Source organism: Chiloscyllium punctatum, chromosome 7, assembly GCF_047496795.1.
Source record: "Chiloscyllium punctatum isolate Juve2018m chromosome 7, sChiPun1.3, whole genome shotgun sequence".
Taxonomy (NCBI): domain Eukaryota; kingdom Metazoa; phylum Chordata; class Chondrichthyes; order Orectolobiformes; family Hemiscylliidae; genus Chiloscyllium; species Chiloscyllium punctatum.
In genome coordinates this window covers 96958002-98111434 of record NC_092745.1, presented here as the reverse complement: position 1 = coordinate 98111434, position 1153433 = coordinate 96958002, and the positions used below count along the sequence as shown (strand labels likewise).

Here is a 1153433-nt window from a genome sequence, read left to right as displayed (position 1 = left end):
TTCAGGAACAATGGACCTGAACATCCAGATCTCTCTGTACATCAATTTTCCCTAGGACTTTTCCATTTACTGTATAGTTCACTTTTGAATTGGATCTTCCAAGATGCATCACCTCGCTTTTGCCCGGATTGAACTCCATCTGCCATTTCTCTGCCGAAATCTCCAATCTATTTATATCCTGCTATATTCTCTGACAGCCCCCTTCACTACCTGCTACTTCACCAATCTTAACCAAACTTGCTAATCAGACCACCTATATCTTCCTCCAAATTATTTATGTATATCCCAAACAGCATGGATCCCTGTGGAACACTACTGGTCTATTTTGAGAAACTCCCTTCCACTACTATGCTCTGTCTCCTGTTGCCCAGCCAGTTCTTTATCCATGTAGCTAGAACACCCTGGACCCCATGTGACTTCACCTTCTCCATCAGCCTAAAAGTGGGGAACGTTATTAAATGCCTTATTAAAATGCACGTATATGACATCTACAGCCCTTCCCTCATCAATCAACTTTGTCACTTCCTCAAAGAATTAACAGAAGATGCAAGAAATGTTCATTGATGCTCTGTGCTCAATCTCTGCTCTTCAGCTTTATTTGCATTAAACTAGAAAGAGATAATCAAATAATGGCAATGGTAGTGAAACAAACAGAACTGATCAAGAGGAGAAAATGACAATTCAAGTTAGAAGTCTACCTGAAGCACTATGATTTGATTACAGCAATCACATTGGAAGAGAAATAGCATTTGAAATTGATTTGTGCACATTCCTAGTTTGACTGCTGCCAGCAAGACAAAAATCATCAATAATGTCAGCTGTAGAAATTGGTGCAAGGTTGGATTTTGGCATAGATTCCTTCCCTAACAGCAGAGCCATTTCTCCAAGCTCAAAAGCCCATGTACAGCAGCACAGTTCAAGACACAGTCTCCTCCTCAGCTCTATAGATATTGCAGCTTTCTGCACACTTTAAGGCAAGGTTTAATTCAGAGGTTTTATAGAGAGATTAGGTAGTGGCAACCAAACTTCCTGAGATATGTTGTAAAGTATCTCATGTCCCAAATAAATTCGATCTGTTTAAGAAGAGAATTGAGACCATGAGAGTTTGGAAGCAGAGGGGCAGTCTATAAAAATTGGGATTACCATGCGATGTGAAGGTCTGCAAAGGATCAAAACATCTGGTTTATCTGATGATGACGAGTAGGATCAACGTTATGAGTAACATTACAAATCAACATCGAATTGAAGTAAATTTCAAAGTATATCATCTAAAACTCCTGTGATATAGATAGAAAATTGATCAGATTCAGGTGATTTTATTAATCAATGTGGAGGAAAAGCAAAGAAAGAATACACCTCTGAATTCTCAGAACAAATTATGAAGTTAGCTATTGCCTCCTCTCTAATTGACAAATTCCATAAAATCTTGCCAGAAGAGCTGAATGGGCACCTCACAAAGGACATAGAACAGAATGAATGCAAATAAAAATCAATGATCTCAGGGAAACCGTGTTTATAAGCCTCAAAGTCTAAAATGTCCTTTGTTTAAATATCCAAGGCACCCAAGCAAAGCAAGAAGTATAGTAACTGCAGACCTCGCACAAACTGCATAGCTGCCCTGCACAGGCTAACAAATGCAAAGTCTACAGAGTTAGACTAAACTCTGCAAAAGGTCCAAGAGCAGCAACACAGAAAGCGGATTGAGTGATCGCTGCTCAAACTACAAAAATACGCTCTCCAGATGTTACAGAAAGCAAAACCCTTTTATTAGTCTAACCAAATGCATAGACCCATCTATGAAATTGGGGGATTCCTGATCAAAATGGATGAGGTGAATCAAGATAAAGATGCTACAGGTGAAAGCCGCCATTTCATGTGAACCACTTAGCAGAGGAGGTGCAGTCTCTTTACAAAACAGATGCCTTTGCAAAGCTCCGGATTGTCTACTCCAGTTGGCTTGAGACCATCGATGGGAAGTGAAGGTTGGTGCAGATGCAAGGGAATACACTATACTTTCCTCTTTTTTAAGAGCATGAACGTTGTTGCTGTTTCTCTTTTTTTTAAATCAATTTTGGTTTGGAGCCATGAGCTGTAGATTGAAGGTAATCCTTTGGCTCCGAGCAAAGAACAAACAACCTGATATTTGATAATAGGACCTTGCCTGGAAGTTAATTGCAGGTTGTTTCTTGTTCAAAGAATACTGTGGATGACTCGATTCTGGAGATGAATTATGCTCAAGTGTTGGCAGATGTTCAGATGTTAACAGGGACCATCACAGGTGAGCTAGTGACAAGCACTCTAATAAAGAGAATGTTGCAAAAAACAGAAAGAGAATGAAAGTTTGAATTCGTTTTGAATGGTGTGCTTTTTGTCAAAAAGATTGTGGCAGCTAAAGCCACAGGATAGAGAATTGACAGTTCCTGGTTATGTTCCCAGCATCAACTTAATTAAAGTTTGGAGAATAGAATCTCAGCAAGAATCAAAGAAGATTGGGTTTAAATCATGGATGTAATTAGATTATCTTATTCTTTAACTTTGTTTTATTGAAAGCTGCTGTATTAATAAAAAATAATTCATTCTTTAGTTTAAGATAAATGTGGTACCCGGTATTGGTTTATCAAAGTCTGGTTACATGCCCCTGGGTTATTGAAGGTTATTGAATGTTTTAATTTTATTGTGATGTGAATACAGGGATAGAGAGGCTGATTCGATTTGGCTTCCTGTCTTTGTGTCATGACAACTTGTGGAAGTTTTTTATCCAACAAGGATGAAGTTTAAAGGAAACAATAACTCAAAAATGAGATGCCTGGAATCTCCAGCCCTGAAATGTAGTCTGATGGCATTCCTCCTTGTGGGACCGTTTATGACCAGAGGGCATAATCTTAGAGCCTGGAGTCATTCATTTACAACAGAGATGTAGAGGATTTCTTTTTCCCTCACTGAGTGTTAAATGTTTGGAATTCTTTCTTCAGAAGGCTATCAAGGATGAGTTGTTAAGTACATTCAAGACAAAAGTAGACAGTTTTTTATTCATTAAGGGAATCAAGGGTATAGGAAATGTAAGGAAATGGAGGTGATAATTATCAGATCAACCATGATATCATTGAATTGTGGAGTACACTGGATGGGCCAAATGGCCCACTTCTGCTTCTACATCTTTTGGTTTTATTCCAAGGACACCAACCTAGTCAGCAGAAAAAACCTGTCCTACCGCATAACACACCATCTTTCCCATGGAATAAGGTATAGAATGCTACAGGCAGAGATTGATGCCAGTCTAAACGTCCAATAAATTTAGATCAGTATAAGGCTCCAAACAATAATGCCACAGAAGCTGAAACAGTGATAATAGAAAATTTACACTTGCAAGTGACTGTATAAATAAGTATAACTTATAATAAATAAGTATAAAATAATAATTATTAATAACATGTGTAAGTATAAAGAATAATAAGTATAAACAGGTATAATTTTCATTTGGTCTGTTTCAAGTCTCCATTGATCTCTTTAAAACAATAGCACGTTGCCCCTTGTTTGAACTTTTGTAATTAATTTGTATGGTATCTTGAAATTTTATTACAGCAATCAACTTAGTGAAAGACCTGATTGTTTTGCTTGAAATACTTATTGAAAATGCTTCACATTTACAGAGTCATCAAAACAATTATAAGAGTCAAAAAAAATGGGCATCCCTGCATCTGTACACATTATAAAAGTCATAGACTATAAAGCATATAATAAAAATTGAAATACTGTAAAGTGTCAGAAGCATTTGAATCCCAAGGAGATTTAACAGAGGTTGAAAATTCTTGTAAACGTTGATCTGAATTTTGATTGATGACAGGAGTGAAATATTGTACAGGCCTGAATGATATGGGTCACGTGAAATTTGTGGTAAAAACGCATGAGAAGTTCAGCCTAACTGATCACAATGTCAGGAGCAACTCACTGCACCTTTCAATTAAATTCTGGACATCAAGGTGAGATTCTTGCTATGAAATGATAGGTTGCTTTTTAAGGGAGATTATGACTTGTTAACAACATCAATAACCACTCATCTCACCTTATCACTATGCAGATTCTTATGCTACTATCCTCAGTGACCAAAATGGTTGCCAAGAATTCTCCAAAGCACCTCTATATTGGATACTAGACACTAGCATCTCAGTGCAAAGTCCAGGGCACCAGCCACATGCTCCCCACATCCATGGACCTTGCTCTCTGACATGTGCCAGGCATTAAGAGTCCTCATGGCATACCTCCCGTCCACTTACACGATGCTTCTGCATTGGCAACTATCTTTGTATTAGTGCAAGGATACTTAGTGCTCAGCAACACGAACCCCACTCATGGACTAGACAAGACTGCAGCGTAGAGTTCTCACACTCTGAGTCTACTTGGGTGCTCTCAGTGTCTCTGCTTTGCCTTACTATGCCTTTTGTGCCTTGTCCCTCAGCCAGCAAAACCAGCCTCACAGAATTGCTACGTGGCCTTGTCAATTAATACTAATACAAAGCTAGGAAGCTTGTCATGGCTGTTAGTGATCCTCAGTCAAGTCAAGGGAGATAATCCAGTCAGAAATGCCAAGCCAGTAAATTAATAGCAACCTTCTATTTCAGCCCAGATCTTAGACACTGAGTCGTAAGTCAGGATTCTCTCCTTATATGGGGTGAGGGTCAAACATGGTAGAGTGGTAGAGCATGAGACTTGATGGGAGGTGGGTATAGTAGCAGAAATAAAGTGGGTGTAAGGTAGCAAAAAGAAGGGGGTTGCACTTATGCTGGAGGCATGGATAAGAGCTTTGACCTTCTTCATATCAGGTGGGCATGAACTCTTCTGTTGATCCTGTATATGTTGGAAAAATTTATATCAGTGAAGTCCAAAAATATGCCAGTAATTTGTTTCCACTATCAAATATCTAATACTGTGAAATTTGTCTCTGTAAGATCTATTTTTAATGCAACGAATCCTGTTTTACCTCTAGCATGGTTTTCATATTGCACATATACACTTCTTTTAATAGCCAAAAATGATCGGTGAGTTCAAAAGTTGTTGAAAAAGATGTATAGAGAATGATGTAGCATTTGCTGAAGGACATTGTTCTGACTTCAACTACTCTGCACAAGCCACTTCCCGGATGTAAATACAATAATTTTCAGTCCTTTGGCCTGCAGCATGACTGAAGCAATGAGGGGAGTTGACACAGAAGAGGACAGGCTGCTGGAAAAGGAAGGGGAAGATTGTCAGCTGGAAATAGCATACAGTCACTGTATGCCTCAAAGCAAGGGACAAAGCATCAGGTCAAGACCATCCTTCTGAAATCTACAACCTGCTGCAGCCATGACTAAGAGTTCAGAAGAGGGGGAGAGTGGCATTGCCACTGATGTTTAGGTGACCATGCCATGAACTATTATGCATCTACCTCCTCGCAGGCTGGCTAAATCGTGTTTGCAACTTCCCAGTTTTCTACCCAGTCCTGTACAATGGAGGTTTTTTATCCAAAGACAGCTGAATATATTTCATTCTCACTTGCCAAAGTGAACATGTTAGCTTATAAGGATTACAGCCTTCCCTATAATGGAACCTTAAACACTTGTTCCACAGACTGATGAGGTCACAGTGTGTATTCCAATTGCATAGACATAAGGTGGAAGATTTTAACTAGATAGCTAGTAGCCTTTTTTATCCACATTTTGAACTTGATCTAAGATTAAAATTTAACAATGGACAGAGGGTTCATTGCATTAGAAGTATCAAGCACATAATTTTGCATAGAGTAGCTGAACGTCCACAGCCTTAAGCTTGTAATTCCACATACATTTTCAATTACTTCAATAATTTCAAAGTTTTCACAGCTTCTGGCCAGCTGAATATAACTTTGTTGTCAGGTTTAAAAATGTTCTCTCTCATTTGCAGTCTTGCTCTCCCCCGTTGCAAAGGCATCTGATATACCAGCATGCAGTTTGCCTCTCTACTGCCCCTCTTCCAGCATGCTTCTCTCCCCCTGTCCCTGTACCCTTCTTCTCTCTCCATCCCTTTGCACCTTCCCCATCTCACCCAATACTATTGCAGCCTCTTTCTGCAACCTCCAACCATCCCAATGCAGTTTTCTTTCTTTTCCCCTACCCAGGCAGACACATCCCTCCCTAGACAATACCATTCATTTTACTAAGACTGACATAGAGTATAAGAGCAAGGAAGTTACAATTGGCCTCAACTGGAGTAATGCATCAAGTTCTCTGTGCCATACATTAAGAGGGATACTAAGGCATTGAAGAAGATGTAGGAGAGATTCAAAAGAATGTTTCCAGGGAGCGGAACGTCAGTTTTGTAGATAAATTATAAAATTTAAAACTATTTTCCATGGAGAAACGAAAGCTGTGAGGAGATTTGAGGTATTAAAAACCATAAAGAGTCTGAACAGAGTAGATAAGGAAAAAATTATTTCACTCATGAAAGAATCAATAAGAAGACGGTGAAGTTGTAAAATAATTGGCACAAATAGCAAAACTGATATGAGAAGAAAATTTTTCAAACAACAAATCGTTCAGATTTGGAATACATTACTTAAGTTTGGTGCCAGATTTCTCCATACTCCTTGACATTGATTGCAGACTATTTTGTCATGTCTGCCAATATACCAAGCAATTCAAATTTCATCAGCCTTCTCTAACAATTGCAATTAAAAATAAACATGATTTTATAGCACTTCATCACCAATCTTTCTTCTGTACTCAAAAATGAAAAGAAAAGTTAGCAAGACATTTTTCTTAGCAGCATCTTCCAAAACAATCCCCAGACTGTCAAACACTGCAGATTAACAATGCTCTTTCAATTGTGCGTACATAAGAAGCAGTAGATCCAGTCAACTGCAAATACTGAGTTTCTAATAGGAATTCTAAACAGGAATTTGCCAATTAACAGAAAAGCTACTTCATGGCCACAATAATGATCTAGTTCAGATATCTGTCATGACAGGTAATCTTGTTGAAAATACTGCCCAGCCTGTCAAATTATTAAAGTTCAGGCAAGCAATAAATTCATTCTGCTCACAGTGGCAGTGCTAACAGCTTCTTGAATTTATATCCATGAAATTAAACAGGACACTACCGGAGCTGTTTTGTGTGATGAACCACATCTACTGCTTCATAATCCATCTGCTCCATTTCTTAATTTGTTTTTTACGCTCAACTTTGTTCAACATTTCGTATTTAGTTATGTGAGAGCTGATAAGATTGAAGAGTTGGATTTTAGTTCTCCATTACATCGAGGCAATGCAATTCCGATCCTCTAATCAGACAGGGTATAGATTAAATATCGATCAGTAATCAGTTATAAACCACCTCAGAAACTGGCCAGGTTCTTTAGACTTCTGCAGGAATGATGGTCATCAGCTGTCCCTTGACTCAATGATAGTGTCGACTCAGGATTGTGGAATTCTGTTCAGTTCTTCATGGCAGCTGAACAGGCCAATTTTCAACCTACACATCTTTGGGCACATGTTGCAGGGCATCCAGAAAGAGTGTGGGATCTGGAGTTCAGGATTTGCTTAATCTTCTTTCCTTCTCTGCCACTGTTCTGCCTTGTTGTTAATGTATTTGAACTGAAAGCATGATGTAGCTTGACAGACAATTTTGGATGTATGGTAACACATTCCTCCTGGTCAATAATGTCAATGCTTCCATTATTTAAGGAATGTTTCTGAGTGTCTTTGAAGCATTTTCTTTGACCTCCCCATGGAACACTGGCCTTTTGAGAGTTGAGAAAAATAGTACAGGAATCGTAATCTTGAGAAATCAAAATGAGCAGCCTTCATTGCCTGGCAGAACATTTCAAGACTGCAAATCAAGAAGAAAACATTGCAAGGTTGACTCCCAAAGACAATCCAGAACATAAAAAGCAAGCAGTGAAAAGTGGAGTCCTGAGAAATCCAACCACATGCAAGACGCACAAATGATTTCTGAAGCCTTCAGGGCCATCTATAGACCAAGGTTGAATGGAAACAATTCACTTTGTTAATCAGATGATGTCTTTCTTCATGCTGAACTCATTTGGTTTCTGCAGCCCTGACCTTTCTCAAGGCAGCTAAAGAAAGTAACACATATTTGGTGAATAATTGTGTTCTGGACATGAGTGCCTAGCAGGACAGTTATCCTGAAGAACAAATCCATCATGTGCTGTGGTATACTGTAGTATCCCCCACATGCAACAAGAAACCTGCACATAGAGGCCACTCATGCGAAATGAGAGCATGAACAGGTTTGGAAAAGTAGAATTCATGGAACAAATAAGAAGACATAGTCTGGTTTCTGTTATTGACATTTGCACAGAATTATCTTAATGCAGCTGCACACTTCTCAGATCATTTGCAATGTCAATTGCAGAAATATTTTTTCAACCTTTCAGAAACATAGGCAGAGAAACTTGAACTTCCAACATGGGCTAACATTTTCATAACTCCTGGCAATTGGCTGCACCCCTGTCCATGGAAAGTGATGACTTGCATTGAGGTGCCTGCTGCACATTGTCCTCCCAGGAGACCTCTGGCCAAGTAATTCAACCCAGGTGAGACTGCTGCACCAACAGCAAAGGGAAGAGAAGAGGCCTTTACCCCAGGGAGCTGTACAAGCTGTTAAATGTGAGTACACATTTACCAGTACACAACTATTTAAAAGCTCGGACAAATATTGAATGGGGAGAATTCGCAAGGAATACCCACACCTGGGTGATAACATTAACAGATTCAGTTCTGGGACTCAAGACTAAGAGATTTCAATCAGTGCTAACTAAAAACTTCAAGAGAAGCAGGCATCAAACACAATTTGAACGATATTTATAGAAAATTGAATGTAAGTCATTATACAGTATCTTTGGACTGTGGGAGGAAACCCTCGCAGACAATGGGCGAATGTATAAACTCCATATAGACAGTCAGACGAGGCTGGAATTGAACCTGGGGCCCTGGTATTGTGAGACAGCAGTGCTAACCACTGAGCCACTGTGCCACGCCAAGGTTTATTTTATTAATTTATCAAATGTGGGCATCAATGGCTAAATATAGCATTTTGTGGCAGAAACATGATTATTAGGGCTATTGTAATCTTAGATGTCAAGGTAACTTATCTGCCACAATCTACATGACATTACCAAATGTCTTTTGAAAATGCAAGTAAATGATACACTGAGAATCAAGATAAGCATTTTTAACCTAATATATTATTTTAACAAATAATTCAATCGAGTCAGTGAAACATAATTTGTCTTTAAGCAATCAAAGCTGGTTTTCATTTTTAAAACTTTGTCCTTGATATGAGGCCAGTGAATTGCCTAGAAGCAGCCAAGAGTCAACTACGTTACCGTGGTTCTGGACTTACATGTAAGATTGCTTTCCTTAAAGAACATTAATGCATGAGACAGACTTACAACACTTGACATTGGTTGCCACTGAGAAAGCTTTTTATTCCCCTTTTTAACTGAATTCAAATTTCAGCATGACATGGTGAAATTCACATCCCCAGAATTTTAGAATGAGGAACATAAACAGAAATTGCTGGAAAAGTTCAGCAGGTCTGGCAGCACCTCAGTTCTGAGGAAGAGTCACCGGATCCAAAATGTTAACTCTTGATTTCTCTTCACAGATGCTGTCAGACCTGCTGACCTTTCCCAGCAACTGCTTTTTTTGTTCCTGATTTACAGCATCTGCAGTTCTTTCGGTTTTTTACTTTACAGTGAGGTTCTGGCTTAATCGTGCAATGGCATTACCACTATGTAGATTTTGTCACATTAAATGAAAAATTTGATACTTCAGTTCCTTACATCATTTCCTTTCAGTATCTTTTGTGGCCTTTTTCCAATACTTAGAAACATAGAAGATAGAGCAGGAGTAGGCCATTCAAACCCTTGAGGTAAAAACAATGACTGCAGATGCTGGAAACCAGATTCTGGATTAGTGGTGCTGGAAGAGCACAGCAGTTCAGGCAGCATCCAAGTAGTTTCAAATCGACGCTTCGGGCAAAAGCCCTTCATCAGGAATAAACCCTTGAACCTGCTTTACCTTACAGGATCATCATGACTGATCATTGAGATCAATACTCTAATTCCGTTGCCTCCCATATCCCTTCATCCCTTTAGCCACAAGAGCTATATCTCTGACCTTCTTTAGAAATGTAACATTTTGGGCTCAACCACTTCCTGTGGCAGTGAACTTCACAGACAGTTGATGAAATTTCTCCTCAGCTTAGTCCTAAAAAGTTAAGTCCTTATCACTAATCTTGGTTCTAGATTCCCCCACCAATCGGAATATCCCTCCTGCATCTAAACACCTAGTCCTACTGAAATTGTACAGGTTTCTATGAGATCCCCCCTCACTCTTCTAATCTCCAGTGAATCTGACTCAACCTACCCTTGTACAGCAGTCCTCCTATTCCAGAAATTATTTGCAGATCAGAATCTGCAGCAAATAATTCATCCCCCTGACTGCCCAAAGGCTGCCCATCACCGACAAGGTGGAAGTCATGGGTGTGATGGAATGCTTCCCACTTGCCCAGATGAGTGCAGTCCCAACAACACTCAGGAAGCTTGACACCATCCAGGACAATTCAGCTTGCTTGATTGATTGGCACCGTATCCACAAGGATACACTCCTTCCACCACCATCACACAGTAGAAGCAGTCTGTACTATCTACAAAATGTACTGCAACAATTCATCAATGATCCCTAGGTAACGCCTTCCAAATCCATGACCACTTCTATCTAGAAGGACAAAGGCAGCAGATATATGGGATCACCACTATCTTCAATTTCCCACCCAAGCCATTCAGCATCCTGATTTGCAAATATATTGATGTTCCTTCATTGTCACTAGGTCAAAATCCTGGAATTTCCTCCCTAATGGCGTTGTGAGTCACCTCACAGTAGGTGGACTGCTGCGGTTCAAGAAGACAGCTCACCCCCACCATCTCAAGGGCAACTAGGAACGGAAAATAAATGCTGACCAGCCACGGCACCCATTTTCCTCAAAATGAATTTTAAAAATTCCTCAGAGTTAAGACCCTCAGCAGCTACCCTTAGAAGTGAAGACACTATTCAATTGTATGCTCTGTTGTTGATTGCTATTTGAAACACCCATTGCATCTTAGCTATGTGAATGTTACTTACACATGACATTTTTGACATATACATTATGAACTTATTGGATAAGGATACTCTGTGAGAAAGCAAAATCAGCTCTTTCATAAAGCTAATTTGATTCATGGCCGACCTACATGCAATTTTCCAATTTTCTGGCATGCACCACAATAGACATTAATCATAACTATAAAAGGGCATCCAGAATTTGTCTTATTTATTCCTGGAATGTGGACAAATATAAAGAGCCCAAAAATGATAATAACAATGTAGCAGCAAAACAATGTATGTGAGTACCACATTGAGAAACTAGACAATGTTGCACCCATATAAAAACAGAAAGCTGAACTGGCAATTAGAATTGTATTGATTAAACACCATTAGATATATGGGACAGAATTTCCTTTGAGTAAGTTTTCAACTTATCCACATCTTATAGTACTAACAGTATTGCAAGTTGTGAGATCAGGTCATTTAATTAAAGAGTGATATGCAAACAGTGAAATTCCAGCCTGCACACATATGGAGAGACAGGAAGCAAGTACAACATGTAGACAGGTGGTGAAGGGAAGACAATTGTTCAGAAAGAGGAAAAGGCCAGATACAGCAACAGGGTATATTTTATGCTGTCAACCAGGACAAAGAGAATAGTATATAAATCAAAGAGAAGAATATAAACTTACTGCATGTTCTTTCAGTGGAGAAATAGGAGGTATAGGTTGGTTGAGGTCAGAAGCAAGCCATACAAGACGCTTGTAGCAGCGAGTATCATACCCTTGATCTTCAGACTTCCATTACAGTGCAGGAGATGGTTTAATGACTACACTATAGTAGTCATTAAACTTACAATAATGGGGAGAAAAACAAGCCACTTTGAAAACTACACTATTCTAGTATTTATGATCAATGCCAACCTGCTCCCACAGTCCATTTTATCTAAGCTAATCAGCATTTACATTCCTTTCTCCCTAGTATGAGATTATCTAACCAAGCCTTAAAGACACTGATGCAATTTGCCTCAGCTGCTCTTTGTTGGAGTGAGGTCCACATTTTGACTAGCCTTGGGTAAAGAATTTTCTCCAGAACTCATTTTTGGATTTATTAGTCAACATAATACTTTTACAACCTCTAGTGAGTTGGAGTACATTGGTTTTGCATTTTATCGTACTCTATATTTGACCACAACAAATTATTACATTTTTTTAAGAAAGGATGCTGGACTGCCATGTCAACATAGGCCGGGCTGTGCAAAATTGTAAGAAACAAAGCAAACGGGTATTCTTGAGCTAAATGTGCATGGAGTTAATTTTGTTGCTAAAACCCACTCAAGTAAAAATATTAAAAATGTTAAAAGATGCAAAACACATCTTAATTCCAAATGCACACAAACATATAGCATACAGAAAATATAACTGTTCTGAGTATCTAATGTTTAAACTTGATCAAGTAAAAATAAAAATGTCATCTTTTATTTTGGCTAGTGGACGTCCATCTTCTGGAATCCCTATAGTTGGTTTGACTTCTTCCTTGAAAATCCTGTTTGCAGCAAGAAGGTTTTCTGGTCAGTTTTCAAGCCACATACAGAGCTCAAGGCTTTCTTGACAAGCCTCAAACTGATAGAGAAGGGCTCCCCTCCAACAGCCTCTATTGTCACTGCCCAAATCCAAATTCAAACATTCAAAAAATTGTTGCATCACATGGTCCCTGGCCATCCTGACTGTACAATCAAAAAAAAGTTAATCAACTCTTCTTAGCCAGGGGTTAACTTTAACTCCTTGACTGATGCTACGTCAATCTTGATGAGATAAGAAGGAATCAGTTCAAACTTTCACTGGATCATTGTATGTGCAGAGATCTGTCCAAATACAGGAGATATTGCGTTCACATGAGGATGCAAATTAGGTTTGGCCATCTTAGGCTTCAGTTAAAACTAGTTCAGTTTCTTGTGCATGCAGAAAGTTCAATTTACGAAAACAGTTGATGAAAGTACAATTTAATATTGGATATAAGCACATTTTCTTGACACCTTCTTATAAGCTTATGGGTCGGATTTTCCTCTTCATGGTGGCCTATCAACATAGTGAGTCTTTTACCCACTGCGCTGAACCACCATAACCCCAACCCACTGTGTTAAAGTTTCATCTTGCAACTATAGTGGGCCCTCATTAAAAAATACTTGTTACATCTGACCCTCCTACCAAAATGGATAACCATACATTTTTGCACATTATACACCATATTCCATGTTCTTGCCCAAATCGTGCAGAAGCCACTTTGCTTCTTCCACTCAACATACATATGTCCCTCATTCAGCCCATCGACATCCACCACTCCCCATCCCAGCTCTATGTTATCCATGCAGTTGGAAATTCAGTGAACTGGAACTTTATGAGCTGGCACCCTTAATACCAACCAAAATTAAATACCTGAAATACTGGAAGTATAGTATATTATTGTGATCTCTGTGAGTAGTGAGTTGAGTGAGCAAGTGAGAAGGCTCGTGGCCAGTAATACAACTTTGCCTTACAAAATACGTACTATTCAAGTGATTTATGTTGCAAAAAGTATGACAATAATGTATATACTCCCAGCATTGCATTTCTATTACTTACTGTGTGCTTTTACACTGATTATGTGGACCTCTTGATTTTCCAGAATATTCACTCAATCAGTACACTCCTGGTCCCATCGGTGCAGGCCAATGAAACATTTGCTGTGATATAGTATAGTAAACAGCCAGGGCCAAAGTGCTCATCCTTGTAGTATCCGACTTGTAACATGCAAAAGTGACCCTTTTATTCCTACTCTGTTTTCTGTTTGTTAAACAATGTTCCATACTTCCCATTCAATATTCCAGTATTGAAATATTCCACTGGATGTCCTTTTACTGGTTGTTCCTTATCTGGGTTTTATTTATAGAATCATACAGCATAGAAACAGACCCCTCAGCCCAATTTGTCCATGCCAACTAGGTTTCCCAAACTGAATGTGTCTTATTTACCTGCAGAATGCCCATATCCCTCTAAACTTTTCCTATCCGTGTACCTATCCAAATTTTGTAATTGTATCTGCCTGTTTGACAAGTTGCTGCTTGAGTGGCTGTTATTTTTTAAATTTATATTGTTTAATTCCTTCGGCCATTTAAAGAACTTTGAAGTCAAGATATGCCCTCATACTCAAGAGTGATTATTCTTGATTTTGAACTATGTATAGGTTTTCTACTATTTGACAACTCCTGTATTGAAGAGTTGTTGAAACATGCCTTTAATCTTAGGAGCAAATCTCCTGGAGCATATCATTTCACTACTGTCAGCTGTGGACAGTGCTTACTTAACCAACTCTTCTGCTTCAATCACCATCTGAATGGCTTTCTTGAGAGCTAGATCTTCTTTGGACAGTAACAAATCTGACACAGACACTTCAGTAATGCCTGCCATAATTCTGTCTCTTATGAATTCATATTTCAAGTCACCATGGTTGCACTTCCCCTTGAATCTGAAGAGACCATTAATCAGATCAAATTGATTATCCTTACACTTTCAGAAATTGTATTAGTTCTGAGATTTAACTAATTATCAAAAGCTTTCAGTATCTCTCCAAAAGTGTCTTCTTTTACCCCTTAAAAGCCATAACTTTAGCAGTAATATTCCCAATTGTGTACAGGAATATATTTAATTGTAAATTCAGATTTAATATTTAATTCACAAGTTATTTTGTATCTCAGATATTGTTTCCTGCACGATGTCTAATTCTGTGTTTTATTTGCCCCGTCTCTAAATTTATGTCTCCCTGGCAATATTAATTCTGATACTATGTTTTCCTGATGTGATTTTATATTTTGCAGCAATAGCAGTGCTGTTGCTCTTTGCTGCTGTACTGGTTGGTTTTTCCACATGTATCACCTCAAATAGATGATTCTTATACTCACAAGGCTAAATTAGAGTAGTTCTTTAATAGCTTTGCTGAACGAACTCTCACTTCCAGTGTTTTAATAAGTTATTCCTGTTTAATCAGAGCCTCACTGAATGATTCCCTCTTCTCCAATGATTGTTACCCTTACTGCAACTCTTTTGAGATTGCCAACCTTCTATGTGTCCAAAGTAAATTCTCCAAAATTTTCCATCTTCAGTAGACAAGGTCTGCTTAAGGTTTTAATGTTCCTATGTTATTATTATTTCTACTTCACAATGTCCCCACAAGTCTGAGTCGAGTGGCGAAGCAGGAGCATGCTAGCCTGTAACCCAGAGGTCGATGGATCGAAACCATCCTTTGTTATTGTGGTTAGCACTGCTGCCTTACAGCACCAGAGACCCACGTTTGATTCCAGCCTTAGGTGACTGTCTGTGTGGAGTTTGCACATTCTCCCCGTGTCTGCGTGGATTTCCTCCCACAGTCCAAAGATGTGCAGGTTAGGTGAATTGGCCATGCTAAATTGCTCGGAGGGTCGGTGTGGACTTGTTCAGCCGAAGGGCATGTTTCCACACTGTAAGTAATCTAATTGTGGGTGGCACAGTGGCACAGTGGTTAGCACTGCTGTCTCACAGCGACAGAGACCTGGGTTCAATTCCCACCTCAGGTGGCTGACTGTGTGGAGTTTGCATGTTCTCCCCATGTCTGCGTGGGTTTCCTCCACATGCTCCGGTTTCCTCCCCCAGTCCAAAGATGTGCAGGTCAGGTGAATTGGCCATGCTAAATTGCCGTAGTGTTAGGTAAGGGGTAAATGTAGGGGTATGGGTGGGTTGCACTTCAGCGGGGCAGTGTGGACTTGTTGGGCCGAAGGGCCTGTTTCCACACTCTAAGTAATCTAATTTTTAAAAATAGTATGACCTTGGATTTGTATTTTTTTCCTGGACTTGTACAATCATTTCTGCAACCTTGCCATTTGTGGTCGCCAGTTGATATGGAGACAACACTTGATTTTAGTTGTAAGTACTTCTTTAACTTCTCACTTTACCAGCCTGGAATTAAAGATTTCCTTGACCTACCAGATAGTTTAAACTTTACTTATAGGTGACCTGATAACTATCTAATTAATATAAATATCATTCTAATTCATTAATCTTTCTTAAAGAAGGAAATCTACAATCTCTTCCCAGTCTAGCCTGCATATAGTAACATAGAAACAAAAAGAAAATGCAGGAGTAGGCCATTCGGCCCTTTGAGCCTGTACCACCATTCAATATTATCATGGCTGACACGCAATCTCAGTAACCCATTCCTGCCCTGTCCCCATACTCCTTGATCCCTTTAGCCACATGAGCCATGTGCAACTCCCTCTTGAATATATCTAACAAACTGCCCCCAACAGTTTTCTGTGGGAGAGAATTGCAAAGATTCACAACTCTCGGAGGGAATAAGTTCTTTATCTCAGTCCTGAATGGATTATCCCTCATTGTTTGGACTGCGACCCCTTGTTCTGTCCAGTCTCATCAGGATTTTATATGTTTCTGTGAGATCACCCCTCATTCTTCTAAATTTCAGTGAGTACAAGTCCAGTTGATAGTCTTTCTTCATATGTCAGTCCTGCCATCCCAGAAATCAGTCTATTGAACCTTTGCTGGACTCCCTCAGTAGCAAGAAAGTCCTTCCTCTGACTAGGAGTTCAAAACTGCACACAATACTCAAGAACTGGCCTCACCAAGGCCCCATATAACTGCAGCAAGACATCCATACTTCTTTACTCAAATCATCTCACTATGAAGGCCAGCATGCCATTAGCTTTCCTCACCACGGGTGGCACGGTGGCACAGTGGTTAGCACTGCTGCCTCACAGTGCTGGAGACCCAGGTTCAATTCCCACCTCAGGCAACTGACTGTGTGGAGTTTGCACGTTCTCCCTGTGTCTGCGTGGGTTTCCTCCCACCGTCACAAAGATGTGCAGGTGAGGTGAATTGGCTGTGCTAAGTTGCCCGTAGTGTTAAGTAAGGGGTAAATGTAGGGGTATGGGTGGGTTGCGCATTCAGCGGGGCGGTGTGGACTTGTTGGGCCGAAGGGCCTGTTTCCACACTGTAAGTAATCTAACTGTGGGTGGCACAGTGGCACAGTGGTTAGCACTGCTGCCTCACAGCTCCAGAGACCTGGGTTCAATTCCCGCCTCAGGTGACTGACTGCGTGGAGTTTGCACGTTCTCCCCGTGTCTGCGTGGGTTTCCTCCCACCGTCACAAAGATGTGCAGGCCAGGTTAATTGGCCATGCTAAATTGCCCGTAGTGTTAGGTAAGGGGTAAATGTAGGGGTATGGGTAGGTTGCGCTTCAGCGGGTCGGTGTGGACTTGTTGGGCCGAAGGGCCTGTTTCCACACTGTAATATAATCTAATCTAAACCACCTGCTGCACCTACATGCCAACCTTCAATAACTGTTCCACCATGATACCCAGGTCTCACTGTACCTTGCCTTTTCCTAAACTGACACCATTCAGATAATAATCAGCCTTCCAGTTTTTGTGACCAAAGTGGATAACCTCACATTTATTCACATTATATTGTATTTGTCCACTCAGCCAGACTGTTAAAGTCACCCTGCAGCTTCTTAGCATCCTCCTCACAGCACACACTGCCATCCAGTTTAGTGTCATCTGCAAATTTGTAGGAATTGAATTGAGTTGCTTCATCCAAATTAGTAATGTATATTGTGAACAGTTGGGGTCCCAGCAATGAATCCTTTAGTACCCAACTCATCACTGCCTGCCGATCTGAAAAGGAGCTGTTTGTTCCAGCTGTCTGCTTCCTGTCTGGTAACCAGTTCTCTATCTACATCAATTCATTACCTCCAGTACGATGAGCTCTAATTTTGCTTTCTATTCTCTTGTGTGGAACCTTGTCAAAAGCCTTTTGAAAGTCCAGATATACAACATCTATTGATTCACCCTTGTCCACTCTATTGGTCACAACTTCAAAATATTCCCTAAGATTTGTCAAGCATGATTTCCCTTTCGTGAATCTTTACTGACTTGGACTGATCATGTCACCACTTTCCAAATGCATGATTCTATGTCCCACAGTGATGTTAACTACTCTCTGAAATGATCTGGTAAACTATTTGGTTGAACTACGATGGTGATTTACCAACACCTAATATCAGGCAATTAGGGATGGAGTGTAAAATGCTGATCCTGCTAATGACAGTCAGATCCTGTCATTGATTAAACCATCCACCAAGTTCTCACACTGAAGAAGCTAATGGGTCCCCGATGCTCGGGAAACCCAGTTTGCAACAGTTAAAATTCATAAGCTGAAAGGCAGCACTATCATCACATTTAAACATCCAACCAGCTTCCTTTGATCAGGTTAGTTATCTATCCAACTTCATTAAAAGGCATGGGTCAGTTTGCATCTGGGATAGATTTCTAAGATGTTATGTCCGTGTCTGTTCTTTTTTTTAGTCTCTTGACTCTGCTTTGTTGGCCTTTCTGGACTGGGGTTGGGACCTATAACATTCTGATTCAGAGGCAAGTATGTTACCATTGAACTAAAACTCGTTATGTGGTTTTCTAGTGTGAAGAAAATTGCAGGTTTAAGCAGATGGTTTCTCTGCCATATTATTTTGGGAACATATGCCAATGCTATAATTTATTTTAACTACACCATCATCGAAAAGTTTCTTTATCATCGGTGTCTAGTTGGGAAGTGTCACAATAGTTATATCCTGAGCTTTTGTTTTAGTGACTGCATCAACATTATTCAATTGTGACAATTACGGATTTTATTTTTCTCTCTGGTTAAGGGGTAATACTCATAAAAATTATAACAGGAGGAAAAGAAACAGCAGAGTAATCTAACCAGTTAGGAAGAAGAAATTTGGCACATTCTTCGTTCCAAATATCTTGGTCTCAACACACAACTCTGTCAAAATACTTTTCTGAAGCGTGTAATATGTGAATTGTGAAAGTAAGTGGTATTTCCCACAGGCCTAAGTATTGGTATTTCGGAAGGAGACCACAGCTGTCTCTCAGATATTAAGAAGTAGCTGATATCGCAACAAAATATTATTAAATTATATTATGAATGAATGTGAATGAAACTATTACCAGCAGAGCTGAGAAATAAGGGTGTGATTGAGAAGCAATTCCAGGATTACTTAATATTTTCTCATATCATATTTGATCTAAGAGCAATTAATACTGTCATCTAATTCAGTAAACAAGACAGTATACATTTCAGCCCTTAGCGCACTACACAGCATGTGAACACTAAACCATCTTCAACTTGAGCAAAGTTGGGTATAAATCCTTGACCATAAAATCTGGGTTACAATGTTACTGCAAGGGATTGAGATGTATTGACTTAGAACTTCATAGCCTTAGTCTTTTCTTCACTAAAACAATGACAAAGAAAAGGAAACAGCAAAAGTTGTTAACGTCAGGTTTGATTCAATTGTGAAATGTAACAGTGTCCTTCAGTGCATTTTGGCTAAATCTGTCAGGCGTATTCAAGTTGTAACAATGTTTATGCTGTGTAGGTGGAAAAGAAAAAATGTGTCTGAAGTTTGATGACATGTATAATTAGTGGTTTTATACTGTCGCCCTGCTAATTACATTTGGCACACTTCTATGATAGCAGTCTACACTAAAGTGGTGTAGACTGTAAGTTAAACAATGGGGGCCAATTTTAATTTCATGTGTACACAGGACAGGCAACATCAGACCAGCCACATGCTTACCTAATGTTACAACTGGAAGGCCTAGGGAGGGGTGTCCAATGGATCTTTAATGGAACCCAACGATAAGGAAGATCTTAGAAAGGTGGTGATTTGAGGCGTAAGGAATGGTATCAGGCAATGCAATGGAGGAGTGCCACAGATATCGGTAGTAAGACATGTTTTATGGGATGAAGAAGGGTACTCTCACTTGCCAGTTGAACAAAGATTGACTAAAATTGTCATGTTTTTGGAGCAGCGTCATTGGCTGTATGTTCTACAGGATGGGATCTAATTCAGCTTCCACAGAGACCAAAATTTCTTTAGAGTCTTCTGTATGAATATAAAATAAGCGAATATAAAAAAAAAATCTCAATTCGATTAGGTAGAGATCATTTCCAGCAGGAATTTTAGGCCTATCTATAAAATTGGCAGTCCCTGATCAAGAGACTCAACATTGGGCCTACTAACAGGCAACTCCTTTCCATTGCTACTGGCTCCCTGACTCCTCTCCCTATTGCATGCCCCGCTTGGTGAAATCTCTTCCAACATCATTTCTGATTATGATCTGATTCATTCCTTGATCATGGCTGATCCTTAAGCAAGCTGAAGAGTTCAAGTGCAACAAGACCTGGACAATATCCAGGCTTCGGCTGACAAGTGGTAAGTAACATTCACGCCACACAAATTCCAGGCTATGACTGTCACCAGTAAAAGACAATCTAATCAGTGTGTACTATTTACAAAGTGCATTGAAGAAATTTACTAAAGATCCTCAGACAAAATCTTCCAAACCTATGACCATCCATAAGGACAAGGACAATAGATACAAGGTAATACCAACACCACTAATTTCCCCTCCAAACCACCCACCATCCTGACTTGGAAATATTTCACCATTCCTTCATTGGTGCTGGGTCAAAATCCTGGATTTCCCTCTATTGTCCACTCACAGCATGTGGACTGCAGCAATTAAAGAAGGAGGCTCACCACCAATTTCTCAAGGGCAACTAGGAATGGGCAATAAACACTGGCCCAGCCAGTGATGCCCACATCTCATGAATGAATTTTTAAAAAATCATCTTCCCAGTGGCACTAATGAGGTCCAACACTGCCAACCTCTGATTAGCTGACAACCCTCAATTGGTGGGTCCTCTGCCCCTGGGATTTTGATTCTGGTGAAAGGCCTGCTGCTGAGCTTAGCTTGCCTGATTGGTTTGGGGTTTAGCAGAGTTTCCTAAAAAAGAGGCAGAATGGTTCTCTCAGCAATTCTCCAGCAGCAGGCCACACCTCTCATGCTTCAAAAAGATTCCACCCAAATGTGTGAATTCTGATACAAACAGTAAGATAAGGATCAACAAACCATGTCCATTTTTGTGAGTTGGCTTGGTTTAGACCTTAATACAAGCATCTATCAAGTATAGTGTCCTTTCATATTTCAGTTTATTTTAAATAGCTTTGGTGTTCCTAAAATTTGGTTTCTTTGAGGCGATTGTTTATCTACTCATGCTGGCTCTATGTGCCACTGCTTCTTCACTGTAATGAGGGTCATAACCCAATATTGGACTTTACCACTCATGTGCAGAATGTGTAACCTACAATACTCTCTTTTCTAAAAATGGATGCACTCAAATATTCACCCCATGTATACACTGTAGATGGGGATCTACATTTTGCTCCATTAGCAATGTTATGCCTGTATGACATCTTCAGTCACTTTCACTTGAAACAATAACAAAGTACTTTTTATGTCTCAAAATTATTACTTCATTGAAACAGTAGAAAAAGCTTGGTGGATGAATAATTTTGGCATGCTAGCTTTATTTCCTTTGCCACTGAATTTTGGCAATTTTATTAATAATTTGTCTCTAAACTATATGTATATCTCAAAAACTAATGCATGGATTTTAACAAAACCTGGTACACAGTGTATGGTTGTAGGAAGAACTGAGTTGTTTTTGGGAAAGATGTGAATTTTACTCAGATCATGAACTTCTTTTATCATTAATATTAATATCTATTAATATTGGGAAGCTGTGCAAATTGACTTTTTTTTAGAATGTTGAGTGCTGTTTTACTTGCAATGTTTTTGATTGCTTTATAATATCAGGAATAGCCTCAGCTGCTGTGGGGAATTTGTCTTGGCTGTCAAAATGTGAGCAGAGTTTTCAGAGCAGGTTATTTATTGTGAATCAGCCTGAACCCTCTTCAGTGAGGGTCCTACAATTAATAAAAAGATCTTCTGTATTTGCAGAGCATCCCAGGTTTCAAGGAAAGGCTGCGTAATTGTGATACTATTTATTTAACAGCGTATGACTGAGGCGTCCATCGTACTGAGCTCTATCTTTACTTATTTCTGAACTTTCGGGCAATGGATTTCCACATAATTAATGAATTCACCTCAATCCAGATTATTATTCCATCAGAGAAAAATGAATGAACCTGTATCACCACTGTTTCATACTGTGTACATATGAGAATCTTAGAGTTTTTCTGTAATAATACATCTGTGTACTAATATCTGCTTGAATCCTAATTTGAAATGATAATGTCACTTCTCGTGTTTTATAAATTTTAATTTTTTTTAAAAATCAGCCAGTTTGGACATGTTACAACATACTTCCACAGCAGGTAGGTACAATCAACATATCAAATTAACATATTAACTAAAACTTTTGTTATCTGGAATGTTGCATCATTCTACACCATGAGCAAACTCTTCCATATTGTATACATTTTTTTCATTCAAGATGACAATTTTGGCTGTGGATAAGAGAGCAAACTATGATATATCAATCAGCCTCACATCATATATTGCTGCATTTTTTTCCTGTTTATTGACTTAAATGTCACAAAATTACCTAGCAGCAGATCCAATATCACCTATTTTACTCTATTACCCAAAGCAACTCTCGTAGTTAGTCAATATGATTTCAAGTAAATTTAATTTAGGATTTATGACTTCAGGCAATATAGTTGAATAAATTACAACATTTGATGATGATGGACCTTCAATTAAATACTAAAATGTTAGAAACCAAAAAATGGGTCAATCATCAGTTTAAGAATACCAATATATAGAGGCTGCTCCTTTGTTCTCATGGAAAACAGTTAACGAAGAATTGGAGTGGACTATCAAATCTTGAGCTTTATTAATATTAAGGGTTCACACCCTCTCCCAAGGACAGATGACATTCTGGTTATATTAATTACTTAATTCTTAACATACCACAATCAATTTTGTTTGGTCACCTGCAATAAACAAAGTAAATTAAAATAAAAGAGTGATATTAACACCCAAAATAGTAATACCAAATAGGAAGAGGTCATGGATTATATACCTTCTCAATTATGCTTAACCTCAAAATCTAATAAGACCATAAGACATAGGAGTGGAAGTAAGGCCATTCGGCCCATAGAGTCCACTGCGCCATTCAATCATGGCTGATGGGCATTTCAACTCCACTTACCCACATTCTCCCTTAATTCCTTGTGACATCAAGAATTTATCAATCTCTGCCTTGAAGGCATTTAGTGTCCCAGCCTCCACTGCACTCTGCGGCAATGAATTCCACAGGCCCACCACTCTCTGGCTGAAGAAATGTCTCCGCATTTCTGTTCTGAATTTACCCCCTCTAATTCTAAGACTGTGTCCACGGGTCCTAGTCTCCTCGCCTAATGGAAACAATTTCCTAGTGTCCACCCTTTTCAAGCCATGTATTATCTTGTAAGTTTCTATTAGATCTCCCCTTAATCTTCTAAACTCCAATGAATACAATCCCAGGATCCTCAGCCATTCCTCATATGTTAGACCTAACATTCCAGGGATCATCCGTGTGAATCTCCGCTGGACACACTCCAGTGTCAGTATGTCCTTCCTGAGGTGTGGGGACCAAAACTGGACACAGTACTCCAAATGGGGCCTAACCAGAGCTTTATAAAGTCTTTATAATGCGACAATAGCAAACACCTCCCCTTGGAGTCACATTTAAGTTGATCTAAGTGGCATTGATGCTTTTGCAGGGTACCTTTGTGTCACAAAGCTAGACTCTTTTATTCCTAAAAGCTGTTCCTTGGTAACTAACCGGGCTGGGCTCCAAACAGTCTGGTGTGATGCAGAGATGAAAAGGATTTTGAGAGGCCTTTAGTTTATATGTACACAGATGAGACTTCAGACCAAAGTGGTCATGTTTTAGAAGTGACCTGTATAATGAAAGGGGAGTGGTCATTTCTTTAGCTAGGCTAAGTAGTTTTAGTTCAGTCTTGAACTGGGAAGTTCAACAGGGAGCAGTGTGGAAACTCTCTCTCTCTCTTTCTGCCCTTTAACTTCAGCCTGTAAGCATGTGTTCTACTTATACTGGTTTTTAAAGGGAATTTGCTTATTGGGACTGTTGTGTATATTCGGAACAGCATCAGTAAGTCTAGTTGGATAGGTTGGGTTCTGTAGGGGCTCCTTATTCTGTTTTTTGTGTCTCATTGTGTAATTTTGTGAATAAATTTTTGTCTACTTTAAAATCTAGTAGTCAACCTAGCTATCTTACTCGGGTAATTTGCACTGTACACCTACCGAAACAAATTGCAAAGTTATGGTCTGGGGCTGCCTGCTTAAGAATGTTTTGAGTGGTCTGGCCTAGTCCATAACATTTGGGATGATAGGAAGCAGTGAGAATTGTCAAGATCATACACACATACACACATACACACACACTTTTGTGTACCTGTCCTGATTGTGGCTCAGTAACAATCAGAACACAGCCACACATGGGACATCGATCCAGGGAATGATCAGCAAATGCAAACAAGTATTCTAAGAAACGCGTTCCTGTCATTTCTGTCAGTACCACAGCTAACATGCATTCAAAATTATTCACTCTCTCCATAACTGTAGAAGGTCCTATTGGCAATGATTCCATGTGCATATTGATCGTGAGCTGGTGTCATATATGTGGGTCAGATATAGCAATGAAAACAACAGGAAGATTTTGATTTGCTTTATCACTGTCACATGTACTGAGATACAGTGAAAAGTATGTATTGTGTGCTAAATTATACCTTTTGTAAGTACACTTTTACACACAAAAATAAGAACCAACATCTTATTCTGAGAAAAAAAACCTTTAATCCTAGCAGGACAGCAACGTCTTACATAAATGAAAGCATTAGCAATATCACCAGGCAGCCTCCATCGTCATGTCTACAATTTATTATCATTCTGTGGTGTTACCTGGGCTAAAACCTGTCTTTGCCAATAGTTCAAAGCTGAAGAATCAGCTGCTCATTTTACTCTATACCCTTTGAAAAACGAGATGACAATTTACTATGAGCTCATGTTGTACAAGGATGAGGATTAAAGTCTTGCCACTGTCCTTCAGCTATTTGCACACATATATTTCTAGCAATACTGTGGAGCCACTGAAAGCCACTTTCTGTAGGGAGAAATCTTCTATCTTTCTAAACTGAGATTCTTTAGCAGTCAATTAAAGACAAATTGAGTTTTGTTTTAAGGGTGTTGGTTTCACTTTAAAGTGCAAGTGATGAAGCAAATTATTTTTAAAAAGCTAATTTTCATCTCCAGGTCTATGTCCATTCTAGCTTGAATACTGAAATATAAATAGCATTCGATTCTCCAATTTTAATTTGTTAAAATATTAATAAAAATGGATTAAATAAGTCCAAATCCAAGTTCTGTCATGTTCAGTGATTAAACCATTGTTAGGAAAGGAAAATGTTGCATAAATCAAATGTAAATGCAGTTTGTGGACAAACCAATAAAGAGTGACTCGTGGTCACTTCACTATGCCTTCTTTAATATAATGTATAACATCCAGCAATTGGATTGCTTCTCAAACCTGGTCAGCCAACCATTCATATTTCTTCATGATACAATCAGAGGTCAGCTTGCACATTTTCCTCTGACCAGAGGATCATCCATCAGTATAGTATCTGACACGAAGGTAATTCACAAAAAATAAAGTTCTGCAGACACTGTGGTAAATACTCAACAAGACTCAACAGATCTTTCAGCATCTGGGGAGAGAGAAACAGAGTTAACATCAATCACCATTGGTCAGACCAGGAGACATTTCAGATAAACAGATTAGAGTGAGTACAGGAAAAGAATAACAAAAAGGTCAGTGATTGAGTGGCAAGCATGCAAACGCTAAATGTTGAAAATGATGGTGCATTAAGGCAAAATGACATGATAATGAGAGAAATTAATCCAATAAAAGCTGCATTCAGAAGATCTGTGAATGGTTAGAGCTGAAAAGTGGAAGGTAATATAGAAGATACGGCAAAGTGAAGGAGACTTCCATGGAACACCAATTTGGTGGAAGAAGGTTGGTGGAAATCATAAGGATCCAGTCAACTGTCTGTGTACCAATAAGTGATCTTGAGCTGAAAGTCCAGGACCCTTCCATTCCCAGAAACATGCTACATCCATCTGACAAAGAACTGGTTGAGCAACAGGAGACAGAGAGTAGTAGTTGAAGGAAGTGACAAGTGGTGTTCCACAGGGATCAGTGCTGGGACTACTGGTGCTTGTAATATACATAAATGATCTGGAAGAGGGCACTGCTGGTATGATCAGCAAGTTTGCAGATGATGCAAAAATTGGTGGAATAGCAGAAAGTATAGGGGACTGTCAAAGAATACAGGAGAATATAGATAGACTGGAGAGTTGGATGGAGAAGTGGCAGATGGAGTTCAATTGGGGCAAATGTGAGATAATGCATTTTGGAAGGTCTAATTCTAGAGTGAGTTATATAGTAAACGGAAGAGTCTTGAGAAACGTTGATGAGCAGAGAGATTTGGGATTGCTGCACAGGTGTATAGAGTGGTCAAGAAGGCATATGGTATGCTTCCCTTCATCGGACGGGGTTTTGAGTATAAGAGCTGACAGGTCATGTTAAAATTGTACAAGACATTGGTTCGGCCACATTTAGAATACTGTGTACATTTCTGGTCGCCACATTACCAAAAGGATGTGGACGCTTTGGAGAGGGTGCAGAGAGGATGTTGCCTGGTATGGAAGAGAGGTTGAGTAGGTTATGATTATTTTCATTAGAAAAAAGGAGATGGGGGGGGGGTCTGATTGAGGTCTACAAAATTGTGAAGAGTATAGACAGGGGAGATAGGGATAAGCTTTTTCCCAGGGTGAAGGATTCAATAACTAGAGGTCACGCTTTCAAGGTGACAGGTGAAAAGTTTAAGGGGGAATACACACGGCAAGTACTTTCACAGAGGGGGGGTAGATGCCTGGAACATGTTGCCAGCAGAGCTAGTAGAGGCAGGCATGGTAGATTCATTTAAGATGTGTCTGGATAGATGCATGAGTAGGTGGGCAGCAGAGGGATACAGATGCTTAGGAATTGGGTGACAGCTTTAGACAGTGGATTTGGATCGGCTTGGAGGGCCGAAGGGCCTGTTCATAGGCAGTAAATTTTCCTTGTTCTTTGACACTACCTGGTAACAAAAGCAAAATACTGTGGAAGCTGGAGATCTGAAGTAAAACTATAAAATCTCCACCAATGCTGCCAAACCTTTGAGTTTGTCAGCATTTTCTATTTTTATGATACTACCTGGTGCTTGGGAAATTTAAATAGGAATCTGTTGACAGATTGTCTCCGATAAAAATTGCTTCAAGGATTCTTTCCCAGCAGGTTTTGAGAGACCTTTCAGAGTCTTGGCACCCAACACAGTTGTAGGCTGGAAAATATTGGACTGTTCTCCCACATCCTGTCTGCAGTTTTGAAATCCATATCATAGGAGGGAGATGTGGCGGAGAGGGTGCAGAGATTGATCAGGATGTTACCTGGGCTAGAAAGTTCTGGTTATGAAGAGAAACTGGATAGGCTGGAGTTGTTTTCCTTGGAGCAGAGACTGGGGGGGGACAATATTGAGACATATACAAGTATGTGGGGCATGGGTGGCATAGAAAGGAAGGAAACTATCGCCTTGGTGCAGGGACCAATGACCAGGGGGCATGGATTTAAGATAAAGGGCAGGAGATTTAAAGAGGATGTGAGGAAAAGGTTTTTCACCCAGAGGATCATAGGAATCTGGAACTCATTATCTATAAAGGTGGTGAAAAAACCCCTCATAACATTTAAGAAGTATTTAAATGTACACTTGCAATGCCAAACTACACAAGACTATGGGCCAAATGCTAGAAAATAGAATTAGAATAGTTAGGTGCTTATTTTTGACTGGCACCAACTTAATGGGCCAATGGGCATTTTTCTATGCTATAGACCTCTATGATTATTTGATTCTCTGTTAAATATGAGAAACAAGGCCTGAACAGGTAGAGGACCTGTTTGGGGGTTACGAAGCACTAGGCAGGAAATTGAAGCACAGGTTCTCAAGGGTCATAATCTCCGGATTACTGCCCGAGCCACGTGCCAATTGGCATGGGGACAAGAAAATTAGGCAAGTAAACGCATGGCTAAGGGATTGGTGTGGGAAAGAGGGATTCCACTTCATGGGGCATGGGCATCAGTTTTGGAACAGGGGGGATCTGTACCGTTGGGATGGTCTCTACCTGAACCGATCAGGTACCAATGTTCTAGCGAAGAGGATAAATAGGGTGGTCAGTAGGACTTTAAACTTCTGAGTTGGGGGGAAGGGAAAGTGAAAGCAACAGGGAGTATGGCGTTAAATGGAAAGACAAGCAGCAGGATAGCATGTGTCCAGGCGGATTTAAAATTGAGGCAGACTGAGAATGCAGAAAAAAGCAAGGATAACTTAGGCCATCATATGACTTCCAATATCTCTAATGATAAGAAAGTTAGCATTAAGGCACTTTACCTGAATGCTCGTAGCATTCATAACAAAGCAGATGAACTAATGGCACAGATCATAGTGAATGATTATGATGTGGTAGGCATCACAGAGACTTGGTTACGGGGGGGTCAGGACTGGCAGTTAAACCTCCAAGGATTTTCAACTTATTGAAAAGACAGGGAGGTCTGCAGAGGGGGTGGAGTTGCCTTGTTAGTTAAGAACAATATTAAATCTATGGCACTGAATGACATAGCGTCAGATGATGTGGAGTCTGTGTGGGTGGAATTGAGGAACCACAAAGGCAAAAAAACCATAATTGGAGTTGTGTACAGACCTCCTAACAGTGGTCAGGACCAGGGACGCAACATGTACCGGGAAATAGAGAAGGCATGTCAGAAAGGCGAGGTCACAGTGATCGTGGCAGACTTCAATATGCAGGTGGACTGGGTAAATAATGTTGCCAGTGGATCCAAAGAAAGGGAATTCATGGAATGCTTACAGGATGGCTTTTTGGAACAGCTTGTCATGGAGCCAACAAGGGAGCAGGCTATTCTGGACCTAGTGCTTTGCAATGAACCAGACTTTATAAAAGATCTTAAAGTAAGGGAACCCTTAGGAAGCAGTGATCATAATATGGTAGAGTTCAGTCTGGAGTTTGAAAGAAAGAAGGCAAAATCGGATGTAATGGTGTCACAGTTAAATAAAGGTAATTATGAGGGCATGAGAGAGGAACTGACAAAAATAGACTGGAAGCAGTGGCTTACAGGGAAGACAGTAGAGCAAAAATGGCAGGAGTTTGTGGGTATAATTGAGGACACTGTAGAGAGGTTCATCCCCAAGAAAAGAAAGATTATCCAGGGAGGGATTAGACAGCCATGGCTGACAAAGGAAGTCAGGAAATGTGTTAAAGAAAAAGAGAGATCTTATAAAGTGACCAAGAGCACTGGGAAATCAGAAGATTGGGAAGGCTACAAAAACAAACAGAGGATAACAAAGAGAGTAATAAGAAAGGAGAGGATCAAATATGAAGGTAGGCTAGCCAGAAATATTAGAAATGATAGTAAAAGTTTCTTTCAATACATAAGAAACAAATGACAGACAAAAGTAGACATTGAGCCACTTCAAACTGATGCTGGAAGCCTAGTGATGGGAGATAAGGAAATAGCAGGAGAACTTAACAAGTACTTTGTGTCAGTTTTCACAGTGGAAGACATGAGTAATATCCCAACAATTAAAGGGACTCAGGGGGCTGAGTTGAGTATGGTTGTCATTACAAAAGAGATAGTGCTAGAAAAGCTAAAAAGTCTTAAAATTGATAAATCTCCTGGCACCGATGGGATACATCCTAGAGTTCTGAGAGAGGTGACTGAGGAAATAGCGGAGGCGTTGGTTGAGATCTTTCAAGAGTCACTGGAGTCAGGGAAAGTCCCGGATGATTGGAAGATCACTGTTGTAACCCCATTGTTCAAGAAAAGATCAAGACAAAAGATGGAAAATTATAGGCCAATTAGCCTAATCTCGGTTGTTGGTAGAATCCATCATTAAGGATGAGGTTTCTAAATTCTTAGAAGAGCAGAGTCTGATTAGAACAAGTCAACATGGATTTAGTAAGGGGAGGTCATGCCTGACAAACCTGTTGGTATTCTTTGAAGAGGTGACAAGTAGGTTAGACCAGGGAAATCCAGTGGATGTGGTCTATCTAGACTTCCAAAAGGCCTTTGATAAAGTGCCACACGGGCGGCTCCTGAGCAAGGTGAGGGCCCATGGTGTTCGAGGTGAGCTACTGGGATGGATTGAGGATTGGCTGTCTGACAGAAGGCAGAGAGTTGGGATAAGAGTTTCTTTTTCAGAATGGCAGCCGGTGACGAGCGGTGTCCCGCAGGGTTCAGTGTTGGGGCCAGAGCTGTTCGCATTGTATATTAATGATCTGGATGAAGGGACTGGGGAAATTCTAGCAAAGTTTGCAGATGATACGAAGTTAGGTGGACAGGCAGGTAGTACTGAGGAAGTGGGGAGGCTCCAGAAGGATCTAGACAGTTTGGGAGAGTGGTCCAGGAAATGGCTGATGGAATTCAACGTGAACAAATGCGAGGTCTTGCACTTTGGCAAAAAGAATAAAAGCACAGACTACTTTCTAAATGGTGAGAAAATTCGTAAAGCCAAAGTATAAAGGGATCTGGGAGTGCTAGTCGAGGAGTCTCTAAAGGTCAACATGCAGGTTGAGTCTGTGATTAAGAAAGCGAATGCAATGTTGTCACTTATCTCAAGAGGGTTGGAATATAAAAGCACCATTGTGCTATTGAGACTTTATAAAGCTCTGGTTAGGCCCCATTTGGAGTACAGTGTCCAGTTTTGGTCCTCACACCTCAGGAAGGACATACTGGCACTGGAACATGTCCAGCGGAGATTCACACGGATGATCCCTGGAATGGTAGGTCTAACATATGAGGAACGGCTGAGGATCCTGGGATTGTATTCATTGGAGTTTAGAAGATTAGGTGAGGAGACTAGGACCCGTGGACACAGCCTTAGAATTAGAGGGGGTAAATTCAGAACAGAAATGTGGAGACATTTCTTCAGCCAGAGAGTGGTGGGCCTGTGGAATTCATTGCCGCAGAGTGCAGTGGAGGCTGGGACGTTAAATGTCTTCAAGGCAGAGATTGATAAATTCTTGCTGTCTCGGGGAATTAAGGGCTACGGGGACAATGCGGGTAAGTGGAGTTGAAGTGCCCATCAGCCATGATTGAATGGCGGAGTAGACTCGATGGGCCGAATGACCTTACTTCCACTCCTATGTCTTATGGTCTTATGATCTTATGGTCTAACTGCAGGAGCTTTCTGCACTATGAGTGCAAACAGAACACCAAAGCAATCAGATCTGATACCAGCATTGCGTTAAATTCATGAAAATAATCCGAAGGTTAAGTAACGCTTTATTTTAAGGAAAACTAAGGCAGATGATAATAAATTCAGGAAGTGATGAACTGAAAGGAAATTATGGAACAACATATAGTTCAAGTTCAACGACAGCCTAGGGTAATGTATGAGGGAAACATTTGAATTGAAGCATGGAATCTCAACAAGTGCTACAGGGAGGAGTTGGCAGTAAGAGATAAAATTTCTCTCAGCAACACTTGAATTACAAGCTAAATAATAGGTAAACAAGATGGATTTAATATTTTCTTTTCATTCCTAGCTATTGACATTCTTAAATTCATGAGTGATATGACTAAACTTACATATGAAAGAGAAACCATCAGAAATGTTTCAACAGCATCTGCTTTTGGAAAGCAAAACAGGTCACTGAGCACTGGAACCAGTTTATGTTATTTAAAAACACTGAGGTTCTCATGGCATGTTTATATATTTATACGTGATGGCTTGCAAAAAGACAAAAAGCTATTTGTTAAAGGAATTGTTTGACTTTCTTTTCTTAACATCAAATATTGTCAGCTCTTTTCTTTGTTTTATTTAGTATATATCAAAGGAGCCTTTGGCCTCGGGGAGTAGCTGAACTATCCCGTCAAACTAGTTAATCTTGTGTCAACACATTTGTTTCACATTGTGTATTAATAAAAAGAAATCATAAAAATAAAATGCCACTTCAAAGCTGACTTTAAGCACTAGTCAGGCCTCTTTAAAGCATCTCAGTTTAGTAGGGTCAAAGATTTCTACCAGCTCTAAAGTGACCCTGACTAAAAATGTTATCAGAAATGTGAATATAAATACACAAAATGTGGAAACTCATTCTTTCCTCCACGGTCAATTAGGCCATCTGCTCCCATATCAAGAGGCTATTAAACCTAAATTCCGTTTTAAAACTTAAAGGTGGGAATTGAAGTCGAATAGTTTTATTGAATATTTTAAAGATCATAACATTCTTTAAAACTGGTGAAAGGAAGTTGCACAGAAAGCTACAAACTCTCAAAAGAGATCCCAATTTCAAATATCCTTAATAGCCCTGAGGTGAGCTGTAGGAAGAAGGAGTAACTACTCTGGCAAAGATTCCTTCTGAGAAATTGATATAGAATACGATGAGATGGGTTTTTTTTCTCTCCTGTCCTTACCATGGTGCATTGTAATAAGATTCAATAATTTGCTTTTGTAGAAATGGACTGCATTGGGTATCCAAGTTATGACACGGGTTCATGTGCAATCCAGAAACTTGGGCTAACTAGCCCCCAAAACCCAGGCGACCACACTTTGCATGCCAATAATTCTTATTAGCTCTTCTGCTCCATGTGAATTTTATCAACTGGAAAATTCTGAAAATCCTTGCATTTTTTATTAATTCCTAAATTGGAATATCAAGCCTTTAAGTATCTACAGTTGACAGATGCAAAATAATGGAATGATGGCAAGCATATAATTAGGCTTCCAGCACTTGTCGAGGAACAATCTGCATGCAAATTTAAAGAACATTTTAAACTATGATCATTACACTTCAAAATAAAAATTCAATGCAATGACATTCTCTGCAGTCTGAAGGACCAGTGATTCTGATGAGATGTACTATTTATAGCTCCAATTTGGAGTCTTATCTCCAAATAACAAACACACACTATTGCCACATAATCAAAGCTACCAAATGAATGTCCAGAGTTGGTAATGGCACTAGCAGTAAATACACAGAAGGAATTTGCATTTATGTTGTTCCTGTCTTGACCTCAGGATGTGTCAAAGTGCTTGACTGCCAAGCATTTTTAAAGTACACTCACTATAGCAATGTAGTGAATTTGGCAGCTACCTTGTGTTTAGCAAGGTCTCACAAACACAACAATGAAATAAATTAGCAGGTTATCTTAGTTAAGAGATAAGTGCTAGGACTTATGACCCTTCATCAAAACATACTGTGTACCCTTTTATACCCACCTAAGTGGGCAGACAGGAGCTCAGTATAAAGTCTCATCCAAAAAAAACACACTTCTAACACTGGAGAACTCCCTCAATGCTGTGCCTGAATGTAGTACTTGATGCTGTGCTCACATGTTGAGAAGTGAAGGAAGACTGCATATATCTACAATATATGCTGAAAACTGTGTGCTAGTGTATACCAGGTTAATTATTTGTTTTTGCATCAGTGGCTTATTTTCAGTGCTGTTATTAAATGTCAATTTTGGGTTGGTGTAGGAATGTGTCAGCTTTTATGAAGTTGTTGATTAACTTCGGTCAGTCCTCTAGCTTGGCAAACATGATGAGGAAATACCTATACCTGGAGCATACACTTCTTAAGTGGAATTTGATCTGTCCAAGTTTGCTGTCATATTAAAAATTCATACATTTTTTAAGTCTGTGGGCATTGTAGAGATCAAATATCTTGATCTAACTTTTTAATCAAAATCCAGAGAAGCTCTGTTGGCAAATAAAGCTTTAAGCATCATTTAAGAAATTATAAAAGTTTAGATATTGAGTTTAATGTGATTGTATACTGAAATGGGGATGGGAATCTTATTTTGAAACATGATGTCATGTATAGGGTACTTGCCAATAAACATGGAGAAAGAGAGTAAATTCCAAGGATCCAATTTAAAAACCACAGGAGACACAAAAGCTTTACTCTTAACAAAGGATACATTGTAAAGAGTTCATCATTGCAGCTGGTTACAATCCAAACTTGATGAGCAATTGACCGCTTCAATACACTGTCTCGCATTGCCTTCCACCCCTCCTCCATAAAAATAAACAGCATTTAAAGATTCACAACACAACAGTTCTAACTTAGAAATCAAGTCCTGCTGATAAATATTGGTTTGCTATTGATAACATCTCTAACCCATCATACTCAAAATTGTTAAAAGGACATACTGTCCAGCATCTAATTATAAGCAGTAATTAAGACATTTTGACTTTTAGTACTCAGTTTATACCATACAAAAGAGGGCTGTTGTGGTGCAGTGGTAGTGTCACTGCCTCTGGACTAGGGTGACAGGCTCAGGTCCCACTTGTGCCAAAGCTGTCCTGCATGGGGTCTGAATAGATAGATTAAAAATATCCATATCAATCAATAGCAGTCAGATATTGTGGTATAAGACTGTACACAGCTACTTTCCAAACAGTTGACCCATGCTTAATTCCCAACCACTGTGCTCTGCACAACTTTGAAGGTCAGTGGTAGTGACCCTGTTCTGAGCCAGAAGGACTGGGTTCAAGAGCCATGTTTTTCCTGACGTGTCAGAACATACCTGAACAGATTGATTAAAAATATCTGCACCAAACAAAATGAGAAGCGGCATTTTCTAATTCATTGGATTTTATGACCGTAACAGTTCATTAGAAGTGCTTATAATTATAGGTCTGTGCATTTAGTATTAACTAGCTGAGTCATACAGACCAATAAAATCTCCTGATATTTATTACTCAAGGATACTTGCAGCGTCTATCTTAATTGTAATGTCACCCAAAGTTGAAAAGCTTGATAATTTCTACTCTTAGGAGGCTCACACATGAATAACTGCCATTGCTATGGAACAAGTAGCAGAAGTCATGGAGGTATTGTGGCACAATGAGCAGCATCCCTACCTCTGAGGCAGCCATCCTGGATTCAAGTCCCACTCCACTTGATGGCTAAGGAAGACATGTGCAAACACTTGAGTATCAACCTGTAAGTTCTTCTGACACACACCTGCAGAAAGACTTGGACAGACTGGATGAGTGGGCAAATACTTGGCAAAGTCAGGAGTGTGGTGTTGGAAGAGTACAGCAGGTCAGGCAGCATCCGAGGAGCAGGAGAATCGATGTTTCGGTCATAAGCCCTTCATCAGGAATGAGGCTTGTGGGCCGGCCGGGGGTTGGCTGAGAAATAAAGGGGAGGTGGGGTGGGGTTGGGTAGCTGAGAATGCGATAGGCACATGAAGGTGAGGGAGAAGGTGATGGGTCAGAGAAAAGGGAGGAGTGGATAGATGGGAAAAGTGATGGACGGGTCAGGAGGGCGATGGGGAGTTGGAGGCTTGGGACTTGGATAATGTGGGGGAGGGGAAATGAGGAAACTGGTGAAATCCGCATTAATTCCTGTATGGTTGCAGGGTCCCAAGGGGGAATATGAGGCGTTCTTCCTCCAGGCATCAGGTGGTAAGGGTTTGGTAATAGAGGAGCCCCAGGACCTGCATGTCATTGGTGGAGTGGGAGGAGGAGATGAAGTGTTCAGCCATGGGGTGGTGGCGTTGGTTGGTGCAGGTGTCCCAAAGATGTTCTCTAAAATGATCCACAAGGAGGCGTCCTGTCTCTCCGATGTAGAGGAGACCACATCAGGTGCAATGGATACATTAGATGACATAGAGGTACAGGTAAATTTCTGTCAGATGTGGAAGGATCCCTTGGAGTCTTGGACAGAGGTGAGGGGAGTGGTGTGGGTGCTGGTTTTGCACTTCCTGTGGTGGCAGGGGAAGGTGCCAAGAGTGAAGTGTGGGCTACTGGAGGGGGGGGGGGGGGGGGGGGGGGCGGGGGGGGGGGGGAGGGGTGGTGGTGTAGATCTGATGAGGGAGTCGTGGAGGGAATGGTCTCTCCAGAATGTGGGTAGGGATGGGGAATGAAAAATATATCTGGTGGCAGTGTTCATTTGTACATGGCAGAAGTGGTGGAGAATGACGCAATGAATGCAAAGGTAGGTGGGGTGGAAGGGGAGGACCAGTGGCGTTCTCTCCTTGTTGCGTTGGGAGGTGCAGGAAGTGGAGAGATGTGCTGGAGGGTGCCGATGACCGAATGGGAAGGGAAATTGTAATCTAGGAAAAAGTAGGCCATCTGTGATTTTCTGAGGTGAAATTGGTCATCCTGGGAACAGATGTGGCAGAGGTGGAGGAATTGGGAATAAGGGATGACATTTTTACAAGAGGTAAGGTGGGAGAGGACCCTTTCCCTCGCCTCCAATACACCCCATCCACCTGGACACTCCATGCTAGCCACCCTTGACCTCTTCATTTCAACCTGTCCACCCCTCTCACCCATTCCAACCTCTCATCCTCACAACGCCCTCCAACACCTCATCTTCACTATGGACATCAAGTCCCTGTACACATCCATCAGCCACGATGAAAGCCTCCAAGCCCTCCATTTCTTCCTCTCATACCGTCCCAACCAGTACCCTTCCACTGACACCCTCATCCACCTGGCTGAACTGGTCCCACCCTTAACAACTTCACCTTCCAATCCTCCCACTTCCTCCGAACCAAAGGGGTAACCATGTGCACCCGCAAAAACCCCAGCTATGCCTGCCTCTTTGTTGGGTACATGAACAGTTCATTTTCCGCAGTTACACTGGCACCATCCCCCACCTGTTCCTCCATTATATCGATGACTGTATCAACACTACATTGTGCTCCCATGAGGAGGTTGAACTGTTCGTCAACTTTACTAACACCTTTCACCCCAACCTCTAAATCACCTGGACCACCTCGGACACCTCCCTCCCCTTCCTAGGCCTCTCTATCTCCTTCTCTAGTGACGAGCTAACCACAGACATCTACTACAAGCCCACTGACTCCCACAGCTACCTAGACTACACCTCCTCCCAACCTACCTCCTGTAAAAATGCCTTCCCTTATTCCCAATTCCTCCATTTCTGCTGTATCTGTTCCCAGGATGACTGATTCCACCTCAGAAAATTAAAGATGTTCTCTTTCTTCCAAGATCGTAATTTTCCTTCCTATGTGGTCAACAATGCCCTCCAGTGCATCTCCTCCACATCCCGGACCTCCGCCCTTGAACCCCACCACTCCCAATGCAACAAGGAGAGATCTCCATGGTCCTCACCTTCCACCCCACCAATCTCCACATTCATCGCATCATCCTCCGCCACCTACATACAGACCCCACCAGCAGATATATTTTTCCCTCCCACCCCTATTGGCATTCTGGAGAGACCATTCCCTCTGCACCTCCCTCATCAAATCCACGCCTCCCCCCTCCCCCCCCACCTCCCACCAGCCCACACCCCACTCCTGGCACCTTTCCCTGCCACCACAGGAAGTGCAAAACCTGCACCCACACCACTCCCCTCACCTCCATCCAAGGCCCCAAAGGATCCTTCCACATCCGACAGAAATTTACCTGTACCTCCACCAATGTCATCTACTGTAGCCATTACACCCAATGTGGTCTCCTCTACATTAGGGAGACAAGTCGCCTATTTGCAGATCATTTCACAGAACATCTCTGGGACACCCGCACTAACCAACCCCACCACCCCTGATCACTTCAACACCCCCTGCCTCTCCACCAAGGACATCTTCCATCGTCAAACCTTTACCACCTGACACCTGGAGGAAGAATGCCTCATTTTCCACATTTCCTGCAACCACATGTGATTAATGTGGATTTCATCAGTTTCCTCATTTCCCCTCCCCAGTCCCAAGCCTCCAACTCGGCACCGCCCTCCTGACCTGTCCATCGCCTTTCCCATGTATCTGCTCCGCCCAACTCACCTCCTCCCTCACCTTCATCTACCTAATGCATTTTTAGCTACCTACCCACAACCCCACCATCATCCCATTTATCTCTCAGACCCCTGGACCACAAGCCTCATTCCTGATGAAAGGCTTATGCCCGAAATATCGATTCTCTTGCTCCTAGGATACTGCCTGACTTGCTGTTCTTTTCCAGCACCACACTCTCGACTTTGATCTCCAGCATCTGCAGTCCTCATTTTCTCCATTTGCTTGGCAAAGGCAATATAATGTGAATAAATGTGAAGTTATCCACGTTGGTCACAAAAACAGGAAGGCAGATTATTAACCAAATGGTGCAGGAAACAGTGAGGTGCAATGTGAGTGTCATGTGGAACAGTCTCTGAAGGTTGGTGTGCAAGCGCAACAGGCAGTGAGGAAATTTAATGGTATGCTCTCTTTCATAACCATGATGTGGAGGTGCCAGTGTTAGATTGGGGTGGACAACGTTAAAAAACACACAACACCAGATTATGGTCTGACAGGTTTATTTGGAAGTACAAGTCTTCAGAGCACTGCTCCTTCATGAGATAGCCAGCTTCATAGCAAAAGGATTTGAGTATAGGAGTAGGAATGTCTTGCTGCAGTTATACAGGGCATTAGTGAGACCATATCTCAAGTATTGTGTGCAGTTTTGGTCTCCTAGTCTGAGGAATGACATTCTTGCTGTTAAAGGAGTCCAGACAAGGTTCACCAGACTGATTCCCAGGATGGCAGGAATGACATATGAAGAAAGACTGGATCAACTGGCTTGTATTGGCTTGAATTTAGAAGAATGACGGGTGATCTTATAGAAACCTATAAAATCCTGATGGGATAGGATAGCTCAAATGTGGGAAGAATGTTCCTGACGTTGGAAGTCCATAAAAAGGGGTCACTGTCTAAGAATGAGGGGTAAGCCATTCAGGACTGAGATGAGAAAGCATTTCTTCACACAGATTTGCGAACCTTTGGAATTCTCTATTACAGAAAGCCATTTGGGCCATTTCATTAGGTATATTCAAGATGGAGCTGGACGTGGCCCTTGCGGCCAAAAGGATCAAGGGGCATGGGGAGGGGGTCGGAATGGGATAATGAAATTGCACAATCAGAAATATTGAATGATGGTGCAGGCTCGAGGGGCCAAATGGCCTACCCCTGCACCTAGATTTCTGTGTTACTATCACTGAATCCCCCACTACCAAAATCCTGGGGATTATCATTGACCAGAAGCACAACTGGGCTCACCATATGAACACTGTGGCTACAAGAGTAGGTTCCATTCGGGGGTGGAGGCAGAGAACTTGATAGGTCTGATGGAACATGTTGTTGGTGCTTGGAGAGAGAGGTGGGTTTCAGTTCCTATGGGAGAGGGGTGTCAGGTACTAGATTGAGTGTAGGGTGTGTTGGGTCTTGGTATAGTTTGCAAACAATATTGTGATTCTGAAACATGTAGTGTGTACTTCTAGCAAGACCAAATCCAGATCATTTCTACAAGAGGGTGAGACTCCCTTTTTTAATACTTTGATGGGCTTGAAGTAATTAAAATTTCAACCTATCTCAATTGTAGATAACTTTCTTAATTACTATGTTCATCATTTGGCTTCCTTCCTGTACTTTACCACACCTGATGCAGCTCAACTCCCTTTCTTCTTTCAAAAACTTCAAAATTTAAACTTTACTTCATTTCCATCAACTGTATTCCAACTTTCTAGTCTGGGATTAATAGTATCATCTCATTCAGGATAATTTCATTACTTTAAACATTACTTTTTCATTGGAAAACTTGTACCACATCCTTCTCCATGGAAGGATTTCTCAGTTCTTCAGAGCTTGATGCACGCTCCTTTCTTGATTGACTTCCCAACACACAATAGCAATGGTAGTCAAAGTCTGGAAAGTTCTCCCAGTTCTCCACAATGTATTTGGTTAACCAGGAACTCTGGGTAACATCCCCTTATTTGGTTTTATGGGTATTGTAACTTGTAGAAACTTTTTGTTATTTCCAAACACACAAACAAACCCATATGTTTGATTTAGGATTCTAAATACCCAAACTTGCAGCAAACAATGTTAAAATACAGATATAATAGAGTTGACATTTTCATCATTTCTCCCCATAAAGAAGATGATATATCTGAAAGATTGCATATTCAATTGACATCAAAATCATCATATCACCTGATGAGACAACCATCTGATGAAGGAGCAACACTCTGAAAGATAGTGCTTCCAAATAAACCTGTTGGACTATAACCTGGTGTTGTGCGATTTTTTTTACCTTGTACACCCCAGTCCAACACCGGCACTTCCAAATCATCTTAGCACTAGTTTGATGTCAAACCAACAGTAATAACATGCTAACAGCACAGTTTCTGCGATGTACACTCTTGACAAAGCAACTGTAATGACAAGCACACTTTCAAATATATTTTCAAATTGTGGGGTTGAATGATTAAATTCCAGCAGGTGAGCCTTCGGTTTTTGCCCTGAAATCTTTCTAAGAAAGTCATAATATTGTGGCCCTTATAAATAATAGATTCTTGCATGTTGGTACTAATTCAAAATAATGTATATTTAAAAATAACTGACACGCCATCTTGTCATTTTGCAGTAAAACAGTTCCCACACTGACATCAACAGCCAGTTTGAATGGTTTCATGTAAGTTAGCACAGATAACACTGATGCAGTTATCAGTATAGCTTTCAAATTCTTAAAGACAATTTGACACTCTTGTCTCCATTCAAATCTATTGACTTTTTTCAACAAATTTGTTAAAGGTACAGTAACAGTACTGAAGTACAGAACAAACTGGCAATGGACTCCATTCATGTCAATACAACAAAATTTCATACTTCACCTTGGGCATGGGAAAATCCAAAGTAGCCTGTACTTTTGCTTCATTGGGTGTTAATGGCCTTTTACAACAATACTACCCAAATAACTCACACTGACATTGACAAGTCCACGCTTCATCAAATTTATAACCAAATTGGCTTTTTATAACTGATCAAATGGTTGAGTCAAATGACATAATTGCTCTTTCCTGGTTTGGCTAAGAAACATCAAGTTGATGATGTAAACTGTTCAGTTATTAAGCTCTTCAATTACTTACTTGGTCAAATATTGAAATATTGCTGGTGCATTTTTCAAGTACTGAGCAGGTTGTCTGATATAAATCATTTAATTTGAAGGCTATCCGTTCCATTCCCATGGAAGAAGCTGAGCTAAACATCTCAACTTTATTCTCTTTGACTTCATCCTTTTTTAATTCAATACTCAAAAAGTGTACCCATTAACTGAATTTTCAATCATCTCCTTGTTTCATTGACTCTTTTCCTTTTGTCTTGGGTTTATGGTCTTTAGCTGTAGTTACCACACAATCAGGAAATAATCCAGGACGTTCTTTTTGTAACATTTCAGTCTGTTTCACCTTCACTACTTGTTCTACTGCCTTGATGAAGTCAGTCTACTTTTATTGGCAAACTCTGACTCACAATTTTCATAACTGGCCTGTACCCTCGCTCCTTTCTTAGTACATTCAAATGAGACATGGTCTCTTTGTACGACTCCTATAGTTGTAAGTATTTACATCCCTTCCTTTTCTGAAAAGTCCTTATATATTCTGAGTGGTACAGTGGCACAGTGGCTAGCACTGCTGCCTCACAGCACCAGAGACCCGGGTTCAATTCCCACCTCAGGTGACTGACTGTGTGGAGTTTGCACGTTCTCCCTGTGTCTGCATGGGTTTCCTCCCACAGTCCAAAAATGTGCATGTTAGGTGAATTGGCTATGCTAAATTGCCCATAGTGTTAGGGGTGGGTGGGTGCAAAGTAATTGGGTCTTATCTGCACTCTGGCCAATTAGGGATGGACAATAAATGCTGGCTTTGCCAATAATGCCTAAGTCCTGTGAATTCACTTTTTGAAAAGGTCATACAGTACAGGAAAAGACCTTTTGGCCCATCAAGTCTGCATCAATCAAAAACATCTATCTAACTTTTCTAATTCCCATTTCTAGCATTGGACTCATAACAGAAATTTATTTTTCCACAACTCATGTTATCTAACTTCTTTCTTCCTGGGGAGTTCTACTTTTCTTAGTTCAGTCTCCCTTCCTACTATTCTGTGTATTAATCTTTCTCTTGCCTCTAATTCCAATCTCTTAATTTCTCTTTGTCTCTCTCTCTCTCTCTCAGTTTAGTTCCTTTTTCATTTTTAACTGTATTTTAGCTTATTCCAGGTATGAAATTCCAGTTTCAAGTTTTCTTTCTTCCTATTCTAAATTTAATGCATTCAGTTGAAATAATTGATCCTGCTTTCACTTCTACTTTCAGTTTAACTTCAATACCTTTCAGTTTTTCTTGAGCCAAAGATTTCAAATAATCCATTGTTATAACATTTACTTCCAGAAAGCTCTTCATAACATTGAAAATCATCTTCAAATGTTGTGCAATAAACCTCCCTCCACATACTTGTTTTATGCTTCACCAACACTTGTCACGAAAGTCAAAGATCCCAAACAAGCCCCAGTTATTATGACCTATTCTCCCAGTTGATCAGGAGTTGACGCTCATACCAGAAAGTCAAATCCCCATAGCTGCTTGGCTGGATAGATTTTTTTAAAAAAAATTTGTTTCCAAAGTGATCTTTCATTAAATATATGCAAAACAGAAGTTGATTAACAACAGAAATGGAGACAAACAAGAATACATATTCCATTAATACCCAGATTCTAAGCTTTATAAACACTGAGTAGACATATTACAATTATGCTTTACAGATTGAAGGAAACAACAGGCTTGTATCAGAATCAGTGCGCCCTGTTACAGCTTACAAATATTATAGCAATTCTATGAACACCTAATGATGTACATCTGCAAAACGCATTTCGGTTCATTTCCAAGAGAGAGAAATTACTTTCTTTTTAATATTTTGATGGACTTAAAATAATTGAATTTTTCTTTTCATTTATTCACTCATAGGATGTGGGTGTTGCTGAGTAGTAAGCATTTTTGTTGATCTCAAGGCCATAAATTCTGGCCAGCCAGTGATGCCCACATCTCATGAGTGAATATATTTTTTTAAAGCTTTCTTAATTATTATTATGCTGCTCACTCAATTTCTTCCCAAAGCTATACAATCAATGATGCAGCTTCAGTTCCTTTTCTTATGTTTTTTTTTCAACTTCAAAAACTTCTCTACATCTTTTCCACTAACTGTATTCCAGCACACCAGTCTTTGATTAGTAATGACTTCCTATTCTAAGATAATTTAATTACTTTCAACTTTTTTTTTCAGAAATATGGCTTCACATGTTACTCCATGAAAAGACTTCTCAGCATTTCTTGATACACATTTCTGTCTCAAATAACTTCCCAGCACAGACTAAAAATGAGTATCAAAGTTCTCACACTAAGCCCTCCATGGAGCTCCAAGGAACTCTGGGTAGATTTACCTCACTTGGAATTATGGGTATTATAGTTTTAAAAAGCTAATGTACAAAGGAAAAAAATGCTGTGGAAACACACCTTTCAACAGCATTCAACAAAGCATCCCTTTTGCTTCCCAAGTCCTTCTGATCTCCATACCTCTTATACTTTCCAAGTTCATTCAGTTCTTTACCACATACACAGAGCAATAAACATATTAATTATTCAGTATCTCAATCACTAATTGGAGGCGCCATCTTATAGCAAATAGTGGGAGAGAGTAACTAACTATCTTTTAGGCTTTAACCAGTTCATTACAAAGAGAGAGAGAGGCAGATTTTCTGTTGCAGTTTGGAGGAATGGTGTAAACACAATTCACAATGACTCCCCGCAAGTCTTTTTGAAAGTGCTAGCAACTTGTTGCACAGTCCTTGGTTTAAAGCAGTGCTTCTCCAATTTTGCTTCATTATCCGGAGTAAAAAGCTGTAATTTTTCACAACATTAATATAAGAAGATGTGGAAGGGTGGCTCTTTTGATTTAGATTGATACTAGCGTTAGAGAGAGGGATGACATAAGTTCAGAAAGCTGCTCAAAGCACTACCTCTCTCACATTCATCATTGTCCGACAAGATTCTTAGGTATTTGAGGGGAAATTAGAAATTAATACGCACACTGAAATGTTCAGGAATATGACGGAAAAATCAAAAGGAAATGCCTCAGGATTCCTCTCCACCTTCTGCCTATCATGAGAAATTTCACATTCCAACATACAGACTTTGTGTTATGACTGAAACTTTAAGAATTACCTAATCTTAGCACCATGCAATGTTAGTACACTGTCTCACTGCGAGCTGCATTTTCTCAGTCAGTTAGGTATTTAATGTGTAACTGCTAGAAAGTGGGATCACCCAAAGCTATCAAACCATAATCAGATGGATAATAAAACATTTATTCAGCAACAGGAAAGGTCAAGGATTGCAACAATAGTAAGGTTCCCAAGTCCTTTGCACTTATGAGTGGCTGGTTGTCAATATCATCAACAGAATGTTAAACAAAAGGAAGTCCAAACCCACATCATTTATCCTGGAAGCAGATTTCAATTAGGCTTGCTCTGGCTTCTCACACTCAATGATTCATTGCTTCATCATGCTGTCCTGGATGTTTCAGCTGGTCAATTTCCTGATCCTTATTCTCACCCTCAGAAGACTGGTGTTGATGCATTTGTTTTCTCTGCATCCAGGACAGTCTCTCTTTATCAACTTCACTAGCAGAGGGCACAGAATGTCACAATGATACGCATCTTTTCTGTGAAGTCCACCAGTGTGGTCCAGGGATCTTAAGGAGACTGATGATCTATTTCACTATGGGGTAGTATACACAACATTGTATCTTTGACCTGCATCAGTCTGAGGGTTTCATAAAGGTGTCATCTCCATCTTCAGAGAGATTAGCCAATAGCTTCCAGCAGTCATTCCTGTGTGGCCTGAGGACCTTGGAAGGAAGTGGGGACTAATGAGTTGCCCAGCATGTCAGCATTATAGCAAATTCCAGGATATCAAAGGCAGATTTCCATGAACTGGTTTTGATGGTCACATATAACTTGAACATTAATGGAACAAAGCCTTTTCTGTTGATGAACACTGCTATTTGGTGAGAGGGTGCTCTCAAATCAATACTCTTGGAAGTAGCTGGCAATAGTGGAAAACACCCCTGACTGAACTGTTGAACTCTCCTCATCACAGAGGAAGGATATGAAAAGCTGTGATCTAGAGAAAATGGCTTCAGTTATTGCCTAGATGCACTTGTGGGTTGAGGATTAGAAGATGAGCCACTGGCATGAAGACTTGAAATGAGCCACTGGCATAAAAATTCAGAGCAACTGTGCCCTTGATTGCCACCAGATTGGGATTGATTGGCAGCAAGGCCCAGAGTATGACAAGGCACAGTGATGATTGCCCAGGACCTCCTTACCTGCACTTGTACTGTTGTTTCAAGAGTTGGTAAAAATGACATTGAGACCCTTAGATGCAGGACAATATCATTCTCATTCACCTCCCTTGGACGATCTACAGCTGCCTCTACTCCTCCTGTGCAGCAGTCACTGCTTTTGCAGAGTTTGTTGACACTGTTGCTCTCACCTTCTATATCATCTTGGAAGTTGAATCTAAGACAATTGCCATGGTGACACCCATATCAAATGCTTGAGCAGATCATTTACGGGGTATGTCAGAAAGTGAATACCATTTCTTTACTGGTACTACTGAGCCCTCACATCAGTTACAATGCAGCCTTACGTTTTCCCCTGATACCTGAGCGGGGAGGTTTCACAAGGAGATTAACGCCATGCCTAAGTAAGAAGCTGTAAGATAGATCACCTTATTTAAAGGTACATTGTGCAACAAAAGTGTTCAATGTATACTATGGAAATAGAATTCTGCCACTTAGCCACTGTAGTGGGCCCTCACCCCCAAAGAAAAGTCAGCTTTACACATCACAGACCATGTCATTGCATACTTACAGTTCAGTGTATGAATATGACAGCTCTGAAATGTTGTCTTCCAGCCCGACACTTTTAAGTTAGCTTGTCTGCTTACATTTGCTTACATTAGCTGTCATGACAAAGGGACAATTAGAATGAACAATGTAATGCTCATGATATGCTCGAGTGCATTCTTGGACAAAGAATGACCAGCTGATACAGTGTAACTTGATGCCATTTGCATGACATTACTGAATCAGCGGATGTATAATGAATGTAATTGCTCCGGCAGAATCTCAAACTCAAACAATTTTAATCCACCCTTAAGAGAAAAACAGTTACTTACTCAGCACGCAGTAAATGCAGTGACAGCAGTTATGTTTCATTATTGTGCAATTGACATTGGAGCACAGATGGGAAGTTTTCAACTTTGTGTCCTTGTGATAATTGCAGGCTCTGACTGAGATGTAGGATGCCTGCCCAATCTTTCACGTTCTCTTTTGTGTTGCTGTTCCTATGTTCCTAATGACCTTTCATGCTCCTTCTGATTCTGTTCAGCCCCTATATATAACCATTAATATCCCCATTTTAACTCCAATGCCTTTGTTGGCCGTGCATTCTCCCCATAAAGAGGTCAAAATAATCGGGACAAGCAAAAACGATCTCTTCTGGATCACTCTGTGGCTTTTGATACTTTATGAGTTCCTCCCATCTGGCTCAAACTCTCCCTATCACTGTTATCATTCCCTGAGCAACCTAGTCTATTAAACACTATCCCAAACTTAAAACAAAAACAAAAATTGCTGGCGAAACTCAGCATATGTGGGAAGAAAGCAGAGTTAATATTTCGAGTCCAGTGACTCTTCATCAGAACTTGCCCAGGACTCTGTGGATTTCCACCTGATAAACTCAATGACCATCATTGACTAAACCCCCATGGGTAACCATGGCCCACCCAACAAACTGACTTGTTAGAACAGCCCCAGCTAAGTATAGCCTATTTGATAGACTGATGTCTTCACAGTACCCAAACTGACAAAACTATCATTCCCAGACTGATTGCACTTGACCTGCAGAACTAACAGTGGTGAAAATGTGTTGCTGGAAAAGCGCAGCAGCTCAGGCAGCATCCAAGGAGCAGGAGAATCGATGTTTCGGGCATGAGCCCTTCTTCAGGAATGAGGAGAGTGTGCTAAGATAAAAGGTAGGGAGGAGGGACTTGGGGGAGGGGTGTTGGAAATGCAATAGGTGGAAGGAGGTTAAGGTGAGGGTGATAGGCCGGAGTGGGGGTGGGGGCGGAGAGGTCAGGAAGAAGATTGCAGGTTAGGAAGGTGGTGCTGAGTTCAAGGGTTGGGACTGAGACAAGGTGGGGGGAGAGGAAATGAGGCCTAATTTCCGGACAAGACACAGATACTCAGACTCTCAAAGGACCGAATGTCTGCATGACCACAGTCAAATCCCTATAGTATAATTGATGGGCCCCCAGTAAATATGGAGGCATCCCCTGACTCACAGCAGGAATCTTTCCTGCTGCTAAGGATTGTTCCTCTTTGACTTTTAGACATGATCATTTGCTAACACGACATGTAGTTTATTTGCTATATAACGTACTAACATACGTTGTGGGTGTGAGATCGACATGGCATATTGTTACAAAGCGAAATATCCATCCCCTTGACTGCCATGCTCCCACCTATGACAAGTTGTCTGCCCATCCCGCTGCACGAAAAAGCAATTGAAATCATTAGCTGGAAACCTAGAATTCAAATACAAAGTGAGTGAGCATTGAGAAATAAGGTTAAAAGCTATAAGATACATTCGGCTAAATGACTGTGATGACTGTGTCTTGCTGTGCACAAAACAACTTGAGAGAAATATGCAGATGTAGGTGCCCCTGAATATCAAAGTAAAGTCCTGAAGGGCTACAGTGTATAAGAGTCAGACTGAGAGCAGCCATGATGAGGTTGTGAGGCCGATGGTTTGCGAATGTGAACTTGTGTGTATGTATTGTGTATGAGATTCATGTCCATGGAGCGTGCAGGGATGTTGGGGTGAAAGCAGGTTCGAATGAAGTCCAGGGTAAGTAATTGTGAGTTGCAGCCTCCAAGTAGCCATTCTGACTTTCAGAAATTTGCATTATTTAATTTCCTGGCTGAGGGGTTAGGAATTGGAAGTGGCGCAGAAATTAGGTAAGTTGAGCTAGTAATGAGATGTAAATGGATGGAAATAAGAATGACATCTCATATTAGTGAATTTCTATTCAACCCTTAAGGGAAATTTTCCATTCATGCCAATATATTCTTCCCAAATCCTTAAGATCTTATCTTGCCTGCTAACCTTTTCCATGGTATCTTATCAACTTTTCTTTGGAAATACTGATATATTACATTTATTGGTTCCCCTCTGACTATTCAACTATTCATGCCCTCAAAGAACTCTAACACATTTGTCAGATTGGAATTCCCTTTAATATCACCATGTTGACTTATTCTAATTATAATATGCTTTCCTAAGTGCATTGCTAAGACTGTTTTCCCTGTAGCGTCGGAGGCTGAGGGGTGACCTTATAGAAGTTTACAAAATTATGAGGGGCATGGATAGGGTAAATAGGCGAAGTCTTTTTCCTGGGGTCAGGGAGTCCAGAACTAGAGGGCATAGGTTTAGGGTGAAAGGGGAAAGATATGAAAGAGACCTAAGGGGCAACCTTTTCACACACAGGGTGATACGGCATGGAATGAGCTGCCAGCGGAAGTGGTGGAGGCTGGTACAACTGCAACATTTAAGAGGCATTTGGATGGGTATATGAATAGGAAGGGTTTGGAGGGATATGGGCCAGGTGCTGGCAGATGGGACTAGATTGGATTGGGTTATCTGGTCAGCATGGATGGGTTGGGCCGAAGGGTCTGTTTCCATGCTGTACATCTCTACTCTACTCTATATAGTCATACATACAAGATAGCATTTTTCCAATGGCCTATGTTAGGCTAATGGAACTATGGTTCACTGTTTTCTCTCCCTCCTTTCCTAGAAAGCAGTGTATCATTCACTAACTTCCCATTTGATGGGACTGTTCCCAAATCTAATTTAGCATTTTGGAAAATCATAGTTAGTGCATTGACTATCTCTAGATCATTTTGTAAACATTTCAAGGGTCATTTTAATCTCTCCTTCAGCACCAACAGTTTTGGACTATGGATATGGAATCGAAACTGACCATTCAGTTTTATTTACCCCAGAGCACAAGACAAGGTCGCAAAACATGGGATTCTGCCCCAACACGAGAGAAAACAATATTACATTAGTGGTTTTCTAAGCTGTAAGAGGTGAATTCATAAATGATGTACAATTACAAATTTGAAATGAATAATGGCTCTGTCCTCTGAGGTTAAATCACAGCAAAATAAATCAAAGTAATTTCACATCAAAGGGATTTCCTTGTAAATAAACAAGTCAAACTCAAATGTCATCACTTATTGGTAAGTCTGACCTGTGTGTTTGAAGCCCACACAACCACAGTCACCTCAGACTGTAACAAAACATGAAATTTTCCTCATTTCATGCTCCTTCTCCATTCAATTCTTTTAAAGGGAAAAGAAAAACTTGGAAAGCACCTATTACAACTTCAGTCATTTATTTTATTCTCTTTCCATCCATTCAGAGGATGTGGGCATCACTGGTTGGGTCAGTAGTTATTACCCATCCCGAGTTGCCCAGAGGACAGTTAAGAGTCAAGCATATTGCTATGGGTCAGGGTCACAAAGACAAGGCCAGGTAAGGATAGCTGTTCCTTAACAGGAATCAGTGAACCAGATTGTTCTCCCCGCACCCCCCTCAAACCGACCTCACTACGCTAGCAACTGACAATGGCTTCGCAGTCATCCTTAGACTTCTAATTCCAAAATTTTGTGAATTCAAATTCCACCAAATGCTATGGTGGGGATTTGAACCCAAGTCATAGAGTCATAGAGATGTACAGCATGGAAACAGACCCTTCGGTCCAACCCGTCCATGCCGACCAGATATCCCAACCCAATCGAGTCCCACCTGCCAACACCCGGCCCATATCCCTCCAAACCCTTCCTATTCATATACCCATCCAAATGCCTCTTAAATGTTGCAATTGCAAAATATTCATTTAGTATCTCCCCCATTTTCTGTGGCTCCACACAAAGGCCGCCTTGCTGATCTTTGAGGGACCCTATTCTCTCCCTAGTTACCCCTTTGTCCTTAATATATTTGTAAAAACCCTTTGGATTCTCCTTTATTCTATTTGCCAAAGCTATCTCATGTCCCCATTTTGCCCTCCTGATTTCCGTCTTGAGTATACTCCTACTTTCTTTATACTCTTCTAAGGATTCACTCGATCTATCCTGTCTATACTTGACATATGCTTCCTTCTTTTTCTTAACCAAACCCTCAATTTCTTTAGTCATCCAGCATTCCCTATACCTACCAGCCGTCCCTTTCACCCTGACAGGAATATACTTTCTCTGGATTCTTGTTATCTCATTTCTGAAGGCTTCCCATTTTCCAGCCATTCCTTTACCTACGAACATCTGCCTCCAATCAGCTTTCAAAAGTTCTTGCCTAATACCGTCAAAATTGGCCTTTCTCCAATTTAGAACTTCAACTTTTAGATCTGGTCTATCCTTTTCCACCACTATTTTAAAACGAATAGAATTATGGTTGCTGGCCCCAAAGTGCTCCCCCACTGATACCTCAGTCACCTGCCCTGCCTTGTTTCCCAAGAGTAGGTCAAGTTTTGCACCTTCTCTAGTAGGTACATCCACATACTGAATCAGAAAATTGTCTTGTACAATTAAGAAATTCCTCTCCATCTAAACCTTTAACGTGGGTTTCCTCTGGGTGCTCCGGTTTCCTCCCACATCACAAAGATGTGCAGGTCAGGTGATTTGGCCATGCTAAAATTGCCCATAGTGTTAGGTAAGGGGTAGATGTAGGGGTATGAGTGGGTTGCGCTTTGGCGGGGCGGTGTGGACTTGTTGGGCTGAAGGGCCTGTTTCCACACTGTAAGTAATCTAATCTAATCTAATCTAATCATGATGGCAGTCCCAGTCGATGTTTGGAAAGTTAAAATCCCCGACCATAACTACCCTATTATTCTTACAGATAGCTGAGATCTCCTTACAAGTTTGTTTCTCAATTTCCCTCTGACTATTAGGGGGTCTAAAATACAATCCCAATAATGTGATCATCCCTTTATTTCTCAGTTCCACCCAAATAACTTCCCTGGATGTATTTCTTGGAATATCCACCCTCAGCACAGCTGTAATGCTATCCCTTATCAAAAATGCCACTCCCCCTCCTCTCTTGCCTCCCTTTCTATCCTTCCTGTAGCATTTGTATCCTGGAACATTAAGCTGCCAGTCCTGCATCCCTGAGCCATGTTTCTGTAATTGCTATGATATCCCAGTTCCATGTTCCTAACCATGCCCTGAGTTCATCTGCCTCCCCTGTTAGGCCCCTTGCATTGAAATAAATGCAGTTCAATTTATTAGTCCTACCTTATCCCTGCCTACCCTGACTGTTTGACTCACTTCGGTTCTAGTCTGTACCCACCTCAGACCAATCTCTTTCCTCACTATCTCCCTGGGTCCCCCCCCCCCCCCCTAACCACCCCCCCCCCCCCCCCCCCCCTTACTAGTTTAAATCCTCCCAATTAGTTCTAGCAAATCTCCCTGCCATGATATTAGTCCCCTTCCAATTGAGGTGCAATCCGTCCTTCTTGTACAGGTCACTTCTACTCCAAAAGAGATTCCAATAATCCAAAAACGTGAATCCTTCTCCCATACACCAGCTCCTCAGCCATGCATTCATCTGCTCTATCCTCCTATTCCTGCCCTCACTAGCTCGTAGCACTGGGAGTAATCCAGATATTACTACCCTTGAGGACCTCCTTTTTAAATTTCTGCCTAACTCTCTGTAATCTGCCTTCAGAATCTCAACCTTTACCCTTCCAATGTTGTTGTTTCCAATGTGGACAATGACCTCCTGCTGGCCCCTCTCCCCCGTGAGAATATTCTGCACCATCTCCAAGACATCCTTGATCCTGGCACCAGGGAAACAACACACCATTCTGTTTTTTTCTCTGCTGGCCACAGAAACGTCTGTCTGTACCTCTGACTACAGAATCCTCTAACACAATTGATCTCTTGGAAACCGAGGTACCCTTGTTGCATTAGAGCCAGTTTCAATACCAGAAACTTGGCTGTTCGTGCTACGTTTCCCTGAGAATCCATCACCCCCTACATTTCCCAAAACAGCATACCTGAACATTATGTGTACCTCTGGATTAACAGCATAGCAATAACAGTGGGTCATCACCTCACCAATAAGCCATGTTTACGAATCATTTAGTTGTGATGGACGCTTGGCTATTTGTTTGCTTTTCTTAGATATGGTGACCCTTGCAAACGTCCCTATTACTTAAACCTGCAAGACCATCATTCTGTTCAAGAGCACACCTCCGTGTTTTGGCAAGTGGCTACAGGTTGTTCGGTTATAACACACATTTCGTTAACACAAATTCACTGTAATGTGATTGATGAGTTGGGGACACTGTTTCTAAAGCGTGCACTTTTAAAACGTGTGTTGGCTGTAACGATTATATTGCCAACACTTTAAGCACTGTTTTGAAAGCATGGTTTTTCTATGATGTGGGCTTGCACAACCATCACATTATAGACAAACTACCTGTACTACAGCAGTTTTCACAAGTGAAATGTGTTTTGTTTTGTTGTATGTTTTAGTGCCTAGTCTACCTTTTCACCTGCATCAGTGTGCAAAGTTATTCTCATTGACATTTGTTAAAATTCATTCCGATATATATGAAGTATTTGTTCTCATTCAGCTAGATAATAATTCAAATAAATGCAACTAATATCTAGTTACATTATTGTTTACCCTGACTGAATTGAATTGAATTGAATTGCATTTATTTCATGTGTACCAAGGCATAATGAAAAGCTTTGTCTTGCAAGCAATACAGGCAAATCACATAATTAAATAGCATAGATAAGTAAATAATAGGTAAACAGCAGCAAAAGCCAAACCACAGGTACAGGCAAATGCTAAGAGTTTGTGAGTCCATTCAGTATTCTAACAACAGTAGAGCAGAAACTGTTTCAAATCTGGTTGGTGCATGTGTTCAGGCTTCTGTACCTTTTCTCTGATGGTAGAGGTTGTAGAAAAACATTATAAAAACTTCTTTCAATGACAGGATGACTTCTGTCTACAGAATCCCATCAATAACAAATGCAACAAAAAAAATAGGAGAGGCATTTCAGAGGTATGAATTTGATCTGCCATTTTATTAGATCACGACTGATCTGCATCAAAACATAAGCTGGAAGAATACGTCAGCATCAGTTCATCTGATATACACAGGTTATTGGCTCGCCTGTCAGTTGAAACTGCAGGATAAAAATATCTTTACCTTATCAGTTTATTGATTTTGCAATCTCATTTTTGATTTAGATTTAGATTTTATTGTCATATGTACTCAAGTACCGAAATATAGAAGTACAAGGAAACGTGTATAATGTCCACGCACAGCACTATCTTTGGTGCAAGGATACCTATGTACAAAAACCTTTATTTCTTTTACTACTTTGTACCTAAGTTAAAAAAGTTAAGCACCACCTTTGTAAAGTAAGTAGAAAAATAAAGAGATTAAGTAATAGTTAAAATTAAGGTCCTTCTTTAGCTGGAAAAATTAAGGAATAAATTTAAACTTTCAACATCTTTGATAAGTCAGTCGCTTAGCTCGCTCTCTGGGAGAACTCAGCTGCCGGTTCTCAATACCACCTCCCTCACAGATACAGGGGACCTCCCTCACTGCTCACACTTCCCTCAGTGGGCTGTGATGCCATCCTGTAGCTGTTGAAGCTGCCGCCTCCAAGATTTCCTCCTGCTATCAGCAGAACAGGAACTCCCTTCCTAAAAGCACAGTGGGTGCACAACCACCATATGAATTGCAGCAGGTCAAGAAAGCAACTCACCAATACCTTCAAGGGCAATTAGTGAGAGTCAATATAATGCTCAGGCTGCCATTGGTGAGAATGAATTTTTTACAAAGCTAATTCTATGGGAATGAGGCCATCAAACATTCTCTGAATATGATCACTTTCCAGGTCACATTTAGAGGTAGATTCATTCATGCTAATCTAACACCAGCTGATAAGGTGCCTTGACAGGACAATAAACTAACTGTCTCTCTGTTCCCAGTTGCATAATCCTATTCAGATTCTAGCCTTGACTGTGCAAACAGCAATTCATGGATGCACTGTTTCTGTCAGAGAATGAGGTTTGTTTTTCATTGGTCTTGTTGCTCTGCCAAGTTACTTTGAAATTGTTGCAAGTGGGTACCCAAGAATGATCCATGGAAGACTTGACATTGATTTCCCAGGAAAAACATCTGGCTCCCATTCTGTGCTCCCTGAGTGCCCACAAACACTATCATATCATCAAAACAACCAGCAATTGAGTGGAGTTTAATAAACTGAGATGTTAAACAGATGCTCATCTGCCCTCTCAGGTTGACATAATAAAATATTCTGCAGCATCATTTCTAGGAGGAGCAGAAGAGTTGTACAAACCTTCCTGGCTTAAATGTATCTCTCACTACAAAAGCAAATTATCTGGCCTTTATCACAATGTTATTTGTTGGAGTTCATTGTTGATAAATTCTTTGCTATGTTTACAATAGTGATTAGACTCCATCAAGTATTTCATTGATGATCATTTCATTTGAGATGTCTAGTGATCATGAAAACTCTTATGTAAGCCTATCTTTTTCTTCCTGTCAGTGTCATTTGATCCAACATACTTGTTGAAACCAGCGTGAAAAATTATAAAATGAAATCTCATTAATTAATACTAATTTAAGAACACATTCACAGCTCATGCTCTTGTATTAATAGCTCAAAATTATGTCAATGTTCTTTTTGTTGTGCGCAGTCTTCATATTAATGCTAAATCCAGAGTTATTTTGGTGCAGTCTAGAATCTAAATGGGTAAATGTGAGATCAGAGACAGAACTGAGTCCTCCAGAAACAGGTTCATCAACCTAACCTCATTGATTTCAGTTGAAAAGTGATTCATTGCATTAAAACACTTAGAGATGTTTGTGAAGGAATACGTTGGTGCCCATTTTGCTATTTGGAAGCAGGAGGGTTGCAAATCATGATAACAGGAGTGAAAGCAAAACGTTTGGCTTAGCAATGCAATTGTGCAATCTCAGTGAGCTGGGCAGTTTCATGCAGGTAATGTTACCATTTCCTATGTCCTGATAAGAAAAGTCTGTTCTCTCATGCTCTGCTGGAATCTCTTTCTTTAAACATTTGCAAGATTCTGATAATGTAAGGATTAATTTATTCAGTGACCAATTCCCAGATTGCAATCCTTTCTTTGATAAACTGCCCTTAAATACTGGTCACAAATCAACAGTAATTATTAATGCAAACAATGGCAGGACATTAGTGCTGGGAATTTGCCTTCTCTGATCCACATACGTATTCTGCAAAATGCACAACACAGTTCAATCCCCAATCGAGAGGAGAATAAATAGTCTCCCAACTGGGACAAAAAGTACCTCTGACTACTACAGCATGTAGAGGTGTGTGCTTCCAGATGAGGTTAGATCTCAGAATACAAAAAAAAAGCAAAGGAGACATGAACAATACAAAATGACCATCTAGAAATAAAAGGAAATAAGCAGTCAGCCCAATGAAACAAGGAAGAAGAGTTGAGAAAATATACAGAGAGGGATAAAACAAAACACAATGGGCCTGCAGAGACAGGTTACACCATAAGTTGGCATGATGCCAGCTGTTTTAACTTCCCATTAGCCAGAGGGAAGATTGCACATAGACAGCAAACTTGACAGATTAATCTTAATTTTTGGCCCATTTGTTAACCAGTCCACAGGCACAGGGAAAAAAAATGGGTTTCTAATAATTAAAAAAAGGAAATATCTAGAAGCTTTATTTTACTGTGACTCGTTTGCTTAAAAATATAGTGTATACATTTGTTTTTGTCAATTTGAAATACAATCCAGGTGCGGCTGACAAAACAAACTTATATCAAAAAGTTAAAGAAGACAAATGTTTTATGTGCTGAATGTAAAACCAGTAAAGCTGGACTTTTTAAAATGAAGAATCATCTGTTACAGTACGTATTATCCAGCACAGCCTCTATCATCCTGCAAACTCTCAGCTCAGTTTCAATGGCACAAGGTAAAAATAAACAAAACTGGCTGAAGCCAGAGAACAGCAGAGGAAGTAACATTAGAAAAGGTCTCGTTAAACTATTTTCAAGGAGGTTATTTCACAGATTTCCTAATCAAGCAAGCCGGGGAAAATATAAATTTAATACTTTATGATAACAGCAGTATTTGACTTAAGACTGTATGAAGTGAATTGGCTATTGCATTTCACCAAGCTGAGTATCTTGAATTCAAGTTTTTAAATTCATTTTGTGGCATATGGTGTTGCTGACTGACAAGCATTTGTTGCCCTTCCCTACTTGCTCTTGAGAAAGTGGTGGTCAGTTGCCTTCTTAAACCACTGTAGTCCACTTGCTTGACCAACAATGCCTTTTAGGGAGGGAATTCCAGGATTTTAACCCAGCAACAGTGAAGGAATGGTGATATATTTCCAAGTCAGGATGGTGAATGGCCTGGAGGGGAACTTAAAGATGGTGTGTCTCCATGTTTCTGCTGCCCTTGGCCTTCTAAATGGAAGTGGTTGTTCGTTTGGAAAGTGCTGTCTGAGGATCTTTGGTGAATTTTTGCAGTGCATCTTATAGATAGTACACACTGTTGCTATAGACTGTCAGTGGTGGACGGAATGGATATTTGTAGATGTGGTGCCAATCAAGTGGACTGCTTTGTTCTGGATGGTGTCAAGTTTCTTAAATGTTGTTGAAGCTGCAGTCATCCAGACAAGTGTAGAATATTTCATAACACTCCTAAAAATACCTTGTAGACAATGGACGGGCTTTAGAAAGTCAGAAGGTGAGTTACTTGCTTCAGTATTCCTAGCCTGTGACATTTCTTTAAGCCACTGTGTTTATGTGATGAGTTCAGATGAGTTCCTGGTCAATGGTGACCCCCCCGGATGTTAATAGAGGGTGATTCAATGATGGTAACACCATTGAATGTCAAGGGACGGTGGTTAGAACATAGAACATAGAACAGTACAGCACAGAACAGGCCCTTCAGCCCACAATGTTGTGCCGACCACTGATCCTCATGTATGCACCCTCAAAGTTCCGTGACCATATGCATGTCCAGTAGTCTCTTAAATGTCCCCAGTGACCTTGCTTCCACAACTGCTGCTGGCAATGCATTCCATGCTCTCACAACTCTCTGTGTAAAGAACCCGCCTCCGACATCCCCTCTATACTTTCCTCCAACCAGCTTAAAACTGTGACCCCTCGTGTTAGTCATTTCTGCCCTGGGAAATAGTCTCTGGCTATCGACTCTATCTATACCTCTCATTATCTTGTATACCTCAATTAGGTCCCCTCTCCTCCTCCTTTTCTCCAATGAAAAATGTCCGAGCTCAGTCAACCTCTCTTCATAAGATAAGCCCTCCAGTCCAGGCAGCATCCTGATGAACTTCCTCTGAACCCTCTCCAAAGCATCCACATCTTTCCTATAATAGGGCGACCAGACCTGGACGCAGTATTCCAAGTGCAGGCTAACCAAAGTTTTATAGAGCTGCAACAAGATCTCACAACTCTTAAACTCAATCCCCCTGTTAATGAAAGCCAAAACACCATATGCTTTCTTAACAACCCTGTCCACTTGGGTGGCCATTTTAAGGGATCTATGTACCTGCACACCAAGATCCCTCTGTTCCTCCACACTGTCAAAAATCCTATCCTTAATCCTGTACTCAGCTTTCAAATTCGACCTTCCAAAATGCATCACCTCACATTTATCCAGGTTGAACTCCATCTGCCACCTCTCAGCCCATCTCTGTATCCTGTCAATGTCCCGCTGCAGCCTACAACAGCCCTCTATACTATCAATGACAACTCCAACCTTTGTGTCATCTGCAAACTTGCTGACCCATCCTTCAATCCCCTCATCCAAGTCATTAATAAAAATTACAAACAATAAAGGCCCAAGGACAGAGCCCTGTGGAACACCACTCACCACAGACTTCCAGGCAGAATATTTTCCTTCTACTACCACTCGCTGTCTTCTGTTGGCCAGCCAATTCTGTATCCAGACAGCTAAGTTCCCCTGTATCCCATTCCTCCTGACCTGCTGAATGAGCCTGCCATGGGGAACCTTATCAAATGCCTTGCTGAAGTCCATATACACCACATCCACAGCTCAACCCTCATCAACTTTTCTAATCACATTCTCAAAGAACTCGATAAGGTTTGTGAGGCATGACCAGCCCCTCACAAAGCCGTGTTGACTGCATTTAATCAAGCCATGCTGTTCCAGATGGTCATAAATCCTATCCCTCAGAATCCTTTCTAACACTTTGCAGGTGACAGACGTGAGACTTACTGGTCTGTAATTGCCAGGCATTTCCCTATTTCCTTTCTTGAAGAGAGGAATTACATTTGCCTCTCTCCAGTCCTCAGGTACGACTCCAGTGGAGAGCGAAGATGCAAAGATCTTCGCAAGTGGCGAAGCAATTGCATTTCTCGTTTCTCAAAGCAGCCGAGGACAAATCTGGTCCGGGCCTGGCGACTTGTCAATCTTAATGTTTGACAAAGTTTTCAGCACATCAGCTTCCTCTATCTCTATCCATTCCAGCATGCACACCTGCTCTTCAAAGATTTCATTCACTACAAAGTTCGTTTCTTTTGTAAAGACAGAAGCAAAAAACTCATTTAGGGCTTCCCCTACCTCCTCAGACTCCACACACAAATTCTTTATGCTATCCCTGATCAGCCCTACTCTTTCTTTGACCATTCTCTTATTGCTCACATACGTGTAAAATGCCTTTGTGTTCTCCCTAATCCGTTCTGCCAAGCCTTTCTCGCGCCCCCTCCTGGCTCTCCTCAGACCATTTTTGAGCTCATTCCTCGCCTGCCTGTAATCCCCTAGAGCTGAGCTTGACCCTAGCTTCCTCCACCTTATGTAAACTACCTTTTTCCTTTTGACGAGAAGCTCCACCGTTCTAGTCATCCCAAGGTTCCTTTATCTTGCCACTTCTTGCCTGTCTCAGAGGGACATATTTATTCATCACTTGCAACAACTGTTCCTTAAACAGTCTCCACATGTCTATAGTGCCTTTACCATGGAACAATTGCTCCCAATCCATGCTTCCTAACTCATGTCTAATCGCATCACAGTTTCCTCTTCCCCAATTAAATATCCTCCCATTTTGCCTAATCCTCTCCTTCTCCATAGCTATGTAGAATGTGAGGCAGTTGTGGTCACTATCACCAAAATGCTCTCCCACTACAAGATCTGATACCTGCCCCGGCTCGTTTCCGAGCACCAAGTCTAGAATGGCCTCTCCCCTCGTCGGCCCGTCAACGTACTGAGTTAGGAAACCCTCCTGAACACACCTCACAAAAACAGCTCCATTCAAATCTTCTGCTCGAAGGAGGTTCCAATCAATATTGGGAAAGTTAAAGTCACCCATTACAACAACCCTACTACGTCCACACTTTTCCAAAATCTGCCGACCTATGCTTTCTTCCATCTCCCTGCTGTTATTGAGGGGCCTGTAGTAAACCCCTAACGAGGTGACTGCTCCCTTGCTGTTCCTAATTTCCACCCATACTGACTCGGTAGGCAGATCTTCCTCGACATTGGAAGCTTCTGTAGCTGTGATACCCTCTCTGATTAGTAGTGCTACACCCCCTCCTCTTTTCCCCCCTCCCTATTCTTTTTAAATGCTCTAAACCCTGGAACATCCAGCAACCATTCCTGCCCCTGAGAAACCCATGTCTCTGTTATGGCCACAACATCATAGCACCAGGTACTGATCCATGCTCTAAGTTCGTCAATTTTATTCCTGATACTCCTTACGTTAAAGCAAACACACTTTAACTGATCCCTTGGTTCCTTCCCAGGAAAATCCTTCCCACTAGCTGGTCTACCTCTTGCTATTGCCTCATCTGCATCAACTCTCACCTCCGGTATACAGCTCAGGTTCCTACCCCCCTGCCATACTAATTTAAACCCTCTCTAACTACTCGAGCAAACCTTCCACCCAGGACATTGGTCCCCTTCCAGTTCAGATGCAACCCGTCCTTCTTGTACAGGTCCCACTTTCCCCAGAAGACATCCCAATTATCTACATATCTGAAGCCCTCCCTCCGACACCAGCTGCGCAGCCACGTGTTAAGCTGCGCCTGCTCCCTGTTGCCTCTTATTGGAGATGATCATTGCCTGACTTTTGTGCGGTGTGAATGTTACTTACAAAGAACTTGTTGCCTTTGTCATTCTTGCTGGTAAGGGTTGTAGGTTTTGAGTTGCTGTGGAAGATGCCTTTACATATTGCTGGAATGCAGCAGACAGTCACACTCCTTCCACAGTGGTCTCGTGACGGAAGAGATGAATGTTTATCATAGTAAGTTAAAATGTTATCAGGCGATCTGCTTTGACTTCAATGGTGTCATGTTTCTTGGCTATTGTTACAGTTGCACCCATTTAGGCAATTAAAGAGTTTTCCATTAGATTAGATTCCCTACAGTCTGGAAACAGGCCCTTCAGTCCAACAAGTCCACATCAACCCTCCAAAGATTAACCCACCCAGACCTATTCCCCTACCCTATAATTGGCCCTGACTAATGCACCTAACATTACAGAGAATTTAGCACAGCCAATTCATCTGATCTGCACACCTTTGGACTGTGGGAAGAAACCGGAGCACCCAGAGGAAACCCACGCAGACACATGGAGAATGTGCAAACTCCACACAGACAGTCACCCAAGGCAGGACATCGAACCCGATTCCTGGTGCTGTGGGGCAGCAGTGCGAACCACTAAGCCACTGTGCCGCCCCTAACTTGTCGATGCCTTTTGTGAGGTACAGACTTTGTAGAGACTCAAGACTATTTCTTATTGTCAGTATGTCATCACACTTTTAATGGACATGCTGTCATCGCTGTATCTTTGCATGTGACCTGAGGGTGTATAGATGTCATAATACATAATACTCTGAGATCACTTGAAGGATCATTGGAAGCAGACAACTTTGTTGAAGCCTATTAACTTAATATTAATTCAGTCAGCTAGGTGCCTGAGAAATGTAATGTTTATGTTTAATTGTTAGCTTAATAAACATCTATTGTATTCTTCAATACCACAATATTTAAGCCAAGTTACTTATGGTACATTGGCATTGCTGCATTGGGTAAACGATACTATTAAACTGAGACCAAAAGAATTAGGACTACAAATGGGCCATTTGCCTACTTCATGCCTTCCCCATCATTCAACAATATCATGGCTAATCTGCTCCAAGCTTCAATTCCTCTTTCATGTCAGCTTATCATAGCCCTCAACACCCAATAATTCAAAAATCTATCCACCTATTCTTTTATGTTTTTAGTAATCTCACCTCCACTATTCTCTGAGGTAGAGAATTCCGAACATTCACAACTCTCTGAGAGAAGAAATTCTTTTCACATCTCAAGTTTAAATGCATATCCCCATATTCTGCAATTATGTGCTGAAATTCGAGATGCCTCCCACAAGTGAAAACATCTCAAGTATCTACTTGCCAAGCCCCCTCAGAATCTGATATATTCCAATAAAACCTCTTTCATTCTTCTAGACTCTAATGGATAAAGGCCTGAACTATATAGTTGTTCTTAAAAAATCAACCTCTTCATCTTAGGGATGAATGTCTTTAGAACAACCTCCATTGCGAATACATCCTTTCTTTAATATGGGGACCAGATGTCGCTTCACCAATACTCTGTACATTTGAAACAAACTACCCCCATTTTTTAACTCCAACTACAACAAAAGCCAGAATTCCAGTTACCTTCTTAATTATTTGCTGCATAGAGTCATAAGAGTCTGACAGTACAGAAACAGGCCATGCCTACCAAGTCTATGCTGACCAACAAACACCAAATTTCACTAATTCAATTTACCTGCACTTGCCTCACAGACTACTATGCCCCGGTATTTTAAGTACTCATCTAGATGTTTCTAAAATGCTGTGAGATTATCAGACTCTCTCAGGCAGCTCATTCCATATTTCTATCACACTCTGGGTGAAAAAATTATTTCCCTTATGTTTTTGAAATAATTTGTTCCAAACCTTTAACTTATGTTCTCCCGTCTTAGACATGTCGACCATGGAGAAGAGATTGTCATGGTTTGCCATGTCTGTACCTCTTATAATTTTGTTTACCTCAATCAGATCCCCCCTCAGCTTCCTCATCTCCAAGGAAGACAAAACCAGCCTATTCAGTCTCTCCTCAGAATGAAGACTTTTCGTCCCAGCCAACACCCTTGTGAATCGCTTCTGCACCCTCTCCAGTGAATCCTTCCAATAGTGTGGCAACCAGAATTGCACAGTATTCCATCGGTAACTGAACAAATATTTAATGAAGTTATAAGAAGACTTTCTTACTCCTATATTCTATGCCCTGGCTAATAAAGACAAGCATCCTCTATGCCTACTTCACTACCCTGGAAGAGCACAACAGTTCAGGCAGCGTCCAACGAGCAGCGAAATTGACGTTTCGGGCAAAAGCCCTTCATCAGGAATAAAGGCAGTGAGCCTGAAGCATGCTTCAGGCTCACTGCCTTTATTCCTGATGAAGGGCTTTTGCCCGAAACGTCAATTTCGCTGCTCGTTGGACGCTGCCTGAACTGCTGTGCTCTTCCAGCACCACTAATCCAGAATTTGGTTTTCAGCATCTGCAGTCATTGTTTTTACCTTACTTCACTACCCTGTCTATCTGTGCTGACAGCTTCAGGGTTCTATGGACTTGTACAGCAAGGTTCCTTTGTTTCTTAGTACTCCCTAGAGACCAACCATTCATTGAGTATGTCCTTCCTTTATGAGACCTTCCAAAATGGTTTAAATTCCATCCCCCCAATTTACTAGCTGGTCAATATCAGACTGTAGCTTGAGTCCTCACTATCGACAACACCACCAATTTTCATACCATTTGCATACTTGCTAATTATACCTTCTACATTCACATCTGATTTATTAATATAAATTATAAAACAGCAAGGGTCCCAGCACGGAACCCTGTGTTTTACCGAAGCTTTCAATTTCAAAACAACCCTCCACCATTATTCTTTGCCTCCTACTTGTCAGCCAATTGTGGATTCAGTTTGCCCACTTGCCTTGAATCCCCTGAGCTCTTGTGTTTTGGATCAACCCTCCATGTCAAAGGCCCTACTGAAGTGCATGTAAACCATATCAACTGCACTATCCTCATCAATATATTTAGTCACCTGTTCAAAACAATAACTAAATTAGTCAGAAGGTCTCCCTCTAACAAATCTATGCTGACTATCCATGATCAGTCTGCGTCTTTCCAAGTATTGTTCAATCATGCCCCTCAGAATTTTTTGAGATAGTTTTCTTAACACTGATATCTAAATAACCAGCCTTTAGTTACCTGCTGCCCTTCTTGAACAAAGAAGCCATATTAGCTATCCTCCAATCACCTGGCACTTCACCTGTGGCCAGCAAAGTATTAAATATCTCTGTCAGGGCCCCAGTAATCATCTCCCTTGCCTCTCACAGTAGCCGGGAATACATCTCGTCAGGCCCTCGGGATTTGTACAACTGTATCTCCATTAAAATATCTAATACCCCCTCCTTATTAATCCTAATGAGTGCTAGAACATCACCATCCCAACTGAAATCCCTAGCTACAATGTCCATTCTCCTCTGTGAATACAGGTGGGAAGTAATCATTTAAGAACTCATCTATGTGTTTAATGCATTTCCTGACACATGCTTCCTTCTTTTTCTATATAAAACTCTGAATATCTCTTGATAACGAAGGTTCCCTGGACCTGCTGCTCTTGCCCTTCACTCTGAGAGAAAAAGGCTCACCTTGAACTCTCATCATACTACTTTTATAAGACTCCTACTCTCCTGTTAATAGCTGCTCCCAGTCTACCATTGCCAGATCCTGGCTAATGACATTGAAATTGATCTTCCCCTAATTTAGCCACTTAATTTCTGCATTATCCCGATCCCTTTCTATAAAGACTTTGAACTTACTGGGTCACTATCCCCAAAATGCTTGCCCACTGAAACTTCAACCACTTGATTGGCTTCATTCTATAGGATTACCTCTAGCACTGCCCTATCCCCAGTCGGACTCTCTATGCACTGGCACAGAAAGCTCTCCTGGATGCACTTTAGAAATTTCATTCCATTTAATCCTTTCACACTAAGGTTAACATTAGGAAAATTGAAGTCCCTACAACTATAACTGCATGCGAACATTTTGTATTTCATGCACAAGATCTCTCTTATCCTGCACATTTTTGGAGTCTCTCCATTCAAATAATAATTTATTCTGGTTCGTCCAATAAAACTGCATGATCACACTTTTCCTAAAGCCTTGTGCTTTAATGCATGGATCATTTGCAATAAAATGGATGAATTAGTCATACAAATAGAAGTGAATAGAAGTGAATAGTTGATGTTGTGGAGACATGGCTGCAAGACGACTAGAGATTGGAACTGAATATCAAGGGGTGGGAAGGGCAGACAAAAAAAGGAGGTTGGACAACATCACAGGTTAAAGAGGAAATTAATGCAATAGTGAGGAAGGATATTAGCTCCAGTGAATTGAAATTTGTATGGATGGAGCTTAGATAAACCATGACAATTGGATTGTTATAGACCTCCAAACTGTGGTCATAATATTGGGTAAGGCATTAAGTGGGAAATTAGAAACACAAGCAATAAAGGTACAGCTGTAATTATGGCAACTTGAGTCTGCACATTGAATAGACAAATCAAATCAGTAACAATAGCATAGGGGAGGAATGATAGAGTCATAGTCATAGAGATGTACAGCACGGAAACAGACCCTTTGGTCCGGCTTGTCCTTACCAATCAGATATCCTAACCTAATCTAGTCCCATTTGCCAGCACTTGGCCCATATCCCTCTAAATCCTTCCTATTCATATACCCATCCAGATGCCTTTTAAATGCTGTATTTGTGCTGTTTCTGGCAGCTCATTCCACACATACACTATCCTCTACGTGAAAAATTTGCCCCATAGGTCTCTTTTATATCTTTCCCCTCTCACCCTAAGCCCTCTAGTTCTGGACTCCCCTACCCCAGGGAAAAGACCTGGTTTGTTTATCCTATCCATGTCCCTCATCATTTTTCAAACCTCTAAAAGGTCACCCCTCAGCCTCTGGGGAAAACAGCCCCAACCTATTCAGCGTCTCCCTATAACTCAAATCCTCCAACCCTGGCAACATCCTTGTGAATCTTTTCTGAACCCTTTCAAGTTTCACAACATCCTTCCAATAGGAAGGAGACCAGAATTGCACACGATATTCCAAAAGTGGCCTCACCAATATCATGTACAATTCTCTTGCTCCTTGAATGCTGCCTGATCTGCTGTGCTTTTCCAGCACCCCATTCTCAACCAATATTCTGTACTGTTGCAACATGACCTCACAACTCCTATACTCAATGCTCTGACCAATAAAGGAAAGCATACCAAACGCCTTCATCACTATCCTATTCACATGCAACTCTACTTGAATCGGATGGGTTTCTGGATCAAAGTATTGAGGAACCAACAAGAGAATATGTCATTCTAGACAGGTATTGTATCATGAGAAAGGAATAATTGGCAATGTAAAGGAGATCTGTGATGTTGCCTCAGATTTTTAACTGCAATCAGATATTCCAACTTTGTAGACAATGTATCCCCACTGAGAGACTTACTTAAGAAGGACATCCCCAGTGTATGGCAAGATACCCATTAATATGTATTCTGTCAGCAGAATCTTTTTTACTGAAATACTATCAACTTCAAGACATGCTTCTTGATGTAAATGCATTGTAAAATGGCTAGGTGCATGTCTTCAGCAAGATGAAAAATCCTTTTGGTTCAAAATCCATGCTATCTACACAAGCCAGCTACTCCAATATAGAGCATGAGACATTAACTCTGGTATTTGGTCATATTTAATGTCACAGAAACTTATTCAGCAAGAAATTCATGATTGAAGCAAATAATAAGCCAGAGAAGATGATCTACCACAAACTGCTAACAACGCACTGTCACATTTGCAGTGTCTAATTGTCAAGATCCAAGGATATGAAGTGAGAAGTAAGCAGGTACCAGTATGATTACGTCTGACACTCTGAATAGATTGCCAGACCCGCACAAAGACCAAGATATTCCTCTTCATTTACATGTTGATGGTCTTGGTTAGGATATTGAAGACATCCTTAAGGTTAGAGCCAGTGCCAAGGTGTGCAGTTATTATTCACAGTTGCCAAAGATGAGCAACTACAAGATTTATAAGGGTTCATTGTCCAGGGATGACTTAACAGGATTAAAGAAGTACCTGAGAAGATTTGCTCATTTGGCCATGCAAAAAGAAAGCAGGTATATTTGTGACATGTATTTTCAAGGGCAAACAAGTCCTGATATCAAAAGCATTATGAAAAGATATCATGTTCATGTTATACCAGGAATGCATGGATATTGAACGCACAGGGCAGCTAGCCAGTGATGGATTGCTTCTCTATAGTTCTTACTGTTTGATGAGTTAGCAATACAATGAGCACTTTTTATATTTGATTCACTATCCTGGAATAGATAATGTTGACAATGGACCACAATTAATTTGCAAACCATTTCAAGATATGTACTAAGTGGGTCGTACATTGTTACCCCACTATCAATGTTCACTTGGTGTGGCAGAACATTCCTGATGAAGGGTTTTTACCCAAAACCTCAAGTACCGACTGCCTGACCTGCTGTGCTTTTCTAGCACCTCACTCTAACCTTGACAGTCCATGCCTTCAAATCACATATTTAAGTCTTTAGCAATGAAACAGAACTTGCACATTCAATTGCTGTAATGGAGAAGGGGTTGCTATCACGAGCATGAGTTATGCTGTGAAGGTAAGTGGGAACAAACATGTCCAGCAACCAATTGTCCAACCTGAGTTACTGCACACAGATCAGAATGTTAGAAACACATGATAACCAAGTAGATACAGAATGATCAGATTGACCAGTCTGGGCAGAGTACTAATTTTAAACACAGATATAAATACTTGAATACTGGAAAAGATTTCTAAAATATACAATCAGACCAGATTACTGATCACTGCTAAAGAACGTAAACCAGCTCAGAACAATGTATGGCACATCAAGCATGCATGAAGAGAGAGGAAGAACACCCCAATGTGAATGATTGTTTAGTGATGATCAGTGACAGCTACCAGCAGCTGTTGGAATGATTTTCATATTAACAAGCACAAATATGTATTTGGAATAGGTTTTTTTTATCTTTGGGAAAAGGGGCACATTGTGCTTTTTAATACAGTAAATATGCCAGTATAACTTTAAGAGACATGCTGATGACTTCATCATTGCACATGACCTGAGAGCATAAAAATCTCATTCTCCATCTTACCCTGAGAACACTTGAGGTATGACATTACTGGAAGCAGGCTCCTCTGTTGTAGCATTTTAAGTCAATATTTGCACAGACACTGAGATTGCTGAGAAATATAATGCTCATATGTAATAATTAGCTGTTCAATACCACAATAACTAACCCGAGTGTCTTATGTTTTGGGAGATAATATCAACATTACCACATTGGTAAATATCCCTTTGGACCCAGATCAAAGTGATGAGCCAAATATCACAGAAGACTCAGTCTCTGGGTCGTTTTGATATCAATAACATCGATGTGTCTGCTCCGATAAACAGATGGAAAACTCAGCAATAGAAATGCAATTGAATGTCAATGCGAATTCTTTAGATTCATTATCTTATTGGAGATACCCGTTGCCTGACACATCTTGGGAAATTGTTACTTGCTACATTTTGCCGCACACAAGCAAAGATCATGCCATTTTTTTTTAAAGAATTGCGAATGGACCTAAACACTGCAGTCATCATTGAGCAACTTCTGGCAGTATTCTCAAATGCTGAACTCACACACACATCCACATTGTTTTCAAACCATAATAATCAGCAGATGTTGTGGCTTTGTGAATTGCCCATCATTGTGCTACATCTTTTGCCTCGTTCCAAGCCGCTATACTTCATAATCACAAATGATGGTTGTTATACTTGTGCTTCTTAATATGTGTTCCCATAAGCTGTCCTTGCAGCCGTGAAATATGCATCTTTCTGGAGTTGTCCTTTTTAGAAATATAGATGATTTTTAGATGTGGCAAGGCCATGCAGCCCAACTTGGAGAAACTGCGGACTGCAGATGCTGGAGATCAGAGTCGAGAGTGTGGTGTTGGAAAAACATAGAATCTGAGGAGCAGGAGAATCAACGTTTCGGGCAACAGCCCTTCATCAGGAATGAGGCTTCATGGTCAACTTGCCTATGCTAAAATTAGGACCCTCTTGGATGATTTTGCAAAACCCCATTTTCCAACTTCTGGAGACGAGAGCAATTATTATGCCATGTAATGAAATGAGAACAAGGAGCGTAGCAAACAGTTTTAATGAAAGCCTCCAGGCATGTTACATAATATGCTAGAAAGGTCTAGTGATACGTTTTGGCACTGGCAAACCTAGGCCATGGTATTTTAGTCATAAATAGTTTGCTTTAATTCTGACCTCATCTCCTGATTTTGATTTTAGTATCATTTTAATTCTAATCTTTATTAAAACTTGACACTGACCTTAGTTTCATCTTTTGGGTCCAAATTTTAAGTTGTTACTTAACCTTCAGCCGGGGAAAAGATTTCTTTCTATAATTGTGTTCACATCTTTTTGAAGATTTTATTCCAAAATATGATATTTCAAAAAAATCACTTTCTGTACTCTTTCACTTGATATTCTACTCATAAGGTCATAAGAAGTATTAGGCGATACACCAGTGCCTAAAGTGATAAGGAGACTTATTTCAACTATTTCAATTTCCAACATCTGTTCCAAACGTCAAGCAACTTTTAGGCTGGGAAATAATTTCAGTTTTATTTACATCACGCTAATTTTATTTTATTTATTCTTCAAACATAATGCAGTCCAAAATTTGTTGCCATCATTTTAAGCAGAAATTTCATCAGCATGTTTCTTTCCTGTTTTGGCTATCAATGTAAATGCCTGTATTATGCTGCCACCATGTGGCCAAGGAGGTTTAGGTTTCTCTTCTTATCAAGGCTCTCGTCATAATCCTGACATGAATGATCTCAAAATAGCAATATACAAAAACACCTCACAAAAATTCCCTTACAATTACATTAATCAAGTTGATTGAATTGGCCAAAGTAGCCAGCTTGTATCTCACTATTTATTTTAATTTCTGTTAGTGTGAAGGGAATGCTGGGTGATTAGAGAATTTGAGGCTCTGGTCAAGAAAGGCGACACCAGGGTATAGTCCAACAGGTTTATTTGAGATCACAAGGCTTTGGAGCATTGCCCCTTCACCAGGTGAAGTGAGAGAGAAGCACACAGGCACAGAATCTATAGGCAGAGAGATTAATGGGCAGAGAGATCAAAAGGTCAGACAAATAGTGTGAGTGGAGTGTCAACAGGCTGAATACTAGGTCTCTACGGGTGATCAAGAATGTCAGACAGTGTGAGTAAAGTCAACAGCTGAATAACAAGCAAACAGATTACGTGTAATCTGACTAAATGAGGCAGAGAGATAATTACAAAGAATTAAAAATAAATTGGTGCTGGAGACAAACCAAATGACTGGAATGACATAATAGGCATAAAGAGTTGCATGCTGGGGGTCTAACCAAAGTAATACATAATCGAAAACTGTACAAACTAATTGCAGATGATCAGAACAATTTATCAAAGTGATGATGTAAAAACAGGACAGTACAGAAGATTTTGCAATATAGCACATTGCGGTGGGGTCACATGTAGCACAACATGAACCCAAGATCACGGTTGACACTATCGTCATGGGTATGGAACTTGGCTATCAGGTTGTGTTCAGCGATTCTGTATTGTAAATTATCTCGAAGGCCGCCATGGAGGACAAGCTCTGTGCATACCCAAGATCTGCTCAGATGAGGAGGAACGTGATGGCCACCTAAAGATTTTGAAGGATACTCTCATAAGAATAGGATATGATACTCAACTCATCAATCGTCAATTCCAATGTGGCATCGGTAAAAACTGCCACAACCTCCTCAGAAGAGAGACACCTTTGTCATCCAGTACTTCCCTGGAGTGGAGAAACTATGCCATGTTCTTTGCAGCCTTCAACATGTCATCAATGATGACAAATATTTCACCAAGATCGAATCACCAAGATTATCCCTACGCTTTCATTTCTCACCTTCAAACAATCACCAAACCTTAAATAAACCATAGGTCGTAGCAAACTACCTAGCCTTCAGGACAATATCACATGTGGGAACACCACCTACCACGTACACAGCAGATATTCATGTAACTCTGCCAATGTTGTCTATATCAGACGAGGCATGGTACATTGGCGAGACTGTGCAGTTGCTATGGCAACAGATGACTAACACCATGCAACAATCGCCAGAGAGGGATGTTCCTTCCCTGTCAGGTAACACTTCAATGGTCAAGGACATTCAGTTTCCGATCTTCGGGTCAGCATCCTCCAAGGCGGCCTTCAGGATAAACAACAATGCAGAATCGCTGAGAGAAACTGACAGCCAAGTTCCATATCCATGAAAGACAGCCTCAACAATGATCTGGGGTTCATGTGACCCCACCTCACTGTTCTGCATCTGTAAAATATTTTGTACTATCCTATTTTGACACCATCACCTTGATAAATTGTTATGATCTCCCTACCTTAATTAGTTTGCACAGTTTTGGATTAATTATTACTTTGGTTAGACCCTCGGCATGCGATTCTTATATCTATTATATTATCCAGCCATTTGATTTGTCTCCAATACTCCTTGTTTTTAATTTTTTTGTAATCATCTCCCTGCCTCATTTAATCAGATTATAATCCATTCGCTTGTTATTCAGCTGTTGACACTTTACTCACACCATCTGACCTTTTTGATCAACTGCAGAGACCCATTATTCAGCCTGTTGACACTCCACTCACACCGTTTGTATGATCTTTTGATGTCTCTGCCCATTGATCTCCCTGCCTATTGATTCTGTGCCCTTGTGCTTCTCTCTCACTGCACCTGATGAAGTGACAACGCTCCGAAAGCTTGTGATTTAAAATAAACCTGTTGGACTATAATCTGGTGTTTCCAGGTTTCTGACCTTGCCCACCCCAATCCAATACTGGCACCTCCACATCCTAGTCAAGAAAAAGGAAGCATATGACTGTACAGACAGATGGGATCAAGTGAATTCCTTGAGGAGTTTAAGGGCTGCAGGAGTATACTTAACAGAGACATCAGGAGGGCAAAAAGGGAACAGAAGATAGCTTTGGAAAATAGAGGTAAGGGGATTCCAAAACGATTCTATAAGAGCATTAAGGGCAAAAGAGTAAGCAGGGAGTGAACAGGGCACTTTAAGGATCAACGTGGCTGTCTACATGTGGAAACACAGGAGATGGATGAGATACTAAATTAATATTTCACGTCAGTATTTATGATGGAGAAGGACATGGAAGCTAGGGAACTTGGGGAAATAAATTGTGATGTCTTGAAAAGAGTTCATATTACAAAAGAGGTGATGCTGGAGATCTTAAAATGCAAAAAGGTAGATAAAAACCCCAGGACCTGATCAGGTGTTTCTCAGAACTTTGGGGGAAGCTAGGGAAGAGATTACTAGGCCCCTTGCTGAGATACTTGTATCATCGACAACCACAGATGAGGTGCTGGAAGATTGGAGATTGACTAATATTGCGCCAGTATTTAAGAAAGGTTGTAACGAAAAGTCATAGACAAGGTAGCTTGATGTGAGAGGTGGGTAAGTTGTTGGAGGGGATTGCTATGTTTTGCTAAGTTCAAAGATTTACATGCATTTGGAAAGGCAAAGACTGATTAGGGATAGTTAACATGGCTTTGTGCGTGGGAAACCGTGCATCACTACCTTGATTGAGTTTTTTGAAGAGATGACAAAGAAGATTGATGAAGGCAGAGTAGGAGATGTAGTTTATCTGGACTTCAGCAAAGCTTTCAACAAGGTTCCATATGGGTAGGCTGGTTAGCAAGGTTAGAGCACATGGAATCTAGGGAGAGCTAGCTATTTGGATACAAAATTGGGCTTGAAGGTAGGAGACAGAGGGTGGTGGTAGAGGGTTGCGTATTGGACTGGAGCCATGTGACCAGCATTGTGCCACAACAGTCAATACTGGATCCACTACTTTTTGACATTTATGTTAAAAAGTTGGATGTGAATACAGGAGGCATGGTTAGTACCTTTGTAAATGGCACCAAAATGGAGGACAGTGAAGAAGATTATCTCAGAGTACAACCGGAACTTGATCAGATGGGCCAATGGGGTGAGGAATGGCAGATGGAATTTCATTTAGATAAATGTGAGGTTTTGGATTTTGCTAAGGCAAACTAGGGCAGGACTTATACACTTAATAGTAGGGCTCTGGGGAGTGTTACCAAAAGAAAAAGAGACCAAGGGGCATGGGTGCATAGTTCCTTGAAAGTGAAATCGCAAGTAGACAGGGTGGTGAAGAAGGTGCTTAGCATGCTTGTCTTCACTGGTCAGAACGTTGAGTTTAGGAGTTGGAACGTCAAATGCGCTGTGCAGCATATTGGTGAGGCCACTTTTAGGGTACTGCTTACAATTCTGGTCACCATTCTATAGGAAGAATGTTGGTAAACTTGAGAGGGTGCAGAAAGGATTCATAAGGATCTTGCCCAATCTGGAGGGTTTGAGTTATCGGGAGAGACTGAATAGGGTGGGCCGTTTTATGCTGGAGCATCAAAGGCTGGGGACGACTTTAAAGAGGTTTATAAAATCATGAGGGGCATGGATAGGGTAAATAGCCAAGGTCTTTTCTCTTGGGTGGGAGAGTCCAAAACTAGAGGACAGAGGTTTGAGAGTGGAACTTTTTTAAAAGATCTGGAAAGGTAACTTTTGCATGCAGAGGAAGCGGTTACGACATTTGAAGGGCATCTGGATGGGGATAGTAATAGGAAGGGTTGAGAGAAATATGGGCCAAGTGCTGGCAAATGGGAATAGGTCAGACTGGGATGACCTTGTGGTTGGCATGGATGAGTTGGACCAAAGGGTGTGTTTCAATGCTATATGACTATTATGCTGTGCTGTGAAATTAGTGCACTCCGCACTATTTTTTGTCAAATGCTTGCTAAGTTTAAGAATAGGTGTTGTGCATACAGGAAGTGTTATTCATCTCAAGGCTTTTTCCTTCTCTGTCAGTTTTCTGTCCTTCCTCCTTCTTTATTCATGAAGAAGCTCACTCTTTATTGGGTACAGTTCACTAGAGTAAACCCACATCTACTATTAATTCTCAAGTCTTTATATTGAATGGCTATTTGAACTTCAGGAATATTTGAGGGTGACTTATCATGACTGATCCTAATCCTGTCCTCATCTGGTCCCCAGACTGAAATGTTACTTGGCTATTACAACAGGAAGAATTCGAGCCCATTGCCAATTCACTTCATTACATAAATTCTACCAATTCTACCACATAAAAGTGGCATAGAAGGAAAAGTAGTCCTTCAATAATAGCAGCAGTCATGTAGAAATGTATATTTTAATATAACACAATGTAATAAGAGTTTGCAATGACATATCTATAACAAGGTCAGATTTCTATTGAAAAATAAATCTGGGAGTTGACAATTTTTTGTATTCATTCATGGGATGTGGATATTGCTGGCTGGGCTATCATCCCTAGTTGCCCTTGAGAATGTGGTAGTGAGTTACTTTCTTGAACCACTGTAGTCATTTGGGGTAGGTACACCCACAATTCCTTTTGAGTGGAGTTCTGAGATATTGATCCAGCTACACTGAAAGAACGCTGATATCTTTCCAAGTAAGGATGGTGAATGGCCTGGAGACAGACCTGTAGATGGTAATGTTCACATGTATCCATTGCCTTCGTTCTTTGAAATGCAAGTGGCCACAAGTTTAGAAGATGCCACCTAAGCAGCCTTGGTGAATCTCTGCAATGCATCTTGTAGACAGTATACATTGCTGCTACTGAGCTTCAGTCAAAGAGGGGGTGAATGCTTTTGGATGTGGTGCCAATCAAGTGGCTGCTTTGTCCTGGATGGTGTCAAGCTACTAGAGTGCTGTTGAAGTTAAACCCATCCAAGCAAATGGAGAGTATTCCATCACATTCTTGATTTGTGCTTGGTAGATGGATAGGCAAGCTTTGGTACAATAAAGAATAGATATTTCAAACTCTTTCTAACAGTTACTCTTTTTTTTAGGTTTAGTAAATTTTCAGTTGTTGTCACAACAAACTGACCAACAATAATATTCATCGATTCGTGCTCTGAATATCATTTCAATCCACACAAAGTTCTTCTGGAATCACAATCACAACTCAAATTCAAAACTGACCTACAACTACGAATCAAGGGGTAGCCAGAATTACGAGTTTCTCAGCTAGAAAGTCGCCTCTTTATTTCAACATGATTGACAAAACCTTTGATCAGATTCATCCCATTCCCCTTATATTTACTCAAACATTGTTTGCTCTCTCTTTTAGCAAGTGTCTGCGTGGGTTTCCTCCGGGTGCTCCGGTTTCCTCCCACAGTCCAAAGATGTGCAGGCCAGGTGAATTGGCCATGCTAAATTGCCCATAGTGTTAGGTAAGGGGTAAATGTAGATGTAGGGGTATGGGTGGGTTACGCTTCGGCGGGGCGGTGTGGACTTGTTGGGCCGAAGGGCCTGTTTCCACACTGTAGTAATCTAATCTAATAACTTCCTCTCTGTCTTTACCTTTATCAACCAGCCTTCATTTTTGTTATATTCTATTTAAGGCGCCTACAGCCTGACTTCATCACACCATTTAGTCGTAGGGTCATACAGCATGGAAACAGACCCTTCAGTCCAACCAGTCCATGCCAAACATAATCCCAAACTAAACTAGCCCCACCTCCCTGCTCCTGCCCCATATCCCTCCAAACCTTTCCTAAACATGTCTCTATTAAATGCCTTTTAAAAGTTGTAATTGTACCCATGTCCTCCACTTTCTCAGGATGTTCTTTCCACACCCAAAGCACCTTTTGTGTGAAAATATTGCCTCATGTCTTTTTTAAATGTCTCTCCCCTCACCTTAAAAATGTGCTCTATTCCTAATGAAGGGCTTTTGCCCGAAACGTCGATTTTCCTACTCCTTGGATGCTGCCTGAACTGCTGTGCTTTCCAGCACCACTCTGATCTAGAATCTGGTTTCCAGCATCTGCAGTCATTGTTTTTACCTACCTTAAAAATGTGCCCCCTAGTCTTGAAATGCCTCATCCGAGGGAATAGACAACTATCATTAACTCTACCTCCCATTATTTTATAAACTTCTATCAGATTGCCTCTTAGTCTCCTATGTTCCAGTGAAAAACTACACAGCCTATCCAGTCTTTCTTTATAACTCAATTCTTCCATACCCGGCAACATCCTGGTAAATCTCCTCTGAATCCTCTCTGCGTTGATAATATCTTTTCATCTTTTGAAGGCAACTATCCCATCCTGAGTACCATGCACATTTTTCCTGTACTCCAACTTGCAACTGTCCCTTCCCTGGCAAACCCAGCCATTGTCATAGTGATTAATTCACCTTTTCTGACCATATATTCATAACTCTGGTACATTACTTTCAAATGAAATAACATTTTATCTGTTTCAGATTCATTGTTCAATGTTTGGTCTCCTCTACACTTTGGAGACCAAATGCAAGTTGTGAGGAATCAGCTGGATAAGCATTTTTATTTTGTCTCCAGACATGTTCTGACTAAGTTCGTTGTTCACAAGTTTAATTCTCACTTCACTTTCTACATTGACCTCTGCACAATTGACCTCTGACACTGTTCCATGGAAGCTTCAGAAACAGTTCGGAAATGTTGTCCTTGTGCAGTTAGTGGAAGGCTCATTGGGTTGCAATTACCTTCTTTCAGGTTAGTGCGCCCGTGAAAGAAGATTTGGCCCAGCATTTTCTCTTTCTACTGAAAATATGAACTATGGTACCCTCAGACATTAGACTTTCCTTTACAGTAAAATGTCCGAAGATACCAGATGGGCTTGTCAGTATTATAAAGGAGGGGGGGCAATTTGATGATCCTGGGTTTCGCTTTTCATGAGGGCACGATCTTAGTGCTGGTAAAGCACTCCAGTCTGTTAGGTTTTCAGGACTAACAAATCAATTGTGTTTTTTGAGCATTTCTCGTTTCTCATTTCATGACTTCTGCATCTACAGCTTTTTTCCCCTCCCCCTGTCCCAGTGTCCTGCATTTCCTTTCTCTTCTTTTGGGTTTTTATTTCACCATTTTATTTATTCTTTTGTTTTCTTCACATATCTTAATTGCTTCACTGAGATTTGCTGTAAATAAGCTTTTATAATAGCTATCTACTTCTCTGTAAAATAGCTTCTCTGTTAACTTTAATCTGTGATTGAAGGACCAAGGGACCCTTTCACTAAGAAGACTTGCTGACTTTTCAGCCTTCAGTACTGGTCAAAAGTTTACCTTCATGAACCAATGTTGTCTCTTGACAGATCAGTGCTTCCAGCATGTTCTATTCTTTTTTTCAAAAACATGATATACCTTCATTGATTGTAGACAGCATATATGCTGATGTGTCCAGATGCTGAGCAGATGCAATTTTTTTTTTGTTGTTTTTGATGTCATATTGCAAATGAGAAGAGTTCCGCAGCATAACGCTATCCCTAAGTTGACAACATCACAGCCTATGCAGAAAATACAGAGATGTCATTTGGCTGCATCAAGTGTTCTTTATTGTGATTGGGAATAAGGCAGATTCTAGGGAAGTGCACAGGGAGAAGGGGCAAAAGAAAGTGATTGAATTTCCTTTAAACATACTTGACCTGATCAGGGTGTGCTAGATATTGACACAGGGTGCTCAACATAATGAACATAAATCTCCTTGTACACAGAAATGATTTTAAAGGCTGTCCAAAAATTTGTAAAGTAAAACAAGGAGTTGGTAAGTTATACAAAATCTCGAACCATTCTAAGCTTGAGTCTTGCAAAAAAAGAAGCTCTGGTAGCAGCTCCTAAAATTATGAACCATCAGTAAAACATGTGATGTGTAAGAAAGGTTACCACACACAGTACCTCAGACAGTAACAACAAGCAGCAACAAGCCTTTTCAGTCCTATAGCTGCATACTATTTTGATTATATGAATAAACAGCTCTGTTTATTATAGACCAATTTTGATAAGACAACCCCTTCATTTACTTATTCTCTACGTTGCTACAAGGCACAGTGTACATTGTTTTGCAACTGCTGTTAAAGGATTGTTTTTCTCAGTTTTTTTTGCCCTTCTTGCCAAGATGTTAAATTCTTTTTAAAAGACCACTCATTCATTCAGGGCATATCTAAAAACACAGGTGGGGGCACAGTGGAGCCGTGGGGCTCATTTTGGCTCAAAGTGGAATTCTTGCTGGCACCCTGTCGAGATACCAAATTGCATGATTACTGCCCTGGCCCTAAGTCAATTAAAGATATGAAACCTGGAGCCAAGCCTCCCCTTTAATTTGGAATTGAAGTCATTCCAGTCTCTCTGAACTCACTTCACTTCCTCAAGAGCCGAAGAAGCAGAAATGCTAAATTTGTGATTGCTAGTTGAAATAGCCAGTTATGCACAGGCTTTGAAACATCAATCTAACATTCACTGATCCCTGTAGTGATAGACCAGGCAGGGCTTCTCGTCAAAAAGAAACGTTTCGGAGCCAAAAATAGTAAATTTCAAAAGCAGTTGAACATTTAATTTTGGAGTCACAGTTGAACCATCTTGGCGCCTCCCTTGGTTTGGTATTTGGTCACAACAGACTCGTCTGACAGAGGTTTCCAGCATCATTGTTTCTTAATGTGATGGTTAGGAAATTTCAAGTTATGTTCCAAACTAAAGCTAACCACAAAATATGAAAATTATTGATAATGTACTTTTAAACACAAGTCATCATCAGGTATAATATCATAAATAATAGCAGTCATGTTGTGAAAGCAGACCACAGGTTACATGCTACTGAAGTAAATATGTGAAGCCTTTGGGTATAGATTTCACATTGTCCCATTAAAGATTTATGTAATATTATGTATGTTCCATATCAATGACTCTGATGCAGTCATTTTCCATCTTAGACAGAAAGAGGAAATAAATGAAAGCTACAGAAAAAATCCGATTCAACATTTTGTTCTTCTTTACAAAGAAATTCATGATAATTAACAGAACATTTTTTATAAATTGATCCACTCTTTCAGCTCTCGACTCTCTTCCTGAGCCACTTGAGCTGTAAAGGTTATAGGGATGGGTCACATCTACCCAAGGGTAACCTTATGTATTGTGATAGGAACCAGCGCATTGGATTGGCTAAAGTAATGTGAAGTAGCTGGAACCAGTGAAAATTACTACTGACCAAGTACAGACTTCCGCATACTAAAGATGGCAATTTACAAAGAATGTGCAGTACATGCACACCCTGCAGATGCACAGTATCAGCCTTCCAAATCCAGCCCATGTTGTTCAACGTCACTTTACCTCTGTGTATGTAAAGAATGGATCTCCTGTGCTATTGCATACAGTAGGTCTGAGAGTATCAATTCCCCTATCTTCACATAACTGTCCTCCTGGTATTCTTTTCCCTTTTTCACAGTTGCTGTCTACATAACTCCCCTTGCTGCTTCTCTTCTCCATTTAGTTGGTCTCTTAGGCTTGTCTTTTTCTTCTGTTTTCCTTTCAGGTTGCACTTGCTCGAGAATATGTCACAGAGTGGAGACACCAAGAGATATACCAATCAGTCTCCATGAAAATCTGGCTTTCTCCCCATTACAGTGTCCATCGCTTGCTCTTCTTGTCATTGTGCCAGCTTCCATTTCCCTTTAAAGTGTTCAAGTCTCAATGCGGTACAAGAGTTTCCAGTATCCCAAACTTCTTGCTGACTTCTGGAGATTTTTGTTCACAAGTATTCACTAATGTATCTTGCAGAAGGCTAAACTGACAGAGCTGATCCAGTGTTGAATCTCTTTGCCAATGGTAGGTATCTGAGAGAGGTGGCATCTATGATGTGAGAAATGCTGAACATATTCCTGAGAATCTTCAACAATGTATATCGGAGGAAGAATACTTGACTGACTACATCCAGAGTATTTCCAAAAGCAATACCTCCAGCACACTCTCCAGCTTCAATGAGAAGACAATCAAACAAATGCTCCTGACCTTCTTGAAGACAGGACTTTAAGCTTTCAGGTAAAAACTCCTCCAAAATCAACAACAGCGGACTGGAGACTCCAACTGGATAGCCAAAAAAGCCTCTTTTCTCAATTCTCAAATGGCTATTGTGTCAGGGCAGTATAAGGAAAACTTCACAAAGACATTCTGAAACTCTCCTTGAAATGTGGCACAATTGAAATTGATGACTGGGAGGAGCTTGTTGCCGATTCACAATGATGCCAACTTACCCATTAAGCTGCATGATGCTTTGCTTCCAAACTCTTTAACAATGAGGCAGAGCGGTGAGAGTGAAGAAAGAAAAGGGAAGCAAGTCTTGCATTTCGGGTCCCACAACTTTGTGAGACCTCTTGTTGAGTATGCCCTAAGGTCTGCGAAATGAAAATTAGCCTATTCAGTCACATGCAGACCCATGGCAGAAATTTATAACCCTGAGTCATAGTCATCCTTGAATCAGGGAACAGCCTCTCACAATATCTAAACTATCAGCTCATTCCTCTGTCATTTACCATTTCTTTGTTCAACAACAAGAGTTCACATATTGTGTAGTCATAAACTGTGCCAAAGCTGTTTGACTGCTCTTGACAAGGCACTTAACAGGAGCACAGTCACAAAGAAATTGACACCAAACCAAAAAAGAAGAGATTTCCCAGATGTTGCTGGGAATGGACGATTTGAGTTATTAGGAGAGGCTAGATAGGACGGACTTTTTTCACTGGAGGGTAGAAGGTTCAGAGGTGACTTTATAAAATCCTGAGGGGCCTAGATAAGGCGAATGTCAAGTGCCTTTTCCTGAGGGTGGGAATATCTTAAAGGTGAAAGGGGAAAGATTTAAAAAAGACATGAGTGGCAATTTGTTTTTTACACAGAAAGTGGTTCATGTATGGAATGAACCTTTAGAGGATGCTGCTACAGTTACAATGTTTTTAGTGACATTTGGATAAGTAAATGGTGAAGAAAGGTTTGGAGGGATATGGACCAAGTGCAGGCAGGTGGGACTAGTTTAGTTTGGGATTGTGGTTAGCATGGACTGGTTGGACCGAAGGGTCTGTTTTCATGCTGTATTTCTCCAAGACTCAATGGTTATTGACAGGAAACTAAAAGTTTCATCAAAGAGTAGCTTTTAGAGAGGCAATGGCCTGGTGCTGTTATCACTAGACAATTAATCCAGAAATGCAGCTGATGTTCCAGGGATTTTGAATCCCGCCGGAACAGATGGTGGAATTGGAATTCAATAAAAAATAAAATTAATTATGAATCTGCTAATGACCATGAAACCATTGTTGATTCTTGGAAAGGCCCATCGAGTTCACTAATGCTCTCCAGAGGAAGAGAACTGCTATCATCACCTGGTCTAGCATATAAGTGACTCCAGATCACAGCAATCTGGTTGACTCTCAACTACCCTCTGAAATGGACTAGCATGCAACTCAGTTGCATTAATCACTACAAAGTTCTCAAGAAAGAAATGAAACCAGACATACCACTTGGCATCAACCGAGGCACCAGGAGAGACAAACGCAGAAAAAGCCCTGATGACACTGCAAAGTCATCCTTACTAACATCTAGGGGCTAGTGACAAAATTGGATGAGCTGTCTCACAGACTATTCAAGCAACGGCCTAGACATAGTCATACTCATGGAATTATACCTTATAGACAACGTCCAAGACACCACCATCATCATCATCCCTGGATATGCCCTGTCCCACAGCAACACAGACTCAGCTGAGGTACCAGCACAGTGATATACAGTTGGGAGCTAGTTCTCAATATTGATTCCAGATCTCATGAAGTCTCGTGGCTTCAGGTCAAACATGGGCAAGGAAACTTCATACAGATTACCACATACCATTCTCCCTTGATTGATGAATCAGTACCCCTCCAAGTTGAACAACACTTGGAGGAAGACCTAAGTGTGGTAAGGGCACAAAGTGTACTCCGGGTGGGGACTTCAATGTCCACCACTAACAGTGATTCAGCAGAAGCACTACTGATCTCGAGCTGGTTGGGTCCTAAATGACACAGCTGCAGACTGGGCCTGCAGCAGATGCTGAGAGAACAAACACAAGGGAAAAACATACTCGATCTCAGCTTTACCAAGCTGATGTATCTGTCCATGACAGCATTGGTAAGAGTGACCATCGCACAGTCCTTGTGGAAAGTAAGTCCCACATTCACATCGAGAATGGCCTCCATAGTCTTGTATGCCACTATCACTGTACTAAATGGGACAGACTTTGAACAGATCTAGCAACTTAAGACTGGATATCTATGAGGCGCTGTGGACCATCAGCAGCAGCGAGAATGTACTGCAGTACAACATGCAATCTCATGCCCAGCATATACCCCACAACCATTACCATCAAGCCAGTGAATCAACCTTGGTTCAATAACAGTGCAGGAGGGCATTCCAGGAGCAGCACTAGGTATACTTGAAAATGAAGTGTCAACTTGGTAATGCCACCAAACAGGACTAGATGCATACCAAATAACATAAGTAGCAAGTGATAGACAGAGTTAAGTGATCCCACAGCTAATGGTTCAGATCCAAGCTCTGGAGTCCTGCCTCATTCAGTTGTGAATGAGGTGGTGGATGATTAAACAACTCACTGGAGGAGAAGGCTCCACAAACATCCCCATCCTCAATGATGGAAGAGCCAAACACATCAGTGCAAAAGATAAGGATGAAGCATTGATGACAATCTTCATCCAGAAATGCCGAGTGGATAATCCATCTTGGTTTCCTCCAGTAGTTCCCAGTATCACTGAAACCAGTCTTCAGATGATTGATTCACTCCATGTGATATCAAGAAATGGTTGGAGACATTGGATTCTGCAAAGGCTATGGACCCTGACAACATTCCAGCAATAGTACTGAAGACCTGTGATCCAGAATTTACTGTTCCCCTGGCCAAACTCTTCCAAACAAGCTACAACAATGGCATCTACCCAGCAATGTGGAAAATTGTCCAGATATTTCCTATACACAAAAAGCCAGACAAATCCAATCTGGCCACTTCCCTAGTTTGGGTTGTGCCAGGGCCATTCAACTGCTGACCTCATTATAGCTTTGGTTCAAACATGGACACTAGAGCTGAATTGCAGAGTAAGAGTGACAGCTTTGACATCAAAGCTGCATTTGAGGGAGTATGGCATCAAGCAGCCCTTTTAAAACTTGAATCAATAGATGTCAGAGCAAACTCTCCACTGGTTGGAGTCATACCTGGCAGAAAGGAAGATAGCTGTGGCTGTTGGAGGTCAGTCATCTCAGCTCCAGGACATTTCTGCAGGAGTTCCTCTGGGTAGTGTCCCAGGCCCAACCATCTTGAGCTGTTTCATGAATGACCTCCCATCTATCATAAGGTCAGAAATGGGGATGTTCACTGATGATTACACAATGTTCAGCACCATTCACGACTCCTCAGATACTGAAGCAGTCCACATTCAAATGCACAAGGTCTGGACAATATCCAGACTTAGGCTCATAATTGATAAGTAACATTCGTGCCAACAAATGCCAGGCAACAACTATCTCCAATAAGAGACAACTTAACCACCATGACTTGACATTCACCATCCAGGATAGAGCAGCCCACTTGATTGCCACCACAACCACAAGCATCTATTCCCTCTACCACTAGCACTCAGGCATATACCATGTACAAGATGCACTGCAGAAATTGATCAAAGATCCTTAGACAGCACTTTCCAAATCCATGACCATTTCCAAAGAGAAGGACAAGGGCAGCAAATATATGGGAACACTGCCACGTGCATGTTTTCTTCTAAGTCACTCACCATCCTGAAGTGAAAATATGTCACTGTTCCTTCATCGTTGCTGGGTCAATAGCCTGGAATTCTCTTCCTGATGGCATTGTGGGTCAACCCACAGCAGGTGGACTGCAGAGGTTCAAGAGGCAGCTCACCGCCACCATCTCAAGGGTGACTAGTGACACACAATAAATGCTGACCAGCCAGCGATGCCCAAATCTCATGAGTGAATTTAAAAAAATTGAAATAAGTAACTCATAGAAGGATGCAGCATTCAAAGAGACTGTTCTAGAAATTGCTAAGTAGTCAGACCTCAGGTATGAGAAATGCTTAGCATATTCCAGAGTCTCTCCTTCAATGTATATGGGAGATAGAAAATCTGACTGACCAGATCTACACTGTTCTTTCCTCAAAGCTCTTTAATCTTTTTCTTTTGAAGTATTTATTTAATTATCTTTTGAAAGTAAGGAAGAGGACAAGGTGTGGAGGCCTACCAGGCCTCCATTCCTAGCCCCTCACTTAGTGTACCCCAAGATAGTAAGAGCCTAGCAGCCCCCTCATCCTCACCAAGATACTCTTCTCCATTCCTGCATCTTTCCCGACAAACAGACAGAAGTTGCTTTTATAATTGAACAAATATATCTTCTTAAAAAGAAATAAAATTAGAACATGGTAAGACCTCAACCTTAATGCGCACAATGGTGGGTGAGAAAGGCTCAGGGCAAAGGAGCTGTTCAAAGACAAAATAGGTGGAATGTAACTTTAATTCACCCTAAGTTCACCCAACACCTTATTTTCACTGTGAAAATGCAGGATGCTTGATTTAAACATATTCAAATTGATTTCTAACAATACAAGTGGGAGTCTAGCTTGAAAAATGACTGCTGCTGCCAAGGTTTCCCAGGGACCTGGAATGTGAAGGGAGCCACTAGGCTGCTTAAGCTAAGTGAACGTGAGGACTGCAGATGCTGGAGATCAGCTTCTAGATTAGAGTGGTGCTAGAAAAGCACAGCAGGTCAGGCAGCATCCGAGGAGCAGGAAAATCTCCTTTCAGCACTTCTTGTGGACAAGGAGAACAAGGCCTCTCTGGGAAGCCTTTTGTCTTCCCCAGCCCCGATTACCAGGATTCCTGTCAGCGCCAGTTGTCACCCACCTTGATTATGATGTCTCTCCTTCCCAAGTGCAGGGTATCAGCTCTAAGAATCTTTAACTGCATCTGTTTTTGCCACTGGATTCCTGCCATCATTGGCCAAGCTGTCTTATTGGCCAGCTGCTAGCGAAAATGATATGCTTGGTTCCAAATTGGATCAACTTTCAGAAAGTACATTCTATCCAAACAGCCAACTAAAGTCTGCAGCGGAGCCCCTCTCATCAGCAATTAATGGGAACATTTGTATTTACTTTCAGCGAAAAGGACCAAAGTATAAATCTTTTAGAGATGCAGAATACCATGCATTAAAGCTGTGCTTCAAAAGCAGCTAAAATGTTAAACAAGCCTTAGAGAAGTGCAACCACCTCTGAGAGACTACAGACTTAAGATCTCCATTGTTGTTAGTCGCACAACACAGTCAAGTCTTGGAGACAGAAAAACAAACTGCTACAGAAAATTTTCAAGCATTCTTTGTAAAGGTGGCTAGTGCTCTCACATAATTAGAACATAGAACATATAGAGCATTACAGCGCAGTACAGACCCTTCTGCCCTTGATGTTGCACTGACCAGTCATACCAATCTGAAGCCCATCTAACCTACACTATTCCATGTATGTCCATATGCTTGTCCAATGACGACTTAAATGTACTTAAAGTTGGCGAATCTACTATTGTTGCAGGCAAAGCATTCCATACCTTTACTACTCTGAGTAAAGAAACTACCTCTGACATCTGTCCTATATCCATCACCCCTCAATTTAAAGCTATGCCCCCTTGTCACCATACTTGGAAAAAGGCTCTCCCTGTCCACCCTATCTAACCCTCTGATTATTTTATATGTCTCTATTAAGTCACCTCTCAACCTTCTTCTCTCTAATGAAAACAGCCTCAAGTCCCTCAGCCTTTCCTCGTAAGACCTTCCCTCCATACCAAGCAACATCCTAGTAAATCTCCTCTGCACCCTTTCCAAAGCTTCCACATCCTTCTTATAATGCGGTGACCAGAACTGTACACAATACTCCAAGTGCAGCCGCACTAGAGTTTTGTACAGCTGTAGCATAACCTCATGGTTCTGGAACTCGATCCATCTATTCATAAAAGCTAAAACACTGTATGCCTTCTTAACAACCCTGTCAACCTGGGTGGCAACTTTCAAGGATCTGTGTACCTGGACACTGAGATCTCTCTGCTCACCTACACTACCAAGAATCTTACCATTAGCCCAGTACTTTGCATTCCGGTTACTCCGACCAAAGTGAATCACCTCACATTTGTCCACATTAAACTCCATTTGCCACCTCTCAGACCAACTCTGCAGCTTATCTATGTCTCTCTGTAACCTACAACATCCTTCGTCACTATCCACAATTCCACTGACCTTGGTGTCGTCTGCAAATTTACTAACCCACCCTTCTACACCATCATCCAGGTCATTTATAAAAATGATGAACAGCAGTGGGCCCAAAACTGACCCTTGCGGTACACCACTAGTAACTGGACTCCAGGATGAACATTTCCCATCAAACACCACCCTCTGTCTTCTTTCAGTAAGCCAATTACTGATCCAAACTGCTATATCTCCCATAATCCCATTCCTCCGCATTTTGTATAATAGCCTACTGTGAGGAACCTTATTGAACGTCTTGCTGAAATCCATAAACACCACATCAACCGGTTTACTCTCATCTACCTGTTTGGTCACCTTCTCAAAGAAATCAATAAGGTTTGTGAGGCACGACCTACCCTTGACTATCCCTAATCAAATTATTCTTTTCTAGATGATTATAATTCCTATCTCTTATAACCTTTTCCAACACTTTACCAACAACTGAAGTAAGGCTCACTGGTCTATAATTACCAGGATTGTCTCTACTCCCCTTCTTGAACAGGAGAACCACATTTGCTATCCTCCAGTCTTCTGGCACTATTCCTGTAGATAATGACGATTTAAAGATCAATGCCAAAGGTTCAGCAATCTCTTCCCTGGCTTCCCAGAGGATCTTAGGATAAGTCCCATCCAGCCCAGGGGACTTATCTATTTTCACACTCTGCAGGATTTGTAATGCCTCCTCCTTGTGAACTTCAATCACACCTAATCTAGTAGCCTGTATCTCAGTAATCTCCTCGACAAATTTGTCGTTTTCTAGAGTGAATACTGTCGAAAAATATTCATTTATTGCTTCTCCTATCCCTTCTGACTCCACACACTATTTCCCACTACTATCCCTGATTGGCCCTAATCTTACTCTCATCATTCTTTTTATTCCTTCAATACCTATAGAAAGCCTTAGGGTTTACCCTGATCCTATCCACCAACAACTTCTCCTGTCTCCTCCTGGCTCTTCTGAGCTCTCTCTTTAGGTCTTTCCTGGCTACCTTGTAACCCTCAAGCGCCCTAACTGAGCCTTCACATCTCATCCTAACATAAGCCTTCTCCTTCCTCTTGACCAGAGATTCCACTTCCTTCGTAAACCATAGCTCCCGCGCTCTACAGCTTCCTCCCTGCCTGACAGGTACATACTTATCTAGGACACTCAGGAGCTTTTCCTTGAATAAGCTCCACATTTCTAATGTGCCTATCCCCTTCAGTTTCCTTCTCCATCCTATGCTTCCTAAATCTTGCCTAATCGCATCGTAATTGCCTTTCCCCCAGCTGTAACTCTTGCCCAGTGGCATACACCTATCCCTTTCTATCACTAAAGTAAACATAACAGAATTGTGATCGCTATCACCAAAGTGCTCACCTACTTCCAAGTCTAACACCTGGCCGGGCTCGTTACCCAGTACCAAATCTCATGTGGCTTCACCCCTTGTTGGCCTGTCTACATACTGCGTCAGGAAGCCCTCCTGCACACACTGGACAAAGACTGACCCATCTATAGTACTTGTACTTTAGTGTTCCCAGTCAATATTTGGAAAGTTGAAGTCCTCCATGACAGCTACCCTGTCTCTCTCACTCCTATCGAGAATCATCTTTGCTATCCTTTCCTCTACATCTCTGGAACTATTCGGAGACCTACAGAAAACTCCCAACAGGGTGACCTCTCCTTTCCTGTTTCTAACTTCAGCCCATACTACCTCAGTTGATGAGTCCCCAGACATCCTTTCTGCAACTGTAATACTGTCCTTGACCAACAATGCCACACCTCCCCCTCTTTTACCATCTTCTCTGTTCTTAGTGAAACATCAAAATCCTGGAACCTGCAACAACCATTCCTGTTCCTGCTCTATCCATGTCTCCGAAGTGGTCACAACATCGAAGTCCCAGGTACCAACCCATGCTGCAGGTTCACCCACCTTATTCCGGATGCTCCTGGCGTTGAAACCAACTTCTTGCTTGCCAGTGCCATCTTGCGTCCCTGAAACTTGATTTTGGACCTCCCTACTCTCAACCTTTTCTATACTTGAACTACAATTTTGGTTCCCATCCCCCTGCTGAATTAGTTTAAACCCACCCCAATAGCCTTAGCGAATATCCCCCCCCCAGGATATTGGTACCCCTCCGTTTCAGATGAAGACCATCCTGCTTGTAGAGGTCCCACCTACCCCAGAAAGAGCCCCAATTATCCAAGAATCCAAAATGCACCCTCCTGCACCATCCCTGTAGCTACGTGTTCAACTCCTCTCTCTCCCTATTCCTTGCTTCACTAGCATGTGGCATGGGCAACAAACCAGAGACAACAACTCTGTTTGTCCTAGCTCTAATCTTCCATCGTAGCTTCCTGAATTTCTGCCTTAAATCCCCATCTCTCTTCCTACCTATGTCGTTGGTGCCTATGTGGACCAAGACTTGGGGCTGCTCCCCTTCCCCCTTAAGGATCCCAAAAACATGATCAGAGACATCACGAACCCTGGCACTTGGGAGGCAACATACTAACTGTGGGTCTCTCTCGTCCCCACAGAACTTCCTATCTGTCCCCCTAACTATGGAGTCCCCAATGACTACTGCTCTGGTGCTCTTCTCTTCCCCTTTCCCTTCTGAGCAGCAGGGACAGACTCTGTGCCAAAGCCCTGTGCCCCACTGCTTGCCCCTGGTAAGTTCCCCCACCCCAACAGTATCCAAAACGGTATACTTATTGTTGAGGGGAATGGCCACAGGGGATCCTTGCACTGCCTGCCGGTTCCCTTTCCATCCTCTGACTGTAACCTATTTGCCTTTTTCTTGTACCTGAGGAGTGACTACCTCCCTGTACCTCCTCTCAATAACTCCCTCTGTCTCCCAAATAATCCGAAGTTCATCCAACTCCAGCTCCAGTTCCCTCATGCGGTTTTAAAGGAGCTGGAGTTGGGTGCACTTCCCGCAGATGTAGTCAGCAGGGACACTAGTGGTGACCCTTACCTCCCACATTCTGCAGGGGGAACATTCAACTGCCCTAACCTCCATTCCCGCTATTCTAAATTCCCAAAGAGACTGATGAAAAAATAAGGAATAAAAAATAAACTCATTACTTTACCAATCTGGCGCACAGGTCTTTTTTTTGGTTAGAGGAAGAGGATGGGTGGGATACACTACCCGAGTGGTGTTTCAGGTTACGTAACCACCCAAATATATGACTTCCCAGAAGTCCTTCGCTCCTCCCTTGCACCTCTCAGCAAATGGAGGCCCAACTCCCGAGGTAAGTCCCTTTTAATGCGGGAGAACTCACCCTTCCCGGCAGCCCTCGCTTCACCTCTCCTTCTCTCCTCGCCAACTAATGGCTGAAAAAGCTTTTTTCCTTATGGAAATATTTGGAATCCCTAGACCACTGTGAACAATTGGCTGGAGAACATCTTACAAACATACAGGGAAGTAAGTAAAGTTGCCTCCCAGCCTGCAGACCTCAGTGTTATGCAGATTCTGGTCCACAGGTCTATTTCCTGATTAACAATGATATATTTCTACATTCTGATGTAATGCCAGACATGTTTTAGTCTACAGCAAAGATGCCATCCTATTCCATTGCTGCACTTACCCTCCTTGACAATGATGAGGGAGCACATATATTCCACATTCCCTCCAAGAAATCTGAAAATGCTATTACACATTTATGTCTCAAGCAAAAGAGATTTCTGTCAGAGAGGGGGAAAGAGGAGGAAATAAATGCTCATGGTTAATTGTAAGTGGTTTAAAGGGAACTAGAAAATAACTTAGAGGAGATTTGGACAAAAGCGTTAATAGATAATTAAAAAAAGGGACAGCTTTACTCTAAGAGCTGGGTGGCTCAGTGGTTAACACTGCTGCTTCACAGTGCGAGGGACCCATGTCCGATTCCAGTCTTGGGTAATTGTTTGGAGTTTGCACATTCTCTCCATGTCTGCATGGATTTCCTCTAGGTGCTCTGGTTTCCTCCCACTGTCCAAAGATCTGCAGGTTTGGTGGATTGGCCATGCTAAATTGCCAATAGTGTCCAAGGGTATGCAGACTAGGTGGATTAGCCATAGTAAATGCCGGGTTACAAAGATGGAGTGGGGTCTGAGTGGGGATGTTATTTGGAGATGTGCCCTGTAGGGATTCTATGATTCTACGAATAGTTGCTGAGCATGAGCGATTTCAAGTCACATGGAACTGGAACCTAGTCCATAGGGTTCCAAAAGATATCTGCTCTTACCATCACTTATAATAGTTACATTTAGTAGAGAAATGTTCAATGAGCAGGATCTTGAGGTAAGCACAGCTCCAGCGTTTTTCAGGTGTAAATTATTCGGAACACCCAGGGAAACAGAAAAGGAAGTGGAGGAACCCTGTTTTTCATCATGCTTTTAAAATATTATTATCCATTCTCAAATTTGACCAGTTTGCATTTATTACCCACTTCTAGACGCCATACCAAGATGGTGGTACAGCTCAGTAACTGCCATGCCACTACAGGTTGTAGTTACTAGTCAACCACATCAATGTGACACTAAAATCACAGAGGATTGAAGCCCAGTAACTTTGCGAATCCAACAATTTCATCATCACTTTCCCCAACTATATGAACCTTCATTAAAATTCTGAGACTGTCATGGGCTACTCTGAACTCATGCTTTCTAGATAAACAGTGCAAGAGTGTTACCATGACTTCATCAAGACATTCACAAGGTTCCAATGACCTGACACTCACTGAAGGTACAGAGTTTCTCTGACTCTCTCAGCATCTTCGAGGAATGTGGCTGAATGAATGAGCTGAACCTCAGGTAACCTATTCTTGACATCTCGTTTTTCGTCTTCACAGAACCAATTCTAAGATTTTCATAGTTTTTTGTTACTTTGCCTAAATAATTGTTTTAAATGTCAGGGATTACAGGGACTAGGAAAATAAATGAGCGCAATTTTTTTTAGCAGGGAATGTTGTGTGATATTTTGAGATAATATAGTGCCACCTAGTGACCAGAGTTCACGAGTCTAGAATTTCCTCAAAGTGAATTAATGCACCTCTCCGAAAGTAATTTGCACTCTCCTGCAGTCTGCAGAAGAAGTTGCATTTTGGATTTCCTATTTCTACCCATTGTTATGCTTAAGGTTACAGTCACTGCACCAAAACTGATAAAGCACTCCAGCTGCTGGGGCAATAGCACAGCCCATCTCTTTTGGTTCTTGTCAGTACTGTTGCTATTGGAGCAGATGGCTGGGCACCTTATTATAAGCTCTCATGCTTATTATAAGCGCAACTCCTATAATGCCACTGCATCCCTTGTGGAACTGTAGTTTACCTCTCATACAGAGGTGTATTAGAGTATACTGTACATGACCCACAAAGTCTTGAAAACCATATTGTCCAGTAATCTTGCCCAAATGTAGCATTCATTGGATTCTAAAGTTTCGATGGCCACTGGAGTTTTGAGTAACTTTGAAAAATCTGGTGGCAGACTTTCTGGTTTGAAGGCCTGACTGCAGCAGCCATGGAGATGACTCACCATCATTGTAGGCTGGGTTAAAACAATGACTGCAGATGCTGGAAACCAGATTCTGGATTAGTGGTGCTGGAAGAGCACAGAAGTTCAGGAAGCATCCGAGGAGCAGCAAAATCGATGTTTCGGGCAAAAGCCCTTCATCAGGAAGGCTGGGCTGGTCACAGATGGCCTTCCCTGAAGTAAGCTGCAATCGCATTCCTTTATACTTTCACACATGGTGTAACAACTCTTTGCAGGCTTTCCAAAGCATTATGTATTTGTGTATGTGCCAAAAAGATTTTTCTTTTGGGTAGGTATTAGGGTCCGTGATCTGTTCATCACAGTTTGGAGGTATCATCACTCTCCATTGAACCAATTGCGGGTCTTTCCCTCCAGCACAACCTGTTCCTACTCATTCCTGCTACGAGCTTTTAGCTTACCTCAGTTTCTGTACTGGATTTTGAAAATGAGGGAGAGCATGATATTTCATCCTTACAAACATACTAGGCATCTAAATGCTGAGAAGGATCTAGCAAAGAGAAAGGAAAAGGGAGTTAGGCATTAGCTTGGCCCAGGAGCAGTGCATTTGAATCTAAATCATAAACTTGAGTTTTAATTCGACTCCATGGACTTAACCGTGATCCTTGAAGGATTCATGCACTGTTAGAGGTGCCATTCTTCAGTTGAGCTGTTAAACAGACATCCTGTCTGCCCACTCAGGTGACTATAAAATATCTCTGACACCACTTGAAGAGGAGCCAATGTTTAACTGTCAACATGAAAAACGGGTAAGCTGGTCAGTTGTTTCATTGCTGTAGAACCTTGGTGTGTGTAAATTGGCTGTTGCTACATTGCAAAAACAGCAACATTTTAAAGTTGTTAGTTGAGTCATGCTAATCTCATGAAAGGCACAAAATAAATATAACAGGTGAATAACCTCACAATCCAGCAGAAAGTGTTCAAGCTGGTTGAATTTATCATTTGTAATTAGGTATTTATAATAAGTAATGGTTTCATGCAGTAGGTACAATAAAGCCCTGAATTTTGTAAAATGCAACGTTTTTTATCCATTGGAGATTTGTGAGCTTCTCCTGGCCAGGAAACACATCTAGCACACTGCTCTTAAATACTTGCAACTATAGTTTTCTCCACAAACAGATGTAATTTCCAGATTCAGTGAAATGTTTGAAAGGTTTCACTAGCTCCTTCTGAAATAGGCTTTGTCATTTAATGTTATCTCATGCTCTTGGATCGATCAAAATGAAAATATTAGAAAGAATGTTATTAGCTTTCATGAGTGACTGCCATTTCCTTTAGGAACCCTTGATCAGGCTGCTCAAAGCTTGGAACCACTAGACAGAACCTGTATGTTGCAAGCCCTTTCTATTTGCTGACACAATTCCCTTGGTAATATTCTGCAATTATTATCAGGACCTTCATTTATAAATGCAAAGATCAGACACAAAATATTACAAATCACATTTGGTGTTTCCCCCCAAAGCCCCTGAAACTATTTTATACAAGATATTCTTATTTCATCTCACTTCTAATTATTAATATCCCTTTAAGTGGAGATAAGTACATATTAATAGGAGAGCAAATGATTGTGTTAGCAGTTCTGACAATAGCAAGTTGTAATATATCAGAATATCAACATCCCAAAGAGAATTTAAATAAAGTTACTTTTGCAGTGAAGTTTTCATAAGGCAGATTTGAGCTCCTTTTACCATATGGTTACATTGCCATCTAGTGACCTCAATGAATATCCCAATTGTTAACCTAACCATTTAAGGGCTGAAATAAAAACTTCTTGTTCCTGTTCAATTGGTGTAAAATGCACGCTGACAGCTAATTTTGGAGACCACATTTCGTCCCTGAAGGAATCTGAAATACATCTGATTCAAAATCAGGGCAGGCGATTTCACAGTTGTCCCTGGTGCCTGCCAAAACAAGAACTGCTATGTAAATGAAAGGCTAGCCCCAGTTTAGGCAATTTGGAAATTGTACAGCAGAACACGAGCCATGCCTGCCCAGCTTGTTTAAGGGTTTTTATTGAGGCAATGCTGTAGAGATGAGAGACGTAGGAGTTATTGCCAGATCTGCAGTTTACTGCCTCCATTGCTGGCCTCCTCTCAATCCACATAAACAATCTTGAAAAATAAATGATTGAATGAAATAATTAGCTAGTCAATTATAACACGTTGAAGATGGGAGGACAGGTCAGGTGTTATGGCTGTAGACAATAGACAATAGACAATTGGCGCAGGAGTAGGCCATTCTGCCCTTCGAGCCAGCACCACCATTCATTATGATCATGGCTGATCATCCTCAATCAGTATCCTGTTCCTGCCTTATCTCCATAACCCTTGATTCCACTATCCTTGAGAGCTCTATCCAACTCTTTCTTAAACGAATCCAGAGACTGGGCCTTCACTGCCCTCAGGGGCAGAGCATTCCACATACCCACCACTCTCTGGGTGAAGAAGTTTCTCCTCATCTCTGTCCTAAATGCCCTACTCCTTATTTTTAAGCTGTGTCCTCTGGTTCGGGATTCACCCATTTCCTGCCTCCAGAGTGCCCAATCCTTTAATAATCTTATACGTCTCAATCAGATCCCCTTCACTAGGAAGCACTCAGACTCCGACTATGGGTTTCCTTATTCGATCAATGGTCAGGGACAGGGGAGTAGCTTAAACAGGAAACGCGACAGAGAGATCAGCTTTGCAGTAAATTCAGCTTTTCCAAATATCTACCGGGTCATTATAATCAGAAGAGGAGGGCTGATTATAACCAACTCTCTCAGTTGGTTGTGGCAATTTTTTTTACAGCACGTAACTATGGATACTTGAATGAAAGCCTAGGTAATTTGATCACATTGATGGAGCCTGTTCCAAAGTTTTCTTATTTTAAAGAAAGAGCAACTTTATTATCCATTACCCCAAAAAGATAGTGAATTGTGACATCAATATATAAGCAAACACAGGTAATATGCTGAAAAGGAAGTGGGCATGGTGTCTATATCGACTTGAAGGTAAAGGTAGATAAGGTAGATGAAGCTAAATATCTTAAAGTACTTGAGTTCTAAGATTGATATCAAAGTCCCAACTGTTTAGATGTTGTTTCCCCTTGAGTGGCAAGCCGGGTGGATAATCTTGATTTCTTAGTGAATGATATTTTTTGTCAATTTGCCTTTTCACAAATGGCAGCTTCTGAGATTAAGAGAAAGAGGGAAAGAATTTTCAATATCTTTGCTGTCCTCATTCACTGTTGCTTTTTCCCTCTGCTGTTCAAAAGCAAGCTATTGAAACATGGTTTAATTGTTTTTTTTTCAAATTGATTACACCACAAGTAACCCTTCATCTTCCAATATGTGAATTTGTCATGCAAATATGATTTAAACCAATGCCAGGACCAGAAGCGTCACAAAGATTCTGCATTAATTAACATTAAATTAACAAAAGCAGATTCATGCCTTCAACTGCGATTGAAGGATTCTGTTGAATAAAGCTGGTCATTCACAAAAATCAACTTGCTAAAGGGGAATTAGAATCATAGAACCATAGAATCCTGACAGTGTAGAAACAGGCCATTCAGCCCACCAAGTGCACACCAACCTTCTGAAGAACATCCCACCCAAACCCACCCCCATACTCTATGCCTCTAATGACACATTTCCCATGGCCAATCCACCCAGCCTGCACATCCATGGACACTCTAGGCGAATTTAGGACGGCCAATCCACCTAACCTGCACACTTTTGGACTTTTTGCAAGCTCCTTTAACCAAGAGAGTTAAAAGAATCTTAACCTTTGTTACACTGGGTGGACTTTAGTCATACCATTTGGAATGAAAAGAACACTAGCAATGTTTCAATATTTAACCAATAATGTAATCTGTGGGGTAATTGTAGCTGTGGGGTTTACATGGATGATTTGGTTGTTTTTAGCCAAACCTTGGAATAACATTTCCAACATCTGATTGAATGGCATGATTGGCTATAAAATGTCAATTTGGTTATATTTTGGCTAAGAATGAATTTGGTCAGGCCAAGGTGACTTATTTAGGCCATACTGTGGGACAAGGCTAAGTTGCACCAAGATATTGAAAAGTACAGGCTATTTTGGACTTTCTCATGTCTAAAACAAAATGTGAAATTTTACATTATGTTGACGTGAGTGGATCTTGTCATTGGTTTATTCAAAACTTCAGCATTGTTGTTGCATCCCAAACAAACTGGTTGTAAAAGGGCAGAAAGTTTAGATTGACATGTATGTCAAACTGCCTTTGAAAGATTGAAAGCTATAATAATGGTGGCAGCAGTTTTAGCATTACCAAACTGGGCAAAGCAATTCAAACTGGCCATTGATGCTAATGACATCAATGTGGGCAGTTTTACAGTACGAAGTTGAGATGGCGATTGAACCTGCCAGTGAGGTAGTTTTCATGAGAAAAAGAAGGCTACGCACAAGTCAGCCCCAATAAATTACCCATGCAAGAAAGAAAAATTTAATAGTCTACACTCTTGCATAAATAATCTCTGCAAAAGTGTGGTAACCACAGAGAAAATTTTCCATTTATGGGGAATAGCACAGCTCAAGCTCACCAGGGACAGATTCTTATTGAGAAACTGGGGTCTTGTTGCTGGTTATAGAGCCAGCGAGCGAACCCTGCTGCTTTTCCAGGGGAGGCCCACTGAACCACAATCAAACAGACACTCCTGAAAACAAGATCCTGGGGTGCGTGAGGCGGAGGGGGTTTGGGGGGGCGTGGGGTGTGAGGGTGGCAGAAGTGCTCCCTATTGAAAGCTGCTGGCCAAACCAAAGGTCTACATCTCTTGCATGCACCAACTTCCATAGAAAAAGCATGGCCTCTGGTGGAAGGGCACCAACAAATCAAAAAGGATGCAGGGCAATGGCTAACAAAGTGTCTGGGAGCAGGAGAGAGCAGTGTTCTCAGCTGGAGTTTGTGAGGACAGGGAGCAGAAGCAACGAAGGTTCCTAGAATTCCCTCTGCTCAATATCTAGTCCCTCAATTGAGTACTGATTGCCTTTGATTTCCACTCCCCCCCCACCCCCAGGTGAAAATGTTTCCATTAAATAGCAGCTATCAGTATTGCTGCTTGGAAAATGGCCTGGAGGTTTGATACCAGTGATAGTGGAATGAGGCCATTCAGAAGTCCATAGTTGGTCAAAGTCTTGAACTAACAATAAGACCAGAAGGTCAGCTCTGGGCCTTCATGCACAGAATTAAATTCTGGTGGAACCAGGTAGGCAGCACGGCTTGGGTACACCACCAATTTTTCCTGCCTCCAAGTTGACATCTCTAGAAGCAGAGAACACAAGTAGAGAATTCAGATGAGAACTCTTCACCACAAAATGATGAGGATTTGGAGCCCAGGGAGTAATTAAGGTGAAAAATATAGTTACATTTAAAGGAAATTCAGATAAGCATGAAGGAACAGGGGAGAGAAGGTTTTTCTGTTAGAGTTTAAATGAGGAAAGATAGGTTGTGCTTAACTGAAACATAAACAGCTGGAAGGACTGATTGGGCCAAGGGTTTGCTTCTGTGCTTTATATTCCAAGTAATTTTATGTAACATTCCTTTCTCAACTGACTTTGCCAAAAAAATGATTAACTGGTCATTCATCTCATCTGCTGTCTATGGGATCTTACATTAAGCAAGTGACAGTCACATTTGCCACAAACGAAAATCATTGATGGTATAGCTCTTTCAGATGTCCTGTGAACATTATGCAAAACTATATAAATGCAAATTCTTTCCATTTCTTTTTACTCCAATAGTGACGGATGTTTTTTTAAACTCACCAAGGTCATTTCTCAAATTGCAGCAGTTTTCTCAGCTCTAATTCAAACCTGAGAGCAGACAGGCTCATTCTAGCAGAGAAATTTAATTTTTTTACTGCAGAATCCATAAGGCACTCAATGTTACCTGGAAAGGAGATTACAGCCTGTCTGTCCTTTCATTATGGGGATGGACCATCTTAGTTCAGTCATGATTGTAAGACCCAGACTAGGATAAGTAGCCACATTAATATTGGTGAAGTGGCTGGCTCCATTTTGAAATGGAATGGTTGTTGGATATCCACAAAAGCCATCAATCTCAGGTTGTAGGCCTCTTTTAATATGGATCAGGCTTCAAGACCTGAAAAGGACCTTGCCATTTTTCATCTGTGCCATGCACACTCCAGCAATTCCATGAGCAATGGAACCACAAAGGCCCAGTGAAATGGACAAGTACCTTTGATGGCCTCGGAAATAATCTGAGCTACCGTTATCTACTGCTCAGGATTCCCCTGGCCCACCCATCTAAGTTACCCACTGCCAGTCTGCCCTTGCACAGCCCTGCCTGGTGTCGGGCAGCAATCAGTGAGCCATTTCATGAGCCATCCTATTTGGTCTCCTGCAGTTCTCCTAACAAATTTAAATTTGACCCAGCCCACATTGGGGTTTCTCCACCACAAAAACGAACATTCAACCAATCTACTCCGCCAGCCAATCACACAAAAGCCATGGTAGTTCACTAATGTCCTTTGGGAAGGGCACTGCCATCCCTACCTGGTCTGGCATACACATAACTCCTGATCCATAGTGTACGGTTGACTTTTAACTGCCCTCTGGCCTAGCCAGTGATGCCCTCATCCCATAAATGAATGAAAAAAAGATCTTAATGTAAAAAAAACAGAGACAGAAAATGGGATTTGCAAGCAGAAACATTGCAATGATAGAGCACAAAAATGGCTATGGCCTACATTGAACTGTTTCTTGATTCAAAGTATTTAAATCAAGAGGGGTCAAAAAATGGACCTTAGAAGCCCAAATTTGACTTGTGGCTATCATAGAAAATATTTCCAATTTTTTTTGTGGCCTTTGTTGGGAAATATCGTCAGTAATTTCAACGAACAGAGGGGACAGCACAGTATTTGCCGCTGCATCACAATTTTAGTGATAGGCGGATCTGACCTGGCATCTGATTCATTCTCTGTCAGTCCAAAGGCCATCCTGCATGTTTCCCAGATATGACAGACAGAGGAAACGCGAGGCTTTTCTTTGCGAACAGTAATCTGGAGGCCCCCTAGTGGATGGTTTGGGCAGTGGTGGGACATCCTCTTCATCCAGCACCAGCAGAGGGGGCCCTGACACTGAACTATATCAATCTGTTCTGCAAGTATTTGGCTTTTCACAGAGAAAGAGAACTTCGTGGATTTTCTGATACCCTTATCATTCGTAATCTTGAATGAGATGCAATAGCTTGAAGAAAAACGTCAAAAGTCGCAGAAACCCCTGGATGTCTAAATAATACCCAAACATTTGATGTGCTGCTAAAGAACCAACAAGTGCCATCTGATAGGCTTGCAAATGAAACAATGCCAACTGATTTTTTTTTGCAACGACTGCTCTCATTGAACTGATTGAATTTTACTGCAACAGTAAAAGACATTCTCAGTTGATATTTCAAAACAGTACTGAAGGAGTGTTGTGCTGTCAATATTTAAACTGTGACATTAAACCAAAGTGCAGTCTTATCCAGGATAAAAGATTCCATGATCATAATTAAGAAAGTACATGTTCAGGTTTTGGCCAACATCCATTATTCCAGCAAGATGACTAATATAATTTAAAATTTTTTTTTTTTCTGGACGTTTTCTAGACCATGCTTTTTTGCAAATAGGCTGTCAGAATTCTCTAGATTGCAGCAGTAACTTTCAAAAATGAAAGACTGTGGTGCAGTGATATTGTCCCTACCTCTGAATTGGAGTCTCCGTGCTTCAGTTCCACCTCAGGATTTGATGGTTACAGAAGTTATTCCATAATGCGGCCACACAGGTTGAATATTCATCTGTACCCCCTCCTGACCAGCCAAAGCCACATGGGAGCTGCAGTAGAACTGTCTTCCAAGAACTGTCTTCCAACTGTCTTCCAATAATGGGCTCCAAGTACAGATCCCAGCCATTAGCAAGTGTCATCCTCATTCCGAGAGACCACTGCACACACTTCAAGAGACCTTTGGCTGGGAGGCACTGAGTTTCTTTGTGCAGATAAAAGGCACCAGGAAAATAAAGTTTGATCCTTCTCTCTATCTATGAATAAATCTGCATATATTTCAGATTGATTAAAAAAATCTGAAATAATAGATTGATACCATCCTTAGAAGTGATATCTTTGTATGTCTAAGATATAAATTCAAAAATGATAGGTTCAATTTGAAATGGCACAGTAGCTCAGTGGTTGGTAATGCTGCCTCACAGTGCCAGGGACCCGGGTTCGATTCGAGCCTCAGGCGACTGTCTTTGTGGAGTTTGCACAATCTCCCTGTGTCTGCGTGAGTTTCCTCCGGGTGCTCCAGTTTCCTCCCACAGTCCAATGGGAAATTGGTCTGGGTGGGTTACTCTTCGGAGGGTCGGTGGGGACTGGTTGGGCCTAATGGCCTGTTTCCATACTGTAGGGAATCTACAAAATATTCCAGAAATCCTTCATTAACCAGCAGTTGCCAGTAACATACCACTCCAGAACTCTGCTGTTTCCAGCTTCTCTGAAATTAGATTAAATTCCCGACAGTGTGGAAACAGGCCCTTTGGCCCAACAAATCTACACTGACCCTCCGAAAGTAACCTACCCACAATCGTTGCCCTACCCTATACTGTACTTACCTCTGACTAATGCACCTAACTCTATGGGCAATTTAGCATGGCCAATTCACCTGACCTGCACATCTTTGGACTATGGGAGGAATCCGGAGCACCTGGAGGAAACCCACGCAGACACGGGGAGAATGTGCAAACTCCACACACAGACAGTCACCCAAGGCTGGAATCGAACTTGAGTCCCTGGCACTGTGAGGCAGCAGTGCTAACCACTGAGCCACCGTACCACCCTATGTTTCAGAATTCACCAGGATGAGGCAGAAACTGAGCTTTTGGGAGGACTGCTCCTTCTCCATTGCAGGTAAAAACCTTGTCATCAGGTGTGAGGTCTCGGGTGGGGGGTGGTGGTGGGAAGAACATAATCAATGTGCCCTCATCCTGATTGCCAATTTTGTCTGTTGCTGCGTCAAGTGTGTGTAGACCTTCCGTATGCAAATACCAAGTATTACTACATATTGAGTTTCTACCTGTCCTGAGTATTGCGAAGGATGAGTCTGGCCTCATTGCAATGGAATGCTCTAAGTCGTTGGACTGTTCTGCACCACCTGTCCTTCATGGAGAAACTTGTACCTTTGGCCACAAGTCCACCAAGAAGTGGTCAGCACGTAGCATTCTCTAGTCCCTATGGGAAAATAAGAGGGTATATCCTGTCATGTTGTTCCATGAGTAGACTGTCAAGTCATTTGGCAGAATGCCACATCAGCAGAACTTTCTGGCTGGCACCAAGATATTCTTTGGTTGGTGTGAGGAGGGCAAGCCTATGACATCATTCATGTACACTTGGACTCCCTCCTCCACCACCATCACACACTGCCCTCAAGGTGGCTGCAAGGGGGTAAAGATTGTTACATCTTCTTCTGGAATGTGTCATTACAAAGAAAGTCTGGAGAAAGATGCAATGGAGTTTTGTCAAGGTTCGTACCAAACAGCTTTGTGCTCTACGGTCTGTTCCCCAGAACGCACACGGAGACAAACATCGACTGTGCCTGGAGGGCCATCAACTCAGTGAAAGATGCTCTTTGGTCTGCCCGAAACTTGTTCATCTTCCAGAGTAAGAGGTTGACCTTGACTGAATGTTGGCACATTCCAAGGTCCAGGACTATGTGCTGAAGGAGGCACTAAAATTTGGGACAGCTGCTGCCAAGGCGCAGTGGGGAAAGACCACAGTCTAAGATCTTTCTGCCAAAGTACAATGGGGGGATGTGGTCTGTTCATTTATTGGAGACTCCAATACATCAAATATAAGTAAATAAAATCTTGTATAAGTAGAAATATCCTTGGTTTGTTTGTTCTCCATATGTAAAAACTATACAGAATTGAACTGCTCTAGTGACTATGTATTTATATAAAGATTTTTTATAAATAAAGATTTTGTAAGTACAAAACATTCCTTAAGGAGTTGGAGTATGTGGTCAAACCATTCCAGGAAACAAAGCTCCAGGGTCCTGAAGTGAGGAGGTAAGGTCTACATGACACATCGGGCTTTGAATTCTGGCAGAGTGTCTGTCCTGTTGACTCCAGACTAGCAGCCAGAGGTCTTATTGATCAAGGAGCCTATGCCAGGTTATTTGCTCCATCTCACTATCTATTTGGGGGATAGAGCTTCAATTCATGAATGTTCATGCTCCTTGAGCTGGTCCACAGCAAACGAACTTCTTCGAAGAAGCACTCATTCTGCTTCACCAATTCAGGCGATTGCAACTGCTTTGGAGGCTTGTAACTGCAAAGCTGAGGTAAAAGATCCTGGTGGTACCTAACTCCATTCAGCATCAGGAAGGAAGCTGAAGGACTTGATTAAGACCTTGAACTTGATGGACGTCTGGTGACATCTCCACCCTGACTCCATCCCTGTCACTTTTATGAGACCCAGAGCCCAAACATTCGGAATTGACAACCTTCACATTTCAAAAGCTTGGATTTCCTACAATTTTAGTAACTTCTTTCTGTGTGGTAGGTGCCAGGCTCAGACCTCAGTAAACAAGACTGATTATATAGAAAAATGCAGCACAGAACATGGCAAGGTGGCACAGTGGTGAGCACTGCTGCCTGACAGTGCCAGTGACTTGGGTTCAATTTCCGCCTCAGGCAACTGTCTGTGTGGAGTTTGCACATTCTCCCCGTGTCTGCGTGGGTTTGCTCCGGTTTCCTCCCACAGTCCAAAAATGTGCAGGTTACGTGAATTGGCCAAGCTAAATTGCCCAGAGTGTCATGTGAAGGGGTAAATGTAGGGGAATGGGTCTGGGTGGGTGGCTCTTTGAAGGGTCGGTGTGGACTTGTTGGGCCAAAGGGCCTGTTTCCACATTGTAAGTAATCTAAACAGACCCTTTGGCCCATGATGTTGTGCCGAGGATTATTCCTAATGTAAAATAAAATAACTTAACCAACGCACCCCTCAATTCACTGCTGTCCATGTGTATGTCCAGCAGTCACTTAAATGTCCCCAATGACTCTGCTTCCACCACCATCACTGGCAACGCATCCCATGCATTCACAACTCTCTGGGGAAAGCACCTTCCTCTGACGTCCCCTCTATACCTTTCTCTAATATCTTAAAACTATGTCCCCTCGTGCCAGTCAATCCTGCCCTGGGGAAAAGTCTCTGGCTATTGACTATATCTATGCCTCTCATTATTTTGTACACCTCGATCAGTTCACCTCTCTTCCTCCTTCTCTCCAGAGAGAAAAGTGTGAGCTTAGTCAACCTCTCTTCATAAGGCAAGCCCTCCAGTCCAGGCAGCACCCTGGTAAACCTTCTTTGCGCCCTCTCCAAAGCCTCTGTATCTTGCTTATAATAGGGTGACCAGAACTGGTCACAATATTCCAAGTGTGGTCTCACCAGGGACTTGTAGAGCTGTAGAGAAACCCGCGGCTCTTAAACTCAATCCCCCTGCTAATGAAAGCCAAAACACCATATACTTTCTTAACAACCCTATCCACTTGGGTGGCAACTTTGAGGGATCTATGCACTTGAACACCAAGATCCCTCTGTTCCTCCACTCTCCCAAGAATCCTGTCTTTAATCCCATATAAAAGCATTCAAGTTCGACCTTCCAAAATGCATCATTTCGCATTTATCAGGTTGAACTCCATCTGCCATTTCTCAGGCAAGCTCTGCATCCTGTCTATGTCGCGCTGCAGCCTGCAATAGCCCTCGATAATATCAACAGCACCTCCAACCTTTGTATCATCTGCAAATTTACTAACCCACCCCTCAACCTCCTCATCCAAGTCATTTATAAAAACTACAAAGAGCAGAGGCCCAAGAACAGAGCCCTGTGGGACCCCACTCAACACTGACCTCTGGGCAGAATACTTTCTATCTACAACCACTCTCTGCCTTCTGTTAGCCAACCAATTCTGAATCCAGATAGCCAAATCTCTCTGTATCCCATACTTCCTGACTTTATGAATGAGCCTACCATAGGGATCCTTATTAAATGTCTTGCTGAAGTCCATATACACCACATCCACTGCTCGACCTTTGTCAACCTGTCTTGTCACCTCCTCAAAGAGCTCAATAAGAATTGTAGGCATGACCTGCCCCTCACAAAGCCATGCTGACTGCCTTTAATCATGCCATGCTTTTCCAAATAGTCATAAATCCTATTCCTCAGAATTCTTTCCAAAACTTTGCTGAACATAGACATAAGACTGACTGATCTGTAATTGCCAGAGATTTCCCTATTCCCTTTGTTGAAAAGAGGAACAACATTCGCCTCCTTCCAATCCTCCAGTACGACTCTGTGGAGAGTGAGGAAACAAAGATCTTCGCTAGCAGCTTAGCAACCTCCTTTCTCACTTCCCGGAGTAGCCTGGGATAAATCTGGTCTGGCCCTCGGGACTTATCAATCTTAATGTTTGCCAAAATTTCTAGCACATCAACTTCATCAATCTTGATCTGCTCAAGCCTCTATCCCAGCTCCTCAAAGTTCTCCTTCACACCAAGGTCCCTTTCCTTAGTGAAAATCGAAGCAAAAAACTCATTTAGGGCTATGCCTATCTGCTCAGACTCCACGCACAAGTTCCCTCTGCTACCGCTGGTCAGCCCTAACTTCTCCCTGTATTCCTGATGAAGGGCTTTTGCCCGAAACATCGATTTTACTGCTCCTTGGATGCTGTCTGAACTGCTGTGCTTTTCTAGCACCTCTCTAATTTAGACTCTACCTTCTCCCTGATCATTCTCTTATTCCTCACATATGAATAAAATGCCTTTGGGTTCACCTTAATCTTCTTGCCAAGCCTTTATCGTGCCCCCTCCTGGTTCTCCTCAGTCCATTTCTGAGCTCCTTTCTAGCAAGCCTGTAATCCTCTAAAGCTGTGCTCGATCCTTGCTTCCCCCATCTTACGTAAGCTGTCTTCTTCCTTTTAACGAGAAGCTCCTCTGTTCTCATCATCCAAGGTTCCTTAATCTTACCCCCCTCTTACCTGTCTCAGAGGAACAAATTTGTGCATCACTCGCAACAACTACTCCTTAAATAGTCTCCACATGTCTGCTGTGCTCTTTCTGTGGAACAATTGCTCCTAGTCTGTATTTCCTAACTCTTGTGTGATAGCATCATAACTTGCTTTTCCCCAATTAAATATCTTCCTTTGGTAACTGTTCCTTTCCCTCTGCAAGTCTATGGTAAACATGAGGAGAAAGTGAGGACTGCAGATGCTGGAGATCAGAGCTGAAAATGTGTTGCTGGAAAAGCGCAGCAGGTCAGGCAGCATCCAAGGAATAGGAGAATCGACGTTTCGGGCATAAGCCCTTCTTCAGGGAGGCAGTAGTGATCACTGTCACCAAAGTGTTCTCCCACCGTGAGATCTGACACCTGTCCTGGCTCATTGCTGAGCACCAAATCCAAAATGGCCTCTCGTCGACCTGAGTAAGCAAATCCTCCTGAACACACTTTACAAAAACGGCTCCATCCAAACCATCTGCACTAAGGAAGTTCCAGTCGATATTGGGAAAGATGAAATCACCCATAACAACAACCTTGCTACATCTGCATTTTTCCAAAATCTGCCAGCCTATGCGTTCTTCAACCTCTCTACTGCTATTGGGGGCTCTATAGAAAATCCCCAAAGAGGTGGCTGTTCCCTTGATGTTCCTAGCTTCCACCCATACTGACTCAGTAGATCAACCTTCCTCAATAACCTTGGTTTCTGTAGCCATGATGCACTCTCTGATTAGCAAAGCTACACCCCCTCCTCTTTTTCCACCGTCCCTGTTCTTTTTAACCGTTCTAAATCCTGAAACATCTAGCAACCATTCCTGTCCCTGTGAAACCCAAGTCTCCATTATGACCACAACATCATAGCCCCAAGTACTGATCCATACTCTTAAGTTTGTCACTCTTATTTCTGACACTTCTTGCATTAAAGCAGACACACTTTAACTGATCCCTTTGTTTCACTGAGTGAGAAACCTTCCCTATAGATTCACTACATCCTGTCACTGCCCCATCTGCAACTGCCCCCTCTCAGATATGTAGCTCTGATTCCCACCCCCTCCCAAACTAGTTTAAACCCTCCTGAACCACAGTTTCTGATTCTGTTCTGCATTCAGATAATGCCCCTATATGAGCATTTTAACAACTTCCTACTGGAGGATAAATAGTTCCAGGACTCATTCTGTCACTGCTGGCTGACTAGAGATCAGGGAGACTTCTCCATTTGAGGCTATGGTAGGACGTGGACAAGACTCCGCCTGTGTCTTCAGTCTGTAATAAGCAAACGGGATGGCGATGATGCAGAGATGCAGGATCAAGAATTTGGGGAGGGAGGTCTTGACATCTCAGGCAAGCTGCTGAGGATCTGAACCTGTGGGCAGCTTATGCAGAGTGTTCTGAGGGACCTGCATGGACTATCATGAGTTTGATTCTTGAAAAATCTGGACCATAGCACTCCCTTCTGCTACTTGCTGGAAAAACTGTCTAGGGTTCATCAGCATCCCCTTACACTGCTGACCAACAACAGATCCCTGGTTGCAGATCTGAAGAGTATTAGGACCAAACCTGAGCCTACTACTCTGCTCTGGATCCAATCAGTGTGTACAGAGCTTTTGTGAGAATCTAACACAGGTTGGCCCGGAGGTGTCAGAAACCAGAAAACTCCAGTTAGTCCAGAGGAGCTGGCTGATCCCCTGGGCCAATTGTCTAAGGGAAATCTGTGGGGCTGGACCAACTGAACAAGGAGATCTTTCTGAGATATCCTGGAGAATGACCATGTGCCAGTCCTGGAGGAATCGTTAGTAACGGGGGAGATTCTCCTCTCAGGGGGCAGGGCTGCCAAAGAGAGGTTACCTTACTCCCTCAAAATCAGGCACATTGTCCTCAGCACAGACAATAAAACCTTCACCAGAGTAATGGCTTCATGCCTCAGCACCTCGCTGGTGCGCATGAACCATCCTAAACAGTCCTTTACCTGAGCCTGGGCCAGACCCAATATGATGACATTGATCTGGAGCAAGAGTTACTCCATTTTTCTCAGCTATCACCAGCCTTCTGTCCCTTGACCAGGAGAAGGCATTCAACAAGATAGACTCCGAATATTTGAGAGAACTGAGAGACTGGTTGCGTGCCCTGTGTCACAGAGACTTGGCTTACCCCTGAATTCCTAACTGCGCCCTACATGAGTTCTCCACACATTGCATGGACCTTATGTTGTCCTTGGACAAGGCGAAGGGTGGAGGGATATACTTCCGGATCAACACTTTCTGGTGCTCAGACACAGCAACCCTGGCAAGCCATTGCTCCCCAGACCTAGAATACTTTACAATAAAATGTTTTACCTATTCCCTGCTGCATGAGTTCACCTCCACCATCCTGACAGTAGCCTACATACCACCCCATGCAAGTGAGAAGAATAGCCTAGACATGATTTTCACCAGCATAAACACTCTGAAGATGAAATTCCCCGAGCTCCTATTCATTGTGGCTGGCGACTTCAACCAAGTCAACCTCAAGAGGGTGCAAACAAAGTAGCACAAACACATCTCCTGCCCCAGTAGAGGACCACCAAAGAAGCCTACAACTCCACCCCGCCCACACTTTGGAAAATCAGATCACAGTGCTGGGTTCCTCCTCCCAGTTTACAACAGAAGCTGAAACGTGAGAATCCTTCACAAAAGGAAGTATGATGCTGGTCTGAGGCAGCGGAAGACCATCTCTGGGACTACTTGGAATCAGTGGACTGGCCCATGTTCAAGTCTCCAGTGGAAAATCTAGATGAGTACATCACCGCCATCATGGACTTCATTAGCAAGTGCGAGGAGGACTGTGTACCAAAGAATTCAATCTGACTGTTCCCCAATCATTAGCCTCAGATGAACCAGGAAATCCACTCCTTACTGAAGACCAGTCAATGAGGTAAATTCCTGATGAAGGGCTTTTGCCCGAAACGTCGATTTCGAAGCTCCTTGGATGCTGCCTGAACTGCTGTGCTCTTCCAGTACCACTAATCCAGAATGAAGACCAGTCAAGTCAAGCAACCTAAACCAATACAGGAAACACAGATATGACCACCACAAAACCATCAGGGATGCCAAGAGGTAGTACTAGACCAAGTTAGAGGCCCAAACCTACTAAACAAACCCATGCGTCAACAACATTAGGGGATACAAAATGAAGAAGAGCAAGGTAGCAGATAAAGACACATCCCTCCCTGACACATTCAATGCTTTCTATACTCAGTCATGGTGTCACCTGCCCAGACAGCCTCAGACACACCTGTTCCCTTGGTCACTGCTGCAGACGTCAGATCGGTCTTCCTGGGAGTCAACCCAAGGAAAGTGAGGGTCCGGATGGAGTCCCAAGCTGAGCACTCACAGCTTGTGCAGACCAACTGGTGTAGCTATTCATTGATATCTTCAACCTCTTCCTACTACAAGTCAAAGTTCCACCTGCTTCAAGATGACAACCGTCATCTCCGTACCTAAGAAAGCACACGCAATGTGCCTTAATGACTACCGTCCATTGGCTCTGGCAGCCATAATAATGAAGTACTTCAAGACGCTGGTCATGGCCCACATCAACTCCAGTCTCCCAGCCTACCTCAATCCCCTACAATTTGCCTACAGACACATCAGGTCCATAGCGAATGCCATATCCTAGCCCTACACTCATCCCTGGAACATCAGGAGACCAAGGACACCTACATCAGGCACCCGCTCATTGACTATAACTCCACCTTCAACACCATTAACACATCCAGACTTGATCTGAAAACTCCGAGACCTTGGTCTCAGCTCCGGCCTCTGCAACTGGCTCTTCAGCTTTCTGACCTATCAACCTTAATCAGTGAAGATGGACAACTGTACCTCCTCCATGATAATCTGGAGGCCCCCACCCAAGGAAGAATTCTCAGCCCCCTACAGTACTTCCTGTACATCCACAGCTGTATTGCCAATTCCGAATGAACTCCATCTACAAGTTTATTGATGATACCACCGCGGTAGAATGTATATCAAACAGCAACAAGTCAGAATACAGAAAGGAGATAGAGAGTTTGTTGACATGGTGCAATGAGAACAACCTCTCTTTCAGTGTTGGCAAAACAAAAGAACTGGTCATTGACTTCAGAAAGAAAGGAGGAGAACATGCCTCTATCTACAGTAACGGAGTTGAGGTGGAGAGGGTGGAGAGTGTCAAGATCCTCGAAGTGACAATAGCCGACAACCTGTCCTGGACTTGCCACACAGATGCAACTGTCGAGAAGACACAAAAATGCCTCTTCTTCCACAGGCAGCTCAGGAAATTTGGCACACCTATAAGGAGCCTCACCATCTTTGACAGATGCACCATTGAAAGCATACTGTCCGGGTGCATAACAGCCTGGTACAGCAACTGTTCTTCCCAGGACCATAAAAAACTACCAAAAGCCATGTGCACTGCCAAGGCCATCATGGGAGCCAACCTCCCATCCATGGACTCCATTTACATGGCTCATTGCCAACATCATCAAAAGCTAATCCCACCCCAGTAATGTTCTTCTACAACCTCTCCCGTCAGGCAGAAGATACAGAAGCTTGAACACACACACACCAAAGGATTCAAGAACCTTAAGAACGCAAGGCATAGGAACAGGAATTAGGCCATTCAGCCCATTAAGTCAGCTCTGCCATTCAATCATGGCCGATAAGTTTTTCAACCCCATAATCCTTGATCCCCTTGCTTCTCAAGAACCTATCTATCTCAGTCTTAAATGTACTCCATGACCTGGACCCCTTCTCTGGCAATGAATTCCACAGATTCACCACACTCTGGCTGAAGTATTTTTTTCTTATCTCTGTTCTAAAAGGTCTTCCCTTTACTTTAAAGCTATGTCCTCCAGTCCTAGTCTCTCCTACCAATGGAAACATTGTCCCAACATTTACTCTGTCCAGGCCATTCAGTGTTCTGTATGTTTCAAATAGATCCCCTCTCATAGTTCTAAACTCCATCGAGTATAAATTCAGAGTCCTCAAACGTACCTCATATGTTAAGGTTTTCATTCCTGGGACCATTCTTGTGAACCTCCTCTGAATGCATTCCAGGGCCAGGACATCCTTCCTGAGATAGAGGGCCCAAAACTGCACAGCATTCTCCAAATGTGGTCTGACACGAGCCTTATAGAGCCTCAGAAGTACATCCCTGCTTTTATATTCAAATCCTCTCAAAATAAATGCCATCATTGCATTTGCCTTCCTAACTACTGACTCAGCCTGCAAGTCTACCTTGAGAGAATCCTGGACTAGAACTCCCAGTCTCTTTGCACTTCAGACTTCTGAATGTTCTCCCAATTTAGAAAATAGACCATGTCTCTAATCTCCCTACCAAAGTGCATGACCTCACACTTTCCCACATTGTACTCCATCTGCCACTTCTTTGCCCACCCTCCTTACCTGTCCAAATCTTTCTGCAGCCTCCCCACCTCCTCAATGCTACCTATCCCTCTACCTACCTTTGTATCATCTGCAAATTTAGCCAGAATGCCTTCAGTTCCCTCTTAATCAATAGCCTCCTGATCAGCACCTAGTCAAAGGCCTTCTTGAAGTCTGGGTAGATAACATCCATTGGCTCTCCTTGATCTGCCCTGCTCATAACTTCCTTAAATAATTCTAGCAGATTTGCAAGGCATGACCTCCCCTTGATGAAACCATGCTGACTTTGCCCTATTTTACCATATACTTTCAAGTATACAGAAATCTCATCCTTCACAATGGATTCCAGGATCTTACCCATGACCAAGGTTAGATTAATCAGTCTGTAACTTTCCATCTTCTGCCTTGCTCCCTTTTTAAACACGGGTGTTATGTTAGTGATTTTCCAGTCCTCTGGGACCATCCCTGATCCTAGCAATTCCTGAAATATCACCACTAATGCCTCTGCTATCTCTTTAGCTATCTCCTTTAGAACTCTAGGGTGTAGTCCATCTGATCCAGGTAATTTATCCACCTTCAAGCCATTCAGTTTTTCTTCTCCTTGGTGATGGCCATCATACTCAGCTCTGCCCCTTCACTCTCTTGAACTTTTGGGATATTACTTGTGTCTTCCACCATGAAGACTGATGCAAAGTTATTGGGTGACGGGTACCAGTGTTCCTTAGTACTCAGGTGGTGACTTTCCACCTTGAGACCCCGCAGACATACATCTACACTGAGGCCCCTCCTAGATGTTGTGACTTGGTAACATACGCAGCTTCCACTAGGTGCATGACCTCAAATATGGTATGTGACTCCTTTCGTGGATCACTCTTGGCTTTGGAACTCTTTCCAGGACTTGCCTGTCGTTTACCAGGACCTGATCAAGGTCACCTCATGCCAGAGCTCGCCACTTACAGGGGTAGTGGTGCCATTAGGAAGCTGCTGCTCAGGAATCTGAACCTCAGCCTGTACAAGATGAAGATGGCTGGCAGAAAATGTTTGGGTCGATGGATCAACAAAACATGGAGCATGCTGCTAGTGGAGAAATGAGCTGAACTTCCTAGGTTCATGACTGTTAATGTTCAGGAACAGCTAAGGTGTGAGAACAGAGGCACCCAGACTCAACGGGGACATGTGGTGTCAAACTAGTTCAAGCTTGTGGGGATTGGTATCTGAACAAAATTTCACATTGGTCCCGTGCTCTGAAATCTTCTTCGTGGACAACGTGTGAGCCATCTTGAGGACATTCTCTCTGTTTCTTTCTGTTTGGCACAGAGGAATTTCCTGTAAAGACTACTGCTGCCTGCTCTTCACCTCCTCATCTTCATCCACTGTCTGGACATGCCCTGAGGATACATTCTGCTGTCCAGCAATAGCAGGGCTCCTCCAGTGGAGGGCAATTCATGCAGGAGTCCTCTGTTTTCCACTGGGGCCCTAGGGCAGAATATGCTGTATATAACAGTCCCATACAGCCTTAGGTAAAGTAGGTCCATGGACACCCAGGCTATTTGTAATTTTTGTAGCCTCGAAGTGTCTATGGACCTACAGATTGAAAAAGAATTTTACCCCTCTTTACTTATTTCAAGACACTGTTTCTATATGTCCGTGCTCCTGATCTCTGAGCACCCAGTGCTGAGAGGGGCAGACAAACTGGAGGACTTCCTCACAGGTCAGCTCCTTGGTCGGGCCAAAGTGGTAATGATCAGGTCAGGCAATGAGCTGTTAAAGGGACCCACAGTGATTCTGTGGAGATTGCTGTCCTCTTTCAGGAAGGTAACATTCAACTCTCAGAAAGACGATGTAATGCTGGTATTAAATCAGTGTATTATGCTGCTTCACATCATGATCTGCAATTGTTCCTGCATATGTCCCACTAATGCTCATACTCTCGCGAACATGGTAGGAACGGTTACCGCACACATGCTCTGGACACCACTTTAGATGCCTAAGCAGATTCATTTAAATCCACAGCACAATTTTTTAGATGCAGTTCTATGCTTCGAGTGTCTGGCTGGAGGTTAAACTGTATCAAGGATATTTTGTACATTGTAAGCAAGACATTTGAAGAAGAAATTAATTCATCTTAGGAAATCAATGGAGTTGATGACTTCCACTTATGTGAGACACATCTACATGTCACCACTAATAGTAGCTTCAGTTTTTTAAGTGCATGTCATTCCAGTGGTACTTTCTCAACATTTCCCAAAGAAAACAGTTAAGTCATGAGGGATTTCTTTATGAAGAAAGTTATTAAAAGTTATTGAACACCATGGTAAGACTTACTGTAAAGCTACACATTTCCAAAAAATGTGGATATAATTGATTGTGAGCTACATTTTATCTGACATAAAAGGAAAAAAATCCAGCTACCTGTTATATTAACATGTGATGTAGTGAGACACACATTACATTCAGAATGATAAATCTCAGGATTATTTTTAATCAGAGTTGGGATTATTAAAAAAATAACTTTAAGGCTATACAATTAAAATCAGCAGTTTAAAGAGGAGTCAGGAGGGTGATGGAGTACTCGCCACTTGCCTGGTTGAGTGCTGCTCCAACAATACCCAAAAGGTTCAATATGATGCAGGACAACGCAGCCCACTCCGTTAATACCCAATGCATCACTTTTAGCATTTATTCCCACCACGACTGAAGCACAATGGCAACAGTGCATACTATCTACAAGATACACTGCAATAACTCAGCAAGGTTCCTTAAGCAGCACCTTGCAACCCTGTGATCTCTACCATCTATGAGACAGCAGGTATATGGGAACACCACGATCTGCCAGAAGCTGGTCCAATCACTGGCACTCCCCTCCAGTGAATGAATAAAAGAAACAAAAACCTACATGTCCTGGATGAGTCCTCTAAACAGTATTCTGAGACAAGTACTAGTGAAGCCCAATTGCACAAAATAATCTGAAACATACATTGGACCCTTTTACTTTATTATTTAACATATTTTCAGCATATTTCCATAACACATGTAAAAACACCTGCTCCAGCATGGCAACATATGACACATCCTGCCTGAGGCAGGTTTGTGCTCTGCCTTGTATTTGCTGCTTAGGCAACAAGAAGATTCAGGCCTTGTTTAAAATATAATCGCTGCAATAGAGATTAAAGCTTTCATATTTATTCATTACAGCTTATTCCTTGTGTATTCACATAGCCTTTATCTTAATCCATGATGTAATAATTGCTTCATTATATTTATTTTATTAGGTTTACCATTGCAGGATAATGACAGAAACAGGAGACTGAGACAAGAGATTCCAATCAATGAAACAGTTAACCTTGAGGACGGACAGTCAGACTGCAACTGTTTCTGGGTGATGTGTTGAACACGGTCTTTGATCGTTTCCAAAGTTCTTCAGCTGTGGGTTCATACAGATCACTGTCAATAGGTGCTTTCAATTCAATTGATAAATGTTGGTGTGACTGTTGGTGGCACACTCTGATTGTCCAGCCAGTGGGGACTAATGAATCTTGAATCTGCCCCTTTGGCCTGTGCAGGATTTGGCATTGATGACTCTCACTCTCAGGCTCTGACCCGAAAAGCACGGCTGCTGGTGCATACATTGGCTATTAATCTTTGCAACACTATCTGTCCTCTCATGACCAGCTACAACCTGTTATTAATGTCTCAGTCTTGTCTACATCACATCCTGGCATCATAAATAGTATGTTAGGTCAGCGAGGTGTACAGGCACGCTGGCTCCATGTGTAGTTATGTTGCTGAAAAGTTCACGGAAGAATAGTTTCCAGACCCTTTTTAAATTGTAGGAGGGAAAGGTACAAATACATTACAATATCTCAGAGGGAGGAAAAGATAAAAATATATACTGATACAACAGAGGAAGGAAAGGTACAAATATATTAAAATACAGCAAGGGTAAAGTAACACATACAAGTATATTTGCAGAGGGAAGGAAAGGTGCAAATATATTATAATACACCAGCGGGATGGAAAGCTGCAAATATGCTAGGATACACCAGAGGGTGGGTAAGGTACAAATATATTACAAGACTCAAGGTATCATTCAGACATTCAGCTGATGTGTCGACACTAAACTGCTTGTAGATATTTGGTAACTACAGTAAATTGTTGTTGCAAGATCCTAAAAGCCTGTAAATTATTACTCAACTAGCCCTGGGCCTTCAAATGATACAGCTTTTCAAAATGTAATCATTCTGGTAGTGATGCTTTGTACTATCCCCCTGCAATACAAATGAGATATGTGGATTCTGTTTACTTGATTATTTTTGTCGGTTTATTTACAACTAAAACTAATTCTTACAGTACAGAGCAATCTCTAGACATGCCCTTGGCCTAGGGTGTTGCAACATTTCGCGACTGTGGCCTCTGGTCACATGATGATGTGCTGACCCTTGTCTCATCTGCATATTAAGCTCTGAAAGCAACATCTCTCTTCAAGCAATAATAAAATTCTTCTATTTCCAAAAACAAGACCTGTATGCTAAAAGTGAAAGCATATAAACATTGTTGTGGTTCTGTTCGCCGAGCTGGGAATTTGTCTTGCAAACGTTTCGTCCCTTGTCGAGGTGACATCCTCAGTGCTTGGGACCCTCCTGTGAAGCGCTTCTGTGCTGTTTCCTCCGGCATTTATAGTGGCCTGTCTCTGCCGCTTCCGGTTGTCAGTTCGAGCTGTCCGCTGTAGTGGCCGGTATATTGGGTCCAGGTCGATGTGGGAGTCTGTGGATGAGTGCCATGCCTCTAGGAATTCCCTGGCTGTTCTCTGTTTGGCTTGCCCTATAATGGTAGTGTTGTCCCAGTCGAATTCATGTTGCTTGTCGTCTGTGTGTGTGGCTACTAAGGAGAGCTGGTCGTGTCGTTTCGTGGCTAGTTGGTGTTCGTGTATACGGATCAGTTAACGATCCGTATACACAAACACCAACTAGCCACAAAACGACACGACCAGCTATCCTTAATAGCCACACACACAGACGACAAGCAACATGAATTCGACTGGGACAACACTACCATTATAGGGCAAGCCAAACAGAGAACAGCCAGGGAATTCCTAGAGGCATGGCACTCATCCACAGACTCTATCAACAAACACATCGACCTGGACCCAATATACCGGCCACTACAGCGGACAGCTGGAACTGACAACCGGAAGCAGCAGAGACAGGCCACTATAAATGCTGGAGGAAACAGCACAGTAGCGCTTCACAGGAGGCTCCCAAGCACTGAGGATGTCACCTAGACAGGGGATGAAACGTTTGCAAGACAAATTCCCAGCTCGGCGAACAGAACCACAACAACGAGCACCCGAGCTACAAATCTTCTCCCAAACTTTGAGCATATAAACATTGGGTAAAGGTAAAATTATTTATATTGAGATAAGGATTATAAAAGTTTTAAGTACAAAGACAAGGTTAACAAAAATTATGAATACGGAAGTCTTAGAGTCAATGTACTGTTTTGATTATTTGACAATCCATCCAGATCTTCTGAAGATGTGGATTTTTCCCTTAGCAGCTCTTGATTTGCAGACATGTGAATGATGTGTTGATTGTTGGTCTGGTATTCCCTCGCACTGCCATTATCTGGTTGTGTTTTTTTGTTTCCACTGTCTACAATTGCCGTATTGTATATTTTCCTTAGCTGGATTGTGTTTCTCCTCAATGTTTTTCCTTGCTGGGTTTTGGACTTCACATGGTCATTCCTTATTTTGGCAACAAGTCCCTGAGAGCTTTGCCTCTATACTACAGAGATTATTTCTTCAGATGGACTGAACAGACTTAATACAGCATTCAATATTTGCTTTGCATGCACTTGAAGTGTTCCTTACTGTCTAACAATGGGAAATTTGGAGAAATAATCAATTACTGAGATAACTTCATCCCCATTTACAGTAGAAAGATCACTAATAATCTTGAACCAAGGGACTTACATGATCTCACATGCAGATAAAGGTTCTCTGTTTTGTTGTAGCTGGTGCCTCTGGTATGCCTCACATATCCTTACTAATATCTCAATCCCAATATTTATCCTTAGCTAAAAGACCATAGAACATAGAACATAGAACATAGAACATAGAACATAGAACAATACAGCACAGAACAGGCCCTTCGGCCCACGATGTTGTGCCGAACTTCTAACCTAGATTAAGCACCCATCCATGTACCTATCCAAATGCCGCTTAAAGGTCGCCAATGATTCTGACTCTACCACTCCCACGGGCAGCGCATTCCATGCCCCCACCACTCTCTGGGTAAAGAACCCACCCCTGACATCTCCCCTATACCTTCCACCCTTCACCTTAAATTTATGTCCCCTTGTAACACTCTGTTGTACCCGGGGAAAAAGTTTCTGACTGTCTACTCTATCTATTCCTCTGATCATCTTATAAAACTCTATCAAGTCACCCCTCATCCTTCGCCGTTCCAACGAGAAAAGGCCGAGAACTCTCAACCTATCCTCGTACGACCTACTCTCCATTCCAGGCAACATCCTGGTAAATCTTCTCTGCACCCTCTCCAAAGCTTCCACATCTTTCCGAAAGTGAGGCGACCAGAACTGCACACAGTACTCCAACTGTGGCCTAACCAAAGTCCTGTACAGCTGCAACATCACTTCACGACTCTTGAATTCAATCCCTCTGCTAATGAACGATAATACTCCATAGGCCTTCTTACAAACTCTATCCACCTGAGTGGCAACCTTCAAAGATCTATGTACATAGACCCCAAGATCCCTCTGTTCCTCCACCTGACTAAGAACCCTACCATTAACCCTGTATTCCGCATTCTTATTTGTCCTTCCAAAATGGACAACCTCACACTTGGCAGGGTTGAACTCCATCTGCCACTCCTCAGCCCAGCTCTGCATCATATCTAAGTCCCTCTGCAGCCGACAACAGCCCTCCTCACTGTCCACAACTCCACCTATCTTTGTATCATCTGCAAATTTACTGACCCACCCTTCGACTCCCTCATCTAAGTCATTAATAAAAATTACAAACAGCAGAGGACCCAGAACTGATCCCTGCGGAACTCCACTTGTAACTGGGCTCCAGGCTGAATATTTACCATCTACCACCACTCTCTGCCTTCGACCGGTTAGCCAGTTTTCTATCCAATTGGCCAAATTTCCCTCTATCCCATGCCTCCTGACTTTCCGCATAAGCCTACCATGGGGAACCTTATCAAATGCCTTACTAAAATCCATGTACACTACATCCACTGCTCTACCCTCATCCACATGCTTGGTCACCTCCTCGAAGAATTCAATAAGACTTGTAAGGCAAGACCTACCCTTCACAAATCCGTGCTGGCTGTCCCTAATCAAGCAGTGTCTTTCCAGATACTCGTAAATCCTATCCCTCAGTACCCTTTCCATTACTTTGCCTACCACAGAAGTAAGACTAACTGGCCTGTAATTCGCGGGGTTATCCCTATTCCCTTTTTTGAACAGGGGCACAACATTCGCTACTCTCCAGTCCCCTGGTACCACCCCGTTGCCAGTGAAGACGAGAAGATCATTGCCAACGGTACTGCAATTTCCTCTCTTGCTTCCCACATAATCCTAGGATATATCCCGTCAGGCCCGGGGGACTTGTCTATCCTCAAGTTGTTCAAAATGTCCAACACATCTTCCTTCCTAAAAGGTATCTCTTCTAGCTTATCAGTCCGTTTCACACTCTCCTCTTCAACAATACGGTCCCTCTCGTTCGTAAATACTGAAGAGAAGTACTTGTTCAAGACCTCTCCTATCTCTTCCGACTCAATACACAGTCTCCCACTACTGTCCTTGATCGGACCTACCCTCGTTCTCGTCATTCTCAGGTTTCTCACATACGCATAGAATGCCTTGGGGTTATCCTTGATCCTATCCGCCAAGGATTTTTCATGCCCTCTCTTAGCTCTCCTAATCCCTTTCTTCAGGTCCCTTCTGGCTATCCTGTATCCCTCCACTGCTCTGTCTGAACCCTGTTTCCTCAACCTTATGTAAGCCTCCTTCTTCCTCTTTACTAGACATTCAACCTCCCTCGTCAACCAAGGCTCCCTCACACGACCATTTCTTTCCTGCCTGATCGGTACATACATATCAAGGACACGTCGTATCTGCTCCTTGAAAAAGTTCCACATTTCCACGACATCCTTCCCTGACAGCCTATGCTCCCAACGTGTGCTCCTCAAATCCTGTCTTACAGCATCGTAATTTCCCTTCCCCCAATTGTAAAATCTTCCTTGTTGTGCGCACCTATCTCTCTCCATAACCAAGGTGAAAGTCACAGAATTGTGGTCACCATCACCAAAATGTTCACCCACTAACAAGCCCACCACTTGTCCCGGTTCATTACCGAGTACCAAATCCAATATGGCCTCCCCTCTGGTTGGACACTCTACATACTGCGTTAGAAAAGCTTCCTGGACACACTGCACAAACACCGCCCCATCCAATCTACTTGATCTAAAGAGCTTCCAATCAATATTTGAGAAGTTGAAGTCGCCCATGACTATGACCCTGTGGCTTCTGCACCTTTCCAAAATCTGTTTCCCAATCTGTTTCTCCACATCTCTGCTGCTATTGGGGGGCCTATAATAAACACCCAACAAGGTGACTGCACCTTTTCTATTTCCGACTTCAGCCCATACTACCTCCAGAGGCAGATCCCCCTCAAACTTCCTTTCTGCAGCCGTTATACCATTTCTAATTAGCAATGCCACCCCCCCTCCTTTTTTACCACCCTCCCTAATCTTACTGAAACATCTGTAACCAGGAACCTCCAATAGCCATTCCTGTCCCTCATCTATCCATGTTTCCGTGATGGCCACAACATCGTAGTCCCAGGTACCGATCCACGCCTTAAGTTCACCCACCTTATTTCTGATACTCCTTGCGTTGAAGTATACGCACTTGAGCCCATCTCTGTGTCTGCAAGTAGTCCCTGTCAGTGCTACCTTCTCCACAGCCTCCCTACAGTCTTGGGCATCCAGACACACAGCTGGCTTACTTGCTGGACTACAAGTCCGGATCCCATCCCCCTGCCAAATTAGTTTAAACCCCCCCGAAGAGTGCTAGCAAACCTACCCCCCAGGATATTGGTGCCCTTCTGGTTCAGGTGCAACCCGTCCTGTTTATACAGGTCCCACCTTCCCTAGAATGCAGTCCAATTGTCCAAATATTGGAAGCCCTCCCTCCTACACCATCCTTGCAGCCACGTATTCAACTGCACTCTCTCCCTATTCTTTGCCTCTCTGTCATGTGGCACCGGCAACAACCCAGAGATGACGACTGTCTGTCCTAGCTTTTAGCTTCCAGCCTAACTCCTTGAGCTCTTGAATGACCTCCCCACCCCTCTTCCTACCTATGTCGTTGGTGCCAATGTGTACCACGACTTCTGGCTGCACACCCTCCCCCTTAAGGATTCTGAAGACACGGTCTGAGACGTCTCGGACCCTAGCACCCGGGAGGCAACAAACCATCCGAGAGTCTCGCCCATGTCCACAGAACCGCCTGTCCGTCCCTCTAACTAGAGAGTCCCCTATAACTAGCGCTCTCCTCTTCTCCCCTTTCCCTTCTGAGTCTCAGAGCCACAGACCCCTTCACTGCAGCTTACACCTGCAAGGCTGTCCCCCCCAACAGTTTCCAAAGCTGTATACTTATTTTTTAGGGGAACGACCACAGGGGAACCCTGCACTGCCTGCTTCTTCCCCTTCCCACCTCTAACTGTTACCCAGCTACCTCTGTTCTCCGGTGTAACTATGTCCCTGTAGCTTCTATCGATCACCGTCTCAGCCTCTCGAATAATCCTCAGCTCATCCAGCTCCAGTTCCAGTTCCCTAACTCGTTCGATGAGGATCAGGATCTGACTGCATTTCCTGCAGATGAAGTCTGCAGGAGTATCGGTGGTCACCCCTACCTCAAACATCCTGCAGGAGGAACATTCCACCGCCTGCGCTGCCATGACTGTACACTTTGTCTCCAAAAACAAGAACACTGAGTCAATAACCTGTGGACTTTAAAGTTAGGTTAGAGGAGGCCCTACAAAAGTAGGACCTGGGGTCTAGAACACACCCACTCAAATAATAATCACTTACCTTCCCGCCCAGCTATGCGCTCCAACCTCACTTCCGCTGCCCGCTACAGGTAAGTAATTTTGAAACAAACTGTCTTACCTTAGCTGTAGTCTCCCGGGTTCGCTTTTCCTCGGCCGCTGCTCCCACTCAAATGACCGTTGGTGATTAAAGGGTGAGTATTTATACTCACAGTTCTCCTTCCCGGCTGCCCCCCTGTTTGCCGTCACTTCCTCTGCTGCTCCCGCTCTTTTTGTGAAGAGAGAGAGAAAAAAAAAACACCGCCGCCTGCTACATGCCCATATGTCCTTGATGTCATTGTGCCAATACATCCTAGAGAATTTCGGATCCATATGCTTGTATTCCTTTGAAAATTCTGTCTTCTGAGATACTAAGTTTATCACTATCAGGCCAAAAGCATCTAAGTGTGTCAGGTACATTTTTTATTGTGTTAAACCACTTTTCAATGCAAATTTTCCACAGTGCCAATGTCTTCATCTTTGATTGGGTTAGGACAGATTCTGCAATCTGAATATGTACAGCCAAAAGTTTGATCTGAGTTGCATTCCCTTGATATTTTTTGCTGTTAAACATGAGCTCCTGACATCAGTGGGCGAAGGTCTTAATCCAGTAATAAAACAAAAAACTGTAGCCACTGGAAATCTGGAATTAAAACAAAAATTGCTGGCAAAACTTAGCAGGTCTAGCAGCATCTGTGGGATGAAGAAGGTGTTAACAGTTTGAGTTTAGTGACTTTAAATCAGATTCTTCTTAAGATTTCAATCATAACTCTTCCTCATTTCTACCCATTACCACAGTATCATCAGCAATGTGTACACATCAAGCTACACTTCCTGTAACTCAGTCCATATGTTGCTGGATCAAATCCTGACTGACAGAGAAACAACTGTTAAAATCTGAAAACAATATCTTCCGAGTGATGTTTGGAAAGCAACAACTGCCTGAGATTTCTTAGCTAAATGTATCAAACAATATCCATGTTGACTTAGAGAAGAACTTAAATCCTGTGAACATGAATTCAATTCTCTAGTGTTAGAATTTTGTGCCAGTACCATTTTAAGGAGAGATTTAAATGTCTCAGATCCAGCCATAGCCTGATTACACCATCCTTTTTGGTTTATTTATCCAATGCTGAACTGCTTGGTCAATGGAGCTTCACGCTTCTTTTAAAAAGTTTGAACTCAGACAAGAGATCCATAAACTTTCATTTCATGCTGTAGGATTTGGTATCCCTTCTTCTGCTGTTCTTTTGGCTTTTGAAGTGCTTTAGACATGCAGGTATTTGCAGTAATGTCATTATCAGCTGTATTGGGATACTATGTCAGTGTCTTCAGCAATGTATTTGCTAATCTTTCTACTTTTACTTTTGTCTTGTTTTGTCCAGCTTTGTTTAAATTGTCATGCACTTTTTCTCTATCCTGCATGGAGATGGTGCCAGACAGCCCTCAAAACTTCCAATATCATTATCCTGATTCAACTGGCTATCTGCACAATCCCCTCCAGCTTGGAGGTATTCACTGTTTGTAAAGGAACCATATTTTCTTCTGCTTTCTCAACTATAGGAACTTCTGGATCGCTCAATTGCTGTTTCTCCCTCAAATCAAATCTGTATCATTGTATTCTCTGTTCTTATTTTTAAATCACTGCCATATGTTATTCCTTGTGTTATCTATATGTAATGCAAATTAGATACAGGATTCCACTTACTTGAAGGTCTTTTGTGGGTTTAGTTATGGCTAAAACTACTACATACAGTACAAAGCAACCTCTTGGCACATCCTTAGACTAGGGTGCTGCAATGCAAATTGACTGTTCCATGTGGTCATCTGATGATATCCTCGTCCTTGGTCTACCTGCATATTCAGATCTTAAAGCAACACTGTACTCAAAGTGATAATACACCAATTATTACCTTAGCAAATATATTACATGACAGGAATCATTTTAACCACTGTGCAGCAAAAATAGTGGCAATATGGTGGTACAATTTCAACTTGCTGCCCAGCCATGAAACTAAGGATGTGGGCTAGTTGCCTGATACGGAAATCCTCTGTGTTTTATTCCTGTTAAAGTCACTGGATGTGATCATTGAATGTCTTTTTTTTAAATTAAGGCCGGGTGATGTAGGAGGTTATTGAAGTAATGCAAGTAATGTACAAAGACCCTGTTAACAGAAATCCCCATCCTCTTACACTGATTTTCAACATTTGCTCTTCCGGATCCAATAGCATTATAAGATTGGGGTGTCCAACCACGGTCTCATTCCTTTCCTTGCGCACAGAGGGATGGGGAGAGGTGATGAGTACATCCTAAAATGGAGAACATGTAAACATGTGGAGTATCAGATGCACAGAAGAAGTTCAGAAATCAGCATTGGAAAGGAAATAATTGCATTGAATGTAGGTGCTTGGAATAGGGAGAGGAAGGAGTGGTGAGAGAATGTGACTGAGTAAAGCTGAGCAAACTTGAAAAGAATGGTTCAGTTACTCTGGTAGAGAGAAGGGAAGAGTTAATTATATATTTGTAACAAGAGTGTGATATGATACAGTGTGATCTTATGCTGGGCGGTGAAGAGTTTGATAAAGGAAAGAGAATTGTTAAGAGGGATGGACAAAGGGTTAAAACACAATGTGTGCACTGCTGAGAGATTGGAGAAACAAAGAGCTGTAATTAACCGAGCACCTTTTGAGAATGCATCGAAACATTTTGTGCAAAGGATCCTTGTTCTGGAATGATAATACTGAAACTGGCAATCTGTTCAATGTCCCCCATGCCTGAAGGACATGTTTCGTTCTCTGCTTACTGATTAGAAAAATACTTTCTTTCCATTCCCTGGCCACTTCCAGCTGTAGTTTGAAAGTACTTCTGCAAACATGGGGAATTGTTCCCTTGACATCTCTGCTGTTCCCTATCTCACACAGCAAACCTTATCCATGAATCAGAAGGCTTTGAAGTGCATTGCCATTGTAAATAAGCCTCTGGACAAACATTAAAAATTGTATTCCCTGAAGTGCCAACACATTTGAAAATCCAATGGTAAACCCAACTGAGGCACCCAGGAATTATGAAAGTCTAGGTGTAAGTGAGTATCAAACTGACTCCATCCACCCATCTACCCCAAATGTGCCTGTAGTGCAACATGGGGTCTGGATATAGCGAGTAAAGAACTAACATCCTGCACTTTGAATAGTACAGCATATAAAGAAACAGTTACACGAGTAGTGGAGTCTTGTTTGAGTTGTATGGAAATTTGTTTCATCTGTAGCTGGAGTGTCGTGTGAAGTTTTGGTCTCCTTGTTTCAATAAGAGTATTATTGGCATATAGGGAGTGCAACAACATTTCACCAGACTTGTTCCCAGGATGGCAGGACTGTCTTATGTGTAGACATTTGTCAAACTGGATTTCTATTCTCATTGACACCTATAAAATATGTAAACATCCATGCAGGGTAGCATCAGGTAACATCTTTCCCTGGTCAAGGATTGAAACAGGTGAAACAATGTGAAAATAAGGTGGATGTCAGTTAGGACTATGATGAGGTGAAAACGTTTCACTCAAAGGGTTGTGAATCTTTGGAAATCTCTACCCAAAAAGGGTGTAAAAGCTCACTTTTTTTGAGTATTTCAAGTATGTTTTGATAGATTTCTGATTACCAGTGGAGCAAAGGGTTTGGGGATAGTGTGGGTAAAAGGCATTAAAGAGTTCAATCTGCCATAATTGTGTTAAATGGCAGAGCAGGCAGATGGGCTGAATAGCCTACTCCTGTTCCCATATTCCTAAGAAGTTCAACCATGAGAAGTTGGTTCTTTTTGTAATTTATTCCAATCCAAGTCTTAAATTCTAGCTGTAGAATTCCAGAGACTTTAGCCAGTAAGTTGTTGGTTTCCCATATTAAAAAATAAATAATTAACTGCTATTGAACAATTGCTTTATTGCAGTTAAAATCCTTCAGTGTTAATTTTAAATGATAGCAGAAGTTGCTAATAACAGAGGCCCAGAGCAATTACAACAAAGTCTAATTCATTGTGTTTTTTGTTTCTAACTGCAACAGTAGTGAAATAAAATGTTTTATGAAGCCAGTTTAATTCCCTATTCTACAGTAAACATTTTAAATGAAACCAATGGACTGACATCGCAGCATGGTTGGGCTTGCTCGCTATCAAAAGTCTAAAGGGACTAGTTTTAAGCTAAAGCCATAAAGGCATTACTTATGTTTTGCTGGTTATAGGGGTATTCACATCTCAGATTTCTAGCTTGTCAGTTCAGAGGGAAAACAGGGCTTCCATTTAACATCTCACCAGCAGAGTAGCACTGCTGAGAGTGTACATGCTCAGTGTGCACTGACATATCAACCTAGATTTGCCTTCTCAGTTCCTGGCATAGGACTTGAGCCCACAAACTTCAAGCTGAGAGGCAAGTGCTACAAATGGAGCCACCAAATGACAACTTGGCAATTTCCATCATTCTTTCATCAGCATTGTTAGCACATTCCTGATTGACTTTGAACTGAGCCGTTTGGAAAAGCCATTTCAATAAACAGTTATGTTCACCACTTCACTGTAAGCTTATGCAAACCAGACCAGAAGGATGTCAGATATCCTTCTAATGGGCATTAGTAAACTTGACACGATTTCACAGCAGAGGTAAAAACAATGCCTCCAGATGCTGGAAATGCTGTTAGTTTACCAGATGTCATTCCTGAGAGTAGCTTCCAATTCCAGATTAATTGAATTTAAGTACAATCAGCTTGCATGGTCACATTTGAATCTGTGTCCCCAAAACATTTGTCCAGGTCTCTAGCTTGTAGTCCAGTGCCATTACCACTGCATCACCACTTCCCAGTGAGGAAGACAATATTTCCATTTGTGGAGCAATTCAAAAGTCATTCACAAAATAATTAAGATTGGAAGGACACTGAGTGATTGAATGAGAGGACTGTTACTATGCTATCATTATAGGCCTATGCTACCTAACACCATCAGGAACAACCCAAGATAGGAATTGGACAAACACAACTTGGACAAGTACAATAGGAAATTTTCACTTGTGCTGCCACCACCTATCAAGCGATGTGCAGGTCAGGTGAATTGGCCATGGTAAATTGCCCATAGTGCTAGGTGCATTAGTCAGAGGGAAATGGGCTGCGTGGGTTACTCTTCGGAGGATCGTTGTGGTCGTGTTGGGCCAAAGGGCCTGTTTCCACACTGTCGTGAATCTAGTCTAATCTTAACCCTGGTCATTCATATTGTGAAACCTGCCTACATTCTAACAGAGGGTGATATACAGTACACAGCAACTGTGAAAACAGTGTATGCATGTTATACTATAAATCTTGTACTCTTTCCAAAAGTGGGCTTTTGGTATGTGCTGCAGACTCAAGCACTACTGGCTAATGGTGGAGGTAGAGAGCTGTTACAATATTTCTCTCAACTCATTTAATGAGATAAACAGTTTAAAATGTCCCAGATTGGCTATAAAAAACAGAACTTGTAAAGGTTAATGGAAACTTATGAAGCAACAATCGAAATTTTTCAAACTCAAACCAAAATGTCATCTCAAGGAGTGAAGGCATATCTTATCTTCTGGGGGCCTACTGATCCAGAGAGGCCTGTGTTGTGCCAGTACACTCCTCTGCATGTCCTATGGACATCCAAGTATGAGCATAACCATGGAAGTGGGCATACAGTCTGAACTTAATGCAATCTTTAATGTTAATCCTTTTACAAACATTACCTTATACAACAGTTCACAGCAGTTCACACTTTCAGTTGGTTTGCCCCAATTGTAATCAGAATTTCTAGCATCCAGGAGAATACTGCAAGTGTTTCTGAGGAATAGCTAGATGGGGTGAAGCACATGTGAGCAAATGAATGTGGCAAGAGAGAAATTGAATATATCCCACGCGGCTTCAAAACCCGGGTCTGATAACACTATAAAAAAAAGATTGCCATTCTTCAGGCAAGCATTCATGCAGAAGTAGGAAATATTTTCCATATCAGATATCACCATTGTGTGGAACCACAGGAGATGGGGGAGATACTAAATGAGTATTTTGCATCAGTGTTTACCGTGGAAAGGGACATGGAAGATACAGAATGTAGGGAAATAGATGGCTACATCTTGAAAAATGTCCATATTACAGAGGAGGGGGTGCTGGATGTCTTGAAATGCATAAAAGTGGATAAATTCTCAGGACCTGATCAGATGTATCCTAGAACTCTCTGGGAAGCTAGGGAAGTGATAACTGGACCCCTTGCTGAGGTACTTGTATCATCGATAGTCGCAAGTGAGGAGCCGGAAGACTGGAGGTTGGCTAATGTGGTGCCACTGTTTAAGAAGGGTGGTAAGGACAAACCAGGGAACTATAGACCAGTGAGCCTGACGTTGGTGATGGGCAAGTTGTTGGAGAGAATTCTGAGGGACAGGATGTACATGTATTTGGAAAAGCAAGACTGATTAGGGATAGTCAACATGGCTTTGTGCGTGGGAAATCATGTCTCACAAACTTGATTGAGATTTTTGAAGAAGTAACACAGAGGATTGATGAGGGCAGAGCGGTGGACGTGATCTGTATGGATTTCGGTAAAGCGTTTGACAAGGTTCCCCATGGGAGACTGATTAGCAAGGTTAGATGCCATGAAATACAGGGAGAACTAGCCATTTCGATACAGAACTGGCTCAAAGGTGGAAGACAGAGGCAGGTGGTGGAGGGTTGTTTTTCAGACTGGTGGCCTGTGACCAGTGGAGTGCCACAAGGATCTGTACTGGGTCCACTACTTTTCATCATTTATCTAAATGATTTGGATTTGAGCATAAGAGGTATAGATAGTAAATTTGCAAATGACACCAAATTTGGAAGTGTAGTGGACAGCGAAGAAGGTTACCTCAGATCTTGATCAGATGGGCGGATGGGCTGAGATGTGACAGATGGTGTTTAATTTAGATAAATGCAAGGTGCTGCACTTTTGGAAAGCAAACTTTAGCAAGACTTATACACTTAATGGTAAGATCCTCGGGAGTGTTGCTGAACAAAGAGACCTTGGAGTGCAGGTTCATTGCTCCTTGAAAGTAGAGTCGCAAGTACATAGGATAGTGAAGAATGCATTTGGTATGCTTTCCTTTATTCGTCAGACTATTGAGTACAGGAGTTGGGAGGTCATGTTGTGGCTGCACAGGACATTGCTTAGGTCACTGCTGGAATATTGCATGTAATTCTGGTCTCCTTCCCATTGGAAGGAAGTTGTGAAACTTAAAAGGGTTCAGGAAAGATTTACAAGGATGTTGCTAGGGTTGGAGGATATGAGCGATAGGGAGGCGTTGAATAGGCTAAGGCTGTTTTCCCTGGAGCATCGGAAGCTGAGGGGTGACCTTTTCTCTGGGGTGGGTGAGTCCAGAGTTAGAGGGCATAAATTTAGGGTGAGAAGGGAAAAATATAAAAGAGACCTAAGGGGCAACTTTTTCACATGGAGGGTGGTATGTGTATGGAATGAGTTGCCAGAGGAAGTGGTAGAGGTTAGTACAATTGCAACATTTAAAAGGCATCTTAATGGGTATGGGCCAGGTGCTAGCAAGTGGGACTAGATTGGGTTGGGATATCTGGTCGGCATGGACGAGTTGGACCGAAGGGTCTGTTTCCATGCTGTACATCTCTATGACTTTATGACTCAATGACCTTGATGCACCTCTGACACTCCTATGAACAGGATTCTCTCAAATTAGGTGGGAGCATGGAGTGTGCGACATTTTTATGTTTCTTTTCAGCAAGGAGCTAAAAGTACTAAAGGTGGTGCAATCACAAACAGAATTCTGTCATAGTGCTGCGACTAGAGCCAGTGAGGCATTGGAATTCACTTTACTGAAGTGTTTTATTGTTGCAATTGATGATTCAGCGATCAGTTGGGGAAAGAAAAGTGATGAATGCAGACTCAATGTATATTCTAATATAGATCACAGTTCATTGGTTGGGAAGACTAGCCCCAAGGTTATAGCAGGAGAGGTTTTTCATCAAGGAAAAAGACTACCCAGTGGTAATAAATACTGAGGCATCTGTTGCTTAATATCTCCTGTATATTCAGATCTTGCAGTATTGTTGAGGACACATAGCCATGAGAAGCATTTAAACCTCAAAATGGTGTATTAATTCATCCTACTCATTTGAGTAATACCATACAATTGAAATAAACAAAAATTTCCATCCTCCTCTTGCTTGAAACATCGGTGGCTTAGTGGTTAGCACTGCTGCCTCACAGGGACCTGGGTTTGATTCCAGGCTCGGTGACTGTCTGTGTGGAGTTTGCACATTCTCCCTGTGTCCAGGTGCTCCAGTTTCCTCCCACAATCCAAAGATATGCAGGTTAGGTGAATTGGCTATGTTAAATTGCCCATAGTGTTCAGGGATATTTGGGTTAGGTGCATTAGTCATGGTAAATGTAGCATAATATGGTAAGGGGATGGGTCTGGGTGGATTACTCCTCCGACTTGTTGGGACAAATGGCCTATTTCTACACTGTAAGGATTCTATGATGATGATGATGATTCTATGATCTTGAAATGCCTGTTAGTAATGATGAAGCTGGCAAGTACTTTTTGGAAGAAATATGCAGGTTGGGACATAAAGGAATTGAGAAGACCTAAATTATGCAAGATGTACCATACAGGAAAACAGAACATATTACATTTTAGAAACCTACTAATATTGTCAATGGGAAGTCAACAATTAGCCATCTTGAAGAAGCAAGTGAGATTAGTTTCATTTGGGAAATTTGGTTGGATGGACTAGTTGGACCGAAGGGTCCATTTCTGTGCTGTATGACTCTATGACTTTATAACAATTCCAATGCATACTGAATATAGTGAAAGCATGAAGTGAAAGTGAATGAAATAGGATAACACAACAGTATATAGTTCAAAATACTTGTTAAGAGCCTTGGGTAAGAAACTTGAAGAAATATAATGTGAAAAAAATCCTTCATAAGTAAATCGACTACTAGAATAATGGACTTTGACAGGTTGCCATTACATACTTACTATCATCAGCTGTTTTTTTTAATATACACTTTACAAAGAATTTAATTTTATGTGCTTTGACCCTTTGCTTGAACACTGCATAAATCTCAACACGTGACAGCCATCTTGATGGAGTGTGTTGTAAGTCATTTCCTCATTAACTTTTTCTGATTCAGTGAGGTACATTTCTGTCTCTACAGCTCATATCCACTCACCAGTTGACACAACATCCCTATCTAAAACTGTGTCAATCAGTGCCATGTAACCAGCAAAAAGAGCAACTATTTTTGTTGGATTTTCTGAACGATGGCAATCACAGTCAGATTGTCACTCTGCTCCTACTTTTTTACATTCAGAAAGACCTTAAATCCTTGTCATGCAGGATAGTCTGGGGAAGACCCCTTTTTCACATTAATAGTTGCCATATTCTGAGATTTAAATGTCCAGCATCACAGACCAACAACTTTGACAGTTTCTGTGAAGGGTGAGTATGCAAGGAAAAAGAGTCCTTCTGCATTTAAAATGTTTCCTCTATTTCTCTTTCCACAGATGCTGCCAGACCTGCTGAGTTTCTCCAGCATTCCCTTTTATTATTTAGGTACATAAGGGTGAGTGGAAGGTTAGGGTGCCCTATGGGAATGATACCACATGGGGAGAGTGCAAGGGTAACAGGTAAATAAGGTGTCAGGTAGCTAGGGTCCCAAGGTGATTGTGACAAAGTCAGTGCTACAGCCCCTACAATAGAATTTTTTTCACAGCTTCTTGGCTAGGATGCTACAGACTTTAGGCACATTGCACTGTAAAATAATGGAGCTGAATTCATTACCAGGAAAAGATTCCACTTGCTCAGTGGCCAAACCCCCATTGCCATATCACTGCCATATCTTTGAGGCATCCTGGAAGGTACCATGATGCCTTAATTCTTGATAAATCCCAAGTTCCTGCCTCATTCAAAGGGCCAAATGGATGGCTGACAGGAGACTAGGACTACCTTCATCAACCTTGGTTGATGATTCCTTCACAGAATCTGCTGGCCAAGGCAGAACACCGATACAATAGAGCCCACTCTTCTTCAGCAGGTGATAAGGCTCCTCAAAATGATGTTCTGATGCTTGGATTGATCTGGAAGGGTCTTGCAGTACATTCCAAATAGAATGTGCTGTATAATCCTGGCATCCTGTGCTCTGTACAATTGGAGCAAGGAAATAGAGGAATTCATGAATAATGAAGTAATCACACACTGTAAGTGGATATAAGTGTGGAACATTAATAGATGCAAGAACCTATTTCAAGGTGTCCACATTACCATTGGAGTCAGTGATCTCCTCACTAAAATGTCATTTCTTAGTTGTACTCATGAACATAACGGTTGAAAAATATCTAAAATCTGTTGGCATTCAGGGTGCTTATCGGAGATAGGAAATGCCGCACAAATATAACTTCTGTTCTCATTGGGATGTATGAAGAGGCTGCTTAACTCTAACATGGTAAGCCCACATCCAGGTCCCACAACTAAAACAACAGTCTTTCACACATTTACTGTTTGAAAGTACATCTATATTTACGGGTGTGGAAGTAAATTCACAACAACATGTCACCCATGTTTTCTGTGTGCCCTCAGAGCATTATTTTTACTTGCTCTCCCACAATGCCTATGTGCAATTTATATTATATAATTCATACATATCACCACATAATACATATATTGTACAATTCAATTTGTATAATCAGGTCAAATAAGCATTTAGCCATTTCTTCTAATTAGATATTGAGAAGACTGAATTAGGACTGATGCAATATTCTCGACTTGCCTGGATGGGTGCAGCTCCAACTGCACTCAAGAAGCTCCACACCAGGCAAGACAAAGCAGCCGACTTGATTGGCATCATCACCATAAACATTCACTCCCTCCATCATCAACACTCAGTAACAGCAGTGCATACCATCCACAAAATACAGAAATTCACCAAAGGTCCTTTGACAGCACCTTTCAAACCCACAATCATCTCTATTTGAAAGGCAAGATGTGGGAATGTCACTACCTGCAAGTTCTCCTCTAAGCCACTTATCATCCTGACATGAAAATATATTGCTGTTTCTTCAGTTTTGTTTGTTCAAAGTCTTTAACAGCATAGGAAATGCCGAACAAATATAACTTCTGTTCTCATTGGGATGTATGAAGAGGCTGCTTAACTCTAACATGGTAAGCCCACATCCAGGTCCCACAACTAAAACAACAGTCTTTCACACATTTACTGTTTGAAAGTACATCTATATTTACGGGTGTGGAAGTATATTCACAACGACATGTCACCCATGTTTTCTGTGTGCCCTCAGAGCACATGGATTGCAGTGGTTGAAGAAGACAGCTCACTGCCACCTTCTTTTATCCACTTTGATCTCCTTAGATGGTTTACAGGTGACAAAACGTATTTTTCCCAGTGTTAGAAACTCCACTGAGAATGGTCTGTGCAGCAGCATGGGAGCTCTGCGGTGAGGCATATGCAATTAAAATATGGTCATCAAGAAGACCATCAGGATCTTACGAGGACTTATCTGCTTCCTAGGCAAATAGGGACAGTCTATACAGTATACTGAAGCTCCTGAATCAGGTCATTGTACATCGCACAGGGGCTGACAGTGCAGGAATTCCCTACATTCAGAACAAAAATCACAGTTTTGGTAGGTTCCTAACATGAATGCAGAATATTCAATCCCTTTTCTCTTTTTCTTCCCTCTAACCCTACCTCCTAAACCAGCACTGATTGTTTTGACTGTCAGTTCACAGAATCCTTACAATGTGGAAGCTGGCCATTTAGCTCACACTGACCTGCCAATGAGAATCCCCACTAACCAATCCTTATAACCTGCATTTCCCTTGATTAATCTACCTAACCTACACATTCCTGAACACTATGGACAATTTAGCATGGCCAATCCACCTAACCTGCACATCTTTTGCCTGTGTTTAGAATCTTACACAGACATGGGGAGAATGTGGAAACTCCACTCAGACAGTCTCCCAATGCTGGAATTGAAGGTTGGTCACTGATGTTGTGAGGCAGCAGTGCTAATCACTGAGCCACCCTGCCACCAGAACTTGCATCTCCTCTGCATTTCACTCGAGATTATCTGTTCACTCCAGAACTGACTATGTAAAGGCTATCTATCTCCCATGTACCAAGTTTGTCACTCCTATTTTAATGAAACATGGAGATTTGTGTTTGTTAAAGTTCTAAGGTATATTTAAATGAGTTGACCCAAGAACATCTATTACAGCATTGGTAAGTGAAATTCATCTTCCACTGAGGTAAACATGGTGCATGATGTTTCTGGGCCAGTGTGACAACTCACTTGAATGCTAACCCTTACAATAGAATCTATGGTGCATTCATATTGTTAAATACATCTAAAACTGGAACAAAACTAGGAGAAGTTAGTTATATCCTGAGCAACTTCAGGTTTTGGTGGTGCACAACATTTGCAACACAAGTTAATACTGGTTTAAATCGAGGACATGAGAGTTTATTTTTTAAATCCTTCCCTTCTTTCTTTAAAATATTGGTCAGTTGTTTGCTAAAATCTGTTGCCAAATTATTATGGTGCAACTAGCACAACTGAAGACTGTTAAAATCAACTTTTGTAGTGATCTCTTTGCCATCATGAAGGAGCACTGCAGCTGTTTTATTTCAGTTTGACACCAGAATTCGGCAGATGTCAGCAGAAGTGCAGCAATAAAAGTTTAGTGTAACAGCAGTACTCATTTCCTATAACTTTGACAGGAAAGGAAAACCAACATTTTTAAACCAATAAAAGAGGGGAAAAGTTTATTGAAGTACATTTAAAACGCATATGTTACACAGTCAAAATATGCTACGCACTAGGAATATAATTAATTTGGACAGGAAATGAGCTTTTCTTTCAAAATTTAGTCCACTTAATCAAATTGTACCCTTATCTAGTGTGAACACACTTAGGTGCTATGTACTTTAGCGCAGTAATAGTCTAATAAAATGAGCATTGCATGCCCATGGTGTATAGTAGAAGGGGAATATCCTTATTTTTTTGCTCCTACCACCTTCACTCTATGACTAATAGCCTGCTGATTCTATATTGATAAGAAATTAACCTGCGACCTCTATAGATTCATTGTCAATAGATTCTGAGTGTTGTAAATTAAAGGAAATACAGAGTATCAAATGGCCCCAAGCATGACAAGCTGATTTATGACAGAAAGAGGGAAAAAAACAACAACATTGAACAGTTAAGACCCTTTGAGTCTCAGAGCTCTGGTAATTTCCAAGCCAGTTGAGAGTAATCTGTAAATTTCACATACTTTTCTATCTCCATCCCAATTCTGCTTAGAAAGAATGACTTGGAAATATCTCGAATTGTGAACATATGGCTTATTCTATCAATTAGGATTATTTGAAAATTTAGTTGAAATCATGTACAATTATACATTGTGATGGAAATTATTTTGTTGTATATAAGTTGTACTGTGTACATCAGGCAGTCTATGAAAATAGTAATGTTCAGAGAATATAGGCACTGTTCCTAAATAGTAGTTACTTTGAATGCTGCCTTCGCTTGTTGTAAGGTTTTCAATAGGTCACTCAGAATAGGTCAAGGGTTACTGACCGTCAGTTGGATGGAGGCAGTCAGAAAAGTAAGTTGATGCCAAATTTTGAGAAGATTTGAGCTGATTACGAAATTTAGTGATCTCAGACTCAGCCCCACTCTCTGCACCTGGATCCTCAGTTTCCTAACCCATAGGCCACAATCAGTGAAGATTGGGTACAATATTTCATCCTCACTAACACTCAACACTGGAGCCAACAAGGGGTGCATACTCAGCTCCCTACTGTAATCACTGTGAAGTGACCTGTACAAGAAGGACGGTTTACACCTAAATTGGAAGGGGACTAATATACTGGCATGGAGATGTGCTGAAGCTGCTCAGGAGGATTTAAACTAGTAAAGTTGGTGGGGGGGGTGGGTGGGGAGGGTGGAGGGTGGGACCCAGGGAGAGGGAGAGAGTGAGGAAAGAGATCAATCTGAGACTGGTACAGTCGAGAACAGCAGCGAGTCAAACAGTCAGGGCAGGCAGGGACAAGGTAGGACTAATAAATTAAACTGCATTTATTTCAGTGCAAGGGGCCTAACAGGTAAGGCAGATGAACTCAGGGCATGGTTAGGAACATGGGACTGGGATATCATACAAGTACAGAAACATGGCTCAGGGATGGGCAGGACTGGCAGCTTAGTGTTCCAGGATACAAATGCTGCAGGAAGGATAGAAAGAGAGGCAAGAGAGGAGGGGGAGTGGCATTTTTGATAAGGGATAGCATTACAGCTGTGCTGAGGGAGGATATTCCTGGAAATACATCCAGGGAAGTTATTTGGGTGGAACTGAGAAATAAGAAATGGATGATCACCTTATTGTGATTGTATTATAGACCCCCTAATAGTCAGAGGGAAATTGAGAAACAAATTTGGAAGGAGATCTCAGCTATCTGTAAGAATAGGTTATGACAGGGGATTTTAACTTTACAAACATAGACTGGGATTGCTATAGTGTTAAAGGTTTAGATGGAGAGGAATTTGTTTAGTGTGTACAAGAAATTTTTCTGATTTAGTATGTGGATGTACCTACTAGAGAAGGTGCAAAACACCCAGATCTAAAAGTTGAATTTCTAAATTGGAGAAAGGCTAATTTTGATGGTATTAGGCAAGAACTTTCAAAAGCTGATTGGGGGCAGATGTTCGCAGGTAAAGGGACAGCTGTAAAATGGGAAGCTTTCAGAAATGAGACAATGAGAATCCAGAGAAAGTATACTCCTGTTAGGGTGAAGGGAAAAGCTGGTAGGTATAGGGAATGCTGGATGACTAAAGAAATTGAGGGTTTGGTTAAGAAAAAGAAGGAAGCATATGTCAGGTATAGACAGGATAGATCGAGTGAATCCTTTGAAGAGTTTAAAGGGAATAGGAGTATACTTAAGAGGGAAATCAGGAGGACAAAAAAGGGACATGAGATAGCTTTGGCAAATAGAGTTAAGGAGAATCCAAAGGGTCTTTACAAATACATTAATGACAAAAAGATAACTAGGGAGAGAATAAGGCCCCTCAAAGATCAGCAAGGTGGCCTTTGCGTGGAGCCGCAGAAAATGGGAGAGATCAGTGTTTACTGTGGAAAAGGATATGGAAGATATAGAAAGTAGTGAAATAGATGGAGACACCTTGCAAAATGTCCATATTACAGAGGAGGAAATGCTGGATGTCTTGAAACACATAAAGGTGGATAAATCCCCAGCACCTGATCAGATGTACCCGAGAACTCTGTGGGAAGCTAGAGAAGTGATTGCTGGACCTCTTGCTGAGATATTTGTATCATCGATAGTCACAGGTGAGGTGCCAGAAGACTGGAGGTTGGCTAACATGGTGCCACTCTTTAAGAAGGATAGTAAGAACAAGCCAGGGAGCCATAGGCCGGTGAGCCTGATTTCGGGGGTGGGCAAGTTGTTGGAGGGAATCTTGAGGGACAGGATGTACATGTATTTGGAAAGGCAAGGACTGATCAAGTTAAAAATCACACAACACCAGGTTATAGTCCAACAGGTTTAAGTGAAAGCACACTAGCTTTCGGAGTGTCGCTCCTTCATCAAGTGATTGTGACAACTTTGTACACCCCAGTCCAACACCGGCATCTCCAAATCAAAGACTGATTAGGGATAGTCAACATGGCTTTGTGCATGGAAAATCATGTCTCACAAACTTGACTCAGTTTTTTGAAGAAGTAACAAGGACGATTGATGAGGGCAGAGTGCTGGATGTGATCTATATTGACTTCAGTAAGGCGTTCGACAAGGTTCCCCATGGGAGACTGAAAAGCAAAGTTAGATCTCACGGAATAAAGGGAGAAGTGGTCATTTGGATACAGAACTGGCTCAAGGGTGGGAGACAGAGGGTGGTGGTGGAGGGTTGTTTTCAGACTGGATGCCTGTGACCAATGGACTGCCACAAGGATCGGTGCTGAGTCCTCTACATTTTGTCATTTACATAAATGATTTGGATGCGAGCATAATAGGTACAGTTAGTAAGTTTACAGATGACACCAAAATTGGAGGTGTAGTGGACAGCGAAGAAGGTTACCTCAGATTACAACATGATCTTGATCAGATGGGCCAATGAACTGAGAAGTGGTAGATGGAGTTTAATTCAGATAAATGTGAGGTGCTGCATTTTGAGAAAGCAAATCTTAGCAGGACTTATACACTTAATGGTAAGGTCCCAGAGAGTGTTGCTAAACAAAAAGACCTTGGAATACAGGTTCATAGCTCCTTGAAAGTTGAGTCGCAGGTAGATAGGATAGTGAAGAAGGCTTTTGGTATGCTTTCCTTTCTTGGTCAGAATATTGAGTACAGGAGTTGGGAGGTCATGTTGCAGGTGTACAGGACATTGGTTAGGCCACTGTTGGAATATTGCGTGCAATTCTGATCTCCTTCCTATCGGAAAGATGTTGTGAAACTTGAAAGGGTTCAGAAAAGATTTACAAGGATGTTGCCAGGGTTGGAGGATTTGAGCTATGGGGAGAGGCTGAACAGGCTGGGGCTGTTTTCCCTGGAGCGTTGGAGGCTGAGGGGTGACCTTATAGAGGTTTACAACATTATGAGGGGCACGGATAGGATAAATAGACAATGTCTTTTTCCTGGGGTGGGGGAGTCCAGAACTAGAGGGCATAAGTTTAGAGTGAGAGGGGAGAGATATAAAAGGGAACTAAGGGGCAATCTTTTCACACAGAGAGTGGTATGTGTATGGAATGAACTGCCAGAGGATGTGGTGGAGGCTGGTACAATTGCAACATTTAAGAGGCATTTGGATGGGTATATGAATAGGAAGGGTTTGGAGGGATATGGGCCGGGTGCTGGCAAGTGAGACTAGATTGGGTTGGGATATATAGTCGGCATAAACGGGTTGGACTGAAGGTTCTGTTTCCATGCTGTGCATCTCTATGACTCTATGGCTGCATTGTCAAATACCAGACTAATGCCATTTAGAAGTTCACTGATGACACCACCATAGTTTAGTCGAATCTTAGATTGTGATGAAGCAGATTACAGATGGGAAGTGGAAGACCTGGAAAAATGGTACACTGAGAACAACCCAGCTCTCAATGCCACCAAAACTGAGGAACTCATTATTGACTTTCGGGGGGATGTAACTCATGCCCCCCTACATATTAACAGCAAGAGGTGGAATGAGTGGAGAGTGCCAAGCTCCTGGGAGTGGCAACCACAACAAGCTTTATTGGATTCTTCATGTGGATGCACTGGTTACAAAGGTCCAACAGTGCCTCTTTTTCCTCAGGCAGCTGAGGATGTTTGTCATGACAGCAAACACCCTCGCCAACCTTTATAGGTGTGCCATCGAGAGCATTCTGTCTGGATGTATCACTACCTGGTATGACAACTGTACCAGTCAAGATCAGAGATGGTTAAAGAGATTGGTGAACTTGGCCCAGACAATCACAAAGGCCAACGTCCCATCTATAGAATCCATCTACCATGCCTGCTGTCCAGGAAAGGCCGCCAGCATTCTCAAAGATCCATCCCACCCTGGCAATGCTTTTCTACAACCTCTACCATCGGGGAGAAGGTACAGAACCCTGAACATGCACACCAGCCGGTTTTGCAACAATTTCTATCCTACTGTTTTTAGAATACTGAATGGACTCACCAACGCTTAACATTCACCTGTACCTGTGTTTTTGTTTTTGCCGCTGTTTACCTATTATTTACTATCTGTGCTACTTAACTATGTGATCTGCCTGTATTGCTTGCAAGATAAGGCTTTTCACAGTGCCTTGGTGCACATAACAATAAAATCAATTCAATTCAATTCAGTTCAATTCTCAGTTTGAAGTTCTGGATGTAGGTTTGCTCACTGAGCTTGAAGTTTCAGTTTCAGACGTTTCATCACCATACTAGGTAACATCATCAGTGAGCCTCCGGATGAAGCACTGGTGGTATGGCCCACTTTTTATTTACGTGTTTACTACATTGGACAAACAGGCAGAAAACTAGCCACCAGGAACATCAACATCAACTAGCCACAAAACGATATGACCCAGTCTCACTCGTATCTTTACATACAGATGAGGAAGGACACTATAGAGTCATAGTCATGGAAATGTACAGCATGGAAACAGACCATTTGGTCCAACCCGTCCATGCCGACCCGATATCCCAACCCAATATAGTCCCACCTGCCAGCACCTAGCCCATATCCCTCCAAATCCTTCCTATTTAGCTCTCTTTTATATCTAGCCCCTTTCTCCCTAAACCTATGCCTTCAAGTTCTGGACTCCCCGACCCAGGGAAAAGACTTTGTCTATTTATCCTATCCATGCCGCTCATAATTTTGTAAACCTCTATAAGGTCGGTGCTCAGCCTCTGACACCACTTTGACTGGGACAACACATCCATCCTAGGACAAGCCAAACAGAGACATGTGCAACAATTCCTAGAAGCATGACATTCCAACCAGAACTCAATCAACAAACACATTGACTTGGATTCCATTTACCACCTCCTGAGAAAAAGAACAGGAAATGACATCACCACATGAAATGACATTGCCACAGGAAATGACATCACCAACCCAGGGAAACCTAAGCACATAAATAAAAAGTGGGCCATACCACTAGTGCTTCATCCAGAGGCACACTGATGATGTTACCTAGTATGGTGATGAAACGTCTGAAACTGAACCTTCCAGTTCAGTGAGCAAACCTACATCCAGTAAGTTGATGCCTTTGGGCTGCTTGTCAGTCAGTTACTGAGGAGCAAGAAAAGGAAGTTCCATCCCAAAAAGGTGCTTTCATACAGGCTCCAAGCTGTTATATCTCAGGAGATGTTCAGGAGGCAGAGAGCTGCAGTAGGTGACAGGGTTAGAGCTCAGGTAATGTCCTAGGATTTCAGGGGGCTTGGTAGAAGCCATGTGTCATTAAAGGAAGCCCACAAGCAGTCTCGACTGTCTACAGCTGAGCAAGATTAGAGCTCAGAGAAACATGGCAAAGCTCCTGTCCAAAGTTGAAATTGTGCCTGTGAGTAGATGCTGAAGTGCAATATCCTGAATTCTGGGGAGCACAGTCCTCATTCGGAGAGTGAACGTCTAGAATGTGAGCAGCTGTTAAGAAAACCCATGATGGATCAGCCATTGAGGGAGTTCTAGAACCTGGCTCAAAAAAGTGAATAATTTGAATGCCTTATAAATGTTTATTGAGATTTGGTGATTCATAGTGTTATTAGTGTTTGAGAGTGGGACGGGGGAGTGGGACGGGGGGGGGGGGGGGGGCGCAGGTTGCTGAGAAATGCATGGTATAGGATCGACCTTGACCACATTTTCTATTTGATCTGCTTCATGGGGTGTTCAATATCTTGTATCTGTTACCCAAATTTACCTCAGGTTAATTCTGATTGGATATTGATATAGCTTTGTTAGTTGTATTACCATTTGAATTCTGTCTAGTCTGTTCTTTGTTCAACATCATGGAAACTTGTGGTGTTACATTTAGCAAGTATCTGATGTCAACTTCTAGAGAAAATATTGGTCCCTTGCTGAACTCCTTGAAGATACTCATGTCACGATGTTTGTTATAGACTTTAGTCCTGGCATTTTACAGTGTAACATTATAATGTTCTTCTTTCTGTGATATCACATTTCTTTTTGCTCAGGAAGTAGCACTTCTACCTCTCGCTTAAGAGATTTGTTGATTCAAGATCCATTGCTAGGAATCCAAAACATAGAATGGTTACTGCATAAAAGCAGGCAGCTTTTCCTGTCTGTGCCATCTCAGTAATTCATTAAATTCTTTCCCCTGTAACTCAGGATTTTATTTTCTCTTCAGATAATTAGACAATTCTCTTTTAAAGAAATTGATTGAACCTGTCTACAAACACTCAGAGGCTGTACTTTCCACATCCTAACCACTCCCTGAGAAAGAAGAAGCCTTTCTCATGTCATTGTTACTACTTTTTCCAATTAACCATAGTGTTCTCTAGCTCTTCGTCCCTCTGTTAATGGGTGTCAATTTTTCCCTAATCTGTCCAGATCCCACATGGTTTTCAATACTTCCATTAAATCTCCTCATCTCCAAGGAGAACAGCCTCAGCTCTCCAGCCTCCTCTGGTTTTTAAAGTTCCTCATCCTGAGAATCCTTCTCGTAAATCTTTTCTGGACCTTCAGATGCTTTCTGGTCTTCACATGCTTTCTGAAGTGTGTTACTCAAAATTGGATGCAAACTCCAGTCAAGTTTGAAACAGTATTGTTCATATTTATGCTTTGTATTTGTAACCTTAATTATAAAATCTCATATTTCTGTACATTTTATGAAACTGCTTTCTGAACTTGCCCAGCCACCTTTCAAGATCTTTACACATTTGCCCTAAATTTCACATTTCTAACACTCCCTTTAGAATTATACCCTTTATTTTACATTGGTTCTTTTCGTTCTTCCTACTAAAGCCCTGAATTCTAGGCCCACAGTCTAGGGCAGTATTGAGGTGCCATTTTGTAACTTAAGCATTAACTCAGGCCTGGGCAGAATTACTAAATGAGAGATTTTGTTTTTGAATCCTTTGATAAATGCCACAAGCCACCAATATTGTAAGATTGGGCTTTCTGTTCTTCAAGATGTGGAATTAGAAACTGCAGTTAGAAGATGAAGCCACTTTCTATCCCATGGGAATAGAAAAGAGTCACATTAGCAGTATATTATTATCATCACAATGAGAATGAGCAGATGTCTACATAATTAAACAACAGGGCAAGTTTTAAAACCCCCACATGTGGGCACAGGGCATATGAGGGCTAAAAGCTGGACAGACATACCTACTGAGTACTCACTGCAAACCTACTGCCATTTTAACACATCTCAGTTGGCAGAAGGTTCCTGCTAATGGCAAGCAGGAGCCTCAGGAATCACAAATCAAGGTCCTACAATGTAATTAGGACAGCAATGCAACTTTAAAGACAAAACTGAGAAATTTTGTGACTGAAACATGGCAGGATTAGTCCCAGAGGCAATTGTAGAAGAATCTAAAGGGACAAGCAACTTACTGGTGCAGCTATCAGTGATATTTGTGTGGCACTGAGCTTGTTTATTGCTTTCTCACTTTGAATATTACTTGCTCACCCTCAGTAGGTAGACAAGCAGGAGAACACAGCAAGCCAGGCAGTATCAGGAGGTGGAGCAGTCAACGTTTTGGGTGTAAACCTCCTTCAGGACTAGTGGTGGGTGTAAGGGGAAATGCAGATAAAGGGGATGGGGGAGGGTTTTTGGCAGGGAGCGGGGCGGGACGGTGAGGTAGGGATAGGTGAACATATATAGAGGGTACAACCTGGTTGGTCGATGGGAGGAATGAATCCAGTTGGCAGCTGGAAGGAATGGTCGGTCAAAGGAATGGAAGGGAGGGGGAGGGGCTGAGAAGGGAGACGGGGGGGTGGGAAGGGAGATTATTTGAAATTGGAGAACTCAATATTGAGTCATCAAGACTGTAGGCTTCCCAGACGGAAGATGACGTGTTGTTCCTCCAATTTCCAGTCTGATTCGTTGTGGCAATGGAGGAGGCCAAGGATGGTCACGTCTGAAAGGGAGTGGGAAGGGGAATTAAAATCAGCGGTGACTGGGAGGTCAGGTCGGTCCCTGTGGGCCTGGCTGAGATAAAGTAAACACCCTCAGTAAGCGATGAGAAGTTTCTATGGCTCTCACGACTGCCACATTGTATGAGGTGGAGGAGATAAACAAAGAACAAATTCAGCAAAAAAAAACAGCAGCAGCAAGGACTTAAATATTCGGGCAATACAACAACTGGCAACTGTAGCTCAGCTTGCAGTACTCTGGTTTCAGAATGTTTCAAGTAGTTCTAGAAGGTGGTACTGAGGATGTGCTGTACAGTCAGAGGTGCCATTTTCAGTTACAGCATTAAACAGAAATCCTTTCTGCTCCTAGCTTTAAAAGATTCCATCAATTCAAGTGGTTTTAACAAGTTTGTGTGTCAGTGCTAGCAACAGCATAATGCTGCAAATTTGTAATCATCAACTCACTAAGGAGCTATGGCAAACTGGAAAAAAGTAAATGGATTATTTCTCCCATTGTCTTTCTTATCCTGTCTCTTGTCTGTCATAACACTTTCTTTCCTTGTTTTCCTTTCAAAGTCTTTTTTTTATTTACTCCATTTTATAAGTTGGCTGTTTCAGATGGGTTTCACGATTCTGTCTGTGACAGTGAAAGTTGCCATTCGATAAAAGAACTTCCTTGCTAATGGTGTTACTTTAAAAGCTGAGTCAATCACAAATCTATAAAGGGACATGAATAAGCACTTTAAAAAGACAAATCTTAAAGGCTACAGAAAAAGAGCAAGGCAACAGGACCAAAGTAAATGGTCCTAATCTGGTGTCAGAGCTAAGAGATGATAAGCCAACTGGCTTCCTTTTGTGCCAAAATGTCAATTCTGTGTCATTCTCATTTGAAGTGATGCTTGGCAAGGCTTCCTGTTAGACAGATGTATGGGAGCCTGGCACAAAGTGGCACAATCCTTTTGTTGTGATCATATGCAGGATGTGCATAAACTAAGTGAAAGCCCATTTCAGTTTGTGGAACTCCTTTGTGATATTTTATGAAGTGCAGTCAATAGTGCTGTGTACTTGAGGGAAAGCAGCTGTTGCTACAAAGATCACGGCTCTCTCAGTTTTGCTGCTACCATCCATTAAAAAAAGAGACTATTTCCTTTAGAAAATTGTGTACTGGTCAGTACCTCATCATACTTGTGACCAGTATTAGTAAGATGAGTTCTGTGGTGTGTGTCTTGAATCCTGCAAGGTATTTGTATCCGATGTGGCAAAGTTAATCTCTTGTAACATAAGAATGAAATGTGGTTAATATATATATTGAAAGATCCAATGGAACATTTATTACAATTCACTGTTACATTACAATCACGGACACGTATGTTTCTGGGCTAGTAATAGGCCATTAGGCTATAAAGAATAGCATGCTTTCATTACTGTGTCATACCTTCAGTAGCCTGAGTTAGGATAAAGTCTGAGATTTTTATATCCTGCAGTCACATGCTAGGATACAGTGACAATATCACGCACATGTCTTAGAGGTTTGCAGACATACTAACGATGAAACATATCACAACACTGTACTCAAATAAGTGAACATTTACAGGCTTTACTGATAATTACTATAAGCAGGAGATGGTGAGGTAGTGTACCTTGGAACCCTACAGGCTGGTCTCAGCTCCAAGTGATCTGACATCATTATGATGTAGCTACTTTGTGCACATACTCAGTAGTTATAGAGTCATAGAGATGTACAGCATGGAAACAGACCTTTCGGTCCAACCCGTCCATGCCAACCAGATATCCCAACACAATCTAGTCCCACCTGCCAGCACCTGGCGCATATCCCTCCAAATACTTCCTATTCATATACCCATCCAAATGCCTCTTAAATATTGCAATTGTACCAGCCTCCACCACTTCCTCTGGCAGTTCATTCCATACACGTACCACCCTCTGTGTGAAAAAGTTGCCACTTGGGTCTCTTTTATATCTTGCCCCTCTCACCCTAAACCTATGCCCTCTAGTTCTGGACTCCCCCACCCCAGGGAAAAGACTGCCTATTTACACTATCCATGCCCCTCATAATTTTGGAAACCTCTATAAGGTCACCCCTCAGCCTCCGACGCTCCGGGGAAAACAGCCTCAGCCTGTTCAGCCTCTCCCTGTAGCTCAGATTCTCCAACCCTGGCAATATCCTTGTAAATCTTTTCTGAACCCTTTCAAGTTTCACAACATCTTTCCGATAGGAAGGAGACCAGAATTGCACGCAATATTCCAACAGTGGCCTAACCAATGTCCTGTACAGCCGCAACGTGACCTCCCAACTCCTGTACTCAATACTTTGACCAATAAAGGAAAGCATACCAAACGCCTTCTTCACTATCTTATCTACCTGCAACTCCACTTTCAAGGAGCTATGAACCTGCACTCCAAGGTCTCTTTGTTCAGCAACGTTCCCTAGGACCTTATGATTAAGTGTAGAAGTCCTGCTAAGATTTGCTTTCCCAAAATGCAGCACCTCGCATTTATCTGAATTAAATTCCATCTGCCACTTCTCTGCCCATTTGCCCATCTGGTTAAGATCCTGTTGTAATCTGAGGTAACCCTCTTCACTGTCCACTACACCTCCATTTTTGGTGTCATCTGCAAACTTACTAACTGTACCTCTAATGCTCGCATCCAAATCAACAAGTTTGTTAACCCTTTTCCTCAACAACCAGAGAAGTGGAAACAAACATGTTATTCCTTACCCAGGCTTTACTTGCACAAGACAAGCCAACTCAAAGCTACCACAGATAATAGTTAATCAACTAAACTTTTTTAACCATGATCCATGCTAAGTGCTCAGATTTATGGTCTCTTCATTATACTGAAGAAAAATATCTTTATTTCTGAACAGGGCAGACTGCAGAAAGAGATATAAATGAACAAATAATTAGACTCTAATGACATTGTTCACAGAGAAGCAGGGAAAACACAATTTTATCATATTTGGGATGATATGTCAGGTAACAGACAATATATTATCAGAGCTATTGATTTATTATGACTAATAAGAAGTTATATTTTGTATTGATTACATTGTACCTTGGAACTTTAATGGCATTTTGGGATCCAGTGCAGCAAGGATATCTTTTCTGTGAAAGTTGTTGGGAACAGTTTAACACATGTCAGGTATCAGCTAATAGAATTGATATTGAATTGAGAAAATGTTGTCATTCGATCTCCACTTGCTGCTTTTTTAACCATATGGTCTGTTTAGGCATTCGAGTTACCCACTGGAAGAAACTTCACTACTATACAGATAGTTTGTTTAAAATGTAAACATTTTTGTATCAAAATATTTTCTAATTTATAAGCATCTGCCATTATTACACTAAAATGGCGCCTGAATCCCATCCAATCATTGCATCACTCCAATATCTGAACTTTTCTAGACATTGGGAAGATTTATGTGAGAAACCATTCCTAAGTAACCAATGAATAATGATGCAGTACTTTTCTTTATTTCTTTAATATGGGATACAAAGTACTACTTGTATTATTATAGAGATTTCAGATAAGATAGGTAAGATATCTTTAAGGGCAGATACATGATATCATGACATGTGACACTCCTTTATAAAGCTTCTCACTTTCATCTTCCTGCACAATGCAAAGGAGTCAGTGGACAGTCAGTCAGTTATGTAAACATAGAAGCAAGAATGAGGAAGTCTGAGCGATCATAAAAGTATAATTGGTTAATGTTGTTAATAAACTTCAAGACTGCTGGCACAAAAAGAACCAAGTCTTTGTGATATATGTTGTTTGAGTTCACACATACTTAGACCACTTAGCACTTCGACCTTACCAAACTAGCAGTATTGTTCAACCAAACAAACCACATCAATATTCTGGTCAAACAACTTACGTACAGAATGGTAAATGGTAATGCTTACCCCCTCCGACCTCTTAACCTGATTTCAACTTGGCAATTTTCCCAAGAAGGATAAGCCAATCAGAGTTGCCTTTGCAAATATCATAAAATATGTCCCTGGATTAACTAATGGAAGCTTTGGGGTGGAAAGGGAGCAGGAGTAAAATAATGAAAGGAGAAACTTAAATACTCCCAGAAAGGTCTATGCCATTTATTAACTGGCAGAATGAAAGAACTGCAGAAGGTGGCAAACGTTGTTGGATTCCCATAATTCTCTGTGTTGCCATACACTAAGGTCACTGACACAACTCCTAAAACACTTTTCATTACTCGTTTTTTTTCAGTAAAGTTCCTTTTAATTAAGTGTCTGCCTGGTGGCTCATACTCATTTCAATAACTAAGACCTACTCTGACCTAATGTACACCGACTCGTACATTATTGCTTAATTGGATATGGATTACTAAACAACTACATTTGCTTTGACAAATGAGCCCCACAAGGGTAACAATTACACATTAGCATTTTTTCAATACATTCAATAGTTAATTTTCTTCTCATTTTTTCAAGCAAAAATTCAAGATTTTTTTTCTCTGGCATATTGAAGCAATTAAAATTGATTATTGAAAACTAATAGATATATTTTGGAATCTCAGTATATGTGATTGTATTAATGTATTCCAAACATTTCACAATTATAAACTTTATTTTTTGCTGGTCAGCTTAGAATCAAATACTCTGATAAGGTAAAGCCTCCATTTCTGTGTGCTAACTATATTCTTAGATGAAAGCCTCTGAAAACTATTATCCATTGACAAGCGTATTATTCCATTTTCCACATTTTCCATACTTCTGCCCTTTCTGATCGATAATTCAAGCTCAGCACTGCTGAAAGGCCTCACACGCACTAAGACCAAGCAAATGTATTTCGTTACAAGGTCTTAACAAATAGAAGAAAGTTTTATCATGAATATTAGTTTTAATTCAAAAACAGACGCCAGTGTTGAAAGAATAAGTCACCTCAAGCCAACACCCATACATATAACGCTGACCAGAAACTGAAGAATGAGGTGTTTTAGCCATAAATTTTAACTTTAAAAAATGCTCAGATGATAGAGTTGAAATTTTTTATCCACATGTTAGTAGGAATTTCATATGAAACAAAACTTTGGTGAGTTCTGTTGATTCAGTTCCAGGCTCAGTACCCAAAAATGGACAAAACGAGGAAATACACTTCTAAGATATGCAGAAAAAGTGGAAGGCTTAGATTAAGAGTTGCCATATATTGGCTATTCAGCAAATGCAGCAGAGATCGGTCTTACAATCAGACCGTTATGTCTGAAGTGGGTATAAAAGTATTCGTATATTGTTCATGTTCAATAAGAGAAGGCCTCAATTTTCCATGACATGTTTGAAACAAGATAACACTGTTACTTCTGGTTATATGTTCTGACTATATCCAATGCCCAATTGCATTTTCCTGGAGCACTTTTTGTTTATTAAGCAATGTGAGTAAACACTGTGAATCCTTCAGCTGAATGCTCACTTCCACTGGGATGGAGAGAAATCTGCTTTAGCTACGGCCTTGTAGAGATAATCAATGCATTATGGATTACTAGAATTAGAGCACAGAGGGAGGAGAACTTGAACAGTTTTAACAGATGTATCTTGCAACCAGGTCCCTAGCACACCTTCATGAAGGTTGACAAAAATAAGGTCAAGGAGCTGATGAATAAATGGAACAAAAATTCAAGAAAAAGGTTTTGCACATAATATGGAAGAGATGGTGCAGGCACTCAGTGCCACTTCAACCACCTGATTTAATAGCTTCACCAAGTAAGCCAAGGTAGGCACAGTTAACTATGATTATCTTGAAATAATTTTGAGGTGTTGCCTGTGCTTTGGATACTTTGACCAGTTTATGTATTAAAAACACCTTACTCAAGCATTCTTGTCAGTGAGGAGACCAAAGGGACACAGAATTCGGTTTGCGGTTCAACTTGATTTTATAAACATAATATTCCTTATCATAACACAAAATGAGCATTTCCCACATTCCCACAATATTTACTCTCTATCTAGCCCTAATTGTCTAAGAAAATATATTACCGATAATATCTTTCCAACCAGCTGGGCTGCTTGGAATCCCCTTCCTCTCTGACAGAAGGCTGACTCTTTTTCAGACAAGTAGGTCTCACAGATGAGGACAGATCTTCTCCATGGTTTCCCTGGGTTACTGCATAGTCTTCTGCCACAAGTCTGTGAGTCTTTGCTGAGGGAGGCGGCTTCCAGGTGTGTGATTTTATCCCCCTTGTCTCAGATTTTGCAGAATGGTGTGTAGGCTTCGGACCAAGGGGTCATGAGGGAGGTTCAAAACATCCAATGGGGTCGTGCCAACACTGAGATTGCCGGGAAATGTAAGGTGCACCTCCTCAGACACTGGCTGCAGGTCAAGATGACAGAAAGTCAGATCTAAATTTCTCCAATACACAACCTTTGGGTTGGTTGCAACTGATTCCTCTGAACCTTAATGATCTTGATTTCCATGATTCTCTGTATCTGATGGCTGCTGACTGCTGTTTAATTTAGTATGGCCAATTTTCTGTTAGGCCTGATTTGGTCCTGCTGACGGTCAATTTAGAATGTGTAATTTTGGGCCCGTGGTCTTACAGTAGAAATTGTCAGTTGATTGAAGAAGGAGAAGTCATCTTCAGCCATTCAAAAGAGTGACAAATGAATGAGACTACCATTATGTCTCAGAAACATCATTAAAATCAGAAATCCTGATTTCAGGAACCTAGTCTTTGGAAGAAGTAAATTTCGCATTAAAAAATCCTCACATGCAATCACTGGAGATTTTTTTCTTCCATTCTTACAGTTCATTACATGATACTCAATATTATGCAAGACTGGACAACATTCAGGTAAAATCTGATAAGTGATAAATCCTTTTGCATCACACCAATACCTTCATTTGTGGAACTTGGCCTTGGCTGACTAGCATTGATAAGGTAAAAACAATGACTGCAGATGCTGAAAACCAAATACTGGATTAGTGGTGCTGGAAGAGCACAGTAGTTCAGGCAGCATCCAACGAGCAGCGAAATCGACATTTCGGGCAAAAGCCCTTCATCAGGAATAAAGGCAGTGAGCCTGAAGCGTGGAGAGATAAGCTAGAGGAGGGTGGGGTTGGGGAGAGAGTAGCATAGAGTTTTACAATGGGTGAGTGGGGGAGGAGATGAAGGTGATAGGTCAAGGAGGAGAGGGTGGAGTGGATAGGTGGAAAAGAAGATAGGCAGGTCGGACAAGTCCGGACAAGGCAAGGAGACAGTTACTGAGCTGGAAGTTTGAAACTAGGATGAGGTGGGGGACGGGGAAATGAGGAAGCTGTTGAAGTCCACATTGATGCCCTGGGGTTGAAGTGTTCCAAGGCGGAAGATGAGGCGTTCTTCCTCCAGGCGTCTGGTGGTGAGGGAGCGGCGGTGAAGGAGGCCCAGGACCCCCGGATTTGTCCGACCTGCCTATCTTCTTTTCCACCTATCCACTCCACCCTCTTCTCCTTGACCTATCACCTTCATCTCCTCCCCCACTCACCCATTGTACTCTATGCTACTCTCTCCCCACCCCCACCCTCCTCTAGCTTATCTCACCACGCTTCAGGCTCACTGCCTTTATTCCTGATGAAGGGCTTTTGCCCGAAACGTCGATTTCGCTGCTCGTTGGATGCTGCCTGAACTGCTGTGCTCTTCCAGCACCACTAATCCAGTGACTAGCATTGATAGCCCATCCCCATTTTCCCTTGAGATGGTGGTGGTGAGCTGTCTTCTTGAATCGCTGCAGTCCACTTGCTGTGGGTTGACCCACAATGCTGGGAGGGAGGGAATTCTGGGATTTTGACTCAATGACTGTGAAGGAACAACAGTATATTTTCAAGTCAGGTTGGTGAGTGGCTTGAGGGAAACTTGCAGGTGGTGGTGTTCCCATGTATCTGCTACCCTTGTCCTTCTAGGTGCAAGTGTGGGTTTGGAAGGTGCTGTTTAAGGATCTTTGGTGAATTTCTGCAGTGCATCTTGTAGCTAGTATACACTGCTGCTACTAAGCACTGTTGGTGGAGGGGAATGTTTGTAGATGTGGTGCCAGTCAAGCAGGTTGCTTTGTCCTGGATAGTGCTAACCTTCTGGAGTGTTGTTGGAGTTTCACCCATCCAGGGAAGTGGGGAGTATTCCATCACACTCCTGACTTGTGCCTTGTAGATGTTCAATAGACTTTGGGGTGTCAGGAAGTGAATTACTCGCCACAGTATCCCTTGTCTCTGATCCGCTCTTGTAGCCACTGTTGTTTATGTGGTGAGTCCAGCTCAGTTTCTGGTCAATGGTAACCTGAAGTGGGGGATTCAGTGATGGTAATACCTTTAAATGTCCAGCAGTGATGGTTAGAGTGTCTCTTATTGGTGATAATCATTGTCTGACATTTGTGTGACAAGAATGTTACTTGCCACTTGTTGGCCCAAGCCTGGATATTGTGCAGATCTTGTTGCATTTGAGCACGGACTGCTTCAGTATCTGAGGAGTCACGAATGGTGCTGAATACTGTGCAAACATCCCCACTTCTGACCTTATGATAGAGGGAAGGTCATTGATGAAGCAGCTGAAGATTGTTGGGCATAGGACACTACCCTGAGGGACTCCTGCAGAGATGTCCCGGCGCTGAGATGACTGACCCTCTACCTTTGTGCCAGGTATAATTCTAACCAGTGGAGTATTTGCCCCGATACCCTTTGAATCCAGTTTTGCCAGGGTTCCTTAATGCCATACTCGGTCAAATATGGTCTTGATGTCACTCTCACCTCAACTCTGGAATTCAGCTCTTTTGTTTGAACCAAGGCTGTAATGAGATCAGGAGCTGAGTGACCCTGGTAAAACCCAAACTGGGCGTCACTGAGCTGGCTGTTGCTGAGCATGTGCTGCTTGCTAGCACTGTTGATGACCCCTTCCATCACTTTACTAATGATGGAGAATGGACTGTTTGGGCAGTAATTGGCCGGGTTGGATTTGACCAGATATTTGTGAATGGGACATACCTGGGCAACGTTCCATATTGTCGGGTAGACACCAGTGTTGTAATTGTACTGGAAGAGCTCGGCTAGGTGAGTGGCAAGTTCTGGAGCACATGTCTTCAGTACTATTGCTGGAATGTTATCTGGGACCATAGCCTTTGCAATATCCAGTACCTCCAGTGTTTCTTGATATCACATGGAGTGAATCAAACTGACTAGGGACTGGTATTTGTGATGCTGGGCAGCCCAAAATGGATCATCCACTCAGCACTTCTGATTGAAGAATTTAATCAGCTTACCTTGATTTTCAATAGTATTCAATCACTGAATTTTACACTATCAATATCCTGGGGGTTTCCATTAACCAGAACTTGTACTGGACCACAAATAAAACTGTACATTTGAATAATGCTAGTTCAAAAGACTAGGAATTCACCTTCAGTATCTCCAAAGTCCATTCACCCTTTGCAAGGTACAAGTCAGGAGCATGACAGTTTTTAAAATTCTTTCATGGGATGGGGGTGTCACTGACTAGGCCAGCATTTATTGTCCATCCCTATGGCCCAGAGGGCAATTAAGAGTCAACCACATGCTATGAATCATGTAGGCCAGGTCAGGGTAGAGATGGCAGTTTTCTTCCCTGCTTGTTTTTTCACAAATTTTTAAAATGAAAGCAGGGTATAGACTGTGGAGGGGACACTTTGCACATCCTAGAAGATAATATCCCACCTTCCTTCTTCCCTGCATGGACTTTAAAACCCGCCCTCCATCCTAAGCTGGGCAAACCTACACTAACCAATGGTACCTCTTATGTGTCTGGGGATCCATCAGACCTCCTGCTTGAGACTGCTTTAGCCCTGGCACCCATGACTGAGCTCTGACACTGCTGGGACTGCGAGTGAGTCCAATGAGCAGCATTTCCAGAAGTCGCACTCTCCAACAATTTAACCCACCCATGGCATATTCTGGATGTGGGTCGGCCAGTTCCAGACCTGGTGGCTCATCACTGATGAGCCTTTGGGGGAGGGGAGCTATCCGTGACTCCCTCTACCAACCCTGCCCCCCCCACTCCCCCAAATAGATTCAGCCCCATTTGTTGAATTCACGCCTCCTCTTGTTTGTGACTCATCAAAATTCACAGCCTATGGACTCCTTGCATCATTATATTCAAGTTCAAAATCTAACAAAGGGAACTGTAAGAAGCCAGTTAAACCATGAATGGCAAACATACACATTAGGAGCAGGACTAAACCACTCAGCTCCTTGAGCCTACAATAACATTTAATAAGATCATAACTGATTTGATTATTCCATAATTCTGCCTACCCAAATAACCTATCAGCCTCTTGCTTAACAAGTACCAGTCTATCTCTGACATGAAAATAATCAAAGGTTCTACTTCCATCACCTTTTGAGGAAGTGTTCAAAACACTCACAATTCTCTATAGTATAAAGTACTCTTTATCTCTGACTTAAATAAGCAACCCCTTATTTTTAAACAGTGATTCCTAAATCTTGATCATATCCACCCAATTAAGCCTTCTCTTATTCTTCTAAATCCCACTGGATACAAGCCTAGTGTGTCCAACCTCTTCTCAGAGAGGTTGTCTCTCTAAGACAACCCACCCATTCCAGGCATTAGTTCAGTAAACCTTCTCTGAACTGTTTTAAACTCACTTACATCATTTCTTAAATAAAGAGGCTAATATACAAAAAATCTCAAATTGCACCTATGTCAATGCACCGTATAACTGCAATATAGCATCCCTATTTTTGTATTTAGTTTTCCTCACCATAAACAATAACATTCGGCTAATTTTCCTAATTACTGGCTGTACCTGCAAAATAACATTTTCTGATTTATGCATTAGCATACTCAGATACCCTGGCATCTAAGAGAGCTGGGTCAAGCCACATACACTTTACAAAAACCATAATTATTGTAACAGTAAATGAAGGAAATAAGAGTTTCAGTTTTCTTATCTTTGACCGTAAACACTGTGAAGAAACAAAAAATAATGGTGGTACATTATTGGTGGCACGTGGGTTGGAGCAATCAATGACCTGCAATTCAGAATACGTACTAGATAAATATGATGCTTCACAGGATTTGTATAGAAACCATGTCTCATGTGGAAATCTTATGCATTATTGAGTACTTTCAGAGTGACAGGCACAATGTCTTTTAGAAACAGTCATTGCATGACTGATGAAGATCATAAGCCCAGCTGGGCTGTGAATGTTCTTATTTTTGTCTTTACTCTTTAATGGGACGTGAGCATCCTTGATAATGCCAGCATTCATTGACCATCTCTCCTTCTCCTTGAATTGAGTAGCCTGCTGAGGCAGTTAAAAGTCAACACATTGCTGTGAGTCTAGAGTCACATGCAGGCCAGACCAAGCAAAGATAGCTTCTTCCCATTAATAAAACAAATTGATTTTAAAACAACCAGTGATGGTATCATCATCACCAGGATACCCTTCAAGTTTCATGTTATTTTAATAATTGAATTCAAATACTACTAGCTACCATGGTGGGTCTGAACACATTTCGTCAGAGCCTCTGGATTACTTGTGCATGACATAACCACTCTGACACCATCTCCCCATCTCATGATTGCAACAAAGTGTCTACATTTATCTCGCTATTTCTGAATCCAACACAAGTGAGAGGGGAAAGATATAAAAGAGACCTAAGGGACAATTTTTTCACACGGAGGGTGGTATGGGTATGGAATGAGCTGCCAGAGGATGTGGTGGAATCTGCTACAATTGCAACATTTAAGAGGCATTTGGATGGGTATATGAATAGGAAGGGTTTGGAGGGATATGGGCCGGGTGCTGGCAGGTGGGACTAGATTGGGTTGGGATATCTGGTCTGCATGGACCGAAGGGTCTGTTTCCATGCTGTACATCTCTATGACTCTATGACTCTAAGTGGACTTTTCTAGTCTGAGGCCCCTAGGTAGTATTCCTATTTCTGAGTCAGAAGGCTTGAGTTCAGGTCCCACTTGCTTCAGAGGTATGTAATACATCCATGAGGAAGTTATTCGAAAATATCAGTCTTCCAGTCTGGCAAGATAAACTTTGAATGTTCAAGGAACATGAACTTGAAAACAGGACATGAAAAAAATGATCATCATGCAGACAGGCATCACCCCACTCCTGAGAGGTCCTTCGGTGTCAGCAACCAAATTCACAATCTCTCAACAAATGATGATCCATGATTTAAATCAGGAAATAGGCAAATATGTGAAAAGACCTTTGACTAGAAGGGATAGACATAGTGGTAAAAAATAGTAACAGAATATTATGGGTGGCATGGTGGCACAGTGGTTAGCACTGCTGCCCTACAGAGACCCGGGTTCAATTCCCACCTCAGGCAACTGACTGTGTGGAGTTTGCACATTCTCCCCATGTCTGCGTCGGTTTCCTCCCACAGTCTAAAAAATGTACAGGTCAGGTGAATTGGCCAATCTAAATTACCCGAAGTGTTAGGTGAAGGGCTAAATGTAGGGGAATGGGTCTGGGTGGGTTGTGCTTCGGTGGGTCAGTGTCAACTTGTTGGGCCGAAGGGCCTGTTTCCACCCTGTAAGTAATCTAATCACATAAAGACAAGAAATATTATATGAAGGTCAGCTTTCACAATTGATGTATTTATTAATCATTTTATAACGTCTTTCATTTCTCTTTATATTTAGGATATATGTCTAATATTATTCTTTACTGAAATGATGAGAAATAGATAATACATTTGTGTTCTTGTTATTTATGAGTATTGCTAAAGCTACTCAGTGACTTTACAGAATCTGGAGGCAGTTGGTGGAATACAATCTTTCTGCTGGAAAAGTCGTCGATAACGACCCTGCCACTTCTCATGTGCTGCTGACAACAGATTGTCCTGTGTGCCACCTCCGCTCTTTCTTGGGTATCCTTTGATCATTGGAATGATGGATTCTTTCTTCTTCCACTTCATCTTCTGCAGATGCAAAGACTAATCCTTTCCTAACCGAAAAATTGTGCATCATTGCATAGAACCACTTCAATTCTTGATACATTTGTTGGCAGCCCCCACACAACCTAGGCAACAAACGTAGCCCTTCAAAAGACTGCAGTAGTTTGATCAAAATTGATGTGTGTAACACTTCTTTGGCCTAGTTCTGTGTTTTCAATGTTGTTTACAATGAATGCTAACTGATTTCTATATTGACTACAATGTTAATTTTTTTTCTAATTGGCCATTTTATTCAAAGCTAGAACTTTTAATTTAATCTAGATTGAAACATAACATTTCTTGGCAGATTAGTTAGCTGTTCAAAATTCAACTGTGATATCCAAACTGACAGATGGTAAATAAAATTGATATGTCTGTCTTCACCAAAGTATGCAACCAAAATGTTAAGCTTGCATGTTACATCCAGTGAATGTTAATATGCCAACATTTTGAAAAGCTAAAATTCAGCAAACGCTTTATTTCTAAAATGCTCAATCTCCTAAAAATTAAGAGATTTGCCAAAGGATTTGTCTAATTTTCATATTTTGAAACCTCAGTTTTATCAACATCCATCAACTACTCCAAATATTTCACTAATATTCCATAAGAAAGGAAACCTGAAACCCATGCATGGTTTAGCCCGTATGTAACTCCAGCCTGAAGTGTTTCAGAGTTAGCTTGGATAGCTGACAAAAATGAGCATAGGACTCACGATGCATGATTAACCCACATCTGTTGCTTGAAAATCACAGGATGTTACTGTTTTGGAGATAACTGCAAGGCGAAAGCATTAGAAAACACTCAGGAAAGAGAGTGGTGGTCGATGGGGACTGTACAGATCTTCTTTTAAGTAGGAAGCGGACAGCCTTCAGGCTATCCTAATGGGAGATGGAGCTGCAAAGAGATTGCAAATCCATAGTGAAGAGGAGGTAACTGGGGCCGGGAAGCTGTAAATTATAGAACCAACATAAGACATCAGAACCACCCACAAATGTAGGTGGGAAGAAAATGGACGAGAGGTGAAAAAAATAGAGTCAAGTGAAGAAGAAGTGAGTTCAGTGAAGGTATAACAGGCTGAAATGACAGCTCTGCCAGGACAGTCCTATTGACTGTGAGTGAAGAGGTCAATGACAATCCTGGAAACAACAGCTTGGCATTCAGTATGGCATCATGTCAAGGAGGGACTAAGACAAATGTTGCTTTTCTTGATGCCAGTTCATGATGAAGGATCAAGTACTGGACTGTGGATGCCCCAAACAAAATTCCAAAGCAACTGTTTTTTACATGCGGCTGAACTCATTCTCACTTTGAATAATTTGCCTTTAACTTGTCTCACATTTTTCCAAGCAAACGGTGTAGCTATGGGTATCCTAATATGTCCCAGTTATGCCTGTCTCTTTGTGTTGCATTTTGAAGGTTCCAAGTTCCATAATGCATGGGTCACCTCCCACACCTCTTTCTCTGGTACTTCAATGGCAACAACATAGCTGCATTCTGCTCTTGTACAGAATTGGAAAAGTTCATCAATTTTGCTCCCAATTTCCATCCTTGTCTCAGCTTTACCTGGTCCACCTCTGACTCTTCTCTTCCTCTCCTAGATTTCACGGTTTCCATTTTTGGGGATAAGCAATTCACCAATATAAACCCACCAACACACACAGTTACATTTACCTCATTTTCCTGTAAGGATTTCATTGCATTCTCCCAGATACTCCATTCCTCAATTTCTCTATCTGCGTTCTATCTGTTCTGAATATGCCACCTTCCACAAGGATACTTCCAACATGTCTCCTTTCTCCCCCACCACTTACTGACAAGGCCCCTACTGTGTCTGACTCAATTCCTGCATTTCCACCTTCAGCCCTTCCCCTCCATCCCAGAACATGGTTCAATAAGGCTATGGAATGAGAAATGTATCCCCATGCCATCCATCAAAGAGAGTTTGTGGAATATTGCAGAAAGTACAAACTTGAGTGCAAACAGTGGCAGTTAGAATTTTCCTTAAGTTAAAAATCCAAACTATTATCAAACTTTATTTATTCTCTTTGGACGATACAACTTTAATTAACTACTACTTAGAATTGCCTTAGTACCCAAAGTTTTCCAACACACCTTGAATGGCAACTTAGAAGGCAATGGAGGATATTCTTGTTCTATTAAATTCCATTGCTTTCTCCCACTTTTCCCTCTAAACTCTACCAAATTTGTAGCTGACACAAAAATAGGTGGAAAGGCAAGTGGTGAGGATGGTACAAAGATTCTGCAGAAGAACTTAGAAAGGTTAAGCAAATGGGTAAAACTTGGGGACTTACGGAATACAATATCGGAAAGGTGAGGTTATGCACTTTGGTAGGAAGAATAGAGGAATTAAACATTATTTAATTGAAGACAAACTGCAAAAGCTACAGAACAGAGGGATTAGGAGTCCTCTTACATAAGTCTCAGAAAGATACCATCCAATTTCAGCAGGTAAAAAGGAAGGCAAATGAAATGTTGGTCTTTATTTTATAGGGAATGGTCAAGTGATTGTTCTATTAGCATTCTAGAAGGTAAAATACCTAGTAAAAGTGCAATGAGTATTGTTTAATTCCTAACTAATCAATTTAAATATTTGTGCAAAAACACCAAAGTTGTTTGCAAAGCATTCCTTTGATCTTTTGCTATCTTTTGAACATATCTACTTGAATTTTGTAACAAGTAGCATATATCATACTGATTAAATCATTTTCTTCTATGTTTCATAGTAAGTGACATGGAGGCAGATTGTACGGTTGATCATTGCTTTAAAGTATTTCCAATTCTACTACAGTTACATGGAAACAGCTCTAATGGTAGGGCTTGTAAATGAAGGTCCAGACTATAGATAATGGAGGTGGTTTGGAGGAGAGGACATCAGTCTTCAAAAACAAAATAGAAATTCCCATACAAGGTGTGAATTACCATTATAACAGACAGAAAATGTAATGGGGGAATTAGGCTACACAGAGCAGAAAGACTTTCTTATTGATTGGTCTAGAAATGTTTGTAAACTAGCAATAATGGCGCCGGCACTCTCCAGTCCCCTGTTAGTAATGCCACTGACCTCTAAAGCCAATTTGTATAGATTGGTACCTGCTTCTAACACTATCTCAGGTGCAAAAAGACTCAAAGCCCAGGCTTAGGTGTAACCTGACACTGATAATGAACTAAAACATGTCCCATTAATGTGCAATTTATAGATCCAGTTTGGCTCCACACACACATGCACAAAGAAGGAATTCTCAGAGAAGATTGCGGAATAATGTAACTTCTACTTCATTAGTGTTTGATTTACAAAGCAGCCAGCACCCTCACTCTTCATGTAACTTTAACCTTTTGACCTCTTCAAAGCCATGGAGACAGGATAAAGGGCAAACAAATGTGGAAATCACACAACAGTCAATTTTAAATGGGTTTTTCATATCACACTTGGGATTCTGCAGGATCTCCAAAGCTGTAAAACATTTACACATTCCCCTTGTACTTTTGAAATGCTTGTGTAGGAGCTTAACTGAATGGTTTCACGTTTTAGTGAATGATGTAAAAGTGAGAGCATCCCATAATATACACAAGTGTAATTTTATTAAACAATGAGATGTTCAATCCACCATTAACTTTCAGTCCATTTCATCAGACTTATGTGGTTTAGCTCCAGTTATTTCTGAATGCTGTTACGTTTTTTAGTAATGAGTTAGGAATGATACAATGTGATATAGAATAAACATTGTTTAGCTTGAAATTGTCATCTTAGAAATCCCTTTCTTAGCAAAGCTATATCTTCCACCCTCCAGATGTAACACAGTAATTGTTCATTCTGCTAACACTTTGTTTGCTTCTCACTGATGCTTCCTGCAAAGGTTACATAAATAATCATCTACCATAAAATTTGCACAATACCAATTTATAAATGCTAATGTTAATGATGCTATACCCCTCAGCAAGGTAAACTTATCGAGTTGAACTTATTAATAATAAAAACAAGAAGTGCTGGAGAAACTCTGCTGAATCTATAGAAAGAAACAAACTTAATCTTTTAAATCCACTACGACTGCCTCTTATTATCAAAAAGACTAGGCTGCAGCTCGCAACCTAACAGGTGCAAGGTCGTTCACACCCCCCGACCTGTCTGCAATGCTAACTAGGAGCTTGTTCCTGACAATACTTCAGATTCTCACACTGATTAGTTCTTTCTCAAATTCAGTACCTTAATTGCTGGACTAATTTATTGATTTTATTTACACTAATAAATGCTTTTCCAGAACTGGATATTTAAACGTACTGCATTACCAGACAACTGTTATAACATTTGGCATCCACCTGACAATGAGGAAAATTGCTCAGGTATGTACTGCGCACAAAATGAAAGATAAATCCAACCCAGCAAGTTGGCACTCTATAGTCTACTCTCGATCATCAGCGAAGTGAGATAACAGTTCATGCCTGTCCCTATAATTGCAAGTCTGAACTGCCAAAATGTACTGTCAGTGGAAGTGGCAGGCTGGTTGAGGTGGACTGACAGATGTCAGATGTCAATATCCATGGAGGAGGAGTGAATCTTGCCCTGAGTTGCAGTTTGGTCACAGACAAGGTGGAGATAGCTCACAGCAAATGGCGAACTGATTCTGCTGGCTACACACCCTAATTACTTGTCAATTTTTCCCAATGTTGGACTTGCTTGGCGAGCTCAATCAGATAGAAGTGTGAATATTAATAAGACAAACTGTGATGTTAACAAGGTATTTAACAAATGTTAATTGACATCTTGCTGTTGCTTAACAAGATCCTTATCCCATCACTTGAGAAAAACATAAAAATTTGGAGAGATAATCTTGACATTGTCCTTATCACCCAATTCTGCCACACAATCTGTCATAGCCCACACCACTCAGACCCCAATAAAATTCCACCCAAAGAGTCATTATTGCACAAAAGGAGGCCATTCAATCCAACGCCTGAATATTGATTCATTGTATAAGGAACCAACTTTGTACATTTCCTATTATACTTCACTAAAGCCTGAAGTTTAATTCACATCCCCTCCCTCCAAATATCCTTCAACCTCTTTTATAATCATTCATTGCCTCCATTTCCACGAGCAATGAGTTTTAGATCTTCTTCACTTTTGTAAAAAGCAGTTCTCCTTCAGGTCCTGACAAATCTATCCAAAACCTTAAATCTGTATCCTTTCTCCTTATACCATCAACAAATAGGAACAGATTTTCTTTATGGACTTTACAAAACCTGCCATAATCTTGTACACCACTATCAAATCAATCCTCAATCTCTTTTAATCTGAGGTGAACAATCCTAGCTTCTCAAACTAAACGTTGCAGCTAAAATCTCTCATTCCTGGAACCATTTGATTAAATCTCATTTTCACTACCTTCATGTCCTTCCTAAAGACTGGTGACCAGAATTAGATCCAATAGTCTAGCTGCAACCTTCCCACTCCTACTAATAACTTTATATTCTCTGGATTATAAATGGTAACACCATCAATAATTTACATTGATATTGTACTATCAAAGTAGAAAGGATCTGACATTTCTTAAAAAAGCAGAAAGAAAAGGAAAGACTGACAAAAATGATATGGTTATGAGAACTAACCAATAGGCTTCAGGAAGAAATGGATTTTATGTATTTGTACCTTCAATATCATCATAAACATGAGCTCTTCTGAAGGTTGAGCTAATTCATTGAGATTTTGGTTCACCAGTGCAGTCATTAATCAAATGGACCAGTTCAACATTATGTCAAGTTTGGGAGTGTGGTGCTGGAAAAGCACAGCAGATCAAGCAGCATCTGAGGAGCAGGAGAATCGACCTGTCGGGCAAAAGTCCTTCATCAGGAATTTCTGATGAAGGGCTTTTGCCCGAAACATCTATTCTCCTGATCCTCGGATGCTGCTTGACCTGTTGTGCTCTCCCAGCACCACACTCTTGACTCTAATCTCCAGCATCTGCAGTCCTCACTTTTTCCATGTTGTCAAGGTTGGTCATCTGTCTGCTGAATTATCCAACTCCCACGTCAAGGAGAAGAGAAGCAATCAGATTACTATCCGGTTATATGTACCAGAATCAAATGCTTTTAGATGCTATTGAGAACAAGACAAGGATCATATGAACATAGAGAACATACCCAATGTGACCCACTCCGGGCTACACCAGCCCACACCATGTCACCCAGAGTGACCCACTCTGGGCTACACCAGCCCACACCATGTCACCCAGAGTCACCCACTCCAGGCTACACCAGCCCACACCATGTTACCCTGAGTGACTCACTCTGGGCTATACCAGCCCATGCCATGTCACCCAGAGTGACCCGCTCCGGGCTACACCAGCCCACACCATGTCGCCTAGAGTGACCTGCTCCGGGCTACACCAGCCCACACCATGTCGCCCAGAGTGACTCGGTCCCAGCTACACCAGCCCACACCATGTCACCCAGAGTGACCCGCTCTGGGCTACACCAGCCCACACCATGTCGCCTAGAGTGACCTGCTCCGGGCTACACCAGCCCACACCATGTCGCCCAGAGTGACCCGGTCCCAGCTACACCAGCCCATACCATGTCACCCAGAGTGACCCACTCCGGGCTACACCAGCCCACGCCATGCCACCCAGAGTGACCTGGTCCGGGCTATACCAGCCCACACCATTCTATCCAGAGTGACCTACTCCGTGGTACACTAGCTCACCCCATGTCACCCAGAGTGACCAGCTCCAGGGTTCACCAATCCATGCCATGCCGCCACCAGAAGCCCACTCCAGTTTTCATAGGCCAACTGACTGACTCTGTAGCCAGGCTGCCTCTGAAAATGCCACCACTATCATTTGGGAGTCCATCAAAGCCACCTCCTGCCGAAGAGCTCTCTTTATCAGGTAAGTATTAGAAAAAGGGAGGACTAGAGGGAAAATGAAAAAGAAAAATATGCAGACGAAGTGGACAAGCCCAGACACAGGAGCCCATACACTGCCTACTTCACCCCTGCCATCCTAATTGGATTAATATATTATCAGTAAATGACAAAGAGATGGACAGGCTGCTAGTCCACCCACGGTCATGATGTTTTCACAGACTTTAATGATAAAGGGTTTTGTGTGTGTGTGTGTGTCTTCTACGACCTGAAACTGCGTGAATCTTTTCATTTGGTGATTTTTCTTATTTATATATGTGGATCTGTAGCTACAATGGAATCTATATCTATGATTATCTGAAGAATCTTAACTAAAACCCACTCTTAAGATTGTAACATATTGGTTAAATAATTCAAGAGAAACAATTACTTACTGTAAGATGTTCTTATCTACGTAAGCAATTGCAGGTGTACATTTTACCTCAGCCAGTAATCTTGATTAAACAGTCCTGCTAATGTTCAACTTGTTGAGACTACATGAAGAAAATATTTTCCCAAGACGCTCTATCTACCGTCAGCCATGTTCTACTGCATTCTGTCAGCCATTTTCTGTTCAGTTATGGGCAGCCTTCGGACATTTTGTGCTACTTAATTACAGACAGCACGACCAGGCAACCCCTTAGTTTTGTACAATGACTCCTAGTTCTAGTTGCTTTTACAAAGATGTTCTTTCTCCATCCACCATGCCAAGACTTCTCAGGAATGCGCAGATATTTTTTGTTAACCTGCTCAGATTGTATTATGATATACATCTGGAGCAGGTGGGACTTGAAGCCAGGCCTTTAGCCCAGAGGTAGGGGCAATACCACTGCACCGCAAGAGCTTTTTCTTTGGATTTTACATGTTTCTATCAAGTTGCATTTTACTGCACTTGACTCCAGCAGATACAAACCTATCCTGTCCAACCTTTCCTCATAAGACAACCAATCTATTCCAGGTAGTTGTCCAGTCAACCTTCTCTGAACTGCTTCCATTAAATTTACACTCTTCTTAATTTAGGAGACTAAACTGCACACGTAGTACTCCAGATGTAGTAATATCAAAATCCTGTATAACTAATTCTGTATAAATTTTGGTTAGCTCAGTTGGCTGGTAATTGGTTTGTGATGCAGAGTGATGCTACCAGTGTGGATTCAATTCCCACACCAGCTGAAGATACTATGCAGGACTGTTCTTCTCACCCTCTCCCCTCACTTGTGGTACCTTGAACCTCAGGTAAAATCACCATCAGTTGTTTCTATCTAATGAGAGAGTAACCCTATGGTCTACAATGACTATAGTGACTTTTAGGGTTCAGTGGTTAGCACTGCTACCTCACAGTAACCGGGACCCAGGTTCAATTCCACCCCCAGGTGATTGGCTGTGTGGAGTTTGCACATTCTCTTTGTATCTGTGTGCATTTGCTCGGAGTGCTCTGGTTTCCTCCCATAGTACAAAGATGTGCAGATTGGGTGGATGAGCTATGCTCAACTTCCCATGGTGCCCAAAGTATGCAGGTTAGATGGATTAGCCAAGAAAAATGCAGGGTTACAGGGATGGAGTGGGTCTGGGTGGGATGCTCTTGACATGGACTCAGTGGGCTGAACAACCTGCTTCCACAATGATTTTATGAAATATAATCTTCTTACTTTTGCATTCAATTTCCCTTTCAATAAACAAGAACATATTATTAGCTTTCCCAATTACATGCTGTACCAGCATATTCAGTTTTATGATTCATGTATTACGACACACTGATCCCTCTGCATCTCAGAACTCTGCAGTCTCTTATCGTTTAGATAATATGCATCATTTTCATTCCTGCCAAAATAGGCATTTTCACATTTTCCCACAATATACTAAATTTGCTAGATCTTTGTCCACTCACTTAACTAGTATCCTCCCTGTGTCTTCTTCACAATTTAATTTTCTACCTATCATTGCATCATCAGCAAATAATGATGGAATAGTAGTTGCTTTGCCTACACTCATTATGAAGAAAAACTGGTCAATGTCTATGGAACCTTTGCTCACCAAGGGATGGATGTCTTGAGGAAAAAAGGAGGGGAGAATTCGCAGAAAAATTCCAAATGTTATAATACAAACAATTATGAGTAGACTGCTGAAAGTGGCTCACTGGAAAAGTTGGCAAATGACATTATTCAAACTGGCAGATAATAATCGACAAATAACTGATCAACAATTAATGAAAATTAAATATGAAGTATTAATCTGAAGAGTTAACTTTCTCTGCTTCCTCTTATTAAACCTGTTCCACAAACAATCCTCAGCCGATAAGAAAAGATCAGAGATGCTGTGCCTGATCTTATCAGTTACAATTGTGTAGCTGATCCCTAGGAAATATATGTCAGGCCAGAAAGACTGAAAGTTGTTGCCTGTGTGCTTATGTCTGGATAAATCAGCCAAGAAAGCTAATGTAAAATGAACACCAAAGCATCTATCATGGTGGGTGGTGAGCACATCCAGATTCTGAGCCAGAATGAACCACCCACCGAGCTGGTCTGGGCATCAAAAGAGGCGTCCTGTGTCCAAATCTGAATCAAACATTCAGCGTTTTGCATATAAAAGTAAGGGGCAACATTAACAAATCTCAAGCAATGAGAAAGGACATGAGGAGGTATTGACTGATGGTCATTTATTACTTACAGAAAGAAACTGCAACAGCATCTAAAGAGAAGAGTCATTAAGTGTTTCAGGATGTTAATAGCACTGCATTTTTTGGGAGAAATGGACAAGTTTAGTGTGCCTTAGATGAAACGGTGAGAGCACAACATAATTAGACAAGCTGCCAAAGAATTTATTGAAAACAGAAATGTTGGTAATTCAAACCCAATTCTCTGTAATGCTTTATGTAAAATAGAATGCTACAAAATTATAATAAACTGTGAGACAAAGTGGCTAGATTGTTTTAATTTCCAGAGGAATACCCAATATTGCATAAAATATAGTTACTGTAGTGATTATTTTTCAATTTATTTTACTTTGAAGGAGTATGTTCCCATCTGCTCCCATGATGTAAGAGTTGAAAATCTATTTATTTCATGAAGCAAGTTCTGAAGGTTAGTTGGATTCGTGACATAAAACCTGGGACTATATTTAATCAATGAATTAGGATCTTAATTCTGTGGTGCAGACCTTGAAAATGCCTATTGAATTTGTATTGTGGTGCTGCCTTTTTTTAAAACAGCAAATTACAGGAAATTTGATCAACTCTTGTTTATAGAACATAGAACATAGAAAAGTACAGCACAAAACAGGTCCTTTGACCCATGATATGCCAAGGATTAATCCTAATCTAAAAAAAAACCTAACCGACACCCCCCTCAATTCACTGCTGTCCATGTGTATGTCCAGCAGTCGCTTAAATGTCCCTAATGACTCTGCTTCCACCACCACTGCTGCCAATGCATTCCATGCATTCACAACTCTCTACATAAAGAACCTACCTCTGACGTCCCCTCTATACCTTCCTCCTAACACCTTAATACTTGGATGAGGAAGTTGAGGGATGACTCCTCATGCCAGTCAATCCCGCCCTGGGCAAAAGTCTCTGGCTATCGACTCTATCTATGCCTCTTGTTACTTTGTACACTTCAAACAGGTCACGTCTCTTCCTCCTTTTCTCCAGAAAGAAAGGTCCAGGCTTAGCCAACCTCTCTTCATAAGACAACCCTTCCGGTCCAGGCAGAATCCTGGTAAACCTTCTTTGCACCCTCTCCAAAGCCTCCGCATCTTTCCTATAATAGGGCAACCAGAACTGGACAGATTATTCCAAGTGTGGTCTCACCAGGGTTTTGCAGAGATGCAGCAAAACCTCATGGCTCTTAAACTCGATCTCCTGGTTAATGAAAGCCAAAACACCATATGCTTTCTTAATAACCCTATCCACTTAGGTGGCAACTTTGAGGGATCAATGCATTTGAGCACCAAGATCCCACTGTTCCTCCAGACTGCCAAGAATCCTGTCTTTAATCCTATATTTAGCATTCAAGTTCAGCCTTCCAAAATGCATCACTTCACATTTATCCAGGTTGAACTCCATCTGCCATTTCTCACCCTAGCTCTGCTTCCTGTCAATGTTGCGTTGCAGCCTGCAACAGTCCTCAATAATATCAACGGCACCTTAATCCATCCCTCAACCTCCTCATCCAAGTCATTTATAAAACTTACTAAAAACGGAGGCCCAAGAACAGACCCCTGCAGGACACCACTCACCACTGACCTCCAGGCAGAATACTTTCCATCTACAACCCATTCTCTGCCTTCTGTCAGCCAACTAATTCTGAATCCAGAGAGACAAATTGGCTGTATCCCATAGTTCCTGACTTTATGAATGAGCCTACCATGGGGAACCTTATCAAATGTGAAGCTAAATAATCAATAATCCAGACTGCGTCACAGCATGGTTCAAAATCTGGACATGAGAGCTGAATTCCAGATTGGAGGTGAGACTAACTGCCCTTGAGATGACATTTGACAAAATGTAGTACAAAGGAAATTTAGTAAAATTGAAATCAATAGAAATTAGGAAGAAATTTCCATGCTGCATTTGCTGGAGTCATATCTCACACACAGGAAGATGGCTGAGGGCTTTGGAAGCCAATCATAGCAGCCTTGTGACATCACACCAGGAGTTCCCCAGAGCAGTGCCCTCAGTCCAACCACCTTTGGTTACTTCACCAATGACCTTCCCTCCATTATATGGTCAGAAGGGAAGGTGTTTGCTGACAACTGCACAGTATTCAGTTCCATTTACAACTCCTCAGATATTGAAGCAATGTTTGCACCTGAGTCATGAACTGGACAACATTTAGAGAAAATGCTGGAAAATCTCAGCAGATCTGGCAGCATCTGTAAGGAGAGAAAAGAGCTAATGTTTCGAGTCTAACTGACCCTTTGTCAAAGCTGAAAAAAGGGAGAAATAAGGAGGTATTTATACTCGGCTGAGAGAAGGTGAGTCATGGCTCCAGAAGCAAAGGTAGCAATAAGGAGGTGATAATGACAGTGCATAGAGAAGTTATAGGGAGATTAGGAGCTGTGAATGACCAAGGCTGAAGCCAGCGCTATGTGACAAAATATGTGGGGGATGGGGTCGGGGGGGGGATGGGTGAAGCAGAGGCAAAATGGAAAACAGGGGAGAAGGGTAGCAAAGGGGGAAGAGGAGAGGAAAAAGATGGTGAGAGAGTGGGGAGCGAGAGAAAGAGAGACAATCAAGAAATAAGAAGTACAGAACAGTGAAAAAACAATTAAAAAATATTAAGAAAGGATAAATAAAATAAAATAAATGAAATAAAATTATGGAGTAGAATGAAAACAGAGGGGTCGAGACGGGATAATCATCTGAAGTTGTTGAATTCAATGTTGAGACCGGCAGGCCGTAATGTGCCTAGTCGGAAGATGAGATGCTGTTCCTCCAGTTTGCGTTGAGCTTCACTGGAACATTGCAGCAGGCCAAGGACAGACATGTGGGTATGGGAGCAGGATTGTGTGTTGAAGTGGCAAGCCATGGGAAGGTCCAGGACCTGATTGCGTACAGACCGAAGGTGCTCAGCAAAGCGATCATCCAGTCAGCGTTTTTTCTCTCCGATATAGAGGAGACCACATTGGGAGCAACGAATGCAATAGACCAAATTGAAAGAGGTACAAGTGAAACGCTGCTTAATCTGATTAACTTCAACACACTTCAACACACAATCCTGCTCCCATACCCACATGTCTGTCCTTGGCCTGCTGCAATGTTCCAGTGAAGCTCAACGCAAACTGGAGGAACAGCATCTCATCTTCCGACTAGGCCTGCTGGTCTCAACATTGAATTCAACAACTTCAGATGATTATCCCATCTCAACCCCTCTGTTTTCATTCTGCTCCATTATTTTATTTTATTTATCCTTTTTTATATTTTTAAATTTTTTTTCACTGTTCTGTACCTCTTATTTCTTGATTATCTCTCTTTCCCTCACTCCCCACTCTCTCATCACCTTTTTCCTCTCCTCTTCTCTCTTTGCTACCCTTCTCCCCTGTTTTCCATTTTGCCTCTGCTTCACCCATCCCCTACATATTTTGTCACATAGCACTGACTTCAGCCTTGGTCATTCACAGCTCCTAATCTCCCTATAATCTCCTATGCACTGTCATTATCACCTCTTTATTGTTACCTTTGCTTCTGGAGCAATGATTCGCCTTCTCTTAGCTGAGTATAAATACCTCCCTATTTCTCCATTTTTTTAGCTTTGACAAAGGGTTAGACTCGAAATGTCAGCTCTTATCTCTCCTTACAGATGCTGCCAGACCTGCTGAGATTTTCCAGCATTTTCTCTTTTGGTTTCAGATTTCAGCATACGCAGTAATTTGCTTTTATTTTGGACAACGTTTAGATCTGGAATGATATGTGGCTTGAAACATCCACACAACAGGCATGGTCATCTCTAACAGGAGGCAATCTAAGTATCTCCTCTAGACATTCAATGGCATTACCATTGGCGAATCTGACACTACTGTCCAGAAAGTCCATTGGTCCAGCTACCTAATGGCAGTGGTTTCAAAAGCAGGTCGAAGCCCAGGTTATTTAGGGCTCAATTCTGTTGTACATTCTGAGCTATTGATTACTGCCGTCATGCTCTTTTAAATACAAGTTACTGCAGGATCTAATTGGTGGAGTTATTTTTTAAATTCATTCACAGGATGAGGGCATCACTGGCCACCATTTACCGTCTATCCCAGAGGGCAGTTAAGAGTCGACTACATTGCTGTTTCATTTGTAGGCCAGACCAGTTAAGAATAGCAGTTTCATTCCCTAAAGGATATTAGTGAACCAGATGAGTTTTTTTTCCCAACAATTGACAATGGTTTCATTGTTGTGGTTCTGTTCGCCAAGCTGGGAATTTGTGTTGCAGACGTTTCGTCCCCTGTCTAGATTTTTAAAAAATTGAATTCAAAATCCACCATCTGCCATGGTGGGACATAAACCAGGTCTCCAGAACATTACCTGTGTCTCTGGGTTAACAGTCCAATGATAATACTATAGGTCAGCCTTTTCCACTAACCTGGAGACCGTGAATTAAATCATTTATGGGTTCTCCTGGAGACTAAACTCTTATAATAGTCTTGTGTTTTAAGAATTTTGTTATTGTTTCAATACTTCTTCAGAAGATCATGGTGTTTCTTTTACCCTTGATGAGCAATAAAGTCAATCACTGTATTCCCAGCTTTATATAGAAATGTATTTACTTGTTCAGATTCTAATTTACTCTCTAATTTGGAGACTATATATCAGAAATTGTTTTTTCCAGCATGTCAAATTCTGTATCTTAATTGACTCATGTCTAAAATTGTCTTCCTGGTAATACACTTCTAATGTTATGTCTTTCTGATGTACTAATATGATTTGCTTGATTCAAGACTTTTAATAGAATCAAACAGTACAGAAGAGGCTCTTTGGCCCATCAAGTCTGTACTACCAAAGCTACATTAAATCTACACTGGCCCCAGATTCTAGCACTAGGCTCATAACTTTGAATGTTATAGCATTTCAAATGCCTGTCCAGTAATATTTTTAAAGGTTGTGAGGTTACCTACCTCATCTACCTTCCCAGGCAGTGCATCCCAGATCCCACCACCCTCTGGGTAAAAAAGCTTTTCCTGAAACCCACTCTAAACATCCTGCTCTTCGTCTTAAACTTTTGCCCCCTTGTTGTTGATGCTTTGACAAAGGGGAACAGCTGTTTTCTACCCACCCAGTCCATGCATCTCATGCTCTTAGACACCTCTATTCCATTTTTAGTTTCAGAGTAAGTGCAGCTTTGCTGCTCTTTGCTACAGTATTGTGAACTTCTCTCAAATCGGTTGGCTGAGTCAATTAAGATACAGAATTTGACATGCTGGAAAAAACAATTTCTGATATATAGTCTCCAAATTAGAGAGTAAATTAGAATCTGAACAAGTAAATACATTTCTATATAAAGCTGAGAATACAGTGATTGACTTTATTGCTCATCAAGGGTAGAAGAAACACCATGATCTTCTGAAGAAGTATTGAAACAATAACAAAATTCTTAAAACACAAGACTATTAGAAGAGTTTAGTCTCCAGGAGAACTCATAAATGATTTAATTCACGATCTCCAGGTTAGTGGAAAAGGCTGACCTATAGTATTATCATTGGACTGTTAACCCAGAGAATGATTCTCATTTTCTCACAACTGAAATGAATATTCCCATCATTCCCAGCTAAAATTGAGAATTTTTAAAAATTCATTCATGGGTTGTGGATGTGGGTGTTGCAGATAAGCCAGCATTAATGGCACCCCTAAATATTCTGGAGAGGGTAGTGGTGAGCTCCTTTTTTGATCTTTTGTAGTCATTTGAGTATAGGGACACTCAAAGTATTACTGGGGAGACAATTCCAGCATGTTGACCCAGCGAGAGTGGATGAATGGCATAAAGGACCAGTTTATGAAATTTGAGGGAAACGTGCCGGTTGTATCTGTTGCCTCTGTCCTTCTCGCAGGTAAGGTTCATGGGTTTGGTTGGTGATGTGGGAGCTGTTGGTGAGTCACTGCAGTGCATCTTGCAGCTATGCATCAAAGGATGGGGTGCCTGTCAAGCAGGCTGCTTTGACCTTGGTGGTGTCTAATTCCTTAAGTAGTGTTGGAGCTGTATTCATCCAAGCTAGTGAGCAGTATTCCATTCACACTCCTGATTTGTGCCTTATGGATTGTGGACAGGGGTTTATTGCTGTAAAATTTCTAGCCTGTGACTTTCACTTGTTCATTCAGTATTTATCTAGCTCATCCAGTTCAGTTTCTGATCAATGGTAATCCCTAGGATGTTCATAAAGGGGGATTCAACAATGACAATGCCATTAAACAGTAAGGATCATGTTAGGGATAGTCATTGCCTGGCACTTGTCTGGTGTGAATGTTCCTTGCCATTTAATCACTCAACCAGGATCTTGTCAGGTCTTGCTGCATAATGACATGGACTGTTTGAGTATTTGAGTGGTTGTGAATTGTCTCCTTAATTATTTGCTGCACCTACATGCTGACTCTTTGTGTTTCATGCACAAGAAAACCTAGATCCCTCTGTGCTGCACATTTTGACTGTCTCTCCCTATTTCAGTAGGTCTGCCGTTTGATCCTTCTGCCAAAAGTCATAACCACATGTACTCTTACATTCAAAATCAATCTGCCAGATTTTTGAACACTCATTCAATTTATTTATATTGCCTTTCAGATTTCTTCTGCCCTCATTACAATATGTCCTCCCACCTATTATCGTGTCATGAGCAAATTTGGATACATTGCAGTCTGTCTCCTCCTCCAATATACATAATAAATAATTAAGACTCTAGGACTGATCTTTATGACTCTCCACTAGTTACATTCCACTAGACTCATTCATCCTAACTCTCTATTTGTACGTATTAATCCTCAATCTATGCTAATACTTTACTGCAAATATCGTAAGCTCCTATGTTGCACAATAACCATTTGCCGAATGCTTTCTGGAAATCCAAATATAGCCAGTCATTCCACTTTATCAACTCTACTTGTTATATCCTCAAAGAACTCTAGCAAATTTGTCAAACATGAATTTCCTTTCACAAAACCATGTTTACTTTGTTTGATTGTATTCAGCTTTTCTAAATGTCCTGCTATTTCTTCCTTAGTAACACACTCTAGCATTTTCTCAACCACAGATATTAGTCCAATGGGACTACAGTTTTCTGTTTTCCATCTCTGTCCATCCTTGAACATTAACAGTTTTACAATCTACTGGAACCCTCCCAAAATCTAATAGGTTTGGAATATTATGACCACAGTCTTCACTATCTCTGCAGCCACTTCTTTTAAAACCCTAAGGTTATCTCGTCTTAACAACTTGTCTACCTTTGGTTCGATTAGTTTGTCATTACTTTGTATCTCATGATAGAGATTGTTACAAGACTTTTTCTCCCTTATAACCCTGGATATCTGATATCTTTGGGATGTTTATGGCATTGTCTACTATGAAACAAATACAAAAGTATTGGTTTAAATTATTTGCCATTTCCCTGCTATCAATCCCCAGTTGCATCCTCCATAAGGTCACATACTCACTTTAGCTACTGTCTTTTTGTTTGCATACGTATCGAAGCTTTTGCTGTTATCTTTATATTTCTTGCCAATTTGCTTTAATAATCAATTTTCTCCTTGGGTTATTTCCTTTTTAGCCATCCATTGCTGGCCCCTGAATATTCCCAATTCTCTGGCCTGCTATTAGCTTTTACCTCATTGTCTACTTTAATTTTTGTTTGGATACTTTATTTGACCATCTTAGTTGACCACGGGTAGTTTATCTATCCCACCAAGACTTTCTTTTTGACCATAATACATGTTTGCTGTGTATTATGAAATATCTGCTTAAATGTTAGCCACTGCCCATCTATTGACTTAGCTTGTTTTTCCAGCTCACTTTAGACTCACTCTCTTTCTTCATTCCTCTGGAACTGCCCTTTTTTTTAATATATAGGTATTTTTATTGAAAAAAGAAAAATTTTAAAGATTTTTTACAAAATTACAAAAGTAATACAAACAAGTATAAACACCAATATAAAATTAAATAAATAAGAGAAAAAAGTAAATAATAACCAAAAAAAAGAGAAAGAAAAACCCAACTAACTACTAGTTTATCCTACAAACAACCAAAACATAAAATAGAATATCATACATTACTAGCAATAAACAACAAAATAATTAAATAACTAGATACATGCTCAAAAGAAATTTACATCAAGTCATAATAAAACCCGTATTTATATGGGATTTCTCCTCCCAGGGGTCCCTGAACCAGCCAGAACCATTACCACAGCTAGACAAAAGCACTGGACTGTATGGCTAAGATATCTGTGTCGATGTAGTTCAAAAAGGGCTGCCATTTTTTATAGAATAATTCAGTTTCTTGGTGCGCCATATTTGTGAGGAAGTCGAGGGGGATATATTCCATGACTAACCCATGCCAGTTTTAAAGTCCTGGAGGGCCTTCAGCTACCCAATTCACTAAGATATATTTCCTTGCACAGAAAGAAAGAATGGTAGATAATTTCCTCCCATACACATCCAGGGAGGGAAAATCTGAAGAACCCAAAAGCAGGGACACGGGATCCAATCTAATCTCCGTATCTCTGTCAAGGCATTCTCTACTCTGTCCCTATACTGTCCCACTACTCTGCAGATCTTATGGCATGTCCATAGGCAATGCGTGAGAGTGCCAACTTCTATTTTACATTTTAGGACACATTGGCGATGCTCCTGCCTTGAAATTTGTGAGTCGTTCAGGTATCATATGAGCCCTGTGGAGTTTCTTTAATTGAATAGCCTGAGTTCTATTACAAATAGAGATCTTTCTGGCATTTTCCCAGATGTCCTCCCACATTTCTAATGAGACTCCCAACCCTAATTCTCGATTCCAGGTTTTTAATAATCGTTTCATGTCCTTAGATACTTTATTATATAATGAGTGATAAAGAGTACTAACCGAGGGGGGCCCCATCGGCCATAGCACTCATCTTTCCCTATCCAATTTGTAGGAATTAATTATCAGTGTGGTCTTCTTTTGTAAATACTTTTGTATGTGGAAATGCCGGAAAAGGTCCCTGTTAGGCAGTCCAAACTTCTGGTGCAACTGCTCAAAGGACATCATAACCTCCCCATCGAACAGGTCACCCAAGCAGGAGATACCTCTGGACTTTCAAGTTTTAAATGTTGCATCTGTCACCCCTGGCTGGAATCCCAGTGCTCCCACTATAGGAATATAAGGGGAGGTTTTTTGCAGGTTACCCTCATCTTGTCGCATTATCCTCCAGGCTTTAATTGTATTTAATTAGATTAGATTCCCTACAGTGTGGAAACAGGCCCTTCAGTCCAACCAGTCCACACCGACCCACTGAAGAGTAACCCACCCAGACCCAATTCTCTCTGACTAACGCACCTAGCACTATGGGCAATTTAGCATGGCCCTTTGGATTGTGGGAGGAAACTGGAGCACCTGGAGGAAAGCCAAGCAGACAAAGGGAGAATGTGCAAACTCCACACAGACAGTCACCCGAAGCTGGAATCAAACCTGGGACCATGGGGCTGTGAAGTAGCAGTGCTAACCACTGAGCCACCATGCACAATAGTCCATAACAGCTCTCATCTTGTCCATAAATAAAAGATTGATGAGGGAGCATTTTGCTTGGGAGGACTCAATATCTCACCAGATTGATTGGGTCTCTTGTGACCCACAACCAGCTATGTAAGATAATAAGGAGCTCAATTGATACCTCCTAAAATCTGGAAAGTCCAGTCCTCCCCTTGCTTGTGTGAGTTGCAGCTTTTCTAATTTGATAAGGGGCCGTTTATGATTCCAAATAAAGGAGCTGAGCCAGCCATAAAGCTTATGTAATGCTTGTCTCTGCAGCGTCGGGGGAGCATAGGGTATAGAAGACGAGGTAGAATATTCATCTTAACTAGGGCGACTCTGCCTAACCAGGATATTGGGAGATATCCCCAGCGTTGAAGGTCCTGTCTTATTTTCTCTAATAAGTGCACGAAACTAGCTTTATACAGCTGACCAAATACTGGGGTGATAAAACTAACTAGAACAGAAAACATTTTAGTAACCATCGAAAAGGGAAGCAAGATCCGTCTGGTAAATTGGATACACTGGCAAGACCTCCCAACAGCAAGGCCTCAGATTTCAGGAAATTGATTTTATAGCCTGAGAACATACCAAATAAATTGATCACTTGGATTAGGCGGGGCACGTATATCAAAGGATCACTTAAGAAGTGGAGGACATCATCCGCATATAGAGTGATTTTATGTTTGCTCGATCCAACCCTAGGAGCCGTTATATTAGGCTCAGTTCGTATAGCTTCTGCCAGTGGTTCAATCACTAGCGTGACTAATAATAGTGAAAGAGGACACCCCCTGCAAAACACTAAAGCTATCCGAACCTAAACTATTGGTGATCACTGCTGCTTAGGGATCATTATATAATACTGAAACCCATTTAGTAAACACCTCCCCGACATCGAACCTTTCCAGTCTATAAAAAAGATATGGCCATCCTACCCAATCAAATACCTTCTTTGCATCCCAGGAGACAGTTAAACCTGGTATTGTTCCCTGTTGACAAGCTTGTATCATATTTAAGACCCTTCTAATATTATTAGTTGACTGCAACCCTTTACAAACCCCATCTGGTCCTCTTTTATGATGTATGGTAAGACCCTCTACAATCTTAATGCTAACACTTTAGAAAGAATTTTGAAATCCACATTTAGTAAGAATATGGGTCTATATGATGTGCAATCGTCTGGGGCCTTTCCCTTTTTAACAATAAGGCAGGAGGCAGCCCTGACTATGTGAATAATTATACATATTTATGAGTGGCTCAGCCAGTTCCCCTGTAAATTCTTTATAGACCTCAGCCTGGAATCCATCTGGTCCAGGCACCTTTGTCACTCTGAAGCTGCCTCACCGTGTCAAGTACTTCCTGGGTTGTCAGGGGGACATTCAAGATAGACACCTGCTCCGAGGTTAAGCCCGGAAGGGCCACATTTTTAAAGAAGGATTCCATCTTCTCAGTTCTATCCTCACAGTCCTGTGATTTATACAGTTCAACATAGAACTTTCTAAAGGCTGTATTGATCTTTTTACGATCACTATTCAGGGTACCAGCACTCTCTCTATTGGACGTAATGGGCTCGAGGAGCCTTTATCTTTCTAGTAAGGTATGCTAGGTATCTGCCAGGCTTGTCACCATATTCAAATAATCTCTGCTTTGCGAATAATATTTCCCTCTTTGCAGTTTGGGTAAGTGTGGTATTCTAGGCTGCCCTAAGGGCTGTGATCCTTTGTAGCTTAGTAATGGAAGGCCTGTTAAGATACGCTGTCTCAGCTGCTTTCAAGCGAGTCTCAAGCAGGCGCTGTTGCTCTCCCTTTTTTCTTTTCTGCGTCACAGAATATGAGATGACCAAGCCTCACGCATATGCCTTAGTGGTCTCCCACATCATCGATGGGTTACTGGCCGCACCTGAATTAATTTCCCAGAAGGTTTTGAATTCCTGCAGAAAATACTTTATAAATTTGAAATCCTTCAATAAGAAGGGATCCATATGCCAATGTCGGGGGCCTGTCCCATCATCTTGACTTCCATAAATACTACGGCATGATCAGAAATAGGTATGTTACCTATTTTACAAGACAGAATGGAATTCAAAAGGCTCAAGGGGGCAAAAAAAGATATCAATTCTGGTATAGCACTTGTGTGGGTTAGAGTAGAAAGTAAAGTCTCTACCCTGGGGGTGAAGGCACCTCCATACATCCACTAGCCCTAGCTCCTCATTCAGATACGCCAGTTGTCTAGATCTCAGAGATATACCTATAGTGCTCATAGGTATCCTACCTGTCTCTGGGTCCATAATACAGTTAAGATCTCCTCCAATAATTGTATGGCGGACTCCAAAAGCCATCAACTTAGAGAACGCTTCTGTTACAAATTTAAAGGGATGCGCCGGGGGACAATAGAGATTCAAAATTCCATATTCCTCTCCATGTATTAGGGCTTTGATCAATATATACCGTCCAGACTCATCTTTTATCTAGCTTAACATTTGGAAAGGAAGACTCTTCTGAATAAGAATGGCTACTCCCCTACTTTTTGAACTGAAAGATGAGAAAAAAGCCTGATCAAATCTGCTGTGTTGTAGCTTTAAATGTTCTTTGTTAAGTAGATGTGTCTCCTGTAAGAGAGCTGCATCGACCCTTTCTTTTTTGAGACTTGATAATACCTTTTTTCTTTTGATTGGTGAATTAATCCCCTTGACATTCCAGGTGCACCACCTAAGCGAATGGCTAGCCATGATCATCCAGGCAAGCCCGAGGCCCCCCAGGAGGAAGAACCCCACTCAGAAAACCTTGAATAAAGACCGTGGTAAATTCACAAATACAAAAATTCTTTAAAACATTTAAACCAACACAATTGAAAGCTACCCCTAAGTAAAGAAACAACGCAAAACATATTTGAAAGGAGACCTTCCCCTGTGCTCCCAGGGGGCATAACTAACTATCGATAACCCCACCATAACGTCTCCTAGCTAGGGCCTTGCCCTCAGCCCAGGCATTATAAAGTGGAGTAGACAAATTCAAGTATTCTATAAAGCCAAAATTAAAAGTGAGTAACCCACCTCCCCTCGCACCCCCCCTATACCAACACCTGGGTGCATTTAGCAAACACAGTGCAAAATAGAAGTATATAAAATTACAAAATTACAATCCCAGCAAGTATTAGGCAACTAAGTAAAATGAGAAAAGAGGAAAACCCCGCTCTTAAGAAAAGGGCAAGAGAAAACAAATCCCCCTCGCCCACAAATCGAGTAAGCCACGTGAACTATAAAAAGGAAACCAAAGGAAGAGTAAAGAACAAGACCCCCCCACCACTCCCAGGGAAAGATGAATGGAGGGAGGATGAAATAAAAGGAAAATAAAAGAGGGCAAACAAAGGGAGAGCAAAATAAAGTCATTATCCATACGGTTGAGACCCTGCAGTCTTTTTAAGAGAGTCCAATAATTCTTTTGCTTTTTCCGGCGACCCAAAGTTGTAAACGGATCCTCCATGGCAGGAGTGCAGCGTTGCCGGAGAGCGCATGGAATATTGGATGTTTAGGTCTCTCAGACACTTCTTCGCTTCATCAAATGCCTTCCTCTTACAGACCATGGCTGGAGAGAAGTCCTGAAATAACACTATTCTGGAAACCTTGTGCATCATGGCCTGGGGATCCTTCCCCAGGATTCTGGAGCATTTGTTTTTCTTTGTAGCATTGGAGACGGATTAGAATCGAGCGGGGGCGCTGGTCCGACCTGGGCCTGCGTATCGCAACCTGGTGGGCCCACTCCACCCGCACCCCGCCCGGTCTCGACTCCAACTTCAATAATTGTGGGAGCCATCGCTCCAAAATGTCTACAAGCCGGCCTTCCTCTTCCCGTTCAGGAAGGCCCAGCAACCGAATTTCAACCGTCCCGATTGTCAAGGTCGTCAATACGCTCCTCCAGGGTCCGAATTCGCTGCTTGAGAGCCCAGACCTGACCTACAGATGACTCAGCAGCCGTCTCCGAGGCTGCGGCCTGTTGCTCTGCCCCTCCGACGCGCTACTCAAGTTTTTCAATTTCTCAGTCATGCTTCTGCAGCATGACCAAGAACGACCCCCATCTGGACCGGGACTCCTCAATAAAGGCGTCAATCTTCTCTTGAAGTTTGTTCATCCCGGAGAGCAGGCTCACCTCTGCAGGTAAGTCCCCTGAGGCGGCCACAGATGTCTCTGCTACTGCGGGAGGGGGTGGGGGTGGGGTCCCTGCCCATTGCGAGCTGCAGGAGCTTTTGCCTTTAGCCATTTTAGAAACAACACCAAACTATCCAAGTTTGATGTAAAATGACTGACTACACAGGGCAAAAGCTGTCTTAAATGATTTAAAGGGTGAGGTGAAGGCGGGTGCCCCACTTTGCCAGAGTCTTAAGCAGAGCACTACAGACTCAGACTTGCTGGGTTGCCACCATCATGAATCTCACTGCCCTTATTTTAAGTTGAGAACCACTGTTTGAGATCTGAATTTCTCTCCCTCAAACTGTATTTGTAATTGCTACTCCTCAGAGGATCATTAACATGAGATCTCTTACTAATCCTACCTCATTACATGTTACTAGATCTAAGATGTCCTGTTTCCAGGATTTCTTTACTATTCCTTATTTCCACCCAAATTGATTTCACATCATAATCTACTATGGTTTCTACTCACCACTCTTCTGATACATTCCTTTAAAATAACATGATCCAACATTCATTTCCTTTTTGCCTATTTCTCTAAATGTCAAATACATTTACAGTTAAGTTCCCAGTCCTGATTCACCCTGCGACCATACCTTTGTAATAGCTATCAACTCATATTCATTTATTTCTATTAGTACCATCAACTCATTGATATTGTTACAAATGAAGAGACTTAAAAGCATTGGCTTTTTGTTTACCATTACAGCTTCATCTGGTTCTACTTTCTACTGCTTTAATATTCTACACTTTTTTGTGACATCTAATCACTTGCCTCTTCACTACCCTGCAGCTCTCTCTCATTGCTCTTTGAGTTAACTTTTCTTCAAATGAAACCTCCCTCCTAACTAATTAGTTTCAAGCCCTATCCAAAACCCTACATATGGAAGATCCTTTTTTTTTGCCTGAATAAAGTTTCCTAAACTTTCTTTCACCATGAGACCACACTTATTTAGGCTTTCAGTCTTCCTAATGTGACATCTAATGTTACATCTTTAATTACTGGCTTAGTCTGACATCTTGGTTTAATATTTCTTATGTGGATTTTTAAGTTTGTTTCTGCAGCTCTGCCTCATGGTACTCCCCTCATTATGGCAATGATGCTCTGAGTAATTTCTAAACTTCTCAATTTTCCAGCCTGCATCATTAGAAGTTATGTTTTACCGGGCTCACCTGGTATTTTAAATTCTACTCATAGAATCATTTGAGGGCGGCACAGTGGTTAGCACTGCTGCCTCACAACGCCAGAGACCTGGGTTCAATTCCCGCCTCAGGCGACTGACTGTGTGGAGTTTGCACGTTCTCCCCGTGTCTGCATGGGTTTCCTCCGGGTGCTCCGGTTTCCTCCCACAGTCCAAAGATGTGGAGGTAAGGTGAATTGGCTATGCTAAATTGCCTGTAGTGTTAGGTAAGGGGTAAATGTAGGGGTATGGGTGGGTTGCACGTCGGTGTGGACTTGTTGGGCCAAAGGGCCTGTTTCCACGCTGTAATTAAATCTAATCGTCAATATCTGTTTGTCTACCCTTGAGTCTGCATCTGCTCTGGAATAATTAATTTTACTTCTCCAGGGAGGTGCTAACTCTTCTGGAACAGCATGTCTCTCATTGGGTCTGACCACCTTTTTACCATTCACTGGAGTTTTTGTTGAGAAGAAAACCTGGTTGCAGTCCTCAAGAGTCCTTAAAGCATCAGCGCTCTGCTTTGCTGACTATGTTGTATAGCAGGTGAACTGAGCTTGAAGATTGCATACTGCTGTTTGCTATGTGTTGGCTGAGCTGTCAAAATCAAATCCACACTTGTGCCTACCATATCATATAGACATGCTAGCTCTCTACACTCTATAAACTGCTACTCATAATGAAAGTTGCTGTCATCATCCTTTTTAAGGATAGGGAACGCAGGGCCTGCTTGGAATAGTGGGTCAGTGGAAAACCATCTCCTGGTCTTACTAGAAGAGTCAATTGTAGTTAACAAGATGGAGTTTACTATTGTACAGTAGCAGCTAGTTCTAGATTAGACTGATATGATAGTCATTGTTGCAGAGACTTTGAGGAGGATCATGTGCCTGGTGCTCATACCTTCAAGACAGTAAGCTGCGAGTCCATATGAAATCGTTGTAATGGGTGATGTTTATGCACAGCTCAGTATTAACTCCTACAGACCAATGTACAACACCTACTCTCCAGAGACTGTCCACCATCTACAAGACATTAGGCAGTACCATTTTCTGCTTGCCTGAACAAGTGTAGTTCCAATATTACATGAGATATCTGTATTTCCAGGACAAAGCAACCCATCAGTACCCATCTGCCACCTTAAACATTCACTCCTAACATTGCTGCAGCTATAAGATGCATGGCAGCTACTTGCCAGACTTTGCCAGCATCTTGCATACTGACCAATCTTTACCACTTAGGAAAACAAGGGGAACAGCCTTATAGGAACACCAACACATTCAGGTCCCTTTTCAAGCCACATATTATCCTGTCTTGGAAATATACTGCACTTGCATAACTGTTACTGGTTTAGAAGCACCCTACTTAACAGTATTGTGGATGTACCTATACTGCATAGATTGTATTTTTCAAGGCGGCATCCTATCTCACTCTCTCAATAAGAATTAGGAATGAGGAATAAATGTTGCTCTTTCTCCTAATGTCTACATCCCATGACAAAAACATTGCACTGTAAGAATGGCAAAGATAGTAGGACCTAATCAAATGCAATGTTGCTGCTTGTAATTTTCTAGCAAAACAATAACAGGAAGGATTATACCACAATCACAAACATACCACAAATTCATAACATTGACAAAAATTATTTTTCAGAATGCAAGAACAATGCTCAATTTAGTTAGCATTTGGCCATGATTTAGAATTATAATTCAGACATTCCCCAGCATGATTGCTTCTCAGAGACAGAGATTAACAGGCTGGCTCTGCACTAAAATTAAATTAAAGATACTGGTGAATTAATAACACGCTGCACTTTATGGCAGAAGCAAGTTTGGAATCAAAGAATGACAGATGGAGATATGTAATAAAAAAAGGAAAAGAGAATATGAGTTTTAATTAACTGTACTCTTTGTAGTTATAAACAATACTATAAACATTTAGGATGGAGATTTTTGTAAAGTTTTATATTATCACCTTGGCCATAGTTCTCTTCAAACATCCGAAGTCTACTATTACCTTGTCCAGAGGGTTATTATAAAAGTAGTGATTATAAAGCTTTGTAATCTTCAAAATAACGAACAGAAATTCCAATTATTGTTTGTTAACCTGATATCCAAACTAATCATCAAACAGCAGGGAGAAAAAAATGTCTTCTGCTCATTATTTGTTCAAATAAGCAAAGCTGTAGCTGGTGTAATGAACTGATTTTTCTCGTCCACTCATTGGTCTATATGCATTGAATGTAAATGGTATGCCAATAGGTTATACATTGACCAGAACATCAACTCGTGTCCTTTTATGGACCAAGTCAAAATCACGACAATATTCATTCTTGACAAACTCCAGCAGATGCCTGTACAGCAAAATATCAGTATAGAGCAATTGTCTTCTGTTCATACACAAAAAAACAGAAGCTGCTGGAAAAGCTCAGCAGGTCTGGCAGCATCTGTGAAGACAAATCAAAGTTAACATTTTGGGTTCGGTGACCCTCCCTCAGAGTGGTCATGGCCCTCTTTGTGAATTTGACTTTCTCTGTGAGCTCCTCTGACATCCATGTATGTCTAGGTAAAAACAAGGACTGCAGATGCTGGAAACCAGAGTCTAGATTAAGGTGGTGCTGGAAAAGCACAGCAGGTCAGGCAGCATCCATGTATGTCTGCATTTTTCATTCTTCAGATGCCAATCCCTTTCTTAAACCACATTGCCAGCAGTTCCTCAACATTTTCTGCACCTTCTGCTGTCATGCTCATTTTTGTAATTCCTCAGAACTTTTCATCTTTTCAAAGATTTTCTGAAAAGCCTTCAATTAATTTCTCCCACTTGCCTTTTTCAGTCCTGTTCAGTGCAATTCTCTATGTGAAAAACTATGAGATGTACTTTATGTGATGAATTTCCTCTATGTATTAAGACACACCATTTAATCTCCTGAATTAAAAGTTCTGCAAAGTTTCTCCCTGTTATCCAAAGGTTAATTAAACAAAACTAACCTAATACCCATCTAACCTGAATTCTACATTAATTTATTTCAAAACCTGAAGAGAAAGCAAAGAATGCGTTTGGATGTTTAGTGCCTGTAAACAGCTGCTACTACTGAATGACGGAAGTCAATATGTTTCCCCAGTGTGTGACTAAGAAGATGACATTTTTATCCAAATGTTCATTTGTACTTTCAATCAAAATCCTCACAGTTTATTAACTGTGTAATTGCACAATCGATTCCAGTTAATTAAATATCCAATGAGCAAATATCTCTCTTTGATGGCCGCAAGACAAAAATGAAGTCTGGTCAATGATAGGTGCTTACGTTTGCTGAAGTTCCTGTAGAACACTATACACAAGCAAATACCTACAGATTGTCACAGGAGTAGTTACTCTCATAAAATAATTTATCATTTACTTCAAGCATCAATGATCCATATCACTGGAACCAAAGTAAATACTATGGGATCTAGAAATCTGAAATGAATAAAGAAGATGATAGAAATACTCAGCAGATCAGGCAGCATCTGTAGAGAGACAGAAACAAAGTCACATCTCAGGCTGACGAACAGAAACATTACTTCTGTTCCTCTGTTCACAATGCTGTCTGGCCAGCTGAGAATTTCCACCATTTTTCAGGTGTTGCTCCATGACAGTGAAACCTTCATAATATGATGTGTTAACAGCAGAAACTACTGCTAAAATGTGAACCTTTATTTAAAAAATGGTGTTATTACAATTATTAGGTTTATAAGATTGCTCTGCCCAGGGACTGTGTCTTTAATTTTTGTGGTGATAAAGAATGGACTGTGTAACCTATTCTGGAATTTGCCCGGTGGCAAAGCTGAGTGGGGTGACTTTTAAAGACCAAGGGAAAGTCCAGATCATTTTGTTGGAAAGATAGTGTAAAGTGATCATACTTTTACAGGTAGATCTTCGATGGCACATGTTTATTAAATGTGATTTGTGAATTGCCCTTTTATTTACTTTTTGCTTTTACACAATTCCATCCCTGGCCTAGCTGAACAGCAAAAGCCAGCCTCAGAATTCTCTGTCTGCAAAATGCAAATTCAATGTGTTCAGCTAAAACAAGAATGCAATCAGCTCTGCCAGTCTTTAAACTTAGCTTGAAACTGGGACTTGAAATCTCCATTTAGGTGGAACTTTATTTCCAACTGGGGCAGAATCTTGAGGAGGACTGGACTTCCGCGTCGGTGTCACATGGTCAGTCATCTCCTGCGCTTTCTGGTGAAGAGCCTTGTGAAAGGTATGCTGCTGTAGTCAGTGATTCTAGTGTTAAAGTGTTACATTTACTATATTATTTCATTAAAATATTTTGTTTAAAGATTTACTCAGACTGTGCTATTGTTTGTGTTAGGCTATCTACTATTTTTGTTTTAATTTTTACTGATACTTCTGGTACTTTGTCCCGAACCCTGTTTTTTCCATAGGCCTCATTATTTATATCGTGCAATCTTCTATAACATGGTGTTGCACGGGAACACAACTACCATGTTATAGGACAACTAACTGTAGACAAACGTAGCAGTATCTATAGTTACAATGGTTTGACTGGTAGTCTGCAAAGTCCCAGGAAGGTGTTCAGAATGTCACGTTGCAAACAGTTGGGCTTTGAACTGTCTATTATTTACAATACATAATAAAATAGGGTTATAAAGAATAGCCAATCATATTTCTGTCTGGATACAGACTCCATGTGATTCATATTGTTATGAAAATGGACCATGACAGGGGAAGGGTTTAGATGCTATTTCTGAAACTTAGACAAGCTAGACTGCTGGGACTGGGAGAGAGGGACCAACTAAAAGCCAAAGTTTTTATAGTCAATATACAGGAATGTAGGTGGGAACTCACCTTCATATTGAAAAGGCCAAAGTTAGGAGGATTCGAAATGCAGCTGAAATAGTTTCCATAGTGTATTTTAGAGAGAAAATCATCAGAAAATCTTTTACCATGAAAGGCAATTCTGGGAATAAATGTTATGAGACTGAAAGGAAAGGAATGGATATAAACACTCAGAGTTAAAGTAACAGAAAATTGAATTGTAAAGTAATGTGTGACATAGGTTTTCAGTTCTACTAAAAGAGAAAGTTCTAACCTGTAGTTTAAGTGTGGTTGCCTCATAGTTTAGAGACAAAAAAAACTGTAGGAAATGGAAGCCAAAGTAGACAGGCAGGAGGTTGGAAGAACACAGCAAGCGGTAAAGTCGACATGTCAGGTATAGCAGGGTTACACCCGAAACGTTGTCTTTTCTACCTCCTGATGTTGCCTAGCTTGCTGTGTTCTCTCAGCCTCCTGCCTGCCTACAAAATAGTTTAGTCAATAATACATTTAGTCTGTTTATCAAGAGTAAAATGTTTAAAAAGTTGAATCCTGTTGAGTAAATCTGTTAACTATCAACTGAAGGTTCAAATTTCTTCTGTAAAGTCATTGCCACAATCTCCATTGAAGCTGATCAGAAATTAGATTTCCAGAAACACTGACTGAAGTAATTATACTGTCTTTTTTTAAAAGGCTGGAGCTTCAAACACTATCAAGGAAAATTTTGCATTTGATTTCCTGTCACATTTAAATATAACAATTATGCTATAATTAATTAGAGGAAATATTGATAAGTAAGAGACCTGTAATTAGGAGCATTTGCTCTTCTCCACCCTTAATGTTGCCACTGTGCCAATATGCATTCAAGTAGTTAATTTCCTCAATTATAACCATACTGTATTGGTGGCATCTCTCTGTAATTTCCCTGCAAATTTGTTCCTTTACATCCTTCCCACTGGTTGCTTATCTACAGAAGTGTAAGTGTTCAAATCTGGTATAAGCAATTTTTAAGTGAAACTTTTAGTGTTCAAGACAATAGAATGCTGTGATTCCAAACAATATATTCAGCTGCAGACTGGATTCCTGATTTCAGAAACACATGTTCAAAAGCCTCTCACCATAACAACTAAGCTTTCCTACCAAAGCTACAAAATTACAGTTCTGTGCTTTCAATTATTACAGCGAGTAATTATGGATTGCTGTGTTGTGTTATTTCTTCTATTGCCAATAGGTGGCAAGAAAGCCTTTTCTTTTGCACCTGTTAGTCTTGTCTTTTCTCTATTCCCACAATGAAGCAGCTCAATTTTTAAACTTTATTCTGGGCTTGAACAATAAGCATTTTCAGCTGCATTGTGAGTGCTGATGGGAAGTCAAATTTTCAAATGATTGGAGAAAAAGAAAATATAAATGATGCCGATCATGGAATTCATATTGGTTCTGAATTAAAATACCTGCCTTTACTAGTCTGCTGCGACTCAGATTCACAATTAAGCAAAGAGTCAATTTGGAAAGCAATTTTGAAATGTGACGTCCATGGTATGTTGAACTTGAGACGTCCAGCAGTAAAATGAAAGCTTTGAAGCTTTATAAATCTTGAAATCACACATCTGTTCCAGAACAAAGAGCTCTAATTTGAGCATTCCAAGCTGATTGAAGAAGATAATGAAGCATTATTGCTACAAGGACCAGCCTATATATAGCTGCAATCTGGAACAGCAATCTCAGGTTGCATGATCTTTATTCCAAAATTGCCACTGCTTGTGCTTAGCTGAAGTTTCTCATAGAATGGAGTGGACAGTTGGGTGAGTCCATTCAATAAGTAAACAGGTGGCCTGTAAATGACTGCATGCTGATGCAGACGTCATGAATGAATTGGCACTTGACAGCACTATAAAATACACAAGTCGTGGATCATTTCAGAGTTGTTTCAGGACGATGTTTTTTTCTCAACTCTAGCGTCTGAGAGACAGTAAATAATATTTTGTTAATTCCTCCACTTAAATCATTTCTTTCAATCCCTTCAGTCACTACCTTCTTTAACGCTAAAGCCTTCTCCAGCCCAATCTTCCAAAGCTCTGCATTCCTTCAGTTCTGGCCTCTTCCCAGTATCTTTTGTCTTCCTATTGGCACTTACATACCCTAAACTGTGTAAAAACTTCCTAAACCTTTCTACCCTTTTCCTCTTTTAAGAGACTATTCAAAATTTACTTATTCAGCTAAACTATGGAGCACCTGTTGTCAAGTGCCCTTTTCTCTGATTATACAATTATTCATTTTCTGTATGAACCACACTGGGACATGTTACCACTTTAACAAGTTTACATAAAGGCAAGTCGCTACTGTAAATCATAACGAGTCAAATGTCAATTACCCAAATGTCTCATACTTGATCTGCAGAATAGACCTCTGAGAATAAGTTAAATAAGGCAAACTATATCAAAAAGGTTGAAGTTTTACACCACAGAACATGGGATGAACAGTCAGAATTCGTTTCTTTTCAAAGCAGGTGTAAGTGAAATAACAATCCATAATTACATTGTAACATTCAGTTTCCCATTGTATTCCATTCTGCACTATTTATTAATGATGAGACACATACAACTCATTTCTTTCTGCTGATTAGCAAACATAAGTTAATGTTTGGTATCTTATTTACATAATACAAAGAATAGCTCTTTACTCTTTCATATACGGTGAGTTACAAAAAAATTTATTATTCTCTTTACAAGTATTTCAACAGCAAGACGCAGAAATCCAATACTTTAAGGTACAGGCTTCACACAGAGACACAAAGCGCAAATTCTACAATAAAAGTCTTTTGGTCTATGCCAACGTCAAGCACAGAATGCAACAACTTAACATTGCAAACCAGACAGAAGGTGGTTAAATCACTCAACCTTACAGCATCCTTTTCTTACCCACAATGCAGTCCTGCTGTTTAACTGTTCAGTTCAGTAGTGGGTAGGAAGCACACTCATAAAAATGCAGTTTTAACTTGTTATATCTTTGGCCTTATTTTGTTCATTCCACGGTTTACTTTTATTGTTAGATCTACCAGAATCCTCATTATTTATAGGCTGTTACATTGTGAGCTATTTGAACTCACCACTGGCTGATGTTCCAAGATTTAATTAGAAAATTAGCTCAATTAATCAAAATTCCAATATTAAACATGAATCAAACTTAACTGTTGTTTTTGAGGTAAACCAGTAATACAACACAACCCAGTGGAATACATAGGATTAGGTAGAAAGACAATCCCTGTGAGGCCCTAACAACTCACTCCCCACCTCAATTGCTCTCAAGAAAGGAGTTCACAGGAAAGATGATACAGAGCAAGCATCTTCTCTTGATTGAGGATAAATTGGGATGGCAAGCCAAATCATAGTTTAAACAATTTGTTGTGGGTCTTAAAAACCCCTTCAAAATTGGAAGGGTGGGGCAGCCAAACATGTCTAGAAATGGTGTGGCACTTCATTTTTGCAATAGAAATTTTCCTTCGAGACCCTTTCATTTATTTTAAATAATTCTCCCCTTTGTTGATTTTGGGTAATGCATGGAGTTATTGGATAACAGAAGGAAATATGAGAATATTATCTATTTTTCCCAGTGGTTAAAACAGATTTCTGTAAATCAAGTTACAATTGTGATCAAACTAGATAATGATGCAAGAAAATACACAATTACAAGGGGGGCATGGATATGTTTCCAAAGACTTAAGAGGATAGAAAAGACCATTAGGAGCCTACAACCTTTACAAACATTAAAATAATGAACGCAAACACAGATGGATATAGAGTCTGATTAAAATTCCTTTGCAATGAACTATGATTTATTTTAATTGCAAATAACTTTCATTCTGAAATTCAAAAATCATAATAAAGGCAAAATATTGCAGATGTTGGCAAACAAGAATATTTTTGAAAAAGTTTGATATGTAATTTAAGCATGCACAGAGACAAAAACAGGCAGGGAAATCAGAAAAGACAAGTCTGATATGGGTAGAAGGCAGGAGAGATGAAATGATTAAGGGTTGATGGTACAACATGGAAGATGATATGGCAACAAGAGACAAAAGAATCTAAGAGAGGTGTGAATGGGAATAGAATCAACACTAAATAATGGGACATTTGATCTAATATTGATTAATTCAGTTGAAGTATAAAAATCTGCAGAATGCATAGGTGAAGGATAATTTGCTGTTCCTCAAGCTGTATTGAGCTTCATTGGAGCAGTGTAAGAATCTGCTGACAAAGAGAAGGCTTCGAACCAAGAGGCCTGAATAGGAATGCAACAAATAATTAAAGTAGCAGAAGACCTGAAGCTTTGGGCCATACTTGTGGACTAACAAGGTGTTCTGCAATGTGATCACTCAATTTGTGCCCGGTCTACCCAATGCAACGACGTTATGGATGGCCTATACAGTATCATAACAATTGCCCCTTTTTTCTTGGAACAATTTTGATAATTCTGCCTTTTTCATTTATACCTCCCATAGACTGATCTTTTCTTTACTCTTCCCCTTTATTTTTGCTTTTTACCATCATCCCTCGTCATTTAATCTCTCCTGCCTTCTGTATTATGACAGACGTCCCCTTTTGTCTTCCGTCTCCTATTCTTGTTTAAAACCGTAAGATTTCTAACATGTTTCACTTCTAACTAAAGCTCATTCACCTGAAAGGTTAGCATGTCTAACTCCACAGATGTTGCTTGACCTATTATTTGCAGCATTTTCAATTTTTATTACAAAATTCACAGAAGCCAACTTTGAAGTTAAATGTTCTGTGTTCACACACCAGTGTCACCAGCTTCAGTTTCACTGTTAGAGGAACTGCATGGATGAGCAGCACGAAACACAGCTCCACATTAATCTGCCTTTGATAAACATCATGTGCATCCAGGCAACAAAGACTGTCTGGGTGGTGGCATCAATTTGTTTTCATTCTCCATCTGTACAGACTGGGATTCTGATTCAAAGACTTGCTATTGTGCATTTGGCACATTAGAGATATAAGGAGTGAACTTATTTCACTCTGTTCAAGAGAGTTGAAAACAACCCGTTAAAACAAGTATTACTGTTTGAACAAGGAAATTGTTTCTTTTTGGGAGGGGTTAATGAGATTGGAGTGCGGAAATGAAGAAACAGCTGACAGCTGAAATCAAGGTAGGTCAATACACTGAACAAGTGAGCACTTAACTCCCAACCAGGTTTATCACGTTAACTCCAAAGGGTGCCAGCCTCTTAAAATCACTTGCTTCAGTTGGTTGATTACAAGTCTGGCAGTGAATAGAGCATTATAGGGAAGTTAAGCAGTTCTTCAGAAATATAATGCTAATGAGGAACTAATTCCATCAAATCCCTCTTCTTTGCTCATTTGAATCAAATCTCTCGAATACTGATTGCGACCACCAGTGAAAAGGATTATGAGAGGTATACTATAAACACCACCAGCACATCCCATCTGGCTAGAAAAGATGCTGGGGACAAAACAGGCTCCAGTTGTGTGTTTACATTCGAGTTTCGAAGTGGATGTTTTACATTGACGTCTGAAAAAGAAATTCAAAATCTCTCTACTTAAGCAGTATAGGATTCAGTGGGTTTTTCTGAGCAATGTCACTCTGCATAATGTAGATCAGATGTATATTTGCAAAAGATAGATGGAAACACTTGCTAAGTAACAAAAAAAGTAGAATGAAAATGATGTAGGAACAGCATACAGGAAAAAGAAAATTATCTACACTTTGTGAGTGCATTCCCTTCACACACACACTAGTATTCAATTTATAACCACTTGTCTTTATTTTAAAAAAATCATAGGCTACAGATAAGTCGAAGTAGATCCTGAGGATTGAATACAAGAAACATCTTCCATGCACTGAACATTAGATGATCAAGTTGTCTCATGAATGTTCATAATATTTATTCTGAAATCAGAATGCCACAAGAATTTAAAGCTGGTCATATCAGGAGTCAAATGTAATTTGCTCCCAACCAATTGAAAAATACCAAGACATGATTCATTTTGTCACAAATACATGAGAACAACTTTTTTTTAACAAAAGGGGGTGAATGCAGCAATTAGACTCGAGCAGCTTGAATCTCCTCAAATGGTAGTTATTGATCGCAACTGGGTTGGCAAGAATATACACCAAAAAGAATGGAAGTTTCCTTATTTCAGGGATGGGGGACAATTGTAGGATGATTTTCACTTATCAGTTACTATCACCTATTTTCTCATAGATCATTATAAAGAAATTACATTGGGCGGAAAGATGGAAAAAACAAGCGTTCATGTGCAATTTTGGTCAATACATCGTTCACTTAATCTGCCCTTCACAATGAGAACTATAAAGAACAAGACTTTTCACAAATGAAACTCAACAAAGAACTTAGCAGAACGTTTCCCGTTATGACTTAGTCTAAAATAAATACTTTAATTCTTTGTACTTCATGGAAGAAAATTACAAGAAACCACTTCCGTTTTGGCAAAATACTAAAGCTGAAGGCCAAACATGTGCCAGGAACCAACGTAGATGAAAGTGATTATTTAATATCTCGTACATATGTGTTGGTGCTGCTGAGTTAGCATTGCCATTAGGGATTTCAACTCCTTCACAAAAAGAAACAACATTCATTCAAATGCAAATCACTGCCCTCCATTGAGTACTGCCCTGACAGTACACTTCTACGGCAGAGAACCATCTATTAAAGTTTTACCTCAAGTGGCTCACTATCAGGAGATCTAATATTAACTGATTAGCTCATTACATGACCCAAGTTTCACGACACCAAAGGCATCAAGGTTAACTGCAAAGCTGGTATTTCTTTTTTCTTTCTTCCAGAATTTGAGGTCATTGGCCATGATACTTGCTAAGAGTTAGGTGGATATTCCTGGAAAGTTGTAAATTGGTAGCACATTAAGAGCAAGTTATCAAGACAGTTATTATTAGTTCAAGACCAATTGAATTATTCAATACTATATTCTTAACAATCAAAACTAGGAGTAATGTACTTGCCTAGGTCTGGCCCCAAACAGTGAAGAGTTTTCTCCCTTATTCCTATTTCTTCAGTTTTTAAGACTCCTTCATATCATGCTCTAATCAAATGCTGTCTTAATGCCAAATGCAGCACCTTTGTCTCCCCTTGATTTCAGCTATTTTGTCCATTTATGAACTAAGGCTATAATGAGGTCGGGGGTCTGTCGTACTGACAAAACTCAAACTAAGTGTCAATGGGAATGTTATTGCTGTGGAACTGCTGCATTATAGCATTGTTGATAATAACTTTCAGCAGAGTAATGGAAAGGGAGGGTAGACTGATATGGTGATAACTGGCTAGGTTGGATTTGTCCTGCTTTTTGTGGCTGGAACATAACGCTGGCAACATTCTGTATTATCACGTATTTGGAAGTGGTTTAGCTGTTCTGAAACAGTTTGGCTGAGGGAACTGCTGGTTTTAAGGGACCAGGTCTTCGGTATTATTGTCAGGGTGTCATGAGTGCATAGCCCTTGCAGTATTCAGTACCTTCAGCTGTTTCTTGATATCACAAGTAGTTAATAAAATTGACTGAAGACTGGCATCTGTGATGCTGGGCACTTCAGGAGGCCAAGATGGATCTTCTATTCAACTTTTCCTCCATCATAAATCAGAAGTGGGCATTTTTGTTGCTGACTTCACCATGTTCAGCAGCATTTCGAGCTCCTTGAACACTGAAACATGCTATCCCAGCTTGCAAGAAGACCCAAACAAAATTCAGACTTGGTCTAATAACTGGCAAGTAATGTTCACACCACAGAATTGCTAGGTAACTGCCATCTAAAGAATCTAATCATGATGTTCAATGACATAACAGGATTAGTTATATAAACAGTATGGCTACAAGAACAGGTCAGAGGTTGGGAACTCTGTGATAAGTAATCAACTCCCAACCCCAAAGCCTGAGCATCATCTATAAGACACAGGTCAGAAGTGTAATAGAATACTCCACATCTTCCTGGATGAGTGCTGCTCCAAAAGTACTGAAGAAGTTCAATGCCATCCACTGCTCGATTGCCACTCTATCCACTATCTTAAACACTCACTCACTTTGCAACCAGTACATAGTGGAAGCAATGTGTACCATTTATAAAATGAACTGCAGCAACTCACCTGCCTCTTTCAATAATTTGCTCAAAAACCGATACCTCAACCACTGGCAAGGCAAGCAGATGCTTGTGAACACCACCACATACAAGTTTCCTTCCAAAACGTATGCCATCTTGATTTGTTATTTCATTGTCACCAGTTCAAGGTCTTAGAACTTACTTCCAAACAATGCTGTAGGTATAGCTACACCACATGAACTGCAGTGGTTCAAGAAGGCAGACCACCACCACTTCCACCAGGATAGTTTAAGACCTACAACAAATTTTGGACGAGCCAGTGACACCCCCACATCACATGAAAACATTTCTAAAAAGGGACTTTCTCATTGATTGATCCAAACCACCACTCAAATTTGAAAAATTGCTGTAATTCTGCGCAATGGAATAGCCAGATCAACAAAAAAAATCTTTTCAATCGTTTTGCCATATTTTGGCTTTCTTTGACAGTGCTGTTAGTTCTTCCATCTGAATAATAATCCAGTATCCATTTACACTGCTATAATTGTGCAAGATAATAAGCCACATGAACCTATTTTCAAAAGCAATAGCCTCAATAATAAGCAACATGCAAAGAGCAAATTGAGAGATGCCTTACAATGAAATCATTTGGTTCTGTACTAGCACAGACAACCACAGCTTATTCTGGAAGGACTTTGAACTTTTATTAGCAAATGCCAGTGTGTTAATGGATATTTCAAGCTTTGTCCATTAAAGCCATATTACATGAACTGTGGCAACATTTGTTTTTAAAAATACAGTGCTCAAGGGATGATCAGAAACATCAAAACAGCAACTGGCTATTAAAGAGGGGGGAAAAAGAAAGGAAATAGAAGTGTAAGGAATTGCAACTATGTCCAACCAACATCAAAAGGGTTATGTTAAAGGTCACCATGTAGCCTGCTTAGGCCAAGAGATTCTTTTTACATCATGGTCAATTACTACAGAAAATTCATACCATTCTTATTTCTTTTAAGGCCTGTACCTGTCATGGCCAACATGTTTTGTAAAGAATAAAGTCAAATTTTAATTTTTCTACTCCCTTGATAATGTGTTTTCTTGGGAGCCAAGCATTTCACAGGCTAGAGCGAGTTACACATTTCAGTGACTGTCCCAGAATGTAGCATAAATGTAATATGAAAGAGAACCAGGAACCAAGGTCCAACTACCTTAATAACAAGACAACACTAAAACTGTGAGACTTATAATGATGGGCTATACAAACTATAACAACTGGCAACATTCAAAAGATTTTCAGAAACTGTAGATGAAGCCAATTTAGTTATAAATTTTGATAGAGGGCAGGGTTGCCATTGTTATAGGCAATTGTTAATCACAGAATAAATGCATTCTGTTCAAAAATCTACTTTCAAGTTCTTCAGTATATTCCAGGACTTTTCACATGAATAACAAACATTATAACTGGTTACATATTCGGGTACAACTGAGACACACAGCACAACGCTGGTCCACAAGAACTAACGCAGCTTCACCTTAGGGATTGGGCCATAGCCTCTATATAGAGATCAGCCTGGTTCTCCCTCAGGAGTCTGGTGCTGCACAGCCTGATATTTTAAATGGGTCAGGCTTCTAGTACAAGTAGCCCATTTGTTACAACTAAGACAAGCCATCTTGTCTACATCCTTTAGTATTTAAGTTATGGGTATTATTACAGCCATTACTGAAGCTGTCCCTTTAATCTGAATGAGAAATATACATCACAAATTTTTCATTAAACCAGATTATTTTTTAACCAACTGCCCAAAATATTTAAATCTTAGGTAGCCTGGGTAAAAAATACTGCAGATTTAATGCATCTTACTTTTTCTCTCAAAATGATTAAGGACTTATTAGTATGCACTGTTCATAAGTCTATTCCATTTATACACAATCAATGGTGTAAACATACATAATTTATATTACATGTGCTTCATCTTTTTTTTGTCACTATAACACCACAATAGAACACAGTACAAGTCCATTCACAATGCACAGCCCAGAATGTCTTCTGGTAAACGTAGCTCCAGTCAACAGGTTTACGGAGGAGTGGGTGGGTGGGTGTGTGTGTGTGTGTGTGTGTGTGTGTGTGTGTGTGTGTTCTGGGCATCAATCATCTGATAAAACTCGGACAGGGGATGGGGGTTCCTTTATTATTAACACAACAAACAGCATTATCAAGTTCTCCTCTTTGATGGGCTGCTTCTCTCCTTCCATACACTTAAGAGAAAATCAAAAATGGAATATTTGTACATTTTTTGGTGCCACCCCACAATTGTTCATGGTCCTCTTTCTGTTGTGAGGCATCGTGATTAACTTGGCCTCAGGATCATCACGGCCTTTTCTTTCTGTATCCCACTCATTCACAAATAAACGCGTCTGAGATCTCCAGGGGACGTGATGGTGTTGCACTGTGGACAGAGTTTTTTGGCCCCCTGAAAAAGAAGAAATAGTTAGTTAAACACAAGGGAAGGTCCCCAGCTATTATAATTATTACGTTCGCCTTTTTTTTATGGTTGATGTAGAAAAGATTATTATTGTCCATGTGACTTTTCACAATCACGGAGGATTTTACAGCACTATTTCATGTTTTCACAGATTAATTTCCAGAATAGTGAAAGTGATGAGATTTCAAATTACTCTTCAATTCTAAAGAAATGTTATTAGAGATTTTTTTAGGAATTCACAAAAATAGCCTCTAATTTGGACACATTTTCTAAGACAGATGCATTAACTCTGGTATTTATATATCTCTCCTTGATGTTATTTTATACTATACTGCTTCCTCAACGAAGACCTAGAACTTTTTAAATACTCCAACCAACTGCTAAAGATATGGCTCAATAATTCAAGGTGACTGAATTTTTGACTTTTAAGTGGATGAAAGAACTTTGCTTATGTTTAGAAAATGGTTTAATGCAATTTATCAATCAATCTTGCCCTTCTACACACTCTTTAGAAGTACAATTCACCATGTCCAGTGAACAAATTTTTTTTTAATCAATTCATTTTCACCACTGGGATGCTAAATTAACTATTACTCCATTAATGTCTTCATAGTTAATTAGTGGACACATCGTCTAACTTATCAGTAAAGCAAACATTTTAATATTTTTTAAAGCTCTAGGATGAAATGCATTCCACAAAGCTGCAACAAGAATAAAACAAACTGAAACTGTTTTAAACTTCTGTCAAACAGTCTACAGTGGCTAGATACAATTAATTCTAATATTTATTCCAATAAAGCTACAAACTGATCAAATAATTGGTTTGTGCCATTTTATAAATTGAATCCTATACCTCTGAGCAGCCAGACTATTGGTACAAAAACCCATGGTCATCATCTCAACAATATGATCATTTAAAATTTGAATTATGTGTTAATCTAATAAGAATTGTCTTTAAAAATGATTAGAATGAAACAGAAGATGAAATAAAATGGCCTCACACAAACCAAACAAGCAAACCAGATAAAATGCATTTTTGCTCTGATTTACACGAATTTAAGTGAGAAGGTTGGTGACTAAAGTGCAACATGGCATTTAAGTGTTCAAAGCTGACACACTGTAACAGCAGACAAACTGCTATAACACTCAGATTGCAGTGGTCATCCAGTGTTGGAGCATAGTAAATATTGGGCTTGCGTAAAACTGAGGTCTTGCAGTTTTTAAAAGCTGATAACTATTCAGTGAGCTACTGACCAATTTTTATTTAAGCAATTTCCAGTGTTAGATTCGATTCATCTGATCTGAGGCTTATAGATGCCACAAAATTTGAAAATTCTTGCAGTTTTCACCTTGTGTACAGGTGCAAAATAGATACAAATTACACTTTCCTGTTAATAATCTGTAAAGTCAAATTAAAATCTGGCAGAATTTTAAAAAAAAAACTACACAATGTTACTTGAAATGTAGATATTGCTAAAACTACATTTGTCACCCAAAACCCACATGGTGGATTGGTCGTAACTGCAATCAATATTTTTATTGTCACCTAGACTTGTACAACTTCAATAACGTACAGCTCTGTATGTTCCTAGATGAAATAAGAAGGTTTTTTTCTTTTATGCTCTTATTTACTTTTTTAGCCATTTTTAATAACCTCTATATGTGCACATGAAGATTCCTTTGCACAATTTAAAATTTTTCTATTCCCAAGGCTTCCTTTTTCATTTAGCACTTTTTTCTTTTGTGTTCATCCAACCACTTCTGTTATCTGAAGGCATTGTTTTCATGATATATTCAACTTAGTGCCATCAGCAAAATTTGCATTTTTATTTGCAAATCAATGTACATGAAGTTTAATACACTTCACTTATGTATTATCTTTGTTCCAATTTTACAATTTAATCAAGCATGGCTTGTCTTAGATATACATGTTGTCCAACTCTGAATAGCTTATGTTTGTATAAGTGCTTACTAATTTAATACCGTGTTGTCGACTCTAGTACGGTTAACAGTGCTATCCCTTACATATGAGAAACCTTTTCAGTATCGTATCTCCTGAATTACACTTCTTCAATATCATGATTTACAACGGCCACTAACTTTGCTTGGTTGTACATAACTTAAATATTGTTGAAAAATGAAACATGTTGCTGAAGCTTTTCATCCCGCACATGTCAGGCCAAGTGCAAGAATGCCAAGAATCAATTAATCAATCACCATAATTTATAATATCAGAGAAATGCATGCTGGTTGGTTGCCAAGTCAATTCTAATTAGTTGAGACACTATCATGCCTTCTTTAAGCTACAGAAACTTCGTGAGCCTATTTTAATTGCTTTCTCCATAACAGCATCATGGGTCTTTTGCTAAATAAGGATATTTCGACTGTATTGATTAGCATCTTACTCAAAGTAATTCTTTGCATTGAGCTCAGTCAGAATGGAACTGTTGCCACCTCCCTTCCTCTGCTCCTCTTTGATTCCTTCTAGCTGCTTGTCCAGTTCTGTGTGCCCTCTGCTGATTCTCCAAGTCTAGTTCTCCTCCAAAGGGAAGACATATTGATATATCCATGTCTGTCAGAAGCTAGCTTGTACTGAATCCTCAAACTCAGGAAAAAATGTTTAACAGTTTCCACAAGTATGACAAAACTTTACATGCAAGTGTCAAATTTAATTTTGTTGTCCAAAAAATGTGTGCTAACAATTTTGTCACATATTCTTTCTAACTTTCCATGTTTTAGTTTAAATATCCTTTACATTTATCCTGAGATTTTCATCGGTCCTGTAAGTAATTAAATGCATTTTTTTAGTTTCAAGTTAGATTTAATCTCCCCATCCATCCATCAATGGATCTTTCAATACATCCCAATTTTTTCTGATCATGAACTTTATTTGCACACACACTATCTCCTATTCAATATTTTATTTTGCGGAATAGAAGGCTTGTTTGCCAACTTTATTTCTTACACTAATCTGGGCAAGGTCCAACTTTACCCATCACATTTGCTTTTTCAATATTCATTTCCCTTGCCCTCAATCTTCTTCCTTCAATTTCTACTCTTTTGCTGAATCAAATAACAACTCGGCAATGACAAGTGACAACTAGGGCCAGGCAATAAATAATTTTGAAATCGATGTTTTCGCTGCTCCTTGGATGCTGCCTGAACTGCTGTGCTCTTCCAGCACCACGAATCCAGAATCTGGTTTCCAGCATCTGCAGTCATTGTTTTTACCTAATAAATAATTTTGGACAGGCTTAGGGATTTGGCAAGGGATAGAATATAATGTGAAAAAATATGAGATTATCCACTTTGGTAAGAAGAATCGATGTGTAAAATATTTCTCAAATGGTAAGAGGTTGGAAAGTGTAGATTTGCAAAGGGACTTGGGTGGCCTTGTCAATAAATCACTGAGCCAACATGCAGCTTTTGGAAGACTAATAGAATATTACACTTTATTGAAAGAGGGTTGGAGTACAGGAGCATTCAAGTCTTGCTTCAACTGTATAAGAACTTGGTTAGATCACACCTGGACTATGTGTGCAACTTTGGTCTTCTCATCTTAGGAAAGATATCAATTCCAAGGAAAAGCAACGAATGGTTCACCAGGATGGTGAGATTGTCCTTTGAAGAGAAATTGGGCAAACTGGGCCCATACTCCTTGAGTTATAAAGAATGAGAAGTGATTTCACTGAGACCTTCAAAAACCTTAAGGGTTACACAAGATAGATGCAGATTAAGATGTTTGCCCTGGCAGGGGGAGTCTAGAACCAGGGGTGATATTTAAAAATAAGAGGGACACCACTTCAGAGTGAGATAAGGAAAAATCTAATTATCTGGGAGGTATGAATCTTTGGAATTTTCAACCCTAGAAGGTTGTGGAAGCTCAGAGTTTGAGTATATTTAAACAAGAGGTGGACAGATTTTTGATTATCAATTGGAAAAGGATATGATGTGGGAAAAAGGCATTGTAGTGTTTGGTGAACCACAATTTATTAAATGGCACAACAGGAATCAACGGGCTGAATGGCCTACTCCTGCTCCTTTTTCTCACTTTTGCTTTTTAGCTTTAGCTTCCCCCAGCCCTTTCCTCACTGTTACCACAGTTCCAGTCAACCTCTCATCATGGAGGGAGTCCCCATTCACTCATACAGTCACAAGAGATATACAGCACAGAAACAAACCCTTCGGTTCAACTCATCCATGCCGAGCACATATCCTAAAGTACAGCGCTATTTGCAAGCATTTGGCACATATCCCTCCAAACCCTTTTTATCCATATACCCATCCAGATGCCTTTTAAATGTTGTAATAGAAGCTCATTCCATACAGGCACCACACTATGTGAAAAAGTTGCCCCTTAAGTTCCCTTTAAATCTTTGCTCTCTCACCATAAACCTATGCCATCTAGTGTGGATTCCCCCATTCTGGGAAAAAGACCTTGTATACTTACTCTATCCATGCCCCTCATAATTTTATAAACCTCTATAAGGTCACCCCTCAACCCCAGTCCATTCAGCCTCTCCCTATAGCTCAAATCCTCCAACCCAAGCAACCCTTGTAAATCTTTATTGAACTCTTTCATATTTCACAACATTGTTCCAACAGCAGGGAGACCAGAATTGCATGCAGTATTCCAATAGTGGCCTAACGAATGTCCTGTACAGCTACAACATGACCTCCCAACTCCGATACTCAATGCACTGACCAATAAAGTCAGTGGGCGGCGTGGTGGCACAGTGGTTAGCACTGCTGCCTCACAGCGCCAGAGACCTGGGTTCAATTCCCACCTCAGCGACTCTCTGTGTGGAGTTTGCACATTCTCCCCGTGTCTGCGTGGGTTTCCTCCGGGTGCTCCGGTTTCCTCCCACACTCCAAAGATGTGCAGGTCAGGTGAATTGGTCATGTTAAATTGCCCGTAGTGTTAGGTAAGGGGTAGATGTAGGGGTATGGGTGGGTTGTGCTTCGGCGGGTCGGTGTGGACTTGTTGGGCCGAAGGGCCTGTTTCCACACTAAGTAATCTAATAAAAATCTAATCTAATCTAATAAAGTGAAGCATACCAAACGCCTTCTTCACTATCCTGTGTACCTGAGACTCCAGTTCTACCACAAACTGACTTAGAATTTGAATTCTTCCTTTCTGCATCATTTTTCAATTTTCAGAAATGCCTTACGTCCAGCTTATCTGCAGTGCCGCCCAAGGTAAATTTATCCCATTATAATGTACCTTTTAAATCAAAGCTGTCTGAAATTGAAAAGAAATCCTAACTTGTAGCTATTGGGTGTGGCTTGTTACAAAATCAGGGATTAATATTAACAGCAACATGAACCTCCAAACCTTATCTTGAAGTATTAGCAATCAAGATACTCAAAGATGTCAAGACCTTGCTTATTCTCGTAATGATAACGTGCAATAAATGTCTGACAAAACAAATAAATGATCTACTACCATTATCTCATCTGTCAAAGAAAGTGACAGCAAAAAGGTGTGTACAGTCATTAGAATGAGTGGTTACCTTTAACTATCTCAGAAACTGGAGTGGTAACGGGAAATAACACAAGAACGATAACTACTGACTACAATGTCAAATCTCAGTGTTAACAAAATATGCAGGAAGATAAGTGAGGAGGCTTTAGTTGCTTGTCAACCAAACTAGTCAATCTTGTATGTTCTCAATAGCCATTTGACTACTAGTTTTTTTAGTTATGCTAATTGGATAGAAAACGGGCGAATTTAAGAACCTTATTTGTACAGAAATACATATTTGCAGGAATCAATGGAACCATATCCCAAGGGTTGTTTAATATTAAAATCTCTCAAGATTATTGCAGGATACAATAAAAGTACAGACAGAATCAGATCATCTGCAATGTTTTCATTCCCCATTTTATATTCAACCTTTTAAAAAAAAACGCTTTATGACAGGGTGAGAGAGAATTACAGAAAGCCTTGCAATCAATCAGGTTTTTAGAGGGAAGTATGTGTGGCTTTTAGGTGAACAATTTGGACAGCCAAGAACAAGCCTTTCATTAATTTAAATAAAGACTGATAATTGTTTACTAATGTACTCACTCTTTAATTTATAGGTATTGCCCTCATTCACTTAGCCATATACAGATAAAGAAAGTTGAAGAGACTATTACACTTTTGCAGGTTATAGGCAAAAAGAAGAGTTTATATTGGTGATTGTTTGGTTCTGAAAAAAAAAACCCAATGCAGTCCTGAAGATGATGATGGTGAAATCAAGAGCCAAGTCATATGTAAAATTCATTTTAGTATTCTCAGAAAGAGATGGACATTCTGCAGGCCATGAAGTTAGTTGCTTATAGTTACTAAAAAGTTAGCTTGCTGCACTTTTGGACCCAAAAAGGAACAGGTGCTGGAGACCTCATGAGGTTACAGCTTCCAATTCTTAAGACACAGCTGTTATTGCCTTCCTATTGTTGCCACTTTATGGTTCTGTAGTTACCACTGAAAGATTACGTAGAGGCAAATACCTTATCACGTACTCTGTACAACTTCATTTTCTTTTCCAAATACAGAGGTGAACCTGGGTTGATTAATCACATCCTGGTCGAAAAGTGTGGTACTGGAAAAGCACAGCATTTAAGGCAGCATCCGAGGAGCAGGAGAATCTACGCTTTGGGCATAAGCTCTTCATCAGGAATGTGGCATCATCATCATCAGCAGGAATCAGTCATATCCTGGGTTTAATGAAGATATTAAGCCCTTCTGTTTTTCAAAGACGACTCATACAATTCAGGAACGTCCTCTGATATTTAAGGAAGTAAGTAGTTGACACCTTTATGTCCAAGACATCGTTTTCAGTCTCTTTTAAGCAGTGAGTCAGTCTTTGACTAGACAAGCAGGGTCAGTTGACGTTCTCCTTTGTAACACATTATCCCTTTATGTCAATTTAAAGCAGTTCACAGCTAATCAAGTGTGTATCCTAAAAGTTAGGAACACAACATGCTGTTTCTGAACATGACAGAAATTAGTGCTAATTTTGGATAACTGAATTTTAGTAGTTTGGGAAAATCAACAAATTGGGCTGAGATAGAAATGTTTGCATCCTCTAATCCCAAAGCAGTGTGATAAACCACTTCCCCAGAAACAAAACTGTGCCTCTTGTGTTATCTCATAACAATAAGGTTACTATCTGGATTGGTAAAAGCTTGTTGCAACCTGACAAAAATGTAAGCTCAGCTTCAAAAATCCCTATATATTCTAAATTCTAGGTTTCTCTGTTTGAAGAAAATAAAGGAGGTAAACATCTGGAAGACCACACTTCAAGTTGTGTACCTTCACTTTTGCCATCTTTAATCTAAACTATTATAGACATGCCATTCTACGCACAGCAAGATTAAATAAATTACTGCAGTGGAGCAGATTAGCCACTCACTAGACTTCCTATAACCAACACAAAATTGCCCACTAGGGAAAACATAGCTGTTCATTTCCTAATACATCAAAGTTTATAAAATACAACTTCCCCTACAAAGCAAACGTGCTTTCCTTGTGGACGCTCTTTTCACAAGCGAAGAATCAAGTTTTACTAAAAGCCTAGATGAATTTATGGTCTTGGAATTATTTAGACATAAGGATTTTTATCAAAGGTCAGTAATGGAATATATCTAAAAGCTGACTGTACTCCTTTGGCATTTGCATTGTCGTAGGAAATGTCACTTAGTGTGCTATTTAGCTTGCCTAGTTTCACTGTCTTCTGTTATAGAAATTCAACATAGTCATCCATTCCTAGTCCAACTGTCTTGCTTGCCATAAACTATCTACAGAACTGAAATATTATAATGTGATTGTAATGTTCAAGGGTCATATCAGACTCAAAACATCTCCTCTGTTTCTCTCTTCACAGATGCTGCCAAACCTGTTTAGTTTTTTCTTTTCCACTTTTTTTTTGAGATTTCCAGGATCTGCAGTATTCTGCCTTTGTTGTAATGTTACAGCAATATTTGATTTCAAACACTGGATCAAATCTTGATTTTTAAAAAGAGCAATGCAAACTCAAATGAATACTTGATACAATTAGATAGTGATCACAAGAAACAAAAAAATGGAAGGAATAAAACAATGTAGCTGCAATGAATGATAAACTTCTGATGCACGCAAAACTTTAATGAGCTCAAAATTCTTTCATTTTTAAGCTTTTATTGCAAGGGCTCCTATAAAATAATTAACAATGCTAGAAAACAAATTACATTTCATATTTAACCCTCTGAATATTACATAGTACCTGAAGTTCACATAAGATACGTTGGACCAGTACTACTACATATGAATAAAATCGTATTTTGTAATACATTAAGCACGGAACTTTTAAAGGTACATGTAAGCCTTTCAAACTAAGAAACAACCAGCAAGATGCCACTGCTGACAAGTCATAAATAAAGTTTTGTTAAGTAAAGATATTAAGGGATATGGACCAAAGGTAGGACTTGTAGTTAGACCAGAGATCAGTCACAATCTCAATGAATGAAGAAGAGACTGAAGGGGCTGAATGCCTTATGCCTATTCCTACTGTTCAAAAGTCCTAATGTTGTCATTTGCAGCATGGACAGTCTTGTAATATCATGCTGAAATGCAGCTAAGACTTTTGAGTCTCAACTTTCTTAAAAGACACTAAAGCCACGGAACAGGTCCAATTTGTGGCTTGCAAAGGATATATCCAAATGGTTCCAGTTTATAGTTCAGAACAGCGCAGTTATCTGTAGACTATAAGCAAAATCTAAGATTAAGTTGGAAAATAATTGTGATAATAGAGGCAAAGAGACATTTTTCACTAGAGCACAGCAGGTTTATAAAATCATGAGGGGTATAGACAGGTAAATAACAAGGTTCCTATCCCTCAGGTGGGGGAGTTCAAAACTAGGGGGCATATTTTCAAGGTGAGAGGAGAAAGATTTAAAAAGAACATGAGGGGCTTTTTTTTTAATACACAGAGAGTGGTTTGTATGTGGAATGAACTGCCAGATAAAGTGGTGGATGCAGGTTTAGTTACAAAATTTAAAAGACATTTGGATATGATCATGAATAGGAAAGGTCTGAGAGTTATGGGCCAAGAACAGGCAAGTGCGACTAGTTTAGTTTGGGAATACTGTCAGTGTGGACTGTTTGAACCAAAGCGTCTGTTTCCATGCTGTATGACTCTATGAGACTATGGCAAAAGAAAGCTAATTTCACAAGTGTTGAATGGTTAAAATCAAGAAGTATCTTTTTGCTACACTGTAAAATGCTATTTCAGTGATGCAGACTTTGAACCCCTAAAAGGGTGCTTAATTAAATATTTCTGTGATATTAACCTCATATGCCACGAGCAGATGCCACATAGGTTTTTCATTAAAATGAAATTAAAATAAATTAAATTATACTAAAAGACATTTCACTAAAATAATAACCAGCATTCATTGTAAACCAGAATCTGGAGATCACCTCTTACTTGTAGGTGGGGTATTAAAAAATGTGCTTTCATATCCAGAGCCTGCTCCTCATCATAACTAGGTTACAGAAAGGCAACTTCTGCATTAGTAGAACCATTCAGGATGATAAATGGAAATGGTCAGTTGTGCTGCCTATTCAAAACTTATGGTATCTGCTGTACACCAAGGGTACAAACCTCAACATATCAAATGATCAGGTGGGGAATATTCACTGAGAGGAGGAAGAAGAAAGGTAAGCAAGTCAAAGTATATCCAAGGGGATGACAAGCCCAACTTTCATTTTTTTTCATAACAAGTGGACATTATTGGCATGCTAGTACTTATTACCCGTTCCTAACTACTCTCAAGAAGATGATAATGAGCCATCTCCTTAAATCATTGCAATGGTTCTCACGTTATAAGTACACTCACAATTACTGTTAGGGAGGGAGTTCTAAGACAGGGACTCATCAGCAATGGAGAACCAAGATTTTCCCAGACAAGATGGTGGAGAAAGAAAGAAAATACAATTAAAGAGAAACTCCAAACTGTGAAACTTGCTTTTTGGCTACCAGGAGATGACTGAAAAATTGCTACTAATCAATTCAAAAGGGTCACTGAATATTTATTTAATAAACTAAAATTCATTGATGATATGATAATGTAACTGAGAAATCAATGATTCGCCATTCCTCAGTTGTACTCAAGAGTGACATATTAGTAACAGTGGACCAATTCTTACTGCACAATGTACTGGAAGTAAATAATCCCTCTTCCACCATCCTACCATAACAAAATGTTGTTAAAGAAGGCTGCACATACAAAAGTGAGCTTATTGCCAATATAATCAAGTCTTGCTGTATTGTCTATGATAAAACTGAAGATTTGGAAAGATTCAAGGAGAGATTGAGTAGTTTATTGCCTGAGGCAAAAGTGAGGACAGCAGATGCTAGAGATCAGAGTCAATATTACAGTGGTGCTGGAAAAGCACAGCAGGTCAGGCAGCATCCGAGGAGCAGGAAAATCGACGTTTCGGGCAAAAGCTCTTTATCATTCCTGATGAAGGGCTTCGGCCCGAAGCATCGATTTTCCTGCTCCTCAATGCTGCCTGACCTGCTGTGCTTTTCCAGTTTATTGCCCAAGACAGTCCAATCTCGTGTCACTAAAGAAATCTGGATATATATGACCATAATTTCAAAGGAAAGAGCTGTATATTAAGAAATAAATATTTAAAATGGCACTTATATAGCCCATTAACACGTCTTACACAAAGTCTGTAAGTGCTTTAATGAATTATGTAGACAGGCCAACAAGAGGTGAGGCCATACTGGATTTGGTTCTGGGTAACGAACCAGGCCAGGTGTTAGAATTGGAGGTAGGTGAGCACTTTGGGGACAGTGACCACAATTCGGTGACTTTTACTCTAGCGATGGAGAGGGATAAGTGTGCACTGCAGGGCAAGAGTTATAGCTGGGGTGAGGCAGGTCTTAGGATGCGTGGCTTGGAAAAGTAGGCTTCAAGGGAAGGGCGCAATCGATATGTGGAGCTTGTTCGAGGAGCAACCATTGAGTGTCCTTGATAAGTATGTACCTGTCACGCAGGGAGGAAAGGGTCGTGTGAGGGAGCCGTGGTTTAATAAGGAATTGGAATCCCTTGTTAAAGGGAAGAGGGCGGTCAATGTAAAGATGAAGTGTGAAGGTTCAATTGGGGTGATTGAGAGTTATAAGGTAGCCAGGAAGGATCTGAAGAGAGAGCTAAGAGCAGCAAGGAGGGGACATGAAAAGTCCTTAGTTGGTAGGGTTAGGGAAAAACCAAAGGCTTTCTATAGGTATGTCAGGAATAAAAGAATGACTAGGGTAGGAATAGATCCGGTCAGGGATAGTTGTGGGAAGTTGCTGTGGAGGCTGAAGAGATTGGGGAGACACTGAATGAATATTTTTCGTCAGTATTCACTCAGGAACAGGACATTGTTGCCGATGTGAATATTGAGTCACAATTAATTAGAATGGATGGTTTTGAGGTATGTAGGGAAGAGGTGTTGGAAATTCTGGAAAGGGTGAAAATAGATAAGTCCCCTGGGCCTGATGGCATTTATCCTAGGATTCTCTGGGAAGCAAGGGAGGAGATTGCAGAGCCATTGGCCTTGATTTTTATGTCCTCGTTGTCTACAGGAATAGTGCCAGAAGACTGGAGGATAGCAAATGTGGTTCCCTTGTTCAAGGAGAGTAGGGATAACCCTAGTAACTATAGGCCGGTGAGTCTCACTTCTGTTGTGGACAAAGTCTTAGAGAGAATTGTAAGGGATAGGATTTATGAACATAGGAATAATGTGATCAAGGATAGTCAGCATGGTTTTGTGAAGGGCAAGTCGTGCCTCACAAACCTTACTGAATTCTTTGAGAAGGTGACTAGGGAGGTGGACGAGGGTAAAGTGGTAGATGTGGTGTATATGGATTTTAGTAAGGCATTTGATAAGGTTCCCCATGGTGGGCTACTGCAAAAAATATGGAGGTATGGCATTGAGGGGGAGTTGGAGGTTTGGATTAGGAATTGGCTGGCTGGAAGAAGACAGAGGGTAGTAGTTGATAGTAAAGGTTCATCTTGGAGTGCAGTTACTAGCGGTGTTCCGCAAGGATCTGTTTTGATTAGATTAGCTTACTTACAGTGTGGAAACAGGCCCTTCGGCCCAACAAGTCCACACCACCCCGCCAAAGCGCAACCCACCCATAACCCTACATCTACATCTACCCCTTACCAAACACTACGGGCAATTTAGCATGACCAATTCACCTGACCTGCACATCTTTGGGCTGTGGGTGGAAACCGGAGCACCCGGAGGAAACCCACGCAGACACGGGGAGAACGTGCAAACTCCACACAGTCAGTCGCCTGAGGCAGGAATTGAACCCGGGTCTCTGGCACTGTGAGGCAGCAGTGCTAACCACTGTGCCGCCCACAATTTTGGAACCATTGCTGTTTGTCATTTTTATAAATGACCTGGAGGAGGGGCTAGAAGGTTGGGTGAGCAAGTTTGCGGATGATATGAAAGTCGGTGGAGTTGTTGACAGCGAGGAAGGATGTGACAGGTTACAGCGGGATATAGATAAGCTGCAAAGCTGGGCAGAAAGGTGGCAAATGAAGTTATTCACTTTGGTAAGAATAACACGAAGATAGGGTACTGGGCTAATGGTCAGATACTTGGTAGTGTGGATGAGCAGAGGGATCTTGGTGTCCATGTACACAGATCTCTGAAAGTTGCCACCCAGGTAAATAGTGCTGTGAAGGCGGCATATGGCGCACTGGCTTTTATTGGTAGAGGAATTGAGTTCCAGAGTCCTGAGGTCATGTTGCAGTTGTAGAAGACTCTGGTGCGGCCTCATCTGGAGTATTGTGTGCAGTTTTGGTCGCCATACTATAGGAAGGATGTGGAGGCACTGGAACGGGTGCAAAGGAAGTTTACCAGGATGCTGCCTGGTATGGTAGGACGATTGCATGAGGAAAGGCTGAGGCACTTGGGGATGTTTTCATTGGAGAAAAGAAGGTTTAGGGGTGACTTGATAGAGGTGTACAAGATGATTAGGGGTTTAGATAGGGTTGACCATGAGAACCTTTTTCCACGTATGGAGTCAGCTATTACGAGGGGGCATAGCTTTAAATTAAGGGGTGGTAGGTATAGGACAGATGTTAGGGGTAGATTCTTTACTCAGCGAGTCGTGAGTTCATGGAATGCCCTTCAGTAGCAGTGGTGGACTCTCCCTCTTTATGGGCATTTAAGCGGGCATTGGATAGGCATATGGAGGATAGTGGGCTAGTGTAGGTTAGGTGGGCTTGGATTGGCGCAACATCAAGGGCCAAAGGGCCTGCACTGCGCTGTATTTTTCTATGTTCTAATTACTTTGATAAATTAATTTATGAGATAAATACAGCAGTAATCTAGCACAGAGCAAGAATGAGATATTTGACCAATCTGACATATATAACATTGATTGATGGATATATGTTGACCTACTAGGAGTTATTTAATACCTAACTGAACCATTGGAATCGACAGATTGAGTCTTGATTCTTTCATCAGAAAGAAAATGCCTGATCATCAAAATACTTTAAACAGCTCTCTAAAAGTCATCAATAGTACTTTTACACTTACATTTTTGTGTTCCTAGTAAAATATTCCACTTAGATTTACTATTTGCAAGCATTTCATAAGTGGATCTCCCATTGCTTAAAAGTATCCAGTTACCAGCCCAATATTTAGCAAGACCCTGGGGTTCAACAAAGAGTGTTGCTACTGTAGACCAGTTTACTAGAATGTTTCATGTGTCACAACCATGATTCTCTTTGTCTCCATTAGATGGATTGTGTACATTGTAAAAGAAGACACAAAAAGATTGAACTTATACTCTGTCAGGCCAGACTCAGGCTATAAAGGGACTGATGTTTTATTTAACAACAGATAAATGAATGTAGGATTCACTGCAAAAGACTGTATTTATCATAATTTCCAAATGTTATTACCCTCCACAATATATCAGAATAATAAATATGTTTCCCTTGAGTCATCTTTCAATATACACTGAACCATGAAACTCATGCAATCACTATTTCTGTGGTGAAAGCTGCAACAATTAGTTTCTCTCCTGGCTGTAGACTTCTGAGGAAAGTTCAGCCAATGAAGTGTCATTGCAAATCCTTTGATTATTTCAATACATAAAGCCCATTCACAAAATCTCCACTTCATTAAATCACAGTAATGCAAATATTTCTTAATTAAACTGTACCATCATCTTCTACCCCTGCCACAAATTCTACACACTCATCATTGATCCATTACAAATCCCAGACTGAAGCAAGTTGTCTGGAATCTTGGCAACCTATTCAACTGTAAACTGAATTTCTGGTCCCATATTCTCTCTGTCACAGGCTATTCCCTCTTCTAGATCACTATATACTTCTGCGTTTCCAGCTCAAAACGCTCATCTATATCTTAGGTATTTCCAAACAGAACAATGTCAACGCTCGTTGAACAGAAATCCCAATCTCCAAGCTCTGAAAGCTCCACCAACATTCTCCTGATCTCATTCTAACCCACAACAGTACCAACTCAACAATCAGTACAATCCCTGTTAACTTAGATTGCCTCCCAGACTACGATTTAATACTCCTATCTCAAATTGAAATCCCTTCATGACCCAATCCCTCATCATCTGAGCAGATAGGGGAAGCCCTAAGTGAGTTTTTTGCTTCGGTTTTCACCAAGGAAGGAGAACTTGTCAATTAAAACTTAGAGGAACTGGGATACAGTCTTGACCAGATCAAGATTGATGAAGATGATGTGCTAGAAATTTTGAAAAACATTAAGATTGATAAGTCCCCAGGACCAGACCAGATTTATCCTAGGCTGCTCTGGGAAGCAAGAAAGGAGGTTGCTAAGCTGCTGGCGAGGATCTTTGCCTTCTCTCTCTACACAGGAGTCATGCTGAAGGATTAGAAGGAGGCCAATGTTGTTCCACTTTTCAAGAAGGGTAATAGGGAAATCCCTGGCAATTATGGACCAGTCAGTTTTACGTCTGTGGTCAGCAAAACTGTGGAAAGAATTCTGAGGGATAGGATTTATGTCTATTTGGCAAAGCATAGTGTGATTAAAGGCAGTCAGCATGGCTTTGTGAGGGGCAGGTTATGCCTCACAAATCTTACTGAGTTCTTTGAGGTGGTGTCAAGACAGGTCGACGATGGTCAAGCAGTGGATGTGGTGTATACGGATTTCAACAAGGCATTTGATAGGGTTCCCCATGGTAGGCTCATTCATAAAGTCAGGAAGTATGGGATACAGGGAGATTTGGCTATCTGGATTCAGAATTGGTTGGCTAACAGAGGGCAGAGAGTGGTTGTAGATGGAAAGTATTCTGCCTGGAAGACAGTGTTGAGTGGGGTCCCGCAGGGCTCTGTTCTTGGGCCTCTACTCTTTGTAGTCTTTATAAATGACTTGGATGAGGAGGTTGAGGGGTGGGTTAGTAAATTTGCAAATGACACAAAGGTTGGAGGTGTCGTCGATAGTATAGAGGGCTACTGCAGGCTGCAGCGTGACATAGACAGGATGCAGAGTTGGGCTGAGAAATGGCAGATGGAGTTCAATCTGGATAAATGCGAAGTGATGCATTTTGGAAGGTCGAACTCGAATGGTGAATATAGGATTAAATATAGGATTCTTGGCAGTGTGCAGGAACATAGATCCCTCAAAGTTGCCACCCAAGTGGATAGGGTTGTTAAGAAAGCCTATGGTATTTTGGCTTTCATTAACAGGGGTATCGGGTTTAAGAGATGCGAGGTTTTGCTGCAGCTCTGCAAGTCCCTGGTGAGACCACACTTGGAATATTGTGTCCAGTTCTGGTCGCGCTAATATTGGAAAGATGCGGAGGCTTTGGAGAGGGTGCAAAGAAGGTTTACCAGGATGCTGCCTGGACTGGAGGGCTTGCCTTTTGAAGAGAGGTTGAATAAGCTCAGACATTTCTCTCTAGAGAGGAGGAAGAGAGGAGACCTGATCGAGGTGTACAAAATAATGAGAGGAATAGATAGAGTCAACAGCCAGAGAGTTTTCCCCAGGGCAGGATTGACTGGTACGAGAAGTCATAGTTTGAAGATATTAGGAGGAAGGTATAAAGGAGACATCAGAGGTAGGTTCTTTACGCAGAGAGTTGTGAATGCATGGAATGCTTTGCCAGTTGAAGTGGTGGAAGCGAAGTCATTGGGGACATTTAAGCAACTGCTGGACATGCCCATGGATAGCAGTGAGTTGAGGGGTGCGTAGGTTAAGTTACTATATTTTACATTAGGATTAAGTCTCAGCACAACATCGTGGGCCTAAGGGCCTGTTCTGTGCTGTACTTTCTCTGTTCTATCTCTAAATTGCTTTAATACCCCAAAAATTCTCAATTCCTTTTAATTTGACAGCTTGTACATTCCTTCTCTCTTTTCAACTCACCCCTGGCAGCCATGCCTTCAGCTATCTGTCCTTCACACACTGAATTTCCAACTATTTGACCAGAGTTTTAGTCACTCCATTTAACATTTCCTTTCTTGGCTTTAGTAGATACCAACTGAACACACCTCTGTGAAGTACTTTGGGATGTTTTTCTGTATTAAAGTTGCTACATAAATTCAATGTAGTTCATCTGGATGCTGCCTTTATCCAGCATCCGGATACTTTAAAATAGCTAAAACCTGATTACCTTTACATTCTTTTAACATATTAATGTAATATCACCAGCTTTTATTTCAACAGAAATCAGTTAAAAAACATAAATATTCCCACGCCTGGTTGATACCCATTCCAGCAAATTATCTGTGTTCCTATCCATATAGAATGGCAGTAATCAAACCACACACTCTGCTCTGAGGAATGACTTCTAGGCTAATAGTAATATAAACTGCCTCCAGCTTGCAGAAAACAAAACTGATCTTTATCCTTTGTGAACACTGTAGTTAAAAATAATCTTAAAAGATTAGAATGCTTCATTTTTGTCACATTTTACACAGTACCAAATCAATTTGTTTCCACACGGTGGTACTGTATGGAAGAGCTCTGGTGCAACATTGCCCCGTCTACAATTCCAGAGCCAAGTCTTGTGTCTCTGCTGCCAGGCAATCTGTAATGGGAGGCAGAACTGCTGGAATTAATGTAGGAACATCTAATAGTGAACATATGTGCTACTTTAGCATAAGCTTAGTAGTCAATGCATGGTACCCCAAGTCCAACTATTACAGCGGCCCCAGAGTATGACCTTTTAGCTCTCACACTAACAATCAAAATTGCCCAATGACTAGAAGAATCAAATCAGGTGTTACACGTTACTCAGACATTAAACCTGCATAACATTAGAAACTAAAAGGTTTAGTTTGCACATTACTGGCTCCAAGTGGGGATATATGATAAATCTGAAAACTGACCAATGTGAATTATAATCAAATCTAGGAACTGCAGTTAGAACAACTTAACTCCTCCCTTTATAGGGTGAATGATGAACAAAAAAATTATGCTATTGGGCATAATTATAAATTAGGAAGTGTTGAATTAAGTCTAAAAGAGAACCTTAATTGGGGTAATGAACTTACCTCAACCATGGTGTTTGGAATTTAACAATAAATGCATGTCTTTCAGTTCATTAGTGTTTTATACCTCAAAACTCTCATTAGCACTATGGCAATGTGCCATTGTAATCAGGCACTCAGGAAAAAAAAACTCCCTTCCTGCAATCTTTTACAGCACTATCTGTGGTTACAGCACTGGAAATGTTTTATTTGTTACAATGTATGACCAATGTGGTAAAGTCAAACTGTTTTCCTTTTAGTTCCATTTTACAAAAAAGTCTTTGTTTAAATAAGCTGTTAATGAGAATAATGAATGAGAATTACATAGTCACATACACATGTATGCACAAATAGTTAGCTATGTACTGCCCAGTTTCATAAAAAAAGGTGGCAGTAACAAGATTACATGCATTCACTTTGATTAAAGATGCAAGGGCCTAGAATTCCAACTTTATTGCTGTCTTCAGGGTATGGTTTAATGGTAACATTAGTAACAAGCCGCCACAGCAAGCAAATTTTAAAGGACGTCGTGAAAGTGTTTATATAATAAATTGTGTATTGGAAAAGGCTGGCTGCGAAACAGATGAGCATTTTCTTATTAATTGCTTCCTTCTGTACTGCAATGTTTGAACGGATTATAACACTTTTCCCTGAAGGCACTAGGGTAGAACGACAAAGAAAAGAAACATGAAGAAATGGAAGGATATACCTACCAGTGTTCTGAGCCAGCATTCCTCACAATGAACATGCCAACACTGGATTGATGTGAGAGGCATCGAGTAGGAGTCCTGCACAAAATTTAAAAAAATTCTGAATAATAGTTTTATTAAAAACAGGAAAAGTAGCTACAGTTTAAATACCATTTGCGTTTAGTGACAAATTTTCACATGATTATATATGTCTTTGTTTTTGAGCGTGGAGCCCTCCAACTGTATTCAACAGACAAGATCACCAATGATTTTCTTTGAAATAAGTATTAGCTAGTTCAGGTATTGCAAAAATTGTGTCATAGCAATAACCACTCAAATAGAATCAGTGCAATGCAATAATACTTGGTTTCTTCATTTCTGCTTATCCTCCAGGATTGTGGAAGCTTCAATGTTTAGAAGACAGAAGACAGCTATTTGGCTCACTGAGTCTAGCTAGGCCTTTCTTAGAGGCAACCAAAACAAATCTCAGTGACTTGCTTTCTCTCCACAGTTTACATTAATGATTACTTGCATTTGTATAGTCCATTTAAAGCATTAAAATGTTACAAGATGCCTCACAAATTTTTATCAAACAAAATATGACACTGAGCTATATAATATAATGTTATGGCAGGTCATCAAAAAGGGGTTGCTTTAAATACTATCTTAATTAAGGGTGGAAACAGCAGTTTAGTGAACAATTTCCAGAGCTTAAGACCTTAGCAGTATAGTTGCCATTGGTGCAACAACTAAAATCAGAGATGATCAAGAGGTCAGAATTGGGGAAACATATATCGTAGAAGGTTGTACTGGTAGATGAGAATACAGAGATAGGGAGGAGTGAGCCCACACAGGGATTTGAAAACATGAGAAGGATTTAAAATCAAGGTATCGCCTGACCAGAGGTCATAAAGGTAGGCAAGTACAAGGAGAATGGAACCTAAAATGAGTTAGGCCATAGGTGGCATTATATTAAACTATTTGAAGTTTACTAAAGGTGGCAAGCAGGAGGATGGCTAGCATTGCAATGAATAATCAAGCCGAGAGATAATATCAGGGCATCAGCAGTTAATGAGTTGAGGCAAGACAAATTTGAGATATAACAGAGATGGAAAGAGGTGGTCTTCAAGACGACATGAAGTTCATTTCATACTCTAATGTGACAAACAATCTGATTCAATCTCAGATAGCTGCCAGGGTGAAGGATACAGTCAGTAACCGGTGATCAAGGTTGCAAAGGGAACTGAAAACAATGGCTTCAAGTCACTTTTAAGTGGAAACACTAATTGCTCATCATAAAGTCATACAGCATGGAAACAGACCCTTCGATCCAACCAGTCCATACTGACCAAACTAAACTAGTCCCACCTGCCTGCACTTGGCCCATATTCCTCCAAACATTTCTTATTCATGTACGTATCTAAACTTCTTTTGAACACTGTAATTGTACCCACATCCACCACTTCCTCTGGAAGCTCATTCCATACAAAGCACTCTCTGGGTAAAAAAAATTGCCCCGTCTTTTTAAAATCTTTTCCCTCTCATCTTAAAAATATGCCCACTGGTCTTGAAATCCCCAAACCCAAGGAAAAGACACTTGCCATTCATCTTATCTATATTCCTCATGATTTTATAAACCTCTATAAAGGTTACCGCTCAAACTCCTATGCTCCAGCGAAAAAAAATCCCAGCCTATCTAGCCTCTCTTTAACTCAAAACCTCCATTTTCAGCAACATCCTGATAAATCTCTTCCGAACCCTTTCCAACTTAACATTATCTTTATTACATTGTTTACATTCCTTAAATATTTAACCATTCACTTAAAAGGTGCAATAATTTCTATCCCAAAAATGTCCTGTAACAAAGCAGTATATGACTCCATCGTGCAGCTATCCTGTTTAAAAACAACCTAACCTCTTTTTCTGAGTTTTATTAACGATTTTAAATTTAATCTTTCTTCAATTACTCCAAAACCAAACTAAACTGACTTGCCCTATTCACTTTCAAAACCTTCATAACTTGCTTGTCAAATTCTATAAAATCTCAGCTTAGTCCTCACCATTCAGTAGAAAATGCCCCAGCATCAGACATTTCACTTCAAAACTCAATCTTCCTAGTCCTGACATCATGGTACTCTATGACTTTAATGCCCTTTCCATAATGGGATTAACCAATGTTACTCATCAACTTATCATTACTTCTTTACTCTTGCTATTATGCTCTCTTTTGAAGAAAAATTCTAAAATTGTCTGGTTTTTGTTTATAATTTATTTACCCCACTTTTACTTCCAAGAAATTATACTTTCGAATTCCTACGTTCCTCAATTATATCCTTCAGTCTTATTCTTTCTTAGGTGTATATTCCAACAACTTACTTTTTTGTTCCAAAATGCATTACTCCATATTACTTACATGAAGTCTCAGATATTACAGTTATGGTTTACCAGATTGCAATGATTCTTGTAATCCAATCTGCTTCACAGACTTCAACAATCTACAGCAGGCACCTCAAAGCACAGGAGAAATCCAGTGTCAAAAAAGGTTGCCCAATAGCTGCCCCTCTCCAAAGACAATATGTCCATCATCAATGCATGAGTAACTCAAAACTAGCTTTGGTGACAAGGCAGATCGCTTGAATGCCTAACACCCAATTCTTGAGGCAACTGCTCAACTAGGAACTTGTCACAGATGAACTCCTCATCTGCTTGTGCATGGAAGTGTCTACAGTTCTTGCACTCCGTTATCAACCATTTTCTGAAACCATCAAACTGGAACAGAAGCAAGTCGTCCCTGATCATGAGGGGCTAAGAATAAAGAGAAATTGTACCTGCCCATTCAAAGGACCGGTGTCTGTCTTACTGATGCTATTACAGTCCTTTGCATTCTTGCAGCATGTTACTTAACTACAGACTTCCAATGCTATAACAGCTTAAAATTTAATGAATTTTTGCATTCATTTAGCATGTTTCCTGATTTTATCTATGCAGGTGAAACAGATCATTAGGCTATACTCCACCGCTTTCAGCAGCTGTGCTCATGGTGTTCATTATTTGCCTGCTACTCACATGGACAATATAGCATGGTAGTGCAAATGAAACTCAAAACTAAAGCAGTAACACAACCAAAGATTCAAAGTGCATTTCATAAAAAGACAGTGCTTACTGGCTGGGCAGCAGAGTTAACAGCAGTGACTTAATTGTCTCTGGAACAAACAGGCAGGTCAAATTTCACCACAACTGTTTATAATACCAGCACTAAATTAAGGTGCTGTCTTGCAATAAAGTTTTAGATATGACTATGGAATGTTTTCGCGTGATACTAATGTGCATTTTAAATTGCGGCAATGGAAGCCTTCAGAGAAGTTAAGTCTGCAAACGAATAAGAGAACACAGCTGCATTTATGCAAAATAAATATTATACTTAATACATGGCAACTTTAAAATTTACATAGATGCAAAAGTTGATAACCAAGTCATTAACCTGCTTTCCCCTTTACAGCTGCTGACTAATACATATCTCTCTTGTTTTAAATATCCAACATTTTAGCTTCTTCCTTTTTATTTGATCCTTTGAGCACCGCTGGTCTCTTGACACAAACCAAAACCAATTAAATAGTCTTAACAGATCTGGAGGAGGGTTTTTGAGGTTGTCTTATAATTCATTTGAGAAAAAAGACTGCCTTTAAGTTTGTTACTCAGCATCAATTTAACTCATGAAACAATGGAATATAGCAAAGAAAAGAATATTTTGTGTAAGAATTCTTGGATATCATATTTACATATCTGAATATTTAAGAAGTTGGAATTCCTACTTGAAATAAAACTGTGATACATTACAACACACATAGGTCTTAAATGGCCTATAAATTCATTGTTAATCTGTTTTCCAGTTTTTTTAAATATTAGCACTATTCCCGTTATGGATAATTCAGAATCACTGTTCTCATTAATCAACTTTTCATGAAATTCTGGCAAATTTCCAGAATTTCAGACCAAGACCTAACAACTGGTGAAGGGAAAAATCTCCCAAGTTATTTAATGTTTCACCTTTCTTTAATAAGTTACACATGGAAGCATGTACACTGAAAGAAAGGTTCAAGAAAGCTATTTCCTAATCATCATTCTAATTGCCCTCACCCACTTGCAACAGAGCTAGAGAACAACAAATCAATTCAATAGCATAATTCTTGAAACAACTGGTTGAAAAGACTTCTATTTATGAATACTGAGCAGAAACTTCAGAGGGTTAATGGTCCCCGTGTTATTCACTAGAAATGCGTGTTCATGAATACTTATGAAAAATGTCAGTAATGTCACAAATTCCTTTCTCATCCAGATGCAGATTTCGATTGTTAAGAACGGAGCATTTCCAGTTTGGGCACATATAACACATTGAAAAGGTGAAGCTCCCTTTAATCTGCTCTAGAAGGAGAAAACAATAACATTCTTCCTTGCATCATCTGCAACTGCAGAAACATCTTGAGGTCAATTTTAAGAATGCTTGGAGCATGTGCTCATTTTGTAGTCAATTAATTTACCTTTCAAACCAAGGTTTCCACTATAATGTGGTATGACAGACCAAAAAAATGAAAAATCTTTCTATATCTTCATAACAAATAGCACTAAGGAATATTTTACAAAACAGAAATTTTGCTTAATTTTATCTGTATATTATGGAAAGAACTTTACAGAACAGTTATGCAGTTTTAAACTTTAAAGGAAACAAAGTAGGTTATGATAAATGACTTCTCTACATGCTGGAATAATTAGAAACAAGAGTATTCAAATTTTATTCATTAATAATTAAATCTGCTCTACACTGGTAGCAAGACCCATGACAATATAGAAGGTATAAAATTGTTGTGATAACTTTTTGAATTTACTTAATATGTGGATGAGCCATACAGACTGGAAAATGCCAGATTTGGCCTGTAAGTTGTGTTAATTTTCCTTATACTAGTTCAAAAGTTTCAGAAGTGCCTTCATCAAAAGTGGTTACCACTAAGCAATTTTGTTGCAAGTACGTTTTCCACTGAATATTCATTAATACTTGCAAAACTCTGCTATTGTTTGTAATTCGATAATAGAGAGTAGGGTGAGGTTTTTTTGGTTTACTGAGATCTGTTTCTTGATTGAATTTTAAAATAGAAGACAAATATCAAGTTATCCCAGAGCAGTAAGGATGTGATATGCTGAGTTTTTGAGCAAAGTACATTGTGTTTGTTTTTAGGCATTTTATGGGTCTGTAGATTGTTAAAAGAGCAGTGATAGCTTTTAGTAGGGTGCTGTGCTCTTCCTATCTGATGTGAGAAATCAGAAAGCATTTCAATGTTCTTGGATACTGTCTGTAGGAAGTGTGTTTGGTTGCAAAACCCAGAGGATCGCAAGAATCAGTTGGTGAGGCAGTTGGATGCAATAAGGAATTTACAGGAGCTGGGGGTGTGATAGATAGCAGTTTCAGGATGGTAGAAAAACCAAAGATACAGTCAGGTAGATAGGCTACCACCAGGAAAGGTAGGCAGCTAGAGCAGGAGTCTCCTGTGGCTGTACCCATCTCAAACAAGGATGGCATTACTGGGGAACATACCACTGACAGCAGGTTTCTGGTACCCTGACCAGCTCTACTATATAATCAGGTTCGAATTGATTAACTGTGATCGGGTACTGTCTAGTCAGAGGTACAATCAGATGTTTCTGTGGCCATCAGTAAGATATCAAAATGGTATCATCAAAAGACTCAAATCAGTGACTCACCGTTCCTGACAGGCCCCGGTCTAAGCTCCCGCCCTTTGAACTGCTGCTTCTGCTGCTGAAAAACAGGATCTGTTTTGGGACCACTGCTGTTTGTTGTTTTTATAAATGACTTAGATGCAGGGATAGGTGGATGAGTTAGTAAGTTTGCAGATAATACTAAAGTCGGTGGAGTAGTGGACAGTTTGGAAGAATGTTGCAGATTGCAGGGGGACTTGGATAAACTGCAGAATTGGGCTGAGAGGTGGCAAATGGAGTTCAGTGCAGCTAAATGTGAGGTGATGCACTTTGGGAAGAATAACAGGAAGGCAGTATGCTGGGTCAGTGGAAAGATTCTTGGTAGTGTGGACGTGCAGAGGGATCTTGGAGTCCATGTACATAGATCCCTGAAAGTTGCCACCCAGCTTGATTAGTGCTGTTAAGAAGGCATATGGTGTGTTAGGTTTTATTGGTAGAGGGATTGAGTTCCAGAGCTGTAATGTCATGCTGCAACTGTACAAAACGCTAGTGCAGTCGTACTTGGAATATTCTGTACAGTTCTGGTCACCCCATTACAGGAAGGATGTGGAAGCACTGGGAAAGGTGCAGAGGAAATTTACCAGGATGTTGCCTGGTCTGGAGGGAAGGTCTTATAAGTAAAGGCTGAGAGACTTGGGTCTGTTCTCATTGGCAAGAAGGCAGCTAAGAGAGGATTTGACAGAGACATACAAGATGATCAGAGGATTAGATAGGATAGACAGTCGAAGTCTTTTTCCTAAGATGATAACATCAGCTTGTATGAGGGGGCATAGCTACAAATTGAGGGGTGATAGATTTAAGACAGATGTCAGAGGCAGGTTCTTTACTCAGAGAGTGGTAAGGGCGTGGAATGCCCTGCCTGCCAATGTAGTTAACTCAGCCACACTAGGGAGATTTAAACCACCCTTGGATAAGCACATGGACGATGATGGGGTAGTGTAGGAGGATGGGCTTAGATTAGTTCACAGGTCGGCGCAACAGAGGGCCGAACGGTGCTGAATATTCTGAAAAGGGAGAGTGATCAGCAGAAGGTCAAGTACACAGTGGTAACAATGGCAGAGGTAGAGAAAGGGATGAGGTTCTGCAGAAAGAATATAGGAAATTAGGCTGAAAAATAGGTCCTCGGGGTTGTAATATTTGGATTAATACCAGTGCCATGTGCTAGTGACAGTAGGAACAGCAGGACAGAGCAGATGAATGTGTGGCTAAAAGGCTGGTGTCGGGGGCAAGGATTCAAAATTTTAGACCATTAGGATCTGTTCTGGAATAGAAGTGACCTGTATAAGGAGAATGAGTTGTACCTGAATTGGAAGGGAACCAATATCCTGCTTGGGAGGCTCGATAATACGATTTGGGAGGATTTAAACTAGCAATTAGGAGGGCACAACTCAAAGAGTTGGTGAGAAAAGAGATGAGTCTGAGGCTGACACAGTAGATAATGGGAGCAAGTTCAATTGTCAAGGGAGGCAAGTGCAAGCAGAGGTAAGACTGATAAATTAAATAGCATTTATTTCAATGCAAGAGGCCTGACAGGTAAGGCAGATTAACTTAGGGCATGGTTGGGAACGTGGGACTTAGATAGCATAGCTATTACAGAACCTTGGTTCAGGGAAGGACAGGATTGGCAGCTTAATGTTCTGGAGTATAGTGCTATCAGAAGGGTAGAATCTTTGGTTCAGGATAACATTATGGTTTTACTTAGCCATGATGTGGAAACGCTGCTGTTGGACTGGAGTGGACAAAGTCAGAAGTCACACAACACTAGGTTATAGGCCGAGCCTTTTAGGGTGAAGTGATCTGATGGAGGAGGAGAGCTCCGAAAGCTTGTGACTTCAAACAAACTGTTGGACTCCAACTTAGTGTCATGTGACTTCTGAATTTTACTGAGGGAGGACATTCCTGGGAGAACATCTAGTGAAGTTATATGGATGGAACTGAGAAATAAGGAAGGGATGATCACCTTATTTTGATTGTACTATCGGCCTCCCCAATAGTTAGTGAGAAACTGAGAAGCAAATCTGGAAGGAGATCTCAGATAGCTACAAGAATAATAGGGTTGCAATGGTTAGGGGATTTTAACTTTCTAAGCATAAGACTGGGACTGCCACAGTTTTAAGGGCTTGGATGGAAAGGAATTTATTAAGCGTGTACAAGAAAATTTTCTTAATCAATATGTGGATGTACCTACTTGAGAAGGAGCAAAACTTGACCTTCTCTTGGGAAACAAGTCAGGGCAGGTGACTGAGCTGCCAGTTGCCAGCCACTTTGGGGCAAGTGACCATAATTCTATCAGGTTTAAAATAATTATGGAAAAGAACTGATTTAAACTGGAGTAAGGCTAATTTTTATGGTATTAGGCAGGAACTTTCAAATGTTGATTGGGGGAGGCTGTTCGCAGGTAAAAGGATGGTTGGAAAGTAGGAGGCCTTCAAAAATGAGTGTTCAGAGACAATATATTCAAAAGGGAAGGCTGTTAGATGTAGGGAATGCTGGATGACTAGAATAACTGAGGCTCTAGTCAAGAAAAGGAAAGAAGCATAGACAGCTGTGTTCAAGTGAATCCCTCTAGGAGTATAAGGGCAGTAGAGTATATTTAAGAGATGAATCAAGAGGGCAAAAAGGGGACATGAGATAGCTTTGGCAAATAGGATCAAGGAGAATCCAAAGAGATTCGACAACTGCACTAAGGGCACAAGAGTAACTCGAAAGAGAATAGAGCCCCTTAAAGATCAACTAGGCCATTGATGTGTGGAATGGAAGGAGATGGCTGAGACACTAAATGAATATTTCACATCAGTATTTACTGTGGAGAAGGATATGGAAGCTCGGGAACTTGAAGAAATAAATAGTGATGTCTTGAAAAGTACCCATGCTAAAGAAGAGGAGGGGCTTGAGGTCTTAACATGGATAAAGGCAAATAAATCCCCAGGAACTGATCAGGCATATCCCAGAACTTTGTGGAAGCTAGGAAAGGGATTGCTGGGCCCCACACTGAAATATTTGCACTGTCAACAGCCACAAGTGAGATGCCAGAGCCTGGAGGATGGCTAATGTGAGGCCATTATTTACAAAATATGGTAAGGAAATGCCAGGGAACTATAGACCATTGAGCTAATCATTGGTGGTGGGTAAGTTGTTGGAGGGGATTCTGAGGGACAGGATTTACATGCATTTGAAAAGGCAAGGACTGATTAGGCATAGCCAACAATTTGGAAAGCTGGCCTTCATTGTTCAGTGCATTAAGTATAGGAGTTGGACCATCATATCGTGGCTGTACAGGACATTGGTGAGGCCACTTTTAGAATACTGCATTCAATTCTGGTCTCCCTTTGAACTACAGGGAGAAGCTGAATAGGCTGGGGCTCCTTGCCATGGAGAGCGGAAGCTGAGTGGTGACCTTGTAGACGTTTACAAAATGGATGGATGGATGGGGTGAATAGCCAAGGTCTTTTTCCCAGGGTAGAGGAGTCCAAAACTAGAGGGCATTGGTTTAAGGTGAGAAGGAAAAGATATAAAAGGGACATGAAGTGCAACTTTTTCATATAGAAGGTAGTGTGCGTGTATAGAATGAGGTTCCAGAGGAGGTGGTGGAGGCTGGTACAACTACATTTTTCAAAACATCTGGATAGGTACATGAATAAGGGTTGAGAGAGATGTGGACCAAATGCTGGCAATTGGGGTCTACATCAGTTTAGAATATCTTGTGGGCATGGACAGATTGGAGCAAACGGTCTGTTCCCATGCTGTATAACTCTATGACTCCATGACTATGACTAACTCTGCAGATACTGAAGCCGTCTGTGTCATTATGTAGTTATTACCTGGGCAACATTCAGAGTTGGACGAGTAACTAGCAATTAACATTAATGCCACAGGCAATAACCCATTCCGAGAAAGAGTCCATTCAACAGCCTGACACTCTATGGGATTACCATTGCTGAATCCACCAGTGCCAAAATGAACACCCTTTCAATGTGGAGGTTATCAGTAATCAGAAACTGAAGACTGTGGCGACAGGAGCAGGTAAGAAGCTGGGAATTTGGTACCAAGTAGCTCACGTTCTGACTCCCCAAATCCTGTAGATATAGGCAGAAGTTAGGAATGTGATGGATTACTCTTCGCTTGTCTGAATGATCTCAGCTCCAACACTCAAGGTGTTCAACACTATTCAGGAAAAAGCAACTAACAGGTTCAACACACCATTTGACAACTTTAACGTTTGCTCCCTCCATCACCGATGCACGGTAGCACTATTGTACCGACATACAAGTTGTATTCCAGCAACTCTCCAAAGCATTTTTAACAGGATCTTCAAAAACCCACAACTTCTCTCAGGTAGAAGCACCAGGAAAGCAGATGCATGGGAACACTGCCACTTGCAGGTTCCCACTAGGCCTTGTGCCACCCTGACCAAGAAATATATCAGTATTCCTTTGCTGTCACTAGGACAGAATTCTGGAACGCTCTGTGCATTTTGGACTGCATAAAATGAACTGCAGCATTAAAAAAAGCACTTCACCATCACCTTCTAAAAGACAATTAGAGATGGATAATAAATGCTGGTCTAGTAAGAATTTAGAAGTGTTTGTTGCGTGAGTGTAAGTGAGGATAGGACTTGCTTCAAGAATACCAAACCAAACAGCCAACTCACATTCAATCTCAAGGTTTACATACGAGTGGGCACTTTGAAATGGACCTGAAACTTATTGAACTGTTAATAACAATTCAACATTTTCAGAGAAGAGAAACCCACAGATAAAGAAAAATTACAATCTTTGCAGTTATTAGTGTAACATGGATTTCTTTGAAGCATTATGCACGATGGCTTGGAGATAGATCTTTTAAAATGCATTGCTGTAATGTAACAACATATTTTAAATAATTTCAAACTGAAGTTTCTTACACTGTAGAAAAACTAAAAGCTCTTAAAATGGATTAGATTACCACTAGGAGGAGCTAAAATACCAATGGGAAATTGTTTTGTTCAAGCTGCCTTTCTACATGCTGACTATCTCTTAGGTAACAAAGTGTCCAAATAAAGGACAGTCATATTTTATCTACATAATTGTAACGAGACTGACCAGACACATGCTTAATTCTGTGGTAAACCGACCAGTTGTCCCCAGAGCAAAGTCTTCTCACAGCTCAAGGAGAAACGTTGCAATATTTAATATGAAAGCTTTCTATCATGAAAAGTATCTTTTTGTGGAAACTATGTTGCATGTTTTATAAATCTTGAAAGTTTGCAGAATATAAAGTAGGCAGACCATGTAAGAAGGCCCTTTTCTTCAGATTACAATAATGCATGATCTAGCTACCAAATAAAAATGCTGATGAGTATTAATCTTTCCCATTAACCGTAATCTATTCTTAAACATTAACCCAAAGACATTTCACATAGTTCCAGAAGAAATGAGAAAGTTCCATGTTTGTATTCATTCAACAAACTATACAAATTTCAAGGCTTCTTAAAATGCTAGGTTGCATAACACATACTTTCATTAAGTAGGCAGAAGATGCTATACTTTCTAAATAAAAGCAAATTACTGCGGATGCTGGAATCTGAAACGAAAAGAGAAAGTGCTGGAAAATCTCAGCAGGTCTGGCAGCATCTGTAAGGAGAGAAAAGAGCTGACATTTCGAGTCTAACTGACCCTTTGTCAAAGCGGGCTTTGACAAAGGGTCAGTTAGACTCGAAACGTCAGCTCTTTTCTCTCCTTACAGATGCTTCCAGACCTACTGAGATTTTCCAGCATTTTCACTTTTGGTTTGCTAAACTTTCTAACGCTTTTGGTAAAATCAGGTGAGAAACAAACACTTAACATTCAAACCATGTTCTCAGTTATGAGTGAGTTTAAGTGAAACTACTGTATGAAAACTACTGTGTGGGTTTGGTATACTGGGATCTATTACACAGCATTTTGCACTTGTTAGGGGGTGTACAATGAAGTATAAATCCCTCAAACAACTTCAAAAAATTCATGAACAGGAATTGTTGGAAAAACTGAAGGGTCACTGGACCTGAAATGTTAACTCGGATTTCTCGCCACAGATGCTTCTAGACTTGCTGAGATTTCCCAGCAATTTCTGTCTTTATTTCTGATTTCCAGCATCTGCAATTTTTTTTTGTATCAAAAGATTCATACTTTACAATTCTGGATAAATTTCTTGACAATCTATTCATTTTAACTGTTTCACTACAGTGCTTACATTGAAAGTTGACAACCTAATTTCTCTTCTGCTAATTTAATTCATCCATTGTGTGTGTATAGTTTTTACTCTAAATTATATCTATTAAGCTCCCTACTTTTGTTCCATTAGCAAGTTTAAACTTATTTTCAATACCTAAATTGTTAATAAGCATAGTAGAGTGACTTGCAGGACCTCATGCTATATTCTCAAATATTAAATGTTCTCATCTCATGAAAATTACCTGCTTTCTATTCCATTAAAAACTAGATTCAGATTGAATCCTGTTTTACCTTTGGTTGTGGAGGTCATGACCTTGAATGATGTTAACCTGGGTCCAAGAATAGATGTTTGGGAGATGCCAGTGATAACAGTACAGGAGCCATTGCTGAAGATACACTGGCCACAAATGGATATAGTGGAACCAAGGTAGGGCATTGCCACTCAGGACGTGCAACAATGGAGAGGCATAAGAGGAGCTCGTTCAACAAAGGTTACAGAGAAGAAACAAAAAAATGTGGCGTATTGCACCTTAGTCAAAGAGGCTGTCATTCAAGAGTTTAATTAGAACTACTTCAATATAGTGCCTGGGCCAGAAACCTGATTGGAAAATTTCAAACATGGGGGCATGCATTTTATGTGAGAGGGGACAAGTTCAAAGGAGATGTGAGGGGCAAGTTCTTTTTAAACAGAGAGTGGGAGGAGTCTGGAATGTGCTATCAGGGATGGTGGTGGAAGCAGATATAATGGGGAATTTAAGAAACGTTTAGGTAAACACATGAATATGCAAGGAATGACAGGATATGGAACAAGGTAAAAACAATGACTGCAGATGCTGGAAACCAGATTCTAGATTAGTGGTGCTGGAAGAGCACAGCAGTTCAGACAGCATCCAAGGAGCAGTAAAATCGACATTTTGGGCAAAAGCCCTTCATCAGGAATAAAGGCAGAGAGCCTGAAGGGTGGAGAGATTTACATAGTTGATTTTAACCCTACTGCGAATCCTCTTGCAAGGATGCCTGCCTTGAAGAAGTTTTCCTCCTCTCTCTACAAGAATCTCAGGGAGTCCCTCTCCCCACCCCCACCCTCCTCTCACTTATCTCTCCACCCTTCAGGCTCTCTGCCTTTATTCCTGATGAAGGGCTTTTGCCCAAAACGTCGAATTTACTGCTCCTCGGATGCTGCCTGAACTGCTGTGCTCTTCCAGCACCACTAATCCAGGATTTGGAACAAGGGCAGGCAGAAGGGATTAGTTTAATTCTGCATCATGTTCAGTACAACATCGTGGGCCGAAGAACCTGTTCTTCTGCTAAACTGTTCTATGTAATTGTGAAAAAGTTTGCTGAGGATTTGGAATGCAATAAAACAGACTGTCTTTGCTCCCCACTCTAACACTAACCCTTTACTTTTGCTATAAATTCTATTACCCTCCTTGGCCAGTGTCTTGGACTAAATCAGACTGTTTGCTGATCAGTATCCAGTTCAATACTGGGCTGAATTTACAGGACTATTGTTTGCTAATCACGACTACTTGTGCCTTGTTCTGTAATTTAGTTAATCTCCTGCCAAAACCTCTCTTTGAGCTTTGATCTCACCAGTGTTCTGTCCAGCCTTTCATCCTCTATCCTCCATAAACTTCAACTCATCATGTTATGCAACAAGTGGTATGTGCCCCTCACACATTTATGCTAGATTCCAAAATGAAAAATTCTCAAACTTAAAATGTTATGTTTAAGTTCCTACATCACTGATACTTTTTTTTCTTTGTAACTTCCTTCAGTCTGATGACACAGTGGATGTCTTCCCAATGACGTACATAATAATTACAGGCAGAAGGAGGCCATTTGGCCTATCTGGCCGACATCTGCTCTAATGTCTTGTCCAGCTCTATTATCTCGCGATAATCTCCTGCTTTTACTTCATATCTTCTGACACCATTACTATTCAAAACAAAATCATTCAATGCCCTCCTAAATATTTCAAATGAACCTGCCTCAACATTTCTAGGTAGTGCATTAAATACCCTAACAAATTGCTGTGTAAAGGTTTTCTTTCTCACATCATCCTGGTTTCATTTGCACATCACTTTAAATCTATTCCCAGTCTCCATTCCTCTGACTCAAAAATCTATGCATCACTCCTCCCCACATCCTTCATTCCACTGCTGGTTAGAGTACTTTAGGTGCCCAGATTCACCTCTCTGGAATTTCTTTACTGAAATTTTTCACACTTCTCTCTTACTTTACAACCTTCCTTAAAATCCACCTCTTGATCAAGCTTTTGGTTACCCTTCCTAACATATCCTTACATCATGCATCCATTTTTTTGTTTATCCTGTGTAAAATACCTGGGACATTTTTATTCTTTTCTTTCCTGTTAGTTGTAGACTATTTAGTTTGCAAATTTGTTTTATTTTCCTATATTGTTATCTTGTAGGTTCAACATTATTGTTTAGAAGTGTTCTACTTCTCTTAGAGTAATAAGCTTTGGTGAAATAACCCAGTTACATTTTTCCTCAATCATTCCTCATCCCTTTCAAATTTGTTTAAAGACAGTTCTGATCCTTCCCAGTGCTGGCTGCCAAATAAACCAAAATTTAATCATGATGTGATTACTGGTTCCCTAAGGCTTCACTACTACTATATTGTGCATGTGGAGGAACTTGACCTTGACAAAGATTGTTCCTATTGGGTTTCATAACATATTGGGAAAGCATTCTCTGCTTCTGGATTACCACAATGGACCAAGTTCATTAACTGATTCTGCCACACTTCCATTTAGGCATTCACAATTAATTGTGAACTGATTGAAAGCAAGCATTATTACAACTGATTTCACTGTCCAAGCATAGATCATAAAATGAAATACAGGTAATCTTTTTGTCCAACTCGCCCGGCTTTGGAAATCTATGGCTCCCCCAATCTGTCTCTTGACTACAAAGTTTATGCCCTTCTTTCTCTAATAAAAGCCCATTCCTTTCATTCACAACATTTCTAATGAAGAATTACTTCCGGAGATTACTGTTGACTTCTTTTTATTCGTTTATACCCATGATTTCTTGTCCTTTAATTGAAATATTAATGCTCCTGATTAGTTTTCTATTCTACTTTGTATTTTGTAATGCTTCTGTGGTATCTTTTCAATCAACTATATTCAAAGCTGAAGTGTCCAAAAGACTTATAGAATCAGAGATGTACAGCACGGAAACAGACCCTTCGGTCCAACCCTCACCTTATATCTCAACCCTTTCATCCCTTGTATATTAATAACAATAATGGACCATAATACTCAAGGCCCATTGCAATTTCTGGAAGAATGACTGGTACTCCAAAGATCTGACAATAAAACTCAGTACGCTGTTAGCCTTGTTGATTACCATACTACATTGATTGGGCAAGCTAATCATAACTCTTAAATGCAACAGATTGCTGGTCAGTTCAGAACTTTAAATGCACTTTCCAGTTATTCCTCTCCTGTGACATCTCATTGAATTTCATCCACTATTGTTTGAGTTACTTACAAAGTTTGCCTATGTCCATTTGCTTCCTCAACCAAGACTATTAATTATTCTTTCCTCTCCATGTTACATATGAAATTACTTTCTAAACTCAAGCTGTTTAGATACAAAGAAGCACTTGCACATCAAACTTCCAGTATAATCAGCTTGACATCAGAACCCTAACTAAAACTTTCAGGTTTTTTAGAATTAACTACAGATCCTTACAGTTTTAAACATACGTTCACATTCTTCCAATGTCAATGAAACAAAGAACTGTGGATGCTGGGAATCTGAAAAAAAATACAAAAGTTACTGGAGAACCTCAGCAGGTCTGGCAGTATCTGTAGAGAAAAACACAGAAGTAGTAGTAGACAAGTTCTGAAGAAGGGTTACCAGACTTAAATGTTAACTCTGCTTTCTCTCCACAAATGTTGCCAGATCTGTTGAGTTTTTCCAGCAATACCCTCTCTAGCTCATTTACAATGTCAACTTGGGTTGCCTCTTTCTCAGCAATTTAAAGAGGATCGTTCAAGTAACATATCTGCTCTCTGAAATTGTATTAACTTACATTCAATTTCAACATTCCATATTTTTGACTTTATTGACTGGAAGTTACTGCTGTAAGATTAATGAAGTTTGTTAATATTTGGCTTGTTTTCTCAACTTTTATTTTGGAGATGAGTGTAATGGCTAATCCAGTGAGATTTTCTGTGCTCACTGACTGTTTCAGGATGATTACTGGTACTTTCGACTTATTTTATCACTAAATAACTTGGGCAAATAATTGCCCCTGAAGATTTATTCACTTTTAGTCTGTCAATAATTTCCATCCTGATAATGTCAAAATCAAGTTTATGTGTAGGACATCCAATAATGGATGGCATACAACACATCATTTCCAAAACCCATCATCTAGCTTTGATTCAATTTCAGTTTAAATTCTGCTTGCATCCTGAAAGAATCAATTCTTCACCGACCAACTTCCTATTATAATTCATGCAAATTTGACCATTCCCAGCCCTTGTTGGCAGTCTTCTAATGCTCTTGCATTTTTGACTGTGAATTCGCTCATTTGTAACAGATTTATGAATTAGCTTTATAAATATCTTCCACTGTCTGAACGAAATTTATTGGGCAACCTCCAATCTTAACTTTTTTAAGGAAAAGAGCCCAGCTTGTGTAGTCCTTCATCTTTTCCTTAAGTATTATTATTTAGTGTCAATGAGAAGTAATTTCACATTGCAACAATGAGAAACTTGACGTATGGCAACGACAGAATCAAGTCTTGAACTAACATGAGAGCGGAACAGTGGGATACCCTCTCTAGCTCATTTACAAGTGCTGTCTTACACTTCTGTCCAAAAACATCATGGAATACAACTAAGTGTCACGCCAATGGCATTACTATTGCTGAATCCCCCATTATAAACATCCTAGAGGTTAGCTTACACTAAAAACTTAACTGGATCAGCCATGTAAATACTGTTGCTTCAAGAAAAGTCAGAGGCTGGGAATTCTGTAACAATTCTAGTAACTCAGCTCACAACTCCTCAGTGCCCATCTATTAGACACAAGTCTGGAGTGTGATGGAATGCTTTTCACTTGCCTGAACGAGTGCTGCTGCAACAAAACTCAAGAGGCTCAACATTATCCAGGGCAAAGCAGTCCACTTGACTGGCATTCCATTTACTTTCTTAAATACTCACTCCCTCTGCCATCAATGTACCATAGCAGTAGTATGCACCATATACAGGATGTATTACAACAACTTGCTGAACCTTCTTTGGCAGTATCTTCCAAATCAGCAATCTCTAACACTAGGACAAGGGTAGAAAATACATGGGAACATCACCACCTGCAAAGCTCCCCTTAAGCCACACTCCCTCCAGACTTGAACTATCTTGCCATTCCTGGAAATCCTGGAACTCCCTCCCAAATAGCATTGTGGGTACGCATACACCACTTGGATGGCAGCAAAACAAGATGATGTCTCATCAGCCTCTGACTTTTCTTGAAGCAACAGTATTTACATGGCTGATCCAGTTAAGTTTTTAGTGTAAGCTAACCTCTAGGATGTTTATAATGGGGGATTCAGCAATAGTAATGCCATTGGCGTGACACTTAGTTGTATTCCATGAATCAAGTCTGGGCAACAAATGCTAATCTAAGCCAGCAATACTTACATCCATGAAAGAATAAGTTTTCAAAAAAAAACTTAAAAGCTATTTAGAAAGAGTTTCAGATTTCCTGAACCCTTTCTAAAACATGCGTATTCACAGTTCAGACATTTAAATTACAAAATAAAAACTGAAAGAGTTGTGAATGCCGGAAATCGCAAAAAAGATTGTTGGAAAAGCTCAGCATCTGTGGAGAGAAATCAGAGTTAACATCAGATTCAGTGACCTTTCCTCAGAACTGAACACAAAACATTATCTCTGATTTCCTTCCACAGACGCTGCCAGTCCTGCTGAGCATTTCCAACAATTTTTGTTTTGTTTCCGATTTCAGTTTTTATTTTTTAATTTAAATGTCTGAACTGCGAACATTGAAATGGAGAAGAACTTGCTTCAAATAGTAGAGGTAAAAACAATGACTGCAGATGCTGGAAACCAGATTCTGGATTAATGATGCTGGAAGAGCACAGCAGTTCAGGCAGCATCCAAGGAGCAGCGAAATTGATGTTTTGGGCAAAAGCCCTTCATCAGGAATAAAGGCAGTGAGCCTGAAGGGTGGAGAGATAAGCTAGAGGTGGGTGGGGGTGGGGAGAAAGTAGCATAGAGTACAATGGGTGAGTGGGGGAGGGGATGAAGGTGATAGGTCAGGGAGGAGAGGGTGGAGTGGATAGGTGGAAAAGGAGATAGGAAGGTAGGACAAGTCCGGACAAGTCATGGGGACAGTGCTGAGCTGGAAGTTTGGAACTAGGGTGAGGTGGGGGAAGGGGAAATGAGGAAACTGTTGAAGTCCACATTGCTGCCCTGGGGTTGAAGTGTTCCGAGGCGGATGATGAGGTATTCTTCCTCCAGGAGTCTAGTGGTGAGGGAGCGGCGGTGAAGGAGGCCCAGGACCTCCATGTCCTCGGCAGAGTGGGAGGGGGAGTTGAAATGTTGGGCCATGGGGTGGTGTGGTTGATTGGTGTGGGTGTCCCGGAGATGTTCCCTAAAGCGCTTTGCTAGGAGGCGCCCAGTCTCCCCAACGTAGAGGAGACCGCATCGGGAGCAACGGATGCAATAAATGATATTAGTGGATGTGCAAGTAAAACTTTGATGGATGTGGAAGGCTCCTTTAGGGCCTTGGATGGAGGTGTGGGCGCAGGTTTTACAGTTCCTGCGGTGGCAGGAGAAAGTGCCAGGATGGGAGGGTGGGTTGTAGGGGGGGGGGGGGCGTGGACCTGACCAGGTAGTCACGGAGGGAATGGTCTTTGCAGAAGGCGGAAAGGGGTGGGGAGGGAAATATATCCCTGGTGGTGGGGTCTGTTTGGAGGTGGCGGAAATGTCGGCGGATGATTTGGTTTATGTGAAGGTTGGTAGGGTGGAAGGTGTGACTGTCTTCTCTTCTTTGGAAGATTATTGAGGCATTGTAGGTATTTTTAAAAAGTAAGGTACCAGCAGACCTTTCCATAGATACCTTTAATGAAGATTAGTTTGTGAAGGCTGAATGAATACAGAGTTAAGAACGTCTTGAATATTTGTTGCCAAGAATAATGCTGACAGTACTCATCATTACTAAGTAATAAATTTGTTAGCAACTTCCAGCATCCTGCAATCTACAGAAGAATCAGCATTCATAAAAATGCAATGACAAGCAATCAGTTTCTACCTATCAGTTACCCAGTAAATATACCAGAAAAAGACAATAATTTTCACTGAAGTGTAAATTAATTTGAATGAAGTGACAAGGCTTAATTATTGTCCCACAGGTTCTCTGGTAATAAAATTAACTATAAGCAGAGTCTCATTCCTTTAAATGTTAAGGATTGCTGAAACTTTCCTTTTTACTTCATCTTTCTCTATCTTATTTCACTTTCAGTATCAGATTTGATTTTACATTGAATTAAATATTCTATCTTACACTCCTGCAAAATTGGGCTCAGGGATCAAGATATCTGCTTACTCCATGCCAATGTATTACAATGAAGACAGCATATTATTTTCATACTGTCTGCTTATTTAAACAACCTCTAATCAGCCAGCAAATGGACTGTGCTCTGGTTGAAAGCACCAACAGGGGTCTAATACTGTGAGTGGCAAGCGTCAATTAAAAATAGCCTGCACTGCTTAAGGTTAGTCAGCATCTCTTAAGAAGATGAACTGTGGGTGGAAAAACTTGCACTGGCAGTAACTGTAAAAAGAGGGGAGACACAGTGGCTCAGTGGTTAGCACTGCTGCCTCACAGCAGCAGGGTTCCAGGTTCGATTCCAGCCTCAGGTGACTATCTGTGTGAAGTTTGCACATTCTCCCTGTGTCCGCATGGCTTTCCTCCGGGTGCTCCGGTTACCTCCCACAGTCCAAAGATGTGCAGGTTGGGTGAATTGGCTTGCTAAATTGTCCATGGTGTTAGGTGCATTAGTCAGAGGGAAGTGGGTCTGGGTGGGTTACTATTCGGAGGGTTGGTGTGGACTGGTTGGACCGAAGGGCCTGTTTCCACACTGTAGGTAATCTAATCTAATCTAGAATGGACTACGATATTTTTCAGTCACTGCACTGAAGATCTTTACAGAGTGGTGAACAGAAAGAGGGATGTTGTTTACTTTCAGGGGGTCATGAGGTCCTCCAGAGAGAGTCAAAAAGTAGTGAGACCAAACAGCCATGGACATTCATATTAGAAGTCAAGCCCTGAAGGCTTAAAATGAAGTCACAGACACAGCTGCTGCCCGATCTGCTGTGCTTTTCCAGCACCATACTCTAATCTCCAGCATGTGCAGTCCTGACATTTGCCACAGCACAGAGACAGCACAACTGCAGACGCCAATCCTCAAAGTAGCTTGGAGGGCATCAAAGCAGCATAGCAATGTATTTTGCAATAGGCTTGGGGTGACTTAAACACTCTGAGGAAAAGTAAGTGCCTCCATGGAACAAGGATGAAAACACACATCCTTCTACTCCTGCAATTCCATCAGTTTCGCTGCTGTCATCAATCAGCAAGTCAGTCCAGACTGCTGCTGCTCATTCCAATTTGAGTCAGAGCCTTTCAAGGCCATCTGAAGTCTTCGCTCCTGAAAGTAATAATCTTCTACCAACCACGTTTCATCAGGTGGGTAGTACTGTTCAGCAGCAGCAAGACAGGAAAAGACACACAAAGGCAGGTAATAAAAGGTGAAGTGTTTGTATTATTTGGTATATAATGTTTCTTTTACATTGTACAAATTAGACACTTATGGCCAGTTAAATTGTGGGACTATTTATGAATTAGGGTTGATTTCCTCGTATCATTGTCAGGTGTTCGAGACAGAAAGGGGTTATTCAGGTTGTCTTCTCCTTGCCTCTTCCTGTCCAGAGCTGATGGTCATAATGCTGGCAGCCAGAGTTGCATGCTCACAATGGATGGGCATGCAGTAAAACACCACACACTTTGACAACTGCTCCACAACAAGACTTGGCACTGGATGCTTTTTTCATTACAACAATGGTGCATGTTATCATATGAGTCAGCATTGCTTTCACTGAATACACAGTGTGCATGTGTACATGGTTTATACATAGCAGTCATGAGCAAAAACTAATTTTCAAGTCACCATTCTTTCATGTGTCATGGTGATGGGGAAAGCAAACCGCTGCAGAATTAAGGCATTATTACTGGTGACAGCATACTACATGATTCGCTGCCTATGGTCATACACCAGCTGTCAATGGCACCAGTAACAATACAGCAGCCTGCAATTTCAACAATTGTGGAATGCTAACAATAATCCAAAAGAAAAATATCAACCAGCAACTAATCTGTAACTAGTTGATGAGCTCTTTAAGTAACACTAACATAGGATCTTTCTTGCTGCTCAATATGTTGAGGTAGTTAATGAAGAGAGTTAATAAATAAAGTTAGAATATTGAGCTCCATACTAATAATACTTCATACACCTAGTTGATGCTCATTCCTCAAACTCTATCAACAAGGTGTATGGCACAATTTATACATTAAGATCATATATGTGCTGCAGACAATATTTTGGAGCTCTATGGCTGCCGATGAGCTAATCTAATTCTCCAAGTCTCTGTAAGCTTTCCTTAATCTGATTGGTTGAGCAGACATGCGAGTATTTTCCTTCTTGTCTAATATTCCTGACAATATTAGTGTAAAGACAACTTGAACAACACACTGGACAATAGTTAGTACTCGAGCAGAGGCACAAAGCAGAAATACTTAGAACATCTATATAAGAAGCAACATATTGGCGGAAAAGACAAATCAGACTAAGTTACATGTCAAGTACAGTGTTTTTCACCATTTATGTGCAGAAACAGCAAATTTCAAATGATGAAATGACCTTGACGTGGTAATGGATTACTGATGCCATGACAGCAGGTATCACGGCTTGTATGCAATTTATTTTTTTTTTAAACTAGCAATTGCTAAAGCTTACCAGCAAAATTGAAAATACAACTCACATTTTGCTGGGCATCTAAATTTCAGTGGAGTGCTGCGAACAAGGCAAATTACCAGTCTCACTCATGCATGTGAGCACAGGAAGCTGACCGTCAATACTGAAATAAATTTGAATCCATTTCTTCCAGAAATCCAGTGTCACTTATTATCAAAGGGGAAGCCGCCTCTTTAAAAATCAACAATTTAAAGAGAAAAAAGGCAATGTAAAAAAATATTAAAGTGGCTTAAGAAACTGATCAAATCAGGGTGAGATTTCAAGATATGAATTTTGTTTCACACGCCATTCGGTGGTTCATTTATTGTAAGCTATAACTCTCAATTTTGGAGTTTCAGTATTGCCACATTGCTCAATAAAACAATTGGGGCCATGTTGTTAAAATGATTCAAGTAATGAAATTTCTCTGATATGGTAAAGGATTGCAAGTTCTACAATAGTAAGTATCGTAGTTCATATGCCACCACATCACAAATATCTCTCATCAAAGTCACAAATGTTCTCCTTAGTCAAAGTGTGAATAACAAGGGGCATAATTTTAAGGTGTAAGGCAGGAAGTTTAGAGGGGATTTTGAGGAAAAAAGATTTTCACCCAGAGTGTGACTGGAGTCCAGAATGCACAACCTGGGACGGTAGTTGAGGTAAGTACTTGGATGAGCATTTGAAATGTCTTAACATTCAAGGCTATAGGCCAAGTGCTGGGAAGTAGAGCTAATGTAGATTTAGAGTAGTTACTTTATCAATGCAGTCTCATTGGGGCTAATGGCTTCTTCTGTACTAGGAGAGAGTGAGGACTGCAGATGCTGGAGATCAGAGTCGAGAGTTTGTCCCAAACCTCCAACTCAGCACCGCCCTCTGGACTTGTCCATCACCTTGTCCCACCTATCGCTTTCTCAGCTACCCACCCCACCCCCCTCCCATTTATCTCTCAGCACCGGCCCACTAGCCTCATTCCTGATGAAGGGCTTATGCCTGAAACGTCGATTTTCCTGCTCCTCAGATGCTGCCTGACCTGCTGTGCTTTCCCAGCAACACACTCCCGTCGTTTATGTAGTGTTTGATTCTATGAAATCACACCCTAAGTGATTGTGACAATTCCTTCCTCAACCTGTCTGCCTCCTAAGACAATGACTGACCACATCATCCACCTTCTCCAATGCCTCATCAAGCTGAATGTGGCTGCTCTCAACTGGCTCATTCTAACCCATCCAATCATAGCCAGAGAGCAACCTTACATTAATTTTGCTTCTTGCTCCTGCATGGTTAGCTCCTGTGTCCCTCATGGATCAATATTTGGTCACCTCCTATTTCTCATGGAAATGCGAAATTACTCAATTACGTCACCAAAAGGCATAACATTAGTTTTCACATATATTCTTCAGATCAGCAATAGGCAACTCAACTTAACCAAAGCCTCTCTTACTTCCTACACTGTTAATAAATAATCAAATGTTTTATTCATTAGGTCTTGAGATGTGAACATTATTGGCTGAGTCAGCATTTATTGCCCATCACTAACTGTCCTTGAGAAGGCACAGTGGTAAGGTGCGCTGTGCCAATCAATACTGCATTAAAAGCAGTTTCCTTGAATCAACTGCTGGGAAAATTGAAGCCACTGATTGTAGTCCCTCAAAACCATGTTCCAGATTTACCAACTCCATGCCTAATCCTGGCAACTGTCAGAGATTAAACAGTATGTACACAACATTGGTATCACAGTCTACTCTCAATCATCAGTAAAGTAGCGGAAGAAGTCATTGTTGGTGTTAACATGCAGCACTTGTTCAGCAATGATCTGCTCACTGAAACTCAGTTTGGGTTCGTCCAGGGGCATTGAGTTCCTGACCTCATTACAGCCTTAGTTCAAACATGGGAAAAGTAAAGAACTCTAGAATGACTGTATTTTACAATAGGGGAGAATGTGACCCAGTATGGCATCAAGGAGCCCTGGCAAATGACGTGCACCATTTGCATCACACAAGTGCATCACACAGACCATTTTTAACAAGCAAGAATCTAACCATCTTCCTTTGAAATTCAATGGCATTACTATCATCGAATCCATCACTATCAACATCTTAGGGGTACCACATTAACCAGAAATTTGAAATGAACAAGCTATATAAATGCTGTTGCTACAAAAGCAAGTCAGAAGTTAGGAATACAGCAAAAAGTAACTCACCTCCTGCCTCCCCAGTGCCTTTCAACAATCTACAAGACACAAGCCACGATTGTGATGGGATACTCCACAATTGCCTGAATGGATGCAGCTCCAATAATATGCACAAAACTCAATATTAATCAGGACAAGGCTTGACCGGCACACCTTCCACCCTTCACAATTGATGACAGTGGCTACAGTATGTACCATCTACAAAATGCACTTCAGTAGCTCACACACACCCCCTTGACAGTACCTTGCAAATTCTGCAACCTCTACCACCTAGGAGAAGCAGCAGATGCTTGGAATCATCTCCACCTGCAAGTTCCCCTCTAAGCCACAGGCTGTCCTGACTGTAAACTACATCACCATTTCTTCAATGTCACTGGGTCAAGATCCTGGAACTCCCTTCCTACCAGCAATCTGGATGTTTCAACATCCCAAGACTGCAGCAGTTCTAGAAAGTACTTCACCACCACCTTCTCAAGGAGAGAGGGGGCTAAAAATATCTATCGGTCATAATTACCTTCACTCTAAAATGCTATTTCCAAAACTGCATCCAAATTAGGATTTATTGCCCACAGATGGGCAATATGCTGGCTGAGCCTGTGATGCCCACATCACATGAAATATTCATGTCATCATTTGCATAAGACTGCATAGTTCTATCTTTTATATCTGCCCCTTTCTCAGTTCACTGGATGTTGTTACACTTATTCACAACTTTACTACCTCTAGACCTAATAATTTTCAATGTACTCCTGGCTGGTCTCCCATTTTCTATCATCCAAACTCCAATGTTTGTACTTCAAATCTCAGCACATCCCCTTCACCTCTCACCACTGCGGTCACTACCCGAAATGGCTCCTGATCAGGCAATGGTTAATTTTTCAATTCTTATCAATATTTTAAAATGGCACTTTACAGCTTCACGCATATTTCTGTCAACTCCTCCAGCTCCAAAATAACTGGATGCCTCTAATGTTCCTGCCTCTTTCCATTCCTAATTTGAACAGTTCCACCATTGATGACCATGCTTTCATTTACTGAAGCCTCAAACTCTAAAACATTTTCCTATACTCCACCATTTCTCACACCACTTCTTTTAGACACTCCTTGAAAGCAACCTTTTTGGTCCATCTTCTGACCTAATATCACCTTGTATGACTTTGTGTCATATTTTGTTTTATAATGCTACTGTGAATCTCTTCAAGGTGTTGCATTCCATTAAATATATTGTATAATATCAGTTACTGTTGGTTCCCCTAAGTACAGTTTAAAATCTCTTGTGGTTACCACTGTCCTCAATTTAAACTGCTACTTCCAAAATTGTATGTTAAAAGAATTAGATCCTCAGGCAAATTATGATTGTTAACAGCACAGACAGCAGGACTTCTACACTGGAGTTAAAACAATACTTACCATGCAAATAAGACATTTATACCGATCCCCACGGGATAGCTGTCGTTCCAATTCACGGATACGGGCTTTCAATGCTTCAATTGTCGTTACAGTTGCATCTTCAGATATCCTTCAGAATCAACAACAAAAAAAAATCAGAATGGGGGCTTGTTAGTTTACTTTATGATTATTTCTTTTCTAGACGTTGATGAGCCACATATCTTTTAAAGCATGCAATCTATCATAACTGGACAACAAGAAGGAGTATTAAGTACTTAAAGAATTATTCTTAATTAGAACAAACAATAGATATCTTTGAAGTGAGAACTGCTACAAAATGTTCACAGTGGATTGCCAAACTTTTCAATGTATCAGAAATATCACTGTAAACAGTACTGAGCATTTTCAAACCTTTACACAAATATTCTGCAGAATGCATCGACGCTTATGATGCAAATTTAGCTATTGCCTTTCCTCTATTTGAATCGGCAACATTAATCCTCTGCTACCTTCATCCCTTAGTTTAGGGATCTGAAATAAGCATTGCAACAAATTCAATACATGCAATAATACAAAGCAAAATTGAACAATATTTCAGACAAGATAGAGAAATGCAAGTCAACAGAAGGGGTGGGGAGGAGCAAGTCGAAAGAATTGGCCAGCAAGACTGTCCTTTGATAAATTGACATTTTATTAACAAAAGCACAATTGAAAAGTCGACTACAGTTTTAAAGTACCCACTGGAAAGCACCCAAATTTAAGAGCAATCAATTAAGTCTCATCTAAGATTGCCACTCTGGTCAGTCACTAAATGCTCACTAAATAGTATAACAGCAATGAGAGGATGTCAAACTAAGAATCAAATTAAGAATAATTAAGCTGTCAGCATGATCGTAGAGTTGTAGGTATCAGAGGAATAGAATAGAAAGCACACGAGGATAGACTCATCTGACTAGATTTGCCTCTGTACTCCAGCCAAACAAACTAAACTTGGAACATCGTAATAGATATAAATAAATTTCAAGAATCTGACAGCCTAAATTCTAGGATTTCTAAAAGAAGTAGCTGCAGAGATTGATTGCAGGTACGTTGGCTATGATTTCTCAAAACTTCCTAGATTCTGTTATGTTTCCAACCGATTAGAAGTTGGCAAACATAACACCTCTATTAAAGAAAAGAAGGAAAGAGACAATGAAATTCAGGCCAGTCAGCCTGACAGTAGTCAATGGGAAAGTGCTGGAATCAACTAAAGTCAAAATCTGACAATGCATTTAGAAAACACTGATCTAATCAGACAATCAACATGATTTTATGAAGAGAAAATTGTGTTTGACAAATTTATTCAACCTTCTGAGGATGTAAACAGTGTAGAGGAGAACCAGGAGAAATGTAAAGACTAGATTACCAAAAGGTATTTCAATATGGTATCACACCATAATTCAATAAGGTGACATGATCCAGGTCAAAGCAGTCTGCTTGATTGGCACCACATCTGCAAACATCCATTCCACCCATCACCACAGTAGCAGCACTGTGTGACATTTGCAAGATGCACTGCAGAAATTCACCAAAGATCCTTAGGCAACACCTTCTAAACCCATGACGACTTCCATCTAGAAGGTCAAGGGCAGCAGATTCCCCTCCAAGCCACTCACCATCCTGAATGGGAAATATATTACTGTACTTACAGTGTTGCTGGGGCAAAAACTCAGAATTCCCTCCCTTACAGCATTATGGGTACATGACTGCAGAGGCTCAAGAAGATAGCTTACCACTATCTTCTCAGGTTTAGCTAGGGATGTGCAATAAATGAAGGCCCAACCTGCGACACCTACGTCCCATAAGTGAATAAAGAAAATACAAAAGGCAAGACAAGGTTCATCAAATTGGGAGTAACATGAATAGAGGATTAGTTAATGGAGAGGAAGGAAAGACTCAATAAATTTGGAGCATTTTCAAGTAGACAGACTTTGACTAGAGAGATGCCACAAGGATTAGTGCAGAGGCCTTGACAATAATCTATGTTAGTGACTCGGATGAAGTGATGGAGAATAATGTAGCTATGTTTGCTGATGACACAGCTAGGTGGAAAGGCAAAGCTGTGAGAAGGGACCAAGAAAGGTTGCAAAAAGATATAAAGTGAATGCTCATCAAAAGAGTAATGGAGTATAATACCAGCAACTGATCACTTTGATCAGAAGAAACTAAAGTTTTTTGTTTTAAAGGTATGAAACTTGGGAGTCTTGCTCTAAATTTCAACAGTGCTTTGATGAAACCACAGCTGGAATACTGAATGTAATGCTGGTCTCCAATATCTCCATAGTGGAGGACATACTTCCACCAGAGAAAATACAGCTGAACTTCCCAAGTGTGATTGCTGGGTTGATAGTGTAACCCTTTGATGAGAAATTGGTTAAATTGAGCCAATATGACAATGTTAGGAAGCAAAAATGAAAGCTAGAAAGAAACACAGGCAGATTAATTGAATGGACAACAGCAGTTGGAATCTCATGTGGAGAAGTGTGAGGTTGTTCACTTTGGATGTAAGACAGACAACCTGAAATATCATCTTACTGATGACTCATAGTGGTGCAAATGCATTTAAATATAAATGCATAACCTAAAAGGCTGATGGGATGTGGTTGCTTTTTCATGGAACTGGAACACTGAAGTGAGGAAGTGATAATGCAAACGTACTCTCAAGAAGGACCATATTCAATTTTGGGCACTAAATATCAGAAACAACTTTATGGCCTTGGAGGAATATATAATGTAGATTCACCACAATTAAATCAGGAGTTAAAGGTTTAAAATAAAAGGAATGGTCACACAAACTTGTCTGTGTTCCCTTGAGTTTAGAAGGATTTAATCAAAGTTTTTAAAATGACAAAATAATTTGATGGGTAGGTACAGAAAAAATACATTGCCTGGTCAGGAAATCTTTAAAGTAAGTGTTACTTCATTTAAGAATGCTATCAGGAAGATCTTTTGCAAACAATGTGTTTTGGAAGTCTAGAACACTTCCTTCCAAAAGGGTGAGAATGTAAGGCTAATTGAAATTTTCAAGACTCAGATCATTAGTTTTTTCTAAGCTTCAAAGCATCTAGATTAAAGCATCTAGATTGCAAATGGAATTCAGGAACAGATAAGACAAGGCCTAATGGAGTGGCGAAACAGGCTTGAGGGCATGAATGGTTTTCTATTGCTCCTATAAAGAAAAATGCCAGCTCAACATTGCCATTGATCTCTGAGACACGAGAACAAAGAAGACTATACCCAAGACAGAGGATACCATGAATAAGTTATATTGAATAGTATTAAGGAAATAAAATGTTATATAAAAAAAATTGATAATAACAATCCTCATTGGGTTTAGTAGCACACAAACATTGTTCCACTTGACTGAAATGAAAACGAAGTGCTGGAAATACTCAGCACATCTGGCTGCCTTTGTGGAGAGAGAAACATTGTTGATATCTTCGATCAAATATTGAAATAGTTTTGCATACCCAATTTTATTAACATAGACATTGTATTCTGGCAGATATAATTTGTTCTGAAGAAACAATATGCGCAATGTAACTGATTTAAATTCTGCTAGGCAGTGAAGCCTTTGGCAGCCATTGGCTGGAGCTGGTCATTTTTTGATTTACTGCAATGAGGAAATTGTGTCAAAACATTAGTACTTCTGATACAAATCATGTCAGAAATCAGTCAAATCGATTAAAATCCCCAAAAACATATGGGCATTCATGACTTCAACCTAACAAAAAAGTATGATAATGCTATACTAAATACATTTTGGAAGATAACTTGGTGGGAATGAAAAAGGTGAAATCTTGACATGTATTGTTGCATTCCCTGTAGAGTCAATAAAATGTGAAGCTGGAAAAAGCACAGCAAATCAAGTAGCATCAGAAGAGCAGGACAGTAAACATTTCGGGTAGGACCCTTCAACATTCATCAACTCTCCTGCTCTTCTGATGTTGCTTGACCTACTTTGATTTTTTCCAGCACCACATTTTATCAACTCTGACTTTCCAACATCTGCAGTCCTCACTATCTCCAAGCACTCCCTGTGGACCATAGAAAAAGAGAACTGCACCAAGAGATGGTGTTTTCTTCCCAACTTCTAACTTCAGAATGATGGAAATCATATTTATCTGAGGGGTAAAGGGAAAAGCAAAAAGGAAGAATTTAATCTTATGGACTAAATAGACAGCTTTTCAGCAACTAGCAGCAGTGTATGACATAAACCTTCTTATAGTGCACTTACTAATTCATTGATCTAAAACAAGTGAACAATACTTCAGATTTGATAAACATCCTCAAATCACAGCAGGAACCTTGAAAAGACCAAAACGATCACTTTATGCAACAGTGCAACCAGCAACCATTTATCATTGCACAAGGGCCCTATAAACTACATCTACTGTGCAAGTAAGCAAGCCTTAGTGTCAAGCATCGAAAAGGAATTTGTTTCCTGACAATTTAGTGCTGCTCAAATTAGCCTGGGTACATTTATTCACTGCACTCGGGAGGTCTGGGCAAATTTCACACGTTGGCAGTCACACATTGATTTTGCAATTTAAGAAGTTTGCAACAGCAACTCTACAAATCTTTGAAAGACAGCTGTGCATTTCTCTGCCAAAACATAGAACACATTGCAAATAAATTTAACAAATGTGTATGGCAAAGGATGAATGGGGAAGATGCTCAAAAAAAATCTACACACAACTATTCAAAAATCATGAAAAAAAAACTTTTTTTTGTTAAAGATAGCTCTGGTGGTGAACGTATTATAAAACTGCTGCAAAATACAGTGATATTGCAGATGGCACTTGTTAATTACTCATTAGAGAAGAATTTATTGATTTCAATCAGTGCAATAAAAAAATTTAAATGCATTATTTTTCAACATCTACAATTTTGTTACTCAGAGACACAAATACCTACATTGTCAAATACTGATTTTGTTTGGAAGTTGGGAAGCAATATGCCCAACATACTGAGCGTTTGCACCTCCTAAGTAGTTAGTTGCACAGACATAATGTCACAGAGCTAAAGGCAAACTCACCACACTACTGTACCTTCATAATCAGAGAATACATCTAAGTAACAAATGGGCAGACAAAATAATACTTTGAAATGAGTCCAGTAGAAGCCAAGTAGCAGGTGCGATGCTGCCTGTAATCAATGAGTAGGCTACATCAAGTCATCATTTAACGGTAAAAAATTGCTGTGTTACCTAAAGACCAGTGCAATATGTGAATACTGCACAATCAATAGAGAAAATATTGATTTAGTTATTGTAGGTTCATATGCTCCAGACCTTGTTAAAATCACATTTATTAAGTGGGGTGTACTCATTAACCATTTAATTTTGGTGTATTTCACCTAATTTTACAGGAATCCGTTGCTTTGAATACACAAGTTGCCTTCCATTTTCATTGAAGTAATACGAGTTAATTTATGGAATCACATAAAAGCTTGTTTAAATTAACTCTGGTAGAATTGTGGTGAGCTAAGACTACAGTCCATGTACTTGCGCTAAACCTGTTTTCAAATACCTCTTAAATGTTAGTTTTAAAGTTATACTCATTTTTGCATAGGGTGAATGAGAAAAGAAAAAAACAGTCAAGGGTCTTGTTTGTGGGCAATTACTCCTGATCAAAGTTGCTTATGCCTGGCATTTAAGTAAGTGCAGTTTCAGACCTGGCAGTGATCTCAAAGCATGTGATAACCAGCAAAGATGTTCAGACAAGGAATGACTAGTAGGTCAAGGTGCCAATTGAACAGCAATGTTTGCATGATAATATCCCGCTCAAGTTACCACTTTCAGATGAGAATAAGGGAAAAAAAGGAAGAAACTTTGTTATTTTGAACATGAGTATACCAAATGGCAGAAGGCACCATTTATAGATTACATATATTGTAACAGGTCCTTGCTAGAAGTTGCTTTAGGATTCATACATGATGCAATATTTAATTTCTAACTTTTAAAGCTAATCTATGAAATGCCTGTTGCTTTTAAAGGCTGAAGAGCAAATGTTTTTGTGCAAACTGATGTTGCAGACTACATGGAATTCTTGAAACAGCTTCTAAAATAATTAAAGTCAGAAAGTTTACATAAAAAAATTTTGGTTGTTGCGGTGACTCTTCAGAAATCTGAATTTAACATACTCAATGGCATATTCTCCCACTCGTCCCAGTAACTCACATGCTGAATTAATTATCTTATATCATGTCTCTGCCTGGGCAACAATGCAGCCTCTAACGGAATCCATTAACTTCATTAGCAAATAATGATCACGGTGGAGAGTCTCAATGGACCCAGCTAGGTCTATCAGATAGAACAGGTCATTTGTCAAACATTAGTGCACACGTGTGCTCTTTGCTCCTCAAATTAAACAGTGGAATTCCCAAATTAACATCTCAGATGGTTTCACAATGCTATCCATTAATTAAATCATATTAGTTTACACACACTCAGAAAATGGAAATACTTGAATGGCTGCTTCTATTGTGTTAAAACTCAAAAGAGCAATGCTTTACAACAGACTTTAATCAAAGAAAAAAAATGTGCACTGGTCAGGCATCAGAACTATTTTACCATTTAAACATGCTTCTTGTTAAAATTGGCATAGCAGGGGCAGAGGGTGTTTGAGGGAACACTTTTGCATAACGGATCAATAAAATTCCATTTCATCCTTGGAGACATTTGATTTTGGATCAGACAGATGCACTGAAGAATCTTTAAAACTCTGAATAGTCCTGATGAAATGTTACAGGACAGGTTTCTATCTAATTCTAACCAAATATTAAATCATACATAGACCAACACAACAAGGATGCATAGAACAGAAATAGCATGATAGTGCAGCACAGCTACAAGTTTTGAGGATGAAACTCAGGTATATTTTTGGAGAAAGGCAGCATTCTTAACCTGTATGTTTAAAAGGTTGATCTAGATTATTATGATCAGCTGGTCTGGCAACTCACGCTAGAATATCGTTCCACTGGTAAGTGCAACCTCACCCATGAACTCAATCTTCTCGTCTGACCTTAAAAAATGATATACTATTTGGCTGTAGGAAGGGTCAGGAATAGCTAAGCCTCGGCACACAAATACTTCCAACAGTATTCATTGGTTAGCAATGTAAGATAAGAGACTCCAACTAATGTTTTGTTTCTGTCAATCAAATCTATGATTGGGCAGTACCAATAAAGTGCTGAATTCTATTTTAACTAAGAAAGATTTTTAAGAAATTAACTGAAATAATGCTACATTCCACACAGGTGAATATATTAATTAGTGATTAACTAATTTTCTTCATCAAGAATCTACTTAATAAGTTGAATCAAACATCAGATAAATCCAGTACCATCAAAGCATTCATTTATCATGAGCTGTCATTGTAATTTCTTTCTCCTTCCGCAATTTAATCCTTGCCATAGGTTTAGGTTTAAGTAATGCACCTATACCAGAAGCCAAATCATCCAGAGCAAAGAAGAAAATTAGAAAAGCTTTTCTATCTGAATTGAAATTCCCCAATCCTGGTAAGTATAAATGTAAATTAACATTCTGCAAATATGCCACTGCTCAGATCATGTCAAATCAGATTATATTTACTCATTTTAAATTAAGTTGCAGATATATTTTATTTTGGAAAACATTCATCAATTACAAGCTTTAAATGCTGATAACTTTTATCTTCAGATTCTATCGTAATCTGGCATTTTATCATCATCATTTCATGATTCACTGCATACAAAATGCAGCTTTATGAAAATATAAAGAAGGGATATTAAAAAAATCTTGTCGGAACAAAAAACAGTCAGAGACTTTATGTCTGCCTGCAGAAAGGCAAAAAAACTTGTATTTATATTTCTCATTCACACTCTGAGGACATCTAGAAAACTTCACAGCTGATAAGTGTCTCTAAAAGTGTAGTCACTGTTATTATGTACGCAAACATGGCATGATTAGAAAAGTATGGATTAACTACAGCCCACATAGCCCTTTAAAAAAAAGGAACAGGATACTTCAGGTAAATTGTAGCAGCTTCAAGTGAAATACAAAATCTCTTCAATAAAACTTTCCTCCAATTCAATGGGTTTTTAAAAAAATTCATATTTATAGTCATAGAAATAATGAGAAACAACTGATCACTCACAAGCGTAAACCGTCAGATCTAGCATGCAATAATACTATCCAAAGAAGTGACTTTGGTTGTAAGTGATATAAAATGTTCAAATTCCCTGTACAGGGCAAGAAATCACAGGCTCCGGTGCTGCTTCTACTTTACAGGCAGCTCGTTGTCCAGATCCAGAGAATCTAACTACAGGTTAGAACCAGCCAAAATTTAGGAAGCAAAAAAGTGTAAGATTATTTTTGGGTTTTAACTGATTAAAATTACAATCCTCACAATCAGCGAAGATTGGTTCTTATTGGTTTGGGCAATAAAAGGCACCATTTAGGGCAGTACATTTAGAAAAGCAGTCTAACTGGAGAAATTTCTAGCCAAAAATGACATGTCTGCTTCCCCACCGTCCATTAATGAGCTGAGATTTCTGGTGAAGTGGTATCAAACAAACTATTACAGATCATCAGATTATTGAGTCTATCAATTACTGTAAATTACTCTTAATCATTGATAAAGTCATAGAAGTCACAAACCAGGGCTCTTCTGGCACAACGCTGCCTGTGGACAAGAAGACCTGGATTCAAGTCCCATTTGTTCAGATGTGTGTAATAACATCTCTGAACAGGTTGGTTTAGAAAATATCTAGAAGGCACCAACCATGCAATTAGCAATTCCAAGTCAGGAATAACCCACAGGCTAATCATCAGTTGGAGTCTGCCAAGGTAATTTGACTCCAGACCTTATTACAGCCTACTCTTAGCTTGGACAAAATAAACAAATCCGATGATTTTAAAAAAAATTATATCATGGTGTGTGAGCATCACTAACAAAGCCAGCATTTGTTGTCCATCTCCATATTCAAGAAGCCGTGGTGAGCATCAAGTCTTCACTGTTATCATCAGGATGGTTTCAAGACTCATAACTTTGCATGCCTTCAACTATTTTTTGGCATTGCATCTCTGACATAGAGTGAACTGAATTGTTGAAATCTAACACCTGAGATGTTGGGAACCACAAGAGAAGATTAAAATGAGTCATCCACACAGCACTTCTGGTTGAGGATGATTGTAAATGCTTCAGCCTTGTCTTTTGCAATGATATGCTTTTCTTCTCCATCATTAAGGATGGGAATGTTTGTAGCCTCTTCCACTTCAGTTGGTTAATTGTTCACCATTATTCATGACGAGATGTGGCAGGCATTGATCTGATCCACTGTTAATGAAAACTGGGTGGTTGTCACTCTTGCCAATGCTATCATGCAGTGATGCATTTACAACGTACAGAGCGATAAGGGTGAAGTCAAGTAGATTTTGCCTCATGTTGGGTTCTCTCACCAACATACCTAATCTGGCAGCTGGTTCAGGATTCCACCAAGTAAATCAGTCGCACTGTTGCTGAGCTACACTGGATAAGCAGCATTTTCCATTGTGTGGACTCAAGACATTGCACCAAAATTAAAGTCAATAGAATCAGGGGAAAACCCTATATTGATTGCAGTTATGCCTAGCACAAAGACCAAAGGCAGACGGTTGTGATAGTTGAAGGCTATTTTTTTGCTATTTCAATAATATTCTTCCTTCCAACACAAGGTCAGAAGTGGGGATTTTGATATGATTTCATAGCATTCAGTACCATTGACAGCTCCTCAGATACTGAAGCAGTCCTTGTTCACAGGGAGCAAGATTTTGGCAGCATTCAGACTTGGACAGATAAGAGACAAGTAGCACGCACACCACTCGAATACCAGGCAATGACAAACTCTTAACAAGAGAGAACTGAACCATCTCTCATTGATGCTCCACAGCATTGTCATCTCTGAATCCCCCAGCACCAACATTTTTGAGGTTAGCAATGATCAATAACTTAACTGGACCAGCCAAGGGGGTGGTCTTCTCCTGGTCATCTTCTGACTTCCACAAGCCCGGTCATCACCTGCAAAGCAAAAGACCAAGAGTGTTGTGGAATATTGTTCCTTTGTTTGGATGAGTGTAATTCAAGAAGCTCGACACCATCTAGGACAAAGTAATCCATTTTATCACTACCTCATTTCTATTTCATTTCTTTTTCCATAGATGCCAGCGGAACAGGTAGGCGGAGCCCAGGGCTCGTCCGCAAGCGCTGGATTTCTTTCTCTTCTTTTCCTTCTTTATTCCCTGATTCTTTTTCTTTTCTTTTTCATTTCTTTCGGGTCTGGAAAGTGTCAGGTCAGGGATGAGGCCCCTGGCGGTGGCAGCATCAACAGTTTGAGCCAGGTGTGTCTCCACTCTAGCCAGGGTCTTCTGGCAAGCAAGGAGCAGATCCTAAACTGAGGTCCCGGCCTGAATTATCAGGCTAAGCCAAGGTTCCAGGTCCACGGCTGGGCCCAGGTGCCCGAAGGAGAGGTGGCAGTCTCGGCACATCATGGTGATTGCCCGGGATGGTGGTCTATTTCTGGCATGGCAGTCTTGTTCTAATGTGGAAGTCTCTTCCCCGTTTGAAGGTTTTCTTCATCTTCAGCTTCCAGGGGCTCCAAAGAGCTGTCAGGCGGTTTTGTTCCAACATAGAAATCTTAGCCTGGCATAGAATCTCCTTCAGCAGAGGCTTCTGGCCCAGTATTCCAGCGGCCAGGCTTGGCGCTCTCGTCCCAGCTGCATCTTCAGGGTATTTAATCGTTCCTTAATCAGCTTTCTCTGAGTCCAGGAGCCATTAATTGAACTGTGATGAGCTTTGTCTTAATTTTACTTTTTATTATTATGTATGACTTCTGTCATTAATATAGGTGCTGTGGTGGGGCAACTTACAGAACTTTTCACTGTATTTTTCATGTAAAAGTATATGTGACTATAAATTTCTATTCGATTCTCATCCACCACAAACATTTATTCCCTCCCACAGACTGACAGTGGTAGCAGTGTGTAACTTCTCCAAAATGCATTACAACAACTTAGGAAGGTTTCTTCAGTAGTACATTCCAAACCCATGGTGACTACCAGCTGGAAGAGCAAGTGCAGCATCTGAAAGATCCCCTTTCAAGAGACAGAACATCCTAACTTGGAACTACAATGTCACTCTTTTTCTGTTGCTGGCCCAAAATCCTGAAATTCCCTTAAAATGACTACCTACACCAGAGACTGCAGCAATTCAGAAGGCAGCTCTACACCACCTTCTTCAAGGCAATTAGGGATGGGCAATCAATACTGGCTTTGTTATTGGCACTTACATCCCATTAATGCATATTTTAAAAAAGAACCATTGTGCATTGGTGAGAACAGAAAGAACACATTTAATAATGTTTGAAATTGGACATCATTTAAATTTTAAATAGAGTGAAATAGAATCATTGTGACAGCCATTTCATATCTTCAATGGTTATCTTGTATTGGTTGCCTACTTTCTAAACTTTAAAATTAGTTTTGAAAATATCATTAAAGTATGGTAAGTAACAGATCATTCTATGAAACAATTTGCTGGTTAAATCACAGTAATTATGCTTAATATGCCATTGTAAATTTTCATATTTGCCTGAAGGCAGAAATGCCATCTCATCTTAGTATTTGAAATATATTATTTTAATTGTAAATCACAACATTTCATATATTGACAGTGGCTGAGGCTAAAAGATGGTCATCTACCTGCCTCTTAGACAATGTTCCAGGAAAGCCTGAAAACATGAAAGGGAGGGGAGGGAGAGACTTGAACGATGACATAGAATACAATGATATTCCAGAAGAGATAAGAGTTAGACAAGTTGCATACTGGATGTGAAATGCAGAGTATAAAATACTGCGTCAGAGATTTACAGCACAAAAAAAAACCCTTTGGCCCATCACATCCATGCTTAAATATTCAATTCTCCTTTTCCGGCACTTGGCCAAAAACATTACACACCTTAGCATCGCAAATACACATCTAAATCCTTAATTATCTGTGCTGGGAGTTCAGGAACCCTAAATATCTACACTTTTGACAATTTGTTTTGGGTAGGATAACAGAATGGATTCCTTTAAAAGGTAATACAAAAAATGTGATATTCAATGAAATATAAAATTGACAGGACATACAATAAAATGGAATGCCAACTGATGAATATCACATTTCAATCTCAAATGAAACAAATCCACTGTAAATCCTGAATAAAACTGAAACACAAATTTCGAATCATGATTACACTTGTTGATCAATAAATAAACTTTCGAGAAGACTTAAAATTTACTTAAAAATCTACTACGCAACTCCAATTTCTTCAAACGTGAGCTCAGTAACCAAGGCTTGCTTTCTCTTCCATCTTGCAAAAAATTTATACTCTTTGTATGTTGAATAAAAAAAGCAATGAAAATCTTACAAATAATATAAAAAGACATGATATATAAACATTTCCACTGGAAAGCAATAATAATTCATTGCTTCAAAGTTTATGCCATTTATAAGTTACAATTAACGGAAGGAATTGGAAGCAAAAGAATAGATATCAAATGTTCCTTCCCTACATTTAGTAACAGCAGCAAATCATAAAAGGCATTTTTGGCACTCAACTGTCTCAGAGCCCATGTCAGTGTGTATGAATTGGAAGATAGTTTCAATTATCACAACTATGCAGAACTGTCTTCTTTTGTTTCAAAGAAGCTTGAAATTTGGCAACAGGCAGATTGGTGGCATTGTAGGTCCCATTTATCTTGCTGGGGTAGATAAGCCAGCTTCATGGAGGGCTGGGAGATGAATATTAAAACCCCTGCATTTGTAGCAGCTGCAAGCGTGTCGCTCCATTTTATTCCCCCTGATTAATGGCCTCCTATTCCTGATTTATAACTCCCCGCTGGACAAGCCTTAGCCACACTGGAAATATTAGAGAATTATTAAATAAACATTCATACGTCATGTCTGTTTCATACACTCCTCATAATGCAACTGACTCCAATAGGAATTCAAGCGCCAGCAACTGTTTGCTTTAACTCTGACACGCAGCATCTTGAATGATTCATGCCTCGACTTGCTAAAACACTTAGTGTCATACATCATGCCAGCAGTAGTCTCCCAGTTTGCAGAGTGTCTGTGTTGGCCCAGGATGAATCAATCTCGACTGCAGGCCTCTTGCTGCCACATTAGGCATACATCATCACCCATTTTTTTCTCTCCAAGTCAGAGACCACTAGTCCCAGGGCCAGGGCCTCCAAAATATGACCCTTAATATTAATTTAGGCTAACCAAACCAGCCCGATGTTATCAGTCTAAACTTCTGCAGGCTGTGACAAAGTATTTAACAGAACTGCTCATCGAGAAATGCACAGAAATGGATAGGTGCATAGCTGGCTAATTGTGGGGTAGATTTAGGGGATTAATGGTGAGAAGGAAGATGAAAAGGTATGGAGGAAGAGCTGCCACTCTTGATAAAATCAGACTATATTTTCCAAGATTTCCCTGAAAGCATTACTAGAAGTAAAGAATGCTCTTGTTTTAGTTGACTCATATCAAACCCTGACAGATCCTGTTCATATCAATGATATAGTGGATTCCACTTGATGTTTCTGATTAATGTTTCTGCTCTGAGTAGAAATGGCAAAAATCTATTGTGTTTACTCTGGATAACTTAAAAAAAACTTGCACTTGTAAATTCTTGTTACAAGTGATGTGTTCCACAGATTGCCCTTTCTACAACGTATAGATTATACTGCACCATTGCCTTAATTATTATCTGATTTTGTAGCAAAGCAAGGCAAGTCCAAAGCTGAAAAGATTATGCACTTAATTTATATGTTTTCCTGAAAATAAATAAAATTCCACCAGCAAAATGTGCCACAGGCCACTCATACATTATGAATCTCACAATGGAAATCCCCTTTACGTACAAATTACTGTTAAATGAATATAATTATACAGACAAATGATTTATGGACGGGGAAAGAAACAGACATGCTCGTGAGAGAATGGATTAGTGTGCGTATGCACTATACTACAGAATTTATGTAATGGAGAGACTTGTAATTAACCTATTTTTAAAAAAATCAAACAATTTCAGCTGGAAAATTCAGAGGGAGACATTGAGCAGAGGCACCTTTTCTCCACCATAGTCAGTGGAAAACAGTCTTAAGATCAATTAACCTTTGCGTCCTCAGCTCACTTCCTGAGGCTTCGGGAATGCCCATCCCTTTTCCACAGAGATTTGTACACATTCCGAGGGGAATTAGAAGTATATGTATTTGAAAAAAAATATTTTAGGCATATGCACTACACATACGAGTGAATTCCGAAACTTTTCTTTATTATAGTTTCCAAGTGTATGACATTTAAGTCCCATATCTAGTTTATAGTTTGAATTTGTCTCTCACATCACAAGACCAGAAATGGAGGTATAAAATAATATTAGAACAACCAATCTATAAGCCAGGGTCAGTATGTTCAGTTTATCCTACTATTCACAGTGAGCTTGCCAATTACCTTTCAGAATACATTATCTGATTTCACTTTCTTTAATATATGTTCTCTTTTTAAAACATTTATTTCTTCTTGGGGACATGTGATAGTCAATTACTTTAAGAAAGAAAGAATAAGGAAAACAGAGAAGATAGCAAACCATGAAGTAAAGTTGTTTAAAAGTAGTCATACAAAAAACATAACCTAATTCCTATGAGCATACCAGCACCTTTTAAGATTTTCAATTATAATAGTTTCATAAACTACCTAGTACATCTCCAATAACTTGACAGAAACTGTGTCTATTCATGACCTGTTAGCTCTAGATACCCATGCAACTTCTGTCAGCCACCTGACTGGAGCTACACTTTAAACCCCCTCCTATCCTTCATGCCCTCCTCGCATGATCATTTGACTGCAGTCCCAATTCTAATTCTTAATGCACCTGACGCTTCCCACACATAAATGGAAAGTCTTTAAACCACCACATGCCAACATTCTACAATAGGGCATGAAATATAATTAAGAATCACTCTTCCTATCCAGCCATCTGACTATAATCATGTTTTGTTTCTCTCAGAGTGGATGTAAATTAACAAAGCAAGAATTAAAATTCGGCAATATTGGACAATAAATAAACCAATTACAGCAGTCAATATTAATATGGTCCTGCATTAAAATATCAATTTCATTTTTTAAAAATAACCACAGTGAAATTAAACACTCCATAAATATTTGCATTAAAAACACATTTAACTGATGGAATATTTTGGAAACACTTTAAAATTGTAACACACAATTATTATCCCCATCAGTAATACTTGTGAAAGATAAAAGAAAATAATGAGGTACTTTAAAAAGATAAAGAAAATCCATGCCATTTTAGAAATGACTGATTGCAATAATAAAACATGACTGCATTTATTTACATTGCAAGTCCTGATAATTGATCTATTGATTTCTGGCTATTTAGCCACATATCTGTTTCTCACAAAGAATCTACAGTACCAACACATAAAATGCATTAGGAAATGCTGTCAATCATAACATGAATGCTTTGTCTCTAAAATTCTACTTGTATACAAGATGCCATTTTATCCACTTAATATCAAAGAAAACTAAATCACTAGATTTTTCACTATTTCTATTACAACCTTTTCTATATGGGTATCAAGGGTTATGTGCTGGGCAGTCATAAAATGTGCAAACATTTATGCAGCTCTGTAACAAACTGTACAAAGACAAAACATTTTACAGAAGTGTACATGACAACATCAGGAACATCGATTGCATTTTACAGGTCAGAAAACATGGAAATTTCCAGTCTTACAAATTCTCTGAAATCAAGGTTATTCAATATGTTAAAATAATAAATACAAACATACTTGCTACCCACAAAATTTTAGTTCCTACTATTAACTTTTCTATACTTTAAATTCCTGCATCCATGATTGTAATGGAAATTGTTTTGCAAACAAGTTAAACCATACTGCCAACAATGTCTTCTAAACTATATTATTTTTCTTCATTCATTGTCTCTAATCTCAGCAATTCTTCAATTCAGCAATTTCAGCTCCAAGTCTTGCATAATATTTTTGATTCCTGATCAACTTGAATTATAGAGGGTAGGAAGGAGAAAATGGGAGGGAAAATTCATCTCTTTCAGAAAACCATTCGTCTAATCCTTCACTTAATTTTCAATTACTCTCGTTTGCCTTATCCTCTGGAGCACTAAAAATGGCAAAGAGGCATCATCTCTCTTTATTTCAAAATTATAAACAATATCTTCCCTCCAAAAGTACTGCTAAGATTTGCTTTCCCAAACTGCAGCACCTCACATTTATCCAAATTAAACTCCATCTGCCATTTCTCAGCCCACTGGACCATCTGATCAAGATCCCGTTGTAATCTGTTGTAAACGAAACAAATTAGAGGAAACCTTCAAGACCATCACTAATACCCTTACTGACATAAAATTCACTAAAGAGGAGGAAAACAACAAACTGCCATTCCTAGATGTCGCAGTAGAGCGAACAGCCAATGGGGAACTTCAAACCAGTGTCTGCATGAAAATAACACATACTGACCAAATACTGAACTACAGAAGTAATCATCCCAAAACTCACAAACGAAGCTGCATTAAAACATTATTTCAATGAGCCACCATATACTGCAGCACAGAGAAACTACGCAGAGCAGAGAAAAATCACCTATACAATGTATTCAAAAAGAATGGGTAACCGATAAACACAGTCCTTCGATTTCTCAGCAACAAACCCTAACAAGCAGAAAACACATGCCCAGAAATCTTAGCCACTCACCCCTACATCAAAAACATCTTGGAAATGACTGCCAGACTACTCAGACCTCTTGGCATCATAGTAATCCACAAACACACCAACACACTAAAACAGCAGTTAATGAACTTGAAAGAACCTATACAGACAACAAGCAAAACTAATGCCATTTACAAAATACCTTGCAAGAACTGTAACAAACACTACATTGGACAAACAGGCAGAAAACTAGCCACCATGATACATCAACATCAACTAGCCACAAAAAGACATGACCTACTCTCAATGTTATCCTTACATACAGATGAGGAAGGATACCACTTCGACTGGGGAAAACACATCCATCCTAGGACAAGCCAAACAGAGACATGCACGAGAATTCCTAGAAGCATAGTATTTCAATTGGAACTGTATCAACAAACACATTGACGTGGATCCCATTTACCACCACAAAGAAAAAGAATGGGAAATGACATCATCACATGAATGCTGTCATCATGGGAAATGATGTCACTAACCCAAGGAAACCTAAACACAAACAGAAAGTGGGTCATGCCACCCCCAGCACTTCATCCAGAGGCTCACTGATGATGTTACCTAGTATGGGGATGAAATGTCTGAAAAATGAACCTCCCAGCTCAGCTAGCAAACCTATATCCAAGCAATATACGATAAAATTACACATGGAAAATTAAAGAGGAAGTTATCAATTAGTTGGGGCTGTGCAAATCAAAGGTCATTCAACAATACAAAGGTGTGTTTTTGCAATTTTTTTTCCACAAAAGATTATCTGCTGCTCCTGGAAATTGCTAGGTCAAACAGAATAATACACAGCATATATTTTACTTACATATCTTGTAAGTCCTTCAACAGTCAGAAATTTTTAGCTAGATCTCACTCACTACCTACATTGTTCTGAATCTTAAGCATGAGGCCTGTACAACTCTAAAGGCTTAAAGCATTCTCCAGCAGCAATTTGGGACAAATAGAAAATATGGCTTTATAGGATTTTTGTAAAAAAAATTTGCAGCAAAATGTTACAAACCCTCTCAAACATTATTCTATTTATTTGCTATTGAATGTATACTTTATAGATTATAAAATATTGCAATACAATTTCTGCACTCTATCCTGAAATTCACTGATACTAAACAACTTGGAAGCCTTTGCTGCAGATAATGGAAATGCAATTCTTCTATTTTGAGAGTCAATAGGGACAGAAACTGTCTTGATCCATCCCATTAACGCACCAGTACTTACTTTTCAATCTCGCTGTTTTTACATGTCTTCTGTGTCTGTACCTCTAATTTACCACTTTCCCCATTACTTGTTGAAGGCATTTCTGTAAAGAAATCAAATATAAAAATAGATCCAAGGTATTCATTTACTTAAAAGTAAATCTATATTTTCCAAAATCACACATGTGCTTACCTAAGACAGTGTATTTCATTCTGTCAATAGTTTTATGCATTGTACTCCCAATCAGAATAGAGTTAAAAATAGCCAAAAGTAATTTTTGTTCAAACCTTTAAAACCAGTAACGTCAGCACATATCCCTGACTAAATTTCAATTTGAGTCACAGGAATGAAAAGACAACTTTTTTTTGCCTAATGTTCTTCTTCCTCCCTAATATGAAGGTGTTGAGAAGAGTTAACAAGTACAACACCATGTAAAGTTAGCTCACTTAGTTGCATATATTATAAATAGAAAAAAAAATTAACATACTATATTGCAATAATTTATTAAAACATGCTGTTATTTTAACTTGGTTCACATACTAGAACTCTCACCAGTCAGAAAACTTCTCTATTTCAAGATTTAAGAATCCAGACTGACATTTTAATATAGTGTCAACAGACAGCCACGCAATAAATATACTCAATCAAAACCACTGAAAGTGAATTATCTACAGATTATTTCATTTGTGTTGTATCTTCAAAACTTCTGCATTTTCCAAGAAATAATAGTGACTTTTCAGCATGCAATACTACTTTTGTTGTGAAGCATTGTTACAATTGCCAGTCTTGCTTGCCCTCTTCAGTTCAAAGGCATCACTCATTCCTTTAAATGCATCCCTGCCCTTAATCCAAGACTAGGACAACATAACCCTAGGGCACAAGTATACCATTACTAGTCTACATTACACCAAGAAGGATTAACCATGAACAAAAATGGTATTATTAAAACAGACAATTGATCAATAAACCAAGTCTTTGAGGAACTGTATCAAATTCCTTCAAAATAGCATTTTAACTTTTTCAGTCATCATGTAAGTTCCATGGCAAGGGGCATAGGCCAATATGGTATTCCAAACTTGCCGATTAAAGCAACAGTGGATAATCTTGTGTTGGAGTCTTGGGTAAGCCAATCTTTCATGTTTTCAAGCGGCTTCCTGTGCTATTGCTATCTTCATCTTCTTCTGTTAATCCTTCAACTGGGGATTAGGCACTGCAACCCTTCTGCACGATAACATACCCAAAGAATTTTTCTTTGAATTTTCCTTTTTTGATACTGGTTAAGAATTCTCTTGTATAGCAGGTCTCATTCATTACTTCTTTCTTAGTCGTTACTTCACCTAGCCTTAGTGATCCATATTTAAGATCCTTCTCTAGCAGCTCAGTTTGAAGCAATTGATTTCCTTTCGTTCTCCTTTCCCATAACTACAAGCTTACTGACCAGACATAATTGCCTTAGTACTTTTGTTTAAACTGGTATATTGCCTTAAAACACAACTTCTAAATTTAACTTGTTTTCAAAACCTTTTTTTCTGGAAAAGGAGTCATAAAATTTCCAAAATAGGTTCGAAAGACAGAAAAATGTGCTACTAAGCAAAAGTTCTTTCTTCCTACATTATTTCCATCCTAATACATAATCCACAATCAAAGAGAATCACTCTCGTTTGCCCACTTCAACCCAAAACTGTCCCATAACAATCTGCAGAGTAACAGAAGGATGGCACAACAGATCAGAACACCTAAGTCTCCTATTCTGATAACGCATGTGTAAAGATAGTTTAACAACGTACATTATACACTGAAAAGCATCTGGTTGAAACTGAACTTTAAACTACGTACCATCACTAGCCCATTTGGAAAACTCTGGTGTTATTCTGTTGCTTGGGGTTCCACCACTGCAAAAGCAATAACACATCCTGGTTACTGTCACATTTATTAACAGCACTGTCTGACACCTGCAAATGCAGAATACAGTTGCAATCAAGAACCAAAGAATTCAAAATTCAGACATGAAAAAATTATTTTGCGCTACCACCCAGTTTGGAGATTTTTCGAAGGAAAGATCGAAGGAACTAATACACATCTCACAAAATAAAAATACAAATGCTAGTTTTTAATTTATGAAGTTTAAACATTGCTAAAAAGGAGACAAGAACTTGAAATTTTTCATCTTGCATTTATCAGGACAATGGTGCTACAAACAGACTTGAATAAAGGGATTTGATTTGATTTATTATTGTCACATGTACCACAATACAGTGAAAAGTATTGAATTGCATGCTAACCAGACAAATCATATCTTACATAACTATGTCAGAGTAATAAAACACAGAGTGCAAAATGTAGTGTTACAGCTACAGAGAAAGATCAACCCTAACATGTAAGATATCCGTTCATAAGTCTAATAAGAGCAGAGAAGAAACTGTTCTTAAATCTGTTGGTATGTGTTTTCAAACTTTTCTATCTTTTGCCTGAAGAGAGTGCAAGACACTATAACCAGGCTGGGAGGAGACGTTGATTATGTTAGCTGATTTCCTAAGACAGTGGGAAGTATAGATGGAGTCAATGGAAAGAAGGCTGGCTTTCACCATAGACTGGACTGCATTTACAACTCTGTAATTTCTTGTGGTCTTGGGTAGAGAAGTTGCCAAGCCAAGCTACAATACATTCGAACAGGATGGTTTTTAATGGTGCATCAATAAAAATTGATAAGAGACATTGTTGACACGCCAAATTTCCTTAGCCTTGTGAGGAAGTAGAGGAGTTAGTGTGTTTTCTTGACTGTTGTGTTGATGTGGATGGATCAATTTAGATCATTGGTGACATTTACTCCAAGGAACTTGAAGCTTTCCACAACCTCCACCTCAGCACAATTGTGTCAGACAGGGACCTGTCCTCCACTCCTCTTCCTGAAGTCAATGACCAGCTTCTTCATTTTGCTGACATTGAGGGAGAGATTATTGTTTTTACACCATGCCATTAAGTTCTCTATCTCCTTCCCGTTGTTCTGACAAGGGTACTGACTGGTTCGGCCATTAGTAGCATGGAAATGTAGCAAGAACAGTTAACTATCAATCATAATTCTCAGACCAGAATCCGACTGGTCAGGGTGCTGCCATCAGAATGTAGCAGAGATTGGCAGTTTCCCTGAAGTCTTTTTTATTTTTCCATGAGGAAGGTGCAACATATATATGAATTTCTTTGCCTGGGTCCAGTGTATTAAAGTGTAACATGCAGATGTATCACGCTGTGAGCTTGACTGACAATTTTAAATTGGGTTCCAGTGCAATTAGCGAACTGTGCTCAACCAGCCCATGCTTACAAGTCTCAAAATAATTCTTTCTCCAGTGTGAGACCCTGTTATTGGAAATTACTTATTAAATAATCCAGTCTGTGCCAAAATTTACATTACAAACCAACTTAAGATTACCAGACAGGATTCTAGTGCAATACATTTGTACATGCTAGAAGTTACACATATGAATATACAGGATTCTGTTTCACATAAGCAAAAGAATTCATTCGTCATTTTTTTTTAAAATGGAAAAATAGCAACAGCCAATCTCTGCTGCATTCCAGTAGCAACACCCTGACTAGAGTCTACTGGTCTGGTATGAGAACTACCATTGAGATTTAACAGTTCTTGCTGTATTTTAAGGCAATGATGACCTCAGTAATCAGCACCTTCTCATAATGCATAAATTGTGTTCCCTTCTTCAATTCTGTTTCTTGCATCATGGTCTTGATGGGGTCAAGATGAAATGTTTTGACTTCTTGTTTCCTTTTAGGAATGTTTATGTTGCAGATTACTAAGCAATTGCTTGAGAAGAAATTTATTGTTCTAACTGTAAAAAATAGAATGATGACTATAAAGCAAGGAATCGGATTGATTAAACTGCTTATCTTCAGTTAATGAACTCTAAACATAAACAGACAGATCACCACAATTAAAAAGAATCGGCATGGAAGATTCAAAGGGATAAACGTACCAAGAGCTCCCTATACAACAAGCTACCAAAGAGAAAACATCTGGAGGTTGCTCTACAAAGATCAAATCTAACAATCAAAACACATTTTCTGGAACTAGGTAAACCATGAGAACGACTGGCAATCAATAAAAAAAAGTCGTGAATCATAGAAGAAAGAGAATAAGATTAAAGGATATCCTCTGCATGGTATAATATTCTCTCCTCGTACAGGTAACATCTTTGTGTTTTTTAAATCTCAAATCTCAGATGAGAAACTCAAGATGTGCTACTTCCACTCACATACTAAAAGTCCTGTGACTTCTGACTAAGAATAACAGTACAGCAGTGACTAATGGCAGATTACAAGCACCTGAACAAAGAAGTGGATTGAAATGACACCAAATTAATTTCGTACGAAACCCAGACAAAGAGGTGTTGCTCATCTCATCTGTTCTCCATCAAGCATAATGTCACAGGGGTAAAAGGTCAAGTATTTTAACTATGCTTTTCTACAGGAAGAATTCAGAATATTTTTAAATTTAATTGGCATGTTTGAAACAAAAATCACAAAAAAATTAAACACTTACTTTAGCACAGCACCCCGAAGTGCTTCCCTCTCTTTGGCCTCACCTGGTTCTTCTCCTGTACAAGGTATAATGTCTGCCTCTGTGTATCTGTTAGCCAAATTAAGGGCATAACAAGGTGACAAAAGTAAATCAGCTGATGTTCATTATACTTCATCTTTTTAATAAGAAAACTCTTGGGGGAGTAGCCCTCTTGTGGCGCAGTCGCAGTGTGACTAACCCTGAATCAAAACACCTGGGTTCAAGTCCATTCTGCTCCAGAGATTGTACTATCATTCTAAACAGGTTGATTAGAAAATATGTTAGTAAGAAAACACCCTGGATTTGACAAGCTGGTACTTATTTGGTTTTCTTCCTGGGAAATATATTTTGTAACAATGCTTTGAGTTCTGATCATAACATAAATAGTACAGTCATGGCTACAATAGCCAAGGTAAGATTGTTGTGACTTGGAAGAGCACCAATTCAGTTCAAAATGAAATTATTTTCAAATCTGTCATTCTAATTTCAGCTATGACAGATAATTTACTGGAATATGTTGATATTTACATTATCCATCAACATTTCAACTTGTGTGTTGGTCATCATATCCTTTAGAGCTGGTGCATAAATATCACTCAGTTAGGAGCATCTGAGGCCTCCCACCCAAGTATGACAAAGTGTGATAATATGCTGTGTGAAGATGATAGTTAGCAAAAATACTATACTTATTCCTTAAAAAAAGTTCAGAAAAAAATGTGGAAAGGCAGGCTATCTAAAGTTCCTACTGACAGAACAAAAGAATCAAATAAAATACAATTTATCAAAATAAAAGGATGCTGTGGTTTCCCATATTCCAGGGTGTCATCGCCATCCACGTCAAGATCTGCATCACTGTCATGGTTCTCTTTACTGCTGCAGGTGACAAAGCCAGATCCTATGTTGAAAAGGGGATTTTAAAAAAAGTGTTCATTAAAACCCTTGAATTCATATCTTCATGCACAATTCATTCTCCATCACAATTTAAGAACATTATTTTTCTTCAACTCACACAATTTTCTTGACATTTTTAAACAGATAACTAGGAATAGTGACCCAATTAAAATTTTAAATGGAGATAGAAAAAATGCTATGTGAGAAGCTAAGATGAAAATGAAAATCATAGAATCCCTACGCTGTGGAAACAGGCCATTTGGCCCAACAAGTCATGTTGCACCTGTCCAGGATATTGGTTAGGCCAGCGTTGGAATATTGCGTGCAATTCTGGTCTCCTTCCTATCAGAAAGATGTTGTGAAACTTGAAAAGGTTCAAAAAAGATTTACAAGGATGTTGCCAGGGTTGGAGGATTTGAGCTTTAGGGAGAGGTTGAATAAGCTGGGGCTGTTTTCCCTAGATCGTCAGAGGCTGAGGGGTGACTTGATAGAGGTTTACAAAATTATGAGGGGCATGGATAGGATAAATAGGCAAAGTCTTTTCCCTGGGATTGGAGAGTCCAGAATTAGAGGGCATAGGTTTAGGGTGAGAGGGGAAACATATGAAAGGGACCTAAAGGGCAATTTTTTTCACACAGAGGGTGGTACAGGTATGGAATGAGCTGCCAGAGGAAGTGGTGCTGACTCGCACAACCGCAACATTTAAAAGGCATCTGGATAGGTATCTGAATAGGAAGGGTTTGGAGGGATATGGGCCAGGTGCTGGCAGGTGGGACTAAATTGGGTTGGGATATCTGGTCGGCATGGACGAGTTGGACCGAAGGGTCTGTTTCCGTGCTGTACATCTCTATGAGTCTAAGACTCGAAGTCTACACCGACGCTCCGAAGAGTAACCCACCAAGACCCATTCCCGTTACTATACATTTCACCCCTAACCAATGCACCTAACTGAACACTATGGCCAATTTACCTAGCCAGCACATCTTTGGATTGTGGGAGGAAACCCACGCAGGTACAGGAAGTATGTGCAAACTCCACACAGAAGTCACCTGAAGCTAGAATTGAACCTAGATCCCTGTGAGGCAGCAGTGCTAACCACTGAGCCACCGTGCCACCCTTTAACAATAAAAAAAATGCTTGATACTACTAATCTATTCATTGCACAGCCTTATTCTATTCACTGGACTGACACCAATGTGTTCACTGTACAGCTTTACTGTCTTCATATTATTAAATTGAAGAGGGCTCAGAAAAATTTTACAAGGATGTTGCCTGGACTGGAGGGTTTGATTTATAAGGAGAGGCTGGATAGTCTAGGACTTCTTTTCCACTGGACTGTAGGAGGTTGAAGATTGATTTCAGAAGTTTAGAAAATCATGAGGGTCCTAGATAAAGGATAAAGTGACTAACAAAAGTCATTTCCCCAGGGTAGGGGATTTCAAAACTGGAAGGCATATCTTTACAGTGAGAAGGGAATTTCAAAGGGACATATGTGGCAACTTCTTCATTAAGACAGTGGTTCATATCTGGAATGAACTGCCAGAGGAAGTCTTATGAGGAAAGGCTGAGAGACTTGGGTCTGTTCTCATTGGAAAGGAGGCGGCGAAGAGGGAATTTGATAGAGACATACAAGATGATCAGAGGATCAGATAGGGGAGACAGTCAAAGTCTTTTTCCTAGGATGATGACATCAGCTTGTACGAGGGGGCATAGCTACAAATTGAGGGGTGATGGATTTAAGACAAATGTCAGAGGCAGTTTCTTTACTCAGAGTGGTAAGGGCGTGGAATGCCCTGCCTGCCAATGTAGTTAACTCAGCCACATTTGGGAGATTAAAACAATCCTTGGATAAGCACATGGATGAGGATGGGATAGCGTAGGGGGATGGGCTTAGATTAGTTCACAAGTCGGCACAACATCAAGGGCCGAAGGGCCTGTTCTGCGCTATATTGTTCTAAGTGGTATATAAAGTACAGTTAGAACATTTAAAAATATTTGGATTGGTACTTAAATAGGAAAGATTTAGAAGGACATTGGCTAAATGCAGGCAAGTATGGCTAGTTTAGTTTGCAAAACATGGTCGACATAAGTTCAACTGAAGGGTCTGTTTTTGAGCTGTATGACTCCATGCTGCCATGTTGTTGTATCAATTATTCAACAGTTGAATTTGTCATTTTGTTTTCACTGCCTACTACTGTCAAACTATATCTGCTTCAGATTTGATCTGGATCTGAATCCAGTCCTTCTCACTGATACGTAGCTAATACTGAATTTCTGGATGATTCTCATCCATGAAAAGAAATCTAATTTGAAACTTTAATTTGTTTGGAAATGCTTGAACAGTCTCTGGATATGCATAGGTTTAGCATTTGTACATAAGCCCATCCTGAATTTCAAATTACAGAGCACCCATCTCAGCCAGAAAAGAGGCACCATGTTAAATTCTCTGAAACAACAAAAAAATTTATTTTGTTTAGATGCCCAATTGAATAAAATTCTTGCAGATTTAACTTCTGACATTGTAAATGCAGTCTATTTAAAGCTGTCTTTTTAACCTTCAACATCACAAATAGCAAACAGCTAAGACATGGGTCATTTAGTGGTAAAAAACAAAGTAATACAGCAGTTCCTTGTTTTTTCGACATTCTTTCACAGAATGTGACAAGTAATTCAGGCGCCGATCTTGACTGACACCTCTATAAGTCCCTGACACTACCAGAGACAAACTTCCCCATCAATCACACTCTACCTATCAGGACTGCTTAACCAGCTTCTGAACTGCTGAAAGAGGAAGCAAAAGGCCTGTGATGCAGTAACCCAATCCAGTTCTGTCAAATATATCCCAAATCCCAGAAGGCCAAGGCTTCTGCCCAACTAATTAACATTAAGTGTTGAAAGAGAGGGGAAGGTGGAATTTCTAAGTGCTGAGTTGTTAATAAGCCTTAAATTTTACAAATGTGAGTTACCCCAAAAGACAACACAACTAATAATGTAAGGCCCTGACTGCTAACCCAAAAGAAAATCACTGTTAATTTAATCAATTGATCAGTTCATTGATTTGAAGTCAAGACGGCTAGTTAACCATGCAGAGCAAAAACCCACGATTGCATGACCGCAGAAAGCTGTCATTGATTTTTCCACCTGCCACTCAGTGCACATCCTGAATAGAATTGCAACTTTGTGCAAAGGGGAGCTAGGGGTTTCAAAGTTAAATTAGTTACAGATGCAATCAGGGTGTCTTCTGTAAACTCTATTGATTGAACAGCTGACAGTCCAACACGAACAACTCAGCTAGTCAATCGCCTCAGATGTCACCTGCCACTTTGCTGAATAGTTGACAATGCAATTATCTGGTGTGGAGGTAAGAAGTTGCGTGTGTCAAATGCAGTTAGCCCCCATAAGTTGCTGCTCAAATGGCCTATAAAGTGTATGTATTTATATGTATGCAAGCTGTGTGTTTAGCAAGATCTACAAGATGTCATTTACTTTCAAATAGAATACACAGATGCCTTAAAAAGATAACATTAGAAGAAAAGTTTGGGCAAGGTCACTCTGGCTGAACATAGATACAAAATTTAAAACAAAAATAATCATTCATGTTTAGGTGAGGTGATAATAAGTAATATAGAGTCCACATTTCCATGCTCAATTTGTTGAAATTATTTTATGGCAATAGTCTCAGCATTCATTATTCCCTTTTCAGAATGAGCTGATAATTATTTAAGCACGTATTAACAACAGAATGGACATTTACTAGACTGAACAGTTGAAGAAAGATCATTAAGCTGAAACATTAACTCTTTCTCGCTCTGCAAAGAGCCTACTGATGTGTTGAGTATTTCTAAGATTTTCTGTTATTATTTCAACTATGTATTTATGGAATGTCACAGTAAAAATAAAAGCTGCTGTGAATATTAGCATCGCTGCCAAGCCTTACATTTATTACCCATCCATAAATGCTCCTGAGAAGATGGTGATGTGCTTTTTTTTGAACCGTACTATTCTATATATGGAGGTAAGTTGTTAGGGAGGGAGGTTCAGGAATTTGACTTAGTTGCAGTGAAGAAATAGTGATATAATTCAAAGTCAGGATGGTTGTGGCTTGGAGGAGAACCTGCAAGTGGTGATACTTCCATGTGACTGCTGCCCTTGTTATCATAGGTGGTAAAATGTCACAGGTTTGAAACGACCTTGGTGAGTTGCTGCAGCAAACCCTGTAGATAATACACACTGTTGCCCCCACTGCAGGATTTAAATGTGAATGTGAGTGAATGGAGTGTTGACTAAGTGGGCTGTGTCTTGGAAAGAGACTGTGCTCTTGCCTTTCAGGATGGAGTGATCAAGGGTTTAGAAGATGCTGTCGAAGGATTTTGGTTCTGCGGTATATATTATAGATTAGATTAGATTCCCTACAATGTGGAAACAGGCCCTTCAGCCCAACAAGTCCATACCGACCCTCCGAAGAGCAACCCACCCAGTCCCATTCCCCTAAGTAGTACTACAGGCAATTTAGTATGGCCAATTCACCTAACCTGCACATCCTTGGAACGTGGGAGGAAACCGGAGCATCTGGAGGAAACCCACACAGACACGGGGAGAATGTGCAAACTCCATACAGACAATTGCCCGAGGAGGGAATGGAATTGGGTCCCTGGCGCTGTGAGGCAGCAGTGCTAACCACTGAGCCACCGTGCTGCCCCAATTACACACAATGCTGCAAATTAAGATAGGTGGAGGGGGGAGTGGATGCTTGTGGTTGTGCTGCTAATCAAGTGAACTACTTTGTTTTGGATAGTATCAAGTTTTTTTTGAGTTGGAGCTGCACTGAACCAAACATGTGAGGAGTATTCCATCCATTCCTGATTTGTGCTTTGTAGATGATTTTCAGGCTTTGGGGAGTAAAGAGGTGAATTATATGCCACAGTATTCCTAGTCTCTGACCTGCTCACATAGCCACTGTATTTATGTGGCAAATCCAATTGAATTTCTGATCAATGGTAACCCACAGGATATTGATAATTAGGGATTCAGTGATGCTCATTGCCTGGCATTTGTGTGACTTGAAAACGACTTGCCACTTGTCAGCCCAAGTGTGGATAGTGTCCAGGTCTTATTGCATTTGAACGTGGGCTACTTCAGCATCTGAGAAGTTGTGAATGTAGCTGAACACAGTGTAATCATCAGTGAACATCTGACTTGATGATGGAGGGAAGGTCATTGATGAAACAGCTGAAGACAGTTGGGCCCAGGACAAATCCTGAGGAAGTTCTGCAGAGATGTCTGATCTCTAAAAACCACAACCATCTTCCTTTGTGCTAGATACAACACTGACCGGCAGACAGTTTGTCCCCTGATTCTCATCAATGCCATTTTGCCAGGGTTCCTTGATGCCACATGTGATTGAATGTAGCCTTCCTATCCAGGGCTATAACTCTCACATCATCTCTGCAATTCATCACTTCCAAGGCTGTACTGAAGTCAGGAGCTGAGTGGCCCAGCAGAACCCAAATTGGGCATCAGTGAGCAGGTGTTGCTTGACAGCACTATTGATGACACGTTCTGTCACTTTACAGATAATCAAGAGTAGTTTGACGGAGCAGTAACTGGCCATGCTGAACTTGTCCAGGACACTGTCCTCTGCTTTTCATGTACAGCACATACCTGGACAATTTTCCACAATGTTAGTTAGATACCAGTGTTGTAACTGTATTGGAAGTGATGGCGAGGAGAGCAGTACATTCTGGAAGACAAGTCTTTGGGACTATTTCCAGAATGTTGTCAGAGCCCATAGCTTTTGAAGCATCCAGTGCTTCCAACCGTTTCTTGATACAACTTGGAATGAATTGACATGGTCTCACTAAGGCAAACGATGGACTGATATCATTGAATCTCTGAAATTTAGTTATTTTATCCATACCTGGACGAAGGCTGCAGAGATTTGGAGTCAAGTAGCCCTTACAGAATACAGAGGACTACTGAGCAGGTTATTGCTGAATAAGTGCTTTTTGAAAGCTTTGTAAAGGATACCATGAAGCATTTTCTGGATGAATGTTAGATTCATTGATTGATGGGGCAATAATTGCCAAAATTGAACCTGCCCTTTTTTTTGGACCTGCATTATTAGGTAAATGCCATTTTTGTAGCTGTTTTGGAACAGCCGGGTTAAGTTATTGCTCTGGAGCACCAGTCTTCAATACTACAGCCAAGGTGTCATCAAGGCCATAACTTTTGTTGCATTCAGTGCCTTCATCAGTTTCTTGATTTCACACGGAGTAAACTAATTGGCTGAAGATTGACAATAGGAATGCTATGGACCTCAGAGGCAGCCAAGATGGATTATCCCTTCAGTTCTTTTGACATTCACCTTAAGTAACTGGTCCTCTCATTCTTGAAACTTCTGTCATTTTTTTACACTCACATTGCTGGGTGGTCAACACATATTGCCTATCCCTAGTTGCCCTTGAGGTGGTTGTAGTGAGATGCTTTCTTGAACTGCTGCAGTCCATATGTTGTCGACCCACCATGCTGTTAGGGAGGAAATTCCAGGATTTTGACCCAGCAACAGTGAAGAAATGACTGGAACAGTTTTTTCTCCATCGACTCTGGCAAATCTCAGTATTTTTGAACATTTCAGTCAAATCTTTTCTCAGCCTACTCTTCCTGAAGGAAAATAACCCCAGCTTTTTGAAGTCTATCGCCACTCTCTTCACTGTATACAATACATCCAAGTTTTGTCATCCACACATTCTGAAATTGCATTCTGCTTTTCCAGTTCTAGGTCATTATTATATATCAAGCAAGCAACAATTTTGATACTGATCCTTTTCCATATCTTTCTCCAGACAGAAAAAACAGCTTCACCACCATTCGGCAACACACATGGGGCTCGCTACGTTGCCACAAAGCCAAAAAGGTGCTCTGTCTACCACAAAGATGTGTAACATTACACATGATTTTCAGTGCTATTGTGATGTCTGGCATGCAGTCATGCATCCCAAAGACCAGCCGAGTGTACTGAACAGCATATCCTCTTGGCTATTCATACCAAGCAAAGTACTGACTATTTTCAACCAGCAAGTGCATGTAAAATTCGCAATACTAAGGTCCAATATTCCCTGTGCTTCTGCAGTAGGACAATGCTTACTAAGTAATTCGAAGTGTACAAAGCATTGTACTAACAGCCAATTTTGGATTGCAGCTTTTCAGTGTAACCCACTGATGTACTGGAAGGTCCTGATGTACTTATCGTAATAAGCGAGATCCTGTTCTGTGCAGACAGAAAGAACATACTGCATTTGTTTCAATTCAAAAAGTTAAGTGATCGGCATTCTTTGATTTATTTCTCAGGGCACTGTCTTGACCAAGAATCTGTCTGGTTTAAAACATAACCAAAACTTGGTTCCTGGTCAAGCAAAGTCTTGATTTTGAAATTCTAGTCGCTGTGTTCAAATCCCTCCACAATCTTGCCACTCCATATCTCTAATTTCTTCCAGCCCACTTATGCTTTTCTAATACTGGCATCCAGTGAATCTCCAATTTTAATTATTCCACCATTGATGGCCATACTTTCTTTGCCAAGGTCCCAAACTCTGGAATACTCTCTCCAAATCTCTATGTTCCACTATTTTGCTTTCCTCCTTTTAAATACTACTTAAAATCTACTTCTTTGACCAAGCTTTCAATCATCTTATCTATTATCTCCTTATGTAACCCAATATCAGCTTTGACAAAGGGTCAGTTAGACTCGAAACGTCAGCTCTTTTCTCTCCTTACAGCTGCTGCAAGACATGCTGAGATTTTCCAGCATTCTCTCTTTTTTGGTTCCAATATTATTAGTTGTCTTATAATACTCCTCTGAAACAGCTTTGAACATCTCATTACATTGAGGTGCTAGGTAAATCCAAGTTCTTGGTGCTGGCCTAGAGGTAGGTTTTTATTAATTCATTTACAATTTATTCACTAAAATATATCACTCACACTGATTTGAATTTACATTTAATAGTTTTATGTTCATTGAAGTGAGAGGTGGTAGTGCTGGTGATTGGAACATTTATTTCAAGCATTTAATGATACCATGAAACTCTACTCTAACACAACCATATGACAGCCTCAGCTTCAGAATCCTTCAGAACACCAGTGACCTTTTTATTTTCAATCCTCCACACCAGTTTTAAGTCTGTTCTTGGCATGAGATATTAATACTGAATTAGATGAAGGTTTCTGTGTTAGGCCATATCCACATGGAATGGATGTGATCACCCAAATTGTTATATGTAGATCCCTTAGAAGCAACCTTATTCAACAGCACAAAAGCCAAATGGTAGATGGAGTTAAGATACAGATTAGCTTTGAAGTAAATAAATGGCAGAACAAGCTCTGATCGCTAAATGTCCCACTCCTGTTCCTATGCTTCTGTGTCTTATCTTTGTAGGCAATTGAATCTAGGCTCAAGGGTTGCAAATACAGTGTCTAATTCACTACAGTTCGAAGTTCTAAGCTTTGCTTTATAAGGTACATTTTCAAATCTTACAACTCAAAGCACTTCATGCAGGAGATAAGCCAGACTATTAAATGAACAAGTGTAAACTATTTATTTCAGATCAAAAGAAGTGAAAAAGGCTAGCTGGCATACAAAATAAAATTAGATCTCAGGATTTCAAATATACATAAACATTAAAAAAATTTCATTCCCATCTATTCTAAAGGACAACACCTTCAGTAATTCATTGGAATAGCGAGGTTATGTGTCAAGTCTGAGAATAAGTTTTGAGCAACATAACTTCTGAGTTTTACTAAATGAGATCAACTGTACTACTGTTGGTGAATAGAATTGTCCATCTCAAGCAGCTCATGATTCACACTGCAACAGGAAGAAGGGCATTCTAAAAATGTAACATTTCATATTAGACAAGACCAAGTATAAGTTTCTAGTATATTTCATCCTAGTCAAGTAGTTTGCATTATATACTACATTGGGAATTTTGCATTTAACATCTTTTGAAAGGAAAAGACAGAGCTATCTGGAACTTTAATATTTGGCTAAAAGTTTGCTGAATTCTCTCTTCCTTTGAACATGCGGTAGTTCAGTACTGGTTCCACATCAGCTCATTCTAAATTCCATATGCTTCAGAATTACCCATTGAATGTAAAGCAATACATGTGACATTGTCAAGATTTCAATTTTAGCAGTCTACCTATTATTCCCTCACTATAAAGGGATTGAACTTCGCATTGTCAGATAATGTGTCTCTTTTCTTCCCACTCAACTTACCCAACCTAGGTTATCTCATCCAGCACAAGCAAGAATCAATCCACTTCAACACAGGAGATTTATACTGATCATTATTTGTTAACAACACTGCAAATGATATTATAAATATTCTTGATTTGTGCTATTTCTGGAAAAATCAAAGGTATTTTACTGCAAAATTTTATTACAAATGGGAAGAATAGGAAGTCTTCCCATTAGGATTCCAACATTATAACCATCCCTTCCCAACTCAACCCCATCAGGCGGCATGGTGGCTCAGTGGTTAGCACTGCTGCCTCACAGCACCAGGGTCCAGGTTCGATTCCGACCTCAGGTAACTGTCTGTGTGGAGTTTGCATATTCTCCTCATGTCTGCTTGCGCCCCTACGGGCGCTCCAGTTTCCTCGAGTAGGCCAGGTGGATTGGCCATGCTAATTTGCCCATAGCGTTAGATGCATTAGTCAGAGGGAAATGGGTCTGGATGGGTTACTCTTCGGAGGGTCGATGTGGACTTTTTGGACTGAAGGGCCTGTTTCCACACAGAAGGGAATCTAAAAAAACTAATCTAACCAATAAACTTGTGCCAAAGGAATCTCAAATCCTAAGACCCTCTATCAGAAGTTTCCAAAATAATTTTGTTTGACTATAGTGTTAACTGATGAGACAGTCACCAGAGGTCGGAAGTGAACCTGGGACCCTGGTACTATGAGGCAGCAGTGCTAACCACTGAGCCACCGTGCTGCCCAATGGGGTTGAGTTGGGAAGGGGTGGTTATAATATTGGAATCCTAATAGGAAGATGATGAACTATAAAAGCCACTTCATATCCCTTGTATATATTAAATATTCAATACCAAGTCTTACAGAGTGAATAAGGCAAACTAAGCAAAGCTGAAATTATAACGTCTTTTTAGTTTCCAATTTTCAATTGAAATGGTAATACAGATTTGTTCAAACCTTGACTTTAAAATGATTAAAACCACACTCAGCTTGTAAACTGCTTTGTTCAGTGGAGATTTTGTAAGATTTTTCATTTTGTTCTGAACCTGAAATGTGAAACAATTTTCTTATAAACTTCAATCATCTTCAAATCTACACAGTAGAGCAGCGTTATTTCAAAAAGCCCAGCAGAGGTCTGTACAACATTCTTGCCAACCGCTCACTCGCACTCCCTCTCTCTCTCTCTCTCTCTCTCTGAAGTTGTCCGGACAGTTTTCCTTACCTCGCGTTATCACTTGCTTTAAACAGACTTGGCAGGCAATCTAATCCTCCCTGAAAAGGTCAGTGCCATTTTAACTGCCTTTCAATCACATTATGCATGGTGCAGCACGCGTTCTCTGCGATGCCTCCAGCTCTTGTCTAGACTGGATCAATACCTGAGCGATATCACTAGAGGAATGACACATGATGCCAATCGACCCAAAATCCCTAAATGGAACTGAACAGAAGGGAACAACTAGCCGCCTCTGACCTATCGCTACCTAATCTACTTAGTCCCATCTGCTCAGGCCGAAATAACAACCGAAGATTTCCTCAGTCAGTGGTTTGCAGCGAGTGGGGACTTGCTCAGGCAGAACAATTCCACTCCCCCCCTCCACCCCCCAGCTTTGAAGTCACATTACAAAGCAGGTATGAAAGCACAGTTTCAAACGTTTTCTGATGCCATCATTACTTTCTTATCTCCTTGCTCATTCCACAGTTACTATAGTTCAATCTACAGCGTGTCAATAGTCTGCTATCTGAGCAGCCTCAGTTAGTTACTGTTCAAAGTCACTTTCCTTAAACTTCAGTGAATCATTTAAAGATGATAGTCCTGGTTTAGACTGAACCAATTCAATTTTTGGGTTAATGGATTTATTTTTTTCTCTAAAGTACATGATACACAGAATAAGAACAGCTTTTTCAAAAAGATGCTGTAAATGTGAACAGAGTTCAGATTTCACTCAGCCTTCAGTTATAACTATTGATATTCACTAGATATCGCGATTATATCAAAACAACAATTTTATTTTCAAAAGTGTTCAAGAAGGGAATAATGAATAATGGAATGGTAGAAGACCAGAAAATGTCAATGCAGTTCTTCTAACCAATTTGTCATTTATAAAAATGCTACATCACACAACCTCTCTTACTCCTTTCTACATTATTTTTTTGGCAAAAGCATTTCAGACTCTGATACAAAGAATACCATATCACTGAAGAATTTTAAATGCTGCTTGTGGAACCAGGTCTACTAGCAGTTAATGCCTTTAGTAAAGGTGAAGAGAGAAAAAAAGTAGTCAGTAAAATTCAGTTCCAAACACAATGATTATTGAGAAAATGCTTTTTTTTTCCAAGCATGTGCTAGTGGATTTTATGCTCTTTGCTTAAAACAGAATGAACAACAAAAAGACAACACAGGGTACTGTGATTAGGAGAACGTAGCCAATCCTTAAAAGAAATGGAATTGTGACCAAATGACCTTACATATATTTTCTATGAAATCCCCCTACACAAAGTTTCATTCTTCAAAGGGAAAGCTTACTCAAAGTGAGCAATTTCCAAACACCAGGACACATGAGTATCAATGCACTGGTCAACCAAGTGAAGCTACACAAATCTTTTCTACAGTAGTGCCTGTTCTTGAAATGGCTACAAAATGCCCATATATTCAAAAAGAATTACAACTTCTGTTTCAAGTTAAAGATCACACAACACTAGGTTATAGTCCAACAGGTTTAATTGGAAGCACACTAGCTTTCAGAGCGACGCTCCTTCATCAGGTGATTGTGGAGGGCTCGATCGTAACAGAATTTATAGCAAAAATTTACAGTGTGATGTAACTGAAATTATACATTGAAAAATTGATTGTCTGTAAGCCTTTTATCTGTTAGAATACAGTGATAGTTTCACTTCTTTCATGTGTAAATCACAAAACCTTTCTTTAAAAGTTGCATTCTCGGGTTAGCTGTTAACAATGGTGATAGCTAGACAATATGTTGAAGGTGTTGGCCCCCTGTGTTCTCTGTCTATGCCATGATGTTTAGATTGATTCTAATCTAAAAAGTGAGATAACAGAGTTTTACATAAATTCATGTAGTTTTTGAGCTCAAAGTTCTACAAGAATGCATGCAGTTTTTGAGCAAAGTACAATGTAATTTTGCAAGTACAAATTCACCCCACAAAATATATATGTGCATGTGGGTCTTTGTCTGTCTGTGTGTGTGTGTGTGTCTGTCTGGGGTGGGGGTTGTGAGTGTGAGAAGGTGTGTGTGTGTGTAGTGAGTGCAGAGTGTCTTAAGTCTGTGAGGGGGTGCATGTGTGTGAGTGTGGGAGTGTGTGTGTCTATAAGGGGGTGTGTGTGTGGGTGTCTGTGTGCGCATCTGTGTGTACCTGCGTCCGTGTGTATGTGAGAGTGTGTGTGTGTGTGTGTAGGAATATCTGTGTGTGTGTAGTGCAATGGTGATCACCTGTAATGTGACATGAACCCAAGGTCCCGGATGAGGCCCTCCCTATGGGTACCGAACTTAGCTATCAGCCTCTGCTCGGCCACTTTTCTCTGCTGCTGTCCTGAAGTCCACCTAGAATCAATCTAAACATCATGGCATAGACAGAGAACACAGGGGGCCAACACCTTCAACATATTGTCTAGCTATCACCAATGTTAACAGCTAACCCGAGAATGCAACTTTTAAAAAAAGGTTTTGTGATTTACGCATGAAAGAAGTGAAACTATCACTGTATTCTAACAGATGAAAAGCTTAACAGACAATCAATTTTTCACTATAAATTTTTGCTATAAATTCTGTGTTACGATCGAGCCCTCCACTATCACCTGATGAAAGAGCGTCGCTCCGAAAGCTAGTGTGCTTCCAATTAAACCTGTTGGACTATAACCTGGTGTTGTATGATTTTTAAACTTTGTACACCCCAGTCCAACACCAGCATCTCCAAATCATAACTTCTGTTTCCATATTTATAACAGCACTTGAAAGAAAATAATGCTTCAATTCTCAACATCATGAAGTGGTTCCTTGAAGATTTTGCTAAGTGAATATTCTTTTATTTTCATGGTACTTAAGAACACAGACTTGTTCTTCAACTGACATGACAGGCCCAGCTGTGAAGCACAGCTGACACATACTCTGAAGCTTTCATTAGAAAAATGGTTCAAATTGATCACAGCCCTTGTACCTGCAATCCCCCTGGCAGCTCCCACTAGACACTGCTTTTTCAATATTTTATAACTTCTGAAATGAGACACTGTGCTCCTTGCCCTAGCTCATTTAGGTAAAACAAGGGAGCTAACGGGGAATTTTGTTTGACAAGCTCTCATTTCTCAGCTCTTCTGCCCTCAGTGAGCCAGAAGTAGAGTATTGCTAAAATTACATTCCCTACAACTGGTCAAGTAAAGGTCAAATACTAGCGATGAGAAAATGGCTGAGATTTGACAGGTTTCTTTAAAGGAAAATTACCACCTGATTTTTATTCTTTCACACAGATTTTTACAGATGAAAGTCTTATAGTTTTGCAGTATGTTAACTATGAATGTTTTTATTTTCTAATTTGCCTTTGGATGAAGAAAGGCAAATGCTCAAAGCTTCAAGAAATATATCCCCAAATGCAGGGTAAACATCACATGCCACCATAACCCCACTGATTCCCACAGTCACCTTGACAATACTTCCTCCTATCTGGTTTCCCGTAAGGGATCTTTTTCATTCTCCAGTTTCTCCAACTCCATCATCTGACAATGCTACCTTCTATACCAGAACTCGTGACAAGTCCTCCTTTTTCTTCAACTGAGCTTTCCCCTCTCTCACGGTTGACAGAGACCCAACCTTGTCAGTTCCATTTCACACCCTCTTCCCTCACTGCTACCTTTTCTTTATGGTATCATGTTAAGCTTCTCCTTTCCCTCCACCTACTTCAACAGCATCCAAACTCCACAAATTATCCTATGCACCTCAAGCATGATGTCACTACAAACATGTCTCCCTTCTACAGTTCCAAAGGTAGGACTCCTTCTGCAATGCCCCAACCTACACCTCAATCATATTCAACATCACACCCCTTTCTTAAGCACCTTCCCGTGCAAGCACAGATGATACTTCATCCTTTACCATCATCCAGAGGCCTAAAACTACTTCTAGACGAAACAGCTATTCAGTTGCACTTCTTTCAATTTAATATTCTGTTTTCATTGCTCACATTACAATCTTTTCTAAGTGGAGACACCAAATGTAATTTGGGTTAACTGCTTCATGAACACCATCATTCAATTCGCAGGCATTGCTACCAGTTTCTGGTTGCTCTCATTTTATTCTCCATCCTCTTAAGACTCTTCACATTGTATATTGGGCTTTATTGGAACACTCAATAACGAGCACCTCAACTTTCTACTTTCTACAGTTGGCAGGCTTCTGGTTCAACTCTGAATTCAACAATTGCAAACTATTTCCCTTGTCTCCATTTTCTTTGGACAGCAGCTAGTAGTGATGATTCTACTATTTATATTTACATTTATCTTAGATCCAGCCGTAGTTTCTTTACTTAACTCAATACCACCCTGCTTTAAACCTGCACCATGAACATCTCTGCATTCCAAAGACCTTTTTCTTCACTCTTCCTCCCTCAACTACCGTGGGTCTCTGTACTTATTTAAAACCCAACATAACTAGCATTTTCTGTTCTAACAGGCCATGGGTTTAAAACGTTAACTTTGTTTTATCTTTCATAGCTGCTGCCGTGACCTGCTGATTATTTCTAAAATTTTGTTTTTATTTCACTTTTGTACATTCAGCTGCTGATTTTGATAGCTTATAATTAGAAGGCCGCCACAAATTGTTCAGAATGTATTTTCTCAGTCTGCCTTTCAACACTAACAGGGCCAGTTAAACACAAACAAGGGGCAGGAGAAGGCCATACAAATCTGCTCCGCCATTCAATATGATACTACGATTTTCTCCCCATACCATGTGATGTCATTAAAATCTAAAACTTTTCCTCTTTCTTGAATGACTTGGTCTCCACAGCCTCTATAATAAGAGAATTCACCTTTGAGTGAACATATTCTTCCTCATCTCAGTCCAAAGTGGTCTACCCCATAAACGAAGTCTGTAACCCCTGGTTCTAGACTCCCCAACCAGGGAAAAGATGTTCTCTGCATCTAGTCTGTCCTGCATGGTTAGAATTTTATTTCAATTTCTAAACTCTAGTGAATATAGGCCCCGTCGAACCAATCTTCCTGATAGCACGTACCTGCCAATCCCAGTATCAACCTAGCCAACTCCTACTGCACACCCTCAATGGCAAGTATAGCATTTTTTAGGTAGGGAGTCCAAAAAGATGTATAATTCTCCAAGTGGGTCTAAACGGGAAAGATGGTGGTGTAGTAGTAATGTTGTTGAACAAGCAATACAGAGGCCCGGCAGAGATCTGGTTCATCAATGCCCTTTAGTGAAGGAAATCTACAGCCTTTATCTGGTCTATCCAACATGCAATTCCAGACCCACGCAAAGTAGTTGATTCTTAACTGGGAAATTAGGAAGGGGCATTAAATGCTGGAACTTGCCAACAACACCTACAAACCCCGAACAAGTTTATAAAAAGGTGTTCATTCATCATAACCGCAGCAATACATCCTCTTATCGACTCACTCAACTTGTCTAAGTCATCTTGAAGCCTCCTTAAAATTCACAATTCCGCTCAGTTTTGTATCATCAGCAAACATGGAACTGTTGCATTTGGTTGGTCATTTATATACATCATGAATAGCTGGGGCCCAAGAACTGAACCTTTTGGTACCCCACTAATCACTGCCTGCCATTCTGAAAAAGACCTATTTGTTCCCACTCTCTGTTTCCTGTCTGTCAATCAATTCTCAATCCATGCCAATACATTACTCCCTATCCCATTTGCTTTAATTGCACCTTTTAACCGCTTTCCAAAAATTCAAATACACCACATCACTGGTTCTCCCTAATCTATTCTCTTAGTTATATCCTCAAAAAGTTACAATAAATTTGTAAAGAATGATTTATCTTCTATAAACCCATGGTGACTTGGTCCACCTCGTTAATGATTCTCAGGTGAACTGTTACCGCATCTTCTAGGATAGATATTAGCATTTTCCTCAGTACTGATTACAGGCTAAACTGATTTGTAATTCTCATCTTTTCTCTCCTTCCCTTTTTAAATAGTGGGGTTATATGGATCACCCCTAAATCTGCAGGAATTGCTCCAGAGTCTAAAGAATCTTAGAAGATGACCACCAATGCATTCAATATTTCTAGGACTATTGATTGTCATTTGTCAACTCCTAGAGACCAATTAGTATCGATGCTCCATTGTTGCAATCCACCACAGAGGCAAAGGAACAGTTCGATGAGGAGCTTAATATACTAAAAGTGCAATTTCCAGAGCAGAACAACTTTACCTACAGGGGATTTCTAAGTAACAGTAACTGTAGAACATTACTGATGGCATTGATTTCTCAGACCCCAGAATCTATGATGAATCAGCAAAGACAGAAGCTACTTGAAATTTGATTAATGGACCTGGGCAACATGATGGCACAGTACCTTACAGCAGCAGAGTCCCGAGTTTGATTCTTACCATGGGTGACTGTTTATGTGAAGTTTGCACATTATCCCCACGTTTGCATGAGTTTCCTCTCAATGCACCTGCTTCCACTCACAGTCCAAAGATGCGCAGGTTGGGTGGATTAAGTTTGGGTATTACAGGGAACTGGGTCTGGGTGAAATGCTCTTTGGAGGGTCAGTGTGGATTCAATAGACCGAATTGCCTCTTCCCACGCTGTAGAGATTCTATGACATAAGGACAATACACTGCAAGGCTATAAGGACAGAATGGGTGAATGACACTGAGCTATCATGGACTGGATAGGCAAAATGGCCTCTTTCCATGCTGTATTAATTCAATGAAAAAAGGCAAACAGAAACAAATAGCTCAGCTGGGTTAGAAAAGGACCCAAAGAGAACAGAGCCTAGCAAATCATTCACACCTCAGTTCAGTGCCTTGCTTCGCACAAATGCAGCAGGGACTGCATGACAGAGTGAGGCCCCTGAGATTCACCATTCATCGATATTTCATACAAAATTGACCACCACCACAGTACAAACCCATCATCCTATGAGTCAGACGGTGGTTTCCACGAGTGATCATCCAACATCTTCCAAGTTCCTAAAAAGAATGCTTTCAGTACTAAGCAAACCAGTTTCCCCGCTGTCCACATTAAGTAAACTCTAGATACAATTCTTAAACTGATCATCCCAGAAGAGGTTTGTAGAGATTTCAAGAAGAGGCTTTTTTTTCCCAATTCCACTACTTCTCAAGCATTTTATTTGTCAAACAAAAAGTCCAGCTTGGATTGAACATCCCTCATGGAGCACCCAATCCCGTACAAAAGAAGAGGTTGAGAAGAAAACCACAGTTCAGTTGGCAAAACCTGCCAGTTGGTAAGAGAATATCTAATTATTTTAGGAAGATAATGTTATTGAGAATAGAATGATTTGAGACCATCCCAGACTCAGGTTACATTTGAACTGAATACAGTCTTATTTACAGTGACCTATCAATCAATTTGAATCAAGAAAAAAAATACAATTTTGGCCAGCTACTAACATTTACAGTGGAAAAATGAATGTTAACGGTTTTAGTTTTCTAACATTCTTCATTTAAAACTATTCCTTATGTTAACTGTTTCCAACTATAGTGCAGAAGTATTCAATGTTAAATATCAATCTTGCAATACTGACAGAAATGATCCAAATGGGATGAAAGAGGGTTAAAGATGGTGCAACAGCAAGTGTTAGTAGGAAGAAAATAATGAGAGATGGGAGGATAGTTGAGGGGCAACACAAAGTGGAAAGAATTGGCTAAAGACACTATTTTGCTGGAGAGAAAAATATAGCTTGTTTTATTCCCCCTTCAGTTCTAGAAAATCTGTTTGAGACATTAAGTAGTTAGAAAATTGTATCAAATAAATCCTTCACAATTACAACCATTACTTCGACACATCTATCTAATGGATACCATTGGAACTGGTAATATTTTGAGACTACATAAATCCAGTCATTAGTGCATGTTTACGCATTAATCTGAGCTGACAATTCAACATATAATGAAGTATGGCCGCATTCTCAAAAATGTTCCTTTCCTGATGAGAGTACAAGATACCTCTTCGAATTGTTCGAGTGGACAAAATAGATTTCTTACAGTGTCCTGGTCAACATTGTTCTCTTAAATGTCATGGTAAATTGTCCACAGTGTCCAGGGATGTGCAGGCTAGGCGGATTAGCCATGGTAAATTTGGGGTTACGGGGATAAGGTGGGGTCCGGGTGGGATGCTCTTTGGATGGCCAGTGCAGAATCAATCGGTCGAATGGCCTTTTTCTGTATTGTAAGGATTCTATGAAATAACATGAGCAATAAGAAAAAAAACCTGTCTGATCATTTCCCTGACTTGCCTTTTGTTCACCTTGCTATACACCTGAGAAGTCCTTCAATGTGTCCTGTGAGAGACATTGATGTCCCTTAGAAAAGTTTGCTCTGTCTTTATCTCTTTCAAGAGAAAATAAGATTATGACACTAATCTTTAAACCAACATTTTACCACACATAATCTCTGCATATTTTCATTTAAATCCTGAAATTTCTTGACTCCATTCAGACCTTTATCCCATCTGGGTCTAGACTGGACCAATACAATGTTCCTAAACACACACTATATAGTTGGAAACTGTCAATCAAGTGCACTTGCACTTAAAGTTCAAAGCACTGAGAAGCTTCAAATAATTTAAAATGATTTATACCAAAGTTTTAATTTAAAATTAGACTTTAGGGGAGGAAAAAAAAGACTTCACACAAATCAATTTAAAATTTAACTAACAGCGGCAACGTTCAAAACATTCATAACATTGCATACCTCGAAAGCCACCTTCCAATAAAGTTGTAGCTCGTATTCTCTTCTGCCCACACCATTCGTACTCTTCAAACCTGTTCACACTTCCACTCTCATTTTCTATGTCCACTGACTCATCATCATTTGTGCAAGAGCCATCTCTCTGTGGATTGAAATAAACTGTTTAAGCCAGTTTTGGAAAACGGCTTCCACTACTTTAAGTTTCATACAAGTGCCACTTTAGGTTTTTTCATTAACATCAACCAGTGAAAGAGAAAATTATCTCTTCCTTTTCAGTAAACTTGATGACATTTGACACAAATACATCACAAATAGGAGTCATATGAAAAGAAAATATACAATGATAGTTGTTTATCAAACAAGAAAATCTGATCTTCCAATTTCTTTCATTAAGCTAAAAATCTTTGTCTTCAGCAACTTATTACACAACTCCTGGTCTTTTCTGAAACAAACTAAGTTTAGTTGAATGTGCACTCATTGAACTTTAAACGCTATCATTTCCTGGTATGGTTTTTTCAAATTAAAATTCTACAAATACTGTCCAATGAATAGCATAGCCTAGCACACTTAATGAGTCTAATCTTCAATTTCAAAACAAATGTATGATAGAGGTTAATTTAACAGGTTGTCGAATGTTTTAATATGTTTTCACTTCAGTCATTAGTAGCACTTATACAGGGCTGAAACTTCAATACTGTTAATCATTGTGGTTAGGAACAGATCTTTATCCATCATGCAACCTGTTGGGGTCCCACTTCCTGGCCTGGCCTGGCCTGGTCTTGTGAACCTCAAAAACAGCTTGGCTTCCCCTTGAGCAACCACCATTCAGCTTTGATATGTCTTGCTTTATTATAGTGAAAAATCAGAGTTCTTTGGGAATCATTCCTACTTTCCTTTTTGACCCAAGGACAACTCCCTGTGTTTGCAACAAAATCAGATCTACACTTGGGAATTGAAATTATCAGGCTTTATTAAACGTAACCATAGCAAAGTTTAGGAGCTATATAGATAGACGCATGATCAGGCTGAGAATAGAGGGTTTGGACCATGTGTAGGCTAATGGAATTAGTTTACAATGCCATCATGGTTGACACACATATGGTGGACCATAGTGCACCTCAACTGAGAGTCATACAGCACAGAAACAGTCTAGCCCGTCCATGCCAAACATAATCCCAAACTAAACTAGCCCCACTTGCCTACTCTTGGCCCATATTGCTCCAAACCTTTCACCTCCATGTATCTATCCAAATGTCTTTTAAATTAATTGTACCCACATCCATGACTTTCTTAGAAAGCTCATTTCACACATGAATCACCTGTGTAAAAAAAAATTAACTCTTATGTCTTTTTTAAATCTCTCTCCTTTCACCTTAAAAATATGCCTCCTAGTCTTGAAATCCCCCATCCTGGTGAAAAGACAACTACCATTAAGTGTATCTGTAGTTTACAATGGCATCATGGTTGACACACACATGGTGGACCAAAAGGCATGCTCCTATGCTGTACTGTCCTATACAGTCAATTCTTCTTTCACGTGATGGTTGCATTCTTGTGCAACCCCACATTATAGAAAAATCACGCTTTAGAAGTAGCGCTTAATGTGTTGGCAACGTAATGGTGTTACAGACAATAAATGTTCTAAAAGTGCACGCTATCGATACAATGTCCCCAATTTGTCAAACGCGTTCCAGCAAGTTTGTGTTGACGAAACGCACATTACAGCAGAATGACCTGTATTCTAATACCGAGTGAGTGCAACATTCCAGAAAAGAAGCAACATGTCCCAGTTTTAAAGTGGAAAATTACTGAAGTGTCTTTCCTCCAAAAACATTGTTCTGAATTTTGCTTTCACCCCAACTCCTGTTGAAAGTTCAACTGCAGACTTAAACTCTTAGCAGTAACAAAATACATTATAAATCCGAAAGTCCATTTTATGTCAGGTCTGTACTCTGTTTACATTTCCTAGTACTTCTTTTGAAAAAGAAGCATTTCAATTAGAAGTGGGAAGGAGTTAACCAACGACTGCATACAAAATGCACATTCACTGAAATGTGAGGTAATTCCTAAAGTAACATTCCAAATTAAAGCTAATGATGCTAAATTAGTTGTAAATCCATGCCAAAAACAACTACTATACCTGATTTTAGCAGATAGATTCAAATAATATGCAATTTGGAAAGATTAATATCTTACAAATGATCCAATAGAGCAGAGGTTGGTTTAAAATATATAAAATATTTATAGCTTTCCTTATAGTAATTGTGGATGGATACATCCTTATGCGATTTCAGGATACTTTTAATTAATAGCATATTTTTACATGCTAAGTGAACTAAATATTGAATTCACAGAGACTGTTACTGAATAGCACTGGCAAGAACCCAGGTACAGGTTACTTTCCTCCAGCATGAGTAATAGGGAAGCAAAATCCTTTTTAAGTTAAGCCTTTAGCTACAAATTTGCATTCCTTAAAACCATCTACAGGCAGTTCTTCTATAAAGCGATGGTTGGATTATTGTACAATGCTGCATTATAGAAAAATTACAATTTAGAAAGAGCACTTAAAGGTGTTGGCAATGTAATCACGTTACAGCCAACACACGTTTTAAACATTTGCACTTTAGAAACAGCACCTCTAATTCGTCAATTGTGTTACAACAAATTCACATTAACAAAACGCGCGTGGTACAGCAGAAAAACCCACATCTTTAATTTATTTTAATGTGTCAAAGTAATTAGCATCTCATTTCACTTGATGACTGAGGTACAGTAGAGAGGTATCCAGATATGAATAGATATACTGTAAAAGGGAAAGGGTAAAACTCTGACATCATTCTCAGCCAATTTCTGACAAGTAAAATTATGAATAATGGGGGAGATTCCAATAAAAATAAGAATTATTTTGTTGTCTAGAGATTTACAAACGTCATAAATATGACATTTTGCTGTGGAATTGCCTGTTGCATCTTGTTACCTTCAAATAATTAGTTACCTATACGAGCATAACTAGAACTTCAGTTTCTTACTGCAAATTTAAGAGGTATATTTTTAGCAACAATAACACAAAAAGGATGCTGAGGGAACAGCAGAGATTTTAAATTAATACTTTGCATCAGTTTATTCTGCACAGTCTTGTCAATTATAAGATTGATCATATTACAAAGTTCAGGACAGAGAATAAGGAAACTTAAAGAGATCAACAAGCCAGTTCAGCTGACATTTACTAAAGAATTGTTAAACATGGATAACATGTGAACCACGTTCCATTAGGACTTTTTGCTCAGATTGAAAGGCTGATAAAAGGTTGAAAAGGCAGAGCCAAAAGGTAACCAAAGATCCAATACTTTGCCTTCAAGAACAGGTAAGAATCTGAAAACACCACAAGAAATATCTGATATGGCTACTGGACTATGAATTATAGAATCCCTACAGTGGAGAAAGAGGCTATTCGGCTCATCAAATCTGCAGCGACCCACTGAAGAGCAACCCCCACCCCCGACTATCCATGTAACCCCACATTTCCCTTGGCTAATTCACCTAGCCTCTACATTCCTGGACACTAAGGGCAATTAGCATGGCCAATCCACTGAACTGGTACATCTTTGGACTGTGGGAGGAAACCCACACAGACACAGGGAGAATGTGCAAAGTCCACATGGATAGTCACCCAAGGCTGGAATTGAACACGGGTTCCTGGCACTGTGAGGCAGCAGTGCTACCAATAGAGAAGGCATCTTCAGAAACTCAATAGTGCTGCTGGAAAAGTTACATCTTATAATGACATAATATTTCGAACAGGTTACTATGTTAGTGAATGAAGGAAATGCATCAAACATAGTGCACCTCAACTGAGAGTCATACAGCACAGAAACAGTCCAGCCCGTCCATGCCAAACATAATTCCAAACTAAACTAATCCTACCTGCCTACACTTGGCCTAAATCGCTCCAAACCTTTCACCTCCATGTATCTATCCAAATGTCTTTTAAATTAATTGTGCCCACATCCATGACTTTCTTAGAAAGCTCATTTCACATGTGAATCACCTGTGTGAAAAAAATTTGCCTCTTACGTCTTTTTTTAAATCTCTCTCCTTTCACCTTAAAAATGTGCCCCCTAGTCTTGAAATCATCCATCCTGGTGAAAAGACAACTACCATTAAGTGTATCTGTACTGCTCATTGTTTTATAAATTTCTATCCGGTCACCTCTCAATCTTCCACGTTTCAGAGAAAGAAGTCCTAGCCTATCTAGCCTTCCTTTTCCAGAAGGAATTTGAGTAGCTAACTCACAAGATCCTCAACAAGAACTGGTGAGATGATTAATAATAGGCTTTCAAGTTACAGAAGAGGAAAACTAAGTTCACTGGCAGGTCGCACTTCTTTTAGCAGAGAGTAGTAGATCTGTGGATCAGTTTGGCAGCCGACGTGGTCTTCTTCAAAAGATCTAGGAACTGTTTCAGACTGCACAGCATACCACAGAAACATCAGATAATGTCCAGTACAAGTCAGGACCAAAAGGGTCAGAGAAGGATTTTCCAGATTTTTAACCACGGAATTGTGATCGCCCAGGTTTTAGGTTTTGTGTCCACATGGAGACAACATGGCTCCAGATAGGTAGGAAGCATTTGTATCATGATGCATAAGCCATCAAAACATCTGGCTAGGTGAACAAGCTGGACTTTTCCTGTCTTACATTTTGCTATATATGTCTCAGTGTACATTACATCTAAAAAAAACTGAATCTTGAATCACAAGGCTAAAAAAAATCCAAAAGCCACGCAGTGCAAAACCTGAGCAAGCAAAGATTAGATTAGATTAGATTACTTACAGTGTGGAAACAGGCCCTTCGGCCCAACAAGTCCACACCGCCCCGCCGAAGCGCAACCCACCCATACCCCTACCTTTACCCCTTACCTAACACTACGGGCAATTTAGCATGGCCAATTCACCTGACCTGCACATCTTTGGACTGTGGGAGGAAACCGGAGCACCCGGAGGAAACCCACGCAGACACGGGGAGAATGTGCAAACTCCACACAGTCAGTTGCCTGAGGTGGGAATTGAACCCAGGTCTCTGGCGCTGTGAGGCAGCAGTGCTAACCACTGTGCCACCGTGCCGCCCTTCAGATCAAAGACTTGGATCTGATTTTAAATTTGCTGTCTGGCAGAAACTGGATGGTAATTAAAGTAAGTTCAAACATTTACCCCTTCTAAATAACTATCTTGCCATGTCCCAAAGCCAATCTGTTATTCTGAAACAGTGGAAAAGCCACCTGCAGTGAGTGGGATCCTGCTTAAACGCACAAATCAGTTTCTTGATTATGTTATCTGGTTCATATCCAACAGTCATATTAGTTGGAGGCCTGCAAATGACAGCAGTCACAGATTATCTGTCAGACCAGGTGGCAGATTGATGACCAGCAATTAGATAAAAACAGTTTTAGGTATCCTTATAGTTCAGCAAGAACAGATGTACTCCTTCAAGGTTTACAATGAAGTGTCAGGTCTCTCTTTCAGATTGCCTTCTTGACTGCAGACAAAAAATGCCTTTAAACTGCTTCGACCTGCTCACTCCAGGACACCATTCTCACAAGTTTCACTGCAACCTTTGTCACTACACGCCTGATCCCGATTACCACCTTGGTGGAGTATCTGCTCAGGTTCAGGTGTGATGCCAAGAAGTATTATCCAAATGAAGATTGGCAAAAATCAGACAGGAAAAGATTAGCCAGGGTTCACAAGCCATTTTAAGGTATTTGTCCTGTGTTCCATCCTTACTTTAAGAAAATGTTTGTTTCAATTCCTCTACATCAATTTTGGAAAAGCAGAATCCTTAGAAGTTGTACACACCCCATAATTGCGCATTGGTCATATTTTGGATTCTTTGTTGAATAACAGGGTAGCATGCAAGGAGTTAAAATATAATAAAGCAGTCCCTTGAAAGCCATAAATATAAGACTTTTGAAATAGCAGAAATAGCTCTGGAAATAGCAGCAAAACAGAACAAACTGCAGACCAGGCCTAATCTCACCATGCAGAGTATATCACAGGATGCACACTTTTTTTATTAACAGAAATCGTGACAGTATATAAAAAAATCATTTAACTGCTGAAATGAGGGTGTGTGTTCCTTTAAGGATACAAAGGCTAACTGATGATAATTAAAATCGGAGTGAATTCCATCAAGCATTAATTGCTACTCAAGTTTGAGCTAAGTACCTTGCCTTTGTTTGTGGCAGTGTCAATTAAGTTTGAGCAAGATTTTGATTTGGATATGTTTTGTTCTTGGCAGAGTGATTTGACACATTGAAAATGACTGTCGGTGTTTCTTTAAACATTCATCTAAGTGTGGCATAGAAATTTGCATTAACTTGTGGCATCATGATGGACTAAAAAATTTCAAATATGGAAACATATCATAGTACTAACAGAGCTAATGTCATTGCTGACACTGATTCAGAAGGTATGCTGTTTTATGCAATGCAAAGGTATCAAAGTGGAGAAAGGGAGGCCTGCAGATGCTGGAGATCAGAATCGAAGAATGTGGTGCTGGAAAAGCACAGCTGGTCAGGCAACATCTGAGAAGCAGGAGAATCGACATTTCAGGCAGAAGCCCTTCATTAGGGCTACATTTATGGTGATCAGATAGGGAAAGCATTTTTATTTAATTATGCTTCACGGGAGTTTTTGGTGGTTCAATCATGTGCACATTTTCATGGAAACTGTAAATAAGTGAAATTCATTACTACTAACATTCACCTAAGAGAAAGTGAGGACTGCAGATGCTGGAGATCAGAGCTTAAAAATGTGTTGCTGGAAAAGCATCCTGAAGAAGGGCTTATGCCCGAAACGTCGATTCTCCTGTTCCTTTGATGCTGCCTGACCTCCTACTAACATTCACCTGTTTAGTTATCTGCTCAATTTTATGTCTTACCTTATCTTGAAGCCCAGTAGACAAGAGAAGTTGTTTGGGAAGCTGTTCCATGTTGAGAACGGTACGAGAATAATGCATAAGTATTGGTGAGGGATGTCTTGTGATACAGTGTCATAAAGAGAGGAGTTTTGGAGCCATATGGGACTCTGGTGGGGTTAAAGATAAAGTAAAAGAGTGTTGCAGTTTGGATGTTCTGAAGGATTGGCATGTTGGGACTGTGAAAATGCCGAGCAGATATTGCTAATGTGTGACACTAGTAGCAGTATGCTTTTGGCTATACAGGAAAGGGTTTTCCATAAGTTGAGAACAATGAGTTACAGGGTCACATTGTCCAGGAGCAATTAGCAAGCACGCCTAAGAAGACTGAAAATCAAACTGTTCTATTTGAGAGAAAGTGAATAGGTGCTTGGATTCTGGCAGCATTTGAAATGAGTATCTGAAATGGATAATGAACTACTAGCCACATCTTTCCAGTAAAAGTGGTTGGAAATGATGTTAACATATTTTTCATTGAGAGTTCTAACTAGTGAAGTCCATACTCTAGGTGGGGAAGGGAGGAAGCAAAAGAGTGGGTCATAAAAGAAAAGACTCAATAGTAGAAGTGGAAAGCAGAGACAGAAGGATCTGCAAATGGTGTGCCAATTGTACAAAGTGATGTAGAATGAAGCAGCATATGTCACTGGTCTAAGTATGGCCTTGAAGGAGAATTGAGTTGATCAGGTGTGGCAACATTGGGATGATATTTGTCAGGTATGAGAGTACTGGGAAAGGTTACTGGGGACATTACAATTAAGAGGAGGACTGTGATCCTGGGAACATTATGTAGGGAAGGGACGTTGGGCAGCTGGAACCACAGAAATATATCAACACCCTAAACCATGCTTCTGAAAAGATGCAAGAAAAAGGGAAAAAAAAGACTTGTTGGTGCTCCAACATGCCCATCAACTACCTTGTCCAGACAAGCTTCCACATGTCTACTCATCTCCTCCACAGTTCCAGACAGCGTCTCATTGCATAGCGGACATACCTGGCCATCCTCTGAGGCCTTCTTTCTCTTGTTTTTCCCTATTCGTGCTAGAAAACAAGCAAGAACAAAGTTTTACTATCAATGTCCTTCCATTAAAAACTTCCAAAGCTCTCATATAATTTAACAATGAATTAAGTCTTTAGGAGAAATTAATTTGAAACAAAACGTGTAGTGTAAAAAACAAATCTATCAATCTTTGAACTGAACCTTAATGTAAGGAAGCAATACCAACTTAGAACAGGTGTGGATGAACAGCATTAGATTCAGCCAGTCTGAAAAGGGGGGCCAGTACAATTTACCAGTTCAGTCAGAGTCTAACTTGAAAGCATTCCAGCACCAACCCTCAATACACTATAATGATCACAGTCAAGGAAATTATCTGACTACTTTTCTACTCTTTGCCTCGCTATTAAACTATAAACATGGCTCGATTATATCATCCTTTTCACTACCAGTGAGGATTTCTACATGAGGGTTTCTGCAACATTAATGTTAACTCTATGGATGAATGTATTTTTGATCTATCAGTACGATGCAGCAAGGCATTACAGAGTAAAACGTATACTCAGCAAACAGGCAAGCAGGCATGTTTTCTATTTTACAATCCATGATATATTAATTTACTCTATTCAAATATAGTTTCATTTCACATCTTTCATGCTGATAGCACAGTTAATAAACTTCAACAACCACACTCAGCTCCTCTGAAAACCTTCTATGAATCAAATCCTGCTCCATGTACTTTCTCCTCCGAAAAGTGCTTCAGCCATTGAAATACAGTGACTGCAAAACTCCAGTCACTGCAAAACCTTTCTTGGAGGTGCTGCATTCTGGCTGGCTATCCTATTTGGTTCCTCATATGGCTAAAGGAGGTTCCGGGGAGGTTCAAGACAGCAAGGAGTTCTCCTGATACCCTGGCTATTAATTCTCTCTAAACTAGCACAATTTGCCATTTATCTGATTTGCCATTTACGCAAGCTTACCTACATATATTAGAATGGCTCAACAAAGACTGCATTAAAAAAGTTGTAAAATATTTTGCAACATCCAGAGAACACAGATTTTGCACAATACCAAGTTATTTTCTTATTACTCAGCCTAACACAAGGCCTGTCAACCCCTTAAACACACTGAGCCAAAAAGAATTCTATCAACACAGTAAAAGAAAAAAAAAGTCGGAAATGTGGCATTCATTGCTATTTAATATAGAAGATAAAAATAAACGTTCTAGAACAAAAGTTAAATGACAGCAAATTGTCAGTATACATCAGTAATAGCACATTCTTTCGACTGCTAAATTAGAGAGAGCTGGAGTAGTTGAACAAGGAAACTCAATTAAGCCATACAGTTAGTAATACACTGCTGCCCAGTTTAATGTATTGCAAGTCAAAGATGGTTTAAGACTCTCTCATGTCTAGACACCAAAAATAAATAAATAACCATTTTAAAACAGTGCCTAAACACAGCAGGAAGGCTTAATTTATGTAGACGCTCCCTTTCCTGAGTAAAATCAATGAGAGACTGTGCCTCATCATTTGCAGGCAGCTGATGGCAGAAGCAGCACCATTATGCATTTCAACAATACACCAATAGGGTATTTTAATTTTAAAACGACAAGGTATATTGATCACAAAAAATTAGGATTCTGTTTAACACATGCATATCACAGCAAATGTCAACCTTTTGCCAGGGTATAATAAAAGTTTTGTTACAGTTAACTGAACCACTCTTCCTGATGATTTATCAGTTATAGAGTATTACATTGAAAAGCAGGAACAAAAGATTCTCCTGAAAAGTCTCTCTCCCCAAGTTCCTTTCCACATCTTATTCCTAACATGAAATTACAACAAAACGTTTTCTCTCACTGCTTCACTTGTTTATGTTTAATGACTGAGCCAAATAAACCATGAAGGTCTCAGGCTGCATGTGGGAACAGGTGGTCACTTGATGATCCAAATTTGCACTTCTTGGAGAGATGTAAACTTAAAGGGCTCTGACAAGACACTGAAAGTTCAAGTAGATAAAATGCTTAAAATAATGAAACTACATATAACCAGGAAACACTCATGCACAATCTGAGTACAGCTGGTTCTTCTATAATGCGATGGTTGTGTTCTTGTGCAACCCAGTGTTTTAGAAAAATCGCACTTTAGAAACGGTGTTTAAACTGTTGGCAATGTAATCGCATTACAGCCAACACGTTTTAAAAGTCTGCACTTGAGAACATGTCCCCAATTCATCAATCATGTTATAGCAAATTCACAGTAAAGAAATGTGCATTATGGTAGAATGACCTGTACGTGCAATTGAATCTCTAGAAGTATTAATTTTCCTCAGAGGATGAAAACTTTGTCAAACAAGTGAAAAAGGTACTAGACAAATTTCTGAAGAATAAAGTGGTGATCAGCTAACATCACCTGTGCAGCACTGAAGGAGGACAGCATTGTTTGAGGTGCCATCTTTTGGATAATGTACTACAACACTAACTACATAAGAATGAGCAGGAAGAATGCCCAGTATGAGGCCAATACTAATTCCTCAAACAACATCACCAAGTCATGTTATTCAGTCAGTATTACATTTCTGTTTGCAGGACCTTGGGCAGAATAGTGACTACATTCCATTGGTGCTAAAGTGATTTGTCATATTCTATGGTTGTGAAACATGCAACATAATTACAAGTTTTTCTTTAAATGCAGCAAAGACAGAGGGAGGGCATGAGAGTCTGGTAACATAGAAGGTTAAATACCATTATTACAAAACGTCCATGATGCCTAAGACTAAGCTCATAATTATAACATACAAAAGTTGAAGTGTTAGATAACCACAAAAGTCTGTGGTTTACTTCAACTTCTGAAACATGAACTACTTAGTTGGGGCAAAACACCTCATAAATCATCTACTAAATCCACCTCACCCATTTGTCACACCGGAAACTCATCAGTATCAAGAGAAACTTATTGAAATGACAAATATTTTGTTGTTTTTCCCACTTGGTATAATTCATATGTTTTAAAATTAAATATCACAAAAACTATTCATGCCTGAAAATGGTTTTCATCTAGTAAGTATTAATATACAAGATAACACATATTTGGAATACTAATATGTTAAAAATCACTACAATGATCTTTTTTCTGAGAAACTAACACACATTTTACATCATGAATAACCAAATAAAAACCAAAATAACACAGATCTGTCTTACAAAACTACACTGCTGTTGCTCATGTTTAAAACAACCTGCGCATGGATGTGGTGCCAGTCAGATTTTGTGAGGTCACACAATTAGGAAGATATCAGTTTTGGCCTGTTTCCACAGGTGGCTTTCCATTGCAAGCTAATGACTTACACTTTGGACCAATCCATGGACTACACTTTCAGAACCACTAAAATAGGAGAGGCATAGGCCATTCAGTCCCTTGAATGTGCTCTGCAATTCTAGGTCCAAATTATCATCTTCCGCAACATCATATAGGAATAGGTACATCATGCAGTAAAGAAAAATGGCAGCCTGTCAGAATTATCTGATACTCACTTGCCACAGCATATTTTTCTAATAGTTAGCAATCAAAGACTTTGAGGTGCAGTTAAGATGCCAGCTCGGCAGAACCTGGTTTATACTACTTATAACTGGTCAGAACTTTTAAGATTTCTCATGCAGAATGCTCTGTGCACTGCCTGGGAGAAGGGGCAGAGCTCTCTTCCATCAGCTGAAAATTTAAATGTTTGAAGAGTGGAGAGGAGAAAAGCCCAACTCACAACAATTTAAATTCAAGAAATGGAGTCTTCAAAAAAAAAAGTTTCCAATGGATCTGTTGTAAACCAGGGTCAACAGCACATTGGCTTTGAAAGATGCAAGACAAGGGCCCTCAAGGGTGTTGTGCTCAAACTTACTCTGCAGGCACTCTGCGTTTAACTACGGATATAAAGCTGAGCCTTGGTACAAAACCGTTTTCTACGGATGTGTTGAAAATTCAGGGCGCATCTAGCCTGGATGGTGAACCCATACAAGGGAAACCGCCTTTTTACTCTTAGTTATCAGAACAGTATGCACTGCTCTAGAGTTGTACTGACTGTATATTAAAGAAGGCAAGACATGAACTAGAGAATGAAAAGAAGTTCTACATCCAACCCTACATATTCACAGACATTTTCTTAGTTTCAAAGTATTGCGAAGAAGCTTATTGAATCAAACAGCAAAGGGGATGCATCAAATTTTTTAAAAGCAATACATATCAAGGAGTTTGTTCTTGCTAGCATGAAAATTCATTGAAGAAATAATTTATCATGACAATTAGGGTCTTAATTTAAATAGCAATCAGACAGCAGATTAAATATGCCGTGATAGGAAAACCAGGCTATTTCGCGAATCCGTTTCACTCGACAGTCTCACTTCAAAACTGTCCTCATTCTACTCCCAATCCCCAGTGCTCATTGTACAAATTTATGCATTTTCCTTCCTTTATCCTTTTCTTTAAAAACTGCCCTGCACGTAATTAGAAATTTAACGCTGCAGAACACTGCCTATTACATTGTAATTCTTTGTTCCTTCTTAACTGCATATTGAGTGATGCTACATTAATTTTTAGGTACAAGTAATATGAAATATAAAGGGGGGTGAGAAAGCCATCCACGGCTATATGCAGATTATTCAGCTGTCTCTGGCTAAATACTAAATGAATAATCTCTGCTCTAATCGACAATGTACTTTTGAAAGGCTCGGTTGAAAAGAAAAACCTAGCTCAATTATGCTGGGCCCACTAGTGTAACTACTACTGAATTCATAATAGCTAGGTTCCAGAGAAACACAATTCTTCTACCGTCTTCCACAGAGCGCAAACCTGATCGCACATTACTGAAGCAAAATGATATTATGACCCAGAATTAGCTTTGCACTCATGTTGGCACAGCCAGTGTTAGAAAGGTCAATATAAAACTAAATCTTTCGAACACGTCGGATTGATTGACACTTCCTTAAAATAGAAAAGTAAATTCATTTCCAATTAATAACTGCGATTTATTTTCTGTTCCTGTGTTGTCATACAGTATACACAGAAAGCAAGTAAATTAGACTCATCAGAAACTGTAAGTTCTTCAGTGTAAAAGTTGGTTCTTTCCTCCATATGCTGATTTCTGATGTAATATATGAAAGGGACTGTCACACTCTCGAGGAGACAAAGACTTTCTTCTTCCTTGTAAAGGTCCATTAATGATGGACAGTGGAAGAAATACTGATTTATTTATTGCAGGTGTGATCACCTATATCAGCTTCAGGAGAGATTGATTTGTGATACAAAAATTGAAAATGATCCAAATATTACCCAGCGAGGTTTTACTGCCATTTGTTGAACTTGAATTATGAGGGCATGCCTCAGCCTTGGGTTTTTACTTGGTCTTTAACTCCGTGAATAGAACTCATTCAGAGAATTATAGTCAGACAGCTTGAGTCGACCAGACTGGCTTAAAAATCTCCAAGCCATCTTTCCAACTTTCTCTTTGCTGATACTTGTGAGAGGATCTAAGAATGACTTCCCCTTTGTTGATCATTTCCAGCCCCTCTCCTACCATAAGAAATGTTAGAAAATTCTTCACTAAGGTGTTGTAAACATTTAATACAGATGCAGAACAGCATTTAATCATCTGAAAGTTCGCACCGAATCCAATGGAGCTTAGTACAAACATCATGTTAAAAAAAAAGCAACACAAAGGTTTCAGATAAAACAGGGAAATCACTTCAGCAGAAATTTGAAATAGAGCCTGAATCCTCACCCACTAATCATTAATATTCACATATGGTTCTGTAACAAGCAGATTGCTAACACCACAGCTGGGTTGCTGCTAGGAAGCTGACCTTAGTCCCAATGGCAATAAGAGTGAAATTGTCGGGTCCATGATTAAGCAGACAGCAAACTAATAAAAGGAGGTTGAACTTTACTTACCTGACACTCTTTATATATAGAACTTCCAGGAATGTTGCGTCCAAAACAGTTAAGCCTGAATTAATTAGAAGTGATTACACTATCATCATTAATTAATTATCTGGTAATCACACTCTTGTGTACTTTAACATCTGTGTTGCACTGACAGAATTTAGCCCCAATCGGTGCCTGTCGGTGAGTTAGGCTATTCATTCAAACTGATTCAACATGATGTTTCTGGTTCATATAATACTGTAAACTATAGCCTTCATCTAAACTCAATCAAAGGACACACTGTTATCCCTGTAAGAAGACAACAGTGGCACTTGAGTAACATTGTCAAAGACAACAGAAAGTAAAAGGGCAGTTTCCATTTTCTATAGTCTGAACATTAAAATGGTCTCTATGCAGATTGACTTTATTCTATGTGGTGAAGGAGGTCCAGGAAGGTAACTCGATGAAAAAGGAACAATGATATGTTTTCAAATTAGGATGGTGTCTGACTTGGAGGGGAACTTGCAAGTGTTAGTGTTCCTATGCCACCCTTCTCTTTCTATGTTGTATTTGTCACATGTTTAGAAGGGGCTGTTGAAGTCTTTCCAAGTTACTATAGTGCATCTTGTAAATAACATATAGTGCATCAGAAGCACATTGAGTAAAAGTTTAAGGTTGTGGATAGGGTGCCTGCAAAGCAGACTGACTCATCCAAATTGTATCCCGCTTCATTTTGGAACTTCTCACATTCAGTAAGGTGGTAGACATTCTGAATTGTTGGTTTGCAGATGTATTTGGGGTGGGATGGGGGATTGAGGTGAGAACAGAGTGACCAACTGCAGAATGTGTAGCTCTTTGGCCTGCTTGTTTAACCATATTATTTGTGCTCCTGGCCATGTTAAATTTCTGTTCATTGGCAACCCCCAGAATATTTAAAGTGTGTTATTTAGTAATGATAATGTTAATTTATTTCAAGGTGAGGTAGTTGACTCTGTTTTGTTGGAGACACTCATTACCTGGCATTTGTATGGTATGAATGTTATTTCCCTCATCAGCAGAAACATCAATGTGGCCTGGATGTTGTTGAAATGGACTGCTGCCTAGCTAAGGAGTTATGAATGGGAACAAACACAGTAAAATCATTAGTGAACATTTAACCAAAATATGGAGGGAAAATCACTGAAGTAGCTGAAGATGACTGGGCCTAGGACATTACCCTGAAGAAGTTTTGCGAGATGTCCTGGGACTGAGATGACTGGTCTCTATAAACCACAACAATCTCCCGCTGTGCTAAGTGTGATCCTCATCAGTGGACAGTTCTTTTGTAATTCCCACCAACTTCAATTCTGTTCAGATTCCTTGATGCCACACTTAGGCAAACGTTGCTGCCTTAATGTTAAGCACTGTCATTCTTTTCTCTGGAATATAGCACCTCTTGCTGAAGTTCAGGCCAAAGCTGCAAATTAATTCTGGAGTCTAGTCACCAAGCGGAAACCAAACAGTACAGTAAGCAGCCTATTGGTGAGAAAGTGCCCCTCAAAAGCACAATCCATTATTTTTTCCATCACTTTGCTGACGATTTCGAGTAGATTGGTGAGGCAATAATTAACAGTTTGAACTGGTCCTACTTTTTGTGCGCAGGTCGTGTCCAGCCATTTTCTTCACTTTATCTGGAAGATGCCAATGTTACAGCTGTACAAGGCAGCTTATCTGAGGCACAGCTAGTTCAGGAGCACAAATGTTCAGTGTTACAAACAAAATGCTTTCTGGGCCATAGCATTTACTGCATTTTGTGCACTCAGCCATTTCTCAATATCACATGAAGTAAATTGAATTTGTTGAAGTCTGATTTCCATGATGGCAAAGTCTCAGAAAGAAGTCAAGAGGGATCATTTACATACACACTTCAGGTTTTTTTGTATAAATGTTCTGTACTCCACTATCATTTAGCACTGGAGGTGCTGTTCATGCGGTTGCCCTTCCTCTCAACAGTTGCATAAGTATCCAACACCATTCACAACTGGATGTGGCAGTATTAGAGCTTTTATTTGATTACATTGGTCATGATTTTTTTTAAGCCTGTCTATAATTTGCTGCTTCCTCTGCATGCTTTTCACAACACTGCCTTCCAGTTGCACAAGTCGCTGCCGCACGTGGGTCTCAGAAAACTATGCAGCCATTAACTTGGAGGGAATGTTGGTTACAGACTGTAGTGGAATATAATTCTGCTGCTGCTCTTGGAACACAGCAGCTTATGCCCAACTGTGAGCTATGAGATCTTTTCAAAACCTATCCCTTTTGCATGGCAATAGTGCCTTCAATACAATGGAGCGTAATTTCATTTTGAAAATGAAGCACAGACTCCACAAAGACCATGCATGGTCACTCCTACCAATTAGGTTAGGGACACATGAATCTGGCAAGCAGGTTCAATCTTATCTCAGTCACATTGACAATATCCCAAATAGTTCATGTAAACAGCTGTAATTATTTCCTGAATTATAAAGGATTAAGTGGCATTAAGAGGAATTGCTAAAAGTTAAAAACTAAAAGGAAGTTACAAAATCTATTCCAGGTTGTTGACAATAGAACTTGCAATTTCAGTGACAGCAAATCAAGCTTTCAGCAGCATCTTGGTTCTTCACCTGAGTCAGAAAAGTGCTCCAAATGGAGAAGGGCAAACGTGTTCTTGTTGAGTTTAGTGAGTATCTATCACTTAATTAAAGCAACTTTTCACCATTCCAGTTGCACAAAGATATACTCTTACACTACCACTTCAGGTCAAGCATCACAACTTCCTGATTACCATCTTTAACTGCATGTGGGACCACAAGATGTTGCTGCCTCACTTACATTTTAATTATAGCTATATTTTTCTTTCTTACAGAAAACTCCAGGCCAGAATGTGATAGGACACCAGATACAAGAAGAAGAGTAATGGTACTTACGTATAACGGTGTAATTTTTAGCAGAATTAATACAGAACACCAAAAGGCAAGTAATTCCTGCTGGATTTTTAATTTATTCAGAATACTGGAAAATTTCAGTTCTGATTTTCAGGGTCTAATTCCTCATCCACTGAACAGCACCATGCAGAATCATAAAAATGATGAACCTGGCAAAGGTCTTTGGTTATTATAATACCTAGTATCTTAGCCATATCCAAGGCATGTACAGGATACATGCAAATAGATATATCCAAGAGAACAGTCATTCTAATCTTCTAACCTTCCGCTTGGTGACTTTTCTATGTTCTGTTACAATGCTAAAATTAAGAAATCAGTCAGTAAGAATTCACAGACACTAGATCACATCCTATTAATGCAAAACCAAAGTGCTGATGTTGTAGCAATTCCACTTCATGAGATTTAATGAAAATTCTTTTGAACCAATTGTTTTTAAAGCCAAAAAGACAATGATAGGTAGATCCCTCCTCCTTACTTCTGCATTCAGAGAGAAGTGGAGGATAAATATTGTATTATCTAGTCACAATGTGATCACCGTCAAACTGGGAAGACCAAACATGCACTTCATAACCAAACTGTGCACCCCTCTGTTCAGTCTGGATGCATGCCTCCAAAATTCCAGGTAGTATGTCATTTTAATTCTCCACCTTACCCCCCACTGACTTTTTTTTTGTCATTATGGAAACAGACCCTTCGATCCAACCCGTTCATGCCGACCAGGATCCCAACCCAATCTAGTCCCACCTGCCAGCATCCAGCCCATATCCCTCCAAACCCTTCCTATTCATATACCATTCCAAATGCCTCTTAAATGTTGCAATTGTACCACCTTCCACCAATTCGTCTGGCAGCTCATTCCATACACGTACCACCCTCTGTGTGAAAATGTTGCCCCTTAGATCTCTTATATTTTCCCCTCTCACCCTAAACCTATGCCCTCTAGTTATGGACTCCCCAACCCCAGTGAAAAGACTTTGCCTATTTACCCTATCCATGTCCCTCATAATTTTGTAAACCTCCATAAGGTCACCCCTCAGCCTCCGACACTCCAGGGAAAACAGCACCAGCCTGTTCAGCCTCTCCCTGTAGCTCAAATCCTCCAACCCTGGCAACATCCTTGTAAATCTTTTCTGAATCCTTTCATGTTTCACATCTTATTTGGCTCTTCATATAGTCTCTGCATTCAACAATGGTTTCAATTAAAAAACATCACAATCTTTGCCACATTTTATTCCTTTTTTATTTACTATTCTTTCTCATTTCTCTCACTTTTTGTTCATTTTCCTTGCTTTTGCATGCGGGGATCATTATTCTGCCTTTATGTGGAGGAGCTGGTGTTGGACTGGGGTGGACAAAGTTAAAAATCACACAACACCAGGCTATAGTCCAGCAGGTTTATTTGGAAGCACTAGCTTTCGGAGTGCTGCTCCTTCACCACCTTATGAAGGAGCAGCTCCGAAAGCTAGTGCTTCCAAATAAACCTGTTGGGACGATAATCTAGTGTTTTGTGAAATTTAACCTTATTCTGCCATTATTTGCCAACTGCTCAAGACATATATTTTGTTTCTTAATCATTGCCCAATCTCTCCTCCCCTCCACCCTATCACAGAAGTGCACTTTGGTCGTCTTACCCTCTACTTTAACAAATAAAGATAGGTTGGGACTCGTCTCACTGGAGTTTACAAAAGTGAGAGGTGATCGCATTGAAACTTACAGGAATCATAAGAGGCTTTACAAGGTAAATGTTGTGAGGATATTTTGTCTCGTTGGAGAGTCTGGGACTAAAGGACACAGTCTCCGAATCAAGGGGTGCCAATTTGAAACTGCGACGAGGAGGAATTTCTTCTCCTAGACAGTTGAGTGTCTTGGATCTCCTTACCACAGTGAGCTGTGAAGGCAGGGCTCTTGTATATATTTCAGATTGAAGTAGATAGATTCTTGACCAGTACGGGAATCAAGGGTTATGGGGAAAACTCAGGAAAGTGTACACATGGAATGTCAGATCAGCAATGATCCTATTGAACGGCCTACTCCTGTTCCTATTTCTTGTGGCCTTACCCTTCTGCTTTCATTTGCTTTAAACCAGTTATATCTCTAATTATACTCAATTCTGAACCTTTGAATTATTTCACAGTATTTGACATTACCAACAAGAATGTATCTATCCCCCTAACTATTTGTGAGTGGCCATAACTTCCCTTTTGGAATACAACAAAGTGGCAATGTTGGATTTTTCAAAGGACAGCTAAGGGCCAATGCCACTACATTGATCTGGAGGCATACACTGGCCAGAATCAGTTAGATGACAGATTTCCTATGCAGAAGAATATTAGTGAACTCTATGGCATTTTATTCCAGGATTATTGAGTTAATTAAATTAAAATTTGCAGCTACTACAACAAAATTTGAAAACATCTCCATATCGATAGATTACTAATCTAGTAACTTTACTACTATGCTGCAATACCATGTCAGCTTTATAGCTGTATGTTTGTTTGGGAAACACAATTTGAGCAGGGCATATTAATGGATGGAGTGTATTGTGCAAATAAATTATGCTTCCAAATGAGCCATCATACTCAATTTCACGTAAATCTGAACTACATGAGTTTTAATTGGAAGAAGAGACTAAGTGTGATTTGTGGATTCTGAAACAAGCTTTCACTCCAGTATTCAGGTTTCCACAACTGCTCTAACTTGGCTGGAATTCTGACAATTTTATAACATTTAATTAACTAGAACTTCTGCAACTTCAGCCTCCAGGCATGGTTAGGTAAGACAAGACCGCAGGCTGAATGACATTAATACCACCATAATACAGTACATGAATTCAGAAAACAACCCTGAGGACCTGATTACAAAGCAGTATTAGAGGGTCTTCTGGCACAATGGTAGTGTCCCTACCAGGAGGCTGGGTTCAGTCGCACCTGATCTAGAGGTGTATAATAACATCTCTGAACAGGTTGATTAGAAAATATCTACAAAACAGTACAAAGAAACATGACAGCAAACAATGTTTATTTTTCTCTTTCTGATAACTAAAGTGCACAGAACTCCAAAAAATGTAACACAGTGAAAGAAAGTGCGAAACTACTCCACTGCAAATTACAACAAGTTTGAAAAATGGCAATTTTCTGTTGTTGACTTCCATTTACTTTGCAAACATGAACCCAAAATCACCTCATTTGCAGGAGGCATTAAATTTTCCATAACCTCACTCACCAGAAATGTCACTCCAAAAGAAGTGAGTCACACTTACCTTAGATGTAACAGTATGCACCGATTGCCATTTTAAACTTTGCAATAGTGTGTTTAATGGGCAAGTGCAAGTTAAAGCTATTTTGATTTACTAGTTACAAGCTTAAACTGGGAATTTGATTACACTTCTGGTAATTGCCAATTTTGTGAAAAACAAATTGAAATTCTTGACCTATCATCTCAGACATGCAGACCAGAGACATCCAGGAGTCTAGTGAAAGCTTTCAGTCGACAGACAGTAAACACATTCTTGCCCGCTAGAACTGCTGCAGATCTATATCAAAAGTCTTAACACTCCATGTGGTTCTCTCTTACCCTCTTGCTAAAATTTCACAATTATGAGGTTTTTTTTGTTGGGAGAAGCAGTCTTGCAATCATGACAGCAAAGTGAACAAAATTTCTAAACTAACATACAGGGGGCAATATATAACCTGGAATTTACAATATAAAGTGAGTAAAATAATAAGAGCCATTGGATCAAACATCTGTACTTTCCAATATCTCCAGTAATATGTTGTATACAAGCTGCCCCTATGCACAGTGTGTTAAGACAGTGTCAAGCTTCATTGGGATCTTGTGTATTAAGTGAAATGTCACAGCTTGAATCTAAGGAATGTGTTATGTCCACATTATTAAAAATGTATTCCAAGAATTACATGAATTGCAGCAGGCACATTGGTGGATGGAAAAACTCCTTTAAAAATATTTAATTTATCCCATAACACCCGAATAAGATGCTGAATATTTCTCAAAGTAGCCACCTGTTTAAATAACTCAGGCACCTAAGGGTAATGCACACTGCATGTTTTCCAATCTTAAGAAGTTCATTATTTCATCATGTCAGGGATATACTTGTATATTCCTCATGGTGTGGAATCACCAGTTACAACCAACAGTTTTGCACACCCAAATGAAATAAGTGTACTTAAACCACAAGCGCAGCATTAAGCCTCACTCTACTTAGGGATCAGTTCATGCCTCACCAACCAACCTGGATGACATGTTTATTACAGGTGCAAAGTGGCTTTCAGTTTCACATCGATGCTTAAACCTTACAATACAAAGTACAGTAACTTTCAGCCAGTTGGTTAAATATGAATGAATGTGAATCAAGAATCGGTTGAACAATACAAATTTACGGTCAGCTGAACTTCAAAGGCACAAGTTTATCATTATCTTAAGCCAGCATTTGCATTCCAGTCAGAAGAAATATTTATTTGAACATTATTCAAAGGGAAAAACCTACCCTCTATCACCAAAACAGAACAGCTCATCGATTTTTAAACAACATCCATGTATGCACTTCAAGCTTTTGGAGGCACTGCTCAGCAATCCCATGTGAAAGATACTGTTGTATTTAATTGGATAAATTCTGATTAGGGTCAAGTTAATAGCCACAACAGAGATTCTATATTGACCCACCTGACTGAACACAGAAAATGGCCTTTTAATATGCAAAATATACAGACTGACAAAGTCACTTTGTCTTGGGATGAAGGTCTCCTCCGCTAATCTCCTTGGAACAAGTGATGGAAGGTAAAATTACACATGCCGAAAAAAGCAACGACAACTGACAGATTGCAGAGAAAGGAACTCACACAGGTGAAGTACGAACCAGTTGCCATAGATTTGTTTTACAAATAATCCTTTGTGGATGCAATTAGCTACTGTACATTTGAATAGAAAAAGCTTCATGAGGTTTTCAATCACATCAAGTATAGGGTATGCTTTATAGCTAGAACAAGAATACAAGTCCAGAGAAGTTCCAGGGCTCAGGTAACATGAAAAACCTAGAGAAGTAAAGCTCAGTCTATGAGGAATATGTCAACTCTAAGAGTGCACCACATTTACACAACAAACTCCCACCTACTTTAGCTACATATAGATAGTTAGCACATATGCAGATACCGAGTATTTACTAAAGTTGCTTTAGATTAAATAAGGAAAAGTCTTTATGATCCCAGGACATTTCAAACTAAGATACAATCAATGGGGTACTTCTAATGTATTATTATTATATGGAAATATAAAGCTCAATTTGCACACATGGTTCCACAAAAAGAATAATAGGCAAGACTGGATAATCCATTTTTAGTAACGCTGGTATAGGGATAAATATTGGCAAAGTCAGTGTAAGACCTTCCCTTCTGTTTGAATAGTATTCTAGCCTGGCTCAGTTGTAGGTTCACTAATGCCTCAGTAGAAGGCCATGGATACTAGTCTCACTACAATCAATCTTGAGGCAGATGACATGCTGAGGGTAGGGAGCCCGCTGCTCAGCATAAATGTTGGGGTACGCCCACCTCCACTTGGATAGTTTCCTTTGCTTTAATTTTCCAGCCTAAGGGACTTTAATTATTATAAGGTGAGACTCACTCTCGAAAGAGCCCTGCCCATAGTTCTGCCAGCAGACTGGGAGCTAGTAACTCTGCAATACAGCGAGTGCCACAAGGACACGGTGGCCAGTGCTGGTAATGCAGGAGGCTCAAGAGAAGAAGTAACCAAGAATCCCCATAACCCAAGCAAATCTTGGGATCTTGCCAGGACCACCTGATAGGCCCAAGCCAGAAGGAGGGAACCATGGGCAGGACCTCCAAATGGCTCTGTGGACCAAAAAGCTCTGAAAGCTAGTGCTTCCAAATAAACCTGTTGGACTATAACCTGGTGTTGTCTGATTTTTAACTTGGACCAGAAAAGGAATCCTTCAATACCACTCTCCCAAACCAGAAATTAATGAACTGCAAACATCAACCCAGGAGTCTCACATAAAACCCAGCCTCTGAGCAAATATTATAGATATTTCTAAATAATCTGTTCAGATATGTTATACACACACTTCTGGAGCAGGTGAGACCTGAACACAGGTCTCCTAGCTCAAGGATGCTATCACTGTGCCACAGGAGCCTTTCTTAACAGACCCGAAATAGGCTGGAGTATGAGGAAATGTTATGTTGTTGTTGTATGTCACATGGTATTTCATGATTCTCTCAGACGATTAACTTGGTGGTGGAAGAGTCAGCGATCTCAATGCAATTTTACAATTATTCACTATTTATCTCATATATATTTTGACCTCCAAGCACTGAATAAATTTTTAAAATCCATCAGATACTGCATTCTTTAATTTCAGTCTGGAAAAATGCAAATATTTCATGAAATGTGATATGGTTTTAATCACATGTTCCTCACCTTGCACCTGCTGTTACAATTGGCTAACTTGGTACTGTAAGAGGGGTGGTGCAAAGATCATTAAATAGGGTCACAAGCTGATTGATACTTAAGAAAAGATAATTAGTTTACTATTTTTCTCATGTAAACAGTGCTGTTATCACCAATAAGCTACCAATCAAAGTTAACACTCACGACATTTGGATAGAGTCAGGGAATGGATCCAACTGGATTATTCTATAGAGAGATGCACCGAGTCGATGAGCCAAATGGCTTCCTTCTGTGCTGTAATGACTCTAAAACCACAAATGTACTATTGGTGAAAATTCACAATGCTCCTTGTGATGTCACAAACTCAGTCTCACTTGTAATCTTTCAATTTCCTTAAAGTCAGCTGGCCAATGTTTCCATTAATAAGCAGGTTTATTCAAAAATATTCAGTGATCAGCAAGAGGACTGAAGTGAAATAATATTTATTAATCAGGATTCTTCTCGACTGTTAAAATTTTTGCAAGTTATCCAGTAGCACAATTCACCATTTAAACCTCAAATTTCACTCTACTCCACGGTGGAAACAAATCAATTTCGCAGTGGGACTATAATACCTAATAAACAGAAAGCACACCTTTGAAGAAACACTGCTCTATACAGCAAGCAAGCAAGTAAAGCTCTGAAGGATACTGCCCAATACCAACCCAATTTCACAGCACTACTTGCCTGCAAATGTAAGCAAGGAACAACAGCATGTTAAATGCATACGAGAAAGGACCGGAAGTCTGCTGCCACCAATATATTTTAAATGGCCTGAAACAGTACTATCAGGTAAAGGTACAGTCACTATAGCCCCAAAGCACAACAAGGCTGATCTCTTACTAGGGAGAGATAACTGGTGGTGGTCCAGCCTGACAGTCACCAGATCTCGGCCAAGAGGAAAGATCGAGGAGGGTCCTTTATGGCAACCTCAGCGGACACAGGAATTGAACCCATGCAGTTGGCATCACTCTGCATCATGAGCCAGCTCTCCAGTACTGAGTTAATTGATCAACTTGACAGGATTAGTATTATTGTGAGATTTCTACATTCTCAACTGTGATGTTAGATCCACCAACTACATCTGTGATTCCCTCGTACCACAGTTCTCTTAGAAAGCAGTTCTGTGTTTTCAGAGCGTTTTCTCTTATTTAGAGAATCCATTAGTCTCAAGGGATATCTACAAAACAAACTGAAATACTCTTTGTGGTTAATTAGGAAACCTGTTATTGATGTGAACCCAAAGGAATGACAAGATGCAGACAGGATTTTGTCTATCGACATATTTATAGATGGCAAGAAGGTTACCCCTCGTCAACCTTGCAACCCATGACAGTCACAAGATGTAATCAGTGGGAGCTAAACTGTGAAAATGGTTAGAAAATGCTAAAAAGGTACTGAAAATTGATCAGTCTGCAAATTATCTGCAGCCAACATGGCTGCTGGATGTCCTTGACATCAGAACTCCACCAGTGCCATTCTGATTAGATGCCAAGACTTCTGTGACACTATCAAACAATAATCATCTATCAGGTAGCACGTGAAACCCCAGAATGCTAACTTCAGATTGTATCAGATCAACTCAGACGGCAGCATAGTTACACAAACAGAATTCCTGTTTAAGATGTTAAATTAGATCCTTTGCCACATGTGACTATACTGATAATGAGTATCTCTTTACATATTCGTTCACTGTACAGAAGGAGGCCATCAGCCCATTGTGTCTGCAATGGCTGTCCAATTGAGAAATTCAACTTCGGCCATTCCTATCTTCTCCCTTAATCGCACACGTTTGTCCTATTCAGACAATGACTGAATTCCCTCTTGAGTGCTTCTTGAACCTCCATTCTCAGTTGCAGATTCTGAAACCTATACACTCACTACATGAAAAGGTTTCCCCTCCTGCCTCATTGCTAATTTCACCAATTCTCATCTTTAGGTTTTCTATCAGTGGGGACAGCATTTTCACATCTCCTTTGTACAGACCCATCATTTTGAATATCCCTAATAAGTTCCTTATCCCTGGGCAGCACGGTGGCTCAGTGGTTAGCACTGCTGCCTCACAGCGCCAGGAACCCGGGTTCAATTCCCACCTCGGGCAGCTGTCTGTGTGGAGTTTGCACATTCTCCCCTTGTCTGTGTGGGTTTCCTCTGGGTACTCCAGTTTCATCCCACAATCCAAAAGATGTGCAGGTTAGGTGAATTGACCATGCTAAATTGACCGTAGTGTTAGATGCAGGGGTAAATGTAAGGGAATGGGTCTGGGTGGGTTGCTCTTCAGAGGGTTGGAGTGGACTTGTTGGGCTGAAGGGCCTGTTTCCACACTGTCGGGAATCATCTAAGAACCTAAGAACCTAAGAAACTATTCTCATGAGTCTTTTCTGCACTCACTCTAACGCCTTTACATCTTTCATAACGTGAATAACATGAAGCACCCAGAACCAAATGCAATACTCCAGTTAAAGCCAGAGTTTTGTACTGTATGCTTCAATTAATGTCTATGTTTATCATCATCTAATATGATCTGAAGAGATAGCCAAGACCTCATGGAATGAGAGAACAGGTAATATATATATTAGTTAATGGTTATAAAAAATGCAAAGTCCGATTTGGTCCAGACATGTGTCAAAACACAATTTTTGTTAATGCAGTGATAGTATCCCATATCTGAGCCAGGAGACCTGGGATCAAGTTCCCCCTTGCTCCAGAGGTGTGTAATAACATCGCTAAACAGATTGGTTAAATAAAAAGAATTCAAATAACAGAAAGTTAAACTGGACGATTTGGTGCAATTCTACATGAATAAAGAGAGAATACTGGAGAAATTCAGTTTTGCAGCATCTGCAAAAAGTGAAACAGAATTAACATTCAAGTCTGATATGATACAAGGAACGATTCTGAAGTCATATCAGACTCCAACACGTAACTGTTTTTTTATCCTCCAAAGAAGCTTTTTATCCTCCACAGAAACTTTGAGTTTCTCCAGCATTTTTTGCTTTTCTTTCAGGTTTGCAGTATCCACACTACTTTGCTTTGAATTAAGGGTTAATTGTGTGTGAATTAGTTTTATAAATATGGAGTGCTAATAATCAGTGGGGTGAGAGTTCCATGGAGTGTAGTAAACTGAAATAAAGTTCTTCTTAGAAATGTCGACTTGGACTCTGTTCAAAAACATTAATCTGCCAGTAAATAACAAGGATACTGCACAATTTATCAACCACTCTCTCCACCTGTCCTGCCACCTTCAAGTATTTACACACATATACACTCTAGTCCCCATGTCCCTGCACCTCCTTGAAAATTGTATACTTCATTTTTATTATCTTCCTGCATTCCTCCAATCAAGATGAATCACTTCACATTTTTCAGCATTGAATTTCATCTGCCAATTCAATATTCCACCCATTCCAAAAACCTTTCTATGTCATTTTACAGCATTTCAATGCCCTCCTCTTGCTTTATAATACCTTCGCATTTTGTACTATCTGCAAATTTTGAAACTGTGTCTTGTAGTGCACACAAAGATCTAAGTAATTAAGATTTATCAGCAAGAGCAAGGGTACCAAACCTGCCCCTGGGGATCCACTCCTTTTCTCCTATCTCTGCACACAACACTCATCCATAGCAACATGAAGACAACAGACCAGCAACTTTAAAATTGTACAAGGAATCCTCGTTACCAAAATTTTATCCAAAGTTGAGCCAACATTAGATTCAGTTTTGTCTCAGTGACAGTACTTCCGAACCAAAGGACCATGGGTTCAATTCAAATTCAAACAATAAAGCACATCACTGAGGCTGAAACTATTCTGTGTACCACAGACGCACTGCACTACTGGAACTGTAACGTTTTGGATTAAACAGAGTCTATGACTGCCCCTTCAGATGGCCCAAAAATAAGCCGCTGCATGACTTTAATGGTTCCTCCCAACAATAACCTTTCAGTCAACATCACAAAAGCAATTTTTTGTTGATGTTATTTTAGCTACTCTATTTTCCTGCATTATATTTGTGGCTTCGAATGTACTTGATATCTGTGGCGCAAAGGGAAAGACAGCATACACATGCAAGGTTTGTTCTTTTTCATTCAATGAGTTATGGCACCAAATAGACCGAAATGCAAAGAGGCTGGCTATTTGCTGTTGACGCTAAAGTGCAAATTTATTCCCACAAAATCGTACAGAGAAAAGTTGGATCCTCATCCATTTATTAGTATCTTCAAAATGGATTAAACAAAGACAGTCAGCAAGGATTTATCATGGGAAGCTCATGTCTGATTAATATGATTATATTTTGTGAGGGGTTAACAAGGATGAGTTTAGTGCATTTGAGTTAATCTATAATGATGCCAGCAAGGCTTTTGACCAGGTCCCACGTGACAGACCAATCTTGAAAGTAAAGTCCCACGGGATCCAGAGCAAAGTTCCAAGCTGATTCCAAAAGTAAATCATAAGATGGAAAAAAAAGGGTAACAGGTGTTTTAGTAAAAAAAAAGTCGGTTTCCTATGGTGTTTCCCAGAGCTCAGTGCTAAACAGTAATTTTTGTGAAATAGCTTGGATGTTTTTCAACCCCATTCTCCTGCCTTCTCCCCATAACCCTTGATTCCCTTACCAATCAAGAACTTATCTAGAGGGCATAGGTTTAGGGCAAGAGGGGAAAGATGCAAAAGAGACCTAATGGGCAATTTTTTCACACAAAGCATGGTACATGTATGGAATGTGCTGCCAGAGAAAGTGGTGCAGACTCTTACAATTGCAACATTTAAAAAGCATCTGGACGGGTATATGAATAGGAAGGGTGAAGAGGGATATGGGCCGGGTGCTGGCAGGTGGGACTAGATTGGGTTGGGATATCTGGTCGGCATGGACAAGTTGGACCAAAGGGTCTGTTTCCATGCTGTACATCTCTATGGCTCTATAATGATGTGGCCTCCACAGCCCTCTGCTGCAATGAGTATCACAGATAAACTACCCTCTGTCTGAAGAGATTCCTCCTCATCTCAATTCTAAAGAGTTGTCCCTTCATTTTGAGACTGTGTCCCTAAGTCCTAGTCTCTCCTTCTGGTGGAAACATCCCCTCCACATCCACTGTATTCTCAGGCTTTTCAGTAGTCAGTAAATTTCAGTTAGATCACCTGTTATCCTTCTAAACTCTGCTGAGTACACACCCAGCGACCTCAACCACTCCTCATAAGTCAAGCCCTTCATCCCCAGGAATAATTCTTGTTTAAACCTCCTCTGGAATCCCTCTAATGTCAGCAAATCCTTGCTTAGAAACGGGGCTCAAAACTATTCACAATGTTCTAAACGTGGTCTGACCACGGCCTTATACAACCGCAGCAGTACATCACTGCTCCTGCATTTTAGCCCTGTTGAAATGAATGCTAAAATTGCATTTACCTTCCTAACTCCAATTGAACCTGCATATTAATTTTAAGAGAATTCTGAACTAGGACCCCAAGTACCTTCGTACTTCACATTTCTGAAGTCTTTCCCCATTTAGAAAATAGTCTGTGCCTCTATTCTTTCTACCCAAGTGCCTAACTTCACAATTTCCAACATTATATTCCAGCTTCGCCCACACTCCTAGCCTGAGTCCTTCTCTAGTCTCCATGCTTTTTGAACACTGCCTGTGCCTCCATCTGTATTTCTGTCATCTACAAACTGTGCTGCAATGCCCTCAGTTCCTTCATCGAGATCACTAATGTGCAATATGAATAGCTGTAGTCCCAATACAAACTCTCCAAAACCACACTAATCACCAGCTGCTTCCCTGAAAAGGACTTCTTTATTCCTTCTACCAAGTCAGCCAATCCTCTATCCATCCCAATAGCTTGCCCCTCAACGTGGGCTCCTGCCTAATTTAGCAGTCTCCTATCCAGCACCTTGTCAAAGGTTTTCTGGAAATCCAAATAGATATGATCTGGCTCTCCTTTGTCTAAATTGCTCATTACCACCTCAAAGAAGTTTGACACGTTTGTCAGGTATGACCTCCCCTTCAAGCCATGCTGACTCAGCTCTATTTGACCCTGCACTTCCAAGTACTCTGCAAATCTGATCCTTAATAATGGAGTCCAAGGTCTTACAATGACTAACATCAGATTAACAGTCTATCCAGCTTATACTTTCCTGCCTTTTGCCGCCCTCCCCTCTTAAACAATACTGTTATATCAGCCATTTTCTGGTCCTCTGAGACCCTTCCTGACAGTGGAAAATAGAAATCAGTCTGGAGAATTGTCATGTGTAAATGGCGGGATAAAGTATAAACAGAGAAGTTTGGAGGAATAGCCAAACTTTATGAGTACATAATTACAAATCTCTAAAATGTACTGATAGATAAAATAATCAAAAAGTATTGAAGATACTTGCTTTTATCAGCCAACGAATGAACTATTAAACTTTGGAAATTAAGCATAGACAGGACAAAACACTAGTTAAACCACAACTGGAATACTGCATGCTGTTCTGGTCTCCAGTACACTATAAGAAAGATATGATTTCCCATGAGAAGTTGCAGAGGAGGTTTATGAGGACATTGTCTGCATTGGAGAATTTTAACTAAGAGGAGAAACTGGATAGGCTGGAAGAATTTTCTTCAGAACACAGCAGACCTAAGTGTATAAAATATTGAGGGATCTAAACATAGAATGATCCAATTCCATTTTATTGAGAGGTCCAGAGTCAGCTTGCATATATTTAAGATAAGAAATAGGATATTTTGACAGGATTCTAGGAGTCAATTTCTCACCCAAGGGAATCTTAAACTCACTGTCGAAGGACTGGAGAGGCAGAGATTCTCATAAAACTAAAATAAAAGAGTTTATGTACACTTGAAGTGTTGTAACCTACAAAGCTACAGGTCAAGATCTGGAAGATGGCATCATGTTAGTCAGGTACTTGTTAGTAATCATGGACGTGAAGGGCCGATAAACCTCTTTTCATGTTACAAATTTCCATGATTTCAAACAGGGACTATAGATGGTAACTTTTAGCTCATTTTTGACCATTATTGGGATTACAGGAATGGGACAGTAGTATTCCAATGTATTATTCTACTGGAAGTATAAATATATCCTTTTAGAGCTACAAAATTGATCCAATGCTGTAACATTGATTACATTCACTAAAGGGTTAAATGCCATTGAGGTTAGAAATCAGTGCTCCACTTAACTGGAAGAAAGGTGTATTGTGGGTCTGCAGAAAGTGCGGCTTAGTTTTCTGACAGTTTGTTTTTGTGCATTGCAATGACTACCAAAGGATTAACTTTAACATTTCATAAATCTACAAAAAGTATGTTTTTCATGAGGAGAACTGCACACAACTGTGCCTGTTTCATTACTATACAGGTTATTTGATACAAGAAAGAAAAAGATAGGTATCACCATCCAAGGACATATGAACTGTTAACAGTACAGCCTGTACCAGAGGCATCAATCAGCTTCAATTACCACTGGATGCCTTTAGTAGACTAGCAATTGTCAGATCCTGTAACTTATTTTGGCAGTGGAGGGACAGTTTGAAAGAGAAAAAATACTGGGCATCTGATCGGAGTGAAAGCCCGAGGTCTGCACAGCCAATTACTTAGATACAACAACTTGACAAGAGATACTTTACATTAAAGAGCAAGCTCTATCGAACAGTGGCAGCTGCCACACACAGCAGGCAAGGACTGTCCTCCTCCCTCCTCCCACACCCCCCCCCCCAGACCTCAACTCCTCTGCTCATATGCTAGATTGGTGTCGCAGTAGACATACTTTGGGGAAGGATGATTTCCAGATCCTAATGAATATCAAGTAAGCATGTAGATACATAAAGGAAAATGCAATTCACATTAACAACCCAAACATTTACCAAAGGTTGCCTGTTTAAAGTGAAAACTATCTTGGAATGAAAAAAGTTTTAGCCAATTCTGTTTAGCATTTCTCTTTCACATTATACAATGGATGTCGGGGTAACACAATTTCTTGTAACCAGTGATTTAACTGAATAATGCAGAGGTGGAAACAATACCTGTTGATTCAGGTGACTGCTTGAAGAAAATACGTCAGTACATTAGTAATTCAGTTCAAGTCAAATAGCTCAATAGGATAAGCCTGCCATTGGGCACTAGCTGCCAAAACACTCAGCACGAGCAAAAAATAAACAGAATACCTGTTTTAAGTAAAAGGCAAATATTCCATGAACTGAAATACACACAGAAAATGCTGGAAACAATCAGAAAGTCAAGATGAAACAAAAACAAAATTTGCTGGAAAAGCTTAACAGATTTGGCAGCATCTGTGAATAGAAATCACAGTTGACATTTCGGGTCTAGTGATCCTTCCTCAGAACTGATGACAACTCGGAAAATGGTGATTTATATGCAGAAGATAGGGTGGGGGGGGGAGGGGGTAAGGAGTAAATGGTAGGTAGGCATAGAGCTTAAAGACTCAGAAGAACAAATAAAGGAGTCGATGACGATCTGGCTGCGAGGGTGAATAAATGTTGATAGAGACTTTTAATGACTAATAATAGGTAATATGCAATGGCAGACTATGTCATACAAGGACTGGTGTGTATGGTATAGGGCTAGAACATGGCCCTAAAATGATCAAACTTGTGATTGAGTCCAGAGGGCTGCAGGGTCCCCAAACAAAAAAAGAGGTGTTGTTTTTTTAGCTTGTCTGAAACACTGCAGTAAACCTGAAACAGAGATGTTGGCCAGGGAACAATGTGGTGTGTTAAAGTGGCAGGCAATTGGAAGCTCTTTTCTGCGGGTAGAATGTAGAGGTTCTGCAAAGCGATCACCCACTCTATGCTTCATTTCCCCAATGTGGGGGAGACCACATTGTGAGCAGTGAATGCAGTAGACTATATTGGGACAAGTGCAGGTAAACGGCTGCTCCACCTGCAAGATGTATTTGGGCCCTTGGATTCTGAGGAAGGAGGTGGTAAATGGGCAAATGTTACAGCCAATTTTGAGAAGATTTGTAGCTCAGGTTGAGGTTCAGGTTACAAGTTTGCTCTCTGAGGTGGAGGTTTGTTCTCAGACATTATGTCACCATGCTAGCTCACATCAACAGTGAGCCTCCACTGAAGCTTCAATCAAGGCTCACTGGTGATGTTACCTAGCATGGTGACGGAACATCTGAGAACAAATCTACCAGCTCAGAGAGCAAACTTACAACCTGAAATGTTACACCTTTGGTGGTTGCAGGGAAAGGTATCACAGGGCTATGGGGAAGTGTTGGAAGTGAAGGAAGAGTGGACCAGGGTGTCCCGGAGAGTACGGTCCCGGCAGAAGATGCCATCACCTGAAATATATTCCCCTACCTTCCATTGTCCATGTTCTGCAGGGACCATTCCCTCCAGGACAACCTGGTCCGTTCTTCCTTCACTACCAATTGCCCCACGACACCTTCCCTTGCAATGGCCGAAGGTGTAACATCTGCCCATGTATCTCCTCACTCCTCAGTATCCAAGGGCTCAAACATACCTTCCAAGTGGAGGACCACTTTACCTGCACTTCTCACAATCTACTGCATTCATTGCTCATACAGTGGTCTTGTCTACATTGAGGAAATGAAGCATAGACTGGACGACCACTTCACAGAACGTCTACGTTCTGCCCATAAAAAAAGACCCAAAGCTTGCAGTTGCCTGCCACTTTAACACACCACTTTGCTCCCTGGCCGATATCTCTGTCTCAGCTTTGCTGCAGTGCTTCAGCGCCAGCTGGGAGGACAAGACTTCATTTTCTGCTTGGAGACCCTGCAGCCCTCGGACTCAATAACAAATTCAATAATTTTAAGGCCTGAACTCCCCATGTCCTAACCCCCTACCATACACACCAGGCCTTGTTATCATATATACTACCTATTATACACTACCTATTGTTAGCCACTAACAGTCTCCAACAACAGCTATTCACCTTCTCAGCCGGATTGTTACCGACTCCTTTGTTTGTCCAACAGTTGGGCTCTACGCCTATCTATTGTTTACTCCTTGCTCCCTCCACCCACCCTATCTTCTACATGTACACTGAAATCATCAGAACCATCAGTTCTGAGGAAGGGTCACTGGACCTGAAACATTAACTGTGATGTCTATTCACATTCTGATTTACAGCATCTGCAGTTCTTTTGGTTTTTTCTAAGTCAGACAGCATCTGTGGAGAAGGATGGGTTAGCATCTTTGATCAATAACCTTTCATAATGCATTAAATATAACTTCCTCTCTCAAAAGATGCTACCTGATCTGCTGAGAGCTGTCTGCAATACCTATTTTCATTTCAGATTTCCAGCAGCTAATGTAACTTGGTTTTTATTCATGGCGCTTACTGGCCAGAGACCTTTTAATGAAGCAACACATCTTAGGTTAAGGGGAGACTGATGAAGCATTCCAGCTTCATTGTCATGACATCAAACATGCCCTTGATTATGTTACTGCATACCTCATAGCAGACTTCAGCATATCATGGAATAATTTCAGAGCATTTCTTATTTTTCAAACAGTGCTTTAATCTTATGTGAGGAAATTCTTCATGATCAAGTTCATTTTAATGTTCCCACCTCCTGTCAAAATTGCTAAGAAATATAGTCCATTCTGTATTATTGATTTACAACAATACTCTTGCTGGGAGGTTAATTACTGAGGCATTACTGAAAATGTTTGAGGAAATAACATACAGTTGATTTCCCAAAAAAGTTCAATATTTTACTGCACATGCTTTAGAGGCAAAACACTGTAATGCCCACAGAAGTACAGATTGTGAGCTTCAGCTCCAAAGCTGCAGTATGGTAATCAGGTTAAAAATGTGAGAACTTAATTTAAATTCAACACCCAAAAACAAGTTATAGGCCTAAAAGTTCTATTTAAAACAAAAAGCACATTCCATCTTTTTGATACATACCTTTTATAAATACTCTGGAATTCAAATTAAACCATACTATGACTAACCGTACTAACTAACTGTCCCAGCCCAGGAGCAAGTTTGGGCATATTGGTTGGGGGGGTGGGGGGGGGTGGGGGGGGGAGAGATGGCGGCACACGGACCAGGGTACATTAAATTAGGAAGACAGATATGGGGTGATGGGGTGTAGGCACACCCATTGTCTTTCCATTTCCATGCCATCAACTCAGGACAAGATGGTTCATCACACTTGCACCCCACCCCAGAGGGAGGCAATCAAAGGAGTCGGCACCCAAAAATCAAATTTCTGTCAAGTCTGACTACAAGCTTCTGGGCAGGAGGAAGGCGGCATTCCCTTCTGTTAAAGCTGCCCATTATCTGCCCAAGGGATCCACCATCAGGAATGAGGGTGGATGGCTGAAAGTAGCACCTTGCCCTTTGTAGCACCTTCTCCCATGTAGCCCAGTCTAGTATCCTCTCATACATCACTGATCTTGCATCGTTGGTGTGCGCAGTGCCAACAGTTGCCACTGTTCCTGGTGATGCTGATGACAAGAGGAATTTGAGAGTCTCGGATTCTTTAATCCAGAGGAAAGCTGGACATTGGGCTTTATGGGTGGCACGGTGGCTCAGTGGTTAGCATTGCTGCATCACAGAGCCAGGGACCCGGAATGGATTCCAGCCTCGGGCGATTGTCTGTGTGAAGTTTGCACATTCTTCCAGTGTCTGCTTGAGTTTCCTCCAGATGCTCCGGTTTCCTCCCACAATCCAAAGATGTGCAGGTTAGGTGAATTGGCTGTGCTAAATTGCCCATAGTATTCAGGGATGTGTAGGCTAGGTGCATTCGTCAGGGGAAATGTAGCATAATAGAGGTAGGGGGAATGGGTCTGGCTGAGATACTCTTTGGAGGGTCGGTGAGGACTTGTTGGGCCAAATGGCCTGTTTCCACACTGTAGGGATTATATAATTGGCCAGCAAAGGGGTCAATTCCAGCAGATCCTCCCAACAGGTGACAAGGTTCCAACCTATTCACCAGCCAGAAGGTGAGACCCTCATCAGAACCATTAAATTCTGCCCTCTAAATCAAATTAAAGACAGTCTTTTATCGGTCAGCTATGTGAGGGTGGTTTCAGTAAGGAAGATGCATTTACTCAGAAGATTCCATCTCTCTCCAAATTGCAAATCCAAAGATTGAACTGTTGGCTTACAGTAGGTTCACGCATCAGCTTGCACTTCCTATACGAACTCATTCTTCATGTAACACAAGACTTGTAAGTAATATAGCTATATGACTTGCAAACTGAACCTGTGTACGACCCCACATAAACATGCAATTACACTTGTTGCACTCAGGATGTTTCCGACAAATTTCTTTCAACTATTTAGCTTCCAATCTTTACTGTGTAGCATGCTGCAATTCTATCAGACTGACAGGGCAATGACAATTATGTGTGGAGGGCTACCAAAGTCCAATATTACAGAGAGGAATGAAGAAACATGAAACCAAATGCATACGAACGAAACAGAAATTTGACATTTGGAATATATCTCAAAATTAGTTCAGATGTGGAGTCAAACCCACATTACTCTTAACCTTTGAGGTGCAAAACATAACAATGTTACAGTCATGATCATGAAAGGTACTGATAGAAAAAGTAATAAGACAGACAGAATGGATTATCTCGAAATAGCCAATTACAGTTTTTGTAGGTGGAACATGCTATCAAACTAATAATGCTATTCAATATGGAAACAAATGACATGCAAACCTCATAAATATCCCTGTATATCATAAACACAATTGCTCTGATTCATACAGTCATTTCTAAGTAAATGTCACCCAAACAAGACAATGATTGTCAATTGATGTCCTTTCTTTATTCCAACGATGCTTTAGCTGTTTTGGTACTATTGTGTCAGCAGAGTAAACATTAAAAATTTACATTATAGAGTCATAAAGTTGTACAACATTGAAACAGACCCTTCAGTCCAACTCATTCGTGTTGACCAGATATCCTAAATCAATCTGATCTCATTTGCCAGCATTTGACCCTTCCTGTTCATGTACCCATCCGGATGCCTTTTAAATGTTGTAATTATTCCAGCTTCCACCATTTCCTCCGGCAGCTCATTCCATACATACACCATCTTGTCAGTGAAAAAAAATGCCCTTTAGATCTTGTTTAAATCTTTCCCCTCTCACCTTAAACTCATGCACTCTAGTTATGGACTCCCCTACTCTGGGAAAAAGACCTTGGCTATTCATCCTACTCATGTCCCTTGTGATTTTATTAATTTCTATAAGGTCATCCCTTGGCCTCCAATGCTCCAGGGATAATAGCCCCAGCCTGTTCAGCCTCTCACTTTAGCTCAAACTCTCCAACCCCAGCAACATCCTTGTAAATCTTTTCTGCACCCTTTCAAGTTTCACAACATCTTTCCTATAGCAGGGAGACTAGAATGGACCGGTATCCCAAAAGTGGTCTCACCAATATCCTGTTCAACCACAACATGACAGCCCAACTCCTACACTCCATGCACTGACCAATAAAGGCAAGCATACCAAACGCCTTCTTCACTACCTAGCATGTCGGGTTATCCTAGCTAGTAGCAAGATTTTGTGTCTTACGCTTCTTTTCATCTTCTATTTTCAGTAAAAATCAACCATGTCCAATGAGCTGCACTTTTCACACTCTACCCACTTCAGCAACTAAACACTCGAGAAGGAAAACTAAAGAACAACTCCATACATGCTGTTCATATTTATTAAGTATCAAAAGCAATTCAGTTATTAACTAATCCATCTTGGTTTTGCAGTTTATTAAGCTGCTTAAGCCTCTCAATGAGGCTGTTGCTATTCAAATCGAGGTATCTTATTCTCCACATTTCTGACCCTAATCTTATTGAGAGAAATTCAAACCTGAACAGCTGTCAAAGGAATATAGCAAACCGTCTTTCAGGTTTTCCATTATTCAAACAGATTAGCAACAACTAAGAAATAAATGTAATGTGTACAGGAGATCCTGTAATCAGAGAATATATACTTGGGTCATAACAGAGGTGGAAATGGACAGTGAAGGGGACGAATCAGGCACCGAGTAGAGCTGAAACAGTAGGGCAGACACTGATGTGACAATCGTGGCAATGTTTGGAGGGGCTGGGACACCTCACGATGGGATAGCAGACATAAACTCAGGCTTTAAAGTCCGAGGATAGTAATTTTGTCCAGGGTGGATGGTACATACAGCCTCAATCATTTATTTAAAGAATGAACTTCAGAATGACACCATTCATTAACTGAAGAAACATTGTTTTGTTTTTTTATTTCAAGAATGCACGAGTGTTTGTGACAACTTGATGGTCGTGAGTTTAATGGTCATGCCTTCATTCTGTTTTGTGATAGTATTGGTCAACAGCATAGATGGTAATGATGTGAGCGCTCTTCAGAGTTGATTGCTAAGAAATTTTATTTTTAACAGAATGCCCTCACTATTTCTCCAGCTCACATTCCTCCTTTAAGAAGTTCCTCAAAGAATACCTCTTCGAGTAAACTTTGGCCATTTGCCCTAATATCTCAACTGGTTTATGGTCAAATTATGTTTATAATGTTCTTGAGAAGCATCTTTCATTACATTAAAGGTGTCACATATAAGTGTTTATGTATTGAATATATTTTCTAAATGAGCAAAAGTACATTGTCTAAAAATTAGCATCAGACCATTAAAGAGATATCAAGAAGTATTTCAACTCACAAAGGATGGTAGAGGTTTGGAACTCTCTTCCATAAATAATAGTTGATGCTAGATCATTTGTTAATTTTCAATCTCAGATAAATAAGTTGTTAAACAAAGGTATCAAGGGATATGGGCCAAAGAAAGGTGGAGCGAGGCCACAGATCAACCAAGATCTCAGTGAATCGCAGAACAGTTTTGTGGGGCTGAATGGCTTACTTCTGTTCCTATATTACTTAGAGAAATATTGAAGATTAGAAGGAATCATGTAGGTGTTAATATTGAATCTGTACATTATCTTGGTACCAGCGCAGCAACTCATGATGTGTCACTTCCTCTCACTTAGAATAAAGACAAAGTTACTCAACTTAACATTAAGTTTGCCCATTAAATAAAATGGAAAGCTCAAAAATGGAAAACAGTGAACAGTTACAACTTTCAAGCATATATTTGGGTTTCATTTTCAAAAGACATCACATCAATTCCAACCCGACTTTCCAAAAAAAAACTTGGTTTTTGGTTCCAAATCAATATTTTTAAAAAGTTGGTGTTATCAGTCAACATAACCTTACCATTCAGCCTTGCTTGCCTGTTGGACCTTACTCGCAAAAATGTCTAAAGAGAAGCAGAAAAGAAAGGTGAAAAGTAAACATGAGGCACTTTAACTGTCAGATTCTGTTTGAATATCTGTGAAAAATATGCCTGAAGCAGATAGATTGCAGTGGATTTTCTCATTGCCTAACTGTACAGGATGTAAACAAAACCTACTTCCTCCTTGCCATTGGTCTGTTCTGTATCCTCCATTATTGCTGGGTCCATAGCAGGATTAAAGTAGGATGACCTGTTAATATTGCTTGGCATGAATGTAGCACCTGGACACTTTACACCTTTATAATCCGATCCGAGCAGATCACACAAACAGAGAGGATGTCATTAGATTCAAACCAAGAAGCGGCATCTTGCTCAGCTTACGCCAGGCCTTGGAAAACAGCGGGGTCACGTGACCAGGGAGCGCAAGGTGAAAGTGCAAAGTACAAGGTGCGCGTGCGTCTATTGGCCGATAGGTGGCAGCAAACCAGCACTGAACGCAGTTCCCCCATCACCTACTGTAGGAACTAAAACCCCTTCTGAATCAGAGTCTGATTTTTGTACCAGATCATTAATTTGTTTTGCCCAATCATTACATGGAATTGATTTAACATATTTGATGCATTAAAAACTTAAAGGAAACAAAGTCAGTTTTGATCAGCTACACATATAATTGGGAAAAAAAATCTTCATCAACTTTGTATTCTTATCTAGCCAAGCTTAGACTGGATAGGATTTACTTTATGAATAGCCATTCATTGGAACTGGGGAAAAGATAGCTAATATTTGTCAGTGGACAATAAGTAGCTTTTAATGTGACATTTTTTTTAAAATCCAAAAGATGAACTAGTTTTCTGCTTTTTTTAAGCACAGATGAATATTAATCTGAGTAAATTACAAGATTCAATTGAGGAACTTCAGATGAAGTTTAGATGATGTTACACACTGCTCCAGTGGGCTGTAACAGTTTTCGAAATCATGTTTGATGGCAATATATACCATACTAATTTTTAAAAATAAAATGTCCTCATTTTACAAGCATCACCCCAGCAAAATGTGTGAGATTATGATGACTTAATGTTGAATGAAGGGTACACCCACTTATCATGCCCATATAACCTGAAGAATAATCATTTCACATCAACAGTAGTGCGGTATTCAAAAAGTGGGAATGACATCCATGTTGTGTATTATTTAGCATCAATCATTAGCTGTTTTGCGAGCATACCTGTAAAATCATAAATTCAGCAGCATCCAACCATCATTGTACAAGGAAAATACTGAGAACCAGAATTTATTTGTTTGTTTTCAGAATATTGACAAGGCCACATTTATAGACTATGAGCAGCAGATATGCTTATTATTTTTCCTGCATAGTGAACAATTAGGCAACATTTTAACATAAATGACTCAACAGCCTGAAGTGGAAAAAAAACTTGAGAAAAGCAAACAAACGTAAGACAACGGAAAACAAGTTATTGAAAGGCGGCCTCATGAAAGGAAGATTCTTGGGCATTCATGTCTCCTCTGAGCGTAAGGAGGATAATGGTAGCACAACCAGTAAAGCACACATTTTCATCAACTGCATGAGAATGTCAATTATCCAAACTATTTATAATTAGAAGAGTAAGGATCCAATAATCACTTGCTGAGATACTCAAACAACAATTAGTTCGTGGGCACAAGGTTTTTTTTTTCACTGCAGGAATAGAATCATAAAGCATACAGGACACAAGAGGCTATTCAACCCATCATGCCAGTACTAGCTCTTCAACAGAGCTATCCATAAGTCCCACATACCCATTTTTTTTCCATAAAGAATTGCAATTTAATTCCTTTTCATGCTGTTTCCACCACCCTTTCAAGCAGTGCATTCAAAATCACAATAATTAATTACAATTAATTGAATGCAAGTGGTGGGTATAACTGGGGATTCATTAAACTAATGTTGTTTGGTTAGGCAGAGCATGTTTGTAATGTACAATTCTGTAAATAATTGCTTGAAAACTTGTCTCCATTCTATACTTTATTATTTGCCTTTCCTAAGTATAACAACCACTCACCACGTAAAATAAAATCAACTGTTCTCCTATCTGATCTTTTGCCACTGAAAATGACTGGAGGTACAGTTTTCAATTCTGTTAGACTATTTGTCTGTAAACAATTTATCTTGTAACTAATAGATTGATTTTAATTAAACGTGATTTACAAATAGGGTATGGTGAAAGTGCACATCCAAATTCTGAAACTTTTTAAAGAATTCACTGACACTGAGACATTAGGTAAGCAGACTTTGTTTAAAAAATTATGTTGTGAATTGTTTTATTAAGAAGGTTGAATATTGTTTTAGAATATTGTGGAGTGTCTCAGGTGCTGTTCTATAATTTGTCTTAGTTGTCAGAATGTGAGCAGAGTTTTCAGTGCAGTATGTTGGCCTCTTCAATGAAATGGAATCTCTGAAAAATAATTTGTTTTGTAATTGCTGAGCATCAAGCAGGTAGAGGAAAGTCCTCAAGGACCAATTGCATAATTATAAGAATACCCTCTTCACTTGTATTTGTTATTGTTCTGGGATAGAATTGTCACTCTCCTTTTTTCTTCTGTGTAAACAAAATTTAACTTTCTCATTGCATAACCAAAAGGTGCAGTTTCAGTTTGAATAACAGTTACAACATAAATCACAAACTTTTTTATATTATATGTAATATCATCATCAATAAAAGCAAAAAAAATCCACATTAAGAGATTGACAATTTACTGAATTTATATTAATGGAGGAAGGGAAGTGCAATAACACAGAAATAAGTAAAGGTCAGACATTTACTAAATTATTGCAGTGAGGGAGCACAATATAGAGTTGCTTTCCTTACGTGGACTGTCCTCTTTTTGGGGAGATGAGGGGGACATCTCAGAAGTAAATGAGCCCTTTAAGGTCAAGATGACCACCCAGTGAGATTTCTTTTGAATTCAAGTATCTCCAAAATGATATGCCAGCAATGGCAATCCATATCCCAATTAACCCCCAAGCGCGCAGATAAGCTTGATACTAAGTTAGGCAGGTTTCAGGACAGTTGATAATTGACCAGCCAGTCTTAGCTCACTTATGAAATCTAGAGAGATAGAACTGTCAGTAGGGTGGGGACTCTTTGCTCATCACTACATAACTTTTCATATCGTTTCTCCATGGTAAAGCAGTAGGAAGCTGACCATTCTGTATACCGAAAGCCTGTATATTTCAACAGGTTTATTTGGAAGCACTAGCTTTTGGAGCATCAACTACCTGATGAAGGAGCAGTGCTCCGAAAGTTAGTACTTCCAAATAAACCTGTTGGACTATAACTTGGTGTGTGATCTTGAACTTTGTACACCCCAGTCCAACACTGGCAGCTCCAAATCCTGTATATTTCAGTCTGTTGACTTGCCGCATTACCCATGCACGCAGCTAAGGCCTTTTAGAAATGGCTTGATCAACCTTTGCCTAAAACTTGATCCAATTAAAATTTGATCTTGAATAAGTTGCAAATGTGGAGTATGTGTTAAGTGAGGAAAACAGTTTGTGTGCATTTTCTGACAGTGTGTTTTGGAGACGCTTAAATATAGTGATGGGATTTTGCACTGATCACTCATGTGGCAAGAGGAGTAAACACTTCTTAGCTTTGTTGATGTCATTTTTCTTTTAAGTATCTGTGACGTGAAACAGGCACAAACAAATCAGTACACAAAAAGTGGAATATGAATATTTACACAAAATTGTAATTGCAATAAATGAGCAAAGTATGATAAATCTATTTTTACAATAATTCATTTTGAAATCAAACAAAAGAATTAACATTACTTCAGTGATGTTCCAACTTCACACCAAGAAACATTTTATTTTCTCATCTTTTTATTTGACAGCTAAAATTCTGCCAAGTAAAAATGTGATAGTTCTGTGCTTAGTTCATATGTTTTTTATAAACACGATAATATTAAGCAAGTAAGGCAGTTTTTGCCTCCACCAAATAAGCACTTTATCATCATCATTATTTGCTGTAATAATAACTTTTATTTCTTATCAGAAAGGTAAATCAACCCTGCTTCTGGATCTTTATCATTATCCAAGAGCTCATGTGTGAAGTAAGGCTGAGAACAGATCAGTTTGACTATGATGATCCCTGTGATTGAATAGCTTGCTAAAACTCACCACCCAAGTTAACATATGAATGGTTGCTTGATCAAAATAATGGAGAGCTATTGATGCCAGAGGAGCAATATATCAGGATAAGTTAAAGCCTCTGGGTTAGAAGAAATTGGAAAATAAATGCTTAAAGATTTTCTTTTTGGTTTTAAGCTTAACGCTGTAATTAAAAATTATGAAAACTTTGTTTAGTGTCGAGAGCCTGTCTATGTTAAAGCTCTTTTCTTTAATTATAATGACTATTTTTATTGACCAATCTTCTTAAGCCTATAGGACTTTTATGTGATCCAAATGGGCTTTCACATAATGCTTTTATTGTACAACATTATTTTTACAGTTTTGCTGGCTACGAAAAACAAGAAACAATGCACTATTTAAGCATTCTTTTAAAGGATATTTTTTCCTCCATTGCAAAACCCTATTTTTTTTCCGTTTTTGCTTCCTTCACTGGGAATTCCTGTTCACAACTCCTCAATGTAGCTACCCAGTTCACCACAAGATTATGACTCAAAACAGCAGAGGTTACTTTATGCAATGGTTAGTTATTGCCTTACCTTGCCCATGATGGCATGGTCCAGTCTAACTTCAAGTGGAGACATGAGTCCAACTTCATTTCAAATGGTGCTAGGGCATATCATTTTAGGCAACTGGATGAATGTTCACATGGAGCTGCCCAATTTTCATCCAGCTACAGAGCCTTATTGAGACAACACATCGATGGTGTGTATGGTTTTGGTCTCCTGTGGCAGAATATGCTAGCCATTGAGTGAGTGCAACCAAGGTTTATCAGACTGATGCCACATGGTTGAGGGTTGTTCTAAGAGAAACAATGACGAGGCTGTTCTTCTGAGCTCAGAAGAATGAGAAAGGATCTCATTGAAATTTACAAATTTCTTCCATGGCTTGACAGGGTAGCTACAGGAAGGCTCTTTCCTCTGGTTGCAGGGGTCCAAAAACAGGGAATTGTCTTAGAATATGGGCTAGTCCTTTTAGGACTTAGATGATGAATGTCTTCACTTAAAGAATGATGAATCTTCAGCATTAGCTGTCCAGATGGCTGTTGAAGCTCAGTCACTGAGCATGCACAAGGCATTATCAATCTATATCAATACATTTCTCAACATTGAAGATGTCAAGACATCATATGGGGATAGGGCATGAAAATGGCATTGAGGTAAAAGATCCACTACCATTTGTTGAATGGCAAAGGAGGCTTGAGGCAACAAATGGCCTACTCCTGCTCCTATTTCTTCGTAAGTTTGTGAAACTCTGTCCGGTCAGGCAGCATCAGAGGAGAAGAAGAGTTGATGTTTCAAGCTTAAGCTCTTCATCAGGAATGTGGGGAGGGTCCCAGGGGGCTGAGAGATAAATGGAAGGGGGGGGTGGAGGTGGTGAAAGGTAACTGGGAATGCAATAGGTCGATGAAGGGGGAGGTGATGGTGATAGATCGGAGAGGAGGGCAGAGCAGAAAGGTGGGAAGGAAGATGGACACGTAGGACAATTTGGGTCTCCTTCCTATCGGAAAGATGTTGTGAAACTTGAAAGGGTTCAGAAAAGATTTACAAGGATGTTGCCAGGGTTGGAGGATCTGAGCTACAGGGAGAGGCTGAACAGGCTGGGGCTGCTTTCCCTGGAGCTGAGGCTGAGGGGTGACCTTATAGAGGTTTACAAAATTATGAGGGGCATGGATAGGATAAATAGACAAAGTCTTTTCCCTAGGGTCGGGGAGTCCAGAACTAGAAGGCATAGGTTTAGGGTGAGAGGGGAAAGATATAAAAGAGACTCCAGGGGTAACTTTATCACGCAGAGGGTGGTATGTGTATGGAATGGACTGCCAGAGAATGTGGTGGAGGCTGGTACAATTGCAACATTTAAGAGGCATTTGGATGGGTATATGAATAGGAAGGGTTTGGAGGGATATGGGCCGGGTGCTGACAGGTGGGACTAGATTGGATTAGGATATCTGGTCGGCATGGACAGGTTGGACCAAAGGGTCCATTTCCATGCTGTACATCTCTATGACAGTTCAAGAGGGCGGTGCCAAGTTGGAGGGTTGGATTTGGGATAAGGTGGGGGGGAGGAGATAATACAAAACTGGTGAAATTGACATTGATCCTGTGTGGTTGGAGATTCCCAAGGCGAAAGACGAGGCATCCTTCCTCCAGGTGTCAGGTGGGTAGCATCTGGCAGTGGAGGAGACCCAGGACTTGATATCATTTGTAGAGTGGGAGGGGGAGTTGAAGTGGTCAGCCACGGGGCAGTGGGGTTGTTTAGTGCATGTGTCCTGGCAATGTTCTCTGAATTGTTCTGCAAATTGGCGTCCTGTCTCCCCAGTGTAGAGGAGACTACATCAAGAGCAATCTTGAACTGTCCTATCTGTCTATCTTCCTTCCCACCTATCCGCTCCACCCTTCACTCTGACCTATCACATCTGCCCCACCTTCAGCTACCTATCACATTTCCAACTCCACCACCCCCCCCTCCCATTTATCTCTCAGCCTCCTCGGATGCTGCCTGACCGGCTGTGCTTTTCCAACATTACTCTTTTTGGCTCTGGAGTTACTTAATGCTGTATGAGATAAAATGCTGCCTTGATACCAAGGAAATTCCTTTTTATATTCAATTCTTTTGGTCCTATATGTAATGAGGTCAGGAGTTCAGTGCACTTGGCAAATCCAAACTGTACATCAGCAAGCAGATAATTGTTGAGTAAGTGCTATTTGATAGCACTGTCATTGACAACTTTAATCACTTTTCTGAAGATTGAGAGTAATCTGATTGGGCAGTATTAGTCTGTTGGACTTGTTCTGCTTTTTGTATCCAGGGCTGAAAATGTGTTGCTGGAAAAGCGCAAACCCTTCTTCAGGAAGGGCTCATGCCCGAAACGTCAATTCTCCTGCTCCTTGGATGCTGCCTGACCTGCTGCGCTTTTCCAGCAACACATTTTCAGCTCTGATCTCCAGCATCTGCAGTCCTCACTTTCTCCTTTTTGTATACAGGACATACCTCGGCAATCTTCCACATTGTCAGGTAGATGCCAGTGTTATAGCTGTACTGGAACAGCTTAGCATGGGGCATGATTATTCTGAAACACGAGTTTTCAGTATTATTACAAGAATGTTATCAGGGCCCATAAACTTTGCAGTATCTCGTGCCCTTTTGTGATTTCACACGGAGTGAATGGAATTGGCTGAAGATTGGAATCTGAGACACTCCAGATCTCATTAGGAGACCACAATATCATGAATTTGGCACATCATACTGAAGATATCTTCCTTACCTGGGCTGGTGAAATGTGCTGGGCTCCCCCTTCATTGAAGATATGGGCATTTATTTGGAGTCTCCTCCTCCTATGAATTGTTTAAATGGTCCACCCCCATTCATGACTGAATATGTCAGGAGTGCAAAGCTAGTCTTGGGCATGTGCATCTGCTCCAGGTAGACCTGCAAAGATGATGTCAAGCAAGTCTTTCCAACTATTGGTTCCCTCACCACCTGCCATAAGTCCAGTCTAGCAGCCATGTCCTTTAGGACTCAGCTCAGTTACTACCAAGCTTGTATTGGTTTTAGACATTGAAATTCCTTACCTAAAGTACATTCTGTGCCTTTGTCACCCTCAGTTCAACCTCCATGTAGAACATGGTGGAGAACTGAATTTCCAGCTGAGGGTTTAGGTGGGAATCAGCAAAAAGTCACAACTGTATGCCAGTTTGCTGCCATCTCTGGTGGACCTGTGCTGTCAGTAGAACAGGATTGTGAAGATAATATCTGGGACATTGTTAGGTACGATTCCATGAGTGTTGGGGCAGACTGCTGGCTCAGTGGTTAGGACCGCTGCCTCACAGCACTAGGGACCTGGGTTTGATTTCAGCCTCAGGCGACGATGTAGAGTTTGCACTTTCTTCCAGTGTCTGTGTGGGTTTCCTCCCACAGTCCAAAAATGTGCAGATTAAGTGGATTGGCCAAGCTAATATGTCCAGTGGTGTCCATGGTTATGTAGGTTGGGTGGATTGGCCATGTAAATGCAGGGTTACAGGGATGGGGTGGGACAGGGAGATGCTCTTCGGAGGGGTGGTGTGGACTTGATGGGCTGAATGGCCTGTTCCCACACTGCTGGGATTCTATTCTATGAATCTCCACACCAAGTGTAGAGTTTTACAGCTACTCCAAACTCTACACCAAGCTATGCTTGACTAGTCCAGGGAATAATTCTCCCAATCTTGGCAAAAACCTACAGATGTTGGGAGGACTTTGGAAGGTCGATGGGACTGCATGCATTATAGTCATTTCTAGTGCCTTGGTTGTTGTTGGGTGGTGCATCAAGTTTCATTCCTTTTATCTGACTGTGACATTATTAGTTACAACTGAGTGGCTTTCTTGGCCATTCCAGGGGTATTTAAGAGTCAACCAGATTCAACCTAATCCTTGAGATCTTGTGGTAGGAAATGAATTGTGCTGTCTGACAAACAACGATGAAGTCTCTGCAACATTTCAGGACATATCACATTCTTTTGTCTTTTTTTGGAAGAAATGATAACTGCATATGACTCATATTGAGGTCATTGCTGCACATTCACGGTATTCACTCCGGAAGCTCTTTTTACTTTTACTTATTGTAAGATTGTGATTTCTAAAAAAGGATCTTGCTACTGAAAATTCCCATTTAACATAGGCTTTGCTGATGAGATTTTCCATTTGAATGAAGCCCTGATCGTAAAGTGAATCCTATTGGTGACACACTCAATATAAATTCTGTCCTGTTGATGAGATTCTTTTTGAATAGATGTCCTGATAATGACAGCTCTTCCCCTTTAAAAGAATCAAAATAGTTGGAACATTGGCTGGAAATGCATAAAAATCACTTTACACCTGGGTTCTGAGAACAGTCAATGGATACTGTTCTTCCCCCAATCCCACCTGATATCTGTCTGAATGATGAGTGTCGTCTGCAGAGACTGGCGATGCTGTGGGAGATTCCCCCTCCCTTTTAATTGGTGCTGATAGCAGAACAGGCTGCAGAGAGAGAAGAAAAAAAATCATCAAAGAAGCATCTTTGGAGTACAACATCCCATACTTAGTGAATATGAAAAGCATGTCAGACATGGGGAAAATATTAAGCTTGTTGAAATAGAAATACAATTCATATTGTTAAAGGAGCACAGACACTGATGCAACAAGACCCACTGAAACATGGCAGTGAACCAGGGCACAGTCATCTTCTCATCAACTTAAAGCCTTGTGTTTCACTTCTTCAGGGCCACAATTCTTTTTTTCCTTCCAGCATTCAAGAGGGATGAGACAATGAAACCTTAACCCTTACAACTGTGCTCAGATTATCAGTTATAATGTCAATATTCTGCATGTTTTGCAAACCTTTGCATTATTAGTTTGTCATCTTGACTACATAAATGCTTTTTCCCCATTAACATCCACCTTATCTTACTGATAATGCCAGTGTGTTTGAAAATCATGTTGGAAAGTTTACGTATTTCAACCCTCGACCACATTAGAAATATAGTGAACCTTAACACTGACTCTCTATAACTAAAATGTATTATAACATGTTCCACTACTTGCCTGCTAACACTGCTAGATAAGAATCGTCACAAAGGAAATGTTGCATTGTTGTGTTGCTGGAATTACAGAATAAATCTTAGAAGCCAGCGCTTAAATTGAATCCAATGAGAAGCCATGTGAAACTCTATGAAAAGGGTAGTCATGCATCCCTTTAGGTTGCCACTGCTTGGAATATAACAATAGCAATAACAATGTGCATTTATATAGCCCCTTTTTCATAGTAAGAGTGTTCCAAAGCCTTCAAACATTCATTATTTTTATCTTATATGAAACCAAGACAGCTACTGCTTCTGTGGAAATTAATTCTACTTGAATGTTGTTTTTCAAAGTTACCTCAGTCGACATTAAATGGAACAGGCAATGTTCAATGCACCAAACACACTTGAGCAGTTGTCACACTGTACATTGGAATAAGCCAGCAGTTCTTCTTAGTTCAGTCACAGCAAACTGGCAATAGCATTGTAACATTGAAAACCTTGGCCTAGCCAGAGGTAAACTAGAAACAAGTTTAATATCATGAATAGCTATATTCAACAATATGTTAACATATACAAAGTACTAATATCCCAGTGGCAATCTATTTTCTATCAATATAAGCCTTAGGGTGAGAATCATTTGAAATGTGCACTCCACTAATTTGACTTTCTTTCAATAGACCTGAAATAAATATCCGGATGTACATTCCTACATTCTCCCCAAGTTATTCAATCTGCTTCAAGGGCCAAATAAAACTTGGATTATTTCCACGAGAAGGAATTTCAGTGTTGTCTTCACTTAAGTCCAAAGACTGTTGAGCAAAACCACCAGGATATCTGTCTACCATTCTCAAGTCCTGACCTGTTCCTTTGGTCCCAAGTAAATATGTCCCATATCACTTCTTGGAACTGTCGTTATTTGATCATATACATATTCATGTAAATTCAATCTCTTTCACAATTAGGTATTTTATCCTGGTCTTTTTATAGTATTTAATCAACATAATGTTAACTACTTTTGATAGGAATCTGTTCTACATATCTACAAGTCTATAGGGAAAACGCAATTTTTTTTCTAATCTCTTGCTTGAGGCTTGTCAATTTTGTACTCGAGTGCTGTAGAACGACAATCAAATTTGAAGTTAAATAACCTGCTTTCATCTGCGTTATCCCTACCTTGTGGCATTTTAAAAACTTGAATCACGCCATATCATATTTTTCCTAGCATGAACAAGGCAGATTCTGTCAGTCTATCCTCATTACATAGTACCGAGTGTTAAAAACATCCTTGTCACTCTGCTCCCAATCATTCACATCAAACCATTGTGATATCAGAGAGTCAGTAACTCAAACATGTCTACTGGGCACATTGGTTGTATTCTTTTAATAAATCGTCACTCCCTATCATGAATCCCTGAAAGAAATATTTTTTCTTCATTACTTATTGCTAACGAGATTGGCAGAGCTCCTTTTCTAGTATTTAAAGCATAACACAATGTACTGTAAAAGACAACAAACTATTAGTAATAACTGCGATCAGTCTGATTGATTATTTCTGCCAATTTATCAACTATTTTTGTTTTGTGTGATTACTGATGATGAAATAATAAGGGAAACTAACAGAGAGGACATATTAAGGATGATAGTGTGAAATAGCTGAATTAATGTTAGAGGGTTTTTTCAGTAACTCAGGGTGCTTCAGTGTTAGCTTGTTAATTTCTTGGTGCAATGGTCATACCCAATAGCTAGATAACCCCAACACCTGCCCCCACCACTCTCCTCCCCAGTGAGGCCAGTGAACTACACTAATTAAACAAAAATGCATGCACATATTTTAATCAGCAGAAATAAACATGAAGAAAACTACACTAAGGGGAATCCTAATTCTTCATTAATGTTTAATTTATAAAAAATGTCTTGACATTGAGACTTCTTCTTTAACCACTGATTTATCATTTCTTTCTTCTCCAATTTATGGCTGATCTCATGTCCAAGATATACTGAGACAGTATTTCTGCCATGTAAATTATTCTCTTTTCCCTCCCAAAACCTTTTATTCAAAATAAAGGTCAAATGATTAATAGAGCACAATAGTTTTGGTCAAGTAGAAACTCATTCCTGTATTAATCAAATAACTGAATAATCTGTGTTCTCCCTATGCAGACAGTGGAATTAAATGTTATGTATTGGTTTCATACTTTTGGCCAGCTGCTAAAGCAAGGCCCATTTATTTCACAGCCTCTGAGATCCATGGAGACGACCTCTGAAAAATGTAGGGCCGAACTAATCCCAAACATGTCAATCTCAAGCCCTCTTCTACATACAGCTTACAGTTCAGCTTAATAAACTATTCTTAAATACTGTGGAGCTGCTCACTTCCAAACACCTCCCTTGCATGTGTAAGTGAGAGTGCAGAGCCACTGATACTAAATAATACTGTCCTTATGCAGCTGTAGTGTATTATAAGGGTGTCACAAATAATAGATCGTCTAATACAAGTCATGGATTTTCTGGGTGCATAATCGATTATTTGGTGATGAAAAAAAGGAAACTGTTAGAATTTCAACATTTTACTTTTTAACTATAAATATTGTTATTTTGAAATGAAATGTAGAAATGAGATACTATCAATCACTAAACACTATAAAACACATTCCATTTTTCATGAGGTCCAACAGTTTATTTGCCAGTTGCAGTACTCAGCTAGATGAATACATGGCTGATGGGTGGTGCACCACTGGAATAGTAGTGTGGGAATCAACAGTATTCACTCAGAAATCAAAGTAAAACATTCAAAAGCTTAAAACTGGATTGAAAGAGTCAAAGTAAAAAGTACAGTTTTTTATGTGTTTTGCACATACCTTGTAAATAAAATATCATGAAATGTACTGCAGACATCTAGTGGTAAAATATTAACTCCGAATCACTTATCAACTTATAGTGTTACAAGGTTACAAAATAACAAATACTCAGAAGCAGGTTTGGCCTTAAAATCCTTCCTATCATATTTAATATCAGGTATTTGTTAGGTACACACAGTTCAATCAGACAATGGAGAGTTAAGTATTTTAAAGTAGTTCGTTCATTAATGACTGATATTTATGAATAATTGAGGATTTTACTCCCATATGGGTTACATTTTAAGTCCCAAGTATTGCCTGTTGCTAGAATTTGAGTGCCTCGCTTTAGATGACCTTCATTTCTCAGTGGTCTAGAGTGTTGCACAACAATAATCTCCTTCATCCAGCATTTTGAGATCACCCCTCCCCATAAACCATACTTCTTTATCGATAGTGCAAAGGGTATAGTATAGCTACACACGATTGATACTCAATTCAAGTAAAAGGCATCAATTGCATTGATTTTCAGAAGTCCTCTCTCCATGGGTTTTGGTGCAGCCATCCCAAACTTGCCTCTTTAACAACATATCTGGCCTCTATGATATCCTTCTCATTTGATGCAATACTAACCCAATTCTTCTGATGGTTGTAGCTGAAAGAACTCATTACCTGGATATCCCAGAAGAGACCAGCATCCCTGACATGGTGTCATCTCTAAAATGCTGCTCTGTACCCAGAGAAGTTTGGAGTGACACGGTGCCTCAGTGGTTAGCATTCAAAGCGCCAGGGAGCTAGGTTCAATTCATAGAATAGAAATGGATAAAATCATAGAATCCCTATAGTGTGGAAGCAGAACATTTGGCCCATTGAGTTAACACCAACCCTTCGAAGAACATGCAATCCAGACCCAACCCCCGTAACCCTGCATTTCCACCTAAACCTACACATCCCTGGACGCAATGGCAATTTAGCATGGCCAATCCACCTAACCTGCACATCTTCGGACCATGGGAGGAAACCAGAATACGCAGACGAAAACCACACAGACATGAGGAGAATGTGCAAACTCCACGCAGACAGTTGCCTGAGGCTGGAATCAAAGCCGGGTCCCTGGTGCTGTGAGTCAGCAGTACTAACCACTGAGCCACTGTGCGAGGATAGGATAGGGTGAGTGGGTCTGGGTAGGTTGCTGTCTAGAAGGTTGATGTTGACTTGATGGGTTGAATGGCCTGCTTCCACGCTGTAGGGATTCTATGATTCTAAATGCTGGCATTCCAGAGCTGCCTTACCTGGCTGCACACAGTTTAGTGGATGCAATGACAGGCAAGAGCAAATTGTGATACTGCTCTATGGACAGGGATTTGGAGGTCCTGGTGGATGGGGTGGTGTAGAGGAGGGCCCTCCACATTTCCCAGGACCACCAGATGCTACCATTCTGGTCAGGGTTGCCACCTGGGTCAGTGTAGTCTCCATGTTTCGGAGGAATGCCCAACAGCGTAGAAACAGGGTCAATAGCCTTCTCTAACCTGCCAAGTTAAGAACCCTAATCTACTCTCTGCAATCTCGCACATACTCTTTCTCTGCTTCTCCCCAGAGGGTCATGATCTAAATCCTCTTACTAAACCGCAGTCAGTCCAGATCGGGGACAGTTTTTGCATCCACTAAACTGTGTGCAGCCAGGTAAGGCAGCTCTGGAATGCCAGCATTTAGAATCATAGAATCCCTACAGCGTGGAAGCAGGCCATTCAACCCATCAAGTCAACATCAACCTTCTAGACAGCAACCTACCCAGACCCACTCACCCTATCCTATCCTCGCACAGTGGCTCAGTGGTTAGTACTGCTGACTCACAGCAGTACCTCCAACACCATCACACTGAGCACGGGGCCCTCCCAGGGCTATGTGCTCAATCCACTACTGTTCACCTTGCTGACACATGACTGTGCAGCGATGCACAGGTCGAATTACATCATCAAGTTTGCTGATGATATGACTGTTAGGGGTCTCATCAGCATGAATAATGAGTCAGCATGCAGAGAGGAGGTGCAGCAGCTAATGGACTGATGCACAGCCAACAGCCTGTCTCTGAACGTGGACAAGATGAAAGAGATGCTTGTTGACTTCAGGACGGCACAGAGTAACCACTCTCCTCTGGACACTGACGGCTCTCCTTTGGAGATCGTGAAGAGAACCAAATTTCTTGGCGTATACCTAGTGGAGAATCTCACCTGGATCCTCAACACCAGCTCCATAGCCAAGAAAGCCCAGCAGCATCTTTACTTTCTGCATAGGTTGAGGAAAGCCCACCTCCCACCTTCAACACATTGTACAGAGGGTTCATTGAGAGTACCCTGAGCTGCTGCAACACTGCCTGGTTTGGCAATTGTACCATCTCAGATTGTAAGACCCCACAACGGATAGTGAGGACAGCTGAGAAGATCATCGGGGTCTCTCTTCCCTCGATTACAGACATTTACACAACACACTGTATCCAAAAGGCTAAGAGCATTGTGGAAGACCCTACACACCCCTCACTCAAACTCTTCTCCCTCCTGCCATCTGGCAGAAAATGCCGGAGCATTCGGTCTCTCATGGCCAGGCTGTGCAACAATTTCTTCCCCAAAGTATGATCGGACTCGTTCCCATCTGAAATCCTTTGCATGACTTCAAATTGGTGCTAGAAAAGCGTCTATTATTTATCATTCTTCTTTTATACTATAACTTGCATTTTTTGTACTTCTTATGCACTTTATACTGTGTACGATTATGCAGTTTGTGCTGTACATGTAGCACCCTCAGTCCTGAAAGAACACTGTCTCATTTTTACTGTATCAGTTGTATATGGTGGAAATGACAAATAAAAAGCTACTCTACTCTACTCTATTCGACTGCATGCAGCATCTTCCCTCATTGCTCTCACCACCTCCAACAAGTAACCCTGTGGGCTCTATGCACTGCTTACTCATTCGCCTGGGACACCTCATCACCACTCCACCATTTGCACCAATGCTAACAGTTGTGCCAGACACCTACATCTCACTTAATCCCTCCTTTTCTCTCATTATCAGAGAAAACATCCCACAATAGGGCCGGAAGGGCCAGGAAGGGTGCTAGGGGCCCAATATTCAGTTCCTCACCCTCTACAAGGAAAGGATCTTGAATCTTGCTGGCAAGAACCAGGACAAGTCCTGTGGAGATGCAGAGACATCCATGTCCCAAAAATGAAGTAAGAGTTGTTCATTGTACTGCAACTCCCAATTTACTTGTGTCAATGTACATTTTACCTGCCACAGCTTTTAACCCTCGGTCACGGTGCCTTCTCTGTTTTGGGTCGTTCAGATAAAGCATCATGTCTAGCCAAAAACAAAAATGTTGCCCCACTGGACATCCCCTTCACAACCTTTGAGGAAGAGTACATGGATGCTTCAGTGGAAGAACCATCAAAGGTGCTTCCTGCATCGTCTGCCAGCTCAGATACTGACACTTCAGCAACACCATGAGGACCCTGCTACTTCAGGCAAAGTGCAAAAAGACAAAGTAAAGCAAGTATGCTCTGAGCATCCACGTAGGCACTGAGTGAACCCTAAGAGAGCAAGCATTCAGCCCTAAGATGCTCCCTGGTCCAATCTATGAGCAGGGTGCTTGTCCCTACACACAAAGTCTCCTTCAACAACATTTCAATGATAGTTGCAAGAGTGCTTCATAGTGCAGCAATAAAGAGCAATAGCGTTGGACTGTGCATTGGATATATGGCATGATGATGCGTGGAGACTGTCATTTGTCAGGTGTCAGCTTCTGTGGATGTAAGGTATGTGCAGCTACTGCCTGGGAGCATGTCCTGAGACACTGGGGCCAGATGTCCAAGATGGCATTCAGAGGATCAACAGCGAGCTGGAGTCACCCGTTATCCGCTCTGACTCCAGAATTCTCGACATCCAGGTTTCCTCACGTCAGTGGTAGGATAGGAGGCTTCAATTCAATGAGGCAAGGTGTGCAGTTAACAACGCTTACAACAAGCAAAGGACAACAAACAAACAAAAAATGTAGGCAATTTGCTGCTGCCTAGTGAGAATTGCATCTCGACACCCAAAACTCTGTTGGAGAATGCAGCTGATTGCTGCTAGTGTGGAGGAAGGCCTTGATGGATTTCTCTGTAGCTTCCCAGATTTCTCCCCTTAGTCCACATCATTTAGGGCCTACCCTGATTCTGCCCATCGTGTTAAGTGGGAGAGGGAGAGAAAATACTTTTATTTTACTCAAATACATGCTCTGGTAATAAAAGTTGGATCTTAAGGGACATCTCCCAACCACTTTAAATTAATGAAAAAGATGGTGGACTGTGCTGCTCTCACCAGCTGAAAGACAGGAAGAACATTTAATGAACTGGGGTGGTGCTGTACTAGGACCTCACTTCCTTCCTGCCTCCACCAGAAAGATATTAGGTGCAAAGCTTTATGGTTGACCAACCATCTCCACTGCCAAATGAGGCCCATACATAGCGCATTAAGGACACCATGCAGCCTGCATGATAGATCAAACTGTGCAGGCTGCTTGTCACCTCAGGGGTGGAGGATATCTCTCAATCAAAGGCAAAGAGTTTCTAATTGAAGGACTGGATATTGAGAAGGAGCAGACCTGATGAGAGTCACACCTTGTCTGTGCTTCTGGCATCCCTGTCCCACTCTCCCTGTCAACACTACCTTGTGAAATCCGTTCCCCACTCTACTTACCTATGGGTTAGAATCTTCAAAACACTGGGACTCGGGCAGAGAAGTTGTGGCTGTGGTGACAAGCCTCCTTGTTTGTCCCAGTGGCTTTTTTATAGCTCCCAGTACTTGCTGCATTGTCAGCTGATGGCAGTGTCCGCAGGGAAAAGTTTTCCTTGTCTTGTGATCACATGTGTGTCCCATGCATGTTGCCGGCACTTTATACTTTAATTTGAGTCAAGCAAGAATTAGGACAAGCAAGAGAAAAAGTGGTAACCTGTCTGTTCTGCCATCAGGAATGATGGCACCTCAGTTATATTTTCATAGAATGCAATTGCATATCAAATAGATATAGCCACCAGAAATACAACACGGAGATGTTTTAAATGCACATTTAATTGTAACTGTCTAAATTAAAATGATTTGAAGGAAAAATCAGAATGCTATCAAAATGTTATCTCAGCTTTTCACTAGCTCACCAGCATTATACATTCTTGATATCATGAGCTGAAATTTAAAGTGGTTCATACTGTTACTAATAAAAATTAAGAGGACACGTTCTGATATCCTTAACCATACTTTGACATGAATTAGAGTCGAATAGTGTGGTACTGGAAAAGCACAGTGGCATCCGAGGCGCAGGAGAATCGATGTTTCAGGCATAAGCCCTTCATTCCTTTGGTTCTGTTTCTCCTTGGATGCTGTCTGACCTGCTGTGCTTTTCCAGCACCACATTCTCGACACTGGTCAACAGCATCAGCAGTTCTCACTTTCTCCCTGTGACATGAATTAGTAGGCCTTCAATTTTGCCTCTGACTGCTTGATTTTTTCATTCTTTCTTGGGACAAGAGTGTCATGAAGTAGGCCAGCATTTATTACCTATCTTTAAAGTGGGTAATAACTGGCAGCATGGTGGCTCAGTGGTTAGCACTGCTGCCTCACAGCACCAGGGACCCAGGTTCGATTCTAGCCTCAGGCGACTGACTGTGTGGAGTTTGCACCTTCTCCCCGTGTCTGCGTGGGTTTCCTCTGGTGCTCCGGTTTCTTTCCACAGTCCAAAGATGTGCAGGTCAGGTGAATTGGCCATGCTAAATTACCCATAGTGTTAGGTGCATTAGTCAGAGGGAAATGGGTCTGGGTGGGTTACTCTTTGGACAGTCGGTGTGGACTTGTTGGGCCGAAGGACTTGTTTCCACACTGTAGGGAATCTAATCTTAATTGCCCTTGAGAAGATGGTGATGAGCTGCCTTCTTGAACCCCTGAAATTCTTAGAATGTAACTTCAGCCCAATGCTATTAGGAAAAGAGTTTCAGGAGTTTGGTCCAGTAACAGTGAAGGAATGGCAATTATAGTTCCAAGTCAGGATGATGTATGGCTTGGAGGGGAGTTTGTAGATGGTGATGTTCTCATGCATCTGCTGCCCTGGTCCTTCGAGATGGTAGGGGTCGCAGGTTTGGAAGATGCTGCTGAATTATGATGAGTTGCTGCAGTACATTTGGTTGACGCTACACCCTGCTGCCACTGCGTGTCAGTGGTAGAGGGAGTGACTGTTGAAGGTGGTGAATAGGAGAATGGGATGCCAATCAACTCGGCGAATTTGGCCTGGATGGTGTCACAGTTCTTGGTTGTTGGATACACAAAGCCAAGTAAAGATTATGCTATCATGCTTCTGACTTGTGCCTTATAGCTGATGAGCAGGCAATGTAAAGACAAAAGGGAAGTTATTTACCATCGAATTCCAAGCCTTTGACTTGCTCTTGAAGCCAGAGTATTATATTGGTTGGTACAGTTCAGTTTCTGACCAATGATAATTCTGCCCCACCCCCACCTCCTTCCCTCCAAGAATGTTGATATTGAGGGATTTAGCACCAGTAATGCCAGGAATTGGTTGAGGGGAGCAACAAAATGTCGGATTGAAAAACGGAACTGTGTAGATACATAGAAATAGAGTTGAAGGCATTCTCTTTTTAAATTCAATGTAATAATAATTTTAGGGTGGCCAACTCTTCTGTAGTTAGCAGCTTTCAATCTTCTAATTTCCATGCCTTCCATATCAAGTACTGTGTCTGTAAATCATGACATATATCTTTTATCTTCTGGAAGCAGAAAAATTGGAAGTGCAACAATCCCAGCATCCATGAAGCTGGTGAAAGCCCTCTATCAAAACTATAGTCAAGATTACACGATATATGTGCTTCAGCTCAAAATTAGGAACACCTGACACTGCACCAAAACAGCTGACAATTCAAAAATAGTCCTGAGTTTAGATCCATGATATTTAGCTACAGTAAAAAAAACAGGTCTGTCACAGAATCAGCTACAGATTTACAGTTCCTGCGGTGGCAGGGGAAGTGCCAGGATTGGAGGGTAGGTTGTAGGGGGGCGTGGACCTGACCAGGTAGTCACGGAGGGAACGGTCTTTGCGGAAGGCGGAAAGGGGTGGGGAGGGAAATATATCCCTGGTGGTGGAGTCTGTTTGGAGGTGGCGGAAATGTCGGCGGATGATTTGGTTTATGCCCACCATCACACCCACTCCAGTTACAGGTTCCGCCCCCACTCCCAGCTCTACACCCACACCAGATCCCAGCTCCCAGCCCTGCCGAGTTTTCACCATCCCCCCGGACCTCCCCCTCACTGAGGACGAACGATCAGTCCTCAGCAAAGGACTCACCTTCAACCCCCTCCATCCACGCATCAATGAATTTAATACATGCCGTGACGTCGAACAATTCTTCCATCGCCTCCGCCTCCGAGCTTACTTTCACAATCAGGACTCCCGCCCACCTTGCGAGGACCCCTTCGCCCACCTCCAACACACTGCTTCCACCTGGACACCCCGCGCTGGCCTATTACCTGCCCTCGACCTCTTCATTTCCAACTGCCGCCGGGACATTAACCACCTCAGCCTGTCGACCTCCCTCCCCCACTCCAACCTCTCACCCTCACAACGCGCAGCCCTCCAATCCCTCTGCTCCAACCCCAACCTCACCATCAAGCCAGCGGATAAAGGGGGCGCAGTGGTAGTCTGGCGCACTGACCTCTACATGGCTGAAGCCAAACGTCAACTCGAGGACACCTCTTCCTACTTCCCCCTCGACCATGACCCCACCCCCCATCACCAAACCATCATCTCCCAGACCATACAGAACCTCATCACCTCAGGAGATCTCCCACCCACAGTTTCCAACCTCATAGTCCGGGAACCCCGCACTGCCCGGTTCTACCTCCTTCCCAAGATCCACAAGCCTGACCACCCTGGCCGACCCATTGTCTCAGCATGCTCCTGCCCCACTGAACTCATCTCTACCTACCTCGACACTGTACTATCCCCCCTATTCCAGGAACTCCCCACATACATTCGAGACACCACCCACGCCCTCCACCTCTTCTAAGACTTCCGTTTCCCTGGCCCCCAACGCCTCATCTTCACCATGGATATCCATTCCCTCTACACCTCCATCCGCCATGACCAGGGCCTCCAAGCCCTCCATTTTTTCCTCTCCAGACGTCCCCAACAGTACCCTTCCACTGACACTCTCATTCGTTTGGCCGAACTGGTCCTCACCTTTAACAATTTCTCCTTTGAATCCTCCCACCTCCTCCAGACCAAAGGGGTAGCCATGGGCACACGTATGGGCCCCAGCTATGCCTGTCTCTTTGTTGGCTACATAGAGCAGTTGATCTTCCGTAATTACACCGGCACCACTCCCCACCTCTTCCTCCGCTACATTGATGACTGCATTGGCGCCACCTCGTGCTCCCGCAAGGAGGTCGAGCAATTCATCAACTTCACCAACACATTCCACCCTGACCTTAAATTTACCTGGACCATCTCTGACACCTCCCTCCCTTTCCTGGACCTCTCCATCTCCATTAATGACAACCAACTTGACACTGACATTTTTTACAAACCCACTGACTCCCACAGCTACCTGGATTACATCTCTTCCCACCCTACTTCTTGCAAAAATGCCATCCCGTATTCCCAATTCCTCCGCCTCCGCCGGATCTGCTCCCAGGAGGACCAGTTCCACCACAGAACACACCAGATGGCCTCCTTCTTTAGAGACTGCAATTTCCCTTCCCACGTGGTTAAAGATGTCCTCCAACGCATCTCGTCTACATCCTGCACCTCCGCCCTCAGACCCCACCCCTCCAACTGTAACAAGGACACAACGCCCCTGGTGCTCACCTTCCACCCTACCAACCTTCGCATAAACCAAATCATCCGTCAACATTTCCGCCACCTCCAAACAGACCCCACCACCAGGGATATATTTCCCTCCCCACCCCTTTCCGCCTTCCGCAAAGACCGTTCCCTCCATGACTACCTAGTCAGGTCCACGCCCCCCTACAACCCACCCTCCAATTCTGGCACTTTCCCCTGCCACCGCAGGAACTGTAAAACCTGCGCCCACACCTCCTCCCGATGCGGTCTCCTCTACATTGGGGAGACTGGGCGCCTCCTAGCAGAGCGCTTTAGGGAACATCTCCGGGACACCCACACCAATCAACCACACCGCCCCATGTCCCAACATTTCAACTCCCCCTCCCACTCTGCCGAGGACATGGAGGTCCTGAGCCTCCTTCACCGCCACTCCCTCACCACCAGACGCCTGGAGGAAGAACGCCTCATCTTCCGCCTCGGAACACTTCAACCCCAGGGCATCAATGTGGACTTCAACAGTTTCCTCAGTTCCCCTTCCCCCACCTCACCCTAGTTCTAAACTTCCAGCTCAGCACTGTCCCCATGACTTGTCCGGACTTGTCCTACCTTCCTATCTCCTTTTCCACCTATCCACTCCACCTTCTCCTCACTGACCTATCACCTTCATCCCCTCTTCCACTCACCCATTGTACTCTATGCTACTTTCTCCCCACCCCCACCCTCCTCTAGCTTATCTCTCCATGCTTCAGGCTCACTGCCTTTATTCCTGATGAAGGGCTTTTGCCCGAAACATCGATTTCGAAGCTACTTGGATGCTGCCTGAACTGCTGTGCTCTTCCAGCACCACTAATCCAGAATCTGGTTTCCAGCATCTGCAGTCATTGTTTTTACCTACAGATTTACAGTACCCACTGCTTTTAGAATTATTGCATAGTAGAACATTATGGCAAATAAAGGGGAATTTTCAATTACTTTTGTGTGAAAATTAGAATCATTTTTCCTCTTAAGGTGCCTAACTGGTGCAAGTTCGCCCCGTGCATGCATGTGAGTGAACTGTCTGTGGTTTTTCTAACATATTGTGCTTGAATGAGCTGGATATGCATCTGGTTGTTTACATCAGGACCTTTTGGCTGCTACTCCTGCTGAAGAGGCTCAAAGTAAATTATCATAGAAATATCCAAAATGCAAAATCTGTCACTAACTTTGAAGAAACTCGTCACTTTGCTCAACCATGAGATTACAAGTTGAGGGTGTCTGATGAGCAGAAAATTGAAAAAGCCCCTCCCACCCTATCAGCTGGAAAACTGATTTCCAATTTTAGACTTTGCATGGAAAATTCACACCATATGTGAAAGTTGGTCAATGGTCATAAATGCCACAACTAGCCAAGGTCCCCTTCCTGGTTGATGTCTATTTCATCCTTGCTGAAAACTGCACTTGTGAGATTTTGAGAATGGTCAGTTGTGCTTAGTAATCATATTCTCCACAGTTAAACAGGCTCACAATGCTTCTTGCCACCAATGTCCAAATGTGATGAAAATGTCACTCAGATAAGCTGCACTGGAGGCTGGCTGGACTGTAACATCAATCAGTAATTTGGGCCGATGCTTGAAAAATAAATTTTAAAAATGCAATTTTATTCAAAAATCAGAAGTTATCAAGAGAACCCTCTATTATCATCATTACAGCATGTGAATGGAAAGAGGATGTTAAAAGCATTTTGATGGAAATATTCGTAATGATACAGCACTGTGCTAAAGCAAAGGGCAATTCCTTTTGCAGTGTTTTTCAGTATGTTACCAGAATACACAATGCTTTGATATGTTTCTGCTACACTGGTCTCTACAGCAAGCATAAAATCAAAGGGCCCCTGCGACTCATTCACCTGTCCTCTCCCTCCTTTATTTCGTTCTGTGTTTGAAGAAAGGATGGTGTGCAGGTCAGCAGTTGTGCTGAGAGATTGAAAAACGATAAAAGCGAAGAAAAATTAATCAAAAAAATAATTTGCCCAGCATGATTAAAAAACATAACTTTTACACAACCGGCTAGCTCAGCACAAGTGACATTTGCAAGAGGGAAAAGTATCTTCAAAAGGTAAGAGCTTAAAAATAATAATTCATGGCTTTTCAACCTTTTACATGATGTTCCCCCACCAGCTAATTTTAGGTTTAATGGCAGCAAGGCAATTAATCTTTGCAAGCCTGGTGGCTCCAACACCTCTGACTTCAAGACAGCTCCTTTTTAGAGGGAAGCATTAGACATTTTTCCCTTGCTATTTTCTATGCTGCAAATTAATCTTCGTCGTACATCTCCAAAATGAATTGAAATTGCTTGCACATTGTAAATATTGTTTCCCTACGTGTGCAGGATCATGTGTCATAAAGTGAATGGAAGTGCATTTCCCTCTGACATTTTGTTAACTGAATTCCCTTTAAGGCAGCTATTTGAGACTATTAAGTGCTATCCCCTCATTTACAGACGGCTGAAAGAAGAAATCTGGGAGTCTTTCTCTCCCACTCTTTTCCTGTATAGGCTTGACCATCTTTAGAATGAATTTGTTTTTTAAAAAATCAGCTGCATGAAAGGTAATTTCCCCATTTATTTTATTTTTATTTTCTTTGTTTGGATGAATACTTCTGCTTTCAAACCGATTACTATTTAAAACTTATGTGCCAAATTGTCTGGCACTAGAAACTGTATTTCAATTTGTCATTGATTCACATGATTGGTGAATAGATGCCAGGTTAAGGATTCGATTACATCGCCACAACACTGTACTCAGCACTGCATCACTGTGAAATGTCTGATTGTTCTAATTTGTGGAATAAGAAATTGCTGCAGTGTGAAATGATGAGTAAGTGAGAGCAGGCTTTTGTTTTGTTGGGAGGGGATAGGTGCACGAAGAGTTAATGTATTGTCGCCACAAGGACCTGGTTTGAGTCAAGTGTGGAAGAAGTTGACTGAGAAGACCTGGAATATTATATCATTTGGCTTTAATTTTGTTCTGCATGACAAGTGAGGATTTTCTCAAAACAGATGGCAATGATGCTAGTAAATTAATTTTATTAAATGTAACTTTTACTTGCTATTTGTAGTATGACTGCAGGGCTTTAATTCCTTCTTTCTTTAAATCCAACTCTTCCTGTCACTAATTCAGCAACAAGGACATGGAAGGAAATGAGTAATTCAGAATCTCGGAATAGAGATACTTTGTTAAAACATTGATCGGAAATATTGTACTCAACATGAGTTGCACTCCAATTGATGGGAAAGGTAGCCAATGGTATGAAAAGACGCAGATTATAAAACCGGAATTCTGGTCTTCTCAACATTTTTCCTTACAGATCTCTACTAAAAGCACCCTAAATTCCTGACAGAAAACCCAGTACTAATATCAATTTCAGCCATCTATCCAGCCTTACCAATATGAGATCAAACTCCTTTGGAAGCCTGAATCTCAATCTTGTTTGTTGGTAATAAGTCTGGTCCAGCCTCAGAACATTGTCAGATAAGGTGTTAGAGTTTTGGATAGAGAATAGTGTTTGAGACTGGAACTGAAAACAGTGGCTTCAGTCTTCCAAATACTTGGTTGTGGGAAATTTTGCACATCTAATACTGGATTCTGGACAAGAACGCCAACACTTGAAAGGTAGTGGATGAATCAAACAGGTAGAGCTGGGTGTCATCTTGAAGCTGTGGTTTTGGTTCATTTGGTTGACAGGCACCATGTAAACGAGCAATAGGGAGATGTCAAGAGTAAACCCAAGAGGTTCCTGCAGACACAGGAAGAGGAGCAACTGCTAGTGATTTTCTGGCTTCTACTGAACAGATGAGACTGAAATCAAGTTAGTGTGAGCCCACCCAGCGAGCTGATGGTGGATGGCCATTGGAGAAAAATGCTGTAGTCAATTATGTCAAAAGACCACAGATTTAAAAAGAGAGACATGAAGGGAAGGTATATTTTTGTCAGAATCACACAGAATTGATTACCTTGGAGAGGACATAAGGAAAACAGAGGAAAAATTAGATAATACAAAACCACACCATATCTAGTCAGTACATAAAAGGAGGTGATTATCCAAACTGAAGCATAGACATAACTTTTTTTTAGAAAAAGCTACTAATAGACTCCAAAATTCTTTTGCCACTTACTGTGAAGAATCTCAATTCTCGATGTAGGACTGAATTTTCCCATTTTCAGATTTTGTTGAGTGAGATTCACGGGGTCCAGTCTATCACGGCCTGCAGCAATTTTTCTCACATAATCTTCTATTCTTCACCTTACTAATTATATAACCAAGCTCTTTGGCTCCCTTCTCATTTAGTTGCACAGCAGGAGAGAAAGAGATGCTCACCACTACCAGGACCTCTGCATACATGCCACAGGCACCATACTTAAAGCTCAGCTACACTTCACTCATTTCAAACACAGAGCCAGGAACTGCACCTCTGACTGTGATGCTCTACCCTTGTCACTCAAGAAATGCCTAAAAAGCAGGTTACTTTCCCACTTTGTGAACGGGGGCCACTAGGTCCTGGTGGATGGGGTGGTGAAAAGGAGGGAATTCCTTTATCTTGCTGACTGTTGGAGGAGGTCATGCCATAAGACACAAGCACCTGGACTAAGATAGCGCCATGCATCAGTGCCCGAACTCATAAGTATCACAGGAGAAAAGTCAATAAGTTTCTGTTCTGTGCAAGGGAGAGGACCACCATTTTGCCTTGGCCACCTCACAGTCACAGGACTCCCATTCACTCTGTTCCAGTACAGATGCATGTCACCAAAATTCATTGGACTACAACTCTCACTATTGCATGCATCACATCCACTAAACAGCTCTAACCCACCTCATATTCCAGGCTAATAATCTTTCCAGTCCTCTGCACTTCCCATGTACTCTATGAAGTTACCTCACCATAGTTCATGTCCTGCATCGCCAGTAAATTCTCTTGCATTTACTTTCATCATACCAAATCCCTTCTTTTGTCTCAATGCTGCAAAAATTGGTCCACATACCAGAACGATGCCTCTGCAGCATCCCAACTAATACATCTCTAATCCTCAGGCTGGTTGCATTTTATCTTCAGGACTCGTCATGGCCTAATTGCCAGACTGCAAGAACATGGACATTCAGACTCTGTTAGGACCAAATACCTGACAGACCTTTGCCAACCTCTTGGACTGGATTTGGATGAAGCATTTGACTGACTGGCGACATCTCCTGACTTACCGTAATCCCACATGACTCCATTATGACTTTCAGACAGGACCGTTTGGCTTAAGACAATGCAGTGCATTTCTTCTATCTTCTGTTGGAAATGCAACATTGTTGTCGCACGGTGCCAAGTAAGCATCCAAGTAAGCAATACTGTAAGTGACCAATAAGAAATCAAGCAGAGAGCTAAAAGATGCTTCCGATTCGATGCAGGAGATGAGTGTTCATCCCTGTACTCAAAGCCACCTGGCAGAAACATGCATGTCCTGGGCGTCCCTGAGCTCCAAAGTGAAGTCCTGAAGGGCTAAAGTAGTGTCAGAGTTGGACCAAAAGCAGGCATGACACTGCTGAGGCTGGTGGCTTTGCCTATGCTGCATTGGTAGGACAAAGGAAAGAGCAGGAGAATGGAGCAGGCAGAGATGTTGTGGTGAAGAGAGAGTTCGATGCAAGCTTGGACAATCAAGCAATGCGCTGCAGCCACCAGGTAAACTCTCTGATTTACAAGTCTCTAATTTGCACATTCCAGTTTCTTGAAAAAAGAAAAAAGTGTAAATTTTATAGAAGTGAGGAAGGTTGGGTTAATAATGTGCTGCAAATACATAGAAATAAGGTAGTCACCATTCATTCGAGAAATTCTGAAGCTGCTATTTAAATATTAAAGAGGAAGATTTGGAAATGCTCTCTCAGTATCAAGATCCTGATCTTTATCTTCCAAACTTTCTTGTCACTGCCCACACTCTCCTCTATCCATTGTTCCTGATGATTTAAGAATCTGATTACTGTGGAAAACCATTCACTAACAAGGGGCACATTTCAATCTTTTAATCAAATCCGAAGCACACGGCAGTATTTGTATGGGAAACAAGAAAAATATCCCACTAAAGAATTCCACACCAAATCGAATCTCAGCCCATCCCTAGCTAAGTCAAGGTAGCCAGTTAAGCTGAAATCTGAACAGAACAAATTCAGATGTTTTGAAACTGCTGAGGTATGTCACAAATCATACACTACTGGTCTTGTCCAAGGCAAAAACAAATCTGTTGCAATGGACTTTGTGGACATATATCCAAAATTAAAACTACCAAACTGAAACTACTTAAACACAAAATATTCCAGGTAAATACATACTTAATCCAAGCATTGAAATTTAATCTGACAAATGTCAATCCTTTCAGGTTCACTGTACAGTATTCCTAATTTCAACATAACATGTAGAACTCTGCTGTGCACGCAATGAGCTTTAATTTATAATGTATAAAATGGCATCAACTATATTCTGTATGCTATCATTTAACCATTACATCTCACCCTGGCAACAATAACTTCTCAATTCTTATACTCTTTCTGTTTTTTTTATTCCTTATCCTAACTACAAGGAGAGATCATAGATAAACCTCCTACAAGAGCTCACTCCCTATGGGAAAGAAGCAAAGCCATAAGAGTATCAATGAGAAAGTATAAGGTTCAACATTCAATATTAACTTCAATTGCTCGTCTTTTAGAAAAAATCAAATGCTACAGTACAAAAGCAGAAAGTTCCTTGCATCATGTCTGTGCTGGTTCTCTGAAAGATGTACAAATTAGTTAGAAAATATTTGTCCTTTTCAAGTACCTTCCCTTCCTCTTTCACTAAAAGCTAGCAAACATACTCTGAAGGTCTTCACTGCGTCATTCCTATTGAAAGCTGTGTGTGCTAGCTGTTCATCGGGCCATTATTGTAATTTGTCTTTCTTCTCTCTTTCTCTAGTTGTGTTAGATAATGTTGGATAGTGCCCACTGCATCTAACCAGATCAGAACTTAACCACACATGCTCTCTCGCCCATCTAGATACCAGTGCAGATGCATGCAGCCTCAAAGTTACAGGGGCATCTACAGGGTAATGCACCAGGTAAGGTAGACAACATGAACAATGCAGCTTTTGGTGGCAGAGGGAGGGGAAGAATTTCCTGTACTCAATGTTATGCAAGGTGCCACCAATACATCCTAACCTCTCTCCTATTTGCCAAGAGGTCTTTCCTGCATTTGACTACCGTATTCTGCAACTCAGAGGGTCAATTGAAACTGGATTACCAAAATGACGACATACTTCCAGAGGTACAACAGGGCTGGCAATTCACTGCTATCATTAAAACAACATTAAGGCTTATGTTCTCATTTTATACTGCTGACAGTCTGTGAGGTTGTCAATATGAAAGTCTTGGTCATCTTCGAAAGGTTGCTTTTCAATTTGTTGGCTGTTCAATTTGTTGATGTATATTTGTATGTTTGGATGGGTTTCTATGCTGCCAGCATTGCAATGTTCTTCTAACTTGTTGATGACCTGGGACTTGTCCCAGTAAGTAACTTGGATTTGAAACCAGATTTTCTACTTATACTTGCCCAATGTCCTTTGGTTCCACATGCATTCTAATACAAGAAACTGCTATGCAACTTCTGTGTGCCAACCTAGTTCTATGAAAGGACTTGCTGATGATAGGAATAGCATTTCATTACTCCACAGCGTGTAATCGATGTTGATCCACCACTATGGTTTCAGATGACTACAACCTTCCAAAAAGGTATCAACTGTATGACCCTTTTTCTTGTCCAGAAGATCTTTATGGAAAGCATTGATCAAAGTAGTGGTGATTAGTGATATTTATTAACATTTCTGTAAGTTCTTTTTCAGATAAATCCTATTCATATTCTTTTCTGTAGTATCTGATGACTAAGTTTCTATCTGTAAAACATGTATCGGAGTCTATGAATTTGGAAGTTGGTTTGTACATTTAGCCGTTCATCAAGTATTCTTCAGATCTTCATTCGATTTTTTAAAAAATTGCCCTCAGAAAAACTGGATACATTTATTTGGCAAAGCTACTCCTGACTGATGGCAAATAATATTTGAAGAGATCACTAAACAGAATCAATTATGGCTAGACCTATGAAGTAAATCTGCATATGTTGCTTAAATAGCTGTATCTCAGTGAAAATATCACCTGCTGCCCAATCCATAATCAAGTATTTGCCTTCAATTTCTTGTTGCAGGCCTCTGTGACATGTTGTTTTGTTGAAGTATAGTGAGGGATTTTTTCCCTTTCTTTCACTTGATTCCACCCTTTTATTGTTCCTTATTTTATTTCTACTTTACTTTATTTTTCATGATTGTGACCTCTTTAAGACTTTTTGCTGAGTCTGAGTCTGTCTCTGTAAAAGGCCTGCAATTGCAGGTTTCAGCCACTAGAAACAGTTAGGGTGCAATGACATCATTCCAGCTCGAGCACCAAATTGAAGACAAAATGGGAGAATCAACTTACTAGTGCACACAGGTAAGCTGCTCTTGGTTAGAAAATCACCTATTCATGTTTAAAAGGTTTTTTTTTGTTTTGAACAGCAAAGGTGTATATTTAACCTGACCGTATCCTTTCAATGTCAGTTTTATTACTGCAGGTTTTAATTTTAGCTCCATAAGAAGCCTTTTGACAACTGAATCTTAACTTCTTGGAAGTGTTTAAATTTCACTTTTTTTTAAAGGAAATGGTGGGCTTCTGGATTGATAGGTCTTGAAGTTTAAGAAGAAAGAAGGTAAGTATGCCTCCTGACCATTCAAGTGGGAGATTAGACTCATGTAAACTTATTGTGGTTGGTCATCCAAATGCTTTAAGATACAAGGTTGCTTAACCCTCAGTGAAGCTTCTTTCACAAGCAGTATTGGTGCTTACAACAGTTTTTTTTAAAGATTAGATTACTTACAGTGTGGAAACAGGCCCTTCAGCCCAACAAGCCCACACCGACCCTCTGATGAGCAACCCACCCAGACCCATTCCCCTACATTTAACCCTTCACCTAACACTACGGGCAATTCACCTAACCTGCACATCTTTAGACTGTGGGAGGAAACCGGAGCACCCGGAGGAAACCCACACAGACACAGACAGTTGCCCAAGGCGGGAATTGAACCCGGGTCTCTGGCGCTGTGAGGCAGCAGTGCTAACCACTGTGCCACAGTGCCGAGGTGGTAGCTGATATACGAAGGATCTGCCACTTTCACCCTGTGATATATATGCTGGCTCCTTTAGCATATGGACAAGAAATTGATCATGTAGTACTGAAGAATTCAATGAGCCTTTGTTGCAGTCTCTAGTAACCATATATGTACACAACAATCACAGGCACTTGTGTGTCAGAGCTTGCGCAGAACAATTCAAATGTATTGCAACAGGCTTCCTTCATCATGTCATGCTGCAAGAGTACAGAACTCAGCAAGATGGAAAATACAATTTTTATGGCTTTTTTTGTTAATCAACCTATTAAGAGATGTTATAACACACCTCCAGGGCAGCTGTTAACTTGGACCCAGACTTTCTGGGCCTGAAGTAGAACACCATCATAACAGCCCTTTTAAATATCACCAACTATTTTGGTATGATTTGAATGCTCATCTGAACATCTGAATTACTAGTCCAGTGACAGTACTACGACACCAACATTTCCCTCTTTTCTAAGCAATATATTATTAGATGACAGGCCGTAATACACTGATGACATCATAACCATATCTCTTAAAAGGTACACCATACAGCTGCTACAAGTCGCAACACAAGACACGGAGTGAATATTGGAGTGAATAGTTTTCTCACCACAGATCCACTGAGTATTAATCACATTTTCTGCTTTTGTGCAAATCTTTAGGAACCTGTTAAAGTTCCCGGCTTTTAAATTTGCTTGTTCAATTGATCTTCGTTATTTTCAGTGGACAACTTCTGCAGGGTAAGTTCTTGCCAAGCAACTATGTGTTGCTTCACGTAAATGTACATTGCCTTGGGTGCAAATGTGGCACTACTGATGGGAATTCTGATATATGATGTCCATCCTTTGAGAGGAAAGAAGCACCTGCCAAAGATGTATCAGAACTTTGAAATCAATAAAATGCTAAAGGGTGTTTAGGTTAGTGGAGATCCAGCATAAGGTCAAGGACCAGAGGACATAAAATTAAGGTGATTGACCAAAGATTTAAAGGCACTATTAGCTTGAACAATTTTACACAGTGAGTGATTAGATCTTGAAAGTATTGCCCGCAAGTGTGGAGGAGACAGATTCAATTGTGGCTTTCAAATAGAAATTGAACAATTATCTGGAAGAAAATATTGTAGGACGATGGAAAAAGCTGGAAGTAGGAGTTGCTGAGCTGCTATTGCAGAGAGCTGGTATGGACATGATAAGCCGACTGGTCACCTGTATGCTGTAACCATGTCATAATTCTACAATTTGGATACTGAGTGAGGAGAAGCAATACAAAATAAAGGAAAGCATTCTAAAATAGGTGCAGGATTGAAAGGGTGCGAGTATACGTGGGATAAATCATTGGAAGTTTATTAATGGTTAAGAACACACTCAGGACCATGGGTGTGTAAATAGGGACAAAAGAAACAATGTCACAAGAAATGCTTGTAGAATACAGGTTATCTTCAACAGCAGCATTTTGTATTATGTAGGCACCACATTTTGGAAAGAATGCTAATGCTTTTAGGAGAGTGCCAAAAATATTTATGAGCATAATTTCAAAGATGAGGGACTTCAGTTAGGAGAGAAAGTGAGGACTGCAGATGCTGGAGATCAGAGTTGAAAAGTGTGGCACTGGAAAAACACAGCAGGTCAGGCAGCATCTGAGGACATTCCTGATGAAGGGCTTATGCCCGAAACATCGACTCTCCTGCTCCTCGGATGCTGCCTGACCTGCTGTGTTTTTCCAGCACCACACTTTTCAACTTCAGGTATGAGGATAGATTGGGAAGCTGGAGCTGTTCTACTTTCAGAACAAGATTTTGGGGAGACTTGATAAAGATGTTCAACTCCTAGTGGGACAGCATAGTTAGATATAAACATTTCACATAGGTGGAAATTTGAATGGGAGAAGAACTAATCGAAAAATCTTTTCATTTAGTAAGTTGTCAGGAACTGGACCATGCTGTCTGGTAGTGTGATAGAGGAAGATTCACCCATGGCTTTCAAAAGGGAATTGGATATTTATCTGAAGAGAAAAAAAAAGGCTGCAGAGAAAGGATGAAGACCGGAACCAGCTTAATTGCTCTTGCAGAACGCTAGCATCAATACAAAAGGCCAAATGGCCACACTGTCTGATTAAATTTTGTGCACCCAATGGTTCAAGACCTGCAGAAGCTTTTTATTTCATTGCTATTTTAATAAACTAAGTAAAATATGTTTAAAATAGTTTATTGATACCCTTTATTAATATCTAATTCTATTCCAATTACATCGGCTTAACACAGTCACTGAGTTATAAGGAAGAAAGCCTTGATGCAAGAGGAAAGGAGGGAATGCTTGAAGAAAAGAAAATGGTCTTGTAAATTTTCCCTTTAAAAGTCCTTGACATTAATATTCTCACAGCATCAACAAATTCAGGAGAAAGATCTCTGCAATAAAGGCTACAATAGCTGCCGAAAGTTAGTCATCTGATGGTGCTGCCTTTTAACAGTTTATTCTTACAGGGGATTGACGGGAGCCCACAATATTTTCTGCTCCTTAATCCCACTCTAAGGCAGCAGAAAGTCCTTGAAGAGTGCTTGTTTAACAAGGACTTAATTCTAACTTAACTTAAAATGAGGTGCTCCAGGGACTAGACTGTTCTCATGCCAGTTAAAAGGATCTGTCCCCTAGTATCTCTTTTGAATTCTCTCAATTTTGTTCAGGTTTTGTACCTTATAGCTCTGTCTTCTTTCAGTTACTCATTTGAAATGCTACATCATTTTTTTAGTTCCTTGATCTTATTTCCTTTGTACCATGCTTATTTCTCTCTTGCATGTTTTTTTTCTCTCTCTTTCTTTTTATCTTGCCTATCTTTTCTTCACCTTCTTGTTTATTTCCAATCTATTTTCCTCATCTCCTTCATGACTCCTGTTATTTTTAACATTAACTCAGGCTCACTTACCTTCACAGTCCCTTGGATTGTGCTGTCCTTCAACATGGAATGCTTACTGTTGAAGAAACAGGAAATAATTATTTTACTTTATTGCAGTTCATGTCTTGCCCACAGTTCCAGATAATTTTCTGCTTGAGCACAACTACAACATGCTAATGTTTTTTATTATTTATAACCTTTTTTCTCCAAAATTTTCCTGCACAAACTGTTGCAAAGCATATTATAATTATTTACATGTACTGTGAAATAATCAAATGTGCATTTTGGCAGTTTCTGTATAACATATCACACAATAAATTGCATCTCATCGAAAGCACATCAGCTGTCCAAGTGCACACATGTCAAAGTGACATTATTTCTGCTTAGCACAAGAAAAATAAAAAAAATTGGATTTCAAGATTACCCACGGATCAAGCTGCACAACATTTTTACCCACATACCAAAACTCCAAGTTGTTTTAAATAGATTTAGGAGACAAAGTTGAGAGTTGCATTATAAAGGTCAGTTATCACATTGATTTAGAGGTCTGGGCAATATTACTTTGAGTCATTTGATAGCGCATTAAAAGAGATAGTATCCTTTCTATTGCCACCTCTGGGATCTAACTAAAAGCGATTCAAGGAAAAATATATAATCTGCTTAACATAAATGGTTTGTGCCTGTGATTCCCACAAAGAGAATTCCTAAGCCGGAGGAGATGCAGGGAAGAAGTCAGTTGATTCTCCACATGAGGAGAACAGTTACTCTGAAAACCTCGTGGCAGGCAGTTACCGATCAGTGGCAGATTGCAATTCTTTTCACAATCAAACAAAAAGTTCATGTAATTCCTGAATGTTTGGATGTGCTGCTCTTCAATCAGCTAACAACTCTGCTTCTTACAGTCTCTTGGTTTTGATCCTTACGTGATCACTGATAGGGCCGGTTAACCTTTCTAAATTGTTTGAATAATCAGTCAAAAACTAAATGAATAAGTTGGATGAAGATTTTTTTTACTGCAGAATGAATATGTTACTGCATCAAAAATCCATATACCTGCACTGATAACCTACCAACATGAATTCAAATACTGCTGCAGAGGCAGGTTTTAAATTCAGTTAATTAAATAAATCCAGAATATTAAAAAAACTGGCATTAGTAATAGTGATCATCAAACCTCTGTGTTGATATAAAAATCCATCTAGTTCACTAATTTCCTATCTGGGAAATAAAACTGCCATCCTTACCTAGTCTCACTTCTATGTGATTCCTGATACACAGCTACATAGTGACTATATACATACTTGCCTATGAAATGAACAGCCACCAAATGGACCAAGCTGCTATTCTTGCAATGATTGAACTGGCACCAACTCAAGGATACTCAGAGGTGAGCAATAAGTATTGGCCTTACCAGCAATTGCCACATACAAGAATGAATGAAAAAGTCAGTATTGTCAATCTGAAACCACCATTACATTTCTTTACAATCTTTCACTCACCGTTTTCCCCATCCATCCCCAAGCCCCCATATACACTGCACATTATTCCCACTTTATCCTTAAATGCACATCGCCTGTCATTATTGCTTATCTGCCATTCAAGCCCTATTTTCCTAGCAGATGTATGGTGGGGAAACAGCATCTTCTCAAAGAGATCATGAAGATATCAGAAATGGTTGTTAAATATATTTTTTAAATGTACCCTAATTTCCAGAAAGTTATGAATCAAGTTGCTCCTTTCTAAAACATTTAGTTTGACACAAGTATTCCCAATGTTAAAATATTTCACTTCTGCCTCACCTTCTGGAATGCAAGGCTGAGCTGATGACTATCATGCCTCCAGCATCATCACCAAAGCCATCTGCTGGGAGGTGCATGAGGTCAACTGAATTTCCTTCCTTGTCTCTGTTGGAGACCTTGACCTATGCTCAGTGATTGCACCAAATAGCATGGCCAAGTTTGAAGGATTGTCCTGTCAGGAATTAAAAGTGTAAAACAGTTTCCTCTCAATCCATGGTGCAGCCTGTTAGATAGACCTGTGGCCACACTCTGCAATCATCCTTTATCATTATAGTTAATCTACTGCCAATAGAGACATTGGACAAATAACAGAAGTGATCACTGCTTTGCTCAAAGAGATTGTCATTTGGGCTAAAAGCCTGTTCAAAATATGTAATCTGGCAAAAAATAATGAATTCAATTAATAGGTGTAAACAGTTAAAAGAATTCAGCTAATAGGCTGTGAAACAAAAGTTGTTTGGGATTTTCAATTTCCACTCATTTAAGAGTATAATGATACTCATTCATCAGGTAGTCACATATACCATTACAGTAATAATAATCACAGAATTTGTTCTGCTCTAAACTACTGTCCATTTTTGACTACTATATCTATGCATTACAAAGATATAACCTGCAACTTCCATATATTTTCCTTTCTCTCAATATCAACGCACTTGTAAAATACAATTCTTCAATTTTTAAAAAAAAGATATGATGATGAGATGATTATTTTCCTCTCTTTTTCTTGGTTTCAAACCACTACAAATCCAGGCATTTGAGCAGGTAATCATGTGACTAGGTCCCAGACCTCCCAGGGTGCAAGAGAATGACTTCCATTTTCCACTGTATGGCAAGGACTGTCTGTCATTTAGAACTGCTATACCACAGCATAGCTGGGTGTGTGGATGTAAAAAAGGATGTGGATTGTGGTTGATATCACATGGAAACCTATGATTTTGTGTCCCATGGTGCAGTATAATGTTGATTTAGACATGGTGCTAATTTTCCTGCAGAAAATTTATGCTATTCCACTTTTCCATCTCAATATTCCCATGCCACACATATACCCCCAGATAGAAAATGAAGGAGATCTCTGTGATACGCCGCCATAGTATTTGCAAGGGAACACTCAGCAGGTCATTTCTATTTCAATCTATCTCTCTTTCTCTTTGGTAAGAGTGCGTGGTCTCTCTTCAGTACCCCTTTGTGGAATAAATGAGATTAAGAATTTATAGTTTTTGGAATTATTGATGCAATCCTATGGTTTGTTATGCATATGTGCATGGTGGTACTCAATCACTGTGACTCTTACAAGGTGACCACAAAATAATGTAAGGCTACAGTTGTAATACAAGCAGGTGAAAATCAACTTTACAACTTTATAGATATTCCACTAGTTTTTTTATCTCTGTGGAAAAGTATCGATGTGATTTTGCAGGACGCGATACAGGGAGGAAAGCAGTATCAGGACTTACTGAATCATATCTTCTCAAATAAGAACTCTGTCCTTTTTACCAGCCTTTGGAGCAGGTTTCATATTTGCACCCCACTAAAAAAGGTCATACTATATAGAACCACGTAATCAACATTACACCAAAGAAATGCAAACAAACTACTATCAGAGTAATAATGACAAATGGACAGATGTGTGTGATAGATTGTGACAAAACATATTTGGTGCCGTTCTGGGAACATTCTTTTTTATTAGTTTTCTATAAAACAGATTACTAACCTTTAGAACATATTAATCTGTATTCTAGCCAGGAAGAATTTTCTTATTAATTACCCTGAAGTAAAACTCTTCAATTATACATTTAAATTATTGAAGTTTCAATCTAGTCCCTTATGAAATTTCCCCTTTTAGACAAGTTCAATTTGAAACAATTATACAGCTTTAGAAAATGAGTTGGAAATAAATTTTTTATTAAAGTAATTATGCAGTGGCAGATGTACATTATTCTTTTACAAACGAAAACAGCACCGAGAAATAATGATTTCCTTTTGTCACATCAAATTTGTAACTGTTTTCTTCCCCTTCCCTCATCACACACTTAACTGTTGAATGATGTAAATGCTATAAAGTACATCTATCTACTTGAGAATGTATTGTACAAAAATTACATACTTAGAGCACCAATGCCGTCAGCCTCAGGGGGGAACCAGCTTACTATAAAGGCCAGATCTTAACTGCATCCGCCTTGCAACTTTGGGAATGACTGATTATAAGACAGCAAGTATTAAAAAACATTACTAAGCGCTGGTCGCCAATAAGGGAAGACAGATCAAATCATATCTGTGCTGCAGACACTAATATCCTAGGCTGCAAACAGGGACATCAATAAATTTTTATGAGACTTTGAAAAGATCAACACAGTAGATGTGACAAAAAACAATGCTCCTGTCATGTTCAGTTTGTCCGCAGCGCTCAGCCGCAGATGCCTACGAGTATGTCAGCAGAGCGAAATTTAATTTTACAAGATTAAATCCACCTTCATTTGGCAGATGGCCGGATGCCTTGAAATAAGCATTGAAGGTGCTTCTTGAAGACATGGGTGCTAAGCTCCTCCAGGATATTTTGTTTTAAAGCAGCATGCAAACCAGGGAAACAGAAAAAAGCTTCTGATATAAGGCAAGACTAATGTAATAAATGCATTATGGAAATGGAAAGTATTATTGAGACAGAGAGATAGAAAGAAAGAAGGAGAGGGTTGCACAGATGTAAAGTGGATTTGAAATTCCTTGCCTTCCCACTGTCCAGTCATGCATCTCGCTTTTCATCATGTACATAATGCGGCCCAAATGAGTTTTTTTTGGCCTTCCTTATAATCCAGTTTACTGGATTTAAAAGAAATAAAATCTCAAATTCACATATTTCTCAGGCAGCATAGGAGCTACAACCTGCCAGTGACAATTTGAAGAAGTCAAAAAGAGACTAACAGGTTCTCAAAAAAAAGAGAAAGGAAGGGAAAAGTAAAAAGTGGAAAAACCAAAAAGGGCAGATTATCTCTTTTTTTCTATAGAGTTGTTGTGAAACCTCGTGGACTGTTTGGTTGAATAAGAGAATAAAAAGAGAGTACTATGCTGTCTGGGAGGTGATGTCAATTTTTCCGATAATTCATTCACAGAAAACAAAGGGACAGATTATGTTAGTTGTCAAAATGCAACTTATCACAAATATCTCTAGAAGCCTGTTATGCATTTTGTCAAATAGGGTCATTAATACTTTGTGTAAAATAGATCAAATGAAATCAATTAAAAATGATAACTGACTTCTTCCAGCTTTGGGGTGATAATCAATGCTCACAAATTAGCATTCAACAAAGTTAATTGTTCCTTTGAAAAAGGAAGAAAAATCTGGTTTTGAGTTTTACATATTTGTTTTCTTGGGGAAATTATTGACTTGCTTTTAGTACTGTCTTGTGAAGAAGAAATAATTAATTGAAAACCACAAATGTTCAAAGCGTAACCAATTGAATAATTGGATTTTAGACTGAAGGTTTTGCATTCAGGCATTATCCAATGTGATTCTACTTATAACACAGGAGAGGGGTGAAGAGCAGCACTTTCAATGTCTTTCTTTAAATTATTTTCTTTATTGTCCTTTTCTCAAAGGGTGAAGTGAGGCCACAGCCCAGAAACACTTGAAATCGAGCAGTGTTCAAGTCCCTGGTGTATTCAACAAGCTTCAAGCTCACTTTTGTTGTATAACAATACTGCAGTGTCCCATTTCTGATGATCAATATAATTAACTTTCCAGTCAATTTTACACATTCAGAGTAAGCTGCCAGGGGATCTCTGTGACTAAAAGATCATATAAAACTAGAAGGTATACATATTTCACAATATTCACTCAGTGATATCACAGGACCACTACCTTCTAGTTGACCATCAGAACCCCAGAAGGACACCAGTTGGCCCATTGTCTCTGTGTTGGCATTGTCCAGAGTAGTCAAACCCATTTCTCTGCCTTGATCTCTACTCATCCACCATCTGTCTTTCTAATCCTCCAAAATGTATATATCTTCCTGAAGATATGTTTACTGCCTTCTCATTATGTTTTCTGATGCTTTAATGTCAACAGCCAATGTTGTATGTACATATATTTTCTCTTGCCTATGCAAGAACAAATTCCTTGTTTTCTGGCTATCAGGCACTTTATATCTGTATTGTTATATGTTGTTCTTATTTTGCGTGCCTGAAATTTTCAAAAAAAGCTGTCACAATCATTATTGAAAGCCTCCAAAAAAGAACGCTGTGCACCTACTGTATTCCCAATTATCTCAAAACAATTATCTCCGATTGGAAAACAACTAATCCATTTTTACCCATATTATCCTTGTCTCCTTCCTTCAAACAAAGTTTTCCAACAGCACCCTCCTGACCCTTGGCACCAATTATCTATTTGAGGAAAATTGAAAAATTGTGGCTGGTGCTTTTACTGTTGTCTTTCTGACTTCTAGCAACAGTTTAGTAAGCAAGCAATCATAGCCCATTGATTTAAACATCTTGATCTTTCCATACTTTCAGAAGCAGATTATCTCCTTCATTTATCTGAAACAAATATGTTAGGCTCATTATATAGTAATTGTTCTCGCATCAATTGTCCACATCGATTATTTGGCTCAGCTCACTTTCCAGGACATCATCAAGCCATATTTTTCCACATCCTCATCTAATGAGTAATCCCGCATATATTGGTAAAACAAAGTTCCCCACTTTGACTAAGTTATCGTTATACTCTAATTGTTTCGCTTCTAACTCTAATTTTGAATCCAATTATCTTTTGAACTCACAGATTTACGGCTTTTTTTTTGTAACTTTAATCTTTTTACCTTCATTTTCGTACTTAGATTTACGTGTAACGATCTTTCTGCACCAGTCTTTATGCCCCTCACTATCTCAGTGTATTTATTTTATTTTTTCATATTCTTTGTATTTTCTCTTTGTATATTTTAATTTATATTTCTGTTCCTATTTCAATAGCTTTCTCCAAACTTTAAATTCCAACCCCATCTCCATCCAGCCACTGGTCTACTAACCACTTCAACAAGGACATGAGTGATGTCTTCTCTTGTTCTAGAAATCTTTGCTGTGTTTAGGAATATGAACATTTTCTACCTCCGTCTGCACATTTACCTTAGTCCACTTAATGGATCCAGTGTGTGGCACTGACACAATCTGGAAGAGGTTTTTCCAACCCAGTGCCTAGATCTATAAACTCCATCTGCAAAACCTCAAATGTACCACAGTCTGTGTTAGTAGTTCTAACATTGATCATGGCATTTGACTGATTTCCCACCCTTCCTGTGTTTTTTGCTCTATCCATGCAATTCGTACCAGAGAGTCAAAAACCATTCAGAACTTCTGATCGCACCTGCAATTCAAGTTATCCATATCAAAGTGGCCTGCAAAGTGCTCACTAATGTAACAGAAGTCCTGTGGCATGCACTTGTAAAGATTATAAACACTTTACAAAACCAACTAAGTTCTTGAAAGTGTTAGTCTTAGGAGATGGTTTGGGGTTCAAAATTTTAACTGGGTATCATTCAAAATATATATTAAGGAACTAACTTATAAAAAGCCACAGGAAATGAGTTATATCAAAGAATTCTTGCAAAAATAATTTCAGAACAATGCAACTGAAATGTTGTTCTGTGAGCACAACCATATAAAAGCTTTACATGTTTGAATTAATTCTTCGATTCACTATTTGAACTGAGACATGAATCTACTTGAGATACTTAAAGGCCAGAGTAACCTCGCTTCTCTGTTGCTGTGCTTTCCTCCTCAATTTTTTTTTATTATTCACAACTATAATGTTGCTCTTTCATCATCAGTCATTAATAATAGGTGTAATAAAAGACGTCTTGGTATGTCCAAAAATGGTTCAGAGAGAAGAAATTTTATACATTTTTTTTGCAGTAAGGACTCATAATCAATGTGTTTGATACTTTGTGTCATGATATATAAGGTAGTGTAAGAGGGATTGGCTGTTTGATAGAGTTCTTGTTGGTGAGGGGCCCATAAACAAAGCTGAACGTAAACAAAGGTTATAATATATCAGTGTTACAGAGATGGGAATGCTCAGAGCTAAATGTTCAATAATGAAACACTCATCTAAAACCTATCAGAAGTGTTAGCTTACATCAAATTTACCAGCTAAGTGCTGCAATAATACTTTTCCTCTGATGCTCACACACACAACTGCTATTAGCTTTGTACATTTCATCCTCTTCATCACAAGATAAGAAAATCATATGGAAGCTTATTTGCCATTATTTGCTGCTGCACAGGACACAAATGCTTTAATCTAATAATGCTGTCTTGTACAAAAGGATTTTTAATATATGTTTGTGTATTATGCTCTGATCGAGTTTGTATAATACAGTTTTGTTAATCCTTTATCGGAAGATAAGAGTAAGTACAGGCTGTGCGATTTATCCACATGGCTAGCTTTGAGCCCAAAGCTAGGACTTACTCAGACCACCTTCACCTGTGCTGCTTAAAATGTTGGGCTCCTACCTATTACTCAGGGAAATATGTCTATATCTTTGCATGCTTGAACAAAAATTCATTAGAATTTCTGTCTTTTGTGCTGGTCATGTTATGCTTCCTAATGAACCACCGTATCCTTTGAATTACTTGGATTGATATTATTTCATCTCATTTAAAGTGATTATTATTACACTGTACTATAGCTTAAGCAGACCAAGTTGGAAATTTTAATTTGGACTTCCATCAATTGTCACTCAAATGGGAGAGCTGATGCAATGTTGGATTTCAATCGTCTCTCATCTCTGGATTGTAAAATCACCATAATCTCAGTGGACCATAGGGCTATTCTCTCATTATTAAGAAAGAGAGAGACAACTGGCGGTGAGTTTAACCTGAGGGCCACCTTGCCCATCACCAGAGGCATAGTTGAGAAGGTGGGACCTTCACAGTAACCTCAACTGGTGTGAGAATTGAACCTGTGCTATTGTCATCATTCTTACCATCCAGCCAACTGAGCTAGTTAAACACCTATCTGGAATACACAACCAATAAATCACAAAGTGGAGAATCATAGGCACAAGCCGAAAAAATGACTGTGCCAGTGTTTTCTTCATTAATGAGATGCATATCTTGACAACTAATTACAGGTCTGTCCAGTAAATATCTACATGTATTTTAGTACCTGAAGGTTGCAAAATTGGGAGCAGTCACACTCATCATTTGATCCTTTTAGATTCTGTTTGGAATCAATGTTGTCTCCGATCCCCACATATATGTGCACGCTTCTGCCACAAATCGCAGCTCGGCCCTTGGCCAACAACTGAAGCAGGTATTAATCCATATTATATGTAAATAAGGTTTAACACTTGCTTCTGGTGCCTTCAAGTGCTCAACACTGTGTGAGTAAATAAAAGCAATAATAAAGAAAACAGAAAAACTGTAAAAACTCAGCAGATCATCTATGGAGAGAGAAGTGAAGTTAATATTTCAGGTCAACTACCTTCCATCAAATGATTTGACAAAAACCACTGATTTATCGGTGCAGACTCGATGGGGCAAAGGGCCTCTACTGTATGATTCCAGGTTTGTGAAACTTCTTTTGTCTCTCCACAGATACTGAGTATTTCCAGGATTTTCTTTGATTTCAGATTTGCAGCACCCACACTATATTTTGCTCAAGATTTTAACCATAATCACAGCATCTTCAGTGTCACCAGCATAGTAATGTCATCAAGGAGAAAGTGAGTACTGCAGATGCTGGAGATCAGAGTCAAGATTAGAGTGGTGCTGGAAAAGCACAGCAGTTCAGGCAGCATCCGAGGAGCAAGAAAATCAATGTTTTGGACAAAAGCCCTTCGTCAGGAATTCCAGCACCACTTTAATCTTGACACTGGTAATGTCATCAGACTAATCATCCAAAGGCCAAGCCTAATGCTCTGTATCTGAGATCCAATCCCACCACAGCAGCTGGTGGAATTTCAATTCAGTCAATAAAAGTGGGATTGAAATTTAGTCTCAGCAACACTGAGCAGGAAACCATAATCAATTGCGGTTATAACTCATCTGAAAGAGAGGAACTCCTTTAGGGATGATAACCTGCCTTCCTTACATGTGGGCCCACACCCACAGAAATGTGGTTGACACTGAACTGCCTTCTGAAATGGCCTAGCAAGCCATTCAGTTCTAGGGCAATTAGGGATGGGCAACAAATGCTGAAAGAAATACTATGTTTCAACTTTCATATTTAAATTTCACACACAATATTCATAATTATATAGGGTAACTAGGAAAGTGGGTTGATGCGACTGTCAGATTAACCATGATCTAATCAAAAGGCAGACCCAGTTCAGAGGGTCAAATAGTCTAACTCCTGCTCCCATCTCATACATCCACATTTAACATATCACGAGGCATTTCCCTAATAAGCAAATACCTAAAATAAATCAGAATTACCCTTGTTGCCTCTTTAAAAAGAAACTCAAGTAATCTGAAATTCAGCTGAAAGAAAACAGGACACATTGTGTAAATTAAAACACATTTGTAGAAGCCTGGGTGATGGCAGATGGAACTGATGAATATCTTCAATCTGGCCTTAAAACCTAAATGACATCTCAGTCAATAATCAATGATTATTTTACAGATCATTCTAGACTTGCATAATTTCTATTAAACCTAAAACACGATAATGTGACTAACTCACAATAGATTGTAGATAGCAGTGTTGATCAAATAAAATTAATTATCAGGCACTGGTACCACATTTCTTAAATATCAACAGTTTTTTTTCTCTGGAAAGTTATAGAACAAAAATCAATCTGGAGTAAAAATTGTCCAGCCACCAAGTTCCATTTTTCTTGCCCTCTCAGTCATTACTTGTTCGTCAATGGAATAATATGGGAGGTAGGAATGTATTAGAAACTCTAACCTTTCTTAGTGCATGCGCATATGCATCAGGGGGCACTATATCTCACGTTGGAAGATAATTGAAGCACAGGATTTTTAAAAAATGATGTCAAATTGCAATTAGATTTCCATAGTTTGTTTAGATTCTTCATAAAAATGTGTAGGGAACATAATTCAACGTGTAATAACTAAATTGAAGCAAACACATGTTTAGGCTGGAATACAAGTCAGAAGCCATAAAGATGATATGATTTACAGCACCAGTCTCAGAAAATAACTATTAATATATTTTATGTTCCTATTTATGTATTCAAATGTTATTTCTGATTACTATAAAAATAGTAACTTGTTCCATAAATCATACCCTATTTCTCAATCTCTTTTGTTATTTTACTGTTTTGCTGTGAAGTTGTATGCAGTCATTTCTTCAATTTAGAAATATTCAAAGAAATACAAATAGAATAATGTAAATGCATAATTTGATGTTTCTCCTTTACTAACTGTGCAGCTAATGTAATTCACTACAAGCATTAAGATAATGTCATCAGAGATATTTCCAACACTGCCAAAAACATTCCTACCAATATCATTTGAGATCGTACATAATCTGCAAAGAATTGGGTTAAAAAATAGTTAACATTAGGAAATATGAAGTAATGTGATTATTAAAACAGAAATAGGAAGTTACACTAAAAATACTTGGAATTTACTTGTATTTGTTATACAACTGGAAATATTCACTCTAAAACAATCCAGAAAATACAAGTGATACCTTTTGCAAATGTAAACAAGACATGTGAAAGGATTATGATTTTTCAATATGCTCAGAGTCCGAACATAACTGTGCAAAATTGTGCATCAGTTTGTTGATTCACATTATTTCATGATTTAATATTCCATGTGCATTTAACTCTTAATTCAAAGAAATCAGCCTTTTTGAAAATCTGTTTTTTTTATTCTACTTTATAGAGATTAGGGCTAATCTGTTAATACTATGAATGAAAAAAAGTCTTTTAAAAAATCTAAACCAGGCAAGGAAAACGTTTTTATTAAACTTAGGAATTCACTTCTTGAAAAATAGCTAACCTGGCTCTGACAATTTCCTAATAAGTTGCCAAAATATGTTAGATAAGGACATTACACAGCCTTGTACCTGACACCCACAGTGCAGTCCTGTTATGCCCTGTCACTTGTTTACAGCTGCCCCAAGTCTTTGCAAGTCAGTTCCTGCACCAGGAAGCTGATCTCTTCTCCCTCTTGGCTTGGCTTTCCTGAGGCTGTCAATGGACAGAGCTATAGATCAATCAGGTCAGCCCATGAGGAGACCTGTCAGAACTTTCTGTCAAAGCACTTAATAGTGTCAGTTCCTGTAACCTCACAGCTGTGAATTTATGCCTCCAAGCTCACCCAGGGATATGTTAAAATAACATGCTTTATTAGTGTTTTTAGATCATAGGGTGTGTCATGCAGCCTTCCCATGTCCCCCTCAATCTTTATGTCAACCCTCATTTGTAGGGTGCCGTAGAATTTATTACACAGCCAATTACAATGTTAATTGGAAAGTAAGAAAAATCAATTAATTCACAAATTTTCCAATTAAAATAGAGATAAATCATAAAGCTGTTATTAGCAAAAGGCCAAATCTGTTAACTTTTAGCAGGGGGAGAAAAAAAGTAGCTGAGCCTTGCCTGGTGCCCTTGAGTGACTTTCCTCACAAAAGCTGCCATCAGCAGAATGGGGCAGAAGACAGATAAAAAAAATATCGACTGGGCAGAAGGAACACTTCGTCGTTATTGATCAGAGGAGAATTTAACTTTCTGTGCATACACACAGTGTCAGCAGGGCCTTGGGGCAAATTGAAATGAGCTAGCTGCAAAGCTGACAAGTGCAGGAACAGAGACACAACAAACTGGACAATCTGTTCTCATCCTACTGCAACTATTACATCACTTAATTTATTAATCTTTTCTATGCTTTATTCTATCGAGGATAATCTGTGATGCTAACAGGGTGGATTGCTTTTGTGTTGCATAGTTTAAATTTTCCAATCTATTGGTTTAGATTTTAATAAAACTAATTGATGTACCTAATGAAGTATCTTTTTTATAGGTCTACTTACCCAATGCTTTCTAAGCGATCACCAAAATCGCAAGGATCATGCAAAAGATCCACAAATCTTCCAGTGTAGCAAAATACATGCGATACCATAAAATACATCCTTTTATTTTGAGTTAAAATAAATTTATGACTGATATGAAAGTTGTGGTCGATGATGTCTTTATAATGCAATGATCAAAGGTACAATATGTAGGCTAAATAGATAGACATTCTGAAATGAAAAAGCCCAACCTAACATTTAGTCCAACAAAGAAAAGGATGACCAAAGCATCATAAACTAAATCTCTGTCCATGTCTATCTAACATTCAGTTGTTCCTCTTCTTCTTGCGTTTCTTCAGTTGGAGAATGTACCTCTAGATGACAGTAACACAGCTGGTTCATTGCAAGTATGGCATTGTATTCCCAGGATTATAGGATATGCATCTAATTAATAACAAAACTGTTCACTTGAAGGCACCGTCATGGTTTCTTGAGCCTTGCCTCTGCCTGATCGCCTGATTTGTGTTTCCATCTATCATTAAGTACAATTATATTTTTCAATTCTCAGTGCAAGATGGGACTTCACTAGCAAAGAAAAAAAATATTTTATTCTGCCTTTCATCCACCGTCCACCTAAAGTATATGTGCCTCTGCTTCAGCTGGAAACACTGATCCTAGAGCATTAGACAGATTATTTTGATACTAATGACATTGTTCTTCCCCAGTACCTTCACGTGACAATATAGAGTTCATGGACCTCAATACTCAGAAATTAAAACACAGAAACCGACTGTTTCACCTAACCAGGCTGCAACCCTTTGTTCCAGTCCTGTACGCATATTCCTTTAGCCTTTTTCTTTTCTGCTCATCTAACCTATCTTTCAAAGTTGAAATGATCTTTAATTTAATTACCAACCTCAGCAGTCTAACAACAGTCTCATATTCCTTTATGTAAAAAGTTTCTCCTGTTTTCATTCTTTAATCTTCTATCTTCTTTCCCTCAGCTCTAGACTCCTTAGCACTGCCAAATGCTTTATCAACTCCGTCCCAACCCTTCACCATTTTCAATACCAATCAGCAAATTGTCCCATAATTTCCACACTTGTGTGTACAATCTATTTTCAAATTTAAAGAAATATTAATTTACAAAAGTGGGGGACCAGTGCATGAAGTTTTCTTCTTAATTAGAAACATTGTTGAAACCATCTCAGGATCTATAGGACTGAATAAGATATACTAGCAAGTGCAACTCACAGCTGAGTTACAGTTTATACACCTATACAGCCATGGCCTCATGAAGCTCCTATAAATTATAGGATGTATCACATATTTAATTGACTAGACATTTTCAAGAGAAAAATATTTTAAAGAAATCTTTTTGAAAAGAGTTCACTCAATTTGGTACACTTGCTTTTGTTGGTCAGTGCATTGAGTATAGGAGTTGGGAGGTCATGTTGTGGCTGTGCAAGACTTTGGTTAGGCCACTTTTGGAATACTGCATTCAATTCTGGGTCTTCCTGGTATAGGAAAGATGTTGTGAAACTTAAAAAGGTTCAAAAAAGATTTAGAAGGTTGTTGCCAAAATTGGAGGATTTGAGGTATAGGAGAGACTAAATAGGCTGGGGCTATTTTCTCTGGAGCATTGGAGGCTGAGGGGTCACCTTATAGAAGTTTATAAAATCATGAGGGATATGGATAGGGTGAATAGTTAAGGTCTCTCACCAAGGGTAGTGGAGTCCAAAACTAGAGGTCATAGGTTTAATGTGAGAGGGGAAAGATTTAGAGTGGTATGTGTATGGAAGGAGCTGCCAGAGGAGATGATGGAGACCAGTACAATTACAACATAAAGAAGACACCTGGTTGGCTATATGAATAGGAAGGATTTAGAGAGATACAGGCCAAATGCTGGCAAATGGGACTAGATTAATTTAGAATTTCTGGTCAGCATGGACAAGTTGGACAAAAGGTCTGTTCCTGTGTTGTACATCTCTATGACTGACTCTATAATTAAAGTTGTGTATGAGTGAAATACCACGAGATTGTAAGAAAAATGTTGAAGTCAGTAGTTGGAGCATCCAAAACTGTTACATGGACTGGGGTTGAAAACAACAGATCTCATAGCACTTCAGATCCTTGTTTTAGCACATGTACTAATGAGAAACGATCAGTTGCCATTCTTGGTTGAAATCGTCTCAGTTTTGTACTGATGGTATTTACTTTGGAAGTTTTAAACAGAACTAGGGTTACAAATTCAAACAAGACCCCTCCCTTAACACATGTGAAACACTTAGGATCTTAAATGTTATTTCTATGGAAGTCTTAATTTGCACACATGCATTGTTACATTGGCTAACCATGGGCGACACAGTGGCACAGTGGTTAGCACTGCTGCCTCACAGCGCCAGAGACCCGGGTTCAATTCCTGCCTCAGGCGACTGACTGTGTATAGTTTGCACATTCTCCCTGTGTCTGCGTGGGTTTCCTCTGGGTGCTCCGGTTTCCTCCCAAAGTCCAAAAACATGTAGGTTAGGTGAATTGGCCATGCTAAATTGCCCGTAATGTTAGGGGCAGGGGTGAATGTAGGGGAATGGGTCTGAGTGGGTTGCGCTTCGGCGGGTCGGTGTGGACTTGTTGGGCTGAAGGGCCTGTTTCCACACTGTGAGTAATCTAATCTAAATGATCTCTCCTAAGTTACAAAAGTGTTCGGCATATTTGCAAAAAGTGCTCCAGCTAGTCATAATAGCAACCCACCTCCTTTTCATCAAAAAGTTGTGTAGGTTTGATTGCTTAATATAATCAACAAGTCAAGTTGTGACATATGTACTTCTCCACTGGAATTATTTGTTCTGCAAGCAGTGTGGCATTTCTTGTCTCTTGTGTTCCAGCTCCTGTTGCATTGTGAAATAGCTGGCAATAGTGATGCACATATTGAAGACAGATAGGCTGTTCAATATTTACTTATCCCAGTACGTTAGTTTTTCTTTTGCAACCTTTCATTTCACTAGGAAAGCCGAGGCACGAGTAGACAAGTTAGGTCCCTGTATTTATCTTTCTATGATCAAAACTGCTCAAATTTGTCTTGACTGCTCCCTCAACAGAAGCTTAAAACTATTCAAAAAATAAGTTACGTTCTTTTCATGGACAGCTTTGCAAACATTTTAGCATCGTGCCCGAATTTTAGGAGGGAAATAGGAGAAGTAAACCATATTATGAGTCACACTAACCAACTTATTCACACATACTTTCTCATTAAACTTCATCACAGGGAAAAATGTGCTACATCTCAAGTAGACTGCTTCTTTTTTTTCCCATTTCACATTCATTCTGGTCTTATTTTGCCAATATGACACACAATCATTAAAGTAAGATTTTATTGAAATTGGTCAAATTTAAAATGTCATCTTCAATGAAACTCTTTAAAAATTTACATTCGCAGCATGCTGCTGAGGTGAGTTTATATGGAATTACAAAGGATGATTTATGAATGAAAATCATATGAATATAATGTTGAAAAATGTGCTTTATGTATAACCACGGGCCAGGGATAAAAATTTGGATTCTGAAATCCCAGATTTGTTTTTTTAAAATTTTGAAGTTCAAACAAATAATGTGATTAGTATTCTTGCCTCTCCCATCATTCATCATGATTGCAAAATGACTAAAGTAACTATTGCCACTAGAAGAGTAAAATTTACAAACTATTGTATTATATTTTTCTTATAAGGCAGAATCCTGTAGAGGTAACGAGCTTGGCTACTAGTTGGAGAGACTGTGAAACCCTTGCAGTACCTCTTATTGGAAAGGCTTCCACCCATACACGTAACAGTCCACTAGGGATTTTTCTCTGGGTTTAAGGAAGATGCAAGCCCTGCTCAGGAATCAGACGCCATCAGCCTTCCTGTATCCAGCAGTGTCACTGAAGAGGTGGTGACTGCTGAAGGTATGACACTCACCCAAGGCCTAGAATCAAGGAAAAACTCAAGCACTGGTGATGGACAGCAGGAAGGGGATCAAAGGCAGGGATCATAGGGGAAGGGTGTCAGCAGCAAGGACAGAGATTAGTTACCAGTGGTCCTTCACTTCCTGATGTCACCCTTGATCAGATAATGAGTGACTTTGAACAAAGGATGCAGGAGCCCTCATGCAGGGTTTACTTATTATGCGACCCAATTGGCATAGCCCCCCAATTGCCTCCACATTAATGCCAGTGGCAGGAGAGGGTTCTTGAATGGGCATTAATTGGCTGTTTATGGGTCTCAAGTGGCAGCGAGGTAGCAAGGCTATCCAGAGGCCATCCCATCCTGGACTTCATTGGGGTGAAGATCGATTTAGCATCCCACTACCAAAAATGCCACAGAGGAGAGCACAGCATTCTACCTGTGAGGCCAGAAAATGGACTCGTTACCAAAACTATGTTATCACAAAATGAATGCTTTCTGAAGAAGGATCACTGGACCCGAAACATTAACTGTCATTTCTCTTCACAGATATTGCCAGACCTGCTGAGCTATTCCAGCAACTTCTGTTTTTGTTTCTGTGTTACAGCATCTGCAGTTCTTTTGGTTTTTATTAAATACATTTGCTACCTGAGATATATATCCATTGTGTGTCAAGTGATGTGAATAAACAAAATTGTATTTCGTCTCTGACAGCATTCTAGCAATAAGACTGAGAACTGGTGTTCCACAGCCAGCATCAACCTAATTATGGTGTTCTCAAACAGACACAACAATTGTATCTAAATGGCAATCTCACTTCCCTGCACTCTGCCTGGCCACACAGCCGTTCCGAGTTTCTACATGTGCTGATCGGCATGCCAACCTACTGACTTCCAGTTTCAGAAGTCACTGCCACACACAGACATTGGAGATCTGTGTACTGAAAAGCAATTAGTTAAAGTTTGCCAGTAATGTGGAAAATTGCCCAGGCATATCTTGTCCACTTCTGGCAGTAGAAATCAAACCAGGCCAATTTCCATCCCATCAGTCTATTCTCAATCATCTGCAAAACGATGGAAGTTGTCATTGACAGTGCAATCAAGTAACACTTATTCAAGATTAGAGTCAAGATTAGAGTGGTGCTGGAAAAGCACAGCAGGTCAGGCAGCATTCCAGGATCAGGAAAATCAATGTTTCAGGCAAAAGTCCTTTCCATGGAGCAGGAAAATCAATGTTTCAGGCCCAAAACGTTGATTTTCCTGCTCCTCGGATGCTGCCTGACCTGCTGTACTTTTCCAGCACCACTCTAATCCTAACATTTATTCAACACTAACCTGCAGGAATCTACAATTTAGGTTCCTGCAAGACCAGACAGCTCCCGACTTCATTTCAGCTTTGGTCTAAAACCAAAGAACTGAACTCAAGAAGGGCCGTCAAGGTGATTGTTCTTGACATCAAAACAGCACTTGACCAAGTGCAGCTTCAAGGATCCCTAGCAAAATTGGGGTAAATGGAATCAATGGGGAAATTTGCCGCTGTTTTGAGTCATCCCTAGTACAAAGGAAGGTGGTTACGATTGTTAGAGGTCAATCATCTTAGCCGCAAGATATCACAGCAGGAGTTCCTCATGGATAGTCTCCAAAGCCAAACCATTCTTCAGCTACTGAATGACCTCTCCTCCACCCTCAAGTTGAAGGTGGGAATGCTTGCTGATTGTGACACAATAGTCAGCATTTGCGACTCATTAGGTGCTAAAACTGTCCATATTCAAATGAAGCCAAGAATCTAGACTACGTTTGTGAGAAGATTTGTAGCTCGGGTGCTCGTTGTTGTGGTTCTGTTCACCGAGCTGGGAATTTGTGTTGCAGACATTTCGTCCCCTGTCTAGGTGACATCCTCAGTGCTTGGGAGCCTCCTGGGAAGCGCTTCTGTGATCTTTCCTCCGGCATTTATAGTGATTTGTATCTGCCGCTTCCGGTTGTCAGTTCCAGCTGTCCGCTACAGTGGCCGGTATATTGGGTCCAGGTCGATGTGCTTATTGATTGAATCTGTGGATGAATGCCATGCCTCTAGGAATTCCCTGGCTGTTCTCTGTTTGGCTTGTCCTATAATAGTAACACTCAGATGACAAGCAACATGAGTTTGACTGGGACAACACTACTATTATAGGACAAGCCAAACAGAGAACAGCCAGGGAATTCCGAGAGGCATGGCATTCATCTACAGATTCAATCAATAAGCACATCAACCTGGACCCAATATACCGGAAGCGGCAGATACAAATCACTATAAATGCCGGAGGAAAGATCACAGAAGCGCTTCACATGAAGCTCCCAAGCACTGAGGATGTCACCTAGACAGGGGATGAAACATCTGCAACATAAATTCCCAGCCCGGTGAACAGAACCACAACAATCTGGACTACATTGGGGCTTGGATAATTAACACCCATGCAAGGTAATGACTATCTGTAATAAGAAAAGATCGAACCATTACCACTTCATACTCGATAGCATTAGTATCTCTGAATCTCCTATTATCAACATCCTGGGGATTAGTATCAACACAAACCTGAACTGAACCAGCCTTATATACACTATGGCTACAACAGGAAGTCAAAGATTAGGAATTCAATTCCTGATTCTCTGAAGCTTCACAATCAATAAGGCACAAGTCAGGAGTGTAATTTTATTTTATTCATTTACAGGATGAGGACATCATAGACTTGGCCAGCGAGAGTCCAATCACATTACTATGGGTCTGGAGTCACATGTAGGCCAGAGAAGGTAAGGATGGCAATTTCCTTCTTAAAAGGATATGAGTAAACTGGATGAGTTTTCAAAATTGACAATGGATACATGCTCTCTTAATTCCAGATATTTACTGAACTCAAATTCCATCATCTGCAGGAGAGGGATTCAAACCTAGAGTCCCCAGAACATTATTTGAGTCACTGGATTAACAGTCCAGCGATAATTCCACTAAGCCATTGCCTCCCCTGAATACTCTCAATTTGCCTTGATGAGTGCAACTCTGATAACACACAAGAATCCCCCTAGATTGGCACCACACCTAACTCCTTCAGCATTTAACCTATTAGTAGTACACAACTTGAGTCTTGATGAAATACATCTCATCAAAGCTTTTCATCAAAGCTTTTCAGGACAATTTACAAAGACTCCAATTCAAAGGGAAAGCCAACATTAATACTAGATGGGAGAAAAGTGCTGATTGGTTGACAAGTAGAGAGTGATTGGTCAAGACATTGCCATAGAAAATGCAACAATTAATGATGATTGGCAGCTAACAAACAGATGTTGCTAGAATTTTAAACTAGGTGGTTTGACTCTGAATTGTCAGAGTACAATTCCAAGAAATGAACCAGTGATTGGCTGTCACCTGTTTGGTCAGGTTGAAACAGGCACAGTGTGTGTGCATGTCCTTCTGCCTTCTAAGAACAAGGCCCTATGTATTAAAAAAAGTAACTTCCAATACTTCCAAGTGCAACACACTGCCCAACTGAGAATTCTAAATTCACTGACAAGGTAATTCTTTGCACACTCAAGATTTCCAACAAACATTTTACATTCAGAATCTAATGATGGACATTGGGTGGAATTTCTCCAGGCCCTGGATAGAATGGAAAAATGAGATCCTCAATGGTGAGAAAAGAGATCTGATTTTCTGCATAAAGTTTCAGAATCTTGCTTGCGAGTGGTGAGGAATCTATTTACATACATTAATATTTCATTGTTGCATAAGCTCACCTCAATATGCAGATTAGATTCCCTACAGTGTGGAAACAGGCCCTTCAGCCCAACAAGTCCAAAGAGCAACCCACCCAGACCCATTCCTCTACATTCACTCCTGATTAATGCACCGAACACTACGGGCAATTTATCGTGGCCAATTCACCTAACCTGCACATCTTTGGGCTATGGGAGGAAACCAGAGCACCAGGAAGAATCCTACACAGCAATGGGGAGAATGTGCAAACTCCACACAGACAGTTGCCCGAGGCAGCAATTGAACCCGGGTCCCTGGCACTGTGAGGCAGCAATGCTAACCACTGAGCCACTGTGCCGCCCATGCAAGTTGCTATTTTCCCAGACAGCAGAGAGAATGGCATGGCAGGTGAATTGTCCATGCTAAATTGCCTGTAGTGTAAGGTGAAGGGGTAAATGTGGGGGAATGGGTCTGGGTGGGTTGCTCTTCGAGGGTCAGTGTGGACTTGTTGGGCCGAAGGGTCTGTTTCCGCACTGTAAGTAATCTAATCTAATTCCCAACAAGAAAATCAGTGGTTGCTTGGCAAAAGCAATTCACAGACATTTTCTCTGGTTATCCATCTTGGCCAGCAAGCTCCATGGGTAGCAACCACCAGCACCTGCCATCAATAGAAGCATCAGAAAAACACCAGTCTCACCACATTTTCACGGAATATCCTTGACTCATTTATAATGGTTTATCACTTCAATAGATTACAATACTGCTGCCAGGATGTATTTCACGCAGGAACACACAAGCATCTCATGCATTGGAACACGATGCATTTCTGGGCTCTTACCTTGCTTTCTTAGAGCTCACTCACTTTGTAGCGACTTGGACAGTCACAACATCTCTTGCCTTACCTAGCAGTTTTGCACTTTGAAGCTTAAAGGCTGACACTACTTCTGTCTTACCTTGCTTTTCAGCACAAACAGAAAGCCAGCAGCCTATCATGTTCGACATTCAAGAGGGTGGACGTATTGCTGATTGACACCATGTGATGTAAATGTCATACTAACAATTCCAACAATGTCTCATGCACATGTGGTTGGGTAGTGGGAATGTGGAAACAGTCTTTTACACATGGCAATTACACGTGGTGAGAGTAAACTATAGCCTTGAGAAGTAGCATGTAGACTTAACATAACATTCTGAATCTCTCAGCAAGTTATTTTACTTTTAATTATCATGGATTTTATTGGGTGAGGGTACTGAGAAGAAGCGATAATATGCCAATTTCCTGAACATTTTGGCAGTGTGCACGAATGTACAGCAGGCCATCATCAGACACCATTTGTTGAGAAACAGCAAACATATTGAATACGGTGGTCAATGTGTCAACAAGTATTGCCATAGTGGAACCTTTGATTTTTCACACAAGAGGGAATAGAGTCACAGAGACAGAGATGCACAGCACGGAAACAACTCGTCCATGCTGACAAGATATCCTAACCTAATCTAGTCCCATTTGCCAGGACTTGGCCCATATCCCTCTCAACCCTTCCTATTAATGTGTGCATCCAGATAACTTTTTAAATGTTGTAATTGTCCCTACCTCCACCACTTCCTCTGGCAGCTCATTCCATACACGCACTGCCCTCTGCATGAAAATAGTTACCCCTTAGGTCCCTTTTAAATCTTTCTCCTCTCACCCTAAACTTCCTCCTTCAACCCAGGGAAAAGACCTTGTCTATTCACCCTATCCATGCCCCTCCTGATTTTATAAACCTTTATAAGGTCACCCCTCAGCTGCCGATGCTCCAGGGAAAACAGCCCCAGCCTATTCAGCCTCTCCCTATAGTTCAAACCCTCCAACACTGGCAGCATCCTTTAAAACCTTTTCTGAAACTTTTCAAGTAATTTAGTGAAGTATCAGTAACTGGACAGAAACATGGAAATGTGGAAAATATCAGCTAAAAGTTGCACTACGAGGAACCTGATATGAATCGAGAGGTTCTCTCATTGCTGAAGATTTAGATTCCCTACAGTGTAGAAACAGGCCCTTCAGCCTAACAAGTCCACACCGCCCCTCCAAAGAGCAACCCACCCAGACCCATTTCCCTCTGATTAATGTACCTGACACTGTGGGCAATTTAGCATGGCCAATTCACCCGACCTGCACATCTTTGGACTGTAGGAGGAAACTCACACAGTCACCCAAGACTGGGGTTGAACCTGGGACCCTGGTGCTGTGCGGCAGCAGTGCTAACCACTGAGTCACTGCGCTCAGTTGATGGAATTGACATGTTTTGTACAACCACATTATTTGATCGTAGTCCTTATTGATACTAAGCCAATAAATGGATTCAGACTCCAATCTCTTGGGTTATTTTTTTCCTGCATCTCTGTGACCTATGTATATCATCTACTTTGTCTTGATGTATAACTTACAGAATTGTCATCAATTTGCCTATAAAACTACCATTCTTTGGGAGTTCTAGTTCATATCTGAATGGCCAGAATGAACATGATAGTTTGGGAGCCTTTGGTCACCTGCTGACAATGATCTTTTTAAGCTGTTGCAGCTAGTCATCACTTGATGTAGCTCTCTGAATCAGTGCTGCTTGGCTATGACCAAAATGTATGAGATCAATGTTGCAGGTTGGAATCTTTTAAATTATAACTGACAGGTTTGTTACCTTATAGATCATAATAAGATGTAGCTCCATGCAAAATGTCATATACTCATACAAGGTTCTGCTGTATTAGGAATCTAACACATTTGTTTCTATCCAAGGAAACATAATGACACCGAAGACAGAAAATTCCAACACAAGTGATATCAGACCCATTGTAAGCAGTTGGATTATTACAGGTGGACTGCAATAAGCTGTGGCTGTTTCCTGAGTGCATTTCCAGTATCATCTGTAAAAGGTTGATGTTTGCACTTCCAGTTGTGTTAATTTTGTTCATAAAGTGCATATTGTCAATTCATCCTCGGATTTATCACTTGGATGGTAGTAAATGTTTCAGCTTCTCTGACGATGTCTATATCATGTATCAAATTGATCACCTGTACCATCTGACTGGAATCTGTGAGCTGTGACATTGTAGAACCTCTTAAACTTTGTTAACACCCTTGAATGCAATAGGTGGAACATCCTTAAGCTTGTCCCTCAGTTGCTTCTCCTCCTGTCCTGGAACTTGCATCCTTCTTCTGACAATGCATTGATGTTATATTCTTTAGGTTTTGAGCAGAAGTGCTTTTCTGAAGGATTTAATGAGTATCAAGGTAATAACCATGTACATCAGTCTGTTGGTGAAATTACATGTTGGACCTTTTCATCAACACCTGCCTATGAACAGGTTGCTCATTTCCCCTAGCCTCTGTAAATATGATATGAACTTAAGCCTTTATTTCCTGGAGCTTACTTGAACTTTAAGTTCATCTTCTTAAATTCTGAAAAAATTATCAGGATATTTGCAGTCATCATTACAAATCCTATAAGATTTGATGTTCTTTACTTACCAAAGAAATAACGAGTTGGATTGTTTTTCTTCATCTGTTAACTTGTTCATCCACTAAGTAAAGATTAATTCTTTCCTTAAATAACTACAATTTGACAAAATGTTAATGGGCTGTCAACCCATGCTTAAATGTTTGCTTTCCATCTTTTTCGGTAGTTCTATGCTCTTTAAAATGCCTGTATAAAAATTTGTATTTTACTGTAGTGTTTTCCCAGGAGCTTTATTTTTATTGGCTTCTGTTTTGTGATTTGTCTTCTTGTTGGTATTTTAGAGGCACTGCTTTGTCTGTTATACTCTTTCTCTTCTTTTTGAAAGAAATAGTTGAGCAGTGCCCAGATATGGTGATTGTGCCCAAAAGACATCAGGGAGATGTCATCATTTTCTTCCTACTTCTACACCATTTCCAAGGAAAACAAAATGGCAGAATTGACTAATGACTATGCACATGTAAGATATTAATGACATGTGGAAGGTTTTTATTTAGCATTTTTGTCTGTACTTTGCCAAATTGGAGCTGTAATGATTGTTTGCACCTTATAAGCACAAAAACAGAGTTCACAATAGGTTTCAAATCCATTGTTGTAAAATAATGCAGTCATCCTGGTAAATCTCTGTTTTTAAAAAGTTCTTTCTTCTTGAAGTCCACAGTTTTTGAAGACACAGAAATATAATGACATACTTCTTACAAAGCAGTCTGCAGAATCTACATCCTGATGTCCAGGATGCTGGGGGATTAGTCGCAAGGCAGAAAGAGGAGGCGAGGCCCAAGAGGATGAAAGATTCAATGGAAAGATTAAGGGCAAGGATCCACGAGTGGAAGCTTTTGGGAAGATTAGAATGCTTAATGTGAAAACAGTGTCCTGAAGGAACATGCCCAACCTTACCATTCAAGGCCTGGGTAGAATGACTTGCCAATGCTGTGCCTCCCCCAAACTCCTCCTACCAGTCTCAGAGTTGGACAAGAAGCAGCCCTTCAGTGGCCAATTAGGGCCTCAAATAGGGTGATGATGTGTGGACCTTGCCCATGTAAAATTGCACACTGGCTGTGGGGAAGGGAGAGGCTATGCAAGTGGGGGGGGGGGGGGGGGGGGGGCTGGAGAGATATTCAGGGTAAAGGTGGAATTCACACCACAGAGTGGGCAGCTTTTATAGTCAACTATTGTCTCTTCACTGCTGATCGATAAACTAGGCCATTAGGACAGATGGAAAAAAGTTTAATCAAAGACTTTTGAAATAATATTTGAGAAGGAGAAGGAGGAAGCAAGGTGGAGAAATTCAGGAGGGAACTTGAGAGCTGCAGCTACAGCTGCCAATGGTGGAACAATAAAATGAGGGATGCTGAAGACACCGTGAATGTAGATCTCTCACATTGATGGACTCAAAGCTAACCAAAATCCTGCAAATCCGAGTCAGGAACACTCCTCAAATAAAGGTACTGATGTCGAAGCCTGCTGATTAGTTGGATGGTGTGCAGCTCCCACAATGTGACTAGAAATCAGTCTAAGGCAGATGTTGTTTTCACTTAAAAGTAGCTATCTTCTCTCATTTCCATTTGATGGCCTCAATTTCTCTCGGTTTGGCAGAGAAAACAGCCAAAAGCACATGATTCAGAACTGTTCCAACTTCAAAATTGTCACAGCTCTTAATACTGGTGTTGTCACTCATGAGAAATGAATATATGTATTGCTTCACTGTCCATTACCCTGTCAGCACCTACAGAAGCATGTCTGAGCTCTGCCATATTTACTCAATAATTGCCAGAGCAGGAATTACATTACATTTTTTTCAAGCAGAATATAGTGCTAATAATAATACAAGCAAGAACTGATTTCCATCAGAAATCAGGGTCATAGAAGTGAACCAGACCACTTTTCTGAGGTAAGACATGTCTATGAGAAGTCAGCTTCCATGCTGACTGCACAAATATTGAAAGAGAGAGAACTCCTTGTCTGATGACCTGTTAGCTCTTTTGAAATGTAGCTATATGATGCCATTTCTACCTATGGCATTTGGTTTGAGTTACATCTTTAATGTTAACTATTTCCCTTATCCTACAAGTCCCATTTTGTTGCAGATATTCTTAGTCTTCTGCTGCATTCACATAACAAAAGATTTGGGTCAAGAGAATGAGTAGCTGAATCCTCGCTGATGAGACATATTGTGAAATGGTTGCAATGAGTCACATTGGGGTGGATTTCCACCCTGCTGCCCTGCATTACAGATCAGAACCCAATAGAAAATGACGATGGAAGTCGGGCAGTTTCTATGCTCTGCAGACAATCGCACCCTCACACTTACACATGAGCTGCATGATGAAAACCTACCTGACAGTAAAGCAGCACTGTTTGTATGATTTTATGTCAGTGCAAAGTTGTGGTGCATAATAACTATCAGAAGGATTTATATTTAAATACAGCTTATCACAACCCTCAAAAATATGTCAAAGTATTTTGAGTTAAGAACTTTAATATGCTTTAACTTTCTTTCAAGAGGAACGTAAAATTACTACCACTTAAATCAATGAAACAGTTAGCACTTTGAAAATCAAGTAAAATTTGACATATTAAAAGATATTAGGTCAGATGACCAAAAACAAGCTCAAAGAGCGAAGTTTTAAGTGGCACTTCAAGGATGTAAAGGGGAGGGAGAAATTTAAAGTGGAAATTCCAGAAATTTGATCCCAGATTCCTGAAAGCATGACAATCGATGGTGGGATGATTAAAATCAGAAATGAGCACAGAGACCTTGGGAAGATCATAAGACTGGAGAAGATTACAGAGATAGGGAGAGGCTGAAGCCACTGAGGGATTTGAAACAGGACAAAAATTTTAAGATCAAGGCACTTCTTGACCTGGAGCCAATGAAATGAATTGAGCAGGAAGATGGATGAATGGGTTTGCTGGAATGTTAGGATATAGGCTGTGGCACCCTTCTGTTGTTGCAAATGTGCCAATCATAAAACAAAGGTTGCAAAACAATAATGTGGGTTCTTTATTGGAAAATAAGACTGAATACAGGCAATGCTATCCGTGAGGCTGTATAGACATGTCTGAACTATAGGGACTGCTGCTATATCCTGTCCACAGACATAGGCTTTGGGTGGTGCTACAGAGGTGGAAATCGATGATCTTTGTAATGATGTAGATATGTGTTAGTACACTCAATCTGAGACTTGATATTATACCAAATTTGAAAGCAAGCTGGTTCAGACTTAGACCATGAACTGGGAACAACAGAATGAAGTTTGTGATGGGAACCAAAGAAAATAGCATCCATTTTTCCAGAGTTCAACTGCAAGAAATTTCTACCAGAAATAATGTTATAGAAGTAGGAAGAGTAAGATGAGAAACACATGAGTGTAGTCAAACCCAGGTGAATCAGTGAGAAGTTAGTGACTATCTATGTAAAAGGTCACAGACAAATCAAGAAAAATGAGGAGGGATTGTTTACTTTTATGACAGTCAACAAGAATGTCATTTGTGATTTTGTTATGGCAGGAGCAGAAAACTGATTGGAGGGATTTACACCTTAAGTTCTGAGAAGATTTAGTAAGGATTTAGGAAGTGACAACACATTCAAGTGCTTTGGAAAGGACAGGGGGACTACAGATGAGGCTGTGGTTTGTAAGGAAAAAGGGGCGAAAGATTCTTTTGAAGAGAAGTTTGATGATGCCACATTTGAAGGAGGTGAGAACTGTACCTGATGAGAGATAACAGTTGTCCCTATTTAAAAATCAATGAAGAGCCAGAATTCTTTGGAAACTTTGGGAAAAAAATACAGAGAAATGTTTTGGATCTCACTGTGAAGTTCTCTACTGATATGGATGGAATTTGACACTGTGATAAAGTCCTATGGCCCCCAGCATAAATGCCAAATATAAATCAGCCCCCTAATCCAGCAGTTTGCGCTACAGCATTTTAACAGTTTGTAGACTGTTAATTGGCTTGAACTGGGACTTTCACACCCAGCTGGGGAGGTAGTCTTGCCTATGGAAGATGCCAGTCCCAGTGGCACCACTGGGAGCAGTTGATAATCTGGACTACAGCCAATCCCTAAAAGATATTATCACTGCAGCAGGACACAGAGACCAGTGATCAGGTACTAGGGTGGGCTGTTGATGATGGTGATGGTGATGTGTTGATAGTGGGTGAAAAAGACAGAATATCGGCAAGACCATGTGGCAAGCCTTAAAAGGATCGGGTGGGCAGGCCAGGGATTAAGGATAAATGTTGGCTTGGGTGGGCTAGACATTGTGGGTACTTCTAATGGGTTCAGGGGCTTATAAAAGGAGGCAGCTACACCCACATTGACTGCCCATATACAGAAAGCTATCTGACACTGTTGGCACTGGGCAATTGCAAGATGGCAGCAGAGTAGATTGGTCCAGCCAGAGCTCCTCTGCTCCACCCATAGTTTTTCTTTCTCTCGCATTTTTCTCTTTTTGTGAGAGTTTTTAAAAAGAGCTTATAACTTTTTAAAACTTATTTGGAGGAGAATGGAGGAGGCAACTCCCAGATTGGAGATCGTCTTTGGAGGGGGGGGTGGAGGTGCCTCCCAGGTGACAGACTGACACAGGGAGTTGAGTCCCAGAGGTGATATGGACTGGAGGTCACTGTGGGAGACAGGTCCAAGGGTGGAGACAGGCTTGGGGAGATGAGTCACAGGCAGAGGGTGCTGCAGGGAGGTGAGTCACAGAGTCGAGTCCAGGTCTGGGGAAGCCACAGCTGGGAGGCAAGTCCCACACTGAAGGCCAATGTGTGGAGGATGGGGGGCACAAATCATGGAGGCGAGTCCCAGCTGGTGGCCATCACAGGAGGCAAGTCCCAGGCCAGAGGGCAGAGCTGGGAGGTGAGTCCCAGATTGGAGGCCATCATGGGTGTGGCAAATGTTGGAGGTGAGTCCCAGCTGGAGGCCATCACTGGATACAAGTTCCATGTCAGAGGGAAGTGCTGGGAGGTGAGTTCTGAACCGGAGACCATCATTGGGAGAGGTGAGTCCTGAAGCCGAGTGCCGGACTGGAGACAATCACAGGAAGGCAGTGCTCTTGCGGACTGGAGGTGAGGCCTTGAGTTTTGAAGCCCAGTGTGGTCTGGAAACTTGACCTAGTGCAATCTGGCGGCTAGGGGTTGGCACGGACTGGGGAAGGGAGTGAAAGGACTGTAAATCGATTCCTTTATTTTTCTTTTTATTCTTCTGCTAGACTTTTATTTATTATTCTTTCAATTTTGGACCAAATACTGAAGTATCAGTTCCTAGATATCTTGTACCTAAGATGATGCCATAAGTGGTGACATTACCAACTTTTCACTGCCCTCATTTGAGTGCACGTGACAATAAAACTAATTCAATTTAACCAGCATGCAATTTCCAGGATCCTCAATATCTCGCTTTCCTGTTGCACCATCAGATGTTTTGCGTGCTGAAAGGTATGTCTCCCAAATTATTTGGATAAACACTCTGGCACAAAAACATTTTTTGTTTTGTTCAGGAGATAGAAATAAACAGGTGATAAAAGTTTGATCTTATTTTGCTTTTAAAACCAGCGTTCTATTATTTTTCCTTCTTTGCCAGACCTGTCTCCTAAATGCAGGCAGAATGAAGGCTAGATTTTATTGAGGAATGTCTAAATTTCTGCTTAATATTAAGCTGCAAAACATTCAAGTTAAAGCAATGGCAAGAGAGCATTCCAAAGTTTGCTTGATCATGTACCATCTAGCACCATGGGTTGAATGAGTTATAGAGATCTTTCCAATGAGTGAAACAAAAGAAATGGCAACCCTACAGCAGTGTGAGACTCTATTCCATGGATGATTTGTTCTTAAGTTTTAATACATTGGGGAATCAGTTTGCTGAGTTACCGATCACTGCACTAAGTTATCATGTTTGATTTCATTGCATTGAATTCTCTGTTGCTGAGCAGTAATATTCTCATTAACACCCACTAAGGAAAGATTTGTCAGTCATTCTGAGTTGTGAAATGTTCTTAAAAGTATTAATTTATTAAATGAACCATTTCGAGAAACAAGGACTGATTATCACTATATCACGTGGTAAAATTTCAACATTATAATCCTTGTATGAATTCCATCACCCGTCCACTAAATGTAAAACACTGTTGTAACAGCAGCTGTTAAGAATTCTCCATCAGCAAACAAAGTGAGACAAAAGACTATTTTGAGTTTTGCAGAACCAATTTTTTTTAAAAAAGCTACATGTTATCTCAAAAAGAGGGTCAAATGATAGCCACAAACCTATGAATGATAACATCATTTGATAACCCCACAACGGAATAATTCTATTCATCATCACTTTCTGCACACCAATATGTATTGTAAAACAGTGTATAATTTCTCAGTTATGCTTTTGCCTACCATATGAATCTCCAATATAGAATTTCAATATGATAAAACAATTCACCCTTTCTCATGAAACATAGAAAAATAAATTTCTTAACTATGCAGTACTTAACTGAGGACATTTCACACAGCCCTGCTCAACCCAACATTTAACCTCCGCTCTTCTTACTTCTGTGGCTATAAGGGTTCAGAACTGTGTCTTTTGGTGACATTTCTGCATGAAAAGTATGCTGCTTTAAATGGACATGATATTATGTTCTGTAAAATGCAATGTGTGGGAATATTTTTCTCTCCCAATTTATGCGCTTTACATTGAAATTTTCTCCAATCTCAGTCATGCTATCAAAGAAGTCTATGAAAGTCAGACATTTCAGCAAAGATATGGGGAGGAGGAAGTGGGAAAGGGGGAAAAAAGACTGGAGTGAGTTCAGGAATAAAACCACAGGACACTTCATCTGCTAACTGCAAATCTTGCTCCCAGTGCACAATCATTTCTTATTTTTACTTAATTTAGATCACATCAAAAGCCATGGATTATAAAGAGTTAACTCTACAGTGGAGCATTGGGAGGAATAAAAAAGCTAAATTATAAAAAAGCTAAATCATAAACTCTGCTGACACCGTTGTCTGCTGATGACAAATGAAAAGGAATGATGCTTTTGCCTAAATAATAGTTGTTATCGAATAAAAGACAAGTCTCGTCTCCTGATACACTCATCCTTATATACAAGTAGCAGAAGAATAACGCTTCAGTATTAATTATTAAATAATGGCTCCCTTTGTACCATGATAGATAACATTCAATCCATTCAGTTATTCAGGCAATACTGGCTAATCTTTAGCACAATGGTTCCCTGAACATTTTCCCTCCTCCCTGCCCTCTTTAACCCTTTTTGGTTCTTATAATGTTGAATCCATATTCTATTGATCAAAATAATGTGAACTGATTTCATTTTAAGATATAAACTGATTTTAAGATACGAACTGATTTCCCAAACTTTTCAAAAGAATATTACAGTTTAAATGTTATAAATGGTTTAGTAGATTAAAGGAGCTTTTGGATATCTATTGACATAATCCATCTTGTACAAATATTGATGGCAGTTGAAAGCTATAACAGTAATCCATGACATTTGGATTTCAGACGTAACAGGAATGTAATACAATGCACAAAACTGAACACGAAGGATAATACCAGACACTGGGGTTCATATCTAAATGCTCTTATCCTGTATTTCTAGTGAGCAGCCAAAGAGAGAATGAATCAAAAATCAAGTTACTACACTGTTGTGCCACAGTTCCTTCAACTGCAACAAAGCTCACTGCCCCATTCAAAGCACATAATTAGTGAATTTATCTACACTGCTGTCATCTGCATCTACACTGATTGTTTCATATCCTTCATTTTAAACATTGCTGGTAAAGAGTTTGTTTTTCAGCTATTCATCAGTGTAATGTTCAGATCTGCATTATACTGCAAGTGCATGTAAGAGGTAGCAATGGAAACAATTGGAGAAAATTGGGATTTTCATTCATTGAAGAAAACTCTTACAACTTTCTGGAACATACCCAACTCCTTGTTAAGTTAGAACAGGGAGGAGGCTGCCAAAGGTGACACGAGAGGTTGTGTGCAATTACGTAAACTGGAGAGGCTGTAGGATAAGAGGGGTCTAGAAACCTGAGAGATTTATAGGTGAGTTAGGGACAGAGCAAGAAAACTGATTGACAGGGTCAATGAAGGCTTCGTGTAGGACAGATTATATGAGCTACTGTGATCTGGATTTTTTACTTCATATATCCGTTGATAATCTGAATGTCAAAGCAAAACAGGATAGCTGCATTAGTGGTGAGTATAACTTTTGGAGTAAATAAGTTGTTTTGTTGTTCATTGTTCATCTTCTCTAACATGGTGTAATAGCAGCTTTACTTAAGACATCATCGGAAATAGGAAAGGTGTTTTGGTTGACCAGAACAATGATTTTCAATGTAACAAATATTGACCTGTAACTGTCCTTTGAATTTGTTATTCAGAACAGATTCTTTGCCTTTCATTTAGTTACTAGAGTACCACATACAGGGATGATAAAAATGAAGGAACAAATGCATATGTGTTTGTATCAAGTTATACTGCTATGGATAACTGATTGTATTACACCAAGGTAATTGAAGTAGAGGCCAAGCTGTGCATTTGACAGTTACGCTGTCTGCTTGAAAGTAGCTTGAACTGTGTTTTCTTGTGCATAAGAATATTAGATTATTCATGCTTGTGCTTTTGAAGCCATGCTTTTATCTTTAAGATGCCACCATGATAAATACCTTCTACCAACTTCAGCGACTTTTCAGCAGTAAGTACAAAATTAGATTTGGCACTTTGTCAGTCTGGCTGCAGACGTGCCATAATATTGGGGAAAATCTCTGGATGCCTATCTGAGCTTCCCTTAGAGGTGTCCCTGGCTTTAGCCAGACCTAAAATAGTGACCTATTGCAATTGGCACCAGTGAGAGCTGTTTCTCCTTGTCAGCACTCGGATTTTTTCGAACAGAGACAATGAGCGGAACTTCCCCTGGAGGTTTTTTAACTCTACGTTCAAGTTAAGTGGTGGACCAGAAACCCATTCTCTGTGGGAAACGGTCACTGCTTGGAATGTTTCCCTGACATGGCCAAGTAACAGCCAGAGGGCAGGTTCACTGTCGAAGGGAAGCGGACAGGCTCTCAATGCTGCAGGGCCAATTAGCAGCCATCCAACTTGAAAGGAGAAGTAGGACAAGATGGCAGTTACATAAGGCAAAGAATGCTCCAAAACAGAGGTGCTCCTTCGTGAGCCTTCTGGAGTATAACAAATAATGGATTTTGAGGCCAGGCCACAATCCATTAGAAAGTTGGATTGTGGAAGGATTTGAGGTTGAGTGAGAGGATAGTAACCTTCTACAGGTTGGCCTGCAGCTGATGCAACATCCAATCAGGCAAGGACTGTCTTTAGGCTTAACTGAAGCATTGGCACATCCCAGTCTGCTGCTGGGTAGCATACTGCGAGCACCTAAACTGGCCTACCACCACCGACAGGAACAAGGAGGCTGACAAAAGCTCTCTGAAGTTCTTAAATGTCCTAAAATGGCCCTTAATAAACCATGTTGGCTACCCATTACATGTAGCATATACCCCTGCCAAACCCTCCCCAGATACGCACAGGCCTGGATACACAAAAGAGCTGAGAAACTCACATCCTGGCTAATGAAGTTATTATTACTTCACACATGCCTCCAATTCTCATTTCAATAAATGAAATCTCCATTCATTATGTCCAATAGCATAGTTGTCATCGTATCCATATTTTAGGATTATCTTCAATGACAATATTGCTGTTGGAGGGTATCTGGGAACATAAAACGAACATCAGAAAGGTGGCATTTGTCTTATATTCATCTCTACTCAGAGAGGATTCTTTGTTTAGATGCTTTGGATATCCCAAATGGCTCTGAGGATGTCTGGTGTGGAAAATCTCCTTTCCCTGTATGCTGTAGGGTTTTAATTTCACTGTGTGTATGTTTGTTAAACAGGATCCCTATGTGGAAGTCAGTCTGATTGCAGGTTTGGCTCCCTGTCAAGTAGGAGATACTGCAAGATAAGCCATAATGCACAAGTAGATGGATTTGTTATTCAGACTAAAGATCCTGGTGTGGGAAGTCAGAGAGTGGAGTGATCAGTGTGGCCCAGAGAGAGAAAGAAATTGGGGCAGAGAAGAGGGGCTCAGATATTCAAACATTACTGAGCTCATGGGTGGACGTGGGTACTGGCAGACGGGTAGTTTCCCAGTCCCATTCTTAAATTGGCTAATCTGTTATAGACAGATTCAGAGTTTAATGGGAAGTCATTTTTGTCAGGTCAACCTCCAGTTGATGAGCATGGCAGGGAGACAGGCTAACAGTCTGAAGACAGGCACCTCCAACAGGCCAGGATGTCAGTCATCCACACAGGCCTAAAGCTATCCCTGTCCTCCTCGGTGTGGACGCTGCCAAAAACTGTTTTATTAAGTGATTCCCCATCCATCCCCTAACCTATCCCCAATCCTGATACCTTTTCTATTTTTTCATTTGAATTTTTAAAGAAGTTGGTGAAAGGGCACTTTCACATTGTTGGACCCTCTCAGTTTCTTACCCTTCCTGTATTTGGCTGCTCTAAAGCTAAGGACCTCTGATTGGTATCCACTTCTTCACCTTTACAGGACTGAAAACCTCTTTGTATGTCAATCAAATGGATGTCTCAGTCAAATTTCCAACATATGACTGTTTGCCACCAGGAATGGGTTCTGGACCCAGGAACAGTTCTCTGTTCTGTGCTCCAAAGGAATGGTGCTTGAAGGTGGCGTTTGCAAGTGTATCGGTGAATGAGAAACATGAAGAATCAATGATTATGGGGCACAGGGGCTCAAATGCTGCATATAGAGGGGAGGCGGGAACTACATATTCTTAACTCACAAGCAGTTCTGTAAAGGCATTTTTGTTTTATGCACATCAGTCCATTCAACTACTGGGTTTTTCAGTCTGGTTAAACACTAAAAGATAAAATTTGAAATATAATTAAAATATTTAAACATGTAAACCTCCTGGCAGCAGGTTGGTCATTCATTGCCTCCCCATATCCCCAACCTTATTAAACTGGAAGCTGGAGGGGTGGAAGCAGATTGAGTTCAAAGCTGAAGATTTCCTTTAACTCTTTACCTTCTCATCAAACCCAAACCTATCACTTTTCATGGCTTAAAATTTCTTCCACTATTTTAGAAATAGTGTAAACAGCTCCACAACTTTAACTGAATGGTAAGCACCAGCATAAGCACAATGGGCTAAATGGTCTCCTTCTAAGTTCTAATTTCTTTGAGTGTATGGAATATTTCCATTCACTGATTTTGGGAACAGAATATCAAATAGACTGAATATGAAAGAGGATATAACATCTATAATCTGTTACCTGCTTGAAATTTGGACAAACAGTAAATACAAAAATCCACTGGGATACAGTCCTGGCAGAATGCCATTTGTAGCTTTTTGTTATATTCCTGTCCAACTTATGGCAGGTGTCTGCCTGCTCAGCTGCACGTATTTGGGACATACATTCATGAGGCTTTTCACTTCACTGTGTAATGTATAGTAACATATTGGATAAGTACAGTAATAAAAAGTAATGAACATGTACTGTAAGATAATGTACTGTGCGCGAGTTGAAATATAATGTAATGTACATGTTCTGTAATATAATGTAACCTAATGTACTGTGGAATTGTGGTATCAATCAGCATCAAATCCTCCAATGTCAGGTTAGATGCTGAAAAAAGTTCTCCTTATTCTGCACTAACAATGTGCTTTCTCAGCACTTTGACCATTGCACTGGTGTGAATATTTCCATTCCCCTAAGTAGCCATTCTCATGGCCTTTCTGAGTAAAATGATGATTAAGTGCAAATTAGTGCTGAGTTATGAACCAATTGTGTGCTACAGGTTAAGACATCCTAACTCCTTTTCATTTACAACTGGCAAAGAAAGGAGACTTTATTGTCGTTAGTCTGATCTACATTCATTCTCCCTAACTGTCAAAAAGAAAGTCTACTGTGCTTAGTAAATTCAGGTAAATTTGTATAATACAGCAATCATTTCAAATGGACATTCCCTACCAGTCTTCATTCCATCAGGTGATGTTTAGTGAACAATAATGCTTCATATAATTAACTCTAAAGTTGCATAGGTCAAAGTACATAGGGATATGATTTGAATTGTCTATATTTTAATATCATTTATTTCAGGGTTTGGAATTCAGCCTCACGGTATTTGGGTTTGGTCCATATGTCTGAAAGGGTTTCCATGTTTAACATATAACTATTTCTGATGCCACAGTATATTCGTTTAAAACCAATACAAGACAGAATGTTCCTGGTTTTGTTTTCACTGGGACAGTTATTTTTATGAATGAACAAAGTCAGCAGTGGTGTAATTTAGGTTTCAATTTAGGTCACGGTTTTTTTTTCGGGGAAGCAGCCAGAACATGGAAATAACTTTTGGTTTTTAGTTTGTCAATTTTGTAAAATGTTGTCTTAATTAAAGCTGAATGTGTTAAACTGTTACTTCAGATGAAAGACATTAGAAATGTCAGGAAATAGGTTGTCTCAGTGTATGGAGATTAGTTTTAAAGTTCCAAACCAAAAGTGTTTGGTTACAATACTGAAGGGATTGCTTGAAGCTGTAAAAGCATATGCTAAGATATATGAAAGCTCAAAGAAGAGAATATCAGATTCTTACAAGTAGGGATTAAAGTACTTTTTAAGTAAAACTAAATGTGTGATAGAGAAGGGTAACTCTCTCTGGTTTTTGAGTATTGAAAAGAGCTGTTGTTGAGATTAACATGATTTCAAGATCTTTAAATGTGTTAATATTAAATAGTTTGATTTATTCCATTTCATCTTCATTTCTTTAACACAAGTTCCATTTTATTGGAAAAAAACAGATCTGCAACATTGTGTGCCTTATGTTTCAATGATAGAATGCATTATTAAAAATAAACTATGAACTATCAAGCCAGATTTCAGTCTAGGTTCTATTTGTCCAGTAATAATATCAGCTAGTATCATTAAATAAGTGATCATAAAACATATTAGAGATGTAGACATTAATGGCATTCAACTGAAGATGCTTAAATAAATGGGTGAGCAGTATAATAAGCTGTTTGTTCCCCAATATTTAATCTCTGACCTGGTTCTGTACCCTGAATATTTACATGGAATTTCAGTTAAGATTATAATCAATGGTGACACCTCAGATGTTGATGGTGAGGAGTTTGATGACAGTTAAACCATACCAAGAGGATGAGTTTATATTTTTATTAGAAGGGCAGATGCTTATTGCAGGTGGTCATCACAGTTTGGTAGTTGTGTGGTACAAATGTCACTTGCCAGTTCTCAGCTCACGTCTAACATTGTCCAGGCCTTGCTGCATGAAACCATTTTCTGTTTCGTGACCTAAGTAGTAGTGAATGGCATTGCACACCTTGCAAACATCAGAAAACATTTACATTTCTGATCTTATGATTGGTGACAAATGAAGTCACTCAAGATGGTTAGGCCTAGAACATTAAACTGAGCAGCCCTTGCAATGATGACTGTGGTTAAGATGGTTTGCCTCCAACAACTACATTTATCTTCTTTTGTACCAGGTATGATTCCAACCAATGCAGAGTTGGCCCTTGGTTTCCACTGACTTCAATTTGTAAGGATTCTTAGAAGCCACGTTAAGTCATCTCTCCTGATTTCAAGGACAGTCATTTATGGTGAAACATATAAGTTCAACATTTTTGTTTAAATTTTGGCTTGGGCTATTCAATAACATCTGAAGTTGAGTGGTTCTGGCAGAACCCAACCTGAGCATCATTGAACACATTATTAGTGAGTATGTCACTTGATGGCACTGCTGATCACACATCATATCACTTCACTGATGTTTGACAATAGACTTATGGGGCACTAATTTACTTGTATTTAACATTTCCTGTGTTGTTTAATGGACAGGATATGCCATGGCAATTTCCTACTTTGTCAGCCTGATGCCAACATTGTGGCTATACTGGAAGAGCTTGGCTGATGTTCTTGAGCAGAAGTCTTCAGCCCTGCAGCCAAGAAGCTATTAGGGGCTAAAACCTGGGTCTATCCACTGCACTCACCCATTTCTTGATATCTCATGGAGTGAAATATATCCTTTGTAGACTGATTTCTGTGATGGTGGTGGTCTCAGGATGAGGTGAGGTGAACCATTCACTTGGTACTTCTGACTGAAAATGGTTGCTAATGCTTCATCCTTGTATTTTGTGTTGGAATCATCATCATTGAGGATAATGGTGTTCACAGAGACTCCTTTTCCTGTTGCTTAATTATCCATCATCATTCAGGACTGGTTATGGCATAAACTTAAAAGTTTTGATCTGATTTGCCAGTTTTTTTCATAAATGCAGGTTTGTACAAGGGATTATTGGAATTACACAACGTGCATGGAGAGGGAGTGACTACCAGAAAGTCGACATGGCTTTGATAAACAAAGAGGTCACGTCTTACCAAACTGATTGAATATCCTGAGGTAATTACTAAGACATTGATTGTCGGCAGCTTGATATTATTTACATGGATTTTCTAGTTTTTGAAAAGTGTGACACCACTGAGTGCAATACAAGTGGCAGGCAATCTAGAGTTGGAATTGGTTAAAACTTTACAGGCAGGAAGTTATTGCCAATGATAGTAGTTATGTCTGCAGATTGATGACTATTGTAATCATGCAGGAATTAGAATTAGAACCACTGTTTTTCACAATCTTTATTGAAACAGCAGCATGGACAAGGCATTGACAGAACATGGTTGAGCATAAGTTGGCTGCCAGATTAGTTTACACAACATTATAAAGAGCTTTGGGATCTCCTGAGCATTTGACAGGTGTACTAAAAAATTTAATTACTTTTTCCCTTCATTTAATAAATAGGAAATTAGGACTAACTCATGACATGAATTTAGCATATAAAATTTTCAATAATCTCTGGTTAAAAGTTTCAAACACAACCCCCAAAATGCACTACCGCATTGGTTTACTTAACATAAGTTGACATAGTTGTCAATTAGTTGTGGAACTGGCAGTGCAGTAGAACTGTCATTGGACAAGGTCCAGACTAAGTTCTATGAATGTACCTTCATATCCACCATTGGAATTTGAATGCAATCAATAAAAAACTGGAATTAAAACGCTGACTAAAAAGGAACCGTGAAATCTTTGTCAATTGTTGAAAAAAGCCTGTCGATGAAATCTGAAGAAAGGAATGAAACTGGACAGAGTATCTGGCACTGACCTAGTTATAGGAAATGGCAATGGCAATGGCAAATTCAGGCTTGTTGATCCTAAACATCCTCCTCACTAACAGCTTGGGGCTTGTGACAGACTTTTCATGCAATAGCCTGACACAGTCACACTCACAAAACCATGCCATAGAAGCTATCTCCTAGACACTATTATCACCATCCCTTGGTATGTCCTGTCCTATTGACAGGATAAACCACTGGAGAAAAACTCTAATCTTCACATTAAGGATACCTTCCATTATATTTTATAGTTAAATGAGGTAGATTTTCAAAAGATCGAGGAACACAGAATTGTATTAAACTCCATTGTATAACCACATGGTCCACCATTTCCACCATTCCACCATTGCCAGGAAACAGGGAGATCAACCCTAGTACAATGAGGAGTGTAGTGAGGTATGCAAGGAGCAGCACTAATGCATATCTAAAAATTAGGTGACAATCTGGTAAAGCAACAGTCTTGCATGTCAAGCAGCACAAAGAGCATAGGATAGACAGAGCTAAGTGGTCCCTCAACCAACAGATCAGATATAACTTGTGGTATCCCGCCACATCCAGTCATGAATGGTGGGAGACCATTAAACAACTAACAAGAGGATAAGGTTTCACAAATATCCCCTTCCTTAATGATGTGGAATCTCAATACATCAGTGTGAAAGACAAAGCTCAAGCATTCACAACTATCTCCAGCCAAAAGTGTCAAGTGGATGATCTATTTCCTTAGGTCCCCATCATCACAGATGCCAGACTTCAGCAAACGTGATTTACTCCCCATAAAATAAAGGCACAGCTGAAGGCATTAGATATTGTAAAGACTATCGGTCCTGACAACATTCCAGCAATAGTACACTGAACATATGCTCAAGAATTAGTTGCGCCCACAGCAATTTGTTGTGCTACATCTATTACACGTGCAACGAACCAGCAGTGTAGAAAATCGTCCAGCCATGTCCCATCCACAAAACTAGACAAATTCAACCCAGCCAATTACTGCTCATTCAGTTATTCTCAGTCATCAGCAAGTCTGCATTTAAAAAGGATCAGCGTCACAAACCTCTGGCTAAACTGAAGACAATGGTAACGAAGACCCTAACTTCATTAGTTGCAGTCACAGCTAGCACAAAGGAAGGCAGTTGAGATCATTTGATGGAAATCATTTCAGTCATGGGGACATCACTGCATGTGGTCCTCAAAGTGGTACCCTGGGCCCAAACATGTTCAGGTGTTTCACCAATGACCTTCTCTCCATCAAAAGATCAGGAGCAGGAAAGTTTTGATTAGATTTGATTAGATTATTTACAGTGTGGAAACAAGGCCCTTTGGCCCGACTAGTCCACACCGATCCTCTGAAGAGCAACCCACCCAGACCCATTCCCCTACATTTACCCCTTCACCTAACACTGTGAGCAATTTAGCATGGCCAATTCACCTAACCTGCACATCTTTGGGAGGAAACCGGAACACCTGGAGGAAACCCACAACCCATGCAGACACAGGGAGAATGTGCAAACTCCACACAGACAGTTGCCTGAGGCAGGAATTGAACCTGGGTCTCTGGCGCTGTGAGGCAGCAGTTCCGCCCCTGTGCCACCGTGCCGCCCCCTGTGCCACCGTGCCGCTGGGGACTGAGCGAAAGGTGGGGAGACACAGAAATGATTGTACGATGTTCAGCACCATATACAACTCCTCAGGTACTTACAAAAATATATATATAAAGGGAAACCTAGGAATTATAGACCAGTCAGCCTGACATCAGTAGTGGGAAAAATGCTTGAGTCCATTTTAAGACAGCCCTTAGAAATCAGTGGCAATGTCAGTCAGAGTCAGCATGTATTTATGAAAGGGAAATCACTTTTGACAATTCTACTGGAATTCTTTGAGGATGTAATTCATACAATGGTGAGAGAAAACCAGTTGATACGATTTATACGGACTTTCAGATGATTTTCAATAAAATCCCATACAAGAGATTAGCATGTAATATTAAAGCAAATGGAACTGGGTGTACTCTACCAAGGTGGATGGAATACTGGATGGCACACAGGATACAAAGGGTAGGAATAAGTAGGTCCCTTTCAAAATGGTAAACAGTGATTAAGAGATGAGTGCTAGCATCCCAGCTTTTCAAAACATATATTAATGATTTAGATGAGGGAACTAAATGTATTATCTCAAAATTTGCAAATCAAACGAAGCTGCGTGGGAAGGGGAGCTGTGAGGAGGATGCAAAGATATTTCAGTATGATTTGGATAAGCTGAGTGAGTGGGCAAATGCAAGGCAACTGCAGGCTAATATGGATAAAGGTGAAGTTATCCATTTGGGGAGCAAGAACAAGGAAGGCAGATTAGAATCTGAGTGGCTATAAATTAAGAGATAGAAGTTTGCACTGAGATCTGGGTGTCCTCGTCACTGAAAGTAAGCATGCAGGTGCAGCAGGCAGTCAAGGAGGCAAATGGTATGTCGGCCCTAATGAGAGGATTCATGTATAGGATTAGGGACGTCTTATTGCAATTGTACAGGGCCTTGGTGAGATCACACCTGGAATATTAGGTGCAGTTTTGAACTCCTTATCTGAGGAAGAATGTTTTTGTTCCAGAGGGAGTTCAGTGAAGGTTTACCAGACTGGTTCCTGGGATATAAAGACAGTCACAGAGCCATGGAGATGTATAGCATGGAAACAGACCCCTTAGGTCCAACTCGTCCATGCCAATCAGATATCCCAAACTAATCTAGTCCCATTTGCCAGCACTTGGCCAATATTCCTCTAAACCCTTCCTAATCATATACCCATCCAGGGAATTGTTCAGGATTATATTCGCTGGAGTTCGGAAAAATGAGGAGAGATCTCATAGAAATCTATAAAACTCCAATAGGACTAGATAGGGTAGATGAAGGAATGATGTTCCCAGTGACAGGGCAGTCCAGAATCAGGGGTGTCAGTTTAACGATTGGAGTAAGTCAATTAGGACTGAGATATGGAGAAATTTCTTCACTCAGAAAATGGTGAAACTGTGGAATTTGTTACCTCAAAAAGCAGTCAAGGCCAAAACATTGCATGATTTAAAGAAAGAGTTGGATATAGGACTTGGAGCTAAAGAGATAAAAGGATATGGGGTAAAATTTGGAACAAGCTCCCAAGTTGAATGATCAGCCATGAACATGATGAATAGCAAAACAGGCTGGAAGGGCTGATTGGCCTACTCCTTCTCCTATTTTTCTGTTTTTCTGAAGTCATGCTTGTCCAAAAACTGCAAGACTTGGACAACATTTAGGCTTAGGCTGATAAGTGGCAGGTGACATTTGCATGACAGAAGTTCAACATGACAAACACCTCAGTAGCATTACCATCAGTGACTCATGTCATCTTCCCACAACCTGATCCTCACCTCCACTATTAATGTGCTGGACATTACCAGTAACTGAACTGGACCAGCCATATAATACTGTAGCTCCAGGAGCAGGTCAGAATCTAGGAATTCTGCATTAATAATTCACCTACTGATTTTCCAAAGCCTGTCCTCCACCTATAAGGCACGTAATAGAAAACCCTGCACTTGGCAATGACACCCACATCTTAAGAATGAATAAAAATAGTCATCTTTAATATATTGTTGCATTTTAGGAAATGGTTTTCCTAAAGAAATGTTAATTAAAATTAAGTGTATATTTTCCTATAGAAGCTAAATTACAGTTTTAGTAAAACATTTATTTTTTAAAAGTCTTTCCTGGTAGGTAGTGAGTCATACAGTCATAAAGATGTACAGCATGGAAACAAAACCCTTAGTCCAACCTGTCCATGCCGACCAGATATCCCAACCCAGTCTAGTCCCACCTGCCAGCACCTGGCCCATATCCCTCCAAACCCTTCCTATTCATATACCTATCCAAATGCCTCTTAAATATTGCAACTATACCAGCATCCACCACATCCTCTGGCAGCTCATTCCATACACATACCACCTTCTGTGTGAAAAGGTTGCCCCTTAGGTCTCTTTTATATCTTTCCCCTCTCACCCTAAACCTATGCCCTCTAGTTCTGGACTCCCCTACCACAGGGAAAAGACTTTGTCTATTTATCCTATCCATGCCCCTCGTGATTTTGTAAACGTCTATAAGGTCACCCCTCAGCCTCCGACGCTCCAGGGAAAACAGCAACAGCCTGTTCAGCCTCTCACTGGAGCTCAGGTCCTCCAATCCTGGCAACATCCTTGTAAATATTTTCTGAACCCTTTCAAGTTTCACAACATCCTTACGACAGGAAGGAGACCAGAATTGCACGTAATATTGAGGTTAGTGATCAATCTGAGACTGGTACGGGATGAAAAAAGAAGTGAGTCGAACAGTCAGGGCAGGCAGGGACAAAGCAGAGAACAAGGTAGGACTGATAAATTAAACTGCATTTATTTCAATGGAAGAGGCCTAACAGGGAAGGCAGATGAACTCAGGGCATGGTTAGGAATGTGGGACTGGGATATCATAGCAATTACAGAAACATAGCTCAGGGATGGACAGGACTGGCAGCTTAAATGTTCCAGTATACAAATGCTACAGGAAGGATAGAAAGGGAGGCCAGACAGGAAGGGGAGTGGCATTTTTAATAAGGGATAGCATTACAGCTTTGCTGAGGGAGGACGTTCCTGGAAATACAGCCGGGAGGTTATTTGGGTGGAACTGAGAAATAAGAAAGGGATGATCACCTTGTTGGGATTGTGTTTTAGACCCCCTAATAGTCAGCGGGAAATTGAGAAGCAAACTTGTAAGGAGATTTCAGTTATCTATAAGACTAATAGCTGGTTATGGTAGGGAATTTTAACTTTGCAAACATAGACTGGACTGCCATAGTTTAGATGGAGAGGAATTTGTTAAGCACGTGCAAGTAAATATTCTGATTCAATATGTGGATGTACCAACAAGAGAAGGTGCAAAACGTGACCTACTGTTGGAAAATAAAGGCAGGGTAGGTGACTGAGGTGTCAGTAGGGGAGCACTTTGGGGCCAGCGATCATAATTCTATCAGTTTTAAAATAGTGATGCAAAAGGATAGATCAAACCTAAAAATTGAAGTTCTAAATTGGAGGAAGGCTAATTTTGATGGTATTAGGCAAGAACTTTCAAAAGCTGATTTGGGGCAGATATTCACAAGTAAAGGCTGGAAAATGGGAAGCCTTTAAAAATGAGATAATGAGTCCAGGCCAGTATATTCCTGTTAGGGTGAAAGGAAAGGCTGGTAGGTATAGGGAATGCTGGATGAATAAAGAAATTGAGAGTTTGATGAAGAAAAAGAAAGGAGCATATATCAGATATAGACAGGATAGATCGAGAGAATCCTGAGTGTAAAGGCAGTAGGAGTATACTTAAGAGAGAAATCAGGAGGACAAAAAGGGGACATGAGATAGCTTTGGCAAATAGAGTTGAGGAGAATCAAAAGGGTTTTTACAAATACATTAAGGACAAAAGGGTAACTAGGGAGAGAATAGGGCCCCTCAAAGATCAGCAGGCGGCCTTTGTGTGGAGCGACAGGGGATGGGGGTGATACTAAACGAGTATTTTGCATTGGTGTTCAGTGTGGAAGAGGCCATGTAAGATACAGAATGTAAGGAAATAGATGGTGACATCTTGAAAAGTGTCTGTATTCCAAAGAGGAAGTACTGGATGTCTTGAAATGCATAAAAACGCATAAAAGTGGACAAATTCCCAGGATCTGATCATGTGTATCCGAGAACTCTGTGGGAAGTTAGGAAAGTGATTGCTGGGCCTCTTGCTGAGATATTTGTATCATCGATAGTCACAGGTGAGGTGCTCAAAGACTGGGGGTTGGCAAATGTGGTGCCACTGTTTAAGAAGGGTGGTAAGGACAAGCCAGGGAACTATAGACCAGTGAGCCTGATGTTGGTGGTGGGCAAGTTGTTGCAGGGAATCCTGAGGGACAGGATGCACATGTATTTGGAAAGGCAAGGATTCATAAGGGATAGTCAGCATGGTTTTGTGCATGGGAAATCATTTCTCACAAACTTGATTATGTGTTTTTTGAAGAAGTAACAAACAGGATTGATGAGGGCAGAGCAGTAGACGTGACTACATGGACTTCAGTAAGGCTTTCAACAACGTTCCCCATGGAAGACTGGTTAGCAAGGTTAGATCTCATAGAATACAGGGAGGACTAGCCATTTGGATACAGAACTAACTCAAAGGTAGAAGACAGAGATTGTTGTGGAGGGTTGTTTTTCAGACTAGAGGTCTGTGACCAGTGGAGTGCCACAAGGATCGGTGCTGGGTCCTCTACTTTTTGTCATTTACATAAATTATTTGGATGCGAGCATAAGAGGTGCAATTAGTAAGTTTGTAAATGACACCAAAATTGAAGGTATAGTGGACAGCGAAGAAGGTTACCTCGGATTACAACGGGATCTTGGTCAGATGGGCCAATGGCTGAGAAATGGCAGATGTTATGAAACTTGAAAGGGTACAGAAAAGATTTACAAGGATGTTGCCAGGGTTGGAGGATTTGAGCTGCAGGGAGAGGTTGAATGGGCTAGGGCTGTTTTTCCTGGAGCATCGGAGGCTGAGGGGTGACCTTTAGAGGTTTATAAAATCATGAGGGGCATGGATAGGATAAATACCCAAGGTCTGTTCCCTGGGGTGGGGGAGTCCAGAACTAGAGGGCACAGGTTTAAGGTGAGAGGGGAAAGATATAAAATAGAGGTAAGGGGCAACTTTTTCATGTAGTGATGCATGTGTGGAATGGGCAGCCAGAGGAAGTGGTGGAGGCTAGTACAATTGCAACATTTAAAACACATTGGAATGGGTTTATGAATAGGAAGGGTTTGGAGGGATATGGGCCGGTGCTGGCAGGTGGCAGATTGAATTGGGATATCAAGTTGGACGAGTTGGACCGAAGGGTCTGTTTCCGTCCTGTACATCTCTATGACTCTATAACATTTTGTTTCGAATAGCACAATGATTTTTAATTTTGGAAATACCTTCCACACTAAAATTACACTGTAGATCTGGGTCAAGGCCTGAGAGAGGTGCTGTGAGACTTTCTGGCAGAGATAATCTCAAACTGTTTCAGTTTGATACCTAAGGGAGTGTATATACAGCAAGATGTCAAACCAGGTTTAAAAATGCCCAGGGGGTTCCTTTGGACCTTCTGAGCACTGTTTAAACCTACTCGACATTAATTTAAATGCTTCGTCAATTCAAGCATGGTCTCCAAACATTTAAACTTTAACCGCTGGGTGACGGACTTTGTGCAAGCATACATAAAGCTCTCTCCAGGGCATAACAACTGGAGTTTTGGCTAAACAAGACACTGGTTAGAGCCTCTACTAGATAGCTGTGGGATAACTGCAGTGTTAATTTCTATACAGAACAATAAAAGATATTGAGCTGCTCTGATTCAATACATTCGTCTTTTTAACAGTTATGTAATAAATAAAATTTATACCTTGTACCAGATTGGCCTGGCAATAGAGGAATGTTTGGTTGGACAGTTTCATTGCCTATGTGAATTTAAGCTGGCCAGTTGGATGTCTGGAATTTATGGCTCCAGCAAACAAAATTTGTTGATCAATTTTAAAACTATTTCCCAAATCTGTCAATGGAAGGTAAACACAACTAACCTCTGAAAACAAATCTGCGCAACTAAAGTATTGGCTCATACTCAGAATTGGCTGCCAGTTCTCCAGCTAAGCAGTAAATATATCACTTTTTGTCATTCTGTTCTCTCCACCACAATACTAGCCATTAACAAATTTGTCACCAGACAGCCATTTCATGCAAATAACTAGATTGTGTTCTGCACATAATAACGTGCAAAATAATAACAGTGGAACTCTCCCAATCCATCGTGTTAATTACACCTTTTTATTTAACATAAAGAAAACAGTGAGAAAAACAAAAAAAAAGTGACCTCAAAAAATAATGCAGGCAATAAATAGTGCTAAAAGGAGAATATTGAAGCTGGGTCTTTAATTCATCAGTAATAGATGTTCATTTCAATCCCAACCCAGCCTGAGTGACTGGGTGCTTGTGCACTCCATCACTACTGACAACACAGATAATCTGTGTGTAAATCTTATCAGCTTGCCTGCTTCCATGATAGTTCGTAATAAGTTTTTTTTTAAACTCCTCGTGTGTATGTGTCGTTTCCTTAATGTTGTGCTATTGACACTAGTTAAAAAAAAAGTTAAAGGTGCCATACCATGTGTTTTGAGTGAGCTTTTCCAGTTCCTGTTCCATATGATCTTGAAGCTCATTTGGTCGGAGCAGAACCTGACAGATGGGACAAATTGGGGCTTGCGTATCATACAGGGTTGCTTTCTTCTTACCTAGTTAGAAAAATAGCACAAACATTAGTCCAAAATACCACAGTAAAATCAACTACCTGAAATTTAATGATTGTCATTTTAAAAGATGGTTTACTTAAAGTAATTTTAATTAAAATTAAGTGCTTTTTTTTGCAGAAATTAAACTGAATGAGGTAATTTCTACACACCAGTTTACTTGTCAAGCTTATTCTTGCCCATAACCACCATTATCCAAATATCCTATTATTCTAACAGTACAAAAGGGGATATCAATATATCACCAGCATTCCTCTATTGTTCCTTGTTATGTTTTATTGTTTAAACCACGCAACAGAGACAAATTGGAAGCAAACTGAGTCATTATTAGATTAGATTCCCTACAGACCCTTCAGCCGAACAAATCCACACCGACCCTCCGAAAAGCAACCCACCCAGACCCATTCCCCCCTGACTATTGCACCTAACACTATGGGCAATTTAGCATGGCCAATTCACCTAACATGCACATCTTTGGACTGTGGGAGGAAACCCACGCAGACACAGGGAGAATGTGCAAACTCCACACAGACAGTCATCCAAGGCTGGAATCGAACCCAGGTCCCTGGTGCTGTGAGGCAGCAGTGCTAACAACTGAGCCACTGTGCCGCTCTATTATGTATGTTCAAAACTGACATGGACATTTTTAATCAGTAAAGGAATCTTTTTAAGGGGAAAAGGTAGGAATCTGAAGTTGAGGATTATCATTTCAGCCATGATCTCACTGAATGGCAGAGCAGACTCAATGGGCTGAATGGCCGACTAGAACTGGAAGCAAACAGTTTGAATTGTACTTTCCTCTGTCATACCACCCTTATCACAATGCTTTGGGTGTTGTGTAGGGTGAAAGTCTGAAAGAATTTATGTTGAAGTTGCATTCACTTCACCCAATCTGATGGTGTCACATACTCTCTCGGTAAAGAAACAGTTTAGCCTTTCATGAGGTCCCTAAGGACAGGGAAGTGACATAGCAGGTTCTTGATAATTATTATTATGTTAAATTTATTTACTGCTATCATGCAATAAACTACACCTTGTTATTTAAGACAAGTATCTCTTCTTGTTTAGACTATCTAGTGCTGGATTAGTGGTGCTGGAAGAGCACAGCAGTTCAGGCAGCATCCAACGAGCAGCGAAATCGACGTTTTGCCCGAATCGTCGATTTCGCTGCTCGTTGGATGCTGCCTGAACTGCTGTGCTCTTCCAGCACCACTAATCCAGTATTTGCTTTCCAGCATCTGCAGTCATTGTTTTTACCTCATAGACTATCTAGTGGTCTATCATTCACCGCTGATAGTTACGTGCCCTTAGGCATAGCAATAGAAATGAGGATTGTGGTAGCAAACTATGCAAACACAGCAGTTGATCACCAGAAGACGCAATAGTATTAAAAAGTGAGTTGGCAGTTATTCCTGATGTACTCTCTAACACTTTATTGGTGAAGGTACCATTGTGAGTATTATTTCTTCTCAAACCTACTACAGTACAGTTGTGAAACTTGAAAGAGTTCAGAAAAGATTTACAAGGATGTTGCCAGAGTTGGAGGGTTTGAGCCATAGGAAGAGACTGAACAGGCTGGGGCTGTTTTCCCTGGAGGGTTGGAGGCTGAGGGGTGACCTTATAGACATTTATAAAATCTTGAAGGACATGAATAGAGTAAATAGACAAGGTCCTTTCCCCAGGGTAGGAGATTCCAAAACTAGAGGGCAGAAGTTTAAGGTGAGAAGGGAAAGACTTAAAAGGGACATAAGGGACAACTTTTTCATGCAGAGGGTGTTGTGTGTATAGAATGAGCTGCCAGAGGAAGTGTTGGAGGCTGGTGCAAATACATTTAACAGGCATCTGGATAGTATTTGAAAAAGAAGAGCGTAGAGGGTAATGGGCCAAATGCTGGAAAATGGGTGGGACTAGATTGATTTAGGATATTTGATCAACATAGATGAGTTGGCCCAAAGGGTTGGTTTCCATGCTGTGCATCTCAATGACTCTACTGTTGCTCCTAAACCAAAGCTGGCAGAAAATATAAAGTAGATATCCAATGAGATTTTGCCCTTTTAAGTTTTTTCCTGCTTCTTTTGCTTCTATCATGACAATTTTATTCCAGCACCACCAGAGATTTTCTTTAAGAGCAAGTTCTGGTTTTCTGGTGAAATATTACTCAGAGTCTGCTATGGTTACAAATTTAGTTCAAGCTAAGAGTAGAGAAAGTGAGGATTGCAGATGCTGGAGATCAGAGCTGAAAATGTGTTGCCTTCCTGAAGAAGGGCTTATGCCCGAAATGTCGATTCTCCTGTTCCTTAGATGCTGCCTGACCTGCTGCGCTTTTCCAGCAACACAGTTTCAAGCTAAGAGTGGGCAAGGTTATGGTACTGGGTGATAATGTTGTCCTCGGTCTGCTTTGCTGCAAAGAGAATGACACTGGGTCTTGGTAATGAATCAGCAAGAAATTCTGGCGGCAGACTGTGAATGGAGAAGGGAGACTGGAGCTCACATTACCTATTTTTGCAAATAATAATTAGCAATTTCAAAAGAAAAAAAAAGGAACAAGGAGAGACAAAACATAATGAGTTTTGAGAAGATTTGGGGTTGAGGTTCTGGTTGTAGGCTTACTCACTGAGCTGGAAGGTTCGTTTCAGACATTCTGTCACCATACTAGATAACATCATCAGTGAGCATTTGAATAAAGCTTCATCCGGAGGCTCACTGATGGTGTTACTTAGTATGGTGACGAAACGTCTGAAAACGAACCTTCCAGCTCAGTGAGCAAACCTACAACCAAGACAAAACATAAACAGATATTTCCTTCATAACATTTAGAACATTACAGCATTTCTGAAAAGTATACATTGATAAGACATAAGAGCAGAAGTAGGCCACTCAGCTCATACAGTCTGCTTTGCCATACAATGGAATCATGGCTGAAATGATAATCAAAGAACAAAGAACAAGGAACATTACAGCACTAGAACAGGCCCTTCGGCCTCCAAGCCTGTGTCGATCCACATCCTCTATCTAAATCTGCCGCCTGTTTTCTAAGGATCTGCAGCCCTTTGCTCCCTGCCCATTCATGTATCTGTCTATTACATGTTAAGTGATGCTATCATTCCCGCCCCTACCACCTCCACTGGCAACGCGTTCTCAGGCACTCATCACCCTCTGCATAAAGAATTTTGCACACATATCTCCCTTAAACCTTGCCCCTCTCACTTTGAACTTGTGACCCCAAGTAATTGAGTCCCCCATGCTAGGAAAAAGCTTCTTGTTATTCCTAGACCTCTCATAATTTTTAAGCCTCAATCAGGTCCCCTCTCAACCTCCGGCTTTTTAATGAAAATAATCCAAATCTACTCAACCTCACTTCATAGCTCGCACCCTCCAAACCAGGCAACAGGCTGGTGAACCTCCTCTGCACTCTCTCCAAAGCATTCACATCCTTTTGGTAATGTGGCGACAAGAACTGTACGCAGTATTCCAAATGTGGCTGAACCAAAGTGTTATGCAACTGTAACATGACTTGCCATCTCTTTTTATCAATACCCCATCTGATGAAGGAAAGCATGCCTTATGCCTTCTTGACCACTCTACTGACTTGCGTTGCCACCTTCAGAGAACAATGGACCTGAACACCCAGATCTCTGTGTAGATTAATTTTCCCCAAGACTTTTCCATATACTGTACAGTTCGCTCTTGAATTTGATCTTCTAAAATGCATCACCTCGCATTTGCACGGATTGAACTTCATCTGCCATTTCTCCACCCAACTCTCCAATCTATCTATATTCTGCTGTATTTTCTGACTGTCCCCTTCACTATCTGCTACTCCACCAATCTTAGTGTCATCTGCAAACTTGCTAATCAGGCCACCTATACCTTCCTCCAGATCGTTTATGTATATCATAAACAGTGGTCCCAGCACGGATCCCTGTGGAACACCACTGGTCACAATCTTCCATTTTGAGAAACTCCCTTCCACCACTATGTGCTGTCTCCTGTTGCCCAACCAGTTCTTTATCTATCTTGCTAGTACGCCCTCAAGCCCTTGTGACTTTACTTTCTCCATCAGCCTACCATGGGGAACCTTATCAAATGTCTTACTGAAGTCTATGTATATGACATCTGCAGGCCTTCCCTCATCAATCAACTTTGTCACTTTGTCAAAGAATTCTATTAAGTTAGTAAGACAATGACATTCTCTGCACAAAACCATGTTTTCTGTCACTGATAAGCCCTTTTTCTTCCAAATGAGAATAGATCTTATCCCTTAGTATCTTCTCCAGCAGCTTCCATATCACTGATGTCAGGCTCACCGCTCTATAATTACCTAGATTATTCCTACTACCCTTCTTAAACAAGGGGACAACATGAACAATTCTCCAGTCCTCTGGGACCTCACCCATGTTCAAGGATGCTGCAAAGATATCTAATAAGGCCCCAGCTTTTTCCTCTCTCACTTCCCTCAGTAACCTGGGATAGATCCCATCCAGACCTGGGGACTTGTCCACTCCAATGCCTTTTAGAATACCCAACACTTAGTCCATCCTTGTGCCTGACTTAATCCTCATTGCCACATTCCTACCTTTTCCCCTTTAACAGATTTCTTTACTGATTAAAAATATCTATCTCAGCCTTGAATGTATTTAATGACCAACCCACAGCTCTCTGTGGTGAAGAGTTCCACAGATTCAGAACCCCTTGAGAGAAGAAATTCCTCCTCATCTCTGTCTTAAATTTGTGACTTCATATTCTGATGTTATGCCCCCTGATCCGAGACTGTCTCCCAAAGGAAAGCAACCTTTCCAAATTTACCCTGTCAAGTCATCTAAAAATCTTGTGTGTTTCAATAAAGGCTCCTCACACTCTTCTATATTTTAATGGCTACATGTGCAATCGGTTCAACTTCTCTTCATAAGACAGCCCCTCCACAACAAGTCCTGAAGAAGGGTTATACCCAAAACGACAACTTCTCCACCTCCTGATGCTGCCTGGCTTGCTGTGTTCTTCCAGCCTGTGCCTATCTACTTCCTCCAAAACTAGTATCGGTCTGGTGAACATTCCCTGTTTGCCTCCAATGCCAGCATGTCTTTTTTTAGATAAGTTACACAAAACTGTTCACAATTTTTGTAACTTGAAACGGAGAGCTGTGGAAACAGATTCATGGAGTCATACAGTCATACAGCATGGAAACAGACAGTTTGGTCCAACCAGTCCATGCCAACCATGTTACCTGTTCCCAAACTAAACTAGTCCCACTTGCCTGCGTTTGGCCCATATCCCTCCAAACCTTTCCTCTTCATGTTCTTATCTATAGGCACACCTCAAGAAAAGCCTGCAACTCATAGGGAAATCAAGGGTTACAGAGAAAATGCAGGAATGTGGATGTGAGGAATGTCAGATCAGTCGTGATACTATTGAAGGAAGGAGCAGGCTCAAGGGGCTGAACAGCCTATTCCTGTTTCAATTTCATACAGTCTTTTAGTATTCCAACTGTGGCCTGACAAGTACCTTGTATAGTTTTAGCAAAACCTACCTTTTTTCCCTTTTGAAATAAAGGACATCATTCCATCCACTTTCCCAATTAGCTGCTGAACTTGGACACTAGCTTTTGTGATTCAATTTCCTCTAATAGGTACCTGTCTACATTTCATTTTGTCATCAATAGTTGATAAATGATTATCTTATGCTGGTCAATTAAAATGACACTATTACATCTTAGTTATTGTTACAAATGTATATTTATGGTTTTAAGAAAACTGGTTATTACAAACCGCACTAAGGACATTTCAAAGAATAAATTAAACTGAAATTTCCAAAGCATGGGCTGTTCACGGTCATCAGTGTAAGACAATGTAATAATTCCCAAATATATTGGAAGCACTTGGGGTCAGCCAAGCACTTGAATTGAGAGAAGGGATGATCAATTTGCAAAGAAAAATCATCAAAGTGTCCTTATGCCCAATGACAAGACCATATTTCAATTCCAATTGATGCTATTTCATGGCAACTCATAATAGTTCAGTGGAACAACTGATTTAAACCATGGATTTTAACTGGAACTTCCCTGACACAACATGGATATCCTATCGTGCTGACATGTATAGTTGACAGTCTTCTGTATTTTTGTGGTGAAGGAAGCATAGAAAGTCAAAATCAGAAAAAGGAGGAAAACAGTGGCATTGGTATCAAGAGGCTTGAGTCCAATCAGCACAGCACAGTATTGCACGACATAGAGAAAACTAGAAGCGTCTGTGTCTTATCAGCTGAAGGAGGGTGTCTAATAGATGAGCTGACATTTTGGCAAAAGAAAATGAAGTGCCTGACTACAAAGGGGGTTGTATCTAAGTTTCATCTGCATCTGTGCTGCTAAGCCAGTGAGCTCTCAGAAGTTTGGTGCTGATAGTTAGACACTGCATTCAGCTTTCTTTGCATAATGAGTCACCAAGTATCCGGCATTACAGAAAGACATTAACAGCTGTAAGCTATCTCAATTAGACACAATTATACAACTAAAGGGGCAGCAGGACAGGACTGTTGAAGTACTCAGTCCTTTTCATCATTGTATTGGAAGAGGGGACAAGAAAATAAAGTGTGAACATGATTCTACTACTTTTTTCGCACATCACTGATAAGGTACAGGGAAGAATTAACACACAGTAGCAATAAATTTGCTCATTTAAAAGCAACTGACAATATTTACAATCAGAAATGACTTCCTCGAATTTTAAATAAAGATTGGAGGGAGCCGTAAACAGATTCCAGCCAGAAATTACTTCTGCTTCTATTTTTGTCCCCAGACCTTTCACAAACAATACAAATTACTGTGACTGTTTCCCAAAAAAAGCATACATGTTTCCAGCAGGGAAATCCTGTTACAGCCATGCACCAGCACAAACAGATGTCACGTAAACAGCTGTCTCCACCCTTGGCCTCATCCCCTGCCTCTAGCTGTACTGTATTAAAGACTCATTTATTAATAGGTCAGCAATTAACACGCTAAGCATCCTGACACCTACTGAACACATGGCAGGCGCTTATATTCACTGCAGCTTGGCTGAACACTGGTGTTTTTTGACAAAGGATTTCTCCTAATCACTAGGATACGCAAATAAAATTAAACAAAAGTCTGTGTACTTCCATAGATAAATTTTGAGCTAAATTCCCTTCAAGATCAGTCAGATAGGGTTTCGTTATACAATTTCAGTCAGTTGAGTGATTAATAAGAACTTAATCAGAAATATATGAGAGGAAGGCAGCTGGGGAAATGTTCAATATGATAAGCCAGGGTACAGATTCATTTCTGATACTTTCCACTTTAAGAGTTTCTGATCCTGGCTATTGTCTCCAAGTAAAGGCATTGAGCAAAAGCCAGATGCTTCCCTTAAGGAAAGAGAGAAGGAGAAACAATCAGCCAGTGAGTCAACAAAAAGCATTGTACCAAGAATAGCATTGTAAGATTTAGGAAGAGGATGCTTGCTTCTCATCTTAGCCAACAGAGAACAAAGTGAGGTTGGGGATTGAAGGGCAGTGGAACAGCAAGCCACTAAAGAGAGAGAAAAATCAAGTTCCTTAAAAACGATTTAAAATATTTTGTTACAGATTGGAGTAAAGCTCAGTGATTATTTTTCATCAGTTGGGGTAACTGTGCTGTTTAATTAACCTTTATTAAAACTGAAACTGAATTGAATTCAGCTTACTCACACTGAGGTTGTTTTTCCAGGTTTCATTAGAATGAGGATGCCTTTTTAGAGCTGCAGAGGAACTTGAGTTAATTGAAATCTCGGCTTTATTCTGAACTGTCCACATTTTTAGTAAATGATCCAACAGGAATAATTCTTAATTTTGAAAGGCTTTCTTCTCTATTTTTAGCCATAAACTGTGGCAAGTAATACCTGGAAATAAATCCATTAGAAACAAATGACTGTAGTGTTAAATTTTACAAATTTTAACTTTAGATTTTTAGATGTCAGCACAGCTTTCAAATGCAATGGAAATGTTTAAACTTCTGCTTCAAAATGTACAAATGCCATCAACTCGTTCTCTCTTTTTCCTTGAAAGGCTGCATTTGCTCATCTGTCAGTTTTATTTTTAAGAATCCCTACAGTGTGGAAACAGGCCATTCGGCCCAACATGTCCACACCAACTCTCTGAAGAACATCCCACCCAGACACACCTATCCCTGTAACCTTGTATTCCCCATCTCTAACCCACCTAGCCTGCACAGCTCGGGACACTGTGGGGCAATTTAGCATGGCCAATCCACCTGATCTGCACACCTTCGGAGTATGGGAGGAAACTGGAGCATCCGGAGGAAACCCACACAGACACAAGGAGAATGTGCAAACTCCACACAGACACCCAAGGGTGGAATTGAACTGCAGTCTCTGGTGCTGTGGGGCCACAGTGCTAACCACTTAGCCGCCATGTCGGTGACATTGCTGCAGATAAGATAAGTATTTATCTTTAAATTTCTGGTAGCTCTCTTACCATCCAGAGAAGCAGCAACATTCCTCCTGGCCCAGGAAAGAATCTTTGAGGTGACCTTCCCTGATTCTTGTCCTAAGCCTTTCTGCCTGACTCCCATTTCTGCTTAATTTACTTTGCAGTCAACTCTATCCTTTGGTTCTTAACTCTTGCCCTGTTTCCCACCACTGGCCAAAATCCCATCTAGACTACATTTGACAAAGAGATCGAACAGAACTATTTACATGAGGCCAATAGTTAAGAAAAGTCTTGTGTTCCTTCCTGCAATGCACCCACCCAACCCAAACACATCTCAAGTTAAAATCTGTGACCAAAGTGTTTCCAGGTATTGCACAAATTTTTTTTCAAAACAGCTTTAATGACTGGTCAAAAAATAGGAAAATGCACCAAAAATGACTGAATCATTGTTTGAATGACCGTATTTGTTTCTTGACTCATCTACCGGGCAGAAATGTAGTTAATTTGCCAAATACCATGTGGCACTTTATTAATGGAGAAAGTGAGGGCTGGAGATCAGAGCTGAAATGTGTTGCCGGAAAAGCACAGCAGGTCAGGCAGCATTCAAGGAGCAGGAGAATCGATGTTTCGGGCATGAGCCCTTCTTCCATCGCCAGACCATAGCAACACGACAGCTGGAGGAAGAGCGCCTCATCTTCTGCCTAGGAACCCTCCAACCACAAGGGATGAACTCAGATTTCTCCAGTTTCCTCATTTCCCCTCCCCCCACCTTGTCTCAGTCCCAACCCTCGAACTCAGCACCACCTTCCTAACCTGCAATCTTCTTCCTGACCTCTCCGCCCCCACACCCACCTTAACCTCCTTCCACCTATCGCATTTCCAACGCCCCTCCCCCAAGTCCCTCCTCCCTACCTTTTATCTTAGCCTGCCTGGCACACTTTCCTCATTCCTGAAGAAGGGCTCATGCCCGAAACGTCGATTCTCCTGCTCCTTGGATGCTGCCTGACCTGCTGCGCTTTTCCAGCAACACATTTTCACCACTTTATTAACTGCAAAGAAAGATAACTGTACAAAATTCAATGTGATTTAGAGGCCACCAATGCCTTCGCTGCAGAACTACGTGTGAAAGGAATTGCAAGGGAATAACTGGGGATATGGAGCATGGGTTTGAAGACAATTCAACATCATTTTTGATTAATAAAACTAAATCAAATCCCAGGTTTGAATCCTGGTAGGTAGTGAGTTAGCTGCTCAACTAAAGTGACAGATGGAGGACAGCAATTGGCCTTAGAGAGTCATAGAATCCCTATTGTGTGAAAGCAGGCCATTTGGCCCATTCAGTCCACATCAACCATCTGAAGGTATCCCACCTAGACCCATCCCAGTACCCTTTCCCTGTTACCCTGCATTTCTCACAACTAATCCACCTAGCTGGCAAAACCTGGACACTATGGGTAATTTAGCATGGCCAATCCACCTAACATAGGAGGAAAACAAAGCACCTGCACAGACAAGAAGAATGTGCAAACTCCACACAAATGGTCACCTGAGGGTGGATTTGAATCCGGGACCTTGGCACTGTGAGGCAGCAATGCAAGCCATTGAGTCACCGTACTACTCCAAGAGGGAAGGGTCATTAAGGATTCTGGATTCTTATCCTTAACCAATGACACTTTCAATACTTTTAACTGAAGACAGTCACACTCACAGCTTTAGCTGGAACAATAAGGATGGTGGGGTCTAGATTAGAGTGTTGCTGGAAAAGCACAGCAGGTCAGGCAGCATCTGAGGAGCAGGAAAGTCGACATTTCGGACAAAAGCCCTTCATCTGCTCCTGGGCAACCAGAGATTTTGAACCACGGTTCTGAGAAATTCAGTTCCTTCAGAAAAGAAATGGCAACAACATGGAAAACACTGGCAACTGGTATTTTTTATTATCATATTCTGATACAATCTTGAAGATATAATACTATCTCTGAAGCTCATGAAAAATGCATTTATGAAAATTACAATGGTCTCCAACATTAACTTGCTAATTAGCTAATTCCCTCCTCATCACCTACCAAATCTCTGCCTTCCATAATTCACAAGATAAAACATCAGCCCCAAGGCCTTTTTTGGATGAGAATTAATTATGGTATTGTTGAGAGAGGAGGGGTATATTTAAAGCTTTTGTACCTGGCTGCTGAAACTATAGTTCATTTTCTTTTGTACAGACAACTACAAACCAATTACACTTGCTTATGACAAATGGATATTGATCAGCTGGCTGTGATGTCTGCTAAATATTGAGTGTAAGTAAACTAACATTCAGAAAATCACATTCTCCTTTGTCAGCTGTCACCAGGTAAACAGAAAAAATTAAATAAAATAGAGGGGAGGAGAATCATAGACATCATCTTGGATGCATTCTGTTTGGCCTTTCCAAGTAGAAAAGGGTTAATTCTTTTTCTCAACATTTAATCAATTCATCATTTACTTGCAGTGTATCTACAGCTAAAAAATAACAACATGAAAGATTACTTAATCCTGAAAGTCCAACCTTTATCCACATTTCTGATTTAAATTTTAATTTGCTAAGATTGGAGAGACAACATTCTTTTCCAAAGGACTGTGGATGTTCTGAGATCTGGCAAATTGGAGGCAAGGCACTATTCCTCATTAATACTTAGTTAAGTGATTGATCATGATTCCACAGAGTCACACAATTCCCTCAGTAGACAGGAGTATAGTTAACTATTCTTTCACTTTTTCTCTCTTCTCCCCCTTCCCTCCCCCACCCTGCACACATCAGAATAGTTCTGGTACATTGAGGACAATACTGTACAATGAATTGCACTGCTCTGGCTAATGGAATTGGTCAGTGCAATTGTTACTGAGCAAATCAAATGGAGAAAGGAGAAGACAAGCTGGCACCTCAAAGTAATGGCTTAAATCGAGTTTCTTTAAAATTCAACGGCAATCACAATGTTCAGACATGGATTTTTTTTCAGTACTGTGAGGTTACTGGTAAATTTGAAATCTGATCTTTAGAATACTAAAATAGGTACAGAGTTTTGATACTGTGATATTTTCTGAAGAAAAATATTATCTGATTGCAATGAGACAGTTTAGTCATCAATGGTCTACAAACTGAAAGCTCATTTTAGCCGAAAAATAAAATCATAAAGATCTAACACAATGTATTACGGATATGGAAAGTCAACAGTAATATTGATAAATTAAAGATATTGGATCACAAAGCCAAAATATCATGGGAAACATTTACCTTGCTTACGTGGGTCAAATAGCACAGTGGGCATTACTGGACGACTACTCCAGAAGCTTGCGCTAGTGTTCCACGGTTATGCAATTTCAAATATCAATAAAGTTTAAATTCATTTAACAAAATAAATCTGCAATGAAAAGTTGGTATCTGCAATGGTGCCATTGTTGTAAAAAAAGCCCATTCAATATGTTCTTTTGGGAAGGAAGTTTACTGTCCTTATTCAGTCTGAAATATATGACTCCAGAGCCGTAACAATATGCTCAACATCTAACTGTCTTCTGAAATGCTCAATCAAGCCCTTTAATATAACATAGAACATTACAGCGCAGTACAGGCTCTTCAGCCCTTGATGTTGCGCCGACCTGTGAAACCAATCTGAAGCCCATCTAACCTACACTATTCCATTCTCATCCATATATCTATCCAATGACCATTTAAATGCCCTTAAAGTTGGCGCCTCTACTACTGTTGCAGGCAGGCTGTTCCATGCCCCTACTACTCTCTGAGTAAAGAAACTACCTCTGACATCTGTCCTATATCTCTCACCCCTCAATTTAAAGCTACATCCCCTTGTGCTCGCCATCACATCTGAGGAAAAAAGGCTCTCACTGTCCACCCTATCTAACCGTCTGATTATCTTATATGTCTCAATTAAGTCACCTCTCAACCTTCTTCTCTCCAACGAGAACAGCCTCAAGTCCCCCAGTCTTTCCACATAAGACCTTCCCTCCATACCAGGCAACATCCTAGTAAATTTCCTCTGAACCCTTTCCAAAGCTTTTACATTCTTCCTACAATACAATGACCAGAACTGTACACAATACTCCAAGTGTGGCCGCACCAGAGTTTTGTACATCTGCAGCATAACCTCATGGCTCCAAAACTCAATCTCTCTACCAATAAAAGCTAACGCACTGTATGCCTTCTTAACAACCCTATCAACCTGAGTGGCAACTTTCAGGGATCTATGTGCATGGACACCGAGATCATATCAGATCTTGTCAGACTGCTATGAAAAACAATATGAATAATACAGTTTATACAACCTGGCATCAATTTAGATACTAGATACAAGCCCAGTCAGTTCTGCAAAGTCCTTCACACTAGCATTAAAACTAAAACAGAAAGAGGAGCAGGTATAGGCCATTCAGCCCTTCAAGTTCACTCAGCCTATCAATACAGCCATAGCTAAATTAATTCCATATCTGGAACTTACATAAAAATTTGGCGAACTGCCCCACAAACCAGTCAAGCAACAGCATGACAAAGTTACAATGATAGTATCTAACATCGTCACTGCAAAAGCTTTCAGTACCATTCCAGACTTTTCTATCAAGGAGGAACTGGATAATGAGGCTACTGTAATAGAGCTCAACAAAGTCAGTAACCACCTTTAGAGTGGTCAAGTCCCAGAAAACAATGGCATTCCCCTGAAAGTATGAAAAGTGGAAAATTAGCAATACTATAGCATTTCCATGTACTGTTGAACCTCTGCTGGAAGGAAAGCTATTTGCTTGATACGTGTGTGATGCAAATGTAGTCTCCTTTTGAAAAAACCAAGGAAATTTTAGTGAATGCTACAGTTACCAAGGCATCTCCTTGTCAAGTATTTCAGGAACATTGCTGCTTGTGTTGTTCTCAGCTGATTGTAGACCCTGGCATCTATCCATACGTTTAACAGGAGTCTTAATACAGCTTCAGAGTTGGCAGAGATCAACTGATTGTATGGTTTTCTCACTTCAGCAGTCACAGTCATGGTGCCATGAACAGTGTAGACCTCTCTACATTGTGTCATAGACCTTGCCAAGTCTTTCCACCTCATCAGCAAAGATGGACTCTTTAAACTGCTGTTTGAAGTCAGGTTGTGCACCCAAACTCCTGGGCATCGTTTGTCCTTTTAGCAATAACACAAACAGTTCAATCAGTTGCAGTGGAGTACTACCAGGCTCTTTCGAGATTAGGAATAGGGTAAAGAAGGCTTGCATCCCAGCACTATATTCCTTTGGCACAGTTTTCTTCATGCTGAGATTGTACAGATTTTGCCATTGTCAGAGTTAATAGCAAGCTGTTCAACTTGGAAAGACTATGTTCAAAGACCAAAGTGTGTAATATCCCAGTCCATGAATTGCTGTTTGCTGCTGATACAATAACATCCTATACAGAAGTTCACCTGGAATAGCTTGTAAGTCAGTTCTCCCAGGCTTCCGCAAGGTATTTGGACTGATAGCCACCAAGCTGTGGAGATCATTGACAGCTTCAATTACCTTGGATCAACACCTACCAACAACCTATGCTTTGATGCTGAAATCAGCGTCAGGGTTGCCAAAGCTGTCATGTCAAAGTTGAAAAGTCAAGTGTGGACCAAAAGTAAACTTATCAAAAACCAAAGCTTTGTGTGTTACCAGATTTATATTTTTAGCATCCTCTTTTATAGCAATGAAACATGCACAACTTTTGCAGTCCAAGAAAAGCAGCTGAGCAGTTAACACCTCTGCCACCTCAGATGACCAGCTGAAAGGAATGAAAGTTGATAACTCCACTAGACCTGATGATCTACATCCCAGAGCAATGAAAGAGGTGGCTGCAGATGTGATAGATGCATTGGTGGTCATCTTCCAAAAGTTTATATCTTCTGGAATGTTTCCTGCAGATTGGAAGGTAAGAAGTGTAATCCCACTACTTAAGAAAGCAGGGAGAAAGGAAACAGAGGAATGTAGAACTGTTCATGCAAAAGTGTTCCATTGAAACTCCTGAGTCAATGGTAAAGGAAGTGATAACTCAACATTTAGGAAATAATAGCACAATTAGGCAGAGTCAACATTGATTTGTGAGAGAGAATTGAAATTTAAGAAACTTGTTGGAGTTCTTTGAGGATGTAACTAGTAAAGTAGATAAGGGAGAACCAATGAGTATGTTATAGCTGGAATTTCATAAGACTTTCATAAGATCCTGAACTTTGGAATAGTTAGCAAAACTAGAACTAGAACTAGAGATTGACACTTAGTTATTAGGCAAAAAAGACACAGGCTAAGAGAAAACTGATCATTTTCTGTTTGGCAGTCTTTGAACGGTGGAATGCCACAAGAATCAGCGCTTGGGTGTCTGCTATTCATAATCCATATTAATTATTTTGATGTGAGGAACAAACATAATATTTCCAACTTTACTGATTACACACAACTAGATGGGATTGTGAGATGTGATCATGTTGCAAATAGATTTCAAGGGTATTTAGACATGCCAGCTGAGTAGGCAAGAACATGGAATATTATGTGGAAAATAATTGAAGTTTTCCACTTGGGTGAGAAAAACAGAAATGTGTAATTTTTTTTTAAATGAGTGTGAGAAGTGTTGATGTCCAAAGGGGCTGGTCTCTTCTTGTTCGTGAGTCACTGAAAGCTAATATGCAGGTGTAGCAAGCAATTAGGAAGACAAATGGTATTTTGGCCGCTAATGTAAGAGGATTTGAGTACAGGAGTAAAGACATCTTGCTGTAATTGTACACAAGCTTGATGAGACTGCACCTGGAGTATTGTGTAGTGTTTTGGTCTCCTCATCGAAGGAAGGATGTACTTGTCAACATTTATATAATCTTGCCAAAATGGGATTGCATTGAAGAACTCAGGGCTTAACAGAAACAATGTTTGCCGTGGCTAGGGGAATTTAGGACTAGTGAATGCAGACTCAGAATGCTAGGGTAAATCATATAGGATTAGGATGAGGCAGATTTTGTTTCCACAGAAGTGGTGAATCTTTGGAATTTTCCAGCCTAGAAGGTGATGGAAGCTTAGACATTAAAAATATTTAAGACTTAAATCAATAGGTTTGTAGGTATTACCGATATCAAAGGCACATAGAGATTATGTGGGTAAATGGCATTGAGCTAGAAGATCAGCCATGATTCAGCTAAACAGTGGAGGAGGCTTAGAGGGCCAAATGGTATACTCCTACGCTGATTCTTTACATCCCTGTGAATATTGGGCATCACCTGATAAGACAAATTACAGTGTATGAAACTGCACAAACAGGCAGGTATCCCCAGCACATTTATCCCGTGATTCCAATTGGCTGGATTATGTGAGTTGACTGGATGACAACTATATCCTCAAGCCCATGCTCTGTGGAAAATTTATGACTGACACAAGACCAACAGATTATTCATGTTAGCAATACAAAGACAAATCAGCCATAATCTTATTGAATAGCAGAGCTGACTCATGAGGCCAAATGGCCAACTTCAGCCATTATTTCGCATGGTCATATCTGTGGGAATTAGCAGAAAGTAGAAAAGAGAGCTCACCAGAAGGAAAAATAAACATAAGTTAACCTCAGGCCAACACCATCTATCTGTGCCAGCTGTGGAAAGGACTGCCACTCACAAATTGGTCTCTGGATTTGCCACAGGTCATGTTCAGTCCAGAGATTCATCATCTCCTGAAACAGATGGATGCCAAAGAGGGATCAGACCTTTCAGCCCACATCCCACCATCCCTGGATTGTCCTGTGACTATGATAGGACAATCCCACAAGAAGTGATGGTAAAAAGGGAAACAATCAGGAGGACGTTCTCTACATTGCAGACCTCATGAAGTCTTATGGCATCAGGTTAAGCATAGGTAATGAAATTCCCTGGAGTCCTCCATCATCTGATGAACATGTACATCACCATGTTGATTGCTGTGTGCAAAGTGGCTCAGTAGTACTACTACTGACAAGCTAGCTGAGTCCTGTAGCCGTTACAATGGGTGGCAAAACAACCGAGACAAAGATGTACTTGACCTTGTCTTTAATAATATACTTCTATAGATACGTTTCCTTGAGGTAAGAGATAGGAATCACCACCAACAGTACATTGAAGATAGAATCCCAGCTTCACAGGAGAAAATGAACAATCATGTGTGATAAGACCATTATGCTAAACAGAATAGATTCAGCATTTACCGAGCACCTCCATGAGGCACTATGTATTTCCTTCATCATCGGCAGTAGGAGAATTATACTCCAACACAACCAGTAACACATGGCTAACACAGCCTCACTTTATCATTAGCACCAAACTCGGAAACAATCCAAGTTCAATGAGGTGCACAGCAGGCCACATCTTGATGACCACACCAGGTAACCACAGAAATGAAGTGTCAATGTACTGAAGTTACAACACAGGATGACATGCATGCTAAACAACAAATTAAACAAACAAAACACGGACATAGCCATGAGATCTCACAAACAGCAATCTTCCCTGCCACATCCAATCATGAATCATGGCGGACATCATCTCAGAAAGAGGTTACACTCATGAACATCCTGATAATCAATGAGTTAAGATTAGAGTAATGTTGGAAGAGCAAAGCATGTCAGGCAGCATCCAAGGACCAGGAAAATCTATGTTTCGGGCAAAAGCTCTTTTGCCCGAAGCGTCGATTTTCCTGCTCCTCAGATGCTGCCTGACATGCTGTGCTTTTCCAGCACTACTCTAATCTTGACTCTAGTCTTCAGCATCTGCAGTACCCACTTTCACCTGATACTCAATGATCCCAGCAGATAGATGTAAAAGAGAAGGCTAAAGTATTTCTAACAATCTTCAGACAGAAGTTCTGAGTGGATGTTGCATCTCAGCCTCTTCTTGAGATCCATACCATCATAGATATCTGTCTTCAACAAATTTAATTCATTCCATGTGATTTTAAAGGAACAGCTGAGAGCATTAGATAGAGCAAAGGCAATTGGCCCCAGCACAAAACCTCAACTGTAGTGCTGAACAAAGAACAAAGAACTAAGAACATTACAGCACTAGAACAGGCCCTTTAGCCCACCAAGCCTGCACCAATCCATATTCTCTATCTAATCTGCCACCTATTTTCTAAGGATCTATATTCCTCTGCTCCCTGCCCATTCATGTATCTATCTAGACACATCTTAAATGATGCTATCATTCCCACTCCTACCACCTCCGCTGGTAACACATTCCAGGCACCCACCACCATGTATGTCTCCCCTAAACCTTTCCGCTCTCACTTTGAACTCATGACTCCTAGTAATGGAGTGCTCCATGCTGGGAAAAAGCTTCTTGCTATCCACTCTGTCTACACCAATCATGATTTTGTAGGCCTCAATCAGGTCTGCCCTCAACCTCCTTCTTTCTAAAGAAAATAATCCTAATCTACTCAACCTCTCCTCATAGCTAGCACCCTCCATACCAGGCAACATCCTGGTGAACCTCCTCTGCACCCTTTCCAAAGCATCCACATCCTTTTGGTAATGTGGCAACCAGAACTGTAGGCTGTATTCCTAATGTGGCTGAACCAAAGCCTTATACAACTGGAACATGACCTGCCAACTCTTGCACTCAATATCCAGTCTGATGAAGGAAAGCATGCTGTATGCCTTCTTGACCACTCTACTGACCTGCGTTGCCACCTTCAGGGAACAATGGACCTGAATACCCAGATCTCTCTGTACATCAAATTTTCCCCAGGACTTTTTCATAGACTGTATAGTTCGCTCTGGAATTGTATCTTCCTAAATGTATCACATCACATTTGTCTGTCCAACTCTCCAATCTATCTATATTCTGCTGTATTCTCTGACAGTCCCCTTCACTATCTGCTACTCCATCAATCTTAGCGTCATCTGCAAACTTGCCAATGAGGCAACCTACACCTTCCTCCAAATCATTTATGTATATCACAAACAACAGTGATCCCAGCACAGATCCCTGTGGGACACCACTGGTCACAGGTCTCCATTTTGATAAGCTCCCTTCCATTACTACTCTTTGTCTCCTGTTGCCCATCCAGTTCCTTATCCATCTAGCTAGAACACCCTGGACCCCATGTGACTTCACCATCTTCTTCAGCCTACCATGGGCAACATTATCAAGTGCCCTACTAAAGTCCATGTATATGACATCTACATCCCTTCTCTCATCAATCAACTTTGTCACCTCTTCAAAGAATTCTATTACGTTTGTAAGACATGACTTTCCCTGCACAAAAGCATGCTGCCTATTACTGAGAAGTCCTTTTTCTTCCAAATGGGTATATATCCTATCCCTTAGTATCTTCTCCAGTAGTTTCCCTACCACTGACGTCAGGCTCACAGGTCTGTAATTACCTGGATTAACCCTGCTACCCTTCTTAAACAAGGGGACAACATTAGCAATTCTCCAGTCCTTTGGGAGCTCCCCCACTTTCAAGGATGCTGCAAAGATGTCTGTTAAAGCCCCAGCTATTTCTTCTCTCACTTCCCTCAGTAACCTGTGATAAATCCCATCCGAACCTGGGGACTTGTCCACTTTAATGCCTTTTAGAATACACAATACTTCCTCCCTTCTTATGCTGACTTGCCCTAGACTAATTAAAGACATAGCCCTAACCTCAACATCCTCCATGTTCCTCTCCTCAGTGAATACCGATGCAAAGTACTCATTAAGAATCTCACACGTTTTCACTGACTCTTGTTCCTTATATATGAATAAAAGGCTTTGGGGTTTTCCTTAACCCTGCTAACTAAGGATTTCTCATGACCCCTTTTAGCCTGCTCAATTCCTGAAGATTTGTGTTCCAGAAATAGCACTGACTTTATTCATATGATACAACACTGGCATCTGTCTGACAAATCGGAAAATAATCAATGTTTTCGCTATCCACAAAAATCAGAACAAATCTTATCTAGCAAATTGTCGCCTCAACAGTCTACTCTAATTCATTAACAGAATGGTGGAAAGTGGCATCAGCAATGCTTTTAAGCAGCACTTACTCTCGAATACTCTGGTCACTGATACTCAGTTGGGTTCTGGCAGGATTACATGACTCTAAGTCTCATTACAGTCTGGGTCCAAAAATGGACCAAGGAGCTGAATTTCAGAGGTGATATTAGAAAGCATGGCAGGATTTGACACAGTATAGCACCAAGGAATCAAAGCAATATATAAGTCAATGGGAATGGAGGGAAACTGGTTGTCATCATACCAAGCACAAAGTATTAGTTGTGATTATTGAAGATCAATTGCCTCAGGCCTGGGACTTACTACGGGATGCCTATGGGCAGCATTCAAGGCCCAATGATCTTCAACTTTTCCGTCAATGCAAGTCCCTAAAATATTAAGTCAGAAGTGAAGACGTTCACTGCTGGTTGCACAGTACACAGTACCATCTGCCATGCCTCAGATAACAACACAGTCTGTAACTGTATGCACCTGGAGCTGAAGAACATCAGATAGAACTTTGGAAATAACATCTGTGCCACACAAGTGCTGGGCAAGAACCATTTTATTTATTCATGGTATATGGAGATTACTGGTCAGGCCAGCATTTATTGCAAGCTCCAAATAGCCTTTAAGGAGGTAGTGATGAAGCACTATAGTACCACAATATGAATGGTCAAACCATCTCCCCTTTTCAGTCAATGATAATACCATCACCAGATTACCCATCATCAACAGCTGGGGATCAATATTGACCAGAAATGTAACTGAACTAGTGATATGAATATTTTAGCCTCAAATTCTGGGCATTCTGCAGTGATTCCGAAGCCTTTTCACTAGCAAGGCACAAGTGAGGGGTATAACGGAACATTCTCCTTTTGCCTGGATGAGCGCAGCTCCATCAGAACTGCAGAAGCCCAACGCTATCCAAGACAAAGCAGTTGGCTTGTCTACCACCATCAACATTCACCACTTCACCACCATGTCCAGTAGCAGTAGCGTGTACCATCTACAAGGTATACTGCAGCAACTCACTTTTAAAATGATTACTTTTGCTGCTTAGAATGATAATGGAAGTAAGCACACAGGAACAGCAGTGGCTGCAAGTTCTCCTCAATATCATATCTTTGCTAATTTGAGTGTATATATATATATAGTGTCATTGAGTTAAATCCTGAAACCCATTTCTCAACAGAATTGTGCAGTACCTTCACCATACAGACTTCAGCAGTTTAACAGGCAGCCCAACACCAGCATGAAAGACAACTAAGAATGAGCAGTAAATGTTGGCTATGCCTCCGATGCTAACATCTTGTGATTGAATAAAACTTTAAAATTTATAAACCAAGGTGAGTTCAATGGCATGATTGATAGTTGGATGACATCTCTACCTAACTGACTTGTAATTCAGGAATATCTTTATAAGTAAGGATTTTTCCAAGATATTCTACTCCTGTCTCACTGATCTAATTTTCCATGTCCCTGACTTGATTTATTTCACATCTTATATTGTCTCCATTCACCTACTATGATTCCTGTAATGTCCACTGACACCTTAAGCACCTTAGTTTGCCAGCCCGAAATATATTATTAATACAAAAACTCATTGCACAAAAATCCCTTCCAACAACTGTCTCTGTGTTGTCCACTTCCCTAAATAATGGTCCAAGCTGTTTGCATCATCATTATCCTTTTTGAGGTTCTTCTCAAACCTCAAAAACACTGTCTCTTAACTTGTCACTTTCTCTAGCTAAAGTTATTGCAAGAATTAGCATGGATTGCAGCCTTGCCTATATTTTAATAGAATTGGAATTTGTTCCAGCCCTACTCAAGGACCCTCTCTGGCCATTCTTCAATTAGGCTGATGACTATATTAATAATACATTCTGCCTTCACTCAGTTCTTGAGAATTTCGTTATTTATGGTCAAATTTTCACCCATTTTCATTTAAATAATCTTTCCTTCTTCTGATTTTTTAAATTTCTAGTGATAAGAAAGGTTGGCTATTAAAAGACCATTGTCTGCTATGACTAGCCACAATAAACATTTTTTCGATACCTTTTCTTCTATTTTCCATAGCAATACATATGTTCCAATGACTTGACATTCTAACCCTACCCTGTCAGAACATCATCTCCCACACACCCTGCTTTGCCTTGACTCCTTCAAGAGTCCAGCATTAGTTTGTATCATTTTTTTCACTTGCAAAGTATTTTTAATAAAATACTGTAATGAAAACAACATTCTGAGGGCAATATACATCCACAATGAAGATAATCCAAAGGCTTCCAAATATTATCAAGAAACTTCATCAATGAGAAAAGATAATTTAGCCCATTAAAAATTCCTCTTTGCACCATCCTTAATCCTCCTGTAATACAAACTCGAATAACAGGTTGGTGCAACATTCAGGGCCAAAGGGCCTGTACTGCTCTATAATGTTCTATGTTCTATGTGCTAAAACTCCACAATTAGTGTCTCTCCTTTCCTGTCTGACAATAAGATCAATTTGAGAAAATAAAAACTTATTCTTGACATTTGGTTCAAAAATATTTTAATTAGTTCAAGTTTATGTTCTCTGCTCCTATTTCTTGATTTACTTTTGAAAGTAATAATCAGTTAAAATATTTAATTATAATATTTTCAAAAATAATTTGTTAAGTTTTCATCCTTAACCATTTCCATTCCAGATGGTAATGTTTAACTCCTGTAATCTTTCTTCATTTCTTGTCTCCTTTACACTTCGGATCAATAAAATTGTTATTTACTTCCCTTTCCAAAATATCTATATCTTCCTTTATGGCACCATGGACAAAACTGAACCTCATACTCCACTGTGGCATATCAGTATACTGTTGGAGGATCCCTCATATTTATATTTTTGTGATGGAGACAAAGAGCTGAATCTTACTTTTCTTGCTAAACACAAGTTGTGTCAAGCTCTTTGCAAGATTCTTCACTGCAAAGCCAAGCTAGATTTCATGCCATCCCTTACAAACTCACCTCATTAACTACCTAACCCATTCCATGGTGGTCCCTCATATTTACTTCTAGCCCCATCTTGTCACGTTTCAATCACAAAACAATTTGCTATTCACCAGACATCCAGTGAAAGACCAGCATTCCTGGCACTTCACCATCCTTAGAAGCTGCTATGCCCCGAATGACATTCCGAAATTGCCCTGCTCAGTCACGGACAGATTCAGAACATGCCAGAGAAGGGGAACATGAAGACAAAGTTCCTGGTGGAGGGGATGGTGCAAAGGTGGGTGTCATATTCCTGAAGGAATAGCAAAGAAGGCCATGCCACCCAATCTTGGCAGCCCAGTCCGAGAACGCCACTGAGGTCAGTAAAATCTCAACAATCCAGTGGAATGGCCAACACAGTGCCACAAGAAAACTAATAACATTCATTGCTGCATCAGGGTAAGTGCCATACTCTTTTTTGACCTCACACTCACGCCATCTCTGCTACAGTATGCACCTCTTATGAAGACTCATGCTATGCCACTCTCTATTTTGCCTACACCACCTTCCTCACTCACTCTCACCCCTCCAGCCCTTCACCAGCACCCCCAACTGCCCAAACCATTGACCTTGCATGGCCAGTGTGCTTCCTGTTGAGGAACACCTCACCACTTCTCCCCCATCTTCACCAGCAGTAAGCCATGCCACCTGCTCACTTAACACTTCCTTTTCTTTCTTTACAAGAGAAGACAACTCACAATAGGGCAAAAGTGGCCTGGGCAGGTGGAGGGCACTGGATGTTAGACTACTCAGTCCCTATAAGGTCAGAATCCTGCCCCACGCAAGAGAAGAACAGAACTGTTCCTGCAGGGATGCCTGTTCCATCAACTAAGTAAGTACCACACTTCAGTGCACTGTCACTCTCATTATTTATCACACTACCATTTTCATTCAATGCACACCACTGGCTGCAAAGCCTTCTCTTTCTTTGTTTCTTGCAGGTACCAGCAAGATGTCTACCCCTTCTGCAGATTTACAGCCAACTCTACCAAAAACCAATTCTTCAGCCTCTGATGCGGACGTCAGAGGAAGCATCCACAAGGCTGAGTGCTGCAAACCCCACCAGCTCAGATACTGACCCCACAGTGAGAATATCACATTTACAACGATTGAAGGCAAGCACTGGTGAACACATCACCATGACAGTTCTACAGCTGGCAGAGAAAGAAGCACAGTAGGCCGTTAGCTCTCGGAGGACTGCCAAGGATCAGGCATCTGCTCCATGCCAGGCAAAAGAGGATCCTGTGAGCATCATTGTCCAGAGACAGCCCTTGATGAAACTGTCTGTCTGCTTCCATGGACAAGGTTGTGGCTTCCACAGAGCATCAAGATCCAGCACATACCTGCATTCTAGGGCCCCAGCCAGTAGTCCTCAGAAGGAGGCAGGAAGGTGCCAGTATGCACTCTGCAGGATGAAGAATTACACACAGATCCCTCATTGATTTCTTCTTAGGACACTCCAGAGGTGGCTGGGCCCTCAATCTCCACCCTGACACACACACACACACACACACACACACACTTCACCTTCCAGCCCGGCTGCTGAACCTCAGAAGTAGCGAGAGAGAAAGTATTGAGGGCAGTTTGAAGACACAGGTGAAACTGAACTATAAAGTGAAGGCTCTTGTTTTGATAAATTTCATTGTTTTGTCACTACATATGTTTGTTTGAGACTTAATGAAGTGCCAAACATAACTGTGCCAGCATGATGTTTAACTTCATGGTCATGCAGGGTGTAGTATGGATTGATGCTTGCACTGAGAGCCAGTTGTGGCATGTGGAATTAAGATGAGCTGGGCATACATAGTGTTTGGGTTCCACTGGCACCATAACCCTTCATCCTAAGACATCTCTGTGTCTAAAAGTGTTGATGTGAATGAAGTGTTCAGTGATATCTTGGGGAGGGAGATTCACAGCACAGACAGAGCTAATGCTTTAGGGTCACCAGGGATTATGGGCACTACATGTCTGAGCTCTGTTCAGTGCATGGGTCTCGGTGAAATGTTGTTACCCTTTAAAGGGGTTCTATGCAGTGCCTCCTGCAACTTCCTCCCACACAGGTCCACCCTGTCCATTCTGAAGCCTTGAACCACCAGGTGTCCTTCTGGTAGCCTTGCCTGTGAAACCCAATTGCTTCACACCTTCCAGGTCCCCAGCCAATCCATTTACATGAGCCTGTATCCACTCATATTTCATCCTGACCCTATGGGATGTGAGGTGATCATATTCGGTCACATTTTATCCCCTGCGTTGAAGCCAGAGTGCTCCTCACCATAGGCAAACATCTTCCCAAATGATCCCTTCCCATCCATGTCTTACTGTATCTCCAACGTACTTTACAAATACTTTTGCCCCTCTTCACAACTGTCATAACCCCTTCCCTCATCCTGCAGTCCACAATCCCAAAAAATAGGTTCCTGAGTCTCCTTCCTGTGACAGCAGACCCCTTGTCTGCAGCATCACCCCTCATTTCCCTTTCACCTTAGGTTCTCTGGATGGATGCAACAGACTGACCCCTTGAGTGATATTAGCAGACAACCCCGATGAGAATCGAAAGTGTGGTGCTGGAAAAGCACAGCAGGTCAGGCAGCATCCGAGGAGCAGGACAATCAACATTTCGGGCATAAGCCCTTCATCAGGAATTATCAGAAAATCCCTGATGAGAAATGTGCAGACCTATGACTAACATTTGAGCATCTCCCAAGCACATTCAACATCCCCCACCAATTGTCTGCTACAAAACCACAGGACTTAGCATGACCTACTCCCAGTCTGAAAACACACAAACCCCTTGACCAAGAACACCTTGACTCACCTTGCCTTGGCTGACCAATCTCCTGCACTGGCATCAGAACTGCCATCAACTTACTGTGCCAGAACCTCCTAACTGATGGTTGTTTTCAAGGATTTGGTAAAAGTCTTATTGACTCCCTTAAGACTTTGAGATACTTGCAAATGCAATATATTTGCTACGTAAAAGGTCAGCACGTGTTACAGGTGACATAGGAGATTGACATAGCAACATGTCATAAGATGTACAAGATGTACTCCCCCTTGATCAAGGACTGCTGTCTGGTAAGTTGCCAGGTTGTGTGACTGGGCAACTCAGTGGTTAGCACTGCTGCCTAACAGGACCAAGAACCTGGGTTCAATTCCGCCCTCAGGTGACTGTCTGTGTGGAGTTTGTGTTGGTTTCCTCTGAGTGCTCCAGTTTCCTCCCACAATCTAAAGATGTGCAGGTTAGGGTGGGTTGTCCATAGGAAATTGCTACCTAAGGTGCTGTGTGACATGAAGACTCTTCACAGCTAGCAGCAAGCTTAATTTACCAGGTACCCACCTTGACTTCCATACTCCAAATGCTCTAGCTTGCTCTGCGTGTTTGACAAAGTAGGGAGCTAGATATTAATGAAATGAATTGTGGTGTTAATGGGACATTTAACAAGCTCTAATCCCCCTTAACTGGCAACTCGTCACTGTGCAGTGAGAAACCCACTTCATCATTCAGCCAATGTTAACAATGCAGCAAGTTGTTTGCAAAGTCGAGATAGGCCTCGCCTGACATCTCATGTCATTCTGCCACAAATCCCCTCCTCGCCCATGTCGCTCAGACACCTATATGATTCTGTCCAGAGAGTTGAGAAGGCTGCATTTTCATATTATTTTTAACTTATACATAACAAATCCCATTTGTCTGAATATGGATGTGTATTTAAATATATGTAAGTGTGTGGACATGGATATACACTTTGAATCAAATCAATTCAGTGAAAGTGCCACATAGAATAGTCAAAGACCAGAATTGATCCTCCATGCCACATTTCTTAAACTTTTACATATTAGTTTAAAAGCATAGGTCCATGTTCAATTTAATAAAATAAATGCACCGTAGGAAATTATGACTGCTAGCTTCTTATAGCTTTTAAGTTTGGGCTGTGGACATATAGATCCCTGGCACGCTATAAATAAAGCTGCCATAGTCACTGAGGACCATAGCGCTGCTCTGGTATTAGAGAGAGAATATACTGTGGCCTAACCTGGGGATCATTATGTCTCAGGGGAGGGGTGAGTTGAGAAAGTATGACCTTCATTCTGGCCTCAGCCAGTACAGGAAATGAACCCATGCTGTTGGCATCACTCACCAGCCATCCAGCTAACTAAGCTATAACCAACTGCCTAAACAGAGTCATAGTTTCATCCCTGGATGGTCTTGAACCACCAACCTTTTGAATTACAGTTGCAAATGCTGACCACTTGTGCCACAAAATCTGACATTGGTGCCAGGCGTTAGCTCTCAGCAGTTCCCATATTGTATATCTTAAACAGCAGCCTGTCAAACCTACCTCTACAGAGACTAATGAAATGCTCAGCAGTTTTTCATTTTTATCTATTGACATTTTATTAAAGAGGAAATTTTTAACAACTGAAACTGTTTCAAAACATACCTACAAAAGTATGGGCTTTGAAAGTATGCCAGGAGATACAGCCAAGCAAATATCCAATCGATTTCTCTGAAATGATTCTCTCTTACTTCCAAATAACTGGATGAGTGACATTCCCAAATTTGGAGCATTTTGTATGACATGTCCCACCAGTAAATATTTTAGTACCATTATCAAGAACTTCAGTGGGCTGTTAATGAATTTTCAAGACAACAGGACTAATTTTTAACTACATGAAAGTAGTGAACTAACTGCTATCACCTGCCTGATAGCACCAGCAAGAGACCTGCATCTTTCTCATCGACAGATTGCATTGAAAGGTTGTTCCAGACACTGTATGTCTGCACTGAGTACGGACTGGTAACTTAATTGCTGATCAGAAGAATGGGGCAATTGAAGGAATACAACTGCCACTGTACTGAGCTGAATCGGGAGTTAAACTTTAATGGGAGTCGCAAAGGGGGTGAGAACTGTCCCAGGAGATACAGATTTCATTTATTGAGATAATTTCTCATTTTATTCTGAGCAAGTTTTTATGTAATCCTCCTATTCCCACAAGAAGGAACATTCCCAAGGTTTCTCCTTCATTTTTGGAGCAGCCTACAAGTCTGTCAATTGGTTTGGCAAATTGAGTCAATGTTCTACATTTCTTTTCCAAAAATATATCTTATTCACAAAATTTATTATACTATATCATATGAATGCTCAACATTGAAATTACATAAAGAATGAAGCACTCTGTCTACTCCACTACTGTGGGTGGAATATTCAGGGCCCAGAGTCAAGGGTGCAGAGAATGAAAGAGAACTTAATTAGACTGGATAATGGCAACCAGAACCCCATCAACCTCTTGCCATCGTCCAAGTTCAATTTTGTGTGGGTATGCCCATGCTCAGCTGCTAATTAAGGCCCTTAAGTGGTCAATTAGTGACCAATGTCGAGCCTATTCCTGCCTGGACTGCTATTATTTCAGTTTCAGTTGGGAGGAAAAAGACTTAACCTTGGTTAACCAATCCAGACAGGCTGTCAATTTGTGAAAGTTGTTAGTCGCCTTTGTTCTGTGTTGGACAAGGGACTGAACACAGAGCAAAGTAATGACTGTGCAGAGCCACCCTCCTCTCCTTGTTTCTGAGCTCCTTGGTCCACTCCTTCTGACCCCAATGAACCCCTCGCCCTGTAACACCAGGAGTCCCCATCAAGTAATGCTCACTGTTACATAGGTGATCCTCAATCTGAGGAGCCCGGGGGTGTTGTAACAGTAGCAGTTGCAGTCTCCGCTACGGCACTGCTGAGTTCCAGAGCTAGCTTCTTGGTTTCCTGGACTTGGGGTTTTCCATAGGTTCCAGCTCCTCAGCAATGGGACATCAGTCAGTGGCCTACCTCTACTGCACCTTTGCAGCAGGTGCCTAAAGCTTTACTATTTGCTTCAGCACTTAAGCCCAGACTTTGGAATGTGTCAGTTTGTAATCATTGTTTTGGACAACTCTTTGCACTGGAATATCAAAAGTTTTGGGAAGGTCAAATTTTGCAATGTGGTCCTTCCTTGGAGGCATTATACTTGATTATCAAGATGGATTCTGGCCGGATTTAAAAACAATCCCTCGAGTTACTCCTAGCCTGCCTAGCTTTTTTTTCTTGAGTGAGCTGGTTAAGAAATTGTGCCTCAGAATAGAAGTAATGCAGTGAAATGATAGGATGGAAACTGTCTTACTGTTACTGTGAAGAAGCTAAACTAAAGTCAGACTCAGTTGTCATTCACCCAAGAGTAAATCAGCTTTTACCATGCATTTGTTAGTTTACTTTTCTCATAATAGTGTCAAGCTAAGTAACTCCTTCCAATCTTTACTTCTGATGATGTCACTTATAGAATTTACTAATTTAAAAAATTCTACAAGCCAAGTAAAAGCCATGTAAAATAAGCAGAATCTTATGTGACCAATAATGGTTTGTGTTTATGTGATTTCCAAAAAATAATGTTTTGATTGTTAGGATCCCTTTTAAGAATGTAAGTTTACAGAAAGCGTCGTCTAAAATGTTGTATGACAGACAATGAAGCTTGTGTTTTGATGATTTAGTTTTAAAAGCATTAAACATTTACAAATCAGGTGATGATTTTCAACCTTAAATATTTAAATCTCAATGTTTCTGGATTACCCAAAGCCAGCTCATATTATAAACAAAAGCTGAATGCAATTTATTGTGAAGCAGCTTTAATGAATATTTTCACTGATATTCCAAGCAGCCGATGCAGAGAATTTTTAAAAATATCTCAGAAATCGATGCAATTTTATATTAATGTTTTTGTTGTCTTTTGGTTCTTCTTTAAAAGCACACTCTCTGGCCTTTTTTCCCCTCAGACTGGAGGTAGCTGATTAAGATTTTCATAAATACTTCATCAGGGACCTCTTTAATAAAGCCTGACAACTTTATCTGGCGTGTTTGCTCAGAAACATTGAATAAATAAGGAGCAGGAGAAAAGAGACATTGTGTAGTTGTCTGGGAGAATGATGCTCCACATTACCGCGTATGGACCTCTGGGGACAGGGAAGATGAAAGAGCATGGAAGGGGCTCTGATGGATCGAGTTGTGTATTAATTTGAGAAACTGAGCGAATCCATACATCCTACCGCTCCATAGATCTAAAACTCAATGAAAATGTCGGACAGTAGATGCATCACAATTACTGTCTGGGCCTTAATGAGGACCCTGTCAGCGATGTCATTACACGAAAGGGCAGCTGCTCAAAAGATTCAATAAAACTGGATGAAAAGTCAGCGTACTAATATTCTTTTCATTTATCCCAGCGCAAAATAAGATGCCACACTTAACTGCCTCAGTAAACTAGGTACCAGCATGATCAATACCGCTAAAAGCCAGGCAAGACGGTGATGGAGTGCAATTTTTTGTCTTTACTGAAGTATAGCATGGCAGCACTATAATTTATGAAGGGAAGCACAGATTCACATGTGCATCTGGCTAAAGTGTGACACTGACATGAATCTTTCATACTCAGAAACTTTGGCCCTCGATTAGAAATAAGTAGTATCACACTACCTCCCCAACCTTGTACCCCAGCCCCATAACCCCACCCACTACTCTAACACTCCTCTTTCCCCCACCCCTTCTCTCCTAACATGTACCTTTTCACTGGGTGCCCATTATTTAGCTATAGCTACTGCTACCAAATACTGTGTCTTTGGACATTTATAAAAGAAATCAGATACAAATTTGGGATTTCACTTTAAAGGGTATGACAAGCACGTTCACATTAAACAATGACCATATTAGCCTATATCTGGATCAGTAACACAAACTTGCAGCTCCTTTACAGCTCATAGAGCACTGCACTTGCACAGAATAAGAAAATATGTGTAAGCTAATGAAAATGGAAGAGATATCATCAATAATGATAATTTACTTATCAAATTAAAGTGAACTTCAGATTAAATGTCACAACAATCTGTACTTTGCAATAATCACAGTATGGGAATGTATTCCTTTAAAGGATAAAATTCTCATCACTTGCAATGCATTATGTCTCTTTAAAACTGCTCTTCCTATCACATGATCCATCATTAAGCATGCTTTCACATAACAATGTAAAATATTCCACCTTCCTTTCCTGTGATATATCCAGCAACTGTTCTAATAAGTACATTATAATGGTCTTGATGTCCTGAAGCAATAATTTTATTTCATTATGTAGCATTAAAATCATAAGTGATGCCAGAACTAAACGTTATTGATATATAGTTGAAATTCTTGTGCACAGGACACAATCCACTTTAAATGTGACATTGTTGTCATTGACTGAACTATCCTATTTCCGTTAGTCTAGCAGCCAAAATCTATCAGCAACCCACAATACTTCCTCACCCACTGTCCCATCTACATGTAACATTCCTATAACATAATAATTAACTCATACAAAATTCAAGAACCTTGTAAGACAATTGTAAAAATCATAATTTCAGTTAACCATCACCTCTTACATTTTCCAATTTTCATCACCTCGTCTTTCTCTTTTCACAGCAGTTTCAGCTCCCATTCAAGAAATTCTTACTCTTCTTGCAGCCCTTCATTACTGCTGCAACTCAAGGTTACTTTCATATATTTTCCCTTCCAAGTCTTTTGGATTCCTTTGCACAATAGATCATTGACCAACTTCTAGAGATCCAACCTACCAATTTCATGGGTGTCCCACTTCTCTGGTCTCCAAGAGCAATGCCACAAAACAGAAGCATAGTTATACAGCTACCATTTGAAAGGCAGTTGTACTGTATCATAAGGTTTTTTTTTAACTACTCATTTCCCTTCCTTCCAAATGTTTTCTAAATAAATCTTTCACTCGATCAGTGCCTCAACTCACTGCTGCAAGACCACGAGGAACTTGAGCAAAAATGGGTGGCTCAATGGTTAGCACTGCTGTCTCATAGTGCCAGGGAACCGGGGTTGATTCCAGTCTCAGGACACTGTCTGTGTGGAGTTAGCACATTCTCCCCATGTCTGCATGGGTTTCTTCCACATGCTCCAGTTTCTTCCCACAGTCCAAAGATATGCAGGTTAGGTGGGTTGGCCATAATGTCTAGGGATGTGCAAGCTAGGGATAGGTTGGATGGTGAGTCTGGGTGGGATGCTCTTCGGAGGGTTGTTGTGGACTCGATGGGCTGAATGGCCTGCTTCTACGCTGTAGAGATTTTATGATTCTACTAGTACAACTGCCTGTGAGACCACTAGCAAGAACAACGAGGAGTGACCTTGGCCTTCTTTCCATGATCCTGGGGAAGTGGTTTGCTCCAAGACATAGTAGCTGAGGTCAGGTACAAGCAGCAGTTAACATCAGGGGGAAGACCACAAACTGAGCTTGCTTTCCTCTTCGCCCATACGGAGCACAATTACAATTAACTAAGACCGCACCCTCCTCTTTTGCACTCCCCACCCCCCACAACAGCACCTCACCCTAAGCTGTCAGGAAGAATGCTTTTCTAAAGCTGAACCCAAACAATGAAATAAATGAGCATTGTTAAAACATACTTGTATATTTAAATCTATCTTTCATGGTCCTAGATACCCCTATTGCTTCCAAGCAGAAATTATTGCTTGGAAGCTGGAAATTTCTAATCACAATTTTATCCATTCAAATCATTACAGTATTTTAAGAAAACATAGATAATGCTTACAAATAATATCCTACAGTACACTATTCAAAATCCCGTATAGGATTTTCATCATTCTGTAGGATTAATCCTGTAGGGTTCCATAAGGCAGACTATAAATCGTGCAGAATTTTTTCGACTTATGTCTTACAAGAGCTGATTTGAACCTGTAGGGCAATTTCAAAATCCTGTAAGATGTTTTGCTAAGAGAAGGTCTCTTTAAAAATAATAATAAAAAAATTATTCACACCACAGTTAAGCGCCTATGTCCTTGACTTGGAGGGCAGCCTGTTAGGATAGTGATATACTGATATGCCTATAATTTGAAAGGGCGACTGGGGCAGTGTCTTTTCCCTGGGGGGCACATATCGAAACACAGATATTGGATTGTCAAAACTATTTCCTACAAGAAAATGGATTCATCAGCTTGCAGCACGCAGGGTCAGTGCTGTTTCCACCCCTCCAGCACACACACATGACGATGCATATGGACTAGGAATTGTCGCCCCACGCACTTAGCTCGTTGCTTTGGCCCCTTAAGTGACTTTGAGAAATGGATAATCGATTATAATTCTGCGCATTCTCCGCAGATTTATTCCAAAAATGTATGAAGAACTGCGGTTGGGCTGGCAGCTCCTTGCTAACTAGTGAATTTTCTCTCCCTCAAATCTCACCCAGATCACGACTCTATTTAATCCATCAGTACACAATCAATATACTCTGTAATCAACTCTTGATCACTTAATTTTACACATGTTGGCTGAATCCTTTTGTTTAATCACAAGATCATGCCAGTGCTCTCCTCTCCAGCTTGCCTTCGTTTCACCTTGGGATGAGTGTGAGAGTAAGAAAATAAAAAGAGAGGAACAGAGAAAGAGTAAGAACAAATAAAGATATTTGCACACTTCCCTATCTCTCCTCATTCTGGCACCAGGAACTCCATACTCCAGACATCCTATTTCTGGCTCCCAAAGCTAAAAAGGAACTCACTGAAGACTAATTAATATTTAATTCACTACTAAATGTACTTATTATTTCCAAGTAATTGAACGGCTGCACAGCTGTGACCACTAATGAATAGGCAGGGCCCAGGCAATTCCACTTGAGGCAGTGTTGATACAGGTTTTTAACAACACCTTCCAAAACCACAACCTTAAGGTTGCTTGGGAGTACCTTGGTGAAATGTGACCTTCCCTTCAGCTCCTCAGGATATCAGACAATTAAGAAAATATTAGAAGTGGAAATTAAACAGAAATGAAGCAGTTCTGAATTTTTTTAACCTTAACACGTACCAACTCTTTCTCTTAAAATATCTGAAAACCCTTGCAAATTTTAAAAGACAATTATTTTGAAAAGATGCCTAATAAATTTTCGTTGTTCTTTTCCAAAAACATTTTACACTTGCCCTGCAGTTTGTAAGATAAGCAATTAACCATACTTTCACTTTCTGTCTCACAGCAAAGTTTGAGTATGAGCTGGAAAGTTGGAAAGCATCAAAATAATTCAATCATGAACACAATATTAGACCTCTCCATTTCAATTACATTGGGAGTCTGTTCATTTTTAATCTTCCTTCATGAACTCACATATACGTTAACTTATGTTTTCCTAAAGTTTATATTTAGCTTACCATTGCAGGGACTAATGAGGAGAAAAAATATAAATCTTTGTGTTAATGGGCCAGACTATTGTTTTGTCATCTGTTGTAGAATCTTCCAGAATGATCACTCCAGAATCAAACAAGAGAAATACTGAATTAATCACTTGGTCCCAGTTTAATGGAGCTATGTAAAGATTATTTAACAAGAATACATTTTGAAAACTATTACATAAGTATGCTTTGTCATTGAGGAATGAGACCCCAAATTAATTTCAATTTCAACATTAAATTGGAATTTCTATGGGTCAGAAATGGTGGCCCAGCCCTTTAAGAAAGTCAACCCCATTCAAGTATACTTCTTATCTGATGATTCAGTTTTTACCAGTTCCCCCCCGCCCCACCAAGAGCCTGCTTGTCTAAATCCACTCTCAAATATAGAAATCTGATGCAAATGGAAAAATCTGGTCTAATTTGAATTTCATCCAGAACAGAATGTAAATGAATGTGCCTCTTACAGGTGCACGTCTGCTTGAAGTTCTCGGCAAATAAACACCACTCTAAGTTCATGAAAGCCTTTGTGGCAATCTGTTGCTCAACTGTTCTTTCATCCATCAAGCCCACAATATCCTTGGGGGAGAAGTTTTAACAATATACGTGCCAAATGTCCCTGACATTGTTCCACCATCCCAGGAAATCGTCTATTAAAGGGGTGTTTGTCACCTTATCTGGGACCATTTAATGTTGACAGCTCCAGTCAGTTCTAATCGTCTGGAACCCAGAGCTGCCACGCTGTGACGTTATTTCCACTATTCTTTTAAATCTTCATTTTTATTGCAATCAAAAGATTACTAATGACAGAAACAATTAGTCACATGATGCTGGGATCCAAGCTCCTTCCCCATGATCAATAAGTTGAAGTGTCTTGATAGACCTAATAGCCCTGCCTTTTTATTATGTAAAATATTCTTTTTGCAAATATCTCTCTCTTGCCAAATTGTTATCCCCCAGTTGTTTTCCATCAAATTAAATTGACATACCAGATAAATCCTAAAATTACCACGTTAAGAGTGCATTGTTGTACTCTTGAGTCATGCAGAATCATCACTTCATAGCATGTGCATTCTTTATCAATGGAATATTTTAAGGGGGTGGGTCTAATTATTTGCTTAATTAATTTATGGTGATGTTGCCTGAGGTTGAATGGTGTTCTATCATTCATCCCCTTTGTCACATCATTTATGAATAATCCTACCCTTGCTGGCACCGTCAAAAACAGAATCTGAAAATTAATCACCTGAATCAGGTAAATTATGCAACAATTAATTCATTACCACTGAAGCCAGTTTTTAATACATTCATGTACACAGTCTCTGCCATAATTATTTTGAGATGACATTAAAGCACAAAGTTATACTGTAAAGGGAAGGATGGCAAAAATATCAAACTCAACATGAAAGCAAGATGCTGGTTCTTGAATAATAGCACAAAAATAACAAATCTAATTGATGAAAAGCTTCTTTAAAATTCTGTTTTAAAGCATATTATTTTCCTTTCTTCTTTGATATTCCTATTAACAATGACATAAATTGAACCTCAGCTATGGCTTTTATATTGTCCCATCAGTTTATAACATCATCTAGTCAAACAATCCATTTCGTTCTCTCACATCCACGAAAGTCTACCTTTCAGCCACCTAGACAAAGACAGCTCTTCTGGTTTTAAGGTAATGACGTTGTAATACATTACGCAAACACAAATATTTAATACAATGGAAGTAAATTGTTTGCTGTTACCTTTTGAAAGATTTTCAGAGTGCCTGAAAAAGGTCTTGTGTACATTAGAATAATCCTATAATTATAGTTGTTACTTTTAGTTTTAATGGAAAAGTGCAGCAGGTCAGGCAGCATCCAAGGAGTAGGAGAATTTACGTTTCGGGCATAAGACTCGGGCATAAGCCTGAAGAAGGGCTTATGCCCGAAACGTCGATTCTCCTGCTCCTTGGATGCTGCCTGACCTGCTGCGCTTTTCCAGCAACACATTTTTCAGCTCTGATCTCCAGCATCTGCAGTCCTCACTTTCTCCCACTTTTAGTTTTAATGACTAACAAAGCGAATGATTTTACTATCTAAGTGCATTTTCCTTAAAATCATGGCATTTCTTTTTCCCAACAGTTATTTGAAAAGAAATTAAAGTGGCATCAATTTCTCAAAGGGTCTACTCCTAAATTCCACTGCTATGCTCTATTTACATAACAGGAAAATAGCAGTGTTGTCGAAGATGTCAGTCAACATTTTTAAATAAACCTTTATATTTACTTAAATGAAGATGAAAAATGAATAGCTGCAGCTGTGATCAGTAACACAATTATGTCAAGATCTGTACTCCATAATATTTCTCCTGTAACAATATGTAGCAGTCAAGTTTCTACTGAGTGCATAATCAGTGACAGAGGTGCACAAAACTGCACTAGTTTTGGGATGGTCCATTTTCCCTGAAGTTTCTGCTGAAACATAACTGCATATTGCCGAATGTCAAGCACACCACCAACAAATGCAATCGAGCAGTGTTTAGAACATTCCTAAAAGAAAATGTTAATTTGGAGCTGTTTCATGAATACAACTGAATTTGGGTTTATGAGAAATGAAACATTTTTAATCAGAGTCTTCTCCATCACTTGAGACTGACCCAATTCTTAATAATTGAGAATGACTTCAAACAGAAAAAACAGTTGCTAGTTATGTTGGCATACACTGATCCATTTTTAAGTAAATTATTAATGAGTCAAAAGCTTTAGTAAGACACCTGATAGTGTTGTCCAGTACAGGAATTTTTTTAAAGAGCCTCATCTGAGGCCCCAAATTGGCACAGTTTGTGGATGCTCTGAATGGTGATTAATTCAGTCTGGAACATGCTTGGGTTTATGAGCAGAGTCAGCTCTAACTCAATATTTGCAAAAGACAGCAGGAATTTGATTTGCATTGGATTTAATTTTACTCAAGACTGTTTAATCCTTTGTACTGGTTTGACCAATTTTAGACAAATTGTGCTTAAAAGGAGAACACAACTCAGTCAGCATTCATTCTTAATAACCTGAGGAAAACTCAGAATTGCAGCAGAAAAATACATACATTAAAGATCTGGCTGGGAGTTGGTCCATTCTTGGGCTAAATGATTAAATCTTTTCTTCAGCCAAACTTCTCTTTTTACGAGAAATAACTAGCAACATCACAGCAGTTTTGGTGCAGGAAGATGAAGGCATCATTCACTGTTGCACTGCTTTTATTGAGATGTGAAGCTGCGCCTGCTACAATACTGTAATTCTTGTCAATCCCCTATCCCTAACTAACACTGACCATTTGGATTGGCCTTAGTTCTCAGGTAAGATCTTTAACTTCAATGTCCTCCTAAAAGCCAGGTATTCAATCACAGAGAATAATTCAATTTCAATGAAGATTGGAATGCTATGCCACCCTTGAAAAAAAATAGCTTGGTGAAATCTGGGCAGTAAATCAAACTATTTAAAATTAAAAATGATATAATGAGCTAACAAATGTACAATAGAAAATCATGTACTGAAACACAGATAAATACCAGGCCAGTATGTAAAATCAGAATAACCAGGTAGACTAGTCAAAAAGAAAAGAAACATCAGGCTAAAGATAATGTAATCCTATTATGTACAAACAGTTGATTATGAATGGCATTTATTCAAGCATTGAAAAACTGTGCATGCTCTAGTCTAATTTCTAAGCTGGTCTCCTCCCTAATAGGTTGGCTGCCAATTTTTTCTGAATTTTTCAGAGTGTGTGTCAGTATGAATCTGAGTGACTCCTGCAATGTTTTTGTAATGAAACACAATCCAGAAAGCCATCTGTCACTGCCCTGATGGATGACAGATTTATACTGGGACACATTTCTTTCCTTAAATTTAAGTTTTAACTGAAAAAAAAAACTTCAGGTACAAGGACATCGAGTGAGGGGGAAGAGGAGCAGTGAGAGACACGCAGACAAAGTGCGAAGGAGAAAGTAAAAAATTACATCTTGATGAAACCTTTGTTCAAATCAAGACTCGGTATTGACCCATCATGGAAACTCTATACATTGTTTGTCGCTTAACCCTGTGCTGAGAGCGCCTAGAGCTTGGAGACTTTTTTTTCATTAAAACACTGAGGAAAAATATCACCAGCGCGAATCTTTCTGTTAAGAGGCAAAGATAATCAGCAGTACTTTTTGGCCAAAGAAAAAAAAAATCGCTAAACAGTATTTTGTATTTCTAAACACTAATTGAAACATCAAGGTTCAAATTGAGGTGACACACGTTAAACTGTTTGTATGATTATTTTTAAAAACACCTTCACCTTTTTATTGTCCTTTATAAGATTCAAGCCCGCTACAGCCGTGCCTTTCACTTCTCCATCAATCACAAGACAGGATGATCTGCTAATGTTTTTCCTATAGACAGACACATTATGTTTCGCGCTGCCTCAGTACGCTGTGTTTACACCCTTTTCCCACAAGAGAGTAAATCAAGCAAATTGATGCGGCCAATGATTAATCGGGCATCTCTGCCAAATCTTTTACTGTGGAATCCTGATAAGAAGAGGAAGAGGCTAAGCTGCACCTCCACAGGTTGACGAATAGATCCGCCCTGTCGACACACCGAGATAAATTTTAAAGCACTCTGTTTAGCTGTCAGCGTTAAAGATGATAAATGGTTGAGGTGAAATGGGATGGACCCGCGGATCGTGAAGTAATGGATAAGGTTTATCAGAAATGGATGTGCTCTATGAATTGTTGTTAATCTCCGGTCGCCATTGAGGAGCGGACTGATAACAAGGAAATAGGAATGACAAAAAATTTTAGTGGACATATTCTTCACAAAAATGCCAGGCAATAAGTGTGACAGGCTGATTGAATGCAGCTCAAGAGCTGCTTATGCACTGAGATGGATCATTTCATTTCGACCGGACCATCTACATTTATTATCATTTCAGTAATTTCTGCTCATTTGGACACAAGCTGCCAACCTTTCTTTCGTTCCCTCTACCTCCGAGTCTCAGGCACCACGAGTATGAACCTCATGAGTTTCGATCTTTTCTCAGTCTGCTCTTGCTAAGTGCAGTTTGAGTGAACAGCCAGCGGCTGTATGGGCTAACATAAAGTGACACGAGTTTCCCCTTGAGGAGAGAGGCAGCTCAAATCAACTCAAACAAGAGTGCTACTATGTGAGCCCTTATAGATCGCAGGCAATATCTGACACTTGAAACCTGACAGGCTTTTCTTTGTACATACAAAGTATATATATTTACATCTAACAGGTGTAGCTGCAGTATAGTGAGCGGGCACAGCAAACAACATACTAAGAGATTGGCTTGACAGTTCCAAGTCAAAAATGATTTCCACAGGAAAAGGGAAAAAAATGGTTCAACTGAGTATTGGAGAACGGGCATTTTATGAATTTTATCGTGTGATTTCCGGGGCACAGGACTGGAACTATATGGTACATAGGAAATGGTAAAGATATACAGTGTTTTAGTGATGGATGGTTTGTGCATGAGTTAACTTCTGCTACCCACTGAGGGAGGTCTCCGATGTTCATCAGGTCTTTATATCTCACTTCCAGACCCGGAGGAAATCATGAAAACCTTTGATAGCAGAAGTTAATGTTTCAGCTGCCTTCAGTGCAATGATTTTTATTACAGATCGGTAGAGGTTAGACACCACAAAGAAAACTATTGTAAAGCTAAAAAATGGAAAGATTGGAAGATGCTTTCAATCAAAGCTGTAATTGTCTCAATTCTTTTCTTTGGAACACCCCATGCTTAAAATATTGTCAATTCCAGTTAATTGGGACATTCTTCCACTTTTCAGGTACTACTTTCAGTCAGTATTAGCAGCTTCAGTCTAACAGAGACATAATCTGATCAATACGATGACTATGTTTCTACCAAGAGTTAAAACTACATATTCAATAGGTGGCAAATATTCAAGCTGCTGAGCTGAAGCATTCAAGCAAAATATAAGAGTGAGCATCTCGGCGGAGGTAGAATTATAAATCCCCTCCCATTAACTACTTTGATTAAAAGTAGAAAACAAAACTAATACAACTCTATGGCCCTTGTGAGAAGCTCTCACATTCTTTCCCAACATCCTGCTCTCACAATACCAGACATCCTTCGCCCACCACAACTGGTGGTAGGAACATTTAACAAGCTTTATTATTTACTGTCTAAGATCTACAGAGAAAAGCCTTTCACAAAGGAGATACAGGTGACAATCACCACCAACTGTTTGGAGAGAAACATGTGTCAGTCATAACTTGCTATTGTGTGAGACACAACTCTTTCAGAACAGTTTCTGACCAAGTCACGCCGGACTTGACAGTTGAACTGCGTCTGTCTCTGTAGATGCTACCACACCTCCCGAGTGTGTCCAGCAAACTCTGTTTTAGATTTCCAGCGGGTGTAGTAGGTTTGCCTTTGCAGCACAGCCTGAAGGTGCCTGTCAGGAAGCCGCTGAATCCCAGACATAGCAGACTCCATCAGAATTGTCCCGGAAACTGAAGACTCTAATGGACAATTCCCCTGAGTCTGGAACCTAAGCTGCGAGGGAACTCCGTCTGTGTTAATCGGCAGGCCACTGAATGAGTTGTGCTTTCGGAAGCCGTGCACAGGCTCGAGGGTCCGAGTAGGGACAAAAATAAAATGATGTTGTTTGGAACCCCTCAAAGCAGCCCTTAATATCTGAAAATTCAGAGTATCCCGCTCTTGTCATGTTAATAGTTTTCTAGCAACAGGTTATTTCGAGCCTAACTCCAGGGTAACAAATCCCTGCACCACTCCAACTGCACTTGCCCTATCCACCCCAAGAAACCCTAACAATCATCACTGACCGAAAAGACCAGAACTTGACAGACCAGACCTCTTGCCCATTCCCCACCGTGCAGGCCCTGAAATCACCTCCCTCCTCCAACCCCATGCCCCCAAAGCACCACCATCAGCTCTGACACTTCCCTCCTGTCATAGCCCTAGCACTGCCAGCCTCAACACACCTACCCAACCTAACTTACCTTAAACATTCCTACCTAGCTGGCATATTAATCCCTTAACCACCTGCCACTCTAACCCCACATGAACCTATTCCCAGCAGCTATCAATGTGTTCGCTCTAGACTGTGTTGCTGGATAGCAGAAGACTGCTGCAAAAGGGGACAAGGTTTGACTTCCCCCACCTCTCCTGTATTGTGTTCATTTCAGGTGTGCTGCGCAATTTTGAAGGAGCTGGGATCAGAAGTCTCAGCTAGAAATCTGGAGCTCAGTACTAGCATAAAAAATAATCAGCAGAGTGACAAACATACTGTGATTGCCACTCTTCAGAATATCCTGGTCAAAGACTTGACACTACTTATTCAGCTCAACAGCAAGAGGCATGCTGTGCTAAGACCAAGGCTGAATAAGATTCATATCACGTATGAATTCAGCAAGTTCATGCTGTTCTGCGCTCTCCTCGTCATCTCAGCACATAACACATTTAAAGTTTAATTAAAAGTAGTCCTGAAGGTGTAAATTGGATCAGAAATAGCCAAATAGGCATTCTTGTAGTATGCACTGGACTTGTACTTTGGGACATTGTGGATGTCCTGACACAACCAACTCTTGAGAAACTGACATTTCTATTGGACTATTTCCCAGTGTCTGGAACCTTTAGTAAAGCCCCTCAAAGTCAAATATTTCCAAGAGTTTGACCCACTTAAGCTTAACAGTTACCTAGGACAAGATCTAGGTAACTGCTGAACTGAAGCCTGTCTCAGCAATAACTTCACCTTCCCCCCAGCTTTCCATTCCCCACCAACCCCACAATCCATTGGTCCTACCCCCTAATGATTGACATGCTTGCAGACAATTGCATTGTTGTATTATCGCTGCATCACTAATCCAGAGAACCAGTCAATATTTGGAGGCTGGGGTTCGAATCACACCAAACAAGATGGTGAAATTTGAATTCAATAGAAATCTGGAATTAAGAGTCTAATAATGATGATGAACCATTGTTGATTGTTGCAAAAACCAGTCTAGTTCACTAATGTTCTTTACGGAAGGAAATCTACCATCCTTCCTGGTCTGGCCTATATGTGACCTCCAGCAATGGGGTGGACTCTTTAAGGATGGGCAATAGCCCATATTCTATGACTGAATAAAAGAAATCCCAACAACACTCTTGCCAACCCCAGGAAGCTTGGCAATCTGAGAATTGTAAACTCTTGACCCAGCCCCTTGAATCTCTCCCACCTCCACCCAACCTTGTCCGCTCTGTCCTGACACATTTTTCAACAAACATTAATTCTGCTTTCTCTCCACAGATGCTAACAGACCCGCTGAGTTTCTCCAGCAATTTCTGTTTATGCAACACAGATTTTATAATGGCTATGTCTACAGGACTCTGAAATACCTAGTGCTGTTTTACTTGGATTGACATATTGCTTTAGATATTACCTTGACAGTTGCTTGATAGCTCTTGACTAAGTATAGCATCAATGAGTCTATGAAAATTGGGATAAACTGTCTGCTGTTGGAGTTACACCTCACAGAAAGAGAATGATTATAGTTATTGGAGATTAATCATCTCAGTTCAAGGATATTACTTCAGAAGTCCATCAGGAAGTGTCTTATGCTCAATCATCTTTAATAGCTTCAATGATCTCTTCATCATAAGATCAGAAGCGCAAATTTGAACTGATGATTGCACAATGTTCAGCATCATTCGGGACTCCTCAAATACTGAAACAGCCCATGTTCACATGCAGCAAGTCACAGACAGTATCCAAACTTGGACTGACAAGTAGAGAAAGTCTAACCATTGTCCCTGGAAGTTCAATGGCATAACCATTGCCAAATCCTCCACTATGGGATAACTATCAATCAAAATGAATTAGAGCAACAATATAAATATTGTGGTTACAAGAGTCAATCAGAGGCTAGGAATTCAGCAGTGAGTTACTCACCTCCTATCTCCCTAATGCCTGTCAATTACCTACAAGACACAAGTCCATAGTCTGATGGAATACTTTCCACCAGTCTGGATGAATGTCGCTCTAACAACACTAAAGGGGTTCAATACTACTCAGGACACTATCCAATTTGATTGGCACCCCAACCACCATATTCAACATTCACTATCTTCACTATCAACACTCAGTAGTAGCAGCAATATTGATCAAATATAAGGCACACTATCTTGGTGCACCAAGGTTCTTTCCACAGTAACTTGCAAACCTGTGACTTCCATCACCTAGAAAGACAAGGCTGCAGATGCATGAGAAAACATCTGCTGTAAGTTCCCTTCTAAGCCACAACTTATTCTGACTTGGAACTATCTCATGGTTCCTTCACTGCAACTTAGTCAAAGTCCTGGCACTCCCTTCATAAAAGCACTATTATTGTATCTATTCCTCATGGACTGCAGCAATTTAATAGATAGTTCATCACCACTCTCTCCAGCGGAATTAAGGATGGACCAGAAATGCTGGCTTATCAAGCAATGCCCACATTCCATGAATGAATAAAAATAATGCATTAATATACATTTTATGCACAAGCATGGCTACTTTTCCTTACCCTCACCAAATGGCAATATGAACAAACTACAGACCATCCTAATCCCACTGAGGTGAAAATGAGATATTCTGAGTTTAGTGCAGGTGCTGGGATTTCCAGCTTCTCTCATCATTTTCTGCGTGGTTAAAAAGTTGGGCATAGTGCATCATCAATAAGAAGGTGAAATTAAATGCCAAAGTAACAAATACCACTAAATGTTTCCATGCAAAGCCATTAACACACGTCTGTAATAGTTTTTCTCAACAGAATAGGAGGGTAGGAAATATTCACACTATTTGGCCTTCAATTATTTAGTTCTTCACATCATTGTTATAGGCACAGGAAAGTGATGTTTGAAGCTATGACTGATTTGAGAGGCCATGCATTTATACATTCCCTATCATGTCAGAAACAAGCCAAAGCTTTTCACATAACAGTGAAAAGCTTTGAAATATAGCTATGGGGTGCCTCCAACTCTGAGAAACCCACCAGAAAGATGAGATTCTCAACAACTGGATTTTTATACTTTGTGCTATTTATAATGAAAAAGAAGAGCCAAATAGTGTGTCACCTCAGCTCCTATTTATTACTAAAAGGAAGGCACAAGAACTGCTTGAACGTTTGACACTGGAGATTCTTCCAAATGATACATGAGAAGCATAAATTTTATTCACGCTGTATTATTACAGAATTCATTGACTTTCAACGAAAGGTTACAGGATTCTATCAAAATTTATAATTATTGAGGTCTGAGGAGTTCAAAAAGATATGGAAAAACAGAAGCAAATTCAAAAAAAACAAACACAATAGTGCCAATTCACTTAGAATTCTGTGCAATGTGCAATCCTTCTAAGAATAAAACTTGTTTATTTCAAGAGAAAAAGTGCTTTTGCAAATGCATGAAAACATGTTGGTACACAGTAGTGTCAACTATATACAGTGAGAAAACCTATTAAAACAATGCTTCAAATTCAATTACATTTAGAAGAAAAGCAACATTATTGAGAAAAGCTTCCAGCTCAGTGTCTTTTGCATCAAACAGTACCATTTAGGATGGATTGTCATCTGGATTCGTTCCAGACTGTTCCAGTAACTGAATCTAATCAATGTCTTCCCTCAGAATCCCTATCATGCTATTTCATATCTACAACTTCAGTAGCAGTCAAACTTGTAGAAGGCTCTTTTTATATGGTTTTGTTGTTGTTACTATATCACCATGAATTTTCATAGTTCGAAAAACTGTACAATTCTCTTTTTTTAAAACATAAAATAGTGTATTTCACATATATGAAGAAAAATAATTTAACTGCAGCAGAGTTGACTCTAAATATACAAATAGTGCAGTTTCCATGTCATCAGCTATGTTATGATCAACCAGGTTCTCCAGACCAGTTTATATAACTATCTCTTCTTTTTACTATCAGGAAGTCTGTAAGATCCTCTTGCAGACAACTACTTAAACTCCAGAACCCAGTAAGCTTCCTTCTTCAGAGAATGCAAACATTTTAGTCTCACTACACAAAACTATGTAATGATCGACCCCCTTCAGTACAGGAAGCTAAAGCTGATGATTCAAAGCATATGTATTTCATCAATAAGCAATCTATCACACTTTATCAGGATCCTACATCTGTGATATTGAGCTAAGCAGCAGTTTATTAATATGTCAAATATATTATCCATGTAGTACACCTACTTAAGTCTAGTCCTTCTGTTGTGTTTCCACATGTGTAGTGTTCACATATGATAAATTAGTTTTACTACGTATTTGTGCGTCATAATTTGTCAGGATAAAGAGTCGATAAGGTTCTAACTACACACAGACCCAGATGGAAGCACTTATTGGATCTGCAGCACAGGTGCTCCAATGAATTTTAAATACTGTTTAAATATTGACTCCATGAGTGGTTATAGGCCTATTTTACAAAAGTGAAAAAGGGATCATTGCTTTTGTCGATGTCAGGATCAAATCCCGTGATTACTGCAGAGAGAAAATCACATTTTAATCTGCCTTCTCGCTCCTTCTCAAATATTCTAAGCACGTGCCAAATGATGTTTTGTCAAAATGCCTTTTTTGAGGGGAAATTAGTCCCAGTCACACCACTTGCTTTTACATTTTATTTCTTTAGAAAACAAAGTTCAATAACAAGGCATATGTATGCAATGTCATAAACACTGCAGCATAATTCAAATGCAAGTCATCTACGTGAGAACAGTTATTTTTCTCAAAAGAAAATCATGGTTTCAGTCACATTTACCCCCTGACTGAGCCAACTTCCAAGTAGTGCAGAAAAATGATGTCCCCACAACAACTATCAAAGCTGCCCTGCAATCAGAAGTTGGAGGCTCAGTTCAGCCAAGATTACGCCAGCTTTTCCTTTTTAAGAGAGCAAAATATTTTAACTTGAGGTTTCATCCCACATCCAAATACAAACTGCTCCACTGAACATGTCAACTGAATTTTCTCAGATCCTGAATAAGAGACAGCTGGAGTGTTGGGGAAAAAAGTGGAGGGGTTGTAAGAGCGGGAGGCTGGTAAAACAGCCTCAACACAATGGAAACATTTCCCAGCGGCAGGATGAGAGGCGAATCAATTGTCTTTCTATGGAAACAGGCAGATGACTAGGCCAATGAAAGGTCCTACTGCTCAGGGTCCCTGGCTTTTTGTTGAGGCTGGGGTGGGCCTTTCAGCAGCTTGGGAAAGCACCAGCTTTGTGGGCACTATCTGAGCCAGAGGACACAAGTCGCAATAACAACTTCTTCAAAGACATTTCCCTCTGCCCCATTCAGGCTTATACTGCCCTCAGCTCCCGAGAGTTTAATTTGAACTTACCTCCATTTTGAGGCACCCTGAGGTCCCTGGACTTTCTCAACAACACCTACCTTTCCTATTGGCAGTGCTGAGGTTTCAAAGTTGAGCCTTTTATTGGAAGTGTGGAAGGAGCAGAGATGATGAGTGAAGAAGAGCTGGCCTGCTGGTTAGCCCAAGTACCATTCTATTTCATGCCACTGGGCCTTTCAATATGAAAGTAGTGATCTTGTGACATGCACAGGATGCTGATTACAATTTTTACATTTAACTGGACAAGCAAGCAGGACAGCAGATGATGCATCAAAAGGGCAAGATTAAAACTTTCATCATACCACTGCCTTCAATTTTAAGGAAGGACTACATTGTGTTGTAAAATTATGCAGAGCTAAAGCATGGGCACATTATTATATATGTGCAAGCATCATATGCTATCTTCTCTTTCTACACAGCTGCTTGAATTCTAGTAACATTTGTTTCGACATTGCACTTTATCACCAGCATACTATGAAGCAGGCACTGTCTCAGATGTGAATAGGTCAGATAGTTTTAGCAATTTACAAGAGGGAACACAGGTTGAGGCATTCATCACAGGTAAGAAAAAGGCAAAGGTGGCGAGTGAAGAAAGGTTAGCTTCTATTCAGTAGCGTCATTGTTGCAATGTTTCTTGATCTGACCTGATGGGGGGGGGGATAGCAGCAATGAAATGAAAGACACTTTCTGAGAAGATCATCCAGCCACTTGCCTTCTTACACAGCTTGATGTAAGCTGTTTGGGGCAATGTTGCCAAATCTTGACTAAGCTGTAGACTAACATGGAGCAATGATTGTCCAACATAGAAGATCCCTTTTTCTTAAGTCACAAAGATGTTTAACATTTATATAAACCCACAGGAATGTAGTGTTCAATCAATAAGAAGTTTCAGTTTGTGAAACATGGAGTTCATATTTTCCTGCTGTATGCGTGCATCTTACTTGTTCAAGAGCAAATAGCTAACGTTTTGATTGGCAAGGCCAAGGTATAAGAATTCCAAAGTACTCACAGGGAAATAAGTAAACCCACATTGCCAACTGTTGTAAACTGCTAGTGAGCTTTCTGAACTACTAAGCTGCGATGATGCACTATTTTGGTGTCTTGGTTGGCAAGCTTTCTGGAAATTGGTAGGAAGGGTTTCAGTTCAAATGACAAAATCATTACTGCAGATTCCAATAACCAGTTAAGCCACCTTGTCATTCATTAGCAGGGCTGTGTGAAAAGAAGGCATATGGTTCACATATCTGATTTTTGGGAAAGGAAAGTAAAATACTTGGTCCAGAATAGAACGAAAATATTCTGCCTGGAAGTCTGTGGTGAGTGGTGTTCCACAAGGCTCTGTCCTTGGGCCTCTACGGTTTGTAATTTTTATGAATGACTTGGATGAGGGGATTGAAGGATGGGTCAGCAAGTTTGCAGACGACACAAAAGTTGGAAGTGTCGTTGATAGTATAGAGGGCTGTTGTAGGCGGCAGCGGGACATTGACAGGATACAGAGATGGGCTGAGAGGTGGCAGATGGAGTTCAACTTGGATAAATGCGAAGTGATGCATTTTGGAAGGTTGAATTTGAAAGCTAAGTACAGGATTAAGGATAGGATTCTTGGCAGTGTAGAGGAACAGAGGGATCTTGGTGTGCAGGTACATAGATCCCTTAAAATGGCCACCCAAGTGGACAGGGTTGTTAAGAAGGCATATGGTGTTTTGGCTTTCATTAACAGGGGGATTGAGTTTAAGAGTCGTGATATCTTGTTGCAGTTCCATAAAACTTTGGTTAGACTGCACTTGAAATACTGCGTCCAGTTCTGGTCGCCCTATTATAGGAAAGATGTGGATGCTTTGGAGAGGGTTCAGAGGAGGTTTACCAGGATGCTGCCTGGACTGGAGGGCTTATCTTATGAAGAGAGGTTGACTGAGCTCGGACTTTTTTCATTGGAGAAACGGAGGAGGAGAGGGGACCAAATTGAGGTATACAAGATAATGAGAGGCAGAGATAGAGTCGATAGCCAGAGACTATTTCCCAGGGCAGAAATGGCTAACACGAGAGGTCATAGCTTTAAGCTGGTTGGAGGAAAGTATAGAGGGGATGTCAGAGGCGGGTTCTTTACACAGAGAGTTGTGAAAGCATGGAATGCGTTGCCAGCAGCAGTTGTGGAAGCGAGGTCATTGGAGACATTTAAGAGACTGCTGGACATGCATATGGTCACAGAAATTTGAGGGTGCATACATGAGGATCAAAGGTCAGCACAACATCGTGGGCTGAAGGGCCTGTTCTGTGCTGTACTGTTCTATGTTCTATTCCTGAATTTAATGTACTTTTCCAGTTCTCCTCTCCAAACGTACTGGAAAAAGAAACAATGCTAACTGGCAAGGTGAATACTGAATTCACATTGGTCACTGCAAATTATTTGCCAAGGCTTTGAAGATAACCTTTGGAAGATTATTCCAACTGCACTGTCCATTTTGTGCTGAAACCCATGAATGCCGAATTTCCCCAACTTTGAAGCTATCATCGCAAGCTTCCATCACATCAGGAATGTCAAACTGAAATACCTCAAAAGAATGCTGTTAATCTCATTGAATTGTGTAACATAACACAGCAACCAACAATTGTGGTTACACTACTACTCACAGGGAATTGGACTTCCATATCAAGCTTCCTTCTTTGGTTGTTTCAATAGCTATCTGCAGCTAGCAAAGGGAATTCAATATTATGTCAATAACAGAAAGGCAAGCTAGAACCTCATTATTTCCTTCAAGTTCTCTCGCCAATGCATGCAAAGTGAAGCAAACCCTGCTCCATACAAATGCAGCACCAATATCAACCCAGTATTCGAGTTGCACTTTTTCTGTAATGATAGATCCAGGGCAATAAGATTATAGACCATAAGATGTAGGAGCAAAAGTAGCCCATTTGGCTTCTCAAATCAGCTCCACCATTCGATAAGATCGTAACTAAATTTAATAATCCTCAACTCCACTTTTCTGCCTTTCCCCATAACTCTTACTATCCTTACCCTTGATTCCTATGATAATTAAAGTTTGTCTATCTCAGCCTTGACTATACTTCACAACCCAGCCTTGTCAGCCCTCTGTGGTAAAGAATTCCATAGTTTCACTGAGAGAACAATTTCATCCTCATCTCTGTGTGCTTCCAATTAAACCTGGTGTTGTGTGATTTTTAACTGTCTAAACTGGGCAGCCACTGAGATTTTGCCATCTGGTACTCCCACAAGGGGAAACAACCTCTCTGTACCTATCTTGTCAAGTCTCCTAAGAGTCATATGTGTTTCAATAAGGATGCTCTTCATTCTCCTAAACTCCAATGCATGTCTGCACAATATAATCAACTTCTCCTCAGAACAGAAATTCCCTTCCAAACCTGGGACCAATGTTGTGAATCCTTTTTGACTGCTTGCAACACCAGTTGCTTAGATGAGGGGAGCCAACATTGTTCACAGCGTTCCTGTAGTGGTCTAAGTAGTTCCTTGCATAGTTTTAACAAGACCTCCCTTTGAAATAAAGGTCAACGTTCCATCTGCCTTCTCTATTTCCTCATGAACTTGGCTGCTGACGTTTTGTGATTTATGCACAAGAACTCCCAAATTCCTCTGTGCAGCCATTTCTTGCAGTCATTTTATATTTAAACAGTATTCAGCTTCTCTATTCTTTCCACGAAATGCATAAGCTCAGAATTTGTCATGCTATAATCCATCTTCCAATTTGTTTCTCACTTACTTAACATACTCATGGGAGACTGGTTAGCAAGATTAGATCTCATGGAACTCATGGAGAACTAGCCATTTGGAAACAGAGCTGGCTCAAAGGTAGAAGACAGAGGATGGTGGTGGAGGGTTGCTTTTCAGACTGGAGGCCTGTGACCAATGGAGTGCCACAAGGATCAGTGCTGGGACCACTGCTTTTCGTCATTTATAGAAATGATTTCGATCTGAAATAGGAGATAGAGTTAATAAGTTTGCAGATGACACCAATATTTGAAGGTGTTGTGGACAGTGAAGAAGGTTACCTCAGAGTACAATAGGATCTTGATCAGATGGACCAATGGGCTGAGGAGTGGCAGATGGAGTTTAGATAAATGTGAGGTGCTGCATTTTGGAAAGGCAGATTAGAGCAGGACTTATACGCTGAATTGTTAGGTCCGGGGGAATGGTGCTGAACAAAGAGACCTTGGAGTGCAGATTCATAGCTCCTTGAAAGTGGAGTCACAGGTAGGTAGGATAGTGAAGGAGGAGTTTAGTATGCTTTCCATTATTGGTCAGAGCATCGAATGCAGGAGTTGGGAGGTCATGTTGCGACTGTACAGGATATTGGCTACACCGCTTTTGGAATGTTGTATGGAATTTTGATCACTCTCCTATTTGAAGGATATTGTGAGACTTGAAAGGGTACAGAAAGGATTTACAAGAATGTTGCCAGGGTTGGAGGATTTGAGCTCTAGGGAGAGGCTGAATAGATTGAGGCTGTTTTCCCTGGAGCGTCGGAGGCTGAGGTTATAGAGGTTTTTAAAATCATGAGGGGCATTGATAGGATAAATAGACAAGGTCTTTTCCTTGGGGTGGGGGAGTCCAGAACTAGAGGGTATAGGTTTAGGCTGAGAGGGGAAATGTTTAAAAGGGACCTAAGGGGCAACATTTCATGCAGAGGGTGGTGTGTGTATGAAACGAGCTGCCAGAGGAAGTGGTGAAGGCTGAGACAATTACAGCATTTAAAAGGCATTTGGATGGGTATATGAATAGGAAGGGTTTAGAGGGATATGGGCCAGGTGCTGGCAAATATTAGGTTATAATATCTGGTTGGCATGGACAAGTTGGACCGAAGGGTCTGTTTCCATTCTGTACATCTCTATGATTCTATGACTCTATATCCTATATTCCTCTGCACACTCTTTGTGTCATCCTCACCACTTGCCTTCCCAACTATTTTTGTGCCATCTGTAAACTTGGCAACAGACTATTCACTTCAATCACCTAAGGCATGAATATATATTGTAAATAATTGGCTCCAGCACTGATCTCTGTGGCATTCCACTAAACACAGACTGCCATCCTGAAAACGTGCCCTTTATCCCAACTTTCTACTAGTTAGCCAATCCTCTATCCATGGTAATGTTTTACCCCTAATATCATGGGCTCTTATCTTATTAAGGAGTCTAATGTGAAGTATCTTATCCAAGGTAAATCTGGAAATTCAAGTATATTACATCTACTCTTTAACTATTGTAGTTGCTCCTTTCTTAAAGAGTTCTAACCAATTTTCCAGGCTAACTGCTAACTCTCCCTGCTTGTATTGTGTACTTCTAACTGCTCTGTTATTACATCCTTAAAACAGCCAGACTCACTGCCAAAGCCCAGGATTGAAGCATTGACAGTTTGATTTCCAGTCTAACGTTCTTGTAACTGAATTATTTCAGCTAAGATGCAACAGTTCTCAATAACATCCACGGTAAGAGGAAGCATGATCCCTAAGGGGGGGAAAGGCTGAGGTAGTTATCTTGTGTGCTGCAGGTCTACTCACCAGATTATAAATGGTACAACCACTCATTGCAGTGGATAAGAAGTTTCTAATAATGTTAATGTAGCTTAACAATTACTTAAATAACTTCTATCAGCTAGTTTTCATCATCAATGTTATGACCACTCAATTCTTATACAGAGGTTCCTTTATAAAGAATAAAGCAAAACATTAGCCAAGGAACAAATTGTATTAAAATCAGTCTTTGCCGCTGCTTGATCTTTACGTAAAATCATTTTGGTGAGACTCTCTTCTCAACATCCTACTTGTACACGAATTAAAAATTTAATTGATCAATCTTATCACGCTTTTCATACGTTGCAAAATCATCATTTATTGCATTACAGAAGTGGATGTATCTACTCTGTCATACAGTTCCCAGCACACCAACAAAAAAAAATCTAGGTGATAAAAGTTACTGATTGGAAGAAGGCTAAAGAGCATCAAAAATCTTTAGGATTTCAAATGCTTTAAAGACATGTTCGTACCAATTTCTTTTATTCTTTCCCAAAGTGGCACAAATAATATATATCATTAGCTTCATTATAGCACTGCACACAGCCTAACCCTCAAACAGCAACTAAGTGCTTCATTAGAAAAAAAAATCACTTAAATCAAGTAAATGTGCTAACATTGTCATAGTTGGAAAGGTGGTTGTATTTTAGCACCAAATGGTTGATGTTTGACTGGAAAATGATGTGGAGCAAACTACATCCAGATGAAAACTATAAATTTTTGTTAACAAATGTAAATTGTCAGTTACCTGTGTTGCAAAGGAAATTTATAAAAGAACTGATTTAAAGGGGGGTCCCCTTTGATGTGGAAATGAGTACCTGTAGAGATCAGAAAAGCTCAGCAGGCACCCTTGTGTCAGGAACTGGCACTGATATAAATTTTTAACTAATTATACACGTGTCGCATTTTTTTAGAACTGCTGTGTCCCATAAACCTTTGGCAGCTTGACTGAACAAATCTTGTTGCTGACCAAAAAAAAAAATCAAAAAAATACGCTGTGTTAGCAGTTTTTAGTGCAGACTGTAAAATATGAAATGGCTCTCCATGGATCAATTAATATCAATTACAAACGTACTTCATTTAATTGTCATCAGAAGATGAATTCGTCATTTTACTTCTGAATTAATGGGGGCTCTTGAACTTTCCCTTGGCAGAGGGATTTAGACATTTATTTTTAAAAATAACTTAAACACTAAGTTGAAATAAGGTGGCCTGGTTTGTCTTCTTGTTTTGCAATGTCTCCAGCTTGCCAACCTCACTCTCTGGCTTCTGGTTCAGATCCCATAAAGTGTCCAAAATTTGCAAATGTAAAGCAAGACAGTATTGCTATATTAAAAAAAAAGCTGTCTTTTCTAAGTGCAGTAGTTGGTTGCAGGAGATGACAATTGAAGTACTTTAATATCTCATTGTGCTAAGGTGATGTACCTGGAGTATCTGTCTGCCAAGACCTTTAATACGTAATATCTTTGAAATTAAAGAAGATTCAGCGTCTTTATATTTCAAACCTACTTCTTTAAATGTGGCCAACAATTGAAAATTGAGATATTCATTCTTTTTAATTGTTTTAAAAAACCCTTAATTAACAAAGCAGGAATATGTATTGCTTAATCCAGTCCTATTGGTGTCAGCCTTGGCTCAGTGGTAGGACTGAAGTCTCTAAACCAATAAGGTTGCAGGTTCAAGTCCTACTGTAAAGAGCTGAGAACATAACACAGTCTGATGGTCCTGTGAAAGAGTGCTATACTGTCAGATAAGACATTAAATCATAATCCTTTCTAGCATCTCAGGTAGATGTAAGATGCCCCGCAGTATCATTTGAAGAAAAACAGCTTGCTTTTTTACTGGTGTCCTGACCAAATTATCTGGTAATTATCGAATGCTGTTTGCAGGACTTTGCCAGCTTTGTCCCCATGATAACATTAATAACATGATAAAAATATTTAACTCACGAGATCACTTTGGGTGGCCTGAGATCTGTCTGTTCTTCTTTCGTCCTATCAATTATTCTGCCTCCTTCTTGTTCAATTTAGTCTTACTCACAATGCAACAAGGATAACTCTGAACCAGTTTGACATCCATTCTCAAAAGGCATTGTGGCAAAATGCCAAAACAAACCAGTAATAAATGAATTTAAATTTTTTTAGCAACGAAGTCTGAAGTTTAAGATACTTTGCAAACAAATTAAAGAATTATCAACTGACCTAGGAAACCTTTCTAGTCTTATAATTATGAGATTCACAAGGTCAATATGTTTTGGGATTGTCCTTAAATTTAAGGCAACATTTAACCTTTGCTTCAATACTTCCAGACAACGGAAAAGACAGCTTTATGATAATGGACAGACTGTGAGGTTGCCAAATCCCAAGGAAGTGTTAGAAATGTCAGGTGGTAAAATGGCATACATTGAACTGTCCATTTATTCCCAGGTAGGATAGAATTTGGGTCTCAGGAATAGCTAATCAGCTATGCATAACCAATGCATAACCAATATTGTTGTAAGATAGGGTTGCAGGCTTTCCTGAAATATCACAATGTTACAGACAAACAGATTAGTCTAACAGGTGAAAGTGAGGACTGCAGATGCTGGAGATCAGAGTCTAAATTAGAGTGGTGCTGGAAAAGGACAGCAGGTCAGGCAGCATCTGAAGAGCAGGAAAATCAACGTTTCAGGCAAAAGCCCTTCATCGGGAATGAGGCAGGGAGCCTCCAGGGTGGACTCTGATGAAGCCCTGATGAAGGGCTTTTGCCCAAAATGTCAATTTTCCTGCTCCTCAGATGCTGCCTGACCTGCTGTGCTTTTCCAGCACCACTCTAATCTAGATTAGTCTAACAGTCAGGGGGTAAAAGAGTAGCTCGAGGGGAAAGTCTCTAAGTTCCACCATGATGTAATGCAAATAGAATCACATACTCAATTGAAAAGACCAAATCTCTGAGGCTACAACCTATAAGATTCACTTGGCTTGCAGTAAAGGAAGGATTCCCATTAATACTTTCATCATAAAGGGTAGTTCTAAGATTAAAGTACAAGTTATACTTGGGAATGTGATTTTATGTTCTGCTACAACCAAACAGGGAAAGATTGTGTTCTCTGGTCTAAAACATACATTGTCTACAAAAATAATGTCTCATCAATAAAGCTTTTAGTCTGGTGACTCAATGGTTAGCACTGCGGCCTCACAGTGCTAGGGACTCAGGCTCGACTCCAGCCTTGGGTGGCTGTCTCTGTGGAATTTGTACATTCTCCCTGCCTGTGTGGATTCTCTGTGGGTGCTCCAGTTTCTTCCCACAGTCAAAAGATGTTCAGGTTAGGTGGGTTGGCTGTGCTAAATTGTCCACAATGTCCCGGGATGTGCAGGCTGGCTGGATTAGCCATGGGAAATGCAGGGTTACGGGGATTGGGTAGAGGGTGGGTGGGATGCTTTTTGGAGGGTTGGTGTGGATTTGATGGGCTGAATGGCCTGCTTCCACACTGTAGGGATTCTATTATTTCTAATCCTTCAATAAAACTCAAAAACATGAAATTCTGTCACATAATCTTTTCTGGAATTAACTGGAATTTGCATTTGTTTTAAGTTGTTTTTTAAAGTGATCATAACATTAATCTCTCTCTCTCTCTCTCATTCTCCAATCCTTCTTTCACTCTCTCTCTCAGAAAAGGAGAAAAAGAAATTTAGAAATCCCAACTCAGCAAGAAGGTTGCCCAACCATCCCTTCCTTGTGTATAGGGCCTGTGAGACAAAAAAAGAGAAAATAGACTTCCACAAAATAGAAGGGATAACAAGATGATAAGAAGAATCAAACACAAAAAAGTTTCTAAATCCACCACGAGCCTTGTAGTCGGTGACATTTTTTGCCCTTGACAAATTCAGATCAAAATCTCCTTTTGACCCATGTTTGGGAAATTAATTTTTGACTGTCATTGTGTGTTTATATTATCACAAAATATTCAATCGCAAACAACAGAATCTTTCAGCAAAAAAATTGAATTTATAAATACATTATTGTACTTGATAATGCCTTAAAACACATTGATAAAAAAATTCTATTTTAGTTGAGATGAGTATCAAGCAGCCCCATCTGTAATATAGCCTTCCACAATAATTTTAAATTGGGTTTGTAAACCCTATTTATTGTACAATATTTTTGTCATTTTTCATGGTGTGAGGCAGGTACTCTCGGATGTAACAGATACTGCCCGTTAGTGTTTTTTGGGGGGGGTGGGAGCAACATCTGTTCAACCAATCAATCACAGTGTCAACAGTTAGCTCACAATCCACCCAAGAAATTGAGTTTGACTCACATGGGAAAATAGAGCAAATTAATAGACCATTACCCAAGCAGTGACCCACAAAATGAAGATGCCTGGCCAGGTTAGCTATTCACACATTCACCTTAACCAATAGCTGCAGGGGGAAAATAATTAAGTCACCATATCCTTTTCCCCCATTTTTCCATTAAAATGACTTGAAATAAAAATAAAGTAACCTAACTAGAACTTAAGTTTTGAGATGCTTATCCTGTGCCAATTCACTTAAAAAATTGTGTTTTTTGCTTCTTCCCTTTACAAAAAAGAAGATATACACTCCCTTTATCTTTTTAGAAGATTTTGTTTTGCTATACTATGGAACATGCTTTTCCCATTTCCCTTCTCTAGGTCTCACTGGCTCGTATAAACCATTCCTGGGTAAGAGGCCAGACAGAAATCCTACTCTCAAGGCTTTGCTGATACCATCCTTGTAACCAGCTGTTATGCAAAACACAGGGGCAACTCAGGGTGATTACTGCTTTGATTGTCCCTGTACCTTCCTTTCTATTAGAGAAATGATGTGAAGGAGCAATTGTTGGATTAGGGTGGACAAAGTTAAAAAAAATCACACAACACCAAGTTAGAATCCAACAGGCTTATTTGGAAGCACTAGCTTTCAAAGTGATGCTCCTTCATCAGGTAGTACACAGCTACCTGATGAAGGAGCAGCGCTCTGAAAACTAATGCTTCCAAATAAACCTGTTGGACTAGAACCTGGTGTTTTGTGATTTTTAACATTAGAGAAATGGTCAGACTCTGCTCTGCGCTGTAGGACAAAAGCAAAGTGTGAATCCAACATCTGTGATATCTTGTGTCCTGTCATTTCAACTCTCCAATGTACTTCACCAGTGCATTTGATATTTAAAAACAAACATATGAATTGGAAAACTTTACTGGCAAACATAACGTCTTAAGCATATAACATGAAAACAATTCCTTTGGCCCAACTAGTCTTTGCTGACATCTACCAAAGCAATCCTGCCTGATTCCATCCTGCTGACTTCCTGGATCAGGTGCCATGTCTATTTTGGTCATGAATCAGTTTTGCTTGTACATGTAGCATATATTGTTGGGGAAACGATGGGGACACTGCAGATATGTGCCTATGTGAGTCCCTCAAATTATTCACATTATCAACTGAAGGGTGGAAGCAGAACTGGAGCAAAATTCCATCACCAGTTGTATGTCTGGTTACACATGAAGGCAGAAGAGAACAATACAGTGTTCTCTTATGTGTACTGTCTATTTTCAGGCAAAAGTTTCAATTTTTCTTTGCTGGCATGAAGAACTTACTGCTTAACAGATAATGTGGCCAGAATGAAAGGATATGATAGCAATCCCATGTTAAGTAGTCTATATTTTGTTATACATGACTGAAAAAAAGGGGTAACAGTATGAGATCTCATGTGAAGCGTAGAAAACACATTGGAAGCTAATACAGATAATTATTTCGGACTCTGTGAACCGTAAGGTTAAGGTTGGTGAAAACAGGTCAAGTTAAGTTAAGCTTAGGATCTGAACAGATCCTGCTCCTGTTGTCAGCACAGTGTTTGGTGTTTCAAAAGTCAGGAGGTTGATAAAACATACCTGGTTTGCAGGCTGGGAAATTCTTCAAGTTTGCTTGCCAGACATAATTGTACATTTGAGGATAGTGCTAAAATGCAAACACATTGACCAGCTCTTTATAGTTTTGTATAGTTCCATATTGTACTGAAACATTTCAATAAGCTTTATATATCATAAATTATGTTTAAACTACAGAGACCAATGCAAAGTAACAAATGATTCAGAATGTCAGTTTTAAAAAAAAGATGTCCATTGCTCCAACAATTAGTGTTATGCGCTATTTTGAATCCCTGAAGCCATTCACATTAAAAACAGCAAGTAGAAGTAGAACAGCAGCAAAATCCCATTATCAATAAACACTCTTGTTTATCTGGTAACATGTAGGCAGATTCAGCAATGCTGTATTCACATCTTCAGGAACAATTTTCACTAATAGCTTTCAATTGTCTGCATGATGGAATTACTACATCAGGGACAATATGGCCAAACTGAAATGATACAATTGCAATATCTGTGTTAAGTTGGCTTATATTCTCTTACTTGTTAGTCACTCAAAAACAAAGTGGATCCCTTCCTTGTGTAATTTATGCCTTCAGATACCCAATTATTGACCAGCCAACACATATTCAATAGGAGGAGGAAGACAGAGGCAATCACGCACCCCCAATGATGAAGCGACACCACCATTTGAACTAACACTTACAAACATCAGCTTAGAAACTGGCAGTACACCTATCTTATTGGGTCGAATGGAATTGGGGTACATGCACAGTGAGTAATTGGGTAGGAGTGGGCTGCAGCCTGTTTAGGGAAATAGGGCAGTTTGAGTACCTGGTCCCAGAGAACCTTTGATGGGCAGCTTACAGTAAAAAACTGCTAAGCTTGCACAGCAAGATGCCAGACTATCACTGCCAAGAATAGAGGTATTGGAGACCAGGATTGCACCATCATTGTACTAAGCATGGAATCCATCCTTTCATGGGAAACTCCAGACCACACCTTCAGAACCAATTTTGATGAAGCGTTGAGTGGTCACTGTCTCAGCATCTATTGCAGCACCAACAGCAATCGCTGGTGAGTGTTGCAGAAAAAGGTCGTGAGATCTATGCTTAGTGCCTTTCGGGGTCAATAAGCTGCCGTCATGCTACGGACATCAATAATCAATGCATGTTCTTGCAATGATGTGGAGGTGCCAGTGTTGGACTGGGGGTGGATGAAGTTAAAAACCAAGTTTTAGTCCAACAGATTTATTTGGAGGTACAGGCTTTCAGGGTGTTGCTTCTTCTTCTGCACTAGTTGACTGATGAAAGGGCAGCGCTTCAAAAGCTTGTACCTCCAAATAAACCTGTTGGACTATAACCTGGTGTTATGTGGTTTTTAACTTTGTTCTTGCAATAGTCCAGCAATCTGTCCTTTGAGTAAGAGGGGAGACTGAGATGAACACAAAAGCTTGGAGGAAAACATCTCGGAAGAGATTGCAGAGATAGTGAAGCATTTGGCCATGGATGGATTTATCAACAAGGAAGATAGTTTTAAAATCAAGGCAACTTACATTAATATAGTCCCTTAAATGTAATGAAGTGCCCCAAGGTTCTTCATAGCAGTAATAAAACAGAATGCTATTAATATGCTATTATTTAATTATTCAAAATGTAAAGAATTGATTCTGCTAAAGATGAACCAGAATCACGTCATTTTTCTTTAATTACTTAAAATTTATTTTTAAATGTTGGTGTGAAGTGTTCCTATTATTTATGTTATTTGGAGGTTTAGTTTAGTGCAAAGCTAGAATGATTACTACTTTCTGACATCTTTTAAAGAAACAAGTTTGCTGTGCGACTGTATACTGAAACTTCCTAGTAATCTCCCACTGAGCTTAATAAGGCGGTTGTAGGAATTAAATTAACAAGATTAGGCACTGTTGTCTGTCTTTAGAGGTAATTAGTTAAAACATCACAGTATAAACATCAAATTGACTCTGGTAATTAATCTCGCCACCCAAGCATGAGAGAGAATGAGGAAAAAGCAAGTAAAGCTTGTTTAAAAACACTCGACCCTTTCCCACACTCCACTCTTATTGATTCCTTGCTTGCATTTTTTAAACGTATTGCAGACATTCATAAGAATTTCACAGAAAAGCTATCGAACGATAATCCAAATGCCCGTAACTAATTAGTGATTTTAATGAAACAAAACAGTTAATGTTGTAAACGCACAGCATGCAAGCCAGATCATTTGCTGATTGTACAAGGTTAGGTGCCAAGTGTAAACAAGTTGAGTGGAAATAGAAAGTTGCCAAGGAACATCAATACATTAAGCGATTGAACTCCATCATCTAGAATTTTGCCCAAGTGGGAAAGTATAAAGTCAACCAGTGGAACTAAGTTAGATAGATGAGTGCTTTCTATATACCATGGAACTATATTAGCAACAAGAAATTTAGGGTTCCATGGACAGGAAATATTAAAAATAAATGGTTAGATATAAAAATAAACTTGAAAACAGAGTTGGAATTGATGGAAGTTATGGCAGTTATATACAGTTCTTGTTTAAACTGCATCAGGAGGATTGTGTTAATTCTGAGCACTGCATCCCAGGACGGAAACATTGGTTTGGATATCCACAGCTTAATGATGTCCCCATTCACATTGCTGCCTATGTTTAGAGCTGGAAATGGCATCACCCCAGTAAAAGGTTCAATGGATAGGCCGATTTTTAGCCCAGATTTCAGCCTAATTTAAACAATGAATGGCAAGACACGTGGAGACTTGGAGGAATAGAGGGATCTTGGGGTGCTTGTCCACAGATCCCTGAAGGTGGCAGGGCAGATTAATAGAGTAGATAAGAAGCCTTAATCTAGTCATAGATCATCAGAACAAGGAGGTCATGTTGGAGCTGTAAAGACTTTAATTAGGAGTACTGTGTGGATTTCTGGTCACCACATAATGACCTCATTGCACTGGAGAGAGTGCAAAGGAGATTCACCTAGAATGGAGCATTTCAGCGATGAAGAGAGGTTGGATAAGCTTGGTTTGTTTTCTTTGGAGAAGAGAAGGTTGAAGAGGAGAGCATGACAGAGGTCTATAAGATTATGAGGGGTATGGCCAGAGTGAATAGAAAGTAGCTGTTCTTCAAAAGAGTTCTGGGATTTACATAATAATCAATGAAAACCTGCATCCCCATTCTGAGTGATTAAAGACTTAACAGCAATCTAGGTTTGCTCAATACATTGCATCAGTTGTATGACACGTTGATCTTTAACGGTAAATTCTGTGTCCTATGACCCTGCCTCACTAGTTACCAGACAAAGGAGTGGCACTCTGAAAGCTTGTACTTTCAAATAAACATGGTGTTGTGTGATTTCTAACATAATTTTAAAGTGAAAGGCAAGACGTTTTGAGGGAAGTTGAGGAAAAACTTTTTCATCCAGGGGGTGTTGGAGATCTGGAATCCATTGCTTGGGAGGGTAGTTGAGGCAGGAAACCTCACAACCATTAAAAGGTACTTGGATAAGCACCTGAAGCATCCTAACATTCAAGGCTATGGGCCTACTGGAAGAAAGTGGGATGAGTGCAGGTAAGAACATATTTTTGGCAGTACAGACATGATAGGCCAAAGGGTACCAGAAAGTTGGTGGATTTTCAAACTATTTATCAATGATGTGAAACAAATCTCTTCAGTTGATCCTGTTAGGAAATACACAAGTGATGACACTTATGTCAACTCAGCTGTTGACTGTCCTTTTGACCACATGTTGAAGGTAGCTCTATGCATTTGCCCACCAAGTTCCTGAGCTTAGTAAGATAAGAATTGTACATTACTATTGTAAAATTGTTTACACAATATTCAATATTTTAAAAAGTTAGGTAAAATTGTTCAGCATAAAAAAAGCTTTTGCTGAAATGAGAGACAGTTTGCTGAAGCTTTTCACTTTGTACTCATCAGGACAAAGGCAAGAATGCCAAATTTCAAACAATCTCAATAATTTATACTACAGGACAAAGGGCTGCTGGTTGATTGGCAAGTCATTGATTGGCTGAGGCTTTGCCATAGACAACACAATGGGAAAATATAGGTTCCCCAAGCTGCTGGATAATTCAGTAAGGTGAACGTTTTGAACGTATTATTTTTGTTTCCAGAGAATGATTACATGAATGAATGTATGCCATTTATCAAAAGCATAGATGAGCTATATTACAAGTTCATATATGAACTTAAATTTTTTTTAGTGTAACTATTAGGACACTCAGGATTGAGCTTTGGCAAGATGTGTCTCTTTTCAGCCATACTTAAATAGTGGTTTATTTTAAAATACAATCAGTTGGCTTGGACTTAAAGGAATCAAATGAAACAAAAAAAAATCACAAAGCTGATATATTTATTTGTAAAGCTTTACTTGGTGAACATTCATTCTTTCTCAGTACTTCTGGTATCTATTAATAATTGGTTCACCAGCCAATCTCTGAATCACTGTTGCTGCTGTTTACAATTATTGAAATAATAGTAATTTTATACCATAGCTAGCAAAAGAATGTGTTTTCATGATGAACACTCCAAAAGTGTTTCATGATTTATAAATGGTGTATTCAATTTCTGCATTTTGGGCAGCTCAGCAAGAACATTTCTATTTTGTCAAGAAATTTGTGTGAATTCCCAACCATTGGTGAATTATTAGGATTTCTATGCTGGCTGAAAGGCACGAAAAAATCTGATCAAACTCATCTTTTTTAAAATCCTTAACAGGCACAAAACAGATAATTTAATTAAATGTTATTCTTCATAGCTGGATTTTGAACTTATGTGTGGAGCGACTTTTAAATCTTTTCTACATACATTACTTGGAAATGTCAAAAATGTACAGAGTCCTATTCATTCTGAGGAGTCTGCTGATTTTCCCTTATAAAGCTACACTGCTCGCAAACTCAGCAACATAACGGATTTAAGTTTTAGTGCTGTACTTATGTACTTCTGTTGAGGTATTATCAGAGCACGTTCTGAAAAACTAACGTACTTTGCCTGTATTCAGCCTTCTTTTTGTTACAAGTACATTTTTGTCTCGACCTGTATTAGCCTAGGAGATGAATCATGTGAACTGAAACTGTAAACTCATGCAGTTCCTCTAACACTGTTTTAGATGATACCAGGCGAAAGATGATAGAGGGATACAACTTCTCAAAACATATTTTAAGCAGAAAGAATAAATACTTTCCAAGAATGACATTTGATGAACATTGATAGATTGTTGTAATAAAATTTCTAAATTAGGAATATGGCAGCAATCTACTGGGGCATTTTTAAACTTGTTTCTCTATACAATAGCACCAATAGGTCTACCTATTTCTTATTCAGCTGTTATGGCCAACTGAAAAGTCTCACATTAGTATCAAAGATAATTGGATGACTGTATGTGCTGGTAGGGTATTTATGGTGTAGGGTATTTAACACTTGAGATGTCATCACCTTCATATTGCCTGCCCAACCTTGTATCTTGAATGCACCTATCAGCTGTTGAACAATATTGATAAATCTTGTTTCAGCAGTTCAGTCTTGTTATCAGCCTCATCAGTGATTTGTTACAATTTGGCTTGCTTGGCCTTTTGAGAGGCATTTACAACTAAAGCACATTGCTGGGAGTGTGGAGTCACACTCAGAATAGACCAGGTGAAGGTGGCAGATTTTCCTTTCCTAAAGGTCATTCATGAACTAGATGGGTTTTCACCACAAGCAACAATGGTTTCATGGTCACCATTAGACTGGCTTTTAATTACAGTTTTATCAATGGAATTCAAATTACATCATGTCATATTACATTAATTTCTAGAAGCATCTTGTTCTGTTAGCCAACGCGAACAGAGAAATCCTAATAAGACGCAGCTTTGACTTATGGGGTTCACTGCAACACAAGATTATAGGTGCTCTTAAACTGAATGATGCAAAACACTGAGTCAATGAATCAATAGGAATGATATATTTTCTACAGAGGAAAGAACAAGTCCCCTTTGAAGATTTCCTTGCTCATTTTCAGCTCTTTTTCAGTATGAGGTAGAACACAACTCATGCCTCCTCGAGAGCAGCATTGGCAGGAGGTTGGTAAAAAGTTGTTTGCCATCTTGCCTGGGAAAAGATGTGTTGTTCATAGTATAAATGTTCCTACAATAACTGGATTCTTTAAAAAAATGTAACTGAACTCTCCAATAAATTGTGTCTATTTAAGTAGCAGAATGCTACATGGTAGCGATTATTGATCTCTATAAGGATATAAATAGCAGCAAGCATGGAAATTCATACCTCAATACAGAGTATAAATCAGAAAGACCATAATGTTGGTGAATGGGTTAATGTATCTTTCTGGTAGTACTGCTGTCTGTGGGACAGGCTTTGATTTAAAGATCAACATAACGAAACCACATGGCTTTGAAAGCTTCAGCAGACCCACACTGCACCACCACAGTCTTTTCCTCAAATCAGGAAGATTTCTCATTTGTAAATAGTTGAGCATGTTCCCGGCCTGGTCCAGAATGACCTTTCATTCCAAATATATATCATTTCTAAATTCCTTCCGAGCATCACAACATCATTGCTGTCCCTGGTGCCTGAAATAAAACACCAGATGTATCTCTCGTTAAAATAATAACAATTACCTCAATGTTTTCAGGCTTCTAGTTGCAGTTTGAGTGATCTCTATTTTTAAAATCCCATAATATGGACAAAAGTAGTATTTTAGAAATGCAAGGAATGATTACATTCTCAATTGTCAATATTTGTTTAAATTAGGGATGGCTCACAAACTGTTCCACCTGATTTTATTTCAAAGGTTCAACATCTTGATCTACTTTTTAAAGATTTTAAAGATAAAATCTCACAGAGATTCCATAAGAGGGTCTTAATATCAAAACCAATTTTAATGGTGAAGTCTTGTATTTTACATTCTGTCAAAAAGACATTTTAATTTAAGGACTCTTCCTGGAACAGTCACCTCAACAATAGGAAGACTTATAAAATTCTTTAAAAGCTCATTAAATCTGAATACTTAAGGAGCAGAATTTTTTTTTTATATTTACCAGTATTTGTGATGATTTGGGAGCACTATCTGTGTGAACATTGTTAACAAGATTAGTGAGGCTTGGGTGACAAGGGCAAGCAGCCAACATAATCAAAGACCCCTCTCACCTCAATTGTAATCTCTTGTACCTTCTTCCATCTGGCAGATGATACAAAGATTTGAAACATGTACTAACAGATTTAAGAACAGCTTCTTCCCTACTATTATCAGACTGATGAACTGACATCTCATATATTAGAGTTGAGCTTAATCTGCACCTTCTGTGTAGCTGTAATACTACATTCTGTATTCTGCTCTAATACCCTGATAGACTCATGTAAGATATGACTTGTCTGCTCAGCACAAAACAGTACTTTTCACTGTGTATCGGTACATGTGACAATAATAAATCAATTCAAAAAGAATGAACCCTTCAGGGACACCCAGGTCCAAGCCCCACCTGCTCCAGAGATAATAACATTTCTGTGAAAACAGCGAAATAAGGAACATATGGATTTCAAATGACTCTGTTTTCCCTGGAGCGTCAGAGGCTGAGGGGTGACCTTATAGAGGTTTATAAAATCATGAGGGACATGGATAGGGTAAACAGACAACAGACAAGGTCTTTTCCCTGGGGTGGGGGAGACCAGAACTAGAGGGAATAGGTTTAGGGTGAGAGGGGAAAGTTATAAATGAGATCTAATAGGCAACGTTTTCACGCAGAGGGTAATACAAAACTCTGATGCAGGCCACACTTGGATTATTGTGTAAACTTCTGATGGCCACATTATAGGAAGGATATGGAATTGGCTGCCAGAGGAAGTGGTGGAGGCTTGTATAATTGCAACATTTAGAAGGCATCTGGATGAGTTTATGAATAGGAAGAGTTTGGTGTGATATGGGCCAGGTGCTGACAGGTGGGACGACATTGGATTGGGATATCTGGTCAGCATGGACGAGTTGGACCAAAGGGTCTGTTTCCGTGCTGTACATCTCTATGACTCTATGACAGATGTGCTGTGGCAGTGAGGGAAGTAGATGATGGAGATGGAAGTAGGTGGTCCTTGTGACGCAGAGTACAGGGAGCCAAAAGCTGAGCTTGTGAATGATGATGGAACAGATAGTTTATGCACTTAGTCTGAAGCAATCAATTGTTGGGTAGCAGGGATGGAATCAGTGGCAAGGGAACAGAATTTGTGATGGGGTCAAAACTATTGCTTTTTTTTTCCAATGTGCCTGGATGATTTTGTCTAAGTGAAAGTTGCCACCCAGGTTGATAGGGTTGTTGAGAAGGCGTATGGTATGTTAGCTTTTAGGGATTGAGTTTTGCTGCCATGGGGTCATGCTGCAGCTGTACAAAACTCTGATGCGGGCCACATTTGGAGTATTGTATACAGTTCTGATGGCCACATTACATGAAGGATATGGAAGCATCGGCAAGGGTGCAGAGGAGATTTACCAGGATGTTGCCTGATATGGAGGGAAGGTCATATGAGGAAAGGCTGAGGGACTTGAGGCTGCTTTTGTTCGAGAGAAGCAGGATAAGAGGTGATTTAATAGAGGCATACAAGATGATCAGATGATTATGTAGGCTACACACGGAGAGCCTTTTTCCTCGGATAGTGATGGCTAGCACGAAGGGACATTGCTTCAAATTAAGGGATGATAAGATATAGGAAGGTGTCAGAGGTAGATTCTTTACTCAATGAGTAGTAAGGGCGTGGAATGCCCTGCCTGCAACAGTAGTAGACTCGCATTAAGGGCATTTAAATAGTCACTGGATAAACATATGGATGATAATGGAATAGTGTGGGTTAGAAGGGCTTATGATTGGTTTCACAGGTCGATGCAACATTGAGGGCCAAAGGGCCTGTACTGCGTTGTACTGTTCTATGTTCTAAGTGTTGTTATAAGTGAGGAATTGGAGGGAGCCTAAAAAAGATCTTATGGTAAGTGCCAGGGCAATGATGAAGGGATGGGCAGACATGCCATTGCTTCAAATTGTCTTACTTTGATTGGATAACTTGGGGTAAAATCAACTGAGGTCAACCTCACAAAGCTGAATGATACAGGAAATGATACAGATGTCCTGAGGCAGTGAGGGAAGTAGATGATGGAGATAGAAGTAGGTGGTCCTTCTGACGCAGAGTACAAGGAGCCAAAAGCTGAGCTTGTGAACGATGATGAAACAGATTGTGTATGCACAATCCCTTGAAAGAGGATTGTGTGGTGAACATGTCAATGGATGAATTGATACTGTGAAAGGCAAGGAGTATAACTACATCACAGTGATAGTGACAGGTGCCATTTGAGATTTTGGAAAGGGATCTTTCAGCATTGGGGTACAGCTGAAAATTTCTTTGGAAAGATTCAAAATTGGAGCTCAGGAGAGAAAAAACTTACATTTACATAGAAGCTTTAACATAATGCAAGGTACCAAGACACCTCACAAGAACATTATAATACCAGTCGGACTCAAAGCCATGTAAGGAGATGTTAGGTCAGATGAGCCAAACCTTTATAAAGGTAGGTTTTAAGGAGGAGCATCTTAAAAGGAGGAAAGTGATGTCGAAGCAGAGACATGTAGGGAAGGTATTCCAGAGCTTTGACATAGGCAACTGAAGGCACAGCCAGCAATGGTGAAGTGTTTAAAATCAGGTATACACTCAAGGTCACAATTAGAGGAGTGAAATAGTCTCAGAGATTATAGAGTAGCAGGAGATTATAGAGATAGGGAGAGGCAAAACTACGGAGGGTGTGAAAATCGAATTGGAAATCTTAAAATCAAGACGTTGCTTGGCCAGGAATCAATGCTAGTCATTGAGCGTCACTGTGGTAGGAGAATGGAATTTGCTGTAAATTAAGACAGCAGCAGTAAGAGTGTTAGATGACCTTAAGTTTACATAGAATAGCATCTGGGACACCAGCCAAGAATGTGTTAGAATAGTTGAATCTTGAAGCAACAAAGCTATGCATGAGAGTTTCAGCAGCTGATGATCTGAGACAGGACTGAATCAAGTGATGTTAAAAAGGATAAGATCGTTGTGGTGTCTTATCTTAGATTGCTTAAATGTCCCTTTAATTCAACTCCTTCATACTGACATATTCAGAAAAATGTCTCACATAGTGCCTTCCATGATGGCAGCAGTATTTATTGCGAAAAAAAATACTTTTCCTTCCACCCCAGGAGAAAAAAGCACTAAGTCAGAATTTTAATTTTTGCACCAAAGAAGGGAGAAACTTTGCAGGTTGTTTCCATCAATGACGTTACTTAACTGTCCAATTCGAAAGATTTACTTTTGAAAACAATCACATTCTGAGAGGTCAACCGTTTTATGCTAAGCCCACTATACATATCAACTCATTTCAAAACCCTGAAGCAGACATGACAGGCCAAAGTCAGTTCAGGGATTGACTTTGGAGCATGTCTCTCATCACACAGACAACAGTCGCACTAGTCTGGACATAGACAGACCATGGGTGTGTTACGGTTATATTTTCCCTCAGCTTCAGCTGAATATTTGCTGTGTCAAATGCTGACGAGGTGATGATGTCATTCACACTCAATTAAAATGTTTTATAAGTCTGCCAAGCTGGTATTGTTTCACAGCATTGGGGCAGACACAGCACCAAGAGAGTACAGCAACAGGAGAAGGAATTATTAGTGCAATTATTTAATCACTGAAATGCTAACTGATTCTGTTTATACTTCCTTTAGACAGTACATTATAAAGTACCTCGCCATTAGAAGCATTAAAACATGCACAATTTAATTAAGAAAGATATATTTTGATATATTAGAACATCAAGCATTCAGCAATTGGATCAACATTATGGGCACTACAATATCTTGTAAAGAATTGTGAAACTCAAAATTATTTACTTTCATCAGAAAAATTTCTATAAAGAAAGAGAAGCCGAAACAACCCAACCAAACATGTAAAAGTGTGGTATGTTTTGATTTAAAAAAAAATGATTGAGGTACCTATAAAATCCTTTGGGTCCTTAAGAGCAGAAGCAGTCCTAATTGACAGGTTTCTGGCTAACGTCTGCCAAGCATTTGGAAGCTCACGCTGGTATCAGCCTAATCCTCACCCTTTGATTATTGGATATGTTGTGAAGTACTGAGGGCTTACTCCTGTAACACACTGTCAAAAGCACAGCGTACTGCTCACCCTGCATTACAGCTCTGACACTTCAAGCTTTTCATGATTGAATAGATACACTGATCACTTGTCAAGGAAATAAGAAGAAATACTGGAATGTAATGTATTTTTCAAAGTTTTTTTTAAGATGTCCCCATTGGAAACATTTCCTCACCCCTTTCTCTGGTCCCCATTTCACTCTATTCCCCAGATCGAGGGAACAGGGTAAAGTACTCCCACTGACATTCAGTGTGGGTCACTACTTCAGGGCTTAATTATACTGGAGTTACCACACAGAGATGTCCCATAAAAAAAGGACTTAATTCTAAACTATCACGAAATTAATTTTTAAAAAACCGTTACAATTAGCAGAATTCAGTCGTGCTGTATTGCTGCTATGGAGTACAGCATGACTAGTATACAAAATATAGAGCAGCAAATTTGCAGGACAGTTACAGAGATGCAAGAAGCATAGAATTATAACAACAGAGAACTTTAATGATCAATGTAGGCTTGAATAATGTAAAGGAATAGTATAAAGGGCAAAAAAGTGTAATATTTTCTTTATCAGTATGTTTATAGTCCAAATGAGAAAGGGGCATGGCTGGATCTGTTTCTGGGAAGGAAGTGCATTAAATGTATTGAAGTATCAAACAGAGAATGTTTAGAGGACAGGGAGCTAGCTATGAAACAACACAAGGACAGTCTAGATTAAAGTAACTTAATTAAGGGAGGGCTGATTTGACAGCGTGTAAATGGAGTAGGCTCAGGCAAATTGGATTCAAAGATTTGCAGGCAATAGTGTAGAGGAGCTGGATCAGGTACAGTTTAAGCACATTGCCAGGAGGGGAGAAGTAGAGCAATCAAAGTCAGAAATTTCTGGATGATGAATGATATAAGTTTAGTGAAATAGGAAATGGGTACATATGGTAAAAGTTGGCTTGATAATACAGGTGAGAAATCCTTGCGAAGTATAGGAAGTTTAGAGAAGAATTGGGAAAAGAAGTAAAAGAGGCCAAATGAATCATATGAGAAGAGACTGGCAGAAAATATAAAAGGGAATGCAGAAATCTTTTATTGGCATATAAATAGTAAAAGGGTAATAAGGGAAGGAGGAGGTGAGGTCAATTAAGGATTGGCCATAGAGGATACAGCTGAGTTTCCAAATAAGTGTTTTACCAATCTTTACCAATTATGAAAATTCTGCAAATGTCATAGTGAAAGACAATGTGAGAAACTGAATGGTCTAAAAAATGATAATGAAGTCGTAATGTTGATAAGTTATCAGGAGCAGATGGGATGTATTTGAGGATGCTGAGAGCGCTAAGGGAGGAATCTTTCGAGTACTGGCCATAATTCTGTTTCCAAACACTTTCTGCTCAGTGGCTGCTTGCTCACAGCAATTAGATTGAGCGATGCCTTACAAGAAGCATGGGAGCAGGTTGAGGGACAAACAGTACTCAGGAAATGGTGAGTAGTCTGGAGGAGGGGTAAGTGGAGTGGAGAGCATTAAAAATATTTTCAAATAAAACTTAACTGCATGATCCAAGTCAAAACCAAATGTATAATCCCCATGGAACAATAAGTGCTATTTCTAACATTCTTATTTGTTAAAAAGAGTTCAAATAGCATCTGAATGGTTACTCTTGCACTATTTTACAGAAACTTTAATAGCCAACAATTGAATTAACAAAAAAGATTCCTCAGTTGATTGGCCAGTACCTGTGCAATAATAGAAATGATAAACTGAGATAAAACAGACAATCACTTGTTAAAACACAAACTAAACTAAACGTTTATAATTTAACACAAAGGATTAATGACAGTGACATTGTTGATGTGGTGTCATGGACAAGTTAGCAAGGGGGATCCATTGAAGAAGGTAACTTGCCTCTTCTTCATATATGGTGTCTGATTTGTGGCATGCTTTCTGTATTTTCTGCTTTTATTTCACAATTGCAGCATCCACAATATTTTGCTTTCTTACTGCTTAAGTTGTGAGTGATGGAAACCAAACAAAAATAAGGCATTTGCACAAATTATTAAAAATGCAAAAAGCTTAACTATTCATTTGTGCTGATTTTGTCTATGTCAAGAGGTGAATAATCTCCTCAGCATCTCAATAGAGGGCTACAGCGCTGAAGACAACCCTTTGGTCCAATGAATCTGAGCCAGTCAAAAACAACCATCTAAATATTCAAATCTCATATCCCAGTTTTAGCCCATAGCCTTGTATGTCTAGGCATCGTAAGCATACATATAAGTACTTCTTAACTGAATTTCTGCCGCTACCATCCTTACAGGCATGTTCAGGAGACGAAAGCAGTTTGGGTTCCCTACATTTGGTAAACCATACTATGAGTACGTGAGGACGTGTATGTGTTATCAACAATGCAGCGTGTGGTCAAAATTAGACATTATTAAGGATCATGCATAAACAACAGACATGTTGCCAGATTATCAGTGAACATTCAGGATAAATATCAAAGATTTTCAGGAAAGAGTACATGGATGGAAAAAGAATATGAGAAAACCTAATTAATTATTAATGAATGAAGACAACATGTGATGTTTAATACCATTTTTATATAACATAATAATATAAATAGGTAGGGTGATAAAGCAATTAAACTATCATCATGCCTACTAATGTATAGTTAGACGCATTATTTGTTCCTGTCACCAGTTTAAATTACTGTAATTAAACTGTAATAATTGGATTATCAGTGCCTGCAGTCATCTCCCTTTATTTACATAAAATAGCTATCATTCTGCTTAGTTTTCATCATGGACTTGGGAACACATTTTCTTTATTATTCAGAAATTATAGTGGAGAGTGAGTGCCCTCAATACTATCAGTTTAAAAGAGGAGGAACATCAAAAAACTAGATGAATATAATTCAATGCCCAGACTTTAAAAGCTCAAAAAAGATTGGAGGACAAGCAAAGTAGTTCCCCAATTTTAGGGGAAGTGTGAGTTGAATAGACAATGAAGCTTGATTTCTACACTGAAGATTTGGGGAGGAGGAATGCATGTATTTCATGTTCGAAGGAACGGCAGAGAAATATTCGGTCTGTGGCAGTTGGTATAATAAAAGGCACAGATCGATTGCAATGGGAATCACGGAAAAGGTAGAAAACTGATAAAAGACTGGAGAATGAAAGCCCAACTCGATCTTCTTGTATTTTGTCCATATCTATGGTGGAAGACCTTCCACAGTTTGAGAAACAAGACTCATTCTGGATTCTGAAGACTTTATTACAAGGAATATTACATGTTTGGAATTCTTCTACAATTCTCAACCTAAAGACAGATCCAGCAGACCATGTCTTGACTTCCATCATTCTTAGGTCAAGGAGATAGGTTCTGATTCTGTCCCTGCCAGAATGGACTTCATGCTGTTGGAACTGATCTAATCCACATTGGCTGTCCATCCAACTCGGCCAACTGAATGAATGGCATCCCAAGCAGTTACAGCTGTTATGGCAACATACCCTTTTACATGCATGTTGTAGCCTTGTGCTACAGGTAGTGCTCGTGAAGTCTGATTTAGAATAAAAAAATCTATAAAAATTAAAATAAAACGAAACAGCAAATGTTCTCTAATCAGAATGTGCTTGGCAATGAGCAGTTTCCATGATTTATCAGCATTCAAGCCAAGCAAAATAGTCTACTGGAAAAACTTGAATGGCATTTTATAGTACATTTTTCAAATGTCTTAAAGTGTTTGATATTAGATTTCTTTTGTTCATCAAAAATAAATAAAGGGGTATTTTGGATCTTCTTTGATGGCAAGTGATGACAGCTATTCAACTACAGAATTAGTCAATTGATGAGAACAGTTTAGCGTAATGATCAAACCTGGCACTTTTTTGATCTGTATTACCTATGAGAGTCACTGGAAGATCAAAAGAAGAGTTTCAAAATAGTTTTGAGTCTAATATTTTAGGGCTAGAGAATAGCCTCAGGGTTACATGCATATCAAGTATTTAGGAGATGGTTATTTTGTCAATAGAGGCCTTCACTTTGATAATAGGTTTCTGATTGTAAACTGGTAAACTGTAGGTTGAGACCTAAATCACTTCCATTTGGGTGAATCTAACAAAATCTCTGAAATGCTAATTCAGAATTTTAATTCTAAAACACAGGGCAGCACTATTTTATATTATTTTATTTGTGGACAAAACTCATTGATAGTTTGGAAATGGATCACTTCTAGGGTATAATACTCTGTCATCATATGTCAAAGCTGGCTGGAATTCTGTGACTGATCACAAACACATTCTGGTTAATAACCAGCATCATTTTGACATTGACCCTAAACACTTCCATTGAAGATAATCAGTAACATCTTGAAACCGTTACATCATCACTTGCTGGTTTAAGTGGCTTGAGTTGCTACAATAGTTATATTTTAAATTTTGAGATGTTAAAAAAAATTAAAATACAAAGTGATAATCAGGTTCAATCTTGACTCAAAATCCTATCCATTGACCCAATAATACTAATTATCATGCTACTGGCTACAGAAACCTTGTGTACATTACTAACAGTACTCCAATGGGGCAGGTAGCCTATCGACAATCTGAATCAGAGTACATCTTGCCCATGCCTTTGCACATGAAGACGTTAATCTCTCCCTGCTGACCAATCAAAATTGATATTGCAAAAAACTGCTGCAACAGAAATGGCAGTTTTATGTACTTTAACCCTGTAACCTTTACAAATCCCATACTTCCAATCAATAAGTCTCATTAGTGTTAGGTAAATGTATGGGACGGGCCTGTGATTTCAAACCAGCAGCTCACAGATTAGGCTGACGTATAGCATAAGGAGGCTGTAACAATGTGAAAAGTGGATGCCCTGTTTTGTCAATTTCTGATCATGCCTGATTCTCATCACTGCATTTGTTCATGTTTCTTCCCAACAATGAAATATTTCAGCTTTCAAGATACTCATTTTTGTATCAGACTGCATTGTGTTGTTTGAATCAATGGTTTGGAAATAGGGTGAGAGAGATGAGGGCCCAAATTTGAAAATAATATAAAAACAAGAAGCAGTTAACCAGCTCTGAAGACCAAAGGCAGAGCTACAAAAAGATATTGGTTAGATGGGCATGGGTAAAAACATGGCAGAAGTGGGTACTGCAGACGTTGGAGATTTGAGTGAAGATTAGAGTGGTGCTGAAAAAGCACAGCAGGTCAGGAAGCAACCGAGGAGCAGGAAAATCAACGTTTCAGGCAAAAGCCCTTCATCAGGAATAGCATGACAAGTGGAATTCAATATTAGTAAGTGTGTGGTGATCTATTTCACTGAAAAATAAAATGTATAAATTACTTAGAATGAAAGAAAGCTGGTTGATTGGGATGTGCAAGAGAATTTAAGGACTGAGGTTCATAACATTAAATGCTGAATCTCAAGTAGATAAGAAAGTTAACGGTATACTGAATTATATGACAAGAAATATAAACACTAAGAGGTAAGATGTAATGGTGAAAGTGCATTTAACTTGAGTTAAAAATCACACAACTAAGTACTAGCTTTCAGAGCGCATCTCCTTCATCAGGTGGTTGCCGAAAGCTAGTGCTTCCAAATAAACCTGTTGGACTCTAACCTGGTGTTGTGTGATTTTTAATTTTGTACACCCCAGTCCAACACCAGCACCTCCAAATCATTTAATTTGAGCAAGATTACAGCATGCGGCTTTGGTCTCCATTTTACAGGAAGCAAGTTGAGGAAAAATCAAGAGTACAGTGCAGACATACTAGGTTGCTGCCTTGCATAATGCCAAAATAAACTTGAAAAGTTGTAGCTGTTTTAATGAAAAAACAAAAGGGATGATTTGACAAAAGTAGTTAATATAATAGAAGATAGTACCAGGTAGGTAGAAACAAAGATCCCATCATGGCAAGAACTGGGATTGGAAGCAGATGGGTTAAGACAGCCTTGTTGGTTTACACTCAGGAAAATTCACAAGAATATCAAAGTAAAAGACAAAGCACTCCCTGGCTGGCAATATAACTCTTTGCACACTCAGGACTATTTAGCCATTATTGTCCAATTGCAAAATCATATTTAATGTTGGAACACTGTGTTGTGAGTTTTCAGAGTTTTGCGAGTATAGCCTGGTTGGGTATGCTCGGTACCTTATTTCTTGCAAAGAGCTAAAGGGCTATTGTGGATTCAGAGTCTGTACTGTATAAAGGTTATTTTCACTTTACTATGGTGTTTCTTGAAAAAGCCCTAATGAGCAAAAAGCTCTGACAAACTGTGATGCTTTTTACAATACTCAGGTTCTGTATATCAAACAATTATCAGTCTCATTTTGCTTTGCAATTTCTATTTAATTATATATATGATGAATGAAAATTTGTGCATCACTTCCCAGTCTAACACCCATAAAAAGAGAGGGATTATAGGAACATACAAGACAGAAGGAAGCATTCAGTCCATCATGCATGTGTTGATTCTTTATTCCAGCAATCCCAAACTGACCTGCTGTCTCCCCACTATCCTGTATTTTCCCACCTTCAAATGATTATACTTACATTCCAAAGCTGCTGCAATCTCCACCTTAAAAAATTCTAACCCCTTCTTACTCACATTGGATCCTGGTCAAGCAACATGTTGATTTTAAAATGCTCATCCTTGTTTACAAATCCTTGCATCAACACAATACCCCTCCTAATTTTTGCAATCTCCTCCAGTGCAAAAACTAAGATATCTGTACTCCCATTCCAGTCTCTTGTGTATCCCTCATTTTAGTTATTCCACACTGGTTGCTTTGCCACCAGTTGCCAAGGCCCCAAGATCTGGAATACCTTGCCTACACCTTTCTGCGTCTCTTCCGGACATGCTGCCTTTAAGATATTCCTCATAGTCTACTTCACTGATGGAGAATTTGATCACCTGACCTAATATCACCTCGTGTGATTTATTCGTGTATGGGATGTGGGTATCACTGGTCAGGCTGCATTTTTGCTCATCCCTAGATGTCCTTGAAATGATTGGCTTTCTTGACCATTTCAAATAGTAATTAAGAATAACCCGCATAGTTGTGGATCTGGAGTGACATCTAGGCCAGACCAGGTAAGGATGGCAGATTCAACAAGTGTCGTCCTGGAAAAGCACAGCAGGTCAGATGGCATCCAAGGAGCAGGCGAATCGACATTTTCAGCATAAGCCCTTCATCACGAATGCTTATGCCCGAAACGTCGATTCTCCTGCTCCTCAGATGCTACCTGACCTGCTGTGCTTTTCCGGCACCACACGTTTTGACTCTGATCTCCAGCATCTGCAGTCCTCACTTTTTCCGAGGATGGCCGATTACCTTCCTAAAAGGATTCAGTTTATAATGCATCCTGAAGCACCTAGAGACATTTTATCATAATGTAGCAGCCCTAATGTAATAAGTTGTTATTGCTGCAAGACTCCCTCTTAAACTGAATTCCATGACCTAACGATATCCTGTTTCAAGAAAGGTGACAATTTAAAACCAAAACTAAAGTTCAGCACTTAAAACAATAGTAGATGGCCAAAGCTTATGACCGAGGTAATACTTCATCAGGAAACAAAAGTAGCATAAAAACAGAGGCTCATAATTATATCTATTGAAAATAAATGAGGATCATGTCAAAGTATTTTAAGCTTTACATGCTCAAGATCCACAAATTCTTTTCCTTTTGAATATTAAACATAAAGGTGATTTATCTGTGGGAAACATACTTATTACAGAAGATAACGAATATGGATTTTTACTGGAATTCAGCAAATGTCAAGTCTTCTAGAAATCCACCTGACCCAGGTCTTTCAGACCATTGCAAAGAAAATAAACTTTGTGTGAAATCAAAGGCTAACAATTTGTTCCTAACGCTTGATAATGCACAATATGCAAGTTCCATAAATGCACTGGCACGTTTCTAAGGCCTTTGATGCCTGATATTCAAGCAAATCTTAGAGACTAGCACCAAATTATCTCGATACCCCAAACAGCATATTGTTCTCAGTATCTGTACATTGCACTAACTGATCCAATGCGTCTCTGCATTATTTAAGAAATGTACTCTGATTCCATAGAAGGTATGTGTGTACTTACCTCTGAGGCAAAATTAATTCTAAAAATGACAAAGAGAGAAAGAGAAAAACAGTGAGCAAACTGCCAATTAGAAATGTGAACCTTCTATTAAATCAGACCAGGAAGGAAGATTTCAGCACTTGTCGCAACTATTGTTCAAAGTCAAGCTAATTATTCACAACATACTCATTCTTATCGATACTGGCAATGTTGGGCCATTTCATTTTCATTCCATTTCCTCTGTGCATCATGACATGAGTGAGTCAGGAATACATACATACATTTGTTTTAATTGATTAAAAACGATTCCTGTGTTTCTTCCAAGATCGGATCCATTGGTCTATCTATTCTTTATTTGTAGGTTTCTCTTTCCTCCTCAACCTCAACAATCTTGTTTGCTTTTCAGCTGTTGTAGAGCTTTTAACTGTTGACAGTGTTATCACCTTCTCCTCTCTTACCATTTAAAGCCTAAGCTCCCTGCTGCAGTGACACAATTCTCACTTGCCAGGATGTTAACAGTACAGCTGTCAAAGTCAAAAGGAAATAAAAATTAATAAAACTACGTGCTGACAGATTTCAGTGAGGGTGTCTTTCTCTTTTTCTCCTTGCAGAGATACAGAAGGGATGAAAATATCCCCCAGGCATTATATAAGATGCCCTCAGGTTTGTAAATATAACCAGAATACATGGATAGCAAAGTTATTAGGGGCACTTACAGAAGCACTGAACCCCAGGTCGGCAGCATGAGCAGTGGAGAAAATCAGAAACAGCAAAGAGATAGGATTTTCAGGTTGCCAATGCAGCTAGAGACCCAAGTCTCAGAGCAATTTATACTAGACTTTATTGCCAGTGCCGTTTGATGTGCAGTGGTCCCATCTGCTGATAACTGAGGTTTGCCTGGCTTCGTATTTCAATCTTAAAATGTTGGAAGCTATTACAATGACAATGGAGATAAGAGACACTTATCATTCTAGGCTGAGATTGATTAAAAGACTTGGCGCTCCACAGTGAGGGCTTATGGGATGGAGAACAAGGGTCAGAGAAAGTGATGGTGTTTTCAGATTTTTCCCCCCTTTGAACATAAAACATGTGGTAGATGTTTTTTCTACTACAAAAAGGTAGCAAAAAAGAGACATCCCGTGGAGATTACATTTTCCTTCTATCGAGAGGATCTGCCCTGACATTTGTTTTAATATAAACGTGTGAATATTTCTCCCTGAGAATTATCCATGCAATACATTTTTCAAATTGTATCGTTGCAGAAGCATTCACTTATCTATGAATGCATATTTTGTGCCTTTTATGGTTTTATTTAAACAAACTTTGGGACTTTAATGTATTATGTTTTAAAAATAAGAATTGTTTATTTAGTATTCAATACTAGTGATTTCACATGTAGTTAAAGGGATTACTGCAGTTTCAGGGCTGTGATGATATTTTGGGGGAAAGTAACAAGATTTACACATGGCTTTTGTCATTTAAACTCTGAGACTGTTTTAGTACCTTGTAACTCTTAATCTATCTAATAGTCTTGATTTATCACATGCCTTTGTGTCCTATTGCAGGGCTATAAAAATTAAGGGATAAACACCCACTTTAAAAATTTTGAAACTGTGATTAAATCTGTTGATTTGATATCATGCGATGAGAGCAAGTGAAATCTTTTCCCCACCAAATGTCCTCCTTTCTTCTCGAGGCTTTGACATTTTCAAGAAGTATGTATTCACAAGCACTGACTTTCGTCCTGTACCAAGTGTTTGTTATTCACGATGATGATCCATGATAGTTGCTCTCAGCAGGGAAACCAACCACAAAGGCATCACAACTGAGCCCAATTTTGCATTGGTCCATGTCGACTATCAGCGGGGAAACTTAACTAGGTTTTACTCTCTAACCGAGAGGTAGTGAAACTAAATATTAGAATCACCATTCAGTGCAAATGCCAGGATATCAGTTACAACTGTATGAAGTGAGCTTTATCTTCTAGTTTTCACAGGCCAGTAGATGATAAGTTTGGAGATACAACAAAGAGACCTAAGGGTGCAAGTGCATAGTTCCTTGAAAGTGGAGTTGCTGGTAGACAAGCTGGTGAAGAAAGTGTTCAGAACACTTGCCTTCTTTGGTCAGTGCATTGAGCACGGGAGTTAGGATGTCATGTTGCGCCTGCCGAGGACATTGGTCTCCCTGCTATAAGGAAGATGTTATCAAACTTGAAAGTGTTTAGAGAAGAGCTATAAGGATGTTGCTGGGTTTGGAGGGTTTGAGCTAAAGGGAGAGGCTGAATAGACTGGGGATTTTTTTCTCCTGAATCGTCAGAGCCTGAGGGGTGACCTCATAGAAGTTTATGAAATCATGAGGGGCACAGATAGGGTGAATAGCCAAAGTCTGTTATCCATGGTAGGGAAGTCTAAAACTAGATGGCAGCGATTTTAAGGAGATGGGGAGCAATTTAAAAGGGACCTGACAGACAACTTTTTCAGAGGGGAGTGCATATATGGAATGAGCTGCCAGAGGTAGTGGTGGAGGCTAGTACAATTACAACTTTTAATAAGCAACTGGATGGGTATACGATTAGGAAGGCTTTAGAGGGATATGGGCCAAATGGAGCGAGATCAGTTTAGGATATTCGCTCAGCAGAGACAAGTTGGACTGAAAGGTCTGTTTCCATGCTGCATAACTTTGTGACTCTATAACTCAATAATCTGCTGGATCAACAGCAAGGGAACCAGGTTTAAATTTTCCAACTATGGATTTAGCACAAGTTGATGTAAATTTTTCCCCAAGTTCCACGATCTCACATTCTGGAGTTATGTTAAATAAACTCTTAACTGGCAGCTTCTGTGTCCTCAAAGCTCAGGGACACAATCTTTACCCTGCTTAATTATTGCCAGTCTTTTAATGTCACCTTTTATACTGCATTAATCACCTATACTACTATGAGAATGATAAGAATTTGCATTCTGCTACAATGTTTAATATCTGAGCAACAAGTAATATTTTGAAACAAAACAGGAAGTGTGGGAGAACCTCAGCAGATCTGGTTGCATCTGCAGAGAGAGAAACATTTAACATTTCAAGTCCAGTGACCCTTCATAAAAGTTTGACATCTGTTTCATGCACAAGAACTTTGAAGCCTTAGTGTAGTCTTTAAATAAATACAAGTTAAGACTTTATACCATTATACTGAAACTGTGCTGTTCTAGTATTTAACTGTGACTAACTATATTCAACTCAATTGTACCGTAGCAAATGAGGTTGTTTCCATCTTCTCTATCTTCAGTACTTTGTTCATAGTGGTGCGATAAGGATGCTGTCCTGAAAGTGGAATGGGTGACAGACCAATCATTTTATTAAGTTTGTGACACTGCCATTTTGAATACTTCCTTCTCCACAACAGGGACCATGACTGACTGAGAGGTCAGATCTACAACCCATAACCCATTTTCAGATTGCTGCTAATACTACTTGAAATCATTCTCCCTCCTTCCTTGGGGAAATAAAAATCCATGTGCATAACAGTTTTCCCATCCTCAGAATTCCAAGAGTACTTCATGTTCTCTGGTTATGACTACAACTATTAATTGTATATTAATTGAGTGTTTAGTTATATTCGGCTGTGAAAAATCAATTGGGAATTCACCTGCTAATATATAGGAACAGGCAAGGAGGTCTGGTGGTGATGTGGTAAGTGTCCCTACCACTGGGCCAGAAGTTCAAGTGTGATCTATTCCTAGAGTGTATTGTAATATAGCCAGGCAGAAACTATGGTAGTTGGATGTGAGGTGCATGTGACAAAATTTGTATCTTTGTAAAACAAATATCTAAAGGGTAGGCTCCAGTTCTATCCTTCACTTATTCCTGATGAAGGTCTTTTGCCTGAAACATTGATTTTCCTGCTCTTCGGATGCTGCCTGACCTGCTGTGCTTTTCCAGCACCACTCTGATCTAAACTCTATCCTTCGCCGTCTGATTACCTGAGGCAATCCAGTAATTGAGCATTGAGTCATAGAGAGGGCTTCAGGTATTTGGACAATTGGACTGCATTCTGGGGAAGGTGGGACCTGTACAAGCAGGACGGGTGGCACCTGAACCAGAAGCGCACCAATATCCTGGGAGGTAGGTTTGCTAGCACTCTTCGGTGGGGGGGCGGGGGGGGGGGTTTAAACTAATTTTGCAAGGGGATGGGATCTGGAATTGTAGTCTAGCAAGTAGGTTAGCTGTTTATCAGGATGTCCAAGAATGTAGGGAGGCTGTGGAGAAGGTAGCACTGACAGGGAATACTTGCGGACACAGAGATGGGCTCAATTGTGTATACTTCAACGCAAGGAGTATCAGAAATAAGGTGGGTGAATTTAAGGCGTGGATCGGTACTTGGGATTACGATGTGTGGCCATCACGGAAATGTGGATAGAAGAGGGACAGGAATGATTGTTGGAGGTTCCTGGTTACAGATGTTTCAGTAAGATTAGGGGGGATGGTAAAAAAGGAGGGGGGTGGCTTTGCTAATTAGAAATGGTATAACGGCTGCAGAAAGGCAGTTCGAGGGGAATCTGCCTTTAGAGGTAGTATGGGCTGAAGTCAGAAATAGGAAAGGTACAGTCACCTTGTTGGGTGTTTACTATAGGCCCCCAATAGCAGCAGAGATGTGGAGAAACAGATTGTGAAACAGATTTTGGAAAGGTGCAGAAGCCACAGGGGAGTAGTCATGGGCAATTTCAACTTCCCAAATATTGATTGGAAGCTCTTTAGATCAAGTAGATTGGACGGGGTGGTATTTGTGCAGTGTGTCTAGGAAGCTTTTCTAACTCAGTATGTAGATTGTCCGACCAGAGGGGAGGCTATATTGGATTTGGTACTTGGTAACGAACCGGGACAAGTGATAGGCTTGTTAGTGGGTGAGCATTTTGGTGATGGTGACCACAATTCTGTGACTTTCACCTTGGTTATGGAAAAAGATAGGTACGTGCAACAGGGCAGGTTTTACAGTTGGGGGACGGGTAAATACGATACTGCAAGTCAGGATCTGAGGAGCATAAATTGGGAGCATAGGCTGTCAGGGAAGGACGTCGTTGAAATGTGGAACTTTTTCAAGGAACAGATTTGATGTGTCCTTGATATGTATGTACCTGTCGGGCAGGAAAGAGATGGTCATGTGAGGGAACCTTGGTTGATGAGGGAGGTTGAATGTCTTGTAAGGAGGAAGAAGGAGGCTTACATAAGGTTGAGGAAACAAGGTTCAGACAGAGCGTTGGAGGGATACAGGATAGCCAGGAGGGAGCTGAAGAAAGGGATTAGGAGAGCTAAGAGAGGGCATGAAAAATCTTTGGCGGGTAGGATCAAGGATAATCCCAAGGCCTTTTATGCGTATGTGAGAAACATGAGAATGACAAGAACGAGGGTAGGTCCGATCAAGGACAGTAGTGGGAGACTGTGTATTGAGTCAGAAGAGATAGGAGAGGTCTTGAATGAGTACTTTTCTTCAGTATTTACAAATGAGAGGGACCGTATTGTTGAAGAGGAGAGTATGAAATGGACTGGTCAGCTAGAGGTGATACTTGTTAGGAAGGAAAATGTTTTGGGCATTTTGAAAAACCTGAGGATAGACAAGTCCCCCAGGCCTGACGGGATATATCCTAGGATTATGTGGGAAGCAAGAGAGGAAATTGCAGAACCATTGGCAATGATCTTTTCGTCTTCACTGTCAATGGGGGTGGTGCCAGGGGACTGGAGAGTGGCAAATGTTGTGCCCCTGTTCAAAAAAGGGAATAGGGATAACCCCAGGAATTACAGGCCAGCTTGTCTTACTTCGGTGGTAGGCAAAGTAATGGAAAGGGTACTGAGGGATAGGATTTATGAGTATCTGGAAAGACACTGCTTGATTAGGGACAGCCAGCATAGATTTGTGAGGGGTTGGTCTTGCCTTACAAGTCTTATTGAATTCTTTGAGGAGGTGGCCAAGCATGTGGATGAGGGTAGAGCAGTGGATGTAGTGTTCATGGATTTTAGTAAGGCATTTGATAAGGTTCCCCATGGTAGGCTTATGCGGAAAGTCAGGAGGCATGGGATAGTGGGAAGTTTGGCCAGTTGGATAGAGAACTGGCTAACCGGTCAAAGTCAGAGAGTGGTGGTAGATGGTAAATATTCAGCCTGGAGCCCAGTTACAAGTGGAGTTCCGCAGGGATCAGTTCTGGGTCCTCTGCTGTTTGTAATTTTTATTAATGACTTGGAAGAGGGTGTTGAAGGATGGGTCAGTAAATTTTCAGACGATACGAAGATTAGTGGAGTTGTGGTGAGGAGGGCTGTTGTCGGCTGCAAAGGGACTTAGATATGATGCAGAGCTGGGCTGAGGAGTGGCAGATGGAGTTCAACCCTATCAAGTGTGAGGTTGTCCATTTTGGAAGGACAAATAAGAATGCGGAATACAGGGTTAACGGTAGGGTTCTTAGTAAGGTGGAGGAGCAGAGGGATCTTAGGGTCTATGTTCATGGATCTTTGAAAGTTGCCACTCAGGTGGATAGAGCTTGTAAGAAGGCCTATGGTGTATTAGTGTTAGGGATTAAATTCAAGAGTCGTGAGGTGATGTTGCAGCTGTATAGGACCTTGGTAAGGCCACATTTGGAGTATTGTGTGCAGTTCTGGTTGCCTCATTTTAGGAAAGATGTGGATGCTTTGGAGAGGGTGCAGAGAAGATTTACCAGGATGTTGCCTGGAATGGAGAGTAGATCGTACGAGGATAGGTTGAGAGTGCTAGGCCTTTTCTCATTGGAACAGCGAAGGATGAGTGGTGACTTGATAGAGGTTTATAAGATGATCAGGGGAATAGATAGAGTAGACAGTCAGAGACTTTTTCCCCGGGTACAACAGAGTGTTACAAGGGGACATAAATTTAAGGTGAAGGGTGGAAGGTATAGGGGGGATGTCAGGGGTAGGTTCTTTCCCCAAAGAGTGGTGGGGGCATGCAATGCACTGCCTGTGGGAGTGACAGAGTCAGAATCATTGGTGACCTTTAAGCGGCAATTGGATAGGTACATGGATAGGTGCTTAAGTTAGGACAAATGTTCGGCACAACATCGTAGGCCGAAGGGCCTGTTCTGTGCTGTATTGTTCTATGTTCTATGTTATTAATGTACAGCATGGAAACAGACCTTTCAGTCCAACATGTCCATGCTGACCAGATATCCCAATCTAATCTAGTCCCACCTGCCAGCAACCAGCCCATATCCCTCCAAACCCTTCCTATTCATAAGCCCATCCAAATGCCTCTTCAATGTTGCAATTGTACCAGCCTCCACCACTTCCTCTGGCAGCTCATTCCATACATGCACCATCCTCTGCATGAAAAAGTTGTTCCTTAGGTCGCTTTTATATCTTACCTATGCCCCTCTAGTTCTGGACTCCCTGACCCCAGGGAAAAGACTTTGCCTATTTACCCAATCCATGCCCCTTATAATTTTGTAAATCTCTATAAGGTTACCCCTCAGCCTCCGACGCCCCAGGGAAAACAGCCCCAGCCTGTTCAGCCTCTCCCTATAGCTCAAATCCTCCAACCCTGGCAACATCTTTGTAAACCTTTTCTGAACCCTTTCAAGTTTCACAACATCTTATTCAAGACTGTGTAGATAGACTTCATTCCTTAGTCAAGGGATATAGGGAGTGAGCAAAAAAGTAGAATGAGACAGAAGATCAGATTATACAAGATCGTCATTTTGTATTAAATGACAGACCAGGATTGAGGGAACAAGTAATCTGTTACTTCTGATTTCTTGCTTTTTTATTGTGTACTATAGATTATGCACTGTCACTATGAGGCATCTACACTGGAGATTAGGTTCACTTTACAGAGAAATTGCTGGTTAGATTTTTACTTAAATCTTGGAACAACATATTTTGTCTTGGATTTATTAATGGAGAAACAAAGTAATAAATTGATAGAATTAATATATAAGAGTCTTGTTGAACAACATTAAAAAAAAGTAAATTCCCTACAGTGCTGCCACTTTTCCTTTAATGCTATTCCAATGAATACTTACAGGTGGTTTGAGATCATGCAACCAGGGAATTCAAAGCTAACCTTTAAAAGCACTGTATTAACATTGAAGTGAAGGAAGCGACAACACCTATGCTTAAAAAATTCTTGAAGTTGAACTTCTGATCCAACCAGCGCATGTCATCCAAAGAGTTTAATCCAAAAAGTATAAATGCAAATGCACATTCAAGTACTTTTCAATTCAATTCACTTTTAAGTGGTCTCATATGTGAGTGTTGTTTAATTTGCCTATATATATATATTCTTCTTGTTAATACATTACTATTACAGATATTAATAATGTGTTTTAAATGAAGGAAATGGTTAGGCCAGGTTGGTGATCATCAATAACATTTTTATCAAACTGCTTGTGTTATTCTGTAACATATTAATTCATATGTTATAAGCTGAAATGTGCAGAAAGACAGTCATTCTAAAATATAGTATGAGTATTTTGTCTTTATAGAATGTAATCTAAGCCAAAGATATATACTTTTCGATATACTATTAAACTATAGTGCCCTGTTTCCTTTCAACTTCAAAAACATGTTTAGATGTTAATTATTTAATTTTACTGTTTCTTGATGGTAAGAACAATAAAATAGCATTTGGAAGAAAAAGTGCATATCCTTCCAAAAGTTTCATGAAAAATATTGATTGCAACATCTAAAAGACTTGATTTCATAGAATCATAACCATGAGTAGGGAGTGAGGTCAAAGCCCATCGCATCATCTCTCCAATGGAGAAGAATGAAAAACTGCTTTCAAATAATAGTCTTGCAAACACCATTCACATGTGGAAACTAAGGATATAAGGTCTATTTCTGTGATGTCACACTCAATTATACCCCTGATTATTCCCTCTAACCTCCTCTCCTGTGAGGGATTTTGTTCTTTGAAACATATGATTGCAGAATTATTACAGTGAGTTCCAACAGAAATTCTCTGAGGACAAAGATGCAAAAAAGCAAGTAACAGCATTTCCGAGTCTTATGACACTGTACTTTCATCTGAAAGAACAGCATTGAACATTCCTTGAAATACTCTTTTAGTCACTGAATTAAGGTGTTACTCTAAGCATGTATCGTATAATTCAGTGCAGTTTTAAAAAAACAGGATGAGTATTTGTATCCAAGCATTAGACACCATCTTACAGCCCTATATCGTGTTACATTATCAGAAGAAATAATGAGTTATGAGTTATTTATTAATTGTCACATATATTTCAAAATTGAGAAGTGTTTTGTTGTCACAATTCTGCTCCATTAAGTGTAAAAATAAAAAGAATAAAAGTAAATTACATAAACACAGTTCATATTCTGTACAAGGAGTCTCACAAGTATTATAACAGTCCCTTTGTTAAGTGACATGTTGTCACTGGTACAGAATGTGAAGCAGCTGATTTTTATTGTGGTGGTGAGAGGCAGAAAGAGACAGAGAAGATGAGAGGCTGAGACCCAACCTGAACCAATAACCGCTGTAAAATAAAACAGAAGCCTAGCCCTTGTTGTACCCAGGTCCTGGCACAAAGTGGTACCACTTATAGTATTTGTTATTTCTCTGCTTGCATGCTGAGAGATATGCTGGATACTGTTTCATTCAGCAGACGCTTTCAGTTGTTTTTTCTCTATTAGAGAATGTAACACAGTACAAAGCACAAAGCTCAGGCTTCCAATTACAATGAGTGTTGCCGAAACAAAATACAGTCAGGCATTTATATACCACAGGAGAACACTATAAGTGCCTCTGTTTGTTAAATATTCAGTGCTTCGCAATATTATCTTTTCTTGCTATGAAAGAGTACTTTTGTCCTTTTGTGAGAAGAATCAACTTTTCTCCTTAAATTGATTCCCTGGGGAGAAATAAATATGCTTGCTAGCTTTTATTCAATTCTTATTTTTGAAAATACAATAAATTCGAGAATGAATCAAAGCTAAATGAAGACTTCCTGCTCAATGTCGTGGCACCTACAATTTTGCATATAAATATACGTACACACGCACAATCATATGCAGAACACTGATAGGCACAGATGTATATATCAGACATATATACGCAATGCACACACAACCATATGCATAACAGGCACAAATTTATTGTGTACAGTACGCACACATACACACACACACAAACCATTCTGGAATTGTCTTTGAGCAGTTTAGATAGCCTACCATTTAGACTGCTTGAAGCTTTCTCACTCCAGTAGCATAGCTATGCAATAGGTTTGCGGTTAAAAAAATTGCATTTTTAAATACAAGTGTGGTCCACCAGTCTTCCATCTTTCGAGTTAAAGATGTACAGCACAGAAACAGATTCTTTGGTCCAACTCATCCATGCCGACCAGATATCCTAAATTTATCTAGTCCCATTTGCCAGCATTTGGTCCATATCCCTCTCAAGGAATATCACAGTGTTCATCCAAGAAAATACATTTTTGCAGAGGTTCCTAGCAATGTGTCTGAAAATTAAGGAATCAGGGCTGACCACCACATCAAACATTTGGAAACCAACTTCCTGGGGTATCTCACCACAATTTCTGTGAGAAAGGAATGGAATCAATATTGGAATCTGATAGGATTTTTGCTGTCTTACTGGATGCAGTGGACTCCACAAAGGCCTATTCCAAAGCCCTGAGGCTTTATTAAAGAAGACAGTGAGATACTTTGCTCGATAGTTTGGAATTATAACAAACTAAACAGCAAGATCATTCACAGCATGACTAATAACAGCCCAGTCCCAATATTTACATTATTAAACAATAACCTTTCTTATTTCTTTTTTCTTGATTCTTAATTGGAAGCTTTGCACTCCGAAAGCCTGCACGTACAAATAAACCTATTGGAATATAACCTGGTGCTGTACGATTTTTAGCTTTGTCCATCTCCGTCCAACACCGGCACCTCCAAAATATGTTAATAGACTTTAAGTGACACTTTGTAGGAGCAAATTAATGCAGATGCTGGAATCTGTATTGAAAACAACCAATGCTGGAGATCACTGTGGGTCAGGCAGCCTTCATAGATAGAGAGAAGAGAGAGAGAGAGAGAGCAAGCTAACATTTCGAGTCTAGATGACTCTTCTTCAAAGCTGACGTAAAGTGTGGAGGGATAGCATTTATGCTATAGTTTGGGGTGGAGATAGCGAGTGTAGAGTGCTGAGAGAGAAAAGATATTAATAGTTCAGATTAAGTCTGAGAATGTGAGAATGGCAGAACAATGGTGTGTCTAACTTCCAGATTTGAAATGGGGTGGGGGGGAGGGGAGAGAGGACATAGTGACAAAGAGTGTAGCAAGCTAAAAGATAAGGGAAGAAATGGTTTACAATTTGAAGGTGTTGAACTCAATATTAATTCCAGAAGGCTGTAAAGTGCCTAGTCTGAAAATGCGATGTTGTTCTATTGAAGGTGAGCGCACATTCACTGTAGAAATCAGAATAGATATAAAATTTGCCTGTGCCTCCTATAAAGTCAATAGGGTAAATTCTGACAGTGGATCGACATCAAGACAAGGTGCCCACTCTATTTGCTTGATGACCTTATCGTCTGATAATATCAATATGACATCTAATTCATGTTCATACTTGGGCCTCAGTTTTTAGAATTTATTCATGGGATGTGAGCATTACTGGCTGGACCAACATTTATTGCCCATTCCTAGCTACCCTCGAGAAAGTGGTGGTGAAGCTGCCTTCTTGAACCTTTGCAGTCCAAATGTAGGTAGACCAACAATGCCATTAGGGAGGGAGTCGACCTGGTTCCATGGAAGGAACAGACAGCATGGTGGCACAGTGGTTAGCACTGCTGTCTCACAGCGCTGGAGACCTGGGTTCAATTCCTGCCTCAGGCGACTGACTGTGTGGAGTTTGCATATTCTCCCCGTGTTTGTATGGGTTTCCTCCCACAGTCCAAAAATGTACAGGTTAGGTGAATTGGCTATGCTAAATTGCCTGTAGTGTTAGGTGTAGGGGAATGGGTCTGGGTGGGTTAGCCCTTCAGTGGGTCGGTGTGGACTAATTGGGCCAAAGGGCCTGTTTTCACACTGTAAGTAATCTCATCTCATATTTCCAAGTCAGGATAGGCATGAGTCATTGTCATTGGCAAATTATTACAGTCTATTATTGCTGTAATAGGAGATTTAGAAACACATAACGTAATCAAGCAGAATTAGCATGGCTTCATGAAGGGAAAATCATGGCTGACAATATTTTAAAAATTCGTTCAGGAGATTACAAGCAGGATAGATAAGGGTAAACCAGTATTTGTAATATATTTAAATTTTCAAAAGATTTCTGATAAGGTACATTTGATTAGGGTGTTGGGGATAGTTACTAGCGTGGATAGAGGATTAGCTAAATAATACTAGACAGAGTGTTAGGATAAAGTGGACTCTTTCAAGATGGGAGTCAGTTAACTAGTACAGTGTTACTCTTGTGATCAATGATGGGACCACAATTATTTACGATATACATCAATAAATCACATTTGGGGATGACACACTTAGATAGTAAGGCAAGTGATGAGGACACAAAGAGACTGTGGAAGGATAGAGACAAGCTAAGTGAGTAAGCAATAAAATATAATGGGAAATGTAAGGTTATGCACTTTGGCAGGAGACTGGAAGAGTTAAATGCTGTGTAAGTGGATAGAGACTGCAATGCGGAGGGATTTGAGATTCCTTACATGAAACATAGAAAGCTAGCATACAAGATCAGTCGGTAATATGGAAGGCAACTATACTGCTAGTCTTTATTTCAAAGTGAATGGAATATAAAAATGGCAATGTCTTGCTAAAATTACACAAGGCACAGTTAGATCACACCTAGAATTGTGTGAAAAATTATGGTCTCTTTATCTTAAGCAATATTTCCAGGCTTTGGAGGCACTCCATAGAAAGTTCACAAGGTTGATTCTGGGTATACATGTAGAAACAGAAATTGCTGGAAAATCTCAGCAGGTCAAGCAGCATCTGTGGAGAGAAATCACAGTTAACATTCTGAGTCCAGTGATCCTTCATCAGGAGGGATATCGTAGGATTTTCTGATGAGGACATGTTTTTTAAAAATGTATTTATTTGTGGGATGTGGGCATCACTGGCTGGGCCAACACTTACTGCCTATTCCTTGATGCCCCCTTGAGAAGATGGTAATGACCTACCTTATTGAAATGCTATTGTCCACCTGCTGTGGGTTGACCCTCACTGTCATTAGGGAGGTTGCGATGGGAAAACTTATACCCTGTACTCATTAGAGTTTAGAATCACACAAAGGTAACCTTATTGAAATTTAAAGATTCTGAACGGGGCGGAAGGGGGGGTGGGGGGGATGGTGGTGGTAGTGACATGATGGATTCAAAGTGGTTGTCTCCTCCTGAAGGGCAGCCTAAGACCAGAAAAAGGAGTTGCCCAATTAGGACAGAGGTGAGGATGAATTTCTTCTCTCAGAGTGGTGAATCTGTAGAATTCCTTACCCCAGAAGGCCGCAGATGTTGGGTCACTAAGAACATTCAAGGATGGGGTAAACAGATTTGTAATCAGTAAGGGAATGAAGACGATGGGGGAAAGGCAGGAAAATGAAGTTAAGAATTATCAGAGCAGATTCATTATCAAAGAATGACTTCATTGAATGGTAGAATGCCCAATCTGTGTGCAGATTAAAGTGACCCATAATTGCAGATGTCTCCTTTTTGCATGTATAGTGATTGTAATGAGGTCAGCCAGCTGGACTTCATAGAATACGAGTTCCCTTATTGGGGCTGTTAATCTGGTCTAGGCTGACAAAAAAAGGAGTTAGTATCAGAGACACATTTTGGTACCTGATTTGGAATTAGGCAATATTAAAGTTGAGCACTGTTCGTGTAAATAAATGGCGACTTGGTGATGGGATCCCAGCTTCTGTGGAGTTATTTCAGCATGTGTCTCTGATTTCCTTCTAATGCTACTCCTAACACCATCCCTACAGTTTGGGGGCAGTAAACAATCCCCAATAATGTTCTTTGTCCCTTGGCATTTCTCAGCTCCACCCAGACAGATTCCACACCTTCCTCATTATTGCATTAATTTCCTTTATAACCACCAATGCAATTCCACTGCCTTTTCATTTTTATCTTCCTTCCTAAATATTGAATAATCCTGCATGTTCAGTTCCATTCCTGGTCACCCTGCAGCCATGTCTCTGTAATCCCAACTATATTTATGATTAATTCATCCGTGTGATTGCAAATGCTCTGTGCATCTTGTCTTTTTCATATTGCCTGTCCTATTTCCACTATTCTTCACTGAGTCCCTGTTTCAGCTGGGCCCTCGATTTCACTGCCCATTGCTGTTTTGATTCCCATTTATCTTTTATTCTTGTCCTTGATTCCCTTTCCTCAAACTTATTGCATAATTTACTATCACCCTGCCATTATAGTTTAAAGCCTCCCCAATCACTCTAGAAAATACTCCACCGGGTCATCTATCACTGTCTTACTTTGCATCATGTTGATTAAGGAGAGGGATCTGACGAATGTTGAGATTAGAGATAGAAGTTTGATTACTCTGGATCATGTTGACATAAGTAGGGAAGATATGTGGGTAAAAACAATAACTGCAGATGCTGGAAACCAAATTCTGGATTAGTGGTGCTGGAAGAGCACAGCAGTTCAGGCAGCATCCAAGGAGCAGCGAAATCGACGTTTCGGGAAAAGCCATTCCTGATGAAGGGCTTTTGCCCGAAACGTCGATTTCGCTGCTCGTTGGATGCTGCCTGAACTGCTGTGCTCTTCCAGCACCACTAATCCAGAAGATATGTGGGTAGGCTAGCGGTTATTAAGGTGGACAAATCCCCAGGATCAGATGGGATCTATCCCAGGTTGCTAAGGGAGGCGAGAGAGGAAACAGCTAGGGCCCTGACAGTTATCTTTGTAGCATCCTTAAACACAGGTGAGGTGCCGGAGGACTGGAGGGTTGCTCATGTCCCCTTGTACAAGAAGGGTAGTAGGGATATTCTAGTAAGCCTGAACATCAGTAGTGGGGAAGTTGCTGGAGAAGGTACTGAGGGAAATAACCTATTTATATTTGGAAAAAAATGGGGTTATTAATGATAGGCAACATGGTCTTGTGCAGGGGAGATCGTGCCTTACCAACTTAATAGAGTTCTTTTAGGAAGTGATTAAGTTGATAAATGAAGGAAGGACTGGAGATGCCATATGCATGGACTTTAGTAAGGCATTTGATAAGGTTCCCCATGGTAAACTAATGGAGAAAGTGAAGTCACATGGTGTGCAAGGTGTTCAAGCTAGGTGGATAAAGAACTGGTTGAGCAACAGGAGACCGACAGTAGTAGTTGAAGGGAGTCTCTCAAAATGGAGTAAGGTGACCAGTGGTGTTCCACAGGGGTCAGTGTTGGGGCCACTGTTGTTTATAATATACATAATTGATCTGGAAGAGGGCACTGTTGGTATGATCAGCAAGTTTGCAGATGACATGAAAATTAGTGAAGTAACAGAAAGCATAGGGGACTGTCAAAGAATACAGGACAATATAAATAGACTGGAGAGCTGGGCAGAGAAGTGATAGATGGAGTTCAATCCAGGCAAAAGTGAGGTGATGCATTTTGGGAAGTCTAATTCTAGAGAGAACTATACAGTAAACGGAAGAGCCTTGGGAAAAGTTGATGACCAGAGAGATCTGGGAGTTCAGGTCCATTGTACCCTGAAGGTTGCTGCACAGGTGGATAGAGTGGTCAAGAAGGCATATGGTATGCTTGCCTTCATTGGATGGGGTATTAAGTAGAAGAGCTAGCAGGTCATGTTACAATTGTACACAACATTGGTTCGACCACATTTAGAATACTGTGCACAGTTCTGGTCGCCACATTACCAAAAGAATGTGGACGCTTTGGAGAAGGTGCAGAGAAAATTTACGAGGGTGTTGCCTAGTATGGAAGGTGTTGGCTATGAAGAGTGGTTGAGTCGGTTAGGATTGTCTTCAATAGAAAAAAGGAGATGAGGGGGACCTGATTAAGGTCTACAAAATCATGAAGTGTATAGATAGAAATAGTCAAAGAATACAGGACAATATAAATAGTGTATAGGATAGATAGAGATAAGCTTTTTCCCAGGGTGAAGGATTCAATAACGAGAGGTCACGCTTTCAAGGTGGGAGGTGGAAAGTTTAAGGGGGGTACACGCGGCAAGTACTTCACACAGAGGGCGGTGGGTGTCTGGAATCCATTGTCAGCAGAGGTAGTAGAGGCAGGCATGGTAGATTCACTTAAGATGCGTCAGGACAGATGCATGAATAGATGGGGAGCAGAGGAATACAGATGCTTAGGAATTGGGTGACAGGTTTAGACAGTGGATTTGGATTGGCTCAGGCTTGGAGAGCCAAATTCCCTGTTCCTGGGCTGTAGATTTTCTTTGTTCTTTGTTTGTTCTTACTCAAGTGTAACTGCCCCAGTTTATATTGGTCCCATCTCACTCAGAACCTGTCCCAGAACTCTGAATCTTCCCCATTCCCCCATCTCTTCACTCACTCATATCTGACATATCCTACTACTTCTACTAACCATCATGTGGCACTAGTAGTAAATCTGAGGTCTTCCTGTTCAACTTACTTCCTAACTACCTACACCTTGCTTTTAGGACCTATCCCTTTCTTTCAACCTATGCTGTTGTTCGTAGAAAATAAGGAGTGCAGATGCTGGAGATCAGAGTTGAGAGTGTAATGCTGAAAAAGCACAACTGGTTGGGCAACATCCGAGGAACAGGAGAATTGACGTTTTGGGCCTAAGCCCTTCTGGCTATTCACTCTCCTCCTCCAGAATGTCTTATAGCCACTCACAGACATCTTTGACCCTAGACAATTTACTATGCTGGAGTCTTGTTTGTAGCCATGGAAAAGCGTGTCTATTTCCCTTACAATTGAATCCCCTGTAATCAATACATTCCCACATTTTTAACTCCTCCCCTGTGCTGCAGTACCAAACGTGCTGCAACAAATTTGGCTGTCTCTTTCCCCTGAGAGGCTATTCCCCTCAATAGTATCTAAAGCAAAGCAGTTAGCAGGGAATAGCTACAGGACACTCCTGGTCAGCATGAAGTAGCTGAAGACAGTTAGGCCTAGGACAGGTTGCACTGAGTAGTGATCAACCAATACTAATCACAGTACTTCTAGGCAGTTCACCATTTGGCAGGTTTGGAAATCTAGTGGGCCAGCTGCTCATCATAAGTCTACAACAGCCCCTTAAATAGGAGACCTGGAAACATTGGGGGTGAAAATGCAGCAGGATATTTCAAGATCAGGAAATTTTAATGAGCATGGCTTCAGGCAGAGAATTGGAGTTAAGGAAGCATTTAAAGCTCAAAGCTCCCAAAGGTATCATGAAAATGAGTGCCATACCTGTTTCCAGCTTTCCCTGACTAGAGTTAAGGATCCTTTTAAATTGCATTATAAATTGATGACTCCTGGTCTATACAGGCCACGACTTGCAGGATGGGTTAATGACTCCACAGTGCAAGAGTTGATTAATGTAAAAATGGCCTGTTGGCTTTATTTCAATGTTTAAAAGCCTGTTATAAAGTGGGTACCTGGGCCTCCAAAATCAAAGTCTGTCCAAACCTGGAATTCCAGTAGTCAGTTAGCAGGAAGTTTTCATAATTTTTGTACAGCTATCAATGTATGCACCTACAGGAGCAAGACTAAAGTAGTCCATTTGATTTAATTAATTTTTAATGTGGCAGAAATTGATCTTTTTTAGGAGGCTTGAGCCCAAAACCACTACCCATCCAAGGGAATGGAGAGAGGATTCAGGTAGAGATAATTAAATAATTGAATTGGGCAGCATGGTGGCTCAGTGGTTAGCACTGCCTCACAGCGCCAGGGAGCCGTGTTCAATTCCAGCCTCAGGCAACTGTGTGCACATTTTCCCCATGTTTGCATGGGTTTCCTTTGGGTGCTCAGATTTCTTCCCGTAGTCCAAAGATGTGCAGGTTAGGTGAATTGGCCATGCTTAATTATTCCTATAAGGGTAATATCCAAAGATGTGTAGGTTAGGTGCATTAGTCAGGGGAAATGTTAAGTAAAAAGGGTAGGGGAATAGGTCTTGGTTGGATACTCTTTGGTGGATTGGTGTGGACTTGTTGGGCCGAATGGCCTATTTCCACACTGTGATTCTATGAATAAGGTTTCAAATTGAGATCAGAGAGTGGATAGATAAGTTTTCAGATAAGTTTTCATATTTGGAAATGAAATCTAATTCTATCAAATTTATTTACAGTGTAGCCTATCCTATAAATTCTCTTCATCCCACATAGTGTTTGGGAATTTCTGCGGAGCTGCTTAGATTTCATTGGAACTAAATTTGTGTGCGATGTTTCTAAGACTTGATGTCAAGGTTTATTCGATCTTTGTCATTTTGTTATAGGAGAAAATAATCTTGTTTTATTTAGTAAGGTCAATGAATGTGGTTTTGATGTGCTTTATCTCAGCTACACTTCACTCAATTCTTAAATTTGGACTACTGACAGATTCAGCATACACAAAAAATAATCCACCTTTACTTAAAGAAACAGTGTCATCATGTTGGATGGGTATTTCTGAAAGGCTCTGGCCTTGGGATAGCCCACTCTGAAAGTAGCCATGTTTCCTGGTCTTTATGTCCAATGACTCCTATTGGAGTGTACACATGCAGAAATAAAGAAAATAATTGGTTGACATGCAATAGCCATGATGGAGCAATAATACTCTCGTCCAGGCTCTCCCCATAAAACATTGCCCCGTCATGAATCAAAACCTTTAAAAGATAATCTGCCAAGAAATTAACAAAAGGAGAAAAAACAAAATCAGTTTCTTCAACTCATCATTGAAGCTAGGGAAAAATACAATTGAAAACTTTGAAATATGTGACCATTATAAATTAAAATGTAATGGTAATTTGAAGTTTTTATAAGCAGATGAAGTTGCAGATGAAGCCCTGTTAAATCCTTATGTTGAAAGTTGTTCTAACACTACACATTTAGAATTTGCTTAGTTTAAACTAAAGACAAACAGGTCATTGAAAAATGTTGAATTAGCAGAAAACATCAAATTTATTCCCTTAGAACACTGTAGATAAATCCAGCTGAGTTTCCAAAGCATGTGATCTTGGATATTTTCTCACCAAAAAACTCCCAGAAACATATCCTGCCAACAAGAAATGTTTATCAAATAGGGCACTTTTAGTTTGATCCTTTCGTAATTAACAGATCTACCATTTTCACTTCAGCTGCCTTCCTGCAACTAAAAATGTGAAAATAAGGTGTCATTGGTGTAATGATTTAATATATTGAGGCCTGATATATTATGCTGTAGAATGTTTGTACTTGCTTTCATGGGCATGATCATCCACATACTCAATTACAAACCTCAGTCATATTGATGCGAGGAGGCACTCAATGGAAATCTGTTACTTTTCCACAGAGACAGAAGAAAAATCAGATCGAAATCATGTAAACCACAATCCTGACCCTTGAATTGACTGAGTTAAAACAGGCTTGGTGGGAAGAATGGGAGTAGGCTATCTGCTGTGCTTCATGTAAAAGGTAGAAGATCTGAGTGATGAAATTAATGTACAAATGTCTTACAGTTGTGGGAATGGGATACTTTGGAAATTTTACAAGCAGTCAACTTCACAAATCGGAAATTCTAACCAGCACAGTCAGATGACTCAAGAGACGAGCAAGTATAAAGAATTTCAAAGGAAAAAATCATGCTCTGCCAACTCATGAAATAAAGATTTAAAAATAGAGTTACCAATTTATTTTGACTGCTTGCAACTATTAATGTTTTCTTTCTTGCCCAGTAATAAATATCAGCTTGACATGTAAAAACTGGGAGTTGACTTGGAAATAAGCAAGTGCTTGCAGCTATAAAATGTATTGCCCATTTCATTTTTTTTTCTTTTTTTTTGTAGCAGCATACCAATGCTATTTCTCATCTTGCACCCCCTCACCTCCCTCAACACCCCACAGCAACTTTTAAAATGTGATACTGTAAGGTCCAATTTTGGACAAAGCATTTTCTGTTCAACCCTTTCATTCATCTTTTTCCTAATGCCAATGAAACATTCATATCTTTCAGAGAATGTTTAAAGATGTGTTTGACCCTCCCACACACTTGCTTCATAGCTCACAGCCCCGCATTAAGACATTTTCAAACTGCATTAGGAAATAATAAATCTGTGGGGGAAACATCATTCCCTCAGGAAGGCCTGAATTTAAAGACTCGTGAAAGTGCTGCTTCAGGCCTCTGAGGGTTAAATGCTTTTAGAGTCTCACCTTAATCACAAGCTGCCTTGCAGAGCCACACCTGAATGCGTTCAGAGCCTGAGCAAAAGGGTATCACCAGAGTGCCTGCCTCCGAACCATGATTTATGGAGGTGACCTTGAGCAATAAACTTTTCAAACCTCTGACTCCTGACTGAGTTTACAGTTTTATTTTTCCGATACCGTTCAGCAATTACAGATCATGGCAATCCCCTGCACCATCCATTAGAGTGAAGATTAGCTGAACACAACAGCATGACATTTACACAAGGTGTACTCCCACCAGCCAGTCTGGGGCCACTGTTTCATCCAGGGACTTTAACAGGTAACTGAATTATCAGGGAATGGTTTATCACTGCAGCTACCAAATACTGGGTGAGTCTGCAGAATCCAATGCTACAATTAGTCTTTTGAACTAACAATTATGAAAAATTAATTTTGAAAACTGTTTATTTTCTCTGCTTATATTTAATATTGAGCACTGTGCATGAGCAATATTATTAGAGGGGTAGCATTGCTACCCTGCTCAAGATGTGTAGAAATTGAACTAAGAAAGTCATTAAGCTGAAGAAACTTCAATTCCAATATACACATTGCTTCAACTCTGTCACATATCGGACCTTATAATTGATGTAATTTTCCCTGATGTTGTTAGTATTCTTTGCTGTATCAATTATATAAACTAAACGAAAGACATACATAAGTAAAAAAAAAGTTAGTTGAAAATTATTAGTATATCTGACTATTTAAAAAAGGAGTCATAAGAAAATAACAATTGTTCAATAAACCATCTTCCACTTCTCAAAGTCATATCCTTTCTCGGAATTTCTTAGGAAGAATGAAGAAATATCACCTATGTTAAGTTAGAAACATTTTACTAATATCTGTCTATAGCGCAAGTTTCCCAGTTATTTTCTTCACTCTTACATTTTAATTTGAATCAGGAAGGTGTTTGTTTAGTATGGCGGTGCACTCATCATAGCGCCCCTAAGAATAGCTGCTGATATAATGAGATACTTTTTGCTTACTCCAACCTGATTGAGATTCCAGTCTTAAAAAAATGCTGATGAGTGGAGGATATGCCAACTGTACAGCCAGCTAGTACTGTAAGCAGGTCAAAACCTCCTCCATCATAAAGAGAGCTCAAATAACAAATAGTAACACTTGAACCATATTTTAATTGAAAATTAAAACGTTGCTCAGGGAAAAGAGCTGGAACTGCAAAACAGTTCATGACTGACCTCGACATTTAACTACCTTTGATGCATCAAATAATTTGCTTCAGTCATCAGGTGAGGTTGTAAATTTGGAAACATCCATTTAAAATAAGACAAAGACACATCGTTATCCAAGCTATCCATTTCTGCAAAATATTACAAATGTATATTAATTCTAACTTCTAAAACAAAAACTGTCTCATAAGATTTGTGTTGCCCTGAAATTTTTGTGTAGTCATTGTATCGGGTGCAAATTGAAGCAACCTCATGTCAAGTTGGCTGTTTCTGAAATTGATTCTTTCTCAAAGCTCACCTGACACGATTGCTGTTCCTGAACCAGTTAGTACGTCAAATAAATGTTTCAGGAAGCATTAAGTAATAAAAGAAAAAAGTGATTATGAGAACCTCAAATTTTTGTTACAAGGGGTTTGGAGTTTTATGATGCTTTGAAGAGCTTTTAGTTACATGGCACACCTGAGCAATCATGAGCTTTAAAACACAGGAAAACTCTTAGTAAAAGAAAGTTTGGTGGTGGAATGAATGTGGAGTATTTCTAGATTCTTGATTCCATAAGACAATAAGCAGAGTGAGGCCATTCAGCCCAATGAGTCTGCTACACCATTCAATGAGATCAAGGTGATCTGATAATCCTAAATTCCACTTTTCTGTCTTTCCCTCATAACCCTCAATTGACTTACTGATTAAAACTCAAAAAGGAGGTGGAGGACATAATGCTGCAGATAGGAGGCAGCAACCCAGGATGCAGAGGGGGCAACAGGAGAGGATAATGTAACATAGACCAGGGGAAAGGAGGGTGTGACAGGGGGGTAGAGCTAGTCGGGAAGGGAGGACATGGATTTGGCAGGAGGGGATCGATAAGTAGTTAGCATCATGGCCTCCACTGGAAGACAGTGCAGCATGATGACGGGCATGACTAGAACGTAAGAATGAGAGTTGGAATCATAGTTCGAAGTGATGGGTGGAAACGTGGGGGTTCAGAAGAAATGGATGTCCAGTGTGTGTAAGGTAGGAAATGCCACAGAGGTTGTGGGTGAGCATCTAATACCCAGGTTCAATCTGGTATTCTTCATGTCCATGTCCTCAAAAACTCTCATAATTCTGCTGTGTTAAAGATCCAGATGCCTTATAACATTGGTTACTGCCATCGTGGCTGATTAAGCAATTTCATTAAGCAATCCTCGGCTAAGGTAGAACACACAACAGTGCAGCCCATTCTCCACCCAGGGCCATGATGGAGCAGATGATAGGCCTCCTAAAGAGGAGGCTCTGCAGTACAATCCAGACAGGGATTTCCAGTACAGTCCAGACAGAGTGTGCCACATAATCCTTGCACGCTGCGTTTTGTGGGATGAGTGGAAGTGAGTAATGCTGACAAATTGGGACAGTGGAAGCAGACTTCAGAGGAGGACATTGAGCTGGAGGAACATCACATTCTGCATGAGTGCAGAATTGGCAGATGCTACAAGCCAAACAGAACCTAGAGTCATACAGCATGGAAACAGGTCCTTTGGCCCAACTTGTCCGTGCCAACCAAATTGAACTTGTCCCATTTACCTGTTAGCCCACTGAACATTTCCCATCCATGCACCTGTCTAAATGTTGTTTAAATGTGGCGACTGTACTCACCTCTACCATTTCTTCGGGCATGTATGCCCACCACTTTCTGTGTGAAAAAGCTGGCCCTCAGGTCCCTTTTAAATCTTTCTCCTTTGACTTTAAACCAATGTCCTTTAGGTTTGGACTCCCCTACCCTGGGGAAAGGAGCTGGGCTATTCACTTTATCCATGCCCCTCATGATTTTAGAAACTTCTTTAAGGTCACTCCTCAGCCTCCCCCACTCCAGGGTAAAAAGTCTCAGCTTATTCACCCTCTCCTAATAACTCAAATCCTCCAATCCTGGTGACATCCTTGTATATCTTTTTTGCACCTTTCCAGTTTAATAACAGCCTGCCCATAACATGGTAGCCAGAAAGTACACAGAACTTCAAATGTGATCTTACCAGTATCTTGTACAGCTATAACATGACATCCTAAACCTTTTACTCAGTGCGCTAACTGATTAAGGCAAGGATGCCAAATGCCTTCTTCACCACCATGCCTACGATCCTCTATCCAATTTGCTAGCTCTCCCTGGATCCCATGTGTTTGAACCTAACTAACTTTACTCTGTCTGAAATGTCGACTTTCCTGCTCCTTGGATGCTGCCTGAACTGCTGTGCTTTTCCAGCGCCACACTTTTTGACTCTGATCTCCAGCATCTGTAGTCCTCACTTTCCCCTAACATTATTAACCAGTCTACCAAGCAAAACCTTGTCGAAGGCCTTGCTAGAGTCCATGTAGACAAGGTCTACCAGTCTGCCTTTATCTATCTTCTTGATCAGCTCCTCAAAAAAACTCAATCACGTTTGTGAGACACGATTCCCCACTCAAAGCTATGCTGACTATCCCTAATCAGTCCTTGCCTTTCCAAATTATGTAAATCCTGTGAGAGTTGGGTGCAGTGATCATTCATTGACTGTAAAGTTGTTGGAGCTCAGCATGTACGTAGTTACATTCCAAGAGGAAAATGTAACTTCTGCTTCTTTGGTTTGTACTCACATTTGTAAATAAAAGTGAATATTTTGAGTTAACTGAAGGCTTTCCTATTTGTGATGGTCCCAGACTGAAAAATAAGATATTGGGCTGCACTGGGCATTGGGAAAAGATTGAATTTGGGCAAATTTGTGAATTCTCAAATAATTAGTGATTTACTAGTGAATTAGAGAGTTTTAAGATTGATGTGGCTAAGGATCGGTAAGCTATGTGTTCTGGTGCTTAAATAGTGAGTGCGGTAGGAATATGCAGCTGAGTCTGTAGGAGGTGTTTGCTGTTCTACCTCTATGCAGTTGGATGAGTAGGCTTGTGCTTCTGTATCACTAATGTGATGGTAAAGGGCAACTGTAAACTGCCAACACTTGACTAGATGGACATCTGGGGTTCCAAGTCAAGCTTACAGTGGTACTGGAAAAGCACAGCAAATCAGGCAGCATTCGAGGAGCAGGAAAATTGATGTTGTTTCAGACAGACCCCCTTCATCAGGAATGAGGCTGGTAGCCTTGGGGGTGGAGAGATAAATGGGAGGGTGGGGTGGGGAGAAGGTGGATGGAGGAACGGGTAAAGTTGATAGGTGGAAGAGGAGGGTGGAGCAGATAGGTGGGACAGGTCATGAGGATGGAGCTGAGTTGCAGGTTTGGAACTGGAATAAGATGAAGGGGAGGGGAAATGAGAAAACTGGTGAACTGCTATCCTGTATTCCCAATTCCTCCGCCTCTGCCGTATCTGCTCCCAGGAGGACCAGTTCCACCGCAGAACACACCAGATAGCCTCCTTCTTTAAAGACTATAATTTCCCTTCCCACGTGGTTGAAGATGCCCTCCAATGCATCTTATCTACATCCCACACCTCCGCCCTCAAGCTCCACCCCTTCAACTGCAACAAGGACAGAACCCCCCACACCCCCGGTCCTCACCTTCCACCCCACCAACCTCCATATAAACTGCATCATCCACCAAATTTCTGCCACCTACAAACAGACCCCACCACCAGGGATATATTCCCTCCCCACCCCTATCCGCTTTCCACAAAGATCGTTCCTTCTGTGACTACCTGGTCAGATCCACGCCCCACAACAATGCACCTTCCCCTCTTGGCACCTTCCCCTGCCACCACAGGAATTATTAAACCTGCGCCCACACCTCCCCCCTCACCTCCATCCAAGGCCCCAAAAGAGCCTTCCACATCCATCAAGGTTTTCCCTGCACTTCCAGAAATGTCATTTATTGCATCCATTGCTTCCGAGGCAGTCTCCTTTGCATTGGGGAGACTGGATGCCTTCTCGCAGAGCCTCAGGGATCATCTCTGGGGCACACGCACCAATCAACCCCACTGCGCTGAGGCTAAACATTTCAACTCCCTCCCACACTGCCGAGGACACGCAGGTCCTGGGTCTCCTCCATCGCCACTCCCTCATCACCCGAAGCCTGGAAGAAGAACGCCTCATCTTCTGCCTTGGAACCCTTCAACACCAGGCCATCAATGTGGACAACTCACCAGTCCCACCTCCTCCCATTTATCTCTCCACTCTCGAGGCTTCCAGCTGCATTCCTGCCTGAAACATCAATTTTCCTGCTCCTCGGATGCTGCCTGACCTGCTGCGCTTTTCCAGCGCCACTCTAATCTTGACATTAATCTCCACCATCTGCAGTCCTCACTTTCACCTGGGGTTCTAAGGTAATACCTTCACCAGGAATCCCAGGATATACCAGCAGTAGCAAGTACCTAGGGGCTAACACGGAAAGAGAGGGGTGTCACAGGAATGTGGTAAGTAGTTAATGAGGTGGGTTTGAAATAATAGCACAAGAAGACTCATGAGGCCTTGTAGAAATTCTCCAATGAAACACAATGAAAATGGCATTTAGCCAAAATATGGGAAGATTCAGTCTATTATTTCAAACAAAAAGCAAAAGTAAATTTGTTTTTCTACTTTGTGTCCCTCTCCGTGAAAGGTCCAAAATCACCAACGTCCAATGTAAAGCACATGATCAAAACCAACACATTTGATGAAAGCCTTCCAAGACTGGGGAAACTATTCATTGTCGATTCCTGTTGATGGGTTTGTGCAGGTGGGAGTCAGAAAGTTCCTGAACTCATTTCCTTCCCACCCACTGAGGAATGCTCTTTAAATCTCTGCTGCTCTACAAGAATTGTGCTTTCTCCCACAAATATGTGACACATTCTTTAGAAATGCAAATTTTCTGTTGAATGCTGTTTATTAGGGAGCCAGCAATTTTCCTGTTCTGATGCACCGCATGTGTAGTGTGCAAATTTAGGGCTTAAAAACCCAGTCAAGTTTGTGCACACAAGGAACAGAAAGTGCATATTTCTATCTCTCAAGCACTAAATGATAAACAGACACTTTTCAGTGATTCCTTTCACTCAATTTCAAGAAAGGAGACAAAATCAAAGTGAAGAATAAAGAAATTCCAGGGATGTCAGGTAGCAACAGAAGCATTCTGCTTTTACTAAGCATTCGGCACGAATTACTCTGCCTTTATAAGCACAGAGTGAGTTTCAGAGCTGTGTTATCTGTTTCAAGAAACCATTCTCCATTGTAAAAATGGTTCTGCCAGTTGCAGCCAAGCACATGACCCACCTTCCAAATTGGCAGAGTGGACACTGGCAGTCGCAATCCCCAAACAGTTAATTAGTTCTTTACTTAGCAATGCCAACAACTTCACCTCCTTCTCAGTTAAACAGTATACGCACTTAATACACAGTTGTCCATTTTAACTCCATTGCTAGTTTGCACAGTGCAATGCAAAGGCCAGAAAGAACAGAAGAGTTCTACTCCATCAGTGACCAGCAGGTTAATGTCTGGTTTTCAAGCAGCTCCTTTGGGTGTTTGTAACACCATTTATTCTATCAGTGTTCTGCTGCCATGATTGATGCACTAATTGTTTCTGTGGAGGGTGCCCTTCAGGGACAAAGAGCACAGCCCTCCTCTCTCTCATTTCCTGTGGCTTGAGATCCACTGCAGCATCAGTAAATTGCATGCAGCATATTTAAGAAGCCTCCATTGCCCAAACATTCGGCAACTCCTAATCCTTACTTTGTGATGCAGGTGATTTTGTGGCTATTTACTTGACTTCTGGAGCCCTTTAACTAAGCCTCAGCTATTACCATTATGTAAGTGCTCAATTAGGCAACCCATTAGGTGATCAGGAATTTGTATGAATAAATGAAATATGTTAATTCTAAAAACTTTGGAAGTGAACAACTATAGCAGTTCAATCATTGGTGAAGCTCATATCACACCATTTACCCCTGATTTGTGTTTAAGTAAGAAATTCCAGTCTTGTATTTTTAATTGCATCCTCTTCAGGGGCTGAGTATTGAGACAGCATTTATATTCAGAAGGTTAATAGTTTCCTAGAAGATAAAAAGTTACCCTTGTCACATAAAGCGCTTGGGTGGAGAAAGCCAACAGTAAAATCTACAGGTTTAATACCTTTCCTGTCACAGCATTTGAAAAAATAGCTACGACTTACATTGCCTCGATTGAGGAGAGCTACTTTTAGACTTAGAGACTTGCCCTACCAGCCTGCCTTGACAACTACAATTCATCAAATAAACTTATGCCTGGTACTATCCAACATTACTACTGGATAAACAAACTTCATTATGATGAATGTCTTGCTTTTAAGCCATAAAGTTATTAACTGGTAACAGTCACCCACTTTCCTGGCACCCACACTCATTCAACACATCACTTATAATTAACTCTCAGAGTGCTGAAACATTTCTGAAAAAAAAATGACTTCTGAATTTTAACCTGAAAGTGCTTCACAGTTGAGTCCATTCAAAATAACACATGGATGAGAAACAAGCTGATAAACAGATGAGTTGTTATGGGTTTTATTTTTGTGCAGTTATTGTTTTTGTTGTGATGCAGTTAGAAGCCTTTCATGTCCACAACATTCTTTGTGGCTACTAAACAAGTATTCACACTAGTTCCGTGCAGAAAAACAAAAATACAGGATGACAGTTTGATATGGACTTAAAAAGCAATTTGTTGGTTCATCGTGATCTTTGTTTCTTTCTCTTCTGAGACATGGTGAAAAAAAAGTTAAATACATGAAAAAAATTGCAATTAAACAACTTTATTTTATAAACATTGTAACATCATATTCATATTTGAACAACCATGAGCTGTTAGTTTTGTTTCTGTTTTGAGAATGTTGAAACAAGATCCAACAAGATTTAATTAAAAAGTAAGATTATTCCATTTGTTTTCTCCTCACTCTTCTACACATCGCTTTCCAGGCAGACAATGAACAGTAAACTGTTCCCAGGCCTCAGCAATCCTATTCTAAGGAAGCCCCTTTCAAGAAAGCCACGAAAGAATGGCATTTTAACCCACACCCCAATTTTACCTACCATTCATGGGAAACATGTAACTTCCACTTGTCACTTCTCTTCAACCTCACTGCCATTACCCAGAAGACCCTTCCCCAATCAGGAATAGTAAAGTTCAAAATCTCGAACAAAACTCAAAAGCTGTGTAGGAAAAACTTAAAATCTTAAATGGAGCTTAGCACCAAGTTGTAAGATGCTACCTTGGGCTTATCCATAGTGAGCCTTTTATCTCAACTAGCGTACCAAAGGAATAGGATCTCCTCAGCAGGAGAGACAGTGCCATAGTCTTAGCAGATCATAAGGCTGCTCTCTCTCTCGTTACAGAGAGTGGTTGTTTAATCTGAGGGTCACTAAACCTCAGGCAGGGGGGAAGAGGTTGAGAGGGAGAATCCTTCATGGTAACCTCAGCTGATGTGGGAGTACAAGTGCAAAGTTTAGGAAGAAAGCCCATGGGGAAGGGTATAGGAAAGTGAAAGAGAGACAGCGATAAAGTAAACTTTTTGACTTGTGTATTTTCCAGTAAACATATGTTTTAACAAAGGCAGAAATAGGAAATGGACAGCATTAACGTATTTCATCTGGTCAGTGGTTCATATCATGTAAAAGACAAGAATAAATGAGCAAACAAAAGCTAACAATTTGAACAAATTGAATTCATGTTGCCATTGAAAGCCAGGTGTCAAATTCTGATTATCCTGTGTTTTTATTCTCCATTGCCACGACACAACGCTCAAGAAATACTGTGTGAGGTTAGCTTAGCCACAGTTCCCTGATAAAAATGACTTTGACATGAAATGTATTTGAGCGGTTTACTAATTCCCAAACTGTAGATGAAAACAGGAATCTAGGGGTATTTGATAACAGTACTCAGGCAGTACAATGGGCCATGGTGGTTATCAGTTGTTGTATCAAGTGCTCCCAGCTTTGCAATGCACATTGGTCTCTTATCATGAAATAAGCATCACATAGCCCATTTTGAAAAAGGGCTGCTAACACTGACAGCTCCCTAATGACAGCTAAGGTTAACTATTTCAAACAACAACTCACACTGTGCTGTGAATTCAGAACTTTTTCCATTTGAAAACAAGGGTCAGTGATTCATCACAATTAAAACAGTGGAAAATTAGTAACATTCAACACCCTAACAGATGTGTTTGGGAGCTTTATGAAATCATAATAGACCCCTTTATCAGGTGGCATTGCAGACCATTAAGATGTTGTCATTACTCTGCAGCATTTTTGATAACCTCTAGTATGCAGATATAAATGATACCTTGTACACAAATCAGCTAGTCTAACAGAAGGAACACTGCCATTTCATCAGTATGGACCAATACTGATATTTTGTTGTTACAGCAAGACAGCACTGACATTTTATGGATGTCAATTTACTGGATCAGCCAACAATGTAAAAAGCAACTTTTTGATGGTCAGTATCATCTATGCCCAGTTTAATAGACAAGCTAACGGCATGAATTTAAAATGCAAAATATCAGTGAGGCAATGACATTCACTGTTAAAACATAGTAAAATGAACAGTAAGGCTTGGGGTCCACAAATACAAAATAGCAGAAGTTGCTATCAGAGATTTCAAGTTCCAACACAGGATGTGCTGTAACGATTCTGACAGATTGTCATGGCACCAAAATCAATGCAATGGCATGGAGTTGTGATATTTGTCCACTAGGACAATGAGGACATCAGAAAAAGTAAAGTTGGTGCTTCAGGAGAATTTAAATTTTGAAGATATGACAATTGACAATTGCCATCAAGCAACCTCTTCGACTTTGAAAGTTTAATTTTATCAGTATGGAGTTTCATTCTACCTAATTCACTTCTTCCCTTATATTTGCTGCTTTAGAATCAATGGGCTGAATGTTACCATATTTTGGCAAAGTGTGATCTTCACCAAGTTTCAGGAAGGGTTTCTCTCAGTGATGCTCAGTGGATTTTGCCATGCTGTTGTTACTAAACGTGAGTCATTAACTATATGCTCATTTGTCTGATGCTAACCCAATTCACTCATTTGAGGGTGTGGTGCTGGAAAAGCACAGCAGATCAAGCAGCATCCAAGGAGCAGGAGAATCGATGTTTCAGGCATAAGCCCTGCATCAATAAAAGGGCTTATTCCTGATGAAGGGCTTATGCCTGAACCGTCGAATCTCCTGCTCCTCAGATGCTGCTTGACCTGCTGAGCTTTCCAGGACCACATTCACTACTCTGACCTCCAGCATCTGCAGTCCTTACTTTATCCTACTTCTCCCATTCATCTTGGTCAGAAAATGTACATGCACTGCTAGCATATCCTGGGATATACATGCGTCCCTGGGCCAGTGTCATCTTGGAACTCTAGCCATGCACCTCATCAACTATAGGCAGTTTGGAGTTGCCCTTCACCATCAATGCAGTGCCATTGTCATTTATATAAATGATTTGGATGTGAGCATAAGAGGTACAGTTAGTAAATTTGCAGATGACACCAAAATTGGAGGTGTAGTGGACAGTGAAGAAGGTTACCTCAGATTACAACAGGATCTTGATCAGATGGGCCAATGGGCTGAGAAGTGGCAGATGGAGTTTAATTCAGATAAATGCAAGGTGCAGCATTTTGGGAAAGCAAATCTTAGCAGGACTTCTACACTTAATGGTAAAGTCCTAAAGAGAGGGTTGCTGAACATAGAGACTTTGGAGTGCAGGTTCATAGCTCCTTGAAAGTGGAGTCGCAGATAGGTAGGATAGTGAAGGCGGTGTTTTGTATGCTTTCTTTTATTGGTCAGAATATTGAGTAGAGGAGTTGGGAGGTCATGTTGCGGCTGTACAGGACATTGATTAGGCCACTGTTGGAATATTGCATGCAGTTCTGGTCTCTTTCCTATTGGAAAGATATTGTGAAACTTGAAAGGGTTCAGAGAAGATTTACAAGGATGTTGCCAGGGTTGGAGGATTTCAGTTATAGGGAGAGGCTGAACAGGCTGGAGTTGCTTTCCCTGGAGGCTGAGGGGTGACCTTACAGATGTTTACAAAATTATGAGGGGCATGGATAGGATAAATAGACAAAGTCATTTCTCTGGGATGGGGGAGTCCCAGGTTTAGGATGAGAGGGGAAGATATAAAAGAGACCGAAGGGGCAACCTTTTCACACAGAAGGTGGTACATGTATGGAATGAGCTGCCAGAGGATGTGGTGGAGGCTGATACAATTGCATCATTTAACAGGCATTTGGATGAGTATATGAATAGGAAGGGTTTGGACGGATATGGGCCAGGTGCTGGCGAGTGAGACTAGATTGGGTTGGGATATCTGGTCGGCATGGACGGGTTGGACCGAAGGGTCTGTTTCCATGCTGTACATCTCTATGACTCTATAAACCAATATTTCTTATGGCCTAGAGATGGTTGACACTTTCTTGCACATAGTACAGCGCATTCCTACCCCAACTGCCATTTAAGTGCAAGGCTACACAGCTTACCTGTTCTTAGCCCGTTCCAATTTAAGCCCCTCTCTAAGTAACGACTATTCTTTCCCCAATGACCAGTTAGCCCAGCACATTGAGGTGCCCACTCCCTGGATGACAGTGACCCAGACTTTACCACACACCCATATCCCTTCACTGATGGTGGACACTGTCCTGGACTGAATGCACTGCTCACACACACCCCCAACACACAGACAACAGTCCACCCTCCACCCTTTAATTGGTAGTGGACTATTCCCATTTGATTTTGAGACATTTCAATTTGGTTGTTGCAATGTTTTTACTTTGTACACTGCCAGCACATGCTGTAGGTGTGAGACTGACATAACATTAGGCTGTTCAGCAACTGTCCACTCTATTGAGTGATTGACTGTTGACAAGCATGACACACAGTCTGGCTTAATTCCTACACTAAACTACAAGGCAAGACTGAAGTACTGTGAACTTTTAAAGTCTGGCTGAGGAGGCAAATCACTGGAATGGGAAGCAAGGCAGGGATATTCTGAGCATCCAGATTAGGGGATAACTAAGTAAGTGCTAACAGAGGAAGATAACAGCCTGGAGATGCAGTCTGGTCCAAGCATGTACAACAGCTTTTCAATACTGGTTGCCGATGCATTCCAAAGTACAGTATGGCAATGCAGAAGTGACAAGTCGATCGGAGATATAGCATGATGATGCAGAGGGGTAAGATTCTAACAGCCATTTCCTGTGAAATCTGCGCTGAGATATTGGTGCCAGGTGTCCAAGGTGAAGGTCCTGTAGAGCAGGCAGCAAGATGGAGTTGCCAGGTACTTGCTCTGACTTCCATGCCTGAAAATCTCAGTGTCTAGTTTCTATCTGTCAGGTGGTAAAATAAAACAGTGCATACTAAGAAAGTGAGATTAAGTGATGATGAGTGATCATTCCTGTTATTAGGCTTTCTGTCACTCACTAGTGAGAATCTTGTCTCGACATCTGGAACTGCGCTGGGAAATGCGACATATTGTTCCTAGCATGGAGAAAGACCTCACTTGAATTCTCATATGATTTTCCCACATTTCTCGCCATTCCCCACATCATTCAAGGCCTGTGAAGATGCCACCCGATGTGCCTCACTGGAAATTGGTTCAATCGGATTGCTTGTAGAGCTTCACTTTCCTCATATCCTCACATATACAGTGCAGTGTGATGGATTCGGCATCAAATTAAAGTGAGTTTCTGTTCAAAACCCTGCTAAAACTTTGTTCACAGCTGTCAATGAGACGAATGAAGCATGCCATTGTTTCAACATTGGTTCAGATTTTGCAGTCAATATTTTTGATAGGTCATCTGTATAATCTTTACATTAGTAAAGTGTTGTTGCAATTATCATATCCGTTATTAAAATTGGGAAGGTACAGACAGTATGGAGACACAGAAAGATCAAAACATACCTTACATCTGTAAATTATTGTAAAGAAACAGTATTACTTGTGTGTACAGAAACATATCAGTGATTCAGAACTTTGCAAGTAAGCATCTGACAAAGTATAAATAGTCATATTGTTATGACCTGTTGAAAATCATTGAAATTTTCTTTTAAGTTTGGCTCAGATTTACATTGGAGTTTGATTATAAAGTGATAGGCACTCACTCACTGATCAACATTGTTTTGTCCAAAGTAAAAATAAGGTGAAACTAATAGTGATAGGGCTTACGTTTCTGAACGTATTTTTCAAAAGTTCAAACGATAAGTTTGCTGTCAATCAAATTAAGGTTACAATGGCTGGAGAGAAACAATACAAGGCGAGATGGAAACTCTATTGCTGCAGATAGGATTCTGACTAACAGACATCTGTAAAACAACTTTCAACCACCATTAAAGTATAGCTTTACGGTTGGATTGTAAAAATTTAGACAGAAGCTTGTTATGCAACAGATCTTCCAAATACTTCAAAAAACCTACCACCACTTCCTCTGAACTTCAGCCGTTAAAGTCACGGAAACCACTGTCCCCCTTTAGTTATGACTGTTGTAAGTCTAAACTTCCCACAGACCACCACAGATCATTATGTAACACTTCACAGTAGGTGTGACCATTGTTGGTAGACTTATTTATTTCACTTTCCAATAATTTACTGTTAAGAGATTTCACCAAAAAAAACACGTTGGGGCTTAGAAAATATTTTCTGTCTATGATTCTGCCAGTGTGCATCTGCAACACATTAACATTTTTAAGCTGTTTACTTTATCTATACTATTGCCCCCAGCTAAGTGAACAATTATTTGAACTGCTTTTGTACAATAGCATTCTGCAATAAGACAGTAGGAAAGCAGATTAAGGGATTTTCTGTGGGAATGCACTTTGTAGCCCATTGGAAAGAATACATACATGGGATTTATGGTATAACAATCCAAAGCACTATACATTGGAACTCCAAAATGCCATCCGTTGCACAACCATTTTGGGGGAGGGGGGGCACGGGGGGCAAGTGTGTGGTAATTTTACTGGTGGATGCTTATGATTGGGAAATGGGAATCTTATTTCTGTTTTAACTTGCAATGGCAACACTAAGCAATTTAAGGCCATGTGTAGCATGACTTAGAAGTCTGATATTTGATAACAAAAATCTCAGCCAAACACCACAAGATTTTATATAAAGAGAGGAAAGTACACAAACAATTAAGTTACTTATAAAACCAGACAAACTTCTAGATTTATAAAGAAAGGTCTTGTAGCATTTAACTGTGTATTTATCATTGATACCTTGCACTAACAAATGCTTTTAATAAGCAATGCCAAGCAAACCAGATTGTACAATTTATTTTAATTTCACTGTTCTGTACTTGAATATTCACATTATGACCTTCAGTACTCTCCTGTTAAAATTGTGCACTATTGTTGACATTTTCAAACATTTACCAAGGTTAAATGTACTATGGGTGCAAAAGTAAAACACAGTGTAGTGCAATGCTGATTTATTGAAAAAGCATAATTTTATCATTATAGGAATGAGACAATTTAAAAAGTGCTTTAATAACTTAATGTGAGATATAAAGTCATAGGACTGAGAGGCACAGTGAATTAGGACCATTTGGAATACAATGGACCATCGAATCTAACTTAGATTGATGGAAAGCGTCCTCTCTCTCAGATGTAAGTGTCTTACGTAGAAGAAGAGTGGATAGTCATTAATGTCCCAGCCAGATTTGGGCTTACAGTATAACACATCTCAAAATTTGTTATGTTCAGGAATAAATTCTTTTGCTCCACTGGAGAGTGTACTTCTATATTAATGACTGATTGTCGAAGAGCTGAAAAAATATATTAAAGAATGGACCTGGGATGTATTAGGAGAATAGGTTAAAAAATGGCCTAACACCACATGCAATGCAATATAACCATCTGGTTAGAACTGAATAGTTGCAAAGTTGGTTTAATATCCTGTTGTTTGCTTAATGATCCTTTGGGTTGAAGAGAAATTACAGTTTTATCTTTTGATTTGGTGCCTCCCCAGAAGAGTTAGTGAGATGAGTAATCCTAATGTAGAGCAAGCTGCACACAAGGAAAATGAGGCGAACAAACTATTTGGCATTTTACTAGTTTCACACTTCATGGTAAATGAAAGAAAACTTAAAGATTTACATGTTTGCTGATCAGATCTCTCAAGAACAGCCATCTCATGTTACCTTAGAGAATGTTGACTGTAACACAGAACAACAGGGTAGCCATTTTGCACACAATGTGTTCCCATACGTTTTTAACTCCCCACCGTACAGCTCACTCTTAGTATTCCACCAGAATGCCTGTTTAAATTAAGTCTTGAGCTCAGAAGCAGGATTTTGAATCCACAACATTCAAACTCAGGGGTAACAGTGCTATAACTGAGCCAATCTGATGGTTGTATTGGCAAGTCAAGCCATTAAAATAATTGGTGTTAGAAACAGAAAAGATACACTGGAATTTGTTTTTCTGTTCCGGGGCTAAAGCGCATTGTGTTGTTATTATTGGAACAGGATATCCAAGTTATGCTTTGTATCTGGCTTTGTTGTACCTGAGATGTTTTGAAGCTGAAATAGAATGGAGAAAATGTTAAATGTGTTTCATTTCCAGCATCTTATTTTGTTTGAGTATAACGAGGATGAAGATCACTATGTTTTAAAGGCTGGTTAGATTAGTTGAATTGAAAATATTGCCATATTGAGAATGGTGACCAGGATATAATTAAAAAACTGTTCATCCACTTGTACATTTGTAGTTAAATTGATAAAGATACAAAGGTGTACCTTTATTTAAAAAAAAGCCATTCAACACTTCTTAAGTTCTCATTTCTGTAACAGAGTTGCCTAAATACCAAATGTTGAAAAATATGTTATTTTAATATGCACCAGGAAGTTTAAAGATAAGGTTCCTATCTGCTGGGACTGCTGTAATATTGCTGAGCAACCTATAAGTACTCAAAACTGAGATTTTTGTTTAATTTCTAAGAGGGAACACAGTAAACTACAGAAACAACAACTATGCTTCTTTATCAATCTCTATAATATAACTATCAACATTAAAACTGCCAACTTACAAGTAGCCAGTGTTATAGGGGATACATTATCAAATTTCTGCTAAGTGACATTATGAGTGACTAAGACCAAACACTCAAACACTGCAAAGGAGTGAATTACCTCAGATATTACTGAAGCTACCCGAAGCTTTCATTTCACTATTACCATATTCAAAATTCAAAGCTTACTGAAATCAATTTTACTGTACAGTTTTCATTCTGTTTGCCAGATTTAACTGAAGATCATTTGGCTAGAAATCTCTGGGTCATTTCCCACTCAGCTGCTAGAACTTGAGGAAATTTGGCAGAAACAGGTTTACTCATGTAGATTCAGATTCAAACATCCAGTTATTACTCAACAAGAGTTCCGGGTGTGTAGTCATATATTCAGTAATCAGCAAACCAAATACTCTCACTAAATAAAATAAAGTAACACAAAAGGAGTTCATTTGGCACATCACATATATTGCTTCTCTTTGAAAGCTATTCTGATATTCCCATTCCCTGTCCTTTTCCCATAATGTTTTTACTGAAAATCCGTCGAAAGAAAATGGTTCTCTTGTTAGGAAAAGAATACTGGATGACCTCAACGCAGCGAGCACTCCATTTACTCTGTCATCTGATTTCCTTTCTGGTGAAAATAGCATTAGAGTTAAGACCAAAATAGGGAGGTCTCCTTTTCTGAAAAAACTATATGGAATTTCTATAAATTGACAGTGATCATCAATGCACATAATTTACTAGTTAAAGGTTTAATCTGGGTGAATGGGATATTTTTTCTAAGGCACATTAAAATTATAGGCTTTAGAACGTCCAATGTAAAGTACCTCATAATATATTTTGACTCTCATGCATCACATATCTTGGTCAGGTGCTCTACCCTAGCACCAAGTGAATTTTATCACCATGCCTTTCACGCAAAAAGTACTAAAGTTATTCAGTGGTTGCACAATGTATAAAGGAGTATTCAGTATTACAAAATTCTCGTGGGAAGATGCACCAAAAACATCTTTAAATCTCTAATTATAGTGGCTTTCTTAACAAACACAGTTGTAAGCAAAGCCAGTCATCCAAGGATGAGGTCTGTGGTTAGAATAACATTTTCAGCCACAGATTAAGAAAAGGGAAAGAGTCATGTTTGTTTATTCAGCTTTGGCCAAAATTTCTGTCCTGGAACCCCACAGAGCCCTGCTTCTAAATTTATTCCATCTGTGGCCTGTTTACAAGACGCATCCTGTTGACACTAGAGGCCTACACTTGAATATCCGGGCTCTACCTCTCATCTTAATTTGTCTCAGATGCACCCAATATTAAAAAGAAAGTCTGGCATTATTGGGATTTCTGAACTATGCTCTGAATTCTTTGCATTCAGTACTAGTTAGTCAGATTGTTCCAAGTTGTAAGTAGTGCTAAGCAACAGAAAAGAGATTTTGAATGAGATCGAGGTGCGTCACATCTTAAAGCAAGAAATGGAAAATAAACAAAGCATTTCACTTGACTATTAAACTAGTGACTTTGTTAGTGCTCATCCACTATCGAATGCTGTTCATGTGATTATTGTTTTTGATTATAGAATAGCATTGTCATAATATGTTATGCTTCTGGATTTTGTATAAAATTTTTGAGAAGGTCTATCATCATTACTGACCTCCAAATATTTACACCATTTCCCTACAAGTAGTAACTGCATAGTGGCCTTGAAGGAACAAAGTAAATTCAGTAACTGTGAAATATGGATCTTAGCTCTAATTTCTCCATGCTAGAATTGGCATTTCACATCCAAAATGGCATCTGTTGAGCACAGTCTAGTATGAGCTACATCGATCAACATTTGGATGAGAACATGTGGTGAACATTAAGAGATGCATGCAGAAGATCACTGGGATAGGAGTAGGCCATTTAGCCTCTGAAGCCCCCTGTTCTACAACACAATGAATTCATGACTGACCTGTGACAGAATTTCATAAACCTTCATTTGCCCCATCTGCCTTAATACCCTTGATTAACACAAATCCATCAATCCGATTGTTAAAATTAACAATTGATCTATCATCAACTGCAATTTGCTGAAGACCATTTCAAATATCCACCATCCTTCGGGCACTTCTTGTTTCACTCCTGAGAGATCTGGCTTAGTTGGACAATATGCTGAATCCCAGACTCTTCAACCAGCACAAATAGTTCCTCCTTGTCTACTCTGTTTGTTCTCTTAAATATTTTCAAACTTTGTTTGAACACCCTTAGCCTCTAAATTTGAGGGCACACAACATTGCTGGTGTAATCTCTCCTTGTAAAATAACCTTGGGGGTCGAGATACTATTTTGGTAAATCTATGCTGCACTCTATTCAAGACTAATATATCTTTCATAAGGTCTGGTGTGCAGAACAGCTCACAGAAACTGCGCAGAACTGCTCCTGGTATAATCTAATTAGTGCTTTGTATCAATGAATATAGCTTCTATCTCTAGTATGTGACTTTTGAATAGGAAGATTGTGACAGAGTTGCTTAAAGCTGCTCAAGTCTGTAGGGTGTGTAGTGACATGTGCTAAAGAACCTTATTCAGTCCAAAACTCCTGCTTCCAGTTATGGGTACTCTAGTTTCCATTTCACTTGGATGAGTGAATCACAGGGAGAATAAAGAGATGATAAAGAGTAGGACAAAATGCTGAAGCAGGGCTGGGGGGGGGGGCGGGGGGGGGGGGGGGGTGGGCGGAGGGGGAGGGGAACAGGATGTGGAGATGGATGTTCAATTGGGTGGCATGGTGAGGTACTGCCCGTTATCATTGATGGGGGAGACTTTGGGCAGCCTGTTTTGGGCCAATTACAGTCTGTAAGTGACCAGTTAAATGACCACATAACGGCTTGTGGCCATGGTACCGAGAGTGCCCAGAATACATCGTAAGGTAGCCAGGTAAATCTGGGAAGCCTGAATGTGGCCCAGGTTGATGGGGGGGGGGGGGGGGGACTAGTTTTGGAAGCTCCTTTTGGTACCCCGTATTAATTGCCATCTTTCCTTGTTTGCCCACCCTAAATAGCTTCCTACTCCCTCTTGGCACATCTGATTTCCAGTCTCCAGGCACACTGCTGCTTTAGGACTAACTGCCATCCCAAATGATGGCTATTGCTCTTGATGGTGCTACCGAAAATGAGTCAGCTATCTGATTGACCGACAGCTCAAGAAGGTGAAACAACCTCCTGAAGCAGTCACCACAGGCAGTTTGTTAAAATGAAGGTATGCCTTCCTGGCTCTGTTGTGGGGGAGGGCGGGGGGAAAATGCAGGATGTTCACCCTGACTTTTCAACAAGTGAACAGGGCCACAACTTTCATGAAAATTCTGTCCAGGGTGTCAGATATCTCTGCTTCACTAAGATTTCATTGAGGACATCCTTTCCCCTGATGCAGCCACAAGGAAGAGCAAGACTAGTGCTGTCGAGGTGAATACATTCATGACCTGCGTGCTTGGTACCCTCCAAACTGAAACAGATGACATTACAACATCTTGAAGTTTGCCATCCAGGGAAGTCACTTCTGGTTTGGTTTTCAAGTAAGCTAACTATATTTCTTTTACTCTGGCCTGAGAGGAGTAGGCAGAGTAAACATGAAGCTTCACAAGGATCACATGCTTTCCAATGGTGCAAGATATTATTGTCTCCACATACATTGAAATGTACTTTAACTGAAAGAATTTCATTCCTTTAATGTCCAGCTGATGGGTAACCATATGCAGCACATCAAGCAAGCCAATGCCTACTTCCTAGCATCAGTCATGATAGCTTCATTTTGCATCAGTCCATTACACAATCTCCATTTCAGTCTCTAAGATAAATCCGGATGTGACTACTTAGTGGCAAGGGCTAATCTTTGACTTTGTTAACTCTCAGCAAAGCTCTCCTATGTTCTACTATTCACTTCTCCAATTTGTACCTATTTGCAATTTCATCACTCATCTACAACTGTTAGCACCCTCCTTGTCTTTTGCTCTGGGCATGCTCACCATTGTTTCCACTCGTTCTTCCTGCTTCTTTCACAACAGCATTAAAATAATCATTTTCTCGTTCCCTTCAGTCTGAAGAAGCCATATCAGACTAGGAAGGTTAAGTCTGTTTCTCTCTCCATGGATGCTGAGTTTCTCCAGCAGTTTCTGGTTTTATTTTTATCTGACTTTCCTGCAGTGATTTACTACAATGGAATGGTTTGCTAGGTCATTTAAGAGGACAGTTAAGAGTCAACATTATTGCACCAGAGCAGGTAAGCACAGCAGATTGCCTTCCCTGAAGGATAGCCAGAGATATTTTACAACAATCTAATATTTTTGTACTCAATCTAACTTTTATTCCAGATATATTAATTAACTAAAAGTGGTCTTCCAGCTGTCATGGTGGAATTGAGCTCATGCCTCTGGATTAGTAGTCCAAGCCTCTAATTTACAAGATCAGTAATATTACTAATATACCATCATTGCCAGTAAAAAGCTGATAGATATTCAGCACAGTTATTATGTTGTCAATAGGTTCTTTCTTTGGTTCTCTGCAGCTAAGTGGACCTTAGGGAGCTGTGACCTGAAATGTAAGAAAGATTTTATCTTTTTACTTCCTCATTTTGGAGTTGGAAGGTGTTCCAACTTGATTTTCAGCATTGGCAACTGTTTGCTTCTTTCAAAGCTCTACACACTATACTGTCCAGGGCTGCACAAGGCTCTCAGCTGATTTCTACAAGGCTGAAAATGTGTTGCTGGAAAAGCGCAGCAGGTCAGGCAGCATCCAAGGAGCAGGAGGATCGACGTTTCGGGCATGAGCCCTCCTTCAGGATTCCTGAAGAGGGGCTCATGCCCGAAACGTCGATTCTCCTGCTCCTTGATGCTGCCTGACCTGCTGCGCTTTTCCAGCAACATATTTTCAGCTCTGATTTCTACAGGGGCTGATCTTGTTGCCTCCAAGCTGGCCAGTAATTCAGATAATTTCCAAATGATCTAGATTTAGCTCTACTTTGATCCATTTTTTGTTTTATTAACAGCTGTGAAAAGTGGCTTCTTGTTCTTTCCTTTCACTCCACTGTTTGGAAGTGTTACATTTCTGACTGCAAAGTTAGCACTTTTAACAGCAACAATGGGCCACTTATGATGCGAGAGTGACTGTTCATTTTACACATTACTTTTGTTTTTGGCAGCTGTGAGTTTTTCATCTGAATATACTGCAAACATGCATCTTGGTGTTTTAATGCAATGATTATCTGCAATGTTGATTTAATATGCAGTTTGTGTTGAGTTAGTTGCTATTTGTAGAGGCATATGTAAAGACTCCTCAACTGAATCCATATCCTTAGGTTTGAGGATTGAATAGCTCCCTGAAAGTGGAGTCACAGGGAGATAGGATAGTGAAGACGGCGTTTGGTATGCTTTCCTTTATTGGTCAGAGTATTGAATACAGGTGTTGGGAGGTCATGTTGTGGCTGTACAGCACATTTGTTAGGCTACTTTTGGAATATTGCGTGCAATTCTGGTCTCCTTCCTATTGGAAGGATGTTGTGAACTTGAAAGGGTTCAGAAAAGATTTACAAGGATGTTGCCAGGATTGGAGGATTTGAGCTATAAGGAAAGGTTGAATAGCTGGGGCTGTTTACCCTGGAGTGTCGGAGGCTGAGGGGTGACCTTATAGAGGTTTATAAAATCATGAGGGGCATAGATAGGATAAATAGATAAAGTCTCTTCCCTGGGGTGGGGGAGTCCAGAATTAGATTTAGGGTGAGAGGGGAAAGATATAAGAGGCCTAAGGGGCAATCTTTTCATGCAGAGGGTGGAATGAGCTGTGGAACGTGTATGGAATGAGCTGCCAGAGGAAGTGGTGGAGGCTAGTACTATTGCAACATTTAAAAGACACCTGGATGGGTATATGAAGAGGAAGGGTTTGGAGGGATGTGGGCCAGATGCTGGCAGGTGGGATTAGATTGGGTTGGGATATCAGTGTCAGCATGGACGAGTTGGACCGAAGGGTGCTGTACATCTCGAGGACTCTATGACTCTATAATATTCCTGCTACAGGTTGCTATTTAATAACATTTGCTATAAAGAAGATTTGTACTTATATTGCGCTTTGAACATTAGGATGTCCCAAATTGCTTGCAAACCAATGAAGTGGTTTAGATGTGCAATAGTGCAGCAATGATAGTGATACTGTTAGGGTTAGCTGACAGCACATTCCCAAAACAGCAATGAGATAACAACTACAGAATCCTTACAGTATGGAATCAGGCCATTTGGCCCATCGAGTCCACATCGATCTTCCAAAGAGCATTCCACACAGACCCACCCCCTACTCCATCCCTGCAACTCAGCTTTCCTATGGCCAATCCATCTAAGCTGCACACCTTTGGACTGCAGGAGGAAATCCACACAGATACAAGGAATATGTGCAAACTCCATACAGTCACCGAAGGGTGGAAATGAAATTGGGTCCCTGGCACTGTGAGGCAGCAGTGCTAGCCACTGAGAGGCAGCGGTGCTAGCCACTGAGCCACCACACTGCCCAGATAATCAATTTTATTGATGCTGATTGAAATATAAATGTTGTCCAGTATTCCAGGGTTAACTCTCTTGTTTTTCTTCAAATTAGTGGCATGAAATCTTTAATATGCAACTGAGATAGCTGATGGGTCCTCTGTTAGCATCTTTCAAATAAAAAGAAATCTTAGCAGTAGAGGACTCCCTTCATTATAAGTGGGGGAATAAGACTTGAACCAAGAACTTGCTGGTTCAGAGGCAAGAATGCTACCTGCTGAACCACAGCAGACTCCTGACAAGAACAGGACTAGCTTTACTTGTACTGCTCTCAAGGTTGATCAATCTGTCAGTGTTTATCATCAATGTTCACATTATAAGGAATGGACAACATTTGTTCGTGTTATTATCAGGGAACTAGTTTACGAAACAGCAGCTCAACAAAGAGTCAACAACTTCAAGAAGGCTGTGGAAAAATTGGTCAGACAAAAAAAGATGAAGAATGCATTTTGAAAGAGTTAAAAATAATCTCAATAATTATATGTTATCAAAACATATAATAGTAATTGTCATACTTTGTTTTGCAGCCTGAGTAAGACACTAACCATTGCAAGATGTGGTCCTCTCATGATGTGAGACAGAAGTTGAACATTTTTTCTTCAAAATGTATTTTTAAAGATGCTAAGCCTATTACTGATGGTCACCCAACTCAGGGTATCAACTAACATCAAAGGTTTCAAAGATATTTTACTTAATGTGCTCTCTACAGTTATTACACCGATTCAAAAATAACACTGACACCATCTCATCAGGACTTATGGAAAGGAACCAATAGAACAGTAAGAGTGAAATGTACTGTCAATAGTGAATTGATGATGTATTGCATCAGCTTGACATATTGGACAGTTTCAACTCTTGAGGTGTGATAACTATCATTTAAAAGGTGTGGTTTAGTTTGGTTTTGTTAACCAGAGGTTTAATTTTTTGGATTTGCATAAATATTTAACAGAATCTCATTTATTTCAAACTCATGTTCCTTCTTGAGCGTCACACAACTTTAAACATTCATCAATCACTTGGAAAAATGAGAAAATTCAGAATCCCATTAACTGCACAGAAGGGCCAGATTTTCCTCAAGCTTTAAAAATGGAGAACATTGTGAAGAAGAAAGTGTTACAAAGGTAAAGGTTTAATGAAATTTCATCTAAATATCTGGAAACTAGCAGTTGGAATTATGTACGTCAGTAAAAGCAGAAACTACTGTAACACTTCTCACATGTACTAGTATTTAGCATTACATGCCTCGAGTATTTTGACAATGCATTTGTTGGTTGTTTAAAGTATAATGCTGAGAATGACTGGTAGTTTTCAAACAACATTGAGAATGACTGTAAAGCACAACCAGAGAAGACTTTCCAACCACAACATATTTGTACAGTTGCACTTTGTTAGTTAATTATAAAATTGAAACCTTGTGTGCTTTTTCAAGAAAGGTTTTTCAACTATTCACTTTAAAAAGAAACCATAAATGTAACATCAATTTGTTTTAGGCCCTATTTTTCTGTTGAGTTGTTAGAAATGCCAAAATTGTATTTAAATATGTACGGTTTGCAGAGGTTTCCTACATTTTGTCTTTAGAATACTGGGATTACACATGGAGGCCTTTGTTCAAGTTTAATAGCTTTACTTTTGGAAAGTTGCCAGAAGCTAACTCCAGGTATTTATTCTAGAACTTGAGCAGTAATAGTAATATGAAAGACAAAAATGTTAATAAATGTTAAATGGAGTAAATGTTAAGTTTGTTTAAATTATAGGAAGATTACAATCTCATGAAGTTGCAACTTTCATACGATTTATAGTCGATTATAACTGGAACATACATGACCTGCATGCTGCTGAGGATACTCAAAGACAAATAATAAATCGGTAATACTAAATAAAGACTGGAGGTTCATGATCTGTAATTCTCCCCTTTCTGTTAGATCTATTTTCCACACTATCCTAACTAGGGAATTGTCTGAAAAACAAAGTGAAGCTGCAAAAATAAAATCAGTCACTACTTGTTCTATGTGCTCTTAGCATGAATAGAAAGTGAACCCAATGGCTTACAAGGTGCTTTTGATACATGAAAGTGATTAAAACAGCACCAGCATCCACAGCAAAATACATTCTCTCCTGTTCCAGTCATTTGATATCAAACTGTGTTCAAAGTAAAGAGTGCAGAGTTACTGTAAGATGTTAGTGTGGTCTAACACAAATGTGTTCCTTTGATATTTTCTGCAGGAGTGCAAAAACAGACCAAGCCCTCTCTCCCCTATGAGCCAGGGCTTACTAATGAAACTTCATATTTGACAAGTCTGATATGCAGAAGACCTCAACCTTTGGAAAGTCACTAATAAATGAATAAATTGTTTGGAAAAATCACATTTTAAAATTTAAGGCAACAGACACAACAAGCGTGTTATATATGAAACCCTTGTCTCTTACTGAAGCTGTCATCTGGACTATACTTTCCAACAAACCAAAAATCTGAAAGAACTGCAGATACTGGAAATCAGAAGTAAAACCGAAACAGAAATTGCCGGATAGACTCGGAAATGAAGTTTTGAGGAGTACTGAAGAAAGGTCACTGGACCCGAAGCATTAACTCTGATTTCTCGACACAGATGCTACTTGACCTGCTGAGTCTATCCAGCAATTTCTGTTTTTGTTTATGTTATACTGCCACAAACCAAACTACCACGTGACCCTTATGTCTAAATTGCACATTGATCTCCCCCTCTACTCCTCCAACACCTTAGCCTGCTTCAAACATCTTGAGTTACTCCTTTTGCTATCCCATGCAAAATTCTCATTCTCTGCTGTCCCAGGTTTCTCACCATTCCCTTCTATTCCGACTAAGTGGGATTTCAATTTTCATCTCGGTCTACCTTCCCCTTTCAATAATAATTTCATTGCCCTCCTGTCCTCCCTTAAATTCTCCCTTCTTAAATCTCTCATTCAATCAACCCTTTCTAGATCGATTGTACTTCTTATACTTCAGATTCTCTTAATTACTTCCCAAATCCCTGCGTCAATCCCAGAAGTAGTTCTCCGCAGGACATCAAAATCTCTGTTGCCTGTATTCTAACTTGCATCAAGGCCTGCTCATTGATTCCCCTTCAGTGACCTGCTCAAGATCTATTCCCAATGTCTCAAAATTAATTTTCACACTTTGGTTGAATTTTTTTATGGCCTCACCCCTTCCTACCTCCTCCAAACCTTTGTAACTCTGTTTTCCAATTCTAGCATCTTGTGCATCTTCAACACTGTCTGTCCCACTGTGTTAATAATGTTTTCATGCTCTGGGATTGAAATTCTGGATCTCTCTCCTTGCAGCTCTCTACCCTTTTCCACATACCACACTGAAGTTTGGCCAATCTCTTAGGTTGATAATGATATTGGAGTGAGGAATGTGCTGTCCTGAGGAGTTAGAAGTTGCAAAATAATACAATTTTCTTGCTGCTCAGAGCCTACAGCACCTCCTGCATATCCAGCTTTGGGTTGTTCAAATTGTTATTGGTCTATCCTACTTATGAGAGAAGATGCTCTGAAGACCAGAGAATAATATGTTGGCTGTTAGCTGCACTTTTCAAATGAAAATGCACTTTAAGTCAACACAGACTAAGAATCAGACCCAGGACCTACCTGTTCACTCAAGGCAGTTGGTTTTTGTACCAAACATTACAGTTAGATCCATTCATGCTGTATTGCATCAATCTTACTCTGTACAGGGAAGTATTTATATTACAACAATAGGGACCCATTTTTACTGCATAAATATTACTTTAACGCATGATCACTTTGCAAAATCTGCTAATCTGATATCACAATTTGTTTGCATCATTGTCAGTTCTGTGTGATTCAGTGAAATATTTCACAGCAAAACACATCCATGGATGTAGTTATATTTCAAATATGGAAAGGTTTCTGCAATGTTGAAAGCCAATCGGCATTTTTGTGGGCTTACTCGAGTTGTGCAGGGCTTGTCTCCTTTGCTCAAAAACTAATCTCAAGTTAAACTTCTGCTTCAAAAGCAGACTTTGATTTAGTGGTCACGGTTTTCTTTTTGCGTGCTAGCCTTTGCTTTTCACAAAAAAAATGTTTTACTTAATACTGGTATGTACAGAAAGACATTTTGCTTTGGGTTGTTTTTGTGAATGAAGTGGAATTTGTTAGGTGGAGTTGTGGACAGTGAGGAGGGCTGTTGTCGGCTGCAGAGGGACTTAGATATGATGCAGAGCTGGGCTGAGGAGTGGCAAATGGAGTTCAACCCTGCCAAGTGTGAGGTTGTCCATTTTGGAAGAACAAAGAAGAATGTGGAATACAGGGTTAATGGTAGGGTTCTTAGTCAGGTGGAGGAACAGAGGGATCTTGGGGTCTATGTACATAGATCTTTGAAGGTTGCCACTCAGGTGGATAGAGTTTGTAAGAAGGCCTATGGAGTATTATCGTTCATTAGCAGAGGGATTGAATTCAAGAGTCGTGAAGTGATGTTGCAGCTGTACAGGACTTTGGTTAGGCCACAGTTGGAGTACTGTGTGCAGTTCTGGTCGCCTCACTTTAGGAAAGATGTGGAAGCTTTGGAGAGGGTGCAGAGAAGATTTACCAGGATGTTGCCTGGAATGGAGAGTAGGTCGTACGAGGATAGGTTGAGAGTTCTCGGCCTTTTCTCGTTGGAACGGCGAAGGATGAGGGGTGACTTGATAGAGGTTTATAAGATAATCAGGGGAATAGATAGAGTAGACAGTCAGAAACTTTTTCCCCGGGTACAACAGAGTGTTACAAGGGGACATAAATTTAAGGTGAAGGGTGGAAGGTATAGGGGAGATATCAGGGGTGGGTTCTTTACCCAGACAGTGGTGGGGGCATGGAATGCGCTGCCCGTGGGAGTGGTAGAGTCAGAATCATTGGCGACCTTTAAGCGGCATTTGGATAGGTACATGGATGGGTGCTTAATCTAGGTTAGAAGTTCGGCACAACATTGTGGGCCGAAGGGCCTGTTCTGTGCTGTATTGTTCTATGTTCTATGTTCTATGTTATCTGGGCATTCCAGCTCACTACCCTGTAGAGCTGCTGCTCGTGATGAAAGTTTTTGCCACCATTTTTCTTTGAAGTATAGGAACTACAGGGCCTGCTTGATCCAGTGCGGTAAAGGGAAACCATTTCTTGGACTAACAAGAGGGTTTTTTTTGCCATGAATAACATAGAACATTACAGAGCAGTACAGGCCCTTCGGCCCTCGACGTTGTGCCGCCCTGTCATACTAATCTGAAGCCCATCCCACCTACACTAATCCATGTACGTCCATTTGCCTGTTCAATGACGACTTAAATGCACTTAAAGTTGGTGAATCTACTACTGTTGCAGGCAAAGCATTCCATATCCTTACTATTCTCTGAGTAAAGAAACTACCTCTGACATCTGTCTTACACCTATCTCCCCTCACTTTAAAGTTGTGTCCCCTCGTGTTTGCCATTCCCATACTTGGAAAAAGGCTCTCCCTATTCACCCTATCTAACCCTCTGATTATCTTGTATGTCTATATTAAATCACCTCTCAACCTTCTTCTCTCTAACGAGAGCAGCCTCAAGGCCCTCAGCCTTTCCTCATAAGACATTCCTTCCATACCAGGCAACATTCTAGTAAATCGCCTCTGCACCCTTTCCAAAGCTTCCACATCCTTCTTATAATGCGGTGACCAGAACTGTACACAATACTCCAAGTGTGGCTATACCAGAGCTTTGTACAGCTGCAGCATAACCTCCTGGTTCCAGAACTCAATCCCTCTATTAATAAAGGCCAAAACACTGTATGCCTTCTTAACAACCCTATCAATCTGGGTGGCAACTTTCTGGGATCTGTGTACATGGACACAGATCTCTCTGCTCATCTGCACTCCCAAGAATCTTACCATTAGCCCAGTACTTTGCATTCGGATTACTCCGTCCAAAGTGTATCACCTCACACTTTTCCACATTAAACTCCATTTGCCATCTCTCAGCCCAGCTCTGCATCCTATCTATGTCTCCCTGTAACCTACTACAATTCGTCACTATCCACAACTCCACCGACCTTCATGTCGTCCGCAAATTTACTAACCCACCCTTCTAAGCCCTCATCCAGGTCATTTATAAAAATGACAATCAGCAGTGGACCCAACACCGACCCTTGCAGTACACCGCTAGTAACTGGACATCAAGATGAACATGTTCCATCAACTACAATCCTCTGTTTTCGTTCAGCAAGCCAATTACTGATCTAAACTGCTATGTTTCCCACAATCCCATTCCTCAGCATTTTGTATAATAGCCTACTGTGGGGAACCTTATCAAACGCCTTGCTGAAATCCATATACACCACATCAACCGGTTTACTCTCATCTATCTGTTTGGTCACTTTGTTAAAAACCTCAATAAGATTCATTAGGCACGACCTACCCTTCACAAAACCGTGCTGACTCTCTGTCAGATTATTTTTTTCTAGAGGGTTATAAATCCTATCTCTTATAATCTTTTCCGACACTTTACCAACAACTGAAGTGAAACTCACTGGTCTGTAATTATGAGGGTTGTCTCTCCTACCCTTTTTGAACCAGGGAATCACATTTGCTATCCTCCAGTCCTCAGGCACTATTCCTGTAGACAATGATGATTTGAAGATCAATGCCAAAGGCTCGGCAATCTCTTCCCTTGCTTCCCAGAGGATCCTAAGATAGATCCCATCCGGCCCAGGGGATTTGTCTATTTTCACACTCTGCGGTATTTCTAATACCTCTTCCTTGTGAACCTCAATCTCTTCTAGTCTAGATGCAAGTATCTCTGTATCTTCTTCACCAACATTTTCACTTTCTATAGTGAATATGATATAACGTCTTGCATGCTAGCTACTAGTTACAGGTTGCATTGATATGGTAGACATTTTCAGGGAGACTTGGAGGAGGACTTCAAATTATTATGTTTCACTCCTTCAAGGTCTTAAGATGATTTGATCATGACTCCTTTTGTTTTATTCACTTGTGAGACATGAGACATGAGCATTGCTAGCTAGCCACCATTTATTAACCATCCCTAGTTGCCCTTGAGAAGATGGCAGTGAGCGGTCCTCCTGAACTACTGCAATCCACGTGCAGTAGATTGACCCACAATGTCTTTAGGGAGAAAATTCCAAGATTGTGACCAAGCTACAATAAAGGAACAGTAATATATTTTCAAGTCGGGTTTGTGAGTTGCTTGGAGGAGAATATGCAGGTGGTGGTGTTCCCGTGTATCTGCTGCCCTTGTCCTTCAAGATGGAAGTGGTTGTGGGTTTGGAAGATGCTGTCTAATCATCTTTGGTGAATTGCTGCAATGCATCTTGTAGACAGTACACACCCCTGTTACGGAGTGTCTACTGGTGGAAGGAGCGGATGCTTGTGGATGGGGTGCTGATCAAATGGGCTGCTTTGTCTTGGATGCTGTCCAGCTTCTTGAGTTCTGTTGGAGTTTCACCCATCCAGACAAGTGGGCGGTATTCCAACACACTCCTGACTTGCATCTTGTAGATGGTAGACAGGCTTTAGGGAGTCAGAAGGGAAGTTATTCACTGCAGTATTCCTACTACTAACCTGCTTTTATAGCTATTGTATTTATGTGGCAAGTTTTGTTCAGTTTCTGCTCAATGGTAAACCCCAGGATATTGATTGTGGAGGATTCAGTGATGGTAACACCATCAAATGCCAAGGGTTGATGGTTAGATTGTCTCTTATTAGAGATGGTCATAGCCTGGCATTTGTGTGTCATGTTCCTTGCCAATTAATCACTAAAATGGACCTGTTGGGTCAAATGACCAGATTCTGTCCTGTAGTACTGGGCACTGTATTGAAGTCTTGTTTTAGTAGGATTATTGTAAGCATATAGAGCCAATGAATACCCCAAAATTATGCTTTATTTGTCCATATTTTTGGTACTATATCTTACTTGGGATCAATGAATGACTATAGGAGGATTATTTTTCCCAGCAGACGATGAAGGGTGTGGTGGGAGGAAATTAGGTTTATATAATGTTATGAGGAAAAGAGGAAATTTTGTGAATGTTGCATAGAAAGGAAGATGGAAGTTGCACACACAGGTGTGTGCTCATGTGATCATCACCCAAGCCCACAGAGCTAGTTACACAGAAATACATGTGACCTTGTGATAGCATAGGATACAATAAAAAAACTACTTCCATCCTGACCCCACCACAATCCACAATTTCTTTTTTATCCAAAGCAAACATCCCTGCACATCCTACTGGATGAGTCGAAGGATGTGGGAGGACTGCAGGATTAGATTCTACAAGGAAATATATTTAGATGTCCTTTTGCCGCTGAATCCCTGAATCCTGTTGTATGGGCTAAAATTGAAGCCAGCACATATGGAGTATTGTCTGCCCCCTCTCACCCTCTATTACCTTTAAGATTGTAGAGTTGAGTGTCCATGAACTATAGGAGCAGGCAAGAGGGAAGATTTCTCAGTCAATATTATTATTCTCAAATAAATTCTAATCTTATTATATCTGTATTTAGACTTGCATATTATGTGAATATATAGAATGTACAATTAGAATATTATATTCAAATCATATTGTCATGAAGAAGTCAGCGCTACATATCTCAATTAATTTTATAATAAACGAGAAGGAAAGTTGAACCAAAAGTTAATGCCATGTTATATATAATTTCAGATGATTCCCCATTGAAATTTTTTTTATTAATAGTAATTGAGGATATAAATTATGAATGAATGCTTTTCTTCTTTTTACTAGAAAAGTATCCTTGACGGCAATAATTCTTTCTAATAATTTTTTCCCCAGCAAGGAAAAAAAAAGTAATCATTAGTGTGTTATTTTTAACAGCCGTCTGCTTTATCCTTTTGCTCCACCACATGTGAGACACAGCTCCCTGCTGAATCCAGCTGCTTTCATTTACAAGCCAGCCAGATTTCAAAGTCTGTGGCATTCACCGGGCACCTTTACGCTAATCTTTGTTTTTTTTAATTCATAAAATAATACAACCCATACCAATGGATAGCTGTGCGTTTTCACTCTTTATGCAATAGAACAGTAGCAAAGCAGAAATGAAAGCTTTGAGAACGCAAGGTAATAATTGAACTCCATGGGTGATATGAACAGTGTGCACCTGACTCTAACCGTGGCACTTAGAAACCTGCTTTAGTTTACTCCCTTCAGTGGTCATTTACAGTTCTTGTCACCAGTCTTACATAAAATGAGTTTGACCCTGGAAAAAATATTCAATTGTGACCTCAAAGTTTTTTTCATTCTTACTGTCCCAAATAAACAGGCTTATTCCAGCTTGCACTACGCATCGCTCTAAGAGCTGAAAGACTTATCTATTTAATGTCCTTTCTACCCAAACTGCTTATTAATCTTCTGTTGCAAGTACTTATCTTCCTCATGTTCTAGATATGAAGTTTTATTTCTCGAGTGTTCAATAAAACAATTCACCCTTTTAGATAAGGCCAACAGCACCTATACAATATGCCAATTACCCTTATTGTGAACTGGATATCATATATCAGCTGGTATTGTCTGCACTATCATTATTTCTTTTACAAGCAAAGAAAATTTCACCCTCAAATTTTTGAGACAAGTAAAATGAAGTTTACATTGTATTGTTACATAATAATTTGTAATTTACCATTCTAAACAATGGGGACACAAGAATGCAAGAAAGGTTGCAACTCAACACTATAAGGAGTTACTAACTTGGCTACATTGGGGTTGGCACAGTCATTAGCACTGCTGCCTCACATCACCAGGTTCAATTCCAGCCTCTGGCAACTGTCTGTGTGGAGTTTGCACATCCTCCTCGTATCTGTGTGGGTTTTCTTTCACAGTCCAAAGATGTGCAGGCCAGGTGAATTGGCTGTGCTAATTTGCCCGTGGTGTTCGGTATGTTAGTCAGAGGGAAATGGGTCTGGGTGGGTTACTCTTCACAGGGTCGGTGTGGACTTGTTGGGCCGAAGGGCCTGTTTCCACACTGTAGGGAATCTAATCTAATCAACATTCTCTTGGTTGCTGAGTGACTACACTTGCTGTTTGGATTTAAAGTGCCTGGTTCTGCTGAGTCTAAAATGTCATGATAACAGCAGCTCACAGTTACCATGAAGTATTCTTATTCTTGTATTTAACAAACCAAAATAGTCTGATGGCTTGTGATTCTATTTATCTTGAACTTTTAGAAAATGAATATATCTTAATATTAATGCAAAATTGGTTTCCAAACATGCTATACAAAGGAATTATGACAAGCAGAATAATGGTTCTTCCTTCTTCCTAACAGGTAATTTTAATGAGATAATGAATTTCAAGACTTCAAAATTTCTCAGCAGAAAGTTTCAAACTGACAATCAATCTTGTATGTTCTCATACATGTTGTAACAGAAAAGTTAAGAGTTGCATGAGAAGAGAACTAATGTTAGAAGGTTGATGTGTAAGCTGATAGTGAGCTTGACAATGAAGCAAAACTGATGAACATGATAAAATTGAATTTAAAAAGGCTCATCAGGTTATTTGCAGTAATTCTATAAATATGTCCAACTTTCCATTGACCTGTGGGTTTCTCCTGTACATTTCCACTCACCATTTCAACAGAAGCACAGGAAAGAAAATGTAACAATTAGTCATTTTTTTGTAATCATTTGAAAATTGGTTCTGAGGAAGAACTAATCTCTTTACAGTGTTTACAAATAAAAAACTCAGTCTTCTAATTTATCTGCAGATCAGAATTAATAGGGAAAGTAATTTCATAATGGTTCAAGTTAGCTGAAACATATTGCAGAATAGCTTGTAACTAACATCACTGTTAGATGGTCAATAGTCACTGCTCGACTGTACATTACATTTGTGTAGACTTCTTTTCTTGATAACAATGGTACTATTTTGTCTCAATGATTCCAGTAGATGCAGACATCTAGTACTGAACATAGCAGTCCATGTTTTTGGCATGCATTCAAGGGGCATTTGACAGGAGAAGGCTAATAGTAATGTCAATAATGATGTAATTCTGAGCCAGATTGGAGCCCTCTTTTAACAACACAGAGCTAAACAGATTCAGCAGAAGGAAAGACACGACCTATTCCCTCATATCTGTAGGGATCGTTGACAATTTTAAACTTAGTTGATGATTGATTTCTGATGGGGTTCTTGCTGCAATTGTTCAGTGGTTTCCAGAGTTATTTAAAGTTGTTAAAGTCTACATGGTGTGGTATGGTAGATGCTTGGGTTTTTGGCTTGACCTAAGGATTCTGCACAGACCACTTGGTCTGAGATAGAGGTGCACGCAATTCGTGTCCCTGTGGCCTACAGCAGGAAAGGCAGGGAGAGAATGAGAAGAGATGACACAGAGACCAGGACTAGCTGCTAGAAGAGGAAAAAGAGGCAGGGATTTGCCGCTAGAGTGTGGAAATATACATCTATAGTATTCTGGGATTAATTTTTCCAAGTGTCCTCCTCCAGGAGCTGTTGTTAGAGACCACCAATTCACTATGGGCATCCTTCTTAAAGTCTGCCAGCTGATGCAGCCACAACTACAACCCCAGTGGAAGGCGGAGAACAACATAACCAGTGAAAGTGTACATGGTCATCAGCTTGGCAAAAGTGAGGACTGCAGATGCTGGAACCCAGAGTTTAGATTAGAGATGTGCTGGAAAAGCACAGCAGGTCAGGCAGCATCTGAGGAGCAGGAAAATCGACGTTTCGGGCAAAAGCCCTTCATCAGGAAGATCATCAGCTTGTCTCATTCCAGACTGGATTAATCAATATTTGCAAAAAAAGATCCCTGATCACGGTCTACAGCTGTAGAAAAGAAGTCACTGAGACTGCATTTCAAGAGAGCTGAATAAATTTCTTCTACCTTGCGAGAGTGAAACATGTCAACCAAGTATGTGTTATTGCAGGGATATCAGGCTTTCTTGTGGTGCAGAATGCCACTGGGTGCAAGCACCACAATGGTTCTGGCTTGCTCTGTGCCAATCTGGTTTGTAATCATAAGCAGCCAATCACACAGGTAAATGCCCAGTTTCCAGACAGTGGTCACAATGCCTTCACTTTATGGAAGCCCAGCCTCAGTCCTGACTGCTGAAAGAGTGACAAAACCACAACTTCCATAAGGTATGGTCATGCTGTTCCTGACAGGTGGATGCTGCTGCCTCAGATTGTACATAGCCTTGTTCTGGCAAAGGTTTGGAAGTGTGTCAGCTAGCCCGGTGCTATCAGTTCAGTTGATGTGACTGCCATGCTTGAATAGCTAGTGACATGTGGAAGTTGTCAGATGGAAGTGATATTTGCAGCATTGTTATTGAGTGAGGTTTGATCAAAAGGTATGAACGTGAAATGTGTGCAAAGAATGGTAGGAATTTTTGGTGGATATAGGACAGTGACTGGGGAAGTGAGGCATCTGGTGGGCTATGGTATTTCAAGATGCTTTTACTGACTTTGACCAGACATATAAGGTAACTGAACAACTTGTGGCACTGTATCCATACACATGGGCTGAACTCTTGGTATTCACTATCATAGCTACCTAGTTCCACTGCCTTCTGAGTTTCTCTGGGAAGTATCCTTGCCAATTTGTAGATAGACAACATTTCTCCTCCTGTGCACCTCAATGACTGAGATCTCAGAGCCCCTGTTCTCTCTATGCTCTATCATCATTTTTGGCTTTCCAAAAGCAATTAATCTCATGTAAAATCCACTTCATCTTTAAGGTGTGGTGGCAGTTTTACAAATAGTGCAAGCTTACAAGCATAAAAATTAATGTACGAGATAGAAACAGGAGGTCTATCAGCCCTTCAAGCCTACTCTATCATTCAATAAGTTCACGACTGATCTGTTGTGTTACTATTCCAACATTCCCATCTATCCCCAATAGCCTTTGCTTTCCTTGCCTAACAAGAACTACCTCTACCTTAAGAAGATTTAATGCCCACGTCTCTATTACCTTCTGAGACAATTCATTCAAATTGTTAATCAAATAAATCTCCTCTGAACCGTCACCAACACATTTACATCATATGATATCCTTACTATTACATTCAGTTCCTTCCATAATAAAGGATGCTATTCAATTAGTCTTCATAATCACTTGATTTACATGCTCACGAACATTTTGTGACTTGTGTACTGGAACTATTCCTTAGCATCTCTGAATTCTGAAGTCTTTCACAGCTTAAATAATACTCTGCTGTTTATTCTTTTTGCCAAAGTGAACAACTTCACGTTTTCCCATATTGAGCAAAAATCTAATATGTGGTATACATGTTTGTATCTTTGCTATGTCTCAAGCAAAATTGGACAATGAATGAGAATGCAGGAAATCTCTCTACTGGTTGGAATAAAACCTAATACAAAAGGAAGATAGATATGATTACTGCATGTTGTCTCAGTTCCAGGTCATCACTGCAAAAGTTCCGAGACCCAACAATCGTCAGCTTCCCCATCAATGAAATTCCCTCTGTCATCAGTCAGAAGTAGGGATGTTGGGTAATGATTTCATAATGTTCAGCAATGTTTTTAATTCCTCAGATACTGTAGCAGTCCATGTCCAGATTCAGCAAGATCTCAACTTGGAATGACAAGCGATAAGTAACATTGGATCATGCAAATACCAGGCAAAGATCATCTCCAAAATGAGAGAACTTAACAATTTTCTCTTGAAATTCAAATGACGTTACACTTGTTGGTGTCCCTGCATCAAATGGATTGCAGCAGTTCAAGAAGGCAGCTCACCAGATCGAAGTCAATTGGAGTTGGGCAATAAGGCTGAGGAGCCGGTGTATGGGAGAAGGATTCACATTTTTGGATCATTGGAATCTCTTTTGGGGTAGAAGTGTACAAGAAGGTCGGCTTGCACCTAAATTGGAAGGGGACTAATATACTGGCAGAGAACTTTGCTAGAACTGCTTGGGAGGATTAAAACTAGTAAGGTGGAGGGGTGTGATCCAGGGAGAGAGTGAGGAAAGAGGTCAATCTGAGACTGGTACACTTGAGAACAAAAGTGAGTCAAATAGTCAGAGAAGGCAGGGACAAGGTAGGACTAATAAATTAAACTGCATTTACTTCAATGCAAGGGGCCTAACAGGGGAGGCAGATGAACTCAGGGCATGGTTAGGAACATGGGATATCATAGCAATTACAGAAACATGGCTCAGGGATGGGCTGGACTGGCAGCTTAATGTTCCAGGATACAAATGCTACAGGAAGGATAGAAAGGGAGGCAAGAGAGGAGGGGGAGTTGCATTTTTGAGAAGGGATAGCATTACAGCTGTGCTGAGGGAGGATATTCCCGGAAATACATCCAGGGAAGTTATTTGGGTGGAACTGAGAAATAAGAAAGGGATGATCACCTTATTGGGATTGTATTATAGACCCTCCTAATAGTCAGAGGGAAATTGAAAAACAAACTTGAAAGGAGATCTCAGCTATCTATAAGAATAATAGGGTAGTTATGATCAGGGATTTTAACTTTCCAAACATTGTGGGCGGCACGGTGGCACAGTGGTTAGCACTGCTGCCTCACAGCGCCGGAGACCCGGGTTCATTTCCCGCCTCAGGCGACTGACTGTGTGGAGTTTGCACGTTCTCCCCGTGTCTGCGTGGGTTTCCTCCGGGTGCTCCGGTTTCCTCCCACAGTCCAAAGATGTGCAGGTCAGGTGAATTGGCCAGGCTAAATTGCCCGTAGTGTTAAGTAAGGGGTAGATGTAGATGTAGGGGTATGGGTGGGTTACGCTTCGGCGGGGCGGTGTGGACTTGTTGGGCCGAAGGGCCTGTTTCCACACTAAGTAATCTAATCTAATCTAATCGACTGGGACTGCCATAGTGTTAAAGGTTTAGATGGAGAGGAATTTCTTAAGTGTGTACAAGACAATTTTCTGATTCAGTATGTGGATGAACCTACTAGAGAAGGTGCTAAACTGAAACTACTCTTGGGAAATAAGGCAGGGCAGGTGACTGAGGTGTCAGTGGAGGAGCACTTTGGGGCTAGCGACCATAATTCTATACATTTTAAAACAGTGATGGAAAAGGATAGACCAGATCTAAAAGTTGAAGTTCTAAATTGGAGAAAGGCCAATTTTGACGGTATTAGGCAAGAACTTTCGAAAGCTGATGGGAGGCAGATGTTCACAGGTAAAGGGATGGCTGGAAAATGGGAAGCCTTCAGAAATGAGATAACAAGAATCCAGAGAAAGTATATTCCTGTCAGGGTGAAAGGGAAGGCTGGCAGGTATAGGGAATGCTGGATGACTAAAGAAATTGAGGGTTTGGTTAAGAAAAAGAAGAAAGCATATGTCAGGTATAGACAGGATAGATGGAGTGAATCCTTAGAGGAGTATAAAGGAAGTAGGCGTATACTTAAGAAGGAAATCAGGAGGGCAAAAGGGAGACGAGATAGTTTTGGCAAATAGAATTAAGGAGAATCCAAAGGGTTTTACAAATATATTAAAGACAAAAGGGTAACTAGGGAGCGAATAGGGCCCCTCAAAGATCAGCAAGGCAGCCTTTGTGTGGAGCCGCAGAAAATGGAGGAGATACTAAAATGAATATTTTGCATCAGTATTTACTGTGGAAAAGGATATGGAAGATATAGATTGTAGGGAAATAGATGGTGACATCTTGCAAAATGTCCAAATTACAGAGGAGGAAGTGTTGGATGTCTTGAAACGGTTAAAAGGTGGTTAAATCCCCAGGACCTGATCAGGTGTAACCGAGAACTCTGTGGGAAGCTAGAGAAGTGATTGCTGGGCCTCTTGCTGAGATATTTGTATCATCAGGTGAGGTGCCGGAAGACTGGAGGTTGGCAAACATGGTGCCACTGTTTAAGAAGGGCGGTAAAGACCAGCCAGGGAACTATAGACCAGTGAGCCTGACCTCACTAGTGGGCAAATTGTTGGAAGGAATCCTGAGGGACAAGATGTACATGTATTTGGAAAGGCAAAGACTGATTAGGGATAGCCAACATGGCTTTGTGCGTGGGAAATCACATCTCACAAACTTGATTGAGTTTTTTGAAGAAGTAACAAAGAAGATTGATGAGTGCAAAGCAGTAGATGTGATCTATATGGACTTCAGTAAGGCGTTCGACAAGGTTCCTCATGGGAGACTGATTAGTAAGGTTAGATCTCATGGAATACAGGGAGAACTAGCCATTTGGATACGGAACTGGCTCAAAGGTAGAAGACTGGGGGTGGTGGTGGAGGGTTGTTTTTCAGACTGGAGGCCTGTGACTAGTGGAGTGCCACAAGGATCAGTGCTGGGTCTTCTACTTTTTGTCATTTACATAAATGATTTGGATGCGAGCATTAAAAGGTACAGTTAGTAAGTTTGCAGATTACACCAAAATTGGAGGTGTAGTGGACAGTGAAGAGGGTTACCTCAGATTACAACAGGATGTGGACCAGATAGGCCAATGGGCTGAGAAGTGGCAGATGGAGTTTAATTCAGATAAATGCGAGGTGCTGCATTTTGGGAAAGCAAATCTTAGCAGCACTTATACACTTAATGGTAAGGTCCTAGGGAGTGTTGCTGAACAAAGAGACCTTGGAGTGCAGGTTCATAGCTCCTTGAAAGCGGAGTCACAAATAGATAGGATAGTGAAGAAGGCGTTTGGTATGCTTTCCTTTATTGGTCAGAGTATTGAGTACAGGAGTTGGGAGGTCATTGGTTAGGCCACTGTTGGAATATTGCATGCAATTCTGGTCTCCTTCCTATTGGAAAGATGTTGTGAAACTTGAAAGGGTTCAGAAAAGACTTACAAGGATGTTGCCAGGGTTGAAGGATTTGAGCAATAGAGAGAGTCTGAACAGGCTGGGGCTGTTTTCCCTGGAGCGTGGCCTTATAGAGGTTTACAAAATTATGAGGGGCATGGATAGGGTGAATAGGCAAAGTCTTTTCCCTGGGGTCAGGGAGTCCAGAACTAGAGGGCATAGGTTTAGGGTGAGGGGGGAAAGATATAAAAGAGACCTAAGGGGCAACGTTTTCACGCAGAGGGTGGTACGTGTATGGAATGAGCTGCCAGAGGATGAGGTGGCGGCTGGTACAATTGCAACATTGAAGAGGTGTTTGGATGGGTATATGAATAGGAAGGGTTTGGAGGGATATGGGCCGGGTGCTGGCAGGTGAGACTAGATTGCATTGGGATATCTGGTCGGCATGGACAGGTGGGACCGAAGGGTCTGTTTCCATGCTGTACATCTCTATGACTCTAAATGCTGGCTCAGCAAAGCCCACTTACCGGGGAAGAAGAAAAACTTCACACTATACTTTCCTCCCTATCTTTGTAAGATCTATAAATTTAGACTTTGATCCTCTTATATAAGTCATAAAAACATATTATAATTGATACTATGTTGAGATCCCAGCATAGACTCATGCAGGACTCATGCACTTATCACATCCTGCCAATCTGAACAAGATCCATTTATACATACTTCCTGTTTTTTGTCGCTCAGTCAATTTTCTATTGAGGCTTGTATGTTACTCACTACTATACCAACTTTTCTTTTCCACAATAACTTTTTTATAGCATTTTGTCAAATACATTATGGAAAACTAATCATAATAGCATAAGCTGATTTAAACCGAATCACTCTTTTTATCCACAGCACATGTTATTTGTTCAAATAATTATAATAAATTGGCTAAACCTGATTTCCTTTTCACAAAATCTTACTGACTCTTTCAAATTACACTGAATTTTGCCAAATACCCAACTGTAACCTCTTTGATGATTGAATCCATCACCAACTCACAAAGGACTTGGATCACATTTACGACCCACTGAGAAAAAGAACAGGAAATGAAATCACCATAGAAAATGATGTCACCGCAGGAAATAACATCACTAACCCAAGGAAACCCAAACATATAAATAGAAAGTGGACTACACCACCAGTGCTTTATTCGGAGGCTCACTGAAGATGTTACTGGAATGGTGATGAAATGTCTGAAAACGAAACTTCCAGCTCAGTAAACAAACCTACATCCAGAACCTCAACCTGAGCTACAAATCTTCTCAAAGCTCCCTACCATCTCCACAATCGGCATTGAGTTTACTGGTCTATAGTTTCCTACTTTGCTTCACTCCCTTCTTGAAAAGGAGAATTTATGTTTGTTACTTTCCAGTTCATTGGAATGTCTTTTTAATCCAGTGAAATTTGGAAACATCTATTGAACTTGTGATAGCCTGGTGTGTCCCCTGCTTAGATGTGCAGCCACACATCAGCACTAGCTGCATGTTGTAAACAGTTAAGCAGGTGACTTAAGGTTTGTATACTGACTGCATTGGAAGCAACTAGTGCAGGTAGTCATGCATTGGAATCACCTGTCCATTTTAATTTTAATCTTAATAGACAATAGCCATGAAATTTGATAAGATCTACTTATTCTATCTACATTCATAAAATGAGCAGCACTTTTGTAAATGTGGGCAGAGCATGAAAAGAATAACAGTCTGGCAATGCTTAGCTTTTGTGTCTCAGCCTGTGAAATGACCTATATTCTGTTTAGCACTCTCGTTCAAACAACACCACAAGAGATAACAGTTTGAGAAAAGTGGTTGACTCTAATTAAATTCTGAAATGCATTGTTCGTCAATAGTGCTTCCTCTCAGTCGATTATTGTTTTAATGTAATGTCTCGAAGTGCCTCCGTTTATTGAACAAACACAGAAGATGGTTTTTAATGGTTGTTTGCCTGCAGAGGGAAAAATGTTCCTTTTATCTCATTGGTCTCATTAAAGGACCACTATTCCCTAATTGTAGATGTTGACAGGAGAGTCAATAATGTTTTAGTTTAACCAACAACAATTTTCAAATTAAAAATATGTTGGCTCATTCTTATTAGTAAAAGTTCTTGCTGCTCTGAGCCCGACACTGTCAGAAGCATTGAACACTATGTTGAGACTTTAAATCATCAGTCACTCAGATAAACTGTTAAGTTTGTTATGACAGGATTTTGTATTCATATAAATAAATCTGGACAATTGCTAGTTCTGATGAAGCCTAAGTATTGGCTATCGTAGGATATATGTAAATCAGATCATTCTAATATAGGTCATTTTCTTTTTCTTCTTGTACATTGCTTCTTCTTCAGTGTTTTCTTTTATAATTCAGTGTTTCTTTAGCAGTTAGCTGATCCTTAATGGTTATGCCACCCATCCCAACAAACATCATTTTTACAGCGTAGTGGCTCAGTGTTAGCACTGCTGCCTCACAGCATTAGGGACCTGGGTTCAATTCCACCCTCAGGCAACTGTCTGTGCAAACTCCATACATTCTCCTCATGTCGTGTGTGAAATTTCTGCGGTTGCATTGGTTTCCTCTCACACAGTCCAAAGATATGCAGATTAGGTGCATTGACCAAGCTGAATTGCCCATCGTGCCCATGGACGTGCAGACTACGTGGATCAGCCATGGGAAATGCTGGGTTACAGGCATGGGGTGGATCTGGGTGGGATGCTCTTCGAAAGGTTGGCGTGAGCTCGATGGGCCAAATGACCTGCTTCTACATTGTAGGGATTCTATGATTACTGTTTCTTCACTTCAGAAGCAGCAACATAATTGTTCAGAAAGGTTTCTATGCCTGATTTGCCCTCATTCAGAACCAATAATTTGGATTTTCCACTTGATGCTATCTGCAGCAATCTACTACAGGTTCTGCACTAGAATTCTGGAGTGGTCCTAAGGGCCCAAACTTGGAGGAAGTAAATTTCATTTATAATCAAATTATTTTAACTTTAATCAATTGAATCCCCACTGTAACAATCTGTGACAGCACACCAAAAAAGTGGAAAAACACATTGGTTAAAAAAAACACAATTTACTTTTCTGATATCACAAACATCTTCCCAACATGGTTATGCAAATAACATGCCAACAAATCTTAAAATTTAAAGATGAAGAAATACTGCCAATCATAACCTGATCTTATTGAAAAATATTGTGCATTTGGGTTGAAGAGTTAAGTAAGCAATCAGAAAATAAATTCCTGTGAAATGGCATGAAACACTCGCAGACCCTAAAGAAGATATCTATCTTCCTATGTGAAGTGTAATGTGGCTGACCAAAGATGAAGAGATTAGTAAATGGGCGCATCATATCGTAATCAAATACCTCAGAAACAATTTATCCGATCATCAGTGATTGCTATCAACACCCGACTGGAGCCAACATTCACATTTTTCTTGGTAATTTTTACCTTGTCCAGTTGTAATGGGAGCCTGGCCGAGTAACCTGACCGTATAAATATTTGCCGTGATTGAATCACACTAAGAGCACAAATAACAACTTTGTTTTTTTTCATTAAGTTGTGGCTGAGAGCTGAAGCAAACTAGCAACAGTAACTTGAGAATGCAGTTGTGTCATGCAGGAATAATTTAGAGCTAATATTTGCTGACCGCATTAATCTTCAGGAGGTTGCACAATGCATGTTTTCTGATGCTCTTACCATTTTAAAATTATCACAATATACAGAGAATAAGGGGTAACTAGGAGTGATTATGAAAGGCAATAATCTAATCGGGAGGTTTGGATGATGTCATCAGCTATGTGAGAGAAGCTCAAGAGGTTTGTAACTGTTATCCAAATATCCCAGATTAGATTACTGCCTTTAAACTGCTCCCTTGGTATTTGTTATTATTTATAATATTGGAACCTCCATTATCTGCCATAATGGAAGGGGCCCCCTGGCGGATAATGGAAGTTGGCAAATAATTGAGAGTGGCCAAATTTTGGTATCACAATGCATTATATGATGCTCCCCGGGGATTGGAAATGAAAGCAAGTACGGTGCAAATAACATAAACCAAATTTAATCTTAGCTCTAGGTTTTTTTTGAGAAGGAGGAAGTTGTTGTTAGTGGACTGTGCAGCAATGCAACTGTCAGTCTCTTGCAAGTGCCTAGTCTTTGTCACATAAAGTCAGACAGTGTGCTGACAATGCCAGTTAAATTATATCCTGATTTAACTGTTGTAGTCTTCTTTTCATCAACTTTGTAGTCAATAGATCTCAATGCAGTTGTTATCAATGTGCTACATATCTTTGTGATACAACCATAGAGAATCAGAAATAACATCAAACTGTCAGTGTACATGATACACTGTGGAATGTCAAGAATTTGTGACCGATTTCAGGAGTTTTAAAAATGCAAGAATAGAACAAATCTTCCCTTCAGAGTTCAATTTTGATTATGTAATGGCTGCAGAAAATGAGAAAGGGTTTGTCCTTGGACTTTCAAAGCAAAGAAACCTCAAAGTTATTCACAAGCCAGCCAATATGCGAGATACACCCAAAGTCACAAATAGAAGACAAAGAAATGAAGAAAATGTTAAAAGGACTAAAGAAAATATCACTATGATTTTCTCTCTTCCTTTTACCTGTGATGATTAGCAATCGCAGAGATAGCAATTATTTCAACACAGAGCTTAAATCACAATATGATACAAAAAGGTGTCCTATTTTCCAGTTTGACACGGAGCAGTCCATATTCCTGCAAGTTCAGTTGTGCTGGTAGATTTTACTCTAATTTTGATCATGTACTGCCATGTTACTTTAAGTCATGCAGTAAACTCAAAGTAAACTCAAGGGGGCATAGCTTTAAATTAAGGGGAGGTAGATATAGGACTGATGTTAGGGGTAGGTTCTTCACTCAGCGAGTCGTAAGTTCATGGAATGCCCTGCCAGTAGCAGTGGTGGACTCTCCCTCTTTATGGGTATTTAAGCAGGCATTGGATAGGTATATGGAGGATAGTGGGTTAGTGTAGGTTAGGTGGGCTTTGATCGGCGCAACATCGAGGGCCGAAGGGCCTGTACTGCGTTGTATTCTTCTATGTTCTATGTTCTATGTATTTAAATGTACTGGTCAAAACTTTCTGAAACATGAGTTAAGACCTGAAGCCTTTTTTTTTAGCTGGTAGGCTTTTTGAATAAAATTCTTTACATTATAAAGAAAAGCACGTCAATATTTCGACACAACAATCCATTTCAGGCATTCAGTTGGGCCATTTCAATTGTTCAAGCAGTTTCCAAGAAGTGACTTTTTGTATTGCACTATAGCTGTCAATTAGAACTTGGAGCTTGCATCAGGATGTACAGGAAAACAAAACTTACTCTTCAGCACTCACTTTGACTTGGAAATGAATGGGTTGAAAGTTTTCTACCTCAAATAGCTGTGCAGATTCGAAGTGTCTTTGTCTGATTACATTCCCATAAAGTAACGTAGGACGTTTAAAACCATTTTAAAGGTGCTATATCATTGCAAGCCGTTGTTGTTTAGAGTGTAAGTAGTATCAACCTATCACTGCCTACATACTTCTTCAGGAATTAAGATATCTGTTGACTCGTACAGTGATAACTTTATACTCAGCTGTGCAACATTATACTAACAAGACATTGGGTAAAATATGCTACTGCCAACAATAACATGTCTGAGAACAATTCAGTCTCCGAAATCCGAATTTTTAAAATACTAAGATTGTTTCCCTTGAGCAAAAAGCCACTTTGAAAATTATTGCAACTCCTCCGTGTTTGTAATTTAGCAACCAGGAGGCTCAGATTTTCCCATTTCCAAACCGGAACACAGCTGTAATGTTTTGAATATAATGGTGTACTACCTACTGTCCACTCCTGTAACATTCAGCCCACTGCATTTTGAGTCAGCAAAAAACAAGGGACATAGTCCCATTCAAAATAAACAGGAGCCTGTTTAAATGCATAAACTGAGATCTCACATCATTTATAGAATTCTGAAGCAATGCTGGCATTCCACAAACTGGGGGAAGAGACAGCAGAAAACAAGAACAAAAGGGAAAAACAAAGAATAATAATGTAGAACTGGCTTGAAAACTGTATTGAGAATCTTCCTGCAATGCCATGAAAATGAATTCTTCTTTGCAGGGGACATTTGGTAACCTGGGCACTAATTAATGGCTCTGAGGATAAACCATATTCCTGCAGCTATGAACATTGACAACTACAGCAAGATAACAGAAAGTTTCCTCCAATTTTAATACTTAAAAGAATACATCAGGGGGTCTGTGTCAAAATTGGGAGAGTTGTCCTCCAGACCATTTAAGCATGGAATCATAACTTTCGGTCAATGGCCCAGACACTATTAACACCATCTCTGCCTGAATCCTGTACTCTCATCAGGACAGATCCAGCAGATATGATACTTCAGTGGTATACAGTTGGAAGATAGCGGAGGGATCCTAACCTCAGCCGATGAATGAATCCTACTCTAAGTTGAGAACAAACCGGAGGTGCACTTAGGGTGGCAAGAATGCATGATATATGCCAGGTGGAGGACTTCAATGTCTATCACCAAGAGTGACTTGGGAGCAACACTCCTAATCTTTGTGGAGACAAAGTCCTGTTGTCACATTGAGGTAGGGTAAACCACTACCAGCATGTTGAATGGGATAGATTTCAAATAGAAATAGCAACTAAAGACTGAGCATACACAAGGCACTGTGGGCCATTAGCAATACCAGAGTTGAATTCAACCACAATCTGTAATTTTATGGCCCAATTTATGCTCCACTTTATTATTACCACCAAGCCAAGTGATCAAACATGATTCAATGAAGTATGTCATAGAGGAGAAAGTTTTTCCTTACTGATCATAATGTACAAATTTAATAACTTGTAGAATACTTGCAAGAAATCAATGATATTCCTAAGAGCACATACAATTGAAGAAATACTCCAGAATGTTAGTTTTACTTTCGAATATCCATTTTAAAAATATATTCCACTTCTTTTAACTGGTTCGAGTAATGGTGTAAAAGTTTGTTTGATCTTTGGCAAACTTTCCTTCAGGTGATTAAATGGGAATAAACAAACAAAATGGCAGCTATAAGAGATCTGAGGAAGGAATTAAATATGGAGTTAAATATTCTTTTTAATTCAACATTTCTTGTATTTATGTTAAAAATCTACACATTAATTCAGCTTATATTTCACTTAGGATACCTTGATGCACTTTGGTTTGTCCCTGTCTGGAAAACAGAGTGATCCAAGGCATATTGCAGCCTTTGTTTAGAAAAAGTATCATCAAATCACAGGACCCATCAATACCAGAGAAACAGGGGGAGGCCATTTAGCCCATTGAACATGTTCTACCATTCAATATGATCACAGCCGATATCCCTTAATGATAAGTTAACAAAATCCATCAAACTCAGTCTTAAAATTAACAACAAATCTAAAAAAATTGTCATTCAGAAGATGTCATTACATATGAAAGAAGTGAAATTAACATGGTCATTCTAACAGATGAGAGACATAACAAACAATCAAGGTATTTTTCAGTGTATAATTTCAGTTACATCACACTGTAAACTTTTGCTATAAATTCTGAGTCTTACAATTGTGTACTCCACAACCACCTGATGAAGGAGCAGCGCTCTGAAAGCTAGTGCTTCCAATTAAACTTAATGGACTATAACCTGGTGTTGTTTGATTTTTAACATTGCAGAAGGGAGCTCCAAATTCTATCACCTTTTATGCAAAGAGATGATTCTTGATTTCATTCCTGAAAGTCTGGCTTCAATTTTTTTGACTATGCCCCCAGTGTTGCACTCTCCAAACAGCAGAAATAGTTTCCTCCCAGTTAGTGCTCCCCCACTAATGCGCATTAACATCCACACAACAACTCGAAACTTACCTTGCAGTCCACATGCAAGTTGTCCCCTTTAAGAATCTGCACCTCATGGCCAACCAAAAGCTTCAAAGATACCATGCAAATAAATGAAAAAGAAAGGAGGGGACAATATGCTTACCTGTTCACCTTAATAATTTGATACCATTTAACAGAACTACCACATAATCATTTTTGTTCCACACAGCAGGATGACAGATGTAGTCCTGATTTAAAAGGTTGTGCTCGACCTGACATCCATGGATTTTTTTGATTCTTAAGGAGTTGTTTTAGCCAAAGGGTGAAAACAGGTGCTGAATAGGTCCCATGCTAATAAGACGCACCTGTTTGAAAGTCTTTTTTAAAATAGTATACAATTTTAGGCCTAAATTGTGATTAACAGTGTTTGAAATTGCTTGGAGGCAAATAGCCACCTGCAGAGGCAGCACTCAAGTGTTCATTAGGCACAATATTCGTAAAGTCATACATGTGGATTACACTCAGCCATTTTTCACTAAAAGCATGGAATGCTTTAGCTAGCACAAAGTAATAGGATGGTTTAGGCACTGAATAAGAGGGTGCAGATGTGGCATTGGATATCCTGTATCTGCAGAAACAAGGTAATACCACCTTGCCCTCCTGTCCTTGCAGTGCCTTGTTCTACTCCATCAGTTTTCATATCCTCCTCTCAGTTCTTATGCAGACAAAGAGGAATCCTTAGCAAAATGTCAACAACCATGTATTCACAACCTCCTGGCAATGCTTGTAAGATGTCCAAAAAAGTAGAGCAACAGAGCATTTACTCATTTTAAAACTCAGAATTTCCAAAGTAAATGTTGCTTGGCATCTGGTGAATACTTTGACAATAGGCCTCAGAAGTCTCCTGATCTGAGCAAGAGGTTCTCTTCAAAGCTCGAGCAGCAAATATCCCTTGAAGTAATAATTGAAATTGACTTCAACATTGTAGGTTTTCTCCCAGACAGTTTAATGCTGACACAAGAAGGTATTACTCAAAGCATCAGCCACGAAAATCCCATGCAACTCTAGCAAATATCCTCTAACAGGCATTTTAGGTGGAAATCAAGCTTTTGATGCCCTTTTTGAGCACTGGCCTCAACTCATTTAAAATGATGGACCATGCGAAACACAGGTTAAACTGACAAATACAAGCCCATTCTTGGCGAGCTATTTACTGTCTTCGAGGAGAAAGTGAGGACTGCAGATGCTGGTGATCAGAGCTGAAAATGTGTTGCTGGAAAAGCGCACCAGGTCAGGCAGCATCCAAAGAACAGGAGAATCGACATTTCGGGCATAAACCCTTCTTCAGGAATGAGGAAAGTGTGTCCAGCAGGCTAAGATAAAAGGTAGGGAGGAGGGACTTGGGGGAGGGGCGTTGGAAATGCGATAGGTGGAAGGAGGTCAAGGTGAGGGTGATAGGCCGGAGTGGGGGTGGGGGCGGAGAGGTCAGGAAGAAGATTGCAGGTTAGGAAGGTGGTGCTGAGTTCGAGGGATTTGACTGAGACAAGGTGGGGGGAGGGGAAATGAAGAAACTGGAGAAATCTGAGTTCATCCCTTGTGGTTGGACCTCCCACCACCAAACCATCATCTCCCAGACCATCCATAACCTCATCACCTCAGGGGATCTCCCATCCATCGCCTCCAACCTCATAGTCCCACAACCCCGTACCACCCGTTTCTACCTCCTGCCCAAAATCCACAAACCTGACTGCCCCAGCCGACCCATTGTCTCAGCCTGCTCCTGCCCCACTGAACTCATTTCTGCATACCTCGACACGGTCCTGTCCCCCTTAGTCCAAGAAATCCCCACCTCCGTTTGGGACACTACCCACACCCTCTACCTCCTCCATGATTTTCGCTTCCCCGGTCCCCAACGCCTTATCTTCACCATGGACATCCAGTCCCTGTACACCTCCATCCCCCATCACGAAGGACTCAAAGCCTTCCCCTTCTTCCTTTCCCGCCGACCCAACCAGTACCCTTCCACGGACACCCTCCTTCGACTGACTGAACTGGTCCTCACACTGAACAACTTCTCTTTCCAATCCTCCCACTTCCTCCAAACCAAAGGAGTAGCCATGGGCACCCGTATGGGCCCCAGCTATGCCTGCCTCTTTGTAGGATATGTGGAACAGTCCATCTTCCGCAGCTACACTGGCACCACCTTTTCCTCCGCTACATCGATGACTGTATCGGCGCTGCCTCGTGCTCCCATGAGGAGGTTGAACAGTTCATCCACTTTACCAACACCTTCCACCCTGACCTCAAATTCACCTGGACCGTCTCAGACTCCTCCCTCCCCTTCCCAGACCTTTCACTTTCTATCTCGGGCGACCAAATCAACACGGACATTTACAATAAACCAACCGACTCCCACAGCTACCTAGACTACACCTCCTCCCACCCTGCCCCCTGTAAAAACGCCATCCCATATTCCCAATTCCTTCGTCTCCGCCGCATCTGCTCCCAGGAGGACCAGTTCCAATACCGTACAACCCAGATGGCATCCTTCTTCAAGGACCGCAATTTCCTCCCAGATGTGGTCGACGATGCCCTCCACCGCATCTCTTCCACTTCCCGCTCCTCTGCCCTTGAGCCCCGCCCCTCCAACCGCCAACAGGACAGAACCCCACTGGTCCTCACCTACCACCCCACCAATCTCCAGATACATCGTATCATCCGCCATCATTTCCGCCACCTCCAAACGGACCCCACCACCAGGGATATATTTCCCTTCCCTCCCCTATCAACGTTCCGAAAAGACCACTCCCTCCGCGACTCCCTTGTCAGGTTCACACCCCCCACCAACCCAACCTCCACTCCCGGCACCTTCCCCTGCAACTGCAAGAAATGCAAGACTTGTGCCCACACCTCCCCCCTCACTTCCCTCCAAGGCCCCAAGGGACACTTCCATATCTGCCACAAATTCACCTGCACCTCCACACACATCTATTGCATCCTCTATATGCAATAGATGTGGCCTCCTCTATATTGGGGAGATAGGCCGCCTACTTGCGGAATGTTTCAGAGAACACCTCTGGGAAACCTGGACCAACCAATCCAACCACCCTGTAGCTCAACACTTCAACTCCCCCTCCCACTCCACCAAGGACATGCAGGTCCTTGGATTCCTCCATCGCCAGACCATAGCAACATGACGGTTGGAGGAAGAGTGCCTCATCTTCCGCCTAGGAACCCTCCAACCACAAGGGATGAACTCAGATTTCTCCAGTTTCCTCATTTCCCCTCCCCCCACCTTGTCTCAGTCAAATCCCTCGAACTCAGTACCACCTTCCTAACCTGCAATCTTCTTCCTGACCTCTCCGCCCCCCAACCCACTCCGGCCTATCACCCTCACCTTGGACCTCCTTCCACCAATCGCATTTCCAACGCCCCTCCCCCAAGTCCTTCCTCCCTACCTTTTATCTTAGCCTGCTGGACACAATTTCCTCATTCCTGAAGAAGGGCTGATGCCCAAAACGTCGATTCTCCTGTTCCTTGGATGCTGCCTGACCTGCTGCGCTTTTCCAGCAACACATTTTTAGCTATTTACTGTCTAAAGTACTTGCCAAAATCATTACTTCACAATCAATGACTGAATCCTAAATTTTCATGTCTATATATATACATTCGAGATGCTTTTTGTCACTCAAATATTTACTCTATGATCTTCACTTATTTTCGAATAGTTTTTTGCTTGAGTCAGAGATTTGCTAGTTGTAATTTTCTGCTTCTCCAAACACCTCATACAATGAACTGTGATGCAATGTGTTTGTACTTGTCTTCTGTATAAAGCAACATTTCATGACCAATGATAACTGTGTTCCTCAGAATATCATTCGTAATAACTTTGCATCATACTATCCACATGCTGGTCTCAGTGTGGGTTCACTGACAGCATTGGTAGCAATTTTTCACAACGTGAGATTTCTGGTCACATTATTTTCCCTTGCTATAAAGTGAGCAATAAGTAATGTTATTCCATTTCCAAATTGCGGAATATCTCCGCAAAGCTTGTTTCTTATGTAAGTATGTTAATGATATCCAGTGGCACTTTCACAGTGGATAGGAGTATGTGCAGATTCAAAAAGACAAAGAACACAAGATACAACACTAAATCTATGTTAATCCAAACTTTTCCAAGTTTAGGTCATTGAGAGACTGTTTAGTGTTAGTAGATCCTCAAGTCAATTAGACATGAGACCAACATTCTTTTTTAAATACCTTTTTAAAGTGTAAATCCTTTCTAATTATAAATCCTGAAGGCAGTTAGCATTTTTTCTATCATCCTTGGACCAATTCAAGTCTGATTGGTCTTCACAGATGATCAGCTAAATTGGAGGTAAAACTGAGATTTTTTTTTAAGCTTGTGACAATGCAATAGCTGCAGTGAGTGACAGAGGAGTTTATATACAGTTTTGATATGGAGATATATCAAAATACACACACGTTAGTGAATGTCACAATTAAGGTTAGAGAATCTCAATAAAATACATATACATAATGAATATTTCACCAACCTCAAAGATAAGAAGAAACTGGCTACAATGTTCTGATAAAATATCATCAGATATTATGTTTTACAGGCTAGTGAATTCCTCAATAAAACACACTGACTATATTCTTTGTATTAGCTAATGAATATCCTGATAAAAGATTCCACTTTTTAAGAATTCCTGAGTAAAACATAATATGATATTAGTTCAATGAAGTGAATCTTCTTACATGAGATGACAACATAGCACAATTTATTGGCAAGAAAACAGTTTATGGAGCACAATGATACACAGTAAAACTAGAATATAAATGACAGTGATGAAAGACTCTAATTCAAACCTGCAAGTTCGGTACAGAAGTGAAGACTGAAGAAAAGGGGTAGCCATGGGCACACGCATGGGCCCCAGCTATGCCTGTCTCTTTGTTGGCTATGTAGAACAGTCGATCTTCCATAATTACACCGGGACCACTCCCCACCTCTACCTCCGCTACATTGATGACTGCATTTGCGCCACCTCGTGCTCCCGCAAGGAGGTTGAGCAATTCATAAACTTCACCAACACATTCCACCCTGACCTTAAATTTACCTGGACCATCTCTGACACCTCCCTCCCCTTCCTGAACCTCTCCATCTCCATTAATGACGACCGACTTGATACTGACATTTTTTACAAACCCACTGACTCCACAGCTACCTGGATGACACCTCTTCCCACCCTACCTCTTGCAAAAATGCCATCCCGTATTCCCAATCCCTCCGCCTCTCCCATATCTGCTCCCAGGAGAACCAGTTCCACCACAGAACACACCAGATGGCCTCCTTTTAGAGACCGCAATTTCCCTTCCCACGTGGTTAAAGATGCCCTCCAACGCATCTCGTCCACATCCTGCACCTCCGCCCTCAGACCACACCCCTCCAACCGTAACAAGGACAGAACGCCCCTGGTGCTTACCTTCCACCCTACCAACCTTCGCATAAACCAAATCATCCGCCTACATTTCCGCCAACTCCAAAAAGAGCCCACCACCAGGGATGTTTTTCCCTCCCCATCCCTTTCTGCCTTCCGCAAAGACCGTTCCCTCCGTGACTACCTGGTCATGTCCACGCCCCCCTACAACCCACCCTCCCATCCTGGCACCTTCCCCTGCCACCACAGGAATTGCAAAACCTGCGCCCACACCTCCTTCCTCACCTCCATCCAAGGCCCTAAAGGAGCCTTCCACATCCAAAGTTTTACCTGCACATCCACTAATATCATTTACTGTATCCATTGCTCCCGATGTGGTCTCCTCTACATTGGGGAGACTGGGCGCCTCCTAGCAGACAGCTTTAGGGAACATCTCCGGGACACCCGCACCAATCAACCACACCGGCCCGTGGCCCAACATTTCAACTCCCCCTCCCACTCTGCCGAGGACATGGAGGTCCTGGGCCTCCTTCACCGCCGCTCCCACCAGACGCCTGGAGGAAGAACGCCTCAACTTCCACCTTGGAACACTTCAACCCCAGGGCATCAATGTGGACTTCAACAGTTTCCTCATTTCCCCTTCCCCCACCTCACCCTAGTTCTTAACTTCCAGCTCAGCACTGTCCCCTTGACTTGTCCTACCTGCCTATCTTCTTTTCCACCTATCCACTCCACCCTCCTCCCTGACCTATCACCTTCATCCCCTCCCCCACTCACCTATTATACTCTATGCTACTTTCTCCCCACCCCCACCCTCCTCTAGCTTATCTCTCCACCCTTCATGCTCTCTGCCTTTATTCCTGATGAAGAGCTTTTGCCCGAAACATCGATTTTACTGCTCCTCGGATGCTGCCTGAACTGCTGTGCTCTTCCAGCACCACTAATCCAGAGTGTGAAGAGAGTTCTAAGGTGTGTTATAAAAGTAGTTTGTTTTGTACACATTATGGCACAGGTTACAGATAAGATTCCTCATATTGCAATGAGTTTATCTCCTGCCTCCCCTTCTTGGGACAATGTGTAACTTGAATGTCAACAAACAAATGTCAACCATAATTCAAAATCAGTTCAATAACTTCAATAAAAAAATGTGCAGTCTAAAAGAATTACCATTTGACCCAATTACTGTTGACCAAGTCCATGATATCACAAAGCTTGAACTAGTTAACATACAACTTAAATGTGGCCAGAAGTATTTCCAAAGGATTTGTTTGAAAAAAAAGTAAGTCAAGATCATATGTGATGGATGGTTGAGAGACTGCAGGTATGATGTTTCATAATTCAAACCACGTCAAATTCTGCATCCTCTCTAAAATTCCTCAATCTGGTATTGCCTGATTACACCAGTTCAGTTAGTTGCATGGTAAAATAGGTACAAAGTTACCACACTTGACCATTTAAATGAACTTTAAGATAAAGAATTGTTTAATTACACTTACAAATAATATTCACATGGACTATACGCCAATGACCAATATTCTTCCACTACTTCCCACAATAAGGTTCCACCAGTTTGTTTCAATATTCCCAAAAAAAACTTCAGATAAACAGTTAATTGTAGCAGCGAGGATAATGTTTTTTAGTGGGTTTTGGTAAGTGCTTAACAAAACAGACATAAAATATATGGGCTGTTGTGGTCTTCACCATAGCCAATTTGAATTGTTTTGTTGAAGTGCTCTTCCCATTTAGACAGCTTTCCATTGAAAAATGCTTCATTTCAAAAGTATCTGTGGTAACTTAACTTTCCCTGGCCTTTGGCAACAATGAAAAAGAAATTCAAATTTATTTATGCACAAAAATATCCATACAAACCAAGATGGTGGGAGGAGGAAGGCTTTCATTTTTTATAAATGCAGAGAGAACTTGTTAGGTAGAATCAAGAAATTCTGTTAGTGATAGGAGCCAACAGCAAGAAAGGTACAGAGCCGTTTTGAAATTAAAAGGTAGTGTGCAGATTTTTGATGGATGTAATATGTTAAGAGAGGCTATTCTGCAGCCTAGTTCACTTTCAGAAACATGCAGCCTGGAAATTGCCTTAAACATTGACCAACTCAAAGCTCACTAATACAACATTGTGTTCTCCATCCTATTAACTTCGGTTAACATTCTGCCTTCTTATCAAGAGAAAGTGTGAATGACCAACCTGTGGATATCCCCACAGTGCTCAGCCCTAACCATTGATAAGCTGCCAAGAGCTAAAAAAGCAAAACCACACATATTAAATATTCATGTTCAGATGTAGTACAACAAGTACTATGTGAAGTACCTTTTAGCCTGCCTGAGAATAGAACATACCATTACCTTGAAATGTGACTTTACAATGACATTTTTACTTAGGACAAACCATAGCCAAAAAATTCGAGCACACACAAAAGGAGGCATGGAGTGACCACAGGGTGTAATCCCCTGCCTGATTAGATCAGATTGAAGTGCACATATTAGCCTTCAAGGTTCATCATTGTGGTTAGCAAAGAAAAGGACAGTGAGTTGTGGTTGGGGGAGAAGAGGGGGAGATCAGATGGTGGGGGAGATGAATATCCAACAGTAACAGTCCAATAATTTCCCTGGGTAATAGAAGGAAAGAGACATGGCAAAGGAAAATCGTGAATTATTTCAGTCAACCTATAAGGGACAACTTCTCATGAAAAGCAACTTGGGTCACTACATATCATGAACACCAGACATCAACCACATTCATCTTCCTCTCCCTTCTCTAATCCTATCCTCAATTTACCTTTCTAGCAGCAGATCTGACATAGTTTTTAGTTTGCAATCAAGATTAGATTAGATTCCCTACAGTATGGAAACAGGCCCTTTAGCCCAACAAATCCACACCGACCCTCCGAAGAGTAATCCACCCAGACCCATTCCCCGACCCTATATTTACCCCTGACTAATGCACCTATTACTATGGGCAACTTAGCAGGGCCAATTCACTGAACTGCACATCTTTGGATTGTGGAAGGAAACTGGAGCACCCAGAGGAAATCCACGCAGACACGGGGAGAATGTGCAAACTCCACACAGTCGCCCAAATCGAACCCAGGTCCCTGGCATTGTCAGGCAGCAGTGCTAACCACTGAGCTACCCCCAAGGAAGCTGCAGTGGGATACTAGTTGGAGCCACACTGATTAACTCCTAAATTTTAACGAGGCCAGAAACACAAAATGGTCATCTATGCTGCAACAAGTGGTTGACCAATGCACTTTGCCTGACAACTGCTGAGAAGTCAAAATGAACCACATTGTGACCGATGCACTCTCAGTTTTATTCCCACAATTTATTCAGATTCATCAATTCTTTAACCAATTTAACAGATCACTCATATTTTCACTCTCTATTTTCAATTACGAAACAAGAGAACGTGGGTTTAATTTTTGTAAAGGACTGAGTGACTAACTCACTTGTTCTGAGAAACTGGACAATATTTTGTGCAGTACATGTGAGCATGCACATTTGGGCACATACAATGGTCCCTGATCAAATTTGAGCCCGATGTTATTTTCTCTCCTTCGGCCTAAGGTGCAGTCACCCAGCAAACAACCTCCCTCTCACCCCATTCAGGCAGAGGTTAATTTAGTTAGGACTATAGCATTAGCCATTTGAAGAATAACCTACTGGCAAGGCCACACTGCCTGACAAAATATTAAGGACTTGCCACCGTCTATCAGAGATGATTAGGTGGCATTAATTGGTTTAGTTAGTGCTGTTTGCACAGGCCTCTGAGGCGAGGCACTAACTCTGTTACTTTAGTTGTTAGAGGTTTGACCCCAAGATATTGGTCCCAGTGCTAATTCACCCTTTGGTGAAACTTTGCCTTTTTGACCTTTACAACATATACTGCATGGTGCATTGGAGGTAAATATATAGCATTTCCAAAATATAAGCACAATTGTGTGATAGTTTGTGGTATTCCTGTAGCTGATTTTGTTCAGATCTTTAGTAAAAGGAAAATAAATGCTATTATAGAATAAGTCTATAGTTGACAATTTAAATAAGTATAAAATAACCATCCTAATGACGTGATTTTCAAGTCATTTTTTGAATCATTATCAGATTTCCTATTTGACTGTTACAACCTTTTTAGGCTTAACTCGGATTTCACATACATACAATAATTATTAGCAGAGTTACTGTACAATAAAACAGATGTCATTAAACATGACAACAGACATTGATCACGATGTATAATACCAAACCTGAGACACATTTGTTATTGAAATAAAGGTCAGAACTGTAATTTGTAATAATTCATGAATCCACCTTCAGAGGAAAGAAATCAGATTCTTTCCTTCAGGTACACCTAAAACCATGACCACAATTCATGAGGTACAAGTGCTTTGCTTTATTGACTGAGTTGAGCTTTTTTGGTTAAGCTTATCTTAAGGCTTTTATTAGTAATACACTGACCAATCTCAGTATAAATTTTATATTGGCACTAAGAAAGACTAATGTATATAGACTGACGGCTTTGTGTATTCTATAAAAACATAGTGACAGCGAATACAGAATTCTCACACCTCTAATAGTTTAAAAACATAGGCAGTGGATGTAATTATGTTTGCATAACACACAGACTATAGTAGACTGACAGCTGTTAACATTATGGTTCTAGTTATTAAAGTTCAAAAGGGTCAGCATATATAATTAAACATACAACTGGATTAAACCAGTTGTCAGGGACGAGAATCAAAGGTTTTTTTGTCAGTTAAAAATATTGTCACTGTTAGAAAGTAGAAAGTGCTATAAAAAGTGCTCAAGAAAGTTGCTGACCAAAGTTCCTGAGAATGTACATGCACTTCACGATGGATACAAAAAATAAATTACCTTTGCTTGAATAGTAAGAGTTCCCAGTTGGAAAACATTGAGTAAAGGTTGCGAATTTAGAGACAGTTACATATATTTCAAAGAAAGGGTTAAGTCTTGTAAAGCTTCTTTCAATGATTGACAGTGAAGGTACTAACCTAGATAGCACTTTTACATGGAAGCAATTAAAAGCAAAGACAGAAATAAAAACACAGAGATTTGAGAAATCAGATAGCCAAGGCAGAATGGTATAGATTCAAATTCAAGAAATCACATTGGTGCAACCAATTAATCATTATATGAAGACAAAGAGCTTTACAGACACATTCAATACTGGTGAACTGACAAAATTATCAATTTGTTTTAGAATCATCTGCTGCTTGATCATCAAATGAGAAAGAGAAAGAGAAAACATGCTTGTTGATTTAAAAAAGGCCTCAAACCCAAGGCCTGGTGATGTCAAATGAGATTACTCAATGATAGATGAAACATCTCAATAATGTTGAAACTATCTGTAGTGTTTGGTGAAAACAGAATGTTCAAAACCTGGTAGCAATCACAGCAGTTGTAACCTAATGGGAATCACAGTAAGTGAAGCTCACTTGTATCCATGTTTGAGTTCTTTTCTCTGGTGAGATGACTGGAAACACCCATTAAATATCCACAGTTTGCTAACACAATAAATCATTATAGATCAACTGATTGTGGAAACAAACAATTTAAGGATAAGCATCAGTATCCAGCATTTCTGCAAAAAGGTCATAAGTCTAATCTTAAAAGTGATTTTGATTTAATCTTCTCAATTATGTTTTTTGCTAACTCAAAGTTCCAGCTACATTTGTTGACTGAAACTAAATTGCTGAGCTATCACAAGATGCAATTTGGAATAGCACACATTAAATACTCATTGCCATATAGTTAATGAAGTCAAGACAAAAGCTAACCACAAAACATCCAGTTCTTAGGAATTACAATGTGAAAGAAGTCACATTAATTTGATACGCCAGAATCAGATTTTAAACAAGAAAGACAGCCAATCACCTACTTTAAAAGGAAAGAACCATGCACATGTCAACCACATAACTTGAACAATTTGCATTTGGAAGAGAAGTTATAATTCAAACTAAGCATGAGTATTTAGAGTAAACTCTTATGCATGCACCCAAATTAGTACATTCATTGAAGCACAATTTAGAAGAGAAAAAAAAGACTAAATACGGTAACCACAAACTCCAGTTCTGTTACTGAGAGTTTAAAGTCTGAGGCTAGCCATTTCAATGTATATGGTAGTCTACACTCCATTGCAGTAGAACAATTGGTGGGGGGAGGCTCTCGCTACTGTATGGCTAAAATATGGCCTATCATATCCCCACAAGATTGGGAGTAAAAAAATACTGTAAGCCCGGGAGGATTTACTGAGGCTTTCAGTGTCTACTTGAGTAAATGACCTCATAAAAATGACAGAAATATGCACATACAAATCCCTGTTAAATTTTTTATTACTAATCACCTGATCAGCTTCTGCAGTGTTCATCTCCAAAACAGAATGTTATCCTTCTGTTTGCAAGGCCTAGGAGAGTTGATTTAAATGAAACTGTCACTTCCTAGTGGCCAGCTGTCAAAAGTTAGTCCAACTGGTTGGTTTCACTCATCACTGGAATGCTAAAGCAAGACTGGGTGGGTACAAAGAATCAAAAAACGTTTACCGTCATGCTGTACACAACCTGAAAAGTAGCAGAAGTCTTAAGCGGAGCACAGCAGCCTCCAGAACACAGACAGGGGTCAGAGGTGTACAAGGAGAGGTGCTGAGGTCATGTGCTCACTGTCTAACTGCATGCAAAACAATGATGAAAATTTGAACAAACTGTTGGGGATTCCTTAATGAGCTGTGACAATATAAAATAACAAACTCAAATAAGTCAAGCAACATCAGTTAACTGATGGTCTTGAATGGTTATGAGAATTGTGGGCCTTCTGTTTTACCTAATCTATTGCATAGTTTAAAACTTTTGCTGAGATAGACATTTAGAAGATATTTTCACACTTTTTTTCTGAAAGTAATAATTCCTTTACTAACATATCTAATATGTTCATGATTACCAGATATGGAAATATATTTTACCACAAACCGATTCAAAAGTTGGGAATGCTATTGTATACTTGCATACAGAATATTTCATGTTCTAAGGGGAAGTCCATAGTGCTTTATGTCCAATTAATCACAACAGGGTTCCATATGCAGCAAATAATATAAATGTCCAAAGACATGGTCAAGGGCTGAATGTTATTAACTAAACTGGGAGAATTCCCCTGTTCTTCTTCAAAGAGTGCTATCTTTCAAAAAGTGTTATCTGGCCAAGCCAGAAATTGATGGTGCAATCTAGAAGATGGTAAGTCTGGCAATGCAGTACTCACTGAATACTTTATTAAATTCTTAGTCTCATTTATAGGCTCAATTCTTGGAGTGAAGTTCGAATATAAGATCCTTTGAGGCACAAATGTTATCACTGTCTCAAGCTGACAACAGTAATAGTTTTGTGATGCCGTATATCTTTAATTAATTTATGTAACAAATACCCATTTATGTTAGACAAACAGAATCACAGAATCACTGTTGTGGAGAATTATACTCTAAGTTGGACATAAATTGAACTTTTTAAACATATTTGACTTCAAAAGACTTTCTTGCAGGCAAAGGTGAGTAAAATAGGGATAGTTTTAACCCATGACGAAGTAGGAAACCCACATGACTGGATCTATCATTGGCGAAAGTAAGGGCTGCAGATGCTGGGGATCAGAGTCAAGATTAGAGTGGTGCTGGAAAAGCACCGCAGGTCAGGCAGCAGGAGAGGAGCACGAAAATCGACATTTCGGATTGAAGGGCTTTTGCCGAAACGTCGATTTTCCTGCTCCTCGGATGCTGCCTGACCTGCTGCGCTTTTCCAGCACCACTCTAATCTTGACTCTTGACGTATCATTGGTTTTGGCCTGACTTGATTTTATTTTGAATATTGCTGAAAAGAGAAAAATTGTTGCTGAAGCATTTTGTGCTGCATTCATCAGGCAAAACAGAACAATTCCAAATGTCAATGATCACAACAATTTACAAGAAAAAGGATGCTGATTGGTTGGCAATTTACTTTAATTGGCTAAGGTATTATCACAGAGAAAAAAAAAATGGAGAACTGTAGGCAATGCATGCTTCCAAGTAATTCAAAAAAAAGGACCAAACTTGATCATACTCTATCATTTGCAGAGATTGGGCCCCTGTATAAGAAAATGCACTAAGCTTCTCAAATGCATAAATATGAGCTGGACTGATTATAATAAATTAGTTGTTGCTGGTGCGATCAGCTATGGTCTTAATCTCTATTGACTTCAGTGGACACTGACTTGGAGGGGTACAAATTCATCGAGGAGAAAGTGAGGACTGCAGATGCTGGAGATCAGAGCTGAAAATGTGTTGCTGGAAAAGCGCAGCAGGTCAGGCAGCATCCAAGGAGCAGGAGAATTGACGTTTCGGGCATGAGCCCTTCTTCAGGAATCTTTCACCAATGATTCATGCCTGAAACGTCGATTCTCCTGCTCCTCGGATGCTGCCTGACCTGCTGTGCTTTTCCAGCACCACTCTAGACTCAGTAAAATGTCAGGTAAGGCTCAACTATATCATTCCTGCCTGTGAGTCCATTAACACAGGTGTTGAAAAATAGAGTTCAAACCCACCCGTGGGCGGCACGGTGGCACGGTGGTTAGCACTGCTGCCTCACAGCGCTAGAGACCCAGGTTCAATTCCCGCCTCAGGCGACTGACTGTGTGGAATTTGCACATTCTCCCCGCGTTTCCTCCGGGTGCTCTGGTTTCCTCCCACAGTCCAAAAATGTGCAGGTTAGGTGAATTGGCCACGCTAAATTGCCCGTAGTGTTAGGTGCAGGGGTAAATGTAGGGGAATGGGTCTGGGTGGGTGCGCTTCAGCGGGTCAGTGTGGACTTATTGGGCCGAAGGGCCTGTTTCCACACTGTAAGTAATCTAATAATATCACCCAGTCTTCCCTGACCTGCATCAGACAGCAGCTTATTTTTATATAATTGCCAAAATAAAAATTATGTATGTTTGCCACTTCTACATCAGGGAAGTAACGGTCATGGACACTGTACCCCAGTACAAGTCAAGCCATTAAACGTTTAATAATTAAAACCTTTGCATTTAAAAAAAAAGCAATGATCTGCAAAATGTATTTCAATTCATTTTAGAAACAGGATTAGATTAACTTAATTTTTAACAACCCAAAAGTTTGCTTGGATTCTGCACCTCTCTTTTGACATATTGTGGAATCCAGGATGGCACATAAAGGACCTGGGTAATATCAGAGCAAGTACTGAACAGGTCAATATCAAGTACCACCTTTATAATCAGCTCTGTGTTGTTTTTAATGAGTACAAAACCATTTTCTGACACAGTAAAAGGTGACCAACTGCTGATATCTGAAGCAGGAAGCCTGATTCTCTTTCAGGCATGACCAAAGTGCATCTTCTCTCTTTAACATGACAAAAGGACTGCAAGTTCACTGCAGACGGTGGAATATTAATTGAGCTATGATGAAATTGTGTTCACATGCAGGTGACATTTGTTTAAAGAATCTCTTTATTGATATTTCCCCTTGTTGTATGTAATATGTAAACCTTACCTTGCTTGGTAATTCAGTTCTGACCCAGCATAAGAAACGGTAATAGAAACTTGCTTTGACAAAGGAGGAGAGAAAACAAATCAAAAATCAAATTTATGGTAGGAATTGAGTGCGGTGGTGGGGGGAAGCAAAGAATAAAGCTTGTTGAATTTTCCCTGAGGTAATTTGTCATGTTAAAAACAGGATGCAGCAAGCTGCCTCGAGCCATCTATGTCTTTGAGGAAGTCTTCCCGTCTGAGGGAAAAGATGAAAATGCAAAAGGAACTAAATAAATGAAAAGCTGAATTGGAAGAAGAAAAGGAAAAAAAACCTTTCCCTTGCTGCTTAATACACCATGCACGATGGCCCTGCAAGAGTCAACTCAGAGAAACACTGTCGTCAAAAGAGTGACACTGATTAAAATCTCTCCCCTGTCTCTTCCATAGGTTTGGAGAAGCATTCACCTTCTTTTATGAGATACATTATTTGGTGAATCTGCAGTATGACACATAAAAATGAGTAGATATTGAATATGCAGTCAATCAAGTGACTAGACAGCTGAGGCCTTAACAAGCACAGATGCTGAGACACTGGGCTCCAAACGCACCCCCCTGTTGAAGCTATTACCTCAGTGCCACTTTCATTAACTGGTGTGAACTTTGCATGACCCTTTGGCAAATTTTTTATGTCCATTATGGTAGAGGCGAATGATTTACATTGTCATTCATGTCATAATTTGATTTTTGTGCAAGCTTTAGGAGAATGGGTAGAAGAGGCTAATAGAGTAATCAGGCCCTCAGTTACATAGTAATAAGATTGCCCCTAAACAGCGATTACTATTACTTGGCCCAGTGATTACTGAACATTAATAGCATTTTTCTCGGCTGCTTTGCTACCAATTAACAGTAAAATCACTGGCTACAGAAGACTCATTGTCTTCTGCCTGCACTCAAAAAACTAATCATCCATTAAATGTTGCAGGATTTTTAAAATAAACAGCTTTCTTTACAATTTTAAGAGTCTTAGGTGTTTTAACATGTAGGCATATTGAAGCAAAGTAGTAAAGAAAAGGACAGCATTACACCCATTTTACAAGTGTAAAAGGTACCACCTAAGGGAAATATATTAAGAGCATGCCCAAAGGTTGCCCAAACCAATATTAGGTTGAGCCATTTTTCAGGCATGGCTACTATCCGTCTAAAGCAAAATTAGGCAGCTTACAGATGTAAACAGGAGTTCAACATGAAATTTCACCCACTGTGTTACAGTGGATATCCCAGAGTGAGCCAGGAGATACTGCTCCACTCAGGATCCTTAATTAGTTACCATTAACAAAAGAGAAAATATTTTTAAATATTTAAATATTGCAAATGAACTAGGAAGCATAGGAGTGCTACATTGTCATCACTATATCCCAATTGCTACCCGAATTCACCTGGACTTACCTTCAGGCTGCTGCCAACAAATCAAGCTGAAATATTAATTCATTCATTAGGCAATCTACATGCAGCGGCAGCAGTGAGTCTCCAGATTTGTATTAATGAGGCCCAAGGCCAAGTAGCTAGCTGGCATTGGTCATCCCAGTCCAAGCACACATTATGACTGTATTGTTGCTTTCATACCTGAAACAGGAAAATTCAATCCTTATGAATTTAAGTACTCATCTACGTTTTTAAAAAAAAAATTCTATTCCCATCAAAAGGTTATTTTCCTATTGTTTGTCGGATTTCACACACAAAGTGCCCTATCCAAGTCTTTCTCGTTGATTTTCGTATTCTTTTGCCTCCTTCTCGGATTACTTCTCTTTCACTCTCTGTGAGTGCAAGTGTATCAGTCATTTGTCCTGTCCTTTTTGGTTCCTCTCTGCATCTCTCTTTGTTGATAATGGGATTTACAGTTTCCAGCAATCTATAACACTCAGATTTCACTGACAAAATGAGATGACCGGACAATTTTTTTGGTTTAATCAAAACGGCAAAAACATTCATTAAAATGAATTTCTATTTCCCAGCTGAAAATGTACAGAAAGTATGATAAATAGAATGTGTTGGTATGATATGATAAATATCCTAATTTTTGAGACTAACTGTAATCCACTTGTCACATTGTTGCTCGCGAATTATTTGGTCATCTCATTTGTGGCAACCTATCATACTGCTGACTGTTGTATTTCATTTATTTACAACAGTTTGCAGTTCTAAAACAGTAAAAACAAAAATCATATTCCAATTCTTTTTGAGAAACTGATTTTGTCTGGGAGCAACGTGTTGCTAAATTATTACCCTGTACGTTTGAAGTAAGCTTATGATTCCATTAAATGAGTAGCAACAGAGGAAGTCATCCTCCAGTTTCCTAGATTAACGTATCTGTTGCAACACATTAAATAATTTTTCATGTTTTGGTGAGATGCACGACATCAGCTTTATGCACAGAGTATTTCATGAAGCGCAGTGTTTGATATGTATTTTTTGTTTCCATTCATGAAGTTCAATATAGCACATGGTGATATGAAAATTCATTGAAAAGATCGAAATCATAATGCATAAAACCCTATGAAACATTCTCTTTTCAGTTTGTTAGATTCAAAAAGACAGCTACCTGCAAACAAAACTAATCAATGTTATACTTTTTTCTGTTAGCTATGTACCTATACATCTTCTTTTGTTTTCTTCAAAATCCTTTACATTTTTTCCACAAATAATGTTGGGCCAAGAATTTTAAGCCTTTTCCATTACTCCTCTGGACTTGGATGATTCATAAATACTGAAATGTTGCAATTTTTATCCAGTCAGTGAAGTGTGGTACAATCTGTGATAACTAGGATTTGGAGATGCCGGTGTTGGACTGGAGTGTACAAAGTTAAAAATCACACACCAGGTTATAGTCCAACAGGTTTAATTGGAAGCACACTAGCTTTCAGAGCGCTGCTCCTTCATCAGGTGGTTGTGGAGGATACAATTGTAAGGCACAGAATTTATAGCAAAAAGTCAGCTACATCACAATGTAAATTTTTACTATAAATTCTACACCTTACAATTGTGTCCACCACAACCACCTGATGAAGGAGCGGCGCTCCGAAAGCTAGTGTGCTTCTAATTAAACCTGTTGGACTATAACCTGGTATTGTGTGATTTTTAACTGTGATAATTAGATAACTATTTTAGGGTGACAATTGCTGATCACACCTTACGCACATGTGAAGCATTCACATCCAACCTCTTATTACTGTTGTTAGGCTGTCCATCTGTTATAGCTTTATTTTAAAAACACAAAGATCCCTAACATCTGCAGTTCTGAAACAAAATCAGAAATTGCTGGAGAAACTCAGCAGGTCTGGCAACATCTGTAGGGTGCATATCCACTTCACTCAATGTTAACCTTGTTTTTCTCTCCACCGATGCTGTCAGACCGTTGATTTTCTCCAGCAATTTCTTACACAGTTTTAGCGTGGGACCTATGGGGATATAGTTCATATCTTACATTTGTGATATTATTAAAATGTGAATTCATCTTGTATTGGTCTGCTGTTATATGTGTTTCAAATATATACTCGATTGAATTGAAATCTTATAGTCACCTGCAATTATAGGTTGATGATTTGGAAACAATTGCCAATTATTTGATTACCCCAGTTTTGAAGTGCTTGGTTACATCACTTTGCAATTCTAACTTCTCACAAGACCCTTAGACTTTAACACAAAAGAATAAAAGGTTGAATATTTTTGAAGACCATCTTATTTTCTTCTTTTCTTCTATATTTTGCTCTTATGCAGCCACTTGAAGGACCCTATAGTGCTGATGAAAATCCCTCTTAGAACAAGATATTGAATAGATTTCCATTTCTCTGCTGATCAAAGTTCCACAGAATACTTCCTTCACATTCTCACCTTTTTGCATTTCTCTGGTTCTCCCCGTCATTCATTCAGTCATTCATTTTCTTTCTCTTTTTCTAAAACTCTCTTTTTCCTGGTTTTGTTTCCCAGTCACAATGCTGCAATCAGAGTGAGGCTGTACTATGAATGGTCCTCCTCATTGCCAGTAAATCATCACTCTTTTCTGGCAGCTGACAGCTTTCCTAAGTGTGGTGTCATGACTCGGTCTATCAGATTCCTTTAAGACACTGTTTGAACAAATTGCAGGAACAATGCAGCCAGTAACCTGAGCAACTGCAAACGGAGTACAATGGAGACCCTTTGTGGAGACACAACCCCTGCAGCCCCGAGCTGTACATTACACCAGAATAGCCACTCTCAATTACCTTTTGTGCATTACCACCAAAGAAAAACTCTTCCACACAACATTAAACTTTATTCCTTCAGCATTTCAGCTGTCACAGCTTCTCTTGCCAAAGGGAAAAGCTTGCAAAAGTGTATCGTCTTAAGCATTCTGGTCAGTGAGAAAGTTGGAACCTGCCTGCATACAGCCTGAAATTCTATTTTTTTACCCTATGGCAATTGTGCTTGTTTCGGAATTTCCTTGGTATCATTCACTTTACAGGATTAGATGTCAGGGTTGCTGGAAGTTAACCTCCAGACTATTGACAGAGCAAAATTCATTTGGATTACACCATGCAGCAACATGAGTAGCCATTTAAAGCTTCTGTGTTGTCAGGAATTCTTGGCTTGCCAACAAAATATTACTGCTGAGATACACTGATACAACAGGACCAGCTGGTGACAAGATGATATTATTGCAATATCAACAAAATTCTTGATGTAGAGATTTCCATTCTGCCTTCCCTAATCTGATACATATAATTCTATGATAAACATATTTTTTTCAAATTTGAAAGCTATGTGGTTTTGCATTTGAAGCTTCCTGTTTATCAGTTGGCACATCCATGTGCACTTACACCTGTTCATGAATTTGCTTTTGGATAGGTATTGAGGCCCAAATTGTCATTAATTCTGAATGACGCATGAAAGCTTCACCTCAAATAGGTAGAATCTACTCCCATAAAATTAATGGCAAGTCACCAGATGTTATGGCCTATAAACTAGCTTGAACCAGATTTCAAATATGAACCCAGCAGTGGCAGCAAGCTTCATGTCTAAGTTGATATGCAACAGGACCCACCAAATTATTGAGATAAGGACACTTACAAAAAAGCCTGTTGGGAAGCAGCACAATGTCCTTGAAAAGGAGGAAAGCCATTTAGCAGAAATATCTGCACAGAGAGTCCACTGAGAGTCTGGAAAGGTTTGTGCATTGGGTGATGGAAGATCACAGGGGACCGAATAGGTGACCAGCATGTATCACAGTTACAATGTAAATTCGGGAATACCTCCTGGATTAAAGTACATTTAAAAGGTAAAATAATTTTCAAACATAACCCTTTTGTGTCAGTTATAGCCATTTGGCTATTTTACATCAAAAAGAAACATATAGCCTTAACCCTTCACATAGCATTCTACCAACATGGAATGTTATACTGGACCCTACAGTGCACGTTACCACCTGAATAAAGGTGCTGTACAATTTAATTTCTAAGTCTACATTCTTCCATCTTCACATCATCCACCTTTATTTCAGACTTAAAAACTTAAATACTAACATTTCATTAGATCACATGCAAATGAATTAAGAAACTGTGGTAAACTACCAACCACAGCACTCTGTTCAGGTTTCTTTTCTCAACTCTGTAGACTGCCTTATAAAATACTTCATTCAGCAGCAAAGTGCATCAAAACACATAACGGAAAATTTTGAGAATGACTCTGGCACACAAATTCCATTGGATTTTGAGGCCACTTTAGAAGGATCACCAAAATCCATTATCATGTCTGCAATCTGTCAACCAGAAGAGGCAAAGTTAACCTGGCCTCACTGTGCAGTGAAGTGTTAGAAAGCAGTGCTGAATAAGCACACTCAATATAAATTCTGCTGTATTCAGGAGACAGAATAGCAACTGAAGAGCAAAATCTCATGATTGAGTAACAACAACAAAAAAAAACAGCTTTAAATGTCAGTCAGGAATGATAAAGATGCTCAACTTCTTAAAATTCATTGATAGGATGTGGGCATGCTGATAAGGCCTGCATCAGTTACACCCGAAATGTTGACTTCTCCAGCTTCTGATGCTGCCTGGCTTGCTGTATTCTTCAAGCTTCAAGCTTCCTGCTTGTTTAAATAAAATTAGAGAGTTGATTCATGAGGTATTGTCACTTGCACATTAGGATGGTCTTCACCTTAACCATGCTTAACCTTAATTGTGTTTTAGAAAGTCTTACAACTAAGCTTGTAGAGTGAGTTTTAAACTAAACAGTCCAAGGGGATAATGAGGATTGGAAAGTTAAGGAGAAAGAACAAGGAAGTAACAGACTGGCAATATGAGTAACAATGACCAGAATATGACAGGAACAGGCAAAGCAAACAAAAGAGTCACTAACAAATATAGTCAGAGCAAAGGAAATGGCTCCTAATTACCAAAGGGTTTGGACGAAGGGATATTTAGAAATCCAAAGACAAAATCAGAGACATTAGAAAGGCATATCTATGTAGACAAAGACAAGCTGAGTGAGTCAGGAAGGGACAGGGTTTCATTGTAGCAGTGCATCAGAGACCGAGGTCTCAATAAAATATTAAAAGTTACTTCATGTGAATGTATTAAGCACTTCAGAAAGTTACATGAATACATGATACAGTATGGAACGGGCTGGTAACCCTAATATAAAGAGATATCATTCATGAGAAAGAATCTTGGACTTGATGGGGTAGATTGTGGAGGTGTAGAAATCATGAAGAGCAATGAATTGGATGCGAGCATAAGAGGTACAGTTAGTAAGTTTGCAGATGACACCAAAATTGGAGGTGTAGTGGACAGCGAGGAAGCTTACCTCAGATTACAACAGGATCTGGACCAGATGGACCAATGGGCTGAGAAGTGGCAGATGGAGTTTAATTCAGATAAATGCGAGGTGCTGCATTTTGGGAAAGCAAATCTTAGCATGACTTAATGGTAAGGTCCTAGGGAGTGTTGCTGAACAAAGAAACCTTGGAGTGCAGGTTCATAGCTCCTTGAAAGTGGAGTTGCAGGTAGATAGGATAGTGAAGAAGATGTTTGGTATGCTTTCCTTTATTGGTCAGAGTATTGGGAGGAATTGGGAGGTCATGTTGCGGCTGTGCAGGACATTGGTTAGGCCACTGTTGGAATATTGCATGCAATTCTGGTCTCCTTCCTCTCGGAAAGATGTTGTGAAACTTGAAAGGGTTCAGAAAAGATTTACAAGGACGTTGCCAGGGTTGGAGGATTTGAGCTATACGGGGAGGCTTAACAGGCTGGGACTGTTTTCCCTGGAGCATCTGAGGCTGAGGGGTGACCTTATAGAGGTTTACAAAATTATGAGGGGCATGGATAGGATAAATAGGCACAGCGTTTTCCCTGGGGTGGGGGAGTTCAAAACTAGAGGGCATAGGTTTAGGGTGAGAGGGGAAAGATATAAAAGAGACCTAAGGGGCAACTTTTTCATGCAGAAAGTGGTACGTGTATGGAATGAGCTGCCAGATGATGTGGTGGAGGCTGGCACAATTGCAACATTTAAGAGGCGTTTAGATGGGTATATGAATAGGAAGGGTTTGGAGGGATATGGGCCGGGTGCGGCAGTTGGGACTAGATTGTGTCGGGATATCTGGTCGGCATGGACAGGTTGGACCGAAGGGTCTGTTTCCATGCTGTACATCTCTATGACTCTATGACTATGACTCGAAATGCTGCTGGTGGTAGTTTTTGTGCTCCCCAAGTGATATCTAACCAAGAGTCCTAATCAAGAAATTACTTAAATTTGTATCAAAAGAAATGCAACAATTATGAGGAAGTTAAAATCACACAACACCAGGTTATCGTCCAACAGATTTAATTGGAAGCACTAGCTTTCAGGGTGCTGCTCCTTCCTCAAGTGGTTATGGAGGAACGTAATCTACATGTAAACTGGAAAAAGTTAATAATTATATAAAAAGGTAGAGGTTACCAAAGTAAATATTGACTTGGGAGAAGCAAAGACAGGATAACTCATTGTGGAAAATCAGGAAATAGCAGAGATTTTGAACAAATACTTTGTGACTTTTACTGTGAAGTCAGAGCCAGTTTACATACCAGGAATAACCTAAGGGCTAAAAAGAATGAGGAAATTAATGTAAGACAGAAAAAAAAATACTGGCTAAACTCAAATGACTAAAATCTGACAAATTTCTCATGGCTTAAATCCCAGAGTTCCAAAAGAGGTAACTCGATACAATGGATATGCATACTATAATTTTCATAATTCCCTAGATTCTGTAACAGTTATAGCAGTTTACAAGTTAGAAACTGTAAGAAAGAAGGGAGAGCAATAAAAGGGCCAGTTGTCCGACAATCATTGGAAGACGGCTGGAATCTGTTATTAAGGGAATTGTAACAATGAGAATTGACTTGATTAGATTAGATTAGATTCCCTACAGTGTGGAAATAGGCCCTTCGGCCCAACAAGCCTACACCGACCCACTGAAGAGTAACTTGATATATTATAATTGTATGCCACGTGTGAATAGTTATATTTAGACCTCAGCCTAAGTCTTGACCATTCCTTATTACTTCCTAACCAGATTCATTCATTAACTTTCTGTAGTTTTGTCGTCAACTATTGGATCAATGCATTTAGAGTAATTGAATCTCTACCTCTTCTATCTCCTTCCTCTTCTCCAGACCTGGTCATCTGGTCCTTTGCATTGCACTCTAGGTCACACGTTCACTCATTTCCATATACCAAAAGTTTGCTGTATTGCATTTCATGTGACAGCATGGATTTCTTTGTCCGTATTTGTGCTTATGTTGTGCAACGGAGTCATCAGCCATGTTTGTGGATACCACATGGTAGCCTCTGGTTTGCAGTGGTGGTTCAAATGCAGATGGCATAGCAGATTGCCACAGAGGCATCATGATAGTTGTCTGGATAAAGGACGTTGACCTGCCTGATTTACTGCAAAATGGTGTGCACGCAATCAATGTGCTCTGCAGTATCAGGTAGCCTGAACTCCTAGTGAAATCATATGCTTCAATAAGGACTTGAATACTGAAGCACAGACACATCCACAGTATGATTCATTCATGCTCAGGTTGAAAAATTGTTCTCTGAACAACCTGAGTAGATATGGCCTCCTATTTGGAGCCCTTCACTCTGTCTTAATCCTCCCCTCTTCTAACAGCCTCACTGCAATGCATCACTCTGTACAAGTCATGCTGTATTTCAAAGAGAATGGACTCTTTATGCACTCTTGCCAGGGAGCAAAGGTCTTAAAGTCGGCAAAAAGTCCTACTGCAAACATTACAGAATTATTGTGGAATGTGCTACGTTAAAGAACTGAAAACACTTGTAAAAGTGAAGCAACAGCCTGAAAATAATCAGTCAGCAACTAACTTGTAAGTGCAGGTTATCAGTCCATTCTCATGCTAAACACATGTTTAGCTGTTGGAGGACAGAGGGGAATAAATTAAGTATTGTTGCCTAAAATGGTCCAAGTAAAAACAATGGCTGCAGATGCTGGAAACCAGATTTTGGATTAGTGGTACTGGAAGAGCACAGCAGTCCAGGCAGCATCCGAGGAGCAGTAAAATCGACGACCTGATGAAGGGCTTTTGCCCGAAACATCGATTTTACTGCTCCTCGGATGCTGCCTGAACTGCTGTGCTATTCCAGCACCACTAATCTAAAATGGTCCAGCTGATGTCAAATCAACATTATATGCTAATTGAAGTCATGATCTGCCTGTTCTGAATACTTAGTGGCCAATTGCTCTGCAAACGCTGGAAAACATTATCAATATGACATAACCAGTACAGTTTGTCCCAAAAGCATGAAGAGAGACAGAGGATGCCAATTTAGTAACAGATACTATGAACCTATGTTCCACACCAGCAACGCTTGCCACAGGTACCTTCATCACTATTATGTTATATAGTCAAATATATTTGTGTAAAATATGTGCTACACAGGGCTCTCTCATTACTCTGTTAATTAATATGTCAGTCCTATTCAATGCATACAGCTCAGATCCCATATTTACCTGTGATAGTACATACACTATCCATGCAGTGTGGAAACAGGCCATTTGGCCCAACAAGTCCACATCAACGCTCCGAAGAGTAACCCACCCAGACTTATTCCCTTACCTTATTACCATAACAAAATACACCTAACCAACACATCCCTGAACATTATGGGTAATTTAGCATGGCCAATTCACCTAATCTGCACATCTTTGGACTGTGGAAAGAAACCAGAGCACCCGGAGGATACCGACACAGATACAGGGAGAATGTGCAAACTCCACACAGACAATTGCCCGAGGCTGCAATCAAACCCAGGTTCCTGGAGCTGTGAGGGAGCAGTGCTAACCACAGAGCCACCGTGCCACACGTATATGTGGAGTACATTTGTCTGTCTTTGTATAATTGTCTACCTTTGTAGAATATCCACACATTTCTTTATTTTTTATATCTGTATGTATTTGTTTTACTTGTCACCTTTAATTTTTTGTGTCGGGCTGATTTCTTTTCTTTTCCCTCCAACAAATATATCCACTCCTCTCAAAGTCATTGCAATAGATTTTCAGTTTATCACCCGGCATGCAGCTGGTATTGTGGACTGGCAGACTATTGTTAAAAAAATTGAATTTATGTTGCTTTGACCTAATTGGAAATAAAAATTGGGTTGTTGCTGTTTTCAGATATTGTGAGATAATGTGAAAATTTACACCTTTAGTTCATTACTCGGGTACATTTTGATGTTTCCAGCTTTGCTGTTGTACCTTGTACAAGATCCTACTCAGGAATGAGTATTGTCCTGTGTGGAGGAACTGTGTCATAACTTGATGCGGTCGTCATCCAATTCTATTCCCACATTTCCAACAGGACTCATGGCCCTTCCATTATTCTCCATATCGCTACCAAATTTAGTGTATACGTTGCCTCAGTTCCTTCACCTATGCCTCTTATTCATTCCTAAACTTCATCTTTGGATCAGTCTGGGCCCTACATGTTGATTTTCAACTTTTTTTCAACAGGGTCAACTTTCACCATGTACTTTGGGGTCAACCAACACTAGCTCACCATTTTAACTAACTATCTGCCAGCCAACAAGTTTTGGAGAAGTTGTAACTTCCTTTAGCTCAATCTTAGCAAAAGAAAAGCCGCCTTTGTGGTTCATATCAATAATTATATTCCTAGATCTCTGACTCCACCAACCTCTCGAGTTGACCACTTGGTTTGAATCCTGTGGTGCAGTATTGTGTCTGATAAGAAGCTGATATCCTTATCTGATATGCTGCCTGTCACCAATATTGCATACTGGAATATTGCCAACACAAATCTTTATCTTCCCTTGCATACTGAAGTACTCTTCATCCCAAAGAATAATTTCTGAATCTTCCACCTGTTTTTTTCAAAAACTTTGGCTAACTTAGAACCCTGATTTTCTGTGCTCTCCTGCACAAAGTGTTGCAAATCTAGCATTCCAACTCTGTAAAGCTTCACAGACTCTGTGTGGTCCAGAAAATCAATTTCAAGATCCTCATCCTTCAAATCCCTCTGTAGCCTATCTAAGCAATCATTTTCAACTATATGTTATAGCCTGAAACCTCTGTTCCTCTAACTCCAGATTACTGTTTGTTCTCAATTCTTCGACTCTGTAAGTGAAGATTGATCTTTCAGTCATTATATCCAGCTTTCTGGGATTCTCTCCCAAAAGCACTCCATTTTGCTTTCAGACTGGTTTTATAAATCTGCTAAAAAAAACACTTCAATTGTGCATTTGGTCTTGCACACTAAATTCATTTCCTTCTAACTTTGTAAATATCACACTAACCCTGAGGTGTTCTTACATGAGAAACACTTTTAAAATGTTGTTGCTGGCTCATCTCCTCCTCCCAAATGGCAATTTCGGCACTCTCCTAGCTGAGCTTTCACAGCACAGATGGTACCAAAACCTAAGATACCCCCAGTCAATTACTCAATTGCATTTACAGACCCATCAGAGGTGCTGTCTGGAAACACAACAAACAGAAATACCAGATATTCCCAATAGACAAACAGCTAAAATTAGAAAGAGAAGTAACATTTCTGAACATGTTGGTGAAACAGTGTTCTTTTTAAACCCTTAGAACAACCCCATGTTTAAAAGAAAATCAGTGTGAAAAATTCTCTTCATTAAGTTATGTTAAACATTCACATTTATATTAGTGCAGAAAATTAACCACTAGAGTTTCACTGAACCATACAGTACAAACAAGGCCCCTCAGTCAATCAAGTCTGTACCATCAAAAATATACTCCTACATTAGTCTCACTTTCCCTCACTAGCCTTGAATGTTAATGACACTTAAAGTGTTCATCCCAGTACCTTTTAGAGGTGTCTTAAAGTTTCCAAATCAAGAAAACAGAAGTGGATCTGGTCACTTACTTCTAGCACCAAGTCAAAGGTAAAACAATGCCCATTATGAAACCTTTAATTCACCTTTAAAGACTATAGTATATTGTAAATGACAATACAGCTACAGCACACTAGCAGTATATTAACAACTCATATCCTAATTTTGTAGTTTGCGTTGAAGTTACACACACATGCACCACAGTTCCCAAATAATATTATATTTCCAGACTTTGTCTACAGGTGAATTTGGAAAAGGAAGCAAGGAACAGATGTCAGAAGTTGATCACCTGAGGTAGATATACCACTTAAATCTTAACAACACTGTCTGACCTTGAAGTGTTTCCTGACATTATGTGATAATGGAGTGAATTTTATCAGCAAATTGTTGAAGCATTAGTGACTTACTCTGGCTGGACATTTTGGAGTGGAATCAAAAATAAGAAAGATAACACACTTAACTCCCTCAGAGTGAGTGTTGCTTTTTAATCAATCAAGTAGTAGCATCCATGACAGTCACAAAAAATCCCTGCCCAGATGAAGGAATCTGCAATATGGCGAGTGAACCTCATAGGCCATTAACATTGAAGAGAGTTTGTTTAAATGGATTAAAAATTGAAGGTAATATGATCAAATAGATCTATACAAAAGCAAAAGAAATTTTCAAAAGTGAAGTAAGTAAAAAGGACTCTGTAAAATTGTTAAGGCTCTCAGATGCACTGTTAAACTTACTCCTCCAGTAGCCCATAACATCTGCAACCTACTCTATCTTATTCTCTGTTGTAAAATATCTCCAAAATGTACTCAACTGTGCATTTTATATCCTTTCAGAACCACCAATTTACAAGGTTTCAGATGAAGTTAGAAGATAAGGACTGGTTAAAAATATTCGCCCTAGCTCTTTCTAGTTCTACAAAACATCAGCTTATCAGGGTGAAAAACTGGCAATTATTAATGTGATGCAAAAGGAAACTGAAGGCCTGCTCAAATGTACATGTCAATCATGCTTCTAAATTTTAAAGGAATGAAAAAAAAATGTTTTCATTACCAAAAACTCCTGTTTGTAAAATGCAGTGACATCAATACCGCTGCACACAGGTAATAACATAACATATATATTTGAAGACAATCACTTGACCACTGCTTGTTATGACTCATGTGCTATTACCCCAGAGCTATGGCTGAAATTCTCACTTCAAGCTGATTATTTGGAACAGTCCTAAGCTATTTTTATTGAATTGTATTTGAATGAGCATTTCATTCAGAGCATGTAACAAATACAAAGATGTATTGATTTAAACCAAGACAGCAGTATGAATGGATTACTGTTAAGTCCAGTGCATTAATCACACCTATATACACAAGTATCCATTGTCCCTATTGTTTTATTGTAAAGATTACAATTATTGTTTTGTTTCAAATAAGTGAAATGTGTTTTTCAACAAAAAACACAACCAAACGCAGACATGAAAACAGAAATTGCTGGAGAAATTTAGCAAGTCTGGTAATAGCTTGGAGAGAAGCAAAGTTAATATTTCAAGTCTAGTATGACCTTTCTTTGGAACTAAACGGAGCTGGAAATTTTATTTTATGCTGTTGACAGGGAGGGAGGAAGAGCAAGTGGAACAGATCATAAGGATACCTAGAGCAAAAGACAAAGGGACAGCTAATGGTGGTCAAAGGGTGTAAATATGTAAAATGGGTGTAAAATAAGAAGCAAAATGGAGAAAATAGGTCCAGTTTTGCTGAGAGCAAAGTCAAAAAGACACAACTGGGGAGAGTGGGGAATGTAAGAAAAATTGAGAACAGAGTAATTCTCTGAAATTGTGGAACTCAATATTGAGTCCTAGAGGCTACATAAATGCCTTTGATGGAAAATTGGATGTTTTCCTTGTGCTTCATTTGAACATTGTAAAAGGCCAAGAAAAAGATGGAAATATTACCTTGAGAGCAAGGGGTTTATTGAAATGGCAAGTTGAGAAAATTAGAGTCATTCCTACAGACAGCATGGAGGTGTTCTGCAAAGCAGTCACCCAGCCTGTATTTGGTCTTGCCAATATAAAGGAGATTGCATTGTGAGCAGCAAAACCTGTAGACTGCATTGAAAGAAGAACAAGTAAAATGCTGTTTCATCTGGAAGGTGTGTTTGAAATTTTGTACAATGAGAAAGCAGGTGTCAAACGGGCAAAGGTTACACCTCCTATGAATGCATAGGATAGTGCCATTGTGGGGTGGAATGTGAGGACAAGGGGAACCTTTTTGTTGTACTGGGAGGGAAGGGGAAGGGTAAGGGTAGAAGTGTGAGAATTGACTCAGATACAGTTGTGGGCCCTATCCGTGGTGTGTAGGAGAAGTGAGGTAGAAATCTTGCTGAAAGATAAAGGAGAACACTTTGGAGACAATCCAGTGGGAAGTGACATTATTGGAATAGATGCAATGGAAATGAAGGAAAGGGAATTAAATCCTTGCGAGAAGCAGGGTGTGGAGAAATGTAGTCAGAGTAACTATGGCAGTCAGTGAATTTGTAATGGATATTGGTGGACAGACTATCCCCAGAAATGGAAAAGTCAAGGAAGAGAAGGGAAACGTCAGAAATAGACTAGGTGAAGGAGAGAGAAGTACAGAAATTTGAAGCAAAGTTGATTAATTTTTCCAATTCCAGACAAAAGCAGGAATCATCACCGAAGAATCACTGTTTAGGAGGAAAACATGTTAGTGGGGGCCTGGGTAGGACTGGAACAAGAAAATGTTGCACATAATCCACAAAGAGGAGAAATTGCTGGGGTCTGTTGGGTACCCACAACCACACCATTGACCCGAGAAAGAGAAAGGAGTTTATAGAAAATGTGTTCAAATTGAGAATGAGCTCAGCCAGATGAAGGAGGGTAGAAGAATGTAAGAGCTTTCAGACTATTGTGATGGTGGTGAAGTGGAGGCAGCTAGACTCAGTAACTAGGAAATTGTCTAAGTGACATAAAATGTCAGAGAACCATGAATGTATGTGAGAAGAGATCGAATAGGGGGAAAGAAAATAGAACCAAGATAGGAAGAAACAAGTCCAGTTGCGCTAAAACAATGTGCCTACCAGGACAGTCCTGTTTGTAGACTTTGAGAAGGTAGTCGAAGTGGGCTGGAGGTTGTTGGGTGAATATGAAGTGGGACACTATGAATGGGAGTTCTCCAGAGGAGACGAGGTCAGTGACAGTCCTGATGTCAAGTGGTGAGGTGATGATCCAGGGGGACATAGAGGAAGTGTCTGAATTTTGATGTTCAGTCACTAGGAGGTAGAGGTCAACACACCTGCTAACAATAGCAGAAGAAAGTGAGGACTGCAGATGCTGGAGATCAGAGCTGAAAATGTGTTGCTGGAAAAGCGCAGCAGGTCAGGCAGCATCAAAGGAGCAGGAGAATGCTCCTTTGATGCTGCCTGACCTGCTGCGCTTTTCCAGCAACACATTTTCAGCTAACAATAGCACCCTTAGCTGCAGATGTGATAACAAAGTCAGGGTTGTAGCCGAGAGAATGAATTGGATCAAGGTCAGAGGGACGCAGGTTAAAGTGATGAGTGGAGCAGAGAAATCAAGATAGCTGCTATCATGCCGACAGTTCTCCACAAAGAGATCAAGTTCAGGCAAAAGGCCAGAGGGAGAGGTGCAGGCAGAGGATGAAAGGGACAAGGAAACAGGGACAGAATTCCTGTCCAAAAGCGTGGCAGTGAAGGAGACAGAAGAAGAGTTCAACGTCATGTCATAGAATTCATTGTGGGGATGTAAAAAGATAAAACTAAGTCATTTTCTAAGTACAGATCATTCAGCATCAGAGAGGTGAAGGTCAGAGGATACACTGAATTCCCAGAAAGGGATGGGATTAGAAGAATGGATGGAATTGGAGGGATGAGAATGGGTAGAAGAACCCAGAGGAGCATCAGTACCTGAGAGTTTTGGGAGCTTGCATTTTTTAACACCTCAAAAGGAAGAGAAAATGTTTCTTGTTAAAGCTCCGAATGAGGCAAAGAATGAAATGGAACTGGGAACCAGGACAACTTTGAGATAATGTGGGGCAGTGCTGATGGAGTGACAGCTTGAGAGTGTCCATGTGGCAGCACAAGGCACCGAGCATGGATATCTACTTCATTTGTACATAGTTTACATCTCTATCTCTCCTTTACCACCATTAACACACCCTTTTAGTCAACCTGTTCCCACTTGTGCCTCTTACCCCTTTGTCAGCAATGTTAAAGCCATCATTTTCAAGCTTTCAGTTCTAAAAATGATTCATTCTGGACTTGAAATGTGAATTCTGTTTATCTGTCCATGGATGCTTCAAGTCTTGCTGTGTTTCTCTAGCACTTTGTGCTTTCATTTTAGTTTTCCAGCATTTGCAGCATTTTGTGTTTACCACAATCACACAATTATTCAGTTCTACAGTAACCAAAAACATAAAATAGAAATCAAGAGAAACTGCTGAAGAAGTTGTCCCACTTATTTCTGTGGAATATTGCTTGTCATAGGTATAACAGCACAGGTCATTGTCTTTTGAGTGAATGATGTAGGAAGTAGTAAGTGACAAAAAATATTTTTTCCACACTTTGCTTGGTGATGTTGTTTCATTTTGCCAGCACACAAGGAGCTAAAACCACTCGCAGAAATTGTTATTGTAATTTGATGATCCTTCAATTGGGAGAGATGTAAGACAAGAGAAAGTGAAGACTGCAGATGCTGGAGATCAGAGCTGAAAAATGTGTTGCTGGAAAAGCGCAGCAGGTCCAGGCAGCATCCAAGGAGCAGGCGAATCGATGTTTCAGGCATAAGCCCTTCTTCAGGAATTCCTGAAGAAGGGCTTATGCCCGAAATGTCGATTCTCCTGCCCCTTGGATGCTGCCTGGACCTGCTGCGCTTTTCCAGCAACACATTTTTCAGAGACGTAAGACAGATTGTCAAATTGCTATTATCCATTTTACAAATTTACACAAAGTCAAGATCTGACTGGGCATTCATAAACTGTACCATTCCCTGGGCTAAAGGCAAGCTGGGCCAACTGATCAGGTGACCTGGAGCAGGAAGAAGGCATGGGAATTCCGTTTCTAGCCACATCCTGCCAACCTATTACATAAGGGGCTTGCTCCTTAAAATGGATTGGGCCCCTGGCATGATTACTAGCCGTCGACTTGATTCCAATCTGGGAAGAGATTCACCACATTAAGTAGTTATGTCAGCACCAGCAACAGAAGTTCTTCAGTACTAGCAAAGTTGAGTAATTTTAAGAAAAATTATTTAGACCACTAGTATAGCTAAAAACATATATGTGGGAAAATTAATTCATTTATAAGTTAATCCAACTTACCAGATTTCTCCAAGGACCATATAACCTCGAGTTTGGCTGTTAAACACTGGAACAAATAAACTAGCTAAGGTCAGTTTCTTGAAATGTTCCTTACACTGTTGTCAATTTCACTATTCTGTTCTTATGCTGTCTGTCACTACAGTCAAATTCATAGTAACAATTCTCCAAGTACTAATGTGAACAGCATAAATGGAGGTCACTCAGCCCTCTGATGGTTCTTTCCAACCACAACATTATTCAATTTCTTTGTTTCCTCCATAACATTTTTTTTCCCACTGACTAATGAACTAAATTTCCCTGAAAGTATACAGTGGTCCTTCGATATGACAAAGCATTCTGCATTTCAACAATCCTATATGTAAAAAATTTACTTAAGTCTCTCACCTCATTCTTTTAGTCTGAATTTTAAATTTATTATCTCTGACTAACAGCACAACCGGAAAATATAGTTTATTCCCATTCACTCTACCAACATCCTTCAATAATCCTGGTGTCTGATCAGTGCTTTTAAATCTTTATTTTTGCTTGCCAAAGTAAAACATCAATATGGAAAAACTGAACAGTTTTCCAATTTTGGTATACAGTGTAACCATCAACAATTGTTGAATTACAAATATCATACATTTGATGCATATCAGCATCCTTCATTTCAGGAAAGCACCTTCCACTGCATCAGTTGACATTGCTGTTTACCTTATCCAGCTTCTAGACTGCAGTTCTACATTTAGTATCTACTTTGTACCAAATTAAAACCACTCTTTTGTTGAGAACAGCCATTCAAAAAGTCTTACTTAATTCAGTCCAGAATCCCTTAGATGGGACTGCCAAAAGAAGTTCTGTAAATGTGATTGTTAGCTGAACTAAAGGAGGGGGAACATAACATTTCTATAATTCCCTTTCAAAATGAAGTTTGCTTTTAATTGTGTTTAATACTAACCATAATTAATTCTGTGTGAAAAAGTGCAAGTTTAAAATACTGAAAAGTAACTTTAAAAAGAAAATAATGCTTAATTGGATAGCCTTTTGATCATTTATATTTATAATTGGCTTCAAGTTTTTTCACAAAAAAAAGCTCAGTGGTGTCAATTTTGCCTTTTGTCATGTGCTTTTAGACCTAAAACTACCACATGAGTGCTGCTGTTAGACTAACCAGATGTTGCTAAAATGCCTAGTGTTGCTGCTGCATTAATGAATGAACCAGGGGAAGGAGGGGACCCTAGAGGGTTAAATCTATGTTAGATCCTCAGAGACAGAAGCCAAGTTAGTAGTGCCCAGTCTAGGAAGCATTTGTACTGAGCCACCTGCCGTGTTGAGACGGCCATGTGTGTAACAGACGTTGGAGTCTGCAGCCAAATTCTGCTCAAAAACATCTAAATTCCAGACTCTGTTTCCTCAATGTTATTCGAACATCCATATCATCAAGCAAGAAAAATAATGATATGTTTCTCAAAAGGCAAATAAAATAGTCATTTTGTCAGGCCATTTTATTGGACAATTCCAAAAAGAACATGGGCCCATTGATATTGTCCTTAATATTAGTCTCTAACACTTTTAAAGGCTTTTAAAAGAAAATGTAATGTTAGTTCTTTGTAATTAAAGAGGCTGTTTGCCAGAAAATGTATCCAATTATGAAGAATATACTTCAGAAAGATTTACATCTGTATTTGATAGCAAAATCTCTGGGTTTTCTTCTAACTACAAGGGCAAAAAAGAATAATATTCACTGGATAATGTGAAACCATAATATGAAGCCAAAAAGGTACAATGTGCAATGCTCCTTTTCGAGATGTGCAAAAACGTGGCTGTGCAGTTTGGTTTGTCAATACACCAAGATACGTATTTTCAGCAAGACTAAAAGGTATGCAAGTAATTATACCAGCATATCTTCCATAACATTGCTAACATCAAGATAATGCTAGATGCATTTGCTTTACTACTAACTGCCTGTCCATTCTATTGTCACCTCCAACAAATGGGAGGAGAAAATGGACGAAATCACCACCAAGCAGACACCAAATATTCTGTGACACCACTGTTTCCTTCTATCTTCCATGCCCACCAAACTAATTCTGCCCATTTCTTTTTCCACTCTGGAATTCTTTTCTCAATATCTTCTAAGTATCAAATGTTTTATAGACCTTTTCTTATTCACTCAGGCAATGGGCTGGATGGACCACGATTTACAACACATCACTAACTGCCCTTGAGAGGGTGTAGCATGCGGTCTTCTTTAACCGTTCCAGTGCATTAGATGTCGGTATACCCATAATGCTGTTGAGAAGGAGTTCCAAGATTCTGACCCAGGAATTCCTGCAATGATATCTTGTAGGTGAGATGACTGACCTCCATCAAACACAACCACTCTTTTGACAAAGCCATTGGTCATATAGCTTAATCTCTCCCAAATTTCACTCAAAACTCAATTTTATCTCTACTTCTGAGAAGTGCCGAAAGTAACTTTTCTGGCTTTAAATTTATTGATTCACTTAGCAGGCAAATTGATCATTGCTGTCTCATTTGTCTATGGATACAAGTGTTGAATTTTCATTGGTTGCTGAAGCAGGAGCTGAGGCAGGTAGGTTGGTAATTTCCCTTCACTGGCCATCATGCTGATATGCCACATCCTCTCATCATCATGCCTTTTTGGCACAGGCTACTCCAGTCAAGCCATTTGTCAGCAAGCGCAAGTAGCTATTTAAGCCAATTGAAGGAATTATTAAGTCACTCTCCAGATGATAAGTAACTCCACAATATTGTCTGATTGCTGTGGTCACTTTTTAATTACATCATCTTAAAGTTATACAGAGCATATTTCCATTTGGGGCACACTTCCATTGCCTTACTCAGCAAATATCAGCTCTAATGGAGGAACTGCCAACTTTTAGATGTTTGGGGCTGTGTGTGGGACTTGGTAGGGGAGGGGGAGGCTGCAAATAGCTTGCATTATCAGGAGCCCATCAGCCATTTTTAATTGGACAGTGAGTGCTCCAACCGTCCACCTTCTTGGAAATGGCATCAAATATCCGATGCCAACAGTCTGCAGACCAGGATCCCAAATCACAGAATGAAGTGTCTAATGGGAGACAAAAGCACTAATATCAAAGTTGTTTTCCCCTACAATTCAGACATCCCTAGCACCTGCTTAAAAAGGCACTAGGACCTCTACATGTGTCAGTGAGGGACCCAATGTCTGCTTGATGCCATCTGAGAAATTGGAAATGAATAGCAGACATGGTCTACTGAGAGTTTAATGGCATAGATGCAGCTTAACAAGTGGCTGCCATCAAAACATCAATTTTTAAAACAGTAGAGTCAGTAGGACTAAAGGGAGCTACTACCCAACAATAGGTCTCCCTTTCATTCACCTTCACATTCAGATTTCACCACCTTCCCTCAAAAAGTGACAAGTGTTTAGTTAGCTGCTTTTCTAAATCTACAATATTATCGACAATTATGATTAGCACATCTGTAATTTCCTCATCTATATGATTTTTAAGACATCACAATAGAAAACATTTGATTCTGGGATTGTCCTTTTTTTTTTCCTTTAAATCTGGTTATCCCTTGACTTATTTTTAATTTCTTTGCCTTAATAATATTTTGCCTTTTCCTTCACTGTGAAAATGGATAGAAAACTAATCAATTCTGCTATTCTCTTGTTAGTCTTTGTCACCTCACTTGCATCAGCATTTAAAGGGTTCTTAAATACTTATGCCACTCTCTTTCTTAATATGTTTTAACTTCCTTTTCTGAATACTTTCTTTGTGTGCCTCATTGTGTGGTCTTATCCCATTTCTTCTTTTTTTTCAAATACGTAATGGCCCATATGATTGTCAACTATTGAATGACTTCAAGTTTTAATTGCACCTTCCAAATATTTACCTCCTTGAAGACAAATGAAGTAGTGCAGGTGAAGAACTCAGCTTCCTGCACGCTCTTGACTTTGAACTATATCACTATACCTTTGCAACCATTCTCAAGGGCAAACAGTGTTGAGCAAAAAACCTCACCTTGTTACTAACACCCACATCCCTTGAACGAATAGCAAAGAAACAGTAAAAATTCACATTACAATTTCAACTCTGACTTCAGACTAGAGTATCCAAGGTACAATATATTAATGGATTGATTTTAGTCTCTTGGTTTCGCTGACATTCCAAAACCACAAAAGTCAAATGCAAGTATTTTTTGAACAGCCGCAGCCTCACTAATTTGAATTATTGCCTTTCAACTTATGGCCTGCCATCTATTACCATACATACATGTGTTCAGTATAAATTTGCTGCTTAATTCAATTAACTAACAAGAATAGGCACTATGGTACAGGATGTTTTTATTTCCAGGTGTTTAACACTTGTATGCTGGCCAATATTATCTTCAAACTAAAGCATCAGGTATTACAGAAAGGGAAAATACAACCATTTAATTTATTTGGAAAATGACATGCATTTCTGCATGCATCAGATAACTATACAGGATTACAACACAAGTATTTACAATGAGGTCTAGATGATAGTACACTGTATCATAAATATGTGAATTATTATATCTGCCACCTTGGATAATCTCTTGACTGCAAATCTACTTCAAAATTGAAACATGTAGGATCTGAAGAACTTTGAGGAATCAAATCCATTTCTCTCCCATTAGATGCTTAGCTGTCTCAGGAGTCTCAATTATTTGACAATACAGTAGCACCTCGACATACGAACGACCCCGTTCACATACAATTCGGTTTACAAACAGGATTGTACGTAAAATTTTGCTTCAACGTACGTATGAAATTCAAGGTACGAATGAAGGTACGAAAGCAAAAAGCCTGTGTGCGACCACTTGGTTTCATTGTTCTGCTTTGCTACGTGCTTGTTGAACGCAAAAGCTCTCGGGCCCCACGCGATCTCATTCAGTTCGTCTTTGGCAAGTGCGCTGTGAACAGCCGTCCAAGCATTCTTACACTATCCGAACAATGGGAAAAATTGATTCAGTTTGCGAACCGGGTCACAGAACGGATTAAGTTTGTAAGTCGAGGCGCTACTGTATTCCTGTGTATAGCTAAATGGAGGAGAGAATGGCCTCAAGATAGGAGGAAGACAGGGGGAACTGTAAGATGGCAGCAGGAGGAGCCTGTGAGATGGAGGAGGGCAAAGGGATGTTGCAAAAGAAAGAAAAAAATAGAGAACAGTTTTAAATCTGTACAGAAAGAAATATTTAACTGACTAGGAACCAGGAAACCTTGCAATCACCAAGGTAATGAATGTTATTGTAATTTTTGATGTTCATCGAAAAATTTAAATTTGAGATGCAGCAAAAAAGGGAGTGGCTGCCTGATTAAAATGCTTCAGTTTGTGTATATGTGATACAAATGCATTAGCTGTGATCTCACCAGACTGTAAAGTGTCTGCTTAGGATGATAGATTTTTCATGCATACATGTGTGCATGAGTTATTTTGAAAGAAAACCTTTATTTGTTAACTTACGCTTGTTGAGTTGTACCAATTTCGATACTGTGGTGTGCAGGAAATTTGTGCTTTCTTTGTGTGTTGTAGCTTTATTAAATGGAGATTTGATAATTATGAAAGATATTTGATGAACTCTTCTAATTCTGATTCTGAGCAAATCCGATTATCCTATATGTTAACAAAAGTGCATTGATATCGTGGCTATGTGACTGCATCACCCACTGAATGCATTAATGAGAATAAAAAAGGATGCCCTAAAAACAGAAATTATCCTCTGAAAATGAAATAGTAGCCTTTGAGAAAATTTTAAGAATATTTTCAAACAAAAATATTACTTTGAACCCTGATAATATGGCAGCATAAGACCTAGCTGTCGAGAGCTTCATTTTATAGAGGAGGTGAGGGAGTTCAAAGAAATTCCAGACTGAGAGCTAAGGTAATTGAAAGCACAGCTTCAAATAATGGAGCTGAGAGAGGCACAAGACCATGTTTAGAGAAATGAAAAGTTTCACAATAAGATGGTGGACTAGTCAAGTTTACAAAGGGATATAAACAAGTAGATGATCATTTCAAATCAGGAGCCCTAGACCCAACATAGATTCAAATTATCTGTCAGCAGGATTTGGTGCATAACAAGACAAAGTAGTTTGGATATTGGACGTGAACCTAACTTGCAGAGAATTGGAACAGGTGTCAATAAGAGAAATGTTCACCAGAAGCTGGACAAAGGGGCATGATGGCTCAGTGGTTAGCACTGCTGCCTCACAGCACCAAGGATGCAGGTTCAATTCCAGCCTCAGGTGACTGTCTGTGTGGAGTTTGCAAATTCTCCCTGTGCCTGTATGAGTTTCCTCCCACAATTCAAGGATGTGCAGGTTAGGTGAATTGGCCATGCTAAATTGACCAATATTGTCCAGGGATATGTAGGCTAGGTGTATCATTCAGGGGAATGGGTCTGGATGGGATACTCTTTGGAGGGTTGGTGTGGACTTATTGGGCTGAAGGGCCTGATTCCACACTGTAGTTATTCTATTCTTTTAAAAAAAAAGTCACAGGTAAAGGCAAGTTATGTTATTGATTTGAAAATAAATTATCTATTCCATAGTTGATGGAGAGCATAGGAGCCAACTCCATTGACGAGGTTGCAAACAAGCACTTTAGTTAAAAATAGGTGGTCTAGAAGAAGATTATCTCAGAGTATAATGGGACCTTGAAACTGGCCATCACCAGGTCCCGGCAGCGGGCCATGGAGGGGGTCATTAGGGCCGACTGCCTGCCCCTCTTCCGGAGTTACGTTAGAGCCCGGGTGTCCTTGGAGAAGGAGCACGCGGTGTCCACTTGGAGTTGTTCAGGGAGAGGTGGGCGCCGCAGGGAGTGGAGTGCATTATTTCCCCGTCCAACTCTATTTTGATTTAATCCCTACCCTCCCCTTCGCTGTTTTGATCACACAGCACTGCCCTTTGATGTGAAGGGCAGTGCTTGTCACTGGCCACTCGGGTGTTTTCCTATCTTCCTGGTGGTGGCAATTGAATAAAGATTTGTGCACTTTGTGTCTTCACTGTGTCTCACACCCGCACACACACACCATGGGTGCTGGGGAAAACAAATAAGCACTACCGCTGTTAGGCAGTAGTGTGGAGGTTAAATTAAAAAAAGAAGAAAAAAAATACAATGGGACCTTGATTGGATGGGTCAATGGGCTGATGAGTGTCAGATGGAATTCAATTTAAATAAACGTGAGATGTTGCATTTTTGTAAGGCAAATCAGAACAGGACTTATGGTCGGGCCCTGGGGAGTATTGCCAAACACAGAAACCTCAAGGTGCAGATGTATAGTTCCTTGGAGTTGCAGGTAAACAGGGTGGTGAAGAAGGTGCTTGGCATGCTTGCTTTCACTGGTCATAACACTGAGTATTGGAGTTGGGATGTCATGTTGTGGCTGTACAGAAAATTAGTGAAGCCACTTTTGGAATACTGCTTGCAATTCTGGTCACCCTTCTATGAGAAAGGATGTTGTTAAAACTGTGAGGGTGTAAGAAAGATTTACAAGGATGTTGCTAGGACTGGAGGACATAAGCTATAGGGAAAGGCTGAATAGGCTGCGATTTTCTTTATTCCCCACCCTCCCACCAGAGTGTTTTGAGACCGAGGGGTGACCTTTTGGAAGTTTATAAACTCAGGAGGGGCATGGATAGGGTGAAAACCCAAGGTCTTTTTCCCAGGGTGGGCAAGTCCAAAACTAGAGGAAATAGGTTGCAGGTGAGAGGGGAAAAATTTAAAAGGACCTGAGGGGTAACTTTTTCATTCAGAGGATAGTACGTGTATGGAACAAGCTGCCAGATGTGGTGGAGGCTGGTACAATTATAATATTAAAAGGCAGCTGGATGGATATATGAATAGGAAGAGTTTAGAGGGATATAGGCCAAAGGCTGGGACTAGATCAGATTGAGAAGTCCAGTCGGTACAGACGAATTGGACAAAGTGTCTATTTCTGTGCTTTTGATAGGGGCCATTAAGAATGGCTTTAGTCCTCCTGATGTTGAGCTGGATTCAATTGTAAACTGATGCAACTAAAACTTCACAAATTGCTAGGACCTGATCATCTTCACTTTAAAGTATTAAACGAGGTGGCCACAGAGATGGTGGATCCATTAGTGATCATCTTTCAAATTTCAGTTAATTCTTCAACGGTATCGACAGGTTGGAAGTCTACAAATGTAACCCACTGTTTCAGGAAGAGGAGAGACAGAAAACAGGAAATTACAGACCTGTTAGCCTTATGGCAGTGGCAGGGAACATTCTAGAATGTATTACAAGAATGTGATGATGCACCCTTTCGAAAATAAGTGTTTGATTTCCAGAGACAACATGGACTTTTGACAGAGAAGTCATTCAAACCTGTTGGAGTTTTTTTTTATGATGTTACTAGCAGAGTCAATTAGGGAAACTAATGAACGTGAAACATTTTGAATGTTCAGAAGGTGTTAATAAAAGACAATGCAGGAGGTTGGCCAACAAAACTAAAGTACTCAGATTGGAGGAAGAATTGAAGATTTGGCTAATAGACAGCAAACAAGGATTCGAAAGAAATGGGTAATGCTCAGGTTAGCAGGTTATGTTCAAGAAGTACTGCAAGGGTCAGTGTTTGGAGTACAAAAGTTTATGATAAATAGAAATTATTTGATTTTGGACTGAATTGTAATATTTCCCATGCTCGCAGATGAGACAATGTGGTTAGAATGAGAGTTGTGAAGAGGAGGCAAGGTGGCTTTGGGAAATTTAGACAGATTGGTTGGGTGGACAAGAGCATGGCAGCTGGAACATAATAGGAGGGATATTCACTTTAATAGGAAGTATGGAGATAGAGTATTTCTTCAATCATTTACCATTTAAAAGTGCTGATATCTAAAAGTCACTGAAAGCTAACACGTAGATGCAGCAAGCAGTTTGGGAGGTAAATGGTATATTAGCCCTTATGCCAAGAGAATGAGAGGCATGAGCAAAGAAGTTTTGCTTCAAATGGCAACTGCACATCTTGGGTATTTGCACAGTTCTAGCTCTTTTTTGAACGGATAGATAGTCTTGCTGTAGAGGAGTGCAATGGACATTCATCGGACTGATCCCTCAGGTGGTGGGGGATCCCACAGATGGTGTATATAGTACAAATACTTCAATTCTGGAGTTTAGCAGAATGAGAGGTGATTGCTCAAGCTTATAAAATTTTTAAAGAAATAGACTGGACGGAAACAAAGGGGATGTTTTCCCTGCCCAAGGAATCTAGAACGTGGGACCATTATCTCAGAATAAAAGGAAAGTGTTTAACAACTGAGATGAGGAGGACCCTCCTCACTCAGAAGATGGTGAATCTTCAAAATTCTCTCTACCAGAGGGTGGACGCTCAACTAATTAAGTTCAAGAGAGAAACTGATGGATTTCAAACATGACCAAAACAGAAACTTCTGGAAAAGCTCAGCAAGTCTGGCAGCATCTGTAAAGAAAAATCAGTTAACATTTCAGGTCGAGTGACCCTTCCTGAGATTCCTGATGGATTTCTAGTTACTTGTGACTTCAAAGTTCATGGAGTTAGCATGGGAAAATGGTGGTGAGGTAAATAATCAGCCATGATCGAGAATGATGGAATGAGGCCTACTTCTGTTCCTATGTTCCAAGACTAGATAAAAGAGAAACTAAAGAACAGAGACAGGCAGGGTCAGGGTGTCATTAGCTCACGATGGATGATGACCCACTTTTGCAAATGTAGGTGAGGAACAGGGGAGATCCAAGAATCCCTCATGAGGATCCATGGCTGAAGTGGGCAGAGACAGCAGCCATTGTTGGATATGTTTGAGGGGGTGATTGGATGATCGAGAAAGGGAGGTTCAAAACAACAGGTGAGAATTGGAAAGTGCAACAATTCTGACATATAGCCTAACTAAATTTGACACTGTATTAGTTCAGGTTAATCATTTCTTACTATTATTTATTCAGATTTATCTTTAGAACTGACACAAGAAAGTATTCAGCCCTCATGACTGCACCATGCCCTCTGCCACAATCTTCACCTCTTCCTATAAAGCATGTAAACATAGCCTGTAAAGGTGAAACAGTTAGATGTGTTTTGTCAGGGATTCTTTGGCATAAATCTAATTTCTTTTCTCTTGACCATCCTTATTTATTTAGTTTTGTCGACACTCAGGGTTTTGTGTTTTGTGTATTGATCAATTTAATGGAACGTATCTCATCCTGAGAGAGCGAGTAACGTGTTACTGCTTCCTCCATTTTCAGTAAGCAAATCAATGAGCCAAGCCCGGAAAAAAAAATTGTTAGAAACAGATGTAAAAATATTATTCAGTAACCATGTTAAATATGAGAAGGTTGATCAATTTCCACTTCACATTTTTAGCATCAGCAGTCAATGGCTGTTACACTCCGCATCAGAGAAGGTCCTCCGAGAGTGTAAGAGAAGTCGGGGGTTCAATAATTTAAAGGAAGAAATATCAATCGCTTCTCGGCTTTTCACCAAACTGAGCAAATTGGAAGAATTGTCAAGAGTCACAACATGTACTGCAACTCCTTCAGTGAACATCAGCAAAAGTTAGATAAGCTCATGACTGATGCAAAGAAATTAAAAGTAAATGTATTTTTAAAAAGGAGGAAAGTACTTTATTGACCCTGAGATTTTGTTAACTGAAAAAATGTCTGCCTGGGATTCTCAAACAAACCTAGAAACAAGTTCATTAAGTTCAACAGTAGGAAATGAAAAACCTTCTACTGAATTCATCAGTTTTGACTAAAACACATTCTATATAGTATTACAAAACAATTTTAAGATTGTGGATTTATTCTGTTAGAATGGGTTATTTCATATGTGATTTATTTTACATTTGCAATTTTAGTGAAGCCAAGTCTCCTGTGAACTATTAGTTTGTAACTACTTTACTTATTATAGAAAAATGCCAAATATCCTGAAACTCCTTGGATCTTGACTTCGGCCTCTTCTGAATTAGTTAATCTCACCTGCAAAATTGACAGGCAAGTTATAATGTTGTTCAATGCCCAATCTAAACATGGCTAAGATTAACCAAAATTTATACTGCTCATTTTTATTGTCCATTATTAGAAAACATGCCAATGGTTGGTATTGGATTAGGCTTAGATATGATGTCCTTTATGGTTTAATAATCAAAGAAATCTGTCTCATTTCGCACAGGAATCATGAAGTCTTGGGTATGGTAACAGAAGCAGCTAGAATGCCAAGTCCAGGTTATCATCTCAAATTGATGCAGCAGAGTGGCTCAGTGGTTAGCACTGCTGCCTCACAGCAGCAAGGTCCCAGGTTCTGTGTGGCGTTTGCACATTCTCCCCATATCTGCATGGGTTTCCTCCAGGTGCTCCGGTTTCCTCCCACAGTCCAAAGGTGTGCAGGTCAGGCGAGTTGGCCATGCTAAATTGCCCGTAGTGTTAGGTATATTTGTCAGAGGGAAATGGGTCTGGGTGGGATACTCTTCGGAGGGTCGGTGTGGACTGGTTGGGCTAAAGGGCCTGTTTCCACACGGTAAGGAATCTAATCAAAAGCTGAAAAGAGAAGTGAACTTTACACAATTTATTAAAACATAATCTGATATTCACAGAAAATGGTTATTTGTGCTACTTTTGAAGAAAATGTTTATGCCAATATTTTAATATTGTGAATGTAATTAAAGGTAACTGATGGAAAGACTCGCTGAGCTTAACAACATGAATAATCTGAGCTAAGGTGGCATGACTGCTGAAGCATCTTAAATGAATCACTATTTTGAACAACATTAATACATCTTCCCATTGTTGATAAACCCTGAAAATAATTCTTCCAAACTAATCCCCCTGTTGACTACACACTGCTTAAATATAGTTAAACAAAGGCAGATGATCTATTTTCACAGACGTTTTTAAAAACAAGAGGTTGTGGTGATATGACTTGCTTCCCTTCTCAGTGAAAGTTTAGTTCGTGGTGCCAATCAACAACAGGATTAGCAGTTGGCAAAAGCCATAACTACACCAATGTATTGGGAACGTGAAAGGGCATTGATTGTAACATTAAGAGCTGCTGAAGGTAGTTTGTTATGCAAACGCTTGCATAAAATGATCTGAGTTTGTACTAGCATTGGAATAGGCATTGAATGAATGGGCCAATCACACTCACCAATTGTCGAGCATGTTGGTCTCGGCCTAGCAGACTAGTGTTAATTTCAAGCCTGATCTGCTATTCTATAACTATCACTGAGCCTCCGGACTGAAAATGAGGACAATAGAATGTGAGAATGTGTTGGAATGTCAGCAATTTTTCATAACACAATTTGCTCTTATGTAAGGATATCACAATACCACTAATATAAAAAGAACTATGGGATTGAAACCTCTATACATAAAAGATGACAAAATTAATGCATATAATTAAGATGCTATAAACACTACATGCAATGACATCATATCAGCAACACAAATGTGGACAATCTAATTAATCTGACGTTCATAACAATTTGGTACTTGAACAGCCTTCTTTTAACTTCTTTATTATGTAGGTAAAAATAATGACTGCAGATGCTGGAAACCAGATTCTGGATTAGTGGTGCTGGAAGAGCACAGCAGTTCAGGCAGCATCCGAGGAGCAGCAAAATCGATGTTTCGGGCAAAAGCCCTTCATCAGGAATAAAGGCAGAGAGCCTGAAGGGTGGAGAGATAAGCTAGAGGAGGGGGGGGGAGGGGAGAAAGTAGCATAGAGTACAATAGGTGAGTGGGGGGAGGGGATGAAGGTGATAGGTCAGGGAGGAGAGGGTGGAGTGGATAGGTGGAAAAGAAGATAGGCAGGTAGGACAAGTCATGGGGACAGTGCTGAGCTGGAAGATTAGAACTAGGGTGAGGTGGGGGAAAGGAAAATGAGGAAACTGTTGAAGTCCACATTGATGCCCTGCGGTTGGAGTGTTCCAAGGCGGAAGATGAGGCGTTCTTCCTCCAGTCGTCTGGTGGTGAGGGAGCGGCGGTGAAGGAGGCCCAGGACCTCCATGTCCTCGGCAGAGTGGGAGGGGGAGTTGAAATGTGGGCCACAGGTTGATTGTTGCAGGTGTCCCTGAGATGTTCCCTAAAGCGCTCTGCTAGGAGGCGTCCGGTCTACCCAATGTAGAGGAGACCGCATCGGGAGCAGCAGATGCAATAAATGATATTAGTGGATGTGCAGGTAAAAAACTTTGATGGATGTGGAAGGCTCCTTTAGGGCCTTGGATGGAAGTAAGGGAGGTGTGGGCGCAGGTTTTGCAGTTCCTGTGGTGGCAGGGGAAGGTGCCAGGATGGGAGATCTCCTACCCACAACTTCCAACCTCATAGTCCAGGAACCCTGCACTGCCCAGTTCTACCTCCCTCCCAAGATACACAAGCCTGACCACCCTGGCCAACCCATTGTCTCAGCATGCTCCTGCCCCACTGAACTCATTTCTACCTACTTCAATACTATCCTATCCCCCCTAGTCCAGGAACTCCCCACATACGTTCGAGGCACCAACCACACCCTCCACCTCCTCCCGTTTCCCTGGCCCCCAATGCCTCATCTTCACCATGGATATCCAATCCCTCTGCACCTCCATCCGCCATGACCAGGGACTCAAAGCCCTCCATTTTTCTTCTCCCGATGTCCCCAACAGTCGATCTTCCATAATTACACTGGCACCACTCCCCACCTCTTCCTCCGCTACATTGATGACTGCATTGGCGCCACCTCATGCTCCTGCAAGGAGGTTGAGCAATTCATCAACTTCACCAACACATTCCACTCTGACCTTAAATTTACCTGGACTATCTCTGACACCTCGCTCCCCTTCCTGGACCTTTCCATCTCCATTAATGACGACCGACTTGACACTGACATGTTTTACAAACCAACCGACTCCCACAGCTACCTTGATTACACCTCTTCCCACCCTACCTCTTGCAAAACTGCCATCCCGTATTCCCAATTCCTCCGCCTCTGCTGTATCTGCTCCCAGGAGGACCAATTCCACCACAGAACACACCAGATGGCCTCCTTCTTTAGAGACCGCAATTTCCCTTCCCACGTGGTTAAAGATGCCCTCCAATGCAGCTCGTCCACATCCCGCACCTCCATCCTCAGACCACACACCTCCAACCGTAACAAGGACAGAACGCCCCTGGTGCTCACCTTCCACCCTACCAACCTTCGCATAAACCAAATCATCCGCCGACATTTCCGCCACATCCAAAAAGACCCCACCACCAGGGATATATTTCCCTCCCCACCCCTTTCCACCTTACACAAAGGCCGTTCCCTCCGTGACTACCTGGTCAGGTCCACGCCCCTTTACAACCCACCCTCCCATCCTGGCGCCTTCCCCTGCCACCGCAGGAATTGCAAAACCTGTGCCCACACCTCTATCCAAGGCCCTAAAGGAGCCTTCCACATCCATCAAAGTTTTACTTGCACATCCACCAATATCATTTATTGCATCCGTTGCTCCCGATGCGGTCTCCTCTACATTGGGGAGACTGGACACCTCCTAGCAGAGCACTTTAGGGAACATCTCCGGGACACCCGCACCAATCAACCACACCGCCCTGTGGCCCAACATTTCAACTCTCCCTCCCACTCTGCCGAGGACATGGAGGTCCTGGGCCTCCTTCACCGCCACTCCCTCACCACCAGACGCCTGGAGGAAGAACGCCTCATCTTCCGCCTCGGAACACTTCAACCCCAGGGCATCAATGTGGACTTCAACAGTTTCTTCATTTCCCCTTTCCCCACCTCGCCGTAGTTCCAAACCTCCAGCTCAGCACTGTCCCCATGACTTGTCCTTCCTACTTATCTTCTTTTCCACCTATCCAATCCACCCTGACCTATCACCTTCATCCCCACACCCCCCCCACCACCCCCCATACCCCACCCTCCTCTAGCTTATCTCTCCACACTTCAGGCTCTCTGCCTTTATTCCTGATGAAGGGCTTTTGCCCGAAACGTCGATTTTGCTGCTCCTCGTATGCTGCCTGAACTGCTGTGCTTTATTATATATATATATATATATATGTTAGACTTTGTTTTAAAGTGTTTAATCACTATGCAAAATACTACAGAAGCTGGACATTCTCAACGAGTTTCTACTCAATCTGTATTATTTTGGTGAAAATGCAGCAGAAACTTTAGTTGTGCGTGTAAAATATTCACTATTTGATTTCACATGAGCTACGCACAGCTGAAGGGTCTCGGAGGAGTTTCCCAACCATAATTTTATTTGAGGTGCATGACTTATCCTCAGAAATGAAAGGCAGATAGCTCAGAAGTTTTACTCAATTCTCTAAAGGTGAGACATAGTAAGTTATGACAGCTTGAAGCAGTATGGTAATGGAATTTAAAAAAAGAGAAAACAAATAACAGTGTAGTTTTTTCATGCTTATAACACCACTATCAGCCTAACAGCTTACATTTATAAGGGACTGCTCAGACAAAAGAAATCATCTTAGAGTGGGAGCTGCACAGTAATAGAAGTAGGAGACAAAAACACAGCCAAGAAGAAAGAGATTTTTGAAGGCAACAAAATAAGACAAAATGTTTTGGTAAAATTTTCAAGAGTGCTGAAACATTTCACTGAATGATCAACCTTCCATAATATGAAAAGGAATGGGGAATAAAGAATAACCCAGTCATCCAAAATACAAAAGTCATGGGAATTTGGGCAGGGTTGTGTGACTGTAGATGATTTCCTAGACAGAAAACAGAAAAGTCTGAAAGGTATGTTATGGTCAGGAGAGAGAGAAATTGATGTAAATAATCAAACCATATATGATCCATTTAAAGAAAAACTTGCAGTTAATGTAAAGGCAACTACTAGAAACAGTTAAGTATTCAAGAATTGAATAATTACTTTCATGTCAAAGTAGTACATCCACTTTGGTTGATACTCCAATGGTAACTGTAAAGTAGCTCAGCATATTAGTCTTCAAAGCCAAGAGGTAAGCATAATCCTGAAAAGCTACGTGAGGCACATCTCAATGAAAGATCCAAAGTATATCTCTTAGGAGGCTATGCTACTGATTCTCAGTGAGCTTTCACGGTGAAATGAAGGTCCCATAATTTGGAGTCCAATAGACAGCACCAACAGCAATAGAGATGCATTTAGAGCACCAGCATACCTAAAGAATCCAGAAAATCCAGGTGAAGTCTTGTGTATTTATATGTGTGCAGGATGCAGAGAGGCAATGTGTGGAGGGATGGAGATGGGGGAAGACACGATGGCTCCCTAGAAAGATGGCTTGATGTTACCTTGGCACTTAAGAGAGTAATTTAAATTTAATTGTAAATTAGCCTTTTTTGAAATTGTTTCATTGGACGTGGCTGAAGTTGGCCTAAGAAACTTGTGGTAGAGCTGTTGCATGAACCATCTCAGTCCTTGTGGCAATGATGCTTCACATTGGTACAGGGTATGGAATTCCAGGATACTCACCCACTTAAAATGAAGGAATAGTTATGTGCATTAATAGACCAATAGTTTCTGGCTTTTGTCATCCACTGATCCCGCTTCCCATTCGTATTTTCATTCAACTATTTACCTGTTGATCATTAACGTGCATTGTTCATCACTAAAACAATGATAATGAGGTTGATGACAAAAATAAATGAACTTCAATATTTTTGTGTCCTCTATATAACAATGCACATTTTAAAATGAAGTACTATTAAAGGCACCGCTTTTTCAACAGACTAATCTGATGCCATGAACATTACCTGAAATTATCTGAACATAAAATTCATCATCCCAGTTTTGATGCAGTCTATACAGAGAAAAGGTGTAAAGCTAATAAACCTAAATATATGGATTTTGGTGTATTAAACATCAAGAGCAGGATATTTATGCAGAACTAGTGCATTCATACAAGTTCCACTTTATCTGTTTATAGAAAATCTAATCAGCTCTCATCACAGAGGGTCACAGTACTTGGTTAACTACATGCAAACGAGACAACTGCTTTTCTTTGAAGTATTTAGGTCTGCTAATCCCATAATAGATCAGTTGCAACACGAACCAAGAACTATGTCTTTAATGCTGCAATACTGGACTTAACTGTTCCTATAAGCTAGCAGTTCTTTCATTATAAGATACACTGAACAGGCTAAATCCTGGTAAACCACTGCACAATAATTCTTGTTAATACCCTTATGTCGATATCACAAGACAGTAAAACCATTCTGAAACATGTATGAGGACAAGCAAACTACAGACACTTGCATATGCACAAAGAGCACCTCAAACAATGAGAATAATATGTAACACTATTATTAATATGTTTAATGGAGAGGAGGGGCAATAAGAGATTGTAATCTGACTTTGGCTTTAGGATGACAAGCCTTGCTATTACGGTTTATACATCACCTGAACTTTTTAGTTATATCCCATTTATGTGGGTAGAAAAGAGGATGAATTCAACAAATCTGACTTCCATTCCCTCCAATAAACTATCAGAACCACAAGCTAAAATCAGTGTCGCTTTAAGCAAGGCCAGATATAGGCTGATCTTGAATTGGGGTTGAGAGTGTGGTGCTGGAAAAGCACAACAGGTCAGGCAGCATCAGAGGAGCAGGCGAATCGACATTTCGGGCAAGAGCCCTTCATTAAAATGTCAGTTTTCCTGCTCCTCGGATGCTGCCTTACCTGCTGTACTTTTCCAGCACCAGAGTCAACTCTAACCTCCAGAATCTGCAGTCCTCACTTTCACCTGGTCTTGAATTGGGGTCAATAAAAGTCTCATTACTAGAATCATCCCTTATAAGTAGCTTTCAGATCTGCTCTGCAGATATTAATTGGAAACTGCGTCTACTATTAAGTTTAAAATAACATAACCAATAAGAATAAAATCTGCACAAACACATCCCTTTGGTGTTTAGCATTTCCTTTAAGCAGACCTCATCCCTATTATCAGTGTTGTATATTGTGAAAGGTGGTGCTAAAAATATCTGCCACAGAAGATGCCCACTGAAGAGTTAAACCTTTTACACAAAAAAAACGCTGACTTGAAAGTGGGATATATACATTGAACTGAACTGTTGAGCTGATATCCTGCAGAGCACCCAGCTCCCTACCCCACCTGCAACAACTCTATCAGACTCTGCTACAGGTTTAATGAAGTGGAAAGCAAATGGTATGACAGCAGACACCTAATAAACCCAGCAAAACAATCTTGACATCTCGATGTGAACAAAACACCAAAGAGCCAGCATGGATTCACACACAAAAACAGGTACAGAGATGAAACACTTCTAAGAGGTTTCCATGTGGGTGATAGATCGTTAGATGGGCAGGTAAAAGCCTAAAGTACAAGAGGAAAGATTGTTACAAAGATTATTTTGATAATTATTTCTATAGTTACTACTGAGTCTAACATGGGCAATTCAATAGAGGATCACATCTTCCAAAGGTATGAAATTCCTCGAACATTAAATGTTTGAAGCTTGTCGGTAGCATGTAAAATAACCTCTGCCAATATGTATTAACCCCGGACAATGTAAAGTAATTCAATCTTTTGTTGTAACAGAGGTAAAAACAATGACTGCAGATGCTGGAAACCAGATTCTGGATTAGTGGTGCTGGAAGAGCACAGCAGTTCAGGCAGTATCCAAGGAGCTTCGAAATTGACGTTTCGAGCAAAGCCCTCCATCAGGAATATTTCTGAAGGGCTTTTGCCCGAAACATCAATTTTGAAGCTCCTTGGATGCTGCCTAAACTGCTGTGCTCTTCCAGCACCACTAATCCAGAATTTTGTTATAACATGTTGAGTGCTTACTGTGCATAAGCTTCATTATCACTCAATACACACAAGATTGCCAACCTAACAGCAGACCATTTGGAGCATTTAACAAAAGCTCTGCTTTTTAACCTAATAATTGTTTAATGGGCTAAATGGTAGGGTGATAAGTTTATTTTTATGATTCTCCAAACTACTAGTTTTGAGTCTCAGTCTGAGCCACAGTAATGGGGAAGGTTAGATGTCAAGTGAAGGTGGATTTCTACAGGGAGGAAATAACAATTACTGGGGATTTTGCATACTTCGAATGACTGACTAAACAATCGGCCATATATCAGGGTACTAATTCACCTGCTCTTTGTTCAAGGAAATGCAAAATACAAACCTTCTAAAAAAGGAATAAATTATTTAAAAGGAGCGCGAAATATAGGAAGATCTTTCATTTATATAGCACCTTTCATGTCACTGAGACAATTCAAAAGTGCTTCAATTAATTATTTTTGAAGAGAAATCAATAGTATTATATAGACATACAGTATACGGCAGCCAATTTGGACGTTGTTTCAGAGGAACATGCAGGAGCCAATTTGGACACAGCAATTTATCTAAAAGCAGTATAATAAAATACCAAGAAATGTGTTAACCAGTTAATTTGTTTTTTATGGTGTTGATTGAGGAATAAATATTGGCCAAAACACTGGAAGAATTCCCCTTCTGTTCTTCAAAGAACCCCAACTGCACAATCGTTTTAAACAACTGCTTAAATCGGGCAGCTACAATTTCAATGTTACTAATCAAAGGAAAATAAAGAGCTGTCAGCCTAGATTGTGCCCAAATCCCTGGAAAATAGCTTGAATTCATGAACTTTTTCCTCAAAGGTATGTGAATACTCACTGGGTCTGCTGCCACAACAAAACAGAAGATAAATAGTGATCAGAGCAAACATGCAGTTCTTGGTTCAGCAGTGCACTTATTGTACCTATAGTGCCCAAGTTAAAAACAGCTTATAAAATTCTTTTCTTAGCATACTTAGCAATATAGGCCTGGGAGCAAGAAGACACCAGTTGGCTCTTCAACATGCTCCATCATTCCATAAGGTTAAGGTTGAATTGATTTTGGATTTCAACTTCACTTTCATGTTTTCCTGTCTGTCTCCCTAACCCTTCTTGCTCTTGTCTATCAAAAATCTAACTCAGCCTCAAATAAATTTAATGATCAAGACTTCCTTGCTTTATGAATAATAGAATTCTAAAGACTAATAACTTGAGAAAAATGTATCCTCATCGCCATTTTATAGTGAAACTCCTTATGCCTAAACTGTGTCACTGATACTAATCTCCTCAGCAAAAGGAAACATCCTCCCTTTTTCCACCCCATCAAGTCACTTTAAGATATTATACTTTTCAATAAAGTCACCTCTCATTTTTCTAAATTGCAATGAGTATACAAACCTTTTCATAAGATAAGCCCTTCACCTCGGAAATGAGTTGAGTGAACTTTCTCTGAACTGCTTCTAACACAATTATATCACTCATCAAAGAAGGAGATCAAAACTGCACACACTAACCCAGATGTGGTCTCACTGAGACCTATTTGGCTGCAGTAAAAAACTTCCCAACTTTTATACTCCAGTACCCTTGCAATAGTAGCTAACATTCAATTTGCTAATAGACTTCTGCTTTTCAAATTATGTATCATTTTGTTGTTGAATGTAAATAGTTTAGGACAAGAATCATGTGGAGTTAGTTACAACTGAGTTTAAGAACATATATTAGGATGGAATTTGTTATTGCCTGTAACACATAACAGGATGATAGCAAATGAACCAGCAGCATAAACCTTGGTCGACTGCTTATTTCCAATTCCACAGAAAAGAATACTAAGATGGATTTTCCAAGGAGTGGTAATCTCATGTAGACTGCCTGTATATCCCTTCATTTTTACAAAAGAAGGGAGATCCACACTTTTGAGAGAAGATTATATACAGAGTTCCCTCTTTTGTGGTGTTGTATTGTCAGATGAAAGCAAACCACACACATTTTTCACTGCAGTCATTTGCTGTATTCTGATATATAAAGTCGCTGTCAAACTGCAAGTACATAAGGGAAGTTAATTGTTAACATGCTAGGAGGGTAGGCTGCCGGATGAGAAGGCTGCCCTCTGGGAAAGGTGTAGGGTGCCAGGGGTAGGATGCCAGATGTGTAGGGGTAGGATACCAATCGCACTGTGCACCAAGTGGGTAGTTTGCCAGAATAGGAAGGTGCCAGCTGGGTAGGTTGTAGGTGTCATGGGTAGGATGCCATATGGATAGGTGGTAAGGCTGCTAATTACAGAGTGCCAACTGAGAAGTAGAGAGCTAGTTGGTAAAGTTAGTGACGGAATACGGTGACAGAGATAGGATGCCAGATGAGCAATAGTATGGTTTCAGATAAGTAGGGAGTAGAGTGCCATGTGGGTAGGGTACCAGGGATGTAAAGTAAATGATGCATTATTTAGATATGTTGGGATGGATGATTACAAATCAGATGTGGCATGGGTCAGGAAGGATGGGTTATAGATTTGGGCCCAACAGCTGGGTCAAGGTTCAAGTCCAGTGGCGGTGGTTCCTGTGTCAGTCTGGGTCTAGCAGGGTAAAGAGTTTGGTTGGGTTGAGTAGCAGGGGGTTTGCATGTGAGGCTGGGTCCAACAGTGGAACTGGGGAAGAGGCTAAGGACACCTGGGTGCAATGTGGAAGATGTCAAGTTGGGTCCTGTGGTGGTGGTGGGGTTGGCATTGGGTGTAATTGTGCATAAGTGTGGATTCACTTTAAGAGTTATCTGAAAGTTAGACTATGTATGTCATAATTTAACTTTTCCTGAGTAAATATTATACTTAATTTCATGGGAATCCTCTGACGTCTCCAACTTAAATGGAGACTTTCAGAAGGTTCCAGGCTGAGGGGATTCGCCTAGTGGAAAATTTGATTTCCCCATCAATTCTTTTGGAGCATGATTGGGATTCCACAGGATCCTCTTGTGCAAATCCTGTCTACACTGGCACAGTGACTGTCTGGCCAGCCTAAAATCCAGGCATTCAAGTGCAGCATAAATGATTCTGCCATAGAGTTATAGAGATGTACAGCACGGAAACAGACCCTTCGATCCAACTCGTCCATGCCGACCAGATATCCCAACCCAATCCAGTCCCACTTGCTAGCACCCGGCCCATATCCCTCCAAACCCTTCCTATTCATATACCCATCCAGATGCCTTTTAAATGTTGCAATTGTACTAGCCTCCACCACTTCCTCTGGCAGCTCATTTCATACACGTACCACCCTTTGCATGAAAACGTTGCTCCTTAGGTCTCTTTTATATCTTTCCCCTCATCCTAAATCTATGCCTTCTAGTTCTGGACTCCCCCCACCCCAGGGAAGAGACTTTGTCTATTTGTCCTATCCATGCCCCTCATGCTTTTATAAACCTCTATAAAGGTCATTCCTCAGCCTCTGACGCTCCAGGGAAAACAGCCCTAGCCTATTCAAACTCTCCCTAAAGCTCAAACCTTGTAAATTTTTTCTGAACAAGTTTCCAATTCATATTATAATAATATTAGCTCATTTTCCTTTACTATTACTAATTATTATTACCACTTTATTTTATGTAGTTTATAAAGATTTTCAAGTATTTGAGAATTCATGAAATTATTAGCTCGATGTTTGGTTGTTAATGGAAGATGAAAAGCCCCATGGATGAATTTATCACTACTGTTAAAATGCTTGTCACAGGAGAAGGAATTTAAGGAGTGTCAGAAAAGAAACTTTTATTTCTGACGTAATCATTAGTATTTCTAGTGGCATAAAATGAGGAGAACTTCAATCAGTATTTTTTTGATATCTGTGCAGTAACAATATAAAACGAGAAGCTAGAAAATACCCATTGGCTAATCTAACTTAGCGTAATTTAGATCTAACAGTTATAATGTAATGCAGAGAATTGTGCAGTAATAAAGTGTGGACAGAATGGTAGGAAAGATAAAGTAAAGGGTATAATTCAAAAGATGGTGCAGAAACAAAGATATCAGTTGAGTATTTGTGCTGAAGGCAAGGGGGCAATTTGAGAATTTGACTAAAAAAGCTTGTAATAGATAATGCTTTGCAAAATTGACACACTCAATATAAAAACAAGTCAAATAGGATAAAATTTTAGATATCACTGATTCAGCCTCAACCGGGGAGCTGCGTCCAAACCTGAGCAGCACATTTCAGGATGGATAGCAAGGTTTTGGAAAGAGTGCAGAAAAAATTTACAAGGATCGTACCAGAGATGAAGAATATCAGTCACATGTACACCAGGCAAAGATGACAGAATTTCCTTTCCTAAAGGATATTAGTGAACCAGATGTGTTTTTATAACAATTGACAAGGTTGTGTGGTTGAGGCCATCTTTTCCTCATTTTTATTGAATTCAAATTTTGCCATCTGCCAAGGTGGGCTTTGAATTCATGCCCTTAGACCATTAGCCTGAGGTCCTGGATTACTAACCCAGTGATATTTTCAGTAAGCTACACCTCCCCTTTTAGGTAAGCGTTTGAAAAGGAAGATGATATGAAAAAAAAGAGAAGTGTAACAGGTAGAGAAATGAACATCTCCAGTTGAAGAGCATGCAATAACATAAGCCATTTAACTTTATTTTGAGCTTAATATTTTATCATTATATTCATTTGAAACTGAAAGCACTATAATAAGTAGTCACAGATTGAATTATGCTTAACATTTGGTTTGTTCAATTTGTATTTCACCCCCACTGTTCTCCCCTTTACCAGAATTGATCAATCTATGCACAGTCGAATTTAGACTGGAAAGATTTCATAGTTAAAAAAATTAGTGCTGTAATTACTTAGCAGCTCAAACAATCCCTATGAAAAAAAGAAACAAAATTAACATTTCAGGTGAGTGACTCTGTCAGAATATATGGTTGACCTCCAGTTAATTCCAAATTTGCTGATACTAGCAGTTGAGGTGCTGCGACCGAGCTTAATCTGTCTACACCAGTAAACGTCCCACTCCTGATGATTATCCATTATACAGACATTTAAGGAAGATGGAATCTGGTATTGTTGGGGAGTTAGAATTAGCTTTTATTGTCATGTCTACATATTTGACTAGCTTGTGAACAGAATGGAATGTTACCGGAGTGCCGTCAGTGCCAATATAAACATAACCCAGTATATCAAAATATTCAACATTTGAGAGCAGACAGATGAGAAACCACCCAAACACCTTCATACATCTCATCCTTCCCCATCCACAATCAGCCTACTACCAATAGTAATTGTAATAAAAACAGTGTGATGAAAAGTGTGTGATTTTTCTATTAATCTCAATTTTTGAAAACAGTTTGGAGTTAAAACTAGTGTGATATGGTATAGGTTTATTTTTGTGAAGGAGTTTGAAAATTAATTAGGTCAGTCTGTCCGAAACCATGATTTTAAACTCGTATGTGTTTACTGGAGTATTAATGGAAGCTTGTTTATACTGTGGTGTTTATGACTGGAAAGAGAAAGGATCAATATCAACAGTTTAGCATGGTCTAGAATGAGCAGCTTTTTAAATAAATAATCAGTTTAAACGCTGTTGAGCAAGTTGAAGAAGACCTGACGAACATTAGATATAAATAAAATCTCTCCAACTAAAAGGGAGCTTGTTCAGAACAGTTAAGGAAATGAGTTACCTCAGAGAAAAAAAAAAGTAAGTGTAGTTTGTGAAACTTCTGGACTAGGTGTATTTGATTATAACACTGCAGATAATTAGAAGACTGGGGAACTCTACATTCTCAGTTACGTGCATGGTCAAGGGAAAAGGCCTCAATTCTACACACTCTCGCGTGCTTATGCTTTAATGACAGACTACCATGTTAAATTTAAAAGAACCAAAATATGATTATCAGGCCAGATTTCATTCCAGAATCTGACTTTCCAGTAGTAACATCAGCTGGAATTATAACAACAAATTGTGCTCCTTTGGCTACTCTTCAGAGGTCACTGATTTGGAATGGTGGAATTTTAGACTCACTGAAGGAACAAAGCCTCAAACTACAGCCTCCCTAACAACAAACTAATGCCAACAGGGTTATATATACACTGAACTTGGAGCTAAAAGAAAGACCAGAAAAAAAATGCTATTCAAATTATGTATTATTCTGTGTCACTGGCTTAAGTTAAAAACTTTTTTCCTTACTGCTGACTGTACGTAGCTTGTTTTTTTTTAGTGGAGAAAAGAAAATGTTGTTTTTTGATCATCTGACATAGCACACAGTGATATGACTTAGTTTCTTCCTGCTTGAATGAAAAAAGTGACAGCTTCAAAAAAAAAGTGGCCATTGTTCTTGGAGAGTGACCATCCAAACCTCCTATACTCCCACTGCACACACACACACACTTACACATGACTCCACCAAGCTAAAAGCCCACCTCCCCACTAATCTGTATCATGCACATCCTCCCCCTTTTCCATTTAGGCACCTGCTATGCAGTCACAACAAGATTAGAGCTCGACTTGAGAGGGCAAGGGTCAATAGTCATTACCTCGGAGTAACCACCATGGAGGGAAAAACAATATCTGTATCATTGAACAGCAGATGTGGGAGCCAGCCACACGATGCTGTGAGAGCAGTCAGCTGGATAAGCCTAACATTACTGATAGGACCAGTAATCAAAACAAAGCCTCTCTGTTGACCTTAACAAGGAAAGACTTTGAGGTAAAATAAATTATTTCAAACAGGTTTGCATATTTTCAGTGATGCTGTAGGCCCAACACTGAACCTGATAGGCTCACACACAGAGCAAAAACAAAATAGTTATTTTGAAATATTAGCATTAGCTAATAATTATAGTGAATAGAAAGTCTTAAGGATAACTGTCTCCAATGAAGGACACAGTGTATAGTCAGCAAGGATTAAGGCTGTATGTTGTTCAGAGATTTTGCTCATCAGCAAAAAGCCCTATGTAGGACAAAAAGAAAACTTAAAATTATAAGAGCAGTTTTAAATCTGCTATGGTTCATGCAATATCATTACTTCAGCAGAACATACAATCTACCACTAAGGATAGCTGTTATTTCTATGTGCTGTCTGGTCAATCTTGGAGGGTGCTGTGGAATTTGGTTGTACATCGACCACTGTTGTTACGAAGGTCATGTTCAACTTGAAGTTGAATCTATATCACATACACAATTAAGAAATGGGTGATTCTAAGTTCTCACAATTATTACAGTTATCTCACATCCTGTAGGTGAATATAGCTATCCTTTACTACCTGACTATAAAACTGTGATCATTAAACAAAACTTTGTTCTTGTCTGTTTCAGGCATCTAGGAGCTGTTCATGGTATTTATATGGCAGGTGTCCATAGTAGGTTAAACTGTACCACTTTGGTCAGTAAAAGATTCTACAGCTTCTGCACAATTTTAATGAAATGTTTCACTCTGGCATACTTAGAATGTGGATTGAAGGAGTGCGAACATGTCACTAATATCAAATTTACATATTGATGAATCATTGGGTGTTTCGGTAAAAGAATAATGCTCGAACTCAAAATATGAACATTTGAAAATTAATCCGAAACCAATTTGTCCTCACCCCTCTGTCACAAAGAATATTTAACTAATGTGAATTGGGTTATCTAACAGTCCACTTTGTCAAAGCACATCTATATATATTTATTCATTACAGTAGGTTCTGAGAAAATGCAATAGTTGTGCTCTCATGCGGATGCGTGGTTTAAGAAAATCATGTAATAGCCATGCCATTTAAACTAATGGGGCTGGAATCAGGTTAAAGCAAATGCAGGTAAGGAAAGTTCACATTCCAGAAGTATTCGTCTAAATTTCTCAGTTCACATTGAAGAAACACATGTTATAGCAGAAACGACTGTGATTTTTTTCCATTTTTGCCTCTTGTAGGTCACCTCCTGCCATTCAGACAACTCATCATTGTTGTCATGGTGAGGATGGGACATGATTTACTCCTAGTGTGAGGAATAGCAGACACAGATGATATAACAGGCTGGCCACCCTCATTTCTCAACAGTACCTCAAACTTTGTCGACTTTTCCAAATGACTCCATCATAAGCTATTACTAACCACAGTTGTCACCAAAGTAAAAACTCTTATTTTGAAATTGCCTGTACAAAGCAGACAACTAATCCTGACTAGCCTACTTCCTTGATTTCAGACATAACTTTAGAAGAGCAAAAAAAACATGAAAGGGGATTGAAAAATTTCAAATATTCATCAATTTATATTACAGCCATACAAAGCTTGCTCCAGCTCTTGAAACATTTAGGCCATGTACCCCCTCAAAGGATAAAGAAGATATTTCAGGATATATCTCACATTTCTTTCTTCAGAACATAACTTTTGTTTTGACTTTTCTTTTAACTGTATCCCATCCAGTAGTTTCTGATATAACACTATTGGTTCCAAGGTATTCTATAAACTTCTGCACCACTCTTTCCTAGCAACACCTGCCAGACATGTTGTGGGTGATTTTCACAGAATACTTTAGGTGCAAAAAAAAAGATGGTCAAGGTGGAGCCTTAAATCTAAATGCCAGTTTAGCCTACATTCAGAACAAGATGACAACTGAATAAAAGGAACAAATGCCTGCTCTAGAAGTTAATCTGAAGGCAAAAACCAGTTGCGTGTCACGTAAAATTATACTTGTGCTCATTCAAGTATAATCTTACTGTTAGAAGAGAGAAACCCCTCTCTTCTAACAGTAATCAACAGTTCAGGAGTAAATGAAGCTCTGATGTTAAAAATGATAAGAATACTCAATATTCTTGTTTTTTCTACTGGACATGTGAAGGGGATCTATGAAACACATTGGTGGTTAAAATCCCTATGGAGACCAAACATTTTTAAAACAGTTATTTTAATTCCAATGACATATTGAGAGGATCGCAGCACAAGTTTTAATGTTCAAAATTTTTACTGTAACAAACAAACTAAAAGAAACAATAGCTAAGTACTATTTTGGTAGGCAACTTTCATTCTAAACAGAATTTCATCATCAATTTTGCTTTTGTCGAGAGGAGGTTCCCACAGCAAGGGCAAACATCAATGAAATTTAACACTGCACTCAGTGCGTCACCGTAGCTTTCAACTGTCAGACGAACACAAGAGTTCGAAGATAAAAACCTCAAGCCTGACACCAAGCTAATGGTCTGCAAGGAAGCAATATTACCTGCCCTCCTTTTGATGTTGGAGGCATGGGCAATGTACAGTGGACATCTCAAAATCCTTGAGAAGCATCACCAGGAATGCCTTTATAAAATCTTGCAAATCCACCAGGAGAACAGGGTCTCCAATATCAGTGTCTTCTTTCAAGCCAACATCCCCAATATCAAGATACAGATGTTGATAATAATAATAGTAATAATAAGCTGCTTGATTGGTCCACATTGTCAGGCAGGCCTGACATAAGGCGTTCAAAAATCTCTATGCAGAGTTTTATAATGGCAAGCAGCTATCAGAGGGCAGAGGAAATGCTCGATGGATATTATCAAAGATGGACTATGCCAATTTTAGCCCAAGATTTCCCAAACTGGAGACAAGGGATCTCTAAAAGATTGCCTCGGTGGAGGTGACGTGCAAACAGGGAAAGGAGCATTTGGAAACTTGAGTATCCCAACCACCCACTTCAGCAAGCACCACATTCCCGACTTGGGGCAGAGATTTCACATCCAGTATTGGAATTTTTAGTCATCATAGGAACCTCAATACTGGAGTGGAAGAAAGTCATCCTTGATCCAAAGTGACTGCTTAAAAGAGAGAAAACAAGAGAGAAGAGACACTACGAAAAAGGTTTTCCTATTTTAATTTGAAAATAACCAAAAATCCTCTGCTTCTAACACTGTCATTTAAATACACACTTCATCCTTCCAGAACTGGTCCAAAGGTTTTTGTTGCTGCCAATGGCTTACTTCCTTTTCTCATTCCTCGCCAGGTAACTCCTGAATGAAGATCTGACTTTCACTGAGGGTCACACGAGTAAGCCTTTCCTTCAAATAAAAGACAGGCAAACTTTCCAGCCTCCTTTAAATCCTCATGAACTTAATGTGCTTAATTGGAACATGTGCTCCCACCCGCATGCTGAAGAGTGAACAATAGGATCAGAATTTTCACTTCAAGCAAAGGACTAGCCATCTCTTTATCCTGCCCTCTGTCCCTCAGATGTCTGTAGGCTGACCTATAACAGCATGTTTCAGGGAGATCTTAAAAAAAACCTGCAAGTCAAAATTACAATAGATTTTTATGGACATTTTGCCCTTTCAAAGACTATCTCCACAGCAACATGAATCACATGGACCTTGTTTTCAGACGGAAGTTCTCCAGGATTTTGAGGCGCCTGCTTTAGCTTGTCCATGTTGGGGTAAACCATGACCTTAGTTACAAGCTTGATATTCTGGTCTTCAGATATTCTTTTCCACAATTGGTTTAAGATTGGCCTGGAACACCAAAGGCATGAAGAATTTTGTCATTTGTCTTCCTTTGGTGAGGGGAAGCTCCAAAGATACAGCAAATGGTCCATTTTCCAGGATTTCACTGGTGATTTTAATTTTGGGGGGAGGTGAGGTTGTTGTTGTGTTGTGAGAGCAGATTGAATGATGGCCTTCATTTTCTGGATGTTTAGGGGAATGGTTATTTTCTCATATGCTTTGGTGAAGGAGTTGACAATGACCTGGAGTTCACTTTGAGTACACACAAACTCAGCTGCAAATTTAAGCTATGATTGAGATTGGATTGGTTTTGGTTTTGGTTTTGGGTTGAAGGTGACATGGATAAAAGTGACACAGGTTGAACAGTTTCCTGTCTATTATGTAGATTATTTCCAGGCCTCAAGCTAACCTGCTGGAGCGGAGGTGTGTATTTTTCAGAATTTCACCAGGGATTCTTTCTTCAAATGAAAGTTGTTTTACAGTTACTGACTGGCTATTACAGCCTCATTCTAGGTGGGGGCAAGTAAAGACTGACTCTCACAGAGTACAAAGGAAGGAAATTTAGGATATTCAAGTTGGAGAGAGATTCAACTGAATAGTTCTTCAAAATGTTCTCTTTAGTGATTGTTGACTGTCTCTAGTTTCCTTGATGGTGTCCTCTCCATGTTTGGCTGTCACCAGGATTGATTTCTGGAATGCTTGGGCCAAAGAGTGCTGAAGAAACTACGCACGTTATTCATGTTTGTGAGCTTTTGGATCCCTTGCTTTCCTTTCACCTGCCATTTTTTTCTTTATATCCAACATTTTATGCTGTATCATTGCTTTCAACTAGCTCTAAGACTGGCACCTTTTTCTGGAGCCATGAAGTAGTTTTCAGTCAATGCAAGGTCCAAATCTGATTACAAAAAAAACTTTTCCAACAATAGCATCCTCTCCCAAGATTACTTGCCCAACACTGAGATCCTAATCACTCCCAATCAGTTCCATAGTTTATGCACCTGACATAGACTTCAAAATTTGGTCACGGCCAGAGACTCCCAGGGACAGTGGCAATGCTTTAGGATTGTTCTTAAAGCATGTCTGAAGAAGTCATATATCCCCACTGACTCATGGGAGTCCGGGCTCAGGACCAACCAAACAGGAGAAGGCTTATCTGTGAAGACACAAACACATTGAGAGACTTTATTGGGAATATACAGAGGAGAGAATCCACAAATCTCCAAATAACCTATCTACCAAACCAATCTAGGGTTTGGAGATCACACATTGGACTTATTCACGATCTAAGAGCTCAAACTGGCAACAAGCAAGTCATCCTTGGTTGCAATGAACTATCAAAGATAAGAGGGAGCAATACCCAAGGACAAATAGTTAATATTAAAGTTCTAGACCCCAAACTCTATCTTGGATGCACACAGTTCAAAATATAAGAACTATAACATTCGACATTCTAAAGAGGTCCCTGTGAGGCTGAAAGACTAAGAGTCAATCCATTGCAATCAGAACTGCTTTGACCATTTTCCACAGCAGTGAACACCCGCACTTTCTTCTTCATAGCGCGATGTTCTCACAAGCAAACCCAGTAGGCTTGACATTGTTGAATTCTGAGCAAATCACAGCCTCCTTCATATCTCCATTTTATCTTAAATGGAAGAGACACAATCAAAACGCAATAATCTTCTAAACTTCATATTTGCAACAGTAGGATGCTTTGTAAAGACTTCACTGACAGTTCAATAACACTTAATATGAGATTCTCAGAGGAGTTAATTGAAAAAGGAGAGGTGCTAAGTTACTGTATATTCTTCTTCACAAGGACAAATGAAATGTTTGATTTCAGTGAGTCACTCTTCCAAGGATGCCATCATTGGCATCTTGCTCGGGATACCTCTTGATGTTGATGAGACAATTGGTGGTAAACAAGAAGCCAGGCAGAAGAACTGAATGCAAGAGATATGCTTTGGACCCCATCCACCAGGACCTCAAGGGCCAAATCTGTATGCCTGTGCACATAACAGACCCTACAATATACTGCTGCGTGGTGATGGAGAGAAGGACGACTCTTTCAAGGAGTGTCATTGCAAATGAATGACTTCGTGGTAATTGAAGTTTCATGAAATACACAGGCATTATGTTACTGTAAAGTACTAAAATAATACTATCATGCTTACATATTTCTCTTATCTCTTTTTACATACATATTACTTAGTCATGTTTGTTATAAAATGAAATTTTTACTGATGATTTTTGTAATAATGCAAACTTAATTCCAAAGTATGTGGTAACACAAGGTTTGCAAAAAAATCTCATGATAATAATTTACTTTAATGGTATTTTGTATGTAGTAACATTTGTACAATCAGACAATAATCAAAGGACTTTTGGTAATAAGATAATCTAAGTCTGCAAAAGAAGGTTTTTAAGAAGTATTCCGATGCAAAGTTCATGGAATAAAAAAGTTTGCTATTCTACAAGACACTTAGTAACAACCTGATCATGTAAAAAAAATCTATGGGATACTAAACTACTCACACTTGAGGTTATTTAAATTTGCTCAGTGGTAAATTTTAAACTGTGATTTTAACCCACTTGCTTTGAATGGGTTTGCAACAGAGAGCTAATACAAAAAAAAAGTTCTATAAAGCTGTTTATAACTTACATGGTAATTTCAAGGTATCGGTTTCTAGTTTTTTTGGAATATGAGGACTTCTTATAATGGAGAAATATTTGCAGGTTTTGCACTGCCATTGGGAAAGTATGCTCAAAGTAGTAAAATAGTGATGAGGGTAAATCACTGAAGTTGTAGCTTAGATGGCTATTCTGCAATGCAGAGTGAAGCTAACAGCATGGAGTCAATTCCTACACCAGCTTACGTTACCACGAAGAACTCTGTCTCGACCTTGTCCCTTCACTTGAGGCATGGTGAACCTCAGGTTAAATCAGCACCAACTGGCTCTCTCTAATTACAGCCCTCTGACCGAAAGGCACCATGGTGATTTGACCTTTAAAATGTTGTAGGTTTTCTCTCCAATCAAACCCTTACTCAGATGTGGCCCTTAACTGGAAGGATTCTGTGAGTGAATTTGATACATCACTTGTTGAAAAAATAGATTTTAATGTAAAATAATTCACTTGTAATTTAGAAATGGAATGTAGATGTGGGATCGTTTAAAACCTACTCTGTTAAAATCTTAACCATGGAGTGAGCTTATTTTTTTTTAGAACCAAGTCAAATGATTCAAGAATGGAAGAGTTAGTGTGAAAACAATAACTGCAGATGCTGGAAACCAGATTATGGATTAGTGGTGCTGGAAGAGCACAGCAGTTTAGGCAGCATCCGAGAAGCAGTAAAATAGATGTTTCGGGCGAAAGCCCTTCATTAGGAATACAGGCAGAGAGCCTGAAGGGTGGAGAGATAAGTGAGAGGAGGATGGGGGTGGAGAGAAAGTAGCATTGAGTACAATAGGGGAGTGGGGGAGGGGATGAAGGTGATAGGTCAGGGGTGTGGGGGAGGGTGGAGTGGATAGGTGGAAAAGGAGATAGGCAGGTAGGACAAGTCATGGGGACAGTGCTGAGCTGGAAGTTTGGAACTGCAGTGAGGTGGGGGAAGGGGAAATGAGGAAACTGTTGAAGTCCACATTGATGCCCTGGGGTTGAAGTTTTCCAAGGTGGAAGATGAGACGTTCTACCTCCAGGCGTCTGGTGGTGAGGGAGCGGCGGTGAAAGAGGCCCAGGACCTCCATGTCCTTGGTAGAGTAGGAGGGGGAGTTGAAATGTTGGCCCACAGGGCGGTGTGGTTGATTGGTGCAGGTGTCCCGGAGATGTTCCCTAAAGCGCTCTGCTAGGAGGCGTCCAGTCTCCCCAATGTAGAGGAGATGGCATCGGGAGCAGCGGATACAATAAGATACAATAAATGACATTGGTGGATGTGCAGGTAAAACCTTGATGGATGTGGAAGGCTTCTTTAGGGCCTTGGATGGGGGTGAGGGAGGTGGTGTGGGCACAGGTTTTGCAGTTCTTGCGGTGGCAGGGGAAGGTGCCAGGATGGTAGGGTGGGTTGGGGGGGCGGCATGGACCTGACCAGCTAGTCATGGAGGGAACAGTCTTTGTGGGAGGCGGAAAGGAGTGGGGAGGGAAATATATCCCTGGTGGTGGGGTCTTTTTGGAGGTGGCAGAAATGTCGGCGGATGATTTGGTTTATGCAAAAGGTTGGTCGGGTGGAAGGTGAGCACCAGGGGCATTCTGTCCTTGTTATGGTTGGAGGGGTGGGGTCTGAGGGCGGAGGTGTGGGATGTGGACGAGATGTGTTGGAGGGCATCTTTAACCACGTGGGAAGGGAAATTGCGGTCTCTAAAGAAGGAGGCTATCTGGTGTGTTCTGTGGTGAAACTGGTCCTCCTGGGAGCAGATACGGCGGAGGTGGAGGACACCTTCAACCCCAGGGTATCAATGTGGACTTCAACAGTTTCCTCATTTCCCCTTCCCCACCTCACCCTAGTTCCAAACTTCCAGCTCAGCACTGTCCCCATGACTTGTCCTACCTGCCTATCTTCTTTTCCACCTATCCACTCCACCCACCCACCCCCGACCTATCACCTTAATCCCCTCCCCCACTCACCTATTGTATTCTATGCTACTTTCTCCCCACCCCCACCCTCCTCTAGCTTATCTCTCGACGCTTCAGGCTCTCTGCCTTTATTCCTGATGAAGGGCTTTTGCCCGAAACATCTATTTTACTGCTCCTCGGATGCTGTCTGAACTGCTGTGCTCTTCCAGCACCACTAATCCAGAGTTAGTGTGAAATTAAAACTTGCAAATGGCATTTTCTAAAAACACGCAATCCTATTGTTAGAGTAATAAAACAGAAGAACTAATACAAGAAACTTTAAACATTTAATGTTCAGGCCCAAAACTCTGCTCTTTGCTGTTTGGTTCCTAAGCCTTCTGTTTTATTTAGTGTCACCCATTTACGTTCACAAAGTCTTTTCAAAGTAAATGTTATTTTCAGGCCACAGCCCCTAAACTTACCCAAGGGCTTCTCATCCCACTGCCACAAGCACACAAGCACCCTTTCCCCAAATACAGCTGCTTCCCACCCCCCACCTCCCCCCCCCACCCAAGTAAAAACAGTATCACTAATCTCAAAAAAATGTGCTACCTGTGCATAATGCATTAGTTTGAGGTCTTGACATTCTCCTGTTGGTTGCGTTTGTTGTTACTGACTTTGCTTCATGCTCTCCTCTCTCCCATATCATGCAACAGTTACTTAGCCCAAAAGGCAAGAAGGGAACAGTCAATTCCAGCATTAGAAAAGGGTGACCTATTCAGTAATGTTTTTCATGCAATCTCAAGGGAGAATTGACCGATTTTCATTGAATGGTTCCTTTCCCCTTCCACCAATACCACAGTACAGATACATCAGGATTTCAGCCAGTAAGGTTCACTACTGGAAATTCCAATGTGTCCATATAAAAATATTTCTTAACAATGCAGAATTCAAGCTGAAAAGTTACCTCCCTAAATCTAACTCTCACCTTTCTTACTCATGCAGGCGCAGCTAAAGTTCATGCTGCAAGACAAGCTAAGTTATGACAAGAAGGAAAGCGGAATAAAGTTGATGATCGAGGACCTGAAACTTTCAAGAAATAAATTAATGAGAAATTCAAAAGAAATTTCCAACAAGATGAACAGCAAGATATCCAATATCAAATAAACAGTGGAACCTAAATCCCATGTGCTCACCAGCTTAGAAAAATATAGTCCCAAAATAGGTGAAAATACTCACTGTCAAGGCAAGTGAATCAGCCAAAAAATTAATCTATGCCCCAGCTCCAATTCTAAACATTTCCTACATCAAGCTGTGTTCAAGTGTTTATTTTTTCTGCTTAAATTTATTTACTCAGTTTCCCCACATGTAAAAAATGTTCAAAAGGTTTTCTTTAAGAGTTCTAAAGAGAAAACACATGCAGTAGAGTGATATCTGGTTGCCCAATGTGCCGTATGTAACATATGTGTCATGTTACTCAATCAATGCTTTATCTTACAAAAAAAGGCATGTTAAAAATGACTAGATCACCGTTCCAGCATGGTTTCCCTGTCCCAAGTTGATGCTATAGCCATAAAATGAACTCTGAGACCACCCTGTTGAAACCAGATGATTGAACTGAAGGTTAAAAAAATGTGATAGTTTAAAAACAGCCTCTGTCTCAGGGACAGGAGGCACTTCAAGAAATGTGGTAAAAACAAATGACTGCAGATGCTGGAAACCAGATTCTGGATTAGTGGTACTGGAAGAGCACAGCAGTTCAGGCAGCATCTGAGGAGCAGTAAAATCGACGTTTCGGGCAAAAGCTCTTCATCAGGAATAAAGGCAGAGAGTCTGAAGGGTGGAGAGATAAGCTAGAGGACGGTGGGGGTGGGGAGAAAGTAGCATAGAATACAGTAGGTGAGTGGGGGAGGGGATGAAGGTGATAGGTCAGGGAGGAAGGTGGAGTGGATAGGTGGAAAAGAAGATAGGCAGGTAGGATAAGTCATGGGGTCAGTGCTGAGCTGGAAGATTAGAACTAGGGTGAGGTGGGGGAAAGGAAAATGAGGAAACTGTTGAGGTCCACATTGATGCCCTGGGGTTGAAGTGTTCCAAGGCGGAAGATGAGGCGTTCTTCCTCCAGGCGTCTGGTGGTGAGGGAGCAGCAGCGAAGGAGGCCCAGGACCTCCATGTCTTTGGCAGAATGGGAGGGGGAGTTGAAATGTTGGGCCACAGGGTGGTGTGGTTGATTGGTGTGGGTGTCCCAGTGATGTTCCTTAAAGCGCTCTGCTAGGAGGCGTCCAGTCTCCCCAATGTAGAGGAGACCGCATCGGGAGCAACGGATACAATAAATGATATTGGTGGATGTGCAGGTAAAAATTTGATGGATGTGGAAGGCTCCTTTAGGGCCTTGGATGGAGGTGAGGGAGGAGGTGTGGGCGCAGATTTTACAATTCCTGCGGTGGCAGGGGAAGGTGCCAGGATGTGAGGGTGGGCTGTCGGGGGACGTGGACTTGACCAGGTAGTCACAGAGGGAATGGTCTTTGCGGAAGGCGGAAAGGTATGGGGAGAGAAATATATCCCTGGTGGTGGGCTCCTTTTGGAGGTGGCAGAAATGTCAGCGGATGATTTAGTTTATACGAAGGTTGGTAGGGTGGAAGGTGAGCACCAGGGGAGTTCTGCCCTTGTTACATTTGGAGGGATGGGGTCTGAGGGCGGAGGTGCGGGATGTGGATGAGATGCATTGGAGGGCATCTTTAACCACGTGGGAAGGGAAATTGCGGTCTCTAAAGAAGAAGGCCATCTGGTGTGTTCTGGGGTGGAACTGGTCCTCCTGGGAGCAGATACGGCGGAGGCAAAGGAATTGGGAATACGGGATGGCATTTTTGCAAGAGGTAGGGTGGGAAGAGGTGTAATCCAGGTAGCTGTGGGAGTCGGTGGGTTTGTAAAAAAATGTCAGTGTCAAGTCGGTCATTATTAATGGAGATGGAGAGGTCCAGGAAGGGTGGGAGGTGTCAGAGTTGGTCCAGGGAAATTTAAGGTCATGGTGGTATGTGTTGGTGAAGTTGATGAATTGCTCAACCTCCCCGCGGGAGCATGAGGTGGCGCCAATGCAGTCATCAATGTAGCGGAGGAAGAGGTGGGAGTGGTGCCGGTGTAATTACGGAAGATCGACTGTTCTACATAGCCAACAAAGAGACAGGCATAGCTGGGGCCCATACGTGTGCCCATGGCTACCCCTTTGGTCTGGAGGAAGTGGGAGGATTCGAAGGAGAAAATCGTTAAGGGTGAGGACCAGTTTGGTCAAATGAATGAGAGTGTCGGTGGAAGGGTACTGTTGGGGATGTCTGGAGAGGAAAAAAATGGAGGGCTTGGAGGCCCTGGTCATGGCGAATGGAGGTGTAGAGGGATTGGATATCCATGGTGAAGATGAGGCGTTGGGGGCCGGGGAAACGGAAGTCTTGGAGGAGGTGGAGGGTGTGGGTGGTGTCTGGAACGGATGTGGGGAAATTCCTGGACTAGGGGGTTAGGACAGTATCGAGGTAGGTAGAAATGAGTTCAGTGGGGCAGAAGCATGCTGAGACAATGGGTCGGCCAGGGTGGTCAGGCTTGTGGATCTTGAGAAGGAGGTAGAACTGGGCAGTGCAGGGTTCCTGGACTATGAGGAAATGTGTCATTGTGCTACAGTGAGAAAAGGTGTATGATATTGCCTGATTAAGTTATCAGTGCAACTATCTGTTTTGCTTCCAGACAGCTAACATAATCATCAAATAATCTATGTTTTTATTATGCATTTTCAGCTGATTCAATGTAACACTTTAAGTAAATTGTACTTCTCCTTCAACAATTTCGGCCATGTTTAGCAGGTATTTTTTGCAGGCAGTCGGTATCTTGAGCTTCAACTAACGAGCCATAATACTGTTTGTGCTTAGACAGTGTATTTTCAAGTTAGTCCACCACAGTGGGATATTGAACCTTGTCCATATGTATTTTTTGAGGAATGGTCAGTGGATTATGCTTAGATCAATTTAGTTACATTTGGTTCTGTTATAACATGGTAGTTCGTTCTCGTGCAACCCCATGTTATAAGAAAATCATGCAATAGCTGCACCATTTAAATTAATGGAGCTGCAATTGTGTTAGAACAAAAGCATACTCTAAATGTTTGTGCTATAGAAAGTGTCCCCAGTTCGCCAATCGTGTTGTAGCAAATTTGCATTAACAGAATATGCATTATAGAAGAACAACCACCTGTATTTCAGCATAGGTTTAAGATTAACTCTACGACCTTCTTAGTTTTGTACAATTCAGATGCTCATTGCTTTAACTAGCTCAGCCAGCAGCAGACACTACACATTTTCCTTTTCTTAAAATTTAAAATATTGAAATTCCAATGTTAATCGAACAAGGAAAAATCAGTTCAACGCACCTTTATGTAAGCATGTCCAATTTAACCCAATATATCCCCAGAAACCACCATCCCTGCCAAATAATACAATAATAATTAAAACATCTTTACAACATCCTTCAACTCACACTCTCATCTGCTGCATTTTTTAAAAAATTCTTTCATGGGATGTACTTACTACATTTGTTGTTTGTTCCAAGTTGCCCTAGAGAAGGCCATAACAACCTACCTTCTTGAACTGTTGAAGTCCATCTGGTATAGATCCGTAGTGGTATTAGGAAGAGGGTTCTAGGACTTCGATTTGTGACTGAAAGAATGGCAATATGATTTCAAGTCAGAATGGTGTAAGGCTTGGACAGAACTTCCAGTTGGCGATGTTCTGAGGTGTTTGCTGCCCTCATCTTTCTGGGTTCGAAATGTATGAGTTTGGAAGATGCTGCTGAAGGAAATTTGGGCTGCTGCAGTACATCTCATAGTGCACACTGCTGCCACTACCTATGTGTCAGTGGTGAATGGTCCACAATTATGTGTCTGCTTTGTCCTGAATTGAGTGCAGCTGAAACTAAACTTATCAAGGTAAGCAGGGAATAATCCATCAAAATTCTAACTTGCACCTTGGACTATGAAAAGTCAAGAGATGGGTTCTGCAGAATTCTTGGCCTTTGATCTGCACCTGTTACTAAGTATTTATGTGGTTTGTCCAGCTTAGAAATTTCTGGTCAATGGTAATCCAAAGGATGTTAATGGCATGAGATTCATTGATGGTAATACCATTAAATGTCAAGGGGAGATGGCTAGATTGTTTATTGTTGGAGACAGTCATTAACTGACATGCGTGCTAAGCATGTTACTTATCACTTATCAGTCCAAGCCTGAATATTGTCCTGGTCTTGATGCATGTGGACTCAGACTGCTTTAGCAAATGGAACTGAACATTATGCAATTACCAGCAATCATTCCCTTTTTTGACCTTATGATGGTGGGAAGGTCCTTAATGAAACAGCTGAAGACGGTTGGCCTTAGGAAAACTTCCTTGAGGAACTCTTGCAGAGATATGACCTTAAGTTGAAATACTGTCGGACAGCACTATTACTGAGATGGTTACCAAGACACAACCTTTATAAGCTGGCTTCCCATATCTGAAACTACACTGTTTCTTCAAGGGAAAGGTTGGTGTTGGTTGCCTCACAGTATAAGTATCTTGGTCAATTGCTGGAATTGTAAAAGAAAACACGTTGCAAGGAGATAAGAACAGTAAAGAGTGCAATTACTGTAAATGAATATTAATGTCTAATTTATCTCTGCTATGTTTAGTAATGTTCAACTTTTGCCCTTTCTAGTTACTCATCATTAAAAGTTTTTCTCCTCTTCACAATTTATCTTATAAATGCAACATCTTCAAAAGCAAAATTGAAAGGTGTTATTATTAAAGTGCATTTTCCAAATATTAAGCTGACCGAAAGGCTTTGTAGGGGAGGAAGTAAATGTTTATTGGTAAGTTGTGGGAAACCTGGAAGGTAGGTTTTCTACAACCTGTATAGTTTTAAGTTTACAAGTGACACTGCCTCTTGGTTTCCACCTGGAAGCCAGCTTCATTGTCCAGCTTGGCTTTCAGCCATGCTGGGTCCATTGTTGTTTGTCATTTATAGAAATGATTTGGATGAGAATTTAGTTAGTCAGCTTCTGGATGACACCAAAATTGGTGGTATAGAGGACAGTGAATAAAATTATGTAAGATTACAAAGGGAACTTGATCAATTGGCCATTGGGTTAAGGAGTGGCACATGGAGTTTAATTTAGTAAATGCAAGGTCTTGGATTTTGGTGAAATGAACAACAGCAGGGCTTATACAATTAATGGTAGGGCCCTGGGTAGTGATGTTGAACAGAGAGACCTAAGGGGTCAGGTCTTTGAAAATTGCATTACAGATAGGCAGGGTGGTTGAGAAGGCATTGAGCATACTTGCATTAATTGCTCAGGCCTTTAAGCATAGCAGTTGGGACATCATGTTGAGGTTGTACAGGACATTGATGAGGCCTTCTTGGAGTACTGTGCACAGTTCTGGTTGCTCTGCTACAGGAAGGAAATTATTAAATTGGAGAGGGTGCAAAAAATATTTACAAGGGTGTTGCCGGGACTGGAGGGTTTGAGTTATAAAGAGATGCTTGATAGGGTGGGACCTTTTTCACTGGAGTGTAAGAGGTTGAGGGGTCACCCTTATAGAGGTTTATAAAATCATGAGAGGGATATATAAGGTGAAAGGCAAAGATCTTTTCCCCAGGGTGGGGAGAGTTTAAAACTAGAAGGCATAATTTTAAGGTGAGAGGAGAGATAGACAATAGGTGCAGGAGTAGGCCATTCTGCCCTTTGAGCCTGCACCACCATTCATTATGATCATGGCTGATCATCCTCAATCAGTCTCCTGTTTCTGCCTTATCTCCATAACCCTTGATTCCACTATCCTTGAGAGCTCTATCCAACTCTTCCTTATATGAATCCAGAGACTGGGCCTCCACTGCTCTCTGGGGCAGAGCATTCCACACACCCACCACTCTCTGGGTGAAGAAGTTTCTCCTCATCTCTGTCCTAAATGCCCTACCCCTTATTTTTAAGCTGTGTCCTCTGGTTTGGGACTCACCCATCAGCAGAAACATGTTTCCTGCCTCCAGAGTGTCCAATCCTTTAATAATCTTAAATGTCTCAATCAGATCCCCTCTCAGTCTTCTAATCTCAAGGGTATACAAGCCCAGTCGCTCCAGGCTTTCAGTGTAAGGTAGGTCTGCCATTCCAGGAATTGACCTCATGAACCTATGCTGCCCTCCCTCAATAGCCAGAATGTCTTTCTACAAATTTGGAGACCAGAACTGCACACAATATTCCAGGTGCAGCCCTGTACAGCTGCAGAAGAATCTCTTTGCTTCTATACTCAATCCCTCTTGTTATGAAGGCCAGCATGCTATTAGCTTTCTTCACTACCTGCTGTACCTGCATGCTTACCTTCATTGACTGGTGGACAAGAACACCCAGATCTCTTTGTACTGCCCCTTTACCTAACTTGACACCAGTTTGGTAGTAATCTGCCTTCCTGTTCTTGCCACCAAAGTGGATAACCATACATTTATCCACATTAAACTGCATCTGCCATGCATCTGTCCACTCACCTAACCTGTCCAGGTCACCCTGTAATCTCCTAACATCCTCCTCACATTTCACCCTGCCACCCAGCTTTATATCATCAGCAAATTTGCTAATGTTATTACGAATACCATCTTCTATATCATTAACATATATTGTAAAAAGCTGCGGTCCCAGCACTGATCCCTGCAGTACCCCACTGGTCACCGCCTGCCATTCCGAATGGGAGCCGTTTATCACTACTCTTTGTTTCCTGTCAGCCAACCAACTTTCAATCCAAATCAGTACTTTGCCCCCAATACCATACGCCCTAATTTTACTCACTAACCTCCTATGTGGGACTTTATCAAAAGCTTTCTAAAAGTCCAGGTACACTACATCCACTGGATCTCCCTTGTCCATCTTCAGAGTTACATCCTCAAAAAATTCCAGAAGATTAGTCAAGCATGATTTCCCCTTCATAAATCCATGTTGACTCTGACTGATCCTGTTACTGCTATCCAGATGTGTCGTAATTTCATCCTTTATAATAGATTCCAGCATCTTTCCCACCACTGAGGTCAGACTAACTGGTCTATAATTTCCTGCTTTCTCTCTTGCTCCTTTCTTAAAAAGTGGTATAACATTAGCCACCCTCCAATCTGCAGGAACTGATCCTGAATCTATTGGTCTCTGGAAAATGATCACCAATGCATCCACGATTTCTAGAGCCACCTCCTTCAGTACCCTGGGATGTAGACCATCAGGCCCCGGGGACTTATCAACATTCAGACCTAACAGTCTCTCAAACACCAATTCCTGGCAAATATAAATTCCCTGCAGTTCAGGTCCTTCAGCCACTCTTACCTCTGGGAGATTGCCTGTGTCTTCCCCAGTGAACACAGATCTGAAGTACCAATTCAACTCTTCTGCCATTTCTTTGTTCCCTGTAATATATCCCCCTGTTTCTGTCTTCAAGGGCCCAATTTTAGTCTTCACCATTTTTTTGCCTTTCACATACCTAAAAAAGCTTTTACTATCCTCCTTATATTTTTGGCCAGTTTATCTTCATACCTCATTTTTTCTCTGCGTATTTCCTTCTTAGTAATCCTCAGTTGTTCTTTAAAAGCTTCCCAGTACTCCGTTTCCCCACTCATCTTTGCTATGTTATATTTTTTCTCTTTTGACTTTATATGTTTCTTAACTTCCCTCGTCAGCTTCGGCCACCCATGCCTCCTCCTAGGATCTTTCTTCCTTTTTGGAATGAACTGATCCTACATCTTCTGCATTATACCCAGAAATCTCCGCCATTGTTCCTCCACTGTCATCCCTGCTAAGGTATTGCACCATTGTTCCTCCCTCATAGCTCCATAGTTCCCTTTATTCAACTGAAATATTGTCACTACCGATTGTACCCTTTCCCTTTCCCTTTCAAATTGCAGATTGAAGCTTATTCCTCCCTCCTAATGGCTCCTTCACTTTGAGGTCCTTGACCAATTCTCGTTCATCGTACAATACCAGATCCAGAATTGCCTTCTCCCTGGTAGGCTCCAGCACCAGCTGTTCTAAGAATCCATCTCGGAGGCACTCCACAAAAAGTCTCTTTCTTGAGGTCCAATACCATCCTGATTCTCCCAGTCTACCTGCACGTTGAAATCCCCCATAACAACTGGAGTAACATTTTTGCGACAGGCCAATTTCAGCTCCTTATTCAACTTACACCCTACATCCATACTACTGTTTGGGGGCCTGTCGATAACTCCCAAGAGGGTCTTTGTACCCTTAGAATTTCTCAGCTCTATCCATACTGACTCTATATCCCCTGATTCTAGGTCCCCCCCAAGCAAGGGACTGAATATCATCCCTTACCAACAGGGCCACCCCACCCCCTCTGCCCGTCAGTCTGTCCTTATGATAGCACATATAGCCTTGAATATTCATTTCCCAGGCCCTCTCCACTTGAAGCCACGTCTCAGTTATCCCCACAATATCGTAGCTGCCAATTTCCAAAAGAGCCTCAAGCTCATCCATCTTATTTCTAATACTTCGTGCATTCATATATAGTATTTTTAATTTGTTACTGCCCTCACCCTTCTTATCAACCCCTATTTCACTCAACCTTACGGCATGCTCCCTTTTTGAGTTTTCTGCTTCATTGATACCATTGTCTTTCTGGACTTCCCTTGTTCTAACTTTCCCTTCAATTTCCTTTTTAAACTTCCAGTTTGTCCCCTCCCCCCAACTATTTAGTTTAAATGCAGCTGTGTTGCGGTAGCAAACCTGCCTGCCAGAATGCTGGTCCCCAACCTATTAAGGTGCAAACCGTCTCTTTTGTACAACTTATGCTTACCACAAAACATACCCCAGTGATCCAAGAATTTAAATCCTTGCTTCCTGCACCACTTCCCCAGCCACACATTCAAGACCATTATCTCCCTGTTCCTGGCCTCTCCAGCCTGAGGAACTGGAAGCAAACTGGAGATAACCACCCTGGACGGCCTGCTTTTCAGCCTTCTTCCTAGTTCTCTGAAGTCCCGCTCTAGTATGTTCCTCCTCTTCTTCCCGACATCATTTGTGCCAACATGTACCACCACCTCTGGCTCTTCACCTTCGCCCTTGGAGGATTTAAAGGGGCTTGAGGGGCAAATTTTTCACAGAGGGTGGTGTATGGAATGAATGGCCAGAAGGAATGGTAGATGCAGGTATAGTTACAACATTTAAAAGACATTTTGACAAGTATGCAAATAGGAAAGGTTTCGAGGGATATGGGCCAAATGCAGGCAAGTGGGAGGAGTTTCGTTTTGGAAATGTGGTCAGTATGGACAGGTTGGACCAGAGGGTGGCAGTTTGATGGAGGCTACAGGACAAGAGATGTTCCATAGAACTTCTCAGGACTCCTGGGGTAATCCTCAATATTGGCTGTCTCTGTCCATATGGATGGAATTATTTTTAGCCATTTGGACACAATGGTTAGTTCAAAGTGGAGTGTGCAGGAGTTTAGTCTGAATGTTTGCTGGGTATGGGAAGTCAATATGTATTCCAGAATCTCTCCTTCAATAACATATGAAGTAGTGATTGGGATGGTCAGACCCCAGAGTCTTAGGAAGGAGGAGCAGTGATTTTAAATCTGAAGAAGTAGGGAAATCAGATCTGGGAGGGAAAATGAATCACAGGATTGGCTAGCTGAGGCAATTGGAGGGCTAAGGCACATTGGAGGCCTAAAGGATTGGATCTGTGGTCTTTCAGAAAATCCAGTTAGCATTCCCAAACAGTACCTAATCATCCTCCTTGGAAAATCCTCACATTTGCAGAAAAGCAGGAACAGATGGGCCAACAGTGTCCACTCCCACAGGAGCATAGCATTTAAAGTTTTTCTGTCTGCATTTGCTTATGAGAAAGTGCCACTTGGCTACCTGGTACACATGCGGAAATACAGCCCTGCAGAAGTAAGACCACTTGTTGTGGACAGAAAATTGGGAAAATCAGAAACCTAAGATTGGGATCATTCATCCTACAACAATAGTATGCCTTGAGCAAAATTGTTGCAATGTCTCTTTTGTAAGTTATTCACTTAACTTTAGAATCAAAAGGATAAAGATCGTTGAGAACTAAAATCTAAGAAGGAATAAAATGAAAATGTTACAAAACAAAAACTAATCTCAAGTAAACTTCCCTTTTACATCTGTATGTTCCCTTTGCTTATTGTTGGCAAGCTAAACAAGGCCAGACAGATGAAAGCTTTCAGCTTGAAAAAAATATTCTCAGTTAAGTTTATAGTTCCCAGAGTGATACAAAAATGACAGTATGCCGGCTGCTCAAGCTGAATAAATAGATAACCGAATGCAGCAGGAGAAGAATTACTAGCCCTTCCCAGTAGTAGAAGCAAGAAAAAACAACTCTGCCAATAAACAAAAAATCCAGAGCCTGAGCAGCTGCCTTTTGGATTTTTCTCGACAGCGTGTTATAGATCAGACAGCAAATTGGAACTCGCAGCTAATTTACAGTGTCAGAAAGTAGCTGTAAACCGCACTTCAGTGATGGCAGTATGTAAGGAGCCAGGATCTGCCTCTCAGCAGGCGTCATGCTCTGCCAGTCAGTGACTGCCACTCCTGAGGTAGTATGTTTAAGCATTAAGTCAGCTGTCAGGTCATCAGCTTGGAGTCCAGAGGTGGGCTGACAAAAATCAATATGTTTCCACCAATTTTTCACAGGATGAGGAGTGTATAAAATGTTTGTTTTGACAGGCCAATGGGGTAAAAAGAACTAGATCACCAATTATTTCTAGGTAAATAATGGTCAAAATTAGAGAGCTGCAGCAAGTGTGCTGTCAGATACACACACACACACAAAACTCTCTAGGCTACTATCTCTTCTCAGAATTTCTGTCGTTCTCGCATTCCTTTTTCTCAGTAATTATTGGTTCTCTTCACTAGCTGCTGTGAAAATGCTCCTTTAAGCCTTAATTAATTGCTTGGCATGGAGCTTGTCTAAACATTATAACCACCGCTGGACAAACAAGTATAGTAAACAGCTACAAAGAAAATGACAGGAGATGGAACAAAGCAGCGATTCTGCTCTGTGTTTCATGTCTTTTTTCCAAAAAAGTTACCAAAGAAACTGTTCCCACTTCTCTCCACATATGCACACACACACCCAAAATGGCAATGACAGTATATTGTCCAATTAGAAGGTGTGCAGCTTAATTAAATGTTTTTGACCAAGAAATAAAGTGAAAATAATCAACCAATCTTTCAGCGTTATTTGGCCTCACTTCCCCCACAGCTGCCTCCCACCCACACAACCCTCAGCTGCCCTCCTTTGCCATAATTGTCAAAGAGGCCCAATTTGTCATGTCACGTACAGATGTTGACCTATCTGTCGTAACTGATAGGGAAGAACCACTTTCTCTTCTTCATTTATTTGCCAGCAACACAAAGAACAACCTAGTCCTCAGGAAAACTGACAATAGCACCACCAACGATCCTCACTGCAGGTGTCATAGGACATTAACCCATGCCTAACTACAAGCTCCATAGAAACCCACACAGGATTGTTTGAGGATTTAAAAAGGAACTATGAAGAGAGTGGTAGTCAAATATCATTTCACTAGGAATTCAAACACTTTTAGCTCAAGTTATCAATCTAAAACCAATTTATTTTTTTTCTCTCATATTAGTAGACACCAGTCCCTGGTGTGCATTATTCCTGTATTTAATTTTAACAGGAATAGGGAGCAAAGAGTAATGTAGAGTGTCTTTGCTACACAAAGGTTTAAAAAAACCAAATCTATAAAGTCTAACTTTCCAGCAAATATAGAAAAGAAAAGTTAATTGTTTTGTTTGTTGATATTGCTCAGAGATATCTGGGCTTCTTGAATTCAATCCTCCTCAGCATCTCCAGCTAATGCACTTTATCGATGGTTGTCATGCTGTCAAGATTGAAAGCTATGGAAGTTCTTTCCTAAACATCTTCATCTCTAATATATTTTAACAAGTTTATTAAAAGCTAATTCATTAATCAAGTATTTGCCTGCCTTTCCAGATATCTCCTAATGTTTCTCAGTAAAGCGGTTTATTTGATACCACTCCTTTGAAATGCCTTGGGCCAGTTTACTAAGTTGAAGGAGCTATACAAATATAAGTTGCTGTTATGCAAGGAACATATTACACTAATCATCTAATTAAATCTACATGGTTATCAACTGAAAATTCAACTTAATTCACACAGCACAGAGTTGATTCTTAGCTAGGATAGTGAATTGATGAGTGAGTTCTTTAGAAAATAGTAATCAGATCTGCAGGTTGTTAATTATATTTTGAAGTTCATTATGTTTTATCTACATTGATCAAATAATATTCCCAAATTTCCAAATTTACAAAAAGTAAGTATATCTACTTTCTTAACAATTTATCTACATTATTTAACAAGTCATCCTGACAATCCATAACAGATATCAGCCTGAAAGAGGACACTGTAAATGCTTCAAGCATTTGTAACCTATATTTGCAAAACCCAAGCCAATGTCACTGGCCCCAACCACAACCCTTAGTTTCCTGATATATAATTAATTCTCTTCCATAAGTACAGCCTCAGGTTGAACTTGACCACCGGCAATCAGGGTGTCTTGTTCAACTCAACTGAACTTTAAGCCAACAACATGAAGCTAGCTAATTTTCACCACCTTAATATTGCAAACTTCCATAACTTTTATCAGCTACACAACTCCTGAACTCCATTTTTCTTTGCAGACTCAACTACCCAAACACTAAGGCCTTGATCAACCACCTGCTTAAAACACCACCACAGACACATTTATCTTGTTCCATACTAATTGCTATATGCTCATCATCCACCTTGCTGATCTCCACCATGTTTCTAGAAAATCAGTATTTTAAATTCATAACTTTTGTCTGCTAGGCATCATGCTTTCCCTTCAACCCAACAATTATGGCAGAGCCTTCAATCATCTCACTCCTATGCTTTGAAACTCCTGCCTTAAGATTTTCCCTTACAAAAAGATTTGCAAGACTAATATTGTCAACTTAGCTTCCAGGTATCTCTTCTAATCTATACTTTCAGGTTTTGCGTCCATTTTCCTCTATCCTGTTCACAAAGTGCTTTGGGGCATCTTTTCATGTTAATGGTAGCATATAAACAGAAGCTGCTGTATTCTGGGTGCCAGAAAGTTTGGATTTAATTCATTAATTAGATTAGATTAGATTACTTACAGTGTGGAAACAGGCCCTTCGGCCCAACAAGTCCACACCGCCCCGCCGAAGCGTAACCTACCCATACCCCTACATCTACATCTACCCCTTACCTAACACTACGGGCAATTTAGCATGGCCAATTCACCTGACCTGCACATCTTTGGACTGTGGGAGGAAACCGGAGCACCTGGAGGAAACCCACGCAGACACGGGGAGAACGTGCAAACTCCACACAGACAGTCGCCTGAGGCGGGAATTGAACCCGGGTCTCTGGCGCTGTGAGGCAGCAGTGCTAACCACTGTGCCACCGTGCCGCCCACGGTGTTTAAAATGTTGAAAATAGTAGAAATCACAAGCATTGCAGTATGTTTCCCAAAGCACAAGCATTGCAGTATGACTTTGCCATAAATGTACACAATGGATCTCAAGCGTTGCTGGTAAATTTCAAAATCTATGTCCATGGAGTCAAATCACTAGCAACAGAGTGTTGGGATAAGGATGCCTTCATTATCTTCTTGGATTGAACATTTTTACATTTTAAAGTCTAATGAAAGTGGGGACAGCATGAATAATCACATTAGAAACATTGGAAGTTCTGCACTAATTTACTTATTTTTATCAGTCTGGGCTTGTGCTTTGGATGGTACCATTAAGTCAAATGCGACAGAAAGAGGGCATTCCATTTGTCAAGTTCATGCTGGCTCTGTGTTGAGTAAGACAGCCAAACCCATTTCCATGTTTTATATCCAAAGCTTTGCAACTTTGTTCCTATCCAATTTCCTTTTGAAATCACTTATTGTTTCATTGATGAAAACAATAAAGGGAGTTTTAAAAAATTGTTAAAAGGAATGTGAAATAAATTATGAAGGATTTTACTATATTATTGTTACCTCTGCATTAAACTAACAAAATATTCAGCACGTTGTTGTTTTAATTGTATCAGTAAAAGTAGGATGGCCATTGAACAGGAGTGTGCAAATGTACACTTTTACACAAGCAAATTTTGAGCAGGTCTTTGAAGATGGAATGGAAGAAGCAAGTTTGAGGGAATTAAGGAATGAATTCCAGAGTGCCAGGCCTGGATAGTGTAAAGGTTTGTCACTGACAATAAAACTAAGACAAGTCAGGAATTCAAAGGAAACCAGAGCATGAAGAGCAATACAATTTAGATGTAGGTTGAAGGAGATTGCTGGGATAGGCACTGATGTATCTATGGAGAGACTTGAAATTGATGATGACAATTTTGAATTGTGTGTGTTGGCAAGGACAAGAGCATAAGGTAGTGGGATGTAATGGTAGATAATTACAGGCTGCAATATTATAGTGAAACTGGATAGAACCATGGCTTAATGTAACTGCTTTTATCTTGGAGTTTTCCATTGTAAAACCTGAATTATATTGCATTCCAGAACTCTTTCCATACTGTATTCATTCTGTATGAAAAGTAAAAGACAGTTTCTGACACGAAAGAGAGAGAGAAATACACAGGCAGAATCAAGAACCTTTTGACTATACTTCATCACTACAACTTGCCATATGTCCAGATTGTAAATAACACTCATACAAAAAGCAGAAAAAATCTTTCTCTGTTATAAATCATTTCTCTGCGAAATAATATTTGCTTTTCATAATGAGTCTCCTGTGGTACATTTTGGAGCTGATACCAGGCTTGTGATGCAGTGATCTGTAGCAGCTAGGAACACTTTACTAAAACTGCCTGGCACTCAGCTATTTTAGTGCTTACTTATTCCTGTTTTGGCAGATAGTTTATGGTCTCCTTTTTCATTGGTTTCTTACTCCTATGAAGTTTGATTAAAATTTAATAAAACCTCAAAAAGAAAACAATAGTGGGTAAAGAGGAAAATATTAACACAAGATATTCTGTTATCGAGTCACAAACCATGGTCAGAACACAAGCAAATCCAAGTAATAAAATCCCTTAAAATTGTTTGCATTCAAAATAAGTCAGAAAACTTAATCAGCTGGCATTATGTCCCTTAATGTAAAATTTAGGGGACTTAAATAATTCTTTAATAATAATTTCAAATTGTTGCACTGATTGATTTTTTTTATATATTGAAGTGACAAATGGGCACATTTCCATCCATTTCAGGGGGGTGGTGGGAAGAATATAAAAATGCGTATTTAAGTCTTTTGGATGAATCCTGCTGTCTGGTTGCATTTAAAGTGATTCAGGGGCCTATTCAAAAGAAAGCTTCTGCTCAGCATACCTCAGACATACTAGCATTTACTGTGGGGAAAGTGTCCTTATAAATCCTGTCATAGCTTGTTTGTGTCTCATCTTCACAGAAGCATAATAAAGCTGTTGTAATATACTAGAACTTGTGTGGTCCTCTGTATAATTTGCATACTAATTACCAAGTGCAAATGAAGGGAAAGCTGTCTATCGCCATACAGAGCTTGATCCCTCTAACAAGCTAATCTTGCATGTAGTTAACTTTGATATACAACCTCTCATTAGTATTATAATAAAGTACATGAAACAGCCATAAAACGTTATATACTGCACAAGTGTTGTTTTCATACCAATTATCTCAAGGCATATTTATTACTGAAGTGACTACCTACCCCCGTGTGTAGCTTTGGGGGTCGGGGGAGGAGCGTGGGGAGAGTGGTGCAGGGAAGGAGAGAGACTTGCTCCTTGTAGCCTGTCAAGTAGCACTCGTCAGAAGGAAAATTTGGAATCAGATTTTATGGATTCCACTGATCTCAGCTGTCGCAATTGATGATGCACAGCGGGAGCACTCCTCTGCCTAACAATGTAATGAAGGGTATGATATCAATTCTCCGATCAGCAGGGAGTGAATTCAAGTTACACAATCCTCTCTCTCGCTCACTCAGTCTGAGTAGTTCATCGTTTACAAACGGCAGGCGTATTTCCATGAAAATGAAAAGGAGCAAATGCTACTTGCCACTACTTAGAGAAAAGATTTTAAATCCTTGCGGGTTCAATTGATCTTTAACCATTCTAATATACTGCTTTCAAACATAGGGATTAAAATGGATAAGAGTGCATATGTAGTCTTAGACTTTGGGTGGAACAATATTAGATATTTTGTAACTGATTAAAAAGACAATTCCTCAAAGGCTAAAGGATTGCTAAATCTCACTCTAACGTTACCTCGGAATGTTTTCCTTCATTAACAGGGTAACGGGAACTAATTTGGAATTTTTTTTAAAAAACACAAGCCACTCAACTTTTATTTTCTCCTTCTTCACGATTCTTTCTCAAATGCTACAGACAATTCCTTAATTGGAAGTAGACTCACGGAACCTGTTCCTTCAATACTGATAATTACTATTCTCTAATTTACTGCCAGGTACTACAAAATAATTGTCATGGTTGACTTAGTGCACCCAACACCTGTATATGGCTTTTAACATGGAAAGTATAAGTCCTTATTCACTATAGCTATTAATCCCCATTATTTCAACAAAATGATTTTTCCTGTTATCTCACTTCTAAAATAAAGCAAACTGCTTATGATACTAACAAAAATGAAAGCTTCATATTTGAATGGACTGATGATAATTAGTGAACTAAAACAGGTAATTGCTTTCTCAGTCACAATACCTCATGTTCAAATAGTGCACCCTATTGAATAAAGGTCGGATTGTTTAAATTCTCTTTTTAAACCAGAATCTTTGAAAAGATACCGAAGTGCTTGTAGGGCAACTGCATGGTAATTGTTTCTGTTATTGTCGGTAATTAAGGCAACTCTTCCTTTTCCAAGTGAATCAACAACAGCCTTTTAAATTAAAAAGAAATCAAAACAAAAGGTAGTATCTCTCGAGTCAGATGTTTCCGGGCCAAAAACATCAGTAATCATTTCCTGTTGGGTGAATAACCTGTTTGTCACAAAACTTTGATCATTTCTCAGAGATATGTTCCTGACAAGGACTTCCCTGTGAAACAGCCGCGCAGAGTTTTAACAAAATGCCGATTATAAATGCAGTGTTAAGAAAAATAGTAGATTGAGTAAATTTGATACAGATTCTTCCCTTAATCTATTTAATTTTCTCCACTTCTTTCCTGCTTAAAACCCAAGGCCTTTTCTACTCAATTATCAGAGAAACATAGGAATACATGTAGCCCATTCAGGACATTCAGCCCCTCAATCTATTCAATTAGATTTTAGTTGATCTGTGCTTCAGTCCACTTACCCGCCTTTCATCCATATCCGGTGAAACCTGACCCAACAATGTTCTATCATTTACAGCCTTCACAACTTCAATTGAATCAGCGCCCTCAGTCTTATATATATCCATGTATTTTGACTTTGAGTGAAAGGAGTTTTCCTGATTTCATTTCTGAAAGGGTTAGGTTTAACTTAAGGATTATATTCATAAGGATCCTACAAACGAATATAGGCTAACTGAATGGCAAAGATCTGACAAATGAAATGTACTATGGTAAAGTGTAAAACATCCATTTTAGCAAAAAGAATAAGAAAGAAACATATTGTTTAAACGATGAGAAGTTTTAGAGCTCTAAGCTGCAGAGGTTCCGGTGTCCGAATGCATGAATCGCACAAGGTTAGTATGCAGAAACAGGATATGCAAGATATCAGGAAAGCAAATAGAATATTATGTTTTATTATGTTGAATGCAACAGTAGGGAGGTTGCACTTTAGTTATACAAAGCATTAGTGAGGCTTTGTCTTGAGACCAGTATAGTACTGGTCAGTGCACTTATAGAAGGAAGTTATTGCTTGGAAGCAGTTCATAGAAGGTTTACTCGACTAATACCAGGAATGAGTGGGGTGTGAGAAAATGTTAGACAGGCTAGCTCTGTATCCTCTAGAGTTTAGAAGAGTCAGAGGTGATCGAATTGAAACATGTAAGATCCTGAGGGAACTTGGCCAGGTTGATGTAGAAAAGACGATTTTTCTTGTGGGAGAATGTAGAAATACAAATCATAGTTTAAAAAAAATAAGGTGTCACCCATTTGAGGGAGGACAAAATGTTCCTCTTAGAGGGCTGGGAGTCTTTAGAATTTCATTTATCAAAAGGCAGTGTTTACAGAATGTTTAAACCATTTGAAGATTGACAGAGACAGATTCTTGATTACCAAGGGGATGAAAAGTTATCAGGGATATGCAGGAATGAAGAGTTGAGGTTAAAATCAGATCAGCCATGATTGTTTTGAATGGCAGAATAGGCTCGAAGGGCTGAGTGACCTACTCTTGTTCCTTTTCCAAATCTCTCTTTTTCTAGAAACTACTTTCATGCCATCAAGTCCAGCAAGCAATTAGAAAGGCAAATGGTATGTTGGTCTTTATTGCCAGAGAAATTGAGCTAAGAAGTAGGGATGTCCTCTTGCGGTTATGTAGGGCCTCAGTAAGACCACACTTGCAGTTTTGGTTTCCTTACCTAAGAAAAGGTATACTTGCCATCAAGGGAGTGTCACGAAGGTTCATTAGGTTGGTACCCGAGATGGCACAACTGTCACATGAAGAGAATTTGGTTCAATTGGACTTGTATTCATGAGACTTTAGATGAACAAAAGGGGATCTGATTAAAACATATAAAATTCTAAAAGGATTATTCAGACTAGATGCAAGGAGGACGTTTCCTCTGGTTAGGGACTTGTGACCAGTTGATCACAGTCTCAGGATCAATTGGCCATTCAGGACTGGAGGTGAGGAAAGATTTCTTCATCCAAACAATTGTCAACCTGTGGAATTTGCTACCACAGAAGGATGTGGAGACTGGATCACTGAATATATTCAAGAAAGAGATTGATAATATTTTAGAGGCATCAAGGGGTATGAAGAGAAAGCAGGAATATGATGTTGAGATAAAGGATCAGCCATGATCATACTGAATAACACAACAGACTCAAAGGGCTGTATGGCCTATTCCTGTATGTAGCCTCTGTGTTTCTTTGTTTTTCTGTATCTGTTCTGTCAAATTTAAAAATTTTAAATGCTCACACTAAACACCTCAACCTTCTAAACTCAAAGATATACAAATAAAATTTATGAGCCTCTTCATATTGTTATAACTTAATCCTTTCTGGTGAATCTAAAATCATACTCCTTCATGCCAGTGTATTCCTGAGGTATGATGCCAGAACTGAATCTCAGACTCCCAATGTGGTATAACCAAAGCTGATGCCTGATTGCAGTCAAGGATCGGTTAGAGGTGACGCCTTTTCATCTTATGTTTATTTTCCAACTATTCTGCATGGGGGAAGTGCATTGGTTTCTGCTCCTTCTTCATTCTGTCAATTACAACAGCACACTTGAGATCAGGAACTCTCACCATGAAAATTCCTGAGTGTATTGAGTAACTTTAATCTTACCATAATGTGGTACAATGTGATGGAATTTCAGTATTTTGTACTATCATACTGTTTACATAGCAGATCATTTTTAATAGTTATGATTTTATGAATAAAACAATGCACAACATGCCAGTCACATGGAACATGTATTGTTTTATCATCAATGCTGTCAATGTTCTAAGATCAAGAGCAATAGCTTACAATATGAGTGTCACTAAAATGCTGGGATGTAAATACCACATACATAATACACTCAATTTTTACTACAATAATTATTCAGTTATTAGTTACAATAAAAGTACAATATTCATATATAGGTGGAATTCTTTATGTTGCAGATCATTGAACTATATTTCCTTAAAAAGGAACTCAATCAGCAGATTTTTTGAGATTCTTAAATTTCATGCTGTGCAGTTTAAAGATACTGTATCACACAAGTACATTTTCACATCGATAGTCCCAATTTAAAACTCAACCTTAGCTTTATTTGAAATGCTTCCTGGCCTCTTGCTCAACTTACAAGCAGATTGAGAGAATGTAACACTTTATCAATCCTATATAACACTGATTTAAAAAAAAGTCTGTCAGAAGTTCCTTTACAACTTTCCATCACATCTGAAGAACAACCAAACTCACTGCTTTTTCTGAAAAGCCAGTTCTTTTCTCACTCACTCGTGGGATATAGGCGTCACTGGCTGGCCAGCATCTATTAAGTACTTTTGAATTCCAACTGCTGATCACAAGCTATACATTACACCTGGAATAATTGCCAAATTTGTGCCTATAATATGATATCTGTAAAACGTCAAGGATGGTAATGCGATTAACACTCTCAAATGAAATATCGAACATTGCTGCTTAGGTTGAATGAGGAAACAGAGCTTTGTGTCAAAGGAAATCAATGTTGAAAGCAGCCGGGATGGTGATAAACATACAATAAAACTTGGGCCTATTTTTATTTTCCACATTTTCAAGGTGAATAGATTCACACTCTACAAATGGCTTGAACAACACAGAAAATTGGTTCTTGGCAACTAAGGAGATAGTGGGATAGACCTCTACACTCCTCAAGCTCACAATACTACATGCAGGAAGTCAAATATAAATCTCCAACCTGATAGTGGGCTTGATGAGAAAGGAGCTCTGATCATGACCCTTTGCTTTGTATTCCACGTGAAACTGTGAATACCAAACCCTTCGGCTAAACATAACTTAATTCTCGGACTGCTGATTATCCTCTGCCAATTTCAAAACTGCATTTCAGTTCATGTGTAATCTTTTGCATATTGAATGTGAAGATTTAGACACAGCTTTAAGATTGCTCAGTCAGCAGGTGAAACAGCTGAACATTCATAAACCTGAAAGAAGAAAAACCTCATGGCAAGAAGAATTGTTGATCAACCTACACCAAATGGACTGAAAACGTTCAAAAAGGTAGCTCACCACCTCCTTCTCAAGGGCAATAGGGATAGCAATAAATGCTGGTCCAGCCAGAAACCCCATGCAAGAAACAAAAGATTCAACAAGGCAGAATTGAAAAAGTCTTTGAGGTCCGCTTAGACAGTAGCAGCAGTGTGTTTGGAACACCCTGGAGCTGGAGAATTTGTCACTCCAAAACAGTTGCAGATTTTATCCGGTCTTGGAAATCTATAGGAGCAGTTCCAATTTGGAATTCAGTTGAATCTTGGAGGTTACATGACCAAAATTAATATCTCTGGTGGATAAGGGTAAATTTTCAAACAGCAATGCAAATTTACAGATAGAAAATTGAAAAGTAGGGGAAGTACTAACAGTTCATTTTGATCATTGCCACCACAGTAAGTGGGTTCCACAGGGCTTAGTTAAAGTAAGGAACATCAGGGCCACAAAAGCAATTGATAATGTCTTTGCAAACTTGTGAATATGATAAAAATCAGAATTGAAGTGGTAAATGGGTATTGAGAAAGCCTAAACAGACAAGGTGCAACCTCAGAAGTAAGTTAGGAGACCACAGAAACTGCATTAAAGGCAGGAGATATTAATCCAAGTCTCAAATAGATAGTCATTTGCTGAAACTGTAATTAAAATAAGAATAGTTTGTTAGATCTATAGGCAGTGGGATTCATTCAGTAAAGCTGTTAAAAGATATAGAAATCATTTACTAAGGACACAATTACCAGGATTTATCCAGATTTATTCCAAATCCTCCATTTCATATGTAAAAGGCTGAAATCCTTCAAAAATAAAGGAAACCCCTTCAGTACAGCACTACATGGCACTTCTATATAGCAAAACCAAAATTTTAAATGTGAGAAAAATAAATAATCACATTGGGAAGACATGGGATCAGAATTAATATTCTGGGGAGATTTCATTTCATTAAATCGGTCAAATAATCCAGAGTTGGATATCTTGGAGAAAACAAATCTGAAAGCATTCAAATAACTTCCAACTTTGATTCTAAATCAGAGGTTGAAAAAACTAACTTTATTTTGTACAATTGGGAGTACAGTTAGTGACATTTTAACTCAACAAGGTGCACTATTAGGCTTAAAGTGTCTCACTGATTCTTTAAGGTCTGATCGAAACAAATACAACTGACCTTGATGTAAATAAATTTTATTAGCTTAATCTAATTTAGAGATGTATAATCTAATGAACAAATCTATTATCTTAAACTACTTTAGACATATACAACAGGTGGGACTCACTGCCTTCTGTCCATGGGTGTCAGCGACACTTGGAGCTCTATTTCAATTTCCATAGCCTTAGTATCACAAACCTGAGTCCAACGGTGAAAGGCCCTGATGGTTAAAAGTCCCCAAAGCTGGGAAACATCCCCAAAATTAATACTATTCTAAATCTGATATCACGTGCTATATTACCATTCCTGAGTACTTTCCCAATCATTCCTCTGGGCTTGGTGATCACAAACAAATCCAGATGTCATTGCAAAATAGCCTGTTGCCAAGTCAAAGCAAGTTCATTGCATGCATCTTCAAATCAAAGCAGGTTGATTTTGCATTAGACTTGGTTTTCATGTACTTTTCCACTTTTCTTCAATTGCTCATTGCCATGTCCAACTGATCCTTAATGATTAACCCTTAATGGTCCGGTTTAAAATGTTGTTTCTGAGCCTAACATTACAAGTATAAAAGAAACAATAGATATCTTTTGATGAATTTTCAACAACCTAGACAATTACTTTAACCTCAGAAGAAATAAGACGAGAGCAAGATTTCATGGGAAAATGCAGCACCTGAAGCATGCATGGATAATTTAATTAATGATCTCTACAGATTAAGGAACAATGTGTCCATGGAGATTTGAAGCCAGAATTTATAAGACACAGAATTGTTGTAATTACTGATGAGTATCACATTTATTACAGTAAATTCATGAGGTTACAGTAGAAGAAAATCTACTAGGTAATCCTAGAGTAAATAGTGATCTAACTTAAATCTTCTGGCATGAAATTATTTCTGTGAAAGATCATCACACTAATTTCAAGATTGACACAGAAGTGAGTATCACTACATTATCAAATAATGAATTATAGATGAAAACATAACATGAACAACCAACAGTATATCAACTATATAGTCCAGGAAGAAAGTACTTAAGATTAGGGATGCTCCAAGCAACTATCCAATACTAGAGGTGTCAGATAGTAAAAAAGAATACATTTCAATATTCAGAATTCTTGCTTTTGAGTATGAATGCATGTCTTGATCTCATTCATCTTCAAACAGTAGACAAAAATGAGTTACAGTCAAGAAACAACTGGTCCAGGAGCAACCAGTCATGGAACAGCAAGTCAAGGAACATTCAATATCCGAATTATCAGTTGTGCAACAAACAGTGAAAGAACAACCAACAGGGTTTCATAGGGCTCTCTAGACTCATGGTGAATCACAAATCAAAGACAAATTCCATTGAGATTAGTTAAATTGGCATAAGAATTTTGATTCTGTCATCAAGACCATACAAAATTGGAAGAAATACTTTCTGCTAAAATCAGCAATGAAAAGAGTTCAGCTTGCAAGAATGAATAATATTTGTGAAAATAAATGCAACCAGAAGGCCAATGAGTAGCATATCTCACTGAACTTATTGATGTATCATTGACATAATTCAGAGTACCAAATAACTTGATGAACAAAGAATAGTGACAGACTTAAGTCTGATGTCAGATGCCAAAGTGATTCAGAAGATACAAGTTCAAACAAAGAATTTAATTGCTTTATTTTTTCAGAAAGAATCCTTCATACCAATGGCAGAGATCAGTGCTAATCTAGAAGCAATCCACAAATTGTATGATTAAGAAAATGAGCATGCTAGTTTCACCAGAAATGCAATCACCAAGGTGAATAAAATTATCCAAGCTGATAACAAGTGTAAGTATCAAGTCTGCCAGAGGATGTGGTGGAGGATGGTACAATTGCAACATTTAAGAGGCATTTGGATGGGTATATGAATAGGAAGGGTTTGGAGGGATATGGGCTGGGCGCTAATTGGGTTGGGAATATCTGGTCGGCATGGTTGGTTTGGACCAAAGGGTCTGTTTCCATGCTGTACATCTCTAAGACTCTAAGATTCTAAGACTCTACACACTTGAGAACAGATTTACCAACAGATTGAGAAGAAAAATCTGCTGACACAGACTGAAGATGTGATGCATAAACTCCATGGAAGCCACCATTGAGAAAGGAAAACTAAAGTCTAAAGTTTTAGGTCATGGTCAAAAAGAAATAGTCTGTTTCAGCAGAAAAGACACAACTGGGAAGAAAATCCAAGAGTTTAAAGCTGCTCCAGTTTTGAAGGGACTTTCAAAACATACCTGTCAGGAACACAATCAAAGTCAACAGTTTTCAACACAAAGACCTAACTATCTTCCCCAGCCAAAAGAATGCGTTCTGAGAAGATACTTGCCCTCCATAAATTGCAAGTCAGAGACTTTGGAAAGATGGAGTAGAGGTAAAAATAGTATAAGTAATAATAAAATGAAAAATAAAATCATGGGTTGGGAGAAGATTTTCTCCAAAGATTTATGGGTCTAAAAAGATTAATACTGAAGGGCACCTTAAGCATAACTCATAATGATAATGTCATGTAGATTTGTGCAGAGAACAGCTGAGAATCTCAAAGTAGTAAGACCTACCATTTAGGCTTTATTCAGATTCTATAACAGTATCTATCACATCGGAGTAACTTCCCAATACTTGTTACAATGGAATGAACCCATTTTAAGATAAGAGCTACTTCTTATTCATTTACCAAGTGACTTTCTTCTGCTACACTAAACTAAGTAGACCATGTTGATATCTATCCTGAAAAAGAATGGTTGCAGCAAATCTATTTTACTCTGACTAATAGTCTAGACAGCTCATACACCGACTATCTGGAAATGTGTTTTGCAAAGAACTTTTCAAATTGAATTTTTCAAAACATAGGAGCCTTAAAAAAAGAGCATTCTTTGCTTTTTATATCTGCCAGTAATTTCAACAGCATCCTATCTAAGGTCTCTGAAAATAATAACATATCTCCTTTAGGAAACATGACCACAAGTTGCAGTGATAACAAATTATGGGAAGTGAGTAGCAAGGCAATTACATAATTAAGCTCCAGTTGATGTCATAAACCATGTGAATTTTATGACTTTTATACTTCAGATGTGAACTATTAGAGGGGATTACTGTCTAGAATAGATAACTATTGTTGTTGATGCCTTTCTAACTACTTTGCAGAACTTCTGTTTTAACAATGTAACTTCAATATGCATGCAATTATTTAACTTTGTTCGACACTGTATTGTGTTTCTGACTCAAAAGGTGATGCATTAAATGCACAATAAATATTTGTACATAGTTGGGTGCTTACTTTGATGACACAATTTTAAGATGGGATTGTGTTTCGCAATAAGGTATCAAATTTTAAAGCACAACTAACTACATGGTACTGTAACTGTTTTCCCCAAAATTGAAGAGTAAATACTAATTACTGAGACACAATAGTGCAAGAAAATAAAGGTTTACTTTAATACCAAAGTACCTTTGAAATTTACTTCAATGTCTTAAGCTGTTTGCATCTTACAAGTAACGTTTGACAATAAATTAACAGATTTGACAATGTAATGGCGCAGAATTAATGTCATAATAAGATTAATTCTTGGATGAAAGCATTGTCCTAAGAGAAGAGTAAAACAGGCCTATATTCTGTGGAGTTTAGAAGTACGTGAGATGATCTCATTAAAATGCATTGTTCTTATTTGGCTTGGCAGGGTGGATACTGAGTGGCTGCTCCCCTGGCTAGAGACTGGAACTCTGCAGCATAGAGTTGGATTTTCACAAAATTATAAAAACTGCATGGATGTTTAAAACTGGACGGTGGGACCCATATGCCGAAGTCCCATTCCCATTTCCAACAGATGCAATTTTGACAGGTTGAGCATTAATTATCATAGGTAAGAAGCCAAAACTCAACAGAACCATTTGTATTGGTCCTCATTGAAGAGCCTTAAACCACAATGTGGAAGTTATGAATTGTTGGAGTGTATGTAAACACTTGAGGAAGCAAAATAAGGCCAGATTTTTGAAAACATTTGTTCGTGGGATGTAGGTACAGTATCACTGGCAATTAGGGGGTGAGCATTGACTGCTGGCCCAAACAGTGCAGTGAAGAGTTAACTAATTCCTATTAACTGTAAGTACAACAAACTTTTATCTACCCACCTCCATAACCAGCGCTCCTCAAACATTCCAGAAGATTCCCCTGGCCTCGGAAACTACTCAGACGCCATTAGCCATGCGGCTGATGCAGCTGCCACCCCCACGCTGATTGATGATGTCACTTCTGCCCCCATAATGGTCACTCCCACAACCACTTCCGCCCCTCACAATTCCTCATGCATAACATGTGACATCACTTCCACCCCTCGTATCATCGTTGATGCCACACGCTCAGTGACTTCTGCCACCCCTACTGCTGTGGTCACCACTACTTCCGCCCCCACCAGCGCCACTCACCTGCATTCTGCTGACACGCCCCCCACAGACCCCACTGTCACTATCCCCACCCCCCAGAACCCTGAGAGGAACACTACCCCGCTCATGACTCCACCCCATTCCATCCACCACCACACCCACTCCAGTTACAGGTTCCGCCCCCACTCCCAGCTCAACACCCACACCAGATCCCAGCTCCCAGCCCTGCCAAGTTTTCACCAACCCTCCAGACCTCCCCCTCACTGAGGATGAATGATCAGTCCTCAGCAAAGGACTCACCTTCATCCTCCTCCGTCCGGGCATCAATAAATTTAATACACGCCGTGATGTCGAACAATTCTTCCGTCGCCTCCGCCTCTGAGCTTACTTTCACAATCAGGACTCCCGCCCACCTTCCGAGGACCCCTTCGCCCACCTCCAACACACTGCTTCCACCTGGACACCCCGCGCTGGCCTATTACCTGCCCTCGACCTCTTCATATCCAACTGCCGCCAGGACATTAACCGCCTCAACCTGTCTATCCCCCTCCCCCACTCCAACTTCTCACCCTCACAACGCGCAGTCCTCCAATCCCTCTGCTCCAATCCCAACTTCACCATTAAGCCAGCGGATAAAGGGGGTGCAGTGGTAGTCTGGCGCACTGACTTCTACACCGCTGAAGCCAAACGCCAACTCGAGGACACCTCTTCCTACTGCTCCTCGACCATGACCCCACCCCCCCATCACCAAACCATCATCTCCCAGACCATACAGAACCTCATCACCTCAGGAGATCTCCCACCCACAGCTTCCAACCTCATAGTCCAGGAAACTCGTGTTGCCCGGTTCTACCTCCTTCCCAAGATCCACAAGCCTGACCACCCTGGCCGACCCATTGTCTCAGCATGTTCCTGCCCCACTGAACTCATCTCTACCTACTTCGACACTGTCCTGTCCCCCCTAGTCCAGGAACTCGCCACATACGTTCAAGACACCACCCATGCTCTCCACCTCCTCCAAGACTTCCGTTTCCCTGGCCCGCAACGCCTCATCTTCACCATGGATATCCAATCCCTCTACACCTCCATCCGCCTCCAAGCCCTCCGTTTTTTCCTCTCCAGACGTCCCCAACAGTACCCTTCCCCTGACACTCTCATTCGTTTGGCCGAACTGGTCCTCACCCTTAACAATTTCTCCTTCGAATCCTCCCACTTCCAGACCAAAGGGGTAGCCATGGGCACACGTATGGGCCCCAGCTATGCCTGTCTCGTTGTTGGCTACGTAGAGCAGTTGATCTTCCGTAATTACACCGGCACCACTCCCCACCTCTTCCTCCGCTACATTGATGACTGCATTGGCGCCATCTCGTGCTCCTACGAGGAGGTTGAGCAATTCATCAACTTCACCAACACATTCCACCATGACCTTAAATTTACCTGGACTATCTCTGACACCTCCCTCCCCTTCCTGGACCTTTCCATCTCCATTAATGACGACCGACTTGACACTGACATTTTTTACAAACCAACCGACTCCCACAGCTACCTTGATTACACCTCTTCCCACCCTACCTCTTGCAAAAATGCCATCCCGTATTCCCAATTCCTCCGCCTCCACTGGATCTGCTCCCAGGAGGACCAGTTCCACCACAGAACACACCAGATGGCCTCCTTCTTTAGAGACCGCAATTTCCCTTCCTACGTGGTTAAAGATGCCCTCCAACGCATCTCGTCCACATCCCACACCTCCGCCCTCAGACCCCACACCTCCAACCGTAACAAGGACAGAACGTCCCTGGTGCTCACCTTCCACCCCACCAACCTTTGCATAAACCAAATCATCCGCCGACATTTCCGCCACCTGCAAACAGACCACACCACCAGGGATATATTGCTCCCCCCACCCCTTTCCGCCTTCCACAAAGGCAATTCCTTCCGTGACTACCTGGTCATGTCCAAGCCGCCCCCCACAACCCACCCTCCCATCCTGGCACCTTCCCCTGCCTCCGCAGGAACTGTAAAACCTGCGCCTACACCTCCTCCCTCACCTCCATCCAAGGCCCTAAAGGAGCCTTCCACATTCATCAAGCACATTCACTAATATCATTTATTGTATCCTTTGCTCCCGATGCGGTCTCCTCTACATTGGGGAGACTGGGCGTATCCTAGCAGGGCGGTTTAGGGAACATCTCCAGGACACCTGCACCAATCAACCACCGCCCCGTGGCCCAACATTTCAACTCTCCCTCCGACTCTGCCGAGGACATGGAGGTCCTGGGCCTCATTCATCGCCGCTCCCTCACCACCAGACGCCTGGAGGAAGAACGCCTCATCTTCCGCCTCAGAACACTTCAACCCCAGGGCATCAGTGTGGACTTCAACAGTTTCCTCATTTCCCCTTCCCCCACCTCACCCTAGTTCTAAACTTCCAGCTCAGCACCGTCCCCATGACTTGTCCGGACTTGTCCTACCTGCCTATCTTCTTTTCCACCTGTCCACTCCACCCTCTCCTCACTGACCTATCACCTTCATCCCCTCCCCCACTCACCTATTGTACTCTATGCTACTTTCTCCCCACCCCCACCCTCCTCTAGCTTATCTCTCCACGCTTCAGGCTCTCTGCCTTTATTCATGATGAAGGGCATTTATCCGAAACGTCGATTTCGCTGCTTCTTGGATGCTGCCTGAACTGCTGTGCTCTTCCAGCACCACTAATCCAGAATAATTCCTATTAGTCAGGAGTTACCAGATTTCCTTCCTTAAAGGACAAGTGGATCTTTAATGATGATTGACAGTAGTTATACTGTCATAATTAGAACAGTTTTTATTCAGGATCTTTATTAATTCAAAATTTTACCAACTGTTACAGTGCAACTTGATTTAAAACCTGGGGTCTCGATTACTAGCCCAGTGGTATTACCACTAAGGCAAGTTAGTAATAGTGAGCTGAGTTTGCTTGTTTTTACCAAGGGCTCAGGAAGTGATCTTAACTGAAGCAAGTTAACATCCCAGCTGAGCAAGAGACTTTTAGCATGGAGATAGACATGAATCTTCATTGAGGTTTAACTGTTTTTAAAGAAATTGCTAGGATAAAAGCGATAAATCTTTCTTTCCGATGTTTGTTGTTTCAGTAATTCTTGTGAAATAAACTTCTATGTTATTTTGTTAAAATACATTGGCAACCTCTTGTAAATATGTTGATCAATTGACCTTATTCGTAAATAAAAATAAAATAAACTTTTGATCTTCAATTCTGGTTTTACTCTAGCATCAAACTTGTCTAATATGCCATCAGCTGGGATCATAACATTGTGCCATACTGCTTTGATTGACAGACATAGATTAGAAAAAAGTCAAGCAGCATCCAACCATGCAGTTTCAATGAAACTCTTTGTTGACATTTCCGGAACAGCTAAGATAATATCATTATGAATGCTTGGCTGAGATTCAAAGACTATATTTATCTTAGCAGGGTGTTCTGAGTTCATTACTTAATTGACGGCTTAAAGAGGCTGTTAATAGATGAGCTGTATTTGATGTGGGATCTAAATAGAACTTGTTTATAATAAAAGCTTAACTACACCAGGCACTAGTCCACTAGAACGGAAGTACTGTGAACATCTTTTGGCTCCTTATCTAAGGAAAGATATATTAGCATTTAAGAAGGCAAAAGTGAGGACTGCAGATGCTTGAGATTAGAGTCAAGTTTAGAGTGGTGCTGGAAGTGCACAGCAGGTCAGACAGCATCCAAGGAGCATGAAAATCAACATTTCAGGCAGGAGCCCTTCATCAGGAATAAGGTTGGAAGCCTCGGGGGTGGAGACATAAATGGGAGAGGGTGGGGCAAGGGAGAAGGTAGCTGGGAGTGCAATAGGCGGATGGAGGAAGGGGTAAAGTTGACAGGTCGGAGAGGAGCGGATAGGTGGGAAGGAAGATTGACAGGTGGGACAGGTCATGAGGATGGAGCTGGAAGTTTGGAACTGGGGTAAGGTGGGGGGAGGGTAAATGAGGAAACTGGTGCTCATATTCGCACTTAAGGTAATCAGGGAAGATTCACAAGGTTGATGCTGAGAATGGACAGACTCTCTTATGAGGAAAGGTTGAGTATGTTGGGCCTATACTCCTTGGAATTCAGAAGAATGAGAGGCAATTTTATTTAAATATAGAGGTAGTTCTCCTATAATGCCATTGTTGTGTTTCAGCAAAACCTTGTTTAATAGAAAATCGCTTAACAGAAATAATGGGGCCTGTGGAAAAAGTGGGGTTAGGGTCAGACCAACAAAAAAAATCACTCATGGTCACTCAAAAATCACCCAAAGGTCTAACACACAGTTTAGCACAGCCTGAATGAAGGTTGAAATCATATTTGTTAACAAAACAAAAGTTCATTTTACACAGTACCTTTAAAAGATATAAGAAAGCTGCCCTATGTACAGAACCTCGCAGAGAAAGCTGCTTTGTTGGCAGCTGACATCAGAGCATGTGCGGAACAGTGTGGACACCAGAGCATGCACAGAAAGGCACAGATATTGACGCATATGCAGAACAAAGTGCACAAACCAATTCCCACTGGAATCACACTATTGCCAACAAAGGTAAGCATTCTCGAAAATGCCATTCCCTAATTCTTCAGTGACATTATAGCCAAATCACACTGCCAAAACGTGTGTTATCCCAGAAATACCTATACAAGATTTTATGGACTCAAAAACAGGAAGTGCTGGAAAAGCTCAGCAGGTCTGGCAGCATCTGTGAAGAGATATTAGATATAATGTTTGGGCCGAGTGACACTTCATCAGAATTGCCTCAGGTGTACTTCCTCAGAAGATTTTGTGAAACCTGACAGGATAGATATGGAGAGATTGTGTCCCCTTGTGTGGGAGTCTAGAATCAGAGGGCATAATCCAAGAATAAGAGGTTGCACATTTAAGATGGAAATGAGGAGGAATTCCTTCTTTCAGTGGGCAATAAATTTGTGAAATTCTTCATTGACAAATGCTGTCAAGACTGGATTGTTATGTTTATTCAAGACCATGATAGGTTTTTAATCAGTATGAAGTTTATTTTTTATTTGATAATGTGTCGGAGAGAGTAAAATTATATGGTTAGTTTTTCCAACTCTACAAGGCTACTGAGCTCTGCTCATGTTGGCTATTGGAGTGTGGAGATGGCATGGAGAGTAGAAGGAACAATGGACTTGGTAGGTGGGGTCATTTCTATACCAAGTTGGTATGAAGGGTAATAAAGGACAAAAGTGACGACTGCAGATGCTGGAAACCAGTGTTTATATCAGAGTGGTGCTGGAAAAGCACAGCAGGTCAGGCAGCATCCGAGGAGCAGGTAAATCGACGATTTCGGGCAAAAGCCTGTCCATTCCTGATGAAGGGCTTTTGCCCGAAACATCAATTTTCCTGCTCCTCGGATGCTGCCTGACCTGCTGTGCTTTTCCAGCACCACTCTGACCTAAAAATTGAAGGGTGATAAAGGCTACTGGGGGGTGAAGGACAAATTGGCATGGAGTAGGCATGAAGTGCATTTAGAGCCAGGGGATGGTTGTGGGGTGTGTATTATCATGGAGGGTATGAGGCACAATAGAGGTCATGTCAGGAGTGAGGGATTAAATGGCTATTGCTTTAAAAATATGAGGTGTTTAAATTTGATAGCCAAAAATTAGATTGGTCAACCCTATGAAAACAGTACCTTGTAAAATGATTTTAGTGCTCAGTCAATGTTAATTGCCCTGTCAATTGGCTGGACATCTCGGCAAATAGACTAATTTCATGAGTTACAATCACCATTAGAGCTGGTCGCTACCCCTTAAGGCTACCCCAGATCTCTTAAACAAGAGATGTATTGTAGCTGGAACAAGTACATGTAGGAACTGTATCTGACCTGTGAAACATTTAATAATTACATAACGTTGGAAGAAGCAGGGTCCAAGATATTCAGAATCTGTGTTGGACACTTTGGTAAAGGAGTTGGAAATGAGGAACAATGTCCTGAATCTGCATGGGGCCTGGAGACCCCCCCAATCATGCATTCAGAATTGAGTTGGAGTAGATAGTCCTAAGACCATGGGAACAGAATAGGGCTATATAGCCCATTACGTTTGCTCTGATATTCGATCATGGTTGATATGTTTCTCAATCCCATTCTCCTGCCTACACCCTGTAACCTTTGATCCCCTTACTAATCAAAACCTATCTATCTCGGTCTTAAATATATTCAATGATTTGGCCTCCACAGCTTTCTGCGGCAATGAGTTCCACAGATTCACCAGCTTCTAGATGAAGAAATTCCTCCTTGTCTCAGTTCCAAAGGGTTGAGCTCTGAGGCTGTGCTCTTGGGTCCTATCGCTCCTACTAGTGGAAACATCTTCTCCATGTTCACCCTATCCAGGTCTCTTAGTATTCTGTAAATTTCATTCAAATCCCACCTCTGCATATTTCTAAACTCCATTGAGTACAGATTGGGAGTCCTTAATCACCTCATAGAGTAATAGAGTCACAGAAGTGTAGAGCACAGAAACAGACCCTTCGGTCCAACTTGTCCATGCTGACCAGATAGCCCAATCCAACCTAGTCCCGCCTGCCAGCACCTGGCCCATATCCATCTAAACCCTTCCTATTTATATACCCATCCAGATGCCTTTTAAATGTTGCAATTGTACTAGCCTCCACCACTTCCTCTGGCAGCTCATTCCATACACATACCACCCTCTGCATGAAAAGTTGCCCCTTAGGTCTCTTTGATATCTTTCCCCTCTCACCCTAAATCTTTCCCTTCCCATCCCAGGGAAAAGACTTTGTCTGTTCACCCTATCCATGCCCCTCATGATTTTATAAATCTCTACAAGGTCACCCCTCAACATCCGACACTCCAGGGAAAACAGCCCCAGCCTATTCAACTTCTCCCTATAGCTCAAATTCTCCCACCCTGGCAACAACCTTGTAAATCTTTTCTGAACCCTTTCAAGTTTCACAACATATTTCCGATAGGAAGGAGACCAGAATTGCACGCAATATCCAACAGTGGCCTAACCAATGTCCTGTACAGCTGCAACATGACCTCCCAACTCCTGTACTCAATACTCTGACCACGAAAGGAAAGCATACCAAACACCTTCTTCACTATCCTATCTGCCTGCAACTCCACTTTCAAGGAGCTATGAACCTGCACTCCAAGGTTTTTTGTTTAGCAACACTCCCTGGGACCTTACCATTAAGTGTATAAGTCCTGCTAAGATTTGCTTTCCCAAAATTCAGCACCTCGCATTTATCTGAATTAAACTCCATCCTGAGGATTATTCTTGTAAATCTCCTTTAGACCCCCTCAAATGGCAAAACCTCATTCCTTGGATACTGGGCCCAAAACCACTTTCAATCTTTGAGAAGATTTGTAGCTCAGGTTGATGAGAAGTATGTAAGTTAGCTTGCTGAGTTGGAAGACTTGTTTTCAGACATTTTGTTTCCATACTAGGTAACATCATCAGTGAGAGTTTCCGGTGAAGCGCTGGTGGTATATCCTGCCTTTCTATTTATAGGTTTTGGTTTCTTAAGGTGAGTGATGCTAGTATGGTGACAAAATGTCTGAAAAACAAAGCCTCCAGCTCAGTGAGCTATCTTACATACTGCTCACAATATTCTAAATTTGGTTTGACCAGAGCCTTATAGAGTCTCAGCAGTACATTTCTCCTCTTGTATTGTAGCCCTCTTAAAATGAGTGCTAACATTGCATTTGCCTTCCTCACTGCTAACTAAACCTGCAAGTTAGCCTTAACAGAATCCTGAACTAGGAAGCATGTCCTTTTGAGCTTCAGATTTCCAAAACCTTTCCTGTTTAAAAAATAATCTACGCCTCTTACCGAACTGCATGTTTCCCATGTTATATTCCAGCTGCCAGTTCTTTGCCCACTTTCCGAGCCCATTCTCCATGTCCTTCTGCAGCCTCCCTCTTTCTTCAACGCTACCTGTCTCTCCATCCATTTTTGTGTCATCTGCAAATTGAGCAACAATGTCCTCAGTTCCTTCATCCAGACTGATAATGCATAACATGAATAATTGTGGTCCCAACTTGAATTCCTAAGGAACTCCATTAGTTAATGACTGCCATCCTGAAAGGAAGCCTAGATCCCCACCTTCTCTCTTCTACCAGTCAACCAATTTTCTATCCATGTCAGTAGCTTGCTCCTAACACCATGGACTCTTTATTGAGCAGCCTCCTATGCAGTACCTTATCAAAGGTCTTTTGGAAATCCAAATAGATCATGTCCAATGGCTCTCCTTTGTCTAACTTGCTGTTACCTCCTCAAAGAATTCTAACAGATTTGTCAGGCATGACGTCCCCTTGACAAGCCAGGTAAGGTTAACCAGCCAATAGTTTCCTGTCTTTTGCCTCCCTCCCTTCTTAAACAGGGAAGCTACAATAACCATTTCCCAGTCTTCTGGAATCCTCCATGACTCCAGTGATTTCTACAAGGTCACCACCAATCTCTGTGTAATCTCCTCAGCTATGTTCTTCAAATCCCTGGGATGAAGTCCGTCTGGTCCAGGTGATTTATCAACCTTTAGATCCTTCAGCTTCCCCAGAACCTTCTCCTTTGTGAAGGTCGTTACACTCACCTCTGCCTCTGACTATCTTGAAGTTCTGTTATTCAACTGGTGTTTTCCACCATGAATACTATTGTAAAGTACCTGTTCAATTCCTCTACCATTTCTTTGTTTCCCATTTCTACTTCATGAAAGTCAATGACGTGAGTCAAGTCCCAAGGAACTGACTGTAGTATAGTAAGATATTTGTTGACCTCACATAAATGATCAATGTCATTGAATGGATCTTCAAATGCCATATCCAACCAATTGCAACACTAGCCTCAAGCACTCATCAAATCCCTTACAAGGAATCTATTATTGGGAACTCAGACCTAACATTTTTAAGTTCACTATATCCTGCATATTTACTACCATTGCAAACCTTTGTGTATGCTGTCAGCTATTTAATTATGACAGTCATATTATCCAAACTGATTGGACAATATCCACTGACAAACTTCACACTTGCTTGCAAGATAATATGTACTCAACTGGAGGAACCATGAACTAAATGAAGGCGGACAGATATGCCTGAACTTCCTGAACCCCATGGATGAGATGCTTTTGGTCATTATAGAGATGTCCAATGCTATGGTTGTGGCCAGTAGATTTGCTGGAATAATTCAGGGTGATGGTATCCACATATCAAATTATCCTTCTTACATCGCAAGTACTCCTCATCCCACACTCTATTTTACAAGCTGAAGATGGTATAACCATGCACCTCTTTCTCCCACTGCACCACAAAGTTACATTTTTACCTTTCTCCTTTTAGATCGTTAATAATTGTAACCTGGCTAGGCCATGGCAAAACAGCAAGTAGACAGGAAAGCATAAAGGTGAAGCTTTCACATGATCAAACACAGGACACTATTCTGGATTAGTGGTGCTGGAAGAGCACAGCAATTCAGGCAGCATCCAAGGAGCTTCGAAATTGACGTTTCGGGCAAAAGCCCTTCATCAGGAATAAAGCCCGAAACGTCGATTTCGAAGCTCCTTGGATGCTGCCTGAACTGCTGTGCTCTTCCAGCACCACTAATCCAGAATCTGGTTTCCAGCATCTGCAGTCATTGTTTTTACCTCACAGAACACTATTGCCCTGCAGTCAGGGTAGAAGTGAGGATGGCATAGATGCCAACTCATCAAAGGGCAAGGTCACACACAATCTCTGCTACACAGAATTCAGGTAAACACTTTGAGAGCTTAGCTGACAGAAGAAAGCTGTTGGATATGCACAACAAAGTGCAATATGCATTGGGAAGTCTATCCAAAGACCTGCAGTCAATGTCAAGAAGCACAGAGAAATCTAGCACCAACTTGGTGCTTGCAGAGCTTGGAGCCCTTCCTTTCCAGAGTGAAAGTGATGGCCAATCCATTCAGCAGAACTTGTGCACCCATTGGGGAGCTGATATATCAGTTTCCATGAAATCGCAAGTTGCTTCCATCAGTAGTTAGAGTGCTGCAGTGGAAGTTGAGACTGCGGTCATGCAAGTCAAGATTGTAATCCACAATCGTGATGACAACAATGTCCAAAGGAATTTTCAGAAGGTCACAGTAGTCCACTAATCTGTTTTGTAACAGATAACTAGGATATACTGAGATAGCAAAGCATGTGAGTGACAATAGCGCCAGGAAACATAACCTGCTATCTTCTCTCAGGAAGAGTGTACATTATTCTTCCTACCCCTGCTAATTCATTACTGCTCTTGCCATTGCCTGTCAATGCAACAGATTAACAAGTTGCAGCAGATGGAAGATTTCAATGACAACTTCCTTCGTGAAGCACAGATGTCAAGCTGTTGTTCACTGAGCTTCATGTAGGACAATTGCTGACAAACCACAAGCGGATGAGGTCCTCTGCCGAGAACCCTCTTCCTCTTTGTCCTGTAGCTTTTCATTCATTGTGTGGTGTCTGTACACTTTCCAAGTTATATTATATTGCAATGGCATTAGCAGTTATGACTGGGAGTGACTGGATTGTGCAGAAGCTGTGAAGCCAAAAAAACTGCTTGATTACCCACAACCTGATGGCTGGTAGACTACAACCTCACGCCTGGCAAACAATCCTAGAAAGAGCTAAATACTTGTAGAGTCAACAACCAAAAGAAATCAGTCAGCAACTGTTTTGTAAGCAGCTGATGATATATTTTAAAATAGTGGTGGTGCGTGCCCTTCCTTCATGTTCTCATTCAGTGTATTTAAGAGCAGGTGTTACCTGAAGTATAACCTTCCACAATGGCACTGCTGGCATCAGTGTTTCATGCTGAATAATGTCATAATCTGCTTTTCTGCACATTTCCCTAATATGACATTTCCCTAATACACCTAAAAAATGTGCATACCTGCGCCTGCACATAGAATGGAATTTCGGACCTCAAATAGCACTCATGTCTCCCAAACTACAAGCACTACCAATCTGAATTTTGAACTATGTCTGTCTTAGCCAGGCATGTAAAACAAACATGTATAGACTGTCAGCAGGTCTGGCAGCACATGAAGAAGGATCACTAGATTCGAAACATTCGTTCTGCTTTCTCTCCACAGGTGTTGCCAGACCTGCTGAGTTTATCCAGAAATTTTTATTTTTGTTTCTGATTTCCAGCATCCACAGTCCTTTGTTTTATTTTCCAGAGATAGTCACAAAATTCAAAAGACATTTTTTAAATCTGCAAAGAAAATAAATAGTTAAACTGCCCAAATTATTTTTTCCAAACTGTTTATAAAAATGCTTCTGCTCACAGAGAACAGCTTGTTTCATTTTTGCTTAACATCATTACCAAATATTTGGACTAATTACTTTAATAATTGCCCTCCTTTTCTCATACTGTACACGCATATGAACGTACGAATTCACTAGTTAAAAGTTGTGCCCCAAGTCAAACATCTCATACTTAAATGTTTTTTTCTTTCAACACATTCTTTGAGGATTTTACAGATGTAATTAATATGCTATGCCACAAGTGGAAAGGAGGGTTGGGGCTTGTACAACATTCACTGAAGGATATGAATACACACTTAATTTGTGAAACATAGTCAGCACCTACTTAAAGCAAAATGTGAGCAAAATATAAACATACAGTTAATTACTTTCAACAGTGTCCCTAAAGAGTTATAACTTGTGTCTTCAGTTTTAGATTTTTTTTTGTTGTCAATGTAGATGAAACACACTATTCTATGCATCCTGACTATTGGTTAAACTTTGTCCTATTTTTCTCATTCAAAATCAGGTAATCTGATGGCTTTTTCTCTTAATACTGAAAATCTAGTGTGGATTTAAATAACATCAATGGGAAAATCTAGGTCAGAGTGTCAGCAAGTTGTTCGACTGTGGATTTGATTCACAGTTGGGTCCCATTCATTCCTCACTCAATATCCTAAAGCATGTTCTTTCTTGCAGCAATTATTGGTTAGTAATGAGAAGTAGAAACCCAGTGTGGGCTTTTTTGTACCTCCTTCTCTACCAGGGGACAGTTAAAGTTAATCGCAGCGTTTCTTTCACCAATTGGATGGGATCAGTTATTTAGTTTATACCAAAGATCAAATGATTGCATTTACCAAAAAGAAAGGCATGAATTAATGTTTCTCAGAAATGATTCGAAATGGGTTACATACAATGAACTACGTTGAATGTAGCTACAGGTGAACAGGCAAAAATGATCACCATGTTGCAAACAATTAGATTACCTAAAAAGTAATGAGTTGAATGGTCAGTTAATTTGATTTTAAGGATCCTTTTGATGGAGGAATGTTGGCTGGGAAACTAGGAGAAACTGCTATTAATCTAGAAATCAAGCAAATTGATGCTCAATATCAGTTGAATCACAGAAATCAACAGACAGAACCAAAGTTCTAAAGTCTGTATGAAGGGCAGAAACTTCAATATTGCAGAACACTCTCAATACCGCATTGCAACATTTGTTAGGAATATGTATTTAAGGTCTAGTGTGAGCCTGAACACTTTGGGGAAGATTTTAACTTTTGAGTGGCTGACCAACAGAGATCCTGGTCAGCTGCTCAAAAACTGCAGGCAGATGGTCAAACCATTTCAAGAATCACATCTCATTACTCATGGCACTGGAGAGTGCCAAACAAGCATGTGCTGCTGCATTTTGCTCCAAGCTGATGTAATATCAAACAGCCTAAATGTTGACCAATCTAGCATGCCAGCAGAGCGCCCATGATGCTCACCCAGTCCATTAGACCATTACTGTTGCATCAGGTCATTGTAGAATCCTGACTTGTATAGATTAATGAGACATCCACCAGATTCCATGGAGTAAGTTGAAACCCCCAGTAAACATGCAACCAAGAAAGCTTAAGGCAATGTCCATCACCTCCATTTTAGCTTAGTTACTGAGCTGTTTCCGGTGAGCAGGGGGACGCAAAATATGCTCCTCTGACTCACTCTTACTCAGTATGAACTGTGCTGCTATATGCCAGCTTGCCTGAATTGGCAGTCACCATTAGAAAATCTAAGGACAGATTGAAGGTGAAAGGAGGCCATCAAGTAGCAGACAGAGGGGACTGTGATGAGAATAAAGCATGACTAAAATTATTTAGCTTTAAAGAAACCTATGAGCAAGGGACAGAAGTAGAAGACAGAAGTAATTTGAGGAAGAATTCCAAAGAGTGAATGGAAAGAAGGTAAATGAAAAGAAGAGTGGGTAGTCAATCTCAAAGAGGAAATTACTGTATCAAGGTGAATTGCTACATTGGAGTGAACTGTCATTTCCTAAAGCAGCACCATCTAGTGTACAGGTTGAACAATTCCATACCTTTAAAGCACAACAGCAAGTTGTACTTATATAGTGCCTTTAATGGATTAAAATAGCCTAAGGCACTTCACAGGTGCATTATAAAATGAAAGTAATGTAAGGTATACCACCGAAAGCTTGGTTGAAAAGATACGTTTTAAAGACCATGAATACATGAAACAGAGGGACAAGGTGGAATATTTTAGGAAGGTAAGTCCAAAACTTTGAGTGATAAAGCATGGCCACTGTTTTGGTCAAATTAAATTCAGGGATTCTCAAAAACAAAACAGGATCAGAAAGCACAGATATCGAAGGGTTGTGAAACTCTTCGAGATTACAGAATTAAGGATTTGAGAGGCCAGGGAAAAATATGGCTGATAAATAGAAGTCAATCTGTTAGATTTAAATCCATGGTTGTGGTCATAGTTGTTTCAATCTGTATTCTATTTTTCAAAACCTCGAAGACAAATCAAAATAAGTACTGATAAAAGTAGATATTGCACCATGGTGGTGTGTTACTTGGAATATTATGCTAGTGTGAAGGACCTATGTATAGTTTGTGTGATTTCAGAATGACTACAAACACTCGAGCCTCATTCACTTGTATGGGATATTTTGTGGCATTGTTTTGGGACAAAGTCTGCTATATTGATAGTTTATTAACTTTATGATTGATGCTGTTCTTTGTCAACATTCTTTGGAAATATCTCAAGCTCATAACTCAATTGCTATTGATCTACTGAGGAAGAAAGGATAACATTTGATTGAAAAATGTATCAAGTTTACTCTTGGCGGGTAGCCTTTTTGAACATATACAAGTGTGTATTCTTAAAGTACACCTTTTCAAAAAAAATCCATCCTAACAGGCAAGTATCTGCCCTAACTTTAATGATTTTGTTCACTTGGATTACTCCCATTTGTCAGTTTGCAGCATATAAAAAAAACCATTTTTAAAAGGAGCATTGTAATACATGATTTTTAATTTGTGTTTCAGATTTTATTCCTTTTTTATTGTCATCATTCACCTCTACATTCAAAGTACTTCCAAGTCTTTCAGAAGTAACTAGCCATTTGGATACAGAACTGGCTCAAAGGTAGAAGACAGGGTGGTGGTGAAGGATTATTTTTCAGACTGGAGGCCTGTGAGCTGAGCACAAGGATCAGTGCTGGGTCCACTACTTTAATCATTTATATAAGTGATTTGGAAGTGAGCATAAGAGATATAGTTAGTAAGTTTGCAGATGACACCAAAATTGGAGGTGTAATGGACAGCAAAGAAGGTTACCTCAGATTACAACGGGATCTTGATCAGATGGGCCAATGGGCTGAGGAGTGGCAGATAGAGTTTAATTTAGATAAATGTGAGGTTCTGCATTTTGGGAAAGCAAATCTTAGCAGGATTTATATGCTTAATGGTAAGGTCCTGGGGAGTGTTGCTGAACAAAGAGACCTTGGAATGCAGGTTCATAGCTCCTTGAAAGTGGATCGCAGGTAGATAGGATAGTGAAAAAGGAGTTTCGTATGCTTTCTTTTATTGGTCAGAGTATGGAGTGCAGGAGTTGGGAGGTCATGTTGCAGATGTACAGGACATTGATTTGGCCACTTTTGGAATATTGTGTGCAATTCTGGTCTCCTTCCTGTCAAAAAGATGTTGTGAAATTTGAAAGGGTTCAGGAAAGATTTCGAAGGATGTTGCCAGGGTTGGAGAATTTGAGCTATAGGGAGAGGCTGAATAGGTTAGGGCTGTTTTCCCTGGAGCGTTAGAGACTGAGCAGTGACTTTATAGAGGTCTCTAAAGTCGTGAGGGGCGTGGATAGGATAAATAGACAAGGTCTATTCCCTGGGGTGGGGGAATCCAGAACTAGAGGGCATAGGTTTAGGGTGAGAGAGGAAAGACATAAAAGAGACCTAAGGGGCAATCGTTTCATGTCGAGGATGGTACTTATATGGAATGACCTGCCAGAGGAAGTGGTGGAGGCTAGTACAATTGCAACATTTAAAAGGCATCTGGATGGGTATATGATTAGGAAGGGTTTAGAGGGATGTGGGCCAGGTGCTGGCAGGTGAGACTAGATTGGGCTGGGATATCTGGTCGGCATGGACAAGTTGGACTGAAAGGTGTGCTTCCGTGCTGTACATCTCTATGACTCTATGGAGAGATTTGTATTTATATTTTGTCATATTTCTTAAAAAGGACTATAGCCTCACAAAAGTAATAGAAGTACTTAATGAGCATTGAAACTAAAATAATTCAGCATCATTTTTCAATCTAGATTAGTAACTCAGAGTGGCTGAAGATTTAAGTCACAATTTATTACTGTGATCATGAGTTAGAGTTATCAATTACAAATGAACTTCAACTTAAGTGCAATCCTATAAGTACAGTCAGCTTTTTGGCTTCCATATCAGGTCAGTTGATTCCTACTGGAGATATTATGGTTGCAGTGTTCCATGGTGTTGTACTGTAATCAAATATTTCTGGACCCAAATACATTGTTACATGTTAGAAAGTTGTCTATTTGCAATATGAAATCCCAGGATTGCTCTTCTAACATTTTTGCAATTTAGCAGAAGTCTTTACCTAATGTTGATGCCACTGATATCTCACATAAAATGCTGTTTTCTGTGACTTTACAATGATTATAGTCACATTTTGGTTTTCCCTATGGTGACATGATGAAGAGTTAAATATAATTTAAATATAAAAATAATCCAAAAATCTTCTTACTGCCACTGAATTAGATTAGATTAGATTACTTACAGTGTGGAAACAGGCCCTTCGGCCCAACAAGTCCACACCGCCCCGCCGAAGCGTAACCCACCCATACCCCTACATCTACATTTACCCCTTACCTAACACTATGGGCAATTTAGCATGGCCAATTCACCTGTACAAACTACCTGGTACATCCTGTTTCCTCTTCTAGTATTCTAAATTTTGAACACATTTCCTTGCATCTGGGTTTTGTCCATTTTAGCTCATTTGAACATCGCTCTGGCCCTCGATATTTCTAATGTTACCCATCACATTGGTCTGACATCAAGGCTGAATTTTACCAGAAAACAACTAAGTGTCATTTTTGTTGCGTTTCATGTTGGGTTTCCTCCTGAAAGTTCGAGTGAGGTTTCTCATGCTGTTGTCCAAACCTCTCCTCTTTGACTAGTTACCACACCCTTGTGACCCCCTGCTCATATGATGCTGGTACAATTCTTCCACTTGGAGTAAGTGGAAGTATTCGCCACTGCCAGGATATCCCTGGTACTGACCCTTACTTAAAAAGGCTGTTCTGTACCTGGTCAAGTACACTCAGTCCAGGGCTACCCTGCATGATTTCATTAACTTGCCCTGGACACTCACTGAATCTCTGATACTGCACTGACCTCCCACCAAGGCTCATGCTCCACCACATTCAACATAGCACATAGTTTCTACCTTCAGTTGCTCTCACTCACGCAATCCCCCTACCCAAGTAGCCCTCCATGGCATCTGTGCCTTCTACTCACTCACTCAGGACACTCAACACCTTTCCCCACTGACACTAACATCTGTGCCAATCACTTTCAGTAGACCCAAGTGTTGGATTTTCATCTAGCAGTAGGAATTTCTGGCAATGTTCAGCCTTGATGTCAGACAAATGTTATGAGTTGGAATTGTTTCTCTATCTAATAATTATTTTTCTTAGTCCATTGGAAACCGTCACTAAGATTTTCACAGAGATACCCCTTAATTGGCATGGAGGCAGTAAGTTCCCAGTCCAGTTGAGGTCAAAAGACAGGCTTCAGAGGAATACCAAGTTGCAGGTGAAAGAAAGGACACTTTAATATATGGAGGTGCCTTCTCACTGCATTTTTAAAAAATTTGTAAACAAAGAAAACAGATTCAGTAGCCAGGCCTCTACCAAAGAGTGGGGTGAGGGGTAGGCATCATGGGGAAAGTCTCTACAAGTACATCCACACCCAAGCAGGCATGAAGGGCATTTGGCCTATTTGGAGTGGTGAACACCTCATTGTGACAGCAGCAACCCTTTGGATCCAGCGACCCTTCCTCAGAATCCAGAATTGTTGACTCTGTTTTCTCTCCACCAGATGCTGCTAGACCTGCTAGTTCTCCCGTAATTTCTGTTTGTGTTTCAGATTCCCACCAATCACAGTTCTTTGTTTTTCTTGTCTCTGACATTCTGGAAAGCATCCATTTCCCACTAACTCTACTTTTGAACACATTGAGACATGCTTTATATTAAAGATGACATGACATAGACCTGAAGCATTGAGCTGAATTTTACTGTGAGCTTTGTCACCCTGACTTTGGGCTGATAGATGAAATTCTAGCCTCCACTTCCTGGCAGCAGGATTGGCTCACTGATTTTACTGCAGGACCACTATCTAATTAAAGATAGTCTCCAGGCTCCTGATAATGCAGGCTCAAAGGGCTGAGAGCTCTGAAGTCTCAATAGCACCAGCAAGAGTGGTGAACCATGCTGAGGTAATTCAGGGCCACAAAATGAAGGCATTATCATAGAGTTAATACATAGAATGGTCAAAGGGTGAGGTCTCAGAGATTGCAGGAAATTCTCTCTGCCCGGATCACTGTGATCCACAGGGACTGCTTTTGATACCAGAGCCCTCTGTTTGCAGCATGGAGCCACATTCTCCAATATCTCTTTTGATTACAGCAGAAAGGCTGCCTCCATGAAGCTGGCAGCGTCCCAGGCAGTAGTGGGGTCGTACCGTTTACCCTTCTGTGAAACAAAGATGACTGGATGATCGTGTAACAATTTTAAAAAGGGTAAATATGAATAGGCTGTTTAGACTGCTTGGTCAATCAGTAACAAATGCAGAGACTATCATTTCAAACTGAATTGAATATGAATAATAAATTTTTTGTGGAAAGGACATGAATCGGAATCAGAGTAGGTGGAGATGTATTTCATGGCAGTGATTAGAGTCATAGAGATATACAACACAGAATACACCCTTCAGTCCAACTCATCTATGCCAACTAGATATCCTAACATAATGTAGACTCATTTGCCAGCATTTGGCCCATATCCCTCTCAAGACTTCCTACCCATATACCCATCCAGATGCCTCACACCATTATGATTCCACAGGAAAAAGGATTGCACATTGGTGGTCAGAAGTATTGAGCATTTCTGGGCATTTCTAGCATCAACATGTTTGCATATCCACTCCAGCAATGATTGGTATAAATCTCAAGCAAAACATGTCTGATCAGATGAACTAAATGAAAATTAGAGTGTAGCCTTTAAGACAACAGTTTTGTCTAAATACCTTGCTTTGGTACCAGGTAGGGAACAGTGTTCATGTGACTCAGATAACTTCACTGCATGGCTCATAATTATTTTTCTCACACTTTTCAAAAATGTCTACAGCAGGATCCTCTGCAGTCAGCAGTTAAATAAGGCAATATGACATAATAGCCAACTACAGAACACTCACCCAGATTTCAACCTCAGATCTCCTGGGGCAAGTTGAACGTATTTATTTCTGAACTAGCCAATTGTCTGGAACCTAATTCACACCATCTGATAGGATATGACTCTCATAGAATTACACTGGAGTGCCACAAGAAATTCAGTAATCTCATCACAGTGGGCCCATTCTGGATGCCAGCACACTATTCACCTTATTAAAGATATACTTGTACAACTAGCCATTCACAAGGCACTCTGGAGGCCTTACAGGGTCACCTTGGAATGGGAATCATAGATGTCATTATGGATTAATGGTATTGAAAGCCACCAAAATGATTGCACAAAAGCTTCCAAAATCATGTACACAGTTACAAATATAGAGGAAGCTTCCACAACATGGGACAAGAGTGCAAGCATTACCTCACAAATGGCCATAACAATTCTGCATCAAATCAATCCACATTCTTCTGTATCACAAGCAAGGTTGGAGATACAAAATTTTATTATAGCCCAAAACACAGATGTATCTCATGTGTCTATAAGAGACTATGGGGTCATTAGAATCATAGAAACCCACAGTGCATAACAAGGTCACTCAGCCCATTGAGTCTTCACTGTTCCTCCCAGGCGCACCACATCTCTATAACCCCACATTTACCATTTCTAATCCACCTAGCCTACATATTCTTTGGCACTAAGAGGTAATTTTAGCATGGCCAATCCATCAAACCTGCATATCTCTGGACTCTGGGAGGAGAAAGAAGCACCCAGTACAGACCATGCACATAAGGGAGAGAATGTGCAAACTCCACACAGTCACCCAAGGTTAGAATCAAACCTGGGTCCCTGGTGCTGTCAGGCAGCAGTGCTAACCATTATGCCATCATGCACAGTGTTATATGATAGAGTATAGGACAGCGAGATTAGCTTTGTATTACTCCTGTAAAGAATTAATATTGGCATAATGGGCCAGATTGCTTTGTTCTACACTGACATTTTTATGATAAGTTCAAAAGTAGGACCTGCATGTAAAGTTCTGAAGCAAGAAGATAGTATTTTGTGTATGCATGTAAACTGACCAGATTTTTATTTATTTTGTGAATGTAGGTCTCTGAAGCCGAGTGATTTTCTGAGTTCAAGATGATTAGTCCATCGCTTAATCAGCAGAGGGGATACTCCCCAGTAATAGCATTGTTTGCATTTTCCACAATCACCTCTCTTTTGTATTCATTCACGTGGACAATACTGGCTGGACAAGCCTTTATTGCCCTTCCCTAATTATAGCTGAGACGGTGGCAATGAACTACCTAAGGACCTGATGAATTTCTGCAGCATCACGTTTTGATGGTACACGCTGCTGCTACTGAGCTTAAATGGTGAAGGGAGTGAACATCTGTTGGTATGGTGTCAATCAGTCAAATCAGTTGCTTTGTCCTGGATTGTATCAAGTGTTGTTGCAGCCACACTTATCCAGGCAAGTGGAGAGCTTTCCATCATAAAGATTTATGCCTTTTAGATGGTGGACAGGCCTAGGGAGTCAGGAGAATTACTCTCTGCAAGATTCCAAGTTTTGACCTGGTCTTGTAGCCACAGTACTTAGATGATTAGTCCAGTTCAGTTCCTAATCAATTGTAAACCCCAAGATGATGGTAGTTGGGTTAGATTGTCTTTTATTGGAGATGGTCGTTGCCTGCAAGTATGAGGCATAAATGTTACTTGCCACTTGTCAGCCCAAAACTGGATATTGTTCAGGTCATGATGCACCTAACATGGAGTTGTTGTGAATATTGTTGAACAATGTGCAGTCATTAGTGAATATCATACTTCTGACCTTATAAATAGATTGTTGATGAAGCAGCTGAAGAAATAGGGCCAAGGATTTAAGGGGAGTCTGCTGAGGATGTTGTTGGGACTGGGGGTGGGGGGTCCGGTCTGAGTTATAAGGAGAGGCTTATAGGCTGGATAGACTGGAACATTTTTCATTGGAGCGTAGGATGTTGAGGAGCAACCTTACAGAGGTTTACAAAATCATGAGGGGCATTGATAAAGTGAATAGCAAAGGTCTTTTCCCGAGGGTTGGGGAATTCAAAACTAGGGGACATATTTTTAAGAGAGCAGAAAGATTTAAACGGGATATGAGAGACAACTTGTTCACACAGAGGGTGGTTCGTATGTGGAATGAACTGCCAGAGGAATTGGTATATGCAGGTATAGTTACAACATTTAAAAGACATTTGGATTAATACACGAATAGGAAAGGTTTAGAGGGACATGGGCCAGATGCAGGCAAGTGGGACTAGTTTAGTTTAGGAAACCTGTTTCAGCATGGACGAGTTGAACCAAAGCGTCTGTTTCAATTCTGTATGAGTCTATGGTGGAGGCTGGCTGCACACTTTCTGAACCTGTTTAATTAGGATCATTTGCCATAAGAGTTCAAAGTCTGCCATTTGATAAATGTTGTTTCTCACAAGGAACCTATTAGTGATATTTATTGTCTTCCATTCCTGGTTCTGGTGAGTGTTTGCTGGTAGGTCTTGTTCAGGAAGGTTGCTGGACATGAGTACTGAGATAGAAGCTGGGCAGTCGGTGGGATGAGCAGGTCATCTTAGAGTGATAAGTGAAACACAGCACAAAGTGTTTCAAAGTGTTGTCAGTTGGTGAATGTGTGGGATAGTGATGTTATGAACACAGGAAGCTGGGGGAAGGGATTTGTCAGCAAGGGGATGTTTCATCAAAGGCTCCAATTATAAAGTATGTTGTTGCATTCAATTGGGAGTTTGTATTCAAAGATGGATGCATGATAGTCTTTGCCAGAAAGTTGTATGCTGCTGCACAGTATGTTGGGGAGGGTGCTGAGATCTGGAGTTTTTGGCAACATCATTACACATAGCCCCACCAAGTTTTGTTGGAACAGATGACAGGATAATACAGAAAGAGAACAATAAGTTATTACTCCTCAAAAAATGAATAAAGCATCCTTTTCAGTTCTGGAAGCTTTCCAATGAAGCCTTTTATTTCAGTTCAAAGTTGGTTGCATTTTACCTGCAGTACTTGATAGGCCAAATTAAATTATACACAATCGCTAAGTTTTGAACACAATATATGAAACTCCCTTGAAAATCACAAATGTATCAATAACAATCTGCTTTCACACCTTGAATATATAACTGATTTTACATTCTTTGACATAACAATTATCAACTTGAATCATTTTCTTTTGGTTACAAATTTTCTGGAGCTTCTGTAGAATAAATGAGTTCTGCAGATGTTCACGACGCACAGGATGTCAGAGTCATTGAAGTCATCCAGACTAAACATTCTCATGAGCCAGGGACCTGCATTAACTAAACAAAGCTGCCGGTTTGTTCTATGAGAGGATGATCATCCAGTCAAACTTTGCCCAGACAGGGAAGACAGGGTGTGCTATTTTTGGTCTCATATCCTTGAAGGTTCCAGAATTTGGATGTTCAATGTAGTACATGGTGTCAAATAACTTTATACATATGATATTGCTTACATAGGAACATATTGATTCTGCCAGCTTGCTGAAACAACACTTGTGTTACATGATGGCCAAATATGCAGAGCTGTGATTTAAAGCAATATTAAGCTTAAATTTAGACCAGACAATATTGACAGTTCATTCTTTAAAAAAAACTATTGTGTTGTTTTGATTGGCTTGAGTCAACCTCTACCTTAACTTCCTGACAGAACTTCCACTTCAAAAGGAATCATTGCAGCAGAATTTTAATTCGTGTTTAAAAAAAAGTCAACAGAGTGTGCGCACCTCTTCATGCCACTGGAGCAAAATACAAACTTTAGTTCTATGCTGTTGTAAGATGGTCTTCAACTGGCAGCTCTTGCACAGCAGGAATCTGTTCCTGCATTGTTTTCAGGTTCATGTTCACCTCACAGGTAATCAAAACCTGACTTTGAATTTTAATTAAAAAACTGGTTCAACATACACAAGTCATTCAGAGAGGTTGATTAGTTTTAAACAACATTTCAAATAAGTTTATATAACTTAGATGTACACTTTCCAAAACAAGCTCCCTATTCTGAGCTTCATCACAGCAAGTGCTTATCAGGACGGAAGAAATGTTTCATTTTTGGCCTTAAAGCCTCCCTGAAAAACATAATGTCTTTGTCTATTTCTGGCAATCTCTAGCCCAAAGCTAGCCAAATTGGCGAAGAAGCATCTGTGAAGATGCCGCCATTTGGAACATATCTGACATGTCTATGTGAAGATCACGTGCAAACACATGAGTATCTCACCTTCAAACATCACCTATCCCACCTATGGGAGGGTGTGCTGATCCAATTAGTTATCTCAGGAAATGCAATACGGAAGTGGAAGAAAGCCATCTTCAATCCTAAAGGAGTTCCTAAGACCTTGATAAAGTTGTCTCAAAGACACCTTGATTTTCAGCTTAAAAACCCGCGTGTGTCCAATGTCTCTTCATGACTCACTTGATATTTGTGAAGCCCTTGTGAAGCAGTGGTAGTAACCTACCTCTGGGTAAGGAGTCCTGGGTTCAAGTCCTTGCTCTAGAGTTGCATAATAACATCCTTGAGTAGGTTGATTAGAAAATATCGGTACTTGATTCTTGTGATCAGCTTTATGATAATTCTCTGCACTACCTGAAGTTCTTTATTCATTTTCTGCTGAGCAGACCTGACACAATATTAGAAGTTAAAAACAATGACTGCAGATGCTGGAAACCAGATTCTGGATTAGTGGTGCTGGAAGAGCACAGCAGTTCAGGCAGCATCCAAGTAGCTTTGAAATCGACGTTTCGGGCAAAAGCCCTTCATCAGGAATCTGGATGAAGGGCTTTTGCCCAAAACGTCGATTTTGAAGCTACTTGGATGCTGCCTGAACTGCTGTGCTCTTCCAGCACCACTAACCGACAATATTAGAAGTGAAATCAGACTAAAACAGTAAGCCTGGATTTTGAAATCAAAGAAATATACTAAGAAGAATTTAGCAATCCCCATTGATTTCACCATCTGAGATGTAAATCGAACCTGATGTGAAGGATATCTCCAGGCAACAGTGATATCAGGAAAAGCAATGAATCACACTGGAAAATTCTCACAGACAGAAAACCAGGAAATAGTTCCTGGATTATTCTTCACATTTTACAAATTCTTTCAGACAGCAAAATAAAAATTGGCACACAATATTAGAAGTTGGTAGACCAGAAACAAACTCAAAAAGAAATTTCAAAACTACAGAATTATAATAATGGATAAGTTTGACTTTGCACTAATGTAATTTAGTTTTCCAGTGCCAAAGAAGATTTTCAGCAACATTATGACCGAATACACCATTCAAATTCTATTATAGCTCAATAATAAAGTGCAACATTTTTGAGGAATTTTAACAAACTACAGTTCAGTGACTTCTGAAGATTGTGAAGCAAATCACTAACAACTTCTGCACTTCCACATATATTTGCATATGCACAGTCAGTATCAGTGTAACATTGGGAGGCTGTTAGTAAAATTAAGTTGATTAAATAAATAAATCTTAGTAAGTAAATAAATAAATAAAACAAGGTTATAAAGGATAGCCATGCAGTTGCTGTGCCTGATAATCAGAATGTGGGAAATTGTAGACAACATCAAGTTCCTGCTCAACCACACTGTACAGCTTCTATATTTACCTCTTGATGAACTTTGCCTCATCAGCTAGCAGCACCAAACTCATTAGTACTGTCTTGCCTTGCAGATTAAATCAAAACACAAAACAAGGAAGCTTGTCATGGTTGTCAACAGATTTCAGTCTTCAAGGGATATAAACTTCAGTCAGGAGATCCTGGCACTATAAGTCATGGGTAGACCCCAGTGCTGGTCCAGGGACCTGGAAACAGTCGATCACTCAGTCAGCCAGTTACTCGGGTGGTCAGAATCAGAAAGTTCACCACATAACAAGGAAGGAGCCAAATGTTGGGCAGCCCTCAACCTGTCTGGCCATTTTATTCCCTAGTTTGTGCAGTTTTCCACCTGGAATGAGAGAGAAATAGGTAGGTATTAAGGAAGACTAAAATGAGTGACACAGCTGTTATTTTTGTCGCAAGTGGGGAAGTATCCCAAGCAAATGAGTAGACAGCACAGAGGGCGGGCAAGATTGGTGGACCCATGGTTGGGTTGTGAGAATGATTGAAGGATGATGTTGCAGGCAATTGTGAGATGTTAAAGCAGAAACCATAGTGGGAAGTGGGTGCAGGAGCAGAGATAGAGTGAAGAAATGGAACATTGTTTGATGAGATATCAAAGAGATGATGGTGATATTTATAGTGGTACAGTCTGATATAACCGGGCATTCCTCCAGATGGCTGCAACTGCTTTAACCTGGTGGAAATTTCAGACCAAGCTGTCATGGTCTGACTGTAGCTTCCACTGCCAGTCCTTCAAGAAGAGAAAGCTCCATGTCTGGTCTACCCCATCCAACAGGGCCTCCAAGTTCCTGCCGACAGAGAAGGGGCATATTTCTCAACCTGCCACGTCTGGGGAAAATGTCAAGAAGCATGCACAGTATCTCTAGACTGGCCGTTTTTGATCGTTGATTTAGGAACAGCACATGGTAAGATGGAGCTAGAATTGGTTATAAGGGACACCACATGGGATGGGATAGGTAGTTAATGACGTGAGTTTAGTAAGATACGGCAAGAGAAGCATGCAACAGGAATCCCTCTAAACAAAACCTGACACAGCATGGACTTAGGCAAAGGAAATTCAGCCCAGTATGCTTGTGATAAAGGGGGAGCAATAATCATGATTGACTTTAATCTACATATAAAGGAGAAAAATCCGAGTGGTAGTAGTAGTCTGGATGAGGGTTCATAGAATGCTTTTGACATAATTTTTTAAAGCAGCACATTTTGCAACCAACCAAACAGCAGGATATGCAAGACTTGGTTCTGTGTAATATAACAGGATTAATTAATTACCTGAGAGTTAAGGCACCCTGTAGATAATAGAAACCACAAAATGAATTTTACATCCAGTTTGAAAGGAAGAAGACTCAGTAAGACTGGTATTTTAAATCTAAATAAAAGACAAACTTGTTGGCATGAAAGCAGAGTTAAATGAACTGGCATGCTAGACAACAGGACATAGCAATGGAGACAATGGCAGACATTCAAGGAGATATTTCAGAATACTAAGATGTATATTCCTACTGTAAAGGAAATGTCTAATGGGAGGTTAACTGAAGTATATTTATGGATAAACATCAAACTTGCACAAATATATTTTTTGTGTAAAGATGGATGGCAGATCAGATGATTGGTCAGAATATAAGGAACTGCAGGAATGATTAAAAGATTAGTCAGGAGGAAGAAATTACAATGTTATAGGAAACTAGTTAGGAACGTAAAAATGATAGCAAGAGGTTCAACAGGTATTTAAAAGAAAACATGCAAGTAAAGAGAGCGTGGGTCTTCCAGAGAGTGAGATTGAGGAGTTAATTGCAAACAATGAGAAAGTTATGGATGAAATGAACAAATATTTTGCTTCTGTCTTCATTGTAGAGGATACAAAAAAAAATTCTAATTACTGTTGCAAATCGAGTAGTGGAAAGATGAGAGGAAGTTAATGAAATTACAATCATTAGTTAAGTGGTACTCAGCAAACTTATGGAGCTGCGGCTGACAAGTCGAAAGGTGCAGATGGACTTTACACCAGGATCTAAAGAGAAATTGCTAATGAGATCATAAATGTGTTGGTGTTCGGTTTTCAAAACTTCCTCAATTCAGGAAAAATTCCAATGGACTGGAAAATAATAATTATAACCCCATTGTTAAATAAAGAAGAAGACAGAAAACACAAAACCATAGGTGAATTAGCTTGTTGACCAACTTGTGGCAGGAGTTAGAATCTAGAATCAATCATTATAGAGATTCAACATAATTTCGCCAGAGTGAAATTCTGCTGAACCAATTTAATGAAGTTCTTTGAAAGGGTAGCATGATCGGTAGATAAAGGGAGCCCTTATATGTACTGTGCTTGGATTTCTAGAAGACATCGGATAAGGTATCACATCAAAGGTTATTGTGGAAAATAGGGGTAACGGCATGGATAGAAGTTCAGCTGGCTTGCTGAAAACAGAGAGCATATATAATGAATCTTTTGTCTGATTAACATGCAGGTTCACTTGGCAGTTGGAAGGCAAATGCACCGTTGGCATTAATTTCAAGAAGATAAGAGCAGGGATGGACTGCTGAGATTGTGTAAGACTCTGCAGTGAGCAGTTTTTGGGCCCTGTATCTAAGGAAGGATGTGTTGCCATTGGAGAGGGTCCAGAGGATGTTTACAAAAATGACCTGAGGGATGAAGGGCTTGTCATATGAGGAATAATTGAGGACACTGGCTCTGTACTCAATGGACTTTAGAAAGATGAGAGCGGGACTGATTGAAACTGACAGAATACTGAGAGCACTGAACAGATTGGTTGTGGAGAAGATGTTTTCACTAGTAGGAGAGCCTAGTACTCGAGAGCAAAGCCTCAGAGTGAAGGGACAACACTTATGGAATGAGAGGGGGAGGAATTTCTTCAACCAGAAGAAAGTGATGTGGCTAATCTGTGTAATTCATTGTCGCAAAAGGCTGTGAAGGCCAAGTTATTGAGTGTATTTAAGACAGAGCTAGAGAGGTTCTTGATTAGTAATGGGATCAAAGGTTTTGGGGAGAGGCAAGAGAATGGGGTTGAGAAACTAATCAGCTATGATTGAATGTCAGTACAGACTTGATGGCCCAAATGGACTAATTCTGCTCCTGTACCTTATGATCCATATGATGATACGTGAAATCTAGCAGATATCTGTGCTGGGATCACAGCATTTTAAAACCTACATCAATGACTTAGATGACAGGAAGAAAGTCATGGTGGCAAAATTCACAAATGTCAAAATAGTTGATTCAGAGGAGGGCTATTAGATTGCCTTGTGGGTAGGTTAGATCAGCTGGGGCTGGTTCTAATGGAGTTTAGAAGAGTGAATGCTAAGTTGATGTGCTAGGTTCCTGAATGGTCTTGATAAAATGGATGTGGAAAGAATATTTCCTCTTGTGGGTTGGGGAAGAACTATCGGGCATTGTTGTAAAATTAGGAGTCAACCTTTCAGGACAGAGATGAGATGAAATGTTTTTCTCTCAGGAATTCTATGTCTTAGGTGGCAATGGAGGCAAGTTCATTGAACATCTAGAGGTGGATAGATTCTTGTTAGGCAGGGAAAATCAAGGATTATTGGGGTAGATAGGAACATGGAATTCGAAACTCAAATACATCAGCCATAATCTTATTGAATTGCAGAGCAAGCTTGAAGGACCTGTAACTAAGTTATTATCGCACAAATGATCCTCAAGGTTATTTCTGATAATTGATTCCAGCATTTTACTGGAAGTGGAATTGAGTCAAATGGATCCGTTGTTGCTTATTTGCTTTACCAGCTTATTTAGTGTCAATCATTTTCCATTTTCTCTAGATGATCTTAAGAAGGTTGGTGGAATAACTTTTTTTTATCACTGGGATTCCAATTACAATAAATGTACTAGTTATCAGCTACCTTCTGCACTGCAAGAGGTGGAAATGCACTCCAACATTTAACAATCTAATAACTGTCAAACAATAGACAGTATCTAGGTGTCACTTAGGTATATAGCCAAATTCTGCAGTGGATACGATTAGAGTGAAGTAGGACGACTGTTTGTATGTGCGTGTGGATACACTGCTCTTTTCACCATTATGGTGTAATTTACTGAAAATCTTGCTTTAAACATACAGTTTTCAAGAGCTGTGATAGCAGCCCTGTCAAACACTGAGGGCAATTATGACCATTAGTTTCACATCATGCCAGTGGCTAGGCCTCTATTACTGACTGCCTGATAGCCAGCAGAAGTGTGAGAGCTATAATCTACACCCACTTTCAGTCAATCATGTTAAAAAAAAACCAGCTGAATTGCAAAACTTAAGGCTGGTGCCATCAAATGCAAAAGAATGACTAGGAATACTAAGTTCTGCAGTCAAACATTAACCCTCTGTTTACAGACATTTTCTTTGGTCAAGCAGTTTGTTTTTCTCAAATATTATTTTTCAACAAATATCTTGCAAGGTTATTCCAAAACATAAAAGAATTAAAGATAAAATCACAAGGGGTACAGATAAGGTAAATAGCAACGGTCCTTCCCCTAGGGTGAGGGAGTTCAGAACTTGGGGGTATTATTCTGAAGGTGAAAGGAGAAAGATTTAAGAAGGACATGAGGAGCAACTTCTTTTTTATACATCGAGTGATTAATATGTGGAATGAACTGCCAGAGGAAATGGTGAATGCAGGTACTGTTATAACATTTAAAAGACATTTGTGTAAGTACATGAATAGGAAAGGTTTGGAGGGATATGGACCAAAAGTAGGCAAGCAGGACTAGTTTGATTTGGGAACATCTTTGGTGTGGACTGTTTCCATGCTGTATGACTCAATGACTCTATAACTGTATGCAATATTTTTTTAAAGAAAACTAAAAATGAATAATATAATCTTTTTGTTTTTCCAAAAGATGTTTAATTAAATCAATGTATAGATGAAGATTTTCAGTAATTATTTTCTTGTTTTTGTTCAGTTATAAAAGAGCTTTCTTTTATAACTAACAAGGAAAAATACAATCCTACACAACCAGAGTAAATGCATTATTGTTCAACAATACAGCAGTTTGTCACTATTTGTCAAATACTGAAATCAAAACTGAAGTGCAATTACTAAATAACAATGTGTCATTTCAAATTCAGTCTTGCCTTTAGATAAAACTTGCCTGCAGCGATTTCCATTATTCCAGAAATAACGTACTGAAGCTATACAATTTAATTTCAAAACTCATCAAAAAAAAGTTGTATAAAATTTGGACTTTCTTTTCCAGAATGAGTTCTTTCTTTTTGCATTGGTATCCTCACAAAATATTTTAAGAAACGAAGTATCTTATCTTGATACGTGCTAAGAGAAATATTTTCCTCTGCCAGGAAAAGCCAAGTCTTTAAAATAAGGACAGTTCATTTTTCTTATGTTGCCTGCATCTTCTACTATGGACTCAAATTGCATATGCCAAATCAACAGATATCTCTCCACTCTCTCTTCTGAGTCCTCTTTTCAAGGCTTAAGGGACAAACAAAAAGAAAAACAGAGGGACACTGAAGCCAGTTTGAAGTAACTTGGAAATCTTGAATCTTGGAGCTGGATTTTCCTTGTGGGCTTCTGAAGGCTATCAAAGCATAATGTGGGTGAGAGGCCGATACTGTATGGGTAACTGTATTGTGATTTTCTCTATAGCTGGGCAGGATTGGGGAGAGATTAGAGTGGTGCTGGAAAAGCAAAGCAGGTCAGGCAGCATCCGAGGACCAGGAAAATTGACATTTCGGGCAAAAGCCCTTCATCAGGAATGAGGCTAGGAACCTCCAGGGTGGAGAAATAAATGGGAGGGGGTAGGGCTGGGGAGAAGGTAGATAAGAGTGCAATAGATGGATGGGGATGAAGGTGATAGGTCTGAGAGGAGGGTGGAGTGGATAGGTGGGAAGGAGGATTGGCAGGTAGGACAGGTCATGAGGATGGTGCTGAGATGGCAGGTTGGAACTGGGGTAAGGTGGGGGGAGGGGAAATGAGGAAACTGGTGAAGTCCACATTGATGCCCTGGGGTTGAAGTGTTCCGAGGTGGAAGATGAGGCGTTCTTCTTCTAGGCATCGGGTGGTGAGGGAGTGGTGGTGGAGGAGGCCCAGGACCTACATGTCCTCAGCAGAGTAGGAGGGGGATTTGAAATGTTCGGCCACGGGGCGGTGGGGTTGATTGGTGCCGGTGTCCTGGAGATGTTCCCTAAAGTGCTAAATCTTGACTCTAATCTCCAGCATCTGCAATCCTTACTTTCACCTAGTTGATTTTAACCTTACCGTGAATCCTCTTGCCAGGACTGGGGAGATCTGATCATTGAATTAAAGACAGTGAGTGGGCTCTTGAAACTGGATGACCAATCAAACAAAGGCCATTCAGCTTGAAAGTGGAATGATAGAGAGGGAGAGTGCATTTCAAGATAGAAACACCCTCTCAACACCCTCTGGAAATGTAAACTAAAAATCAGCTTTTGCAACCAGGCTACCACTGCAAAACGGGAGAGTCCCTCAAAAGATTGGCCTGTGGCTACTGGAGCATGGACAGGTGGGGAGGATGTCTTATGTTATCTGGAGTCCTGGATTTCTAATCTGTCGCCTTAAATTATTTGCATGAAATCTTGCTCAATTGTCAGTCCAGGTAGTGAGGCAATTTACAATATTATTCACGATTTGGAGATGCCGGTGTTGGACTGGGGTGTACAAAGTTAAAAATCACACAACACCAGGTTATAGTCCAACAGGTTTAATTGGAAGCACTAGCTTTCGGAGCGACACTCCTTCATCAGGTGATAGTGGAGGACACAATTCTAAGGCACAGAATTTATAGCAAAAATTTACAGTGTGATGTAACTGAAATTATACATTGAAAAATATCTTGATTGTCTGTTGAGTCTTTCATCTGTTTGAATACCATACAGATGAAAGACTCAACAGACAATCCAGGTATTTTTCAATGTATAATTTCAGTTACATCACACTGTAAATTTTAACAAATAGGCAGTTGTTTTTACAGCGCAATGGATTTTCTTTTAAATTGATTTTGATAGAAAATAAAATTGGCTGTGTTATACAATGTGTTTGCATGTATTTGAATTGTAGCTTTCCTGAAGATGGCAAATTTGGTACATTAATGAAGTAATTTCAATATAAAATTAAACTTACACTTTAAACTTGTGGGCAGCACGGTGGCACAGTGTTTAGCACTGCTGCCTCACAGCGCCAGAGACCTGGGTTCAATTCCCGACTCAGGCGACTCTCTGTGTGGAGTTTGCACATTCTCCCCGTGTCTGCGTGGGTTTCCTCCGGGTGCTCCGGTTTCCTCCCACTGTCCAAAGATGTGCACGTCAGGTGAATTGGCCATGCTAAATTGCCCATGGTGTTAGGTAAAGGGAATGGATGGGTTATGCTTCGGCGGGTCGGTGTGGACTTGTTGGGCCGAAGAGCCTATTTCCACACTGTAAGTGATCTTCTGGTAGGATATCCCAAAATTGTCCATCAGAAATTCGAGTGAACTGCAACTCTATCACACATGATCAGCATTGAGTGTGTAAATTCTAACATTAACCTGCTATCTATAATGTCCCAAGCTTCCCGTTGGAACATTCTAAATTCATGCCTGGAGTGTCTACTATCATTTCTTATCTTTCAAAGAAAACATCCTTAAAATGCTATGACTATTAACGGCTATATCCTACACTGACAAAGTTGAGTGGATTTTTAAATTTCAATTCTTTAAGTTTACAAATCACTCCAGTTTTACTCATGAAAGAACCATCTAAATACTAACATTTGAATCACTACAAGTTATTATTCTCTTTTGATTGACATTTGTTGGATGCACCTCTCACATGGTGTCAGCCATTAACAAAACACAGTCAAATGAGAAAACTGCTCATTGTTCACCTCACAAATGTATTAATGAGTAAAAGCCAACACAGAACTAAGCTAAACAGAAGTTCCCAGGTTCAATTACCAGTGTAAAGTACGTTACCTAATGTGATCTTGGCAGAAATTTGGGCTTTCTCCTGGAATTACAGAATGTTACAGGACAGGGGGAGGTCACTCAGTTTCTCAGGTCCATGCCAGATTTCTGGAACAGCAATTTACCTATTCTCACCTTTTCTCAGTAGCTCTAAAATTTGTTTTTCCTTTCAGGTGTTTATTAAATTTCCATTTGAAATCCATGATTGAACCAGTCACTTCCACCCTTTCAGATTCTAGATCCTAACTGCACACTAAGTAAAATAGGGCAGCTCAGTGGTCAGCACTGCTGCCTCACAGCACCAGGGACCCAGGTTTGATTCCACCCTCAGGCGACTGTCTGTGTGGAGTTTGCACATTCTCCCCATGTCTGCGTGGGTTTCCTCCCACAATCCAAAAGATGTGCAACTCAGGTGAATTGGCCATGCTAAATTGCCCATAGTGTAAGGTGCATTAGTCCGGGGTAAAAATAGGATAGGGGAATGTGTGGGTTACTCTTCGAAGGGGCAGTGTGGACCTGTTGGGATGAAGGGCCTGTTTCCATACTGTAGGGAATCTAGTCTAATCTTTGTTGTCACTTATTTTTCCCTGTGTTTTCTGATATATCTGTGTTTTCTGATTCTTGATTCTTCTGCCAATTTGTAGGGTTTCTTTCTATCTATTTTGTCTGGAACTCTGAAGATTTTGTATACTTCTATTAAATCCACCCCAGTCTTCTCTTTCAGAAGGAGAATAATCCAAATTCCCCAATCTGACAGCATAACTGAGGTTCCATATCTCTGGTACAATTCCTGTAAATCTTTTCTGCACCCTTCCTTAAATCTCTCAAAGTATGAAGCTCAACGCACATTTTAAAAAGGTTCATCATTTCTTCCTTGTTTTTATAATCTATGACTCCATTTATAAAACTCAGGACACTGCAAGTATTTTTAAACAAAGTGTCAAACTGCCCTGTTACCTGCATGATTTCAGAAATATTCACAAATCATTTACTTTCTACAACTCCTTTAAAGTTATAACTTATAACTCATATTACGTTTCCTCTGTCTCTTGACTAAATGCTGTTACTTCATACTTCTCCGCATTAAGGTTACATCACTCTCTGTATCTATCTTTTCTACCAGTCTGTCCATTTTTTCCGGAGGGCTACTACAATCCTTTATACAATTCAAAACACTAAGTTTTATCTCCACATTTTGAAATTAACTCCAATACAGAAATGTGTAAGTCATTAACCATGATGAAACTACTTGTTATGAGTACATCCAAGCTGTAAAAAAGATTTCATCATCTTTCATGGGTCCTTTCATGACTGAGGAGCTCATGAAAGGATCGGCATGGTTGTTCATGTTGCCTTTGTTGGTGTTTAAGAGAACCTCTGCAGCTCCACCACCTCTGGTCTTTCTCTGCCCACTTCATATGGTGTGAGTTCTGTGCAGATGGTCTTTGAAACTTACCGAACCAAATTCAATGGTCATCCCCTATAGCTGGTTTGCTGAACTGTTTCCCCTAGGAAGTCAATCTATTAATGCAAACATTTAAATTTCTTCAAGCTTTATTTACGTTTTGTTCTGACCACCTGGATGTGTTTGTCCTTTGAGTGGTCTCTATGCTGTCGTGCTGAGCCCAATACAATGAAGTATCTCATTGTTAGTCATTTTGTCTTGGCATTGAATTCTCATTATGAAATTCAGATGTTTTGGATGCATTCCAGAATTATGATATGGTATCATGCTATCATTGCTGAAAATGTGTTGCTGGAAAAGTGCAGCAGGTCAGGCAGCATCAAAGGAGCAGGAGAATCGACGTTTCAGACATGAGCCCTTCTTCAGAAATGAGGAAAGTGATCTCCAACATCTGCAGTCCTCACTTTCTCCTCATGCTATCATTGGCAGAGTGGTAAGGACAATGGCCTGGTTGTATTTTATTGGAGTCTTAAGCTTATTATAATGCTGCTTCCAGACTTGTTATTAAGTCAGTCACAGACAATAATTGCTTTCTGGACACAAGTATGGAAAACATCAATACTAGCAAGGTATGCAAAACTTTTTACACCCTTTTAATTGGTTCCATCAATAGTTATGTCTAGTGTTTCATAGCAAGGGCCTGGTGCTGGCTGAAATATAATTTTGGTCTTGGAGATAATAATTTAATAATCCCACTTGCAAATTTGTTTACTATAGTCTGAAAGTCTACCATGCCGCTGGAAGATTAGGCATGATATCTGCATTTATAACCTCTCTGATTACAGCCTCTATGACTTCAGTAGAGCTACATAGTCTTAAGAGACTAAACAACTTCAAAATGAATGGAAACTATTGTTGAAGACTACAGGTGTGTCATCCTTAAGCACTGTAGCAAAAAAAATTGAACAGTTAAAGAATAACAATGTAGCCTTGATTTATACCATTGGTTAGCTCAAAGACACCAGAGGTCACACACTGGCATAAACATGAGCAACCATGCCATCATGCGATTTGTGTGGAAATTTGACAAATTTGTTCAGATATTTTAGGTTGGAGAGCTAGTGCCATAGTCAACTTTGGCCCACATTGTCAAAAGGCTTTAGTTAGGTCCATGAACATGATATCAACACATCCTGATGTTTCTCGTTGCATTTTGTTATCGTTGTTTTGCTACAAACATCATAATCAGTGTTCTGTTGAAGAGTCATCAGACTCCAAACATTAACTGTGCTTTCTTCCCACAGACGCTGCTTGACTTGAGTTTCACTAGCAATTTCTGTTTTTAATTCCATATTAGCTATTCCATGGTTAACCCTAAAACCACAGTGTGCTTCTTAGAGAATCTTATCTATGAGTCTGTCTCACATATGGTTTAATAAGAGCCTTGTGAAGATTATTCCTGTGACTGAGATAAGACTTATTCCTCAATACACAAGGATGCTGCTCTTTATGTTTTTGAATCAATTCTACTTCTACCTGCTGGCATTGTTAGCAACTGTGAGGTCCTGTGAAACTGCTTGCAGATCGTTGTGATGTTGTTAACAAGCTCTGTACTATTTCTCTTGCGAATATTTGTGGAAATGAACCTAGGCTAGGGGATTTGTCCATGTTTGTTTGATGTAATTACCTTTAATTGCCGTCAATGGAAGGAGGAATAGAAAGAATTTCATTCTTAGGCAATTATTCAATCTGATGTTCACAATATCTTTCTATTGTTAAAGAAATATATCCAAAATGCAGCACCTCTCATTTATCTAAATTAAATTCCATCTGCCACTCCCCAGCCCATTGGCCCATCTGATCAAGATCCCATTGTAGTTTGAATTAACCTGCCATATTCAGTTGTGAATGGTCATGGACAATCAAACAATCCATTGGAGGAGGAGATTTTACAAATGTTCCCATCCTCAGTTACGGTGGAGCTCAGTACATCTTGTGGCTGTACACAGTGCTGGCTAGGCCAAAATTTATTGCAATGCCAATTTGCCCCAGAGAAGTTGATAGTCAAAGGCCTTCTTGAATTGCTGCAGTCCTTGTAGAGTAGGTATGCTCACAGTACTGATAGGGACAGAGTTCCAAGATTTTAATCCAGCAACAAGGAAGCAATAGTATTAGAAATGCAAGTCAGGACAATGTATGGCTTAAAGAGGAACTTGAAGGTACTGGTGCTCCCTGTATCTCCTTCCACTGACTTTCTTAGTGGTATGGGTCACATGTTTGGAAGATAGTATCTAAGGCACCTTGGTGAGTTGAGTTACGGCATCTTGTGGACACGATAACATCACAATGTATTAGTGATGGAAGGAGGAAATGTTGAAGCTGTTGACAGATTGCCCCTACACTTACCTGTTTGTAACAAGCAAAGTACTTACCATAGGTAAAAACAATGACTGCAGATGCTGGAAACCAGATTCTGGATTAGTGGTGCTGGAAGAGCACAGCAGTTCAGGCAGCATCCGATGAGCAGTAAAATCAACCTTTTGGGCAAAAGCCCTTCATCAGGAATAAAGGCAGATAGCTTGAAGGGTGGAGAGATAAGCTAGAGGAGGGTGGGGGTGGGGAGAAAGTAGCATAGAGGAAATGACCTGGGAGTTGCAGTGGAAGAGGGACTCCCTGAGTTTCTTGTAGAGAGAGGAGGAAAACTACTTCAAGGCAGGCATCCTTGCAAGAAGATTCGCAGTAGGGTTAAAATCAACTAGGTAAAAACAATGGTTGCAGATGCTGGAAACCAGATTCTGGATTAGTGGTGCTGGAAGAGCACAGCAGTTCAGACAGCATCCAAGGAGCAGTAAAATCGACCTTTCGGGCAAAAGCTCTTCATCAGGAATAAAGGCAGAGAGCCTGAAGGGTGGAGAGATTTACCTAGTTGATTTTAACCCTACTGCGAATCCTCTTGCAAGGATGCCTGCCTTGAAGAAGTTTTCCTCCTCTCTCTACAAGAATCTCAGGGAGCCCCTCTCCCACTGCAACTCCCAGGTCATTTCCTCTATGCTACTTTCTCCCCACTCCCACCCTCCTCTAGCTTATCTCTCCACCGTTCAAGCTCTCTGCCTTTATTCCTGATGAGGGCTTTTGCCTGAAACGTCGGATGCTGCCTGAACTGCTGTGCCCTTCCAGCACCACTAATCCAGAAAGTACTTACCATACCCAACCAGCTGTGCTTTCAAAACTCACAACAGTGTCCACAATAGATATGATTCAGTAATTGGACAATATTTTCTGGATCATCGTGTGTGTGTGAAGAGCTATGCTGACAACAATGTTCAGGAGTGAGGCATTTATCTGTACTGAAACCTAAATTCATTATTTCACAGAGCCATGCTCTTTACAAACAGAAAAAACACATACACACACAGCACCCATTTTTACTCAACAACGTAAATGATAGCCACTTGCTGGTTCATCTCCCAGGACAATGCCTTGCCCAGTCAAGAGTCAACCAGCCTGATTTAAAACTTAAAGTCTGACAGTTAATTGCTAGTTATTATTAACTAGTGCATTCTCCATGGCAACACCTCTGCCAATCAGAGTCCATTTACTAACCAAACAACACACTTTCCTAATACTATGTACATGTTGATTTCCCCTTGAATAGGTATTCTTGCAAACTATCCTGATGAGCGAAAGTGAAAAGTTTTTGACAAAATCTGTCTTTTTTTCAGCAACGTCCAACCATTACTTTGGACTGGTTATGACTCCAACCAACAGAGTGATATCCCCTGATTTCCATTAACTCTAGCTTCCTCTGGCTCCTTGATGCTACCATCTCAATTAGATGATATGTTGATATCATCAAGGGAAGTCATCCTCACTTCCACACAAATTATAATGTTTTGTTCTTGTTCAGATCAAAGCTGTAATGAAGTAAAGAACTGAATGGGCTTCGCAGAAGCCAAACTAAGTGTCAGTGAGTAAGTTATTGTCAAGTAAGTGCTTATTGTTGGAATGGTCAATGATTGCTTATATAACTTTGAGAATAGGCTATCGGGTGGCAATTGGCTATTTTGTATTTGTCCTACTTTTCATGGGCAGGCTATTTGTGGGCAAAGATATTGCTGGGGGTAAATAAAATCCTGTGATGCTATTGACCTCAGATAGAGGCTGAGATGCGTTGCCCACTTCACAATCTTGATTGAAGACTCTTGTGAATGCATCAGTCTTGCCTTTCGCAAAGCTGTGCTGAGTTCCACCATACCTGATTTGTGAAATTTCCTCCTCCAATGAATTGTTTGATTGTCTACTACCATTCACAACTGAATATGCAGGTTAACTCAGAGTACAACAGGATCTTGATCAGATGGGCCAATGGGCTGAGGAGTGGCAGATGGAGTTTAATTTAGATAAATGAGATGTGCTGCATTTTGGAAAGGCAAATCAGAGCAGGATTTATCCACATAATGGTAAAGCCCCTGGGGAGTGTTGCTGAACAAAGAGACCTTGGTGCAGGTTCATAGCTCCTTGAAAGTGGATTTGCAGGTAGATAGGATAGTGAAATAGGCATTTGGTATGCTTTCCTTTATTGGACAGGTGATTGAGCAAGACGTTGGGAGGTCATATTGCAGCCGAACGGACATTGGTTAGGCCACTTTCGGAATATTGTGTGCAATTCTAGTCTCCCTCCTATCAGAAGGATGTTGTGAAACTTGAAAGGGTTCAGAAAAGATTTACAAGGATGTTGTCAGGGTTACAGGGAGAGGCTGAATACACTGTGACTGTTTTCCTTGAAGCCTCGGGGGCTGAGGGGTGACCTTATAGAGGTTTATAAAATCATGAGGGGCATGAGGGTTTTTCTCCCCTGGGATGGGGGAGTCTAGAGCTAGAGGCTATAGGTTTAGGGCGAGAGTGGAAAAAGTTTAAAAAGGAACCTAAAGGGCAACTTTTTCACACAGAGGGTGGTACATTTATGGAATGAGCTACCAGAGGAAGTGGTGGAATTAACAGTTAAAAGGCATCTGGACGGGTATATAAATAGGAAGGGTTTAAAGAATTTGGGCCAAGTGTTGGCATATGGGACTAGATTAGGTCAGGATTCCTAGCATGGACCAGTTAGACTGAAGGGTCTGTTTCCTTGCTGTACATCTCTATGACTGCAGGGCCTGAATCTGATTTGTCGATTGTAGAATTGTTTAACTCTGTCGATCATATACTGCTTACATTGTTTGGCATGTACATTGTGCTATGTTGTAGCTTCACCAAGTTGACAGCTCATTTTTAGGTATGGCTGGTGCTGCTCCTGGCATGCCTTCATGTACTCTTCATTGAGCTGTGTTTGATCCTCTGGCTTGGTGGCAATGCTATAATGGGGGAGATGCTCAGTTATGAGGTTACAGGTATGGTTAATAACATTTAAAGCAAGGTACTGCAGATGCTGGAAATCTGGAATAAAAACAAAGTGCTAAGGAAACACAGCAGAGGGTACATCATCTGTAGAGAGAGAAATAGAGTAAACATTTCAAGTCTGATATAACTTCTTCAGAACTATGGTTGATTAGTAGTCTGCTGCTTCTGATGGTCCACAGTGACTCATGAGTGCCTAGTCTTTACTTGCTAGATATGTTTGAAGCCTATTCCATTGAGCATAGTGGTAGTACCACAAAACGTGGTGGTACCGCAGAATGTGGTGGAAGGCATTCTGAGGGTGGGCCCTCAGCTTCACAAGGATTATCAAGTGGTTATTCTATTAATACTGTTATGGACAAATGCATGTCTGTAGCATGGCTCTTTCAAGTTTGTCAAAAACACCCAAACATTTGTAAAGCCCTACAAAATAATTCTTATAAGACATGATTTCAATGATCATCATTGGATTAACTGGTAATTCCAGACTAAGTAATTAAATTCAGATTTCACAGTCTGCCATGATGGGCTTTATACAGCATTAGCCTGAGTCTCTGGATTACTAGTCCAGTGACAATACATTGACATCACCACCTCCTCCATTACAGCCTTGTACCAATGATTAGCTTGTTTTCATCAGCTGTTAGGAAAACAGCAACGTTTGTGGTTAGTGGACTATATCTTCAGCACAATGTAAAAAACACGAATCATATTCCTCAGTGATGTATTGCAACTCCTCAACTTTTGCATTACACCAACCTTTTGTATTTTTTTCAAGTACACTGGAGCTGGTATTTAATGCTTTTTATAAACTTTATTTTTCAAGTCATTTATAAGGTCCAAGATAAACAGTAGTCATTGTATGAGAAAAGAGAACTTAGAGAAAACATTACCTTATTCCAGTTTGATAAACAACTATTCATCACTATGCATTGTTTATTGTGATTCAGCCAATTTCATTTATATGCTGCTGTTGTTCCTTTTATTCTGTATGCTTCAAACTTTCCAGTAAACCTGTTGCTATGCAATAGTTTATCAAATGCCTATTGTGAGCCCATATATATCACATCAACTATATTACCCTCATCAACTCTCTCTGGTAGCTGAGCAAGAGATTCAATTGACCATGAAGATGGACCTTGCCTTTAACAATCCATGCTGGCTTTCCTTAATTAATTTATGCTTATTTAAGAGAGTTATTTACCCAACTTATCACTTCTAAAAGTTTTCCCACCAACAAATTTAAACTGATAGGATAGTAGTTTGTCAAAATTTTCTTTGTCTACAATCATTAGTCTAGTTTGATAAGTTAAACTTTCCTCAGACTAACTAACCTCCTCCCACACTATTTCCCCTCTTGTCAGGTTGGTTTTATCAATGTTAGTTGGTCCACTAGATGGAGTTCCATGCAGGAGCAGGTATTTGATGGAGGGAAGCAAAAACGAAAATAATGACCCCTGCCATCTATTTTACTGGCCAATCAACAAGAGGGATCAATGTGAATGAAACCAGTCATGGAGAAGTTAGCCGAAAACACTCAGCCCTGGTTACTGGCACAGCATATGTTGTTGTGAATGGTCTGCAAGAGCAATTAAAAAAGGGGAGAAAGGGCGGGAGAATGAAACAAACAACAAAATCTGGAAGAACAAACAAATGCAAATGGATCCAAAGCATCATTTGACATAAGCTTAAATTTAGTGTTCAAGCATATTTTGTCCACTAAGTGTGAAGTGCAAACAAAAGAGTTAATGCAGTGAATATGGACGGCTAAAAGGGCTTCTTTTCCAAGCGTTGTACAGTTTTTACATGCATCGACCTAAATGCTGGCACAGATGGCTTGCTAACAGTCAGTCACCACTGTCTCCGTACCAATAAAAAACAGCAGTCATCATTAGATTTTTTTAAAAAGAGAGAGAAAGGGAGAGAGAATTAACAAAAGCCCTATTTTGCTTGGTCCTTTTCAAGCTCTTGGATAATACAGAAAAACCTGATCCTTTTGAGTGCATTTAAGGGTCAGAAGACAGGCCACATTATGACTGTCAAGATGTGATGGCCACTTTGGCAGAAAACTTTGGTGGCATTTCAACACTCCCTGACTTGATAAGCTTGGATGTACTCTGATTATTAACAATATTAATGTTAAATACACAAACTTGCAATGTTGTTATCATTTCTTTTTAAAACAAGAGTATATTATTTTTAAAAAATCAATGCAAGTCAACTTCCCAAACTAGACTAATGATAATAAATGGGATTAGAGGAAAAAATCAGCAACACACTTCCATGTTTTCATTTTATTAATTTCATATTATTTTAACTGCACAATTATTTTAATGGTCATGTTATTAGGAAATGAGACTGAATGAGATATACAATCTATTTGATTGAAAGTGATAATATTTTAAGAATAGATGAAGTAAATTTTTTAAAGGTTGCGTTTTATGCCGATCTGCACTAAACTGAGTTTTTTGCTGCATTTTATTTTAGAAATGCAAACAGCTTTTTCAAAATCCAGCTAGCATCTGGAAGCAATCAACTACATTTTGCAAATCATACAGGCGTGAAATACATTTAAATGGAATGAATGACACATTATAGCTGTATATCTATGTGGTGTTGCTGGTTAAGTGGTGAGTAACGTTTCACTCTGTAACAGTTTGCATCAACACGTTAACCTGCAGAAAATCAGCAACAGAAGATAAAGCAAACACAGAAAGAATCCTAAAGAAAGAAACTGCATTGAAAAATATTTCTCAATGTTGAGGAAGTTTTAATTGGTCTAATGAATTGCATTACGTTTTGTTCACTACTTTTAATATCAACCATTCCCAATCACCCTGTAGAAAATTTAAAATGGGCAAAGAAAATAAGTTGAATCATGGCCTGTTGACAGTAAAAAAAATTGTATCCTAACCTGCTTTTCTTCCCCTCTGCTCTAAAATTTATACTGATTCCAGGCTATTGTTACGCATATGCAGACAGCCTCTGCTACAGAGCAGGCATTTCATTACTTGCGATCCTACATTGATCAAGGTTCAATTTAGGATTTTTCTGATCAGTGTGGATCCATTCGGAAACAAAAGCCACAGAGATAGCACCAGAAATAAAGAAAAGATGTAATGATAATAATAAAAATGAATTTAAATAATGTAGTGAAGGATTAAATGCTGTCTCTTTTCAAATATTTTTTCAACTTTAAAATAAATAGCTGATATTTATTATTTATCCACCTTTTGAATGTCTACTTTCACTTTAAGAACCACAATTCTAATTCAGTCAAATTAAAAATACTTGAATGAGAATATTACTATAATCTACCATACTTAGAAACAAAATCATTAAATTTAAAAGATTCTTTTTAATACAAATGGGAATACTAAGAAATTATATGCCCTTATAACTTTCTTCAATTTATTCGTTTAGAGTGCAAAACAAAAGAAAACCTTCCTTGACTAAACTCTAAGGGGCTGCAAAAAAAAAGCAACATCTTGTCAAAATACAGACGGATGTGTAGCTTGAAATCTTCATGCTGCTGTGGCCCCTCTTAACCTATCCCAAAACCAATACTTCACATCCAAGGAACCCTCTTCACTTGAGAGATGCAATCTCTCCTTGTTATGAGGTTGAGATAGCTGCCAACTGCAATACACAAGTTCAACTTGACAGTAAGGAATCACACAGACCTAGATGATTGTGAATCTTCACATTTTGCCTTTTTTTTTGCTTATGTACGCACATGTACATGTTGGGAGAGAACAGGAAACAGTTGGGGAGTGGGAAAAGAATGTAGCTGAATGCAGTAGCAGAGAGATTTTTTTAAAGAAAAGCAGCAGTTGTACCATGTAGTGTCATTCACGCTCTGCCTACGATTTGCAGTTCACATTCTCCTTCAGCAGCAGAAGCGTTACGCTGGCTTAAGGGACAAATCAGACACAAAAAAAAGACTAAACCCCACAGTAATGCAATTATCAGAACATTTTATGCCAGGCTGTTTCTTTTGAAGGAGAGCTGGTGTTCTTTGCTTGTATGCCACTGTGTCTTCACTTGCACCTAATAACCATAAAGTTACCATTATTTATGCTGCAGACGCACACAAAACACCCACTGAAATTCTGTGCTTAAAAACCTTTTGATGCTCAATCCATGGCATAGTGTTTTAATGCCAGACTAAGATTCTAACGTTCTTGAAAATAACATCTATCTGCAAGCAGAAAAAGATTTCAGATAGAATTTTATTCCTCTTATAAATGGTGTTTTGCCTGCATCTTGTTTCTCAGGTTTAGTTTTGTCTGGGTTCCTGATGGCCACCCACAATTCCAGAGAGTTTATTTTATAGCGTCTCTGCCTACTCATTTTTAATTCACGGTACTGCACACTGGACTTAACAAGGGGAAAGGCTTGAAAGTGTGCATTGAGGAGAAAAAGACAAAGTGAGACAGAGGGGAGAACATTCACACCCACTCAAGAAACTTCTGCATAATAGAGGAAGAGAAGGGAAGGGAAAACATCCCTTGGTAGCATGAAGGCCATCGAAAACACGACACCATCTGCACGCAGCATTTTTTTCTTCTATCCTTTTTTTCCACTCAACAGTTCAGACATTTGTTCAAACAACAGAGTTGGGGCAGGGGGGAATCTTATGTAAAATGGTTTAACAGACATAAATTTAAAGAAAACAGAAATTTAATGTTTCAACTCAGTGCAGTTGCCTGATGAATTGAAACGATGCAAACTTTTGTTGTTATTTTTAAACTATTTAAGGTCAACACCATTTTATCGCTGAACTATTTTTCAAAACTTGAAAACTTTGATCTTTAAATCAGTATCTAAGCAGATGCAAACTTCTAAATCTGTACATTTTTGTAAAATCTATTTTTATCAAAACATAAGACAAAGAACTTAAATATTTCAACAGCAGTTGAAAATTATTATTTTATTCCTGAATGGATTGCATCAATTTGAGACATATTGATATTTTCATATTTGCTATACAGTTTGAATAGGAACATCTTATTCTGAACTTTTAAAGATAACAATAAGTTTTTAGTAATCTCTAAATTTACTTAACTTGTATTGGATTTTTGAATGTACTCATAGAACATGTTGTAGATAAACCAAAAACAAATCCACGGTATATTACATACTGAAGCAGATGAAAGCATATGAGCAGACAAGATAAGCCACGATTCGAATATTTTGGTGTCGGTGGAATGTGTGATTTCTACTCCTCCCTCCTGCCACCATGAGATTAGAGATTTCACGGTTACAGATCAGGAGCTTTTGAGGGTCAGAGCAAACAATTGCTACACAAACTATCCCCTGGTTATAGCTGTGTTGTCTCGGTGGGAGTCCGTCCCTCCATTTCACTGCTCTGCAATCTGTCAAATGAGCAAGAAATTAACAGAACTTCAAGGTTTCTCCCTCCTTCTCTATGCTCTGAGAGACGAGAAGTGGGCTTCATAAGCCAACATCTCAGATTCATGGCACAGATACAACATGTCATTTTAGCCTCTTGAATCCTCATGTAATTTACAAAAGTGGCTGTTAGAAAATACCTTATGCTTTTCAATTTTTTTTTATCTCACAGATAAGCTGATTCAAGATTAAATCTGATGATTTTTATTGTTTTCAATATTTTCACCATTTAACTGAGTGACAATTATTTATGTCTCTAAAATCACCCTAAATATTTCATAGATTGATGAGCAGCAGTTTCTTTTGAGTCTCAGATATTATTGATTAACCAATTAAAACTTTCTAATAGCTAACATGAAACACTAACAAAATAGATACTACATTTAATTAATTCTGCAAACATGATACTGAAAAACCAAATTATTCTGTGTCTGAAATAGGCTCTTTCATCTATGGTCCATACGTATAAATGTTTATTGAAATAAAAGTCCTTTGCTCTGGCAAGTTTATTTTAACTAATTGCTAAAAGACCTGGAGATGCCTGGCTTTCCCAGTCAATATCTTCATTATACTTTGAATCTTGGTTTCAAATCTCATCTATCCTCCCATGCTATGAAGGGGCAGGAAGTAGTTCAATTTGAGGTCACAGGAGATAACTGAACCATTAATACATAGTGCAGACATGTGAAAATAATGGTTCTGAATCAAAAGCCAACTACATTGTTGCAGGTTTTCCCATCATTTTAATACTTTTTGGAAATATTACACAAGAAGTTTTCTTCCACAGGAAATCTTCAGAGCAAGATTATGTGAGGACCTCACTCTGCGTTATTCTTCTACAGTTTCAGGACTCAATTCATACTCAGTTTGACCAGGAAGCTCACTCCACTTGGAAACTGAATGGAGGATTCCACAAAGCAGTCACTCAACCTACAATTGGTCTCACCCAATGAAGAATAGACAGTATTGCGAGCAAAGAATTCAGTGCATATTAATTGGAAGAATTACATACAAATTACTGCCTGACCTAGAGAATGCTTGGGCCTTGAATAATGAGGAAAGATTAACTAAAAGCATGGTTGTTGCATTTCCTGCACTGTCATGCAAGGGTGCTGAGGAAAAGGGAGCAGAGTTTATTGAGGATTGGACCAGGATATCATGGATTGAATCTTGTCTTTGGAAGAGCAGGAAGGATGTGTTTGATTGTGCAGGCCTCATATTGGAAGCAGATGAAATGGCAGAGGATTGTGCAATGAACACAGATGCTAGTGGGTAGAAATTAAGGACAAGGCGAATCAACTGAGGTTCTGGGCTGAAGGCAACAGGGTGGGATGTGTATGAAATAAGATGGACAAGGATTATTGTCAAGCATGGTGGGTCCTTGGTGGGGAAATCCTTGGTGGAGGAAGCTTTCTCAGTAGCACAGAAAACAATGCTGCTGCAACAACTGAAGGCTGCAATCTGTGTCAACTGGGGTAACCAAGGAAACAATCTGATGGTCAAAATAAATCAGAAATTAAATGTTTTCACAGTGTTCATTGGTTCACCTTGTTGCAATTTCTGAAACTTGATTGCATTGAGTAAAATAATATCTATGGGATCTTGCTGTGTATTCTGCAGTTCAGCAGCAACTACACTTCAGAAATACTCTAATGGCTGTGGTGCATTTTGCATTGTCCCATGTTTGTGAAAGAAATGCAAATCTTTGTTATTTTAAACATCAAACTTTAAAACCTCAAATTCTTAACACCTTGAACCATAAATTTGTGATGAAAAGGAACTATAATCAGATGATTGTTAAAGAGGGCAGAAGAATTCCTAATGTCAATTTTTCAGCAGCTAGCAAGCCAAAATAAAACCTCAACACACCAAACATGAAGCAAAAGTGGCCTCATAATGCCTGGCAACTCTATATAGGAAGAGAAATAGGCTATTCAGCCTTTGAAACTGTTCCACCATTCAAGTAAATCATAATTTCCTGTAATTTAACTCCAGCTGTCCACCTATGATCCATCACTTCCGATATCTAGATTAAATAAAATCTGTCACACAGTTTCAAAATTTTCAGTTGACTCTTCACCTTAAAACAGCATTTTGGAAGACCTGGGTAGATTGTATACGAATCACCTAGACTTAGTTTGCTGGTATTGCGAGTGCTGAGGTAGATAAACAGAATAATGGCCTATATTGCAAGGGGAATGGATTATAAAAAAATTGCATAAAATCTTGTTTTAATATTAAATAGTGGGAACGTGAAGCTGAGACCGCTGTCAGATCAACCACGATCCCATTGAATGGCAGAGCAGGCTCAAAGGGCTGAATAGCCTACTCCTATTTTATATGTACATATGTAAAACTATTCCAATATGGCATATTGTTCATGAATTCAATGGTGTCATTTCCAGTGGGAAGTGCAAACTGGCATCCATTTTGAAAACTCCATTAATTTTGTAAATTTTTATATATAGTTCTTATCTTGTGTAGTCTTCATTACAATCCAAGTGTGTGAAATCAAAAGGAACTACTACTTTGATTTTTGTGGAAAAAAACAGGAGTACTCACTTCATATAATTCTTCCAAATATATAGTGCTCCAAGTCTGATATATTATGTTTAGGGAGAAAATAGAGGTAATTAGGAGATGTAATATATTAAGCTTGTAGTCAGACCACTGATCAGTTAATTAAAATACAGCATCAACATTTTACTAATTTAGTTCTTGTTGGACAAATTCCCCAGAGCTGGAACTCTTATTAGGTAACCACAGTCAAAAGTACCACCACTGATGGCCGCTTGAAACAATACTTGCATTGAGATGAGCCAAAGCACACTAGAATTTTTCATTTACAATTCATATCCAGCAACTTTTTTATTTCAGAAGGTTATTACAAAACAATAAGAAATTAGTAAACAGTATTAATTCAATATATATATTAAAGCAGTACTTGGGAACACTGAATGATAAAACCTTAACTATTTTTCTTTGGGTGCATATGAAGTAAACAAGACAGCTAAGGAAGTAGCAAACATAGAATTTATTATGACTGTGAAAAATGTAAGTTACCAAAATAAATTTAAAAACACATGCTGAAAAAAACCTGTAAACACTTTATTTTGAGATAATGCTGGTTAGGTTACTTAGCAGCATGCTCAAATCATACCTGGAGATGCAAAAGTATGGCTTGTTGACCAAGATTATTTAAATGTTCTTACATTTATATGCATTTAACAGTCTGCATTGAAAATATAACTGCCTGTGGAAAATGCAGAACTTAGTATCCAAAGTGGTAAAATTCTGTGATCTATTCTATTATGGACACAAGCAAAATTAAGCACTCAGTTTCAATAGAAACAGTAAATATTCTTATCAATAATAATTGAAATAGGAGGTATGAAAGTTTTTAAACCTTGGTTTTCATATACTTTTATTGAAGATTTGTTTTAAACTTCAACGCTGCTGAATTTAGTGCTGGAGTCCACTGTAATGTTGCTACTGTATGACTTGCGTGGTAAAGCTAATTTAAATTCAAGGGAATGTCTTTAAAACTCTTTTGACACTCTCCAAACAGAGTTCATAAAACCACAGACTTACAGCCAGGGACAAAGGTTCGAATGCCACTGCAGACTAATTCCAACTACAGAGGATGTATTCAATGCAACTTGATGCAGTCCTGAGAAAAAATGTGTTCTGTCTATTTAAATCTCATCTCTAAACATATTTCTCAATGACAAACCTTTTAAAGAAATTCTTTTGAAAGCTTAGTTTTAAAAAAGACCTCAGGTAATAGTACTCGATCAAGGTTGAAAATGATCAGCTGAATCAACATCAGTCGGCTGCATTCCTGGGTTACAGATTCTTAGTTCTTAGGGACTATTAAATTATTCAAAGGTAGAATGCAACTATGCTTGATTAAGTTTTAATTTCATCAAATTATCAATCTCAAAGAGTGCACACAGTCAGCCATCTACCCAGCAAAGCTGTATTTATTTGGAAACAGGAACACTCATTACTTACTGGACTCCAGAACACTAATCTACTGAACAAAGGTGAATTTGCACAAACAGTCAATACTTGATTTGTTCTCGTTATTCCTGTGATATACCAAACACAAGGTTGATCGGTTTAACTCTATAAGGCCCTTGGTCACTGTTAACAGTATAGTATTTCTAATATCTGCTTTCACTCCTCAATGGTAATGTACAGTAAAGTAATTTTACAGTTTGGAAAATGTCAGATGGCGATGTTGAAAAAGACTACAAAATACATGGCAGAGTGCATCCTTTTATAATGGTATTTTAATTTAATAAAATTTAAAGAATTAAAGTACAAATCACTGAAATCACTACAGGTACATAGATAGCAACAGATGTTCATGATATAGAAAAACTATTTTATGTTTGATTGTGCCAGTGTCAAAAAAAATTCATGAAATATGAAATATAAACATTTAATTGTTGAATCTTCTCAAAAGGAGGTTCTTCATAATCATAGAATATATAATCTGACAATGATAGCAGCACAGAAGGAGGCCAGTCAACCTGTTTTATTCACTGTAAACAAGCATACTTTGTGCATCTTAATTTTCTGCATGCACTCCATACAGTGCTATTAATTCAATACATCTATTTTATTATTTCCATTTACCGTACAAAATCTCACTTCATACATCCTCAGTTACTGTACACACTCAACCTTTGCAATCACCAACTTTCATTTATATAACACTAATGTGGATAAAAATCCATGTTCTTCAAATGGAGCAAAAGTCAATAAGCAGTAACAGGTAAAATGCAACATCCAACCAAAAATACAATCAAATGGATTGATTTTAAGCATCTAGTGATAAGAAAAACAGGTAGGCAGAGAATTTCCTGAGAATAGGCCTAAAAGTAGGCTAAAGACTTTGCAGAACCACGAGAGGAAAGGATATACATGATACTGAAGCTCAAAATCATAGCACTGGAATGGGGTAATGCACTTGAGGGACATGTTCATCACAACAAAGGTTTTGATTTCAACACATAACCAACGGAAGTCAACAAGACCATAAGGGATGAGTGACTAATTTATCATGTGACAGGTACCAACCAATTGAATTTTGTACTTATGAGAGGCTAAATTTCAAGAAGCCAAAAAGGACAATAGAAAGGTAATGTGGAATGTCTTCTCCCTTAAGCAGTGTGGACAATGGCAAGAAAGATGGGAAAATGCAATGACAATGAAAAAAAACCAGAATCTCAACATCAAAAATTTTTTCCCAATCTACCCCTTCAGATTTACACAAGTTCATAATCTCACTTATAAGCAGTGATTAACTTATTTCCATTAATTTGAATCTCATTAATAATCTAACTCACCTTATTTCTATGCAGTTTCCAATCCTCTCTTGCTTCCCTGAAAAACTAGATGATGCCAATTCTTAAAATGCAAGTCAGAACAGAGCACTTGCTTCTCCAGGCCTTCATAACAACATCCCTGCATCCTCTAAGGATATGTCCATCTCCACCCTTCATCCAAGCAAGTAGCATCAGTAAACTACCAGCCGCATCACATCATTGTGCCTGTTCTTGGACAAACTCACACACCACTTCAGCCCGTCATGACTTCACTTTGGCCATCAGGGACACCAATGAATTGCATGCACCTGCCTGGTCATCATGCACACAAGGACACAGATGCCCCTCTTATATCTGCACAAGATGCTTATGCTTTTTGGTTTCATTTCTTCGCACTCACTCACTTTGCACTAACCTGAAGGCTGCCAGCCGCTGTGGCTTCCATTATTTTATTAGCACTGAGGGAGAGTCAGGTAGACATGTTGTTGTATGGCACAATGCTACATTAATGTTACACTTACAGTATGTGCCAGCAACTTATGTGGCAAACACACTGCATGTGCTTCAAACAAATGCTCATGCTTAAAAGTCAAATGGAACCAATCAGTGCTTGCTGGAATCAAAGGAGACCAAAGTCAGTTAAGGGATACTGCCACACTCAATTCCAGAGGGAGAGGCCATGGTCAATCCTGTAGGTCAAGTGCAGCCAGTCCATGAGCCTTTATGAGAGATGTGTGCATTGGCAGATTTAGAGTGAATGGTGGCCCTGAATGTGAGGTAGCAGAGAGAAAATGATGGCACTTACTCATATGGAGCACAAAAGGTCATTAACCACCTTCCTGTGTTGCTGTGCACTTTGTTTCATCTGGGACACAGCACGGAACCAGATAACTATCTTGGTTCAGGATGGCTATGTCTGGTGCTGTGGCCTCCTTTGCTGGTCAGGAGGATGTATACGCTCCTTCTATCTACCAGCAACTTCAGATCCCTGTTGGCAAATTGAAGAGGAAACTTACATTTCTCAAAGAAAGGTGGAGCGGATAGATGGGAAAGACAATGGATAGGTCAAGAGGGTGGTGCCGAATTGCAGGTTTGGGACAGTCTCAAGCCTCCATCTTGGATCCCAGTTCCAAGCTTCCAATCCTCTCCAACCTATCATATTCTCCCCCACCTTCATCTACCTATTGCATTCTCAGCTAACTTGCCCCCAGGCCCAACCCCCTCCCATTTATCTCACAGCTCCCCAGCCCACAAGCCTCATTCCTAATGAAGGCCTTATGCCTGAAACCTTGATTCTCCTGCTCCTCGGATGCTGCCTGACCTGCTGTGCTTTTCTAGCAACACACTCTTCGACACTTTTTTAATGAGGTGCCAGCTGTGTGGAGAATAGAAGGCATTGACAAGTACTGATAAGCACTTCTGTCTCTTCTGCTGCATGCTTCTGTGAGACAAATGCAGTAAAGGCCAGCTTTACATTAAATGAGATGTAATGTGGAAGATTGCAGAAAAGTTGCCTTGGGCCATTGTGGACCAGCCACCATGAATCTTACTCAGAAAATATTTTGCCTAAAAATAGGAAAATCGAGTTTGTAGTGTTTGGAGCTAACAAAAACAGGGAAGGGTTTCAGCAGTATTAACACTGAGATCCAAATTTAAGACAGACATTTTGACAAAGGCACATTCATCTTTTTCTGGAGCTTTACTCCACAGTTATAGTCATGGTGCACACTGTAACTTGATTTGAGCCAATTTTTCATTTTCTTTTCCACTTGTACAGGCATCAGGCAAGCTTGGTTCATGTGGAGGATACTTTGCCTGTCAAGGCTTCTCGATGTTCCTTGGTAGTTTTTTTTTCTGGGAAGCCTTTACGCTGGTAAACTGGAATAGAAGCAAAACTAAGAGACTTTTATAATGTAGCCCAGCTGCAAGTCTTAGCTCCTATTACCCGAGAAGGATCGGGGTGCAATCTTCATTCCCACTGTGTCCAAGTATTCCATTGACCTGTTTTCTTTTAATGGAGATAAGAATGTGGACACACTCTCTGCCTGCCTCATCACCTTAAAAATGTAAAATAATCAATGGCAATATGAAGTAAGTTATGATTTGACATATCAAGTCTCTACCATAGTACTTGGGAACTTAATATCTCCCAAATGATTTTAGAAAGGAAAATTAGCCCCTTATATCCATATTCATGACGAAAATCTATACTATGTAAATCTTTATTCACAGTGCATGCCTATACCCATGTATCTATATTCAAATTGCTCTTCAGTTTTTAAATCATTGCAACCTATGTTGTGCTTCATTACTCCATATGTTCTCAAAAAGCATTCTATCCTTCATATAGCCTTAATCATGGTATGCATCCTTACACAATACATCTCTATTCTCTGTGCACATCCTTAATTCCTATTTAATATTTCCATCTATTTAGAATGGTTGAGTTAATAATGGTGACTCACCATACAGTCATAGAGACGTACAGCACAGAAACAGACCCTTTGGTCCAACTCGTCCATGCTGACCAGATATCCTAAATTAATCTAGTCCCATTTGCCAGCACTTGGCCCATGAACCCTCTAAACCCTTCCTATCCATATACCCATCCAGATGCCTTTTAAATACTGTAGTTGTCCCAGGATCTACCACGTCCTCTGGCAGCTCATTCCATACAAGTACCTCTGTGTGAAAAAGTTTCCCCTTAGGTCCCTTTTAAATCTTTCCCCTCACCCTGTAGTTCTGGCCTCTCACACCCCAGGGAAAAGACCTTGTCTATTTACTCTAGCCATGCCCCTCATGTGTTTACAGGTTGAGTTCTGAGGCCAAATCTGTTCATTGTGTACACCAATGATTTGGACACAGACCAAGAAGAAGTAACACTAAATTTTGTAGTAAATATCAAAACAAGAGATATGAATAATTATTTTGAAGACTAAATAAAACTGTAAAAGGTTAATGGTAAAATACAGGATTAGACAACAATACAGTAGGTGGAATTCAATGTCAATGTGTGAGGTGCTACACTTTAGACAACAGTAACAGTAGCTGAACTGAACTAAGCTCAGCAAGGTTGAAGATCAGAGGGACCTGGGGAGAAGGGCACAGGCATACATTCCTAGGATGTTAAAGGCTACATCATGGTTGAAAAGATTGCTAAAACAAAATTAATGTATTTCTTGATTTTATCATAAGATGTTTACAAGATATTACTTCAATTAGATTATTAGTATAGTACTGGAGTTGATACTATAGGAAGGCTAGTGGGACTTCAAACTGCCAGTCTGATGCAGATTCACTAAGATGCTTTCTAGGAGGAGGAAATACAAGTGTGCAAAAAAAAGAAAAAACAATCTTCTTTCATTTGGAAGTAGATTATGGTGTGATATGATGGTAGTGATTATAATTATGGAAGTATGTGACAGGGTAGAAAGACATACATTGCTTCCAGCAGTTGAGAGGTCAGTGATGAAGAGTTGTAGATACAAGATTAAGAACAAAGGCCAGGAGAGACACAGAGCTAAGAGACCGTGACACTCACTTCTCGGGTCAGTTGTTAAGGCAGGTACTGTGTCAATGTTCAATGTTAGATAGGTGGCATGAACAAAAAAAAGAGCACCGACAGGTGACCAGGTTGCCTAAATGTACTTGTCTGTGGGAGAGTAAATGGCAATACAGAACGATTGGGCCAAGTGTCCTGTTTCCATGTTGTTATTTCTATGAATGCTTATGTCCTCACCCTTACGACATGTCCTTAATTTCTATCCATGCTATTGTCCTATACATTCTTTGTCACCTTGTATACACTTAACTTACACATCCTTATTCATTGTATGTATCCTTACACTATTATTCTCATGTTCTATGTTGTTCAAACTATGTATCTTTAATTATACTGAGCATCTATACTCCTTTCTCATTATCTATTCTAAATATAGCCACATTCATTTTCCACATTCTTATCTGCATACTCATGTGCATACTCATTTCCGAACTAACTTTAGGCATTCACATAAATCTGTAGGGCTTTTACTCAGAATGAATACCTTCATTTGTTGAGCATCCTTATAGAAAAATGCTAATTTTTGCATCGTGGCAAGAAAGGATTCTGCTTTGCTTATATTAATGTGTAAAAATATCTATTCCCTATTCTTAGCTTGGAATCCATACTCATTCTGTACATACTTGTGTAAATAACACCATACCAAGGCCGAAGGTTAGTCACTCCTTTGTGTATTAACAGCAATTCTACTGTCAAATGTATGACAAAATGCACAATGTTATAACTTACTTATAATTCCAACTAGCCCATTTGCAACTAACAGGTGCGAATACCAAATTTAAAAGTCACGACCTAATTCATAAAACTTTGAAATAGCATACGAAAGATCCTCCAATTCTTAAAGCCCCAATAATCCTGTATGAAAAATTCACACGTATTCTTAAAATCGTCCAGAAATGCACCTCTTTGCCTTCCAAGTTTGATTACTATAATACTCAAAACAGAAAAAAATGAAGAAATCATGAAACAAATTCAATCAAAGCAAAATAATTTTTCTGATGCTCCAAATTTATATATAGTCTACTGATGATAATGGAAAGAGGAAAACAAGGGGATTATGATTTTAAGGTAGTCATATGACTAAAGGTCAAATTGATACATCATGACTGTACTTAAAACAATCCTTGAAATCAAAGATTCCTTTCTATCACTCCTGAAAGATCTACTAATTATTAAGAAGCACTATATGCTATCTGCTTTCACTCACAAGCAGAAGGGAAAAAGAAGAAAACAAGACATAATTTTCCTCTGCCAAGCTATTATCATGTCATAAACACACACACACACATACACACATACACAAAGCTCTGAAGGTACTCAGATATCTGTTTCCTACATAGGCAATAGATTTTATTCATTGCTTGGCTGACTTATCGCAGCGTGCTTTTAATGAGGTATAATAAGGAGAGCATTTTGTAGCTACACGGTTGTACTATTTTATCTTCCAAACAGCTGTGTCATGGCTGTCTGTGCAGGATAAATCATATCACCCTCCCTGCATTTGCTAACACCCCTGTAATTACAGGACATTTTAAATGAAACAAGGAAAAAGAAACAGAAAAAAACACCTAAAGCTGTTGCCCAGATTACAAGCAATGGCACAGACCTCATAATAAAGCCAGTCATCATTACAATTAATTTATTATTGGGAGATAACCAAACAAAAGTGATCCATTAATTTGACAAGAACACAACAATTGGGATTAACACTATGACATCAGAGACTGGTAACCTCTTATCATCTTCCCACAACTGTGTTTTTTCACTCTTTAAAATTGTTATGGAAATAAATTTAAAAATACTTTAGGCCACACAGAAATTAATTTCTGGTCATAAGGGCAATTTGATAATTAGAACTGTAAAGGCTGTAGGATAAAACCAAGGAATGATTTGCTTAGCTATTTGAGCACAAAAATTCATTAATAAATAAGTGAGCTGTTCACTGTTTCCTTAATTTCTTGATGAAGTTAAGTGACTCAACCTATACTGTAATAGAAGAATCACTTATGTTATTTCATTGAGGCATAAAAATGAAAGAGAGTTTTTGCAAATATTTATGTTTTATTCCCCCCCCCCCCGCCCCCCCAACCCCTGCAACACTCTCACACCCGCCTCTTCTCTCTCATCTGTTTATAACCTGAAGCCTTCACTGTCTCAATCAATACTTCAACTAGCAATCTGTTTGGGGTTGAACAGACAGCCTGGTTAATATGAATGCCAACTTTTCTGGTGCCTCTTCCACAGTTGGGCTGAAGAGGACTAAAAATCTTGTCTATCAGAAATGTAAATGATGAGCTGTCTTCCTGAGGGAAATGGATGAGTGCATTTTAGCTGGGGTGAATTCACTGGGCTTCTTGTGTGATTAACAACTCAGTGACCTGTTGTCCTTGGTCTAATTACTTTTAAATTTGCACTTTACATAATTATCAAAAGGAATTTTTTAGAAACTCCATTAATTCATGAGCTTGAAATCAAATTTAAAATATGAGATATGTAGCCCAATCTATAATTTCTTCAGTAATTTCAGGGATGTAAAAATTATGTGAAAAATTATAAAGATTAACATTTCTTAAATATAAAGATAAAAATTCACTTTTAAAATTGCAAAATGAAGACTATTTTTGGTAATTAATTTTCAAGTACATTGTAATGATGAAATTGAATAAAATACTGTTGAAACTTGGGTATGAAGAGATTTACCCGATTCTAAACTCAAATGGCTACTTTGCTCCATTAAATGTGATGTTTCTATTTATTGAAAAACACAAGCAGCCACCATCCTTCAACACGCATTCCCCCGTCACCTAGCCAGCTCGATTTAAGGTGTTCTCTTTCGCTGATGTGTCTAATTTATCACCCCTCTCCATGATTGATCTTTTTCGTATAAGCCCTGCACCACTGCTGATTTTGCATTAACCATGGTTCTTTTTTTTTGAATAAACTAAAACAGCTGCTTGATTTGCAGGAGAAGCAAAGGAACATTTTAATATATTAAAACTGCAAGACTCTATGAACAAAGTGTAAGTGTTTATATTCTTCCCAAAAGCCTCTAAGCTTGTAAATGGCATGTGCCACATGCTAGGTGAACCCAATTCTTTTGCTTTTTTTTGGCTAGTGTCTTTAAAGAAACTGTTCCATTGTAAAACTTTATGATTTGATTCACTACTGCAGTTAGGGCACCTGTTTGCTGGTTTTAATTAACTATCTTAGCTCCTGGAAAGTTTGTTCCCCCCCTTTCCAGGCTAGTATCTTTCAGAAACTGGCTGCTGTAAACTGTGATTATAGCTTCAACACCAGGGCCCCCAATTTGAAAAGACCTCCTGCCTTCTTCTTTGATCTCGGCTGCCAGAGAACTGCCGGTTGCTATTTTTCTGCCCTCTCAACACTGGCTCTGTCACCTGGCTCTCACAAAGGAAACAAAGGGATGGCTCTTTCTCTCCCTCTCGCACACAAGCAGAGAGACACAATCGAGCCACTGAATTATACTCACGATACACAGCCCACCAGAGCAGCTGCTACCCATTTTTCACAAAAAAAGGACAAGATACTTGCTGAATTAAAAAAAACTAACTGGCAAGCAACAGGCAAACCTGTTGCAAAGATGTGTGGCTTTTGAAAACATATATGTTATATTTGTTAGCCCTTAAAAGATTACAGTGTTTACTGTTTAATTTAATCATTGTAGGACCAAGATGAGAATTTTTCAGACTATTGATGAGCTCTCATTAAAAAAACACTGCAAGTATGTTTGTAATTCCACCTTGCCGCTAAGTGGACGGATTCTATAGGTTGCTCGTTCCACATTTTATTAATCCATATCACATTTACTCTGCAACAATAGAGCACAGTTTGCTGATGAAAGATGTACAGTGCATTTAAAATATTTATCAATGATTAGCCTAGATGAATGTGGTACTAACATTTCTATATTTCATAAAATGCATTTTGTGCCAACTAATGATCAAACATTTGCCTAAAAATCTGTAATAGCAAAGGCAACAAATTGATATTTTTTCACATAAAAGCAAAAAATCCAGTTTAATTGTTCGAATTTGGGCAATTTAATATCATGTCTTTCTCTTCTGGATCAACAGTTGAAAATAATGCTGAGACATTCTTTACCTCAAGATATTCAGTATTATGTAATTTCCCCTTTTTGAAATTTTCAGTCATGGTGTAAATATACATTATGCAATTGAGAATTTTCTAAATAAATGTGAGAAACTTGCTTATCCATCATCGCAGCAAATTCACTAAGTTAATTTCATTCGTAAATGATGGACAATCATTATGGCTTTTATTCCTTACTTCACAGAATATAAAACAGTTGTATCATTTTGAAAAAGGTGCTTAAGACTACAATAATTGTCACAACAATCTTGTACACTGACTATTGAAGAGTTTTTACAATGGAAATATATCAATAATTAATCTGTATGAATCAATTGGACAATGAAAATTATTTGGATTTGAGTAGCAAAAGTGATTACAACTGTGTGGCGTAATGCTAGCTTGCTTTCTGACAGTAGTCTGCTTCATTGTATGCGTTATCATGCTGTCGGAGAGAGCTGAGGATACTGACCGAGTCTCCCTGGTGGGTTTACTGACTGAACATCAAGCTCTCCTCAGCCTCTGTAGACCAGACACATTGCACAAATGTAGACAGAGGGCAAATGAGCAGTAATTGATGAGAATAAAGATGTTTTGCCAGACAGAGATAGTACCCCTACAGAGAAATAAGGCATTTACAAATAAAACATGGACTAGACAAGATAGACGCCCCACTTTGCCATGAATTCTGCAACAAAAATTTAAATTGGGCCACTAACTGTGCACAGAACACTTTGAAATGAAAAATAAAGACAACAAAAACATGAAACAACACTGCACAGGGACTAACAAAACGTGGTACAGCAACATTGCTGTTAGCATTGATTGTTAGTATCCGAGGAGCCATTTGTTTTTATCCCAAAGACTTTACATGCATAGCTTTACACAGACTATCGGTTGAGAAGATATCTGTCACCAACACACACCCCCCACCCCTCTCCACCAACCCCCATTGCCCATATTCACCAACAATGATCAGTGATTGCTCAGAAACGAAACAATTCCTGAAATGCCTGCACACCCCCCACCACCACCCCCCACCCCCAAATTTTAGTTAAACAAATGTTGGACTTGTTCACATGGTGCAGAGTCTGTGTTCAAGAGCCATTCATTATGTACAAGAGTACACAAAGTTTTTCTTCCATGTTACAGTGAAAGTAGCAAGTTGAATGGGAATGAATGTGTGAAAGGTCAAATTAAATCTTAAGATAGAACATTAGATCAAAACAAATACTTTCAGATTTTCTAATTTTTTAAAACTTTATTTGTTTCTTTCCCATTGTAGTTTATTTATTCAAATCCTTCTCTTCTTAGGCCAATGTTATTTTCACTTCTTAATAATTTGCTGATGGTTTTATTCAATCTTTTGTGACTTCCTAAGCTATACTGAAATATTAAAGACACATATTCCACCAAACTATGAAAATGCAAAAAAAAATTAAAGGAAATTGGTTATATGCTAATAACCATGATCTCCTTTCCTCTTAAAAACATTTGTTGAAGCCTTGAATCTTACACAATGCAAACTGTTTCAAACACATGGGAATTCTGATTCTTGGCATTTGACTGGGAACACATTGCTAATCAGTACACATTGTATTTAGTTTAATAGATACATTCCCTTAAACCAGGAAAAAAACACAGGTAATGTCTAAACTTCTTAAAATAATGTGGAACTGGAATTTTGGATCATTTTGCCATATACTGAAAATTGTTTTGAGAAAATTTTCAAAGTTTTTATTGGTGCATTTAAAAAAATTTTTGAGCAATGGTATTTAAAAGAGAAAAAAATATTATGCTGCAAGTGAGCAGGTACTCCCTTGGCAGCAGTTGTGTTACAGATTTTTTTGGGAAGAGAAAAAAGAAAGGAAATCGATGGCACTTTGAATAGAGGTCGTCAGGGTTGTTGCTCAAGGAAAGTGACAGATCTGTGCAGTAAGCCTCTAGCAGCCCCCAAAAATTCCATACATATTACCATTTAGCTGCAATATTTCAGGCTACAATGTCCATAGTGAAACACCACTTTAAAACTCAACCATTTATCCTGTACAGTTGTGCATTGCGAGTGTTAACAAAATATAAGTAGATATAGCAATAAATACAAATGCTTAGGCAGTTGAATAGATAAAAAACTAAAAATGTACAAATAGCTAACTTAAAAACAAAGTCTAAAACAAATATCTTTTAAAACAAACAGAATTTGTAGGAAGAATTTCAATAAATGATCCACATTAAGTAACCATGTGCTGTAGCAGCGCTCAAAACCTAAACTTATGCCAAACAAAATGCCAATATTATTAACCACTGCCCAAAACAAATTGGGCAAGTAAAGGAATGTTTGGTTAAATTTCACTAGCCATTTCAATTGCTATTTATATCACCGAAATGCTGGAGAATTCAAGCTTTAGTTAAGTTACTTGGAATACATCAGGCTTGACATTTTAACATTTTTTTTGTCATCCACAAAATAGACATGTTTAGCCTCTCATCTTGGTTGAGAGATGAAAAGAATTCCTAAAACTAAAGCAGATGGCTTGGAATATCAAAGAAGAGGCTTAATGTTGCTTTTATATGAAACAACCACTATGGGTGTGTATTTGGCAGGATACACTTTGCAGATGTCAAGTAAATCAGCATCTATAAAATCAGTTTTAAAATAATGTACTGTTTTTGGATTAAAGTGAACTGAGAACTATTGTAACCATTTCCTCTACTAACATGTTTTTCTTGAACATTCTTATTTGCAGTCATATAAAGCTGCCAGTGCATATTTATCTGCTTAAAAGATATCCTTAATCCAGCTGCATGTAATTTAACGCAGAGCATAGGATGAGACAGGTTTTTTTTTAAAAAGCTGTGTCAACTCACACCTCAGCCTTATAACAAATGGCAGTGTGTAAAAGACCAATTGTCCTTTCCCTTATCTCTTTCGCACCTCAATATTCATTCCAACAACCCTCAAATCCTTTTTGCTACACCACAGGCTTAAAGACTGGGCTGTATAATACCGGCTCTCAGCAAGTGCCCAAAGCCGATCCACTACTGCCTTCTTCCTCTCGATTTTTCCATATTAGTGGCTGTCATTACCATAAGAAGAGGTAGAGGAAAAGAGGGGAGGGAAGCACTTAAAGAAATGTGAAAGGGATGCTAGTTGAAAACCAGTGGGGAGAACTGAAAAAGATCAGCCTTTTCACATTTGGTTAAGTAGTGGAAAACACCCTGATGGCCTTATGATTATTAAGAACACTTCTGCTAAAGTTTATTTATTGTAAAAAGAAAAGAATATTATCATATATTTCAATTTGTGCCACTTCCCGCATCATTTGCTATCCCAGACACCCTTGTTTCAACTTGTTTGCCCAATAAATCAAAAAGAAATTTATGAAAAAGAAAAGCAACCAGGTTGGTCCTGTCAGGAAGGAAGCAAAGACATCCATGTTTTGTTGTTTTAAGGGTTTTTTTTGTTAACTACTCAGGAAGGAAGATAGGGGCCTGGATGCTGACTCAATGAGTGCAGCTTAATCACTCATTCTTTACTATAATATAGACCTTTTGAGTTACTCACTACAGTCCAAACTTTTACAACTATTAACGCACTAATTTGTATTTTTGTCTATCTCTCCAACAATCTTTTGATTCAATTGCTTGTAACTCACCTTGTTCTACTTTCCTTTCACTTTTTGCCAATCTATTACAATTCTACTATTATTCTCACGTTTTCTCTCATTTGCCTTGTCTCCTCTTACGCTTTCTTCACCAAAACAAACAGTAGCAAAAGTCAGTCGCTTCCCACAGCTGAAGCTTGTTAACTTATCACCCATTATCACCTCATCCTTTAAGCACCACCTTTCTTCTCAGACTGCTGATGAGCCCTCGCAAAATTTTAGGTTTGCAATTTAACTCAACAAATATCACAAAACAGCTGCAGTGAACTGTTTTCCTCTGAGTTACAAGGCCAGTTTCTCCTTGGAGTTATTTAGATTGCAGGGTCGGGTGGAGTGAATATTGTCAATGAAAACAAATCTTTTTTCTTTAACTGAATACTAAAAACATCAGTTGCACTAAGAAAATGCAATCATTACTTAACTACTTCAGAGAATTTTAATTGCTGGTAGAATTCCATTTATTTTACTTGGTTTTATCTTAAACTATAAGGCATTAAAAAAAAACTATACTTTCAAGCAAACAAATGTCTGCATCTGAAGAATGTATAGCCCATATGAAATTAGGGAACATAAGATGAAACATAACAGGTAGTCAAGAATATTAACTTTAAATGTTGCCCATATATTTCAACTTCTGACTTCATTGAAAACAAAGACACGATTCTAAAAGTTTAGGTGGCTTGAATTTTAACTTGACGATATACATGATTAATATTCATTACCCGGTTAGTTCAAATGCAAAGTAAACTTAGCAAGTACAGCCAAAACACTAAGACATGAAAATTCTTCAAAAGTATCTACATGTAATGAAATATTTTTTTGGGGAAAAAAGTCACAAGTTTTGGGCACTTGCTGAAAATTTCTATTTGAACCATAAAAAGGGCCCAAAGTAGTTAAAATACATAAAAGAAAAAGCACTTACATCTTTCATTTCGATTTTCTTCAGGGCTTGCTGAGTTTTCCCGGTCAGAGATGAGACCTGACACAGCAAAGACCTTTTTTCCAGTATCATCTAGCTTCAGTGAACTGGGGGAACTGGATGGGAGCTGGGCTGTGAACTCATACTCCTTGCCCTCAGAGTCTGAAAACCTCAGGTGAGGGGATTCGTTTTCATGGCAGTTCTTCAGTCTTTTGGCAGGTGTAAAGGCTGACTGGTAACTGTCTCTGTCTTCAGCGGAGGCAAAAGGTCGGAATGCCCCAACACCACTATGATTCAGCATGCTGATTGGGGTACAGTCCAGATTTGGAGGTGCAAATTGATGATGCAGGTGTAAAAGTTGAGGGGGAAAATCTCGGTTCGGGAAGGCCCCTGGCACCCCGCCCTGACGGTGGTACATTGAGGCAAAGGTATAGGAGCCATTAGTAAAGGGAATATGGACATCTTTGTCCACAGAGACAGGTACTCCAAAGGGTCTAGGCTGCTGGCAGGAGATGGTAGCATCTCGGCTGGCCTCTGCAGTCGAGGCCAGGACCATTAAAGCTGGAGATGCAAGGGGGTTAGGAAGATATGAAGAATTCTCCATCTTGAAAGCTGTTCTGTGCAAGTCCATTGGAAACTCTTTGCTCACTAGTACCAGAATTATATAATGACCTTCTGAAATGGAGGCAAGGCTGGCTTTATAAAGAGCAAGGTGACATCATTACCATCACAGCTTGATAGATCCTGTATTAATAAAGAAAGCAAAATAAATATTCACATTCACACACACTCTCTCTTTATATATACAGATGTATATACCCCATTACAAGCATTCTGACTCTTGTTTCGATTAGGTACTATTTGACCACAGTAATTATGAAAATCTATACTTAATACACTCTGGTGTCAAAGTGTCACGAGCTTAAAGACTGACCCCAAATAACAGAACCTCTATAGCCCTGTGATCAAAAATGCATTTATTGCTCCGAAATCACAAGAGGTGGCTACTGATTAAGGGATTTTTTCTGCTCCCGAAGTCCTGCTCACCGAAATATGAAAATAGTCGCTTTTTAGGTTTTCCTTTTAAACAAATATTTTGAATTTTAATTTGCCACATGGTTAAAAATAAAGATTAAAATAACTTAACAGTATTGATTTACGCGGTAGAATTGACATTAATTTTAGTTCAGTTATCACTTTGCAAAGCGATCAATAGTAACTAATAACGAATGACAGCGCTGGTAAAAAGGAGAGAAAGCAGGACTCCAGCCAAAAATCGAAATGTACCGACACTAAATCATCCCATACTTTTTTCAGTCGTCAGACATCAAGACACCGAAAAACCCAGTTGCTACTTGTGTTACAACTATCAAGATTAATAACATCCAGCGCCAGATAATTCATTGCAACTTTGAAACTGAGGCCAATTAAACAGCTAATTTCGTGATACTTAGAAGTGATCACCAAGAAATAGATAATATCACGAAAAGCTAAGCAGTTATGCCAAATGGAATTAACAATAGCATATATATCACTATATAGATGCATATTAGGTAAGTGAATACAATTTGCACGCTCAGTTCAGCATAGCGTAATTTGTTATTTTTAAAAAAGCATTAAATAGTTAAACCGGCAGGTTACAATGCAAGCAATGGACTCAAACTGGCTGGACTAAACTACTTTTACTCTAGTATGTTTTTTTATTGCAAGGTGCACGCACCAACACATACGGACAGTGAAGCATGTAAACAATGACTTCCGCGCAAAGTTGGAGACAACACATCACAGACACGTTTGTGCATTACTGTACTTACTTTAATTCCCAAGGATGCTTTCACTTTTTATAACAGAACACATACACACTAAAATAAAAGGATTTATTTATTTTGGCAAAACTCTCCCTTAGTATAAAGGGACTGTGGAGTTGAAGTCTGGAAATACGGTGCGTGTGTGTGTGTGAATGAAGTCTGCTGTTGGAAGATGGTGTTGATTACATGCACAGAGGGATCCCTATCCTGGGTCCGATCAGAGGAGGAATGTTGCGTTGCTGCTGCTCCGCTTGGCTCAGTGTGCCTGTGTGTATGTGTGTGTGTGTGTCAATTTCAGAACTCACTCACCGGGACAGCAATATAGCAGCACAGCCTCAGCCAGCCTACTGCGCAGCCGCATTGTCCTCATACAGGCACCTGGGAATTGTAGTTCTCACTCATCGCTTTATCTCCCGCTCTTTGCTTTCCTGCTGTACTCTTCTTTCCTTTTTTTTACATTTCTAAATTGTTTAGCGACATACGTTCACTTCTGCCCTTATTTATCCTGTTTCCTCTTCACAGCATTAATCCTTCCATTTTCATTTGACGTGTAGAGTTTATGCTTCAACGTTTTTGGATTTGCTTAAAAACTGTCATTCTGCTATTCTTCCTTTCAATTATTCTTCTGTTTAACATTTCCCATTTTAGATTTATAAAACCTTGTTAAAATGTTAACTCCCAAGTCCCTCTGCCCGATATGCATTTACTTTTACTTCATTGTCCTCATTTCCATTGCGTAGTTCTTCTTGATTTCCATTCGCGTTGCTTGTTTCTTTCTCATTCCGGTGAGTTTTTCTCTGCCTACATTTTGGCATTTCCTTTCTTTTCATTTCCGTCATTTTCCCCCTGCTTGACAATATATAACGATTCTTGCCTTTTTATATTTCTCTTTTAAGCTTATTTTTAGACCGGCTGACTTTCTGATCTTTTGCTTGATGTTTATCTGGTCTATGGTTATATTTCCCTGTTTCAGTACAGCATTTTCACTGCTTTATCGCAAGTGCAGATTTTCGATTTTTGTGTTTTGCTTTCTCCTTGCCTCAACTTCGCAACCCCGGATTTCTGATTCTCCCCTTTCCTTCCTTGGTGTACTCATAATGCATTCATGCATTTGATTTTGAACATTTTCGGCTCCATTGAACTTCGTGTTGCGTAGACTACTCTCAGTAACTTTCTGTCTTATGCTTCCTTTGCTTTCTTTTGCTTCACCTACCTGTTTCTTCATCGTTTAGTTCTTACTATCCTGTTCCGACTCTAAATTTCTCGATGGCTATTTCCAATCATCGTTCTTCCATAATTTCGTATTCTTTTCGTTGCACAGGAGCCGCTCCTGCAATCTGCAATAATTGAGCCAACTGAATATTGTAGATCGAGGAGACGTGAAGAGGAGACATCAGTAATTAAACGAGTTAAAAACTACTTCAGAAGTTCAGTCATCAATGTTATTTCCTTAAATTCCACACAGATTCCTGATCGAAAGAAGGCAGGATCTGAAACAATATTGGGGGCATCATTTCCAAAATCAATCAACTAATTGTACAAAAATACAAAAGTAAAGTAAAGTCATGCCGGGATTGATAAATTTACACTGTGGATGTATCTATTAATGTTGCACTAACCCTTTTGATGGCCTACATAAGCCTGTATTTCAACAAGCACCAAAAATCAATACCCAACATTATTAATTATCTCAGTTTCTCATTGAACACGAACAGCTTAACAGTACCAAGGAGTTCAGATAAAGGAACCGCCTGACAGTACAAATATATTACAGCACACAACAAAATTACACTTAGATTTACCCCAACAAATTTTAAAAAATAGATGCATAAGCTAGCAGTCCCAAAAAGGAAAAATAATGTTACCCCTTTAGCATCCAGAAATTCCTTGCCATTTTCACCGCGTAAAAGATGGTGGTCCATTTTCGTATTTTAGTTATTAATAGCTGAATTGCAATCTATTATCAGATAACTATATTGTAAAGGATTCGGTCAAATTTTTAGAAAATAAGAAATAACTTGAATAATATGGCTATAGTTTACTTTTGTCGTACTTGCAACATTATCAATAACTACATAAGTAATTTATACTGACAGAGATTGTAACTTTTTCGGACGATGCAAACTTGTCAAATTGCCAAACGTAACTTCGATAATAATCGATACTTTATTTTAAGTGCTGGTGTAAATGGCAAGAAATGTATTTACAAATTTACCATGTCTTACTGCAAATCTGAGTGCAATTCACCGTGTCAGTGCGCCTGCGAAACGGGACGTGAGTAATAAAACTACAACTCCCAGTGCTCTGAGCACAAAGAAACTCAGCTTCTGTAAAGACATTAAAGCGTAAGGCGTTCCGCATCTGTAGTCTTTTCAATTTAATGTGAAACTTGGTGCACTTGTAACACCACATTTACATCAGACAGAATGAGTGGGCACACTAGCGACGAGTTACGATTTATTGTTGACATTTGCAGACTGGGTGCTCACTATGGTAGATCTGGAGATGACAAAGATTCGTCATCTCCTTAAATATTATACCGAACTCCCGAATTATATTGTTGAAATAAACTACCAACATGTTAGAAAACTCTCAACAAAACATATGAAACTAATAGATTGGTTTAATAAAATTAATCACGAATAATCGGTGCCAGTTTCTGAGTTGGGAAGTTATAAGTATGCCTTTATGTAGATTGGGAAGTTGGAACTACAACTCCCAGAATGAGGGCCCGGATCGGATCGTCTCGGCCCCAGCCCGACCTGACACGACCCAGCGGAGGCCGTCCCGAACGGCCACTCCGCCATCTTTGCCCACTCAACCAAACCTGCTGGCGAGCGTTTGAAAAGCGTGAGCGCGTATCGTCCCCACAAGCCCCGCCTCCCGTGGGCCTTATTGGTTGCAACTGCGTCCCTCCGGAGCTAACCTGGGCTCCAATTGGCCTTTGGGGGGTGTCAATCCTAAATCGGGTCACAGGCGGGGTTCGGCAAGCAGGATAGGGTGAGTAAGGCCGTTGGCCGCCTTGAGTTTATTGACGGTTTGATTTTTAACCTGGGGAAAGCCGAGGCGTTTGTATTATCTCCGGCCAAGGGGCTGAACAACGGGCTGTTTGTGTTGGTCAAAAAATGCAGAGAATTCTACTACTGTAATAAACTTGCGACTTGGCATATTCCGAGGCACTTTTCCTATGCTGAGGCCTTCATGGTGTAGCAGTTCTGATAGTTATGAATGTTTTGTCAGTTACACGGTTCTCTGGTCGTTCTTTGAGATTTACTTTTTGTTACTTGTACCGTCTTATGAAGAGTTGCCGTTGGAAAGGGAAACTCTCCATAGGCAAGCCACCGTTTTTCGGCAGTGACTTAACGTGGAGGATTACCTATCCTATGAAACGAAAGCGACACTTTTAATGCAATAAACGTGAAAATTTCAAGAACTTAGAACTTTAGTATAGCTTTAGTGTGGAGGTGCTGGTGTTGGATTGGGGTGGACAGAGTTAAAAACCACACAACACCAGGTTAGAGTCCAACACGTTTATTTGGAAGTACTGGCTTTCAGAGCGCTGCTCCTTCATCAGGTAACTAATAAGCTTATTGGACTATAACCTGATGTTGTGTGATATTTAACTTGGTATAGCTTTAATCTACAGGAACCATAGGCATTTCTCTTTCTCAGGGAAATGAGGGTGTTCATACAATTCGAGGGGCAACCCTTTGGATCAAACATGGGGCAAGACAAACAGGCATGTCTCCACGAACTAGCACAACGTTACATGGAATTAACCCGCGCCATTGGTATAACTGAGTCACCAACTGACTCTCAGATTTATAATTTACTGGTAAATTAAAACATTATTCAATGTTCATTCTTTGTGGATAAAAGGGATAGCTTTATCTCCCCTATAAAAAATTAGTGTTTCCCATTGCATTTTCCTTGAGAATTCCATCTTTACACTTTCACCACTAAGAAATAATGTGTATTTCAAGTTTAGAGAAACAAATGTTTAAAGATTATTCTTTTCCCCGAGTCATTTATTATGGCCAGATCAGTCAAAGGTAATGGTGATCGGGCACGGCAGTAACTTTTGTGTTATTTGTACATTTGTTAGGTTTTTCTTGCACATTTGTCATTGAACTTGAGTTGAGGTTTGTTTTCATTTCTGAACTGAGTTTATTTGAATGGTAGAGCAGTTGGGAAGTTATGTTGCAGTTGTACAGGCCTTTGCTTAGGCCATTTTTGGAACATGATACTCCGTGGCAATTCTGGTCTCCCTGCTTTAGGAAAGATATTGTGAAACTTGAAAGGGTTCAGGAAAGACTGACTAGGATGTTGCCAGAGTTGACCAGTTTGAGCTATAGGGAGATGCTGAATAGGCTGGGGCTATTTTCCCTGAAAGGTCTGAGGCTAAGAGGTGACCTTTTATAGAGGTTTATAAAACATGAGGAGCATGGATAGGGTGAATAGCTGAGGTCTTTTCCCCACATTAGGGGAGTCCAAAATTATTGGGCACAGGTTTAAGGTGGGAGGAGAAAGATTTAAAAGGGATCTAAGGGCAGCTTTTTCACGCAGAGGGTTAGGCAGATCTGGAATGAGTGCTCGAGGAAATGGTGGAGATTGTTACAATTACAACATTTAAAAGGCATCTGGATGAGTATATGAATAAGTAGGGTTTAAAGGGATATGGGCCAAATTCTGCCAAATGTGACTAGATTAATGTAGAATATTTGGTTGGCATGGACGAATTGGACTGAAGGGTCTGTTTCCATGCAGTAGATTTCCATGGCTCTATATTCTGGTATATTAGGATTTGCTTTGGTAATTAAAAACCCTTATCACATCAAATAGGGAATTGAAATAATTTTTACACAACATATAAGACAAGAAATTGAACTCTTCACATGTGTCAAGGTAATCTAAGCTCTGTCGCACAATTTACTTAATTAGTGAATACATAAGAGTAATGTCCAAAATTAAATGTTATACTTGTTTGTCTTTTAGTTAGTTATTTTCTGTGACTTTGTTTTTATTTATTATAGTTAAAAAGGCTCGACTGTGACAAACATTCAGAGTCAGAGAGATGTACAGAATGAAATCAGACCCTTCGGTCCAACCCGTTCATGCCGACCAGATACCTCAACCCAATCTCGTCCCACCTACCAGCAGCCGGCCCATATCCCTCCAAATCCTTCCTATTCATGTACCCATCCAAATGCCTTTTAAATGTTGCAGTTATATCAGCCTCCACCACTTCCTCTGGCAGCTCATTCCATACACGTACCACCCTCTGTGTGAAAAAGTTGCCCCTTAGGTTCTTTTATATCTTTCTCCTAAACCCTATGCCCTCTAGTTCTGGACTCCCCGACCCCAGGGAAAAGACTTTGTCTATATATCCTATCTATGCCCCTCATAATTTTGTAAACCTCTATAAGGTCACCCCTCAGCCTCCGACACTCCAAGGAAAGCAACTCCAGCCTGTTCACCCTCTCCCTATAGCTCAAATTCTCCGTCCCTGGCAACATCCTTGTAAATCTTTTCTGAACCCTTTCAAGTTTCACAACATCTTTCTGATAGGAAGGAGACCAGAATTGCACGCAATATTCCAACAGTGGCCTAACCAATGTCCTGTACAGCTGCAACATGATGTCCCAATTCTTGTACTCAATACTCGGACCAATAAAGGAAAGCACACCAAACGCCATCTTCACTGTCCTATCCAACTGTGACTCCATTTTCAAGGAGCTATGAACCTGCACTCCAAGGTCTCTTTGTTCAGCAACACTCCCTCGGATCTTACCATTAAGCGTATAAGTCCTGCTAAGATTTGTTTTCCCACAATGCAGCACCTCGCATTTATCTGAATTAAACTGCATCTGCCACTTCTCAGCCCTTTGGCCCATCTGGTCAAGATCCTGTTGTAATCTGAGGTAACCTTACATTATAAAAGGTAAAAACAATGACTGCAGATGCTGAAAATCAAATAGGAAGGGTTTGGAGGGATATGGGCCGGGTGCTGGCAGGTGAGACTAGATTGGGTTGGGATATCTGGTTGGCATGGATGGGTTGGACCAAAGGGTCTATTTCCATGCTGTACATCTCTATGACTCTATAAAGGAATCTTGATCAGATGGTCTAACGGGCTGAGAAATGGCAGGTGGAGCTTAATTTCAATAAATGGTGAGGTGTTGTATTTTGGTAAGGGAAACTAGGGCAGCATTTATAGAGTTCGTGATAGGGCTGTGGAAGTGTTGCTGAACAAAGAGACCTAGGAGTGCAGGTGCTTGGTTCCTTGAAAGTTGAGTTGCAGGTAGGCAGAGTGGTGAAGGAGATGTTTGCACACTTGCCTTCATTAGTCAGTGCAATGACTCTTAGAGTTGGCATGTCATGTTGCAGTTGTACAGGACTTCAGTGAGGCCACTTTTTTTAGAATACTGTTCATTTCTGGTCTCCCTGCTATAGAACGGATGTTGTTAAACTTTAAGTGGTTCAGAAAAGATTTACAAGGATGTTGCTGGGATTGGAATGTTTCAGCTATAAGGAGAGGCCGAATAGGCTGGGGCTCTTTCCCCTGGAATGTCAGAGGCTTCATAGAGGTTGATAAAATCATGAGGGGCGTGGATAGGGTGATTGGCTGAAGTCTTTTTCCTCGGGTGGGGTGAGTCCAAACTAGAGGACGTAGATTTAAGAGTCCTAAGGAGCAACGTTTTTGCGTGGAGCATCATGTGTCTGTGTGGATGGTGTGGGCTGCTAGAGGAAGTGATGGAGGTGGTTACAATTACAACATTCAAAAGGCATTGAATAGGAAATGTTTAAAGGGATATGGGCCATGTGGGACTAGGTCAGATTAGGATATCTGGTAGGCACAGATAAGTTGGACTGAAGGGTCTGTTTTTAATAGTGTATAACTCTCTGACTCTGTGAATAATTAACTTTTGTGCTTTGGTGCTCTGCATCAAAGAAGTTGTACAGTACTCCAGACCATTTTAATTTAGTCGTTTTAGGTCTGGAAAATAAAGATGGGAAAAGCACTTGCTATTATGAAGGTGGGGGGAGAACACACCCACTAATTTATTGGGGCAAATTATAATTTGGGCCTAATTTTCCTTGATCAGTTTTTTTCTGCATGCTCAAACAACCTTTAATTTCTCCCAGACTGTGTCTATCATCAAACCTCTCAACCCAAATTTTCCAAATATTCCTCCTCCACCTCATACCCTTCTCCTTAGAGCCAGAATCCTCCTTCTCACAACGTGCAAATCTCGGGAGTTCCTGCCAATCCTCTCAATCATATTCCCTTTGATTTCTGATTCCAAAAGGCATCTTCTGCATTGTTAGTACATCCTGAAACTCCCATCCCTAACGATCCTAAGTTTACTTCTCCAGTGATTCAGGATCTATTTCAAAATGACTGTGTACATTTGGATCCTCTCGGACATTGATACTCTAGTACAGGACAAGGTCCCAACACATTCCAGGTCAGCATTCAGTGCTAATGTCTCTGTTCATGAAAATAATATTTCATTAAACTGTCGAATCCCCCAAGAATAGGAGAGCTCATAACATATTAAAAATCTTGCAAGAAGTACACACATTAATCTTAGTTATTTTGTCTAGTTTGTTTCATTATTTATAAGGTCTGATATAACATGTTATATCCACCAATCACTGAGAAATAGTATGGAAAGATTTCCAGTGCATGTACAAAATAATTAGTGGACTGGAAGAGACTTGCACTTAGGCTGCTTTTGTCCTGTTGATTTCAACAAATTTTTGGATATCTTTTACATATTCAAGTACTTATCTGAGATCTTTTTGATTGCTGTATTTGGATTAATATTGATCAGTAATTGCGGAAAAGCATTCTCTATTCTAATAACCCTTTTGCATAAAAAAAATTATCTTAATCTTAATCTTTAGCATATTCGAGGTTCGTTTTGAAATCACAATCTCCAGTATTTGATCTGTCTGCTTTTGGAAATTGTTTATATTCATCTTTGTGTTTTATACTCCTATCACTTGAACACTTTAATGCAATCTGTCTTTCTCACACAATTTGAGGAACAACAATCCTCATCACTTTACTTGTTCCTTGTAATGTTCCAGGCAAATTGGTATTGCACCTTCTCTTGGACCATTTTGAATCTTTAACAAATGTACAGTATTCACTTGCGGCCAAGATCGCATTTTGTAAAATATTATTATGACCATTTTGCTGTGGAATTCAAAAATATAAGCCTTACTTTATAAATGTCTTTAATACCACGGTTTTTAAAAAGCAACAGTTCTAATCAACTTTAAAGAAGTGTATTTATGTATCTGCACTTGAATCTATGAAGTGATCTCTTTTCTCCACAATGCCTTGAGAAATTGACTATTTATGTTACATTATTTACATCCTTATTTTGTCTTGAGTCATGTTTTATTATAGTACACCATATTATTCACTAATATACTCATTGTTGTAATCTCAGTTTTGTCCTGATAAGATTTATTTTGCAGTAGTTGTTATTTCCAGTTGGGTAACATGAACAAACTTTGAAATTTATCCTGTTGTGTTTAAGTTTGAATCGTGTTGGGATCACTTTTATTTATCAACAACGAATCCCTGGGCCACTGAACTATTCCATTCCTTGCCAGTCTTTATATAGTGGCTGGCAATGAGTTAGAAGAAAACCATTCATTGTGACAGTTTTGAAGTTATCATAATCTAACATCGTGAGTTTGAATGGTTTTTAAATCAGCAGTTGAACTAAGGCACAAAAACAGATGTTGCTGGAAAAGCTCAGCAGGTCTGGCAGCATCTGAGGAGAGAAATCAGAGTTAATGTTTTGGCTGCAGTGACCCTTCCTCTGAACTCACTGCCACATCTCTTCCATGCATGCCTTCTAGCATCTCCAGTTCTTTCAGTTTTTATTTAGAATTCCTGCATCCGCAGTTCTTTCAGTAGAACCAAGGCATTGAGTTACAATTTTTAAATTCTTTATCAGACATTTGTCTTATTGGATTCTATGGATCTATTATGTAGTGAGGGGCGAATGAGGTTGAAGCTACCTGATTAGATTAGGGTTAGAAAATCGTCATAGAGATGTACAGCATGGAAACAGACCCTTCGGTCCAATCCGTCCATGCCGACCAGATATCCCAACCCAATCTAGTCCCACCTGCCAGAACCCGGCCCATATCCTTCCAAACCCTCCCTATTCATATACCCATCCAAATGCCTCTTCCATACACATACCACCCTCTACGTTAAAAAGTTGCCCCTTAGATCTCTTTTATATCTTTCCCCTCTCACCTTAAAGCTATGCCCTCTAGTTCTGCACTCCCTGACCCCAGGGAAAAGAATTTGCCTATTTATCCTATCCATGCCCCTCATAATTTTGTAAACCTCTATAATGTTCACCCCTTAGCCTCCAACACTCCAGGGAAAACAGCCCCAGCCTGTTAAGCCTCTCCCTGTAGCTCAGATCCTACAACCCTGGCAACATACTTGTAAATCTTTTCAGAACCCTTTCAAGATTCACAACATCTTTCTGATAGGAGGAAGACCAGAATTGCAAGCAATATTCCAACAGTGGCCTAACCAATGTCTTGTACAGCCGCAACATGACCTCCCAACTCCTGTACTCAATTCTCTGACCAATAAAGGAAAGCATACCAAGCGCCTTCTTCACTATCCTATCTACCTGCGACTCCACTTTCAAGGAGCTATGAACCAGCACTCCAAGGTCTCTTTGTTCAGCCACGCTCATCCAGGACCTTACCATTAAGTGTATAAGTCCTGCTAAGATTTGCTTTCCCAAAATGCAGCACCTCGCATTTATCTGAATTAAACTCCATCTGCCGCTTCTCAGCCCATTGGCCCATCTGGTCCAGTGGGAAGCTAGAGAAGTGATTGCTGGGCCTCTTGCTGAGATATTTGTATCCTCGATAGTCACAGGTGAGGTGCCGGAAGACTGGAGATTGGCAAACAGTGGCACCACATTTTGAGAAGGGCGGTAAAGACAAGCCAGGGAACTGTAGACCAGTGAGCCTGACCTTGGTGGTGCGCAAGTTGTTGGAGGGAATCCTGAAGGACAGAATGTACATGTATTTGGAAAGGCAAGGACTGATTTGGGATAGTCAACATGGCTTTGTACATGGGAAATCATGTCTCACAAACTTGACTGAGTTTTTTGACGAAGTAACAAAGATGATTGAGGGCAGAGCAGTAGATGTGATCTCTATGGACTTCAGTAAGGCTTTTGACAAGGTTCCCCATGGGAGACTGATTAGCAAGATTAGATCTCATGGAATACAGGGAGAACTAGCCATTTGGATAGAGAACTGGCTCAAAGGTAGAATACAGAGGGTGGTGGTGGAGGGTTGTTTTTCCGACAGGAGGCCTGTGACCAGTGGAGTGCCATAAGGATCTATCATAGGCCCTCTTCTTTTTGTCATTTACATAAAAGATTTGGTTGCGAGCATAAGAGGTACAGTTAGTAAGTTTGCAGATGACACCAAAATTGGAGGTGTAAAATGTTAGTGATGTAGGAGCTGCACTAAATTGGATAACAAAACCAGTACACTAGTAATGATGGTTTTATTTTTTGCTGTTGCAAAGTACATCAACAAATGCGGACATTTAAAAAGTTGTTCGTGAGTAGTTACAGTATAACAATTAGATAATGAAATTCAAATCACCTAAGTGATGAGAGCAAACTTTATCACCAATAACAGGGACAAAACAGTTTTGTAACTTTTCGTGGTACCATGTCACTTTGTGCCAGAAATAATAACAATCTGTACAATGAATGTATCTACACCGCATGAACTGCAGCAGTTCAAGCAGGTGGCTCACCAGCATTTACATTAAGACAGCTGGAATGGGCAATAAATGTGGCCTTGCCAGTTATGCTCACATCTCAAGAATAAGTTCTTAAAAAGTATTGCAAAAGAAAATAAGCTAGATTAATGTTTTGGCACAGACATTTCAGTAAAACATAATATAGCCTTTATACTTGAAATATTAACAGCTTTTCTGAGGCTATTGGGCATTATAATGTTTTTTTCATATTTACTGTGTTGTGATTGGGTAATCCAAGGCAGAGGATGGGAAAAATCGTGGCTTTAAGAGCTGCTGTTTTTTTTTTTGAGGCATTTTAGATGTTGGAGGTGATTTCCTCGAATTCCATAAGCAGCAATTGCTGTTTTTATATGATGTTGCATTGTTTTGGAACTTTAGGGAAAATTGATCAAAACACTGGAACTTTTAAAAGGAGGAAGACAGACAAAAAGCAGCACCTTTTAAAAGGCATCTGGATGTGTATATGAATAGGGTGGGGGGTCGGGGTTGGTGTTCAGAGGGATATGGGTCAAGTGCGGGCAAGTGGGACTAGATTAGGTTAGGATATCTGGGTGGCTTGGGCGAGTTAGACTGAAGGATATGTTTTTGTGCTCTACATCTCCATGATTATGATTGGTTTTTTTTTTGAGGTGATCTTAGGCTTACACCATATTGTTTTATAATTAACAGCTAGGAGGTGATTTTACTTCACTTTTCTCCAGCATTACAACTGCCGCAGAAGCATGTAAACATTACTTTCTAGTAAACTAACTGATTGGGAAAGGAAAAGATGCAGTTAGGTTCATGCCTGTGATCTCTTATTCCACTGATTTAACTTGCATTGCTAGAGAGGGAGAATTGGAGAACACCAAGTTACAGCTAAACACCAAGTTGTATGAACCCCATCTCTTTCTTTTTAAGAAGTTTAAATTGAAGTCATTTCACTTTTTCAACTAATTTATTTCAATTGTTTTTATAACTTAATTTTCCAAAATCTACTCCATTTTTGTTACTGCTAATTATTAAGGCAAGCATCAAATTTATGGAGGAAAAAGATGACAAAGTAAATCAGCACTAATTCTGAATCTGATAGAATTTAAAGGAGGTGAAACACATCTCCAGAATCCTGTTAGGTTTTGGAAAGGGAGCAAGCTAGTTTTGTGGATTCTTGATTTAAGAATAATATCTGATGTTAAATCTGATCTGATGATTTGTTTTGCTGTTCGAATTGGGGGAGTAATTTCTTTCTAATCCCCAATGACCTGCGAGTATGGAGATTCTAGCCTCCATAGATTTCTCATTCAAAATTGCATATCTTTGATGTCATACTTGTTCTAATCAGTTAGGAGAAAGTGAAGATTGCAGATGAAGGGTGAAAGATTCCTGGTGAAGGGCGTATGCCCATAATTTCAATTCTTCTGTTCCTCGGATGCTTCCTCACTGGCTGTGCTTTTTCAGCACCACACTCTTGACCTTGTTTTTATCAGCGTAAGGATTATTTTCCTTGGAATTAAATACTTCTGTCAGGATGCTGCACACTCAAGTTAGGTCATGCTAGACATAGGTAAGCTTTCATTTTGCTGAACATTTGGACTGTTGATAGAGTTTTGTGAAAAGGTGGGAAAGGATGAGATGGGTGGCTTCTGTCTTAGGCTGTATCCTAACTGACCTTTCCACATATTATTCCAAACTCCATCCTCTCTTAGCCATAAACCCAGACATGTGCCTTCTCTGTATTTCTTCACTTATTTGTCCCTTCCAGTAACTTTCCATAGAAAAAGATGCATTCATTCATGATCAGTCTTTACTTTAATTAGTCATCATTCCAGATGAATTAACTTTCATGTTTTTTTTGACCACTCATGTTAAAAGATTGAATAATAGAAGCATCTCCTTTGCAACTCCAATTTTGTTAATTTTTTGTTAATTTTCCCAGGCACACTCTGATGTCCAGCGATACATGAATTCAAAAAGCAGAGGCAGTATCTGTACAGGTTCACTGCTCTGTCAGTTAGCTGTCTCTCTCTGTCTCTCTCTCCAACATAAAATACCTCAAAAAAGGAGCAGTTGTTGCAGCTGGAAATTTTTCCCATTACCTAGAATCCAAAGTATTGAGTACTCCAAGAGACCTTGGAGTGCAAGTTCATAGCTCCTTAAAAGTAGTGTCGCAGGTAAATAGGTGAAGAAGGTGTTTGGTATGCTTTCCTTTCTTAGTCAGAGTATTGAGTACAGGAGTTTGGAGGTCATGTTGCAGCTATACAGGATATTGGTTAGGCCACTGTTGAAATATTACGTGCAATTCTGGCCTCCTTCCTATCGGAAAGATGTTGTGAAACTTGAAAGGGTTCAGAAAAGATTTACAAGGATGTTGCCAGGGTTGGAGCTATAGGGAGAGGCTTAACAGGCTGGGGCTGTTTTCCCTGGAGTGTTGGAGGCTAAGGGGTGACCATTATAGAGGTTTATAAGATCATGAGGGGCATGGATAGGATAAATAGGCAAAGTCTTTTCCCTGGAGTTGGGGAGTCCAGAACTAGAGGACATAGGTTTTGAGTGAGAGGGGAAAGATATAAAAGAGACTTAAGGGGCACTTTTTCACTCAGAGGATGGTACATGTATGGAATGAACTGCAAGGGGAAGTGGTGGAGTGTGGTACGATTACAGCATTTAAAAGGCATCTGGATGGGTATATGAATAGGAAGGGTTTGGAGGTATATGGGCCGGGTACTGGCAGGTGGGACTAGATTGGGTTGGGCTATCTGGTCGGCATGGATGAGTTTCCATGCTGTACATCTCTGATTATAACTCCAGTTTTGGAGGAATGAAATGTCATTTTAAATTTGAATATTTCTTTACAAATTGTGAACCATGAAATTAAAGTGCATCCTCATTCATTCACCTTTTATATATAATGAATGCAGTTAGTATGGTATCATCTTGGTACTTGGATAAATCAAAGCAAAATTAAATTCTAGACATAGCATCAGCAATTACATTTTTACCCCGCAATGTGGATGAGCTTTAAGTGAGAGGCCTACATAAGAAAATTCATCAAATTGGTTTACTATTCTGGTTTTGAATTATTTCCACATAGAACAGGGATTATGATCAGTACATAGCAATATCTATGACCAGTATATTGCCAATATTTGTGATAGGACATACAATCAGCGCGTCCAAGACAAGCAATAGTCTCGGGGTTTCTTTACCCAGTGTAAATATCATTTATCCTTTTAGAGAAATTTCTCTGGCATTTTTAGATCTGACTGACCTATTTGTAACAGGACTGCACCTTCCTCAGGTCACTGGCATTACTTACTACCTTGGAGGACTTAGTGAAACCTTTGGGAATCAACACTAGTTTATTGATTAAAATTGCTTTCACTCTCTCAAAATGTGCCTGACAATGCTCTGACCACACTAGCTTGGCTTTCTTTAGTGACAAATATAGGAGTACAGTAATTGAAGTGATAAAGTTTCATATAAACTTGCAGTAGAAAGCACACAAAACCCCCAAAACATTAGGATTTCTCATTTGGTCTGAGAGTCTGGGGATTCCTGTAGTTTGGCTGTTCTTATCAGGATTTGTCCTTGCACTGTTTTATGCCCTGGATAGGTTACTCTCTCTACAAACTCATTTTTGGCAATGTTTATCAGCCAACTGTAATTTTCTAAATGGAGTTTTTAGGTGTTCCAAATGGTCCTCACATGTTACGATACATTAGCACATCATCAAAGTAACTAGGTAGTGAGTTTTGAGAAGATTTGTTGCTCAGGTTGAGGTTCTGGATGTAGGTTTGCACGCTGAGCTGGAAGGTTCATTTTCAGATGTTTCGTCACCATTCTAGGTAGCATCTTCAGTGAGCCTCCAGACGAAGCACTGCTGGTGATTCCTACTTTCTGTTTATGTTTGGGTTTCTTTGGGTTGGTAATGTCATTTCCTGTGGTGACATCATTTTCTGTTCTTTTTCTCAGGAGGTGGTAAATCAGGTCCAAGTCAGTGTGTTTGTTGATTAGAATTCTGGTTGGAATGCCATGATTCTCTGAATTCTCGTGCGTGTCTCTGTTTGGCTTGTCCTAGGATGGATGTGTTGTCCCAATCGAAGTGGTGTCCTTCCTAATCTGTATTGACAGTCATTTTAAATTAAAGAGACCACATTAAAAAAACAAATGCACTACTTGCAGATACCAACACTTACCAACAAGTGGCGATAGACCTGATCCCACAACTAGAGAACGGAAACACAGCCCTATTCAAAAATACTTCAGAAATGTGGAGAAATAAATGAGACCGACTTCTGAAAAATGAAACCAGATGGATGCAACACACCATGCTTCTATGGATTACACAAAATTCACAAACCAGGAGACCGCCTCCGACGTAGTCTTGCGACCTGGAACACCAACTTACAGATTGGCCAAGGAGCTCGACCAAAGACTAAAACACTTAGCAGAAGATTCATGCTACTCCATCCACTCCACCCAAGAATTCCTGAAGACCATCAAAGACACTAAGGTAGAAGAGGATGAAATAATGGTCTCCTTTGACGTAACAGCCCTGTTCACATCCATCAACATCAACCTGGACAAGGAAACACTGACTACACTGTTAGAAGACCCAAAGACACATACACCAAACACTACCAACTTCATCAGCAAGGACAGTATCGTCAAGCTAGTGGACCTATGCCTTACCACCCACTTCACCTTCAATAACAAAACCTACAGACAAACCAATGGGACACCCACGGGATCTCCGATATCAGGGTTCTTATTAGCAGAGGCACTAATGCAGAGACACTAACAAATAGCTCTGCCAAACATCTAACCCAAACTTTGGGTCTGTTACATGGATGACACCTTTATCATCACTAAACAAAACAAAATGCAGGAAACCTTCAAGACCATCAATAATACCCTTACTGGCATAAAGTTCACTAAAGAGGAGGAAAACAACAACAAACTGCCATTCCTAGATGTCACAGTAGAGTGAAGAGCCAATGGGGAACTTCAAACCAGCATCTACAGGAATTCAACACATATGGACCAAATATTGAACTACAGAGGCAAAACCTCTCCAAACGAAGCTGCATTAGAACATTATTCCAAAGAGCCACCACACACTGCAGCATGGAGAAGATCACAGAGCAGAGGAAGATCACCTATACAGTGTATTCAAAAAGAATGGGTATCCAATGAACACAGTCCGCAGATATCTCAGCATCAAACCCAAATAAGCAGACAAAACACGTTCAGAAACCCTAGTCACTCTCCCCTACATCAAAGACATCTCGGAAATGACTGCCAGACTACTCGGGCTCCTAAGCATCATGGTAGCCCACAAACCCACCAACACTAGTTTTGCTTGTTGTCTGTAAAGGGTCTTTCAAGTTCGTTAGTTGCTATTTTAATCTCATTGACAAAATACCGTGCAAGGACTGTAACAAACATTGGACAAACAGGCAGAAAACTAGCCACTCGGATATATGAATAAAAACTAGCTACAAAAAGACATGACCCCCTCTCACTAGTATCCCTACATACAGATGAGGAAGGACACCACTTCGACTGGGACAACACATCCTAGGACAAGCCGAACAGAGACACACAAAAGAATTCCTAGAAGCAAGGCATTTCAATCAGAACCCTATCAACAAACACATTGACTTGGACCCGATTTACCACCCCCTGAGAAAAAGAACAAGCAATGACCTTCCCATAGGAATGACATCACCACAGGCAATGACATTACCAACCCAAAGAAACCCAAACATATAAATGGAAAGCAGGAATCATCAGCAGTGCTTCGTCTGGAGGCTCACTGAAGATGTTACCTGGTATGGTGACGAATCGTCTGAAAATGAACCTTCCAGCTTAGCAAGCAAACCTACATCGAAAGTAACTAGATTCATAACAGTAAGGATATACTAGTGACCCTGTTTTGTTTAACATTGCCTAGGCCAGCATTTATTGCCCATCCATAATTGAGGGTAAACCACACTGCCTCTTATCGACAAGGATAAAATAATTGTGAGCCATGAGAGTGCCTGTCTGGCTGTTGAAACTAATAGAGAAAATTTAAATTCTGGATGTAGGTTTGCTTGCTGAGCTGAGCTACAAATCTTCTAAAAACTCGCTAGAATTTAAATTTTTCCAAGAGAATTATTTTATTGAGGGCTCTTTATGTAGTCTCAATCTTTAATATCTGCACCAGCAATCAAAGTTAATTTGCTTTATTCTGTCAAAGTCTATTCAGGTCTGCCCAGGTTGTTTCCATTGGTTTTGAATATCTGCCTGTAAGCCTCAGACTTGTAAGCCCAAAGAATTGCTTTTCTTTTGCCATCTTATGATATGCAGAAGCCTCTTCAGAAATTATGGCTTAAATTTTGTGACCTTTTTTCAATTAGTCTGCTTTATGTGAGCAATGCCTAGTTTTCTTTTTGTCTCCTCATCTGTTTGATATACCTTTTTTATGTCCTTTTCTGTCAAACATCAGGAAGGCTTCCACGGCTTGCAGAAACTTCTTTCTGGGTCCAGTGTAAGAATCAGACCTATATTCATACAAATTTTCATTGGAGTCAAGGGCACCCTTTCTAGTTCTAGCCTCTTCAGTCAATATTCCCTTTCTCTGTCTTGTCTCTCACTGTCATCTAATTGCAATGTTAGTACTCTTTTTCCCCTTTTCTCTCTTTTTGGAGTGCTTTTCCATCTCTGAAATGCACTGTCCTTTTATTCTCTTTCAGTTATTACCCGTTTCTAATTATGTTTCCAACTTTGGGTTGTCCTTGTCAAGCTTCCAATTATATGTTGTGAGGAGTGCACATTCTTTTTCTACAAGCCACAGCATACATTTAAATATATTACCAGTGTATTATTTATATTAGTTGCGGAATACGAGAAATATCTGACAACTAGATTTCTTTAATAAAGAATAAAATTGTTGATTGTTTATATAAAAAAAAACAAGACTTAACAAAGGTGTGAAGCTGACTAACATAGTTTGAAATGTATAAGCATAAATATTAACTCTGAAAATGTGTTGCTGGAAAAGCGCAGCAGGTCAGGCAGCATCCAAGGAACAGGAGAATCGACGTTTTCCTTGCTTGTGCCCGAAACGTCGATTCTCCTGTTCCTTGGATGCTGCCTGACCTGCTGCGCTTTTCCAGCAACACATTTTCAGCTCTGATCTCCAGCATCTGCAGTCCTCACCTTCTCCTTTTAAATATTAACACTCCCAAGTAAATAAACACAGTGAGTTTGAGCAAAATATACAGAAAGTTTACAGAGATTAACTTCTTTAAAAAGACAGTTTATTTGGCTAAATAATTACTCATTATTGAAGAACAAAGGATACTTGAAATCTTACAAATGGCTTTCAGCCTAGTATCATGATACACCTAGATAGATGTCACCAGACACATGTAGTTGTCACTGGGTTCTTTTCAGAAGTAGTCGTTCAGGCTCTGTCCAAATAGGTTTTCCAGAAGCCTTACAGGAGAATTGCTCCATCAGTCTTTTTATCTCTATTGCTAAACTCTCAATGTTTTCTCAAAGGTTGCAAAGAATGAATTGGTTAGCACAATCTTGACAACCCACATCTAACTGACCTTTTCAAACTCCACCCTCAAATGTTCTGACAGAATTAAATCCAGACATGTGACTCCTCAGTAACATATCCAAGCATCGTGTGTATGGCTCTGTTTACTTTTTAAAAAATTGACTCATTGGATGTGGGCATCGTCAGCTCGCCAGTGTTTATTGCCTGTCCCTAGCTGCCCTTGAGAAGGTGGTGATGAGCTGCCTTCTGGAACTGCTGCAGTATGTTGACCTACAATGCTCTCAGGGAGGGAATTCCAGGATTTTGACCCAGTGACAGTGAAGGAACTTCGTTTAGTTGATTCTTCCATTTGGGTTTTTAAGTGTCATTCGGACATCATCTATGAAAAGGACAAGGCCAGTCATCTTCCAATCTTCCAAATGAATCAATGTTCAGAATCTTCTGAGCACAAATCTTCAAAACATAACCACAATAGAAGCACCTATATAATAGTGCAAAAATAATTCATTACCATGACACCAGAAATGAGATGATCAATGTATCAGGAAAGGCTGATCAGGCTGGATTTTTTTTCCCTTTAGAAAAGATTAGCCTGAAGGAATGACCTAATAAAAGCCTTTCGTATCATGAAAGCATGTGACAGAGTGGATGGAGAGAAAATGTTTCCATTTGAAGATGAGTCCCCAAGCTAAAGCAACAAATGTAGGATAGTCACTAATGAATCAAAAGGAAATTCAGCAGAAATGTCTCTGCAAAGAATATGGTCAGAAGGTGAAATGCACGAGTAACCGCAGAAATAAGGACTAGATAGGGAAAATATTATAGATGAGGATATGAAGGAGAAAGGAATAAAAAATTATGCTGATTTGGATTAGGTGCAGATGGGTCGGAGGAGGCTTAAATGGAACATAAAAGTCTGCATTGACCCATTGAAACAAATTGCACGTTTCTTTGTTCTAAAACAATTAAAGCTAACAGACCCCAGAAATGTAACAATATCTAAATTATTAGCTGAAGTAGGCCATTTGGCCCTTTTGAGCTTGCTTCACCATGCCATAAGACCATGGCTAATCTGTTTATATTTTGAATTCTACATTTCCATCTACCCTAATAATCTTAGATTCCCTTGCCACAATGGTTATCTACTGTTTTAAAAATATTCAATGTCTGTTTCCATTGCCTCTGTGTTAGAGGTTTTGAGAGTCACAAAATCCAATGCAAGGGCTACTTTCTTTTGTCCTCTTGTTGAGTTCTTTTTCCTGAGGTCCTTACACACTTGATGCAACTGCAACACACCAACTTCTGTGAACAAGCAACCAAATTTTATGAAGCACAGTATGATACAAGCTTTGGAAAAACTCTGAACACTCCACCATGCTTGTGAGTCATGTCCAGGGGTCTCTCCCTGAACAAAGGAAACAGTCCTTCCTTTATACAAAATCTTTACGTCCACAGTTAGTAATGAACACAAAACAGGCCCCAGTCACTCCCTCACAGTCACATGCCACTCAAGATACAATTATTCCTGATGAAGGGCTTTTGCCCGAAACGTCGATTTCGAAGCTCCTTGGATGCTGCCTGAACTGCTGTGCTCTTCCAGCACCACTAATCCAGACTCAAGATACAATGCCTTAATGCCCAAATTATCCCTTAATGGCCAGATCTGGTATGAATTGTATTTTTTAGCTACAGGTAGTAGTCAGAATTCCAACTATAATGTTCTTAGTTTTTATCCCGATTCAGAAATCAATGTAAATCATCCCTGAATGGCAAGGGAATGGCCATGTAAATTTACTTACATTCTACCTATAAGACAAAAACACACCTGCTACCCCTGGGGCATTCAATTTCTTTCAGGTCAGTAGAGCAAATTAACTATTTAATACCATGCTCTAATTTTCCAACTGTGCACCCTAGACTTCTCCACAGGAAAACAACATCCTTTTAACAGCCACATTTCCGAGACCTTTCAGGACTTTATTTTCTTCAGTCTAGTTATCTTGAACTTTTCTTAATTGCAGTGTGAGATCAAACCCAGACTGTCAACCTTTCCTCGTAAGATAACTTGTGTATTCCAGGTATCAATCCAGCCTTCCTAAAACAAGACGACTAAAACTGCACACAGTGTTCACGATGTGGTCTCACCAATTCCTTGCATAATAAAAGATAGCACAATTAGGAAACCTCATTACTTACTCTGCATGGTTACATTACTTCTATAGTTACCTTCTGTGACACTTGTATTACAACATTTACATCCCTGTACACCTCAGAATCTGCAGTTGTTCTCCATTTAAATCATATGCAGGATTTTTTTATTCTTTCTGCCAAAGTGAACAGCTTCACACAAATCCACTCACACTTAACTATATCAACCTGCAACCTTGTTCTTACCTCTTCAAAACATACTTTCCTACTTATCTTTGTGATATCTGCAAATTTATCAAGCATGTTTTTGCTCCCCTCATCTCGGTCATTGGTATAAATTATAGAAAGTTGAGGCCTTGGCACAGAACCTTTGGGATTCACTTGTCACATCTGCCAATTGGAAAGAGATGCATTTGTGTAAACTCTTGTTTTCAGCCAGCCAGTCAATCTCCTAAAAATGCTACAATTTTGTCTGCTACATCTTGAGCTCCTATTTTATGCAATAACATTTATTGTGGAATCTTATCAAGTGCCTTTTGGATATCAAATTAAAACAGATCAGTGGGCTTTCCTTTATCCATGGAGCACATTACTCCTTCAAAAAGCTCCAATAAATTGAGTAAACATGGTATCCCTTTCACAAAACCATGCCTACTCTGTCTGATTAGTTTTGAGTTTTTCTAAGTGCAGAGCTATAATGTCAATGATCAATTTTAACACCTTCCTCACAATAGATCTGGAGCAAATTTCTCTATAATTTACGTTTTTTTTTCTGCCTCCCTCCCTACTTGAATAGAGTGATTATTTCCTATTTTCCAATCCTTTCCACACAATAGAGACTTTTGGAGAATTAACACATGATGTTTACTATGAGCCACATCCGTTCCCTTTTTGCTCATAGCTTCTTTTTACTATCCCCTCAACATATTCACTCAATAGCCCTTTTTATAATTGTGCCTCCCAACTCACTCAATTCTCCCTCTACCCAACCCCTACCATTATTCACTCCTTTGTAAGGCAGCTTCATTAGGTTGATCGCTCACTTGCATTGGCCAACTCTTCTCTTCCCACTGTCACATTGGTACCTGGGCACATGTGTTGTCACTATCTTTAATGCTGCTTGTTGCTTGTTATTGTTCTTTTCTGTACTTCTAATAGACACTGCTGCAACTCAGTTGTGCGCCTATTTGCAGCAAGCATGGGACAAGAACAACCCTTGATTGGAGAAAGTGAGTGGCCATGCATGAATCTGAGTACCAGAGACGCTTGTGTTGGGAATCCCAATAAACTTCTCTGAAAATTTGCCTTTATGTAATGAAAAGTAACCCCTAGACAGACATGTTATATACCCAGGGGTATGTTAACCTATTTTGGGAACCATTGCAGTGAGGATATAGAAATTTCCTCTAATTAAATATTAAGAACATGAATTTCATTGCTTTGTGGTGTTGTGATGAAAGGTGTATGGTTAATGGTTGTTGATATCATTCTTTTTTAGGGTTTGAGTGTTGATCTATTTTTGAGAAGGGTTTAATAAATAAAGAGGGTAGTCTTTCTGGAACCAAAATTTTAAACCAATATGTGCATCCTGGAGTGTTAATGGAAGTGTCCTTATATTGTAGGAACCTACAACAGGAGAGAGCAAACACTGACAGACATTACCTTCCTTTGGGTTTAAAATAATACAGAATTAACTTCACTTTTGGAAACCCAGAGATGCAAAAGATTTGGTCAGTTCAAAACGAATCTGACTGTTGCCTCTTGGTCCTTTTTAAATCTTTCCCTGCTCACTTGAATCCTAAGCACTCTAGATTTGGATTTGCCTACCTTGGAGAAAAGACCTTGACTATTCACCCTATCCATGACCCTTATGATTTATAAAGTTCTATAAAGGTCACCCCTCAGCTGCTGATGCTCCAGGGGAAAAAGCCCCAGCCTATTCAGCCTCTTCCTATACCTCAAACCCTCCAACCCTGGCAACATCTATTAGTGTTTCAAGAATAATTGGACACTACTGATAGACAAAGGAAATACACCATATTTTCCTATTCCCTCTTCCATTTCCTTTTGCTATTGTTCTTTAATATCTACATTATAGAATATAGAACAATACAGGACCGGAACATGCCCCTCATTCCAAGATGTTGTGCCGAACATGACACCAAATTAAACCAGTCCCTTCTCCCTGCGCTTGGCCCATATACCTCCATTCTTGTATATTCATGTGCTTACCTAAACATCCCTTGTTCTATGTAAATGCTCCTATCATATCTCCTTCCTCCACTACCCTGACCCCTGGCAGTGCGTTCCAGACTCCTACCCACTCTGTGTGGGGAAAGAAAACACTTGCCCCTTCCATCTCCTTTGAACTTTCCTTCTCTCGCCTTAAATGCACGCCCCATAATATTAGACATTTCAACTTTGAAAAAAAGATTCGGACTGTCAACCATATCTATGCATCTCATAATTTTATAGACTTCTATCAAGTCTCCCCTCAGCCTGTATCACTCCAGAAAAAACAATCTGAGTTTTTCTAACCTCCTCTCTTTATAGCTCATACCCTTTAATCTAAGGAGCATCCTGGTTAAACCTCTTTGGCACCCTGTCCAAAGTCTCCACATCCTTCCTATAATGTGATGAGAATTGACCTCATTATCTAAGTGTGGCCTAGCTAAAGTCTTATAAAGGTGCAACATGACATCCTGACTCTTGTACTCAGTTCTCAGACCAATAAAAACAAGCATGCCACATGCATTCTTTGCTATCTTATCTACTTGGAGAAAGTGAGGACTGCAGATGCTGGATTACCAGAGTTGAAAAATGTGGTACTGGAAAAACACAGGCCAGGCAGCATCCGAGGAGCAGGAGAATTGATGTTTCGGCATAAGCCCTTCAGGAATGAGGCTGGTGTGCCAAGCGGGCTGAGGTAAAAAGTAGGATGGAGGGAATTTGGGGGAGGGGTGCTGGGAATGCGATAGGTGAAAGGAGGTGAGGGTGAGGGTGATAGGCTGGAGAGGGGGTGGGGGCGGAGAGATCGGGAAGAAGATTGCAGGTCAAGGGAGTGGTGCTGACTCCGAGGGTTGGGACTGAGATAAGGTGGGGGGAGGGGAAATGAGGAAGCTGGAGAAATCTACATTCATCCCGTGTGGTTGGAAGGTACCTAGGCGGAAGATGAGGCGGTCTTCCTCCAGGTGTCGTGTGGCCAGGGTCTGGCGATAGAGGAGGGCAAGGATCTGCATGTCATTGGCGGAGTGGGAGGGGGAGTTAAAGTGTTCAGCCATGGGGCGGTTGGGTTGGTTGGTGCGGGTGTCCCAGAGGTGTTCCCTGAAACATTCCACAAGTAGGCGGCCTGTCTCCCCAATGTAGAGGAGATCACATCGGGTGCAGCGGATACAGTAAATGATGTGTGTGGAGGTACAGATGAATTTGCGACGGATATAGAAGGATCCACTGGGGCCTTGGAGGGAGGTGAGGGGGGTGGTGTGGGCGCAAGTTTTGCACTTCTTGTGGTTGCAGGGGAAGGTGCCGGGAATGGAGGTTGGGTTGGTCGGGGGGGTGTGGACCTGATGAGGGAGTGGTCACTCCTGAATGCTGATAGGGGTGGAGAGGGAAATATATCCCTGGTGGTGGGGTCTGTCGCTGATAGGGGTTTGTGTGTGTGTGTGTATATATAATATATATATATTACTACAAACCGACCGACTCCCACAGCTACCTAGATTACACCTCCTCCCACCCTGCCCCCCCCTGTAAAAACGCCATCCCATATTCCCAATGCCTCCGCTTCTGCCACATCTGCTCCCAGGAGGACCAGTTCCACTACCGAACAACTCAAATGGCCTCCTTCAAAGACCGCAATTTCCCCTACAACATGGTCGATGACGCTCTCCACCGCATCTCCTCCACTTCCCGCACCTCCGCCCTTGAACCCCGCCCCTCCAATCGCCACCAGGACAGAATCGACACCTTCCACCCCACCAACCTCCAGATACATCATATCATCATCCGTCATTTCTGCCACCTCCAGACAGACCCCACCACCAGGGATATATTTCCCTCTCCACCCCTATCAGCATTCAAGAGAGACCACTCCCTCCGTGACTCCCTCGTCAAGTCCACACCCCCCACCAACCCAACCTTCACTCCCGGCACCTTCCCCTGCAACCACAAGAAGTGCAAAACTTGCGCCCACACCTCCTCCCTCACCTCCCTTCAAGGCCCCAATGGATCCTTCTATGTCCATCGCAAATTCACCTGCACCTCCACACACATCATTTAATGCATCCGCTGCACCCGATGTGGCCTCCTCTATATTGGGGAGACAGGCCGCCTACTTGCGGAATGTTTCAGAGAATACCTCTGGGACACCCGCACCAACCAACCCAACCTCCCCCGTGGCTGAACACTTTAACTCCCCCTCCCACTCTGCCAATGACATTCAGGTCCTTGGCCTCCTCCATCACCAGACCCTGGCCACATGACGCCTGGAAAAAGAGAGCCTCATCTTCCGCCTAGGAACCCTCCAACCACATGGGATGTAGATTTCTCCAGCTTCCTCATTTCCCCTCCCCCCACCTTATCTCTGTCCCAACCCTCGGATTCAGCACCGCTCTCTTGACTTGCAATCTTCTTCCCGACCTCTCCGCTCCCACCCCCTCTCCGGCCTATCACCCTCACCTTCACCTCCTTCCACCTATCGTATTCCCAGCGCCCCTCCCCCAAATTCTCTCCATCCTACCTTTTGTCTCAGTCCACTTGGCACACCAGCCTCATTCCTGAAGAAGGGCTTATGCCCGAAATGTCGGATGCTGCCTGCTCCTCGGGGATGCTGCCTGGCCTACTGTGTTTTTCCAGCACCACGTTTTTCAACTATCCAATCTACTTGCATGGCCACTTTCAGAGAGCCATGGACTTGAACCCAAGCTTCCTCTGGCATTAACTGTATACGTTGCCTTAACCTTTGATCTCCCAAAGTGTAACATCTCACACTTACCTGGATTAAACTCCATCTGCCATTTTTCTGCCCGTATCCCTCTGTATCCTTTGACAACCTTCTACACTATCCACAACTCCGAGGGAGTCATGGAGGGAGTGGTCTCTCTTGAATGCTGATAGGGGTGGAGAGGGAAATATATCCCTGGTGGTGGGGTCTGTCTGGAGGTGGCAGAAATGACGGATGATGATATGATGTATCCGGAGGTTGGTGGGGTGGAAGGTGTCGATTCTGTCCTGGTGGCGATTGGAGGGGCGGGGTTCAAGGGTGGAGGTGCGGGAAGTGGAGGAGATGCGGTGGAGAGCGTCATCGACCATGTCGTAGGGGATCATCTGCAAGCTTACTAACCCACCCATCTACACTTTCATCCAAGTCATTTATAGATACCACAAATGGCAGAAGTCTCAGTATGGATTCCTGTGGAACACCACTAGTCATGCACCTCCAGCCAGAAAATCACCCACCGTTATCCTTTGCCTTCTATGGGCAAGCCAATTCTGAATTATGTTGACTCTTTGTGTCATTGAGATTTCCTTCTTGTATGAAACCTTAGATTTTATTCCTTTATGCAATATGTCACAGTTTCTCAATTGCGTTGTAAACTCATGGGTGACACAGACAACTTCTTATATTTCATCTTTAGCTGTTATTATCTATAACAATGTTTCTGAATGAAAAAAACAAGAATTCTTATGAAGTTTATGCTTGGATAAGAAACTTTGGCACTGAAGAATAATATTCATGGTGAACCTATTTTGTGTTGGAAACAATGGTTTTGCCAAGCAAAATTAATTTTTGTCAGCAAAACAATAAATAGTTTATTGCAGCACATTCACATCTATTTGATATTTTGTTTCAACAGATCAATAAATAATTTGTTTCTGCTATTTACATTAATCATTAAGATTAATCTTATGCAAGTCAACTTGTATGCAAGTTGGAACACAATGCAGGACATTATAAAGTGGCCATTCATAAGTACAGCAAATGTTATTTGACGGACCTTTAAATTACACCCCGGATGGGATTGCTTTCATCAATCAAATGGTCATAAGTTGGGGGCCCCCTATAGAATTAATTTTGAATTGACATTTATTTTTCTGTATCGTAAGACCAGAACACAAACATAAGAAATAAGTGGAGGAGTTGACCATTTGACCTCCTGAGTTTGCTCTACAATTCAGTAAGGGAATGGCTGATCTGATTGTGGCCTCAATGTCATTCTCCTGACTCTCCCTTGTTAATATATCTGGGCTGAACAGAAGAGAACTAACAACTATGTTAGTGTATTCTTCTTACTATATGCTTTTCAGAAGAGCAAGAAGCTCAGTCAAGGTGCAGAGGTAGCACTCCTAACCAAAGATGGCATTGGTGCAGTCATTAGAAATGACCTTGGTTCAGGCAATCAGGCTGAAGAATTGGGTTGGGTGGACATGATGAATAGTAAGGGAACGATGACACCAGCAGAAGTGGGCTATAGGCCTCTGAATAGTAACCACAACGTGGAAGGAATATACCGGTGAAATATTGTCTGTATACAATAAGGGAAGAATCGGAGTGATTTGAGTCTATAGATCAACTGGAAAAAGTAGAATTGACAATGATAGCCTGGATGAGGAATCCAAAAGCCTTTTGAAATAACTCCACAAAGGCAGGTGCCTGTCACCAAGTCACCCTTTATTCACTAGTGCACAGTACACTGGCCAGCTCCGAGTCAGCCTTCAGTTGAGAAGATTCTAGTCTCCTGCTTATATTGGTCAGACAAAGCTTTTCTAATTGGGGCTGTTAACCTGGGCCAACCAAGAACCTCAGTCAATGAGGTCCACCTGGTCCCAGTCACCACATTTCTCTACCCACTAAGTCAGGGATGTAGGCCTGGTCTCTTTCTTGAAGCTTCTCTTGCGATGTTTTTATTCCAAGTCCGGTTCCTCTGACTTGGAAACAAGCAGCTTGTTCTAGACAGTGGTCCGTCTCTAGTGTCTGGAATGTTTTGGAGAGTTTCCTCCTCTTCCAGAGACAATGATATTGAGGCTGCATCCAAGTTTCCTTGACACTCGGCTGAGGGGGAGCACTTGCGGTTTCTCCCAGGCCTACTGGATTTTCGGAGGGGACAGGTATGTTTTGTTCCTGCCCCATCTGTGAGGTAACAGCTTTCAGGTGATCCATGGTTTGTTCAGGACTGTATCGCCTACCTGAACCTTGTAAGTCACAGGACCTGACCTTGCGTCAACCTCATCTTATAGTCATACAGGGCAATTTCCAAGGTTCCCGTGCCAAACTTCATCCCTGAATTCAATTATCTTCCAGGTCTTGAATTATCAAGTTTTTAACCTGGTACAGAGTCTTCTCCCCATCGGCAGTTCTGCTGGAGCTACCCCTCCTGTTGCCCTATAATTTAGCAGGAACTGGGATAGTTTGGTATAAATTGATGTTGTAGGCTGTGTCTTTAAGCCTGCCTTCAATGTTTGGACTGCTCCTTCTCCTCGAAAGGACATACGTCGCACTTATGTGCCAAAAGCTTTTGGACCCAAGGGAATATTCAAATTCCCTGCTGATAAATGAGGTCCCATTGTCTGTGACCAATACTTCTGGGAGTCCGTATATCAGGAATGATCACAGTTTCTCAATCATCATCCCTGAGTTTGCTGAATGAATGTTATGCACATCCAACCACTTTGACCAGGAACATTGAGCTCATGGAAGGACCAGCCTAGTCGACATACAAATGAGTCCAGGGTTTATCTGGCCATTCCCATGAATGTGGGGCTGCTGCTTGTGGCAATTGTTCTTGTTGACACTCTGGGCACTGCCCCACCAACACAGCTATGTCAGTATCCAACATTGGCCACCAGACATAGATTCTTGCCAGCATCTTTATCTTGGAAACCCCAAATGGCCCTCATGGAGTTCGGCCATTATCTGATGGCGACTTATACTCTGGACAATCACACTTGCTCCCCATAGTAATATGCTGTCCTCTTTGGTGATCTCGTCTTGTCGAGTCTAAAAAAGGTTTCAATCCTGATTGTGATGTCCCTTTGGTTTCCTCCATTACCACCTGTTGTTTTAGCTTCACGAGGACAGGATCATTTTGTCCAAAAACAGACTGTTCCAGTGGAGGCAGCACCGGTGGAGTATCTACCAGTGGGAGGCAGCTGAAGGCATCCACGTTCGCTGCCTGGCTTCCCAGCATTGAATTCTACTAGAAGATGTGGGTGGCACTGCCTTGTCTTCCTCCTAGCAGGGGTTTGTGATCTGTTACTATGATAGATATCTACCAGTAAAGGTACTGGTAGAACTTCCTCACACCAAAGACAACCACTAACCTTTCCTCCTCTGTCTGGGCGTACTTGCATTCCGCATCAGCCAAAGTCCGAAAACATACACTATCAGACATTCCTCTCCGTTGGGCCACCAGTGAGCCAACACTACCCCAATACCGTACGGGGAAGCATTGCATGTGAGCACTACTTCTCACCTTGGATCATTGTGGGCTAACACCTTGGACAATATAGCTGCTTTTTTGGCTTTGTGACTAATTCCAAGGCTGACCCTTTTTCAATAGCAGGTGCAAGGCTGCCAAGATGGCAGCTAGGTGACGAACGAATTTTCCATAAATAATTCACTAACCTAAGGAAAGCTCTAAGCTCCTTTTGATGAGGTGGGGCTCCTTTGATCACCCAAACTTTCCGGTTTTGTCAACTTTGTAACCTAAATAGGTCACTTTGGGTGCCTAGAATTCACATTTTTCCCTAAGGCATACGCCTACCTGGAAGAAATATTTAAGTACTATGTCCAAGTTCTCCAAGTGCTCTTTATTGGTCTTCCCTATTATTAGTACATCATCTAGATAAATGGCATCCTGGGGTATCCCTTGTAAAATGTTCTCCAAATGGCATTCTTGTGTATTGATTATAGATCCTTATGAGTATTACTTGTAACATAGTTCTGGGACGCTTCATCCAGTCACAATTGTAGGTAGGCATGGTTTATGTCCAGCTTTGTAAAGGACAGCCTCCCCTGCCAATTTTGCCGATACATTCTCTGGTATTTATCCAGCTGTGAGAAACGCTTTACCGTTTGCTTAAAATTCCCACAAAGGCGAACTGAGCCATTAGACTTCACAATCAGTATGACCAGTGCAGCCCATTCTGCAAGCTGTATTGGTTTGATGATTCCTTCACATTCCAGTCTCCTGATTTCCACTCTACTTTTTCCCACAGGACAAATGGCACTTGGCAGGTCTTGCAAAATCTCAATTTCTCCTAGTCTACATGTAAAATGGCTTTAACCCATTTAATAGTCCCAAGCCCTTCCTGAAAATCTCCTTTCACTAAAGCTTCACTGAAGCAGCCATTTTCCAATCAAAAAATGTTGTGTCAATCTAAGTGATTTTTTTTTTCTCAACCAGTCTGTCCCAACAGTGGTAACTACACCAACTGCTTCTTGTCGGGAACTGGAACCAAAATCGTGCCCTTATTTTACAACGATTCCCCAGTGTCTGTTCTTAGTCTGGCCAAGTTCTTTCATAAGTTTAAAGATTGGTGTCCCGAGGGAATCTTGAGCAAGACAGATTCTGCATCCACAGATACAGCTGTGCTGGTATTAACTTCCATGGGAATTGGGTAACCATTTAACCAAACATTAATTTTAATTGGCTCCAATTTGGGTTTCACCAAGCAATTTAATTGTTCCAACCCATATGTAGGGTAACTTTCCAAGGTTACACTCTCTCTCTGGTACTGGTCTATAAGCTTTCTTACTCAAGTCGAGCCTTATAGGACTCCTTTGCTGTCTTTAGTCCGCATATTGGCAGTGGTACAACAATGGCTCATCAGCCCAGATCCTGAAGAACTGTTTAGCCACTTGGCTGAGGCTTGGCTTTGTTGTGGGGTTCTGCTGTGGGCTGGCCCTCTGCTCAGGACATGCCCTGTGTGAGGTCTGCGATTACCTATACTCAAGTGGTGTTCCCCAAGCTCAATCAGACAGGTGAGGGTGTCCACTTCCATTGGGATGCTTTGTAGCTCCCATGCTCCACTTGCCATATTTTCTAATGACAAAGCTAGCTGTAGTGCCTGTTTGAAGACCAGTTGGGCTTCAGCTCACTTCTGCATGATTACATCATTAATTCCACAAACCAAACAGTCTCCCAGGATCTCACTCAGGGTTAATCCTCTGCCAATCTTTGTCACCTCAGAAATCTTGTTATCGATTCCCCGAGCTCTCTAACAGCCAAATAAAACAAATAGCATCTCAGGATTAGAGGAGGTTTGGGGTCATAATGTTCCTTAACAAACTGTCAACTCTTGGAAGATTTTAGTGTTTGGTGCCTCTGGGACAGTTAAGCCCCTTATAACCGAAAATGCTGTGGGTCCACATGCAGTCAGAAGGATCTCTCGTTGTGCCAGTTTCATTTGGCCGGGAAAAAATATCGCATTCGTTCCATATGCCAGGTCTAGTCTTCGACAGCAGGTTCAAAAGCATCCAGCTTCCTAAATAGAGGTGTGATGACAGAAATACTTCAACTATAAGATGACAGTTGCAAGCAAACAAAATAAACAGCAACACAAAGCTTTTTGATCAACTACATAGGCAGTGATGTACAGTTCAAAATGAAAAATTCAGGAAATTCAAGTTGCAACATTGTGTTATACAAGTAATACATAATCCTTTTTGCATTACTTTCTAAACTGTCTTCAGTCCTTAGCAAGATTCTTTCTTATTTTTGTCTGTGCTATGCGGTCTTTTCTTTTAAAATTTGTTTACAGCATTAAGGCAATGCTGACGCCATCAGCATTTATTACCCATTCCTAAGACGTCTGGAGAAGGTGGAGGTGAGAAGCTGTCTTCTTGAACACTTGAATTCCTACGCTATGACCTGATCTTGCAACCATAGTATTCATGATTAAATATATCTCGCAGGATGTTGGTAGAGGGGGATTCAGTAATGATAATACCATTGATTTTCAAGCAGTGATAATAATGCCATTGATGATGATTGGTCATGGTCACTGACTGACACTTATGTGGTGCAAATATGACTTGCCATTTATCAGCCTAAACCTGGACATTGTCAGGACACAGTCTGCAACAGTAACTGAAGAGTTGTGAATTATCCTGAGCATTGCAACCCATCAGTGGACATCTCCAGTTCTGACCTTATTTTAGAGGGAAGGCCATTGACGCAGTTGAACATGGTTGGGTCTAGTACAAGGAATGAGGGTTTTTGTGGCAGCAATAAATATTCCAACCCCAAGGCCTGGCGGCCCAGTTTCAAGTCTCCCCTGCTGCAAAAGTGTGAAATAATATTTCTGAACTGGTTGATTAGGAAGTATTTGGAGGAACTCTTACAGTGATCATTTTGGACTGAAATGATTGAGCCCCAAGAATCAATACATCTTCGTTTGTGATAGGCGTGACTCCAACTAGCAGAGGGACTTCCTGAAATTCCCATTGACTCCAATTTTGCAAGGGCTCCTTGATGCCACACTTGCTCAAATGTTGCTTTGACATCACTTTCACCTCACGGGTGCAGTTCGACTCTTTCTTCCATGCTTCAGCCAAGGTTGCAATGAGGTCAGGTGTTGTGCGGTCTTAGCAGAACCTATACAAGGAATCAAAGAGTAATAGCACTACTGATGACACTTCTAAGCAATTATGATCAAGAATAAACTGATGAGCAATAATTGGCTGGTCAATTTGTCCTGTTTTTTGTGCACAGAATACATCTAGGTAGTTTTCATCATTGTTCGGTATATTGCCAGTGTTGTAGTTGTGCTGGATCAGTTCGGCTAAGAGCATGGCTAGTTCTGGAGCAACTGAGTGGCTTGCTAGGCAATTTCAGATGAGAGTCGATCACACTTCTGTGATTATTCAATGACCATTCTAGATCACATAAAGGGTAGCAAATTTTCTTCCATGAAGGATATTAGTGACGCAGATGGGGTTTTTCAACAATTGACAATATTATTTGGCCACCACTAAACAGGTTTTTTTTTAAGTTCCAGATTTATAATCCATGTCCCTAGAATAATAGCCTGGGACTCTGGATTACCAGATTTGTGATATTAAAACAAGCTGCAACCTCCACCTTTCCTGTTACACTCATGCTTAAAATTGCTTTATTTCTTGTGGATTCCTCCCCATTACTTCACCCCCACCTTCCTAATTTACATAATTCATATACTGTATTTTAAGTATGTAAATTCCACAGAAGAAAACAAAAAAGGAAGGCTAATTAAAGTATTTGTTTTCTGAATATCATCTCCCTTAATTTTAGTCAGTTGAAAGCTGACTGCCAAAAGTAATGGTGCCAGGAACAGCAAGGATTTTAAGTAAGAATTAGATAGTACAGTTCCAGGTACAGCTGTTATACAGTTCACAGATTTTTTTTAAATCACAGATTTCCTGCCGACAGGTGAGGGTTAATTTTGTGGAAACATGAGCTCAGATGCCTAGTGAACAGCTGTTAAAAGATCTTCTTTTGGTCAGATGTTTTTATTATGTTCTCTAGATTTGCCCCATATCCCTTAAGAGGCTTCTCTGCCTGGGATACTGGCACAGTATGGAAATGGAAATGTAACTGATGTACCACTGTAAAGGGCAAATCTAGATGCGGCAGAGGTTTTAAATTATTATAATGGGCTTGGGGTGATAGAGAGAAATCTATAAGAAATTAAACAAACATAAAAATTAACGAAAATGGAAGGTCCAACAATGGACAAACAAAAGTAGGGACAAAAGAGTTACAGAAAGGTGTTTAAAAAGAAAGTTTCAATGAACTATCACTAAAACGGAGTTGAACTGAACAGGTCATAACAAAGCAGCAAAAGTGGAAATAATAATAATGAGGAATTGAATATGGTGGAGATTAGTGAAACATAACTACAGAAAATCTATGACTGGAAAATGAACACTCAAGATCAAATAGGACTTAGAAAAACATTGAGGAGGAGAAAAATGGAGACGAAGCAACTACATTTAATAGAGATACATAATGGCAGCAGAAAAAGTGATGGAACCATCAGTAAGATTGGATGAAGATACAAAAATAAATTATTAAATCATACTTATTGATGTAGCCAACAGACCACCGAATAATAGGGAGGTGAAGAAAGATGTATGTAAAATATGCAAATTATGGAAGTAAAGCACAGTCATGGAGATTTTGACCATTCCAGAATTCACTAATCAGTTGATGTATGCAAACAGAATGAGCAAATAGTATTCATATCCTGTTATTCTTTAGTTGTTCATTAGATATGAATGCCCCTGGCATGACCATCATTTATTTCCCAACCCTAATTGCCTTTGAGCAGATAGTGGTGAGACAGTATACCATGTTAGGTGATTTCAGAGGGCAAATAAGAGTCAATCACATGGCTCTGTGGTCACATTTAGCTCTGACCAGAAAAGTAGTTCGTCCACTGAAGAACATTAACGCACTAGATGAGTCTTTTTTAATGATAATTGGTAGTTTAGTTTTTTAAAAAAATGTGTTAATGGATATAAGTCCCGTCGGTTGAGCTAATTTTTCATTAATTTGTGCAATGTGGGCATCGCTGGCTAGCCATCATTTATTGCCCGATCCTAGTTGCCCTTGAGCTGACTTCTTGAACCGTTGCTGCATTAGTGGTGCTGGAAGAGCACAGCAGTTCAGGCAGCATCCAAGTAGCTTCGAAATTGACGTTTCGGGCAAAAGCCCTTCATCAGGAATAAAGGCAGTGAGCCTGAAGCGTGGAGAGATAAGCTAGAGGAGGGTGGGGGTGGGGAGAAAGTAGCATAGAGTACAATGGGTGAGTGGGGGAGGGGATGAAGGTGATAGATCAGGGAGGAGAGGGTGGAGTGGATAGGTGGAAAAGAAGATAGGCAGGTAGGACAAGTCAAGGGGACAGTTCCTGAGCTGGAAGTTTAGAACTAGGGTGAGGTGGGGGAAGGGGAAATGAGGAAACTGTTGAAGTCCACATTGATGCCCTGGGGTTGAAGTGTTCCGAGGCAGAAGATGAGGCGTTCTTCCTCCAGGTGTCTGGTGGTGAGGGAGTGGCGGTGAAGGAGGCCCAGGACCTCCATGTCCTCGCTCATTTCCCCTTCCCCTACCTCACCCTAGTTCTAAACTTCCAGCTCAATAACTGTCCCTTTGACTTGTCCAGACTTGTCCTACCTGCCTATCTTCTTTTCCACCTATCCACTCCGCCCTCTCCTCCTTGACCTATCACCTTCATCCCCTCCCCCACTCACCCATTGTACTCTATGCTACTTTCTCCCCACCCCCACCCTCCTCTAGCTTATCTCTCCACGCTTCAGGCTCACTGCCTTTATTCCTGATGAAGGGCTTTTGCCCGAAACGTCGATTTCGAAGCTACTTGGATGTTGCCTGAACTGCTGTGCTCTTCCAGCACCACTAATCCAGAATCTGGTTTCCAGCATCTGCAGTCATTGTTTTTACCTTCTTGAACCATTGCAGTCCACCTGCTGTGGGTAGACCCATAAATGCCCTTAGGGAGGGAAATCCAGGATTATGATCTAGTAACAGTGAAGGAACGGTGACATATTTCCAAGTCAGAATACTGAGTGGCTTGGAGGGGAACTTGAAGGAGTTCCCATATATCTGCTGCACTTGTCCTTCCAGACAGAAATAGTCATGGGTTTGGAAGGTAGCGTCGGAGGCATTTTGGTGAATTTCTGCAGTGCATCTTGTAGATAATACATGCGTTGCTACTGAATGTTGGAGGTGGAAGGAATGAATGCTTGTGCCAATCAAGTGGGCTCGTTGTCCTGGACAATGTCAAGCTTCTTGACCGTTGTTATTGGAACTGCATTCATCCAGGCAAGTGGGGAGTATTCCATCACACTCCTGACTTGTGCCTTGTAGATGGTGGACAGGCTTTAGAGAGTCAGGTGGTGAGTTACTTACCGCAGTACTCCTATCCTCTAACTTGCTTTTGTAGCCACTGTGTGTTATATGTTGAGTTCAGTTGAGCTTCTGGTCAATGATAACTTCCAGGATGTTGATAAAGAGGGATTCCGTGATGATAACATGGGGTGGAGGTGAGATTGTCTCTTATTGGTGATGGTCATAGCCTGGCATTTGTGTGACACACATGTTACTTGCCACTTGTCAGCCCAAGCCTGGATCTTGTTGCATTTGATGGACTGCTTCGGTATCTGAGGAATCATGCATAGTGCTGAACATTGTGTAATCATAGGCAAACATCTCACTTCTGATTTTATGATGAAGGGGAGGTCATAGATGAAACAGCTGAAGATGGTTGGGCCTAGGACACGACCCTGAGGAACTCTTGTAGAGATGTCCTGGAGCGGAGATGACTGACCTCCAACAACCACAACCATCTTCCTGTGTGTCAGGTATAATTCCAACCATGGATAGTTTACCCCTGATATCCATTGATTCCAGTTTTGCTAGGGCTCCTTGATGCCACACTCTGTTGAATGCAGCCCTGATGTCAAGAGTTGTCACTCTCATCTCACCTCTGGGATTCAGCTCTTTTGTCCATGTTTGAACTAAGGCTGTAATGAGGTCAGGAGCTGAGTGCCTCTGGTGGAACCCAAACTGGGCGTCACTGAGCAGGTACTGCTGAGTAGGTGCTGTTTGATAGCACTGTTGATGACACCTTCCATCACTTTACTGATGATTGAGAGTAGACTGGAGCAATAATTGGCCAGGTTTGATTTGTTGTGCTTTTTATGTTGGATCAACCTGGTCAACTTTCCACATGGTCAGATAGATGCCAGTGTTGTAACTGTACTGGAACAGCTTGAAAAGGGGAGCGCAAATTCTGGAGCATTGGTCTTTAGGACTATTGCCAGAATGTTGTCAGGGCCCATAGCCTTTGCAGTATTTACTGTCTCCATAAGTTTATTGATATCATGTGGAGTGTTTGAAGACTGGTATCTGTAATGCTGGAGTTGTTTGGAGGCCGCCAAGATGGATCATCTACTCGGCACTTCTGACTGAAGATTGCTGCAGACCTCCAGCCTTATCTTGTGCACTATATACTGGGCTGTTCCATCATTGAGATTGGGAATATTTGTGGAACCTCCTCCCCTAGTGGATTATTTAATTGTCCACCACCATTTACACCTAGATGTGGCAGGACTGCTAGAGCTTAGATCTGATCAGTTGGTTGTGACCTGGCTTTGCTCTATCACTTGCTGCATATGCTGTTTAGAATGCAAGTAGTCCTGTTTGGTAGCTTCACCAGGTTGACACCTCATTTTTAGGTATGCCTGGTGCTACCCTGGCATGCCACCCTGCATTTGCCATTGACACAGAGTTGATCGCCTGGGTTGATGGTAATGGTTGAGCAGGGGATACGCCAGGTTGTAAGGTTATAGATTGTGTTGGAGTACAGTTCTGCTGTTGATGGTCCTCATGGATGTCTTGAGATCCTAGATCTGTTTGACATCTGTCCCATTTAGCACAGTGATAGTGCCACACAACATAATGGAGGTTATTCTCCATGTGAAGGTGGGACTTCGTCTCCACAAGGACTGCGCGTTGGTCGCTCTTACTGATACACTCATGGATGGATACATCTGCAGCTGACAGATTTGTAAGGATGTGGTCAAGTATGTTTTTCCCTCTTGTTGGTTCCCTCACCACTTGCCGCTGACCCAGTCTAGCAGCTATGTTCTTTTATGACCTGACCAGTTCGAACAGTAGTACTGCTGCTGAGCCACTCTTGGGACGGACATTGAAATCCCCACCCAGAGTACGTTTGTGCCCTTGCTTTCCTTAATGCTTCCTCCAAATGCAGTTCAACATGGGAGGTGTACGATTAGTTGACGGAGGACAGTACATGGTAATGAGCAGGAGGCTTCCTTGTCTACATGTAACCTGAAGCTACAAGACTGTACAGTCCCAACATGTTATATTTGAACTTCCAGAAGCTGCTCGACAGGATACCTCACAAAAGGCAAGGCAAAAAAGACCACAACGTTGGAGGTAGTATAGTGGCCTGAATCGAGAATTGGCTCATGGGTTGGTAGGGATTCTTTTCAGGTTGGCAACTTATGGCCAGTGGAGTTCTACAGGAATAAGAGCTGGGACAGCAGTTCACAACATATATTGATGACTTATCATCACAGAATCCCTACAGTGTGGAAACAAGCCACGCACTCCATCGAGTTGACACTGACCCTCCAAAATGCATCCCATCAGGACCCAAACCGCCATCACCTCCATCACTGGAATTCTGCACCTCCCACGGCTGATTTGCCATGCCTGCACACTCCTAGACACTATGGGTAAATTTAGCATGGCTAATCCACTTAACCTGCATATCTTTGGACTGTGGGAGGAAACCAGAGCACCTCGAGGAAGCCCATGCAGACACAGGGAGAATTGCAAACTCCACACAGACAATTGCCGAAGAGTGGAAATGAACCCACGTCCCTGGCACTGCGAGCCAGCAGTGCTAATCACTGAGCCACAGTGCTGACCCATGATGATTGGCAAAAGCAAGGAAGTCAGGATAGCATTGTATGGAACTTTGGTCAGACCACTTCGAGAGTACTATGTGCAGTTCTGTTGCCACATTACACAAAAGATGTGATTGTACTGGAGAGGGTGCAGAGGAGATGCACCAGGAAGCTGCCTGTGATGGAAAATTTAAGTTTGAGGAAAGGGTTGGATAGGCTGGATGTTTGCATTGGAGCAGAGAAGACTAAGAGGTTATGAGAGACATGGTCAGGAGCAACTGTTCCCTTGGTTGAAAGTTCAGTCATGTGGGGAGACGGGTTCAAGCTAAGGGCAGGAAGTTCAGCGGGAAATGTGAGGAAAAGCTTTTTTACCCAGAGGGTGGTGATATTCCGAAAATGCGCTGCCAGGCAGATGATAGAAGCAAATTGCCTCACATTCTTTAAAAAGTACCTTAATGAGAACATGGTATGTTATAATACTCAAGGCTATGGAGGAAATGCTGGTAAATGGGATTAAGTTGAAGATGAGGTCTTTCTCAGATATTGGTGCAGATTCAATGAGTCTCTTCTGTACTTTATGATTCTATATTTCCATCCTGGGAAAAAGATTCCAACTATCCACCCTATCAATATCTCATATAAGTTTAGATACTTCTATCAAGTTGCCCGTCAGCCTCCAACACTAGTTAAAAAAAATTTGTCCAACTTTCCCTCATCGCTAATATAGGCAACATCCCGGTAATATTTTGCATCTGCTCCAAAGCTTCCACATTCTTCCTATAGTGTGACAAGTAGAATTGCATGCAATTCTCCCAATGTGGCTTAACTAAAGTCTTATACAGCTGCAACACAACTTGCCCACATTTATATTCAATGCCACAAGTGCAAGCATGCCATATATCACCTTTACCAGTCACTTTGTTGCCACTTTCAGGGAGCTATGGATTTGGACCTCAAGATCCCTCTGTATATCAGTGCTCCTAAGGGTCCCACCATTTAGTATACGCTTGCTTTTGCATTTGATTTCTTAAAATGTATCCTGCCTGGATTAAACTCCATCTGCCATTTCTCCGCCCAACTTTCCAACTGATCACTATCCTGATGTATCCTTTGACAAACTTCTTCGTTATCCATAACTACACCAATTTTCATATCATGTGCAAACCTACTAAAATCAGACCATCTACATTTTCATTCATCTCATTTATACATGGTACAAACAAAAGACTTCCCAACACTGATCCTTGTGGTACACCATTGGTCATAGATCTTCAGTCAGAAAATCACCCCTCTGATTAGCACTGCTGCCTCACAGCACCAGAGACCTGGGTTCAATTCCTGCCTCAGGCGACTGACTGTGTGGAGTTTGCACATTCTCCCTGTGTCTGCGTGGGTTTCCTCCGGGTGCTCCGGTTTCCTCCCACAGTCCAAAGATATGCAGGTCAGGTGAATTGGCCATGCTAAATTGTCCGTAGTGTTAGGTAGGGGTATGAGTGGGTTGCGCTTCGGCGGGTGTGGACTTGTTGGGCCGAAGGGCCTGTTTCCACACTGTAAGTAATCTAATTTCTATAATCAAGCCACTTTGTATCTAACTTACAAGCTCACCATGGATCTCACGTGAAATAATCATCTAGATAAGCCTACCATGAGGAATATCTAGACAATAATGAGCATAAACCAAGTTTATTTATTTCACTTAGTCTTTAAAATAATAAGTGTGACAAATACCGGGGTAATAGATTGGAATAGATTCGCGAAACGACACGACCAGCTATCCTTAGTAACCACACACACACTTGAAAAGCAACATGAATTTGACTGGGACAACACTACTATTATAGGACAAGCCAAACAGAGAACAGCCAGGGAATTCCTAGAGGCATGGCACTCATCCACAGATTCAATCAATAAGCACATCGACCTGGACCGAATATACCGACTACTGCAGCGGACAGCTGGAACTGACAACCGGAAGCGACAGATACAAACCACTACAAATGCTGGAGGAAGCATCACAGAAGCGCTTCCCAGGAGGCTCCCAAGCACTGAGGATGTCACCTAGACGGGGGACGAAACGTCTGCAACACAAATTCTTAGCTCAGCGAACAGAACCACAACAACCTGCTCTGAATTATGTACTACATTTTTGATCCTTCCTTCACAAGGCTAAAATGGCACATAGCATTCAAAATGTAATTGCTCCTTCACCCTGTAGAACTGAAATAGAACATCAACTCCTCATTTAATAAAGGATAGCATCACTTTTGATTTCTTAATTACTTGCCATACCTGCAACTAACATTTTGTGACTCATGTATCATAACAATTCGATCTCTCTGCACCTCAGAATTCTGCAGTCGTTCTCCCTTTAAGTAACACTTTTTTTTTAAAACACCTCATGACTAAGTAAATGATTTCAGATTTCCCCATGTTATAGTCCATTTGGCAGATTTTTGACAACTCATGTTTCCCATCTAGTTAGGTCTGCAACCTTGTTCTATCCTCTGCTCAAGTCTTTCCAATCGGTTTTGTGACATCTGTAAACTTAGCTACAATGCATTTGCTCCCCTCATCAAAGTCATTGATTTAAACAGTAAAATGTTGAGGCCCTGGAAGAGATTCCTATGGGATCCCACTTGTTACATCCTGTTAATCAGAAAAAGACCTATTTAAGTGTATTTTGCGTTTTCTGCCAGCCAGTCAATTTTCTGTTGATACTAGTTTGTTAATCTTTCCACGATGAGCTACTATTTTGATAATAACTTGTGATGTGGCATGCTGTCAAATGCCTTCTAGAAACTGAAGTGCAGTACATCAGTGGACCCTTCTTTATCCACACCTTCAAGGAACTCCAGTAAACTGGTTAATCGTGGTTAATCATGATTTCCTTTTAACAAAACCATGCTAAATCTTCACAAGTGACTTGGATGTTTCTAAATTTGCAGCTATAGGTTCCCTAATAATCTCCTGTGATAAATATTAGGCTAATTGTTCTATAGCTTTGATTTTCTGCCTTCCCACTATTCCTGGAATCGTCCAATAATCGAACAAATTCTGAAAATTTAATTCTAATACATCTACAAACTTGCTAGCCGCTTTAAGACCTGAAGATTTATCGTTTCACAGCTCCAGTATCACTTCCCTAGTAATAGCAATTTCACCAAATTCCTCTCTTCCTCCACCTTCTGTTGTACAGTTCCTTGCTTCATTTTTAAACACATGTAGAAATGTTTGCTATCCATTTTCACATTTATAGCTAGCTTTCTCTCACACTAGTTTCTTTTTCTTGCTTAATCTTGTAGTCCTCCTCTGCCATTCTTTATATTCTGACCAATTATCTATCCTGCCACTCACTGTTACACAGTTACTTGTTTTTTTTAGAAACTTAAGTTTGATGTTTTCCCCAATTTCCTTTGTTAACCACAATAGTGGGTCCTCCCTTTACCTTTTTTCTTCATCGTAGGAATATACTTATGCTGAAATATATGTTAACATTTGCCTCTGCTTATCGATTGATCTATCTGCTCGTCATTAGCCCAATTCATTTCAGTCATCTCAGCTTTCATGTTTGTACAAGACCGTAATGGGATTACATTTGGGGTACTGTGTGGAATTTCAGTCGCTGCATCTGAGGAAGGATGTTCCAGCTATGGAGGAAGTGCAACAAAGATTGATTGCTGGGATAGTATGGAGAGAGACTAGATTGATTAGGACTTTATTCACGAGAGTTTAGAAGAATAAGGGGTTATCTCAGAGAAACCTACAAAGGTTCTAACACAACTAAACAGAGTAAATGCAGGAAGTGCAGAACCAGAGACCTCATTCGAAGGATATGAGGTATTTTATGTGGGATTGAGAAAAGGGAAAATTTCTACATCCAGTGAGTGGAGACTGTGGAATTCTCTGCCACAAAGCGGTCAAGGCCAAGACATTGAATGGCTTCAAGAAGACATTAGACATAATCCTTAGGGTCAAAGGGATCAAAAGGAATGGGAAGAAAGTGGAAATAGGCTACTGAGTTAGATGATAAGCAATAGTTATACAGAATGGCAGTGCAGGCTCGAAGGCCTAATCCTACTTCTACTTTCTACATTCCAGTCTTTCAATGCTGTTGCCTGTCATTACCTAAGTATAAAATACTTGTGTCAAAAAGTGAGATTCTGGAAAGCGCAACAGGTCAGGCAGCATCCGAGAAGCAGGAAAGTCTATGTTTCAGGCATAATCTCTTCATCAGGAATGTGGGGAGGAGGGATGGTACTGAGAGATACATAGGAGGGTGAAGGTGAGTGTGCGGGGAAAGGTAGCTGGGAACGTGACAGGTGGATGCAGATAGGGGTGATTATAATAGATCGGTGGGGAGGAAGATGGACAGGTCGGACAAGTCAAGAGGGCAGTGCCGAGTTGGAGGATTGAATCTGGGATGAGGTATAGGAAGGGGAGATTTGGAAACTAGTGAAGTTGTTGTTGATGCCATGTGGTTGAAGGATCCCAAGATAGAAGATGAGGCGTTCTTTCTCCAGTCGTCGTGTGGCTTGGATTTGGCAGTAGAGTAGGCTCAGGACTTGCAAATCTTTGGTGGAGTGGGAGGGCGGACATGCAAGTCCTGAGCTTCCTCTACCACCAATCCAAGCCACCTGGAGGAAGAACATCTCATCTTACGCCTTGGGACCCTTCAACCACACAGCATCAACATCGATTTCACTAGTTGCCAAATTTCCCCTTTCCACACCTCATCCCAGATCCAAACCAGCACCATCCTCTTTACCTGTCCATCTTGACCTTCCCATCTACCCACTCCACTCTCCCCAACAATCTATTATGATCACCCACCTGCAACCATCTACTGCCTTCCCAGTTACCTGCTGTCCCATCTCCACCCCCTTCTCCTATTTATCTCTCAGCCTCCTTCCTCTTCCCCGATGAACGGCTTATGCCTTCGCCCCCCCCAATTAAATGATTTTTGTCCTCCTTGGATGCTGCCTGTACGCCACACCTTTCGACTGTGATCTCCAGCATCTACAGTCTTCACTTTCTCCTATAAAATACCAGTAAAATCCAAAAGAGCCATGGATGTTGTAAATCAGAAACAAAAACAGAAATTGCTGGAAAAACTCAGCAGGTCTGGCAGCACCTATGGAGAGAAATCAGAGTTAATTTTTCAGGTTGAGTGAGGAAGGGTCACTGGATCCAAAATATTAACTCTGATTCCTCTCCACAACGCTGCTGAGCTTTTCCAGCAAGTTCTGTTTTTGTTTATAAAATACCAGTATTAAACCCAATTTTATCTCTTCCAAATTTATTCATCTTGTGAACTCAGGTACCTAAACGAAAGTGCCTTTCCATTAAGATCATGAATTAACCCTGCTCTCTGGTTGATTCCAGAATGTGATGTGTTAAGAAACTATATGAAATATGTAATGATTGGGACCAGGTGGATCTCCTTGATTATGAAGTTCTTGATTTGCCCAGGTTAACAACCTCAATTAGGAAAGCCTTGGCTGACCAATTAGAATCTCTGCATTTCAGGACTGACTCTGAGCTGGCTGATGATAGCCAGTGTACTGTGCACTAGTAAATAAAGGGTGACTTAGTGACGGGACCCAGCCTCTGTGCAGTTATTTCAGTGGTGACAGGAGATAACAGGACATGCCTGAAGATGCTGTTCAGCAAAGCTGGAGACATGGTGCAGAGTGGGACTGTTTGTCGGACTGGGGTCCGGCTCGGGCGACCAGTGGCTTGCTCAGCCGGTCAGACCACCTTTGGAAGCCCCTGCTCTGATCTACTGCAATGTAATGCTTATCTGTAATCTGTTTCTTTTGACTGCGATGTTTACCCTTCAACTTCATATTTCTAACTTCATACTATGAATCACTGTAAAGTGATGCAATTTATTTTCTTCTTTGTTCCTCTTTTGTACTTAAGATTTGTTCCTAGGTACTTTGTTTTTAAGATGGCGCCATGACAGGTGACATTGTAAACTTTTCACTCTATTCCTGTAAATCTATACTTGAGTACACATGACAATAAAACTTAATTCTAATCCTACCAGTTTAGTAATATTTCCTGAACTTTTTAACTTCACTTTTGTGTGGGTCGCAAATCCAGGAGGAATATTTGTCAAGGATCCCAAATAGGTATCTTTGTTAATCTTCTAGCTTGGAGTAAGAAAGGAAGAATGGAATACGTTCCCTGAGAAAAAAAATTGTTATCCAAATGTTCATACAAATTTTGTGATGTAATCTAGCACATAATCAATAAGTTTTCTAAAGGTCCAGAACAGTTGTCAATTGAATATATAACTTTTTCTTTTGAATGTTTGGAGTAGTTTAACATGTTGCCTTCACACTGTTATACAAATCTTCAAGCTACTTAATGGTATCCTAATGTTCTGGTTTTTTTGTATTAATTTATTGCAGAAACCCAATGCTCCAGTTTATCCCTTGGATTAGACGTGCCAATCTTCTTCATATTTTGTACACAAGTTCTGGATTGGGACGGTCTTCAGTACTTCTGTCTTCTGAGAGAACAAGTGCAGAATTGGTTTCTAACAGCAAGTGGTACTCAAACATTCATTCACCTACTCTGTGTGTTGATAATAACATGGCTTCAGTACAGCGACAATCATTCCATCCACAAACTTACCATAATTTTTTGGTTTTGGACTTTGAAGCAACCTGTGATAAACAATTAATAAAGCCTCAGGTATTTTTTCTGGTCATACTTCTAGAAATTATTTTACTAATTCAAAAATATTTATATGGTGGGTATTTATAAGTGTCTGTATCAGCCAAATATTAACTTAATTGTCCCCATACATCATATTGATTCAGGATTATGAATACAAGAATAAAACAAAGGACTGCAGATGTTGGAAATCTGAAACAAAACACAGTGCTGGAGAAACTCAGCAGGACTGGCAGCAGCTGTAGAGAAAAAAACCGAGTTTACATTCGGAATTCAGTGACTCTTCGCCAGTTCTGAATATTTTTGCTGAGTTTCTCCAGCACTTTTTTTTAGTTTCTGAATCCAGAAAAGTTGGTTTAGATTTATATGCCCAATTTGCAGAAATGCAATGTTACAATCATGGAAGTCAAGTGAAGATGTAGTTGATGGAGCAATGATCTGCTTCTAAACGCCTTCTGTAAATATGATTTGGAGGTGCTGGTGTTGGACTGGGGTGGACAAATTAAAAATCACAACGCCAGATTATAGTCCAACAGATTTATTTGGAATCACTAGCTTTCGAAGTGCTGCTTCTTCAGAAGCAGCACTTCAAAAGCTGATGATTCCAAACAAACCTGTGTGACTTTTTTTAACTTAATTCTGTAAATATATCATTTTAATATTTAATTGCAATAGTGACATCTATTGGCCGTTGATCAAAACTGCACTTGCCTTTATATTGTATAGTTTTTCAAAATTAGATCAGTTTTGGTTTGCCTGATAAAATATTATCTGGCTACTGTGTACTTGAATTAAGTTAAGTCTAGCACTAGCAAAGGGTGTCTTGTGCGACCTGAACCATGACAAACCATAACATCAAACATAGCTGAGAGCTGCCATTAATCCATTTACTGCTTGAGATTGACCACTCCCTTGCTGAAATATTGTTTTCACAGAGAATTTTGAAAATATCCATTTTCCATTGTAGGCCATACTTGTTGGTTCTACCTTTCTGGACAAGATGAAACAACTTGTAGTCCATGTTATCTGGTCCATTTTCATATCTTCAAAAAGCAATCCTATCACCTTTTTATGTTTACAAGTGAAAACATAATCAATTCAATATTCCTAGTCCATACATGCCAAAGTTAATATTTGTACCCATACTACTGCTCGGTGATATTAGCTATCTCAGAACTGATTAACTAGTATTGCAGAACAGAAGGGCCTAGGGGTTCAGGTACATAATTCTTTGAAGTTGCATTACATATAGATTGGGTGGTTAAAAAAGATGCTTACCATGTTTGCCTTCATTGCTCAGTCCTTTGAGTATTGGAGATGAGAAGTCATGGTGAGGTTGAATGGGACATCGGTGAGGCCTCTTCTGCAATACTGTGTCCAGTTCTGGTACTCTGGTGTAGGAAAGATACTTCAAGCGAGAGAAGAGATTTCCCAGGATGATGCTGGTTCTGGAAGGTTTGAGTTATAACAAAAAGTTGGAACTTTTTTTATTGGTATCTAAGAGGTTGAGAGGTGGCCCTACAGAGGTTAATAAAATCATGAGAGATATAGATAAGGTTGAATGGTCGGTGTCTTTTCCCTAGGATGGGGGATTTCAAGACTAGGGGACATATTTTTAAGGTGAGAGGAGAGAGATTTTAAAAAAGACATGAGGGGCAGATATTTTTCACAAAGCATGATTTGTGTGTGGAATGAACTTCGTGAGAAAGTGGTGAATGTGGGCACAGTTTCAACATTTAAATACACTTGGATATTTATATGAAAAGGAAAGGTTTGGAAGGATATAGGCCAGGAGCAGGCAGGTGGGACTACTTTAATTTGGAATTATGTTTAGCATGAACTGGTTGGAATAAAGGCAAAAGTGAGGACTGCCGATGCTGGAGATTAGAGTCGAGAGTGTGCTGCTGGAAACGTACAGCAGGTCAGGCAGCATCCAAGGAGCAGGAAAATTGACATTTCAGGCAAACCCCCCCTCATCAGGAATGAGGTTGGGAGCCTCTGGGGTAGAGAAATAAATGGGAGGGGTGGAGTGTGTGGGACTGGGAGGAAGGTAGCCAAGAGTGCAACAGGAGGATGGAGGTGGGGGTAATGGTGATAGCTTGGACCGGAGGGTAGAATGGATAGATGCGAAGGAACATGGACAGGTCATGAGGGCGTTGCTTATCTGGAAGGTTGGAACTGGGATAAGGCGGGGAGAGGGGAAATGAGAAAACTGATAAAATCCGCATTGATGCCATGGGGTTGGAGAGCCCTGAGGTGGAAGATGAGGCATTCTTCCTCCAGCTGTCAGGTGGTAAGGGAGTGGCAGTGGAGGAGGCTCAGGACCTGCATGTTCTAGGTGGAGTGGGAGGGGGAGTTAAAGTGTTCAGCCATGGTTTGGTTAATGCGGGTGTCCTGGAGGTGTTTTTTGAAGCGCTGTGCGAGTAGACGTCCTGTCTTCCCAATGTAGAGGACCAAAGGGTCTGCTTCTGTGATTGGGTATTGAAGTTGTTAAAGTTGAAATTGAAAAGAAGTATACCCAAGGGGAATCTAGAAATCTTAGTAAACTGGATTCATGAACATGGTTAATTAATCTGGCATGTATTTAGTTTACATTTGTTGCATTAAAAAAGTCTTTAAAAAGGCACATCATGTGTAGTTTGTGTTCCTATTCACATATCGCAAGTGACAATCAGCATGCCAGCCCCTTGTAGTTTACAACATTTACCATCAGCAAAGTTACATTTGCAAAGATCTGCCATTTTGCAAAGCTCTGCCATCTCTGAAAGGCCATTTTTGAGTCCAGTATCCCCAGAAAAGTTGATTTTAATGGTGCGTTCTACAGTCTATTAAGTATAACTTCAGCATTTCTTTTAAAACAGATGAATTCAAAGGGATTCAGGTATTTTGCTAAAGTTGCTGAAAGATAACTTGGTTAATCCGTTCCCTTTTGGTTTCTCAAGATTCTTCTGAATGGGAGAGTTAATGTTACATACCTCTGAATAGACCAGAATGAATTGTAAAGCCACAGCCACAAAGACAACTCTGGTTTTAATTTTTTCTTTTTTGGCGCAAGCAAGTACTTAGCCTCCAATTTGCATCTTCCCAAACATTGCTGCTAAAATGAGAACTTCATACAGTAAGGCGAGAGGGGAATGAAATTTATCTTCCAACACTTTGTAGCACCATGTGCTGGAGGTTGCAGCACGTCATGCCAACTCCCCATATGAGCCAATTTTGTCAGGTTTTAATGTACATGGAATGCGTAGATATAAATAAAATGTATTTAATTCTGATGCAGAATATTGATTTTGTCACCTCAAATGTGGAATGGAACAATGACCATACACAATTATGTGCCATCCTATTATAGAAAGGCTCGGACGTAAACATTTTATGTAAGAGAAAAGTTACTTAATGCCATTTCTAACTGTCAGTTTTAGCTTAAAAGTTGTTGACTGTAAAATCATTTTTTAATAAAACAAATTTTATTCATAATGTAATTAGTGTCAGCAGTCTGATGCTATGCAGATACAGTGTTTAGCAACCCAAAGTTTTGCTTATCGCTGGATGTTGTGAAATCCTCATTTGAATTTAATCTTGCATCTGTTATGTTATTGTAAGACAATTCATTCTTTACTGTACCCCTCTTAACTGAATTCTGAAGGAAAAGAATAAAGTATCACATCATTTCCAAGGTGAGCACTTCTCCTCTAATTGCCTTGAATCCCTTTAGACATCACAGACCTGGACATAAGGCATCAAGACTCATCTGTCAAAGTGTAAATCAGCAATTAAAACACAAACACCAAAATGTCAAAGATGACCTAAAGCACAACAGGGTTGACAAACAAGTCTGGACAAATCAGTGGATAATTTATAAGCATTGCACTAAAATCTAATTATTTGGCAATTCTTATTTGCAGTTAGCTTGAACTGTGCAATAAATTTATCATGCCATAAATTATTTAGAAATGGCTATTGTGTAAATCAAAACAGAAGTATATATTGAAAAACAAGTTCCTGTATGCCCATTTTACTTGTTTTGCAATTTGTTATCCAGATGGTGGTGAGAACTATATTGTATTGCTTCTTTAAAATGTATTTCCCTAAAAAGCTTATATGTTACTGCCATCAGATTCACAATGTCAGCCAGATCAACTGAGAGTATTTTTCAGGGCCCCTTTTCTCCCTTAATATTACTAATCAGACAATTGCAAGCAGTCTTTAATTGTTTTACGTGAGTTGTAAGGTATATTGTATCTGGCAGTGTGATTACTGAGAATGATGTATCTAGCCTAATCACAGTTGATACATGAAAGAAAGCCAAATTTTCATAAGATACTTAAATAATTGACAGATGAAAAGGTTGAAATTGCTATGTTCTGCACAGAACAATGCCTGCTGGTGTGTTTTTCAAAACAATGTAATTTAAGGGTTGAAACATTATTAATACGCTACTTCGATTTAATTGCAATGACTTAAAACATAATTCAACACTTCCATATATGCTGCGGCCTTGCCATCCCCTTCTTGTTTTATTGTGTATGAAGAAAAACTACTGGAAAGCTGGTAACTCGTATGTACTTTTTAAGAACCAGTGTAAATCTGTTAATTGCTTATAAATAAATTATTGTGTTATTACAATAACAATGGGAAAGAGATGATGATTTCATAACTCAAGTCAGAATTTGTATATACTTGGTTATATTCGCAATTCAAAATCAAGAATTCTAAACTTCCTATGTTGTATTTAAAATGAAGTGATTATGAGCTAGTTTTAATTAGATTTATGAATGTACAAAATTCATGGAACAGAAAGCCACTTCCTCACAGTGTGATAACTGGAGTGTTATGACTTGACACTTCTTTTTCCATGTCCCCCATATCTTGATGAGTGAAATTATCTTGGATCCTGGAGGAAATAACTTCAGTAAAACTGGTAGGCAGTTTCATAATCTGTTTTGCGAGTCATTTTAAATGGCAGATCGTAAATATTAAGATGTCATTACATGTGTTGTTGTGTTATCATTGACTCAACACTGTATGGTGGGTGTTGGGAGTGGGAGGTGTCCAATGTACGATCAGTTAAATAGCCACTAGTTATTCAAGCTAGATGAAAATGATTCAGAATCCAATATAAAAGGTTCCTGACCATTGATTTCATTCTCAGTATAATGGGTCATTAGATACAGACTGTAGCTCCACCTAACCTGTCTCAATAATGTGTCTTAACTCTAACCACAGAAGGTCACCCATACTATACCATTATGATGCTAGTGGGACTGTCAAGTTATTGGGGCTTTTATTATGAACATACCTCTTTTGGGTATTGCTCTTAAATTCATAACATATACTTGGCCTCATTAGTAAAACTTGAATTTGAACACTGTTCCAGAGCTGAAAGGACTGTTTGCATTTCCATTGCATCAAATGAACCTGAGCAGATACTATTCTGCAAACATTATTGAAGTAAATTGCAGTTATTTCTTGATAAATTTGAATTGGTGGAACCTCGATCAATAATCTTCCCGTATGTAGGAGAAGTATTATGTTAACATTGGTGCCAAACCAATCAAATTATAAACGTGATTTAAAAGGAAATTGAAATTTGCTTCATTTTAACTAATAATGGTTGTACCTTGGTGTTAACAATGGTTTTGTTATTTTTAAATCATTTTATAATCTCGTCTTTTTTCCCATCAATATCTGCATAGCTTCAGACTTCTGCTTTGAGGTAAAATATCTGTACCAAAACTCTGTTCTTGAGAAATTCCTCTAAGTACGAGAAGTAATGAGTTAGGAGGATGCAACTTTACTATGGTTTTCATTATTTTTAGAGATCAAAATAGCATTTTTGTGAATGATTTTTAAAATTCATTTTAGCAGTCTACCTCTCTTTTTAAAAAAAAATTCCTTTGTGTTGATCTCTATATGCAGTTGTTTCCAGATATTAATAAAGAACTGTATATTAAAGTTTTCATTTCAACTCACTATAAAATGATGTGGTGCAGTGGTAGTGTTCCTACCAATGAACTAGGAGACCTAAATTCGAATCCCACCTGTGCCAGCAGTGCATAATAACCTATTTGAACAGGTGGCTTTAAAAAGTATCTAATCTGACTAGTAAACATTTTTGTTTTTAGGATTTCTGTAGAATTAATTTTGTTGTTGATCACTGTCTAGAGGTCCAGTGCAATTAACAATGAATGTGTTCTCCTGTTTGCTCATTTGATTATGCCAGCAGCCACTACCTGAAGGCAATGTAGCAACCAGAAATTTGTCTGCAGCTTAATGGCATTATCTATATGAATCCTGAGCTCCAGGGTCTGTGTTCTCTAATGCAAGGATCACTTCATGCACACACTTTGCACTGGCCAGCCTATTTTCTGTCTTCTATTTCCTATGCAATGATCAATCCATGGTACACGATAACAATTTTTCATAATCTTTGTGTTGAATCTGATCAAAAGGTTTTTTATATCCTCAATATCCATGGATATTTTCCTGCCTATCATATTAGCAACTTCCTCAAAAATATTAGCTGATTTTTCAGATATCATATAACTTTAATTAATCCACATTGTTTCTCTGGATCAGCTGACACGTGTTCAAACATTCAGTCACTATCTCTGCTGATAGATTGTACACACCTGATATTTACCTGACCGGACTGTCATTTCTTGATTTTTAAATAAAAAATGACCGTTCCAGAATCTGGAAAGCTGAGGAAAATTATGACTCTTGTTCCTGTAGTTTCCTCACAATTTATCTGTGTGTGTGTGTGTGTGTGTGTATTTCTCCATGACTTTTTAAAAACATTGTGAATATAATGTGTTCTCATGTCAAGCATATTCATATTATTTTGAAATATCACACATGCAAAGTGCAAACACTCAATATATTTACTCACATTTCTCTCTCTAGAAATGCTGTCAGATAGAACATAGAACATAGAACAATACAGCCCTTCGGCCCACGATGTTGTGCCGAACTTCTATCCTAGATTAAGCACCCATCCATGTACCTATCCAAATGCCGCTTAAAGGTCGCCAATGAATCTGACTCTACCACTCCCACGGGCAGCGCATTCCATGCCCCCACCACTCTCTGGGTAAAGATCTGCAGAATGCTTCCAACATTTTGCTTTAGGTTTCTTTACATTGCTCATAACTTACCAACTCATCATTGCTTTCTCACAACATCTAGATTTGGGCATTAAATATAGTTTTGTCAGGATCTCCTACCTCCTGAGAATACATATTTTGAGAACAAGCAACTTGCATACATGACACAAAAATGTTCTGAGTCCATGTTTGACATAAAGTTTCTAATTGGTGGGCAGTCTTAAAAATGGGGAAAAAAAAGCTAAAGCTAACTCAGCAAAAACATTTTAGATGCAGGATTTCTTTCTTTTCAAAGGTTGTAATTATCAAAAATTTATCAGTGCAGGTAATATCTAGGAATATGAACTGAAAAGAAATTGTGACCTTAAGCATACGTGTGTAGGAGAAGAAATTAACTTTTTTTGTTTACTTTGTCATTTTTTCTATCCCTAATCCTAACCCTCCCCCAGGAAATAATAGAATTCCCAATCCTTAAACTACATGGAAGGACACTGGAAATTGAAGCTGTGTTTCATACGTATGTTCAACCAGTTGTACATTCAGAATTGACACCTTTTTGTACAGAGGTAAGGGTTTCACAAAATAATCAGGATCCATTTTTTGTTTTCACCTTGCACACAGTCTTTGGGTACAAAAATATCATCTGAAAATATGTTTTGTCAATTCTTTATATTTAATATATGACTTTATTTGTCAAACATTTCATATGTGACCCATTATTGAATACAATGTTTAATTTGAAGTGGAGGAGTTCAATATTTTGCACATTATTTTAAGTGAAATGTTCAAAGTGCAAGCTTGCTGCTGAGAAACTGCTTGAGTATACCATGTATCTTCGGGCTGTTTGCTGAGATAATCTAAACAATCTTAGATGTTGGTTTAGTGATCTTTGGTCATGATGTGTTAATTGCTGCAGTGTCCCTTGGTTTTGGAATAAAATAAGTTTAGTTCACCTTGCAGGCTTTTGCTTTAACTGTTTGAGCAGTTAATTTGTGTGAATCAATTGAACTTCTTCCCTCTGGAGGCTGTCATTTAGTTGATAAATAATTATGTAGGAGAATTGATACAGGGACCTCCAAAGAGGTTCACTAGAAATGCACAATCCTGCAATCTACAAGATTTATCACATTTTTTCATCCATCATCTATTTAAAAATATGAATGCAGACTGTTTCGCATTGAATACCGTGCACATATAGGTAGTTAGAAGTAAAAACAGAAGATACTGGAGAAACTCAGCAGGTCTAGCAGCATCTGCAGAGAGAGAAACAGAGTTAATATTTCAAGTCCAATATGATTTCTTCAGAAGCCTAAACTTAGTACATATTTTAGTAAAGCTAGTTACAAGGTTATATCTAAATTTTAAGGTAACGTTTCCTCCAATGGGTGCAATCTAGATGAGCAGTGTCTTCATTCTTGCTAATTAAATCTTGAAACAACATAAAACGTTGTGCATTTGTGACTTTGACTAATATTGTCCGATTTATTTACACTGGAACCTGTGCACAAAAACAGAAGCAAACCCAGAGAATACGGGAGAAACTCGGTCCTGGCAATATCTGTATGGAGAGAGAAACAGAGTTAACATTTCCAGTCTGATATGACTTCTTCTGAATGGAGTTCTGATTGAATTGTGTTCTGAGGGAAAGTCATACAATTCCATGTGATGAAACCTCCAGGAATAGATTTAATTGCAGGTGGCAACCGATGTGTTTGGAGTCAATAGTGCCCTACAGCGTGAAGGAGGCTGTTAGCAACACAAAGTCATGTGCATGTTCTCTCTTTTCTCCAGTCTGAGCCAACACGATGTATTCCCTCTCATTGCATAAATTGCATCAATCACTTCCCTTATCCAGCACTGGGGTGACAAACGTGGAGATGATAAAAATGTCACCTGCTCTAATCTGCATAAAGAAGTTCATAGCCACAAGTAGTGGCAGTGGCCCCCTTTCGCTCGCGCTGACACTGCAGGTCTGTCTGCAAGAGGTGACAAATTTCAAAGAGCACTGTCTTTATAAAATAGAGGCATATTGTACACTTTCTCTGGTCTCAAATTGATTTAGAGAAATTCAATGAGAAACCTCGTGGTATAAAGCCTGCCTTTTACAAAGTATATTGTATTGTGAATGGGAAAACTTGTTTCAATAGATTTTAAGGTGACTACTCCAAATTTATATTTAAGTTACAAAACTAAGATTGGTGCCTGGATAGTAGTGTTTTTTGATGAAGAAGCCACAATAAGTATCTCAACATGCGATACAGCAATCGATCCTGATCTTTAAAAGATCTTTTCTATGTAGTAATAATTGAGTGCTAAAACTACCATTGCAAATGTTTATTTGGAAATGAATTATATTTCCCAGGAAAGTAGATTTAATTGTATTCTTCAGCATTATAAATCCTGTTATTTTTCTCTCTAAAATGATTATCATACCTTCATGACATTCCTAATTGGCTTCAAAATGATGGATTTCAGCACTGTTCTTGAGGGAAAATTCTGGCAGAATTTAACTGCATTTACACTTCACATTGAGGAACCTCCACGCTTTGATAGAAGTCCACTTTACTGCCTGACTGACCTTCCACCCCATTCTGAAGAGCGTTCGCAACAGTGGATATATCTTCGCATCCATCAATCAAATTACAGTATCATTGTTAGGTTGAGACAAAGTAATCTCTGTGTCTCATTTTTCTAGTTATATTCTTTTCAATTATTCTCTCTTGCCTGATGATATTTTTAATGTCTACTGCCTCAAGTCTGTCTAAGCATAATTTTAAAAAAAGCTCCCTAAATATGGTCAAATTTACAATTTTGAATTACCCTGAAATGAAACATTTCTGTTCTTTTGTGATTCATAGAGCTGATTAATATTAAATGTTAAGAGAGAGAATGAATATTTTTCCTAAAACAAATGTTAATTTCTGATAAAATAAACTTGTTTATTTTTCTTGGCTAATTAAAATTATCCCAGAAATGTATGTTGTATTAACCATACTAGTATTTTTTTTTTGAGCAATTTTATTACGTGGCCCCATTGCAAAGAAAGAACTTGAATGCTGTCTTAACTGGTGTAACCATTCAGTGCATACTTCACAAATAGTATGTTATTTCACCTGTGTTGAGATGTCACAGTGCTGTTAACTATGTGAGCATACAGTGAAAACCACAGTCAGCTCCTGGCATGTCAGCACTCTGTAAAGCAATACATATTAACTTATCATTCATGAATTGGCTTAGGAGACTAAACTTGATCACAAGTGTCAAGTGAACTAAGATGATCAATTGGATACATGTAGATGAAGCTTCTATTTGTGCTATTTATTGTACCCTGGCATGAACTTTGTTGTTTTTGTGGTCATCAAGTTGCAATATTTATGCATATTGTGGGATTGTAAATTGTTTTTTCTCAGTTTTTGAAGTGCAATTATATCATCCAATTATATGAGGGCAAATATATCATCCAATTATATGAGGGCTTTTGTGTCAAGTGGTGGTGTGCCTATCTCTGAGCCAGAAGGAGTACCTCCTACTCCAGAGGTGTGTAATAACATCTCTGAAAAGTTTATTATAAATATTTATCATCTAATTATATACAGCAAGGTGGCACAAGCAAGAAGTATGATGATCTAAGTCACTTTTTTTTTGGTTTTTGGTTGTGTTAGTTAACCTTTTCCTTAAAATCCAAAACATTGCCGTCATGCTGAATTTCCATGTTGTAGCGTAGCCAGCTTCATGAGTACCTTGAGAAATATCCCAAATTAGTAATATTTTAGGACTGGTTTTCTGCTACAGGTCTATGCCCACCAAATATAAGGTTGATACTGCACCCACCAAGACGTATTTAAGATTGTAAACCAGGAGCAGAGAGAGGAAACTGGTATCCTTAACATTTGCCTGAACCTTAACTGTACACTTGCTTGTACAGTTGGAAGGATTGTATTCCAATCACCTCTCAATGTTTCTAAATTATTTTAATGAACCTTAAGGCAAAATAAAATGAATGTTGAAAACTAGACTGTAACTATTCTTGCAGCAGTGTAACAATATCAGTTAAGTTTGAAAACTAGTGCATAATGTTCCTACAGATCAGAATAGTGATCAGCAAACTCAAAATGTTTCTTGAAATGATATTTCTTGGTTAAGCGGTTATTACCTGTAGGCCAAGTGGATAATTGGATTAAATTGTCCTCTTGACCAGTTTACTGTCTGATTCAAGGAGATATATTGTTGACTTTTTTTGTTAACCAAAGAAGAGTGAATTGTTCACCTGGGATTTCTGCTTTATTTTGTTTTTTCTGTTTCAAAGTTTTTTCAAGTAACTAAAACTCTGCTAACAATAGCATGTTATAGCTTCTATCTAACTATGAAAGGCTAATGAAAATTTTTAAAACCTATATTCTTACTTTGCCTTCGTCCTCTCACTACAGGCCAGTTCCCTTGATGAGCTCACCCAGCTTCTGAGGATTTAGAGTTTTTCCGATTGTTGTTAATTTTGCAATTGAAAGACACATGAATTGATAAGAACAATTAAGATATAGATCTAATTGGTGTAATGGTTGAAAACTAGCTGGAAACATATGGTTAGACATTGCTATTATGTCATATTTTTGTGACAGGAATTGTTTTTCTCCTCACTGTTCAAATGGTATATTTTTGTGGTTATTTGGAAACTCCTGAATGTTGGGTCCAATGATGTGCTTCCTTAACTGATGCAATTGAAGGCTAGAGAATGGAACCAAGTAAAGGAAATGTGGTGATTCATGTCAAATTAGATACCAAAATAAAAATGATGACGGAGACAAAAAAAATTGAGTTAAGGAAGATAAAATTTACCTGCAGGACTGAGGGACTATAGTTCTTTTCCAGGCTTGCAGGATTGAGTAGAATGTCAGAATCTTAAATCGAGTTATCATTTGAATCCTTCCAATAAGAAATACCAGCTGAAATGAGACTCTTTCGCATTTAATTCACAACTTCAACAATTTCTTGACACTTGTTGGCAAGTTGATACACATTTTTGTTTTGTGATGTGATTGTTGAGCAGCGCAGTTGTTCAGAAATGTATGATAATTCACAACTAATGTGGTACCTCTTCCTTGCTACAAATTGCTTTTTTTAAAATGGTGGGCAATGAGAATGCGACATTATTGCCTCAACAATTTCTGAATGAATATTTCATACCTACCATTCTGTGAGCTCAGATCTTCGTTTGTTTCTTTTGACTTAATAAGATTAGCAATGGGTCTGCAAACTTACTTTAAGCTTGAATATTTTGGTTTTATAGACAAACCTTCTGGGTGATAATTGAAACAAGATAGAAAAAGTATTGTGTTTGAGAGGGTGAAGAAAGAAAAGAGCAAAGGGACTCCGTGTCAAATAGGTAAATCTGGGGGAAAAAAACCTAGCCTCGTGAAATATATTTGCTTTTGGAACAATGTGGTGTCATAAATTTTTCTTACCCTCTGTGGTCAATTGAATATCAAGTATTTATATTAAATTTGTCACTTTGTATGTTCACTTGCTATGTAACAGTTTAATGTTTCATATCTAGCTTTGCCTCACATATTTTCCATTCATACCTAGTAGATATGTGTAAGATTGAAAATTAATTTAGATCACAAAGGGTTCCCATTGTTGCAACCTAAAATTATGATACACAGAGGAACCTCAATGATCTGAACGAGATGGGTAGGCACTATTTCGTTCAAGTAATTGATTATTCAATTAACTGATTTCCCTCTGGGGTTCGGAGTTTTCTGTGAAGTATGCTGCCCGTTCAAGAGACTAGGCAGCAGCACATCATGCATGAGGCCACCACCCACTTCCATCTCTCCCCAACCCTATCTGCTCCCAGCACTGCACACGCTACCCCCCCCCCCCCCCCTCCCAACCCAACAGGGCAGTCAGGCTGGACATCAACAGTAAGACACACACGCACACAAATGCGCACTCACACAAACGCGCACACACACAACTGCAACGTTTTGACAGGTTCCATCTCTGCCCTGTACAGGACAATGTTGGAGAGATTATCTAGGGAAAGGGAGTTCAGGGTTCACCCCTATGTAGAACCCCCAGGGAAAGTGTGGGTCTGTGGGGAGAGAGAGACCGAACGAACGGAGCCGAGTACGTTTTTTAATCATTTTACCCAAAAATAAAAGACATAATCTGGGTCGAAATAGCTCTTTGACGTTATGTTTCAATCGGCGTCTTGAGATCCCCTTCGAATAGTCAGAGTTTCAGATAATTGATATTCGGATAATCCAGATTCCTCTGTATAAGTAGATTTAACAGCCTTATGCATATTCCTCGTTTATAAAGTGTTAAGATGACTTAGAGATGTGGAGATTAACTAAGACAAAACTCTTAACTTTTAAGTACAATTGGATATTCTGCTCTACATTTTCATATTCTTTATGATATATTATTTGTGACAGAAGTCACGTTTATAAAGTTTTTATATTTTCTTTTGTCAAATCTATGACTCTTTGAAATATTACTAATGCTTAGAGATCTCACAATCATCTAACATGTAATTTTGTCTTAACCTACTTGTAACTTGATTTCTTATTTAGCTCACAGGGATTGTTCAGTCAATGGTTGACGGAAAACCAACATTACAAGAAGCCCTTCAGGTAAATAAGATCTTATTGAGGCATTAGACTTGGATTTGAACTGTCTCTTTTGACCTCAATAATGTATCCATAATTACTGAGTGAGCGTTTTTTTAAAAAAAATTAATGTATGGGCACTGTATTGGACCAATTATATTTTCATGTGGCTTTGCTAATACTGCTCATTTTCACATAATTGCACATTGACTTGAAATGCTCAAAAAAGGGAAAATCTGGTGCTAATTATATTTGAGGTCGGTTAAAATGTCGAGACGAGTAGGTTTTGGTAAAACTGTAAGTCAAGTCAAATATTGATAGTTGCAAATTTTCAGTTTGTCCCTTGTTTCTTAAATCTTTTTTTTTAATGGAATTGATGATAAACTGTGTTGCTACAACATAAACCTGCTGACAACCAATAATTATCAAGCAGGTTATTTTTGACTGTTTCATAAGTTGTGCCTTAGTGGAAGTACTTGGAAACTGATTCCCAAATATCATGCTGGATTCCATATAAGAGGATCAATACCATGACAAATTTCTATTAATTTTACCCCCAACTCAATATTATGAGCCGTTCTCTGCCTCTTCAATGGGATAGATGAGGCCCATTCTACAGCATCTATCTTTGCCTCTGAACTGCAAAAGATACAGACTTGAGTGTATCTGGCACATAGCTAATTTAACAATGCATTGCCATACTTGGTTTGATCATATCAAACAGCAGTATGTTTGATCTCTTGTGAAACAAATGCACGCTGCTTCAACCTTGCAATGTAACAATAACTCTTTGCTTGTTTACCATTACCAACTGTCTACTGAAACATTTCTCCCTCCCCTTTTCTATCTATACTTGCAACAATATGTACAAGGAGTTTATGGACTTTATTATGAGTGAAATTGAAGTCATCAGTTAAGCTGCCTCCGTCGTACTTCCCTTTTGCCCTCCAAGCCAACACTCAGATCAAGGTTCCCCCAGGCCCCAGACTAGAACCTATCTTTTTCTTTGGTTTCTATCTGACTCCCCTTGTGTCCTCTCTGAATTGATATTATCCATCAGAGCCATTTTCAGTTCCCTTGATCACATTTTATGAAAATGCTGACATTCTAGTTAGTTGACTTTCAAAATGGTTCAATTTCCTCAATTACTCTACCACTTCTTTTCAAACTCATTATTGTCACCCTACCGATAAACATATTATTTATCCCTCTGTTTGTTGTGAACGACTGCCCCAACTCTAATATCATTTTCCTCTCTGAAGTTCTTGTCCAGCTTGTTGCCTCACAAATCTGTGCCTGACTTTTCTAGTTTGCAAATAGGTTTCCACCCTTCCCTCAACCCTAATCAAAATCATAAATCCTCTGACTGTGAACATTGTGATGTGTGCCCTCATTATCTTTCTCAGTCTCATAGTCTTCAGCAATCATGATCCTGCTAGCACCATTGTACCTTTTACAGAGAATGGTATGAATAGTAGAATTTATTGTGAAGTAAGCAAAAAGATAACATTGATTTTTTTTTAAGGAGAGGATGAATGTACATAATAGGGAGAATAAAAAGAAGCAAAACGTTTTGTGCTTTAGATTTTCTGGCTATGTTTAAGCTATTGATAGAAGCATAGATAACATTTTGGAACAGAATGCTGATAAAAGTTTAGTAACCACACTCTTATATTGGAATTAAGCGTACCTTAGTTTTATTTATTCATCAATCATATTTGCTTTTTGCAGATGGTTGATGACTGGATGAGAAAAGAAGGTTTGCTGGATCCTAAAGTCAACTCCATCTTTGTAACCTGTGGAGATTGGGATTTAAAAACAATGTAAGGAATTAGAATTTATAAAACTGGATTACGAAGTACATGCTGTGTTTATATTTCACATTGAAAATGACCAATGAATATTTTTGTTATCTGTAGCAAGTCATTCACACCTGCTGGTCCTACCGAAATTTACTCAACTAATCCAAGTATTTAGCATCTTGTTTCTGACAATAACCTGTATTTTTGTATTGCTTTCTGCAGATGATAAGAAAAAAAAACTCTAAGTGCTTTACATTTAGGAGGAATAGACCTAGATTTGGAATAGAAGGAAAATATTAAATCAGGCAGATAAAAGCATTATCAATGTGGCACTTTATCAAAGAAGTTTCTTAAAGAAATGGTAAGAGGTGGGAAGGTGACATCAACTAGACAATAGGGTGTAGAATGGGTTTAATGGGCTAGTACTGATGACAAACAGAAGTAAGGGACAAAGAGTAACCTGACTTTGAAGAGGTGAGAAGTTTTGAGCACAAGAAAAGGTTGCTGAGATAGAATGGGGTAATTTGAACCAAAAAATTTGAAATTTGTTCATGTTGTACACTGAGCATGCTGAGACTGATAATGGGATATCTTATTCCATGCAAATGTGAATACAAGCTTTGATATTTACTTCTTTTATAACATGAGGCTGGGAGTCCAATTAAAAGAGCCTTTGAAAATTTTAAAGTAGACAGGCAGGAGGCTGGAAGAACACAGCAACCCAGGCAGCATCAGGAGGTGGAGAAGTCGACACTTTGGGTGTAACCCTTCTTCAGGGCTGGGGTTGGGTGTAGGGGAGGCTGCAGATACAGGAGGTGGTGGGGGCAGGGTGGTGAAATGGGGATAGGTGAAGACAGGTAGAGAGTACGACTTGGTTGGTCAATGAGAGGAATGAATTCGGTAGGTGGCTGGGAGATGTGGAAAGGAGGGGGAGGAGCTAGGAAGGGAATCTGGAGTGGGAAGGGAAGTTATTTGAAATTGGAGAACTCAATATTGAGTCCTCTGGGCTCTTGGCTGCCCAGGCGGAAGATGAGGTATTGTTCCTCCAATTTGTGGTTTGGTTCATTGTGGCAATGGAGGAGGCCAAGGATGGTCATGTCGGAAAGGGAGTGGGAAGGGAAATTAAAATGGGTGGTGACTGGGAGGTCTGATCAGCCCCTGCGGGCCTGGCTGAGAAACTCTGCAAACTGTTCTCTAAGTTTACATTTGGTCTTCCTGATTTAAGTCTTGAAATGAAATATTTCTGAGTTAAGGCTTCAACTATGAAGAGGTAGGTAGAGTGTGAAAAGGAAGAAAGTAGTCTTGCTCGTCGGGGGTTTATGAGATTGAATTGATATTTTTCACATTTAGATTGAGTTTGAATTGTCAGATAGGAACAGAGCCAAAAGATGATTGTCTTTTAAAAAAAATATTGGATTACAGTCCAAGTGCAACAGAACTGTAATCTCTACTGCTTGGAAGAACAAGGACAGCAGTAAACAAGGATGCATGGGAACACCATTTGTAAATCTCTTGCAAGACTTACACTATCCTGTTTTGGATTTTATTTTGTTAATTTATTCATTGATTATAGGCACCATTTGTCACCTATCCTGAATTGCCCTTGAACTTAATAGCTTGCTAGGCAGTTTCAGAGAGCAGATTGGAGTCAACAACATTGTTGAGGATATTGAATTACATGTAGGCCAGATCAATTAAGGATAGTAGATTTACTTCCCTAAAGGACCTTCGTAGACCAGATTGTTTTTTACGACAGCAGTGAAAGTTGTCATGGTCAGTATTACTGAGACTTGCTTGATATTCCAGATTTTGTTAATTGCATTTAAATTCCACCAATTTGTACTCCATTCCCAATATCAGCCTGGCCATTGTGATTATTAATGTGGGAGGTGATGGATCTGGGTGTGATGCTGTTTGACAGGAGACTCAATAAGCCGAGTGGCCTCTATGTGCAGTGTAGGGATTCATGATTCTAATGTCCTTTTTTAATCCGCGCCAGATACATTTTGCTAGCATCAATGAGAAACATTAAGTTATGAAATGTACTTGCAGTTGTCATATTGTATTTGCTGCACATAAGCATTGAATTTATACATGTAAACATGCTGCATAATAAATCATGTGAATTCTGTGTCACAAATTACATGCATGCTTGCACAAGTGTGGAGAATCGGAGTTTCAGTGAATGTTGGCAGCCAGTGTATAACTTAATACATGTACTATATCCACCAGCTGATGTAGTGCCAGCTAGCCCCAAAAAAATCTAAAAATCGAAGGTTAGTTTTGACATCATGGTGCACATGTAAATCTAGGTTATGTGTCACATTCACCTGTTATACTGAAGCCTCCCTGCTCATTGGCTTAATACAATGAATATCAACAAATGCAGAGGATTATTAATGGGGGACATGATGAATCTAGAAATTAATACTCGGCAACATGCTGGGATTTTGTTGTTGAATTGGCAGTACTCTAGATATAGAGTTTAGTGTAATAGTCAAGGCATTATAGCGACTTTTGGGGCTTAATTTATTGGTTCAAATTAATATTAACGGCTGGTAACAATCTCATGGTTATTACTGTTAACATCCTAATAGCAGTATTGTTTCAGCAGCTGCAATCTTTTAAAGGGACTTTCCTGAGCCAGTAGGACACCTGCTTGTTTCAGGCAGGGCATCTTTTGATTATGGAAATCAATTTTTGTGACATTAGTAGGGCACTAATTACAATTTCCATGGATGAACCCCATTCATTTGGTTGGTTGGTTGGATGCTGCACAACGAACAGAAATATTTTTGAGGTTTTTTAAATGAAGTCAGTGTAGCTCCTGCTGACTTTCTAGAAATTCTGAAGGACAATGCTGATTTGAGATAATAGATTAATAGACATCTGCAGCATAGATAAAAGCCCTTTGGCCCATCGCATCTACGCCAATCAGAAACAATTGCCTAACTATTCAAATTTTATTCTTTGGCATCGCAAGTGTGAATCTAAATACTTCTTAAATGTTATGAGGGTTTCTGCCTCTACGGCCACATCACTTACATCACCTCATCTCCTCTATCACCAGGACCTGTGAAATGCTGTGCTGTCTGAGTTGCCTGATTAATGATGTGACCAAAAGCTGGCAAGTTGCAGTGGGATGCCCATATAGAAGCAGGCCATTTGGTCCATAGAGTCCAGACCAACCCTCTGAAGAACATTATACCCAGACACTGTTCCCCCGCACCCAATCTTATCCCTGTAACCCTGCATTTCCCATGGATAATCCACCTAGCCTGTCCATTCCTAGACACTATGGGGAAATTTAGCATGGTCAATCCACTTAACCTGCACATGTTTGGGCAGGTGTCATGGGTCCGACATCTTGGAGGTGATTCGGAAAAGAAATCTGATGTCCACTAACTGATTTCGGCCTCCCCCAGCAAAATGTTTAATGAGCTGCCTGTAAATTTAAAAACCTAATCTTAGTCTGAAGGCTCATTTCATGCACACAATGTCCTGTTATAAAAAGTAACTCGTTTTGTCTCTTAATTCATTCATACTTTTGCCTTTGGTTGGCATTTCTCTGTCAAAGTCATCAATTTTTTTCAGGATTTAAAATAATGAACGGGTCAGATAAAGTTGACATAGAGAAGATATTTTCACTGGTGACTGAGTTCAACATTTGTCTATAAACATTGAGGTTATTACTCTTGTAAATCCAACAAGAAATTCAGGAAAATTGTCTTTACTCAGAGTGGTGATGATGCAAAAATTGCTGCCATGTGAGGAAGTAAGAGAGCTGGTTCTCCTTTAAATGTATCTAAGTTCATGAGGGTGAAAGGTATAGAAGATAGAGCTGGTTGGTAGGATTAGATGATATTGCTTTGGAAGAGGCTTAATGTAGAACATAAGCACCGGTTGGGCTGAATGGCCTATTTCTGTACTGAACTTTCTCTGGAATAAATTTTTACCACAGCAACTTGCACCAAATTTGAACAGAAAAATATGCACAAGTTAAACTTTGGGTGGACTTTCACAGGGGTCTAAGTGACATGGGCTTGGAGAAGATCTGTGGCTGAATCGAATGCAAAGTTCAGTAAAGCCAATCTTGACACTAGGTACATCTCACCGCATCTTTTATGCGTTTGATGAGTGGCAAGGTGAGTTTCTCACGAGGCAACAGTGTGTAGCCAATTAAGGAGGATTATAGATTATTAAACACCTCATTAATGCTGCAATTGGCCTCATTAATATTCAGCTTTCTATATTATCAAATATGCCTGGACACACTATTCGTCAAGAACTCTTGACATGAAATTCAGAGTCATCATGAGGACTTCATCTCACCACAAGGAGTTTCCAGGCTGTCAAACAGCATCTCAAGGCATGATCCACAGGCACCAGACCCCCACACTATTCATTCACAGACATTGGCACCTGGCATTTGCAAACCCCCCAGGACCGCAATGGCACTTCTCGAATACATGTGCGGGATGCTCAAGAAGCACAGACCTGTGTTGCAAGTTGAACTGGCAACTAGGGTTGAAAGGCTGCTACGAGGATACTTTGTGCACAGAGACGGGTGCTGCATTGTGGGAAAGCAAATCTTAGCAGGACTTATACACTTAATGGTAAGGTCCGAGGGAGTTTTGCTGAACAAAGTGACCTTGGAGTGCAGGTTCATAGCTCTTGAAAGTGGAGTCGCAGGTAGATAGGATAGTGAAGAAGGCGTTTGGTATGCTTTCCTTTATTGGTCAGAGTATTGACTACAGGAGTTGGGAGGTCATGTTATGGCTGTACAGGACATTGGTGAAGCCACTATTGGAATATTGCATGCAATTCTGGTCTCTTTCCTATCAGAAGGATGTTGTTAAACATGAAAGGGTTCAGAAAAGATTTACAAGGATGTTGCTAGGGTTGGAGGATTTGAGCTATAGGGAGAGATTGAATAGGCGAAGGCTGTTTTCCCTGGAGTGTCGGAGACTGAGGGATGACTTTATAGAGGTTTATAAAATCATGAGGGGCATGGATAGGGTAAGTACACAAAGTCTTTTCCCTGGGGTGGTGGGGGAGTCCAGAACTAGAGGGCATAGGTTTAGGGTGAGAGTGGGAAGATATAAACGAGACCTAAGGGGCAACTTTTTCACGCAGAGGGTGGTACATATATGAAAGGAGCTGCCAGAGGAAGTGGTGGAGGCTAGGACGATTGCAACATTTAAAAGGAATCTGAATGGGTTTATGAATAGGAAGAGTTTGGAGGGTTATGGGCTAGGTGCTGGCAGATGGGACTAGATTGGGTAGGTTATCTGGTCGGCATGGATGAGTTGGACTGAAGGATCTGTCTCCGTGCTGCACATCTCTATGACTCTATGACAAGTCTCCGCTCAAGAATTGGATCAGGCTGCATCTTAGTTTCCTCTTTTGCTCCATTAGCACTTGCACTGAGTACCTACGTGCATGCTCGCAACATCCCTGCTTTGCCATTCCACGTCTGTTGATGTGTTGACACTTGAACCAGAAACAAAGGCTTTCAGTACTGCCGTATTGACATGCTATCTTGTGCAGGTTCACAGGCTGCTTGTCTTTCTTGTCATTTGAAATCTGTCCAAAAACCAGAGTCAAATCTCGATGTTCACCCTGATATGTCAATCTCATCCCAACTTATGCCGTCTGCCCCGTACAGCAAACACAAAATCAGGTGGCCATGTTGGAAGTTGGTGGGAGCTAGTCTCAATCCGGTCAAGGGGTAAAGCTGCTGTCTGTCAGTTTTTCTGTTACTGTCAGTAATGGGCGCAGTCTGAACACAGTGCAGAGGCTTAGCATGGTCCGTTGGCTGCATGGGACACTTGTAGTCAGGGGACTAGTAACTGACTGTTGTCCGAAGAGTGAGTGTGAGTGGATGGACAATCTTGTGTGACCAGCATAAGCAGTGAGAGGCAACTCATTGTTAGTCAGCAAGCTGCTGAGACAACAGTCAGGGATCTGGTCAGTTTTCTTGAGCCTACATGTTGACGTTGGTTAGAGCCCTGTGGCAAATACAGTCCTGGTGGTCTGTCTGTCGATTGTTCAGAAGGGTGTAAGGGATACCGTAGGACAAAAGGGCTGGAAGAGTTGTGTTTGGGGTGGGAAAGCAGATGAATTTGCAAAGATAAGGACATGGATGGTGAAGGAGAATCTCTGTGTACATGAAGGGCATGCAAGAAGGCATTGGTGGGCATGAAATCTTATTATGATTTGTGGTGGGTTTGGTGGTGGGGGTGGGGGGAGGGTGGCGGTGGTTGGAGGAGGGATGGTGGTGTGGTCATGACAGTGAGCATCACTGTAGTGTCCACAGGATTGGCGTCATTAAGGTTTAACGCTGGGCTTCAGGGGACAGGAAGAACAGTAAGTCATAGTTAAATATGGAGACTGTCACCATGGAAGGAATGTGTGGAAATGGGCTGTCAGAATAGTGTGACATTAAAGGAAACATGGAAGTCCTGGGAGGATACTTGGTCACCAAATGGAGAGCAGTGTTGATGATGTCCACTATGATGTTGTTCCCTGCTATCAATTGCCATTCTGTTGACACAAAGTGCTACCAGAAAATGGCTGGTTCAACATCCTTAGTGGCCAGAATCAATGTCAGTTTGATGTGTGAAAATGTGGAAGTCATGTTTGCTTGACTCTAGGATATCGAAAAACAAATATATTAAATAAACATTTGCAATCATTTCTTTGTCCATTTGCTCTGCATGCAGAGTGGAAATGTTTAGGGGTCAAAGGTAATTTGCGCAATTTGTGCTCGCAAATTGAACACTGTCATCTCAGTGATAAGAATTTAGGAGCAATGATGTACAAAAAGGCCAAAGATGAACCATTGTTCATCAGCTTTCCAAGGGTGGTGGCACTATTTCTCCTCCTTTTGGCAGTTAATGGTGATCTGCACTGATAAGAACTTAGAAACCGGAGTAGACCCCAAGCTTGTTCCACCATTTAATGAGATCCTGGCTGACCTGTGGCCTAACACTCTATACATGTAGCTTTGGCCCAATGGAAATAGTTTATCTTTATCTATCATGTCTTATTATGTCACCATCTTGCTGGAAAAGCACAGCCGGTCAAGCAGCATCTGAGGAGCAAGAGAGACAACGTTTCGAACATAAACTCTTCATCCCTTGGATGTTGCCTGACTGGCTTTTCCAGCATTACACTTTTTGACTTGGATTTCCAGCATGTGCAGTCCTCACTTTCTCCTCTGTTTAAAGACTGTGATCAGTTTCCCCTTAACCTTCTAAATTCAAAAGAAAATGGGTCTAATTTGTATAACCTCTCCTCATAACTAGGCCTCTGAAGTCCAAACATCCTTCTTGTAAACCTGCATTGTACTCCTTCCATGGCCAATGTATCCTTCGTCAGGTGTGACGCCAGATCCTGTCTCAGTACTCCTAATCGCAGTGAGACATTGAAATGGTGGTTGTGGCTCTGGGTTAGGAAGGGTTTTGTAGCGCAGCAGGTGCTCCTTATTTATGTAACTGCATTGTTCTTGTAGCTGGCGCAGTATTTTCACAAGTTACTGCACATGCACAGGCTGATGCTGAATCAATGTTGGAGATGTTGCTCTCATTGCCCTTGTGCTGCATGTTTCACTCTGGGGAGGTGGGGGGAGGGGAGGGGTGGTGGTGTGGTATGCTCAATGCTGATCTGCAGGGTATGCCATCAAGGACTGTTCTGACATCTAAGGACCTTTTTTTTTGCTCTTTGTTTTCCCAGTGTAGGTAATTTCCACAGAGTCCTGCTCCCTGCCATTGGTGGGAAGTTGGTTGCTGTAGCTGCCTTCTTAATAAAGCTAATGTACATGCAGGAAAACCAGAGCAAGCCCACATGCATCAGCAAGGCAGCACAGAGGGCAAGATGTGTCCAGCTTGGTGAGAAGCCACAATCGCAGTGCCCCTCAAGATTCATGAATCTGCAAGAGGTCCTGGGTTTTTCGCTGTTGATTCCATTTCCTGAGGATGAAAACCATGCAGTACCAAAATATAGGCCACTATGATGGGATTATGCTGGAATAGGGTTTGAGGGTTGCATGAGTTGGAGACCATTCACCCCCGGTGGCTGTGAAACTGACAGCCACTTTGAAATTCTATGGGACTGAATCTAGAGAGTGATGGGTGACCTGTGTGGGATCACTGTCATGCATCCATACATCTATCAGAAGAGTGATTGATGCCAACTGTGTAAGGCAGTCCGGGCACTGGGATCTGGAAACCAAGCTGGCACCCCATAGGTTCAGGGAGCCATCAACTGCATACACGTGGCACTGAGAAGACCGTATTTCAACTTTGCAGAATTCATCAATAGAAAAGGGTTCCATACAACTAATATTCACATGATCTGTGATCACCGTTAGTACATGCTAAAATTGTGTGGCCTCTACCCTGACAGTTGCCATGACTACTACATCCTGGAGCACTCCCTCAACACCTGGTGCATTTGACTGTCCAAATGCCTTATAAGTATGGTTCTGGAGGACGAGCTACCCAGTGTGACCATGGCTCACTGCACAACCCACTGACTGATGCAGACCTTAGACCAGAGCTCTGGTGCATCAGTTTCATTGCTTGGGCTGGTGGTGTACTATAATTCAAACAGAGTGTATCACATCATCCTGGTGTGCTTTCCTGTGTACAACAAGGCACAGAGGAACTGGGGAAATGGGAGCTTCTGATAGAAGGATGGGGACACTGGGGAGGGTGAAGCTGCATAATCCATGACAGAGCTCAGATCAGCGGCAGTATTGCAAGCCAGACTGACCTCATTGCTGCACCCAGCTCTCATCGCTTGGAAGTGGGTGTCAGTCTATCATGGACTGTAAAGTTGGCATTGGTGGTCATGCCAGAATTTGGTTTGTATGAAGTGTTGGTGAACTTAAGCTACTATCAATTTTGTGTTCCCTTTAGCTATCTGGATTTGTCTGATTTTAAAAAAAAATTTTTTTTCAAAATTTTTTTTGCATTCGTGTACTGGAAAATTACAAGTTGTGGGTCAACAATGAGCGCTGGTGACAGAGTAGCAGTAACCCAGAGGTTGTCCAGATGAGATATAGAGTAGAATGGAATAGTAATTTACTGTCCCTTTACATTTTTACAAAAAAAATGCAGTGAAGAGTGTTTAAGTCACCATACACTGGCACCTATATTAATAAGAGATCATATATTAAAAAATTAAAACAAAGTCTATCTTTGTTTAAAAAGCACATAGCTATAGGTAGTTAACATTTGTGACATGTTGATTGAACAGCAGCAAGGTTGAGAGAATGAGACTGTATGCAAAGGACTGTGAGCAACACTGGCTATGAGCTGTGGGCAGAGTGGTTTTGTGGCTGCTATGCCATTATGTTGCTGGTGTAGATAATGCCAGTTTGGCAATGCTACTCCAGATGCACAGTGGCTTTTCAAACTGGCGCATATGCAAAGAATGCTGGTCCTTTTGGTGGACATCTGCTGAATGTTTGTGTGTAACACAAGTGTTCAAATTTGTTCATTTTGTGCAGTATTTTTCTTTTTTATTCATGCCCTGGGAACTGGAAGGACACGGAAAGGTCTTAAAATATTCAGTATGGGCCGGGGGAGGGACAAACCAATGGAGGTAATGAAGGGATGCACATTGATTTGTATTCTTTGGAGCCTCTTGGGTCATTGGGGTGCCCTGCAGTATAATTGGGCAGCTAGTAGAACCAAGCTGCTCCAGGCACTACCGGATAACAAAAGTGATGCACTTCACTTAGATCACTTTAATTCGTAGCCACTTTACAATCACATACGATGTTTTGGTATAATTTTGTGCCGAACAGAAAAATCAATTGACAGCAGTCGCTCAGTGCATTTCAATGCAAAGTGGCTGCAACACAGATAAGAAAACTGAAATAGCAGCTGGTCTGTAAAAGAGAGCACATGTATCAGGAGTGATTTAGAAGTTAAGATGTAAGTAAATAAATTACCACAATAAAATATAAATAAATTTAAGAAGAAAAATTACCAAGAAGAAATAATTACAGAAATTCAAATGGGGAATTAACATAGGTTTGCTTTATTATAGAATATAGACTTATTAAATGCAATAGATGCTGTAAAGTTTTTCTGTTAGTGTTGTAATTAGTTTTCAATCCCCCTTCGGAAACAAAATGGGCATGTAATTAGCATAATAATTAGCTCTAATTGAGCTTCGGTAAATCTTCAGTACTGTTTTGAAACCTTTTATTTATTTTGGAATAAAATTAGCCATGCAGTTTTTTTTTGTATTCCTTTTAAAGCACGCAAAATGATTCTGTGTCCTCTTTTTTTTGTATCTACAATATCTATTAAATCTCTTGGTGAATATTTATATCAAAGCTGAAAATTGGACATTTCTGTTTCACAATTTGTGCTCCGCATCCGAATTGATTATTTACACCTTGGGTTAGAGGCAGATTAAATCTCTCTCTGTTGTGTAAAATTTGTCTTTGACAGGAGCAAAACAAGCAATAAGGAATCAACAACTGGTTTACCTAGCTGGTACTTGTTCACAATTGTGTTTAATTTTGGCAGCATTGCCACAACTGAGCAAAATTATGCAGTAGATTGATTTGTGATCAGAAAATTACTTCTAAGACTAAGCACTCTATATCAGAACTATATTCATTGGAGTTTAGAAGAATGAGGGGTCCAGTGACTTGGTAATGGGGATACCAGTCTTCGAGAGTTATTTCAGTGGCAATGAAAGAAAAATACACCCCTGAAGAGATTTGCTCACAACAGACGTGTATCAATTGAGATAAGCATTTTTGGCACTTTGCAGCTATTTGGGAGGATTGACTCATTTCACCCTGCCATCGAAGACTAGGCCCAGTATGTGGAAAGAATGCATTATTTTTTACAGACAAATTACATTGGAGTAGACGAAAATCAGCAAATAATTCTCCTGACGAAAACCTGCAGCTTTTCAGTTGTTCGGAGCCTAACTTTTCTGGAGGCACCAGATACTAAAACCTTGATAAGTTTAGCTAAGGAATAGAATGGTCCCAATCCTCCTCTACTTCTGAGACGCTATCGGTTTTACTTGACAGTTCAAGAGCCAGGGAATCCATGGTTCAGATGACTAACAGAAGATTATGATTTTAGTTTAACCCTAAATGAGATGCTGAGAGACCATTTGGTATGTGGGAAAAATGATGTGACCATGCAAAAGCACCTTCTAGGTGAAGCCCAACTAGACTTCAGTCAGACAACCCTGCATCTGACTTTGTTGTTAGAAAATGCGGCAGGCAAGTGGAGCGTATGAGTTACAGGACGTGCCAATGGAAGTGGACACCCTGGCCAGGCTGACTGAGTTTGGGGAACACCACTTGAGTGAAGGCAGTTGCATAGCTTCACTTGTGACATATCCTGAAAGGCACGACACTAGATCAGCCCACAGCAAAACCCAAAACAAAGCCAAACTTTTGCCAAACGGTTAAACTTTTCTTGCGAATCTAGGCTGGCAGGCCATTGTTTTTGCTGCCAGTATACAACAACAAAAGAGTCCCAGTAGGCCTGAATTGAGTAAGAGAACTCATATGTCAGTATCCAGGTGAGTGAACACCCTGAAAGTCCACCTACAGCTCGTTTGGAACAGTTGGATTGCGGAGCAACATCTAAACCAGAATCAATCAAAATAACTCTGGTTAAATGGTCACTCAGTTCTCATGGAGATTGGCACAGCTGTAGGGGTGATTGCAGAACTAGTCTTTAACAAAATTTGCTCTGGACTCCAACCTTTAAGTTTGCGTAAGACCTCAGCCAGGCTGAGAATCTCTACTGGGGATTTCCTACAGATTATGGGTACAACTTCGGTTCCAATTTTTATATGAAGCAGTTACCACTGATTGTAGTAAAAGGCTCAGGCACAAGCTTGATGGGGTGAAATTGGTTAAGAAGGACTCAGCTTGATTGGCTCAACATATTTTGATTATAAAATGGCTGCCTGAATGAAGTCCTAATTAAATATCCAGACCTTTTTCAGGAAGGTTTAGGGACTATCAAAGGAGCCACCTTAAATAGAGTCATAGAGATGTACAGCACGGAAACAGACCCTTCAGTCCGACCCTTCAGTCCAACCCATCCATGCCGACCAGATATCCCAACTTAATCTAGTCCCAGCTGCCAGCACCTGGCCCATATCCCTCCAAACCCTTCCTATTCATGTACCCATCCAAATGCCTCTTAAATGTTGTAATTGTACCAGCCTCCATCACTTCCTCTGGCAGCTCATTCCATACATGTACTACCCTCTGTGTGAAAAAGTTGAATGTTGACCAAGAAGCAATTCCACAGAACTGCAAGGCCCGCTCAGTGCCTTTTGCCTGAAATGCAAAAGTGGAGGCGGAAATTAGGAGGCTAGAAAGGAAAAAAGAAACATCAAACCAGTCCAGTTTACACAATGGGCAACACCAGCTGTACTGATTGTGAAACCCAACAGGTCAGTTTGCCTTTTGGGGATTTCAAACAAATGGTGAACCACTTTTTACTGCTGGATAAATAACCTGTCCCTCATATAGAGGATTTATATGCAAAACTGGTGGGAGGCTGTCCTTCATGATGCTTGACATGAGCCATGTGTACCTGCAATTGTGATTAGATGAGGATTCCCAGAAGTGTGCTACAGTTAATACACATAAAGGTTTGTGCCAGTGTACGAGACTGCCTTTTGGGCTACCATCAGACTGTGCCATTTTACAGCAGTCGATGGAGAACATTTTACAAGTCTACCCCAAGTTGCCACTTATCTGGATGACCTGCTGATAACCGGGGTGACCAATAAAGGGCATTTAGAGAAGTTGGATGGAGTGCTGAAAATGTTTCTCTTAGGGGGGCGTATGCCTTAGGAGGGAAAATTGTGTGTTCCAGACACCCAGTTGGCCTATAGTGTCAACAATACCAGGTTACAACCATTGGAAGGTAAAGTATGGGCAACTAAAGATGCCTGGCTCCCATGTCTGTACCAGAGCTTAGGTCTTTCCTTCGGATGGTGAATTATTACAGAACATTTTTACATAACCTGATCTCCATCCTGGCACCGTTACGTTTGCTACTGAAAAAGGGTCAATGTTGGAAATGGTCTTTAATGATTGTCCTGAGCAAAGGCCACCATCAGATACTGGCTGAACTTCACCAGGGTCATCCGGGGATTCCAAATTGAAGATGCTGGCAAGAAGATGTCTGGTAGCCAGGATTGGATGTCGACATAGCCAAATTGGTAGGGCAGTGCTCGGATTGCCAACAAGGACAAAACGTACTGCCAGCAGCTCACCTACATTCATGAGAGTGGCCAGGTAAACCCTGGACCCTGGACGCTTTGACTATGCAGGTCATTTTCATGCATACTCTATGTTTTTAGTCATTGTGGACACCCATACAGAGTGGCTGAACGTGCATCGAGTTCATTTGTCAAACATGACGACAACGATTGAAAGTTTGCAAGCATCTTTTGCAATACACTGACTCCTGGAGTTGTTGGTCACAGACTGCAGGCCATCATTTACTAGCAGGGAATTTGAGTATTTCCTAAAGCCGAATAGCATTCGCCATGTAAGGACAGTTCCATACCATCTGTCATTCAGTGGTTTGGTAGAAAGAGCAGTCCAAACTTTGAAGGCAGGCTTAAAGAAACAGCCTACAGCTTCACTTTATACCAAATTTGCCTGGTTCCTATTTGACCATAGGACTACCCCCTCCTGTAACTACCAGGATAGCTCCAGCAATGTTGCTAATGCAGAGAAGAGTGAAACATCATCAAGAACGCCAATGCCAGACACAAGACTCCTCTAAGTGAGACAGGCAGTTTACTTTGGGCGATAAAGTTTTTGGTGTTGAAACCATAAGAATGGCTCTGCATGGGTAAAAGGTATGGTTGATGCGAAGCCAGGTTCCGACGCTTCTACTTCCTTACTGCCTAAAGATGAGTTTTGGTCAAGATGCTCTGGGTGCAAGAGTCTGGATACAATCCAGCAGATGCTGCTAGAATCTGAGGCAGAGTCTGAGGAACTGGACCTGGTGTGAAAATGCCCCAGGAGAAGCTACAGGATAAAGAATGGGCCAACAACCAAAGACTTAGAGGGAGAAGGATGTACTGATTGGAACAATGTCAGCCAGGTGGATCTCAGAGTATGAATTCCCTGATTGAACCAGGTTAACAGCCCAATTAGGGAGTCACAGCTGACATATAAATAGGAGTAGTGGTGCTGGAAGAGCACAGCAGTTCAGGCAGCATCCAACGAGCAGCGAAATCTTTAAAAAAAAACGTTTCGGGCAAAAGCCCTTCATCAGGAATAAAGGCAGTGAGCCTGAAGCATGGAGAGATAAGCTAGAGGAGGGTGGGGGTGGGGAGAGAGTAGCATAGAGTACAATGGGTGAGTGGGGGAGGAGATGAAGGTGATAGGTCAAGGAGGAGAGGGTGGAGTGGATAGGTGGAAAAGAAGATAGGCAGGTCGGACAAGTAGCTTCAGAGCAGAGGAAATGACCTGGGAGTTGCAGTGGGAGAGGGACTCCCTGAGATTCTTGTAGAGAGAGGAGGAAAACTTCTTCAAGGCAGGCATCCTTGCAAGAGGATTCGCAGTAGGGTTAAAATCAACAAGGTAAAAACAATGACTGCAGATGCTGAAAACCAAATACTGGATTAGTGGTGCTGGAAGAAACTGCTGTGCTCTTCCAGCACCACTAATCCAGTATTTGGTTTTCAGCATCTGCAGTCATTGTTTTTACCATATAAATAGGAGTGTCAGGGGTTTTGCTCATGCCAGGAGATGGCTTTGAACTAGCTGGGTCATGTCACATACTGTACACATATAAATAAAAGGTGATTTGGTGACCCCGTACTTGCCTTCGTGGAGTTACTTCAAAAACATTGGTTTCAAGAAGAACTTAGATGTGGTGCCCCAGGCTAAAGGATTCAAAGTATATGGGGAGAAAGTGCAAACAGGGGACTGAGTTGGATGAGCACAGATGATCATGTTAAATGGCAGAGCAATCATTAAGGACTGAATGTCCTACTCTTGCTCCTATTGTCTCTGTTTCTCTCTGGGTGAAGAAATTTCTCCTCGTCTGTCTGAAATAGCCTAACAGATATCCTGTTGCTTCCATTTCTGGCTTCAGTTTGAATGTATTCTCTTCCGTAGGTGGCTACTCAGCTATCAAGTTCCGAAGCTCAGGAATTCTTTCCCTAAGTCTTTGCATCTCTTCCTGTCTTTCCTTTTTAAGATGCTTTTTAAAAACGTACTTATTTGACAAGCTTTTGATCGTCTGCCTTATTTGGATGTGTTGCAGTTTATTTGACAGTACAGCTAGGAAGGACATTGGGTTGTATTATCATAGGAAAGATCCACATAGGTGCAGGTTGTTGTTTTTCCGTTTGGAGTGATTGTGCTCCTGCAATAATGTTGGGGAAGAAATTTGACCTTTTACTGATGAAAGGACTGCAATGCCTGTCCAAACCAGGAGATTATGTGAATTGAAAGGGAACTCGAAGGTGCTGTAACTGCCCTGTCCTTTGTGGTGATCATGGTTACAAGGTTAGAAGATATTATTATTGTCACCTTAGTGATTTGCTGCAGTTCATTTTGTAGTAGAATATACAACACCAACAGTGCTTCAGGAAGGGTTGACTATGTAGTCCAGTCACCAGAAAGAAGCATCAAGTTGACTCTCCACAGAGCGCTCAGCATCTATCCTGCCTATAAAAACCACATCATGATATGCTAGTTCAGTTAAGCTTTTGATCAGTTGTGGTAGATGGAATTTAACTTGTAAATTTATTAAAAATAAATGCAAGTAAATTCATTGGTTTCCTTTTGTGATGATGGTTTTGAACCAGTATCCCAATAATTGAGATTTTATGTCCAACCATGACAGGTTTTGAACTTGAATTTAAAAAATATATTCATCTGACACGGCAAACTGAGATATGTATTGGAATTCATGAAATTGTATCTTGTTCATACGTACTGCATGTTACCTGATACCTGAGAAGTCCAAACTTTTAAGTTTGAGGAGAATGATTGAGGAAGCAGTTTTAGTATTGAGAGAAAACTGTGCATTGGGAGGAAAACAAAGTAATTTAATTCAGTACTTAATTGTGGCATAAAATGAATTGACACCAATTGTGTAGTGCAGTGGTATAGAAGAGAAATGATGATGGAGCATTTGTCTTCAGTCACAAGAAGACGAATAAACTGTCAGCATGTGACAATTTCAAACCAATAGGGAGCCAAAGCATGTGAGGATGAATATATGAGGACCAACGATTTTCTGTCATGAATTAGAGTTTAGCCAGAAGTAATAATTCACTTTCTTAGGTTACTTTTAAAAAAAACTTTAAATATCTTGCTACTGACAGTCACTTCCAGCTTAATATCCTCCCAATATTCCTCCAGGCTACCTGGGGTCTTCTGTTATAAGTTGATTGGGCTGTAACATTCTGCACTGAAAATGTAATTAGGTTTCTGTTTCACTCCCAGACACAGATGGAGTAAAGACTGTTGTTGGCAAGGGACCTTCCATGTGTTGTCTGATGTCAGCTATGTTCCATTTAGCATCAGTGCTTGTTTTCTTTCATCGCGATTCCTGTTCTGACCCACTATTATTGGTAATGGTACTTAATTTTGTCATGATTAAACATCCCTTACTTGAATTCTTATACATAACTGAATGAAAACAAAATTAGCACTTTTCTGTTTTGCTTACTTTTAACGATCTAATCCCCCAACTTGTACAATACCTACAAATAAATGTGAGCAGATTTCATTCTTTACATTTACGCACAAATAATTTCCTCCTTTTTATTTCTGTAAATAATAGTTATTGTATTTCTAACTGTGCCTCGGCCTCTGAGGTGACAGCAATGTTGACAGCCTCATACAATATTTATAGAGGCCTGGATGATGTTGGTGTGACCTTGGGGTCATTCAGTTAACTGTCGCACGCTTGGATTTTAATGGAATCAGTTGTCCACTACACTGGAGACTTCAACTTTGTCACTGCTGACAAAGTCCAACTAGGTTCCCCTTTAGTAACCAGTGTACCTTCCAGCTCATGTCTTTTAAAAAGACAGTAAAAACTCAAAACATTGTCTCCTTTCAAAATAAAGACCCTGATGCCAGATTTCATTAGTACATGTTGACAGCTGCCACGGAGTCAAATTTTCTATTTTCAGAGTCCTTAATGCCAAAATTCTATTTCATGGGCACTGACATTTAGCACTGATGTGCTGCTCACAGACTTGTTATGATGCAGAAGAAAATAGCAAAAAAAATGCTTCACTGGTTAGAAATATACAAGTGTTTCACAGCAAAACCTGTGCTCAGTCATCACCAGAGAATGACCTGAGGGAGCTCATCCATACAAAAATATTTCAAAATCCACCTCTTGGATGGAAGTGACAGATGAATTGGAAATGTTTGCAGTATGACAGAGTTTAGGAAATGGGTGGGGTTACATAATGTTTTTGGTGACTAATTCTAGCTATTTTTCTTAGTTTTAGCATTTTGGCACCATTCTTATAGGCAAACTTCCTAACTTCAACTAAACTGGAATACACTTTTCTCCTCCCTCCAAAAATCCTGATGCTGTGGAATCCTGATCCTACTCATTCAGCCTGCTTCTATTGTTCCAACTTTTTTAAAAAAAACAGCCTCAGAGGCTGTTATTTTAGTGGCTTGAAGCAGACCGCTTCTTCATCTGTCTCAACCTCTCCATTTAAAAAAAAGGACACATCTTCCTCGAGCCACGGTACTGTCACAAGCACTCATACAATGCGAATATTGATGTTGGCCACCACTTACAGACTGGAAACGATGAAGGGCCTATGCCTGAAATGTCAATTCTCCTCCTCAGGTGCTGCCTGACCTGCTGTGCTTTTCCAGCACCACATTCTCGACTTTTGATCTCGAGCATCTGCAGTCCTCACTTTCACCCTGGAAAAGATAAAACTCCAAACCCTACTCAAAGTATGTGCATGGTTAGTGTCAGTGAGCACAGTCTTTCCAGCAGACTGCCAGTATACTAAATATTGAGTCCATTACATCATTGTTCTTCTATATACTGATCAACTGAAATCTTCACCTGAATCCTTTGCAGCAGAGCTCATATGACTTTGCTCACTGGTGAATTGGAGCTTACTCTACCCTCTCCTTCTGCCCTGGATGCAGGCTAATCATGCTCAATGTCTCACTGCATGCAGATCTAATATCTACAGTACTTATTATCGTATGTACAGTGTCAGTATCTCGCCTGGTGGATACTGTTGGGAAAATCATCAGCTTATGATTCCTCTTCCACTTTTGTGTTCCATTGTCTGGTCAGGCTGCAGTTCTTGAGTACCTAAAAGGAGAAATAAATAACAGGTAGATTTGCACCAGCTATAACTTATAAACAACTTGTGAGATGATGCTGAAATGGCCTTTGAGAAGGACAATTTGGTATGTACATTCCATCATTTTCAATGCTGCTTTTGTCCACAGTCACCAATTTGCCACTCCAATTACGGTATGAATATCCTTTTATTGGACTAAGGGCATGCAACCATATATGTCCCTTCTGACTTAGGTTCTTAGCCAGTGGTTGTTGCAATATTTCAGAGAACATAGTTTGAGTGAGGTATGGTTGAGTGAATACCTGCAATGATTGAATAGGCTGTATGTAAAAGCTGTGAGATGTGAATTGGAGGCGTACAACAGTGAATACGTGTATTGAGAGTCAAGTATAAAACATAGAAACGTACAGCACAGAACAGGCCCTTTTGCCCACGATGTTGTGTCGAGGGTTAATCCTAATGTAAAATAAAATAACTTAAACTACGCACCTCTCAACTCACTGCTATCCATGTGCATGTCCAGCAGTCGCTTAAATGTCCCCAATTACTCTGCTTCCACCACCACCGCTAGCAACGCACTCCTTGAAATTCACAACTCTCTGCGTAAAGAACCTTCCTCTGACGTCCCCTCTATACCTTTCTCTTGATATCTTAAATCTATGACCCCTCACACCAGTCGATCCTGCCCTGGGGAAAAGTCTCTGGCTATTGACTCTATCCATTTCTCTCATTATCTTGTATTCCTCGATCAGGTCACCTCTCTTCCTCCTCCTTTCCAGAGAGAAAAGTCTGAGGTTAGTCAACCTCTCTTCATAAGACAAGCCCTCCAGTCCCGGCAGCATCCTCGTAAACCTTCTTTGCACCCTCTCCAAAGCCTCTGTATGTTTCGTATAGCGGGGCATCCAGAACTGGACACCATATTCCAAGTGTGATCACCAGGGACTTGTAGAGCTGCAGCAAAACCTCACGGCTGTTAAACTCAGTACCCCTGTTAATGAAAGCCAAAATACTATATGCTTTCTTAACAACCCTATCCACTTGGGTGGCAACTTTGAGGGATCTATGTACTTGCACACCAAGATCCATCTGTTCCTCCACACTGCCAAGAATCCTGTCTTTAATCCTATATTCAGCATTCGAGTTTGACCTTCCAAAATGCATCACTTCGCATTTATCAAGGTTGAACTCCATCTGCCATTTCTCAGCCCAGGTCTGCATCCTGCCTATGTCACATTGCAGCCTGTGATAGCCCTCGATACTATCGACGGCACCTCCAACCTTTGGGTCATCTGCAAATTTACCCCTCAACCTCTTCTTCCAAGTCATTTACAAAAACTACAAAGAGCAGAGGCCCAAGAACAGAGCCCTGCGGGACCCCACTCAACACTGTCTTCCAGGCAGAATGCTTTCCATCTACCACCACTTTCTGCCTTCTGTCAGCCAACCAATTCTGAATCCAGATAGCCAAATCTCCCTGTATCCCATACTTCCTGACTTTATGAATGAGCCTACAATGGGGAACCTTCTCAAATGCCTTGCTGAAATCCATATACACCACATCCACTGCTCAACCTTCATCTTGTCACCTCCTCAAAGAACTCAATAAGATTTGTGAGGCATGATCTGCCTCTCACAAAACCATGCTGACTGCCTTTAATCATGCTAAGCTTTGCCAAATAATCATAAATCCTATCTCTCAGAATTCTTTCCAAAACTTTGCTGACCACAGACGTAAAACTGACTGGTCTATAATTGCCAGGGGTTTCCCTATTACCCTTCTTGAAAAGAGGAGCAACATTCGCCTCCTTCCAATCCTCCGGTACGACTCCCGTGGAGCATGAGGCAAAGATCTTTGCCAGCGGCTTAGCAACCTCCTTTCTCGCTTCCCGGAGCAGCCTAGGATAAATCTGGTCTGGCCTTGGGGACTTATCAGTCTTAATGTTTTCCAAAACTTCTAGCACATCAACTTCTTCAATCTTGATCTGGTCAAGCCTGTATCCCAGCTCCTCAAAGTTCACATTTACATCAAGGTCCCGTTTCTTAGTGAAAACTGAGAAAAAAACTCAGGCTTCCCCTATCTGCTCAGACTCCACGCACAAGTTCCCTACGCTATTCCTGATTGGCCCTACCTTCTCCCTGATCATTGTCTTATTCCTTGCATATGAGTAAAATGCCTTTGGGTTCTCCCTAATCCTTCTTGTCCAGCCTTTTTCATGCCCCCTCCTGGCTCTACTCAGTCCATTCCGGAGGCCCTTTCTAGCAAACCTGTAATCCTCTAAAGCTGTGTTAGATCTTTGCTTCCTCCACCTTACATAAGATGCCGTCTTCCTTTTGATGAGAAGCTCTCTGTTCTCATTATCCAAGGCTCCTTAGTCTTACCCCTTCTTACCTGTCTCAGAGCAACAAATTTGTGCATCACTTGCAACAACTGCTCCTTAAATAGTCTCCACATGTCTGATGTGCCCTTTCTGTGGAATAATTGCTCCCAGTCTGTACTTCCCAACTCCTATCTGATAGCATCATAATTTCCTTTTCCCAAATTATATATCTTCCCTCAGTAACTGCTCCTTTCCCTCTCCAAGGCTATGGTAAATGTGAGGCAGTTGTGATCACTGTCACCAAAGTGTTCTCCCACTGCGAGATCTGACCCCAATCCCCTCATCGGTCTGTCTACATTTTGAGTAAGGAAACCCTCTTGAACACACCTGACAAAAATGATTCAATCCAAACCATCTGCACTAAGGAGGTTCCAGTCAATATTGGTAAAGTTGAAATCACCCATAACAACAACCTTGCTACATCTGCATCTATCCAGAATCTGTCCGCCTATGAGTTCTTCAAGCTCTCTACTGTCTGTAGAAAACCCCCAATGTGGTGGCTGTTGTCTTGCTGTTCCTAACTTCCTAACTTCCACCCATACTGACTCAGTAGACAAACCTTCCTCAACAACCTTCGTTTCTGTAGCTGTGATGCACTCTCTATGATTAGTAATGCTACACCCCCTCCTCTTTTTAAACATTCTAAACCCTGGAACATCAAGCAACCGTTCCTGCCCCTGTGAAACCCACGTCTCTGTTATGGCCACAACATCGTAGCCCCAAGTATTAATGCTCTAAGTTCGTCACTCTTATTTCTGACACTCCTTGCGTTAAAACAGGCACACTTTAACCGATTCCTTTGTTTCATCGCGTGAGAAACCTTCCCAATAGATTCACTACATCCTGTCACTGCCCCATCTGCAACTACCCCCCTCTCATACATGTGGGTCTGATTCCCACCCCCCTGCCAAACTAGTCTAAACTCTCCTGAACCACATGAGCAAATCTCCCACCCAGGACATTTGTGTCCCTCCAGTTCAGGTGCAACACATCCTTCATATACAGGTCCCACCTTCCCCAGAAGGTATCCCAATGGTCTAGGTATCTGAAGCCCTCCCTCCTGCATCAGTCTCGCAGCCACGTGTTAAGCTGCATTCGCTGACTGTTCCTCATATCACTATCTTGTGGCATTGGTGGCAAACCTGAGATCACTACTCTACTCGTCCTGCTCTTCAGCTTCCAACCTAACTCTCTGTAGTCACTTTTCAGATCCTCAATCCCTTTTCTGGTTATATCATCGGTGCCAATATGTACCACGTTTTCTGGCTGCTCGCCCTCCCCCTTCAGAATCCTGTAAACCCGATCAGCCAGATCCTGGTACTGGAGAGGCAACATACCTTCCGAGAGTCCCAATCCTGACCACAAAATCTCCCGTAAATCCATTGAACTATTGTATGAGGCATGGTTGACAGATATTGCTGGAAGGTGATGAGTTACACAATTTTTGAAGCTTGTAGTTTAATTTGAATGATTTGGCTTTAAAATGCATTTGGGGTGAATGAATTTCCAGTCAGGGCGAGCTACAATGTTGACATGGGCTATAATGACTATCTATTCCTACTGTGTCTGCAGGGTCTGCCTGATGGATCCTTGGCCCCCTGTGGATAGATGACCTTTTCACTCTTGTCAACTCCTAAACAAAAACCTTATGTCCTGCATTAGAGAACCTTAGAGTACATTTTCAACTTGTCTTGTGTTCCAGATCCAACTCGCACTTAGTATTACTTCAAGTATCTATAGTCAAAATGAACCTCTTTAATGGAGTGTATGCTGGTGTGTGCAGGCTGGCTGCTAATGATTATTTGCCCCTGTTCATTCACTCAATGGTGAGCTTGATGTTGGCTGCAAATGTATAAATTATCAAGCGGTACAAAGCTTGAACTTGTTTTTGGGGCTTATCCAATGTTACCCATATGTCTATATGTTGGGACAGTTGTGTATAGAGTAGAATACTAATTTATTGTCATTTGTATTTTTACAAAGCAATAAGTGAAAACTGTTTAAGTAACATACTCTGGTGCCATATGTCTAAGTCCATCTTAGCTCAGTTCATGACTCTAGGGCGCCTGAACTCGAGGAAACTCGACACCAAAGCCGCTGCAAGAAATCCCAGGCCAAGTCAGACCCACCAAGTCGCCGAAGGTGCTGCAGAAGCTGCCACAAAGCATCCCAGGCCATTGGAATCCTGGATCTGGACCTGCCTCTTTCGACACTGAAGGTCGCACCAGGATGTGGCCACAACAACCATGAGGAATGGCCAGATCCACACCTCACCCTCCGCTGCAGCAGTCTCTAGAAACCTTCTTCCTCCCCGCAAAGCCACCAAAATAAAGTACTTGAACTTTGATGTTAGATAATAATTAAAAGAAATGATGCACTAGGCCTGGTGATCAGAAGCAGATGGTGTGGGAGCTTGAATACTTCCTACTCTGCTGCCATCATATGTATTTATATATATCAAATAAATATGGAAAGACCATCTGTTTGGCCTTGTAACCTGATGGAAAGAGGAAAATGTATATGTCATAGGAGCAGAAATTTATCCTTGAGCCTATTTCACTATTCAATTAAATACAAATATGTCAGTGTTGTCATAGCTCATCCTAATTTTGATTGTATTATTTGTAATATTTTGGATCCCTAAGTTTCCATCTCCTTTGCCCAAGTCTAGTATACCAACCTCCGCTCACTGTATGTGTTACTTCAGTACAAGCTAAGTATCAAATCCTTTTGCTCCTGGCCAAGATTGCAAATGAAGAAAGCAGCATTCCAACAGCTGAAGGTTGACACCCAAATGATAACTCGAAGAAATGCTGTGTGGTTGGGGTAAGAGAAAACACGAGAGATCCAGCAATATACTGACCATAATGACACGCAAAGTTTGTTTCCAGGTGCCACAGCCATCTCCTAGGCCAAGATCAAACACAAAATCTGACTGGATGATGTTTCTCTTCAGGATATCAACACTGGAAAAATATTTTCAACAAAAACTAAACTGTGACTCCACAATGACAGCATAGCCTATGGTAGAATCCATGAATGAATCATCATCAATTGGAGAGTTGAAATAACTCAGTCCCTTACCAACTTCAACCATTGATTCTGGTGGGGCTACCAGTAATGGAGAGCTACGGACCTGCGATTGCCTGGCAACTCTGTGCGTCCATGTGGGAGTTTCACCCCAGGAGTCTTAAATCCAGAACAGCTTGACGCTGTTAAGATTAGATTCCCCACAGTGTGGAAACAGGCCCTTTGCCCCAACAAGTCCACACCGACCCTCTGAAGAGCAACCCACCCAGACCCATTTTCCTCTGACTAATGTACCTAACACTATGGACAATTTAGCATGGCCAATTCACCTGACCTGCACATCTTTGGACTGTGGGAGGAAACCAGAGCACTCTGAGGAAACCCATGCAGACATAGGGAGAACGTGTAAAGTCCACACAGACAGTTGCCCAAGGCAGGAATTGAACCCGGGTCTCGGCGCTGTGAGACAGCAGTGCTAACCACTGAGCCAAGATGTATGGCAGCTTCAAAAACCCATCAACTAATGAAAGCTAAACTAAAACTTTGGTTTTGTAACAGCCTGACTCCACCCTTTTGTGCTGCCTCCATTGTTCCAATTTCTAAAGAAAAACCCAAGGTGCCTCAAGCTGTTTACTTTATTATCTTGAAACAGACTGCTTCACACCTCTGTCTCAATCTCTCTTCACTTAAAAAATCACTAGGACAATATACACTTCTTAAAAACATAGTGTCATCACAGTGAATACTGATATGTTTAGAAAGCAGGTCAAGTGTCTTGTAAACAATTAAATGGACACAAGTAGGCCTTCAAATCCAAAACACTTTACTTGAAAATTTCTTTCACTTATGGGTTTGTTTACCTATTGCTGAATATAGCAGAAAAAAGTGATGCTTCTATTCTTGAATAGCTAATGGATACAATTCTAAGCATTTATATAACAGTGCCTTGTTCTCATTGTGATATACTCAAGAAGGTGTTGCAGCTAGATTACAAAGTACAAATAAAAGTGTGCATATTTTACTTTATTTTCCATTTTTTTACTCCAGTACAACTATCCTGTCAATGGAAGGCATGAATTTAAAGTTGAAGTTTCCTCAGACTATTCCAGGAAGTAATAGCACAAAACAAAAACAAAATATATTTTGCCTTGTCTAAGTCAGTTGCACATCAGCAAATACAAATTGAGGAAATCATTGCAGTAGCTGAAGTATAACATTTAAAATAAAATGAAGTTGACTTATAGAAGAAAGGCCACTGACAAATTTCTTGACCAAGGTTTAGTAATATTAAATCCTGCAGATAGAAAAAGGAGTATAACTTTCATTTCAAACCAAAGGGGCTATGAGGCATGTTAACTGTGATATAGTCTCAGACAGAGCCCTTCCTCTCGTATTGGCTTGAGAGCTGATGAAAATGTGTTTGGCAGCCTCCGTCCAGTTCCCGGGAGCAATGACTGAATAGCATAAAATCACTTCCATAATTGCCAATGGCTGACACTCAAAATGTCTCCAAAAATTATCAAAATTGCAATGCATGTATAACATTAAAATAAAAAGCTGCAGGGGTTGTATAGTGATGTGTTGTTTGGTAACTTAACATGCTAGCTGCAACATGGAAAGGCAGGATTTAGTTAAGCATAGTTTAGTTCTCAGTGATTCTATTATTGGTATTATATTTTTGTGTTTCTCTCTTTTCTTTCAATCTAGATACTTTTGGCTTCAGTGTTTCGGATAGTCATCTAAGTCAGCTCTTGCTCTTAGTGTTTTGGAAAAAATGTGTCTTTACTTGCTTTGATACTTTCAAGTAAACCCAGGAAGCAAATATTAGTGTTAGGGCATCTCAGCTACTAATTTTCTTACTTACCTGTTTCCTGTTCAGAAGTTGGAAAAATAAAGCTACACCAGCATTAATTTCAACTATAATTGAGATTTATTACAAACAGTACAAGAATATATAGTTAACATTTAATTTCAAAGTGGATATTAAGTTTGTTTCCCATTACTTCAAAAGCAAAATAATCTGCAGCTACTGCTTAATAAGTGGTTTTCTAACATTTTTACTTTATTGTCCTTCATCAAGATGGTCATGCATGGCACCAATCGATTTCATGGCATCCGTTTGCATTTCCACTGCAGCACTAACACATGGTTGGGTTTTAGCATTGCTGCTTTGGAACAGAGAAATCAGAGTCAGACTGTGCGTCATGCCTGTGCCCACAAATACTATCCCAAAATTGGACACCATTTCTAAGTTAGATTCGATGGGCCCTATGTTTATGTGTCTGAAGTTGTGTCTAATCAGAGTCTGACCCCATCCCATTCCTTGGGACATCCAGAATCTGGAGAGCTGCCAATGCATCAAACATTTTGGTGTGCATGTTCTTTATTGTACATTACCTCATTAGAGTCCATCTGAGTCTTGCAGCAGAACACATGGATAATCTGCCCATTGCCTTTGGCCTTTATGCAGCTCACTCATGCCCAGTGATTCATGTGTTGATCCTACCTCCAAGTTGCCATCTAAAGCTTGTACAGGATAACTGTTGTTACAAATAGTAGAATTTTATCACCAGTTGCATGCATTCCTTTTCACCCTTCATTGCCGGCCTGCTGGCTAGGCAGCAGCTCTTGGAGACCTGAAAGCATAACGGGAGGGTTGAAGAAAAGGGAGGGGATGTTAGGTGGCTTGTCCTTCAGGCTTAATTACGTGATGAAGATGGAGTGGGATTTAAAAGGTGTATAAGACTGAGTTGTACAGTCATCCTATATCCAAAGATTAGCCCTATAGGATGTTTAGGCCTCTGTCAGTTTATTTTTGTTAGTAATAATCACAATTGGCCACAGAATATAAATACAAACTGTGATCATAAGTTATTCTTTAGGATAGCCTATTTTCAAAGAATTGTATTTGTATAGCTGAGTATAAATATGGGCTATTTGAAGATTGTATGTATAAATTCTGATTAGAAATAAAATCATTACCATTAAAACCATGTAAATGCATCAGCTCCATCATTAATTTCTCTTCAGCCATTTTATGTACGACTATGGTCATTTTTAATTGTTGGACTAATTCTTTGGGTCCATGTGCACACCTCTGTAGGTGGAGAATCTGCAAAATTAACTTAAAGCTGAAGAAATGTTTATGGTCAAGGTAGTTCCCATATTCCCAATTTGGCTTTTGCAATGTTCAAAGTTGGCAAAACATCTGAAACTGGTTATGTACATAATTGTTCAATGTTGAATCTTGGTGTACTTGCTGTAAAAATAAAATTGATTCACATTAACCTTATGTAGTCTGCTCTATTTTTGTAGGGCACATTTATGTTGGCATGATTTGCCTAATATAAGATAGACAGGACCTAGCCATTCTCAAAAGTAAAGTTAAAAATCACACAACACAGGTTATAGTCCAACAGGTTTAACTGGAAGCACTAGCTTTCGGAGTGCTGCTTCAGGTTATAACCGAAACATCCACTTCTGTACCTCCTGATGCTGCCTGGCTTGCTGTGTTCTTCCAGCCTCCTGCGTGTCTACTTTGGATTCAAGCATCTGCAGTATTTTTGTCTCTAGCAGAGCAGATAGGAACAGACTACTGCAGTCATAGGGACTTAACTGTCAGAAATTTAGGACTGAAAGCAAGAGAAACTTTTTTAATCAGAGGGTTCATGAGGCTGTGAAATATATACTGGAGTTAGTTAATGAAGTTGAGATTGGCTAGACAAACGGTTTATGGAATAATAGGTGAAGAACTGTGCACATAAGTCAGATTCATTGGAATATGGCTACTTTTTACCAATCACAGCCTGCTTGAGCTCCACAAATGTGTTTGTGTCGTAATTTCCATGTAAGATACGCTTATCTATTATTGGTCTTGTTTTCAGTCTGCTGGACATATTTGAAGTTTCCATCTAGGAAAAGTAATAATACTACCATAATCTAGCCTTTTTAAAAAAAAATTATTTTAAGGCAATAAAGTATTTTTTTTAAAAAAAGTTTTGAACTGTTGTGATGGAGAAACCATCAGTCAGTAGGACAGCCAGTTTGTGCACAACAATCTCAGAATAATTACAGTGCAGAAGAATGCCATTCAGCCCATTATGTTTGCACTGAATGAGCATCATGACATACTGTCATTCTTTTTCTATTTAAGCAATCACCTAGAGCCCTCTTGAATGTCTGAACTGAACCTGCCTCCACCACACTTCCAGGCAGTGCATTCCAGACTCTAGCCACTTCATACTGATCCCTGGGGAACTTCACTACAAACCTTCTGCCAGCCTGAAGAATATGCATTAACCATTACACTATTTCCTAACACTCAATTTTCCATCCACATTGCTACTGTCTGTTTCATTCCATGAGCTATAACTTTTCTCTAAGTCTGTTGTGTGGTGCTATATCAAGCACCTTTTGGAAGTTAAAGTACGGAATAGCAACTGCATTACTCTTATTAGCCCTGTGTTAGTCTACAAAGAAATCAACAAGGTCCTGCTGATATCAGTGTGTGATAATAGCAAGATAATATTGTTTTACTGGTGGTGGCTGAGGAGTAAATATTGGCAGGAGACCATGGAGAATCCCTCTGCTCTTCGAGTCTTAGAGATCTACAGCACAGAAAAAGAGCCTTTGGCCCATCAAGTCGACTGATCTAAAGCAACTATCTAACTATTCTAATCTCATTTTCCAACCCTTGGTCCATAGCCTTGTGTACCTTGGCATCACAAGTGTACATCTAAATATTTCTTAAATGTTATGAGGGTTTCTGCCTCCACCACTCTTACAGGCAGAGTGTCCCATGTTGCCACCACTCTCTGGATGAAAAAGAAGTTTCCTCACAACCACTCTAAACCCTTCCTCTTACCTTAAATCTGTGCTCCTTTCAAAACAATGCTGTGGGATATTTTGAGTCCATTCGAGACAGTAGATAAAGCCTCAGTTTAACATATCATAATGGTGTAGTACTCCTGCAGTGCTGGACTTGAGTGTTAACCCACAGATAATGTGTTTAGGTCCCTGAGTGTTGTAGAATAGAAAGACCAAGGGCTTCAAGTACATAGTTAATTGGAAATTGACTTAGACCACTCTACACTCATGCACACACATATACACTCTCTCTCACGGACACTCACAACCCCCACCCCAGACCCACACTCACAGAGTTAAGACAAGCTACACCTACACTCTCTCTCATGCTCACAACCCCCAACCCAGACAGACGCATACAAAGACCCACATGCACACATATATTTTGTGGGGTGCATTTGTATTTGCAGATGTGCATTGTACTTTGCTCAAAAACTGCATGAATTCATGTAAAACTCTGATTCTAATCTAAAAAGTGAGATAACAATCTAAACATCATGGCATAGACAGAACACAGGGGGCTAACACCTTCAGCATATTGTCTAGCTAATACCTTCAGCATATTGTCTAGCTAACACCAATTGTTACAGCTAACCTGAGAATGCAATTTTTAAAAAAAAGTATTTTGTGATTTACACATGAAAGAAATGAAACTATCATGGTATTCAAACAGATGAAAGACTCAACAGACAATCAAGGTATTTTTCAATGTATAATTTCAGTTACATCACACTGTAAATTTTTGCTAAAAATTCTGCGCCTTACAGTTGATGAAGGAGCGGCGCTTCGAAAGCTAGTGTGCTTTCAATTAAACCTGTTGGACTATAACCTGGTGTTGTGTGATTTTTAACTTTGTACACCCCAGTCCAATACCAGCATATCCAAAGCATCACAGGTAGACAGAGTGGTAAAGAAGGCCTGTTTGCCTTCATTGCTCAGACCACTGAATATAGAAATTAGAATGTCATGCTACCAAAGTACAGGTTGTTGGTGAGGCCACTTTTGGAGTACGATGTACAGTTCTGTTTGCCCTGCTATAGGAAGGATATTATTAATCTGGAGAGGGTTCAGAAAAGATTTGCATGGGTGTTACCGGGACTGAGGGCCTGAGTTTTAAAGGAGAGGCTGAATAAGCTAGGACCTTTTTCACTGGAGCACAGGAGGTTAAGAGGTGACCTTCTAGAAGTTTATAAAATGTGAGGGGCACAGATAAGATAAATAGGAGAGGTCTTTTACATAGGGTTGGGGAGTTCAAAAGATTTAAAAGGGACCTGAGAGGCAACTTTTTCCACATGGTTTATATGTGGAATGAACTGCCAGAGGAAGAAGTATATACAGTTACAGTTAGATCATTTGAAAAACACTTTGACAGGTAAATGAATAGGTAAGTTTAAATGACGAGGGGCCAAATGCAGGCAAATGGACGAGTTTAGTTTGCCAAGCTTGGTTGGCATGGACGAATTGGATCGAAGGGTCTGTTTCCATGGTGTATGACTCTATAACTACCAACTCGAAGGCAAGCATGCAACTCACTAGGTTGCAGTGAACACAGTAATTTATAGTTTTCATGGTATTATTCAAAATCTCAGCAATGATGGATATAACTTATGTGATGTACCCTCTGAAAATTGGTGCTAATTTCAATGGATATAGAATATTTAAATCTTCTGTATAGTAGCAATAAGTCACATGAACAATTGATTTGCCAAAGTTGACTTTGATAATCAAAAGAGGGTTAGGGAGAAATCTCTATCATTATGTACAGTTTGCATATAGACCCCCTGATTTTCTAGTAGTCGCTTACTCTTGGTATTTTAGTGTTAATAAATTTTGAGACTGGAGGATTTTTTTTATTTGGGTTATGTGTGGCTACAGATCAGTGAAACTTATTGTGTTCTACATGATCTTAAATAGTTTTGATTAGCACAAGTAGGTAATGTAATTGCTCCTTCCTACAGCAAAATTCATAGTTGCATGCCAAGGGTTGCTAATCAGCCTGGGCAGCATTTATCCTGCCTACCCCTTATTATTCTGTCTTATGTGTCTTGGAAAAAGATTCTTAAATAAAAACGTTTGTTGAAAGAGAACCAGACTCAGCAGTCTGAGTTCTAACTGTCTGACTTCTTACAGTGAGGCTGACTGGCAGTTCGTTGGGAGAATGAGATGTGTGAGTAGCATGTTTGTCAGTGTTTTGTTTAAAGTCCTTGCTGATTTCCTGACTGACTAAAGTTTGTGGGAGTGACAGTGACTCATGTCAGTCCTGTTTTAGCACACCTTTACTTAAAGGCAACCTGCCAGTTTATCTGAACTCCAGTGAGTACAAGCCCGACCTGCTCAACCTTTCGTCATTAGAAAATCCTTTTATACCTTGGATCAATCTAGTGAACCTTCTCTGGAAGGCCTGTAGTGTCAGTACATCTTTCTTTTAGTTAAGGGGGCAAAGATAACGTCGTATCCTCTCAACTTGTTAGTCCTAATTCGTGTCTTTGATTAACCACAAGTCCTGTTAGTGTCTCTCAAGGTGTTGAATGGTGATGGCGAATCCTCAGAAAAAGACTTTCTCTGAAAATGCATGGTCAGAAGTCACATGACACCAAGTTATAGTCCAACAAGTTTATTTGAAATTACAAGTTTTTGGAGCACTGCTGCTTTGTCAGTCGGACTATAACCTGGTGTCTTATGACTTTTGACGTGTATCCCAGTCCAACACCAGCACTTCCACATCTGAAAATGACTTTTGCCCCCTCCACCAGGGGGTTAGACTAACACCTTAAGAGGTTTTCACGACAGGTTACTTGGAAAAGTAAACAGGAAATGTCAGCAGTGAAGATTCCTTGTCAGAGGAAAGCCTCCTGTTTGTCTCTGAAACTCAGCATGTGCAGTTAGTGAACAAAAGTGACCATTCTGGAACTACAGTGCAAAATGTGTGCAGTCTTGTCAGTCTGTCCAAAGGCACAGTGAGCAACTACTCTTCATCTGTTTCTCTTCTGTCTGATTCTTAGTAATCCTTTTGCCTTTTGCTCTGAGCATCTTTACCATCTGTTTCACTTGCTCTCCTTCTCCCCTTTTTCTACAGCATAAAACCTATTACTTTACCAGTCCTTTTCTTGTTCTGAAAAAGAGTCATGTTGGACTTGAAATGTTAACTTTCTTTCTTCACAGATGCTTTCAAACCTGCTAAGTTTCTCCAGCATTTTATTTTTTATTTCAGAATCCAACAATCACAGTATTTTGCTTTTATTTTGGGGATGTGAGCAGTCTGCTTTTAGTTAACCTAAAACCATTTAGTTGTTCTACTTAGGAAATGTAGAAAGAGGAGGAAAAATTTGTAGTTACATTTTGGTGTTTAACATGGTCATATTTCTGTTAATGTTATCATCCACAAACTTTAATTAAAAGTTGCATTGTCATCTGCTCCCCACTTTTGCCTGCTGTCTGTCAGTTGGCTTCCTGCTTCATAAAGAATGATATGACAATTCAAAGAATGGGAAATGGATGTCTATGAAAGGAATAGATTGTTGATTATGAGATTGTTTCATACTAGGACAGATGGAGCAAAACATTTCAGCCTGAGGATATGGAAAGCGAATGGCAGACCATACTGTTCAATGCAGCCATCAAGCCAAAATTACATTCTGCCCATCACACAAATTAATAATGTGATATCTAAAGTTCAGTGTGTTGTGGTGCCAGGTATGTGGGTGGTATGTTCCCCAAAACTTGCAGATCATATCAAACTGCACATCCCTTTGGCAGGTCACTATAAATAAAATACTCACTGTACCCAACGAGCATATATCTGAAAAACACACAGTACAAAGTTCAACATTAGATATGATTCTGTAATTGAACGACATTGTCTAGATAATCCTGAATGTATGAAGAATTATGTTGATGATCAATATAAGATTGTAAATTGGGCTCACAGTGTGGTACATTTGCATGTACTTAACACTATATATATTGATACGCAGATCTTTGCGACAGAAAGAACATGTACGCCCACTCTGCTTGTTTCAACTCAGGAACATGGATAACAGCCACTCACTGGTTCATTTCTTGCCTCAATCAAATGGTGTCAACCTTCCTGATTTAAAATGTTAATGAAGCCTAACAGTTAACTGTCAGTCATCATTAACTGATACATTTTTCTTCAAATGCCTCTACCAATTACTGTCCATTAAGGAATTATCTTCATGCAGTATAAATGTTGATTTTGTTTTCCCTTTAAGTTGGAATTCTTGTAAATTGCCCTGTTAAGGTGAAAAGTTTCAACAAGATATTTCTCTTTCAGCAACACTTGAGTTCTGTACGAGTAAACAAGTGAATATTCAAGAATTGAGCAATTTATGTTCAAACAGAAACAACACAATTTTGCTTGAGAATCAACACATTGAGAATAGTGCTGTTGAATCATACTCTGCAGCCAAAAGCTGTGCCATGCATTAGAAATATGTTTTCCAAGGTACAGCAGGCCACTAACCTTCAGGTCCTTGCTGGTGCATATTGAAGCCAAGTCCAGACTTTTCCAGGCAACTTAATCACATCTTCAGCTTTCAACTACAGCTCTTGCTCTCATGTAGCTTTGGGTGTATCTTACCTGGGCCTCAGTGATAGCACTCCAGCTGGGTATCATCAGCCATCACCTTAGAGGTCAGCCTTTGGCTCCAAGGAGCCATCATTTGACTTTGTTTAGAGATGTGAATATTAGTTGGAGATATGACTACGACATGTTGAAGGCATCGTAGCAGATTCCTAAGTATCTTGAATAGGCATGTATGATAATTTGGTGGTTACTTCATAGCTGAAATTGATTGAGTCGATTCCCTCTCAGTTAATGAATATTATTCCATGATCTGATGGCACTTAAATGATCACACTTGCAATCTCTAGACCTGTGGGAATCCAGCCAAAACCGCAAATCTGAGAGCCTTCTTATTCTGACTGGCCTCAACTATGGTGAAGTGCACCTGTTTGCCAGCAATGGCAAACATGATACCTGTCATCTGCAAGATAGGAGTTTGGATAACAGATTTTGAGATTTAACAAATCTCAAAACACCAGCTGATTCCTAGCGGGAGTTGTCAGCAAAGAAGTTAAGTCCTGTGTCACCCTTGACCACCGTGGGCAATATTTTCGCTTGTGGGAAGGTCGTCTTTCAGGAGTCATCAAATGTCAGAACCACCTAACTTGGAGGTCTGACCCTGTTGTTTTTGTTCCTCAACAGATATAGGAACAGAGGTGGAGCTGCATAAGCGGGTTTCTGTGTGAGAAGGCTGATAGATATGAAGTCTAGGTCAAACAGAAAACCTCCACCGTAGCTGAAATAATGGTCAAAGAAATCAGTAGTGAAAACACATTGTTAGAACAAATCCTGTGAGAAAACCTTTCACTTGGGCATGGAAGCAGTTGTGTCACATCTTATGTAAAATCTATCCAGGTGCTGTTATGGTGCAATGGTTGTGCCCCTACCTTTGAGCTAGAAGACCCAGGTTCAAAACTCACCTGCTTCAGAGGCATTTAATAGTGTCTCCGAATAGATTGATCAGAAAATGTCTCGGTCTATGGGAGCTCATATGGCACTGTTATAGTCTCCCTATCTCTGGGGGCCCAATGCATCCGAAGGCCTGGGTTAATGTCCCAATACTCATAATTATGTGTCATGGAAAGAGGGTGTTCAAGGCCAAAAATTATTGAACTCGATAATGAGTCCTGAAGGCTGCGGCCTGAGCACTGTCTTCCCTGTCCTTACCCCAACCCATACACACCAGACCTTGTCATCGCATGGGACTGCTACCAAAAATTATCTACTAATATTCCCCGTCCACAGCTATTGATTCCAGCAGGCTGACTATTACATTTTTCTGTCCAACTGCTGTTCTCTCTGTCTAGGGTCCATCTCCACGTATTGTTTACTCCTCCTCCTTCTCCCCACCCCATCTTCAGCGTATATACACAACTTTTCCTAGCTACAATCAGTTGTGAAAAAGGGTCACTGGATCCGAAACATTAACTCTGCTTTTTCTCCAGATGCTGCTGGACTTGCTGAGAATCTAGTATTTCCTACTTTTGTTTCTGGAATATCATAATTTCATTCAGTATTTGTTTCATTATTGTACACCAGAGCTAAAAGTACTTAGGACACAACTTTTTTTTTAACCACGTATAGAGGCAGGAAAAAGCTAGAAAAGGGAGGAACAAAAGGAAAAGTCTGTGATCGGGCATAAGGCAGGAGATTAAATGACAAAAGCAACAATATATTCAAGCCAAAAGTAGTTGGTTGGACAAGTCTTGAAAAAAATGATGACTTTGCAGGAAATGCAAATCGCAGCAAGAAAATAGTCAATCAGCAGCTAACATCCAGAAACAAAATGTGGATGGGGGCTGAATTGGAAATCTTTGAGGTCAAGATTTAAATCTGAGACTACAATATGTCTATTTTAAGATGCCTACTAAAATAAAAAAAACTTCAAGGTAACATGGAGATAATACATCAACTCAGTGTTTATGTGGAAAAATAATGATATGGTGGCTTTAAAAATGCACTCTTTAATTCCGATTTTCTTTTTGAGAATAAAATTTAGAAGGTTTGTTGCATTTTAAATATCCTTTGTTCGTAGTTGTGGGTATGTTCACTGAGTTGGGAAGTTGATTTGCAGACCCTGTGTAGGTGACATCTTCAATACTTTGGAGCCTGCTGTGAAGTGCTGTTGTACTGTGTCTTCTGGAATTTATTTGTTTCCATTCCTGCTGCTTCCTGTTGTCAGTTCTGGTTCATCGTAGTGGCTGGTATGTTGGGTCTACGTCTATGTGTTCATTGATAACCACAACTATGGCAACCAGAACCCGAGCTACAAATCTTTTCCCAAAGCTTGAATCTTTGTTATTTTGTGTTGGTCAGCTGTGGAATTTTCATGTGATAGACATTGCTCTTTTTTGCAAAATAAGTAAACAATGGTTTGTAGTCTTGCAAATAATCCTCAATAGATTTTTTTTAAAAAAGCAAATAAACTTGCTTGAATTTTACCAAGCTTTTGGTGATGGGTTATTAGCTGAAGTCAGTGTAATGATTATAATGAGGTTAGCCAGATGGACCTCATAAAATATGAGTTCCCGAATTAGGACTGTTAATCTGATCCAATCAGGGATCCCTGGTTGACAAAAATACACAGAAGTGTCAGAGGTTTCGTTCACTCTGGGAACTGGCTGTGAGGGAGCTGGTTTAGTGTCAGGGACTTTCCATGGAAGTAAAGAGTGACTTGGTGACAAGATACCAGCCTCTGTGGAGTTATTTCAGTTTGATTAAGGACCAAAGGAAGGAATTGGGCCATGCTTGATCTTTGCTCATCATCATGCCATTTTGCCAATGACTGGAATGTGACAGAACAGCTGGAACCCAATTAAGCCACTACTAGCCATTTAAGAACCACTTCCCACTGCCACAGGTATTACCCCTATATCAAGGTCCTAATATTGCATGAAAAATGCGAATGTGGTGGCCACTTAGTAAGCTCTAGTTAGGGCATGCCATTCTTTTTGGATTCTCACTGGATCAATGAAGCCCCCATCCCCTCGCTGGTAGTTCTAACCCCAGTAGTGAATGTTGACACCCTCACCTCAACCTGCCTGCCAGAACCCAACATCTCCCAACCTTACTTACATCTCTTTCAGAGTGCCTTAGCCATTCAACTGTTTTAGTCTCTCAGTTTCAGCCTTCGTACTGGCAAGACTAGTAATACCGTTACTGTGTTACTCGCTCTTTGGGGGCTGGTTTCCATCCTGAATTGGGTTGGCAGCTCTGATGAAGGCTACTTAATTGACCACTGCAGGTTAATTCTTCTACAGGTCCAGCTGCTGATGGAAAAAGACTTGCGTCACAGGGGTTACCATTGACCAGAACTGAAGCTGACCAACTATACAAATACAGTGGCTATAAAAACAGGTCAGAAGGTATGCAGCAAGTAAATAGCTTCTGGACTCCCCACTGTCTGGCCACTGTCCACAAGGCACATCAGGAATAGATTATGAAATTGCCTGGATGGATGCAGCTCCAACAATGCTCGAGTAGCTTGATATCATCCAATATGAAGCATCATACTTGACTGGCATTCTAACTTCTGGATTAGTGGTGCTGAAAGAGCACAGCAGTTCAGGCAGCATTCAAGTAGCTTCGAAATCGACGTTTCGGGCAAAAGCCCTTCATCAGGAATAAAGGCAGTGAGCCTGAAGCATGGAGAGATAAGCTAGAGGAGGGCGGGGGTGGGGAGAAGGTAGCATAGAGTACAATGGGTGAGTGGGGGAGGGGATGAAGTTGATAGGTCAAGGAGGAGAGGGTGGAGTGGATAGGTGGAAAAGGAGATAGGCAGGTAGGACAAGTCCGGACAAGTCATGGGGACAGTTACTGAGCTGGAAGTTTAGAACTAGGGTGAGGTGGGGGAAGGGGAAATGAGGAAACTGTCGAAGTCCACATTGATGCCCTGGGGTTGAAGTGTTCCGAGGCAGAAGATGAGGCGTTCTTCCTCCAGGCGTCTGGTGGTGAGGGAGCGGCGGTGAAGGAGGCCCAGGACCTCCATGTCCTCGGCAGAGTGGGAGGGGGAGTTGAAATGTTGGGCCACGGGGCGGTGTGGTTGATTGGTGCAAGTGTCCCGGAGATGTTCCCTAAAGCGCTTTGCTAGGAGGCGCCCAGTCTCCCAAATGTAGAGGAGACCGCGTCGGGAGCAACGGATACAATAAATGATATTAGTGGATGTGCAAGTAAAACTTTGGATGTGGAAGGCTCCTTTAGGGCCTTGGATAGAGGTGAGGGAGGAGATGTGGGTGCAGGTTTTACAGTTCCTGCGGTGGCAGGGGAAAATGCCAGGATTGGAGGGTGGGTTGTTTGGGGGCGTGGACCTGACCAGGTAGTTGCGGAGGGAACGGTCTTTGCGGAAGGCGGAAAGGGGTGGGGAGGGAAATATATCCCTGGTAGTGGGGTCTGTTTGGAGGTGGCGGAAATGTCAGCGGATGATTTGGTTTATGCGAAGGTTGGTAGGGTGGAAGGTGAGCACCAGGGGCGTTCTGTCCTTGTTACAGTTGTACGGTTGGAGGGGTGGGGTCTGAGGGCGGAGGTGTGGGATGTAGACGAGATGTGTTGGAGGGCATCTTTAACCACGTGGGAAGGGAAATTACGGTCTCTAAAGAAGGAGGCCATCTGGTGTGTTCTGTGGTGGAACTGGTCCTCCTGGGAGCAGATACGGCGGAGGCGGAGGAATTGGGAATACGGGATGGCATTTTTGCAAGAGGTAGGGTGGGAAGAGGTTTAATCCAGGTAGCTGTGGGAGTCGGTGGGTTTGTAAAAAATGTCACTGTCAAGTCGGTCGTCATTAATGGAGATGGAGAGGTCTAGGAAGGGGAGGGAGGTGTCAGAGATGGTCCAGGTAAATTTAAGGTCAGGGTGGAATGTGTTGGTGAAGTTGATGAATTGCTCAACCTCCTCGTGGGAGCATGAGCTGGCGCCAATGCAGTGATCAATGTAGCGGAGGAAGAGGTGGGGAGTGGTGCCGGTGTAATTACGGAAGATCAACTGCTGTACGTAGCCAACAATGAGACAGGCATAGCTGGGGCCCATACGTGTGCCCATGGCTACCCCTTTGGTCTGGAGGAAGTGGAGGATTCAAAGGAGAAATTGTTACGGGTGAGGACCAGTTCGGCCAAACGAATGAGCGTGTCGGTGGAAGGGTCCTGTTGGGGACGTCTGGAGAGGAAAAAAACGGAGGGCTTGGAGGCCCCGGTCTTGGCGGATGGAGGTGTAGAGGGATTGGATATCCATGGTGAAGATGAGGCGTTGGGGGCCAGGGAAACGGAAGTCTTGGAGGAGGTGGAGGGCGAGGGTGGTGTCTCGAACATATGTTGGGAGTTCCTGGACTGGGGGGATAGGACAGTGTCGAGGTAGGTAGAGATGAGTTCAGTGGGGCAGGAGCATGCTGAGACAATGGGTCGGCCAGGGTGGTCAGGCTTGTGGATCTTGGGAAGGAGGTAGAACCGGGCAGTGCGGGGTTCCCGGACTATGAGGTTGGAAGCTGTGGGTGGGAGATCTACTGAGGTGATGAGGTTCTGTATGGTGTGGGAGATGATGGTTTGGTGATGGGGGTGGGGTCGTGGTCGAGGGGGCAGTAGGACGAGGTGTCCTCGAGTTGACGTTTGGCTTCAGCGGTGTAGAGGTCAGTGTGCCAGACTACCACTGCCCCCCCTAACCACAAGCTCACTTCTTCCATAACAAACACACAGTGACAGCAGTGTGTAGCACCCATGAGATGGACTGCATTAACTCACCAATTCAGCACCTTCCAAACATGTGACCTTTACCATCTAGAAGGACAAAGACTGCACATGCAGGAGAATACCACCACCTGCAAGTTCCCCTCCAAGCCATTCATCATCCTACCTTGGATATATCATTGTTCCTTTCTAATCTTAGGATCCTTTCAACATCCTGGAGTTCTCTTCCTAAGAGCACTTGCATCTCAAAGACTACAGTAGTTTAAGAAGGCAGCTCACCACAGTTCGGCATTGAGGGATGGACAATATGTGCTGTCCAAGCAAGCTGTCCTATTCCATGAACATTTTTTTTGTATAATTCCAATTTTGGCTCTAGTGGCAGGCATTTTAGCCATCTCATCAAAATTATAACCATTGTTTATAGATTTGTGGATTGGTGAAATTCAATTTTTTTCCCCTTTCCACCTAAAATTACATGTTATTATTAAAACATATTTTATAATTCAACATTAAGCAATTTGAAAGAGGAAATATATTTTAAGATTAGCCAATTATTTAATTTGTAGTTGACAAAAGGCATTTTTACATCCAATTTACATTGTTGTTTATACTACTCAAAGCAGTAGTCTGTCTATAGAACTGATACTAGTGAAATCTATTTTCTTACATTACTATATTATTCAAAATCGACTCTTGAGATAATCCATACCTAATTCAAGCATGGATTGCTATTGGCCAGATTATTTCCCATTCAAACAATTACATTGACGATACCTGAATGACAGTGAGTGAAATGTCTAGTTATTCATGTTTGTCACTTTTGTACAATCTGAATTGTTGTCAGTCAGCTTTTATAAATGTAGCTTTGTGTAAAATATTATTATTTCGTATATGAAATGTTTAATTTAATTTCTGTTGCAGCACACAACAAAATGAGCCAAAGAATAACAGTACTTTAGATTTATAGTTTTATAAATGCTCTAGAAACCTTGATGCAATTTTTTTTAAAGGATTGAACCAAAGGTATGTGAAGCAATTGCAATCTCAGAAGCAATAGTTTTAATACCAATCTCGTTTTAGCGTTTTATTCAAGTGGAAATCTGTGCCACAAAAATATGTGCAAGCTTTGTGCCTGTTCCTATAATTTTCCATTAATGACAAATAATCTGATCATACTATACTGATGCTCATTAAAATATTTTTGCTTCAACAGAAATATTCTATTGATGTAGTTAGAAAAGCAATGGTAAAGTGTATTCACCATCATGTACATATTGTGCACAAACAGCATTTAAGACAGTAATCTGATAGCAGAGTTCAGATGATGAACGTTACCCGGTGTTAAATTTTACATTTAACCCACTTGATTTGGTTAGTGCCCTGAGCTTCTCTGCAAAGTATCAATTTCCTTGATATAATTAGATTTAGTCCTACCACAAAGTATTCAGGTGTTACTCGTTCAAGGTGTTATTCTTGGCTATCTACTGGCTGTAGCTCCATGCTTTGGAACCTCAGATATTCACTTCAGCACCTGTCAAAAATGTATCAAATTCAAATCCATTAAGATTCAACTGTAATATGATATTTAAAACTCATTTTATAGAAATCCTGCAATAAACAATATAATATCATAACAATATTTAGCTTTAAAGTTCATAAAGCTATCACAATTGTTTTACATTTTTATAATTTTTGACATTATTACTATATTACAGAAAGTGTTAAATCGACCAATTTAATTTCCTCATAGTGTAAAAGTGCCATCACTAGGTTTGTATAGTTAGAAAAAAGGTCATACGGCAATCTTCCTTTCAATGTAAGATACCAATACAAACAACTATTTGATGCTTATGTTAGTATGCAATATGTGAACTTCTTTAATTTGTTTGTTACATTAAAGTTAAGATAATTTCTGTGTGGTTTATAAGATAGAAAACAACTTTACTTTTTTCTCATTCAGTAGTTCTTCTGCTGTTTGGATGGCAACTAGACATGAAGCTTTCTCCATAATCTTATGGCTACTGTAAGACCTAAATAAAAAGGTCTGAACTGTAATAGAATCAAACATTTTTTTCTTTTTCTTAGGCTGCCAGGACAATGCCAACTCTTGGGTCTGCCAGTTCCTGATTACTTCAAGAAGTGGATTAATCTCAAAAAGGTACTTTGAGTAACAGGCACCGTTTTCAAGGATGAAGTCTTAAGAGATGCTTAATAGCCAATCCCATTTGCATTGAAATGAGAAGTTGATGGCTCGAAGCCTGGGTTGATTCTGGAACTAGGATCTTCTTTTTGTGTCACAGCTAAATAGGATATTATGTACCATCTGAACTCTGAAGTTTCTCTCTGCCATAGCTGTCTTGTAAGCATGTGTTGCCTTTGGGGTAATCAGGAAAAAATATTATGTCCTTACAATCACAGGGTTTAGGAATATTAAAATGTCTTGGTGCATATGCAGTGTTATTTTGATTGGTATTTTAACCTTTGACTAGCCTATAAAGAAATTCTCTCTTCAAGCCAATATTACATTGCTGAAATTTAATTCAGAAATCATGCCAGATAATAGGAAGACAGATAATGTATGCATGAAGGATATTATATTTGGTCTAAATGCAGAGAGGCCAGGACTTTGTACTTGAATAATAGCCCAGAGTGACTTATAATCTGCTGGAGAGAAATACCTTACTGTCAGTGTAGAGAGGAGAAGTCTTAAATCAGGCAGAATAAAAAAAAGCTTGAAAGTAAGAGGATAAAGACACGAGTCTTCCATTAACCCTTCCAACTACATATTATTGCAGTATTTTGGATTGTTTTATCCCTCCAGGACTGGAACACTTCCCTTTTCACCTTGTTCCATTGTGTCCACATATTTTTAGCATTTTTATTTAAAGATGTGAATGGGCTGTAACTATATAATACTGATATTATTACCATTTTAGCCTTTTTGTTGAACTTTATAACCACGCATCTGCTTTGTACTGCTATTCTTACTTTCCATATTCAGAAAAGCAAACAATATAAAATATTGTTGGACAATGAAGTCAGAATAGTTCTTAGACTGCACGATTAACAGTGTAATCTGAATTTTTTAAAAAAATTAGCCCTTTGAAAAAACCCTTCCTGTTAAAAAAAATTATAATGAAGTATTGACTGATATTCTACAAGTTTGTGATGCCTTAAGATCACTGTTCTAAGCATACTGATGTGTCTTTGATCTGTTATTCATTTGGAGTAACTGATTCTTTACCTCTATATTGAAAAAAGGAAAAACTGCCTTTTGACTTGTCTTGGGGGCAAATATTTCTGGAAATGCCATGTATTTCAGTTTGGATTTCAATCTTACAAAGCTATCCAGGGGACGTTATAAAAGAAACTTATAAATGTAATTTTTAAGAAAAAATATTTGACTATTATCAAAGATTACCGAGAGTTGGCCCTTGTAGTAACAAAAGGCATTTTCCAAGAAATGATGAATAAAATTTAAGTTCACTTTTTTTATATCATCCTAACCCAAAGAGGATGTCTTCATTGATTAGATATTTTACAATTGTAAAAGATGATAATTTGCATCTCATTATAGCTATTTTAAAATTGTACAAGTGTTCAATTGTATTCAGCTCAGCTGGTGACTAAATATCTGAATTTTATATTAGAGTGCGTCCCCTCCTTAACCCTTCAATGTTCGTCCTTTCTCGTCAACCTTTCCTGAATATTGACTGGAGGTTGACTCTGTCAGAAAGGGTCAGCAGCTGCATAATAACACTGAGATGAGGAAGGCACTAAGCAGAGCTCTGATTAACATACAGCTAAGAGAGATAAGAGGGAAGAGCTTATGTGTCACTTTGCAGATGGCAAGCAGCTGTTTTGACTGCAAATTTATAACAGCAAGATCCAGGACTTGCTTAGGATAGGATTTGTCAATAGGCTGAATGTTTCTTGCGTACACAGTGAGCTTGCATGAAAAATCACAGTAAAATCCTACATTAATCATCTACAACTTGCTATTCTGTATGAAAATGTATAAAATGTTGTTCATCATGTTTGATTTCAAGATGACTTAGTAGTCATAAAACTCATGGTAATACAACTAGTATTATCATGTAGAAGTGCACTTTTATTTATACACTATATTGATGTTAGTCTTGCAAGTATCCAGTTAAGTTTGAAATCTATCCGTGTGGATGGTTTTGGAATGTGTTTTAAAGAAAATCTAAAGGAAAAGATGGGGAAGCAGTGTTCTACTCCAGAAAGCCAGGCATGGAGGATATTTATGAAATCTACACTTTATGCACTTGTTAATCGTTTTATTTATGGAGGTCTGTAATAAAAACATGCACCTCTATACCAAAAGGAAACTACCAAAGGTAGTTTCAATCTACCACATATGTAGGAGCACAAGTGAATTGTCAACCTGAATATAATGAAATACTTAATGCCTAAACAACTAATAGATAGTAGTAGTTTAGGAGGGAATTTTTGAAACATGGAGCCTATGCAGATGGAGCTATGACAACTTGTGATGGGTGAGTGAAACTTGGTATTGGATAATGTGCGCACAGCAGAGTTTTTGGATGAACAGAAGTTTGTGGCTGGTTGAAGATTGGAGTTTTAATCAAAACAGTTGGATTAATTTGTAAGTGTTATCATATGGTATTATTTTACTTATTATTTTAACTCTGAGTTAGTATGTTTTTGCATTTCAAGCGGATAAAATTTTGCCGAAATAGCAGACCAAAAACTGTATGAGCAGGATGTTAAGTATTTGTCTACTGTTATCAGTGATAATTCTAAGGCATCCATTCTGCAATGGGTTTGGGAGATCAAAACTATAATGTACACATTATTATGTTGTCATTATTAACAAAAGCTTGTTTCTCATTCTTTTGGTTCATAGAAAAATTTCAGAAAACATTAGGGAATAATTTGTAAGAATATAAATTTTATTGTACTTTAATGCTGGTTATTGTACTGGTAACATTTTGGTATATGGGAAAGGAATGTAATAAGTAAATGTATATTTTATGCAAAATAAAATAAATATAAGCCTTAATTGCAACTTTGGGTAGGTCGGTGGCAAGTTTAGGGCAGATGATGGCCAAGTGGTATTATTGCAGAACTGTTAATCCAGAGATCCAGGTAATGTTCGGGGGACATTCTGGATTTAATCCTGTCATGGAGGATGACGAAATTTAAATTCACTCTTTAAAAATCTGGAATTAGAATCTAGTGATGACCATGAATCAATTACCGATTGTGAGAAAACCCTATCTGGTTCACTCATGTCTTTCAGCGAAGAAAACTACCCTCCCTACCCAGTCTGGCATACATGTGACTCCTACATGTGACTGCAGACCCACAGCAATGTGATTGATTCTTAACGGTTCTCCGGGCAATTCGGGATGGACAACAAATGCTGGCTAGCTAGTAGCAACCTCATTTCCTCACTCACTTCTTCAAAAATGAGTCCTAGCTCATTTTAAATTCCAGGTTGCCAGTCAGAATTGCTGTATAGGCTTCCCATTGAGGCTTAAGTTAAAATTCTACATTTGGAGAGAAGGACCCTAATGGCTTTGAGCACTCATCATTTGAGCACAATGTTATCATTTATTGGAAGGGGAAATTTAATATAAAAGTAGAGAGAATATGCTTTAGTTGTATAGGCAATGGTGAGTCCACATCTGGAACATTGTGCACAGTATTGGATACATTATTTATGAAAGCATGCAAATACATTGAAGGCAGTTCAGAGAAGGTTTACCAGATTAATATCTGGAATGGGAGTGTTTCCTATGAGGAAAGGTTGAACAGGCACAGCTTATATCCACTGAAGTTAACAAGAGTAAGAGGTAACCTGATTGAAATATATAAGATCATGATGGTCTTGACAGGGTAAACGTGGGAAGGATGTTTCCTGTTCTAGAGCAATTTAGAATTAAGTGTCACTATTTAAACATCAGGAGTCACCCATTTATAACAAAGATTAGGCGAAATTTTTTTCCTCTCAGAAGATATCTATAATTCTTTCTGAAAAGTTGATGGAAGAAGAGCTCTTGAATATTTTTAAGATGGTGTTAGATTCTTATTAGGAAGTGGTGCAAAGTTATCAGGGTGCAAAGGAATGTGGTTTTGAGATTATAGTCAGATCAGCCATGGTCTTATTGAATAGGAAGCAGGCTTGAGGAGCTCAATGGCATACTCCTCCTATTTCAGATCTTCTTATGTAACAGGACTGTTTTCAGATAGGCAAACTTATTAACAGAGTGCCACAGGGATCTCAAATATTTACAGTTTCCATCTTCAATGAAACGATGGTGTGTGTTGAAGACAAATTTGCTGATGACACAAATATAGGTAAGAATGGAAGTTGTGAGGAAGGCATAGCACCTGCAAAGGCACATAGATTAAGCGAATGTCTGAAAATTTGGCAGATGGAGTGAAATGCAGAAATAAATTAGTTTGTTCAAAATATGAGATTGATGGGAAGAATTGCAAAATAAAATGTTAGTTAAATGGGGTGAGTATGAAGAATACTGCAGCATGGGAAGATCCAGGTGTCGTCTTATAGGAATTACAGAAGGTTATCATTTAGCTTACAGCTAGTTATAAAGTGGGTCAAAGGAATGTTGGTCCTTTGTTGCAAGGGTAGTGGGGTATAAAATTTGTAAATCTCATTGCCATTGTACAGAGTGTTTATGAGACTATACCTTGGGTGTTGTGTGGTTATTTCATTTTCCCATTTAAGAAGGAATATACCTGCATTGAAGACAGTTCAGAGAGGATTCACATGGTTCATTCCTGGAATGAATAGGAAAGGTTCAACAGATTTGACTTAATTCATTGGAATTTAGAAGAAAGAGAGGCAATCAGAGAGAAGCACGTAGGATTCTGAGGGGACCTGAATTTGCATGCTGAAAGGATGTTTCCACTTGGAGAGGAGCCTCTAACTGGGGAGACCATTTAAAAATAAGAGGTATCCATCTAAGACTGAGTGGAAGAGAATTTTTTCCACTGTGTTGTTAATCTTTGGAACTCTCTACCCCGGAGAGCAGTAGAGGCTGGGATAATCAATATATTCACGGCTGAGTTGGACAGATTTTGATTTAGAAGGGAGTCAAGAGTTATGGTAGGGACAGATGGGAAAGTGGAGTTAAAACCGTGATCAGCCTTGGTTTTTCTGAATGTGGAGCCAGTTTAAGAGGCCAAATAGCCTACAGTTTTTCTTGTTTCTTAATTTCTGATGTATGCTGGTTAATTTTATTTTGGATAAAACAATCAACTGCAAAACAACTATTTATTTAGTGGCTGTTGCATTTATCAAGGAACAAGTTGTTAGTGAGGGCAAATTGAACATATTTTGCATTTAACAGCAACATCAAATATTTTCTAGCCTTTGAACATCAGCAACAGCTTGTATTTGTCCAATGTAATGTTGATGTCGTAAATAGCAGCTCGTACTTCACACAATAGAAGCACACACTGAGAAGTGGAGACTACAAAATAATAGAAGAGTGAGAAGAGAAGACCAAATAACATTCGTTTAAGGAGATGGCGTTTGATAGAGATTGTAAAAGATAAAGAGATAATAAGATTGAGGAATTTCGCAAAAAGCTTCCAGAAAGGAGGACCAAGACTGTTGCAGACTCTGCCACCACCATCGCATTTCTACTTCACCCATCACATATTCTTTCATAATTGGTAATTAGGAATCATTCAGTGTTATTGGCCCATGAGATGTAAGCTAATTTCAAAGAAAGGTTACAACCAGGAAAACAATCTGCAGATTTTAAGGTGTGAATTTGAAATCAGAGCTCCATGATGAGTGAATTCAAGCAACATGCTTTCACCCACAGACTGTCAGAGAAACATTCACAATAATGCAATGATGCAGCATTTTATCTTGCAACTTTTAGTTCAAATACTGGCAAGCAAATTAAAATTAAGTGTTCTAAATTCTGAAAACTCTTTTGAGGATAATAAAAGTCATTTTGAGGATAATAAGAGTCATTTTGAGATTATCCTCTCGAAACACTCTTAATGTGTGATGTAGTGATCAATTGTGTTCTCCCAGCAATGTGTTATCAATAGCATTGGAATGTTCTGCAGACTGTATTTTAACAAAAGCAAAATTTTCTTGAATACAGCAAAAGATTTGGAAAAATAAATACTCTTGGAAGCTGAACTGTTATTAAATAATTCTGGATTGCACCCACTTTGTACTAGAAACCTAAATATCAGCTTTTTCTTGTTTTAAAGTAAACCACTTTGAGTGTTAGTGCTATCTACTTAATATGATTGTCCATTCATATTCTTAGTATGAATTGTTTTGTAAGGTGGAAGGAGTGCTGCATCAGAAGCAGTATGTATTCTGCAAATAGCAAAACTTTACAAGGAAGAAAGAAAATTTAAATGTTCCAGCATCTCAGTGGCTTTACCATCATAAAATGCTACATTCTAAGAATTGAAATCTTAAAGGTGAACCAGCTGAGCCATTTTAAAGGAATCTCTATAAATAGCTGCAATGAAGATGCTGAAGGTTATATGCTGAAGTGGGTTCACTTCAAGCTGATTTAAAGGACTCTGCTTTTGCCTGCTACTTTAATCATCCTTCTGTCCTATAGCCATAACAGATTTATTTTAAAGAAGGTTAGTTAAGCAGTTCATAATGGGGATAAGTGGGGAGTCAAAATAAAAGGTACACTGTTTAACAACTGAAGCTCTTCAGAAAAGAACTGTTCAAACTGTTAAGATCATTCTGCATTTTGATGACAGCTCTTGACTCTTCTGTGATTTACAGAGGACTAGTGGAAGTCATGAGGCCCTTCACTGAGCTGTCTTAAATTTAGCTTTAGCTATGTTGTTGAGCTGCAATAATTAGTGGATTTGCTGTACTGGAAATTACGTTGATTGAAGAAGAAAAAATAGTGCTTTCAAATATTTGCAAGTAAATCTGCACTGTCTTTTTCGTAGGATCACGGAATCTTACAGCACAGGAAATGGTCATTCGGCCCATCTTAACTGTGCCAGCTCTTTGAAGGAGTTGCTCAGTTAGATTCTCTTGAACTATTGTTTTCCTACAGCCTTCAGTTTTTTTTTCCCATTTTCATTTGTATATTCAATAACCTTTAGAATGCTACTATTGAATCAGCTTCCACCACCCTTTCAGACAGTATATTAAATATCATAACATATTGCTGAATAAGAGCATTTGCTAATTGTTTTAAATTACTCTCTGGTTATTGACCCCCTCAACAATGGGAATAGTTTTTCCTTATTTGCTCAGCCAAGATACCTTAAAATTTGGACTTTTGATACTCTAAGAAGAATAATCTTACCCTTTCTAGCCTCCGCCTATAAATGCAATCCCTTCTTCCTCGCATCATTCTGGTAAATCTGTTCAACATCTCCATGCACTAATCTGGATAGAACTGCAGTTATTAATATGAGCCATGGAAACAGACATAAGTATGTGCTTTGTTGGCCTTATTTGTCATTAAAGACAGGAGTACCTCCAAATCTAACTCATAGCAGAGGAAGAAGGCAAAATATAAACATGATTTAACTAAAATTATACTGTTGAAATGATGTCATTAAAATTGTTAATGTAAGAAAATATGTTTTTGTTACTTTTGCATTTAATTTTGAATTCATATGCAATTCAGTTTAATATGAGAAATCCACAATAAAAGGTCACTACAAACAAACATAGAATTTGAACTAGAATTCTTCTTAAAGGCATATTCCAGAATGATGCTGTATGGATGTAAACCTCCTCGTAGTACCAGAGTAGAGAATGCATAAATAGTGAAAGCAGGAAAAAACAATGAGTTTGTAATAAAAGATTTTACTTTTCAAATACGTTGTTTTAACAGAAGAATTTTTAGTACTGAAAGCAATTAGGGTTGTTTGTAGAATGCTGTGCTTTAGAACTGCCAATAGCACAGGGTTCAGTGGATTTCGTGATGAGCACATAACCAGAATTAGTTAATGACTTCCAAAGGATGAGGAATGAATTACAATAAACTAAGCTGAGCTACTTATAGATAAAGTTACAGACCACCAGTGGAAAATATTCAAAAAACTATTTGGTACAATGTAAAACAAATACAGAGCCCTAAAAGCCAAAGGATACAATGGTGCAGTTTACAATCACCATCAACAAAAAGGCAGATTAGAACATGAAGCTTATGGAAAAGGCTTACAAAATGCGAGCTCAAGTGGAAATCCAACCAAATGGCAAGCTATAAAAAGAAACAGAGGACAAGTAATAAGAGTTGCATAAAGGGAGAATGAAAAGGAAATCCAGAAAGTGATGTTAAACTGAACCCCAAATATTTTTTTTAAACAATAAAATATAAGGAAATGGCAGACATGTGAAATGATCAATATGTATCCATTTTTGGCAGTGGAGAAAAAAGTTTGGGCCACATGGGTAGCGACCTCTCTATGAGCTTGACATTCTGAGTTCAAGTCCCACTTTAGAATGTTTATATGTTTGAAACAGTTCAGTGGAGCTTTACTAGACTAATACCTGGAATGAGCAAATTGCTTTATAAGGAAAGGCTAGGCAGGTTAGGGCTGAATCCATTGCAGTTTAGAAGAATCAAGGATGACTTAATTGAAACTTATATGATCCTACAGTGATTTGACTAAGTGAAATTGAAAAGATGTTTATTCTTGTGGGAGAATCTAGAACTAAGGGTCGTTACTTAAAAATAAGAGGTAACCCATTTAAATCAGAGATGAAGAAACATGTTTTCTCTCAGAGGGTTGAGTGTCTTTGGAATCCCTGGAATACCAGTCCAGTAATAATATCACCAGGCCACTGCCTTGCCTGGGGAGCCTTACTGTCCATTGGGTGAACTCATCAGGCCATTAGAAATTTTAGCTCCTTGACTTAAGCCTTCACTCAGGACAACTTTCTCACTATAACTACACATTTGGCTTGTCCTTAAAGGCAGTGGATGCAGAATCTCAAAATATTCTTAAGGTTGAGATTGACAGACTCTTGATTACCAAGGGGATGGAAAATTATCAGGGGTATGCAGGAATGTGGGGTAGAGGTTAAAATTAGATCAGCCATGATCTTATTGAATGGAGGAGTAGGCTGCTCAGTCCTTTGTATGTTAATGGCCATGGAGGATGAGTTCGTAATGTGACCAAAACAGATTGATTACCAAATTAAAACAAAAAACTGCAGATGCTGAAGATCTGAAACAAAAACAGAAAATGCTGGAAAAACTTAGCATGTCTGGCAGCCTCTGTGAAGAGAAGAAACAGTTAACATCTTGAGTCCAGTGACCCTTTGTCAGTCTGACAAAGGGTTACCGGACTCAAATTGTTAACTATTTTTTCCTGTGCATATGAGGTCAATATACCAATTTGTAAATGCTTTGAATATGCCTCTGAAAAGCAGGAGAGTTCTCCAGGTCAGCCATAATTGATGTTGTTTGATGATATTCAAGCTATATCCTTTAACAAAAGACTGGCAATCTGTTCCAGAGGTTAAAAAAAAGACACTAGCCATGGAAACCGACATAAGCATGTGCTTTGTTTGCCTTTTTGTCATTAAAGACTTGAATGACTCCAAATCTAAGTCACAGCAAAGGAAAAGGGCAAAATATAAATTAGCGAACTTTAAGAAGATTTTTAAGTCAGGTTGAGGTTCTGGATGTAGGCTTGCTTGTTGAGCTGGAAGGTTCATTTTCAGATGTTTCGTCACCATACTAGATAACATTTTCAGTGAGCCTCTGGATAAAGGACTGATGGTATAGCCCACTTTCTGTTTATGTGTATGGGTTTCCTTGGGTTATACCACCAGTGCCTATTATGGTGATAAAACATCTGAAAATGAACCTTCCAACTCAGCGAGCAAACCTATATCCAACAAAATATAAATGTCCAACTGAATCCTAAGAAAACTCAATGAGTGGGACTTATTTGATTTACTATAAGGTAAAATAGTGGTAATGGAGAAAATAATAAGACTTAAGATTCAATTTCCAGGACTTGATGACTTACACCCTGCGATGTTAAAAGAAATAGATAAGGAAATTGTAAGTGTATCAATCAATTGTCGAAAGCTTTCCAGATTCTAAAATTGTGCTTTTGGTTTGAAACTTTGCTTCATTATTTAAGAACTAAGGGAGGTATGAATGAGGAAAATATGCAACCTTCCAATTTAAAGCAAAATACTGATCTGAAATGAAAACAGAAAGTGCTCGAGAAACTTAGCTGGTCTGGCAACATCTTTGGAAAGAGAAACAGAGTTAATGTTTCAAGTCTCATGACCTTTTAGATTTTGGCAAGCACTTGATCAAACATTAGGACAGAAATGAAAAGGAATAAAGGTAAACATAATGAAGAGTCCCTGAACTCAGGATGGTAACTCTATTTCTCTCTCAGTAGATGCTGCCACACCTGAGTTTCTCCAAACTTTGTTGTTATTTCGGTATGTAATCTGATTAGCTCTGTATTACTGGAATTTATTATTATTAAAGATCGCCTGATCATAAATCCAGGCTGACGTTGTTTGACTTTCATGTGTGACTAATCTAGTTCTCCATGTCAGCTATAGTTGATGTTGTTTGATGACATTCAAGCTATATCCTCTAACAAAAAACTGGCAGTCTGTTCCGGGGTAGCCACGGAAACTGACATAAGCATGTTTATGCTATTTTCTCCCCACCCCCACCCTCCTAGCTTACCTCTCCTCGCTTCAAGCTCACTGCCTTTATTCCTGATGAAGGGCTTTTGCCCGAAACATCGATTTCAAAGCTCCTTGGATGCTGCCTGAACTGCTGTGCTCTTCCAGCACCACTAATCCAGAATCTGGTTTCTAGCATCTGCAGTCATTGTTTTTACCTATAAGCATGTTTACCCTATTTGTCATTAAAGACCTGAATGACTCCAAATCTAAGTCACAGCAAAGGAAAAGGGCAAACTATAAATTAGCAAGTTTTGAGAAGTGTTGTAGCTCGGGTTGAGGTTCTGGATGTAGGTTTGCTCACTGAATTGGAAGATTCGTTTGCAGACTTTTTGTCACCATACTAGGTAACATCTTAAATGTGTCTCCGGATGAAGCACTGGTGGTAGAGCCCACTTTCTATTTATGTATTTGGATCTCCTTGGGTATACCGCTGGTGCTTCATCCGGAGGATGAGAAAATCATTTACATGTTGATATGGGAAATTCTATGAATGCTTTCCATATAGAAACATATGAGGTGGATAACAAGATGAAAGAGCAAGGAATTTGAGGTAACTGTGTGAGTGGTATTTGGTGTTCCTCAGGTTCCCTTTTATCTGGCCTCGGAAGTATGTTATTGTTGTAATTGCCTTAACAACCAATAATGTTTTAAAAAAAATTTGAAGTTCCAATTAATAGCTGACAATGGCAAGGAAAGGTTTTGTGCTTTAAACCTTTTACTGTAACAAATGACGAAAACACGGTTAACAAAATACTTTTTTTATAGGCAACTTATATATTTAAATTGGAGAAAGTGATGTTCCCCTTTAACTTTATTACTAATCACACTCTCCATTGAATCACACTCTCCATTGAATCACAATGCTTTTAAAAATAGTTCACAGTTGCTACCAGTCACCAAAGGGTTCCCATATCCTTATTTCAATGGTGGTACTTTTGAGTGATTTTCCCAGACACACTTCCCAGTTTTCAGAGGGTTCCTTAAATCATCCATCAACAACAAAAACTGAGGAATCTAATATGTCTCCTTGAGACAATAGGAGAACAAAATCTTTATTGACTTGCTGTCTCCTCATTCTTAACCAGTTATCATTCTGTGTGATGTGGTTACTTAAAAATACTTTCATGCTAACTCATCTCCTCCCACCCTCCCATGTCCCTTGATAGCCTCCATGCCAATCCATACCCCACCTAACACCCCATGCTCATTTATCCTCCATGACAGTTCATTTAGTGTTTCCCATAAACAAATATCGGGGCCATCTTGACATAAATTAACATAAGCTTCAAACATATTTTATTGTGGACATCATAATAAAAATTACCATTAATGAGAGCCTATGCAAAACATTAAAAACTCTTCAAATACTTAATCCCTTATTAAAACAAATATATATTGTATTCATAACCCCACATAAAAGACAACTAATTCTTTTTGAACTGTAAGTCAAACTGAACTTTTATCTGTAACCTGGAGAAACTCAGCAAGACTGGCAGTGTCTATGGGGAGAGAAACAGAATTAATGTTTTGAGTTCAATTCTTTGAAACTGAAGGGAGTTGGAAAAGTGGCGAAAGGATTGGAAGGAGAATAAGGAGAACAGATAGGAAATATACCCCAGACCAAAATGTAAAGCAACAGTAATTGGTAGTACAGAAGAGGTACAGATGAAGGGTTGGTGCTTATGGCAGTGATAAGGGCAAAAAATAGATTATCTCTGCTGAGAGCAAGCAAAACTATGGGAGTATCCCTTCCCTCACTGGATTGGGATAATTCTTGGAGTGGCAAGTGATATTTGAGGTGGTGAGTTGAGATTTTTGTGGCTATTAATTGTCCACTTATTTGGCATTGCATATCGACACGGTGCGACACGGTGGCACAGTGGTTAGCACTGCTGCTTCACAGCGCCAGAAACCCGGGTTCGATTCCCGCCTCAGGCGACTGTCTGTGTGGAGTTTGCATGTTCTCCCCGTGTCTGCATGGGTTTCCTCCGGGTGCTCCGGTTTCCTCCCACAGTCTAAAGATGTGCAGGTCAGGTGAATTGGCCATGCTAAATTGTCCGTAGTGTTAGGTAAGGGGTAAATGTAGGGGTATGGGTGAGTTGAGCTTTGGCGGGTCGGTGTGGACTTGTTGGGCCGAAAGGCCTGTTTCCACACTATAATGTAATCTAATCTAAATAATGGACATTCTCATCAAGAAATTCATTCGCGACCAGGCAGGAAATTTCTCTCCAATTTCAATTCCCCTCTGTTGTTTCCCTTGCTTGCCACCTCTGTTGCCATCTTTGGGGGAGATGGGGTGTAATTCACATCTATTATGGCAGTTGTGGAACTGAAACATTTCATTTTATATATTTTATTTAACACCTAAAGCAGGAAAATTCATTTCTAATGTTCAATTTCTGAATAGACAATGTTTCTGACATGAATGGTAAACAAGAGAACATACTCATTCCCTTGGCTTGGGTTATAGTGCATTAATAGTATTTCTTATTAGATAAACATATGATATACTGGTCTAAATATGAGTATATATCTTTGAGAAAAGAACATTCTGTAATGCTATCTTAATGGTAAATAGTTTAATGTGTGGTATATGTCTGTTGAGCTTTTGCCACTCTAATATATTGCCACTTTAATGGTTTAATTTTGTTCATCAAGATGATATCTACCAAAATAAATTTAAACTGACACCCTATTATATGGTTTATAGTCTGAGAGCAACTTGGAACAAAACAGAACAATTAATTTTCAAAAACAATCATTTTTAACTTTTTGATACTTGGGCTATAAAATATTTAACTTCATTTTCTCTCATTTAACTTATTATGAATTGCATTCACTCTCTTGCTCTTTCTTTAACTTCGTTTTCTCCTTTTGTCTCTTTTACCTATTTATCACTGTGTGAAGGTTGAAAGAGAGAATATTAATCTGTAAAAATGAAGGCTGGCTTAGTCATATGTATCCTATACTGAGAGCCTGTAATGATGGAAGGATTCGCTCCGTCAGCAAGGTTCGTGGGTTTGATAAATGTGTAGCATTCAGTACTGACTCTCACATTCTCTTGAAAGCTGTGCTTTGATTGCTGGGGCATGGTGCTTTTAGATCTTACAGCAGACCAGCACCATTCTTCCTTGAGCAAGAGCAAAAGCCAAGGGTAAATAAGGGACAAATTCATTTAAAGCCAAAGTCTCGACAACTTTTGGAAAAAATATTTACTCAAGCTCTCTGTTTACATTTAGCATAAGTGAGCTTTTGTTACTTCACAGGTACAAATACTAATCACAGATAAAACTGTGTGCATATACGTGTTTGTCAGCATGTGTTATTTAGTCTTTAAAAATCAATTAGAAAATAACTCAAATTCTGTATATTCCATTCCAGAGCAACCTCGATTATCCAAATGAGATGGGTGGGGAGTATTTTACTTTGATAACTGATTGATTGTTCATGATAACTGATCTGATCATAAACAAAGGAAGCCATACTGGGACCTTGAGATCTTGTTCAGATAATCCGAAATTTGGATAATTGATTTCGGAAAACCAAGATTGTTCTCTAGTTTGATTGGCTAAATATTAACGTAACATTACTCCTGACTGATTAGTCTGGTCAGTTTTTGACATTCATAGGTCTTTGGAAAGCTTCAGTGTTTAGATAAAGTTTATATTGCTTTAAACAATAATTGGACTACATTTGTAAAATAGTGCTTAACCTTCTCAGAATAAAACTCCCTGGTCTGGCTGCCACTTTCTATTGACCTTGTAAGAAATTGATAATAGTTTAAAAACAAACAGCTTTTAATTTTCTCACTTTAATGGAATATGCAGTATAACATTTAATTATTTCAATAGATGTTAATGCAATGAGTTTTACTTGGGAAAGGTACAGAAGATACTGGTCATGTTAAGGATTGCAATCTGTTGCCTTTAAAAGTAGGTTTTGTGTCTCTGGATGTAACATCATAACCTCACAATGAATAACTGAATCTTTCAGTGCATTGACAACATAAGCCGTTCCATTTTAAATAGTAATCAAGTGGGACCCCAAAAATTATACTCTAAAATAATTATTTTAAAAATGCTATTTACTAAGTTACGTTTTCAAGACGTGATGGGTAATTGCCATTGTGTTTACAAAAAGCTAGAATTAGAAATTAGTTGGGTGGTGGGAGAAACAATAGCAGTAATATGTTTATAAAGCATTCTGAGTAGGTAAAGAGGGGTGAATTGGGTGCCCTCTTTTTAAACATGGTTGGCATAAAAAAATGTTTTTAATTGTTTTTTATCATGCAGCCATATCACACTTCTAATAAAGTGCAATACTTGTCAAAATTAAGGAAGCATTTGCAGTTTTATTTGAGTAAAGGAAAGAGGAATGACATTACTTACTAACCAGGAGAAAAATAATAAAACATAATGACAGATGCAAACACAGGTATAAAGTTTAAAGGGGAATGTGTCTTGTATAAAAAGGAAGATCAAGAATCGGCAATGTATAAAGACTTTGGAGTCCTTGAGAGGTAAGGTTTAACCTGAGATCAAAGTTGTTTAGTTGATGAGTTGAATTTGCAGTACAATGTTTTATAGATCCTTAAGTTCCTGAAGTTTCTCCAATATACTTTATTATTGAACACTGTTTTTGAGTGAGAACAAAAGACAGTCTTCCAGTTTTGTTGTTATAAATCTTTTTTTTAACACATGGTGCTGCTCAGCCAAGTAGTGACTAAGATATGTACCATTCGTGAATTCCTGAGTACAGCTCTAATGTCTCTCGAAAACGAATACTAGTAGGTAACTTCACGTCCAATTTGTTAGGCGATGCAAAATTCTTGACACCTGACTCAGTTGATTGCTTTCAATATATTTAAATAAAATGGTACTTTCAGTTCAGATGGTTTTGTTTACTCCACGTTAGTTTCTTGAACTTGGCTTATCTTGTGCTCATGTGATTGCTGTAGTCATTTTAGGTCTATGTTTTTCCTCAGCAAAACTATTTTGGTCCACAACTGTCCTAAGTATTAAGATAAGTGATGGAAATTGAAGCTTTATAGCCCATTTTTACCACTGCTATTTCACCCAATGTCTTTAATATATTTAACTTTCTTAAGGCATTTCACGAATATTACAAGACAAATTGGACACTGAATCACAAAGTCACATCAGGTCAGATGTCTGAAAGCTTGGTCATGTAAGGAGTGTCTTAAAAGAGGAAAATAAGGCAGACACATGGAGATGTTTTTAGAGGAAAGCCAGAGGATCAGACCTATATAGCTGAACAAACAGACATGCAAATTAGATCATTCAGCTCTTCAAGTCTGCTGTGCTGTTCATTAAGATCATGGCTCATTTATAAATGTGTTTTGAGTCCCTGTCTATTCCCTGCAACCTCTGATTCTCTTGCCTGACAAGGATCCATCTATCTCCATCTTAAGTATTGAATGAATTTATCTCCAAGACTACTTCCACCTTCTTTGTCCTAAAAGAGTGATTCACTAATTTTAGACTCAATCTCAATAGTAAACATCTTTTCTATGTCCACCTTGGCAAGATCATTCCAGATCTCATAAACTTCAATCAAATCATCCCTTGCTGTTGTAAGCTCCAGTGAAAACAAGCACAACTGTACAACCCCATAAGATAATCTGCTCATCCTAGGTATCAATCTAGTAAACCTCTTCTGAACCATCTCCAATTTATTAACATCCTACCTTAAATAAAGAGACCAAAAATGCACACAAAGTATCAAGATATGGTTTCATCAATGCCATTCATATCTGAGAGCATTTTCCTTATACTTATGATCAGTTACTCATAATACATTATAGAATTCAATTAACCTCCTTAATCATTTGCTCATGCACTACAATACCTAGATTCCTAGATTCTTCTGCACCTCAGAATTCTGCAGTTGTTCTCCATTCAGATAGAACACTTCAGATATTTACACTTCCAGCCAAAATGAACAATACCCCATTTCCCACAGTATGCTTCATGTACCAGATTTTACACACAAACCTATCCTATCTATATTGGTTTGCCTCCTTGTTATGTTATTATAACAAACTGTCCTGCCTATTGTTGTATCATTTGTAAATATAGCCACAGTGCCTTCAAATCCTTCATCTAAATCATTGTATAATTTGTAAAAAGTTGAGACTCAGCATAAATCCCTGCAATATCCCATTCATAAGACCGTAAGACTTAGGAGCAGAAATTAGGCCATTCAGCCCACCAAGTGTGCTCCGCCATTCAATCATGGCTGATAAGTTTCTCAGCCCCATTCTCCCACTTTCTCCCCATGACCCTTGATCTCCTTGATACTCAAGACTTATCCATTTCAGTTTTAAATATACTCAATGACCTGGCCTCCACAACCTTGTGTGGCAATACGTTCCATAGATTCACCACTGTCTGGCTGAAGAGGTTTCTCCTTATCTCCGTTCTAAAAGATCTTCCCTTTACTCCAAGGCTATGCCCTCGGATCCTAGTCTCTGCTCCCAATGGAAACATCTTCCAACATCAACTCTGTCCAGGCCATTCAGTACTCTGTATGTTTTAACTACATCCCCCCGCCCCCCCCACTTCATCCTTCTAAACTTCAACGAGTATAAACCCAGAGTCCTCAAATGTTCCTCATCTGCTAAGCTACTGAATCCTGAGACCATTCTCATGAACCTCTTCTGATCTCGCTCCAGTGCCAGTACATACTTTGAGATATGGGGCCCAAAACTGCACACAATAGTCCAAATGTCATCCTGCTAATCTGTAAAAGACCCATTTATGCATCTTGTCTGTTTTATCCAAGTTTGTTCATGCTAGTATGTTGCCCACTAAACCACGAGCTTTTAGTTTTCATAAATCTTCTCCTATAGTTTTTCTATAGAGTTCCCTTTATCCACAGTGCGTGTTACACCTTCAAAGGGTTCAAATAAATTAGCTAAACACAACTTCCCTTTCACAAACCAAATTGACTCATACAATTACCTTGTGTTTTTTTTCCCCATTCCAGTTATACTTCTTTTCTTACATCTTCCCTGCGACTGATGTCCAGTTAACTGACTGATTTCCTGTTTTCCATCTCCCTATCTTGAGTAAAGGGTTATATTTGCTACTTTTCAGTCAAATGGTACCTATCCAAATTCTAACAATTTTTGGAAAATTAGTTTCAACATTAAATACCTCAGTAACTGTCTTTTCTCAGACTCTAAGTGGAAGGCTGTGAGGCCTCAGAAGCTAACCAACTCCATCAGTTTGTTTAGTGCCATTACCTTAGTGATTATGATTTACCAGGTTCCTCTCTTCCTACTGTCATCTGTTTAACATGTATTATTGTCCTTTTTTTTATACACTATTGCAAAGACAGAAAGAAAATCAATTTCTTTATTATCTGCTGCTAACTCCTCATTCACATCCTCTAGATGATCAACAGTCACTCACTCCTTTTTAGGAACTAATAGAAATTTTTGCTATCTTTTTCACATTTTTAGTTAGCTTCCCCTTGAGCTCTAAATTATTTGTCCTGATTAACATTTTAGTTTTTCTTTGCATTCTCACCAGCAATCTGACCTGCCACACACATTTTCACATTTACATGCTTTTTTCCATAAGTTTGATACTTTCCTTACCTTTAGTTAATTGGATAGTGGCTTCGCCTTTTAGAATTTTTCTTTATAGTAGGAATATAACTATTGTAAGCATTCTAAAATATCCCTTTAAATGCCTGCCACTGCCCTGTCTACTTCCCTCGTCTTGTGGTTCATGAGACCCCAATAGCTGATGTATACCATCTAAGCAACACAGATTTCACTTTCCTCAGTACAGGTGCCCATGCCATACAAACCAAAAACCACTTCTCCCTCACCAGTGTTTGAGCCACGCATTCATTTTTCTTATTTTATTCATCCTATACCAATTTGCAAGTGTCTCACGAGTAATCCAAACATGATCATTTTTAGGGTTCTGTTTTTTAATTACTTGTCTAACCCCTTTTCGTTCTTCTGCAGTCGAACCTTTCATAGTTTTATCTATGTCATTGTTACCAATGTGGACCGTGATCATTACATCTTCCCCTTTCAGTTGCAAATTCTTCAGAACAAATATCCCAAATTCTGACTTAAAGCAAGGAACACAGTGATTTGAATTCACCCTCTTTGCTGCAGAGAACAGTGTCAATCCCATCACTATTAACACTCCCTACCTCTTACTACCACTACATTTCTTCTTACTCCCCTCTCTTGAACAGCTTCTCATATCATAGTGTCATGGGCAGTTAACATGTCAAGCCTGCAGCCCCCGTTTTCATCCAAACAAGTGGAAAAATCATCAAACCTGATGGACTACGTCATAAGCTAATGTGCCTGCGTTCTTGTCCTTTAGGTTCCCTTACCTGCCTTACTTGCAGTCACCCTCCTGTCCCTGACCCAGTGAGCAAGTCAGAAGACCCTATCCTAAAGAGAATGACTGCTCCTGAAAGACAGTATCTGGGAAACTTACCCTCTCCCTGATGAGGCGCAGTGTCTGTAGCTTGGCCTTCAAATTGATAATCTTGAGCCGAAGTTTCTGCAGCGCAAGTGCTTGATGTAAATGTGTTTTCATGCCAGAAGTTCCCACATTTTGCAGAAATCACCAGCTCTGCCATTTCTAAAATGTGTTGATTATTGAAAAAGTGTTAATTTATGTTTAATTATACAGTTAATTTTAAAACTAATGTATTGCTTGATCAGGAGCAGTGCTAATCAGTCAACACAAAGTTGATAAGGAAACAGGATTTGCTGCAAGTTAGGACATAGGCAGCAGAGTTTGGGTGACCTGAAGTTAGTGGAGAGTAGAATATAGGAGAGCAGCTGGCTTTCATTTAAATAGTTGAGTCTAGAGGTAATAAAGGTAATGAGGGTTTTAGGTAAACTGAGGAGGGCAAAGTCAGCTGGTCTTATGGAGGTGGAAATAGGTGGGCTTATTGATGTCATGAAGGTGAAACTGAGTAGGGATGAAGAGAATATTAATCAAATAAAAATGGAAAATACTGGAAATATTCAACAGTTCAGGCAGCATATGTGGCAAGGGGAACAAAGGTTAAGAGATATATTGCCAAGTCATTGACCTGAAATTTAACTATGTTCCTCCCTCCGTAGATACTGCCTAACACTCTGTGTACGTCCTGATATACTGCATCTCTTGCTTCCGATGTGGTCTCCTCTACATCGGAGAGATTGAGCATATGGGGAGCATCTATGGTCTGCATGATCCAATCTGCCCCACCTCCTGATTGCCAGCCATTTCAACTCCCCCTCCCACTTGTCCAACGTCATGTCCATTGTGGGCCTCCTCCACTGTCAAAATAAGACCACATGCAAACTTAAGGAAGAACACCTCATCTTCCGCCTTGGGAGTTTACAACCTTATGGCCTCAACATAGAATTCACCAGTTTTCAAACTTCCCACCCACACCTCATCCCAGGTTCAGCCCTCTCTTTTTGCCCGGCCCCCTTGACCTGACATAACCTGTCCATCTTCTTTCGCACTACCAGTCCCCCAGCTCCCCTCTATTTTTTTTCTCAGCCCCTTTCCCCCTCCCCATGCCTGATAAAGGGTCCTGCCTGAAACTTCGACTCTCCGACTCCTCTGATGCTGCTTGCCTGATGTGCTTTTTCCAGCTTCATATTTTATCGACTCCTGAGTATGTTCAATATTGCCTGCTTTAGATAAAAGATGTGTTTTCTAGAAATCTGTACTGAAGGCTCAGTGTTTCTCTATCAGTCATGTTGACCACTGCCCAGCTATTGAAATGTGAGTACCATCCAAGTTCCCTTCTTTGGCAAATCTCTCAATGGTGCTTTCAGTTTTTCAGGTTCAACAAGAAACGAATTCATTTTCTTTGTGTTTTAATTTTAATTGGAATTGTTTAAGTGTTTTAAAATAAATTATCCCATCTGAGGCTTATTATGTTTCTTTCTTTACATTTGAATGAATTTTGTAAAAGTTCAAAATTGAGAATCTTCTCTCACCACAGGTTCTTAAAGATTTTTCATCTGATGTGCATGAATCGTGGTTAAATGAATTGAAAATTTTTTTTTTATGAATCTGAAAATTTATATTGACATGAGTTCCACTTGGCCCACTACTTACATTTATCTTTTTCCATTTACATCCATTTTAAATTTGGGCATTTTCTCATAAGATTAAAACAGATATTTCAACAGAACTTGGGCACAATGTTGGTCAAATTATCAAGTGTAATTTGTGGATTACAGCCAAGGAGCAAATCCCAAATGAATTTATTTGAACATATTCTAATAATTCCTATAGTGCTTGAAATCCAGTATCCATTACACAGCAGGGAGATTGAATATCTTCCTTTAACATTCAGCAATTCCTATGGCATATTCTGTCGGGATATGATCAGCAGCAGGTGATGTATAACTAGAGGGTGAGGATTCTTTTTTTGCCTCAAAAGTATGGTGGTGCTCTTCCTTCTTAAACTGAGATCACAAGAAAAGCGTTCAGTTCCCTTTAAAGTCCTGACATGTTTCAAATGAGTTGTGATACAGAGTGGTTCCTGAAGAAGGGCTCATGCCCGAAACGTTGATTCTCCTGCTCCTTGGATGCTGCCTGACCTGCTGTGCTTTTCCAGCAACACATTTCCAGCTCTGATCTCCAGCATTTGCAGTCCTCACTTTCTCCTATGATACAGAGTGATCAAAATATTTCACAAGTATAAAGGCTATAACAGTTCAAAAAAACCAAAGAACTGTGGATGCGTAAATCAGAAAAACTGAACTTGCTGGAAAAAACACAGCAGGTCTGGTAGTATCTGTGGAGAGAAAGCAGAGTTAACATTTTGCGCCTACTGGATCCTGCCAGACCTCCTGTGCTTTTCCAGCAATTTCTGTTTTTGTAACAGGTCAATTTGTTTATGAAGATTCTGGTTTAGAGTTATTCCGTTTGCATTTGTATAATATGAAGACAATTTGTTTTAAATGTATAAATCCAAAATATCTGATCAGATTATTGGATTTTCACACATCATTTAGATTAAATTCCAAGGTTGCCTTTCAAATAATTATGAAGCAGAAGCTAAAAAACGTTCTACTAAAGTTTATTTGGAACTGTGCAGTAATCCATTAAATTCATTCCATAATCAAAAGTATGTCACAAAGACATTTTGAAATTAGACAATTATAACTTGGGTGCATTTCAAAAGTATATAGCAATTTGTTGCTTTAGTTTATGTGATCTGTGCATATCAATTAATCAATACAATTTTTTTTAGCTTTGAATATTTTGAAATTCAAATAAAGTTCATATCATTTATTTATAATTCCATTACTGTTATCCAATTGGGCTGTCTGCCACCTCAGACGTATCACTTTGCGATCATAAAGACCTGATGGAGTTTTGAATGAGTAATAATATTGTACTTTCCTTGTACATATTGACAAAGATATTGGTCCATTCTTATCCATATATTTCTATCAATTCAAAGTACCTGTCATTCAGCAATCCTGCCATGATTGTTTAATATACAAAAGTCAAAGTATAATAACTTTATTGTAGAAAAATAATTTCTGACAGCAACATTGTAAAACCTTTCCTCATGTTTATCTATTATGATAATGTTATTCTATGATTATCATGATATGGAAAAAATGAGTGAAATGATTATCATAGGCTTAATATCACATGATATATCATCATATCATTATATTGTGACAGTCCTAATTGAAAAACACTTATTGTAGCCTGAGGCCAGATTTCATTCAAACAAAAGCACCTCCAGGGAGTACAGCTAACTAAAAAGCAGCATCTATAGTGGAAGCTATGAGTAAAGCAAACCTCTGTATTCTGTATAACTCTGCCAATGGTGCAAGACTAATCTGTAAAAACACTCACTGCTATATCTGATCTTCTGTGTTTTACTAATTCAACAGTTTAACTTTCCAGAAATCGCAGTCTGTTCAGTATTTTACTTCTGTTGCCTTCCTGTGATCTTTCTGAGTGTTGTACTACCTTAAGTTGAAAGAAAAGAATATTGACCTATACCATCAATGCTTTATTGACCAGTTACTGGAAAATTCATGAGAGCAAATGCGAAGTAATTTTCCATTTGATTTTTCCTTTCTCCTTTTGGGAAATTTCCATTGTAACATTGCTTCTTCCCCACAACATCATTCTGGTAGGTAACTTCATTGCAATCAGAATTTTGGACCAAAACATTAATCCTATCAACGTAAAGTAATCTACGCTAAAGACTTCAAATGTTGCCTTGGGAATCAGTTAGTTGGTAGGCGACAGCATATCTGCGTAATTTGAAAGTATACTAATTGTGGCTTGTAGAATACAGCTGCAATTGGCAATCTTAAAGCTGCTTTTTCCTGAATTATCAGGGAAGGTGCATCAATGGTTACATCTCGCAACTTTGTTAAATTATGAAAGTAGCAGGTGTAGTTAATGTAATGACGGATAAGAAAAACAATCTGCAGGAAGACAAGGACTTGTTTTGCATGTTTGGGCAGGCAGTAAGCAGCAACAATGGCAACTTGCATTTATATAGTTTCTTTAATGTTGTAAATCATCCCAAGACATTTCACAGGAACATTATCAGACAACCTTTGATAGTGGATCATGAGATATTTGGACAGATGTCCAAAGCTTTGGTCAAGAAAATACGCTTTAAGGAGGAGTGATACAGAAATAGTCAAGTTTGAAGAAAGAGTTTGAGACATTGAGGCCTAGTATTTGAAGGCATGTCAATGACCAGGTGAAATGTAATATGAATAAATGTAAGGTAATGTACTTGTAGATAGAAACGGGAGGATGATTATAGGATTAATAGAAAAATATTGTCCAGGGTTGTTTTGGATAGAATCTTAAGTTCATAATAAATGAATTGATCAAGAATTCAGCCAATATCTGACAGGTGCTTGGAAAAAAACCCATAGAGTTTTGTGATCCTTAAGAAAGAAGAATAGAGATTAGAATGAGATAATTGATTTACTATTTTATGGATAAAGCACCCAAATAGTTAATTGTGTATGGTTTTGGAATCCATTCTGTGAAGTTTACCAGTGAAAGCTCTTGCATCAACTTTCTCCAAGTATCTATATTTAACTAGAACTATCCTTCCAACTCATTATAAAATACTTCTCCTGGAGTCGATAACATAGCCTGGGGAAGCCCCAGGACTTCAGGCAAAATGCAAAGGGGAAATATTCTTTTTCCACTTGGGCCTAGAGATTCACGTGGGATAGTGTTTGAAATTATATGCTGGTGTAGAATGGCAATAGTGAATTACTAACACCATATAAACAATTTGAAAGGATTTGTTCACCATTACCAATTTAGACACTATTGTATAATGTCTAAATCTATCCTCTATGTTTCAAGATATTGTCAGCTTTCCTTAAACAAGTATCTTTAGTGTTGGTGAATAGGTGTTTCACTTTCCAATATCTACCTTAATGCCAATGCAGGAAAGTACATATTTTAACGTTCTCTGAAATACATTTATTGCATTTAGTGTTAATCTCTGATTAACAGCTGCTTGAATGAGCCAACAGTGCTATTAGTGCATTTGATTTGTTGTTGTTCTTCTCTGGAGGAGCTTTCTGTACTAATTGTCATTAAGGCATACATTTTGAACTCGACACCATTGAGGACAGGATTTTAGATTTGATAAATGTGAAAAATGCCTGAGGAGTAGGTTAGAAATCATAGCTATAATGGAATGAAATGGTAATGCACATATTCTATACTATCATCAGGTGGGAATTAAACTTAGTTCAATCAGCCATATGAAGTTGGCAACAACAAAATGAATTCCTAAAATTGTATACTTCTGGATTTACAATATATTTTTCCTTAAGGATTTTACTTTTCAGTGAATTTTGTGACAATCCTTTTGAATTTGAAATTTGAACATTGGTTATTAACTGAAAGACTGACATCACAAGATTCAATGATTTGAAACCAATTAATTCTAGCGCACAAGAATCAAGTAAAAATGTTTCGAGTAATAGCTATTACTTTGTATTAAAAGGCATAATCAGACCTAACCACATAAGCCTGAGTACTCCCATTAGCTGTAAAAGTGTAGTGGTGAGAGCATTTCATGGCATCCACTCCTCTTTGGCCCAAGGAATATTTCCTCACATGATCTTCTGCATTTCACCTCATTAATTATACAGCTAAGATGTCAGGCACATTAGGGAATAGCATAGCAAACAAAGCGCAAGTTCTCACCAGGGCCTTCTGGCCTCAATGCTTCTAGCACCATATGTAAAGCCCAGTTGCTCTACACTTCAGATACTGCATGACAGGAACTTCCCCTCACAATGTGTTGGTTGATCTTTATCACCAAAGAGATGACCCAGAAGAAAGGCAAGTTCGTTCCCCACTGCACCACCAGAAAACTGGAAATGTTATTGGGATGGGTGAGGGAGAAGAGATCAGTCCTCTTACCAACAGACCGTCAGAATAGGCTATGCCACCAGTTACAGCCAGACTGGTCCCGAAAAGCAGTACGCATCAGTGTAGGGTCCTCCAGAATCTCAAATAGTGCTGTAGTAAAAAAAAAGCCCCGATTGTCTGTGCTCTGCAAAGATGAGTACCATCATCTTTCTGCTGCCTTACACGCAAGAGGCCAGTATTCATTCCACTCTGCTATTGCACACATATCTGACCAATGCTGATGGACCATAACCCTCAGTGTTGCATGTGTCATAACCATTTGAGTGCTCACCCACCTCATCCTCCCAGACTACTACCCATTCCTGCCTTCCATGCTTCTCATTCACTCAATGGGGCCACTTTTCTTGCTTAAGCGTGCCACTAACTGCTTTTGCACATACTTTTATCAGACTCAATCATAAAATTCATAGAATCCCTACAGTGTGGAAACAGGCCATTGGGCACAACAAGTACACACCAATCCTCCGAAGAGTAACCCATTCAGACCCATTCCTTATTACTCTACATTTACCCCTAACTAATGCACCTAACCTACACATCCCTGAACACTGTAGGCAATTTTAGTATGGCCAATTCACTTAACTAGCACATCTTTGTATTGTGGGAGGAAACTGGAGCACCTGGAGGAAACCCATGCAGACATGGGGAGAATGTGCAAACTCCATACAGACAGTCACTCGAGGCTAGAATCGAATCCATGTCCCTGGCTCTGTGAGGCAACAGTGCAATCACTGAGCCACTGTGCCACCCTTTGTTTCATTGCAGGAAAAACTGGCCCATTGCCTGAACTGACGTCTCAACAACACCCTGACTCATCTGCCTGTAATCCTTGGCCTGCCTGCAATTTACCTGCAAGATTGACCGTCACCAATACCTTGTGATGTAATCAGATAAGCCCTTTGACTAATCATGACAGTAACCCTTGACTGACTATAGTCCAAGTTCACCTCACCAAAGATTCTTCCCCTTTGAATTGCACATATTTTCATTAGCTTGAAGTATTTGTTTTGTGTTTTCTGTGTAACTACTGGCACATGCTACAAGCAAGATGTAGCATGGTGCTGTTCAGTGACATGTCCACCCTTTGCTTGATTGACAGATTAACTGTTCAGTGCTCCCCACCATCACAGTGCTGCCTGTCTCGCCCTCTGCATTAAAAAGCAAGGCAAACAGTAGAGATTGGCAGCCAGTGAGAGCTCAAGAGCTTGTGTGTTTAGATGTGACCCACACTGAAATTGACAGCATCCAAGTAAGTGCTAACATCAGTGAGTACAAACAAAGCAATGTCAGTGCAGAGGTATCCTGCACAGATGCCTGAGATGCGTGGCTGCCCCTGCTCGCCAAGTGACCTGGCAGAAGCATGCAAGACTTAGGTGTCCGTCAGTTCTAAACTAAAGCATGGAAGCAAAATGATGTAAAAACAATGACTGCAGATGCTGGAAACCAGATTCTGGATTAGTGGTGCTGGAAGAGCACAGCAGTTCAGGCAGCATCCAAGTAGCTTTGAAATCGACGTTTCGGGCAAAAGCCCTTCATCAGGATGAAGGGCTTTTGCCCGAAACGTCGATTTCGAAGCTACTTGAATGCTGCCTGAACTGCTGCGCTCTTCCAGCACCATTAATCCAGAAGCAAAGAAATGATGACTGGCGTGGTCCAACAGCAGGCATAATAATGTGGTGGTTTGTTGATGCCAAGTTGCATCAAGTGGATAAAGATTGAAAGAAGATGGTGCCATTGAACATGAAAGGCTACTGTGCAGTTAAAATTCCATGTTGGCCAGGGCAGGTGTTTGGTGTGCTGCAGTCCTCAGGTATACACGCTCTTTGACCTTTCGGGTTTTTACAAAGTCTGGTTTCTCACTGGAGGGAAGGAGAATTGGATGCAATGTAGAATAGGGTATTTCCTCTGTTTGTTTAAGGTGAAGTATGACTAACATTTATCTTTTATTTAAAACAAAGCAATGTTGAAAACCATTTAACAAAGCTAACTTATCAGTAGTTTGTCAAGACATAGAGCATAAACCCAAATCCCTTTTTGTTTTCTAATTCCACCCAAGAGTTCCATTAAACATTTTAAGTTCTTGACAATCCATTTGCTTGTCCTTCTAGAACTCAAACCATGTATGCCATAGCCTTCCATAACTCACTTAATATTTTTCTCTTCTCATCTCGTCTCTTCTCTTCCCCTCTCTCATTAATCCAACTAACTTCTCTCTTTCCTTCCTTCGTGTCCAGGCAAGATAAATCTTTCAGTTTCTATTCCCCCTAGAACTTGCCTCTAAACTGAAAATGAACCCTAACTCATGACGAATAATAAAGCACTTCTCAGTCATGGAAATTTGTTATGATGTGGTCATAGGAATGAAGGAAGGAACTTAGGAATAGTTATTGTCTATTTGTTCCTTTTGTCCTGCTGTGACACTCAGTAAGATTATGGTTGATCTAGTTGTGGTCTCAGCTCCACACCATAAACTTTGATTCTGTTGTATATTGATAATCAACCTAACTCAGCCTAGACGCTGATGTTATGCAGCAAGTACTTTGCAAACCAGTCACAAATATCTGTCGGATAAATGACCAACAGCTGAGTTCGATGTATTCTTGCCAGTGGGTTTATGGATGAGGTTGAGGATGTAAAATTCTTCAGATGGTCTTCCCACTGATTCCACGCCCACCCGATCAACCATTTTGTCATGAGACAGGAGAGGCCAAGGCCATCATTAGCTCAACTGAGGCCCCTAAGTAGCCCAGAACATCACCTTGCTTAGGCTGCATGTGGGAAGATCACAGGGTGTCTCCTGCAATAGCCTCCGTTCAAAGCTGAGTTGCCCCCACAGTTGCTCTCTCCACTCCTCATCCTAGACATCTCTCCCATTCACAGGATACCTGCTCTTGACTGTTCATGAACTCCCAAAATTTGGAATCTGGGAATGCTTGCAATCTCAGTCCTGACCAGTGCACTACTGGCAGTATTTGAGCTTCTGAGCCAACGACCAGCCAGATTAGTGAACAGCACTCGAAGGTGGGACTTCCTGCCAAGTGAGAGGTGGTTGTCCCACCTCCTGCCTACTAACAAACCTCCTGTTCAACAATAGTCCCCACTTTCTGGAAGTCTTACCCCAAGCAATTTGTTTCAGAAATTAGTAAGGTGTCTTGACAGGTGAATGTTGTCTAGGACACAGAAAACTTTCCCATGCTTTTAACTGGACATAGGAGCAGGAGCAGTCCATTTGGTCTTTTGGATCTGCTCTATCACCAATTACATCACGACAGATCTGGTCTGAACTCCACTTCGCTCTTTGTCACACCCCTTCTCCACCCAACCACCCACCAACCTATCAAAGTGTGCAAGTGGAAACATCTCCTCAGAAGCCACCTCATGATTTTATTGAGACATATATGATCCTGTGTCTTTCTTTTAAATTATTGGGCAAAAGCCCAGTCTATTCTATCTATTTTTCTGAAATCTACCTGAGTAGGTTGATGGTACCTCAATTAAACATTTCATCCAAATGATTTCTTTCATTTTGGCATGCAAATACAGGTATTCTTCAGATTAAATCAAGAACAAAGCCTCATCTCCTTTGGTCCAGGACTATGATTCAACCTTAACCTCAAGAATACTCCTCCTTTTTCATTTGAAATTTCTTGTTCTTTGCACCAACCATTCTTAAAGTCCGTTGCAGTGATTTTGCAAGCAATTATTAGAATATGGACAGTTTTGTATAATGGACTTATATCTGATGGAACAGAAGTTAAAATGGTCTTTTCTCATTTTATTCTGGATCTTTTACAACTCTGAGAATAAAAAAAAGTGCATCAGCAACCTGAATATCTTCTCCCTGAGTTAAAAGTACTAATCTGTTTCACTGTACAGTTCTTGCTATAAAAGCATTGTAATTAAATTTTTTTTTCTTCTTTTTAAACTTCACCTTCGGGGTAACCTTGATGATTGATTTGGTTAATATTCCAATCTTCAGCTCCCCCAATCCACTCAACACTTTCATAGATAGGGACTGTAAAACAGAAACTATTCAGTAGCTTGTGTCAGTCAGTTTTTAAGACTTTACACAATTGTGCACTCTTGGAAAGGAGATGTTTCTCATCATTTCTTCCTCTTACTCCCCTCACATTTCATGCACAAAACATATTGAACAAACATTCTACACTCAGTCTTTATCACCGTTGTCTTCTAAGCAGTAAATGGTATGACATTTAGATAATAAGGTAAGAGCCCATGACTTTAGATTTATTAGACTAGCATGGGTAAAGGATTGGCTAACTAATAAAAGACAGCAAGTTGGGATTGCGGGGCATTATCAGGATGACAACCTGTAACTGATGGAGTTCCCCAGGTATCAGTGCTGGGGCCACAGTTACTTATAAATATATACTAATGATCGGATGATGGAAGTGAATGAGCTATCGCCAGGTTTATGAATGGCACAGAAATAGAATAGATTAGATTAGATTACTTACGTTGTGGAAGCAGGCCCTTCGGCCCAACAAGTCCACACCGACCCTCCGAAGAGCAACCCATCCAGACCCATTCCCCTACATTTACCCCTTCTCCTAACACTATGGGCAATTTAGCATGGCCAATTCACCTAACCTGCACATTTTTGGACTGTGGGAGGGAACCGGAGCACCCAGAGGAAACCCACGCAGACACGGAGAATGAGTAAACTCCATACAGAGAGTCGCCTGAGGTGGGAATTGAACCTGTGTCTCTGGCGCTGTGAGGCAGCAGTGCTAGCCACCGTGCCGCCCCAATATTGACAGGTTAAGTGAGTGGATCAAAACCTGGCAAGGAGAATTTTGTGGGAAGACAAATGCTGAGGATGTCACAAAAAGTACAGAAAGTTTTTTTAAGATTAGATTCCCAACAGTGTGGAAACAAGCCCTTTGGCCCAGACCCATTTCCCTCTGACTAAAGCACCTAACACTATGGGTAATTTAGCATGGCCAATTCACCTGGCCTGCATGAGGAAACCGGATCACCTGGGGGAAACCCACACAGACATGGGGAGAATGTGCAAACTCCACACAGACAGTTGTCTGAGGCCTGAATTGAACCTGGGACCTTGATGCTGTGAGGTAGCAGTGCTAACCACTGAGCCACCATGCTGCCCCAATCTTGACAGGTTAATTGAGTGGGTTAAAACTTGGCAGAGAGAATTTTGTGTAGGAAAATGTGAGGTTATGCACTTAGGCAAGGGGACTAGGAGGGAAGAATATTATTTAAATGTTGAATACTGTTGATAAAAGGGAAGGCAGATGAAATGTTGACCTTTATTTTAAAGCGAATAGTGGATTAAAATAGGAAAGTCTTGCTAAAACTTTGAGGCACTCGGCAGACCACAGCTGGAATACTGTGAACTGTTTTGATCCACTTATGGAAGTAAAGATATGGTGGTTAGCACTGCCGCCTCACACTGCTTGGGACCTGGGTTCAATTCAAGCCTTGGGCGACTGTCTGTGTGGAGTTTGCACAATCTCTCCATGTCTATGTGGGTTTCTGCCAAGTGTTCCGGTTTCCTCCCACAGCCCAAAGATGTTCAGGTTAGGTGGATTGGCCATATTAAATTGCCCCATGGTGTGCAGTCTAGCAGTCTTTTCCAGCACCACTCTAATCTAAACTCTGGTTTCCAGCATCTGCAGTCCTCACTTTTGCCTTGCAGTCGAGCAGGGTTAAGTATGGTAAATGTGGAATTACATGGATACAGTGTGATGCTCTTCAGAGGGTCGGTGCAGACTTGATGGGCTGAATGCCTTATCTGCACTGTAAGGATTCTTTGATTCTATGACGTAGGGATACAGAGATAGTCCATTGGATTGATTTTGTGAATGGAGGGATTTTCTTATGAAGAGAGGTTGAATTATATTCAGACAAGTTTACAAGAATAAGAGATGACCTTATTGAAACATAAGATTGTTAGGAGGCTTAAGAGGGTAGATACACAGACCTTGTCACAGAGTTTAGGACAGAGATGAGGATTTTTTTCTCTATCTCAAGAGGGTGGGCAATATGTGGGATTCTTATTCCAGAGGGCTGTCAAGACAGTAGTTAAATATATTCAAGGTTGAGAGACATTTTTGATCAATAAGGAGAACGAGGTTGATAGGATAAAGCAGACAAATGAAATTGAGAATTATCAGTCTCAGCTGTGATCTAATTTGATGGAGGAGCAGATTTGATGGGCCAAAAGGCGAACTTCTCCACATTTTATGTCCTTATGGTGTTAGTTAAATGTTTTTTGACCTAACTGTCTCCTGCTGTGAGATTTATAGGTGACTGACTCTGCTCAGGCATTGAATTCTATCTCTAAGAAAATAGAGTGTGAGTGTTAACTTCCTCTGGAAGCGCAAGTAAAGTGACATTTTATCCACTTTACAGAAGGAGAAAATCCTATTGATTTATCATTGTATATGAGAATTAGGGAGACATGGAAATGACAACAAAACCTATACGAGAAGTTTATGAATACAGGTGTTCTTTGTAAGTGAGGATGTTGAACTCTCCAAAATACATGGTCACAATGGTAGTATTGAAATCTCTCATCAAATAATATGTGTTGTATGGAGCTAGAGCGAGTATTGTCATGGATGTAATTCAGAGATTTACATAATGCTCTGGGGACCCAGATTCAAATCTCACCATGTTAGGTGGTGGAATTTGCATTTAAAAAATGAAGAATTGAGCAACTAGTTATGACCGTGAAGCAGTTGTTGACTGTCATAAAAATCCATCTTGTTCACTGATGTCCTTTAGAGAAGGAACTCTGCTCGCCTTACCTGGTCAGACCTATAGCAATGATTTAACTTTTAAATGGCACAGTAAACCTCTCAGTTCATCTCATCACTGTAAGTGTCAAAATTAATAATACCTGGCATCAACTTAAGCACCAGAAATGACAGTGGTAAATCCAGCCCTGTGGACTCTGCAATATCCTCACTGACATCTAGGGGCTCATGCTATCATTGGGAGAGGTGTCTTACAGACTGGTCAAGCAATAGCCTGAGATAGTCATACCCATACTCTACAGACATTATCCCAGACAATATCATCACAATGCCTAGTTTGTCTTGTCCAGCTGTAGGACAGACCTAGCAAGTGTGATGGCATGGCAGTGTATAGTTGGGATGAATCAGTACTACGCCATATTGAGCACCACTATAGGGTTGCGAGAGCACAGAATGTACTCTGGATAGGAGACTTCACTGTCCATCACCAAGAGTTACCTATTGTTCCGCTGTTGACTGAGCTGGTCAAGGTCTAAAGACCACAACTGCTCGACTGGGTCTCCAACAGTTGTTGATAGAACCAACAATTGTAAAAAACACACTTGACCTCTTCCTCACCAATCTGCTTACCACAGGTGCATCTGCCCATGATAGTATCGGTAAAAGTGACCACCACACAGTCCTTGTGGAGACAAAGTCCCATGTTCATATTGAGAATACACTCCATCATGTAGTGTGGCATTATTATAATGCTTAAAATAATAGATTTTAAAAGACCTAGCAATCCAAATCTGGGCATCTATGAGGTTCTATGGGTCATCAGCATTAGCTGAACTGTTCTCAAGTCAATTTGCAACTTCATGGCCTGTCATATTACCCATTCCACTATTACCCACTAAAGCCGGGGTCAATCCTGTTTCAGTGAAGAATGGAGGACAAGGCATCAGATGCATAAGTGGTGATTCCACAACCAACAGATTAGTTCTAAGCTCTGCAGTCCCGCCACATCCGGTCTCAAATATCTCCATGCTCAATGAAAGTGGAACCCAGCACATCAATGCAACAGATAAAGTTGAAGCCTTTACAACAGTCTTGAGCCAGGTTTGGCCTACATGTGAGTCAAGATCTACAGCAACTTGACTCTTAATTAATCTCTGAAATGACCCTGCAAACCACTCAGTACAAAGAAAATTAATGATGGATAAAAAGTATGGAAACATCAGGGAAGCAAAATTAGAGTCAATGTGAATCAGGGATAATTCTGTCCAGCTTAGAGTCATACTTAGCACAAAGACAGATGATTGTGGATAATGAAGCTCTGGTTTCTCAACTCCTGAACATCTCTGTCAACATTCCGTTGCATACTGTCCTGGGCCCAACTATCTTCAGCTGCTTCATCAATGATCCTCCCTCAATCATAAGGTGAGAAGTGGGAATGTTTGCTGATGTGTGCACAATGTTCACCATTTGGAACTCCTCAGATTCTGAAGCAGTTCATGCCGAAATGCAGAAAGACCTGGATGATATCCAGGTTTGAACTGAAAAGTGGCAAATAACATTTGTGCTACACAATGCTGAGCAATGACTATCTGAAACAAAATAATCTAAACACGCTCCTTGCTGTTCAATGATGTTACATCAATGAATCCCCCACTCTCAATATACTGGAAATTGCCATTGACTCGAAACCAACCTAGATTAGCCATATAAATACTGTGGCTACAAAACCAGAACAATCCTTCAGTAAATAATCCACCTTCTGATTCATCGACAAAGCACAAATCAGGAGTGTCGTGGAACACTTCCCATTTGTTTGGATAATTGCTTGGATAAATCCAACAACACTCTCAAAACTTGACACCACAAAGCAACTTGCTTGATTGGCAGCACATCCTCAAACATTCACTCCCTCCACTACTGACACACATTACCAACAGTGTGTGCCATGTCTGAAGGTGCACTAAAGAAATTCTTTGAACAGCTCCTTCCAAACTCGTGACCACTACCATCCTGAAGGGCAAGGGCAGCAGATACATTGGAAAATCACCACCTACAAGTTCCCCTCGAAGTCACTCACCATTGTGGCTGGGAAACATATTATCAATCTTTCATTGTCATGGGTCAAATCCTGGAATTCCCTTTCTAACAAGATTAAAGTCTACCTATACCAAATAGACTCCAGCAATTTCAGAAGACAACTCTTGCAAAGAAGACATCTGCAAGAGCAACTGTATGTATGGAATGAGCTGCCAGAGGAAGTGGTAGAAGAGAGTACAATTGCAACATTAAAAAGACACCTGGATGGATATATTAATAGAAAGGGTTTAGAGGGATATGGAGCAAATGACTGTAAATGGGACTAGATCAGATTGAGATGTCTGGTTGGCGCAGGCGAGTTGGACTAAAGGGTCTGTTTCCGTGCTGCATGACTCTATGACTCTAATTAAGGTTGGGCAACAAATACTAGTTAAAATCACATTCTCTGAATCAATAAAAGAAAGACATAGGAGGAAGATAAGTTCAGTGTTACATGTAAAAACTGAATGCAGCATTTCATCCTCACACTGAAACAGTGAAACACTGCGTACTTCTGCAAATATAGTATGAACTGTAAAATAATAACTAAACCCAAAATGTAAATGGTTGTCATACCAATGTCTTTCAAACAAAGAGTGAGCTTGTGCATTATTGTATGGAGTATTACAATATTATTGCAGGGTGAAAATGAAGCTGAAAGATGAATTACAAAACATGTCACCAAAACCTATCTTAAGTCATAATATTCTGATGCATTTTTTAGGACTTTTTTTATTTTTAGTTTTCTCTATCTCCTTTTTTTTCCTGCATGGTTTATAAACCTCTTGATACCATTCTCCTAATCAACATTGAAGGTGCCTGAGAGTAGACTAAACTTGCAAGTAATTTTCTTCCCTTTTGTGGTTTGGCCTGTCCCACATAATATTCCATGGCAAAGATTGCAGACAGTTAAATTACTTCCAGGTTTCTACCACTATTCCTCATAACCAGCTGCTAGTTGGGTGAGAAGAACCAAAATACCATACCATCTAGATCTCTCCTTCTCTGTTCTGTCACGAGCCCCTTTAAGCTGTTAAGGATATCAGCAGATAATCCATTCTCAGACCCGTGCAAGTGCCTGTCTATCTTTGCCTTCAAGAGGTCTAGAGGATATAAGTTGAATTACTCTACCATTTCACTTTTCTTACATGTAAAGTAGTGCTTATTATCTGCTTGACACCTTCATTGGGTAATACAATGGTATTAAGGAATTAGGTTTGTGAAGGATTGTCCAAAAGACACATATACTGTTAGTCAAAAGTACAGTGCATTTTTTTGAAAAGTCCAGTACAAAAGCACAGTACTGTTGATGCTGGAAATCTGAAATGAGAACAAAATTGCTGGAAAAACTGAGCAGGTCAGGCAACATCTGTGGAAACCAATAGTGTTAATGCTTCAAGATGGTAAACCTGCTGTGTTTTTTCAGCAAAACACAGCAGGTTTATTATCTTGAAACATTTCCACAGATGTTGCCTGACCTGCTCAGTTTTTCCAGCATATTGTTATTTTCAAGCCTATGATCTAGTTCCTTCTGTTAAGTTGCGACTTATAACTCTGTTTATATCTCATCCCAGTAAATTAGTCCTGGTGGAATCCTTCCCCCATCCCCACAAATTGTTCAAGGAAGAAGTTAGGAGAAAGTGAGGACTGCAGATGCTGGAGATCAGAGTTGAGAGTATAATGCTGGAAAACCCCAAACGTCGAATCTCCTGCTCCTCGGATGCTGCCTGACCTGCTGTGCTTCTCACGGAAGTAGTTACAAACCAATCCAAACCATTGTGCAGCATATTTTGTTGTGCAGTCAGGTGGCCTAGCAAAAAGCTGCATAAACTTTCTGCAAAGTTGTGCATGAATTTATCAGGTTAATTCAAAAATTCTACACTCTTGAAATTAAGTTGTGCTGCAAGGACATGTGGGTCATAATTAATGCACAACGCTGTAACTTTAATTCTCAAATCCACATTGCCTTTGAGTGTTGTTATGTAAGATGACTGAATTCATTTTATTTGTTGTAGCACATCTCATTTTTGCTGCTTAGTTTTTGCTGTATAGTTCTAAAGCACTTCTCTTGTTAACCTAAATACCAACCAAATTCTGGTTGTGTTTTTTCATACAGCAGCAACTTGGTAAAAATAACAAACTTCAATTAATTGCCAGTTCCTAATAGTCTCTATCAGCTTTCCATATGCTATTTCTGTTATTTCTTCCAATGTCAATGTTGTTGGCATTTACTGCCAATCCCTCATTGCCCTTGAGATGGGGATTGTGAGCTATTTTCCTGAACTGCTGCAGTCCTTACAGTATAGAAAAATGCACAATATGCTGTAGGGTAGATAGTTCCAGGATTTTACAAGTCAAGATGGTATGTGGCTTGGAACCTGCAGGTGATGGTGTTACTATGCTTCTGTTGACCTTGTCCTTCTAGGTAGAGAGCTTTGGAGGGTGCTGTCAAGGGTAGCTTACTGAGTTACTCCAACTTGGAAGAGGGAATGAAAGTTTAAGTTGCAGGATAAAGTTTAAGTTGCTGGTCATAGAGATTTCGTTGAAGTGGATGGTGATATTGGGGGATTCAGTGCTGGTAATGCCACTGAATATCAAAGAAGAGAGTTTCTCTCCTGTTGGAGATGGTCATTGCCAGCACTTGTGTGGTCTGGAAGTTACTTGCCACATATTAGTTCAAGCCTGAATGGAGTCTACATCTTGCTGTATAAAAACACAGACTCTTCAAATTTTTGAGGATTTGCTAATTAGAATTTTTTTTACAATTAGAATTAGAATCCCTACAGTGTGGAAACAGACCTTTCAGCCCAACAAGTTCACACAGACCCTCCGAAGAGTATCCCACCGAAACCCATTCCCCATTGTTCTACATTTACCCCTGACTAACGCACCTAACCTACACATCCCTGAACATTATCGGCAACTTAGATGTCCAATTCACCTAACCTGCACATCTTTAGATTGTGGGAGGAAACCCACACATACACTGGGAGAATATGCAAACTCCACACAGACACTCACCCGAGGCTGGAATCGAACCCGGGTTCCTGGTGCTGTGAGACAACAGTGCTAACCACTGAGCCACCATGCCACCCCAGTGGTACTGAACATTGTACAATCATCACAAATATCCCTTCTCATTGATGTTGAGTATTGATCTGATCCATTGGTTGTGAGATTGCATGACTCAGTTTATTGAATGCTGCTTTGAGTATTTGGTTTGGCAAGCACTTAGAATCATAGAGTCATAGAGATGTACAGCATGGAAACAGACCCTTCGATCCAACCCGTCCATGCCAACCAGATATCCCAACCCAATCTAGTCCCACCTGCCAGCACCCGGCCCATATCCCTCCAAACCCTTCCTATTCATATACCCATCCAAATGCCTCTTAATTGTTGCAATTGTATCAGCCTCGACCATATCTTCTGGCAGCTCATTCCATACACACACCACCCTCTGCTTGAAAACGTTGCCCCTTAGGTTTCTTTTATATCTTTCCCCTCTCACCCTAAACCTATGCCCTTTAGTTCTGGACTCCCTGACCCCAGGGAAAAGACTTTGTCTATTTACCCTATCCATGCCCCTCATAATTTTGTAAACCTCTATAAGGTCACCCCTCAGCCTCCAACGCACCAGGGAAAACAGCCCTAGCCTGTTCAGCCTCTCCCTGTAGCTCAGATCCTCCAGCATCCTTGTAAATCTTTTCTGAACCCTTTCAAATTTCACAACATCTTTCCGATAGGAAGGAGACCAGAATTGCATGCAATATTCCAACAGTGGTCTAACCAATGTCCTGTACAGCCGCAACATGACCTCCCAACTCCTGTACTCAATACTCTGATGTACAGCACATTAACAGACACTTTGGTGCAACTCATCCTTGCCAACCAGTATCCTAAATTAAGTTAAAGATATTGAGAATGCGAGAGAACAGAATGGATAAAGAGTGGAGCTGGAAAAAGCCAATTCGGTCAAACAGCATCAGAGGACAGTCGTTCATCAGTCCTAATGAATGGTTCCAACGTGGTATGTCGACTCCCCTCCTCCTCTGATGCTGCTTGATCTACTATGGTTTTTCCAGCTCCACTCTTTATCCTCACAGTATCCTAAATTAACCTACTTCGACTTGCTCGCATTTAGCCTATGTCCCTCCAAACTCCTTCTCTTTATGTACCCAGATACCTATTAAATGTTGTAATTGTACTAGCCTCTACCACCTCCTCTGGCAGCTCATTCCAAATACGCACCACTGTTTATGTGGAAAAGTTGCCCCTTAGGCCCCTTTTAAATCTTTCCCCTCTCACATTAAACCTATGCTGTCTAATTTTGGACTCCCCTATCCTGAGGAAAAGACCTTGGCTAATCACTCTGTCCATGCCCACATGATTTTATAAATCTCCATAAGTTCACTCATCAGCCTCTGACACACCAAGAAAAGTAGCCCCAGTCTATTCAGCCTTTTCCTATAGATCCAACCTGCCAACCTTGGCAACATCCTTGTAAATATATTTTGTACCCTCTCAAGTTTCATAGCATTTTTCCTATAGCAGGGAGGTCAGAATTGAACGCAAGTGTTCCATTGGCCTAACTAATGTCTTGTACAGCGTAACATGACTACCTAATCCCTATACTCAATGCATTGACCAATGACTGCAGGTGCACCAACCACCTTCTTCAATACCCTGTCTACCTGCAACTACACTTTCAAGGAACTATGCACGTGCACCCCATGGGCACTTTGTTCGGCAACACTCCCCAGGACCTTGCCCTTAAGGGTATAAGTCCTGCCCTGACTTGCCTTGCCAAAATGCAGCACCTCACGTTTATCTAAATTAAACTCCACCTGCCACTCCTTGGTCCATTTGCCCAGCTGTTCAAGGTCCCTTTTTAGGTGTCCACTACACCTCCAATTTTGGTGTCATCTGCAAACTTACTAACCATACCTCTTATATTCACATCCAAATCATTTATATAAATGACAAAAAGCAGGATATCCAGCACATACTGCTGGTCACCAGCCTGTAGTCTGAAAAGGAACTCTCCATCACCACCACACTTTGTCCCCTACCTTGGAGCCAACTTTGTCCTGTGTAATGCGTTCACCAGTTTGAAATTTCCTGGCATGCTCTTCTACGCTCTTCATTGGGCCAGTGTGATCCCTTGACTTGACAATAACGATAGAATGAGGGATATGCCAGGCCATGAGGTGTATTTTCAGACTATCACTTTTATTTGAATCTACAGATATCAATATATTTGATATTATTTACAGTGCTTAAAATTATAGAATAAATAAATGTCTGGTGGAAAAATCTGGAAATTGCTTGTATTTGGTTGTTTAACACAATTGACCCTCATAGTAACCTAGAATTCACTCTGATGCAAAAACAGTTTTTTTAAGTTTTGAGAAAAACTAATCCATAAGACCATTTTACTTGTACTCCTGATTGAGCTCACAGTGCATGGAGATAGCTGATTATATGTTTCCATCTTACAAGCAGCAATGTAATTTCAGAGTGTGCTCAGTGTATGAATGTAATAGTAGCTGACTCGCATGATGTTATGTGTCAGAATATTAAAGGCACTAATGGAAAAGCTCCCAGATTCACAAGGGGACACCATTTCTACAGATGTTTCGGATGGCTGGTCACTAAACTAATGGGGCAGAATCCAAAACCATGGCAAAAGTGCCTGGATGAAAATGAAAAGGGAGATGAAGAGCACCCATTGGAAGTCACATTTAAAATTAAATGCTTTTATTGGGAGCTTGCTACAGATATGGAATATTAACAATAATACAAGGCAGAAGTGTCAGGATAGCAATTGCTTATCGGGCTTTATCACAGAATATGAAACTGTATCGCATGAAATCCACCAGTGGCTGAATAGATATGCCAATTCATTTTGAATGTCCGCTTTGACAAGCTAGGCTGCTCTTATTGAATGGCATCAGTGAATGCGAGCTTCCTTGTGCATTTCCTATTCTCCTGCTTTCTTTGCTAAGCCTTCCTTGTAAAATTGAAAAAGACACAGAATAAAAGTAATACCAGTTCAAGTATTTTTTTAAAATGATAAGAAGGAAAAGTATATGAAGGCTTGTTTAGATAACATTAAGATGGCTATTGTTGAAGGAAGGCTGTGTGAGATATAAGCTGCAAACCCTGATGACATTCTCTCTAATACAAGTGTTTAATATTTGATGTATTGGGATAAAAAGGATCTCTTTTGAATCAAATTGAGTTCCTAAGTAAGAATCTATTACAGGATGACTTTTGTGATTTGACAGCCAAGTGGACGATGTTATTCTTGACTAGTTACTGCAATCGGTTTGCAGTCGAGTTAGATTTTTTTTCTCTGCTTGAGTAAATGCAGCTTATCCAATGCTTTGAAGACTGTCTACTGGAGCAAGTACAGAAATTCAGAATTTGCCGAGGGATTCTTTTCCTGAATTGTTTCTGACATAATGAACATAATGTTTTTTGCTAATGATTTAATTTTGTGTTTAAGTTTGATTACAATGATGGAATTGTTTTTAAAAAAAGAACTTTGGCTAGCTATATCTTTTCAAATTGATCAGACTGGTAAACAGAAGGTCACAGTAATGTTACAAGCAGTATAATTTACCTCATTACTTTTATGATATTTCTGATTCATTTATGTTTAACCCAACAAACCAGGTGCCTTACCTTACAGAGAAAAGATATGGCTACCATATGAGTGAGGCAAAAGTGAGGACTGCAGATGCTGGAGATCAGAGTCAAGTTTAGAGTGGTGCTGGAAAAGCACAGCAGGTCAGACAGCATCCGAGGAGCAGGAAAATCGACGTTTCGGGCAAAAGCTCTTCATGAAGGGCTTTTGCCCGAAACGTCAATTGTCCTGGTCCTCAGATGCTGCCTGACCTGCTGTGCTTTTCCAGCACCGCTCTAATCTTGACTACCATATGTGTTAGTCTGATTTTTGAACAGTAGTGTTTACTTTTAAGTTTAGCTATCATGTTCAATGATTCAAAATGCCGGAAATGAATCTTTCAAATATGGCACCCAGAATTTTTCTTTTAACTTCCATAATACTGTAACCGCATGGTAAGAATAGGATTCGAAAGGAAGGAACTTTTCGCATCATGAATAGTGAGGAAATCCAATAATTCTATACAGTGCTTCAAGAGAGAGCCAGCCAGATACAAGAGACCTGAATCTTAAACTTGTTTAGTTTATCAAAGTATTTCAATATTGAAATCCAAAAATGCCTTCGTTTCTGTAAAAGAGCATTTCTTCTCTTCACTAGTTAAAGCAGTAGAGAGCAATATGGACTATGTGCAAGCATGACAAAATGGATGTTGTTGTGGAACTCAGACTGAATGAGATATAGTCTTGATGCACTCTTGCGCCCCAATGGAGTACATGTATGGAGCACCACTTTGTTTTTTCACTAGTGTCAAGTTGTAGTGTACATCCGCAGTTTAGATTTGACCTGACTCAATCATGGATTGAACCACCCTCGTAAAGGGGTTTTTTTTTCAATTTTGTTTCAGGGTCATTGAGAGAGGTTCTGGTTCTGGAAACCAGAGGCATCACATTAATGCCTTAGTTGTACTTTAGTTTCAGCCTGTTTCTTCAGTGGGAAGTTTTCCTTTTTGCACTGGCTTAATTTCTTTTCATTCTGATATAGTTTGGCAGAAAACTTGAGTCCTGAAATCCCTCTATTGATCAACTATAAGACAAAAAGAAAGAACTCGATTTTAGATGGTACCTTTCACAACCTCAGAATGTGCCAAAGTATGTCATGGATACGTATAATGTACTAAAATGCATCAGCTAATTTGTGCACAGCAATAACTACTAAACTACAATGAGATTAATGGCAGATAATCTGTTTGTGATGTATACAGGAGATATATTATCCAGGACACCACATTGTACTCCCTGATCCTTCATATGTCACTAAGAGATCTTTTACATTTACCTCAGTTTAAAATCTTATCAGAAAATAAAGCAGCCACAACAGCTTGGCATTTTCATGGTACTGCCTGTGTCAACCTGGATTATGATTCTGCAGGGTGGCACATGAACCAATGGCATCAATTTCTGAGTAAGATTACCATCTGAGTAAAGATCTCTCCCTTAAGATGTTTGTACAAATTTGGACATATGGAGTTAAGAATTTACTTGGAGATCACTGTCTCAGTTGGATATTGGATCCCACGTTTCAGAACTGTTTGATTTCTGGGAGGTATGTTGGTAAGTGGATGAGCTTTAGTTTTGGTGAGTCTGCAAAGTTATATGTTTCAAAAACTCAATGTAGGATGAAAGAGATTCACTGTGTGGTGTCTTGACACTGTTTTTTGACAATGGAAAACTACCAAGGTTCATCTTGTCCAGAAAAAGCAAGAGCAAATCCAACCTGGCCAATTATTGCTCCATTGGTCTGCTCTGAAACATCAGCAAAATTATGTGATGGCCTACTGGTGTTATCACTGGACTGTTAATCCAGAGACCGAGGTAATGTTCTGGAGAGCTGGGTCGAATCCCACCACAGCTGATGGTGGTATTTGAATTCAATAAAAAATCTGGAATCCACTGATGACCAGGAATCTGCTGACAATTGTCAGGAAAATCCATCTGCTTCACTGATGTACTTTCGGGAAGGAAACTGCCACTTTCACTTGGTCTGGTCTACGTGTGACTCCAGACCCACAGCAATGTGGTTGACTCTTAAGAATAGGTAACAAACGCTGACACAACCAGTGACACTCTTGTCCCATGAGACAATTTTGAAAATGTGATAGAAGGGGTGCCTAACAATGTTAACATGGTGCACTTGCACAAGAATAACCAGCTCAGTTGTGGGATTGCTTAATCCTGTCTGTTGCATGTTACTTCCAGTAATCAACATTAAATTGCCAGAGGAAGTGGTAGAGGCTGGTATAATTACAACATTTAAAAGGCACCTGGATTGGTATATGAACAGGAACAGTTTAGAAGGATATGGGCCAAATGCTGGCAATGGAACTAGATTTATTTAGGATATCTGGTTTGCATGGACAAGCTGGACTCAAGAATCTGTTCCCATGTTGTACATTTCTATGACTCCATAAGTAGTCCTGTGTTGTAGTTTCACAAGGTTGAAACCTAATTTTTACATGCATTGTTGTTGTTCCTGGCAGACCTTCTGCATTCTTCAAGCCAAAGTTGATCGCCTGGCTTTAAGGCAATGGTAGAGCTATGAGTTAAACATTGTGGTTGAATACAAATCTACTGCTGCAGATGGCCCACAGTGCCCTGTGGATACCTGTTTTGAGTTATTGGACCCAGCACGGTGGCTCAGTGGTTATCACTGCTGCCTCACAGCACCAGGGTCCCAGGTTTGATTCCAGCCTCGGACGACTGTCTGTGTGGAGTTTGCACATTCTCCCCGTGTCTGCGTGGGTTTCCTCTGGGTGCTCCGGTTTCCTCCCACAGTCCATAGATGTGCAGGTCAGGTGAATTGGTCATGCTAAATTGCCCATAGTGTTAGGTACATTAGTCAGAGGGAAATGGGTCTGGGTGGGTTACTCTTCGGAGGGTCAGTGTTTCCAGGGAATTTAATCTAATCTATTTAAAGTCAGTCCCATTTAGCATAATGGTAGTGTCACACAACTCGATTAGCACTGAGCTGTGAATTAATTTTAAAAATCGAGAAAAGCTGAACGTTGTGCATTGTTTTCCCCCACCTTTCATTCTACTTTGTTCATCCTTCCATTTGTTCTTTCAGTTTACTTGTTTATGTGACAAAATCTAAGGGAGATAAGGGAGGCTAACAGAAACCTGACCAAATTTATTTTCTGTCAACCTCACTTTTTTTGTGGCTACCACTTAGTAATTAAAATTACTGGCCTAAAAACAATGACTGATGAGCCTAGTGGTTAAATAATCCCTAATTTCTTCATTTAGCTTCATAATTTTACAAAGTATTACAAAGCTGCACTTTTTGAAACGGTTAGTTTTAAACTGGGATTTTAGCCAAGTAAGCAAGTGGAATCAGTGAGAATGGAGCAAGAGCATTCCTTATTTTGAATAAGAACACGTATGAGATGTGAAAAACTAGTTTTCTGATAAACTACTTACAAGATAATTAGTTCGAGGAAGGCAAATGCAAATATTGAGCAACCTACCCTCTTTTTATTGGAGCGCAGTGAAGGTTTACCTGTGTGTGGTCTCTTGAATCTTTATTGTGAAGCTGCTTATGTGTGGAAACCTAAAGGGGCCACTTTGTACATGACCTGCATGGAAACTTTAATGTTCGCTGCCTAGGTTAAAGAGAACATTGGTGGTCAGTGCCATTGATGTACATATACAGAAAGGTGATTGCTTGACTCTTGATGATATCATGAAGAAATAGCATGGTGATGTAGCTGACGATAGATTTCTGGAGAATGATGCAAGTTGCAATGGTCGGTCAGTTTTACTTGTAGGTTGATTGATATACGAAAAATTAATGACGTAGCAAGATACTGAAATAGCATAATTTTTTTAAATACAAAAATTATAAAGCATTTAAATAGTCTCTTTTGAATGCATCTCCCACAGAGTTTGTTAAGATTAGATTAGATTTCCTACAGTGTGGAAACAGGCCCTTCGGCCCAACCAGTCCAAACCGACCCTCCGAAGAGAAACCCACCCAGAGCCATTTCCCTCTGACTAATGCACCTAACACTATGGGCAATTTAACATAGCCACTTCACCTGACCTGCACATCTTTGGATTGTGGGAGGAAACCGGAGTACCGGGAGGAAACTCTCTCAGACACGAGGAGAATGTGCAAACTCCACACACACAGTCACCCGAGGCTGGAATCGGGTGACAAAGTTTTTCATAAAGCTATCTGGTATGCTTCTTGGCATGGCTTCCAAATATTATTTTACCAGTTTGAACCTCATAATCATCAGAAGAATTGTGGCTGCCTGCTAAACGTGAAACCTGGGAAAAGATCTCCGTGTATAACCAATTTAAAGCCCTTCGAAATTAGTGCTGTAAATCAGCCATGATTTAGCAGTAGAAACTATTGCATTTAATGCTGATGCCAAGGTGCTCATATGATATCTACATATTTTTGAATAGTTCAGGGATTAAAAAGTCTAACTATATATGGTAAATTGTAGCTGAATGACATGCACTTCTTTACATGGTGGCAAATTGAGAGTCGCAATTGCTGATGATTTCTTATTGCTGTAGTTTCATTTATGAGAATCTTCTAAAAGAGTTATATTTTTGATATTAACTTTCATGGATAAAATTTTTCAAAAGATGTTTAATAACTGCATTTGAGGCATGGTCAGATTTTGACAAATTCAGAATAAGTGAAGGTAGTTCTGTAGAAGAACACATGATGGAGTTCAGTAGGTTGTATAGAAGAGTGGAGAAATTTAATTTGGATATTTTCTGATCTGTGCTGGCATTTAAGTTATTAGACTGTGCTTACATATCAAGATTAGACAGACTCTTAGTTTTGATGAGAGTCAAATCGACAGAGCAGTGATGACAGAGCAAATGTCAGATGTACAGAAAAGATTTCTTGAAAAGCATTCCTTTCCAGTAACTTTCAGGGCATAAATTGAGGAATTGTCCATATAATAAAAATGATAACACAATGTCAATGTCTAGATTAGAGTGGTACTGGAAAAGCAGAGCAGGTCAGGCAGCATTCGCGGAGTAGGAAAATCGATGTTTCGGGCAAAAGCCCTTCATCAGGAATAGAGGCAGGATGCCTGCAGAGTGGAGACATAAATGAGAGGGAGGTGGGGGTGGGGAGAAAGTAGCATAGAGTACAATAGGTGGATGGGGGTGGGGATGAAGGTGATAGGTTAGAGAGGAAGGTGGAATGGATAGGTGGAAAGGAAGATAGGCAAGTAGGACAGGTCATAAGGGCGGTGCTGAGCTGGAAGGTTGGAGCTGGGGTGAGGTGGGGGAAGGGTACATGAGGAAAGTGGTGAAATCCACATTGATGCCCTGGGGTTGAATGTTAATGGGCTAGTGTGATGATTAGACATAAGTCACAGGTGTTGCCAGGGTTGGAGGATTTGAGCTATAGGGAGAGGCTGAACAGACTGGGGCTGTTTTCCCTGGAGTGTCGGAGGCTGAGGGATGACCTTATGGAGGTTTACAAAATTATGAGGGGAATGGATAGGGTAAATAGGCAAAGTCTTTTCCCTGGGGTCGGGGAGTCCAGAACTAGAGGGCATAGGTTTAGGGTGAGAGGGGAAAGATATAAAAGAAACCTAAGGGGCAACGTTTTCAAGCAGAGGGTGGTGTGTGTATGGAATGAGCTGCCAGAAGATGTGGTGGAGGGTGGTACAATTGCAACATTTAAAAGGCATTTGGATGGGTATATGAATAGGAAGGGTTTGGAAGGATATGGGCCAGGTGCTGGCAGGTGGGACTAGATTGGGTTGGGATATCTGGTCGACATGGACAGGTTGGTCCAAAGAGTCTGTTTCCATGCTGTACATCTCTATGACTCTATGACAGTTTTGAAGAGCAAAGTGGATTTGGAATTTACAATTTAAAAAAATCATTCCCGGCAATGCCCAGGGTGTGGTCTATGTGGAGGGTCTGGCATTATGGTATGTCACTAGATTAGTAATCGAGACTTGCAAATGAATGATCTGTGATTAGGGATTGTAATCTCATGGCAGCTCGTAGAGTTTGAATACGTGGAATTTTAAAAATGAGCTGCTCTAATGGCAGCCATGTTCTTATTGTTTATTGTCATAAAAGAAAGCCGGATTCACAAATGTCCTTTAGAGAAGGGAACCTGTCTTCCTTATCTGTTTGGCTGACAGGAGCTTCACACCAACAGCAATGTGGTTGACTCAACTGCTCCCTGGACAATTAAGGATGTACAGTAAATGCTAGCCTAGAAAAAATATAGAACACACTTAAAAGTAAAAGGTGAAGAAGGAAATAAAATGCATTTTGCATGTGATTCAAAATCGAATTAAATCATGACTGTCAAAAAGAGTATTTATAAATAAACATGAAATAGTTGATTTTAGGGGAGAAGAGGAGATATAGATCAAAGTGAGAACATTGCATAATCACAAGAACTTTCAGGCTACTGATAAATATGCTGGTGGCAGAATGTTTCAATTAGACAATTATGCACGTCCACAGTGTGTGGAATAGACTGACTACCAAAACACCCTAGGTATTTAAGTTTGGAACAAAGTTAAGGAATTTGAGAGTTGGATCTTTTTACGGTGGAATGACAACGCACTAAAATCTTTAACTAGAACAGTCATTCCTTGTAAAATAGTGCAAATCAATATTATTAGGATGTAGCATCCAGCAAAATACCATTAATATTAAGTGGCCCATTGGCTTGATGGATATAGATGAAACTGGGCATGGAAAATGGCAAAGCTATTGTGTTTGGAAAATCTGTGAAATTATAATTTACACAATTCAAGCACTATTATATTCCTTCAATAGAATTTGGTCCATTGTATTTGGGGAATGGAAATTTAGAAGACAAGAAGTTAATTGTTTCAAAACTGCATAGGCAATTTGCCTATCCATTCTCCAAAGTATAAAACATTTAGTGAATAAAGGGTGGAACAAAGGAAAACCATTTACATTTTAGATTTTGTGGATTTAGCAACCTCATGTTTAGTCAGCCAACAATAATGTGTAGTGAAGATATTACAATGGAATTCAGTGGTAATATCCATTGAGTGCTATATCCATCGTAAGTCATTTTGGGATAAAATACATTTGATGGAATACATGAATGAAAAAAAGAAAGAGGATTACTATTGCATCTTGAAAATAGATGCTGGTGAATAGAGAAATCTCTAAATCTGAATAAGCGGATAATAGCACAGTAACTCAATGGTTAGCACTGCTGTCTCACAGCACCAGGGACCAGGGTTCGATTCCACCCTCTGGCGTCTGTCTGTGTGGAGTATCCACATTCTCCCTTGTCTGCGTGGGTTTCCACCGGGTGCTCCGGTTACCTCCCACAGACCAGTGATGTGCAAGTTAGGTAAATTGGCCATGTCAAATTGTCCATAATGTTTGGGGATGTGCAGACAAGGTGGATTAGCCATGGAAATGCAGGGATACAGGGATAGGGTAGGGGGATGGGTTTGGGTGGGATGCTCCTCAGTGGGTGGGTGTGGACCTGTTGGGCCGAATGGTCTATTTCCACACTGTAGGTATTCTATGATTCTATTAACTATCTGATTACTTTACAAACAAATAAGCAAGCTCGAAGAAACTATTAGAAATGTTGGAGAAAGGACATTTGGAATTCTCAGAAACGAAGAAAAACAAAGCAAGAATATATATTCTGCACAATATGTTGTCAATTTTTACTTTTCCTTGTTTTTCATTATTATTGTTCACCTTAAAAAGGGGAATTTGTTATTATTTATTAGGGTCAAGCAGGGATGCCTTAGACCAAATGGGACTAGGGAATAGGTGATGGTTATATGTTAATTGAGGGATAATTGCATGAGCATTTGATTAGGTGTATTTATATGTAAAGCAAAGAATCTGTTGTTGGAAGTTGTGGGAGTGAGAGTAGAAATAAAACTAACTGGAAAAGTACATGCCCGGTCTCTGTCTAACCAGCATTCTGGTATTTAGCAATGCCAAACAGAATAGACAAGTCAACTAAGCACCCTTTCACAGTCACAAAAACAGAAATCGCTGGAGAAACCCAGTAGGTCCGGCAGCATCTGTGGAGAGAAAACAGTTAACATTTTGAGACCAGTGGCCCTTCTTTAGAACTGATAGCAAGTGGGAAAAAGTGGTATTTATCTTGATGACAGGGGGCTGGGGGAGAATGGGAGGAGTGAACAGTTAGATAGAAACAGAGCACAGAGAGTGAGAAGGAGAAGAAAAAGACAAAAGGATTGTTGACAGTAAACCAGGGAAGAAAAACTAGATAGATGATAATGGAATTATAAGTGGATGAGAATGGGTTGGCTGTGCTGAAAGCAAACCAGGCCATGATAGGACCTGGGGTGTCAGGGTGGATAAAAGACATGGAAAGACAGTTTCTATGACTCAAAAATATAACTGTCTTTTTCTCCACAGATGCTGCCAGACCTGCTGAGTTTCTCCAGCACTTCCTGTTTTTATTTCAAGTTTCCAGCATCCACTGTTCTTTGTTTAATTCTTTTATCCTCTCTTAGTGCCAGTCTTCCACGGACTTTATGTTCTACAACTCCCATGTGGTTTTGACTCAGTGGTAGCATAACGGCTGGCAGAAGGCTGTTGACTTTCAGCAGCAATAAAACTTTTCCATTATTAAATAATTATATTTTTAAAACTGAAATTCTAATTTGGTACTGACCTACAAGGAAAGCTTTGTTTGCTGGATAGCCAGATAGGTGCCAGTGAAGTTGATGCATCTTCTCCTTAAAGAGCTACTACACTATTCATTTTGTGCCCACTAATCATCCACATGTGGGAAATGTGTAAGGAGTGTATCTAAATTATGCAAGTTAAGTGACCCTGTGAATTTGATAGGCCATTCCAGCTGCATGGGATTGCAGTTAGCATTGCTGTTCCCCATGATCAAGCAGTCAGTTCTCTAACTTAATTTCTGGGTTATGAGCATTATATCCGAAAATGTGTTGCTGGAAAGCGCAGCAGGTCAGGCAGCATCCAAGGAGCAGGAGAATTGACATTTCGGGCATGAGCCCTTCTTCAGGCCTCATATATATAATGCTTAGCATTATATACTTTACAAGCATTATATACTTTACATGCAGAACAAGGGAATAAGGCAATTAAGAAAGCTCAGCAGTTCAAATGTTTGAACATTGACTTTCTATCAAATACTAGGAGATACATTGATTTAAGAGGCCTGCCTGTTACTGTAGCATGCCTTCTTCCTTCAGGCAAGCTTTCTATTTTTACCCATTTTCAATTTGGTTGTCATATGAAATATTTAGGGTGTAAACACTAGGCTAATTTTTGGAGGGTTGGAATGATTCCAAGACTTTTGGAATTGGCAGATTGGATGCGGAGCATAGGTAACATGCCCATTTCCAGCAGCCCCAATTTCTTTTGTGGCAGGGGAGTGATTCACACAGGAGGGAAAAATAAACTCATCCTAGCCATTTGAACATTGATACCATTGCCACTTATCTGAGGGCCTTAATCTGCAATATGGAAGTCACAAACAGATGGAATAAACATAAATGCTGTTGAAAGTTGGGTAAGGTCTGTTTAACTATCATGATAAAAAGTATTTTATAAATCCCCTGCAGTTTAAACAGGAAATAATACAAGCTACAACAATCAATAGTTAACAATAACTGTGTCTGCTGGATTGGTTTGATTGGCAGACTGTCTGAAGTAAATAATAGATTTTTTGTACTAGTTCAACAATTTTGATGGACTTCTTTATTGACATTTTCCAAGCAATATTGTTATAATATTATAAATGTTTGGCTGAGTTTCAAAAACAATAAAGTTGAGTTAGCCATTTGATGGACAGTTTAAGTAAGGTATCTTTGATATCAAGTCTGAATTGAGATTATTTGTTTTTGTAAGAGGTAGATAACTTGACATTTGAATGGGTTTTATGAATGGAGGTTTTCTTTAGTATCAAACATGCACGGGTGAGAGCTGTATTAAAATAAGTTTTTTTTTCATCTTCACGTGTCTCCTAAGGTCTGCTCATGGTGGATAATGGGTGAATGTCAATCCGAGTATGAGGGACCATGGAGAGTGTGCGCATGAATGGGCATGGAGGGCCATGAGGGTAATGAGGGATCTTTGGTATGTGAAGATTAAGGTTTAGAGATCCTAACAACGTATGAAATAGCTGGAACAAGAATCATGAGAATCAGTGTGGGCCTTCTGGTCAGCCCAACTTGTCTTGCTCAGCTCCTTTAAAACAAACATTGGCCCTAAGAGTGGGGGTACTGGAGTTGGAGAGTGCAGGTGGGAGTATGGGCAGAGGAGTATCAATTGAATAAGGAAATTTCCCAAATTGAATTAGCTACCTCGATAACAAAAATATGGCTCTTTGTTTCTGTCTCCACATATTCTGTTTGATGAGGTAATTTTCTGTTTGCATTTCATATGTCCAGTATTCACAGTATTTTCCCCTGCTTTTTTAATTCTTTGTGATTCACACTTTGTAATTATTAATCATAATTTTATTAAAACCTGCTTTCCACGATTGTTCTGGATATGTTACCCAGAGAAAGGAATGTAAAGCTATGTTAAAACAAATGATACGACTACAGGGAAACAGAGCCAGTTATCTTAGGGAGATTTATGATTACTACTTGCTGTCATTTGAAGTGGGAAAGGGTTAATGATGTGTTAAATGCAGTCACTATCTTTTCTTTAAAGACTTGTGTTGACATTGCTTTTGTAATGAATCCTGACAATTGTGCTGAAGGTGTTTGATTGTCATAAGCATTTGTGTGTGTCTGCAATATGTCCACATTCATTTAAGAACCTTCGCTGTTAAGGCACCACAGTTTTCCAGTTAATTTTAAGTGGCCTCACCTCAATCAGATCAATAATCCTGCCACTTCCTGCAAAACTCAGGGAAATATTTTATTTTAAAAATCAATTGTGTAAAATGCTTGAATATGCATGAGTTTGCTTTTGACCTTGAGCATTGAGTGATTTTTGTCCTGAGGTTTGGTAAAGGAATGAACAGTCTCTCTTTAGATTAAAAAAAACTACAGAAATGTAAGTTTGAATTTTTTTTAACAAATCTTCACTTAATATTGCATATCTGCAGCCACAGCCAATATTTCTTATGGTTAGAAAAAATATTAACTTCAGCATTTAATTGCTGTAAATATTACTTAAGTCATTACTGTACAAATAAATAGCCGATCTACATTTCCATTACTTTGGATTAGTCCTCTTGTGGCAACTTAATTCAAAGCTGTGCCCTCTTCCATTTGCTTTTCCAAGGCTGCATGAGAGCTTAGAATTTGGACTGAAAGATTGCTTTTTGTCATCTTACCATTCACTATCAAAAGTAAAAACATAGTCACGTGATTTCAAATAGCAGATCTTTTGCATCCTGTCTGATTCAAGTCCAAGCAAACTCAGATTGTTAACTTTGGCATATCATCCCACCACATATATCAGGCAATATTCCTTATGGTTATTGAAGAAAAAGCTCAGTTTTTTGTAGCTTTAAAACTCTGCTTTAGTTAAAATTCTGTTTGCATTCAGTGGTTCTATCTTGACTTTAAAAAGCCAATATTTACATTCAACAGTTCCAAAACCTTAATGTGAAGGTTAGCTAATTCTGATGACATGTTTTACACTTGGAATTATTAGTTTCTACAGCTTGACCAAATTACCAAATGAAGTTTTTGTTTTATTGAAATATCTATAATTGTAACTTGTCCTATAAAACCTACAGTAACACATTCTTTTTTCAAAATACAAAGTAGAAGCAGGTTATTAAATCAAACCAATTCATGATGGCATTTATTCTCATCCAAAGGAAATTACATTTATCCACCCTATTCCCATTTTTTTTCTGCATCCGCCTGTCAGACCTTACCTTGAACGTTGATAATGTCTGCTTTAACCACTAGCTTGAGAAGTGAATTTCACAGCCATCGCATTGAATCATAGAACAGATTGAGCACAGAGGGAGACTATTTGACCCATAGTATCATTGCTGGTATTCAATAAGAAAAACTCAACTCTTCTTTCTCTCCCACCCTTTCTCGCAAGTCTGTAATTTTGTTTTCTCTTGAAATACTAATCCATTCCCTTTTGAAAGCTACTATTGGATCTGCTTCCAGTACCCTGCCAGGCATTGCTGATCCTAGGCACTCACTGAATTAAAAAGAAAACTTTCCCTGTGTTGGTTCCTTTCCCAGCCATCTTAGAGTTGATTTTTTTTCTGGTTTTTGAACAGATTATTAAAATATTAATAACAGAAGTTTTAAGCATTTGATGCCCCTCAACCTTGTGTAAATACACATTAAGACATTGAAAATAAATCCCACACGACAAATGGTTTGTCTCCAGCACCACCTTATTTTAAATTCTTTGTAATTATCTCTCTGCCACATTTAATCAGATTATAGGTCATCCCTTCAGTTGTTATTCAGTTATTGACATTTTATTCGCAGCATCTAACACACTTGGTCACCTGCAGAGACTTATTATTCAACACTACACTCACACCATTTGTATGATCTTTTGATCTCTTTGTCCTTGATCTCTCTGCCCATAACTTCTGTGTTCTATGTGCCTCCCTCTCACTTCACCTGATGAAGGGGCTACATTTCTTAAGCTTGTGATTTCAAATAAACGTGTTGGACTATAACCTGGTTTCGTGTAACTTCTAACTTTGTGCTGTAAAATTACAGAGATGACAATCAAGAAACAATAATGTTTTGTTGCACCTGCTTAAACTTGCATAATTCTTTTGTGAGAGTCTGAACACTCAGTTGAACATGGCTTGACACATCAGTCATATGTTTGACACATACTTTCATGAAATCCAGTGATTTTTTTTTGAAAAAGTATGAATGAGTATTTTTGTCGTAAGTTTCATGTCATGGTTACTATTGGGTTCAAAGTTCTGAGGTAGCGTATTGGTGAATGAGCGTGCAAGAGCTATGTGTTAGTATGGTGAGTGTATAGAGCCAATTGAGGTGGTGGGGGCATGAATTGATATTCAGTTGGTAAGGACTTGTAGGGCAATAGATGAAGGAATTAAGTGGCTTTGGGTTGGTCTGGAGGTAGATTGAAAAATGTGTGTGTTTGTGGAAGGGAGTAGTGACAGTGTGGAAGGGGTGAGGGCTAGAGGCTAAGCATAAGAGAAACTCCTAAAGAATAAAGGCGGCACAGTGACCAAAGGCAGCAAGGTGGCTCAATTGTTTGCACTGCTGCCTCACAGTGCCAGGGACTGGGTCCGTTTCCACCTTCAGGCGACTGTCTGTTCAGAATTTGCATATTCTCTCCATGTTTGGGTGGGTTTTCATCAGTGCACCTGGATTTCAACTGAGAGCTCAGGCTCTCATAAAAGAATTATGCAAGTTTAAGCAGGTGCAACAAAGCATTATTGTTTCTCGAATGTCACTCTGTAATATTACAGCACAGTTAGAAATTACTTGCAGGGATTCTATGAACAGAGATGGGCTTTTTAATCAGTCTGTCTCACTACTCAGATGCCCCAGGGCATTGCCCCATTTGTTCCTGGGATGCAGGCGTGATTCAATCCCATACCTGCCTACAGGTGTGAAAATAGTATGTATAAGGACATTCTATCTGAGGTGGGTCTGCCAAGCTGGGAATATTTTTTTTACTTCATCTAACCACGTCAATGGTGAAAATCTGGCTCTTTGCATACATGATCCTCTTATTCTTTCTTTCTGGAAATGTACTTATCAAGAAAATTTTTCTGAACACACTTTAAAAACTCTTCTCCTATTTGACTTTTACCATGTTATTGCTGTCTGTGCTAGGATAATGACACCCCCATTATCAAAAGACAATAGAATTTGCACCTCTTTGTATTTTCCCTACAAATTTGTTCTCTGTGTGTAGATGTTTCTCCTGCCTTATATTTGAAATTCCAAACATTTTGTCCTGTATCCATGGCTCTTCATTCGTGACATCACTACTGGAAACATTCTGCTGTCTTGTTAACGTGTCCCATCTTTTATAGTTTTTAATCACTTCCATTATACTGCCCTGTTGTTTGTGTACTAATGTGAAAATTTTTCTTTATATTTGCATGACATTACACAGGGTAATGCCTTTTTGGCTGACTCCTCGAATGCATCAGTAGCAGCCAGTACCTCAGTTCTAAACCAGTTCATCCTTGATGTAGGAGGTGGGGTTCACATGACTTTCCATTGTGTAAAAATCTAATTAGGTACAGCTATTCCATTCTCTGTTCTTGCATCATTAATTGAACACTGCCCTATGCCTCATCTTGTATTGCATTGGTTTGTTGGCCAGCTATAATTTTTCCAGCTTCTTGAATGTTATATAGCGCTGGTAATCAATATTAAGCATGTCTATTGTTTTAGGTTAACTGATTTGTTTAAATACATATGCACACAAGAATGAGCCAAAGTAACATTTGAATACCCTGGTCAAGTTACAATAACATGCACTCCGTGCAAATTTTTTTGCACTTCAGGGAGATCATAATGCACATGAGAACTGAGAGGGAGCAAATGTTTTACAGCGACACTACTGAAAGCTCTGTGCAATTCATACATGAATGTTGTTGTGAAAATTGCATTTAACTTTTCTCGTTTCCCCTCTAATGCCTATTCTTTATGTGGTGTTGATCATAACTCATTTGTGATTTCATTGCCTGTGTGCAGATGAACTCTACCCTGCAGGTTTTCAATGCTTATATGAATATATTACATGTGTATCTTGGTCTTAAAATTTTCCGTATTTTAGTTGCTTTTTCTTAAATGTTTTTTGCTTCTGTGTACATGCCTAACTATTTTAAATAAATTTATATTTAATTAAACACATAAAATATTTGATATCATCTTTGTAATATTAAAAAAGAACTCCTGCCTTCCTGAGTAAAAATATATTTCATTGAAGATAGCTTTACATATATGAACTAGGAATCGATTCTGATTTTCTTGTCATGTCCTATAGTTGAATGTTGGTTGTTAATGATCGTAGAATGTCAGTGACAATCTCAGTCTGTGACTTTTCATCAGCATTGCTTGCCACCACTTACTGCCCACTGCACAGAAAGAGAGCCAGCTGCAGTCAAGAGGCAGTAATTTAGGTGTTTAAGCTGAGCTGACAGCCTTTATGTCATGGTGGGTGACAGTGCATATTTGACACGGTACAGCTGTATATTGTGCAAGGTGAAGAATGTGATGCCATTTATCTTATTTTCATACATTTCTTAAGCACAGTTGCTCTATTCATGTGTGTTGGGGGAGGGTTCTCCCTTTGCATGGTGAGAAAGGAAGGATTGAAGCATCCCTGTAGGCCAATTGCCTATGACTTTTTCATTTCATATTCATAGTGTCGGAAAAAGAAATGATAAAAGCTACCCTATACAAATTAGTTATGCTTCAGAAAAAGTCATCACATGATTAGCAAGTGTTTAAAATATGCTTCAATCACAATTTTTAACAATAAATGTCTTTTGTGAGTACAGTGTTATATCAGGCAGTGATTTTAAATCTTTCTCATCTATTTATTAAATATATATGTACAGAATGTCTTCAAGTCATGGTTTTCTTGCCATTAGATTTTCAGAGCCATGCTACTTGTCTTTTCTGTGCCACACCAATATCTTATTCCATATCTGTGTAGGCCTCAAGTGCTGAATAAGCAGTCAATTCACAGCATGTGAATTTGAGCCTCTTGTATGGGTCAAAGGCTGTCAGCTACTGTACTTTGTCATGTCTATGTATTTGGTTAACATCTGTGACATACAAACTTTCATAGCATCGTTTTTCTTATCCATTCCAATTAATTGTTAAAATTCTGAATTTTTAGTGCAAATGTGCTACTCTTTATTACACAAACGATTTTTCTTTTCCCTTTCTAATCTCCCTTCCTAATATTTTGAGAGTAGATAAATTCCCATTGATTTGGTGCTTTGATCAGACCTTTTTTCTCTAGTACTTTGGAGGTGGAATATATACCACAGATCCTTAGTTATTATTATCATTTATTATTATTATCTCACCTCCTTCATTTCCACAATAGATCTATTCAAAGATGCCTATAATCCCAGATATTTGATTTGAATATAGGTTAAAAATTTCAGCAGTGTTTAGAATATATTCCTGCCAATTTCATGTACATTAATAATCAGTAAATGTACATCCATTCAGTCATTAGGAGAAAATATGGGTTACGCGATAAGTCTGTAATGTGTTATAAAATGTACAGCCTATTTGGCATATCTAGCCCATCAGATCATTTTTATCTTGACCTTAATGCATTTTCTACTCAGCCAGTTCAGGACATATTTCTACAAAGGGTATTTCTATGTTGTTTCATCCAGTCCCCTTTTTTCATCGTGCTCTTAATATTCACCAAGGCAGTCCTGATAGGTGACAGGGGAGAGGAAAATGACTGCCTAGATGCAGTACATAATAAACCTTGTCTGTTTAGGTTGTGAATTTTCATTATTAGAATATTGGTCAGGTTGTTCATAATCATTGTAAACTATTATCACAACTGGTTGCTAGCTATTTTACTTTCCTGGGAAGGATGCACAAACCTACATAAGGAACATCTGAACTAAGAGCCATTCACTTCCTTTCATTGAGCCTGCCTGTCATCAATAAGATCAGGGCTGATCTGATTGTAACCTTAAAACTGCATTTCCACCTACCCAGATAACCTTTCATCTCCTTGCAATTCAGTCTTCAAAGGTTAGCATTCTAAATCACTGCTTCATATGGTAAAGTTTGGGGCAAAGGAAAATTCATGTTTTTTTGGGAGAAGGTAAAAGTGGTTGTTATTCTTTTTACGATGTTATGCTTCTTTCCATATCGCTATACTTCTAATCCATAAGCAAAGTTAAAAATCACACAACATCAGGTTATAGTCCAACAGGTTTAATTGGAAGCACACTAGCTTTCGGAGCAACGCTCCTTCATCAGATGATTGTCACTCTGAAAGCTAGTGTGCTTCCAATTAAACCTGTTGTGTGATTTTTAACTTTGTACACCCCAGTCCAACACCGGCATCTCCAAATCAATCCATAAGCAATAACTCAGTTGTTTTTTCTGATCAAGGCATATTGGGATCAAATGGTATCAAAACTTACCTCTGCACCAAAGAACCCTCCAAGGTCTCCGTTATGCTGTGCAATTCTACATAATCTCCACCTATGTGTCAAAAAAAATTAAAGCTTTGCTGGATACTATGACATCTTTAACAGAAATTGATAAAGGCAGTTCAGTAACTGGAGGTTAATTGTAGGCTGCTGAAGATTTTGGGGAGAATCTTTACTCATGTACTCCTTCTAATATTAGTGTTCTCACAGACAACTCTGCAAACCAAATTTAATAGATTTGTGTGACACTGGGCACTATGGTAATGTCCCTACCTCTGGGTCAGAAGGTTTGAGGTATAGTCCCAAAAGCCATGGAGGTGTGTTATAGCATTATCTGAATAGCTTGATCAAAACTGTTAAACGCCAAATGCAAAAGGATAATTTGTCTACGTAATGACCGAGCATTGAAATATTCTATACTTTCTTATTCAAACTCGGGGTCATTGTTACAGAATAGGGAATGTTCATTTAATACTTAGCTGCGAATGAATTTCAGAGAGGAGTGAATGTCTGGAATTCTGTACCCCAGAGAGTTGTGAAGGCTAAAAAGTATTGAAAAAGGATGTTGATAGATTTTTTAAAAAATATTTAGGAGTTGGGAGTTCTGAGGAACTGTCACAAAACAGGAGTTGAGGCCTAGAGCAGATAAGCCATGACAGAATGGCAGAGTAGGCTTGAGGGGCTGAATGGCTGCCTCCTGTTTCTATTTCTTTTGTTCTTATTATCATACAAAGCTCTGCAAGAACTTAAGCAGGCATTTAAACCACAACATTTGCAAACAGGAGACCAGACCATTGATTTTCTAAAACTTATAAAATAGAGGCCGGTAATCCATTTACCATGTTTAGCAGCAGGTTAATGAATATGTTTGTACTCATCAGACCTAGATAATTTAGGAAATGCTGTTTGATGTTTTGGTTCTCTTTTTAAAGAGAAAGTGATCTGTTAAAGTTAGAGCTTTTACTGAAAATATATGCTCCAAGTAGCATGTGCAGACCCTAAGTATTAAAGAAAGCTTATTTATGCAGCCATCAATTAACAAAATATTTACTGAAGACTGATCTTGCATGATCATAAAACTACATAACTAAAGGTAAACAGCAACTTGTAGATCTAGCCAAGATCTTACCAAAAAAACCTTTATTTAGTTGCTGAAAACTTGCCTGCTCTCAACACATGCAAAGGATGCAGGGTATCTGCACCACCTACCTGATTCCTGAAGAAGGGCTGATGTCCGAAACGTCGATTCTCCTGTTCCTTGGATGCTGCCTGACCTGCTGCGCTTTTCCAGCAACACATTTTCAGCTCAGTATCTGCACCACCTACCCAAGGTCACTATTAAAAGATGAAAATAATTTTCAGATTTGATTTAAATTCAGTAATTAAGCTGTGAATTTGCAACAAGTGAATTACCGCAGCAGAGTGAATTTGGAAGGCTGACTGGCTGGTCAGGCCTGCTGAGGTCAAAGTTGTCATTTTCACTCTGTGGAGGAATGCAAGAATGGGTTTGCTCTTTCTGTGCCTGTGGTAACTCCAGAAAAATCTTTAGCATTATCACCTGGATACTTAACCATCTCCTGAGAGAACTACGAGTGTCCATTAAAGCGAGGCCACCATATGCCTAGTACGATTGTGCTAACCAGTCAGTTGGGCTGTGAAGCTTGGAGCAGGACTCTGGCTTCTGCGTGGTGTGGGCACCTGGTGCCAGTCTGGTGTGGGCTGAGAAGCTTGGAGTGGGACACTCGGCAGCATGGTATGGGCTGGGACGCCTGGAGTGGGTCACTCTCGGCAGCATGGTATGGGCTGGGAAGCCTGGAGCGGGCCACTCTCGGCGGCATGTTATGTGCTGGGAAGCCTGGAGCGGGCCACTCTTGGCAGCATGGTATGTGCTGGGAAGCCTGGAGTAGGCCACTCTCGGCCAGCATGCTGTGACAGCAGAAAAGGAAAAGTTGGACTCTCTTTTAAGTTTGTTTTAATTCTAAATTAATGTGAATGGCATCTATATGCGGCGATGGTACATACTTTTCATTATATTTTATATTGAATACACGAGATAATAAAGGATATTCTATTCTATTCTAATCATGCACAGTACTTGCTAGCTCACATATGCATGAAAATAGCAATTCACTTTCTACTAGCAGAAACAGGGCAGCCAGGTGTCCATATAAATTTTTTTCTGCTCTATTTCTATTTTCTCCAACAAAATGGGCAGCTGCCATTTAAAAATTACCTTATATGATAACAATTGCAAGATGCATATTCAGTTAAAATGTAAGAATATAAGAAATAAGAGCAAACTAGACTAAACTTACCTTTGAGCCTCCTCTGTCATTCAATATGACTCTGACTTATCTTTGACCTAAACTCCAGTTTCCCATCTACTTGCTATATTGCTCGATTCCTGAGAGGCCACTGACATTTGTATTTCTAAACCATGAATAGATTCAGTAGAGGAGCATCTAAAGTTTCCAAGTGATTGGTGAAGCTATTTCTCCTCAACTCAGTCCAGGTGATCAATAGCTCTTTGGCTGAGTTTGTGCTCCAATGTTGTACATGATCCAGCGAGGTTAAACAGCCTCTCAAAGTCTACCCTTTCAGAATCTTGTATGTATGAAGGTGATCATCTCCCATTCTTCATAACTCCAGAGAGCATCAGACTGAATGGAAATAGAGGATGGGCAGCTATATGCCATTGCATCTAGTAATTAACTTAGTGACATTTGACATACTAAATAAGAAAAGGGGAATGAAATAAAGACTTGCGTTAATTTAGCATATTTAACGCATCCAGAATGTCAGAGGACCATAGAAGATTTGTAATGTAGGAAATGTGGCATCTAATTTGGCAACAACAATTCCCCAAAAAATGTGAAGTCTCATTCTATAAATTTGAGTATGTAATCTAGGTTGACACTTCAAAGTAGCACTTAAGTGTGTACTGCATTTTAGGAGGTGCCATTTTTGATTGTCATGTTAAAGTGGTGCCCTGTTGATCTTGGGCAGATGTAAAAATTCCATGGCATTATACAAAAAAGAGCAGAAGACTTTTACCAGTATTCTGGTCCGTCTTTCACCCTCAATCAACATCATTGAATAGTTTACGTAGTCATTACTTGATTGATGTTTGAGGGGCTTTGCTATGTTTTCCAAATTATAGCATAATATTGACTATATTTCACAAGTGCCTGAATGGCTATAAACATGAGGTCATGAACAGCTAATTCAACTAACACCACGGACACAAATTAAGTGACATGAAAATAACTGAAAGTAAAACAGGCATTATATCAATCTTGTATAACTCATTTTTGCCATTATGTATTTGACATTATTCACTTTATTTTCATGAAGCTGTAGACCAGTCATTCATCTTCTACATACTATCCATTTGTTGTCAGTTTCTCCTTCTCAAATATGACTGTGTTTAAATACATTTTGAACAAATATGTACACTCTGTTCTCTTTCATTGCCACTTCAGGCAAAGTAACACATCAAGTGCCATGAGCAAACATATTTGTGAGGAAGCTTTCCACGCCTTTAATTATAGTCATTATTTAAGAATTATCACAAATTGTTGAGCAGTTTGAGACTGCTGGGCTGTTAATGGCATATGCAAATTACATTATAGCTCATCTTGAGTTTTTTTTGTAGTCTAATTTAGTTCTGAGATTTTGAGTAGTATATTCATATAATGTATATCTATTTGTCTTTTGAAATGGTTCAGCTCCCTGGATCATAAGTCAGGTGAATAAAAATAATCAGTAGCTCTATTTGTAGTGGAAGTACTTACTTTTAAATGAGCAGTGTAGTCAGAATGTATTTTTGTCTGTGCAAAGCAGAGAAATGTTTTCAGTGTTCTCGCAGCATCATTTTGGTTTTCATCTTTAGTAAGTTTTGGTGGAATGTAGTGAAAAATCTGTTTCCATTCCAAGTCTGAATTCCACAAAGCAGTCATCAAAAAAACTTATGTTTTTTTTAAACAAAGCCTCATAGATGCTTACAAATTGTCATATCCAATGCCAGTCTCATATGTTGCAGTAGGGGAATGGAACATGCCACTTCCACAATATTTTGTGTGTCTGACACGGAAAGCTACAAGACTATTCTATTTGCACAAGCAAGCTGCTCCCTTTCACCTGGGATAAGATTTGAAAACCATGACAAATTTTAAAATGCTATTTTTCTTAAAAAAACTCAAGGAAAATTTATTTGAACTTCTGCTAAGAATTCATGTACTCAACAGGATAATGTCCATGAAATACCACAGTATAGGAAAACAGCATTTATACTGTCGAAGGAGAAACTGCTGATTAGTTGGTAGAGATATTGCCTTGGAGATTGCTTCAGTTAGGCAATAACTAAAAGTTAACTGCCAAGCTTTTATAAATTTTAAAATGGCAAGGTTGACTCTGACTGGTCTAGGTATTGAGAAATGAACTGGAGAATGACCATTACCTGTTTTGTTGGGTTGAAGCTGACAGGGTGTGTGTTTATGCTATTTTTTGTCTACAAATAAGCAGGACCCTATGCATTAATGTATGTAATCCAGAACATGGAAGTGTGCCACACTGTGAGCCCAACTGACAATCCTAAATTGATTGCACACTCAGGATTATTTTGCAAATATTATTCATTTGGAGAATCACATTTAATGTTGGTTACTGTGTTTTGAGTTTTACAAGCATGGTCTGGTTAGGTATAGTCAGTACCTTGCCTGCTCTGAACAGCCAAAGAGATATACTGTGATATGATCTGCCAGTCTTTAGGATGTACAGCCTACATACCTGGCATTGCACCAGCATTGAAATTCATATACCAATTATTTAAATTTGTGTTATGAGCTGTCCTTTTGGCGTGGTGGCAGCATTCTGTTAGTGGCAAGCAGAGTTTATATAGTGCTGTTATGTAGTAACAGTGTAAAACACATTTGTCACAAAACTACTCTGGCCTCCTGCTGGTCACTCTCACAATGCTCCCTCATATCTACCCCATGTATCTTAACTCACACTAAAACTGGACTGTCTGTCAACTGTACAGTAACTGAGCAACCTTCTGCCTTCCCTCATGCACCATCTTGGTCTGCTTGTTCTGCAATTGTAACTCCCTGGTCTTATGCTAATGATGACCCAACCACCAAGGTGGTATTAGCACTTTGCTCATCTACTTGGGTGGTTTAAACAATAGTAATGCCTGATGCGTACCTAATTAGTTAATTAGACAAACTGTTGCTGTGGAGTTTTCTTGAATTTTAAAAATTCCATTAAATTTTCCTAGCATTGCAGGCTCTTTCAGTGGAATTTTGAAATTCATTTATCTTTATCTGAAACATCTTTTTTTCTTCTTCACAGTATAGATGGAATCTATCCCAAAATAATTATGTTTACTAATAACACATACGCAAAAACAAGACAATCTATTTCTCCAACAATAATGTAATGGTTGAAGGAGCAACTGATTTAAAAAACTCACAGTCCAAATAATTATAATTTTTCCAGGTTTTCTTGGTGTATTTACAAAGATTATTTCTTCCACCACCACTCTAAAACACACATGGTAATGCTCAAAAATGTGCCAAAGAAAGCATTGAATTGGTTGATACTGTGGAAGCTGCTTAAACTGGTGGAAATATAATCGTCTAATTTATCAAGCAATTTCCATTTTAAAAAAAGCCAATTTACACTGATTTAAATACTTTCGGAATCAATTGGTGTCAAAGAGGGTCTTTCTTCCAAAGAAATATTTGCCAACAGTGCAGACCCCCTTTCATTAACATCAGTTGTAGAATGTTACGCATACAAGGATCAAATAAATATTAAAGTTTTGAACTGAGAATTCAGCATGCTTTGAAAAGCACAATTTATCTACCAAACCTAACATAACAATACTGCACACAGACGACTACTACAGCATTTCCTGTGTCTTGTGTTGCATTCTAGTTCCCCTGTGGCTACCTGCTACTCAGAATGCAGTAGGACATGTTGCTGACATTTATACTGGAGTACTAGCAGTCTTATTCATGGAATTGCCTGGAGCTAGCATGTTCGTTGACCATTGAGCAAAATGACAAGATGCATATCTGACTGCTTATGACCATGATTCTTTGCTGGAATTTCAACCCTGGAGTTATCAGATGACTGCTAACAGGTTTTAAAAAAAATATCAGCACACAACAGAGTCAAGAACATAAAAATTACACCCTTGCTATGCCTGTAAACCTGCTGTCAGACTGAAACCGTTATCAAATTGAAGATTGCTATGAAATTTATACTGTATTATATTTTGGGGGATTGGGAAGATAAAGGTTTATAAAAGTCACAAGGTATCCAATTCCCTTGTACTGCTCATTAAAATAAAACTTGATGTCACTGCAATACATATCATGTGCTAGAACAGCACTTCAGTTCATGATGCCTGAAAATGGCAAGTTAAGTCTCACTGAAAATGGAATAAAGGTTGGAGTGTGTTATAAAGATACAACACATTTCAGGGTTTGGAAGATGTTCATAAAAACTGCAATTTATGATATCATCTGAGCCCATTGCTGTATTACTTCCTTATAACATATTCAATCTTTTTTGATATCCTTAATATATGTTCTGACTTTTATTTCCTATTCATAGTTTTGAGTTATCATTTGATGAGCATACCCTGCTTAAGTTTGAAAAAGGGTGTAGGGAATAGTACTCTTACCAGATATTTCATCATGGTTTACAAACATCTCAGTATTCAGGTACACATAATTCACCTATAATGCTGCTGTTGCATCCCAGCAAAACCTCACTTAATAGAAAATCACTTAATAGAAATAATGGGGCCTATGGGAAAAGTGGGCTTAGAGACAGACCAGCAAAAAATATCACTCCCAATCACTCAAACATCACCCAATAGCCTAACACAAAGTATAGCATGGAATGAAGGTTTAATCGTATTTATTAATAAAACAAAAGTAAATTTAACACATTACATTGAAAAATATTATTAATGTTGGGACAGAGGGTCATCATCACCACCTTCAAGTGCAGTTGTGGTTGCAGAAGTGGATGGCTGTGGTTGATTGTCTTCTGACTGTTTCTTGGGGGTTGGTTTACAGTGTGTGATATGCAGATACAAGAACAAATTAGAAAGGTAAATGGTATGCATACGAATAATGCAGTCCTGCAGGAGTTGTACAGGGCTTACACAGGAATTATACAAGAATATTCTTGTGTCAGAGGGAGAGCAATGAACATTCATTAGTTTCATTTTTGAGATCAACCTGCTCAATGTATAGTATTGTACCTCTCCAAAGCTCTGATGGCAGCTGACATTGGTGCATGCGCAGAACGGCACAGAGACTTCAATGCTAACATCGGCACGTGTGCAGAATGAAGTGTGCAAAATGATCGCCGCTGGAATTGCACTATTGCGAACAGAGGGAAGTGTCCTTGAAAATAACATTCCCTCGTTCTTCAGCGAAGTTATAGTGAAATCACGCTACTGAAACACACTTTATACAAGAACCACCTGTATCATCATTTCCACTGCATTAATGTTTGAAAGGAAGCTGCACTGTCTCAACTGCTGAACCTAAATGCAAATTGAGATCTTGACTTCCTTCAGTGGAGACATCCTTACATCAACAACTCAGACTTCAGTGTCTGTCATAATGCTTTCTTTTGATGAACAAAACAGAATAAGACCAGTCATACATGATACGTTGGAGTCATCTGGAGATTATTTCCTTGGGATGCAATATCAATCATGAACCATTTGATGAGATGAGTTTTCAGTTTAGCTCAGTAGTATTATTCTTCAACATTGCTTTGCACAAATTTTCTCGTGTTTTCCTATTAGAAAGGATTTAAATAATGGAGTAATATAACCATTGATTAAGAGTAGACTTCAAAACTGAAGTCAGTGGCGATCAAAGGCAAAATATTCTAGTAGTTGAACAATTGATGATATCAAGGAAGATGGTAGGAATTTTTGAATGCCTAGGCCATCGCTGAAAGAGTTGTCCAACCACCTCCAACTGCTTCATCAACAAACTTTCCTCCATCATAAGGTCAGGACTGAGGTTAATAAAAATGCGATTAGCATCGATGAAGTGAAAATAGCTGCTGCATTCATCAGAAGAATGATCAACACTTGGATGTACACTTGTGGCGAGAAGAAAGCTGACTGAGGTAAAGATAGAAATCATGACCACGCTTGAGCAAGAAATGCCAAAGGATATTTGATTGGAGTCACTAAGGAATGAAATGAATAAAAGCGGGGAGAGTTGCATGTTGAGAGGAGAGAGTGTAGATAATTGGAAATGTAATTTATTTGGATGTTAATACCTTAAATGTACTACATCGTTTGTTTCTTTTTGCATCAGTCAACTACAGATTATGCAGAAGTATTGTAAAATATGATTGGTCACAAAGAAGAACTTGTGTTTTCTTCCTTTTCTTCATTGGAAAGGACGTCAACTTTGGAGCCTAACAACCAATTATGCTTAAAATGAACCAGCTTGTTTGATTGAAAATGTCAGAGCAAAGATTACTCTGCTCACATTAATGTTATTTCAAGACCCAAATTACATCCAAATTATGCTCTCACGAAGTGCTGGGAATGCCAATTTCTAACCCATCTCTGGAACAACACTGTCATAGTTTTTATTTATTCATTCACAGGATAAGAGCATTACTGGCTAGGCCAGCATTTATTGCCAAGACACAAATAAGAGTCAACCGTATTGCTGTGGGTCTAGCGTCACATGTAGGCCAGACTAGGTAAGGATGTCAGTTTCCTTCTCTAAAGGACATTAATGAACCAGATGGGCTTTTCCTGACAACAATGGATTCATGGTCACCATTAGACGCTTATTTCCAGTTTTTATGGAATTCAAATTCTATCATGTGCCATGGTGGGATTTGAACCCAGGTCCCCAGAACATACCAGAGTTTTTGGATTAATAGTCCAGTGATAATATCACTGGGCCATTGTCTCCCCATCATTGCATCCTCTTCTGTAAACATCTTGAAAAACAAAATTGACTGGAATGAACTTCATCAACCAATATTATAACACCATGACTACTACAGCAATGCAGAGGCAGAGTATTTTGTGATGAATGGCTCATTTTGTGTTTAGCTTTCTATCAACTTAATTGATCAAGTTGTGAGTATTGTGGAAACCTCATACAAAGTCTGTTTGGGTGCAAAATACTAGTGTAACAGCACTAAAAAAGTTTGAAATTATGCAGGAGACAGCAATTCACTTGATTGGTGCTGCGACACTGGACGCAACACCAAATTGTTATGCCAGTATGGCAGCTGTATGTACAATCCACAGAATGTACTGAATAGAGATCATGGAGGTTTTTCCCCATGTAGCCCAGTCACTGCAACCTGTACCTCTAAACAGAACAAGAACTGTTATGTTGTCAAAACACCATAACATCAAGCTCCCCATGCATCAATGTGACCTAAGAATATGTTGCTGGTCCTTCATTGTCACAAAATATGTATCTTAGAATTCATAATATAACACAAGTATGAAGTTTAGAAGCTTATTATATATTGAGACCATAGCAATAGAAAGGCATTGAACTTAGAGTTTTGGTTAGATTCCCTCTTTTTGGAGATGGTTGTCACTGGGATGGCACAAGTTTATTTTGACTATGTTATAGTAAAAGTTTTCACTTGTGAAATCTTGTGATATCATTCTTTCAGCTAATGACTGGAAATTTGAATCTCTCTTTAAAAATTTTCTGTCTCTGCAGGGATTTTAACAAAGCAAAGTGTGGCTAACTGACCCTTGTGCTGCTAGCAGTAACAGCAGTGCTTTTTCTGTGTTCTTTTTTCCCCATTCGTTATGATAATTATGACTGCAACTGTTTGGTATATGACTTAACTGGGAAATATAGGACCTTGACAAGCATCAAGGATGAGAGGGACCTTGGTATGGATGTCCACTGGTCCCCCAAGGAACCAAGACAGGTAGATAAACTGATTAAGAAGGCATATGAGATGCTTGCTTTCATTAACCAAACAACAGAGTTTGAGAGCAGAGAAGTAATGCTGAAACTGTATAAAATTTTGGTTAGGCCGCAGTTAGTGGATTGTGTATAGTTCTGGAATCCACATTATAGGAGGGATGTGATTGCAGTGGAGAGAGTACAGAGGTGATTTACCAGGATGTTACATGAGCTGGAGAATTTGTGTTATGAAGAAAGATTGGATAGACTGGAGTTATTTTATTTGGAGTAGAGGAGACTTAGGGGGCCCATGATTAAGATGTATAAAATTATGAGGGACAGAGATAAGGTAAACAGGAAGGGACTACTCCTGTTGGTAGATGGATCAGGGACTAGAGGACATTGACTTAAAGTAATGGGCAGGAGGTGCAGAGGGTATTATGAAGAAAATCAAATCAAAATGTTTGGTTTTTTTGTGTGTGCATCATGGAATCTTCACTGAAGTTTGTCATCTGCAACAGCATGAATACAATCTCAAAGCAAAGCAGACAGCATTACAGGTAGCTGTGGAGGTGACCATAAACTTTTATGCTTGGGCTCCATCTTTCAGTTCATCAGTCACTGTTCCATAAGGGAGATCACTGACACTTTCTACACCAAGGGCACTGAATGCATTTTAATCTCTTTCCAGAAAGAAGAGGGCAAAGTAAGCACATAACTTTGAGTATTGTAGAAAATACCTGCTGCAGAGTGTTATCGACTGTAGATTGTTCTTTACCAAGCACTGTATTGTAACCCTGAAATGTGTCATGACCGAAGGAATTCTGTGCTATCTCTGTTCAAATGATATACAATTATTTATAATATGTTTGCAAATGCTTGCAGGATTCAGTTACATATGCAGTTCCACGGCTGGTGAAACATGACTGCATGCAGCAAAACCAGTGTAACATTCAGACTTAAGCTGAAAACTGGAAAAAACATTGTCTTATTCATTCACAGGATGAGGGCGTTGCTGGGTAGACCAGCATTTATTGCCCTTTCTTAATTGCCTAGAGGGCAGTTAAGAATCAGCCTCATTGCTGTGGGTCTGTAGGCCAGACCAGGTAAGGATGGCAGTTTCCTTTCCCAAGGGTGGCACGGTGGCTCAGTGGTTAGCACTGCTGCCTCACAGCACCAGTGTCAGAGGTTCAATTCCAGCCTTGGGTGACTGTGTGAAGTTTGCACTTTCTCCCCGTGTCTGCGTGGGTTTCCTCCGGGTGCTCCAGTTTCCTCCCACTGTCCAAAGATGAGCACGTCAGGTGAATTGGCCATGCTAAATTGCCCGTAGTGTGAGGTACATTAGTCAGAGGGAAATGGGTCTGGGTGGGTTACTCCTTGGAGGGTCAGTGTGGACTTGTTGGGCCGAAGGGTCTGTTTCCACACTGTAGCGAATCTAATCTAAAGGACGTTTGCAAACCAGATTGGTTTTTCCAACAATTGCCAATGGATTCTTGATCATTGTTAAACTCCTAATTCCAAATTTTCAGAAAATTGAATTCAAATTCCACCATCTGCCATGGCAGGAATTGAACCAGGCTCCTCAGAACATTATCTGAGTCTCTGGATTAACAGTCCAATGATAATACCACTGGACCATCACCTTTCCATAAAATCAATATTTATGCCATAGAATTGCCAGGCAGTGATGATTCCTAACAAGAAAAATATCAACCATCTCCTTTTGCCATTCACTGGCAATACCATTGCTGAATCTGCTGCTATTAACATCCTGCGGTTATACTGACCAGAAAATTGGCTGCACCAGTCATGTAAATGCTGTGCCTACAACAGCAGGATGTGGAGGTGCCGGCGTTGGATTGGGGTGGACAAAGTCAGAAATCACACAACACCAGATTATAGTTCAACAGGTTTGTTTGGAAGTACAAGCTTTTGGAGCACTGGTCCTTCATCCGGTAGGCAAAAGTGAGGACTGCAGATGCTGGAAATCAGAGTCCAAATTAGAGTGATGCTGGAAAAGCACAGTAGGTCAGGCAGCATCTGAGGAGCACAAAAATTGACTATTCGGGCAGGATCTTTTACTATAAATTCAGTGTTCCATGATCCTGCCACACTAGCTACCTGACGAAGGAACAGCACTCTGAAAGCCTGTACTTCCGAATAAACCTGTTGGATTATAAACTGGTGTTGTGACTTTTAACTTTGTCCACCCCAGTCCAACACCAGCACCTCCACAACAGGATTTATAGCCAGAGAGATCAAGGGTAGAGAGATCAAAAGATCATTCAAATGATTTGAGTGGAGTGTCAAATAATACATCTCTGCAGGTGACCAAGGGTGTTAGATGGTGTGGGTAAAGTGTCAATAGCTGAGTACCAACTGAAGGAATGACATATAATCCAACTAAATGAGGCAGAGAGATAATTACAAAAAAAATAAAAATAAGGTGGTGTTGAAGACAAACCAAATAATTGGAATAACATGGGACACGAACAGAAGCCACTGGAAAAGCCCAGCAGGTCTGACCGCATCTGTGAACACAAAACAGAGGTAGGGTCACCAGACCCAAAACATTAACTCAGATTTTTTGACACTCCAGTCCCACCATTTATATGATCTTTTGATCTGCCTGCCCTTCATCTCTCTGCGCATAAATTCGGTGTTCTGTCTGCTATCCTCTCACTTCACCTGGTGAAAGCTTGTGTTTTCAAGTATGTTGGACTATAACCTGGTGTCATGTGATTTCTGACTTGGTCCTTCAAGGACAGGGCTGATATACTAGTGCAAGTAACTGAATTCCTGACTCCCAGAGACTTTCCATTATGTACAAGGGACAAATAAAAAGTGTGGTGTAATTACTACCTTTTGTCTGGATGAGTGAAAGTCCAGCAACAGACAAGAAATTATGGTGAAGAGAGGTGAAAGGTACACACTGAAATCATTCACCGCTTGTAATTATAGTTACTTCTGAATTATTTGAATCAATCTGTTCAGATGTGATGTGACACACATTCATACAGGTGGGACTTGAATCCAAACCCTTTGGCCCTGAGGAAGTGGCACTATCACTGTACATGAGAGAACACAGAAAAGATTGTCAGCTGAGCGGGGGGGATTACATGGGCGAAGGAGGATTAACTATGAGGAACTTCAATTGTTTCAAGTCCATGTCAGTCATGGTCAATCCAGTGATGGCAAACACTTTTTCCTCTGTTGGGTCAAGAGCTTGCAACTGCACGTGTCGCCCCTGGTCAGCTTTTATTGCCTCTAATTATGAACCAAGTTGCCCTGCAAGAGAGGAATAACTGTGTCAGTGACTGGAACTAGTGCTTTTGGCACAAATGTCAGGTAACTTCAGGATAATACCATACCTGTGAAAAAAATTGCAGAATCAAGCACCATTTAAGAAATGAAGTGCTATCCAGCAAGTGGTTAGTCCAAACACAAGCCTCACCCCTGAAGTTCCATCTTGCTGAGGATGCTGGTGAATTAGTGGTCGGTGCCTTAGCTAGATGTTGTGTCACTGGAGACCAAAGCAGCACAGCCATAAAGAACAGCACTGGCGAGAAGGTAGTAATATTTTTGGGAAGATCATTGGGTTGTCAAGAGTGTTGGAGCTGAGAACAGGTTGTGGTGTGCAGCAGCCACCTGACGTCCCCCCATTCTGTGCCCACACGTGCCCTCAGATTGGGCCAAATTGAGGCCGTTTTGCAAATAAACAGTAAGTTATGCTGCTAACAGGCAGGGATGCTAGCCGCCTATGGATAGATCACTTGCCCATTCCACCTTCTCCATCAATGCATTCAGTGCATTATCAGAGATTGTTAGTATTGACTTGCTCCTTTGTTGCACCATAATTTACGATTCTTCCTCCCCACATTCCTTTCCACAAATATTCCAGCAATGCTCCAGTCAGAATTCACCTCCCTTTAAGCAATGCAGACGAGCTTTAAATGGTTTCATGTTTGTATGAACTTGGATCTCATGCTGAGGCAAGCAGTCACTGAACATCATGTTTAGCACTGGTGGAACAGAGCAGTCCTGGAAATTAGCAGGCAGTGCAAGAAAGCTGCCTGCATCAGAAGCAATCATAATACCTGCTCCTATTTTACAACATTGTCCAATTTAGCCCTCTTAATCTCTAACAACTACCAGTTCTTATGAACTATCATCACCCTGAAGCATTAGCTCTCTTTCTGTCTCCATTTATGTTCCATGATTTGCTGAATACTTCCCAGAATTTCTCTGGTTATATCTGATTTCCAGTGCTGACAATATTTTGCGTTAAATGCATAATTCTTTGTTAGCTATACATTTTAATTTTTTTCTGACCCATCCCGCAGGCATACAGCTTTGCGATGGGGGATTATCCAAAGAGCGGACTGCCATTTATGATCAAAGGCTTGAATTTACAACATATTGGCAAACTACATAGTGGGATTGGTGAGTACATTAGATTTACCATTCATCTAAAATCAGCACGTAACCATGGAATTATGTGGAAAGAAAGTCCAAATTCAATTGTCATGTTGTTTGGATATATTGCTGAGTTGCTGCTAATCAGAATAATCTGCAATAAGATTATCTGAATTGCCCAACTACAATGCAGTGCAATAATTAGAATTTCCTTTTTATTTATGTCTTGCCTGAAGTACATTTGTGAAATGAGGTTGTTATTCTAAATTTTGCAAGGTACTAGTCAAAAGATGATTGCAGTAATGATTCGTACAAACAAAATATGTCATGTGATTTGAATCTCCCTCATGATTTTGATACTTTTCTACCAGAAATAAGGCACAGTGGGGTAAAGTTCAACTTTGATGTGACTGAGAAACAAACAGACTTGTTCCCATTTAAGTATATACTTAATTTTCCTTTCTGTTGAAGTTATTATGAATGAGACTTGTGAAATCTATTCACAAATTTTGTCATAAAGTTGAAACAAAGTGCTGTGTTTTTAGGTTGAATATTTATCTGTAACTTTTCATTTCTCACTTCAAACTTTGTTACTTTAAAATTTTTGAATATTTCTGGCATTTCAGTGAAGAAAACCTTGCCTTGATTTCTCTTTTCAGCATTTTTTTGTTGTTTAATTAAATAGAGCTGAATTATGATTTCAGATTGATTCAATTGGTGGCAAATCTCCTTTTGAAACAAAGAAGATTGCCAATTCAAGCCCCACTCCAGGTCCTGAGCAAATAATTCAAGCTGGCGCTTGTGTACAGTATTGAATAATAAATGTTAGAGGTGCAGACATTTGGATGGGACCTTACATCAAAGCCCTGGCTTCCTGCAAATATATATTAAGGAGCTTGTGGCACTTGTCAATTTCCAGTTATATCCCCAAACGAACCATGAAGATCAATTAACTGAACATCGATCACACAGGAAAATAGGAATTGCTAACTAGAAAATATGTTGCAATTGTACAGGCCATTGATGAAGCCATTCCTGCAATGTTGTGTGTAGTTTTAGTCTCCTTATCTGAGGAAAGATGGTTTTGCTATAGAGGGTGTGCAGTACTAACATATGAGGAGAAATTGAGTTGGTTAGGATTGTATTCATTGGAGTTTAGAAGAATGAGGGGGATCTCATAGAAACCTATAAAATTCTAACAAGACTTTTAATGGCAGGTTATTTGTAGAAAGGATGTTCCCAATGGTGGGGGAGTCCAGTACCAGCAGTCATAGTTTAAGGACAAAGGGTAAACATTTTAGAACTGTAATGAAAAATTTCTTCAGCCAGAGCATGGCCACCTTGTGGAATTCACTACCATAGAAAATGGTTGTGGCCAAAACATTGTTTGCAAGAAGAGTTAGACGTAGCTTTTGTAGCTGAAGGGGTGAAGGGACATGGGGGAAGGGTGAGATTAGGCTAATGAGCTTGATCAGCCAGGATGGGTGGAGCAGACTCAAGGGATCAAATGACCCACTCTGCTTCTGTCTTCTATTTTTGTATGAAAAGAGCCATGCTTCTGCTAATTTGTACTGTAAATCACCGTTTTGGTAATCAAGTGATGCAAAAATATAGAACACGTAACTAGTAATGGCAAACAATCACAATCCATTAGTCTACAATGCACCTAGATGTTGGATAAGATAAATCCACCACTGATGGAAAGCTTTGGGATCTGTTCCTCTAAAGCAAGAAGAGAGTCGTATAGATTAAAGGGTAAATTAGACAAGTGTTTTGAGGGAGGAGAGAACAGATGGTTACAATGGTGGATTTAGATGAGCAAAAAAGAGGAGTCTCAAGTGGAACATAAACATTGGTGTGGACTTTTGTCGTGTCTCGAGTTACTCTAAAATTTAGCCCTTTCAGCCAGAATATAATACTGGAGAGAATCAATGCATCTTCTGCCACCAACACCCAATACAGACCATTTCACCTTTTTTGAGATTTTGCAGAACCATATGCAGTACTCAAAATTTCATCCAATCAAGGTTCTGCACAATTGAAGCATCAAATCCTCCTCTTGATATTTCAGCCCCATTGATATGGAGGTCAATATTCCATTCACGTTTTTGATTAGTTTTGGTCCTATGCATTAGCTTTTACTGATCAGTGTACCTGGATACCTAAATCCATTTGCTCATTATTGTTCCCAGCCTAGCACCATTATGACAATTTGTCCTTCCCAGATTCAAAGTGGCTGACCTCATACTTGCCTTCATTGAACTCCATCTACCACAGTTTTGTCCACTTACCTAATCCATCCATCTATGACCCTTTTTGATATCTTATTCCATCCCCATAACAGACTTCAAATTTCATATCATCTTGAAAATTGGATACACAATGCTTTATTTCTTTATTCATGTCATAGAAGTACATGATGAAAACCTAGTCTCAGGGCAGGTCCCCGGGGGACACCACTTGTATGCCCTACAATCGTATTACATTCTATTTGTGAATTTTTAAGTCCCCGGTCTCCCAGCCAATTACTAACACCTCCAGCATCCCTTCTGTGATCCTTATGGGTAAAAGAATGCTGCCTTCATTTCTCTTTCGTTGACTGGGTCGAAGTGGTCTAAGGTTCGTGAGGCTGTTTTCTTAAAAAGGTGCAGTGTATAATACTGGATAAAAAACTGAAAGAACTGCAGATGCTGTAAATCAGAAATAAAAACAGAAATTGCTGGAAAAGTTCAGCGGCTCTGGCAGCATCTGTGGAGAGAAATCAGTTAATGTTTCAGGTTGAGTGACCATTCCTCAGAACTTGTGAGGAAGTGACAAACACTTTATTTCTGTGCATTTTCATCTCCTTATCAGCTAATCTTGCCTCATTAAAATGCAGTTTGTGAATCTCTCATACACTCATGAGAAAGGAAATGGCACCAGTTCCTGACTTGAAAGTCAGTACAGTTACCTAACAGCAAAAGTTCACTGGTTGTGTCCATTGGTCTTCAGGTTCAGGTCCATTCAATGGCATTTCACAACACAGTCCTTGGGCAGCAACTGCTTCCACCCTTTGTCCACAGATCCCTTTGGCATCAGCAAAACACCAGCCTCACATATTGTATGGCAGAATTTGCACTAACTCAGAATACACTTCAACACTTCTCTACTGCACTTTGGCGTTCACCTATTCCTCACACTGCAATGCTCCTGACAAGTCACTCTGCATGCAGGACAAACACACATATGCCTCAGGCATCTGAACAGATTGAAATGCAGGGCTGTTAGCTTGCTTTCTTAGCAATTACTTTGACACGCTGACATCTCTGGCTTCCCTTGCCTTTTAGCGCATTGTCATTTCATTCAGAACTGTCAGGCTTATAGCATTTCTGCACTGACTTGCTTCTTAGCACAGACAGAAAGCCAGGCAGCTTGGCGAGGGAGTGGGCATGTTGTTGTGTGGCACTGTCCTGAATCAATGTCATATCCACAGCATATGCCAACAGCTTATGTAGCAAACACATTCCATGTGCTTCAACTAAATGCTCTGTTAGAAAGTCTAAGCTGAAGAGTCCTTTGTCCAGTCAAGGGGAACTGTGAGCAGTCAGGGAGTGAGACTACATTCAATGAAAGACATCATCTGATCTTGGGGGTTGGCCAAGGTCAGTCGGATTCTTGGTGCAATCAAATTCTGGGAATCCATTTCCTTGCAGTTGAAGAATTGGGCCACAGTTAGTCCTGTAGGTCAGGTCCAACAGTCGAGGATTACAGTTGTGTCTGTTGAAGAGCAATATAGGCGTCGGGGCATGGGTGGTGCTTAGTCAATGGTGTCCTCTCATGTCATTCTGTCAAGGGGGTTATCAGGAGACAGTTCATGCTGCATTGCGTAAGACAGAAAGCACAAGGGTGGAGATTGGAGCCTTTTTACTGGGACACAGTATTAGTTGTGAAGAGGAACAACACCAACTATAATGGTGAAATCTGATATAGCATGGGAGGATACAGACTATGTGGAATTAGGTGGGAGTAACTGATGGAGGGAGCAGGTAAAACAGATTCACATCTGAGAAATCTATTGCTTCCTCAAAGGTGGAGGAGGAACTATTGGGCTGCAGAGCTGCAAACGTCAGGGCATTAGTTAATTCATGGGAGTAGAAGCTTGAGAATGTAAAGAATGCATTCACAGTGGTAGTAATGATACAGCAGCACATACAACTTAGCACTTGGTTGCCTCAAAGTGGAAGTCTTGGTATTTCCACGTGCGTAGTCGCAGACCTCTCCTGCCATTTCAAGGATTTTTCATGAAGGATGAGCACACGTATGACAACCCCATCAACTGTCTTTATCCTCCGAATTTATACTTAACATTATAATTAATCAAATTAATCAACTTATAAGAAAAAGTAAGTAATTTTTTTTCAGAGTTTCCCCTTCTCAAAGATGATTTTTTTCATTCAGGACATGTGATTTTCACTGGCTGGGCATTTGTTGCCCATTCCTCATTGGAATGCCCTTGAATGAATGGCTTTTTAGACCATTTCAGAGGACAATGAAGAGTGAACCATATTGCTCTAAGTTTGGAGTTACATGTAGGCCAGACCAGGTATGGATGGCAGCTTTCCTTCTTAAAGGAAGTGAAGCGATGGCTCTTTATGACAATTGATGGCAGTGTCATAGTCACCATTGCCAAAATACCATTAAATTCCACAATTCTAGAAACTAAGTTCCATCAACCATCGTGGGGAAGTTTGAACTCCTATCCCTCAGATCTTTAGCCTGGGTGTCTGGATAACTACTAGTCCATGATATTACCACTATACCATGGTCTTCCAATATCACAACATTCAAAATTGAAGCAAGAGGATTGATTTGAAAGAGACACAAAAGAAGAAATAAGTTATTGAATTTTAAAAAAATGTTTGACAAAACGCGGGTATTAAAAGTAACAGATAATAGCACACCTGTAAAAAAAAATTGCTTTCGATATAACTTTCAGGGAAATATTTTAACAATACCCATAACTGTTCCTTAAAATCCAAATTTTAAACACACTTCCAGGTTTACACATTAAATCAATCTGTAACATTTTTACATGCAGACTGTGACCAGTGGTGATCACTTACTGCACAATTGACTTTTGAATATACATTTGTTTGTTATATACCAATCTATTATAAACTACCTGAAAAAAACCTAAACATAACAAATGTTTTTAAACTGCCAGAGGGTGTCAAGAAAAGGTTTCCAATAGATGCAACTGAGTCACATTCTGCCTGAGGTATGGAGATCACTTGAACAATTTTGAAAGCCTTTGCAGTCGGAAAGCCAGGCAACACAGAAGATTAGAGAAAACATTTAACTCTGCCAGCAGCATATTGTATTTGGATATTAACAAGACTCACTAATAAATACACATCTGTAAACCCTTACTGCCTTTAAAAATAAAACATCTGCTACAGTGGACATTCATGTATATTTAATGCTTCACTAAAGAATAAACTACATTAATTTAAACTGAATTTCACCTTTAAAATTGATTACATGAAAGTTGCAAAGACATGAGAACTTTATTTGCAAGCTTTTCGCATTGGATGCTGCTGATCTGTAATTACCTCGGATTATGTTGTCAGTAATAATAATGAGTCCTTAATATTAGACATATATTATTAAGTAGCAGTGAAAATAATCAGACTGAGGTATGTGAGAGAGGGAAATTCTAGAATATTTGTTTGGGATTTCAAATTGGACTTGGCATCAGATTAAGACTAGACCTTGTTTATTATCACAGGACTGGCAGCCTTCCCGTCATGGCCATTTAAATTTTGTTCCCAGGGTTATTATCACATAGAGTCATAGAGATGTATAGCACAGAAATAGACCCTTTGGTACAACTCGTCCATGCCGATCAATATCCCAACCCAATCTAGTCCCACTTATGGCAACCGGCTCATATCCCTCCAAATCCTTCCTATTCATACACCCATCCAGATGCCTTTTAAATGTTGCAAATGTACTAGCCATCAGACTACCTCTGGCAGCTCGTTCCATACACTTAACACCCTCTACGTGATAAAGTTGCTCCTGAGGTCTCTTTTATATCTTTCCCCTCTCACCCTAAACCTATGCCCTCTAGGACTTCCCCACCCCAGGGAAAAGACTTTGTCTATTTATCCTATCCCTGACTCTCATGATTTTATAAGGTCACCCCTCAGCTTCCAGGAAGACAGCCTCAGTGTATTCAACCTCTCCCTATAGCTCAAATCCTGCAACACTGGCAACATCCTTGTAAATCTTTTTTGAACCTTTACAAGTTTCACAACGTCCTTCCGATAGGAAGGGGACTAGAATCGCATGCAATTTTCCGAAAGTGGCCTAACCAATGTCCTGTTCAGCCGCAACATGACCCCAACTCCTGTACTCAATGATCTGACCAATAAAGGAAAGCATACCAAATGCTTTCTTCATTGTCCTATCCACCTGCGACTCTACTGTCAAGGAGCTATGAACTTGCACTCCAAGGTCTCTCTGTTCAGCAACATTCCCAAGGACCTTACCATTAAGTGTATAAATCCTGCTAAGATTTGTTTTCCCAAAACGCAGTACCTCGCGTTTATCTAAATTAAACTCCATTTGCCACTCCTCAGCCCATTGATCCATCTAATCACGATCCCTTCATAATCTGAGGTAACCTTCTTAGCTGTCCACTTACTAACTATACCTCTTATGCTCACATCCAAATCATTTATATAAATGACAAAAAGTAGTGGACCCAGCCCCGAGTCTTGTAGCACTCCACAGGTCACAGGCCTCCAGTCTGAAAAACAACCCTCTACCACCACCCTCTGTCTTCTACCTTTGAGCCAGTTCTGTATCCTTTCTCTCAACATTCCCATATTTCATCTTCCATCCTCCACCCACCAGGCATTCCCAACAGTGCTGGACCCTTAGCTGACACTTTCATGGTTCGGAATGCTCAATCACTGATGAAATCTCCCTTCCCCTCACAGCAGTGTCTTCTTGTTAGAGAATGCAGGCCATCTGCAGAGGTACAAATTTGTAAACCCTGCTGAGAATAGTTGATGAAGTTACAATAATTTTGATTTCATTTCTAAGCAAATATTCCAGAATGAGAAGCACAAAAACTTTCCTCGCCAGACAAGTAATGAAGTTACAGAAATTTCTCTCATTGCATTGTTCTTACTTTTCAACCTAATTATAATAACATGTATGTGGAAAAGCAATTGAAACTCAACTCAAGTGAAAAGGAATGCAAAAATTAGTTGGCAGAGTGACATACTTTTCTTTTCAAAAGATGAAAACCATTTTGTCTGAGTTATCATCATCAATTGTATTTCTTTGCATTTGGATTTCCGAATTGGTGATAGGTGGGCACAAAAGCATCACAGTCTTTGATGAAAGTTGAACCAACTGTACCGTAGGGGTTGGAGGAAACAAATTCAGTTACTCGATAAACACAATGTTGCACAGGAAAAGAGCCATCAAGTTGGAGTCATACCAGCATAGGGAAGATGGTTATGGTTGTTGAAGGTCAGTCATCTCACTTCAAGCATGTTAGAATACTGTTGTGGGCCCAACCATCTTCAAATGCTCCATCAATGACCTTACCTCCATCATTTGGTCAGAATTAGGCATGTTTGCCGATGATTCTACAACATGCAGCACCATTCATAAATTCTTAGATAGTGAAAATATCTGTGCCCCTGTGCAATAAGACCTGAACAATGTCCAGGCTTGGGCTGTGTGGCACAAGTGCTAACTGCTGCATAAGTGCCAGGCAATGGCCATCTCTAACAAGGGAGAATCGTATCATCTGCCATGACATTCAATGGAATTATCATTGCTGAATCCTCCACTAACAACATCTTAGGAGTTACCATTGATGAGAAACCAAACTGGACCAGCTTACAAATGCTAAAGCTCCAAGATCAGGTTAGAAGCTAGAAACTCTTCACCTAACAGTACTATACTGCTTTATTTAAAAGTTAATTCCACATATAGGTGGCTCTTTGTGTCAAGAAGAACCTCTTGGCATCTGTCCAAGAGATATGTGTGGAAGACATATGATTAGAATTATATAAATTAGATTAGATTCCCTACAATGTGGAAACAGGCCCTTCGGCCCAACAAGTCCACATCGACCCTCCGAAGAGCAACCCACCCAGACCCATTCCCCTGACTAATGCACCTAACCTTATGGGCAATTTAGCACGGCTGATTCACCTAACCTGCACATCTTTGGACTGTGGGAGGAAACTGGAGCACCCGGAGGAAACCCACGCAGACACGGGGAGAATGTGCAAACTCCACACAGACAGTTGCCCGAGGTAGGAATTGAACCCGCGTCCCTGGCGCTGTGAGGCAGCAGTGCTAACCACTGAGCCACCGTGCTGCCCCTATATATTAAATTTATAATTGAATTTATAAATCTGATTTTATTTGCAGTATTTTTGGGAGGGCATTTACTTATGTTTGGCCTGAGAGGAAGTAGTTCTTATGAATTTTTATTATTTTATGCCTATTGTCGATTTCAAGACTTCTTGCTGCGTTTATAATGTTTACCTCTTTTCTCTCACTGCTGTCTTGTTGTGATACTGAAAGATTTTGTTTTACTATTTTATTGTCTATGCAAGTTCTGTCTTATCCATTTGGCACCTTTTCTTGTATTCAAACCAGTGAGCCCTATTCTTTGATAGGCTGTTTTTTTTTCTCCTTGTCTTACTATTAACTTGCTTATTACTTTATATAAGTCTCTGTTTATTTAAACTGAGTTCATTATATTTTCCCTGCATGTTCATCATTTAAAAGTATTCTAAGTAACATGACTGAAATGCTGCTAAACAAATTCCCTCAATCTATTTCGTTAGAATTTTATTCATGTCTTTGATCCACATGGGAATTCTACTAGTATCCTTGTTGAAATAATGAATCTTGCTGGTCACTGTATCTAAATGTACTTTTCACTCTGTCATTTTTTCTTTTCATGATACAAGCTAAAATAGTTACCCCATAATAATTTTTGTTGCTGCAAAGAATTAAATTTGATAGGTGTGTATACTTCTTTGATTTTGATACTAAATTTTGACTATTCCACAAAACTCTTTTACTGTTGTATTTTATTAGTGAATGGGGCGGGGGGGGGTGTATGGGAGCTGCTGAAATAGTTTCTAAATCTGCAAAGTACAAGACAGGAGGGTTTAAAGGGATAGCAGAAAAATGTGACATTATAGACATAATTTGCAAATAGCATAAACTTGGAAGAGTAGCAACCATAGAAAAAAATAGCAATTGACTTCAGGAATCATGGCAAGCTGGTGCAACAGGCAGGCATATGACAGATGAAATTTAATGTGGAAAATTGTGAGACGATACATTTTGATAGAAAGGATGAAGAGAAATGCGTATTAAATCGTATACATTTAAAAGAGGTGCAAAGCAATGTATATTATTTGCGCACACATTTTTGAAGATGGACAAGCTTAAACAATAGTTCATAAAGTATGTAAGATTTTAGACCGATAGCTGGCTACAGTACAAAAGCCAGTAACTTATACGAAATATATGTGAAACATTTGTTATGAATCTAATGTAATCCATTCTGAAATATAAATATTAGGAAAGCTTTCAAGTGGCTGTGGAAAAGACTTTTTGCAATAGTTCTAGGGATGCAGGAGTATAATTGCACAAATAGTCTCAAGTTGTACTCCTTAGACCAGTGGAGGCTAGGAAGAGTTTCCACAGATGTGTTTAAATGTTGAAAAAAATGAGATAGGATAATACAAGAGAAACTTTTTCCAGTGGCCCAACGAATCAATAATTCGAGGGCACAGTTTTAAGATGATTGACAAAACAGCCACAGGCAAAACGAGGAAAAGCATTTTTACACGACAAATGGTCAGAATTCGGAATCGCTGATAGCTAGGATGGTGAACACAAGTTTAGCAATGCCTTTCAAAAGGAATTTAGATAAATATTTGAAGGAATAGAATTTTCAGGACTATGAAGAAAGAATGGTACTAACCAGCATGATATTATGGACCAGACCAAATGCCTCAAAATATATTAAGGAGATAGCCTATACCCGAACTTTTATCTTATTTCAAGTTCCAGATGTGATGTAATTAGTCAAACCCCTGGACTTCAAGCAAAGCACATTTTATTCTTACACCACAGTTAAAGTATAAACAAAAAATAATAATTGACAAAACTTTAACTCTAACAAAATACTTAATAAAATAATATATAATATAACTACTACTCATCTCATACAGTAGCATCGCATAAACACATCCTTTGGAAAGGCAAAACAAATTTCCCTCACTTGATATCTCTCCCAGTCCATGAGATGGAACACAGACAGGATGAATCTAGCAGTAGAGAGAGAGAACTCAAGCTTTTTGTGGCGGCAGAGGGAGCGTTGTATCTAGCAGCTTCAACTCCAAAACCCCCAACTTCAACAACTGAAAGCAAAACTAAAAACCTGGGTCTGTATGAACTTGACTTCACCCACTCTTCCTTTTGTCTAATTTATAAAAAAAAATGTTATTTACTCTGCTTTACATTTGGCACCAGGTTTATAACATCTTTCTTGAAGAGAAACAGGACAAAATAAATCCCGCGTAAAAGCGCATATCATCGCAATGGAATCAATTGGCCAAATAGACTTTTACTCTACTTTTGTGATTCTAATTTTCTTGACTTGTGCAAGAAAGCCTTCTGGGCTCAAATCATGTTTTTAAACTTATGGTATATGCTGCCCACAATGTTCCAATTATTTGAATTAACAGAGAAGGTGTAACTCTAAGATGGCTGGCAAAGTTGGCCACTGTCATCTGTGTATATGCAAATTGTGACACACACCATCGTGTTGCAATGCAACCATCAAGCCCTACGTCACCCCTGACTTCCTCTGATTGCTGATCACCCATCGTCATGCACACATGCAAAATATACTCACACACCTCCCCACTCTTACACACGCATGCACACACATACAAGAGCACATGCACACACACTGTACAGCTTGCCAAGGCTCTTTCTGAGCATGCCAGTCACTGCACAACCTAATGGTGGTTTTGGCAAAAAGCAAAGTCTTAAATTAAAATCCAAATTCCTGCCATATATTTTCAGACATTAACAGATCACAAATTCAGAAAATGATCATAAATATGATTCATATTGAAGAATACAGAGTATCATTGTATTTAAAGACCTGGAGAAACAATTGGTTCACTCTTGCATCCTGCTCTTAATTCAATAACACATTTTTTTATACTGAGTCCTGTTATACAGGGGTTGGAACATACAGTCAAGCAAATAATTAGGGTGGGAGAAAACTACCTTGATCATTGATATCAGTCTGTCCAAGCTTCCATGACTCAAGCCTGTCTTAGTGCTTGTCTTGTGCTGTTTCCTTTTCTTCTCTCCAAGGGCACCTTAAGATCTGCATTTCAAAACCATAAAATAAATCAAATGTTCAAAGTGCCAATAATTTTAGTTTTGAAGTATATTTTGTTACACTCCTATGTCTCAGATTTTGCCTCAATTACAGTGACTATAGGAAGCTCTTTTAATTTAGTAGCAGTAATCCCCCACCACAAAAGTGTCAAATCAATAAAAGTTAAGGAGATTAATTATTTAGACCTCACCAGCTTTTAATTAGTTAGCTATTTCTGAGGAATGGATTTGGTTACAATATTGATGTGCAACAATATGGTTACCTCATTGTTAAAAATCCTATTATGGAAAGAGTGGTCTGGTTTGGAGAAATCTGAACATACAGGTTTTTATTGTGGGTTCTGTGTGCAGCTGGAAGAAATATTGTATATGTTCCTCTTAAGGGATTCTTAAGATATCCGGTGTTCAACTTCAAGCTTTGTAATGTAACTGAGCTTATGGGGATGTAGATGCATACTTCCTAGATGTTAGAAGATTGAATTAGGTCTCTAAGTTTAAGAAAAGCCTTATGCTATCAGAGAATATTTTGATGATGCAAAATTACAATCTCAAAATTGTAGTTTTCCATTTATAAAATGAAGACTCCAATACTGACTTAAGTTAGTGACCATAATTGCTTCTTTATATGATTTTTGGAGTCCTGTTGAAAAACTGGAAAAACCAATTGCAGTAAAGTGGCTAATAACTGTCTCAGCTTTGATTTTCTTAATTTTGTTTTGTTAAAAATAAAATAAGATACAAATATCAACAGTTCAGTTATTTTGATCATTGACCCCTGAGCTGCTTTTGTATTATCCTGGTGTTGTTGCATTCCAACATATCTCTGTCTCATTCTCAATCCCTGTTCTCCTGTCATTCTTGCGCTCACTGTTCGGCAGTATGTTAAATTGGAAATTCTCATCCTTATATTAAAATCCCACCATGTCTTTGCCGCATTTTTATCTTGCTCATCTCCACTCACCTTGCTCTGAGTTTCAGTGTTCCACTAACTCTTGGCTTCTTGCTAATCTATTTCCTTCACCACTCCTTTGGCAGCTAGACCTCCTGCTGGTTAGGCACTATACTCTAGATTTCTGTCCCTATGGATCTTCATGTTTCTACTTCTATTTCTTTAATATAATCTTTATCTGCCTGTTTAACCAAGTTACCAGTATTATCAAATTCTATCTGATAATACTTGTGTGAAGCACCTTGAGACTTTCTACATTTAGATGTGGAGAACCCAGTGAGCCAAGTCTGTATGAAAAGGCTTGGATGAGATGCCAGAAATTCATTAATCTGTCGAAACAGCTGCACCCAACGGAACATGTTATTTGATTTCTGAAATCTATTTCTCAATTGCTCAGTGTTTATTTACGCAAAGAGGTGTGAAATACTTGCAGGCTCTGCTACGGGGATACTTTGAAAGTCTGTTTGATTGCTTTTATTACAGGCTTAGAAAAGTGCCTGGGAAGTATGAGAATCTAGAGGGTTTGCTGGTGGGACATAAATTGACGTGGAAAGGGCATGGAGGTTGTGGTTGGGGCAAATGCTAGAAGGGTGTTTCTGTTTTATTGGTTCTGTTGAAACTGGGATGAAATCCAAGATCATCAAAGTGGACCCTTTGAACAGCCACCATCTGCACGCAGCAGCTCTTATGGCTGTCTCTCAATTTTTTCTGGAGATAGTGGCAAGATGCCTGTTTACACCATCCCCCTAAAATAGAAAGCCTGTCTTTGTAGGGATTTCTTCACAGCAAAGACCAGCTAAAGTAGGAAATTTCCCGACTCCTGTTACCTGGCTTTAGGATGAAAACCCAGCCAACTGGCCCTGCCATATTAAAACAAAAGGACTTAATTAAGGAACAGCACAGGGTCAACTCTGGAGTATGTAAAGCAGTGTCAGAATGGAATTGCCTCCTGGTCAATGAAGACACAAAAGTAAAGAAGATATTGCAGAGAATTATATTCCTTGAAATTTATTAGATTCACAAAATTTTCCGAATAAATAACTGAACCATTGAAATTAGGAAGATATTAATATTTTTTCTGATCTAATAATTCCAATGTTGGCAATCGTCCAGGGATCTCAACTGGATTTGCCTGTGCAGATATGTTTCTAGGAACATAGAGTGAAGAGAGAATGAGGTCAGCTATGGCGTGTTTTACATTGTAATGGTGAACAAAGTATTTTAACTTTTTCTCCTCCTCAGCTCATTCAATCTTAGGTGCACCTTTCACTGCCTCCATATGATAGACATTCCCTCCCAGTTCATGAATCATGTATAATTATTCAACTGAAACTAGATTTGTTTCTAGCCTTTTGCGCAGGTTACCAGGCTGTACAAAATAGCACACTGCTCTATTGTTATACTTCCTCTGTGTGAGATTTTCAATGTGGTGCTAAAAAATGAGCAGATGTACTATAGTTACTCCTAGCTTTATGGTCTGTTTTGAGATGTGGAATGGTGGAACAAGTCAATATTTTGGCACTTGTTTGTCTTGATAAACATTACCAATCAAAATCAGAACAGATAAAACTCAGGTTTTATTATCCTCATCTGTTGCTAATTGTCTAAGTACAGAGTATAAATGCTGATGAATTGTAAAACCAAATTTATGGCAGTCTGCTCTAGCGTATCTGTTGTCTATCCTTCTGTCATCATTCATCAATTGGATTTGATGCGTTTATGCTTGTCCTTTTATTATTCCAAAAGAATTCTGAAAAACAGTTGGCCGATAGTTTAAGATTGGGGCATACTTTGTGGAATTTTGAATGAAGCCTTGCATTTGAGCACTTCAGAGTCACCAAAGGATGTGATCCATTACCTTCCACTTCTCAGTATTGAAATGCTCTTATTTCAAATTCCACATGGTACTTCAGACATTGTGACCTGGAGTTTATGAGTTTGGCTCTCAAATATTTGCCAAGCCAGTGGAATTTTAAATGCAAGTTACATTGCATGTAAGTTGAGTCTCAACTGTCTTTAATTTGCTTTAAAAATAGTGCTTGGAAGCCAACTCATCCTCAAAATTGGCTACTCAGTGAACAACATAAACTCTATGGCTTTCTTTTGATTGCAACTGTTGTGGCCATTCAATAGGACTCTAAAAAGTAATATTTAAGACACACTAGTAGACATGGTTTAAAAGTTTTAAATTCTTAAAGATATTTATAATACTAAGAAACTGACTAGTGTACACTTATAAAACTAGTTAATAGTTTTTTATAATTTTAAAAAGTTAAATAATTGAAAACAAGTTGTCATAGATGATAGACTGGACATGTATTAAAAATAATTATTCTTAGATAAAAGTATTTTCACATGCATTTATTAACTTGTCCCAGATTTACACTATTGAATATACCAATGATTTCTTTTTCAAAATTAATGTGTAAATAATTGCATTCAATTATGTGCCTGGTTGATATAATTCACAGAAGATTTAATGATTGTAATTATTTTGGAACAGGAAGTTGCTCTGCAACTGTACTTTAAAAAAGCTAAAGTTTCAAACACAATTTTTATCTTGATTCCTGATTGCATCCACTGTGGAATCTCTAGCCCTCAATGTTTTAACTGGCAGTCCCATCTAAATGTGTAAGGAAGCTCAGGGCTCATGTTTTCCAGTGTAGGAAAGCACAGCAGCTATAACCTTCAAAATCAGGCCATTTGATTGCTGTCAACTTTTACATGGTTCTTAACAGCCCAGTTAAAAATCTGGCCCCTGGGCTAGAAAGAGTTAATTTGATTCTCTATTCAAATTAATACCACTTGTCTCTCATGACATTACAAGAAACCTGTACTTATTACAGGAACCTACAATTCTGACAAGTCCTTGCCACAGGAAACACATTTTAAAAATCATTGTCCTTCTGGTAACATAATTTTCTGGTAAAAATGCCTGCAGCATTCCTAATTGGAAACTATGATTTACATCAGAACAATCTAGTTCACAAAGACCAATTTTAGGAGATGGCAATTTGTCCGTCTAAGCAACAAAATTTTTTTATAACCATTCATTTTTTTTGAAAAACAGTAAGCCAAAGATTGTTTATCATACTTTTTGCATACCTGCTTTCAGTTTGCATTCTCTGTGTCTAAATTCGAATGCATTGTAGGTATTTTTAATCAAATGTTTCGGGATGCTGGAGCAGGTGGGACTTCAGCCCAGGTCTAATGGCCCAGAGATAGGGACACTACCACTGCACCAGAGGTCCATTTCTAATGTAATGATCATTGCCAGTTACAACTAAATAAATAATACTATTTATTGTATTTCTTTAAGACTAGTTTCTCACCATATAAAGACGTCTTTATAACAGTTAGTTTGATGACAAGGGTAGAGGCTCTCTGTACCATATACAATCTATTTATAATTGGAAAGTGCATTATTATTCTGGTTACAATGGCTAATTGAATTATTTTTCTGTTAAACTTTTTAAGGGTGCAATTGACTTTAGAAGAAATGTTGTCAGCAGCACCTGATTCAATATCCGCTTTACTATAAAATTAGATTTGAAGAGAGGAAGGCCAAAGTGAACCAAAATGAAGTCAAGTGCAATGACTCCACTCATGCATATGCAGGAAAATGTATTTCTTTGTGTTCGGTAACATTTGCTGTACTTAGCATCTATTAAATGCTGTACATTTTACTGCATCTTTTAAACCACTCATTATCCTGTCACACCAAACAATTATCTCTTAACCCTCATACCTTATTTTTCCTCATTAAAATATTGCCAGTGATTATTTGGCACAGAAATTAAACCTCAGAATAGAGGATGGAACATAAATATTTTGCATACCTATTGTTTATACTAAAACTGTTAAAAAAAAATTAGTGGTTCATTTCGACTTTTCTGGTTCTTCCTTCTAGTCCAGTTTTTGTAAAGTACACTATTCCCAGAAAGGTGGGTAGATTGATAATCTTTTCCCTAGTTTCCAAAGAAGTTGATTTTTTTAGCCAGCTGATGGAAAGCAGGTGAGAGTTCCTCACATCCCTTTCCTTCTCTGACACTCCCTTCTTTGGGAGTCTAAATAGTGCAACTCTTCAAGTAAAAGAATATTACAACATAGGGTTCAATCCCTGATCCAAATTAAAATAATATTCTAAAACATATTTTTAGACTTCCAACTTAAGTATTATTAATTCATTTTTAATTGTCAAATATATTATTTTTAATGAGCAGTTACACCAGCTATTTTGATAACACAATTAATTTAGATAAAATCTGCAGGTAAAATGTTGCCAGACATGGTAGCCTAGCAATTTGTGAATTCAAGCTTCAGAATTCCCTGTTGGGAAATTGAATTTTAAAACAAATTCATGATTTGTAAACCTTCATCAGTGAAAAATGCAATGAAAGCTGTCAGATTGTCATAAAAACCCAACTGGTTCATTAATGTTCTTCAAAGAGAAGGGCATCTTCCCAACACATCAAAATGCAGATGAATACGATGTCTTCCACAAATGTAGAACCCTTCATATTGGTTAGGCAAATTAGCTCTGTTTTGCAGCATTGTGGAATTTCCTAAGAACTGGACATTTAGTTGGAAATTGATTATTAGTTCTACACTCTTTTGCTTAACGTAGTAGAGGGTCAAACATATTAGACAAAGAGAATATGAAGAAGGACTGAAAGTTGGCATAAATAAAAACAGTAAAAAATGTTCTAAAAATAAGATATACAATAGAATAGGCTGGCCAGGTATTAAGAGAGAAAACCACGTTATGGTGGGTAGAGGTGTGGTAGAAATGCTAATTGAGTATTTTTCACAGCAAACTGTTGCAGTGAGACTGAAAGAGCACAAGATTAGTTAGATAGAACAGGATTACTACAGATAAGAAAGTAGTGCTGAAAAACTGGTAGACCTCACAATGAGAAAAGCACAACCTATGATACTTCCAGATAAAGGAATTCAGAGTGGATCTTTGACTATTACATGATAATTGTCCTTGTATATGGATCCTTTGCAAACAGAATTCAAATGGAGAAAGGAATAAAATGGGTAATTAGATGCCCATTATCGAACAGATTTTGCTGATAAGCCTCTAGAGCACGTGTATACGGATAAAATTATACAAAGTACAGCCAATAAGAATTTAGGAAAAGCTAATCATGTCTGATAAACTCAGTAGGGCACTCTGAAGAAGTGGTGAAGTGTATTAATTTTGTTTTCTCATTCCTGTAAGAGTGACAGTGTCAATGGCAAAATCAGCATTAATTGCAAGTTGTTCATAAAGTAAATTACATAGTGTAAAAGGGATTGAAGATTACTACCTAAAATGGAGAGAAAAGATGAAGAAAACAACCACTATGAGACATAGAATTCACTATCTGAAGTAATGGGGAAGCTGAATTACTCATATAGTCATATAGATGTACAGCATGGAAACAGACCCTTCAGTCCAACTCATCCGTGCCAACCAGATATCCCAACCTAATCTAGTTCTACTTGCCAGCACCTGGTCCATATCCCTCCAAACCCTTCCTATTCATATACACGTCCAAATGCCTTTTAAATGTTACAATCGTACTAGCCTCCACTGCTTCCTCTGGCAACTCATGCCATATGTGTACCACCTTCTGCGTGAAAATGTTGCCACTTAGGTCTCTTTTATATCTCTCCCCTCTCACCCTAAATCTATGCTCTCTAGTTCTGGACTCCCCAACCCCAGGGAAAAGACCTGGTCTATTTATCCTATCCATGACCCTCATGATTTTGTAAACATCTATAAAGTCACCCCTCAGCCTCCGATGCTCCAGAGAAAATAGCCCCAGTGTGTTCAACCTCTCCTTATAGCTCAAATCCTCCAACACTGGCAACATCCTTGTAAATCTTTTCTGAACCCTTTCAAGTTTCACAACATCCTTCCAATAGGAAGGAGACCAGAATTGCACACAATATTCCAAATGTGGCCTAACCAATATCCTGTACAGCTGCAATATGACTTCCCAATTCCTACATTCGATACTCTGACCAATAAAGGAAAGCATACCAAACGCTTTCTTCACTATCCTATCTACTTGCGACTCTCAAGGAGCTATGAATCTGCACTCCAAGGTCTCTTTGTTCAGCAACATTCCCTCGGACCTTACCATTAAGTATATAAGTCCTGCTAAGATTTGCTTTCCCAAACTGCAGCAGCTCACATTTATCTAAATTAAACTCTATCTGCCACTCCTCAGCCCATTGGCCCATCTGATCAAGATCCCATTGTAATCTGAGGTAGCCACCTTCGCTGTCCACTTCACCTCCAATTTTGGTGTAATCTGCAAACTTACTAATGCTTATGCTAATATCCAAATCATTTCAGGCCTCCAGTCTGAAAAACAACCCTACATCACCAACCTCTGTCTTCGACCATTTAGCCAGTTCTGTGTCCAGATGGCAAGTTCTCACTTATTCCATGAGATCTAACCTTGTTAACCAGTCTCCCATGGGGAACCTTGTCGAATACGTTACTGAAGTCTATACAGATCACATCTACAAATCTGCCCTCATCAACCCTCTTTGTTCCTTCTTCAAAAAAGTCAAACAAGTTCATGAGACAAATTCCCAGCTCGGCGAACAGAACCACAACAATGAGACATGATTTTCCACACACAAAGCCATGTTGACTATCTCTAATCAGTCCTTGCCTTTTCAAATACTTGGGCATCCTATCCCTCAGGATTCTCTCCAACAACTTGTTCACCACTCACCGGTCTACAGTTCCCTGGTTTATCCTTACCACCTTTCTTAAATAGTGGCACCATGTTAGCTAACCTCCAGTCTTCCAGCACCTCACCTGTGACTATCGATGATACAAATATCTCAGTAAGGGGCCCAGCAATCACTTCCGTAGCTTCCCACAAGATGAGGTGCCAGAAGACTGAAGATTGACAAACGTTGTGCCACTATTTTAGAAAGGTGGTAAGGAAAGCCGGGGAACTATAGATCAGTAAGCCTGACTTCTGTGGTGGGCAAGTTGTTGGAGTGAATCCTGAGGGACAGGATTTACATATATTTGGAAAGATAAAGACTGATTAGGTATCGCCTGCATGGCTTTGTATGTGGGAAATCATGTATCACTAACTGAAGATGATTGATGAGGATAGACTGGCGGATGTGATCCATATGGATTCCAATAAGGTATCCGACGAAGTTCCACATGATAGACTCGTTAGCAAGCTTAGGTCACACAGAATACATGGAGAACTAGCTATTTGGATACAGAACTGGCTCGAACGAAGAAGACAAAGGGTGGTGGTGGAGGATTACTTTTCAGACTGGGGGCCTGTGATTGATGGTGTGCCAAAAGGACCGGTGCTGAGTCCACTACTACTTGTCATTTATATAAATGATTTGGATGTGAGAATAGAATGTATGGTGAGTTGGACCGAAGGTTCTTTTTCCATGCTGTACAACTCTATGACTCTATCATAAGAGGAGTAACCATTCACGCACTGGTTAAGGTTATCAATAAACTAAACATTTCCTTTACCTGGCATTTTCTGAAATAGGCATGCAGCCTATCTGGTATTTTAGTGGAGTTGGTCTTGCTCTTGAGATGTAATAAACAAGGTTACTTCCCACTTACAACATGAAAGAGGCAACTGGTTGGGTCTGTGAATGGGAAGGGTAGAGAGGGATATGGGCCAAATGCTGGCAAACAGGATGAGATTTATTTAGGATATCTGGTTGGCATGGACAAATTGGACTGAAGGGGCTGTTTCCATGCTGTATACCTCAATGTCTCTATGAAGTGTAGAATAGGATCAGAAGTCGACCATTCATCCCCTTGAGCTTGTCCCCTATTCTGTTTGATTATGCTAATCAATAGCTTTGTGCTATTTAGCACCTTGATATCCTTAAGGAATAAAAAGTTCTCAATCACAGCAGTGAAAATTTCATTCCATCAAATAGCAGCAATAATTTGGCAGATTAAATTTCATATTTTCATCATCTTTTGTGGGAAAACAAATCCTTTGTTTTGAGTTGAATGATACAGCTGTAATTTAGTAGCTTCTCTGCAACGACACAGACTATTTTCAAAAAAACATTTTCAGTGCCAGAATTAATTATCTCCATCCTTCTAAACTCAACAAAATACAATGCAAGTTTACGCAAGCTATCCTCATTTAACCATTTTCTGTCACCCACAATGCACTTAGGGAGGAAATTTGCCAAAATTAATATTGCTGTTGTCAGTATCTTGATGATTGTTAAAGAAACATTTATAGAGGGGATTGCGCACCATAATACACAGGACAGGAGCCAAATAATTAACAAAAAAACACTTACATTGTGGTACAGCAACTTACAAATGCCTTTGACATTCCAATATGCAATCGGCCAAAACCCTACACAAGACCAAAGGAGCACTCATTCGAGGGAATGACAAAAAACTTAGTGAAAAAGATAGGTTTAAAAATGGTCTTAAAGAAAGAAAGGCAAGTGCAAGTGTGGACATGTTTGAGTCCTCACAAACTTCATTCTTACACAGAGATTCGTTCCCATAAAGATGTTGATGGAATCCACTACACCAGAGTTATAGATAATGCAAACCTAAATTAAACTGTTGTGTCTCTCATTCATCCAGCTTCCTCCATTAGTATGCCCATTCTAGTGAACTAACAGAATTACACAAGTTCTTGCAGCATCTAATATGATAAAACTGGTAACAGAACCAATACATCATCAAGAAAATATAAGGTCTATTCAATGGTAGGAGATTCCTATTCATAGTTGTCAGCTTCTCACGGAGGATGCACCCAAAAGGAATATTATAAGTTATATGTGCACACACATTATTTTTGTTACTGGGGACAGCACTGACGTAAGGACATGAGATGCACACAATCAACAATTTCTAATGTCTTACATTTGCCTATACTTTATTTCAGCCCAGTCCAGTGACTATTCTCTGGATGGTGCAGGAAAAGATAATAGGAAGAGAAATGTAGTTTCAATAGAGCAAAGTCAAAGCTGTATTGACCACTGTATAATGTACTGTATAGTGAATTGGCATACTCATAAAATTGGGTATGTTGTAACATTTTTGTGCATGAAACCCAAGGGGACAATGGAGGTCTAATTTCAGGGTCATTGTGCTGAAGTTCTCTGAATGAATAAGTCAGGTAGCATGCAACAGATAGTGATGAATTTGAAGACCCTAGTGAATCTGTGTTTTATTATGTTCACACATGTAAAGTATTGATTCAGAATGCTTTATAACATGCTTTCAATGATACTGTTGGCTATCCAAGCAGATTGCTTTAGCCCACTTCAAAATCCATATCTAATTATGATACTTCAATGGAAAAGACAGTTAAATTAGTTAAATGCCTAATATGATGCTGCATGATAGTAAATAATGAGTCTAGATGACATCCTGACTACAAAAGCAAAAACTGAGCATAGTGTACAACCCCACCTAGAGTTATAGAATCATAGAGATGTAAAGCATGGAAACAGACCCTTCGGTCCAACCCGTCCATGCCGACCAGATATACCAACCCAATCTCGTCCCACCAGCCAGCACCTGGCCCATATCCCTCCAAACCCTTCCTATTCATATACCCATCCAAATGCCTCTTAAATGTTGCAATTGTACCACCCTCCACCACATCCTCTGGCAGCTCATTCCATACACATACCACCCTCTGCGTGAAAACGTTGCCCCTTAGGTCTCTTTTATATCTTTCCCCTCTCACCCTAAACCAATGCCCTCTAGTTCTGGACTCCCCGACCCCAGGGAAAAGACTTTGTCTATATATCTTATCCATGCCCCTCATAATTTTGTAAACCCTCTATAAGGTCACCGCTCAGCCTCCGACGCTCCAGGGAAAACAGCCCCAGCCTGTTCAGCCTCTCCCTGTAGCTCGGATCCTCCAACCCTGGCAACATCCTTGTAAATCTTTTCTGAACCCTTTCAAGTTTCACAACATCTTTCTGATAGGAAGGAGACCAGAATTGCGTGCAATATTCCAACACTGGCCTAACTGATGTGCTGTACAGCCGCAACATGACCTCCCAACTCCTATACTCAAGACTCTGACCAATAAAGGAAAGCATACCAAACGCCGCCTTCACTATCCTATCTACCTGCGACTCCACTTTGAAGGAGCTATGAACCTGCACTCCAAGGTCTCTTTGTTCAGCAACACTCCCTAGGACCTTACCATTAAGTGTATAAGTCCTGCTAAGATTTGCTTTCCCAAAATGCAGCACCTCGCATTTATCTGAATTAAACTCCATCTGCCACTTCTCAGCCCATTGGCCCATATGGTCCAGATCCTGTTGTAATCTGAGGTAACCCTCTTTGCAGTCCACTACACCTCCAATTTTGGTGTCATCTGCAAACTTACTAACTGTACCTCTTATGCTCGCATCCAAATCATTTATGTAAATGACAAAACGAAGAGGGCCCAGCACTGATCCTCGTGGCACTCCACTGGTCACAGGCCTCCAGTCTGAAAAACAACCCTCCACCACCACCCTCTGTCTTCTACCATTGAGCCAGTTCTGTATCCAAATGGCTAGTTCTCCCTGTATTCCATGAGATCTAACCTTGCTAATCAGTCTCCCATGGGAAACCTTGTCGAATGCCTTACTGAAGTCCATATAGATCACATCGACTGCTCTGCCCTCATCAATCATCTTTGTTACTTCTTCAAAAAACCTCAATCAAGTTTGTGAGACATAATTTCCCACGCACAAAACCATGTTGACTATCCTGATGAAGGGCTTTTGCCCGAAACGTTGATTTCGCTGCTCGTTGGATGCTGCCTGAACTGCTGTGCTCTTCCAGCACCACTAATCCAGTATCCCAAATCAGTCCTTGCCTTTCCAAATACATTTACATCCGGTCCCTCAGGATTCCCTCCAACAACTTGCCCACCATTGAGGTCTATAGTTCCCTGGCTTGTCTTTACCGCCCTTCTTAAACAGTGGCACCGCGTTTGCCAACCTTCAGTTTTCCTGCACCTCAACTGTGACTATCGATGATACAAATATCTCAGCAAGAGGCCCAGCAATCACTTCACTAGCTCCCACAGAGTTCTCGGGTACACCTGATCAGGTCCTGGGGATTTATCCACTTTTAGCCGTTTCAAGACATCCAGCACTTGCTCCTCTGTATTCTGGACATTTTGCAAGATGTCACCATCTATTTCCTGACAGTCTATATCTTCCATATCCTTTTCCACAGTAAATACTGATGCAAAATATTCATTTAGTATCTCCCCCATTTTCTGTGGCTCCACACAAAGGCCGCCTTGCTGATCTTTGAGGGACCCTATTCTCTCCCTAGTTACCCTTTTGTCCTTAACGTATTTGTAAAACCCCTTTGGATTCTCCTTAATTGTATTTGCCAAAGCTATCTCATGTCCCCGTTTTGCCCTCCTGATTTCCCTCTTAAGTATACTCCGACTTCCTTTATACTCTTCCAAGGATTCACTCGATCTATCCTGTCTATACCTGACGTATGCTTCCTTCTTTTTCTTAACCAAACCCTCAATTTCTTTAGTCATCCAGCATTCCCTATACCTACCAGCCTTCCCTTTCACCGAACAGGAATATACTTTCTCTGGATTCTTGTTATCTCATTTTTGAAGGCTTCCCATTTTCTAGCTGTCCCTTTACCTGTGAACATCTGCCCCCAATCAGCTTTGAAAAGTTCTTGCCTAATACCGTCAAAATTAGCCTTGCTTCAATTTAGAACTTCAACTTTTAGATCTGGTCTATCGTTTTCCATCACTATTTTAAAACGAATAGAATTATGGTCACTGGCCCCCAATGACACCTCAGTCACCTGCCCTGCCTTATTTCCCAAGAGTAGGTCAAGTTTTGCACCTTCTCTAGTAGGTACATCCACATACTGAATCAGAAAATTGTCTTGTACATACTTAAGAAATTCCTCTCCATCTAAACCTTTAACACTATGGCAGTCCCAGTCGATGTTTGGAAAGTTAAAATCCCCGACCATAACTACCCTATTTTTCTTACAGATAGCTGAGATCTCCTTACAAGTTTATTTCTCAATTTCCCTCTGACTATTAGGGGGTCTAAAATACAATCCCTTTCTTATTTCTCAGTTCCATCTAAATAACTTCCCTGGATGTATTTCCGGGAATATCCTCCCTTAGCACAGTTGTAATGCTATCCCTTATCAAAAATGCCACTCCCCCTCCTCTCTTGCCTCCCTTTCTATTCTTCCTGTAGCATTTGTATCCTGGAATATTAAGCTGCCAGTCCTGCCCTTCCCTGAGATATGTTTCTGTAATTGCTATGATATCCCAGTTCCATGTTCCTAACCATGCCCTGAGTTCATCTGCCTTCCCTGTTAGGCCCCTTGCATTGAAGCAAATGCAGTTTAATTTATTAGTCCTGTCTTGTCCCTGCCTACCCTGACTGTTTGATTCACTTCTGTTCTCAACTGTACCAGTCTCAGATTGATCTCTTTCCTCACTATCTCCCTGGGTTCCCCCCCACCTTACTAGTTTAAATCCTCCCAAGCAGTTCTAGCAAATTTCCCTGCCAGTATATTAGTCCCCTTCCAATTGAGGTGCAATCCGTCCTTCTTGTGCAGGTCACTTCTACCCCAAAAGAGATTCCAATGGTCCAAAAATGTGAATCCTTCTCCCATACACCAGCTCCTCATCCATGCATTCATCTGCTCTATCCTCCTATTCCTGCCCTCACTAGCTCGTAGCACTGGGAGTAATCCAGATATCACTACCCTTGAGGACCTCCTTTTTAAATTTCTGCCTAACTCTCTGTAATCTCCCTTCAGAATCTCAAACTTTTCCCTTCCTATATCATTGGTTCCAATGTGGACAGTGACCTCCTGCTGGCCCCTCTCCCCCATGAGAACATTCTGCATCCTTGATCCTGGCACCAGGGAAACAACACACCATTCTGCTTTTTCTCTGCTGGCCACAGAAATGTCTGTCTGTACCTCTGACTACAGAATTCCCTAACACGATCTCTTGGAAGCTGGCATATCCTTCGTTGCATTCGAGCCAGTCTCAATACCAGAAGCTTGGCTTTTTGTGCTATGTTCCCCTGAGAATCCATCACCTCCTACATTTTCCAGAACAGCATACCTGTTTTAAATGGGTATGTCCACAAAAGACTCCTGCCCTCGGTGCCGACCTCTCTTACCCTTCCTGGAGTTAACCCATCTATGTGACTGTATCTGAGACATTCCCCCCTTCCTATAACTGCCATCCATCACATACTGTTGCTGTTGCAAATTCCTTATTGCTTCTATCTATATCTCCAACCGATCCACTCAATCTGATCAGATTCGCATCCAACAGCATTTATGGCAGATATAATCCGCAGTAAACCTTAAACTCTCTTTAAACTCCCACATCTGACAAGAAGTACACATCACTGCAAAGGCCATTTTTGCTCCTTCACAATCTACAGACCCAGAAAACAACACCGTCTTATTCCTCTACAAACACTGCCCCAGGTTAAATTAATAGCTATGGCTTATATTTTAAGTTTAATCAAGAGATTTATCTCCAAAAACATATAATCAAGAAAGAATCCACTATACTCACTACTGCAGCCTTTCTCTTGGACAGACTTAAAACAACAAATAACTTATCTGATTCTGTGCTGTGAACTTCGCCCAACAGTTCCTCCAAGATTAGTTGTGAATTTCACTGTTTGTTAATTTTCCCAGATGTCCAGCGATACACGAAATGAAACAGCAAGGGCGGAAACTGTGCAGGTGTTTTTTTTCTTTCTCTCTCTCTCTCTCTCTCTCTGCTGCACTGTCCTCACCATGTGCTTCCTTTGTCTGCTCTTCTCCCATTTAAAACTGCTGTTGTTTTGACTGTTTTTTTCCAAAGTTCCAAAACAATGCAACAGCATATAAAACGGTAATTGCTGCTCCTGGAATTCAAGGAAATCACCTCCAACACCTAAAATACCTCAAAAAAAAGGAGCAACTTTTACAGCCAGAAATTTTTCCCGTCCTCCATCTTGGATTACCCAGAATCCAATCTAAATGATGAAGTGCATTATTAACTCCAAATTCACTTGTAAGTTCTTTGTATTCTCTTTGGTCAGTATTTTCTATAAAAGTATTGAAACATCATTTACATAGTCAAAACAAAGTTTTGACGATGCTGTGTGCTCCATGTTACAGTGATCTAAAGCTAAAATAAATTTTGATAATGTGAAATGTCGCTTAGCAAACATGACTTAATTACTTCCTAGATTCTTCAGTATGGGTGTGAGCATATTATCAACTATGTATCTTCGTATGATTTTAAATTAGTAGTTTTCTGTTTGGGTTCAAGTGAAGGTTGCAAGCTAGCCATTGTGATGTCATCTGAATCTTTCACTAACATGGCTGCATCAGCCAGTTTTGACTCTGGTATTCCTTACTTATTTAATTGCTTGCTACTGAGGAGTGCTGTGACTTGTATCTATTTTACAGGAGAATACAAAGAGGATGTAAACTAGATCTCTAGTTGCAGTGCAGTTAAAGAGAAAGATGAAAAAGGGTTGTCCATGAATGCCACAGTAATTATTGAAAATGGTTAGATTGGATAGAACCACTGAACAGGCAATGAGCATCAAGTCAAAGTTGAACAGAAGTTAAGCTAAAAATGGTTTGTGCACATCACATTTCATATTACTCAAGGCTTTGACAGGATTGCAGAGAAACTGATTACTTTGTGTCCCAGATTTTACTGGTGAACAAATGGTGCAATTATCAGTGTTTGCCATCATTTTCTTCAATTTTGACAGCATCTTCTGGTGCCTATGTTTGCACAATTAAATGTGGAATGTGCTGTTAGTGACAACAAAAGCAAAGACGTGAGAAGATTTCATTTCCACAGAAAATTAAGATGTATCGCATTGCCTGAAAGGATGATGAAAGACGATTCAGTTGTAATTTTTAAAAGGAAATTGCTGAATAATTGAACACAAAAAATTATTGAGCTATGAGGAAAGATCAGGAAACACAGGCTAATTAGATCATTCTTTCAAAGAAGTCATATATGTATAATGGGCCAAATGGCTTCCTTGTTTACTCTGTCTACTCCATGTGACTCTTGCACAGAGTGCAATGTTAAAATCCTTACAGAGGCAAGTGAAATTGAAATCACTAAATATGCACTAACTTCCATATTTGACATCAATATTCTCACTGTAAAGATCCTTGCGAAATTTGTACCTTATTGAATGATGTTCAACTAAAATTTTAAAGGTTTCACATAAGTGTCAGGTCAATGATCAATGATCAATGATCATTTCCAACAAGCCAGAATCCAGTCTTCATCTCCTGATATTCATTGGCATTACTGACACTGAATCTCCCACAATCAGCAACCAGGAGGTTACTTTTGACAAGATCTGAACTGGACCAGCCACGTAAATATTGTGGTTACAAGTGTGGTCAGAGACTAGAAATTCTGCAGTGAGTAACTCACCTCCAAACTCCTCAAAATCTGTCCACTATCTAAAAGGCACAAATCAAGAGTGTGATGGAATGCTCTCAACTTGTCTGGATGGGTACAGCTCCAAAAACACTCAAGAGGCTTGACACCATTCAGAAGAAAAACAGCAATGATTCTACAGTCTGCTTGATTGCATTGCTATCTAATGCCTTCAGCATTCACTCCCTCACCCCTGACACATAATGGCAGTAGCATGTACATCATTCAGCAACTTGCCAAGTCTCATCTGATCTTCCAAACCTTACATCCTTTCCCACCTATAAGAACAAAAGCAGCAGATGCATCGAGACAAGTTAGCCTCCAAATCACATAATATCCTAATTTGGAACTAAATTGCTGTTTGTTCAGTTGCTCCCCAACCACTCAACAGTGAGTAATATCTTCACCATATGAACTGCAGACATTCAAGGAGGAATATTGCCTGCTGTTTCTCAAAGGAATTTGGGATGGGCAATAAATGTTGGCCACTCTGCTGCCACTGTGAAATTCCCAGACTTTTGCCTTCCCTCACACCCACATCCCGGGAATAAATAAAATATTTCATTGTTACTGTTCAACAACCCCTCTGGCTTTGAGAAAATAACTTTATATTGGTTATATATAAAATATCGTAATTTGATGAATAATTCATTAGATTTCAAAAATAATTTTGTATGACATTTTAGCTTCTCTTTTAGTCCTAAGTGTGTGACTCATGTAGAGTCGTAGAGTCATAGAGATGTACAAAAAGGAAACAGACCCTTCGGTCCAACTCGTCCATACTGACCAAATATCCTAAATTAATCTAATCCCATTTGCCAGCACTTGGCCCATGTCCAAAACCCTTCCTATTTGTATACCCATCCAGATGCCTTTTAAATGCTGTAACTGTACCAGTCTCCACCACTTCCTCTGACTTCTCATTCCATGCATGCACCATCCTCCACATGAAAAAGTTGCCCCTTAGGTCCCTTTTATATCTTTCCCCTTTCACCCTAAACCTATACCCTCTAGTTCTGGACTTCCCCATCCCAAGGAAAAGACTTTGTCTACTTACCCTATCAATGCCTCATGATTTTATAAACCTCTATATGGTTACCCCTCAGCCTCTGATACTCCAGGGAAAACAGCCCCAGTCTATTCAGCCTCTCTTGATAGCTCAAATCCTCGAACCCTGCCAACATCCTTCTAAATCTTTTCAGTACTCTTTCAAGTTTCACAACAGAATTGCACACAAAAAGTATTTTTTTAAAAATGTATGATAACATTTACTCATTATCTGCTGTTTTGCTGTTGGTGACAATTCTCAATATGACTGGCTGCCCAGTCTGCTTTATGATGCCACTGTTTTTGAAAGCCAGAGGTTCTCTATAGCTGGTTCCAGAATTAATGTAACATCAGGAAAGCTTAAATCCCACTAAATAGTTACAGAAAGTTTTCTTTAAAGTCAGCAGTGAGTGTTATTGTTTCACTGATGACCCCAAAACTAGCTAACGTAGTCACCATAAATTTGCAGTGAGAAGCTTAAAGTGTAATACGAAAGGATAATCACTTCTGCATGTTGTCTCATACACATGCTCATCAAGTGACAGATTCAGTATCTGCCATTTATATGCTTTTACTTCAGACATTGCTGTTACTTTTTCATGGGGTGTGGATGTCATTGGTGAGGTTCGCATTTTTGGTGCATTCCTTGAGAAAATGGTGGTGAATTACTGCAGACCATGATGCTAGGATTTTGGTGTCCATTCACTATAATTCGCAATACTCATAAACGAATTATTCTAGTTGTACTGCAGTGCAAAATATTCTTACATCATTTTTGGTTTCTTTCTATTCACTGCTAAATCCATTGTACAAAATTCCTTTTCTACTTAATTAAAAACAAATGTTTTAATTTACTTGAAATTAAGTAGTAATGGTGGTAAGGGCAGTTGTACTTTAAAGTTTTGAATGGAATCCTTGAGGTATAAGGGTGAAACCAGAGTCCCAACAGTGTAGTCCTGTTTCTTCTTCAGTTGAGGAACTTGCAGATAGCCTTAATTTCTTGGTAGATAGTGTTTTTTTCACTGGGCACTGAATTTTGAAATTGTCAGAAAGGCAGGTAGCGAGAGTATCTTTCGGTTCTTGGTTTCTAATTCTTTCTCCCTTGTCTTCACTTTGCTGCCCAGAAGCAGCTGTCGATGCAGGTACATATTCTTAAAGCTACTCATTGTCTTTCCAAACTAAGTACTCCACATACAGATTTTCATGTCAGAGGTATGAGAGATAGGTATCTGAGTGCCTTTTTTATGATGATGTTAATTTCAACTCAGACTAATCATTATTTACTAAAGGTTTTATAACCTTGGCTCAACCTGGTCAAACGATCGCAGCAGCTACTTTAGGTCATTGACTAAATAATTGTTTTAAAAGGATAAGTAATCTCTTCAGCTTCGTTATTACAGACCTCCGGAGCATGTGGGGAAATCTGGGCCTCCTGACTCGAAAGTAGGGACGTATTCACTGTGTACAAAATCCCTCATCTTTTAGTCAATAAAATTCTAACATGTTAGAATCAGATGATAGAGTTGATACCATTTTTACTACAGTCACAATGCCATTAATTGGCCATTTAAGTGCCTGACTAAGCCCTAAAGCACGTAGGTCACCTGACTCCTCCCTCAATCCAAATTTCAGATAGGGAAGGAGTGGATGGGTAGGCAGCAGGAATGTTCTTTGCATTTTTTTACATGCCCTCTCCAGTGGCAGAATGCCTAAAATTTATACAGTTACTTTTCTTGTCCTCTTACTCTTTTCAAAACATATATATTTAATTTTCACGTTACTAACTTGGAGTTAATTCAACTTTCAGTATACTGGCTATATGGCCAGCTAATATGCTGTCAATCAACATAGACATGTGCCACAAAGGCATACAGTGATGGCCTTCCTTGTAGCATTCCCTCTATTACTCTGAAGACAGATTTGTGTGTGCATGTAACTAACTACTGGCCTGTTCCCACAAATGTCTCAAATCTATACATATCTGTAGCTACATTTGTGATTCTGAGTAATTTTGAAACATTTTCAGAATCTTTCCTTTATAAAAGAGGAACAGTTCATTTCTGTCTGACATGATATTGCTTGTGGTGACCTTAATGTTGAGCTCTCTACACTTATATTGCAGGTTGGTAAACTGGTTACTTACAATAGTAGAATAGACATGTATTTAAATGCAATAGTAGAATAGACAAGATTTAATAACATTTTGATCATTTCGACAATACATTTACATTGAATTTTGCAATAAATCTTTGTACCATGTAAATAAACAGAGCCATTGGTGTGGTGTCAAATGTTTTTAGTGGTTAAAGCAGTAAAATAAATACACGTGCAAGCATTGGTGTCTCCATTTCAGAAATAAATAATTGTATTTAAGTGATTTGGAATTTTCTGTGGGGCTTAACAAGATGCTATATATGCAACTATCTTTCTTTCATTGTTCATTGTTCTTGATTCTAGTTACAGTTGCAAGGAAGCATCAACTGGAGGTCTAGTACTTTCAATTCAGGAGGAAGAAACAACAAGGATATTACTTGTGCCTCTTTTCTAGATACAAACCTCACAGTGCTCACAATGGTACTCCGAGAAACCTCGCAGATTGTTCACAATCGGCCAGAAAGTGCTATATGCCACACAAAGAAAGCTTAGACCAGAAGAGGAGAGAATGTGAAATAATTTGCAGTATTTCTGTTTCTTGCTCAACTTATGCCAATCAGTTATCATAACACTTTGCTGTTGGCTATCGTACAAAGTCAAACTATTAATAAGAACAATTTCAATTCACAGCAACATTTTCATGGAAAGTTCCATCTGCCTTTAAAAGGAAACTGACTATCCCTAGACCTTGCAAACCCAAGCACATTATATTTTGGCATACACCAATGAAGCAATAGCATTCTAATTTCAGTTGCCAAGGCATTTGCGAGTTACAGCAGTTCTAGTTTGCTGTAGAAAATTAATTCAGAGTGATGCCAAATTAAGTACATCCAGACTGCTTGGATTGCTGCAGTTAAACCAAAATGAACACTTGATTTGGTGTCACTCCCAATTAAAGACCTCTGTCTGAACACAGCTATTGTAATACAATCTGTCACAGGTCTGTTGGTGCTCCTTGGCCATGTTTATACTTAACTGTTGTAAAAATGCAGCTATAAGTTGATTGATATTTTTTGCACACCAGGAACAGGAATATTTGTGTCTTGGATTATACTGTGGTATAACGATGCAGGATTTAATTTGTGTTGCATTTCCATTTTAAAGGAAATGTAAGCCAATATTGTTGTTTTAGACAATAAATCATGGTGACTGGATGGGTGAAATTTTAGTTCAATGACAGCATAGTTATTGAAAGTATCGCCACCAAATCTCTTGCATTAGAAGCAGTGGATCATACATTTACATAATGAAAAAAACATTATTGCTTCATGAAGTTGAAATGGTTATGTCATAAACATTAGTCCTTTTCAGAGGACGTAATTTCAATAAGTTTCAATGTTGTAATATTTGATTATGCTTTTGTTACAGTTTTTCTTTTCTTTCTTTATTTCTTTATTTTCTTTCTTCCTCCCACTTCTGCAACAAAATGAGTTTTCTCATGACTTGTCTCTTGCAGCCTTCATGTCATATTGCTAAAAAAAAAGAGACGTGCTGTTGAAAGTTTGTAACCTGTATTCATCAGGACAGGTATAGAAATACTAAATTTCCAAGGATATAGTAATTTATATTTCATGTGAAGAAGGTTTCTTACAAATGTTATAAAGTGAGTAAGAGTGCAATAGGAGATCAAAAGCCAGGAAGCATGTTGGGGTCTAGATGGTGGAGAGGGAATGGTGATTTGGAGGAGAATGTATATCTTTCTGCAGATAAATTTAGATCAGATTTTGAGTACAACAATAATTTAATTTTGAAGTCAACCATTTATCCCATGTATGTTTTAATGACAGTAAGTGTCAATAATAGTGGCTTATATATGGAGGTTAGATTTTAATTTCTAACACTTAGATTGAATGATGAAGATGCACATAAACAAAAAAGGCACATAATCAATTTATTTCCTTGTTCTAGTATAATTGGTCAACCACATTCATGTGGATCTGGCGTCCTACATAGCCCAAGCTTTGTAAATATGACAGATTTCCTTTCCAAAAAGATATTAATGAACCAAAGTGGCTGTTTAAAATATGCAATGATAGTTTTGTGGTCACCATTACTAAATCCAGATTTCTATTCCAGAGTTATTAAGTTTAAATTCAACCAACTACTAATGTAGTATTTGTGACATTGACCCTAGATTACTAGTCCCGTAACATTACCATTATGCGACCTATTTCCCGAACTGCAAATTATCGCTTCATGAACTTGGAATGATTATGTCGTAAACACTAGCCCTTTTGTGAGACCTTAAGACGATAATATCATAAGACGTAGGAGCAGAAGACCATTCAGCCTATCAAGTCTGCCCTGTTACTCAATAAGAACTTGGCTGATCTGATAAGCATCAACTCCACTTTTTTGCCTATTCCCCATCACCCTTAATTCTCTTATGTTAAACATCTGTCTGTCTCAGCCTTGAATATACTTAATGTTCCAGCCTCAGCAACCCTCTGTGGTAAAGAACTCCACAGGTTCAATACATTCTGAGAGAAAAAATTCTCCTTGATACTGTCTTAAATATGCAACCCCTTATTCTGGGAGTGTGCCTTCTGATCCTCGACTCTTCCTCAATGGAAAGCAACCTTTCTGCATCTACCCTGTCAAGTACTCTAAGAATCTCACATATTTCAATAAGGTTGTCTCTTGTTCTTCGAGGAGAAAGTGAGGACTGCAGATGCTGGAGATCAGAGCTGAAAATGTGTTGCTGGAAAAGCTCAAACTGTCCTCATAAGACAGTGCTTCTGTACCTGGTATCAGCCTAGTAAACCTTCATTGAACTGTCTCCTGTGCCAGTAGCATCTTATTCTTATGTTTACTTGTTGACATATTTTTTGCTGCTTTATTTTACAGCTATTTTCTTTCTTTTCAGCCCCTGACCTAGCAGCCACAGTATTTACATAGCTGGTCCAGTTCAGCATCTGTTGAATTGTAACCCTTAGGATTTCGATAATTGATGATTCAGTGATGCTAATGCCATTAAACATCATAGGAATATGATTAGATTCACTTGTCAGAGATGGTCATTGCCTGGCATTTGTGGCCTATTGACGTTATTTGCCACTTAGCAGTCTACTTGAATTGACGTGGAAGTGCCGGTGTTGGACTGGGGTGGGCAATGTCAGAAATCACATGACACCAGATTATAGTACGACAGGTTTATTTGAAATCACAAGCTTTTTGATCGCTGCTCCTTTGTCAGGTAGAGTGAAGAGAAGCACACAGGCATGTAATTTATAGCCAGAAACATCAACAAATCATACAAATGGTGTGAGTGGAATGTTGACAGGCTGAATAATAAGTCTCTGCAGGTGATCAAAAGTGTCAGACTGTGTGAGTAAAGTGTCAACAGCTGAATAACAAGTGGAGGGATGATTTATAATCTGATTAATTGAGACAGAGATAGTTACAAAAACTTAAAAGTAAGATGCCGCTGGAAACAAACCAAATGGCTGGAATAACATGATTATTATAAGAGATGCATGCTGAGGGTCAAATGAAAGTAACAAGTAATCCAAAACTGTACAAACTAATTTAGGGAGAGAAAGCATAACATGTTATTAGGGTAATAGTGTCAAAACAGTAAGAAAGATTTTGCAAATACAGAATAGTGTGGTGGGGTTACATGTAGCATGACATGAACACAAGATCTTGGTTAAGGTCAGCTTCATGGATATGGAGCTTGGCTATCAGCTTCTGCTTGGCAATTCTGCATTGTTGTTAATACGACATCAAACAGTACAGCACAGTACAGGCCCTTCAGCCCTCAATGTTGTGCTGAGCAATTAAATTAATCTAAGGTCAACATAACCTACACAGCCCTCAATTTACTGCTGTCCATGTGCTTGCCCAGCAGCCGCTTAAATGTCCTAATGCTTCTGACTCTACTACCGCCACTGGCAGTGCATTCTACGCACCCACCACTCTTTGCGTAAAGAACCTACCTCTGACATCTCCACTATATCTTCCTCCAATCAGCTTAAAATTATGACCGCTCGTGACAGCCATTTTTGCCTTGGGGAAATGTCTCTGGTTATCTACTCAATCCATACCTCTCATTACCATGTACGCCTCTATCAAGTCATCTCTCTTCCTTCTTTGCAGTGAGAGAAACCCAAGCTCACTCAACCTCTCTTCATAAGATATGCCCTCCAATCAAGGCAGCATCCTGGTCAATCTCCTGTGCACCCTCTCTAAAGCTTCCACATCCTTCCTATAATGAGGTGACCAAAACTGGACACAATATTCCAAGTATGGTCTAACCAGGGTGTTATAGAGCTGCAGCATAACCTCACAGCTCTTAAACTCAATCCCCCTGTTAATGAAAGCCAAAACACTATGTGCCTTCTTAACAACCCTATCAACTTGGGTTTGAGGATCTATGTACATGGACCCCATGAGCTTGCTGTTCCTCCACACTGTCAAGAATCCTGTCTTTAACCTGGTATTCAGCATTCAAATTCAACCTTCCAAAATGAATCACTATGCATTTATCTAGGCTGAACTCCATTTGTTACTTCTCAGCCCAAAACTGCATCCTGTCAATGTCTTGTTGTAAACTGCATCAGCCCTTGACACTATCTACAACACCACTGACTTTTGTGTCATCGGCAAACTTACTAACCCACCTTCCTGCTGCTTCATCTAAGTTTTTTATAAAAACTATAAAGAATAGAGGCCCAAGAACAGATTCCTGCAGGACACCACTGGTCACCAACCTTTAGGCAGAATATTTTCTGTCCACTACCACTTGCTGTCTCTATCGGCCAGCCAATTCTGTATCCAGACAGCCAAGTTCCCTGTATCCTATGCCTCCTAACTTTCTGAATGAGCCTACTGTGGGGAACCTTATCAAATGCCTCACTGAAATCCATATACACACATCCACTGCTTGACCTTCAGCAACTTGTCTCATCACAACCTCAAAGAACTCAGTAAGGCTTATGAGGCATGACCTGACACTCTCAAAGCCATGCTGACTATCTTTAATTAAACTTTAATTTTTTCAAATAGTCATAAATCCTCTCTCTCAGAATCCTTTCCAGTACCTTGCTTACCATAGATGTAAGACTGACTGACTGATCTGTAATTCCTTGGGATTTCCCAATTTCCTTTCTTGAACAGAGGAACAACGTTCACTTCCCTCCAATCAGCTGGTATTACGCCCTTGAAGAGTGAGGAAGCAAAGCTCATCGCCAAAGGCACAGCAATCTCATTCCTCCTTCCCTTAGTAACCTTGGATGTATCTGGTCCGGCCCTGGGGACTTATCTATCTTGATGCTTCCCAGAATTTCCAGCACTTCCACTTCCTTAATATCAATCTGTTCAAGCCTGTTAACCTGGTCCGTGATGTCCTTACTATCAATAAGGACCTGCTTTCTTATGAATACTGAAGCAAAAGTCTCATGTAGGGCCTCCCCTACCTCTTCAGACTCCAGGCACAAGTTCCCTCCACTATCCCTGATTGGACCTACCCTCTCTCTGATCATTCTCTTATGCCTCATGTTGGTATAGAACACCTTTGGGTTTTCCCTAATCCTTCCCGCCAAGGCTTTCTTGTGCCCCCATCTAGCTTTCCTAAGTCCATTTTTGAGTTCTTTCCTAGCTACCCTGTAATCCTCTAAAGCTGTGCCAGATCCTTGCTTCCTCAACCTTAAGTAAGCTTCCTTCTTCCTTTTGACGAGATGATGCTCTGCTCTTGCCATCCAAGGCTCATTCACCTTACCATTCCTTGCCTGTCTCAGTGGGACAAAGTTACCCAACGCTCGCAACAAGTGCTCCTTAAACAGCCTCCACATTTCTGTTGTGCTCGAGGTTGCCTTGGAGGGCATTTACCCGAGGTTTGGAGGCTGAATGTTCTTGACCACTGAAGTGTTCCCGACTGGGAGGGAACATTCCTGTCTGGTGATAGTTCCGCATTGTCCATTCATCCGTTGCTGTTGCATCTGCATAGTCTCACCAATATACCAGGCTTTAGGGCATCCTTGCCTGCAGTGTTTGAGGTAGACAACATTGGCTGTGTCGCATAAGTATCTGCTGTGTGCGTGGTAGGTGGTGTTCCCACGTGTGATGATCTGTCACGTCTTGCACAGGTTGCCATGATAGGTGTTGGTGATCGATGTCCTGAAAACTGCGTAGTTTGCTGTGAACGATGGTCAGATTAAGGTTTGGTGGTTGTTTGAAGGCAAGAAGTGGAGGCGTAGGGATGATGTTGCCAAGATATTCATAGTCATTGATGACATCTTGAAGGCCTAGAAGAACAGATAATGCCTTTATTCCTGATGAAGGGCTTTTGCCTGAAACGTCGATTTCGCTGTTCCTTGGATGTTGCCTGAACTGCTGTGCTTTTCCAGCGCCACTAATCCAGAATCTGGTTTCCAGCATCTGCAGTCATTGTTTTTACCCAGATAAATTATGTGCCTTTGTGCGTCTCTTCACTCCACCTGATGAAGGAGCAGTGCTTCGAAAGCTTGTGATTTCAAATAAATCTGTTGGATCACAACCTGATGTTGTGTGACTTCTGTACTTGAATTGAATTAGCCTTTATTGTCAAGTGCACTGACTCGATGTTGCCTTGCTGCATATGGGCAGGGGTTACTTAAGTACTTGAGGGGTCACGAATAAAGGACAATCATCAGCTAACATCCTCAGTTCTGATTCTGATGGAGAGAAGGTCATTGATGGAGCATCATTGAAGAATGTTGGCCCCAGAACGCAAACCTGATGGACTCCTGCAGAGATGTTCTGGAGCTGAGATGCCTAACCTCCAACAACTTTTGTGCTCAGTGTGACGCCAGCCAGTGGGGATATATTCCTCGATTCTCATTGACTTTAGACTCTAAGTGCCTCTTAATGCCAGAGTCAGTCAAGTGTTGCCTTGACATTAAGGGCAGTCACCCTCCCCTTACCACTGGAATTCATCTCATTTAACCATTTTCAAACCAAGGCTGTAATGAAGTTAGGAGACGATGCGTCCCAGTGAAACCCAAACTGAGCATAAATGAACAGATTATTGCTGACTACATGCCACTTAATACTGCTGCAGATAGCCCCTTCCATCTTTTTTTCTAATGATAAAGAGTAGATTAACAGGGCGGGAATGGCCTGTGCAATTTTCCACATTGCTAAAGAGATGCCTGAATTGTTCCTGTACTAGAATAGCTTGGCTAGGGGTGCATTTACTTCTTGAGCACATTCTTCCAGATTGTTGCCAGAATATTATCAGGGGTCCATTGTGTCTTAGCTATTCTTTGTTTCAGCCATCTCTTGATAATAAGTAAAGTGAATCAAATTTGTCAAAGACTGGTATTTCTGATGCTGGACCATCAGGCGGAGGCCAAGATTAATCATGCACTTACTTTTGGCTGAAGATTATTGCAAATGCTTCAACTTGGTCTTTTGCACTAAAATGTTCCTCTCCCCATCATTGAGAATTGGGATGTTTTTAAAGCTATTGCTCTTTTAAGTTTAATGCCCAGCGCCATTCATGACGGAATCTGGGAGGACTGCAGGTTTTAGGTCTGATTCATTGGTTATGGGATCATTTCTATTTATCGCATACTACTTGTGCTATTTGACATTCAAGTCGTCCTCCTGTATCTTTGCCAGTTGACACTTCATTTTAGGTATGCCTGGCACTGCTGCTGTCATTCCCTTCTGCACTCTTCTATGATGGATGAAAGCTAGTTGATGGTGACAGGTCCTCTGCCTTTTTCTACCTGCCCTTGAAGGGAATTGGTAAAGGATGAAAGTTGAAGTAAATGACAGCAGAGAGAGAGAGGACTTTTAAGAACATGAGCAGGAGCAGTCTATAATCCTGTCCAACAAGTCTCTTGCTCCGTTCAATAAAATCATGGCTGCAAATGTGCTTCTTGCCTGATCTTGGATCAAGAATGCCAAAATAATCACAAGCCCATTGATTAAAGACATTTCTCTTCATTTTCTTATCCTGCAAGAATGGCCTGGAGATCGGCCCAATTTCTAGACTCTGTCTGTCCAGGGAAAGTGATCACTTCGCATCTAAATAGGTTGAGCAGGAAATTTAAAGGGTAAGATGTAAGAATATTCAAAAGAATGAGAATATGGTTGGAAGAGGTATGGGTAATGGAACATAAAGCGTCGGGGCAATGTTGAGAAAAGGGGTGGATTTAGCTTGAAAATTATGAAACAGATCAGGAAGGAAGACAGTGAAGACCATATTGACCCATATAACCTATACCCATTGGTGATTTTCTCCAAGCTTTGGCCTGCAGATAACCATGAAAATACATGAAGGCTTTCTTTCTGGCAGCCCTCTCAGGATTCAGTTGTGATTACTAAATTATGCTGAATGAGTATGAGTTGTTTTTCTTTTTACTTTATAAACTTCACATCAAACAATATATCATCTTTCCTTTATGACAAGGGAAATATCATGGACATTAAAGTCCTGAAGGAAGTTTTGACTCATTAAACTTGGATTGGTGCTAGCTACTTAATCAAGCTTTCTATTTGGAATCTATTTCACTGCTTTTCACCATACCTATTCTCTGACCTTTTGAACTCATATTCCCATTTTCCCTCCATTATCTGCACTCTACTCCACTAATAGGTATACTGGAACCTTACTGTTTATGTGAAGCATCTTGGAATGTTTTAATTGTATTGTCTGCATACAAGGAGTTTGAATGAATGCAATGTGAAACCCATAGTATTACCTCCAGAATTTGCTGATCTGTGGCCAAACTCTACTTGCTGCATTTGGCCCGTATCTTTGCTTAACAAAAAAATGATTTATCTCAAATTTAAACTTAACAGCTGACCCAGTGTCCCACTTCCAATTGTGGAAGAGAGTTCCATACGTCTACTACCCTTTGTGTGTAGAAATGCTTCCTAATATCTCTCCTGATCTTCCTCATGTGGCCCTAATTCTCAGACTATGCCTGTTAGTTCTATAATCCCCAACCAGTACAAATACTTTATCTACTCTGTCCTGTCTGATAATATCTTGATATTTTGATCAGATCAGCTCTTTAACATTCTAAATTCTAAAGAAAACAGGCTAGTTTGTATAATTTCTTGTCATAACTTAACCCCGGAAGTCCAAGTATTATTTTTATATTCTTTTCAAGACTAGTGTATTCTTCATAAGGTGTGGTGCCCAGATTTGCACACAGTCCTCCAAATGGGTTTTACCAGGGCTTTGTAAAACTGCAACATAACTTCTCCATCCTTGTACTCCAATCCTTTTGATAGAAAGGCCAGCATTCCATTAGGAGAAAGTGAGGACTGCAGATGCTGGAGTACCAGAGCTGAAAAATGTCGTGCTGGAAAACACAGCAGGCCAGGCAGCATCCAAGGAGCAGGAAAATCGACATTTCGGGCATAAGCCTTTCTTCAGGAATGGTGTGCCAAGCGGGCTGAGATAAAGGGGGAGGGGCGCTGGGAATACGATAGGTGGAAAGGAGGTGAGGGTGATAGGCCGGAGAGTGGGGGGGGGGGGGGAATGCAGAGAGGTCGGGAAGAGGATTGCAGGTCAAGAGGGCGCTGCTGAATCCAAGGGTTGGGACTGAGATAAGGTTGGGGGAGGGGAAATGAGGAAGCTGGAGAAATCTACATTCATCCCGTGTGGTTGGAGGGTTCCTAGGCGGAAGATGAGGCGCTCTTCCTCCAGACGTCGTGTGGTCAGGGTTTGGCGATGGAGGAGGCCAAGGGCCTGCATGTCCTTGGCGGAGTGGAAGGAGGAGTTAAAGTGTTCAGCCACGGGGCGGTTGGGTTGGTTGGTGCAGGTGTCCCAGAGGTGTTCCCTGAAACGTTCCACAAGTAGGCGGCCTGTCTCCCCAGTGTAGAGGAGACCACATCAGGTGCAACGGATACAGTAAATGATGTGTGTGGAGGTGCAGGTGAATTTGCGACGGATATGGAAGGATCCATTGGGGCTTTGGAGGGAGGTGAAGGGGGAGGTGTGGGCACAAGTTTTGCACTTCATTAGCCTTCTTCATTATTTTCTGCGCTTCTTTAATACAGATCTGAATCCTTAAGTCTCTTTGGACATTCACTCTATTTAACTTCATGCCATCTAGAATGCACCAATATCTAGCCTTTTTTGGTCCAAGTTTGAAAACTTCACACTTCCTTACATTGAACTCCATCTCGACTGTTTTGCTCATTGATTTAGTCTGTCAATACCCCATTGTAATTTTATGCTATGGCCTACATTGTCTTCATTGCCATCTCATTGTCACTAACAAATTTGGATATATGACTTTCCATGCCATTATCCAAATCATTAATATATAATGTGAGTAGTTGAAGTCTTAATCCTTGTGGGCACCAATGGTCACATTCTGCATATATGCATCTCCGCCCATTCCCATGTCTTTTATAGCCCTTATGTCAATGTAGTGCCAGGCCATGCTCCACCACCCATCACACTTTGCCTTTACACCACCCAGTCTGCAGACCTCACATAGTTGAATTACCAAAGTCAGACATGAATGGAGGCAACTGCTGATTTATGTTGACAGTTGCCTTCATAAAATATAAATGCCTAAAAAACATGACCCACCCCATGAAAATGGTAATGTCTTATTCAAGAGCAGGACTCCAATCTTTGGCTTCTGTAGCTATTGGCTTCTGCAATAAAGGAGAAGTTCTCTGACATTGCAAGAATCCAGGCCTGACTATGAAATGTCATACTTTACCAACTTACTTGGTTTTGAAATGGCAGTTTGTGATTTCTTAATATTGAGTTTAAGGATCGGTACATTATCCTTGCAAATATAGATCAAAAAACATGATCCAGCAAAGTTTTGAATTCTTTTGACACATAGGTGGAGGTCATGTAGAATTGTACAGCATGAGGGAGACCTTTGGCCATTCTTTGGTACAGAGATAATTCCTTTCTTCTGGGCTAGCTGCCTGAGTTTAACTCCCACCTGTTCCAGAGATGTATTACAACACATATGAACAGGTTGATCTTTAGTACATTGTGTTTATGCTGGCTCTTTAATAAAGCTATCAATAGACAATAGGTGCAGGAGTAGGCCATTCTGCCCTTCGAGCCTGCACCACCATTCAATATGATCATGGCTAATCATCCTTAATCAGTATCCTGTTCCTGCCTTATCTCCATAACCCTTGATTCCACAATCCTTGAGAGCTCTATCCAACTCTTTCTTAAATGAATCCAGAGACTGGGCCTCCACTGCCCTCTGGGGCAGAGCATTCCACACAGCCACCACTCTCTGGCTGAAGAAGTTTCTCCTCATCTCTGTCCTAAATGGTGTACCCCGCATTTTTAAGCTATGTCCTCTGGTTCGGCACTCACCCATCAGTGGAAACATGTTTCCTGCCTACAGAGTGTCCAATCCTATAATAATCTTATATGTCTCAATCAGATCCCCTTTCAGTCTTCTAATCTCAAGGGAATACAAGCCCAGTTCACTCCAGTCTTTCTGTGTAAGGTAATCCCGCCATTCCAGGAATTGACCTCGTGAACCTACGCTGCACTCCCTCAATAGCCAGAATGTCTTTCCTCAAATTTGGATCCATCCTCTCTGTTTCCCCCATTAGCACAATGTTTCCCTGTCAAATATTTATGCAAATTCTTTTTAAAGGTACACATGCTTCCACATGATTTCAGACCGTTCTTCCTCCTTATAATGCACTGTTTTTTTTTCTCTCATCTCACTTATGGTTCTTTTACGTTAAGTTCATGTCTACTCGTTACAGACTTTCCTCTCAGTTAATCCCCATTTACTGAAAATAAAAACTTGTAGCACTCTGCAAGATTCTCTGTATTTGATCTACAACACAAAGTTGTCACTGGACATATTTGAATATTGATTTTTGTATAGCATGCAAACCTTCTGATTAAAAGAAATACTAATGTGCACCAGCTCAATCTTGTATCTGCCCAGGTCATCAGAGACATTCCAAACAGTCAACTGATGTGGATTGGCTTCCGCTTTAGTGTTCGAAAGCAAACTTCTGACAGTAGTAGTAGCAACACTGTCAGACCACATTTAGTTAGTGACACAAATCTAATTAACAACTGGCAACATGTCAGTGAGGGGAGGTAGAACAGAAGGACGTGCTTTAGAAATCCCTTTGCTGTCAGCTTGTTTTTTTTTCCTTGCTAAATTCCTACAAGATTCTGCTGCTATGTCTCAGAGCTCATCAGAAAGGGATAATTAGGATGTCTCAGTGCCTGGACCTTGAACAGAGTCCTGGGATTAGTCTTTAGTTAACGACATCAGTCCCTACAATCTCACTCCTTTTTGGCCTTCAAATGTTACAGACATAATGACAAAAAAATCAGAGAAAGATCAGCACAGGCCAAATTATCTAAGGAGATAGACTGCATTGGTGATGTTAGACTCTGACCCTTGTTGATCCCTCAGCCTTCACAGGCAATATTATGCAAATTGCTTCCAGCTGATGGCACAATTCGAGCCATAATGGTCCAAGGCCTGATTGACAGAGGAGATAAGGTGACGTGTTGGATTCATTTGCAGCTTGCAAGTCGACAAGCAAAGGATTATGAACAGAACCAGAGATGGGAGATAATTGAACTTCATTTAGGCTTATTCGTTTAAATTTAACTCTCTTTTCAGTTCTTAAAACGTCAATATTCACAAGTCATTACTAAACAGCAGTTCAAGGTTAGCAGCAATGTCATTGGTAAAGAAAGGCTTCTATAATGAGACAATGTTGCTGGGTACAAATTGGAATCCTCACCTTGTGAAGATTTTGAAAATAACATACATTGTTTTTAATGACTAGAATATGGCTGCTAGTTAGTAGAAAGGAGGGATTCATCCTTTAAAAGAAAATGGTAATATGTATGTTTACAGCTAAATCAAAGTGGAAGTGAGCGGTTAGCATGATTAGTCAGTGTGAATCCATGCAGAGTTTGCATTTGATGTTGAAAGTTCTAAGACAGGAGCCAGTACTGGGTTACCTTTTGTTTGTTATTTATAAAAATGATTTGAATGAGAATATAGGCGGCATGGTAAGTAAGTTTGCAGATGATGCCAAAATTGATAGTGATGGTGTAGTGGACAGTGAAGAAGGTGATCTAAGATTGCAAAGAGATCTTGATCAATTGGGTAAATGGGTGGAGGCACGGCAGATGGATTTTAATTTGGTTAAGTATGAGGTATTGCATTTTGGTAATACAAACGAGGACAACATTTATACATTAATGGTAGGGTATTGGGTCGTGTTGTAGAGCAAACAGACCTGGGTTCAGGTACATAATTCTTTGAAATTTGTGTCAGAGGTCGACAGGGAAGTTAAGAAGACATTTAGTTTGCTTGTCTTCATTATTCATACCATCGAGTGCAGGAGTTGGGACATCATGTTGAGTTTGTACAAGATGCTTGTGAGACCTCTTCTGGAATACTCTGTGCAGTTCTGGTCACCTAGTTATACAAAAAGTATTATTAAACTGGAGAGGGTTTAGAAGAGATTTACTGGGATGTTTCTGGGAATGAAGGGTTTGAGACATAAAAATAGACTGGAAAGACTGGAAATTTTTTCAGTGGAGCTTAGGAGGTTGAGGGGTGATCTTATTAAAATTTACAAAATCATGAGCGTAGATAGGATGAATGGCAAAGGTGTTTTCCCTATGGTGGGAAGTTCAAAACTAGAGGGCATATTTCAAGGTATGAGGAGAAAGGTTCAGAAAGGGCATGAGAGGCAACTTTTTTTTACACAGAGTGTGGTTTGTGTTTGGAATGAACTGCCAGAAAAAGTGGTGGATGTAGGTAGAGTTAAGTTCATGCATAGTTTCATGAATAGGAAATGTTTGGAGGGATATGGGTCACTCGCAGGCAGGTGGGACTAGTTTGGTTTGGGAACATGGGCGGCATAGACTGATTGAACTGAAGGGTCAGTTTCCATGCTGCATGGCTCTATGACTTGTATCAATAGTTATTAAGGATAAGCAGGAGATTATAAATGATGGCGTTAACATTTTGTAATTTTTTTTCAAGTATGTGCACCTACTCTGTCGCAATCCCAGTGGGACTGGAATTATCTGACTGGTCTGCTGATGTGCCAATTGGGGCTGTTAAATGTCCAATTAATTCCCACTTAAAGTCCTCAATTCACTGCCAGTTTAGTTGGTGGAGCGAGAGGCCCTTGCCAAGTGGCCAGCTTGGGCAGGTTTTGCTTGAGCAGACTGATGGCCGGTAGATGGCGGAGAATCCCTGCCTAACCTGAACCCTTGGCCTATCATAGGGTTTTTCAAAGGTTTTAATCTTCACCCTATTTGCTTTTCTTAGCCCTCCTCAACAAGATCTGCCATGTTTGTACCCAGTGAGACTCCAAAAGAGTGGCTGATACCCCTTTATCCCAATGTCTTAGTTGACTGCTGACCTCTGATTGGCCAACATCTCTCTGAGATAGGAGTTATCATTCCTGGAGAAACAAAAATTCTACTTCTAGTGCATTAATGGAAATTTGTCTGTTAAAGGTCGTGCAGGCCCATCACAAACTTTTAGCCAATGGAATTGGGGGTTGGGGTGTTACATCTGGTTATCATATAATTATACATGTTGTGTACATTAAATACTAATGATTTTATCAATGACAATTTGTTTACCCTAGAGTTCTCTTGGAATTAATTAATCAGTTTGAGATGAACTGTGGTGAGCATTTACTGTGGACGTGCATGCATTAGAAACTTCCCCCAAATGCATTTTTCTTACATCTGTGACAGGTGGAAAGCAACCTGTGTGCCATTGATATAAATTAGATTAGATTGGATTAACATCCAGAACACAATCTGAGGTGATTAATCCTGCCAATGCGGTTTCATAATGCTTTTTGGAAACAGAAACTCCAAACAGTATGATAGTAGCTATAAATTGCTTTCTTACTTTCTTTTGTTATAGAAGGAAGAGTATTAATATTTAAAATGTGAGTGCTGGTAATGACATTGAAAGAGTTGGTGTGGAAAATTAATTGAGTCTAAGTTAGGAAGTTATGCACATCACAAAAACAAAATCTTCAAGCCAGTAGATTAATTGCCTGTTTTTAAATTAATTCAGTGCACCTTACTTTTTCGCATTCAAAAGTTCCTCTGTTCCCTCAAGCCAAAATGGCATCACTTAAAAAAAGCTGAAATCATATTGGAGAACATCTTCACTTCTTTTAATGGGTTTATTTTTAATGGACAAAAATCTTCTTTTATTAATCAACAGAAGAGCCTTGTTTATTCTGAGAAAATGAGGAAAAAATCATGTTGAATACTTTCTTTGTAAATATTTAAAGACTTATATATTATTAGTCTATTTGTGACCAGATAGTGAAGTGGGTGGCCATGTACACACAAGACTGGTTTTGCCTGTTCATGCAGCAACACGCCAAACAATTGTAAATCATGAGTGCCTTGGGATATTCAACTACCCTAAAGCTACTATAAATACAAGTGTTTTTGGTGACGGAAGTTGAATGATTTAAGAAAGACAGCTTTTGTAATAAAAATTGATTTCAGTTATAACATAGGCTAAAGCTGGAGCACATGCACTGGGGTCATGATGTATGATTGATCTATGCCTATTATTCCAGTGAAGACAGTGTGCAAATTTTGTACTGCTTGCTAATGTAAATGATAGCCCAGTACTATATGTGCAATTGAGTGATTGCACAACACAGTAGGCAACCACAAGTGGGTTCAAGGCTAGCATCATTCAATGCTAGCCTGCTTGACTTAAAGACAACTTTCACCTCTCAAAGGAGGTATAGATTCTGGCCATAACAGCTGCTGGAACCGGCTGAAGGGCAGATAGAATGCTGAGCAGTGGTCCACCTGCTTTGACCACTTTGGATAAGCCTTTTCATTCACTGGATCTGATATCCTTGCTATCATGTTGGCACAGCACCTCATCAGTTATGATTCAGCATGCATCATAGACAAGGAGAAGAAAGAAGAGGAAGAGAAGGAGGAGGAAGGGAGGAGGCAGCTGACACATTCACTTTTTGGATAACTCATCAGCAGGGGCCTCCTTTGACTCTGATCACCATAAATGTAATTCCAGATTCATTTTATAAAACAGGCCCCCACCTTACTGTCTTTTTGTTACAGGCAATTACAGTGTGCATATGACTATAAACCTATAATAAAAACAATCAGAGCACAAAACAGCCATTATTTCCTTAAAAGTCAATGAATCTTACTTGTGTAAAAGCCAAAAGAACTGCAGATGCTGTAAGTCAGAAACAAAAACAGAAATTGCTGGAAAAGCTCTGCAAGTCTGGAAGTATCTATTGAGAGAAATCATGTGAAGGTTTCAGGTCGAGTGACTCTTCCTCAGAACCCTTCTATTCTGAGGAAGGGTCACTTGACCCAAAACGTTAACTCTGATTTCTCTCCACAGATGCTGCCAGAGCTGCTGAACTTTTCCAACAATTTCTCTTTTTGAACTTTGCCTGTTTATTCCGTTAATGCTTGCCTTCCAAGTATGTACATGTACCTTCATGCTACTCCTACACAATGCTGTCTCAGTGATTGCAGTATTAGTTGAAGTGTGGTTTGCAGATGAGATGGATGTGGAGGGTTGTATACAAGTGGATGTTTGGTGGGCAACAGTAGCTGATTGGTCTGTGGACTAGTGACCAGCAATCAATGCCAAAGGCTGTCTGCTTGCCAATAATTGTGTGATTGATTCTCAGGTAGCTGAATGGCTTGGGGCCATGAACAAGACAGCCTTTCAGATCAGGAGTTTTGTGTCTTCTCTGTAATAAAAATTACTGAAGAAAACCAATTTATTTTCCCTTCAGCAGTGCTGTAAAATGCAACTTTTAATTAGTAAATCAGGGACCTTTTATTATTGTGAAACAGACCCTGTACCTTCCATAAACCATTAAAAGCATTAAGAGAAAGAAGACTGAGAAGCAGCAACCTGATCAGCATAAGAACCATCTCAGCAGATCCTGTGAACAGAGACCACTGAACTACTTTCCCTGTTTTCCCTCCATCCACAGCACCAATTATTTTTAAATCTGTCTGTCTGCGTACATGTGGGTAAGGTTTTAGGGGTTAGAGTTTTACTTATTGTTATATGCCAAAGGTTAAGATTGTTTACCTATAGCAAAAGTCTAATTATTTATAATAAATTGTAATTTTTGTTAAGTGCAGAAACCAAGTCAACGTTTCCTGTACCTGGATCTAAAAGTCAAGTAAATTGGGGAATCTTTGCACACCTTTAAAATATTAAATGCTTGTTACTCCAGGATAATGGGGCTTGATTTCTAGATGTTACTCCAGTAAGACACAACACAGCTATGACGAGAATGTTTTTTGTCTATTCTCTATCGTAAAGACAAAATATCTGTTCACTTAATTCACCATTTCCTCATTATTTACTATTAACTCCCCATTCTTGTCTCTAGATGACCAACACTCACTGTACTTGCTCTATATCTTTTCATAAAGCTTTAGGAACTCTATCAAATTTTACATTCCTAGTTAGCTTCCTTTTATACTGTAATGACTTCCTCCTGATTAATATTTTAGTCATTCTCTGCCATTCTGTATATTCTGAATAATTTATCTATCCTGTCACTCAAATTTGTGCAATTGTATGCTTTTACCTTAAGCTTGATGTTTTCCTTAAAATTTTAGTAAACCATGGCTTGTGAGACCTCCATTTAGAATTTTCTTTATAGTAAGAATATACTTATTCTCAGTATTTTGAAATATCCCCTTAAGTGCCTGCCACAGTGTCTCTCGTGATCTTTCCCTGGCCTAGTATGCAAGACCTTTCCACCTGGTTCCACTTTCTGCCCACACAGTTTCCCTTATTTAAGTTTAAAATATTAGACTTAGACCCAATCTTCTCCCTCTCAAACTGGATGTAAAATTCAATCATATTGTGGTCACTGCTATCTAGGGGTGCCTTTACGCTGAGGTTACTAATTAATCCTATCATAGTGTACAATACCAAGTCTGAGCAGGATTGTCACCAACTTAGGAGAATGGTTTTAGGCTACAGTCTGATATTGATTGACTTATAAATTAATCGGAGGAATGGCAGATGGACTTTAATCCCAATGAGCATGAGGTGATGCTTTTTAGGTGGTCTAATAAGAGAAGGATTTACACAATGAATGGTAGGTCCCTAGGGTGTACTGAAAGACAAAGATCCTAAAGGGAATAAGCACGGATAGGTAGGGCAATGAAGAAGGCATACAGATGTTTGCTTTCATTAGCCTGGGTGTAGAAATAGGAAATGGGGAGATAATTCAGAATCTGAAGTGCAAATAGACTTGGGAGTTCTAGTCCAGCAATATCTCAAGGTAAACTTGCAGGTTGAGGCAATAGTTAGGAAGGCAAATGCAATGATGGCATTTATTTTGAGAGGACTTGAATATAAAAGCAGGGAAGTATTTCTGAGGCTCTATAAGGCCCTAGTCAGACCACATTTGGAGTATTATGCCCTGTTTTGAGCCCCATATCTCATGAAGGATATACTGGCCCGAGAGTGTGCTCAGAGAAAGTTCACGAGAAATGTCCCAGGAATGAAAAGCTTAACATTGAGGAACATTTGAGGACTCTGGGTTTATACTTGATGGAGTTTAGAAGAATGAGGGTGGATCTAATTGAAAGATACAGAATACTGAATGGCCTGAACAGAGTAGAAATTGGGAAGATGTTTCCATTGGTAGGAGAGATGAGGATCTGAGGGCATAGCCTTCGAGTAAAGGGAAGACCTTTTAGAATGGAAATAAGGAGAAACCTCTTCAGCCAAAAAGTGGTGAATCTGTGGAATTCATTGCCACAGAAAGCTGTGGAGTCCAGATCATTGATTATATTTAAGACAGGTTCTTGAGTATCAAGGGAGGACCAAGGGTTGCAGGGAGAAAGTGGGAAAATAGGGTTAAGAAGCTTATCAGCCATGATTAAATGGCAGAGCAGACTCAATGAGCTGAATCGCCTATGAGCATCAGATGGACTACAGATGGACTACATATGGAATACTGTGTGTAATTCTAGTCACCACACTATCAAAAAGATATGATTGCACTGGAGAGGGTTCAGATGAGATTCACTAAGATGTTGCCTGAGATGGAAAATCTCAGTTATGGGGTGGGGCTGGAAATGCTGAACTGTTTTTCTTGGAGGGTGAAGGGGAGGAAAGTTTAAGAAGCATAAATGGGGTAGATTGTGATAATCTTTTCCCTATGGAAGATGTTTACGGTTAAAGTGAGAAGCAAGTGGTTGAGTGGGGAGCAGTGCAAAGGCTTTTTTACTCATCGGGTGGGAGAAATATGGAACACATATTTTTAATCTGAGAGGGTGGTGGAGGCAGATAATCTCACAATATTTAAGAAGCATCTGATGAACACTTAAAATGCCAGAGCATATTAGGCTATGGATAATGTGCATAATATTTTAGATTACTAAAATAGGTCTGTATTTTTTGGTTGGCATAGTTATGGTGGTGGGCTGAAGGGCCAGGTTCTTTACTGTATGACACTACTGTAATCTTCTGGTCTCTGGTCAGCACCAAACTTGCTGCTGTAAGAACCATGTCGAAAATTTTATGAACTATCATCAAGACTACTACTGCCATTCTTATTTTTCTAGTTTATATGTTGATTAAAGGCACTCATGACTATTGTCATACCTTTATCCTAAGTACTCAGTGTTGCTTCTTGTATACTTCATTCTCCATTGTGGTTATTGATGTGAGTGTGAGGACAATCAGGGCCACATCCATTTTTACAGTTACTGGCTGTGCTGTCCTTGACCTACTCTGAGGCTGCAGATTTAGTTTCAAGAGGCGATAGGGTTTTGAGCACTTACTCTGTGAATATTATATAACCCACAAATTTTTCTAGGAATAGGAAGTAAGAGAACTACGACTGGAAAAGCCTAGATGGATAAGGTCTCCTGCTGAGAAACCTTCTCTTCCTCCTTGTCGTCCCTCTGTGTGCAGTTCGTCCTCTTATGTGGTGCCTGTGCACTATCTACCCCTTTTACTTGCAGCGTGAGGAGAATATTACGTTCACAGCCATAACTGAATGCAAATGTTGTGTTCAGAGCACTTGCAATTGAACTTGACATCACTCCTTTCAGACATCATCATCCATAACGATCTACTCAAAACATTGAGCACCACCACAATCTCAAACAAAGTGCATAGAAAGGAATTAGCAATTAACTGGAAATTTCTTGATGACACTTTTAAATATGAATACTGATGATTGGTAATTCCTTACTATTAGATTAGATTAGATTCCCTACAGCATGGAAACAGGCCCTTCAGCCCAATAAGTCCACACCGACCCTCTGAAGAGTAACCCACCCAGACCCATTTCCTTCTGACTAATGCACCTAACACTACAGGCAGTTTAGCATGGCCAATTCACCTGACCTGCACATCTTTGGATTTTGGGAGGAAACTGGAACACCCAGAGGAAACCCACACAGACACGGGGAGAATGTGCAAACTCCACACAGACAGTTGCCCAAGGACCTGGTCCCAATTGAACCTGGGACCGTGAGGCAGCAGTGCTAACCACTGAGCCACCGTGCTGCCCAGTATTGCTGACTGTATCTCTGCAAGATTAAGAGAGGGCCTGATTTAGAGTGACAAGATTCAGAATGGCAGTGCTGGTATTAAATCTGCATTAGACATTGACTAACATCACAATCAGCCGACTGTACATAGCACAAGTGCCAATTCGTCATATGCTCACCAAAATATCTTTGGCATAGGTTATGATAGAAATGAATTCAGCATCATATTGGTACCAAAATGGCATCAATAGCATGATAACCATGAGCACTATGAAGCCAAGAAAAAAGCGAACAGGTCATTCAGCCCCTCAGGCCAGCTGCACAATTTAGTAAGTTTGTGACTGATCTTACTGTAATTTTGCTTTATTTCCAGTTTTCAAATTGCTTAATTCCCTGAGAGTCTAAAATTCAATAAATTTCAGATACTCGATGATTGAAGATTCACAGATCTCTGTGGTAGGAAATTCCAAAGATTCACAACCCTCTAGTGAGATGCCTCCTCATTTCAATCCTAAATGACTAACCCTTTATTCTAATACAATGCTCCCTGTCTCTGGACTCTTCAGCCGGGGAAATAGTACGTCTGCATCTACCCTATCAACCTCTCAAAGTCTTTTATGTTTTAACAAGGTTTCCTCTCATTTTTCTAAGCACAATGTACTCAATTTCTCCTCGAGACAAGGCAGGAACTAGTTGGAACAAAGGGTCTGTTTCCATGCTGTATGACTCAAAGACTCTCATCTCTAGAATAAGTCCATTGAACATTAATTATACTCGCTCACAGGCAAGGATATTCTTCCTTTGGTAGAATGAGTAAATTCTTTGCTTCCAGCAGAGTTCAATGCTTAAAGAAACTAGGCTACAAAGATGTAACCTCAACTATGTGCTCCATTTAAGCATAACCTTGCCGTCCATTGCCTTCCTCCCCACTGGGACTGCAGAAGCAAAGTCTACCCATATGTTTTTCCATAACTATCTTGCTGTAAACGCATGCTAATTTATTGCAGCACTGGTGTAGATAGTTATACCACGTATATAGCTCATAAACATGCTGCTCTGTGAGCAGTTAGGAAGCAAGAACTATGTGCTTTATTGGGCTTTTTATATGATGCAGAGAAAAATGTGATATTGTGCATAAGCCTTACACCATGCCGAATGGTAACAAATTGCCATGGAATTACAAATGCAGTATCCATGAAATCAGAAAGTGAATCTTTGTACAAATGCTATGTGTCATCATTACATTCTATTTGTTTGTTTAATGAACATAGAAAATTCATCTGTAACAGAAATTATACAAGTTTTATCTGTTACTATCTGGGTTTCCAGATGAGTTATAAAAGGAAAGTAAAGCTATTAATTTTCCAGTGCACTTTTTTTAGTGGGCACATCAAGCCATGACTATGATTTTATTGGTACAATCTTTGGTTCCAGCATTAGTCATGTTGTGACATGTGAATGCACTTCCATTTACAATTTGGCTGCCAAGAGTTGTCCATGAGTAGCTAAAAAAATCAGAGCTGAGAATTTCACAATTGGTGAAGCAAATAATTAATCATAACAATTTAACATTTAAGGAGGATGGACTCAATCCAATGGAATGTTGTTGAAGGAATTTAATAATTTGATTTTGCAGATTTACATTAATTATTTGGAAACAGTTCAACTGCCTTTTTACTTCTTTAGGCCTTCAATTGTGGAATAATGATACTGTTACAGATTTGGTTATCTAAGGTCTGAATTAAAGATTCAGAGATGATATGAAATCCTACCATAACAAGGGAGTTTAAGAAGAAGCTTGTGTAATTTGTTTTCTAAAGCAGAAACTTCTGCCTTGCTTGAGGCATGGTGTCCTGTCTCCAAAAGTTATGATCTCAGAAAGTCAGCACTGTTCAGTCCCACTTGCCATCTGGAATACGACTGGCAGCCCAGTGTTGGTTGCAGGATTGGTTCCCGATAATTGGAGAATCCAGACTAGGGGTCAGTGTCTAAAGATACAGGCAGAGGTTGCCAGATCAGACAACTCACTACCTGAGCCATTAAAATTCCACTTCTGGTTTCCAGGACCAGCAGAAGTGGATTCACCTCTGTAATTCTGGCCACTGGACAGGGCCAAAACCTCCAGCGATAGATTGGTGTTTCTGGTTTTTTTTCTGTTATGAAAATTGTTGCTGCCCTCTGAAGATCCTAAATGACTCTTTCTAGGCCATTTGGGCTAAAATTAGGAGAAATATCTTTACCCTGAGAGTGGTGAGCCTGTGGAATTCCCTTCCATAGAATGTAGGTGAAGCCAAAACATTGCACGTTTTCAGGAAGGAGATAGATGTAGTTTAGCTACGTCTAAAGAGATCGATGGTATGGGGTGAAAGTGGGAACAGAGTTGGATGCTCAGTCATGATCATGTTGAATAATGGGCGGATTAGGCTGAAAGGACTGATTAGCATATTCCTGCTCTTTTTCATGTTTCTATGTTTTCAGCTCACTGGCCTCATTCAGACAGACCCTTACAAAGGAGGTTGGTTGGGTGGCAAGCAAAAGACCAAGCTATGTTCTTCAAATAGTGGTGGCTCTTGCTACTGGTTGGATCCTCACCCACCTAAGCCCACAGGATTTGGGCCATCCACTACATGACAAGGCCTTGACCCTATCCTGACTATTCATTTTCTACTTTATAGCTTTAATTGACCCAAGTAAGAGAGGGCCAGCTGCCAACTACCCACTTATTATCTTGTAGGGTCGACTAGGGTTGCTTGAGGTCAAGTAGATCAGGGCATCAAGTAAATAGTAGGATTGGAGTTGATGTGTATTAAGTTGGAATAAATCCCTGACCAGAAAAGTATAAGCTTGGGCTCTGTCTAAGTAACATTTTAACCTTGGATGCTTATTATCAACTTCTGATAAAGTAGCATGGTGCCTGGAAGATGGCAGCATGACACCCCAAGCATCCCTCTCAATTTTAGACCTTTTCCCTGTCAGCACGTTTTCAGAGTGGGGCGGGGTCATAAGATTCTGATACATGTTGCTCATCTCAAATACAGCACAAGTACTAAACTGTTGTTAGATCTTGCAGTTTCATGGGAACTGCCAACAAATTGGGGTATTGAATTGTTTGCAAGCAATTTTCAGATAATTTATTCAATCTGGTAAGAAGGCACAGTTTGGATAATGATGTATAATACATTTGACAATGAAAGGAAATATGCAACCTATAACAAATAATATGTTATTGATTCCAAAGCCATCTTGTACAATGGACCATCAGAGGCAGTTGAACCCTACAGATTGAAACGCCAAAATGCTTATACTTGATGTTTTGCAGTCTTTAGTTGTAGTCCTTGGTGCTAACAATCTTTGTTCAAAGATCAGATGCATAGTCTTCGCTCAAGAAGGTGATACCTTGTTCCCCTGCATCCTGCCTCCCTCACAAACTTACTTACCACCTGTCCCTGTTGATATGTCTTATTTTGGGAGCTGGCAAACTGCGCTGTGTAAATCACCTGTCTGAACCCTTTCAGCCAATGACTCTGGGCAGCTACTCATGATGCTAGTATGATCACACTCCCATTACCAGCGTTCATCTGAAGGTCAGTTTACCATTCTTTCTAAGAGTCGAGAGTGTGGTGCTGGAAAAGCACAGCAGGTCAGGCAGCGTCCAAAGATGAGAAGAATCAATGTTTGGACATAAGTCCTTCAACAGGAATGAGGATCTACGAGGGATGCTTGAGGCCATTATCATTCCTGATGAAGAGCTTATGCCTGAAACCTCGAATCTCCTGTTCCTCGGATGCTGCCTGACCTGCTGTGCTTTCCCAGCACCACAGTCTTGACTCTGATCTCCCGTATCTAGAGTCCTCACTTTCTCCCATTCTTTCTAAGAACCAAAATTGCTTATTTTCTCAAACAATGCCTTGATGATCAGAAGCAGTGCTAAATAAATGTTGATGTCAGTTCATTGGAGCATTGTGACCTCATCATCCTGATGATTCTTTACGTTTGTCTTTATATCCTAGAAATTTGTGAAGCTACTTACTTAGTACAATAACAGCAGTTAAATTAAATCACTTAATACACAGGAAATACTAGGAAAATTCAGTTTTAAAAAAATCCTGATTTCCAACACTGCTAGTGCTCTAAGTGGGGAAATATAACTACAAATAATTAATATTTGTTGTTAATCATGTTAATTTTAATGGGAAAAATGCATTTCATAATGAGATAAACAGGACCAAATTAATTTTCTGTTTAAGACTTTTCTATAGCCAAAATTGTTGTAAGGTGTTGTTTATGTTGACGGGAATTCTTATTGGTTGTAAAATAGTTTTGGCATCACTCTATGTTGCTACGCAATAGTGTTTGAGAGCTATTTGTGTGCTTCCCAAATCATGTGTAGATGGAGACGAGCAATTTTGATTCAGTTGGGGATAAAAGGGAGAGGAGTATTATGCAAAAATAAAAGCTTTTGCTAACCCTGAAGTCTATTCTAATGCACTGCCAAATAGACCTATTGGAGTGAAACTGTCAATGTTCACCATTATTACCTGATGAAACAGTTAGCAACTTCTGGCATTCTCACATGACAGGTAAACGTGGGAATCCTGGACTTGCTTTCACTGTTCCCCTGATCCTCTCTAAAGTGCATTGATGAAGTTCCCCAACATATATCAATCTTCAGAAATTAAGTAATTGGTGAGAACACCTCTCATTAGATATTTTTAATCAACCCTTTCAGAGATGTTTTGACATACCTGTGGAGCAGGTGGAATTGAACCTCGGCCTTCTGGCTGATATATATAGACACAACCACTCAATCACAAGAGCCATTCATGCATCTTCTTTTGCATTGTAATAATGTTATTAGAAATTAAGACGTTACATCTTAGTAATGAGGAATATCCGGATTTTTAAACACAAGTACTACAGAATATCTCATTGGGCCCAGAAAATAAAATTATTATTGGTTCATGTCAAATTTTTTCCATTATAATTGTTTTTATATTATATTTTACTTCCTGGCTTTCTGCCTATGAGAATTCTTCAATCAAATTGATTGCTTACTCTGCTTGATAGCATCACTATTACAGGACACCCTCTGAATTGGCTGCAGGTTGAAATTACCTTTGTGAGAAAGTTCATTCTACAAAGGTTGCTAGATCTTCTAAGGCAACTTTCCTCCAGTACCATTACTTCTATGCTAACTGCTAAGTTCAAGCTATTATACAGAGAGCCAATATCATCCAGATTCAAGACTGAAGCTCATTAGAAAGTTAGTTAGACTGGAATTTTTTTTCTGTTACCCTGAGATTAAGCAATGTAATGTTAGCTCCAATGCTGTGATAATGACAGATGTCACATTTCATTAGGGGTAAAATAGAAAATTCCAGTTGATCTGGTTCATAATGAAGGGGTCAACACTGTCAGCACGAGCTAATATCATGATTAGACAAGTGATATGATATGGCATGGTAAGACTTGACCTGAGCTAGGAATGTTGTTTTCATTTTGTTTCCAGCTTTTCTTGTTTTTTGTTAATTAGAATAATATTTATAGTATGTTTCTATGTGAAAAATGTTAAACTAATTTTGAAGTAATGACATGCTTCAACAGATTAGCTTTTAAATTGCAATTGCTAATTTCTTAATAATTATGGTTAGACCTATTTCAGTTATAAGCAATAACACTTCTTGATAGATTACTAGAAGATGAGACACTGTGTTTGACCAGCTGAAATGTTTGCAAAACTGCCCCCTCAGAATATCATATTTGAAACAACCATTGAGTCCTCAAATGGGATGTTCTTTTCCTGCTTTGTAAACCTTGCCTTGACTGCTGACTTTTACCCTCTAAATAGCTAGATAATTTAGTAACAGTTTACTGTTAGCATAGACAGCTCAGAAATGATAATAATGACAAAGTGAAAGTCTATTTTAATCAGTAAGTATATGTTTACCTTAATGTTTCTTAGCTATACCTTGATGAAAATGGTCTAATATCATAAGCATTAAGTTCCACAATTATTGTAGACGTTTTACAGTACTGCATAATATGATTAATCTGCTTAATTGAAGTGTGAGAAGTTTTTCTTCTAATTAAAATTCCAAGCTTTGTGATAAATGTAAAAATATCCTTTAGGTTTGCAGTTCTAAATTCTGATTTTAATTAAGTCTTGCTGGCCTCTACATTGTTGATCAAATTTAGTAACAGACAGAAAATACGATTTTTAGCTCCAACATTTCCTCTCTTTGGAGATCATTGTGAAGAAATAAAGCTTGCAAAATGTGCTGTAATATCAGGAAAATTGCCTGATGTATTTTACATGCTTATGGCTAAACTGAGTATTTGGAAGTTGATTGTCTGCCTGTTAAGACTTTGAAATGACAAATTCATACAGAAATCCATGGTTGTGAAATCAAATTGATATGTAAACGCTTTATTGCAAGTCACATCAGGAACTTTGAAGTTATCGTCACCTTGCTGACACAAGTAAAGCATATAGATTTTTCTGTCCATGAATGTGGTATTGCAATTTTTAGCAGGTACTTCATTGAAGCAAGAGGAAGAGATGGCAAACCAAGAGTGCAGAGTGCTGAGGAGACAAAAGCAATGGTGTGCTACAGGAGCTTCAGTATCTGCCATAGTGGACAAGGATGCTCAAGTTGACAAGGGATTCTGTAACTGAAGTGGGCCATGTGACAAACAAAGACCTCCAGGAACAGTCGACCATCTGCAATGTATTATTAGTGGCAACAAAGGTTGTCACTTCCCGACATTTTTATTTAAATTGACAAAACGCCTAAAGGGGATGTCTTTGGAGCCAGTTACTTTGTTTGCCTTTTGGACATTTGATGTTTTCTATCTTGCACAGCTGTAAAATAATGATAAACTCTCAATATGAATTAATTTTATGCAATTATGCAATACAAATACTTGCATTAATTCTATATACAAACAGCTGTGTTTGGCCCTTGGGTACTGGAACTTAGTTTCTTCAATGTGCCCTACCAAATGATTTCTAATTGAAAGATCAACATGGGTGGATGGATGCATAGCCAACGGACAGGCAGGAGGAAATGCAGATGACCTGTGTATTTGTATTATTGAGAGGGTACAACATTGTTAGAAGTGTCAACTTTTGGGTAAGAGTTGAAACTCAGTACCTGTCAATTTGCGAGCTGGACATAAAAGATCACATGGTACTATTCCAAAGATAAGCAGGGGAGTTCTTTATAATGTCCAGAAAAAAAATCCCTTTACTAATATCTGGTCAGTTTTTCTTTAAATTGATGTTTTTGGGAACTTTTTGTGGCTTCTATATGTCCTACATTACAGTAGTGACTCTGCTTCAAAAATGGTTAATTGGATTTGAAGTGGGAAGAAGACAATAAGTTTTCTATCTTCCTAGACCTTAACCTCAAATGTAGTTTCCCACGTCCAGATCTGCTGTCAAAAATTCCTCCTTCCTATCTGTAAAACATGACTTGTTGCTGCCCTCTTTTTCTACCTGTCCCACTTCTTTATCCTCACTTCCCACCATTAATAATGTAATCCAGGTTTGTATCACCCTGTAGTCAAAAATCTCCAATGGTGCCCTGACTGCTTTCCTCTTACCTACAGAACAGTTAGCCTGATGTTAGCCGTGGGAATATACTAGAATCTGTTGTTCAATATTTGGTAGCAAGGCACGTGGGAAAAAAATGTGCAGTCAGAATGGTTTAATGAGGGGGAAATTGTGATTTATAAATCTGTTACCCTTTCTTAAGGGTGTAAGCAGCAGTGTAAATAAAAGAAAATCTGTGTATGTAGAACTTAGATTTTGAAAAGACATTCAGTAAGGTGTCACAATATAAGATTCTTATCCATTTACATTGATAAAAGGTTGGTTAAAATACAGAAAACAGAGTACGAATGTCTAGGTCATCTTCAGATTAGCAGACTCTTGTCAGTGGGTTGCAACAAAGATCTGTATGAGATGTGAGTTCAGAAACAGTACGTTCCTGTTAGTGTGAAGGGCAAGGCTGGTAGATGTACGGAATGCTGGATGATGAGAGAAACTGAGGCTTTGGTCAAGAAAAAGGAGGCACATGTCTTCTATAGACAGCTCGGCTCAAGTGCATCCCTTAAAGTGTATTGGGGCAGTCAGACTATACTTACGAGGGAAATCAGGAGGCCAAAAAGTGGACACAAATAGCTTTAGCAAATAGGGTTAAGGGGAAACCAAAGAGTTTCTATAAATTCATCAAGGACAAAAGAGTAACTAGGGAGAGAATAGGACCTCTTGAAAATCAATGTGGCTGTGAGACAAAGGGTCAGTTAGACTCGAAACATCAGCTCTTTTCTCTCCTTGCAGATGCTGATAGACCTGCTGAGATTTTCCAACATTTTCTCTTTTGGTTTCAGATTCCAGCATCCACAGTAATTTGCTTTTATTTTAATCAATGTCGCTGTCTTTGTGTGGAAACACAGAAAATGGGAGAGATCTAAATGAATATTTTACGTTAACATTTATTGTGGAGAAGGTCATGGAAGCTAGGGAACTTGGAGAAGCAAATAGTGATGTCTTAAAAAGAGTTCATATTACAGAAGAGGAGATGCTGGAGATCTTAAAATGCATTAAGGTAGATAGATCCTTGGGATCTGATCAGGTATTTCCCAAAACTTTGTGGGAAGCTAAGGAAGAGATTGCTGGGCCCCTTCTGAGATATTTATATCACATTTAGCTATGGGTGAGATGCCGGAAGACTGGAGGTTGGCTAATGTAGTGCCATTATTTAAGAAAGGCTGTAAGGTAAAGCCAGGGTATGAAAGACTGGTAAACCTTATGTCAGTGGTAGGTAAGTTGTTGAAAGGGGTTCAGAGGGATGGGATTCACATGCATTTGGAAAGACAAGAACTGATTATGGATAAGACCATAAGACATAGGAGTGGAAGTAAGGCCATTCGGCCCATCGAGTCCACTCCGCCATTCAATCATGGCTGATGGCACTTCAACTCCACTTACCCGCATTCTCCCCGTAGCCCTTAATTCCCCGAGACAACAAGAATCTATCAATCTCTGCCTTGAAGACATTTAGAGTCCCGGCCTCCACTGCACTCTGCGGCAATGAATTCCACAGGCCCACCACTCTCTGGCTGAAGAAATGTCTCCACATTTCTGTTCTGAATTTACCCCCTCTAATTCTAAGGCTGTGTCCACGGGTCCTAGTCTCCTCACCTAACGGAAACAATTTCCTAGCATCCACCCTTTCCAAGCCATGTATTATCTTGTACGTCTCTATTAAGTCTCCCCTTAATCTTCTCAACTCCAATGAATACAATCCCAGGATCCTCAGCCGTTCCTCATATGTTAGACCTACCATTCCAGGGATCATCCGTGTGAATCTCCGCTGGACACGTTCCAGTGCCAGTATGTCCTTCCTGAGGTGTGGGGACCAAAACTGGACACAGTACTCCAAATGGGGCCTAACCAGAGCTTTATAAAGTCTCAGTAGCACAATGGTGCTTTTATATTCCAACCCTCTTGAGATAAGTGACAACATTGCATTCGCTTTCTTAATCACAGAATCAACCTGCATGTTGACCTTTAGAGAATCCTCGACTAGCACTCCCAGATCCCTTTGTACTTTGGCTTTATGAATTTTCTCACCGTTCAGAAAGTAGTCTGTGCTTTTATTCTTTTTGCCAAAGTGCAAGACCTCGCATTTGTTCACGTTGAATTCCATCAGCCATTTCCTGGACCACTCTCCCAAACTGTCTAGATCCTTCTGCAGCCTCCCCACTTTCTCAGTACTACCTGCCTGTCCACCTAACTTCGTATCATCTGCAAACTTTGCTAGAATTTCCCCAGTTCCTTCATCCAGATCATTAATATACAATGCGAACAGCTGTGGCCCCAACACTGAACCCTGCGGGACATTGCTCATCACCGGCTGTCATTCTGAAAAAGAACCTCTTATCAGCATAGCGGACCTCCCAAGGAACATGGAACAAAACAGCACAATATCAGGCCCCTTGGGCCATGATGTTGTGCCAAACATGACGCCAAATTAAACTAATCCCTTCTGCCAGCCCTTATCCCTCCATTCTTTGCATATTCATGTGCTTACCTAAAAGGCCTATTGAATCTGCTTCCACTACCACCTGTGGCAGCACATTCCAGAGATATCACTCCACTGATATGTCCATTGAAGTTTCCCTCTCTCACCTTAAACGCACGCCCTCTAGTACTAGACATTTCAAGTCTTGGGGGAAAAAAGATTCTGTCAACCCTATCTACACATCTCATAATTTTATACACCTTTATCAAGTGTCTCCTCAGCCTCTGCTACTCTAGAGAAAACAATTCAGGTTTTTCTAATCTCCCTTTATAGCTAATACAGGCAGCATCCTGGTAAATCTCTTTGGCACCCTCTCCTCATCCTTCCTGTAATGTGGCAACCAAATTAAATGCAATTCTCCAAGTGTGGCCTAACCAAAGACCTATAAAGCTACAACATGACATACTGACTCTTGTACTCAATGCCCTGACCAATAAAGGTCAGCATGCTATATGCCTTCTTTAACACCCCATCTACTTCCATGGAAGAATGGACTTGAACCCCAAAATCCCTCTGTGCATCAATGCTGTACAGGGTCCTCCCATTATCTGAATAATTTTCCTTAACATTCAATCTTCCAAAGTGCAATGCCTCACTCTTGCCTGGATTAAACTCCACCTGCTTTTTCTCTGCCAATATCTGCAACTGATCTATACCCTGCTGTATCCTTTGACAACCTTCTACAAAATCCATAACCCCTTCACTGATTTTTGCGTCGTCTGCACATTTACTAACCCACCCATCTACGTTTTCATCCAAGTCTCTCTATATATTATATATGTGTGTGTGTGTGTGTGTGTATCACAAACAGCAGAGGTTCCAGTAGAGATCCCTGCGGAATACCAGTAGTCACGGGCCTCCAACCAGAAAGACACCCTTTCATCACTACCCTCAGCCTTCTTTGGGCAAGCTAGTTCTGAATCCAAGCAGCCAAGTTACCACGGATCCCATGGATCTTAGTCTTTTGGATGAGCCTACCATGAGGGACCTTGTCAAAAACCTTATTAAAATCCAAATCATCAACATCCACTGCTCTACCCTCAGGAAATTAATCATAGAATCTCTACAATGTAGAAGTAGGCTATTCGGCCAATTGGGTCCTCATTGATCCTCCGAAGAGTATCTCACCCAGACTCAACCCCCTACCCCTTCGCTGTAACCCTACATTTTTCATGGCTCATCCGCTGAGCCTGCACATTCCTGAATACTATGGGCAATTTAGCATGGCTAATCCATCTAACCTGCACATCTTTAGACTGTTAATGTTCACCAATTCAATAAAATTGCACAAAGGCAGTGATTAAGAAATGGCACTGAAGAGTAACAAATCTATATGCCAGATGATTTCCATCCCAAGATTTGAAAAGAAGTAGATGGGAATACTATGGCAGCCCTAACTATAATTTTCCATCTGCAACTGTTGCTTTAGTTTGGTGGATTGTGTATATCTCGCTGCTATTTAAGAAATGTGAAAGAGTGAAGCCAGAGAACTATGGACCAGTTGGCATCACTTCTGTTGTTAGGAAATTACTTGTCCAAAATTATGGCTAGAGTGACTGAACACATTGAAAATTTTCATGTAATCAGTTAGTGCCAATATGATTTGCAAAGTGTAGATCATGCCTGATGAACCTGACTGAACTTTTTTGTGTAGGGGATTACAGCATAAAACAAACAGGAATGACTTTGTTGTTATTTTCCAGAATTCCTGAAGGGAGTTTAGTTCTCATAAGAGATTGTTATTAACTAAGGTTGAATCTCAATGAAGTGAAAGCACATTATTGACCTGGTTAGGAAATTGGGGAAGTTACAAAATAAAGAGAATGGTTGACAAGCGGGCTGAATTTTCATGGTCAAATCAAAGCACTGACATTAAGGTTATTGACAGAACATTGGATGATGGTGGATAGGCAATGGCAAACATTGAAAGAGTGCATGGGGGAACTACATTAGTTGTTCATTCCTGTCTGACACAAAAATAAACTGGGAAAGGAGGCCTGAGTATGGCGAACAAGACAAATTAGGGTTCGTTTTAGATCCAAAGGAGGGGCACACAAATTGGCCAAAAAAGCAGCAGACCTGAGAATAAGGAGTCGTTTAGATTTCAACAAAGGAGCAAGAGATTGATTAAGAGGGAGAAAATAAAATACAAGAATAACGTTGCAAAGAACATATGAGCTGAAAGATTGTGTAGATATGTGAAGAGAAAAAGATTAGTCAAGACAGAAACAGGACAAGTTATAATGGGGAACAAAGAGATGCCAGAACAATTAAATACATTTTTAGTTCTGTCTTCACAAGTGATTACATAATTAACATTCCAATGATGTTGGGAACACAGGATATTGTAAGAGTAATGGAAGGAAATCAGTTTTAGTGGGGAAGTGGTGTTGGTGAAATAGTTGGGATTAAAGGCTGATAAGTTAGGAGAGGTGACAATCTAATGATATTATTGCTGGACTGTTAGTCCAGAGACTCAGGTAATGTCCTGGGAACCTGTGAAGTTTGAATTCAATGAAAATGTCTGGAAGTAAGAGTCTAGTGATTACCATGAATCTGTCAATTGTTGGAAAAGCCCATCTGGTTCACTATATAATATCCTTTAGAGAAAGAAACTGCCATCTTTACCTGGTCTGGTCTACATCTGACACATAAGAATGTTATTGTCTCTTAACTGCCCCTCTGGGAAATTAGGGATGAGCAATAGATGGCCCAATCAGTGACACCCTCATCCCATAAATAAATTAAAATTTTAAAAATTAAAATTCCTAGGGACCAACAATCTACATCCCAGAGTGCTTAAGGAAATGATCCTAGAAATGGTGGCTGCACTGGTAGTCTTCTTTCAAGATTCTGTAGACTGTGAAATAGTTTCTATGGATTGGAGGGTAGCTAATATAACAAATCTTTTCAAACATCGATAACTTCTATTTAACAAAGGACATATAGAGAAAACAGGGGATTATTGATTCAGCCTGATATCTGTGCCAGGAATGCTGGGATATTTTATAAAAGATTTAAAAGCAGAGAATTTCAAACAGGATTGGACAAAGTCAACATGGATTTATGAAAGGGAAATCATGCTTGACAATTCTACTGGAAGTTTTGGAGGATGTAACTAGTGCAGTTGATAATGGGGAGCCATTGGATTTGGTTGACTGGGACTTTCAGAAGGCTTTCAATAAGGAGCCACATTAGAGATTTGCATATAAAATTAATGCAGATGGGACTGGGTTAGTACGCCAACATAGATAGAGAACTAGCCAGCAAACTGGAGACAGAGTGAGAATAAATGGGTATTTTTCTGAGTAGCAACCAGTGACTAGCAGTTTACTAAAGGGATCAGTGCTTGGACCCCAGCTGTTTGCAATATATATTAATGATTTAGATGAGGGAAATAAATCTAATATTTCAAAGTTTGTAGATGATACAAAACTGGATGGGCAAGTGGATGAGGAGGATGCAGAAATACTTCATTGTGTTTTGGACAAGTTCAATTGAGTGGGAAAATAAATGGCAGATGAAGTACAATGTGGACAAGTATGAGGTTATCTACTTTGGTAACAAAAACCGGGAGGCAGATTATTATCTGAATGACAACAGATTGGGAAAGGGGGAGGTGTGATATCACCTGAATACACCAGGCACTGAAAATAAGCATGCAGATGCAGTAGGCGGTGAAGAAGGCAAATGGTTCGTTAGCCTTCGTGGGGTGGCATGGTGGCTCAGTGGTTAGCACTGCAGCCTCACAGCGCCAGGGACCTGGGTTCAGTTCCAGTCTTAGTCTGTGTGGAATTTGCACATTCTCCCCGTGTCTGGGTGGGTTTCCTCCACGTGCTCCAGTTCCGTCCCACAGTCTATGGATATGTTAGGTTAGGTGAATTGGCCATGCTAAATTGCCCATAGTATTCAGCGATATGTAGGCTAGGTGCATTCGTCAGGGGAAATGTAGAGCAATAGGGTAGGGGAATGGATCTGGGTGGGTTACTGTTCAGAGGATCAGTGTAGACTTGTTGGGTCAAATGGCCTACTTCCATGCTGTAGGGAGTCGATGATTCAAGTACAGGAAAAGGGATGTCTTGCTGCATTGTACAGGACCTTGTGAGACCACACCTCGAATATTGTGCAGAGTTTTGGTCTCCTTATCTGAGGAAGGATGTTTTGGCTTTGGAGGGACTGTAACAAACTGATTTCTGGGATAGCAGGATTGACTCATGAAGCGAGACTGGATCAGTTGGGAGCACAGTCGGTTCTGATATAATGCAATATTACTGCACTCATGCGATCTCGCATGATAAGGAAATCATGCAATAGCCACACCATTTAAACTAATCAGACCAGAATAACGTTATAGCCAATATAGGTAAAGAAGGTTCACATTCTACAAGTAACGGTCTAAATTCTTCAATCGCACTAAAGCCAATTCACGTTGAAGAAACACTCGTTATAACAGAACTGACTGTATATTGATTGAAATTTAGGAAAATGATGAGGGGATCTCATAGAAACCATTTAACTAACCAGGTAAATGCAGAAAGAATGTTTTCGATGACAGAGGATTTCAGAACCAGGGGTCACTGTCTCAGGATATACGGTAAGTCATTTAGAATTGGGATGAGGAGGCATCTCTTCATGTCAAGAGTGATGAGCCTGTGGAATTCTCTGCCACAGAAAATGGTTGAGGGCAAAACATTGACTGTTTTAAAGAAGGGGTTAGATATCGTTCTTCAGACTAAAGGGATTAAAGGAATAAGGGAGAAAGCATAAACAAGTTACAATCTCCTCCTGCTCTTATTTTCTATGTTTCATTTGACTATAAGATTGTGTGTATGTTTGGGTTTGTGTACTTTCTGAACCATTACTTCTCTCCCTTATGAATTTGGATCCATCTGTAACTTGAGTGTGTCAGCTATGTTGTCTCTGTAACATAACCACTTCAGAATTAAATGGTGTACATTCAAGTTACACTCTAAGATATAATTATACTGACACGGCCACATTCTATTCTTTCAACAAAATACCAAACTGAGGTCCTGGTTGCCTGTTGAGAGGAAAGTCCCAAGGCACTTTTCAAAGAATATTGAAGAGCTCATTCTGTGTCTTGGCCAACAGTTCTTCTTCAACCACCACCTGCAAAAGAAGACTAACTTTTGATTTATTTTATTGCTATTTGTGATGTATTGTTGTGTGGAAACAACTGCTAAGTAACAATATCACACTGTCTCTAGACGTTTTGTGAGAGTCTTCAAGGTTCTCCAAGTACAAGTCTCTCTTTTCTTAATCATGTGATTTAATGTGACACTTTGTTGGCTGTAATTTCACTTGCACCTTGATATGCAAGGCTTTATAATTATACAGTGTAGACAAGCTTGGTTGTACAAGGGTAATTGTTCCCCCAACTACATTATCACATCAGCATTAGTCATTCATGGCAGCTGGAGAAGGGAAACTAAATAAGAGTGACCATGGTTATTTTGGGACAGCTGTATTCCAGAGGCTGATTTTCATAATTAGATATTTTCACACAGCCATAATTAAATATATGTGTGAACATGTAATATGCGACACTCTGTTTTTGGTGAGAAGGCCTACATTTAGTGAGAATCTGAATAATAACCATCAGTTTGTGGTACATAAATACTGAAAAAGAAAACTTAATTTGCGTGAATACATGTTGCTAATGGATTGATTAATTGGCCACTCAGCTCAAGGAGGAGCTAAACTAGCAACACAGATATGTGATTGTTTGTGTCAAACTTATTATTATGACTGTTCCAGGTTGAAAGGAGGAAAATGCTTTCTGTTTCAAAGTGGGAAATTGTGTCCTCACACACAAAAAAATTTCAAAGGATCAAGTTTAAAAACAATGAATAGAGATAAATGTTGGCTCATTTCTTATGTAATTAGTAACTTCCTTATCCCCTGTTGTAACAGTGAACAGACTGTAATGTTTAATTACTGGTTAAATGAAACCCAAATTTTATAATGGATAAAGTGACAACACTGACAGTGATGACTTGAAAGGGGCACATTGTTCAGCGATTGATGAAGGCGGCGATTATTCAGCTGTGCGTTGTGCGAAGAAAATGAAAATGACAAATGAACTGCACTAATTAGACAAATCATACAGACTAGCTGATGATTCTTATCTCTGCTGACTAATGAAGCAGGCTCGCTAGGCTGTGACAGATTAATTGTGATTTCTCTAAAGGGAAAGAATGTTTTATGGTGTGTACAAATTTCTCACAGAACTATAAACCCATTCTAGTAGACATATTGATTTACAAAATCTTTAACTCTTTCGGAACTGAATTAATTAGAAAATTACCACAGGAGGAGGACAAATACAAGAGAATCTATAATTTAGATATGATTTAATGTCATATCAGTCAACTACAGTGTATTGGTTCACTTATCCTGTACATGGAGCAAGTAGCTTAAAGATTGTTCAACATTCTTCTCACAATGAATTTTGGGTCAAAATCTTGGATCTCACTTCCTAACTGTACTGTGGGTGTCCCCATGGACCACAGCACTTCAAGCTCACCATCTTTTCTGGGACAGTTAGGAGAGGTTGATAAATACTGGCCTAGCCAGCAACAACACCCACATTCAATAAATGAATTTTAAAAATTCCCAATCCAGACTTGAGTAAAAGTGCTGAGCAAAAACATGCTGTCTAGCACAGTTAAGGGAAAAAGGCAATTTGAATTTGGTTAATCTTTTATCTAATCTTTATATTTTCTCTGTCTTTCTTTGAGGAGAGCAGATGTATACATTCTCATACAGAGCAATCACACAATGTATGACATATAATAAAAACAACAAATGCTGGAGAAACTCAGCAGGTCTGTTCGCACCTGTTTTGAGTCCATTTTGAGTCTTCAGAACGCACAATGGATCGCTACTTTACTTCAGTTATAAAACATTTCCAACATGAAATTGATGTAAAGATCTTCATATAGATGTTTTCGAAGATGAGATGACAGCAGTTGATAACGGACAGCAATAGAGCATTCCGTAGAACTTAGCAGGTCTGGCAGCATCTGTGGAGAGAGAAACAGAATTAATGGTTCGAGTCTGATAAGACTGTACTTCAGAATTCTCCACAAATGCTGCCAGATTAGCTGATTTTAAGATTTCCAGTTACTGCAGTAGTTTGCTTTTATTGAATATCACATATCTGAAGAGGAACTATTCACTAGGCAATTAGATAGTAACTTTGAAGAGGAGCAACCAGATGAAACTGTTTCCACAGTTAAGGAAGAGAAATCCACATGCGTTCTTATATTGGTTGAGTAAAGGCCTTTAGAAAGGACATATTTGTGAGAATAATGTTTTCGTGGTCTTTTGGTCAATTGCAGTGCACTTGCTGCAAAACAGAATATAGTGATGCACCTGGGCACTGCTGCCTCACTGCGCCAGAGACCCAGGTTCAATTCCCGCCTCAGGCAGCTGTCTGTGTGGAGTTTGCATGTTCTCCCCGTGTCTGTGTGGGTTTCCTCCGGGTGCTCCGGTTTCCTCCCACAGTCCAGAAATGTGCAGGTTAGGCGAATTGGCCATGCTAAATTGCCCGTAGTGTTAGGTGAAGGGGTAAATGTAGGGGAATGGGTCTGGGTGGGTTGCTCTTCGGCGGTTCGGTGTGGACTTGTTGGGCCGAAGGGCCTGTTTCCACACTAAGTAATCTAAACCTCTGTCCTTTCAGCAGCAATACATAAAATGATGTTCACAACTGTGACGCATGCTGGAGGACACGGAAATACCCTTAGAATCTATAGGTCCGAAGAATCCAGGCCACACATAGTTACTGTGAATACGTTGTAGTTGGAAGGAAGTGGCCATATGCAAAGACTTTCATAAATACTGTAGTGACTGCCAGTCAGAGGGTCAGCACAGCCTACTTGCATATGATTTCAGTTGTGGCAAGACCACCCAGTGATCTCATGACTGAAGATAGATTGCCACATTAATGCAGTTGAGACTCGTAATGACCAGTAATAGTCAATTGTGATATTGCTTCATACCATTCAGACAGCAGATAGACATAACACGAGATTTAAAATAGGAGAACCATATCTTAAATATTACTGGGGATAACATAGTTATAGCCACTGAAGAAATTCAATTTAATATACACAGAGTAGCACATGCTAAATTTTGAGCACTTAGTTTCTTAATAAAGAGAGTTGTGTTGGAAAGGTCATGTTAAGATGCCAGCAAATTCTGTAATAGTATAAAATGGCAGCACCAGATAACAGCATAAGGATAAAATACTGCAGAAAGCCTCAATTAACAGAGCAATGGGTATCAATGGAGATAGCAAATACTGCCAAACATCGCATTCATTGAAAATGTATTACTTTAAGGGTTAATTTTCCAATCCAACTCTGCTAGTAGAGTGATCTGCCTCCTACCAATGCAGATAGGAAAGTCATGCTCCATGCTAAACTCAATTTACAATGCCATTGTTGGGTAAATCTCTTTGAAGGAAATATCCTATTGGAAAACTGGCCTTTTACTGTCAATCCTTGTTAAAGTAACCTAGCTTTGGGAATCTTATTTCAGCAGGCCAGAATGTTGAATTAGTCTCATTCCCCATCAGGGGAGATGAATACTGAGGGCATCCAAATAAAATAAAATTTTGGCATAAGAATTAATTAGTATTTTACCATATTACAGTGTGTTTGGTGCTGAAAGGCAGTGCAGCCTCACTTTTCTTACCATTTTGTCTTTACTGCAAATTGAGGGCAGACCTAGGCACCTAATTTCACTTCCCATTTTTCAACTTTGCTGGCAGTTTTAAAATCTGGATTTAGGAGTGGTTTGATGAACATTACATTATGTTTAGCATTGTGGAGGTATACTTTTGCTGTCTGTTCAGGATTTTAAAACCCCAGTGGTCGTCTGGCAGACATGCCTGCAATTTAGCAGATGCTACAAGAGATCCATTTTATTTTATTGGCTGAGTAACATAGATGCAGGTGGCTTGAGGTAGTTTATCATAAGTATCCATGGTTTTCCCAGCCAGCATGCAGGTGAGCTAATGGTGGAAGTTTGAGAAAGTTTCACAAAAATCGGTAGGAATTTGGGAACCAGGGTGGCAGCATCTTCTGCTTCTTTTATAGTTTCGACTATAAAGGCCCCTGTAATATAAAGTTTAGACTAACTGATCAAAACCATCACTTTTTGTCCACCAATTTTCTTTTTGAAAGGAAAGATGAAATCTGTGGCAGATGATTAATGCATTAGACTCTAATAATACTTTGCAATCCTAAGTGCATCATGGCATCCCAATTTTTCATGCTCAGAAAGTATCATGCAATCTTCAAGTGACTTTGATGATGATGGCCAGACTATATTGTTAAAATAGGATGCATTGTATGGAGAGGTTGATGGCAGCCAAGACTAAAATACAAGGAATCATGCAGGTGAATCTTCATTTGATGCAGGGTTGACTTGGACAACTAGGAAACATTTGCGCAAACTGAAGAACTTCCCACCAAAGTCTCCAACCTGGAGAATGTAGATTTAATTAATTATGTCTTCTAATTGCCACAAAGAATAACTATTGTAGTAAAAGGCATACATCAGTAATGTTTTCATAACCAAATTATCACCTTCAATGCCCTACTGCAATCAACCATGCTTTGCTCAGATTTGACTTGAAGACTGTCACTGAAAAGCAGTACATAGTATAACTGACAATAACGGAAAGTCAACGAGGACCCAAGTTTAACAAAAACTTCAACTGCCAAGAAAACAGCAGTTTAAAAATAGGGTGGCTAAAAATAATGTTCCGTATATTGCTTGAACTTCACACCAATTCTGTCCTTTTTTTTGCTGTGTGGGGAGTTAGGTTTTCTCCTAAAAGTAAAAACCATTTTGAGACCTTTCTCATCAATATATTTGAATCTTCTTGATTGAATCATACCAAAGACCAGTGCAGAATCCAGTGCACTAAATGGTCTGAAACTGGCCAGTGAAAGTCCATTCTCCATTATCTTGCAATCATTCATGCCTGCCTATGATAGTCTAACAGCTGGCTCAGAGCTAGAAAGTTATTCACTCCAAATGTTTACAATGGATCTTTAAGCTACTAACTTTGCTTTTAGCACAACTATGAAGAAACTTACTTCAATGGCAGAACTGAGAGTGATTTTAAAATAATTTACAGTGAGCAGAGTCCTATAAATACTGAATTTTTAATAATGGACTTTTTAAATTCCCTTAGCAACTCCCAGCCTTTAAATTATGAGGTAATTCTATTTGTATCTTTTGGGTGTCCTGACTCATCTAATTCTTTTTGTAAAGAATGTCTGTTTCTGTTTTCTCATTATCATAAATCCTATTTTTATTCATTGGGGAAGGCGTGTTTTTCAATCTAGATTCTGAATTGGTATATGATGGACCTTCTTATTCTGCCAGTTCACTTAATCTCCTGAACTGACCAATGCAAATCCACTCAAAGCCCAGATACAATCATTCATTCTAGGCATTTCAGTATAAAATTCACTAATCCTTACTGATGCCACCCATGTTTAATGGAGTCCCCGTAATTGGATTAGCTTAGTTAATTTCTAATAATACCCCACACGGTCAGGTAATTCTGCAAATGTGTATAAAGAATGGATAATATAGAGACTTTTTAGTGTCAAATCCAAATACTAAAGGTGCCAAAGACTAAGCTTGAAGAGACTTAGTTTAGAACTTTAGTTTCTTCTATTCCTTTATCTTAAAAATGACATCAGAGTTATAAATCTCAATTATAATAGACATGACTTTGCAAAGTTGGTTTAATAATACAGATTATCACTTTAACTTATTTTCAGACTATTATCAAACTAATTTTTAAAAATAATTTGGGCTGTGTTTGTAAACCCATGACAGCTTTTTACTGAATCCAAATCATAGCAATAATGGTCACATTTCACAAAATGCAGTTTTACTTAAAGATGAGATTGATATATAAGCTTACATTCAAACTAGCTTGCAGGCAAATCATAGCAAAGTAGCTCCATTATCATTCAGGTACCTATATAAAAAAAATGTATGAATTGTCCCTTTATAACCTGTGCTTGTTGTAGATCTTATCAATATTACCAATCAACTACAAGGAGAGAAATAATGAAACCACCTAAACTTTCACTAGCTGGTATTTGTAACACAAAAACATTCTATGTGATTACAAGGAGAAAACCTTTTCAACAATTCCAGAATCTCTAAACCAGTTTAATACATGGTGGAAAGGTTCACCAAAAGAATAAATAATATGTGATTTTTCTTTCCTTTATTGTTTTAAATTTAGTCTTACTTTTTTTCTAAATTTTATATTTTCTCTATAATATCCATCTTTGAGTAGAAATTAAACATTGTTGCAAAATTGATTGAAGCAAGTTGAGGATACCATATAAGAAAGGTTTACCCATCTGATCCTGCTGTAACAGTGCAATTTTTATTGAATTCCTGCCTGAGTAGATGAAGCTTTTATAATCCATCCTAACCTATTGTATTTAATGACATCCCACTCTATGAATTTTTTTTTAAATTGGAAACTGTATTTGTTTGATACCGAGCAGAATGGATATATAGGAGAAGGTGATGTAATTCGATGAAGAAGAAGAATCCCTGCATTACGCAAACAGGCCCTTCAGCCCAACAAGTCCACACTGACCTTCCGAAAAGTAACCCACCTTGACCTATCCCTCTACCCTACACTTACCGCTAACTAAAGCACCTAACACTAAGGGCAATTTAGCATGGCTAGTTCACCTGACCTGCACATCTTTGCGTTGTGAGAAGAAACTGGAGCATCCGGAGGAAACCCATGCAGACATGGGGAGAATGTGCAAACTCCACACAGACAGTTGCCCGAGGTGGGGCATCAAACATGGGTTCCTGGAGCTGTGAGGCAGCAGTACTGAGCCAACGTGCTGATGAGTTCTGCTATCCATGCTATTTATGCGTAATTTATATATCTTTCTAAAATAAAACCAAGATATTATGGATGGCAGAAATTTGGTTCTTATTTCAGAAAGTGAGAGAAACTGTTCCAAAGATAAGTGATATTTGATCAAAATATTAACTGTTTCTCTCACTCTTCACAAAGTTGCTGAGTTTCTCACCACATTCTGTTTTTATTCTAGAATCTTCTGATTACTAAGCAAGCATTTGAATCTGTGCCTGTTGTATTATGACTTGCAATAGATGTGCGATACACTCTTAAGGGATATGGACATGATGTCATCACAGTATCATGGCATGTGGCTAAATGGAATAGAGATCTCAATCTTCTCGCAGCATGATACTCTGAGGGAAGCCTGCTACAGTACATCCAAATTGCTTAGCTTGACAAAATGGTGTGAAAGTCCATTGCAAATATGGTTGTTAATGGTTTTGAAAGAGAAAACGAGATGTTAGCCATGCTGCAATGTTGCTGCAGGTTTCCAGTGAAGCACAATGCAACTCAACGAACAACACCTCATTTTGTGTTTTGGTACTTTACAGTGTGTAGGACTCAATATTGGACTCCAGTACTTCAGAGCCTGGCTGCATGTCTGTTCTCCACTTCTCTTACATTCTCTCTTCCTGTCTCTTCCCCACGTCCCTGAACAACATACGCACGTGCACGCGCACACACACAGCCTTATCTTGTCTGTGTTTTGCTTACTTTTTTCTCAATGGACAGAACCCATTCTCTCCCTTTCACACCTTTATCTACACCCATTTTACCTTTTGTCTTTTGTATTGGGCATTAAACCATTTGCTCCCTTCACCTCTCCTCTACCTCTGTGAAAAGTATTTAAAAAAAATTTCCATCTTTAAGTTCTGAAGAAGTTATTCTGGACTCGCTGCATTTTCTGTGTTTGTTTCAGATTTCCTGATTCCAGTGTATATTGATTTTATTCTAGCTAGTTCGCTCAAGTAGTCCTGATGAATTCTGTTAATTTAGCGAATTAAAATCCAGAACTGATATATACACTTGGTGGTTCATGTCCTTCCTCTGGTTATGCTGTGACTAAGCATTCTACTTTTGTTTAACTGCAATGTAGTATGAGCTTCATATTGAGACACAAAATAATACCTTGAATGGATTTTCAGTTGATCACAAACTATCCGCAGACGTGCAGGTTAGGGTGGACTGGCCATGCTAAATTGCCCATAGTGTCCAGGGATGTACAAGCTAGGTGGGTTAGCCATGGGAAATGCAGGCTTACGGGGATAGGGAGGGGAATGGGTCTGGGTGGACTGCTGTTTGGAGGGTTGGTGTGAACTAATTGGGCCAATTGGCTTGCTTCCACACTATTGGGATTCTATGATTCTTGATTCTATGATTGAGAAGAGTGCTAGGTTTCTCTGAAAATCTGACTGAAAATAATGAAGTGATAGCATATTACATTTTTCTTCATGATTTTGGATTCAAAACTAACCTAGAATGATGGAATGAAACTTTGTCCTCCCTGCCATTTGTAAGAACCTTATGTAACAATGTGTTATGGTTGTTTTAAAGATCCATAACCAAGAAATGAGCTCATAGAATGTGTTCTGGAAAATTTCTTAGAGTAGTATATTCTAGAGCCAGTCAAGGATCAAGCTATTCCTGATGTGGCAATGAGCAATGAGACAAATTTAGTCAGTAACTTCATAGAATAGGAGCCTGCAGATGACAGCGATCATACCATGGTAGAATTTCATTTTCAGTTTGAAGGGAGAAGTTTCATTCCAAGGTTTGTGTTTAGAGCCCCAGTTAAGATACGTATAACAATATGGCCACAGTGAACTGGGAAATTAGGTTAGAAAGTAGGAGAGCAGAGATGCAGTGACAAATATTCAATGAGATATTTAATAATTTAACCCAGTGAGAAGAAAGAATCTTTTACAAGGATGCATCATCTGGCTAAATAAGGAAGTTAAGCGTAGTATCAATTTGAAAAAAAAATTGTCATTTTGTGAAGGTTAACTGTAGGTTGGTAAATTGGACAGATTTTATGACCTGCAATGAATGAAAAAAAGGAGAAAGTAGAATATATAAGGAAGGAAGACTAGTTTAACTATTTGAATAGGAAAAAACTCACTCATGCTAGTGCTGGTCACTGGAAACCTGGGATCAGATAGACTCCATCCTAGGGTTCTAGAAGAAGTGGCTTCAAAGCTAGTAGAGGCATTGGTTATAATCTTACAACATTCTTTGGATTCTGGGAGGGTCTCACCTGATTTGAAAGTATCAGATGTAATAATATTGTTCAAGAAAGGATGGAAAAGATAGCAGGAAACTATCGGCCAATTAGCTTCACATCTATCATAAGTAAGTTGCTAGAATGCATTATTAAATAGGCAAAGACAGGATATTTAGAAAATCATTATGTAATTAGACTGAGTCAACAAGATTTTGTGACAGGGAAGTTGTGTTTAATTGACTTATTCCAGTTTACTTTGAGAAAGTACCAAGTAATATGGAAAAGACGAACCTTGGATGTGGTGTACTTGGATTTCCAAAAGGCATTTGCTAAGGTGATGCATGGAAGTTTACAACACAAAAAGGAGCTCATAGTATAAGAGTAACATTAGCATCAGTAAAGAATTAGTTAGTTGACAGAAAAGCAGAGTGTTGGAATAAATGTTTGTTTTTCAGGCTGGCAGCCTGTAACTAATGGAATGTTACAGGTATCGAAGAATCTGTGTGTCCTGACAGATGATCACCAAAAGTTTGTTTGGTGATACAGCAGCTAATTAGCAAAGCAAATAGAATGTTGGCATTTACTGCAAAGAAATATAGAAGTAGGGAAAATACAGGGCCTTGATGAGACCACACCTGGAATGTTAAGTGCAATTCTGATCTCCTTATCATTGTTTAAGAAGCAAATAGGGAATGCTAAATCGACTCATTCTGAGATCAAGGGCCTATCTAATGAAACTTGAAAGGTTCAGCTCAACAATTTAGAGATAAGAGCATAGGGACAGGAATAGACAATTCAGCCCAATTAGCCTATCCAGCTATTCAATATGATCATGGCCAATAGAATACATCAATGCATTTTATTCAACACCCCCCATAACCAAATATGCCACTGGTAATTAAAAATCTATCAATGTCTACCTTAAACATACTCAAAGGCTGAGCTTCAAGGCCCTCTGTGGTAGTGAATTCCACAGGTTCACAACCCTCTGAGTAAAAGAATTTCTCCTCATCTCAGACCTTATTTCTCATTTGATCTAACTTCCCCAAACAGTGGCAGTATCTTACCTGCATCTACCCTGACTGTTTCTTTACATATTTTATAAGTTTCAATGAAATCACCTCTCATTCTTCAGATCTCTAGGGAGTACAGGCCCAGTTTGTCTGATCTCTTTTCATAGGATAGTCCCCCCATCCAGGGAACAAGTCTGGTGAATCTTTGTTGCACATCCTTATAGGCAATAATAGCTTTCCCAAGATAAGGAGACCAAAACTGTAAACAGTACCTCAGGCATAGTCTATCCAAGCTTCTATACAATTGAAGCAAGTCTTCACTAATACTGTGCTCAAATATTTTTGCAATGGAATTAGCATTTTGTTGGCCTTCTTAATAGCTTGCTACACCTGCATGTTAGCCTTCAGTGACTTATTTACAAGGGCACCCAAGTCCTTTTGTACATCAATACTTCCCAACTTCTTAAATGCTGTCAATTAAGTCCAAAAAATATGTTGAACCACAACAATTTCTTTGCTCATGTGGTTTAGATGGAGATTAAATATATTTCTTTTCTGTTTTAGTAATAAACTATACTTTCAAACACAAGCAAAATAGAAAAATGAAAAGATCGTCTTGTTGAAACAGGTAGGATTCTGATGGGATCTGACAGAGTAGATCCTGAGAGGATATTTCCCTGTGTAAGAGAGACTAGGAATAGAGGACACAGTTTAAGAATGAGAGTTCTCATTTTTCTGACAGAGCTGAGGATAATCTGTGGAATTCTGTTCCCAGAAACAGTGGAGGTCGGGTCTTTGTATTTGTTCAAGGCTGAGTTAAAATAATTTTTAACAGACCAAAGGAATTTGAAGGTAATAAGGAGAAACATGCGAGAAGTTGAAGCCACAACCAATTCAAGCATGATCGTACTGAATGTCAAAGCCCCTCAAAGGATCAAATGATCTATTCTTGCTCCGAAGCCCTCTCTTCCCACATTCCTAAAACTTGCCAGAAATCTGTAATTTTTTATAAAAATCTAGCAATATGGGCATCGCTGACAAGGCTAGCATTTATTGTTCATGCCTAGCTGCAGTTAAGAAGGTGTTCTTTCTCCTTGAACTGCAAATGATGAAGGTGCTGTCAGGTGGGGTGTTCCAGAATGTTTTTCCAGCAGCCATGAAGGAACAATGATATATGTCCATGTCAGGGTGGAGTGGAACTTGACTAGGCATCCTTTGCAGATGTCCATTATGGGAAATTCAATCAGAGGGGGTTGCTTTGAATTTGAGGGTATGGCTTATTATCTGAGACAGAATAGAAAAAGAATTACTCTGCATCTGGGAAAATGACCTGAACAGAGAAACATTCAATATATTTTTCAGAATTTCTTGACAGCACTTAAGCTAAGATTTTATGCTGACTTTAAATGCAGTCTAAGATGTAATTGTGCTAAAATGTTGGCATTGAGTTGAGCATTGCTAAGTCACTATTCATGGGGTAATTAAAATATATTTCCTGATAGTGTTCAGTAATTATGACTGTCTGGAAGAAAGAATGAAGATTTTTGTCCTGAACAAATATTTTAGATGACATATTCGGTTCGGTAGCATCTGTAAATACAGAGAAGAATGATTTTTTAGACCTGATGTCCAAAGTTGCAATTATCTGGAATTGGGTTCTGATTTAAATCTGAATTTTGAAAGATGTGAATTATTGCATTAGTCACTTAATGCAGGCCAGAGAAAGTCAGATATATCTTTTTAAGGGATTTACTGTATAGATATTGATATATAGCCTACTTAGGTCAGCTCAATGAGATGGTGCTTCTCTAAAAGAGCAGTTAGTTTTAGTTGTCTAAAATATACCAAGTAGTCATTTTATTGTTTCTCAGCTGATTCATTTATCTTTTAATCTGTCTATTCATTTATTTAAGCATCCAATTCATCCATGGTCTACAGAGTAGAAAAAGGTCATTTGACTGCCATTTTTATTGGGCTAAGATCTTTCTGCATGGTTATTATAAGTCTTAAAACAGTACTTCAAGATTAATGTACTGTGGGCAAGAACTATTTAAAGGCTTTTTTTGCATACTGAATTTTTAAAATAATACTGAGTCATCTACTGCACAAAAGCTAGGCAAGAATATTGTGAATAAAATGAAAAGTAGAAATTCCTTTAGAAAACCCCAAAACACCATTAAATTTAAAGAAAGGAACTTCATTTTTCAGATTGGCTTAAAATGCTTCTCAGTTTTGTGTATACCATAAAGAAGTGATAGATATTGATATTGGTGACAGAATTGTAAATGCTTGCTTTCAGTTGGTCCAAGTTTACTAGTTATCAAGTGGTATATTCACAAGTGTATTTTATACTTTGTCTGATCCTTACAAAGGGGCAAAACCTAGAGGTATATGTAACAAGTATTAAAGAGTTGATCATAATATTTCAAATTCAGTTACATTCTTTTTAATGAAAATGAGTTTATATGGCAGAGGATCCAGGCATCTCTTCAAGGTAAATGAAAGTTCAGTTATTATGAAAAAAATCTTACTAAGTATTTATTCTTGGCATCATTGGTGGGATCTCCTGCTCTTGCTGGTGGCAAGCTTGGAGATGGGAAGGGCTCTTAATTAAGTGGGATGGTGGTGTATCTGAAACCTTTTCACTACTATTGACCTCCCTCCTTTGTACTCCCCTTCTGATTGGTTTTTGGCTCAGTGAGCCTTCCCATACAGAGACAGAAGGGTCCTTTGTTGACTCTTAGGCCAGCCAGTAAGCAAGACCCTTCACCTCTTAATAGACTCAGATGATTAATGTACATGATTCCTATTCCATCCTCTTCCTAATTTTATTGTGGTTGGAGGAATCCTTCAACTTAGATATATTTATAGTATATTTTGCATCTAGTATCTCGCCGATATTGTGTTCAAAACTGATTTTATTTAGAAACAATTAATTTCCTCTAGTCATGCTGTATGTTACATTTTCTACCATTAATGTTTCCAGAAGACCATGAGACACAGGAGTAGGATTAGCCCATTCAGCCCATCAAGTCACTGCACAATTCAATTATGACTGATATGTCTCTCAGCCCCATTCTTCCTATAGCTGTTGATCCCCTTCATAATTAAGAAACTATCTATCTGTCTTAAATACACTCAATTGCATGGCCTCCAAAGCCTTCTGCGACAATGAGTACCACAGATTAACCATCCTCTAGTTGAAGACATTCCTCTTCATCTCAGTTCTAAAGGGTCACCCCTTCACTCTGAGCCTGTACCCTTGGGTCCTTGTCTCTCCTGCTTGTGGAAACATCTGGTCCACGTCCACTCTATCCAGGCTTTTCAATATTATATAAGTTTCAATCAAGTCCCCACTCTTTCTTCTAAACTCAGAGTACAGACCAGAGTCCTCAACTGTTCCACATACGACAAGCCCTTCATCCCCAGGATCATTCTTATAAACCTCCTCTGGGCCCCCTTTAACACCAGCACGTCCTTCCTTAGATACAGAATCGAAAACTGCTCATGGTATTCCAAATGCCTTATACAGCCTCAGCCTTTTGGATTCTAGCCTTCTTGAAATGAGTGCTATCACTGTATTTGCCTTCCTAACTGCTGACTGAACCTGCATGTTAACCTTAAGAGAATCCTGAACTAGGACTCCCAAATTCCTTTGTGCTTCAGATTTCCACATTTAGTAAATATGTTTCCTCACACTTTTCCACATTGTATCCCACCTGCCACTCTCTTAACCTATCCAAGTTCTTCTGCAACCTTCCTGCTTCCTCAACATGACCTGTTCCTCCAACTGTTTTTGATTGCTTCACATGCTCCTTTCACAAATACACATTGCCATTCAAGTTTTTCTATCTTTGTTCATTCAGAGATGTGGATGTTGCTGGCTAAACTAAATTTATGGCCCATTCCTAATTGCCTAATAGGCAGTTAAGAGTTCACATTGGGCTTTGGGTCTGCAGTTGCATGTCAGCCAGGCCAGGTAAGGGTGCCTGATTTCCTTCCCTAAAGGACATGAAACAAATGGAGCAAGAAAGATCAGTTCCTATTTAAACTTGTATAACCTCTCTTTCAGAATAAAGGCAATGTTGCCCACCAAGGCAGGTCCTTCAAAATCATGCAAAGCCTATCATGTTTAACCTCCCTGTCGTTATATCCGTGCAATTCTGTAATTCCTAATAATGAGTGCAGCAGAGTTATCTCATTTTCCCCATTTCAATGGATCAGCACCTATCTTTCATCCAGTGTCTGCCCATAATTGCTGGTTTAAATTTGGAACTTGCATTGCATTATGTTGAGCATAAAGAAATAACTGGTCATTCAGCCCACTGGGACATGTTGATGTTTATATTTCACACAAGCCACCCTCCAGCCCTTTTGCAAACAATTACATAAAACATTTTGACTGCTGTGTACTGCTCATCGCTGCTTAGATAAATTTATTGTAAATCTTTCTGGAATAAATTGAGCACCTTGACATTTTTTTTAAAAAAGTGATTACTGAAGATGATGGAAGAGCAACTCAGGAAATTTATGTTTTTTTTCACCCGAGCTAAGGTGTAGTCAGGAAACTTTTTCAAATGCCGCTGAGGAGATTGGATAGCAGATACACATTGAATATATTAGATTTTAAAATATCTTCCTCATGTGGGCATAGCAGTTTCAAAAGGATTTCAATTGAATTTTGTTCACATGTCCGTCTACATGTCTATTTGAAAAAAAACATTGTGACCCTAGAGGACCATTTGCAGTTTCTTTAATGCATCATGTCCACAGGGCGATAAGAGACTTGCAGGTTTAACTTAGTGTGCGCTTGTGAAAAATCAACGACAATGAAACGATTACGGCCTTGTGACTGATCAATAATGTGCAATATTTTCTTTTAGATTAAATGTCATATGGTTTTTAAAATAATTGTGGAGATGATAGACGTCAGATGTAGACATTCTGATCTTTTTCCTACTTTGGGTAGCTAGATCAGATACAGCCTGCCAAATGGTACCAGTGCTATTTCCCAACATATGCCTTAGCTCCATCCTTGAAAGAGAATTCAAAAGTACACGTGCACACGTTTCCCACACCATCCTTCCTTGTCTCCTTTCTCATTGTTATAACTTAAAAATTTAATTCAAATCTTTCTAATTTTAAGATAATGGACAGAACCTTATGGGGGTCTGAGTGATGTAGATTATGGCAAGATCTGTGGCAGAACTGAATGACAAGACTGGGGAGGGTTGGAGTTGATGGCAGCAGGTAGGGAAAATGTTGCATGCAATAGTGAGAATGGTCAGGCATGAGCCTTGGTGGGAGTGGGTACAGCAGCAGAGGGGGAAAGTGGAGTTTACAATGGCCTATAAGTTTAATGTGAAGCTACGGAAAAATTTCAAATAAGTGGGTATTCAGAAGAACAAATACAAACCTTCTGCTGCCTTCAAAACGTATCAATAGTTTGGCTGTCACAACTGTAAGAATAAAGTGCCAAAGGGACAACTGACCAAACGAAAATGCCTTATGTCAAATTGTAATCACCATTACTATGTAGGATTAATAAGAAATGCTGTTATCAGTTTGTGCATAGCAAATTTCTACCAACAGAAATGTGATAATGATCGGATAGCTTTTTAAAGCTTTTTGAGAACGCAGGATACATTTTTGCTACATCAGTGTGCTTTCAATTGCTGAAGTTCACCAGCAGAATATGCAGTGCTACTTGACCCTTCCTGAACCTTAGACAATGGTGATGATGACAGGATTTAAATGAGGCTTGAACAAGATTGAAACATGTCTTAAAACATGACTATGACCATTTGAGAGGTTTTGAATAGCATTAAAATTGTTAAAATAAGTAGATTATGTGCTTTGTATCTCAGTGTTATGGTTGTGGGAATAAACATTGGATGTTAATTTAATTAGCAGTGTGACATAGTGCTGTTAAGAATTAAGGTTCTAGCAAAAACTTTAATGATGAATTACCTTATAAACAATTCCATAAACATACAAATTAGAAATAGGAGTTGGCCACTCAGCCTGTCAAGCCAGCTCCACCTTCAATAAGATCGTGGCTGATGTCATGATCACAGTCTAGAGTGTGGTGCTGGAAAAGCACAGCAGGTCAGGCAGAATCTGAGGAGCAGGAGAATCGACATTTCAGGCATAAACCTTTCATCAGGAATTCTTATGCCTGAAATGTTGATTCTACTGCTCCTCGGATGCTGCATGACCTGCTGTGCTTTTCCAGCACCACACTCTCGACCTTGATTTCCAGCAACTGCAGTCGTCACTTTCTCCTAGTTGATCTCATGATCAGCCTAGCCCTGATAACATTTCACCCTCTTGCTTATTAATAATCTACTTATGTAATGAAAGACTAATTGTAAAACGCTTTTAAGTGGGAAAAGCCATATTTTTAAACAGTGACCTCTAGTTCTAGATTCTCCCAACAGAAGAAAGATGGTTTCCACATTAACTGTCAAGAACACTCAGGATCTTATATATTTCAATCAAGTAACATCTTACACTTCTAAAGTCCAGCATAGACTATTCAATCTTTTCTCATAAGACAACATGTCCATTTCAAGTATTAGTTCAGTAAACATGCCGTGAACTGTTCTTAATGTATTTACATCTTTCCTTAATAGGGCCAGTATTATGCACAGTACTATAGATGTGGTCTCACTGATGCTTAATCTTGTTACTTTTCTATTCAGTTTTCCTTGCAATAAACAATAACATTCTATTAGCTTTTCTTGCTCTACCTGCATGCTAATCTTTTGCCATTCATACAAGAGGATATCAAAATTCCTCTGCTATATACAACTCTGCAATTTTTCACCACTTAGGTCAAATGCTTTTTAATTCTTCCTGCTAAAAATGGCCAATTTCACATTTTCCCGCATTATACTCCATTTACTTGGATATATTCCCACTCATTTAACATATCTCTATTCCTTTGTACACTCTTTTGTTCTTTTCACAACTTATTTTTCTATCTATCTTGTTATTGTCAGCAAATTTAACAACCATACTTCAGTCCCTTCACCCATGTCATTTGTAAACTTTGAAAATAATTGGGGATCCGATACTGATTCCTGTGGCATGCCACTTATCACAACTTACTGACAAGAAAATGACCCATTAATACTTACTTCCTGTTTCCTATTAACTAACTAATCTTCTATCCATGCCCATATGTTTTTTCCTACACCCTGAGCTTTTACTTTACCCAATAATGTTTGATGTGGAATGTTATAAAATCCCTCTGGAAATCTAAGTACAGTACACCCACCAATTCACGTTCATCTACAGTGTATGTTACTTCTTCAAAGGTCTCCAATAAATTGATAAAGTCATGTTGTCTCTGCCTGATTACCTTGAACCTTTGAAGTGCCCTGCTATAAGATCATTAATGATAGCTTCTAGCATTTTCCATACAACTGATGTTAAGCCGACTGACCTATAGTTTCCTGCTTTCTGTTTGTCTCTCCCCATTTGATTAAAAGAATTACATTGACTAATTTCCAGTGTAGGGAATTTTGGAAAATTTAAAACCAGAACTTCAAGTATCTCAAACAAAAGAAAGAATTGTGGATGTTGGAGAACTGAAACAAAAATAAACGTTGCTGGTGAAACTCCGCAGCATTTAGAATCATAGAATCTCTGCAATGTGGAAGCAGGCCATTCGACCCATCAAGTCCACACTGACCCTCCAAAGAGCGTCCCACCCAGTTCCAGTCCCCTACTCTATCCCTGTAACTCTGCATTGCCCATGCCTAAACCACCCAGCCTGCACATCTGTAGAGAAAACTTAAAGTATCTTACTAGCCACTATTTTTAGGATCTTAAGATAAAGTCCATCAGGATGCAGGACTATGTCAGTGTCCTGACCTAACAATTTGCTCAATACCACTTCCATAACGATTGTAATTTCTTGATATTCTCCCTCCCTTCCATTTCCTGATTACAGCTATTTCTGGTACGTTACATATATCCTTTGTAGTGAAGACTGATGCAATATTCCTATTCATTTTTTTTGCCATCTCTTTATTTTCCTTTATTAATTCTCCAGACTCACTTGATTAACTTTTTTCTTTTTAAGGATCTGTATGTATCTCTTAATTGTTTTTTAGGGAATTTTCTCTAATACTTTAATTTTTCCCTCCTTGCTAATGTTTTACTCATTCTTTGGATAGAATATAAAATAATGCAATCTTCTGACCTACCAACCATCTTTGCATAATTATATGAATTTTCTTCAAGTTTAAGCTATCTTTAATCTATTTCCATAACTACAGGCAATTACAAGAAACTTTGGGTCCTCCTTTTCTTTCTTACCAATTTTATTCCATCTCTGCTAGAGATGTTAACTTTGTATTGAACTACAGTTTCATTGATGCACAATTTTCACCTATTATACATATGTGATGGCAGGTTTTTTTTACATAAGAAACACAGGCAAGCTCAGATTTCCTGCACACTAGTGCTTTTACAGCGTCCATGGCAATTTAGCTGTTTTCTAATCTTGAAACATTTAAGGTATTGCATCTGAATATGAATTGTACCTGGGACCTTAATCTGAGTAGCTGAACTACTCACTGGATAAATTTCCTGAATCGTTGAGCAAGATTCATTACAATTTTCATGTACTCAAGGCACAGGGGAATTTTCTGGCAGGTGATCCTGACTAATCAAGTCACTAACATTTGGCTCCTGGGTATTTAAAATTGTAGCATTACCTCTTCCAACACAAATCTTTAAATGTTCCAAAGGCAGATGTTTACCACATTTCTTTTGGTATATTGATTTATTAAATTGACATTAGAGACATTCTATCTTGTCAGAATTTCTTTTGGTTCAATTATTTGTGTGTGTACACAGTGGCAGAATGCAAACTCATTTTTACTTGATTTTGCCTTTCTTGGTTGTGCATCATATCTGTTATTGTTTTAGTAGGATGTACGGAGCATTAGAGCAAAGCTATACTTCTTCATAAATTAGCGAGTATAAAAAGTACTGTATCCTTATTTGTTTTAGACTTATGTTTTGTTCGTCTTGTTTGTTCTCACTGCTAGTCTCGCTTCCTGATGGTAGATCATGGAAGGGTCTTATGAATGTTCGTGATAACTGTTGAAGGCCTGTGTAACAAGGCTGTAGGGATGAATTGGAGCAGTGTTTAGCCATGATGGACAAGCTATCATGGGGTGAAGCAGCTTTGATGGACTAGCTGGTCCTTTCCTATTGATTTCCACCTGTCTATATTACTTGAAAGGTGGCAAAGCAGCAAATTGCACCGAAAAATCTATGTTAAAATATTCCCTTGCATGTTGACTGGATTGTATCCCCTAAGAATCACAGATAGCTATGTTGTGAGGACACTTAAGACAACAGGTTTCTATCTTCTCACCAACACTGTGCAGTCTTTGAATATATCTGTTCTGTATGGAGAAAGGTATTTGTAGGTATAAATAAAGGCACATGACACTCGTGAAATGCAGAAGTCAATTTAATATGGAGATTGTCTTCTTTTTCCCTTAAAGTATGGCTTTCCCTGGAGCCTTTAGTACTTTTAATTTTACCTAAGGGGCTTTCCTTCCATCCAGCTGCCTGAGCATCAGATATTAAGCCTCATTACTAATTGAACAAAGAAGAGTAATTGACACATCCCATAAACCCTGCCTCTTTGATTTACAGCCTCAGCCTAGCAATGAAAGCATGCTGCTTACTACCTGTAAGCTATGAATAAAGAACTGTATTAAATAATAAATGGCTTGATCTCACTTCCATGCACTACTTAATTTAATAGTGATTAGCCTGATAATGCAAAAGTATATTGTGATGATACATTTAGAGAACAAATTTCTATTTTAAGAGAATATTTTGTGTTTCATGACTGAGAATTCTGTATGTAAACAAACAAGTTGTAATTTTTCACTCCTAATGTGATGAACTATTTTTTGCTTTACTTTTTATCTGCTGCACTTTTTATTTTTATTGCTTTTCAGGGAATGACTGTAAGCTTGACATAAGTAGATACGATCTCAAATTGTTCAACTTTTCTCATTACCCTTTATCCAATATTTCTTTGATCTCCTCCTCATCGACCATTTTCTATCTTCGAGATATAATATGGGTAATTCAAGCAATTGCAGGAAATTACAAGGGTTGCCTGACTAAGAATTTTTCATCATCCACCGTTTGCAGCACCCTTCATATAGCTTTTCCTGACCCTCAGCACGATCTATCTTTAGTTTTCTTTTGTGAATTCACATAGTTCCCATGAGTGAGTGAAAACTTTAATTGTCAGCAGTATCCTGCCTGTGGGCTCAAATTATTTTTCAAGAAGTTTGAGATTTTCAATATTTTATTAAGAAAGTTTGATAAATTTTTTTTTCTTTATAAAATTGACATTAGCTATACAATGGTCTTTCCAGTAACTTTGTGATTGAGAATCAGAGTCAAACCTCTCAGCACTGCTTTATTTAGTACGCTATAAATACTTTCTTCAGCGACTGGGAATACACTAGAAGCCGAGTCTCAATTCTAATAAAGCAGCATGTAATTGAGGTTATTTAGGAATTTTTTTTAAGTACATCAGGTTCAAAGTTAGTGCATTATTCTATGTTCATTATGACAAAGATATTTAAAAGATACAGCCAGGGATCTGTCTCATTCCAAATATGCTGCAAAATATGTACAAATAGCTCAGCTGGGGCTCACAATATGGGGACATTTCTTAGCAGGAAATTTCTTTCCTACTAGAGGGTCTTGCACCAAAAAGTAACAGCTTTCATATTCCAGAAACAGAACACTTCCACAATTCCTGCATGATATGATCATTAAGTTCTATAAGACTAGGAAAACTGGATATGTTTTCCTTCAGGCAGAATAAGTGAAGGGATACTTTACTGGCAATCTTCGAAATTGTGTCAGCTTCTGATAAAATAAGTAAAGAGTAGTTGTTTCCACTCCCAAGGGGATCAATAACCACAATATGTAGACTTAAGATTTGTCAAAGAACCAGAGGGGACATGGGCCTTTCTTTTACATAACAAAGTTGTGCTCTGGACTGCACCACCTCAAAGACAATTGAAGTAAATGCAATTGTTGTTTTAAAAAGGAAATTGAGATACCTATTTGAAAAATAAACATTTGAAGTACTGTGGTGAAGAGCAAGAGAGAGGAGTGAATTGAAAAACACTTTTGAAAAAACCAACACACGTGTGGGCAGAATGATCTGTTCATGATTCAATGATTCTAAGGACAGAAATTTTCAGATGATGTGGCTCCCCCCAGAAAACCCCACTAATAGAACCTCCCTGCAACTGTCTAACACTCTTAGAAGGCATCACCTCATATAAAATTGTGGGTGGCTGGTGGAAAGGCAATTCTGTACCCTCCCCACCCAACTTGCCAACCTACTACTGGGGATAGTAAGCGTCTGCCCAATAAATTTGGTATCAGGACAGGAATGAACAGCCTGACTATTGAATAATATTATTGTCAGTATGCATGTGAAACAGCTTTGAAACAATTCAACAATTCAAAACCAATAGTATAATTGGTTTGTTTGAAAAATTGCATTGAACATACCCCAACTTTCTCATGACAGGCACACACTGTCCATGGGAAGGCCTAAAATTAGGCAAAATGACTTCCTAGCTCCAGATTGCTCGTTTCGTACCTGGTGATATTTCATTCCCACCTCCATTGCAGCAATCGATAAGCAAAATTCACTACAGATAAGGCAACAAGAATCAAATGTCATCCCCTGCAAGGATGAATTCTCAAACTGCAAAGCAGAGTGAAGCACTGGCATTGCCTAAGATATCTTAAGAAATGTTAGTCTCTCTCAGTTATTCCTGCTTATCTTCCAGTTCTGTAATTTGGAACAGCTAAGTAACTACTAAAGCCATGTTTTATATTGTCTTACTCTTTACTTTAATATCCCATCTTCTTGGCAGTCCCTTGCAGAATTATTTACGTACTTAAATTCCTGTACTGATGATTTACTCACAGACACAGTATAAACTATTATAATATATCACAGGAAGCCATGAGAATTGAAGAATTAAAATAAAAGCCATGACTGACCATTCTCTGATTCTATGTGACCCTAGCTGTCATTCAGCATTACATCTTGTGTACAGAATATTATTCCTAAGGCTTTCTATTCACCCTGTTGACATTTGAGTAAAATGTTGTAGGTTTTGTGTGAAAGGGGAGGAAGGCTTCCTGGAGGTTATGGCGCCGTTTACCGTCACATCAGTTCCATGTTATCAGCCACGTAATTTGACAATAAAAAAAATACAAGCCTGAACAGAAATATGTGGAGTGAAATATAAATTGAACATAGGAGTATTGTGCCCTAAGGCTTTCAAAGTGGAAAATGTCCTTCTGTTTGACATACTGCTTAACATGGGCCTTCTGATGCATGATTTGCTGCTGCATTTTTAACGTTTCACATCAGAACTCTACAAAATGGGTTAACTGTTAGCCTGCAGCAAATACAACCTCATGGAAGGTAAGGACAAAGCACTTTGAAATGACTGGACAGCAGTAGTTTCCAAAATAAAAAAAAAGAGATTAACAAACTGGCTGGTATATGATTAAGCCTATGATATCTTGCTTCCATACTCCTTTTCTGCCTTTATATGACCTGGAGAATCACCCTGCAGTTAGATTAAATTAGATTAATAAGGTAGCAGATAAGGTAGCTGACTGTTATTTGTGAGGAGACAAAATCTTCCTGAGTTGATCAAATTCAATATGCTGATTAGATATTGCTGTTATCCTATCGAGGAAAGAAAATACCAGAAACACCGTAGAAGAAGTGTTGCTCAAATGTCAAAAAGACCCACCAGTCATCATCCTGTCTAAATGGTCCTGAGGTATTTCAATTCCAGACCAGTGTCTTAGGTCCTTTTCTACACTCACTGACAGCAAAATTCCCTGCAACTGTTTTTTTCTATGCCAGAAGAATGTTTGCGATCCTCATTAATTAATTCTGCTTTGTTTTTGCATTTGCTGTAGCCAATTCCTAGCTCTAACATCTTATTAAATGTCATGGATCTGTTCCAGGAATCAGGTTACCACATGATCTTTGAGTATGAAACTTGTTCTGAACTGAATCTGTGGCTTCAGTTTAATCAGCTTACTTGCTGAAATGCTATTCTATCTATGAAGATATCACTGCTCACTTCATAAAGGGAGACAGAGTCCAATTCAGCAGAGGAACTGTGCTTCCCTACTCTGACCATCTCCCACCCACTTGCTCAAAATTCAGTAAAGCCTTTCTAATTTAGAAAATGTAAATGAATAGAAAAACCTTGATGCCCAAAGCCAAAAATCCATGAAGATGATAAGGAAAACTACTAAGTAGTATATGGGTACTATGGTTCATAAATACATATATTAAATATAAAAGCAAAGAGATCATATTAGCACTATAGAAACCACTCTGGATGTGGGTTTGCTCGCTGAGCTGGAAGGTTCATGTCAGACGTTTCATCACCATACTAGGTAACATCTTCAGTGAACCTCCAGACGAAGCATTGCTTTCTATTTATGTGTTTGGGTTTCTTTGTGTTGGTCTTGTACTTTCCTGTGGTGATGTCATTTCCTGCTCTTTTTCACAGGGGGTTGTTAATTGGGTCCAAGTCAATGTGTTTGTTGATAGAGTTCCGGTTGGAATGCCACGCTTCTAGGAATTCTTGTGCGTTTCTCTGTTTGGCTTGTCCTAGGATGGATGTGTTGTCCCAGTCGAAGTGGTGTCCTTCCTCATCTGTATTTAATAAGATGAGGAAGGACAACACTTCAACTGGGACAACACGTGCATCCTAGGACAAGCCAGAGACATACATGAGAATCCTGAGATGCATAGCATTCCAACCGGAGCTCTATCAACAAACACATTGACTTGGACCGATTTACCACCCCGAGAAAAAGAACAGGAAATGACATCACCAACCCAAAGACACTCAAACATATAAATAGAAAGCAGAAATCATCAGCAATGCTTCATCCGGAGGCTCAGTGAGCAAACCTACATTCAGAACCTCAACCTGAGCTACAAATCTTCTCAAAACTCATTTAGAAACCACTGCTTAGGCCTCAGCCCAAATTCTAGGACCCATACTTTAGGAATCGGAGTGTTTGAGATACTTGAAGATGGTAAACCTAAGACAATATCAAACAAATGTGAAGACATAAGGCAAGCATGATAGATGCTTCTAGGGTAACTGTTTTGCTTCTGTGGTGTAAGTATCTTCGAGTCTGGAGATAATGGACCATGTCACACAATTAATGTGTGGATGTGGATTAATACAGTTCAGTTGAGCCCAGTTCAGATTCTGATTTGAAGCACAGGAGAAGGAAGAGAGTTAGTGATAGTAGTTACATCTTTTAGAAATGGTACCCTTGAATGGTTGCTAACTCCTGCTAGCACCCAATTAAAAGCATATCATTAGAAATCTGGAAGCTGAAGGATAGGGGTGATCAAGCCAGACAGAAGACAGATGAAATAATTGGGAGGTTATAGGCCAAACACAGGCAAGTGGGACCAGCTTAAGAAATGTGGTTGACATGGACGAGTTGGACCGAAGGTTCTGTTTCCATGCTGTATAACTGTATGACTCTATAACTTGTGCTAAATAAAATGTGGAAGAGAAGGAGCATTTACTTTTGAGTTTGTGAATGGAAATGACTATAAATAAAACAGTACTTTAAATAATTCTTGCTTCGTGATTAAAAACAAAAAGAACTGAAGTTTATATTAAATATAATCATCAAAAATTTTGATAATGCTTCATATGCGCAATGAAAACAATTTGTTACCTGAAAACTGTTTTTTGCCATAGCAACTTGTATTACTGATTTAATGGATTATTAACTTCAGTCAAAAACTAGATATTTTCAGTCTTGATAGTGTGGTCGTAATATCATTGCACTAGTAATCCAGATACCCAGGTCCATGTTCTAGGGAAAAAATTCTAAAGCTGATCCCAGGAATGGTGACCATGAAACTATCGTTAATTGTTTAAAAACCCCATCTGATTTACTAATGTCATTTAAGTAAGGAAATCTTCCTTTCTTATCTGATCTGACCTACATGTGACTGCAGATCCACAGCATTGTGGTTACTTTTAATTGTCCTCTGAAATGGCTAACTAAACCACTCAGTTAAAGGGTATTTAGGGATGGCAACAAATCGTGGCCTTACTCGTGACACCCGTATCCAATGCAAGAAGTTTTTTTGAAAACGCTGGGCAGCAGCACAATACTGGATAAACCACATTAAAAAATTCTGATGATTCTATTTAGCGATTGATTGCATTTAAGACAAATTGAGAACTAAGTCTGTCCCACCCCTTTGTAGCCATTTTTTAAACTTTACAGAAATTCATTGTCTTTGTCTTAAACTGGAATAACAAGAAAGTACACTCTCTCAAAAATGGCAGCTTCAAGATTGGGGCAGTGCTGGTTTGGGATTTTTCCAGATTTTGGATTAAGCACTTTGGGCCAAGCTGACTCAGATGTGGTCAAGGATTGCTTGGAGCACAGGAATAAACTACTGCACAAGTGGCAAAAGAGATACGTTCGGCACCAACTAGCACTGACCGACTCATCCAAGATAGGTATGTGTAATAGAGTAAAATTATGTATGATATTGTAAAAATGGCTGGTTTTCAGGTAGCTCCAGATTTTAGACAACCAATTAAGGAATTTTTACCTGACATCACGAGTAGTGATACCTATATAGCCTATACGCAAGATCATATGATTACCTATTTGAAACAAAAATATCTTTAATGCAGATATGCCATTACACTATGGAAACTACTGTAATTGAGTGTAAATAATAATCTTAATATTATTACTAAAGTATTAAGAGGTCTAATTTTTATCAAAATGCAAAGTAAGTCAAATTTTCTTTTCATTTGCCTTTTGAGCAATTTTCTTTTTTCCTGTGGCTGGAGAAGTATGACTAGTTTGTTTTCAAAGCCGTCAATCAGTTTCAGCTGACAACGATGTGATACGCCACCAGAAATTAATCTCTCTGGCGTGAACTTTAGTATATGGCCACACATGGATGGCCACAGTCACAAGTTGAGGAGATGCAAAGTGCCATGATTTTGTGAGGAGAAGGAGGTCACTAATGTACATATTGAAGAGAGTCAGTGCAATGAGTGACTCATGTGGGAGACTGTCATTGATTGTGTTTGGACGGTTGGTTTGATTTCCAAGAAGCACATGCAACTTCCAGTTGTTTATCATGGACTTGATTCATTGTAGGGTTTTCACACAACAGATTTTGAATAGTTCCGGCAGCTACACTGTGTGCTGCTATAGGATAAGTCAATAAATTTGCTTTTTGAAGAGTCCCAGAGAGTACTTAACAATTTTCAAAACTCCATGTACTTGTGCATATGTGTGTGCATCTGTAATTAAGATTGATAGCAGGCCTATTATCTCACCTACATGGATGGAGTTAGCAAGAGCAGATTGTCACAAAATTTAATGCATCCTAGCAAAGACCTACTGACAGCACATAATTATGACAAAATAAAACACTGATCTTATCCATTGTATTTTGCTTGACATACTAATGTCAAGAGGATGAAAATAAGACTATTAGTATTTGTGGTGCATACACAGAAGATACAATTAGGGAATAGAAGAGTTCCCTGTTTATTCTGTTTATATGGAATAAATGAAAGCTGAACATCTTCCTCCTGAGTGAAATAAATTCTCCTTTACTGCTCCCTGTTGTGTATTCTAATTTGCAACATTTTTTAACTGAAGTTGATAACATAATTTTGGCTTTTACAGTTTTTTTTCTACAGAGAATGGCAGTTGATTTTGGTTCTTTTCTAAGAGAGTAGTTTGACAAGAAAAACCAAAGCAACCGCCAAAGCAGAATTTAGTTAGTTATGTCATCAGTAGGTGCAATTTAGAACCTACTTTACAGCATTGCAACAGACTGAGATCACTCAATGTCTAATTTTCCTCCCTTTTCTCCTTGTCAGGGTATTCTCACTTAACTTAAGATTCCCTGATAAACAAAACTCAAATTATAATATCATTAGAAAGTCAGGAATATAAACTAACATCTGCTACTCTCTCGTAGTTTGCATTCACGGTCCAAAACTCTGTTCCATTATGCCAGCTCTGCTGAAACAGACATATCTATAATATCCAAATGGGATTAAAATGACATACAGATTAAAAAATAACTGTCACTTGAGAATCAAAGGTTTATTGGTCAAAACTAGACCAGAAAAAAATAGAAAGTAATTCTTCTAAGTTCTGCAAAGAGGTAAGTTTCATGTCTTTGTTACAGTAGATTCTTGCAACTAATTTTCTGAATGAACCACCATCAGTTTTGAACTGGTCAAGTTTTCAGGCTACCAAATAATTTTGAAATTCCTAACCAATCCTTTGAAGTTCTTGAAAGATTGCAGGCATTGAGGGCAAATCCTTTCTATGGTATTTATTTCATGCCGTTATGACTGTGTTCTCCATGACGATAAAGCTTCACTTAGGACGAGTGACGATGTAGTAATCAGACAACATAAAGAGTGAGATTTTCAGTAGTGCCTTTCTGTGTATTGATGGAAGATTGAGGCCAAATGTGTTTGAATTTTGAGTCAGGCCCAACAAAGCTTAGTGCCAAGTTTATAATAAATGTATCTGTTTTTGGATTCCAGAAAAGATGACAGATTTAGTCAATACACTGTGTTGAGCATCTGCACTCTCAGATATCGTAGTACCCAATTGGTGCCACTTAATAACAACTGAGAACTGTAAGATATATAACTGTGTGTCAAATGTTTGCCAAATTGAACCAAAGGGATTGTTCTTTGTTATTAAAAGAAATTCCACTTCTTAAAATCTATATTCTCTTCCTCGTGTTAATTCCCTTTTCTCCCCAACAGGGACGAACTTCCAGCTGAGGGGTTTGGTACACGATCATGCCGAAAACTCTTGCTGGTGTCCTTGTTCTTGAACTGCAGCAATTCACATCATGCAAATGCAGGGATAGAGACGTGTGTTCAAGTCAGATTTGTGTAGTGTTCTTATACAACTGCTACTCTTTTCTTTTTTAGTGGTTGAAGTCATGGATTTCACATGCACCATCAAAGAAACCTTGATGAATTGTTACCATGCATCCTCTTAATATTATATACTTTAGCTTTGGTGCACCAATCACCAAGGGAGGTGTTGGGGCACTGTTCAAATTATCTACTCTTTTTTTCGAAATGAGTTTAAACTTTTGGATGTTGTTGCAACTATATCCACCCAAGCAATTTCACAGTTTTCCTCATACAAGTGGCAGAGAGGCTTTGACGAATCAGGAGTCACTGATTACATAGTCTCTTAACTCTTCTGATAACTAGGGCATTTATGTTCAATTGTGACTCCAAGGATATTGATGATAGGGAACCCTCGGATGGTGATGATGATAATTAAGCTCCCTTGTTTGAGATACTCGTGGCATGACACTTCTGAGTCAGAAATGGATTTTGCCCAAGGCATGGATATTTAATTGTCTTATTACCTGAGGAATTATGAATAAGCTTAATTCCACACTTAGCAGAGAGCAGCATCACTTCTAATTTTGTAATAATTGAAAGGTCATTATTAAAGCAGTTGAAAGTAGATGGACCTAGTATGATGTCCTGGGGAATGGTCGCACCAGTTTTCTAGAGCTGAGATTCTTTCATGTTTGACTAACCCACAGTCACTGGAAAGGTTTCACTGACCCCTTACTGATTACATTTTTATTAGTATTCCTTGATGCCACCTTGGTAAAATTTTGGCTTGATATCATGGTGGCCAATCTCATCACACCTCTAGAATTCAACTCTGCTGTCCACGTTTGGGATAAGACTGCAATGAGATTGGAGGAGAGTGATTGGAATGCAAACTGAACACCTTTCGGGAGGTTATTGATGAATAAACGCTGCTCAACAGTTTACAACCATTATCTCACTTTGCTGATGTGTTTGAATGTAACGGGTAGGTCAACAAATATCTCGACACGGTCCTGTCCCCCTTAGTCCAAGAACTCCCCACCTACGTTCGGGACACCACCATGCTCTCCACCTCCTCCACGATTTTCGCTTCTCCAGTCCCCAACGCCTTATCTTCACCATGGACATCCAGTCCCTGTACACCTCCATCCCCCATCACGAAGGACTCAAAGCCCTCCGCTTCTTCCTTTCCCGCCGTACCAACCAGTACCCTTCCACTGACACACTCCTTCGACTGACTGAACTGGTCCTCACCCTGAACAACTTCTCCTTCCAATCCTCCCACTTCCTCCAAACCAAAGGAGTAGCCATGGGCACCCGCGTGGGCCCCGGCTATGCCTGCCTCTTCGTAGGATATGTGGAACAGTCCATCTTCCGCAGCTACACTGGCACCACCCCCCACCTTTTCCTCCGCTACGTCGATGACTGTATCGGCGCTGCCTCGTGCTCCCACGAGGAGGTTGAACAGTTCATCCACTTTACCAACACCTTCCACCCCGATCTCAAATTCACCTGGACCGTCTCAGATTCCTCCCTCCCCTTCCTAGACCTTTCCATTTCTATCTTGGGCAACCGAATCAACACGGACATTTACTATAAACCGACTCCCACAGCTACCTAGACTACACCTCCTCTCACCCTGCTCCCTGTAAAAACGCCATCCCATGTTCCCAATTCCTTCGTCTCTGCTGCATCTGCTCCCAGGAGGACCAGTTCCAATACCGTACAACCCAGGTGGCCTCCTTCTTCAAAGACCGCAATTTCCCCTCAGACGTGATTGACAATGCTCTCCAACGCATCTCCTCCATTTCCCGCTCCTCCGTCCTTGAGCCCCGCCCCTCCAATCGCCACCAGCACAGAACCCCACTGATCCTCACCTACCACCCACCAACCTCCATATATATCGTATCATCCGTTGTCATTTCCGCCACCTCCAAACGGACCCCACCACCAGGAATATATTTCCCTCCCCTCCCCTATCAGCGTTCCCAAAAGACCACTCCCCTCCGTGACTCCCTCGTCAGGTCCACACCCCCCACGAACCCAACCTCCACTCCCGGCACCTTCCCCTGCAACCGCAAGAAATGCAAAACTTGTGCCCACACCTCCCCCCTTACTTCCCTCCAAGGCCCCAAGGGATCCTTCCATATCTGCCACAAATTCACCTGCACCTCCCCACACATCATTTATTGCATCCACTGCACCCGATATGGCCTCCTCTATATTGGGGAGACAGGCCGCCTACTTGCGGAACGTTTCAGAGAACACCTCTGGGACACCCGGACCAACCAACCCAACCACCCCGTGGCTTAACACTTCAACTCCCCCTCCCACTCCTCCAAGGACATGCAGGTCCTTGGACTCCTCCATCGCCAGACCATAGCAACACGACGTTTGGAGGAAGAGCGCCTCATCTTCCGCCTAGGAACCCTCCAACCACAAGGGATGAACTCAGACTTCTCCAGTTTCCTCATTTCCCCTTCCCCCCACCTAGTCTCAGTCCCAACCCTCGAACTCAGCACCACCTTCCTAACCTGCAATCTTCTTCCTTACCTCTCCGCCCCCACCCCCACTCTGGCTTATCACCCTCACCTTGACCTCCTTCCACCTATCGCATTTCCAACGCCCCTCCCCCAAGTCCCTCCTCCCTACCTTTTATCTTAGCCTGCTGGACACACTTTCCTCATTTCTGAAGAAGGGCTCATGCCCGAAACGTCGATTCTCCTGCTCCTTGGACGCTGCCTGACCTGCTGCGCTTTTGCAGCATCACATTTTCAGCTCTGATCTCCAGCATCTGCAGTCCTCACTTTCTCCTCCTAGGTCAACAATTAGCCAGGTTTCATTCATATCCTATATTTTGTAGCTAGGGCATACCTGGGCAAATTTCCATGTGGGATACCATCATTTGTGCATATACATCAACCCATCATATAAAGAAACCCTATTTTTCTCCAACCTTCAAAATCAGGTTTTTTTGCATTTACTCATTATATTGATTCTCACCACTGTGTCAATCACAGCATGTTATACTCACTTAGGAGTCAGCCTCGATTTTTCATCTAACAAATGTATGTTTTACAAACGAGTACCTTGTAACTAGATGCAAGGGATGAGTAGACAAAATGAGCTGTGTGTGGATGACGTGCAGGTGTTAATATAGAGCCAGTCTTTGCATCAGATAACAGTGACATTTCAAAATAGTGACCACACGTGCCCATTCACTTTTATACATGGCGTAAAAGCCAGCCCAGATTGTGAACAGATTCTTCAAAGCTTCAAGTTTACATGCTGACATCCAGGGTGGATGACCGTGTTGTACGTCCTTTAGAACATTACTGATCTTTTGGGACTCGGAAGAAAATTAGAACATTTTTGAAGGGTGGTGCCAGTGAATAGGATAAAAGATGAAGGGTGGAGAGTATCTTGTGGAATATTGTGCCTTAAATAGGGCAATGTAACTCGTATGAACTTTTGGTATATCACATACTTTATATTCCAAATATTGAAAACTCATTTTTGACTGATGAATTGACATGCAACTATTTAATTTATTATTAATACTACTGTTTCATTATTGTGTTGGAAGATGTTCAAGTATCCTACATTACTCACCTTTTATGTATTAAAGGATTTAAACTATTTGTTGCATGGAAACTTAGAAAAACTTATAGGAAGATTCTTTCCTCTCACCGTGTAAACTTTCCCTCTCTGCCACAGGCAAACTGTTTAATTCCACACCCTATGCAATCCTCTAATAACCAAATAAAGATGCTGAATACTTTGGGGAAAATAGTCTGTTCTTGCTGGTGGTGAGTTTGGAGGTGGGGAAAAATACTTAATTCGGCCAGATGATGTTGTACCTGGACCACACTAACTTTCTGGCTCCATCAGAGCTGAGTTCTGGGAAGCTGGATAGGAACATCTATGGTCAACCTTCCCACCCTGCCACCAAATGAGACCTTAAGTAGCCAATTAAGGAGCACTAAGAATCTCATCACTCTGCAGCTGGAATCAAGCCAGCCTTTTGCCATGTGATGTGCATAACAGATCAATGTATGTGGCCTTGTTTATCACTTGGGATGGTGGGGGAAGTTCTTCAATCAAAATTAATCACTGGCTGATTGAGGAACTGAACATTGGGAATGGGGTGCCCAATGAGAATCGTCTCCTTACAACTGCCCCCGCCCCCGCCCTCGCCCCCGCAAATGTCCACCATACGAACCTCTCCACTTCCCACATTACTTACTTGTGGCCTGGATCCTCTGTGAGTCCTGGGTCGATGGTGGTCAGAGGAAGGTGTTTTTCTAGTAGCAGAGGTTGCCAACCTCTGTCGGTTCTTTGTAGGCAAGGCATTCATCCCTCGGATAGGCCCAATAGACATCTTACTGCTACCTGATTGGTGTGTGGTTTGGCAGTCCTTCCCACAAAGAGGCAAGCACGGATCTCCTGTTGGCTGTTTAGCCGACAGGTGAGATCACGATAGCAGGACAACGTTCTGTCTGTGCTATGTGGAACAAATCCAACCACTTCAAATATTATTCTAGATGCAAATAGAATACCATTCATATTATGAAAGCGTATAGTTTAAACATGTTAACTGGAAATAGGCAACCTAACTTCCCTGAAGCTATGCTTAGATAATTGTTCTGTGAAGGTGATCCAGCTATTGTTAATCAGTAGATTTAAGTTTTACATTTTTACTGGATTAGTCTTGTTTCTTGAACTACTGTTGTCAGATGTAGAAGTAGATTATGTATATTTTGAGCATTACTGGTCATCACCCTAATGAGTACCAAATGAAGAGATTCACTCTGTTGTCAGTATATCAGATGGATAGTCCTGCGAATGTTGCTAATGAGAACCGCAAAATCATATTAATGGTGAAGAAATCAGTCAGTAGAAAAGGTTAAAATGAAAACCGATTTCTGATAACTAATAGTGCTTTCAAGAAATTGAAATTAATCTCCTGCCTTCGAATCCAAAATCACTAGTATTTAATTTATTTCACTATTTTAAATCTCTTGGTGTAGATATTCCTAGGCATTGTGGTTGTTAAAGTTCATGTTGGTTGTCATTCAATTCTTCTGCACAGCTTGTTTTTTCACTTTTTTCAGTTTGGTTAAATCCCTTCATTTTTAAAAATCTTTTCTGTATTTTGCTTCCTGGTTTGTAATTTAATATTTCTCTTTTTGGCGAATATTGAAAACCACTTTTCCCCTCCAGCACAGTATTTTCTTTACTTTCGTCAATATCCATGCACCACACACCACCTACCGATGGGTGGGAAGATGCACCAGCTTGTTTCCTTTGCTATCAAGTAACAGTGAGCTTTTACTCAGCCTATCTGCAATTAATTGTGGGCCTTAACCTTCATTCAACAGCCATTGTGGCATTTTTTATTTGTATGTCATTGAATCATAGAGTCATACAGCATAGAAATAGACCCTTTGGCTTAACTAATCCATGCCAAACAAACTAAACTAGAGCCACTTGCCTGTGTTTGCCCCATATCCTCCAAAACCTTCTCATTAATGTACTTGTCCAAATGTCTTGAAAATGTTGTATCTGTATCCATTGCTTCCTGGGCAGTTCATTCCACACATGAACCACTCTCTATGTAAAAGGAAGCTGCCTTTCATTTCCTTTATAAAACTTTCTCCTCTCACCTTAAGATATACACCCTAGTTTTGAACTCTCCCACCCTAAGGAAAAGACCCTTGCCATTCACCTTATCTATGCCCTTCATGATTTAATAAAACTCAATAAGGTCATCCCTCAGTCTCCTATGCTGCAGTGAAAAATGTCTCGGTATAGTAAGCCTATTTTTATAACTCAGACCTTTCATTCCCAACAACATCCTGGTAAGTCCTTTCTGAACCCTTTTCAATTTAATAACATACTTCCTATAGCAGGGCAACGAGAACTTCACATAATACTCCAGAACAGGCCTCACCAATGTCCTATACAACCTCAACTTGACTTCCCAAATCCCACACTCAAAGGTCTAAGCAATGACGATAAGTATGCTGAATGCCTTCTTAGCCACCCTGTCTAACTGTGATGCAAATTTCAAAGAATTATGTACCTGAACCCTGAGGTCTCACTGTTCTACAACACTACCAAGGGTCATACCATTAATTGTATAAGCCTTGCCCTTGTTTGTTTTACCAAAATGCAATACTTTGCATTTATCCAAATTAAACTCAATCTGCCACTCTTCACCATTGAGCCAATTGATCAAGGTATCTTTGTCATCTTAGATAACCTTCTTCACTGTCCACTATACCACCAATTTTGGTGTCATCCGCAAACTTAATAACCATGCCTCCTACATTCTCATCCAAATTGTTTACATAAATTGTTTACTGATTCTTGTGGAACACTGTTGATCACAAATTGGAGATGCTGGTGTTGGACTGGAGTGTACAAAGTTAAAAATCACACAACACCAGGTTTAATTGGAAGCAGTAGCTTTCGGAGCGCCGCTCCTTCATCAGATGGTTGTGGAGGACACGATTGTAAGACACAGAATTTATAGCAAAAGTTTACAGTGTGATGTAACTGAAATTATGCATTGAAAAATACCTTGATTGTTTGTTGAGTCTTTCATCTGTTAGAATACCGTAATAGTTTCACTTCTGTTACAGTTAACCTGAGAATGTAACTTTAAAAAAAAAGTTTTGTGATTTACATATGAAAGAAGTGAAACTATCACGGTATTCTAACAGATGAAAGACTCAACAAACAATCATGGTATTTTTCAATGCATAATTTCAGTTACATCACACTGTAAACTTTTGCTATAAATTCTGTGTCTTACAATCGTGTCCTCCACAACCACCTGATGAAGGAGCGGCGCTCCGAAAGCTACTGCTTCCAATTAAACCTGTTGGACTATAATCTGGTGTTGTGTGATTTTTAACGCTGATTACACAACTCCAATCCGGAAAAACAACCCTCCACTGCTGCCATCTGTTTCCTACTGTCAATCCAACTTTATATCCAATTGACAAGCTTACCCTGAATCTCATATGATTTAACTTTACTGCTCTAAATTAGTCTACCATGCAGAACCCCATCAAAGGCTTTACCAAAATCCATGTAAACAACGACTTCCACTCTGCCCTTATCTTTTTGTTTAGTTCTTCAAAAAACGCAATCAAATTTGTGAGATAAAATGCATGTAAATCCAATCTTTCAGAATCGCTGCCAACAACTTAACCACCACCAATGTCAGGCTCACAGGTCTATACTTCCCAGGGTGCATCCTATAGCCTTTCTTAAATAAAGGCACAACCGTAGCCACCCACCAGTCCTCTGTCACCTCATCCGTGGTTATACACATATTTCTGCTAGGGGCATCGTAATTTCTTCCCTAATTTTAAACCTTTTCTTGTCTTTTACTCTCCTTAAGAAGTGAGTTGAGCTTCATTTAATTTAATACTATTCATCGTGCTTGGCTTCTCCATTACCTCAGTTTCTCCTTGCTTGTTGCATTGTGCAAAGAAGAAAATGAAGAAGTAAATATTTTATATTTTTGCACTGTTACAAAACAAATGTTTTAAAATTTAGGCTAGTGCAATAATGTTTATTGTGTTATTTAGTTTACAGTTAATACATTTATTCAATTTAAAATACTGAAGGCCATAAACTACCCAGAATTGAAAAAGACGAAGAATTGCTTGACAGGACCATGAAGAAACTGCAGTATTGACTTGTTCATGAAAAATATTGCTTGCTTCTGAACGGCATTGTACTTTTAATTGAAACAGTTAAGCTAGTCAGACAGTGCGACTACTTCAATGAAGAATAAAGAGCAATAATCGGGTTTGTGGCAGCACAGTAAGAGAGATTGAATATAAACCACTCTCATCCAAAAATAAATGACCAAGTTCTTCATGTTTGTTCACCATAACAGAGCTAAGTAAGGAAAATTATTTACTAAACAAATATTTCCAAAAACTGACAGCATGTTATCAGCATTGAAAATATAAAATGCTTGGCCATTAAGTGCAATAGCTCTTTATATTTACTGCTACACTGAAGCAGTTCCCTTTCGTTGAAAAATTATATTTTTGTTAACACTTCATGTCAACGTAGGTACCAAATATAAGTGTAGTACCTTATAAGCCATGTACTGTTTCAATACTGGTAATGTCATTGAATATCATTGAGAGGCAGTAGACTCTCTTGTTGCCAATGGTATGATGTAATATGTGTGTTTTATGTATAATTTAAGATAATTTTATTTTGCATTTTTATATTTTGATCAAGAAGCATCTGTGCCTATCAACAGATTTAGTAACTAACTTGTAAGCTTTTCTGAAGCCATGGTGATCTCTTTAAAAGAAAAATGGGAGGTGTAGTTCTCAGAGACTAATGAGAGCTAGTTTACGTTGGGAATCTTCTTACAACCGAAGAAAGTACACATTTGTGCATTAGACATTAGGCAGAAGGATCCAGAGATTGTCTTTTTTTGGCTGAGAGGAAATACCCATTCCTTGAAGAAATCAGTTTTGATCTCAGTTTTGTAGAAATCTTAAGTGAAACTAGATGTATAAAACAGTTGTTCCAAAGAAAGGTGATAATTTAGACCTGCTAATAAGTATATTACCTTAGTATAGGTTTAGTTTGAAAGGTCCAGAGCAGAAGTGTTTGGTTAAAGTCCTGAAGGAGTTATTCGAAGCTGAGAATGTCTAAAACTCAGATGTACGATGATTCAAGGAAGAGGCTATTGATTATCAGGACCAGGAAATAAAATATCTGCTAAGTTAAATCTAGTAGAGGTAATAGAGAAGGGAATTTTTGCTAGTGCTTATATTGTAAAGGAGTACTGTTGGGATTAATGGAATTTTTTTACCACATGTTTTGAAGTCTATAAACACAAGTTATATGTAAATAGTTTATTCTACTTTATTCTTAATTTTGTCTGTGTATTAAGCTTCCATTTATTATTAAAATCAGATCTGCAGCATAGTACATTCAATGAAAGACCACTTTGACAAAACCAGAATAAAAACAAAATATGATTCTATGAAGCCAGATTTCAGTCTGGGGTCTGACTTGCCCAGTAATAACATCAGATGGGACCATTACAGTAATTGTTACCAGAAACTTGTGCAAATATTATTTACCACTATCAGCCAAACCTGAACGTTATGCAGCTCTTGCTGTATACAGGACAGCTACCTTATGGTTTGAAGGATCGTAAGTGCAATTATTGGCATGCATCCTCTCTTCTGACCATATGCTAGTGAGAAAATCATTGATGAAGAAGCTGAGGAAAGTTGAATAATGTCATGATAAACTTATGCAACAATGTCCTAGCACTGGATTGATTGACTGCGAATAATTGCAACCACCTTTCTTTGTGCTTGACTCCAATCTACAGAAAGCTTTCCTTCTATTGATTCCCACTGACTGTAGGTTCGTTCCAGCTCTACACACAGTAACATTTTGCATTGATGTTAAGGATAATCATTCACACCTCACCCTATAGATCAGTGAGCCTGATGTCGGTGGTGGACAAGTTGTTGGAGGGAATCCTGAGGGACAGAATGTACATGTATTTGGAAAGACAGGGTCTGATTAGGGATAATGTGAGGACTGCAGATGCTGGAGATCAGAGCTGAAAATGTATTTCTGGAAAAGCGCAGCAGGTCAGGCAGCATCCAAGTAGCAGGAGAATCGACGTTTCAAGCATGACCCTTCTTCAAGAATGAGGAAAGTGTGCGAAGCAGACTAAGATAAAAGGTAGGGAGGAGGGACTTGGGGGAGGGGCGTTGGAAATGCGATAGGTGGAAGGAGGTTAAGGTGAGGGTGATAAGGTGAGGGTGATAAGCCGGAGTGGGGGTGCGGGCGGAGAGGTCAGGAAGATGATTGCAGGTTAGGAAGGTGGTGCTGAGTTCGAGGGTTGGGACTGAGACAAGGTGGGGGGAGGGGAAATGAGGAAACTGGAGAAGTCTGAGTTCATCCCTTGTGGTTGGAGGGTTCCTAGGTGGAAGATGAGGCGCTCTTCCTCCAGCCGTCATGTTGCTATGAGGAAGCTTCTTGAAAGTGGAGTCACAGGTAGATAGGATAGTGAAGAAGGTGTTTGGTATGCTTTCCTTTATTGGTCACAGTATTGAGTACAGGAGTTGGGAGGTCATGTTGCGGCTGTACAGGACATTGATTAGGCCACTGTTGGAATATTGCGTGCAATTCTGGTCTCCTTCCTATTGGAAAGATGTTGTGAAACTTGAGAGGGTTCAGAAAAGATTTACATGGATGTTGCCAGGGTTGGAGAATTTGAGCCACTGGGAGAGGCTGAACAGGCTGGGACTGTTTTCCCTGGAATATTGGAGGTTGAGGGGTGACCTTATAGAGGTTTACAAAATTATGAGGGGCATGGATAGGGTAAATAGACAGTCTTTTCCCTGGGGTCGAGGAGTCCAGAACTAGAGGTTATAGGCTTAGGGTGAGAGGGGAAAGATGTAAAAGAGACTGAAGAGGCAACTTTTTCACACAGAGGGTGGTACGTGTATGGAATGAGCTACCAGAGGAAGTGTTGGAAGCTGTTACATTTGCAACATTTAAGAGGCATTTGGATGGGTATATGAATAGGAAGGGTTTGGAAGGATATGGGTTGGGTGCTGGCAGGTGGGACTAGATTGGGTTGGAATATCTTGTCAGCATGGACGGGTTGGACCGATGGATCTGTTTCCATGCTGTACATCTCTATGACTCTATGACTATGACTCTGAAAATAATCTCCTTTCTCTGGAGCAAATGTCTGGACCAATGTTATAATTACTTCTGGAGCTGTGCACTCCTGGCAGAACCCAAACTGAACATTAGTCAGTATGTTATTAGTGAATAAACTCTCCTTGATAGTACTGTCAATACACCCTTCCAACATTTTGCTGATGATTGAGAGTAGACTGATGAGATGGTAATTTGGACAATTGTATTTGTCTTTTTTTTACATAGGAGACATTCATGGAATTTGCTAAATTTTTGGATTAGTAGCATTGTTGTAGCTGTTCTGGAAATGTTTAACTGGTGACATGGCTAACTTTAGAATAAGGCTTCGGTACTATAACCTTCTAGTGACTATTGCATCCAAGTGTATTTGTGAGGGCCATGGGAAAAACAGTGATTGAATATAATTCAAATCCAATCATTTTTCCCTACTACTCTCATTTACACTCACAGCCAATTCTCATTTTGGGTGAGATTTTCATGTTTGAGATAAGAAACAGGAATTTGGAGATTTGTCCAATTCATGATCCTTTCTCCTATCTGACATTCATCCAGCAGAGGCAGTATGTTCCAAAACAGGCTTCTGCCAAGGCTGCTTGATGCTGAGGCAGCCAGATTAAAAGGCCCACCTTGGTTCAGTCCAGTTTAAAACTCAGTGTCAGATTCCCCCTGCCCATTCACCCTCACTCCACTATCTATCCCCTCACACTCTTACCCCTTATACCTCATCCACACTCATTCTCTTTTATCCCCATACCTCCATGCTGTTTCAGTGTCCAATTCACTATATTCACTATAAACAAAGCGTGTAAGCCCTACAATAACAGTTGCAAGTGTTTTAAAATCTCGTAGATGTGTCCAAATAAACAGTTATTACTTGAATAGACATTTACAGTCAATATTCTCTTCAGAGATTCATAAATCTTTCAAAATAAATCCATATTAATTGACTAGCCAAAAGGTATAACACTTAAATCATAAATCTGTCAGGATAAACAAATTCAAGGGAAAGCTGTTTAAACAAACTTTGCAGAGCAGAATCTAATCATGGTTTGAAATTCAGAAAATAATTCAAATTGATAGTGTATTGAACAAGTGTGGACACAAAATCTCTAGAAGAGGATTCATTAGAGATTTTGAGGAAGCCAGAAACATAGACATTCTTCAAAGCTTTGAAACAGCCAAACAAATGGCTGAGCTGAACATGAAGCAAATGTGACAGTAATGGCAGCACTTAAAACAATCAGATGTGAATTTGAAAGTATGGTATAAAATTGGAATTTAAAGTTATACAATATAGCACGTCAACCAGTTAATAATCTATGTCAGTGCACGTATTGATTTTTCCAATTTCACAGTGCTGTTCTTTTGGTTGGCAATTTGCCAGTTGTCAGAAGTAACAAAATGGCAACAACATTATTGAGTGGTCACTTACCTTTTTTTTTTCAAATCAGAGAACTGAAACCACTCGCTGGCAATACCATTTGTACAGACATCTCTTACAATTTCCAATTCCAAACTGTGATTCGAAACAGCGTTTAATTGGTGTGTTCCATGTCACCTGCCTATCACTAAGAAATCTGCAGAAGTTGTGAAATGCCCATTTCTGCAATAAATGCCCACTTTGGCAGCATGAAGACAGTAACGTATGGTTTTCTGCCCACCTCCTTTCCCATACCAGTAAATATTGCAGGGCTGGAGGTGGGTGCAGGAATCCCAGTTCTTCTGCCACCAGCTATATTTAAAGTCCACCCATCTAAATTTGGCCTTTTATCAGATAAGAAGAACCCAGCTCTTGCTTTCCAGATAATACAAAGAACCTTTAAGGAAAATACTGTCTAATATTTTATTATGTTTCAAAGCGGGAGCCAAAGAGTCATAGAATTGTATAGCACAGAATCAGACCCTTCAATCCAACATGTCCATGCCAACCAGATACCCTAAATTAATCTAGTTCCCATTTGCCAGCATTTCATAGACTCATAGAATCCCTACAGTGTGAAAGCAGGCCATTCAGTCCATCAAATCTTCTTTGTCACTTGTTCAAAAAACTCAATCAGATTAGTGAGAAACAATTTTTCATGCACAAAACCATTGTTGATTAACTCTAAATAGATCTTACCTTTCCAGATACATGTAAATCCTATCCCTCAGAATCCCCTCCAACAACTTAACCACCACTGACACCAGGCTCATCAGTCTGTAGTTCTCTGGCTTTTCCTTTTCATCTTTTTTGAATAATGGCACCACATTAGCCATCCTCCAATTTTTTGGCATCTCACCTATGACTATTGATGATACGAATATCTCAACAAGGGGCCCAGCAATCATTTCCCTAGTGTCCAACAAATTTCTGGGATGCACCTGATCACGTCCTGGGGATTTATCCAACTTTGTGTGTTTTAAGACATCCAGCACCTCCTCCTTTGTAATATGGACACTTTTCAAGATATTACTATTTATTTCTCCAAGTTCTCTAGCTTCCATATCCTTCTCCTCATCAATATTGATGCAAGATACTCATTTAGTATCTCACCCACCTCCTGCAGTTCCACACATAGATGGCCTTGTTAATCTTTAAGGGGTCCTATTCTCTCCCTCATTGCTCTTTTGTCCTGAATGTATTTGTAGAATCTCTTTGGATTCTCCTTAATTCTATTTACCAAAGCTACCTCATATCCTGTTTTTGCGCTCCTGATTTCCCTCTTAAGTATAATTCTTCTGCCCTTATGCTCCTCATAAGGATTCACTTGATCTCAGCTGTGACATGACATATGCCTCCCTTCACTTTCTTGTCCAGAGCCTAAATTTCTCCAGTGATTCAACATTCCCTACACCTAAGCCTTGCAGTTTCCTGCCACAACTTAAATTAAACACAAAACTATTTGTGTACTTGAAAATCAAATTGACCACAATTATAGATTGGCATGAGCATTGGTAAAGTGTTTTAACAAGTCCCAAGCATGTAAAATTTGGTTCTGTAGCAGTGCTTCCAACAGCATAGTCAAAAATAGCTTGCTGTATAAGCAATTGATCTGTAATTACCATCATATATTTGGGCAAATAGCTAAAAGCAGGTGCAGAATCTTGGGTCAGCTCTTCTGGGCTTTCTTATTTTAAAAGATAAAGCAAATATGTGTGAGAAATGGAAAGCAGAATGAAATTTATAACTGTAGTATTCCTTTTCCAATGACCCTTGCATTCACTTTGGTTAAAGTTATGGGGAGCAGAATTAATCTATCTCAGCAGTGGGAAGTAGGCTTCTGGCCTGAATTTCTTTCCACTGAATTTCACAAAATGATATTTCAAACTCATTTTTAGAGACTCATTTCCTGGTTTCACTGTCCTTTTACTTGGGGATGTAAATTTTTAAAAAGTAAAGGAATATTTTCCAAGGCAACAGGAAACAAAAACTGCTGCAGAATGTCTCAGGTTGACAATTGGTTAATAGCATGTTTAGTACGACTGATATAGACTAATTTCATCTCCATCAAATTCAAATCGACAAATTACTAACTACCTTTTATTTGGATGAGTTTGTTTCACCTAAATATCAGTGAATAGATTCCTATACTCAAATCTAGCTCAAAGTCTAAAGAAAAAATGGTCATGATGGTGTAAAAATTTGCAGAAATTTATTTTTTTTCAATTTCAATGGAGACGTATTTGGATCTAAGGGAATGCATTACCACACCTACTAAATGCAGTGAAACATGTAGAGCTCAATGAATAGACTGACCTTAAATACCTTTCTTTACTTTCATTTATAAAGGAAAAAAGTATTATACATCTCGTGAGTAACTGTACCTACCACTATCCCACAATGTATCTTTGTGCTTTTGACTTATTGAGTAATTAAGACTTATACTGTAGGTGTCCTAAATGTTATCTGGAGCTTTACAACACAACAACAGCAGTCTGGTAGTTACAATGAAGGCATCTGAATCTATCACAGATCTTACTTGCTCACAATCTATCATCATACCACTGTAATCATTCTATCTATTGCATCCTATTACAGTTTGTAACCCAGTGCCTCACCTCCTTCACTGCAAAATGGGTTTTAGTTCCCTGTTTGCCTCTCAGGTCTCAGAGCCAATGACTGCAACCATCCATATCCAAAATGCATTTTAGTCACACCATTCCATATATCTTCTCCTTATCAGATAATGCTCAAATTCTTCTGTTCCCTGATTTTTGTGTTCTGTCTGTCTCTGTCTTCCTTCATATCTTTCATTGAGAATCACTCATTTGCAATCCTTCACTGATATAAATACACAAAAAATGCACACAGACACGATTTCCTTCCCTTATTCTTTCTCACTATTACCGTCCTTGATATATCCCAAAAGTGCAGAGTATCCTGGTTTTCATCCGAATATGGTCAGGAAAACAAATCTGAATGTTTACTTATGCTGATTTTTATCACAAGATCAAAACCATGTAGAGTTAAGATATTTACAGTTAGATACCTTAAAGATGGCTTCCTGAAAATAAGCAGGAATAGAAAACAGGATACTTTATAATCTTCAATGCATTAATTTTAATTATTTTTCTTTAATGTACCTGCATAATTCAGTTAGACTGCGTAGCTCCTGTCTGGTTATTGGCTTCACTGCTTCACGCACAACTCTTCCATCCTACATGTGACCCTTGATCCCACCTGACGCAGCTTGCTTTGAACTGCCTACAGCCCATATTTCCTGGCTTGACATCCAGAAATATTTGAATCTAGCTTAGTCCTAATGGTGATGGATTTATGGTATTGGCATAGGACAGTCATGAACACTCAATGCAGGGAACCACACTCTCCCACACCATTGTTAATATATGTAGCTAGCATGATATCATCACCTTTTCTTTCCAATTGCTTGGTAAATAGTCTTGTTTGTCAGAGTAAGCTTAATGGATAACAATATTGTAAATATAATGTATATGCACAAAGATAAATGTCAAGTGTTACGTTTTGGTAAGATAAACCAGGGCAGGATGTTTCCAGTCAATGGTATGGGATACACTGTCAAACAGAGAGACCGAAGCTTGCAGTTACATTGTTCCTTGAAAGTGGCAGGGTGGTGAAGAAGGTATTTGGCACACTTGCCTTCATCGGTCAGAGCATTAAGTACAGGAGTTAGGATATCATGTTATGGCTGTACAACACATTGGTAAGGTCACATTAAGAATACTGTATGCAATTCTGGTCACTGTGCTTTCGGAAGGATGTTATTAAACTGGGAAAGAGTGCAAAAGACATTTACGAGGATGTTACCGAGATTGATTAATAAGGAGAAGCTCGCGAGGTTGGGACTTTTCAGCATAGGAGGCTGAGGGGTGCCCTTATAGAAATTTATATAATCATTAAGGGTATACATAAGGTGAATAGCCAGTCTTTTTTCCCAGGGTAGGGGAGTCTAAAGCTAGAAGGCATAGGTTTAAGGTGAGAGGGGCAAGATTTAAAAGGTACCTGAGGGGCAACTTTTTCATACAGAGGATGGTGCATATGTGGAACGAACTTTCAGAGGAAGTGATGGGGTGAGTACAATTACAAAGTTTAAAAGACATTTGGACAGGTACATGGATAAGAAAGGCTTAGAGGCATATGGGCCAAATACAGGCAAATTGGGCAAGTTCAGTTTTGGAAACCTGGTTGGCATGGATGAGTTGGGCCGAAGGGTCTGTATGACTCTATGACTCTTAAGTGTCCAGGTTCTGATGGGTTCATGTCTTAAAAGAAATGGCTAATGAGACAGTTGACTCATTGGTTTTAAATTTTCCAACACTCGTTAGATTTGGGAAAGGTCCCATTAGATTGGAAGGTAGCAAATGTAACTTATTTATTGAAAAACAGGGGGGAGAGACAGAAAGCAGTAAACAATTGGCCAATTAACTTAACATCTGTCATAGGGAAAGTATTGTTAAGCTGTTATTAAAGACATTTTAGAAGGGTGCTTAGATAATTTTAGAGTCTATATGGTTTGCTAAAAGGGAAATTATATTTAAATGATCTATTGGAGTTTTTTTGAGAAAGTAACATAAGCTATGGATAAAGGGGAACCCATGAATATATTGTGCATGGATCTCTTAAGGCAGTTAATAAAGTGCCACACCAAATGTCATTGAACAAGTATAAGCTCATGATGTAGGTGGTACCATAACGGCATGGATGGAAGATTGACTAGATAACAAGTAGCATAAATGGGTCTATATCAGGTGGCGGAATGTATTGAGTGGTGTGCCACAGGGATGAATTGTTCATCATTTATATAAATTACTTGGCTGCAGGGATGGCCAGTATGGTTGCCAAATTTGCTGACAGTACAATGGCAGGTAGGCAAGTAAGTTATGAATAGTACATAAGGCTACAAAAGAGCATAGACAAGTTAAGTGAATGGGCAAAGATCTGGCAACTGGAGTATGTGAAAACTGTGAAATTGTCCATTTTTGCAGTAAGATGAAATAAGGTAAATTATAATTTAAATGGTAAGAGTCTGCAGAGCTGAGATGCAGAGGGATCGGGATGTCTTAGTGCATGTCTAACAAATGATCAATGGACATCTACAGCAAGTAATCAGGAAAGCTAAGAGAATGTTTTCTTTGTTATGAGGGGAAACAAATTCAAGACTAGGGACATTATGCTTAATTAATAAAAGGCACCGGTGAGACCATAGTAGTTATCTAAAACATTTACTATTTAATTTACTTTCTCTCAGAAAGCATGATATATACCATTTTATATATCCAGGGAACATTATTTTCAACATAATTACGTGTATATGCAATGGTGAAGATTTGTCTTTCAAATAATTCTTTATTGGTACAATTTTTAAATTATATATTAAATATAAAATATATATTTAAATATTCAATGTTGCAATTGGTAGAAAACGTTTGCAGATGTACTGTGTTGAGAAACTGATTAAAAACTCAAGATGTACAGAAGAAGTCCTTGCATGAGGTTTGTTGTAATGATAATCAAAAGTAAGTCACTGGCATTAGATTGTAATGAGCTTTGAACATGTTATTACCTCCTCTTCATAGCTGGGTATTCTGACGATCTTCATACACCATTTTAATAATCAATATTTTTTAAAATCCTCTGGCACATTTTCTAAATGAAACATTTAGTCAACAAGTCAATTTTAAAACTAATTGGTTTTAATGCTGAATCTAGCTTCTAACACTTAAAACTGCCTCTCAAATACAATTTCAGTGTCCAGAACCCAGTGTTGTTGTATTTGAGAGCTTTTTGATGGGTATAATGAAAGATCTGCATCTTTTTGAAATAACTTAATGAGACATAACATCACATGTATGGCATGTGAACTTTGAGTCACTTGAGATTCCAGAAGACAAGGAGTGGAGAAATGTTTGAAAGAAAGAAAGGTTTGCATTTATGTAGTGCCTTTTGCAACAATCAACATCCCAAAGTGCTTTAGAGCTTAAGAAGTACCTTTGAAGTGCAGTCACTGTTCCAATGTAGGAACACACAGCAGGTGATTTGCACTTAAAGACTCCCATTAACAGCATTGTAATAATAATTATGTAATCTGTTGTTTTAATGTGATGTCAACTGAGGGATAAATACTGGCTGAAATACCAGGGATAACTCCATTACTTTTCATCTAAGTACTGCCATGGCACTAATTATGCAGCATTGGTTTAGTACTTCATCCAAAAGATAACTCTTCTGCACTCAACACTGCACTGCTGTGTCAAATGCTGAGTGCTAAACTGTGCTCAAGTCCTGAAGTGGGACTTGAGTCTTCCACCTTTTGACTCAGAGGCCAGACTGCTACCAACTATGGCTGATGTCTTTTGAGAATTTTCTTTAAGTACAAAATGCTAGATACAAAGCTGACTAAAAATGGTTCCTTTATTCTGATGGCAAGGTTACATCCTTCGTATTTCAGAATAATATATCTTTTGAATCTTAGCTTAGAAATTTTTGGATCACCTTTGTTTCAGTGGGCTCTTCCACTGAAGAGGTCACAGCTAAATCTCAGCCAAGCTGTTCACATTTTCTGTTCAATACGTCATTACCCAATACAACATTTCATTTGGAAATGGGCAGGCAGCATAATTTTTGTAATAAAATTAGAAGTGTAGATTTAGAATGCTGACATTTTAAAGACTACATTTTAATAAAGGGCTGATTAACTGCCAGAGTTTAAAAGATCGTGCTACATTCAGTTCTGGCATAATAGTGATTACAACTGGAAATGTATGGTTCAGAAACCATTCCTTAGAGTTTAACACGAAGAACTTGATTTGAAAATAGGGTCAAAAACACTTTTAGTGTTGATAGGTTCATTATGAAGGGAGCTGGTGAGCAGCTGCAAAAGGTCACACAGGATCTGCTACAGCAAGAAGCAAAACCCAAACATAGAGGATCGCAGATGGATGGATAAATACAGCGATTCTTTTCTTTGTAATTTCGCCAGTTTTTTCTCCCCTCACCCAAAAGTTCAGCCAAAGCTAACTAATTAATGAATGGAATTTTCATGCCTTTTGTAAGTTGGATATCATAATACCTAAGTTCCAAATCACAAAATAAACTGACAGAAACATTTAGTTTTTCCCCTTCCTATTTGGATTCAGGTTTGTTTCATGACAAAAACATTTAAAATGAAAACTTGTTTAGTGAAGAAAAACATTTAATTCAAAATATTACTCAGAATTTTGTAAGTTTTTTGAGTTTGTTAACAATGATTAGAAGTTGCTGCACACCCAAATCTAGCTGCTTCACAGTTTGTTGCATGGATACTGCCTCCTGTATACAAATAGCCTATCTAACTGGATGAATCTCACCAGAAAATACATATGTGTGTATTGCCAATGAGTTTGCAAGATAGGTTCAACTGCTGGATAAAAAATACAATGGATTTTCATTGGAATGAACAGAAATGAATATTTTACACTGACACAATGATAAATAGGTTTCCTTTATGCCTTACTGATCAGTATAGTGTAAAGTGATATCACAAGGAACAAATAGCATTGAAGGCCCATTCTCGTACTCCAAGGCACTAATGGTGTCTCTAACTTTAACCACTATTTTTCTACACCCTTCTTGACCGCTTTATAACCTTTGGCATAGTCCACAATTCCATCCTCTCATTTTACCGATTTTGTGGCTTTATTCCTACCTGACCATGTTTCACGGAAATTTTACAATAGCTTTTCCATTTAGGTATTACCTCCAGCATGCACAATGCTTCCAATCTAGCCTTCCATTTAATACCTAGCTATGTACTGTTTTTCTGTGACATTATTTCTTAGTACTCAATCAATCTTAATACATATACCAATCAAAATTACATCTCTCCCAAACCTTAAAATCCAGAAACTTGTTTGACTGTTCACTGTTCAACAACCTGCTAAATCAAGTCCAGGATAAACCAAATCTCCACTGAACATTAGAAAGATCAAAATCATTCTTCTTTATTTCAGAAAAAACTCAACATTGTATCCTGAAATTCTACTCCTTCCCATTTATTGTCAGGCAACCCAACAATACATAAACTCATTATATTGTAGAGTGCTGAGCTGGGCTTCAAATCTTAAATTTAATTTATAAATTTCCTGTAGCTTGCCACTTCAACACACAATCCTGCTCCCATGCCCACATGTCTGTCCTTGGCCTGCTGCAATGTTCCAGTGAAGCTCAACGCAAACTGGAGGAACAGCATCTCATCTTCCGACTAGGCCTGCCGGTCTCAACATTGAATTCAACAACTTCAGATGATTATCCCATCTCGACCCCTCTGTTTTCATTCTGCTCCGTAATTTTATTTCATTTATTTTATTTATCATTTTTTAATTTTTTTTCACTGTTCTGTACCTCTTATTTCTTGACTGTCTCTCTTTCTCTCGCTCCCCACTCTCTCATCACCTTTTTCCTCTCCTCTTCCCCCTTTGCTACCCTTCCCCCCCTGTTTTCCATTTTGCCTCTGCTTCACCCATCCCCCACATATTTTGTCACATAGGCTTCACCAAGGCTTCAGCCTTGGTCAATCACACCTCCTAATCTCCCTATAATCTTTCTATGCACTGTCATTATCACCTCTTTATTGGTACCTTTGCTTCAGGAGCCATGACTCACCTTCTCTCAGCCTAGTATAAATACCTCCCTATTTCTCCCTTTTTTAAGCTTCGACAAAGAGTCAGTTAGACTCGAAACGTCAGCTCGTTTCTCTCCTTACAGATGCTGCCAGACCTGTTGAGATTTTCCAGCATTTTCTCTTTTGGTCTTAAATTTAATTTGTTACATTTGCCTGTTTTAGACACAAAATATTTCCTCTCTACCATCATTATTAATTTTTCCCCATATCTCTGTCAATTTTATGCTCAACTCTTTACTGCTTTCTCCATCTACTCTACAGACAACTCCGAACTGGTCTGAATTTTATCACTTTGATCTTAGCCTGTGCCAAATAATGTTCGACAACTGGCTCTGTATCATCTTTGCGCAATACCTGCAAAATGTTGAATTGAGTAGGCCAATTTGCTATGTTAAGCATGTAATATAAATTTAAGTTTCTCTGGCAGAAATTTATCTAAAGGACTAAATAATGGCAACATTACCATTCTTAGGATTGTTAGCCTTTTTTCTCTATGCTTTGCCACTTCAGATTTTCAAATTTGCTGTTTAAAAATTTCTCCAAGGTAAACCAAACAACAAAAGTAAATATTTTAAAATTGAAGACAATTTGCCCATTACTTATCATATAAAGTGAAGCGATTATTTACACTGAATTTTTGAATTAATTTTCAGTACCATCAAAGCATACTTTGAAATGTGATCTCACTTCTTTCTTATCACATTCTTACCCCACTTTCTCTTTTGGACTTACGCCAAACAGAGTAGTTTCATACTATGTATTTGGGCATATGCAAAAAAAGTTGCTTTCACAATAGTCAGGTGCCAATTATGTAGATTGTGTGGTTGTATTTTTTTCCCCCGCCTTGTACCTTACTCCTCCCTCCCCTATGAGTGAGAGGATAAAGAATAAATTCTATCCTTAATGCATTTGTTCAATACCTCAGGCAAACAGATTAAACATAACCTTATCAGACGGAACACATTAATGGGCTTCTCCAAATCCTCCTGCTGTCACAGATTAAACTGCAGCTCTAGAAGTATTAGCACTTTCCAGCTTCCCCCCTCCATTGGATTTCTTGGCTGATCTATTATGGCAAGTCCTGTTAGATATGAGGAGGGGGTAAAATGAGGAACAGTCAGTTGTAATCTGATAGGCAATTGGTTTCTAGAGGTGATCTCTGGTCCTATTATTGATTCATGGCCCCAGTCTTTGTCACCTTGTCTGAAGAGCACTGTCCAACCTTGGAGTTACTTTAAACTTGATACATAAGATTGATCTCCTGGTGTAAACAGACAGTAATGAACATTACAGATAAAGGCATGGGATGGGGTCATCAAAGACTGATTCTCTGTTCACTAACATAAAGAACTCAAATATTTAATTTGTTATAGTTTCCTTTTATGCATCTGATGATCTGTATGTTAAAGTCTTTCCAATTAAAAATGATTTAAGGGAAGGAAGGCCATGTATTAAGGGTAAGATGCTAATCTCTGACTTTTGCACAATGTCATTTAAAAATGTGCTCCAAATTAATGGATATAAAGAGGTGAATATTGGAAGCTAAGAAGGAAACTATTTAGCTGGTGAATGTAGCACTTTATTATAACTATAGCTGCAGTGAATTGCTTTCCCAAAATGTCTATATTATTCATACTATCCTTCCCTCTATCTTTTTGTAACATTCATGCAAATAATTGCAAAATGCCATGTATTTTGTAGCTATACATGAGGAATTATTCAACTCAGTATAGAAAGCTCAAACTGATATTTGTAATGAGAATAATTTTTTGTTCCCTTTTAATGAATACCATTTTGTTGGAACTGCACACATCCGAGAAACACAAGTTTGTGGGAAATACATGATTTGTAGTGAAAGAAACAAGGTTTGCATTCATAAATGATTTAATTTGAAGGAACTGTCCAACATATGTTAATTTATTATTGAAATATTTCCAGCTACATCAGCAACAATCTGTGAAAATTAATTTTCCACAGAATTTTTTTTTTGGAGAAGTAATAAGTATGGAATACTCGATATGTAAATTTCAGTGTTTTTTTTTCAATAACATAAGTTGCATATCACTTCTTCCCTAGCAACAGTGCGAGTGTAATAATGCGCCTTTTTGTTATTTGACACTCTAATACGATGAGTTCAGAAAATGCATTGTAGTAAGGATGTCATAAGGTAGAATTTTTGACAACACAGTAATTGGTAAGCCCACTATACTCTGTTTAATGCCACTTACAGATTTTGAAACATATACTTTGTATTGTCTAACATTTATGCATAGTTTTTTAAAAGTTTTTTTTAAATACGCAATATAAATTGGAAATGGACAGGGTTCCAAAGATACTAGTTCATTTGTAGTGTTTTGAGGATGAATATAAATGTTTTGATTTTATATTTAATATGCCACTGCGGATGCCAGTATTTTAATTGATTTTAATAATCACAATTTCAAAACTCATGAACACAAAAACAAAATACTGCAGATATTGGCAATTTGAAATAAAAAGAGAAAATAATGAAAAATTCAGAACAGTAACCTAAAACATGAGACAGAATTTTGAGAAAGGTTGAGCAATGTGGGCTATGATGAAATGTGTGGCAGAATCCGACAAGAAGTCCAGCAAAGCCCACTTTGATGTCGATAGCATCCTGCAAGATCCTTTATGTTTTTTCGAAGCAATATGACAAGTTTCTCGCGAGGCAACAGCAGGTTGCCAATGAGGGGCATTATTACAACCCTGGGCCCAATGCATAGCGCAAGCTGCATGCACCATTTGCTCCACAGATTTTGGAATGCAGCATTTGCCAACCCCTCATGACCATTGGGTAGGGTGCTCTGGAAGCACAAACTTGCATTACAGGGTACACTGTCAACTAGTATTGGAAGTCTGTAGAAGGGGCAGTGTGATGCAAGGCAAGGGACACAGCTCACAGGTTGGACCAGATTGCATATCAGGGCTGCCTAGTTAGGTTGTTCAAGAAGTGGGCCATGGTTAAGCTAATACACAGCAAGTTATGCTGCAGGCTAGGGAGAAGGGTGGATGATTGGGAAGGGGGTCAGCAATATCTGCAAGTGAGGGGTAAAGCATGGCTGCGAAGAGGTCATGCTCAAAGTTGGGGGGGAGATTCATCCATGGTCTGGTCTGGAACACCTCAACTTTAAGGAGTAGCTCTGAATGACCACACTGGGCATGGTTACCTCATATATGCCATAATCTGCGAGGGAAAGGTGAATAGGTGCAGATAAAAGCTTAGTTGGGACTCTGGGGTTTATAGGAACGGCTGTCAAGAACAGGATTTGGGTGTTCGGGGGTTCACAGACATATTCAGATGGAGGCTGAACACCATTGGCAGCAGTGTACTTTCCATCATGCTGGAAATTGGAAACATCCAGCGGGGAGAAGAATGGCTATGACTCACAGTCATAGTGGGCAGGGTATGTTACTCAACCTGTGAAAGAAGTGGCAGCAGCACCTGCCAATGAGGGAAAAGCTATAGCACACAGACCCATGTACTGTACAGGACACAGGCCTGTGGTTCTCTACTCCCTGCCCACCCGCCCCCACCCCCCCCCCCCCCCCCCCCCCCAACTTTACTTACATCTCTTCTACAGACATTGCTGAATAACTCATTGACAGCTACATTGTTTGTCACGGAAGCCAAGAAAAAAATGGTTGTATGAGGAGGGTCAGCATCACTCAGACCTCCACCCATCGAACTTCATCTGCTGCCATCAAATGATGCCTATTGCTGTCACCAAGCCCTTCAGACCTACATCAAGAGACTAACAAGCAGATGTAAATTAAGGCAGTGAAATTTATGCAGAAGGGTCAAATCAATTACAGTCATTTTCACTCATGCCACCAAAGTAATTAGTCGCCTTTCTCCTCTCATTGCTACTGTCTCTTTACAGCTGGTGAAAAAGAGGGCTGCCTCTTCCAAGAGGACAGTTTTACAGCTGGACCAGTCAGGCATGTCAAGGGTCTTCTTGCCAAAGGTACTCTTACCCTCAGAGATTGAGGAGGGAGTTTCTGAGGAACATAGAACATAGAACATAGAAAAGTACAGCGCAGTACAGGCCTATTGGCCCTCGATGTTGCGCCGATACAAGCCCACCTAACCTACACTAGCCCAATATCCTCCATATGCCTATCCAATGCCCGTTTAAATGCCCATAAAGAGGGAGAGTCCACCACTGCTACTGACAGGGTATTCCATGAACTCCCGACTCGCTGAGTAAAGAATCTACCCCTAACATCTGTCCTATACCTACCACCCCTTAATTTAAAGCTATGCCCCCTCGTAATAGCTGACTCCATACATGGAAAAAGGTTCTCATGGTCAACCCTATCTAAACCCCTAATCATCTTGTACACCTCTATCAAGTCACCCCTAAACCTTCTTTTCTCCAATGAAAACAGCCCCAAGTGCCTCAGCCTTTCCTCATACGATCTTCCTACCATACCAGGCAACATCCTGGTAAACCTCTTCTGCACCTGTTCCAGTGCCTCCACATCCTTCCTATAGTATGCCGACCAAAACTGCACACAATACTCCAGATGCGGCTACACCAGAAGCCTGGCATTTCTGTGCAGATATGTTGGAGCCACTGGTGGGCACAAGATGGAGAAGGCATCGCAGCCTGTGGCTAGAATAAATGAGACTGACAGTGGGCTCAGTGTGATACGCAGTGGAATGAAGTGTGGAGGTATAATGGACAACGAATAAGGTTACCTCAGATTACAACAGGATCTTGATCAGTTGGGCCAATGGGCTTAGCAGTGGCAGATAGACTTTAATTTAGATAAATGTGAGGTGTAGCATTTTGGGAAAGCAAATCTCAGCAAGACTTATACACTTAGTGGTAAGGTCTTGGGCGTGTTGCTGAATGAAGAGACCTTAGAATGCAGGTTCATAACTCCTTGAAAGTGGAGTCGCAGGTAGATAGGATAGTGAAGAAGGCGTTTGGTATGCTTTCCTTTATTGGTCAGAGTATTGAGTACAGGAGTTGGGAGGTCATGTTGCAGCTGTACAGGACATTGGTTAGGCAACTGTTGGAATATTGCTTGCAATTCTGGTCTCCTTCCTAATGGAAAGCTGTTGTGAAATTTGAAAGTATTCAAAAAAGATTAACAAGAATGTTGCCAGGGTTGGTGGATTTTAGCTATAGGGAGAGGTTGAATAGGTTAGGGCTGTTTTTCCTGGAGCATCGGAGGCTGAGGAGTGACCTTATAGAGGTTTATAAAATCATGAGGGGCATGGATAGGATAAATAGACAAAGTCTTTTCCCTGGGGTGGGGGAGTCCAGAACTAGAGGGCATAGGTTTAGGGTGAGAGGGGAAAGATATAAAAGAGACCTAAGGGGCAACGCTATCACTCAGAGGGTGGTACGTGTATGGAATCAGCTGCCAGAAGAAGTGATGGAGGCTAGTACAATTGCAAGATTTAAAAGGCATCTGGATGGATGTATGAATAGGAAGGGTTTGGAGGGATATGGGCCAGGTGTTGGCAGGTGGGACTAGATTGGGTTGGGATATCTGGTCAGCATGGACGAGTTGGACCAAAGGGTCTGTTTCTGTGCTGTATATCTCTATCACTCTATGGTACTTATTCAGATGATGAGACATGTATCTGTATCCCTGGAGGAGTGACCCTACTCTTCGCCTCCAAAGGCAAGGATTCTCTCCTCCTAGATGGTGAGGGGCCAAATGTTGAATATCCCCCTTTCATTCCTGCAAGTCTGTGTCTCTCCTGTAATGAGAGAAAAGGAAGAACTAAGTGAAATGAAAAAAGATATCAAAACTGTTAGTCCTAGTGCAGATTGTTGAATGTGGTAAGTGTTCTAAGGAAGTGAGGTGGCAGTGGTACTAATCTGGTTTAATGATTTGGGAGGCTGAAGTGGAAGAGAGTGTGTGAGGGAAGATGTTGCAGGCAATACTGAGAGTGGTGGAGCAAGGTTCTTGGTAGGAGGTGTTTGTCATAGCAGAGATAGGATGAATATGAGGTGGCAGAGAACAGCAAGATTCTTATCCTGCCACAACAGAAGAGGTCATTGACCTTCATATTCCACTGCTGCTATTCCTCCAGACTTTGGATATGGCACTTACCTGAGTGGTGACCTTGGGCTAGGCTGCCAGAGTCTGCTGGTGTAACCCACTCTGCCTGTCATCCAGGAAAAGTCACTTTGCATCACCTCCTTGACCAAGACCTCCAATTCCCTGTCAGAGAATCGCTTGCCCCTTGTTTAACATCTTCCAGAAACATCCTTGAGCAAGCAGAATAGCTTTGGAATGCCAGTGCCTGTTCAGATGCAGAGCAGCCTTTCAAAGATGGCACATGCACAAGCGGTGTCAGTCTTTCAGTGGATAGTCAGGTAATGGTGAGTTGTTCTGGGAATGGGTGCATCATCAGATAGGGCTGGAATTGACACCACAGGTGAGAATTAATGGTTAATGCAACACAGTTGGTAAGATACAGCACAAAAACCCGTGAAGCCTCGCCATGCAAAACCTTCCAAAAAAATGCAACACAGATTTAGCCAAATAAATGTACACAATTCAGCTCATGAATTCTTTTTTTCTTTTCACTGATGCTTCCTGACCCACTGAGTGTTTCCAGAATTTTATGGAAACTTCAGCTTTTTTTTGCATGAATAATTTGAAAACTAAAGACTATTATTCCTACACAAGTAATGTACTTATGCAAAAATAGCATAATTAATCCTTGCTCTTAAATCTTTTCCTTTTGCCCCTGTGCCCGCTCCAATTCTAACCTCCTGACCATTTACTTACTGGGCACATTGACAATGCCATCAACTACCAAGGCCACAACTTTCAGAACTCCCTCCATAAACCTTTCCGTGTGTCTATTTTTTATTATTTAAGACACCTTTCAAAGTCTATCTCTGGCCAAACTGTCAATTGCCAATTGTCCTTAAGTGGATTGATGTCAAGGTTTGTTGATAGCATTGATATGAAGTGGCTTGAAACATTTTACTGTGTTACGGATGTTTTATAAACTCAGGTTCTTTCAAACCTGCAATAAAATTATGTAGTTTACATCAAAATGTAACATTTATCCAATTGTTTAAATATTATCATAATTCAAATAATATCTAGCTGCTTGAACATTTTCCCCTTTGCAAAAAAGCACTGGCTTGCCAAGCATTTTTGTTCATACAAACGATCCTTTAAAGTAACGTGAGCATAGAAATCACTGCTGGGGATGCTTTATATAAATACTGAATGAACTCATGTCAAATTGCTGGTTTAATGGAGACATTAACCTCGAAATGTTTTAATGCCTCAAATAAAATAACAGAAAGTTTGGTACATGTGCATTCAGTCTCTGCACAACACTTACAGTAATGTCTATCCTTTGATGTTTTTTTTCTGATCTTTGTATGCCCTTTTTTTTATCATTGGCAATCAATGTTTTTATCTGTTTTGTTAATGAGAAAAATCCTCTGCTGTTTTGCTAGTTAGAGAGCAGAGGCCAGGTGTTTCCCCACAAGGGCAAATGGAAAATTGAAAGACAAATGTTCTCAAACTGTTGATTGTTTTGCAACAGATCAGCTTGAGTTATATGGATAGAGGTCTTGAAAAAAAAGTCATCTGCCTCTGCTCTTAGTCAGGAAACTGTTTGTGATGTGAACATATAAATTGAAAGACCAGGGAAAATGAAAATTTGAGTCAAAATTAGAATAAGTTGAACAATTTAAATGATTCTGAAGTAATAATGTATTCTAATCAGGTCAAGTGTGGGGATATTGTGACTGTTGAAGTCAGTCATCTTGGATCCAGGACATCACTGCAGGATTCCTCAGGATATTTTCCTATGCGCAACCAATCAATGACCTTCCCTCTATCATCAAAAGTGGGGATGTTTGCTGATGACTGCACAATTTTCAGTACCACTCATGATTCCTCAGATACTGAAGCAGTCCATCGTCAACTGCAGAAGGCCTCGGTCAAGCTTCAAATAACATTTGCCAGACAATGACCATCTCCAACAGGAGAGAATTGAAATATTACAACTTGATATTCAATTACATCAATATCCTATGGGATCTCATTGAACAGAAACTGAACTGCTTACGCCATATAAATACAGTGGCTACAAGAACAAGCCTGGGAATCTTGCAGAAAATAATACACATCCTTATTCCCAAAGGCCTGTCCACCATCTACAAGGCACACATCTGGGGTATGATTGAATACCTGACTAGATTAATGCAATTCCAACAACACTGAAGAAATTTGACACCATTCAGGTCATAGCAGCCCATGTAATTGGCACCACGTCCACAAACATTCACTTGCTCCATCATCAATGTTCAGTAGCAGCAGTGCGTACCATCTACAAGATGCAGTGCAGAAATTCAACAAGGCTCCTTAGATAGCACCTTGCAAATCCGTGATCATCTAGGGGGATAAAGGGAGTAGACGCATGGAACATCATTACCTGCAAGTTGCCCTCCAAGACATTCACCATCCTGACTTGGAAATATATCACCATCAAGAATCTATCTATCTCAGCCTTAAATATACACAAAGACTCTGCCCCCACAGCTCTCTGTAGCAGAGAACCATCTGCAGAAATTCAACAAGGCTCACAACCCTCTAAAGAGAATAAATTCCTCCTTGTCTCAGTCTTAAATTGGGGTCCCTTAATTGTGAAATTATGTCCTTGATTCTTTAATGAGGAGAAACATCCTGTCAGCATTTACTTTGTTAAGCCCCTGAAGAATCCTATATGTCTCAATGTGCCACTTGCCAGATTCTTTCTGCCCCGTTTAACATCCAAAGCCAGTTCTTCAACATTTGATGGTGCAAGAAATTATTCTCCAAGATCATCTTCATTGACCCCCACGAAAAGTCAGCAGGTTTTCACCAGCCATACTGGAGCATTGCTACAGCGACATTGAATAGCCAAGTGCACATAGAAGACAGACACTAAGAAATGGACAATGTTGGCTAATTGACTGTTGGATGTCTTGATTGATAAAGTTGGATTGCAACATTTGTTTTATAATAGTTTTTACTTCATGATAATGGCGATGGTCAACAACAGAGGGAAGGTCAAGGTGGAACTGTTTTTGAATGGGACATTAATGTTGGGTTCACTGGTACCACAGTGCAGCTGGCAACAGATGTGCTGATTTCCTCCTCTCCCTCACTAACCCCCACCACTGCCTTGTCTTCAGCTATTTGCCATATACCTAGTACCAAAAGCTGTGTTTTCTGGAGAATAACAAGGGACTAGCCAGAGGGGCGATGACAGTAAAAGCATTGCTTATGCATTGCAATAGTCTTGATAATATTTTTCTATGACAGCAGGACTCTTGCTATATGCATGGTGCCTCATGTGTATATAGGTTATTTATTGGAAACATGAACCAAATGGTTAAAACATAACCTTTGTTGGATGGTGGAGACCCTTTGGTTCCTTGTGATGACTCAAATGCTGAAAATACAGTGGACTGACACAGAATGAATGGATCATAATTGCTATCTGAATACTAAGTGTTGACCTGCATGATCTGCTCTGTACGGTTGTAAAGTTTCTGGACTCAGAAAAATTGGAACAGTTTTCCGTTGAGGTATATGGTGGAATTCACAAAATGAAGAGTGTGCAATTGATGGCTTCCTGCAACATGAAAAAGCCTACAATCCTGGTCAGAACACCTTCTTCTCTTTTGATAAAATGGAAAAAAATTACCCTTGCTTTGTTTACAGAGTGTTAGTAAATGTCATTTACTCAAAGTCGAAAAACACACAACACCAGATTATTGTGACAACCACCTGATGAAGGAGCAGCGCTCTGAAAGCTAGTGCTTCCAATTAAACCTGTTGGACTATAACCTGGTGTTGTGTGATTTTTAACTTTGTACACCCCAGTCCAACACTGGCATCTCCAAATCATGACAATCATCGATACAATACTAGTATGTGAATTGTGAGAGGTTGAAGATATCGCTTGTTGTGGTATGGAAGGAGCCTGATACAGTAAACGTTGTGGCTGCAATCACCTTAATAGCTCCTGACAACACTGTTCTCACCGTGCTGTTTAGTAAAATAGAGATGTTACACACATGGCTCCTAAAGTTGAGATCAGAGATTTGATCCTTGAAGACCTTGAGTGGGCAAGGTCTCTAGTAAGAGCCCTTCTTTCCACCATCTTGTTCTCTTCATGAAGTTTTAGTCTGTCTGTGTGACAATAGGTATACATTCATTTCTAAATTCTTCAAACAGCTTATTTTGGTCTCCCATTTAATCATTGAACATCACAGCCTGGCTAACTCCAGAGGTCTGCTACATGCAATTTTTTGTATAAATTTAAAACTGTACGTAACTCAATTCTTAAGATCTTAATATTATTTTATCTGATTTCACTTGAACTGATAAATAGGAAACTGCATGATTGGGTGTGTTTGTACGTGAAGATATATGTATTTAACAGCTTTGTTTTCTGGTTTATAATCAGCTACCTTGAGTCAAGGTTTTGGCTTATAATGGGAAGATAATCATCTATGCTTGTGGCTTAAAGCTAATGATTTGTAGGTTAAAAGCAAACAGTGAAACATCCAGAAAAACATGCATTGTACACTTTACTAATAATAAATCTTTAAAGCAAAAGTTTGCTATACATTCAGTATTCAAGTTGCTTGAAATTCATTTGATTTGAAGCACCTATGGTATTTGTGTAATTCTTGTTATAACCTTGGAGAACAATCCAGTGGCTTCAATTGATCATTATTGTTTCTTTGTTGAGATACGTGAAGAACGACAATGAGTGCACAGACTGTGAAATAATCAAAACTTGTGTCAATGAGAGAGATTCCAACATTTATAACAGCGACAATTGAACATAAGTTGTTTTGTTTTGTAAGCTATTTATTTTCCTTGTCTTATTTTGCAAGGTATTTATTTCCTTTCTGTGGTTTTCCAGCACCACAAAATTGCAATTCCCTCTTTGAAGAAAGAATTTGTTCTCCGGATGTTCCAAAATACCTCACTATAAAAGAATTATTTCTGAAGCGCAGTCAATATTCTGAAATAAACAGAGGTATCCAGTTTGCCCACAGCGAAGTCCCATAAAAAATGTATTGAGAAACAACTAGTGTCATAGAATCATAGAGATGTACAGAACAGAAACAGACCCTTCAGTGGAACCTGTCCATGCCGACCAGATATCCCAACCCAATCTAGTCCCACCTGTCACCACCTGGCCCATATCCTTCCAAACTCTTCCTAATCATATACCCATCCAAATGCCTTTTAAAAGGTGCAATTATACTAGCTTCCACCACTTCCTCTGGCAGCTCATTCCATACATGTACCACCCTCTGCATGAAGAAGTTGCCCCTTACGTCTCTTTTGTATCTTTCCCCTCTCACCCTAAACCTACGTCCTCTAGTTCTGGACTCCCCCATCCCACGGAAAAGACTTTGTCTATTTATCCTATTCATGCCCCTCATGATTTTGTAAACCCCCTCAGCCTCCGATGTTCCAGGGAAAATAGCCCCAGCCTGTTTAGCCTCTCCCTATAGCACAAATCCTCCAACCCTGGCAACATCATTGTAAATCTTTTCTGAACCATTTCAAGTCTCACATCTTTCCGATAGGAAAGAGACCAGAATTGCATGCAATATTCCAACAGTGGCCTAACCAATGTCCTATACAGCCACAACATGATCTCCCAAGTCTTGTACTCAATACTCTGACCAAAAAAGGAAAGCATACCAAACACCTTCTTCACTATCCTATCTACCTGTGATTCCACTTTCAAGGAGCTCTGAACCTGCACGCCAAGGTCTCTTTGTTCAGCAACACTCCCTAGGACCTTACCATTAAGTGTATAAGTCCTGCTAAGATTTGCTTTCCCAAAATACAGTACCTCGCATTTATCTGAATTAAATTCCATCTGCCACTTCTCAGCCCATTGGCCCATCTGATCAAGATCCCGTTGTAATCTGAGGTAACCTTCTTCACTGTCCACTACGCCTTCAATTTTGGTGTCATCTGCAAACTTACTAACTGCACCTCTGATGCCCACATCCAAATCATTTATATAAATGACCAAAAGTAGTGGACCCAGCACCGATCCTTGTGGCACTCCACTGGTCACAGGCCTCCAGTCTGAAAAACAACCCTCCACCACCACCCTCTGTCTTCTACCTTTGAGCCAGTTCTGTATCCAAATGGCTAGTTCTCCATGTATTCAGTGAGATCTAACCTTGCTCACCAGTCTCCCATGGGAAACCTCATTGAACGCCTTACTGAAGTCCATACAGATCACATCTACTGCTCTGACCTCATCAATTCTCTTTGTTACTTCTTCAAAAAACTCAATCAAGTTTATGAGACATGATTTCCCACACACAAACTTGATAATCAATTTTAGTTATGTTGGCTAAGGGATAAATCTTGAAAGAAAATACCAACACAATTCTTTTGGACAGCTCTTTGAAATCCTTCTCTTAACATGTGGGCAGTGGCGCCTTGGTTTAATATCTAATCTGAAAGGTGCCTCCTTAACAGTCCTGATTACTGCATTGTCATTCTAGATGATTTCATTAAAGACTGCCATGAAATTGAAAACCTATGTCCATTTGGCCCAGAGGCAAACTGAGCCAATAGCCCATTCCTTGGTCACTCCTATCCAATGGCAATAGATCTGATTAAAGCAAAACACTGAATGCTGGAAGTCAAAAATAAGAGTGAAAGGTGCTGAAGAAACTCAGTAGGTCTGGCAGAATCTGTGAAGAGAGAAACAGAGTTAACATTTTAATGATTCTTCCTTGGAACTGGTACATCTATACTCCATCTGAGATTGGTACTTGGTGCAAGGTATCATAAGCAGATCTATTGTACCATAAAGCAATTTATGTCATCTGCGATGCCTTGTTTTGTTCCCAGTCAGTGTGGTTATTCCTGTTTGTAACAAAAACAGAAATTGCAGGAAAGGCCCAGCAGGTCTGGCAGCATCTGTGGAGAGAATTCAGAGTTAACATTTCAGGTCCAGTGACCCTTCTTCAGACCTGCTGAGCTTTTCTGGCACTTTCTGTTTTTGTTTCTGATTTCCAGTACCTGCAATTTTTTTTTCATTCCTTTTTTGTAATTTTAACATTATGTTATGCAATTAATTTTTTTGTTGTTCTGATTAAGAAATGGGTACCCTGTGATTTCTATTATTTATTAAGGATGTGTTTTTGATCAGTGAGTATAAAATCATCATTGTATAATCTCAGCAAATCAAGGTCATGTTGTGCCATGAGATAAAGTGTAAGGTATTTGTTTTACTTATAGGAGTACAAACTAGAACATCTATTTCAAATTGGTTCAGGTGGGAAACTGTCCCAGTTTTGACCATGTGAGACCCGACAGGGTTTAATTCTAGGAACTGAGTGGGAAATGTTAAAATTTCTCATTATGTTTGGATGCATGTAACTATGGCATGGAATGGAATGTTGTGGTCATTTTAGTTTTGCAAAAGTGGCAGATAAAGATATGCCAATGTTTTAAAATTCATTTGTGGGATGTGAGCATTGCTGGCTGACCAGCATTTATTGCCCCTCCCTAGTTGCCCTTGAGAAGGTGGTGGTGAGGTGCCTTCTTGAACTGGTACAGCCCACCTGGTGTGGGTTGACCCACATTACCATTAGGTCAGGAAATCCAGGTTTTTGACTCGGCAACAATGAAGGACTGCGATATATTTCCAAGTCAGAACGGTAAGTGGCTTGGACGGGACTTGAAAATGGTGGTGTTCCCATATATCTGCTACCCTATCCTTCTGGATGGAGGTGGTTGTGGGTTTGGAAGGTGCTATCTGAGGATCTTTAGTGAATTTCTGCAGTGCATCTTGGGTATAGTGCACACTGCTGCTACTGAGCATCTGTGATGGAGGGAGTGGATGCTTGTGCATGCAGTGCTAGTCAAGTATCCTGCTTTGTCCTGGATGGTGTCAAACTTCTGTTGTTGGGGCTGTGAGTGTTCCATCACACTCCTGACTTGTGCCTTGTAGTTGGTGGACAGACTTTGAGGAGTCAGGACATGCATTACTTGCCGCAGTATTCCTAGCCTCTGACCTGCTCTTGTGGCCACTGTGTTTATGTGGTGAGTCCAGTTGAGTTTCTCGTCAATGATAGCCCCCAGAATGTTGATGATGGGAGATTCAATGATGGTAACACTGTTGAATGCCAAGGGACGGTCTCTTATTGGTGATGAACATAGCCTGGCATTTGTGTGGCGTGCATGTTAATTGCCACTTGTAAGCCCAAGCCTGGATATTGTCCAGATCTTTTTGCGTCTGAACATTGACTGCTTCACTATCTGAGGAGTTGCGAATGGTGCTGAACATTGTGCACTCATCGGCAAATATTCCAACTTCTGACCTTATGATGGAGAGAAGGTTATTGATGAAGCAGCTGAAGATAGTTGGGCAAAGGACACTATCCTGAGGTAGTGTTTGCAGAGATGTCCTGGAGCTGAGATGACTGATCTCCAACTACATGACCACCTTCCTTTGTGTCAGATATGACACCATCCACTGGAGAGTTTGCCCCCTGATACGCACTGATTCCAGTTTTGCTAGGGCTTCTTGATGCCACACGGTCGAATGCAGCCTTGATGTTGAGGCCTGTCACTGTCACCTCATCTTTGGAATTCAGCTCTTTTGTCCATGTTTGAACCAAGACTGTAATGAGGTCAGGAGCTGAGTGGCTCCAACAGAACTCAAACTGGGCATCACTGCGTTATTGCTGAGCAGGTGCTGCTTGATAGCACTGTTGATGGTATCTTCCATCACTTTACTGACGATCGAGAGTAGACTGATGGGGTGGTGATTGAACTTATCCTGCTTTTTATGTCCAGGACATACCTGGGCAATTTTCGACATTGCCATCAATTTTGCAACATTTACTGACAATCTGCTTCTTGATCAAAATGTAGTTTGATATTTGATCTTTGAAAACTTCAAAGATAATCCACTGACAAAGTGTGTAAGATTTCAAGGTACCGTCTCTGAGACAAGACTTTGTTTCACAGCTAGACTTCCCCACAGAGTAAGTTCCCAAACTGCTGAAATTTGAGTTATTTATTTGTTAATGGCACTTGGGCTTTGCTGGCTACACAAGCATTTATTGTCCACCCTGGGAAGTTTGTAGTTAGCATTAACTTGAACTGCTGCAGTCCATGTCATGCAAGTAATCCCACAGGGAAGTCAGGAAGGGAATTCCAAGATTGTGATCGAGCAATAGCAAAGGACTGGTGATCTTATAGCTCCAAGTTGGGAAATTTGTAGCATGGATGGGACTGTGCAGATGGTGGTGTCACAATATATTTGATGCCCTTTTCCTTCAGGTGATGCAGATCATATGTTTGAAAGGTACTGATGAAGAAGCCTTGCTGAGTTGCCTCATTGCATGTTATAGATGGTACACACTGCTGCCACTGGTATCAAAGTTAGAAGGGATGAATGTCTGACGGAGCGGATAAGATGCCTATCAAGCAAGTTGCTTTGACCTGGTTGGAGTCAAGTTTCTTGAATGTTGTTGGAGCTGCACTCATTCAAACAAATGCACAGGAGATTAGTGAGCAGAAATGACACACCTTGCCTCAGAGGGTGGAGATGTGATATGTAAATATCTGCTTTTATCTTTCTCCTGGTACCTAATAACCAGCATAGAGAATGGCCTGAATGTTGCTCATATGCTTAGTTGGCAGATGGATTTCATTGTGATGGAAGCTAAAGAAAGTTAGTGTTAAGAATTTGATTATTTTCAATACTGATAAATGAACTTTTCACAGGCGAGTACAATTTTGGTCTCCAAATTAACAATATAATCCTTTTACAGTTCAAACTTTAATCTCGCTTATATCCCGACGTGGAGCTTGTCAATCTTCACAGGGTTTTCCTTGAAACATCACTTCCTAAGCTGCTCCAACATGCTATTGCCCAGTTCTGTCAAGGAGTAATCTGAAAGTGTCTGCCTACTGAATTGTTCCACTCGCCTGAGTAACCGTGTCGGTTTAATGGCTAACGTAGAGAGCAGATCAGTTAAAAAAAAAAATTGCCACTCAGAACATTTTGAAATATTCCCCTGAATGAAGCTCTCTAATCTGAAGCAGAAAGAGGTTTGGATGCTGACGTTGCTGAAATGTGATTAGGAAACGTTGAAATATCACAGTACTTGAAACTGTATTGAAATCATGTTGTATTGCTTTTCTGACAGAAGATCACTATATCTGGAGCTCATTATAGGATTAATGTTGGATGAAGTGCTAATTCACTCTAATTCATCCAAACAGTTAATTTCTGGAATAATTCTGTCTGTTCGGCATTACTTCTATCATAAATGTTAATATCAGCAATGTTGTAGCCACATTATTGGATCTTGATAATGTTATCACACCTCCAAGAAAGCAGCACCATGTTAAAATATATTTAAAACATCACACTTAATAATACAAACCATGTGAGGTAGTTCATATTTCTCAGTGTTATTCTTTTCTAAATAAAGTACTTTCTTAGAGCTCGTGTAATTTTCAAGTTTTGTAGCTGGATTATTGAATGATAGTTTATATACAACATTGCCATTCATATAAGAAAATTAAAAATAGGAGCAGAAAAATGCTATTTGGCTGTAAGATAATGGCTGACCTTCTTTCCCTCAAGTCTACTCTCCTACACTATTCCCATACCCTTAACTCCCTTAGTACCAAAAATATATTGATCTCTGTCTTTAGTATACACAATCACAGCTGCTTGGGCTTATGAATTCCGTACATTTACAATCCATTCAAAGAGACTTGGCTGTCCTTGTGCACAGATCACTGAAAGTTAACATTCAGGCATAACAATAGGGAAAGCATTGGTCTGTTAGCCTTAATTACAAAGTATTACTTGAGCTTGTAGCGCAGATTAAAGTCAGTGGGTATGATGTTGTGAGTATCACAGAGATGTGGCTGCAAGGCAATCAGAACTGGGAATTAAATATCCAAGGATATACATCCAGTCGAAAGGATAGGCAGATGAACAGGGAGTCGCTGTGATCGTAATAAATGAAATTAAATCGATCACAACAAGCAATATTGAATCAGAAGGTGTAGAATCTCTGTGGGGAAGAAAGACTATGATGGGAGTTGTGTACCTCCTAACAGTTGTCAGGATGTGCGGAAGAAAATAAATTAGGAGATAGAAAAGGCATGTAAGAAAGGCACAACTACAATAATTATGGAAGACTTCAATATGTAGGTGGACTGTGAAAATCAAGTTAATGGTGAATCTCAAGAAAAGGAAGAAAGATTGAGACAGATTAGGAGAATGGGCAAAGAAATGGCAGATGACATAAAACATGAGAAAGTGAGAGGTAGGAAGAATAGAAGCATGGACTATTTTCTAAATGGGGAGAAAATTAAGAAATCTAAATTGCAGAGGAATTTTGGGAGTCCGAGAACAGGCTTCTTATAAGGTAATCTTGCAGGTTGAGTTGGTAGTTTGGCAGGCAAATTTAATGTTGTCAATCATCTCGAGAGGACTAGAATACAAAAACAGGGATGTATTAGCCCAGGAGCAGATGCACAGAAGGTTCACGAGAATGATCCCAGGAATGAAAAGCTTAACACCTGTATATGAGGAACATTTGAAGTCTCTGGGACTATACTCAATGGAATTTGGAAGGATAAGGGGGTATCTGATTGAAACTTACAGAATACTCATTGGCCTGGATAGAGTGTACATTGGGAAGATATTTCCATTGGTAGAAGAGACAAGAACCCAAGGGCACAGCCTTAGAGTAAAGGGAAGATCTTTTAGAACTGGCAGGGAAATTTGCCAGAACTACTTGGGAGGATTTAAACTAATAAGGTGGGGGTGAAGGGTGGGCGGGGGGGGGGGGAGAGGTGGGAGGGACCCAGGGAGATAGTGAGGAAAGAGATCGATCTGAGATGGGTTCAGCTGAGAACAGAAGTGAGTCAAACAGTCAGGGCAGACAGGGACAAGGTAGGACTAATAAATTAAACTGCATTTATTTCAATGCAAGGGGCCTAACGGGGAAGGCAGATGAACTCAGGGCATGGTTAGGAACATGGGACTGGGATATCATAGCAATTACAGAAACATGGCTCAGGGATGGGTAGGTAAAAACAATGACTGCAGATGCTGGAAACCAGATTCTGGATTAGTGGTGCTGGAAGAGCACAGCAGTTCAGGCAGCATCCAAGTAGCTTCAAAATCGACGTTTCGGGCAAAAGCCCTTTATTCCTGATGAAGGGCTTTTGCCCAAAACGTCGATTTTGAAGCGACTTGGATGCTGCCTGAACTGCTGTGCTCTTCCAGCACCACTAATCCAGAATCAGGGATGGGTAGGACTGGCAGCTTAATATTCCAGGATACAAATTCTACAGGAAGGATAGAAAGGGAGGCAAGAGAGGAGGGGGAGTGGCATTTTTGATAAGGGATAGCATTACAGCTGTGCTAAGGGAGGATATTCCTGGAAATACATCCAGGGAAGTTATTTAGGTGGAACTGAGAAATACAAAAGGGATGATCACATTATTGGGATTGTATTATAGACCCCCCCCCCACCCCCAATAGTCAAAGGGAAATTGAGAAACAAACGTGTAAGGAGATGTCAGCTATCTGTAAGAATAATAGGGTAGATATGGTAGGGGATTTTAACTTTCCAAACATCAACTGGGACTGTCATAGTGTTAAAGATTTAGATGGAGAGGAATTTCTTAAGTGTGTACAAGACAATTTTCTGATTCAGTATGTGGATGTACCTACTAGAGAAGGTGCAAAACTTGACCTACTCTTGGGAAATAAGGCAGGGCAGGTGACTGAGCTGTCAGTGGGGGATCACTTTGGGGCCAGCGACCATAATTCTATTAGTTTTAAAATAGTGATGGAAAAGGATAGACCAGATCTAAAAGTTGAAGTTCTAAATTGGATGTTCAAAGTTTGGGAGAAGATTTGTAGCTCAGGTGCTCGTTGTTCTGAAGGCTTCCCATTTTCCAGCCATCCCTTTACCTGCAAACATCTGCCTCCAATCAGCTTTAGAAAGCTCTTGCCTAATACTGTCAAAATTGGCCTTTCTCCAATTTAGAACTGTTGTTGTGGGTTCTGTTTGCCGAGCTGGGAATTTGTGTTGCAAACGTTTCGTCCCCTGTCTAGGTGACATCCTCAGTGCTTGGGAGCCTCCTGTGAAGCGCTTCTGTGATCTTTCCTCCGGCATTTATAGTGGCTTGTCTCTGCCGCTTCCGGTTGTCAGTTCCAGCTGTCCGCTGCGGTGGTCGGTATATTGGGTCCAGGTCGATGTGTTTGTTGATAGAATCTGTGGATGAGTGCCATGCCTCTAGGAATTCCCTGGCTGTTCTCTGTTTGGCTTGCCCTATAATGGTAGTATTGTCCCAGTCGAATTCATGTTGCTTGTCGTCTGTGTGTGTGGCTACTAAGGATAGCTGGTCATGTTGTTTCGTGGTTAGTTGGTGAACACCAATTAACCACAAAACGACATGACCAGCTATTCTTAGTAGCCGCACACGCAAATGACAAGCAACATGAATTCGACTGGGACAATACTACTATTATAGGGCAAGCCAAACAGAGAACAGCCAGGGAATTCCTAGAGGCATGGCACTCATCCACAGATTCTATCAACAAACACATCGACCTGGACCCAATATACCGACCACCGCAGCGGACAGCTGGAACTGACAACCGGAAGCGGCAGAGACAAGCCACTATAAATGCCGGAGGAAAGATCACAGAAGCGCTTCACAGGAGGCTCCCAAGCACTGAGGATGTCACCTAGACAGGGGACGAAACGTTTGCAACACAAATTCCCAGCTCGGCGAACAGAACCACAACAACAGTTCTAATTTGGAGAAAGGCCAATTTTGACAGTATTAGGCAAGAGCTTTCTAAAGCTGATTGGAGGCAGATGTTTGCAGGTAAAGGAATGGCTGGAAAATGGGAAGCCTTCAGAAATGAGATAACAAGAATCCAGAGAAAGTATATTCCTGTCAGGGTGAAAGGGAAGGCTGGTAGGTATAGGGAATGCTGGATGACTGAAGAAATTGAGGGTTTGGTTAAGAAAAAGAAGGAAGCATTTGTCAGGTATAGACAGGATAGATCGAGTGAATCCTTAGAAGAGAATAAAGAAAGTAGGAGTATGCTTAAGAGGGAAATCGGGAGGGCAAAACGGGGACATGAGATAGCTTTGCCAAATAGAATTAAGGAGAATCCAAAGGGTTTTTACAAATATATTAAGGACAAAAGGGTAACTAGGGAGAGAATAGGGCCCCTCAAAAATCAGCAAAGCGGCCTTTGTGTGGAGCCACAGAAAATGGGGGAGATACTAAAATGAATTTTTTGCATCAGTATTTACTGTGGTAAAAGGATATGGAAGATATAGACTGTAGGGAAAAAGATGGTGACATTTTGCAAAATGTCCAGATTAGAGAGGAGGAAGTGCTGGATGCCTTGAAAGGGTTAAAGGTGAATAAATCCCCAGGACCTGATCAGGTGTACCTGAGAACTCTGTCAAAAGCTAGAGAGTAATTGCTGGGCCTCTTGCTGAGATATTTGTATCATTGATAATCACAGGTGAGGTGCCAGAAGACTGGAGGTTGGCAAATGTGGTTCCACTGTTTGAGAAGGGCAGTAAAGACAAGCCAGGGAACTATAGACCAGTGAGCCTGACCTCTGTGGCAGACAAGATGTTGGAGAGAATCCTGAGGGACAGGATGTACATTTATTTGGAAAGCCAAGGACTGATTTGGGATAGTCAACATGGCTTTGTGCATGGGAAATCATGTCTCACAAACTTGATTGAGGTTTTTGACAAAGTAACAAAGAAGATTGATGAGGGTAGAGTAGTAGATGTGACCTATATGGACTTCAGTAAGACGTTTGAAAGGTTCCCCATGGGAGACTGATTAGCAAGGTTAAATCTCATGGAATACAGGGAGAACTAGCCATTTGGATACAGAACTGGCCAAAGGTAGAAGACAGAGGGTGGTGGTGGAGGGTTGTTTTCAGACTGGAGGCCTGTGACTAGTGGAGTGCCACAAGGATCGGTGCTTGGCCCTCTACTTTTTGTCATTTAAATAAATGATTTGGATGCGAGCATAAGAGGTACAGTTAGTTAAGTTTGCAGATGACACCAAAATTGGAGGTGTAGTGGACAGCGAAGAGGGCTACCTCAGATTACAACAGGATCTGGACCAGATGGGCCAATGGGCTGAGAAGTGGCAGATGGAGTTTAATTCAGATAAATGCGAGGTGCTGCATTTTGGGAAAGCAAATCTTAGCAGGACTTGTACACTTAATGGTAAGGTCCTAGGGAGTGATGCTGTACAAGAGACCTTGAAGTGCAGGTTCATATCTCCTTGAAAGTGGAGTCGCAGGTAGATAGGATAGTGAAGAAGGCATTTGGCATGTTTTCCTTTATTAGTCAGAGTATTGAGTACAGGAGTTGGGAGGTCATGTTGCAGCTGTACAGGACATTGGTTAGGCCACTGTTGGAATATTGCGTGCAATTCTGGTCTCCTTCCTATTGGAAACATGTTGTGAAACTTGAAAGATTTCAGAAAAGATTTGCAAGGATGTTGCCAGGGTTGGAGGATCTGAGCTACAGGGAGAGGCTGAACAGGCTGGGGCTGTTTTCCCTGGAGCGTCGGAGGCTGAGCGGTGACCTTATAGAGGGTTTACAATATTATGAGGGGCATGGATAGGATAAATAGACAAAGACTTTTCCCTGGGGTCGGGGAGTCCAGAACTAGAGGGCATTGGTTTAGGGTGAGAGGGGAAAGATATAAAAGAGACCTAAGGGGCAACGTTTTCAAGCAGAGGGTGGTATGTGTATGGAACGAGTTGTCAGAGGATGTGGTGGAGGCTGGTACAATTGCAACATTTAGGAGGCATTTGGATGGGTATTTGAATAGGAAGGGTTTGGAGGGATATGTGCCGGGTGCTGGCAGGTGGGACTAGATTGTGTTGGGATATCTGGTTGGCATAGACAGGTTGGACCGAAGGGTCTATTTCCATGCTGTACATCTCTATGACTCTATCACTCTAACAGAGATAAGGAGAAAGCTCTTTAACCAGAGAGTGATGAATCTATGGAATTCATTGCCATAGAAGGCTGAGGAGGCCAGGTCACTGAATATATTTAAAGAAAAGATAGATAAGTTCTTGATTGCTAAGGGGGTCAAAGGTTACAGGGAGAAAGCAGGAAAATTGGGTTGAAAAATCTATCAACCATGATTCGAACGGCAGAGCGGACCTGATGGGCTGAACGGCCTAATTTCTGCTCCTATGTCTTATCATTTTATGGAGTTTGTGAAATGTCTACAAGATAGTTTTTTTTTGGAACAGTTTGTGGTCGAGCCCAGTAAGGAATGGGCAATTCTGGATTTAGTGATGTGTAATAAAGCAGACTTGATTGGGAAGCTGAATGTGAAGGAACCCTTAGTGGCAGTGACTATAATATGATAGAATGCACCCTGCAGTTTGAGAAAAGATTGTGTCAGACATAATGTTATTACAACTGATTAAAGGTAACAACAAAGACGTGATGAGGGCTGGCCAGAGTAGCTTGAAGGAGAGCCTAGCAGAGAAGTCGGTGGAGCAACCATGGCAGGAATTTCTGGGGGTAATTCAGGAGATATACCAGAGTTGCATCCCAAGCAAGAAGAAAATGAGGCAAACATCGCAGACAAGTAGAGTCAGGACAGCATAAAACTAAAAGAAAAGGTGAAGATTAGTGGGAAGCCAGAGGATTGGGAAGCTTTTAAAAACCAACATAGGATAACTTAAAGAGCAATGAGGGGGGAGAAGATGAAATATGAGAATAAGCTAGCTAGTAATATAAAAGAAGATTATAAGAGTTTTTTTAGATATCCAAAAGGTAAGATGTCTTTGGACAACTGGAAGTTTGTTTTCTTTATTTATTCACGGGATGACAACATCCCTGGCTCGGCAGCATTTATTACCCATCCCTAATTTCCCAGAGGCTAGTTAAGAGTCAACCACATTGCTGTGGATCTGGAGTCACATGTAGACCAGACCAGGTAAGGCTTGCAGTTTCCTTCCCTCAAGGACACTAGTTTTTTTAAACAATTCATAATGGATTCATGGTCATCACTAAATTCTTAATTCCAAATATTTATTGAATTGCTGTGGCAGGATTTGCACCCGGGTGCCAAGAATGTTATTTGGATCTCTGGATTAACAATCCAGTGACAATACTACTCGGCCATTGCCATTCCCTGGGCAAGGGTAAATAAGGCAGGAAAAGTAGTAATGGGGAGCAAAGAAATGGCAGAGGAACAGAATAGGTACATTGCATCGGTTTTCACAGTGGAAGACACCAGCAACATACCAAAATTTCAAGAGAGTCAGGGGCAGAGATGACTGTAGTTGCCATCACTAAGGATTAAGTTCTGGAGAAGCTGACAAGTCTGAAGTCAATAAATTACCTGGACCGGATGGACTGCATTCAGAGTTCTTGAGGAGATAGCTGAGGAGATTGTAGAGGTATCAGTGGTAATCTTTGAGGCATCACTGGAGTCAGGGAGCATCCCAAAGGACTGGACAGTGGCGAATATAACATCCCTATTTAAGAAAAGAGATAGGTAGAAGACAGGAAACAATTGGCCAGTTAGCCTCACCATAGATGTTGGTAAGAGTTTAGAGTCCATTATAAAGGATGAGATTGTGGAATACTTGTAAATGCATGGACAAAATAGAACTAAGTCATCGGTGCTTTGTCCAGGAGGGGTCATGCCTGACAAATCTTTTAGAATTCTGTGAAGCGATAATGAGCAAGTTTGACAAAGGAGACCAGTGGACATGATCTGTTTGGGTTTGCAGAAGGCCTTTGCCAAAGTGCCGTACAGGATGCTGCTGAATACGATAACAGCCACAGTGTTAGGGGCAAGAGACTAGCAGACTAAATGGACTAATAGCCTAATTCTGCTCTTATATCTTATGGTCTCATTAATATGAAGATGCTTCATCTTTCATGTTTCTTGAAAGACTAGGTTTGAATCCTGTGGAAAAATGTTTTGATTTCAAATGTTGTGGAAATATCTGGAATGCTTTCTTTAAAAGATTTGAACTGTCCCTATGGACATTGGAAACTCTTTTCAACCAGACTTCCTAGAAATCATGTGACTGGTTGCTTTGCTGTACACCACTTCTGGGTTTACTTGAACAGTGACTGGCTTGGAGAATTTCTTGTTTTATCTGGTCTTCAATTGAGAGACAAAATGCCTGTAGAAGAGCCGCTCAGCAGATCTCTCCCTTTGCTGAACAGAAAACGTTCCTTTTGAGGCCAAATCTATTTGTTGTCCTGAAAAAGCAATGGAACAAACATTTCAAAATTATATTTCCTGAGCAAGATGTGCCTGCAGAAACTTGAGAGTCTGATGTGTAATTTGTAATTTGACCACACATGCTCAGAATGTTAGAGCACAAACTTCAGATCATTCCATGCGTTTTCTTTTGCCTTCAAAAATAATCCATTAACTAAAGTGAGTATTTTTTCCAGAAAACCAATCACTACAGAAGAATCCATTTTTTTTCTCTTTCCCTGAAGAATGTCTGGGTGTTTATTTGTATGTATCAGTGTTTGTGTTTGTGGGGAACTCATATCTCACAGTAACTAGTTGTATAAGACACTTGGTCCTTAAAACAAAGCAGGAACATGACACGTCTTAAAGGATTAGGCATCATAACAGCTTCTAGGGTACCTGGTGCAAAGTTCTAAGGTGAGGTACTAATAAATCACAGAAGACTTGTACATTTATGGAATGGAGCCCTTTACTGTCTATGATTTCTACTGTATTACTATACTGCACTGCCAACACACCTATATCTGTTGGAAGCCAGTTTTATTGCCAAAGGCGATTGCATAGATTGCAGCACTGAAATCATTATGAGAAAATCAGACAAAGCAGTATATTCTGACACAACTGGCACGGTAACAAATTTAATACATTTGTGGGTTGAGAATTGAGAGATCCCACACACTTCTTCAATGGATCCTTGGGAACGGCAAGTTGGAGATAGATTTAGAGTAGTTGTTACCTTGAGTGTCACCAAGATGGAATGGCCACCCATTCCTTCAGCTCACAGCTCCCATTCCAGCAATTGGCAGAATTCTGAGTGCCTAGGTGTCTAAGGATATTCTCAGCAATGTCCCATGTTCATGTAGAGGAATTGACATTGAGAGCAATAGACTTTGGGCCTCGTACCTTCTTCATATCCTGAGGGTCCTTCAGCTGCTATGTTTTCATGTGGAGGCCATTTGGCAGACACTGGAGGTGGTTGTGGGTCATTGGCTTTTTCTGAATTTATCTATCCCTTTGTAGCACCATTGCAATATTAACCCCCACAGTGGCTTTGCGCATGGGTCATGATTGTAACGGACCTATGTGGGGGATTTCAGAAACAGAACAGTTTCTCAGTAATGTGAGCAGTCAGCATTCACATTACATGTATATTATCGCTTAGCACAGTCCTCCATACAGCGTGACATGAAACACTCTGACAAGCAGGATCTTGGAATATTACAATGTGGGCTTTATTACAATGTGTGCAGCACAAGCCATGCTGCGTATGTACAGTAGATGATTGTAACTGCACTTCTCCAACCACTCGTATTCATGACAGCACATAAACCGACAACCACGCTCAGACAACAACTCACCAGAATAAAAGACCCAATAACCATCATGTGCAGGACACACATGTATGTACAAGATTCCATGCAGGGACTGCACGAAATGCTATACAGATGTCCAAAGGACACGGATAGGGAGTATTCCTTTCGGTTAACCAAACTCTGGATAATTGAATGCCAGATAACATTGTTAGCCAAGCATCGGGACTTGCCGGATAATCTGATATTCAGATAATCGAATGTCAGTTAATCGAGGTTGCTCTGTATAGGACAAACAGGCAAATAACCCACCGTACCTCCTGTAAAAATGCCATCCCTTATTCACAATTCCTTGCCTCCACCGTATCTCTTCCCAGGATGACCAATTCCACCATAGAAAATCCCAGATGGCCTCCTTTTTTCAAGATCGAAATTTCCCTTCCCACGTGGTCGACAATTCCAGCGCACCTTGGCACTTTCCCTGCCGCCGCAGGAAGTGCAAAGCCTGTGCCGACACAACCCTGCTCACTTCTGTCCAAGGCTCCCAAAGGATCCTTCCACATCCAACAGAAATTTACCTGTACCTCCACCAATATCATCCACTGTATCCGTTGCATTCGATATGATCTCCTCTACATTGGGGAGACAGGACACCAACTTGCGGAGTGTTTCAGAGAACATCTCAGGGACACCCGCACCAACCAACCCCACCACCCCGTGGCTGAACACTTCAACTCCCCTCCTGCTCTGCCAAGGACATGCAGGTCCTGGGCCGCCTCCATCACCAAACCCTTACCACCTGACGCCTAGAGGAAGAACGCCTCATATTCCGCCTTGGGGCCCTGCAACCACACGGGATCAATGTGGATTTCACCAGTTTCTTCATTTCCCCTCCCCTTTCATTATCCCAGACCCAAGCTTCTAACTCAGCACTGCACTCTTGACCTGTCCATCACCTTTCACACCTATCCACTCCAACCTCCTCTCTGACCTATCACCTTCTCCCCCACCTTCATCTAACTATCGCATTCTCAACTTTTCCCCTTTCACCTTGAACTCATGACCCCTAGTAATTGAGTCCTCCACTCTGGGGAAAAAGCTTCTTGCCATCTATCCTGTTTGTACCTCACATCAGGTCCCCTCTCAACCTCCTTACTATGATCACTTTGTAATGACCAATTACATAATTAAAATTGCTTGTAACAAGGGTTTGATCATCAGTTGGTCACTATATGAATTTCACATGCAAGGTACTATGATCACAGATGTCTTCAATTTGTACAGTGGAACAGTTAAAAAGAACTCTCTACTTGCCTGCATGAACACAGCTCCAACAATATTGAAGAAGCTTGAAACCAGCCAGGTCAAAGTAGCCCATTTGATTGGCATCCCATCAACAGCTTCAACAGTCAATCCCTCCATCACTGATGCACTATGGCAGCAGTGTGTACCATCTGTAGTAACTCACGGCTTTCTCAACAGCATCTTCTAAACCTGTTATCTCTACCAGCTAGAAGGACATGGGCAGCTGGCACATGGAAATCATTTGCCAGTTTCCTCCAAGTCACACACAATTCTGCCTTGGACCTAGAGCTCTGTTGCTTCACTGTGGCAGTCAAAATCCTGAACTCCCTTCCTAACAGCACTGCTGTATCCTAACACCACAAGGACTCCAGCAATTCAAAGTAGAGGCTCGTCACCACCTTCAATTAGGATGCAAATGACTGGTTGTTTCACTTTCAGTAAATCTGTACGTATCTTTTTTTCATTTGGTGAAAGACATATGGTATAATGGTACTGAATTTTCAAACCTATATTGGATTGCACAGTATCTGGACTTTGGCATAATATTTGTAGTGGCTTCACAGTTTTCACCTTTGTTTGGTCTGATGGAATTTGTTAGGAACAACATTACTGACTGTTGGCAATCCAACAATTGTGCAAGCTGGCAATTATGAATTGTAATCCGGTGAGAAATCCCCTATCAAAGCCAATCTTACCTTTTGCAATTCATTTTACACTTCTTTAAATTCTGACACTTAATTGTCACCAAGGTTTTCACTTTTTAAACCAGACTCTAAACTCTGTTCAGTTTTTACCCCTCTATTTCCATCCCTTTCTAGATATTTTCTAACATTAATGTCTTTGAAGAAAATCTCAACTCATCTGCACTATCATGAATGGCATTCAAATTCACTTATTCTGTTTACATTGATCACTTTTTACTTTAAGGTTGTTTGCATGAGTTAATCCTTCAATGATCTTTTCCAGGTCTTTCAAATTTAACAAAGCCTCCTATGAGCTATTTGTTATTTTGTTCACATTATGACCATCCAAAAAATTTTGAAACTTTTTTTTCAGTCAGTTAATACATTTTCTTTTATTTTTCCCCAAATTATTTGGGTTTTGTCTCATTCTTCTCCTGTAAGAGTAATCACTTCTTCATTTTGAAGTATAACTTGATTTGCATATATTCTTTCATGCAGCTGTGGTGTCAGTCTTGGTTTTACATGTTCGACTCTACTTCAAAACATCTCTTTCTTTTGGTTCTTCATTATCTTTGAGTGTTATTGCTGTCTTCTTTCTCATATCTTCAGGTTCTGCTTTCATGTTGCATTCAGCCAACTTTATTCCAATTCAACTGTCATTAACACTTTGTTTCCCACCTTCTCCAATGTTGTTAACTCTAATGTCCTTTGAACATTAGTAAATAAAAAAATCCATATCATTAATGGGCAATAACGAACAGTTATGCACTGGAAAATAAACTGCATTTTAAAGCTACAAAGGAATGAGTGAGCAATTCCCATTAGTAGGCATTGCCAATACATTTTAATTTAGCAAAATGTTTCTTTACTAAGTTCTGTAGACCTATTCTAGCAGTTACGTTCTTTAGAGTTCGTCCAGCTTGATCTAAGGTGGTAATCCAGAACCTCTCTTTGTGATGGACACTGAAGACTCCTTCCCCTCTCCTGCGTAAATTCTATGCCTTTGCCATCTTTAGTGCTTCCTTCAAGTTTGATCAACATGAAATATTATTGATTAATCAGCCAAGGGCATGGTGGAAAGCAGTAATCAGTAGCATGCTCTTTCAGACAGTTGACCTGACGACATTATACTTCATGGGATCCAGAGTCAATGTTGAAGACTTGAAGGGCAAGTCAATCCCAACTATACCATCTCTGATGGTATAATGGTGATGGTATTTTGTTTGGAACATTGTAATTTTCTGTAAAGACATTGCCTGGAAGAATGGTTCCATGAGTATGACTATGTCAGGCTAATGCTTAACTATCCTATGAGACTATCCTATCCTATATCCTATCCAGATTTGGCACAAGCTCCCATTTTTTTAATTAGAAGGACTTTATCGGGGTGACAAGGCTGGATTTCCCATTGTCATTTCTGGTGCCTAGATTGAAGCCAAGTAGACTGTCCAATTGAATTCCTTTCTTTCAACTTTGTAGCAGTTTCAGTAACAACTAAGTAGCTTGCTTGGCCATTTTAATTGGTGGCTAAGAGTTGACCATATTGCTGTTGTCCTGGAGTCACATTGTAGAGCAGACCAGATAAGACCAACAGATCTCCTTTCCAAATGGGCATTGGTAAGATAAGTGGGTTTTTATGACAGTCAACAATGGTAACCTGGTTGCCATTAGATTTGTTTTTAATTCCATATTTAATTGAATTAAAATTTAATTATCTGTCCTAGTAGGGTTGAAACCCATGCCAAGAAATTAGCCTGGGACATTGGATTTTCGACCATTGTATCACCTCCTGTCATGCTTGACTCCCAGAAGGACATGAGAACACTACTTTTAAACAGAAAACCTCTAATTTCCTCCATCTTGTCACCCTCTTGTAGTGAATAGAAATGAACCTACAGGTTTCTAATAATTTTTACTCACTGGGACAGTACTTCTCTGAAGAATGTTATGTACCCTCACTTTTTGGTTTCCAACAGTTAGCACTTGTATATCCTTTCTTATGACAGAGATACTGATTTCTCCCCTGAGCCATTCTCCTCATTCTGACCTCTTATCTCTCCAAAGTCTGTGTGAGTACACAAACAATGGCCTGTAACTAACATATTTGTAAGATAACTCAGTTGTCAGCGATTGCTGTAGCTTCTCTTAGAAATCTTATGTCTTTCCACTTGGGACCTTACTTCCAAAACTAGTAGCAGTGCTTTTAAATTCTTCCTTTAATATTACCATTCTAAGGTTTTAAAAAGTCTTTTCAACCTTAGACCATAAGATACAGGAGCAAAATTGGGCCATTCAGCCTATAGAATCTGCTCTGCTGTTTGATCATGACTAATGTGTCTCTCAACCCCATTCTTCTGCCTTCTCGCCATAACATCTTTTTACCCTTTACCAATTGAGAATCTATCTCTGTCTTAAATACACTCAATGTCTTAGCTTCCACAGCTCTCTGTGGTAGTGGGTTCCACAGATTAACCACTCTCCTCATATCAGTTCAATAAGGTTGTCCCTTCACTCTGAGGCCATGCCCTTGAGTCTTAGTCTCTCCTACTAGTAGAAACATCTTCTCCACATCCACTCTATCCAATGAGCCGCCCCCTTAATTCTTCTAAATTACATCGAGTACAGACCGATAACCCTCAACCACTCCTTATATGACATACTGTTCATCCTCAGCATCATTCTTATGAAATCCTATGGACCCCTGCAGCACCAACACATCCTTCCTTAGATACGGGGCCCAAAACTGCTCTCAGTATTCCAAATGTGGTCTGACCAGAGCCTTATGCAGCCTCAGCAGTACATCACTGCTCTTGTATTCTAGCCCTCTTGAAATGAATACTAATGTTGCATTTGCCATCTCAACTGCCAACTGAATCTGTATGTTAATCTTGAGAGAATCCTGAACTAGGACTCCCAAGTCCCTTTGCATTTCAAATTTCTGAAACCTTTCCCCATTTAGAAAATAGTCTGTGCTTGTATTCTTCATACCAAAGGTGCATAACTTCAGACTTCCCCACATTGTATTCCATCTGTCACTTCTTTTCTCACTCTCCTAGCATGTCCAAGTCCTTCTGCTTCCATGACACTACTCAACTCTCCACTCGTCTTTGACTAAAAAAAACCTAACGAATTATGAGCTTACAAACAGTCAAGAAGCTCGACACCATATCAACATTCTGTCGCTCTTCCACCGATGCTCAGTAGTAGTAGTATGTACCATCTACAAAATGCATTACAGCAATTCATAGAGCCTCCTTAGACAGAACTTTGCACACCCATGATCACTTCCATCTAGCAGGACAAAGGAAGCTAATACATGGGACTGAATTGCCCACTCTTGCTCCTCGTTCTTATGGGAACACCACTTGCAGCTTCACCACAAAGCCACTCAACATCCTGACTTGGGACTATATTGCTGTTCCTTCACTATCGCTGAGTCAAAATCCTGGAATTCCCTCCCTTACGGCATTCTGGGGACTACCTATAGTATACATACTGCAGTGGTACAAGAAAGCAATTCACGATTACCTTCTCAAGGGCAATTGCAGATGGGCAAAAATTGCTACTGTAGCCAGTGACACTGACATTCCATGAATTCTTTAAAAAGTCTGCAACTCGAGACATCATTTCTTTATTCAACTATTGAAGTACCTTTATAGTTCGATTATAACATCCTAGTTTGGTTTCCTAGATATTTTGCTAGGACAACAAAGGCGTGGTAAAGTCCATTTGATATTCACAGCATTTCCTTTGTTTTAATCAAAGGGTGAAGATGTGTTACAAGTTCCTTTGCCTTTCCAACTCCACTTTTTGACATTCTGGTATTACACATTCTGTTATGTCGTGTACCAATCTGTTGAGTAGAATATTTGCTGGAATTGTACCAGCCAACAGATGCAGTGAAATTCTCCTGTGGTTATCAGATAGATTTTTGCCTTTTTCCTTTGTACAAGTGAATAACTGCAACATCCTTGAACTCCTGATCATTTGATCTCACATTCTGTAATGTACTTGTGAAAGTTTGATTGCTAGCTAGAGTCTCTGAGATTTGTATGTTTCTGATTCCAGTGAAATTACCTAGCAGAGGAGCACTTGCTATCAGAACCACAAGTAGGCTACGTGTTCTGCTGGGTAGGCAAACCAAAGAGTGAGAAGCAAATGGTGGGTGTTGGCTTCATTACCAAGTCTGACATTGCAAAAATTCTGGATACCTTCTTAGAAGCAAAAACAATTACCTTCTACACCCCACTCTTGTTAACAGCTCATCTACAATTAGTGACTCACACAGAGAACTATTCCATGAATCTGTACAAACTGTCAAATATCATATACTTTTCTCTCGCAAATTCCATAAAACTCTGACTGATTCTTTCTTAAGTTTGTACTAAGATCTGGCACTACCTTCTAGACATCGAGAACAGCAATTTTCTCTGTAATATGATTGCCTGACCGTTTGTGTAACACAGATGAGTGTACCTTTAAAGCCTTCCCCATGAACACATTCCTCAGTAAGAATGTACAGTTTTCTCTTGGCTATTGCAGTTTCAAAACAATTTTCTCAAATATCACAAAATATCACATAAGAGGTGACCTTATAGAGGTTTATAAAATTATGAGGGGCATGGATAGGATAAATAGACAAAGTCTTTTCCCTGGTTTATAGACGCCAGTATTAGACTGGGGTGTACAAAGTTAAAAATCACACAACACCAGTTTATAGTCCAACAGGTTCATTTGGAGGCTAGTGCTTCCAAATAAACCGGTTGGACTATAACCTGGGTGTTGTGTGATTTTGTTAAACACTTTTTCCTTGGATTGGGGAGTCCAGAACTAGAGGGCATAGGTTTAAGGTAAGATACAAAAGAGGGGAAAGATACAAAAGAGACCTATGGGGCAACATTTTCATGCAGAGTGTGGTACGTGTATGGAATAAGCTGCCAGAGGAAGTAGTGGAGGCTAGTACAATTGCAACACTTAAAAGGCATTTGGATGAGTATATGAATAGGAAGGGTTTGGAAGGATGTGGGCCAGGTGCTGATAGGTGGGACTAGATTAGGTTGGGATATCTGGTCAGCGTGAGCAAGATGGACCGAAGGATCTGTTTCTGTGCTGTACATCTCTATGACTCTATGATTCTAAAATGCCTTTCAAGTCCTTGAAAATTATATTTAAATTTCTCACAGTTTTCTAAAAGCTCCCTTCTCTCTATCATGTTAGAGAGCGTCTTCCACTGTCCTTCTGCAAATTTAGTTCAGTTTGTCTTCCAACAATTTCAGTAGCAAGCTTTCAATTGGTCACTCTTTGACTCCAATATCTCCACATTCCATCTCTTGAACAGAGGACAAATTCCCACCAATATTCTGCTTTGCCTAACATATAACACTCTTTCCCTCTGTCTGGCACTAAAGCTGTAATTTTCAGTCCTCCTCTTCAGATCTCCTTGTCTGATTGAGCGTCAGTGCCCAAGAGGACCAGTTGCCCTTCTTATGTATCAAGGTGTGAAAATAGGCTTATCTCTGGGGATCATTCAGAATGATTGTCCTCTCTCTTTCAGAACACTGTTTTACTTTAAAGGAAACATTATAAGACAGTTTTTGTTTACACAGTCTCACACTTATAACACTATAATTACAACAGTGACTACGCGTACAATTTCTGTCCTCCCAGCAAAGTTTTAGAAACAACAATGTAGAACAGTACAACATGGGAATAGGCCTTTAGGCATCCAGGGTTTCTGAATCTTACTATCCTTATCTTTCATCCTCAAAGGAATATACTGGTCCTGAACTCTGATCAACTGACCCTTAAAAAAGACATGTCAGACCCTCAATCAACTGCTAAATCTAATTTCTTCAGTTCCTGCCTTATACTGTTAGAATTAACCTTGTCCCAATTTAGCACTTTCACCCAAAGATCAGTCTTCTCCTTATACATGAATATTTTAAAGCTTACAGAATTATGATCTCTGTTCCCAAAAATGCTCCCCCACTAAAGCATCAATCGCCTTGCCAGGCTCATTTTCCAATACAAGGTTTAATATGACCCCTTCCCTAGTTAGACCACTACATATTGTTTCATGAAGTCCTCCTGAATGCACCAAACAAATTTCACATCATCACAGGCCCCTGGCACCAAGGGAGTCTCAATCAATATTGGAGAAGTTAAAATCACCCACTCCAGCAACTCTGTTGTTTTTACATCCTTCTATGATCTGTCTCCAAATCTGTTCCTCTGTCTCCCACTGGCTATTGGGACACCTATAGTACAACCACATAATAGTGATTGCATCTTTCGTATTCCTGAGTTATATCCATATTGTGTCGCTGGAAGAACCCTCCAAAATGTTGTCTTTTAGTGCAGCTGTGACATACTCCTTTATCAGCAACTCCCCAGTCTTTTTATATCCCACTTTATAACACCTGAAACATATGCACCTTAAAACGTTGAGCTGCCATTCCTGCCCTTCTCTCAACCAGGTTTCTCTACTGGCTACAACATTGTGCTTCCAGGTATTTATCCAGGCTCTGAGCTCATCTGCCTTATCTGTTATACTCCTTGAACTAAAATAAATTCAGACTGCCAGTCTCACTGTATTCATTAAACTGGCCCTGCCTATTCTTCCTATTAGATTTACTTGACTTAATCTCTACCTTCCCAATCACCTCAAATGCTGACCTACTGCTCTGGATTCCACCCCTCCGCCACACTAGTTCAAATCCTCTCAAGTGTCACAAGCATACCTCCCTCCAAGGATATCGGACCACCACCACCACCACCACCACCACCACCCCCCTGCCCCAGCTTAGGTCCACCCTTCTTGTACAGGTCCTTCGTGCCCTTGACGAGAACTCCATGATCCAAATATCTGAAGTCCTCCCTCCTACACCAACTCTTTAGCAATGCATTTAATCACATTATTTTCTTACTTCTGGTCTCACTAACACATGGCACTGGGAGTAATCCTGAGGTAATGATCCTCGAGGTCCTGCTTTTCAACTTTCTATCTAACTCCCTAAATTCCCTTTGCAGTACCTCATCACTCTTCCTGCCTGTATTGTTAGTATCAGTATAGAAACCATGCCTTCTGGCTCCTCATCCTCCCATTTCACAATATCCTGTGCCCACTCAGATACGTCCTGGCAGTGGACAGGCAATACACTATCCTGGAGTCTCGCTCATGTCAGAGAAACAGCTATCTGTACCCTTGACTATAGAGTCCCCTATCACTACTTCTCGCCTACACTTTGATCTTCCCTGCTGTAAACAGAGCTAAGTGTGGTGCCAGAAATGATCTGGCTATTGCTGCATCCCCCTGGGAAGCCATCCACCCCAAACTGTAATCAAAACACTATACTTGTTTGAGAGGGGATTAGTCACAGGGGACTCCTGCACTGCATACCTGTCTGCCTGTCTTGGTGATCACCCATATCTAGTTGAGCCTTTGGTGTGACCACATCCCTGAATCACTTATCTATAAAACTTTCTGCCTTTTGTATGTTCCTCAGCGAGTCAAACTGCCGCTCCAACCAATCCATGCAGTCTGAGAGAAGCGGCAGGTGGACATACCTCCTGCACACGTAATTGTTAGGGATATTTGACTTCTCCCCGATTTCCTACAACTCACAGGAGAAGCATATAACACTACTAACTGCCACTATTACAACTGTAATAACTACTGGATTAAATAAAGGGAAGACCTTACCTTGCCATACCTTCAAGCTCCTCTCCCTCCTCAGCGAAGCCCGACATTCAGAAAAGTCCACACGTCGACCTGAACAGCAGCATTTCGACCTCACTTAGTGGTCTATTCTGAATATCCAACTGCAACAGTGAGAAAAATGGCATAATTCATAATAGGTACCACCCAAATAACAAGACTACTGCAACCTGGACATGAGAGTGTTGCATCAGTGGCATGAAACCGTATGACTGAACTATCCATCTGTGTGATGTACATGCCAGGCATGGCCTGAATTGGCGTCGTATTAGTAGTGGTCATGAAGGTCACTCACTGCCCTTAATCTTTACCCCAAAAAGTCCTTTCATGAAACACTAGGGGACTCCTGATAATGGGCAGGCATCTTTAACAATTATAAATTTCCTGTTTCTCAACATGCTTCTTATCCTGTAATTTTCAGCAATTTTTTGTATTTTTCTATACCATGTAACTTCTTTTGTACTTCTTATCTGTATATTCTTGCAACTGTATTCAAAAGAAATGACACAACATTCATGAAATATAATTGAGACATGAAACTCGGGTTCTTTGAAGCTAGATTACTGACATTTTACAGTTTTCACCAGCCAAATGATTCAGTCGTATTTTGTGAAATATTACAGCATTATCATTACCGATATGCCAAAGTTGATTGTTTTCATTCATATGTACACAAAATTGCATGTTTCGAAAGATCTTTATAAATAGATTGTAAATGAAACTGAAAAATGGACACTTGAGGTTTTCAACAAAGGACAATATAGCTGCGGCGTTCAAAACTTTCTACTCTGTAACGTCTCCCCTAAATATTTAGAAAAATGGATTGTACAACAGCTTAATAATATAAAATACGACATTTCTAATAATAGTGTTGCATTACATGGTTGGCTTGATTATTGAGTCTTATTATCTTTGAATGAATTTATTGCACACAGCATTGCTGAAAATTTATCCCCAGTCAATAGGGTTCAATAATCTAACAAGCCATGTAATAGGATATACATATTTAATGATCTGAAGTTAAAATCCTACTGTAGTTTTTAAAGCTTAAAGTAATAGTCTTCCTATTATAGAATACACTGTTAATGTTGTATTATGTAGAGATACTATTCCAGTCTTCTGATCTATGAATACCTGTTATCAAAGTCTGTAGTTTTTGATGTTTTAGTAAATATTAGATTTCAACAGTAGATTAAAAATTGTTGAAACCCGTTTTGTCGTCAAAGGTACAGTGCATTAAACATTTTCATGGGGAGTTATTGGTCAGCAAAAACATATCAGGTATCATCACCTGAAAAACAATCAAATGCAAATTGATTAAACAAAAAAACACCTTTTCCTTTCCCCACTGTATTTCTGTAACATTTTACAGTCCAAAATATTTCCGACACACCAAATTCACCAACCTCCAGTGCTAGTATGTTATGTATTGCTGCTCCCTCGGCCCCAACATTTGTAAAGTCTTCAACCATCTGGATTTTACTCCCTGAAATTCTTTACCTAGCACTTCCTTCTTCTGTGAAAATAAAAACCTTCATAAATTCTACCTCTTCAATCAAGCCATCAGTTGCGATTTCTATTTGTCTGGGAATTATTTGTTTTCTTTATGTCTACGTGAGTAAAGCCATAAACTTACTTTGGACATTAGAAGTGCCAAATAAATACTGAATGCACATAGTATTTCAAGCAAAAATAAATGAATAACTGGCACAAGTTGGCTGGAGTGGACTGGGTAAGGAGTTTAGCAGTCAAGACAGTCGATGAACAATGGCAAGTGTTTAAGGAAATAGTTAATGACTCACAATAAATTTATATCCCAGTGAACAAAACGTTTCTAGAAATGATAGCTTGACCATAGTTAACCAAGATGTGGAGGTGCTGGTATTGGACTGGGATGGACAAAGTTAACCAAGAAAGTTAAGAATAATATCAAATTAAAAGAAATAAATATACAACATAGCAAAGTGGTAAACCAGAGATCTGCAAAAATTTCACAAACCAACAAATGATGACTAGTAATATGGGCAAAACAAACTTTGAAGGTAAACTAGGAAATACGATTAAAATAAACAGTAAGAGCTTCTTTAAATGTATAAAAATGAAGAGAAAGGCTAAAGTGAGTACATGACCTTGAGAGAATGAGGCTGAGGAAAATAACAATAGGAACCAGGAAATTGCAGGTGAATTGAAGAAATATTTTGTATCAGTCTCCATGATAGAAGATATTAATAGCATTCCAAATACACTAAATAATCTAGGGAAAATGTGGGAGAAGAAATAAACAGAATAACTATAATTAGAGCAAAAATATTAAGGAAACTAATGGAGCTCAAGGCCAACATACTGCTTGGACCTGATGGGTTTCCTTGTATGATTTTAAAGGAAATAAGTACAGAGATAGTCAATGTGTCAGTAATCTTCCAAAAATCCTGAGGTTCTGTAGAAGTCCCAAAGGATTGAAAAACTGTCAATTCAAAAAGGAAAGAAAGCATAAAAACAGATTAATCAATTAGTTTAACATCCATCATTGGTAAAATGTTATAGTCAATTATAAATGATATAAAAGCAAAACATTTGTACATACATAATACAATGAAGCAGAGTCACTGTAACTTCAGGAAAGGTAAATCATGTCTGGCAAATTTATTAGAATTCTTTGAGGAGGCAACAAGCAGGATACATAAAGGGGTGCCAGGAAATGTAATATATTTGGATTTTCAAAGGCATTGGATTAAGTGCTATGTATAAAGCAACTTAATAGGAAAAGAGTACATGGGCATTGGGCATAATAAATTAGCATGGATAGAGGATTGGATAACTTACAGAAGTTAGGGAATTGAGATGAGTTGGGCATTTTCAGGATGGCAACCTACAACTCATGGAGTGCCATAGGGATCATTGTGAGCACAATTGTTTACAATATATATTAATGATTTAGATGAGGAAAGTGAATGTACTATAGCCAAGATTGCAATGGAAAGCAAGTAGTAAGGATGATACAAAGAGTCTACCAAGGTATATCGACAGATGAAGTGAGTGGGCCAAAATTTAGCAAATGGATATTATGTGGGATTGTGTACTTTGGCAAGAAGAATGGAAGAGTTGAATATTATTTAAATTGATAAAGCTACAAAACAGTTGGATTTGGTAGTCCTCATGCACAAATCACAAAAAGATTATATGCATGTTCAATAGGTAATAGTGAAGACAAATGGAATGTTGGCCTTTATTTCATAGGGAATGGAGCTTAAAGAAAAGGAAGTCTTGCTAAAACTAAACAAGGCACGAGTGAGACCTTTTCTGGAATATGTGAACAATTTAGGGCTCCTTATCCAAGGAAGGTTATGCTAGCATTGGAAGTGGTCCAGAAAATGTTTACCCAGTTCATCCCATGTATGGGAGATTTTTTTTTTAAGAGGAAAGGTTGACTAAGTTAGGCCTATACTTATTGGACTTCAGAAAAATGAGTGGAGATCTTATTGAAATATAAACAATTGCAGAGGGCTTGACAGAGTAGATATGGAAACATTGTTTACCCTAATGGAAAAATCTAGCATAATCTCACAGTAAGTGGTCACCCATTTAAGACAGAGATGAGAAGGAATTTCTTCTCTCAATGAGTAGCGAATATGTGGAATTCTTTACTCCAGTGGACTACAGAGGCTAATATAGACAGTTTTTTAATCGGTTGGGGAATCAGGGTTGTGTGCGAAAGGCAGGAATGTGGAGTTGAGGATTATCAGATCAGCCATGATCTCATTAAGTGGATGAGCAGATTCAATGGGCCAATGGCCTAATTCTACTTCCATGACTTATGCTCACATATGCTAACAAGCAGCAAAAAACCTTCAGTAGTTATGTCATATGTACAGATTAATTGAGGTGTTGTTTTTTTAAGTTGTATCACTGTAGTCTTCTTCAGCTATATAACCCTCTGAAATACTTATGCTCTCCAATTCTGACCTCTTGAGTGATATCATCATTACAGCACAGGAAGAGATCCATCAAGTCAACATTGGCTGAGTTGAGTCAGACTAATCCCCCACTTGGTCTCTGTAGCCTTGCATGTTTATTTCTCTTGTGTCCATACAGTGTTCTTTTGAAATCATTAATTGACTCCAATTCCTCCACTTGAATTGGCAGCAAGTTCCAGATTCTTGATTTTTTGTCATTATGTCGCAAGTGATTTTGCCTTTAGCTATCCAGGCCTCAAACAATGTAATTTTCTACTTAAGCTTCTCAAATTCTCCATCTCTCTTTCCAACTTTAAGGCACTCCTTAAAATTTATCAGTATCCAAGCTTTTGGTTACCTGTTCTAATATTTCATGTGGCTCACTGTCCCCTGTTGTTCCCGTAATATTCCTTGGGGCATTCTACAAATTTAAAGACACACTATAAATATTCTTTTCTATGATTGCTGGTTAACTTATGGATTTCATTTTGTGAGATTTTCCCACTTCCAAAGCAGATTTCTGACTTCTTCAGAATAAGATTTGGCTCGACTGCTTTTGGCTGCTTTGAAAAACTTCAGTTATGGTGATCTGGTTTTGGGCAGAGTTGCCATTGAGGAAGAGGACAGGAGACCTTTTCACCAATGTATTTCCAAGGAGCACATTTAGGTGAACTTCACTGAGGAGCAGTGTCGAAGGCACTTTACCAAAAAGGCCATCAGTCAACCATGTCATCTACTGAAGCGATAACTTGAGCCTCAAACAATGGCATGATAACACTGCCTGTGACTATCATGTTTGCTATGGCCTTTATCTTTTGTTCAAGGGCCCCTTCCAAACTTCAGACATGTTGTTTTATCACAGAGCAACCAAAATGCTCCACACCAGGGGAACACTCAGTTCGAATCCATCTTCATCCGTGTGTTCCTCTCCAAGCCAAAGATCAACTTGACTTGGAACTATATCACAGCTCCTTCAGTGTTGCTGGGTCAAAATCCTACTCTCTTCCTAAAGCACCATAGGTGTCCCTACATCTCAAAGACTATAACAGTTCAGGAAGGTAGCTCATCACTGCCTTCTTCATGGCAATTAAGGATTAGCAATAAATGTTGGCTTAGCCAAAGATATCCCATGAACAAGTAAAATAAAATCTTCTGACATCTCTTGGAAAGAGATAAACAGAACAACAAAGCAGAATGCACCAGTGTGCAAGTCATGACTAAATGCATATTGCCTTACATACTCCCAACATCTATCTGCCTGTCATTGTGCTGAATAGAATAGGACTCCACTCTGTTTGTTCACACTGACAGGCAGAGCAATTTTCAGTTTTTTAGCTGAAGTCATGCGACATTCAACCTGTGCCAGTCCTTTATACTGCCATCATTCAACCAGGCCATCATGTTACAGGCTGGCCACTGAATGTCAAAGTTTCCCCTCTTCAGACATGACAAACCAGAACAGCTCACTTACAATGAAACTGCCACAAGAATTATAACAGAACAGACAGTTGATGTGCTGAAGCAAGGCTTCAGTTATTTGGACTATTCGAGAGGGATGGATGGGAGTGGAGTGTAGCCCTAAATTGTATCCAAATTTGGAATCATATGCTACATGCTGCACAGCTTTTGCCACCATGATGGAACAGCTGTTCCAATAACTGGGCAACATGAACTGCAACTAGAGGAGGAGCATGAATTGGAGGAAGAATACAAGCAGCGTTAATCATAGAGTCATACAGCATGGAAATAGATCCTTCGTTCCAACTCGTCTATGCCAACCAAGTTTCCCAAACTAAACTAGTCCCACTTGCCTCGGTTTGGCCCATATCCCTCAAAGCCTTTCCTTTCATGTACCTATCCAAATGTCTTTTAAATGTTGTGTATGTACTTGCATCTACCACATCCTCTGGGAGTTCATTCAATGTTGCTCCCTTTTAAATCTTTCTCCTCTCACCTTAAAATATGTCCTGTGGTTTTGAATGCCTCCCCCTAAGGAAAAGACATTTGTTATTCACTTCATCTATGCTCCTCATGATTTTATAAACTTCTATAAGGTCAACCGCTTGCACTCCAGTGAAAAAGTCCCAGCCTATCCAACATCCCCTTATAACTCAAACCGTCCCATCCCAGGAACATTCTGGTAAATATTTTCTGAATCCCCTCTAATTTAATAATATACTTCCTATAGAAGGGCGACCAGAACTGTACACGTACTCCAAAAGTAGCCTCACCAATGTTCTGTGCAACCTCAACATGATGCCCAACTCCTATACTCAGTGATTTGAGCAAGCATCTTTCAAGTACTCATGATGGCAGGGTTGTTGCATGGAAGGGTCAGATGATGGTGCATCTTCATAAAGGCAAGTCTATTCTCCTCAAAGTGACAAAGGTATCTCCACATTATGTCTGCCTAAAATGAAAGAGAGAATTGCATTTAAGTAAGAGAGCAGTTACAAAGTTATCAGTAAAGCAGTCACAGTTTGTCTCTCACTCTGTGAAGGGAGATGATATAATGTGCAGGAGCCTTGGGTGGTATCTCCTCCAGGATTATCACTCACCATGGCCATTACTCTTCAACATCCTATAATGGCCAGAATAATGTCTTCTACAGTGAAGAGGATATGCTAATTGGCTCTGCCTTCTTCAATGACAGTCCAAATTCTCAAATTGTGTACACACTTCTGCAAGTAAGAAAGGGCTGTGTTAGTAACACCGCTCTGAGGAGTACAGATGATTTGCCCATTATGGTTGAAATGTTGGTTTATAATAAGGTGTGATGTGTGGGAAGTAAGGGTTCCTGTAGTGCTGAGTCTCAGAGTATAAGGAAACGAAGGTGAAATGAAGGGTTGGATTATTGGGAGGTGAAGGTCAAGGAAAGATGTTATTGTAAGTAGTAGAGGTATAAATAGAGAATAATATTCCTCTCTTAACATTTCTAGTGAGATAATTGAACTTCTAGAGAATTATTTACAATCCTTGAGTGCTACGTTCCTAGTATTGACTTTAACAATGATCCCTTCCTACACATGACAGCAGTGTTGCCTTGAGTACTTTTTCCCTATTGGAAGAAACAGGATCAGTTTTACTTCCCACTACATAGTTCATTGGCGTTCCAATATAGCACCAAGAACCTAGGTTTCTGGCCTGGGTCTCCTTTTTTTAAACTCGGCAGTCTCCATGTTGTTTATAGCTAGAGAAAGTGTTGACAGCCTGTAAATGTTATTAGAGGCACATGATTTCTTGTGCCCCTGAGAAGGCACACAGTCAATGAAGAACTCAAGTTGCTGCATGCCTGAAATATTTTTAATGAGGATTCACCTGTTGGCCTGTCAATGGAAGCAATTATTTTACCTCAGCAATAAGAATATTCTCAGCAGATACCTCATACTGACTTGTGTGAATGAAATCTTCCCACTATGACAAATGTAATTGTGTGTGTAGGCCATACATAATCACACAGCACCTAAATTTAAATAATTCCAAACATCTTTGCATACATTTATTTAAAATCCTAAAATGTGACAGGACTGCCAGATCTCCTTTCTCAACATGTCTGGAAAATGTCCCAGAATGGTCAAGAATGAGCACATATGCTGCTGTCCACTCTCAGAATGATAGTACATTTTGACCCGACTACAAATTCCTTCCAAAGCCTGCAAAGGATGCAAGGATAGGCTGTCCCTCAAGCCTGTAGCAGGTTAAGCTTTCAGTTTACCTACCATGAGATGAGATAGAGTCATAAAGTTATACAGCACAGAAACAGCCTCTTCAGTCCATCTCATCCCTGCCGACCAGATATCCTGAACTGATTTAGTCCCATTTGCCAGTATTTGGCCCATATCCCTCTAAACCCTTTCTATTCATGTACCCATCCAGATGCCTTTTAAATGTTGTAATTGTACCAGCCTCCACCACCTCCTCTGGCAGTTTGTTCCATACACGCACCACCCTCTGCATGAAAACGTTGCCCCTCAGGTCCGTTTTTAATCTTTCCCCTCTCACCTTAAACCTATGCTATCTAATTTTGGACTCCCCTATCCTGTTATTCACCCTGTCCATGCCTGTCATGATTTTATAAACCTCTGTAAGGTCATCCTTTAGCATCCAATGCTCCAGGGAAAATAGCCCCAGCCTGTACAGCCTCTGCAACTTCCTTGTAAATCTTATCTGAACCCTTAGTTTAACAATATCTTTCCTATAGCAGGGAGACCAGAATTGAACGCATTATTCTAGAAGTGGCCTAACCAGTGTCCTGTACAGCCGCAACATGGCATCCCAACTCCTATACTCAATGCTCTGACCAACGAAGGCAAGTGTGCCAAACATCATCATGTCATGTAATCACCTGTAAGTACATGGCAGCCAGCCATAGGATGTTATATTGCCACTCAGCTTGTACCTAAGAAAAATACGGAGTAATACCCAGGGTACAACTGCCAAAATCTTTCAGGCTTTCATTGAGCTGTACAGCTGAGCAACACCAGATTGATGGAGGCAACTAAATCTACATTTACTATGTCCTTTGGTAAATGAGACACATTATAACTTCTGTCGAATATCTTTGCCATGTACTATGGGTCCTACTGTGAAGCGGTGAGAGGGCCATTCAGCCACTGAATCGATACCAGATCTTTATAAGAAAGATCTAGTCAGTCCTACCACCCTTTCTTTTTCTTTTATCTCCAAGCATTTATTTAATTTCCTTTTGAATGCAATTTTAAACTGGTACCTACGACAGTATCACAGAGGGAATGCATTCTAAACCCTAATCACACTTTGTGTTTTTCCTCATGTTGCTTCTGTTTCCTTTGCCAATCAACATATACCATTAAATCTGGGACATCTGATTATCAATCCTTCAGCTACTGGAAACAGTTTCTCTTTATTGTATCTAAACCCTTCATAACGTTATATATGTTCATCAAATCCCATCAGGCTTCTTGGCTCCAGGGTGAACAACCTCAGCTTCCCTGTAACTCCTCATTGCTGGAGTCATTCAGCTTCCTCTTCCTTCCCTCATCCCACTACTCCCTTACTGTCTCCTTCCCCCTTGCTGACTTCTTATCCCTGACCTTGCAACCTCCTCCCTTCACCTCTTTGCAGCTCCTGCCCACTCCCTTCCCTTTCAGCCTCCTCCTCCTTTCCACACCAAGTCACTTTCCAACAACCTTCGTTCCATTACCCTCCTGATACTTCTCCTTCAATACCCCCAAAATTCTTTGTATGGTATGATCTGCCTTTCCTGTATGCAAAAGAAAACGTTTCATTGCACCTACCTACATCTGACAATAATAAATCAAATCAAACTCCTTGCATCCTCTTTCCTCCCTCCATCCTTACTTCTAACACCAGGAAGCATCCCTTTACTCAAATTTACCTCATGGTAAATTCTATGGCTCAGAACTAGAAACTCATTGAAGTCCTTCTCCTGACAGCAAGCACGCAACCCCAAATCCAATCTCAAAGACTTGGCCTGGCCAATGGTAAAGACAGCAACTTGTTCACTGTAACCATTTACCTTCCCAAACTCCCCTCCAATCACAGGTGATTGGAGGGGAGGAACAGCCTGTGAATGGAGGAGAATGGAACATACAGAACTTTTGATTGAAAGAACAACTCTCTCTGATTCTGATTGGTCACAGAGTGGACAGTACTGTCAAGCCATGAAGACACAAGTCACAGTGATGAGCACCAAAGGCAAACGTCTCTAAAGCTCTTCATGAAGCTACTGAACTCCCTTTCTATGTCAATTATAGAACCCTACCTACTGCTCTCCTCTCAGTCTGTCTCTAAAGGACTGTTAAAAGAAATAACCTGTCAATTAGACACACAATTGATTAAGGGAGCATAAATGACCATGTGGTGAAATGTATGATTGTATTGATTTTAGGGATAGTTGCTGCTCAATAAAATTTAACTTTTTTTTTGTCATCAATAGTTTATGGCAGTGGTTTTCAACCACACTGGTTGGCTGTAAGAAATGTCCAAGGGTGCGGTGAAATTTTTGACAAGGGTAATGAAAATAAATGTAAAACAAATATTGTTTCACCTTAGACAATATTCTATCCAGTCACAATTACAGCTCAGAAAACTGGTGAACGTTAATCATCAAATTAAAAGCAATTCTAAAATGTGAACATTCTGAATGCAGGTGGCCACAGAGCAAAATTGAGGTGATATGAAAAAATGAGTGTGCCATGGAATTGTTTGTCTCATTGAAGTGTGCTGTGTTACTAAAAAGTATGAGAACATAGGCCTATAAGAAAGTTGATGAAAATGCCTATCTTTAAAAGCAATGTATGCATGACTAAAAATGTTCTCAATGACAGCTTTGTATCTGAAAAGACCATATGACGTTGAATTTGTGGACAGTGAGACCTGATGACCACAAACAGGTGATGGGCTGCAGATCTTTTGCAGAGTTTGATATGACTCTGTGACAGGTCTATCATCGAGAAGCAAAGCAACTACAGACACGTCATTGGCCAAATGTTAGTGATGTATAACTGTCTCTCTTATGGGTTATATTAAATTTTACTTTCAGTTTGTTTTATTGCCTGTGTGTGTTTACAAATAATGTTTGATCATTTTATTATGGTCTTATTTGACCTAGTTGAGGAACTTTTACAAGCAAGACAGTCTGAGGTTACCACAGAGATCATTCCGAACAATGGATCTATGCCCTAATGAAAGCTGGTGGGTTTTCTGTTTAACAAAGTAACTCAGTTCTATATGTGTAGCAAAAGAGAAAAAGGGAGTTCCAAAGATTTTTTTAGGGCCAAGTAGTTCTGTGAAGACAAAAGTCCAGCTATAGAGTAGATGCCAAGCAGTTGTCTGCATACATCAGGTATGCTGTGGCATGTGGTTATCAGCGACACCTATATTTAGAGCAGGGAGTTGTATTAGTGGGATCTGCCATAGACCTGAACTATGACCTGTGCAAAAGACCCAGTTTAAATAGCAACTGCGTTATACATTCAAAAGCCTATTGGAGTAAAAGCGACAAAAATAAATATTAAACTGGGCTAAGTCTGTCAGATTGAGTTTAATGTGGATGTTTAAATTGGTTGGGATCATACCTTGCTTGTTCCTTGAACTTTAGTCATTATTGCTTGTGTTTGTCTTTTTCAGGTTTATATTATAAAGATTCTTTTGGTATTTCAATTTAATCCTGGAATCCTGCTGCTTATTTTATTTCCCTTGTTTTATTACATTCTTAAAAAATATTGCTGTCTACTAAGTCAGGTACTAACAAATATCCAGCTTATTCAGTATTAATAATTGGGAACACAACAGTCGAAGCCAATGTATTGTAATATGGAGTGTAAGTGTACAGGAGACATGTACTTTTAAATCAATATCAATCTAGGATCCTTTTATTGTTATTTCTTTTCCTCTTCCTCAAAGTAAAGATGCAGAAGAATACCCAATGTGAAGCCATCTGCGGCTTCACTAAAAAGAGGGAGACAAGGTAGAACAAGTATGACATACAAGTTGCATGAAAAGAAAAGGCAAGGTGCTCGGCAATAATAAAGATAATTCGGCTTTTAACTGGGCCTGTAAATATAGATTTAACTGGGCCTGTAATAAAGAATCCATCCTTGTATTCTTGGATGTCAGTTTTTGTTTTGCTGACATGAAATAGAAATGAAAGAAATGGGGTGTATACCACTGTTATACCATTACAATGACATTTACATGCACCTGCAAAAATTCCAACATTTCAGTCTGTGACCAAAATTGGTGGAAAGCAGATAAAGCACTCCTGATCTCCACTGTGTTTCCTGATGACATAATGCTTGGTGGAAACAAAAATTGCAAGTGATTGTTTCCGATAGGCTTTGTTCTTTGTGAAATTCTCTAGTACATTTGTGGTTGTAGAATGTGCCTCACACTGGTTTAGAAGTGAAAGATGTGAAAGCACATGTAAGAGATTTGGGTAATCTGTGCTATTCAGCATTGATTCCCAAATTATGCTATTCATCTTGAAAGTTGACAGATACGCATAAGGTGAAAAACTGTGCATTGCAATAGTCTCGATTCCTTTGTCATCTATCAATATTAGAGCACTGCAGTAGGGAACATGAGTATTTTTTTCTTTACATCACAGTACAAAGATATGATCTTCTAGATCTAGATTGAAAGCAGTAATGTTTTAAATTCAAATTAATGTCATTCAAAGTACCAAGTTAAATTCTAACTGTTTCCAAACCAATGGTATGAGTATTGTTTCTATTTATTTGTACTTAAGAAATGATCAGTCTGGAAGTCATATTGACTCACTTTTTAAAATCCTATAGTGTCTTTAATCTGTTTGAGATGTTTTAATGCACTAAGGATGTACTGTAATAATTTCTATCTCACAGTGGGCATAAAGAACTATTTTATTGCCTACTTGGCTCTTGTAATGAATGAATGATGCAGCTGTAGCACTCAGCAAGCCTCAGGTAGAATCAAATAAGCTGCTTAATTCACTAATTCAGAATATAGTGGCTGTGTCCCAAAACAAAGCTTCAAATGTTCTACAGCACAAGTCAGAACATGGAAAATATTTTTACTGATAATAAAACAATGTGATGTACGGAATTTATGTTAACATGTATGCATGAATTCTCATAGAGCAAACCCAGTTATACCATGCTATAAATACGTTTTAACAATATTGTCCCATTTGATATCTTATTTTTAATTGTCCAACCTATGAAAGTACTCTGCTCAGACTGTACAAGTTGTGACTACCACTAAAACAGTTTGAAAGAACATTTAGTTCATGAAGGAATGGATCAGAATTTCAGTAATAGCTGACTGCTTGCTTGCCTATGTATTTGATGGGTAAGATTGGAAAAATCATCAGTATAAAGTCGTCTATTTGGAAATGAGGCAGGAAGTTCTGTATGAAACTGATCACAGGTATCTGGAGAGTAAATAATTACAACAGTATCAAGTAAATTTGTGGAGCATTTATTTATTTATAGACTGAACATTTTAGTTTGATGTTCTTTGATAATTATAATCTATTTTCAATTCAATATCATATAACAAATTATTGTGCATATGCAATAGATTTACTTGAACTGAATATTATTTTTTACATTTTGTTCTGTAAATTCATCCATCACCTTCACATACTTTAGGCTTTGTTTTATGCTCAAACCAGTCAATGAATATTGATCAATATCTCACTGTATACATTCAACACAATTTTAAATAATTCTACTTTATCAGTCTCTCCTGTTTGCATAGTATTTTCTGAATAACAAAGTAGAATTCACTTAATATAGATTGTTCATTCACAGAAGGAACAAAAATTGCAAAGAATAAAAAGTCATTACAAATTATAACTATACTCAGAGCTCCAGCACAATTTCATTTAGATGGTGAAAGAGTTAAACTAATTTATTCCACAGATGAAAGTGAAGATGTCCATGAGCAAAGTTCTGTCAGTATATATTCTATCATAGTAAATGCATTTGATTGCATGAAAAATATTCTCACCATGATATTATAAATTATTAAGTACTACTTGGCAAAGTGTAGTTTTTTTATTTTAACATTAAAAAAATAGTAGCTAAGTATATACTTCAGAAAGGTAAACATGTTTTGTCATTGCCTGGTGCAAGATTATGAGTAGTAAGCATAATCTATTGGCCTATGAATAGAATTGTCCTCTTGATTGTGATGTATTGTTTTTCATTACGAGTTTGTGGTTCTCCGATTCGACGTGTGGAAATTCTATTTATTCTGTAATTTGTAAAAATTCCTTCCATATCTGATACAGCCCTGAGAGGGGTAATTGGTTCTTCAGGGCTCACGCCTTAGCCCTGATGAAGAGATATGCCTGTCTGCTGAGGCAGACTGTCCATGTAAGAGCGATGTGGCGCAATTAATAATGATTTGCAAATGGCAGACAGCAAATAACACAGACTGATCTCCTCTCCATTTATGGCTGTGCTAATTTCTTAGCATATATAAAGGCAAGAGGAACTAAAATCCAATGTCATAAATTTTGAAATTAGTTATTCATACCATAATAAATGGTTTTATCAGTTTTTTTGTCCATGCCATTATTGCTGCAGTGACCCAGACTACCAATCTTTACTTCATTTGAGTTTTAATATGTAAATGCATAATTTAACAGAATATTGAAGAGTTGATTTTCATGTTAAACTAATTAGTGTGATTTATGGATCAAGCATATGCAGATATTGCTGGATCTTTTTTTTTCCTCTCCCTCGTTTGTAGTCTTAGTTAACTAGTTTAGTGGTTTATTAGCTTGCTCTTTTTCTCTTTTTAGAGAACACATGGAGAAACATCGAGCAGAGAAAGCTACTTGTTTAATAGGGAGCGATAATGGATGCATAATTGAGTCATTTAAATTGCTGTTTGCCTACAGGAGCGAGTTGCATTAAATGTTTGATCACCTTAATTTCCAAACACATCATTACCCTTCTTAGTGCTGCTTAATAAAGGCTCTGTTCATCTTATAATGGATTATTTATTTTTTTTAATCCATGCCTTCTTCAAGATGAAGATGCAATGAAATTGAGTGCCTTATAGGAGTATCAGTGGTTTATTTTCAATTGTTTTCCACATTTTTAAAAACAAATTATAATTCTGCATTATATGACCGAATCCATGGAAGAAAGCTCTCACTTAACAGAAAGCAAAAATCAGAATCTAATAATTTCTCAATAACCCATATGATCTTTACCTGTTAACCTATTCAAAATCTGTGGAATTAATAGTCAAATATTCTCCACATTAAAGATCCTGTAAATAGCAGTCAAGTTTCTCATGATCCCACAAAATCCTTTCTCAGCTGTCAATATCATCTTTCTTGTCAAACAACTAAACTCTGAATACAAGTTATTTCGTATTTGAATTCTATACATGGAACACAAAATTTAGACAAACTGTAAAGCATTTCTTAATTTAAGCAGTCCGATCTTATTGATGCATACTTGCAGCCTGACAGCTTGAGACTTTAGCTTCATTGTCTGTCCAAACTCATAGCTTAAACTTTATCTTAAGATCTACTCTTCAACCTTCTGTTTGTTTTGGATGGTATGACATTAAGTGTGAGGAAAAACTACTTTGTACAACTAAAAAAATGTAAATAACTGCTATAATGTTTTTTAGAATGCACTTTATTACACCATTACACGGATTCAAAGGGTTGGTGTAATCCCTGCCTTTACTTTCAGATGCTCTGTGTGCTTACACCATGCTATCTCACAGAGATAATGTGGAAATGATATCCTACATTGTCTCCTTCATTTATATGACACCGATCTACCACAAATATCCAGTCCATCCCTGGCAATAATTTTTTCATTACACATCTGAACATTTTGAAACTTTTCCATAAATCCCTTTGCCCAAGCAGCTTTCAAAAACTGACTGCAGTCCTCATTTGGCATATTTAATCCCAACTGCATTTCTTCCTCTCTACAACCAAATTTACCCACACTCCACCACTTACCACTGTCATCCGTTTCCACATCCTGACTTATAATCCACCCTTTTTATTTAACTGTGTAAAAAACATTCAAATAGTTTGTTTTAATACAGCAGGAACACCTAAAAATGTGTGCTGCTGCAATATGTACTAATCAACCAAATCAGCAACTTCCCATATAATATGGTGCAGAATATAATTGTATAAGAATACAAGATGTGGCTAGATAAACAGTTTAGGAAAAATAGTGAATTTCTATTATCAAATTCAGGTATGCTATTTCTGAAGGTTATTCATTTCTGCTAATTCACTTATTGCTGCATTGTGTTCCTTAACAAAAATGTAAACAAGAAATCTATCCCCTAATCCTCTTCTGCCACTGTTTTATCATGGCTTGCGAGGTGCACTGTGGTTTGTACCTACACGACAACTGGCACTGTATGAGAAATTGTGAAAAGAGAACAGTATTAGCTCATATCTGTTGAATGCTTTTAATGTATGGCATTGGATGTAGGTTTGCTCGCTGAGCTGGGAGGTTCTTTCCAGACGTTTTGTCACCCTACTAGGTAACATCTTCAGTGGGCCTCAGGCAAAGCAGTGTACACGATTCCTGCTTTCTATTTATATGTTTGGGTTTCTTTGGTTTGGTGATGTCATTTCCTGTTCTTTTTCTCAGGAGGTGGTAGATGGGGTCTAACTTGATGTGTTTGTTGATAGAGTTCTGGTTAGAATGCCATGCTTGTAGGAATTCTCATGCGTGTCTTTGTTTGTCTTGTTTGGCTTGTCCTAAGATGGATGTGTTGTTCCAGTCGAAGTAGTGTCCTTCCTTATCTGTATGTAAGGAAACTAGTGAGGGAGGGTCATGTCGTTATGTGACTAGTTAGTGTTCATGCTTCCTGGTGGCTAGGTTTCCGCCTGTTGTCCAATGTAGTGCTTGTTACAATTCTTGCACGGTATATGGTATTCAAAGATTTTTCTATTCCATTGAATGTTTTTTTCAGTTTGTTTTAATACAGCAGGAACAGTGTGCAGTGTTTAAGGTTACTTATTTTTCAGTCTTTCTCATTCTTATTTGGCATCAAATGGTTTCTCTACTGTAAAATAAAAACAAAAAATAACTGAGAAAAACCTGCAGATCAGCCAGCAACTGCGGAGAGAAATTGAATAAAAGTTTCAAGTCAATAGCCTTTCATGAGGACTAAAGAGAAATAGAGAAGTTAGATCTTTGGGTATGTGGAAATGGAAGGAGACATTTAGACAAATAGGTGGAATCCAGGGGAGGTTATACAACAAAAGATTTCATGACGCAACAGCCAGAGCGAGTGGTAATGGATGTAGTGAAGCAACATTCTGGTTGAGTCCAAATTAATCGCTGTATTAAAACCATCTGAGTGTAACATGAAGGGATAAAGAAAGAAAATGAAGCCCAAACCTGCAAAACAAAGGAGAAGAAAACTATCCACAAAGGACAAGATGGAATCAGAGGTTATATATAGAAAGTCAGTCAGCCCCTCAAATCTGTTCTGCCATTTAATAAGACCACGTCTGATCTAAAGTTGCTGTACTCATTGTCAAGTCCAGAAAGTCCACAGTACCAAATCAAAAGAAAAAGTGTTGTTCCCCAAGGTTTCATTAAGCTCCACTGGAACACCTTGGCAGGCTGGACAGAAAGGTAAGAATAGGGGAGCAAGCTGGTGTGAAGTGCAAGCTTTGTGATAGTTACTCTACAGTGAATAAAGATATGAAGCAAAAACTGAAGCAGAAATACAGGGACATTAATTTGACAAATGGAGTTAATGGATTTTTCATCTGGAACATGCTAGAATTAGTCTTACTTTTAATCAAAGAATTTTATGTTTTATTTTATGTTGGTACTTGTAATACTACCTTGAAAAGTTCCATAAGTCCAAAATATTTCTGGGATAAGACAGTTTAAACCTGAAACTTTTCATTGAATATTGCATTTTTCTCAATTTTTATGTATTTTTTGACTAATTTAATCTTCAGCAAACTGACCAATGCAATACTGGAGAAAAAACACCTTCCCATTCAGGCAACTATTGTTCATATGAGGTGTTCCCAGATAATGTATAGTATAGCTGATGCAAAATAATGTTTAGTGAAGTTGTCCTCAGAGGAGTTTTCTTTACTTAATGACCCAGCTCTTGCTCTCATTCTAAGTAAGCTATGCGATAAGTCGTAATTCATTAGAAAAGTAGTAACAGTAAAATTAAAATCAGAAACTTGTCTAAGCAAATAATTGTATTGACTGTCCAAGAAAGATTTGGATATATTTCATCTAGTCCAGCTCCTTTAACCCATATCTGTATATTCAGGAAGACAGCAATGCTCAAAACTTCACATACATCAGTTACAGTCAAGTATGGGGCCAATGTCTCCAACTTGACTGGGAAAATTCACTCATGGAGGTGATCAGTCTGAAAAATCACCTATGATGCACATAGGTTCAGCATCAATTGCGGGAGAGAGGCATCTTCTGATTGGAGGAGCAGAGTGCATTTAGGAAAACCAGTACTGACATTGAGGGAGTTGCCATGGAATTTTGCCAAGGTCTTGGTTTTGGGGCATGGGGCAAAGACCGAGGCAATGCAGTTTGAGTGTCAAAAGTCAAGGTCCAGGGACTGGGAGTGCCAAGAGCTTGGGGGATGGAGGTTCTTTGTGGAGGTGCCATGAGCCAAGATGAAGTTGCCTTTGATGGGTCATCAGTTGGGAGAGGAAGTGGTTGTAAAGGTTTAAAGGAGGAGAAGACGGCTACAAGGGAGTGATAGGAAATGGACGCTGCTTAATGAAGTGGGTGGGGAAGGAGGCTGGAAGAGGGTTAGAGTGGGAGAAAGAGGCTGCATTAGAAGTCAAAATAATCAGACTGCAAGAGGGGTCTAGCACAAAGGGAAGGTGCAAGAGGGATGAGTTCGAAATAAGATCTGTAAAAGGAATGTGAGGGAGTTGGAGGATGAAGGTTGCAAAGGACAAAGAATAGTTTCAAACTGGTCATAGAGTTGAACAGCAGGAAAACAGACCCTTCAGTCCAGCTCGTCCATGCCGACCAGATATCCCAACCCAATCTAGTCCCACCTGCCAGCATCCAGCCTGTATCCCTCCAAACCCTTCCTATTCATATACCCATTCAGATGCCTTTTAAATGTTGCAATTGTAACAGCCTCCACCACTTTCTCTGGCAGCCCTTCCACACACACATCCACCCCCGTGTGAAAATGTTGCCTCTTTTTTAAATCTTTCCCCTTTTATCCTAAACCTATGCCCTCTAGTTCTGGACACCCCCACCCCAGGGAAAAGACCTTGTCTATTTACCCTATCCATGCCCCTCGTGATTTTATAAACCTCTATAAGGTGACTCTTCAGCCTCTGACGCTCCAGGGAAAACAGCCCTAGCCTATTCAACCTTTCCGTACAGCTCAAATCCTCCAAACCTGGAAACATCCTTGTAAATCTTTTCTGAACCCTTTCAAATTTCACAACATCCTTCTGATAGGAGGTAGACCAGAACTGCACATAACATTTCAAAAGTGGCCAATCCAATGTCCTATGCAGCGCAGCATGACCTCCAAACTCCTATACTCAATACTCTGACCAATAAAGGAAAGCATACCAAACGCCTTCTTCACTAGCCTATAAAGGATATCTCTATAAAAGGAATCTCAGCTAACCGGGATCCAAAAATTTAAATCACTGAGGTAATTACTTCCTTGCAAATGAATGGAGATTCTCTAGTTTAAGGCTCCATAATCTCAGGCGCTACTATACTAGGGAAAAACGTAACGATTTGTACAGTAATGAGCAATGACAATTGTTAAATTTAATATGAGATTGAGATCAGAAATGCAGAAAATAGGGTTGTACCTGCCTAGTTAAAATATTCTAGCTTTGTTGTGGTGGAAAAATAATAGTTAATTTAGGCCTATTGTCTTGTCCTAATTTAAGTATTGTGGATTCTCAGAAATTAATGTTTTCCTTTTGTGTTGTGGCTTTAAGTGTAACAGAGTTAATCATTGAAGATATTGAGCTATTCCAATTCTGCGTCCAAGTCCCCAAATTTCAACAAAAATACAAAGGCATTGTTACTATGTGACAGCATCACCTAATAAATCAGTTTGTGAGAATCACTGAAAATCAAAAGTAGCCCCCAAAAAAATCAGTAAGTAGCCTTCAGGAAAATCTCAAGAAGAGCCCTTGAAAAATTCATTATTTTGACCCCAAGAAGGCAGGGTAGGTGATAATTGTAACATGGATAATTTTCTTTCTCGCTTGGCTGGGATATAAAGGAAACTTGGTTGAGGTATGTTGACTACCTAGAGAACATCAGTTTTGACCAAATGTCAGAATGTTTACTGTTTACTGTTTCATCAATTTTCAAAATTGAAATCATTCCCTTTTTGGTGGTGACATTTCAAGTTAACATCATATTATCATATGATATTATTTCTGATGAAGGGCTTTTTCTGCTCCTTGAATGCTGCGTGACCTGCTGTGCTTTTCCAACACTCTAATCTTAACTCTAATCTCCAGCATCTGCTGTACCCACTTTCGCCTCATATTATCATATGCATACTATTTATGCAATTTTACTGTGGGCTCAAAAATCAGACTTCGTATTCATCTGTGGAATGGTGGGGTTCAGTTTTCTGGGTTAGAACTGTTCATTTGCCAATTATGACACCACATTATTAATAAAGGCTGTAGTTCACATTGTTCAAAAATCTGACTTTGATTGGATTCACATCCGTTGCAGGAAAGTTCAGTCCTTTCAATAAAGCAAAAGTCATGAAAAGCTTTATCCTATCTATTTATGATGAACTTAAAACAAGTTGGTATGTTGTGTAGCTTTTATCTTTAGAAAGGAAGCAGATTTGTTGTACAGGTAGACAATCCTTTATCTGAAATCCAAAAAGCACCAAAATCCGAAGTTTCTTTGTGAAGTTCTTTTCTCCATAACAAGTTAACCCAACTCCACACCCACTCAACCCACATCATTCAGATGTGACGTGGCAGCATGGCCCAGCACTGGCAGGCGCCCAGTCTTTCTTGGTGCTTGTAGTACTCACAGGTGCATCTGCTGTTCAATAATTTTCTTTATTTCACCGTGAAGCTGTCACTTATTACAAAATCCAAAATGTTCCAAAATCTGAATGCCAGTTGTTCCAAAGGGTTTTGGAGAAAGGATTGTGTACCGTGTTTAAACATGCCCACGTTATGAGAAACCTGAACCACGTTAGTGTGCAGCTACTGTATCCTGAATGCAGATCCATTTCCAGGATGTCAACCGATATTAGTGTCAGTTTTTGAATTTTTTTTTGCATTCTATGTAATGTTATAGTAATACTGCATGCCCAATTTTTGTTTTGGTTAACAAACATTGATTCAATTTTCAGTATAAGAGTTGGTTCCAGCGACACAAAATTCTTCTGTAATTTTCCTTGTTTAAAATAAGCTGTACCTCTCTGGGTGCCTGCAAATCTTGTGGTTGAGAACAAAGGATAACTGTTTTTTATAATTAGATGCCACACTCCATCCAAGTTATGTACAATAGCAAATCAGACTACCGGGCAGGGAAGGAGTCAGACATTCTGGACCAATTCAATGAATGTGGTCCCAACTGTACTAACCTATATTTAAGTCCCCACTGTACTAACCTACAGACACAAAGAACATGACAAATTGTCCACCAAAACCATGTGATGCACTTTTAAAAACTGCATTTGGTACAACAGCTAAAGACCACTGAGGTAAACATTATAGTTGCTTGGTAATGTTCCAATATTTATACTATCCCAATGTTGTTTAATAACTCTGATAATGTTAAAAATTCTCACACCATTTGTCATGCAAATATCCTCAATTAATTACTGCATTCCTAAAAATAGAAAAATGCTAACAATATTGAGCAGTTAGCAGGGTCAATTCTGATTCCTACGAACAGGGTTCCACAGAATTTTTTTTAGTGATGAACTGGAGAGGCTCTTTGGCAATATTACAACCATACGTGCCTCAACAGGTAATTTTTCTATTGCAATTGCATTCCCAAAGGTTAGAAATACTGGGTCAATTGTTCTTTTCCGACACTGATTGGAATGGATTAGCATGCAACGTATCTGCTTTGTGCCCCTGTACAACACCCAACCTTCCTGTTGTGACTCTTCCTTATGAAACAGGATATTGCTGGGTGCAGCAGAACAACCCAAAGAATGTTGAGGTATTGCCTGCAAATTAAAGCAGCAGTAATCTCAAATGGACAAGGGCAATAGGAGACCCTGAGATTATCTTTCAAAGTGACAGATTCTGGAAACAAGATTTTTATCAAACTTTCTGAAGAAGAGTGATTAGTTTTTAAATCTATTTGTGTCAACCAGAAGCTACAAATTGCCCATCAGTGTCTGTCATTTTGATTTAAAGATTGTCCAGAAAGCATTCTCGCCCTGAAATAGATGGGATGGTAATAACAGTTCAAGCAAAAAGCTGCATGTCCATGATGGTTCTCTGCAAGAACAATTCACCTCATCTCACTCAGCCATCCTTTTCAAGTAGCCCTGCAAAGATTTTTATCTTCAGCAGCTTATCCAATTCCCTTTTGAAAGACACTTTTGAATTGTCTTCCATCACCCTTTCATACAGTGAATTCCAAATTATAACCACTGGTTATAAGAAAAAGCATTTCCTTATCTTGCCTTTGATTTGTTTGCCAACCATTTGAAATTTGTGTCCATTGGTTCTCAACTCTTCTGCCACTGGGAACAGTTTTCTTCATTCTAGTAGCCCACTCATGATTTTGAATACCTCTATCAGGTATCCTCTAAGGAGAACATTCCCAGCTTCTCCAATCTATCCATATGCCTTGTTATTTTTTTCACCTCTGGAACTATTCTCATATATCCTTTCTTCACCCTCTCAAAAGTCCATATATTTCTTAAAATGCAATGTTGTACTTGAAAGCAGTACTCTGGTTGAGGCTGAACAAGTGTTTATTATAAAGTTTCATCATAATAATGCAACAGTAAAATACCGTGCATGGTAAGATTCTGAAGTAAAAACAGGAGAGAGGCTGGAAAAATTCAGCAGGTCATCAAAGTAAAATGTTAGCTTTGTTTCTTTCTGTAGATGCTACATGGTCTGCAGACTTTTCCAGTTTTATTTTCTGTCATAACAGCTTTGCTTTTGTATGCTAAATATTTTTATAAAGCCCAGAATCCTCTTTGTCTTTTTTAACCATTTACTCAATTATCCTGACATCTTCAGCAATTTGTGTATATTCCCCACCAGATTTCTTTATTCCTAAACTCACTTCAGAATTAAGTCTTTTAATTTATATTGCCTCACTTCTTCCTACCAAAAGAGATCACTTCATACTCCTCTCCATTAAATCTGCCACTATATCACAAAACCTGTGTATTCTACAACTCCAATTCCCTTACAATAAAGGCTAACATTCTATTTTTTTTGCTTCCTAATTTCCTGCTTTACCTGTGTGCTAACTATTCATGTTTTTCTGAGGTTCTGTGAATGTCATCCATTTGCAAGCTTCACAAATTTTAAAAAGGAGAAATAAGATTGACTGCCTTTGATATCAAGGCATCTGATCAAGTGTGGCTTCAAGGAGCCCTGGAAAATCAAGAGTCAATAGGAACTGGGGAGAAACCTTCCACTGGTTGGAGTCATACCCACAACAAAGGAAAGTAGTTGTTGTTGAAGGTCAACAATCTCAGCTCCAGGACATCTCTACAGGAGTACGTCAGGATAATGCCCTAGGCCCAACCAATTCATCTGCATCACCAATGGCCTTTCCTCCATCATAAGTCAGAAGTGGAAATGTTTGTTGATGATTGATAAATGTTCAGCACCATTTGTGACTTCTCAGGTAGTGAAATACTTCATGTCCAATGCAGCAAGACCTGGACAATATGCAGACTTAGGCTGACAAGTGGCGAGTAACATTCACACCACACAGGTGACAACATGAAAAGACCATCTCAATTTAACCATCATCCCTTGACATTCAGTAGCATTATGAGCACTGAATTCCCCAATATCAACATCACAGGGATTGCCCTTATCCAGAAACTGAATATGAATACTGTGACTATTGAAGCAGAGTTGAGAGTGTGGTGCTGGATATACACCTACAAATAGAGGCCACCACCATGGACATATTTCCCTCCCCACCCCTATCAGTGTTCCAGAGAAACTATTCTCTCCGTGACTCCTTCGTCAGATTCGTTCCTCCTCCACCAACCCACACCCCACTCCCGGTACCTTCTCCTGCCACCACAGGAAGTGCAAAACCTGTGCCCACATCTCCCCCTTCACCTCCGTCCAATGCCCCAAAGGATCCTTCCACCTCCAACAGGAATTTACCTGTACCTCCACCAATGTCATCTACTGTATCCGTTGCACTCAATGTAGTCTCCTCTACATCAGGGATCAGGACGCCAACTTGCAGATTGTTTCCAAGAACATATCTGGGACACCCACACTGACCAACCCCACTGCCCCATAGCTGAACACTTTAACTCCTCCTCCCATTCTACTAAGGACATGTAGGTGCTGGGCCTCCTCCATCGCCAAACCCTTACCACCTGACGCCTGGAGGAAAAATACCTCATATTCCCCCTAGGGGCCCTGCAACCACACGGGATTAATGTGGATTTCACCATTTCCTCATTTCCCCTCCCCCCACATTATCCTAGTTCCAGACTCCTTGATTGATACCACATCCACAAATATCCACTCCCTCCACCACTGGTGCACAGTAGCAACAGTGTGTACCATCTATAAAATACACTGCAGAAATTCATTAAAGCTCCTGAGACAAACCCTTCCAAATATACAACTACTGCTATCTGGAATGATAAAGGCAACAGATATGTGCGAATAACACTACCTGGAAGTTCCTCCCCAATCCATTCCACATCCAGACTTGGAAATATATCATCATTCCTTCACTGTTGCGGGACAAAATTGGTAAAAAAAAAGTTGAAATTATGTACAGGAGTAGTAGTCAGGAGCTGGGGTACAAGATAAACCAGCATGGTGGCACAGTGGGGGTTAGCACTGCTGCCTCACAGCACCAGACACCTCGGTTCAATTCCCGCCTCAGGTGACTGTGTGGAGTTTGCACATTCTCCCCGTGTCTGAGCGGGTTTCCTCTGGTGCTCCGATTTCCTCCCACAGTCCGAAAAATGTGCAGGTTAGGTGAATTGGCCATGCTAAATTGCCCATGGTGCCAGGTGAAGGGATAAATGTAGGGGAATGGGTCTGGGTGGGTTGTGCTTCAGCAGGTCGGTGTGGACTTGTTGGGCCGAAGGGCCTGTTTCCACACTGTAAGTAATCTAATCTAATCTAATCTAAATGTATAGGAAAGGCAAAGTTACAGTTATTGTGGGGCATTTCAATATTTCCCAGGTGGACTGGGCAAATCAGGTTGGTAGTGGATTCTAAGAAAAGGAATTTGTGGAAAGTCTACAAAATGACATTTTGCAGCAGCTTGTGATAAGCCCACGAGGGAACAGGCAATTCTGTATTTAGTGTTGTGCAATGAAGCAGACTTGATAAGGGAGCTTAAGGTGAAGGAACCCTTAAGAGGCAGTGATCATAATATGATTGAATTTACTTTGCAATTTGAGAGGGAGAAGATAGAATCAGAGGTAACGGTATTACAGCTGAATAAAGGCAACTACAGAGGCATGAGGGAGGAGCTTGGTAAAATTGACTGGGAGCGGAGCTGAGTATGGCGGCCGTGACCAAGGAGAAAATCTGAATGGCCTGAAGGTGGATAAATCACCTGGACCAGATGGACTACAGCCCAGAGTTCAAAGGGACATAGCTGAAGGGATGGTGGAAGCATAAATGGTGATCTTTTAGGAGTCACTAGAGTCAGGGAGGGTCCCAGAGGAAAATCACTAACATGACACCCCAGTTTAAAAAGGGAGTAGGCAAAAGATAGAAAATTACAGACCGATTAGCCTAACCTCCGTCGTGGATAAGGTCCTGGAATCCATTGTGAAGGATGAGATTTCTGAATATTTGAGAGTATAGTAAAATAGGGCAAAGTCAGCATGGTTTCATCAAGGGGAGGTCATGCCTGACAAATCAGCTAGAATTCTTTGAGGAAGTAATGAGCAGATTAGACCATGGAGAGCCAATGGATGTTATCTACATGGACTTCAAGAAGGCCTTTGACAAGGTGCTGCACAACAGACTGAGTATGATAAGAGCCCATGGTGTCAGAGGCATGATACTAGGATGGGTAGAAGGTTGGCTGTCTGGCAGGAAGCAGAGAGCAGGGATAAAAGGATCTTTCTCAGGATGGCAGCTGGTGACAAGTGGTGTTCCGTTAAGTTTTGGGACCACAACTTTTCACTTTATACATTAACAATCTAGATGAAAGAGCTGAAGGCATTCTGACTAAGTTTGCAGATTGTACATTGATAGGTAGAGGGACAGGTAGCATTGAAGAGGCAGGGAGGCTGTAGAAAGGAATTGGACAGTTTAGGAGAGTGGGCAAAGAAGTAACAGGTGGAGTACAATGTGGGAAAGTGTGAGGTCATGCAGTTTGGTAGGGAGCATAGAGTCATGGTCTATTTTCTAAATGGGGAGAATATTCAGAGTCTGAAGTGCAAAGAGACTGGGAGTTCTAGTCCAGGATTCTCTCAAGGTAGACTTACAGGTTGAGTCAGGAGTTAGGAAGGCAAATGGCATTTATTCTGAGAGGTCTTGAATATAAAAGCAAAGATGTACTTCTGAGGCTCTGATCAGACCACATTTGCAGTATTGTGTGCCGTTTTGGGCCCCATATCTTAGGAGGGATGCATTGACACTGGAGCGTGTTCAGAGGAGATTCACAAGAATTGTCCCAGGAATGAAAGCCTAACATATGAGAAATGTTTTATGATTCTGGGTTGATGCTGGATAAAGTTTAGAAGGATAAGGAGAGGGATCTGATTGAAACATACGGAATACTGAATAGCTTGTACAGAGTAGAGTCAAAAAGTGTGACACTGGAAAAGCACGGCAGACCAGGCAGCATTCCAGGAGCAGGAGAATCGTTTTGGGCATAAGCCCTTCATCAGGAATGTTGGTGGGGGAGGTGGGGCTGAGAAATAAATGGGAGGGTGGGGCTAGGGGAAGGTAGCTTGGAAGGCGATGCAGATGGATGGTGATGGTGATAGGTCAGAACAGAGGGTAGAGCAGATAAATGGGAAGGAAGATGTCCACCTGTCCATCTTCCTTCCTATCTCTCAACACCACCCCCCAAACATTCCTGATGACTGAAACATCAAGACTCCTGCTCCTCAGATGCTGCTTGACCTGCTGTGCTTTTCCAGTGCCAGATGTTTTAACTAATCTCCTGCATCTGCAATCCTCACTTTCTCCTGGACAGAATAGATGTTGGGAAGATGTATCCAAGGGCATAGCCTGAGAGTAAAGAGAAGACCTTTTAGAACAGAAATAAGCTAGAGAGTGGTGGATCTATGGAATTCATTGCCACAGAAGGTTGTGAAGGCCAGGTCATTGAGTATATTTAATGACTGAGATAGATAGGGTCTTGAGTATTAAGAGTATCAGGGATTACGGGAAGAAAGCAGGAGAATGGGGATGAGAAGCGTATCAGCCATAATTGAATGGTGGAGAAGGCCTAATGGGCTGAATGGCCTAATTTCTGATCCTATGTCTTATGGTCGTAAAATCTTGGAACTCCCTCCCAAGCAGCACTGTGGCTATACTTACACTAAATGGGCTACAACAGTTCAAGACGGCACCTCAGCACCATCGTCCCAGTGGCAATAAATGGCCTGATCAGCAATGCTCACATTCCCTGAATAAATAAGAAAAGTATTTTCCATTTTTATTATCTAAATAAATAAATTCTGCTTCCTTACATTATATTCCACATTCCAATTTAGCCTCTCTCTATCTGCAGTCTTGTTGTATGCTCCTCATGGTTTTCATTTCCATCTAGCTTTGTGTCATCAACAAATTTAGATTAGATTAGATTAGATTACTTACAATGTGGAAACAGGCCCTTCAGCCCAACAAGTCCACACCGACCTGCTGAAGCGCAACCCACCCAGACGCATTCCCCTACATTTACCCCTTCACCTAACACTGCAGGCAATTTAGCATGGCCAATTCACCTAACTTGCACATTTATTTTGGACTGTGGGAGGAAACTGGAGCAAACCCACGTAGGCACACCGAGAATGTGCAAACTCCACACAGTCACCTGAGGTGGGAATTGAAATCGGGTCTCTGGCATTGTGAGGCAGCAGTGCTAACCACTGTGCCACCCACTGTTAGTGTCACTCACTGTTTGTTTCAAACTCATTGGGATAGACTGTAAACACATGCATTGATCCTTGTGATTCTGCAAAACCTGGCAACTTGGAAATGTCCCACTTCTGCCTGCTGTTTCCTTCCTGTCCATACACCAATCCTGTATTCATGCTAATCCCCAAGTCCACAAGCCTTTATCATGCATCTTGCACATCTTTCTGACATGCTGCATGCAATTCTGGTAACTGTGTACAATTTTGGTTGCCCTGCTTTAGGAAGGATGTTATATAAACTAGAAAGGGTGCAAAAATAACTTATAAGGATGTTACTGAGAATTGAAGGTTTGAGTTGTTAGGAGAGGCTGAATAGGCTGGGACCTTTTCCCTGTATGTAGGAGGTTGAGGGACGACCTTATAGAGGTTTATAAAAGTGTGAGGAACATAGATAAGGTGAACAAAAAGGTGTTATCCCCATGCTAGGGAAGTCCAAAACATAGGTTTAGGTTTAAGGTGAGAGAGGAAAGATTTAAAAGTGACCTGAGGGGAAACCTTTTCATTTAGCAGGTGGCACAGGTATAGAATGAGTTGCCAGAGGAAGTGGTAGAGGTGAGTATAATTACAGCATTTAAAAGACATTTGGACAGGGACATGGATCAGAAAGGTTTAGAGGGATATGGGCCAAATGCAAACAAATGGGACTACTTCAGGTTAGGAAGCCTGGTCAGCATGGACAAGTTCCCTGATGTATGACTCAATGAGTCTAGACCTTATAAATTTGTTTTAGAAATTCAGATATATTATATCTGGGATTTTCCCTTTATCTACCCTCATACTTTCTCAAAAACACTAATAAGTGTCTCTTTCAAAAACTGTGTTGACTAATTCTAACCATAACAACTTCTTTCTAAGTGCATTGTTAAAACTTCCTTATTAATAGATTCCAGGATTTTCACAAATACATGCCAAAATAATTGGACTATAATTCCCCTCCTCTCTGTCTCTCCTTTCTTGAATACTACTGTGAAATATGATAAGTTTCAATTCACAGGGATTATACCAGAAACAAAGAAATTTTGGAAAATGCAGCTCTGTAGTCCCAGAATGTATGCTGACATTTTTTTGGATTTGTTGGATTTCAGTTCTTTGCTTTTCATTATGTTTTATCTGACAGTAACTGCAGCAGTTTCTTCCTTCTTATTACTCTTATTTTGTTCATTGTCCCTGACATTTTTTCATTCCCAATTTCTTCTGTCACTGCTTCAAAAGAAACAACATATGGCTACTCTTTTCCTTTTAATGTTACGTCATAAAGTCATACAGAATGGAAACAGGCCCTTCAGTCCAACTTGTCCATGCTAACCCAGTTTCCCAAAGTAAACTAGTCGCACTTGCCTGCTGTTGGAGAGGGATTTTGAAGAGTAGTCTTAGTCCATGTTCAACTGCACAAGTCAATCTTTATTTGTAGCTTCGTTCCACACAGCCTGGAAAAGTTCTCTGGAGACACACTCCAAGACATTCCCCCTCTCCCAATAAAATACAGAATATTTATACATTTCACATTACAATGATTACATACAACATCGACATCAGCCCTTCCACCTCCCCACTGACCATTATGCATCTCCCCAGACTTTTTTTGTTGTGTCTTATATACATGAAAGGGATAACATTTCAGGGCTTTGGGAAAGGAGCAAATGAGTTGCACAGTTCTTTCAAAGGACCAGCAATGGGCTGAATGGCCTTGTATACAATATTATTGTGTCTTTCCTTATAAGAATATATCTCATAATATTCTGATCCTGTGTTGTCAATTTAACAAATGTCAATCTAACAAGGTGCTTCCCTGCTTTACCTGCAAGAAAGTCAAATATAATCATATTGAAATGCATTGACTGAGACTGATAGTAGGCACTAATATGGATTTCAGAGTGGTAAGAAAGGAACCTAAGTGGGCAATACTCCAGAGATGGAAAATGCAAGTTTGATGATGGACTGGACATGGGTTAGAAGCTCAACTCAGGATCAAACAAAATGCTGAGATTGTGCAGCACAAGTTGTTGTGTCTTCAGATTGACACCAGTGTGAGCTGGGTCATCATCCCTATTCAGAATGAATAATTCAAGCAATTTTATTTTCAAAAGGTCAGACTTTGGCCAGTTTCCAGGCGAACCTGAATTCTGTTTGTCACTGTGTGCATAGTGTAGGAGCTTAAAAATAAGAGTACATAATTTAGTGTGATATGCATACAAAGGGATTTTGAATGTTATTGCCTATCAGCTTTTTTGTACCAAGGTACATTTTGTATTCTAAGGACAGAAAGTCACTGACAATCAGCAATATCTACTGACAAGATATTTCTTTTTAAAGTTGCGTAAGCCACTAAGTCGAGGTCAATACAAATCAATTTTCTTTTCCAGAAAGAAATTAACGCTAGCAGCAGCTAATGTAATTCCTGATAATGATATGACTTACTCTTAATATTCTGATCCTGTGTTGTCAATTCAGTAAATGTTGTTCCAACAAGATGTCCCCTGCTTTATCTGCATCAGAAATCGAATAAAGGCATAATGAAAACATATTGCCAGAGATGACTTGGTAAGATCGTCTTTGTAGTTAAAAATGGCAAAAATAATGCCAGACTTTTATAACAAGCATTTAACGTACAACACACACACACGTTCACATTTTATATTGAGTAAAAGTGAATTTGAAAAGGTGAATTTAAAAAAAGGATTTTAGATTTAAAATGGTTCTAAACCTGAAAGCACCTTTTGTACTATGTTTAGTAATCCGCAATTGTGTATACAATACACAATATTTTGAGATAATATGACTAAAGAAATAGGTATTTGTCATAGTTTGTCACAATTTCCTACAAAAATGGATCAGTTTAATCATAAGTAGTCCAAGGTTCACCCACCTGTTAGACTTAAATCAAGAAAAGCTGAAGATTGTCAGCTACAGTTAACAGAAATGGGAATAATTGACACACCCTCCCCTCCCCGCCAAGATGACATCCACTGATAAGAAGATTACTGGTAATATAAAACCTGGTAATGCTGGTAAATAGCTATTTTGCAGTTTTATGGGAAGGGAGAAAAAGTCTATGAACAGTCCAATAAATGCAAACTTGGATTTCCTCACCAAGTTGTGCAGCTTTGATTATTGAATCTTAGCAGTTGTGTACCAAAAGCCTGACAGAAAATTTTAATTTATGTTTTTGGAATCAAATAAATTTGAGAACCATGTTTTGTGTAATTCAGTGGTCCAAGCATAATTTTACTTATAGAATAAATTTGAGAGACTTGAGATTAGCCTGTTTGTTTCTATTCGGTCTAATCATGTTGACTTTACAGCCCAAGTAGCCCAAGAGAACCAGTAAAAAAGGAAATTTTGAAAGAAAAACAGAAAAATATTTTAGGTAGAGACCCTCATCCTGATTCATAAAACTCTACTTTTCAGATGTAAATGTGTATCATGTATTTCTGTTTTGATACTTGAATATGAAATACCTGATACAAGCATATCAGGAATCTCAAACAGACCTCAGGATTACGAACAGAGCATGCACTCTTAACTGTACATGTTCATTACTTGTGTGTGGAATGCTTCCAGGGAAAGGGGAATAGTGTGAATGTTGCAAAAATAATACAACGATCCCAAAAAATACAAAATATCAGGGAATGGTCACAAATGTCTATGTTTCAGCAGAGATGTCGAAAAATTGTAGTAATGAGAAGTTTTGGAAATTGGATCCCGTGTTACAGACAGCGATAAAATATTTGCAACAATATCCCTATTATTCCTACTCATAAGAATATTATTGTTGATATTGGTTTTCAAGTTATTGTATGCAGTAAGAAACAGAAGCCAAATATTATTCATTAATGGTAATCTGCCATTTTAATGCTGATATATGGTCCCCAGTCTGCCGTATGCTAGTTCATGTGCAAGCCATAAAGCATAGGGACATTTTAAATATATACCTGTTCTCCTCAGCTGCTTGAGCAATCTGTCTTCTCAAACCTTTGAATAGTGCATCACAGGGGCAGTGTATTTCTCTCAAAATGAACACATTTACAGTATTAGTAGTGTTTCATGGCAGTCTGATAAGAGCTGGATCAATCTTTCACTTTGTTTCTTTAAGAGCTAAAAATATTTGCTTGCTGCCTACCCTTAGCAAAGCATTGGATAGACCAAATGAATCTGATGTATTTCTGTTCCTAAGCAATATTTCATCACCACAGTATTCAATCAGCATTTTCTTGTGTACTGCATTTCTAAAATGTTTCTGAGTGCCCTGGGACCCTTTATCAAATACATCTTTCTTATATAGTCACCCCTGCAGACCTGCCCTGTGTAATAAATTGGCATTTTTGTAGAGTTCCATCATAGAGAATTTTTCTCAATCCACAGAAGTTGACTGCCCTCCAGATCATACAAGCGCTGTTCGGTCCTGTCAAATTCTACTGTACGCAGCACTTCATTTTGTAATATTATATTACACCATTGGAATGATTTAGAAAGGGATGATTCCTACAGAAAATATTCTGCTAGCATTTCATGCATTTACTAAGGAAAAAATGGGAAAATGTTTGGTTTCCAATTTCTTCTACAGCTTCTCCATGACAGATGCTAAATAGAAGCATCCTTATTTAACCTGAAGTAATCTAAAGCTGTCTGACCTGAACATTTATCCACAGAACCCCCAATTCTGAAAATGATCAACCAGTTAAGTTGCAGACAGAGGATGATGTTTAATATGTCTGTCTACCTGCTGCAAAACTCATTGCCATTTTCAAGATGCCCAGGGAGATTTAATCCCAGTCAAGCAACTATGTGCCTGCTGTTGGGTTTCTCTGTTCCTGTCAGATAAAGTCTACCTGCACCTCCTCAGAAATCTTGGTGTGGGCAAATATCCCAGAAAAGAAAGCTGCCAAAGCAGCTAATCACAGCCATATCTTTCTCTAATACTGGTAGATCTACCAGGAGTAGTGACTTCTACCAGTTCTACCATGGAGCCCAACCAGATATTGGTATAAAATAGTATAAGACATGCTCTGGCACATAGAATCTGCACCAACGAAAATACTACTCTAAATCTACACCAATCACACTTTCCAGCACTTGGCCCATAGCCTTGAATATTATGACATTTCAAGTGCTCATCCAAGTATTTTAAAAAAGTTTTGAGATTTACTGCCTCAACAGCCCTCCCAGGCAGTGCATTCCAGATTCCCAACACCCTCTGGATGAAAATGTTTTTCCTCAAATCCCCTTGAAACCTCCTATCTTTTCCTTTAAAATTATGCTCCCTTGTTATTGACCCTTTGACTAAGAGGAACAGTTATTTTCTATCCACCCTGTCCATGCCCCTCATAATCTTATACACCTCAATCAGGTCTCCTTCCAGCCTTGTCTGCTGGAACAAAAACAGCCAAACTTTTCCAGCCTCTCTTCATAGCTAAACCGCTCCAAGGCAGGCAACATCCTGATGAATCTCCTCTGCATACCCTCCAGTGCAATCATATTCTTCATGCAGTGTGGTGACCAGAACTGCAGACAATATTCCAGCTGTAGCCTATCCAAAGACATCTACAATTCTAACATAATCTCCCCACTCTTATCATCTATGCATCAACAGGTAGAGGAAGTATTGCTTTATCCCTTTCTAACTAGTCTACTAACCTGTCCTGCTGCCTTCAGGCATCTGTGGTCAAGCACCCCAAGCTCCTTCTGGTTGTCTGAGCTTCCTAGTGTCCTGCCATTCATTGAGTATTCTTTTGTCTTGTTACTTCTTCCAAAGTGCATCACTATATCCTCCTGTAACCTAAGACCTTCTTCCTCATTGGCCAATCATCTGAAAACTTATTTCATCATCACCCCCACAATTTCTTCTTTTATATAGTGTGTGTCATGAACAATAAGTGACCCAGCATTGACGCCGTGGAACGTTACTGGACATCAACCTTCAGTCACACAAACCGCCTCTTACCACCACCGTCTGTCATACTGAGCACATTTTGAATCCAATTTAACAAGTTACCATGGGTCCCATGTGCTTTGAGCTTCTACAACTCCATCCTCTGCCCACACTTTGGAAAATCAGATCAGTGCTGGGTTCCTCCTCCCAGTTTACAAGCAGAAGCTGAAACGTGAGGATCCTTCACAAAAGGAAATATGATACTGTTCCGAGGCAGTGGAAGACCGTCTCCAGGACTACATGGAATCATTGGACTGGCCCATGTTCAAGTACTCAGCAGGAAATCTAGACAAGTACGCCATCAACATCATAGACTTCAGTGGCAAATGCGAGGAGGACTGTGTACCAAAGAATTCAATCCGACTGTTCCCCAATCATTAACCTTGGATGAACAGGAGGTCCACTCCTTACTGAAGACCAGACAGGCAGCATTCAAGTCAGATGACCCAGACCAATACAGGAACCCCAAATATGACCTCTGCAAAGTCATCAGGGATGCCAAGAAGCAGTACTGGACCAAGTTAGAGGCCCAAACCTACCAAACAGACTCCCGCCACCTATGGTAAGGCCTGAGCAACATTACGGGATACAAAATGAAGCAGAGCAAGGTTGCAGACAAAGACACATCCCTCCCTGGTGCATTCAGTGCTTTCTATACTCACTCATGGTGTCACCTGCCCAGACAACCCTAGACATACCTGTTCCCTTGGTCACCTCTGCAGACATCAGATCGGTCGTCCTGGGAATTAACCCAACGAAAGTGATGGGCCCGGACAATGTCCCGAGCCGAGCACTCAGATCCTGTGTAGACCAACTGGCGTAGCTATTCACTGATATCTTCAACCTCTCCCTCCTATAAGCCAAAGTCCCACCTGCTTCAAGTAGACCACCGTCATCCCAGTGTCTAAGAAAGCACACGCAGTGTGCCTTAATACTACAATTGCCTACAGGCTTATCAGGTCCACAGTGAATGCCATATCCTAGCCCTGTCCTCATCCCTGGAACATCTGGACACCTACGACAGACTCCCGCTCATTGACTACAGCTCTGTCTTCAACACTATTATCCCTCCAGACTGTACTAAAAAATTCTGAGCCCTGTGTCAGCTCCACCCTCTGCAATTGGATTCTCAGCTTTCTGGTCCACCGACCTTAATCAGCAAAGATAGGCAACTGTACCTCCTCCACGATACCACCAAACACTGGAGCCCCTCGATGATGTGTTCTCAGCCTCCTACTCTATTCCCTGTACAGCAACAGCTATGTTGCCAAATTCTAACTGAATGCCATCTAAGTTTGCTGTTGACACCACAATAGTGAAACGGATATCTAAAAACAATGAGTCAAAATACAGAACCGAGATAGAGAGCTTGGCAACATGGTGCAATGAGAACAATCTCTGTCAATGTCAGCAAAACCAAAGAACTAATCATTGACTTCAGAAAGAAATGAGGAGAACACGCCCCTATCCACATCAACGGAGCTGAGGTTGAGAGGGTGAAGAGCACTCTGAAGTTCCTCAGAGTGACGATAACTGACAACCTGTCCTGGACTTCCCACGTAGATGTGATGGTCAAGAAGGTACAACAATGCCTCTTCTCAAGCAGTTCAGGAAACTTGGCAAGCCCATAAGGAGCCTCACCAACTTCCACAGCTTCACCATTGAGAGCATACTGTCCAGGTGCCTAACGACCTGGTATGGCAACTGCTCTGCTAAGGGCCATAAGAAACTACAGAAGGTGGTGTGCACAGGCCAGACCATCACAGAAGCCAACCTTCCATCTGTGGACTCCATTTACATGGCTAGGTGCCATGGAAAGGCTGCCAACATCATCAAAGACCCATCACACCTCAGTAATGATCTCTGACTACGTCTTGCATCAGGCAGAAGGTACAGAAGCTGGATTAGTGGTGCTGGAAGAGCACAGCAGTTCAGGCAGCATCCAAGTAGCATCGCAATCGACATTTCGGTCAAAAGCCCTTCATCAGGAATAAAGGCAGTGAGCCTGAAGCGTGGAGAGATAAGCTAGAGGAGGGTGGGGGTGGGGAGAAAGTAGCATAGAGTACAATGGGTGAGTGGTGGAGGGGATGAAGGTGATAGGTCAAGGAGGAGAGGGTGGAGTGGATAGGTGGAAAAGGAGATAGGCAGGTAGGACAAGTCCGGACAAGTCATGGGGACAGTTACTGAACTGGAAGCTTAGAACTAGGGTGAGTTGGGGGAAGGGGAAATGAGGAAACTGTTGAAGTCCACATTGCTGCCCTGGGGTTGAAGTGTTCCGAGGCGGAAGATGAGGCGTTCTTCCTCCAGGCGTCTGGTGGTGAGGGAGCGGCGGTGAAGGAGGCCCAGGACCTCCATGTCCTCGGCAGAGTTGGAGGGGGAGTTGTTGGGAGATCTGCTCCCAGGAGGATCAGTTCCACCACAGAACACACCAGATGGCCTCCTTCTTTAGAGACCGCAATTTCCCTTCCCACGTGGTTAAAGATGCCCTCCAACACATCTCATCAACATCCTGCACCTCCACCCTCAGACCCCACTCCTCCAACCGTAACAAGGACAGAACGCCCCTGGTGCTCACCTTCCACCCTACCAACCTTCGCATAAACCAAATCATCCGCTGACATTTCCGCCACCTCCAAACAGACCCCACTACCAGGGATATATTTCCCTCCCCACCCCTTTCCGACTTCCGCAAAGACTGTTCCCTCCGCGACTACCTGGTCAGGTCCACACCCCCAAACAACCCATCCTGGCATTTTCCCCTGCCACCGCAGGAACTGTAAAACCTGCACCCACACCTCCTCCCTCACCTCTATCCAAGGCCCTAAAGGAGCCTTCCACATCCATCAAAGTTTTACTTGCACATCCACTAATATCATTTATTGTATCCGTTGCTCCCGATGCGGTCTCCTCTACATTGGGGAGACTGGGCGCCTCCTTGCAGAGCGCTTTAGGGAACATCTCCGGGACACCCGCACCAATCAACCACTCCGCCCCGTGGCCCAACATTTCAACTCCCCCTCCCACTCTGCCGAGGACATGGAGGTCCTGGGCCTCCTTCAATGCCGCTCCCTCATCACCAGACGCCTGGAGGAAGAACGCCTCATCTTCCGCCTCGGAACACTCCAACCCCAGGGCATCAATGTGGACTTCAGAAGCCTGAACTCTCACACTAGCAGGTTCAGGAACAGCTTCTTCCCAGCTGTTTTTAGACTGATGAATGGACTCTGTAGCCTTCAAGTAGTACTGATCATACTAACACTAATCTCACCTAGCGCACAGCCTGTGCAATATAATCTGTCAAAGTCTTTTTGATCTATACATCCTTGCTTACATCTGCTTGTATTGTTCATAAACAAAGCTTTTTACTGTCCCTCGGTATACAATGGCAATAGATCAGTCGATCTTTATCAGACTCCCACGTGGGATCTTTTCAAAGGCTTTGGTGAAATCCATATACTGAACATTGACTGCATTACCCTCATCTACACACCTGATCACCTTGTCAAAATATTCATTAGACATGATCTCCCTCTGACAAAGCAATGCCTGATCAAACCTTACCTCTCCAAGTCAGGATTAATGGTCTCCTTCACAATTTTATCCAATCGTTTCCCTACCACTGAAGTGATACTCACTAGTGTGTAATTCCCTGACTTATCTGTGCCACCCTTCTTGAAAAATGGAACCACATTAGCTATCCTATAGCATAGAGGCTTATAGTAAATAGGTGAGGACAGGGAGAGAGTTCAGTAGACCATATGTCAAAGGGCAGAGTAGGGTTCTAACTCTGAGTCTCTCAGTTCCCAAAGGCAAATGTTTCCTTTTGGCCCAGACAGAAAAAATCTCCATGTCTCCTTGCTGTCCTCCCACTATTAAGTCCCAGCTCTTTCTGCCAGAGTTTTCTTGGGGACTGTAAACCTGTTGCTGGACTAAATTGGAGAGATTTTTGTTGTCCCTCTTTCAAAAAGCCGTGAGTCTTTGGAACTCTTCCTGAAAATGTGGTGGAAGCAACATTAATACTTCGATGGCAGAGGTAGACAGATTCTTGTTTAACAAGAGGTTGAAAGGTCATCAAGGGTAAGTGAAAATGCAGATGTGAAATTCTAATCAGATCGACCATGATATTATTGAAAGGTGGAGCAGCTCAAGGGGTTGAATGACCTATTCCTGCTTTTAATCCATATGTTAGTATGCAAGACAGCTAGATTTCCACCTCGTACCTTTCCACATGGTCACAAATCCCACCCTTTTTCCCCCCCATAAACCCACTCCTGATAAGATGCATTACATTCCATCTCTCATGTTTGTCCAAGCTGGACAACTTGCGCCAGCAGACATGAATGTGTAAGTTATCCTATGACAGATTTGTGGTTGTTTCAACATTGAATCTTGCAATAACTAGTGTTTGGAGAAACATACCAGGTTATGGAAGTCAGCTTTAGTGGTAAAATGAACTCACAAAATTGAAGAGGATTGTTATGTTCATCTTGGAGTTGCAGGTGTGTGAGGCAGAAACACAAGTAATTGATATTTTGGTGGCACCTTCTGACATTATGGAAACTTAGTGAAGAGGTACTAATATTGTGCAGAGACAGAAGTCTTGCATTTTAACAATGAACACGGGCTCAAGAGTCTAGCTTTTCTAAGCAATAGATTCAGGTTTGTAATGCATGCAGTCATTATAAATACTGATAAATGATAAATGGTCAAATAAAAATAAGGACCACAGCTGGTGGAGAGGCTTTGAGGGGCTTACTGGCCTACCTCAGCTCCTAGTTTGTGAGATACTTTCCATGCATCTCCCCAGCCTCTTTATTCCAGCTAGTTGGCTCTGCCTTATTAAGCTTGATATCAGAACTGTAAAACACAGCTGGTGTATCTTGTTCCACCATAAGCCCAATACACTGATCACTTTGTCCATGCTGATCTACATAATTCTGATTTGCAGTCATTGAATTTAAAATAGCCTTTGATTCTTTCGTCGTAGTTCATCATATCCCTAAAATCTTAAATCCCACCACTCTCAAAATCATTCCAACTCTGGGTTTTTGTGCATCTGTGCCTTCATCTAATCCCACCTTTGGTGACAGCCTTTTTACCTCAGTGCTGCCATCTATAATTCTATATACTCTTTAGTCCCTCAGCTTCTCTTTTCATGTATAGACCTCTCCTCAAGGTCCTTTTCTCTGCCAGTAAAGTGTAAAAATGAATTAACGCCATTCAAGCATTATTTCAAATAACAATTACAACACTAAAATTCTGGTCAGTTTGTCTAGCTATTGCTCCAGACTAAAATGTGAAGTGTATTATTTCTATAAAGCATGCAATACTGAATAATTAATCAAAATTGCAACTAAGACTGAGGCTAATTAATTAAATAAAACTGAGGGCAATTTCCCTGAATTGCACATTTTTCTAAAAGTACAAAATAGTAGTAGATTAATTAATGTTGAAAAAAGTTGAGACTTGCTTTCTAGCTTTACCTTTCAGAGTTGCTATTTAATAAATTCCATTTGATATGACAACAGGCTTCTAATTTAATAAAAGTATATAAGAGCATTACAAATGTGAACATGAGTAGGTTATTCAGCCCTTCAAGCTCACCCTGCCATTCAATGAGATTATGGCTGATCTTCTACTTTAATACAATTTAGCTGCACTATCCCTCTTATCATAATTTTTCAAAATGTAGAAAACTATTGATCTCAGTCTTGAACATATTTAATGATTAACCCACCAGCACTCTCTGACACAAAGAATCCTGAAGATTCACCACCTTCTGAGTGAAGAAATTCCTTCTGATTTTAACCCTAAATGCTCTTTATTCTGAGTATCTAGATTTCCCTCCCCTGGCCAAGGAAAACAGTATTTCTGTATCTACTCTGTCAATCAATGTAAGAATTTTGTATGTTTGAGTGAGTTCACCTGTCATTCTTCTGAGCTCAACAGAATATAGGTCCAGCCTAGTTAATCTTCCCACAACAGAAATCCATCCCAGGAATTAATTTGATGAACTTTTGTTGTACTCCCTCTGTGGATCATTCTATAGATGAGGAGACTGAAATTGCATACAGTACAGTAAGCAGACTGCTTACATAAAATTCACTCTGTCAAAAAAATGGATTAACCAAATGAATATTTTTAAGAGAAGGTTTTTCAGCTTTACCCTTACATTATGTAGTAATCATGGCATAGGAAATCAGTGTGACAACAGAAAATGCATGTAAATATAAGTAGGTGGAGTTTGTGCTTTGGGTGCACTGGGTAACTGCATTAAATTGCACTACTTTTTTGAAGTAACCTCATGGTTTGGATTTCCATAGCTCATTTGTGTAATCACAAATATAAAATCTCCTATGAGCCAGTGCAATCAGAACTAAACATTTTACTGTTCCCTTGCATTCAAAAATACTTCTTGATATACTTCTAAAGTGTTGTCAACTGACCATTTTATTAATACAGATGAGAATGGGTTTATGACAAGAATAAGAATTTTTAATAACGGTGTCAAACCTGTGACTAAACTGATTTTAATTATTTGAAAATTACGTTAAAAACTGTTCAAAACCTTTTACTATACAGTTTCATTGGTCTTACTAGTCACTATTAGTAATTTAAATGTTTTTAATATTTAAAAACTTTGCCTAGTGCTTCTATGTGCCTAAAATAGACTTAATTGTGGAAATTTCCTAATGGTTTGTGAATAATTGCAATTGACAAAAATTTGCCATGTTAATTAATTTAATCTAAAGGTATGGCTAGAGTTGTAGTTGAGATTGGGTTCCCTTGTAACCTAAAAACACTTGTGCGAAAAATGGCAAAAAAAACTCTATTTGCACACAACGTAATTTGTTTCGAAATTCCTCAGTTTTTTCTTTTGATTTGGCCAATTTGCACAAAGGAATCTAATATAAGACCTAATAATGGTCTAATTGATCTCCTGCGGTATTGGACACTTTTAAAAAAATTTAACCTATTTTTCTTTTCAACCTGTTTAGAAATGTTATTATACACCTCTGAAGCAGGTGACGCTTGAACCCATGTCTCTCAGTCCAAGAGTAGGGGCTCTACCTCTGCACCACAAGAGCCCCTTACTGCACACTGAAAGTCAAGATCAGATATAGTAATCTTCAGGTGAACTGGTGTTGAAGGACTAGGGGCAGAGCACAAAAATGTTATTCAGCCCTCATTTTAAAAAATGTACATTGGTCTTTAATTTTGTGTAACAGTTACATTTTTATTTATAATTAAACCACTAAACAGTATGGACAAAATGGAAAACAAAATATAATTTTTTGGAGCAATATGGTTTCTCAAATCTTAAAATCTGAGTACATAAACTGAGGCTCTTTTTGCGTGTTCGTATCCACTTATATGATCAGGTGAATATTTAAATTCCCATCACACAATTTAAAGAATATCAGGGAGTTATGTTTACTGAATAATAACTATCCTTCAACAAGTACCACTAAAATGGATGAAACGGTTGGCCATCTCATTGGCATATGTGAAACCCTACAGTGCTCAAAGTTACTGCCTTGTTTCCTGTGCTGAAACTGTGAATATACAGTAAACTTTTTATTATGGAACCAGGACTGTGCGAATGATCAAATATTCTGGCTAATGAAAAGGTCCACATACTAAATAATGCAGAGGGTATACACATCACTGTTATACTTTATTTACAGCATAACTCACTTTAATAATAATAATTCAATTTTCCCTGAAGTGAAACTTACTGGCAGAAAGCCTTCTCACTTGCACACTCAACTGACTACTAGATCGTGATATTTGAGGAGAAACTGACTCAAAATTGAATCAATCATTGATATTTAATGTGGCCATTCAATTGAACAACATGTATTTTTACATTCAGGTAATAAATTAAAAACTGTAATAATTGGACAGAATAATGCAGTAAACTTCGCAGTATTTAAGATATATAATCTTTGCAAGTGTATTGAGAGTGGCAGTTCAGAAAGTGCTGGTTAAAACAAAGTTTGCTGTGCTTCAGAATTATTTTATTGACATGTGAAACACTTCTGAATGTCCTGAGGATGAGAAAGGCACTAAATAAATGTAAGTTCATTCTTTTTCATTTTAAGCAAGACTCCTACTGATGTGGCAGCATGTGGCATTAGATTCCTATCAACAATCACTCTTCCAAAAGTTTCCTAAACTCAAGAAATGACCCTGTAAACTGACCCCAGAATGACCTCGAGATTGATGTTGTTCTGTTATTGTTGCAATTTCAGCAATAGATTGATCAGAGAAAATGTATGAGCCAAATTTTAATGGGACATCTGCATTCCTAAAAAAAAATCTATAATCCTTAGTAAGGCAGTTTGTAATCATTATGAAATATTGAATGTTAAGCAACACGCTTATGAAGGACAGCAATATGGTGTGATTGCCTAACTATGTTGGAAAGTTTACTAGATAATAGATTGTCAAGAATTATGAAAGGAAAATTGATAAAAATGATAACAAATATGTCAGTGGTAACTTCATAGATTCACATGAAATATGTATTAGTTGATCATAAAATGATATGGACCAGTATTTGACTGCAGCTTCATGAAGTATTTTGGTATGGTTATTGTGTCAAGCTAAGATTTGGACCCAGATTTTGTTTGGTGATGCTTGTATTTCACCAACATAACTTCACTGAAAATCTGGTAGAAATCCTTTGATAATCTGATCATCAAGCCAGACTTGATTTATCTCAATTGATTTGTCATGTTGATAAAAAATATACATATTTCCTAAGCTCTAGTGCATTGCCAAAGGGACCAGAGGCATCTCTCTCCATTAGAGAGAGATGATTGATTATGAATAGCTTAAGGATAACCAGTCCATAAGCATAGATCAAAGTGAGGTAGGCGAGCCTTAAGTACCTTAACCACTGTGAGATTGAACCTGTGCTGTTGGCTTTATTCTGCACCACACTTGTCACCTAACCAGCTGAGTTAACCAAAAGCAATATCTGAACAATTGTCAACTATTAATTCAAAGTCCAGAGACATTTAATGTACATCTGAAATTTTTAATTGTTAGTCTTATGAAATTATGTAATTTCACCAGTTTTAACATTGAATCTGGGTTTAGAGATTGTTAATTGTTTCATTGATAAATGCTCAGAATATGAAAATGTTTCATGTTCTGTTAAAAAATGTGCATTGGTTTGCAGAAGGCTAAAAATAACTACACTTTGCTAGTTGAAGTCACTAGTGACTTAAAGCTGATGAGGCATTGGGTCATATAATTAAGCTATTTTGTGCAAACATAATCAAATTGGCTGAGATATGGATATTGTGTAATTTAGTTTGAGTGTTGACTTGGAAGTTTTGGAATAAAGTATTGCAATAAAATTTCCTGACTCTTGTGACCAGGAACACCTGTAAGAACAGCGCTATGAACTGAACATGTGTGGAGGCATGTAATTGCAGATCTCCTACTGTACAGTGTGTCCTCTGACTTTTGTTTTAAGAGGTGCTGATGTATGTATTGTTCAGTCAAAGTTTTGATCTAGCAGTATCTGTAGAGAGAGAAACAAAGTTAAAGTTTCAAGAACAATAGGGATCTTCTTTGGACTTCTGCTTATTAAAGGTTCCTTTTGATATTCTACTCCACATCTGTTACTGGTGGAGGAGAAGGATGTGTTTGGATTTCTGCTAGAAGAGGACTTATAACTCACACCTTGTCCTCAAACCATACCCACAGCATAAACACAATTAAACACCATATTTAATTCTGTTTTACTAGTGTTTACACAAATGACATTCCATGCATCAGCTGGTCTGCAATGCATTGCTGCATGCAGGAGGTTATTGTACCAAAGGTCAATCAATATATGTTTCCCATGGAGGCCATGGAGCGACAAGCATTTATACGTAAGAGTTTGTAGACTTGCAGAATTTGCAAATTGCAGGAACTGCTTGATGGGAACTATATGGGATTTCATGTTTTCATTGAAAGGAATACACCTTACAAGAAAGAAAAATGGCTATGACTTAATATGCGGCTGCTGTGCAACCACATCATAACATAATGCAAGTAAATCCTCATTAAATTAAGGAGGCTAAGGATCATGGCTTACCTCCAAGTGCTGTGCCTGATGGTTGCATCACAGTAGAATAAACGTCTAATAATTCCCAAACATCCACCATTGCCAATGTTGTAGGACGTCAGATGCCTGAACTGTTTAGGAATGACTTTGGAAATGATACAAGCCATGAGTCCAGAATCATTGTTCCATTCTTGTGTTGTATTGTACACAGTATGGCATTTGACAGGATCATACAGCTGCAGCAGGCTAATTGGTTGGAAGAACAAAACCTGACTTCCAAAAATAAGCAGGGAGAAAGTGAGGACTGCGTATGCTGGGGATCAGAGCTTAAAAACGTGTTGCTGGAAAAGTGCAGCAGGTCAGGCAGCATCAAAGGAGAAGGAGAATCGACGTTTCAGGCATAAGCCCTTCTTCAGGAATCCTGAAGAAACGTTGATTCTCCTTCTCCTTTGATGCTGCCTGACCTGCTGCGCTTTTCCAGCAACACATTTTTAAGTTCCAAAAACAAACACACGGATGCAATTTTCTGATCCTTTTTCTCAGTGTTGTGGCCAGGTTAGGTCGTGATTAACACACCACCCTGCTGCCAAGATAACTCACCTGATTGGCTAATCAGCTCAACAAATGCATATAAACAAACAAAGGCAACTATCTCACATTATCACTGGATTTGACATTGCTAGCCAATTAGAGACTGGAGAAACTGGGTCCTAATTATCAACTTGTCACAAGGTGGTGCTACAGGGATAGATAGGAGGTTGGAAACAAGGGCAGGTGATGGCTGTTAGAGGCCAACCCCTTACCATGCCATTGATGTTTCCAAATGCACATTGGGGTGACCCAGGAAACTAACCACCTTTCGAATCTCCTTGGGAGGCAGGTGAATGGGGAGATGGTGAGTTGAGACCTTTAAGTAGTCATTAATTGACTACTTAATGGCTTTAACTACTGGCAAGTGGTGAAAGTCTCCAAAGAACCTTCTGGCCTTTTAACTGGTGAGGAAAGAATGAGTGTCGCTCCAGGGACAACTCCAATTTACAAGAATCAAGGAATTCTGGTTCTGCAAAACCTGTTATTAATATAGAAATTGAGTAATCAAGTACCGAATCAAGCAATAACAATAAAGTACTATGGATTCCCGAGATCTGAAATAAAAACAGATAACAAATTAAAACTACTTTTTAAATCTTTCTCCTCTCACCTTAAAGTTATGCCCTCTAGCTTTGAACTCCCCAACCCTAGGGACAAGATCTTTGCTATTCACCTATCCATGCCCTTCATGAATTTATAAACCTCTATAAGGTCAACACTCAAATTCCTCCAGTCCAGTGGAAAAGTCCTAGCTTATTCAGTATCTCCTTGTAACTTATGACAGCTGTATAGACCAGTGCTCCTGAGAAGGTAAGGATATATAGTGAATTAGATTACCTTAGATTCGAGAGTGTTAACCCCAAATCAGAAGTGTTATGATAAAACCCTTGAGAATTGACTTAAAGTGGAAGCAGAGTATGGCTCGGTGGCTCAGTGGTTAGCACTGCTGCCTCACAGCACCAGCGACCCAGATTAGATTCCTTCTTTGGGCATCTGTCTGTGTGAAGTTTTTTACGTTCTGCCCGTGTCTGCGTGGGTTTCCTCTGGGTGCTCCAGTTTCCTCCCACAATGCAAAAATATGTGCAGGTTAGGTCAATTGGCCATGCTAAATTGCCCTTAATGTTAGGTACATTAGTCAGGGGTAAATATGGGGAGTGGGTTACTCTTCAGAGGGCCGGTGTGGACTTGTCAAGCCGAAGGGCATGTTTCCATACTGTAGCGAATCTAATCAAATCTAATCTAATCACTCTGCTCTGTTTGGAAGGAGAGTACTTTTAAGCTCAGATGTATGGTAGCTCCATGAAGATTCTATCTGCAGTTCTAGTCAAAAATTTGAAGTCATTACAACTACTGAAGTGTCAGTGATAGGGACTCTAGCGTGAGTATTTATTGTTTTGGGGTATTGTACCAAGGGTGTTTTATGGATACTATAAAAATGTTTTCTTTCTTTTTGACTTCAAGAAGATGGTGTTGAATTAATGTGATTTTACTTTTATCATGTGTTTTAAATTCTTCTTGTAAACGCAGGGTCATAGGAACAGATCCATTGGTTATGCGGTGGTGACCGACGACTCCCTCCTTCCTCATTAGATTTCAATAATCACATTTCTATGCTCCTTTCATTGCCATCTCATAAAGGTGGCTGCCTTTGAGTTGCTGCATATGCCCCATGTATTGGAATAAATGCCTGATTCACTGCCCCTTTCCATCTTGTACAGGTTTCTTCCCTGAAGTTGGACAGCACTTTCTTCAAATGGGGTTACTTCATGTAGAATGAACATTTCCCTTCTGGAGACTTATCTGACTCTTTGTGTGAACATTCTTCACTTCACACAAAGGAGCAGTGATTACCTGGAACAATGTTTTGTACTTGGAATATATCCACTTAAGTTGAAGCCTCTACAGCGAAGGCTTCGGTGTTGAAGCTACTGTTTAATACATTTCCTGATTGTAGTTTTATTTTGCTGAAATTTATCATGAGTCACAGCCACAACGTGGTTGTTTTGTTCATTGTTTCTGATGGACTCCAATTTCATCAGAGTTTGAGCACCAAATTGTTATATTACCAAGAGCTCTTTCAGTGTAACCGTTAAACTGCATCAGACTTTATCCATTTCTGATGAGGTCATGTAATATTTTTAACTGCATGGTGTAGAGTTCCAGTTGATAGTCTCAAACACCCCTTCTCCTCTTCTGCAGACACACATGTGAAACTTCTTCATCCAAGGGCAGTGAGCCAAAGCGTATCACTGTGTCGGACTTCCTGGAATAATTACTCCCCACCCTCAGCATCAAAGCCAACTGCCCTGATTTCCTCAAATTTCTACCTGGTATATTGGTGGATTGCACAGACTTAACTGAATGCTGCCAAAATATCATAATCTTCAATGTTTTAACAATAATAATTAATTATTGTCAGGACTGCTGTTATAGAAGTATTGAAGCTGTCAGATAGTTCCAGCTTCATAAATAAATAGCAGCTCACTTTTTGTCTTACAGAATTTGTGAAAATGCTATGTAGGACCTTTAAGTAGCTGCATTAGGACTGCAATTTAACTCATTTGCAATAGAGCTGCAATTTCATGTAATTCTTTTGGTCACCCACAGAAAACTCACCATGTCTTGGTTATCCCACTGCATTTATATCTGGTTGTATCACATTTCAGATGCACTGCCTATTTGTTTGCAATGTTTTCCCCAGAGAAAATATCTGAAAAAAATTCAGTAATATTTGAAAATATGGTCCGAACTGGAGCCCCATTTTCAGGTAAACTAGATTAATTCAGCCCAGTTCCGTGATTTCCAGTGTACTGATCTGCCCCATAATGTTATCCTGAAGAATTAAGGGTACAGGAAGTGACAGAAGTCTTGGTTATCAGCAGGAGGGCCTGTGGGAACAGCCATTCTTTCAAGACAGCTCACTACATCTCATTCCATACAAACACTTAATAGTCCAGCAACAGGTCTTCTCCCAGGATTTGAGCCAGGTGACCTGCCTGTCAAGAGCTGTCAACTTATATTGGCCATGCTGCCAATATGACACCTACGTGACACCTAAGAACACCTTTGATCCCAGTAAAGAGGCAATTGCAGTACAGTGGTGGCATTGGGTGAGAGGATTACGTCCCTCAGTAGGGGAGGAGAGGAGTCAGCAGCAAGAATAGAAGGTGGCTCTCAACTGGCCATCCACTTCCCAATGCCAGTTCCTTGTTCAGCATGCCTTTGAATGAGGCAGGTTTGCTTAATAATTGTCCAATTCATGACCCCAATTGATACCAGCGCAGGAGAGTCATCCATAAGCTCCCTGACACATAATGGATGGTTTTGCAGATGGAAAGGTGCAGTGTCTCTCCTGCCTGCTTAAGTACCACCCCAACCAACCCAGCACTAGTGAGGACATGAGATTCTACCCGAAGTATGCTTGGTATCAAGAATTCTAAAAGCTGTCCTTGATTGCCGCTTCAATCCATTTGTGGTTCAAAGCAAATCATTGCAAAATTTTGTGAGGGCATCTCCATTTCCTTTGCAATTCATTTAGAAGAAAATGTGGATTTCATGACTCTTATAATCAAGTAGGACATGGTATTTAAGTCGAATAGTCATCAACAGAGGCTGGGCTGACCAATGCTGCTTTCTTAGCTATTTTTATCCAACCTGCTGTGATAGGTAATCCAAGATGGAGGACTGGAAAAGTTTTTGGCTGTAACAGGCTGCTCTTTTTTTGAGGTATCTTAGGTGTTGGAGGTGACTTCCTCAAATTCCAGGAGCAACAATTACTGTTTTATATGCTATTACATTGTTTTGGAACTTTGGAGGAAAAAAGGGCAAAACATCAGCACTTTTAATAAGGAGAGGAACAAACAAAGACAGCACATGGTCTGTGCAGGTCACTGCCAACTGACAGAGCAGTGAACCTGCACAGTTACTGCCTTTGCTGTTTGAATTCATGTATCGCTGGACATCAGAGTGTGTCTAGGAAAATTAACAAACAGTGAAATTCACAACTGAACATGGAGGAACCTGCTTGGGAGGGCTCACAGCACAGAAACTGATAAGTGAATAGTTTTAAGTGTGGCCTTGCAGTAAGTCTGCAGTAGTGAGTCGAGTGGGTTCTTTCTTGATTATACGTTTTATTGAGCTATGGTTCTTGATTAAACTTAAAAAATATAAGCCATAAGTATTAATTTAACCTGGAGCAGTGTTTTGTAGAGGAACATTTTCTGGGTCTGGAGACTGGAAGAAGCAAAAATGGCCCTTAGAAGAGTGATATGCTCTTCTTGTCGGATGTGGGAGTTTAGGATGGGTTTACGTGGCACTAGGGATTATATCTGCAAGAAATACCGTTGGTTGCAAATCCTGTCGGATCAAATGGATTGGTTGGAGCGACAGTTAGAGGCAATGAGGAATTTACAAGAGCAAGGGGGTGTGATGGATAGCAGTTAAAGGAAAGGGGAAAAGTCGCAGATACAGTCACATAGATGGGTTAACTCCGGGAAAGTTAAGAGAAGTAGGCAGGTAGTGCAGGAGTCATCTGTGGCTATTCCCATTTCAAACAAGTCTGCTGTTTGGAAAATGTAAGGGGTGATGGATTCTCAGGGGAATGTAGCACAAACAGACAAGTTTCTGGTATTGAGACTGGTTCTAATGAAGAGTATATCAGGTTCCAAGAGATCGATTGTGCTTGGGAACTCAGACAGACGTTTCTGTGACCAGCAGCCAAAATTCAGAGTGATGTGTTGCCTCCCTGGTACCAGGATCAAGGATGTCTCGGGTGGGGGGAGGGGGGGTACAAAATGTTCCCACAAGGAGAGGATACTGGATTAGTGGTGCTGGAAGAGCACAGCAGTTCAGGTAGCATCCAACGAGCAGCGAAATCGACGTTTCGGGCAAAAGCCCTTCATCAGCACCACTAATCCAGTATTTGCTTTCCAGCATCTGCAGTCATTGTTTTTACCCAGGAGGAGAGGGCCCAGCAGAAGGTCATTGTACACATTTGAACCAATGACATAGGAAGGGAAAAGGATGATATACTGAAGGGACAATATAGAGAGTTAGGCAGGAATTTTAAAAAAAGAGGTTCTCAAGAGTAGTAATACCTGGATTCTCTCGGTGCTACAAGCTACTGAGGGTAGGAATAGGAGGATAGAGCAAATGAATGTATGGCTGAGGAGCTGGTGTATGGGAGAAGGATTCACCTTTTTGGATCATTGGAATTTCTTCTGGGGTAGAAGTGACCTGTACAAAAAGGACGGATTTTACCTGAATTGGAGAGGTACTAATATACTGGCAGGGAGATTTGCTAGAGCTGCTCAGGAGGATTTAAACTAGTAAGGTGGGGGAATGGAACCCAGGGAGATAGTGAGGAAAGAGATCAATCTGAGACTGGTACAGTTGAAAAAAAAACGAGACAAACAGTCAGGGCAGCCAGGGACAAAGCAGGGAACCAGGTAGGACTGATAAATTAAGCTGCATTTATTTCAATGCAAAAGGCCTAACAGGGAAGGCAGATGAACTCAGGGCATGGTTTGAAATATGGGACTGGGATATCATAACAATTACAAATGGCCCAGGGATAGACAGAACTGGCAGCTTAATGTTCCGGGATACAAATGTTACAGGAAGGGCAGAAAGGGAAGCAAGAGAGAAGGGGGAGTGGTGTTTTGATAAGGGATAGCATTACAGCTGTACTGAGGGAGAATATTCCTGGAAATACATCCAGGGAAGTTATTTGGGTTGAACTGACAAATAAGAAAGGGATGATCACCTTATTGGGATTGTATTATAGACCTCCTAATAGTCAGCAAGAAATTGAGAAGCAAATTTGTCAGGAGATCTCAGTTATCTGTACGAATAATAGGGTGGTTATGATAGAAATGTTGACTTTCCAAATATAGACTGGGACTGCCATAGTGTGAAGGGTTTAGATGGAGAGGAATTTGTTAAGCATGCACAAGAAAATGTTTTGATTCATTATGTCGACGTACCTACAAGAGAAGGTGCAAAAGTTGACTACTCTTGAGAAATAAGGCAGGGCAGGTCATTGAGGTGTCAGTGGAGGTAGCACTTTGGGGCCAGCAACCATAATTCTATTAATTTGAAAATAGTGATGGAAAAGGATAGAGCAAATGTAAAAGTTGAAGGTCTAAATTGGAGAAAGGCCAATTTTGATGGTATTCAGCAAGAACTTTCAAAAGCTGATTGGGGACAGATGTTTGTCGGTAAAGGTACGGCTAGAAAATGGGAAGCCTTCAGAAATGAGATAACAAGAGCCCAGAGACAGTATATTCCTGTCAGGGTGAAAGGAAAGGCTGGTAGATATAGGAAATGCTGAATGACTAAAGAATTTGAGAGTTTGGTTAAGAAAAAGAAGGAAGCATATGTCAGGTATAGACAGGATAGATCAAGTGAATCCTTAGAAGAGTATAAAGGCAGTAGGAGTATACTTAAGATGGAAATCAGGAAGACAAAAAGGGGACATGAGATAGCTTTGACCAATAGGGTTAAGGAGAATTCAAAGGGTTTTTCCAAATACTTTAAGGACAAAAGGGTAACTAGGGAGAGAATTGGGCCCCTCAAAGATCAGCAAGGTGGTCTTTGTGTGGAGCTGCAAGAGATGGGTGAGATACTAAATGAATATTTTACATCATTGTTTACTGTGGAAAAGGACATGGAAGATATAGAATGTAGGGAAATAGATGGTATGATCTTGAAAAATGTCCATATTGGAGAGGAGAAAGTGTTGAATGTCATGAAATGCATAAATCCTAGGACCTGATCAGATGTGCCCTAGAATTGCGTGGGAAGATAGGGAAGTGATTTCTGGGCCTCTTATTGAGATATATGTATCATCGATAGTCACAGGTGAGGTGCTGGAAGACTGGAGGTTGGCTACCTTGGTGCCACTATTTAAGAAAGTGATAAGGACAAGCCAGGGAACTATAGACCGGTGAACCTGACGTTGGTGGTGGGCAAGTTGTTGGAGGGAAACCTGAGGGACAGGATGTACGTGTATTTGGAAAGGCAAGGACTGATTAACAATAGCCAACTTGGCTTTGTGCATGGGAAGTCATGTCTCACAAATGTGATTGAGATTTTTGAAGAAGTAACAAAGAGGATTGATGAGGGCAGAGCAGTGGATGTGATCTACATGGACTTCAGTAAGGCATTCGACAAGGTTCCCATGGGAGACTGGTTAGCAAAGTTGGATCTCACGGAATACAGGGAGAAGTAGCCATTTGGATACAGAACTGGCTCAAAGGTAGAAGACAGAGATTGTTGTGGAGGGTTGTTTTCCAGATTGGAGGCCTGTGACCAGTGGAGTGCCACAAGGATCAGTGCTAGGTCCACGACTTTTCATCATTTATATAAATGATTTGGATATGAGCATTAGAGGTCTAGTTAGAAGTTTGCAGATGACACCAAAATGGAAGTTTAGTGGACAGCAAAGAGGGTTACCTCAGATTACATTGGGATCTTGACCAGATGGGCCAATGAGCGGAGGGGTGGCAGATGGAATTCAGTTTAGATAATTGTGAGGTGCTGCTTTTGGAAAAGCAAATCTGAGCAGGACTTACACACTTAATGGTAAGGTACTAGGGAGAGTTGCTGAACAAAGAGACCTTGGAGCGCAGGTTCATAGCTCCTTGAAAGTAGTATCGCAGGTAGATAGGATAGTGAAGAAGGCGTTTGGTATGTTTTTCTTTATTGGTCAGAGTATTGAGTACAGAAGTTGGGAGGTCATGTTGCGGCTGTACAGGACATTGGTTAGGCAGCTGTTGGAATATTGCGTGCAGTTCTGGAAGGATGTTGTGAAGCTTGAAAGGCTTCAGAAAAGATTGACGGGGGGTGGGGGGTGGGGGGGGGGGAGGGGAGGGGAGGGAATGGGCTGCCAGAGAAAGTGGTGGAGGCTACTACAATTGCAACATTTAAAAGAGATCTGGATGGGTATATGAATAGGAAGGGTTTGGACAGAAATGTGCTGGGTGCTGGCAGATGGGACTGGATTATGTTGGGATATCTGGTTAGCATGGATGGGTTGGACCGAAGGGTCTGTTTCCATGCTGTACATCTCTATGACTCGATACTATGACACACTTCCAGGCTAGGTCAAACTTGAACCTCGACCTGCTGGTTCAAAGGCAGGACATTATCACTGTGCCACAAGAGAAGTTGTGATTTTATATGTTCCACTAACTTGGACTGTGCTGCAGGTCTCTGTTCACCTGGAACATGGTTGGGTTTGGTCACCTAATTTTGAACATTTAAAACAACTTAATTAATATTTGTCTCTTCATGGTGGATTTAAATTTTGATCAAAGAGGTGAAAGAACACTTCTAATGCACTGCACCATTTGGCCTCCCAGAAGAACCATTCTAAAAATAAATTCTCGATTCTATTTTTGTATAAATGCTAACAAATACATAAAAGTGAAATTTAGGGCAGAACTAGAAGTCCAATGTCAGGATTCAGCTGAAAAAAATAAACTTGATAAGTTTGCAGTAGTGGTTTATTACATCATCTAAAACCTGATTAGGTTATTGTCTTGAAATTTGTTTGCAGGAAATCCATTAGCCCCGATCTATTAAGTGTTACATATTTGAGAAGAAATACAGAAGTAGTTTTTTTTCTACTATTAAAATTGCTTCATGGACAAGGTTAAGAAATTGGGTTATTTTTCATTCTGGGGATGTTAATCTTGTGGAAATTATTATGACACTCATCCCTGAAACCAAACAAATCATATGAGCTGCATTTGATGATCATCAGCAGCTTTTTAATGTTGCAATGTCATGAGTTAGAAATGATTCAGTAATGAATGAGAAAGCATGTAAATATCTATCTTGTATTTATTTTTGCAAATGTGTATGTAAACACTCAATACAGGTGTACTTCTATAGTCAGATGATTTGATACCATAGAAAGAGAAATATTCTTCCCAATTACAGGGATAACATACAATTAAACTTACTATCATAGATGGACAACTTCTTTGTTGTACTGTAAATTTTCAACAAAACTAAATTTTGAAAAGTCTGTTACTGCAACTACAGTCAACTCTTTTCAGAAAGGTGGGTGTCAAAGAGAGAGATTTTGAATTTGAAGTCAAAAGTTGTGCACTCTGCATTGTGCTTACAGTCTGCTTACAGTGAGCTGTCTGTTTTATTATACAGTAATATCAGAGCAATAAGCTGAGCATGCTTTTTTTTAAATACATAGCTGTCAAAGAACACCGACTGAATTCCACATTTTGAGTCTGCAAGAGATAAAGACTGAGTTTAGGATCACACAGAAAATTAGTACCAAAAGCATGGTTTAAAATTTTCTGTGCAGTCTCTATGGTATGATAATAATTTTCTTTCTCTCCATTACACTTACAAAACCATCTCCAAGGCAAAAGGATGAATATCTACCATGCTGCTACCAGTTCTGAGCTGGCACACATAACTAACTTGTAGTGACTCCCTGATTTTTCCTTTGCATCTCCTTTGAAATGTACCTGCTCTCAAAATGCATCTCCCCTGACAGCACAGATGAAATTGAGAATTCACTTGGTGAGAAAGTGAGAATGCAAGTCAAATCTTTAACATTCTATGGCACAGGTCTTTGCAGCTCCAATGCACTGCAACATTAAACAGTAACTTATCAGATTCACCAGGACAATTTTAGGAACACCGATTTAAGGTAAAAACCAATGTTTATACTATATGAGAAGAGAGTCATGATTGGTTCACAGCTGGACTCTGATTAGTAGGTGTGTTGCCATGGCGAATGAACCAATTAATGACAATTGCTTGGCTTTGTTTACATTTTCAACCAGGCATGTTGACTCTGATTGATCAATGCATTTTCCCTGTGAAACCAGCAAACAACTTCCTTTTGTTGAGTTGGTACAGGTGCAGTGAGTGTACATTTCCTTTCTATCTGCAAAGCAGAGGTCCCTGTGTGATAACATATGTAGCTTCCAGTACATATAAGGTAAAAACAATGACTGCAGATGCTGAAAACCAAATACTGGATTAGTGGTGCTGGAAGAGCACAGCAGTTCAGGCAGCATCCAACGCGCAGCGAAATCCAGTACATATAAGTTCACCACACTCCAAGGCTGACTGACGATTCTAAATTGGGCATTAGCATAATTCTTTGAACAAAGAACTGTTTCAACAACTGTTTTCCAATTGTGGAATCACATCTAATGTTGGACATTGTGTTGTGAGTTTGTTTTGCAATATGGAGTAGTTGGATATAGTCAGTACCTTACTTGTTGTGAACAGCCAATACAATATGCTATTTGATCCGATCCTCCAGACTTTTGGGATATACGGCCTAGATACCTGGGATCACATGGACAGTGTGATTCATACATACATTACTCATTTGTGTGAAGGCAGAATGTCTTTTTGGCTTGATGGCAGCATTCTGTTAGTGGCACACACCATTTGTACACATAGTGGTAGCATGAAACAACTAGCTTTCCCTGTTGCTCAAAACGTTTGAGATGCCTTACCCGTTCTGGGTAATTTGAGGTAGCCTGGGTACTTTGCAGGAGCAAAGGTAACAGACTTAGGGCCAAACAGGAGTTTGCACAAAATTGAGCGAAAAATTATCTGATCACAGTTATCAGTATCCTTCAGATTGGCTTTGACATACCCTATTTCAACATGAACACCATTTTTTTAAGGTAAGCTTGGTGCTGCTCTGGCATGCCCTCCTGCATGCTCCACTGAACCAGGCTTGATCCCCTGACTTGAAGGTAATGACTGAGTAGGGGGTATGCTGGGCCGTGAGGTTGCAGATTGTTTTGATGGCCCACAGCATGTCATGGATGCCTTGTCTTGAGTTGATAGATCTGACTGATATCTGTTCAATTTTGATTAGATTAGATTACTTACAGTGTGGAAACTTCGGCCCAACAAGTCCAACCGCCCAGATCCATTCCCCTACATTTACCCCTTCACCTACCACTACAGGCAATTTAGTCATGGCCAATTCACCTAACCTGCACATTTTTGGATTGTGGGAGGAAACCGGAACACTCAGAGGAAACCCACACAGACACAGGGAGAATGTGCAAACTCCACACAGGAATTGAGGCAGGAATTGAACCCGGGTCTCTGGCGCTGTGAGGCAGCAGTGCTAACCATTGTGCCACCGTGCCGCCCACAATTTAGCACAGTGATAGTGCCACACAACACAGTGAAGGGTATTCTCAATGTGAAGAGCGAGTTCATCTCCACAGGGACTGTGCGATGGTCGCTGTTACTAATACTGTCATGAACAGATGTATCTACTGCAGGCAAATTGGTGAGGATGAGGTCAAGTTTGTTTTTCCCTTTCATTGGTTCCCTCACCACCTGCTGCAGATCCAGTCTAGCAGCTATGTGCTTTAAGGCCCAACCAGCTTTATCAGTAGTGCTGCTGCCAAGCCACTCTTATTGACGGATATTGAAGTCCCCTACCCAGAGTACATTTTGCATCTTGCCACTCTAAGTGCTTCCTTCAAGTGTTGTCCAACATGCAAGAGTACTGATTCATCAGCTGAGGAGGACAGCATGTAATAATGAGCAAGAGGTTTCCTTGTTCATTTTTAACCTGATACCATGAGACTTCATGGGACCCGAAGTCAAACATGAGGACTTCCAGGGCAACTCGCAAATGTATATTACTGGGCTATCCTTGTCACTTGGACAGGACGTATCCAGGAATGGTGATAGTGGTGTCTGACAAACTGTCTGTAACATATGATTCTGTAGGATAAGATAAGCCCGTTACTTGACTAGTCTGTGAGACACTTTTGTCAGTTGTCTCCAGATGTTGGTAGGGAGGAATTTGCAAGATTGTCAGGGCTGAGTTTGCCATGTTTCCGGTGCCAGGGTCAATGCCAGGTAGTCCATCTAGTTTCATTTCTTTGGTGAGACTGCATAGCGATTGATACAACTGAGTGGTTTACTAGGCCATTTTGGAGGGCAATTGAGAGTCAACCACCTTGTTGTGGCTCTGGAGTCACATGCAGACCAAGTGAGGATGGCCGATTTCTTTCCCTGATGGGCATGTGTGAACCAGATGGGTTTTTCTGATAATTAGCCATGGTTTCATGGTGAATCCATCTCACAAATGTCAAACATTTTAAGCAGCAAGTGATAGAGCTAAGCCATCCAACAACCAATGGATCAGATCTAATCTGTGAAGTCCTACCACGTCCAGTCTTGAATAGTAGTAGACAATTAAACAATTCACTCGAGCTGGAGGCTCCACAAATATCCCCATCCTCAATGATGGAACAACCCAGTACATCAGCAAAAGAAAATGCTGAAGCATTCACAACAATCATCAGCCAGAAGTGCTAAGTGGATGATCCATCTTGGCTTCCTCCAGTGGCTTCCTCATTCCTGAAGAAGGGCTAATGCCCGAAACGTCGATTCTCCTGCTCCTTGGATGCTGCCTAACCTGCTGCGCTTTTCCAGCAATACATTTTCAGCTCTGATCTCCAGCATCTGCAGTCATCACTTTTTCCTCCAGTGGTCCCCAGCATCACAGATGACAGTTTTCAATCAATTTAATTTTCTCAATGTGATATCAAGAAATGGTTGGAGGCACTAAATACTGCAAAGGCTGTGCGTCCTAACAATAGTCGCCAATAGTACTGAATACTTGTGCTCCATTACTTGCTGCTCCCCTAGCCAAGCTGTTCATGTACAGCTACAACACTGACATCTACACGACAACATGGAAAACTGCCCAGGTATGTCCTGTACACAAAAAGCAGGGCAAATCTAACCCAGCCAGTTACTACCCTATCAGTCTACTCTTGATCATCAATAAAGTGATGGAAGGTGTGATCAACAGTGCTACCAAGCAGAACCTGCTCAGCAACAGCCTGTTCAGTGACGCCCAGTTTGGATTCTGCCAGGGCCACTCAGCTCCTGACCTCATTATAAACTTGGTTCAAACATGGACAAAAGAGCTGATTTGCAGAGGTGAGGTGAGAGTGCCAGTTCGTAACTTCAAGGGCACACTCAATCAAATGTGACATCAAGGAGTCCTAGCAAAACTGGAATCAGTGGGAATCATGCAAAAGCTCTCTACTGGTTGCAGTTATACCAGGCACATAGGAAGATGATTATCATTGTTGAAGATCAGTCATTCCAGCTCCAGGATATCTCTGCAGGAGTTACTCAGGTTGGTATCCTGATTGGGCGCAGCAGGCCCAATCATCTTTAGCTGCTTCACCAATGACTGTCCTCCTATCATAAGGTCAGAAGTGGGGCTATTCACTAATGATTGCACAATGTTCAGCACCATTCACAACTCCTCAGATACTGAAACAGCCCGTGTTCAAATGCAATAACATCCGGTCAATATCCAGACTTGGGCTGACAATTGGCAAGTTATATTCATGGATTAGAGTGGTGCTGGAAAAGCACAGCAGTTCAGGCCATACCAGTGCCGACAATGACCATCTCCAATAAGAGAGAATCTAACCACCGCCCCTTGACATTCAGTGGTGTTAGAATTACTGAATCCCCCACTATCGACATCCTGTGGATTATCATTATCAAGAAACTCAACTTGACTTGCAATATAAATACAGGATCAGTTCAGAGGTGAGGAATACTGCAACGAACAACTCCCCTCCTAACTCCCCAAAGCATTTCCAGCATCTCGAGGAAGACAGAGTTATGCTTTAGAAGAAGAATATTCAGGAAGAGTCACATTGGACTTGCAACTTTAACTCTGTTTTTCTCTCCACAGATGCTGCCAGACCTGTTACGTTTCTCCAGCAATTTCTATTATTATGTCCATTTTACCAGGGTATTTAAGGCAGTAAATAGTACCCAAGTTAAACTCCTTGTCTTTGCCATTTAATCAAAACATTTATTGTCTTGCTTTTCCAACAAACACAGGTTGCCAATGAACAATTAAATGATAACCAATCTGATTATAACCTGTTTTGCTCAGATATGCCTGCAGGATACAAATCTGGCTACATATTACACAATTCTATTGGTGTTTCCTCGAAGGTTAGTGCCGTTACCCGCTTTAGAAAGCAATTCACAATTTCTTTAAACTAACTAGGCATCACCTTCAAACCACTTTGCGTGCATTTTATAGTTTGAATTGCAGTTGAAGAGATTTTTATAACATAGGCTTTATTTGTGTTGAGGATTCCTTAGTACACTAAACACTCTTTTTATGTTTGTAAATTTATGAAAACCTGGGGCAAATTCTAGCCAAGCTATAATTGTATTATTAAATCAATGAAAACAGATTAAATTGAAAAATCAAAACAAGGCTATCATTGCCTTATTAATGTTAGTTTATATAATGGCATTTATAATTTGTATTTATTTTGTTAGATTAGCTTGGCGAAATGCGTTGTCGCCACTATTCTGATATTTCCAGTATTTCTTAGCAATTTTCTAAGTTTCCAAATTCAAGTTTATGCAATGAGTGCTTGAACAGCAACCAACTACAATTGTTTTGTAAGTGGCAATCCCTCATTATTTGGGTATGGAGGAGATTGTGGGAAAATATGAACTTGCTAAGTTTAACAGGATAAAATGAAAAAGTATCACCATATTTAACTGAAGAGAGGATATGGAAATCTGAGATACAGAGTAATGCACTGGTTCGTGAAGCACAAAACTTTAGCATGTAGGTACAGTAAGTGATTCGAAAAGCAAAAAGAATGTTGTTTATTGCAAGGGGAATGAAAATTAAAAGCAAGGACCTTTTGCTGCGCTTGAATATTGCATTGAAGAGACATCGAGAGTGCTTTATAAAGTATTCATCACCTTGTGCAGGAAAGAGGAGAATTGACAATTGGAAGTGGTGCAGAGAAGGTTCACTCCTAGGATGACACGATTATCTTGTGAAGAAAGGCGAGACATGTTGAGTCTGCATACTTCAGAGTTTAGAAGAATGAAACAGACTTGACAAGAACAGATGCTGAAAGGATGTTTCTCCATGGCGGTGCGACTAGATTGAAGGTTCACACAGTTTAAAAAAAAGATGTCTCCCATTTAAGTTGGAGAGTCATGAATCTGTGGAACTCACTTCCAGGGAACTGGATCATTAACTACTTTTAAGGCAGGGATAGACAGATTATTGATAAACAAGGGATCAGAGGGTATTTGTGGTGTGCAAAAAAGTGGAAATAGCCTCAATCAGATAAGCCTTCACATGCGCCTGCTCCTAATTTATCTGTCCACTACACTGATTAGCTCTATTCTCCAAGTCAAGGGTGGAACTAAATGGTCACTACTCATCTGAATTCAACATACTGAAGAAGCCCAAAACCATCAGGACAAAACAATCTTTTGTTTGGTGGCCCTACACTAAACTCAGTGTCTACCCTCATCTCTCCAAGATGGTTACAGTATTTCACCCTCTGCAAAATGCATTACATCAACTCACTCAGCTTACTATGACAGTTTCTCATGACCTGTACCACTCAGAAGGACAAAAGTCATAGGAGAACCATCACTATTAAGTTTCCCCCCCAAGTCTGTCACAACACTGATTTGGACAGATAACTCCATATATTTGTTGACAGATAACTCCATACACTTATTGATGTTGGGTCAAGATATTGGATTTTCCAATTGAACTCTGCCTTGTAGATGCAATCAGCTCATGGTTGGGAATAGTGGAGGAAAGTGCATTCTGCGCTTAACCATACACCATGAACCTGGATGTTCTTCATGCCAGTGATAGGTGACAGAAATTCAAATTTCTTCAGTTTCACAGCATTAGCTTCCGTCATGTATTTACCAGAAAAAAAAATCTGAAGCTAGATTATGCCTTTGGATTCCTGAAGTTTTAAGTTTGTTACAGACTAAATGCTATAGTTAGTTTCTTGATGTTGAACAGAAAACATAGGTGTTAATAACTGGAACTATTAATGAAATTAGACTGGTTTTTGCAACATCGCAATTAACAGGAATAATCTTTTAACTAAGGTTTTCATTGAAATGCGTTGATACTGCAACAAATCCCTACTATTGGGTGTTAAACATTAAATGTAGACTGACTGTCCTTTTATCTCCCTAACCCCGTCCCACCCCACTCAAACCCTATTTCCCGCTTCTTTTATCTGGTTTACTGCTTTTGACAATTGAGGGCATGTTTTAATCAGGAAATTTAATTTAGCGCTAGCTCATTAAGTTGGGACGACCCATATCAAATTGCTTTATGATGACATTTTGTCCTGATGAGGAAAGTAGAGAAAAGCAGCTTAGAGTGTTGCATCGATGTTTTTATTGGAGTTCATAAAATAACTGGAATAAATCATAAATGCTTTGGAAATTTTGAAGTACAAATTTATTGAGCTTTTAATGTATATTTATGAATATACAGCTAAACCCATTCATAGAGTCATAGAGATGTACAGCATGGAAAAAGACCCTTCAGTCCAATACGTCCATGCTGACCAGATATTCCAACCCAATCTAGTCCCACATGCCAGCACCCGGCCCATATGCCTCCAAACCCTTCCTATTTATATACCCATACAAATGTCTCTTAAATGTTGCAATTGTACCAGCCTCCACCACTTCCTCGAGCAGCTCATTCCATACACGTACCACCCTCTGCATGAAAATGTTGCCCCTTAGGTCTCTTCTTTATCTTTCCCCTCTCACCCTAAACCTATGTCCTCTAGTTCTGGACTCCACCACCCCAGGGAAAAGACTTTATCTATTTATCCTATCCAGGCCCCTCATAATTTTATAAACCTCTATAAGGTCACCCCTCAGCCTCCGATGCTCCAGGGAAAACAGCCCCAGCCTGTTCAGCCTCTCACTATAGCTCAAATCCTCCAACCCTGGCAACATACTTGTAAATCTTTTCTGAACCCTTTCAAGTTTCACAACATCTTTCCGATAGGAAGGAGATCGAATTGCATTCAATATTCCACAGTGGCCTAACCGATGTCCTGTACAGCCGCAACATGACCTCCCAACTCCTGTACTCAATACTCTGACCAATAAAGGAAAGCATACCAAATGCCTTCTTCACTGTCCGATCTATCTGCGACTCCACTTTCAAGGAGCTATGAACCTGTACTCCAAGGTCTCTTTGTTCAGCAACACTCCCTAGGACCTTACCATTAAGTCCTGCTAAGATTTGCTTTCCCAAAATGCAGCACCTCGCATTTATCTGAATTAAACACCATCTGCCACTTCTTAGCCCATTGGCCCATTTGGTCAAGATCCTGTTGTAATCTGAGGTAACCCTCTTCGCTGTCCATTCACCACCAATTTTGGTGTCATCTGCAAACTTACTAACTGTACCTCTTATGCTCGCATCCAAGTCATTTATGTAAATGACAAAAAGTAGAGGACCCAGCACCAATCCTGTGGCACTCCACTGATCACAAGCCTCCAATCTGAAAAACAACCCTCCACCACCACCCTCTAACTTCTACCTTTGAGCCAGTTCTGTTTCCAGATGGCTAGTTCTCCCTGTATTCCTTGAGATCTAACCTTGCTAATCAGTCTTCCATGGGGAACCTTGTCGAACGCTTTACTGAAGTCCATATAGATTACATCTATTGCTCTGCCCTCATCAATCCTCTTTGTTACTTCCTCAAAAAACTCAATCAAGTTTGTGAGACATGATTTCCCATACACAAAGCAATGTTGACTATCCCGAATCAGTCCTTGCCTTTCCAAATACATGTACATCCTGTCCCTCAGAATTCCCTCCAACAACTTGCCCACCACCGACATCAGGCTCACTGGCCTATAGTTCCCTGGCTTGTCCTTACCAACGTTCTTAAACAGTGGCACCACGTTAGCCAACCTCCAGTCTTCCGGCACCACACCTGTGACTATTGATGATACAAATATCTCAGCAAGAGGCCCAGCAATCACTCCTCTAGCTTCCCATAGAGTTCTAGGGTATACCTGATCTAGGGATTTATCCACCTTTACCTGTTTCAAGATATTCAGCACTTCCTCCTCTGTAATATGGACATTTTGCAAGATGTCACCGTCTATTTCCCTACAGTCTATATCTTCCATATCCTTTTCCACAGTAAATACTGATGCAAAATATTCATTTGGTATCTCCCATTCAGTGTGTTCTTTTAAGAAGCAAGTCAAAAGTATAGGTTTACTCTATCACAGGATGGTCAAGAGATCCTGTCTATCTTATCAGTGCTGAATGGATGAAAGAGCAATTTATCTGTACCCTGGCTTTCTCCCAGTAACCCCGTACATTATTTCTTTTCAGGTAATAATCCAATTCCATCTTAACTGCCTCAATTGAACCTGCTGCCACTCTCAGGCAGTATACTCCAGATCCCATTGGTGCCCTACATGAAAAGGCTTTTGCTCATGTCTGCATTGCTTCTTTTGATAATTCCCTTATATCTTTGCCCTCTTGTTCTGAATCCTTCTGCCAAAAAGTACAGCTTTTTCCTAAACTCTGTCCAGACCCCTCATGATTTTATATAGTTCTAAAGTTATATAATTTGAATCTCTACTCAACCTTTTCTTCCCCGAGTTAAGCAGTCCTACATTCACCAATCTAACTATGTTCTGAGTTCCTCATGCCTAAACCCATGCACATTAACTCTCTCCAATGCCTTAAATTCTTCCTTAAAGTGTGCATACAATATTACAGTTGAGGCCAAATCAGTGTGATACACAAATGGTAAAATCTCAATAAGTTGGATCCCCGTGAATCTGTCACTGATTTGTGTTTAGAGCACCCTGCTGCCTTAACTGCTGCATCCTCACTGATTTCCACATGGAAGATGATGCCATGCCTTTATCTTGATTTTATCCAGCTATCCATCCCGGTGCTTGAAATGCTTATGGCCCAGCCTTTTTGTCAGGATGACTCCCCTTTCCTGCAGGATTGGACTGAGATGGAAATGTTTTCTGCTCGGGCTTAAACCATGTTAGCAATTCTTCTTCAGTGTCAGAATGGATAATCATTCTCATCCTCTTCCTTGGTGAAGAGAATGCCTGCTTGTCAAACTACTTCAAAATATTTGCTTGTATTTCAGAATGGTTCACAAACTCAGTGGTGGAATCTCCCAGTTCTTTTTATATCCACTTTCTGCTGTGTGCCATGGTGTTCCGTTTGTTGCATCAACTTCAATTTCTCTACTATCAAAAGCACTTCTAAATTTCTCACATATTTAGCTATACTTCCAGGCCTTGAGCATCCTTTCACAAGGACATCTCAAATGGCGGCTTGCTCCAGAGCTCCATCGTTTCATTCTCCTGCATGGCCTGACTCCACTTTGATTAGTTGCCATAGTTATATGATAATCCTACACAAGTTCAGCTAATCTGGAGTTGACGGTGCAGAATTTTGGCGTTATCATAGATATATCATTATATTGGATTTGCTATTCTGGTGGAAAGGGCTGATGATTGTGTCAACCAAATTTGATTCATTACGTAACTTGCTTTTGTACTCTGTGTTCATATTATGAGAGCCAAGGATGTTCTATCCTGTATGATCTGTTCTCTCAACCTGCCACATACAATCACTTATGCATAAATACACTCTGCTGCTGTACCTAACAAATTGCACCCTTTGTTGTACATTATCTCTCCAAGTCTACCTATCAAAAAAAATCATTTCACAATTATCTGCATTAAATTCTACTCGCTACTTGTCTAGCCATTTCACCTACCTATCTATGTTCTTTTGAAACTCTGCACTATTCTCCTCAATATTGGCAAATCTTCTAAATTTCATATCGTCTGTGCATTTTGAAATTGTACCCTGTACATCAAGATCTAGGTCATAAATATATATCAGAAAGAACAAGGCAAGGTCTGTACTCCAGTCCTGGGGATCTCCACTAAACAAACTTTTCTGCAGTCAGAAAAACATCCATCAACTGCTACTTTCTGTTTTCTGTTATCAGTTAATCATATCTCTATGTCAGACTGTTCCTTTTCTCCCATATATTGCAACTTTGCTCACAAGTCTGTCATGCAGCACTTTATCAAATGGAACTCCATTTACACTGCTTGAACATCATTATCCTCATCAACCTTCCTCTGTTGCTTTATCTAAAAACACCAGCAAGTTAGATAAAATTAATCCTTAACAAATCCATGCTAACCTTAATTAATTGACCAGCATTCACCCAAGTGACAGTTACGTTTTTTGTGAATTATTGTTTCTTGAAGTTTCTCCACCACTGAGGGGCTTGTAGTTTCTGGGCTTATATAACATTTGTAATTGGCCAGTGCCTTCACAATTTCCATTTTCACTTTGCTCAGTATCAGTGGGCACAACTCATCTGATCTTAGTGTCTTATTAGCTTTAGCCACATAGCATAACCAACCATCTCCTCATCAATTTTATTTCCCTCAAGTATCTGAATTACCTCCAAGGCCTATGCAATGTCATCTTTCTTGTTAGAAACACACTAAGTATTAATTTAACTATAGATGAAACAATTTTGTAGTGGTAATTTCACTGGACTGGTAATCAAGAAGACCAGTGAAATACTGCACAGAGGCAGGTAATCCGTCACCAAGTCACCCTTTATTTCCGTGAGCACAGTACACAGGCTGTGACCAGCCAGCTCAGAGTCAGTCGCTGAAATCAGAAGGTTCTCTGAATCTCCTGTTTTTGTTAAATCTGTTGTTCCCTCCACACTACCACCTGACAGCAGTAGTGCTTATTTTACCCCAGCACCCATGTCGTGTGTGTGCAAGTGTCAGACACAGTGAAAAACAACAAGTGTGCAAATTTTTATTTATTTTCCACCACCAGGAAGAGAGGAAACACCCGAGTGGCCAGTAACAAGCAGTGCCCTTCTCACTACTGCCTAACTGTGGTAGTGCTTATTTCTCCTCCGCACCCATGTTTTGTGTGTATAGATGTGAGACACAGTGAAAGACACAAGGTGCACGAATCTTTATTCAATTTCCACCACCAGGAAGAAAACACCCAAGTGGCCAGTGACAAGCAGTGCCCTTCACATCAAAGGGCAATGTTGCATGATCAAACAGTGAAGGGGAGGGCAGAGGTTAAATCAAAATAGAATTGGACAGGGAAATAATACACTCCACTCCCTGCTGTGTCACCTCTCCCTCAACAACTCCAGGGTGTTGGTGGACACCGTGTGCTCCTTCTCCAGGGACACCCGGGCTAATCTCCCATTTTTTTTTCTTCCCTCAGAGCCAGCTCTCAGAGTGAGCAGAACATCTGACACTCTTGTCTTTTTTTAACCCCCACACTACCGCCTAACCGTCTGATACCTCCAGAATTTACAGGATATGTGGACTTTGCAAAGAAGAACAGAGGAATAAAAACCTGCAAATGTGGCCTCAATACACAGACATCTGCTTGTATAGACCCCTCCACCTTATGCATGAACTGTGGTAGTTTCAGAAGCAGAGTTCCATGGCTGGCATAATCCTGGCATGAGGGGTACCATTGCAAGGATTAGCTATGAATGTCAAATCTAAATAGTTGCATAAGACAAAGCTATGTAAAGAAGCATGGACATGTTTGATGGACATTTCTGGGAAGAAACATAAATAATTAATGTATTTTGTGTCTACTAGTAAGGATAAGAAAGCAGTATTAGCATGTATGTTGTACTTTTCATAACCGTTAACATTGCAAAGTAGTTTATAGTCAATCAAGTATTTTTTAAATGTAGCTGTTGTAATTTTGGAAATGCTGCAGACTGTTTGTACATAGTAAATAATGACAGATAATGTGTTTTTGTGATGTTAACTGGGGGGTGAATATTGTCCAGGACACAGAAAATAATTGCCTTTCTCTTCTTCAAAATACCAGCATGGGATCTTTTGCATCTATCCCATTCAAAAGATAACACCACAACAATGCAGCACTCCCTCTGGTCTGATCTGGACTTTCAGCCTTTTTATGTTCAAACCTGTGTTGGGATTTGAATGTTATATTTAGCATAAGTTGCCTTTGTGCAAATTTCTTTAGGTGAGAAAAACATAGAAAATCACTCTTAGGTTGACCTTATGCAAAATTTTCCAGGAAGTTCCAGGATTAATAGCTTTGAGATATTCTATTTAATTTGCTTTTCAGAAATATTTACATATTAGATGTTCATCTGAATTGAATTGCAGTTAACTCTAGAATGAAATATAGTTTCAATTATTTCTGTAATAAAGCATTGAAAAACATTGAATTGTTATTATATTAATAAATTTTGAAAGATTTAGCTTTCTTTTATGTAACATTTTCAAAATTTCCTAGTGACTTGTATACTTACAGAAATGTTGCTTATAATTGTAGGATTTTGGCATCTTGATTGGGCATTGTGTCTTCAATAGGCCTCTGAGGGTTAACCTGTCTGTGGCGCTAGATAAACTACTACTGTAGGCCAATCTTTAGCAGAATTTATTAGCCCATCACACAGTCTTAGCTCCATTATGTTACACAGCCTGTTATCTGCCTCCCCTGACTGCCAATAATTTATCTAGACGTTGTTATATAGACTTGTATTTATCTATATAGTCTATAACAGAATTAGCTCGAATGAAGATAGAAGCACGTTACAGGAATGAAGTAATACAAATCAAATCTTCTGTCAGTAGATGTGTGTCCTGTCGGGTCTAGGGGATTGGACTTGCCAGTTTTAGTAACAGATGATCTCTCCCCTGACCCTTGATGGCTGCAGGGTGTTCTGCTGATGGAGTATTCTGGGAGGTAATGGTGGATATGAGCCCATCATTCGACTGGACCAAGCATTTGGGAAGACTGTTCAAAATCATCCTGAGCGGCTGAGGACGTCACCTTGTCCAGGAGCTATAACTTACTGAAATTACTTATTCTCCCAGGTGGCTTTAGTCACTCCAGCATAATACTGTCACATTCAAAACTTAACTAACCTTATCGCTCATTGGGATTTTGTTTAAGGCTTTGGAGCTTTATTTGAGCATTTTATGTTTAACCTACATTTCTGTGGTTTTGAAGTGAGAAAAAATATTAAAGTTACATGCTACTTTATCAAGGTATTGAAGTTATAATCTAAAAAGTGCAGAAAATAAATTTTCTGCAAATTGTTTATCTTATAAATGCCATTTCATCATTGACATTTTATTTTATAGCATCTTTTAAAAATTGTTTTAGATAATAGGACATTTATCATAGAAAGATTAATTTGCACTTATGAAATCACATGTCTACAGTTAGCCTCTATGATGCATTCATATTTCCGACTGGAGACTTTATTTGTTTTTTAAGAGAGAAACACAAAACCAACAATGATCTCTAAATGGAGTCATTCCATAAAGGCTTCATTTGAGTCTCAGTGAAAAGGATCATACATAACAAATGAATATTGCAGATAAGTACTTAGCTAAGGCAGTATTTTTCCCATTTACTGCCACCACTTTGCTCATTTTACTTCAATAGATTTTTACCTACTTTGATCGTTGTCTTCTGTTATATTAAATTCTATGCAGAAATGAAGGTATATTGATATACTGTTTCTAATGTTAATGTTGAGTGTTAATGATGGAATCAGAAAAAGTTATTATTTTATCATTTGAATTCATAAAATAAATCTTGTGCTCAAAGTTGAATTTATAAATAATTTTTAATTAAGTGACTTTGAAATGAGTAGATTGCATGGAGTATTTCTTAAGAATAACAAGGATGCTGAACATCTGAAATAAATGCAGGAAATGCTGGAAAAACGCAAAAGCCAGGTAGTATCTATGGAGTTAACATTTTAGATCAAGGACGTTTTATTAGAACTGACAAAAGTTAGAGATATAATAGGTATCAAGGCCTTAAACACTCCTTCCAGGTGAAGCAATGATGCACTTTAGTATACTGTATTCACTGGACCACAATGTGGTCTCCTCAACATTGGAGGTATGGCACACAGTCTGGGTGACCGCTTCGCATAACACCTATATTCAGTCCACAACTGTGACCCCAAGCTTCCAGTGGCCCCTCATTGTAATTTTCCATCTTGCTTCATGCTGACATCGCTGTCCTTGGCCTACTGCATTGTTCCAAAGCTCAATCCAAGTTAAGTAACAGTATCTCATTTTAGAGTTATGCACTTTATAGCCTTCTGAACTCAACATTGATTCCAAGATATTACCCTATTTTATTTTAGTTTCTTTGCATATTTTTTTTTTCTCTTTTTTTCTCACTTTTACTTTCAGAGCAGCATACTGCTCTGGACATATCTTTTGGTTCTTTGTTTTCATACTCCATCATCCTTCCTGGATCATTAATTTTTCTGTAATTCAATCTTGCCTATTTTCCACTTTAGCACAGACCTGCCTTTTTGTACTTATCCCAAACACTCTTTCTTAAAACCTGTTGCATCTCTAACTTTTCCAGGGCTGACCAAACTTCTTGACCTGAAATGTTAACTGTTTCTCCCTCCCATAGATGTTGCCTGATCTGCTGAGAGTTTCCAACATTTTCTGTTTCTATTTTTAATAATTGTGCTACTTTATATTGACTATATTTGATCAAAAATTGCCATTGCTCTCATTAAAGATCAAGAAAATTTTTAATGATTTTCTAACAGCTCCCTATTTATGAAATTTATTGCCGTAGGATTGTGAATTAGACGACCTGTTGGTGTGGCATATTGATTTTCTAATACACCATGTGCATGGAATGAATGGTGGACAGTGGGGATGGAGATTACTACATCGCACTTTTTAAAAGTGAATTAATACAAAGAAATTGGTTTACATCAACAACTCAGTCCTGTTCAGATTTTGATTTCAAACCAAGCAAAAGCAATTGAGGGTAGTAGAGGGTCTGAATGAAGAGTTTTAACTGTAATTCGGCCACTGATATGCTGATGTAGACCAGTTCCCCTGCCCAGTATCTGTTGTGCTTTTGTGATGGTTCACTATTGCTGTGACTATAGTTGTTGCAGTATAACCAGTTTGGAGTACAATCTTGATGATTTTAAATACTTTTTACTTGAACTCCAATACTTGTAGATTATGAATATTTTGGAAGTCAAATTCAATATAATGTAATGTTGTCAGTATAAATATTTGCACAGATATAAAGCAAATCTGCAAAGTATTGATCAATAACTGTTTAATTTCACATATAATTAAATGGGAAATGAGCAACCTTACCTGAAAGCCAAAGAACAATTGAAAACTAAATTGCATTCTGATGATAGATAAGTTGAAGACATATATGGATCATAGAAGAGATGTAAACTTTGATCAGGAATACATTTAGCTAACTGTTCAGATGCTATGCTGGTAAATTACAATAGCTTGTACAATCTTCGACTGGGTACTTGAAAAGAAACAAAATCAAACCAAACTACTGTTCATTTCAGGTCATTCGTAGATCCTTGAAAGTAGAGTCGCAGATAGATAGGATAATGAAGAAAGCATTTGGCATGCTTTCCTTTATTAGTCAGAGTATTGAGTATAGGAGTTGGGAGGTCATGTTGTGGCTGTACAAGATGTCGGTTGGGCCGCTTTTGGAATATTGCGCACAATTCTGGTCTTCTTCCTATCAGAAGGATATTGTGAAACTTGAAAGGGTTCAGAAAAGATTTACAAGGATGTTGCCAGGGTTGGAGGAGTTGAGCTATAGGGAGAAGCTGAATAAGTTGGGGCTGTTTTCCCTGGAGCGTTGGAGGCTGAGGGGTGACCTTATAGAGGTTTATAAAATCATGAGGGGCATGGATAGGGTAAATAGACAAAGTCTTTTCCCTGGGGTAGGAGAGTTCAGAACTAGAGGATGTAGGTTTAGGGTGAGAGGGGAAAGATAAAGAAGAGACCTAAGGGGCGACTTTTTCATGCAGAGGGTGGTACGTCCATGGAATGAGCTGCCATAGGAGCTGGTGGAGGTTGGTGCAATTGCAACATTTAAAAGGTATCTGGATGGGTATATGAATAGGAAGGGCTCAGAGGGATATGGGCCAAATGCTGGCACATGGGACTAGATTAGGTTAGGATATCTGATCGGCATGAACGAGTTGGATCGAAGGGTCTGCTTCCGTGCTGTACATCTCTGTGACTCTATCTACTTCGTAACCATCTGGAGTCATTGTTCCAGAGGTAACAGAGTGCTTAAATGCATTTCTATTTGAAAATTCGATAAAACAAAAAGTGATGAAGAAACTCAACAGATCTGGCAGCATATGTGGAAAGAGAAGCAGTTAATGTTCCCAGTTCCATGTGACTCTTCTTTGGAAAATGTTTCCAGTCTATATGGCTCAGTATTGCACAATGTGCTACATTCCCCAGTTAGCAACTCAAAAAGATACAAAGCTTGTGTGCATTTAAAAATTAGCCATACACGAGAAGCTTTCTTTGCCTTGAAGGGTGAACATATTAATTATCCAGGGTGTTAAGTAGGGTTCCAGTGGGTGTGTAGATGACTACTAAAGCTGTCCAGTGCTCATTGGGTCCTGCTGCAAATAGAGTCAGGACACTGCTTTGGATGAGCTGTTGGCTCTGTTTTTCTTCCCCTGATGTATTCTGTCTGACGTTTGATATGTGCTTGCTTTCAGAGGGGTCTACTGTTTTATATTTGGTTGTGCCAAGTGCAGTGATCCTGGTGAGCTTCTCCCAGAGCTTGAAATCAACATGAGATCCTCTAAGTGAAGCTTTCAGCATGTCCTTTAATTTTGATATGCAGACTTATTCCTCTATTCCAAACTGATATTCGAAGTGTGTTGAAGAGTGAGTGAGTAGACAGTGTAAATGGCATGCAGGGTTAGTGGTGTCAGGGATTGGGCTGGGTAAGAGCAAGTGAGGGAAGATCTTGGAGGAAATAATGAGAGCAATCGAGCAAAGACCTCTGTAGAGGTAGTTACAGCAGCTGAGATAATGTGTAGATTCTGGAAACGTCCCATAGCATTGCAAAGCTTCCAATGTTTGCCTTTATTTAAAAAGGCAAGAAACAATAAATCTGGTAACTGTAGACCATTTAGTTTAGCATCTATTATTGGGAAAATGTTAGAGTTAATGTAAAGAATGTAATGTCAGAGAATTTAGAAATGCAAAACATGATCAAAAATAGTCAACATGGCTTCACAAAGGGAAAATCATGTCTGACAAATTTACTAGAATTCTTTGAGAAGATGACAAGCAGGGGAAATAAAGGGAAAATTGTGGATGTAATATATTTCTATTTTCAGAAAGCATTTGATAAGGCATCACTCATTAGGGTACTTAGTAAGAAAAGAGGTTATGGTGTTAGAGGTAGCATATTCACATAGGTTGAGGATTGACTAACTAATACAAGATAGAGGGTTAGGGTAAAGGGGCATTTTAAGGCTGCCAGCCTATAACTAGTGAAGCACCTCAGGGATCAGTGCTGAGGCCATATGGGGATGCAAGTACAGTTACAAGATTTAAAAGATACTTGGATAAGTACATGAATAGGGAACGTTTGGAGAGATATGGCCCAAATGCAGGCAAATGAGTCTACTTTAGTTTGGGAATGTGGTTGGTGTGGACTAGTTGGACTGAAGGGTCTGTTTCCATGCTATGTGAATCGATGACTTAGATGAGCAAAGTGAATGAACCAGTTTGCAGATGAGATGGGAAGGCAAGTGATGAGATGAAACAATCTGCAAAGGGATGGAGACAGGTTAAGCAAATGGACAAAAACTTGGCAGACAGAACATAATGTGAGAAAATGTGAGTTTATCTACTTTGAAAGAATAGAGGAAATGCGTATTATTTAAATGGAGAAAGACTACAGAAAGCTACTTTCAGAAAGAATCCCAGAGGAATTTGGTGTTCTGTGTGTATATTCAAACATGCAAGATTCTTATGAAACTTGACAGGGTAGACATGGAAAGGTTGATTCATCTTGTGGAAGAGTCTGGGACCAGAGGGCATAATCTCAGAACAAGGTATTGCACATTTAAGACAGAGGTGAGGATGAATTTCTTCACTGGACTATAATGAATCGGTGGAATTCTTTACTACACAGTGCTGTAAAGGCTGTATTATTATTCATAATCAAGACTGAGATAGACAGCTTTTTAATCAGTAAGGGAAATAAGTGTTATCAGGGAAAAGGCAGGGAAGTGGAGTTGCAGATTAGTCATGATCTCATTGATTGGCAGGGCAGACTTGATAGGCTGATTGCTTCTATATTTTAAGATCGTATGGTAAGATATCAGGAAAAAGCTTATGTTGGAGAAAATTACTTACTTTCTTCCTACACTGGTGGGCATTTCTCCAGACCAGAGAATACAACTTCATCACTTCCTCTGCTGGTTCTCAGGGAAGAGGGCATCCTACATCTGCATAGCTACCTCCAGCAGGACCTCAAGGTCCCAGCCCATAAAGCAGGACCCTAAATTTCCTTTCGCTGCCATATCTGGGACAAATGTCAGAAACTGTACAGGACAGCTGTGGACTATGACCTCTTTAATGATCGATTCTAACACTTTCATAGGTACTTTGTTCCGGAAAACTGTACCTTGTACTTTTCAGACACGATTTCACACCCTTGCTCTACTCTCTATGTTCTTAGCTCTTACACTTTGTGCTCAGTCATGTTTCTGTTATACAAGTGAATGTGATGTAGCACTGCCTGGTTATAGCAGATACATCAGCACAGCATGACTAGCACATTGTGACCAGCCATAACATTATTGCTATTAATACCATTTGACTGAATAATGTCTTGTGGAATTAACAGATTTTAAAATGGTGTATTCGTCTGTGAAAGAATTCTTGTCAGTACGAAACTGTACCAACACTGGCTACATTACAACCCTTCATACTAGTAGCAGCAACTTGCTAAGTTTACCTGACAAATGATCAAAGAATTTGGTAATTCCTAAAGTATAAATCGTTAATGATGTGGTCATATCATTATAATATAATCATTATAATATATAATCATAAAAGTTATTTTGTAACACTACTGGTGTGATATCAAAGTTATTCTATTGAAATATAATATTTTTAAAAGCTTATGAAACTCCCAGGGTCTGTCTGACATTAAAATATGACACTGACATTCAGAGATTGGAGGGCATAAGTAAATACATGGACTTAGTATGACATTCACAGACTTCTCGTTTCTCCCTATTTGCAAGTTTTATAGAGAAGTATAACTAGGTGCTGCTAGCTTGCACTACTCTCAAAATCATACTGGCACAAAACTAATAGATCCAATATAAATGTACCATTAGTGTCCAGCCAGAGATAGTTTCTAAAGGTTAGCTCATACTAAAAGCTATTAATGGTCACAAGGGAAATTAATTTGTTGACATGAGTTTGCAACTGTAATTTGACTGTAATAGCAGTCCCATGAAGCCCAAATTAAACATGTGAGAATGAATTTTTTTATTACCTGGTACCATAAGAGACACTCATTTGGTGGTATGAGATAGCCTGCACTTGAAGGACACCTTGTGACATACTACATCAAACCAGACCCCTACTTGAGCCAGTAATGGTTAGTACTAGATACAGTACTTACGATAATCTTTTACAATATTATCATTACTAAGCTGTCACTGTTATGTAAGGTTTAATATTTTTATGATGAGCCACAGAGGTATATTTTACTACAAGGCATAATTTCAAATCTTGCGCTGATTGGTAACAGTGTCAAGATATGCATGACTGGAAGAAAAACTCGGCAGAATTTTTTCTAAAATTGCTAAAGATCTCAAAAGAATTATGCCAATATATAAAATAAATGTATACTCTTGCCGTCCCCTCTGTTATTCTCATCATGTACAACTGTCACAGCCAAGACAGTCCAAACAGCAAGCTAACCCCAGAATAGTAATGATGTTGATACTAATGATTTCCAGAACAGACATAAAACAGTTTCTGACCAAGCCCTGTAATAGCTCCCATATCTGCGGTGCACAAGCTTCTCAGAGTACTTCAACACAATGACTTAATCCATTCTTTTCCATAGTGCATCTTACCCTGCAGCAGAGGCTTCCTATTTGTCTTGCTTCTACTATCATTTCTTCTGTTCCTATTAGACTTCTAATGGAGATGCAAATTGGGTCATAAAACTTTATTTTTCCAGCAAATAACAACTATTTCCCTTTGTCTTCCTGACCTTAAACCATTTTTGTTTGATCTTCTTGGGAGTCAGGAAACTTACATGCACATTTTCCAAAGTCGAGGATCCCATTGTGAAGACCACAGGAAAATTGAATTTCCTCTCACACGGACATTTTTTGTGCTAGTACTGGTTTTAGAGTCCTTAAAAAAAAATACACACACCTCTGTAGACAGTTTGTGTGCACCAGGAAAGCTTCCTGAGAGGTTTGAATATTCTGAAATGTAGCTGTATAATGTTTTGAAACCTTCACCATCATTATTAGATGCTAAGTGGTAATGCAGATATATTTTTAATGTACTGATTCATCGTGAGGATCTTGTGTAAATAATTGTCATGTATTATTTTTCCATTGAACAAAGTTCCATTAAGCATTAAACATGTAAAAGGAAATCCTCATCAGTCTCTAATGTCATATTTTCTGCTATGATTGAAATTGAATGATATGTCCAATTGTTTAAAAAACAGCACACACACATACTGCAGTCCTGTGTGACACGACAAAAATCCTGAACAAAGTCAAACATGAGTTGATTGTGCAATTCAGATGGCATTGCTGAGATTTGTGTGAGACTCTCAATTCTGCCAATAACATACTGTTTCCACTAGCGTATTTATAGTCTAGCGTAAAAGCTTCACTAGTAAGGCACCTCATTTTTGTTTTGAAGTATTTCTGGTACTGCTTCTGGATTGTTCTCCTGAACCCCTCATTAAACAAGATTTGATCTCATGATTTGATGAGAATGGTAGATTGAGAAATAGTCTGAATCATGATATTATAGATTTGATGGAATACAATTTTGCTTGTTCCACAGCACCATGCCTGAGTTGCTAGAACTGATCTGAATGTATTTGACTAACCTTTTGATTGAGAGTTGTGGGATACTTTTGCATATGAAGAGCTGACTCTAAAACTGTCATAAAGAGATGCTTCTATGTGTTAATTCATAATAAAATATCTTCAGTTACACTAATAGCAGTCTTTGAAAAATTAATGTTGCTTATACAGATTTAATGTGCAAGCATAATGAGTACAGAATACTTCCCATTGCAGACTTCAAAGCATTTTTCAACAGAATGCAGCAGTATTGTACTCCTTTACTCCTGATGATGCTTCCCATGGTGATAATAAACAGCATGTTACAATAACAGGTTTTCCTTCCAGCATGATGTGGTTTTGCCATTAGAGAATCATTCAGAGCTGTCCATTTTACAATAATGTCATTAAATCAGTCTTTTTTTAAACAATAACAGTTGCTGGAGTTTTGTGAACATTTTAATTACTGACACAGAGCTGTGACAATTTGTACAGTTGACATGTCAGAAAGAAAAGTCTGTCTTTTTCGTAAAGGCATGTAACTCTTTACCTTTTTCCATTAGTTTCTTTTTCCTGTTCTCAAGTCATTTCACCGGAGAAAGTGAGGACTACAGATGCTGGAGATCAGAGCTGAAAATGTGTTGCTGGAAAAGCGCAGCAGGTCAGGCAGCATCCAAGGAGCAGGAGAATCGATGTTTCGGGCTTTCCTGAAGAAGGGCTCATGCCCGAAACGTCGATTCTCCTGCTCCTTGGATGCTGCCTGACCTGCTGCGCTTTTTCAGCTCAAGTCATTTCACCCTCCTGCAGCTGTAGGTATAAGCTATTCATAGGTCTTAAGGCACTGCAACTTTGAGTGTTTACCTTGTCAGGGCTTGACCCTTCTCTCCCCATCCTAGCCCCAGACAGATCCAGCTAAGTGGGGATATGTTCCTTGTTGGTACTGCAGTGTGTCGTATTCCTGCACTATTAATTTGTGCATTTTCAAAAGCTGCTTTGAATTCTTAGTTCAGAACCCAAGCCTCTTCTCAAAAAGAAAGCAAAGAGAAAAATCATAAAAACAGTTGAATGAACTACAGCAATTCAAGAAAGTGGTGAGTTATCACCTTCTCAACAATGATTAGGATGATAAATGCTACCCTTGCTCGTGACACTTAGATGCCAATGTAAATGTGACCATGCCTTCCTGTGACGAGTTGCACACTTTTGCTGGGCTGAGCTCATAGATGGTTGGCTCTTTTATACCTATGCAAACAGTCGTGTTTTTTGTCCATTTCTGAAGAAAGGTCATTGACTTGAAATGTTAACTCTGTTTTTATCCATCCAAGATGTTGCCTGACCTGAGTATTTCTAGCATTTTCTGCTTACATTTCTATTCTTCGTGCTGGGCGGTGTTTAGAATGTAATTAAACATGTAAATGGAAATCCTCATCAGTCTCTAATGTCGTATTTTCTGCTATGATTGAAATTGAATGATATGTCCAATTGTTTAAAAAACAGCACACACACATACTGCAGTCCTGTGTGAGACGACAAAAATCCCGAACAAAGTCAAACATGAGTTGATTGTGCATTTCAGATGGCATTGCTGAGATTTGTGTGAGACTCTCAATTCTGCCAATAACATACTGTTTCCACTAGCGTATTTATAGTCTAGCGTAAAAGCTTCACTAGTAAGGCACCTCATTTTTGTTTTGAAGTATTTCTGGTACTGCTTCTGGATTGTTCTCCTGAACCCCTCATTAAGCAAGATTAGATCCCTTTGTTTGATGGGAATAGTAGATTGAGAAATATTCTAAATCATGATACCTAGCAGAATCATGTGATTTTACTGTAATGGTCACTGAGAAGAGAGAAATTGCTGACACAAGGATCCCATTTCCACGAAAATTGTTATAGCATCAGATTGGTGCTTCCAGCCCAGTTATTTTGGTTTTGAGGTTTGGTTATGACCCAGACAAGAGTATCTTATTTTTAAATTGAGAGTCTGTGAGACCCATTACATGTTTATCTGTGGTTTTATTTAATAATCTTTACAATGAAATTGACAGAGGTGATTTTATAATGTTGTTAGATGTCTTGCCAAACAACAAAGTAAGAATTCTGTAAATAGTTGGCAACTGCTACTTAACAATCAACTGTTAACCAGTGTGTAATCATTGCAAGTTTATAAAGTGATAATTTCCCATGGTTACTTTAACATGCACAGTAAATATTCTGGGGTAGAGTTTCACCTTTGGATGCAAGCTGTGATCCAAAAGAAAATTGCGCTTGTTTTGAAAAGTGATTTGGGCTGAACTTACTTGTATACCATTAAATGCGAAAGCTTCATGAACTGACATGATTGGAAAACGTTTCTAAGTATCTTTAAGACTATGTTTTATTTAGAAAGGTCGCTTCATTAAGAAGATTAATATATTAAAGATCAACAAGTTAGTGATATTTGATTTGTACAACTGAAAATCAATTTATCACAAAAACAAAAATAATCAGTGTTACCTGTGATTAGCTAATTATAAATGATTGAAAATTACTTTGAAAAATATACAGAACATGACAGGTAAGTTGAGATTTTACAACATCCCTATTGTCTTTATTCTCTAGTGAACTATCTTACTTTTTTAGAACCTCAAAGACCTGCAAAAAAGTACTAATAACAGAAATGTCCAATGGTGATGTATTTATTCTGGGACATGGGTTGTTTTGTAGGTGGCACAATAGCTTTAAACTAGCAGAGAAGACTTTGGAAACTAAATTCATGTTGCACAAAATTTGCATTCACAATTCTGTGATCTTTTACACACAGGTTACACCAGTTTCAACAATTTATGCTGAAATAAATAACTGAATTGAAAGGAAACTCTAATCCATTAAATGTTCAGCTTTCAGGGAATTTTTCCCCACCTGCTGCCCTTCTCTTCATTGTTCATGTGATTGAAGCAATGAATGTTTTGAAGTTTACTGACTTTTATTTTCACTTTTAGAGTGTGAATCTCTCTATGCAATAATTAATTATGCTATTGCGGAATTGCGAATTACAATGAGACATAATCCTCATTATATCCTGTTAGTCTGTTAGTTTTATAGATAATAAGGTTACCGTTTAGTGGTATAATTATAGGCTTCCCCACTGGTGATAGTACATTTCATATACTAAACGACTATAATTCTTGGTCAGTGCAGGAACAAGTATGTGATGAAAAGGTCTATCTCAGACAGTAATGTTTTATTGTACTAAATCTACAGCTATCAATTTAGGGTCGAGTTTAAAATTGCTTCAGTAAAGAATTTACTTGTTGACATTGGGAATATTTCCATTTACAAATACCAAGAAGTACAAGGGGACAGAGGAAAAATATGGGTTGCTCTCGGCATCAGAATTTGAATAGCAAGCACTCCATTGTGTGTCTTGGAACAGGAAAGTGCTTGAGTGAGCTTCTGGTGTATTTACATCACCCATCAAACAACAGTTTCCTGCCAAAAATCTTAAAATGTCTAGAGGTAGAACATGCTCATTTTCCAAACCATGTACTGCTCAAAATAAATTGAAGGATGCAGTGTTTCCTAAGGACAGGAATAATTTGCCATTTAATACAGTGTGTATTGTTCTGCTGCCAAGATGCAGCTGTGTGTAACTACTTGAAAAGCAGACCTGAGTATTATAGATATACACATTTTTGGATAATTTAAAGGCTTTGACATCCTAAGATCAATCAGAGGCCAATTATTTCCATAGATTGTTACATAGAAAAGCTGAATCTTAATTGCCCATGGGAGGTCGGTTCAAGTGTACACTGGGAAATAAATTTCCTAATCGTGACGTCAGGTCGGAATTCTGACATCACCCCATCCAGCTCTGCACTTCACCTGTGTGGGTGTGCAGGTGATTGGAAACCACCTTAAAGCTGTCATGCAAGTAATTATCATATGCACATAGGTCACTAATTGCTGTTCAAGTCTATCTTTCTGGCTATAACAATGAGTGCATCTATTTCCCAATTGTCAGCAACTTACTAGTGTTAACCAGGCAAATACACATAGGAGGCAGGGCTGCTTGTTCAAAATCTTCAGTTTCAGTGAACAATAGTCAGGTGAGTGCTTGCTTCTCACATTACTTCTTGTAAAAGAGTTCTTTCACTGTTTTTGTTGGCTGATTACAACTTCTTGGAAATCAGATCTTACTCTTCATTCCCCATATTGTCAGCCTTCGCCGTGCCACAGGAATAGGTTATACAGCCCTACTTTGCACTTCAGTTGAGGAAGAGGAGCACTAGCAGAAAGTTCAGCAGCAGTACCAGCTGGCATCTTTTCAGTCACATGGCACTCCGCAAAAGCTGAGAGGTTAAACACAGAGATTTAGCTCCAAAGAGACGTAACATGTAATGCAGCATCTCTCAGTAGAAAATCAGGTTTGCATCTAAACAGCAGTGCCTTGTACAACTAGTCAGTAACCCCCACCTGGTTCTCTGTCACTTGTGGAAGTTGTATGCTGTCTTCTTATTCAAATCATGAAAGCAGAGAGCTATGAGTGCTATAAATGGCTTATGTGAAGAGGAGGGAAGCCAGGACTTCTAGAGGTTAAAAATCACACAACACCAGGTTATAGTCCAACAGATTTATTTGGAAGCACTAGCTATCAGAGCACTACTTCTTCATGAGGCGGTTGTGAAGCAGGACCATAAGACAAAGAATTTATAGCAAAAGATTACCGTGATATAATGATACATTGAACAAATATAGATTGTTAAGTCTTTCATCTTTTAGAATGAATTTGTTGATTTTGGTTCTTTAATATGTAAATCCCAGAACTTCTTTTAAGTCACGTTCTCAGGATATTTTAAGGTTTTGTAACAAAAGGTGACATCTCAGCTCAGACAGTGACTTAAAGGTGTGAGCCAGACCAATCTTGAGTCAGACTTGCTCTATTTCCAAAATGGAATTTACAATTATTACATGGATTCACTGCCTGCATTGACTGCTTGCAGGTTCTGCCGTTTTTTTCGCAAAATAGAATGTATCTGAAAATATAATTCTGCAAATACAAATTCACGCCATAGACTTACGTGAGTGTGTGCGCGTGCAGGAGAGAGACAGAGTGAGTGTGTGCGAGTATGTGCGTACGTGAGAGAGTGTGTGTGTGATGGGGCATAAACCTGTGAGAGGGTGCGTGCATGGGTGTGAGTGTGGGAGGTGGATGTGTTGTGTATGAGAGAGAGCATGTATATGAGAGAGGGTCTGTATGACTGCATGAGTATTTAAGAGTGTTTGTGTAAAAGCTAGTGCTTCCAAATAACCCTATTGGACTATAACCTAGTGTTATGTGATTTTTAACTTAGCCCACCCCAGTCCAACACCAGCTCCTCCAAATCACATCTTCTAGAGGTTGACTGTGAGGCACAGCCTGCTTGCTTATTTTGAGAGGCAGTTTCTTCCTCCCATCTTTCTGAAAGCTCACCCCACAGCAGGGCTTCAAAGTAATTTATATAAATGATTTTGATGAAATGAACAAAGGTATTGTAGCTAAATGTTCTGATCTTCTGATAAAGATAGGTTGCAACATGAGTTGTGAAGAGGACATAAGAAGCCTATGAAAGGATATAGAAATTTGATTTGATTTATTGTATTCATTTGTCTCTAAGTACAGTGAAAAGCTTTGTCTTGCGAGCAGTACAAGCAGATCGTAGCAAACAAGGGCATACAAGTCATAGGATGCTGAGACAGAGCGAGGCACACAGGTTACACTAGACAGGAGTTGCACAAATCAACACTATTGGAAGTTAGAGAGCCCATTCATCAGCCTAATAACAGCAGGAAGAAACTGTTCTTGAACCTGATGGTGCATGTGTTCAAGCCTCTGAATCTCCTGCCTGACAGAAGAGGTTGTAGGAAAGCATTATAGAGTTGGGAGGGGTCTTTTATGATATTGGCAGTCTTTCTGTGGTAATGAGAAGCATTAAGTGGAGTCCATGGATAGGAGGTTAGCTTCCATGATGGTCTGGGCTGTGCTCACAACCTTTTGTAGTTTCTTACGATCCTGGGCAGAGCAGTTGCCAAACCAGACTGTTATGCACGTACATAGTATGCTTTTATGGTACATCTGTAGAAGTTGGTGAGGGTCCTTATGGACAATCTAAGCTTTCTGAGGGAAAAGATGTTGTTGTACCTTTTTGACCATTGCATCTATGTGAGAGGTTAAATGAGTGAGTAAAGATTTAGCAAATGTCGTACAATGTGGACAAATGTGAAATTAGGAGAAAGTGAGGACTGCGGATGCTGGAGATCAGAGCTGAAAAATGTGTTGCTGGAAAAGCGCAGCAGGTCAGACAGCATCCAAGGAGCAGGAGAATCGACGTTTTGGGCATAAGCCCTTCTTCAGGAATGAGGAAGGTGTGCCAAGCAGGCTAAGATAAAAGGTAGGGAGGAGGGACTTGGGGGAGGGGCATTGGGAATGCAATAGGTGGAAGGTGGTTAAGGTGAGGGTGATAGGCCGGAGAGGGGATGAGGGCGGAGAGGTCGGAAAGAACATTGCAGGTCAAGAAGGCGGTGCTAAGTCCGAGGGTTGGGACTGAGATAAGGTGGGGGGAGGGGAAATGAGGAAGCTGGAGAAATCTGCATTCATCCCTTGTGGTTGGAGGGTTCCTAGGCGGAAGATGAGGCGCTCTTCCTCCAGGTGTCGTGTTGCCATGGTCTGGCAATGGAGGAGGCCAAGGACTTGCATGTCCTTGACGTAGTGGGAGGGGGAGTTAAAGTGTTCCGCCACAGGGCGGTTGGGTTGGTTGTTTGGTGCGGGTGTCCCAGAGGTGTTCTCTGAAACGTTCCGCAAGTAGGCGGCCTGTCTCTCCAATGTAGAGGAGGCCACATCGGGTGCAGCAGATGCAGTAAATGATGTCTGTGGAGGTGCAGGTGAATTTGTGATGGATATGGAAGGATCCCTTGGGGCCTTGGAGGGAAGTGAGGGGGGAGGTGTGGGCACAAGTTTTACATTTCTTGCGGTTGCAGGGGAAGGTGCCAGGAGTGGAGCTTGGGTTGATGGGGGGTGTGGACCTGATGAGGGAGTCGCGGAGGGAGTGGTCTTTCAGGAACGCTGATAGGGGAGGGGAGGGAAAGATATCCTGGTGGTAGGGTATGTCTGCTTGTGGCGGAAATGACGAAGGATGATACGATGTATATGGAGGTTGGTGGGGTGGTAGGTGAGGACCAGTGGGATTCTGTCCTGGTGGTGATTGGAGGGGCGGGGTTAAAGGGCTGTGGAGCAGGAAGTGAAGGAGATGCGGTGGAGAGCATCGTCGATCACGTCTGGGGGGGAAATTGCGGTCTTTGAAGAAGGAGGCCACCTGGGTTGTACGGTATTGGAACTGGTCCTCCTGGGAGCAGATGCGGTGGAGGCGAAGGAATTGGGAATATGGGATGGCGTTTTTACAGGGGGCAGGGTGGGAGGAGGTGTAGTCTAGGTAGCTGTGGGTGTCAGTCGATTTATAGTAAATGTCTGTGTTGAGTTGGTCACCCGAGATAGAAATGGAGAGGTCTCGGAAGGGGAGGGAGGAGTCTGAGACGGTCCAGGTAAATTTGAGGTCGGGGTGGAAGGTATTGGTAAAGTGGATGAACTGTTCAACCTCCTCATGGGAGCACGAGGAAGCGCCGATACAGTCATCTATGTAGCAGAGGAAAAGGTGGGGGGTGGTGCCAGTGTATCTGCAGAAGATGGACTGTTCCACATATCCTACGAAGAGGCAGGCATAGCTGGGGCCCATGCGGGTGCCCATAGCTACTCCTTTGGTTTGGAAGAAGTGGGAGGATTGGAAAGAGAAGTTGTTCAGAGTGAGGACCAGTTCAGTCAGTCGAAGGAGGGTTTCAGTGGAAGGGTACTGGTTGGGTCGGCGGGAATGTGAATTTGCCAATTTTGGGAGAAACAAAAAAAAGCATATTAGACAATAGACAATAGGTGCAGGAGTAGGCCATTCTGCCCTTCGAGCCTGCACCGCCATTCAATGTGATCATGACTGATCATCCTTAATCAGCGGAAACATGTTTCCTGCCTCCAGAGTGTCCAATCCTTTAATAATCTTATATGTCTCAATCAGATCCCCTCTCAGTCTTCTAATCTCAAGGGTATACAAGCCCAGTCACTCCAGTCTTTCTATTATCTCCATGGTGGGAGTTTGCAGAGCTCTGAGATGCAGAGAGATCTGGGTGTCACGTTAGTACAGAGGTGTAGTAAGTAATCGGGAAAGCTAATAAAATATTCTGGTTTATTATGAGTGAAACTGAATGTAAGAGTAGCAAAATTATGCTTGAGTTATAAATGGTATGGGTGCTACCGCATCTGGAGTATTGTGTACAGTACTGGTCATTCTACTTAAGGAAATATGTTAATGCATTGGAAGCAGTTCAGAGAAGATTCAATAGACTAATGGCTGGAATGAGTGGATTACCTGATGAAGAAAGGCTAAACTGGCTAGGCCTGCATCTTCTGGAGGTTAGAAGAGTCGGGGTAACTGAATTGAAACATATGAGATGCTGAGAGGATTTGACCAGTGGATGTTGAAGCGTGTTTGCTCTTGTGGTAGCATCTAGAACTAGCGGTTATACTTTAAAAATAAGGGCACATCCATTTAAAACAAAGATGAAGAAATATTTTTTCTCTCAGACGGTTAAGAATCTTTTGATTTCCATTCCTCAAAAGGCACTGGATCCAGAATCTTTAAGGCAGAAGCAGATAGATTCTTGATTACTAAGACGATAAAAGAATATCAGGCATATGTCGGGGTGCCTTTACTGAGAAGTTCTTCCATCCCGCCCTGCACGTGGAGCATCATCCTGCCTGTCCTGTCCAAGTTGTTGATAAAACACAGAAGCAGGATGATAACACGAGCTGGACAGTGGGGTGGCTCAGTGGTTAGCACTGCTCAAAGCACCAGGGAATCTGGGTCAGTTCACCCTCAGACAACTGTCTGTGTGGAGTTTTGTACATTCTCCCTGTTTCTTCTGGGTGCCCTAGTTTCCTCCCACAGTCCGAAGATGTGCAAGTTAGGTGGATTAGCAATGGGAAATTTAGGGTTATAGGGATGGGATGAGTCTGGAAGGTCAGTGTAAACTCAATGTGGCCTGCTTCCACACTGTGGAGATTCTATGATTCTATGAACACCAAAGGTCAGCAAAAGAGCCATTACAGAGCCCGCTTCAACAGTAATTGAGATCCCCATGCACTAGAGATCCATCAGTTGCGCCAGGACCTATTATTTACAATTCCATTCAAAACGTCTTCCAACAATATATTCCAGAGAACAGAACAACATGTTTTCTACTACCGATGAAAATTAAAACACTTATGCTCAATTGTATCTTGATGAATACAACAAATAAGAATAAGCTCACTTTGTTTCCTTTGTTGGATGAATTCCTTTTTTAGTAGCATGGGAAGAGCTTGGCTGAATTCTAATTATGCAATGAGAGTTGGTTCAGTACCATTACATAAACCCATGGATAGCGCATAATGTGAAATTTCAGAGAAATGTCAATTATTCACTTTATAAAAGATGTTTAGTTTAAGTAACTATTTTGTATTTAAAATGTGCAGTTATAGTTTCCATGGACAACAACTTAAATTTGGATTTTGAGAAGGTATTTTAACACTCATGGATTCAGCAGGAATATTGGTTAACTGGGCTAAGATAGCAAATTGGATTTGTACTGTTCTGCAACTCCCTACCCTCTTAACTGCAAAAGGGGATAGCAATTTTAGTCTCCCCATAGGAAGAAGGGCCTAATTTAAATGGCACAGTCCTGATAACATAAAGTTTGCATGCACTAATTTAACAGCACACTAAGGGCTGCATAGACTTTGAGTATAGGCCGGTGGTAGGTAGCATCATGTTGCAGGAAGTTTGGTGCAATGTTTTGTTTTAACTTTCAGAAATTTGGTGTTGGTTTCTCCTGGCCCATTAAAAATCATGGAGGCCCCATTAAGTGTGATTGGCAATTGCTAAGTTTTTGTTAGGCAAGGGAAATAAGGATTACAGAGCAAAGCTGAATAGATTGGGTTCAAATATGCATTTAGATTTGGTCTAAACTAAAAGTGCTATGGATGCTGGAGATCTAAAAGTAGGAAGTGCTGGAGAGTCTCAGCATATCTGGCAGTATTTGTGGAGAGAGAAATAAGAGTTAATGTTTTGAATCCAAGATAACTCTTCTTCAGAACTAAGATTGAATGACATAATCTGTTTCCCACATTACTTTCCCTATTCCTCCCTTACCTTGCTAGGGATAATGTTTGTGGGCTCCTGCTGACAGGCTGACCACCCACCCTCCACCTTCTGTCACCACACCCTCTGAAATTGCACAAAGAATCCACTAGTATTGTCAGTATATTCCACTGCTTTTATACGAAAATTGTAGCAAGTATTTCACATAATGCCCACGTATTTTAATTCCCTAGACTTCACATCAGGGGTGCCAGAAAAGGCCCTGATACCCTCCCATTTCTACCCCTGGTTCAAATTGGGGCTGTAGTTTCATGTAAGGTTTGACAATTGTTTCTTGTATTCCTTACTCATGTTAGCAAAGAACAGTAATTCATCTCACCAACCCTTCAAAAAAAACTCAGCAATTTTGTTGAGAGTTAGTAATCACACGTTAGGCATCCTTAATGCAATCCTAATACTGTACTCTATTGTGTCTTGTCCAACAAAAAAAATCATTGTACAAAGGCCTGAATGTGAGAAATATTTTTAAAAAGGCTCTGTGATGAAAGGGTTAAAAAGAAGCAAGATTGTTCTGAAAGGAATCCTTGCCACTAATGGAAAGATCGAAAGCCTCTATATCACTTAGTACATGTCTACTTCCACTTTATACCTAAGGCATTCATTGTCTCAACTTTGGCTTGGTTCAATCAAACACAAGCCTAACATACAGCATCACTTGTGCATCAGGACATTGAAATATGGCTACAATTAGCTCAGATACAGTTCAATTATGATAAACAGTGCAGCACCCTTTAAGCTATGATTAAAAGGCCTCCCCTTTGATAAAGAGACCTAATTTCACATTATTATTGCCGGGGCTTGATTATAAAATACTCTCTGAATTTACAGTGAAGAGATGGATGTCGGGCCGTCTTTATCATCTTCAGATCAGTGGTGATGCAGAGCTCTTCTCCCATACCATTCATTTTGATTTTTTCAGCGTGGCACCGCTATAGTCTACCACACACAGCTGGGCAAAGTCACCCTTACGGTAACAGCATGATAGATTACTGCACCATAATGAAATGGAGACATCAAGCCTCCACACAAAAACATAATCCAACACGATTGGACTGTCCTGAATGGAGAAGAAGAATCACTTCTCTCTCAGCTTCATCAAGAAAAAAAATTACACATTGCAGTTCCAGTATCTTAAAGCTGCACTGTACAATTTTGATTTTCTTCATAGACTTTTTAAAATCTTGCTCTTTTTTTAACCATTTCAAAACATTTAGAATTATTCCCAACATTTAAATATGAATGGCATAATCCTATAAATATTAGTCACATTTTTGGTGAATCCTTTTTAAGTAAACATATTTTTGTCTTTTCAGTTTTTACATTAGTCAGGTTTTAACCTCTTCTCATTTTGTTCCCCTTTTCCTTTTTAATTCAGCCTTCTGTATATCCATCTTCTTTTAAAATCTTTATGTTTCAATTAAATATCTTTACAGAAATGTTAAATGCAAAAAGGATAAAATAATCATTTCAGTAAAAATCATTTCAGAACTTTCTTCACTGAAACAGATTTGTAATTAAACTGGATAATAATGAGGAATTTAAAACAATTTATCTGTGCGTTTTGATGTAGGAATCTTGAAACTGTTTCAGATGAATTGTTGTTTATTTTTATGACATCTTAGTACTTACTTCCATTGTCTAACACAGAACATGGGAGGACACAAAAAAAATCAATCTCAATCACCAATACGTAAAGCAAACAAATTCATAGGTCAGTTAGCTGCACAAAAACATGTATCAGGGCAAGGTCTAAAAGTAATCCAGGCTGACTTACAGGGTTACGATAGTCTGCAGCTTCAACAACTGCACCTCAATCATTGATGAGTTGTTTATTTTACAACTGACTACAACCATTGAAAATACTAATGGAACTGTCTTTTCTCTGGCTGTGCTATTCTTTCTGTACCTTTCACATTGGTATGACTTTCTGTGATTGAATTGTCCATGCCATACACTATTTTTTTTAAAAAACTCTTCTTCATCCAAAGGAAATGTTATTTCTCTCACTGTTTACAACAATTCACATTGAATTGGCAGAGATCCTTCTTAGGTGAAGTGGAGGTTTTCAAATAAAAAATGATGTTTCTTCTAAACTGAGCAGCCTTGCTTTTTACTTTACATTGGGCTTCTGTTGATCTGGTAAAGTAGTGATTAAGTGACTTGGTCAATTTCAGTGAAGGGTTGCCCACTTTGGAATAAGATGTTCAACTGTTGATGTACCCCTTTCTGAGAAACTTAAAAATGATAGCACTTGCAGCATCTTAAAAAAAATGTTTTTAAAAAAGTCTTTGTATTTTGGATCTTCAATCTGGACTTCCTCACGTTTAAAAAAGCATATTAATGCACTTTCCCTCAAATTTGCTTGCTCAAATCTGCTCAGAAGGGCAGACAAATTATTAGGTAACATTTTATGCACTCTGGTTCGAAGTTGATGACTGAAACCTAAGATGGAAATTCTGCTGATTGTCCTCCATTTGTGAGGAATCGTGTCATTTACCACACCTATTGTCCCAACAAGTTTGATACTTTGCCCACATTTGAGAAGCCTTAAGACAAATGTCAGTTAAGAATGACATTCAAGACTGATCTATGAAACACCGCAATTAAATTTTCTTTCTTACTTTGAGGTGGCACGGTGGCTCAGTGGTTAACACTGCTGCCTCGCAGTGCCAGAGACCGGGGTTTGATTCCCGGCTCAGGCAACTGTCTGTGTGGAGTTTGCACATTCTCCCTGTGGGTTTCCTCTGGTTTCCTCGCACAATCCAAAGATGTGCATGTCAGGTGAATTAGCCATGCTAAATTGCCCATAGTGTTTGGTGCATTAGTCAGAAGTAAATATAGGCAAGGGGACGGGTTACTCTTCAGAGGATTGTTGTGGACTTGTTGGGCCGAAGGGCCTGTTTCCATACTGTAGGTAATCTGATCTAATCTATTTTGCACACAAAGCACACAGGAGAGCTGCAGAAACTGTGTTGTGAACTTTATTGGCAGTCATTACTTTCTCGTTGATTTGCTCACAGGAATGTATAGTTTAACAGAGAAAGACTACCTTTATTTGAAGGTTAAAAATAGAAACCCAGCAAAATATCTTTCTGCTGAAAATTATATATTTTTAAATTAAGTATTCAATTTCAGAAGGGTGTTTGGGTTTGGGGTGTTTACTCATTATATTCATTGCATATTATCCAGTTTAGTTATAAATCTGTTTCAGCAAAGAAAATTCTGAAATGATTTTTTTCTTCCAGACCAAATGGACTTGTGTGTTAAAAATGAGCAGATTTATTGGGTGATGTCCAATAGCGAAAACAATTGAGGGGTCTTATTTTCATAGTTCATTAGTTTTTAATTTTTTCTCCCATTGAGAGAAGGTAGCAAGTAGTCGAAGACTTACAAAATGAGCATCCTCACATAATGGTTCTTGGATTCCTTTTGTTAATTAGTGGATATAGAGATTTTATTTTACTGAGGTAAAGGTTGCTTTAGTAGAATCACTTAAACAGACTATCCTGTCCTTACTAAAGCAAACGTAAAAAGCTTACAGCTAATTTGTGTACATCAAATCGCCATAAATTTGCAGAAATAAAAAATGGATTTGCAACTCAGTGGTGGAGAACATATTGAAATAGTTACTGTTTTAATATTTGCTGATCTGTGAGCAAGACATTTTTTGAGATCTTCTAAATTAGCTTTTCATGTATCCAAAAATTATTAATTGATCTTCCACCAGGAGAAATCAGTCCTTGAAAGTGGAATAAATTACAACTTTGGTAGAGCCGATGAGCCAGTCACTGAAGGTAGAACACAGCTCCAAAAGATCCACTGATTCAGTGGTGGATCAGATGAAGCGAAGAAAAAGCAGCAAAAGCAATAATGGGCTGGAGATGGATGGATAAGCAGAGTAAAATTAAAATAGATGCAACTGGTGAGTTATGTTATTTTTCAGTTCAGTAAAAGATTGCAAGTCACCAGCTCCAGGTTCATTGGCAAGTGTCTTTTTTACCATTGCTACAGCCCTATAGCATCTTTTAAAGAATAAAAATATACAGAAGTCACAGTTTTCCAAGTGCTGTTCTTACAGGCCATTTTAAAATTACTATAGACCAGATTTTAACTATGACAGAGAGCCTTTCTCCAAAAATCGTAATCCTGCCCCGAAACATGACAGAGTCAGGATCTGTTTCATTCATGCACTTTTTACAGGGTCAGTTGGCCAGTTCAATTTGCAGCCAACTCTGCTGAAGTGAGATTTTGGCAGCCTTGAGCCCAGATTTTCACTGAGTTCAGGTGCATAGAGACAAGAGAATTCCCAGCTCCATAAATCCAGCCTTTAAAAACAACTACGTAGACATTGAAAATTCAATTATGAGGCATTTGGACTGTGAGGGCTTGTGAGGTGAGGGTTGGAGGTCCGTTTCATCATTTCTTTCTATATTTCAAAATTTCGGAGACAGGAGTGGTTTCCTGAGGCAAGCCTTCATTCCAGCCGACCTCTGCACCCAGCAGCCTCCTCGATTCTTTAAGGGTTGCCTACCCAAACTTCTAATCCAGCACACCAGCCCAGACTGAAAACTTGACATCCAGGCTGTATTCATGGAGTTGGGAATACTTGCATCTTTGCATACTTGAGCAAAACTCTGGGTCAATGTTTATAAAGAAAACAGTGTTCTGCTGTGTAAGGATTTAAGATGGTGTATAATCCACTGATCCAATAAAATTATTCCATTACTAATTTTGACCTAAGAATGTGGCATTCCACCACCATATGACACTGGTCTTGCAGGACTAAGTTATTTTTCAATAATTTTGGCCTGATTAAGCAAATGAGGAATTAAATTATATTAAATTGTGGTTATTTATTACATCCTATAAGGGAGGATAGTCACAGGGCTGAGGGCAAAAGGAAGGTCATGTGTTTATGGTTTATGGTTCAATCTACTATAAACTCATGGTGGCACAGTAATTAACACTGCTGCTTCACATTGCCAGGGGCCTGGGTTTGACCTCTGCCTTGGGTGACTGTATGGTGTTTGCATGTTCACTCCATGTCTGTGTGATTGTTCGCTAGAGGCTCTGGTTTCCTCTCACAGTATGAAGATGTGCAGGTTACATAGATTGGCCATACTAAATTGCTCCATATTATCCAGGGGTGTATAGCTAGGTGGATTAGTCATTGTAATAGAAAGTTAGGGTCTGGTGAGTTGCTCTTTAGAGTTTGGAGCAGATTTGATGGGCTGAATAGCCTTTGTCTGAACTGTAGAGATTCTAGAAAATCAATCCATCTAACAAATTTGGAAATGTAAAAAGCTTTTATGAAGAACCCAGTTAAATTATAAATTCATTTAATTTTGTACTTTGAAGTCTGTAACTAGTCTCTGTATTTAAGTTTTATATAGTTATTTTGAACTTGTCATTTTCATATTTTGCTGTAGCTTGCAATGGTAACAGCAACCTCACTGTCAGCTAATCACTAAAAGCTTCTGAAGTATGTTATGGTTCTTACTAATGTGACTCCTGTTTCTTTAGAAGATCAGAAAGAGCCAGTGTCAATTTATGAAACTAATTTTAATTGACGCATTTCAGGCATAAATAGTTGTTGTAGCATCACAGATAGTTGTTATAAGTAAAATATATTGGTAGGATGAGGAATTTTCCAAAATGTTTAGATGAATCAGTTAGATATTTGAGACAATATTAAATCACTAGGAAGCGACACTACATACTCTCAAAAAGTTGTACAATAGTCTGCAGTTATCTTTGTAGAGATCCATGAAGTTAGTAAGCTAAAAGGAACAAAAAATGATGATCCTCCAAGTGATTCAAGGAGCAAGTCAGGTTATAGGAGGAAATGAAATCAGTAAGATGATCATCACTTTTAAAGAAACCAATTAGATATTGGAAACACACTGGTTAGCCAATCTGAGATTGATTATGTACTATTTGTGCATTGACAAGCCAATTAAAGTTCAAAATGCCTTTGATCATGCACAGGGAGTAGTGGTTAACAATGGATAATAAATGGTGATTCTTTAGTTAATAGGTGAAAATTGTCATAGGTGATCTGGTGGTGGAAACAAAAGCGTTTTGGTTCCATGTGATAGTATTTTCAAATATATATAAAAATATGGCAACTGTTAAAAACCCTTGTAGTCTAGTGGTAGTTTCCCTATTTCTGGACCACAATGCCAGGTGCGAATCCCACCCGTTCCAGATGTGTGTCATAACATATCTGAAGAAGTTGTTTAGAGAATACTGAAATGGCGACTCTTTGTGGTTTCTTGACAAAGATAACTAAGACAGAAGGAATACTACCTCATTCCTGATGAAGGGCTTTTGCCCGAAATGTCGATTTTCCTGCTCTTTGGATGCTCCCTGACCTGCTGTGCTTTTCCAGCACCAACTCTTGACTCTAATCTCCAGCATCTGCAGTCATCACTTTCGCCTCGAAGGAATACCTCAGTCAACCATAGAGAACGAGAGACATGCTTCCAGTTAGTCAATAACTACAAGTTGATATTCCATTTTGAATCAACTGAAACCGTTGCCTTATTAAGTATCATTTATTTTGTATTTGGTTTTAATAAATTGTGTGAAAGTGGTGAAATCATGCCTGTAACTGGACCTTGTAACTGAACAGGACTAGTAGACTTCAGATTGGCTTTCTCTACTGAGCCTATATTTTAACTTGATATCTCACATTTGCTACTGCTGCTGCTATTGTGGATCCTTACTCCATTTGTTTATTGCATTATCCCAAACAATGTTGGATAATGTGAATGTCAGTAAGAGCAACTTGGAATAAGGTTGTCTTATACAGATAAACTTATGAACAGATTCTATGCTTTCTGTCTTAAGTTGGTAAACCTGGCATAACAGGTGGAATCTTACATCCTTTTAGATTTATTAGTCTTTGGGACCCATTTGTGGATCCACAGACCAATACTGCTGGCTTTGCATTTTTTTCAGTATATCTGTGGGCCAGTGACAAGATCCTCCTGCCTATTGCAAAATGCTACTGTCCTGTTGTTTCAACAGGGGTGGGTATCTAGAGCTGTGGAGATATCAGTGGTATCAGAAAGTTGCACCCATTTGATCCCTTAATTGATCTGTTGGCTACTTGCTGCTGCTGAGTAGGTAACTGTGATAATTCCATCACTGGCAAGATTGCTCAGAATCAGGAATGTGCTGGGAAGCTGACCCCAAACTGCAAGTATCAAATTTTGCTCCTGAATCCGACCTTCAAATTCAATGTTTTTTTTTAAATACTGGATCTATTGGGATTGGCCTAATTATAGATTTTAAGTGATCCATTGGCCTGAATTAACCTTCCAATCAGAGCTCACAGAATGCAAAAAGGAATGAGAAAAATTTCAAATCATCAGACCATAAAAGCCTACAGACCAGTGATGTGGCCATTGAGTCGTTCCAAAATCTGAGAGAAAGTGAAAATTGTTTTTCAGCTTTACGCTGTTGGAACAATTTTGAAATTGTGTGCAAGCAACTGTGGAGCAAACTAAATGGCTGATAAATATTAATGTGTAGCAGAAAAAAATGTGGAGGCAGAAGCAACTGAAACAGTAACACAGGTCTCGAGTCATGCCTTGGGTCAAGTAATTGTGGGTAGACCTGCCCTATTTGACACCATCCCCAGAGGAGAGCAGTACAGCAATGAGTGTAAGACCAATGTTGCAGTGTTTCTTTATTTGCTAAAGAAAGTTACTAACCAATATTTATTTAAACATTGATGCACTATGGGTACAACTTAGAATTGTGACTTTGCCTATCTGATCAATTCAAAGGATTTCACGTACATTGGTTGTAACAGAACATAACTACAGCATCTAATATAGAACTAATGGCTAGATTGTATCATCAATGACTTCATGTCACATGAAACTGGAACAAGTGAAAAAGGTTCTACTGAAGTAGTGCAGAACTATCTTTCTGTACCTAGTGTAAATATTTAATAAATGTTCATCAGTTTGCAGGAATATAGTGTACAGTCTTCATCCACCATCCTGTTGTGATATTTATAGATGGTTACTTAAACATAAAGTAAGTGGTTAAAATTGCAGAAAACACTAGGGGTGACAATGGTGTAGAATTTACTCTGGCTGGGAGACTTCAGTACTTAATGCCAAGAGCAGCTGGATATAACCACTATTGTCTTCTGGATTAGTGGTGCTGGAAGAGCACAGCAGTTCAGGCAGCATCCAAGGAGCTTCAAAATCGTCGTTTCGGGCAAAAGCCCTTCCTGATGAAGGTCTTTTGCCCGAAACGTCGATTTCGAAGCTCCTTGAATGCTGCCTGAACTGCTGTGCTCTTCCAGCACCACTAATCCAGAATTTGGTTTCCAGCATCTGCAGTCATTGTTTTTACCTCGATAACCACTATTGTCCAAGCTGGCTGAGTCTTAACAGACATTGCAGCAGGTGGTGAGGGAACCAACAAAAGGAGAAAAGCACGTTTGATCTCATCTTTACCAATCCAACTGTAGCAGATGCATCTGTCCATGTTAGTATTGGTGGCTGAGACTATTATTGAAAGTTCCCTCCATCATGTGTGGCACGAGCACTGTCCTGATTAGAACAGGCTTTGATCAAATCTAGCAATTCTAGCATCCATAAGACACAGAGGCCAATCAGCTGTAGCAGCAGAATTGTATTCAACCTTATTGTACTCAACCTTGTATATACCCTGGCATTGTCCCAATCTATCATTACCACCAGGCTGGCAGACCATTCATGGTTCAGTGAAGAGTGTAGGAGGACATGCCAGGATTAGCACTAAATTAGGTGTCAGCTTGGTGTGAAGTGACAAGATTACTTGCATGTCAAACAATAGAAGCAGCATACAATAGAAAGCCCTCAACCAGTTGTTCAGATGTAAGTTCTGCAGTCTTGCATAACCAGTCACAAATGATGATGGATAATGAAATAATTAACAGGAAGAGAGGCTACACAAATATTTTCATCCTGGGGGAGTACAGTACTTCACCTTCAAAAGACAAGATTGAAGAAGTGTGATTCGCTTTCAGCCAGATCTACCTAGTGCACAATCCTTCTATGGCTTCCAGCAAACCAGGTGCTAGTCTTCAACCAATTCAATTCACTCCATATGATTTCAGCTGAAAACATTGTAAAGGCAGTGGGTCTGACTGAGAAATCAGCAGGTCTGGCAGCATATATGGACTGAGAGACAAAGTTAACATTTCAAGTACCTCTTTCTCTCTCTCTCCACAGATTCTGCCTGACTTTCTCCAGCATTCTGTGTTTGCACAGAATGCCAGCATCTGCAGTATTTTGCCTTTACTGGTCTTGACAATATTTCTGTAACAGTACTGCAGACAATTTGGAAAGTTGCCCAGGCATCTCCTGTTCACAAAAAGCAGGACAAATGTCAAACCTGGCCAATGACCATCTTATCAGTCTACTCTTAGTCATCAGCATAACAAAGCAAGGGATTGGCAATTATGCTATCAAGTGGCATTGTCTCGAAAAACTCTGTTTACTGTTGCTCAGTTTGGGTTCCGCAAGGGCCACTCAGCTCCTGACCTCATTACTACTTTGGTCTAAATATGGACAAGAATGTTGAAGTCCAGAGGTGAGGTAAGAGTGACTGCTGAGTCAGCATTTGACCACATACCAAACATCTAAGAGCTCCATCAACTGGAGCTAGTGGGTACTGAGGGAAAACTTCTGCTGATTGGAGTCATATTTAGCACAAAGGAAGATAGTTGTGTTTGTTGAATGTCAATCATCTCAGTTTTTGTAGGGAGTGCCCTCGGCCCAAACACCTTCAACTGCTTCATCAATGAACTTCCCTCCAGCATAAGGTCAAAAGTGAGATGTTCACTGATGGTTGCAAGATGTTCAGCAAAAAAGAGAATTCCATTTAGAAGTCATGATGTGTGAGGAATTCAGTTGAAGTAAGTAAGTGAAAGATTTGAGAAGATAATCCCAAAGGAGGACTCAGATGTTGTCATATTGCAGGGAATTAGTTTTTGAAACATCATGACTGCCTCTCCCAATATCACTTTGACATCGGATTCAAAAATGCAAGCAGGAATGAAATTAGCAAAGAATTTTTGATTTTTGACTGCAAGTTTCCAATCGGCAGTGTCTTGTTTACTGCAACCTGTTATTGGTCCTTTTATATTTGAGAAAGGCCTCAGCTGTGAAACCCCACTTGCATCTCTTCTGAGATTGGCTCACCTTTGTGAGGACCATGTTATTTGAATTTCCTTCTCAAGGCTATTGATGTGATGCAGTTTCTCAAAGCCCTAAAAAAAACACGAGGTTTGAAAGTTTCTAACTACTGGGGGAAGTCTTCTAAGGAACCTGGAGCACCTCCCAGTTAAATGTTTTGCCTCCTTAAAATGTTGCTGTTAAACACTAATGTATAACTTGGATTTGTTTTTAAATGCTGATTCATCACAGGGATCTGTCTTGCAAAGTTGATGATTACATTAACTATCACAAAGTAAATGTTGAGATGCATTGCAGTACTTTTTCCAATGGGTTGAGTGCAATACTCCTTTTATATCTGTAGAAGAGTCTGCTCAAAACCTCTCACATATTTTGCACTGTGATTTAAATGGTCTGGGATCTTTAACTTTGAAACACATGGCCATGCTGTTGAACATTTTAAAAACCTTCATTCGCTACACTTCATTGGTTTACAGGCATTCTGCTTTGAAATCGAAAAGACACATCATCTGCAGCTTTTTAAAAAAAAACATACATACAAACATGTAACGTTTTAGTTTCAATGGACTCAATTGTTAGTATTTCCCAGGATTTGTTTTGACATGGAGCTGCTGTGAATTATGAATACATGGGGATTATGAGGTAGCATATTGGGAGCATGGGGATCTGAGGAGGCATGATGGGTGGAATGAACTACTTTGGTGTGCACTCACCCAGTGTGCTGCTTCAGGACTCAGAAGCCAAAACCCTAGGAATGGAAATGTTCCGATTCTCATTTTCCAATAAAAACAAGGTTTGTAGCATTTCTACTTGTGGAAAAATGCAAAATCAGAAATGGCAACAGACAGAGAGTGCTACTGGATCATTGCTTTTCAGACTGGAGGTATGTCACCAGCAGTGTTCCACAGGGATCAGTTCTTAGTCCTCTTTTATTTGTCATTTATATACATGATTTGGATGAGACTATAGAAGGCATAGTTAGTAAGTTTGCGTATGACACCAAAATTGGTAGCACAGTAGACAATGAGAAAGCTTTTCTAAGATTACAAAGAGAACTTGATCAAATGAGTTCAATCTGGATAAATGCGAAGTATTGCATTTTGGTACAACATACAATAGTAGCGCTTACATGGTTAATGGTGAGGCCTTGGGTAGTGTTGTAGAACAGAGGGACCTCAGGGTGCAGATACATAATTCTTTGAAGTTTGTGTCATATTTAGACAGGGTGATTAAAAAGGTGTTTGGCATATTTGCGTTCACTGCTCAGTCCGTTGAGTATAGGAGTTGGGAAGTCATGTTGAGGTTCTACAGAACATTGGTGAAGCCTCTTCTGGAATACTGTGTCCAGTTCTGGTCAGTTGCTTATAGGAAGGATATTATTAAGCTAGAGAGGGTTCAAAAGAGATTTACCAGGATGTTGCTGGATATAGAAGGTTTGAATTACAGAGACTGGATAGGCTGGGAGTTTTTTTTCACTGGAGCAGAGAAGATTGAGAGGTGACCTGGTAGAAGTTTATAAAATAATAAGAGTTGTCTTTTCCCTAGGATAGGAGATTTCAAGACTAAGGGGCACATTTTAAAATGAGAGATAAGAGAGATTTAAAAAAAGACATGAATGAATAAAAGGAACGAGCTTCCTGAGGAAGTGGTGGATGTGGGTACAATGTTTAAAAGACATTTGGATAAGTTCATGAATAGGAAATGTTTGGTGGGGTATGGGCCAGGAGCAGGCAGGTGGGACTAGTTTCATTTCGGATTATGGTCACATGGACTGGTTGGGCTGAAGAATCTGTATGTATCAAAATGAATGACCAAGAATTCAAATATGAAATGAGAATAAACTTCCTTATCCAGTCAATGCTGAGAAGGTGGAACTCATGAGTTCAGGGCATAAGGAATGTAAATGGTATAGATGTGATTAAGTGGAAGCTAATCAAGCTATAGGCCCTCTACTAAACTATGAAGGATGGGAAGGAGCTTATGTGTGGCATGAGCATCATCTTGCACTGGTTGGGCTGAATGGCCTAATAACATGTAGTTCATTCTGAAAGTTGCAAACAGGGTCCCATTTCATGCGGGATGTCTGCCAACTTAGAGACCTTCTGAAAATTGTATTGAGGACACTTAATCACTAACACGGTAGTAGCACAGTGATCAATAGAATTTTATATTGAACATTTGGAAAGCTGTTTCAGTTACATATCTAGAAATATGATTTCATGCACTATAATTTTCTGAAACAAAGACAAATGTTGCTGCAGGAACTCAGCAAGTCTGACAGCATCTGTCGAGAGAAATCAACTCTTAAGAAAGTGAGGACTGCAGATGCTGGAGATCAGAGTCGAGAGTGTGGTGCTGGAAAAGCACAGCAGGTCAGACAGCATCCAGGGGGCAGGAGAATCGATTTTTCGGACAAGAGCCCTTCATCAGGATTCCTGCCCCTCAGATGCTGCCTGACCTGTGCTTTTCCAGCACCATAATCTTGGCTCTGTGAAGAGAAAGCAGAGTTCACTTTGTGTTCATTTTTATTAATTTCAAATGAATAGCAATGTGCAAAGTAATCTTTACTTAAACCAGCCTTTCTCTGCATTGTGGTATGTAATAGGTGAATGTAGAATCAGTGTACAAGCAAAGAGGATGTTTACAAATCGATGAGCAATACTCAGCCATTTAGCTTTTGAAGCTTTTCTTTGATGACTTTCCCATATTCCACATTGTACAGCTAGTGTTTATTTTAAATTCTCACTGTAAGATTCTATATTTTTTAAATGTTCCCAAACAGATGACTGCAAGAACATTGCCAACATAATGAAGGAATTAGCACGAAGGGGATTCACTTTCAAACAAACTGGATCAAACCTCTGAATATGCTGCAGAAGAAAAGAACATGTCTCACTGCTTTGAAAAAAAAATCATTCAAGGATATATGGTAAAAATAAATACTTTCACGTGAGGCATGTAAGCAACTATTATATAAAAATTAATTCAGTTATACCAAAATGACCCATACTAAGATTTTCCCTCCTTTATAAAGTGGAGCAATCTGCTGCTAATTGACAAGTAAAACATGCTTTTTTAAAAAAAAATTGTTAATTGAATGTTATTTCTAACTTGAAGAGGAAGATTATTTGTTTAAATTGTCCAAATTCCTAAACTACAATGGAATATACTTATACCCTTAATTATCTCTGTTTATTTTTTAGCATGTTTTGTACTTTAAATGTCTACATCATAGGCAGTTCACAGAGACAGTGTAATATTAGAGGAAAACTGGTCATGAAAGCCTACCACTATAGTACCACCTCAGCCTAGAATTTTCATTCAGCTAGGGTTGGTAACACAGCTACAACACACAGAAATGGCAAAAGGTAGGTTGGGCCAAAAACCTGCAAGCTCACCCTGTGCACCAGGGAGTACCATAAGATAAATGAGAGAGCTCCTGGGACTCTGCCAAGAAGTCCATAAGTTTAAAGATTGAAGAGCTGGGGATTAGTAGTGGCCCCTACGAAAGGGCCAAAATATTTGCTTCCCTTATGATTTCAGTCCAGACCATGTCCAGGTATTCAGACTATCTGTGCTCTCTTTAATAACAGAATCCTCCTCTTGTCACCCCAGTGCATGTCTGACTGCAGCACTGCTCCTTTGTCCTCTGACAATTCCAGGCTCTCAATTTGTGACAGTGACTCTGTGGAAATCCACGCAAGGTAGATAATGACACCAAACACACTAGCTCAATTGCTATTGTCCACTGAGGTGTCAAAACATGTGTGCATTATTTAGAACTGTATTCACAGTTTCACCGTGCATTGCAAAAATGACATTCTCTCTGTCCACATCTGATCATACACATTTTCATTTAAATGTCTATTTCCTTAATATCATCTAAAAATTATGTGATAAATCATTGTAAAAGCATTTCGGTTTTAAAGTATTGCTGGCTATTTATCTGCTATATTTCAATTTTTCCAGCAAGTTTTTTTTTCTATTTTACTTAATAATTCAATCCATTTTTCCAAGTGACAAGGAATCAAAGTAGTTGTTGCTTGTAATGTTAGTGAGTTTCCCAAATTAAGATACTGAATTTTCCTTAAAAATTCAAGTTGAGGAGGCATTTCAAGAGAAACTTGTGAAAAGTGGAGGAGATAGGTGGAGGAAAATTATCATCAAATAGCTAAACCACTGGTAACTTATCTCTGCTTCTTAATGACAATTACCTGTAAAGGGAGGAACAATCTTTAGTTTAATCTTAATAGTCAATCAAGTTTAACATTTCATTTAATAATTCTACACTAAAAGAACATACTGGCTGATCCTTATTATGTAAAAGTTTAGTTCATAATAAAATGCTTTTCTGAAATGGAGTTCTTCCTTAATATATTGTATGGTGCAGGTTATTAAATTCTAAGTTGTGTATCTTTCACTTTCTTTAAGAAATAGTTTCACATCTCGATAGACCTTGTATTAAAATTGATGATGATTATCAAAAAAAAAGTCACAACCTAATTATGGTATAATGGTTGCTAAACATCACCACAAGATCATGGTACAAGACTAGAGCACGAAGTCCTGGGTGGGGGGCGCGCGGGGGGCGCGGGGGGGTGGTGGGAGGGGGCGGGGGGGCGCGGGGGGGGAGGGTGGAATTGCGTTGCTGGTCAGGGACGATATCACGGTTGTGCTAAAGAAGCACACTATGGAGGTCTTGGGTAGTGAGGCATTATGGGTGGAGCTGAGAAATAAGAAGGGTGCAGTTACACTGTTGGGGCTGTAGGAGAACAAATAGATAAACAGATTATGGAAAGATGTAGAGGCAATAGGGTTGTGGTGATGGGAGATTTTAATTTTCCCAACGTTGACTGGGATACACTTAACGTCAGAGGTCTGGATGGGGTAGAATTTGTACGAAGCATCCAGGAGAGTTTTCTAGAGCAGAATTTCAATAGTCCAATGAGGGAAGGGTCCATCTTGGACCTGGTACTGGGGAACGAACCAGGACAGGTGGTAGAAGTTGCGGTGGGGGATTTCTTTGGGAACAGTGACCACAATTCTGTAAGTTTTAGAATACTCACAGATAAAGAAAAAGGTGGTCCTAAGGGAAGAATACTAAACTAGGTCAAGGCCAATTATATCAAAATTAGGCAGGAGCTCGGAAATGAGATGTGGGAGGCTTTCAAAGATAGGTTAACGGTAGTGCAGGATAGACATGTCCCATTGAAGGCAAAGAATAGGAAGGGCAAGATTCGTGAACCGTGGATGACAGGAGAAATTGTACAACTAGCCAAGAGGAAAAGGGAAGCATATATAAGGTCTAGGCAGCTAAGAACAGAACGGGCCCTGGAAGAATATCGGAAGAGTCGGACAAGTCTTAAACGAGGAATCAAGTGGGCTAAAAGGGGTCATGAAATGGCTTTAGGGAGCAGAATTCAGAAGAATCCCAAAGCATTTTATTCTTATTTAAGAAGCAAGTGGGTAACTAGAGAAAGGATTGGTCCACTAAAGGATAACAAAGGAAGGCTGTGTGTCGAACCTGAGAGAATGGGTGAGATTCTGAATGATTACTTTGCATCAGTGTCCACTGAGGAGAGGAACATGATGAATGTTGAGATTACAGATAGAAGTTTGATTAGTCTAGATCACGTTGACATAAATAGGGAACATGTGTAGAGTAGACTAGAGGTTATTAAGGTGGACAAATCTCCAGGACTGGTGGGATCTATCCCAGGTTGCTGAGGGAGGCGAGAGAGGAAATAGCTGGGGCCCTGACAGATATCTTTGTGGCATCCTTAAATACAGGTGAGGTGCCAGAGGACTGGAGGGTTGCTCATGTTGTCTCCCTCTACAAGAAGGGTAGTAGGGATATTCCGGGTAACTACAGACCAGTGAGCCTGACGTCGGTGGTGGGAAAGTTGCTGGAGAAGGTACTGAGGGATAGGATCTATTTATATTTTGAAAAGAATGGGCCTATCAACGATAGGCAACATGGTTTTGTGCGGGGGAGATCATGCCTTACCAACTTAATGGAGTTCTTCGAGGAAGTGACCAAGTTGATAGATGAACGAAGGGCTGTTGATGTCATATACATGGACTTTAGTAAGGCGTTTGATAAGGTTCCCCATGGTAGACTAATGGAGAAAGTGAAGTCACATGGTGTGCAAAGTGTTCAAGCTAGGTGGATAAAGAACTGGTTGAGCAACAGGAGACCGAGAGTAGTAGTTGAAGGGAGTCTCTCGAAATGGAGTAAGGTGACCAGTGGTGTTCCACAGGGGTCAGTGTTGGGGCCACTGTTGTTTGGAATATACATAAATGATCTGGAAGAGGGCACTGTTGGTATGATCAGCAAGTTTGCAGATGACACGAAGATTGGTGGAGTAACAGAAAGCATAAGGGACTGTCAGGGAATACAGGAGGATATAGATAGACTGGAGAGTTGGGCGGAAAAGTGGCAGATGGTTTTCATTCCAGAAAAATGTGAGGTGATGCATTTAGGCAAGACTAATTCTAGAGTGAATTATACAATGAGTGGAAGAGCCTTGGGAAAAGTTGATGGACTGAGAGATCTGGGAGTGCAGGTCCATTGTACCCTGAAGGTTGCTGCACAGGTGAATAGAGTGGTCAAGAAGGCATATGCTATGCTTGCCTTCATTGGACGGGGTATTGAGTATAAAAGCTGGCAAGACATGTTAAAATTGTACAAAACATTTGTTCGGCCACATTTAGAATACTGTGTACAGTTCTGGTTGCCACATTTCCAAAGGGATGTGGATGCTTTGGAGAGGGTTTACAAGGATGTTGCCTGGTATGGAATGTGCTAGCTATGAAGAAAGGTTGAGTAGATTAGATTTATTTTCATTAGAAAAATGGAGATTGAGGAGGGACCTGATTGAGGTTTATAAAATCATGAAGGGTATAGACAGGGTGGATAGAGACAAGGTTTTTCCCAGGGTGAAGGATTCAATAACAAGAGGTCACGCTTTCAAGGTGAGAGGTGGAAAGTTTAAGGGGGATACCCGCGGTAAGTACTTCACACAGAAGGTGGTGGGCGTTTTGAACGCGTTGCCAGCAGAGGTGGTAGAGGCAGGTACGGTAGATTCACTTAAGATGCGTCTGGACAAATGCATGTGTAGGTGGGGAGCAGAGGGATACTGATGTTTAGGAATTGACTGACAGGTTTAGACAGTACATTTGGATCAGCTCAGACTTAGAGGGCCGAAGGGCCTGTTCCTGGGCTGTAAATTTTCTTTGATCTTTATCAGGAACATTCTTCCCACATCTAGCCTGTCACAATCAGGATTTTATATGTTTCTGTGAGATTCCCCCCATTCTTCTAAATTCCAGTGAGTAGAAGTCCAGTTGATCCAGTCTTTCTTTATATCTCAGTCCTGCTATCCCAGGAATTAGTTTGGTGAACCTTTGCTGGACTCCCTCAATAGCAAGAATGTCGTTCTTCAGACTAAAAGACCAAAACTGCACACAATACTCAAGGCATGGTCTCACCAAGGCCCCGTATAACTGCAGCAAGACATCAAGACATCCATACTTCTTTACTCAAATCATCTCGCTATGAAGGCCAGCATGCCATTAGATCTCCTCACCGCCTGCTGCACCTGCATGCCAACCTTCAGCAACTGTTCCACCATGACACCCAGGTCTCATTGCACCTCACCTTTTCCAAAACTGACACCATTCAGATAATAATCTGCCTTCCTGTTTTTGCAGCCAAAGTGGATAACCTCACATTTTCCACACTATATTGTATTTGCCCACGCAGCCAGACTGTCCAAGTCACCCTGTAGCCTCTTAGCATCCTCTTCACAGCTCACATGCCATTCAGCTTAGTGTTGACTGCAAATTTGGAGATCTTGCACTCAATACACATTCGTCAATGCCTGCCACTCTGAAAAGGACCCATTTAGTTGAACTACTTGCTTCCTGTCTGTCAACCGGTTCTCAATCCGTGGCAATACATTACCTCCGATACCATGAACTTTCATTCTGCCTACTGATCTCTTGTGTGGAACCTTTTTAAAGTCCAGAAACACAACATCCGTTGATTCATCCATGTCCACTGTACTGATCACATCCTGACTAAAGTGATGGGATGTGTCATTAAGAGTGCTCTCAAGCAGCACCTGCTCAGTACTAACCCATTCATCGATGTCCAGTTTGGATTCTGTCAGTGCCACTCAACTCCTGACCACATTACAGACTTGGTTTAAACATGGACAAAAAGAATTGAATTCCAGAGATGAGGTGAGAGTGACAGCTCTTGACATCAAGGTCACATTTGACTGAGTGTGGCATCAATAAGCCCAGCAAAACTGGAAATAGTGGAATCGGGGGAAAATCTCTGCTTGCTAGATCATACCTGTCACATAGGAAGATGGTTGAGCTTCTTGGAGATCAACTAGGAGAAAGTGAGAACTGCAGATGCTGGAGATCAGAGCTGAAAAATGTGTTGGTGGAAAAGTGCAGCAGGTCAGGCAGCATCCAAGGAGCAGTAGAATCGATGTTTCGGGCATAAGCCCTTCTTCAGGATGCTGCCTGACCTACCCCCCAATTGCCTGCAAGAGTACTGCTCCAACAACTTTAACACCATCCAGAACAAAGCAGTCTGCTTCATTGGCACATCAATAAACATTACTTCACTCTACCAGCAATGTGCACTATCTAAAGGATGCACCAAAGAAATTCACCAAAGAAATTCACCAAAGATGCTTAGACAGTACCTTCCAAACCCAAGACCAGTTATATCTAGAAGGACAGGGATAAATGGGAACACCGCCAACTGCAAGTTCTCCTCCCAGCCACTTGCTATCCTGACTTAGAAATATATTGCCATTCATTTAGTGTTTCTGAGTCAAAGTCCTCCAACTCTCACTCCAGTGGACTGCAGCAGTTCAAGGAGGCAGTTCACCACCACCTTCAAGGGCAACCAGGGACAAACAATAAACACTGTGATGCACAGTCCAATGACTGAAATAAAATCAAGTCTGACTCATACCAGCCGAATGACCTACAAGTGAGAAGTTATTCTCTGATTAACAAAATAAGCCACTGCAACCAAGCTTCCTCTTTCAGATTAATCATCACTGCCTGAAAGGTACTTATCACTTAGGAACTACTAACATCCATTTCAGTGTGTTATTACTATAATATAAATGACACTTCCCATGTTGCAACTACACATAAGTTTGTTAAATGTTCTTCTCTTCCATTACGCACTGACTTGGTAGCATTTTTTAAAGCTTTAATTGCCACAAGGTTGTCCAAATTAAACTCATTCAGGAGAACGTTGACTGCATGAATTGCTTCCTAGCCTTCATGGGATAATCTACCACATAATCATTTCGACATTTTCTGAAGAAGGCATGATTGGTAAGTAGCCTTGTTTACAAGTGTTTTGCATAGATGGGGATTACATCTCAAGAGCAAGACCAATCCACTAAAAGACCAGATAGGCTGCATTATTATTTCAGAAAACACCATGTAAAGGATATGTTCAGTTTATTGTTAAATTTAACCAGCATGTGAATGGTTACTTCCTTTATACAGCGTCATAGAGTTATACAGCATGGAAAAAGACCCTTCAGTCCAACTCATCCTTGCCAACCAGATATCCTAAATTAATCTAGTCCCATTTGCCAGCATTTTGCCCATATCCCTCTAAACCTTTTCTGAATCCATTCAAGTTTCACAACATCTTTCCTATAATAGGGAGACTAGGTTTGAAAAACGTATTCCAAAAGTGGCCTCATCAATGTCCTGTACAGCCTCAACATGACCTCCCAATTCCTCTACTCAATGCTCTGACCAATAAAGGAAAGCATATCAAATGCCTTCTTCACTGTCCTATCTACCTGCGACTCTACTTTCAAGGAACTATGAACCTGCACTCCAAGGTCTTTTTGTTCAACAACACTCCTCATTAAGTGTATAAGTCATGCCCTAATTTGCCTTTCCAAAATGCAGCGCCTCACATTTATCTACATTAAACTTCATCTGCCACTCCTCGGCTCATTGGCCAATCTAATCAAGGTCCTGTTGTACTCCAAGGTAACCTTCTTTGCTGTCCACTACAATTTTCGTGTAATCTGCAAATTTACCAACCATTCCTCCTAAGTTCACATCCAAATCATTTATATAAATGACAAAAAGTAGTGGACCCAGGAATAATCCTTGTGGCACACCGCTGGTCACAGGCCTCCAGTCTATAAAACAACCCTCCACCACCACCACCCTCTGTCTCCGACCTTCAATCCAGTTCTGTATCCAAATGGCTAATCCTCCCTGTCTTCTGTGATATAACCTTGCTAATCAGTCTACCACGTGGAACCTTGTCGAACACCTTACAGATAGATCATGTCCACCACATTGCCTTTATCAATCCTCTTCGTTACTTCAAAAATTTCAATTAAGGTAGTGAGACAATTTCCTTCACACAAAGCCATGTTGACGATCCCTAATCAGTCCTTGACTTTCCAAATACATGTAAATCCTATCCCTCAGGATCCCCTCCAAGAACTTGACCACCACTGATGTCAGGCTCACCGGTCTATAGTTCCCTGGCTTTTCCTTACCACATTTCTTAAGTAGTGGCACTAAGTTAACTAACCTCCAGTCTTCTGGCTATCAATGATACAAATATCGTGGCAAGGGGCCCGGCAATTACTTTTCTCACTTCCCACAGATTTCTAGAGTACACCTGATCAGGTGCCGGGTATTTATCCACCTTTATGCATTTTAAGATGTCCAGTACCACCTCTTCTTCAATTTGAACATTTTTCAAGATGTCACTATTTATTTCCCTACGTTCTCTATCTTCCATGTCCTTCTCCCCACTAAACATTGATGCAAAATACTCGTTTAGTATCTCCCCAATCTCCTGTGATTCCATACATAGGCAACTGAATTGCATTTCTAAGATTAAGCTTGACTGCAATGAGTGAGAAAAACAGGATGCAGTAAGTGGCAATATTTGTCTATTATAAATGTTCGGGATTCTAGAGTGGCATTCATATATTACTTCATATTTTTTAAAATCAAACAATACATACAGATACTCTAGATGTCATCTTATTTTCTTTTGCTTTTCAGGCCTATAACATGACTGTTAAAACAAATAATCAATACATTCATAGATCATCTGGAAACTTCACAAACCATTTAATAATCTCATTGTCAAGTTAAATGTAGTAATCCATTCACTAAAAATTGTGTTTACTTCACCCTTTAATCAACTTATGATGGAACACACAATTTCCTCTGTCAATACATTTTACATTATTGATGTTAATGCTTCCACCACTTTTAAAATGACGGCTTCCATTTAAAGCTGAAGGATCACCAGCGTTGATTTCTATTAGGGTCCAAATCTCAACAAAACATAGCTATAAAAATAGAATATGTGTCTATAACAGAAATTTATCAGGGTAGATGTTTTTTAAAAATTTGCATTATTTAGTGTTATTTTTCAAAGCAGCACTAAAATCTGAGAGAAAAGTGTTGGAGCTGAATGAGTGAATGTTAAGGTGAAAACTTTGGTTTATGAGTGCATCTGCCAATTTATTTTGGAAGCAAAGACAGTTACACAATAAAATACTTTGAGAGCTATTATAGGACCCAGTTGGGTCTGAAATATCAAATGATTAAAGATGGAGCAAAGTTAGCTCGGCTATTTAAATTTTCAAGGAAGCAATGTCTTATGAAATTCCACGTGACATTTAAGTTATGGAACAAAGAATGAATTAAGAAAGATCTTGCATTGTCACCATAAAATATTATATCCCAATTCCTCACAAGTCAATATCAGAGCTTTTCTTCGTAAGCAATCTGGTGTAATGCCACTTTCGTGCTCAATCTTCATATCCTTTAACATTTTTTTCTCAAACAACTATGTGAATTTATGGACTCTGCATCAAAGATCTTTGGCAAAGAATCCAAAATGTCAGATACACTTTGTATTAAAAGATCCCATGTGTTCCATTGCTACCAATTCATCACCATCTCATACCCTTTCACTATCTAAAATTTCTATTTGATCACTCAGTAAATGTCACAATTCTGATGGATTTTTAAAAAATGTATCAAAGGTGTTTTTCTACCCAAATGGTGGGATATAACTTTTGGTCTTGGAATGTCCACAGTCGACAGGTCATTTCCCAGGGCCTTGCACTTCAAAGTGAATGAATATTCAATTAGTACTACAAGCTTAGGAATATTATCATAACAGAAATGGCTGCGTTGGTCGGGGCCAAAGACATCTACAGCTTCTCTGTGCCATGTCCCTGACGTCTGAAAAGCAACCTACCATTCAGGAATTAATTTTATGCCTCCAGATGCAATTATTCTTTCTTTCATTAACTCACTACTACTAAATGTCCTACTTGAATAACCATCTCTTCAGGATGCCATTCACAATTTCCCTCCTTGAATCGTTAATCTTATTTTCCTTACAATCAGCTGGCCTTGTATATCGATCAGACAGTTTTGGATAAACCAGAAGTTTTGTGCAGTGCCTTGTGCTTCTAATAAAAGCAAAAACCAAGATTTTTTTTCAATAATTCATGAGTTGATGTGGGTTTTGCTCGCTGCCTCTGCCCAGTTGCCCTTGAGGGGGTAGTGAGCTGCCTTCTTGAACATCTGCAACCCAGTGGGTTCAAAAGGTTTAAAGTAAAAATACCAGAGGTGCAGAAAAGCACAAGGAACAAACAACACATGGTTGCACAGCCGAAGAGGAGATATTAAGGAGATGATCAAGACCTTGGTCACAAAATGAATCTGAAGAAAGCTCTTAGCTCAGAATGTTTGATGGCCCAATAATCATTTTTGAAGCATGCACATGGAAATTGTGTAATTTCCCCCCATCATAGCAGACTCTGAAGGAATTGGCCTTTCCACTTGGGTAATTTCCATCCACCTGGAACCCTCTAAAAGTATCCATTTAATGCCAAGTGCTCTGATTAAGTAAATAGGAATTGTTGGAATATTAAATACTTGTTTAGCTCACAAATAACTATTCCATTGATCTGAAGTACACAAATCTTGGCCTAACTCACCCCTCTTCCCCACATCCCTCCTTCCAACTGGAAGTTCATATACACTTCAACACAGCCTTCCCCTAGTCAGCCCTCTCTTTTACCACTTCTAAAAACACCAGCAAATCAGTTATATATGACTTTCCCTTAATAACTCCATGGCTGAGGGGTGACCTTATAGAGGTTTACAAAATTATGAAGGGAATGGATAGGATAAATAGGCAAAGTCTTTTCCCTGGGGTTGGGGAGTCCAGAACTAGAGGGCATAGGTTTAGGGTGAGAGGGGAAAGATATAAAAGAGACCTAAGGGGCAACTTTTTCACGCAGAGGGTGGTACATGTATGGAATGAGCTGCCAGAGGATGTGGTGGAGGCTGGTACAATTGCAACATTTAAGAGCATTTGGATGGGTATATGAATAGGAAGTGTTTGGAGGGATATGGGCCGGGTGCTGGCAGGTGGGACTATATTGGGTTGGGATATCTGGTCGGCATGGACGGGTTGGACCGAAGGGTCTGTTTCCACGCTGTACATTTCTATGACTCTATTTAACCATTCTTTCCTGAATAATGTCTTTCAAAGTTCACCTACCATTCTTGCTATATTGGCTGTAATTTCTCGGCTGATGTTTACACTCCTGTTCAAAACTGTTTGTAATGTTTACAGTTCTTCAGCCTTCCAGCACCACCCCGAAATCTTGGAAAGACTGAAAGAATATTGCCAATGTTTCTGTAATTTCCACTCTCACCTTCTTCAAGTTGTTCTTGAATGCATTTGCTTCTTCAGTGACACCTCCTTCTCAATTTTAAACCATTCTAGTGGCTTCTCCTCTCTGTCACCATGACTCAGACAGCATCTACCTCATAGGTAAAGACATGTGAAAAGTATTCAGTTAACACCTCGGCCAAACCTCTTGCCTCCTTTTTAGTCCCAAATCAGCTCCAGTCCTTGTTTTACTATTGCGCTTTTACAAGACTTTGGGATTTCTCATGTTAGTTCCCATTCTCTTTTTTAAAAACCCCTCATTACTTTTCATTTGATTTTTCACCTTCCTTCAAAATGGCTTATATAGGGCCCTTTTGAGCCACAGTGATAGTGTCTCTGCCCTGAACTAGGGACACCTGAGTTCAAGTCTCATATGCTCCAGCAGCGTGTAACAACAACAACTCTGACTTGGTTGTTTAGAAAAATAGTTCTAAAGGTTCTGTATTCAGCTTGTTTCTCAATTGTACTTAGGACATAACACTTATCAAAAGCACAGTTTTCCTTTTTTGCCATAATTTCCATCCCTTGAGATCTGAATTTATTTATCCTACCATTCCCTTGAGGCAATGTACCCCGACCAAGCAAGAAACATAGCAAATTCTTCCGCAGATGTTTTTCCCATCAACCTTTGGTTCCAGTCTATCTGGCCCACCTCTGTTCTAGCCCCATTGAAGTTAGGAGTCAGCCAGTTGATTGATTGGTCTATCTAGGGTATGAATTATGTCATTTGCCATCATCATCCTTTACCTTTTGATGCAATGATCACTAGCTACCAAGTGTTTCCCCACTGTCACTTAATCTATTTGGATTACCTCATTCCCAAGAACCAAGTCTAGCAGTGCCTCCTTTCTGTTGGACATGAGACATTGCCTCCGGACAGTATTCTTAGCCTAACTACCTTCAGCCACTTAATGACCTTTGATTGGGTCAGTAAGCTGTACACAGTCAAGAATGATCACATCTGAAGTAAAACACAACCAAAGTGAGTACATAGCTTGGGGAATTTGGAGGTAGCATGGGAAAAGGGAAGAGGTGCCTTTGGTTTGCTTTCTTCGTTCACAGTTTGTAAGGTCTTTTTATAGGATAAGTTAAAGCCCAGTATCAGAAGTCCAGCACAAAGGAAAGAGTGACTTCAGATGAAAACAATGTTTCTTGGTTGGTAATAGCTACTAATTTGACTATCTATTATAGGTTACTTTTAGATTGAAGGTGGATAGGGTTAAAATCTAAAAGACCAGTAGGAATTTTTTACAAGTCAAATTAATAACTATGTAAATAAAAGAGAGATGCAGGGCCAGGTGATGGCGGTACCCACGTATAGGAGCCGGTGGACCCCATTGTGATTCGAAGTAACCACACCTGTTCCATAGATGTTCAAGGAACTCCAGCTTAGAGTTGATGCAGTCTGAACTTCAAACACTGCAACACATCAGGGAAGGAAGTTACCTGGCAGTCACCGTTCTTAGACTCACTACCTCAAACTCAGGTCAGTGGTCAGGGACAGGACGGTGTGACTAGCAGGAGGTAGCGTCGAAAGAACTCAGCCCTTGAGCTTGTCTAACAGATTTAACCCCTTTGTGGTCTGTAGGGAAGATAAGCAAACTGACGATAGCACCATGGTACAGACAACCATTCAGGATGGGGGAGAAAAAGAGAAATGTAGTTGTAATCGAGAATGGTATAGTCAGTGGAATAGACACAATTCCTCTTGTAGTTGGTAATGCTGCTAAAGTAGCTGCTTCAGCATTCTGCAGACTCCAGACACAATTACATCATTGCAGACCATCTCAGTCCAGCCAGGGTAAACTTAACCTCTTGTACAGTATTTTGAGATATTCCTCAATCAGGGACGGTTCAATAAGTATGAATCACATTAGTTACCATCTTTGCACTTAGCCATCAGCTTTGTAAACAATCTACTGGAAAAGTTTAGCTTATGTTAGCAGTAAATTATAGGAAAGTTAAAGGCAACGAGGGCTCGGTAGAGGTTATTGAAGTTTCCGAACAAGTAATAGGACTGAGAAAATGGAAAGGCTCAGGAGTCTAATTTCAGGCACAGCAGACAAAGGGACAACTATAAGAAGGGGACAGTGAACACAGGACTGAGGATATTGTACATAAATACATGCAGTATATGAAACAAGGTAAATTAACCTGGTAGCACAGATCTGGAAGGGAATGTATCTTCATTTCCTGAGTTAATTTTTCAATGTCCTTTGATTTTATAATACAGCTTTTGTTGACTGTTAGTTTCCATGTTCCAGAGTTAAATTCTTCTTCGCTGTTCTTGAAACTGTGTGTTGTCAAAGTCCGCTGGTGACTTTGACCCCTCAATCCAGGGCCACCATTGCTCCAGGTTTCCGTGGCCCCAGTATGCCACAATTCCGGTCCCATGTCACTGACACCTGCCAACCATTCCATGCTGAAAAGCTCCACTGATTCAAAATTGTCACTGTGAGGCCATTCATTTTGATAGGAATAACAGCAAATTTAATTATTATTTAAATGGTGAAAAGTGGCAGCATGTTGCTGCACAGAAGGACCTGGGTGTACTTGTGCATGAATCATAAAAAGTCAGTTTGCAGGTGCAGCAGGTAATTAAGGCAAATGTAATATTGTCCTTCGTTGCTAGAGGAATATAGTTTAAAAGTAGGGAGGTTATGCTGCAGCTGTATAAGTATGGCCTCACCACCACTCTAAGAGTACTGTGTACAGTTTTGGTCTCCGTACTTGAACAAAGATGTTGGAGGGGGCGCAGAGGAGGTTCACAAGGTTGATTCCAGAGTTGAGGGGATTGGCTTATGAGCAGAGATTGAGTAGACTGGGACTGATCATATTGGAGTTAAAAAGAATGAGGAGAGATCTCATACAAACATATAAAATGATGAAGGGAATAGATAAGATAAAGTAGGAAGATTGGTTCCACTGGCAGGTGAAACTAGAACTAGGGGGCATAATCTCAAAATCAGGGGGAGAAGACTTAGACCTGAGATAAGGAGGAGCTTCTTCACCAAAAGGATTGTGAATCTGTGGAAGTTTCTGCCCAGTGAAGTAGTTGAGGCTTCCTTGTTGAATGTTTTTAAGGCAAACTTAGATAAATCTTTGAATAGTAAAGGAATTAACGGTTATGATGAGCGAGTAGATAAGTGGAGCAGAGTCCACAAAAAAATCAACAATTTTATTGATTGGCAGAGCAGAGATGGCCTACTCCTGCTTCTATTTCTTATAGAGATGTACAGCATGGAAACAGACCCTTCGGTCCAACCCATCCATGCCAACCATGTTTTTGTATTCTAATTGGTGGGTACAAGGTTGTGGCTATCATAGAGATATTGCTGCAGGGGGATCAGTGCTGGGAATTAAATATCCAAGGATACATATCCTACTGAAGGACAGGCAGATCTGCAGAGAGGTTGAGATTGTTACAACGAAATGAAATTAAATCCATATCAAGAAGTGATGTAAAGTTGAGGCAATGCAAAGGGGGAAAAAAGACCCTAATAGGAGTTGTGTAGTCAAGAGGTGGGGCAGAAAATAAATCAGGAGATAAAAATAATCATTGGAGACTTCAATATGCAGATGGACTGAGAAAAAACAGCTTGGTAGTGGATCTCAAGAAAAGGAATTTATGAAATGTCTACAAGATTTTTTTGGAGCATGTTGTTGCAGAGACTATGAGGGAACAGGCAATTCTGGATTTGGGGATGAGGCAGATTTCATTAGAGAACTTAAGATAAAGGAATCTCTAGGGGGCAGTTACCATTCTATGATAGAATTCAACCTGCAGTTTGAGAGGCAGAAGATGGAATCTGATGTAATGGTTTTACAATTAAGAAGAGATAACTACAAAGACATGAGGGAAGGAGCTGCCCACAGTTGACTGGAAGGGGTGCCTACCAGAGAAGACAATGGAGCAGCAATCGCAGGAATTTCTGAGGGTAATTTGGGAGGCACAGCAGAAATTCATCCTAAGGGGAGGATAAGACAGCCATTAAGAAGAATCCCTACAGTGTGGAAAAAGGCCCTTCAGCCCAACAAGTCCACACCGACCCTCCAAAGAGTAACCCACCCAGATCCATTTCCCTCTGACTAATGCACCTAACACTGTGGGCAATTTAGCATGGCCAATTCACCTGACCTGCACATCTTTGGACTGTGGGAGGAAGCCGGAGCACCCGGAGGAAACCCACACAGAAAAGGGGTGAACATGCAAACTCCACACAGATAGTCACCTGAGGCTGGAATTGAACCCGGGTCTCTGGTGCTGTGAGGCTGCAGTGCTAACCACTGAGCCACTGCTCCTATGTCTTTTACGGATGACTTAATTTTACAATACCATAGCCTTAAATAATACACCTTAAAAGTACCAAATTGTTTATCCACAATCACTATCTTGGTCCATATTACCGTGATATACACATACAATCAATTAACATAAGTTACCAAGGGAGAAACATTCAATGCATTTCAGAAGCGTCATTGCTTGGAACCCAGAAATAAAGTTTTTCTTCAAAATGTCACAATTGAGATAATAATTTCAAAAGCAGGGAGTTCCTAAACTAACCAGTCCCAGCAATACAGGAAGATTTCCATTGGTTAACCACAATTACAATTGAGAAGGAGCCCATGAGACATCGCAGAGACATGAAGCAACACTCACACATATTGTTCTGGTCTCCAAATTTACAGACCCTCCAGATAGAGTGTTCTAGTTTGATCCTAAACAATTTCTTCATTGACTGCTCAACCTGAAAAGGACAATTCTTCCATGGCCGTGTTGGGACCACAATAATTCACATGATACTTTAACGATCTGGACAAAAGAACGGAGGCCATTTTTGTTAAGTTTGCAGATGACACAAAGGTAGGTGGGGAGACAGGTAGTGCTGAGGAAGCAGAGAGACTGCAGAAAGACTTGAACAGGCAAGGAGAGTGGGCAAAGAAGTGGCAGACGGAAGACAATGTAGCGAAGTGTGAAGTTTTGCACCTTGGTAGGAATAGAGGCATAGACTGTTTTCTAATTAGGGAAAGGCATTATAAATTTGTAGCACAAAGTTACTTAGGAGTCTAGTTCAAGATTTTCTTAAGGTTCAGTTGGTAGTTAGGAAGGCACATGCAATGTTAACATTCATTTCAAGAGGTTAGATAGATGTACTGCTGAGGCTGCATAAGGCTCTGATCAGACTGCATTTCAAATATTGAGAGCAGTTTTGGGCCCCCTACCTAGGGAAGAAAATGAGGAATTGGAGGGATCCAGAGGAAGTTTGCATGAATGATCCTGGGGATGAAAAGCTTGTTATAGTTGAGGATTCTGGATTTGTACTCTAAGTTTAGAAGGATGTTTGGGGTGGGGTGGAGGCTGTTATTGAAGGTGACGAGAATACTGAGAGACTTGGATTAAATGGAATGTGGAGAAGATGCTTTCATTAGTGGGAGAAACTAGGACCCAAGGACACAGCCCCAGAATGAAGAAGGTAAAAACAATGACTGCAGATGCTGAAAACCAAATACTGGATTAGTGGTGCTGGAAGAGCACAGCAGTTCAGGCAGCATCCAACGAGCAGCGAAATCGACGTTTCAGGCAAGAAGGGCTTTTGCCCGAAACGTCGATTTCGCTGCTCGTTGGATGCTGCCTGAACTGCTGTGCTCTTCCAGCACCACTAACCCAGAATGAAGAGTCAACCCTTTAGAATGGAGACGAGGAAGAATTTCTTTCACCAGAGGGTGATTAATCCGTGGAACTCATTACCACAGAGGGCTGTGGAGGCCAAGTTATTCAGTGTATTTAAGACAGAAGTGAATAGGTTCTTGATTGGCAAGAGGCTCAAGGGCTGCAGGGAAAATGCAGGAGAATTGGGTTGAGAAACATGTCAGCCATGATCAAATGGCAGAGCAGACTCTATGGGCTGAATAACCTAATTCTGCTCCCGCATTTTATGGTCTAAGGTTGAAAAGATTTCTTAAAACTTTAGAATGATGTATTAAAGGAAGAATTTAAAAACAGTGTCAATTGTGTTGGAATAAGGTCCCAACTGGAAGGACATAAGATTTCTAAGGAAATTGCAACAATTGCTGAAGATTGAGTTACCTAACAAAGTGTTAGTTACAGGCATTGTTCATGCACTTACAGAGAGACTGGGGAGATAATAGATTAGTGAGGTGAATGGCACAGGAGAGAAATCAAACTCTCCTCAAAAATAGCAAGAATTGGCCACAAGGATAAATTTAATTCAAGAGTACTGACAAGTTCAAAGCCATTTTGTAATATAAAAGAGCAAGCCTGTTTCACATCTAGTACTTGCAAATAGTAATTTAAAAGACTCACAGATCCCTCTTAAATTCAGAAAGTTCTACCCAGCTAATAGCTGAGTTGACAGTAATATTAAACAAATCTTGAATCTTGATAGGTTACTGTGATGTAGAAAGTGATGACTGCAGATGCTGGAGATCAGAGTCAAGTGTGGTACTGGGAAAGCACAGCCAGTCAGGCAGCATCCGAGGAGCAGGAGAATCAAGTTTCGGCCATAAGCCCTTCTCAAGACATTAGAAACATCAATTCTCCTGCTCTTCAGATGCAGCCTGACCTGCTGCATTCTTCCAGCACCACACTCTCAACCCAGGTTACCAGGTCAGTAATTAAATATTCACATGAGGCTGCCAATGTTCTTTTACAGAAAGAACACAAGTTTATTACACAAATGAAACAAAAGCTATAAATTAGTCAATTTAAAAAGATTGTACTTCAACACTTTTTTCCCTAGCAATGTCCTTTCTAGTCACTAATTCCAGTGAAGTATCACTCCTATCTTAATTATTTAGTTTCTTATTCAAATAACTCTCTCCAGCCCTTCCTCCTTGAATTGCCAAAGCAGCTCAAGATTTTTCAGCTTTGATGGCTCAAAGACCTCTTTCCAGCCCTGACGGTCTGGATATTTCATTTTAATTTGACAGCCTGGACATTTCTAATAACTGTGACAGTTTGTAGACCTTTGGTCTGGAGACTTCTACAAAACTAAAGAACAATCTTTCTGCTAGGTTGACTCTCTTCTGAACTCAACTGGTCAGTGGCCATTGAACACGTATTGTTGTATCATAAAACCCAACTTTCTATACATTAAACAAGTAATTTCCCAGGTAGCTGACCAAATCATTTAACAACTCACAAGCTTTCTTGAAAAATCTGTCTTTAGTTCACCAGTCAAAATGAATTTCAAACCTAAAAAAGATACATTGCATAACTGAAAGCTAAAAATCTATTTTCCTTCACTTACAATACCAAGTCACCAATAACAACAATATACTACAAATCTCATAGATGATGATGCACTAAAACTGAGTTTCGAGAAATGGTGAGTAGGCCTGAAGGAATTTACAGGAATTTATGTGATGGACACAATATGAAAGAAATTAAACACATTGAGAATTTTTAAATTTGAGGCTTCAATACACTAAGAGCTTGCATAGATGAGAGTGGATGGGTGAACCTTTAAACTGAGTGAGGGATAGAATACACCTTGATTTTTACAAAGGATGATAGGTCCCCCAGGACAGCAATGGAACAGTCTGGGGTTATGGATAGCAAAAAAAAAACAGGTCTTGAGGAGAAAAGGGCAAAAAGGGATACAGGGATCCAAAATTTACAAACATTCAATTTACTAATACAATTCCATTGAAGTGTAATCTTAAAGATCCAACATACAAATGTTTCCTGTACTTATGTACAGCTGTTTTATGTTGTCCTACTACTTTGTGTTCCAACTTGCACACAAATCAAGAACTGCCTACATAAGAATGGGCTTGTCTTGTTAGTTCGTAACCAAATTAAAAATCACTGTTACACTCGAAAATTCCCATATTCATTATACTGAGGGACTGCAAAGTACTTGCCCAGTATTTAAATAATTTTAAAAGATGTAGGAACAATAAGCAATTTGTAAACTACTTTCCTATAATCTTAGTTATTTTGTCATAATCTTGTCTGCATGTCAGTTGTACAACAAAACAAAGTCCTCACTTCAAAAGTACTAAAAGCTTAAAATGGTCTAACGCTGAAAGCAGTAATTGTTTCAGAATACATTCAGATCACAGCAGTGACTGCAGATCTAACCTAAAAAGGGCTTGCTCAAATGAGATGATGGCTCCAAGAAAATGCAAGTATGAACAAATAATTTACAAACAACAATGAAGCTAATGAGCTTTGTGAATATACTGCAAAGTTTACTTAGTATCATTTATTGCACACTTGGGTAAGGTAAGATGACACATTGGATGGTAGTAAAATATATAAACATTATTTTTCCAGTGTAAAATTAGCACTGCATCATCTGTAATGGTTAATAAATAGGGATACCCAGGGGAAAGTAGGCATAATATACAGCTTCCCTGATATTCAGCCTGCTGAAGCAATTGTTAATTAGTTAGCATAGTTTTCAGTTAAAACATTACTCTGTTCTTAAGTTCACAATAACATAACTTTGTTTGCAGCACTCGCAAACATACAACTTCACAGTCTGAACAGCAGAAGAGGGCAATTTGTCATGAAGGTCAACAGCAGCTGACTGATCTCAATTATTTTGCTGAGATAGTTTTATGCTCCCCTCTATGGTTTTAAAAGCATTCTGGAGGAAAAAACCAATGCTCAGGTCTCAGCCCTTTCAGTGAGACCAACTGTTTCATGGCAACATAATCCACTTTTGCACTTTATCTTTTCCAAATAAAGAAATCTAAAGAGCAAAATGTCAAAGCACCAACATTGCTTTCACCATTGAGCTCATGTTCTTTGGTATACACATCACCTGTGATATGCTGTTTCTTTTTCTCCTGTAAGTTTTTCAATAGCAAACTGATTGCAATAAACTTGTTCTTGTAGCAATTTGGCTAACTACTTACAAAACAATTATACAACAGCACTCGGCAGCTGCAATGGAATCAACCACCCAGCTGAATTTGGGACAGCTCACGTTGCTAAACTTAATTGAATAATGAAACATTATTTTGATGGCTATCTAAAAGCCCAGGATAAAGTGCTATATTTTTGGCATGGAAGATATCACAGTCCCCATGTAGTTTCATTGTTGTAAAGTACAATAGATAAATGTGAAATGTTCTTTCATTCAGATTTTAATCCAGATGACTTTGTGAAACACATTTCTACAAGGCCAGAGAATCCTGGCTAATTATGACAAATCTATAAAACTTCTCATTTCTTATTTTTCAAGCTGTATATATTAACCAATAAAAGTGCCATTCGGTCAGATGTGGAATGAGCAAAGCAGTGACACAGTTATGTTTCATCAGTTCACTGACATGGCCCATTAAAATGTGGGCCTATTCCATAGAGATAATCTTTTTGGAGCCATAGTGGTAACAACTGCTTTGGCCTTTAAAAAGGCCACAAACTGTTACTAGATTAACCTTTCCTGGATCCTGGAGGGGATCAATTATCTTTAATGAACAGGGACAATGGTTTAGCTGGTTGCATATGAGTTTCTTTTTTAAAGTTTTATCTTTGACCCAAAAGGGCACTGCAGGGAATGCAGCTCTGGGTTATTTTCCAAGAACATTATTGGCAAGTGCCAAGCAACCACCAGGCTTTAAGATAATTGTAGAACAGATCCATGGGAATTTTAAGATCAAAGTCTTTTCCTGTAAATGGATTAAAAGAGCACATATATGTGAATAAAATGTAAACTGTTTTGATTTATTATTCCAAGGAAAGAGCAAATGAAAGCCCGTTTGTAACAGGCTACTTCTTTCTGTCTTGAAGGCCCCTTTTTAGGGAAGCCAATAAGTTAAAATAATTACTTATTCAGTTCTGCAACTGAAAGATTTATGAATGAATCTCAATATCATTGGCATCCTGCCATAATCCTGAAGATTCTCATGTTTCTAAGAAAAGCTGGAGAATAAGGGCCAATTCAGCAATTCTGGATAAAAAGCACAAGGCAGATTGTGTGCCAGCAAAGCAACGAATGATGAACTGGCCTCACCGGATGCTGCAAAGCTAGCTTATGAATATCATTATCAAAGTGTACACAATTTGAGCTTTACGCAGGATATAAGACAATGAATACCCCATGCACAGTCATACCTCAAAAGGGCAGACCAGTTAAAAACATTACTACACTTGTATCTTCCTGAAGAAGGGCTTATGCCCGAAACGTCGATTCTCCTGCTTCTTTGATGCTGCCTGACCTGCTGTGCTTTTCCAGCAACACATTTTTCAGCTCTGATCTCCAGCATCTGCAGTCCTCACTTTCTTCCATACATTTCACAAATTAAAACTTCAAAATACATAGCTGCTCAGTCACTGATATCAGATGGATCTGAGCACAGTCGTCAATACATGTTCAGTGATGCATTGGGAAATGTGGCTGCGCAGTGATGCCAAACTACTTACATATTAGATGTAGATAATGAGCAGTTATGCCAAACTACTTAGTGGGAAAAGAACTGAAGTGCTGACTGAAGCATCTGACCTATTGATCTATTCACAGGCAGCAGCTTTGCTGATATTTCAATACTAAGGAATAAACCACAGTTGAGGGCAAAGATCACTTCACCAACCACTGATAATTCTTTGGTGAAAATAACAGGAAACTAAAAGGTTTCCAAAACTCCTGGTTAACTCAAATAAAGGTGCAAAACTTGAATGTATACTTTTTGTTTTCAGTAAACGGATCCCTATGAATGTGTGTCACTTCTAATGAGCATAAATAAGCTATGTTAAGAGTTTGACTGATTATCTTAAATTGGTTGTTAGTGTAGCTATTAACACACTTAGGATTGTTTAGCAACCACTGCACATATACAGAATCAAAACATTAGATATTTTGTTTTAGATTTTCTAAGCACAGGCTGGTTGAGTGTGGTCTGAATTCTGCCTATTATAAACAACCAAGGGAACATTCTGTTTGATTTAATCAGCCAGTCTTGAGAAGTTGCAGCCCTTCATCCCAGCACACTGATCCTGAAATTCATACAACGTGTCTCAATTGGAGTTGACTTGCCAACCAATCAGTCCCTTTTGTCCTGTAATATAAATTGTTTAAATCTTTTGAATTTTGCCATTCTTGAATTGGTCCTGCTGAGTACAAGACTAAAAAGCATCAGTAATGCCTCTCTTCAGCAAAATTCAGGTTTTGTAATAAAATAAAAGCCAAGTATGACGGATGCTGGAAAAATTCAGTAGATCTGACAGCATCTATGGAGAGAGAAACAAAGTTAAAGTTAAATCTCATATGATTCAATTTAAGAGCATCCCGAGGAACAGGTGGACTGAAAACATTAACTTTGTTTCTCTCCACAGATGAGACTTATTGAGTCTCTGTGTTTATTTATTGCCATGCATATTCTTCAACGAAAACTGTTGTGTAGTGTCACCACTCTCTGGCACCGTATTAACACATAGAAAAATTAAGAAAAAGTGTGCAACTTTACAGTCTTTCATGTTAAGTGTTCGCCGTGTGCCATGGGCCTGCTGGCCAGTCACGAGTCCCCATTGCTGTGCTGCTGCAAAAGTTGCCACTCATTGACGCCATCTCACCTCCACCTAATCCTTCACTACTATGAGTCTTCACTGGACCTCATCAATGCAGACACCACCGATGCCACCGGATACAGCGTCGGCCCAAACATGGCTCTGCCGCAATGAGTCCACTTTGGACCAAACTTGTCGATGCAGCAACTGCCAATGCCACTGGGTCTCGTACTGGGGCAAAATGTGCCTCCACGAAACTGTGCTGGAAGCAGACACCATGGGATCCCAAGCTTGGCTCCACTGTAGCAGCCATGGATTGGCGCTAGGACCATTTCATCAATGCAGAAGTTGCAGGGCACCCAAACCTGCCTGTAACACCACCACAAGTATGCACTGGGCCCACTTGCTGCTGCTGATGCCATCGCTATGACTGTGCTCTTCAACAAGAGGTAAGTAAAATAAAAGAAAGCAGACAGAGCAGACAAACCCAGGGCTCCGAAGCTTTACTCCATCGCCATCTTACCAGAAGAAGTTTCTACAGCACATTGTTTCTATTTAATATTTTGTATCCCCTAATGACAATATGTTTCAGCTAAGTTGTTAACTAACTCCATATTAGTAACTAACTTTTACTAATTAATTTTCCCTTTTGCCATCATTTATGAAAGCAAATTGGCTTCAATATCAGGACAGACTTTTTTTTATATACCCCAGTCACTTCTTTCTATACTTTCAACTCAGGACCAACCAGAGTTTAAATAACTAATAAAAAGATTTATTGGAAACACAAAGACAGCTGCCAATTAAAATGTATTTGAATACATCAGACAGATCATTGAATCAAATGACTGGACACCATGGTGGGACAGGCAAGTATAGCTGTAGAAGACAAACTGAATGATATAATAAAATCTATCAAAAAAGGGTTGCAGTATTCTTCTGTGAATGCAACTTTTTTCACCTCCTGTATCAGAACAGAATTACAGCAGCTGAAGCAAAGTGTACTGCTGGTTAAAATTATTTATTTTCCACTGGTGAACTGCAGTTGTGAAACTATTTATATATGCTGTGAAAAAATAAACAATATACTTCACTTTTGTTGACAATCCTTGTAGGGTGCCAGATGACCTCTTTGATGCTCTCTTCCGAGAGCAGATTAGATTCAGTAGTGTACTAATATTTTGCTCATGCAGAAATGGCTCAGATAACCGCCAGCTCCACTTGCTCTTCATTAGAGATGTGTTTCTTCTCAAACTCACTAATTAAATACATCCAGGTGTTTAGATTGATAATAGTAAACAGGGTAGAATCTGTTATCATTACAGGTAGTTCTAAAGCACGAAGGTTGTGTTCTTATGCAACCCTGCATTGTGGGAAAATCACACTGTACAAACAGCACTTAAAGTGCTGGCAATGTAATCACGTTACAGCCAACACACATTTTAAAAGTTTGCATTTTAGAAACAATGTCCCCATTTCATCAATCATGTTACAGCAAATTCTTGTTAATGAAACACGTGTTGTAGCAGAATGACCTGTAGCTGATTTCATGCTAGACTATAGAAGAAAAGGAAGATACGTTATCTATCTTTCCTTTAATAAAGTAACAGGCATGAGATCAATGTATTGTATCGATATAACTGTAATGTGTTGCCATGTCTTAGTTCATCCATTGATGGAGTCCAAATTTATCAGTGGCTACTCCTAATACAGCAACCACAGTATTTTGCATACACAAATCTGAACCAGAACTGAAAATGCTGGGAATTCTCAGTAAATCAGGCACCATGCATGAAAAGGGAAACAGTTTTTGCTTCAGGTCGGTGGCCTGTGGTCTTGGGTGGCACAGTGGTTAGTACTGCTGCCTCACAGTGCTAGAGACCCGGGTTCAATTCCTGCCTCAGGCAACTGTCTTTGTGGAGTTTACACATTCTCCCCATGTCTGCATGGGTTTCCTCCCACAATCCAAAGATATGCAGGTTTGGTGAACTTGCCATGCTAAATTGCGCAGAGTATTAGGTGAAGGGGTAAATGTAGGGGAATGGGTCTGGGTGGGTTGCTCGTCGAAAGGTCGGTGTGGACTTGTTGGGGCGAAGGGCCTGTTTCCACACTGTAAGTAATCTAATCTAACATGAGAACTTGAAAACAGTTTAAATCATTTTAAGAAGATTCAATGGGGTGGGTGGAACAGAGTAAAAGGGAAGTTCTGTGATGGGAGAAGAGGCAGAAAACATTAAATGTCAAAAAAAATTGGTGAGGCAGACCCAGTTGGAGTGACAAAAGACAAAAAACAAAATGTGAAATGCGGAATAATGAACAATAAAATTAAGATCAAAATGTGCAAATAAACAAGGAAATGTAGAGAAAGACTATGGTCTCAAATTACTAAAAACTTATATGGGGTCCAGAAGCTGTAAAAACTTATAATTGCAGCTTTATTCCTCAAGTTTGCACGGAGCTGCAGCAGGGCAAAGACAGCTGTAAGTCTGACAGCAAAGTGAAGAATTAAAATGGCAAGCCAATGGAAACTCAGGGCCATATTAATTCAGTTTGCAAATATGTTTTGCAAAGGGTCATCCAATCTGTATTTGGTCTCTCCGATTTAGAACTGATCATGAGGATCTAAAATCTGGAATTAGACTGTTTTCAGGAGTAACCATTTTATGCATGTTTTTATATTAACGACAAAGTGGCTTCTCGATGCAAAGTAACATAACAAAATTGCTTCAGGTTGAAAATTAACACTGTGTTTAAAATGGCTTCTCACCCTGCTAAAAGCTGCATTCCAGCCTTGCTGAGCTAACTAAATCAAAAAATAAAGCAGACAATGGAGCCTTCACAGTATGGAATTAACTAAGCTAGATAAGACATTACTAACCATCCAAGCTAACCTTGAAATGCAGGTGGGAAGAGATAATGGGTGGTAAACAACTTTGTTTCCCAGGAAATATCATTGGGTTAACCTGCTGTCCATTATGTCATTTTATTACACTTTATTGGATTTACTCTGTAATTAAGGCTGTATTATTTCTTAAGAAACATATAAAAATTGCCTTTGTTCCAAGTGAAATTGCGCAGTTTTCTCCAAGGAACACAGAAGCTTTTAACCTCTGTGTTGCTGGATAAACCTGTACCCAGCTGTTATGCATTAATGTGTGAAATCTCGCTGAAGCAGACCATACTCCTGTTATTTATTTGACCGATCGCGGAACCAAGAGACCCCTCCCGGGGGTTGAGATCTTCAATCACACGGCAAACACCATATCCCAAGCTAAAAGAAATACTTGGGGGTCACTTTTACTTGTAAAAAATGATTTGGTATTCAACAATGAGGAAAGAGGAGGTATGTCGTGAAAGGAATGATTCTTCAGATGGTGAAAAAGGAGTTGAGGGGAAGATGTGTTTGGTGGTGGCATCAGGCTGAAGATGGCAGAATTGGCAGAGAATAATCAGTTGATTAAAAGGAGTGGGAAAGCTGTAAACAAGGAGATTATGGCTCTCAGAAAAAGGGGAAGAAATAGAAGGGATGAAAATGGTCCGATGCAGTTAAAAGGACCTTGTCAACCACAATGGAAGGCAATTTTCAGTTAAGGAAAAAGGAAGATATGTAAGAATCACTAGTGCGGAAGGTTGCATGATCAGAACAATACAATGGAGACAAAGAAACTAGGAGAATGAAGTCCTTCCTGGAAGTAGGTATCCAAAATCAAGGAGAGAAAAATAGAGGATCAGAAATAGGTACAATGAAAACTAATGCAAAATACCTTTTCAATTATCTGCCATCTCTTTACTTTTCATTCTTAATTCTTCCCTTGGACCAATACTCACTTTGTACATTTTTAAAAATATCTGTAGAAACTCTTAATGTTTCTATATTTCTAGCAAGATTTTCCTTTTTTTTCTCCTTAATCTTTAAGTCATTCTTTGCTGGGTTTTACATTTGTCCTTATCTGCTACCCATATTTGCGCAATTATGCTTTTAAGTTTGGTACGATTTTTAATTTTTTTAGTTAAAAATAGAAGGTGGGTGCTCTCATTGATTTCTCTCTCTCACTCTGAGTGCATCTATTCTGAGCATTATGAAATATCCCTTAAAAGTCTGCACTGCATTCTGTTCTCCTAGTCCTTACCCTAAATTTATACTTTAGTTAGCTCTGCTAATAGCAAATGGAGTACCACATTGGCAAATATAAAAATGTCCATTTTGACAGGAAAAATAAAAATATTATCTAAATGTTGCAGAGCTCTGAGATGCAAAGTGACCTGGCTGTCTTGTGCATGAATCGCAAAAGGTTAACATGCAAGTACAACAAGTAATCAGAAAAGCTAACAGAATATTCTTGTTTATTGTAAGGGGAATTGAACATAAAAGGTAGGAAGGTGATTCTTCAGTTATACAGGGCACTGGTGAGACCACATCTGGAATACTGTGTTCAGCATTGGCCTCCTTATTGAAGGAAGGATGTAAATACACTGAAAACAATTTAGAGGTTTGCTAGATTAATATTTGCAATAGGCAGATTGTCTAATAAGGAAAGGTTGAACAGGCTGAGCTTGCATCCACTGGAATTGAAAGAATAAGAAGCAATTTGCTTGAAACATAAAAGATTCTGAGTTTTAAAAAAATTATTTTATAGAAAAGTGGGCGTGTCGGCAGAGGCCAGTGTTTATTGCCATAGCACAACTGTCGGGTTACGCAGTTTGATTACAAAAATGAGCATTTTTTTTCTCTTAAAAGAAATCATTTTGTTGTCCAGGCTAACTGTGGGTTTAAACATCTAGTTACTTATGTAAAGCTAACTTACCGCAGAGTGCTGACTGCTTTCAATTTTACAGGGTCAACGTATTTGCATAATAATTCAGAGCTGCCTGCCTGGTACCGAGAGGTAGCCTAATTGAAAGGAGCGGGAGTGACAAGAATCATGCTTTAGCAGGAAATTTAAAGGGATAGTCACTTAAATGCAAAATCCAAAAATTCCTAGATCAATTGAAAAACTCAAGATTAATTCTGGCTCTTTAACAGGCAGGAGCAGACTTTACATTCTAAAGTTCTGAATTCCAGGCAAATACTTTGCATTTCTGTTGATAGTTTTGATGGTTTGTTATTTCCAACAAAAGAAATTGAGTTTAGGGGATCAATGCCCAAAATTGGACTTCGAATAGATTCGGGGACATTAAAAAAAATCAGCATCAAAGCAGACTGGTTGCAATGTCCCCAATACTCCTAAGAGATTGCATAGCAAACGCTCAAGAGAAAATCTTACTTATAATTATTAGGGATTTCACTAGGGCCATTAGTGTAAAACAATTGCAATGACAAATGTTAATTTGAAATCAAGTGTATGACAGGAGCCAGTTTTACACCAGTTATAGTTTAAACTAGGTTATCATATGAAATGAAGATCTTTCTTGATAGCTTGGAGGCAAACAAAATTTTCAAG

The 1153433-nt window shown here is 39.9% G+C and overlaps 2 protein-coding genes across 7 annotated transcripts; one reads left to right on the top strand and one right to left on the bottom strand.

Moving 5' to 3' along the window:
- Positions 1–186176: 186176 nt before the first annotated feature.
- On the bottom strand, positions 186177–703029 carry rnf220a (ring finger protein 220a). Of its 6 annotated transcripts, none has more exons than XM_072574407.1 (17): positions 702758–703029; positions 700947–701687; positions 646584–646715; positions 400197–400323; positions 352842–352887; positions 328348–328443; positions 319238–319280; positions 288707–288753; positions 280746–280884; positions 261477–261573; positions 260661–260747; positions 257945–258000; positions 256130–256211; positions 238060–238168; positions 212449–212523; positions 211187–211293; positions 186177–194206 (listed from the first exon to the last, which is right to left on the bottom strand). In XM_072574407.1, the coding sequence occupies exons 2-17, from the start codon at positions 701572–701574 to the stop codon at positions 194131–194133; spliced, it is 1947 nt and encodes a 648-aa protein (XP_072430508.1). In that variant the 5' UTR covers positions 701575–701687; positions 702758–703029; the 3' UTR covers positions 186177–194130. The 6 variants fall into 6 exon arrangements, with proteins under 6 accessions (XP_072430508.1, XP_072430507.1, XP_072430511.1 ...); XM_072574406.1 differs by having other exon boundaries at positions 288629–288753; positions 702758–703028; XM_072574410.1 differs by lacking the exon at positions 646584–646715 and having other exon boundaries at positions 288629–288753; positions 702758–703028.
- Positions 703030–705644: 2615 nt separating this feature from the next.
- LOC140479961 (ERI1 exoribonuclease 3-like) lies at positions 705645–1127075 on the top strand. The gene is made up of 8 exons (XM_072574405.1): positions 705645–705751; positions 747124–747409; positions 754947–755063; positions 761073–761132; positions 762840–762931; positions 803872–803944; positions 875846–875945; positions 1125501–1127075. The coding sequence occupies exons 2-8, from the start codon at positions 747131–747133 to the stop codon at positions 1125581–1125583; spliced, it is 804 nt and encodes a 267-aa protein (XP_072430506.1). The 5' UTR covers positions 705645–705751; positions 747124–747130; the 3' UTR covers positions 1125584–1127075.
- Positions 1127076–1153433: the final 26358 nt, after the last annotated feature.

Bases quoted from the DNA above. Each gene is read 5' to 3' on its own strand.
- rnf220a (XM_072574406.1), bottom strand. From the start codon at position 701,574: ATGGACTTGCACAGAACAGCTTTCAAGATGGAGAATTCTTCATATCTT. The intron at 400,324-646,583 runs GTAAGAGGCGTA...TTTTCTAACTAG, and splicing joins CATGGGAAACATGCAGTTCG to GTAAGAAGAAAGCAACCCTG. The intron at 194,207-211,186 runs GTACTGTGTAAA...CTTCTTTTTCAG, and splicing joins TGTGGAAACAAATTGATTTG to GGGGCCAAAAAACTCTGTCC.
- LOC140479961 (XM_072574405.1), top strand. From the start codon at position 747,131: ATGCTCCAGTTTATCCCTTGGATTAGACGTGCCAATCTTCTTCATATT. The intron at 747,410-754,946 runs GTATTTTTTCTG...ACCCTCCCCCAG, and splicing joins AACAATTAATAAAGCCTCAG to GAAATAATAGAATTCCCAAT. The intron at 761,133-762,839 runs GTAAATAAGATC...TGCTTTTTGCAG, and splicing joins CATTACAAGAAGCCCTTCAG to ATGGTTGATGACTGGATGAG.